We start from the raw sequence: 1,132,390 nt of genomic DNA on the forward strand, positions 1-1,132,390 counted from the left end.
CCCCCGCCGCTCGGGAGCGGAGCCTGCGAGACGGAGAAACTGGGGCAGAAGTGAAGATGGCGGCGGCGGTGCTGGCGGCGGCGGCGGCTTCTCGCCAGTGACGCGCGGTGCGGGCTAATCTCCCTCCCCACCTCCCTAGTCCGGACCCCGTCCGCCGCCGGGACCACACCGTCCCCGCAGCCCGCCCCTCTCCTCCCTCCCCAGTCGCCCCCTCTCCCGACGCCTGGCCGCCGCTGGCGGCGGCGCGCCCCGGGTCCCGGCTGCCGGCCTCGCACTCCTGCGCGCTGTCGCGGGGGGAGCGGGTGGCGTGTTGATCCGCCCCTGCCGGCCCCGCCGGACCGCCGGGCCGCGGACACACGCCCGGCAGGGAGGCGGCGGCGGCCCCTGCGCATTTGCTTCCCTCCATTTGGGGACTGGGAGGCGGCGGCGGCGGCAGTGGGTTTTGGGGAGGGGAAGGGTGTTCGGGGGGGGGTGGGCGAGAGCGGGAGGGGGCAGTCCTCGGGAGGAGGACGAGAAGGAAGCACCATGACGTCCATCCATTTCGTGGTTCACCCGCTGCCGGGCACCGAGGACCAGCTCAATGACAGGTAATAGGGCCGGCGGGCAGGCGGGCGGGCGGGGGGAAGGGCGCCTCCCCGCCCTCCCCTCCCCCACGGGGCCGCGCCGGGGCGGGCGCCCGTGTTTACGCGCCGGCCGGCCGGGTGGGGGGGGGTCCTCACTGCCCCCGGCTAGGCCCCTTCCGGGGCAAACTTCTGGTCCCGGGGGTCCGGGGCCGCGGGGGGAGCGCGTTGTAGACGGTGCCCGCGATGTAGACGGGGAAGCGCGCTGCAACCTCCTCCTTCCCCCTGCACCCCCCCCACTCCAGTCTCCCTCCGAGGAGCCGCGCTGAACTCGGTGGAGATGGGGGGGGGTTTCGGCTCCGGAGGGGGGGCGGGCTGTAATTACCGCCCGGCCCAGGCCCGAGGAATCCATATTAGTCAAAGTTGAATTGAGACAGACAATGCGGATGGGGGATGGTGGAGGTAAAAAGAGAGGGAAGAGGAGAAGCGGGGCGAGAGGCCCCGGGGTAGACCGGGCTCGCCCGGGCCCCCGGGAGCTGTGTCCGGTGGGGTGGTCTGGACCTGCCAAGCCTGGAGATCCCGGGGGATGGGGAGGCTGATTCCCAGCAGATCGCGTGGGGTGGGGGGAGGAAGCGCCATGATTATTGTTATTATTATTAAATTTGAGCTCCTGCAGTGAGGTTTGTCTGCCCGGGGAGGGGATGAATTCAGGCGGGGGTGGGGAAGTGGATTGGATTCCCTTTGCTCTCCTTCTTCCGAAACGGGGCTGGTGTGCTCCCTCTCCCAGCCCCTATGGTGCGAGCTTTTTTTGTTTCCTTTTTTATTCTAATGATAGTGTTTTCCTGAGTTGTAATTTGACAGCTGAAAACCGTGCGTAGAGTCAAAGGAAAACTCTTAGGTTTGCAGTTCGCAATGCTGCTTTCTTAACAAGCTGTAAATTTCTGGGATGGGTTTGCAGTGGGCGGAGGAGGAATTATGGTGTTGTGTTTTTTGTTTTTGTTTTTGTCGTCTTTAATAAGAAGGCTATTTTGGCTGTGGATTCCTCCCTTTGCCTCCTCCACCGTTCCCTGCCAGTTTAGGGTATTGAATTGCAGGGCCGCATGCTCTCAGGGAACTAAGATAAAGCAGGAAAAGTTCCTTCACTGTTGCAAAACAGGGACTCGGAGAAGGTTGAGGGAGGCCTCCATTAAAGTAAGTCTTAGAATTTAGGACTCTGATCTAATGATGGTCTGAATATTTACGGTGCCAGAAAGTGGGGCATTTTAAGCCTCCTCCTCCCCCAGTGATATAGCTGCTTTCTATTTCTTTTGAGTATGAATGGCCATCTCGACCCAAGATTAGAAGTTAGATATGATTTTTACTAAGTGACCGGGTGACATAAGTTGCATGACGCCGTTTGTCATGCGCTTCCCGGAGGGAGGAAGAGGCCTAACTTGCTGCTAAGATATTGGCCTGAGTCTCCCGAGTATCTAACCGCCTCAGGTGGGGCGAAAGCTGGCGGCTCAGGTTGTGGCACTGGGTTCAGATTTGTCCAATCTTTGCTGTAGCTATAGTGTATTTAACATGTTAGTGTTTGAACATTTTGCAATACTTTCTGAAAGTACTGAAATAAGTTTTGTCATATATTTTAACATTTTGTTATGTGATTTTTACTCTGCTTTTTATTTCATTAGAGATAGAGATCTCTGAGACTTTGAAATAAGGTTATTTTTGTAAGTTTTAGAACCAGGCTCTTCTTGAGGATAGCTCTGCTGTCACTCATAGAACTGAGTTAGTAGTACTTGTCCTGGAACGTGTCTTGTAACTTAGAAAACTGTACCAGGCAGGAGAGAGGTAGGCCACGTTTTCTGTATTAGTCCTACTTTATATATACCAAGAATTCTGACCAGCTTACTCAATTGACTCTGTCTGCCAAAACCCATTTTGCCAGTTGTCTTGGGCACTCTGATTCATTTTTGAACATTCATTTTACTTCAGCTAGTCTGGGGAATTTACAAGTAATGGATCCTTTTTTAAGCTACCTTTTTTGTCATTCCTGATGTAAAGAAGTAATCAGTTTTGGTTTTGATTCCTGTAGTGTGAGTAGACAATATGAGGACTATTTAAAGCATCTTTGAATTTTTATGAAACAGAAGTGGATTTGATTCATATTATAAAATGTGCACATCAGGGTGGCAGACATGTGAGAAGATAGAAAGCACTGAGGGTAAGATTTTGGGGACATAGAGTTGAGCGGGTAGAATGGTCTGTGGAGATCTGTGAGGACAGCATTTGAGACACCCATGCACCCTGTTCTGATGTAACTGACTCCTGGTGGAGCTGTTCTGTGTCTGCTCTTCAGAGGGAAAGATCCTCTTTGCAGACCTCCATGCAGAGTTACCAGATCAAGCTTTTGCTGCAAAAATCTGTTTACAAAACAGACTGGCTTTCTAGAGCCTTTTAACTAGAACAAGAAGCCCAGAACATTTTCATCTTCAGATCAAAAACTTTTTACCAAGATGTAGTAAGTTTTGGTAATCGGAAAGAGTGTGCCACTATAGCTTGACTTTTATATGAAATATGTGTCTACATCAGGAATGAAATGATAAATGATTTTTTGGGGGATAAAAAAGGGTTTAAATAAGTGGACTTGATTCTTGCATGAAAAGCAGTAAGATTGGCCGGGCAGTATGGTACTGCAAATAAATTGGTGAGTCAAAGAAAATGGAGGGGGCCCCAAAACATCGATATTTTCTTCTCCAAATAAGTTTTCATTTTGAAATAGCCATATCCTGTAAAAAGTCAGATATTTTGTTCAGTGTAATGATGTGATGTCTCTAATACCTCAAATATACTCAGTAGAGCAAAAGTTTATGTGATTTTTTTTTCTTTGTGTTTTCAGACTTGCTAATTCTGTTAATAGTCTTTCTGTATTGGGTTAAAATTTTTAATCATTACATTGGGAGACCAAATAATAAATGCAGTTGGTGAATGTAGGTGGGGGTGGCTAGGGCAGAGGAGAGTAGTTCAGAGCCTAGGATGTTGGTTGTGGCTTCCCAGGATGATTACAAGGTCCCTAGTGCCCAGTGGCTGGCCCTATGCAAATATTCACTGTGGTGAATTGAAACCATCCTACTCAGATACTTTAGTGACATTTTGATTTTCTTTCTAGTGAATTTCTTGAGTTAGTACTATGTTCCTGCTTGAATCATTCATTGTCTCAGAGAAACAGCAAAAGAACATAGAGAAAATGACTCTGAGGGAAGGGCTGGAAGTGCCTGCTAAGGTCTGGAAAGTGCCAAAGAAGTCACATAGACCAGTCTTTTCAGTAATGAGTTGAAAAAAAACAGGCCCAGAGCTTTGTGGCATTCATCCAGGGGTACACAGTGAGCTACTGACAGATGAGGTCTACATCCCCCCCACCCCCACCCCTGCCCCCAGTCCAGGTCTCTTTCCACTGTTGCATGTGGCCACTGTTCAGAGATATGGTCACATTTGAGGCAGCTCAGCCTTAGAGCAGCCACCTGTCTTAGGCTTAGAGTTTGGATTTCTCCTTCCCCTCACCTCCTCCTTCCACTTAGGCCTTTTGTCAGGGGGCTGACCCTCTTAACCGTTTCCTAGAACTGGCCTAGGGAGAGGCATTTTTAAAGTGATGTGGGTATGCCGTGACTTGTCCTTATCCTGAATTCTTTCTCACGATGCAGGTTGGTTACAATAGGAACCAGTTCTCATTGTTTGTCTATGTGGAATTTTCCTGTGAGCTTTGCTTTTTGGCATTGTTGTGTGTTGTGCAATCAAACAGTCTGGGTTGAGATTGTCATATCAAAAGGGTTTTTCTCTAAGGAGCTTCCCCTTCATGTACTGTGAGCTACCAGGTAAGATAATAGAGGAGTTAGAAATTTAGAATTCCTAAATCTGGGTTTGTCTCAGTCCTGCTGCTTATTAACTATGTGCTGGTTGGCCAGTCATTTAACCACTTCGAGACTTACTCCCTGGTTTCTCCTCCTGTCCCCCGTGCCCCCCCAATCTCTAAGTCAGGTGTAGTACCCATCTCAAGGTTGGTAAGGAACAACTGAGATAGTGGGTAGGAAACACAAATATTGTAATGCGGGTAATGTGGAAAATATGAAGAGGTGGTTACTTTTAACTGCTTTTAAAATCAGAAGGCAGGAAATCAAAGAGATTGCTCTAGAAAATCCTTACCATTGAGTACAGAATCCAGACTTTGCCTTAAATCAGTGGTTCTCAACTGGGTGCAGTTGTACCCCCCACCCCCACTCTGGGTATATTTGGCAGTGTTTGGAGATCCTTTTTTTGCTTGTCACAGCTGGAGCCCTGCTGCTGGCCTCTAGTGGGTAAAGGCCTGGGAAGCTGTGGAATGCCCTACAGTGCATGCTATAGCTCCCACACGGAAGGCTTATCCTGTCCAAAATTCTGCTTGTGCTGGGGTTGAGCAACTGTCCTAGCTAATCTTGGGTATAAACAGATGTAAAAATAAATGGAAATGACTTTTATGAAGAAAAAGTCCAGCAGTATAAGTTGTTAGTCTCATACTGTGACTACTTAAAATTAAAAAGTCAGTTCCTTGGCAACTCGAGCCACATCGTGAGTGCCCAGTGTAGCCCCAGGTAGTGAGCAGCACACAGGACAGTGTTGTAACTGAAGGTTCTGTTGGACGACAGTGCTGTAGAAAGTGCTTTTTTGCACGGGCCACGGCATTCTGGAAGTGGTTCTGATTTTTATGAGGAACTTTTGGGTTTTAAAGACTCTGGGATATCCTTGCCCTCTCAGTAGGCCCCTGAAAACATGCCAGGGATTGCATGGAGCTGAACAAAGGTTGTGGTGGGTAGATGTTCTAATAGTGGAAAGCTGCCTGAAATTTCAGTATGCCACACCAAGCGCACACGTGTTGGTCTGTGTGGGATAGAGCATCACCTCAGCAGACCAGAGGGCAGTCGGGCAGATTACTGAGGTGGTTTCCCAGGCACAGTGCTGCTGCAGGACTGGACTGGGAAGGTACAGGCAAGTTTAACTGAAATGATTCAGTGAAGCTGATTGAGGAAAGCAAGCTTAAAGACAGGGTATGAAATAGCCAAATGAAAAATGAACATCAGAACACACAGGGGCAGATCAAATCAAGAAATCGGGGACTACATTGTAGCTTTACGAGTAAATAGACACTTGTGAAAGAAATTACACAGTACACGGAAGTGCAACTAGGAGTAAGGGGCTGAATTTTAAGGCAGAGAAGGATTTTTCCCTAGCAATTAGGAAGTGGTCTGTAAAGGCAAGTGGCATCACCGAAGGCGGCGTCAGATTGCACTGCGGTAGGGGCGCAGGGCCGGCTCAGTTGGTGGAGTGGGCGGCAGTTGATCTCTGGGTTAGAAGTTTGAGCCTCACGTTGGGTGTAGAGAGTACTTAAAAAAATAAAATCTTTAGGAAATAAGTGCACTTCAGGAGCTCCTGTGGGGTGTATTGAAGGAAGCCGTTTTATGTTGGGGGAGAATGTACTTACGTCTTCTTTCCTTCATTTTTATCGTATCACTTCTAATTAAAACAAACTCGGCTTGTGGTCTCTTTTTCTGTCATTTTGCTACCTTGGCATTCTGAGCCAATGAAAACAGCCTCTCCTGGCTCACGGTGATGATGAATTGTTGATTTATTATTATAGTTGATTTTTAGGTTTTACTCTGAGAATTGTTTTTAAACTTTTAATTATGGAGAGTTTCAAGCGTACACAGATGTGGAGTCAGTAGGGTGCTGAACACACAGGTACAACAATCGTCGCTTAATCGCAGCAGTCATCACATTGATGGCCAGTCTGGTTTCAACACTTTCCCTATCAGATAATTTAATCAATATATCTTCAGTATGCATCTCAATGATGAAGACTTAAAAAAAACCCAACCCACCTAAAATGGTTCCTTAATATCAAATTCAGTCTGTTTAGATTTTCCTGTTGTCAGATAAATGCTTATTTTTCATCAACAGTTTTACGTGATAGAACTAATTGGGTTGTGACATGTTGCAGAATTTGACTTTTTAAAGAGTAAGACAAAATTTGTTTGGATTGTAGCCTTAGAAGGAGGAATAGCCTCACACTGGGATCTGAAGGCTTCTTGCATCTTGATGCTGTCCCTTGTTAACCTCCCGTGAGAGCGTTGTGTTAGCAGTCCCTTGTAATGAGAATAAGAAGGGATTCTTGAAACTGCAGGGTTTTCTGTAGGGCATGTTGAGGAATAGTAAGTCCTGTGAAAAGTTTGCACGATTCTTCTAATTTAGTGTACAGAAGTGAGACTATTAGTAAATTGAACTTGGCTATGAGACATTATTCTCTAATGAGATCATATTTCGTATTACTTTCTTGATAGAATCAGTGTTGTGGTCATAAATCTCTTGAAAATGAGAGATACGGTAAGTTCATTGGTAACTGTTTTGTGACATTCTCATTTTTGTCAGGATATTAAAGTTAAAATTTAATGTTATTCCATGTGTAAATAAGGCACAATTTTCTTTGTAGCAGGAGTAATGTTATTTGGTTTCTGATGGTATCATGTACCTTAATAAAATGTTTTCAACTTCTTTATTTTGTAAATCAGCTTTATTGAAGTATATTTGACAGTATAACTTACCAAAAATGTACAGTTTGAATTTTGACAAATGTATACAGCTGTGTATCCACCCCAGTCAAGAACATAGAACATTTCCATCACCCCAAAAACTTCACTGGTGCCCCTTTGCACTCTCAGTCCCTCTCTTGTCCCCGTCCCTGAAAACCACTGTTTTTTTGTCTCAGTAATTTTACCTTTAGAATTTCGTAGAAATGGAATCATGTTTCTAGTGTCTTCTACTTAGCTTATGTAGCATGTAGTAGTTTTTTTCCTTTTGTGTTAGTGATGGTATTTCATTGTCTGGATATGCCACAATTTCAGATCTGTTTTTTTGCTAATTTAAATTTGGGTTGCTTTCAGTTTCTGGATATTCCCTAGTTTTTACTTACTTGTTCTTAAAAATTGCTTGTTTTAAGAAACGTTCTTAAAAAAGATCTAGAAAATACAGAAGATCAATTTAAAAAGTTTAGTAGTGCTACCACTGTTAACATTTTGGTGGTTTTCTAGTCTATTTTTCTGTCCCTGGATCGTTTTTGTTTGTTTTTATAATAGTTGTGATAATCCTGGGTATAATTTTATATCCTTGAAATTTTTCTTGACTTTAATATATTATTACAGTATTTTTCATACGAAAGGCTACTTTTAAGATATCTACATTTTCCTAACAGCAAATTTTTGTGTTAATCAAAAAAAATTGTATCTATAAAGCAATGTTATTTTAGAATCCATTAGTATTGATGGTAGTCTAGATTGCGTAGACAGATTAGACTGCGTTCAGTGTAGGAAGCAGTGTGGACTGAATGACTGGATAGATTTTTATTTCCTTTTCTCATCAGTTCAGACTCCATTTTTTTGTGATTCAGAAGAAAAAGTGTTGTGAACCTACCATTTCAAGAAATTAGCTCTGCTCCAGCATGGATCTGCTATTTCAGAATTAGGTGACAAGGTGTTCCAGATATTTCTGTGAACTCCGATACTAGGTCTTCCTCATAGCTGATCTGAAGGTCCAGAGATGGCCTTTCTGTGAGTGGCTTCCTTACCCTCTTAGGGGGAAGTTCATATGAGATTTTCTGTGACTGTCTGCTTGCTGTGATGTGAGAAGTGGAAGGTGGCGGATGTCTTAAGCTTTAAGAAAAGGCCAGATTTGAGATTAGGGAGTTAATGTGAAGAAGAGACAGGGACACCTGGGTGGTTCAGATGGTTAAGCATCTGCCTTTGGCTCAGGTCAAGATCCCAGAGTCTGGGGATTGAGCCCCATATCCTGCTTCTCCCTCTGCCTCTCCCTCCTGCTTGTTGCACGTGTGCATACTCTCTTTCTTCTCTCTCTCTCTGACAAATGAATACAATTTTTGAAAAAAAAAAGAGCAATGTAGGGTTATTTTAATGTCTAAATGATGAAAGGGAAGGGGTATCAGGTTTTTGCAGTTCCACATCTATTTTCTTATATTGTAGGAATGACTTTGTTTCTTGTCCAGAAGTAATTTGAATTAGTCCGTTTATTGCTCTGTGTCATCATCTGCATATAGATGCTTTAAAAGAATCGCCAGTAAAATGATTTTTCTTAAATTGTGTGCATGTTTAGTTTAAACGTTCAATTCTTTCGGCATCCTTTTCTCTCTAGTGGTGTTTAGCCATGGTCTTCCTCTCCTCTCAGAAATCCCTGGAGGTTTTCCCCGAGTGTGTTTTCTTCTTGTCAGGTGTTCTGATGATTGTACGCAGGTGGAGAATAATTGAGGGAGAGTGAGTACTTTGCTTCTGTGGCCAGTGTGCTCTTTCCTTTTCTGTGGCTGCTCTTCTGGGGGCGAGGTATATGAACTACTTTTTCTTTGCCTCTTGGAGTCCCAAGGAAGGGATAAACCCAAATTACTGTCACAGGTTCCTCCTCATTCACTCTGGTTTCTGTCACTTCAGAAGGGCTGCAGAACCAGGACCGGGTGTCTTCCATCGGGCAGCTTGGCAGCCCGTGGTCTGTAGGTCAGAGATGACCCGTGGGCTGATTTTGCCGGCGGCAGCTGCTCACCTTTCTGCCACTTGGGAGAGCTGGAAGCTTCTGAAGAAGGTGCACAACACCTGGATCCAGAGACAGGAGTCATAGGTGGTTAGCAGCCACCCCATGTCATTCCGGAATGTTTCTGTTTTCACAAAATTCTTGAGGGGAAGGGCAGTTGGTCTTTTCTCTTTTCTCCTGACCATGGCCTCTTGATTCCTCGGAAGACTTTTGGAAATGGAAAAAGCTTTTTCAGCTTTCATGGAGATTTGATCATTCTTTGGTGCATTCTAGGACATTCTTGAGGGGTGATAGCATTGGTTTTTGGGCGTGGTATGTTTAAACCATTTTTTTTTTCTTTGAAATGGAGTTTCTCTGACAACACTGAAGTTTTATAAGAGTAACAGAACCTCACCAAATTGTAGTAAAAACATTTTTTGTGGCTTTTCTGAGTAAGAGTTTCATTGATTTAAAGTAGTACTCATAGTGTCTAAATGGACCACCATCATCAGGAGCACAAAAGCTTAAGGGTTACTGTATAAAAGGCCCTTGTTCACATTTCTTTGTATTACAGTTAAAATAATTACCGACAGCAGATAGAGCTGTGCTTGTTAAGGCCTCACTACCCCTGGCCTTCCTCTCCCCATTAGACTAAGGGTTCTCTTGCTGTTGCTTGAGAATAGGGTATTTTCCTGCTCCTTGAAGCTAATTTTTGTTTTTTCTACAAATGAAACTTTAAAAGTCTGAGTAAAGTTGCATAAATATGAGGTCCTCCCTAGAACTCTAAGACACCGAGAAAGGGTAGCTTTTTAACAACGCACGTCAGTACTCACAGGGTTCGGGTCCAGGTGGGGGAGTGAAGCTCATTCCGACCACTAGCCGACTTTGAAAGACTGGTGCAAGAGGTAGTCAAGTTTAGCCTGTGCAAATATTTGCCATGTGTTCCTAGCATAGAGTTGGAGAACTGTGTTAGATTAGTTTTCCTTATTCAGTAAATGTTTGTGTGCTTTTCACCCTCAAACATTATGCTAACCCAGGAGTGGGTTTCACTTGTTGCACCAACTGATTCGCTTGTTACACCAACTTTTTTGGAACTTCGGGTTGAGAGGCAGTTGGAACATTTTCTGCCTCATTCATTGGTCAAGTTTGGAGAATAGGGATGTGAAAGAGTATTGGGCCCAGGGAGCGGCATCAGGTGTGTATGCCAGGGATTTTTTTTTTTCCCCAACTGTTTACTTTGAAATAATTACAGATTCAGGTAGTTGTAAAAATAGTGCAGAGGGCGAGTGTCCCCAGAACCTGGCTCTTCTTGATTGTACCAAGTATTTTTGACATCCTTGCAAAGTGCTAGAGATTTAAAGGAGCATGTTCCCCCATATGTATTTTTGAAAATTGGTTATTTCTCTGCTAAGATAGCATAGATTAGAAGACACAATTTTAGAGAAAACTTGGTATTCTTAGACAAGTTTGAATTGTTGAGATATATTCTAGATACTGTTTAAGTTTTTAGTCATTTGGTCTTTGATGTGTTGGTGAGTGGATTATAAATTTGAGGAAGTCAGTGGTCAGGGATTTTTTTTCCCCCTGACACTAATTGGCTATGTGACCATGAGTCAGTGATAAACTGTTACTTGTAAGTGAGTGAATTGGGCCAGATCATGTAGGTTTTCTTTGCTCAGTTTCTGTGTTCTTAGGATATGCTAGGGAAACGGTTTTCGTATTGTAGAATAGTTCAGAGGGAGAAGGAACTGTGTCTACGGTTGTCTATGATTTCTTTCACTTTGAATGGAAAATGAACAAAGAAAGTGGGAGAACAAATTTATACTCTTTTACTCAGTAAAAGTAACTATTCAGTAACTATTTTGCCAACTAAAGTATATACATTGGGATACAAAGATGATGGCCTCTGCCCTCACAGGGCATTCATTTTACAGGCAAGGCAAACGTGTAATAGGGAGTTAAGTATAAGTACTAAGTGCTACTAGATAGTATAAATGACAGGGAAGATGGACCTGATGATGACACCTGGTGCATACGAAGGGCTTTGAAGACAGGGTTGTAGGGTGTGGAGACTGGTTCATCCTCTTCCCTCTGTTCTCTTGGGCCTAATGACTTTTTTCTTGTAGGGGCATGGAAGGTACTGTCTGCAATCAGGGCTTCAGAACCAGGAGGTGATTTGGATAATCAGAGTTTTAACAGTAGTCTAGAACTCTTGTGCTGTGTGAGAGCAGTTTACATATGGACAGTGGTTTTTGTTTTGTTTTGTTTGTTCCTTTGCTTTTTGTTTGCAAAAGATACTGCCCAGGGATGAGACAAGAATAGAGGACTCCGCAAGGTGTGAAAACAGGTTGCTTCGTCCTAATGCTTAGACTGCCTTATTGTTGGAGTTGGCAAGGAGGGGAGAAGGGGATACTTGAGCTTATATGGAGAGTCTGTGCTCCTTTCTGCTCACTCATGCTGCACAGGCTGGCATGAGTGACGGTGACTGACCTGCATACTACCAGGAGAGAGACCCTAAAGTGTGAGACTGTGTGTCCTCTGATTCCTTCACTGTTACTATTTTCATTTAAAATCCTAATTTGAGGGGCGCCTGGGTGGCTCAGTCGGTTACGCATCCTACTCTGGACCTGGGGATTGTGAGATCGAGCTCTGCTCTGCATCTAGCTCTGCACTGGGCGTGGAGCCTCCTTGAGATTCTCTCTTTTCCGCTGCTCCTCCCTCCCCCTTAAATAACATAAAATACTTAATCTTATATAGTACTCTGCCAGAAATATTTCAAGATTATTTATGTTTATAGACATTTATGGGGTAGAGCTGTTACAATGGATATAGAATTTCATATCAGATTTAAGACCCCAAGGTGAGATGACATAATCAGAAATATTGGGGGGGGCAGCGACTGGCAGGCTCAGTCCATAGAACATCCAACTCTTGAGCACCCAGCTTTTGATCTCGGAGTCAAGAGTTCGAGCCCCAGGTTGGGTGTAGAGAGAGATTGCTTAAATACATTTCTGAATTTAGGTGTATCTGCTTAATCCTTTTTAAGCTTTGTATTAAGTTTTTATCTGTCTTTGGGTTTGTTTTATGATACTGATGTTCATTATCAAGTATTAAAATTCCTACAGAATTTGAGTGTGTTACTGTGGATCTGTTAAGATTTTATGTACCATGGCTGGGTCCTGATTTTGAAGAGCCGTGTGAACTGAAAAGCCACTGGACTCCTTATCAGGAGGCTTGGTTCTTTTGCTAACTAGTGTAGTCTTGGCCAAGTCATTTCCCTGCAGTGAGTCTGGGTTTACTCATTTATAAGATGGGCAGATGTGTTTGATGTGTGAAAGTTCATTTCAGCTTGGAATCTGTGTGACTGTAGGGCCGTACGTATTGTTTTATGAGCTGTAGTTGATGTATGTTTCTCAGCTTTCCCCCTAAGATTTAACATTTATTTCCTGCGTTAGACCTGCTCTTCTTCCTTTTAGTACTCATTCTAATAGGTGTGTAAAAGCAGTGGACATTCTAAATTCTTCACCACCTTGTTGGGTTAAGTGGAGGGGAGCTCTTAAAAGCCATCCCAACTCTTCTGTATCTTTTTAAAATATTTTAAACTTTGAGAGATGATGTATTTAACTTGACATGAATGAATTCAGTGCAGTTATATTATCTCTTAATTATATTTTCTTTATAAACTTAATGGTGAAGTTTCCGTAGCAAAAGCTCATTTGAAGTAAGGTGTGATAAAGCAAAAGCACATTGACAGTGTGACACCTCCTGGGACTGGGAATGTTTGTTCCCTTTGATTTCCAATGAGTTGAGACCACTGTTCTTTTTGAAAGGCTATTTAGTAGGTCCCAGTAGTGTCAGGTGCTGTTCAACAGGACTTTGTTCAGTTTTCTAGGATATCTGTTATTATTCCGGATTTTAGTTTGTACTAGCTGACGTTAGTTTTTAACTTGAGTAGCCTGCATGTCTACTTGACATTGACTGCTGAGTCATTTTTGAGATGTTCAAAGTTTTACACCAAGGAGGATTTTAGGGCTTTCATATTTTACAGCTGAGGAAATTGAGGGCAAGAGGGTCCAAGAGATTAGTAAAGTGGCAAAGACTAGACTCTACACTAACTCAGTTTTTTTAAAAAAGTTTATTTATTTGAGAGAGAGAGAGAGAGCGAGCGCGTGCACACAAGCAGGAGGGAGCTGTGGAGGGATAAGCAGACTCCTGGCTGAGCAGGGAGCCTGTCACGGGGTTTGATCCCAGGACCCTGGTGTATCATGACCTGAGCCGAAGGCAGACACTTAACTGACTGAGCCAACTAGGCACTCCTGCACTAACTTGGCTTTTTTTTCTTTTCCTTTTCTTTTTGGAATGGGCATGGGAAGTTACTTGTTTTTTTGTTACATATTTATTATTATATATAAATACAATTAAATAATGATACACACACTTTGTGTACACACCTGCCATTAAAACAGCAAATTTGGAGGGGGCTTCTGCTACACATCAGTTCTAGTCTTGGGTGTGTGGTGGTGGAGCTTAGTTGGGGAAGACAGGCCAGTAAGGGGGAGGTGAAAGAAGTTTGGGATTCTTCACCAGAGGCCCATAGCCTGGTCTTGTGAGGAAGGAAAGCTTCCCAGAACGGTCAAAAGGAGGATTGGGATTCTGAGTAGAAGGTAGGCTGAGAGGACCATGCCAGAGGTGAGGTGCAGGGAAGGACGTTGAAGACGGGAAGAGATTTTTATAGGCAGAAGGAACTGCATGTGTGAAGACGCGAAGGTGGGAGGGGGCAGTACAGATGAGGAACTATTTAAGAAGCCCAGAATGCTTAGAGCAGTGAGCACATAGGGTTTCAGATCAGTTGAATAGTCTTGTAGAAAGGAATACAGTGTTAACTGTCTTCAAAAATGGGCTTGGTATTATCATGAAAAATAAAGTTGATGTGCTAGGTTATGTATTTTGGCTATAACTGATTAATTTACTAGGTTAGACTTAGCAACTGCACCAGTGCAGTAAAGGGTGTGAATTCCCTCCCAGTTTAGGACAGTTGCTTGATTTCATGGCTACAAATGGCATCCTTTACTTCCATCCAGCCTAGTTGTTGGAATTTGCTATTGTTAATGAAGATGAACCAGCATGGATGGATGGTTCAGTTCAGATGCTTCACTGCTGTTGGGAAGACACTACAGATTCTACAGAGGAGCCACTAATGTCACTGAGATGAATAATAATCTATTTGTCTAAGAGAGAAAATAGTCTACGATCTTAACCATGTTAAGGACAAAAGTTTCATAAGAAGTGCTTGAGGAAAATGCACTTGTCTCTGGGTTATGGGTAAATTACTTTTGATGTCTCAATGTGTTTTCCCATTTTATATGCTTCTGTTTGAGTATGGATGTGTTTTTTTAAATAATAGATACAATAAATCCATAACAAAGTATTTTAGTTTAGCTAGCCCTTCACATGTACTGTTCACATATATACTAACTACTATACCTCAGGTACTGGGAATGCAGAGACCACACACAATAAGCCTGTCTTCAAAGAGGGCACCTCTCAGCATTCCCATGAAACATGAAAAGCATTGAATAAAGAACATTTAATATCATTAAAATTTTTTTCCCTAGAAACCTTTTTTATGAAATATAATTCTTTGTGTAAGACTGAGGGGTGGTTCTATAAATACATTTATTATTTCAAAAATTTTATTTTGAGCTTTGATGTTGAACAAAGTCCTAAATTAGGATTAGATATTTGGGCATAATTTTTGATTTGAGCTTATGGAAATTGGTTCACAGCCTGCCCCCCAAAGGAATGGTGTGTAATGAAAGCCTGTTGGATTTCGGGCAAGAACTAATTTCCATTTTACATTCATAGTTCACCCGGAGAGAAGACAGATTGTAACAAACATTGGGGTAAAATTTAAGGGCTATTTTTTCTAGTACACTGACAGAATTTTTGTCATAACTAAAATATAAATGAACACTACAAATAAGCATTAAAAAAAATGCGGCCTCAAGTTTTTTTTGATTTACTGATTCATTCATTGTCAATCAACAAATATTTATTGAGGGCTTGTTTTGGGCCACTCTTGGGCTGCAGCAGTGAACAAAGGAGGCAAAATTCCTGCCTTTGTGGAGCTTACATTGTAGTGACATGCTTTTTGTGTGCTAGTAATTAGGAAACACTTCTTTTAAATGTGAGGTGTTTAATTTCCATGTTACATCTGTTTGAAATGTATTCTTATTAAAAATTGTATTCAGTTAGAAATGATGGGAAAGCCCAGTGAATTTAACTGTTCTTTGTAATATCCCTAAGTGGTTTATTAAACATTTTCATCACTGTGCAGGAGCATTCTTTAAAAACTTGCTTTTTCTTTACTTTGAGACTGCGAGTGCCATCTGGGAATGCTGAGAGTGGCCTGTTTGAGGACAGGCTTATTGTGCCTGGTCTTTGCATTTGTAGTACTTGAGGTATTGTAGTTAGTACACACTTTTATTAAATTAATTTGAACTTCAAAAAATAGTATTTTAATAAAAATTGATTCTTGCAACTGTACTTTGATCTTTAGAATAAGGAATGAATTAAGTGTATGGATTTTTTTTTTTATATATTACTCTGATAATATTGAAAGATACCAAAGTGTAACTTCATTGCTCCCTCCCATATTTCATGTAGGAGGTCTTCCTTAAATGGTGATCCTTGAGACTGTGTGTGTGTGTATATTTTTGGTTAGGTCAATCCCTACCCCAACATTTTGTTATAAGCATTTTCAAACACACAGAAAAAATTGAAAGAATAAACAATAAATTACCTGGTTATACATCTAGATTCAGTAATTGTTACATTTCGCCAAATTTGCATTGTGTGTGTGTGTGTGTGTGTGTGTATAAAAGATACATATAAAAACTTAGGACTATTTGGAAGTTGCACATGATGCTTTATCTTTTAAATACATGTCCTTGCATTTCCTAAAAATCTGCAGTTTCCTCTGTACAACCATCTTACCATTATCACACCTTCGAAAAGAATTCCTTGGGCACCTTGGTGGCTCAGTTGGTTAAGTGTCTGCCTTTGGCTCAGGTCATGGTCCCAGGGTCCTGGCATCAAGTCCCACATCAGGCTCCCTGCTCAGCAGGGAGTCTGCTTCTCCCTTTCCTCCTGCTTCTCCCCTCCACTGATGCTCTTGCTCGCTCGCTCTCAAATGAATAAATAAAATCTAAAAAAAGGAAAAGAAAATCCCTAATACTGTCCAATAGCTGGTGTATATTCAATTTTCCCAACTTGTCTTTAAAATAGCTGTATATAATAGTTGGGTTTTTCAAATCAGAATTCAGTCAAGGTTCATACATTGCATTTGGCTTCATATGAATTTTGTCATGGAGTTATTTTTACAAAAAATAACAAGGGTCGACCTCAGTGATTGAAATGTGGAAATCCTTCTGTTTGAAAGTGCAGTCGTCATTGTTTTTAATTTCACGAACTTTTAATTGGTCAGTTTATACAATTTGTCAGTGGTGTATGGATATTTTGGTGAATTTTCTAGTATCGCTTTTCCTGGACTTCATGAAATCTTGCATCTTTTGCAAGATTTGCAATTTCACTTTGCAATTATTTTGCACTGAATTACATTGTATTGTCAGATAACATCCCATGATCAGTAACAGCTTGACTCCAAAAGATGTGGAAATGATAGCCAGGTTGTGCAGGAATGTCTGATACCATTTTAATAAGAGATAAGTGGTTGGTGAAGGTTTTGGCCTTGTCGGTTTTTGTTTCCTTATGCAGGGTCCTGACTGGGGGGGATGAGGGAATGAGAACAATCTATCAGTGTATATTTCCTGGTGTGATTGACAGGAGAGTGGGCTTGTTAGTGTTCTGTTAGTTACTAGGGAATATAGAAGTGAGAGGTTTTGTTTACGTTACATAAAAATGGTTTTTATTTTGAGAAAAGATTTACTCTCCAGATAATTCAATGGTTAAAACAGATTTGTTAAATAAGCTTGAAGTACATGCTTAAGGGAGTTCACATGAGTAGGTAATACAAAGTTTTGTTTTGTTTTTAAACTTAGCACAGTTAAAGGAAACTGGTAAGAAAGATATAAAAGATGAAGTATAAATGAGGCTTTATTCATATACCAGTGGAACTAGTACCAAAAAAAGTGGTGAGGTTTTTTTTTTTTTTTTTTTTTTTAATCTTCATTCTGGTTTTTTATTACTGTGTAAGAAACCACTCCAAATTGAATGGTATAGAGCTACAGTCATTTATTTCTAGAGTTTGACAGCGCTCGGCTAGGGGGTTCTTACTCGAGGTTTCTTATGCAGTTGCAGTCAAATGGTAGCTGGAAGACTCAGCTGGGACCTGGAACTGGGGCGGTTCCTTGGGCATCTCCACCTTGGGTGGTCTCTCTGTGTGGTCTCTGCAGCGTGGAGGCTTCAAGCTTGCTAGACTTCTTAGGTTGGCAGCTCAAAGTTTCAAAAGCATGTGTCCCTGTCCCAAGAGAGAGAGTGCCAAGCTGGACTGCCTTTTTATGCCATGGCTTTAGAAGTCCTGCAGAGTCACTGCTGCCTCATGCCCTTCTCAAGAAGCAAGTCATAAGGCCTGTATTAAAGGGGAAGATAATGAGAGTCCACCTTTTGGTGGAGGAGTGTCAAAAGGATTTATAGATTTTTTTTTTTTTTTCCCAACCACCTTGACCATTAAAGATGATAAACAAGGCACCCGGGTGGCTCAGTCAGTTAAACATTTGCCTTAGGCTCAGGTTTTGATCTGGGGTTCCTGGGATCAAGTCCTGCATCGGGTTCCCTGCTCAGCTTGGAGTCCACTTCTGCCTCTCCCTTTGCTCCTTTGCCGCCCTCCCGCTTGTACTTGCACTCTCTCTCTCAAATAAATAAAATCATTTTAAAAGGGTGGTAAATTAATACTTACCAGAAGGAGATTTGGATACAATCAAACTTTTAGAAAAGATTGATACCATGTATTTGAAAGTAGAAACAGTGCAGACTTGAAATTTATAGCACTGGACATAAAACATTTTTTGGTAGTAGTAACTACTAATGAACATTATTTCCAGACAGAAGTACTGAACTTGACAGTTAAACAGTTTAACATCACAGAGTGCCTTCCCCCTGCCCCCTGCAGCATCTAGATCAGATCTCAAGGGAGTCAGTATAATGTGTTCTTTTGACTGTTATCACTCATATAGTCAGGTGTTTGATTGGGTGCATTATTTAGGAAATAAACATTTGTTATGTTCTGAGACTTAAAAGATTGCTACGATGGCAAGCGGTTATTAATTCTTTACTATAACTGTGCTTGGATGCAAGATGTATTTCTTCTGGACCAGAATTTTCTTTGGACAAGAGCGTTTCTGCTTCATCATCTATTTGGTAAGTCAGCTTTTAGGATGGGATATTTCCTGTTTGCAGAGACCCATGTGCCCTCAAGTGACTAGGTTTTGGTGCTGAGTCTATTTAGTGTAATACTCATTTGCATGCCTACTGTGTGCCAGGCATTGTACTGGCTTCAGCCGTGCAGTAGCATTCAAAAGAAGCCTTATAGCCAGTTCCAAAAGGAGAGTTGGAAGCATTTTTGGGGCAGGGTCATTATGATTGAAATAAAGGTGTTGCTGAACAGTATGATTAATAGGAAGATGACGTCTATTCGCAAGTAAAGTTTGTTAGAAGTAGGCCTTCGTATTACTTCATAGCTTTGCCTGAGGTGGTGTTTTGATATTATTTGTGGTCAGTCTTAAAGGGATGTTTGTCATGAGTCTTTTTTGGGGGGGGGAGTGTTTTTGCAGTTTTTGTTAAGAGTATGTGATGAAATTGCAACATCTTTTGTGTCAGTGTGAAAAAGAAGGACTCTATTTATTCTGTACATTCAGTACCTTCTGTCATTTTGTCTCTTTCTAATGACAAGAGGCCTTATTGTTGTCATTAAAAAATGAGGACGTGGGACCGGACAGTTGATAAGAGCCTTCCCAGGTCTAACATTCAGAGCTGGGAAAGCATGTGGGTAGCAGTTCTAGTTGGGAAAGGTAGTAGGTGGGGTCGGCAAAGTGTCAGCTTAAGTTGATTCATATTTTAGACTTTCTAGAAGCTGAGACAAAAAAAAAAGCAATGGCTGAAAAAAGTGTTGCTTGTTATGTTATAACAGAGAAACTTTTTCTTAATCATGCTCTGAGAAATTCCTAGAGAATCTTTTTTACATTTAGAGACATTAAAAAGTCCAGGGGACTTTTTAAAAGTCCAATCGACGCATAAGGTTTCTTTATGTGATTATATTAATTAAGCACTGCTGCGGAAAAACTGAAGTTACTATAAGTTGTTGTTTTGTTGAGGCCCTTCTTTAGGGATTGAAGACTGTAACTTTCCTGGTTAAAATTCAGATGTTTAGAGGCATCATGAGGTTTGCTTATTTATTGTTTTATTTTATTTTCAAAGATTTTATTTATTTATTTGACAGAGATCACAAGCAAGCAGAGAGGCAAGCAGAGAGAGAGAGGGGGGAGGGGAAGCAGGCTCCCTGCTGAGCAGAGAGCCCGACTTGGGGCTCCATCCCAGGACCCTGGGATCATGACCTGAGCTGAAGGCAGGGTCTTCACTCACTGAGCCACCCAGGCGCCCCTATTTTATTTTAAGATTTTAATTTATTTGAGAGAGTGAGTGAGCCAGGGAGGAGGGGCAGAGGGAGAGAAGCAGATGCCCCGCTGCACCCCAGGGCTCATGACCCGAACCGAAGGCAAGCCATCCAGGTGTCCTTGAGGTTTGCTCATTTTAAACATTTTTTGTGTTGTTATTTCTTATTATGTGCAAAGCACTATGGTTTCGGAACGTCTTGTTTCTCACCTGGCAGCATTGTAAAGGAAGCTGAGTTGCAGGGGTTTGCCCCCCCCCCCCCCCCCCCCCCGCAAGCCCCACGGGCACAGCAGGGGAGTGCTAGGTGGGTCTGCAGGCCCAGGCCCTTAGTTACTAAGTTGCGTCAACAGGCTCTGCGGCTGAGGCTTATGGGTAGTTTTATGTGAACTGAAGTTTTAAACATTCATAGATAAAAAACAAAATGTCATAGTAAAGGCCTGGGCTGTAGCCTTTAAAAGCAGTACAGTTATCAGTTATCTTGTGCCTACAGGAATATCATTTTTTTTTTTGCTTTAGAATTTTATCTGTTTGCGTAGGACAGGACGGGGTCACCATTCATTGTATGTCTTTTCTTCCTCTTGCCTGGGGTTTGTTGGAGGAGAGGGGGCTGCCAAGTGAAGGGACGTATGGTCTCCATGTTCACTGACCGTTGAAACTAGCATGGTGTTTCATTTCTGAAGCTGGGGGCCACTGCCTACTCTTCAAGCTCTTGCTGCACTAGCATGGAAGACAGCGGCCTGGGCCCTGTATGCTCGTCATTGCCCAATGACACCGAATTGTTCCTATCCATTTAGGTGGTGTTTGGGTGAGACAGCTTGTGAACAGTTGGGTCTCTGGTTTTGTATAATAATTCAGTATTTCTAATTTATGCAGTACCTACAGTGTACTAAATACACAGATGTGCAGAAAGGTAAGTCATAGGTCCTATCCTTGAGGAGTTTACTTCTAAAGTTGGGAAAATAAAATAGATCGGGGAAAAGTAGAATAGCAGTATCAGAGAGAACAGTTTAAAGCAGTAAATAACTAATTGCAAAATCGAATAGAATTGATGAGATGTTCTGGAGGCGGTCAAAAGAGGAAGTGCATACTGGGCTGTAGTATCTTAATTATACTTTCTTTTTTTAAAGATTTTATTTATTTGTCAGAGAGAGAACTCCTTGCAGGACTCTGGGATCATGACCTGAGACACCCAGGCGACTTTAATTACACTTTTTGTAGGTATTTCATGTGTAACTTGGGTAGAGGTAATTCCAAATATAATTTGGAGAAGTTGAGATAACCAGGATTTTAATAGATGCCATAGCATCACATTTTTATAGTACATATGAACTGAGAAGTCCAGTTTGCTCCATGAGGTTGTTTTATCTTGTTGGTATTCTTAATATGTCAGTTAGGAGATCTACTTTGGATGTCTCTCAGTTCTTATTTTTTTTTTTTTTTAAGATTTTATTTGTTTATTTGACAGACAGAGACCACAAGTAGGCAGAGAGGCAGGTGGAGGGATGGGAAGCAGGCTCCCCGCTTAGCAGAGAGCCCCCATGCAGGGCTCTATCTGGGGACTGAGATCATGCCCTGAGCTGAAGGCAGAGGCTTAACCCACGGAGCCACCCAGGTGCCCTCTCAGTCCTTATTTTTTAAAAGGGTATGACGGTAGATACTTGGAGTTGCTCTTTCCTGTCTTCATCCATAGTGGTATATGCTCATCAGTTACACAGTTCTCCCCAAATTCCTTTTTTAACCAGTTCTTATTTAGCAGGTTTTTTTTTTTTTCTCTTTTATTCTGTCAAAAGTGGTAATGACCATAATAGCAGGAGCAGCTAACATTTTGTACCTGGCTGTGTACTGAGCATATTGTGTGCTACAATACCCTGTTGGTTCAAATGTGTAAGTAAAATTTGCCAGGCTGGGAATAAATTTGTGGTCTAAATTATTTCTTGGATGTGTTGAGGAACTCACAAACCCTTTGTGGATATTTCAGATCAAAATGCTTGATTAAAGGTCAGGCTTTTAAGTGCTCTGTTTGTTGTGGTTAGAGTTTTTCTGGCTTGTCTGCTTTATAGACTCTGGTCAAGCCAATAACTCACTAGTAAGAGAGTTTAAAAATAAAGAAGTAGGGGTCAGGGTGTTCTAGACTTGCTAATTTCAGGGAACATTCACAAGGAACTCCTCTAATTTTTTAAAGAGACCTCAGTCACTAGGGTTTGTTTTGTCTGTTTGGCTCTGTTCCTTACTCTTGTCCTTCTCCAGGCGCTTGGGTTTGCTGATACTCAGTTATCTTGAACATGTGTGAGGCTGTCGAAAGTTGTACATACACATTTAAACACAAACAGTACCTTTACTTCTCTATCACTTTTATAGATGAGACCACAATCACTGCTGTGAGGTTGGTTGGACAAGTGAATCTTAATTTCTGTGTCCAAAAAGGGAGGAGGATGGAGGGTTTTTAAAATTTGTTTCTTACTTAGATAACTGTCCAAGATATCTCACTTAGATAACTTTGTCATCCAAAGTTTTGGTGACATTTTAAGGAATTTTGGATCTAGTTTTGATAGATTGTTTTAAAGAGGTTTTGTTTGTTTTAAATCCCGTGCATGTTCTTTCAGTGTGCCATTTTGTTACTTTATTTAGATGAAAACAAACTTAAGTTTTGTCTGTACACTGTTCTTGGCTAAGTATATGATTTCTGGTAGGGAATAATTTTTCCTTGAAGACATTGCATCGTCACATAGCGTACAGTATTTCTTTTGAGGAGTTCAGTGCCATTTTGGCTCCTGATCCTTTCTTCTTGACCTATACCCCCAAAGCTTTTAGGGTCTTCCTTTGATCTCTGTTGCTGAGAAGTTTCATGCTTGATGCAGTTCTTTTCCCCATTCACTGTATTTTGGGCCTCAAACACTTGGTAGGTCTTTTTATTCTGGAAGCTCGTATCTGAACTTGAGTTCCTGGAAATTTTATTATATATATATATATTTTTTTTTTTTTTAAAGATTTTATTTATTTACCAGAGGGAGAGAGGGGGAGAGAGCAAGCACAGGCAGACAGAATGGCAGGCAGAGGGCAGAGGGAGAAGCAGGCTCCCTGCTGAGCAAGGAGCCCGATGTGGGACTCGATCCCAGGATGCTGGGATCATGACCTGAGCCGAAGGCAGCTGCTTAACCCACTGAGCCACCCAGGCGTCCCTATTATATTATTTCTTAATACTTTTTTCTCCCATCCATTTTTGTCCATTTTGGGGAGGCCAGGGGGAGAGGGAGAACTCCTAGTATTTGACACCTCCACTGCTACTCTGATTTACTTATCTTTTCTCCCCTGTTTTCCATTGCTTTGATTTCTTTTTTCTTTCTTTCTTTTTTTTTTTTTTTTTTTTTTTTTGCTTTACATTATTTTGAAGCTTTTTTTCTTCTGTTGGGCAAGTTTCCTCAGAGAGAGATCCTGGAAAGTAAGATGGCTGTAAGCACATCTGGGATGGGGGCTGGCTTACTCCTCATTTCAGTAAATAGCTTTCACTTTTTCCAGTGTGCCCATACCTGCCCAGCTAGATATCCCCAGGCTGTTTTTCTAGGGAAGACAGTAGTTGGGACAGTCTCCTCATAGGGTGAGGATCTTAATTGCTCCTTATGCAAACTCACTACAGTCTTCTGTTTGAGTACCCCCAGACTCCACAAGTTCTTGGTGCCTCCAGTTAAAATTGTGAATAGTTAGTCTGTTTGTTTTGGCTACCCCCACCCCCACAGGCTTTATTTAGGTTTCTGAGTTTTGTGTGTGTGTGTGTTTTAAGATTTTATTTATTTGTCAGAGAGAGAGAGTGTGTGCACAAGCAGGGGGATCAGCAGGCAGAGGGAGAACCCTCTCTCTGAGCAAGGAGCCCGATGGTGGACTTGATCCCAGGACTCTGGGATCATGACCTGAGCTGAAGGCAGAGGTGTCCCCTTTCAGTTTTCTATTATCTGCTGGCTCTTTTGCCACTTCCCAGAATTTCATTGATATCTCTTGGTTGAACGCACTAGCCTTCTCTTTTCTTTGTCCTTGTAACTTTAAAATCCATTAGTTGTCTTTTAAAATTCATTTGTTGCCCTTTTAGAGGATTGCAGGAGGTAGTGGAGAGAAACCAGTTTAATTAGAAGTCCTATACAAGAAAATGATTCCTCTTTACTCTAAGTACACTAGTTCTCCATACCCCGTGTCTTAGTCTGCTATGCTTCTGAAACACAATATCCTAAACTGGGGGCCTTAACAACATTGATTTCTCATGGTTTTGGAGGCCGGAAGTGTGAGATCTGGGTCTGGTGTCATAATGGTCCAATTTTGGTCAAGGCATGCTTCTTGGCTTGTCCATGACTGTCTTTGCATTGTATCCACACATGGTCAAGCGCACCTAGCACAGAGCCAGCTCTCTCTGGTCTTCTTATAAGGGCACTAATCCCATCATGAGGATCCATCCTCATGACCCAATTACTACTCAAAGGCTCTGTCTCCAAATGCCATTACATTGGGCATTAGAGTTCTACTGTATGAATTCGGGGCGGGCGTGGGGATGGGGCACAGACAGTCCCTCCATAACAGCCAGTGCGATTTTTTTTTTTTTTTTAAGATTTTACTTATTTATTTGACAGAGAGAGAGACCACAAGTAGGCAGAGAGGCAGGTGGGGGTGGGTGTGAGAGGGTGGAAGCAGATTCAGTGTGAACAGAGAACCCAATGCAGGGCTTGATCCCAGGACCCTGAGATCAATGACCTGAGCCAAAGGCAGAGGCTTAACCCACGGAGCCACCCAGGTGCCCCAGCAGCCAGTGCGATTTTTTAAGGTGATTCTCTCTTTAGCTTGTAGGCATTTCCTGTAATCCCTGTTTATATATCTGTCGTTCTTGGCCATGGCCATTTGCTCTCAAGAGTGGCTTGAAGTATTGGCTTCCCCTAACCCATTGTTTATGTCCTGAAAATGAATATCCCAGGATGTGCAGGCTTAATTTTTCAAAATATACTGAAGCCTGACTCAAAATCTAATTTTGGGAGGTTTCTGTTGGTCTTTGCAAATGGAAAAGGGTCCTTTAAAATTTATTATAATCAGGGCTTGTTTTTCTTTTACTCCCTTTTTTGGAAATGTAATATTTTCTTTATCTGGTGAGGAGCAGGAAGAACGATTTTCTTTTACTCTGTCTTCTTATTAAGGTTCTCTTCAGAGCACTCAGGTTGTTCTGTGTTGCTTCATTTTGTAGGATTCTGTGTCCGTGACAGTGCCCACATCTGTGATGTACTTTTCATCTTTCTTATTTGTGTTTCCATCCTGTCAGCTGCCTTTAAGTAGTCTATTTTGATATTTATTCAGTTTTATTCAGAGGGAGATTTTGATTCCTGTGAGAGTAATTATTTGAACACAGGAAGGGAGTATATACTTTGCCTTTGTTATTTATTCTTGTAGTTGTATGTTAACTAGCAGACTGCTCTAAAACTAGCCACTGTTTAGATAACTTGTAAGAAAAATGAAATAATTCAGATCTTAGAATTATCTTCTTGGCTTCCTGAAGCATTTTGGAGAACTTTAATTTTTTTAAGTTGTGTAAGAGCCAAGCATTTTGTTGTTGTTGTTGTTTAATAGAGAAATCTTAATAAAGGTTTTCACTTGATGATGTCCCTTTTGTGATGAATGCCAGCATCCCTTATGGCCTCTTTTAAAATCCTGATGCTCCTGAAAACCCTGCTGCTCCTTCACGAAATCTCTCCTCCCCTTTATAAACTAATCTCTACACCCAACATGGGGCTTAAACCCACCCCCCCCAGATCAAGAGTCATGTGCTCTACTGACTAAGCCAGGCTGGAGTCCCCCTCACAAAATCTAACCCCAAATGAATTCTGTCTTCTTTTAGTATTTCATGCTCAAGGGGACTCCTCTCAGCACCTGGTCACTGTTTTATTTTTTTGTCTTTCTGTGTATATAGTCTGTTTTTACAAATAGATCATAAACTACTTAAGGTGTGTGTGGATTCAATCAGTGGGTTTTCAGTGTTCCTTTTTCCTCAGACTTCCCCAGAGATAGATGACACTGTCTTCTGTGGCTGTCGCTCATGGTTAGGGGCAGTATCCCCAGGCGTGTGGAAAACTCCCTCAGGTGGTTCAGTTTGGCTCCTGTCCCTCCCCAGGGTATTTTATAGTGCAGTTTATTTCCTGTAATACTCAACAGCAGGCCTTAGACTCTGCGTGTTCAGGAAATATTGTTGATTGAACAAGGCCCTTGGCAGATGTGGTATGATGGCAAGAATAGAGGCCTGGAGAGGTTTTGTCTGACACTCTCCTATCTCTAAATTGATAATTACAGGTAAATCAGATCTCTGTAGTCTGCTGTTTATTCAAATGGAAAAAATAAGGACATTGTCACATGACGGACCTGATAATAAATATAAAAATCTGTATGTGTTTATATTCCTGAAATCAAATTAAAGTACACATAAGTACAGTTCTTTGCTGGTGCAGTTTCTAAGAAAATTTTCAGAGTCCATAGCATTTTAACCAGTCCATGGTTAGAAAAAAAAATACGTAGATTGTTTTTACTACTTCTTAAAATTTTTTTTTTTGTTAAGATTTATTTATTTATTTGATAGAGATCACAAGTAGGCAGAGAAGCAGGCTGAGAGGAGGAAGCAGCCTCCCTGTGGAGCAGAGAGCCCGATGCGGGGCTCAATCCCAGGACCCTGGGATCATGACTTGAGCCTAAGGCAGAGGCTGCAACCCACTGAGTCACCCAGGTACCCCACTACTTCTTAAATTTTAAAGGAATCTTTTTATGAAGTATTGGTAATAGTGGCTTTCCCCCTAAATCTTAATTTGGCAAAGTGTAAAGTTGGCAACCTTACCTTTGTCTTTATAATTTGAAGAAAATATTATTTATATGTTAAATCCAGAAACCAGAAATAACATGCTTTATACGTTAAAAAGAAAATCTGTGACGCCTCTTTGGGGACAGTTTTCTGTATAGTTATTTGTTAGCTCAAACTTGTTAATGTATCTTTTCAAAGTTCCTAGCTTTACTAATATTTAATCTGCTTGGTCTATCAGTTTCTGATAGAGGTATATTAAATTTCTCATTGCAGTTGACCATTTCTCAGACGCTCAGTTTTTACTGGGGATATTTTTGAGGTTATAGTATTAGGAGCATTCAAATTTATGAATGTTAAATGTTCTTGGTGGATTATTCCATTGATTGTTATATATAGTCTGTCTCTTTATTTCTGTTAATTCTTTACTCTGATAATTTTTGACTTTTAATTGTGAGATAAACAGTTTGGATGAGTAGATTTATTTCTCCTGTCTGCCTGAATTTCAGATCTTCTGATCCTTTTTTCTGCTGCTTTTTTCCCCTTCTGTTGGTGTCCTAGTTTTCTGCATTCCCTTCCTTTTTTCCTCCCTTTTGGTTTGGAAGCCATAGATTAGATTTCTGTTCTTTTAGTGGTTACCATTAAAATTTTCAGCTGTAACATTTTCAGACAAAACAGGCAGCCCAACTCCAGCTTCCCACAAGGAACCTGGCTCTGGTACCTGGTCTCTCACTGGGGAGTAATTTTTAGCTTTTTTTCCTTCCGAGAAGATGTTGATCTTGTGTGTGGTCTCCGCTTAGTCTTCGGTTTTCTCTTGTCTACAGTTGTGTTTCATGGCTGTGTATTGAGAGGAGGGGAGGTTTTCCGGCAGTGAACTCACTACCAGCTCGGCTCCACCCATTTTCCTCCCCTCAGGTCTGCAGACCTGCACATCAGAGTCACTAGATACTTGTTATACATTGTGTTCCTTCTGTTTGTTTGAGTTTTAGCCATTTACTTTTTTCGACTTCTGATGGAAAGGAGAGAAGGAATGGGACCACCCAAACCTGTGGAAGGCCCTTTCACGGACTGTCTCCCTCAGGCTGAGTGGATTGCTTCAGAGTGAAGGGGGAGGGAGGTGGAGAGAACTTAGTCCAGGACAGAGTACCTGTAAGGTCCTAGTGTGAAATGCTCATCTTTCCTGGTCGTATTGTCATTGTAGGCCGGCTCCATTTGGTTCGGTGTGGTGGTGGTTTTGGTCTGTCCGCTCTCAAGGACTACTATAAAGATGACACTTGTTTTTGTGGGAAACGGGAAGGTCGCACTACATGTTGTAGCTGTGATGATGGCGACCGAGTTTTGCAAGCTCTCCTGTTCTAGCCCAGTGCTTGCTAGGACAGGTCTGCAACGGGACAGGGGTGACTCTGAGGAGTGCCAGGCTGGAGGAGGGTTTTGTGTTTGGATGTACCGCACTCATTACTCCACCATCTTCTTTCCCGGAGTTGACGCTCGTTATGCAGAGAGGAGGTGGCTCATTAAACCGGTCAGCCTGCCAGGACCTGGTGCTGCAAAATTGAGAATTTCGTTCTCTGGCTAGGAAGCAGTCTTCAGGCATTAAACAGAAGCGTGGGGAAAGAATTCAGCAGTTTGGGGATGAATTTACAGTTTGCGGATGATAATTAGGGCTTGGCAGGGAGGAGGCTGATGGCCATCATAATCTTCCACAGGGTTAGCCCTTTTAAAATATCATTATTCACACACTGGAAAAGCACTCTGTGTGTGTGTGAGAGAGAGAGAGAGAGAGAGAGTGAGAAGTGGTTGAGAGATGAACTGAGTGGGGACTGAGATGGGATGCAGACCTCTCTGTCAGTGATGTCAGCCTGGAAATTGGAGACTGCCTGTTGAGTCAACTTAGATTAGGTTGAGTGTTTATTGTAAGACAAAGAATGGGAAGCATTTACTGGTGGATTTATGAAGCCTGAACTTGGGAGCCAGGCCTTTGCGGTGGAGGCTGTGTTGCCAGAGAGAACTTTGTATTCATTTGTGCTCCATAGTGATAAAACAAAAGGAATCTGGTCGAGCTCTTACATTTCACCCTGCTGTTTTTGTAGTTTTGACATTTGTTTGACTCCTTTGGTTTAGCTCTCTGAATTATACCTAAAGGAAGGCTTTCTGGATTTGAGAACCAGAGTTAAGAACCCTTAGTAGATGCTGATTTCAAACCAGCCATTTGATACAGCTTTCAGACCCCCCTCTGGGTGCACTGATGAACATGTTCTTGCTAATAAGTGGGGTTGTTGGGCAGTTTGATTGTAAAGCTTACGTGATTAGTCTGGCTTCCCGAGAATAAAGATGCCCAGCAGTGTCTGCTTATATTGCAAAGGGAAAATGATACTGAAATCTGTTGCTGTCTCTTATAATAGATGATTTCGAATCATAGTTAAACATCTTTTATTTTAGGAATAAAATTTAAGGAATAAAAATGCCTATTGCCATATTATTTGGATTTAAAAATGATCTGCTGTGGGTGCCTGGGTGGCTCAGCCAGTGAAGCATCTGCCTTCAGCTTAGGTCATGATCCCAGGGTCCTGGGATGGAACTCCATGTCAGGGTTCCTGCTCCCCAGGGAGTCTGCTTCTCCCTCTCCCTCTGCTACTCTCTCCCTTCCTCCATCTCTCTCTGTCTGTCAAATAAGTAAGTAAAATCTTTTAAAAAAGCAAAAAATTGTCTGCTGTAGGTAGTTGCATTTTTTTTTAAGCAATATAATTTTAGGCAGAGTAGGATTGTTTATGCTATTGATTTATTTTTTAATGCTTGAAGCTGATTAAACAGTAAGAAAATTGGGACATAGTTTTGGGTTTGGTCAAGAGAAAAGACGGTAAAGACAGCCTGTCACTGTTGAGCTCTGTGCGTTGGGGAGGCTTTCTGTGTGCTAGGCACTCTGGAGGATTCTGGGATAGAGAGACTGTCTCTGCCTCAGGGAGCTTGGATCTTAAACCAGTGTCTTCTGATTCCCCGAGATCTTACTAGAAAAAAATGACCTTAACAGGGTTTCAAGTTCAGTTTCAGTTTGGGAAGCATAAGATTAAGCATAGTTAAATGGATTTCTTTATTATAGGACTCATAAAAGTCCAATAGAGGTATGTGAATTGTGAATTTCTGAGAGGGAGCTATCCTAAGCAACATTTCTAAAACTTGAAATAGTCGGGTTATTAATGCTTCCCTAAAGGGACTTCTAATCTAATGACTATCTTAAACAAGCCTTACGTGTATTTGTGATATTTAAGAGTGGTGATTTCCAAGGTTAGGTTAATCACCAGAATCATTTTGGTTACTTAGAAATTAAAACAAAACAAAACAAAACTGTTGGGTCGATAACACGTTTATGTGGTTCAAAATTCAAAAGTGTACATTGGCACATAGTAAAAAGTCTCCCTCCCTGCTCTGTTCCCTAGTTGCTTACTTCCTTTTCTCATAGGTGACTAATATTACGCCTTCCAGAACTAATTCATGCGTGTGCCATAACTTATTTAGCCAGAATATCACCAAGCCTTGTATTTGGAGATCTCTGATTTAGTAGTTTTAAGTGAGGACTGGGAATGTCTTTTTTAATGTTCCCTAGAGGTTTTGATGATCAGCTAGATTTATACACTGTTACTTAAGATGGTACATACTACTTTTACATGTGGCTCATTATCCAGTTCTTAAGACAGCTCTGGAACAGATACTGTGATGACCATTTTTGGCAGAGGTGGAAACATGAGAGCAAATGTTAAGTGACCTCAAGGTTGTGCTTGCCTTTTAATGGTGGAGCTGAGACTCTAAACCTAGGGCCGTTTGCTGGAATCTAGGCAGGACAGGCCTGGCACGCACTCTGCCTTCATGGTGGCCATGTTGGCGATCGGCTAAATAGCCACAACAACAAAACCAGACAAAAAAATGAATATGGGCATTTATATATGATTTTTCTATTTTGATACCACCATTACATGTTAGAATCTTTTATTGGATTCCTTGTCGGTAGATGTCCAGTGACCAGAGTTTCTCTAGTTTGCATTTTAAGGCACTTAGCCTGTTAGACTCAAGTTACCAGCTTCAGGCACCTAAACAGGAGGCTGCACACAGACTTTTATCTGTAATGTTGCTTCCTGACGGGCTCTCTTTCTCTCTTCCCCTTTGCTTCCAACTTCTTTGGGCTCCTTCAGCCCCTTTCCCTAATACCAACTCAGATTAAATCACAGAGGAGGGAAGGAGTCAAAAAGGAGACCCTCTTCTAGATGGAGGGTGCTGGGAGAGTATCCCAGGCGGTGAAAACTTCGTGGTGTTCCTCACTGTTGGGTAAAAAGGTTTCTGTAGATGAATCTTGCAGAAGGAGTTGCGCGAGTTTCTGATGGTACTGCTGGGGCATTTGAATTAGGGCAGGGCCGCCCAGGGTTTGTTTCATAGGACAACATTCCTTTGGTATATTTAAAAAAACCTAGTCTCATAATATTGGTCACATAAGAGAACACATAAAAATCTTTAAAAATAACTATGAGTTTATCATTTTGAGGCAGTGTAGGACTCAGAGCCGAGACATAAGAATGCCCATTCATTTGTTCAGCTGCCCTTCGATGGGCGCATGGTTAGGAAGGATTTACTATGTGCCAGGTTGTAGGGATTTAGAAGTTAATAAAACATGTTTCTTGCCTTAGAATTTGTCTGGTGGTGAAAGAGACAAATATTTCATCCAGTGAGTAGTTACATCATAGGAAGTGCTCTGAGGGAAGTTTGCTACAGGTCTAAAGCTGGATTGGGAGAAATGCCTAGGTCAACCTGGAGTGAACTGTGAACTCAGGTTTCCCACAGGTTGTTTCAGGGTAGCCTTGAGGGCCTAGTAGCTAGGTGTGTAGAAGGCAGTGGGGTATAGTTACTCTAGGCTAAGGGAATAGATGTGTTCAAAAAAATAAGACAGTAGTATATGAGTATAATCTAGTTATGGAAGTGTGAGACTATAGTGATGTTTGGAGTGTAGAATGCTCTGGAAGAGTAAAGAGATGAGAGAGGTAGTAGGGGCAAGAAGAGGAACCTCTCATGCTTCGTGAGCTAAAACCCCTTCCTTGCACAGGAAACAGAGGAATTCTTGTGCCTATACAGACTTCTAATACCAGGAGTTCCTGGATGTAGCTCTCATTCCCTGGATCCCATTCCCCGGATCTTCAGGTTCCTACCCTTGATTTCTAGATTTAAATTGGCCCCTGTTTAGTTTGGCAGTCAGTTAAGCCAGAACTTGGGGGATTTGAGCTGCAAAATATAGCAAGCTGTCCAAGGATGAAGAATATGAACATACATAGTTAAGTGATGTTAATGACTGTCATTTATTGAGCATTTAGGTCCTTGGTTCTTTCCAAGGCACATCACAGAATTACCTTTAATCCTCACAGCAGCACTACCAGACAAGTGGTTTTATGCTCAAGTTAGCAGACCGGAAGCCCTCCCAAGTTCTGGAAGGTTTGAGTAAGTTTGCCCAAGGTTCTAGAGCCAGTTAATGGCAGGTCTGAACTCACACCCGGGTTGGCTTGTCTGACTTCACAGCTCATTCTTTCCCAGCCCTGTGCCCCTCAAAGACTGCAGCTCTGGTTCCTAGGGTGGGCGGAATGTAAAATGGCCATTTCAAAAGCAGTAAAACTACAGTTTCATCTTTGATGTTAATTTTATCAAGATTCCTTGGTTAGGATTATATGCTTCTTATATTCCTTGTCTTGTTTCTCTGGGAAAGTCAGATTTCATTACAGGTGTTTTACTTCAGTTTACAGTTCCATCTCAGGGACTGTGTAACTTGCCAAACGGCAGTAGTTGTACTAGGACAAGTATCAGTTACCTCATAACACGTTCAGTTTGTATGGAGAGTTGAAATTGGGATTATAATGATTTGAATACATTATCTGCATCTGGCAGATACTTTAATGAATGATGTTGCAGATACTCAGAATGTAGATATGGCCTAAGGGTGAAGAAAACCAAGAATTTTCTCTTGGATTTTTGGCTGGATGCTAGAAACATTTTTTGAAGATAACTCAAAAGAAGACTTCTCTTTCTGTTAGCATACTTTGATTCTTATATGCGTGTATAGTCTTACTCTTACCAAGATAGAATTAGACAGAAGGACTCAAGAAATTGTCAAGAACAATTAATGTATAAAGGCCATATCTTGTATCTTTTTCTACCAAATTTCTTGTCCATTTGGCATGTGTATTTCCCTTTTCCTGTTTTGAATGGAGCTGAAAATAACTTGGTATTTTGGCTTTAAAGGAAAATGATTCATTTTGTTGTGTTTGGCATTTAGTTTCTCAGAGAGGTGTTTGGCTTTTCAAATGGCACAGGAATTTGAGATTTTGGTCTCCTTTTCATTTTGTTAGGAAAATGTTATTTACAATACTGTATAGGAGTTTGTAAGCAGGATATTTCCCAGGTTAGGGGAAGAAATTATTTATGAGTGGGATGCCTTTTTATTGTTGTTGTTCTGTGCTAGTTTACAGGGCATTTCTGTAAAATGAATTTTCTTATCTTTATTTTATAGAACTCTTAACAGTTTTAACTGAAAACCATTTTAGGGGAAATAATTTGAAAATTTTCCTGTTTAAAAAAATTTGTATCATTTTGTGAATTTATAGTATTTATTTAGAAACTTCTATTCTTTTTGGTGTTGAATGCATCTTGAAGATGAATGTCCTGTATCGTTTACTTAAAGTGGACACATTATGTAAACTAGCATTTGTCATCTCCATAAGCATGAAGTATGTGTATAAGCCCTACCTATAATTGTCATTCAGGAAGCTGACAGATGGATTTTCCCTCTGTAAAAGCCGTCATTTGTGTGATTTGGGGTCTTTTAATAGTAAAGTCAGATGTTTGCTGCTAGGCTTAGTTCTCTTTGGGTGGGCAAAAAGTGAGAAAAGTCATACCACTATTTTAGAAATCGTGAAGTCAATTTAAAGAAATAAAATGTGCTTATGACTTATGGCTGAGCAAAGATATATTAGGGATCACTGTGCATGCTGCAATTTGAATTATAAACCGGAGCATATTCCTCTTCACCAAACAAATACCTTTTTCAGGGGTTGGAAAGAGTAATCCTTCCCTATTACTGGCCTCAAACCCAGATTCCTACAGGTGCTAGGTACCTCTAGGTAAGGGTACCTCTAGGCACCATGGGGAAGATAAATGCAGTTGCTCGATCTCATTTTTCAAAAGAAGCTAAAAACCTGAATTCTCTGTAAAATTCTCCCAAGTTTAAATGTTGGCCAAGAATCTTTAAAAATCTTTAAAAAATTTAAAATGCCATGTGGTTCAATATCGTGTGTACATCTGTAGGCTAGCAGCGTGTGACATCTTGAGGCTCCCCTGCACCCTATTGGTAATTCACTGTAGCTTTTAAATACAAATCTTCAATAGGCTCTTCTGTATCCTTGCCCCTACTGCCTTCTTCTGTTGAAAACCACTGGTAAGAGGGGTGCCTGGGTTAATCAGTCTGTTAAACGTCAGCCTTGGGCTCAGGTCATGATCCCAGGGTCCTAGAATCCAGCCAAGTCCTGCATTGGGAAATCCCTGCTCAGCAGGGGGCTGGGTCTCTCCACCCCCCACCCCCCCCACCCCCCGCCGGCTTGCGTTCTCTCACAAGTAAGTAAATAGAAAACCACTGGTAAGTCAATTATATTCACTTAATGTCTTTCATGAGATTTTAATATTATTAGGGAGGTACCATTAAAAATATTAAATATGCTTTATGCTACTTCATGCACTTTACAGTGCCATTTTACTTTATTTTTAAGATTTATTATTATTATTATTTTAAATTTTATTCATTCACTTGACAACACAAGCAGGGGGAGTGGCAGAATGAGAGGGAGAAGCAGACTTCCTGCCGAGCAGGGAGCAGGATGCTAGGCTTGATTCCAGTTCCCAGGATCATGACCTGAGCCGAAGCCAGATCCAGACACCCCTTATTTTATTTTTTAAAAGTGTTCTATTTATTTATTTGTCAGAGAGTGTGTGCACATGAGCACAAGTGGGGGGAGCAGCAGGCAGAATGGGCAGAGGGAGAATCAGCCTCCCCGCTGAGCAAGGAGCCTGTTGGGGGACCGGATCCCTGAGCCGAAGGCAGCCGCTTAACTGATTGAGCTATCCAGGCATCCCTATGGTGCCATTTTCTATCTAAACAGAAGCATACATGGGTAAATGATTTATTCAGAGTATAAGACAGACCAGTGGGTTTTCCTGTAACACTATGGAAAGTTCTTTGATAGGGTTTCAGATTCCACATTGCAACCAGCCTTTAAGAAACTATCACTTGCTGAGTTCTGGTGTAGTATCAAAGAATATCCATAATTTTTGGGCACCTGGGTGGCTCAGTTGGTTAAGTGACTGCCTTCGGCTCAGGTCATGATCCCGGAGTCCTGGGATCGAATCCCACATCAGGCTTCCAGCTCCATGGGGAGTCTGCTTCTCCCTCTGACCTCCCCTCTCATGCTCTCTCACTCTGTCTCTCTTTCTCTCAAATAAATAAATAAATAATCTTAAAAAAAAAAAGAATATCCATAATTTAAAAACTATTTTAAAAGTGTGTAATTATTTTGTTTGATGTAGTGGCTGTGTTACTAAGATGAATGAACAATTACTTATTTTTTCTGACACTGATTTAGTATTGGCTCCTTTAATGGCACCGTGAATTTATTTTATTACTTTTATCTGCCACCCTCCCTGCCCAACTCTCATTCTCAGAGTGTAGTCTGCAGACTCTGGGTCTCCAAGACCTTCTCATGGGCTCTGAGGTCAACATTATCTTCATAATAGGGTCCCTTGGGTGACTCAGTCAGGTTAGCATCTGCCTTCAGCTCTGGCCATGATCCCAGGGTCCTGGGATGGAGCTCCACTTTGGCTCCCTGCTCATTGGGGAGTCTGTCTCTCCCTCTGCCCCTCCCCCTGCTCCTGCATTCTCTGTCTCACTCTTTCTGGTAAATAAATAAAATCTTTTTTTTTTTTTTTAAAAACCATCTTCATAATAATACTGCGACTTTGCCTTTTTCACTGTTTTGAAATTTGTGTTATTGTTCAAAAGCAGTGGCAGGAAAATACTGGCTTCTTAGTACAAATCAAAGTAGTGGCACCAGACTGTATTGAAAATTACTGTATTCTTCACTTTTTTGCACTTGCAGGAAAAGCCAGTTTTTACTCAGGGGTGTCTTTGATGAAATGGTAAAAATTGCTAATTTTATTTATTTTAAGATTTTATTTATTTATTTGACAGATAGAGATCACAAGTATGCAGAGAGGCAGGCAGAGAGAGAGGGGGAAGCAGGCTCCCTGCTGAGCAGAGAGCCCGATGCAGGACCCTGAGATCATGACCCTGAGATCATGACCCGAGCTGAAGGCAGAGTCTTTGACCCACTGAGCCACGTAGGCGCCCTCAAATTGCTAATTTTATTAAATCTTAACCTTTGAGTATCTGTCACTTTTATATGCAGTGTGACAAAATGAACATTGGTCATGTGGAAGAAAAACACTTCTGCAGTTGTTTCTGATGCAAGCTTAACTAGCTGCTTTCTTCAGGAACACTTACCTTACTTAAAATAAGCCTTGGGTATTTGACAGACATTTTTTCCAAAATGACCATAGTGAGCCTGTCATTTCAAGGAAAACAACTGAAGCTATTTGTTGCCAGTGATAAAATTAAGCTTTCAAGCAAAAATTAGAATTTCGGAAAGTTTGCATCCATCATTGTGAGGTTAACAAACATGATTTTGAAGATCTGCGTAAGTCAGCACACCATTATTTTCCTTATGACCAGCATATGCGGTTAGAGACTTGCACATGGGCAAAAGATTTGGTAGGTTTCAGAAGGTTTTACATTGCTCCCAGCCTTTAAAGAACGATCACTTGTCCAGTTTTGGTGTAATATCAAAGAATATTTACAGTGATGTGTAAGGGGTAGTAAAATGTCACTTGTTTTTCCAACAGCTGATTTATATAAGACCAGATCTTCTTCCCATACTTCAGCCCAAACAATGTACTGTGACATACAGAATGCAGAAGCAGATCTGAGAATGTAGCTCTCTGATACTAAGACCAATAATAAAGAGGTCTGCAAAAATGTAAAACAGTCCCCCATCACAAATTGTTTTGGGAAAATAGTTACTTTTCATAAGGTAATTTTTGTCTGTGTAATGAGTTTATTATTGTAATAAATATTTAAAATTTTCTTGGTACTTAATATTATAAATATCAGTGTTTGTGACCCCCATAAACAAAAGTATTCTTGGGGGTCCTCAATTTTTTTTTAAGATTTTATTTATTAGAGAGAGAGTACAGTTGGGGGGAAAGAGGGAGAGAAAGAGAGAGAAACATAGTCCCCATGAGCAGGGAGCCCTATGTCAGGACCTCAGGATCATGACCTGAGCGGAAGGCAGATACTTAAGTGACTGAGCCACCCAGGTACCACTGGAGTCCTCAATTTTGAAGAGTGTAAAGTGGTTCTAAGATAAAATTTAAAATTTTGAAGTACATTATGAGGGGTTGACAAGAAAGGCTGTTGGGAAGACTTTAAGGAATATTTGGGGAGGTGAAAAATATGCATCCAGAGATTCTATTTACTTTTAGAGAAAACCATTTTATAGGAGATACAAAGAAATAAACTTAATAGTCTCTGTTCTTGAAGACTAAAATCTTTTGTTTCTGATTAATTTTTAGTCTGTCTTTGGCCTTTACCATAATCTTATTCCTTGGTTACTTAGTGTTAAACTTTGAAGTTTTCTGTGGTCAGCAGAGACATGAGAAAAATTAAGGACAAAATAGTTTTTATTATAGCTAATTTTTTTTTGGTTTATATTTAATCTAAGATTATGGTCTCCTTACATTTTTGCTGTGAAAATGAGGTATAGTGATACTTTAAAATCTATCTATCTATCTATTTATTTATTTATATAATGTGTGTGTTGTCTAAATAGCTACCTTGCTTCTCTCATTATTTATCCAACCCCACTCCCATTTACTGTTCTGGAAATCCTGAAGCTGGTGAACCCATGGTCAGATAGAGGCAGTACAAAATGGATTTCAAAGAATGGATCTGAAAGTTGAATGTTTTGAAGTCAAATTTCAGACCCACTGTATGTGGGGTCTTCCATAATCACAAAGATGAAGAGAATTAGCAAGTTGGTGCTTCTTGCTTGCCAAGACAGCCCTAATCTTTCAGGTTCTTCCCAGCCATCCTCAGTCCTATGGATCAAGGGAGCTCTTAATATTTAAGTCATAATGTGGAGTTGGATGGGTAGCAAGAAAGGTTTAGCCCCTTCATAGTAAAGCAGATCCCCAGTGTAGCACTGGCACTCAGTTGGCCCCTTTTGTTTTATACCCAAGACATCCTGAAGAGGATTCCCTGTCAGCATACCTTTACTGGTTTGCTGTTGGCTTGCTGCAGGACGCTGTGGAAAGGGATTTTTGGTTTGATGATCTCTGGACTGGATTGAGTAAGGCAGCCCCAGATTTTCATTTATCTGGTACTGCTGGGAATGTGCCTGCTAGCTGCTGGCACAAGTAAGTGACCGTTTCAAAATACCCTCTGTAGCTCTGTCCAAGGCAGAGCCTCTTCTCCCAGTGCCAGCGGCTGGCAGGTGGGACCACCACGTGATAGCTCGAGTTTATTAATGTCAAGGATAATGTTGAACAGCTGACATGCGAAGAGATAGTTCAGAGGCGGCAGCATATATATGTATATATATATATATATATATATATATATATATATATACACACACACACACACACACACACATACGGTACGGCATGACATTTGTGTAAAAGAACAATGTGAAAGTTAAGGACTGAGTGCCTGTGCTTAGGAAAGTGTGGGGTGACAGAGCAGAAAAGACTGTAAAAGCTTGCCTTCTCTATCTTTGCCATCTATCGAGCAACAGAGTTGCTCAAAAAAAAAAAAAAAAATAATTTCATTGCTTTTTGAATTTTAGGCTCTAAGATTTAAAGTTTTTTTTGGGGGGGGGAATGTCCTACAAGAAAATAATCTGGGCACAGATTTTTAATGTATAATTTAGTGTTGTAGGTAATCTTTTACTGTTGGCTGTTGTTTCCTTATATGGATTATTAAACCCTTTACACCAAAATAAAATGATACTCATACGTACAAGTTTTATTCCATGGATGGGTGGGTAGAGGTTGGAGTGAGGTCACTTTAAAGCCAGGTTGCTGATATGATTATTGGGTAAGTGTTCAGTTACTAAATGTTTTATGTTAACTGGTCTGCTTACAAGAGCTAATATGGGTAATTGTCTTAAAAGAAGCCTGTATATTCATTCTTTTCTTGCCTATTGTAAACTTTAGTCTGAGTTGGAAGACTTGGAGAGTTGATTTTATTGAGGTAAGATCAGGAACCTTGTCTTCCTCTGAAATGGATTGTACGCAAGTAGTATTGTACATTTTTCACTGTTGGAACTGTATCTAAAGAAGTGGGAGAGTGGGGAAAGACTTGGTTTTCTCCTGTCTTTACTGTCTCTGAAGCCAGTTCAGGCGGAAACAAATGAGTGCAAAGTAGACACAAAGGTCCTCTAGGAGGGAGAAACTGTCAATTTCTGTAGGAAGAAAAGTAGGGCTATCAGGACAAATTCATGAAGGAGGTAACATTTGAGCTGGGCCTGAAATAAGTAGGAAAGAGCCTGGAAGAAATGTACTGCTGGCAGATTTTGTCACTTTTTCACTGTTAATGGTGATTGCTACTAAACATGAAACATGAGTAGGTGTACCTGGTCTTAAACTTCCAGATATATGAAGACCATCATCTTGTAGAAGGTGGGGTGTCAGGAATATCTTTCTGCCCTGGAGAATTGAAGCCTTTTCAGGATCTAAATATACCTACGTGTTTTTCGTTTTAGAAATACAGCTAGCAGTCTGTCAGGTTGCTTTCAGTTCAAGGATATGTGTGTCTGAATATGCAGGTGTGGGATGTGACAGGGGAGATAAAGAATTCTAAAACTGATGGACCTGCACTGATGCTATTCCCAATCGAGGATCGGTGAGAAGATGAATTATCTTTGAAATTATAATGTTAAATTTGGGGAAAAGGAGCCTGAACTTCTAAGGGATTTTTAGGGCAGCAGTGAAATACATTAGATTCTAGCAGATTATACTTGGACTTCTTGTCTCTTTAATTTTTTTAAAAAAAGATTTATTTATTTATTTGACACAGAGAAAGAGAGAGAGAGAGAGCGTGAACGAGCACAACCAGGCAGAGGGAGAGGGAGAAGTAGGCTCCCCGCTGAGCAAGGAGCCCAATGTGGGGCTTGATCCCAGGACCCCAGGATCATGACCTGAGCCGAAGGCGGTCACCCAACCCACTGAAGTCACCCAGGCTCCCCTCTTGTCTCTCTTTATTTTATTTATTTATCTATTTATTCCCCCCCCCCCCAGATTTGAATTATTTATCTGACAGAGAGAGATCACAAGTAGGTAGAGAGGCAGGCAGAGAGAGTGGGGGAAGCAGGCTGCTTGCTAAGCAGAAAGCCCGATGCGGAGCTCGATCACAGGACTCCAGGATCATGACCTGAGCGGAAGGCAAAGGCTTAACCCACTGAGCCACCCAGGCGCCCTCTTATCTCTTTTTAAAACATCAGTTTGCTGTTACCCTACCTTGGTGCTTTAAGGGGGGGGGGGGATCCAGCCTCTGGATCTATAAAATGCCTATAAATTTAAAGGAATGAAATGGGTTATTGAATTGGAACATAGACTAAATCTTTGGTGTAGGAGTACTAAGGATTGTCAGAAGCTTACTGCTAACCTACCAACTGGGTGTTAGAGCCTTATCACAAAGGCTTCCTGACCTATCCCTGAGTTTGGTTAAATGCTGAGTTGTGAGATTTTTTGTAATGTTATGCTGTACTCTTAAAATTGTTTCCCGTCACAACCATATGTAAAGATTTATTCTGAAATGGAGCTTGGTGAGTTCTAGGGTGGTTTGCCTTTTATTTTAAAAACAAGGGAAACTTTTGTTCACGTTGCTACTAGAGGAAATACAGTTCATGACTTTAAGCGTTGTACGCTTTCCGGGAAAGATCCTTTAAAGTAGATGAGTGCCTAATAATTATGTAGAGACATTCAGTAACTTAGTAATTGAATGTGATCTTTGGTCTGCAGTGATTCTATGGTTTTCTTGTCTCCTGAGGACTCTAATGTTAAAGGGGGAACTAAATACTCTTTATTTTATAGTTTCTTGTTTGTAGATTTTTTGTTGATACCATCTGAGATTTATGCTTAGGGGGCCAATTTAGTCCTGCTGTTTTGAGGTTTGCAAGCATGATATATTTTTGTGCAAATTTTGGTAATTGAATTTAAGAAATTTTAAAAATTTGGTATTCGGGGAAACATCCTAAAGAGTACATGTAAAATCGGTTTCTTTCTTTTTTTTTTTTTTTTAAAGATTTTATTTATTTATTTGACAGAGAGAGATTACAAGCAGGCAAGAGAGGCAGGTAGAGAGAGAGAGGAGGAAGCAGGCTCCCTGCTGAGCAGAGAGCCCGATGTGGGACTCGATCCCAGGACCCTGAGATCACGACCCGAGCTGAAGGCAGCGGCTTAACCCACTGAGCCACCCAGGCGCCCCTAAAATCGGTTTCTATATGAAAGTTTCAGATGGGTTAGGTGAAACAATATGACAGTAAGTGCTAGTCCCATATAAACATTATTTATTTATCCCCACTGATCTGTTTGCTTTTCAGACATTCAAAAGAATTCTAGGGCTGAAAAGAATCACAGGTGATTTTTAGTCTTCCCCTACGTAGAGAACCTGAGATTTAATGGGCTCAAATGAGCTCAGTTAGTAGATGATCTGGGAGTAAGATTTCTTGTTACCCAGTGGACATTGTTTCTAGTACAGATGGGTATACATTTAAGATGCTGTTAGGAGTCCACCATGGTTTTTGAGATTAGAAAATGGAATTGATGGCAGTGACCATCATTTCCCTAGTGGCCTGAGATTTGCTGGTGAGTTCTCGACTTCATACTCGTAGCATTTTGATGTTTTGAGAGCTTCTTTTAGCGTTACAAGTATGGTGTACATGGAATAGTATTTGAAGCCATGAAAGCAACATTTGATTTTTAATCAGTGTTATTGCCCAGTTTTGAAAAGGCTTTGACAAATTTTATCTGCCCCCAGCTCCTTCCTCTCCCTCCAGCTGTAGACTTTGTGAAAGCTCTCAAGACCTTGTTGGGCGAAGAGGAAGGAATGGGAATGAACGGGTTTAGTTGCCTGCAGGAAAAAATGTACCTTCTCGGAGTACTACTGTGGTTTTGGGGACGTAAACATTTCTTAGGCTTTTCCCTCCAGCTCTGCTCTTGCCTCTGCTCCAGGATTCTGAAGGTCATTGTTTGGAGCCTCCCAGTTTATTTTATCCCCATTTTCTAGTTGGCCTTCCCAGAGCTCATGAATCCCACAAAGTGCATTACTCTTACAGTATTTCATCTTCTCTTGGAATCCAGAAATGTGCCTTGTAAATGGGCAAACTGGGATTTGGGAAAAGACTTGACTTTACAGGACAAGGAAAACACATCATTGTTAATGAAAGTAAATGCAACACTAGGCAGCAAAAATGAAAATTATTTTGTTGGGGGCCAGTTCACACATGGTCAGGTGCTGTTCTTTGGGAGTGATAATAAAGTCACCAGTGAGGGGGAGAGAAATTAAGTATGGCATCATCTGAAAGTTATTTTTGCTTAGGAGTAAGTTTCAGAATTGGCAAGTAACTGTATATATGTTAGTGTTTGAAAGGTGCTCCTCAGCATTAAACAGGGGATAGAATTTATAGGATAAAATAAACTTGAGACAGTTGGGTCCTATTAGAATCTCCTACTGAAATAATTAGGTTATTTGCCCATATATATAATAAATGATTTATGGCAGCTTTGAATCCTAAACTCGCTTTAAGCTGTGACTTATTTTGGGGGTGTGTATACCCCTTTGATCTGTTAGTACAAGTGAATGAAATTTGATTTTGTCCATTTTTGTCATTTTTCAGAAAGCAAAATTCATGGAATATCCTATTTAAAAAATTTTTTTTAAAGATTTTATTACAGAGAGCACATGTGCACACACACAAACAGGAAGCGCTGCAGGCAGAGGGAAAGGGAGAAGCAGACTCCCTGCTGAGCGGAGGGAGGCTTCTCTGGGGCTCTGTCGCAGGATCCCGGAGACCTGAGCTGAAGGTAGACGCTTAACTGACTGAGGCACCCAGGCACCCGATGGAATTTCCTATTGATTTAATGTCTTAATTTTTTTCTATTGCTTTCTAAAATTCTGTTTTTAAGAGAATTATTTATGAAAAAATTTTGAAAGACCAAGCACTTGTTTTGGTAGCTTGATAGACTGAAACTCTTATAATCTCTGCATTTGATTACATCTTTACATTTAAAATGAGTTCCTTAAATTGATCAAAATGTCTGGTTTAAATGAGCATTACAGTATTTTGTATTAATTCAAGATGGTTTTCTTGAGATAAGCAGCACAGTCATAATAGATAATATGGGTTAATATCTCTTAGTTATGCAGCCCTTTGAGATTTTTTGAAGCATAATTTTCTTCTAGAAATGGGAGAAGTGTTATCCTTGTTCTGTAGATACAGACACAAGAGGTCTTAATTTGTATAGTTTTGTGTCAGAAGGCCCTTCAGGAATTTGAGACTGTGTCTTAAGTCAATTAGGCTTCCAGGCTTTTTCTTCCCCATATTAAATTCTTAATAGATTTATGCTACCCCAGTATCTTCATTTTATGATTTACATATACATTTAAGGATCTCTTTTGGCATATATAGCACAGTGTTTAAAAAGTGGCTTCCATTAGTGTTGGTTCAAGTACCAGCTTTGTTGCCACTTTGTGTATTATAACTACTAGGAGCCTCAGTTTCCTCATCTGTAAAATGGGATTAATATTATCAGAGTTGCTAATGGGGTGGTGAGGGAGGGGAATTATAGGGTTGACTCAGGAATATTTTTTGGGACAAAAATCAAAGATAATATAAAAAATATTCTTACCACAGCAGATTTTTTGTATACTACCATTAGAAATCACCAAATAATGATATAAGTATACCTGTCAGAACTATTTTGCTTTGCCTGGTGGTGGTTATTAAGGAAGTCACATATTGCATGGAGCACTGGATGTGGTGCATAAACAATGAATCTTGGAACACTGGGGGAAAAAAAGCTATTTTGTTTAAAAGGAATTTGTACATACAGCTTATTCATATTTCATTTTGTTTTTAAAGGTTACGGGAAGTTTCAGAAAAACTGAATAAATACAATTTAAACAGGTAAGAATTTTAAGATATTTAAAATTTTCTGAAAACAGCATTTTTTTCTTTTGTAGGAAAAATAACTCAGGCAGAAGTTACCAGGAGTATTTAAATCTATCAACTTTTTATAAGTTGGGTTCATTTGAATAATAGGTTCTATTCATACTGGTTTTTAAAAAATCTGGCATGCCAAGGACCTAAAATAACTATCAGGATATCATAGTTATTATTTTTCAATTATTGCTTATTATAATATGTAAATATTAATTTTTAAAAACAGGTTTTGCCAGCTATTTTATTTCCCCTCGGTTAATCAGATAAAAACAAACATACCAACCCTAGAATGTATTTGCCGTTTAAAAAAATAACTTTGTTTGACTTTTTTTATTCCATAGCCACCCCCCTTTGACTGTATTGGAACAGGCTGCCATCAAACAGTGTGTGGTAGGACCAAATCATGCTGCCTTTCTTCTTGAGGTAAATTCTTTATGTAAGGTATAGAAATGAAAAGGAACTTAAATTAAAATACAGTTGTGCATTATCATGTATCTTCCTTTTTAACCAGGCAAATAGAAGTTTCTTGCCAGAGTTGTTTCCTTATTTTGTACATTCTGTGGCTCAGAGAAAGCTTAAGTGATTTACTACAGCTTGAAACCACCATATTAGTGGAGAAGTTCCTGACACCCAGTCACTTCCTTACTCTGAATTCTGTTAGAGATACTTCAACTTATTTTTCCTGGTGTCCTGATAATAAAACAACTTCCCCAGGTCAGGTGTGAGGTGCCTTCTCAAAAGGAACTTATTTGTCGTCTTCTGAATTGATAGTGATGGAGACGTAATCTGTTTATTGAATAAATTCATATTTTAATACACATTCTTACTTTGGTGATTTCTTCTATTTTCTTGGCTTTTAGGATGGTAGAGTTTGCAGGATCGGTTTCTCAGTACAACCAGACAGATTGGAATTGGGCAAACCTGATAATAACGATGGGTAAGACCTTAATGCCCTTTCTATTTTGTAAGTATTTAGCTCTTCCAAGGTATTATATTAAACCTGTGTTTTGATTATGATGGCCTTCAAAATTAAAGAAAAGCTTTGTAGAAGATGAGGCACTTAAAATAGTGAAATAGTTATCTTGTAGTTTTAATTTTTCTGCAAGCAGTGATTTATAGCATTAGTATTGAAAATAGCAGAGAAGTCAGTCACTTTACAGGAGTTGGTTATCAGAGAATGATTTATGTATGTGGTAGGTCTCAAGTCAGATCTGTTCTTTGACTGAAATGATTTTTTAGATCTTTTTTCCCCCCTCAAGATTTTATTTTTAAGTAATCTTTATACCCAGTGTGGGGCTTGAACTCACACCCTGAGACTGAGTCTCGGGCTCTACCAACTGAGCCAGCACAGCCCCCTTCCCCGCCCTTTTTAAAGTAATATCTATACCTAGCATGTGTCTGGAACTCACTACCTCCCCAGACTGAGTCACGTGCTCTTCCGACTGAACCAGCCGGGCACCTCATGTTTTTTCCTTTTTAGTATTTCCAGTTCAGGTAATGCAGTTTGAAATTGACCAAGGGTCTTCAAAATTGTGGTCTTTATAAATGATACATACAAAAACCATTGCTAGATAATGTATGATGAATTCCAGTTGCGTGCCTCTAAGGAAAGCATGATTACTTGAAAAAATGTAAAGAATTACTCATTTGCAGTTAAACCGTGCAGTCACTTTGAACCAGGAGCGAGGGCTGGATTGCTAGGAGGCTATAAGTTGTTAGGCTTGCTCTTTGACGGGAAGGACACATTCCTGAGCGGTCGGGAAAGAGTGAGGCTGGTGTTTCACTACTATCACTCCCAGAGCAGTGAGGCTGGGAGTCCCAGGCTTGTGCCTAGTGAGTTTGGGACTGTTCTGTGACTCTTGTTCCTCCTGTTTTCTCCCCAGGTCAAAGTTGAACAGCAACTCGGGGGCGGGGAGGACATCGAGGCCTGGGAGGACAAGTGACTCCCCATGGTTTCTCTCAGGTTCTGAGACTCTGGGCAGGCTGGCAGGCAACACCCTGGGGTAAGTTGTGGCCAGGTGATGGCCTCTACTAGTCTGGGCCGGCGCTCTGTGAGTGCTGTCATTCCGAGACAGTGCCTCCTACGGTACCAAGTGGTGCCATGAGGAAAGCCCTGAATGCTGGGCAGGTGCTCTTGTTGCTCATGACACAGCAGCACCCAGACTCTTGACCTAACATTTCTAAGTTCCAAATCTGGTATTTCTTTCTGAATTAATTTAGTGAGGTTTGAAAATCATGTAACTAAACCTGACAGCCTTTAATTAAGTTTTTTTTTATTTTTAAAGATTTATTTCTAGACAAGGTGGGGGGCAGAGAAAGGGGGAGAAAGGCAGATTCCCTCCCCTGAGATGGGGGATTTGGGGCCCGATCCTAGGACTCTGAGATTATGATCTGAGCCAAAACCACGAGTCCGACGCTGAACCAACTGAAACATCCAGTGCCCCAAATTCTTTTTATTTTTTTTATCAAGATACAGTTGACATATAACATTCTATTAGTTTCAGATGTACAGTGTAATCATTTGATATTTATGCTTTGTGAAATAATCACCACAGTAAGTCTAGTTAACATCTATCCTCATACATTGTTTGTTTGTTTGTTTGTTAAGATTTTTATTTATTTGACAGAGCACAAGTAGGCAGAGCGGTAGGCAGAAGGAGAGGGAGAAGCAGGCTCTCTGCTGAGCAGGGAGCCTGATTCAGGACTCGATTCCAGGACCCTGAGGTCATGACCCAAGCTGAAGGCAGCTGCTTAACCGACTGAGCCGCCCAGGCACCCCTTCCTCACTGTACATACTTAAAATATAATTTTTGTTTCTTGTGATGAGGATTTTTAAGATCTACTCTAGTGAAATATAGTATTAACTATAGTCACCATGTTGTACATTATTATATCCTCATGACTGACTGACTTTATAACTGGAAGTTTATACTTTTTAAAAAAATTATTTATGACACGTGTACTTCTAAAACTAGATAATCAACTCTTTTCATTTTATCTGAAGTTGAGAAGCTGTTAAAGAAATCATATACAAATTCTAAGCCAGATGATTTTACTCATTTATACCTTGATTCTTGAATACCTAGATTTTCTGACACTACCTGATGAATGATTAGATAATGCCAAATAAGTCAAGTCAGCAGATGTGTTCAAAGGCTGCTCAGAGAAATGTAACTAGAAGCAGTTTAAATTGTATTTGAGACAATTGGTTTTTCTTTCCCATCAGCATTAGATAATTGATAATTGGTCATTTATTTTAACTGATCTTTTATTGGTTTTTCTTTCCCATCAGCATTAGATAATTGATAATTGGTCATTTATTTTAACTGATCTTTTTTTTTTAAGATCTTATTTATTTGACACAGAGAGAGAGGTCATAAGTAGGCAGAGAGAGAGAGGAAGGGAAGCAGGCTCCCTGCCAAGCAGAGAGCCCGATGCGGGGCTTGATCCCAGGACTCTGAGATCAGGACCTGAGCCAAAAGCAGAGGCTTAAACCACTGAGCCACCCAGGCGCCCCTTTAACTGATCATTCTTAGAAATGCATAGCAGACAAAATTTATGGGACCTGTAGTATTTTTCTCTTTGGCCTTTTCACTGTCAGCAGGTATTTTTGCTAAAGATTTCTAGTTGCTCCTGGTTCTTCCCTTTCATAGTTACATAGATTTATCCTGGAAGATATTTCAAAAATCTTGTGGCTCTTTTTGTTAAACTCATCTCAGACCAGGTTAAGGATAAGAATACCAGATTTACTTGGAAGAGAGTCAGTTATACTCAGTAGTAGGTTTAAAATGGGGATATTAGTATCTAAAGTCTCTTTATTCTGTTTGTTGTCACTGGATATAATAGCTGATGGGGTAAGCTGCTTTTCATTCATTTGAGCTACCATGTTTCCTTTGGCGTCTCATCTGAGCTAATAATTAGCACTGAATTTGGAGTGTAAAAGCCAGGCAGGTCACTAATTGTAAATAGTTGAAGCTGTCTAGGTGGGTAAGGTCGTAGGTAGTAGAGCTGTGACAAAGTAAGTGGCAGCTCTTTAAACGAGACAGCTCATGAACTGATTATTACCAGAGGAAAATACAGAGCTATTGCTGCTAAATGCAGACTTCTGTGCCTCACCTCCACCCCCCCCCCCTTTTTTTTAAATAAGCTCTATGCCCAGTGTGGGTGCTTCAACTGACGACCCTGAAATCGAGGGTCACATGCTCTACTGACTGAACCAGCCATGTGGCCCTCAATCCACCCCTTCTTTTGGTCCCTCAAAAGCTGTAATTCTGGATCTTTAAGTGAATATCCTGACTTAAATGTTGGAACTAATTAATATTTTCACGGAAATAAGTATATACACTGGGCCACGCACCAGTCATATATATAGTGTGTGTGCATGTCTGTGTGTATATGTTCTTTTAAAGAAACCTTTTATTTTAAAACAGTTTCAGATTGACAGAAAAATTACGAAGATAGTACTGAGAGTTTTCATATATTCTGCACCCAGTTTCTACCGCTATTAATATCTAACATTGGTATGGTAAATTTTTTATAGTTAATGTATATTGATACATTATTATAATCCAAAGGCTAATAGTTATTGCTGTTTCCTTAGTTTTCTCCTGTTGTCTTTCTCCTGTCCCAGGATCCCATCCAGGATATCACATTACATTTAGTCATCTCTTCAGGCTTCTCCTGATTGTGATAGTTTCTCAGATTTGCCCTTACTCTTGATGATAATGATGATGATGGTGGTGGTGGGGTTCTGTGTGTGTGTGTGTTTGTGTGTTTTAAACCAACCATCTGGGTTTATGGACAAGACTTGGTCCATGGGCTTTTAAGTTTGCAAGCTGGGGACTAATTCCTATTGTGTGATTTCCTCAGTTGATTTTGAATCATTCTGTTACTTTGAGTACTGTGTAATAGGATCAGAATTGTAGGATTAATTCGATGAGCAGAGTTCAGGTAATAGAAACTGGTTTTCCCAGTACTTTTGAGTTTAATATTAAAAATTACATAGTTCACTAAGATTATAGATGGAATTATAGATGAATTATATACTGTATTTTTTGACCACTGCTAAATTTCTGTTAGTGTATGCTTGGTTCACTATCTTATTCTCTCTGATAGTGAGTTGATTAGGGGAAGGAATGTTGAGGAGCTATGAAGTAGGAAGACTGGTAGGTTGTTTGGATTGTGATAGAAGAAACACTCTGCACAGTGGGTATAAGTGGGAAAATGTGGTATACTTCTTGGTAACAGTCAAGTTAATGGGCAAATCAGAGATACTTTGACATAAGTCTTTCAGCTGACCTCTGTTGAGGGTTTGTATAGCAGAGAGTGCAAATTGGCAGCCATTGGTGTTTTGATGAAAGAATCCAGCAGCAAATTTGGGTATTTTAGGTTGGCTGATATGCTCCGCTCTTCCCTGTTATCTTAACGTCACTTGCTTCTGAGCCTCTCATGGAGATTTGAGTTTATGATACCTGTAAGCTGTTATTATATCTGATCAGGTTTCTAGCATTATTTTCTTGGGGGAGAAATGGTATGCATTCCTTGGTGGAAATAAGCCACAAACTAGGACATTTTGGAGTGAAATTAATAGTTAGGCTCAGATAGTATGTTTAAACAGGCAGTATCTCAAGCAAACCAGGGCATATTGTCACCCTAAATATATATTGTTAAGACTTTTAGAATATGGTTCTCTGTGTTTTCAAGTTAAAATAATATATTATTTCATATAATATATATATATATATATATATATAATAATATATTTAGCTTTGAATGTTAAAAATTTTCTAAAGTTGATCAAGAGACTTTGATACCTTAATAGGAAACCATGAAGTAGAACTGCTGCTTTCATATTTGATTTGAATAACCTATTTATGTTTCATTGATCCTTTATTATTTCTATTGCATAATTACAATTCATATAACTTGAAAATATGTTCTTTCTAGAATATTGCTTTCTTTTGATAACACATGGCTTAATTTTTTAAATCATATAACAAAATTTACGTCTTAGCCATTTTAAAGTGTACAGTTCAGTAATACTAAGTATATTCATGTTGGTGTGGAACAGATCTCCAGAATTTTTCATTTCGCAAAACTGAAAGTTCATACTCATTTTAGCCCATTGATCTCCTCTCCTTAGCCTCTGGTCACTGACTTTCTACTTTCTGTGTCTGTGAATTTGACTGCTAGGATACCTCATATAACTTGAATCATACGGGTTTTGTCTGTTTGTGACTGGCTTCTTTCATTAGCATAATAGGTTCGTGCATGTTGTAGGCTGTGACAGGATTTTTTTCTTAAGGCTGAATAATATTCCAGTGTATGTATCTGCCACATTGTCTTTATCCATTCATCCTTTGATGGACATTTGATTGCTTCTACCTCTTGGCTGCTGTGAATAATGTTGCTGTGAATGTGGGTATGTGTATTCACATCCTTTACCCAGTTTTTAACGAGTTATTTTTTGTGTTAAATGTAGGAGCTCTTTATATGTTCTGGATATTAGCCCATTATCAGATATATGATTTGCAGATATTTTCTCCCATTTTGTAGGTTGCCATTTCACTCTTCATGTCCTTTGAGGCACAAAGTTTATAGGTTTGGTATAGTTCATTTTATCTGTTTTTGCTTTTAGTGCTTGTCCTTTTGGTGTCGTATCTTAAGATTCCTGCCAGATCTAACATGAAGCTCTTCCCCTATGTTTTCTTCTAGGAATTTTGTTGCATGTGATATATGATATATGTGATATAACATAAGGGGCCAGTTTTATTTTTTTGCATAGAGATAACTAATTTTCCCAACATCATTTGTTGAAGACACTGCCCTTTCCCCATTGAGTGGTTTTGGCACCCTTGTCAAAGATCATTTGACGGTGCACACAAGATTTTATTTCTGGGCTCTCTATTCTGTTCCATTTGTTTATTTGTCTTTCTGCCAGTAGTTCTGTAATAATGTTTCAAAATCACAAAGTATGAGTTCTCTAGAATTTTGTTTCTCTTCTTTTTCAAAATTGTTAGCTCCTGAAGTCTCTCCAGACTTCACATGAAATTTAGAATGAATTTTTCTATTTTTGTAAAAAAAATAACCATTGGGATTTTGATAGTGATTGGAATAAATCTGTTGCTTTGAGCAATAAGGACATCTTAACAATATTAAGTCTTCCAGTTCATGAACATGAGGTTTGTTTCTTTTTATTTGTGCCTTCTTTACATTTTCTTAGCCATGTTTGAAAGCTTTCAGTATACAAGTTTCACCTCCCTGGTTAGGTTTATCCTTAAGGTTTTTTTTTTCCCCTTTTCTTTCTGATGCTATTGTAAATGGAATTGTTTTCTTAATTTCCTTTTTGTTAATGGAATATACTTGTAATGCTCCTTTGTTTATCTTTTGGTCTGTGAATGGTCATTACCATTACATTTATGAAATCTGGTACACAGCTGAGATGAAATAATGGATCATACTCTAGCCCTGAGAATGCAAAATACTGTCTTTCTCTGGAATTATCTTGGGTGGTTCTCAGACTGTAGTTACAGATACACAGAAGCAATAGAGTACATCAGCGAGGGTAGAAAGCCATCAATAAATAAGGGTGACACACGCCAGGTTTTCTGGAGATTTTTTTTCCATTTTACTGTGGAAACTTTTAAAAAAGTTTTGTTTTTTTTGTTGTTTCTTTGTTTTTGTTTAGACAGAAATTGGGCTTTCCAGTTAAGTGATAAGAGATTGAGTAGTTGTATATTAATTTGAGAATTGTTACGGTGTATATAGTCAAACGTTTTTAAGGGAAAAAGAGACTTGGAAAATCAAATTTAAACTTATTCTGTTTGCAGTGGGAGGTTGAAGGTCTCAGTCTTAGGTGAGTACAGTGAAGAGTAGTTAATAAAGTAGCTTTTTCTAGATCGAATGATCTCTTAAGTATTAGATTGATTTTAAAGAGACATCAACTCTCTCTCTCTGCCTGCCTCTCTGCCTACTTGTGATTTCTCTCTGTCAAATAAATAAATAAAAATCTTTAAAAAAAAATAAATAAATAAAGAGACATCAACTATACTCAATTTTTTTTTTTTTTTTTTTTGGTAAAAGAGACTGGCACTCTCATAATTTCTAAGGCTAATGTGGTTTGGGGGAATGTTTTCTTTAAGATCCGATTGAATGCAGAAAAGCAGTTGTTTATGGTTCTCTAGCTTAGTTGATTTGAAGATCCTTAATGCTTATGTTGGGGGCAGAAAGTGAAGATGGAAAAGGATGCCCTTTCTAAGTTTTCTCATATGTAAGAAAAAATTGCTAATTATTTTAAATAGTAGGTTCTTTTTGGTCAAGGTAGTTAATAGTGCTAAATATTAATGGATAGATACCTTTGCAAATGATTGTTACATTCCATGCAAAGCAGTTTGAGTCCTAAACTCTGAATTACACTTTTTGTGTAACACATTGTTGATAGTTAACGTCTGATGAGTGTTTCATGAAGAGGCAGGGTATGTCCTATAACCCATTCTAGGAGTGACTAGGAATACTTGGTATGTGGAGCTTCAAAACATGATTTCGAAAGATGCAAAAGTGTGATATATACCTTCCTAAAGAGTGGATTTACATGTAAGCATTTAAAAAATTGAATCAGTTTTATTATAAGGCTCAGTTATATTACCTTGTTTTATTAAAGTACTGTAAAATGTATGTCAGACAAATAGCTTGTCTTCACTTACAGAAATGAATGTGAGACACAAGGTGATCTTTTCTGAGTGATTGTTTAAAATGCTGATTCGCTAAATTTTTTATTATTTAGAAGTCGATGGAGTTCTGGAGTAGGTGGAAGTGGAGGAGGATCCTCTGGTAGGTCGTCAGCTGGAGCTCGAGATTCCCGCCGACAGACCCGGGTCATTCGGACTGGACGGGATCGAGGATCTGGGCTTCTGGGCAGTCAGCCCCAGCCGGTTATTCCTGCGTCCGTCATTCCAGAGGAGCTGATTTCACAGGTAGAGGTCTTGAAGAACACTTCACATAACGCAACAAAATAGGAGGAGATTTAACCGAATATCTTGGGCTGTCGTCCTGGCTCACAGCCATGGGTTGTGAAATACTGCTTTTCCGTTATTGTACCTAGAAAGCTGATTTTGATAAAAGTGTAAGCAAAAGAGAATTAGCATAGCAGTCTTTTTTATTTTTTATTTCAGGCCCAAGTTGTCTTACAAGGCAAATCCAGAAGTGTCATTATTCGGGAACTTCAACGAACAAATCTTGATGTAAACCTTGCTGTAAATAATTTACTTAGCCGGGATGATGAAGATGGAGATGATGGGGATGATACAGCCAGTGAATCTTATTTGCCTGGAGGTTGGTGGATCACCATTGTAGTTTTCTCTTCTCTGAAGGAAGAGACTTTTTTGACTAGGGAATGGAATTTTAAAGTACAGTGGATTTTCTGATGGTTTTTCCCAAAGTGGTAGATATTTCTCATTGGAGTGTTTAATTTGATAATAAAATACTTTTAAGGGAAAATGAGAAATGTTTTTGCTCAGTAGACTTGTGTTTGGTTCCAGTAGAGACGTGGATGTATGTGTCTGTCTTTATCACTGGCTGACAGATGACTCTGAAATGTTGTTTTTTGATGTCCTTATTACTGAATATGTAAAAACTCTATTTAGATTTTAACTGCATTCATTATCTTTGTGCTGTTACAAATATATTAAATAGTTTTTTTTTCTTATGATTACTTAGTAGTTAGCCCAAGTGGCAATGCAATCATGCATTTCATGCTCTTTAAAATCTTTGTCTATAACGTTAACTTTATTTCCTAGGTAGTTATTACCTTTTTTCCTCAGGGTATATTAATAGTTTGCATCTCATTTTTATCTTATTTAATTTTCAGAGACCTTTCAGTGGTCTACAGATAATTTCCGTATCTGCTTTATTTATATTTGTTTCTGTTTATAGAGGATCTTATGTCTCTTCTTGATGCTGACATTCATTCTGCCCACCCAAGTGTCATTATTGATGCCGATGCCATGTTTTCTGAGGACATTAGCTATTTTGGTTACCCTTCTTTTCGTCGTTCATCACTTTCCAGGCTAGGCTCATCTCGAGGTAATTTTGCATTATTTCTTTGTGATCATTGGCTGGCTGTACAGAGAGATAGTGATAGAATTCACTGTGTTTGAACCTCTAATATTATAGTAATTATATAATAATAAATTACTACTTATTAGTGTTTTGAGTGCTTTGGTATTATTTTTGTTATTTAGTTATTTTTGATTTTGAAGAGCCACAAATAGTATTTTACTTTAGAGATGATCTTAACAACATTGTGGAATACTTATCAAGGGTTATGACTTACCTACCTATATTTTTAATTAGGCATATGGATTCTGAACTAAAAGCAGAATTCTACTTTACAGTGACATGCAGCATTCAGAAAACAAGTCTCTTTAGTTTATTTGATTAAAATACAGTGATTATTCTGTTCATTTTAAATCTTGGTTAGCTGGAAGAGTGAAATATGAAAAAATTTAAAAGAATGGGATTGGTCAGTAATAAATATGTGAAAATGATTATCTTATTAAAACAATATTTTCAAAAATTTGAAATCCTTCAAAGGTATAGTACGTAGTAGAGGTTAGAAGATTTTGAAATCATACAAATCTAAGACTTTCTGTTTGTCTGTTGGTATAGATTTAGCTTGTATTTAACCTTATTAAGTCAGAATTTTTACTTGCCAGAATATAAAACTGCTTGATTGAAATAACATACAAGAAGTGGTTATATATTACTTACTGATCATTAGTAAACTGGAAAAGATGCCATGTTATATTAAGACCTTGCTGCAAATATCTAGTACTTAAAAGCAAAGTTTAAAAAATAACAAATCTCTGATGATCTTTTAATATATTGAACTTATAATGTAATAGCTTTAAATATTTTTAAATAAACCCACACTTGATTACCTTAAATATATCAAGTATTGCATTTTCAAATATTCAATACTGAGCTCAAATAACTCCTTTAAATTTCTTCTCCCTTTTGCTTTTCTGTAGGTCATTCTGTGTAGGCATTATTTTTTATCCGAACCATATGAAATTGCTGGTACTTGACCATATTTGAACTGTACGGATGGCAATTTCATATGGTTCAATTTAATAATACTGTTTCTAGTCCTTATCCAAGTCCTGGAAAATATAATTTGATTACCTACTTAAATAATGTATGAGCAAACAAAAAGAACAAAACCAAAACAAACCGAAAACAAAGCTGGTTTCAGAGAGTTTGTAGGCTAATTGCAGGGGAAGCAATCTTTGTAAGGAAATCTTAATGTAAAGATTATTAAAAGAAAAAAAGAAGCTTGTCTGGTTCTCAGAAATGTGTAAATGAGACTGGTCATGAAGATCTGCTTCTAAAATTAAACAAGGACTTGAATTATAAAAATTTTTATAGTTAACGTTAATGGATTTGTATTTTAGCCTTTTCACATTTTTCCCCTGTATGTGTAGGGTTTTGTTTCTATTTTTGTTTTTTGTTTTCTGATAACTGAAGACACTCTTAACAAATACTCTTTTTTGGCTTACATATGTAACTAACATGTTGAAATTCTAATTTATGCATATTTTCTAATAAAGTTATGGTAAGCATTTTTAATGGAAGCCAAAAATTTTGAACTCCATTTTAAAAATCCAGTTTAAAATAAAGTAATTCTGCTCTAAAAACATGTAGTTGGAATTCAGAAAAGTCTGCTTCTACATATAGTGCTTAAAAATATTAGTTTATAATCTTCATAGCTTCACTTGAAAGAGTTAATGTTTTGAATGTTGCATGTCAGGCTTACTAGATATATACATTTACATTAAATTTTTGTGAGTAGATAAACTGCTGTTAGTTGCATCCTGAAGGGTCTTTACTAGAGAGTGGCTTACTTTTATCCCACTGGTGTGACCCAATTGCATACCAGTTCTCCTTCTTCCCTTAGAGAGAGACTCTGAGCTGTTGCGTGAACGTGAATCCGTTTTACGTTTACGTGAACGAAGGTGGCTTGATGGAGCCTCATTTGATAATGAAAGGGGCTCCACCAGTAAAGAAGGAGAGCCCAACCTGGATAAGAAGAACACACCGGTTCAAAGTCCAGTATCTCTAGGAGAAGATTTGCAGTGGTGGCCTGACAAGGTATTTGGAAAAATTCCCACCCTTTCCATTTAAATGGATTCCTGGCAAGCCCCACCCCCTCAAAAAGGTTTCTGTTTTACTTCAGATTTTTGTATTACCATTATTTAAACACACACAAACGTAAAATGGTATTTTTGTTTTGTTTTAAAATAGACATGTAACATCTTTATTTGGCATTGTATGAGTCATAGTGAGATATGCTTGGTGGTGCTATTATTTAGGTTTTTTGTTTTATTTTTTGTTTTTCCTGCTTGATGAAGTAAATCCGAGAAATTGGACTTGGAGTTCCAGATAACATATCAGCATTCTGTTTCAGGACTTGTTTTCTGGTGATAATTTTGCCAATAATTGATGGCCCTTTGTAGAAATTTGTTTTGTAAAGTCAGTGAACCCCAGTTACTATGGGGCAAGTTCATGGTCATTGATAAAAGGATGTATGTCAGGGCAAGATTAGGGATCTGTATTTCTTTGATTAGTTAGCTGTCCTGTTTCATGGCAATGAATTCCAACAGACCCTTTGCTCTAAATGCCGTGGGAGACAAAGCTGTCTGAACAGGAATGGACTAGGGGACTAGTTCTGGTCTGCATCCTGAGGAGAAATACGATGATTGGCTTCTAGAAAGCATCCAGGATTTGTTAAGTTGATTTGAATCTTTAAAAATTCATTACTGCCGTGTCTGAAGCAGACAGTATCTATATCCTGTTAATGCCATGGAGGTTTCATGTCGGAGGTGCTTGGTAATGGCTCCTGTAGGAAGCCATGTTTTCTGTCTCTCTTTTCATGCGCCTTTTTCTTATTTCCAGAGCCAGTGGGTAGGAAATTTTCTTAAGTAGAAGTAAAGTAAAAGAACGTAAGAACTTTAAGGTTAATTTCTAGCAGATACAGAGATTCTGATAGGGATTTCTTTTCTTTCTTTGAAGTTGAATTTGAATTCGGAGTATTAAAGGAAAATATTGTTTAGCTTTCTGAATTTGTTTATCTTTTATAGTAATTGTGAATCTTGATGTAGTTCATTTATTTTCCTCTGTATTCAGCTCATGTGGAAAGCTTGAATGCAAGAAGGAACATGAATTTTAATCAGTCTCTTTGTAAGCAAAAGGTTATTCTGTTTTCTTTGGCAGCTGACAAACTTTCCCTGAATTGGCATTCTCTTATTTCCATAAAACTAGACATGTCCTAAGTTCAGCTTTCATTCCATATAGTAGAAGGTGATTTAAACCTAGGCCTCTCCCCTCGCGTCCCTCCCCAACCCCCTGCCTCCCCCCCCCTCTTTTTTCCGTACATTGTTTTATGTTTCCTATTTCTCTTGTCTGGATCATATTAGGTTGGCTCTCCTCTGTGTTGGCAGGAAGTAATAGAGGACTCAAGAATTTTGTTTTAATAATGCCATCACATATATATTAGTCTGGGCTTCTTTATCATGTATTATTTTTGATGAATGAAAGTATTTTGAACAGTGCAAGTTTAATAAGCTGCTTTCCTGGCCAGTGTATGCTCTCATAGATTTAGCCAGTCTTTGTTGGTCTTTACCGATGGGCATGTTTTTAAAAAGTACAGCTTATTTTCAGAGACAGTTAATAAGTACATCATGAAACACACTAGTGTGTTATTTCCTTCATGTTTAGCTATTGAATGAAGGAGGAATAGGAGTGTGTCAAACAAAGTATATCCTACCTATAGCGTTTTTTCTATAAAATACCTTATTTAAAATATTGTCACTGAAACAGAGGATCATGGGGGGTGAGAGGGAAAAATAAAGCAAGATGAAACCAGAGACGGAGACACATCATAAGAGACTCTTCATCGTAGGAAACAGGTGAGGGTTGCTGGAGGGGAGAGGGGCGGGACAATGGAGTAACTGGTGATGGACATTAAAGAGGGCATGTGATGTTATGAGCACTGGGTATTTTATAAGATTGATGAATCACCGAACTCTACCTCTGAAACTAATAATGTGTTACATGTTCATTAATTGAATTTAAATAAGAAAAAATGTCACTGGAAAAGATCCACTTTTTATTAGCTTATGATTGGAATTTAGACATCAAAAATAACAGTTTAGGGAAAGAAAATAGCTTAACTTTTAAGTTAAGCTATTATATATCAAACTTTTAAGTTTATTATATATCAAACTTTCAAGCATTGTCACAGTTATCAGCAAGTACCAATCAGTGATATGAGGGCTATTGCTACCCTCAGAGAATGCAGAGAGCTATTAAAGGGAAAAAGACCTGGCCTACAGTTGACTTTCAGACAACATGTGGAACTATCTTGAAGGGGCATAAGATCAATACTACATGCAGAAATAGGTAATATGTGGGACCGTATTGGTCTGCCTGAATTGGAGGTGGTGATCCCTTAGAAGTACAAGGGTTTTGGGGGACAGCTTGATAGGTGATCTAGGGTCAGGTGGAGAGTGCAGGGAGATAAAGCGTTGTCAGCACACACTACTTAAAAGTAGTGTCTTTCTCTTTTTTCTTTTTTGAGGGGAGAGAGGGGTGAAAGAATGCCTCCCAATTAATTTCAGAAATGACCTAATCCAGTATTTTTAAATTGTAAGTTTGGGTAGTAAGCATAGTATTTTCACTCTGTGTTTTATAAGGGTTCATGAGAAATTCCATTGGTAAATTTTATGTGGATTAGTACTGACTTTCCTAATACCTCTGTAGAGAAACAGCACCTTCTTCCAAAATCCTCACCATTTTGTAGGCTAATAAATTAGTTCCTTTAATAGTGGAGTGAGTGCTCTCTTTTCATTTTTTTAAAACCTTTTACAGTATAATCTTGAACTGAAAATATTTTAGGTAACCTTAGATTTAAATATTTCCACAAGTTATTCTTTGAGCTAAATGTCAAAGCTAGTATATGTAAGAACATACTTGGGAATGCTTATGACTGGTGGTGGGACTGTAAATTGGTGCAGACACTATGGAAAACAGTAGGGGGGTCCTCAAAAAATTAAAAATAGTACTACCGTATTATCCAGCAGTTCCACTTCTGGATGTTTATACAAAGAAAATGAAAACACCCTAAAAGATACACGTACCTTTGTGTTCATTGCAACATTATGTAGAATAGCCAAGATATATGGAAATAACCTTAAGTAGCCATCATTGGGTTGTGGGTCAAGAAGTATATACATATATATACTCACACATATACTTGAATATTATTTCTCCATAAAAAAGAAGGAAGTCTTGCCGTTTATGACAACATAGATGGTACCTCCAGGGCATTACGCTATGTGAAATAATTCAGAGAAAGACATACTGTATGGTCACTCTTATATCTAGAAACATCAAATCAAAACAAAACACCAGCCTCATAGATACAGAGAACAGATCCGTGGAGACTGGAAGCAGGGTATCGAAAAGTAAAATGATCCCAGGGTCCTGGGATCGAGCCCTGCATCGGGCTTTTCGCTCAACGGGAAGCCTGCTTCCCCCCTCTCTGCCTGCCTCTCTGCCCACTTGCGATCTCGGTCTGTCAAATAAAGAAATAAAATCTTTTAAAAAAAATTGTTTTTTTAAACAAAAATAGGCATAAAAGTTTTTTCCCATACTCATTTTTCAGCATCTTAAAAAATATGATGTTGAAAGCTCCATGAAGACAGAGGTGAGGGTCATTCAATCAGTGTTAATTTAATAACCTTGATTCAATGCGTATTTCCTGTTAGGCGTTTTGCTTAGGTGTTAGGGTAAGAGTTTTGTAGAAAGCAGAACAATGATGTTAATGCTCTGGAGTAAGTACAATTGTAGAATTAGGTACAAGAGGCTCTGGGGAACCACTGGAGGCCAGAGCAGTTGCTAAGAGTGTGTACTCTAGATCCAGACTCCTGGAGTGTTCATATCCAGGCCTTGCCAATTACTAGCTGTGTAGCCCTGGTCAAGCCCTTTAACCTCCCTGGGCCTTTGTTTCTCATCTGTAAGATTGGGATAGTAATGGTTTTTACATTGTGAGATTGTTAGAAGAGGTAAGTGACTCAGTATATGTAAAGTGTAAAGAGGAAGGAGAAGCAGGGTCCTATTCTACAGACTGAACAGGTAGTTTCTGTAGGTCATAGAAAGGTAGGAGCCCAGTGGGTATTCCAAGTGGGACCATGTGGCAGTTGTATATTGTGTGCCAGATTCTCTGCTGGTACAGAGTTGGGCAGAAGCTGAAAGAGATACAGACCGTGTCCTTGGTCTCACTGGACTATAAAATGCAAGAGATGAAAACATTTCATTACGGTAGTAATATAGCATACTAGGAAATTAATGGGTAGTCTAGTCCATAATCTACCTAAGGGAGAAATGGAGGGAAGGCCTTTAAGTCCAAGATCTAGGTCACAGTTGAAGTAGCTAAGTTTATACTAGTTTTTGAGTCATTTTACTCAAGAATGTCAACATTCTTAATTAGGCTTCCCTGTCTCTTCATCCATCATTCCTCCCTCCCTTCCCAACACTCTGCTGTCCCCCATTTCTCTCCCTCTTGCTGTTTGCTTTTCATACTTTGTATTTCTGGAAGTAGCTGTGATAATTCAGTTACGTTGGTAAGAAGATGCAGTCTTGCCACTAGGTGGTTATCTCACATGGCTTCATGTCACTTTTCAGCCGTTTTGAAATGTACTTTTCTCAGACTAGAAATTTAGTTTTATGTTGCTGAATGTCTACGTGCAAAATGTAACTATATATATATTTATGCCAGCCTACTTCCAACAAGAATCTGAGGTGACTTATAAGGGAAAAAAAGATGCGCTCCAATCACGAAAGACTTAACCAAGAGAATCCCCAGATTAGAGTGAAGAGACGTGGGAGGGAGAGGAAGGAGTAAAGTTACACAGAAATCCGTGCTGAGTAAATCTGCTGAAGCTGAACATAAAAATAAAAACTTCGCTTTGTGCCCCATTAACAGACAGACGCTTTCAGTTGAAAGCACGCACAGATCCTTTATTTTCAGCAAATTGTGAGAGAAGCGTGTAGTGAGAGTCCTGTGGTGGGAGACGAAGGAAACACTGGGTGGGGCAGGCCGGTGCTCTTAATTTGCAGCCCCGTTCCTGACCGTTGTGGACTCGTTTTCATATGGTCTGAGTGAAGGATGGCAATTAGATTCGCACCGGTCTTCTGAGCTGTAGAGTTGCGTGTGAGTCTCTGTTTCTGTGAGTGGTGGTATGAGCAGATAGCCTCAGGACGCTTGGCTCCTTGCTTTAGCTGCTAGAGCAGCCGGTGGATCAGACTTGTTGATTGTACTGCTTTACCTGCCTGGTGCCAGAAGGGCAGGTTGAGAGGGGAGAGGTCTTTGTTGTTGTTGTTGTTTTATTGACACTTGGAAGCATCCAGGTAGTAGTACCTATTAAGAATTAGCTAATGTGTCACAGATGCAATTTAATAATGAAATAAGAGCAGAAGCAGAAAGGGTCATAAAGAGGGAATTAGAAGGCAGGCATAAGGAGACTAGGGAAGGAAAAATGAAGTGTGAGGAAATACAGTTGACCAGATTCCATGGAGTGACCTTTAGTTGTAATTCCATCCACTTCAAGCATAATACATGGTACGTTCCTGTTGGTGCTGGTACTTACTGGGAAAACTAGTGTTGGCTGGTAGTAGGCAAGTTAAAAGAAAAAGAAGAAGGTAAAATCCAGGTTTTCTGGGAGAGGCTTAGGAATAGAAAGACCAACTTTTTCAAAATTGATGTCACAAAATGTAGATGTGGTCAGCGGTGTTCATGTTGCTGGACTATGTGCTTTGCAAGTTTTGACCTGTAGGTAATTCCTGTCTTATATTTGACAGTTTCTGTCTCCTTTTGGGGAGGGATTTCTAGTTTGACTGATTACCTCAGTTCAGTTACTTAGTGTCCTTTAGACAATTGGAAATTTATTGAGTACTTCAACCACTAGTGACTTGATTTTTGTTTTTTAAAAAAAGAGGGCTACAAACTACTAATCTTTAAGGAAACATGCATATCTACTTTTTCCTGTTGGGTAGAAGCAGGCCCCAACTTGCTCAGAGGCAGCCATTATTACTTCATTAAAATAATAAAAACAATGTTTTCTATGGCATTATGAAATGAGTGAGCTAAAATACTGTTCTTTTGTGTTGTGCTTGATTTTTTAAAAATTTCTTTACATAATGAATCTAAATAAGGGCAGATTATTCCATCATCCTCCTATGGTTGGACACAAAAATTTCCCACATTGTCTATAATGGATTTTCAGGGTCTTTGGAGTTCAGTTAGCTCATTCAGGACTTAACCTGGGGAACGCTGGCCTATCTTGGGAGGATATAGATAAGTCACTTCTGAGGGCCCTTGTGCACCATACTCTTGCTGTAAGGATGATTTGTTTAGGATTCTACTGCTCTGGCAAGGCCTTTTAACTTGGAGCAGTTGGAGTTAAAATTCATTTGTTCATTCAGTTATCCGGGTCCTCCTGCTGTGTGCCATGCACCAAGCTGACCTTTGGGAGTGCAGGGGTGACTACAATGCAGACCCTCTCACAGGGGATTCAGTGGGGGAAGACAGACATTCGCATGCAGTATCCCGTGTTCACGGTGTGTGATCAGTGGTAGACTGATGGCATGCGCACAGTGCTTGGGGTTCATGGTGGCGAATGACTAATACCACCTGAGGGATTTGGCAGAGACTTCACAGAGGAGATGATATCTGAGCAGCATTTTTAAGGTTAAGTAGCCACTGACCAAGATGAAGAGGCATTCCAAACATATCAGGCATGGGGCCCGAGTCATGAAAGGGCATGGTGTATTTGTGGAACAATGAGAAATTCAGACTTGCTGCATGTAGTAGGGAGTAGGAGAAGAGCAAGATGGAGCAGGACTGCGAGTGCCCCAGGCAACCCGCCACAGGGTTAAGATGTTCCGGAGTCACTAGGAAGCAGACAGAGAGTTCTTAGAGAAGTGACATGATGAAAATTGTGGGTTTCTGTTTATTTATTTATTTTTTACGAGGTGAGCACTGTTGGCACTGTGGGAGAAGGATAGGAATAGGACACAAATCAGGAGTCTCTTTGGAGACTGGTAGAACTGTGGAAAGGAATTGTGAGCATTTCAAGCAAAGCAGTGGCAGCAGGAACCAAGGAAGGGAAGAATCTGAGGAATCCGAGGCAAAGACAGCTCTGGTTCTCTCGTCACTGTGTTGTTGAGAGAGAAGAGGAGGAGGTGACATAGTGCCCAAGTTTTCATGTCTCTCTCCTGTTACAGGGTGGGTGATGGATGTCATTCATGGAGAGGGCCTGCAAGGGGTGTGCAGCTTTGAAGGATCTGATACATTCATTTTATAGACGTTCGGGTGCTTTCAGACATCCAGGTAGATAACTCCTGCGGGATTAGTGTGGTGATGAGAGATTTGGCGCCCCAGTGGCTGCTGTCCATTAGGCTGAGAGCGGAGCATAATTTGTATAAAGGGGCAAGAATAGAATCTCGGGCAGGGAGTGCATGATGGTAGGAGGGAGATGGAGACAGTAGCCATGAAAATGGGAAGAAGACCACTAAGGAGTAGTGTGACCTGTGAATAAGGGACAGGAGAGGTTCCAGAACAGATGAACAGGGTCAAATGGTTGGAAGAGCTTAAAGAGAAGATGGGTCAATTAAACTCGTGAGGCTCATACGGTAGGGTTCTAGCTCTGAGTGAAAGCTGGTAAAGTGAAGCATATGCCAAGCAATTCACTTTACCATGAGTAGGACTGGAAGAAAGATTAGTTTGAATGGTTATTGGGGTTATGGGAGAGACTTACAGCCCATGTGTGCAGGTTACCTTTAGATACGAAAGAAGGATGCTGCTTTTCTGAGATGAAGGTGGGGAGGAGAGGAGAATGGTGTTTTTTGTTAAACAACTCAAGAAGAACAGGCATATTCAGCAAGCTTGTGCTTTTCTGGGTGAGTAGGAGGTAAAGTTGGGGGCTGTGGAACCACAGTTGAATTTGAGCACTTACTCGTGCTGCGCTCTGTGCTTTTGTACCTTATGGATGTTAGCGGTCTTTGGTTTTTTATCCTCTCCCCCTTAGAGGTAAAGAAAGAGGGTTCAGGGAAATTATAAAACCTACCCAAAGTCACATGTTTGATAAGTGTTGGATCCCGGTTAGGGGCTCACAGGATCAGATTCTGTTATCCTTTAAGCAAAGAAGGCTAAGGAAGTGAGGCAGAGATGTTAGGATTTGATTCAGCAAGCGGCCTTGGAGAGAGTTGATGACGCTTTTCAGACCCCTGTGGCGAAGGGAGGAGAGGAATTGCTAACTTGTAGAACTTCATATTTGATCTCCCATCCGTCTGTGGAATGACTTGAAAATAGGGCTGATGTTGTTAAAATAGAAGATTAAAATGCATGTTCTTTCAGTACACCGCTGGGGCATAATCTGTAGTTACATTATAAATTGTGGCTGACTTCATAGGCTTCAGCTGAGCACTTCGCCCATCTGACCAGATAAGATTGGAATTTGACAGAAAAGCAGAATGACAACATTGGTTCAGCATACTTCAGAGCCAGAATTCCGAAGAGAAGCGGTGTATAGACCAGTAGCAAAAGTATAACCAAAAGTCTCTTACCTGGCAAGTTTCGTTCTGTGATTTCTGGGTAGCGTCACGACTCGGATTGTATTAACATATTAATGTGAAAAAATTATTATTGATACTCATTTACATTTATTGTCTTAGATTTTTAGAATTTATTTGCACTGAACTCCTGGAGTGAAGCTGGTCCGAGTGTTGGGGGTTATTAAGCTGAACTCCTGGCATGTGCTTTACCTTAAAACATTAAATGAACTTCTGCCTTTAAATATATATATATACATATATATATATATATGAAAAAAAAAACCCAAAACAAACAAAAAAACAACATGTAGACCTTTGTTTCAACAGCTTGGAAGAGCCTAGAGGGAAGCAGTCTTCTGTCTTGACGTTTGACTCTCCCAGCTGCAGCTTCTTAAGCTTCTTACTGTTGTTTCTTCATTTGGCAATTTATTGAGTGTGCCTACTCTGTGCACTGTTCTCTGAAGCGGGGCTATGGGGGTAGACCAGACAAAGCTTATATTCAAGTGAATAAACTATCAATGAGTAATACAGTATGTCAAGTTGGGAAAGGTCGTCACCTGAAAAGAAAGTAGAGTAAGGAGACGGAATACGAGAGTGGTGGTTTTGTAGGTGGTGTGGTCAGAGGTTTCATTTGAGCAGGCTTGATGAAGGAAAGGGGTTGAGTCACCTAAGAAACAAGGCAAGAGAATACCAGGGACTTGGCAGGTCCTGCAGGCATGGTCCAGGAGCCGAAAAGAGGCGCATGTGCCGGGAGTACAGGGAGTGAGTTCAGGAAGCAACCAGGGCCAGGGTCTTGCAGGCTGTGCTGAAGACTTACTTGGCATAGGTGTGATTTACACGCTCACAGAATGAATCCAGGTTTGATGAAGTGATTAAAGCCATTTTAGGTTTGGCGATTATTACATCTATCCTCTTGTACAATTTTTCACTTTATAGGATGGAACAAAATTTATCTGTATCGGGGCTCTATATTCTGAGCTTTTGGCTGTCAGCGGTAAAGGAGAACTTTATCAGTGGAAGTGGAGTGAATCTGAGCCTTACAGAAATGCACAGGTATGTTATCATATTAAAGCTGCATTGAATGGCGCTACATATTGACACACAAAATGGTAATTGTGTTTCTTATACTTTTAAAGAATCCTTCACTACATCATCCACGAGCAACATTTTTGGGGCTAACCAATGAAAAAATAGTCCTGCTGTCTGCAAATAGCATAAGAGCGACTGTAGCTACAGAAAATAACAAGGTACAGAACATTGGGCATTGCTTGAGAAACATTTCACGCTTAAATTCTTAGTTTTCTTCCTCTCCCTGCCCCTTCTCCATCTTTTCATTTTCTTTCTAACTAGATCCACAAAACACAAAGCATCTCAAACCTAAGAGAGTAATCTAATATATAATCTTTTGTTGCTGGTTTGTCCCTATATTATATTATCCCTTTTGGGGGAAGCTTTGTCCTTTAAGGGAAAGAAACAATATTCAAGATAGGGCTGACAAAAGAGGAGCTACTGAAAAGCCGAAGAGATGGACTGGGAAAGTATGGGGTATTATACCTCGGGTTATCAGTTTGGCTTTCGAGTTACTAAATTCTTTTGAAAATTGTTGAGGCAGATGTTTAGTTTTGATTAATTTCTTAGAGATGGCTTCAAACATTCAATAACTGCTACTTTGATTTATGTGTATGAAGAAAATATTTTAGGCTCTAGTCTTAATTAAGAATCTTTTCTGAATTCCTTATTTTTCTGGCATTTAACAGAGAATTTTAGAATTCCAGTCCATAGAGTATGTCTGTCTTTTCCTAGTTTTGACCACATCCTTTTCAACAGATTATTTGTATTATATTTATTTAAGCCCTTATTATTTTACTCTTTAGGTTGCTACATGGGTGGATGAAACTTTAAGTTCTGTGGCTTCTAAATTAGAGCACACTGCACAGACTTACTCAGAACTTCAAGGTGAACGGATTGTGTCTTTACATTGCTGTGCCCTTTACACCTGCGCCCAGCTAGAAAACAATTTATATTGGTGGTGAGTATCACAGGGAGAGGGAATTCCTTATCAGTGAATGCTTTTAGGTGCATAGATAGGTGCTTTGAGTAGTGGAAGGTTGGTCAAAAGATAATGAATGCTTCATGGGGAGGGAAATTTCACTATGGAGCAAAGTAATATTAAAAAAACCCTTAAAATGTTTTACAAGTAACGCATACTTTAGTGACTATCATTATGGAATTTTATGAAAGTATAAAGTAAAAACTGAACATCACCTACTGTCCTACAACCTAAAGATAACTACTGTTAGAATTCAGGAGTATTTAATCTTATTTTCCTATACGTAAATATGTACTTTGCTTTACATAATTGGAAGCATAGTCTTTAGGGTATTTTTTTCATGCTTTTTTTCCATTCAATAGTATTGCTTAAAATACAGTTTTATTTTTTTATTTTTATTTTTATTCTTTTTTTTAAGATTTTATTTATTTATTTGACAGAGAGAGATCACAGCAGGCAGAGAGGCAGGCAGAGAGAGGGGAAGGGAAGGAAGCAGGCCCCTGCTGAGCAGAGAGCCCGATGCGGGACTCGATCCCAGGACCCTGAGATCATGACCTGAGCCGAAGGCAGCGGCTTAACCCACTGAGCCACCCAGGCACCCTAAAATACAGTTTTAAAGGTTATTGAAGTATCTCATTGGATGAATATTCTATGCCTTCCTTAATTATTCTTTTCTGTTAGGGATTTTAAATGTGTTTTCTGTTGTGTTTTAAGGAGTTAGTAGTAAATTTGCATTGGTAGAAATATTATATAGGGGAATCTACTAATGAGATATAGTTGTTTGGAAGAAAATTTTGGGTGATGAGTTTTCTGTAAATTTTAATCCCTGAAGGCTTAATAAAAAGGAACCATTTAGGGACGCCTGGGTGGCTCAGTTGGTTGGACGACTGCCTTCGGCTCAGGTCATGATCCTGGAGTCCCGGGATCGAGTCCCGCATCGGACTCCCAGCTCCATGGGGAGTCTGCTTCTCTCTCTGACCTTCTCCTCGTTCATGCTCTCTCTCACTGTCTCTCTCTCAAGTAAATAAATAAAATCTTTAAAAAAAAAAAAAAAAAAAAGGAACCATTTATGTGTTAAACCTGTGATCAAGTTATTAAGAATAAGTTGTACATGCTAATACTATTCTGAAACAAAAATACTGTAATATATGTAATTTCAAATTTATTTAATAGGCTTCTTTGCTGCTTGTTTGACCAGTTTATACTTTTTCTTTTCAGGGGTGTAGTCCCTTTTAGTCAAAGGAAAAAAATGTTAGAGAAAGCTAGAGCAAAAAATAAAAAGCCCAAATCTAGTGCTGGTATTTCTTCAATGCCAAACATTACTGTTGGTACCCAGGTAAGTGATTAGAATGAAATGTGTCTTAAGGGACAATGTTTCTCTTCAAAATCACTTTCGTCCCCTGTAAGCAGTTTTACAAATGAATGTCATTCAAAGTACCAGATTCCAGTAGCATGTATGTGCTCTTTATTCAGTAGCTGATTAACAGAGATTTCTGCCCCAGTGTCAGTAGGTTTCCCTATGAGGCAGGGTTCCCAGATTTGCCTAATTTTAAGAACCACTTGGCTCTCCTTACCTGAAACGTTCCTTCAGTTTGTTGGAGGGTATGGCCTGAACATCAGCAGGCGATAAACCGCGGGGCAGTTTGAACGATACTGCTCTCAGGGATGTTGTCAGCGTAAGGCAGGAGGCTTCGTCAGATCTCTGTTTCGGCCAGTTTCTGTTGTTTGAGTCTGAGATGGTCTTATGTGCCTGTCTCATAGATAGGTAATTTTTTCAGTACCTCTGTGGAGCAGAGTGTGTTCCGAGGACTTCTGCTGGCTTCGCCATTCTTTCAGGGAATCTGCAGAGTCCTGTCTCCTCTGTTTACGTATCTGTGTGAAGCTGAGTTGTCTTCATACACTTGAGTCTTAAGTGCTGTATCATAACAGATGGGATGCAGAAGCAGACATGGGAATGTCTTTCTGTTAAATCAGATATTAAGAGATTTGCAGAAATGTAAATAATGCCACTTTCCCTGCTATTCTTTTTGAGAATGTAGTTAGTTATAGTTCATAAAATTGTTTCTATTAACTTGGGGTTTATTATTGTTAAATATTTAAAAGTTTCTCAGTTTTAATAATACATTAAGTACCAACTAGATAGGATCCAAATAAAAGATTTTTGAGTCCTCAGTAATATTTAATAGGGAGAAAGGGTTTTGATACCAAAAGAGTTTGAGAACTGTTGTTATACTTCTCATTCATTAGATTCTCTAGTAATTTTATCTTCAGGATAAAACTTGATACATATATTCATTATAGCAAATGCTGAAATAAATATTTTAAGGGCTTTTAAATCCCTGTCACTTAGACAGTTTTTTTATTTCTTTTACTTACACAGGGTGGTGCTAATTTTGTCATCTTGCACTTCCCTTCACTTGTTTTTTTCTCATCACAAGGTGGTATTACTTACAATTCCTATGTCTTAAAAAATCGTCACCATTTTTAGCTGTACTTTTCAGCAAAGCCCAGCTTAAATGTACCCATTTTTGTTTGTGTCTCTTTTGTTGTTGAGGGGCGTCATATTTGCAGCTGTCTTGTTCTGACTCCTTTCTTGGCCTCCCAGCTAGGAAGTTTTCAGTGATTATCCACTATTTTGAAATTTTTGTTCAACCTTCATTATTTCTTTCAGTTGCTTTGGACAGATCTTTCTCTTTAAGAAGCTCCCCTTTTCCTGTTTAGTCCATGTTCTGATTTTTGATGTTCTCCAGTTCCTTGTTCACCAGACTCACATAATAGCAGGATATCCTAGCATTTGCCTTATTAGCTTGTAAGATGACGTTACTATAGACAAGGAGAGTAGAAAAAATAATTTAAAGATGTACTGAAAAAAAGTTTTAAAATAGCATCGCACTAAATTGCTGAGAGGTAGTGGTGTATTAAGTATTTTGGTGGTAGAGCTAAGATTTTGTTTTAAAGCTTTAGAAAACTAGAGATTAAAGACAGTCACAGCCACAGAACAGGGAGGGCACTGATCATTTAGAGTGTCCATAATTGAGAGGTATGCATGTAGCAGCGGTTCCTTGGGATATCTTGTTTATGTGGGACCCTGAATACAAACCTTCTTGTCTTGAAGGTGCATTTATTTTTTATAGGAGGACATTAATAAACAACCTACCTTCTAATATAAAGTCTTAATCACATTTCTCTTTCAAATATAGGCTTTTTTAGAAAAAGATTTTATTTGACAGAGTGAGCATGAGCACACGCAGAGGGAGCAGCAGAGGGAGAGGTAGACTCCCCATTGAGCAGGGAGCACGATGTGGGGTTCGGTTCCAGGACCCTGGGATTCATAACCTGAGCCGAAGGCATAGGCTTAACTGACTGAGCTACCCAGGCGCCCCCCAAATACAGACTTTGTTATTAAAGATTTTTATTTATTTGAGAGAGTGAGCGACAGAGAGAGCACGTGAACGTGAGTGGGGAGGAGGGGCAGAGGGAGAGGGAGAAGCAGACCCCCGCTGAGGAGCGGGAGCCCAATATGGGGCTCGATCCCAGTACCCTGGGATCATGACCTGAGCCAAGGCAGACACTTACCCAGTTGAACCACGCAGCTCCCCTGTTTCACCTTCTTCTGTGTCACGGTTAATTAAAAACCACCAAACACATGATCTTCACATATGCCAGTGTCAAGTACAACATAATCATTAGTTACTGGATGACTGGACAGAATGTCAGTAAGACTGAGCTGTTAGAGAAATGAGAGATTTCCTGGAATGATGTGTATCTTTAATTTGGAACTATTGTTGGTGCGTGTGATGGGGCCACCCTGCAGGTATTGGTTTTGGAGTGTGACCTGAGGGTGCTCCTCGGAGGTGAGAAGTTTTAGGTTATTCAGTCCTGAACTCAGTTAACTTCTAACACTGATGTTAACAATTTTTTTTTTTTTTAATGTAAGAAAAAAACCTATAATATCCAGTGAAACTTCTGGTTTGTAGAAAACTATAGTCTTCTGGGGGAAAGAAATACCCATAGAGATGAAATTAAGAGAGCCTGAATACTGTAGAGCATCACAAATTAGGAAAGTAATTTCAAATTATAAGAAGACAACAAAAAGTGTAATTGTTTTGTTCACATTTTTTTTTTTTTTAATGCCAGCCTTTAAAAAAAGTTTCTTCTCTGTTTCTCTTCTATTTCCTTATAGCAGAATGGTCAGGATAGTTGGTGCATGAAATTAATTTGTTGTATAAGGTGTTATTTTCTTAGCAAATGTGCTGGAATTATTATTGCTCCTTAATTTGGGGAACAAGTTATCCACACACACACACACACCCCCCCCCGGATTTCATTTTTTTGTGAGAGAGAGAGCACAAGCAGGGGAAGCGGCAGGCAGAGGGTGAAGCAGGCTCCCTGCTGAGCAAGGAGTGGGATGTGGGAATCCCTGAGCAGAAGGCAGACGCCTAACCAACTGAGCCACCCAGTTGTCCCTGGGAACAAATTCTTGATAGAGACCTTTTTTGTTTTGGGGTTTTTGTGTTTTTTGCTTTGTTTTGTTTTGTTTTGTTTTGATAGAGATCTTTAAGACAATGCTTTATCAGCATTATTGTTGGTGTTGACTGTTTTTGGAAAACCTAGGAAATAATACTTTTATATATTGTATTTTTATACATTTGAAGCAATTCTTCTAGTTTTAAAATTATGTCATTTTGATGGTGATTCTTTTGTATGCTAGGTATGCTTAAGAAATAATCCTCTTTATCATGCTGGAGCAGTTGCTTTTTCAATTAGTGCTGGCATTCCTAAAGTCGGTGTCTTGATGGAGTCGGTGTGGAATATGAATGATAGCTGCAGATTCCAACTTCGCTCTCCCGAGAGCTTGAAAAGCATGGACAAAGCTAGCAAAACTACTGAAGCTAAGTAAGTACTCTAACTAATCATGGTTTTATACCAGTTTCTAGTTTGTTCTATATGTGAGGGAGCTAGTCAAGGCTGACTTATAGGTGCACAGTGACAGAAGAGGGCTCGCGTGGTGTGTCTCATGAGGATGCCTAAGAGTTTTGAAAGGAGTCGGTCAAATTTACTGTTTGCAGCTTGGTTAATATTTGTATATTTTAGTTCTTGATGTTCAGCTGGAGTGACCATGTAGAGATCTCTTTTGGTGTCTTTGTTTTTTCATTAGAGTGTGTCCTTTGCCATGGGGTTGTGGCAGTAATAATGTGTTCAGCCTTACCCGTATCAAGCCAACTTTGCCCTTCTCTCTCCCTGTATAATCATCTTAATTTTTACCTAATGTCTCATCTGTGTCTTAATCCTTCCTTGGAAGGGTTTTACAAGTTAATTTGCTGGGGAGGGAAATTCTATAAAGGATTTGTAAATTTTTGGGTTGGAGGGATATGCGAACAGAAATACCACATAATTGTGTGGAACCCACACACAGAATCTTATTGTTGGGGAGCTAGATACATAGATCTTAGTTAACTCTTGTACTTTTAGGAGCATCTACTTGTCTCTAAAAATATTGGTATATAGTGTAATTTGGTTGTTTGTTATATGAACTTAAAAAATGTTAATGAAGTCTATAACCTTTATTCTTAATCTTATAAAAATATGTGCCTTACAGAAACATGGATGACTAATGTTATCATATTTCAGAAATAACATTTTAAATATTTGTATGTATATCCTTTTTAAAAAATGTATACAGGTGTTGAAAAGAGATAATGGGGATTGACTATACATAGAGATTTTTAAAGTACTGAAATTTTTTCATTTGCTCAAGTAAACGTAAACTTGCTGTCTTTATCGCTACTATTTTAATGTTAAAAATGAAAATTGAAGTTTAGAAAACACAGGGATTACTGTTAAATAAGTTAAAATAAACCAAAGCTGTTATAACTTATGCCAAATTAAGGCTTCCTGCTTTGTTGTAGTGTGCTCTAAATCTCTCTCCCTCCACTTTCTCCCTTTGTTTTGTTTTACAAAAGAGATTTATAGACTTCCTCTCTAATTACAGTGATTTTTATCCTAAAAATAAAAGTAGCAAAACACATTTTCATTATTTATGAAACTTCGTAAAGAATGGTTGAAATATTTTTGACATGCCACAAATGAGTTTAAATTAGAATATGCTATAGAGATTATGTAATTTATGAAGTTTTTCATGTCTTCCTTGAAATTTTCCATCTTTATTAATAAATTTTAGTAAAAGAGCTTAGTGAAATTAAATGTTAAGAACATAGTCATTTTCATGTGAACACTCTTTGCTAAGTCGTTGATGCATTCACTTTAAAGGCATGCTAGTGATTAGTCAGTATCGGCCTGATTCCACTGTCACAAGATTTGCAAAGCAGCCGTGAACGAGTGTTCGCATGTGCTTGTACGGAGTGCTTTGCCAAGATGCTGGTGAAAATAATACTGGTTTTCTGTGGACTTTTTCTAAACTCAGGTGACATTCCTGGTGGAGGTGATAAGAGATGAGGGGGTTAAGATGATGGCCCTGATTATAAAATATACCAGAATGATCTATATATAACAAATTTCTTAGTATAGGTGACTATTTTTCTGACTAAAAAATTGACTTCTGCCTTTTAATGACTGAAAGTATTTATGTTTTTACTATCTGTAGAGTATCATGTAGTTGTTGACTGTAGTTGTCCTCTTAGGTAGAGTTAATGGAATAACTCAGTGCAGAGGGATAGTTTATAGTTTATTAATTCTGTGGTTTCTCATTTCGGTTGTAACAGATGATGGTTCATCACCAAATGGTTCAAGAATAAATTTTTGTAAGCCATTGTGAGTAGAGTTCCGTCTTTGAACTCTAAGGAATTAATGATCTAGTTGGCATTTTATTTATTTTCCTTCACTATTTTCTCAGTTAAATTGCTATGTCCAAGTCAGGGTTAAGTGAAGTGTGAAACATGTTTGCTCAAGAGGCTTAGGCTAAATTGAGTGTAGTTTTTGTTGTTATTCCTAGATAAGGCGTATCTGAATCATTGTTCCATGTTGTTGATAGCTTTATATGGTGTATTTTTCTTTCCTTTTGAAACATTACTAAGAATTTGAAGTATGCACTGTGTACCTTTTTCAGTATCTTGAGTCCTAGAAATAGACCACTTTGTACAATATTTAATATTCCATTCCCTTACAAGAATAAGCTTGAGTCTTAAAAATCATCTGACAAGTCCCTAATACTTTATTTCCCTAATGAGGAGATCTTATTTCTAATCTCAGGCCTGAAAGTAAGCAGGAACCAGTGAAAACGGAAATGGGTCCCCCGCCATCTCCGGCATCCACGTGCAGTGATGCGTCCTCCATTGCCAGCAGTGCATCAATGCCATATAGTAAGTTTTATGTGTGGCGTGTACTTGCTGGTCCAAATCAGGTCCCAGGCAGACAGCTGTGTTCACTCAGTCTGTGATTTGAGGCAACTCTATAAATACCATTTTTCATACTTTATCATATCAATTGTATTTTTGCCAGTTTGATTGTGTGTGTGTGTGTGTGTGTGCGCGCGCGCGTGCACACAGCTTCGTTAAAATGAGGAAAAAATGGCGTTTACACTGTTAATTTCTGTTGTTTTTGAGAGTTATGTTGTTTTTTAATTTGTAAAATGCTTTACCGTAAGAGTAGGAAGTAATGCCACTAATTAGAATATCTGCCCACCTTTGCTGAGACTGTTTTTGTTGTAAATTGGTTATGGCTGGGTCACCATTCTTGCTCAGACTTTGTAGAATTTATGAACCTAGACTCACTATTGCACCTTGGATTTAAAGAGTATTTTGAAAGGTCCTCAAAATAAATTTATTTTGTAATGTATTTACTTTGTACCTGACAAAACTGAACGTTAGACTTCAGTAGTTAGTTACGTAATAGTTTTAAGAATAGCCTAACAGGTCTATTTTTTAAACCTTGGTCAGATAACTCTAATTTTAAGGGTTCAAAGTAGGTTTTTTAATTTCTTCTTCGTGATGTTTGCAGTAGTGTTAATATCATTAGACATTGACAGATGATATGAAGTCATTTGAATTGAAAGTTGGTCATAAAACATAAAGCAGTATTTCACAGAATTGTTACTTAGATAGCTCAGTTATGTGTCCCTTTACGGATGATCTTTTGTCATATATTTAGATGAAATCTATAAAGTCTCTTTTACATTTTCTTTTTGGTACTTACCATTTTGTTGTTGTCTAAGAACGACGACGGTCCACCCCTGCCCCGAAAGAGGAGGAAAAGGTGAACGAAGAGCAGTGGTCTCTTAGGGAAGTCGTTTTTGTGGAAGATGTTAAGAATGTTCCTGTTGGCAAGGTTTGTTCAAAATACGTAAGAATTATTTACCGCCAGAATTAGAACAGTATTGGTTATCCAAGAACTTACGGTTGGTGAGTGTTCATCCCTGTCCTCAAAGCTGCTTCATTTATCACTTTCAGTGAGCCCTTAGCCTGTTGCGGGTATCTTCTCTGTCCCTGAAGATGAATAGATGACTCTAAGTCCTCTTCTTCAACATTTATGGTGATATGTTGCTCTCTTTAAAAAAAAAGTGTTAATTTGGAATAAATTCATATTTGCCGAAAGTTGCAAGAGATTATATGTATGTATTTTAAGATTGTTACTACTTTTTGATACACTCCATTCTTTGGAAATGTTAGTTCTGAAGGAGAGATCATCTTCTATAACATTTAAAAACTCCCTTAACATTTAAAACTCTTTATTGTTTTCAAGTCACCTTCTAGTTTCTTTCCCCTTCTTTCTGGAGAGGGTCTTGCTTTCTAAGAAAACAAGTGGGTAGAGTCCATCAGCTGGAATGCCACTGATTTCACGTTTCCTTCCACACGTACTGGAAAACGAAATGGATCTGTAGCTGCAGAATACCTGCAGAGTAAAGGTTTTCCTGATCGCTCATGTGTTTCTGAAGTTGGTGGTCTTCCATTTGTACTCAAGGGGAAGAGGAGGTATGCCATCCCCTATAGTTTACAGAGGCTGTTTTCACACCATCTTCCATGTGACTGTCAAAGCAGAACTGTCGTTTGTGGGCAGGTGTTTCCTCTGAGAAGATTACACGGGCTCAAAATCGCAAACCGAGTAGCTGAGATAGGACTCAAATATTCTGGTTGCAAGTCCTGTGCTTGTCTTTCTGTACCCAGCTCACTCTCTATCTGTGTTGCCCAGAAGGGTAGCCACTAAGTATATATGTGTCTAGTAAAGTTTATTAAACTTAAATAACATAAAACCTCAGCTCTTTAGTCCCATTAGCTCCATTTTCGGTGTTCAGGAGCCACTTCTGGCTAATACCTACCATCTCAGGCAGTGCAGATATAGCACATTATGATCTTCACGGAAGTGCTTTCACACAGCAGGGCTCTTAACTAGTAAAGAGGGAGGATGGGAGAATCTCAAGGGTTATACTTCATTTTTGTAGCTGATGGCTAAACATCTCCTGGCTGTAAGTGCTGGCTGTGTGGGTCAGTTGCTCTCTGGTAAGCCTCGAATACAGATGTCAACAACAAAGCTTTGGTGAGTCTGTTGAGGTTCATTTTCTTTTCCAGGTTCAGGTTAGTTTTATAACTTGTTCATCAGTAAAGAAATAGAAGAAATTAAATGCCTTTGATGTTAAGTAAGTTCAGTGGATCTCATTTGCATATTGATTTCATAGAAGTTGGTTAATACTCAGTATATTGGGCTGTGCTTCCAGGTGCTAAAAGTGGATGGTGCCTATGTGGCCGTAAAGTTCCCAGGAACGTCCAGTAATACAAACTGTCAGAGCAGCTCTGGCTCGGATGCTGACCCTTCCTCTCTCCTTCAGGACTGTAGGCTACTGAGAATTGATGAACTGCAGGTAGGTGTAGAAGGATCCTTCAGCGGGTGGGTGTGGGGCCTGATGGCTTGATTGCACTCCAGAGTTTGAGCGCAAGTTTCCTTTTGTGTCATGTAGGTTGTCAAAACTGGCGGAACACCGAAAGTTCCTGACTGTTTCCAAAGGACTCCTAAAAAGCTTTGTATACCTGAAAAAACGGAAATATTAGCAGTGAATGTGGATTCCAAAGGTAAAGCTTTTTGTAACTTTTTCAGTTGGCATATGTTATATTCTTTTAATACTTGTGTAGTAAATGGGTGGAGGATAAAGTGATGTGAGGTGTTATGGCAGTTTTTGTCCCTTGTGTGTAATGTTATATAGCGAAATGAATCTACATTTCAAACGTGACCACAGATGTTAAGATTTGATGGGCACTTTATTAGAAATTACTAAAGATGTATAACATTGTTTTTTACATTTATGTTTTCTAAAGGTGTGCATGCTGTTTTGAAGACTGGAAATTGGGTACGGTACTGTATCTTTGATCTTGCTACAGGAAAAGCAGAACAAGAGAATAATTTCCCTACAAGCAGCATTGCTTTCCTTGGTCAGAATGAGAGGAATGTAGCCATTTTCACTGCTGGACAGGTAATAGAGGCTTATTTTTGCTTTTGAAATTTGGTAGGACAACATTGACATTTTTGTAGAGCCTAGGGGTAGGCTATAATTTGCTTGTTACTAAACTGTTGAAGAATTTAGAATATCAGGCACGATTAATACTGGGTTTCTTATTTGGCCACTATAAACTGAACTTATTTGAAAATAAATATACCTGTTGTAAAAATCAAAGATGCATTTTTGATTGGGAACCAAATTTTATTATTTCCCCTCTTTTGTAGGAGTCTCCTATTATTCTTCGAGATGGAAATGGTACTATCTACCCAATGGCCAAAGATTGCATGGGAGGAATAAGGGATCCTGATTGGCTTGATCTTCCACCTATTAGTAGTCTTGGAATGGGTGTACATTCTTTAATAAATCTTCCTGCCAACTCAACAATCAAAAAGAAAGCTGCTATTATCATCATGGCTGTAGAGGTAACTTGACTACTGAAACTATGTGGAGTTTTAATTCACAAGATGATGCTAGAATCTAGGGAAAACAATCCTGAACAGATGATTTGTTAACCCTCTCTATAGGTGGTGATGAGAGATGAGTAGACCAATGATGACAGTGTAAGTGCTTAAGGCATGCACAGTGTTGCAGGAGCACAAAGGTGAGGGATATAAATCAGACTGTGACTGGAGAGAAGGCTTCTCTGAGGAGTTGATGCCTGAACACAGCTTTGAATAGTCAGATAGGAGTTTCCTAGACAACAGCTGAGGGTGGGAAGTGTTACCCATAGCACCAAGAACAGCCTTTAATGAATCTCAGTACATTGGGAGACTGTGTAAGTTCTATTGATAAAACCAGAAGGTAGGGCTCCTATGGGTCAGTGAGTAACAAGTGCAAAGTCTGGAGAAAGGCACTGGGGTGCCTTGTGTGCCAACCTAAGGGGCGTATGAGCTTTCCCCTGAAAGCTAGGAGGAGAAGGATTTTAAACTGGCTTTTTAAAAGAAGTGTAGGGAAAAAAATAATAAAAGAAGTGTAGAGACCAGATAAAAAGGTGCATGAAGTTATCCAGGTTAGAACAAAGTAAGCTTGAGCCCTTGGATATGAGGAAGAGTGGATGGATTCAAGAGATCTTAAGGAAGTAGAAACTCTGAAGCTTGGTGCTGGTCATCAGTAAATGATAGGAAGGAGATCAAAGCTTCTGATTTCAGTGTGGTTGGTTGGGGAGAGGGAAAAATAGGAGGAGGAGCAAATGGGATGAGGGAAGAGGCTGAGTTTAGTTTTGAACATGTTATAGATGAGGTGTTTGTTAGATGAAGAGACAGGACTTACTGGAGCAATCTGAACAGAGTTTGACCTGATTTACATATATTTTCAAAGGATCACCATTGCGCTGCTGAGAATACCAGGAGGCAGTTTAGAAGTAGGGAGGCCCGTGAGGGGGCTGTTCAGATGGTCCAGGTGAGAGGGAATGGTGTCTTGGCCCAAGAGGTAGAGGTATGAGGGAGAAGGGATTTGATTCCATGTATACTAGATACGGTTGATGGTAGAGCCAACAGGATTTACGTATGGCTCAATACAGGTGTCGAACAGAGGAAGCAAGAGGGCCAAAGGAAGGAGGAATGAAGTTGGCATTTATAGAGGTAGAGACTAGGGATTGAGCAGGTTCAGGAGGGAGAGGTGGACAGCAGGAGTTTGGTTTTAGACATGCAGAGTTTAAGGTGCCTATCAGATATCCAAGGGGAGCCAATAAAAGTTAGATCTGTTAAGCCTGAGGATCCAGAGCAGGATGGACTTAGGAGCTGACAGTACATCTATGATAGTAGAGGAATTACACTGAATGAGATTATCAAGGTCATGGAGAAGAAAGGAGGCCTAGGGACTGAGCCATGAGAATAGTATCAGCATTTAAATGTCCAGGGAGATAAAGAAAAACCTGCGTATGAGACTGAGAAGGAGCAGTGTCCAGAAGGGTTGGAGGGAAACTAGAATGAGTGTTGTCTTAGAAGCCAGGTGACAAGTATGTGTCAAGTAGGACGCAGTGATCAACCATGTACAGTGATGCTGTTGGCCGGGCAAGGCAAGTGCTGAACGTGCCTGGGGATTTGGCTCCCATCTGGGTCATTCTTGACAGCGGGGATGAAAGCCTGATTAAAGGGTGGGCCAAGGAGAAAATAGACAACCGTGAGGAGATTTCCTATAAAGAATGGAAATAGAACTTGGTATGGGGGCTTACTGACCCTCCATTAGGTTGGAGGGGAAAGCAAACTACTTAGAATTGCATCTAGAATAGTCTGAATCCAGGTACGCCTGAGAGCTGCCAGTAAGCTTGTTGTCTGGAGACACAGTGCTCATTCTGGTTTAGTTTTGTTTGTAACATGTTAGACTAGAGGTTCCAAACTGATAGGGCTGTGGTTAAGGAGGTGGCTATGGCCTGAACTTGGCCCCTAGAAGTAACCTCCGTCTCATTTTAAAATTCTTGGTCGGTTGCCAGCATTTAAAAACCACAGGAATTTTCTTTAAAGTCCACAGATTTTCAGTTGTTCTTAAAAAAATAGGAAGATCTGGGAACACTGGGCCATCATAAAGCCATTAGCTGCCCCCTTTAGAGGCTGTATGTGGTGTCTCCAGTTCATTGCAGTTCCCCATACTTAATTGCTCTGAATGTTGCCATTTATTTATGATCCAGTTTGTGTTATCTCTTTACCCCTGGCCTCCTCTGTTCATTTGTATTATTCCTTCAGATGCTTCTGTAGTTACTTGATTCTGTGACCCCTGCACTCTTGTCAGCATCTCAGGGGTAAAGATGAAATGTGTCGTCATCCCCTGAATAGCGATAAAGTGCGCCATAATTTATCTTGTACCTCAGTGAGTTGGGCTTGGTGCACAGTAGACTTGTGAGAAATGTTGCACTGAATTCACTCTGCCTTTTGCTACAAGAATAAGTGATGAATACAGCATAGAGTGATGCAGACTAAACTCTTTTGCATGTAACACAGTAAGTGTGGTATTGGTGAGTTTCAGAGTGAGAGCCCATGTGGAGCAAGTTGGAGATGAGAGTTCCTGTAGCTGCTTCCAACCCGATGACTTGCTGATTGCTTGGAAACCTTTTACGTTGCAGAGTATCCTGACTTCAGTTACTTTAAATAGTAGTGTGCCTTTTAGTATTCGGAGAGCCTTTGACATATTCTCTCAACATATTAATTGTTTCATATATGTCACTGGACTTTGGAAAGTTTAATCTTACGTACGTGTTCTACCTCATACCCTTGAACTGGAGCTTACAGTGTATGGGATCACCTCACCCCAGGGTCTTAGTGCCACAATCAAAATGGCCTGTCTCACCTGTGGCAGGTACTGAAAATAGTTTAACTATTTTTTGTTCTTCCTCCCCTTCCTATTTTTGTTTTACCTTTCCTCCTCTCCATCAGATTGGGGTTTGGAGGAGAGGTGGTAAGTGGTTCAAACATAGCTTTCTTCTTCCCTTTGTATTCCACACACTCTTTTCCCAGTTCTTAATTCTAGTTAAAAAAGAAACATTTACTTGTTTTCCAAAACTGATGCTTTATAGTTAGTCCGTTAAAATCTCTTAATTACAGTTTTACATTCTGAAAGAAGTACATTTGAACTCCTTGATTTATTCATGCCATGTCTTAGTGTGTTCAGATTGCTATCAGACTGGCTTACAACCAACTGAAATTTCTTACAGTTCTGGAGGCTGGAAGTCCAAAGGTCAAGGTGTGGGCAGATTTGGTGCCTGATGGGGGCAACCTTTTGTTTCATAGACAGCCATGTATTCTCATATGGTGGGAGGGGAGAACTCTCATCTCTTCCGGTTCCTTTTAAGGGCCTAATCCCACCCACAAAGGCCCCACCTTTGTGACTTAGTTACTTCTCAAAGGTCCCACCTCCAAATACCATTGCATTGGAGATTAGCTTTCAGCATATGAATTTTGGGGGCCAGAGATACTCAGTCAATAGCATGCTGTTTCTTAGGTAGGTAGTGGAATGTTCCGTAAATTAACGAATATTACCAGGTATTTGGCAATGCAGTGCATTAGTTGTCACCTCTGAGAGACTGCATCTGTCGTGATTTTAGGGAAGTTGAAGGTTTTGGTTTTCTTCTGTACCACATGTGATGTAACTCATGAGCATAAGAGGGTATGAGTAAGCCTATATAAAATACAGAGAATGTATACCCTTTGTTTAATTGATTAACAGTACTAGTAGGATTCTAATTTGGTAGTTCCATAAGAACTAATATAAACCGGGAGTTGGCAGTCTTAACGGCAGATCAGATCCAGTCACTGTCATTTGTGTGTGTGTTGTATATGGTGGCTTTCCTGCCACAGCCAGAGTTGAGTTAGTTGCAAAAGCTGAAAATACTTAGTGGTCCTTTACAGATAGTTTATACCCTTTTCTGTTCTGGCAGTCGTATACTGTGCTTAAAGGGGGCCCTTAGTTTTACGTCCTTTGGTAGGCTACCTTGTGTCTACTTACTTTCAGAGCCAATTATGTTATTGTGTGAAATTATAAAATGAGGAATTTTTGACTTGTGTAATGTGCTATTCAAATTCATTGGAGTTTTTTCCCTGATTTATCTGAGCACAGAAACAAACCTTAATGCAGCACATTCTGCGTTGTGACTATGAGGCCTGTCGACAATACCTCATGAATCTTGAGCAAGCGGTTGTTTTAGAGCAGAATCTACAGATGCTGCAGACGTTCATCGGCCACAGATGTGATGGAAACAGAAATATTTTGCATGCGTGTGTATCAGTTTGTTTTCCAACCAGCAATAAGGAAACTAAAGAAGAAGAGGGTGAGAATAAGAACTATAACAAGGTCTTTAAAAGGAGTTTTAGGCGGTTTTGAAAATGAAATAGCTATTAAAGGGAAGGAAAGGAAATGACTGTGAAGAATGTGTGTACTTTTTCTTTGTTTTGTGAAACCTAGGAGTTTTGCCATTCTTAAACAGTAAAGATGTCTGTCCTCTTAGGATGATCATGTAACATAAGCAGATAACTTCTTATCAGTATGCTTTGTTGTCTTGAGTTCCGTTATCTGATTATGTACAAACTTTATGTGTAATACTTAAAAAGATTTACTCATTTTATAATAGCAGATGACTTTTATTACCATGAGAATAATTTAGCTAGTTAAAGCAAATTATACTGAAGCAACTTTTATCCCAGTTTTCAGAATGTACAAGGAAAAACAACCTAGTGAGTTATGAGATTTTTCTGGGAAAATAAACTTTTTTGCCCTCAGGGTTTTAATTGGTTAAACAAAAGGGAAATCTGCAAAACTAGAAGTGCGGTTGTGTGTTTTTCCTGATTCTAAATTCCACTGGTGCTACTCTGGTAGCTACATTTTTTAAAAAATATTTTATTTATTTATTTGACAGACAGAGAGCACAAGTAGGCAGAGAGAAGGGGGGAGGTAGGCTTCCTGCTGAGCAGAGAGCCCGATGCGGGGCTTGATCCCAGGACCCTGAGACCACAACCTGAGCCGAAGGCAGAGGCTTTAATCCACTGAGCCACCCAGGCGCCCCTGGTAGATACATTTTTGAGTAGTAGTTTTGCAAGTTTTGTTTCTTTCTTTTCTTCTCGTTTTTTTTGTTTTTGTTTTTGTTTTTGTTTTTTCTTGTTTTTTTGTAGGTTTCTAACCTTTATTTCCATATCATTAATGGAGTATGAGTAGTATATAAGCCTTGGCTGAGGTACTGAATTGTGGGTCTTTTTTGTACTTTGTAGTGAAAGCTGGATTTCAGTCTACTTATGAGTAATCTTATTTTTTAACCTTTGGGGGTTGAAAAGTAAGGCAGAATAAGGAAATAAGTCACATATTAAAGGTCATAGTTAAATCTGTCATAAGTGTCTGTTGCTCCAAGGAGGAAAAAATTAAGCTACTCATTATCTCTAGCATGTGATTTAAAGTACTAAAATACATAGCAGTTAGCATTTAATGGCCAGTACATACTTAATCTTAGTTATTTTTGAAGTTTAAATTGATCCTGATTTCTTCTCTTATGTTTCAGAAGCAGAGCGCTCTGAAAGAAATACATTTGCAGAAAGGCTTTCTGCTGTTGAGGCCATTGCAAATGCAATATCAGTTGTTTCAAGTAATGGCCCAGGTAATCGGGCTGGATCATCAAGTAGTCGAAGGTAATGTGATTTTTACCAGGAAAGTTTATTTGGCGGAAACAGAATCCAAGTACAGAAAAATGTATCTCATACCTATCGTATGCATGAATTGGTGGGTCCTTTTGCTTTGTTTTTGTTCCTTTCAGTATCACCCCAGGAAAAAGATCTGGTAATATCTAATTAGATTTTAAGTGTAGAAGAGTAGGATCTAGGATGCTTCAAAAATTTGAGATAATTTAGACAAGTAGTTCAACCTTGATTCTTCAATGTGTTTTAAGTTTATCATTCTTGTTTCCTAGGAAGTTCCTTTTTTTAGTTGGAGAACAAATAATAATAATTGAAAGAATGGCAATCTTTTATTTTCTGATTATTATTTAGGTCAATTTCTCAGATGTATTAATGATCTGGGAAGAAATGAAAGGCTGATGTGTATTGTGAATGTTGCTATTTTAAGATTTCAGGTCTCTGGGTTGTGGGATGGACAGACCTTAATAACATGTAGAAAATTACTAGGTGTTTGAATAGACGAAGAGTATAAAGAATTCAGGATATAGTTGTTTTCGTTTTTTGGTTTTTTTTTTTTGTTGTTGTTGTTTTGTTTTTTGTTTGTTTTTTTCCTGAAGGAGAAAGCATGTTTATATTAGACACGAGAGCCAGAGTTCTTGGACACTTGACAGATCATTGACGGAAGCACTGCTCACTGTGCTCATGTGATAGGTTGTAAAGTCTGCTTAAAATGAAGACTCTTTTTGCCTATTTTCTGTTCCATATCCAACTTTCCCTTTAAAAATGATTCTTCTAAAATTGATAGCTTCCCAGGTTCAAAAATGTCCTGAAGTGAGATTTGTCACAAACTATTTATGGGTGACCAAATTATAATTTAAAACAGTACAAAGACCTTATGTAGACTATACAAAATGGAAATTATCACCAGCTTATCTGTTTAGGACTACACTAGGCAGACGAAGTGTTTGGTCTAAAATGGAAAGCAACTTAAATTCTTCATGAAGAAATTAGTTTCTGAATTATTTCAGGTATTTCGTTTCCTCAGGGAAAATACAGGTGCAGATCAAGTTGGACTCTGATATGGTTGGTCCAATGCCAGTGCTGCCATCCTTTTTTCATGTAAGGATTATTTTGAAGGCAAAGACTAAAAGGAGCTTCAAGAGTGGGTGATGTGTTGCTCACAGAAATAATTTGCAGAGTAAGCTCCTTTGAGGCATTTGCCGAAGATTTCACTGCAGTGCTCTTAACCAGTTCAAACTCAGGGCTGCCGGTTGAACAGATGAAAGCACAGGAGTCTTATTATCCACGCCGGGCAGTAGGAAGTCCACAGACTCTGCTTCATTGAAGTGAAACCCTCCTCTAGTCTACAATGGATTTTCTAGGCGATGCCCCTTGATGAGTTTGCAGGCTGGGATTCATGAGCTGTAAGCTCAAAGCTGATGCAATTTCAATATTGAATGGAGTACTGTTAAATGTCTTCAGATGATGATTTGACTCAGAAGTTTTGTTATGTGACTCATAGTTCCTGAGTACAAAGGGCAGATTTAGTGGAAAGCTTGATTGATGCATCTGATTGCAGGTGTATGTACTCTAGAGATTATTAATCTGGAAGACACATGACCTTCGCTTTTTTGTCACAGTGGTATGTTTGAACATGACTGGATTCTAAGGCTTCTGTAGCATGGATATAACGTGCTTACAAAGAGGAACTTACATCATCCTTGAATTCTTCCATATTGTCAGAAAATACGATGACTCCAGGCAAGCCTATACGAAGAAATGTCAAAACTCTGAATCTTAGCAGCCAAGGTGGTATCTCCTCAGTATTGTCCTCAGCCACTGAGGATACAGGTGAATCTTCATGAATTGTGTACAGCATCTTGAAGAATAATTTTCTTTTTTTTGTTTTTTGTTTTTTGTTTTTAAAGAATCTATATGAGGAGCTGGGCGTTGTACTTAAAAATGTTCCCAAGACCTAATGAAGAAAAGTGGTTAAGGACAATTTTTTAAAATCACAAAGGAATGACCCCCTCATTTAATATTGAATTGACTACATCACAACAACAGAGTTGGGAGTTTGCAAGTTCAAGATGAGACTATGGTCTCAATTTATCTTCATTTTAACTTAGTCTACTCTCAGCTAGAGGTTGGAGAATAGCCCACATATGTTTTCTTTGGCCTGTGCACTGTTACAGTTTTTTGTTTTTTGTTTTTTTTTTTTCTTTAAAATTTGAATGCCTTTAGATAAGCATGTATGCCTCTAGTTTGCCATCACTCCCTACTTCTTAGACCTGACTGCCCTTTCCTTAATCGATACTGTCTTCCTGGCCCAGTAGGCATTGAGTTTGTGACCCTGATGTAAGCATTCTTCTTAATAGGCCCCAAACATGCATTTATTTTCAGGTTATTTGCAGTGCCTCCCACTTAATTGCTGATTCTTTCTCTCTCTCTCTCTCTCTCTCTCTCTCTTTCTCTGTTTTGAGTAAGATACACTAGGATACCAAGTGTCTGTGTTGAGCTTAATTAAGATTATTTAGGAACATCACAGTGTGAACAGTCACCCTGGTGTGTGCTGTTACCTGGTAAGGAGCCCGTCTTTCTCTCTGGGTGAGGTCTTTGGACAGAGAAGTGACCTCGACTGAAAGAATCCCTGTGCCCTGCTCCCCTCCATATTCTAAAAACTCTTAAACTCAGACTTGTAAATTGGGAGAGGGAAGACATCAAAGATACCATAAAATTTAACTGTAGGTACTTTTTGATAATGAATACTATAGTAACTAATATATTATTTGAGACTGTAAAATTTACTTTGCAGAATCTTCCAAAGAATGCTTCTGTTCCCAAGGGTATCATCATATATATATATATATATATATATATATATATATATGTGCTTTTTAAAATAGACGTGTTCCTGAAAGTAGCCTCTAAAAGAAATTTTTGTAAAAACTTAAAAAAAAAATTCCTCATAAAATGGAAAGTGTATCCATATGGAAAACCACATTTATCCTTGGATTACACAACAATTATAATTAGAAGATTCAAACATTAATAAAAATCTTTCTAAACTACTTATTTGTAGACATATAATGCTCACCTGGTAAGGTCTTTCACATCAGAGAAATATCATGTCTTTGGGATTAAATCTGAATGGGAGAATGAAGTCCCTTATGTGTTACCTGGCCCTTACAGTTGAATTTTTAGTCTTTATTCATTTGGAGACTCTAAAATTGTGACTGATGGAAGGGAATTTGCCTTATGTGCTCTTTCTTAATTGCTGTTAGTTTGTAACGTTAATTTTGTGGGCTTTGTAAGCTTTTATTCAGAGGTATAGATTTTTATACAGGTAGTTACCAGTTCCCCTAATAAGATCTGTGTTTGTGATTATTTCCTTTTCTTTTTAGTGATGTGCACACCTTTGCAGTGTTTTTTTTCCCTTGTATAGCAGGAGGAAAAAAAAAAATCATGCCCAGACATTAATCTAACAGCACATTTTACAAGCTCCAGTTTCATTAATTTCTTTGGGATGCAAGTTGTACTGTTAAAAAAAGACTTTTTTTTTTGTATAAAAAATAAATCTAAATTGGTCTTTGTTTTAAGACTACTCACTGTGTGGACATTAGTTTAATTGCTTTTGAGATCACAGCAAAGGGATTTATTTAAGTGAGCTAACAGTATCGGTTTTGTGCTAATCAGTATGTCTGCTGATGTCTATTATTAAACTTAATTCTTACTGATGATAAACAGGGGACAGAAAAATTTTTTGTCTTAATGTTCAGCTGTTTATTTATCTTAATTGTATGAAAGATTATTTTCTAATCTTCACTGCAAGTTTTGTTCCCTGTGCTTAAGTTTGTGTGGGAGCTTAATATAGTGGTTTTAGTGCTGAACTGGGTGCCCCCAGTTTCATTTCTATCCCTCACTGACTTACTCTGTGATTCCAGAATTGGCATTTGTACTTCACTTCCCTTGCCTGGAGTATTTGCTTATAGAACAAACTTTGATCTCAGATGAGAAGTTCTGTGCACCTTTTCATTACATTTAGCCATGGTAGTGAGCTCCAATTTTGTCCATGTTCTTCTAGTTTGAGATTACGGGAAATGATGAGACGTTCGCTGAGAGCGGCTGGTTTGGGTAGACATGAAGCTGGAGCTTCATCCAGTGACCACCAGGATCCAGTTTCGCCCCCCATAGCTCCCCCTAGTTGGGTTCCTGACCCTCCTGCGATGGATCCTGGTAAGATCTGTTATTTTATTTAGTACTTGACAAAAAACCAAGGTCCTGAAAGAAAGGAAATTGAACATTTTAGTGGGTTATTTTGAAATCTGAAGTATTTAGAAATAGCATAACGAGTAAACCGTAACTAAATTAGTTGTTGAGATTCGGTCGGGGGGGGGGGTTATAACTTAAAAAATAAAATTCTAGAAGCTCTTTCATTGAAATATATATTTCCATACTGGCAAGAAACTAATTAGTCATCTGTCACAATAAGTCAATAATTGGCCTAGTGGATTCCTTCTCTTATAGTTTGGAAAACAAGTTTCTACTTAAATCTCTGTTGGATTTGACCTTTGGCTTGCAGAGAAAAGCCTTAAGGCCAGTTAAGAGAACATGTTAGGAATATGTTGCCTATAATGATGTACATCCTGCTGTTCTGTTTACTGAAAGATGGTGACATTGATTTTATCCTGGCCCCTGCTGTGGGATCTCTTACCACAGCAGCGAGTGGCACCGGTCAAGGACCAAGCACCTCCACCATTCCAGGTGAGAATCTGTACTATTTTATCTGCCTAGGCATTTGGGTTTCTGCAGATCTGCCCTTAGCCTCAGGGAGACTTCTTTGGCTTGAAAAATATCTAATTCGCTGAATTACATCTCCCATATGTCAATGAAATTGTGTGTGTGAACATAACATTTCATCAGTCGGGAGTTGTAAATGTGTTAATGTGTTTAAATCCTCTATACTGAAGTTACTAATTTATTACTTATAGTAGAATATTTTTCTGGTGGCTTATTTAATAGATACTTGGTATGTTATTCCAGAATATCCTTTTACTCTGTCTTGTTTACTCTTGTTTTGTTACCAAATAAATCTCCTTAATTACAGGTCCTTCCACAGAGCCATCTGTAGTAGAATCCAAGGATCGAAAGGCCAATGCTCATTTTATATTAAAATTGTTATGCGACAGTGTTGTACTGCAGCCGTATTTACGAGAACTCCTCTCTGCCAAGTAAGAAGTTTAATATACTTTTGCTATTAAGATTTAGCTTAGCTCCTTTTACTATTTAAGTTGATCTGGCGATGTATGGACAACAGTTACCTACTGTGAATTTAAAATAATTAATCAAAACCTAGCATTGTATTCCCTCTGTGATTAACCAAGCGCTCTTCAATGAAAGGCCTTTCTTAGTATAATTCAGTATACACTAATTGAACACAAACAACGTTTATGGAGCTTGATGTGGAGGTATATACGTGTGTGTGTGTGTGTGTGTGTGTGTGTGAAAAAGATCACAGTATAGTTATTCTCCATGTGAATTCATAAATTCTATCACTGGCAGCTTAAGAACTTTAAAAATGACAGATTCTTCCCCAAACTTGCACTAGAAGTATGACTGTGTAGGTCTGGGATGGGGCCTGGAATCTGTATTCTAAAACTCTGTGGATGATTCTGATGGTTTCTTTGGATATTTTTTTGGCTTACAAAATCCTAAATGAGATTATGCTGAGTTTTTGGTAAGTATTGTGTGGCAAATGCTCATTCACTATTGGTAGATTATAGCTCCGCTTTTAGCCTGATTGTTTATATTCCTTCACAAACTCAGTAATAGGCATTTTTATAAAAGTTAGCTCTTATCTGTGCCAAACTATACTTGTATTAACTCTTCTAACAATAGCAGTGTGGAGTAGGTAATATTATTTACATTTTATATTTGAAGTAATGGTCTTAGAGGCTAATTAACCTGCCCAGGGTCATGAAACTAGTGAGTCGCACAACTGGAATTCAACTGTGGTCTGTTTCTTGATTCTAGAATTGAGACTCCCAGCCATCATCCTTATGCTACCTCCTCATATTTAAGAACAAGGAGGTGTTTTGAGTTATCATTGAGGGCAAGAGTTTTGTTTAAGGCTTATTGGCCTTAGGCCATAATTACCGAACATGTGAACTTCTGATTACTTTAATGAAGGCTGCCCCACTAGTAAAATAAGTCACTGAATTGGAAATAAGCTATTACTCCAGAAGCAGCTTACTAATTTATTAGTGGTTGGAAGCATAGGTAAGAATGGTATATAAACAAATACAGTTTTTTCTATTTTTATTTTCTCATTTACCAGTTTTAATTTCTATTTATGGTATTTTTAAAGGTACTATTTTGTATCATTTCCTCCATCATTTGGTGTTACCTAAAAATTTATAGTGTGTTCTTATTCCCTTTCTCTTAATTTTTTTTTTCTTTAAATATTTTCATAGATGTCTGGATGGCTCAGTTGGTTAAGCGTCTGCCTTTGGGTCAGGTCATCATCACAGGGTCCTGGGATCGAGCCCCACATGGCGCTCCCTGCTCAATGGGGAGTCTGCTTCTTTCTCTCCCTCTGCCCCCCACCCTTCATGTGTTCGCTCTCTGATGAATAAATAAAGTCTTTAAAAAAAATTTAAATTTTTTTTATTAGAGTGAGCATGAGTGTGTACGAGTTGTGTGGGGGGGCACAGAGGTAGAAGAGGGACAGGGAGGCTCTCCCCACTGAGCACAGAGCCCTACACGGCACTTGATTCCAGGTCTCTGAGATCATGATCTGAGCTAAAGTCAGATGCTTAAAGTGAGTCACCCAGGCACACCCCCCCCCCCCCCCCGCTTTCTCCTCTTAGCCCATTTTGCATTTCCACAGTGCATTTCTAGTTCACCAGTCCTTTATTTTAGTGTCAGTAGCAGTTGCTCTCCCCCAACCCCTTATCTGAGAAAATACATAACTTACCTGGAAAACAGTCAAAATGCCATTCTGTTAATAAGCTTGTATTATTGATGACAGCTTTGAAACAGATTAGAGGAAAGGCAAGGTTCTTTTGCCTTTTAGGTGATAAGCCTAGGAATTCTCAAATTGGTCCTTTGTTTCCTTTTTTATATTTTAAATATAAGACAGTTAATTCATTACTTCCAATTTAACGTTCCCCCTTCCCCTACCCACTGACCTCCCTCCAGTCCCAGGTGTGGGTGGTTGGGTTTTGCTTTTATAATACAAGCTAAAGAAAGTGAATGTTGGTAAAATTATCCTGGTTAATAAAGGTGCAGAGGATTTTATTCTTAACCTGAGTAGAGGTGGTATGAAGCTTGGGAAATAGGTAGGGAGAAGAGTGAACAAAAACACAGAAAAGGAGAGGTATGAATATTTTAGGGACCAGTGATGCACCTGATCAATAGAGGAGGATGAGAAGAGGAGAGCAGTAGCCAGTGGATCTGCAAAACTGAGTTAAAGCCACCACTTTGTTCTCTAGTCCTTGGGCTTGAACCCTCCGAATAATGGCTTTGGCTAGACTAATACTATCAGTGTGGGTTTATAAGAATAATAATGTGATGGTTGGGTAAAAAAGGATTAAATAGGCAAGAGTAGAGACTGGAGTTGATCAAGGGTTTGGTTTTTATGCCTGCCTGTCGTCTTTAGTGTGTGTGTTACAATAAACTGAACTGGAAAACAGAAAAGGAGGATTAAATGCAAGAGCAAAAAAGTTGATTTAGAAGGGAAGACTTCAGGAAGAATCCAGATTTTTTTATCTTAATTTCTAGTAGCAGTGCTACTGTTGGCTGACTAAGTCAGGTAGAGAGCAGGTTTGGGTAGACAGGTGATTTTAGTTGTTAGACATGTTGAATGTGAGGTATCATTGGGAAATCCTAAGTAGAGTTACCAAGTAAGCAAGTGCGGATGGTGGTACTATGTTATTGTTACAGAAGGAGTTCTTGCTTTGGTGGATCAGAGAGGAATGCACAGGTGGTTGAGGACTAAGTTTTGGGAAATGTAAAGGATCCAGGAGGGAATAGAAATTCAGGGAAGAATACTGAAGGTACATTTTTAAGAGAAAATAGATAATAATAAGTAACCTTTATTGAATACATTTTATTTGCTAGGCATTGTGTTAAAAGGTTTTTAAGTAATAATTGAGTATTACTTAGTACAACTAAGTAATAGTTGTATGAGATAGAGGCAGTTACTACCCCCACATCTAGAGAATACTAGTTTGACTCTAGAGCCCTTGGTGATTCTATTCTTTAGTGTCACTAAGGCCATGGAAGGAGAGCATGCTTGAGAGAGACAAGGATTCTTAGAGAGGAGGCTTGCTTTCTTAAATGGGATAGTAGAAAGTAGAAAATACCACCAGTGATTTTCTTTCACTCTTAGGACATTATTATTTAATACAGCAGAACTACTTTTTTGTTTCATCATGGACACCCATTTCTTTTATAATCAAGGAGGAAAATAATGGTTAATTTTTTAAAGGCTTTATTTATTTGAGAGAGAGTGATTGAGAGAGAGCTCATAGGCAGTGGGGAGGGCAGAGGGAGAGTCATACTCCCTACTGAGCAGGGAGCCCAATCCCAGGACTCTGGGATCATGACCTGAGCTGAAGGCAGACGCTTAATCAATTGAGCCACCCAGGCGCCCCTGATTACTAATATTTTTATGTATAATTTTTCTCATTTTAGGGATGCAAGAGGCATGACCCCGTTTATGTCAGCTGTAAGTGGCCGAGCTTATCCTGCTGCAATTACCATTTTAGAAACAGCCCAGAAAATTGCAAAAGGTAATTTATTTCAGGTCCTTTTTTAAAAGGGTGGCTTAGTTTTTAATTTGAATAGATTCTCCTCTACATACATAACATTCAGAGCTAATTTCTGTGTCTTGAAATGATATAATTGTGTAAAAACTATCAGTTTATTTCTTTCACTCGTGTGCATTTGTGTGTGTGTAAAATTCATGTTTGCACCTTTTCCAGTTATTTTGTCTTCTAACTTTCCACCAAAAAAGCTGGTGTAATTTTTAAAATTAAAAAAATTTTGCATAGTGGGTAATGCAGTGACTAATATTTTGAAAATAAAGATGGATTGCTGATAGAACCTGTCAGTGGTTAATTGGTGGTAGTGATACAATTTTATAGAAATAATAGGCCAGGTGTCTTATTGGTCTTCCTTCTGACTTGGAATTCCTGCTTCATAGAATGCAGTAAGGAATATTGTCATTTCCTGCCATCCAGCCTTTAAAAGACAAACATAGTTTAAAATACTGGCTATAAAACTTATGTGATTTTCTGTAATTTGTTAAATGGAGCTAGAACTTTATTTAATCGTAACTGCATAACGCAGAGCTGTCATTACATGGTTATAATTACACTTTGCTTTTACTTTGTACCAGAATTGACTGAATTTCTTGCACACTGACTTGTATATTAATATTTGAAATTAGTATGTAGTTGTTTTTGATTTATAGTATGTAAATGTTAGAGCTTTGGCATTTGAGTAAAGTAGTAGATGGCTATAATTAAGGCCTTTGGTGATACCTGAACTACTGTGTTCTTAATCTTTTTAGTTGAAGTATCCTCAAGTGAAAAAGAGGAAGATGTATTTATGGGAATGGTTTGCCCATCAGGTACCAACCCTGATGACTCACCCTTATATGTGTTATGTTGTAACGATACTTGCAGTTTCACGTGGACGGGAGCAGAGCACATTAACCAGGTAAGCTGTTTTTTATTTCCCTTTATAAATGCTGTCTTCAGGTCCCTTTTTCCTTTTTTCCCTTTCACCGTCACGACATTATAGTTCTTAGCTCTGGAATTCTAACTCTAGTATTTCCTTTTATTCTAAGTTACAAAATTCTCTAAAGGAAATTAATTTTTATTTAATTCCTAAATAAGTGAAGCAGAGGAGTTGATCGTTACGTTAATTATAAGATACCTTGAAAATTAAGAAATCTTCACTCTAAGTTGATCCACAGTTCTTGATACAGATTTTATAACAGTAATGCCTTTTGGGGGGTATGATAAGAGTTAGTTTTGCCCTACCGGTAATCTTTGACTTCCACTTGTATAATACTATAAAATGTGTTTTCGCTGTACCCATTTATTACTCTTTGTTTGCAGAGCACATTAGTTTTGTTCTGCTTTTGTTGTCATTGATTTGTTCCAGAAAATACCAGAATTAATTACAATGGTGAAATGTACATATATTTTCCTTTAAAAAAATAAATGCTTCAAATTTTAGGATATTTTTGAGTGTCGAACCTGTGGCTTGCTGGAGTCACTCTGTTGTTGTACAGAATGTGCAAGGGTTTGTCATAAAGGTCATGATTGCAAGTGAGTACAATTCTTGTCTTCTTCCATATTAGAAATTGCTTAGATTCATATTGCTGTAATCTTCAACAAGATAATGTTCTGCTAATTAAGGGAGCGTGAGGTTTGTCACATTGTTCTCCTTAAACTACTTTATGTATTAAAATACGGTTGCTGATTCAGAATGTACTTTGAAATATTTTTCGTTTGCTTTTGCTTTTTTGACTTTGCCAGCCAAATTCTCAGGCCCCTGTAGTAGGGTCTGCTAGCAGGAGATCACTGCTGGTATTAAGTGAATCATGGTGTATGTTTATTTACTCCTTAAAGTGAATTAATAACCTTTCATCCAGCAGTAGAGTTACCACGGCTAGTTTGTTAATTTTCCCTGACTTAAGAAGCAATAAAATACTCGAGTATGAGCGTTTGCAGTGCCTCAGCATCTCAGCAGGGACTTCAGCTGTAACTGTGCTACAGATGTGTAGATGTTAATGGTTAACAGAGAATTGGTTTGTAAAAAACCATCTTTTTTGCTTTAAAATATGTAGGACAAGTAGAAAATGTTTATAGATGTTGCATTGGTACTTATTTATGATTTTTATTAAAAGAGCTTTGGTTCCTATGTTTGTTTTTCTTATTTTAAACATCTAAAAGTGATACTGTATTTATCATTGATTGCTTACTAAGTACTTTGACACACTAGATGCTCGGATGGTGGTGGATAAGAGAATCCTTGTCCTAACAGGGTTTACAGCCCTTTGAGAGGACACAAGCAAGAAACATCTGCCCCTAAGGGTTTTAGGGTTTATTAGATGCCCATCGAAGGACCACCTACACTGGATGGGGGCTATGGGGAATGAAGACATTCCAGAGGAGGTGACTATACCCAAGTCATTACAAGGTCCCTCTTCTCATGAGAGTAACTTTATAGACTTCATGCCTCTAAGTACTCTTCCTAATTTAAGTATGCTTTAAGAATTACACTTTGCATTTAAAAACTAAGGGTTCTCTCTGGTGTCAGTAAGTTATACCTCCCTAATTTCAGCAGAGATCTTTGTATCTTTCTTTTTAAATTTCAGTTTTTTTACTTGTATATGAATTCTTTCTAGACTCAAAAGGACATCACCAACAGCCTATTGTGATTGTTGGGAAAAATGCAAATGTAAAACTCTAATTGCTGGACAGAAGTCTGCTCGTCTTGATCTACTTTACCGCCTGCTCACTGCTACTAATCTGGTCACTCTGCCAAACAGCAGGCAAGTGGGATTTTTTTAAGGACGTAAATTGAAATATGCACATCGCATCTAAGTAGCCCTCCCCCTCTCCCTGCTCATGACAATGTTCTGTTTTGCAGGGGAGAGCACCTCCTGCTGTTTTTAGTGCAGACAGTTGCAAGGCAAACAGTAGAGCACTGTCAGTACAGACCTCCTCGCATCAGGGAGGATCGTAACCGAAAAACGGCCAATCCTGAAGGTGGGTGAGTCTGACAGTTACGACACCTGTGAAAAGCATTCTATTTATTTCTTACTCCCTATTTCTTTTTCTTTTTAGATTCAGATATGCCCGATCATGATTTAGAGCCCCCAAGGTTTGCCCAGCTTGCGTTGGAACGTGTTCTACAGGACTGGAATGCTTTAAAATCTATGATTATGTTTGGGTCACAGGAGAATAAAGACCCGTATGTATTCATTAAAAACGTTTTAAATTTATGTATTTCCCATGTTAATATAGGTGACCACAGTGCATTATCTTATCTTCCCCCTCAAGTCTCAGTGCCAGCAGTAGAATAGGCCATCTTTTGCCAGAAGAGCAAGTTTACCTCAATCAGCAAAGTGGCACCATTCGGCTGGACTGTTTCACTCATTGCCTTATAGTCAAGTGTACAGCAGATATTTTGGTAAGTTCTTTGGATGTTTATATACAGGTATATGAAAACAATGTTTTCTGACTTAGCTTCCCATGATTTTATTTGAGCCAAACTCCTAAGTACTGATGAGCTTAAATTAGTACACTAAGGGGAATGGAATTTGGGGGTTGATTTAAATGTCTCCATTAACAACAGAAGATCCTTTCATTCTAAGCAAAAATTCTAAAATGTGTTAATAAGGCAACAGTGTAAAAATGTATGGAACAATGTTCAAAATTAATAGTAACAGTGCAAATTTTTGTTAAGTACTCCTTTTTGCTATGAAACTAGAAAAGAATAAAACTATAAAACCTAGTGTTGATGAATTTATGGTAAAAAGAAAACTTAAGGCACTGCTGGGGGTGGCATTGCATTTGGTATTCTTTTAGAAAACAACATGGCAATAAAATCACGAGCCATAAAAAATCAGTGTCCCCAGAACTTATGGTATAAGAAAGAAAAAAATCATGTCACAGAATAATAAAAGATGAAATACTTGGTGGATTATTGAATCAAATTATAGCCCAGCCACTTGTTGAAATGTAATGTAGCAATTTAGAAATAAAGTTTATTTTAAGTAACATTAAAAAAAAACCCAAATAATGTGAAATTGGATGTTCTCTGTAATTAATATGTATATGATAGACCATGCATAGAAATGAGAAAGTAAGAATAATGACTGAGTGGGAAGGATGGGATTATGAGCTTATTAATATAAAGTATTTGAATATGTTTTGTTTTTTCAATATGTACCCTATAGTGAGTGAAATATGTTCTTTTTTTGATTTGATTTTTCTTCTAAATATTGATACACAAAGAACTATAAGACTAAAAAGGGAAAACAGACATTTGAGACCCACTATAGGTCAAAGACATGGTAAGCATGTGGCATAAATTAAACACTGACATTAGAAATGTTTTGGTTAAATTTACTTTGAGGTTCTTATTATGAGATGTTAATCTTCAGAAAGTGTTAGAACTTTTTACTTTATAAATCTTTTGTCTCAACATTAATAGAGTGATAACAATTTTTTAAAGCTTTTAGATACTCTACTAGGTACACTAGTGAAAGAACTCCAAAACAAATACACTCCGGGACGTAGGGAAGAAGCTATTGCTGTGACGATGAGGTTTTTGCGTTCAGTGGCAAGAGTTTTTGTCATTCTTAGTGTGGAAATGGCTTCGTCCAAAAAGAAAAAGTAAGACCTCCTTCTTGATTTTGGCTTTTGTTTGCTTCTGCACACATTTTTTGTGATAATGACAACATTGTGTATATGAAAAGAATCATAAAAGATTCCTGGATTTTTCTTTTTGCTCTAGCAACTTTATCCCACAGCCAATTGGAAAATGCAAGCGTGTGTTCCAAGCACTACTACCTTACGCTGTAGAAGAATTGTGCAATGTAGCAGAGTCGCTGATCGTTCCTGTCAGAATGGGAATCGCTCGCCCTACTGCACCTTTTACTCTGGCTAGTACTAGCATAGATGCCATGCAGGGCAGTGAAGAATTGTTTTCAGTGGAACCCCTGCCACCACGACCATCATCTGATCAGTCTAGCAGGTAAATTCCTACTTGATAACAGATTCTCATTAATTCTTTCTCTGGAAATACAGTGGGTTACTAAACCACTGCGTAAGAACTCAGGTGGTGTCCATGATCATTTATGTAACAAGTGATAGAGATTTTATTTTGTTTGGAACCTGTGAGGAGACTTCAAAAATTATACATTGTGTCTGCACATTTAAAGTAATAGACACATAGTTGTGGGTTTTATTTTTGTTTTGGAAAAGTTCTATTTTCATTATGCCAGTAAAGTACTCTGGTAAGAAAGTTCAGACTTCCGTAGGCATCATTACTTCCTGTGTTTTCTTCCTTTAAGTAAAGCCTCCTGTAAGGTCAGCTTGAGGAATGAAAGACTTAAAACTTTATGTGTCCAAAGGATTGGGCTAGGGGGCAGCTTGTTATGTGTAATATAAATAACCGGAATGCTGGAATTTAAAAATAGTCTCTGCAACAACCGTATTATCTAAGATAGGCTAAAACAATTCAGTAACTAAATGGTTCTAGTTACAAGATTAATTCTTAAATCTCATTCATCTTTTCTGTTTGTAACTAGACAATAAGCTTGTTGAGTCAGAATGTTTAGAAAGTAAAATGTTCTGGTGTTTTTTAGCACAGTGCTTCTCAAAATTAAATATGCATGTACATCACTTGGGGTCTTATTGAAATGCAGAGGCTGATTTTGAAGGTCTGGGTGGGCCCTGAGATTCTGATTCCTTGTAAACTCTGAGGTTGTGCCAGTGGTCCTGATTCAGGGGCCACACTTGAGTTGCAGGGCTCTAGTGAGCTAGAGCCCTGCAAATTAAGAAATACAAATTATAAAGAAATAAAATTAAATACAAATTAAGAAATGCAAATTAAGAAATATTTTTGGATTTCTCAAGTCTCATTTTGTCACTGTGTGTATGTATAATGATGTTTAATAAAGATCTTTGGGACCTAAAGACTCTTCTTTTCTGGAAAAATCACTGTGTTGAATAAGGAAGGCCTGCATTAGTATTTGACACAGTTCCCAAAACTTCATCTCTGGGTTGATGAATTGTGTATCTGCTCTCTCACTGTTCTCCCCTTATTCCATCTGCCAGTATGTGTCCTAACTTTCCCCTTAGTGTTAGGTCTCCTAGGATACCTTGGAATCTAAATCCAGGTTTGTCTGTCAAAGCTTTCCCACAGTAGCCTTGTCACTGGTAAGACTTCCAGGATTTGCTGAAAATGGTTACAGATCAAACTATGTATTTTCAGACTCACTAAAATACTTCATTATCCAGTGATTCTGTTAGCAAAATCTGCTTGGGCGCCATCTGATGCTTTTGATCCTGATACCCTGTGAGGAGCCCTCTAGTTACTTAAGTGGAATTACTTGGTGAATTCTTTGTACCCTCTCCTTGGTTTTGTTCCAGAACATAAATTTTTTTTTTAATCTGTTGAACAGACTTTGGAGTGATCTCATCTTTAAACAGTGCCAATGAGCCTGTTCTTACTAAGTTATCAAGACTTTGTGTCCCCTTGCCAACTGCTTCTTAGGCTCTTTATTTAAAGTACTGTGCACTCTTCAGTTCTCTCCTTCACTCTATTACCCTTGATTGATTCTTGAGTAAATCTCTCAAGTCTTCCCAGAAGGAGATCTCATTTGATAATCAAGAGAGATAATAGTGTAATGTTTTCAACAGCTGTTGATAGAATGTGGAAATCCTTCATTATAATACAGTATAATCACTCCTTCTCGTAAGGGCGTGTTTTGATCTCTGTTCCAAGCATGTCTTAAATAAGAAGTACACACTTACTAGTCTCTCTGATTTCCCTTGTGTTGGATGGTAGATGGTATATATCACTCCACTGAGCACAAAGGTCTGAGTTTAGTATTTTTGCTTTTTCTGTTGCTTCCCTTCACCTCTTTAAAACTCTTAAAATGTCCTTATTAGCCTGTTCCTCTATCTCCATGCCTCATACAAAAACTGTTAGCTGAAATTTTATTATGAACTAGGAACTTTTAAGCATGGTAAATGCATTACCTGTCTTAATGTTCCAAATAACTCACAACCACTGTCATTCTGATTTTAAAAATGAGAACTCGGAGGTTCAGAGAGGTTAGGTAACTTGTCCAACGTTGAATAACTATTAAAGTTTAAAGATATTTAGAGATAATTCTAGACAGATTTTTTTCCTTTTTCGTATATTCTAGAATATTACATGGCAGAGTAGGGGGAAATAACTGCTTTTTGGTGCTCGTTCTTTCTCTTTTTTTAGATTTTACTTATTTATTTGAGAGAGAGAAAGAATGAGCGAGAGCACAAGCAGGGGGAGGGCCAGAGGGAGAAGCAGACTGCCCACTGAGCAGGGAGCCTCCCTCTGGGCTACATCCCAGGACCCTGGGATCATGACCTAAGCTAAAGGCAAATGCTTAACCGACTGAGCCGCTTAGGCACCCCTGTTTGGTGCTCATTGAGAGTGTTGAGGCATTCATTGGATGACTCCTCACTGAAGCCCACCCCACCTCACAGCAAAGATTGTAGCCCTAAACTCTCACGAGTGCAGGTTTGTAATCCGAAGTTCTCTGAAGAGACACTTCTACCCATCCAGGCATGGCTGATGGTCTCTTGAAATCGGTTGCCCTTTCCTGGTTTATGTTTGGCTTTATTTATGTGAGGGGGACAGAAGAGGGAGTTTCTATGATAGAACTTCCCATTTTGCTTATATCCTAGACTGTCTCCTGTGAAACCTATGGCTCTTTGAAACCCTTCTAGCCTGAGACAGGAGCACATGCCTTTGGTGTAAATGGTGGCACCACTGCTCTCAAGCTTAATGACATAGGATTGTTTCCCCTTATCACCAGGATAGTTGTGCTTTGTTTTTTTAATATTTTATCTAGCATATTTAGGTAATCTACACCAAGAGGGATTTCTCTGCAGTTTGGCAAATTCCTGGAACTAGAAGTTCCCACAACTTAGAAGTATTTTTACAGCTCCTATTAGACTGGGTTTCAGGACTGTAGTTGTGCCATGAAGTCTCTAGTGGGAAACAAGATGAATCACAGTATGAAGAAAACTGAAGCTCTGAATGGGGAGTTATTAATATATTTTGGGACTTAGTACACATATACATAGTGCATAACTCCTTCGAGGGGATGATAGACCTTGTGGATATTCCAGGATATTTTCTTTTTAACACTAGGGACGCCTGGGAGCCTTGGTCATTAAATGTCTGCCTTCGGCTCAGGTCATGGTTAGGGTCCTGGGATTGAGCCCCACATCCGGTTTTCTGCTCCGCAGGAAGCCTGCTTCTCCCTCTCCCATTCCCCCTGCTTGTGTTCCCTCTCTCACTGTCACTCTGTCAAATAAGTAAATAAAATCTTTAAAAAAAGAAAAAGAAATACTAATTACTTGTGGCTTCACAGATGTTGACTCTTATTTTTTAATATTGGAAATGTTGAAATCTTGGGTTGGAAATACCCTTTCCATCTTTCCAGACTTTCTTTTAGCCTTCTCATATGCTTTGTAACTCACTATCTCTGAAGAACCAGTTACTTAAATTTCTAGTATGAAACACCATATTTGAGGCTGCTTGTGTGTTTGAAGGCAGAGTGTGTCAGTTGACTCTTCATGTGTCACTGGTTTCTCATTTCTAAGAGCAGCTGAGGTGAGGAAAGAACACTATTCAGGTAAACTCCTTTAAAGGTCCTTTAACCTCTCTTAGACTGTGTTTCTTAATTTGTAAATAAAGGATAATAGTAGGTCACATAGCCATCTTCTGATCTCTGACCTGCATTTTATGCTGCATTTTCTCATTCTCCCCTTCCCTTTATAATGGAGGCATCTGTCCTTTCTTGGCTGTTTCCAAGGCCTAGTTTTAGGGAAGTGGAACTATTTGGCCATCCACATTTTATGATTCTCTTTTCAAATTCATACTTTTGAACTGGTATTCTTCCTCTACACACAAGTCTGTGGTTAATATACAAACTAGGCAAGGTCAAGTCTCTTAAAAAGAGTGGATCACTTGTAGGAAGCACACTTCTTACCATACTTCGTCAATGGGGGAATGCTGCAGTTGGAACCTTGGAAAGTTGAGGACTGCTGGCGTTGAAAGCAGTAGAGAAGGAAAAAAATTTCCTGTAAAGCGTCTCAATGGGAAGGACTCCTAAAAGGATGTGCATTAACACATTTGAAATGACTTACCAAAAAGTAAAAACAGTTCTGAGATTTCTAAGTTAAATCTCACTGGTAAAATTTAATTTCTTTGGGCTTCATCTTTTCTGATATGCTATAGATTAATTATTGTTGGTTTCCAAGAATGTTTAAGTCAGATTTAAAACAGCATCCTGGCAAGTGGGTCACACTGAGTGTCACTGAGAAACATAAAAAGTGTGCTGTGTGGCAGAGGGGTGGCAGCAGCACCCTCATTAAGCTCCCATTTCTCCGCAGCTCCAGTCAGTCTCAGTCTTCCTATATCATCCGGAACCCCCAGCAGAGGCGCATCAGCCAGTCACAGCCCGTTCGGGGCAGAGACGAAGAACAGGATGACATTGTTTCCGCGGATGTGGAAGAGGTGGTTGTAATTGTCTTCATTGTGGTAGATGAGAGGCTTTTCTATGGGAGGGAAGAAGTAATTCTTAATAGTAGCTTACTACCATTTTATGTATTTGCTTCCAGGTTTTAGACTTTTGTTACATGTTCTCATCTATGGTTATAATTTTAAAAAGACTTTAATAATCCTTGATTTAGTGGATAATACAGAATTGAAACATAAGCTTATTTTTACTTAGAAAAGATATCCTCAGTGTTTAAGAAAAAAGGTTTTAGGTGCAGTGCATATGAAGGTATAGAGGATATGCATCTTCATTAGGTAAATTTTATAACTGTGGAAGTTTAAAAAACTTAGTCTGTACATAATTGTTATACTTCCAGTTTTAAGGTTCTGCATATGGATAATGATTACAAACCTTAGGATATATTGATAATGATTTTGATAGCAAGTTATCACTAGCCAATGATTTTTCAAACTCCTTAGTGTTAAAATTCTCTGTAGTTAGGGATCTTTGTATTATAGTTATTAATTGTTGTGGAGGAATACTGGTAGAGATGTGGGTTTATTATGTGCTTTGATTGTCTACAAATAAGATTCTGGATTTAGGTTGAGGTGGTGGAGGGTGTGGCTGGAGAAGAGGATCATCATGATGAACAGGAAGAACATGGGGAAGAAAATGCTGAGGCAGAGGGACAACACGATGAGCATGATGAAGACGGTATGCAGGTTATTTGAGAAATTATTCAGTATGAATAAATCAGGTACCTTTAAGGATATTAATATAGAGAAAAGCCCCATTTGACGTATAATGACTGTAAAGTTCAGCATGTTTTCAACCTAGCATCTGTTTGAAAATTTTAGGAAGCAGCTGTATACACATACACGTAAAAATTTATGCATATATGCCTATGTATATATTTATAAATATAAAATAATTTTATCTTCTTCCTCCTTTACCTTTTGGTTTTGACTTAAAAGTTTTGACTTTTTCTTAAAAGCCTTTCTAGAAGTTAAAATAATCATAACTACATTAGGCAACATTTGCCAATTAGAAAAAAGAAAAAAAATGACCCATAAACCCACCCAGATGCTAATAGTTTGTATTTTTACTTTCGGTCCTCCCCTGTGCTGCCCCATTCCCATGCATGTCTTCATAGATATTACATGTGTAATTTTTGTGCCTTTCTTTTTTCATTAACAATAATCGTTTTGGCATTTTTTGCTACTAGTCATTATAACTGTTCTTACTAGTAGCCATCAGATAGACTTTTTGGGGATCTGCTTTATTGAGGTATAATTGACATACAACAAATTGCACATATTTAAAATTTATAATTTTACATGTTTTGACATGTATATATTGTGAAATTCTAGATAGATCTTTTTTAGCTTTCTTTCCCTTTTGGAATCCCTGTATGTAAAACAGATGAAAATAGAGCAGTGGACCTAGCCCAGGGCTCTGCCCCTGATGGAGGTTCTCTTGCCCAACCCTTTTTTACCTTAGGCAATGCAGAACAGATTTTGAATTGGAGTGTAATAGTCTACTGAGTACCATCATTTGCCTAGTCATTTTTCTCCTACTAAGTGGGCAGTTATGCTTGTTGTCGTAGTAATTCCTCCTCTCTGCCCTTCCACCCTTCTGTTACCTATGATATTCTGGTTTATTGGACCTTGTCTTGTTCCACAACGAGTTTGTACTTTTCCCCCCCTTCTTATTTAAATATATTTTCTAGGGAGTGACATGGAGCTGGACTTGCTAGCAGCAGCTGAAACAGAAAGTGACAGTGAAAGTAACCATAGCAACCAAGATAATGCTAGTGGGCGTAGAAGTGTTGTTACTGCAGCAACTGCGGGCTCAGAAGCAGGTACGTTCCCTTATTTATATCCAGCTTTCTTGCTTATACTAAGGCTATGTGTATACTCAGCATGAATTGGTTAAACTATACTCCTTATGATTTGCACAAGAGTGGGTCTTTTTTGTGACTTAATCCTTTTTCCCTGTGGATATTAGTGAGGAAGATATTTTAATAACTTTTTTTTTCTTTTCTCATTTTTAAGAATTGATTAGTTTTAAGGTTCATTTAGAACAGTTGTTTTGTAATTAAACTATCTTAATGAGTTTTGTAGACTATTAAGACTATAGCCTGGTGTTCTGTTTAATATATGTTTATTTTCCTGAATAAGGGAGTACACTGTAGTTTTAAATATCAACAAACTGACAACGGTTTCGGTTTTAAAAATAAAAAATTTAGGTGCGAGCAGTGTTCCTGCCTTCTTTTCTGAAGATGATTCACAATCAAATGACTCAAGTGATTCTGATAGCAGCAGTAGTCAGAGTGACGACATAGAACAGGAGACCTTTATGCTTGATGAGCCATTAGAGAGAACCACAAATAGCTCCCACGCCAATGGTGCTGCTCAAGCTCCCCGGTCCATGCAGTGGGCTGTCCGTAACACCCAACATCAGCGGGCAGCCAGCACAGCCCCTTCCAGCACATCCACACCAGCAGGCAAGTTGGAAGACTTCGTATTCTTGAAAGACTTAAATAGGTTTTTAAAATTACGTATGTTTATCTAGCCCAGTTAAGTAGTTTCATAATAGTTCTTCATTGTTTTGCTGGGTTCAAGTACAAAAAGTATTTACATATGCTTATATCAAGATTTCTCAGTGTCCATACCATTGCTACTTTGGGCTGAATAATCCTTTATTTGTGATTGCGCATTGTAGTATGTTTAGCAGTATCGTTGACCTCTATGCACCAGATGCCAGTAGCAACACCACCCCCTACGCCCCCTTGTGACAACCAAAAATGCCTGTAGATGTCAAATGTCCCCTGTTTGGGGACAGCAGGGAATAGCAGAATTGTCTCTGGTTGAGAACATTATAGTAATTCTTGTCCCCCTCATCATCGCCCTCCCTAATTTAGTGTGGTTTAAGAAAAAGTTTTTTGTTCAGTTGCCACATTTGCCAGTGCAGTTGATCTTTTAGCTTATTTAAATGTATACAGTGCTAGAAAAACACAATTAGCATCTGACAGCTTGTTGTGGTTGTCCTTTTTTTCTTTATAGCAAGTTCAGCGGGTTTGATTTATATTGATCCTTCAAATTTACGCCGGAGTGGTACCATCAGCACGAGTGCTGCAGCTGCGGCAGCTGCTTTGGAAGCTAGCAATGCCAGCAGCTACTTAACATCTGCAAGCAGTTTAGCCAGGGCTTACAGCATTGTTATAAGACAAATCTCGGACTTGATGGGCCTTATTCCTAAGTATAATCACCTAGTGTACTCTCAGATTCCAGCAGCTGTGAAATTGACTTACCAAGATGCAGTAAACTTACAGGTATGAAAACATTGAAAAGTTACTCATTCAAATAAATATTTTGGCTGATCATTTATGAGAATTCCAGTATAATGGGAATTAATGTTACAAATATTCAAGTGTTTACATAATACTAGTGTATCAAATTTAACTTTATTTGGATAGTTTTAACTATTTTAGTTTGGTCTTCATAGAACTATGTAGAAGAAAAGCTTATTCCCACTTGGAACTGGATGGTCAGTATTATGGATTCTACTGAAGCTCAATTACGTTATGGTTCTGCATTAGCATCTGCTGGTGATCCGGGGCATCCAAATCATCCTCTTCACGCTTCTCAGAATTCAGCTCGAAGAGAGAGGATGACTGCACGAGAAGAGGCTAGTTTACGAACCCTGGAAGGCAGACGGTATGAAATGCTTCATATATGCTTGTATGTTTAGACAGAACCCTTACGTGTGTCCTAGAAAGCTAGAGCTTTTAGATTGCTGTTACATAAGACTTCTGTCTGTTTTGTTTGAAGGAGGGAGATACCTTGTGTTAGTTGTTTTTAAATTGTTGTGTAGTTGAAGCAAAATAAGTTAGGTCTAATCCAAGCTAATTTTAAAAAATTCATTGGGATTGTAGAAATCTGATGCTGAATACTTCTCATTTTGAAGTAGTTGATCTACATCCTTGTATCCTTTGACCATGGTGGAATATGAATGTACGTTGTACTTGGGAAGAGGAGAGAGTATGCAGTTACCAAAGATGCTCTTTGATTCCTTCAAATGTTTTTTTCTACATCTGCCAGTTTGTTGAAGTGTATTTAAGTATATTTGTGTATTTGGTATTTTTTTAAGGTTTTACTTATTTATTTTAGATAGGGTGAGCACATGCAAGAGAGTTGAGTGGGGGCAGAGGGAGAGAATCTTGAAGCAGACCCCTTCTGAGCAGAGTCTGGTACAGGGCTTGATCTCATGACCTTGAGATCATGACCTGAGCCAAAATCAGGAGTCAGACGTTTAACCAGTTGAGCCACCCAGGTGCTCCTGTATTTGTTTTCTGTTTAGTTATAAAATGAACTTTTTCAGGGCTAGGAATTAGCCCAAAATTGAATACTAGAGTCATGAGGCAGTGCCATATAGTGAAAGTACCCCATACCCAAAGTCACCATCCTAGGATTTGGTTCTATTTTTGGCTTAGGCAAAACAACCTTGCTATTTATATTTAGGGAGGAAGACAAGGGGCTTAGGAGACTGCTTAGGAACCTTAACAAGATATGGTTGGAGTCTACAGTTGAAAAGTAACAGTTATTTAGGACAAGTGAAGGCCAGGAAGGTAGAGAGAGAGAGAAGCACTGAAATCATAACAGAATTACAGCCTTGCTGAAGGGTGGAGCAGGAGGAGGCAAAATTTACATGTAGACTTTGATTCTGAATAAACTAATAGGAAATTTAAGAGAAAAATCTAGAGGAGTATAGAATGGACATACTTGATTTACTGAGAACTGGGAGAGGATTTGGTGGAAACATCTAGAGTACAAAACTGAATGCTTGGCAGAGAGATCTGGACTACTTGGGAGGCCTGGCCTCTGCTTTCTTGTCCTGGGAAGGCTGCTCCACAAAAAGATACAAACATTGTCTTTGTTAGGCAAGTTCCTCCCTGAAGAATAGAGTTCTGATAATAGATCTTGATTGGGAACAGGGGTCTCCCTTTATTTTACTGTAGCTCTCATTCTAATAGAATACCCTTATTGAGAAAGAATTCACATACTGCACAGTTCACCCATTTAAGTGTACAGTTCCATACTTGTGAGTATAGTCAGAGCTATGCAGCCATCATCACAATTAACTTTGGGATATTTTTTATCATCTCCACGAGAATACTGGTAGTCACCTTCAATTTTCCTCTACCTTCCCACCCGAAGCAACCACCGATCTACACTCTTCCTCTGTAGCATTGCCTATTCGGGACATTTCATATAGGGAATCATACAGTATGGTATTCTGTGCCTGGTTTCTTTTACCTAGCATGATGGTTTTAAGGTTCGTCCAGGTTTAGCATTATCAGTCAATACATTACTTCCTAGTAATATTTCATTGTATGGATGTGCCACATTTTTTTTTATCCATAAGTTGGGTTTTTCAACCCTTTTGGCTCTTGTGAATAAAGCAGCTGTGAATATTTGTTTACAGGTTTTTGTATAGACATGTTTTCAGTTACCTTGAGTAAATACCTAACGGTGGAATTGTTAGATCATACGGTAATTCTGTCAACCATTTGAGGAGCTGCCAGAGTTTCCTAGAGTGGTTGCGCTATTTTACATTCCCAATAGCAGTGTATGAGGTTTCTAATTTCTCTGTCTCGTGGCTAACTCTTGTTACTAACTTTTTTCTTGTAGCCATCCTAGTGGTTATGAAGTGGTAGGTCATTGTGGTTTCGATTTGCGTTTCCATAATGGCTAAATAAATGATGAGCATTGTTTCACGGTCTTATTGGTCATTCGTATATCTTTTTTGGGGAGACATCTGTTTAGATTCTTTGCCCATTTTTTAATTGGCTTGTCTTTTTTTTTACTGAGTTGTATGAGTTGCTTATATTTTCTGAATATAAGTTCCTTATCAGATTCATGACTTTCAGAAATTTTGTCCCATCCTATGTGTGTTTTCATTTTTTTGATGGTGTCCTTTGAACATAAGTTTTTAATTTTGATAAAATCTCAACGCTGTGTGTGTTTTCTTGTTGCTTGTGTCTTAGTGTCATGTTAGGCAGTAGTTCTCAGCATGTAATTCCCCAGAATAGCAACATCAACATCACCTAGGAGCTTGTTAGAAATAACAAAATTTGGGGGCCCTGCTCCAAATCTACTAAATTTTCTGGAGATGGGGCCACAGTCTGTCTCAACAAGTCCTCCAGGAGATTTTGATAAGATCCTGAAGTTCAAGAACCATTGTCTTTCGGGAAGAAACTCCTTTTCCTTCCAAAGGACATGAGAAATCCTTTCCTGAATAAAAGCGCAGGATAGTGCGACATCTGAGTGGCTCAGTCAGTTAAGTGTTTGACTCTTAATTTTAGCTCAGGTCTTGATCTCGGGGTCCTGAGAGTCCTATGTTGGGCTCTGAGCTTAGCAGGGAGTCTGCTTGGCTTCTTTCTCTCCCTCTGCTCACCACCCCCTAGCGTCCCCCCTCTAAAATAAATAAATCTTAAAAAAACAAAACAACAACAAAAAAAGAGGACCACGTATGGTTAATGAGTTTTGATTTATGGATACCCTTAGTTCCTAATTTTAAATATTTATGATGGTGGTAAGTTTCACATTTGTTTCTTTTTAAAAAAGATTTTAATTTCTTTATCCTCCTACAGACGTGCCACATTGCTTAGCGCCCGTCAAGGAATGATGTCTGCCCGAGGGGACTTCCTAAATTACGCTCTGTCTTTAATGCGGTCTCATAATGATGAGCATTCTGATGTTCTTCCAGTTTTGGATGTTTGCTCACTGAAGCATGTGGCATATGTTTTTCAAGCCCTTATATATTGGATTAAAGCAATGAATCAGCAAACAACATTGGATACGCCTCAACTGGAACGCAAAAGGTACCCATACTTGCCATGAGGTTGGTTTAGGAAATACTTAATTGCTAAAAATGGTCTCTATCAGTTTTGTTCGATTTTTGGAGTGAGGAGAACAGTGTTGCAAAAGAGAAATAGTACAGGAACATTTCATGTGGGAAAGAGGGCTGAGTATCCATAGCTGCTACTCATTTGAAACAGGAAACCTGAGAATCCACTTAAGCTTTATGTTTGATGTAGTTTGTCATGTTTTCTATTAGAGTTTGTGTAAGTACTCACTATTTCTGACTGTGATTATCCTTTTTCTTTTGAACCTACTTTGTAATTGCTGTACCTTTGGCTGGTCAGTCTACCATTCCCAGAGTCTGAAACTTGATCACAATGTTTGAAATTGACTAGATACTTAACTGACTTCTTCAGTGTTTTTTGCTTATAGTTCCCATCACCTTTGCTCCATACTTCATGTAAAAACTTGTCTTTTTAAAGGACGCGAGAACTCTTGGAACTGGGTATTGATAATGAAGATTCAGAACATGAAAATGATGATGACACCAATCAAAGTTAGTGTACAGAAAATCTGCTAATCTACTTCAAGAAATGGCTGCCTCAGTATTTCCCCTTCAAGCTTTTTAACTTCATTATTTTCTGTCTGGGTGGGAATTTCTCTTTTCTTCTCTATGTCCCATTTCTTGCATTTTCTGTCCATTATCCCTTATATATCCTTGAGTTCTTTGCTTCATAAGTAAGGATGAATTAAAGAAATGTTATGAACTTTTTAACAGTCAATATTTTTTCTATTTTATCTTTGTATCCTTTGTGTTTTAGTCTTATGTTTACCTTTATTTTTAAGTGTGTAAGTACAACATTTTTTAAAAATCTTAAGAGAACCTTTATTAATGCTGATGCAAAATAGGTTTAGTCAAGACAATGAGAAATACCCATTATAACTCTCGAACATTAAAACTCGTAATTATGAGTTAATTCAATAAAAAAATATTCCAAACTGAAGAAATTTTGGGATCTTCTGCAGTCTCTTTGTAGTTTTTAGCTATTATTTCAAGCGGAATTTAAAAATTTTTTGAAGTGGGGTCAAATAGCCTGTCTTCTTCCCTATTTCTTTTTAACAGTTAGAACTCTTATTCAGCCCAGGGAAAGACAGCTGATCTAATTGCTGCTGTTTGAAAACCCAGCCATAGCTCAGTATTTTCATAGCATACTGTACACTGTCCAGTTTTACTCCATTAAGGGGAGAAGGTGGTGTTCTGCTGACTTACTGTTGAGATGAATGAGGCATCCAGGCATTTTTGTCTTGTAGAGAAAGAATTTTTGTAAGCACATGCTCAAATCTCTGCTCCAGACCATCTCTTCCTTTTAGAGTCATTAGTGAGCCATGTCCTGAATAGGCTTAGGAAGCTAGCTCTATTCAGGTTTGACTCCCTCGAGAGAGAAAGATTTGGGAAATGTTTGTCCAGTACAGAAATGGAACACTATTTGTTACTGTTAATACTTTAAGGTTTTTTTTTGTCATGTTAAAGTACACATAATAGAATTTACCATTGTAATCACTTTAAATTGGTAGTATTTTAAATTTTCACCTAAAAATATTATCAGAATTTGGACAGTATTTTTGGGTTTTGGGTGACATTAAAATTTCATGAAGAGGTTACAGGAATTTTGGTTTGAACAGATTGAGATTCTTTTACCCTTCCCTGGTAATTAATACTTTCTAAAAAACAAACACTTTATCTCTTTACGTTTAGGTGCTACTTTGAATGATAAGGATGATGACTCTCTTCCTGCAGAAACTGGTCAAAACCACCCATTTTTCCGACGCTCAGACTCCATGACGTTCCTTGGATGTATACCCCCAAATCCATTTGAAGTGCCTCTGGCTGAAGCCATCCCCTTGGCTGATCAGCCACATCTGTTGCAGGTGATTTAGATAAACTAGTCTTACAAGGTTTCTTTTTAAGTGACTCTATTTTTTTTAAGTGTTCAGTGTAACTAGAATATTTCTGTTAAAATTCCAGCCAAACGCTAGAAAGGAGGATCTTTTTGGCCGTCCAAGTCAGGGTCTTTATTCTTCATCTGCCAGTAGTGGGAAATGCTTAATGGAGGTTACAGTGGATAGAAACTGCCTTGAGGTAAGATAGTAAAAATCTTCACAATACAATATTTGTGATTGAGAACTTGTCCCAGTATCTCGAGTTTTGGAAATGCATTATTCCAGAATATTGTATTGCCTCAAATAATGGAAATATCAGAAATTCCTGCCTTATGACATAATTCCATATTATTTCATAACTCCGTCAGTGTTAACATCCTGCTTTGAGAACTAACTTGTTTTAGGTCAGTGACTTCATCTGTGAAATGGCAGTTTCATTATGTGTTTTGCCTATTTCACAGAGTTGAATGCTGTAATGCTGCTGGAAATTAAATCTTCATATGTGTAATGCATATGTATATATATCGTATATATGAATATCTGTCGTATTGGCTTCAAAGTTTTCTTTTTGGCTGTAGAATATGAATAAAGTAGAATTATTCAACAGGTCATTATTAATATCTACTAGGTGCGGTCTCAATCTTTATAACCATGTTGGATAGAAAGCATTTTTATCCTGATTTTATGGGTAAAAAATTGAGGCTTGCAGAGATGACATTTCTTGTCATTTCTTGTGGGAATGTCTGTTGTTATACAACTAGTTAGATCTAGTTTATAGATAAAAGCCTTATTTGAGAGCCTGAAATTATACAGTCTGTACTATTTCTCAAATAAAAACATAACAAACATTTTTAGGAGCAGAATTTTCTTTATTATCTGAGTGACAAAAGAATGCAATCCTGCAAATACTGAAAATACATGGGGCATTAAAGTAACCACTGGTATTATAAAGAATCCTTTAAAAGTTCTCAGGCTGCTGTGGTAAATGCACAGTGGTGCAGTTTCATTGGTGGTCAGCGAGGGGAATCAGAGAAAAGAAACAGGCTTCATCTTTGTTATTGAAGCACTAGAAAGGAATTACTTAACTTCCATGTAATTTCTGTGGAGTTTTAGTAATTTGAAAAGGAAATCTAGTCAGTGGTTTTTTTTTTTAATGCCTAACTTTTATATGTAAAAATTCATAGGTTCTCCCAACTAAAATGTCTTATGCTGCCAATTTGAAAAATGTAATGAACATGCAAAATCGACAAAAAAAGGAAGGGGAAGAACAGAATGTGGTGCCAGAAGAAGCTGAAAGTTCAAAACCAGGGCCATCTGCTCATGATCTTGCAGCACAATTGAAAAGCAGTTTACTAGCAGAAATAGGACTGACTGAAAGTGAAGGCCCACCTCTTACATCTTTCAGGTATTTGCTAAGTGGAGATAGTTTTTCTGTTACATTACTTTATGGGTATTATAATTCTTGGAAGAATTTTTATTTAGGGATTTTATAATTTTATATCATTTGTATGTAAATAATAGAATTAAATGTTCTCTTATTTCTGTGTGTTCCTGATTTATAATCAGATATTTAAATATTTGCGCTGTCTGGATTTGGGGGGTGACTGTATAGTCATTGATTGATTCGAATTTTCTCTTCACATTACTGAGGAAATTCTAAGGCTCTGTTTTTTTTTTAATGTTCAGTACTGAGTTAAGTATGTCCATGTCAAATTGCCAGTTAACAGTTGTGTTACCAGCAGCTCAACAAAGGAAAACCCTGTGAATGACTATAGAGTTTTGTAGATTCGTGACTCTCACACTTGCTTGGGCTCCTATGCCAGGTTCACAGTTGGTTCTTATTTTGTAAGAAAGAGGTGGGTTCTTTGATTTCCCAATAAAAATTGCTAGTGTACACTGTGGCTCGGTATGACTAATCTCAAATAATTTGTTGAGTACAAATGGTTTACAGAATATCAAACAATTATTTTTGCTTAGGAAACGATATACTATTTTATATACACAGTCCAACAACCATAAAAGGCAAGGAAGAAATGTGGACTAGGGGTGGGGGGCAAGCTTTTTGGAGACAATATGGCCTGAGCTGAGATGGCCAGACCATGTAGAAGCAAACCACTGAAGGAGAGAAGAATTGGAGGTAAGGAGATAAAGTAGAAAGCTGTTACTCTAGCTCAGGCTAGTGGTAAAGGGGCTGAAAAAGAATATTGCCTTTGGGTATGGATAGGAAATTTTGGAAAGAGAAGCTTATGAAGGACTTAATCACTCTGGAGGAACAGGGGAAAGACACATTAAAATTTGTTTCAAGTTTGTGCCATAGGGAAATAGGTGGTACTACTGAAAAAAAGCATGAGGCAGTGTCATTGAAGTGAAGAGGCCATATTCTGTTTTCCTGTGTTGAGTTGGACATGTATGTCATTGACATGGATATATTTAACACAGTGGAAATTTTGGTCTGTTGTGAAAATCTGAACTGGAGAGGGATCTGGGAGACACCCAAATGGAGAAGCATGATGGACTTTAGGGAGAAGAGGTAAAGTTGAAGATGAAGGTAGGCAGCTGGGAGATGTATCCTTATATAAAGGACAGAAGGAATAATGGAATAAAAACGAGAAGTTCTGTGAGGAATGAGAGTTACAGAAAAATTGTGTTAGAGAGGATGTGGTTTGAAAAGATCAAGAAAATTACTGTCATTGACCAAAAATCAAGGAATCTTTATAGTTGGCTTAATTACTTCCCACTCTCCCCTTAAACCTCTTGCAGGCCACAGTGTAGCTTCATGGGAATGGTTATTTCCCACGATATGCTTTTAGGACGTTGGCGCCTTTCTTTGGAACTATTTGGCAGGGTTTTCATGGAAGATGTTGGAGCAGAACCTGGATCGGTATGTATTTTGAGCACTTTTAATTCTGTTCTGCTTCATAAGAACTTATGTCAGAGAATAATTTTGTCATGCCTTTCTTTTTTTTTTTTAAAGATCCTAACTGAATTGGGTGGTTTTGAGGTAAAAGAATCAAAATTCCGTAGAGAAATGGAAAAACTGAGGAACCAACAGTCAAGAGATTTATCACTAGAGGTAAAGGTATTTAGATTTTCTTATACTATACATATAGTGTGCCATTTATTTGAAGTTTCAAAACAAAAAATCTTGTTTAGGGATACGTTTATTATAATGAAAAATTTAATAAATGGTAATCACCATATTTAGAGTAGTGGTTATCTCTGGCAGTTGGTTTCCTAACGTCATCTCTTGATCAATGAGTATTTTTAGTTTTTGTTTTTGTTTTTTAAACATTTTTGATGTCCTTTATTCCATTAAGGTTATTATATTCCATTGATGCTCAGATTGTTTCTTTGGCTAGTGGGAGTCCTGAGTCCTCTTTGGCTCCTTGGTCCTTTTGACAGGACTCCAACACTCTCTGATAACTTCTTTGCTTTTTGGTATGTCTCATCTTGTGTATTTCCTGTCACAGATCTTAAATCAACCATTTCTTCAAGAACCCTTGGTTTCTTCTAGTAGGAATATTTTGAGATTATAATCTGGACTTGAGGGTTGCTCATTGCCTACTAAGTCGGTCATGGTTTCTAGGTCTTTTCAATGGATAGAGCTAGGAAATTTTCCTTTAAGAAAAAGAGAAGTGATACACTAAGTACATACTTGATATTTCCAATTCAAATTTAAGATTTAGGATCACCTAATTGTTTTATTTCCACCTCTTAGTCTTTACCTCCCTTCTTCCAAACCATACATCCAACTTTCCAACACTAAGAAAGTTACTCATTTGCTTTTAATCATAGCATATACACAGCAGTCTTAGAATCACAACATCAACATTACCACCCCAAAATGATTATTGAAAATAGCTTAAGATTTATGTGCATTATTTGGCCTTCCAATTAGAGATATAGTCACATTGCTTCAAGTCACTTGAAACAATTTTAATGTGGTTTTGCTACTAATCTGCATACAATCAGGGCCTTTTGTTTAATTTTGCTTTTAACTTTTAGGGATTGCTTTCTCGCCTTTTCTTGGTTTGGTTTTGTCATTAATGTAAAACATCTACAATAATGCAAGGCCAACCCTATAGAAGAAGTTATATTTAGGGAAATCTGGTTTCTTGTCATTAATGTAAAATATCTACAGTAGTGCAAGGACAACTCTACAGAAGAAGTTACATTTAGGGAAATCTGGTTTCTATTTCTGTCTCTTACCATGCGCCTACCTTTCCCCTTCAGGTTTTCTTTTTTCTTTTCTTTTTTTCTTCTTCTTTTTTTTTAATTGTCTTCCTTTTTAAAAAAACTGTAATCATGCATGTGTGTGTATGTATTCATTACCCATCTCTCTCCCCTATTCCTGACCCCGAGTGTGCTCTACATTTTACTCCATCTTGCTTTTCCCAGTTAACAGTATATCCCAGAGGTAAAGCCATTGCTGTGTAGAGCAGTGTTCGCCTTCCTTTTACAGCTGCTTTGTCTTAGTAATGCATTTTATGGTTGTATCACAGGTTTTTTGGTGGTGGTGTTGTGGGGTTTTGTTCTTGTTTTTTTTTGGTTAAAGATTTTATTTATTTGAGAGAGACCGAGATTGCGACAGAGGGCACAGGGTGGGGAGGAGAGGGAGAAGCAGGCTCCCTGCTAAGCAGGATACCCAATGTGGTGCTTACTCCTAGGACCCTGGGATCATGACCTGAGCGGAATGCAAACACTTAACCAAGTGAGCCACCCAGGCACCCCACCAATCTCCTACTGATAGACATTTGGGTTTATTTCTAATCTTTTGCAGTTATGAATAGTGGTGTGTGTTTTTCTTTTTGGCTAGTATGTGTGTCTTTGAGATAGATTCTTAGACATAGAAAGGCATATGTATATATAATTTTGGCAAATACTTCTGCATGGTGGTTCTGTACTTTTGCACTTGCAACATTAATATGCGATACCTCTATAGTTGTGCCAGCAGTTTGTCAAATGTTTAGATTTTTGCCAATCTGTTAGGTAAGAAATGGCGTTCCGTGTAGTTTGAATTTGCATTTCTTATATTATGAGCAAAGTTAAAGATTGTTTCATATATTTATTACTTTTCTATGAACTGTTATATCTTGCCCATTTTCTTCTGTTGTTTTTTTCCTCAACTTTTTAAGGTTCTTTAGAAGCACATTATCTTACAGTGCTATATGAAGATACAGCTTTGTAACAGAAGACACTCACCATTTTCCCAGCTTGTCATTTTTCTTTTACTTGTCGTTTTCTGTCACGAAAGAAATATATCTGTGTTTTCTAGTATATGCTGAGTTTTTTTGTGTTTGATTTTAAAACACACTTTTTATTTACTTGGAATTATCTTGGTATATTCCAAAACTGAACAAATGGCTGTTTTCCAACAGACTTACTAAGAAAATGTTAGATTGAGTTACATTCCATTATCCAGATTTAATGCAAGACATTTTTAAATGCTTTAGAATGTTTTTTATTTGGGGCTGGGGGTGGCTCAGTCTATTAAGCGTCCAAATCGTGATTTTGGCACAGGTCATGATCTCAGGTTCATGAGATTTGAGCCCTGTGCGATACTGAGCCCAGTGCAGAGCCTGCTTAAGATGGTCTGTCTCCATCTGAACCCGCCCACGCCCCCATGTTCACTTTCCTTCTCTCTCTCTCTCTCTCTCAAAAAAAAAAAAGTTTTAAATTTGGAATATAAGCTCCCAAGAACCCAGATTATTTTGTAGTTAAACTCTCAACAAGAAACTAAAATTACAGTTTCATATTTTATACAAAAATTTCAAGGCAGTTTCTAATACTGACTTTACTACTTTTTTGGTGCATTTTAATAGGTTGATCGGGATCGAGATCTTCTCATTCAGCAGACCATGAGGCAGCTAAACAATCACTTTGGTCGAAGATGTGCTACCACACCAATGGCTGTACACAGAGTAAAAGTCACATTTAAGGATGAGCCAGGAGAGGGCAGTGGTGTAGCACGAAGTTTTTATACAGCCATTGCACAAGCATTTTTGTCAAATGAAAAACTACCAAATTTAGATTGTATCCAAAATGCTAACAAAGGCACTCATACAAGTAAGTGTATCTACAGATAACAAGCATCATAAAAATTATTTCAATGGATGAAATTGGTAAAGGGGATTGAGAGGAGAAAACAGATTCTTCTTTCATTAAAACAACTATAATTATAGTTGTATATTTATAATGGGAGAACTTTTAGTGTCAATATGCATTTTTATACAATTTTTTTCTAGATTAATGATTTACTCTTGTTTAAACTACTCTAATGAACAGTTCATCACTGCTCTTTTACTGCCCCACTTATTTTCATAAATGTGACTGCAGTAGTGAGTTTCTCATCTCAGTTGTTACATGTTTGGAGAGTGGGAAGTTGTAAGCTCTACAGTAATAGAAAAAAATCAGTGAGCACATTACAGATTTCCACCACCCTGTATTTAATTAGCATAGATTGTTAAGAAAATACTGTTCTCTAGAGCAGTGCTATTCAGAGTACAATTTGCAGAGTTGCTACCAGTCCCCAATGAAATAAGGAGCTCGTAAGCAAATGTAGATTGGTTGACTGTATTACTAATTTTACTGTATAATTTAGCAAGACTTTGGTTTTTTTTTGGTAATAAGATTTTCTTTTTAACATCCTGGCTCAAGTTGTACCTCCTTGAGGACCAGTACTTAGGGATTAGGATTATTAGCTAATTTTCAAATTAAAATAAAAAAATCTGTGAAAATTACAAATGCCTTTAAGTAGGTTGTAATTGGGGATTCATGTAAAGTGAGGGCAGGAATTGTCATCGTGTAGGTGGATAATTCAGGCGGAGGGAATTACTAAGGAAATCCTTTATTTTACCTAGGCTTTAGTGATACTGTATTGAGGTTCTGTAAACTGCCATCATAGAGGCTGAATGAGCTCCAAGAAAGATTGAGGATAAAACAAAAAGAAAAAAAAAGAAAGAAAGAAAGATTGAGGATGAAAAGATGTGTGGAGTACTCCAGCCTTTCATCATTAGTTTTACCATTTGACTTTCTTATAATAAAAAGAAATTGGCAGATGTGAATGAGGGAACCTGGGAAGTTGTAACATTTCAGAATAAACTTTTCTGCATTCTCTTTAGGAAACCAGACTTTGGTTTCCGTTGGCTTATTATGCTCAACGTTTTGAAAATAGTAATAGCTAATGTTTTAGGTGTCTATAAATGCTTAATGCCCAAAACTAAGAATAAAGAAAAGAGATAGGACTCTAAATCACCTAAGAAGTCTCATCATTACTTATGGTGAAACTGACAGCCCCAGTTGCTACATATTATTTCACAATTGTGACATAATTCATGACTGAGTGAATACTTACTATGCCGGGTACATTCTATACAGTTAACCCCCAACCTTCAAACCAGAGAATCAGAGAAAGGCACTAACAAAAATGCTAAGTGAGATAACCTTCACCTGTTAAGTTCTTATATTTGTCTTATGTCCTCCCATTGACTTTCAAAGTTAAAGTAGTTGCATTTACATGTATCTAAATAAAGTGTGTTTCACATTTTCTTCCAGGTTTAATGCAGAGATTAAGGAACAGAGGAGAGAGGGATCGGGAAAGGGAGAGAGAAAGGGAAATGAGAAGGAGTAGTGGCTTGCGAGCAGGTTCTCGGAGAGATCGAGATAGGTGAGATCATTTTGTAATACCACCTACTACCATTTTGAATGAAATTGGAGCTGGCCTGTAATAGGAGGGTCTCAATTATGTACTATTTTTTAGAAAAAGTTTTAACATTTGGGTAAATAAACTGTACTATTATTAAAATATTTTGCTTTTAAAACCCTGAAAATCATTCTTTCCCCAGTTTGTCTTAAAATTTTATTTGTGGAAATTGTGTTATATTTAAACCTCTTAATTTTTCTCCTGTTAGGGTGGGTGGCATTTTACTTTGGACTAAAATTTCTAGGAAGTGTGGGTGAATTTTTGATTTCTGGTATTTTATGGGCTTGCTCCCTTAGAATCTTAGGATCAAATTGAACTATGCATTGCAAAGTTACAGATTTTGAAGTAACAGTATCTAGAAAATCTTTATTTTCCAACCATCATCCATTAGGCATTCCACCACCTTAATCCCAGAGGGAACTACCTATATGTTCTGGTTTTTCATCTTTGTTACCAGTGGTGCTGATGTTTTTTGCAGACAAGGGAAATAAGATATAATAGCTTTGTTGTTCTTACAGAGACTTCAGAAGGCAGCTTTCCATTGATACTAGGCCCTTCCGACCAGCCTCTGAAGGGAATCCTAGTGATGATCCTGATCCTCTGCCGGCACATCGTCAGGCGCTTGGAGAGAGACTTTATCCTCGTGTACAAGCAATGCAGCCAGTATGTATGGTGCACTCGGCTTCCTCATAACTGACTCTGCCGTTTTTGTTTTTTTAATTAAAGTTAGCATTGTAAAAATGTTAGCTACTTTCAAGTCATGTGGTTGAGGACTATAGTTAAAAGAAAGCTTAAGAGGGAAAGCAGCAAAATTTGCTGGAGGGTAGCTTGAAGATTTGTGTTTTCTACCTGTGCTAAGTTGGCATTCTACCTAATAAGTCCCTTGTGTGCATAAGTAATTACCTGTGCATTTAATTTGTACTTTTATTTGTACAAATTGTTATTTTGAAACAGACTTTTTAATCTGTTAAATTGTAGCTAGGACATACTGCAAATAATCTACATTATTGCTGTTAAGTATTGCCAGATTTTTATATTGAATGTTCTGTCAAAGGTTTTTTTCCTATATTATGAAACAAACTAGTTGTGTTTGTTTTCCTTTATACATGACTTACATGTATGTTACAGCAAGAGAAAACAGAAAACCAGCTATAGTTCTTTCAGTAAATCCTTAGCCTTAATTATAGTCTTCTTTCTTCTCCCTCTTTCACTTCTTCCCTCCCATTCTTTTCTTCTACCCTACATGAAAGAAAGGTTTCTGGCTCTCTGAGGGGGATAAATGGAAACCGAGTATTTGTATGTTTATTCATAGACAGCAGAAATCTTAAAAGGCTTGTCATACAAATTTTAAACTAGCTTTAACAAGACTTTGAAAGTTCTCTATAATTAAGCTTCCAGTTTAATAAAATACCTTAACTAGTTCAGAAGTTTTTTTCGTTTCCCAAGTGTCTTACATTTTCTTCTTTTGGGGGTGGGGGTGGCTAAAAGATTGTTGATTTAGACAAGAGGTTTCAGAGAGTAAGGGCAACTAACTTTGTTTGTTGTTTACAGGCATTTGCAAGTAAAATCACTGGCATGCTGTTGGAATTATCCCCAGCTCAGCTGCTTCTCCTTCTAGCAAGTGAAGATTCTCTGAGGGCAAGAGTAGATGAAGCCATGGAACTCATTATAGCACATGGACGGTAATGTATATAATTGGGAAGGCATTTCAGTTTAAATATCAACTACTTTATTTTTAGGATGTAGGTGCTACCATATCTTAAAATGTATACTATAAAGTACACAACTTCAAATGGTTTTATAAGAGATGGGCTTAAAATCCGTGAGTGAGACAATTGAGTTTTGCATGTATTAGAAAGTTAGAATTTGGGACGCCTGGGTGGCTCAGTTGGTTAAGCAGCTGCCTTCGGCTCAGGTCATGATCCCAGCGTCCTGGGATCGAGTCCCACATCGGGCTCCTTGCTCCGCAGGGAGCCTGCTTCTCCCTCTGACTCTGCCTTCCACTTTGTCTGCCTGTGCTCGCTCTTGCTCGCTCTCTCTCTGACAAATAAATAAAATCTTTAAAAAAAAAAAAAAAGAAAAGAAAAAAAAGAAAGTTAGAATTTTAGCATTCTGACTTAGGTTCTAAAAATCTTTTATATACCTGATATTTAGAAATAACTTGTAAAAAGTACATCCCAAATTCTCTACCAGAATACCCCTAACGGCAGAGGCCAGAGATCTCAAGGAACTGGGGTGTAATCCCTGAGTTCTTGCCATAAGCGTGAAGTTTCTTTTAGAGCTCCTGACTTATCTTAAAAATTCACGCAAATTTTTGCTTTCTGTTGTGTAGTATATTTGTTTTAATATAAAACTTAAAAATATCTAATAGTTAAATTACTCTTTTTCCAAGGTGACAAAGTAAAGGTGACATCAGGAAGATAGGCCAAACTTATCTGTGCCTTCTATCCTGAGACTACTCTTATATGCAGTTTGAGGCTTTTTAGATGCAAATTTCTGTCTTCCCAGTCATGATCTTGCACAGGAACTTAGATTGGATATAGTCGTAGAAATGGATAAATGGGTAGGCTAAGCACTGAAATGTAACAGCCACTTACCTATTTCACAGCCTTTGAACATCCAAGTCAAAAGACTATTGCTAGAGGTTTATTTCTTTATTGGTAATTACTGTTTTTCTTCTCTGGGCTTTTATGTACTATTTCTTCATTCCTTTTCCCTGTCTCTGGATGTAATCAGCACCGATAGAGCTCAACCCACTATAGAAAAGGTTACAAGGAATGTCCATTTGGGAAAAAACCTTTATATGTGAGGATTGCCAATTTAGTACTTTCTGTTGAATGCAAATAATGTGTAATTTTGATTCCTTTCAGCTGGCTATGTAAAGTGTACTGTGAATTTGTATTGTAGAATAATTAAACACACTAAAAAATTTGATTCCTGTTGCAATTGCTTTTTGAACATTTTCTGTTCTTTTATAATGCTACCTGTGAGCTTAAGCTTCAGTACCCCTATGAAGCTGCATTATTTTGTTGTAAATCAGATAGCCCTTAGCTCATTATCTTGAATCACACATATAGTACCTAATTTTTTTTGTTACATAGTATTGACTTCTCTGTTCCTATAATTGCACTGACTAGTATGTGTCTTGGATATTTTTTAAAGCCTTTAATAAATGTATTTATAAATCTTTATAAATTCAAATGCATGTTTCTCTACACTAAATTCTAGAAGCCTCAATTATCTGGGGTGTAAAAGGTTTTTGATTTGTTTTTAGGGAAAATGGAGCTGATAGTATCCTGGATCTTGGATTATTAGACTCCTCAGAAAAGGTACAGGTAAGAGATGTTCTGTACATGAGCTAATAAACAGCACTTGGAACTCCCAATTTAGCACAGCCTGAATTAAGCTTTAATTTTAGAGATGTCATGAATTTCTTAGTGCTTAACTCAAGGAAGAAGTGAGTGCAAAGATGCAGAGAAAATGAGACCTGTGGAGAGGCAGTAAGGAAGGCTTTTTTAGTTCCCCAAACACTTCAGTGCCAGTCATGGTAGAGCAGACCCAATACAATCTTACCTCTTTTACTGATTACAACTAAAAACTGAACAAAATGTGAAAGGAACTGCCTGAGTATTCTGAAAAGTAGATAGTAGCACACAGACGATAGAAGGCGGTCAAATTGATTAACAGGTAGCATGGCATTGTTTTAGGGTAGAGAGGAAAGCTGATCTCTTTAACTCCAGTCTTAGCTGGAAAATAGAGAAGGCTTTGAGAACTGAGCTGTAGTATTGTCCAGGTCCCACACTATCTATGGTGCAAATGCAGGGCAGACCCAAAAAATAAAAGGCTTTGAAAATCTGTTTTTGGAACCATTGTGCACAGATGGTGACACTTCCAATCTGAATCTAACCATAGTGATTGCCTGCTAAACCCCAAAACATCAACATTCTCCCTATCATTTTAATAAGACCCAGAGTTCACACTTAATATTCAAAAGGCCAGGATACACTCCAAAATTACTCAATATACAAAGAACCAGACAAGACCCACTAGTTCTCCTGGGAAAAGAACCAGTAGATGCTAACTTTAAGATGACCTACTTGTTGGAATTATCAAAGACTTTATCTCATATTCTAGGAGATGGGGGTATCTTTATCTGATAGAATAGGAGATAAAGTTAAGCACTAGTGAACTGAATGAAAGAGGTTCATAGCAGAGAAATAGAAACTGTAAAAGAGAACCAAGGGAAAAGCTTAGAATTAGAAGTACAACGTCTAGGGATGCCTGGGTGGCTAAGCTTTTGGCTTTAGGTCATGGTCCCAGAGCCCTGGGATCAACTCCTGCACTGGGCTCCCTGCTCAGCAAGGAGCCTGCTTCCCCTGCTGCATGCTCTCTCTCTCCCTCAAATAAATAAATAAAATCTTTAAGAAAAATGTTACAAAAGTACAACTTTTCTAAAAGAAAAAAATTCAGTAGATAGGTCAGTAGCTCAATGAAGAGGATAGGAAAGTGTCAGTTTGAAGACAGAAATTATCTAAAGAACAGAGAGAAGATTTTGAACAAAGGAACTTCAGGAATCTGTGGGACCATAATGAAAAATCAGACATCCGTGTCATTGAAAGCACTTGGAAGACTAGTACAGGAGAATATTTGAAGAAATAGCAGCCGAGAACTTCCCACATTTGGTACCAAGATTTATAGATTCAAGGTGGTCAATGAACCCTAAATAGAAAAACTATGTCTATATGTATTATAATTGAGCTGCTGTAAAACTAAGCAAAGAACAGTGCTTTACATATAGAGAAACTGTGATTTGAAAGACAGTGGATTTCTCATCAGAAAGGTATGAGCCAGAAGACAGTGGTTCATCATTCTTATATCCAGCAAAAGTATCTTTAAGGAATTAGGGTGAAAGAAGCTACCAGTTTCATTAGTGACTTTAAATGGACAGAGAATTTAAAGATTTAATAGGTATGAGCTTTATATAAGTATCACAGTTCTGAAAAGATGAATTAAAAAATTTACATTTAAATATAAACATTGCTTTACCTACCTGACTTCCCTTTGAGTGATTTTAGACAACTGGTTCATATGTTTTGTTTTTAAAATCAGTCTTGGGGTGTGCCTGGGTGACTCAGTTGGTAAAGTGTCCAACTCTTGATTTTGGCTCAGGTCATGGTCTCAGGTTCTGAGATTGAGCCCTGCATCAGGCTTCACACACAGTGCAAACTCTGCTTGTCCCTCTCTCTCCCTACCCCCCTTGTATGCATGTGTGCTCTCTCTCAAATAAATAAAAGCTTAAAAAAAAAACAAAAAAAAAAAAACTTGGGACTTAACCTGATACTTTATTATTAGGAAAACCGAAAGCGTCATGGCTCTAGTCGAAGTGTTGTAGATATGGATTTAGACGATACAGACGATGGTGACGATAATGCCCCTTTGTTTTACCAACCTGGAAAAAGAGGATTTTATACTCCAAGGCCTGGCAAAAACACAGAAGCAAGGTTGAATTGTTTCAGAAACATTGGCAGGTAAAATAACGCTAATCTTAAATTTTTTAACAATTTCAGTTTGAGATTTTCTAAAACAATCGTTTTTAAAATGTGTATATGTTCTTCATACTGATTAGAAATGAGGCTGTAGAATTCTCAAAATACTGTGTGTATATTATGTATGTATGTGTGGGGTTATATGTGTTTTAGAATTACTTTCAAATTTAAATATATTTCCCTGTTTTTATTTTTAGGATTCTTGGACTATGTCTGTTACAGAATGAACTATGTCCTATTACATTGAATAGACATGTAATTAAAGTGTTGCTTGGTAGGAAAGTAAGTGATTTTAATGAACCTAACTGCTTTTACAATTGCAAAATTTTCCTTTTATAGCCATTATAAAGCATTTTCAAACATTTAATGACATGGGAAAAAATAATCTCAATACATGCAGGAATGGGTGACACTGGTGGGTTTGGGGGTGTCTGACAGACCTGGATCTTGATGCAGACAAATCCCCTCACACCTATGGCATATTTTCCCATTTGCAAAATGGTAAAACTGTAGTGCCTGGTAAGTGCTTAATAGATTTTAACTATTACTATTTGTTCAAACAGGTGGTAGAAGTAGAAGTAGTATTTTATTGAAAAGAGTGTTGTTGGCTTCAAAAATATATGTAAGATGTGCAGGAGGGAGAGGGGACAAAAGAATGTGAGAAAATACAGCACAGCATGCTTAATATTTCTCTCTGAGTGGTAGAATTAGCATAATTTCTTTATTGCTTTGAAGTCTGCCTACACATTCTTTTTATATGGGGAGGGGGAGACCACATCCTTTAAAATTTATGTGTAATACTAATTATGCAACTTCTGATTTAAAACACAACTGCCAGTGTTCCTAAAGGTATTAAAAAGAAATTACTTGACACAAAACAATGAAATATTGTAGTCTTTTCCAGCAATTTATATCATGCGAATGATATGAATTAACATTGTTCAAACCCACAGATGAATAGTTTTCTATTCATATCATATAAATGTGTGTGTACATTTGTATGCATGTACACATGTAATGATGTAAACTCTGATTCTGTTGAATTCTTAAAGTATTCCAGCAAAAATGTTCTTGTGCAAAGAAGAACTGGATTTAAAGCTCAGCCACAGCTGAGAAATGTTGATGCATTGAGCCTTTTTAACACGGTTTGGGGAGAAGATGGAATCAAATAGACTCAAGTTTAACCCAATGATATGACCTTCAATAAGTTACTGAATTCCCTTGAGCATCAGATTCGTCATCTAGAATAATCTATATTTTTTTATTATAATCAAGACTAAATAGGATGTATATACTAAGGACCCACTGCTCAGCATAATCACTGTTTAATAATAAGTGCAGGTTTTTGCAAATTGTTTTGGAACTTAATTCCTCCACTATTGGCTTTAAATTTTTTTCAAAATATATCTTACTGTATTTTGAAAGTTAATTATCAGAGTCAAAGATTAACATTTTACCTCTTCAAATCAATTATATTTAGTGGAATATTCTTTATATCTTCAAATTAAATAAAATTCAGTAAAGATATTTCATAATTGTTTTATATGATTACTTTCTTAGGTCAATTGGCATGATTTTGCTTTTTTTGATCCTGTGATGTATGAGAGTTTACGGCAACTTATCCTCGCTTCTCAGAGTTCAGATGCTGATGCTGTTTTCTCTGCAATGGATTTGGCATTTGCAATTGACTTGTGTAAAGAAGAGGGTGGAGGACAGGTAAAGCAAATATATAATTTTCTGATTCTGGCAAGATAATTTGGTTAGTTTGTTTTGCTTCTATAGAAACAATTTAGATGGGGACAGAACAAGAGACACACAAAAACATACAGAGAAAAACCACAGTACATATCTGGACAGGTACCCAGAGATGGAGAGTTAATGAGACAGACCGAAAGGTAGAAGACTTTTTTGTACCTTTTTTTTTTTCATCTCTTAGATACTTGTCAGATACAGAATTATCTTACTTTTTTAAACTTTTTATTTTTTTTTATTTTTTTTTTTAAGTTTTAGAGACAGTAGAGGGTAGGCAGAGGGAGAGAGAAACTCTTAAATAGACTCTGCGCACTAAGTGCAGAGCCAGACACAGGGCTCGATCTGACTACCCTGAGATCACTTAAATAGCAATGTTAAATTTTTTTACAGGTTGAACTTATTCCTAATGGTGTAAATATACCAGTGACTCCCCAGAATGTGTATGAGTATGTGCGGAAATATGCAGAACATAGAATGTTGGTAGTTGCAGAACAGCCGTTACACGTGAGTACTTTCTAGAAAGTGTTGTTTGATCTGATGAGGCTCTTTGTGTCTTCATGTGTGGTAAACTAGTTCAGAGTATATTCAGCTTGCCTACCAAAGGTTAAAACTTTTAAACCAAATTAATTTATGCACAATGTAAATTATACCTGGCTCCAGGCCAAGCACTCTTTTTTCAGTAAAACTATTTGGAAAAACCATGTAATCATCTGAAAGTCAATTTGGTGAGTAAAGTTCAGAAAGGATTCTTGTGGAACTGAAATGACTACTGCTTTAGGGTCCTTTGACCACCCATGTCTAGGTGACCAACTAGAAGGATTCCAAGGCAATTATAGTCATGGCTTATTATAGCAAAAGGACTCAGCAAAGGAAAAAGTACATGAGACCAAGTCTGGAGGAATGTAGGTGTGCAGCCTTCTGAAGTTCTTTCAGGCTGTGGGGCTGTCACAGAGAACATACTTCTTTCCTTCAGCAGTGAATTATAGAAACACATGTACAGTGTTTGTGCTTAGAGAAGCCTGCTTAAGAGTTGCAACCTAGGTTTTTCGTCATTGTCTTCTTCTTCTTTTTTTTTTTTCTGGAGGCCAATCCTGTAAGCATTTTCTCCCTATGCATCCAGCCATGAATACTGAAATTCAGACTCTTAGAGGAAATTCATCATAAATCACACTGTTCGCACAAGTAGTCTAGGCAAGCTAATGCAGCAGGTTCACTGCTCCAGGCATTCAGAATAGCTGTATCAGTAAAGCCAAGTTTCCAGATGCCAGCCAAGGATCCCAGTGAGGGTTTCTAAAGGGCAGCATCAGGCCTGCTGTGTTTGTCAAAAAGATTTTGTTTGTTAAAAAGATAGAGCATGCAGAGGGCGAAGCAGGCTCCCCACTGAGCAAGAAGCCCATTGGCTCAACTCCAACCCAGGACCCTAGGATCATGACCTAAGCCAAAGGCAAATACTCAACCAACTGAGCCTCCCAGGTGTCCCTTGTCAAGTGTTCTAATTTCCTATGCTGCAAATAATCGTGCAGGTTCTGAAGTCATACTGTCAGGATTCAAGTCATGGCTATAACACTCTTTAATGTTATATGACATTAGCAAACTACTTAAGTGCTTTGTGCCTTGGAAAATAAAATTAAATGCATTAATAATGTAAGGTGCTTAGAACAGTTCTTGGCACATTGTAATTGCTCAGTAAGGTTCTGGATTTCAGATTTGTGTTTATCATTATGATACCTTTCATAGGATGTGACAGGATAGCATGTCTGACACATTGAAGATATTTTTACTTAAAGACTAGCTTTATATTAACATAATTAAATTATGGTCAGTTAAATCCTGTAAAACAATACTATTTCACTTTCGAACCTGTAGCCTGTTCATGGCTGCCTTTTTTCCCCCCTCTGCCTCTTTTGAATCTATTAAATTCAAAATACAGAATTTAATTTTTCTTTCTGGCTTAAAATGAGATCTAGTATTCTTAGTCTAAAATTAGATATTGGGCTTTAACAGTAATGCTACATGGAAAATACAGTACCGAGACTAATAAAAAGGTAATTTTTAAAATATTCTATAGGCAATGAGGAAAGGTCTACTGGATGTGCTTCCAAAAAATTCATTAGAGGATTTAACAGCAGAAGATTTTAGGCTTTTGGTAAATGGCTGTGGTGAAGTTAATGTGCAGATGTTGATCAGTTTCACCTCTTTCAATGATGAATCAGGTATGAAATTTTTGAATGTTTTAAGGAATAAAATAGATGTATTTATGGGGCTTAGAAATGCTATGTTACTCAGATGTTTAAAAGTTTTTTGCCTACATTTTTAAGATACACTTGGACTAGCCTTAGCATTAGGTTATTCTTAATTCTTCTACTTTTTCTAGGTTTTAAAGAATATATGGTTTAGTATAAATACAAGTAAAAATTCTTTGTGGTGAGCAACTACATAAAAGAAGTTTTATGTAGTAAGAAAAAATAATCCATGTGACAATTCTATTGGCGTTTCCCAATTAATTTCTCTTAGACTTTCTAATTAAAGAATTTGTATGGTGTTTGCTTTGTAGAACCGGCCCCAAAGCTCACTTACAAAGATGTAACAACACACAAACACACGGAGAATCTAGAGAGAATAACAACAGGTAGTGATAATCCTCCTAGAATAACATTTATCTTCAGGGCCTGATTTGTTGCATCTCTGTTTTAAAAGTCCTAAGAATAGAATTTTAGCTGTGACTATACAGTAAAACACTGGAAGCTCCAAGAAAGTCCTTACGAGAGGATTCCAGGTATAGGTCATAATTACTGTGTACATGAAGGTACCAGTTTTTCCCCTTTTACATTTTGCAGAATTATTTGGATAAATTCTCTTTTTTTTTCTTTGTGCTCGGCAACGTATAGATTCATTGTATAATAGTTTTTGTGCTACCTTTTTTTTTTTTTTTTTGAAGATTTTATTTATTTATTTATTTGACAGAGATCACAAGTAGGCAGAGAGAGAGAGAGAGAGAGGAGGAAGCAGGCTCCCTGCTGAGCAGAGAGACCGATGTGGGGCTCGATCCCAGGACCCTAGGATCATGACCTGAGCCAAAGGCAGAGGCTGTAACCCAATGAGCCACCCAGACGCCCCTGTGCTACTTTTTAATACAGTTTTCAGTACTTGTGAGATAAGAATTTGTCTCATTTACAAACCAAAAACCTAAGAGGGGAAAATAAATATCTAAAGCCCCTCCAAATTTAATCCTCAGATAAGCAGCATCAGCATCATCTAGAAGATTTTTTTTTTTTTTTTAAAGATTTTATTTATTTATTTGACAGAGAGAAATCACAAGTAGATGGAGAGGCAGGCAGAGAGAGAGAGGGAAGCAGGCTCCCTGCTGAGCAGAGAGCCCGATGCGGGCCTCGATCCCAGGACCCTGAGATCATGACCTGAGCCGAAGGCAGCGGCTTAACCCACTGAGCCACCCAGGCGCCCCATCTAGAAGATTTTTAGGAATGCAGAATCTCCATTCCTTTCCTTTCTCCCCGTAGACCTAGTAGATGAGAATCTGCATTTTAGAAAGATCTCCCAAGTGATTTGTAAACTCATTAAAATTTTGAAGTCCTGATTTTAGTTCATGAGAAGAATCATGAATTACAGATGGGATGAAAGCTATATGATAATCATTTTTGAGGCTGGTAGTCCATTTTTCTTGGTCATCTTAAGTCAGGATTGACTAATGAATTGGTTTTACATTATGCAAATGGTCCTAATTCTCTCTATTAGGAATTAGACCTCTGATCCTAGATAACATTTCAATTTTAAGCTATTTTTATAAGAGGCAGTATTTTAAAATAACAATGGATACAGTATACTGGATTTATACTCTTCATTCTTAGGAGAAAATGCTGAGAAGCTCTTGCAATTCAAGCGTTGGTTCTGGTCAATAGTAGAGAAGATGAGCATGACTGAACGACAAGATCTTGTAAGTCAAAAATTTCACGAAGTTTGTAGAAGAAATGAAATTCTATAATGCTGTGTATGGTAGCCTTTTAAGTTTGCAAACAGTGGTTGATCATTTTAATTTTGGCTAAGGAAATCAGAAATATAAGGCAGTTTTAGTTTTCCTACTCTAGAACTGAAAATCTAAAGTATTAATAAAGCCTGTAAACAGAGTAAAATGCATTTAGCTATTGCTATACTGTTTTTAGTCCCGGAAGATAATACCAGTTAATAATTGTTGAGACAGGTTTCATTTTCCCTATAGTGTTTATATATGCTGGCTACACCTTTCATATACCTTAATCCTTTTGACCAGTGGCAAGTCTTCGCAAAATTTTTGAATAATATCTTGATTGCTTTGTGTGTACTTGGAATAACATAGCTTGTGGTATGTGGGTATTACATCTATGATTTCAATCTTATCTACTAATAAGAATCATAAACTAGATAATATAAACTTTAGTCACTGTGAAAAGTTTACCAGGTCAATGGAATCTATATCCACCCTTGAGTATAAAACCAAATCAACCTGTCCATTAGTCTTGAAAGGCATTCTTAACCTGGAAAATCCTAGATATCCTTTCTACTCCTATTCCTTAATGGTTCCCTGAAAAATTTTTCCTGTCAAAGCAGCCTTAGTTCTCAGTAACTAAAACCAGACTACTTGTGGAATATATAAAAATGATCCAATTTCTAGAAATATCCTCCAGTTTTATTTGAGAGGGAAAATAGTTCTGTGGGAAAACATGAAACTTGGGGAGTTTCCCCTTTACTTTTAACTGAGTTACTAACTTATTTTTGGGGGGGGGGTGGTTCTGCATTTAGGACTCTCTAATTTTTACATGGTCCCAGGAGCCTTCCAGTATTTCTGTTCTGTAGGGAGACAGTTCTATTGCTAATCCTGTCAGTTGGTTCTATTCTTGGTTTTAGCTACTGTGGTAATAATTTCCACTGAGGTCGTTCCATAGGTAGATTCCATATACTTGGTTCCGTGCAGCTTTCCCTGTCTTTTGGATCCTGAAGTCTCTGCCAGTGTTAATATTGTATCTATCCTTTTTTGTTTCATTGTTAGGGTTCTACCACCTGTGGTCAGTTTTTGATTCAGGTACCTTGTTTCTTTAAGAAAGGGGCCATATCGGTTCTGTAAGATGTACCAAAAACAAATGATTGGCTATAAATTCGAAGGTTTTAATGGACTATTTTTTAATCCCCTAGTTGTAATGTTCTGTTTTAAAACCAGTAAATTCTCAGTTCTATCAATCAAGTTAAATTTCACTGCAGTTTCTGCCTTCTACTGGAAGATAAATTTGCTATTCAGTTTTTGAAATGAAAGAAAGAAGATCTCCCTTTGGAAAGGGCCTCAGAATTTCCTATGGACAGCTTTAATTTGTGAAAGTCACTTCTCTATTTGTAGGGCTTAAGTAGTATATCAGGGGGTCTTTTCCCTCTCCTCTTTTGGGAAGAGTGCTTCACAGTTGTTGGTTTTATCCTGATGTGTCCGAGGATAAGAACGGAAGGACATAAGAGACTATTCAGAGCATACTGAAAATTATAAAGTATTTGGGGCTTTTGGGTAAGACTACATAAGTTTATTCCCCTCCTAGTTACAGTTTACTAGTAAAAGTTCTGAAAAGTCTTCTACTATATTTCTCTTCTTCCAACTTTTGGGATATCCAGCAGTGGTAGTTATATCTACTCTGGCTAATCATACTCCTCTTTGGAGAAACTCTTTGTTTGTTCTTTATGTGTAAAATGAGTGGATTAGACCAGCTTTATCTTTAGAGCATCTTTTATAAAATTCTTTGAAGAGACACTTAGCAGGGATTCTTTTTCTGCCTCCTCCTATGGAAGTTAGAGATTTCACGTAAAACAATTTTTCAGGAAAGCAGAATACAGTCGACCCTTGAATGATGTGAGGGTTAAGGGCACCAGCTTACTATGTAGTTGAAAATCTGAGTATGACTTTTGACTCCCCCAAAAACTTGACTAATAGCCTGCTATTGATCAGAAGCCTACCAGTAACAAGAGTCCATTACACATATTTTATATATGTATTATTTCTAACTGTATTCTTAAAGTACACTAAAAAAACTTAAGAAAACCATAAGGAAAATATATTTATAGTCCTATATGTGGTGATTTGTTAAAAAAATTTTGCATGTGGGGTACCTGTATGCAACTCCTGATCTTGGGATTGTGACTTTGATCCCCACATTGGGTGTAGAGATTACTTTAAAAAAAAAAAATCCACATGTGAGTGGACTCATGTAGTTGAAACCCATGTTGTTCAAGGGTCAACTGTACTTCATTTAGGTTTTCTAGTCACTTTGGGATATTGGCTATATTTGTATTTTCAGTTGTGCATTTTGGAATGCATTAGATTTAAAAAGCCTTACCTTTAAGAAATAGGAACTGGGCAATGTAAGAATGTAATGTGTGTATGTATGTATAGATCAGTGAGGAATGATAAAAAGTACAGAAGTTAACATTTATCTTATTTACACAATGTCATACAAAATAGATGTGTAATAAAACTCATTGTTAATAGGCTTATTGCATGGATTTTATGTACAGTAGCTACTCCCCAACACTTTAATAAAATTATTCCTGAATCATAATATAGCACTGAAAATATGCTGGTAGATAAAATGCAAAACAACTTTTTTGATAATCTGTGTGAATTATATTTTTTTAAATTTTTAAAAAGATTTTTATTTATTAGAGAAATCACAAGTAGGCAGAGAGGCAGGCAGAGAGAGGGGGGGGGGAAGCAGGCTCCCCGCTGAGCAGAGAGTCAGATGTGGGGCTTGATCCCAGGACCCTGAAACCATGACCTGAGCCAAAAGCAGAGGCTTAACCCACTGAGCCACCCAGGTGGCCCAATAATCTGTGTGAATTTTAAAATTTTTTTGGAGATCTTGTGCCCTGTTTCCCCTAAAAGATACTTTAAAAGCCACTGGAAAGGCCCAAGATAAATTGAGGCCCTTGAAACAGTCAGTTTTCTATATACCTGATACTTTTTACTTTTCTGACCCTGAACCTTTTCAGTATAAGAAATAAATTTAAAACCCAGTACAAAATAATATCCCTCTTTAGGTTTTAACATAAGAATGGGGCTCTCTGTATATATTGCCAGAATTAATGTTAATCTGTTAAAAGCCAAAATTGTAATTATTATATTCCTGTTTAGGTTTACTTTTGGACCTCTAGCCCATCATTACCAGCCAGTGAAGAAGGATTCCAGCCTATGCCCTCAATCACAATAAGACCACCAGATGACCAACATCTTCCTACTGCAAACACTTGTATTTCTCGACTTTACGTCCCACTCTATTCCTCTAAACAGATTCTCAAACAGAAGTTGCTACTCGCCATTAAGACCAAGAATTTTGGTTTTGTGTAGAGTATAAAAAGTGTGTATTGCTGTGTAATATTACTAGCTAATTTTGTAGATTTTTTTCCATTTGTCTATAAAAGTTTATGGAAGTTAATGCTGTCACACCCCCCTGGTGGTACCTTAAAGAGATTAAATGCAAACATTCCTTGCTGAGTTTGTAGCTTAAAAGGCCTGAGGAGCACTAGCAACATTTGACTGATGGTTTGCTAGTCGACAACTTCTGGGTCTAACCCCAGCCAAAGATGACAGCAGAACAACATAATTTACACTGTGATTTATCTTTTTGCTGAGGGGAAAAATGTAAAATGTTCTGAAAATTCACTGCTGCCTTTGTGGAAAGTGTTTCAGCAAAGGTTCTTGTATAGAGGGAATAGGGAATTTCAAAAATAAAAAATTAAGTATGTTCTGTGTTTTCATTTTAACTTTTTTTATGGTGTTTAATTTGTGGTTGGCTGCAATTGTGTATCATGTATATGGAACTTGTAAAAAGTTCTGGACATTCAGATCTTAGAGATGAAATCACTTTTACCTATGAAAACCACTTATTGCGGTTTATTTTAGCTGCATTGAGCTCTAGGATATTAAATGATATCACTAATTTTTGCATGTAATTTGTTCATTTGAGTAAGGGCACTTTTTTGTACATATGATGGGGCCAATGCACAGTACTTTATCACAATCAGTTTTTTTTTCTTTGTATCCCTATTTCAATGAGCAGTCAGTCAGGAGGTTACTGCACTTCAGTTCTAATTAGACATTTGTACTAAGGTATTTCAGTTATGTAAACTCAGCCTGGGCACTTTCTGATAACTGTAAAATGTTTTATAAGATCATGATTATTGAAGATACATTTTGGAAAATTTTAAATGTTCGTGAGCAGCTTAACTACTTTTGTATCTAGCCTTTTTTAAGTATCTTGTTACATTTACTTTTTTAAATAAAGAAATTACAGAAGAAATGTCAAGTAATACTGAAGAAACAATAGTTTTTATTTATGTAGTTGTACATTTTTAAACTAAGGGTAATACACCAACATGGTTATATGCATAAGAATTTTTGATTTAAAGAACTGAAAAGTTTATATACACATGGACTATAAGAAAGAGAAGAAAATCAGTCCACATTTTACAGTTAGCAGAGAATCCTGAATGGCACTGGCCAGGCCACCTTTTCTTTTTACAAATGAGGGACATGAAGTGTGACCCTTACTTGGCATAGGAAGTTAATTCACTTATACTTAGTAACTAAGTGACAGGTTCTTTTTTGATGACCCATTAATTATGTAGCCTAGGACCAATATCTAAATTTTGTGGTTTTAGTAGCTTTATTCAATGGCATAAGGAACACGGTTTTCTCACTAAGTCTTCAAAAAGTGACAGACTAGTCACTTTACATATTGAAAATGAGAAAAATTCTCTGAAATCTCTACCTTTCAATTCCTTTAAGAGGACTCCTGGCCTTTGGGATGTTTTCATATTCAAAGGCGCTATGCTTTTATTATATAACTTCCTGCAGAAGACTGAACCATGTGATATTCTCAGCCCTGCTGACACAATAAATATTAAAAACTAAAATGATAGTAGTGAAACTCATTGTATTACTTAAAAGTTACACAACATGCTGTATTAGATTTGTGTAAATTAACCAAAGGTTATTTTACAAAGTAAGACATTGGTTTTTAGGTCTAAATGCTATTTCTGAATAAATGAAATAGTAATTAGATTAAGAGCTAATTATCATCAATGTGTCTGAAAGAAAATTTATATATCACCTTAACTTCTGTATGCACATGATGGGATTGATAAAATATTAAATGAAAACAAACTAGATATGATTAGGACATTTGAAACCCTAATTGTGAACTTATTTTTAATAGTTATTGAAAGAATGAAAATATTTAAAATAATGCACAATGTCTTAAGTCTTCCTAAATCAAGATTTTGGTTAAAATGCTTTTAGGACTATTAAAAGCAGAGTGAGTTTTTTTTTTTGTTTTTTGTTTTTTTTTTTTTTTTTTTTTTTTAAAGTAAAGCATAAAATGGTTCTAAATGGAAAATAAAGTCATGTAAAATAAAGTTCTCTTTTGGTCTTGTTTAGTAATTAAATCTAATAGAATTGAAAACAAATTTAGGAAGAGAAGACCAAGAATGAACTTTACCAAGGGGCTTTCAAAGTTTTACTACTTTTACCCTTTCCCCCCACCTAAACCTTCTGAGTATCTTGACTATATAGTATAATAGCTTACTGAGACAGACTTGAGGTTTTTAATAGTATGATATCACCATTTAATATTTGCCCCTGAACATTTCTCTTCTAAAGATGATTGTTTCTGCCTGTTTAAAGGTAGCCAGTGATTTCCAGGTCTGAACCCAAAACAGATCTTTCCCTGAGGTAGTAGTTCTCATTGCTACTCTATGCTTAAGATTCCCTGGTAGAGCTTTTTAGTACAGATTTCCTAATCTTTGCCCATTCTTCCAATCACATTCTGATTCAGTGTCTTCAGTGGAGTACAGAAATCTTTATTCTTAAAACAGCATCGTAGGTGATTCTGAAACAATACCCAAAGAACGTTCTTTTTCACTAATGGAAATCCCTTTGTTGTCCTTAGAGCCAAGATTTCCTACTCATAGCTTATGGAAAAATATTCCTGTCAGTCATTTCATCCGGGATTAGGTTCTTCTCCTAATAAAGGACTTGCTAGAAGTATCTTTAATATACTGAATGAAAATATTTTCAGTGTTTAATCTAAGCAGGTAGGCATGGACAGGGATTAATTCTTCTAAACATCATTTGGTTAATGGAGAGATGTATTTAAAATGTGTTGTTTATTCAACTCAAGATACTCTATAAGCAAATTATCTTGTTACCTCTCTTCAAATTAAAAAAATTACTGCATTGCCATGACTCTGCAACATGAAGTTTCTATTTTATTCAGTACTTACTGTGTGCCAGGCACTTTGTCAAGTGCTTTACATATAGTATCTCCTTTTATCCTATGAGATGGGGGGCTTGCCATCCTTAGGAAACTAGACACAGTTTAAACAACTTGCCCTAGTTCACACAGTTAATAAGTGCTTAAGTGAGATAGGATACTAGGTATTCTGGAGCTTGCATCCCTAAACACTGGGCTATACTATTTTGTGGAAGGTATGATTATTAAGCAAAGCAAGTGAGTTGGTCAGTAAGGGTTCTGATACCCAATGTGTGTGTGTGTGCGTATGTGTACAGGATTTCATCCATACCACCAGGCATTGGGCTATTTTGTGGAAGGTATGCTTAGGAGTGAGTTGATATTAACGGTTCTGATACCCAGTGTGTGTGTAAGGGATTTCCTCCATTCCATCAAGCATTGCACCAGTACTAACACAATTTAACTCATTCTGACACTACCTGGAATAGCATCCGATTCTACAGGTCAAGGGCTCAGTACCACAAGACTGCCCTTCACTTCAGATGTGGATTGCAAGCACAGGTTGTTAACTAGTACTTCTAACTGACCAGCTGTAAACCTCTCCTTGGGTTTGAATGATTTGCTAGAGTGGCTCACCAAATTCAGAGGAACATTTTGCTTACTAGATCACTGGTTTATTATAAAAGGAAATAACTCAGGAACAATCAGATCGAAGATAAGCATAGGATAAAACATTAAAGAGTGTGGAGCTCCCGTGCCCTCTAAGCATGCAACTTTTCCTGCATTTCTATATGTTCACTAATCTGGAAGCTCTCTGAATCCTGTCCTTTCTGTTTTTACAGAGCCTTCATTACAAAGATTAAATCATTAGCTGTTGATTGATTCAACCTCCCACCACCCTTCCCCTTTCTGGAAGCATGTGTGTGCACATGCATGGTGCATGTGGACCTGAAAGTTTAAACCCTGTAATTACATGGGGTTCCCCCCGGCAACCAGCTTCCATGTTTAGGTATGGTCCAGAAGTTACCTCATCAATATAACAAAAGATAACTTTACCACTCTCATCACTTAAATTCCAAGGGTTTTAGGAATTGCCAGAAAGAAGAACAAAGACCAAATACATATTTCTTACTATAAATCACAATACCACAGTTTGACTCCTGGGTCTTCAAACATGGATACTTTTATAGCAAATCAATCAAAAAGTTCAGAAGATAACCAGCATATTACTAGAGTCCCAGTCATTAGTAACTCCAGTCCATCATCCTATCATATGAAAAATGTATCCCAGGGCAAGACCATTCAGGTTTGCACGCTTCCATTGTATCTTGTCAGGTTCCAAAAGTAGAAGTGGTGTCAAATATATGCCTTCACCATTTCATGCAGCTGGCGTCATCAAGCTAAGATGCAATATGATCTCTTATTCTGAGCTGCTTTCTAGATGTGAATGTAATACTAGATTTCCCTCATTATATAACTCATTTATTCATTCTTTTACTCATACCTACTGTTTTTCCTTCTCTCCATTTATAACCAAACCTTTCCACCTTTGGAAGGGACATTAGGTTTGGCCACTGTGCTTCTCTAGATTGCAGGCATCAGTACTAGTCTAGCAAGTCCCTCCCCCTCAAGTCCACTTCTGTTCAGACAAGGTAAGGTTACACAGGTGTAAAACTGATGGACTGTTTTTATAATTTTTACAGTTTCTTGCTTAAGAATCACCCCTGCTTCCAGCCCTTGTAGTTGTGATAGCCCGATCTATGACCAATGCATCAAAGTAGGAGGAAAAAACAAAAATGGAAGTGATATGGGGAAGAAAGAATACTCACACCTTTCCCTGGCCTCTCTCCTTCAGACTCAATAAAAAATAACAGAAATCTACCTAGTAGGGAACTTACTTACCCCCACTCATGCTTAAAGAAGAATTTTTAAAAATCATGGAAACAAAATGAAAACACAACTGTTCAAAATCTTTGGTACACAGCAAAGTGGGACCCACCTTTTATTACTTTGGGAAAGGACCTAAAGTAAAATCATGAATGAAAGAGGAGAGATCACAACCAACACCAAAGAAATACAATTATAAGAACATATTATTAGCAACTATACACCAGCAAATTTGACTATCTGAAAGAAATGGATGCGTTTCTGGAGACATATAAACTACCAAAACCGAACCAGGAAGAAATAGAAAACCCGAACAGACCCATAACCAGTAAGGAGATTGAAAAAGTCATCAAAAATCTCCCAACCACCAAGACCCCCAGGCCAGAAGGCTTCCAAGGGAAATACCAAGTCTTTCTCACTACCTAGATGACAATAAACCTTCAGGCACTTGAACCCTAGATACACATCTCATCTGGATATCTGGTCCTGTACAAAAGCTGGAGACCTCCAAATCAAGTTGACTAGGAAGAGAAGTAGCTGAGAGGGAGGTAGACCGCTTCCTCCTATGACACCAGATGAAGACTTCATACTTTTTTTTTTTATCAAGAGTTGGATGCTTAAGCAACTGAGCTACCCAGACACTCCAAGACTTCATACTTCAACTAAACATATGTTCCTTCCTTTACTCTGGTACTGACCTGAAAAGATAACACCATCATCTATATCTCCCAGGCCATTGCTAAGGGGAGTAACCTCTGGAATTCAGAACTTTTTTTTTTTTTTTAAGATTTATTTATTTGTCAGAGAGAGCAAGTGCTCACACAGGCAGCAGAAGTGGCAGACAGAGGGAGAAGTAGGCTCCCTGCTGAGCAAGGAGCCTGATGCAGAACTCACCCCAGGATCACAACCTGAGCTGAAGGCAGATGCTTTACCCACTGAGCAACACAGGCATCCCTAGAACAACTTTTTATTTCAAGTTAGGAGAAAACCTAACTGATCCCTGGTTTGAATGGGCAAATGTAACAATCCTTGTGAATGAATCCATTAACAGTGCCACCTTAGTGGAAGTGGCTTGCCCAACAAGATTTATCTTTGTAGTGGTTATTGTTCTCCTTGGGTCTATGAATGTCTTGATGGCTGTTGCATAACAAGGCAATGCCTCTTAAGTTATTCAATTATGCCCTGAACTGTTACACCTCATTTGTCAACTCCCCTGAATTTACAACTTCAAATTAGAAAGGAACTACCAGGTTAGCTGGGAAGATGGCAGAATAGGAATATAAGCTTACCTCTTCCCACAGATAGAACTAGGTAACACCCATATCAGCAAAGTAACCCAGGAAACAATGCAAAAATTGGCAGAACAAACTCCACAACTAAAAGGCAGGGAAGAGGCCATATTGAAGAAGATAGGAAGAGTGAAGATGCAGTCTGGGAACAAACTGGATCATGGCTATCTACAGGAGGGAGGGGGCTGGTGGCACAGAGAAGGGCAGAAAACAGACTTCAACACTGGGGAGCCCACAGAGGGGAAGGATGACTCTCTGTAATATTTACCTTTGAAAGTGAGTTTCATGCTTTTTCAAAAATGAGTGGGACTTAAAGCCTGGAGTTTTAAAAATCAGCAGGCTCAGCTCTGGGAGAGCCTGGAAGGCATTAGGAAGCTAATTCCTTCCCTTACAAATAGCCCATGCAGATACAAAGTAGATCCAGCAGTGTGAAAAATACCAGGGGCAGATGGGAGGGAGAATGATTTGCTCATCTCAGAGTATGGCCAGAGAGAGATCATGGAGAACCCCTCCAGGAAGAAAAAAGTTGGCAAGTTGGCAGGTGCCATTTCCCTTCCCTATCACCCAGCATAAACATCCAGGCAGAAGCCAGTGCAGTGCCAACACTGGTTACCTAACTTGCTTGTACCAAGCCCTATCTTCCTGTGCTTCCTTGGAATCACCCTTCCCAGTCACATTTGCCTGAGTCCCAGCACTATGGACTCCTCTTCAGAAGACCAGTGCAAACCCTGCCAGCACCACATCTGCAACCTGACAAATTTGAGGGACCTTACTTCCAGCAATGGTGGGGACAGGTCTCATTTTGCAAGCAGACCACCACACACCTTGCTGCATTCAATAGGCAAAGAAAACCTCTGTAGATAACTAAAGAAAAAAAGATGCCAAGACTCTACAGCAGAGTGCCTACAACACATTAAGAGACACCCACTAAAGTGCCAGGCCCTGGGGAACAAGGGCTGGTGCACTGAAGGGCACTACAGGACCTCTTCATTATAAAGCTATTATTGTTAAGAGCAAGAGAAGAAGCTGACTTTCCTAACACACAGAAAGAGATGCAGAAAGCCAGGCAAAATGAGACAAAGAAACATCTCTCAAATGAAAGAATAGGATCAAATCACAGTAAGAGACCAAAGTGAAATAGATATAATATCCCAGATAGAGAATTTAAAGTAATAATCATAAAGATACTCACTGGACTGTACAAAAGAGTGGAGGAAATCAATGCAACCCTTAACTTGATCCGAGATCAAGAATACAATAAATGAAATTAAAAATACACTTGATAGAATGAAATGCAGGACAGAAGAAGCAAAGAAACAAACTAATGACATGGAAAATAGAGTAATGGAAAGTAAAGAAACAGAACAAAGGAGAGGAAAGAAAATTATGCAAATTGAGAATAGTCTTAGGGAATTCAGAGACTCCATCAAGCAAAGTAACATCTGCATTGCAGGGATCTCAACAGAGGAAGACAGGAATAAAGGGGCAGAAAATTTTATTTGAAAAAATAATAGCCAAAACCTTCCCTAATCTGGGGAAGGAAAGAGATCCAGATCCAGGAGGCAAAGAAATCCCCCCAAAGGTGCTCCAAACCAAGACAAAGAGTAACTAAAATAGCAAAAAGTAGCAACAAAAAGTTTTCAAAGCACCAAGAAACAGACGACAGTTACCTACCAGGGAAACCCCACTTGACCATCAGTGTATTTTTCAGCAAAAACTATACGCCAGAAGGGGTGGCATGATATACTGAGAGTGTTGAAAGGGAAAAACCTGCAGCCAAGAAAAATTTCTTTCAGAATAGAGAAATGAGTTTCTCAGACAAAAACTAAAGGAGTTCATGACCACTAAACCAGCCCTGCAAGAAATATCAAAGGGGACTCTGAGTAGAATGGAAAGACCATAAATGAAAATATGAAATGCAGAAAACATAAAAGCAGTAAAAGTGAATATTTCTGTGAAAAAAATCAGTAAAGGAACTCAGAAAATAAAAGGATGTAAAATATGATAACATATACCCAAAACATGGGAGGGTAAAGAGTAAAGATTGGATTCAAACTTAAGTGACCACTAAGTTAATATGGACTGCTATATGCAGCAGTGTTATATACAAACCTAATGGTAACCACAAATCAAAAACCAGTAATAGTCACACAAAGAATAAAGTGAAGGGGATCCAAGTGTATCACTAACGAAAGCCAACAAACCAATAAAAGTGAGCAAGAAAGGATCAGGGAAAAAAATCTATAGAAATAACCACAAAACAAGTAATAAAATAGCAATAAATACAGATCAATCAATAAATACTTTGAATGTTCCAACCAAAAGACAGGGTGACAACATGGATTAAAAAAAAAAAAAAAAGAAAGAAAGAAAAGAAAAGACCCATCTATATGCTGCTTGCAAGAGACTCATGAGACTCATTTTATTTTTAGAAAGAGAGATGGGGGAGTCAGAGGGGGAGAGGGAGAGAAAGAATCTGAGGCAAGCTTTATACCCAGAGTGGAGCCCGATGCAGGGCTTGATCTCACAATACTGAGATTATGAGCTGAGCTGAAATAAAGAGTTGAATGCTTAACCAACTCCGCAAACCAGGCACTTGTTTTAGACTGAAAGACACCCATGGAAAATGAGGGAATGAAGAAACATTTATCATGCAAATAGGTGCCAAAAGAAAGTCAAGGTAGCAATACTTATTTTAGACAAAACAAACTTTAAAACAAAGACTGTAACAAGAGAAAAAGAAGGACATTATATAATAATAAAGGGGACAGAGAAAGAAGATGGTGGCTGCAAGGAGGACCCTAGGTTCTCCTCACCCCATGAATACAGCTAGATAACTATCAAATCATCCTAAATACCCCAGAAATCAATCTGAAAGCTGGCAGAACAAACTCCACAACTAAAGGTAGAGAAGGGACCACATCAAAGAAGGTAGAAGTGTGGAGATGTGGTCTGGGAAAGAAAAAGACTGTGGCTGCTGCAGTGGGGAGAGAACCACAGTCAGAAAAGGGAGAGAGACAGACTCACACACAGGGAAGCACATGGGGGAAAATGAGCCCTCATAGCAACCGGTTTGGAAAATGAGAGGGCCTGAATTTTGTGGGTTCCTGCAACCAGCAAGGCTTAAAGCCTAGAGTTTTAAAGGTCAGCATGCTTTAAAAGTCTGGAAGAGCTTGGAGGACACTGGGGCTGCTCTTGGAGAAAAGGCAGGGAAAAGAGCCTGTAGACTTACAGCATGGAAATGGCAATCTGAAGAGCGCCTGGGGCAAAAAGCAGGGAGGTTATCTGCGGATTTCAGAGCATTTCCCAAAGAAGCAGCATTCATGGAGCGACCCCTCTTAGAACAAAGGAACTGGCAGATTCCACTTCCCTCCCCCACCCCCCAGCATAAACACAGAGCCACCTGTGGAAACAGCACAGTATGGACACTTGTCAACTAACCTGCTTGCACCAAGCCCCTCTCCCCATCCCCAGGCTGTAGTGGAGCAGCCCTTCTTAGTCATGTTTGCCTCAGTCCCAGCTTGGCACGCCTCCTACCGAGAAGACCAACCCAAACCCCTACCAATACTGGGTCTCTCAATTTGGGAGTTTCCTAAGGCCTTGGTTCTGGCAGCAGTTACAGGTCTCATTTCACAAGCAGACCAGAGCACATCTAGTTAAAATGTACCACATTCAGGCCAGACACCCAAATGTCCACAACAGGCAAACAGAGCCTCTGCAGGTGAGTGGCCTGAAGGATAAAGCAGCTAAGACACAACAACAGAGCACATGTAGCACATACTGGCGACACTCCAGGAAGTACCAGGCCCTGGAAAACGGGACACTACACTGCAGGGCACTATAGGACCTCTTCTTCATAAAGCTATTATCCTCAAGAAATGGAGACGTAACTCTCCTAACACAGAGTCTCAGACAAAATGAGAAGACAGAGTAATTTGTCCCAAACGAAAGAACAAGACAAGGCCACAGCCAGAGATCTAAGTGAAACAGATATAAGTAACATGCCTATTGGAGAATTTATTTATTTTTTTTTACTAATTTTTTTAAAGACTTACTCATTTGAGAGAGAGAGAAAAAACACAGAAGTGTGTAAGGATGCATGTGAGGAAGAGGCAGCGGAAGAGGGACTCCCCACTGACATGGGGCTCAGTCTCATGACACCAAGATTATGACCTGAGCCGAAACCAAGAGTTGGATGCTCAACTGACTGAGCCACCTACGTGCTCCTTCTAATGGAGAATTCAAGTCAATGATCATAAGACTAGTCAATGACTTGAGAAAAGAGTGAAAGACATTAGTGAGACCATTACATGGAAATAAGGAATAACATAGCAGAGATAAAGGGCTCAATAAACAAAATGAGAAATATGCTTGATGAAATGAACAGCAGGCTGGAAGAAGAAGAGAAATGAATTAATGACCTAGAAGAAAGGGTAATGGAAAATATTAAAGCTGAACAAAGGACAGAAAAAGAATTATGCACAAGAATAAACTCAGGGAGCCCAGCGACTTCATCAAACATAAGAACATTTGTATTATAGGAGTCCCAGAAGAGAGAGAAAAGGATGCAGAGAATTTATTTGAAGAAATAATAGGTGAAATCTTCTCTAATCTGGGAAAGGAAACAGATATCCAGATACAGGAGGCACTGAGAACCCCCAACAAAAGCAGATCCACACCAAGACATATTGTAATTAATTTTAATGATAAAATATAGTGATAAAGAAAAAATATTAGAAGCATCAAGACAGACACTTAACTATAAAGAACAAATTGAGGGTTCCTGGAGGGAAGGTGGGCAGAGAGGATGGCCTAAATGAGGGATGGGTATTAAGGAGGACACTTGTTATGAGGAGCACAGGGTGTTAATTAGTGATGAATCTCTAAATTCAACCCATGAAACTAATATTACACTATATGTTAACTAACTAGAATTTAAATAAAAATTGAAACAAACAGACAAAAAGCAGTAAGACAAAAGAAGACAGTTACATACAAAGGAAATATCACAAGGCTAACAGATTTTTCAGCAGAAACTTTCCAAGCCAGAAAGAAGTGGCATAATATATAAATGCTGAAAGGGAAAAATGTGCAGCCAAAAATACTCTATCTAGCAAGGCTTTCATTCAGACTAGAATAAGAGGTAAAGAGTTTTTCAGACAAACAAAAACTAAAGGAGTTCATGTTGCAAGAAACATTAAAGGGGACTGTTTGAGTGGAATAGATAGACCAAAAAAGAAAAAAAATTATAGTATAAAGGTAGGAAAAACAAAAGCAGTAAAAATAAATATTTCTATAAAAAAAGTCAAGGAACTCATAAAATAAAAGGATATGAAATATGACACCATATACCTAAAATATGTGGAAGAGAAGGGTAAAGAACAGGTTTAAACTTAAATACCCTCTATGTAATATAGACTGCTGCATGCAGATGTTATACACAAACCTAATGGTAACCACAAATCAAAAACCACTAATAAATATGCAAGGAATAAATAGAAAGAAATCCAAATATATCACTAAAGAAAACCAACAAACCATGAAAGAGTGAAAGACAATAAAAGACCAGACGAAGTCTTCAGAAACAACAAAACAAGCAATAAAATAACAGTAAATACATATCTGTCAATAATTTGAATGCAATATACTAATTATTCCACTCAAAAGACATAGGATGATAGAATGGATTTTAAAAAAAAAAAAGACCCATCTATATGTTGCTTATAAGAGACTCATTTTAGACTGAAAGATACCTGCAGATTGAAAGTGAAGGGATGAAGAAACATTATAGAAATGGATGTCAAAAGAAAGCCAAAGTAGCTATACTTATATCCAACAAAATAGACTAAAACAAAGACTAAATTGGATGGTAGGGTGGCTGAGTAGGTTAAGTGTCTGACTCTTGATTTCAACTCAGGTCATGATCTCAGGGTTGTGGGATTGAGCCCTGTGTGCTGGGCATAGAGCCTGCTTAAGCTCTCTTCCTCTCCTGTTCTCTCTAAAAACAAAACAAAACAAAACAAAACAAGACACACACACAAAAATAAAACAAAACCCAACGATTGTAACAAGAGACAAAGGACACTATATAATAAAGGGGACAATCCAACAAGAAGATATAACAATTGTAAATATTTATACACCCCACATGGGAGCACCCAAATACATAAAAACAGTGAATAAGAAACATAAAGGAACTAACTGATAATAATACAATTGAGGTAGGGGACTTCAGAGCTCACTTACATCAATGGACAAATCATCTAAGCAGAAGATCAACTAGGAAATAATGGTTTTGAGTTAGACACTGGACCAGATGGATTTAACAGATATTTTCAGAACATTTCATCCTACAACAGCAGAATATACATTCTTTACAAGTGCACATGAAATACTGCCCAGAACAGATTACATACCAAGCCACAAATGAAGCCTCAAAATATTCAAGAAGATCAAAGTCATATTATGCATCTTTTCTGACCATAGCACTATGAAACTCGAAGTCAGCCATAAGAAAAAAAATCTGGGGGCGCCTGGGTGGCTCAGTGGGTTAAGCCGCTGCCTTCGGCTCAGGTCATGATCTCAGGGTCCTGGGATCGAGTCCCGCATCGGGCTCTCTGCTCAGCAGGGAGCCTGCTTCTCTCTCTCTCTCTGCCTGCCTCTCCATCTACTTGTGATTTCTCTCTGTCAAATAAATAAATAAAATCTTAAAAAAAAAAAAAAATCTGGGAAGACCATAAATACATGGAGGTTAAACAACATGCTACTAAACAATGAATGGGTCAACTGAAAAATAAAAGAAAAAAAATACATGGGAATGAATGAAAATGAAAACAATGGTTCAAAACCTTTGGGACATGGTGAAAGTGGTTCTAAAAGGGAAGTTTATAGCAACACAGGCTTACCTCAAGAAGCAAAAAAATTTCAAACAACCTAACTATACACCTAAAGGAGCTACAAAAAGAACAAACAAAATGCAAACCAAGAAAAAGGAAGGAACTACTAAAGATTAGAGAAAAAAAAAAAAAAAAAAAAATAGAACTCTGATCAATGAAACCAAGAGCTGGTTCTTTGAAAAGGCCAATAAAATTGATAAACCTATAGCAAGACTCATTAAGAAAAAAAAGGACCCAAATAAAATTACTAATGAAAGAAGAGAAGTAACAATCAACACCACAGAAATACAAGTATAAGAGAATATTATGAAAACCTATATGCCAACAAACTGGACAACTGAGAAGAAATGGATAAATTCCTAGAAACATACTACCTACGAAAACTAAAGCAGGAAGAAATAGAAAATTTGAATAGGCCGATCACCAATCACTGAAACTGGATCAGTAAACAAAAAACTCCCCCAAACCAAAAGTCCAGGATCAGAAGGCTTCACAGGCAAATTCTACCAAACATTTAAAAAAGAACACTGGAGCGCCTGGGTGGCTCAGTGGGTTAAAGCCTCTGCCTTCAGCTGAGGTCATGATCCCAGAGTCCTGGGATGGAATCCCGCATTGGGCTCTCTGTTCCTCCGGGAGCCTGCTTTCTCCTCTCTCTCTGCCTGCCTCTCTGCCTACTTATGATCTCTGACTGTCAAATAAATAAATAAAATCTTAAAAAAATAAAAATAAAAAAGAACACTCGTGTGCATATGGCCCTTCTCTTCCCTACCTCTGTATGTTTGGGGTAAATACCCAGCAGTGTGATTACTGAGTCCTAGGGTAGCTCTATTTTTAATTTTTTGAAGAACTTCCACACTGTTTTTCCCAAGTGGCTGCACCAATCTGCATTCCTACCAACAGTGTAAGAGGGTTCCCCTTTCTCCACATTCTCTCCAACATTTGTTTTTTATTGCCTGATGTAGATTACTAGAACATGAATGCATAAAAATAAAGACACTTGCTATACTTTTCAAGAAAAAAAATTTTTTTAAAGGCTTTATATCCATTCTTCTCAAACTACTCGAAAAAATATGAGAGGAAGGAAAACTTCCAAATTAATTGTACGAGGCCAGTATCACCCTGATATAAAAACCTGATAAAGATACCACAAAAAAGGAGAACTACAGGTTCATAAGTGAATGCAAAACTCCTTAACAAAATATTAGCAAACCAAATTCAACAAAATAATTTAAAAATTGAGGGCAGGGGCCCCTGGGTGGCTCAGTTGGTCAAGCGTCTACTTTTGGCATGGGTCATGATGCCGGGTCCTGGGATCAAGCCCCAGAGTTGGGTTCCTTGCACAGCAGGGACCCTGCTTCTCCCTCTCTCCACTCCCCCAGCCCCGCTCACTCGCGCATGCTCTCTCTCAAGTAAATAAATAAAATCTTTATAAAAAGAAAAAAATAAAGCTTTAAAAAAAATTGGGGTGCCTCAGTGGCTCAGTTGGTTAACTGTCTGCCTTTGGCTCAGGTCATGATCCCATTATCCCAGGATTGAGACCTCCATTGGGATCCCCGCTCACTGGGGAATCTGTTTGTCCCTCCTGATGTTCTTGCAAGAGGGTGAAATTAGAAAAGCAATCCCCGGGGCACCTGGGTGGCTCAGTGGGTTAAGCCTCTGCCTTCAGCTCAGGTCAAGATCTCAGGGTCCAGGGATCGAGCCCCGCATCGGGCTCTCTGCTCAGCAGGGAACCTGCTTCCTCCTCTCTCTCTCTGCCTGCCTCTCTGCCTACTGGTGATATCTCTGTCAAATAGATAAATAAAAAATCTTAAAAAAAAAAAAAAAAGAAAGAAAGAAAGAAAGCAATCCCCCCACCAAAAAAGAAAACAATCCCATTTACAACTGCACACACACAAAAAATCTAGTAATAAACTTAACCAAAGGGGTGAAACACCTGTACTCTAAAAACTATAAAGCATGGATGAAAGAAATTCCAAAGAAAAGGTTAGACATTCCATGCTCATGGAGTGTAAGAACAAATATTGTTTAAACATCTACTGCTCAAAGCAATCTACACATTTAATGCAATCCCTAACAAAATACCAAAGCATTTTTCACAGAACTAAAACAATCCCAAAATTTGTACGAAACCACAAAACACCCTGAATAACTAAAGCAATCTTGAAAAAGAAAACAAAACTAGAGGTATCACAATTCCAGAATTCAAGTTACTTTACAAACCAGTAGTTATTCAAGCAGTATATTACTGGCATAAAAATAGAAACATAGATCCATAGAACAGAACAGACATTAACTCACAATTATATGGTTAATCTTTGACAAAGCAGGAAAGAACATCCAAAAGGAAAAAGTCGGTCTCTTCAACAAACAGTGCTGGGAAAACTGAATAGCCACGGGCAAAAGACTGAAGCTGGACCACTTTCACCATACACAAAAATAAACTCAAAACGGATTAAAGAGCTAAATGTGAGACCTGAAACCATAAATATCCTTGAAGAAAGCACAGGCAGCAATCTCTGACATTGGCCATAGCAACTTTTTTCTAGATATGCTCCTAAGGCAAGGGAAATAAAAGCAAAAGTAACTCCTTGGACCACATCAAACTAAAAAGCTTCTGCACAGCAAAGGAAACCAATCAACCTAAAAGGCAACCTGTGGAATGGGAGGAGATATTTCCAAGTGACATATCTGATAAAGGGTTAGTATCCAAAATATATAAAGAACTCATACAATGAGGAACCTGGGTGGCTCAGCTGGTTAAGCGGCTGCCTTTGGCTCAGGTCATAGATCCCAGGGTTGTGGGATGGAGTCCATGTCAGGGTCTCTGCTCAGTGAGGAGCCTGCTTCTCCCTCTCCTTCTGCCTGCTACCCTGCCCTGCTTGTGCTCGCTCATAAATAAATCAAACCTTTAAAAAAAAAAAAAAAAAGAAATACAACTCAATATCCAAAAAACAACTTAAAAATGGGCAGAAGATATGAAGAGACATTTTTCCAAAGAAGACAGATGGCTAATAGACACATGAAAAGATGCTCAACATCACTTATTATCAAAGAAATGCAAAAAAACCCCACAAAAACAAAACCATAATGAGATACTATCTTATACCCATTAAAGTGGCTAAAATAAAAAACATAGAAAGAACAAGTGTTGGCAAAGATGTGGAGAAAGGGGGATACCTCTTACACAGTTGGTAAGAATGCAAATTGGTTCAGCCATTAGGGAAAACAGCATGGATATTGCTCAGAAAGTTTAAAGTAGAACTACCCTATGATCCAGTAAACACACTACTGGGTATTTATCCCTCCAAATATGAAAACACTATTTCAAAGGGAGACATGCACCCCTCTGTTTATTGCAGCATTATTTACAATAGCCAAACTATGGAAGCAGCCCAGATGTCCAACAATAAATGAATGGATAAAGATGTGAGATACACACACACACACACATACACACACACACACACACCATGGAATATTATTTAGCCATAAAAGGAGGAAATCTTGCCTTTTCCAACAACGTGGATATAGCTAGAGAGTATAATGTGGAGTGAAATAAGTCAGAGAAAAACAAATATCATATGATGTTACCCATATGTGGAATTTAGGAAACAAAACAAACGAGCAAAGGAAAAAGAGATAAATCAAGAAACAAACTCTTAACTATAGAAAACAAACTGATGGTTAGTTACTAGAGGGAGGTGGGAGGATGGTGGGAGGATGAGGATTCAACAGTACACTTACGAAGATAAAACAAAACCAGATGATAAAAATATAAAAACAAAAAACAAAAGAAGAAAAGAAAGGAATTACCAGGGGCTTTCGTGATTCAGAATTCACTTTCTTTAGCAAGGCCCTACTTCCATGGTTAGGAGTAAATGAGCCTATGAATAGAAATCTCTCTTTAACTCTTTAAGGTATTATGGAATCCATTGACAAGACAGGAGCTACCCAACAAAAGTCTTTGGACTCTCTGGCCAAAAAAGTTTTCTTGGAGATAGGATAGTCTTAATATCTTTTAGTTGAACAAAGTGTCTGTTCTGTAGCCAACATCACTTGCTGCACCTGCATTAACACTTCTGGGGAAGGTGAAACTCAGTTACAGAAGATCACTGAGCAAAGCACTAGGCTGACTCCTTCATCAAGGTCTTTCTTTTTTTGATTGGTTTGGGTCTTGGGTACTATGTTCTAAAATGCACTCCAAACACTGGTAATTAGCCTCCTGCTTATTATAATTAAAATAACTCCCTTGTGCATTATAAGCTCTCAGAAGCGTTAAATGCATGTTTACAGGTGCTAACCAAGAAAACAATCTCCCTAATACTGGGAGATAAGAAAAGGGATGAAGAGAATGACCAGTTTAAAAGCTGTGAATTTAAAGCCATGACCTATGCATCTCACAGAGATTAAGCAAAAATGCCATGACCTACGGACACCACACAAAGAATGAAGAAAAGCTGCAAGCAATAGCTAAGAGCAATAGCTGTAAGCAATGGCTAATAATTTAATGCCTTAAATTATTAAGTTATTAAATTATTAGCCTTAAATTTTGATCACATCTCTCAGTTAAACTGAGTTTTCTCAAAAGGGGAAAACTGTTAAAAAGAAACAAGAAGCCCAAAAAGGAGTCACTTGTACTAAGCCCACTTTGCATAGCCAAGGCTTAAATGTCTAACTTAAATGCAGTTTCAACTTTCTCCAGGAATGTAATCTTAACTACCAGTCTGGAATTTTTTGGTCAGCAACAATGAGGTAATCGGCCACATCCTTTTCCTGCTTATAAAAGCCTTTCACCTGGTACAGAATTTCAGAGCTCCTTTCTATTTGCTAGAAATGGAATTCATGAGGTACTGAATAACACCAATTAGATCTTCGCATTTACTCAGTTGGACTTCTGTTATTCCAATGTGAGTCTGGTTACACTTTCATGAAAAAAGAGTGATTCATATATTTTTTGTAAAAGATTTTTTAAAGATTTTATTTATGTATGTATTTATTTGAGAGAGATGGAGCGAGTGAGAGAGTGCGCAAGCAGGGGGTAGGAGTAGAGAGCGAGGGAGAAGCAGGGACCCTGCTCAGCAGGGATTCCAGGGCAAGGCTTGATCCCATGACATAAGCCCAAGGCAGATGCTCAATCGACTGAGTCACCCAGGTGCCCCTGCTAAAGATTTCTAAAAAATATATTTGTCATTCAGTAACTTTTCTTAAGGATAATCAGGATTCTGGAGATTGAGAATTTTCTAAAATCAACGTTGGCACCAACTTTAAAGTCTAAGTGTCTTTTAAAAAACAAATAGCTTTCATTAGTAAAACAACTGAATTTCCTGAATAGATTTTCAGAATTTATCTTTGATTTCTAGTTGAACTAGAGTGAGTCTTTGAATCAGTAGTTTGTATTTTTACATAGCAACTTTGATGCATGTAAAAATACTTCAGAAAAACATACTAGGGCATATATTTCTATCTAAAACCGTTTCTTCAAGAGGAGGATGAAATGTGGCTATTTATGAAGATTAAATGCATGGTCATTCTATTGCAAACTTAGGGCATGGTTCTGTTTAGGTTTTGAGTATTTGGGGTTAGGTCTTTGATTTGATAAACAAAGTGCCTCAAGGTCTCAGATAGCCAATTACACTTAAATATTTTGTTTGTGTAATGAAATCACAGGTACTGTTATGACCTATGGAAATGGAAAGCTTTTGTGATGATCACTTTTTTGTGTGTGTGTGATGATCACTTTTGTGGCATTCCTTTAAGTAACAAACACCTAATTTTGTGTTATGTTTCCTTAAGAATTCTGCCCACATAAAAACAGGATAAACTACTCAATTACCAAGAAATAGATTGGGGTGGGAGAGTGAAAATAAAGCAGAAATAACAGTGACTCAAAAAACAGGCATCCAAGTCCAACTACAATAATGAAAGCAGAGGTTTTGATTCTTAGAGTGATCAAGTTCCTGCTTCATGACAGATTAGAGGTGGCAAATTAAAATCAAGGAAGAGATCAAACATTCAAAAACACAGCAGAACATAATCTTTTAATGTAGAAAACATTTGGTACTGTTGGTGAAGGTCATTGAGAAGAACATCAGTTGACCTGTGAATGGGATCTGACAATGTGAGGCTCTTCATGCCCTCCCCTGTTGGAATGTGGGTTCCACTTGCCTTTCCCACTTCCAGAAGATGTTCTCAGGACAGAGCCTTGAGATAGTGCTATGATATTGAGAACATATGCAGGTATATGTGACTGAACCTAGTTAAAGAAAGCCTCTATATAAAAACTTTTAAGATTTGGTGGGTAGTTGCAGGAATCCATTCTTCTCACTGGGCAGCAGCCCAAGATAAGCTTTGTATGTAAGATCCCTTTGCTGACTAAAATTGCCACCTACCAACATGAAGTGGCTTGCCTTTTTCTTTAGTCTCTCTTTCTCTCCTCTGTACAGAGTTCGATTTCAGATTTCACCTAGGAAGCTCCTAAGGTGGTTGCCAACCAACAGGAAATGCCAAATCTACAAGTCTGAATACTGCAAACATCAATGTGTCTGCTTCACAAGGATGACATGCTGGCAGCCCTACCAATTAAAAAATAGTACCAGGGCTAACTAATAATTACTTCAACTCAGAATAATTATTCATTTTACTAAAAACTACTATATATATGTTGGAAGAAGGCACACAAGCACATATTTTAAAAGGCATATCCAAAGTTAATAAGGTTTGGGATATTTAAAAATTCTGTAAGCTGATATATAGGCCCTCAAGCAAAGTACTCACATGTATTGAGTGAAAGAAAGAATTTATTCCTTACAGGTGCCTAATAGATAAGGAATTACTATATCTTGTGGTCCTTGGCTTGGATAACTAATGTAAGTTTTCTTGATTATATGAACTTTTTGGAAGCACCCTAAAGATCATAAAACACATTTATTTTCCAGATTTTTAAACAAAATTTTAATAAAACTATCTTGGAACATTAAGTAAGGGCATAAAAAACTTGCCAGTGTTATTTTTTAGGTAGAGCAGCTGAAAATTGAAGTGATTTGGAGAAGTCAAAGAGGAGAACCAAGATTTTCATGCCCCTCTTTTTTTGAGAGGGGGAGGGGGTCATTCTGCACTTTCCCCCTACCACTACGCCATAGACCTCTGGAAGCCCATAAGAGTAACAAAAGACTGGCAGTTTCTGCCCCACAGCTAGGACTCAAAGTTTCAAAGTCGTAGGCACAATTCCCATCACCCTGGGTCCAAGCACTACCTGAAACTAGTTCACTTGCTTATTTTTTAACTTCTTCAGTGACCCTTAAGAGTAAACAATATCAGAAACTCTATTCTTGTTCACTTATTTTAAGCCCAGTACTTAGAATGACATCTGGCTGAAAAATAATTTGTAAGTTACCTAGTTCCCCAGCCAGAAACATGCTTAATTTCTTCTTCTTTACCTCCACATTCAAATCATTAAACCCTATAGTTATTAAATCCTTATTTCTTGACTTTGCCTACTTCTCTCCAGTCTACAATCCTTATCTAATTTGCCTACATTACTTCAACTAACTGGTTTCTCTGTTGTTTTGCTCCCTTCAATAAGCAGAGATTCGGCAATCTTTCTAAAATGCTTACCATGTCACTCACATGTTTAAAATATATGGACTTCCCATTGCCCTTAGTGTAAAGTCCAGATTCCTTAATACAACATACCAGTCTCTTTATGATTGGAATCCTATTTCACAACCTTATCTTTATTTGCTCCCTTATTATATTGAAAGATTTGCAGTTCCCTGATGGGTTATGTCCTCTGTCACCATGGCTAAATTGCCTTCTTAGGTCATTACTACACTGTTCATTTTTATCACCCAGTATGTTCACATACTGCTTGATGTTACTGCCTTTTCTTCATGGCTCTTCATCTTGGAATGGTTAATTCCTATTCATACTTCAGAATGTGATTTAGCCACCTCCCCAAGTACCTCTCCCTGACCTGCCCTCCACTTGCCCTCCTGAGAAAGCTGGTTTAGACGCTCCTTCACACTCTCCCAGAACAATGTATTTGCTTGATTTTCCCCTCTAGCCTTTAAGTTCCTTAAGAGTAAGAATTGTGGCTCATTTACCTTTGCCTCTCCAGAACCCAGTATGTTTATATTTATTAAATCAATAAATTTCAGTGACCAATTTCACTCCAATTTAGGAACATAATGCTGTAATCTCACTGTTCATTTTTATCACCCAGAGCTCTGCACCTCTGAAATATTAAGTTTACGCTACATCAAAAACTAGTGATGTACTATATGGTGGCTAACATAATAAAAAAATAAGTTTATTGTATCATCCTTTGATCAAAAACTACTATCGTTCCAGTGCTCTCACACTTCTGAGTAAGAGAAAGTGGCTTTGTTTCCTTTATTCTGCATTCAGCCTAAACATGTCAACAACTTACTTTCAAGTAGTTAAGGGGAGGGAAAGTTTTTTATACTGCACTTAAAACTAAAAACGACAAAACACACACACAACAAAACATTTGCCAATTCTCTTGAGACACATGCTTTATTTATGACGACTGTACAGTACGGCTAAGTATGGCTTTGAGGTTGGCAGAGGCAGAGCTAGATCAGATTTATGGGCTGAGCCTGTCATTTCTGGGTCACATTACTAGATACCTCCAGTTATATTTGTCACAGGCACCACGGTCTCAACATATCCAAAACTAATACGAAATTTTTCCAATTAAACCTGCATGGGTCAAAGGCTTGCTAACTGCCTAGTCTATTGCTCAGAAACTTGTAGTTATTCTAGAATCATCCCTCTACCATACACTCCATATCCAGCTGCTGATCAAATCATCTTGAGTTATCTACTTAACTCACATGTACATCTCCTTGCATTCCCCACTGCCACAGTATTACTTCAGATTTGCATTATCCTGAACCTGGCCTATTCCAATTAGCTCTAAATTGACACCCCTGCATCCAAATTTGCCTTTTCCCCCACAGTGAAGGATTTCTGCATGATAAACAAATGGCTCATTAAATATAGAAACATCTACTCTAGTGATTTCCAAGCTGGGGTTTAGGATCTGCCAATTTTGTGCAAGGGTTTTATTTCAATTTTTAATAAATATCTCAGATTATCTGGATGACCATTTATGATTGCATTGATGTCAAGCAATATTCCTTTTAATGACTAAAGCTAAGTAGGCAAATTTAATGTATAAATGATGCATTTGAGGGGCACCTGGATGGTACAGTTGGTTGGGCAATAGATTTGGTTTCTGCTCAGTTGTGGTCTTGGGGTCATGGGATTGAGCCCTGCGTCGTGCTCCATGCTCAGTACAGAGTCTGCTTGAGACTCTCTCTGCCCCTCCCTTCCGTTTGCTCTCAAAAATAAATAAATCTTAAAAAAATAAATGATGTATTTGTTCCTGATGAAAGGCAAGTGATCTATAGAGCTGCTGTTGTGGGAAAATGGAGTTCTATCCCATGACTGGAATGTAAAAGACCATACTTCATTAATGATTACTACAAAATTCACACTGATGCAATATAGTTTCTGCAAAACATCATCCAATGCTTAATGTCATAGATTTGAGTTCTACCATTCCTACAGTTTTGTTTGGATTTATTTTTACTTTTTAGTTGTATAAAGCTCTAAAAATAGGTAGTTTATAACTGGTATGTAAGTATTTACAAACATAAGACAACATATGTAGCTTAAGTCATTACTAAATGGCTGTGAGAACTTTTTTCTTTTAAAGAGTTTGAGATAAAATTGGGAGAAATGAGGATATACTCACTGAAGAATACACACTAATAGTTGAAATTACATATTTTCTGCACCATGGCTAAATTGCCTTCTTAGGTCATTACTACACAAATCTTTGTGAGTGGAATGGAGGCTGTTCCAGTTACTATGGTTGCAAAACAAATCATCCCCAAATTTAGCAGCACAAAAAACCCTTTATTACACTAATCAATTCTGTGGGGTAGGAATTTAGACACAAAACCGTCATGACATCTTGTTTCTGCTCCAAGAATTTTGGGTTTCAAGCAGAAGACTTGATGACTAGGGGCAGTAATCCTCTGATAATTCCTTCGTTTACACATTGAGAAGTTTATGCTACCTATTGGTTGGGTGCCTCAGTTCCTTCCCATATAGACATCTTCATGTCATCTCTCTTTGTGGGCTAGTTTTTGGCTACCTTAGAATATTATCCAAGTTCCAAGAGCAAGTGAGAGAGAAAACTAGGCAAACACTGTCTGGATCATATACTTTATGAGCTACACTTAAAAGTCATGTATTTGTTAAAAGTCACTCAACTCCAATGGAACAGAATGAAAAGCCCAGAAATAAACTTATGCATATACAGTCAACTAATATTTGGCAAGAGATCCAAGAATACTGAATGGAAACAATTGTCTCTTGAATAAATCCTGCTGGGAAGACTGGATATTCACATGTAAAAAAAAAACTAAACTAGACTTATATCTTACACCCCTCACAAAACTTACCTTGAAACAGATTAAAGATATAATATAAGACCTGAAACCATAAAACTCCTATAAGAAAATATAGGAAAAGAGATGTTTGACACAGGTCTTGGCAATGATTTTTTTTTATAGGACACCTAAGTACAAGCAACGAAATAAAAAACAAGAGGGACTATATAAAACAAAAAGGCTCTATACAGCAAAAGCGACAATCAACAAAATGAAAAGACAACCTACAGAATGGGGAAAAATATATGCAAACTGAAAATCTGATACAAGGTTAATATCCCAAAGATAGAACTCATACACTCAATAAGAAAGCAAATAATTCAATTTAAGATTGGTCAAAGGACCTGAATAGACATTTTTCCAAAGAAGATATAGCAATGGCCAATAGGTACATGAAAAGATGCTCAACATCACTCATTATCAGGGAAATGCAAATCAAAACCACAATAAGACATTATGTCACACCATTTAAAACAGCTAGCATCAAAAAGACAAGAAATAACACTGGAAAAGATGTAGGGGAAAAAAGGGAATTCTTGTGCCTTCTTGGTGCAACTATAAAGTTGGTACAGTCATGATAAAAAACACTATCGTGGTTCCTCAAAAAGTTAAAAATAGAACTACCTTATCATCCAGCAATTGCACTTCTGGGGATATATGTGAAGGAAATGAAAACACTATGTCAAAGAGATATCTCCATCTCCATGTTCTTAGAAGCATTATTTACAATAGCCAGGAAAGGCTTGGAAATGTGTTCATTACCAGATGAATGGATAAAGTGTGATATATATATATATATATATATATATATATATATATATATTACATATATAATAGAATATTATTCATTCTTAAAAAGGAGGAAATCTTGACAATTATGACAGCATGAATGGACTCTGAGGCCATTATGCTAGGTGAAAGAAGTCAGACAGTTACCAGAGGTGAAGGGTAGGAGAAGGAGGAATTGGATAAAGGTGGTCAAAGGTACAAACTTTTAATTATAAGATAAATAAATTCTAGAGGTGTAACAAACAACAGGGTGACCAGAGTTAATACTGCCATATGATGTATGAAAGAGTATAAATCCTAAGATAGGATTTAAAAGTTCTCATACGAAGGAAAAATACTTTTTTTTGTATCAATAGATGATGTTAACTTGAAGTAATAATTTCACAACTTATGTAAGCCAAATTATTATGTTATGTATCTTAAATTTATACAGTGCTATGTGTCTATTATATTTTAATAAAACCAGGGGAAAAAAGAGTCACTAAGGACAGCTAAAATTCAAAGGGAAGTGTCTTAGTCTGTTGTGGTTGCTATGAAAAAATATTACAGATTGGGTGGTTTATAAACAATAAACAATAAATATTTATTTCTCACTGTTCTACAGGCTAGTAATCAGAGCAGGGTGCCAGTGTGATGGACTGTGTACCTACTCACCATACCCTCACATAGCTGAAAGGCCCAGAGTGTTCTCTAGAGCTTCTTTTATAAGGACTAATATGCCAAATTCTCCAACCAAAAGACAGAGAATTGCTGAATGGATTAAGAAATAAACCCAAATAAGATCCATTTATATAATGCATACAAAAACAAGTCAGATGTAAAGACATACACAGACTGAAAGTGAAAAGATGGAAAAAGATATTCTAAGCAAAAGGAAACAAAAAGAAAGTTGTGTAGATATACTTTTTTGAAAAAAAAATTTATTTTTTTAGGTTTTATTTGTCAGAGAGAGAGCACAAGCGGGGTGGGGAGGGGCAGTAGGCAGAGGGAAAAGCAGGTTCCTCACTGACCATGGAGCCTGATGTGGGACTCGGTCAACCTGAGCTGAAAGGCAGATGCTTAACCGACTGAGCCACCCAGGTGTCCCTAGATATACTTTTAATAAACAAAACAGACTCTATTAAAGACTAATAAAAGATAAAGAAGGGCATTACATAATGAAAGCAGGGGTTAATCCAACAGGAGGATATAATATTTGTAAATATTTATGCACCAAATATAGCAGCACCTAAATATATAAACCAAATATTAACATATCTAAAGGAAGACACAGCAATATAGTAATATTAGGGGACTTTAATACCCTGTTTATATCAATGGATAAATCATCCAGACAGAAAAATCAAGAAGGAAACACTGGCCTTAAATGATGTTAGACCAGATGGATTTCACAGATATATACAGAAGAGAACATCCCAAAGCAACAGAATACATGTTCTTCTCAAGTATACATGGAACATTCCCCAGGACAGATCAGATGTTGGGCCACAAAACACATCTTAAATTTAAAAAGACCAAAGTCCTATCAAGCATCTTTTCTGATGACAGTGGTATAAAACTAGAAATCAATTTTAAGTAGAAAATGGAAAAATTCATAAATATGTGGAGGTTAAACAAATCTCACTGAATAATCAGTGGATCAAAGAAAAAATAAAAAGAAATAAAAATACCTTGATTATACAGTTGTTGAAGGAAACCATCAACAAAATGGAAAAGCAATCTACTGAATGGGGAAAAGCTCTGCAAATGATATATCCAATAAAGTGTTAATTCAAAATATACTCCTGCATCTAACGCCAAAACAAAACATGTTTTTAAAATGGGCTAAGTACCTAAATAGACATTTTCCCAAAGAAGACATACAGATGGTCAAATGAAAAGATGCTTGACATCGCTAATCATCAGGGAGGTGCAAATCAAAACCACAATGAGCTAACACTTCACACCTGTCTGAATGACTAGTGTCAAAAGACAATAACAAGTGTTGGTAAGGGTGTGGAGAAAAGGGGAAAAAGGAACCCTTGTGCACTGTTGGTGGAATATAAGTTGGTATAGCCATTATGCAAAACAATATGGAAGTTATGGAAATTCCTCAAAAAATTAAAAATAAAAGTACCATACAATACAGCATATAACATAATGCTATATAAATGTTGAATATATAAATGTGGAATATAAAAGTTGAATCACTATGTTGTACACCTGAAATTAATATTATATGGCAACTATATTTCAATTAAAAATGATTTAATTTAAAAATATTTTAAGACAAATGAAAATACAACATGAAAATTTATGGGATGTATCAAATGCAATTTTTAAAAAAAGATTTCATTTATTTGAGAGAGAGAAAGAGTATCAAGGAGAGGGAGGGAGACAAGCAGACTGAGCACAGTCAATCTCACAACCTGATCCAAAAAATCAAGAGCCAAAATCAAGAGTAGGACACTTAACTGACTGAGTCACCCAGGTACCCTAGCAAAAGCACTTCTAAGAGGTAAGTTCATAGTGATAAATATGTACATCAAGAAATGAATTATCTTAAATAAACCACCTAAGTTTATACCCCAAGGATCTAGAAAAAGAACAAAGTTGGCAAAAGGAAGGAAATAAGAAAAAATTAGAGCAGAAATAAATGAAACAGAGACTAAAAAGACAATAGAGAAGATCAACAAAATTAAGAATTGGGTCTCTGAAAAGTTAAACAAAGTTGACTTTAGCTAGACTTCCCAAGCAAAAAAAAAGAGGACTCAAAATCAGAAATGAAAAAGGGTGTTACAACTGGTATCACGGAAATACAAAAGATCATAAATGACTATTACTACTGAGAAAATAATTGCAATCATATCCTTTTTAATGGTTTAATATCCAAAATATACAAACCCCTAACTATGTGTGTGTGTGTGTGTGTATATATATATATATATATACACGTTATATATACGTGTGTATACACAAATACACACACACACACACACACACACACATTAAAAAAAAAAAACAAAAAAAACCAAAGAGCTGAGGAGCAAGATGGCAAAGTAGGAAACATAAATTTCATCTGGTCCCAGGAATTCTGCTACATAGTCATTCTGAACATCCACAAACTCAACAGGAGATCAAAAAAAAAAGAATAGCAGCAATACTAGGAACAGAAAAGCGACCACCTTCCACCTTCTGGAAGGCAGGAAGTGCAGAGATATGAATCCGAGCACTTGGAAAGACAAACTGCAGGGAGAGGGAGCCTCTTGTCAGCTGGCTCCTGGTGAGATAGAGCTGCAGAGAACAAAAATCAGTACTTTTAGAAGTCTGCTTTGCTGAGGGATCTCACTCCAGTGGCTAATCGGGGTATGGAACCCTCGCTGAGACAGTGTGGTCTCATGCTCACAGAGTGACTGGGGGTGCCTGAGTCTGGCAGAGCTCTCAAGTATCAGTGCGGGGAACTCAGCTGCAAAGACAGAACCGAGGAGTGGGCTGTCAGCTCAGGGTTGCCATAAACTGTGATCTCTGGCACAGAAGGACCATTACTCTTCAAGCAGGGACCCAACAAGTAGCAGATCTGAGGAGGAACCCCCAACTTCATCCCCTGGAAGGAGGAACATGGGAGCACACCACAGGTATCAGCTGGATTTGAAAACTCCGAACAGGATCGTGGCCAGGCATAGAAATGCTCTGTAACAGGGTGAGCACAGAGGGCAGCCAGAGACCAGGAAGACAGGAGTGATTGACTGCTTGTCTCTGAGGGCTCACTGAGAAATGGGGCCCTGAGCACTCTGCTCCTCTGGGTCCAGAGACTGGGAAGTAGCTATTTTCATTCTCATCCTCCAAAGCTGTACAGAAAGCTTTCAGGGAACAAAAGCTAGCTACCAAGAGCAAACTCAAACAGATTACATAGCCAGGCACCTGGCAAGGGCAGTACAATTCTGCCTCAGGAAAAGACATTTGAGAATCACCTCAACAGACCTCTCTGCCAGAAGATCAGCAAGAACATCCAGCCAATACCAAGGTTACAATCAATGAGAATTGCAAAACTCCAGTGTTAGGGGAATACAACAGATAGAATTCATGGCTTTTTTTCCCACCATGATTCTTTAGATTTTCAAAGTTAATTTTCAAAATTATTTTTTCTTTTTAAAATTTTTCTTCTTTCCTTTTTCAACATCTTATCAATTCTTTTTAAAAAATCTTTTAAAATTTTCATCTTTTTAAAAAAATTTATTTCTTACTTATTTTCAGCATAACAGTATTCATTATTTTTGCACCACACCCAGTGCTCCATGCAATCCGTGACCTCTATAATACCCACCCACTTGGTACCCTGACCTCCCACCCCCCACCCTTTCAAAACCCTCAGATTGTTTTTCAGAGTCCATAGTCTCTCATGGTTTACCTCCCCTTCCAATTTCCCCAAACTCCCTTCTCCTCTCTATCTCCCCATGTCCTCCATGCTATTTGTTATGCTCCACAAATAAGTGAAACCATATGATAATTGACTCTTATCTTTATAGTCCTATTCCATCCCTTCATTGTACTTACCCTTATTTTCATGTAAGTTTTTCTTTCCTTAAAATTTTGGGAGGCAGTTTCTTCTAACACACCAAATACACCCAAAAATCTAGTGTGTGGTTCTGTTCTGTTCACCAGCCTGATCATATTTCTTCCCCTCCCACCCCATTTTCTTTTCCCCCTGGTTTCGGGTCTCTTCTTATTTGTTTAGTGTATATTTTTCTGGAGTCCTTGTTACCCTTTTGGCATTTTGTTCTCTCATTCATCTATTCTTCTCCAGACAAAATGAAAAAATGTAAAAACTCACTTTAAAACAAAACAAAACAAAATAGGAGGCAGTACTAACTGCCAGGGACCTAATCAATACAGACATTAGTAAGATGTTGGAACTAGAGTTCAGAATTAGGATTATAAAGATATACTAGAGAATCGTTTTTTGGAGACATAAAAGAATGAAAATCTAACCAAGTCGAAATCAAAAAGGCTATTAATGAGGTGCAATTAAAAAATGGAGGCTCTAACTGCTAGGAGAAATGAGGCGGAAGAGAGAATTAATGATATATAGGACAGAAAATGGAGAATAAAGAAATTGAAAAAAAGAAATTAAAAACTACTGGATCATGAGGGGAGAATTTGAGAGATAAGTGATACCTTAATATGAATCAATATTAGAATAACTGGGATCCCTGAACAAGAGAGGGACAGAAGGTATACTGGAGCAAATTATTGTGCAGAACTTCCCTACTTTGGGGAAGGAAATAGCCGTCAACACCCTGTCATCTAACCATAAAACATACAAGTCTCAGAGACAAAGAGAAAATCCTGAAAGCAGCTTGGGACAAGAGGTCTGTAACCTACAATGGTAGAAACATTAGACTGTCAGCAGACCTATCCAGATATTTCCAGCTAGGCTTTCACTGAAAACAGAAGGAGAGATAAAAAGCTTCCAAGACAAACAAAAAAATTTTCTAACACCAAACCAGCCCTACAGGAAATATTGAAAGGGGTCCTCTAAACAAAGGGAGAGCCCAAAAGTAACATAGACCAGAAAGGAACAGAGCCAATATACAGTAACAGTCACCTTACAGGCATACAATGGCACCAAATTCATATCTTTCAATAACAACCCTGAATGTAAAAGGGCTAACAAGACCCATCAATATGCTGTCTGCAAGAGATGATTTTAGACCCAAATACACCTCCATATTTAAAGTGAGAGAGGAGAAAATAATTTACCATGCTAATGGTCATCAAAAGAAAGCTGGGGTGGCAATCCTTATATCAGACAAATAGGATTTAAGCCAAGACTATAATAAGAGATGAGGAAGGACACTATATCATACTAAAAGAGTCTACCCAACAAAAAGATTTAACAATTTTAAATATCTATGCCCCTAACATAGGAACAGCCAATTATATAAGCCAATTAATAACAAAAATCAAAGAAACACACTGACAATAATACAATAAGAGTAGGGGACTTTAACATCCCCCTCACTGAAATGGACAGATCATCTAAGCAAAAGATCAACAAGGAAATAAAGGCTTTAAATGACACACTGGACCAGATGGACATCACAAACATATTCAGAACATTCCATCCCAAAGCAAGTGAATACACATTCTTCTCTAGTGCACATGGAACATTCTCCAGAATAGATAACTGGGTCACAAATCAGGTCTTAACTGGTTACAAAAGATTAGAATTATTTCCTGAATATTTTTGGACCACAATATTTTGAAATTCAATCCCAAGAGGAAAGTCGGAAAGAACTCAAATACATGGAGGCTAAGGAGCATCCTACTAAAGAATGAATGGGTCGACCAGGAAATTAAAGAAAATTTTTAAAAATTCACGGAAACAAACGAAAATGAAAACACAACTTTTCAAAATCTTTGGTACACAGCAAAGGTGGTCCTGAAAGGAAATTATGTAGCAATACAAGCCTTTCTCAAGAAATAAGAAAGGTCTCAAATACACAACCTATTCCTATACCTAAAGGAGCTGGAGAAAGAACAGCAAAGAAAGCCTACACCCAGCAGAAAAAGAGAAATAATAAGTATCAGAGCAGAAATCAATGAAATAGAAACCAAAAGATCAGTAGAACAGATCAACGAAACTAAGAGCTGACTCTTGGAAATAATTGATAAGATTTTGATAAATATAACTAGATGTTTATCAAAGAAAGGAAAAGGACCCAAATTAATAAAATCATGAATGAAAGCAAAGAGATCACAACCAACATCAGTGAAATACAAATAATTATAAGAACACATTATGAGCAACTATTTGCCAGCAAATTAGACAATCTGGAAAAAATGGATGCATTCCTAGAGAAGGTATAAACTACCAAAACTGAACCAGGAAGAAACAGAAAATCTGAACAGACCCATAACCATAACTATAACCAATTTGATGATTGAAGCAGTCATCAAAAATCTCCCAACCACCAAGAGCCCAGGGCCAGAAGGCTTCCCATGGGAATTCTACCAAACATTTAAAGAAGAATTAATACCTATTCTCCTGAAACTGTTCCAAAAAATAGAAATGGAAGGAAAACTTTAACTCATTTTATGAGGCATTACCTTGATCCTCAAACCAGACAACGACCCCATCAAAAAGACTTACAGACCAATATCCCTGATGAACATAAATGCAAAAGTTCTCACCAAAATACTAGCCAATAGGATCCAACAGCACATTAAAAGGATTATTCACCACAACCAAGTGGGATTTGTTCTTGGGCCAAGTTTGGTTCAACATCCACAAATCAATCAATGTGATACAATACATTAATTAAAGAATAAGAGCCATATGATACTCTCAATAGGCACTGAAAAAACATTTGATAAAGTACAGCATCCTTTCTTGATCAAAACTCTTCACAATGTAAGGATAGAGGATACATACCTCAATATCATAAAAGCCATCTATAAAAAACCCACAGTGAATATCGTTCTCAATGGGGGAAAACTGAGAGCTTTTCCCCTGAAGTCAGGAACAGGGCAGGGCTGTCCACTGTAACCACTGCTATTCAACACAGTACTAGAAGTCCTAGCCTCAGCAATCAGACAACAAAAAGAAATAAGACATCTGAATTGGCAAAGAAGAAGTCCAACTCTCACTCTGCAGATGATATGATACTTTACAGGGAAAACCCAAAAGACTCCACTCCAAAACTGCTAGAACTCATAAAGGAATTCAGTAAAGTGTCAAGATATAAAATCAATGCACAGAAATCAGCTGCATTTCTATATACCAACAAGACAGAAGAAAGAAATTAAGGAGTCGATCGCATTTACAATTGCACCCAAAACCATAATATACCTAGGAATAAACCTAACCAAAGAGGCAAAGAACCTCTACTCAGAAAACTACAGAAGACTCAGGAAAGAAACTGAGGAAGACACAAAGAACGGAAAAACATTCCACGCTCATGGATTGGAAGAACAAATATTGTGAAAATGTCTATGCTACCTAGAGCACTCTACACATTTAATGCAATCCCTATCAAAATACTGTCAACTTTTTTCAAAGAGATGGAACAAATAATCCTTAAATTTATATGGAACCAGAAAAGACCCCAAATAGCCAGAGGAATGTTAAAAGAGAAAAACCAAAGCTGGTGGCATTCACAATTCTGTACTTCAAGCTCTATTTCAAAGCTGGAATCATCAAGACAGTATACTACTGGCATAAAAACAGACACATTGGTCAATGGAACAAAATAGAGAGCCCAGAAATGGACCCTCAACTCTATGGTCAACTCATCTTCGACAAAGCTGGAAAGAATGTCCAGTGGAAAAAAGACAGTCTCTTCAACAAATGGTATTGGGAAAACTGGACAGCCATATGCAGAAGAATGAAACTAAACCACTTGCTTACAGCACACACGAAAATAGACTCAAAATGGATGAAAGACTTCAACGTGAGACAGGAATCCAGCAAAATCCTTGAGGAGAACACAGGCAGCAACCTCTTCGACCTCAGCCACAGCAACTTCTTCCTAGGAACACTGCCAAAGGCAAAGGAAGCAAGGGCAAAAATGAACTATTGGGACTTCATCAAGATCAAAAGCTTTTGCACAGCAAAGGAAACAGTTCACAAAACCAACAGACAACTGACAGGATGGGAGAAGATATTCACAAATGACATATCAGATAAAGGGCTAGTATGCAAAATCCAGAAAGAACTTATCAAACCCAACACCAAAGAACAAATAATCCAATCAAGAAATGGGCAGAAGACATGAACAGAGATTTCTGCAAAGAAGACATCCAGATGGCCAAAAGACACATGAGAAAGTGCTCAACATCACTCGGCATCAGGGAAATATAAATCAAAACCACAGTGAGATACCACCTCAAACCAGTCAGAATAGCTAAAATTAACAAGTCAGGAAAAGACACATGTTGGCCACAGTGCAAAGAAAGGGGAACCCTCCTACACTGTTGGTGGGAATGCAAGCTGGTGTAGCCACTCTGGACAACAGTGCAGAGATTCCTCAAAAAAGTTGAAAATAGAGCTATCCTATGACCCAGCAATTGCACTACTGGGTATTTACCCCAAAGACACAAATGTAGGGATCCAAAGGGGACATGTATCTGAATGTTTATAATAGCAATGTCCACAACAGCCAAACTGTGGAAAGAACCTAGATGTCCAACAACAGATGAATGGATAAAGATGTGGTGTGTGTGTGTGTGTGTGTGTGTGTAATATTATATAGCCATCAATCCCCCCCAAATCTTGCCATTTGCAATTACGTGAATGGAACTAGAGCGTATTATGCTAAGCAAAATAAGTCAGAGAAAGACAATTATAGTATTATCTCACTAATACAAGGAATTTGAGAAACAAGAGAGGATCATAGAGGAAGGGAAGGCAAAATGGAAGAAGGTGAAACGAGAGGGAGACAAACCATTAGAGACTCTTAATCTCAGGAAACAAACTGAGGGTTGCTGGAGTGGAGGGGAGTGGGAGGGATGGGGTGGCTAAGTGGGATGGGGTGGCTGGGTGATGGACAGTGGAGAGGGTATGTGCTGTGGTGAGTGCTGTGAATTGTGTAAAACCAATGAATCACAGACCTGTACCCCTGAAACAAATAATACATTATATGTTAATAAAAAAGAAAAACAAAAGAGCAACAAACAAACAAGAAAACCCCATAACAATCTAAGGGCACTAATTCCATTCATGAAGGTTCAACCCTCTTGATCTAATTAATCATCTCCTAAAAGGCCCTACCTCCTAAAACCATTACCTTGGGCATTAGGTTTTCAACATACAGATTTTGGAAGACACAAAGATATAGACCACAGTAGAAGAGGAATTAGACTCCACCTTTTATTTTTATTTTATTTATTTACTTGAGACAGAGAGAGCACAAGCAAGTGTGAACAGGGAGGGGGGTAGGGAGGGGGGTAGGGAGAGGGAGAGAGAGGGAGAAGCAAGCTCAGCACTGAGCAGGGATCCAGGGGAGGGGCTCGTACCCAGGACTCAGATCTTGACCAAAGCCAAAGGCAGATGCTTAACAGGCTCAGCCACCCAGATGTGCCATGACTACACCTTTTGATGGGGAGGGGGTATCAAGTTTCTGGAACAGCATGTGGGATCAAAAATGTTGAGGGTATTCTTGGAAAATATGCTACAGAGGCTATATGAAGATGTACAATCCTCTTACTCCCAGAGATCTTTCAGTTATACATTTTATATCTGCCCTATTAACTTCAAACATCTTGGATGGAAACTAAAACATACTATGCACCTGGCACTGTTAAAAGCACTGTACTGTTCTCTCTGCCTGCCTCTCTGCCTACTTGTGATCTCTGTCTGTCAAATGAATATATAAAATCTTTAGGGGAAAAAAAAAAAGCACTGTACTGTGTTTTTGCTATATTAAGATTATTCAATTCTACTGTAAAAATTGAAAGTGTGGGAGCAACTGATTATAAGACCTAAGGAGATTCATAAGATATGTTAAGTATAAATAGTAAATAAGTTATTACCCTATGAGGCATGTTAAAGACAAAATAAGTGGAACATAATTATGTTGAACACTGATAAAAATAATGGGATAAATGAAGGTCACAAACAGAAATGGCTGGAAAGGAATAAGTAGATCTTAAATATTCACAAGGTAAAGCTCATGTCATTTCCAGACTAACAACTATGTTATATCTAAATCAATCACCAATTGGTGACATTCATTTTGGCCCCACATCTTCTCTTCCCAGGAAATACAAATACAACTCATAGCTGTTCAGGTTAATTTATGTCAAGTTACAGCTGTGAGCAGGTCTACTTGATCCTGCATCTCCAAAATAGCCAGTGTGTGTTGGCTTCATGTTTTGTTTATTGAGACCTCTTGTTAATCCTTAGCTTTTTTTTTTCCCTTAAGATTTTATCTGAGAGAGAGAGCACAAGTTGGGGGGCTGTGTGGCAAGGGAGAAGTAGACTCCCGCTGAGTTGAAGAGCCCTGTAAGGGACTCCATCCCACGACCCTGAGATCATGACCAGAGCCAGAGTCATATGCTTAACTGACTGAGACACTCATGTGCCCCTTAATTCTGCTGTTTAATAACTATACTGCCAGTCTGGAAAGCTGATGCAGCAAGGACAGTATATATGAACACTGAGTAACACTGAGATTTGGATAGTAGGGTCCTTCCTTCCTTCCCAACTCTTTCCCCTTGATGTAGGTTTTAAATTAACCTAGTAAACTGTATTTATTGAAGCAAATGAACTTGATCTGAACCTTTCTGTTCCATGACCTGTAAGATGGCCTGATTAGTAGCACAAGTGCACTTGGAAGCTACCATTGTAATTTCCCACCCCAATAAGTGCTTTGCAAGTAATATATTACTAAATCTACATAACAATCTTTTTAGGAAGGCGTTATTATCCTTATCCTACAGGCGAGGAAACTGAATCTTGCAGAAGCTAAGTAACTTGTCCAAGGTAGCACAGCTAATAAATGAGGGAGCTAGAATTCATGCCCACGATGACAGGCTCCAGGATCCATGCTAAGTTCATTCATTTTTGTTTCTTCAATAGCAAACACAATGCCTGACATACAGCAGACATATTGTTTGATGACTTTAAAAGATTTTATTTATTTATTTGTTTGACAGAGAGAAATCACAAGTAGATGGAGAGGCAGGCAGAGAGAGAGAGAGGGCGAAGCAGGCTCCCCGCTGAGCAGAGAGCCCGATGCGGGACTTGATCCCAGGACCCTGAGATCATGACCTGAGCCGAAGGCAGCAGCTCAACCCACTGAACCACCCAGGCGCCCTGTTTGATGACTTTAAATGGTATAATCCTTGCTCTTAGTCTATTGGCCATGTGGCCAATAAATTATTGGATTTCTTTAAGACTCGGTTTCTTCACAGAATTTAGCTATTATTTAAAGTCAAAATAGGTAAAACATTTTCTTCAGCACTTGACCCCTGGTAATTGCCTTAAGAAAGGTAACTCTCAACCCCCACTCCAGAGCAGGTTTTAGAAAGAGCTGATGTGCATTCTCAAAGCTTCATTTTCCATCCTATTCTACCACACTTCACAGGGTTATCCACAGAACAGGTGCCTGTTGTTCAAGGCATGACAAGGTTCTCCCAATATTTCAGCTTCAAGCTACTGAGTCTCGTTCACCTCATTTTTATTTGCTAAACTTTTTTTTTTTTTTTCTGTCGCAGTTATCTTTAGATCAATCCCCCTTGAGATATGGGTAGCAGGCATTCAATCACATTATTGCGACTCTGGGCACCGAGTGCTGCCACGACAAGGGGGGGTGGGGAGGGGGGAGGGGGCGGGATCTCTCTTGCTTCCTAGTGAATTACCCGTTAGTGATCTTTCCTTGGGCGCCGTGTCTGCACCCGTGAGAGGAGGGGCACTGCTGTACCCACCTCACACGAGTGTCCTGAAGATGAAATCCCTCGCTCACAGAGGCGCTCAGCAGCTACTTCCAAAAACTTAGTATGTTTGTACATTTCCACAGAGCTTCCACAACACTGTCCTGAATTTAGTCCTTTCTTTACACCCCCCTCAGTCTGGGAGCCCCACCTACCCATTCCCACACCCACTTTCCCCTCAACCACTTCTTTTCGGCTGCTGAAATACAAAACGAGGCGGCCTTTTCTCCTCATTAATTTTTAACAGTGCCGTTTTCTTTTTTCACCAATATGTGGCTTTTCCCACCACCGCTTCACACGCAGAGAAAGCCCTCTCTTCATCTCCTCCAGCGTCTCCTCCCCGCCCCCCCACCCGGGGCAGTCTTTCAGGACACGCCGAGTTAGCGCGACATACCGTGTTCCTGAGGCACGGCGAGAGCTGGCCGGAGAGCCTCGACCCGAAGAGGTGGCCAGGCGTGGCCGGGCACCTCACGTACCAGTAAGTACAGCCGGGAGCCCGCCAAGCGGGCGGGGCCAAAAGCCACCGGCCGAATGTTTCACACAGCGAGCGGGGAAGCGAAGCCCGGAGGTTCCGGCCGAGTTCTTCTAGAGGCCGGCGGGAGGCGCGGTCCGGGTCCGGTAGCGGAGTGGGCGGGGCCTCTTGAAGTGGGCGGGACCCTGGGACCTGGGAGGCGGAGCCAGCAGGCGCAGGGAGTCCCTCACTGGGCAGGAGGGAGGCGGGGTCCGCCCGAAGGTTGGTGCGGGGTTGGCCGAGGCCGAGAGATGTCCTCAAGCCGCAGGCGGGAGGCGGGTCCGGCAGGGGTAGGCGGGGCCCTGAGGCGGGGGAGGCGGGGCCGGCCGTCTCAGGGGTTATTGCTCAAGAGGCTGGCGAGAAAGCGGGGACCGCGGGAGTAGGAGGGGTCTGTGCAGCTGGAGGCGGGGCGTACTCAGTGGACCCTCGGGCCACCTGGGTCCCGTCGTAGTTGGAGGTGGCTCGAGGCTCTCAGTTCCTTCGGCCCTCGTAGCTCTGGCGGAGTCTGCGCGATGGGTGACCCGGAAAGGCCGGAAGCGGCCAGGCCCGAGCTGGATAAGGTAAATGCTGCTGTTCCCTGTCCCGCCCCTTAGTCATGCCTGGCCCTTAGGTTGCAGGCTGCAGCCGGGACCTGTGAGGTGCAGGACTGCTGTAGAAAATTTTACACGTTGTGGTGGGCAACCCAGTGCAGGCCCAGGCGCGAGCCTTCGCAGCAGCCTGGTTTCGTGGTTGTGAGTGCTGGGGAGGCCGTCCGTAGGTAGGGGTGACGAGGGAGCCGGGTTTCTGCTCCGTTGCTCTGCTCCGGGGCCAGCTAAGGGCGACGCTCTGAGGTTTCAGGCCCGGCCGGGGAGCAGCGCCCCTCCCCCTCCCCCAAATAGTCCGACCCATACTCTCCTCTCATCTTTGCACGTCCGGAGCCCTCTGGCTGGGGAAACCCAGGCAAGGAATGAGGGCAGGTGGATTTACTGAAGAAATGCATCCCTTCTCGAAGATGGTTAAAAGGAGTTGGAGACCGTGTGTGGAAATTGACACAGGTGGATGAGGTGGTGATGATCGGTAGACGGCGACGGGAAGTCCTCACAACAATGAAAAATATCAGGTTAGGAGCCCAGATTTGCTCAGATTGAGCCACTTAACTAGCTGTGACTCTCTGGGGTTTCACTGTCTTCATTTATACAGTGTAAGTGATACTTCCCTCACAGAGGAGTAAGTCAAAGACTTCATGCAAAGTGCCACGGAAGTTGTGGGTGCCTCCTAAAACCCAAATTAACATGTTTATCTTCTGCTTCTATAATGGAAGTTCATAATAACAGTAAATCAATTTATTAAACTGTTGTAGGGTAGTTCAGATTGTTCTGTAATTTTCATACCCTGTTATTTCACAAATACTTCTAAACCATTTGTGTACAAGAGAAATACTTTTTGTATTTATCTTGAACCTGTTGGCTGTGTGTGATTTTTTTTTTTTTAATAGTGTCAGCTTACAGAGACTGAGTCCTATATTTCTTTAGAAAGTTGAAGGATCCAGACTTGGGGTTTTATAATATTTTATTTTGATTTTGTAAACATTTAGTAACTAATTAACAAGCTGTAAATATCCCTCAAACTTTTTCTTCCCCTTTTGAAACAAATACACTGAGTACCAGTTTCCTCACTGGAAAAGGACAATTCGGATTTTTCTTTTTGTGCTACAACCATTCAGACTTAAGACCTGGAAGTTAACTTTTATTTATTATCACCTTCTCAATGACATAGGTCCACAAAGACAGAGGCAGAATTTTAGCTGTAGAATGAATTCTAGTGAGCATCTGGTCCAAAATTTTTTAACTTGAGTTGCAAGGATGCTTCAAGCACTTTGTTTCTGTGCAGCCACCTGCATTAGAATCACCTGGAGGGGCGCCTGGGTGGCTCATGGGTTAAGCCTCTGCCTTCGGCTCCAGTCATGATCCCAGGGTTCTGGGACAGAGTCCTGCATCGGGCTCTCTGCTTGGAGGGGAGCCTGCTTTCTCCTCCTCCTCCTCTCTCTTTCTCTGCCTGCTTGTGATCTCTCTCTCTCTGTCAAATAAATAAATAAATACAATCTAAAAAAAAAAAAAAAAGAATCACCTGGAGTTGTAAAAAATGTAAATTACTGGGCCTCCATTCCAGACATGGTAAATCAAAATCTCTTGGGAGGGTCTGGGACTGCAGTTTTAACAAGGACTTCAGGTGATTCTCATTTGCATATTTTAAGGAACACTGTCTTAAAGCGTACATAGATGGGCTTGAAAGGTTTTTATGAATCTCCTGAAGTTTATAGATTTTGTGTGTGCATGTGAATCTCCTGAGAAAGGGGTCCTTAGCTTTCATCAGTTTCTCGAAGTTACTATCATTAATCTAATCAATAGCCCTTATTTTCAAGGTGAGAAAGTTTAGGCCAGAAAAGAGAAAATGACATGCCCAGGACCACATGATTTAATAGCAGAGCTGGGTTTAAAACCAAGTTCTTGCTTGTGGGCCAGTATTCTGTTTAGTCAGATTTGGTGAGAATAGAAAAATGAAAATGAAAGTGACAACCTGGGCGGATACAAATAGAGTAGGAACGTAGCCGCATCCACAAAGTCTTCACCTGAGAAGAGAGGCCAAGGCAAACAAATGAAAGTGGTGGAATTGGGGCTGGATTGAGAGGGAGGAGCCTCGTAGCATGCCAGCCTGGACCAGGGAATGGTGAGTGCTAGCTGGGGAATCTGCCCAGGGGTATCCTCTTGGGTGACCAGAAATTAAGGCAGGCAGGAACTAGAGACACCATTCTGAAAGACACAGTGGAATGTTGCCAAGGAATGCTTGTGTGTTCGGGACTTTATTTCAGGGTCTTATCACTTTACACCTGTGCAGCTACAACATCTTGTCCCTCTACCTCCAGTCTTACCCACTATTTAATCCTTTTTACCATTCCTAAACTAATTCTTCACTAAACCAGGGCCTTTATGTCACTCCTCCCAAATAAAAACTCTTGAGATGGTCTCAGTTCCCACCAAAAAGACCCAATTCTGTAAACTGGCCAGGCCTTGTTGAAGCAGCTTTTTCATGCTAACCACATCTTAATTCAGGCTGTCCTGACATTTTCCCAAAGAAGACATCCAGATGGCCAACAGACACCTGAAAAGATGCTCAACATCACTCATCATCAGGGAAATGCAAATCAAAACTACAATGACATATCACCTCACACCTGTCAGAATGGCTAAAATTAACACAGGAAACAACAGATGTTGGAGAGGATGTGGAGAAAGGGGAACCCTCTTACACTGTTGGTGAGATGAAAACTGGTGTAGTCACTCTGGAAGACAGTATGGGGGTTCCTCAAAAAGTTAAAAATAGAGCTACCATATAACCCAGCAATTACACTACTTGTTATTTGCCCAAAGGATACAAACATACTGATTCAAAGGGACACATACCCCATGATGTTTATAGCAGCATTACCAGTCACAGCCAAATTATGGAAAGATCCTAAATGTCCACCAACTAGTGAATGGATAAATATACACACATATATAGTAGAATATTACTCAGCCATCCAAAAGGATGAAATCTTGCCTTTACAATGACATGGATGGAGCTAGAGTATATTATACTAAGTAAGATAAGTCAGAGAAAGGCAGATACCATATGATTTTACTCATACGGAATTTAAGAAATAAAACATGAACATAGGACAAGGGGGAAGCAAGAGGCAAAGGCAAACCTTAAGAGACTCTTAACTATAGAGAATAAATTAAGGGTTGATGAAGGGGAGATGGGGAGGGGGTGGGCTAAATGGATAATGTATTAAGGAGGGTACTTGCTCTGATGAGCACTGGGTGCTGTAGGTAAGTGATGAATCACTAAATTCACCAAAGCAATATTACACTATATATTAACTAACTAGTATTTAAATAAAAGCTTGAAAAAAAATAATTCAGGCTGCCATTTGTACCGCTGAGATCAATACCATGGTTGCTACCAAAATCTAGGGCTTTTTTTCTTTTTCCAGTTCATCCTGGATTGATATCCCATGAATCTTCCTGATGCTACCCCTATTCCTATTAATTCAGATTCAGAAACTCTCCATGACTATCCACAGGAATGATGTTCAAACTGCCCTACAGTGAATGCCAGTACTTGGGGGTTGGGGGCAAATGGCAAGAGTTGGAGTATGAACCTCTCAATCTTCCAGATGTTTAAAAATCTTTGGTGCACATAATTACTTCCTAACCTCTTCCCCTGATTGATATCCAGAGTGTGGATCCTTTACAGAGTTCTCTGTTTCATCTGTTGACAGAGATGGCTTTAGCCAAATCAGATCACTTCTGCCTTTGCTTTTGACTATCCTACATTCATTTCAGCCACTTTTTTTTTTTTTTATGATTTTGTTTATTTGACAGAGTGAGCAAGCAAGAGAGCACAAGCAGGAGGAGTGGCAGGCAGAGGGAGAGGGAGAAGCAGGCTCCCCGTTGAACAGGGAGCCTGACACAGGGCTCAATCCCAGGACCCTAGGATCATGGCCTCAGCCAAAGGCAGATGCTTAACCAGCTGAGCCACCCAGATGCCCCCAGTTCAGCCACTTTTAATCCCAGCTGGCTCCTTTTCTTCCATCTGTCCTTCCAGTGTCAGCATTTTCTTGGCTGTATCCTCATCTGTGCTGCCTCTCTAAATTATCTCCCTGGATAATCCTTTTGGTGACTACCAATGGGACAGATCACCACCACTCCTCTGCCACAGTATTATATTTATAACTGCCTACTGGATATCTTCAAACTGAACAAATTACATTTTTTATTAACCAAGTTGACTTTTTAAAGACTTTTGTGTTTGTCACTATTGTTGTGGCTTGGGTGGGTGGAGTTCATTCAAATTAAACTTTTGTTAAACATCTAATGGGAGAAGCAAGGGATTTGTCTGATTTATTCAATTATTCTCCAGATACTGAGCACTTTCTTTGTGTCTCTTATTTCTTGATATGATCATCCAGTTGCTGGACACCTCAAGGGCATCTTCAACTCTTCCTTATCCTGGTCTCCAAAATCCAAGTTTTTAGCAAGAATGTTTAATTCTACTTCTGAATATCTCTTAAAGCAGCCTTCTTTTGTGTTTCTACTGCTGGTACCCTAGTTCAGGCAAGATTTGGGTAGGGTCATGATTTTTTAATTGTTCCCTCCCCCTGCAGTTTCTCTTCTAATCCGACCATATTTCTGGATAAGTGAGTTTTAAAAATATTTATTTATTGGGCGCCTGGGTGGCTCAGTGGGTTGAGCCGCTGCCTTCGGCTCAGGTCATGATCTCAGGGTCCTGGGATCGAGTCCCGCATCGGGCTCTCTGCTCGGCAGGGGGGCCTGCTTCCCTTCCTCTCTCTCTCTCTGATCTCTTCCCTTCCTCTCTCCTACTGTGATCTCTCTCTGTCAAATAAATAAATAAAATCTTTAAAAAAATATATTTATTTATTTATCAGGAGGGAGGCAGAGGGAGAGAATCTTCAAGCAGACTTGCCACTAAATGCAAAGCCCCATGTGGGACTTTGCTCCCAACACCCATGAGATCCTTGACCTGAGCTGAAACCCAGAGTCTGATGCTCAACCAATCAGTTAAGTATCTGCCATCGGCTCAGGCCATGATCATGATATGGGATCAAGCCCCATATTGGGCTCCCTGCTACCAGGGAGCCTGCTTCTCCCTCCCCCTGCTCATGCTCTCTCTCTCTCAAATAAATAAATAAATTCTTTTAAAAATTCTGTAGAATTAAGTGTAAGCAAGACAAGTATAATAAGATTGGGAGAGAATCCTATGAGAGAGAAGGACTCTGCACTCAGACTGTTTGAAAACTAGAAATTAGAATGTGTAAGTGATACATTGTGTCATGTTTATGTCAGAAAGACTTGAAACTTGAGAGTCCAATCAAATAAATAAAAATTTTTTAAAAGTCACATGCCATCATGCCTTTTTTCACATTGTTTTCTCCTCTAAAATATGAGTTCTTACCCCAGGTCCGTACAGGATAGTCTAGAGATCCTAGAGCTTTGAGATGTATGACCCTCCTTACATTGTATTAAAATGTATGTTGATTTTTTTTGAGCATCATGAAAATAAACAATGTATCATCTTTAGCTCAATTCAGAAGTTTATGTTGGTTAAGAAACTCTTTCATGATACTCTCCTAATCCAACAACTTCTTTTAACAACGCGCATGTTATCAGAATGGAACAGGAAGAATATAGGTACAAAAGTGACTTTCATTCTAATGGAAAGGTGCTAGTCTTTTGTTTTCATAGATTCTGACATTGATCATTTGTTTCATCAGCATTAAAAACTCCCTCAGTACCAGGGTGCTTGGTACCAAAGAGTTACTGCTTATGATGGTTCACATAGCAAATACAGCGAAGGTAGGGCATTCCAGCTCTGTATCCATACCTGTATCCCAGGGACAAAATATATAAAGGCAACACAAACAAAAAACTTGACAGCTTCCATTTTAAAAATTTGCTTGAGTATTTGGAGAATGAATATCAACTAAATGCCAGGTGCTATGCTGGGTTCTAGGGATTCTACCTGAGTAAAGTTGGACTTTACTCTCAAGAAGCATAGTCTAGAGGGGACTATAGACGAATAACAAGGAATTAAATTGTAGTGAGCTCTGTGCTATATCAGGGACCTAATCCAGGCTTTTGGAATGATAGGGAAAATGGAGATATGGAGCACTCAGAAAAGGCTTGATTTGAGTGGTTATCAGGTTATCTCATTGATGTATTGTGGTCTTATGTTAAATTCAAAAGGTATCCAGTAATCCAATCACAAGATAAAGAGAAATTAGCATCCCATTCACTTACTTAGCTAACATTTATTGATGTTATGCTTGACACAGTATTTTGGGAGCACTGTAATAAATAAGAAGTGGTTTCTACTCTTCTTTGTGCTCTCCAGAGCTCAAGTGCTTTATCTGGGAAGGCCCTTACCTTCAAATAAATAGTTACAAAATAAGACAGTCTCTTCTATAATGACAGCATGTGTGCAGTGTGCAAGCCCCACTGTATTTGTGTGGCCTCTGGCTTTGACTTTGTGCATCTTGTCTTAGCACACTTGCTTCAGAGAGGGTGGCTGATGGAAGCAATGGTGAAGATGAAGGAACATGATTGACCTGGCCCTGGAGAGAGAGAGACAGTTTGAGTTAGGAGTCCAGAATTTGAGTTAGGAATCTAGAGTCCAGATAAATGTATCCCAATAATCTTGATTTATACATTTTAAGCCTAATTCTATATACTTGGTATATATTCATTCGCATGGAAAGTACAACTCTTTTGATGCTTTTCCTAACTATTAAAATATATATTGGCACTGTTCCTTGTTGGCATACCATCATTTCCAAGTCGTATGTGTACAGGTATGTGCTTCTCACTTGATTCCACGAAGCTTTGAGCCAGCCCACACGGAGATCATCTGTAGTAAAGCTAACAAATAAATAGTAATAAAAATTGGTATATGGGAAGGTTCAGATGAACGAAGGTTGATAAATTGTTGGTTAGTAGTTTTCAGGTGAGTATGATGATAGTTCAGATTCGGAAAGAAAACATTAAAATAACGAAGTATGGGGGGAGAAAGAAGAAAGTAGGGGCGCCTGTGTGGCTCAGTCAAGTAAGTGTCTACCTTTGGCTCAGGTCATGATCCCAGGGTGTTGGGGTCAAGCACCCTGCTCAGGGGGGACTCTGCTTTTCCCTGTCCCTCTGACCGTACACTGCTTGTGCTCTCACATGCACTCTTTCTCTCTTAAATGAATAAATAAAAAAAATATTTAAAAATAAAATAAGAAAGTAGTTTATAATAGTATCCTGTCATGCCAGCATCCTATCTCTGAGAAAGGCACTGAAGGGATGTTTTGTACACAGACTAAGAAATTCGTACACCATGACATTTATGGATGTACTTTTGTGCTTATCCTTAAAGTAGCAATAATGACACTTGTTCCATGCTTATTATGAGCCAGGCTCTGTTTAAAGCACTTTTAATTATCAAGATTAACCTAAATGAGGTAAGTGTTATTTTTACTGATAAGGAAAAACCAAGTCTCAGAGAAGTTAAGCGACTTTCTGTGGTCGCACAACTAACCAAACACTGTTAACCAGGAATGGGTAACAGTAAAGGATTCAACCCAGGTGGACGGGCTCCTCAGTCTGTGCTGTGTCTCTGGATTCCCCCAGGGTGTGTTTAGATATGAATAGAGAGGGAATTTCTGCACAGAATGGGTGTTTTTAATTTGTTTTCCAAAGAGATTATCTTCAGATACCAACGAAAATGAAGTGAAGTCAGACGAAGAGCCGCTTCTACGTAAGAGTTCTCGCCGATTCGTCATCTTTCCAATCCAATACCCTGACATTTGGAAAATGTATAAACAGGCACAGGCATCCTTCTGGACAGCAGAAGAGGTAAGTGGCCTCACCTTTGCCAGCAGGCGTGTTCTGTAATGCAGTGTCACATCTTCTGTTGTGGGACATTGGAAAATGTTAACTTATATTGTTAGATACATTGAAGAAGATCAGTTGTATAACATAATGCTTGAAATTACTGAAACTCAAGACAGTGTTTGCCAATGTTTTCCGTTTAGACTGCAGTCTATAAACGTGTTTCCTGATATAAAAATGGCCTCTCAGTCTTCCGGGTTTTTACTTCCAATATATTTTAGAACATTTTCTATTTTTAAATAGACTTTTAATTTGCTGTGGCCAAATAAGACTAGTCTTAACCTGTGGCTGGCAGAATGAGTAAAATTGTGTTATGGCTGAAAAATGAGAGTGAACGCCACAGAGACCCTAAGGGATGCTTCCATTGAGAGACTTAGCTGATTGTGCAGAAAGAACTGTGGTGGAGAATTTGCCTGCTCGGACAGTGAGCTCCCGAGCTGCCCGCCAGAGCGCCAGCTGTCCGCCCTCAGTCTGGCCCTGCCTTCAGTCACATCAAACCTGGCACTGCTGTCCCAGCAGCTTGGAAAGTTCTAGAATGCTGTATGTTAGGGTGGCATTTTCCACCAAGAAAATGAGTTGAACACAGTAAATTCGAAAATACTTGCTGGTTTGGCAAGGACAGTTGGTCATGTAAGTGGCTGCCCTGTAGTCTAAGTGAACCCACAAACAGTCTTTGTCTTCCTCTTTGAATATGATGGATGATACCTACATTGCATACTTCCTCTGTGTGTGTGTTTATTTGTCTATGTAAACAGATAAATGGATATATCTATGTAGATAGATATATTCAGACCTATTTTTCAGAAGATTATTTTTGTACACGTAAACACGCAGTGTTAAGAAAGCAGGCTCTCGGGTGCCTCGGTGGTTCAGTGGGTTGAGCCTCTGCCTTTGGCTCAGGACCAGATTGCCTAGGTATATATTCTTTTTTTTTTTTCTTTTAAGATTTTTATTTGTTTATTGACAGAGAGGGAGGTCACAATAGGCAGAGTGACAGGCAGAGAGAGAGAAGGCTCTCTCAGCAGAGAGCCTGAAGCGGCTCGATCCCAGGATCATGCCCTGAGCTGAAGGCAGAGGCTTAACCCACTGAGCCACCCAGGTGCCCCAGGTACATATTCTGACTCTGCCACCTACTAGCTGTGGAACTGGGAAAATTGCTTAACCTCTCTGTGTATCCTCATTGGAAAACTGGGCTAATGGTACCTCGTTCATTGGGTTATTATGAGGGTTAATGAGTGGAGTCTCATGAATGAGATCAGTGAGATGTCTAGAATGCCACATGGCACTTAGAAAGCACTAAATAAATGTAAGCTATTTTACACAGAATGAGGGAGAGTGACATTAGAAATCAGAAGCCACCAATTGTTGAAGCTTTGATGACACTAATTTTACCCATTTATCCACCTGTGTTATATTGTTAAAACTCTTTGTTATACTGTAGTTAACATACAGAGCAAAAAAACACAAACAAAATAAAAACCCAGTATTTTCAAATTGGGTCATACTGCTTGGCACACCTGACTGTTCCTAACTGTGGTTTTCTAGGATGTGTTTTTTAGATTTGGTTAAGAGAACAAATGGAGCACGCAGGTGGCTTTTTCATTCATCATGTTAAAAAGCTACTGTGATACTTGGGTTTCTTAAAATTCATTTGAAAATTACTTGAATCTTTTAGCAAATGTAACACATGTTGTATTATGACTAAGAAATACTAATTAAAAAATTAAAATACACAGGTTGGTACATATTTTGTTTATTTAAATATACATTTTAAAAGGAAGTCAAACACATATAGTGCCACATATTTTTCCTCTAAACAAATTATGTCAACTTTAGACTTCATTGTTTTATCTGTGGTTTAGCTTTATTCCTAAATATGGCTGATCATCAGAAAACTTGATTCAGAAGAAAAAAATCTAGGGTTTTGGATTTTTTATTTTAAAGCTACCAGGCAATTCTAATAACCAGCAATTTGGAATCAATATTTAGAAAGTGAAATTGAGAATTTGTCCAAAGGAGATAAAACTGGGAAGGACGGTTTACGTTTTAAGAATGGGAGATGACCAGTGTAGTATAAATGAAATATTTTGAAGTTGAATGTTCAAAGAGATAAGTTTAATATTTAAGAGTGAGCATATTACAATATAAAATTTAATATCAGGAGTAAAACACATAAAAACTAGGAGGGTGTCCTTCAGTTAATCCTGAGTTGAACTCTTAAGAGATTAGGATCTGATATTTAGCTTGCATGTTTTAAAAGATACATACAAGTATACCCCCCCAAACCCATTGTATCTCCAACACTTATTTTTTCTAAAGATTTATTTATTTATTTATTTGAAAGAGGGAGAGCGGGAGGTCAGTGGGGGACAGAAGGAGAGGGATAATCTCAAGCAGACTCCCCACTGAGCATGGAGGCCAGTGTGGGGCTCGATCTCACCACCCTGAGATCATGACCTGAGCTGAAATCAAGAGTCAGATGCTTAGCCAATTGAGCCACCCATGGTTCCTCTCCAATACTTATTATAGTGTCTGGAATGTAGTAGGTACTCAGTAAACATTTAAAGAATAAAGTGACAGGAAAAAGAATTTCAAAAAAGAACACAAATAATGAAACAATCCTTTTTGGAGTGGTTAAAGAAATTAGGGCTTTGTTAGAATAAATAAAAGGACAAAGGACAGCTATATATTTTAAATGTTTGTGAAGTTATTGTGAAAAATACTTCAGAGATCTTCTTAAGACAAAATAATATCTATAAGATACATTTAAATACCATCCATCCCAGAGCCCTGAGATCTTGACCACAGCTGAAGTCAGATGCCCAACTGACTGAGCCATCCAGAGGCCCCCCCCATTTTCAAAAATATTTCTATTCCCAGAGGAAGCCATGTCAGTAAATTGCTTTAAAACCTGGGTTGTTACATGCCTGATATTATTTTCTGGGTATAAAACTAGATTAGCTGGCAGTAAAGTAGTAGCTACTATTGCTGAATAGGTAGCTAATCCAACACAACACTGAGTGTTACATATCATGTTAAAGCAATGGCTGCTGAAAGTTATTAATTTATTCTGCCTCAGTTAGCCAGAGTAGAGTCCTTCAAAATGCTTTTCTTTTATTGTGTTCCTTTGTAATAGTCTTAGTCAATTTGGGTGGCTATGATACTATAGACTGGATGGCTTACAAACAGGAGAATTTTATTTCTCACAGTTCTAGAGGCTGGGAATTCCAAGATAAGTCTCTGGCAGATTTGGTGTCTGGTGAGGTCCCGGTTCCTGGTTCAGTGATAGCTGTTAACTTTCTGTGTTTTCGTATGGCAGAAAGATTGAGGAAGTTCTCTGAGGACTCTTTTATAAGGGTACTAATCCCATTCACGAGGGCTCCACCTGTATGATCCAATCACCTGCCAAAGATTCCATCCACCTCCAAGTGCCATCACACTGGGCATTAGTTTCAAATACTTGAATTTGGTTGAGGGGGTGGGGGATGTGAACATTCAGTCTATATCCTTATCCTTAAAGTAGAATATTAACATCTTTTCCTCTTTCACATTTTACTGCTAATGACTTGTCCCTCCCTAACTTTGAGATGGAAGTTAGTTATCCAAACACTTTGAGAAGAATTAAACACTGAAGTAAACATTTTGAAAATCTTATTTCAGGTTGACTTATCAAAAGATCTCCCTCACTGGAACAAGCTTAAATCAGAGGAGAAGTATTTTATCTCTCACATATTGGCCTTTTTTGCAGCCAGTGATGGAATTGTGAATGAAAATTTGGTAAGATTTTTGTTGTATTTCTGTTCCCATTCAGCAGCTAAATGATGATAATGGCAGTAAGACAATTAGACTAAGGCTGAAAAATGACTTCTAGGAAATGAACTAGATATAGCTTAACTTTCTGATGAAGTGTCAGAGAAAAGAATGCATTTCTCCCATTTGACCAGCAAAATATCATGAAATCAAGCATCTCGTGCCCATCAAAACTACTTACAAAGCATAGACATGAGTTCCATTTTACCCTTCGATAGTAATCTTAATGGAGAGCCTGTACCTTAATAACCTTTCTGGAGCTCTATCTTGAAGCATTGCATTCTGGCTCCCCATTTTTAACATGTATTATGGTTGGCCAGGAGGCCTGCTTTCCTGTTAAAGAGAATTAGAAAGATACAAACTTTGACCATGAATTAGAAGGGGCTTCAATCTGTTGGTCTTCTGTTGAGGAAAATAAAGACTTAGGGTCAATTTTTGATAGCTGTTCTTTGAAATTTACTTGGCTTTGTAGGAAGTATCTCCACCTATTAAGTCAATTCATATAATTGCTTAAGGGTACATTGTGCAACTAATTTATTGGGGAGGATTGATGGATAATACTGCTTAAAATAATCCATAAATTCTGTCTAACCTGTTTGTGGCATGACAGGTAATTTTTAAGTGATAATGCCCAGGTTCTGATTTGCAGTGTTTATGAGAGGTCACAGAATTGGATATGTTTCCCTTATTTTTGTAGGTGGAGCGCTTTAGTCAGGAGGTACAGGTTCCAGAGGCTCGCTGTTTCTATGGCTTTCAGATTCTCATCGAGAATGTTCACTCAGAGATGTACAGTTTGCTAATAGACACTTACATCAGAGATCCCAAGAAAAGGTATTACATTTTATTTTTATTTTATTTGCAAAGGTTTATGCTGTTGCTTATGTTAAGAGCAGAATTTACTCCAAAAGCAAATGTTAGGGAAAGATTATTCAGATGTTTTCTATTGCTTAATAATGTGTTGGGTTAAAAAGAACTTGTATAGAACCAGTTTGTCTTTGGGTATTATATCTTTAAAAGCTGCTTAATAATGCATGCCCTTTAGAAATTGAGTATTGACTTTAGTCAGTTTTATATCAAACCAGAGCCAAACCACTAATTTGAATTTTTAGTTTTATTTCTATACTTTGTAGACATGCAAAAATACAGAAAAACGGCAGATCTGGTTGCACTCTTTATAGACGATTAAACTAATGAAATTTTTTTCTGATTAAGAAAGACAGATGAATAACTTTTCCATTCTTTTGTTTTTACAGAGAATTTTTATTTAATGCAATTGAAACAATGCCATATGTTAAGAAAAAAGCAGACTGGGCCTTACGATGGATAGAAGATAGAAAATCTACTTTTGGTAAGTAGTTTTAGTTTAAAAATGATCACATTTGCCTCAGTTGACATAACACTTTTTATGTGGTGTGATTATCAGGTATAATTGAAGTCCCAGAATGGAAAAAGAGTACAAATGTCTCCATGTACACCTTTAGTAAAATCATTACTCCTAATGATTAGAAACCAGTAGTAAAATAATCTAAAGCTGTTACCTGTTTTGTTTAGTAAGTTGAAAGTTGAAAGGTTAAGATGTCAGTACATAATTATAGGTAAATAAAAGTCACATGGAATCTGACAAGAATATTATAACAATCACAGTTTGTCTCTGATTTCATGAATGTTTAAGGGAATAAAAGCAAGCCAAAGTCACATTTTTTTTCAGGGAACAAATATGTAGTTTCTGAAAAACTATCACATAATAGTTGCTCAATAAGTATTTACTTAATTTAATTAAAATATTCAGATCCTTCATTTGAATTGCTCTGAGTACCTGTCTCATACTTATCTATTTCATAATTAGTGGTCTTTATTTTCTGGTTTTATTCATTATGGGGGAAGCAAGTCTCAAAATTTTTGGTCTCAGGACTTCTTTGTACCTTTAAAAATAAGGACTCTTAAAAAATAGGACTCTCCTATTGGTGTGGATTATTGATATCTCCATGTTAGATATGAAACAGAGCAACTTAAATAATTATTAATACATTTAAAAGCAATAGAAAAAAACCATTATATTTTATTATAAATAGCATGTATTTATGAAAAAAACACTACTTCCTCTCTCCCCTGGATTTTGCAAACCTTTTAAATGTCTGGCTTATTAGAAGACAACTGGATTGTATCTGCTTCCACATTTAATTTGTTACAGAATATTGTTGTAGTTTCCTTTATGGTTATGAAGAAAATCCAGTATTACTCAGATAAGTAATTAGAAAAGGGAAGATTATTTTAGTAGGCTTCTCAGATTATTGTGGATATGTCATGTAGCCTCTGGAAATAACCACTGTACACTCATGCAAGAAAGATAGTAAAAAAAATAGTGACTTAGCATTTTTAATGAAAATGGTTTTGACCCCATAGTCCTTCTCAGTCTGTGGATTTCCAGGGACCCCCAGGACCACACGTTGAGAACCAGTAATGTAGAGTAAGGTATGGAAAAAGCCTGTTATATATCAGGGAAGAAACAAATATATTTGCATTACCTTCAGTTCACTTCAAGAATAAGAAAAGTGATGGTTCTTAGTATGTGTAAAAATTATGTGAGAGTTTGCAGAAAACCCTTCAGAATCCTGGTCCTCACCAGAGAGTGATTTAGGAGGCCCAGGTAGGACTGAGGAATCTGCATTTTATACGCAGCTGATTTTCTTGTAAGTGGTTTAAGAAACACTGGCTTTAAAGAAAGAAGGAGAGAAATATTAATGTGTTCAGTATGCGTTGAAAATAGTATGGATTGGTACCAATGGAAAATGATGAACAGTCTTGCAGTTTGCATGTATTTCATAACTTCCCAGAGAGAAAGAAGAGGAGGGTAGCAGTCACCATGTGGCAACAGCAGGGCTCCAGGTAAATTCTCCATATTGCTCGCTCTCAAGGCAGACCATGCTGCAGATGCAGAAAAAGCAGTGGACAAAATTTGGTATCCATTTATGATTAAAAACTCCCAAAAAAGCAAGTATAGAGGAAATATACCTTAACATGATAAGGCCACATATGACAAACTCAGAGCTAACATTATACTCCATTGTGAAAAGCTGAAAGCCTTTCCTTAAGATCAGGAGCAAGACAAGATGCCCACTCTCACCACTATCCTTCAACACGGTATTAGAAGTCCTAGCTGGAGCAATAGAGGCAAGGGGGAAAAAAGACATCTAAATTGGAGAGGAAGAAGTAAAACTCACTGTTTGCAGATGACATGACACACATATATATATGTGTATATATATAGAAAACCCTAAAGACTCCATGAAAAAAACTATTCATTGAAGTTACAGGATGCAAAATTAGTATGCAGAAATCTATTGTGTTTCTATATGATAATAACTATCAGAAAGAGAACTTAAACCCATTTACAATTGCACCAACAAGAATAAAATACCTAGGAATACATTTAACCAAGGAAATGGAAACCTGTGTATTAACTCTAAGACGTTAATGAAAGAAATTGAAGACACAAATAAATAGAAAGATATTCCATGCTCAAAGATTGAAAGAATCAATATTGCTAAAATATCCATAATACTCAAAACAATCTAGATTAAATGTAATCTCTATCAAAATCCCAATAGCATTTTTTCAAAGAAATAGAAAAAATAATTCTAAAATTTATATGAAATCACAAAAAAATCCCAAATAGGCAATCTTGAGAAAAAACAAAACATCATCAAATCCCTGATTTCAAACTATCTTACAAAGCTACAGTAATCAAACCAGTATTGTATTGGTGTAAAAAACAGACACATAAATCAATGGAACAGAATAGCCCAGAAATAAAATCCATGCATATATGGTCAATTAATTTATGACAAAGGAGCCAAGAATGTACAGTGGGGAAAAGACAGTCCCTTTGATAAATAGTATTGAGAAAAGTGGACAACTAAAAGCCAAAGAATGAAACTAAATTACAACTTACACCATACATGAAAATTAACTCAAAACAGATTAAAGATTTGAATGTATGACCCAAAACCCTTAAGCTTCCAGAAGAAAACATAAGTGGTAAACTCTTTGATACAGGTCTTGGTGATGATATTTTGAATTCAATACCAACAGCAAAACAATAGAAGCAAAAATAAACAAGTGGGACTATATCAAACTAAAACCTTCTGCAAAGCAAAGGAAACTATCAACAAAATGAAAAAGCAATCTACTGGTATCTGATTAGGGGCTAATATCTAAAATATATAAAGAACATATATTATCCAATAGCAAAAAAAAAAAAATTAAAATGAGAAGATCTGACTGGATATTTTCCCAAAAAATATATACAGACAGCCAACAGACACATGAAAAGATGCTGAACATCATTAAACCACAGGGGTCTATAAATCAAAACCACCTGTTAGAATGCCTGTTATTAAAAGATAACAAGCGTCCATGAGAATGTGGACAAAAGGGAACCCTTGTGTACTGTTATGGGAACATACTTTAGTAGAGTCACTGGCGAAACCAGTATGGAAGTTCTTCAAAAAATTAAAAATAGAACTACCATATGATCCAGCAGTTTCTCTTCTGAGTATTTATCTGAAGAATTAAAACATGAACTCAGAAAGATATATGCACTCCCATGTTCACTGCAGCATTATTTATAATAGCCAAGATATGGAAACAACCTAAGTGCCCATCAATGGATGAATAAAGAAAATGTGAGGGGTGTGTGTGTGTGTGTGTGTGTGTGTGTGTGTGTGTGTGTGTAATAATGGCATATTAGCCATAAAAACACAATGAAATGTCACCATTTGCAACAACATGGATGGACGTGAGGGCATTATGCTAAGTGAAATAAAGCAGACAAAGAAAGACAAATACTGTCTGATCTCTCTTATATAAGAACAAAACTAAAAACTAAAATCTAAGCTCATGGATACAATAGATTGTGGTTGTAAGAGGTGAGGGGTAGGGGTCAGAAGAAATTAGTGAAAGGGGTCAGAAAGTTAAAAGAGAGTCTGTATGGCTTACTTGGACAAATATTAGTAATCAGCAAAACAAATAGGCTAATGTGTAAACCTTCAGAAAAAAAAAGAATAAACATTTCCCATTACAGTTGACTCTTGAACAACACGGGTTGACCTATGTGGGCCCACTTATATGCAGATTTTTTTGATAAATATAGTATAGTACTATAAATGTATTTTCTTTTTCTTATAAATTTCTTATATTTCTTGTTTTGTTTTATTGTGAGAATACAGTATATAATACATATAATACAAAAAATATGTGTTTACTTATCTGTAAGGCTTCCAGTCAACATTATATTATTAGTAGCTAGGTTTGGAAGAGTCAAAAATTGTAAATGGATTTTTAACTGCACAGGAGCTTAGCATCCCTAACCTCCATGTTGTTCAAGGATCAACTGTACATAAAAAAAACCAACAACAACAAAACCCAGGGGCACCTGGGTGGCTCAGTGGGTTAAGCCTCTGCCTTCAGCTCAGGTCATGATCTCAGGGTCCTGGATCGAGCCCCGCATCGGGCTCTCTGCTCGGCGGGGAGCCTGCTTCCTCCTCTCTCTGTCTCTGCCTGCCTCTGTGCCTACTTATGATCTCTGTCAAATAAATAAATAAATCTTAAAAAAAAAACAGCAACTAGAATTTCACATATTTTGTAGAAGATCCTAAGAACAAATAATTGAGAGTATCATTTTAAAGAATGGGTTTTGGGAGTGCCTGGGTGGCTCAGTCAGTTAAGCATCAGACTTGGTTTTGACTCAGGTCATGATCTCAGGATCATGAAATTGAGCTCCACGTCAGGCTCCACACTCAGCGGGGAGTCTCCTGGAGATTCTCTCCCTCTCCCTCTGCCCCCCCACCTCATGTTCTCTCTCTCACTCTCTAAAATAAATAAATACATCTTTAAAAAAATTAAAGAATAAGCTTTGTACTAACTCAAAGAATATAATAAAAAAACAATTTCCTGAAATGAATTTATACATGTATAAATTTATACATCAAAAGAATCCTTCATTATATAGGACCTACATAATAAAGAACTATACAGGGCGCCTGGGTGGCTCAGTGGGTTAAGCCGCTGCCTTCGGCTCAGGTCATGATCTCAGGGTCCTGGGATCAAGTCCCGCATGGGGCTCTCTGCTCAGCAGGGAGCCTGCTTCCTCCTCTCTCTCTCTCTCTCTGCCTGCCTCTCCAACTACTTGTGATTTCTCTCTGTCAAATAAATAAATAAAATCTTTAAAAAAAAAAAAAAGAACTATACACTCTGAGTGAAATTATTGAAGGCAAAGGTAGAGGAAATATGGAAGAAATAAAGTTATCTCCTAAAGAAAAAAAAGAAAAACTATACCCTACTTTCCTACAGCTAAAACAGATGATGAGGCCTTCACTTTCATTATAGCTTTCAGAAGAAATATTTTGGAAGTCTCTTTTTATTTTTTATTTTTTTTATTTATGACAGAGACACAGTGAGAGAGGGAACACAAGCCAGGGGAGAGGAAAGGGAGAAGCAGGCTTCCTGCCGAGCAGGGAGCCTGATGTGGGACTCAATCCCAGGACCCCGGGATCATGACCTGAGCTGAAGGCAGACACCTAGTGACAGCCACCCAGGTGCCTGGAAGTCTCTTTTTAATTTACATCTACTCTTGAAATTTGTTAAGTTTACCTCTCTTAATCCTTTACCAAAAAAAAAAAATAGCCTTCTATAACAATTTCTGTCATGACTTTCATTCTTTAGCATTCACATGTAAAGTATAGAATAGTTAAAATAAAAATTTCCTCTTACTCACAATGTGTGTATTATAATCTAGTTCTTTTACATTTAAATGTGCACATGACATTACCTTAGTGACAATGAAGAATGCATCAATTGTAACTATCCATTATCTTACTAATAGCAAGATGAAAATATAGTAATCTATATGTTAAAATAAGAACAATTCTTCATCCGAACAAATATAGCTAGCCTAAAGAGCCATTTTTGTTGCCAAGACCATAGTAATTATTACTATATTTTATATTTAGTGTAGTATACTAAAGATTCTTCTCTTACTAATTCCTTCTACACTGTATATATTCAGTAAGTACTTATTTAATTTATATTTCTTCTGTTTTTTTTTCAAGGTGACTTTTAAAATTGTAAAAATAAAATGCTATGGAACTTTTTCTGATGTTTACTAATAGACAAATATTTCATATAACTGATATGATTTGATTTATTTAAGATAATCAGGGGAAAGACTGAAGATAAATCAGAGCACTATTTAGAGACTGCCAGAAATATTTAAGAAATATTTAAATTTAAGTCATCTTTCTTTTTGAAATTTAAATATTATAATTACCTTTGTTCTGGAAGTTATATTTTTCATAGAATAAATAATGTCTTTTACCATCTAATGCTTAGATATTTTTCATTTATTCAGTTCAGAACACATTTATTAAGCACATGCTCTGTGTTTGGTCCTGTGACAGTACTGGGATACAAGCTATGATGTTATTGATGAAACAGACCTGTAGTTGGTTCAAGCCCTCAGATGCATTTATCCCATAGTCTTATAGACCAAACTTTTCTCCCTAGACAGACATGTATAAAAATAATGTCTCTTGAGCATATGCAGTGTGGTGGGATTTGTTTGGGTTAGACATCTGATCAACCCCTAGAGACAGTGGATGTGGTTCCATTATAGACCTTTTAGGAGATGGTCTTCTGCAAAGTCCTTGCCTAACAGTGAGTAACCTTTGAAATTAGGTCTTATATATTTAGCAGAAGATAGTATTTTTGCTTATGTGATTGGATATTTTATCCAACAGATATACTTATTCTCTTTAGCTGGATTCATATTTTTTTTCATTGAAGATACGTGGCAATGTTTTTTGAAATGAAATGTTTGCTGCTGATCTGTAAGATATCTTAGGATTTAAAAATGATGACAGTACAGACAAAAGGTTGATATCCAGGATCTATAATGAACTCCTCAAACTCAACACACATGCAACAGGCAAACATATCAAAAAATGGGCAGAAGATATGAACAGACAGTTCTCCAATCAAGACATACAAATGGCTATCAGACACATGAAAAAGTGTTCATCATCACTAGCCCTCAGGGAGATTCAAATTAAAACCACATTGAGATATCACCTTGCACCAGTTAGAATGGCCAAAATTAACAAAACAGGAAACAACATGTGTTGGAGAGGATGTGGAGAAAGGGAAACCCTCTTACGTTGTTGGTGGGAATGCAAGTTGGTGCAGCCTCTTTGGAGAATAGTGTGGAGATTCCTCAAGAAATTAAAAACAGAACTTCCCTATGACCCTGCCATTGCACTCCTGGGTATTTACCCCAAAGATACAGATGTTGTGAAAAGAAGGGACATCTGTACCCCAATGTTTATAGCAGCAATGGCCACGGTCGCCAAACTATGGAAAGAACCAAGATGCCCTTCAAGGACAAATGGATAAGGAAGATGTGGTCCATATACACTATGGAATATTATGCCTCCATCAGAAAGGATGAATACCCAACTTTTGTAGCAACATGGACGGGACTGGAAGAGATCATGCTGAGTTTAATAAGTCAAGCTGAGAGAGTCAATTATCATATGGTTTCACTTATTTGTGGAGCATAACAAATATCATGGAGGACAAGGGGTGTTAGAGAGGAGAAGGGAGTTGGGGTAAATTGGAAGGGGAGGTGAATCATGAGAGACTATGGACTCTGAAAAACAATCTGAGGGGTTTGAAGTGGCGGGGGTGGGGAGGTTGGGGTACCAGGTGGTGGGTATTATAGAGGGCACGGATTGCATGGAGCACTGGGTGTGGTGAAAAAATAATGAATACTATTTTTCTGAAAATAAATAAATTAATTTAATAAAAAATAAAAATAAAAATGAAAACTCAGCAACCTCCCGTTCCTCAAACATAAAGAGGGAGACCTTTGTCATAAAATTTTAACTTCTACTCTCTATTCCAATACATGCAAACACTTAATATGCAGATACTACACTCATAGGCATGTGTGGTACACAGCTAAATGACTTCTTTTTTTTTTTTTTTTTTTTGAGTAGGAAAGATCTTCTTTGTCCCGAGACCAAGACCTCTAGAGTCCAATGTCTGACATAAGATTTTTTTTAAATGATTTTATTTATTTATTTGGCAGACAGAGATCACAAGTAGGCAAAGAGGCAGGCAGAGAGAGGAGGAAGCAGGCTCTCTGCTCAGCAGAGAGCCCAATGCAGGGCTCAATCCCAGAATCCTGAGATCATGACGCAAGCTAAAGGCAGAGGCTTTAACCCACTGAGCCACCCAGGCGTCCCTGACATAAGATTTAAAGTAGACATAACTACATACCTTTCTTCTGTAGTAGGTAGAAGTGGCATATTTCCTCCTCTGAAGACCCTTGGCTGTGGCACTAATTTGTTCATTTTGATTTTTGGCAAAATAGTTGTGATATAAATACATATGTAAAAATATGTGTATTTTATAGATGTGAGCTTGAAAATGTTTACAGGATGTGATATTTCAGAAAATAAAACTATTTTATGTCTCCCAGGGGAAAGAGTGGTAGCTTTTGCTGCTGTAGAAGGGATTTTCTTCTCAGGATCTTTTGCTGCTATATTTTGGCTAAAGAAAAGAGGTCTCATGCCTGGACTTACGTTTTCCAATGAACTCATCAGCAGAGATGAAGTAAGGAATGAAATATTCTTCTAGTTAATATTTGTATTTGTATTTGGTGTTCATTTATTTTTCTTTCCCCTGGAAAATGATGATATCCTGGTAATTAAAAGAAAACACAAAGTAATTTCTTCCTCGGTTTTTAAGAATTGTTATTTTTCTCCTGCCTCTTACTGTTTGTCAGTCTCCCCACTCATCCTTAAATACATCAAATCCTGGTTTTCCGACCTTGGCCTCTCTCCTTCACTGTACGTGATCTCCTCCTGGCTAATCTTATCTATTTCCATGGGATCAGGAACCATTTAGATGCTCCTAAACAATCCAAACTTGAGCGCATTCTTTCCTGAGCTTCAAACTCAGGTGGTCAAGTGCATTTTAGTTTCTCCTGGAAGGCTCCACTGATAACTCAAACCTAATATTTCAGAAATCAAACTCATCATCTTTCTCCCCAGATTCATTCTTCTGTTTTCCCTGTCTCATTCCGTGGTGCTACCTTCTATCCAGTCATCCAAATTTGAAATCTGGAAGTCATTTTGGATTGCTTTTTCCTTTTCTCAGCCACATCCAGCCAGTAACTACATCTTATCTCCCTTTGCCTGCGATACCCTTTCCATCTTCCTGCCATTTTTTCCCCATTTGTTGATTACCTTCTTACAAGTTGCAACTCAAAACTTCCCTGACTCTGTTAGATAGAACTGACTACTTTTCCTCTATGTATCCCTTTGAAAGGGGAATCTGTCCCTGTCTTAGAGTCAGTAACATGTACTATACTTCCTGCCTCTCTCCTCTGCTGGACTCAAGGCTCCCTGTGTGCAGGCACCTTGTCTTACTTTTTATTCCTCTTCTCAGGGTTTAGCCCATCACAGCCATCAGCTCACAGGTGTTGGCTACACTAATCCTGGCCCCTCAGCTTATTTCTAAGTGACCTTGTCAAGTTATCAACTTCTCTGAGCCCCAGTTGCTTCAGCTATAAATCTTGACAGGGTTTTGTTAAAATAAAAGGAGCCGGTATGTGTGAAAATGTAAGTTAAGTGCCATAAAATGCTTTCTTTAATTTTTGTTGTTTCATGTCTTTCAGTTTCTAATAATTTCTTATCATGAATGTCATATGTGGTAATTATAGAGAATTAAGAGAATAAAATCACTCAATTTTGACAGAGATAACCACTATTAGTATTTCATTGTATTTCTTTTCAGACAATTTTCTGTAGTTAAACCTATGTAGAGACATATGACTTTTATTTTTATTTATTTGACAGAGAGAGATCACAAGTAGGCAGAGAGGAAGGAAGCCACTGAGCCACCCAGGCACCCCTATGTAGAGACATATGAACAGCATTTTATAATTTGAAATATTCTGCTTTTTTCATATTTTTATGAGCTGAGTTTTTTTTAGCAGAACATTGTGAGCATTTTTTAATTAAATCAAGCATTTTTTGGAAAGAGTAGTTTTTAAAAAAGAGTAGTTTGGTTAGATATATAATATTCTAATGAAACAGTGTTTCACTTATTTGACTATTCTATACTTGGAAATTTAGGTTATTTCCAGTTTTTTGCTTATTTCTTTTCCTATAATGTAAAATGAATATGTTTTGTGGATAAACATTATCCCAATTTCATATTGTTTTCCTAAGCTAGATTGCCTAGAAATACAATTACTGCGTTATAATGTATAATCATTTTGAAGGTTATCCATACTAATTTCCAGATTTCTTCCCAGAAGTTTTATAGAAAACCCCACCTAGCAACATAATTTACATGTCTTTTCTTACCATAATCTCACCGAAATTTGGATTTGTGTTTTAAATAGTTGACAGAGTTGAGGGCTAATGGTTCCTCATTATTGGTTTTATTTGCATTTATTTGATTACTACTTAGAGTGAACTTTTTTTTTCCATAATGACATTAGTCATTTTTTTTGGTCTGCATTTACCTGTATTTATTTATTTGACAGAGAGAGAGAGAGAGAGCACAAGTAGGCAGAGCAGCAGGCAGAGGCAGCCGCTTAACCGACTAAGCCACCCAGGCGCCCTGCATTTACCTATTCTTGCCTCTGTTTCTGTTGGTGTATATTCCCAGTGCATAGTGACTGCTAGGGCTCTCTCAATAGTGTTGTTTATTGAATTTGTTATATTTATTGTATGAATATAATATAAAATATTATTTTTGTCATATTTTTGCAAATATTTTCCCAGTTTTTCCTTTGCTTTTTAATTTTGTTTTTTTCTTGTAACATACAAAAAACCTGAAATTGATGTGATCCACTTCCAGAGAGTAGTTAAGGAATCACATATATTTTCTCTTGACTTTATAACATCTTACTCTGTAATACAGTTGGGCTCTGTTTAGTACTAAGTACAGAATTTGGTATAAATGTAGTATAGGATAAGTTAGAATTTAATTTAATTTTATTTCATACACTCAGGCAGTTTTTCTAGTTCTCTTTGTTAAGTAAGTCATCCTTCTCCATTGACTTGTGATGTCTCCTTTATTGTATATTAAGAATTTTAAGTGTACTAAAATCTGTTTGGGGGCTATTTTTCTCTTTTCATCAACCTGTCAAATTTCATGCCAAAAAACCTTTTTTTTTTTTGAGGGGGAGGGGCAGAGGGAGAGGGAGAAGGAGAAAGAGAATCTCAAGCAGGTTCCATGCCCTGCGCAGAGCCTGACTTGGGCCTTAATCTCACAACCCTGAGATCATGACTTGAGTCGAAATCAGGAGTGGGACGCTTAACCAACTGAGCCACATAGGTGCTCCTAAACACTTTTAATTATTATCTTTTTTTAATGTTTTGATAACTAATAAGATAAATTTAATAACTTTCCTATTAAAACTGTTATTGTAAGATTCTGCCCATTTAATCTTCCAGATTAATTTTTAATTGAAATACATTTGACATATAATATGCAAATTAAAGATCTATGACATGTTAATTTTGTACATTTATATATTGTGATATGATTGCCATTGTAGTGATAATTGGCCCCTCTATTACATTGCTTAATTACCCTTTTTTTTTAGTTCAAATAAATAAGTTCTAGTCTCAGATTCTTTTAACTAAAAACAATTCTGTTGAGATTTTGATTGGAATTGCTCTAAACCTCAAAATTAATTTTATTCACTTCCTGATTTAACATATGAGTACCTACCTTTGATTTACTCATCTCTGTAATAGGTAGCTAGCTGTCAGTTCTAATCAACACTTTCTTTAACAGCCTTCACAGTTTATTTGAAATTCAGCCTTTGGTAATTTGAAGTATCCTTTTGAGTCCAGTTGGGGAAAATTCTTTGCCTAACAAATCTTCTAAGATTAACTGTTCAAAGCATTTTTTTTTTCCTGATGGTTTCTTCAGGGAATGATAAATAGGAAAATAATCCTTGGAATAACAACCTTTGATTAGAATCTTATCTTTCATTTGCCTTTGGTTTTTGTTGATTTATTTAGAAAAACACAAGCATACTCTGATTTGTAATCTTTTAAGGTGTACATTCCTTCATCCTCCTAGCCCCTTGGTGGCTTACAAAATTGTTTCTTTTTCTTTGTAGTTTAGAAATGTTCACTGACTCTGCCTTGCTTAATTTTATAATCTTTAGCTTAATTTTGTTTGGTACTGCATCATCTTTCTCTGTCTCTGGCCTCTTTCTTTTTTTGTTTTGACTTTTTGCAATTACTTCTGTTGTTTTCAGCTTTATACCATCTGTTCTGTGTTTTGGAATCCTGATTATTGTACATTGGATCTCCCTGATCTGTTCTCTATTTATTTAAAGCTCTATCCCATTTCTTGCATTTGCATAACCATTCTGTTCTCAAGGTATTTCACAAGTTTATTTTCTTCTATGGTTATCTGCAGAGTCATTTCTGCTTTGTACAGCTTCAAATGGCATTATTTTATTTTTTTAAAAGATATTATTTATTTATTTGACAGACAGAGATCACAAGTAGGCAGAGAGGCAGGCAGAGAGAGAGGAGGAAGCAGGCTCCCTGCTGAGCGGAGAGCTGGATGCTCGATCCCAGGACTCTGGGATCATGACCCGAGCCGAAAGCAGAGGCTTTAACCCACTGAGCCACCCAGGCGCCCCTCAAATGGCATTTTTTTTTTTTTTAAGATTTTTTTATTTATTTACTTGAGAGAGAGACAGTGAGAGAGAGCATGAACGAGGAGAAGGTCAGAGAGAGAAGCAGACTCCCCATGGAGCTGGGAGTCCGATGCGGGACTCGATCCCGGGACTCCAGGATCATGACCTGAGCCGAAGGCAGTCGTCCAACCAACTGAGCCACCCAGGCGTCCCTCAAATGGCATTCTTAATTCTTCTTATTTTCATTGCACTGAATTTGTTTTTTTCTTGAGCCATTCTTATTGAATATAAATGTTGTCTTTTTGACACCTCTTTAAGTTTCACCTTTACTTTAAACACTTACTGTTTTCAATCATTTCTTAATTTTTTTAAGACATTAGAAATGAATGAATTTTCATTTCAGCTGTTGCTTTGTTTTCCTTTCCAAGATGATTTTGGTTACAGATTTGTTGTTGTTAATTAATTCATCTTTCATATTGATGAATTAAGATTTGCTGGCACTGAAAAATTTTCATGATAGGTTATTGTAATTGGCATTTTAATGATATTTGAAGGAAAGTAATTCCTGGTACTATGAATCCTTCTTCTAGCTTCCAGAAATTCTGTGTTGCATTCCCAGAACCTAATTTATATGATGCCTGACACATGACAGTGAAAATAGGTGATTAAACATTCTTTAACAATGGTATTTTTCTTCTATTTTAGGGTCTTCATTGTGACTTTGCTTGCCTGATGTTTCAGTACTTAGTAAATAAGCCTTCAGAAGAAAGGGTCAGGGAGATCATTGTTAATGCTGTTGAAATTGAACAGGTAAACAAGGAAGCTTGTATGATTAGCACATCTTTTCCTCTGATGTTTGTACCATTATTATATTGAATTGACTCAGGAAATTGCCACTTGTAGGTCAAAGCAAATATCAGTAATTTTCAACCTGACAGTACCAACAGATGATACATTGCAATTATCATGTCAGCTTATAATTTGGTTTGTAAGTAAATGTTATATGTTAAGCTTTTATGTATACTAAAATCTGTTTTGGAACTGTTTTTTTCTATCTCATTGATCTATCACGTTTTATGTCATAGCAAACTATTTGAATTATTTTAGCTTTATTTATTTTTTTTTCAGCTACTAAAGGGTAATGACGGTTTCTTGTTTGTTTTGTATTTTCAAAACTGAGCATGGTATCTAGCTTGAAGTTTTCACTAAATTATGTTTATAGAATTAGTAAATCAATGAATTAGTGAATAGTAAAACTTAATAAATAGAATGTAAAAATCTCTAACTACAAAGACGTAGATGTTCCACTTAGGACTTTTTTTTGTATATATCATTTGAAAGAATTAGTTTAAAAGTAAAGTAAATTTTAAAAATATTTTATTATGTTCGGTTAGCCACCATACAATAATGCATTGTTAGTTTTTGATGTAGTGTTCAACAATTCCTTAGTTGTGTACAGCACTCAGTGCTCATTACAACATATGTCCTCCTTAATACCCATCACCCAGTTAGCTCATCCCCCGACCCCCCTCCTTTCTATAACCCTCAGTTTGTTTCCTAAAGTCCAGAGTCTTTCATGGTTTGTCTCCCTCTCGGATTTCTTCTCAGTTCCCTCCCTTCCCCTGTGGTCCTCCATGTTATTCCTTATGTTCCACATGAATGAAACCATATGATAATTGTCTTTTGTTGCTTGACTTATTTAGTAAAATAAAATTTTTAAACTTTTTAAAAAAATACTGCATAGTTCAATAGCTGTGGTTTTCACATTTGGAAGGAGAAAATGCATGAAATGCATTTTGGTATTTTTAATCATTTTGAGAATTAAATTCAAATGGTTAATTTTTTTTAATTTTTAAAAAGATTTTATTTATTAATTTTTGAGAGAAAGTAAGAAAGAGCACACAAGTGGGGAAGTGGGACAGTGGGAGCAGCAATGAGGAGGGAGCCTGATGCGGGACTCGATTTGGGACTCGATCCCACGATCCTGGGATCATGACCTGAGATGAAGGCAGATGCTTGACTGATTAAGCCACCCAGGCACCCTAATGTGCTTATTTTTCCCCTATTAACATATAACCACTGTCTTTCAATATAGTTGGAGTTCAATTTATCTCCCAACCCCCATATCTGTTTTTATTTTATTCTCATTTTCTTTGCTAAGTGTGTTTCTATCTTTCCCAATTCCCTTCCATAACTATGTGTCCAACAGTGATCATCTTTGGTGAATCTTTTTCCAGATATTTCAGGGCAAAATATCTCATTTTTTCAATGGAGAAAGCCTATGAATTAAGGTTCTATAATGCTACTCTGTAAAATACCAGTAATTTGATAGTTTCAATTTACTTAGGCTATTTAAGAATATGAAATACTGTGAATAGTAATACCCCAAACATTTTTAAACAAATGAATGTTGCCATGTTGAAAGAATTTACCCTAGTATACTTTCCTCAGGGACTTAGATGATTAAAAAAAAAAAATGAAAACCCTATTTTTATTTGGAAAATATTTATTGTTCTATCTCTGTATTTTATTCTGTTTTTGTTAAAATCTTAGGAGTTTTTAACAGAAGCCCTACCAGTTGGCCTCATTGGAATGAATTGTGTTTTGATGAAACAGTATATTGAGTTTGTAGCTGACAGATTACTTGTGGAACTTGGATTCTCAAAGGTAAGGTATTTAAAAATATATTACTACAAGCTAAAATGTTATACCAAGTAAGGCCACTAAAATACTATATTTTATTAAAAGCACTTGTAACATACCTGTCTACTTTTAAAATGTGTGTGACAAACCCTGTTTTGCATAAACAAATTGGTCTTGCAAAATCCTTTGGAACTTGGAATTCATAACAGAAGTAGGAGGCTGATAAATCTTATTAACTGAGCTCAATAAATTACTTATAATAATTGTAGGATTTAATGGGATTATCTTTAAGTAAATAGGATTTATTATGTGTATATATGTTTACCCTCATAAATCCCCATGGGTCAATATTGTAATTTTTATGTTAATATTTTTTAAAAGATTTATTTATTTATTTTAGGGAGTGGGAGAGAGAGCTCAACTGCAGGAAAGGGCAAAGGAAGAGGGAGAGAGAGAGAATCCCCCAGCAGACTCCCCATTGAGCCGTTGAGCGTGAAGGCCACATGGGGCTCAGTCCCAGGACCCTGAGAGCATGACCTAAGCTGAAGTCAAGAGTCTGCTTCTTTTTCTTTTTTTAAAGATTGTATTTATTTATTTGACAGATAGAGATCAGAAGTAGGCAGAGAGAGAGGGAGAAGCAGGCTTCCTGCTGAGCAGAGAGCCTGATGCGGGGCTCGATCCCAGGACCCTCGGATCTTGACCTGAGCCGAAGGCAGAGGCTTAACCCACTGAGCCACCCAGGCGCTCCAAGAATCTGCTTCTTAATTGACTAAGCCTTCCAGGAGTCCCACATTTGTATTTCATTTAAAGCCTATTTACCTTTTATTTGTTTAGTGAGATTAGTTCATCAGAAATTAGTACTTTTATTTTTTTATTTTTAAAAAGATTTATTTATTTGAGAGAGAGAGAGAGAGAGCTAGTGAGCGAGCTTGGTGGGGAGGGGCAGGGGGGAGGGAAAGAATCTTAAGCAGACTCTAAGCCGAGCGCAGAGACCCACACAGGCTCCATCTCATGACCCTGAGATCACAACCTGAGCTGAAACTCAGAGTCAGATACCTAACCAACTGAGCCACCCAGACGCCCCTGAATTTTAAATATGAGTAGTTATTAGGAAGACATTAACTGACATAATTTGACCCCTTGAACTCAGTTGTCTTAAAACTTATTTTTCATTTTGTTTATCAGAAATAATATACCTGAATATCATAAAGAGGTATGCTTCTCATATAACAGATGGAGTCTGCGCTAATCTACCTGGGTTCCAATCCTGGTTCTGCCACTTTCTATCTATAGGACCTCAAGCAAGTTGCTTAACCTCTTATCCCCATTTCTTCATCCATGAAAGGGAGATGATAATAATAATACTTACCACAAAAGATTGTTGATGAGTTGGTATGCGTAAAGCATTTCAAATAGTATCAGACATACAGTAAATGTACACTGGGTCGTCATGTCGTCTTCACCGTAATTGGAACATTCATAGATCTTGACTATGTACTATATATATGATGGTAATTAGAAATTAGAGGTTTTAACTTCTTAGCATGGAACCGTGAGTTTACATTGTATTTAATGAGAAGCGTTATGAAATCCATGATGCTGGAGTAATCATTACCTTTTTCAGTAATGCATTTATATGCTGGTAACCACAGAAATACCATCATGAAAGAGCCCAATAAGGCAAAGGTTTTTGTAAGATGAACTATAGTTTATTATTTTAGTTATAAAATTCTGTGTTGACTGACAATGAATGGAGAAGTCAAGATTATAATTGCATTAATATGATCTCTTAAATTTATAAATGATATATTTTTTTAAATTGTGTTTGTTCCTAAGTAATACCAATATTTTTGTTACAGGAAAATTAATTTCCTCACTTGAGCCTTAAAGAGAACTCAGTGTGCTTTAACTGACCACCATATCCTCACACTTTTACATCCATGTTCTCCTGCTTTTTAGAAAACTGTGGACTCCTGGGTCTAATTTTCCCTTTGGGACCTGGCTCACTGTAGATCTATAAAACATCCCGCCTACAGAAGAAAACCTAAACGTAGTATGAAAAATCATTTTTCTACAGGCCTTCAACAAAACTCAATAAATTCCAAAAGGCAGAAATTATATAGACCTTTTAGATTTTAATGCAGTAAAAATAGAAATTAACAATGAAAGATTGACAAAAAATTTTGTCTGCTTAGAAATTAAGAAGCTGTCCTTTAAAATGAAAATATAAAGTAATAGAAAATGTGAACTAAATGATGATAGGGTTACTATATATCAAAATTTATAGAATGTACCCAAATAGATCCTCAAAGGAAAAGTGATAGCCTTGAATGTGTAGATTAAGAAGACAAGACAGTTTAAAATACATGAACCACACTTTGAATTCAAGAAACTTAGAAAAAGAACTGTTCCTCTAATGACAGTTTTTAGCAAAATAAGAGATTACTTAAATTAGCAAATGTTTGTCATTTATACAGATTTCTAAGTAGCCATATTAATGTTTTCAACTTCTCTTTTGGTTTGGGATTAGTCAACAAATGTTTGAGTGCTTCAGTGGGTCAAAACAAGCCACTTAATTTATTTTTTGGTATTATTGAAATGTAGTTGACATACAGTGTGATACTAGTTTCAGATGTACAATTGACTGATGGTTCCATACATTACCCAGTGCTCCCCACGAGAAGTGTGTTACCACTTGTCACCATACAGTGTTATTATCATAGCATTGACTATATTCCCTATGTTGTACTTTTCATCTCCAGGACTGACTTATTTTATAACTGAAAATTTGTACCTTTAATTCCCTTCACATATTTCACCCATCCTCCCCCCTTCCCCTCTCTGGCAGTCACCAGTTTGTTCTCTGTATTTATGAGTCTGTTTCTGATTTTTTGTTTGTTTATATGTTTTGTTTTTCTTAGATTCCACATAGGAATGAAATCATATGGTATTTCTCTTTCTCTGACTTATTCCACTTATGGTAATTCCCTCTAGGTCCATCCATGTTGTCACAGATGGCAGGGTCTCATTCTTTTTTTTTTTTTTTTTTTAAGATTTTATTTATTTGAGAGAGAGCATGAGGAAGAGATCAGGAATGGGGGTGGGGAGGGCTGAGGGAGAGGGAGGAGCCGATTCTGCACTGAGCAGGGAGCCCCAAGGGCGGGACTCGATCCCCGGACCTGGGAATCATAACCTGAGCTGAAGGCAGACACTTAACCAACTGAGCCACCCAGGAGCCCAGATCTCATTCATTTTTATGCTGAGTAATATTTGTGTGTGTGTGTGTGTGTGTGTGTGTGTGTACATACATAGTATATCTTCCTTATCCATTCTTCTGTTGATAGACCCTTGGGATATATTCACACATCTACTACTGTTGTAAATAATGCTGCAGTAAACGTAGAGATGCATATATCTTTCCAGATTTCTGTTTTTGTTTCCTTTGGGTAAATACTCTGTAGTGGAATTACTGGATCATATGGTATTTCTCTTTTTAAGTTTTCGAGGAACCTCCATATGGTTTTCACCAGTGGCTGCAACAGTTTACATTCTCCAGCTACAATGCCTGAGAGTTTCCCTTTTCTCCACATCCACACCAATGCTTGCTATTTCTTGTCTTTTTTTAAGAAATGTTTTTATTTAGTTATTAGAGAGAGCATGAGCAGGGGTTGGGGGTGCCCTGAGGAGGGACAAAGGGAGAAGGAGAAGCAGATTCCCAACTGAGCAGGGAACCTGATGTGAGACTCCATCCCAGGACCCTGGAATTATGACCTGAGCCAAAGGCAGGTGCTTAACCAACTGAGCCACGCAGGTCCCCTATTTCTGGCCTTTTTGGTACTAAATATTGTGACAGGTGTGAGGTGATATCTCATTGTGGTTTTGTTTTTGCATTTCCTTGATGACTAGTGAGTGATGTTGACCATTTTTTCAAGTGTTGGTTGAACATCTGATATCTTCTTTGGAAAAGTGTCTCGCTTCTCTGCCCATTTATCCCCCCTCTGGCCATTTTTAAAATCAGATGATTTGTTGTTTGGATGTTGTATACATTCTTTAGATGTTTTGGATATTAACCCTTTATTGGATACATCAAATATATAAAATATTTACAAATGTTTTCTCCCATTCTGTAGGTTGCGTTTTTGTTTTATTGATGGTCTCCTTTGCTGTAGTCTTAATAGTTTATTTTTGCTTGTGTTTCTCTTGCATAGGAGATATATTCATATTTATGTTGCTAAAGCTAAATTCCAAGACATTACTGCCTTTTTTTTTTTAAGGAGTTTTATGGTTTCAGGTCTCACATTTAGATCTTTCATCCATTTTGAGTTCATTTTTGTGTTTGGTGAAGGAAAGTAGTTCAGTTTCATTCTTTTGGCATGCAGCTGTCCAGTTTTCCCAGCACTATTTATTGAAAAGACTACCTTTTCCTCATTATATATTCTTACCTCCTTTGTCGCAGATTAATTGGGCATATGAACATGGTTTATTTCTTTATTTCTTGACTCTTTCCTGTATTATTGATCAAATTATCTCTTTTTTGTGCCAGTACCCTATTGTTTTGATTACCAAAGCTTTCTAGTATATCTTGAAATCTGAGATTGTGATACTTCCAGCTTTGCTTTTCTTTCTCAAGATTGCTTTAGCTATTTAGCCTTTTTTGGTTCCATACAATTTGTAGGATGATTCAAGTTATGTGAAAAATACATGCACTTAATTAACTTAATTTTAGTTACTTTGCCCATGCCATGGATGATTTATTTTTTTAAATAAATTTTCAAAAGATTTTATTTATTTATTTGGCAGAGAGACAGCGAGAGAGGGAACACAAGCAGGAGGAGTGGGAGAGGGAGAAGCAGGCTTCCTGCTGATGTGGGGCTCAATCCCAGGACCCTGGGATCATGACTGGAGCCAAAGGCAGACACTAAATGACTGAGCCACCCAGGCACCCTGCCATAGATGATTTAAATCAGGTTTTTTGGAAGGCTCCAGTTTTAAAATGCAGTAAATCTGTAACTATTGGTTCAGTGCTTTTTTCACTATATCCTGCTAGTTCAAATTTTCACTCCCTCTTAGCACATTATTTCTGACAGGCAATGTCATTGAATTCTGTAACTCAACTACACACAACATTTGATCTTTTGTTGAAAAAAATATATATATGTATGTATATATATGTATATGTAATATTTTATTAAGATATCAAGCTTTTTATTAAGCTTCATTAAAAGTCACAGAGCATGCAATTTCCTTTTTAACAAACGTATAGTTCAGTGGTGTATATTCAGAGGTGTACAACTGTCACAACAATCTGTTTCAGAGTATTTTTAGCACCCCACAAAGAAACTGTACTCATTAGCCATCAGCCAAATAATACTCTAAACCAAATTTTATTTATCCATTTATCAGTTGATGGACATTTCAGTAGTTTGGGCCATTAAGAATAATGCAAATAGGGGGCACAATTAGGTCAGTGGGCTAATGGGCTAATGGCTCAGGTCATGATCCCAGAGTCCTGGGGTCGAGCCCCACATTGGGCTCTCTGCTCAGCAGGGAGCCTGCTTCCCCCCCTCTCTCTGCCTGCCTCTCTGCCTACTTGTGATCGCTGTGTGATGAATAAATAAATAAATAAATAAATAAATTTTTTTAAAAAGAATAATGCAAATAGGAACATTCACTTATAAGTGTTTGTGTGGACAGTGTTTTCATTTCTCTGGGATATGTAACTACAAGTGAAATTGCTACATCCTGTGGTAGCTGTTTTTAATTATTAAGAGGAAGTGACAAACTGTTTTTCAAAGCAACTGCACCATTTTACATCCGGTAGGGGCTTGTTTCTGCGCATCTTCGCCAACACGTCTGATGCATCTTTTTTGTTATAGCCGTCCTAGTGGGTGTGAAGTAGCGTTTCATTGCAGTCTTGATTCGCATTCTCACTAATGAGTAATGATTTTGAGCATCTTTCCAGGTGTTTCTTGGCTTTTGTATACCTTCTTTAGAGAAATATCTGTTTGTTGATTCAGACCCTTTACCCATTTTTAATTGGGTTATTTGAAAATATTCTTATCTGTGGTGTCCATAATCCCTGCTGGAATTCTCCTAAATTTAAAAATCCTATTTTATTGCCCCTCATGGATCACTGAAATGTTTCATGGTTTTTCATCAAGCTGTGTCGCCAAGTCTGCTTCTTGAATTCAGAAGTAGTGGAAAAGCTTCTTGTTAACATATATTCCACTTTTGGGGGTGCGTGGGTGGCTCAGTGGGTTAAAGCCTCTGCCTTTGGCTCAGGTCATGCATGATCCCAAAATCCTGGGATCGAGCCACATCGGGCTCTCTGCTCAGCAGGGAGTCTGCTTCCCTTCTTCTCTCTCTGCCTGCCTCTCTGCCTACTTGTGATCTCTGTCAAATAAATAAATAAAACCTTTAAAAAAAAACCCATAAATTTCCACTTATAGTTTGGAGACATCTATGGATAGTATTTATTCTCTTTTCTCATCACGGTCCCTTAACATCAATGGGTTAATTATCTGTTAAGAACTGAGAAACATGGTAAGGTTCACAGTACATTTTTGGTAATTCAGTATTTTGTAGTATCATGTCTGTGTGACCCCCTAATGGTTTTAACTGTGAAAAGGTCTATAATGTCAATCGTGTATTGGATCTTTCAAGCTGCAAAAACATTTTAGTTTGATTGGTATTAAATCTTTCATTTCTGCAGTAATATATGTCTTCTTCCTACTTCTTAAAATACCAGAGATGCTAATGTAGTTTCTTAAAGTTAGTAGGTGATCTCAATTGTGTTACAACTAATCAGCCTTGATTAACTCTAGGACCTTCTGGAATCATGGATCCTACAGGTGACTAGGCAGGTGTTAGGAGACTTGAGCTTGTTAGTTATCTGTTCTTCTTGTGGATGTGATTTGGCTTCTTCAGAATGTCTAATAACATGTCTTCTCTTTTTAGGTTTTTCAGGCAGAAAATCCCTTTGATTTTATGGAAAACATTTCTTTGGAAGGGAAAACAAATTTCTTTGAGAAACGAGTGGCAGAGTATCAACGTTTTGCAGTCATGGCAGAAACCACAGATAACGTCTTCACCTTGGATGCAGATTTTTAAAACACTTCCCATATATAAACCTATCACTGGCAGACAGCAGTCTGTTTTTCTTTGTTTAAAGAAAACCCCACCAAACTTAAAGTACCTCCTTTAGGGAATAGAAGTTTGCTCAAGAGGAAGTCTAAAACCAAACTTCAAATCAAGTTGGATTTATATAAATACACTCTAATTTTCTTGTTGAACAACCAGCTTGTGACTTAAATGCTTTTGTTGTATCACTAAAATAGAAGATGGTACTATGTGGGGGTTAAGAGCATGAGGTGAGGGGTCAGATATGAGTTTGACATTCTGCCCTTACTACTTGTGTGATTCTTGGCAAGTCAATTAATCTCTCTAAATCTCAGTGTATGTATCTTTAAAGTGAATGTAATAGTAGGTCCTAAATTTATCACATGGAAATGAGGATTAAGCCACAAAATAAATGCTTAGTCAATATTACCACCACCACTATTACTATTATGACTTACTAATAGTGTTAATTATGGTGTTGTTGTGATAAAATGCTCCCCTGTCTTCCAAGTAATTGTGATTCTGGGTCTTAAGATCTAGATTAAATCTTTGTTTGAAATAATGTTTGAAGGAGAATACAAGGATTTCATTTAAGAGATTATAATTCTCATTAACTTGAGAATAACTTCTTTGGATTCCTTAGCATGTGGTAAAGGAAATTTAGTTCTTAGTTGTTTTGGGCAGGATACTTAGGAAGTGGAATTCAGGAGGTTATCCTGGCAGTCGACCTTGTAAGTAAAGTGATTCTCCTCCTTTGGAAGTCAAAATGATCACTATTGCCATAGTCCTGAAATGTTTAAAGCCCAGGTGAATTAGCTAGAATAGCATTTCCCAAAGAGTATTCTAAGAGCTGTTAGCCCCTCTAGATATTTTGAGGGGAAAGAAAAGGGATTCTGTGGTCAGATGAATCTGGGGAATGTTTGTCTTCCCTTCCTCTTTAGAACATATAGTCAGTACATCAAGGATAGAGAAATTCTAAGTATGTAAGCTTACTCCCCCCCCAGCCGACTTTCTTAATACAAATACAAATAGGAAATGTTCACCTGTTAACATCTCATCCAACTGGTGTTCCTCAGAACATAGCTTGGAAAAAGTTGGCCTTGAACTATTTTACACTTAGGGGAAGGAGTTGGGGACTGAGTTCAGGAGACCTGGTGGGGATTACTGACCCATTTGTATTTGTGCTAAGCTGAGTAATGCACCTGAGACTGACCTCAGCTGTGCTTCTTTAATACTCTTTAAACTCTTATGCTGTTACAAGGTAGAGTCCAGATAATGGAACTATGCCTCCTGCACAGCAGCAGATGGCAAGGGAGACAAAGGTCTCTGCAGACGCTGAGCAAGGAGAGGCCGGGAACCCCTCATTATCATTAGGAAGAATCAAGAAGTAGCCTGGGCCCCCAAAACAGTGTGGTTCTCCACTTACAGCAACTTTTTATAAAATTCTGCAACCTGGAATTTAGAGATTTTTCACTTTGCCTAAATGTTTGCTTCATTTATTCGGCAGTGATCTAACTGACTTTGTGAAACTCGGAGTTCTCGAGCAGGTGCAAGAGGAGCAGGTCATAACTTCATTAGGGAGAGGTCAGAAACTTGATATATTTCCGCCTATGACAATGCCATGTATTTGTTCAGTTTTTCAGTTTGTTCTGTGTTGCAGAGTTGGCCAGCTGTTTTTATGTCTTCTCAGGGGATCCCACAACAGCCTTGGGAGCTTGAAGAGCAGCTAGTATTGACATTTTACTAATGGGAGAGAGTGAGACTCAGAGAAGTTAAATGTCTTGGCCACGATCTGCTCGTATCGCTGTCCCTACAGTAGAATTCTTTTTTCTTAGAGATTATCATCTTTTTTGTGTTTAGTCCCTTACATCCATCTTCATGTGATTTTGTCTGTTTCCTCATTCAAGTATCATGTACTTTATTACGGTGTTATATAAATTATTTAACTATATTCAGATAGTGTGTTCAAAGATGTGCCTACTACTATACTGAACACTGAACGTTTAAAACTAACAATATCTGCAGTGATATCAGAATGAAAGAAAAATGTTTTCAGTGCATATTCCCTTTGTTTGGAATCCAGATCTTTCTCATAGGTTATGGCAGGTGCCTTAATATGAAGCTTATTTATAGTAGCAATAAACCTAATTCTATCGAGATGAAGAAGTTTTATTACTGAAATACTGGATTTTTAATACACTGGTTGATTATATTCGGTGTTCTAGATCCTTTTCCAGGCCTCTAGGTTACATATTTATTTATTATGTTTAGTACTTTGGCTCTTAGCTCTTAAGGAATGAAGCAATTGTGGAATCTCTTTTTAATATTATCTTGCAAGTAAAGAAAAAAAAATTAGAGTATGTTTACAACTTCCTTTTTTAATAGCACATATATTCAGATCATGGTTACAGTAGTCAAGTTCATTATTTAGGAATATAAAAACTTGTAGTTCATGACAGATTGCAGTTATTAAACATATTTCATTGTAGTATGCAGAATCATAACTTGGAAAAACTTTGGAAGACAGACCCAGTACTTTCAGATAAGCCTGTTCTGTTGTTCAGTTATGTACAGTAATAAACAATTGTTTTTACATACAAGCTTACTTGAGTCCTGTCTTCATTGTCTCATTTTGGAACATCAGATTTTTCTGCTGCTTTTTGCCATTTTGTTTTTTATTCATAAAAAAGTGATTACAGTTGACCGTTAAACAACATGGGAGTTAGGGGCACCAATCCCCACCCCCCACAGTTGAAAATCTACATGTAGCCTTTGATTCCCCCAAAACTTAACTACTAATAGCCTCCTGTTGAGCAGAAGCCTTACCAATAACACAGTCAATTAACATGTATTTTGTGTGTAGTATATATGATATACTGCATTTTACAATAAAGTAAGTTAGAATAAAATGTTATTAAGGAAGTTGTAAGGAAGAGAAAATACACTTACAGTACTGTCCCCTATTGAAAAAAATCTGCATGTAAGTGGACACATGCAGGTCAAACCCATGTTGTTCAAGGGTCAACTGTATTGAGAAATCATACCAGTTTGTGTATTTTAAAAATACTTTATTTGATATTCAGAATTTTGCATTTTACCTTTAAATATGCTAACATCGGTGTCATGGAATTCCCAAATTGCATTTGTACAGATTAAGCTAAGGGCTAAATGTCACTAACTGATTTTCAGTGATAAATCTGCTCTTGGGCTGCGTGAAAGCCAGCTTAGACCTATAATCAGGTTTATGTTTTTCCACTAAATTGAGTGAATTGGCAGCCAACTCAGGAACTCCTGCTCGGCGGACTCTCTATGAGTGGCACAGAAGGGAAATCTGTGTATTTTTGTTTTTCCCACCCTTTAAATACTCTCCTTTTTAGACAATTACAAGTTTGCAGGAAAACTCGATATTCCTAGGGCCTTAGGAAGAAAGGATTTAAGCCTTCAAATTTGGGGCTTAATTCTGTTAAGGAAAATATGGGTGAAAATGGAAAGATAGAGAATGGATGGTTTTTTGCTTGTTTGTTTTTCATACAGAGAAAAATATAACAATTCAGGCTTCCTAAGTTCACAAGATCGTTAACTTGTGCATTTGACTTTTATAAATATGTCTTGATTTTTCCAAATGTAGGGTAGTTTAGCAAAATTACTCGGTATCTACTGTGTATGTAGAGAGCCTTATTAGGTGTGGTGTACCTGAGTCTTTTTGCTTAAATATATTGTGGTCCATCAAGCCAATCCTGCCTACTTAGGATTCAGGGGTTTTTTTCCCAAAGAAATAAGTTATTTATTTATTTTTTTGATTAGTGTGTTGAAATGAACTATATCATAGCTGCATCATTTTGTGTGTGTTCTTTTTGAGTAAGATTATTCCTGAATTGCAACCAAAAGGACCCTGGGTAAAACAAAAATTGACTCCTGGATATAAACAGTGATTAGAAAGAACCAGAGTGTTCAGGCATGTATCAAAGAGCTGGGAGCCCTGAGTTTGCTCCTTGGGCGGATCCTGAGAGCCAGATGAGGTCTTCAGTGAAACTCAAGTGCTATTTAGAGGGCGGGGTGAAGAGTAGGAGAGGGAAGTATGGCTGAAATGTGAGCCTTAGAAGAGCAGCGCGTTGTTGCACACGAATGGGGTATGCCTGGCCTGCATGGTCATCCAGCAATTAGAAAAACAGCTGTCCTTGCTCTGTGACCTTTCTCACAACCACATCTGTTCCGTTCATCTCTCCAGGTTAGCGTGTTACCACATCCTAGAAAACGAGCATTCTCCAGTTTGCCTGAGTAAGGGTCAAGGGGTATGTTCTTGATATCCTTTTGTCATTAATGAGAGTGTCCAAATTCTGCAAGGAAAATTGAATTCCCAGTAAAATAATAAGCATTTGTACATACTTCAGTGCTTATAAGGTAACCTTCAAACTTGTTCTTCTAACCACTTCTTTGGTCTACTAGTTTTATGAGAAATTGCTCTGTCCCCATAATATTGGTAAAGGGCCAAAAAGCTCAGACAAGCCATGTTACTTGTCCAAGGCCATGCAACTGGTAAAAGAGGCAGGGATTATTACTTTAAATCTCATCATCTTTTCACTGACTGCACCCAAATTTCTGCTGCTACTGCTGGTGATATTCAAGATTGTTCATGGGATATCATCCCCTAGACCTCGATTCTCTCCCTGATACACTCCATCAGCAGGTGTCGATTTAGAGCTTCATGTGTCATGCCCTAGAGCTTGCTGGGAATTGTGTTAAGCAGCACTTCATGGAGTGGGGAGAGAGCTAACCTGCTGCGGCCTGGCTGGAGTGGTGATAATGTCTGAAGACATCAGAGGTGCAATTTTGGAAACCTTAAATCCTATCTATACTGTCTAAAACGTTAAGAGCTGTCCAGATCAGAGCTTCCCAAGCAGTCCTTCTCAGAAGTCAGATTGTAAAGTGGTAACAAATAAAGATACACTTGCTGCAATTTATTTAAATTTCAGATGCTAGAGCAGCACTCGCCTCTAATTCCCAACACCCCAGATCTCAGAGGACTCGCACCATCCTTCATGCGGCTCTCTAAAAGCAAGTCGAACCCACCGAAGGCAGTATCCAGATACAATCAGCCTTTACATTTCTGAGAAAATGTATTCCAAACACATCTCCTGTGGGTGCTACAATTGTCCTTATCTCCAGGGACTCAGCTTCATTGATGGGCCACAGAGTTTGACACAGAGGATCTTTCCCTTCCCAGATTTTTTCCTCTGCACCTGCCTTTTTTACTGGCTCGTCCCTGCTCATCCTCTGGAAACGTCGTTTCTCCATGTGCTCATAGCTCTCCATAACTGGTGCACGATGTATTAACATTTAATTGAACCCCTTTCAGGTGAGAACAGCACTCTTTACATGTGTCTTCCATATGGCACACAGGAGTTTCTCAGTATTTCCTGAATGAATGAATGAATGAATGGCAGTCATAGCTAGTTGAATCATGAACCCTGGTGTCCTGTAATCAGCATAAGCTGTTAGCTAGAAACCATCATTTACAGAGCACACGTGCCCCCTATGCTTCACATAGACCATGTCATTTAATGCTCTGAATCCTGTTGGAAAGGCATTTTTTCTTCCTTCCCTCCACCAATATTTAATGAGTGTATCCTAAGTGCCAGACACTGCTGGAGGTGCTGGAGATCAAACCATGAAAATACAGACAGGACGTCTGCCTCAGGGAGCACAGCGGGGTGCAATCATAAGCAAAGAAAATGTTATTTCCTCTATTTTCAAGGTGACTTTCAGAGAGGGCTTACTCCTGACCAACTCCTTGCTTAAAGTGGTACAGATAAAGCCAGAATTCCGTCCCAGTTCTGCTGAATGCCAAAGTTCATGCTTTCCCTAGAATCTCCTGATCAAGACATCACTGCAGCTCTGATGGGCACAGAGTCCCAGGTCCCAGGGGTTAGTGGGCCCCAAACCACTTCAAAGGACTGTGTGGCCTGAGCTGAGAGTCAGCAGCCACAGGTGCTTCTCAGGCTCTAGGAGCGAGAAGCCCGTGGAGGCGAAGGTCAGACTCCGCTCACATCCCTCTGGCAGCTGGCAGGCAGCCCTGTTGCAATCAGCGTGGGATTTGGTGGGCCGGGCTGATGGGAAGTTAGCAAAGCTAATTCCATCTCATTTTCTACAAGGGAGGAATAGCTTCAGGATCTTGCCAGCTGCTACCAATGTAGAGCTCAGTTTCCAGCCCTCACGTGTCCTGCCTGGGTCAGGAGAAAGCCAAAGAAGGCTGTTAGGGGCCCCCCAGCCTTCCCCGAGGTCAGAGGAAGAAGAAGTGACTGCGTGGGAGGTGGGGTGGGGGACACGGTGCCAAGTTCCCTTTCTTGCTAGACAACTGCGACCTGGCAGCTCCACTGGCCTCCTGTTCTTGACTTCCTGCAGGTGGTGGTGGTTTTGCCAGAGGTCTCATTTCCTGACTTCCTCATGATGGAGCCCTTGAACCACTGGTCTCTCTCCCGGCTCAGAGGCTGCTCCTTCACTGTGGGAGTTAAGGAGGTGGAATTTAAAGAAGAATCGTTCTGTTTAAGGGTGAGCTGGGGCTGCTGGACTTGGGGGGGGGGGGGGTACTCTGGACACACAGAAGAAATTCCTGCTCAGCACAAACTCCCTTGGGGAATTTCACCTCTGGCTGACCGTTCAGAAATGAAAGTCTAGGTGACACTCCCATAGGGAAGCCCTGCATTTTGGAACCAACAGAAAGAGGGAAAGCTTCTTTCCATAGACAGATGCTGAGCACTCATGAAGCCACTGACAAAAACGACACATTTTTATGAAGCATCTGGAGCCCTGAACTTGTCACAGACTCGCCTGTGATTTTGTTATTTGCTTATCCATCAGTTTGGGGTAGGGGTGGCAGAGAGGGGAGGGTCAGAAATGGCAGAAAGATAATACTTACCCTCTGGCCCATTCTGGAAAGATCTAGGGGTGGAGGGGAAAGTACTAGCTCTCGTCTGTTGTACCAGAATGGATCATGCCAGTTCCTTTGGCCCTGGATCCCTGAAGCTCCCGTCCGCCTCAGTCTGAGGAGGGAGATGGAGATATCTATGCTCAGGGCAGAATATTTTCACAATTTAGATGTGGGGAGCAGGTTTCTTGAGAGCTAGGGGTCATTAAATGATACTCCATCCTGTGAATACTAAATCTATCTTGACTCAGTTGATTGACTTACACCCCACAGGAAGTACCTCAAAATGTTAGATTTTGCTATGCTGAGGTGTGGAAGAGCACAGGCTTTAGGGCCAAACGATTTGGGTTCAAACCCTGACTCTACCATTTACTGGCTGGATGACTTCCACAAGTTAAATATGCAACTAGGAAGAACAGCCATGTAGACTTCTTCTGCTGTCGTACAAATATGCGGGACACTTAAAATAGCACCCAGCACATAGTAAGCACTCCATAATTAAAGCTATTATCTCAAAGCTTCTGTTTGGCATTAAAATTCCAGTGGTAGGCCTGGAACATTTCCATTAGCTTAGATGAACTTAAAGTCAATAGTTTCTCGAAGGCTGAGTTACTTACTGGCTCCTTGCTGTGCTTCCTTGAAAAATTTCATCTCTGTACAGGTTTCAGTTCTCTCGCACAGACTGGTCGTTCGAATTTTTAGCATAAATTTATAAGTGGTCTTAGTATCTAGCATGTTACTTGGCGAGGAAATAGACTTTTTGTGTTTCCTTAACAAATAAGATAGTTTTGCCCTTCCTGCAACATTAGCAATAAGGGAAATTCGGCTCACCTTAATTATCTGTATAGGTTTAACATCCTTTGTTGTTCTCATTAGCCTTTTAAGGCTAACAAACACATCAAAAGCCCCGAATGAGTGATTCCTATTTGGTTCTGCAAGTAGCAAAGTCAAGTAGTTTTAGAGCCACAATGTATCACTGCTCTAAGGAGAATCTTCAGTCCCAGTGGATCTGGTCCTGTTGTTCCCCCAACTAGATTGAGAGCTTCAGGGTAGAGAGTTGACGCTTTTCTGCCTTAAAAGTCCCTCCCTGCATCAGGTGGGAGTCAGACTGGTTATCATTGGCTCTAGGGAGCTCAGTTTGAGCCTTAAGGCCTACCACTGGGACTTAGGCATGGCTGGGTCATGACTTGCTCATAGGGTGAAGCTTCTTAGCATGGGGACTTCTGGGAGAGAATTGGCTCTGGGGTCAGGAGGGGACAGATCTGATGGTTTTGACCCAAGTGATGGGTTGGGCAGAGATTCTGAATGTAGCACAGAAACCACTACACAAACCTTATCAAGTAGAACAAGGGGGAAAGCAGACCTTGAAAGAGTGGTTTCACACAACCTTGCTCATGTTGGGATATGAACCACACAAAGAAGAACACAAAGGGAGAGGTCTGTGCTCCTTTCCAGGCCAATTTGTAATTGACTTTGGTGCCAATGCCAGTGGAGAGCAGTGTGAAGTAGGGTTGCTTGGTTGTTCCAGCTTCTTGCTCTTAAAAACATAGGTGGTGAATGGGACACCTGGGTGGCTCAGTTGGTTAAACCACTGCCTTCAGCTCAGGTTATGATCCCCGGGTCCTGGGATCGGGTCCCACATTGGGCTTCTTGATCAGCAGGGAGCCTGCTTCTCTCTCTTTGCCTCTGTCTGCTTGTGCTCTCTCTCTCTTTCTCTGACAAATAAACAAATAAATATTTTTTTAAAATAGGTGGTGAACATCCATATATGTATGTGTATATATATAAATTTATATATATATACAAGTATATATACAACTTTATACATATCCAAGATTTTCTCTAAGATAAATTGGGTCAGAGGAATGTAGAATTCTGAACTTGCCTCACTTTTTTTTTAAAGATTTGTTTATTTGAAAGAGAACACAGTGGGGGAGGGGCAGAGGGAGAGAATCTTCAAGCAGATACCCTGCTGAGTGTCCAGCCTGCTGGACACGAGCCTCAATCTCACTACCCATGAGACCATGATGATCATGACCAGAGCCAAAACCAAGAGTCATATATTCAACCCACCAAGCCACCCAGGTGCCTGTTTCACTTTTCTTTTTTCTTTTAACTGTGTATGGAAGTAAAATACGCATATACATTCAGGTCTGTCTTTTTCTCTTTTAAATAATACAGACGTCTACATACTTTTTTTTTTTTTTTTTTTTTTTTTTTTTAACTAAAATGGTGGATACATTCTAAAACTTTTTCTTTGGACTTAGGTGAAACTTTTTTGTTTTTATTTCTGGCCATAGTTCTATTTCTTCCTATGGCAGATACTCTTAGCTGTCTACTCCAAAGCCATACCCAACCCTTGCCCACTTCCAACAACAGAAGCTGGGAAAGCTACATACTTGCTTTCCCAGATGCCCTTATAGCTAGAAGTGGCTAAGTGGCCCAGTCTGACTAATGAAACATAGAGTAAAGCCTGTTAGGTCTTACAGAGAAATATTTTTTCCTCTCTGCTTCAAAAGTGAGGCTTGTGAAATGAAAATCTCTGCCAGGAATACTCCTTTTGTGCCCTGCCTTCAAACTGTTGTGTGAGGGTGTAACCTTTGCTACAGTGGCAGCCACTTTGTGATCATGAGGCAACATACATGAGCAAGAACAAAAAAGCTAAGATGCTGATGATAGTAAAGGCAAAAAGCAAAAGATACCTGGGTTTTGATGATATGGTCACATAGATCAGCTGTGGTAACTCCTACCTCCCATTTTCTGTTCTGTGAGACAATAAGTACCAAGATTCCCTAAGCCATTCTTACCCATGGCTTCTATTACTTATAACAAATGCATCTTATCAGAAACAACCTTCCCTCTTTAAAACAGTTCAGAATAAGAGCATTATCTCTTCCCTCTCATCCTGTATTCCTTGCCCATAGGAATGGTGATTACATCCTGTACAAAATGTATAAGAATGTAAGACAGCTGGATCCATTTCTCAGCAATTCCGGCATCCTTCACAAACGTTTCTGGCCACCCAGCCCCAGTACAGCCTGGCTCTTCCATGTTTTGGCTGAGGACACAGGGCACCTGTGAGCAGTCAGCCGTCTTCCCTGTGGCCTCTCCCTGCGGCCACACCCCTCCACCTCCATGGCAGTGAGGTCGGAGAAGACTGTGTCTGAGGCACTCCAGAGGTCTGTTCTGGGGTGCCCTGCCTGCTCCTCATCTTAGGACTGTACCCTCTTCCCGAGGAGGGGTTACTGCGAGTGGGATCTCTGCATTAGTGCATTTTAACCAAGACCAAGTTAGAAAGGCTTAATGTTCAAACAAGAACTTTTTCCCTGAAAATAGTACATGAGGTGTTCGTGCCTGGAATACAAAGGGCTCAGTGATTCCTTCAGACTTAGAGACAGCTGGGATCGGTTTCCCTTCTGCAGATAGGTTAGGACTGAGCAAAGTGTTTGATTGCATTACTCTTGAGTGGTTGGTTTCCTATTGTGATTTAGCTAATATTCAAATCTCCTACAATGGGAATAAATGACAGGGCCTATTTCCACCCTGTAGCCCACACTTTCACAAATAGTGCATGGCGGGTGTGGAAGTGTGTGCTCATGCTGAGAGGCTGCGGGGGAAGGGGCAGGTGGTAAGGAAGGCCCCTTGGTTCAGGGTTCGATAACTGAGCAGAGAGTGGGAGGAGGGGCAGAAACTCCAGTGGACAGACTGCAGGTACAGAGACCACGACTCCAGAGACCACGTCTCTCTGTGTGGCACACTGAAAACAGTGCTGGGTTGGGAGTCCCAGAGAACTGTAAAGCAAAAAGATGAAATACTTGAGTCAGATAGGAAAATGGGGTGGGAAAAGTCTCAACTCTACCATTTCTTAGCCATGTGACCTTGGGTGAATGGCTTACACCCCACCGAACCTCAGTTTTTCTATCTGCGAAATGGGAATGCATATTGTTCCAAGGTTTGAAGGAGTTGCAGAGTAGGGATTGCATTTCGCTGCAGAGAATTAAGAGGAACCCAGATCTGAGCTGAGGGTGGAAAGAGGAGCGCTCTGGGAGAGAGGGAGGGGGGCCAGGTCCCAGGTATGGCTGAGCTGGGCCTGACTTTTAACAGGGCTTTCCCTGTTAAATGATTTAAAGTGATCACTGACTCTCCTGGGGTCAGGCCAGGCCCTCCTTAAAGCTGTGTTATTCTCGGAATGCTATGTGATCATCTAGTGTAGGCTTGTTCTCTAGAGAAGGGGGCTAAAGCCCAGAAGAGTCAAGAACCTTATCTAAGGTCCCACAGCTATTGCAAGGTAGAACAGTCACTGCAACCAGACCTAGGTCTTCACTTTTAACTTTCAATGCAGCTTGGTAACTTGGCTTTTAAAACTTCCTGCCTCAGGCCAGCCATGGGCAAAATTAGATAAAAATGAAAAATTAAAAACAGACAGGCTGTTTTCGCTCTTTGTGCTCTTTTACTCCTCCTCACCCTCCAGACTTTCAGCTATGAACTTGGCCAAAGCTAACCTCACCTTCAACAGAAAGCTTTCCCGCAAGCTTAGGGATGAGACAAGGAGATCCACTGTCACCACTGCTATTCGGCGTAGTAGTGGAAATTCTAGCCAGCATAATTAGGCAAGAAGAAGAAATAAAAAGGCATCCAAACTGGAAGGGAAGAGGTAAAGCTGTCTCTTTTGCAGATGATAATTTTATATAAAGATATGAATTTTAGAACTTGTTCAGAGTAAAGTGTCAATGACTGATAACTTCTTTGGGTAATATTTTCCTCTCCAAGGTATTTGCTTTCAAACCACCATGGTAAATTCTGCATATGAAATTTATGCCATCAATCACCTGTTACAAACTTTTAAAAAATATATATTCTTAACTTTTCCATGGCCGCTGAGATCCCAGTATCCACGGATGAACTTGCCCCACCTGCATGGGCGCAGATTGCCTCTTATCAGGCCTCTTCCTTCTTCCCAGCCCAGCTTCCTCCCATCCTCCCCTTTTCACATGTTAGAGGGAAGGATGGGCTCCCTCAGTGGTTCTTCAAGTGGTGCCAACACCAGCAGTAGCAGCACCTGGGAGCTTGTGAGAATGCAAGTTCTCGGGCCCTGCCCTGGGTTTACTGAGTCAGAAGCCCTGGGTTGGGGCCCATAGATTAGAGAGTTTTCATCACCCCCTGGGTGATTCTGACACAAATACATGTTTGAGGACAACCAGACTATGGAATGGAGTGAAACTGGTAATTTATTGCTCTCAGAGGATGTTGGGGTATTAGCCAAGTAACAGCAGGAAAGTTAAAGGCAATACACTCAGACATGTTGCACACAGAACATGCCAGCTGCTGGCTAAGCGTGGGAATTCAGTGAGGCCTGCCTGCTGGGCTATCGCTCTGGCTCCTGCCTAGCCCTGAGTGCTCCCTAGGCTCTGCCTGGCCCTCTCATCAGCCTGCCTTCCTCTTCCTCCTCCCGCCTCTTCATGCACTCGGGCTCCTGCCCAAGCCAAAGCAGATCCCAAGCCTCTTCATGCGGTAACAAAGTTTTCTAGATAGCCCTGACCCACACCACTCCAGATTTGGTCCTGGGGTTCTGTGATCTTAGAGGCTCGGCTTCTTGAACATTTAGTTCTCTCTCACAAGCTCTTGGGAACAATTGCACTGAAGTCTCTATCACGGGGGATGGTTCCTCGTATCTTCCCTGTTACTGGGCAGCTCAACATATGTTCTCTACTCCAGCCCTCCGAGCAAAACCACGGCACCTCACTATCTGCCTCATTCATTTGTTCAAGGATCCTTTCACTACTGCTCTCTTTCTAATCCACGTGTGATTACGTGGGGGATGGCAGATGCCCTTGGGTGAAAAGTTCCTGTATTAAAAGGCCAACTCTTCCCTGGGCAGCCAGATGGCACTTTTGTCACCTTTGAGCCTCGAAGCAGCACGACTGCCGTCAAAGGTTATTCCTGCTGCCAAGGGCAACTTGTGTACGGAGAGGCATGTGGACAGTGAATCCTGGCAGTCGCCGTGTGCTCATTTGTTTCCAACCTTCAGTCTCATGGTGGAAGTGACAGTGTCCCCAACTCTAGGCTCTGTGTGCAAGCCTGATGGCCTGCTACTATAAGGCAGTGTTTGTCGAAGCTTGCGGCTTAGTGCACTATCTCCAGAAGGAGCTGAGGGCCCTTGCTGGCAGATGCTTAAGCCCCAGATCTACTCAGTCTGATTTTCTGCATGCTTAAAGAGACTCTGGAGGTATGTCTTGTGTACTCCAAGGCGGACTTGTTTCCAGGCCACAATTTGCCCCAGAAGAAGCCCAGATCCATGTAACATGAGTCCTGCTACATCCAGGCTTGACTGTTACTGCAAATGCCTCCATCTTGTAAACGGCTCTTTCTTGGTTCAGTGTTGGCAGATCAAGGCTGAATCAGCTGTGGGCACAACTAAAGCCCATCATAATCAGTCTCCCAAATTCCCAGCCCTTGCCCTCACCTGTCTCAGTGAAATACACCAGCCCTTGGTGGGTTGAGAGGCTGACAAGGGCCTCATGCAGCTCTCACGCCAGTCTGTCAGGCTCCGCCCCCACAGGCATCCACCACACCTTCACTCTACCCCCTCCTCCCACCCCCATCCTCCATTCACCAAGACCCTTTCAGCGGTGCCCTGTGAGAGGAGTACTGGCTGCGCCTGGCGTCTTCTCACAAACTCCCTTCGGAAAACGGTTCCTCTAGGGTTTGGGTAGGCCTGTGCAAACATGCACACGCACACGTATACACACACACACGCCCCTTAGGTCCACCAGCTTGTGCAAATCAATACCACAAACAGCCCATGAGTTCTTCAAGAAGCCAGACTTCGGATTCCAGTCTGGACTGAACTACGGCACAGTTAAATACATGCTGGGACCCCAAGTTTATTAGAACCCTTCAGGGCAGGCAGATGAAGACTTGGACTTTAAGTTTTCTAGTCCATTGTCCAGTGGCATGGACAGATCTCCTTCCTTCCTCTACATCCTCCTTATAATCAAGAACAGTGGGTAATTTTGCTTTGCAAGCTCAGTGTCATCCCAGACAGTTGGCCACAGGGTTTGGAGCATGAAGGGTATCGTTGGAGCCCTCAGTACACTGAAATTTGGACCTCCCAGAGAAGAGGCACTTCTTGGAGATAGTTATTTGGCTAGCAGGAGAGTCTGAGTAGGCCTTCTCAAAATGTGAAATAAAATTGTAAAAAAATGTAATTCTAAGAAATCCACTTTCATCTCAAGCCAAATACCTTGGGGTTTGTGTCTGTCACTCACAGGGTGTTTTTTTAACTTGATGTGTTAATACTTGGTTTGTTAGCCCCGGGGCAATTGCCAGCTTGATTGAAAGAACCATAGCATCACAGTCAGGACCAGAAGGTGGCCTGCCTCTCGAGGAGCTGATGTCTGAGGGAGTCCCAGGCTGACCTTCAGCTTGGCTGCCCAGCAGCGCCTGCAGGGATCTGAACAGTGTTTGTTACCCAGAGAACTCTGCTGTTGCCCGTCCTATTAAATCTAAAAGGAGAACTATGGTTTTCCCTGACAGCTTGGTCTTACTGCTTTTGTTACTAGTAGAAGGGGAAGGGCTGCAACTGTGACTTAATTTTAAAAGACCAGAATACAATGGCGATCAGATACAAAAATGCATGCAAGACCAATCCCCCAGATGCAGAATGTACACATGACATTGTGCAGAACTATTCCATAATGCTTGGGCCTTTCGGCCACACTGAGGCTCTGAATAGGGGTTGGAGTGGAACAAAAAGAGAATGTGGGTGGATTTCTTTGGAGAGAAATGTTGTTCTGTTGTGAGTCCCACCGTTCTCCAGGGAGGAATGAGGACTACTTCCATCTTGCCGAGTAAGGGAGCTTCTGTAGGATCCCTTGGAGAGCTTGATGAATGTTCTCCTGCAGTTGAGAAACATGGCAGGTCGGGGGCGGGGGGTGGCAGGCGATCTGTACTCAGAGCTGAGAGACCTCTGGAGCTGTGGTAGCAAAATTGAGGTGGTTGTGCTGGGCAGGACTTGCAGGAACTCCCACAGATAGGAGAGAAAGAGCTGGCCTGGATCTGTCTGAATCCTAACCAAGAGCAAAGGAAGGACACTCTTCACTGTGGAAGTATGTGTGGGCTGACCTCCAGGAGAGTCAAATCTAAAAGTGATTGAAAGCTGCCAAAGAGAAGAAAGCTGGCATTGTCCACATCATAATATTGCAACTGGAGTGGCCCTTTGAGTACTCCTCCCCAAATCTTAAGAAGAGCCCACAAAAAGAGAGAGCCAGCTTTAAACCTCTGCCAAACTAGGAGGTACAAATCGCCCTGAAGGAGGTACCAGTTTGGGGAAGAAATTTTCTGTCCCTTTCCATACTTCTTTCCCCCTGTTCTGACATAGGCAAGCTGGAGCAAGAAGAGAGGTAGAGAGGAAGACAGAAGTGCCTCCACCAAACAGCTTCTTTGTGAAAATCAGGGGAAAGTCTATGGTTATGTGTGATGACACTCTTCCCTTCCCCAGAGTTGCTCAGTGCCCAGCATGAACAACTATGATGGTCGTGAGACAAAACCAAACACACTGCTTTTTTCCACTGCAAGAAAATAGATTTGAACTGGATGAGGGGAGTGTATTTGGTGTATTTAACGGTAAATCAAGTTAGAAGTTTTTTTTAATTAGTACATAATGTATTATTTGTTTCAGGGGTATAGGTCTGTGAATCATCAGTCTTAACACAATTCACAACACTCACCATCGCACATACCCTCCCCAATGTCCAACACCCAGCCACACCTAACACTCCTACCAATCCCTCAGTTTGTTTCCTGAGATTAAGAGTCTCTTATGGCTTGTCTCCTCACCCTGGTCCCATCTTGATTCATGTTTCCTTTCCTTCCCCCCATGAAGCCCTGCCCTGCCTCTCAAATTCCTCATATCAGAGAGATCATAACATAATTGACTTTCTCTGATTGATTTATTTCACTTAGCATAATAATCTCTAGTTCCATCCATGTCATTGCAAATGGCAAGATTTCATTTTTGATGGCTGCATAGTATTCCATTGTATATAAATACCACATCTTCTTTATCTATTCATTGTTGATGGACATCTAGGTTCTTTCCATAGTTTGGCTATTGTGAACATTGCTGCTATAAACATTATGGTGCATGTGCCCCTTTGAATCACTACATTTGTATCTTTAGGGTAAATACCCAGTAGTGCAATTGCTGGGTCATAGGGTAGCTCTATTTTCAACTCTTCGAGGAATCTCCATGCTGTTTTCCAGAGAGGCTGCACAAGCTTGCCTTCCAACCAACAGTGTAGGAGGGTTCCCCTTTCTCCACATTCTTGCCAACATCTGTCATTTCCTGACTTGTTAATTTTAGCCATTCTGACTGGTGTGAGGTGATATCTCACTATAGTTTTGATTTGTATTTCTTTATTTTATTTTATTTTTTTTATTTTCAGCATAACAGTATTCATTATTTTTTTTACCACACGCAGTGCTCCATGCAATCTGTGCCCTCTATAATACCCACCACCTGGTACCCCAACCTCCCACCCCCCGCCACTTCAAACCCCTCCAATTGTTTTTCAGAGTCCATAGTCTCTCGTGATTCACCTCCCCTTCCAATTTCCCCCAACCCCCTTCTCCTCTCTAACTCCCCATGTCCTCCATGCCATTTGTTATACTCTACAATTAAGTGAAACCATATGATAATTGACTCTCTCTGTTTGACTGATTTCACTCAGCATAATCTCTTCCAGTCCTGTCCATGTTGCTACAAAAGTTGGGTATTCATCCTTTCTGATGGAGGCCTAATACTCCATAGTGTATATGGACCACATCTTCCTTATCCATTTGTCCGTTGAAGAGCATCTTGATTTGTATTTCTGAGTGATGTGTATGCCAAGTAATGCTGACCATTTTCTTATGTGTCTGTTGGCCATTTGGATGTCTTCTCTTTCATGTCTTCTGCCCATTTCTTGATTGGATTATTTGTTCCTTGGGTGTTGGGTTTAATAAGTTCTTTATAGATTTTGGATACTAGCCCTTTATCTGATATGCCATTTGCAAATATCTTCTCCTATTCTGTCAGTTGTCTGTTGGTTTTGTGGACTATTTCCTTTGCTGTGCAAAAGCTTTTGATCTTGAAGAAGTCCCAATAGTTCATTTTTGTCCTTGCTTCCCTTGTCTTTGGCAATGTTTCTAGGAAGAAGTTGCTGTGGCTGAGGTCAAAGAGGTTTCTGCCTGTGTTATCAAGGATTTTGATGGATTCCTGTCTCACATTGAGGTCCTTCATCCATTTTTGAGTCTATTGTTGTATGTGGTATAAGGAAATGGTCCAATTTCATTCTTCTGCATGTGGCTGTCCAATTTTCCCAACACTATTTGTTGAAGAGATGGTCTTTTTCCCATTGGACATTCTTTCCAGCTTTGTCAAAGATGAGTTAACCATAGAGTTGAGGGTCCATTTCTGGGTTCTCTATTCTGTTCCATTGACTTATGCCTCTGTTTTTGTGCCAGTACTGTACTTTCTTGATGATTACAGCTTTGATATAGAGCTTGAAGTCTGGAATTGTGAATGCCACCAGCTTTGGTTTTCTCTTTCAACATTCCTCTGGCTATTCTGGATCTTTTCTGGTCCCATATGGATTTTAGGATTATTTGTTCCATTTCTTTGAAAAAAGTTGATGGTACTTTGATAGGGATTGCATTAAATGTATAGATTGCTCTAGGGAGCATAGACATTTTCACAGTATTTGTTCTTCCAATCCATGAGCATGGAATGTTTTTCCATTTCTTTGTTTCTTCCTAAATATCTTTCATGAGTACTTTATAGTTTTCTGAGTACAGATTCTTTGCTGCTTTGGTTAGTTTTATTCCTAGGTATCTTATGGTTTTGGGTGCAATTGTAAATGTGATCGACTCCTTATTTTCTCTTTCTTCTGTCTTGTTGTTGGTGTATAGAAATGCAACTGATTTCTGTGCATTGATTTCATATCCTGACACTTTACTGAATTCCTGTATGAGTTCTAGCAGTTTTGGAGTGGAGTCTTTTGGGTTTCCCACATAGAGTATCATATCATCTGCGAACAGTGAGAGTTTGACTTTTTCTTTGCAGATTCAGATCATTCATTTATTTTTGTTGTCTGCTGAGATTAGGACTTCTAGTACTCTGTTGAATAGCAGTGGTGATAGTGGACAGCCCTGCCATGTTCCTGACTTCAAGGGAAAAGCTCTCAGTTTTTCCGCATTGAGAACGATATTCACTGTGGGTTTTTCATAGATGGCTTTTATGGTATTGAGGTATGTACCTTCTATCCCTACACTGAGAAGTGTTTTGACCAAGAAAGGATGCTGTAGGGACACCCAGGTGGCTCAGTGGGTTAAAGCCTCTGCCTTCGGCTCAGATCATGATCCCAGGGTCCTGGGATCGAGCCCTGCATCGGGCTCTCTGCTCAGCCAGGAGCCTGCCTCCTTTCCTCTCTCTCTGCCTACCTCTCTGTCTACTTGTAATCTCTGTCTGTCAAAAAAATTTTTAAAAAAATTTAAAAAAAGGAAAGGATGCTGTAGTTTGTCAGATGCTTTTTCAATATCTATTGAGATGGATTTTGTTCTTTATTTAATCAATGTATTGTATCACATTGATTTCTTTGAAGATGTTGAACCAACCTAGCAGCCCAGGAATAAACCCCACTTGGTCGTGGTGAACAATCCTTTTAATGTACTGTTGTATCCTATTGTCTATTATTTTTTTTTAAAGATTTTATTTGTTTATTTGACAGAGAGAGATCACAAGTAGGCAGAGAGGCAGGCAGAGAGAGAGAGAGAGAGAGAGAGAGAGGAGGAAGCAGGCTCCCCACTGAGCAGAGAGCCTGATGCGGGACTCGATCCCAGGACCCTGAGATCATGACCTGAGCCGAAGGCAGAGGCTTAACCCACTGAGCCACCCAAGTGCCCCCCTATTGTCTATTATTTTGATGAAAATTTTTGCACCCATGTTTATTAGGGTTATTGGTCTGTAAGTCCAAGTCTGTAAGTCTCCTTTTTGATGGGGTCATTGTCTGGTTTTGGGATCAAGGTAATGCTGACCTTATAAAACAAGTTTGGAAGTTTTCCTTCCATTTCTATTTTTTTGAACAGTTTCAGGAGAATAGGTATTAATCTTGTTTAAATGTTTGATAGAATTTCCCTAGGAAGATTCTGGCCCTAGGCTCTTGGTGGTTGGGAGATTTTTGATGACTGCTTCAATCTCCCTAAAGGTTATAGGTCTGTTAAGGTTTTCTCTTTCTTCCTGGTTCAGTTTTGGCAGTTTATATGTCTCCAGGAATGCATCCATTTCTTCCAGATTGTCAAATTTGCTGGCATATAGTTGCTCATAATATGTTCTTATAATTGTCTTTCTTTGGTGTTGGTTGTATTATCTCCTCTTTCCTTCATGATTTTATTAATTTGCATCCTTTCTCTTTTCTTTTTGGTAAGTCTGGCTAGGGGTTTATCAATCTTATTAATTCTTTTTAAAAAAACCAGCTCCTAGTTTCATTGATCTGTTCTACTTTTCTTTGGTTTCTATTTCATTGATGTCTGTTCTGATCTTTATTATTTCTCTTCTCCTGCTGGGTTTAGGTTTTCTTTGCTGTTCTTTCTCCAGTTCCTTTAGGTGTAGGGTTAGGTTGTGTATTTGAGACCTTTCTTGATTCTCGAGAAAGGTTTGTATTGCTATTACTTTCCTCTCAGGACGACTTGGCCGTTTCCCAAAGATTTTGAACAGTTGTGTTTGCATTTTCATTTGTTTCCATAAAATATATATATATTAGAACAGAGCCACACACTTGATTTTGGGTATATTTTGGTCTGCTAGAAGAAACTGACTCCCCAAATTTTAAGGAAATAAAAACTTATACATATATAAAAATAAGGGTAAACAAGATGAAGCGATGTAAGATGACTGCAAAAATAAAAATTTAAAAGATCTAAAAAGGAATTGATAAATTGGTTGACAAAAGAAAAAAGGTATTGATAAAAGAGTTTGAAAAGGTTAAAATAGGAAAGTGGAGAAATTTTAAAAATAGAATAAGAAAAAAAAAACTTTCAAAGACTAAAAGATCATGGGGGAAAAGCCATGAATTCTATGTGTTGCTTTCCCCTAGCTCTGGAGTTCTGCAGTTCTCATTGATCAGTGAACTTGGTCTTGCCTGGATGTTCTTGCTGATTTCCTGGGGGAAGGGCCTGTTGCAGTGATTCTCAAATGTCTTTGCCTGAGGCGGAATTACACTGCCCTTGCCAGAGGCCAGGTTAAGTAATCTGCTCGGTTTTGTTCTCAGTAGCTTTTATTCCCTGAACACTTTCCATAGAGCTCTGGAGGACGGGAGTGAAAATGGTGGCCTCCCAATCTCTGGAACCATACGAGTTGGAGCTCAGGGCCCCACTCTTCAGTACACCCTCAGAGAAAAGCAGTGAATCCCTCCCATCTCCCTGGTCTTTGGCTGTACTCTGTGCTCTCCCAGCCCATGACCAAGCATTTCTATTTCTGGCACATGGCCCCATTTGGAGTCTCCAAACTCAGCAGATTCCTGCAGTGTGCTCCTGTGCTGCTCCTCCCGGAGGAGGAAAGAGGGGGTCTTTCCAGATTTGCCGCTTGTGGAGTCCCTGCCCAAAAAGTAGTGGCCCAACTGTGCCTTGGATCACAGTTTAAGGTAATCCCAAGCTGAGATGCCCCTCTTTAGGTCCATCTCTGCAGCCAGCTTCCCTGCTTTGATACCTGGGAGCTCTGCCACACTCAGGCACCTTCGTCTTTCTGTAACCCCAAGGGTCCTGAGACCACACTTTCCCCACGAGGGCTGGACCCCTGGCTTAACCTCTGGAGTGAGTCCCTCAGTGGGGCAAACTTCTCAAAGTTCTGATTTTGTGCTCCACTGCTCTGCCATTTGCTGGGAGCCAGCCCCTCCCCCCGCAGTCCCTCTTTCCTTATATTGCCTCAGATTCACTTCTCCACATGTCCTACCTTCCAGAAAGTTGTCGCTTTTCTGTTCCTGAAATTGCTACTATTCTTCTCTTTGCTCTCCTGTTGAGTTTGTAGGTGTTCAGAATAGTTTGATAAATTTCTAACTGAATTCTTGAGACCCATGAAATTTAGGTCCCCCTACTCCTCTACCATCTTGCTCCTACTCCTAGAAGTTTTGATTAATATCTTGGACTGGATACAAATTACTTGATTGATCTGTATTTGCAATTAATGGACCCTAGGAAGTCTATAACCCAAGAAGGAATAGAAAAAGCCATGGTACTTACCCAAATTTTCATCCAGGGCAGGGTAGAAGTATGCTCACTGAATGAATTTTAAAAGGTCATTGGAAGACAAAAAATAAAGTTACATTTTGTTTACAGCTTGATTTAACACATGAAAGAGGAAGGACAAAAAGATCCAGAAATGTTAAGTTTCATTGATTAAACTGACTGGATTTACCTTACAGGTCTCAACAATTCTCTGTACTGGAAAAAAAAGCAAACAAGTTTAATTTTATGTACTGGGACATTTTTAAGTTGAAGAGTTATAAGTAATCACAGAGGGTTCCAGAGAAGTCAAGGAAGGAAGATGAACTTGAACCCCTGGTAAAAGCCCCATTGATGTTGCTGGGAAAGTGAAGTTGAGGTTCTCTAGGGAATGAAATTGTGATGCTGCCATCTTCAGTGTGGGAACTGGTGGGCTGATACTTGTGTTGTATAGGACTTTGGGGAAAAGTCTAAAGGGAGAACTTGACTGCATACTTCCTTTGCTGCTGGCAAACAGACACAAATCACTGGGTCCACAGATACCTAGTTAAGGAGAGTCCTGACATAAGACATCAGGATCAAGGTACTCAGGGGCACTGGGTGGCTCAGCTATTTAAGCCTCAGACTCTTGATTTTGGCTCAGGTCATGATCTCAGGGTTCTGAGATTGAGCCCTGAGTCGGGCTCTGCACTAATGTAGAGTCTGCTTAAGAGTCACTCTCTTAAAAAAAAAAAAAAAAATAGATTCTCTCTCCCTCTCTGTCTGCTCCTCCCCGACTCACCTGCTCTCTGTCTCTCTCTAAAAAGAGATGAAGGTGCTCAGCTAGGTATGTCCAGGGCTCACTACTGAGGACATATCTGAAGACATTTCTTGATTCTCCAGTTTTTGGAAACAACAAAAGGAATGAGCTGAGAACAAAAACATAACTATATGAATGTTACATAGTCTGCTTTAAAAAAAAAAAAAAAGAGCATTACCATACATGTCAATATACATTGCAGGTTTTTTACACAAATTCCAATTCTTCCTCAAGAGTTTGGCAAACTCTTCTAGCCATGAGTAGCTGTTCCCAAATCTGATTTTAGTCCACTTTTTCTGAACTCTGTACTTCTGGTTCCAGCCTGTGTTCATTGCTAGAATTTCATATTGATCTTTATTTACCTCTCAGACTCCTGAATATCATCAGTACCTGTCAAGGCATCGTGCATCATGAGTGTCTACCACCAGGCCACACTGCATTCTTTTTTTAAAATTTAAATTCAATTTAATTAAAATGTACTGTCTTATTAGTTTCAGAAGTAGAATTTAGTTAGTAATCAGTTGCATACAATACCCACCCAGGGCTCATTACCTCACGTGCCCTCCTTAATGCCCATCACCCAGTTACCCCATCCCTACACCCACCTCCCCTCCAGCAACCCTCAGTTTGTTTCTTATAGTTTCTTATAGTTCTTATAGTTAAGAGTCTCTTATGGGTTGTCTCCCTCTCTATTTTCATCTTATTTTATTTTTCCTTCTTTTACCCTATCATTATCTGTTTTGTTTCTTAAATGCCACATATGAATGAAATCATGATAATTTTCTTTGTCTTATTTTGCTTAGTATGATACCCTCTAATTCCATCCATGTCATTGCAAATGGCAAGATTTTATTCTTTTGGATGGCTGAATAGTATTCCATTGTATATATACCACATCTTCTTTATCCATTCATCTGTCAATGGACATCTGTGCTCTTTCCATATTTTGGCTATTATGGACACTGCTGCTGCAAACATGCGGTGCATGTGCCCCCTTTGAATTGCAATGTTTGTATCCTTTGGATAAATACCTAGTAAGGCAATTGCTGGGTCATAGGGTAGCCCTATTTTTAAGTTTTTGAAAAAGATTTTATTTATTTATTTGAAAGAGAGAGAGAGAACACAGAGGGAGAGGCAGAATCCCCACTGAGCAGAGAGGCTGATTAAGGGCTCAATCCCAGGACCCTGAGATCACAACCTGAGCCAAAGGCAGACATTTAACACCCTGAGCCACCCACGTGACTTTTTTAAAAAATTTCTTTTCAGTGTAATAGAATTCATTATTTATGTACCACACCCAGTGCTCCATGCGATACATGCCCTCCATAATACCCACCACCTGGCTCCCCCGACCTCCCACCCCCCACTCCTTCAAAACCCTCAGATTGTTTTTCATAGTCCATAGTCTGTCATGGTTCACCTCCTCTTCCAATTTCCCTCAACTCCCTTCTCCTCTCCATCTCCCCCATGTCCTCCATGTTATTTGTTATGCTCCCCAAATAAGTGAAACCATATGATAATTGACTCTCTCTGCTTGACTTATTTCACTCAGCATAATCTCTTCCAGTCCCGTCCATGTTGCTACAAAAGTTGGGTATTCATCCTTTCTGATGGAGGCATAATACTCCATAGTGTATATGGACCACATCTTCCTTATCCATTTGTCCTTGAAGGGCATCTTGGTTCTTTCCACAGTTTGGCGACCGTGGCCATTGCTGCTATAAACATTGGGGTAAAGATGGCCCTTCTTTTCACTACATCTGTATCTTTGGGGTAAATACCCAGTAGTGCAATTGCAGGGTCATAGGGAAGCTCTATTTTTAATTTCTTAAGGAATCTCCACACTATTCTCCAAAATGGCTGCACCAACTTGCATTCCCACCAACAGTGTAAGAAGGTTCCCCTTTCTCCACATCCTCTCCAACACACGTTGTTTCCTGTCTTGCTAATTTTGGCCATTCTAACTGGTATAAGGTAGTATCTCACTGTGGTTTTAATTTGAATTTCCCTGATGGCTAGTGATGAGAACATTTTTTCATGTGTCTGATAGCCATTTGTATGTCTTCATTGGAGAAGTGTCTGTTCATGTCCTCTGCCCATTTTTTGACATGATTATCTGTTTTGTGTGTGTTGAGTTTAAGAAGTTCTTTGTAGATTCTGAATATCAACCTTTTATCTGTACTGTCATTTGTGAATATCTTCTCCCATTCAGTGGGTTGCCTGTTTTGTTGACTGTTTCCTTTGCTATGTAGAAGCTTTTGATCTTGATGAAGTCCCAAAAGTTCATTTTCTCTTTTGTTTCCTTTGCCTTTGGAGGCATATCTTGAAAGAAGTTGCTGTGGTTGATATTGAAGAGGTTACTACCTATGTTCTCCTCTAGGATTCTGATGGATTCCTGTCTCACGTTGAGGTCTTTTATCCATTTCGAGTTTATCTTTGTGTATGGTGTAAGAGAATGGTTGAGTTTCATTCTTCTACTTATAGCTGTCCAATTTTCCCAGTACCATTTATTGAAGAGACTGTCTTTTTTCCACTGTACATTTTTTCCTGCTTTGTTGAAGATTATTTGACCATAGAGTTGAGGGTCCATATCTGGGCTCTCTACTCTGTTCCACTGGTCTATGTGTCTGTTTTTATGCCAGTACCATGTTGTCTTGGTGATCACAGCTTTGTAGTAAAGCTTGAAATCAAGTAACATGATGCCCCCAGTTTTGTTTTTCTTTTTCAACATTTCCTTAGCAATTCGGGGTCTCTTCTGATCACCCAGATGACTTTTTGAGGAACCTCCATACTGTTTCCCAGAGTGGGTACACCAGCTTATATTCCTACCAACAATGTGAGAAGGTTCCCCTTTCTCTGTATCCTCACCTCACCCACATCCATTCTTTCCTGACTTGTTAATTTTAGCCATTCTGACAGATGTGAGGTGTGAGGTATCTCATTGTAGTTTTGATTTGTATTTTCCTGATGAGAGAGGTTGAAAAAATGAGCATTATTTCACACTGCATTCTTATGCAACCATTTGGCTTTTTCTTTTCTTGGTGTCTGGGTTTTTCCATGTTGAGCTTTCTTTTGCTCACATTTTCTTCCACATTTTGGCCTCTGAAGACTTTTTCTTAGGTACCAGTACATGAAAGCTAAATCTTCAGACTTCAGAACTCCAAAGGAGTGTTTCCCAACTTTTTACCTATTATTGACACACTGAAAAAATGACATTTTTGTTACACTCTGTGACAAATTGGCAAGACTTGGAGCCCCAGTGGAGGCTTCAGGGTATGAGGGTGATGAGCTCAGAGCTTCAGCCACTGGATGATTGAAGGGTCATTGTCTTGGGGTATACTTGTAGGGATGCTCTGCTCTAGTAGACCTGCCTTATTCACTTGACTATAAGGTTAACATCTGCACTGGTTTCCTAGTTCCTTCTGGTCCTGCTTACATTTCTGACCACAGTGGACTATGATGGGTCACTCAGCTCAACCTGGCCTTACACTAGTTATACCTTGTTTTCTGAGTGGGGTTCTCATACCCACTCTGTAGGTATCACCTGGGAGCTTATTAGACATGAAGAATCTCAGATCTACTGACCTCTGACTAAAAAAATCTGTGTTCTTATTCCCATCCATCTGGTCATATTCCTACAGTTTATTCTGGGTACTTTTCCTCATCAGTCTGTTGGCATGTTGGTCTTCTCTGAAAACAGATAACACAAGTTCTCTCTTTGAGAAAGAAGAAGCAGAATCAGAAATGCAAATCTTCCTTTAAGAAGGAAATCAGTTTCAATAGGGAAACTCTGAAGAAAACATTTGAAATTTTTATTCCAACACTGCCTGTAAATTTTTTTCTTTTCTATTTGCTGATAAGAAGTCAGAGGATTCAGTATATTTTTGGCCTTCAGGAACTAAATATTTATTCATTGATTATGGATTAGTTATAGAATGAATAATTAAGGGAGACAGGGTCTCAGACTTTACTGCTCTAGGTGGTGAAATTCTTTGCAATCCACTGTAAAGTGGCATGGTATATGCTTAATGTCAAATTATTTTATTACAAGAACCTGTCATTACCCATCTACTATGTAAATTTACCATGTGTTTGTGCCCCTCAAGGACCATGAAGTATGTTTTAGGAAATTATGAGGTGTCACAAAACATGACTAGAGTAATAATGGTTCATAATATATATATATATATATAATATATATATTAGTCAGGTCAGATATAACTGAACTTAAAATAAACCCTCAAGAGTTTAAATTCTTTTGGTGCCAAAAGTGAAGTTTCTTGTTCTAACACTCTTAAAACTATGTTTTAATTTCTGGTATGTAAAACACTAGTTCTCTGTTTCCCTTTGTATCGTGGTTAAAATAAAACCAAAACACAAGACGAAGCTCTGTTTATTCTTTGCTCTCTCAAGACACTGATCCTATCATCTTTGGCAAGAGAAAATACATTTGGGACAGAGCATTGTTAAGAAGACTGTCCCTCCTGACACCTAACAGAACCTTAACTTATTATATTTTACTGTTTCTCTTTATAAACTTTCTCCTCTGTTCACAACCAGTGATTTAGACCCAAATTCTGCTATGACTGATAAAAATTATGTTTATGGCTAACAAAATACCTTATATAATTTTTAAACATTCTATAAATAATCCCATCCTCCCCAGAATTATGTTTATGGCTAAAGAAATACTTTATATCACTTTAAAAAATTCTACGTATCCCCACTCCTTGTGTTGGGTTCACTTGTACTCTTCTGTTGAGGGAGTTCTATAGCTAAACCAGGAAAATTTTGACCTCTCCTTCTCCTTCTGATTTGGTAATTCCATTGTCCCCCTGCATTTCACACAGTATGCTTTAGCCATATTGACCATGCATTTCATAAATGGTGGCCATTTAAGTTGTTTCACATTTTTCTATGTCATAAATAATTCTGTGCCGAATTTCTTATTACATGCAATAGCTAACATTTAATACCAGTCTCACTGTTGGAAATAGACTCTAAGATGGCATTCCTAATCCCCAACTCATGGTATTCATGCTTTGGGTTATTTTCCCCACCTTGTGAATGAACAAGACCTGACTTACTTTTAATTGGTAGAATATGACAAAAGTGATAGGATGTGATTATCTTACATTATATAAGGCTCAATTTCTCCAGAAGACTCATTCTAGGGATTTTCTCCCTTGCTAGATTTGAAAAAGTGTTCATGTTAGAAGGCCCATGTAGCAAGGAGTTGAGAGCAACTGTTAGGAGATGAGGATGGCTTTCATCCAAGAGCCAATTACATCTGCCATCAAGCCTTCAGATGAAAATACAGCTCCAGCAGACACTTTGACTGCAGCCTTGCAGAGGGCCCAGCAAGCCATATGCAGACTTGCACCCCACAAAAACTGTGAGATAAGAAATATATATTGTTATAAACCACAGATTTTGTGGTAAATTGTTTTGCAGCAAGAGAAAATGAATATACTCTGTAATAAATATTTTACAGTTATTATCTCAATTGACTTTCATGACCTAAGAGGTTGACAGTACTATTCTTCTAATGTTTATAGATGAGGAGAACGAGGTTCAGGAAACCCAAGAGACTTATCCAGTCACACAGCATGTAATGGTAAGGACTAGAAGGCAGGCTTCCAACTCTAGAGCGCATAGTCTAAGATTCTTACATTCTTGTTTTTGGAGATGAGGTACCAACTTTTCAAGGAGTTTGTATCAGTTCATAGCTTTACCAACAGTGGAATATGGTACCTATTTCTCAATCTTCTTTCCAGTATTGGTTATTTGTTTTAAAAATGATAAATTCACAAGTAAGTAAATCACAGTTTCTAAAATTTGTGCTTTTTTTTCACTGTGTTCTAGGATTTTTGTTTTCTAGTTCTATTCTCTTTTTCTTGAGCCATTTACAGATAGCAGTCTTTGGGTATTATGGGAAGGGAGATGAGCCCATAAGGAAAGCATCTCCAACTTTTGCCTTCCTCAGGTAAGAAAATAAAAAATGTTTTTGCACAGAAAATAAATTTCAGATTAAATTAAACTCTTGGTGAAATGGCCAGAGAACTGGCATAGAATGGCATTTTAAAGCCTAACATGCCTGCCCATTTATTGTCTATATTTTAATCATACAGCCCATGGCTATCAAAGCATCCAAAAACAATTCATTCTTAGGAAGGGAAATATTCAGATTTGTGTGAGTTCTAGTTAGCCGCTTAATAATGTATATCTTCCTTCTGCTTGGGCAGATGAGCTCTGGAGCTCTATAATTAATTTTCTTTATTGTGCCTTCCCAAAAAATGCCATCCCACAAATTGTGCTTCACCCAGTAACAGTCTGAATATGGGAAGAAAATAGCTTGGTAGCAATTAGGTTTAGAAGGCAGCATTTTTGGATAGATTTAATTTTCTCTTTTCTCTTGAAATAACCCTACAAAGTTATGAAGTTTGCAAATTTACCCAAGGAGGAAGTACAAAATGAGTGATTTCTGTAGTAATTTCCCATGACATTATTATTAGAGAGCAGATGTTTTCTCTTTCTGAATGAAGACAAAGAAATCATTTCAGTTCATGAAATCACAAACTTCAGATACGTCTCAATGAGAATGGAAATCGTTCAATTATGAAGGCACTCATTTTTGTGGTGCTGTGGCTGATGCTAAATTTAATGGGAAAAACAATTAGGATGTAATAATCAGATTTTTAAAACCATTAAAAACAAAGCATTAAATCACTAATCAGTTTATTAATGAGATAGATTGTAATGTTTTTGAAATAAGAAATCTAGAACATGTAATTACACTATGAACATAGTTGTGGGAACAAACATTACCTCCTCAGCCTGTGGGATGTTTTATGATTGAGGTACAAGTCTACCTCCCTAATTATATAGATTGGCTTATCATGATGAAGATGATAAAGCTAATGATTATGATGACTAATGATAGCTACACCTGAGTAAGGATTTGTCATGTGCCAGGAGTGTTACATGTATTTCATTTAATCTTCATCACAACCATATAAATAATTCAGATTATTATCCCCATATTACAGATGAAGAATCCAAGGTTCAGAGAGGTTAAGTTGCTCTAGGTCACATGGCTGGTGTGAGGCAAAGATAGGATTCTGATTCAGGTATGCTTGATCCCAAAGACCACTAACTTCGCTAAACCGGGTTATGCAACTCCACAAAGTTGGGTTAGTTTTGGAGTAACTCAAAGGGCTGATTCTCATGTCTTGATCCCAGAGACACAGCCAAGAGAGGATCACAAACGAAGATCTTTTTTATTTTCTTCTTCCTTATCAGGATCACCTTTCAGGCATTTCTCTGATATCTGAAGATACAGAGATGTCTATGACCCTGCCAAAATGCTTATGGCTTGAATATACCCTGTTTTTAATCCCAAGCATATTTGGATTATTAGATGACTTTACAAGACTCAAATGGTCATCTTATTTGGAAAGGTGATAAGCCTGGCTGTTTACTCCAGAACTCCACACCTCTTAGCAGTAAGTATAGTCACTTTATCCACTGCAGACACACACCATGGGAACTGTCCATGGTGATTCCTTGCAGAACTCCCAGGTCATATTAGGACTTTCTAGTATTACACATGGTGCTGGATTTCTAGTGAGGCCTTTCACTCTCTCCTTCTTATTTCCTTCTTTCCCTCCTTCTCTTTTCTTCCCTTCCTTCATGTATTTACAAATTAGATATATGCCTGTCTAATTTGTCTTCTTACATTATGGATTTTGAGATTCTAATTTTCTGATGATAGAAATAGCAAAATGTTTAAACAATAAAGTTTACAACAATAAAATAATTATCTTTTATGAGAATGATCTCATAGGATGTCAATAATACTCAAAATACATGGCATCTTTATATTAAATGTTTTATGTTATTCATCTTTATTTTTTTAACATCTTAATTTAATTTTATTTTTTTCAGTGTTCCAAGATTCATTGTTTATGCATTGTATGGAGCACACCCAGTGTGCTTCCATAATACCCACCACCAGGCTCACCCATCCCCCCACCTTCCTCCCCTCCAAAACCCTCAGTTTGTTTCTCAGAGTCCACAGTCTCTCATGCTTCATCTCTCCCTCTGATTTACCCCAATTTACTTTTCCCTTCCTTCTCCTAATGTCCTCCATGTTATTCCTTACGCTCCATAAGTAAGTGAAACCATATGATTATTGACTCTCTCTGCTTGACTTATTTCACAGCATAATCTCCTCCAGTCCTATCCATGTGGGTACAAAAGTTGGGCATTCATCCTTTCTGAAGACATACAAATGGCTAACAGACACATGAAAAAATATTCATCATCATTAGCCATCAGGGAAAATCAAATCAAAACTACATTGAGATACCACCTTACACCAGTTAGAATGGCCAAAATTAACAGGACAGGAAACAACAAGTGTTGGAGAAGATGTGGAGAAAGGGGAGCCCTCTTACACTGTTAGTGGGAATGAAAGTTGGTGCTGCCACTTTGGAAAACAGTGTGGAGATTCCTTGAAAAATTAAAAATAGAGCTACCCTATGACCCTGCAATTGCACTACTGGGTATTTACCCCCCAAATACAGATATTATTAAACTTTAAATCCCAGGAATATAGAAATGCAAAGACCACTATAGTTATGGGTCCACTTTGATTGGATTTCCATGCATTTGGACCAGTCTTTTTTTTTTTTTTTAAGATTTTATTTATTTATTTGACAGACAGAAAGAGGGAGCACAAGTAGGCAGAGAGGCAGGCAGAGAGAGAGGGGGAAAACAGGATCCCTGCTGAGCAGAGAGCCTGATGCAGGGCTTGATCCCAGGACCCTGGAATCATGATCTGAGCCGAAGGCAGAGGCTTTAACCCACTTAGCCACCCAGGCGTCCCTGGACCACTCTTTAAGGAGAAAAAAAAAACCCCACCTCACTGTGGTAGACTGTATTACTGTTTACCTGTAATTTTGGTGCTTCTCTCTGTGGTGTATCTGTCTATGGGAAGATTACCCATCACTGCCCTGTTGTACTCAGAAGTGGCTGCCTGACTTGTTTTGGCCAATCTAATAGAGGCCACTTCTGAGTAGAAGCTGTAAGTCAGTATGTGTGGCCCACAATTCCACAAGAAGACTTCTCCATTACCTTGAGTCCCAAAGTGAAATTAACTAGATCAGAGCAGAAGCTGACCCTAACTTGATAGGTAGAATAAGGAAGAGACAAATCTTTGTCATTGCAAGCCACTGAGGTGTTTAGAGACACTTACTGCCACAGTATAACCTAGTCTATCATGACTAGTACTTTTATCAGCTCTCATTTGCCACTGCAAAACCCTCAAGGGAATAAGCAGTCACAAAATAACTTTCTAGTAGTAATAAACAGTAGGCTGAATTTAATACAATAAAACCCATGTGGGTTACAAAATTTTCAACCTTCTTTTCTCTCTGTTGGCTTGACACAAGACTTCTTTTCCACGATGGGATATTCCTGATAGCGCCTCACCCTAGTTTCTGGGATGCCTTTATTAGTTTGCCTAGGCTGCCATTACAAAATACTATAGATGGAGTGGCTTGAATGACATTCATCAGTGTCTAACATGCCAAAAAAAACCATGGGTGACTATGAGAATGCCAGCCACTATGCACGATATTTCTCTTTAAAAACAAAACAAAAAACAAAAAAAAACCCACAAAGTTTCCTAATTTCAAAAGAGAAGTCTAATTGCACCTAGTAACTAACCTAAAATTAAAGTAATTCCTTGTTTTCTTTTCCATTGTGTTTTCTTTGTTAGAGTGAATAGAAGTTTTAGATCTTGTATTGGGGTTCCCTTGGAAACAGATTCTGAGACAGAGAGTTATATGCAGAAGGCAAGGGATGTGCTCTTGGGACATACACTTATAAGGACACAAAGAAGGCAGTGTTGGGGGACACCTGGGTGGCTCAGTGGGTTCATCCTCTGCCTTCGGCTCGGGTCATGATCCCGGGGTCCTGGGATCGAGCCCCGCATCGGGCTCTCTGCTTAGCAGGGAGCCTGCTTCCCTCTCTCTCTGCCTGTCTCTCTGCCTACTTGTGATCTCTCTCTGTCAAATAAATAAATTAAATTAAATTAAAAAAAAAAAAAGGCAGTGTTGGTCAGAGTGAGAAACTAACCAGGAACATGGTTGAGACTGAGGCTTTAGCTCCTTCTAAAGGAATCTGGTCTTCATAATCCTGAGTCAACCAGTCATAGCTGGGGGCTGCCCTCTGGAAAGGGTCATAGTTCTGGGCAAGATGTAGTCTTGTGGCTGAGGACAACATTCTGTGAGGGGCACAGCTGTAAGTTGTCAGCAACTGATATTAGCAGCTGGGAGGAATATGTGCATATCCCAAGGGGAGATCTGGGTGGAGTACCACAGAATCCATTGCAGTCCACCCTTGTGCCATTCATACTGACTTCTTACTTATAGTAACTTTGCCCCACTTCAAAGCAACTTTCACAAGATTCTGGTTGGTCTTGTGTTCTAAAGAGTGAGGATAAGTGGGGTTATTCCTACATCATCCCTTTGTCTCTTGAACCCATGTAATCTACACAATAGTCATTTCATTTGCAATGGCATCCAACCCCTTCAGTTTATCATCTCTGAATTGGCACCTCACTTATGTCTGTAAGAGACTGTTCTGTTGCTGTCAGGATGATGGCTTCTAGTAGTGTACAATCTAATAGGACCAGTGGATGCCATCATCTTGCTCCCATTACACCACTTCTTTCCTGGAGAGTGAGTCTCTCAGTCTAAGACAATGTTATATCATTCCACACAGGTAAATCGAACACTTTGCAAATCTTTGATTGGTGGTTTGGGGCCCAGGCCCTGCAGGAAGGAAAGGCAACCTTATGTTCAAAATATGTATTGATCTCAGACATACATTGCTGCCTCTTGAAGGGTGAAAATAGTTGATCTCTGCAAGAGATGGTATAATGCCAGGGGCTTAGCTCTGTTGCTGGGATGTTAGACATTTAGCAGTGGCAGTAGCTGGAAACACTTGGATGAATGGAAGTCATGCTGTTGGGCATAACCTTCATCCCTACCACCAGGTCTATCATCCATGAGCCCATGATGTCAGCGGTAGAATAGGTGATACTAATATCACCTATATTATCTCAGACGGGCTGATGCCAACTGGTCAGTCAATTCTGTCTACTTGGGGTTTACTACCTCTGCCATTGTGGATGATCTCTGTCAGGTGTTAGCATTTGACACAACGAAATTTTTTGCCAACTATCATAAGTCCAAATGTCTCTTTCTCAGATCTTTTTGACCCTGGTATTCCAATTTTCTTTTTCCAGTTCCCTGACCAACCAGCCAAGCTATTGCCACTCCCTCTGAGTCTGTATATAATCTTACATCAGTTCATTTCTCTTTTCCACACACAGTGAATGACTAGATATAACATTTGGAATGTTGACAATGGAGGACTTCCCTACCTTTCAGAGTCATTACTAACTAATGTCATGAATTAACAACAGCTGCTAGGTTTGTCATAAAAAAAAAATCACAAAAGTGGGTGGCTTGAATAACAGAATTTATAGTTTTGGAGGATAGACGTCTCAGACCAGGGTGCCAGTATGATTAGGTTCTGGTGAAATCCCTCTTTCTGGATTGCTGACAGCCACCTCCTTGCTGTGTCCTCACATGGTAGAGAGAGAGAGAGAAGAAGGAAGCTCTCTGAGGTCTCTTCTAAGGGCATTAATCCCATCATGGGGTCCTGACTCATTACCTTCCAAAGGCCTCATTCTAAAATACCATCAAGTTGGAAGAGCTTCAACATACGAATTTTGGTGGGACACAATGCCATCTAAACACAAGGCAACCCACCCATGAACAACGATCAACTTATTTTCCTCCTCTTTCAGCTGATAATAAGCCTCCCTTCTGCCCTGATACAGCTATAAATATGAATTAAAGTAGAGGGATTTGGGGCCTTCTGCATCTGTTGCTTACTTGTACCTTCTGGCCCTGGTTGTGTTTGATCCTGGATATACCACTTCTATCATACGAAGGATTGCTCACCTTTGAAGGATTGCTCACCTTCGACAGAACCTATCCCACCCCGGGCAGCTGCATGGTCACTCATGATCCATACTCCATTTCTCCTAAGGCCTGGTAGCATGCAAGGAGCTGCTTCTGAATTATACGTAGTACATATATTATCCATAATGACTACTAATGACTTTTTAAATGTAATCTAATGATTAAAAAATTGACTTCCTATTACCTTCATGGTAAAATCTTTACTCATTCTTCGCAGAGAATCCAAGGCCCCCAAGGACCTGGTTCCTGCCAACTTTCTGCCCTCATCACTCTTGCCCTATGCAGACATATACTCTATGTTCCAGCCCTGCAATTTCTACATAATCCACACGTGTATCAGTCAGGGTCCTGGCAGGAGTCAGATGATACACACAAAAGAGGTAACTGAAGAGTTTACTAGGCTATTTACAAAGGTGCGGACAGGGTTAAGGGAAACAAGAATGCAAGGTCATTATCACCTCTAGATCTAAAGAGGCAAGTGAGGAAACTGCCCCTAGGATCTAGAGTAAGGGGGGTCAGCCTAGGGTGCTGGAGCTGTGGTCTCCCTGTTCCTCAGAGAGGGAGCCGGGGGACACACATCTGAACTTTGTTCCTCATTTCCTTCCATTCTCCACCCAGTGTATCTCATTGGCTGAATCCAGTTAGAAGCCAGAAGGCAAGGGAGCTCCAGAGATGCATTCCACAGAGGCCAGTTCTGAGGCACAGAGCAAACTGGACAGGTATGGACAGTGCCTCTGGAGGGGCAAACAGGGTATGGAGCATATACACTATGCTTCCTGCTTGGGTATGTGTTTTTCCCTCTGCCCCAAATGCTTATCTAACCCTAATCCCCGTTCCTTGCTGCCTTGCTAATGTGCAAAACTCAGCCCTTAACCACCAACACTCATGCCTAGGCTTTCAATTCAGATGGCAGCCCATGCATAGTCCAGTTATAGCAGAAAGCACATGACACTGTAATTGTTTATTTACCTGTCTCCCTGACTAACATGGTAAGAGCTGGGCCTTTTGTTATTATAATTTTTAAAAGAAGATTTTATTTATTTATTTGACAGAAAGAGAATGAGCACACGCAGGGGGAGCAGCAGGCAGAGAAAGAGGGAGAATCAGGCTCCCCACTGAGCAAGGAGCCTGATGTGGAACTCAATCCCAGGACCCTGGGATCATGACCTGAGCCAGAGGCAGACACTTAACCGACTGAGTCACCCAGGCACTCCAAAGAGCTGGGCCTTTTGTATCTTTCTATCCTTAGAGCCTAGCACTGTGCCTGGCACGCAGTGAGTGCTCAGTATATAACTGTTGGTGAGCATCTTTATTTTCCTGAAAGTGAAAGCTTCTTTTTGTAAACTTTGAAAGGTTAGTTACTTAACAGGAACAATATTCCCTTGATTTCCATGTCATAGCAAAGTTTAAAAAGCCCTTTCTTATTTAACGAACAAAGCCACTTACCCAGCATCCCATCACTAGTGATGGCTGAGAAGTAGGTAGGACCCAGGTCATCTGTCTCCTTATCTGTTGCTCATTGCTCTTGTCAGTAGATGTTCCCAAATGAAAATGAGTGCATTAGATGGCTCTGTGGAGACTGCTTATACAATTTTTAACAGCTGGCAGTCTTAGAGGGAACATTTGAAATGAATGAGGTTTTAAATGCCTACTCAAAGAAAATGAACCATTTTTAATAATCTCTTACTTTCAAAAAAAAATAATCTCTTGCTTTCAGAACTTTCTTGGGTCAGTAAGAGTTGAAGTCCGAGAAAGGAGATATCTGGTTACATAGACCAGGTGTTCTTCTTTTCTTTTCTAAAATGAAAACATTTGTTCATTGACTGGATTGTCATAAGCTGCTTGATGTCAAGGAACAAGTCTCCTTAACATATGTCTTTGTCAGTCTTGCACAGATGTGTCAAAGGAATGGCACATTATACAAAACCCCCAGGTGGGGTTGATCCAGCAACATTCAGAGTGATTCATGAGATGCTGGCTCTGATTAGCTGCAGATTAAGAGAACAGTGGCTACCACTGGTTTGATGTCCAGCACCCATCCCCAGCTTTGTGGCCTGGATGTGATGGACTTTAAACCCCAGGTCTAGAGGTGGGCTCTGACTGGCTAAGCAACATATCACATTCTCTTGGCCACAGTAATCTGTTCAGGAATGAGCCAATGATGTGCAGAGATACGGTTACCAGGAATCCTGGGAGACTCTTAATTCTCTTCTTGCTGGACATGAAGGAGAGAGGATGTAGTGGCTGGTACTGCTGCAGTCGTCCATGACCACATGGGGTCAGATGTTGGAACTAAGGCTAAGGACTGCACGCGAAGTAACCGCTTGAGCTAAAGCCGACCCGGAACTAAGGCTAAGGAAATGGAGAAATCCTGTCCTGGTGATACCATTTGAGTCCTGGATCAAGCCGTACCTGAAGCCACACAAAAGTGAGCCACTACATTCCCTAGTCTTAAACCAGTTTGAATTGTGCTTACTGGGGGTGAGTGGCACATCAAGGGGAGCAGCATTTGTGGGCGAGGAAGAAAAAAGTGTTTCTTGTGGCTTTTCATGTTAAGCCAGGGAAATGACTAGGTCATGGATCAAGTCATATAGCAGAATAACCTAGGGAGGTTTTCAAACCTGTCTTCTCCTTCTATACCAGGACCATTCTAGAATCACTGGTGTGTGTGTGTGTGTGTGTGTGTGTGTGTGTGTGTGTGTAAGGTTTAAAAGTTCTGCCTCAAGTGATTCTGATACAAACCAGTCCAGTCACAGGAACCCTGTTCCCCCAACAACATGATGCCTTGTTAATCCTATGGGACCAGTTGAGGCCCAGCAAAGAATCCTCCACACTAATTTTATTCAGAGGATTGGACAGTGTTCTCTCAGGCCTTTAGTGGTGCTAAGGCTTTCTGCATCCCTGTTCTCTGGGAGAGCTGCCCCATGGTCTCTTACTTCCTCTTTACCCTCCATCTCACATCTTCAGACTTTATTAAGGTTGATCTTTTAGGTCCTATGAACTCATCTAGTTGAAGAACTAAGGAATTAAAGATATGAATTCATAATACAATTTCTACCAACAAAAGCTGATTATAAGGATTTGGAAACACAAAAGAGTAGATATTTTAAGAGGTGATGTGGGACATAGATACTAGGAAGTAGGACCTCTGAACCTTAGAAGTTTGGCCCATTCGCACCCTCTCCCATAGTGGGGCTACACCACATGTTTCTCCTTTTCTTTCTCTTTACTGAATACCACTTAGTTAAGATGTATTGTAGTTTCTCGTGATGCAAAACTAGTTAATTCTGCCAGCACTTAGCTGACCCACTAGAATCAAAACATTGTTTAAAGGGGCAGAGGAAAGGCTATGCTATTGTACCACATTTTTTTATACCACAAAAGAGAAAATGATATGCATCAAAAACCAAAATTGTGAAGCACGGAACCTTCAACTGAAAATGTACAATTGAGTATTTAGACAGACTCTTTGTAAAGAATGACTTCCAGGCTGCTTCCCCCAGTAGATGTGATAGTAGCTGCCTGAAGAAAGTAAAGGGGAGGGCATTAGGAGAGAGGAAGGGAAGGTGTTTCCAGAGAATCATTTCTGTTTCTCTGGAGAGATAAGTTTCTGAAGCTCCAGAACATTCCATTTTGTTATTGGGGAAAGACTCCAGAATGGTCTTTGAGGTGACCTAAATCAGGCTGCTATATATCCTATGCTATCAGTGTCCAATATATGCAACTATTTTTCTTGTAGCCAGGATTCATCAGCCTTTGATTAAAGCATAGGATTGGGAATGGCTGGTGATACATCAGAACAATTTTTGCTTTTTATCTCTGGGTCCTTGGCTTCTGCTGGTCTAGAGATCTAAGTTCCAAAGGGAGAAATACTTCTAAACAGATACAACAATTGTTCCTTGACCTGGAAGTTGAGACTCTCACTTGGTCATTTTGGGATATTCATGCCTCTATCCTCAGACAAAGAAAGTTAACTATACTGGCTGGAGTAACTGATACTGATTACCAAGGAGAAACTGAGCACCACTATACAATGGAGGTAGGGAGGATTATGCCTGGAATATAGGTGATCCCTCAAAGATGCCTCTTTGTGTGACTCTGTGATTAAAGTCAAAGGAATTACAACAACCGAATTTGGGCTAGACTGCTCATGCTCCATGCTTTAGGAATGAAGTCTTGGGTCACCCCACCAGGTAAAGGAGCATGGCCAGCCGAGGTGCTTGCTGAGGGCAAAGAGGATGTGGAATGGGAAGCAGAAGAATGTAGTTATAAATACTATGACCAGGTGCCCAGTTACAGAAATGAGGTCTAATCGTTATGAGTATTTATTCCTCATTTTTATATAAATATATATTAAGGAAATACTTGCTTCCTTCCCATTCTTATTCCCTTATCATCTAACATAGTATGTATCTGTAATTGTTAATTTTAAGATTTTTATGTATTTATTTGTCAGAGAGATAGCAAGAGAGCCCAAGCAGGGGGAGGGCAGGCAGAGAGAGAAAGAAGCAGGCTCCCTGTTGTGCAGAGAGCCCCATGCAGGCCTCCATCCCAGGACCCTGAGATCATGACCCAAGCCAAAAGCAAACACCCAACTGACTGAGCTACCTGGGTGCCCCAGTAATTGTTAATTTTATATGATGGTATTTAAGTTACAAGATAACAAAGGAGAAAAGTAAACAACACCTAAGAACTTTGCATCTCCTTCTGAGGAAAGAGTTAGTGAGATCTCGGTTGTATACAGGATAGTTATATCATGTTAAGCAAGAATACGACTTTGTTTTTGCCTTTATTTAGAGGTCGAGTGTGATTTAAGGGAATGTGGACGGATGCCACATTGACAAGGGGTAGACTGTGATCGTCTTTAGACATGTCATCTTGACGAGCCCAAACTCTTCAGTTATTCAATCAAATACTAATCTGAGTGTTGCTGTATAAGTGTTTTAAGATATGATTAAAACCCATGATCAGTTGGCTTGAAGTAAGGGAGATTTTCCTAGATAATGTGGGTGGATCTGATTCTAAGAGCAGAGCAGACGTTTCCCTGAAGAAGTAGTTCTGTCTGTGTCCAGCTTCGGCCTGTGTCCTTGGTTTCCATTCTGTCCTTCCTGATGGTCTGTCCTATGGATTTTGGACTTGTCTAGTTGGCCCCCACAATTATGTAAACCAGTTCCTTGCAATAAGTCTATAAAAATATTATCTCCTACTGGTTCTGCTTTCCTGGTTGAACCCTGACTAAGTGAACCTGGCTAAAATGATATTTACAAAGTATAAATGATGATTTCTCAGGAATGGGATCGATTTTAGGTGACATGCTTTTATTTTACTCTCTTTTTTGTTCTTCTCCATAATGTGCAAATGTTTTAAAAGAGTATTTTAAAAACAGAACAGTAGTTTAAAAATTAACAATTTAACAAAAATGTCTAAAGCCTAATTCCATTTGCAAAACGTCTCACAGAATTCTAGTTTTTGTAAAACAGAGTTTCAAAAAACCCCTTTGGTCTTTTTTCACAGAATTGAACCAAAAAAAACTCGTCTACACTGTAATTTATTGTGTTCTTTTTGGTTTTTGAGTGTTTATTGAGCCTGGGGACTATATCCTACTCTTACTTTGTTCTACTTGCTATGCCTAGCTCAGGGCTGTGAACATGGTAAGTCCTTGTCAGCACTTCTTAATAAACATGCCCTGCACACAAATGTGTCTGTTCTAGTTTCCTTAACTTTTTTGGGGTAATTCTTCACAGTATCCACTTCATTCTTTCAAACTGGAATATCAAGTACTTCAATTTTAAAGCATACTGACATTAAGTTGTTGTGTACACATTTTCTTTATTTTATTAAAAATACATAGATGGTACTTATTTTTAGGGTATTGAAATAGCATGCATTTATCACTTCATACTTTGCTCTTTTACTAATGATATTTCAAGCCCACATCACCTCGAGTCAACACAATCCATAAACTTGTCTTTTTAATGATTATAGAGCAGCCTGTCATGTAAATATACCACAGTTTGCACATTCAAATCTCTATTTTTGGACATTTGGATTGTTTCCAGTTTCTTTTTATTATAAATAATGTGGCCATGAAGGCTTGTTTAGACCAATGGCTTTTTTTTTTTTTTAAGATTTTATTTATTTATTTGACAGAGAGAGATCACAAGTAGGCAGAGAGACAAGTGGGGGTGGGGGGAAGGAAGCAGGCTCCCTGCCAAGCAGAGAGCTCGATGAGGGACTCGATCCCAGGACTTGGAGATCTTGACCTGAGCTGAAGGCAGAGGCTTAACCCACCGAGCCACCCAGGCGCCCCACAGACCAATGGCTTTTTAAAAATTATCTCCTTCAGGCCATTTCCTTAGGTCAATATTTCTAAAAAAAAAAAAAAAAAAAAAAAAAAAAACCTATTTGGAAAAAAGGAACATTTTGTTACCTATTGTCAGACTGCTTTCTAGAAAGCTTGAAACAATTCTATAGCTTTGTCAACGATATGTTTCCCTGGAGCCGCATTTCCACTGGATTGTTAACATTATATTTTATCTTTACTAGTTTACTAGGTATACACTCGCATCAAAGTTGCTATAATAGCCTTAATATTCTTAGAAGTTCTATTGCTGGGGATCTACAAATCATGCCCTTAAGATATTTAGAAATATTTTTGTCTGGCCTAAGGGTCTCTTAGACACCAACTTAAAACATTCTGTCTTTGCAAAAGATCTTGCACCTTTGATCTGAATCTCACACTGAAGCCATGTTTTATTGATAACACCCTAGATTTGAGCTTTGCCTCAAGGCCACTTCCTACTTTGGAGAATATTTGCTAACTTGAAGATTTCCCTGTACCCTTTGTATTTCCTCCAAATTCTACTCAAATAGTTCTTTATCTAGCTCATTCCTTTCTTCTTGTGTTTTATCATAGCCTAGCAAGCTAAGAGAAGCCAAATGGCACTTTCAGCATTTTGCCTGGCAATCTTCTTAGCCAGATCTATAGGTTTGTGAGGCACCATTTCCATTTGTGATGTTAACACAGGTGATGGTTTCAGTAAAATTTCTCCTGGTATATAAATTGTATTCCCTTTGTTCTGGTATCCAATAGCGATCTCCTCACTAGCTCTGCCAGCCTTCATCAATAGCCTTCTTGAGGATCTCTAGGCTTCCTGCCACCATTTGCTCCCCAAATCGGTCCTCTATGTTTTATGTTTTTCTTACTGCAGCATCACACGTGTAGGTGCTGATTTTTGTTTCGGTTATTTGTCACTGAATCACCCCCAAACTTAGTGGCTTAAGGCAACCACTATTGGATTATTTTCCACAATTTTTTTGGTCCATTATCTTAGCAGGGAGGTTGTTTTGTTCTGTGTGATGTTGTGTGGGGCTGCAGAGGGTACACTGGACTGGAATGTTCATTCAAACGACTGGCAGTTGAGGCTGGTGGGCAGAGGGTGCCTGGACCGGAGCTGCCATAGAAAGGACTTGAATTCTCCTCCATGTGGCTTGTTTGTACATCATTATTGCTGAGTTCCAAGAGGAAGGAAAGAAAAGCTTGTAGTTTTCTTAAAGCCTGGGCCAAGAGATCCCAAAATGTTTTTCTATTGGATTCTATTGATCAGAGAAGTTCTAGAGGATGCTTAGATTCAAAAGAAGGAGAAATAAGCTCCACTTCTCCATGGAAGAAAAGTGCAGGCATACAGGGAGGGAGGAAAGTGATGGTATGATCTTTGGAGTTGATGGATTATGCAGGGTGACTTGGTCATTTCCAACTTTTCTCAGGAGTCCTGTGGAAGTAGAAGAAACCTACTACTCATCCATCCATTCACTCATTCATTCATTCATTATCAGCTTTTGGCTGACCAGCTACTGTGTTCTAGTCATTGTGGATACAATGGTTTGTTCTAGTCATTGTGGATACAATGGTTAGAAAGACAGACAAGGTCTCTGCTCTCATGGAGCTTACAACTGAGTTGGGGAAAAATTTTAAAAAAACTTAAAATACATATATATTTAAACAAGAAAATTAATAGTTATTGTGGGTTGAATTGTGTGGCCCCTCCCCCAGCCTGTTTATGTATCTTTCCCAATAAACATGAAATTCCTCCAGAGACCATTCACCTTCAGTCTTACAGAAGGTTCTAACTCATTGACCCCACCACTATCAAACACATTATGACTTCCCTTGTCTCCTTATCCAGTTCAGGCACCATGGCCCATCATTTTAAATACTCCATCCTTAGCTCTTTCTCTATTACATTCTTCTGGAATATTCCAAACCTAATTAAATCCTTGCCTGAACCCATGCTTGTGACTTACTTTGATCAACGAAAGTGATTGGAATTGATGTATGCTATTTCTGAATGGAAGCTTTAAACAATGGATGATTTGGAGCTTGCCTGTTCTCTGTTTCTCCCTTTTTTCCTTCCTTAGGGCCTGACAACACTCTAAATAGGGGCTTTTCAATAAGCCTGGGTTCCTGAGTAAGGAAGACTCAACAGAACTCCCTGCTGACTCATGATGAGTGAGAAAAAAACCTTTTATGTCACTGAGAGTGCGTTTGTTTCTGTAGCACAATCTACTCTCTACCTACTAGTGCAGGTGAGTACAAGTTTTCCAGAAGAAGACAGTAGAAGTATCTCATGCAGAAAGAGCATTGTGTAAAAAGGCACAGAGAAGTCTGGGGACTTCTGGGAATATAACCTACATTGAGCGGAGTGAAACTGCAAGAATGAACTTGGAAGAATGAGTTAGGTCTCATTTGTGAAAGGCATCTAAAGAAATGACATAGAGTTTAACCCTTGTCATCGAAGTAATTTGGAACCGGTGGAGATTTTCTTTTTTTTCCTTTTCCTTTTTAAAAGATTTTATGTATGTATGTATGTATTTACTTATTTATGTGTGAAAGACAGAGAGTGGGGCTGGGGGAGCAAAGCAGAGGGAGAGGGATAAACAGACCCTGCATTGGTCATGGAGCCCAAAGCAGGGCTCAGTCACATAACCATAAGAGCATGACTTAAGCTGAAATTTAGGCTCCCTGGAATCAGTGGAGATTTTCAAATAAGAGATTGTTTTTGCCCAATTGTCTTTTAGGAAGATTATTTAGAATTTAGTATGGGAAAAGAATTGATGAAAGGGAGATAGTGAAGACTTCCAATATGGAGAAATTTGGGGGAGGGACGGACGTTTTTACAGTATAGAAAAGAGAAGATGAGGACATGAACCTAGTGACATGAATGTTTCATCTTTATAACACTGCCTTTTTAGTAAAGAAAATATGAGATTGTAGTTAAAACCTTGTTTCTTGGAATTAGCCAGAATTTAGTTTGCTTTTGGAATTAGCCAGAATTTAGTTTTAAACCCACTTTTACCTGGCTTTGTTACATGGGGAAGAGTTCCTCCACCTCTTGGACTCAAATTCCTCTTTGAGAATTAAAGTAATAATGATGTCTCCTTTTTGAATTGTTATGAGACTTACATTGAATAATGTGTGTAAAACACTTACCATGAGGTTAGCACAGAGTAAACATTCCATAGATATTAGGTACAGTGGTCACAATGGTAATGACATGATAGTAAATGGTGTGTGAGACATAGATTCAAGTTAATTCTTCTCAATCTGATTAAATGGTGCAGTGGAAATAGATTGGGATTTGGAAACAGAAAGGTTTTAGGCCCAATACTACCATTCACTGGCAGTCATTTTGGAAAAGGCAACCAACTTTTTTTTTTTAACTAATTTTCCAAAAAAAGACTAATTTTTTTTATAAAGATTTTATTTATTTATTTATTTGACAGACAGAGATCACAAGTAGGCAGAGAAGCAGGCAGAGAGAGAGGAGCAAGTAGGCTCCCTGCTGAGCAGAGAGACCAATGTGGGGCTCCATCCCAGGACCCTGGGATCATGACCCCAGTCAAAGGCAGAGGCTTTAACCCATTGAGCCTCCCAGGTGTCCCAAACTAGGTGATTAGTTTTTAAGAGCAGGTTTAGGTTCACAGTAAAATTGACAGGGAGGTACAGAGAGTTCCTGTATATTCCTTCTTCCACCACATGCATAGTCTCCCACGTTATCAACATCACCCACCAGAGTGTACATTTGTTACATTTGATGGACCTTCATGGACCTATCATAATCACCCCAAATCTGTAGTTCCTATTAGAGTTCTATCTTGCAGTTGTAAATTTTATGGGTTTTGGATAAATGTATAATGACAAGTATCATTATAGTATCATACAGAGTATTTTTACTGCCCTAAAACGCCTCTGTGCTGCACCTACTGATCCCTCCCTCCCTGCTAACAGTAACAGTAGTATTGTTACTGTTTCCATAGTTTTACCTTTTCCAGAATGTATTATAGTTGGACTGTATCATATGCATACGACATGCAGCCTTTCCAGATTGGCCTCTCTCACTTAATACTGTGTATTTAAGGTTCTCCATATCTTTTCATGGCTTGACAGCTCGTTACTTTTCACTGTTGGATAATATTCAACAGTCTGGATATACCACAGTTTATTTATCCTTTCACCAACTGAAGGACATCTTGGTCACTTCTAAGTTTTGACAATTATGAAGAAAACTGCTATACACATCTGTGTGCTGGTTTTGGAGCGGACATGTTTTCAGATCCTTTGGGTAAATACCAAGAATGTGATTTCTTTCTTTTTTTTTTTAAGAATGTGATTTCTTAATCATATGATAGGAGTATGTTTAGTTTTCTACAAAACCACTGTTTTCTAGAGTTATTGTACAGTTTTGCCATTCTCATCAACAGTGAATGAGAGTTCCTGTCTCTCCACATTCTCAATAGCCATTCAATGTCATTGTTCTGGGTGTTGGCCATTCTGATAGGTGTGTAGTGGTATCACATTGTTGCTTTAATTTACATTTCCCTGATGACCTATGACATGGAGCATCTTTTCATATGCTATTTGCCATCTGTATATCTTCTTTGGTGAGCCATCAAAGTCTTTGACTCATTTTTTTACTTGACAAGACAATCAAATTTTATGACCTCCAGCTTCCTCATCTACAAAATAGGGACCTTGAGGCCAGCACTGTCTCCATCACAGGGCTATTGAGAGGTTTAACATGGGAAAAGATATATGGAAACCTCTTGTAAGTGATGAGGTTCTAATACATAGAAAGTATTAATTATCTGGTTGTCCCTTTAACTGCTGTTCAGCATGATTTTTTTAAAAGAAAGATTATTTATTTATTAGAGAGAGATTACAAGCTGGGGGAGGGGCAGAGGGAGAGAGAGAAGGAGAGAATCCCAAGCAGACTCTCTGCTGAGCAAGGAGCCCAACCCTGACATCATGATCTGAGCCAAAGCCGGGAGAGTCAGAAGCCCAACCCACTGAACCACCCACGTGCTCCCTATTCAACATGATTCTATTCTTTGTTGTGATTTAAGTGTTTTAAGCACTGAGATTATCAAATTGGAAAATTAAAATCCAAAAGATAAACTTCATAACCACAGAAAGTAGCACTCAGTAAGTTCTGAATTCCTTAGGCTTTGTGACTCCTCTGAGGAGTTAGCGCATCTCCCTTCACAAGGACTTCAGTGATGCGGTCTTGTTTCCATGGAGATGGGAAGGGGTGGGGTGGGGTATGGTTGCCTCCGAGAATAGACAGGGAACAAAATGAGTAGAAGTTCTGTTCCCTACCCCAGGCATAGCCTTAAAAGGAGATTCTTGGGGGGTGATGTCTGTTCCCTAGATGCCCATAAAAGCAGTGGTAGTTGAGAGAAATGCTGTGCCAAATCCACATTTGAGTATTTGAGAATTTACTGTTACACCAGTAATTGCACACCAGGGTGGCTGTGGGAGACTCACCTGGAAGAGTTTATAAATAATTTCATTTATTTAAAAATGTTTATTATATCTCTAATATGTACTAGTACTAAGAGGTTCTCTAAACATGGGGATATAGCAGTGAACCAAAAAACTTGGCTCCCATGGAGCTCACACGTAAGACAGATACATGAACATATAATCTATCAGATAGTCACAAGTGCTGTGAAAAAAAAATAAAGAAGAGTGAGGGTCATTGATATGTGATAAATAGACACATAAGTATACGATATATCAGACGGGCACAAGTGCTATAAAAAAACAAGGTGGGGTGAGGGTCACAGAGTTGGTGGGAATGGGGACATGTTATTTTAGAGAGGTGGTCACAGAAGACCTCTCTGATAAGGTGACCTATGAGGAGAGGTCTGAAGGAAGTGAGAGAAGAAGATACGTGTGTGTCTGGGGGGATATCTGAGTAAAGAGCCATTAAGCAGAAGGAAGAGTATGTGCAAAGGTCCTGAGATAAGTGATACTTGTTTTATTATGTTCTTCTTCCAGAAACAGCAATTGAGGCCAGCAGTGACTGACAGTGAGTGAGTCTGGGTAGTGAGTCAGGGTACAGGGAGACTCAGGAAGTGAGAGGAGGGAGCTGGAGTCTGGGCAGAGATTAGGTGAGACCTTTAGTCTATCAGAAGGATTTAGAACCTTACACTGAGTAAGACAGGAAGGCATTGAAAGTTTTGAGTAGATGACTGACAAGATCTAACGTTGGATTTTCAAAGATTCCTCTGATAGTCCTGAAGAGGAGCATAGACTATAGGAGAGGGGACAGGATGGAGCAGGAGCCCAGTATGTACATGTGCCACATTCTGGGCAGGAGATGATGGTCTGGACTAGGAGGTTAGCGGTGGAGATGGTATCAGTATCTATATTTTTACTGCCTCTCCTGTCCACTCCACTTCCAAATTCTGTAGATTTAGTATAGGAAGTAGGACTCAGTATTTTTTTTACAAAGAAAACCATTCTCTAGGTGAATCTGAGGCATGGCCAGCTTTCAAAACCAGCAGCTGCACGTGATCAACCACCTCCTTCCTCCCTGTGAGGTCTGGCCCTTGGATCTCCCTGCCCCCCCCTGTTCTTACCCCCTTCCCTGGCTCAGGCCTCTTCTGCAGAGCTCTGCTACCCTCACTGTCTGTCCTCCCAGGTTATCTTCTGCTCCTGTCAACCCACCAGATCCCAGGGAATTGCCCACTCACACTCTGGAGGTTAAACCCACGTGTGCTGTTGCCTGATGTGTCTTCCTTCCCTCCCCTGTCCTTTGTCTTGTGCCCTCATCAGAGTCTTCCTCGGGATTCTGCTCTGCCCCCTACATAAACTCCAGTCTGCTGGCCCCTGACAGCCGGGTCCCCGTCAATCCCACCACCCACGGACCGTCCCCTGTGCCTCCTCGGTCATCCTCAGGGAGCCCAAATGCCGTGTTGGCCTTGCTTCTGAAACATCATGGAAGCTTCCATCATCAGCGGGGCTGACGTGTTTCCTTTCTGCCTTACCAAATGCCATGCACCCTGTAGAGGCACTGCGCAAATTCTTACTAAAAACATATTTTTAGAAGGTTTGAGTGATTAACACAGGCCCGTGATCCAAAATGCAAAGGATTGGAAAAGGACACATATTTAAAAATTACTTTTCTGGGCGCCTGGGTGGCTCAGTTGGTTGGACGACTGCCTTCGGCTCAGGTCATGATCCTGGAGTTCCAGGATCGAGTCCCACATCGGGCTCCCAGCTCCATGGGGAGTCTGCTTCTCCCTCTGACCTTCTCCTCGCTCATGTTCTCTCTCACTGTCTCTCTCTCAAATAAATAAATAAAATATTTTAAAAAAAAATTACTTTTCTGATACCATGGCTGTCAGCCAATCAGTTCTCCACACCAGAGTCCTGACTCTCCCAGCTCGCTGTGCATCCTTCCACGAAGATTCCGTCACATTTAGTCACATAGGTGTGTTTTTATTTTGTATTTATAAATAGCTCTTGTGAACAGATATACATACACCCACACATAAGAATATTTGTGTTTGTCTGTGCGTTTGTTCTACTAATAGTATCATGTTACTCATATTGTTTTGCCCTTGCTTTTTTCATGTAAAATACTCATCATTGTCCAGTTCACACAGGACTGTCTCCTCCTCCTCCTCCTTCCCCGTCTCTTTTTCCTTCCTCTCGTCTCCTCCCCCTCCTCCTCGTCTTCCTCTTTCCTTTCCCCCCCATTTTCCTCCTCTTCCACTTCTTTATCTCTGTCTCCTTCTTCTCCTTCCTTTTTTTTAAAAAATTAACATACAATGTGTTATTTGTCCCAGGGGTACAGGTCTGTGAATCATCAGACTGACATAATTCACAGCGCTCACCACAGCACATACCCTCCCCCGTGTCCATCACCCAGACACCCCATCCCTCCCACCCCTCTCTTCTCCTTCTCCGTCTCCTTCTCCTCCCCTTCTCATCGTCTTCTTCTTCTTTTTCTTCTCTGTCTCTGAACTTAGAATTGCACTATTAAATTATTTCATTTTGGAGTCATATTTTTTTTTTATTGTGGCAAAATAGAAATAACCTAAAATGTACCACTTTAACAATTCCTAAATACACATTGCGGTGGCATTAAGTACATTCACACTGTTGTACAACCAACACCATCATCTATCTTCAGACTTTTTCATTTTCTCAAACTGAAATCCCACATCCATTAAGCACCAGCTCCCCATTCTCTCCTCCCCCTGGACCCCAGCTACCACTGTTATAGTTATAGTTTTTGTCTCTAAGAATTTAATGACTCTAGATCTCTCATCCAGGTGGAATTGTGCAGTATTTGTCCTTTCATGGATGGCTTCTTTGACTTAGAATAATGTCTTCAAGTTTCGTCAGTGTTGCAGTGTGTATCCGTATTCCCTTCCTCTTCTGGGCTGAATAATATTCCATTTTATGTATAGACCCTATTTTGTGTATCCATTCATCTGACCACAAACACTTGGGTTGCTTCCACTTTTTGGCCACTCAAAATAACGCCACCATTACCATGAGTGTGCAAGTATCAGTTTGTGTCCCTGCTTCAGTTCTTCTATATATATACCCAGAAATGGAATTGCTGGATAGTATGGCAATTCTATGTTTAATTTTTGAGGAACTGCAGTACTGTTTTCCATCATGTCTTATTCTTTTAAATGATCGCTTTGTATTCTACCATAGGACCTAGCATAAGTAATGTGATCAGCCCTACGTTGATGGATACTAAGAAGTTTCCAGGCTCTTGCTATACAAATATTACAGTAAAATTCCTTGACAATGTTTGTTTGTGGACATAGGTATGTCTGTGAGGTAAATTCTTTTTTTTTTTTTAAAGATTTTATTTATTTTATTTAACAGACAGAGATTACAAGTAGGCAGAGAGGCAGGCAGAGAAAGAGAGGGGGAAGCAGGCTCCCTGCTGAGCAAAGAGCCCAATGCAGGGCTCGATCCCAGGACCCTGGGATCATGACCTGAGCCGAAGGCAGAGGCTTTAACCCACTGAACCACCCAGGCACCCCTGTGAGGTAAATTCTTAACACAATCGTTAGGTCAGAGAATATGTGAGCTTTTTAAAATTAGATTTTGTTTTTTAGAGCAGTAGGTTTGGGACAAAATTTGAGTGGAAGGTACAGAGATTTTTCATTTAGTGCCTGTCTCCATACCTGCACACCTCCCTCATTTATGTACACCCTCCCCCAGAGTGATACATTTGTTACAAGGGATTGTACATTGACACATCATTAAAACTCCAAACCATACTTTATCTTAGGGTCCTGTCTTGGTATACCTTTCGTGGGGTTTGGTTAGCTATATGATGACATGTATCTACAGTTACAGTAGCATACAGAGTATTTTCATTGCCCTAAAAATCTTCTGTGCCCTCCCTAATCCTCCTACTCTATCTGACCCCACCCCGCCTAGCCCTTGACAGCACTGATCTGATACTGTTTCCATTGTTTTGCTTTTTTCAGATGTCTAATAGTTGGAATCATATAATATGTAGCCATTTCTGATTGGCTTCTTTCATTTAATAGTGTGCATTTAAGGTTCCTCCGTATTTTTATGGATTGATAGCTCATGTCTTTTCAGTGCTGTTAAGATTCTATTGTTTGGATGTAACTGTTCATCCATTCACCTTCTGAAGGACATCTTGGTTGCTTCCAAGTTTTGGCAATTGTGAATGAAACTGCTGTAAACACTTGCATGCAGGTTTCTTCAAGGATATAAGTTTTCAGCTCCTTTGGTTAGATACCAAGGAGTATGATTGCTAGGCTATGTGAAAAAAAATAGGTTTGGTTTTAAAAGAAACCACCCAACTGTCTTACAAAGTGGCGTTACCATTTTTTTACATTCCCATCAACAATATGTGAGTTTCTTTTCTCTAGAAAAGAAGAAAGATCAAGCTTCCTAAAGTGGAAATGGTTTGCATCAATATTATTCCTTGTGTTGTATGTTTAAGGTTTACTCATTAAGTAAGTTGCTGTAGTTGAGATCATATTTTGTGGTGTTTGGTAATTCACTGAGAGATCACTGAGGACCCTCCACCCTGGCTGGTCAGAACTTTTGTCTTCCTACCTTGTGTGAGCTCTGGGGAATTTTATATTTACAGCTCTGATCATGTTTGGCCTCACTTTGTGAAATTTCACTCTACGTATGCCTAATCCAGCACTCATGAAAGTCTCAAGCAGACAAGTGTGCAAAATTCTGTCTTCTTACATGGTCCCCTCCAATCCAGATGCCTGGTCCCCAGCTTCTAGCTGCCTTGGTCTCCCTAAACTCTAATGTCTATATTTTTATTTCCATGAGGTCACCAGTCTCTATTTGATTCCTCCTATCTATACCTGTGGCCACAGAATTGCCTTCAGGCAAAAAGCTGGGGAAATTCCAGTGCGCAGTTATCTGTTTTTTTCCTCTCACAGGTTACTGTCCTGTGTTACCTGTTGTCCCATGTCAGAACACAGTTATTTCATGTATTTTCTTCATTTTTACCACAAAGGAAGGTTAAGGCCAGCCCTTGTTACTCTATCATGACTGGAAACAGAAGCTTTTCACCTTGGCTCTTTAAACTATAACTCTTTTTATTTATTTTCTATTGGTTGCTCTAGGGATTACATCATACATCTTTAACTGATCACAATCCTCTTGGGTTTTTATTGAATTACTTCAAGAAAGACGTAGAAATTTTTCAGTAGTACAGTTGCATTTCCCACCACGTTTTTTGCTATTTTTACCATATGTATTACCTCTCTATACACTTTTTGAGATATAGTTCACATACCATAAAATTCACCCTTGTATAGGAAAAACTAAATGGGAAAAAAATTAGAGAGGGAGCCAAACCATGAGAGACTCTTGATTCCAAAAATCAAACCAAGGGTTGTGGTAAGGGAGGGGGTGGGGAGGAATGGAGTAACTGGGGGATGGGCATTAAGGAGGGTACGAGATGTGATTGATGAGCACGGGGTGTTATAGGCAACTAATGAGTCATTGGACACTACACCAAAAACTAATGTTGTACCATATGTTGGCTAACTGAATTTAAATTTAAAAAAATTCACTCTTTTAAAATATACAATTCAGTGTTTTCTTTTATTATATTAAAAAAATTATGCAACCATCACCATGATTTAATTCCAGAGCATTTTCATCAGTCCAAAAAGAAACCCCATACCCATTAGGGATCACTCTCCATTCCCTGTTCCCCCAGCCCAGCCCCCCAGCTACTCACCTACTTTTTGTCTCTATGGATTTGCCTATTCTGGACATTTCTTATAAATGAAATAACATAATACCTGTATATATTATAAGCGTAACAGCATAATGCTATTCTATTTGTCTTAAAGAGTTGAATGAATTTCAGACAAATTAAGAGAAGAGAAAGAAAAACATACAGTTTTTATATTCATCCACATACTACCATTTTTGATGCTTTTCATTCTTTCCTGTCCATCTGAGTTACCATATGGTGTCATTTCCTTTTATTCTGAAGAGCTTCCTTTAGCATTTCTTGTAATTCTTCCTTCCCTGTTTAAGATCTTGTGCCAAAACAGGGGCCAAGGAAGCTTCTGCTGCGTGCCAATTCATTACTTGGTAAATTGAGTTTTTAAAGGAATGTGCCCCTTTAAGCTAAGTTATCGAACTCATTGGCATAAAATTATTGATATTATTTTCTTCATATACTTTTAATGTTGTGGCTCTTCTAGTGCTGTCCCCTCTTTCAATCCTGATATTGGTAATTTGGATTTTCTCTTTATTAGGATTTGCTAAGGGTTTATCAGTTGTGATCTCTTCAAGGAATCAGTTTTTGGTTTTATTAATTTTCCATATTTCTTTTTCTTTTTTTCTAAATTTCTGTTGTGTCTTTATGTTTGTCCTTCTATTTATTTTAGGTTTAATTTGTTCATCCTTTTCTATCTTCGTTAAATGTCAATTATGTCATGGATTTTAATCTTTTCTTATTCTCTCACATAAACATTTAAGGTTATAACTTTCCTTTAATTATGTCTTTCAATACAGCTCACAAATTCTCATATGTTGCATTTTCACTATCATTCTGTTTAAAAATATTTTTTGATTTTCTTTGTGATATCCTCCCCAGAGCCTATTTACAAATGTGTTGTTTACTTTCTAAATATTTGGGGCTTTTCCAGTTGTCAGCCCCTTCGGGGTCAGTCTTTCTCTCTCTCTCTCTTTTTTTTAAATTAAGAATTTATGTATTTATTTTAGAGAGAGGGCATGCATTTGGGAGTGGCAGGAGAGGGACAAGCAGACACCCTGCTCAGCGGGGAGCCATGGATTCCAGGACCGTGGATCTGAGCCTAAAGGAGACACTTAATCCAAATTTAGCCTTCCAGGCGCCCCCTAGTGTCAGTCTCTTCAGGGCCTTCCAATCTTGCCTGAGTGCAATCTGATTGTGGAGGGCTGAATTCTAAGATAGCCCTCAATAGTCTACCACCTCCTGGTATTTAAGCCCTTATGCAATCCTCTCCCCTTGAGTGTGGGCTGCACCTGGGGACTTGCTTCTAGCCAGTAGATTATAACAAAGGTTTGGCACATCAGTTCTGTGATTAGGTTACAGCATACGTGATTTGTGTCTTGCTCCAGATTTGCTGACTTTGATAAATAAGCTGCCGTATTGAAGAGGCCTGTGTGGCAAGGAACTGAGGATAACCTCAAGCCAATAGCCAACAAGGAATGAGGCCCTCGGCCCAACAGAGAGACTGAATCTTGCCAACTGCCAGGTAAGTGAATTTGGAAATGGATCCTGCCTCATTACTCTGGATGATTGTAGTCTTGTGAAAATCCTGAGGGATTTTCCATAAATGGATTCCTGGGCCACAGAAACTGCAAGATGATGCAAGTATTGTGTCTTAAGCTGCTTAAGTTTTGGCGTTTGGCAAAATACACAACTAATATATCAATGCTTGGCCAAGCAGGGGCAGTGAATTCTTATGCATGATTCTGGTGCCCCTCCCGGTCTACCTCTTCTTAGGTACCCTGCCCTGACCATTCCAACAGCCTTACCAGCCCAGAACTCTGATCTCTGTGTCTATTTGGGTATTTTAAGAGAAAGGATTGAGTTATAAACATCTTCATATCCTCCACAGATCTTAATTTAATATCAAATTTGATTATCGATTGGCATGATTTCCAACTTGAACTGCCCTGATACAGCTTGATCAGGGACATGGCTTTTTTTCTTTTTTTTTTTTAAGTGTTAATTTCAATTCCCGGTAGTTAACATAGAGTGTTTTATTAGTTTCAGGTGTACAATATAGTGCTTCAGCCCTTCCATATATACCCAGCACTTATCACAGCAAGGACACTCCTTAATTGCCGGGGGCACATATTATTGGGAAGTCGGGAGACCTTGTGCAGGGATCCCCAGTCTGAAACCCCAGGCCTTTACGAACAATATACCTTACACTCTTACACACAGATCTCATCGGTACTGAGTCACTCCTTCCACTTCTAGCCCTGGACAGTGTTCCTTCCTGCAAGTGCAGCAAGCAAGGCCTAGTGGTCTCCAGTGGTTTGGATGACACAGGACAGTGTAGGGAAATTAGTTCTCCATGGCATCGACCTTAACTAATAGGAAATGCGAGACGGGAGTAGACTGGGCAGATAAATTCCATTTTCTTTCTTTCTTCTATAGACTTTAATGATGTATTGTCCCTCTTTGTAGCCCTTCTAGAAAAGTCCCACAGCCCCAGCAAGTGAACGTGCTCAATGACCCACAACCTCTCTCTGTGACTCATTAAAGGACCAGTCAGCATAGTGACAAATCACACAGCACCGCTTTATATCTTTCGGTGTCTCACTTCCACTTTTCTTCACCCTCACTTCCTGCTAGGCTCACACATCTTAAAGAAAGCATCCCTACATTAACCCTTGCCTTAGGCTCATCTTTCTGGAGAACTTGGGCTAAGAGAGAGATGGCATTGTGGTTAATCTTTCTTTGTGTGTCTATCTCAGTGAAGGATTTCTGAAGAGTATACTTTAGCAGAACAACCAGAACCACGGCTCACCCTTGATAATTCACGAAGCCAATTTCACATGTCACTTTGTGTCGCATTCTGTTGTGTGTTACACCCCCTTTCCATTTCTCAAACTCTATGCTGATGGCAGTAAATGATAACCTAGACTGATTTGAGGAAAGAATCAAGTTGAAGGCAATTTGACTGAATACATTGTTGAGGTTTCCTTCTCCTCCTCGTATGGACTGGCTAGATGGAGATAAAATACTTTTTAAAAATGTATAATTTTCAAGTTTACTCAGTGAAATTCTATTATGGTCCAGGAAAAGCTTTTGCCTGCATCCCATCTCACTGTCCTTCTGTGGCTGCTTGAATTTCGTGTCTTCTCTCTTCCATCTAGTGAAAATCAGGGGATTTGTTGAAAGGACAACCTGCAGACAAAGAAAGGTGGGGACCCCTTCCTTCTCTAGTCAGTTTTGAGTTTCAGCAGCATACCAGGTAAAAGTGAGAACTCAGAAATGCTGGAGTCTTTATTCCCCCTGAAATACATGGGGATCCTAAAAGTAAACTAATTACACATACATGCCTGTTTCTCTCCTTCCACAGGACCCCCTGTAGTCAGATGAAAATGGTTCTTCCAAAGCCTCTAACTTTACGTAAATTATGTGTAATTTATTTTCCCTTTCGCCTCAAAGCTTGATAAGTATAGCCAGGCCAAAAAGGCTGTTAATAAAGCACACTGTAGACATTACACAAAAGTCAGTCTGTTCTAATGTTTTCCATTATATCAGAGCTGTAAATTACAGACTCCTTCATTAGCATACAGAGGGTTGAAGAGAGGGTGTCTGAGAGAGTAGAAGGTACCTCATTCCTTCTCAGGTCTTGCTTCCCTCTTCATCCTGCCTCCCTTATGGTTCAATGGAGCTTACCAGTCAGTGGGTGCCCTTCATGGTCCTAGCAATCAGATGACCACGAGATGGTTGTTAAAAGTATGCAGGAGACATGATGGGATGTCAAAGAGAGGCCCCTCATTTAGTTTGGGAGTGGGATAAGGTTGAGGAAGAATTAAGAGGACACCCTTCTAGAATTTGACACCACTGAGCTAATTCTTGAAGACATAGTAGGAGCTAGCTGCATAAATAAAGGGGATGGCATATAATTGCTCTTTGAGATATTGAGTTCCTACTTTGTCTCAGAGGCTCTTTCTCTGGAGAGTAATAGGGGTGTATATGTAACAGGAATAAAATGTAAGATGATGTGTACTATCTCAGGTAAAGAAACTGTTATTCACTTATCTTGTGTTATAATCCCCCCAATAATTTTCTTTTCAACTAGCCTCCTTTCAACCTACAGAAGTGTTCAAGTCATCCCTATCCAGAGAGAGAAACTTTATATCCATTAGGATTCTTTCCAGTAGAAGCTGAGGTTGAGACAAAAATCAATTATAACCAGCCTAACTAGAAAGGGAATTTTTGGAGATGGTTGAAGATCTAGGGTTGTCTAACCAAGGGGAAGCTGGATTCAGTGGCTCAGATAATGTCACCAGAACCTGGTTTCTGTCCATCTCACTGCAGTGCTGGTTTCATACTCTAGAGAGCATGAAAGCACTGCTAGGCTCTCTTCTCAGTGGGGGTGGCAGGGGGCAAGGGGTGGGCAAGATGACTGTAGAACTCAGAACAGCTTCTCAGTTCTAATCTTACCTCCAAACAGAGTAGCTGCTTTCCTGGCAGTTTAAGAGAAAACTCCAGAATTGTGTCTATAGGCCCAGATTTTGAAGGATTTGGGTCATTGCCCCATCCATGCCAGTCCTTGGGTTATTGTCCAAAAATGATGACAAAGAGAATGCGAGTGATACGTGCTGTGTTGATCGAAGCCTAGGCCACATGACCACTCATGGGTTACCTGAAGGCTACAAGATGAAAGTAGAGAACGTGCAGTTTCCCTATTGCAGTTCAAGCTTAGCAGCAGCAGAAGGGCTGAGTGGCCAAAACATTCCATGTGGGTTATAGTGCCGGTGTTGCTAGATTATCAAGCTAGCGCCCTGTCTTCCTAATGGTGTGACTTTTAAAGATTTTTGTTTTTATTTATTTGAGAGAGAGAGAGCATGAGCAGGGAAGAGGCAGGGGAAGAAGAAACAGACTCTCTGCTGAGCAGGGAGACTGCTGTGGGGCTTGACCCTAGTACTCCTGGAACATGACCTGAGCTGAAGGCAGATGCTTAACCTACTGAGCCACTCGGGCACCCCATCTAGTTGTGTGACTTCTAGAAAGTTTCTTAATCTTTCTAATCCTCACTCTGTCCATCTATAAAATGGGGACAATATTACCGCACTGGACTGCTATAAGGATGCAATAAAATAAACTACACACAGAATTTACCAAACCTCTTAGCCCCCAGGGAACTCTTGGCAAAGGTTAGTCCCTTTGCTTTTCCAACCTCTATCATCTTCACTTTGATGCTAACACCCTCCAAAGTGTAGCTGATATGATACCCACTTCCCATTAATTTCTCACCTTTTGTTTAGTTCTTAATCAAATCAAATCAATACAGTCAAACAAATCCTACTCAATCCAATACAATCAAAGACAATCCAACTTCTGCCTTACGCACTTCACTAGAAGGCCTCTGGACAAATGAGATTTTCATGGGCTTCTTCTTATTTAATGTCTCTGGAACGTTAGAAGTGCGCTTGACTCCCTCCTTTTCTTTCAAACCTCTCTCTTTCTTTAGCTTGGAGGAGAGAGTAGCCAAAAGGATAAACTGTGTCAGTTATTAAACTATGGTCTCTCAATTTTAACCCACTCTCTCTATACTCTATGGCTGGAGATTTCAACACTCCTCTTGTAATTAACAGAATAGGCAAGTAGGCAGAAATTCATCAAAGAGATAGAGGTCTCAAATGACAGTATCGACTTGATGAAATTGACATTTCTAGAACACTCCACCCAACAACAGCAAATACACAAAAATTTAATGACTGACGCAGTTTATCCCTTAATTACTCAGCATTCATAATGACCTTTCAACACATTTTAAACTTCCGTAGAATAACAATGACTTCTTTAGGCTGTCACCTAGCAAAGGGCAACTAATTTTTGTACAACTAAAAACATTTCTCATCTTCTCCTCAGAACGAAGAAATAAAAAATTTCAGAAGTTATTGAATAAATCTTTATGAGACAATCATGGTAGATATCTCTAGGCTACATTAATTACTTCTGAAATACAGTTGCAGCGCCGACTGAGTATTTTTTACCTAAAGGTGAATCATAAAGTTAATTAACACTGTCAATCTTTGTATATAATAATAAGGGAAAGGAGAGGAGTAGAGAGAATTATAAAAAATACACACATGCACACACCCTAATAATTAACTAATAACTAGCATATATACTATCATAGTAGGTATTATATTATTACCTGTATTAGTATGTATACACACCCACATATACACACAAATATATACATATACGTCACACAAAAAATACACATAACAAGAGAGGAAGGAAGTATGCTTAACTGTTAGAGTCCTCATATCTATAAATGGCCACAAGAAGCTATTGGTCTTCCTTCTCCCTCTACCGTTCCATGTTTTCTTTGTCCTTAGCCAGCATCTCAGTTGATTGGAGTTTTCTACTTGAAAGTATGACTCAAACTTTCATTCCCAATGGGTCTGCATCCTCAGTAGCCCTGGTTTTTGTTTTTTGGTTTTTTGTTTTGTTTTGTTTTTTTTTTGTAAATTTTCATTATCTTTTACTCTTGGATATGTGAGTATTAAGAAGCACCTCAGAGAACTCCTTGGGTTCCAGATATAATCCTCTTCATTCTCATTGGGTAGCAATCTAGTCACCTTTTTAGTGGGGATTAGTCCCACCAGCTAGAAGGGTAATCCTATTCTTTGTCTATTAGTTCAGAAGTACAAGGAACCCAGAATGGCTAAGTTACATTTCAGCTTCTGGTTCACTGGGAAATTTCGTTATTGTCTCATGATGGAAACATTTCTCTCTTAACCTCCAAACCAGTGGAGTTCAAAGTTGCAGGGGAAGCAAAAATTCTGAAGGGAATTGTTACGTGTAATAGTGAGAGAACTACTCTTCGCTTCTACCTCTTGCTTCCTGGAACCATATACTCTGCTTATTGAGGAAACATTGCTTTATCTTTGCTGTTAACTTAAAGCATAACTGCATCTTGCCTTATCCATTCAGTGTTATCTCCCAACTGGTACCTTTGTTGGAGGACAAGGGTAATAGAAGGAAATAGACAAGGAAATAGAACCAGTGTTCTATTAGGCCAGCTGCTTCTTGGTGACGTTGGATTTCATGGGCATGAACCCACTACTGCCTTAATAGTGTACTAGAACCAGAAACAAAGGTATTTTAGTATGAATGGCAGCACCAGCAGTAGAGATTGTATAGATGGATGGAACAAGAGATTCCTAGAAATATCAGGATCTTTAATCCCCAATTTTGTATCTCTGTGTCAGATCTCTGTGGCTGTGTCAGATCACAAAGACATGAAAAATATTGATCAACTCCCATTGTCACCAAATTCCAAATTACTTTATTTAAAATTTCTTGAAACAGGGCAGCTGGGTGGCTCAGTTGGTTAAGTGTCTGCCTTTGGCTCAGGTCATGAGCTTAGGTCCTGGGATTGAGCCCTGCATGGCATCCATCAGGCTCCCTGCTCAGCGGGGAGTCTGCTTCTCCCTCTCCCTTTGCCCCCACCCCCCACTCATGCACTCTCTCCCTCTCTCTCTCAAATTTTTCTTGAAATAAATGGGCTCCTAGATGGACGAGACTTATCATCAGACCATCTTAATTACCCTGGAATTTGCTATAGCAGGAATTCAACCTCTAAAACCATGTACAGATTAATCAATAGTGGTATTTCTGAATCACTCTGGATGTAAAAGTTCTTAATATCAGTCAAGGGAAAAATGAAATGTTTCTTGGTCGCCTTATGGTGGATGGTGGATGAGGGTTTGGATAGGGCTGCTTTTTTAAAGGGAAATAAAAGATGAGGTCTGTGAAGACATTGGTATTTGAATCACAGGGTAAGAAGGGAGCCCTGGTTCTCTTTTTGATTTGAAAGAAATTATTAGAAATACCCAAACCAGTTAGAGGCAGAATGTAACATAAAGTTGAATTTAATAATTATCTTTTTGAATGCAATTCAGAGCATTTTAATTCACTCCTAAAATTTAATATGCTGCCCCAGTACCCAGCAGGCAACTTTTCTACCTGCAAATTTAGATATAATTTTCTGTTTCTATTTCTTTAAATGTGTTCATGATACAGTCTTGGCCTTCAACATAATCATACACATATTTTGCAAATATATCTATGTATGGCTCATAGGATCTATAGGTAAGGAATTCAGGATCCAATATTTCAAACTATCCATGCAAAAATATTGGTTTCAGTCTTCTTCTTCTTTTTTTTAAAGTATTTTATTTATTTGACAGAAAGAGAAAGGGAGAGAGTGCACAATCAGAGGGAGTGGGAAAAGGAGAAGCAGGCTTTCCACTGAGCAAGGGGCCCAACACAGGGCTTGTCTCCAAGGCCCTGGGATCGACTTGAGCCAAAGGCAGACAGACTGACTGAGCCACCCAGGCACCTGGTTTATAGTATTCTAACTTAGAACTCAGGAAGAGGGTTCTAGAAGCAAGGCCTTGTGCTTTGAAATGAGAAAGAGTTGGTTTCGTATTACATCTGTAATAAATTACCATAAACTTATTTCTTAAAAAAATGCAAATTTATTATCTTATAGTTCTGGAGTTCTGAAGTCTGAAATGGGTCTCGCTGGGTGTTAGTATACTGTTTTCCTTTCTGGAGACTCTAGAAGAAAATGTTGGCTTTTTTAGCTTCTAGATGCTGACCACATTTCTTTTTTTTTTTTTTAATCTTTTTTTTTAAATTTATTTTTTATTTATTTTCAGCATAACAGTATTCATTATTTTTGCACCACACCCAGTGCTCCATGCAATCCGTGCCCTCTATAATACCCACCACCTGGTACCCCTTCAAAACCCTCACATTGTTTTTCAGAGTCCATAGTCTGTCATGGTTCACCTCCCCTTCCAATTTCCCCCAACTCCCTTCTCCTCTCTAACTCCCCTTGTCCTCCATGCTATTTGTTATGCTCCACAAATAAGTGAAACCATATGATAATTGACTCTCTCTGCTTGACTTATTTCACTCAGCATAATCTCTTCCAGTCCCGTCCATGTTGCTACCTCAATGTGAGACAGGAATCCATCAGAATCCTAGAGGAGAACATAGGCAGTAATCTCTTCGATATCAGCCACAGCAACTTCTTTCAAGATATGTCTCCAAAGGCAAAGGAAACAAAAGCGAAAATGAACTTTTGGGACTTCATCAAAATCAAAAGCTTCTGCACAGCTGACCACATTTCTTGACTCTGGGATCCCTTTCTCCATCTTCAAAGCCAGCAATGCTGCATCTCTTTCTACTTTTTGTAGTTCATATCGCTACCCCCCAACCCACCTCTTCTTCTGCCTTCCTCTTCTACTTCTAAGGACCCTTGGGATTGCATTGGTCTATCTGGATAACCTAGTATAATCTCTCTACATAAGGCCAATGGGTCAGCAATCTTAGTTCCGCCTGAAATCTTAGTTCCCCTTTGCTATGTAGGGTAAAATACTCAGATCATGGGAGTTAGGACATGGATATCTTTGAGGGGCCATTATTGTGTGCCATGACCTTGTTCTGGATTCTAACCCTGTGTCTTCAGAACTATGTAGCATTGGGCAAGTTACTAATTTTGCAAAAGGCCTCATTTGGTAGTGGGGTAATGGTGGGTATTTGGTGAAGATTAAATGAGCTGATATGTGCCATGTGCTTAAGAGTCCCTAGCACATAGCAATAGTGAATGTTAGCCAGTTTTGTTTTAGAACTTAGGTATGTTTGCTCATTGTGGGTCTGGATTAGAGATCCTTCTTTTGAACTCTCACAGAAGCCTGTCCTTTCCTGACCGTAGCGTACCCAATCTTGCAATGTCACCATCTGTTTATGTGTCTTTTCCCTCTATTAAACAGAGTTTCCTGATGATAGGGAAGCTAACTTATATATCTCTGTAACCCCCTCACGCTTGGCACAAAAGAGGCTTCCCAAAAAATGACTGGGTTAAAGTATGTTCCCATTAAATGTAAAAAATGAATCTTTTCCTAACCATAAGAAAAGTGAATGAATAAAGTTTTCTCAATTGCACAATTTTCTCCTATAACATTTTCTTCAAACTTTGGGGACTTCTCACTCTTTATCTGCTATGAAACCCTTTCAGATTAAGCCAAATTATTATGATTAAATGTACTAATTGATGGAAATGATGTATTTTGGAAAATCATGATTAATGAGGACATTTAGAAAATAACTGATAGTCAGCTAACACCATCAAAAGCTGTGAGTCTGCTTTTCCACAGATGTACTTTGGAGATCAAGAGAAGTACTGTGTGAACAGCGGAAGATAATCCATTTGAACAAAAACTCTTTTCTCCTCAAGCCCCCACGGTGATATTGTGATTTTTGGTGGAATTTGTCAGCATATCCTCAGCTAGTGGGCATGAGCTATAATTAAATGAAGACTACATTATTAAATATACATGTAGGAGGGAAAAAACATGATCTACATGTGAGGTGTGAGGATATGATCATCCCTGATTGGAGAGGAAGACAGAGACCTTTACAAGAAATAAGCTAATTTTATAGAGCTTGTGCATTGAAGAGTGAAAAAAAAGAAATCAGAGGAGAAATTTTTAACCAACTTTTTTTTTTTTTTTTCTTAAAGATTTTATTTATCAGAGAGAGAGAGAGGGAGAGAGAGCGAGCACAGGCAGACAGAATGGCAGGCAGAGGCAGAGGAAGAAGCATGCTCCCTGTTGAGCAAGGAGCCCAATGTGGGACTCGATCCCAGGATGCCGGGATCATGACCTGAGCCGAAGGCAGCTGCTTAACCAACTGAGCCACCCAGGCGTCCCAGAGGAGAAATTTTTAAATCTTACTTAAGGTGGTAGGCTCAAATTGTCTCAAAGGGAGCCCACACATTCTGAGACTCCATAACCAAGAGGAAAGCTCTGTGGGCAAAATACAGAAAAGACTGGCATTTAGGTCGCTATGAGGAATATAGCTTTGATCTAAGGCACAGTGGCTTCAGTAAAAACTCAGTAGGCAGACATCCCTCCTTCTTCAAGGATCTAGAAAACCAAGAGTGAGTCAAGTGAGTGCACAGAGCATTCACATTACATATCCACACAGGCTTATGTGTGTCTTTCCCACTAGACTTAGAGGTTGGCGAGAGCACATACTGAGCTTGAATTTCTGTAAGCAGGGGCTTAAAATTGTGCCTAGCATATAGAAAACATGGAGTAAGTATTTGTCATTAAATAAAGGAGCTTGTGTCATGGAAATTAAAACCCAGAAGGGAATAAATTTATCTTCTAGACTATATGTCTTCAAATGTATCTGAACAGCAGAATCACCTTAGGAGTGGGTATGGTGGGTGCTTTTAAAGAATACAGAATCTAAAATACATAGGGAATACACTATTTACTCCCTCTGAGGGAGACAACTCAAAGTACCCTCCTCATCCAGCTAAATACTTTCCCCTTAAGATTGGGAACAAGGCAAAGATGTCTTCTCCTGCCACTTCCATTCAACATAGAACTGGATGTTCTAGCAAGTGCAGTAAGACAAGAAAAATAAACAAAAGGCATTTTGATTGAAAAAGAAGTTATAAAACTTTCTGTTCACCAGTGCCATGACTGTCTTCATAGAAAATCCCAAGGAATCCACAAAAATTTCCTAGCACTAGTGAGTTAGTTTATCAAGATCACAGTTTATAAGGTTAATATACAAAAATCATATTTTTATGTATAAGCCATCCATAATTGGGAATTGACGCTTACATTTTCAATAACACATAGTTAAAAAAAATACGGAGTTATAAGACTAACAAAAATGTACAGGATCTTTATGTTCAAAACTACAAAACACTGATAAAAGAAATCAAAGAGGATTTAAATGGAGATATTCATCATATACATGGATTATAAAACTGAACACTGTTACAACGCTAATCCTCCCCAGATTGGTCCATAGATTCGGTGCCATTACAAAATATCAGTAGAAATTTAGTAGATATTGACAAGATGATTCTGAAGTGTATTTGGGAAGGAAAAGGAGCTAGAACAGTCAAGATAATGTTGGAAAAGAAGAAAAAAGTTGGAAGACTTGCCCTGCTTGATTCAAGACTCATTAGAAACCTACAGTGATCAAGACAGTGCGGTATTGGCAAAAGGACAGATACATAGATCATTGTAACAGAACAGTGAGTCTAGAAATACATCCATACATATAGGGTCAGTTGATATTTGACAAAGCTGCAAGATGATTAAATGGAGAAAATAGTCTTTTCAGTAAATGCTGTTGTAGTAATTGGATATCCATGAACAAAAAGAACCTTAGCTCATACCTTATACCTCATGCAAAACTGAACTCATAGTAGATCATAGACCTAAATATAAAATGTAAAACAATAAAACTTTTAGGAGATGACCTATGTGACATGGGATTAGGTAGAGTTAAATATGGTACCATGAGGATAATACATAGAGGAAAAATTGATAAATTCAAATTCATCAAAATCAAAACTTCTGCTTTGTGAAGGATCACAGTAAGAAAATGAAAAGACATGCCTCATATAGGGAGAAAAATACTTGCAAATCACATATCTGATAAGAGGTTTGTATCCAATTTATATAAAGGACACTTAAAACTCAACAGTAAGCAAGAAAATGAACCAATTAAGAAATAAGAAAAATTTTTTGGGTGCCTGGGTGGCTCAGTCAGTTAAGCAACTGCCTTCAGCTCAGGTCATGATCTCAGAGTGCTGGGATCGAGTCCTGCATTAGGCTCCCTTCTCCATTGGGAGTCTGCTTCTCCCTCTGACCTTCTCCCCTCTCATGCTCCTTCTCAAATAAATAAAATGTTTAAAAAGAATGAAATAAGAAAATTTTTAAAATAGATTTCAGTGGAATTAAATAGATGATATATAAGCACATAAAAATGCTCAACATCATTAGTTATTAAGGAAATACAAATTAAAGCTGTTATAGGCCATTTAAAATGACTTGAAGCAAAACAAAGCAACAAAAACCTAGCAATGTCAAATGGAATGGATGCAAAACAACTGGAATGATCATATATTGCTGTTAGGAGTGCAATTTCAAAAGCAGTTTGGCAGTTTCTTTTAATTTTTTTTATTGAGGTGTAATTGACATGTAACACTATACAGTTTCAGGTGCACCATATAATATGGGCAGTTTCTTAAATAGGTAAACATACACTTACCACAGGATCCAGCAATCCCAGTCGTCTGTATTTACCTAAGTGAAATGATAATTTGCATTCGCACAAAAACCCACAGGCCAATATTACTGTAGCTCTATTTGTGATTGTCCCAAACTGGAAATAACTTAAACTTCCTTCAACTGGTGAATGAATAAACAACCTGTGGCACATTCAAACAAGAAAAGGAATAAACCACAGACATACTCAACAACACAGATGAATCTCACTTGCCTTATGCTAACTGAAGGAAACCAGACTTGAAAGGCTACAGACCATATGATTTCACTGATATGACATTCTTAAAGAGACAGACTGTAGAGGCAAAGAATGCATCATTGATGGCCAGAGGTTAGGGTTGGGGGGGGGAGTTTGACTACAAGGGGTAACAACACTTTTGGAGTGATAGTACCATGTATTTACCAACATTTGCAGAGCTAGTCCTTTAAAATTTTATTGTATATGACTCTTTGAAAGGCACATGATTAGCCATTAGGAAAATGCAAATAAAAACTGCAGTGAGATACACCTTCACAGCCACTAGGATAGTATGACTTAACAAGTGGCAAATAACAAGTGTCGTCAAGGACAGGGATAAACTGAAGCCCTCACACATGACTGGTGAGACTATAAAATGGTGCTGCTATTTTGGGAAACAGAGTGGCAGTTCCTTAAAATGTTGAACATAGAGTTACCATGTGACCCAGGAATTCTAGAACTAGATATATACTCCAGAGAAATAAAAACGTATGTCTAGGGGCACCTGGGTGGCTCAGTGGGTTAAAGCCTCTGCCTTTGGCTCAGGTCATGATCCCAGGGTCCTGGGATCGAGCCCCACGTTGGGCTCTCTGCTCAGCGGGGAGCCTGCTTCCTCCTCTCTCTCTGCCTGCCTCTCTGCCTACTTGTGGTTTCTGTCAAATAAATAAATAAAATCTTTAAAACAAAACAAAACGTATGTCTACATAAAAACCTATACATGAATATTCACAGCAACATTCTTTCTAACCAGTGTCCATCACCCAGCCTCCCTATCCCTCCTCCCACCCCCCAGCAACCCTCAGTGTGTTTCCTGAGATTAAGAGTCTCTTTTGGTTTGTCTCCCTCCCAGTCCCATCTTGTTTCACTTTTTCCCTCCCTTCCCCCCATGACCTCCCACCCTGCCTCTCAAATTCCTCATATCAGAGAGATCATATCATAATTGTCTTTCTCTTATTGACTTATAATACCCTCTAGTTCCATCCACATCATTGTAAATGGCAAGATTTCAGGTTTTTTTGATGGCTGCATAGTATTCCATTGTAGATACATACCACATCTTCTTTATCCATTCATCTGTTGATGGACATCTAGGTTCTTTCCATAGTTTGGCTATTATGGGCATTGCTGCTATAAACATTCAGGGGCACATGTCCCTTCAGATCACTACATTTGTATTTTTAGGGTAAATACTCGGTAGTGCAAATGCTGGGTCGCAGGGTAGCTCTATTTTCAACTTTTTGGGCACCTCCATACTTTTTTCCAGAGTGGCTGCACCAGCTTACATTCTTACCAACAGTGTAGGAGGGTTCACCCCAAAATAAAGGGGATTTTTAAATCACTATCTCAGAGACACTATTGTCTCCAAGCACTTCTGCCTTCCCACCGCTATCTTCAACTGACCCTGGTTCTTCCTGCAGCCTGCAAGCTGGGAGCTCAGAACAGCTGACACACTGATGTCCTGGGGGTCCCTCATGACCTACAAACTCTTCTTTCTTGGCATATAGAGCATTTAAGATTTTAAAACTTAGTAACCAACATTTTTAAAATGAGAAGGTTCACATTAAATGTGGATTTCTGGCTTCTCCGGAATAAACAAAATGAAACAAATCTAACTCAAGGACCACACCAGATCTGCATTCTCCACGTGGAAAATGAGACTGCCCTCTTTAGGGCAAGATGCCTTCCCTCCTTCGCTCGCTCCCTCCCGCATGCTTGGTCTAATTTACTTCTTTGTCCCTCCTTTTTTAATGCCTTAGGGACATCTAAGTTTTGCAAGCCGGCTCAGAGCTCTCCCTGCATCAAAACTTCCTTATTTTGCATCTCATTCCCTCAGGCCCTGTTTGATGATTGGCTAATCCTGGGGTTGGTAACCTTGGATGCACCACAGAGCCTCCAGGGGCCAAAGTAAAAAATCCCTAAGTAAGGGTGTGCCCCTGACCAGTTAAATCAGAATCTCCTGGTGGGGGTGGGGAGTGGGGCACAGGCCTAACAGGAAGAAACGGAGCAAAAATCCAACTTCCTAGGTGATTCCAATTTGTATCTAGGGAGGCGAGTCACTGGGCTAATCTGCTAATTTAAGAAAAGGTTTTAGTATGCAATAATGGTTTAACAGCCTCTCAGATGACTTTTGTTTTTCAAGCATTGCCTGACTGGGTAAATGATGTGGAGATTAAAGGCAAAACAAAAGAGTGTTTTTGGTCAGGTGAAACTTTTACTTGATTCTCCAGTCAGTGTGGGTGGGGGGTTGGACACTCAAGTTAACTCTCATTTCTATAACTAGTCATATTAGAAGATTTTGTTATTGTAAGAAGCATGGATAAGTCACGATGCCTTTAAGGTTTTACATGGGGCTTTTCTTCTATTTTTAAACAGCAAGATTTTTAATCAATGGATTTTGGTTGCTATCGAGCCCTGTGGGTTCTGGCAATGTCCCTGGGGTTGACAAGTACAAGAAGTTAACAGTGGCTTTTTAAGAGGTCATAAGTGGCCAAAACAGCAAGACAGGAACATGTGTTGGCAGCCATCCATAAAGATGGGTGGCACGAATTGACAAGACATTTGCTTCTCATCACCGGCAGTTGAGATGGAAGCTCTGGAGACGTTCTCCAATGGGAATGTCCTCCTCCCGAGTTTTTTGTTCCAGGCTGTTCACAGAAGGCTCCAGGTGGAGCCCCCTCCCACCTCGTGGGCCTGTCCTTGCAAGGTTCCTTTGAACGCCCTGCTTCAGAGACCCCAGGCCCGTCCTAATCAAAGCCTAGAAGAAGGTGCTGTAGGTCGAATCTCACCTCCTGCGACCCGAACAGGCAAACAAATGGCACCCCTGGGAAAGTACGAGTGCAGCCTGGCTAGAACCCTGGGCCACCGCTAGGACTAAGCGGGCACCACGGGGATAAGGCCGGCGGCCGCACCCGAACAGGCAAACAGGCGGGGCGTTCACCGCACCTGCAAACCGCGCGCCTCTGCCGGCCCCCGAGCCCCCCCTGCATTCCCGCAGTCCAGCCCACCCGGGAGGCAAGCTGCAGGCGGGGTCGCAGTGGGGAGGGGGGTCGGCGGCCGCGAGGACCAAGACACCGCGCGAGGCAGGGGAGGGGGGCGCGGCGGGCGGCGGTACTGTCCAGGGGGAGGCGGGCGGAGGGAAGGCGCTGCCGCCGCTGCTGCTGCCGCCTCTCCGGCGGCGACACAGACGCCGGGAGCGGCCGAGGCGGTGAGTCGCAGCGCCTTCCCTCCGATTCTCCGGATCCAGGGTATATAGGAGTTGCAGCCAGGGCGGGTGTGCGGGGGCCGGCGGCGCCGAGAGCGGCTGCTGGAGAGGGGACCCGCGCGCTCGGGGCCGGGCGGGCGCAGGGGTGGGCGCGAGGAGCCGCGCGGTCCTGGGGACCCGGTCCCCGCAGCCATTCCCGGGGCAGCTCACCCGGTCAGTTCCCTGTCCTGCCCTCAGTGCCGCGTAGGGAAAAGAAAACAAAGCCAAAGACCCCGAGGATGGGTGGCAGGAAGGGAGAGAGCAACTTTGCACACCGACGCGCTGAGGCGCGGGGCGGGCAGGATGGGGGCGCGCTGGGTCGGAAGGGGGCGTTCGTGCGCCTGGTGGCCCGGGGACCTCTGGAGCAACCCTTCGGGGCGGGGGCTGGGGTCGAGGGCACTGCAGGTTCCAGGGCCTGCAGAGTCGGCCCCCCCGCCGAGAGGCTGCAGGAGGTGTGTGTGGGGAGTGGGGCCCAGGGGAGGGGGCTTTCGGAGCCACCGAAGGAGGTGGTTGAACCCAGAGGAGGAAGTAGCATGCATTTGGGTCTCAGAACCTGAAAGATTTGCGTCTCTTGCCGTCAGGGACTCGGGAAGGGGTGTGCTGGGGAGATGTGTCTGAGTGTTTTTCAGTGCATACCGATTTATTTTTAGCTCCCAGAGAAGCAGGATGTGCAAAGTGGGTTGTATCGGCCCGGGAGGGGCAGGAGGTCTCCCTGTCCGCAGGAAATACACAAGTTTCTTGCTGCAGATGCTTGCTTTAACTTTCAAGCCCAAAGAAAGCCGGCCATTTGGCTCTCGGAAGATCTCCCTCCCGCTGTGGCCACTTTCTTCCTGCGGGTCTGTCTGAAGCTGCAGGCCAGGCCGGTCAAGTGTGCTTCTGCCATTAAACACGGGCCCCAAATGATGGTTCTGTTCGCAGGGTGTGAAACACAGAAGGGGGGGCTGCCAAGGTCTCGCTTGCTGAGAAGGAAACCACACAATCTTGCTCAAAGTTTTCCTAGCTTTGTCTGATTTAAAAATAACAGACTTAAGCAGCTGTATTATCAAGGGCAGGATTCTAGGTCCAGGTTTCTCAGACCCAATTGGCAATGCTTGTGAGGTTTTTTGCTCTGTCTGGGAGATGCCAGTGTTTTTGGGTCAAATGCAGGGTGCAGGGATTGCAGAGGAGAAGGAGGTAGTGTGATGGTGGGAGTGTGGGTGTATGGGAGGGGGACCACTGGGAGTGGTCTGGGGAGGGGCTTCCTTCAGAGGAGGAGGCTCAAGAACCTGAAACCCAAATGTTCATTCAGGTGCCTAAGCCAGACCCTTGGAAATTACCTCTGGAGTTTCTCCCATTTCAACCAGTCAGCACCAGTCCTGAGGACCGACCCTCTGCCTCTCTCTGAGTGTGCTAGGTGAGGGGGCTGTGAGGAGCATGGGCTGAGCAGCCAAACTGTTCTGGCTGGGACCCAAGTAGCCCCGTGACCTTGGGCTCCATACTTAACTTCTCTTCCTGATCTGTGGCATGAGGTTGATAATCCGTACCAAATGTATCTCAGGTTTGTTGTGAAGATAACATGAATCAATACACAGAAAGCACTTCCCACAGTGCCTTGTCATTAGTAAGGGCTGCAGAAATGTGAGCTGTTATCACTGTTGTTGTGGTTGATTAACCCTTCTCACAGCGGCTACTGTCACTGGTGTAGTTCATGTTGGTATCACTTGCCTGAGTTGCTCCAGTTGCCTTAACTGGGCTTGCTCTGAATCGGGATGCTCTTGCTCCAGCCCATTCTCCAAAGTGCCAGTAGATTGCTCGTTTGGAAAACAAAAATCTACACCGGTGACGCTGCTTCATTTCCTTCAGAGGTTTTCCGTGGCTTTCAGGGTAGAGTTGGGACTCCAGGGAATTTCATGACCTCACCCTTGTTTCCTCCCCAGCCTCATCTCCAGAGCCTCTCCTTGTCAGCTCCTCCCACCCTTCCTCGGCTGGGTGACTCCTGTGAATTTTTCCCTATTCATCAGCAGCGACAGTGCCTACCGATAGACCTCTTGGCAGCCCCCCCACCCCCGCGCCCCCAGATAACTGAGCTGCTCTTGCTTCCTGTGACCATAGTACCCCGTGCATACCCCTCCCAGCGCCCTGCATTGTCATCTGTGTACGTCTTCCTCACCTGCAAGTGCCTTGAGAGATGGATTGTGTCAGTAAATGTTTGTCGAATTAATAAACGAACGGCAAGCAAAGTTCAGTCCTTTTCACTAAAACCAGAAACAAAAGTGCAGAATAATAGAAAGACCAAGCCAGTCTTTAGTATAATGCTGTACAATAAAAAAAACTCTGCGAGATACTAAGGAACCAGAAGTTGGTCAAAAGCAATGTGGCATACTATCTTGGAACCATTTCAGACCCTTTAAACTGTAAAGGGTCAGACTAATAATGGGGAAATGTAGTGATTTGAACTCTTCCCTTCTTTCCCTGATAGAAAGGTGGGGCATCTCTTGGGCTGGGAGGGGTGTTTTTTTTTTAAGATTTTATTCATTTATTTGATAGACAGAGATCACAAGTAGGCAGAGAGGCAGGCAGAGAGAGAAACAGAGAGGAAGGGAAGCAGGCTCCCCGCCAAGCAGAGAGCCCGATGCGGGGCTTGATCCCAGGACCCTGGGATCATGACCTGAGCTGAAGGCAGAGGCTTTAACCCACTGAGCCACCCAGGTGCCCTGGGAATCCAGCTCTTTGAAGAGGTTGTGCAGTGACTTTGGTTCTGAAGGCAGAGGTGAATGTTACCACACACAGGGGCTTTGTAGATGGTCCTTGGATTGTGGCTTCCCCTGGAGCGCAGATTTCAGCTTGTTCTGGAATTTGTATTAAGAGGACAGGAACTATGTTGCCATCAAAGCTCCTCTGTTACATATCAGTCAATTCAGTATGTTCTAGATGCATTTCTGTCTGAGGCAGTGTTTCCAAGCATTCCATTATTGGGTTCTCAGGAGCTGTGCTGAGGGAGCTAAGATGGTGCCCCGTTCTCAGGGACCATCTCAGAGTCTGATTTCAAGGCTCCAGAACAGGGAGTTCCGTATAGCAGAGGAAACAAAAATGCTTTTTACATTTTGTAAGGGTTGTAAACAAAACAAATCAAAATATGAAGAAGACTATGTAATGGAGACCATGACTAAGATACTTACTACCCAGTTCTTTATAGGAAAATGTCACCAACTACTATTCTGGAGCTGAGACCATTGGTTTCTTTTCTTTCTTTCTTTCTTTTTTTTCTTCAAGTTTTTACTTATTTATTTGACAGAGAGATACAGCAAGAGAGGGAACACAAGCAGGGAGAGTGGGAGAGGGAAGCAGGCATCCTGCTGAGCAGGGAGCCCGATGTGGGGCTTGATTCTGGGACCCTGGGATCATGACCTGAGCCAAAGGCAGGCACTTAATAACTGAGCCACCCAGGCACCCCCACTGGTTTCATTTTTCATGTCATCTTTGATTGAGTGGTAGTGGCCACCTGGAGAGCTGGGTGGAATAGGAATCCAAAGCTGGATCCAGGCTCAGCATTAAAGAGCTCTGTGATCAATTAGTGATGTCTGTCAGGGCCTATAATTTTTATTCTTACTATCCTTCTATCTTTATCACCATGAGAGTATCATGAAAGGATAATGAAGGCAGAAATCAGGGAGAAAACGCATGAGTTAAAAGTCAACCTAAGAAGAAGCCAGGAAATTTTTACCACTACCATACCATACTGGTTAATTTTTACTACCATTAACATTAGTAGCTTCCATTTATCCAGTGTGTACTGTGTATGTACATAAGGATCCCATTTAAACTTTGTAGTAATTTTTTCAGGAGATACTTATTATACTGTTATACTATTATTCTGTTGCAAGTGTAAGATAATTTCAAGTAAAAAAAAAAAAAAGAACATTATTTTGGCTTTTATAACTCCTCAGTCCAGGGGAAGATACTTCAGGTATGGTTTGATCTAGACGTTAAGCATCATTACCACGGACTGACTTCTCTCTCCATATTTCTTGGTTTCCTTCTTGAAGTTGACACCATTTTTAGGTTCCATTTCATCATGGGCTTAAATCCAGCCTGAAAGGGAGAGACTCTATCCCAGCATTTCTTGCAGTGCTATGGCTTTATTTGCTTTGATTGGGTCCAGCGCCTCTTCCCGTGGCTGCAGTGCCACACATCAGCTGAGCTTGGGCTTGATCAGGTTTTAGCCCTGAGCCATAGGTGAAGGGGCAGGGAGCAGGGTAGTTCTCCAGGAGAACACTGTTGGAGAACACTGTTACACTGTCACCAGGAGACGGGCCAATAGATGATGGATTGCAAAGCAACAGATGTCCGCCATAGTACTGCTAACATTCACCCTTCATAGAGGAGGGAAACAGGTTTAGTAACACTCCATAACGTGCCCAAGGACACATGGCTAGATAAGAGCGGAGTTTTAATTTGAAACCCACAATTTATATGCTTAGTAGAATTATTTGTGAACAGAACAATTTTTTTTTTTTTTAAAGTAGGCTCCATGGGGCGCCTGGGTGGCTCAGTGTGTTAAGCCGCTGCCTTCGGCTCAGGTCATGATCTCAGGGTCCTGGGATCGAGTCCGGCATCGGGCTCTCTGCTCAGCAGGGAGCCTGCTTCCCTTCCTCTCTCTCTGCCTGCCTCTCTGCCTACTTGTGATCTCTCTCTGTCAAATAAATAAATGAAATCTTAAAAAAAAAAAAAAAAAAGTAGGCTCCATGCACAACGCAGGGCTTGAACTCTTGACCCAGAGATTAAGAGTTTCTGCCAACTGAGCCAGCCAGGTGCCCTGTGAACAGAACAATTTAAAGTGAGCTTAGTAAAAAAGTCCTAATCTCTTATATCTGAAAATATAGCTAACTAACTTCAAGAAATGCTAAGTATTGGCAGGCTGGAAGAGATGAGGAAAAGGAAGACACAGACTTCGTTGGCTGGATTTTTACTTACATTTTCAACCAAGATTTTTTAGCAGTTTCCACATGTTCAGCATGTGTTAAGTTCTAGTGGTGTAAGATGAATAAGATCTAGTTCCCTACCTTTAAGAAATTTATATTCCATGAGAAAGTGCAAGACATAATTAGAGGACAGGTTGACTGGAATGAGTGCGATGTCGGGGTAGGTACAGGAGCAGAGCCCCCTTGATGGGGACAGTGACCTCCCTGTTTGTTTCCCAACGCATCCCCATCACAGTGCTTTGTGTGATAGGCAAGCAATAACTGCTTCCTGAATATGCTATTTTTTCTTATTGCAGTTAAATACAAATAACACAACATTTACCACGTGAACCATCTTTAAGCGTCAAGTTCTGTGGCATTAAGGACATTCACATTGTTGTGCCCCCCTCACCACCATCCATCTCCAGAACTTTTGCATCTTTCCAAACTAAAACTCTATACCCAGTATACAAAAACTCTCCCTCACCCCCCCACCCCCATCCCCCAGCAACCACCATTCATTCCTCTTTCTGTCTGTAGGACTTTGACTACTCTAGGTACCTTGTGTTGAGTGGAATCATACAATATTTGTCATTCTGTGACTGGTTTATGACACTTAGTGTATTGTCTCCCCGACTCACTCATGTTGTGGTATATGTCCAAATGACCTTCCCTTTTGAAGCTGAATAATATGATATTGTGTGTCTACACCACGTTTTGTTTATCCATTCATTCATCAGTGAGCACTCCAGTTGCCTCCCCCTTTTGGCTACCATGAAGAATGCTGCTGTGAACATCGACGTACACATATCTGTTCAAGTCCCTGCTTTCAGTCCTTTTGGGGATATGCCCAGAAGTGGAATTTTGCTGGATCATATGGTAATTTTGTTTAATTTTTGGAGAAACTGCCGTACTGTTTCCTACAGCAGCCACCATTTCACATGCCCATCAACAATGCACACAGGCTCCAATTCCTCTCTATCCTTGCTAACACTAGTTATTTTAAGTTTTTTTTTTTGTTTGTTTGTTTGTTTGTTTGTTTTTTTTTTTAAAGATTTTATTTATTTATTTGTTTGACAGAGAGAAATCACAAGTAGATGGAGAGGCAGGCAGAGAGAGAGAGAGGGCGAAGCAGGCTCCCTGCTGAGCAGAGAGCCCGATGCGGGACTTGATCCCAGGACCCTGAGATCATGACCTGAGCCGAAGGCAGCAGCTTAACCCACTGAACCACCCAGGCGCCCTGTTTGTTTGTTTTTTTTTTAATATAATAGCCATCCTAGTGGGTGTGAAATGTTTAATGTAGTCTCAAAAGTAGATTGGGATCAAATTAGGAAGGACAGTAGTAGAATCTGAATTTCATCCAGAGGAACTTTTGAGTGTTTGTTGCCCTGTGGCGCTGGCATGATCACTCCCTCACAACAGAGAGAGTGAAGCGAGGAAAGACAATGGAAGGGTTAGGGGGTTATTTTAAATATTCAGATGAAAGAGAACCTAATGGTTTTCTCCATGTGTGTACAACCGAGGATATTATATTTATTGCCACACTAAATGGTATTGGCCTTGGGGAGGAAAGGTGAATGTGGCGCCGAGCTATCTCCTGACCAAGGATGGGCACAGACAAGTGGACTGCTGTTGCTAATAGTGACAACTATGATTACAGATGCCCTGATGCTCTTTCTGTGAACATGGCATGTTCTGACATTAACTGAATCAATTCTGAGAAATCTTTTAGAGGGTTTCTGCCGGGGTCCCACTAGCAGGCCAATGACACACTCCTAGGGTCTAACTGAAGAAAGTTTAGTGAGGGGACTATTTACTACAAAGATGTGGGCAGCCTTAAGGGAAATCGCCAAGAGTGGCCAGCAATGCCTTTTGGTCTTCACTGCACCAGCCCTGAGAGGGTGAGGTGAAAGAGAAGTTTCTGGAATGGCTGTTTAGTAGAGGAACGCAGCTTCTGCCAAACAGTGGCCTGGCACAGAGGCATGCAGGTAAGTGAGTCCCCAACCGCTCTTTTTTCCCCCTCTCTGATTTCTCCTGGTGCCTCCCAATTGTCCAGAGGGCAAGAAAACTTGTTGATATAAGGGCTCGATTGTAGGTAGAAGTCAGCCTCCCAGGGCTGAGGGAGGACGCTGGATATGGGGAGGAAAGCAGAGAGACTTCAGCAGGAGGGAGCGCTCTGATGATCCTTATTTCACAGGTGAGGGAACTGAGGCATCAGGAGGTTGAATGACCTGCCTGAGGTCACCAATAAGTTGTGGGGCTGGGATTCAAACCCAGTCAGAAACATTTCCAGTGTACATCCAGTCAGATCTGGAATGTTGTTAGATTTTCCCCAAAGCTATGTGTTTTGATTCTTTGGAAATAATCTGATCTGTACAAACTTGGCTTGGTTGTCAAAAAGTACAGTAAGTGACTGCTCAGAATTTCCCCTTTCCCCCCAACAAAGGCCAACATGTATTTCATATGTACATTTCATAACTGAATGATTATATTTAGATCAAAAAAATGTTTTCTATATAATTGGTGGGGGTGATAACGATGTCCTTGAAACACATGTGAGAAAGAAGTTTGTTTTGTTTTGCTTTTAGTGGAAAGCTCCAAAGGACTAGACGATGTAACTTGGCTGCTTAAACATTAATGAGACTTTGGGCGACGTTAGAAGAGTGTCCAGAGCAAGGGAGATGGTATTTCTTTCTGTGCTATTTTGGCAGGAGGGAATGAATGCAGAAAGCAGTGTCTCATGTGTGGGGAGCCCACCTCCCCCAAGGCATGACTGAAAGGCTCTCTAGCCAGAAAAAACTCTGTGGGAACCCAGCTATTGTGGTCTACAAACACACGAAGCATTGCATCAGAGAAAAGACCTATTCTGGGGTCAGAAGTCATCCCCTGTTGCATTGGAGGGCCTCATATTTTCCATGCCTGGAGGCTGTGAAGCTGAGGCCAGGGGTGAACCATGTGGCTGAGGGTTTAGGTTAGTTTCCTGTGGCCTCTGTAACAACTTATCACAAACTGGGTGGCTTAAAATAACAGAAATGTGTGTTCTCACCGTTCTGGAGGCCAGAAGTCCAGAATCAAGGTATTAGCACGGCCAAACCTCCAGAGGCTTCGTGGGGTTGAATTTTTGCTTGCCTGGTCCAGTGGCTGGGGGCTGGGGGCATTTCTGGGCTCAAGGCTGATTCGCACCCATCTCTGCCTTGGTGATCACGTGGCCTCCCCTCTTGGGGTGTCTCTTAAAAGGACAGTTAGCATTTGCTTTAGGGTTCACCTGGGTTATCTGGAGTTATTTTACTTCAAGATCCTTAATGACCTTGGCAAAGATCGTTTTGCCAAATAAGATCACATTCACCTGTTCCCAGGGTTAGGCGGTGGATGTCTTTTGGGGGGGCCACCATTCACCCCAGTACAGGGCTCATGACAGTACACTGGAACCCTTAATCTTCTGGTTCTGTCATAATGCCCCTTGATTTGATGTACTTCCTGGATTCCAGGTTCCTTGACACAGTCGGCGTTTGGTAAATCCTTCTGATTTGATCTATTGAAGTTTTATTCTAACTTTAAACAACAAAACACTTAAAATCTACCATCCCTTATTTCTGACACGGAGAGGTGAGTGAAAGAGGCTAAAAAAACCCCAGTTTGATCCCTGCCTCGGATGGAAATTTTCTGTGCTTTGCTTTGCCCTGTGGCCTTGGAGGAAACGAAAAGAGATGGGCCCTGTTCTGGCTTCTCACCTGGGTATACAATCTAACTATGGTAATTACTCTGAGGAAGGCTAGGGAGGTTGGGGTCTCTTGGGAATGGGAAACAGCAGTAGTGTAGCTTCAGTTTCTAGGCTTTTGAAAAGCATTAGCTTAGAAATACGGTTTATAAGTGTTGCTGGCCCATTGACGAGGCTTCTATGCATGTGTTTTCCAATTTTAGTATATGTGCTGCCGAAGCGAGCACTATGCATGTGTTTTCAATACCTTGTTCCAGACTGGGGCCAAGTACGCGGGGCCCAGGCAAGGTCAGAGGTAGTTTTCGCAATTACCTGGCTAATTTGAAGACCATATCCCATCCAATGGGGGACATCAGAGAGGCCACCCAGGACATAAATTATTCAGCTTGGTTGTCTGCGTTGATCTCGTTAACTGGATAAGAGCCCAAATCCATTCCCTCTGTGCTGTGGAAAGGCTGTCATAATTAAGTTCCGTTTCTCTCCAGAGGGCAGCTGAGTTTGGTTTCTCAGCCACTTTGCTGTTTGACTTCAAAAGAGAAAGAGGAAAGAAAAAAAAAAGGTAAAGTGTCCCCTCACTATTATGCTATATATTCTGCTGTATCACTGTGACTCTGGTTAATATTAACTTTGGGTCTGTTTGCTTTGAATAAGATACTTGGAATCTTGTGATACTTACCAGAATTTAGTCTCACCAGCTAAAGAAATGGCTTGCCTTGCCCAAGACCAGCTACTTAATTTGTGAGGCCCAGTACAAAATGAAAAAACTGTGGGCCCTTGTTTAAAAATTATCAAGGATTTCGGGGTGCCTGAGTGGCTTAGTTTGGCGTCTGTATTCGGCTGGGGTCATGATCCCAGGGTCCTGGAATGGAGTCACACTCCTTGCTCTGTGGGGAGTCTGCTTCTCCCTCTCCCTCTGCCCCTCCCCCTGCTTGTGCTTGCTCACTTGCTTTCTTTCAAATAAATAAATAACGTCTTAAAATTTTTTTTCCAAAATTTCAAAATGGTGTCAGCAGAGCATTAGACCAAGTGTGGGGCCCTTCTAAGCACGGGGCCAAGTTTAACTACAAAGGACACTTGGCTGTGAACTGGCTCTGGCCTCACACCTAGGCTGAGGATGACATCTTCTTGCTAAGGTAGCACTTTCCAGGTTACTCTGCCTCAGTTGGGAGCACACACTTATGCGGGGGGCAAGGACACAGCGAGCAGGCTGGGCACCTCTTGTTGGCTCCTCTTCCCTCCCTCATCCACCTGCTCTGTGTCCCGGAGAAGCATCAGGGGCCATCTTGTCTTTGATTTCTGATATAATATGGCCAGCGGTGGGGGGGTCCAGCCCACCACTGGGGGAGTAGGGGGGAGTGGGGGAGGCTGTTTGTTTCCCCTGTTCCCTCTGCTGGGTTGCATGCTACAGGTTGGCTTCCTCTGTGCGCTGAAGGCTACAGCTCCTGCCAGGTGCCTTCTCCACCAGGCCACCTTCTTCGGAATTCCTTTTTCTTCCACCCACCCCCGACCCCACACACGGAGGCCTGAGGATGGTAACGGCTTCCTGCTGCTTGACTAAACCCTTCCTTACTCTTTTCTCTGTAGCCTCTCCAATAGGAGGACTCCTCAGTAGGATGAAACACCACCACCCCCCATCCCCGTTTCCAACCCGGGCCCTGGCTGATTGAGCCACCCTCTGCCAGGGTTGGAGCACACCTTGCGCTGCTACCGAGGAGAAAGAGAAGCTGAGAGCTCTCCTAACCATGGCTTCAGGCCCGGGTCAGCCTGCACCAATTGGAAGTGGTGTGCTTTGGAGTCAGGCATTTGAATTCTCTGGTAACACGTGGATGATTCTAGAGAATGAGCATAAGGACAGTTCCCTTCTAGGGTTGTTTTGAGTCTGGAGTGAGATCACACGTGTGTCATGCCTAGCACAGTCCCTGGTATACAGTAAGTGCTCAGGAAGCATGGTGGCTTTTAGCACAATTTCTATGGAGTATCTCACTCAGGGGGATCCACAGTCTACTTTGTCTGGGATCTGAACTGCTCCACTTAACGGCCTGGGCTCTGGGAATGATGATCAATTTTTCACTGCTTCATTATTGTTTGGGGTCTTAATTCTGTCTTTGCCATCAGATTGCAGCATTCTGGAAGTCAGGGATTCTAGCTTGTAGAATTTTTTTGAACTAATCTAAGTTCTCAACCTAGTTGCTAGCGTGTTGTTAATTGGTCAAGAAATACATCTTGGTTAAATGTAAGGGAACCCTGTAACTTATTGTGCACACTGAGAAACTTTTGAAAGTGAAAGAGGAGGGTCACCTGGGTGGCTTAGTTAAGCCTGTGCCTTCTGCTCAGGTCATGATCTCAGGGTCCTGGGATTGAGCCCCACATTAGACTTTCTGTTCAGTGGGGAACCTGCTTCTCCCTCTCTCTGCCTGCTTCTCTGTCTACTTGTGATCTCTCTCTCTCTGTCAAATAAATAAATAAAATCTTAAAAAAGAAAACAAAGTGATTAATGTAAATATCTTGAAAGTGAAAGAGGAGTATTGCTTTTTAATAATTACAGCAACACAAGAGGCACAAACATGGACTGTTTTAGGCAAACAGAAACATAGAGTCACTCCAGTTAAGTGGAGCTTAAGATAGTCCCTGCCCACCCCCCCCCCCCCCGAGATAGTTTTCCAAATGTTATTTTAAAATTTGTCAGCCTACCCTCTTTCATATTAGTCTGCCTTGGGCTTATTCAAAACATGACATTTTAAAAATGTAGGAAAAGTACATTTAGCATTCCTAGTAGTTTTTTGGCCCCAAATTTGAGGCAATGGTTTAGGGCTTCTTGTAGAAAGACCTACCTTTATATCTTATTAGCCTACTTTATACTGGAGACTTACTTATGCAACTTTCTTCTGTACTTGCCTTTTTTCTCTTTCCATACATAGTCTAGTTATTGTCCTTCTTGCAATAGTGATAATAGTGATCACTTATGTTCAAAGATGGCAGAAATAGGTTTATATACATATATTTTCCCGAACATCTCCATCTTTGTATTTCTGGTTGCCTAGGTGACATTTCCAAGAGAATGCATGCTAATCTGCTATTATTACAGCAGAGATAAGATGGAAACTATTTTTAGGCCCTTTTATACCTTTCCTTTTCTCCACCAGACCATTTAATTGGTTTATTTCTTCTCTTTCCATTACTGGAAGGCCCTGTATAACTTCCTCTGGTGCTAATCTGGGGGCTGTAACTTTCTGAGAAGTGATGGAGTAATTCAGTCATTCTTCATTCGAAATTACGAAATCGGTACTGATCGTCTGTTTGCTCGGGTAGTTGATATCAGTTGTTTTGCTTACAAATTGTCTAAGCGGGGCTTGGGCAGGAGAGATGTTTGGTGTAAATTAAAAAGAATGTGGGTGCACTGTCTAGTTCTGCAGAAGCAGGAGCATGTCCACTCTGGAGCTGGACTAGCCTGGCTACCTTCAGTCTTCATGTGGTCAATTTCAAGTGCGCGACCTCCCGGAACTTGCACCTTTAAGGAACGACTGGCGCAACCCTGGTCGTGCGTGGTGAGGTTGTTGTCAGGGTTGAGAAGGTAAAGTGGGCTAACACAGGCAAGTGCGAGGTGCAACATCTCCTGTACAGAAATAATGCTGCCGGCGTGGGTGTTCTTTTATAACAAAGGTCAAGTGCACCACCATTCAGAAGAAATAATGTCACACAAGCTACTGCAAATACTTGAATTTACTAAGGAGGTAAAGTTGCGAGATCATTTTTTTTTTTTCACTAAAGTTTTTTTTTTCTAACGTCTTTTACTAACATTTTCTTTTATCAGCATTAATATTTGGAATTTTTCTTTCAGTATTTAAGATTTTTATTTTTTAAGTCATCTCTATACCCCATGGAGGGCTTGAACTCACAACCCTGAGATGAAGATCAAGAGTTGTATGCTCTACAAACTTATCCAGGTTCTGATTGTTTCACAAGTTTTATATAAAGATACATGTGATGCGTATCTCTGAAGCACCGTGTACTAAGAGTGTTTATCTGACCATTTAATGCATCCCAAGGGGAAATATTTAGCCTGACTCAGTATTGGGGATAGGGCCTGAAATAGTGCAGTAGGGATCTGAGATTATTGATTTGGATTGTATGGCAAATGTGAGAGGAGAGATGGACTTTAATCCATTATTATTTAAAATTGTTTAGTATTGGGGTATGGTCCTGGCTGGGGTTCCTTTGGTTCTCACACTTTTGCACTGTTATTCTATTTAGATGAATAGATTTATCCATTATCACTGAGATTTAGCCTTTGATAAATACAATCAATTGCTGCATCATTGTCTTGGATTTGTTTTGCTGCCTTTGAGGATAGAGAAAGGAGGAGGAAGCATATAGATGGACAGACGGATGAACACATACACACATTTCTTTAGACATGTGATCTAAAATTTCTAATAGAATATTTGCAAGAAGAGCTCTTTGATGGGGTTTTGTGCTCTGACTTGTTGGAAGGGGTGGATTGCGATGTGGGAAGCCTGTGATGTTGAGTTCCCACCACTTTACCCCTTTGGAAGACATGACAGCCACTTCCAAGCCAGGCCGAAGGACAAACAGTGAAATTAGAAGTCAGTTCTGGCCTTGGAGGTTTCTTGAGAGAGCAATGGGGAGACATTTTTTTTTTTTTTTTGCTTTAGATTTTTTAAAAGCAGTCATTTAAAGAATATGTTCCACAGACCTTGGCCACTGTTCCCTCCATACCTTCAACCCTACCATTACTATAGAAAATTAGAAGAAAAAAATGTTACCATAATCCAAATAGTCAAAGGCAAATACTGTTAATATTTGGAATATTTCCTTTCATGATTTTTATGAAGAAATATTTTTCTTAGTAATGTTAGTCATTTTTAATATAAATTTAAAATTAGTTTTTCATTTAACCGTATACCCTGAGCTGTGATATTGTGATATAATAGGAAATATATATTAAGTCTCTGTCCCCAGTTCCTGGCACAGAGCTCCTTGAAAACCCTTGGAATTTCTGAGTGATAAGAGTAGGAAGAGTGTCCTTTATCATATAATTAAACCCCTTTCAACCACATCTGCATTTATGCTAAAGGGGTGACTCTAGGAAGAGAGGGGCATGTTGCCAAAGGAACCAACCATGTGATTAGAGGGTTGAAGCTTTCAGGTCTGTCCTCTACCCTCAGGAAGGGAAAAGGGGCTGGAGATGAAATTCAATCACCAGTGGCCAATGATTTAATCAATTGTGTCTACATAATTGTAGAGCCTCCATAAAATACCATATGATTTCACTCATACGTGGAATTTAAGAAACAAAGCAAAGGAGAAAAGGAACAAAAAAGAGAGCGAGGCCAAGAAACAGGCTCTTTAAAAAAAAAAAAATTATCTATTTGGCTGACAGAGATCACAAGTAGGCAAAGAGGCAGGCAGAGAGAGAGAGAGAGGAAGGGAAGCAGGTTCCCTGCTGAGCAGAGAGCCCAATGCAGGGCTCGATGGGGCTTGATGGGGCTCGAGGCTTTAACCCACTGAGCCACCCAGGCGCCCCAAGAAACAGACTCTTCACTATGGAGAACAAAGTGATGGTTACCAGAGGGGAGGTGGGTAGGAGGGTGGGTAAAATATGGGGTGGGGATTAAGGAGGGCATGTGTAATAAGCAACAGGTGTCGTAGGAAAGTGTTGAATCCCTATATTGTACACCTGAAACTAATACTACACTGTATGTTAACTATCTGGAATCAAAATAAAAACTTAGAAAAAAGCCTAAACAGTGGGTTTCAGAGAGCTTCCGGTGGCTGAGCACATCAAAGCGCAGGTCAGGTGGCTTGCCCAGAGAAGCCATGGAAGCTCCACACTCCTACCCCCATACCTTGTCCTAGGCATCTTTTCCATCTGGCTGTTCCTGAACCATATCCTTTCATAATAAACCAATAATAAGAAGCAAGCAAACTGTTTTCCTGAGTTCTGTGAGCTGTTCTGGCGAGTTATTGAATCCGAGGAGGGTGTCGTGGGAACCCCTGGTTTTTAGCCAAATCGGTCAGAAGTACAAGTATCTGAGATTTGTGACTGGCATTTGAATTGGGGGGCAGTCTTATGGGACTGAGCCCTCAGTCCGTGGGGGCTACGCTGACTCTGGGTTGTTAGCATCAGAATTGAATCTGGAGAGTTGGGGAATTGGGTGGTATGAAGAAAAAAAAAACCTCCCGTGATTGCATCAGAAGTAAAATATTGAGAGTAAAAGAAATGGAAGTTTTTAATTCTGTGAGGATTTTATATTTCGTTATATATTCTTTGTAGATAATGCTTAATTGGGCATGCAATATTTCATCAAATGGATATGCCTCAGTTCACTTAGCCATTCCATGATGGGTCATTTGGTCAGAATTTTAAATAATTTCTTCTGCTATTATTTTTGTACAAAACCTTTTTCTCTATATGAGATTATAGCCTATATGTATTTCTAATGGATTTACTAGGTTGGATGTTTGAACTTTTATTAAAAATTCTCAACTCACTTTGCCATTTGCTTTCTAAATGGAAATTTGGAAATTAATTTGGAAATTTAAGGAGTTCATGCTATATGACTGTGTTGGTTTCATCTGTCTCTTACCTTGAATATCATCACTTCGAAATTCTTTTTCTAATTTGGTCCCCAAAATACTTTATTTGCCTTTCTACTTCTTTGAAAACTAGTGGGGCTGAACAGTTCTTTTTCAGATTGTATACTAGCTGCCTTTCTTCTTTTCCTGATTTTCTAGTCTCTGTTCTTTGCCTTTAGATGTTTTTTTGCATCAGACATAATTTTTTTTTCCAAATTATAATTCAGGACAAAGATGCATTAAGGGCTTTCCTGGCCAGTCTTTACTCCTATGCCTCCCTGGTGGCCAGTGTTAAAGGCCTAAGGTGTGTTTCCCCACCTTTCTCGTTGTTTGAGCGTCCAGTCTTTTTAAAGATGAAAGGGGGCTCACTTTTTATTATCAAAACAAGCATATTATACACATTTTTCTGTAAGCTTGCTTTGGTTTTCACTTAAAATATACCTCATGGGTATAAGGTCTTTAATAATATGTAATAAAATATATTTGGCACATTTGCTAGTTATTTCCTTAGTGAATTGCTTGTACAATTGATACAGTTTTCAGTGGTTAAGTGGGCAAATATTTCACTCTGATTTCTTCCAGTGATAGGACAGCTTGCTCCATTCTTTCATCGGGCTTCATTAGTAATCAGCTCTGCTTTCTACTGGTTTTGAAGAATTCTTCACCTTAAAAACCCCATATTATTATTTAACACAAATTATAATTAATTTTGGTGTAGAGCAGGGAGGAAATGAGGAGGGAAACTGATTATTTTTCTCTTTTAACTTGCTAACCAGTTGTCTCAGCACACTTTGCTAAATGGTGTTTCTTTTTTTTTTTTTTAAGATTTATTTGAGGGAGAGCTTGTGAGTGGGGGAAGGGACCGGGGGAGGGAGAGAGAGAATCTCAAGCAGACTCCCTGCTGAGGAGGAAGCCTGATGTGGGGCTCCATCCCACGACCCTGAGATCATGACCTGACCTGAAATCAAGAGTGGGATGCCTAACCAACCGAGCCACCAAGGTGCCTCCTGGTGTTCTTTTTTTTTTTTTTTAAACCTTAACATAAAACAAGTGACTTTTCTTATTTGTGCTTTTTTTTTCCAACTATAAACGCATGGCGTTGTAATCAGAAGGGTCTTTTCCAAGGGAAGGACAATTTTGCATTTGCCTGGAATGAGTTGGTTACACTGAGAATAACTTGGTTGAGTCAGGCTCAGATTTTGCCTTGTAACATGGATATCCCCTTGCAGCTTGCCCCTGTGGTCTGGGAAGCCTGGAGTGTGTCTGTTCATCTGTCTCTGCCTCATTGCCACGAGGTGGTGGGGCCACAGACGTAATCTCATTGTAGAGGTGAAGAATCGAGCAAATCTCAGTGAGTCACTCAGGGTTACTCCTGCTTTTTCTTCTGACCGTTCGTTATTTTCTCTCACGCTATCTATTGTTCTGTTGTTCTTCTGATTCCCTTTTATACTGTTAAATGTATCTTTGAAACTTCAAGTGTGATCATCACATAGGGGCTCTCTGGAGGTCACAAGGATAGTCTTGCCTAGAAATAGGCACTCTTCTGGGAATGTTATTATTATTATTATTATTAATTTAGTAAACATTTGTTGTGTGTCTGCTGTGTTCAAGGCATTCTGCCGGATGTAGGAAGTAGAAGGTGAATAAAACCCTTTTTACTCTCCTCGTGGATGTACGCTTACTACTATAGCATTGTTTTCTTTTCTTCTGTTAAGTTGACTCCTTCACTTAAGGATGTCACTATTTTGTCTTGTGCTCACTCTAATGTCTTGGAACCTCATGACGGGATGATGTTTTCTATGCAGCGAGTCTAGGGAGTGTGTTGGATGCCGGGCCCTTATTCAAAGCGCTGCTGCGAGGTGCTTAGAACACCTGAGGACTGGCCTGATGCATATTTTACAAGCTAAGACGAGCCAGAGACCGGCAGTATCAGTGTCTCCCATTTCTGAATGCACTTTTCAGCCCTGGCGTCTCTTCCTTTGGGCATTTAGGTTACTTATTTGGCTAACTGGGATCTAAAAATAAACCTAGAAACTTTGAGAGGTTCCCCCCCCCCCCTTGGCTGATTGATGTATGTTTTTGTGTCTTCCAAACTGCGCTGTGTAACTATTTACTTTTGCATTATGTATAGCACTTAGCAACCGACAGTGGAAATGAAAGCTAAGAGCACAGGCAGTCCCCAGCTGGCTGGGGGAACGGGCCAGCCCAAGCCTCAGAGAATTCTCCTTCCCTCCCCCCAGTTCCTGTGCGCTGCGGCCCTGGCGTCCACCCTGCTGGCCTCAAGTTCTTGCTTTTTGCCTTCTCTGCTGGTGGCCAAGTGGGGACCAGGAGGTGGAACGAGAAAGACCCCTCCTCTTTCTGCCAGTACCTGTCTTGGTGCCCTTCACTGGTCAGTGTGGGTGGGGTGAGAGGAAGGGGGGCAGGCCTTGGCCCCCACTGATGTCTTGGCACTGGTGACAGTCCTGTAAGGTCAGAAGCTCTGAAACACTATGTCTTATTTGGAACTCAGAATGCATTTTCGTAAAGGAAGATCACGAGTTGTGTCTGGCCTGTGCAGGACCCGCAGGACAAAACTATGCGATTCCTTAGGAATTCTGGGGCTAGGATGGCTCTTTTAGGGTGACATAGTGCTTAGAACATTGTTGTTAGGGGAGAAGACATTCTGGATTCTAAGCATTCCAGGTTGGAACTTGATCAGAAATGTGGCCTGATCAGCTTGTAATTCAAGGGCTGACTGTAAAGTCAAAAAGTGGCTTATTCCCACGTGGGAATGGCATCTTGCGTAAAAATTCTGGAGTGTGCATGACATATTTAGTTCTTCTCTCCCCTGGCGCTCTTGGGTAGCTGTAAGAATACGGTGGTTCTCTGGTTTTTAGAAAAGCAGTTGTACTAAAAGACACATATCCTGATTCTACCAAAAGAAGGGAGGGAGAAAGACCTAGGAAATATAGGCTTAATTCTTTGATGATTGCCTTTTAGCAAAGAATGCAAAACCAAACACACCAGAGTCGTCGTGAAAGGCTCTTGTTTTTTCCTTAAGAAATCAGGGATGCCTGAGTGGCTCAGTTGGTTAAGCAGCTGCCTTTGGCTCAGGTCATGATCCTGGGATCGAGTCCCACATTGGGCTCCTTGCTCAGCAGGGAGCCTGCTTCTCCCTCTGCCTCTGCCTGCCATTCTGTCTGCCTGTGCTCGCTCTCTCCCCCCTCTCTGATAAATTTAAAAAAAAAAATCTTAAAAAAAAAAGAAATCAAACTTCTGTTCCTTTCTCAGGACTCCTGGGTCTGCCTCTTGTTCTTCATACATGTTTTGGGGAACAGATTTGAAGAATATTTGTGTGGATTTTTTTTTTCCCCGTGTGGAAACTGATTTTTTTTTTTTAAATCAAAAGGATCTTTAAAAGGTGATTTATATCATCTTTCTTAAACAACTGTTTTGTTTTAAGGCTTTGAAAGCATGCATCAACCATTCAGAATGATCGAACAGTATTTTTTTGGAAAGGGATGGAGTCAGAACAGTCATCTGTGTAGCTTTTACAGAAGGGGACAGGACAGTTAAGAGTAAAAGCCTCAGCTTCAAGGTGATTTTTTTTCCAACCTCAGAAGGGGAGGGGCTGCTCAAAACAGGAAGTAATCACAGTATAGTGGTTTGAGTCATGAGAGAAGGCTTCTGGATTTGCCTTAGCTGTTTTTTTCAGGCCCAATGTCTCCTGTTTTTCACAGCACCTGCCTCTTCTGCAGGGCACATACATGGCGCCCCCACCACCCGCCTCACAAGAATAATTATCTGTCGAAAGAGCTAGAGCTGGAGATTGCAGTTGAAGAGGAGGCTAAGCTTTGGGCAGTTGCAGACAGAAAGGAGAAGTCTCAGGGGTTGGCCTGTCAGCCTGGGGTGTACAGAAGTAACTACTACTCAGGGGTCAGTGTGGGACCCAGGAGGATCAGGGCATAATACAAAACGAGGATGAGGGCATCATACCCTCTTTCAAGTGTTACCGGATTCAGCACTATAGTGTGCTCCCCATGGCTACGGTTTTCCCCTATTAAAGAAAATTTTACAATGTAGTTTTATCTGGACATTGACAGTTCTTTATATATTGTGGAGAAATGTGTTCATATTTAAGGTAATCATTTAGTCAGTTGTTGCTTTCGTGGGGCCCTCTCGATGGTCAAGGACAGGGACATCACTCCAACTAACTCAACCATGAGAGGCTCGTTGTGACAATCACCACAACTATAATTGTGCTATTCTGAATGTATTGTCACGGGGACTCTTCTCCCCTATCCCGGCAGAGAGTGTGTTATTATCCCTATTCTACTGAGGAGGAACAGATGTAGACAATGTGGCCTCAGGCATGTGGGTGGGCAGCAGGAATCAAGGCTCTCACCCAGGTTGTCACTTGGGAGCCATACTCTCTAATGCCTGTACTGCTCTGCCCCTGCAAAGGATTCTGTGCCTGTCAAACAAAGCAGAGCTTGGTCTCATGGTGGCCAAAACATAGATCTGGAAAACTAGGAAGGGAGTCAGTGTCATTCTCAGAGGTCATGGGGTCTCTGCTCAGTTGCCTTCTCTCTTTTTCTCTCCTCCCTTCTTTGGCTGCTTCATTCTACATATGGCCCCTGAAGGGTCAACCCATAAGGCCACTGACTGAGACCTCAGTATTTCCTAGCTTGAACTTATAAGTGAGCGTTTCCTATTGGTGCAGCTCACGGAGCGAGGCCCAACGACCATTGGAACCTGGCCAGAAAAGGAATTAGCTGTTTTTGGGTTGGTTGTTCACCCCAGGTCCGTTGGTGGACTGTCTCATGCACAGATTTCTTTCGCACCATTTCCCTGAGCGGGGGATTATGGGTAAGGCAGCACATGCTGGAATGCAAAGTTGTTCATAGCGGGGATTTAGCATCTGTGGCACAAGCTCATTTTATACTTTAATATTGAAAGCCAACTACTCTAACATTTCTGCTACCTTTATAAAGTCTCAGCTTAAATGACTCTATCTGTTTTGGCTCTCAGGTTGCAAAAGATAGAACCTAATTTAAAGGGACTTAGAAAACAAATTAATCAGTTCTTGTAACTGTAAAGGCAAAGGCATGGCTGATCCAGGTCTCAAGTAATATCCTCAGATATCTATCTCTTGCCATCTCCTTGCCCAGCATTTTTCTGCGTTGGTTCATCATCAAGCAGGCCCTTGGTTCATGACATCAGAAGCTCCAGGCTTACTGGACAAGACACTCACTCAGCAAGCAGCTTCTTTTGCCCTATAGTTTCAACAAAATTCTCGAGTCTCATTGTCCTGAATTGGTTATATGCCGGTCTTTCAACCAAACATGGCAGCCAGGCTGATTGGTCAATCCTGGGTCATGCTGACCCCTGGAGGAGGATTAAACTACCTTCTTGTTAAAGCACATAGCCTGGGAATGGGGGAGTGTATGGTCTCCAGGGACAATTGAGATATTAGTACTCAGAAGAAATAGGAATGGAGGCTGCCCAAGAAAAGATAACCCATGTCCACCTTGGAATATGTTCGGGTTTGTTATAAATAATGGGAAACCTGTAGTCAAGGTTTTGGGACTCAGGGTAAGCAGTCTGGGTCACTGACCTTATCTGATTTGTATGTGATAAATCCCCAAATCCTAGGAAATCCAAAGTGCTTAGAAAGGCCTAGATTTTCTGTTTGCTAGGTCATTAATCCTTAAAGATGATGCTATTAAGCCAAAGGAAGTTGTTGTTAAGATGTGCATCTTTTTGGGAAAGCTAATTATAGGATGGCTTTGTCTTCAGTTTTTATCAAGTATGGGGTAAGATCTGAAAGGCTTTTGTTAGGTGCCCTCTGTTTAAAGTCTAAGTTATCCTGGCCTTGAAATGACTTTGGTGAATTACATAAAAGTTTTATGTAAACCGTTCTCAGAGCCACATTTAAGACCCAGTATATCTAGGTAATGATTAAATTGCCTTGTTTATATATCAGTGATCCTAACACCCACTGGGAAATAATTGCTTTCTTTTTAACTCTCATAAATCAAAACCTCAAGGGAGGGGAGGTCAAAATAGCAAGTTCCCATGCTCACAGATGTAGGATGAATCTGTGAAACCTCAGGTCTTGAGCATTAGTTTAGGGGTACAGGTGTGTGTGTGTGTGTGTGTGTGTGTGTGTGTGTGTGTGTGTGTAGATGTAACGCTGATAAACTTGCCCTGTCTTTGCTTACTGTATATACTTCAGTGGTCCCAGCTGTCCTTTGCAACAAACAATCAGCTTCTTTTGCTGATCAGAGCTTTGCAGACAGTTGCCTAATTTCTTTTGCTTATTTAAAATTTTATCGTTATAGGATTTAGAAAGCCCACGCCTATGCCAACAGGGGTTTCTTTTCTCTTGACTTTCATTTAATTATGCAACTATTATGTGGTTTTATGCTGGTTTGAGGTTCTTTGGCTAGTTTGCACAGAAAGAGAGTTTTTTGTTGTTGTTGTTGTTGTTTTTTTTTTTTTTTTTTTTTTTTTTTTAATTTTTTATTTTTTATAACATATATTTTTTATAAACATATATTTTTATCCCCAGGTCTGTGAATCACCAGGTTTACACACTTCACAGCACTCACCAAATCACATACCCTCCCCAATGTCCATAATCCCACCCCCTTCTCCCCAACCCCCTCCCCCCGGCAACCCTCAGTTTGTTTTGTGAGATTAAGAGTCACTTATGGTTTGTCTCCCTCCCAATCCCATCTTGTTTCATTTATTCTTCTACCCACTTAAGCCTCCATGTTGCATCACCACTTCCTCATATCAGGGAGATCATATGATAGTTGTCTTTCTCTGCTTGACTTATTTCGCTAAGCATGATACGCTCTAGTTCCATCCACGTTGTTGCAAATGGCAAGATTTCATTTCTTTTGATGGCTGCATAGTATTCCATTGTGTATATATACCACATCTTCTTGATCCATTCATCTGTTGATGGACATCTAGGTTCTTTCCATAGTTTGGCTATTGTGGACATTGCTGCTATAAACATTCGGGTGCATGTGTCCCTTTGGATCACTACATTTGTATCTTTAGGGTAAATACCCAATAGTGCAATTGCTGGGTCATAGGGCAGTTCTATTTTCAACATTTTGAGGAACCTCCATGCTGTTTTCCAGAGTGGCTGCACCAGCTTGCATTCCCACCAACAGTGTAGGAGGGTTCCCCTTTCTCCGCATCCTCGCCAGCATCTGTCATTTCCTGACTTGTTGATTTTAGCCATTCTGACTGGTGTGAGGTGATATCTCATTGTGGTTTTGATTTGTATTTCCCTGATGCCGAGTGATATGGAGCACTTTTTCATGTGTCTGTTGGCCATCTGGATGTCTTCTTTGCAGAAATTTCTGTTCATGTCCTCTGCCCATTTCTTGATTGTATTATTTGTTCTTTGGGTGTTGAGTTTGCTAAGTTCTTTATAGATTCTGGACACTAGTCCTTTATCTGATATGTCGTTTGCAAATATCTTCTCCCATTCTGTCAGTTGTCTTTTGATTTTGTTAACTGTTTCCTTTGCTGTGCAAAAGCTTTTGATCTTGATGAAATCCCAGTAGTTCATTTTTTCCCTTGCTTCCCTTGCCTTTTGCGTTGTTCCTAGGAAGATGTTGCTGCGGCAGAGGTCGAAGAGGTTGCTGCCCGTGTTCTCCTCAAGGATTTTGATGGATTCCTTTCGTACATTGAGGTCCTTCATCCATTTTGAGTCTATTTTTGTGTGTGGTGTAAGGAAATGGTCCAATTTCATTTTTCTGCATGTGGCTGTCCAATTTTTCCAGCACCATTTATTGAAAAGGCTGTCTTTTTTCCATTGGACATTCTTTCCTGCTTTGTCGAAGATTAGTTGACCATAGAGTTGAGGGTCTATTTCTGGGCTCTCTATTCTGTTCCATTGATCTATGTGTCTGTTTTTGTGCCAGTACCATGCTGTCTTGATGATGACAGCTTTGTAATAGAGCTTGAAGTCCGGAATTGTGATGCCACCAACGTTGGCTTTCTTTTTCAATATCCCTTTGGCTATTCGAGGTCTTTTCTGGTTCCATATAAATTTTAGCATTATTTGTTCCATTTCTTTGAAAAAGATGGATGGTACTTTGATAGGAATTGCATTAAATGTGTAGATTGCTTTAGGTAGCATAGACATTTTCACAATATTTATTCTTCCAATCCAGGAGCATGGAACATTTTTCCATTTCTTTGTGTCTTCCTCAATTTCTTTCATGAGTACTTTATAGTTTTCTGAGTATAGATTCTGTGTCTCTTTGGTTAGGTTTATTCCTAGGTATCTTATGGTTTTGGATGCAATTGTAAATGGGATTGACTCCTTAATATCTCTTTCTTCTGTCTTGCTGTTGGTGTAGAGAAATGCAACTGATTTCTGTGCATTGATTTTATATCCTGACACTTTACTGAATTCCTGTATAAGTTCTAGCAGTTTTGGAGTGGAGTCTTTTGGGTTTTCCACATATAGTATCATATCATCTGCGAAGAGTGATAATTTGACTTCTTCTTTGCCGATTTGGATGCCTTTAATTTCCTTTTGTTGTCTGATTGCTGAGGCTAGGACCTCTAGTACTATGTTGAATAGCAGTGGTGATAATGGACATCCCTGCCGTGTTCCTGACCTTAGCGGAAAAGCTTTCAGTTTTTCTCCATTGAGAATGATATTTGCGGTGGGTTTTTCATAGATGGCTTTGATGATATTGAGGTATGTGCCCTCTATCCCTACACTTTGAAGAGTTTTGATCAGGAAGGGATGTTGTACTTTGTCAAATGCTTTTTCAGCATCTATTGAGAGTATCATATGGTTCTTGTTCTTACTTTTATTGATGTGTTGTATCACATTGACTGATTTGCGGATGTTGAACCAACCTTGCAGCCCTGGAATAAATCCCACTTGGTCGTGGTGAATAATCTTTTTAATGTACTGTTGAATCCTATTGGCTAGTATTTTGTTGAGTATTTTCGCATCTGTGTTCATCAAGGATATTGGTCTATAGCTCTCTTTTTTGGTGGGATCCTTGTCTGGTTTTGGGATCAAGGTGATGCTGGCCTCATAAAATGAGTTTGGAAGTTTTCCTTCCATTTCTATTTTTTGGAACAGTTTTAGGAGAATAGGAATTAGTTCTTCTTTAAATGTTTGGTAGAATTCCCCCGGGAAGCCGTCTGGCCCTGGGCTTTTGTTTGTTTGGAGATTTTTAATGACTGTTTCAATCTCCTTACTGGTTATGGGTCTGTTCAGGCTTTCTATTTCTTCCTGGTTCAGTTGTGGTAGTTTATATGTTTCTAGGAATGCATCCATTTCTTCCAGATTGTCAAATTTATTGGCGTAGAGTTGCTCATGGTATGTTCTTATAATAGTTTGTATTTCTTTGATGTTAGTTGTGATCTCTCCTCTTTCATTCATGATTTTATTTATTTGGGTCCTTTCTCTTTTCTTTTTGATAAGTCGGGCCAGGGGTTTATCAATTTTATTAATTCTTTCAAAGAACCAGCTCCTAGTTTCGTTGATTTGTTCTATTGTTTTTTTGGTTTCTATTTCATTGATTTCTGCTCTGATCTTTATGATTTCTCTTCTCCTGCTGGGCTTAGGGTTTCTTTCTTGTTCTTTCTCCAGCTCCTTTAGGTGTAGGGTTAGGTTGTGTACCTGAGACCTTTCTTGTTTCTTGAGAAAGGCTTGTACCGCTATATATTTTCCTCTCAGGACTGCCTTTGTTGTGTCCCACAGATTTTGAACCGTTGTATTTTCATTATCATTTGTTTCCATGATTTTTTTCAATTCTTCTTTAATTTCCCGGTTGACCCATTCATTCTTTAGAAGGATACTGTTTAGTCTCCATGTATTTGGGTTCTTTCCAAACTTCCTTTTGTGGTTGAGTTCTAGCTTTAGAGCATTGTGGTCTGAAAATATGCAGGGAATGATCCCAATCTTTTGATACCTGTTGAGTCCTGATTTAGGACCGAGGATGTGATCTATTCTGGAGAATGTTCCATGTGCACTAGAGAAGAATGTGTATTCTGTTGCTTTGGGATGAAATATTCTGAATATATCTGTGATGTCCATCTGGTCCAGTGTGTCATTTAAGGCCTTTATTTCCTTGCTGATCTTTTGCTTGGATGACCTGTCCATTTCAGTGAGGGGAGTGTTAAAGTCCCCTACTATTATTGTATTATTGTTGATGTGTTTCTTTGATTTTGTTATTAATTGGTTTATATAGTTGGCTGCTCCCACATTGGGGGCATAGATATTTAAAATTGTTAAATCTTCTTGTTGGACAGACCCTTTGAGTATGATATAGTGTCCTTCCTCATCTCTTATTATAGTCTTTGGCTTAAAATCTAATTGATCTGATATAAGGATTGCCACTCCTGCTTTCTTCTGATGTCCATTAGCATGGTAAATTCTTTTCCACCCCCTCACTTTAAATCTGGAGGTGTCTTCGGGCTTAAAATGTGTTTCTTGGAGGCAACATATAGATGGGTTTTGTTTTTTTATCCATTCTGATACCCTGTGTCTTTTGACAGGGGCATTTAGCCCATTCACATTCAGGGTAACTATTGAGAGATATGAATTTAGTGCCATTGTATTGCCTGTAAGGTGACTGTTACTGTATATGGTCTCTGTTCCTTTCTGATCTACCACTTGTAGGCTCTCTCTTTGCTTAGAGGACCCCTTTCAATATTTCCTGTAGAGCTGGTTTGGTATTTGCAAATTCTTTCAGTTGTTGTTTGTCCTGGAAGCTTTTAATCTCTCCTTCTATTTTCAATGATAGCCTAGCTGGATATAGTATTCTTGGCTGCATGTTTTTCTCGTTTAGTGCTCTGAAAATATCATGCCAGCTCTTTCTGGCCTGCCAGGTCTCTGTGGATAAGTCAGCTGCCAATCTAATATTTTTACCATTGTATGTTACAGACTTCTTTTCCCGGGCTGCTTTCAGGATTTTCTCTTTGTCATTGAGACTTGTAAATTTTACTATTAGGTGATGGGGTGTGGGCCTATTCTTATTGATTTTGAGGGGCATTCTCTGAACCTCCTGAATTTTGATGTTCGTTCCCTTTGCCATATTGGGGAAATTCTCCCCAATAATTCTCTCCAGTATACCTTCTGCTCCCCTCTCACTTTCTTCTTCTTCTGGAATCCCAATTATTCTAATGTTGTTTCGTCTTATGGTGTCACTTATCTCTCGAATTCTCCCCTCATGGTCCAGTAGCTGTTTGTCCCTCTTTTGCTCAGCTTCTTTATTCTCTGTCATTTGGTCTTCTATATCACTAATTCTTTCTTCTGCCTCATTTATCCTAGCAGTGAGAGCCTCCATTTTTGATTGCACCTCATTAATAGCTTTTTTGATTTCAACTTGGTTAGATTTTAGTTCTTTTATTTCTCCAGAAAGGGCTTTTATATCTCTCGAGAGGGTTTCTCTAATATCTTCCATGCCTTTTTCGAGCCCGGCTAGAACCTTGAGAATTGTCATTCTGAACTCTAGATCTGACATATTACTGATGTCTGTATTGATTAGGTCCCTAGCCTTCGGTACTGCCTCTTGTTCTTTTTTTTGTGGTGAATTTTTACGTCTTGTCATTTTGTCCAGATAAGAGTAAATGAAGGGGCAAGTAAAATACTAAAAGGGTGGCAACAACCCCAGGAAAATATGCTTTAGCCAAATTAGAAGAGATCCAAAATCGTGAGTGGGGAGAAAGGGGATAAAAAGAGGTTCAAAAAGGAAGAAAGAAAAAAGAAAAAAGAAAAAAAAAAAAAAGAAAAGAAAAGAATTTTTTTAAAAAAGAAAACACCTAAGAAAAATGTAAAAAAATATATATATATATTAGATAAACTAGTAAAAAATCGTTAAAAAAGAAAAAGGTAACAGTTAAAAAAAAATTTTACCCGAAGGCGAGAAAAAAAAAAATGAAAAAGAAAAAATTAAATTAACTGCAAGACTAAAAAAAATCACAGGAAAAAAGCCATGAGTTCCGTGCTTGGCTTTCTCCTCCTCTGGAATTCTGCTGCTCTCCTTGGTATTGAAACCGCACTCCTTGGTAGGTGAACTTGGTCTCGGCTAGATTTCTTGTTGATCTTCTGGGGGAGGGGCCTGTTGTAGTGATTCTCAAGTGTCTTTGCCCCAGGCGGAATTACACCGCCCTTACCCTGGGCCGGGGTGAGTAATCCGCTCGGGTTTGCTTTCAGGAGCTTTTGTTCCCTGAGCGCTTTCCGTAGAGTTCCAGAGGACGGGAATACAAATGGCGGCCTCCTGGTCTCCGGCCGGGAGGAGCCGAGAGCCCAGGGCCCCACTCCTCAGTGCGCCCTCAGAGAACAGCGCCCAGTTACTCCCGTCTGCCTGACCTCCGGCCGCGCTCCGAGCTCACCGAGCCTGCGACCGGTTCAAGGTAACACGGAGCTGCAAGCTTACTGTCGGCTCTGTCTCTGTAGCCGGCTTTCCCGTTCCAATACCCGCAAGCTCTGCGACACTCAGACACCCCCGATCCTTCTGCGACCCTGCGGGACCTGAGGCCACGCTGACCCCGCGTGGGCTTCGCCCCGGTTTAGCCTCTGGAGCGATGTCCCTCAGCGGAACAGACTTTTAAAAGTCCTGATTTTGTGCGCGGTTGCTCCGCCGCTTGCCGGGAGCCGGCCCCTCCCCCCGGGGTCTATCTTCCCGTCGCTTTGGATTCACTTCTCCGCCGGTCCTACCTTTCAGAAAGTGGTTGTTTTTCTGTTTCCAGAATTGCTGTTTTTCTTCTCTTCAATCTGCTGATGGATTTTCAGGTGTTTGCAATCTTTAGATAAGCTATCTAGCTGATCTCCGGCTAGCTGAAGCAGTCTCAGCTTGCTACTTCTCCGCCATCTTGACTCCTCCCCCTTGTTGTTGTTGTTTTAAGGGTATTAAGGAGCTTAAAGAATTTCTGGGAGGATCAGAATTAGACTTGGAGGCCATGCAGCCAGGAACACTACCCAAGTTATACCACTCGTGGTTCTTGTGGACACCCTGGGGGGCTACCAAAGAATATAGATCTCTCTGCTCATACCATAGAGTGAGTTCTTTCTGGATATCCCATCACTGTCACGTCTGCAAACCAAGTGTCTCTCTGCCATACTTCACCAATCCCTACCCGTGTGAATTCCACATGGTACCTCTCTCTTTCTTTATTTTTTAAAGACTTTTTAAAAATTTTTAAAAAATTTTAAAATATTTTTATTTATTTATCTGAGGGAGAGAGCAAGTGTGTGAGCATGGGGGAAGAGTGGAGAAACAGGCTGATTTCCCACTGAGTGGGGAGGCTGATGCAGGGCCAATCCCAGGACCCCAAGATCTTTACCTGAGATGAAGGCAGATGCTAAATTTACTGAGCCACCCAGGTGCCCCAGGACCTCCTTCTTTAACCTCACTCTTCTGATATTTACATGGATGCTGCTGATTGGTAGAGCCCAGGTCACATGCCTGCCCCGTAGGTGCAAGGTAGGCTGGGTGGGCAAATGCCTGGCCTCCATCTTGGGGAGGCGAGAACTCATAAGGTGGGCAGTTTCTCAAATGTGGAAGAGTCTTCTAAAAAATGCTGTTTGGTCACAAAATATGAGAAATCACTATACATCCTCAAGAAAAGGGTCTTGTCTTGCTTCTGGGTACTTTGTTGTTCAAAAACAATGGTGGCCATTCTGAGCAGTAGGACTGTTTCCCACTGAGTGTAATTTGAATGACCCCAGGAAGGACCCCCTGGCATGATACCGTATTAGAGATTCATTACTTTTAATTAAGCAGAAATCTAGTTACCTCCCAGGCCACCCACCTCTTTACTGCCCTTGGTTTCCTTAATAGTATCAGCTAAATAAGTCTCATCCCTTCCCTGTACAAAGGGTGGTCCAAAAAGCAAAGATGTGGCATCTGATGCTCAGAGAGGGTAACCCATCTGCCTAAAGTCACACAGCCTATCGGTGAATACAACCCAAGGTTGTCTCCAGAGTCTACTCCCTTAAACAGTCTGCAATATTGCCTTTGGAAACTTGAGGGTTTTCCTCATCAGTAGTGTGTGGTGGATCTCTCTCTGCGGAACCCTAGCATTGTCCTGCCCCTTCAAAGATGAATTGTGCAATATAAGTGGGGAGTGTGGCATTTACCTTATGTCTTTCCCATAGCTAAGCCTCTGATAAAACCAGGAAATGAGTATTATTATTTGCAAATGGAAACTTTAAAGATATTTACTGGAAACTTCTAATTATATGGTTTTCTTTATAGTATAATTCACACTTAGATGGTGCCAGAGACTGAGTTGTGTGCCCCACCCTTCCCGAATTCATATATTGAACCTTAACCCCCAGAGAGACTGTATTTAAAGATTGTTTTTTTAGGGAGATAATTAAGGTTAAATGAGGCCATAAATAAGGGTGGAGCTCTAATCTGATTGTATCATTATGAGAAGAGGAAGAGACACCAGGGATCTGTCTCTTCACATGCACAGAGAAAAGGTCATGTGAGGACACGGTGAAAAGGTGGCCCTCTGTAAGCCAGGAAGAGCACCTTGCCAGGAAAAAAAAAATGAATGGCACCTTGATCTTGGACTTCCAGCTTCTAGAACTGTGTGAAAATAAATATCTTTAAGTCACCCAGCCCGTGGTATTCCGTTATGGCAGCCTGAGCAGACAGATGTAAACAGATTTGCCTTAAATCCTGAGCAGGGAGGTAGAGATGGTAGTTACATAGAGGAACCGTGAGGTGGAGGGAGGGTGAGGCCACATCTCATCAGGGGAGCATTATAGGCTTTGCTGGGGCAGAACCACGTGAAAAGGGTACTAAACACTTGTTAAATTTAATTGACTATTACTGCCCAGCGATCAGTTGATTCAAATTATACTTTTACACTGAAGACATTCTTTGCTTCATCTATAGAATAGGAATAACAGGAGAGACACAAGAAAAACCAAAAGTCATTATTTTGAAGAACAGTGGATACATTTTAAGGGCTATCAGTGAGGTTCCAGATAGTCATTTTTAAAATAATGACTCTAAATACTAAATGTTAGTTTATTCTAAAATGTTTCATTATTTTGAAATGATCACCCCTGTCTCCCAAGTTTGTGAGATAGAAAATTAAAATACTGATTTTTTTTTTTTTAAAGATGTTATTTATTTGTCAGAGAGAGCACAAGCAGGAGAAGCGGTAGGCAGAGGGAGAAGCAGATTCCGGCTGAGTTCCCAATTTGGGACTCGATCTGAGCCAAAGGCAGACTCTTAACCCACTGAGCCACCTAGGCGTCCCAACACTGATTTTGTTTTTAAAATTCAGGTTCCCACAGCCCCATTTGCAAGAGTTAGGGGGGGTTCATACTACTAAGCTGTCCTTTGTGTGATTTGCATAGATGCTGCTCACATTTTTATTCTACCGACTCTTCAGTGGAACATGCATTTCTTATCTGAGACTAACGTGGGAATCTGTTAAACCAGCCAACACACGACCAACCTGTTCTTACATGTGCAAGAATTCTAAAGGCTGTCATTTTAGATAAACAAAAGCAGAGCTAAACGCACACAAAGCACCCCATTTCCACTTGTTTGTAGCTTCCTAGCATAAGCTTACGGTTGTGATATACTTGCACGCTCTGTATTCAATGGCGAGGCCGGCGGCACAGGCTGGGAATAATTTCTCTGCCCAGGCTGATGCTGTTCAGGACTCAACTTGCTGCCCTCTTATCGTGGGGCCTTCGTGCCTGAAGACAACGCTGTCAACTCACCATCTACATCGAGAGCTGTATGCTCTTGCTCACGTGTCTTATTTGACCTGTAGTGTTTTTGGAACTTGAAACACTGGTGGCCAACTTCAAAAAGAAAATAGAGGAGGTCTCAAAAATGTAGATTTCAGACTTCTTGAAAAATCATAACATCTGCCTCTAATACAAGGTCCAATTCCTACACGGCAGCCCTCGGAGACCTCAGCCACGCCTGGTCTTTTTAGAGAGGACACGCAGGCCCACTCTTGTTTTCCAGTCTCCACCCTTCCTGCTGTCACAGACCCCACGCTGCTTTACTCCCCCCCTCCGCTGCAGGCTTGTCTTCCCCTGTAAGCATTTGCTCTTTTGGGGGTTGGTGGTGGTGAAATATATATGGCATACAATGTGTCATTTAACCATTTCTGAGTATACAGTTTGGTGGTATTTGTTTCTAAAGATTTCATTTATTTATTTGAGAGAGAGAGAGAATGAGAGAGAGAGAGAGAGAGAGAGCGAGCATGAGAGGGGGGAGGGTCAGAAGGAGAAGCGGACTCCCCACTGAGCAGGGAGCCTAATGTGGGACCCCAACCTGGGACTCCAGGACCATGACGCCACACATCCCTACAATTCAGTGGTATTAATATTCACGTACTGTGCAACCATCATCACCATCCACCTCCAAAACTTTTTTCATCTTTTCCAACTGAAATTCCGTACTCACAGAATAACTTCTTATTCCCTCCTCCCCACCCCCCGCAGCCCCTGGAAGTCACCATTCTGTTTTCTGTCTCTGAATGTAGCTACTTTAGGTCCCTAACATAGATGGAATCATACAGTATTTGCTCTTTGTGCCTGGTACATTTCACTTAGCATTAATCTCTTCGAGGTTTCTGCATATCATATATGTGTTAGAATTTTTTTTTTTCCTTTTTAAGGCTGATTACTAGTCCATTGTGGTATATAGCATGTTCTGTTTATCTGTTCATCTGTCAATGGATACAGTTTACTCACCTTCCGACTATTGGGAAAAGTGTTGCTATTAAAAGGTGGGCACAAATATCTGTTTGAGTCCTTAAGCATTTGCAGTTTGGGGCAATTTTCTTGACAATAGGAGTGATGCTTCTGTTTTCAGCTTTGCTTTCTTTTGCTGGTCTCCCAAAGGCAGAGCCCTCCAGGTCCAGGCTTCGGCTTAACAAATTCACTTCTTTGGGAAGCACTGAAAAAACCTTCAAGACATTGCATAAAAATGACTTCGATTCTTTAAAATTGTAAAAACTGGCTATTGTGGGATTTTCAGAATTAATATCATATTAATAAAAATATCTGGAAGTACCATTTTGTATTTTGGTCAGTCTTGAATTTAGTTATGAAAAGCTCCTGTTGGAGGAAGAAATTTGCAATGTATTTGGTTTTCTTATCTGAAGGAAGCTTGTTCATCTTGCTTTGGTGTGCTATGTATACTAATGAGAACTTTTTCTGGTAGGTGTTGATAAATGGGAAATATAAAAGTAATTTTGATTTTATTTCTGAATTTTCAGGTTGCATTAAGCTGAGAAAAGTGTAGGTTTGTTTTTTGTTGTTTTTTTTTTTTTTTATTGAGTACTAAATGGAAAGGTCAAATAAATTTTTGCTCTTCCTTTTGACAGAGCACTATTTCTGATTTTTTATTAATGATAACATCAGCCCAAATATCACTCGCTAACATAGCCATTTATTATGTGAACAAAATCTTGATGTTAGACTTGGAATTTTGATTATTTAAATAGAAGCTGGGCTAGAATTTGGGTAGCTGTTTGTTTATCATTTTGGACTAATGCAGTTGTGGACCTAACTTTAGGAAATCAAGAGGGCAACTAACATTGCATAGAGAAAAGTAAACTCCTTAAGAAACAAATTGTTTCTAAGTACTTCCAGAAAAAAATTTAGAATTTACAAATAGTGAAGATGCAAATCTCAAATCTTTCTTAATCTCTTCCTTAAAGCTGGTCCTCTCCTCATAGCAGTTTTCCTACTACATAAGATTTTAGAGCTTCCAGTTTGGGTGTTTTCTTGAAAGCTTTATGACTGCATTTCTTTGAGAGTGTTTTATAAACTAGACTTTGAAATTAATACAGCAAAGCTTTATGTGAGTTACTGCTATAATTACTTTTTATTATTTTCCGAGTACCTCCAGTTTTAAGAGAACATGCTAGTCTTCATTTGCGTGGGTGCATCTGTCACTGCAAATGGGCTTAAGCATTAAATCATATTTCAATGACCAGTTCTGTATCTTAATATAGACTTACTGTCTTTTGATGAGGACTTAACCTTTTTTTTTAACTTATTTTAAGATTTTATTTACTTATTTGAGAGAGAGAGAGAGAGAGCATGAGCAAGGAAAGGGGCAGAGGGGAGAAGCAGGCTTCCTGTGGAGGAGGGAGCCCAAGGTGGGGCTCCATTCCAGGACTCTGGGATCACGATGTGAGCCAAAGGAAGACACTTAACTGACAGCACCCAGGTGCCCCCTTTTAAAACTTATTTTAAAACTAGTTAATATGTTTAAGGGTTAAGGCATCTAGGGGAAAATTAAGTGTTTGGGATGAATTCCTCACTGGAAGGGCAGGGTCTGGTGTCAGAAGAAGAAAAAAGATGCCCAGGATACCAGGTATACTGAAAATCCTCTACAGGAAAGGACCAGTTTTATTCATCTTTACTTCTTTTACAGAGTGACTCAATTAATGATCACTGAGTAAATGAACATATAAAAGGGGTGATTGAAGAGAGCATAATTAAGGAATTATTTATAGGATGTCATGGAGCTTAAGGGAAGCCATTGAGGGATGGCAAAGTGCCTCAGAGCCAACAGCTACTGGGAGCTCTGAGAATCCTCAGGCCCTAAAGGGCTAAGGGAAGGAATTGTCCTGGAAGCAGAGAAAGCAGTAGCTGAGGAGAGGGAGGCCGGGTGGGAGGCCTCGGACAGAGACATATTATACTGTCTCTGTCAGTTGGGGAGGAGAAATACCCTGATCTCCCTCTCATCTTGAACTCCAGTCTCCTGCTGTGCTTCCCACTGCCTGAATCCATCTGGAAGCCAGGGGACAAGAGAGCCCTAGCTGTTTAGTACATGCAGGTCAGTCTCCAATGATGCGGAAGGACACATAGAGGTCATCCCAGTCTTCTTTCTCACTCTTGGTCTTCTTCTGTCCTAGTTCTGAGGCATCAGGATGTATCCGTGCTCCTCCTGTGACTCGTAGCCCAAACGCAGACCACACTTCTGGTACCCTCTCTGCCGCACGCCTTTGCCCAGGTGCTACTCAGGCTGTGTGGAAAGCGCCATTCACATCCCGCGTCCTCTGAAACTGTGCTGTGTGGCCTGCTTTGTGGTTCTGCCTTTGTGGTACATTCTGAATCTCGTGTTGGCTGGTTGGGGGGCCTGGAGTGGGGTGAGAGTGGGAGAGTCCAAGAAGAATGAGAGAAAGAGTGACGATTTATTATGCCATCATTTCAGATTTGACCATAATGGCTTATGTACGTGGCAGAGGGACAGACTGTGTTTTGTCCCGTGATCAGACAGGTGCTGTCAGGGCAGACAGCAGGAGGACCAAGGTTTCCCCCGTTAAAGTGGTGGGAGAAGTTGATGAGAATCCAGAATAAGGAGGTACTTTGGAAAGAAGTTATTGATTCTTGCCACAGAGGGGGTACTAACAAATAAGCTCTCTCCAGCCTCATGCAGGCATCCTGAACTCCTGGCCTTGGCCTTCGTAACTCACCCAACCTCGGCTGAAAGAGCATCTGTGTCTGTTGACCTCATCAGGAGTAATAGATGTGGAATAAACATGTTTGGTGACAAGCCACAAACGCAATAGCAAGAGATAATAAAATCGCCTCCTGCCTGAGCACCCTTGGGTTTGGAGCTTGGTGTGGGGTCCCCTTGGTTGTGATTATGAACCCTGGGCAGTAGGCACAGACTATCAAGTGTGCTATGAATGGTAGATGTGGTGAATGGGCCATTGTTTGCCTTTCTTCATTTTTGTCTCCTGTCCTACTTCCTTTGCGGTCCCGAATGCTTCATTGTCCCTTTTGTAGTGTCTTAGACATTACTCATCAGGCTGTGACTTAGCTGAATTGAGTCTATGAAGCTTAGGTCAGTTCTCTGGGAACCGCCAGCCTTCTCAAATCCCTATACATCCATGCTTCTGGCTGTGCCCATGTTTTCAGGGCTGTGGTCCTATTCCTCAGAAGTCACCAGAGAAGTAACCCATTGTACCTTGTGTGTCTTTTCCCAGCTCATCCTGGAGAAGAGGGAGTACCCTTGCCTCAGGCATGTAACTAATCCGTTTCTATAGAAATAACAAATAGTTACCAAGCACCTGCTCTGTGCCATCCACTCTTTTAGGCTCAGGAATATGGAGACGCAAAAGGCAAGTGAGGGTTCTGCTCTCAAGAAAATAGAATTAAAGTAGAATTAAAGAGAACTGAAAGTAGAGTCCTAATTAAAGTAGAATTATATCTACTCATAGAGACTAGAATGATAGTGGGATCCTATGTTGTTGAATGGTCAGGGAAAACCTCTGTGAGGAAAGAGGATTCAAATTGAATTGTGAATAACAAAAAGAAACACGTCAGGAGAATGGCAGGGAAGAGCATTCCAGATGGAGGCACAGGCAGTGCAGAAGTCTAGAGATGGGAATGAGTTTGATGAGTGTCACTGGGTTTCACCTAGAAGACAAAAGAAGAATGCTTATGGCAAGGCTGCCCAGGCACACAGGGGCTTGTAGGCCCGGGTAGTGGGTTTGGATTTGTTCTAAGGGCAATGGGAAGCCACCCACGAGCTTTAGGTGGGAAAGTGGCATGTTCTTTTTTACATGTGAGCAATGGTTGCTTTTGATAAGAATGGACCGTAGGGAGTAGAAGCTGAAGTGAGGAGGCTCCCTAGGTTTTGTTGTAACCCCAAATATGACGGTGGCTTGAGAAGGGCAGGAGTAGTCATGGAGCCGGGGGAAGGGATTAAAGCCCTAATCCAATAGTGGGGTTCTTGTCAGAAGAGTTTCAGACACGGACTCACACAGATGGAGGACGATGTGAAAACATAGAGAGAAGAGAGCTGGCCATCTACCAGTCAAGGGGAGAGGTCTTAAAAGAAAAACTCTGCTGACACCTCAATCTTGGACTTCAAGCCTCTAGAATTGTGTGAAAATCATTATGTGTGGTTTAAGCCCCTCCGACTATAATGCTTGGTTATGGCAGACTCCGCAAACTCATACATGTAGACCCAAGAGGGGACGTGAAGTCACCATTTGGATGTATGGACCCGGAGAAGCATGAATGCTGGAGAGACTTGGGGGTTGTCAGTCTAGGGGTGGTGTTAAATCTTGCGGTGGATGGGATAGGCTGTGAGCATAGATGGAAAAAGAGGGCCCAGGCTGAGCCCTAGAATAGTGAGGGCTGAGTGAAGGGAGAGTGGGAGGGATCAGTGAGAAGTGAGAGGTTACCAGTGTGAGTACACTTGAAAAGTGACCTTTGATTTTTAACCTGTTTGCCTCATTTTGGATTCATACCTTGGACCTATTTGACTCCTAAGGTGGTTGCCGTGCAGTGCTTGATCACGTGACCATTTCTCATTTATTAGAGGTAGGGTGACAAACTGTCCCGCTTTGCCCAGGACTGTGGGTTTTCTGGGATGTGGGCCCTTCAGTGCTAAACCCAGGATGCTTCTAGGCACAATGGGATGAGTTGGTCACCCTAATAAAAGGAAAGTTTTGGCAAGGTTTATTTGTTTCACCTCTTTGGCTTCACTGAAAGGTGACTGGTCTAAGAGAATGTTGTAACTGCTAAAATTATCATCTTTGAAATATTTATTTTTTTCCTAGAAACTATCTAGAAATGGGTACTTCCACCACGAAACAAGCCTAAGAGTGAAAAACAAGTTTGAGATACCATTCAGTTTCATTATCCCCTACTTAGTTTCACTTTTTAAAAATTAAAATACAAGGTATTGTTTACTTAAGGGGTACATGTCTGTGAGTCATCAGTCTTACACAATTTACAGCTCTCACCATAGCACGCACCCTCCCTAATATCCATCTCCCAGCCACCCCATCCCCTCCACCCCCTCCAGTCCAGCAACCCTCAGTTTGTTTCCTGAGATTAAGAGTCTCTTATGGTTTATCTCCCTCTCTGGTTTTGTCTTGTCTCATTTTACCCTCCCTTCCTGTAGGATCCTCTGTCTTGATCCTCAAAACTTAGTTTCATTTTAACAAGAGTATTTTCTTGGCTTGAGTTTGTATCATTGGTGATTTCACATATTTCAGGGTATACATTTTGAGTAATTACCTCCCCAGTGATTTTTAAGCATTTGCTTCAGTCGACTGAACCCTTTAATGAACCCAGAAACAGCATTTTTGGCATTAGATGAAATATAAAATTGGAGCCAGCCACGATTCATTGGGTTTTAGCTAGTCTGAACTTAACACATGTTCAAAATCTAAACACAGGACTAAGTTGGCTTACCTTTCGTGGCCCTAATATAGGTGAGCAGAAAAAATGAGATCCTTCAAGTATTCAGGTCCAATAAGGAAGGCTTCTGAATCCATCCTGAATACTTGTTTTTTGTTCACATCTCCATGGCCTATCTTGGTTTTTAAGTCCAAGCCACCTACCACACTGGTTCTGCCCCCTCCTTCTACCTGTCCCTTTCCACCTCTCTCATCCTCAGGGCCTTCCTGGACTGGGCAGAAGGGAATACTAGACACATTCCCAGCTCCATCTGACCAGTGTCTCACTCCCACATCACATGACACAGACATAACTTTATACTCAACCAAACATATGGTCCTGCTGAGGCCAAAACAGCTCAAAGTCAGGTCAGCTTCTATATTATTTTCCTAGGGCTGCTATAACAAATCACCATGAGCTGCATGTCTTAAAACAACAGAATTTTATTCTCTTAATAGTTCTGGAGGTTGGAAGTCTGATACCAGGCTGTTGGCAAGGCCATGCTCCCTCTGAAGGCTCTGGGGAGAATCCTTCCTTCCCTCTTTGAGCTTCTGGTGGTTGCCCACAATCCTTTGCATTCTTGGCTTTTGGACACATCAGTCTAATCTTGGTCTCTGGCTTCATATGATGTTCCTCTCTTAGTTTCTGTGTCCAGATTTTCCTCTGCTAAGGATACCAGTCATTGAATTAAGGCCCTCCCTAGTCCATTATGACCTGACCATAATTTGATTTTACCCACATAGACCTCATATCCAAATAATGTCACATTCACAGGTATTAGGAGTTAGCACTTTATATCTTCATATCTTATGGAGGACACAATTCAATCCACAAGAACTTTGTGCTGATTAATCCTGTGAAGAAGAGCATTTGCTCATTAACAGGGCTTGTTGAAGTCAACCACACACTCAAGATAATAATTGCTGGCTTTCATGCTTCAATTCTGATACCAACTCCAGTGTCCCCCCTACCCCCAACCACACTAAGAAGCAATTAACTCAATTCTGACATTATCTAACTGGAGATAGTGACTGATCCCACAGGCTAAGAGCTTAGTCCTCAAGTCTGTCCTCCCCATTCAGATGTTCAGGTTGTCATTTGTGCATTTGACCAGCTATAAATCAGAGGTTCTAACAACCCCTTCCTTGGGTTCAATTAATTGCTAGAGTGGCTGATAGAACTCAGAGAAACATTTTACTTACTAGATCCCCAGTTTATTATAAAAGGAGATAACTCAGAAACAACCAGATGGAAGAGATCCATAGGGCAAGGTATGTGGCAAGGGACTCAGAGCTTCCATGCTTTCCCAAGATGTCACTCTCCCCACATCTCCATGTGTTCATGAACCCAGAAGGTCTCTGAACCCCACCCTTTGTTTTTTATGGAGGCTTCCTTATATAGGCATGAATAATTAAGTCACTGGCCACCGAACTCAATCTTCAGCCTCCTCCATTCCCCAGAGGTCTGGAGTGGGACTGAGTTCTACCCTTTTAATCACAGAGTTGGTTCCTTTGGTGGTGATCAGCCTTCATCCCAAGATGATCTAGGGGCTTTCCAAAAGCCACCTCATTAACATAACAAAAGACATCCCTATGCTCTCCATACTTAGAAAATTCCAAGGCTTTTAAGAGCTCCTTCCCAGGAAGTGGGACAATGATCAAACATTCACTTCCTATTATAAATTAAAATATCACAAAGCAGGATAGGGTAGTGAAAATGGTTGGTACGGGACCATGGAGTACCGAAGTACCCGGAGTCCCCCCCTTATCTGTTTCGCTGGAGGCAGTTTCGCTTCCGGCTTCCGGAGGTTTCAGTTTCCCTGGGGACAACTGCGCAGACTTGAGCGCGCCTCCTTCTGACCAATCGTCAGCCAGTCAGTAGTAACGTAACGCTACGTCACAGCGCCTGCGCCTGCGTCACTCGTCTTTCATGTCACTTCATCTTGTCGGCATTTTATCGTCTCACACCACCCCCAAGAAGGAGGGTGAGTACATAATGAGACACTGTGAGAGAGACCGCATTCACCCGACTTTTATTATAGCGTTTTGGTATTATTATTCTATTATTGTTGTTCATCTCTTACTGTGCCTACTTTGTAAACCGAACTGTGTCATAGGTATGTACGTAGAGGAGAAAACACCATGTATAGGGCTTGGTCCCCTCCTCAGTTTCAGGTATCGCTGGGGGTCTTGGAACGTATCCCCTGTGCACAGAGGGAGCTATTATGTTTAAATCCCAACTCCAGTACTCATTTGAGAAGCTTTGGGCAAGTCACTTACCTTTTCTGATTCAGTTTCCTTGTTTATAAAGACTACATGTCTACCATGCATAGTACCTTTAGTGAGGTTCACATGACGCAGTTTACACAACGCATCTGGCTGAGTGTTCGGTCCTTGCTATCAGTCACTTCATTTCCCTTTTATTTGTTTTTTGATTTTTTTTTTTTTGATTTTTTTTTTTTTTTTTTTTTTTGAGAGGGAGAGAGCGCGCACTAGTACGTGGGCTTGGAAGAGGGAGGGAGAGAATCATAAGCAGACTCTGTGCTCCGTGCAGAGCCTGATGTGGAGCTGGATCTCAGGACCCTGAGATCATGACCTAAGCTGAAACCAGAAGTCAGATGCTTAACCAACTGAGCCACCCAGGCACCCCCAAAGATTTTATTTTTGAGTAATTTCTACACCCCCTATGGGGCCCGATCTCATGATGCTCAAGATCAAGAGTTGCAGACTCTGCTGACTGAGCCAGCCAGGCACCCGCTCTCACTTCCCTTTTAAAATTGAGCGGACATCATATAAATTAATATGCAGGTTTCTTTGTACTCGTCATAGAATTTAAACATTATAACTCTATGGCTAATGTTGAGATTATTAACCAATCTGAGCATTACTCAAGTTTTGTATTTTAAGAGTGACTCTTTTCGGGTATAATTGATAATTTTGGAAGTGCAGTAGGAAATGCCTTTTCCATCTCAAAGTGGGTGGTATGAGGTCCAACACAGGAAACTTTATAGATGATCAAATTACTTGGTTCAATTCAAAACAATTGCCTTAGGAATTTGCTTGGAGTTGATTACCCTATGATTTCTTGTGAGAACCTCTGATTTCTTGCCTTCATCCCAAGATGATCTAGGGGCTTTCCAAAAGTCACCTCATTAACATAACAAAAGACATCCCTATGCTCTCAATACTTAGAAAATTCCAAGGCTTTTAAGAGCTCCTTCCCAGGAAGTGGGACAATGATCAAACATTCATTTCCTATTATAAATTAAAATATCACAAAGCAGGATAGGGTAGTGAAAGCCTCTAGGCCATCTATTTTATCCCCAGGAATCTGTGAGGTTTTTAGGGGTATGATTTGTGTCTTTTTATTAATTATCATATTAGTTAGAATTATGTTTGGTTGCTGGGAACAGAGCTGATTTTCAGGGGCTTAAGAAATAAAGATTTATTATTTTTTTTCTAACAATAAATATCGGGAAGTAGACCAGGGAAGGTGTGGCTGCGTCTTATTCCTTGGGATTCAGTACTCTTCGAGTTTTCTGCACATTTCTGTTCTTGAGATAGACTTATATGGGAGAAAATATTTGCAAATCATATATCTGGTAAATGATTAATACCCACATATATAAGGAACTGACACAACTCAATAGCAAAATAATAAATACAATAATTTAAAGGGGTGCTTGAGTGGCTCAGTCAGTTAAGCATCCAGCTCTTGATTTCAGCTTAGGTCATGATGTCAAGGTCATGTCTCTTGTTGGGCTCTGTGCTGGGAGTGGAGTCTGCTTAAGATTTTCTTTCTCTTTGCCTCTCCCCAGCCCATGCTCGCATGTGCTTGCTCTCTCTAAAAATAATCATAAAAATGGGCAAAGGACCTGAATAGATCATTATCCAAAGAAGATATACAAATGGCCAACAAGTACATGAGAAGATACTCAACATCACTCACCAGAAAACTGCAAATCAAAAACACAATGTGATATCACCTCACACCTGTTAGAATGGTTATTCTCAAAAAGGCAGAAGATGACAAGTACTAATGAGGATGCAGAGAAAAAAGTACCCTTGTGCACTGCTGGTGGGAATGTAAATTGATTCAGCCATTATGGAAAATAGGATTATTAAAATATTAAAAATATAACTACCATGTGGTCCAGCAATTCTGCTTCTTGGTAAATATCTAAAGGAGACGAAATCAGGACCTCAAATAGATATCTGTATCCCCAAGTTCATTGCCACATTATTTATAATAACCAAGACTGAAAATGACTATATATATACACACACACACACACACACACTATATACATATATATTTATACTATATGTGTGTGTGTATATATAATACATATTCTATATATAGCCATAAAAAAGAAAGAAATCTTGCCATTTGCAATGACATGGGTAAACCTTAAGGGAATTATGGTAAATGAAATAAGTCAGACACAAAAAGACAAATACTATATGATCTCACTTGTATGGAATCTAAATGCAAACTGAACTCAAAAGTATAAATTGGTGGTTGCCAAGGGTGCAAGAAATGGGTAAAGGTAGTCAAAGAGTAAAAACTTCTAGTTATAAGATGAGTAAGTTTTGGAGATCTAATCTGTGCATGGTTACTATAGTTGATGATACCGTATTGTATATTTGGAAGTTGCTGAGAGAGTAAATCTTAAAATTCTCACCATGCACATATTAAATCATAATTCTGTGAAGCGTTGGATATATTAACTAACCTTATTGTGATAATCATATATATATATATATAATTATCATGTTTTATACCTCAATCTTATACAGTCTTATATGTCAGTTACTTCTCAATAAAGTTAGAAGAAAAAAATGAGATAGCCTTATAGTTCAAGATGGCTGCTGGAACTGGAGCCATCACATCCATGCTCCAGATAGAAAGATGGAGCAAACATGCATAGAGCCATAACTTCCAGCTGAATCAACACTCAAAGCCCTACCCTCCATTTTATTTTTGTTTGTTTTGGTTTTTTAAATCTAACTAATTGTATTGGTCTGTAAGAGAGGCTGGGGAGATACAAGTAGTTTTAGTAGGACACTTTGTCACCCAATAATACAGATAGGAGGGAATGAATACCTTGGCATTTAATAATCTCTGGCTGAACTCTCTCAACTTATTAGATCATACCCTTTATGATAAAAATGCATTTCCTTTTACCCAACCACAATTATCAATCATACTGAAGAGTCACTCATGAAGAACTAAAGAGTGGTTTTTCTCTAGAGCACACAGGGTAATTCTTTAACTCATGAGAACTTAGTGAACTCATTAATTTATACAAGTAAGTAAGTTGTTGTTATACAAGTAAGTATGTAAGTTGTTTGTGTCTCTTAAATGTCTGGCAAGGTACAAGGCTCTGAGGACAGAGCTATGAGTGAGACAGGCATAGTCCCCGCTCTCCTACTTACAGTCGAGCAGAGGAGCATGAATCAAAGTGACACATAAAGACATGAGGAATTCTATGTGATGACAAAAATGACAAGTCTTAGGTCAAATAAAAGGAACTCTCTGGGTATAGAGTTAGGGTAAGCTCTTGACTCTACAGATGAGTTGAAATTTGATGGATGGGTTGGAAATAACTAGTTAAAGGAGCTGTGTGGTAAATAGCATTCCAGGAATTCCAGGCATTCCAGAAAGAAAGAATAGTACAGATGAAGGCCAATGATGGGAGGAGCATAGAAAAAGGCCAGTTAATGTGACTGGAGTAAGAGAAGCAAGAGGAAGCTCATGAGGACAGGAGATTAGAGAGGTGGGCAGGGACTAGCCTTCCTGGGCTGTGTTAGGCCTGTTAAAAGGATTTCAGTTGCCCTCCCAACAGCAATGGGAAGTCACTGAATTTTAAGGTGGGGTCGAGTTAGGGGTATGTAAAATGAACATTATTAGTTTTTTGAAAAGATTACTGTGATAGAGGATAGACTGGACTGGATTGCACAGTGGCAGGCAGATTAGACAGGAGTCTGCGTAAGTGATGAATGGTGGCTTTGGTGCAGGATGCTGGTAGTTGTGGGCATGGAAAGAAGTAGGTGGATTCAGGAGGACAAATGTAGTTCTAGGAGCCATCTGACTTTTGAGGTCTGATGATGTTCCAGGTGTGTCTTTTTGAGATACAGAATTTCATCTTTAATATGAAAGAGATAGTGGTTATATTAGATTTATTGATAGTGTTGTTAGATTTATTGATAGATTAAGTTGATTGCTCAATTTCAAAATAGCCCAGGCTTCACCAGGCTTGGGTTAGGATGAGATTTGGTCCTGGTTTGGTCTAAGTGCAATCTTTTTTATTTCATATGTTTTTCTAACCCTCAGCTCTGGGATTTTGACAAAATGTACACCAAAAACCTGTACACTCCGGTACAGTCACGAGAGATGCTTAGGTGATGTACCTTGCTGCTGGGAGAGTTGTTAACTTTCTTCATTTACCAGAATTTGAGAATTAAAGGATTGAGAGGTTTCAGGTTAAACATGGTGACCAAATGCAATGTTTATTATGTAATGCTTACTGTCCCCCATCCTTAATACCACTAAAACATCAGAGAAAGGATTACACAGCATTAACTCATGAGGATAAAAAAAATAGGGAAGGAAATGACTGATTTTGAGATCTAGAAAGTAGATGGATTAATGGTAACCGATTTGGATTTTAGCTTTTTCCTGCTATGGCCAATAATAAGCAAGCTACTTCTTGTGACAAACTCAGACATTGGTGGTGGCACTAGATATACCTCTGGAGGTTGGGCTAATGGGAATGTTATTTTAAAAAGGATTCCCGGGGCACTTGGGTGGCTCAGTGGGTTGGGCCTCTGCCTTAGGCTCAGGTCATGATCTCAGGGTCCTGGGATTGAGCCCCGCATCAGGCTCTCTGCTCGGTGGGGAGCCTGCTTTCCTTCTCTCTCTGCCTGCCTCTGCCTACTTATGATCTCTCTTTATCAAATAAATAAATAAAATATTTTTTAAAAAATAAAAAGGATTCCCTCCTTCCGGTTGTGATGCTAGACAAGAATGCTTCCTCTACTCTGCATGGATAGGTTTTTGCCTAGAGAGGATGAACTTGGGAGCTCCCAGACTGTAGGGAAAGTCAACAGATACTTGGCAATACTTGGAGACGTTTTTTGTTGTTGCAACTTTGTGGGAATTTGTTACTGGCATCTGGTAGATGCCAGAGATTCTGCTAAATATTCTACAGTACACAGCACTGCCCCCACAACAAAGAATTATCTGCCCCCAAATGTCAATAGAGCTGCAGTTGAGAAACTCTGAGTTAAGTGAAAATCTGGGGTGATACTCCCTCCCTCCTTACCTACTGTAGACATGTGCATGCACAGGAACTACAGGAGATGGAAGAATATCTTGACTGGGAAGTTTACTAGCAAAGATAAACATACAGACATCTGTAATTGTCCCAGCGATGTGACAGGTTCCTGCCAGTCACTCATTAATAAGTTCTACTCACTCTCCCAGAATTTTCATTTCTCTTTTTTTAAATAAGTTTTTTTTTTTTTAAAGATTTTATTTATTTATTTGACAGACAGAGATCACAAGTAGGCAGAGGCAGGCAGAGAGAGAGAGAGAGAGGAGGAAGCAGGCTCTCCGAGGAGCAGACAGCCAGATGCGGGGCTCAATCCCAGGACCCTGGGATCATGATCTGAGCCGAAGGCAGAGGCTTTAACCCACTGAGCCACCCAGGCGCCCCTCATTTCTCTTTTTGAAAGTGTCTTACATATGGCCAGAGAGCAAAGCCTCACTGGATAGTTGAGGTGAGTCTCTTCATGAAAAAAGGAGATAAAAATGAAAAGGAAAAAAGAGGAATCTAGAAGAAAAATAAAGAATGAAAACAACAGAAGAAAACATTAAAAGTAACTTATTATAGTATCTCTAGAGAAAGGTAAGAGATGCTTTTACCCTTCTTAAACTAGACCACTCTGTTATTAACAAGAAAGGGATATTGATAAAACAAGAGAAGTTATTAGAAATTAGAACTATGAGAGCAGAAGTAAAAATGAAAGGTTGGATAGTAAGGTTGAGGAACTGAGAAGGTACAGCAGAAGGACCAAGAGATGGGGAAACAGAAGAGAAAAGTAGAGCAACGGAGAAAAGTCCAGGAGGTCAACATCCAGCTGATAACAATTCTAAAAGAACATGAAGGAAATCAGAAAAGAAAAAAAGAAAACAACAACAACAACAACAACAAGAAAATTCCCGTAAGGATAGGAGTTTCCAAGATTAAAGGGCCTGCTGGGTGCCCAGTACAAGATATGAATATCATCATGAAAAGTTATACCAGGAATGAAGAAAAATCTTAGGAACCATCAGAGGCAAGAAGAAATCAGTTACCAGAGGGGAACTAGACTTTTCAACAGAAACCCTGGCAGCTAGAATTGACCAGAGCATTGCCCTCCACATTTTGAAGGAAAGTTATTTCCACTTAGAATTCTGTAATTTAGCAGAACTTCAGGCAAATGTAGAGGTAGAATAAAAGCCTTTCCAAAGTTATGTGACTGAAGGTATTTAACTCCTATGTATCTTGACTTAGGAATATGCTGTAAGATGTGCACTATCAAAAAAGGAATATAAATCAAGATGGAGGAACCTGGGATCCCGTGGGACTTGGGGTCAGGTTAAGACCCACACAGCAGAAAGAGAAGGGAATACTTGATTTAAAGTAGGCATCAGGCCTGTGGAGCTTGGACAGATTGTAACAGGAGGATGGAGCCCTCCATGAGGGATGCCTTTGAGGAAAGCAAATGAATACTACTTAGTGTAATAAATGCAATGAGAGGAATTTTAGAGAACTGTGGGAGTTTTCAGGATACAGTTGTGAAAGTTATAAAGAACATTAAAGCAATGAAAAATGAGACAAAGAAAAGAGGATGAGCAAGAAAGGAAATCTATTCTGATTGTGCACTTAGAGAGCCTCATTCTATGCCAGGCACTCTTTAAGAGTTTGCACGTAATTATTCATTTAACCCTCATGGCAATCTGTGAAGTGGGTGTGGATACAGTTTTCATTTTACAGTTATGGAAAATGATGTACAAGGCCACATAGCTGGTAGCTGCTGGAGGCAGGATTTCAATCAAGACAGTCTGGGTTCATAGTAAATTCAATGTAAATTTTATATTGCTTTAATCAAAATAGTGATGTTACTCTTTTGAGGTGGCAGTGGGGTGGGGAAACGGGAGGAGTAATGTAACTGCTAGATTCTAATCTTTGACAGATGTAGTAGATAACATCCACATGGAAAGAGAAAACAAGAAATAGCAATAAAACCTCTAATACGGAAACATGGAGGTTATAATGGTAGGAGATCACTAAAAAGAGTTGGGGTAGTTGTTATCTGTGGGGAATGGGATGGGGAGGTGGGACGGGGTTGGGTAACCAGGATGCTTATTTTTCTTCTAACCCTACAGTGCCATTTGACTTTTGAAAACAATATACTTGTATTATTTGATTTTTTAAAAAGTTAAGATAAAAGGAATAAAGGTATCTTTTAGCTTTATGTGGGATCACTCAGTTGGCATCTAAACTGCTGCACAGGAAAGGGTCCCTGTCCCCGTCCACAGGGACACTAACTACACCTTTGATTTTCATGGTTGCAGCCGTCATACTGTGACTGCTTATGGGAAGGCTTTTAAGGGGCTCCAGAATGGTGCCCATAAATCCAAACCGTGCTGAGCTGGTTTGAAATACTATTCATGGATTTTTTCAATTGAAGGAAAGTATCTTCTTGGCTTGGGTCTGTAGATTTAATTAGACCATTTCAGAATCAAAGTTATGCCATTGCCATTTTAGGGTTGAGTCAGACTTCATGAACTCCCCAGCAGGGGAGACACTCAGGTTGTATTTTTATTTTATTTTATTTTATTTTTAAGAGTCTTGCCTCCTGAAGCTGGTTTTTCAATCCTTATGCACCAGAAGAAAAAGAATCATTGTTCATAAACACAAGGAGTGAAATACATTGGTTTTTCTTTTGCGCTTTGGAAGGAGGGGAAGGAGAGGTGCCCGTCACAGTAGTAATTCTTGTTTTTGTTCTGAGTCCTTTATTGCATTATTCACCCATGGACTGCAGAGTGATTTGAATCAGAGCTGTGGTAGAAGGGCCTCAGCCAGCGATGGAGAGGCAGGCCAAAAGCTCCCATGAATTTGCAGCCCCAATACAAATGCACCCTGTTGAGAGGGAGCTCTCGGTTTCTTTTGCCAGAAAGTCTTCTGAACAGAACAGGCTTCTATTGAACCGTGTGTTATCTTGAAAACGCTCTCTTCTCATTTTTTTTTTTTTTTTTTTTTAAATCTGGAGATTTCTTTAGTGATGCCTCCCATCAGAAAGAAGAACAATGATTCTAGCAATGACTGAGGAAATAGTAATTTCTAATACTCAGTAACACATAGGGATGTTTTTCCTTGTGGGGCATTTGTGGAGATTGCATATTTGAGAGCATTTGGAAAGGATGTTGTGGGAAGGGGGATCCTCTACATCCATTTTAGTTAGTGAAGGATTTGGGCAGAAACAGGAATTTAAAGAGGCCTTCTAATTTTGATCAGTTTCTGTCCGGGACAGAGAGCACGTGTATCAATCATATCTCCAAAGAGAGGTTTACTCCCCAAATTACTGCTTTCTCAAGGGCTGTTACTTGAAAATAATCAGCATAAGGAGACAGTGCCCTAGGACAAATGCTGATGCCTCTTTATTCCTTTTTGCCCTTTTAGAAGTGAAACACAGTTAGCTAACTTAGCAGTGGCAGCATCAGTAAGTATCTTCAGCAAGGGAGTGCAGAGTGGTGGGTTATGAAGCCAGATTTGGGAAGGCAGTTTAGATACAGTGCTCATCCTGTTCCTTTCTTTATGTGATTGCTGGAGGGCCAAGCAGTAGGTTAGGATCACCTGCGTAAGACCACCGGCCACTCCTAGCTCACATTCCCACCAACAGACCAAATTCTTGTTTTTCTGGGACTGGTCTGGCAACTGCTGGCTTCCACTAGGCTTCGTGTTGGTGAAAGCACCAGCCATGCCCAGCTGAGCGTTTCTCCAGGGCCTTGTAAAGGGGCTTGCAGCTGAGCTCTTTCATTTTTTAAAATATGTTTATTAAATGATTTCTGTCTTAGCTGGGGCTACTCTAACAAAGTGCCACAGAGTGGGTTACTTAAACAACAGATAACTCTTTTTTCCAGTTCTGGAGGTTGGGAAGTCCAAGATCAAGATGACCTCAGTTTTGCTATCTGGTGGACGGGAGCCACTCTCTGGCTTGCAGGTGGCCATGAGCTGTGTGTTCACAAGGCCTTTTCTGTGTGTGTGTGTGCACGCATGCGCTGCACGCGTGCACACACCTGTGGTGCATGAATAGGGAGAGAGAGACTCTCTTACTCTCTTAGGAGGGTACTAATTCCATTATAAGGGCTCCACCCTCTGGACCGAATCTAAGCCTATTCCCCTTTCAAATGCCCCACCTCTAATTACATCACATTGTGGTGAGGGCTTCAACATAGGAATTTGGGGACAACATAAACATTCAGCTTTAGACAATGGTCTATCTTTGTTTTTCTTATGATGAAAAGGCAATCATCTTTAAATACCAGTATGATGTCTAGCTTAAGGTATGTGGGCAGTACTTCAACTGGCTGCCTGAGCCAGTGGGAGAGTTTGTAGAAAAGGAGTGTAGGCACACCTGGATGGCTCAGATGGTTAAGTATCTGCCTTTAGCTGAGGTCATGATGTCAGGGTTCTGTGATTGAGCCCTGTGTTGGTCAGCCCTTCGGCTCAGCAGGGAGTCTGCTTCTCCCTCTCCCTCTGCCTCTCCCCCTGCTCATACGCTCTCTCTCTGTATCTCTCTGTCTCAAATGAACAAATAAAGTCTTAAAAAAAAAAAAAAGAATGCTAATTTGGAAGAGGAGAAAGAGTGTATATGTGTAGGAAACCAATGGGCTTTTACCTTCTCATTATCTGAATGCTTTTCAACATTCAATCAGTTAGTGGTGCAAATGGACTAACCTGTTTTTAAGCCCAGGGACTGTCTGTGCCAAGGTCCAGCCTTGTTTTTGTCAGTATGACACCAGTACTATTAAAGACTAGTTTTCTGTAGAAGAGGGGCTTTGTTGAGGTGGTAAATACCAGAGGACTCATTAGAGACTGAACCTTAAAAGTGTGCCAGTGCATTTGAATTCTAAGCAGACCCACCTGTAGTCTGGCCATATTGTATTCATGTGACTTACTGACATTATGGTAAATGGTTCATTTTCTAACATTATTGAAAGCATGAATATTTTGTTCTACTTTTATTTTTTTTTTCCAATAAGAGACAAACCAAGAGAAGGGGTCATAAAAGACTCCCTTTATTGCTTCTATTCTTAAGGGAGTGGTTCTCAAACCTGGGAGCTTACATAAAATACAGATACCAGGACAGAGTCAAAACATAAGGATGGGGCCCACAAATCTGAATATTTAACAAATGCCACAGATAATTATGCTGCATGTGGTCTAAGCATCATACTTTGGAGAGAAAACACCAAACCAAACCACAAAAAGAATTTGTTCTTCAGACTCTCTCTAGCACCAAAACTTGTCCCATATATCAAACTCTTAGGCCTTAGTATACTCTTAGAAGCTTGGCCTTATTGCGTAATGAGTGGGCTGGAGACCTAGACTAGCTGGAGTCCTTCAGAGCCCTCTGGTAGGAAATTAATTGGAGAACCATTGGTTGGGTACAACACAAGCCAGTCCTGATGTCTCCTTGTAATTTGCAGTTTCTGTGGGGGCCCCAAGCCCTTCATGCCCATTATATGGAGTTGTCACAGAATTTTAGTGTCCCCCAGAGGCTCCCCAGAGTACATGCTTTTATTTGAGAATCTTCCTTCCAAGTAAAATGAAACTCCTAAGCTTTCTCTTTGATTCGTGGGAACAACTATGAAAATTCCCCTCTGCACCCAACCTCTAACAAGAATACTTTAATCCAGTGGGGTTCAGGTCCCCTGAAGTTTCGTGACCAACTCTGACAGGAACAGAACAATAATATACTCAGGAACCAACCCTTAAAATCCTGAGTGAAATACTCGGCTTGCCTCCTCCCTCCATTTGTGCTACACGAAAGAATACCATGGTGTGACATGGTACATTGTTTTTGGATAATTCTGCAGGCTAGTCTCGAAATGAATGCTTATAGGAAGCTGTCAAGATGAACCTAGTATTAGGCAATAAAGGTCGGCCGGGGGTGGTTTAAATAAAGGTATTCGCTTGGGATTGTTCAGAATAATGGGGCTCTTAGGTGAGAAGTGAAAATAGCAAACACGGTTGGCTGCTGACAACACACAGGGCCGTTACCCTTTTGTGTGAAGTCATTGGAAGAGAGATGAATTATGTTTTCTGGGCGGATTTTTTTTTTTTTTTTAGCGAAGGTGGGTGGTAGCAGGGATCTATTTTTATTTAAAAGGCTTGAGAAGTGCTGTGGAGTGGCTGTGCGAGTGAGATCTTTGCCCTTGTTTGACAAGGCCTGAGCACTTGGTGGCGGAGGAACGGTGGGCGTGCCTCCTCGCTGCGCCACTTCGCGGGAGGTGCGTTATAATGTTTGAGCAAGTTTGCCATTATCCTGTGTCTTAATTTCTCACTTCCCTAAATATGATTTAACGCCTTGTGGCATGACGGGATTTCCTTAAATGTTGGCAGATTGCTTTCATATGTTCAGATGTGCGAAGGGAAAGTCATCCAACTTATTAATGATGCTTTGCAGTTAATGATCATATGAAGCTGTCAAGTGATTAGCTGTAGGAGGTGTGCGAGGAAAGGACTGTTAAAACAGCAGCAGTTGTTGCTATAGATAGGGCTTTTGGCTGTTACGCTCAGAACCTTTGAAAGAAAGGCACAGTTCTAACTTAAAAGCGCTATTTCATGAAAATCGCGTTCTGGTTGACAGAGTTGTTTCTATCCCCCACCCCCCTTGTGGAGAGTGAAGGCTGTCACACTGTGATTGTCTTCAAAAGAGTGTGTTTTGTGTAGTAGGTATAGAGATCATCTCTCGTGAGAGCGAGAGTTGATCCTTCCTGTCTTGAAATTCTGACTTTGCCAGGGATTCGCTGGCCTTCATGAGAAAGATGCCTACACCTCCGGGTCACAGTGTCTCTCCCTGTAAAATGGAGACACCCCACAGTTGTGCAGAGGATCCTCTCTGTCCTTGTCACTTCCCCAGGGTGACTGACCTGTGTTAGGGCTCGAAAAGGAATAAGTAACGCGGGGGGGGTGTGGGGGGGAGGACCCTGCAGGCTCTGCTCTAAGCTGGTATCAGTGCCACGTGTGCGTGCTCGAAACAGATGCTCCCTGAAGCTAGCTCCAGTACAAGAGGAAAGGATACAACAGATGGGTTCACAAACAGGCCTTGGAATGCAACCAGCCTACCTACCTGGGAGCTGCTGAAGGGAGACAACTAGAAACCCAAGCCCAAGCCAAGGCCGATGCCCATAGTCTCTAGCCCCAAGGAGCTGCCTGGCTTCCTTCAACTTTGAGTCTTTTCCTCTTGGCCTCCTCAGCGAGACCCCCAGGCTTGAGTATGGATGAGCCATGAGGTCTGGAAGTCACGGCTGACCATCTACAGGTTCTGACACTCACCTGCCTTCCTTTAACAAGGATTAATGAGTGCCTACCGGTGCTCCAGGGCCTGCTACAAGTCTTGCCCCCATCAGGAAGTTCAGTCATCTGATAAACTGGCAAACAAGTGAACGAACAATGCACTTTCAGATCTAGATGAATGAATAAAAATAAAATAAGATGATGGGCTAGAGAGTGATAGAGATGGGGTGTTGCGGCACTTAAAGAAACGAGTGACGGTAGTATTTGAATGGACCTGAGGGAGGAGCGGAGCTGGCAATGTGGAGATCTGGGAGACTCGAGTCCAGGCAAAGGAAGCAGCGTTGCATGAAGACTCAGAGTCAGGAATGAAAGCAGTGGGTAAAAGCAAGAGTGAGAAGCCCTAGTGACGGGAGCATATGCACGAGGATCAAGTGGTGGGAGATGAGGAGTGGGTCAGCTCATGAAGGGACCTGTACTTTAGTCAGAAGAGTTCAGAGTTTTTCTAAGTGAAATGGAAAGCCATTGGAAGAGTCTTAAGTTGGAGCACCATGATCTGGTCCACATTTTTAAAGATCACTCTGGTGGCTGTGTGCAAAACACAATGCAGGAGGGGGTAGGGTGGAAGCAAGGAGACCAGGTAGGAGGTTGCTTGTGGCACTGACCCTCAGGAAACAAGATGATGTCTTGGGCCAGGCTGGTGGTGGTGGAGTTGGTGAGAGCTGGCCATTTGGGGACATTACAGGATTTGCAGGTGAGCTGGCTGTGGGATGTTGAGGAAGAGATAAATCAAGTGTTTTTCTGGAGAAACCAACTGCCTAGAATTGACATTTGCTGTCATGGGAAGACTGGGAAAGGAACAAGACTGAGGAGAGAAATTAAATTTATGTTCCGAACGTGTTCAGTTGTGAGATCCCTGCTAGGCATCCAAATAGAGATGTCAAGCAGCTACTTGGTTGTTTAAATCTGGAGGATGGCAGAGGTGGGGACTGGTCATTAGAATTTGGGAGCTAATTCTGACCAGGGCTGCAGCTGAGATCACCTAGAAAGATTGTGCTTGCCAGGCAGAGGAGGCCCAGGACTAATCCCTGTGATACTCTGACATCTAGAGGTGGGGAAGAGGAGGGAAGCCAGCCCAGAAGACTGAGGAGGAGGTCGAATTCCAGAGACAGTGAATTCCATTGACATCTAGCCCCCCAACATGTAGGTCCCCTTCAAGTTTGCTCAGTACTCCTGTCCCATGCAGTAGTAGCTGAAGAGAATGGCTGGTGAACCCTGCTGAGGTCCACTGAGTTTTGTGGGCAAGATCAGATTTCTTTTTTTTTTTTAAAATATTTTATTTATTTATTTGACAGACAGAGATCATAGATAGGCAGAGAGACAGACATAGAGAGAAGGGGGAAGCAGGCTCCCCGCTGAGCAGAGAGCCCGACATGGGGCTTGATCCCAGGACCCTGAGATCATGACCCGAGTGAAGGCAGAGGCTTAACCCACTGAGCCACCCAGGGATCCCCGAGATCAGATTTCTTGAGAAGGGGAAAGGACAGGTCAGGGATTCTAAAACCTGGCCTAAAATGTAATTGAAGTTTTGTTGACCAACTCTTAAGCATATTACTTCTCACTTTCTTTCTCTTAGCTTTCTTCTGATTTATTTTTGTAGGCTTATTACTAGGTCTGTCTTACCTTTTACCTTCCAAAGGCTCTCAGAGGCCCTTAGTACCACCAGTACCTAGATTTCTTCCCGTCTTTCTGTCTTCTTTCCTTTCTTGGCCCAGCCTTGAAAAATTTCCTTTCCACATCCACATTCATGGAGACAATCCGGCATTCATAACCTGGAACTGTTTTGTGGCTATAGAAGAGCCATCGGATGGGGCCACCACCGTAGCAGACTCTTCTCCCGGTAGCGGCGAAATTACCCTCTCAATCTCATGCACACCGTCAGAATAAATCTTTCACCCAGAGAGTGCTAAGGCATCCTAGAACAGTTGCCCTGGAGGAACAGTTGCCCTGGGTGAACAGTTGGAGAGACAGGGAAGCATTACTCAAGTTCAGGAATGCTGTGAGCGGATGTTGATTAAAAGACCTGACATGCTTGCTCAGGGAAGGAGGTTGTTGGCGGAAACTGGTTTAGCATTGCTTCACTCTGTTCCCCGAATTCTCCCTCCTGGCCAGCTGGATGGATGTGGTCTGCAGGTGGGCCACAGGCACAGCCAGATGGAGGGCGTAGGTGATTGCACATATCCATCATCACCTTTAGAAAAACAGCTTGAAGTGTGCGTCCTTGAAAAATGAAGGCATGCCATTCGTTGTATAGACTTGCAGTCACCTGTTCCCCAGCATTAGTGGGACATGCTCAGAGATACAATCAAAGGACACTTACTCAACACAAAGCCTCTTAGATGAAGCAGGTATTATTTCATGTCTGTTCCCTTGATTCTCCTCTCTTGGGAAAGGATGCGTTCTCCCTAGCAAGTCATCTCGAGCTTCTATTTCTCTCATAGCTGTGGACCTTTCTCACTTGGATTATTGAGTTTAATGCCCTTGAAATGTGGCAAATACTACACGGCCGCTGAAATCTTACTTCGTTTCTCTGCTCCAACCCCTAGGTCTTATTTGCAGGGAGGCATTCTGTTGGACCCAGCAAAGCAATGACCTGGAAGGCAGGTAGTTCAGCACCTTCCTGGGAAAAATGAGACTGATTTTCCTCATCTGCAAACCTATCTGTTCACTCAGCTTCACTTGATAATTCACTAGTGTTCTCTTAGCAGACTATTTTACAATATTAAAAGATATTTGTAAAGATTTTATAATTTATAAAAGATTAAAAAGATATTTCAAAAGTTGAGAAGGAGGGAAAACCTCTCAAATTTTCCCTAATAAACACAACCATTTTATTTCTTGACTTCTTTTTGGTCTTTCTACTGTTCATATGCATTTTTAGAATTTTAATTATGGCATACACAAAGTGTGCATATTCTTCTATACTTTTTAATAACTTAATTGCTTGGTTTTTCTGAATGCTATTCCATATTTAGAATGACCACAATTTATTTGCTTTTCTTTGAGGGCATTTACTTTGTTTCCAGTTTTCCACTATTTTGTCACTGCAGGACTCTCGTCCTTTCTTTTGTGTTATTTCCTTAGGATGAAGTCTCAGGTCGTAATATGGGTAGGGTTATCGCGTAAAACACAGGATTCCCAGCCACGGTGGAATTTCAGGTAAACCAAGAATAGTTTTTTTAGTGTAAGTATGTCCCGTGTGACATTTGGTACATACTTATACTAAAAAGTGTCCATTTTTATTTGAAATTAAAATTTAACTGAGTATTCACAATTTTTTTTTTTATTTACTAAATCTGGCAACCCTAATTGTGAGTCAAAACAGGAACATTTTCTTGAATCTTGATACACATTGCCAAATTTCTGTTAAATTTATCATTAAGATTTTATTATTGGTTTAAATAAGGAGGGAAAACTTTCAGAGGAGAGAAATAAAGAAGAAAATGGGAACCCTTAGATGTTCTATAAGTAATTATCTAGGTTATTACATTTTTAGTTTTTAGGAGACTTACATAATCATATAGGATTATATAACCATATAATGTTATAAAAATGTTCACAGACAAATAAGGACAAACTTTTTAGACCATACATACTTCTGGTAACATCTACCCAGGTGTACCTGGTTTCTTGATGGGGCAGTTGCTCTCAGTTGCCTACTTGCTATGTGTCCCCCTTTTTTTCTTACTAACAGAATCTGATTTTGTTCTGAGCAGCAATGGGCTCAGTTAAAAACTCAATTTCTCAGGCTACCTAACGGCTAAAGGTGGTCATGGAACTCAGTTCTGACCAAAAGTCTATGGTGCTGTATCTTCCCCCTCTTCTGTTGCCTGGAATGGAACTTTGGTGTATAGGGATACAGCAGCCATCCTGTGGCCTGGGAAAAAAAAAGACATGGATATGGAATGGTGAAGGAGTAAAATAAGATACACAGCTTGTATGCCCATAGTTGATTAAGTAACCTTGTTCTAGTTTATTGTGTGTATTTTTTATAAGCTTCTTCACGTCCTTTGTAGAAATAGGCCTAAATCTGTATACACATAAATAATAAATATTATGTGGAAGTTAGTATGCCCACAGGAAGAGGTTGAGGAACTCTTAAGGAACTGCCATGATCACTGCTGATAAAGTTCAATCAGGTTTGAAGGCCACGTCTAATTCCTAAGACTCAAGAGACCAATGAGAAAGGATACAATTCACCAGTCTAGTTTTGGGCACAAGGATTTAGATCTCAAAGGAAGTATATGTTACAAACAGGAAATTAGGTCTGACTCTTAGGGCTTCAGAATTCGTTGTCACACCAAGGTCAGGAACTGCAGAGGTAATAAAGGCAGGGAGAAATTTACAGATTAGAACAGGAACTTGTCCCAATAAGCGGGTCAAAATGAAAGAAGCAACCCATGGACACCACGCTGTACTTCTGGTGCTGTTTTCTCCCCCTGAATCCGTTGAATAGTTTACCCTCTGCCTTGGTACTTCTCTAGTGGGACAGAGTCCTGAAAAATGAGGAAGGATCTCAATGAGAACTAACTGTCTGTTGTAGTTGGAACATCTTTCCCAGAGATGAGCTTCAAACCTTGTTTCAAACCTTGTTTCTCTTCTACTACCCACATACTTCCAGTGCTGGGCACTTTAGGACACATTCATATCCTCTGGCCTTGCACCTTTATGAAATGACTCTGGGTGAGTCAGCACAACGGGTGGTAGGAACATTCCTGAAAACCCGTTATCTACCCTGGGACATCAAACAATAACTCAACTACACATGGAATGATCAAAAGACTCATTAACACGTCCTGTGAAGCTTCAAACTGAATGTATCGCAACTTAACTTCCTTTTATCTGGATCCCAGGAATGTCCAGGGCATCTCCAGTGCCACCTGCTGTGAGACAATGTGGGATGGAGAAGAAATGGTGGTGGAAAGAGACAGTTTTTAACCTGTTGCTGCTGAAATAGCTTTCTAAAGCAAAACAAAAGCAAAGACAAATTACTGTGTAGGCACATTATTAGGACTCCTCCTAGAGTTCTAGAGAGGCCTGTGTGCTCTTAGAAAGCTGGACCTATCTCTGTGCATTCCTTTAAAGAGATGTGCGCATGGCTCACACGTACATTTTGGTTGCCTTGAGTGCTGCCTGACAACCTGAGAGCAATGTATTTTTTTAAAATAAATAGTGTTTAGTTTGTTTTAAAATTGTAGGCCATCCTTGCTGTTGTTACAAAAAAGAAAACAAAAAGCGCAGAAATACAGATGTACTATAATCCTGCCATGGGGGGATTTGGGTGTATTTTCTTTTGGGTATTCTTTTTATTGATACCTTTATATTCCTCCTCATCAAAAAGGGGACAATTTCAAAATGTTATTTAGAAGATTAGATTTATGGTGAGCTTTCTCCTGCATCATTAAATATCATTATAAAAGGGTGATTAAAAAAATAACTGTATAATATTCTTAAATTCTTCATTAGGCATGTAAGTTATTATTGAACATTTAGGTTACTTTATATAAATAAGATATGGTAAGTGTCTTTCTACATATTATCTTTATGTGCCTTTTTTATTATGCACATAATACATTTCTAGGGCAAATTCCTAGAAGTGAAATGACTGAGTCACAAGATATGAAAAATTTAGAGAATTTTATATATGCAGATATGTTGCTCTCTAGAAAGTCTGTATGAATTTATACTTTTGAAAGAAATGTGTGAGAATGTTTTCCTAAAGCCTTGCAAGATATTACTATTATTTAAAAAAAAAAATCACTGGAATGGTAACCCATGGTTTTAATGCTTATTTCTCTGTTGTGATGCTGGACATTTCTTATATGCATTTTGGCTTTGTGTATTTTCTGCAAATTGTCAGTTCATGTCTTTAGGCAAGGTTTTTTTTCTAATCGGACATTTTTAAATTAAGGCAATACATTTCCCCAAATGCATAGTCTTTATTCTTGTTTTCATTGTTATGTGTTTCCCTGTCTGCTCTTTCTCTGACTTTTCTTCTTCTTCCTAAATGGAGGAGTGGCCCAAAGAGTTGCCCTCGACTCCCAATTTTTTCCTTATCTAAGACTGAGTCATATGACTCAGTCATATGACTGTTCAGCAACTAACTATCTTTCTTTCTTTCCTTCATTCATTCTTTTCTAGATTGTATTTATTTATTTGCCAGAGAGAGAAAACACAAGCAGGGGGAGAGGCAGAGGGAGGGAGAGAAGCAGACTCCTTGCTGAGCAAGGAGCCCAATGTGGAACTCGATCCCAGGACCCCGGGATCATGACTTGAGCCAAAGACAGACACTTAATTGACTGAGCCACCTAGGTGTCCCTGAAAATGCAGTTTTTAGAAGGTCAAAAAATGGTAAAGTACCAGCCGTTTTATATGGCTAAACCTGATACATTTCTCTTGATAATCTGATTCAAACTTCTTTCCTCTCCTGCCTACTGTTCTGTCTGTCCATTTGTTCATCCTCCCAACCAATATTTATTAGCCAAGTGCAGCACGTCACCACCTTGAGGAGGACTCTCCAGCCCTCGTTAGCTCTGACCTCGCTTCTGAGCTCTGGTGTCCGTTTTTTGAGTTGGCAAGTCAGCCCCACTCTGGCTCTGTAATATTACTCACATCTCTTCTGTTCCTGTTAAATCCACCTCAGTTCAGATTTTCATGACTTAATGTGTGTCGTTCTCTGCTTGGTCTATCGTAACAAAATACTATAAACTGAGTGGCTTAGAGACCACAAACATTTATTTCTCATAAATGCGAGGCTGGGAGTCCGAGAGCGTGGTGCCAGCAGATTCAGGGTGTGCGGAGAGCGCGCTTCCTCAGATGGCCTCCTCGCTGTGTCCTCGCATGGTGGAAGGGGCAGAGGGCCCCTCTAGGGACCCTTTTCTAAGAGCACTGATCGCATTTGCTGGGGCTCACATTCATGACCTAAGCATCTCCTAAAGGCCCCGCCTCCCCGTCTCACTACATGGCAGGCTAGGATTTCAACAAATGAACTTGGGGGAAAATATAAACTCTCGGACCATAGCAGTGTGTAATTTTTTCTCTCCTGCAATATTCTTTACCTTCTCTTGCCTTCACACTACATTTATTTAGATTCAAATCTTTTCCTTCTCTCAAGGGTCATTTTAACTGTAATACTTTTACCGATCCCTGCCTTCTCCCCATCCTTCACTACTGGCTAGAAATTTCACCATTCCAATAGCCTCTTAGAGGCACATCCTTTCTGGAACTTTCTCCTCCTACCATCTGGTTATTTCTGTACTCTCTTTTATATTGAGATATCATTTACATATAGTAAATGTAAAAAATTTAATTGTACAACTTGATGCTTTTTTACATATGCCTATTCCTTTGCAACAACTGCTCAGATCAAGACACAAAATTTCCAGCACTGCAGAAAGTCCACTCATGCTTCTTCCCAGTTAATAATTGTTGTCATCTACCAAAGGTAATTAATGACTGTCCTGATTTCTACCACCATAGATTAGTTTTTATGTTTTTGAATTTCAAATTAATGGTATTATACAATGTGTATTCTTTTCGCATCTGGCTACTTTCCCTCAACATCATGTTTTTGAGTTTCATCCATGCTATGTATCTATCAACAGTTTGCTCTTTTTGGGGTGCCTGGGTGACTCCATCTTTAAGTGTCTGCCTTTGGCTCAGGTCATGATCCCAGGATCCTGGGATCGAGCCCTGCTTTGAGAGCCACCCGCTTTCCCTCTCCCACTCCCCCTGCTTATGTTCCTACTCTCGTTGTCTCTCTCTGTCAAATAAATAAAGCCTTTTAAAAAAATAGTTTGTTCTTCTTCTTCTTCTTTTTTTTTTAAATTGCTGTGTAGAAATCCCTTGTATGAATATATAACAGTTTGTTTATACATTCTCCTGCTGGTGGAGACTTGGTTTGTTTCCAGTTTTTCACAATTATAAGAAGATGCTATAAACATTCTTGAGAAAATCTTTCTTTTTCTTGCACATGTACCTAAGAATGGATTGCTAGGTTATAGGGTAGGCATATGTTTAACATTAATGGAAACCATCAAACAGTTTCCAAAGGAGTTGTGCCATTTTCCATTCTCCATTTTCACCAGAAATGCATGAGAGTTGATTGACATTCTTGCTATCATTTGATGGTATACATCTTTTTAGTCTATTGTATGTGTAGTGGTATCTCACTGTGATTTTAATGAGGTGTGTGGTTTTAATTCCATGATGAATAATGATGTTGAACACATTTTCATATACTTATTGTCTATTTGGATATTTTCTCTTTTAAAGCACCTGTTCAAGGTTTTTGACTATTGTCTTAATTACTATAGTTTTATGGTAAATCTAAAGTCTGAGATTTTAAACCTACCACCTTTATTTTTCTTTTTCAAAATTTTCCTGGCTTTGAATTCCCATATAAATTTCAGAATGGGTTCATCAATTTCTACCCCCCCCCAAAAAAAAAACCTGCTGGGATTTTACCTGGGACTTTGTTGAATGTAAATTTTTTTCAGGTAAATTTGGGAGAATTGGTGTCTTAACAATCCATGCCTATGGTATATCTCTCCATTTACTTAGGTTTTCTTTCATTGTCTCAGCATGTTTTCAGCATAGAATTCTTGCATGTATCTTGTTAAATTTAGTCCTATGTATCTGATTTTTTTATGTTGATATAAATGGCATTATTTTTAAAATATCTTTTTCTGATTGATTTATAGTATATAGAAACACAACTGGTTTTTATATATTAATTTTGTATCTTGTTTCCTACCCTTAAGTCACATATTATGTTAATAGTTGTTTATAGATAAGTTCCTTTGGATTTTCTTGATACATAATATCATCTGCTAATGAAGTTTTACTCCTTCCTTTGTAATATTTATGCCTTTTGTTTATTTTATTTTCTTAACTTATTGCACAATTTCTGTAACTTCTTTCCCCCTTGACTAAACTGTAAGGCAAGATTTGAGACAAAGCCCTACCATGGTGCTTTAAACATAGGAGATATTAAGAAAACTTTATCGTATGGTTTCACTTACTTGTGGAGCGTAAGGAATAACACAGAGGACATTGGGAGAAGGAGAGGAGAAGTGAGTTGGGGGAAATTGGAGGGGGAGACAAACCATGAGAGACTGTGGACTCTGAGAAACAAACTAAGGGTTTTGGAGGGGAGGGGAGTCGGGGGTTGGGCGAGCCTGGTGGTGGGCATTAAGGAGGGCATGTATTGCATGAAGCTCTGGGTGTGGTGCATAAACAATGAATCTTGGAACACTGAAAAAAAAATAAAATTATAATATTAAAAAAACAACTTTGTTTGACGGTGTAAATTATGATGGGGAAAATAATGAACTTAAGTTGTAATTTACTCTTCTATATGGTCAGTGAACTACCACCAGGAAAAAGTGTGCTAATTAAAACTCATTTTTGTGAGTTGGTATATCTTTGATTTGCCAGTATTGTTTCAGGTAACTTGAAGACTCCTGGGTCATTCTACCTGGTTTGTGGTTTTCAATTCCTGGATATTTCTCTGGTATTGTGTTAGCATTCATTATGTCCTTTTAGGAGACTCTTGCCAAGCATTTTGAAACTTCCAAAATAGCAGTGACTACTTCTCCCCAGGATAGCATGGAGCAGATGGATTCCTGGACCTCACTGCCTTCAGTCCCAATTCCCCAAGCTTCTGTTGGTGTAGAAAAAAGAATCTGCATTTTCAATATTACTGGAGTGAAGCCTGGGAAATTTTCAGTTTTGAGCCTTTAAATTCCAACGAGCAATGTTATTTTTAGGTTTCTAGTATGCACTTGGGGTTTGTGAGTGAAATTGTATTAAGGAGTGAGGATGAGGGCTCACGTAAGGGGGCGGTGGTCTTTTCCCAGTAAGCAGTCGTTCTTGCCTGTTCTGAAGATTCATGGGACTGGAGAAGTGGCAGCCTGTGAGCTGCAGACGCCCAAGGCAGGAGCAAAAGCTCTCACTGGACTTTGATACCCATTTTTGCATTTTGGGTGCAGTAGTCATCTTTCTTTCCTAGATTCCATTGTCCATGTGGCTGGACAAGGATGTTTCTTGCATTGCATGAGGAGTTTGTGTCTCAGGAGGTAATTATATTGTTTCTTTGTTTCTTTGCAAGATGCAGATATGCTGTTAGCTGTATAAACAGTAGGTTGCTAAAGTATTTAAGGCAGTCTTGACTCTCGGCCACAGGGACTGCTCTCCGTTCCCCTTTGGTTGACAAATTAAACCCATCATTAAAGAACTAGCGTATGAATGAGCTAATTATGTTTTTGCTGTTTCATAGGATCACTTTGAAAAATGAAAGTAACAGAGAAATAATAGAAGAGAGAAAAATCAAAGAATGCATACATTTGTAAATTTGGGTTAAATAATAGAAATGCAGGGTGATTACTTTTTTCCCTAAACACTTGAAAGTTATATATTTGGGTCTCTTAAAAATTTACATATTGACATTAAAGCAGTGTTCTAAGTATTCCTATGATTATTATTAATAGAACACTTCCCTTTGCCCCCAGCAATGGGCACTTTGCTTGATCACCTAAATTCCTACTTCCCAGAAATAATTACTGTTTGTAATCACTGGGTACAAAATAATTACCATTAATTTCCATATTTTGTTTTCATGCTATAACTAGTGTTTGGAAATCTGCTTTTGTCACTTAACAATCTGTAATATGGCTGTATTTCCATGTTGAGAAATACAGAACTACATAATTTTAACAGTTACCCAGGACACACTGTGTGTGTGTGTGCATGTATGCACACAGGTATTAAGTAATTTAACTGACAAGTTCTTTGTTGATAGGTATTTTTGTTTTAGTTTTTTTTTTTTTTTTTACTATTATAAGCAACATTGCAATGAGCATCTTTGTATATAAATCTTGAGGATTTATCTGATTAATTTCTTAGGATGGATTTCTGGGAGTGGTATTTTGGGGCTCAAGCTGTGTATATTTTATCTTTCGACTTATTCTGCCAGACTCCCCTGCTGAAAATATGAATTCATTTATATTCTCAGCAACATCAAATCGAGAATGTTTACTTGTACCATTACTAACACTATCTATGGTAAATCTTGACTTGCTTATATTTGTGACTCCTTATATATTTGTCTCTTCATGGGGATTGTAAGCTAAATTAGCCAGGAGCTCTTGAGAAGACCCAAGAGCACACAAGGGCCTGCAGAGATGGGTACTCCAACTGCCAGGTGGGTGTGGCCCAGCTGCCAACACATCTGAGGGGGTCTGGGGATGGCTGGTGTTGGAAGGGTAGAGAAAAGCTGGGGACCTAAGCCAGCTAGTGCCTGTCGTTGGTATGGCACTGGCAGAAAGTTGACACCAGAATGAAGTCCCTTCTCCCTCCTCTTACCTTCCACTCTCTCTCTAGAGCCTTGTGTTGGCACAGCCTTAGAGGATGCCAGCTGACAAGGGAGTAAATGACATAAATGTTGCGGTCCCAGCCTCAGATCACAGAGCAGGAGAGAGAACTCTGGGTTGGAGCTAAGAGACAAGGGGTAAAGAGCCAGTTGTATCTCTTTGCTTGGGCTGCCCTAACAAAGTACCATGAACGGGGTGACTTCAAACAACAGAAATTAATATCTCACAGCTCTGGAGCCCAGAAATCAGAGGTTAAGGTGCTACCCCCCCCCTTTTTTTTAAAGAATTTGTTTATTTGACAGAGATCAGAAGTAGGTAGAGAGGCAAGCAGAGAGAGGGAGGAGGAAGCAGGCTCCCCATTGAGCAGAGAGCCCGATGCAGGGCTCGATCTTAGGACCCTGAGATCATGACCTGTGCCAAAGGCAGAGGCTTAACCCTCTGAGCCACCCAGGTGCTCCGAGGTGCTATCCTTTTTAGAAGAACACCAGTCACATGGGTCAGGAACCCACCCTATTCTAGCATGACCTCATCCTACTTGAATTACAGCTGCAATGATTCTATTTAATAAGATCGCTTTATGAGATGCTGGGTGTTAGGACTTCAACATAGGAAGTTTGGGGGGTGCACAATTCAACCATAACACCAGTACATAGACTTCTTTAGAACAGGGCCCTTTGAAAGCCCTGAAATGCTATATTAACTCCTTTGTATTCTTCAAGTTCTGGGTACAAAGAATGTGCCTAATAATTATTAAATAAATGCATAAATGGTAAATTAAATGATATACATTCATCTTCAGGCTTTTAAGTCTAAAGTCATGTACATTTTAAATTGAAATTATGAAGAAAATCCATCAGATTTTTAAATGTCAGATGTTCTTGTTTTATGAACAGTTAAATGTCATATGCATCCAGAGTATCCTGATGATTACAAAATTTAATCCTAAATTTAACATAAGAGTATAGTAAGTGTGAGTTATTTCATCTCTGTCTGTAATGTCAAACCTTCCTTTGGCTAGAAAATCACTCATCCTATAAGAAAAAGGGTTTTCCAACTCAGGCAGACTGAGGTCATCTCAAGTGGGCGGAGGCTACTTGGTCAACATCTTAAGACCACAATATTGCTGTTTTTTGGTTAGGATTTGAGTCTGGGACATAGGATGTATCTTTATCTTTTTATAGGATTTCTTCTGGGGACCCAGGCAAATGTGATTTAGCATGCTCTTGGCACCTTCTAGCTTCCACAGCATTCAGAAGGCTTTGTTGGTGGGCATTTACAACAAAAATGGAGTTGTCAGTGGCTGAACTGCTAATATATATATATATATATATATATATATATATATATATATATATATATTTTTTTTTTTTTTTTTTTACAGCTGTGAATCCCAGGGTAGGTTTCCTCAGAATGCTGATTTCATGAATTGGACTTTTCTTTTCCCCAGCCTCAAAGAATGATATTTTCCACATATTAAAGAAAGAGGTTGATTTAATGAATGGAGTTAGGTTAGGTGACTACTATTGCTTCTTCTGCCAGCAAGCACTTGCAGATGTCAAAATGAATGAACAAGGAGTCCCAACATTTTAAAGCATTAATATGCAAAAGCCGACGATCTTGCTTCGTGCAACAGCTCATTTTTGTGGGCTTGGTGCTTCCTGCTGTAATTTCATATCGTATGAATGCATATTATGCTAGTAATTTGTTCCTAACATGTGGGTTAGAATTCCATTAAGTTCTGCAAAATGCGGGGAACATTGTGGCCTTTGAGCAAGTTAGATAAACTGTGGTTCTAGCAATTAGATCAGTAGGGTTCTTACCCTCAGGAAACTTACCAAGGAGTAGGAAGTTAGGTGTTTGTTTAAAATGTCTGTGCACAAAGTCAAACCTACAATGGAGGAAACTAGTGGTCAGTGTGGTCAGTGTCCTGGTTCCTGTGGTTTGATGTGAAACCATGAAACTCACCTCTGACTATTGACCTTTCTCCTTCATCTCTTTCCTTTTGTGGCACTTCTGAACTCAGAATGGGAGGGAGGCATTCTGGGGGAGAGATGAAGTCCTTAGCCTTGAAACCCGTTCTGTGATGGAGATAAACAAATATTCGTACTCAGTGAGATGTGTACTGGAGCAGAATTGGACAAGCTCTGGCGGACACCAACAGGCTCTGGAGGGCCAGGTCTCCTGATCTTTTTGTTTTCTTGGGTCCTGGCAAGGGGCAGGAAACCCAGTCAATGTTGTTTGCTCAAGGGGGCAGCATAGTTAGTCCAGGGAGTGTTCAGAGAAGGAAGTTATATTTGAACAAGGTATTGAAGGACAAGGAGGAGAAGGTGATGGTGTAAGAAAGGAATCCCTTTTACCCATATTTTTTATCCCTAAGTCCCCTTCCTTAGATACCACTAAAATTTGAGTTATGGCTGTGGATGTGATGTGGCCCTTTACTCTGGAGGGTGTTTCTTGGGTCAACTTCTTTCTCCCAGATCTCAGCACAGGGCTGACTCAACCAGTTGTCAGGAGCCATGGGCAGGGAGTCTAGGAAACTGGACTCCAGTACTAGCTCCATCACTAACTTCGAGATCTTGAACAAGTCACTTAACCTTTATGAATAATAACTTAATGACTTGGGTAATGTATTAAAATGTCTTCTTGACTGACACTGGGCAACACCATATAGTTATCAAGCATAATTGTGAGTTAGGAGATTTATCTTACCTTAACACTGACTTTGTTTACATGGATTACATGTAAACCACCTTTCGGGAGATGGACATCAAAATGAGGGAGCAGACTCATGATCTGCGTTTATGTGCAGGGTGGTGAGTGATTCTGGATTAATTTGTAAGGATTCAGGGAGGATCTGTTTTAGTTTATTATTGATGGAGTGCCGAGGGTGGACTAATGCCATCACAAGGGCCAGGCTGAGCCAAGAGTGGAGGTTCAGAGCTGAGAGAATCCTACAGAGTGAGTGAAAATGAGGTTATCCGTTCTTCAACTGCCTATTACATTTCCAGTATGTGTCAACAGGGATCAAGACAGACATGGTTATTTCTTCCCTTTTGAAATCTTCTATCAAGGAAAACAGACAATGAACAAATAATTACATAATGAATGGATTATATTTATTATAATAAGTGGGAGGGAGGAAAAGAACAGTGTGCAATGGAAGCATAGTGTAGAGACCTCTCACCTGATGTGTGTTGAGAGGGCAGGGAGCTGAGACAGATGAAAGAGTTGGCCAATGGGAAAACAGTCACAGGAGAGAAATGAATACAGCAGGAGCCTCATATGTGATGCTTGAGATGACAAGAAAATGGGTACCTTCCAGAAACCTGAAAAAGATTGGGACAGAGCATGATGAAGCTAGAAGAGTGTAGGGCAGTATAGGCTTGGGAAATGATTTTGGATTTTGTCCCTGGAGCACGGGCCACCTAGGGTGTGGTCAGGGTTAAGCAATTTTGGCCTCTATTGGGTAAGTGGAGATGAAGAGAAGTGGGCAGATGTTAGGGGAATTTCAAAAGAAGAATTGTTTAAATTGGGGATTGATTTTATGTAAGTGGAAATGAAAGAGGGAAAATATCAAGGTTGACTTCAGGTTTCTGGGTGGATAAAGAGGCTACTGATGAGAAACATCTGAAGGAGGTACAGGCTGGGTGGGGGAAGAAAATGGCCTCAGTTTTAGATGTTACATGTACATGTGAGGCTTTCAAGTGGACATGTTGATCTGGAGATCTGGATTTGGTCTCGGGATGGGGGTCTTGTTGGATTGTGGATTTAGGTGTATTTAAAAAGTGAAAGATTGCTATTGTAACCACCTGAGTGAATGAGAGTAGGAATATAAAAGGGAAGGAGAAAAGGGCTCTCTCTGTTGGGAGTCGAAATGAAATAAAGGTGGGAAGGATTACGAAAGGTGATTATTTCAAACCTGAGCCCTAGAGCAAGCACTTCTGTTCTTATGAGTCAGACACAGTCTTAATTTGAAGGCTGCTGTGCTCTGACTCTGGGGCTCTTTTGATTTGACTTTAATTTCCCTTCCCTTCTTTTGTGAGTGGTCTGTGGAGATGACCCATGACATTGGGCCTTCTGGAAAGGTTGGCTTATTTTTCTGTGGATTTTCTGAGTGGATGTAGGGTCTTGGCATTAAGTATTCTTAGCTGACACTGGACTTTCAAACTCCCTCAAAACTGCATTTCTTAGCTGACTTTTTATATCAAAGATTTTTTGTTTGGTTATTTTTTTTCCCATAAAAACTGTCCTCAATATGTCCTTCCCTTTATATATTTTATTTTTATTTTACCTAACAGCAGCAACAAGTTATATTGTCTGTGTCAACTTTTCTTAATGTTGGCTTCTAAGGACCACTATTTGATTTTTGTTTGCACATTAAATAAAAAATAGCGCATTTCATTTGGCAGTTAGAGCTTTTACTTAACAATTAAAAAATAACATGGATTATTTTTATGTAATATTAGAAAGTTACTGCCAATCTAGCCAAATTTTATCATCTTATCAGTTCTATATATCAACTCAGTTTATTCTAAAAACAATGAACTATATATATATTTACTATCATATGAATCTAACTTTGTAGGGGTGACATTTTTGTTAGCTTTGTCTGATGTATCTCAAGCTTATAGGAAAGTGCTTGGCACATAGGAGGTGTTCAATACATATTTATTAGGTAATTGAGTAGTGTGTGTCAGGAATACAGATAAAGGTGTTTAAAAAAATCAAAACATCAATATACTTATTCCACCGTTCTCCTAAGTTGGTGAACATCTTTATGACCATAACTTTCAATTCTTTATCAGGCAAATTATTTCTCTCCATTTTGTAAAGGTTTTTTTCCCAAGATTTTATATTTTTTTTCATTTGGAGCATGCTCCTCTGTTTACTCTTTTTGCTTGACTCTCTCTGTTTGTTTCTATGTATCAGATGAAACAGCTCCCTTTCCCAGTCTTGAAGGAGTGGTCTCATGAGGCAGTGAACTTTATTTTTCAACTCTGTTCTAGCTCTTGGTTATTTCTTGAATCTTTGTGATTGTCTAAGCAGTCTATTTTATTTTTAATAGCTCCCATTTGTTGAGGATGTGCCAAAACCTGACCATATCCCAGAGGGAGGACCTTGGTCAGTACTTAGATTCAGGCCTATTGGAAGTCAGATCCTCAGACAATGGCTTTTAAAGTATGCAAATATGTACAGTCCTGTAGGCCACCTGACCAGGTGATTTGGAAGTGTCCCCTAGGCTGCAGTCATAAAAATTAGGGCTCCAAATGCGTATATAAGCACCTTTATTTATTTATTTATTTTTTAAAGGTTTTATTTATTTATTTGACAGAGACAGAGAGAAGGCACAAGCAGGCAGAGGGAAAAAGAGATGCAGTTTCCCCCCCAAGCAAGGAGCCTGATGTGGGACTCAATCCCAGGACGCTGGGATCATGACCTGAGCTGAGGGTAGCTGCTTAACCAACCGAGCCACCCAGGTGGCTCTATAAGCACTTTTCTGAGAGACACCTGTGAGCTATAGGAAGACAGAGGGAGAGCATAAAGATGGCATCTGCCAGTGTGCATTCCGTGAGAGCTCCTCAGTAGCCTTTGGATGTGTGCTGATCCTGAAGGTGCCCCTCAGGCTGAAGCTCCAAGACAAGCAACTAGGCTTCTGTCACAGACCAGGAGTGTGTTTCAGGCTGCTCTCTGTGTGGTGCCCTGGGGGTGGTGGCGGCCTGCCAAGCACTCATTCCCATCGTTATAGTCCCATGGGACCCAGGGACACAAGTCATCCCCCCAACCCTCCACAGCTAGACTCCACAGCGAGGCAATCAAAGGGTGTCCCCTTGGCTGCAGCTGCAAAAACTGGGACACCAGATGTGTCCAAAAGCTCCACTCTAGAAGATCCTGGTGCTGCAGAGTGTGTCAGAGGGAGAGCATGAAGATGGCACCTTCCAAGGAAAAAGAAAAAAAATAAAAAAGAGGTGGCACCTGCTCCTTGGAAGGTTAAGATGACAATACATATTTATTAGATAATTAATTTTCTGCCAACAAAAACAGAAAGTCTGGAGTTAAAAAAAAAAAAAATAGAAAAAAGCCCCCACTGGCTTTAGCAAGGGAGAAGGAGAGCTCACCAGCACCTCCATCCGGTGGGGTATCCTAATAGTTCTTGTCCCCTCAGGCACCGGCTTTCAGATTAGCAAATGAATCTCTCTGACATGAAGTCTGCTTGTTTTCCAGATGGCTGCTCCTGCCCTGAGCCCTGGGGTGAGTGAGGCCACACAAGCCTTTTAAGAAGATGTGTTGGTTATAGCCTTTTGGTCTTGTGGATGGGCACTCCATTGGTTTTCAAAGCCAGATATTTGGGGGATTGTCTCTTTCAGGTTCAGGTCTTAAACACTGGAGTGCCCCATGTTGGGGTGCAAACTTGATTTCCTAGGGAATAGGTCCGGGTTTTGAGTTCCCTCCTGAATGTGGGTTGCTTTCCGTGGGTGGAGTTTATGGTGGTACCAAGTCTCAGCCTATCCTCCCTACCTCCATGTGGCTCTTTTCTTATTCGCTGATGGGAAGCAGCTGCTCAGCTAGTTATCAGGTCTTTTCCTGGAGGAAACTGTTCCATGTGTGTCTGAGGATTCGGTGTGTCTGTGGAAGGAGGTGAGATCAGGATCTTTCTTCATCGCCATCTTGCACAGGCTTACTCCAGTCAGCAGATAATCCCTTCTGTGGCATTGGATGAGTGGTGATTAGCTGAATTCCATTAATTTTATACTTTTTTTGGCTAAGAGTGTTTTGTTTTTGCTATTTGGCCTCTGTGACTGTGGGGTTGCTAATCTCTGTTAGTTTATTCAACTAATGTAGCTGGTAGAAATTTCAGCCCCAAAATGTAGACAAGTAAGAAATATTACATGATTATTTAAAAAAATTAATTTAAATTCGACTTGGAGCTCTCATCTTCCGGACTACTGAAAATATAATCTCAGCTGTTCTAAAGGCCCTTTTCCTTATCAGGGTTGTACCAGAATGGAGAAGGCTTATGGTTAAGGTACTTGGAATACAAATAAATGGCCTCTAACTGCAAATAGAGGGATCTGGGCATAGAGTTCAGATTTCTTGCCACAGCAACCCCCCCCACCCCCCGCACACACACACTTTGCACATCCTTAGGACATTGTCACGAGGGGATGGTAAGTTCCCTCCCTCTTATTGTGTCTCCCAACCCCACCCGACTTATACTGGCCATGGTGGACAACTGTTGAAACACACCCATGAGCCTCTGTTTAACGTAATAAATGTATTGTATTTCCTCATGCACTGTTGAATGCAGATAGTCTGGCTGGACAGCTCCCCTCTAGGCATTGTGGGCCCTGGGCTGTTTCCATCTTACAAATTCACTGTCTTTCAGGGACTCAAAGTCCTTTGCTTTGCACCATGTGGAAGGAGGAAAAGAATATGGGGATGGAGCCCTTGGCCAGACGGGGACACACAACACTTCCTCTCACTTTCCATTGATGAGAACCGTCGCTATGGCCTCACCTAGGTGCATGGGGGAACTGGGAAATGTGTCCTTGGCTAAGCAGATACTTCCCAGCATCAGTTCTATTATTCCACAGTTCTTTTGTGGAAAAGGAATATGAATCTTCAGTGGCAGGTCGGCTATCACTGCCCAATTCCATCTCTTTTGCCAATGTCAGTTAATTTTTACCCATATCCCTTTGTTGTCTTTAAGGACACTTAGCTAATATCTTCAATGAACTCAGGTTTTAGGGAAAAAAGATCAGAAAGGAAAATATCTTGCTAGAAACTTCACTTTGAACTGTGAAAAGCAAGATTTTTCCAAGAGAGTTTGGCTTGACTACTTTCATGGACCAAGGGAGAGAGACCTACAAAGAGCAGAAACATAAGTTAATTTAGTAATTAATTATCTTATCGTGCAAATATTTCTTGGACAGCTACTATGGAAAAAAAACTAGATTATTTCAGAAATACTAAGTAGACTAAAGGAAATTCAGCAACAAGATGACGGAATTGAGAGTAACTGGGCTGGCATAGGGAGGTGATTTTAGATCGGGTAGCTAAGGAAGGCCCCTCTGGGGACTCGAAGATAACTGTTAGGCTGAGATCCAAGACAAAAGCAGCTTTAGCCTTTTGAAGAGTGGTGGGAAGAACATTGCAGACAGAGAAAACAGCAAGCGCTAAGGCCCTGAGGCAAAATACAGCTTGGCTTGTGTGAGAGGATAGGAGAGAGGCCAGAGTGGCTTGAACACGAAGAGAGAAATGGTATAGGATGTGAACTGAGGCTGGAGATGAAGGTAAAGACCATGTTACCCAGCAATTGTAGGCCATGAAAGGAGTGGACTTTTTTCGGGCAGTGGGTTTAAGCTGGAGCATGAGATCTCCCTGGTCACTCTTGGATCTGGCACCTGTCACTTGGTGTCCCGCCTCTTAATGAACCTGATCTACTTCTCCAGTGCGCATTTACATGTACAAAGTAGCATTTCTCTCTCCTTTAAACATTTTGGGCATTGGATCATGGTAGATCACAAAATTAGTCCTCAGGTGGGTTTGTGTGAAACACCAGAAAATAAAGCCAGTTATATAGAACAAGGCTGGCAAAACTGGAGGACTGGAAATGTAAATGTAATTCTCCAGAACAGAGCAGATGTGATGTATATGATGGGAAGGACTCTGGCATCATGAAGCCAGATGGAAACAAATATTATCAGATGAGGAAAGATAGAAGGGCAGGAGCAACAGGACCCAGTATAACATGAAAGGGGAAGTCTTTTGCTAGATTGTGATATTCTGTATTTCTGTTCCCTTTTTCATTGGGCCCCTGGTTCCTATTGTAGGATCGTGAGAGGGGGTAACACAACATGTGGAATGAGGTCCTGAGCTACAAATTCCTCTGATTAGGAAGAGAGGGTACAAATGATACAACTTAGGCTGCGGAAAAGGTGTATGATTAACTTTTTTAAAATTTGGTTTATATTATTTCGCAATTCAAAATACCAGTGTCCTATGGTATCAGGAGGCGGTTGTGATGACTTGAAAAGATAGTGGTACTTACTCGATTCTCTTCCTGGAAAGTCCTTGTTAAAAGGAAATTATATCAAGGTCATATAAGGACAGTTGTGTGTGTGTGTGTGTGTGTGTGTGTGTGTGTTTGGGACAAGAGTGATTCTGTCTCACTTGAAAGCACACAGTTAAAGGATGAGAAAAAAGTCATAGCCGAGTTAAATGTTTGGATGTGTTCCCCGCCCCCCCCCCCCCCCGCCCCAACGATCTGTGATCTAAATTTGGTGTACTGACTGACTGCCGATTTAGATTCAGTTTTTATTTTAAAATGGCTTCGCATAAAAAAAGACGAACGAAAAAATATAGGGAAGACATTGGTTCCCAGATGGGAGGAGGATGGAGGGATGGGCGCAACAGGTGAAGGGGATTAAGAGTACGTGTATGTATGGTGATGAGCACTGAGTCCCGTAGAGAACTGTCAGATCACTATACACCTGAAGCTACTGTAACACTTTCTGTTAATTATACTAGAGTTTAAAAAAAAGTTAATAAATAAACACATACATACGTACCTACCTGTGGAGTCTGATGTTACCTCTGGGCAGTTAGTATCAGAACTGAATTGAGCTCTAGGATACCCAGTTGGGATCAGAGAATCAAAGAATCTGAAAATTGGAGAATTAGTCATTGATTCCCTACTACATTTTGGAATGGCAATAAAAAGGAACGCAGCACTGATGCATGCCACGGAATGAGGGAAGCTTGACAACATGCCGCGTGAAAGAAGCCAGTCACAAGAGACCGCGTATTGCGTGATTCCATTTATAAGAAATATCCAGAGTAGGCAAACACAGAAAGACAGACTTGGGATAGACTAGAAAGTAGACTGGGGGTTGTCTAAGGCTTGGGAAAAGGAGGAGTTGGTAATTTGGAGGGACTGCTAATAGGTAGCGTTTCTTTTTGGCGTGGTGAAAATGTTCTCAAATTAGGTTGTGGTAATAGCAGCAAAACTGTGAGTATATTAAAAAAAAACAAAATCCACTGACTTGTACATTCTGGGTGAAATGTGTGGTATGTGAATTACATCTCAGTAAAACAAACAAAAAGAATGTTACGCAAATGCAATCAAGGCATTTAACTTTTTGGTATTAGCTTTTTTCACTCAATCTCTCTGGAGATTGATCCAAATGATTGTGTGTATTGGTACTGCATTCCATTTCTTTTTACTGCTGAGTATTCCATTGTACGGATGTGTCATGATTTAAGTTATTTTAAAATCAATACTGAGAATGAGCATCTTTCAAGATACTTATTGATCAATTGCTATTCTTTCTCCTCTGTATTCTTTTCATACCCTTGGCCCTTTTCCTACTTTCCCTTTTTTAAATTGGTCTTTTGTCATCTATGCTATGAATTCTTTTTCCCCCAATTTACTTTTGCTTATGAGGATTTTTGAAATAAAGTTTTGGACTTTAAATAAATAAATAAATAAAATAAAATGGCTTCACATATTTTCCTGTCCCTTAGTTTTTCCGGGGTCTAGTGTGGTAGAAATAAGCCCAAATAGAAATGAGAGTTTGGGGCACCTGGGTGATTCAGTTGGTTAAGCGACTGCCTTCAGCTCAGTTCATGATCCTGGAGTGCTGGGATGAAGTCCCACACGTCTCTGCTCTCTGTGCTCGGCAGGGAGTCTGCTTTTCCCGCTGACCTTTCTCATGTTTGCTCTCTCTTTCATTCTCTCTCTATCTCAAATAAATAAAATCTTTAAAAAACAAAAAAGTAAAAAAGAAATGGCAGTTTGCATGTATGCGAGGGAGAACTCAGGGAGTGGACCCATTTCTCCCCAGGCATTAGGATTGCACAAACAGTTTGGAGGGCTCTCTACCCAAGGCAGGATTTGTTGGGTCCAGCGAGTATCATTTTTTCCATTTTAATTTCTAGAATCTGAAAGATTTCTCTTAGTCTCCTGGAATCTTCCTTTAAAATGCAAATATTTCAGACCCAGGCCATTGTCACTCAGTACCTACATTATCAGTTACTGTTTCTGCTGGAATTAGTAGAAATGAGCTTAGGAGTCAGTGTCCTGTGACAGATGGAGAGGGGTAGAGCTTGGAGGAGCTCAGCGGGCATGGAAATTCAGTGTTGACAGAAGCTACAGAAGGATGACATCAAGAACAATCCTCAGGCCAAATGCCTCCTTCATAATTTGGGGCTGTGCACAGAAAGACCCTCTGAAATATGCAACGGTTGAAGACTTTTCTTCAATATTTTGATTTAGCATCATTTTGTGCATCTCGCACAGGTGACTTGTGACTGTGACATAAAACTCAAGTCACTTTCTCAGAGAATAAATAAGAATTAGGTAGAACGCTCCTTTTCAGACATACCCCACAGTGAGGCGTTAATGCTCACTGCTGACTTTTCCTCTCCTCCCTAACTGTAAGTCTTGAAAGGAAATGTTTTCCACAAATTATATTCTTTAAAAGCTACATCACAGTTGTAATTAAATAGCTATTGATGTAATTAATGATTGCCCCTCTGGCTATGCCCAGAACCCCACAAGGGTAGAGCTGTGTCTTGTTTGTGCTGTGTCCTCCAGGTCCAGAGCCATGCCATTCAGAGTAGCTCAGTAAAGATCTAGAACTACTGAACAAAGCTCTAATTAATGGCAAAGTGGTATTAGAGAGACAAACCTTCTCTCATTTAAGGCAAAAAGCTAAACTGATCTTCATAGCAAATGAATAAGGTCCTAGGAAACCACCACCCAATCCATAGCATCCATTTTAGGAGGACTGAGGAGGGAGTTGGCCTTTGTAAGGTTTTATAGGTGAGATAAACACGACACCAGGCGAAGTGGGTACAAGGCAAGATTTATTAAAGGCACTCTCCTGTGAAGTTTCAGGGCTCAGGAGAAGAGGAGCCAGGAAAGTTGCGCCGCCTGGAGGAGGTGGGCACCCTTGGGTATTTGGTGATCCGAGGGTCTAGGGTGGGAGGGTCCTGATACTTCTGTTTCCTGCATAGGTATCAGGTTACCTGGGCACACATCCTTTTGGTGGGAGAGTCAAGGGTTAAGGAAAAGGTAGGGAGGAGGCTGGAAGATGGCAGCCCCCGGGGGTCATTTCTCTTGTTCCTCCTGCATTTCCGGCCGGCCAACCCAATAGCCTTCATAAGGCAAGAATTACTTCTAGTTCTATGTCCTCTTGATAATTCCAGATTACATGACCTGCCATGTTTCTTTTTGGACTTCTCTGTGCTGCCCGCATGTTGATCGTTTCAGTATTTATTGGCCTGACCATTCAGGGAAAGGAGTGCAAAGAAAAATGACTCTTTCTACTTCTTATTAGCAACTGCGTGTTGGGTACAGGAAAGTAAGGGAAACTAATAGCTGAAAGAATCCTGGTGGGTTTTCTAGAGACTTGTTTAACGTCCTATGAATAATTGAGAGCCATATATAGTCATGAAATTATTTAAAATTGTCAAGAAAAAACCCCGTGGCACTATCTACTTGGAAATGCATTTGGGTGGAAAGGTCCTGGATTGTTTCTTTGCTTTTCTTTTTTGTTTTTTGAGGGAGGGTGGTGGTGATGTTTTTAATATTAGAGTCCAGTAGGTAACTTCTGTAGCCCTGGGGGAGTTTGAGATTGGGGATGAGCAAGAGTCAGGGTGCAGGTAATTTGGGCAGAAGCTGAGTTCCAAAAGGCTCAGTGCCCCTTGCCTGCCCTTGGTGTTTCCCATTTAATCACTTGAGAGCCCTCAGCACTGTGTTTATGCATTTGAACATGGAGGAATAGCCTCCCACAGGTCTGAACCGAACATTCCCTGGCCCTTGGCCAGTAGCTGGGCAGGGGCTTGTGTGGTCCCTGGAGCTGTCCACAGCCCCGCCCTTCCCTCATTTCCCAGGGGGTAACAGGTAGCCTGCAGACGGGCTTCCTCAGGAGGCAGTGCCTGTGTTTGGGGCAGTGGAAATACATGGCGGATATGAAACAATGCCTCACTGATTCATATCAGAACAAAGTAATGTGACTCTGCAGATTAGCAGATTGAAATCTGCAGCGACCTCTCAGCATTTCTATTTTGGGACTGGAGAGCATCTTTCCAACTGTTCTTTTTTTTTTTTTTTTTCCACTCCCCATTCAGGCCCCAAAACCCCTTCTGCTTGTTAGCTTTCTCATTGTTTCCAGGGCTGTGGAGTCCACTGCCTGCAGGTTCTTGATTGTGAGGCTGAGAAGAATTGTTTTATCTGATGTTTTATCAGAGGCTGGGTTCAGCTGAAGAAATGTCACACTGAAGCAGGTCTTCTATAAATGCTGGTTGAATGGGTGGGCACATGAGCTGATGAGGACACGGGGACAGAAGAACACAGCCCCAAACAATAAAGCGTGAACTTCTGTGAAAGGAATCATTCTGTCTACTGGCCACTGTGCAAGGGCACGTCGCACTGCCACTGGTTAACTTGGCACACTGGTTCAAACATTCATGACAGAAAGAGTGTGTTCCTGTTTGGCAGATAATCTTGTACATATCATAGTGTCAATAAGCAACGAACTTGGCTTAGTTGTCATAGACAGTGGCTAGCTGGCTAAAGCATATACATGTATGTATGTATTTTTCCCTTCTCTGTATCTCTGCTGGCTTGAGCAGCTGTGCAGGCGTTTGGCTATTTACTAGGATGGGCCAACTCAGGGAGATGAAACTCATAAGTTGTTGAATTCCATTTCACAAGCAATGAAGTACAGGTTCTTTCTGGTATTTCATGCAAGGGATAAAATAAAATACTTAGAAATTGTTTTCAATCTTGATATTTTGTTTCTAGAGAACACTTAAATTAAAAGAACTCTTTTCCTTTTATTTTGCTCTTGAGGGCCAACTCCGCTAACTTTGCCAAGTTGAAATATCTTAGGATTAATCTCTTAAATGTGTCTGTTTACTTGTACTGGATGCTGTTGATTTAGCCTTTCCTTTAATTGGTTAGTTGCAGTATTTCTTTTTTAAAGATTTTATTTATTTATTTGTTACACAGAGAGAGCATGTGCGCATGTGCACTGGAGCAGGGGGAGGAGCAGAGGAGGAGGGAGAAGCTGGCTCCCCGTTGAGCAGGAAGCCTGATGAGGGACTTGATCCCAGGACCATGAGATCATGACCTGAGTCGAAGGCATATGGTTAACGACTGAGCCACCCAGGCACCCCCCACACCCCATCCCCCCCTTTTAAAAAAAGATTTATTCATTTATTTGAGAGAGAGGGAGGGAAAGCGCATGCACAGGGGGAAGGACAGAGAGAAGAGAGAATCTCAAACAGGCTCCACACTCAGTAGAGAGCCTGATATGGGTTTCAATCTTACAAGATCATGACCTAAGCTGAAATGAAGAGTCTAACACTTAACTGACTGAGCCACCCAGGTGACTCTTGGTTAGTTGCAGTATTTTTTTTTTAAGATTTTATTTATTTATTTGTCAGAGAGACAGCGAGCGAGAGCGAGCATAGGCAGACAGAGTGGAAGGCAGAGTCAGAGGGAGAAGCAGGCTCCCTGCGGAGCAAGGAGCCCGATGTGGGACTCGATCCCAGGACGCTGGGATCATGACCTGAGCTGAAGGCAGCTGCTTAACCAACTGAGCCACCCAGGCGTCCCGGTTAGTTGCAGTATTAATGACAGTAAGTAATATTGAAGTTTCTGTTTCAATTCCCATCAAACCATAATTTATGAAAAGCCTTTCCTTCTCAAAATCATCATACTTTTGAAGTGCAGTATGTGTCTCTTTTTCCTTTTGTCTGTTTTTAGATATAAAATTAAAAATGATAAATCTTCTCATGCCATCCAAAAAATAAGTTTTTCCAAGAGTACCTTCAGCTTGGCCTAATGTGTGTTACATTTCTTTAAGTGTCTCTCAGTGGACTTGGTTAATAACTATAATTTATGAATATAAGACTGGGTAAGCATCTGAGGTATTCAGGATACAATATATTTATAATACATATGTAATTGATTGTCTTTCACTGTTTCTTGAGTCCCTTTGTAGCAGGTATTGGAAGGAATAGGAATGAATCATGTCCATCTTGAGCCATTTAGTTGACACCTGCTGTAGCAAGTGGTGTGGGGGATAAAGGCACGATCTCCCCCTCTTCAGGCATTGAAGTGGACTTGACCTGGCAGATTCTTGTCATAATAGTGCAGTATAATAGTCAAGAGCAGAGACTCTGGGGCCAGATAGCCTGTTTTTGAATCCTTACTCTCCTACTTTCTACCTGGGTGAACTTGGGCAAGTTACCTCACATCTCTAGACTATTTCTTAATTTGTAAAATTGGGATGATGATAGTGACTACCTCCTAGGGCTGTTATAAGATTGAATGCTAATACACATAGATTCTGAGAACAGAGCCTGGCACAGAGTAGGTCTATGTCAATGTTTGCTATGATGATTATGAGGAGGAGGAGGAGATAAAGGAAGAGGAAGGGAAGGGGTGTGGGGAGCGAGGAGGATAGTGGCAGTGGTGATCCAGAAGTGCCTGTGTATATTCTGGGATTGATTAATTGGTTCAGTCATCCTGTAAAATGAACAAGTTCACTGAGCAGGTACTTCATGCAGACACTATGCTTGGCCTTGAGGTTTTGAAAGTCAGTGAGATTTAGTCCTGATCCCAAAGGGCCTCTCTGTCTGTGAAATGGTGTTTGTTTTTAACCTGCATCAACTGTAGAAGTAGAAAGGGCTCCAGAGTGTGTCAGGAAGGGAGGAGCAATGTTCATACAAAGAACAAAAGAATATAAAGTGATTCCACAGGTATTAGGTGTGTTTGAAGACTTGAATCTAGTTGTGCCATGGAGGTGTGGCAAGACATCCACTGGTTCTTTTCCAGCTCTCCTTGCCCCAGTCCATCATTTGAGGGGTTTGCAAGTGGGTTAGAGGAGCATAAATCTGTTTCACACAAGTGTGCAGTGGCCCTTGCCCTGAACCCTGACAGTGTGGGTGAGTGACCTTTGTCAGTGCTGTCTTCTGTCGGTGGAGTTCCTAGAGCTCTGGGGCTTGAAGATGGAAGAAGAAGAGTTAATCCCAGGGCTGCAGCAGCTGAATATACAGCATAAACAGCATTTGGAGATGAGATCACTTCTGTTTTGGGAACCTAAAGGCAAACACAGTTGCATTTGTTCGTGTAATCATTGCCTTGTTTGAGATTGTTTATGTTTAGAAATTCATGTCAGAATATTTATCAGTTGGGGTACAGAAACCAACTCTGGTTACTTTAGCCAAAAAGGAATCCACCGGAAGGCTATCCTGCAACTTCTGAAATTGAAGGAAAAGCATGAATGGTGTATAAGTTGGCCTCGGAGAGGAAGCTGAGCAGCTTTGGGGCTCTGAATATTGGGCAAGTAAGGGATAGACTTTTCAGGACTTACATCAGGATGAATCAGCTACAGTTGTTTCCATCCGGACATTCTTTCCCTGGAGATTCAGATTCCTGGAAGAACAAGTTGGCTGGATCGTTTTGCCTATCCCCTTACCGGAAGGCCCACCCAGACTGCAAGCAGGGGCTGCGGCTAGTTCCGGTGGATGCTGGGAAGGCAGACAGTGACAGCTGTCTACCCGTAATGATGAAATGACAGTGTATTTCTCAGGCCTCCTTTTTCCTAATCCTTCTGGCTATTTAGTCTTAGATAATCTACCAAGAATACTTAGGAGATTTTAGAGCATGGCTTAGGGTTGTGGTGGACATGTTGGTTAACTTTGAATGAGCAGTAGAGAGGCAAGAGATGAAGCTGTGGATCCCTGAATACAGTGTGTGCTCAGAGTGGCTTTATGACACACTGTGGAGAGAAAGCTGTAGATTGGAGATGGTGGGCTTTCTCTGCCTGAGGTCTGTGTTTCTCTCTGGTTTTCCCATGAGTGGTGAAAAATTCTGAAGTTCCATTTAAATAATAGTCTGAAAAATATGGCTGTTTATCTACTCATTCTGGATCGTGTGGTGATACTTAATACCACAAGCATTAATCCTTCTCTTATTTTTGGTGCACTGGGTTTTCTGAAGCATTGGCTCCAAATAGAAATTCATTAATTGTCATGGTCTCAGGAGAAAAAAAATAGAAGCTGGCTTAATACAAAAATAATGTGTTTGCACCAAGTACAGACCAAATGATATCACCGGGTGCTGTTTTTAGAAGAAAGAAAAGCATTTGGGAAATGGGGTCTTCCTATGGCTTGTAGCAAGGTAGACGTGATGAATGCAATGGAAACTGGACCCTAGGAGCTAGCACCATAGTCCAATTGAAAGCAGCAATTTAGTTTCAATGAAACAATGTAATCCTTTACATGCATTAATGGTATTTTGAATTTTGTTGGCTTTGCAGTTTTGTCTGGGCTTAGTTTGCCCATTTGCTTTAATAGTGGCATAAGACTTATCAGTACAGGATATATTTAAGTCATTTTATATTTCTACATATTTGAGTGAATTATAATAAAAATGACTGGCCAACTCTAGAGGTCACTGAGGAATTTTGTTTTATTTTAAATAAAAGGAAAGGAGGGGCGCCTGGGTGGCTCAGTGGGTTAACGCCTCTGCCTTCGGCTCAGGTAATGATTGTAGGGTTCTGGGATTGAGCCCCGCATTGGGCTCTCTGCTCAGCGGGGAGCCTGCTTCCTCCTCCCTCTCTCTGCCTGCCTCTCTGCCTACTTGTGATCTCTGTCAAATAAATAAATAAAATCTTAAAATAAAATAAAAGGAAAGAACCTTATTCAAGTTTTGGAAATGCTGGTCTGTGGGAGACACTTGCTGCCTCTCCCCAGTACATCCATGGAAGGAGTACTCTTTCTTATCCCCGAGATGCTGGGTGTGGCCATGTGACCTGCTTTGGCTGGTGGGATATTAGCAGACACAAAAACAGAAGCTTGAAAGGAACATGTGATTTGGCTTGGTGTCTTGTACTCCTTTCCTCTCTCTCTGGAAGATCATGGCTCAGCTGCTGTTAGTCCCAAAGAGGATGACAGACATGTACAGCTGACTAGAACCCAGCTGAATCCAACCTCGATTAGCTAAACTCTAACCAGCTGACAGATATGTGAGCAAGAAAGAAATGCTTAGTATTGTATGATCTGTGATTGTTTACCACAGCATTATTGTGGCAATAGCTGATTGTTAAGCTCTCCCATATTGACTAGTTAACCACACTGGAGTGAGTAAGCTTGGATTTTATTGAGCACTTTTATTTTATTGATGCCAGTTGTTGTTGGTGCTAGGGCTGTAGCATCAAAAATACATACCAAGTCTTAGTGAGTATGCATTCTAGCGGATGATCAATAATTTTGTTTGACTACTTATGTATCTGATGAATGCTTTGTTTTTTCCCTTTTCCAAATAAGCAAACTAACTTTCTCTGACATGTTTGGAAAGTGACAATTATCTAGATAGATGTGATCTTGTCTGCATATGGATTTTATATTGAACAAAACAGTCAGGAAATAACTTGACTACTGATGATGCCACCATTATCATCAAAACTGTCTCCATTAAGGCATTTATGGCTCTTGACTCATGTCTAGAAATGTCTAGAAAAGAATATAAAAATAGATGAAAAAAAATAAGAACATCATCACTTTGTCTACCAATTTCACTCTTGCTTGATTTTGCTTTATACAAAGTTTTGACTGGGCTCCTTAACTAAAAATAACCTCTCCGTGTACGTGAAATTTCACCGGGGTAAATGGCTGCGTGTGCACTTATATTTATGCATGTCTGAAAATTCTGCCGACTGTGGAGGTCGGTGGCGGCTGGTCTGGAATGAAAACACCATCCTGGGAAGGGAATTTGAATGTAATGTTGAATACGTTTAAAAATATTATTCAAATGACTGAAAAGTTCAGTTTTATGAATTCAGGACTATTGGGAATCAGCAGCAATAATTCACATTTCTTACTTCACTCATGGAGAGTGGGGCTGAAAGGCAGCCCTCGGAGTATTCAGTATTCAGTCCTCGGAGACCTGAAAGTCATAAGGCCCGTTTCAGGTTTAACTCCCAGGAAGTAAGGCTCGCTTGCCCAGATCAGTGCTAGATAGATGATAACACGTAGCAGCCAATTTGAGAAATAATTTCTTGCACTTTGGAATGTAGTGAAATTTGAACTCTTTTGCTTTGATGCCCAGGTCCCTTATGTCTAAGGCCTCATGTCAGTGGTCTAGGGCTGGAGGGGTAGCCCTACTGACACAGTCGTGAAGTACTTGGATGTCCATCAGAGCCATAAAAGATCTTTATCCACCCACCGTGGGGAGCCATTGGTAAGGAGAAGTCTCAGAGAGAGTTTGGCTTACCCTCTGCCTGTTCTGCAGGTAACTGTGCTCTGGCTAGGCTCAACCCTCCATGATCTTTGGGATGATGTTTCTTGTTCTTTCTCAGAACCTCTGCTTTATCTCGCTGTTTTTGTTTGTTTCTTTGCTTGGGGCAGGGGGAAAGCAGGGAGGAATGAATTATAAGTGTGTGGGGTGCCTTTTTGCGGGGAGGAGTTGGACCCTCTTGAGTCTGAAAGAGCCCAGGCCGACTAAGCAGTGAGAAAGGAGGAGATAGATTACTCTTGCCTTGTTTCCAGATGTAAATAATACCGCTAGACCGTGCAGAATCGGGGAATTTTTAGCTCTATTTTAGAAACAGTTCACCCATTTAGAAATGTTTTATTTCTATGTAAATGGTTCACCCATTTAGAAACGTTTGATTTCTATGTAAAGCAGTTAATATTTTCCTTCTGATTGAGTTAAGCCTAAAGCATTCAGGACACGGTTGCCCAATTATAATGTGATCTCATCAGATCCGCTCTCTAGGCTGTTAGATTCCCTGGCTTCTCTGGTAACTCACGGCTTCCCAGGACCTGAATGCCATGGCTGATCTGTTCTAATGATCAGCCTCTGGGAGAGGTGATGCAGTGTCAGAGGGAAAGGATTAGTGCTGGGGAAACTGAAGCTGAAAAGAGTTCATTTCCAAAAGACAGATCTCCTTGTGCTTGGGAAGGGGAGGAAAGAAATCATTTTACCCGGGGCTTAGGCAAAGGGATGCTGGCCAGTGCCTGGATGCAGAAGTGAGGTCTCCTTTGACTGTACAGAGAAGCCAGGGTGGTCTGAACCAGAGGCCTGGGGTAAGCCTTGTCCTAGATCAGTGGTTCTCAAAGTTCTCAAGTGGTCCTCAAAGTTCTGGCTGGCATCTTCCAAATCACCGGCAATTTGTTAGACACGCAAGTTCATAGCCCTGTTCCAGACCTGCTGAATCATATACCCTGAGGGTCTGGGGGTAGGGCCCAGACAACATGTTGTAACAAGTCCTCCAGGAGATCCTACATTGTCGAACCACACCCTAAAGGTGAAGGAAAGGGCACTAGGAACCACAAATCTATTACCTACGACTAGAGGTGGAGAGTGCAAGGCTTATCACAGAAAAGAGAATTTTTCCCTCCTACTCAATAGTTAAATTTAGCAGGATGGTAATTTGTAAGAGTTCATTAAATGCTCATTCGTTTTTCCCCCTAAATGTGAACGCTATTGTAACAGTGATTCATGGCAGATTATAAATTTAGAAAAGTGGATGTTCAGATCATATTTTGATATTTTACTAATGTTTTTACATTGTGATAGCCTGATTTCTTTCATATTTGCCCTGACTTCTTTTAGAAGCCTGTGACCTCAATTTTTTTTAAACATTCATTCATACACCATGGAGTTTCTATTATGTGCAAGATAGACTCAGTGCTTAGATGAGAACATCTGGTCTCTGCCCCCAAGGAAAGGTTGTATAGGCAGATGACGGTGTTTTGTTTATAACAGTAATCACAGTGGGCCTCCCTGGGGGAATATAAAGAGATTTGGGAACCAAGAGGGTGGGGTAGCCTACAGAACCTGATAGAATAGTGGCCTTTGGGAAGTCCTCTTAGAGAAGGTGATATCTGAACAGAGACCTAAAGGAATAAAATATTGACCAGATAGTCAAGGCAGGGGAGAATGTTCTAAGTAGCAAGAATACATACAGGACTGTATTTGCTGTAATAAATTCCCACAAACTTGGTAGCTTAAATAATATAAACTTATTTATCATTCTATAGATGGAAAGTCTGCCATGGGTCTTAATGGGCTAAAATCCAGGTGTTGGCAGGGTGTATTTCTCTGTGGAAGCTCTAGGGGACATTTCTGTGCCTTTTCCAGCTAAAACAAGCTTCATTCCTTGGCTCCTGATCTCCTTCCTCTGTCCTTAGAGCCAGTAACAGCTGATAGTGTCCTCATGCTGACATCTGTTTGGTTGCCTAGACTCATGTGATGAGGTTGCGCCTACTGGACAATCTGGGGTAATCCATCTATCTCAAGGTCGTTAACCTTATTACATCTGCGAAGTTCTTTGCTGTGTGAGGCAACATAGCCCCATGTTCTTAGGATTGATTAGAACCTCGTCCGGGGTCATTATTCTGCCACAGGGAAAGCATGGATGCCTGACAGTGTGAAGAATGTCTTAGAATGAATTAGAAAGCTCTGTGTAGCTGTGTTATTGGCAGGAGTGAGAGAGGAAATGCCGTGGAAGTATGGAAACGTGTATGGCAAAATGGAACAGAGCTGCTCTTAGCAGAAGCCCAAGTTCTAAGAATTTTAGTGGCTGACTTAATTCAGTTGACTATTTGAGACAGGTAATCCCTTTCTTTGTTGAGGAAACATGGATGTTGGCCACAGGCACAGGTGTAGGTAGGTTGAGAAATTGCGTTTCTTCTTTTTCTGGTTTTTCGTGCTGTATCTGTCTCACTCACTGATCCAGAAATTTAATGGGTAAGCCACCATGACTCTCAGGAGTTTTGGTAAAGTTATAAGGATTTGGTCGTCAGTAAAAACTAGCATTGCATTGCTGTAGTTGAAAGAAAAGAAAAGAAAAGAAAAGAAAAGAAAAGAAAGGCTATATCTGCAGTGTCTGAAGGTTGCAGTGTCCCTTAGCAGTGAATAACAGTAAATTTTGCTCACTTCCCTTTCCAACCACATCATTTGACCCTTGTCCTCATTCTTTTAGCTGCTTTCACCCAAAGTTAAAGATGGCATATCATAAAAGGAGACCTTGCTGGCCGTTTGAAGTCCCTAACATTGAGGTCCCTAAGCTGGAAATCATCTTTCTTAGTGTGATCTAGAATGCATTTTTGAACAGTCATCAGCCAATATTTATTGAATATTTATCATGAGCAATAATGGACTTTAAATTGCCCATAAACTATATATCTTCTGATCCAATCTCCATCAAATGCTTTATTATATTAAAAGTTCAGACTGTAAGAACTTGGTGAATACCAAGTACTTCGTGCAGCAAAACTACCCTGAATGTAAGTAGGTTATCACTGTTAAAAATGATTTTCCCTTAATACTTCACCACTGGGATGGGATAAGAGAGAAGAAAGTCAGAGAGTATAAGTTAGATGCCTCTGAGAACTAAATGTGGAAGGAGAAGAGTCAAAAGAAGTAATTTTATCCTAAACTGAGAAGAACAGTAGATCAGTGTAAGATTTGACTTGAATTTAAATCCTATCTCATCAAGACAGACAGAAATATAAAATGAAAGAGTTATTTTTAAGTAGTGGCTGGAGTTTGGGCGTTTTAGCAAGACATGTTTCTAATAGGAAAACCATAAAACATAATCAAATTTACTTATACAGAGATAACTTCTATTAAATATCTAGCTGTGTATTCTTGCAAACCTTCTTCAGTATACTTACAGATGTTGAGGTCATAAGTGAAGGATTCTATAAATAATATTCTTTTCTCCTGCTTGAGTTCAGAACTAATTAAGAAACATAGGAACCAGACAGATGAAAAATATTACATATAAATTATATATATATTATAAAATCATATATATATATAACATATATTGGGTATTACATTATATAATTATGTGTATAATGGTCTTGTGTTTTGTTTCATCTTTAAAAAATGGTCTTTTGAGTGGTTTGGACTAAGTATGTATTTATGTGTATGTATGTGTGTATGTATCTACAAAACCACTCAGTCTCATGTCTAAAGCCACATTATTTAATGTAGCTTTTATCAGGCATTAAATGTGAGGCTGGGTGGGCTTGTGGATTCCTTTTCCTGAATCAGCTATAGGCAGTGCTAGAATGAATGTGTGTACCTCAAAGGCGGAGACAAGAGGCCTGGAAAAGGTACAGTCTGTGGGCTTGCAGGTCTGTGGAGAGGAGAGAGGCAGAGCACACGGGGCCATTGCTGCCCAGCCACCAACCAGATAATTCTTTCAGCAAGAATAAGCCATATCCTGCTGTCCCAGGGCAGCCCCTGTCTTGCCTCAGACCATTCATATAGCTGGACTTAGCACTTGGCATTCCCTCCACAGAATCCACTTAGATTATTTCTTGATGAAGTTCAAGGGTGGGATGGGGAAGTTTATCACATACCCTGTGGGTTTTTTCCACTTAAACAAAAAAAATCCCCATTAGACATTTCACCTAAGTCTCTGATTTTAGTTTATCAGTGCCTGGATCTCTTCCCATTCCTTCTGCCACCCCATCCTGCCCTTCTAGATCTTTCTCTCTCTTTGTTTCCTTTTTCCCATGCAAAGTGAATCTTCTTAATCCAACCTTCTGTAATCTTGGAATCTGTAAAATTAAATACTTCAGCCTACTCAGCAGATGAGGGACCCTTTAGGGGTCAAGACTCATATATATATATATATATATATATATATATATATATACACACATATATGTATATATATTTATATTCATATATATGAATATAGAATATTTGTTAGTCCGTATACTTTTAAATATATATATGAATGACTGTGAGATATTCAGCTTCAAAGGAAAAAATAAAAACAAAACTTCTAAAGCTTATTCTTCTCTTTTCATTTTGCTGTGATTTGGATAAAATTAGCAAAGTAGTTACAAAACTCTGTAAACTGCAGAGTTGCCTGGCACCATCCGGTTTCATCTTTAAAAAAACAGATTCTGGAGTGAGTGACAGACACTCATAGGATTTTAGACTGGCTCATATATCACCCAGGCTGTGTCTCATGTCTCAAACAATCTTCTATTCGTTTCTTATTTTAGGTGTAATCAGGAGGCATGGCTTCCATGTAATAAGTTTTGGAAGAAGAAATTGATATACCAGGGCTGACACATTGCATTAGGCGAACTTCGCAAGCCTTTCCCACCTGTCGGTGTTGTGAACCTTGTTTCTTCCCTTTTGAGGCTGGGGAGATTCCTGGGACCTCTGAGACACTGAAGGAATCAGAGCTCTTCTGTGCTCTTCTTTCTTTTGTTTTACTGATAGCAGATTACTGTTCGCTCATTTCAGTATGTACTTCACTTCATTTGTTACTTCTGGAGGGCTGACTCCATGTTAGACACTGTGCAAGGCATCAGGGGTCCAACATGAACACATCCTTTCAATTCTCATGGGCCATTGCAAGTACATCCTTGTGATCTGTCCAGCCCCTCTCCAGCCTTCTTCCAGACTACCCCTGCCTGCAATGTACCCAGAGTGACTTAAACCACAAGTATGATCTTGCTATCCTGTAGTCCCACCCTGTGGCACTGCTCCCCTTGCTTGTAGGGGCAGGTTAAGCTCTTGAACGTGGTCTGCAGGGTGGCAATGCGTAGTTGGCTCCATCTACTTCTTCCAGCCTCCTTTCCCTCCGGGCGTCTCACCCTAGGCTTCTGTGCTCCTGCCCACTGGCCTCCTTTAGGTTGGCCAAACCTGCTTTCCTCCCTCCTCCCCCTGGGGAACTTGGACTATGTGTTTGAGCTGCTGGAGGGTCCCACCTTCCTTTTCTCTGGATAACCACTGTGGTTACCCCACTTCAGCCTCATTTCTAGCAGCCACATCAAAGTTCTCTTTGCCCTTTCTGACTAGGTCAAATGCTTCCCGGAGCCCCTGGGTAGCACTTTGCAGTTACAATTTTATATTTATTTGATGGATGCTTGTCTGCTCCACTAGACTTGAGGTTGTCCCAGGCTGGAGTCTTATCTGTTTAGGTTGGTCATTATATTCCCAGTGCCCAGCAATAAACATTTGTCAAATGGATGCATGAACATCCATTCATATGAATGGATGTGTGAACATAGGATCTCACCTTCCAGGAATTTGTAGTTTCATGTGAGAGAGATGGAATCTTTTTTTTTAATTTTTAACTTTTTTTGTTAACATATAATGTATTATTAGCCCCAGGGGTACAGGTCTGTGAATCGCCAGGTTTACACATTTCACAGCACTCACCATAGCATATACCTTCCCAAATGTCCATAACCCAACCACTCTCACCCAACGCCCCCCCCCCCCACCCCCCGGCAACCCTCAGTTTGTTTTGTGAGATTAAGAGTCTAGGAAGATGGAGTCTTAAACAGAAAACTAAAATACAGTGTAATAAGGACAGGGTGTGAGGGAGGAAATACAGAGCTCTATGGGAGTCATCTGGGAGCATTGTGGCAGGGCTCCAATCCCAGACTCAGGGATGGTAAAGAGGAAATGGAAGCAGTATACATTACTGTGGTTTGAAAACACTGGCTCTGGACTCAGGAACAACTGTGTTCCAATCCTGATTTTTATCCCTTCCTAGTTGTATAGCCCATGAGAAGTTCACTTAACTTGCAGCAGGCTCAGTTCCTTCCCTGATGAGCCTCTCCAAAGGGCTGCTCATGATATGATATGGCTTCCTCCAGAATGAGTGACCCAAGAGGAGAGAGCCCCAGATGGAAGCTGTAGTCCTTTATAATCTCATCTCAGAAGGGATATTCCATCACTTAGTGGTCACAGAGACAAATGGTGACCAACCATATCTAATGTAGGACAGAATGACACGAAGATGTAAATGCTAGGAGATGGGAGCTGTCTTGGATGCCAGTTACCCAGGTGGTCAGATCTCAAGGGCATCTGGGGTTGGGCTTTGATTTCACATCCTGAGGTTGCTCTGAAATGTGAGTGGTCAGATATACGCTCACTGGGGACTATTTTCAAGACAGGGTACATTTAAACTCCAGATAGTGTTCATTTGGAGTTTGTACCTAGCTGTACCAGATCAGCAGGGCATAGTGAACATTGTCATAAAGATGTAAAGCCCTCTTTTAGGAAACTAGGGCAAGGTGGAGAAACTGGAGGGCCAAGGTGGGATCGTCATTTCGGTCCAGTGGTATCAAGGGCAGGAGGGTACCTTCATGGGTCTTTGGTGGTCACACAGCATGCTGCTGAAACCCTAGCTCTGCAAACCGTCTCCATGCCGATAACTGCTATGTTCTTTCCTTTACCAGAGGTGACTTTTATCTTCTGCCTGTGGGGGAATGTAGCTCTGAGTCTCATTTCTGCCAACAGCATGGCAGCTTCTGGCCACCTCAAAAGCTTGTTGCAAGGAGTCAATGCAGTTATTTGTAGAAAGAACTTGGCACCCTACAAAGCATGTGCAAAGGCACAGAGGCAAGAGGGAGCAGGGAGGAATAGAGGAGTTAAAGATTTCCTGCTGGTCTCTACCACAGGATTCCCACAGATGAAGCTAAAGGAGTAAGCAGGGCAGATTACCAAGGGAACTGCAGGTCATGTCCTGAGATTTCACTTGATCCTAAGGGTCGTAGGGGGTCTTTGAAGGACAGTTGTCAGGGCTCTTAGTGAATGACTACAGCCACACTCTCTTTTCTTCTCAATAAATTCAAAGTTTGTGCCTCAAAACTAAACACTTGAACTGATGGCTCTGTAGCCCTTGGTATTGTTTCTAAGTGTGAATAGCCAGTGATACAAATCCTGTCTTCACCTAATGTTTAAGAAATAATGTTGCTTCATGAGAGTCACATTGATCTTGTTAACCAAGGTTTGCTTAGCTCTTTGCCAACAAAGAGCTGTTTGCCAAGGACCAGGCAACAGTAGTCTTTAAGCCTCATCAGTCAGGTGGGACAAGGGAACAGGTCTTTGGTACGATAGAGATGGAGGGCAGAGGAACCTAGCTTCTTTGTGGTTTCCTTCAGCCTTGGAGTCTGAGGTCAAGGTGGAGAACTCTGGCCCATGAAACGGTCTGCCTTCCTCACCATGACCAACTAGCCCTGCATAGACTCTGGGATTGTTTGTTCGATTGTTCACTCGCTTATCCACACTACTGCACTTATTGGTGGTGAAATATAGGTATGCAAGCTGTGATGAATTTTATCTCTTTGGATTGGTACGAAATCCTCCTGGGGATGTGTGTGTGTGTGTGTGTGTGTGTGTGTGTGTGTGTGTGTATTATTCCCATTTCGCAGATCTCAAAGCAGTCAAAGAAGGTGACTCCTCAAGGTTATGTAGCTCTTAAGGGAGCAGCCTTAGAGTTCTGATTCAGGATTATTTCACCTAAAGCTTGTGCTCTTAAAACAAACAAACAAACACAAACACAAGCACAAGCCTTACAGTTCTCCCTAGAGAAGTTGAACAAATTCTTTGTGGAAATTTTAGAAAATGATGTTACTTTTCCTTTTGGGTAATTTCTACAAAGTGGAATTGCTTATTTAAAAAGTGTGCAAAATGTTAAGGCTTTAAAAATGGGAAACTGATCTCCTGGAAAAATGCCAAATTAATTTCCAAAAATGTATATTCTTCATATTAATCTGGTCCCAAAAGATAACTAAGGCTAAACTGAAACTCACCTCCAAGTGTTTGTTCTGTGCCTGTCATGTGCTCCCTGTGCTGATTTTGAAGGGCTCTGTTTTGATTTACAACAATAGGGGGTGGGGGAAAAATGAGGTTCTAATAATAGTTTGGTGTTCACCAAGATCTACTAGGGAATAAAAAGAAAGCAATAAGAAAGCTGGAGGAGAAATTAGATTTTCGTTTACTTTTGTTCTGTCAGCCATTCATTGTGAACTTACACATAATGGTGTGCTGTGTGTTTCAGAGAAAGATGGTGTAGTTCACACTCCGGCTGACTGACTGATGATTGACCACTTCCCACTCTACATTAATTTGGTGATAAAAGAATCAACCAGCTGTGGCTGAGCAGAATGGGATGATTCTATCAAAAGGGCTCACTTGGTTTTACCATAGCGGTGGGGGTACAGATGCCAGGGAGAAGGCAGGTGTTTTTTTTAAACAAGTCACTTAAAATGAAAACCATGAAATGTGTATTTTTATATCCTTAATGATAGCTAATGTTTATCAAGCATTTACGATAGGCAGACCCTGCTCTAGGGGCTTTCTTTTCTTTCTGTCATTAATGTAGTTTCTTCCCTCTGGGGTGTGGGTGGCTGGTAATCCGTGGGTGCCATGGAGTCCAGATATGGTAGGGCATGGTTCCATTGGCTTTTATAGCTTATAAAGCTTATAATAGCTTATAAAGTTTATATAGCTTATAAGCTATAAAAGCCAATGGAACCATGTGACTTAGGTCTGTCTTTCTTGAATGATTTGAGATAGTTTTGAAACTTTCACACTAAGTGCAATCATTCTTAGGAAACTTGGGAGTTATTTTTTGTCAATTCAGCAGTGATTCCCAGTTGAGTCTGGTTCTGTTGTGCCATTTGGTTTCTCTTCTGGGGTTGGGTCACAGGATGAATGCATTTTTCTCTTCACTAGACAGCAGTTGATTGCATCCCATGGTGGTTTTACAGATGACACACACCAGCAGTGTGGGAGAGCTCCCTTTGTCCGCATCTCAGTGGTCCATGAGCTTTACATTTTTTGCCCAATCAGGGTTCTTTAGAGAAACAGAACCAATAGGATATGTATATATGTATTTGCATATGTATGTGTGTATAAATAAAAATAAGAAAAAATATAAGTATATATATAGAGAGAAAGATTTATCTTCAGTTATTGGCTTATGTGATTGTAGAGGCTGACAAGTTTGAAATTTGCTTGGCAGGTTGGCCTGCTGGAGACCCAGAGAAGGGTTGATATTGCAACAAGAGTCCAGATGTAGTCTGGAGGCAGTAAAAGTAATCTATAAACACCTAGAGGGATGAGAAACCATTCACATCTTAAGAGATTACTGATTCAAAGTCAAAGGGAAATGACGCTTAAGTGATTTGACCTATGTCAGTGTTGCCAGGTGGATGACAATGCTGACTTTGGGGCCAGACCGGCTGGGTTTAGATCATGGCTCCACTGCTCACTACTTTTGTGCCTCACTTTCCGCCACTGTAAAATGGGGATAACAGTGATCAGCCCCTAGAGTTGCTGTGAGAATTGAATGAATTAATCCAGTGCTTACTCCAGTGCTTGCTGTACAGTTAAGTGGTCAAGCAGTGTTACTCATTAGCACATCTCTTCATATTTAACTTTGAAAATGCTACTTTAAATAGACAGCTAAGAATGGAGATAATATTTTAAAATATCCCAACTTTAAGTATTTAAAATATTTAATGCTAGAATTTTTTAAAGATTTATTTATTTTAAAGAGAGAGAGGGAGTGAATGCAAGTGGGGGGAGGGGCAGAGGGAGAGAATCTTTGAACAGACTCCCCACTGAGCACAGAGCCTGATGCAGGGCTTGATCCCAGGACCCTGAGATCATGACCTGAGCTGCAGTCAAGAGTCAGCTGCTTTAACTGACAGAGCCATCCCGGTGCCCCCATATTTAATATTGGTATTTAAATATTTAACATTTTAAACTTTCCCAATTTTTGAGAGGGTGTATTTAATTAGATTTTAAATGAATCGAGATTTCTTCTTTAGGTTTGAATTTCATAGCACATATAAAATGAGATTATAACATATATAGGATCTTTTCAAATGTAGGTGCTAAATATTTCCAGAGCATAGGGTTCTTTGTATTTGTAAATTGGAATCTTGTCTCCTAGGATTCCACAGGTAATACAATAGAAGCATCTGGTTCTGGTTTGTGCTATGACTGTCTAACGATTTGAGATTTCTTCTAAGGCAAACCTGTGGACTAAGTCTGACTCAGTGTTTATTTTTGTATGGCTTTTAAGGTTAAGAATGGTTTTTACATTTTTAAATGACTGGGGAAAAAAGCAGAAGAAAAGTACTATTTTATAACATATGAAAATTATATAAAATTCAAATTTCAGTGTCCATAAATGAAGTTTTGTTGGAACATGGCCACATTGACTCCTTTGTGTGCCCTTGTTGATGGCTGCTTTCATGTTACAGCTGCAGAGCTGAGTAGTTGTGAAAGAGACTATGGCCTGCAAAGCCTAAACCATTTACTACTATCTGGCCCTTTACAGGAGATGGTTGCCAACACCTGTTCAGTTCTAAATGTGGTAGAACAAAGAGGTGAGCTTCAGCTTTGTCCATTTTGGAAACTGTTAGCAGGTGAGGTCAGAGGCAGGAGCATTTCAGTAAAAAAGAGTTCCTGGATTATGTGTGGCTTTAACTCCCTCAAGTCCTCCTAAACTTGTGAGGGAATGCATGTGGAAGCTCTCAGAAGCACTGTGTGAGAGAAAGCAAAATGCCTTCACAGTTGATATCAAAAGGTTGTCATGGCAGGTGGGCCTCTCTACTTAAGGTAGTCAAGAAGGAGCCTATGAATAGAGGTCTGTAGTCTGTAATTTTTTAGGCCAAATGTGTTAGATAAAAAGGACATAACCCAGTGGGAGTGTTTTTCCATTTTCTTTTCCGATATTCTTAGGCTGTAATCTTCTCAACTGCTTCATCAGGATTTATCTGCTGTAATTACTGAGATCTGTGGTACATGTTATCAGCCTGTCAGAAGAACCAAGAAATCCTTTCCTTTAAAATTTAAGAAAAAATTATCTTAAGCTGCCAACCATAAAATGCTTAAAAAATAGTTCTTTGTATAACTACATAAAGCTCTTCTGAGAGATTCTTCCTGTTTACCTTGCTGCTGATAAAAGTCCAAAGAACACTAAATTCAGTTTCATTCTAGATAGGAAAATTCTGATGGATATAATTCTCTGCAACAAGTTTAGAAATGTTCATTCTTCTGCCCATTTGAAGACCTGCTTTACTTAAATTTTTACTGAAATTCCTTTTTTAAAATAGCTCCTCATTATTGTTCAGAATGAACACCCTAGAGAAATGATATCTTCCAGGAGTCTCATGTTTAAAAAATATTGAACTAATGGAACAATGTGCTAACCTGATACACTGTGGTTTGGAGTCTGCTTGGCACATCGTGGTTTTCAGCTTCTGTGATTGGATGGCTTGGTCATTGGGCCAGGACTCTTCAAGACCTCATTGAGGTGGTTCCATTATTTCTTCCAATTGTCTTATCCCTATTGACCTTTGGAGTACAGTGCTGTTGAGTAAAATTGTTAACCCTGACGCCAACATAGCACCCAGCAGCATTTAGAAAGTCTACTGCAGCTGAGTTATAATACCTAACTGACAAAAGGAAGAAAAAAATTATGGAATAGAGAGGAAGTTTTCTGTGTTTAAAATGATGAAAAAAGTGAGTGTAAGTTCTTAAAATTCAACAATAAGAAAATAAACAATTAAAAATGGGCACAATATCTAACAGTCACTTCACCAAAGGAGATAGACAGATGGCAAATAAGTATATGAAGGTACAACATCATATGTCACAGGAATTGCAGATTAACACAACAATGAGATACCATTATACACCCAAAATTCAAAACACTGACACCACCAAATGCTGGTAAAGATATGGAGCAACGGGAATTCTCCTTCATTGCTTGCATGAATGCAAAATAGATACCTTTTGGAAGGTACCTTGGCACTTTCATAGAAAACTAAACATACTCTTGCCATATGATCCAGCAGTCACATTCCTTGATATTTACCCAAACAATTTGAAAACATATGTTCACACAGAAACCTGCAGATGAATGTTTATAGCAGCTTTATGTATAATTGTCCAAACTTGAAAGCAACCAAGCTGTCCTTCAATAGCTCAATAAACAAACTGTGGTATACCCATTCGATGGAATATTATTGAGTGATTAAAAGAAATGAGCTATGAAGACAGAAAAACATCAGAGGAGCCTTCAACACATATTGCTAAAGGAAAAAAGCCAATCTGAAAAGGCTAGCCGTTCTGTGATTCCAACTATTTGATGTTCTGGAAAAGGCCAGAGTATAGAGACAGTAAAAAGATCAGTGCTTGCCAAGGGTTTGGGGAGAGGGAGATTGAATATTTGAAGTCAGGCAGTGAAACTATTCTGTATACCAGAATGGTGGATACATTATACATTATACATTTGTCATTATACAGTTGTCAAAACCCATAGAATGTAGAATACAAAGAGTTAATCTAGTGTTAACCATATATTTTAGTTAAAAGTAATTTATCAATATTGGTACTTCAGTTGTAGCAAATGTATGCCACTGATGTAAGATGTTAATAGTAGCAGAAACTGTATGGGGTAGGGGAGGGAGAATATATGGGAACTTTGTATCTAAAACAGCTCTAAAAATGAAGTCTGCTAATTAAAACAAATAAATGGGATAATAGCAACATTTAGGTTCTTAATCTATTTTCCTTCTTGTTAACATTCATTAGTTTTTGAAATTCTCAACCCCATTTATAAGAGAACAGCAATTCACCCACTCTTTCATAATTAATTAGAATGTATATTTCCATAGCTGCTCACATTGTACTGAAAAATATCTTGAGTGGAATTAATAAGAATGGGATAGAAGAATGAATGGAGAAGACTGGTGAATCCCAGTTTACTTAGAACAAAGGAAGACTGTTGAGGCTTTGTAAGTGTTCTGAGGGAGGGGTGATTTCTTAGCAATGATTTGAAATGTTTCTGAATTTCTCTTTCTTCAAGTTTCCAATTTAGAGCATGATTGTGGTGTAACCAAAGAGAAATGAAGATAAGGAACGTTTAGCCAGCTGACTAGTCAGCCAATCTTTGTTGAATCCTACTGTGTGCTAGGCCTGGGGATGTGTGTATTCAATATAGATATGGTCCTTCCCTTTGGGGGATCATATCTATTTGCTTTGGTCATGAGATGTGAGGTAGACAATCTGGGTTTTGATTCTAGCTTTGACACCTGTGAGATCTTGGGTGTAAGATTTAGTGCAGTGTTTTCTGTCTGCAGAATGCAGGTAAAGATCATCCCTCCGATGGATGGATCCATGGGATTAAATTAAAGCATGTAAAGCAGCTCACACATTGTATGCATACAAACTAGACACCTGTTTCCTTTTCTCTCTCTGTGGAATTGGAGGTACATTAAGGATGTCAAAGGCTTTGTACCCCTTTATCCTCCTTAACCTAACATTCCTTCCACCACCAGCTCAAGGGAATGTAGGGAGGACCAAGCTGAGTACGAGGCAGCTGTGTACCAAAGGTAAGAGGCAACTCAGTCCTTTTAACTGTCTGACCTGATAAAGACAGTTGCCTCTCTTTAGAAAAATCCCCTTAAAAAGTAAATGTTCCAGGGATGCCTGGGTGGCTCAGTTGGTTAAGCAGCTGCCTTTGGCTCAGGTCATGATCCCGGTGTCCTGGGATCGAGTCCCATGTCGGGCTCCTTGCTCAGCAGGGAGCCTGCTTCTCCCTCTGCCTCTGCCTGCCATTCTGTCTGCCTGTGCTCACTCTCTCCCCACTCTCTCTCTGATAAATAAATAAAATCTTTAAAAAAAAAAAAAGTAAATGTTCCAAAGAAGAACGTGCATGTTTGATTATTTCTCTTCTCCAAATAGGGAGAAGAAAGTACATAAGGAGGCAAAACCCATAAACAAATTTAAAACATTTAACGAAATGTCAGTCTCTGTCTCTGTCTCTCCATCACACTCACACACACACACACACACACACACACACACACGCAGCTCAACTGCAAGTAAATGACAACAGAGAGTTCTTCAGTTACAAAGATTTCCCATGCATGAGAGAGCATACTTGTAGAGCCGAGTGCCGAGTTTTCCTGTGCTGGAAGTGGAGGGGGCCGCTAACTCCCCTCCACCCCCCGCCAGTCCACTGTCTGAGTGGTCAGCAGTAACAATGCACAGCATAGGCCATTCAGAGGGGACTGAGCAGGGAAGCCACATCTGTGTTCGTGCTGGATGGGCATAAGGACACTTCCATGCGATCAAACGATGAGCTGCTGGGCTATAGGACTTCCCAGAAAATTGCCTTTACTGACTGAAGTTTTCCTGCAATATTGTCTGCTTTTATAGAGGAGATTGGGAGAATGAGAGAATTGAGAGAATGGGAATTGCTTGAGTGTCCTGTATCCCTAATAAACACTACACATCAATATGATTTCTTGTCAAGAAAAAAATCAGGGAACAACAGATTTTGTGTACAACCTAATGTCCCACATTTTTATTAATTATTGTTGTATTATTAATTATTTGCTTTATCTGGAAAGCTTTAGGTAATCCTCTCTCTCAGAAATTGGGTGCTTAAAAACCTTTTTACATTAATTTTTTCCCAAATGATCTCTGCTTTTTATAATCCTTAAATATCTCAAGCACAGTTTAATCTATAAGCCCCCCCCCCCCCCAAATTCTCTCAGAAGTAGGCAAGAGTAAATCTCAAGTAAATGTAAAAATAGTGTTATATCCTCAAGTGGACAGAGATTCTCCAAACCATAAACACAGTTTGAATTTCAACTTACTTCTTGATCTCAAACCTTTTATTTATTTATTTATGTTTTATTTTTCTGGTGTTCCAAAATTCATTGTTTATGCACCACACCCAGTGCTCCATGCAGTACGTGCCCTTCTTAATACTCACCACCAGATTTACCTAATCCCCCATCTCTCTCCCTTCCAAAACCCTCTGTTTGTTTCTCAGTGTCCACAGTCTCTCATTCTTCATATCCCCCTCTGATTTCTCCCAATTCACTTTTCCTTTCCTTCTCCTAATGTCCTCCATGTTATTCTTCATGCTCTACAAGTCAATAGGATAATTGACTCTCTGCTTGACTTATTTCACTCAGCATAATCTCCTCCAGGTGTTGATATAAAAGTTGAGTATTCATCCTTTCTGATGGAGGCATAATATTCCTTTGCATATATGGACCATATCTTCTTTATCCATTCGTCTGTTGAAGGGCATCTTGGCTCTTTTCACAGTTCAGCGACTGTGGCCATTGCTGCTATGAACACTGGGGTACAGATGGCCCTTCTTTTCATTATATCAGTATCTTTAGGGTAAATATCCAGTAGTGCAATTGTAGGGTCGTAGGGTAGCTCTATTTTTAATTTCTTAAGGAATCGCCACACTGTTTTCCAAAGTGGCTGCACCAACTTGCTTTCCTGTAACAGCGTAAGAGGATTCGCCTTTCTCCACATCCTCTCCAGCACTTGTTGTTTACTGTCTTGTTAATTTTGGCCATTCTGACTGGTGTAAGGTGGTATATCAATGTGGTTTTGATTTGAATCTCCCTGATGGCTAGTGATGATGAACATTTTTTCATGTGTCTGTTAGCCATTTGTATGTCTTCCTAGGAGAAGTATCTGTTCATATCTTTTGCCCATTTTTTTTTTTTTTACCTGATTATCTGTTTTTTTGAGTGTTGACTTTGAAGAGGTTTTTTTTTCCCCCCCCAGTGTTCCAAGATTCATTGTTTATGCACCACACCCAGTGCTCCATGTAATACATGCCCTCCTTAATACCCACCACCAGGCTTAACCAACCCCCCACCCTCTCCCCTCCAATACCCTCAGTTTTTCAGACCTTTTATTTAAATCAGAGACATTTGTTTTAAAACTAAAAGAGTCCTCAGTCATAGACTTTTTCTTTCTTTCGAGGCCAGTCTTGGGTACTAAGTAGAGGGGAGTTTTTTAAAGGATAGAGCAAAAGTCATTAATTCTGAAGTCTCATGTACAGCTCTTTTTTCTATTAATTGAAATGAAATTCATATACACACATGGCCATTGGATATTGTAAAAAGTTCAGCTCTGGGGCCAGACCAGGTTGGAACCTCAGCTCCATGGATTACCAGCTATATGATCTCATTTTCTTCCACCAAACCACAAAAAATAATGATGGTATCCACCAGGTAGAACTGTTGTGAGAAGCAAACTATATAATGTATGTAAAAACGGCTTAGGGGGCGCCTGGGTGGCTCAGTGGGTTAAGCCTCTGCCTTTGGCTCAGGTCATGATCTCAGGGTCCTGGGATCGAAACCTGCATCCGGCCCTCTGTTCAGCAGGGAGCCAGCTTCCCCCTCTCTCTCTCTGCCTGCCTCTGCCTACTTGTGATCTCTCTCTGTCAAATAAATAAAATCTTAAAAAAAAAATTAAAAAGGCTTAGGCTACTGCCTGGTCCTGATAAATTCTCAGTAAATGGCTTCTTTTATTATTATTTTCTTCATCATCAGGATCATTGTATATCCCATGATAAGTACTCTAGATATGCACTGAAATATTAGCTACTAGCCACATGCAACTGTTTAAATTTATAGTAATTAAAATAAAACAAAACTAAAAATTTAGTTCTTCAGTTGCATTAGCCACATTTGAAGGGCTGAATGCCATGTATGGCTCGTACATGTATCGGACAGTGCAGGATATAGAGCCCATCGTCAAAGAAGGTTGTATTGGACAGTGCTGCTTAAGAGTCATTTCAAGTATCAGCTAATTAATTAATGCCATCAGATATGACCTCTGTAACATTTAAAAAATACTCATTGTGAGATGAAGTAGCACAAAGCTGTAATAATAAAATAATAATGATGACGACGATGATGATGATGATAATATGGCTAGAGGTTCAGTATTTACCTACCTGGAAAACTTGCCGGCAGGGGAATGCATTACTTTTACTCTTCTCATTTGTGAACATTGCTAAAGAACATGTAAGGGAGATACTTAGCGAGTATGTGATTCTCACAGAGAAACTTAAACAGATAGAGGAAGGTCAGCGAGAGGGAAGAGCACTATCATTGTGGTAACAGACTAAGTTTACATTTTTTTAAGGAGAATCCATTTGAGTTCTGGGAGGACTGTTCCCAATTGGTAAAGTGGAGTTTGTAGGTACTTGGTACAACATCAGGGAAAATCCACCCAACACCAAATTATTTTAATGTAATTGGAGGACAGGGTCTAAAGTAAGATAATGAATGGTCTGTGATAGCAAAATTAATATCAGCATTGCTTATTTATGAGGGATCCAATGTATTTTTTTCCTCACATATGCAAAGACATTTTTAGGCATCGACTATGTAATTTGAGACTTATATAAGCATTTGATGTTTTGCACAGAGCTTACCACATTTTAGGCTCAGTCAACATTAGTGAACTCAACTAAGTATCTTTCGTGAGTTCCTAGAAATGGTTGGCAGGATTGGTGCAATGCACTGTTGTTTAAACTGTACCTAGTTCATGAGAATAGTACCAGTTTAGGGGGCCATGACCAGCATTTGATAAATGGAAGGAAATGGAATGGAAAATACCAGAGCATACTGGTATATTAAGAAAAGATATCATATTGTAAAAGTATTTGCTTCAAATACATATGTATGGGCATACTGAGTCTCCATGATTTTTTTTTTTTTTTTCTACATGGGTTGTGGTCAAAAGTGTTTAAAAGCCAGGGGTATAGAGGAGGTTTAAGTATCAACTGGATAGCTGAACCTTATTAATAATGATAATGATGACAAGAATAGCTAAATTTGAATGTTTATCATCAGCCAGTGCTTTTAGTTCTTTACACAAATCACATTTTATTTGTAAAACATTATATATATATGTATATATATATATATAATAATACTATAATATAATGTATGTAGCAATGCTATATATAATAACCGTATATAGTAAGTTATATAACAAAGGATAAAATGTGAGAATTTTCTGATTTCATTCTCACCTTGGTGAGAGTGGCAAGGTAGGCACATAATACCCCCAGTCTACATTTCACTGAGGTCATAGCACCTTCCTAGGCCACGAGAAGTTCTGCCAGCTTTCCCCCTCAGTCTACAGAAGCAACTTCCCAAATGTTCCTCTCTCTCTGGACCCATGTCTATGCATCCCCAGCTTCCCTAGCAAGGATGAACTATTTTATTTCCCCCACTGGTTTATTCACCATTGAAAGTTGTAAATAATAACTTCATAGCCTCTCCAGCATCTTCTTAAATTCTTCTGTCTCTTCTAGTATTTTATCAGGCCAAATTATCCAATTTAAGAGACTTAAATTCTTTAAAAAAATAATTATTTTTAAATAACTCATGTAGCAATTTTCCCATGCCATTTTTTTCACATGTTCTGCTTGAAATGAAGGCCATAACTGGCTGCAAGTAAGTGAAAATATGTGGAAATGTCAAGTGTTGGTGCTCAGGGAGTCTGGGAACATTTTAGTTTCCGTCCTTTGAGGCAAAATAGCCTCTTTGGACAAATGCTCAAATTGTTTTTCTTCCCAGTAGAGATGTAAGCAGAGTCCTAGAGCTGAGGCGTAGCTTCCAGATGTCTTCTTTCTGGCCTCGCTTTTTCCTTCAGGTGGGAACAGGAAAAGCAACAAAAATGAGTGGTTTCGAAATCTTCTTTCAATCCCTACTTCTAACTCCAGCCTGATTTAGTACAACATATGTAGCCTTTTCCTTTTTCTTCTTCTTTTTTCCATTTTCTGTGATATAATGGTGGTAACAGCTGCTTGCTAACCTTCTCACATTTTGTCTTTCATGCTCTCAGCCCCAATTTCATGTTAGTTCCTCATGGTCTCAACTCTCCTGACTTTTCCATTTCCAAGCCCCCTACTTCTCAGCCTTCAATTATTTTTATAGCACTTTGCTCACACCCAGATTTTCAACCTGACAGCCTATTTGTGTTTTAATGGGCAGTGCCAGTCCTTGTGTCTGGTAGAAGGACACTATGGCTGTCACTCTATGGGAACAATTATAGAAATCAGCAGGAAGGAAGAACACCGAAAAACCCCAGCTAAACAAAACCCACAGCTCTAAACCCTTTCTTGTTAAAGAAGAGTTTCTAAAGCTTAAATTTCAGTAAAATATTATCCTCAAATGGAAATGGGTAAAGAACTCACATGAGCCATATACTAATTGGGGAATCCAGTTAAATGACTATAGTTATCTAAGTAAAGTTAAAATAAGAATAAGCAAGTGTGACTGATGTGTGACTTCCTTGTGTGTTCTTATTTTGCTCTCGACACACTGATGACAGCAAATCTAAGATATATATCAGGAGATATTTTTGTTGGAGTGGCGTTTTGTTTGTGGCGGGTATTTTCCTAGGGCACGTGGAGAAGGAATGTGGTTGCCTGCTTCACTTGGGTTCACTTCTTCTGCCCATCCCTGTGACCAAGTCCAAGTCCTCCCTGTTGGGACAGAAAAATAAAGGGAGCCACCAAGTTTTTACTTGATATCACTGCTGTTAGGTAGCTTTATATTGCGATCCTGGCAGGGGTTTAAGGCTAACTGTTTTTTTCTCCTGGCTGTTTCTGTAGATTTTTTTTTAGAACCTCTCCGCTCCCTCACCCCCCAGCAGCACCCTGTTTGCCTAATCCCTGGGACCCTTTCATCTGTAGCTGCCTTGATGCAGACGGTGTACTCTCTACTCTGGCCCTTCATGTGCTCCTTCTTCATCCCCAAAACCCTGGAGTCACCCCCAGCTTTCATCAAGTATCCAGGAGATCCTATAAGACAAGACCTAATTTGACCTCATACCAGCACTCCCGTGAGTGGCCCCATCTCCTTCCTGTCATGGAAACACAAAGGCATTCTCTGTGTGGATGAGCTGAGGCCACCCAGATTCCAACACAGCTGCCTCTCCTTGAACTCACGTTGGCAGCTCCGGTCTACCTTCACCCCTCCCTCCCCCACCAGCATTTTCAGTTCCCTGTGACTTCTCTAATGTGGGAATCACATGTCAATTTCTCTGAGTGGCCCCATTGAATTTCCCTTTATGAAGCTTGAAGTGACAATAGACACCCCACCCCTTCCCACAGGTCAATGTACTGCTTTCTCCAGATACAACCTGCTTCCAAGTCCTTTCCTCAGTTGCTTTTCTCTCATCTCTGACTTTGATATTCTTGTTGTAGCTGAGGGCTCTGTGTCTTCTAAGTAGTCCTGGGACACTAACTTTGAAAATCTGTCCTGGGTTTCTCATCTCTAAACTGAGAAGAAATTTTCTGTTTTGTCATTTTGTTATATGTACAACGAACAGATGCTACTCTCTGAGGACTGTGTGTACTAGCAGGCCTAGACCAAGCTTTGCTAGAGCAGAGTGTGCTCTCTAGGGATGTTAGTAGGCAATTCCTCCCAGGGAAAAGACTGTTTTACAGACCCACCAATAGGGAATGCCTTGATTAGTGGAGCTTGCTACTAAGTGGTTTGAAACCTACCCTACCGTAGGAGGTGGTCAGATTTTTTAATTAGAAAGAGGAAATGTTTTTCTTTTATCAAGATCTCAGTGGTAATTGGGTACCAGCAGCTGAGGCATTTCCTCTTGATTGTGGCCTTTTGGGTTTAGATGGGTTTGTTATTCCAGCCTTCCACTGGACGTCTAGGCTGGGCCAAGTGGAGAATTTAGAGCTCGCAAATCATCCTGGGTGGCAATTTTCAGAAAGTTCAAGTTGCTTTGACTTTCTCTTTGAGCTCCACATGTCTTCGCCTGGAGGTCTGCATTCCCTGTATCAAACTGGCCTTTGCAAGGACCTCCTACTCTTTATCTAAGTCAGGGGTTAGACAAAGTAGTGGCTCCAGGCTGTACATGGTCCACTTGCAAGATTTTTGTTGGGCTGTTTTGTTAAAAACACTGTTTTGCAGTGTTTTAAAAGGCAAGGCATCGAGGCTTGCTCATTTTAACTGAGGTTACACTGTTCCTGTGTGCTCATTGCACACATCTTGCAGACATTTGAACTTTCTTGCCTCTTTTTTGGATCTCTTAGGGTATCTTCCAGTTTAAATTAAGGTATATTTTCTGAAACAAACCAATATGCCTTTGTGCAACTGGGAGCAAAGGCAAAGTACTTTTAGCTGTAGTTTTCCATTGGCTTAATCAATGATTGCTTTGTGGTGCGGGAGGAGGATGATGGGGAGGTACCAAAAGGATAGAAAGGGGACATTGGGCATGCCTCTCTGTGTGGCATGAGGGCTACACAGGTGAGGGCTGAACACAAAAGAGGGGAGATTTATTACACACACACACACACACACACACAGAGACAGAGGGAGAATTAGATACTTACTCAGATGCCAATACTACTTTAAAACTTAAGTTGATAAACTAGTAAAACAGATGAGGCCTAAGTAGGTTTTTGGTTGGTGGTTCTTTAATGGGACAAAGGCCACGCTGGGAAAACATACCTTTAATACTCTTGGGTACTCGTTGAACTAGAAAGTGTCCTACAAGTCTGTCTCTGTGGTATGAAGGTGGGTACGTCTTGAGCAGACCCACTGACAAGGCCACTATTGTCTTTGTCACCCATGGATATGGTAGCCCTCCTGTGCCCACTCCAGCTGGCCAGAAGAATTTAGGGAAGGTGTTTTCAATGGTTGCACTATTACCGTAGCCACTTGGAAGGAACACCTGTTGGAGCTGATGAACATGGCATCAAACCACAGGCAGCTCACCTGGGCTCCGGGATGTGTGTGGCACGGGCCATGTGAGTCGTTGTAGTGGTGGGAACCCACATGTGTCTGTGTCTCATCTCAAATCCAGAATTCTGTTGAAACCAGGGTTCTCTTTATAAGGCTACCTAAGGAAGCCATTACACTCCTGCTTGCCCCTGGATCTGTGGTCCTTTTTAGGGTGGACAGAAAGGCTCCTTCCTTTTTGCTTATGCTTTCCCCATTCTACTCAGGACATCAACTAGAGGGAGAGTGGAGGCCCATTCTTTCCCTGCTTTGGGTTACCTTTCTCCAGGAGAACACACAAGCTCACTGTTGCAGAACCTCTTAAAACCTGAGGCTGCGTTTCCTGCGGCGTCTCTTACTGGAACGTGAACAAAGCTAACTTCGCTCTCCTAGTGTGTTTGTGTGTTTAGATACTGCCATTGAAAGCAGTCACACTAGACACTTAGCCTGTGCTTACCAGGAGCTAGACTTTATATAAAATCATTTAATCCTCACAAGCCCCTAGGAGGTGGGGATGATCACATTCGTGTTTTACAGGTAAGGAAACTGAGGCACAGAGAGGTTGCGGAACTGGTGTGAGCCCATGCAGTGAGTAAGTGGCAGAAGGGAGAGTCAAATCCAGGCAGCCTGTGGCCCCTGCATCTTTGTTCCTAATCACTATCGCCTGAACTTGCTCAGATTAGTGATATAAAACTCAGATGAGATTGATCTGAAAGTTAAATAATCTCCAAACGGTTATACAAATATCAGTTATTACTCTTGTTGACAGTGAATGTCATAGACGTGAATTTCTTCAGAAGAGCAGAAATCTGAGAAAGAATATGAGTGGCACGTATGTTCTGACAAGGTCACAGGGGGTCATGTATGAGTTTTCTATTGCTGTATGGCAGATTATCTCAATTTAGGAGACCGGGCTTCAAACAGCACAGATTAATTATCTCACAATTCCTGGGGTTCGGGAGTTGAGTCCAGACTAGCTGGGGTCCTCTGCCCAGGGTCACGTTAAGGTGGCCACAGGGGCTGTGATCTCGGAGGCACAGGGTCATCTTCCCAGCTCACTGGTTGTTGGCAGGATTCATTTCCTTGAAGCTGGAGGACTGAAGTCTCTGTTTTCTTGCTAGCAATTGGCTGAGATCACACTCAGCTCCCAGACGCCACCTTTAGTTCCTTGCCAAGTGGTTCCCATTGGTAGTTTGCCACACATGTGTTTGCTTTCTTCAGGCCAGCTGGAGGGCATTCTTCTGACTCCTTGTCTCTCGGTTGGCCAGGACAGAGTGGCTCTCCCATCGCCACTTGCTGTGTAATGTAACCTCATTGAGGAAGTGGCCATTCATTATATCTACAGGTTCTACCCACACTCAAGGAGAGGGAATTATACAAGATGTGTACTCCTGGAGGTGGGGATCTTGGGGGCCATCTAGAATTCTGCCCATTATAGTCATTGTGGCTTTGGGGCCTATGAGAGGGTGTCAGCAACATTGCTAAAGTGAATTGTAAAAAAAATTGAGGAATGGGTTATTAATGAATATGGATACGCCACAAATACAAATAGTATTTATTTACTATTCTGGTTAGTGCTGCAGAATTGGGAGTCTGCGTACTTGGGGGTTTTCAGGGGTTTTACTGCCATGAGAACAAACAAGGCCACCGAATGCCCAGTGGTGAAAATTGCCCAGGTAGTTCTCAGACTTGATCTTGGTGAAAGTCGATGCAGCTGCTTTTGCAGGCTCATGGGTTCGCCTTCTTTCTTTCTTTCCTTCCTTTGTTTGTTTGTTTGTTTCTTTCTTTCTTCCTTCCTTCCTTCCTTCCTTTTTTTTTTTTAAGACTTTATTTATAACAGAGAGACAGGGAGAGAGGGAACACAAGCACAGGGGAGCTGGAGAGGGGAGCTGGAGAGGGAGAGGCAGGCTCCCCACCTAGCAGGAAGCCTATATGGGGCTCAGTCCCAGGACCCTCGGATCATGGCCTGAGCCGAAGGCAGACACCCAACTGACTGAGCCACCCCCCGCCCCTTATTTCTTACAGACTCTGCAAGCCCCACACATAGTATCAGGCAGTAAACACCCCTTATCCAGGGCAGGGACTATTCTTTGAGAGAATGGAATTACCGCCTCCGTGCCACGGACCCACAGGCCATTGTTTCCTTCCCTTACAGTGTGGGCAGTGTGTGTGTCTGTGGGAAGGTGCTGGTTTAATTTCTGTCACATCTCACTCACGCTTTTCCTGGGGAATTTAAATCTGAAAAGTGAGTCAGTCAGGAATTAGCACGGAGGAGCTCTGGGGTCAGCGTAGTACAGTAAGGCAAAGGCCGTCAGGAAATCCCGGTGAGTCACGGGGTAGGAGGCTCTAAAGTAAACAATGCTGTCCTCACCAGCCTGGGAATTTTGTTTGTGAAGTTAAATATCTGCACAGATATTTAAACACAGATCACTTAGGGAGTAAAAGTGGGGAATAAAGAGACTTTATTTGGGCATAGGTTGGGTGCTTTGATACTTTAGGTATTGAAATAATAAAAATCTTTTACTAATATAAGAGGTTATTTACAAAGTGCTCTCAGTTGAGGTCAGGATACCTTATTCTTTAGTTTTTATGAAAATTTAACAACAACAACAACAAAAACAACAGCATCTCATGGTCAAGTAGGAGGTAAACAGGTGTGAAACACTTCATGTTATTCATGTCAGTAGTCATGTTAAAAATCACGTCCTCTTGGGGCGCCTGGGTGGCTCAGTGGGTTAAGCCGCTGCCTTTGGCTCAGGTCATGATCTCAGGGTCCTGGGATTGAGCCCCGAATTGGGTTCTCTGCTCAGCGGGGAGCCTGCTCCCCCCCACCCTGCCTGCCCCTCTGCCTACTTGTGATATCTCTCTCTCTGTCTCTCTGTCAAATAAATTAATAAATAAAAAAATTTTTTTAAATCTTAAAAAAAAATCGCGTCCTCTTGAAAATCTGGGCTGAAGGCAGGAATAAGTATCAGGAATACTTAAGCGATGGTACTGAGAGCATGCTTATAATTTAATTATAAATATGTTCATTGTAATACATAAAATTGAAAAAAAATAGAAGAAAGTAAAAAAATGCTCCTAATTCCAACAACGGCTGTGGACATTTTGGTGTGGATATGGATGGTTTTGCATACACACATACATGTACGTATACACAACAATTTGGTCACATTTAAAAAATTACTACAAGTATACTTTGAGATTTTTAACAAGATTTTAAATATTCTTCTGTAATATAATGGTATGATGGTTAAGAGTATAGAGTCTGGGATCAGACTGGACTGCCTGAGTTTGAAAACTGGCTCAACATTATCGAATCTTGGCAAGGTACTTAAACTTCTTCTTCTTCTTCTTCTTCTTCTTTTTTTTTTTTTTTGTAGATTTTATTTATTTATTTGACAGACAGAGATCACAAGTAGTTAGAGAGGGGGGGTGGGCGCGGGCAGGGAGCAGGCTCCCTGCTGAGCAGGAAGCCGGATGCTGGGCTGGATCCTAGGACCCTGGGATTATGACCTGAGCTGATGGCAGAGGCTTAACCCACTGAGCCACCCAGATGCCCCAGTACTTAAACTTCTGTGCCTTAATTTTGTCTCTGTAAAATGGGGACAATACTAGTACTTATATCATAGAATTATAGTAAAGATGAAAGGAGTTAATGCATTTACATGTTGCTTGGAATAGAGCCTGCCACATAGTAAATACTGCATAATAATTGTTTTTTTTGATGGTTGCACAGAATTTGATTTTCTGGGTAAGCCATAGTTTTTTGAATCTATCATCCATGGCTTGATATTTGGTGTTTTCAATTTTTTATTATTATAAATAATGAAACTCTTGTACTCATTTTTAATGTGTTTATTCTATGTTAATTTTTAATTGATTTATTGTTTTACTGAAGTATTATTGATGTACAATATTACATATTTCAGGTGTATAACGTAGTGATTCAGTATTTTTATGTATTGCGAAGTGATCGCCACGATAAGTCTCATTACCATCTGTCATCATACATAGTCATTACAACATTATTGACCATATTCCCTATGTTGTGCTCTATAGCTCATTTAAAAGAAAGCATTTCTTTAGGCTGTATTCCAAGAAACAACATTTTTGGACCAAAATATATAAATCTTCTACAGATTGCTGTTATTTATTAGCAAATTATTCTTTAAAATGTTGTACCAATGACATCCACCTGCACCACTGTGAGTGTTTCTGCCTTGTTGAAACAAAAGTAGTGTCTCCTATTCTTTTTATTTTTTAATTTTTAATTTCTTTTCAGCATAACAGTATTCATTGTTTTTGCACCACACCCAGTGCTCCATGAAATCCATGCCCTCTAAAATACCCAGCACCTGGTTCCCCCAACCTCCCACCCCCCGCCCCGTGTCTCCTGTTCTTTTGATTGGCACTTCCTTGATTACAAGCAAGCTATTTTCCCCATCTTTTTATTTGTAATTTACATTTATTCTTTATAAATCGTTTTTTCCTGGATTTTACTTATTTTTACACTTCTCTTTTAGAGTAACATTAAGGGGCACCTGGGTGGCTCAGTGGGTTAAAGCCTCTGCCTTCAGCTCAGGTCATGATCTCAGGGTCCTGGAATCGGGCTCTCTGCTCAGCGGGAGCCTATTTTCCTCTCTCTCTCTGCCTGCCTCTCTGCCTACTTGTGATCTTTCTCTCTCTCTCTGCCAAATAAATAAATAAAATCTTTAAAAATAATAAATAAAGTAACATTAGGTGCTTCTTTTTTTTTTTTTTTAAGATTTTTTATTTATTTATTTGACAGACAGAGATCACAAGTAGGCAGAGAGGCAGGCAGAGAGAGAGGAAGGGAAGCAGGCTCCCTGCTGAGCAGAGAGCCCAATGCAGGGCTTGATCCCAGGACCCTGGGTTCGTGACCTGAGCCAAAGGCAGAGGCTTTAACCCACTGAGCCACCCAGGCGCCCCACATCAGGTGCTTCTTATCAAAGCCCTATTGAGTGCATTTAACAACGATGAAGGTGAAGAGGGTGAGGACAGGTTGTCCAAGGTGGATAGCACATGCCACAGGGGCAGTGGCATCATGTAGTCAGGTTCTCATGCGAGGCTGGTCCAGCCTCTGATCTTCCACCAGGGATGTTTCATCACAGTGTCTGTGTTCTTCAAATTCTTCATTATTGTTGTTTTTGGGTTATGCTTCTATAGCAACAGTATAAATGTGTGGTATAAATAAATAATGTATTGTGCGAATTATTCAGGGAAGGATTGCCATGAATGTTTCAAGCAACACTGCAAAAAGCAGATCTTGCCTCTGAAACTTCAGACATCATTTTGAAAATTGATGGGTTTTTGTCAGGGAAATTTCATTAGCGACAGTTTTCATCCTTGCATCGTGGTAGATATTATGACTACCTGGGAGAGAATCTTTTGGTTTATTAAATTGCTAAGTAGCCACCTAATGGGAAACTGTCAGTAATCTTGTGAACATGTGGTGGAATATTTATTTTTAAAGGTCTGGGTGTGCAACAGACCTCAGGAACAAGCCGGATTCTCTGTTTAATTAGTTTCTTTGAATTCTGCTGCTTTCCCTCTGGCTAGAGGCTACGCTGTTGCTGGGTGTTGGATATTAACAGCAGTTGATACTCTCCTCCTGCCTTTATGCAAATCTTGCTGTCTCATGGCAGGCTAAAACATACCAGCTAAAAAGATGTTTGTAAAACAGCACAAAAACATATCAGCTTTGGAAGATGGAGGGAACATGCTCTGTTCTGGATCAAAGAGCAGAAGTTCAACATTTTAGGTTAATGTCAAGAACTTTTTTTTAAAAAAATCACAAAAAGTGCTCACCCATAGGGTGGCTCAGCATTTAAAACTGTCACTGGGATTCTTCCAGCAGAGATCTGTTGATCAAAAAATAGATGTTAGTGCATTTCAAGGAAAAAAGGCAGGATCCATACATGGGGGTGAATCTCAACTCTGAGATTTTACAATTATGTCAGTTTTTTAAAAAGAATTAAAAATCATGTGACTACTTATCTAAAGCAGTCAAATTCGTAGAAAGAGGAAGTATACGGTGGTGGTTCCCATAGGTTGTGGGGAGCAGGAAAAGGGATTTGTTATTTAGTGGGTATAGAATTTCAGATTTGCAAGATGAAAACTTTCTGAAGATCGGTTTCCCGATGTGAATATACTTCACATTACTGAACTGTGCACTTAAAAATGCTTACGATGGTAAATTTCATGTTGTGTGTTTTTTACCACCACCACAACAAAATCAAAATGACCATGTACCTACTATGAGTTTTTTGCCTTAGGGCAGGCACCGTAAGGAACACAGAAATACAAAATAGTCCCTGTGTATGGTTGGCTTATAGTTCACTTCTGCTGTTAGAACCAAAATGGCTGGGCAGGAGCCCAGGCCCCCATGTGTGCCAGCCATGGTGTCATCGTTGCTACCGCCATTGCTTCTCCCTTCTTCTTGTTTTCCATTCTCCTGCTAGTGTCCCAACTGAAAGAACCCAACAGGAAGTCAGTTGGTGAGTTAGTCTAAGAAATGTGGTGTGCCGTCAGGGGAGGAGGGTGTGGAGAAGAGAGAATGTGGAGTTGAGCAAGAGTAGGAACTGTGAGGCACAGGCCACCCCTCCATCTCTTCTGAGCCATACACAGCCTTCTGCCCACACCTTAGAAAACAACAACAGCAGGATTATAATGCTTCTGTGGATGGTACTATCCCTTTCATAACTGAAAGCATACCCACTCTTTCCCTGATGAGGGAGATACTACTAAGTTCTATGGTCGGTGTATCCATACTGGGGTGGTGTTAGTTTTGTTCATAGATGAACCCAAATCCTACTTACTTTATAACCTGGAAAACTAAATTGTACAGTGAACTATCAAATAACTTTCCTTACATGACATAGGGAAAAGGAAAAAGGGGAAGATGATTTCTATATACAAATATGAATATGAAGAACAAGAAAGAAAACACATGTAGTTGCTACAGTTCTCACTTCTGTAACTGATCCTAAGCCATAATTGTATATATGTATATATCTATATCTATATCTATCTGCATACAGATATAGGATCTACATATATTAGTCTATATCTATAGCTATATATTCTCCTTCTTTCCTTATCCATTTCCATGTTTCTTTCTCCTTAACTAGCCCTTTGCTTTGTAAAAATTCTTTTTCTGATGGGTTGACACAAATCTTTATTCCTGCAGCATCTGTCCTTAGACATCCCTCTTTTATTGGTCTGATAAAATCTTCTATTAACTTTACTACTAGACATAGAGGTAATAAATGGAACCCCAGAGAATCCTCTGGATTACAGACATGCCTGTGTTGTTCAGCATCCAGGCTATTTCATCTTGATAATTGAGACCAATCACCCCAGTTCATATAGTAAAACCTTTCTTTGTCCATTGGTTCTATTGCACAAGGAGTCTAAAACAACTGGGGGCAGTCTCAAATTTGAGTGCAGTGGAACCATTCTTGTGCCTACAATGGAAACATTTCCCCTTGAGAACTAATAATTCTAAACTAGCAGACCCCCAAATCTCAGGGCCAAGGAACAAAATTGTTGTGATTAGGTTATTAGGTGTAATAGTAGGAGCGGATTCTCCAACTTTAACCTTTGGTTCCCAGACTTATGTATTCTAGTTAGGGAAGAACTAATGTCCTCTGTGGGCTGTTGACCCACAGTGTATATTGCATCGTGTAAGGTAGTGCCGTAAGGTTTCAAGGTGTTATCTCCCAGTGAGTGATACAATTAAGCCTTCACTAGGTGCTGCCACCATTCTTTCAGGCCAGCTGCTCCTAAACAGTGGAGTATGTAGCAAGACCATAGAATTATGTGTTCATAGTCAGTTGCTGTACTTCCTTCATTGAGAAATTGTCTTGGCCAGAAGAAATGTGAGGGCGACTATGAGGGAAAACAAGGCGTTGTCTGAATATGTGGTACTTGCAGAAGGCAAATCCATATGCAGAATGTGTTTGTGTTTATTCCAGTGAAGACAGATCTTTGGCCTCTCCATGACGGAAGGGAACCAGTGTAAATCCACCCCCATCAGATGGCTAGCTCATCTATCAGGGCTCATTGTTGGCTTCTGCTCTTGGAGGGTTGAGTACTCAGTAATGTTGGGAGCCAGATTGGCCTTGGTGAGCCTATGCCTACATAACCTGCTTGGTTGCTGCCATGGACACTCGAAAGAGAAGTGCTTGGATAGAGCACTGGGGTAGCTGAGAAAAGAAGGCAGACTTGACATCCTCAGAATGTGTTCCCTTGTCTACCTGCCTGCTCTGTAGGAGAGAATGCACATGAGATATGAATGCTTCATATCCTTTGCCCATTCCAAAGGGTCATCCATATACCCATTCCTCAGTCCTCTTTCTGGTCAGTGTTTTAATTCTCTTCTTTCTAATCCTCTGACCATCTGGCCAAATCATTAAGCACTATGTATGAGTTAGTATAGACTTATATTTCTGGCCATCTTTCAGTCTAGAAAAAGTGGATATCCAGAAACACTGTAGGAGTTCTACCAATTGCGGGGAGTTTCTTGCTCCAGTATTTTTTGGCCACCCCCCTGCATACTTCTACAAAGTGCTGATCTATAATGGAGAATCATGTGTAAAACATGCCCGAGTCTTTTTTTCCACCACCAGTTGGTTACAGGGCATTCCTTATGAGGTCATATGTGTGGGTTGAGAGAAAGCAATGTAGCAGCATTCGGTGGGACTGTCAAATCAGAGTCGTCTAAGCATGCAACTTATTTGTACCTTTAGGACATGCTACAGACCCTTCTTACATATCCCTTCCACTTGGTGCCAGTGTGTCTACATTTACCTGATTTTATAGCTTGGTGGGTCAAAGGACACAGGTTATCGTAGGCAGTTCAGGTCATGTGGTCAACAGTCTCCAAGGCTAGGAGTCCTACCTCCACAAGAGCCTAGGAACTGGTTTTCAAGGGTAAATAGCAGAAGCTGTTTCTCAGAGAGAGAAAATTAGCAGAAAAGGCTAATTTTGTTCAAAAATGCTAGTATTCTAAATTGTGATTCTTATATGGGGCTTGCCTCTGGATTATTACACCATCCCTTCTTGTACATGGAAGATGGGCTACAACAATTTTGGGAATCACAGGGAGGTTCCTTGGGAGGGGAGGCCAAAGAGTTATATGTATCAGTGAATTTTTTTTTTTTTCAATTTTTTCTAGTTGAACTATATTCCTTTTTAGTTTATTATTTTTCTACTACTGATTGTAGAAATGCACTGACAGTATGTTAGCCCCAATAGGAATCATTATTGCCTTATTTACCTATCATACCTCCCCCAAATTTGGAAAATATAGGGTGGTTCTTTAGAGGCTTTCTCATGCTTCCAGTGAGTTTACTGGAAATTTCTTATTTTTAAATTTAATCAACTTCATTCTAAAAACAAAGCACAGAAATACACTACCCCCTTCCAAATCAAATATATAACTTAATAATTGTCCATAAGGCAAAAATATTTGTAATGACCATGCCGGTCAGAAAACAGAAATTTGCCACCTACTCCAGAGTTCCCTTCCATGTGCCCATTCTCAATCACAGACCCTCCACTTTCCTTCATAAGTGATCAGACTTTTACAGTAATCACCCAAACGTGTATCCCTAGATAATACTTTTTAAATATATTCACACATTTAAAAAATGGATGCACCTTTCTTCCTATACAGATTTCTGCTCCATCTTTTTCTTTTCTGTATAGTTTAGGTGTGGATGAATCCTGCCCTCTGGCCTATAGAGTTTTTCAGAGTCTGGATTTTGCTGATTGCATAGTCCTGGTACATTTCACTGTGTTCCTCTGTCTTCTCTACTTCCTGCAATGTGGTAGCTGATTTTCAGGTTTGATCAGATGCACAGAAAATTTTGGGGGCAATATTAGAGGAGTGTTCTTCCATCAGGAAGCATGTAATACTTGTCTCGCTAACAATCGTTAATGCTCAGTGCTCAGATTTACTCACTTATTGGGATCAGTAAAATGGTGATATTCTAGTTTAGACTTTTCCCCCCCCATTTATCAGAGGGAATACTTTGTAAAGAATTGTTTTCCTTCCTCTATTTTTTGGTCACCCAGTGGTATAGTTCATATAGGAGAGACAAGAAAAACATTTGATTCTATTTTATTTATCAGATTTCAGAATGATGAAGTCATCTCCTTTCATCCTCCACAGGTGTATATGCATGTGTGACTTGTGAATGTAGGCACATATGATGGGCTGCGTTTAGTTGCAGTTCTCTTCTGGAAAGCTCAAAGCCTAGTGGCAGCCTTTTAAAGTTGGCCCCTCTTTACTCCCTGGATGTTCCTATAAAAATAAAATTCCATGGATTGAAAATTCGAGAATTACTTTCTAGATCAGCCTTTTTATCATTCATTTATGGCCTATACTGACCAGGGAATAGTTTTTGAATGGGGCACACGCTCTAGAGAAACAGAATATGTGCTTTTCTATTTACAAATATTCTAGGCTTTGTATTTAGGGACCAGAGCACTGGCTTCCTGTTGGGCCATTCTCTCTGGAAATGAGATTGCTTTGCCAGTGTTGTTCACCTTTTCCAGAAAGATTTGATATTAATAGTTTTCTCTGGAGTGACGTATTCTTCTTTGAGGCATGTTCTCTTGTCTAGTCCAATATCTGGGATAAAATTGAAAACAATTGAAACATAGTCTTTTAATTATTCCCCTGTGAAATTCTCTATGTAATCCAATAAATGTCTATAAATTAACCTTTCACTCTCCAAAGAATCTTCACTTGAATAATAAATTAAGTAGTCACTCTTAGAATAAGTACCTGGAGGATTAGGGCTTCATTCATACCCATGTTGAATCTCCCATCATTTATGAGGAGGGGCTGTAGAAGGGCAAAGAAGTTCACAGAAATGAGGGTGCCTGGGTAGCTCAGTTGGTTAAGTGACTGCCTTTGGCTCAGGTTATAATCCTGGAGTCCCAGGACTGAGTCCCCCCTCAGGCTCCCTGCTCAGCAGGGAGTCTGCTTCTCCCTCTGACCCTCCCCCCTCTCATGTTCTCTCATTCTCTCTCACACATAAATTAAAAAAAAAAAAAAGGAATTTCACAGAAATGAGACTGCCTTGTGCTGGGTCCATTGTGCTGAAGCCCTCAGGAAATGCTGAAGAGATTTGTTTGATCCCTCCCAGGCCTGTCCTCCTACTGGCACTGCCCAGATGCTATTACTCTTCCATCAGAAGGCTGGGTTCTCTGAGGGGTTAATGAACAATTCCTTTCTGTATGAAGAGCTGTGGGCATTGTTCCCTCTTAGGTCAATGCATTTAGAGCTTCAAAAGAGAATATTCAGTGCACACGTACAAGGGACTTTATTTCCTTACTTATTACTTATTTATTTTTCATTCTTTTTTATTTTTAAAATTAACCTACAGAAGAGTTGACAGAACAGTACATAGTCACAATTTTTCATTTCGCTCTGTGTGCTTTCTCTCTCTTGCTGGTTCCATAGATACACACACTAGATTAGGTTTGTGTTTAAGCAAGATTGATCTATAAATGTCCACATTTTTTTCCTGACCCCCTTGAATATAGGTTAAGAACATCATGATACTCCACTCTTAGACACTTTCACATGCTTCTCCTGAGAATAGGGACGTTATTCTACGTAACTGCAGTGTCACGATTATACCCAAGACAATTAACAATAATTCCAAAATTACCTAATATACAGCCCATATTGAAATGTTTTTAAGCAGGATTTGGATCCAGGATTTGATCCATTGTGTCTCTTCTACCTCTTTTCGTCTTGCAGTCTCTCTGCCTCTGTGCACGTGTGTACGTATGTGTGTGTAAGCAACAGTTAACATACTGTTAACATGCAATATTTGAAATTCTACTCCTTCTCTTCCTCAGAGAATTTTGATTTTCCCTACTCAGTTTCTTCTTTCTCTCCAGTTCTCTAAAGACATTTGCATCTTTGCCAAGACTGCTCCTTGCTTTTTATAATTGAGTGATGAAGAATCTGAGATGAGTTAATGGGCTGGGGTCAAGGAGAGGTGGGAGGAAAGGTAGGTGGTTTGGAAGTTGGCCCTAAGCCTTTAGAAAGGCCAGGGATCCTCCTTATAGCCCACCCAACCCAGTAGCTTGAAGCTATGGACGCTTGGAGAGGAATGGGAGGAACTTTTGCAAAGTAAGTGAAGCTGGCAGTACTGTGAATTGTTGAAACAACATTTTTATGTGCTAGGCACTGTGGTAGCCCCTGGGAATAAATTTTGGACTTGATCATCTCTACTTCACAGTGGTAAGAACTGTGATAATAAACATAACCATCAGCTATGATTAAGTGCAATAAGGGAAAAAAATAGTAGCCTACAAAGTATGTAGCAGAAGAACAAGATTTTCTTTTAGGAGGTCAGGGAAGGCCTCTCAGAGAGAGTCACATTGAACTTGAAACCCAACGAATGAGTTCAAGTTAGGCAAGTGTAGAGTAGTTAGAAAAGGATATACCGCATGTGCAAATGGCTGCCCGGAGGAGGGAAGCAGAGCCTCCAGAGGGCTGGTGCAACTGGGGCTGAGCAGTGCAGAAGGAGGGTAGTGTCAAGTGAAGGGAGAGGCAGGGGACAGACTGCCTTGGCCCAGGGAGGAGTTTCCATCTTGAAAAAACCGGAGTTGTTAGATGGACCCTTTTGGAAGTGGGATGGGGAGGGGTTGGTTGGTTAAAGAACACAGAGACCTGGATATCACTCAGTGGAAAACTGTAAACAGTGTGACAAGGCTGAAACATGGGGTATGAGGAGGGACACCATGTTGAAATTTAAATTCTTCCTATTAGGTAACCCATTAAAGAGTGAGTATGATTAGGGGAATGACATATTGAATATGTATTTGGATGGATGAATCAGTTGAAGTCATTGAAGGCTAAAAGACCTTGAAACTGTCCAGTAGGTGGGGATTAAGGCTTGACCTAGGCAGTGGCAATAAGGATAGAGAATAGGGGACCAAGATGCTCATCAGGCACAATCTATAGAATTTGGTTATTGATGAGAGGAGGAGTGTTAAATAATGTTCAGGTTCCTGGCTTGTGTGGTAAGTGGAAAGGGATAGCAAGAGGGGAACAGTTTGGGGCAATAGAGGATGAGTTATATTTATCCCTGATAAGTGCTAGTGCTTATGGGAGATCAGCCTATTGTTACCCAAGTAACTGATTAGTTAGTGTCTTCTGACACTGATGAAATTCTCCCTGAATATTTCTGATGTATTAACATGGTATTTATTGAGAGAGTTGGAAGCATGCAAACTACTTATAAAGGAGAACTTGCAGTTTACAACCGACAGATTGCTTAATTCCAAATAGCTCATGACAGACTTATTTTTTTGTATTTGAGAGATATTTGACTTTGTCACCGTTTTGAAAAATATGTTATTTTTGGTATGTTTCGATGGTGGGTTTTCAAAAACAGTTAAATATTACCACTAAGCTTGCTGCGTTTTGTTTTCTTCCCATTCAGCTTCCCATTAAATATACAAGTATAACATCTGGCACTCTTCTTTTTAAGGACTCTGGAAAAAGAGCTGCAAGGATTAGACTTAGCACTTGACAAATCATCCAACTGTAATATTTTCATCTAGAATTCAGCCTGAAGCTGACTGAAATGGCCATGTCAGGACCAGCGCTGTGTAATGTCACAGAGGAGCCACTTAGGAGAATTCCTAATATGGTCGGGGCATTCTTGAGACGCATGGAATGGCCCATTCGTGTGGTATCCAGGATGGGAACTCAGCTATAACATGTCGAGTGACAGGATCCATAGAACATTTCTTTTCTGTTATTTGTCAGACTACAGCCCCACTGGCTGTGATAATGGCAGTTCTTTCTTCTTTCTTGGCTTCATTTTTCTATAGCAAATCCTTGGACTCTGAACTGGAAAGTTCCTTTCCTGCTTGAAAGTCATATATTCTTAAAGTTGGAAGGGACCTCAATAACTATCTTAATCTGAACCGTGGCATTTTTGCACATGAGAAAAATGAGACACAGAGAGGTTAAAGAATTTGGCCGTAGCCATCCAGATAATTGTTGAACTCTCCAGCCCTCCTAGACTCCCCCTTCCAAATGGGCAGAATGGCAGCCTCCCTCTTCTTTTCAGTTTTTTTGCCAGAAGTTAGTGTTTTTTCACATTATGAAGCCACTTGGAAATAACCTATCTCCTTAGAAAGGAGAAACGACGTTTTACTCAGCAACTTATTTTTGTTTTTTTCCCCGAATGGGTTTTCATTCGAACCCAGTGTGACTCCCTTCTCTTCTGAGAGAGCTTTCACAGCACTGCGGGACATCTCTCTAATGGCCGGTGCTGCCCCGCTGGATGTCTGCGGAACAGTTACAGCAAAAACCCCATGGGCTTTGAGCACAGTATTGCCTCCAAGTTCAGGAAAGGAGAGTTGCTAGAAACTGGTTGGCCCCTTTGCGTGAGCCCTTGGAACAGATGATACTAGGAACTTCTCCAGAAGCAACTGTTTATCAAAATGAAATTTTTGAAAAGATCCTTGATTCTTGAAATTAAAAATCTCACACAAGTGTCTTAGGACTGAGCACCCTTGAGACTCCTGAGGCCTATAGGCTTTGCTGCCACTGGAGGGCGGGCATGGGGTAGGCGAGGTGGTCCCTGGAGCAGGGCCCAGACAGGGAACACCTGGGAGACTTGAAAATGAGTTCGAGGGAGAAGAGGGAAACTTGCTGTTTACTGTCTCAGCTTGTGGGGAAAGAATTTGGGAGCCTTGCACTTGTGAAACGTAATGTGCGCTCAGTCCTTTCTCTCTACACGTTCCCCCAACAAAATAATCATCTGGGTGTGGGGTTGGGCAGGGCGCATGTGGGAGCAGGTACTAAGCCTTGCTCTGACTTTGTTGTCTCTGTTCTGAGACTAAGTGCTGGGTTTCAAAAGCCAAAACCTTTTTCTCTGCTCCTGCCTGAGCATCTCTTCTGTGAGGTGGTGGACACCATAGGATCCTCCTTCTGGAAAAGGGGAGGTTCTCAGGGGATAAGACAAGGAGGGGGAAACATCAATTACTAGCTCAAAGCAGAATCCTGCCACCTTTGTAAGAGCTCAGTTAAAGGCAAAGAGGGACTGCTTAAGTGCGATGTTCTCAACCTGAGCTGTCTCCAAGAGCAACAAATGAGTGCTGTTAGCTGAGCTAAGCACACAGAATGATGAGAAAATGCATCCTCGTGGATTATCCTCAAATCCTTGGAGTAAACAGAGTTTTTTTTCTTGCTGCAGCAGAGCTTAAATCTGTATCCAGAGTCATAGAATATTGGAATTTTATGGGAACTCAGAGATGTTGTGTGCTGGGTCTTCCCTGTCTTCCCAGATCTAGTCTTCCCCCTCTTCCACATTGTTCCGAGCCCTGGGACCATAATTTCCAAGGATAACAATCGATGGGTTTATCTGGCCTGTGGCTTCTTCCTGGATTTGGCCACTGGAAGGTACCCGCTTCACCATTCCTTGGCAGTTTCCTTAACCCTGTCCATGCCTTGTAAATAATCCCCTTCATTAAAACTCCTATTTAAGTTGTAATCTCTTTCTTTCTGGGACCCTGAATATAACTGTTTTACAGATGAGGAAACTGATGCACAGAGAGGCCTACTGGCTTTTCCGGTGGTATCTCTTTTCTGCTCCTTTTCTCTGCAATGGTTGAGCATTCATAAATTGAGACTCCAGGACCCTGGAATGCTGGACTGCAGATGAAGGAATTGTAGTCTGCTCTACTCTAATGTGATGGCACATTTCTAGGAATTTTCCTCTTACTTAAAAATGATGTTCTTAAAAATGGTATTTTTATGTGGTGTATTCAGACAATGGAATAGTATTCAGCCTTAAAAAAGAAGGAAATCCTGTCATTTGCAACAGCATGGATGAACCAGCCAGTCCTTCATGATTCCACTTGTAAGAAGTGTCTAAAATATTCACACTCATAGAGCAGAAGGTAGAGTGATGTCTGCCAGGGGCTCAGGGAGGGGGGAAAAGGAAAGTTGCTATTCAATGAATGTAAGTTTCAGTTACAAGTTCTAGAGATCTGCTGTACCACATTGTGCCTATAGTTAACAACACTGTATTATACAGCTAAAAGTCCAAGTGGGTAGATGTCTCTCTTGTATTTTTTAATCATACACAGAATAAGAAGCAAAAAAAAAAAAAAGAAGAAGAAGAAGAAGAAGAAGAGGTATTTTAATATGTTAAAAAGTCATTAGAGAGAAGACATACCTTGGGGAGGACTCTGTTCGTAAGGGTGTGGCTGGACTAGTGGAAAGTCAGGAAATGCCTTCTTGCTCCAGGGGCCTGGCTGGAGGAGGGGGGTTAAATTTATCCCTCCCCCTTTAGGCCAGTGCCATGAGCACTCATCTCTTTACTTCAGTGTGTGACCACTCAAAATTTCTGGTCATACTTTTGATTGTGTGTGTGTGTGTGTGTGTGTGTGTGCATGTGCATAAAAGAGAGAGAGAGAGAGAGAGAGAGAGAGAGAGAGAAAGAATTTACATTCTTCCTTTTAAGAACTTTCCTGAGTTCTCTGAAGAGTCTTTTTTAACTTCTCATATTTCATTGATTCTCAAGTTTTATCTTTCTCACATTTTGGTACCCTGATACCAGAATGTGCCTACAACCAGAAGCATCTTTTGTTGCAGCCAGTCGGGTGGTGGTTGTGCTGTAGCTGCATTGCCTGGGCATGTGTGAACTTGGCAGTTCCAGTAGCGTGACAACAACTGAAATCCTATTGCTTCAGTCAGCAATCCATTTGATGACCATCTTAGAAAGGAATGTAAGTCCCAGGTGTTGACTGCAATCTTCTGCCATCTATTACTAAGATTTTCTTGCCAGTGCTTGTGGATAAGTATCAGAAGCTTAGAAAAAAATCCCTAATACAATCCTAGGATGTGCTGCATTACTAAAGCTCTTAGTGGCAGAGAGGACAATATTATGTGGGAAAATGCACTCCCTGGATATTGTGTCAAATATGAGTCAAAGAATGGCTTCTGAATGTGAATACCCAAACCAAAGTAAACTTGCATCCCTAACCAATTTATTCCACTCACTTTTTCATGTTTTCCTCTTTTAAGGATATGTTAAACCCAGGCTTTGCATAAGTCCAGTAGGGCTCTTTCAGTAAGTATGAAACAAAAGTCCTAAATTGTAGTGAATCACAGTTTAATGTGCAGCTGATTTTCTTCCTTCCTTGTTGTTATATAAAACAGCATTTTCTCTTACCATCAGAGAATCTTAACAATTAATGATATGTGGTAGGAAAGTAGGAAGTCTGTTAAATGAGCAGCATGAATCAAAAGATGAGTTAGAAAGCTAAGGAGTGAGGAATGGGTTTGGAAATTCTTTTACTGTATAAATATTTATTAAGTTTTACTGTGAGACCAGGGCTGGGTGAGGCATAAGGATATAGCTGTGAACAAAGCAATCATGATCCCTGGGCTCCCAGGGAAGACAAGGTCTACTGAATTATGAGTTGCATGCATGATGTTACAGAGAAGTGCTAGCTTCTTTGGAAGTATAAAGAGAGGAACTTAAGATGGTCGAAGGGGGCAGGGGAGCAGATGGCTGACTGAGGAAGTGACACTTGAGTGGAGAATGGAAGGACAAGTAGGAAATAGTCAAGTGGAGGTGAGTGGGAGGGGGCGATAATCTTGGCAGAGGGAGAGAACATTGTGTATGAAAGCAGCAAAGTGGCAAGGAAGGAGAAGCTGAAGGAGGTATAGGGTAACTGGAGCACGGACAGTGTTCTGGAGATGAGAAACAAAGCTAGAGACGTAGGTGGGCCTTAGATGATGAAAGGCTCTATAGGACATGACAAAAAGGTTGCCCAAGTATAAGAGGAAGTTATGGAAGGGGTTTCAGGAGGAGTGTAGTCTGTGTCCTCAAACTTTGGAATTGCCATTCTGGCTGCCAAATGGAAGGCTGTAGGACAAGAGCATGGTAGTAGCCATCCTCACTTGATTCCAGGGAAGGAAATTGGGGTGGGCAGAAGTAATCAAATGATGTGGGGGAATCCTGGAGTAAGCAATAGTTCCCATCACTGATTGCATTCCTCAGATATTATATCCTTAATTCCTGATAATCTAACACAATAACTTTCTTTGTTTTTGACAGAGTGACTTCTTCTGACTTGAGCCTACAGCGTGCTTTGAGAAATCTGCCACCAGGTAAATATAGAACAAGAGCTTTCAGATTTATAAGCCACACTTCTCTCCCAAGACTCCCTAAGACCTAAATTCAACATCTTATTTAATCCTTGGAATAGCCCTATGAGTCAGGTGTTGCCTTATTTCCATCTTGTACATGAGGAAGTAGAGGCACAGAGAGGTCTGGCAATTTTATCAACATGCACAAAGGTGCTTAGGGCAGCATAAATTACAGTAGCTGAATGAAACAAAAAGGAGAGAATCTAAACATCCAACAGTAGTTAAATTGTATCAAATCAATGAGGGTATATCATTTTTGATGGTAGTACTTTACCAATATTCTTTATCAGATTAAGAAATTTCTTTCCTACTCCTGGTTTGTTAAAAGTAAATTAGGTCACCTGTACATTGAATTTTATTGAATGTTTTTCTAATCTACTGAAGTGATCAAGTGATTTTTATCCTTTGATAAAAATTTTGTTCATGGTAATTTAGCCCCCCTCCTCCATTAATTGATTTTCTAATGTTAAGCTATCTTGCATTGCTAATGATACATACCCTTTACAGAAAGGTACTCAGTGAGATGTAGTTTGCTAAACTATGTCCTGAGATTGGCTAAAATTTTCCTGTCTAGTATTTTCACTATCAGGAATGGTTTTCAAAATACTAGAATTCCTGGCTACTTGGATGTGTGATGAAATTTGACACCAAAACAGTTTGGGTGTGGTGTTTTCCTTGAGGGAAGAATTTTCACCTACTGTTTTGATTTCTGACTTATTTAGATTTTCTATTTCTTCTTGAGTCAGTTTTGTTAAGTTATGGTTTTGGCTACATACACACATTTCTGTTGGCTTTGTTTGCAGGAGGGGAATTTCTGGGTCTTGGAGTAGGTATATGTTCAGCGTTAGCAGACTCTATCAAAGAATTTTTCAAAATGGTTGCATTGATTTAAAACTTTACATGCCAGTCAGGAATATGTGATGGTTCTGGTTTTCCATATTTTCCCAATACAAGGTTTTTTCTGTTTTTGTTAGTTTGGTTGCTTTTTATTTAAGCTCTACTGGTGAGTGTGTAGTATCATATTGTAGTTTTAATTTGTATTTCCCTATAGACCAGTAAAGTGAAGTACATTTTCATATGTTAATTGACTGTCCATATATCCTGTTTTATTTCAAATCTTAAAAAAAATTGAGGTGATTACTCTGTTTTTTTTTTTTAATTGAGTTGTCTTATTGAATTATCTTTTTTTTTAATTGTAGACATTTTTAATAATATGTACTCTGGATTTGAGCTTTTGCTAGGATTATATGTGTTGTAAATATCTCCTCTTTTTCCTGGGGTTTATCTTTCACTCTCTTTTTAATGAACAGAAATTCCTTTAAAATGGTACAAAGTATTTGTTTTTTTGTTTTCCTTTGTGGTTGGCACTATTGTGTCCTATTTAAGAAATCTTGGCCTTATTCGAAGATCAGAAAGATATTTTCTATTTCCTTCTGAAAGCTATTTCATTCTACTTTTATATTATGATCTGTAATATATCTGAAATTGATTCCATTGTGTATCATGTGAAGTAGAGGGTCAAGATTAATTTTTTCCATGTGGATACACACTTGACCAAGTACCATCCTTTGGCTGAAGTACTATTTATCTATTTATTTATTTTGGTTAGGCTTCCTGAGGAATAATTAATACATGGTAAAATTCACTCTGTTGAAGTTTATGGTTTGATAAGTTTCAACAAATGTATAGTCATGTAACCACCACCACAGCCACCACCACGGTCTTCTACACCTGGAAGAGTGTTGTTCATAGAAGATCTACTTTCCCTACTTGCTACCCTGACAATTACTGATCTGATTTCTGTCCCAGAATTTTTCTTTTTTCATAATATGTAAATGAAGTCATAGAGTATATAGACTTCCATTTCAGACTTCTTTTACTTTGCATAGGATTTTGAGATTCATACCTGTTTTTACCTGTATTGGTAGTTCATTCTTTTTTATTGCTGAGTGGAATTCCACTGTGTGGATGTACCACAATGTGTTTATCCATTCACCAATTGATGAACACTTGGGTTATTTATAGTTTTTGGCTATCTGAATAAAGCTACTGTGATCATTAGTTAATGGGTCTTTGTATAGATTTATGTTTTCACTTTTCTTGGTTAAGTTACTAGCAGTCAGATTATTGGGTCATAAGGTAAGTATGGCAATTGTATGTTTAATATTATTTGAGAACAATCCCTCTGGCTGTTTCTTTCTTTCTTTTTTTTTTTTTTTTTTTAAGATTTTATTTATTTATTTGGCAGAGAGAGAGATCACAAGTAGGCAGAGAGAGAGGCAGAGAGAAAGGGAAGCAGGCTCCCTGCCTAGCAGAGAGCCCGATGAGGGGCTCGATCCCAGGACCCTGGGATCATGACCTGAGCCGAAGGCAGAGGCTTTAACCCACTGAGCCACCCAGGTGCCTCCCCTCTGGCTGTTTCAAAGTGACTGTGTCATTTTGCATTCCAGTCAGCAATATATTAATGTGTTACTTGCTCCACAGCCTCCCAATACTTGGTATTAATCAGTCTTTGTAATTTTAGGAATTTGAGTTGGTATACAGTGGTACCTCATTGTAGCTTTCATTCTCATTTCCCTTATATGTTAAGTACCTTTTCATTTGTTTCTTTACCATCTGTATATCTTCTTTGGTGAAATGTCTGTTCAAATCATTCACCCATTTTTAAACTTATATTACCTATCTTTCTGTTACAGATCTTTAATTGAATATATTGGGGATACCAGCTCTTTATCAAATATGTGCTTGCAAATACCTTTTCCCAATCTCTGGCTTTTTTTTTTTTTTTCCATATTCTTAAAAGTGTCATTAAAAGGGCAGAATTTTTAATTTTCATTTAATTTCACAAGTTCAACTTATCAATTTTTTTCTTTTATGAGTATCAGTTTTGTATCCTAAGAAATCCTTCCTAAAACCAGGACTACAAATATGTACTTTTTTTTGGTAGAAATTATATAGTTTTAAATGTTGTATTTAGTTATATATTTTGAGGTAATTTTTGTATCTGGCGTGAGGTAAAAGTCACAGTTCACTTTTTTATATGGACGTCTAGGTTTTCCAGCACTATGTGTTTAAAAAGGCTATAGTTTGTCCTCTTTAATTACCTTGGCACTCTTTCTTTCTCTCCTCCAGTGCTCTAATTAAGTGCATATCAGACTATATGATAATGCTCTATAGCTCTCGGATACTTAAAAAAAATTCTCATTTCTCTTTAGATAATTTCTATTGATCAATCTGAAAGTTTACTGATTCTTTAAATGTGTCCTATCAAATGAAATTTTTACTTCTGATAGGCATTTTTTATTTCTAGAATTTCTCTTTGTTTCCTATAGTTTCCATGTCTCTCCTGATTTTTTCTATCTTTTCTTGCATTTATTCTTCTTTTCCATGAGTACCTTTTACATATTAATCATAGCTATATTAAACTCTCAGTCTGAGTGTTCCAAAATCTGAATCATCTCTGTCTAGTTGCTCTGTCTTGGCGGTGGATTGATTTTCCTCAGTTTTAAAAATATGTCATAATTTTGGTTGAATGTTGGACATTGCTTTTAGAAAAGCAGTAAATAATATTGCTATCCAGAAATGGCACACTTCTTCTTTTGTCAGGTGATCGATGTGAGGGGTCATGTTAATCTTGTTAGCAGATGACAAGATCAGTAAGTAGTTAATAGGGAAGTTAGTAGGGTGGGACTGGGCTCCCGGCTGCTGGAGTTACCCTCAGCCCACCAGACGCCAGCATTCTTCAGTGGTAGCCTGTAGTTACCTTGTGCTTAGTGTGGCCGGTGTGCCAGAGGGTCTTTCTCACTGTCACGCTCTATCCTCAGCTTTCAGCAGACTGGCCACACCTGCTCCACTGAAGGGATCTCTTTCCATGTTGGTGCTCATCTAGAAGTAGACCATTCTTGCCCTGTGCTCAGCGTAATGCAGCGACTGTGGTGGTGGAGTTGTCCGTTTTTCTGGTCCAGCCTCAGTCTTGGGCAGGCCTTGTGTGTCTACACCTCGGGACCTGGTCTTTGTCCCTGTTCCTTCTCCTCTTCCTGGCGGTCTATCTCTGCCTTGTGTCTGCGGGTATCTTGGGGAGAGAGACTTTCCTCCCCCTCCCTGGTGGGGGGTATAGGTAGCGGACCTCTTCTTCATGTCATTACTGGACTCTGGGTCTGAGAGTTTGTTGTCTTTCCATCAGGGCAGATAGCTTTTGCTTCTGCCCTTCTCAAGAATCAGTGGATCTTTGCTTGAGTCTAGGGAGTGGGATGGTTTTCTGCTCTTCTCCCAGTGGAGAAGAGCTTAATGTGGAATAGAATTGTGGGAAGTGGATGGATTTCTGGCCTGTGTCCTTCTAAAAGATCACTCTTCAGTCCCTAACAGTCCTTCTCAGGAGTAGCACTAGAAACCTATGGGGAAAGAAGCTGAAGAGAGGCTCTCGGGGATTCTATACTGTCATGCTAGTACACACTAGTCCCGTAGGATTCATCAATATGGTGGCTGTTTTCTTCTTCCCTGCTTTTATGGTGGTCACTCCTTCCTATGATACTCTGTCAAAGGTCACAGTCTGGGTGTCCCATCTGCCTTGGAGATCCATGCTGTTCTCTAAATTAGTTCACCTGGTTGTCTTGTGACCTTAGCTCTCTGACCGGCTCAGGGCAAGTCATGCTTCTGTTGATAGACAGCTTTTTCTGTGGCTTTGTGTATCTTCAGTGGATGCAGAACGATGTTGTAGCTTTTTAAGAGTCTCTGGTCTTAAAGGGAGATTTGGGTTGTAAATCAAAATGCCAGTCCAAAATGGATGAAAGTCGAATCAAAAGAAGGCAATAAAACCACAATCTAAAACTTAATGGGAAAACTGAGAGGCTTTAAATTTTCTTCTTCTCTTGGGTTGGCATTCTTCTTTTTTCTTTCTCAGGAAGTAACTGCCTATGGGGGCAGGAACTGCACAATAGAATAGCTTGATTGTGGCCTCTCCCTGCCCTCGTTGCCTTCATGAGAAGGAGAGGAGAAAGGGAGGCCCGGGAAAAGAAAACAAGAAAGAGATTGCAAGCAGGCACTGCGGAGGTTTGTGGTGTCTCAGAAAAGGGGTGTGAAGCACAGTGTCCTGAAGAAGACCAGATGGCCACGGCACTTAGGAGTGCAATGTCGTGATTCCAGATGCGTCTTGATTCCCCAGCATGCCAGGCACAGTCATGTCGACTTACGGCTTGGATATGTTTAACCCTCTGTATCCTTGCTACTCCAGGGGTGGTCTGGGGACCAGCGGCAGCAGCAGCAGCCCCTGAGAACAGGTTAGAAATGTGGAGTGCACATCCCATTCAGACCCGATGAATCAGAACCTACATTTTAACAAGATTCGGAGGGCTTCTTATGCCCTTGGATCTTTGAGAAGTGGTGTTTTACAAAATCGCTGTTTCTTTTCCCTTTTAGCCAACTGTGCTTTTAATAATGAGATTAAAATCCTTCGAAGTCAAAATATTGTGAAGGTAATCCTACCTTAAGAATAAACTGGGACATAGTGCATAAAAAAAGGCATTTAAATGAATTTTCTAATTAAGTTACTGAATTTAATTGAACAATGATCATTGATATGCGTGCTTAAAATCTTATTTTCAAAAGCTTTCTTGAGCTTTGGTTCCTAGCCCTCAAAAACCTTGACTTTTTCTTGTAGCAAGGATTTTTCTGTTGCTTCTTCTTATAAAGGTATTTCTTAGACCTATGAAGCTGGCTTCATAGGGGCACTTTGGCCTTCCTCTCTTCAGTTTAAGAAAGAAGTTCCTGAGGGATCCGAAGGGGCACGTGCACCTGAATGTTTATAGCAGCAATGTCTATAATAGCCAAACTATGGAAAGAACCTAGATGTCCATCAACAGATGAATGGATAAAGAAGATGTGGTATATATACACAATGGAATACTATGCAGCCATCAAAAGAAATGAAATCTTGCCATTTGCGACGATGTGGATGGAACTAGAGGGTATCATGCTTAGTGAAATAAGTCAATCGGAGAAAGACAACTATCATATGATCTCCCTGATATGAGGAAGTGGAGATGCAACATGGGGGGTTAAGGGGGTAGGAGAAGAATAAATGAAACAAGATGGGATTGGGAGGGAGACAAACCGTAAGTGACTCATAGTCTCACAAAACAAACTGAGGGTTGCTGGGGGGAGGGGGATTGGGAGAGGGGGGTGGGGTTATGGACATTGGGGAGGGTATGTGCTGGGGTGAGTGCTGTGAAGTGTGTAAGCCTGGCGATTCATAGACGTGTACCCCGGGGATAAAATTATATTATATGTTTATAAAAAATAAAAATAAAAAATAAATTAAAAAAAAAAAGAAAGGAAGTAGTTCCTGCGTGAAGCCTCTATTGATGCTTCAAAACCTGGCCTGAAGGGTTCCAGCAAGGACCTATCCCTCTGTGAAGTTCCTTGCCAAGAGCCCTCAGCTTTCAAATCTTCCCAACTTTGAGTACGTTGTGATGAAATGATGGGAATATGCTGCCAGAATTCTGATTTTCTTTATTTTTCCTCAACTTTCTATAAAAGTTAATTTTATACTTATCCCAATTCTTAAGTTGTCCTCTTTCCTTTGATACCATAAAAAAGCCAGCCACGATCGCTAGAATATAGTGCCTGCTTTCGTTCTCCCTTTCCTTGTCTTTCCATGTCTCTGACATGAAGTCAGAGAGTTCTGGTGATATTGTTACATTGCTTTAACATATTTTTTTCAATGTGGGACCATCATGTGTGTGTTCTCAGCATGTCAACAGAGAAAGGCACAAGGCCAACCCAGGCAAAGAGTAGTCTCAGTTGCCCGAGGCCACTAAATTCTGCTTTAATGTCAATGGTCACCCTTAGCTGCAAGGGAGTCTGGGAAATGGATCTTTGGAGTTGGGCACATTGCTGCTGGGTTTGCAATGGGTGGGGAACTGAATGCAGACTCCAGACAGGGAGTTAAATGTCGGCTTTATTCCCAGGGATACTGGATTGGAGAAGGAGCTTAAATTATGGTCACGGCCAGCTGTTATCAGGCCTCCTATTACTTTTGCTGCTGAAATAGTCATTCATGGGAAAGAAAAATAAATACTGCTAAGGCCAGAAGTAGAAGGGAGGGTGCCCAGACCTCCAGGTCCTTTCCCTCAGTCTCGGCCCCTTGAGAAGTCACTTCCTGGAGGAGGGGTGAAGGGATAAATCAAAGGGAAGCTGTCATCTTCCAGTAGTTTTAAGAAGACAAAGGGTTTGGTCTTTTGTGCCCTGGGGAGGAGAGCATGGTGTTCCTCCTGATAATTGTTATATACATATGTGTGTGTTACACACAAACACACACACTCTCTCTCTCAGTATAATTCTGTAGAATGATGCTGTTGTGTTATATTTGTTTCTTATATACATTTCTCAACTCCTGCTGTTAATGACCTTGTAGTATAGTTAATCATTGGCTATGGGAGCTGAGAAAAGGGAGAGTTTGCACGTGCTGAAGTTGTGAATTCCTCACAAAGGAGGTGCAGACAAACTGTGTATACGTTGTAAAGACTGGGTAGCATTGTCCCAGGTAGAGAAGGGCGAGTCGTGGCGAATGCAGCATGGGCTGTAGCCAGCAGACTTCCAAGCTCCTTTGGAAGCCCCCATAGGATTCTTCCTAGGGTCCCCTCCACCGCCACATAGCAGCCCACCAACCAACCAACAAGCTGCTACTATTCCCCTCACCGACTGGTATGCAGCAGCCTTATCATCTTTGACTCCTGCTGTCAGGCCGATTTGGAAACCCACAACAAGCCCAGCTCCCTACACAAGGCTCAGCTCAGGCTTGTGAGCTGACAGCTAATTGTCGCTGCTGATTACTTTTGCTGACAGTGCTTTGTGGCTATTTTGGTTTTTCTCGAGCATTCCTTAATTAGAGGAAATGACATCGCGTGCTGTCCACTAAGTCTCTTGTTGGATATTATTATATTTGTTAAGAGAATCAGGCAATAATTTGTTAAGAGAATCAGAATACCCTGCAAGCTGGGTATGAGGGTCGTGGCCTGCGGTGCAGTTGGCTTGGCAAAGCAGTGACCCCCTACCCAACTGAATCAGCTTTGCCACTGGTGTTAGGGGAGAACATTTTACATTTACATTTACATTGGGCTCAAGTACGCAAGGCTCTTTGGGGCCTCATGTTCCTGTAGCAATGTCACACGGAAGCTTAATGCCTACAGTGGCTCTTGCCCTGGATGGCATCCTGGTTCTCTTCTCCCTGCAATAAGCTAGTTCAGGGTTCCTTTGATATTTACCTTTCTGGTTGACCTGGAAAGATGCTTCCATTTTTTTCCCTGGAGAAATACAGATGTGACCAAGGATGGCTCCTATTTGGTGAAGTTTTAGAGGTGGTTTCCATGTAGTATGAGAACGGTAGTAAGTGAGATCTTACTACATTGCTTTAATTAGCAAGAAGAATGCACTTATGTTAGAAACTATTCTGAATTCATAAAATAAGTTTGAAGAGCTTTATAACTTTTCGCAGACTGAAATCCACAGAATAACTTTTACCAGCTGTTTTTTAAGTATGACTACCTTCTAAAGCTACCTTACTGAATGCTTTATTTTGGAATAGCTGTGTTTTTTTTCACATAAACCATGTGTGAAAGTTTAAAAAAAAATCAGTTTGTCTGTCTAATGAGTATGGACTGTATTTTTTTTTCCCTAAGTTTTTGGTTTTGGTATTAACCGCTTTACAATAAGGATTATTAAGTCTGGTAGGGTGCCCTCAGGTTTCCCAAAACAGCATGAGACATACCTCCTTCCCTCAAAGAACTTACCTTCTAATTGGGAAACTAACATTCTCCAGTAGTCCTTTCTGCATGGCTTCCTCAAACAATGAATGTGATTATGTGGTTTTTCTCTAGGAATGTTGAGTGTTGGAGCAGAGAACACAGAATACAGGATGAATCCAGGGTTAAAAAGAGAAGAGGACAAACATACTGAGGGTTCTGTGGAGAGATCATAAGCATCAGATTATTCCCAGAAGGAAAGGAGCCCAAGGGGTGTGTGTAGGTGGAGAGGGGTGGGAAGGATCATGAAGGTGGAGGAAGTAATTAATGGACATGGTGGGTGGATGGAAGGACTCCATGAGGTCATCAAAGACATGGAGAGTATTAAGGGGTGGGAGAGGTAGAGCAAAATGCTACCTATTTCCTGCAAGTCTGTCTTATCTCTTCAACCAAAGGGTAAAACGGAGCCAGGCCTGGTATTTCTTTTATGTCTCTTTTAGCTCTTGGTTCATTCTGATGCTCTAGCATGTGCTTCCTAGATATTTCCTGAAGAAATTCAGCTCACTCATGGGTTTTGTGAAGATCATTTGGGGTCAGTGATCAAATTTCTTTCACACATGTGGAAATGATTGAAGTGCTCATTGGTTTATGTCTCTGGTGAGCCCCAAAGTGATTCCTGGTCTAATCTGAGGGTGTGAGCACTCACACGTGTGCTACAGTGAGGAAGTCTCTGTCATCTGATATTTGTTCATTCCTGTTGGGGGAAGGGAAAGCATCACCGAGACAGTCTAGGTAGACTTCAGAGTCCCACGTGCCGGATGTGATTTCTCCTCACCGGTAGAGCCAAAAATGCTGTTTCTTTATAGAAGCCAATAGTTTTCATTTTCCTTTTCATGATTTTTCCGGCTAAGTGAATTTGAAGTCCCACAGGAACAACCTCAGCTTCTTTCTGATCTTCTTACTGTCCCCCCTGCTCAATATTTAACTACTTCTTCAGTTTCTATTTAGCCGAAGTCATCCGCATGAAAGACTTCCAAAACTGAAATCACAGCAAAAGCTAGAGAATAAAATTCCAATTTGGAATAAAAGCTAAAACTTTACAAGATAGTCCTATATACTCTTGTATATTTTATAATGAACTTGCTGCTGCCTGGGCGCCATGCCCACTGTGAGTTCTTTGCAATGGTGTCTTCCAGTCACTAGGTACCTGCATGCTGGTCCAGCACTGGGATGCAGCGGAGGCTCGCGGCCATATGTGCACCTGCTGTGGTGTGTCAGATGTCCAGTTCAAACACACCAGCAGTGTCTGTAATGCAGATTTTCCTAGGTAGCATTGTAAGGTTCCTTAACCTGTACCTCAGACGCTGCAGACTTGATCAGAATCATGCGGTTACCATGGTATCCAGAGAGCCCTTAGAAGCTCATTGACTTCTCCAGGCAGAGAAAAAGATGGTAAACTGCTCCAGCGGAACACTTCCTACCTTAGAAGCTGAGAATAGACACTATATTTATCAGCAACAGCAAATCTGATTTTCAAAATTTCTCTCAAGCATAATCTTTGATATCTGCTGAAAACTGCTCACAGGTTATATGTGCTCGCACTGACTTTAGCAGATTTTCTTTTGTCGCTGATCTGGAAGCTTCTTTTTGAGTAAAATAGAAATGTGAATGGCTCTGGCTGAGAAACCCCTTTCAATTTTAGAGAAGCGTCGAAGTAACTGAGCCCTCCTGTTTGTTCAGGGAGAGTGAAGCAAAAATGGGTCTACCATGAATAGAATGGCAGGCCTGCTTTCTCCACAGAAGACTTCTCTCCTCTGATACAGTTCTTTGATGTTAATCTAATTCTCACTAATCACTAACTCCAAAGAAACAGAGTTTAGATCTTTGAAAGGATTGCTTTTTATGAAATCTTATTGTCTGAAATATCTGGTTAATGGAAAGGCCACAGGACCACTATCTTTTTGCCTTAGAGTTAGTGGACAGGGACTGTTTAAGTCATTAGTTTGCATTGCTTGACATTTTTTGTAACACTTTGCAATATTCAGAACCCATATACATCTGTTGTTATTTCAGCTATGTAACAGCCCTATAAAGGCAAAGAGAGATTTTTTAAAAAAATTTTTTATTTTTTATAAACATATATTATTTGCCCCAGGGGTACAGGTCTGTGAATCGCCAGGTTTACACACTTCAGAACAGAGAGATTTTTTTTAAATTCCCATCTTTTTTCTTTTCTTTCTTTTTTTTTTTTTTGAATGAGGTGATTGAAAGTGACAAAGAGTATGTCTCCTTTAAAATCAGTTCTTCCTGTTCCCAAGTCAGATTCCATTTGCCCTGTCATAGTGGGCGAAGCATGAGGATGGGAAGGGAGAACCCATGGCTTGTTTAGAACTTAACTGTTTAATCATTTGTCCCCCTGATCTGACTTCAAGCTACCTGAAGGTGGAAATTATTTTATTCATTGTTAAATTTCCAGGGCCTGGAATAGTGCCTGGCTCGATTAACATTTTTGCAAATGAACAAATAATAATAACATAATTAACATTTTCACCTCTACCTGTCCCCTTCTTACAAACTCCAATGGCGTAGAAAATGTTGAATATAAGAATTACAGGTATCTAAAATAAATAGTGATGTGGATGAGTGGGGAAGTCCATGAATGTAATGGGTGAAGAATATTGAACTGAGCTGTAGAAAAACACAGAAGATGCTGTAGTTATAGGCCCTGCCTTGAAGAGCTTGAAATCAGCTTGGAGAAGCCCACCATGGAAAAGATGAAGAAGACCACTCACTGTCTGTTTGGGAGGCTCTGCCCTCTTGGAAACTCGGTTGAGAGAAATAGAAAGGACACACATTGCAAAAAAACCTTGATCTCAGAGGGAGGAGGAAGTGGAAGAACTCTACTGTCACTTTCTTTGTTTGGTTCTATAATTACCTGTACCTTTTCAAGTGTTTTTATGCCAGAAACTAAATGCAGAGATTGGTCGAGGGATGAATCATTCTAATTAACTAGGATAGAAGGTGAACTTTGACAAAGCTTCAATTGGCTCTTTTCTTTAAATAGCCAAGTAATTATGCTGTAATTTAGCATCAGCAAACAATTCTTTCCATCCTATCTCAACCAGAACTAATAGCTTCCAAGTTCTTTAGGGGTGGTTCTTTCCAAGTTTCAGTCCTCAAACCACCTGCTAAAGTACCTGCTACTGAAATTGTGATTCAGAGGTCTGGTGCAGGGTCTGGGAATCTGCTTTATTTTTTTTTCCCTTTTCAATAAACATGTTCTTTTGGAATAATTTTATATTCATAGAAAAGTTGCCAAGATAGTATAGAAATTTCTTTTATTTCCTTCATCTAGCTTCCCCTAATGTTAACTTCTTAAGTAACCAGAATATATTTGTCATAATTAAGAAATTAATACCAGCAATAATACTAAGGTACAGACTTTATTCCAATTTTACCAGCTTTTACACTAACATCCTTTTCCTCTTCAGTCTAGGACATTCCATCCCATGTTCCATTTTGTCATCCTACCTCCTTTGTTTCCTTGGATCTGTGATGGTTTCCCAACTTCTCCTCAGATCTTCATTTTTAATCCTGGGGCTCAGAAGCATGTGGTGGGGATGGGTAGGGGAGAGTAGGGAATGTACCTCCCCCCCCTCCCCCTGCCTGAGGAAACCTTGTGCTTTTCCTTCCAAGTCATGCTCCTGTTGGTCAGGGACCCAGCAGGAAACAGAAGGCACACACTGCAGGACTCTGAAGAGAATTGGGCAAAAGTACTATTTACAGAGGTATAGACAGAGTGAAAGGAGCACATAAGGGATATTAAGACAATCAGGAATGCTTAGTAATGAGAAGCTTCTACTGTCTTTGGGATGGGGCCAAGAAGAGCAGGGCCTGCTCAGGTGGAGCAGTGGTCAGGGTATGCAGTGGAGAGCCGGCTACTGCCAGAACGGTGGGACTCCAATGTACAGAGGACATGGAGCAGGGACATCCGGGTCTTTCTCACCTCTGCCCTGGTCTCTTGCTTGTATCTCCCATTGACAGAACTCCACAAGGAACCAGAAGGCAGGGAATGGGCAACATTGTTCTTGGGCACAGAGGAGGGATGATGGGTGGAGAATGGGTCTGGAGAATGGATTTAGAGAGAGGTGTAAAGCAAAATGTGTAAAGCAAAATGTGTAATGCTGATATTAATTTCTTAATTAGAGATGGCCTGATTAGTTCACTGTGCCTGAGTTAAAATATCTGCTCTGCTTATTTATTTTTTTTTAAGATTTTATTTATTTATTTGTCAGAGAGAGAAGGAGAGAGAGCGAGTACAGGCGGACAGAATGGCAGGCAGAGGCAGAGGGAGAAGCAGGCTCCCTGCCGAGCAAGGAGCCTGATGTGGGACTTGATCCCAGGACGCTGGGATCATGACCTGAGCCGAAGGCAGCTGCTTAACCAACTGAGCCACCCAGGCGTCCCAAAATATCTGCTCTGCTTATTAATCCATAGTTCTTATGTCATTAGGAACCCATAGCTTAATTAAAAAAAAAAAAAAAGAGGATCCAATAAAAACATTACATTTGGTCTTGGAAACTGTATAGTTTTTCGGCTTATTGCAAATTCAACAAATACCCCTTTGCTGGGTTAATGAGATAAAGAGAATGGCAGTCTCCAGCTAAATACAGGAATATCCAGACTGAAGAAAAAGAAGTGCCATCTGAGATATAGTCTTAGAACAGATAATAGATTTTGAGTGTCATACACCACCTTGTACGATTTGGATAAAACAGTGCTTTAAATTTTTTTTCTATTTTGTTAATTGACCCTAGTGTTTGAAAGACATTGAAAGGTGAATTCTGGGCACCCAAGAAAAAAATTCAGACAATGTTCTTTTTCTAATTGCAAAAGAACAGGAATGGAATAAAAGCTCATCTTTTTCAAGCATCCATGTAACTTATGGAGAATCTCTAGTCTTCCGAACTGGCTTTCCTGGGATTTGTCCAGTGGGAATATTTTGATAGTGAAGATGAAAATGTTGTATTTTCCCCCTCATTTCAAAAAAGGAGAAGTTAGAAAGGAGGACTGTTAGGTATATGTTGCTGGTTTTGACATTAAGCTTGACATTTGCCCCAGTAGACAGCTGGGTAGAGGTTTGTTCTGCTCATGCATGTTTTTCACAGGTACTAGTCTTCTTTTGTGTTTGCTCACCATCCTCAGCCAGGATACAAACACTTCTGTATTTATTTTGCACAGTGGCTGCACTGGGATCTTGGCAGGAAACAGAATTTACCTCCGAGGGTTTGAATGAAGAGAGTTTAATGACGGGGCTGTTGCAAACCTGTGGGCTATGTTATAGGAAAAACAAGGGGTGGTTCAGCTCCCAGGAACTAACAGCAAAGGGGATGCCATTGCCCAGGCTGAAGGGATAAGAGGAACAGATGTAGAGTCCAGTGAGGGCTGTAATTATGGAGGAAGGGCCACTCAACAGAAGCCAAAGCTGCACAGGGAGAGAACTCTTGCTAGACACTGCAGTAAAACGGAGAGAAAATAGGGAAAAATAGCACCACACTGCTTTCTCCCACCTTTCCATATTTGACTGGTGCCCCCCGCACCAGTCAAACCCAACAGGAAGCTAGAAGCCCAGGGAGTCTAGGTGATCACAACCCTCCTGTCCTCCGGCTTGGGGCAGGAGAGGTGGTGTATGGTTGGGGGTATTGAAGGGGGGGGTATGGGGAATAACTATCAAAATGGTCCATTGCCATTGAGCCCCAAAATGATTACTTGTAACATTAGGTTTGGAGAAAATGAAAAGTGGATGCATCAAATTAATGAGCAAATTAATTTTCTGTAAAGCCACTCTTAACACTTTACAAGCTTACTACTCCCCTTGCTTGTTCTGAAGTTTTAGCACATAACAGCTCTGTTATGTTTTCTTAGCCTCACTATGTGGTGAGAAACACGTTGTGGTAAGAAACATGTTGACCCTTTAACATAATGGGAACCTCATTTTGACCTCCAGGGGTCCTGATGGAGGGTGACCAGCATAACTCGTGTTATTGGTTGTCCCAACTGCCATTTTAGAAATGGTCATTATAACAGGGACTGTAGTTCCCTCTTATCCGTGATTTTGCTTTCCATGATTTCAGTGTCCTTCTGTCAACTGTGGTCCACAGGCTGACGATGTTTGGTCCTTCTGAATATCATCAGGTAGTGCATCACAGTGCCTGTGTCGTTCATGTCACTTCATCTCATCACACAGACATTCTGTCATCTCACAATCATCACAAGAAGGATGAGTCCAGTAACACAGTTTGGGAGACCACATTAACATAGCTTATACTGCAGTATATTATTATAATTGTTCTATTTTACTGTTAGTTATTGTTAACCTCTTATTGTGCCTAGTTTATAAATTGAACTTGATCATAGGAATGTATGTGCAGGAAAAAACGTGGTATATGTAGGGTTTGTATTACCTGCAGTTTCAGGCATCCACTGCGGGCCTTGGAACATGATCCCAAAAGATAATGGGAGACTACTATATGCTTTTATTGTTTCAGTGGCTTGTTTCTTTTGAGGCTAACTGAAATTACCAAATAATCTTTTCCAGTTGTTCATTGATTATTTGTGCATGAATTATTTAATGAGAACAGACCCAGATAACCAAGTGGTAGAAAGGCTCATTTTGGGGGGAAAAGCATTCATTCTAGCCCATATATACCTTCAGTCAGAACATGAGTTGAAAATCAAACAAAAGCAAAGTAGCAAAACCATCTCTTTTTTTTAGATTTTCAATTGTTTAATCCAGTAGCAAACCATCTTAAAAGCTTCTGGCAGCTTGAACTAAACCTGGACCCAAGATCATTTAAGGATTTTTTTTTTTTTCTGGGAGGCTCAGAGAGCTGAAAATAGACTGGTTGCAGCAATTTCAGAAAAAGGACCTGAAAATGTTTTCTTTAGCTGAAGGTTTTTAGTGAGTGACAAGTCAGCAGTGCCCAGAAAATTGCGTTATTTGGAAAATAAATTCATATTTGATTTTCCTTTTCCTTGTGGGTTATTTCTCTTTAATGCTTCATATCAAATCTTTAAATGTGATGCAGTGACAGCCTATAAGTCTCCTCTAGTCACTGTAAATTTTTTTTCTATTATAACCCCACCTTTTCTTTCCAAATCTGTGGTGGATTCTTGGCAGGGCTACCTTTATCTAAAAGGCTCCAGAAAAAAATAAAATCACGCTTTTTGAGAATAGTATTTACTTATATATCTTGGTTAGTTAGTTGCTAGTATCAGTCTCAACTGTCTTTCCTGTTTCCTTAGTTTCAAAAAATGTCTGGCCTGGTTTTGTCTTCTGCCACCGTGGCTGATCTGTTTAAATTATGAAGATGTTAAAGAAAAAGGTTTAAAAAAATCATCATAAGCTATTCATTCTAGAAGTCGATTGGCTCTAAGTTCAAGGGCTTTCATAGCTTAAATGAGTTTAATTGCCATTTTGAGCAAAACGAAAGAAAAAAAAAATCTGTCGATCATGTCTTACAAAGGGAATGTCATTGCTTAGAGTAGTTTGAATCAATGAGCTGCTGATAGTTACTCTAAGTGGGTACAAAGAGGTATTTGCCCTTATTGATCTGACCTGTGCAGGGTGGTAGAGCAGGTAGGAAGTGGTAAGTGCAAGGCCATGCTATTTATTTGAAGAACCTGAATCTGTAGTAACAGGCATTAGCACAGATATCAAGGTCACTTCCAACCTCGCAGCTATTTCTGTCTCTGTCAGGATCATTTTCCAATGATCCCATGGTGGTAAACATTGATGCATCTTTCTTTAACTCTGGTACCTTCCACGCTCCCTCAAAATCAGCTAGTCACCATGGTACTAAGCTTTGCAAAAGAGATTCATTTCCTTTCCACTGTTATCTCAATGGGCAAGGATCTTCCTAATGGCCTGGTTATTGCGATAACCTCCGGCAAGGCTGCCAGCTCATAGTATTAACTTGCTCCTGGAAAGGAAGCTTCCTAGACCATCATGTTTATCAGGTCTGCCTCTGCATAGAAGCTCTCAGCCACTTATCACCTGCAGAGTAAAATGCCTGTCAGTAACCAATGAATAAATTTCCGTGAGCAACTGCTGTGAGCAAGGCCCTGTGCCCAGTACTGTAGGAATACAGACCATGTCCACTTGCCTGTTCACCTTGTGTCCTTGATTAATTTATCATTTTCTACCGAGCAGGGATGATATTTGATGTGCGTAAGAGCACAGCGCAAGACTGGCTTCTAACCAGTATTCCTGATTACATATTTTCAGCAATTCCTCATTAAGATCTATAGCTTGGAAAATTATATACATCATCCCTGCGAGGCTGCTTGATGTGGCTCCTAATATTTTTGAAATGCTCTCTTTAGAACTATCTTCTGAACCCTTAACTTATAAAAGTAAGAGTCTCATTACTGCCTTCTTTTGTTCAAGACACAATTGATGGAATGCCTGCTCTGTACCCGGTGCCGTGCCAAGTCCTTGGCATGCTAAGGTTTGTTGGAGTCCACCAAACAAAGACTACCAGGGACACACCGTAGTCAAATGGACTTCGGTTTATTTATTAGCTTGAGGCTGCAAGGGAGAACATATACCATGGAGGGTTTGGGGGCATTTCAACAGGATGGAGATAGATTTTAAGGAAGAATTATCTACAGAGTTTGTAAAACTGGCATTAGTCACAGAATGGTCTTGGCTAGACATTAGAATTTATGAAGTACGAAGTTGCTGAAACAGTCAGTGATCTTTAGGACATCGGACTTTGTGGGGAATTACTCTTAGACCGGTTTGTCCGTGGTCTTCTTTAGAACAACCGTGGGTCTGAATGGGCTTGTGTTAAAGAGTCTGAACTTAGTTTGTCTTGCGTGTCATGGTTTGGTACAATTTTTCTATTTTCGTGAGTCATAGTACAATTTTGCAAGTTGTGGTTTCTGTTTCAGTTTTCAAACCCCCTCACATCATATGGCCAGCTGAACTGGTTTTCCCCTTTTTCAGAAGAATAATGACAAAGTTCTTGTTCTCAAAGAGTTCTCAGTCTAGACTTCTATAATGTAATTTGATATATTCCAGAACAGAGATATAAATAAAGCATAACGGAGTTAAAAAGAAATAACTTTAAGAAAAAACTACTATTTTGTTGAAATCCTATATATATACCAATATATATATATATATATATATATATATATATATATATATATACCTATATATATATATGCTTATGATATACAAGGCAAGTTACATACATTATTTTGTTTAATCCTCAGCAGCCATATGAAATTGGTGCTACTTTTCTTATCCTCATTTAAAGGCAAGAAATTGAGATGTGAAGAAGTTAAATAACGAACTCAAATTGGGCACCTAGCTAAGAGATGCTAGATCTAAGACTTTATTAAACATTTGCTAGATACTGTTCTAGGTGCTTTACATGATCTTCAAAATTACCTTTGAAGGAGCTCCTGCTTTTTATCACTTCACTAATAAGAAAGCTGGGCATTGGAAAGTGAAGTAATTCATCTAAGTCACAGCTTGGGACCATGCCACAGAGGTGGGGTTCAGACCTGGGCAGCTTACTCCCTGGGCCTGCGCATTACTGCCTTGTCTGCTGCTTTTCTTGAGTCCTTGTCTTTGGCTTCTCACCTCTGTGTTCTTCTTTTAAGATTTTATTTAAATTTAAGTTTGTTAACATAAGTTTCAGAGGTAGTATTTAGTGATTCATCAGTTGCATGTAACACTCAGTGCTTATTACATCACGTGCCCTCCTTAATCCGCATCACCCAGTTATCCCTTCCCCCCACCGACCTCCCCTCCAGCAACCCTGTTTGTTCTCTATAGTAAATAGCCTCTTGTGGTTTGCCTCCCTCTGTTTTTCTCTTATTTTATTTTTCCTTCCTTTCCCCTAAGTTCATTAGTTTTGTTTCTTAAATTTCACATATGACTGAAGTCATATTGTATTTGGTCTTTTTCTAGCTGACTTATTTTACTTAGCATAGTATATTCTAGTTTTATCCATGTTGTTGCAAATGGAAAGATTTCATTCTTTTTGATGGCTGAATGATACTCTGTCGTATGTAATAACTACATCTTCTTTATCTGTTCATCTGTTGATGGACATTTAGGCTCTTTTCATGTTTTGGCTATTGGACATTGCTGATAAAAACATTGTGGTGCAGGTGTCCCTTTCAATCACTATTTTTGTATCCTTTGGATAAATACCTAGTAGTACAATTGCTGGGTCATAGGGTAGTTCTATTTTTGACTTTATAAGGAGCCTCCATACTGTTTTCCAGAGTGGCTGCACCAGTTTGCATTCCAGTCAACAGTATAAGAGGGTTCCCCTTTCTCTGCATCTCACCAACATCCATTGTTTCCTGAGTTGTTAATTTCCCTGATGATGAGTGATGTTGAGCATTTTCTCATGTGTCTGTTAGCCATGTCTTCTGCCCATTTTTTGACTGGGTTTTTGTTTTGGGGAAAGTTTGATAAGTTCTTTATAGAACTTTTTGAATACTAGCCCTTTATCTGATATGTCATTTACAAATATCTTCTCCTATTCCATAGGTTGCCTTTTAGGTTTGCTGATTGTTTTCTTTACTGTGCAGAAGCTTTTTATCTTGATGAAGTCTCAGTGGTTCATTTTTGCCTTTGTTTCCCTCGCCCCTGGAGTTGTGTCTAATAAGACACAATTAGTTGTGTCTAATAAGAAGTTGCTGCAGTCAGGGTCAAAGAGGCTGTGTTCTCTAGGATTTTGATGGATTCCTGTCTCACCTTCAGACCTGTAATCTATTTTAAAGTTATTTTTGTATATGGTGTAAAAAAGCAGTCCAGTTTCATTCTTTTGCAAGTTAACTGTCTAGTTTCCCCAACACCATTTGTTGAAGAGACAGCAGTTTTCACAGAGTTGGAACAAGCAATTCTGAGGATTGTATGGAACTAGAAAAGACCCCAAATAGCCAAAGTAATATTGAAAAAGAAAACCAAAGCTGGAGGCATCACAATTCTTGACTTCAACCTATAGTCATCAAGACAGTATGGTACTGGCACAAAAACAGATACGTTGATCAATGGAACAGAATAGAGAACGCAGAAATGGACCCTCAACTATATGGCCAATTAATCTGAGGCAAAGCAGGAAAGAATATTCAATCACCTCTGTGTTCTTAACTGCTGGTAGAAGGGTTGACATGGCTGGGATGGGGTGGTTAAGTTGGATATTTTTGGCTGGACTAGGGAGTAAAGGCTGTGCCATTCCATTTAAGAAGAGTAAACTGCACAGAACTCTGGGAGCAGGAAAGGTTCTACTTGTTCAGGGAATGAGGAACCTTGAGTGCATAGGATGGGGGAGTGGTTGAAGCAGATAGAGCTAAGCATATGTACGGGGACTAGGTTGGGACTTTGCAGTCATTCCTTTGGCCTATGTTTGGCCAAAAAGATGTTCCTCTTCTCAATATTGAACTTGGGTCTGAATGACCATTCTGGTCATAATACATCTGCAAAGAGATTTGTCGTTACCAAAGATACTCGTGCTAGTGGCAGTTCCAAAGGTGAAGTTCCAGAAATGTATTAAGTAAAAGAAACTAGAGGAAACAATTGCTGCCTAGCGATACCTTGAGATGATTGCTTTGAAGAGCATAATATTCATTTGAATGTCTGTGTCCTTGAAAGTTAACAAAAAAAATATGTCATCACTTTCAATCAATCCAGAGTCCTTAATAGTAGCTTTTATTCATGGAGTTCTGGGAGTTGACTTGCGTTTAATCTTTTTATCAATCTCATAAGGTAGATACATTGTTCATGTCCCCACTGTATAGATGAGGAAACTGAGGCTCAGAGGACTCATGGGACAAATCACACCATGGGAGGTGGTAGAGCCAAGATTCCAACCTGGTTTGTCTGGTTCCAGAGCCGGTTCTACCATATAGCCTCCAGAAGTCTGTGTCCTTTTAGTTTGTGAAAGTGCAAGCAGTCAAACGCCTAGAGAGTTGGTATACAAGAGAGCAAAGAACAGTGAAGGGACATGAGGAGGGTACTTAGAATAGCTTCAGTTTCCCCTTCCCCATTCTGTATCAGAATTGCCCCTTTTTGCATGCATAACTGATATTTGTTAGTTTAAAATAGTATCTTCACTCAGTGTTACTCCCTGGACACCAAGGGATGGTCAAAAGAGCTGAGGCTGAAATTCTGGCCTTCCATGGACAATGGAGATTCCTTAGGCTTTCTGGGACATGAATTCATCAGCCAATTAGTAGATGCATTTGTATTGACCTTTCTTTCTTTCTTTCTTTTTTTTTTTTTTTTTTTAAAGATTTTATTTATTTATTTGACAGAGAGAGATCACAAGTAGGCAGAGAGGCAGGCAGAGAGAGAGAGAGAGAGAGAGAGGAGGAAGCAGGCTCCCTGCTGAGCAGAGAGCCCGATGCGGGACTCGATCCCAGGACCCTGAGATCATGACCTGAGCTGAAAGCAGTGGCTTAACCCACTGAGCCACCCAGGCGCCCCTCTTTTTTTTTTTTTTTAAAGATTTTATTTATTTGACACAGAGAGAGAAACCACAAGTAGGCAGAGAGGCAGGCAGAGAGAGAGAGAGTGGAGGAAGCAGGCTCCCTGCAGAGCAGAGAGCCCGACATGGGGCTCGATCCCAGGATCCTGGGATCATGACCTGAGCCGAAGGCAGAGGCTTTAACCCACTGAGCCACCCAGGCACCCCTGTATTGACCTTTCTTTTTCTTTTCTTTTCTTTTTTTTTTTTTTAAGATTTTATTTATTTATTTGACAGAGAGAGATCACAAGTAGGCAGAGAGGCAGGCAGAGAGAGGGGAAGGGAAACAGGCCCCCTGCTGAGCAGAGAGCCCGATGCGGGACTCGATCCCAGGACCCTGAGATCATGACCTGAGCCGAAGGCAGCAGCTTAATCCACTGAACCACCCAGGCGCCCTGTATTGACCTTTCTTAATAGAAAGTGATTTTTAGAGGTTTGCTTATTTAGCTAATGACAAGTGCCCTCATTAGGAGCATGGGCACAGGAAGATCGTTGCTGACTTTGGACAAGTGATGATCTTTTTTTTTTTTTTTAATTAACATATATTATTTGTTTCATGGGTACAGATCTGTGATTCATCAGTCTTACACAATTTACAATGCTCACCATAGCACATACCCTCCCCAATGTCTGTCCCCCAGCCACCCCATCCCTCCCACCCCTGTCCACTCCAGCAACCCTCAGTTTGTTTGCTGAGATTTAGAGTCTTTTATGGTTTGTCTCCCTGTCTGGTTTCATCTTGTTTCATTTTTCCCTCCCTTCCCCTATGATCCTCTGTCTTGTTTCTCAAATTCCTCATATTAGTGAGATCATATGGTAATTGTCTTTTTCTGATTGACTTATTTCTCTTAGCATAATACCTTCTAGTTCCATCCATATAACTGCAAATGGCAAGATTTCATTTTTGATCACTGCATAGTATTCCATTGTACATATATACCAATCTTCTTTATCCGTTCATCTGTTGATGGACACCAAGGCTCTTTCCATAATTTAGCTATTGTGGACATTGCTGATATAAACATTGGGGTGCATGAGGCCCTTTGAATCACTACATTTGTATTTTTTGGAGTAAATACCCAGTAGTGCAATTGCTGGGCCATAGGGTAGCTCTATTTTCAACTTTTTGAGGAACTGCCACACCAGCTTGAGGTGGCCACACCAGCTTGCATTCCCACGTAGGAGGGTTCCCCTTCTCTGCATCTTCGCCAACATCTGTCATTTCCTGACTTGTTAATTTTAGCCATTCTGACTGGTGTGAGGTGGTATCACACTGTGGTTTGATTTGTATTTCCCTGATGCCAAGTGAATGTTGAACAATTTTTCGTGTGTCTGTTGGCCATTTGGATGTCTTCTTTACAGAAAAGTCTGTTCATGTCTTCTGCCCATTTCTTAATTGGATTATTTGTTCTTTGGATGTTGAGTTTGATAAGTTCTTTATAGATTTTGGATACTAGCCCTTTATCTGATATGCCACTTGCAAATATCTTCTCCCATTCTGTCAGTTGTCTGTTGGTTTTTGTGGACTGTTTCCTTTGCTATGCAAAAGCTTTGGATCTTGATGAAGTCCCAGTAGTTCATTTTGCCCTTGCTTCCCTTGCCTTTGGCGATGTCTCTGGAAGGAGTTGCTGTGGCTGAAGTCAAAGAGGTTGCTGCCTGTGTTCTCCTCAAGGATTTTGATGGACTCCTGTCTCACATTGAGGTCTTTCATCCATTTTGAGTCTATTTTTGTGTGTGGTGTAAGGAAATGGTTTAGTTTCATTTTTCTGCAAGTGGCTGTCCAATTTTCCCCACACCATTTGTTGAATAGAGTGTCTTTTTTCCATTGGACATTCTTTCCTGCTTTGTCGAAGATGAGTTGACCATAGAGTTGAGGGTCCATTTCTGGGCTCTCTGTTCTGTTCCATTGATCTATGTATCTGTTTTTGTGCCAGTACCATACTGTCTTGATGATTCCAGCTTTGAAATAGAGAGCTTGAAGTCTGGAATTGTGACACCACCAGCTTTGGTTTTCTAAGTAATGATGTTTGTTAATTTTGGCTGTGGTACTCCAGTTCTTCACAGCATCAGGGAAAAAGTGGTAACAGTAGCTCATTATCCTGAACTGCACATTCTGGAAATGAAAGGAGTGATTTGTTACCATTTTCTCTATAGAGTATGCTTGTGGATTAATTGTATTAATTAGTTGACTTAACCCAAGTCCCTTTGGCCTAATGTTTATCCCTACTAGTGGCAATGGTAGGTAACATGGCCAGTGAGGACCTGAGCTGGAGTTATGCCATCAGAGTTTGAATCCTGATGCTTGACTTAGTGTGTTAAGTTACTTAAACTTTCTGTACTTCAGTTTCTTCATTTCTAAAATGGAGCTAATAAGAGTACTCACCTCATAGGGTTATTTTGCAGATCAAGCAAGAAAATCCTTGAAAATTGCTCAGCATGACTCAGTTCATAATAAGGACTTAGTAAATGATAAGAAAAGCAAATATTGAGTGAGCACTTATTCTGTATTAAGCTGGGGCATGTTTGTGCACTGCACAACTCCCACGGAAACTTTCCACATAGACAGCCTTGGGAAAGTTACCCTTAGAATCACACAGCGTAATGGCACTGTGCCAGGGCCCACATGGAACACTTTATATGTTTTATAACCTTTAATTCTCATCACAGCCAGTTATTAATCCTGTTTACAGTATAGACACAGATGAGAATTACCTTGTCCAAATTTAGCCAGCTGATTAAGTGGCAAGGCTGGGATGTTGGCCATTCATACTATTATGACATGGAGCAACATGGTTGACAGCCACAAAATGGAAGGTTGAGCTCCTTGGTAGCCTGGTGTTCTTCATCAATCCATAATGCATTGGTTGTCCATATGTCTTTCAGTATTTTTTGGCATTAATGGAAATTCATTAATTCACTTGACCTTGGGAAAAGGTTATACAACATTCCTTATCATAATTCAATTCTATGTGATTAGAATTGAGGGAGGGAAGGAGGAAGTGGGGGAGAAAGAGAAAGAACAAGCCCATTGAACATTTGCATAATACCAACAATCTATCTATCCTTCCATCAGGATGGGTCATAGCCCATGCTCTTTGATCAGATGGCTCACTTCTCACATGACTTCCATGGGGTGAGCGTCTTGCCACATGCAGTTTTAATAATGTATTTTTCATGCAACATGGCTTCAAAATGAAGCCCAGTAGTTCAGCTGGTACTCAACCAAAAGAAACAGGTTTATTTACTCCAGTGCTAGAACAAAACCTAGCTGTGCTGGAAGTTTTGACAAATAGTATGGCAAGGTCCCAGGGAGACACTGCTGTTTTAAGAGAGCCCATTTACCCTAGATGGTGAGCAATGAGAGGTCAGACACATAGCACATGTTTTAATGTACTGACAGTGCCTTCTGAATTGGTTTGGGTTCTCTGTGGTTCCCTCTTTGTCCACAGACAACCTATAAAAAAGCATCTCCAGATTTATTCCATTCTCCATTGTTTTCTCTTCACTATGGCACCCCCTCTCTACCTGACTCCTTTGCTATTGATGGGTTGCTGAGCTCTTCTTTCCCTGTCTCTCTGGCCCTGTCTTTTTCTTGGTTCGCATCCAAACCTTTGCCCTTCTTGGCCCTCCCTGAACTTCCTTGGCTCTTACAAGCCTGAGGAGAGAACTCAGGCACACAAGTTAGTACTGTTTATGGTAAATAGATAACTTTGCAAGCTTCTACGTGTTTAAAAATTTTTTTTTCTTCCTGAAATTTTATTGGAGAGGCCAAAGTAAGAATATTTCAAGGTTAGGGGTTTTGTATTAGTAGGATTGCAATTCAGATAGATCAGTGTTGAATCCCTTTCTTCTTGAATTCTCATCCTGTGTGAAGCTCTGAGGGTCTTGGTCTCATGGGAACAAGTAGCATTAGTGGTTTTTCCGTGAGAGATTTGGGGACACCTGATAATTTATAGCAGTTGTGACAAGGCTGTGTCAATGTGTGGTTTCTCTGACTTATCACACTGAGGTTACTTAGGACAGTCAGCATCGGAGAAGATGAATCTTTTCCATAAAAAAACATGTTGTCTATACAGTGTCAGCAAAAGAATATGATCCGGCGTGCTCTCTCCCACCTTTAAAAAAATAACAAAATATATTCTCTATTTCCTAAAACCAAAATAAACTACTTCCTACTACTGTCATTCACAGAGCCAGATGGGGAGGAAAGAATATTTTCATCCAGGACAGAGAAAAGCAAAATGGCAAAGAATAGAAGTTGGTTTGAGGGCCTGGCCTACTTTGGGCAGCTGGAGAATGTTAGTTCATCTGGGAAATTGGTTCCACAAATTACTTTTATGGTGTCTATTACTGACACCCTAATGCCAGGACAGTCTAAGAGAATATGACTTAGAAACACAAATACAGGGGTGCCTGGGTGGCTCAGTGGGTTAAGCCTCTGTCTTCAGCTCAGGTCATGATCTCAGGGTCTTGGGATCGAGCCCCACATCCGGCTCTCTGCTCGGCGGGGAGCCTGCTTCCTCCTCTCTCTCTGCCTGCCTCTCTGCCTACTTGTGATCTCCATCTGTCAAATAAATAAATAAAAATCTTAAAAAAAAAAAAAAAAAGAAAGAAATACAAATACAATCTGAATTGGGCCTGATTCCTCATTTTTCCTACATGAATTTATTAGAATTTGAACTAAGGGAGCATGTTATCTCCTCTGCCTTAGCTTCTTCAAACCTGGGTTAGCTGTGCTTCCTTGGTCTCCCTATACTTTCACCCTTCACATTTTCTGCAAATTACTTGTTTCATCATCTTTTGCAAATTGGGACTGTGACATACCCCACAATGGTATGTGGAACATAGTTGGTGCTCACTTGTGGAATGAATGAGTGGATGAATGAGTGGTGTTAAGATATTTCCACCTATTTTGCAAGTTCCTTAAATAAAAAACTAGTTGTAATTCTACAGACTGTGGGGAAGGGATCACACAGGCTCTCAAAAAAAGCATTGTTCCTGGTTCTCTATTTGCAGGTTCAGGTATGCTGGGACAGTTATTTCAAGAAATGTGTTGTGAAAGGCTTTATTAACCCTCTGAATCCAGTTGTCAGAGAATGTGAAATTTAAAAAGCTTTAAAACCAAAAGAATAAGTACAAAAGCTTGCTTTCTCTCTTCTTCCCTGTCTCCCTTCCCTCCCCACTCCCTCCATCGCTCTTATTTCTTTCTCTCTCTTGCTTCTTTCTCTTTATTTCTACCCTTCCTTCCTTCCTTCTTTCCTTCCTTCCTTCCTTCCTCTCTTTCTTGTTCTTCTTGTACTAAAATTAAGGAGAGCTGGAAGGGCGAGGCTCAGGTCTCTTTAAGTTGGGTAGGCAGTTGGCGATCGTAGTCCAGTTGAATGAGGGTTACTCTTATAAAGTCATTTAGTCTCAGGAAACTAACAGGCTTATGAAAGCTTGGAGAAGCTGGGATGGCCAGAGAGCATCAGCAAACAGGGCTATCCCCTGTAATTCTAAGAGCAGTGTTATTTTCTGTGTCCTTTAACCTGGATGTAGATAGCTCCAGGATTAGCATTACTGTTCTAAGTTTTTATAATTTAATGTTATGTCATAACATTTTTTTCTAAGCTTCAGTATTATCTTTCTGAACAAGTCATACCTTTCTATTAAATCAACATGCTCTATTATGGTTAATTTGCTGGTTGTTTCCATTTTCTACTCTTATAAATAATGTTGCCATGAGCATCTTGTATACCAAACTTTTTTCCTTTAGGATGAATTAGCCTTGCATGAAAAGGAGACAGATATTTTTATGGCTCTGGATACCTATTGCCAAAATATTTTTTTAAGGGCTGTAGTGAATACACATAGGGAATATTTTAGTTCCTTTTGAAAGCTGTGTGCTCTACTCATGACATTTACCACATTGTGTTAATCTGCTCTTGTTTTCAGCCTGAAACCAACTATGTGCTCCAAACTGTTATCTCTGTAGACCTTGTTATACATATAAAATCTAGGTTCTCATGAGGTCCAGTCTCAGTACAACATCACATTCACAGAACAACATCCAACAACCAAAAGCAATTACAGAAAATTAATTCCTATCTTTGTTGTATTTCTTGAAAAACTTTGGTGTTTCTTAAAACTACAGTGTCTTGGAGCACCTGGGTGACTCTATTAAGTGTCTGACTCTTGATTTCAGCTTAGGTCATTGAGATCAAGCCCCATGTCTGGCTTCATGCTTAGCGTGGAGCCTGCTTTAGAGTCTCCCTCTCCCTCTGCCCCTGCCCCACTAAAATAAATAAATAAATAATTTTTTTTTAAAAGATTTTATTTATTTATCAGAGAGGAGGGGGGGGAGAGCGAGCACAGGCAGACAGAATGGCAGGCAGAGGCAGAGGGAGAAGCAGGCTCCCTGCCGAGCAAGGAGCCCGATGTGGGACTCGATCTCAGGACGGTGGGGTCATGACCTGAGCCGAAGGCCGCTGCTCAACCACCTGAGCCACCCAGGCGTCCCAATAAATAAATCTTTACAAAAAAAACAACAACCGTGAAAACGTACATGTCTTTTTCAATTCTATGACACAGTGCAGTTGCTAGAAGCCTTTCCTTCTCTCTTCACATTGCTACCATATTTCTAAAGTCTTCTCTGTTCCCTTTCTGTTGACACCTATCATCTAGATCAAGAATTCACCCATATCTGCAAAAGCCCACACACCCTGCACATAACCCTTTCTGTTACTGAGAACCTCCCCCGAGTAATACAGTCTAAATGTTTTCTGATAGATTTCCTCAAACCCAGACTCAGACTTCACACAGCAATAGAACACTCTAGAGCTGACCCGACAAGCAAGAAAGATACCTTTCTCAGAAGCAGGAAGGGAAAGGGGAAGACTATACGTACTCACATATCAATAATCTTGTCCCTGTCGCAGATAATAGGAACAGCTAATATTTGTGAATGTTTACTAGAGGCCAGGCACTGTTCTAAGTCCCTGGCATGTATTGTCACTGAATCCCTACAACAGCCTGTGAATTAGCAAATATTATAAACTCTGTGTTTAGATGAAGAGACTGAACTAGAAAGTATTTTAAGTAAATTTTTCAATGTCACACAGTCAGTAACCAAGCTGGGATTTGAATTACATAGTTTGGCTGTAGAGTATGGGTCCTTAGCTACTATATTGTACTCATTCTATTTTAACATATATATGATCTAGAGATCTATGTCTGGATCTGTGATCTGTAACTTTTCCTTCCTTTTCTCAAAATCCTGAGCAAGAACTTGAAAACAAAGTGGAATGCTCATTTCTTATGAGTTGCTTTTTTAAATTAAAAATCACTTGGGGATTTTCTGCTACTGTCTCTGTCAGCCCACCTGTCTGATCTTATTGATCTAGACCGTGAAGTTGCTTTTATTACTTCTTGTTATGAGAAAGGTCTATTTTGACAAGGTCAGTGGAAAGATGTAATTCATCTTAGAATTGGGAATATAAAATGTGGTAAATAAGGATTTGCTAGTATACTGATAGGGAGCAATTGTTGAGCCTCTTAGGGAATAGGGTTCATAGTTTAAGTTGCTTTTATCAATTTCTCAGATCAATGCACACATCTAGTCTATGTTCTTGTTTTTTAAGGCATGGGCTTGCTTTCTTCCTTCCTCTTTCTCTCTCTCCCTTCCTTCCTTTCTCTCTCTCTCTCTTCTCTTTCTTTCCTTCCTTCCTTCTAACATATAATGTATTATTTGCTTCAGGTCTGTGAATCATCAGTCTTACACATTTCACAGCACTCACCGTAGCACATACCCTCCCCAACGTCCATAACCCAGACACCCTATCCCTTCTGCCCCACCCCCCAGCAACCCTCAGTTTGTTTGCTGAGATTAAGAGTCTCTTATGGTTTGTTTCCCCACCCATCCCATCTTGTTTCATTTTTTCCCTCCCTACCCCCCACGCTGCCTTTCAAATTTCTCATATCAGAGATATCATATGATAATTGTCTTTCTCTGATTGACTTATTTCGCTTAGCTTAATACCATCTAGTTCCATCCATGTCATTGTAAGCGGAGAGATTTCATTTTTGATGGCTGCATAGTATTCCATTATATATATGCATATACCACATCTTCTTTATCCATTCATCTCTTGATGGACATCTAGGTTCTTTCCAGAGTTTGGCTTTGCGGACATTGCTACTATAAACATTGGGGTGTGTGTGCCCCTTTGAATCACTACATTTGGATCGTTGGGGTAAATACCCAGTAGGGTGATTGCTGGGTCCTAGCATAGCTCTATTTTCAACTTTCTGAGGAACCGCCATACTGTTTTCCAGAGTGGCTGCACCAGCTTGCATTCCCATGTAGGAGAGTTCCCCTTTCTCTGCATCCTCACCAACATCTGTCATTTCCTGACTTGTTAATTTTAGCCCTTCTGACTGGTGTGAGGTGGTATCACACTGTGGTTTTGATTTGTATTTCCCTGATGCCAAGTGAATGTTGAACAATTTTTCGTGTGTCTGTTGGCCATTTGGATGTCTTCTTTACAGAAAAGTCTGTTCATGTCTTCTGCCCATTTCTTAATTGGATTATTTGTTCTTTGGATGTTGAGTTTGATAAGTTCTTTATAGATTTTGGATACTAGCCCTTTATCTGATATGCCACTTGCAAATATCTTCTCCCATTCTGTCAGTTGTCTGTTGGTTTTTGTGGACTGTTTCCTTTGCTATGCAAAAGCTTTGGATCTTGATGAAGTCCCAGTAGTTCATTTTGCCCTTGCTTCCCTTGCCTTTGGCGATGTCTCTGGAAGGAGTTGCTGTGGCTGAAGTCAAAGAGGTTGCTGCCTGTGTTCTCCTCAAGGATTTTGATGGACTCCTGTCTCACATTGAGGTCTTTCATCCATTTTGAGTCTATTTTTGTGTGTGGTGTAAGGAAATGGTTTAGTTTCATTTTTCTGCAAGTGGCTGTCCAATTTTCCCCACACCATTTGTTGAATAGAGTGTCTTTTTTCCATTGGACATTCTTTCCTGCTTTGTCGAAGATGAGTTGACCATAGAGTTGAGGGTCCATTTCTGGGCTCTCTGTTCTGTTCCATTGATCTATGTGTCTGTTTTTGTGCCAGTACCATACTGTCTTGATGATTCCAGCTTTGTAATAGAGCTTAAAGTCTGGAATTGTGGTGCCACCGACTTTGGTTTTCTTTTTCAATATTCCTCTGGCTATTCAGGGTCTTTTCTGGTTCCATATAAATTTTAGGATTATTTGTTCCATTTCTTTGAAAAAATTGATGGTATTTTGATAGGGATTGCTGTATTTTTCTTTTAGATATGCCAGTTACATGGTATAATTCATTGCTTTTAGCCTAGAGACAGTGTGTGATGCAGTGCTCAGAAAAGACCCCTTCTGTTTTGGGAAAAATTGCTTGCAAGTCAGGTACCTGAACACATGTTTCTCAGTCAGAGGGGATAAAATAGATTTTTGCTTTGTTGTGCTTAAGAAGAAAATGTCTAGCAATTAAGGTCACCCTACATAGTAAAAAGTGACTTTAAAGCCATCATTCAGATGTTTGCTTGAAACACTAGTTTACACTTCAAAGAGGAGTACTCATTGAGAAAAGGCAACCGTCCTCCTGGTTTTGGTTTTGGAAAGAATACTGGAAAAGCAGTCCACAGACCTGAGGTTAAGTTCACGCTGATAACCAGCTGCTTTGGGGCTTATTACTTAATCTCCCCAAGTCTTACTTGGAGACTGTAAAATGAGGTTTCATCTGTAAAATGAGGTTGACATTAATTTCCACAATTTCTTCATACATCATAAATTCAAGATAACATTTCTATGCTAGATAATCTTAAAGATTCTGCCCATATGATGCTGGTAGGATTCAGGGACTTCCTGGGCATGTCTAGCAACAACTGGGCCACCACCTCGCTGTTGAGGGCATCCCCATTTCCCCCAGATATTTACTGACTGATCCTAACTGGCTGGCTCAGACTCAAAATTGCACAACTAAAGATTCATTCTTTAAGAGTAGGCAGTGGTTATAATAAAAATATTCCTAGAAGGAGTTTTGTAAGCTATTTGCCACATTATCTAGTTCTTTTACCTAATCTAATAAGCAGCAATTTAGCAAAGAAGGTATTCAAGACTCCAAATGAGGCTCAGAGTATGTTTGGAGTAGAGGGGAGGAATTCAAAGATGCTGAAGACATGGTCCTGCCCCTGAAGGACCTATAAACAGTAGAAGGGAATGGGCAGATCTGCTCATGTGTCAGAGCAGTGTGGACTCTGAGTGCTATAAGAATTCAAAGAGGGAGAGGGATTGGGGTGCCTGGGCACCTGGGGGGCTCAGTAGGTTAAGTCTCTGCCTTCAGGTCATGATCCCAGGGTTTTGGGACTAAGCCCCGCATCAGGCTCTCTGCTCAGTGGGGAGCCTGCTCCGCCCGCCCCCACTCGCCCCGCTCTGCCTACCTCTCTGACTACTTGTGATCTCTCTCACTCTGTCAAATAAATAATTTTTTTAAAAATCTTAAAAAAATAAAGGAGGAGGGAGAGGGATTGTGGTCACCAGCCGTGTTTAGGGGATTTTTTTCTTTTTTAAAAAATTGATATGAGGCTTGAACATGCCTTTGAAAGATGGTTGACTGAAAAGATGTAGATAAAGGGCTATGAAATGAAGCTTAGAGGAGGGAATAGCCAAGGCACACTGGGAAAGAATTTAATACTTAAGGTGAAACCATAGTACCACAAAAGATGGACAAAGACAATTAGATTTAATACAGTAAATAAAAAGAGGTGATCATTTGTTATTGAAGGAGAGGAAGACATGCTGATGGACCAATGTCAGGAACTTCCTGTGGCAGGGGTATGCAGAATAGTTTTCAGGAAAACAGCCCCTCAATCAGAGCTTCAACCCTTACCTCTTGCATGTTATCGAATGAGTGTTTTTGGAATTTGATCTGATGTCCTTCCAGGAAGAAGGGTTGACTATAAATAATCTTGCCAGTGAAAATAAGCAGCTTGGGAAGAAAAAGGAACTGTTTGAAGGATCTTAAAGTGAAAGGACAGGGATTGGCATGCCCACTCGTGTCTGCTTCTCCAGCCCTAGCAACATTAATGTTGAACGCCTCTCCTCTTCTAATTTTTCTAGCCCTTGAAAGTGAGTAAAGTGTCAAACTGTAAAAGGTCACAGGTGCTTTTTTTCCCCATTATATTTAGGTTCTCATGGTTTTAAGAAATATGACAGTTATAGAATCTGCCTCATCCCTCATTTCTCTGTCCTCTCACTAGATGAGAACATATTTAACAAGTTTTATATTGGAATTACCAGTAAAACTTTGAGTCTAAGCATCTGTTCTGGTTATCTATTGCTGCATAAAAAATCTCCCCCAAACTTGGGGACATATCACAGCAATCATTTATATATACCTCATGAATCTCCTGTTTGAGCTGGGCTGAGAAGACCCGTCTCTGCTCCATGCAGCATCCGCTGGGGAGTGGAGGGGTGGTGGGAGAAGGATTCACTTAGAAGATGCACTCATGGGGCGCCTGGGTGGCTCAGTGGGTTAAGCCGCTGCCTTCGGCTCAGGTCATGATCTCAGGGTCCTGGGATCGAGTCCCACATCGGGCTCTCTGCTCAGCAGGGAGCCTGCTTCCTCCTCTCTCTCTGCCTACCTCTCTGCCTACTTGTGATCTCTCTCTGTCAAATAAATAAATAAAATCTTAAAAAAAAAAAAAAAAAAAGAAGATGCACTCATATAGCTAGCAAGTGGGTTCTGGCTATGGTGTTTGGTTGGAAGGGTGGATAGCCAGAAGTTTGGAGTGGAGAGTCCTGGTTCCTCTTCACGTGGGTCTCTCCATGGCTGCCTGGCTTCCATGCATCATGATGGCTTCATGATGATAAGTATACTCTTTAATCCCCATCACCTGTTTCACCTATCCCCCAACCCACCTCTCCTCTGGGAACTCTCTGTTCCTTCTCTGTAGTTAACAGTCTTTTTTTTGGGTTGCCTCTCCTTTCTCCACCCCTACTTTTTTCATTTGTTTGGTTTCTTAAATTCCACCAATGAGTGAAATCATATGGTATTTGTTTTTCTCTGATTGACTTATTTAACTTACCAGTATACTCTCTAGCTCCATCCATGTTGTTGCAAATGTTAAGATTTCATTCTTTTTTATGGCTAGGTGTGTGTGTGTGTGTGTGTGTGTGTGTGTGTGTGTGTGTGTGTATTTATCCATTCATCTCTCAATGGACACCTGGCCTGCTTTGTAATTTGTCTATTGTAAATAATGCTGCAATAAACATAGAGATGCATATATCCTTTCAAATTAGTGTTTTCATGTTCAGTGATGGGGCTACTGGATCATAGGGGGTTCTATCTCTAATTTTTTAAAGTACCTCTGTACTGTTTTCCACAGTGGAAATGTTTTCCACTAGTTTGCATTCCCACCAACAGTACATGAGAGTTCCTTTTTTTCCCCACAGTCTTGCCAACACTTCTTTCTTGTGTTGTGATTTTAGCTATTCTGACAGGTGTGAGGTGGTATCTCATTGTAGTTTTGATTTGTATTTCCCTGATGATGAGTGATATCGAGCAGTTTTCTCCTTTGGGGAAATATCTGTTCATGATTTCTGCCCATTTTTAATTGGATTATTTGGTTTTGGGGTGTTGAATTGTATACATTTTATATATATTTTGAATACCTACCCTTTATTAGATATGTCATTTGTAAATATCTTCTCCCATTCTCTAAGTTGCATTTTAATTTTGTTGATTGCTTTCTTCACTGTGCAGAAGCTTTTTATTTTGATGTAGTCCCAATAGTTTATTTTTACTTTTGTTTCCCTTGCCTCAGGAGGCATATCTAGAAAAATGTTGTTATAGTCAATGTCAGAGACTTTACTACCTGTGTTCTCTTCTAAGATTTTTATGGTTTCAAGTCTCACATGCAGGTCCTTAATGCATTTTTGGCTTATTTTTGTGTGTGGTATAAGAAAATGGTCTAATTTCATTCTTTAGCATGTAGCTGTCCAGTTTTCCCAACACCATTTGTTGAAAAGACTGTCTTTTTCCCATTGCATATTCTTGCCTCCTTCATTGAAAATTAATTGACCATATAATTGTGGGGGTATTTTTGGGCTTTCTTTCCTTTTCTGTTGATCTGTGTGTCTATTTTTGTGTCAGTACTATACTGTTTTGATTTCTGCAGCTTTGTTGCGTAACTTGAAATCTGGAATGGTCATATCGCCAGCTTTATTTTTCTTTTTCAAGATTGCTTTGGTTGTTCAGGATCTTTTTTGGTTCCATACAAATTTTAGGATTGTCTATTCTAGTTCTGTGAGAAATGCTGTTGGTATTTTGATAGGGATTGCATTAAATGTATAGCTTGCTTTGGGTAGTATGGACATTTTTACAGTATTTGTTCTAATCCGTGACTGGTGTCCATTTGAGGTCTTTCAGTCCCAAAGAATGTGGGACACCTGAGTTCTCAGCAGAGATGAGAAACCGCATCACAGAGATGTGATCTGAGCTGTTGGTGGGAACCCCCTCAGTGGACTAGTCTTGGAGAGTCACAGAGTCAGTCGTAAAATGCCATTTTCTGTGATTTGAAAGTCAAGTGCTTGTTTATCAGCACTCTTTAACCTTGCTCTTAAAGGAAAGTTAATCAAGAGAATCTTACTCTGCTCTGTTTTCTTTAGATCGGTTCTGCATGGCTGAAGTTATACTTGATAGCTTTTGGCTTGTCTTTAGTTTCAAATATGGGGGAGAGCAGATGTTGTTTAGAGAGTCCTTCAAGCCCTTTCCACTGATGGAAAGAACATGCTTTAGTACTTGTCCATCTCCCAGGTTTCTGAGAGTTGTTTTTGAGTCATTTAGTAATAGCTGAACAATTTCCATATTAAATTCCAAACTCCTTTCCCTTAAGAGCTTCAACATTTAGTCAGCTGTCCTGTAGAGCAGGTTTTTATTCTTAAAGGCTTTGACCATTTCTTCTCTAAATAATGCTATTGGCTGTCAAAATGATATATGCTGTATGCTGATATTTATTAAGACTGTGTCACGAAACCATATGCTGGCAGAGAGCTCCATCTCTATCATTAGTCTTAGGAGCAGAAACTTGGTTTAATGGATGCAGAGCTTAAAATTGTGGTATATGATGTTTTAATTGTGCAGAGGTTTTTTTGGCATTACAATCTTTAGAAATGTTAAATAACTAGAAACAGAGAACTGTCCAAAGAATAAGAAATGAGTCATTTTTTTTTTTTTTTTTTATCATCAAATTGTGTTTATTTCTTGTTGGGTTTGTGAAACCAACCACATTAGTAAAATTTTATCTAAAAATCATGTACTACTGGTAAAGTACTATGCACAGGTCTTCTTTATCCAAGAAATGAGTCATTTTTATAAACAATGTATAACCACTTGATTTCTTTCCTCTCACCTGTTCCTTTGGTGCTCATGGTTTGTAGAAACCTCAGAAGGCAGTGTTGGCTTGAAAGTGATGTTACAGAGTCCAGGCAGGAAATAGATGGCACACTCAAGTAGGGTAGTTGTGACAGTTTAAGGAAAAACCTATTTATAAAAGTGTAGGCGTGCTTAGGGGAAACCAGCAAAGAACTAAGAAAGCACCCTGGGGAGCCATTATTACCCTTTGGCTAGAAGGAGCATAGGAAGGGAACCAGGCTTAGATGTGGGAGAGGCCACTGGCAGGGGCTATGCTTTTGGCAGAGGAACACATCCAGCCATCAGGAAGAAGGCTGTAGGAGTAAACCCTTCAACTTCTCTTTTCTTTCCTACTCATCATCTGCCAGGGCCTTCTGTTAGTAGACCCCAGGCAAAACTCAAAAGAGAAGGCAAGGAGCCCATTGCTACATTCCATAAAATTCAACCTTCTAGGGTACAGGGCAGAGTGGAGAAGAATAGATAGCAGATTTGAAGGGGCCAGTGGAAAATATCCACAACAGATAAACCCAACCCCATGGTTTTGGTTTGTTAGTTATTCTTTCCCAAAGACAAACTTATTGGGTAGGCCTAGTTGCATGATGAATTTAACATAAGCTTCTCTTGAATAGGATATGGGTGAAAATTCAGATTGCTTACAATCTACCCTCTCCTCAATGCCCATCCCCCTGCCCCTCCAGGCCCTGCACTTCCCCCCAAATTCATTAGCTGGGGGACAGAGGGAGTTCGAGTCTTCCTATTTCTGGCTTTCTTCAGGCCTTGGTATGAAGGTGGAGTTCTGAGGGTAGACAGCGGAGGTAGTTGGAACTAACTTTTCCTAAAGAAAAGGAGACACTGGTTCCATACTGGGAAATAAACCTTTGGCAGATCCTCCGAGAAGGCCAGGAATGGGGATGAGGAAGAAACTTGCCCATCAATTAGAATGCAGCATGCCTCGCTTCCTGGTGCAGGGAGACAGGACCCCAGAGTCAGGTGAACCTCTGTGGTCAGTGTGCTCAAAGAGGAGAACAAGCTCTAAGAGGTGTCCAGCCTCTATCTCAGAAGTGTATTTGTCTGGTGAAATATGGATATTTTGGGGGTTTAGAACTCTTTACACCATGGTTTGTTTCTTCTTTAAAAATGGAAGTGTCGTTATGCTGCTTGCCCAGTAGGGTCAGGCAAGATAGAAGGAAGAGTGTATGTCTACTGAGCCCATTACAGTTTCCAACATATGCTAGTTAGAAAATACACCACATGGAAATGGTATGTGGAATTTTTTATGTATAAAGAAATTATAGGGATTTTCAAGACTATAACCTTTTATAAGAAACCTGACTATACACACAGTGGTTTACAACACATGAAGTGGGTCTGTGGTGTTTCCCATTCAATTTGCCTTAATCCCATAGGAGCAAAAGGACTTGGTATATGGTGAGTTCATGGTGACTGTGCAAAAGCAGTATCTTAAAGCAGTTTTAGCTTTTTAGGCTTTGAAATGAAGCTGGTTCCTTATCCAAAAAAATAAGGTGGTGGACTATCCTCCAATAGTGGGAGTATACATTGAAGGATGTGTTTGGAAAAAGAAAGGTTCACATAAATGGGTTAGAGTCCTTGGAGGACCCACATTCACCAAATACAACCATGTGAGGACACAAAAGGGCTAAAAATGTCATTATGGTCATTCAATTTGAAAGTCACCTTAATTTGTTATTGGCCTTGAATTTAAATATTCACAAAGGCAGCCTCTGTGTGGGAGAATAAATCAGTAGTGTTAATTGCACTTGTTTAATTCAACCATGAGAAAAATTAATCCTTTCATAAGTGGCTGGTTTTCTGGATGACATTTTCTGCTGCTGAAACATTCCTTTTATTTTGTGATGGAAAAAAAGGTTAGAAATGTTTTTAATTAAAAGCGTCAATCTTTTTTTCCCTTCTCTAAAAATATGCTGTGGAAGAATACTATTTTAGTTGGAAGAAAAATTTAGCTCAATAAAACTAAAATATAACTGAGTCTAATCAGGAAATAAAATAATCAGGATCAGACGTCTGAAAGGGCCCACAGGGTTTTTTGAATGGATGCACACAAGAAATGTATACTGAGTTCCACAGTTTTACAGAGCAGGCCCTGAGGAGTCTTGGGCATTTACTATGTGCAAGGCGCAGGGCCGGTTCTAGAAATATAAGGTGAGGTTATTGCCTTCAAGTGACTATCGTCTGACTACAGAGGTTACTGATATGCAAGAAATAAGTAACTGTGATGGAAACAATGTTCACAAGGTTGCTCCTCCTTATCTCCCAGGCAAGTGGTGTGAGGTGACCAGTACTTTATTCAGAAAAGGGAGAGATGATTACTTGGAAATGGAACTTAGGGTGGGTAGAGTTTGATAGGCTTGGAAGGACCTTGGACATGATAAGAGAAAATCATGAAATAATAAAGCTTAAAATGGACAGGGCTGCTCGTGGTCACGTGATCTGGACTGTTCTTGAATACCTCCCTTGAGTCACATCCACTGTGGGAAACCTGTTCTATTTTTGCTCCGTATTAGTCACCAGAAAGTTCTTTTGTTTGGTCTTCAGGTGAAATGTATGTCCGTTCTTCAGTCCAACTCTTTAGTTTCCATTTGAGTTCTTACAGGGAAACTTAAATCCCTCTTCAGATTCGAGCCCTTGAAGTATTTGAAGGGGACTGTGTTGTGTCCCCTCAGTCTTCTTGTTCCCAGGGCTTTCAGCTGTTCCTCATTTTTCGTTACTTCCTGAAGTTGCCATCCTGGTCACTTTTCTCTTGTATCTCAACACCCTGCCTTTGCCAATCCATCTCTCTCCTGCAGAGCCCGGAGCTGGTCTCTCCACTGTTGAAAACCTTCAGTGGCTCTCCTGTTCCCACAGAATGCCCCCAGACTTCTCATTACCTGGCACTGTGACATAATTGGGGAGCAAAAAAAATCAAGCGCGATGTCCCTGGTTCTGTAAAATGCCATCCAAGCCAGAAGACGCAGGGTAACTGTGATGCAGCTTCTCATGTGTCCCCACTGGCACTTCCCTGGGAGCGGATTTGGCTAATGCAGGGCAAGGTTCTTGTGGCGGAGGGAGGGAGAGGGAGCTGGGGATTTGGGATTGTGGTATTTTTCCTTTGGTGAGGGAGCAAGGCTACTGCCTGAGTGTTCTAGGTTCTGCCCTTTTGTTTTCCCGGCCTCTGTGTGGGGCTCCCAGGAACCCTCAGACTGACACTCCTACTGCTCTGGCCTCAGCACAGTGCTGTGTCTTGCTCCTCATAGCTGCCAAGTTTTTGATGAAAGCTGTGCCTCTACCACCCCTGTGCTCAGTGTGAGCTCCTGTGGGCCCTCAGGCTCTGATGTAATGCAAAGGCTTTGTTGGCTGAGTTTCTGATTTTCACCACCCCTTGAAGCTAGCAGGGTCTTCCGTGACATTTAGACTGGCTGGGAAAATAGGTTAGTTCCTGGAAAGAGAGCTGGCCAGGGCCCGCAGAGTCTATCCTCAACGCTGAGATAGACTGAGTTCCATTCACTCCTTCCTGTTTGCTCATCTTGCTCTGTCTCACATTGATTTGAGCTGCTGCCGTCCAATTCAGTACGCTTATTGCAGCATTCTGGAAGGAGGAGTCTGTCTCTACATTCAGGGAAGAAGTGTAGATTGTAGCTTTTGGCTTTACTAAGGAAACTCAGAGTGACTTCCCGGTTTTAAGTTTGTTATTTTAAAGTCAGTAGCGTGGTTTCTTGCAGAGCTCTTCTCCCATTCCGATATTGCTCACGTTTAGTTGTTGATTTGCTGTAGGCTCTGGAAGAGCTATTTTAATTCTCTGCACAGACTCATCACTTCCTGGTATTTCTCATGTCGATTTGCGGATGTGTTGTAAGCTGCAGAGGAGTAGAAACACTGTCTTTATCCTTCCGTCCATCCCTGGCATCCGTACATGGTAGACTTGCAGGAAGTATCTGTGCACTGAATGTCGCTTACATTGTTCTTGGTGTCAGATGCCTTCTTCTCCGTACTTGGGAGTGCGGGTGGCCTTCCGAATATTGTTTGGTTTTAGCCAAAAGAGAAAAATTTTGAGAACAAGTGCTATCTGAAAGATACTTCCCTGGTTACTTCCCAGTCCCTTAGGGTTGCTCCCAGTGTCCCTCCACCAGTGGTCATTGTGTACCCCGGCTCCTGGGACCTTCTGCCTGCTTCCTTATACTTCCCTGAGGTTTTGCCCATTTCTGTGTGATCTGAACAGATTGATCTGAATGCCATATTTACTACCTGGAAAGAGAGCTGGCCAAGGCAAATATTTTGTTCCTAGTCTTGTTCATTACTCCTTTCTCTCCCTGTACAATATAAAAATGCGTTCTTATTTCTTAAGGGGCCACAGACTTTACATCCAAGAGTTGAGCTTCCGAGAGTTACACGTTTCTCTATGCTTCTTTATGAAATATACTTTTTCATTTTGAAAGCTTACTTGCCTGCCTGCCTTCTTCTGAATGTACCTCCTCCCTCCTTCTTCCCGTCTTCTCTCTCTCCTTTTCTTCAGCAGGCATTTGCTGAACACATTCTGTGTACAAAGTCCCGTGAGCTAAGGTTCTGGGAATACCATGGTAAGTATGATAAACAGGATACCTGCCCTCTCCAAACTTACAGTCAAGAATGTTTAGCAGAGACTACCGTAAAAACAACGCCCTACCCCGTGAACACCAGCCCACAGTACATGCTTCAGTTAGAGGGTTAAGTTCTGGTTTAACAAATATCATTACAATGTGGAGATAGGTGAGTGTAATTAAACAGACATGGACTGACATCCCAGGTCTTCCACTTATTAGGTGACCTTGGACAAGCAACTTAACCTGTAACGCTTTAGCTTCCTCATTGGTGAACACGGAAAACACTAATATTCACCTTAAGGAATTCATGAGAAGATGAAATACAATTGATATAAAGCACTTAGGGCAGGACCCAAGTCTTAATAACTGTTGCAAATGAGAATGAGGATGGTGATAATGGCTGGGAGCCTGGAGGAACCATTTGGAAATGGTTATGATAATAGGATCTAAATTCACAAAAGAGAAAAAGAGGTAAACGTAGTTACATATGAGTACAGTGACCGTATTTTCTGAGCTCCAACAATTAGCCGGTGCAGTCTGACACGCATGCGTATGCATTTCTCTGGGGAGGGGGCCAAGGATTTGCCTGGGCCTCTGGTCGCTGTGTACATGGGCCCCACGTCTTCTTGACAAAAAAGCTACTGAGGGAACACAAGGGGCTTGCTGAGAACAAGCTCCAGAGCAGGGAGAGAAGGAAGAAAGAAGATAAAGCTCCTGGGCTTTCTCATTTCCTGCTCTATTTACCATGACTTGCCTCTAGCTTTTTTAGCCTTATTTTTAAATAATTGAACACCATCTTAAGTACCATGACCTTCTGTAAATTGCATGAAAATCAGTAATATGTCGTATGGCCCAGGGCTGACTAGATTGCAGTGTGGGTATCATAGTGTGAGAGGACCGCCATGTGTCATCTAGGAAATGGGAAGGCCTGTACCTGTGTGCACTGGAGCTGGCCGGGGCAGGGCAGGGGGCGGGGGATGGGTGGGGGCGCAGACAGCCTGACAGGAGAAGACTCAGACACGCTTAGGGCAGGGAAGATTGACCTGGAAGGACAGTGGCGTTGCCTGTGAGTGTTCACATGCATATGGCCTTCAGTTTGGTGTCTGTCTGAAATAGGTGTAGAGCAGGTCAGTGTCCAAAGGGCCATGTTGAGATCCCCTCATTGACGCCAAGCTTGTTGTTTAAAAAATTCAGCTCATTTGCCAACTGGTTCTTTTTTTTTTTTTTTTTTTTTTTTTTTAGTGCCTTTTAAGTAATTTGAGCACTTAGAATGACTCTTGGAGAAACTTAATGACAATTCCAACAAAACGTACTAAAGGAAAGTAAAAAGTCTCCCCATTCTCTTAGAATACTTTGACTTTTTCAGCAGAGGTATCTAAACATAGTAGAGTGTGAATATGGAATAGAAATAGTTTAGGACAAAAATAGAAAATAGACTTGTTCTCTGGGTGCGAAAACACGTGTAACAATCACAATATTTGTCCTTTTTTTTCACCATAACCTTTGCTGAATAATGTTTCATGCTGGACAGTTGTTTCTCCTTCTCTCCCTCTTTGAATTCCCTGCCCCATCCTTTTCAAAGAACTTGCATTCCTTATGTCTTTCTTCTTTAAACTTAAATTTCCATTAAAAGAAGCTTTGGAAAAGACCACTGTGAGACGAAGTATGTCCGAAGTATGTCCTCCGAAACGAGCTGTTTCTTTTGCAAGTGTAGGCTAGCCTCCCTGCAGCCTCCTTCCCATCTTACCCCTTTTGCCTGATGTCCTCTTAGCAATGATCCTATACAGCATTTATCACAGTATTTATCAGAATAGTAATCTAAGAATAAATTCTGTAATTTGTTTTTTAATATCTCCCTCTTTTGCCAGACTGTCATCTCCATGAGGGCAGGAGAGGAGACCGTTCTGTTTGCCTTCATGGACACCGGGCCTGACCCAGTGCCTGGCACATTGTAGAGCTCAGTTTACATTGTTGACTGATAGCTAACATTTATTGAATGACAGGCATCCTGCTAATGAAAGAATCACTCTCCTTACAAAACACTTGCAAACGATTGGATAAAGTCTAAAAAGAACCCACGCATGATGTTTGTTTTGTCTTGGCATACGTCAAATGCTACAATTAAGTTGGATATGAACCTTTGAGTTTCTGAAAGTGTGAACTGATTTCAGATAGACTATTTTATCTTCTCATCCCTACATGAGAAAGAGAAGGGGTTGGTAGTTCTACTAAGTGGAGACTAGCACAGGGAGACTAAGTCATTGGTAGAGGTAGGTCTCCATGCCAGGGTCTCTCGTGACAGCGGTCAAGGGTCCCAGCTGGTACACTGCTTGTGTCCCAGTCAGGTCCTAGCAGGAAGTGGAAGACGCCCTTGAACTGGTAAGTTGAGGAGAATTTAATCAGATGATGGCTTTCTAATGTGAGGGTAGTGTTTATAGGAGCCGTTGATAGAGCAGTGTGGCCCAGGGCTAGCTATAGCTGGGAGCTGTACTCCTGCTAGTCCTGAAGGGGAGAGGATGGAGGGTTACCAGACCCCCCAGGGAGGGCAGGTGACAGAAGATAGCCCCCTGACAGGGGGCTGTGCCCTTTGGTAACTGAGCACAGTCCACTCAGTGCACTTTGGTAGGGAGAAGTCTGGAAACCTCACTCTTCTGCCACCTCTAACCTCCTGTCAGTGCCTTCTATTGGTACAACCCAACCAGAAGTCAGGGGATAAGGGAACCCATTGTTTTAGTCCAAAAGGTCAGTTGTGCAGGGCCTGCAACATGGTGGAGCAAGGCGGAGGGTGTATGTGGGGTACAAAGAGAAGATGTAAGGTAAAAGATAATAGAAAATACAGCTTGAGCCTCCTTCCTTAAACTTGCCAGAGGACACAGATAGCCTGGAAAGTGTGAAAAACATAATGGAATGAAGATATTCATGGGAGGGCTTTGGAGGGTCAACCTGGACACTTTTCCAATGATGAGAAGTGTTGTATTCAATGTCATGGAGCTCCTCAGTGGTGGCTGCTAACCTGAAATCCTAGAGGTCTCACTTATTGGTCATTTGTTCAGCAAATATTTGCGAGTACCTCATTGTGTTGAACATGAGAGCTTGGAAGGGAGGTTTTTTTTGGTGCCCTCATTTTCCAGTAGTGCAAGGCTATATATCTGGACACTGTCCTTTAATGCAGATCTCGAGCTGAGGGTCCCAGACCAGCAATACCAGCAGTACTTAGGGGCTGATTAGAAATGCAAACCCATGACCACACTCTGACTTTTGAATCAGCATATTCAGGGTTAGGGTTCAGAAACCTGTTTTGTCAGCTATCTAGGTGATTCCCATGCAGGCCTGAGTTTGAAAAACTTCAGCAGATATTATAAACGTCTGGAACATGAAGATATAAGCTTAAGGCTGTGAATAACACACACACACACACACACACACACACACACACCCCTACATCACTGCTGCTCACACAATTTTTTTTATTAACATATAATATATTATTTGTTTCAGGGGCACAAGTCTGTGAATCATAGGTCTTACACAATTCACAGCACTCACCATAGCACATGCCCTCCCCAATGTCCATCACCCAGCCAGCAACCCCCTCCCCTCTAGCAACCCTCAGTTTGTTTCCTGAGATTAAGACTCTCTTATGGTTTGTCTCCCTCTCTGGTTTTGTCTTGTTTCATTTTTCCCTCCCTTCTCCTGTGCTCCTCTGTCTTGTTTCTCAAATTCCTCATATCAGTGAGATCATATGATAATTGTCTTTCTCTGATTGACTTGTTTCGGTTGCTGCTCACACACTGTTATCTTAATCTTGGCATATTTTCAAATAGTCCTATAAAATAAGGAAATTGGATTAAAGAAATGGTTTTTCAGTATTTATCTGAGTCTCTCAGAGCTTTGGGAGGGTGGTCTCTGGGCCAATCCACTCAACTAATTTGGTAAATTTATTTTTATAATATTACATTTGAAAGCTTGAGAAGCATTTAAAAAACCTGGCTTGAGATGATGCAAGATTTCCTCTTGTTCAAATGTCTTATGGTGCTGTGTGTATGTGTGTCAATTCCATTGATTCAGTGTGTATGGGATCTATATTTGTAGCTTACATAGATGCATATTTTGTTTATTTCAAAATATTAGCATTAACTTATGGCTAGAGGTGCTATTTTTCCACTTCCTGTCCTTTGTGGTACAGCCAAAGGGGCGTGCCCATGAACCTTTCTGTCCTGAATGCATGTGTGATTTTTCAGAATGGCAGTCACTCCTTGGCAGCACATCCTTAATTGCTTTATCTCCTGCTGCTGTTTTGAACACAAAGCATTTGCAGAAAGTGTCATTGTACATCTCCTTGCGTTATCTCACATGCCTGAGCTGTCCGTATATGCATTAAGCTATTAAATATTTTAAAATGGAGAGGCTGTGGTTCAGCAGGCAGGCTCAGAGTTTCTAATCCTGTTTCTGAATGTGATTTACAAATCCAATTTACAATCCCATCGTTTTTGTGTTTGCATTTTCTTATGTATTGAAAACCGTAATTGTATATTGCCTCCAATATCACATGTAGTGGCTATAGAATTTCAACATGGTAGAGAATTGGGGGCAGTAATCTTATTGCTGGGGGTGGGGAGTGAGATCGGATTTACTTGTCTTGAAAGTTAATTTGTAAAGGAAGCACACGTTGTTTTTCTTAGTTTATCAAAATCTGTAAAATTTTCCAAATTTTCCAAAGAAAAATCTTCCAAAGGTGCTTTTATTTATAGGATGCAGAAAATTGATAAAATGGTGATGAATTATATCAAAGAACACTCTTTTAAAAAATATTTGAATTGGCTATGGGGGAGAAATTATTGGGGCAGGAAGGACCAAAGTTCTTGCCCTCACCACTTCTTGACCTGCTTCTGAGTGAACCTGACATATTTTGAAGATAATAAGCCAATGGAAGAATTGAGCAAGTGCAAGAACAGGAGGATTATCAAGCTAGTAGATTTCCTTAAGGCTCTGTTTTTTTTTTTTTTTTTTTTTTTAAGGTATTTATTTATTTATTTGACAGACACAGATCACAAGCAGGCAGAGAGGCAGGAAGAGAAAGAGAAGCCGGCTCCCCACTGAGCAGAGGACCCAATGTGGGGCTCGACCCCAGGACCCTGGGATCATGACCTGAGCTGAAGGCAGAGGCTTTAACCCACTGAGCCACACAGGTGCCCCTTCCTTAAGGCTCTTTAGAGAAGAAGCAGTCTTTGGTTCATCACTGTGTCCCTAGCTCCTTGTACCCAGTGCAGTGCCTGTGTTTTAGTAGTGATTAAACAAATACTTGAAGTGCAGATAAATGTGCAACTCAGATGTCACCTGGGGTCACTTGTTCTTTTGGATATACATAAAATGGACTTGAATTCCATCCCAGGTATTCTAAAATCCTGGAGGCTTGTGGTCTCATGGCCCACTCTTGCTCTGATTTCTGGTTGCTCCTGAGCTCATGTAGTTCATCTATTCTCCTCTGTCTGCTCTGTATGGACCCACATGTAGTTTCTTATCCCTTTTCCTTAGTTTCCCCAAACAATTCTCAAACCTGGCATTTCTGGGCAGTAGAATTCTCTTAAGTGTTCAGAGATACCAGTTGGGGGCTATTAACACATATTTATTAATTTATTTTATTTTAAGATTTATTTATTTATTTGACACAGAGAGAGAGAGAGTGAGAGAGACAGAAACAGAGAGCAAGCAGGGGAAATGACAGGCAGGGGAGAAGCAGGCTCCCTGCTGAGCAAGGAGCCTGATGCAGGGCTCCATCCCAGGACCCTGGGATCATGACCTGAGCCAAAGGCTAAGCCACCCAGGCACCCCGCACATAGATATTTTAGGATAAAATATTAGTTTTGTTCTTAGAAATTCTCCTGGGGGAAAATACTTCCCATCCCTTAAGTACAACATGATGACTTCCTTCCAAGGAGGACAGTATGGAAATGTAGGTGAAGAATAACTTTATAGTGGAGAAACCTGACAAACACAACTTCAGCCAGGTGGTCACCATCGACAGTCATAAAACATTGATAGTATGTGGTACATTTTCATCTCTTTGATCATCCTCCCTGAATCCCATAACCCCAGTCTAATCATGACAAAACATCAGACAAATCACAGTAGAGGGCCATCTTATAATATATCTGACCAGTATTCCTCAAAACTGTCAAGGTCATGTAAAACAAGGAAAGTCTAAGAAACTGTCATAGCCAAGAGGAGCTTAAGGAGACATAACAACTCAATGTAAAGTGTTAGCTGGAGCAGAAAAGGGCCATGAAGTAAAAACCTAAGGAAGTCTTAATAAACTATGGGCTTGAGTTAATAATAATGGAGTAATACTGGGTTAATTCAGTGTAACAAATGAACCATACTAATATATTAATAACAGGGGTGGGGTACAGTATATATATAAATCTTTAATTTTTATGCATCTAAAATTATACTATTTTTTAAAAAGATTTTATTTATTTATTTGACAGAGATCACAAGTAGGCAGAGAGGCAGGCGGGGCGGCGGGGGGGCAGGCTCCCCGCTGAGCAGAGAGCCCGACGTGGGGCTCGATACCAAGACCCTGAGATCATGAACTGAGCCAAAGGCAGAGGCTTTAACCCACTGAGCCACCCAGACACCCCTATGCATCTAAAATTATTCTAAAAAATAAAGTCTAATATTAATAATAATTTTAAAAGTCCCTAGTCACATATCTGGAACAGAAAGCTCTCTCTGCCGATTTTCTTTCTTATAGTCCTGGTTAAGGTGCTGGCCCCGGCCTCCTGCCCCACCACATCACTGCCCCTCTCTTCCTCAAACCTCTCCTGTTCTGGGGCACCTCTAAATTTTGTCTCCCTCCTCTATCATCACTAATTTCTTTCATGGAGCGCTTTGGGAGTTCTTTGTTCTGCCATAGCTCACCCAGTTGCTATTGAAGTTATAATTGTTTCTTCCCTCTGCCAGTGACCAAGCAAACTGACTGAGAGGCTAGCACTGATTCTGATTATTAGCACTAACACCGATCACTACACAGTGCTTGGGGGTTCTGGGGTCACAATATTTCCCGGTGTGGTCTAGCTCAGGGCTGCTGACTTGTACTGGGAAGTCCATGTTCATTATGGAGAAAAGGGTTTGTTCTTCTTTCAAGACTTTTTTCTCTGTATTAATTACATGTGCTTTCCTCCAAAACTCAACACTGAAATATTTCTAAACTGAGTAGGTTGGGGAAAAATACTGGGGATGTTTGAAAAATGTGCTTAGCGCTGAATGCTCTGGAAAGAAAATGAATTCAGTGAGTAGCAGATTTCACATTAGCTTTCAAATTTCATTGTTCCTGCAGAAGTTCTTTTCAGGTTGCAAAGTAGGTTCAGATCCATGTTATTCTCAATTCCATGTCAAGGAAAAGAAGAGAAAAAAAGGGAACAGATATTTAACCCCACATTACTGGAGCAGTACATTGGTAATCTCATTTAATTCCTATGACATTTTGAAGTCGATTAGTTTTGTCCCAGGTGTAGATGAGGAAGCTGAGGTGAATGAACTTCGTGTGATGGTTGGTACAGCCCATGAGTGGGCTCCAGTCTAGAACCCAGGACTGCCTGACTCCAATCCTGGCCTCTTCTCACTGTGCTGTCTCCTGACACAGCCCTCCATCAGCCTTGCCATCTCTGTCCCTGGAAATGCTTGATCCTGTTCAGGTCCCTGGCTTGTGTTTTCATTGTTGCCAGTGCTCTACAGAAATTAAAGTTTTACTTTGCACGTGGGTTTTTGTCCTCAGCAGCATTTTCCTCTTCCTCTTCCTCACATGAATCAGTGGATTCCAGTAGGATTCCAGTAGGAATCCACTGATTCATGGAATCAAATAACCTTGGGAAGGTTATTTGGATCTGAGTCTCTTCCCTAAGGATCCTCTCTCCCAAGTACGGAAAATGGAATGGCTGTCTTCTGGCCCAACTACATAGTTTCTCATACCATTTCTAGCTTTCTCATACATGGTACCTAGAAGATGAAGAGGAAGGGGAGCATAATGGGAGTTAGGTTGGCAGCCAGGTGGAGAAGAATAGAGGGAAGAGGCCAGATCAGTTGTCTGGGGTCTTAATCTTTCATTCAGCCATCCAAGTATCCAACTTGATGGAGACAAGCCTTTGATTGGTGCCCACTGTAGGTCTAGTATCACCGTGGGCCATCACATAACCTTTGTATTCTCAGGAAAGGGGTGATGGTGCAAAGACAGGGGAAGTTAAAAGACCATGATAGACACCAAAGCCTTATGCTTTGTATCTTTAGAACCCTTCGGGGCAATGACCTCAGCAGGGGGAGAAATTTAACACGATAACAGGCACAGTTGATCCCACATGGAGGATTTATGAATGTCTTCTGAATTAAAAAGCAAAAAGCATGTCCATCAACAGATGAATGGATAAAGAACATGTGGCATATATATAAATAAATGGAATACTATGCAGCCATCAAAAGAAATGAAGTCTTGCCATTTGCAACGACGTGAATGGAACTAGAGGGTATGATGCTTAGCGAAATAAGTCAATCAGAGAAAGACAACTATCATATGATCTCCCTGACATGAGGAAGTGGAGATGCACCATGGGGGGGTTGGGGGGTAGGAAAAGAATAAATGAAACAAGATGGGATTGGGAGGGAGACAAACCATCAGAGACTCTTAATGTCACAAAACAAACTGAGGGTTGCTGGGGGTCGGGGGATTACGGAAGAGGGGGGTGGGGTTATGGACACTAGGGAGGGTATGTGATATGGTGAGTGCTGTGAAGTGTGTAAACCTGACGATTCACAGACCTGTACCCCTGGGGCTAAAAATACATTATATGTTTATTAAAAAAAATTTTTTTAAAAATTTTAAAAGCAAAAAATAAAAGCATAAGCCTAATACAACAATGGCAGAAGTAGAATTCTGTAATATGCCTTCTTATGAAGAACTGGGTTTATGTTACACCACATGTCAAGTTTTAGCCCTGAAACTTAACCACTATATGGAGTAACGTGGTGCTAAAATATGGTTATCTTGTAAAACTATTTGGGGGCAGATAGAGCTTTACTGGTTGGGGCCACACCAACTCTGCAAAATTCTCAGTCTCTTTCAATGGTAGAAATCTCTCCTCCAGGAGGGGGCAGGCAGTAGGGGTGATGGGAAGTTTGCATGGAAAAAATTCATTATTACAGTACTATTACAGTGCAATACAGTAATGCAGTGAAAGAATCCATGTGACTAAAAAAAGGTTGGAAAGAAAAGTAGAAGTAAACAGAAGCAGTTTAAATAAATGAACCAAACTCCATAATTTCCTTGTTAAGAATAAGTAATAAGGGGTGCCTGGGTGGCTTAGTGGGTTAACGCCTCTGCCTTCGGTTAAGGTCATGATCCCAGGGTCCTGGAATCGAGCCCCGCATCGGGCTCTCTGCTCCATGGAGAGCCTGCTTCCTCCTCTCTCTGCCTGCCTCCCTGCCTACTTGTGATCTCTCTCTCTCTCTCTGTCAAATAAATAAATAAAATCTTAAAAAAAGAATAAGTAATAAAAGACATACAGAAGGCTGTTATCACCTGCATTCTCAGTATCTGCCGAGTACAGGCAGAAATAAATAGGGACTTGTGCTTGGAGACAGTTTGTGTTAGCTAAATTACCTATGGAGATCAACTGATTGGAAAAATAAAGCTAATATGAAATAAGTTAGAGGCAAGGTGCTTAACGTTTATAATTGTATTTGTTTATTTACTTATTATTGACATACTATCATTATTCTGATAGCATATCAGGAGCTGTATTTTAGTGGCTAAGTCAAATAATTGATGCATTATTATCTATAAACACACATGTAATTAGATTTATTTCTGCTTTGTACATTTCCCAGATCTGAAATAAAACTAAGAGCTTAAACCTATTTATCCTACAGAAGGTTGAAAGTGATAAAGTATTAGGTTGAATCATATGAAATTGCTGTTTTTGTAAGTTAAAAGATGCCAGATAGCAGCATTTCATCTGATTTAATCTAATTTATGAAAGGGGTTGGTAAATTCTAGATGGGTTAGAAAATGTAACGAAATATTATCCATTAACTGGTGGTAGTTATCGAGGGTGAAGCTTCACATCGGAAGAAATTAAAAAGTCCTTTGATTTATCTTAAAACAAGGGGTGTTTGTTTGTTTGCTTTTGCCAGGTGGAAGTGGTCCTGGGCTGTCGTGGGTAGTGGGCCCAGCCAGGAGTCAGGATACCTGGGTTCTACTTAGGACTACGTTCAAAGAGATGATAATTAGTGTAATTAATACCTTCCACCAACCTATAGCTCTCAGTCAAATGCAAGAAGTGTTGAAGGGCTTTGGGAAGCGAGTTTATGGTAGCTATCATCGTGTCATCACCACAGCTAAGTGTGGGGGAATTTGACTGAGGCTGCTCAGAACCAGGAGGACGCAATCTCCAGTAGGAGAAACCGCGCAGGTTTCACTGTCCACGCTGAGCCCTGTATCCGCCAGCTAACACAGATGGGGGCTTTCTCCCCTTCATGTGAGAATAGGCCTGCTGAGCTTGATTTAGATAAAAATGAAGACATCATTTGGATGGCACCATATTATTTTTTTTTAATTAAAAATATCTCTAGCTGTGTGCTGAGAACAGCAAGGAACAAATGGTTCTGCATGTCACCAGATCTAAGGGAGACAGGTGGTGTTCAGCTTTGCCCTGGGTGCTTTCCTCACATGCAGAGAACACCGACTTGCCAGATTCCAAGGTGGTTTAAATGACTGAGCCAATGGAAGCTCCCACCTGCTTTTTTTTTCCTCTTGTGAACCTAGGAGAATCCCACCCCAGAGTATCCTACACTGTATTCCAGAACAGCCTGGGGTCTGCAGGGATGCTTACACTGCATTTTGCTAGCAGGTGTTTTTCACTTGAGGCCATGGAGCTTTAAGCAAGCTGCTTCAGGAACAGGCTCATCGGTTCTGTTGAAATTTTGGGGTTTTGCTGAGATTTTATTTGGAGGCAGAACATCACTGATGGGGTTTGAAGAGCACAATATAGAAAGCACATGCATGCCATTTGGACTAGCATTTTGTGTTTTAGTTTTGTTTTTCTTTGTTGTACATGAGGAGAGTGTGGAGAGGTTGGGGGTGGGAGTTGGGAAGGAAACTCTGAGCACTTTCTTTGTGCCAGATTATTGTGCATGTGTACTATCATGTGTCCCACACACATGCGTCAATTACATCACACGCTCTTCATGGCACCCTGAGAGCCAGGTGGCATTATGACTCATATGACAGATGAAAAGATTGAGCTTCAACAGCGAAGCACTCCAGGCAGTTCGATGGTCTCCATTACTGACTTCCAAGAGTTGACCTTTGTTTACCATAACTTAGTCCTAGATGGCTAAAACTACAGCAGGGGAAAAAAAAATCTATTAGCCACAAAAATTATGTATTGATCTCCTTGTTGGATCCAGAAAGGTTGTTGTGAGATACAGGGGGCCTGGTGAAGTGGAACTTAAGTCTATGTATTTTTTTCCTTTTAAGCAGGTCAAACTGCCATTTGAGGTTATTAACTATTTCTCCTTCCAGCTTTTGTGATTTCCTTGTCTGGGAGCAAACTGACTTTATTCTGGGAAGTCCCACATCATGGGTGGGGGGCTTTAGTAGATAATAAAGCAAATACAGACCCACTACTCCTTGAATATAACAGGAGAGTTTGGGGCTTGGAGAAAACTGGCTTGGAGCTCTGTGGATGGATAGATGTAGTTTTAAGTTCTCCAAAACTCATTATTATGCAGAACAGAAAGTTTCCTGGGCAGAGTGCTGGACAGATTTGCATAAGGCCTCTTAAGGGGCAACCTTCCATATTGTATTTCCCTTTGAGGATCTAACCCTTTCTCTTGGCTAGTGATGTGGATTCCATACTAAGTTGGAGATACTAGAAAGGAGGTTCTGATGTTAAAACCCCTCTGAATAACCTGCCTTGGCAGAGGGGTCTGACCGGAAAATATCTGTGTGTGTGCCTGTGTGCATTTGTGTGTGTAAATTGTAAGCGATGTACCCACAAGCAGCTCTAATGCTGGGACCCCAGTTCTGTTTTGGAGTGGAGTATCCAAGAGAGTGAGGGTGGGAGCGGATCCTCACCCCCAGTTGTCTTACCCGGCTGTGGAGTGGGCCTTGCTGGCACTGATAAATCTGGTTCTGGACCACCCACCAGTTGGCAGGCCCGGACTGGAGTGAGTGGGCTTTTAGCATCACTGTGGGCTGTCCACAGTAGCGATGAATGGGGCACTTCAAAGAGCCGATCCAAATTTTGACCTCCTCCTTGGCAAAGAGATAGTAATCACATCTGACTGCTTGGTTTGAAGAGTGGTTCTTAGGATTGTCACCCCACACAGGCAGGGGTTCTTCAAGAAGATGGACCTCTCCAAAAGAGGAAGCTGGCCTGTATTTGTATTGTTTTCACCTCAGAAGGTACGGAGGAAGCACTGTGGTGTTTCCAAATAAATGTCTTTGAATTTCTTAACCCTGTTTGCTCTCCCCTTGGAGAAATGGGAATTCAGCACAGTTCTCCAGTAGTCTCTATTGTGGTATATAACACTGTGCGTGGATCCATGGCAAAGCTTAAAAATTTTAAGTTCATACCATAAGTAAGCACTTCGTGATCACCAACAGATAAATAAGAAGTAGAAATAATTAGGATTTAGTTTACCAAGCTCTAGCTCTCTTTATCAAGTGTTCCAGCTGCTTCTTATCATAGAAATGTTATTGTATACTACTGAACACATATGTTCTATAAAATTAGGATCATGTAGTATATATTATTTTGTTTCCTAATTTGCTTTCCCATGTCACAGTATTTAGGGTTTTTAAATATTTTTCAAAAGTGTGACTTTAAGTGGGTGTGTTGCATTCTCTTGTACAAATGTGCCATAATTTATTTAACCAAATTTTAGAAACACTGGCTAACTTCATTTCACCATTAAAAATAATGCTATGATGAACATCCTTACTTGGGAATTTCTGTGACCATCTCTGATTATTCTTTAAGGTAGGCTCCCAAATCTGAAATGTCTGGATCAGAAAGCAATTTTAAGCCTCTTCATACTTATGTCAGTCAGTTCTAAATGAGAATGGTTTAGCACATTGTTTTGTTTTGTTTTAAAGATTTTATTCATTTATATGAGAGACAGGGAAAGAGAGAGAGCAGGAATGGGGGTGGGCATGGGAGAGAGAGAAGTAGACTCCCTGCTAAGCAGGGAGTCCCCTGAAGGGCTCACCCCAGTTCCCCAAGATCACGATCTGAGCCAAAGGGAGACACTTAACCGACTGAGCTATGCAGGCACCCCGGTTTAGCATTCTTGTCAGCATGTTTACTAACCTTTAAAAAATGGTTTACTAAGTTGATTTGTAAAATATGAGGAAAAACTTCCCCCTTTTAATTTTGATTGCTACTGTCAAACTATTTTACTATACTGATAATTTATATTTTGTGAATTGTCTAATCTTACTCTTCATTTCTTCCATCAGAGAATTTATTTTTCATTATTTCATTATTTGCAAGAGTTCTTTATATCCCAGAGATATTGTCTCGTTGTCACAATCATTTCAAATATTTTCTCAATTTTACACTGTTTATTGACATACAGAAGCTTTAATTTTCACATAGTCAGATCTATCCTTTATGATGTTTTTCATTTTATTAAATAATAAGTATTAATGATGTGAGAATAAAGCACACTATTACTATTCTTTACAGATCAGGCAACTGAAAATCTTTTTAGAAAACAAATGTTTTTACTTTTGACCTACTGTTGTTCTTTTATTATGCTGTAGAGGAAATGAATTTTACTAATATACTCTTTAGGAAACCTTTGGAAGCATTCTTGTTCATGTCAAAATATTTTCTGTTTTTATGAAATTTTAAAAATAGGTTCCCATTCTTTTTCTTGTAGGACTCTCCTTTTCTTCTTTCAAAGTTAGCCGAGTCCTTGACTGTCCTTATGAATAATTTGGATTTTTATTAATGTCAAGAGATTTAGACAAGTGTTTTGATGTTTTCATATGGTATTTGTGACAGAGATTGGCTGCTCACCAAGCTTCTGTCTTCTTTCTCCTGATCACACAGCTATCTATATTTCTCAGGTATGTGTTTTTAGTCAGGTATGGTGTATCCCTGGGTTATGGTCAGTGGAATGGCAGCAGGAGTGATGTCAACTAGACGTGACCCATAGCGACACCTTTTACTAGAGTCTCCATGTCCTTTTTGTTTTCATGGTAGTTTTGGAAGCCAGATGTTGAAGTTGGTGGAGTCATGAGAGGGAAAGATCCTGAATGATGAATCATAACCAATCAGAATCCTTTTATCTTTGTGAGGGAGAAATAAACTATTAGATTAAACCACTGAAATTTGGTTGCAGCAGCTGGTGTCACCTGAACTAATATTAAATTCTTGGTGGTCAAGTTGGAGAAAATTTATATTTGTATTAGGTGGAAACACTCTGTACAAAAAATATAGACTAATGCAAGCCGATACCAATGTGAGGGGACATGTCTAGAGGTATGCTTTCAGGTCTGGCCTTTCTGTAGATAAGAAGTGGTAAGATGTCTGGAAACTGGAGAATAAAGTACTTAGAAGAGAGCCATGATCAAAATTTTCATATATCTCAAGGCCTTTTTGGGTGTGCTTTGAGAGAGGAGAATTCTGACTAGTGACTAGAAATTACAAAAATATATATTTTAGTTCAACACAAAGAATTTAAAGTAATGGAAATGTACTGCTTCAGAAGGACATGAATTCCCATTCACTCTATGAGATTGGTAATTACCTGTCATGGATGCCTTTGGTGGAAAGTAGAATTATAAGACAATTCAGATCCTTTCCATACCTAAGTTTCAATGAGACTATCAACTACTATATCATATTGTTATTATAATCAACTCCTTAGTTGATCTAATATATTTCCAAATAGCTTCTCTTTTCCTAGGATTATAGGGCTGGTAGAAACCATTACAAGTTGTGTTTATGATGGCTTTATTTGTTTTCATAGTGATGCGGCTTATTGTTCCATCAAGGAACTTTCTTCTAGGCCCACCATTAGGTTTCCTTTCAGTTGCAGGCATAAAGCTTAAATATTTATTGGTTAATATAATGGAAAGTCCATAAGACTGAGAAATTCAGCAAAGTTTGATTCAGAAATTTGAAGATGTTATCAACTCCCAGTTGCTGTCCATCTCTTCATCTGCTCTATCCTAGGATAGGATAGTTCAATCCTATGGCAGTTTTGTCCTTTAATGTTAGATGATAACAACTGGAGTGACACGCTTCCTCAATCATGACCTGAAGAATTGACAGGTTGCAGGAAACACAAGTGGGGAATATGGTGCATGTTAAGGAGATCTAGAAAATGAAATGGGATAAACGCAGTATGAGGAACGAGAAGTATTTTTTAAAAAACAGGAAAATAAGATTAGATATATGCCAAATAATTACGGGAAGCTTCTTAGGTTCTGGAGCAGAGGCATGGCATAATGAAAAGTTTATATTTAGGATGTCTAACCTGATGTTATTTCATTTTGAATAGGGTTGAGTGAGTAGTGGCCATGACTTAATAAATTTCCTTTTTGAGGGTCTTTCAGTGATGTGTTGGAATCGTTCATTGTAGTTCACAACAGCTTGTAAAAGCCAATTTTTAAATTTTCTAAAATTTTGCCTAACAGTTGTTAAATCATTGGTAGCTTGAAATTGATTATGGAGTATTTACACCATGCAAATTGGCAAGCAGTACAAATCAGCACATTTCCCTTCAGTTTACTAGCACACCATTGATATTGCTTAGTATATCTGGTTTTCTTAACCTACTCCAGGATTATGAGAAATCCTACCAAAGAAAAAGGAAAAATAAATTCAAAGACCAAAATAATATCACAAAAAGATTTCATGAGGTTAACAGTCAGTTATCGCTCCATGATAAACAAGCCTAATAATCTCTTCTCCTTCTTCCCAAATGAATAGGGATTGGTTGCGAATAAGTTTATTTCATTTGAAGTAAATACTTCAAAGGCATTATTCTAACCTATTCCTTCTCAGACTTTAGTGTGCATGCCAATTATCTGGACATCCTATAAATATGAGTTCTAATTCAGGAGATCTGGAGAAGTGCTTGAGATTCCACATTCCTAGCAAGCCTGAAGGTAATGCCACTGCTGCTGGTCTGGGGACTTTGAGTAGCAAGGCTTCAATCCATAATTTTTAAAATGTGTTTCAGGAGAAAAGGGTGAGGGGGAGACTATTATTATATAACAGAAATGTTACATCAGAGGAGTCCTTTCTCCAGGTGACATTTTGCAGTAAGAACAGGGAACTACTCTTTTTATGTCTGGTTCTGGAAGGAAACTGCCTTTGATTAAGTTGATTAAATGGAAGGAGATTTTCCAGGTATAAACCAGGGAAGCAGACTGTTGGAAGCACTAAAAATGATTTGATTGAAGCTAGTTAGTTACCAAACGACCAGCAGCCAAATTGGCTTGATTGGTGCAAACAAATCAAGGAACGAGAGCAAGCTGATTGGAAAGAGATGCTTATCCTTTTTCTTTTGTGTTTATCCTATGTTGTAGGTAGATCATATGTTCTTTGGACGACCCAGGTAAAAAGACAAATGCAGGCTCCCAACTTGGGTTTGGCAGACTCTGCCACCACACAGCTTTGTCTATCAGATGCATTGCTTTGTTTTTAACCTTGTTGCCCTGGATCTGTTTTCAAAAGTGGATGATTGCTAAGCTGGTGAATTCAGGGTCATGGAGGAGACTTTCATGAGCTTTTGTGTGGGTAGAATAGACTTCTGCACTTTTCCTGGGAGTACCAAAATGCATGATCCCACAGTTTGGTTCTCTACTTTAACAGTGTTTCTAGGAGGCTTTCTCTTTGGAGATAAACTGATGTCTCCAGGGTTGTAGATTTCTATCCAGGGTTCAGAAATTTCATGAAGACTCTCTGGGTGAAACATCAATCTTTACTGATCTTTTTAAAGTTTCCTGATTCTGTTTTGATAAATATTTTCCTATGGTTCAGGCCAAATGACTGTTACACTAAAACCAGCCTCTGTTTTGTGTCTGGCAATTATGGAAGGGAGAAAGGGTGGAGGGGCTGTGGAAAATGCAAGAACTCTGCAAAGTTGCCTGGAAACCCCTTGTAAACTTGAGCTAAAGTATAGTTAGCAAATGGAAACTGGAATATCCAGGCAATACTAAAATGAACCTTTCTGAGATGCTGCTAAGGCAACAGTAGTTCAGTTTTTACCAGCAAAGAATTAACTTGCCATTGGGCAACCCTGGAAACTTTGACCATGAACCAGGCAACACCATTGAATTTTAATCCTGGAAGAGACCTCAGAGATGCGCTCACCTACTCTGCAGCATTTATAGATGGTAAACTAAGGCTTAGGGAATTTATAACTCGCTCAAAGTTACCCTGCTAGCTGGAGGAAGAGCCAATACTAGGACTTGGTATCCAGTTCTTTTTTTATTATACCAGAGATTGTTGATTTACTATGTACCAGGTTCTATGCTAAATATTTTACATTTATTATCTCACTTAGTTCTCATGAAATTATATGAAACAACTACCATTTATTCATTCATTTATGCTGTTCAAACTTATATACATACCTGCTATGGGCCAGCCACTGTCCTAGGTGCTGGGGATACAATTAAAGTTACTGCACTCATATTCTTGTATCCTATTGAGAGCAACAGACAATAATTAAGTAAACCAACAAGTATGATAATTTAAGATGGTGACGAGGACTGTGGTAAAAATAAAACAGTCTGGTATAATAAACGGTGTCCGGGGTAGAGGAAGATGACTTTGAATTGAGGAGGTGACATTTGCACTGACATCTGAGTGTCACTGAGTATTTCAGGCAGAGGAAACAGTAAGTGCAAGGCCCTGAGTGGGGAAGGAGCTTAATATATTCAAAGGGTAGGAATCATGTCAAAGTGATCAGATTATATGGTAAGGGGTAAAAGTGAAATATAGTAGGAAGTATGAAGGATCCTGAAGGACAAGGTAAAGAACTTAGAAAAGTCAGAAACCTTGGAGTAGTTGGTAGTGGGGAGTGATTAAAAAGCAGAGAAGTGAAATGATCCAAGTTATGCTTATCTTTGGTCCTTTTCTAGCACTTTTTCATTTTACAAATGAGAAGCAGAAGTACACAGAGTTGCTGTGACTTGCCCAAGGTCAATCAGCTGTTCAGTGGCAAGGATGGCATGCCTTCTGAATTGAACACATGCAGGTCCCATGCTATGCTGTTTTCCATCTCCCTCCCCACAATACTCACAGTATTCCTACGTGTAAAAACAGTTATGCTAGTACATTCAATGAATTTTCTTTTTCTTTCTTTCTTTTTTTTTTTTTTCTTTAAGTGATTGAGCTAATTCCGCCCCCACCCCCACCAAAAAATGGGTCAGGGACAGCATGCTTTACTGCATTCTGCTCTTAAAGTAGTGAAGAAACATGTTTTCCTTATATAAATTCTGATGTTTAAAAGTCTTCCAGCAGTTATTTCAATAAGTTTTGTTCTTCTGGTGTTGCCGTTTCCTTTTGGACACTGACCAGGCTAAGGCAGCAGATGGTATGGTGGGCACTGGTGCATCTCCATGGAAAGATACAGAATGTGGAAATTAATAATGTGGCATTTCTTTGGTGTTGCTTCTTGGTGAGACTTGTGAATGAAGGCAGGCTAAGCCCTTGTCCTCTGTTCTTCCTGAACAGTCCAGTCCAAAAACCATTAGATAGGGCTGAGCAAGGTGTGTATTTATTTAGTGTGCATGGTGGGGATGAGCATCATGGGATTAGAGGAGGGATGCTGAAGGGGCTCAGGCAGGATGTTAGAGCTCAGGTTGGATGAGAAGGCTGTCTGCACAGTATGGGGTATTGAAGCTGGAGAGGGGTGAAAAGCATCTCTATTCTGGGGCGGGGAAGGCAATGGCAGCAGGGAACAATAGTTGTGAGCACACCCAGTGGCCACATATTGGTTTCTAGAAACCATTTTCCACTGAAAGAAACTTTGGAGAGCTGGCTGATTCCGGAACTCCGGCAGGGAAAGTACAAGATGAACCTGGAACATCATATTATGCCAAAAAGTCAGAGGGTGCTTGAAAAATGATAGAATATGTCAAAAGAACAGACACTCGCTTGAAGGGTCTCCTACTCACTGGGATACTTTGAGCATTAAAAAAAAAAAAAATGTGCAGATTATAACCCAGTGAATAAAACAAGAATCTTTGAGTCCACATTAATGCAAACATATCCATACATACATAACTTGAAAGCTTATTGAGGAATGGGATGTTGACAGTCTCAAAGGATCTTTTTATGGAAAACTTATAAGTTACAAAGGAAAAACTAGTAGTTTACATTGATAGCAGCTAGGTTCCCTCAGTGAGCATCACCAGTAATAGGACATGTCAAAATTACGTGCCACCTGATCAGTGTAGTGAGAAGAATACAGCATCATTTCTGCAATATTCCTGCCAGAGATCAGAACCCAAATCCAGTCATGAAACTACATCAGAAAACCTCAAATTGGGGACCTTCTTTGAAATAACTGATCTGTAATCTTCTAAAAATGCCAAGGTCATGAAAAATGATGCAGCAGGGGCACCTGGGTGGCTCAGTTGTTAGGTGTCTGCCTTCAGCTCAGGTCCGGCTGGGACCAAGCCCTGCATCAGACTCCCTGCTCAGCGGGAAGCCTGGTTCTCCCTCTCCCATTCCCCTGCTTGTGTTCCCTTTCTTGCTGTCTCTCTCTCTGTGTCAAATAAATAAATAAAATCTTTTAAAAAAATGCAGTTATATGTAGAAGAATGAAACTCAACCATTCTCTTACACTGTACACAAAGATAAACCCAAAATGGATAAAAGACCTCAACATGAGACAGGAATCCATCAGAATCCTAGAGGAGAACATAGGCAGTAATCTCTTCGATATCAGCCACAGCAACTTCTTTCAAGATATGCCTCCAAAGGCAAAGGAAACAAAAGCGAAAATAAACTTTTGGGACTTCATCAAAATCAAAAGCTTCTGCACAGCAAAGGAAACAGTCAAGAAAACAAAGAGGCAACCCACGGAATGGGAGAAGATATTTTCAAATGACAGTACAGACAAAAGGTTGATAATCCAAGATCTATAATGAACTCCTCAAACTCAACACACACAAAACAGACAATCATATCAAAAAATGGGCAGAAGATATGAACAAACACTTCTCCAGTGAAGACATACAAATGGCTATCAGACACATGAAAAAATGTTCTCATCACTAGCCATCAGAGAGATTCAAATTAAAACCACATTGAGATATCACCTTACACCAGTTAGAATGGCCAAAATTAACAAGACAGGAAACAACATGTGTTGGAGGGGATGTGGAGAAAGGGGAACCCTCTTCCACTGTTGGTGGGAATGCAAGTTGGTACAGCCTCTTTGGAGAACAGTGTGGAGATTCCTCAAGAAATTAAAAATAGAACTTCCCTATGACCCTGCCATTGCACTCCTGGGTATTTACCCCAAAGATACAGATGTTGTGAAAAGAAGGGCCATCTGTACCCCAGTGTTTGTAGCAGCAATAGACATGGTCGCCAAACTGTGGAAAGAACCAAGATGCCCTTCAACGGACGAATGGATAAGGAAGATGTGGTCCATATACACTATGGAGTATTATGCCTCCATCAGAAAGGACAAATACCCAGCTTTTATAGCAACATGGACGGGACTGGAAGAGATTATGCTGAGTGAAATAAGTCAAGCAGAGTGAGTCAATTATCATATGGTTTCACTTATTTGTGGAGCATAACAAATAGCATGGAGGACATGGGGAGTTAGAGAGGAGAAGGGAGTGGGGGAAATTGGAAGGGGAGGTGAACCATGAGAGACTCTGGACTCTGAAAAACATTCTGAGGGGTTTGAAGTGGCGGGGGGGTGGGAGGTTGGGGTCCCAGGTGGTGGGTATTATAGAGGGCACGGATTGCATGGAGCACTGGGTGTGGTGAAAAGATAATGAATACTGTTATGCTGAAAATAAAAAATAAATAAATAAATAAATAAAAATAGAACTTCAAAAAAAAATGCAGCAGCAATTGCAGCTTCAAGGAAAGTAATAGCAATGCAATTAAATGCAACTTGAGCTTTTCTAACTGGATCCTTTTGCTAGAAACAGCATTATTGGGACTAATGGGTAAACGGAGGTGGAGTTTGAGGATGAGATGGTAACACTTCCTTGTTAATTTCCAGCTCTTGATGGTTGTGTTTTGGTTACAACATAAATGCACTAAAGCTTAGTATTCATGGATGTGACAGGGCAGAATACTAGCAACTTATTGTCAAATGTTCTAATGTACTGGTTTTTTCAACTTTTCTATATTTTGGCATTGTTTCCAAATGAAAAGTTTTTAAGTAAAAGCAGGCTAGAAGATAAAGGGACTGATATCCCTCATACACCATACTGCTGTATTTAAAAAGAAGCTTTGTTTGAGGGGTGCCTGGGTGGCTCAGTCATTAAGCTCTGCCTTCGGCTCAAGTCATGATCCTGGGACCTGGGATCGAGCCCCGCATCGGGCACCCTGCTCAGTGGGGAGCCTGCTGCTCCCTCTTCCATTCCTACTGCTTGTGTTCCCTCTCTCTGTCAAATAAATAAATAAAATATTTTTTTAAAAAAAGAAGCTTTGTTTGAAATGTGCTAGTTCTGAAACCAGATTGTCTGGGTTCTAATTCTAGTTCTGAGTGTCTTTGGGTGAATTATGTATCCTCTTGGTATCCATTTCTCTCATCTATTTGAGCACATGGGGTATAATAACCCATTTAAAGGTTTGAGAGGAGATTTCATCAGGCAGAGACCCTGGACAGGTCCTGGCATATGGTAAACAGCTGATAAAATATGTAACTTACTGCTGGTCCTTTAACAACCCAACTCCCTGAACGAGTTCCAAGAAGGACTCCTTGTACTGGACTGCTTCTTATGTTCAGCAGTGGTGTAACTAAGCTCCACCTTATATGGCCAATTATGCTGTGAAAGTAAATTCCTACAAACTTCAGATTTTGGTGACAGAGTTATAACCTTCCTAAGAGCTGTTGGGGAGGCCATTTTTCCATCTTTGGCTGAGTAAACATAATTGTGAGATTTGGCCAGATGAAAACATGGTGATGGCTAGCACCCACAGCCAAGATTATCTAAGACCAAAAACTTGTTTTTGGGGGGTTTGGAATCTAGAATCGCTCATTGTGATTTCACCCTTAGAACTAGAAAGGACTTCAGAATTCAATAGGCTCAATCCTCCCATTTTATGCGGGGACTGAAGCACAGAGAGGTAAAAGATGTCTGGGTAGGATTGTAGCACTGGAGTTCAGAGACATTCTGAGATAGAGGTGAAGAAGCCTGGGCAATGCTGAGGTCTGGTGACAGAAGGAGAAGAGTGTTTCTAGTGGAGAAATGCACATCTTTCAGGTGGTAGTGAAGGGGTTGACCAGGTTCCAAGTAGGGTCTTGGCTGTGGGTGTGCCTGCTACATTCTGGCCTGAGGGTCCACTCCAACAGCCTGCTAAAGCTCTCGGCTCTGAAAAGCTCCCAGTTTTTCTCAAGAGATCTGTGTAAAACGGATTTTGCACACCATAAACAAAGTGCTGCCTGAACTTTTCACGGCCATCCTTGTGTTCCAGCAGGTTTTTGCATGGCCAGGCAAGGTGTCAGGCCCTTTCTTAGTCTTGAGCTCCTGACCAATTTTTCTGCTTCAGTGGTTAAGTCCAATTTAAGTGCTCTGATTACTTAATGTCCACCCCATAGTTCAAGAGACTCCAACTATTTTTGGTTAGAAAACAAATATTCTCCAGGCTACCGGCAAGTTTGCCAAGACACATCCTGATTCATTATACAACCACCAAGATACAAAGCCCTAAAAATAGGGAACTAACTTTAATATTTCATTTGGCATCAGGATGCTAAGTTCATATTAACTGCAGGCAGTACTTTAGACTAGTTTCATCTGACTTCCTGGGTATTATGCTCTTTGGCCGTGGAGGGCAACTTCTTGTTTATCTTCATCTCTGCTTGGCTTCAGATTAAGGCTCTGTGCATTAAAGAAAGAAGAGAAACTTTTCTTTTCACCACCCATCTGTTTAATAATTATTTTCCCATTTCTTTTTTTAACTCACTTGTTATGCTAACGTTACTGTGTCTAAATAGAATGTCTATATTTGATTGCATTGTTCACTTTAAAAACTTTTTCCTTGTTTGTTTAATTAGAATTTAGAGTATGCCAGAACTAGAGCCCTTTCAATAATGAAGAATCAAAATTACTTTCATAAATCCCAGTGGGTTAATGATAGTATCTGTGTTTATCTCTGAGATCCATTAAGGAAGAAGCCTTTCCTGTTTTCATTTATTTCTTTGGGTAGGGGGAAGCATAAAATTTTTATTTAAAAATTTTGTTCAGATTTAAAATTTCCCCAGTTATTTCTGTATTTTATTAAGCTGCACAATGAACTTTGGGTAAAATGTGTTTTAAGAATGAAAGCGAAGTGCAATTGTGACATGATTATACCCTTCTGGTTGGGCATGATGCTGTGGGTTAGGTAAAAGGATATTCAGCCTTTTAAAGCATGTTCTTTTTTCAGTCATTTTCCTTGCTCAGTTCTGTGAGATTAGGTATGAGACTAGGATTATACTGATGGTCCATATTATTCCTTGACTATCATCCAAGTAAGCTAGCCCAGTCTCCTTTATTGACTTTTGCGTGACCTTGGATATGGGTCTAAGCTCTACCATGCAGATAAAGAACTGACTTGTTGAAGTCACAGATAGGCTTTTACATAGATAAGACTCCTGTCTTCACTTTGCCACTTACAAGAGCAAGGTCTTCCTGGAAAAATCATTTATGAAAACATTAATTATTACTCTAGCACCATGCCTGGCTCATAGTGAGTATGTAGACTGATGATGACGGTGATTCTCATTTCTTTGTTCCCTATAGCACAAGTTCGAGCATACCAGTCTATTTATGCTGCTGGGAGTGGCAGGCAGGGTTCATTTCAAGCGTTAACTGGATCACTTTGTAGGGTCTTCCCAGAGCACTGTGGGTGAGGGAAGAATTCTGACCCCAGCTCTCCCCTTTCTTCCTCTTGTCCTCTCACAGCCAAATCCCTATTGATTTTTACTGCAGAACAACTAGCCATCCCTTTGATTGAAGGAGGGTGATGATTATTCCTTCCCAAGTGAGGATGGATGTTTTTCTTTGATGAGAGGGAGAAGGAGCACAAGGGGAGGATGTGGGAGGGGGGTGAGTTGAATAGGAAAATAAAAGCAGAGGTCAGACAAGCCAGGAAAGTCAGGGCAAATGAGGAGGCCCTTAGGACTGGGAATATCTCTCGTTTCCATGTGGCATAACCCACCTGGCCAGGTGAGAGGGGGGTCACTCATCTAGGAATTTTCAAGGTAGAAAATGTTCTGATCTGAACAAAGTGCTGTTGTATTCCATTGATTTTAATTAGGCATAATTTATGAGCACCTGAGATGTCCAGGTCATCATCCTAGTTGTTGCAAATATGGATGAATAAGAGACAGTCCTTGTGCGATGTCCTTAGGTGCTGGGGCTCCTTCTGCCATAGGCCCCACCATGCCCTGTAATTCACTTCAAACAAACAAAGCTTCCTCACATTACTGATGCCTAGTCAGTGTCTGCCATCCTGGCCAGCTTCAGCCCTGTGAAGGGGGTCAAGGTCTGTGTCTCTTTCTCACCATGTATCTACAGAGTCTACTGGGAGTTGTCATGCAACTCGGACACTAATTAATACCTGAAGTTAGGTCAGATCTCACAGGGCAAGGGCTCACGCCTCCATTAGACTACCCTCATTTCAGACACTAGGCACAGACTCTAGGATTCCCAGGCCACCTGCACATTTGACTAACTGGGTAAAACTGTGGGGCTTCCCCTACCTCTCCAGTTTCAGTAATTTGCTAGAATGATGTAGGACTCAGGAAAATGCTATCATTGTGATCAGAGTTTTATTATAAAAGCTACAAATGAGAACGAGTCAAAGGAAAGAATACACAGGGTAAGGTCTGGATGGTTCCCCAAACAAGGTACATCACCCTCCGGGCACGATAATGCATACTACCAACCAGGAAATTCAATTGAGCTTCAGTGTGCCGAGTTTTTATTGGAGTTCCAATATATAGGCATGATTGATTAAGTTATTGGCTAGGTGATTGAACTCTACCTCCAACCTCCCTCCCCTCCCTGGATGTCAGACTGCTATCGGGAGCTGAGCCCGAGGACAAGGAAACCAGAGGCTCACATGGTTGGTTTTTCTAGTATAGCCATCCTCCATCCAGAAACTATCCTGGGGGCTACTGTTAGTCACCTTGTTAGCATAAAAACTCAGGTATGGTCCAAGGAACCGTCAAGAGCAACAAGGACATTCCTGTCACTTGGGAAATTCCAAGGGTTGAGAGGATCCCTTTTAGGAATTGGCCTTTGTCAATTCTTTATTATACAGTAGGAGTGTTAAAAAAAAACACACACACACACACACACAACAACACTGTTTGTTCAAAAAAAAGGTGAGTCTATTAACACCCATAAAACGAGGCCTGGTAGGAATGGTGCCATGCCTAAGGTGCACAGAAAGGGTGGCATCTGCATGACCTTGGATGACTGAGGGTTTTGACAGGCAGGAAGCAGAGAGGGGACAGGAAGGGGCGGGGTGAGGAGGGAGGATAGGAAGGCCCTGGGGGTGGAGGGCAAAGGCTCAGTGTGTGTGTTTCCAGGGCATGAGGGTTAGAGGCACCATCAGCAGCATCTCGAAATGTGTGTCTGCTCTGGGCAGGCCCGTATTTTATGTCCTCTTAAAAATGGTATGTGGGTATTTTTTCAATATGTATTTAGTGAGGGAAGCCATAAGTCAGTTTCCTATTAATAACTCTTTACTCCTTCCTTAATGTTTTCATCCGCATGTCAGTGGATCCTTTCCCCCTTCTCTGGCCTTCTCCAAAACAAAATTCCACCTCTACCATCTGTAGCGGTGTATGAGCAACACAGGCTGGATGGAAAATGCAGAACAGCCTGGAGTCTGGCATTGGCCCTGACTCCATCCTTCACTAGCTCTTTGACCTTGCACAAGCCACGAAACCACTGGGGATAACAGCAGTGTCTCCCTCCTAGGCTTGTGTGAACTAAACAAGCTTGTATAGAAAAGTCACTTAGCACACTGCCTGCCACGTTACCTATACCAGGGATCCTTCTTAGCTACCGTTTCAAAAAGCACAAGGAGAAAAAGTCTGAATTATTTCATTTGAAAGCATCTGGTTGTTCTCCCAAGACTTGCTTCTCCACTATGCAGCTGCTGGGTTACCTTTCCCTTTTTCGCCCTTCCCTGCTCAGACTGTCCCTCCCTGGATCTCTCTGTCCTTTACTCCAACTAACAGACTCCCAGCCTCTATCAAATCCTGTTTTGTTAAATGCCAGCAGCTTCAGACTGAGAATGCAGATTTTGCTTGCATTTGTTTGAGAGTAAGACCTTTCATTGTGTACCCTTTATGCACTGGACATCTGGCTAGCCTACTGTTAATGTGACTCTGAACATGAGGGAGAAGCAGAGAGTAGGATGAGATAGGTAACCCAGGGCCAGTGGAATCAGATTATGCCTTGAGTAGCCAGGGCTTAAATCCATTGGCAGTAAGGAGCCATTGAAGGTGTTTGAACAGAAGAGCAGGTACAAGGGAACCATTTAAGAAAAGTTCTCCAGGTATGATTATTCCAAGGTCCTCTGCATCCAAGCAGAAGTAAGCCAGTTGCAATGCTGTAAGGCAGAGATGGCTATGCCCTCGGAAATTCACATCAACAACCTGCATTAGTCTCCTTCTGGCTCAACAGAAACAGCATGCATTTATCGAACGCCTTTCATGAGCAAGAGTCTGGGCCCCACTGGGCTCCACAAAAGTGGTTTTTATTGAGGGACCTCCTGAGGTCTCTGATCCTTCATTTCAAAATCGCAAGATTTCCTTGGCTCTTGAGAAGGGCAAGTGATAGCTGCACTGACCTCTGTTCTACAAATTAGTGCGAGGAAGATTTTTGCTGTATACTCAGTGTCTCCCCAGATTGCAGACAAGACAGACACACAGCAGCTGAATTAAGGCAAGGTCCTAAGAGCCATCAACTGATCCTTTGTATATGTCATGAAAACTTCAGTGGTGCTGTGGCAACCTCATGCTTCCTATGATGTTCTTTAGGTTGGGAAAAGAGCCAGCAGTCAGATATTCCCAGTTTGAGGAGCCTGTCACCATCAGTAGTGGCTGTTCTTCATGTAGTGACAGATTAAGTGGGTGACAGAGGGATAACCACCGACCCATATCTACTTCACTGTGAAAGAGATGCTGTGGTTCTTCCAAATGCAAATGCAGATTGTCCTGACAGCTCCCTTCCACTGAAGCGCGGGATCTGTGTCCTTGGCCAGCTGCAGAGGGGCTCCTGGAAGAAATCCAGGCCCATTAAAGAGATCCGGGATGTGAAGCCACCCAAACGCCTCGAAACCTGTGGGGATGAAGGAGAGAAGGAAAACAGAAGGGAACTTGGGAAAGAGAAGGTGTGATTTCTCGAAAGAAAAGGATGGCTGTTGCCTCCCTCTGGTCGCCTCTGTTACACATGCGTGCTCAGCTGCCAGGCAGCAAGTAAGTCCCCATGGAGACAGGTTCTCTCATCTTGACAAAGTGGACATCTCTTGGCTCTCATAGCACCCTGGGAAAAAAGTAGCCCTAGGAAACCTCTCAGGGTCACCCACGTGTACATCTTTCTCATCATCACGCCATGCATGTCAGATGCTTCTCCCTGTTCCCTGGGTTCCTTTTGCCTCTCCTCTGCTGGGTATGGAGCTGATGAAGAGTCCCCAGCCAGAGCTGGGTAACAGGTGTGCTCTACAGCTCTGATGGGTGGGGCAAGTGGGCTCAGGGAGGGGACCCTTTTCTCTGGGAATGAGGTGTGTCTGGTAGGTGTTGCCTGTGTGACCCCGCCCCCCCTGCCTGTGGCCAGGGAAACCAGCAGGTAAAAAGGAAGTGTGGTTCTGCCCGCCTAGGAGGATGAAATCACAGGGAAAGGGAGATGCTGGCATCAGAGAGAGTTGCCTGAGCTGGGAGAAGAGAAGCAGTTTGTAAGCCGGTCTAGTGTGATAAGCGTGGAGCATAAGAGATGAATATATGAACATGTGAGCTTTTAGTAGTTTCATTTTACAGATCTGGAGGCCCGTGTAGCTTGCATTTGCATTCTTGTGTGGACAAAACCGGGGGGCCACAGCTGCCACAGGGGTGGGGGACCGTGAGGGGCAGCTGTCTGGGGCTTGCTCCTGCATCTGCACAGCAGCCATTTCCTGTTTACCTCCTGCCTGGCATCTTCGGGGATGCTAAGAAGCACCTGGATCTAACACTGCCCTCTGAAGAACTTGCTCCTTTTTGCTGTAATGACCGAAAAAAGAAAAAAAGAAGAAAAATATTGTTGGTAGTTGAAATAGACCTAATGGTCTTTAAACAATACATAAACTCAATTTCTTTCTCTTCTTTCTTGTTTTGTCAAGCGTGGATGTGATGCCTTGACTTTGGGAGAAGCAGGGACTCAGCTTGGAGGAGATAGACCTCTTGGGTCCTACAGCAGATGCCTGAAGGACAGTGTAAAGCTGAACAAACAGATCCCAGAAGTTCCCAGGCCTTACTATAACTAGAGAATTAGGACAAGTATCCATTGTGGAAACCTAACATTGGAAAAGACCAAGAGAATTGAAGTCAGGGGGTTAAGTGGCTTCAGTTTGTTTGTTTATTTGTTCAAGAAACATTTGCTGAGTACCAGGCACCAGGAGAAATGGTAAAATGTGATAGGAATAATGTGCTTGAGGAATCACTATTCCAGCATGTGCAGTCATGCCCAGTGGAAGACACAGGGGCCTTTTCAAACCTAGTGCTTCCAAATCAAGCTGGGAAACACCGTCAAAGCCCCAATGGAGGGAGGTAGGAGTAGGGTCTGCACTCAGTCTTGTGCCCTGAATCCAGCTGCCATACATCCACAGAGCATGGCCTCGCCTCTACATCCTTGCATCTGGGCCCCCTCCCCACTCCTTATGTGCTTTGGCCTGAGGTTGCTGAGAATGCTCTGGTCCTGTTTGTCAGCATCCTGCCTGGAAACCTCTTTGCTCAAGGCTTTGAGTTCATATGGTATATTTTCTATCTTCCAAATCACCATACGTTACAATTATACCAAATGTTTCGATTACAAAACATGGGGCTCCATTTTTTCATCCTTTATAGTATTTTCCTCATCGTTTCTTGGCCTCTCAAAATATATATATTGCCATATATAAATATATTAATATATTTATCCATTTGACCACCTGTGACCTCTTCCAAAGCCAAACACTACATCCTTTACTTTCGTTAGGGCAGCGTTCCGCTTGAACAGTCCTATTGCATCGCAGTCAACTATGCTGGGCTCCAGAGAACCACAAAATATCAATGGCCTATCACAGCAACAAGCACCTGCTTTCAGATCACGTGACTATAGCTCAGCTGGGCTTGGTTAGGCGTAGATCCACACTGTGGGCTTAGATCAGGTCCGTTGTGTGTGTGTCTCATTCTTCTTGGACCAGCAGTTCCCAGGGGCAGAGCCTTCCCACAGCCATGTCAGAGGTGCAGCAGGGACATGGGCCAGCATACAATGTCTTTTAAGGCTTAGACTCAGAACCTGCTGCGTTGGCCAACACAACATCAGGGAGGCAGAGATGCATACTCCGTTTCTAGTGATTTTACCTACAAAATCACACACCAAAGGGGGCGATGAGGAATTGAGAAGCAAGTGAAATCTATAATATACAGTTATCCTGCTGTACAGGGAGGTTATCTGGGGAATCCAATGGTCTCTGAAGGAGACTTTCAGTTAATCCTCTTTCTTTTAGCCCCAGGATCAACTCCTTCCAGAAATACCTGGTCCTGCCAATTCCTGGGCCGCTTGGGGGGTTACGTAAATCTGGTTGCTTCTTGTCTTTCCCACTACTGCCTTAGGATTCATATTTTCAGGTTTGTTGAGTCAGTTACCACTCACCCATCTGCTTTCCAGCTTCCAAAATTTCATTGCTTTTGTTTCTTTTCATATTTTCTTTGTTCTTGTGAGTTTAGGCCTATAATAAAATCCTTTTACTGTCATTTTTGTGGGGCTTGGGGAGAGCGTAAGGCTAAATCCATGTTTTCAATCCATCATCATTCCCACCTGGCTCTTCCTTGACACCTTAATGATCAGTCTCCTTTCCCTCTTCAACTACTCTGGCTTTAATTATGTGCTGCTCAGAGCCCCTTGTTGCCCGGAGACGACCGAGTGGAGGAACTCTGAGGAAGTGCCTGATGGGGTGGTGACTCACCTCGCAGTCTGGCTGGTGGTTGGAACACGATGTGAGCTGCAGAATAACCCTTTCTGACTCAGTGTTGTGTCCATAAACACAGATGCATTTGAAGAAGCCATCTACCTCTTCAGAGTTCTGAATCTACATCGCTATTTTTTTAAAATCTGAACCTAAGTCCTAGGACTCATTCAGTTGAACACACACATGTGCACACGTGTGTAATAACAAGGTGGATTTTCTGATACTAAGTTGAAATGCCAAAGAGTACAAAATGCAACACCTGCTCTGTTTTGATTGCCTTCATTCTTTTTTTTCCTATCATTTCATTGAAATAATGGAGGTGAAGGAGGGATACTCTGTTAATTCATAGTTTGACCAGTTCTTTCATGCTTTCTAAATGTGGATTGACTATTGGATCTTACCCTCCGATGGGAAGACTGAGGACAAGAGTGCTGTAGTAATAATAATAATATTTATGTACTAGATTTATGTACAAGCTTCTCTACAGTGCTAGGTACCAGAAAGAGTGGTTGCAGGTGAAAACCATCTGGAAACTGATTGGAAACATGGTGGAGTGCTATTGGGACAGGACCTCCATACGTATATCCAAGCACAGGAGGAAGGGAGACTGGCTTGTAACAGTGAACCTTGAGCCAGAAAACTGGTGTTCAAACCCTGATTCTACTTCTTACATTCTGTATTCCCTTGGGTAATTTTTTGTTCTCCTGGATGAGGAAACAAGCCGCCTTGCTCACAGGGTTGCTGGGAAAATGAAAGACAATGAAAGTTCTTTGTGAAATAAAAAGTTCTGTCCCAGTACAAGTTTTATTTGAGGGAAGTTATGGACGTAAGTAGTTAATACAAGATTGGTAGTAAGAAATCCGTTCTTTATATCTTCCATTGCTTGGAACACCTCACTGCTGGCGAGCTGAATGAACTCAGCAAATTATTCACAATCTGCAAGTTTTCACTATAAGGAATGGTTAATGATACTTAACACCTGATGGGCACTTGGTAAGAGCCATTCCCTCTTCTACGCACTTTCTAAATATTAAGTCATGTAATCCTCAGAACAGCTCTATGAAGTGGGCTCTATAGATGTTATTGCCACCATTCTAAACTGAGGGAAACTGAGGCCCAAAGAAGTTAAGTAAGTTGTTAAAGGTCGTGTCATTTATGAGTGGAGCCAGGACCTTCGGACAGGCAGCCTGGCTCAGAGGTCTGCCGGATAACTGCCCTACGAACTCAGGTGCAGGGTGGCCTTCATGTGTACCTCCCATTCTCTTTAGACAGGCCTTTCTGGGCTCTTCTTCCTTTGATAATCCACTAAATGATCTTCAGTGTTCTTCTTCAGATTCTATTCTTATTTCACTACTTTCTTGTTAAACAATTGCAATGCAGGCTTTAATTACTATCTGTTGTTATGATAATCTTAAGATAAAGGCCAACACCTTGAACAGGGCTTCCAAGTGGTCATTACAGCTTCAACCTATCTCCCATCTCTTTTTTTTACATCCCTTCCTACAGCCATAGGGATCTTCAGTAAATATCCCTATGCACCCCTGTCTTACCCCAGTACCTTTGCACATGAAGCTGTTTCTTTTGCCTGGAACAGTCCCAATCCCTCACCTACTAGAGCTGTTCCGCTGTAAGTCCTTTAGGTACTTAACTTAAAATGACAACTTTCTTTGGAAAGCTTTCCTTGACTTTTCTAATCTTTATTAAGTGTCTCACAAGTATCCTGTGTAACACTTACTATAATTTTTTTGCAACTGCTTTCTAATTATCTGTCTTTCTGGCCACACTAGAAATCCCTTAAAGGCAAGGACATGTAGGTCGAGCTCATTACTGTATACCCTGAGACTAGCATAAGGTCTTGCACCTAATAGGAACTCAGTAATTATTAATTGAATATTACATGAATATTGTATAAAAACATTAAAGGTTTCAAATTGCCCATTCCCAAAATAAGACCCCCGAAAATTCAATGTTTTTTTTTTTTTTTGTACTAATGGATTATCACATAAGAAGGCAAACTGAAGACATATCTTTACTGCTGGTTATCCAAGACATTGGGGAACAAAAGAAAGTAAGAAGAGAACTTTCTTCCTTTTTCCCTCAGAAGTTTTGACGCCTCCCCCGCAGGGTGCCAGGGTGGTTCAGTCAATAAAGCTCCAACTCTTGGTTTTGGCTCAGATCATGATCTCAGGGTCCTGGGATTGAGCCCTACATCAGGCTTTCCGCTCAGCAGGGAATCTGCTCGAGATTCTCTCTCTCTCCCTCCCTCCTTCTGCCCCCCCACCTCATGGTCTCTCTTTTTCAAATAAATAAATACATCTTTAAAAAGAGAAAGTTTGCCACCCCATTAACTCAGATCACTCATACCCCATAATGAGATCACTCATTCACTCAGATCATTCATACCCCAAGCAATGCGGCTTTGAGACAGTAGTGGAAAGGTAGATATGGTGACTGACATCCCTATTGGCCTCATTTCATACTTCTTCAAACACTGAAATTCTTGCCTCTCTAGAGGCACGTTCTCTGGAGACAGGAAATTTTGGAAGCAGGGACTGAAGATGGTGTCTGCACTGACCTGGTCACCATAGTACTTGTCCTCCACATAACCTACTTATCAAAACTCAGCCTTATCTGTTCTCAGGAGCAAAAGGAAGTAAGTGTTGGAGGGGACATGGCTTTGCCCTATGAACCCAGGCATTTTTACCCAAAACATGCTTATGTCATTGTCTTCTTCATATTCATTTTTTATTAGTCTTTTCATCCGTAAGTTGAAGCAACTCCAGTCATTAAATAGAGTCAGTCTTCTAAACGAGACTGCTTATTATTCTCTTAGCTTCCAATGAGTCACTTGTCAAGGTTTGTAATTATAAGCTTGCTTACATGATTATTTGTTTACTCTCTGCTCCATGACTACTTCAAACCCTGCCTTCCCTACTTGCCTGACCACTGTAAGATCCGTAAGGGCAAAAACTGTGCCTTTTTTGTTTGCCACTTGGTCCCCAGAGCCTTGCATGATGCCTGGCATATAGTAGAAGCTCAATAAACGCTTATGTAAAAATATCACTGGTTAAACAACTGTCCTAATGAGGAAAGGCTTGTAGGTGATGCCCTACTGCCCTGTAGATTCCTGAGGCTCTCCAGAGTCTACACAGCTGACCTCAGGTGAAAGGGCTTATTTCACAGAGGAGCAGGGAAGAGTAAAGAGCCTCATAGCAGACTTCATTCCACTCATTCTTGTCTTACTGCTCTCTATTTTGTGTTCTTCCACAAATCAGCCCCCATGGAAGGAAAAGGCTCCCAGGCTGGGATTTGAAAGTAATTTAATGAAGGGGATTGTCTGTAAATGTGTGGGCAGGAGCAGAGGAGCCAAAGCAGGTGCTGAAACAGCCAGGGACTAACCGTGAGACTTACTCTTGAGCCTAAAGCTAAAAGCCAGAGCTGGCCAGCACTGCAGGTGTGGAAAGGGCCACTCACAGGGGCATACTTGTAGAAGGACAGTGTCACTGCCAGAAGCACGATGCAAGGCAGGGAGGGAAAAAGGAAGAAATGCCCCAAACTCTTTTCCTCCCAACCTTTAATCTCTTGCTATGTCTCCAACTGGCATAGCTCAGCAGGAAGCCAGAGAGCAAGGCGTCTCAGGTGGTGCACTCTGTAGAGATCAGCTTCCTGGGGCATAGAAGGGTGCTAGGTGGATCTGGATATGAGCAGGAGGAAAGCCAGCATGTGCCATTGTTGTCTGTAAGTGACTCTTTCTTTAAATAATGAGAGGCTGCTTGTGGCCAACTTCATTCTCCTCCCCACCACCCAGATCAATCACGGTGCCTGCTGTTGCCTGACATTAGTTTACTCCTCAGTCTTTCTGCTTTTTTTCCACTCTATGGTCTACTATTTTTTATATGTCTTGCCTAAACTTTTCCAGAAAAAATCTGATGGTGTCACTCTCTTGTTATGGACAGATTACTATGGCTTACGCACTTGTCTCTGGTTCAGTTAGCTAGCCAGTTCAAAAGCAGGCTGGCCTGTGAGTGAAAAATGTCTCAAAAAATGTTGTGGGTGGTAGACTTGTCAGAAGAAATGGTCTAACTAAAGCCACCTTGCATGTCCAATTTGTCACCCCCACTTCTACCCCAAGGTGACCATCCTCCCTAATGAAGCATAATAATATCAATGTCCAGTTGTTGAGAGAGACAGACAGGCTAATGCTCACCGTTAGAGTCCCCTAACACAGGTCAAGTTGCCTCTGTCAGTTGAACTCACCAGATGTGCCTAGCGTGGCTGTTTCTTTTTCTGTGATGCGTCTTCAGCGTCCGCCTCTGACAGCTGTCATGTCCCAGATGTTATGTTCAGGGTCTGGTTCATGAGCTGATGTTGTTCTGCTTCTAATCAGAATACCCATATTCATTTGTCTTCATAAAAAGTAAATGACTCTGTCAGTGAGGTTCCTGATAAAAGGAACAGGGCATGACAGTTTTTATTCATAATCAGCTCTGCGAAACCTCCTGCAAATAGGAAATGAGTGTTTTCTGGCATTTTGGATTATGTTGAAAGTTGAATTTACAAAAAATGATAGCAGCTGTTGGGAAAGTTTCAGGATGGCCACCTTGATTGGTGGCAGGGATGCTCTATTTGTGCGGTGCCCATTTCTCCTTGGTGTGGCTTCTCCTCTAAGTCACCCCCTTCAGGAACAAGTTGGTGGAGGCAACCCCAGAGCAGTTACTGAGCCATTCCAGACCACTTCTCTATGTCAGAACTCGCTACAATGGATGACTCTCCACACATACTTTTCCCTCCTGAGAACACGTATTCCTTTTTCTCTCAATCTTGTAAAATTCTCATCCTTCAGCATCAACTCAGATGCCTCTTTCCAGGCTTGGGAGGGCAGTTTCTGCAGTCAGACCACTTAAACTTTCTATCTAGTCCAGCCATCCATCAGTTGGACCTTAATTTCTTTATCTGTAACCATGGGAGAGTAATTGGGTGAGGCTGCGTGTATTAGTGGTTGAGCGTGTCGGCAGCAGAGCCAGACTGTCTGGTTTCAAATGGTGGCTTCACCACCTCCTATTTGTATGACCTTGAGAAAATTAATGAGCCCTTCAGTGCCTCAGTTTCTCCACCTGGAAAATGGAGGTCATAAGATCTGTACAGATCTGCTGTGAGGATTAAATGAGTTTATTGAAGAAGAAGCCTATAGAATAGTGCCTCACACATGGTAATGTTTCATGAGTGCTCTGCTTTATTAGTTTCTATCTCACTGGATTGTAGGGATTAAGTTAGGTAAAACATATAAAGCACTGGAATCATGCCTGACCCAAAGTCAGTTCTCAATAAATGTTGGTGGTAGTTGTTAACGTTGCAATTTTTCTTATTATTCTCCAACTTGCCAGAGAGAGGTTATCTGTCTCTTGTGTTCCTACAGTATATAAATAATACCTTTAGGACTATTTCTACACTGTCCTTGTTTGGATTTTGTCTTTCATGTTGGACTATGTGGTCCTTATAGGCAAGCATCAGTAAGAAATAAATGTTTGAAATTGCTTAATATGAAAAATGGCTATACCTTGGTAAGGTTTTTGTTGCTAGCTGGTCAGCATTGACACTGGTCGTTTGTCAGTGGAATTCTTGAATTAGCAAGAGGCCAACAGCAATTGGGTTTTTGGTTTCGGTGCATCTCCCTCTCCTCATTAGCTCATGTGGTTTAGCAAGTACATAGGCTGAACACAAATACTGGTGCTAAGAGTGGGTCTTTTCCTATTCTTCAGGTAAGGGATATGCAGTGTTTGAAATGAATGGTGTTAAGTGAGAGCTGGGGCCTCTCCTTTTCACTCCCCTTATGTGAAACATTCGCTTGCTTTCAAATGTAGTTGTCATACCCTTGATACAACATGGAATTCTACCACCACAAAGCTTGTTCTAGAAAGACAGCCATATCCCAAAGATGACTCATTCAGGTGATGGCTAACTACATTCCCTCCCCAGGCTAATGACTTGAGATGCTTGGGGATAAAAGAAAAAGAACATAAGTAACAATTTATCACTTCCTGTTTGGGGCCTTCCTGCGGTAAAAAGAAATATATCTTTGTCTGACTTGAAATGGTTTGACCTGTGCTTGTGATAAATTAATGACTATAAAAGAATTGACATCAAACAATGATTTGCTTGAGAAATTGCTGTACTTAGGCTGAAATGATGCTTTCAGTCAACACTCCGTGTCAAGCAATCATCCCTACTTGCTGGTAAACATCTTTGCAGGTGCACACACATGACAAGGGCACCACGAAATGCCCAGTGTGAGCCCTTGTTTGTTGGAAGGATGCACAGATGCTATTTTTGCAGTCTGGTTCATAAGTTTATATTATACTTCAGAATAATCTTAAACATTAGTTCATATAGATAGTAAATGAATGAGTGGTATATTTCTGATCGAAGAGAAGCATAGACTACTTTCAAGGCTTAAAATGTATTATAGCCAAACTATAGAAAGGAATTTATCCAGTAGAATTTCTCCCTTCTATGTGTTATTTCAGACCGGATTAAAATCTTAAATGTGTTGGCTTTGTTTGTTGGTAAAAAGTTGGTACTTCTCTTAAAAACACATTTGTAAGCAGCCTTAATTTTATCATAAAATATGTATAACTTTGGTGGTAGGTTCTATTCTGTAGCCTCTGGGGGCATCCAAATGTGTTCTCTGTGGCGACTGTGGATTTAGCTGTTCTGTGTGATGTGCCTTTAACTTCCAGACAATTTGACCTTGTATGTTTTCCATTCAGCAGCTGACCAATTAGCTTCTGTACAGTTTATCCGTATGTTGTGATGCTTTTTAATATCTTACATCCAAACCTTCAGCTTGTCTCATTCTGGGTTGGGATTGTCTGTTGGCCTAAGAGCTGTGGTCATTGAACTGTGTTTGTCCTGTGAGTTTCCCCAAACCAGCTGTGCATACGGCTGTTTGTCCAGGCTCTGGGGACCAGTAGACTCTGTTATACTAAAGGTTAAGCAGATGCCAGGGCTCTATCTAGATTCTACTATTTGGTGCTAATTTTTGGTATATTTGTGTATGGTTTATATTTTTAATTTCCTATATATTATGATATTTTGAAGCCTTCAAAACCTTTCTGGCTGGGGAGACACTGCCCCTCCCCAGGCTAACCAGTTCTTAGCCATAGCAAAGACTCAGGGGCAAACAAAAATATCAATTTTTCTTTGATAAGAAAAATAACCAATCTAGAGCCATGCCTCCTCCATCAGCTCATTTACACCAAGCCAACATTTCCACTGCTTACTCACACCAGGGCCCTTACTCACGCCAGCCAATGAACGACCACCACTGTAGCCCCAAACCCATTGGAATTATTCAAACTAGCCAATCCTAAACTGTTTCTCCTGCCCTGCCTCGCGTTTCCCATGGAAGCCCCAGTAAAGACTGTGGCCTAGGCTTTCCCCTCACTCTTGTTTTTTGCCTCCTGACTATCCTGAGGCTTCCCCCATGTGGCCTGTATGGTGTGGTGTACTTCCTGTCCTCAGGACCTGTGAGTATAATAAACTTTTGTCTTCCTGAACCTCTTCTGTGTCTCCCCTTATGACTGACCATCCCACAAAATCACACAAAACAATTTGCATTTTCATCAGTCGTGTCAACATTTGAGGGAGTCGTGTTGGAGTCAGTCAAAATAGACTATGCTTTTGCTTTTCCTTGTGTACTCCATGTGACTGATGGGGGATCACTGATTGTTACATATATCTTCACACAAGGGGGGTGCCACTAAATGTCCTTGTTTCATTTCAGTGCTTATCTTGTCTCAGTGTCAGGAGCTTCTCCTTCCTATCTAATCCAAGGCAACTGGTTTCCCTTTGTCTCTGCCTTAATAAATCATTTTCTAGAATTATTTGAGATTCATTTCAACATGCCAGACTCCAGAACATTCATCCAGGTAGTCTTCCTCTCAAAATTACAAATGCAACAAAATCTGCTAGGCTCAAGATGTCGATACGTGTTCAAAGAGCACACCTTGAACCTTGAAAAGAATATAAGTGATAAAAGATGGCACTAACTGCATGCTGACTACCATTCTCCTAGAAGCTCCACTTCTGCAATGAATTGGCTCCCAGAGAATCAGGTCTTTTGTTTTTTAACCATATGATGAGGAAAGCACTCATGGGCTTTTGGTAAGACTGCCCTAGAATCACACTGGCCACTGTCACTTACTACCTGTCTGATCTTAAGGCCACCATTTCACATCTCTGATTCTCAGTTTCAGCTTCAGTAAAATGGGGACAATGGTAGCTACCTCATGGTGTTGTCATGAGGATCAAATGACATCATCAAATAGAAAGTACGTCCCAAATGGTAGCCATTCCACAATGTTGGTTTCTCTCTGCCCCATTTGTTAATGCAATGTGACTGTAATGCTATATAATGATAAGTACACTCAATTTAATTTTTAACAAACTACACATTAAATCAGAATTTGTAGCTGTTTAGACCAGGTTGAGCAGTTTATTTTTCTTACTGAGAAGAAGGGGTTTGCTCAGCAAATTTTTCTGTCAACTGGAATGGCGCTAAGGAGAAAAGTTAAGCTACTTACAGCTTTTAAAAATTCCTACTTGCAATAAAGAGAAAGAATTAATTAAAAACAACCATTATCTAAGTCACTGAAAGGGTTGGAGAGACAACCTATTTAGTAATGCTTGCCACTGATTTGTACGCAATTAGTTTCTGTGCGACTTACAAAGGCGTGCCTCATTAAAACTAGTCTGTATTTCAGACATCTCATCAATTAAGATGTGTTTCCTTTTCAGTTAATCTGAATCCGTGAGTTTCTCTGACATTGCAAAAATGGAAAGTTGAGTTCAGGTAAAGAGCTGTCCATCCTTCACCAAAACTGTGGGAAAGACCTTTATTCAATTATGGAAATTTACATTACATTTACATTACACTACACTTAGGCTAATTATTGCTACACTCCTATTTCTTAGCCCTTCATTAATTCATAGAACATTTATTGACAGCCAGTCAATGAGCTAGCACTCAGTTACAGAAGAATTTTTCTTCTGGCATCAGGGAAAGAGATAAAACTTGCCTTCTTTAACAGTGAAAATGTGCTTTCTCCCTCTATCTGCAAATCTTGATCAGATCCAAATACTGATAGATACCAGGCTTAACAAGATGTTTAATAAATCATCTCATGCACACTGTACTCCATCCTTTGAATGAATAAGGGCATGTCAAGAGTCAATCATTTGACATCCAGAAGTGAATACAGGGATGACCCAGACATTAGGTGAGGCCAGAGAGACATGGGTGATCAACTGACCTCAACTTCAGGCTTAAAGGTACACTATAGGTGGTTATCATTATTAAGATATTTTTAGGATGCAATTATATATTGCATGTTTCTATTGCTACTTGTGTATTTTTACCATTATTTCTCTGCTTGTTCAGGGTTATTAAGAAGTGATTAGAAATGACAGCACTGAGTTGGATCATGCTGTTTGCCTGCCACCCTGATGTTATAATTTTGATCTTTTCTTAACAATATTCTCTAAATATGTATAACTTGAAAAAGCTCCCAAAACCTTTTGTCAAGGTCATCAGTGACCTCTTGATGATCACTTCTCAGTACTCATACTGTGGACTTTGCAACAGCTTTGACACCACTAAGCATTCCTTTTTTCTTGTTCTTTATTTTTCTCTATCTTTTGAATTATTTGAATTCGGTTGCAAACTTTAAACTCTTTAGTTTTATACTAGATCCCTCAAAATCTTATCCAGCCACTTGGTTTCATGAAAGGACATTTTAATGTAATTCTTGAGCAAAATCTTTTATTTTTGTGTTTATTGCTATTAAGTAAATGTAATCCTTTCCTACTATGTCAGTGCTCGGTGAATGTTTGCCAAATTTGGAATGACCATGGAAACTGGGTTTTTAAATAGTCCTTTATCTCCTACTTTATCATTATAGCATAGTTGTCTGAAATTCTTCATCTATTTCTATTTTTTTAACCTTGTAATTTTTATAAAATTTTGTGTAATTATTATTGATTTAGCTTCTTTGATGTGGAATCCACTCCTTTGGCCTAAGCGTCTTTAACTCTTTCCCCAGCCCCCTATTTCTTTCATTCATCTGCTTCCAGATCTATTTTATTCTTCTTGGGATCTTCAATTTGAGACTTCTTTTACAAGTTTTTTTTTTTTTAAATATATAGTCTCTTTACTTCTAAAATGTTTTTCTTTTTTCTTCTTTCTAGCCAGCTCGCCCCTCTGTTCTTGTACTTGCATGCACTTTAGCTTTGTCTTAAGTTTGAGGAGAAAGATCCAAGTTGATTCTTATCTTCTTGTGTATTTAAATCTTATCTCTTCATTTCAGTGGCAGCTTGTAAAGCCTATTTTTGTCTCCAAAGTTTAAAGACCTGACAAGGAGGCATGGTTCTCATTCTCTTGTCAACCAAGATGTTTAAAAATGTTGTCTCAACATGGAGCTTCCATTTCTTTCCTTTGCCCTTTGCAATCCAGTTTTACTCTCCTTGTCTAATGTCTTCTCTGAGAAAACTCACTTCTTGTTTTCTCTTGACCCTTTTAGTACTCATCTCCCTAAACTCCCTCCTTCCCAAAGCTCTCTAGCCTCTTGGGGTCCATGACACCATTTTTCTCTTGATTTCCCTCCGGATCCTTTTGGTCTTTTTTGGGCTTATTTGTGGGCTTCTTTTCAACACTTATTCCTCTCCAGGGTTCTGGCCTTGCTTCTCTGTTCTTGTCACTATGCATAATCTTCCTGGGGAAACTCATCCACTTATATTGATTTAACTACTACCCCCCCACCAGGACTTTGTGCTATTTCCTCTACCATGAATGCTCCCCTGCTTTCTCTCTCTCCTACTCATCCTACAAATGACTTATTACTTCCTCCAGGAAAGTTTTCCTCAGTCTATCCTTTGGATTAACTGTCCCCTGCACTGTGCCCCCACAGTACACTTGTTGACACCATTATCATACTATGTATTACATTATGATGAAATTATCTGTAATCTCCTTACAGTCAGGAACTATGACCATTTTTGTTTTTTGTTTGTTTGTTTTGTATTTTTTAAGATTTTATTTATTTATTTGATAGAGAATGAGAGAGAGAATGATAGGGGAGAAGGTCAGAAGGAGAAGCAGACTCCTCATGGAGCTGGGAGCCTGATGCGGGACTCGATCCCGGGATTCCAGGATCATGACCTGAGCCAAAGGCAGTTGCTTAACCAACTGAGCCACCCAGGCGCCCCTATGACCATTTTTGTATTCCTCTACCCAGTACAGGACTGAAGAGCTTTCTTTGAGTCTTGCTTCTCTCTGATTGAGATATAATCCTCTTCATGACCTAGCTGAGATAAATTTTTAAATTTTTAAATTTTTAAAAATTATATTCTAGATCACATTTTCTCTTAACCTTCTATGGTATCTCTGGAAAGCCTATTATTTGGAAAGTTAATTCCTTTGTTCCACTTCCTAGTTCAGTCAAGGTCATTCTCATGTATTTACATGGTCAAGCTATGGTTTGATTTTAACCATCACCTATATGCTAATGACTCTTAACTCCTTTTCAGTAGTCCTTACTACTGTCCTAAATTGTTTCTGCACATCCTACCCCTTGCATGCAAGCATTTCCTATCCTCATGGTACAGTTTCTGGTCCTTGAGTGCCCCAACACCCAGGGCAAGTTGTTCAGGGTTGATGAGGAAGGAACTACTTCTAAATCCCTCATTTCGGTGTAGTGTGTAGGTTGGGAGGGAAGCAAAGGTGGGTGCTGGTGAGGTCAGTATAGAAAAGAAGTGTCAGGGTAAGAAGGTGGTTGCATCAGTTTCATGTGGCTGCTATAACAAAATGCTACAAGCTTAGACTAAAACAACATGAAGTTTTTCTCTTACAGTTTTGGAAGTTAGAAGTCTGAAATCAGTTTCAGTGGACTAAAGTCAATGGCTGGTTTCTTCTGGAGGCTCTGAGGGGAGAATCTATTTCCTTTCCATTTTCAGCTTCTAGACATTTCCAGCATTCCTTGGCTTCTGGCTGCATCATTCCAATCTCTGCTTCCACTGCCTTCTGCCTTAACTCTGACACTCCTCCCTCTATTCTTTCTTTTTTTTTTTTTTTAAGATTTTATTTATTTATTTGAGAGAGAGACCATGAGAGAAAGCAAGCAGACTCTCCGTGGAGCTGGGGGCCTGATACGGGACTCAATCCCGGGACTCCAGGATTACGACCTAGCCAAAGGCAATTGTTTAACCAACTGAGCCACCCAGGCACCCAGCCTGCCTCCTTTCTATAAGGATCCTTGTGACTATATTGGGCCCATCTGGATAATCCAGGATAATCTCCCCATCTAAAGGTCCTTATTTTAACCATATTGGCATTGTCACATTTGCCATATAAGGTAGATTACATGTTCTGAAGATTAGGGCATGGATGTATTTGAAGGGCCATTATTCACCTTACCACAAGTGGTCCTGAGTCAGGGTAGAGACTGAGAGGGCTGTGAGTGAGACAGATATGGGGTCACACCCCATTAGTACAGCTGTCATGTCCCCAAACCTCTGTTCCTCACAGTAAAATATGAACAACAGTTTCTCCTTTTTGAGATTGTTATATGAAGTAAAAGAGGTAATGTATGCAAAATGCTTTGCAAGATGACTGGGACATGCCTATACCCATAAATGAAGGTAGTTGTGCTAATAGGAAAATGGAAGAGACAGGAAGAGAGGGGGAGAAAGAAGGAAAGAAAGAAGAGTAAAGAAAAGAACGAAAAAAAAAAAAATGGAAGGAAGGAAGGAAAAAAGAAAGGAGGAAAAAGGGAAGGAAGGGAGGAAAGGAGGAAGGGGGGAAGAAAGAAAGGGAGAGAGTTAGGGAGAAAAGAAAGGTTATTGATTGTCACCCAAGTCATCTGCTATAAGAAAAGTCATGCATGTGCATATTTCTTGCTGAATAATGTCTGTGACTATTTCATAGCTCAGGATATAAAGTCATGCACACATTTTACTAGAGCCCTGACTCCAGATTTCTTTTGCTTTCTACTGCAATTCCTTGGATTTTCTCTGGTAGAGTGTCTGACTTCAGATACACACTCAACACTTTGGGGTTGCTTTAGGGCTGCCAACATGACCTGGTCAACCTTGAGACGATAGGCCTGATCTTCATCCATTGGAGGAGTTTTGGTTCTGCGTCCAGACCAAAGATAAAGGAACTGTTATAGGTCATCAACCAGGTTCTTGTGAGTGCAAATCCCCACCAGGCAGCAGTTTTCACCTTGGGATGGATTTGCTCGTTCACTGGTCCTTGGAATACAGACCATAAGTACTTAATCTGCCATAGGCCAGCTGACCTTGCGGTTCACAAAGAAATTTGATGGAACAGTCAGGCTGGCCTCAGGCTCAGCAGTGCCAGAAACGGTGGCGTTGGGGCACAGTCTTCTCCTCCTCATTATGTGACACTGATAAGGAGTTTCTAGTTCATAAGACAACATCACTGGTGAAATCTCCCCAAAAGGAGTTGTGCAAGCCTTGCAAGAGAAAGAAATAGAGGCTGCTGGAGCAGCAATGCCACCACTTCCCTGGAGTTGAAGAAGTCAAAGTGATGGCCAAGGCAGTTGATACCCTGGCCACAGAGGGCCTTGTTCCCTCCTACCCCCACACACTGGTACCAGTGAGGATGGTTTGGATGCCACTCTTTTGATCTCTATGCCGGGGATATAGAGTAGAGCCAAGACTTCATTAAGCTCCAGTGGGATGAGTGATGCAAATGCACCTTGCAGTGCAGTTTCCACTGTGTTCCATGAGGGAGGCAGCACATTTTCATGACTCTGGATCTGAAGACCTGACCTCTCCTGACTTACCAAAAGCATGTACCCTTTTCTGCTTCCTATTTGAAGTGATGTGGGAGGAAGAGGATCCTCCGATCGTGGGGGTACAGCAGACTTGGCCAGATGCACCGTGAGCTCAGAAGCTCAGAATCCTACCATTTGGCCCATGGGGCCAAACGTTCTTGTAAGATTTTTTTTTTTAAAGACTTTATTTATTTATTTGAGAGAGAGAGAGACAGTGAGAGAGAGCAGGAGCAAGGAGAAGGTCAGAGGGAGAAGCAGACTCCCTGTGGAGCTGGGAGCCCGATGCAGGACTCGATCCCGGGACTCCAGGATCATGACCTGAGCCGAAGGCAGTTGACCAACCGACTGAGCCACCCAGGCGTCCCTTTTGTAAGATTTTTAAAGAGAAGGAGCTTTAGACTATAATTGGTGAAGAGCACTGTCTCTCCACTGTGACTGCATTTCCCCTCATATATGAAAACAGTGGCGTAGCGAGGGGGCATCTTTGGGATCAGTCTAAGAGGAAGCTGAATTGGGGATACATTTTGTCAAGTTTAATTAGAGGTATTTATATGATTATAGTCCCTTCCATATATACATGTATCTGGTGGTTAATTAATACAAATATGCAATTATGCTAAGCTATCTTTCAGACTTTGGAGCCACCTGTTCCAGGCACCTGTTTTAGCAGTTCTCACTAGGAAACTCTCCTTAATTCTTTTCATGAATTAGGAAAAAAGAGTCATACCACAATTCGGAATGTCAGAGTCCTGAATTACAAGCATGGAAGTCAGTGCCACTTACCCTTAACTCTACCCTCTCCCTAAGGATACCCATCTCTACCTATCCCCTAACCTGAACTCCCCTAACCCGACCATGACACCAGTGGCATTTCTAGTTACTTATTGCACACTCGAAATTGTGTTTCCCAGGAGGACAGTGGGGAACTGTTAAGACTGTGGTCTGTAGAGTCAAATGCTGGCTCAGCCACTTGGTATAGAGTGGGAGCTTGGCTCGGTTTTCAAATGGGAAGAGGTACTCATGGAGATGGTTGTAGAGGTTGAATTGGCTAAAAAAAAAAAAAAAGAGCTGTACCTGCCCATGGTGAGCGCTCAATAAAATTTCTTCACTCTGAGTCTTTCCAAACCACATTCATCTTTTAATCAGCTGTGGTCACAGAGCGCTTTGAATGTAATCATCAGAAATAAACTGAGACTACCAGAGCCAGAGGGGGGAAAAAAAGTTAATTGGAAGGATATTAATAGCTTAAGGAGCTGAGGGAAGAGCTGACCAAACAGGTTTTGGGGATGACAGGAACCAGGGCAATTGGGGTCTCAGAAGCTGGAACACGGAAGCCATCCTTCTGAGATGCTTCTGGCATGGCTGCCTTTACTCCTTGTTCTTGTCCAGGCTTCAGGGTTTGGGAGGGAGAACCAGCTGGCCTAGCTTGGTTTGCTTCCTCCCCCTTGGTCAGAAGAGTAGATGTTTGGGAGCAGCTGCCCTATTAAAGCCACAGGGAGCTGGGAGACTGTTCCAGGAGGTCAGGACACTGGGCAGACAAAATTGCCCATGCTCCGTGGACCTATTGCTGGGGGTCCCTGAGGACCTGCCCAGCAAACTTCTCTCGACTGACTTTCAACTTCTTCTTTGCCAAAATGTAATCCCCTTTTGTAATCACCCAATATCACTGCCTCCCGACTTTCCAGATAATCGTACCTTCTTTTGAATGACTTCTATAATGATTATTTACTTATATATTTTAAGTCTTGTTCTGGGGGCTGGTTGACCTCAGTCAACCAAAGAAATCTCTTGCCTTCAAGGAAGGAGGCAGAAAACCAAAATAACAAATAAACGTATGACATGAAGTGATAACTGTGCTCATGAGGAGGCAGTAATGAGAAAAACCATCAGAAAGGGAAGGAGCAAGGTGTGTGTGCAGGTGTTGTTCAGACCAGCAATTCAAATTTATGTGAGTCTGTCATTCAACTGTTCACATTTTGATTATTTTATTTGTTTTCTTGTCTATCCTGCATGACTAGCTGGGTTCTCCCCTCTAGGAGTGAGTATCTTAAAGGTGAAGCCGTAGCATTCATTTCTAGCCCTTAGCCCCTGCCTCATGGTGGATACTCTCTAAATGTTTGTTGAAAGAATGGATAAACCCATAGTATGGCTATCAGATGATTGTATTTTTCTGCTTGTGACCCAGCCTACAATTCTCCCACATGCGACATTGCAGATAGTAATTCCATCTGGGCTCTGCCCTTATAGGTTCTCTATAAATGTTGCTGACTGACCAGTTGGCTAGAAAAAAAACATTTGTATAACCTCCATTTATCCTGTCTCTCGCCCCTGGAATGAATTTGGCTTCTTTTTGTTATTGTTTTGTTTTTATTTTTTTTAATCATAACATGCTTTCTGAATTTAAGACCAGCTTTAAGAAAGAAATGGGAATACTATCCATTCCTCCCAACTTGAGTCACAGAGTCATGGCATCAGAATGAATCATGGCCTCTGAAAGCAGCTCCGGACAGCACCTTGCATAAGTGAAGTTGTGCCATGAGGAACAAGGGCACAAACAATGATCCTTTCATGGAAACTAGAATCCTATTAAGCCTGTTCCCTCCATGCTTGATTTCCATATTTACTGAAGTGGAGAGAACTAGATTAATCCTCATTTAAGCACTCAGTCTAAAAGTAGAAAACAAGAGAATAGAATGTTTTAAAATATTTTTATTAAGCATTTTGTAAAACAGAGCAATATCGATTGCCTGTTGTTTTGAGGTGGCCTCCAGCCTTGCAGAATTCATGGCTTTTCACTCTAGATCATGAATGAACTGCCGTGGACACGACTCTCTGGTCGCGATGGTAGCTGTGTTTTATAAATGATCAACTGTGCTGTGAATATATTTAGCATGTGCTAAATGCCCCTGAGAGGATGAGTATCATCTGTTTCTAATTTAATTGTGTTTTGGAGCATGGCACATTTTTTTTCTAGATGAATAAATATTAAGCCTTTTCCACTTCCTGAGGAAAATGAGGGTTGGATTCTGATATTCAAATTATTAGACTTATTAAATCATATTAAAATGAAAATGTAAAGAGCTATTTGATTCTATTTACAAGTTCATGTCACAATATACTGTTCAGTGAAAATGCTATGTTTTGGCATCTGAAAAACTAGATACCGACACTGAGACCAGAAACCATTTTATTCATCATTAACTTGAGTGGATGTTAGGGCTGACGGATAAGATAGTTAGAAATACTGGTGTTGATAACTGAACAGTATCCTCATACAACACTTAAAACATTTCAAAGCAGTTTTTATCTGAATGTTCTCTGACATTCATATCATAAGCCTTGAAATTTGTATATGCAACCCAAAATACATAAAGTAACTATTTCATGCACTGACACAATTAAAAGAAGATTCACTTCAAGCTTCTGAAAAACCAAATTTGGCTACATCTGTATTTATTTGCTCATCAACCATAAACTTCCTGATGGAGCTCTTCTAGGAAAAGTAAGGGCCAACTTGAAATGGATGTCAGAAAGGGATTTTAGAGCTAATACATGTGCTTTTCTGTATAAAGAGGCCTAGTAATAGTAAGCGACTGCTATGATGGCCGAGCCGGGACGAGACCCCGGAATTCCTGTCCTTTGCACCTTATCTCCTTGTTTTCCTGAAGCGATCATTTAAATTAGCAAGATACGTATGTAATCTACAGAATTTCCCTTATGCATATCTCAACGAAAGCTGCTATTATATAAAAATAGATTCTATACCCTGTTCATTATTTACAGCTGCATTCCTATCTACCTTCACACCCGACCTCCAGCATTGTTTTAGCAATCTCTGAGAAAAAATAGGTAAGACAGACTGTGTTTCAATGTACTCCTATGCGCAGATCAATGAAAGCTGTCTGGGGGCCTAGAGAGCAAGCAGAGCTTTTGATACCTTTCATGTGATGTTCTCTTCTCCTGGTCTCAGCCCAACTGACTAAGATGGTTCCAACAAGCTTGGTCTTTAATGGCCTGTCCACTCTGATAGTAACGACAGCTGTTGGCGTCCTATGCCAGGTCAGCTCTAGTAACTGCTCATTTATCTACCTTGCCATTGTAACCAAGTGTCCTTTGTTGTTGTTGTTTCAGTAAAATCGGAAAGTCTGAAATGGAGTCAACTATATTTCAAAATGTAAAACACTGCGAATTCATGTTGACTAGATTCCACATCCTAACAATGAAAACCTATAAAATACCCCTTTTCAGGTTGTAATCTGTTTGTATGTCAACAAAGTAACTATGAGATAAAGGAAAATATATAGAAGCCATTTCACAGATTTTTTTTTTCCAGTTAAAAAAAACATGCTCGGAGGGGTGCCTGGGTGGCTCAATGGGTTAAGTCTCTGCCTTTGGCTTGGGTCATGATCTCAAGGTCCTGGGATCGAGCCCCACATCAGGTTCTCTGCTCAGTGGGGAGCCTGCTTCCACATCCCCCTCACCCTGCCTGCCTCTCTGCCTACTTGTGATCTCTGTCTGTCAAATAAATAAATAAAATCTTAAAAAAAAAATCATGCTTGGAAAGGTTACATGTTATTAAACCAAAGTCTCTTCTAAATATCTGTATTATTAAAATGTGTAGGTAATTATAAGTAAGAAAAACATTAAGAACCTATCTTGGATCAGAATTCTTATATTGCTGGCACTAAGAATAACATTATAACTATTATTTGTGGAACATCCAGAGGTTTAATAACCTGCCTGAGGTCCTTACACTGAAATATTTTGCCTCTAGTCTATGTTTGAAGGGACAAATCTATTAACCCTTTGGTAAAACTCCTAGTTCTGGTTTAAGTATATTCAATACTTTGTTAAATGCTTGCAGGAATATGAGTCCTTGGTATATTAACAGATGCATTTTGCAATGATTGGTATATCATCAAATACACTGAAATCGATAGAATATTTTTTTTTCTAACATGTCAGTTGGAACACCTTTTCCTTGAATTATTACAATATTTTAAATTAAAAAAGGATGCTATTTAGAAATCCAAACAATTGCCCAATTCCTGATAAAAGTGATACTTTGATATTTAAGAATTAATTGATGTGAGTTTCCCAAGAGGGCTTTGACCCTGTTGATAGTTTTGAAACTATATCTGATGGACTAATTAGATTGTTTACACTGGTACCCCCAGAGATACCCAAATGCACTTTTTTTTAATCAGAGAGAGGTTGTAAATGCCAGAAACAAAATCTGAGAGACCACCCCTCTCCCATGGCCATTGGCAAAGGGATTCAATGCATCACACCCCCTCCTTGAAGTCTTCCCAATCAAACCCACTCAGCCAAACTCAGTTGGCTTCTCACAGACTAAACCCTTTGATTATTCCTTTTCCCTGACCTATGAATCTAATCACTACATTATTCCCATTTATTGACCTATTGTGATTTCTTATTGTAGCATTAAGGCACTGGGTTTGCTAATTCTTTTGGAATACCCCTAACCCTTGGTACATCTCGAAGGTGGCTCTTTTGATCCTTGCTCTTGACCTGAAAAACGAAGGTCCATATTCTTGACTATCCCTTCCCTTGAATCCATGTCCTCTTCCAAGGAATTTATAAATATCAGCAAGAGGTCAGTGCAAGATTCCCCACTGTGTCAGCCTCCACCTTCTTTTTCTAGGTGAGTCCTTTCTGCCAAACCCAGCTCCATCTCTCCTGTCCTCCCGTTCCCAAAACGTGTTATTGGCAACTAAAGCCAGGTCACGAGATGCTTCACAGAGCTCTGCCACTAAATGTACAGGGAAAAATAATATTGTAATCCTTGCAGATACTTCAATTCAGCATGGTTATTTTGCCTGTTTCCTTTCAGATTATCTCGGCTTGGTCTCTGGGAACCACCCATTAGTGACCGTCATAAAGTAAGTATACATTTAAAATTTTTCTTTCAGTCAGCTGTAAATGGAAATCTCTGTTTTGTTCAATGATTTTCACAAAAGACCGTTTCAAATATTTTATCAGTGAACGGTGGCATCATGACTGGGTGTTTCATATATAGGAAAAGATAATAAACCTTTTCTTTAACCTTTTCTTTCTGGAAGAGATACCGGAAAGGTATGAAGTAAAGCAGGCACTGCCTCTCACCCTGGGATATTACCTGTAGCTGAAGAAAGTGTATTTGCAGCCCCTGAGTGGAGTGGTTTCATTTCATCATCTTCATCCTTCGCAGCTGCCAGAGTCCTCTCAGGGGAGGAGACATTACAACAGCCTCTTCCTTCATTTTAAATTGGGCTGTAGCCCAAGAAAGTATCTCAAATGGCATTAAGCCAATTAACATCTAGCCCAGAATTTAGCACCTAATGGGCATATAATAGGTATTGGTTGGAAATGAATGTAGGTAGACTCATTAATCCATTAATCTGCCTCTCCGTGAGGTCCTTGCCACTGTAAGGCAATGTGGTGTGCTGGTTATTCCCCCAAATCTGGAACAAGGTGCTTGGGTTCATTTCCTGGTTCTGCCACTTACTAGCTGTATGACTTTGGCCTCATGTTTAAACCTCTCAGTATCCCAGTTTTTTCATTTATAAAATGGGGCTACTAATACTACCTATCTTGATCAGAGGTTTTTACAAGGATTAAATGTGTTAATATTAGCAAAAGGCTTCAAATAATGCCTGACACATAGTAATCTTTGTAAAAATGTTGAATAAATTAAAATACATGATGCATATAGGAACATTCCAAGGTCCCATGTCTAGAGACAAAAATTGGTTTGGCCTGGAAGCAATGACACCTCAGTAGCAATAAACACACCTACTGCCCAAATCTTGCTTTTAATACTATTTTCCAGTAAAAGGAACCCAAGCTCCTTGGAGAAATAGCTGATCTAGGACTAAGGCAAGAAATACACAGAATGAGCCTGGAGAATCTTGTAGTACCAGAAAGTAAGGTAATGCTAAAAGAAAAATGAAAAACAAAACAAAGCAAAAAACACCTCACAAAAGTGTGACACAAAGTATGTCACAAGGACATAGGAGTTAACAAAAGTACTCCCAACCACCAAAGCCACACACTTGGAACAACAAAATAAAGTAGTGGTAAAACCCAAAGAATAAAATCAATATATATTCAGATATTAATAATTAGATCAATATATGAAGAGAATAGGGGCACCTGGGTGGCTCAGTCGGTTAAGCGGCTGCTTTTGGCTTAGGTCATAATCCCAGCATCCTGGGATCGAGTACCACATCAGACTCCTTGCTCCGCGGAATGCCTGCTTCTCCCTCTGCCTCTGCCTGCCATTCTGCCTGCCTGTACTCTCTCTGCCTCTCTGACAAATAAATAAATAAAATCTTAAGAAAAAAAATATATATGAAGAGAACAGATAAATCTTCCACGTGGAATAATTCCAAATACTCCATGTAGATACTCTGCTTTCCAGGAGGTAAAGGATGACTCCCCATGGGGGTTGCACACCCCGATTTTCCTCCAAGGAGTACAGTAGGAAAGGGGTTGGGGTGGGGGCTGGGGAAGAGCCACATACCACAGAGGAACTTGACAAACACTATCTCAAGCCAGGTCATCTGGATTAACTTCCCCAGTGATAGGTCATCTTGATAGTCCATGTCCTTCACAAGGTGTCCTCTGGTCCTCTTCCCCAAAACACCTCACCCCACTCTCCTTGTGAGAAAAACAAAAGACAAATTTTAGTACAGGTACATCCTACAAAATACCTGACTACTATTCCTCAAAACTACCAAGGTCATTAAAAATACTGGCAGTCACAACCAAGAGAAGCCTAAGACAAGACCACTAACTGTAAATGTGGCATTGTGGATGGGATCCTTGAACAGACAAAGGACATTAGGTAAAAACCAAGGAAATCTGAATATTATAAAAACCAAGGAAATCTGAAAACTATAGAGTTTAGTTAATAGTATATCAGTGTTAGTTCATTAATTGTGAAAAATGTCCTATAGTAATATAAGATGTTAATGATAAAATCTGAGTAAGGGATATACAAGAACTCTTCATATACTGATAATTCTGCAAATCTAAAACTGTTTGAAATAAAACATTTATTTAAAAAAATAAGGAAGCGTGCACATTAAAAAAAAAAAAAAACTGGTTTGGAGGTGTACTCTCCATTTTCTAAGTACCAAAATAATACCATGTTGAAAAATGCTAAATTTAACTAATTTATATTTTGAGAATCCTACACAGAGAATTACATTCCACATTAACGTTTTGAATTGGATAAAGGTAGACATATCCCTAAAGCATTCTGCTGTATTTCTGCTATCTCCAAGTGGAGGAAGAAGATAACAATTGGCAACACAAACCTTTTTTTTTTTTTTATCCCCAAGAATAACAGTTTTTGGAGCTCCAAGTGTATTATGATTTGTGCATTAGTTATATATTGAACACATAATTATTATCCCACAGTTTCTTTGGATCAGGAATCTAGATGGGTCCTCTGTTCCAGGTCTCATAAGGGTATAATCAAGAGGTTGACTATGCTATGGTCATTTTGGGAGCTTTTTTCTTCCAAGTCCATGTGCTTGTTGGTGGAATTCAGTTAAGGTTGGAGGACTGAGGTCCCCTGTCTTCTTGCTGTCACCTGGGTGCTCTCATCTCCTAGGTGTTGCTCGCAGTTCCTGGCCATGGGGCTGCCTGCCTCTCTCAGGGTAGCTGACTTCAGAGGCCGCAGGAGAATCTCTTACTCTAGTCTTTTAAGGTGGAGACTTGCATGATGTAATCTTATCAAGGGAGTGACTCTCCCGTAGGCTTTGCCGTAGTCTATTGGCTAGAAGCAGGTCACAGGCTCTGTCTTCTCCTTAGAAGAGAGGATCACACTAGGGCCTGGCTCGTTGGGGATCGCCTTAGAGCATATGCACTACCACAGGAGAGCTTTGAAACAGATCCAGGCAGCTGGGCATAGATGAGCCAACTAAAGAAGAGAACAAACTGCAAAGGCTGGCTTCTTATTTTCAAGCAAACTACATCTTGAAGGAAATAAATAAGTTTCATCCCCACCCCAAACCCCTCCCCTGCCCATAATTATGTTTTAAATATATTCCGCAAAATTTAAAAATATTACTCAAAGTTATCAAATGAGAGTTCCAGTTATTCAAGCTGAAGGAGCCAGAAAAATATATTTGGAGACCATTCATAAATACATCACATTTTCCTAACTCGTGTTTTCTTTTTTATTAGCAGTGAAGAAATCTGGACAAAATTTCAACAATATTTTTGCATTTTAAGAACTCTCATGAAAGCTTAAATAATATGATCTCATTTTCAACATTTCATGACTTAATTTTTCTCTTTTTTGAGACTGTAGTTTTTTAATACTTATGTTTTAAAATTTGGTCTACTAATAATGATTAATAGGTTGATATTGTTTAGGTACTAATTTTTACATGATGCTTAAAATTTGTGCATTTTAAATATATTTAATATTTAAATATATTAAATATTCATTTTCCCTGACTTCGTTTTTCTGGATTCTGAATCCTTTTCTCATAAAATGTTACATACAGAAATACTGGTATTGTCATTTTGCTCCAGTGCTGTAATCACCACCCAGATTTTCAGGATCTGAGAAAAAAAAAAAAAAATTGCCCCTTGTCACACCAAATGCTCCAGAAAGCCTAGCTTTTTGGCATTGGAGCAATAGTTGCCAAGTTGCTGCTTACATCTGGAAATAAAGCACATGTATCGTTTGTTAGATCCCGTTTCTAACTGCGGGTTTGTATCATGTGATGGCTGGGTCTGTGCATCTCCACAGAGATCAATACAAACCTATTAGTGGACTGAGCCAGAGACCTTTGCTGCTTGTGTCTCCAATATGCAGCTGCCTTGAAAACAGGCAACTTGTGGAAAGGAGGCTTATTAGCAACCAAGCTGAAATGAAAAGGAAGTATATATATTGCAATAATTCAATTAAGAAATTCAAAGGAGGAAGGATGTCTTGTGGGTCCTCCTCTCTCGCATCCTTTACCTCTTTTTCACGTCTTTCTACCTCTATTGTTTTCTTTTCACTGCTTGGCTCACAAGCAAGCCTTAGGCTGTAGCTCTTGGTTTCTCTTGGGCCAGGTATACAAAGGGTTGTTATTCAGCAGGGTGAGAACATAATCACCTATAGCTATCAGTAAAAATCATTCATTTAGCATAGAAAGGTCAAAGCTTACTTGCTTTCTTCCTTCCTTTCTTCCTTCGGGTTGTTTTCTTTGTGAGAATTAAATAAAGGGATCTTTTTTTAAAAAAAATACCAGATAAGTTAGAGTAAATAGAAGTAACCTTTCCTGCTCGTGAAGGAAGTATTCAGGGAAAGCCCAGAAGAAGAGCATTTAGCGTTTGCTGGAAGGTCACAGGATAAAGCTGTTCTTTATCAGAGCTGAATTCAGTGGAAGGTCTTGGGATTTGCCAAGGTTGTTGGCCCATGATAGTCATCGGCTCTCTTTCCCTCAGTTTCAGAAAGACTGAGACTTGCCTTTGCCATCTGTTTTAGTATATAAATCCTATACTTTCACCTATTACTGAAATTCTGGATTTATTTATTATGATTGGAACAACCATTAGAGCTTTTCATTTAAAAAGCTGGACTTAACTTGCAGTAATATATTTTCTAAATAGTATCTCTGTACATTAGAACTGTTTTCAGATTTTGTTTGTAGATCATCCTAACATCATTGTGCCTCATGGTGATCAAATCCGGGGTGGACTTCCTGGTTTAGAGGGGTGAGGTAGCAATTGGTTGTGGCCGACTTGGTCTTTTGGCATAAGCTAGGCTCTCGCCGAGTCATTCAGTCTCTATTTGGTACTGCTCTGGGAGCCCCGTGTACCCCCAATGAAGCTGAAACTGCCTTCTTCCACACTGAGATCTTCTTTTCCCCGGTTTCCTGTTACACGCATATGTCTGTGCTTGGTCATTCCTGTCTTGTCTTACACACCCATTGTTTGCTATTGACAGTTACCTTCCACAGAGAGACTGTAAGCTCTTTGAGGGCAAGGATTCCACTGCCTTGTCTTTTATGCCTTCACAAGGCGCGGGTTCCTGAGCGATTGATGCCCACCGGCCACCATGCCCCATGCCTGCAACTCTTACACCTGATCAAATGGTGTTTCCTCAAACCAAAGGAATTATACACCTTCCATTTGCCTCCCTCCTTGCTGGGGGCCCAGTCCAACAAAATGCCCACTCCTGTCTTCAGAACCGTCCATTGTCCCCTCAGGACCACTGTACCCACTGGGAGCTGCCAGTCTCCTTTCTGGGCATCACTCCTGTGACTCATGCTCTGAGGCCCTGACCCTCACTGAGATCTCAGCTGAGTATGACTCCTCTTACAGCAACCATGTTCTAATAAAGCAACCCTGGAGACCAGAAAGACTTCAGGCCAAAAGTAACGCACCTCCAATGGTAAAAGTCCAGGCACTCTGCTGGGCAATGGTGGAGATATTTTTAACCCATCCTTGTCCAGCTTCCCTTAAATCACATCACACAAGCAGATGCCTACTCTGCCTGCTCATAGTCCCACCCTGCCTAGGGACTGTTAAAAAAAATGGAAATGCTAACCTCTGTCCTTACGGTGTGAATAACCAAGCAGGGGAGTTGGACTACACATGCCTGCCAAGGCGGACTAGTGTACTGTTTAAGAATCTGTTTAATCACACAGTCCTGCCTTCTAATCTCAGTTTTTCAACTGATCAGTTTTATGCACTTGTGCAAGTCCCCAAATTTTTCTGAGATTCATTTCTGTCCTCTGTAACACCAGGATAGCAAAGCCCATCCTGAGAGATGCCTGGCTGGCTCAGCCAGTAGAGCGTGTGACCCTTGATCTCAGGGCTGTAAGTTCGAGCCCCACGTTGGGTATAGAGATTACTTAAAAATAAGTCTTAAACAAACAAAAGCGAAGCCCACCCTGAGGTTTTTATGAAAGTTCAACAAGCTACTATATGGGCCATTCTTGGCATAAAATAAGTATGTGTGACATGGGTGCCATCAAAAATAGTAACTAGAGCTAGAGAAGATTTTAAATCCAACAAGGCAGTTTGGAAGTCTGAGGTTGAGAACAGGTTTGTAAAGCAAGGCATTGATGGAGGTGGAGGAAGATGAAAGAGAACTTTGTAGAAAGGACTTCCTTTTCTCACAGGAAAACATGAGTCTGTTCAATATCTATCTGTGCTTGCTTAGCCATAGCTACTCAATCCTCTGATCACTTGGCCTACAGAGGCATATTTGGCTTGGAAGAAGACTGCTGGGGAGTGGAAAAAATATCAGAGGAGGATTAAGGGAGCTTCACCCCTTCTCTGAATTATTTATTTTTGAGTCTGTCTCCTCCATTGGACTGTGTGGTCCTTAAAGCCAGGACCCAACTCATTCTGTTACCCTAGGCTGCTGTTGAGAGTATGTGTTCAGCACTTAATTACTGGTAGAATGGTTGAAAGGACAGAAGATGCTGGTGTTTGGCTGCATTATGTCTTCCAACAATACAAGTGATTATATAAAAGACTTACTATGATTTAATATAAATATGTGAACGTATTTTCCTTGCATGCAAGAACATGACTCAGTCAAATGAAAGATGGAAATATTGTGGTGTGTGGTTCTCCAAAGCAACTTCGTTTGTGGGGTCAGAGAAGAAGAAAGATGTGACTTGGGAAAATGGCACCAGCCTTGAAAATGCTGGTTGTGCTGCATGGAAGGAAAAACCAAAACCAAAAAACAACCCCCAAGCTTGTGAAGCTGGAAAAGGAGTCTGTGCCATCCAGCCTGGTGCCAAAAGGGACAAGTTGGCAGATGGGAATGGATCCTTGCAAATTCCTCCAGCCGCCTGGCTTGTGATTTAACACTTCTCTGAGCTTTTGTTGTTCCATGATATTTGAGAGTGAATTTATTCCCATCTTATTATCCTTGTCAATTGCAGTGATTTTTTTTTAATAAGTTGAATGTTTTCTTTCCATTCTTGTTTATACCTTGCCATCCTGCTGTTTACAAAATTGGTCTCTCACTCTCTGCCTGGGGTGTTTTCTGTTTCTCTGTAGTTAAAATTGTCAGAGGATGGTTTGAGCTGTTCTGTTTTGAAGAGTGGGGAAGCCATGTTGCCCTCTGGAATCCCAGCATGGTATAGCCTCTCCCCAATGAAAGAAGCACGTAGCTCTTATGAACTTGTGACTCACTGTGAAACTTTGCACTTTCAAGTATTTTAAACACTTGAGAGTGCCCGTTGTGCATCTTGTTATAGAGATATAATATCAGGTGTGACTTCTTATGTGGGCTGATGCCTCCTTGGAAGTTGCCTGGAGTAACATGAAATGTGATTTCTTTCTAAAATGGAGTCCCTGCCATTTTGTCCCCAGCTGTGGGTTGGAAATGATGTCCTAATGTCTCATGCCCCTCTCCTCTGCTCCTGTATCCTGTCCTCCCTTTGGTCTGATTTTTCTCGCCCATCTGAATGGTCTCCACAGTGTCTTGTGTGATGCTCCTTTTGATCACAAAATCATGGTGGCATGTATAGTAACTGAAAGTTGAAAATTATTCCTTTGCTTTCTTGTAGCATGGAATCTGGAAAGGTTGGGGCATTTGAACAGAAGTTTGAGCTTTGAGCGGTGCCTTGATGGCTCAGTGGGTTAAGCCTCTGCCTTCAGCTCAGGTCATGGTCTCAGGGTCCTGGGATAGAGCCCCACATCTGGCTCTCTGCTCAGCAGGGAGCCTGCTTCCCCCTGCCTCTGCCTACCTGTCTGTCTACTTGTGATCTCTGTCTGTCAAATAAATAAATAAAATCTTAAAAAAAAAAAAAAAAAGAAGTTGCTTTGATTATAATTACAATGGCTCCTAGGCCCAAGAGGAATGACATTTGGCAGAGGAGAAGCCAGCAAAGGTTGATGTTTCCCTTCTGAGCCTCTTCATGGTGCCATCCTTCCAGAGGCTCCTAATGTCCCCTATACTCCTTTAAACCCCTGAGCCCATAGGTAACCTTCTCTGTTTCTGATGCCCCTGTTTTTTTCAGACCCAGACCCTCCTCATCAGGATAGATAGTATTCCGTACTTTAGCTTTCTTCCCACATGTGCTAATTTCTTCCTATTTCCCAGATACTGTTCCTTAGGTTACTCACTGAGATCTGAACATGGATAATATTGGGTCAAAGATACCGATGTTGGATATGTTCCTCTGGATTGCAAAGGATATAATGAAAACTCACCAGACCTCAGAGGATCTGGGGTTTTAATTCTAGTTTTGCCACTTATTAGCTGATGACCTTGTGTTATGTCACTTAATGTTTCTGAATATGTTCTCACTCATATAATGTATTTGATGGCTAGCACATCTAAAATATGAGATTTTCAGGGCACCCGGGTAGCTCAATCAGTTCAGTGTCTTGACTCTTGATTTTGGCTCAGGTAATGATCTCGGGCTCATGAGATCAAGCCCCACATCTGCTTGAGAGTCTCTGTTTCCCTCTGTCCTTCCAGCCCCCCTCCCTCTGACTCATGCTCTCGCTAAATAAATAAATAAATAAGTAAATAAGTATCCTTAAAATATAAGATTTTCACCTACGGTTATAATAAAGCTCATATGAGATGAAGCATTTGAAAGCTCTTTAAAAATGAGAGTGGTTCTGTACAAATATAAGGTAGGAAGGCATGAAAGTACCTTAACCATGTCCAGAATGTCAGCTTCTTGACAGATAATGTGAGGTAGCAGAAAGCTTCATCCTAGCTTTAGCATTTTCTATAATCTCATTTTATCTGAGCCTCTGTTTCAAAAGAAATAATGAGTCAAAAAGAATATAATCAAACCTCATGAGATTGTTGTGAAGATTACATGAAATGATGCATATAAAGTTCATTAGCACAGTACCACTTGGCACTTGGTATGTGTTAGTTCCCTGTCATCTTAATATGTCTCTTAAGAAGTGACTCTGGAGGGGCGCCTCAGTAGCTCAGTCGTTAAGCAACTGCCTTCATCTCAGGTCATGATCCCAGGGTCCTGGGATCGAGCCCTACCTCAGGCTCCCTGCTTAGCAAGAAGCCTGCTTCTTCCTCTCCTCCTCCCCCTGCTTGTGTTCCCTCTTTCTCTGTCAAATAAATAAATAAAATATTTAAAAAAAAAATAGTGATTCCAGTCTGGTACCAGATTTTCCACATGTTTCAAATCCACTTGTGTATGTGGCAGATCCAATGACTAAAATGGTATCAAAGCAGCCAAGAGGAATGACCTAGTTGAAAGGTAACATTAAAGAGATATACATCATTCTCTGAAATGGGCATGGACTTTGATAATGCAAAAGGCTACATGGGCTTGATTCTAAGGGATAGGGAGGGAGGTGACTATGGCAGTCACTTTAGTACAAAATTGAAGAGGGCATTGTAAAATTCCATAATCTAGATAAATAAGTTTGAATATATTATGTTTTAAATCAAAATTAATGCAAAAAAATTCATGATGAACAAAATATCAACATTTTAAATAAAGATAGGATCAGAAACATTGCTATGCAGAGCCACGTTAGAGGCCGAGACTAAAGAAAAAATCAGTAATAGTGATCATGTCTTTACTTAAATAAGTAATGATGCTTTGTTCATTGTGGATGTTTTTGGTTTTTAAAATATTGCATTAAAGTATTATGTATTTTGATTACTGAGGTTTTTTGGTGCCTCTTTAAGATTTGTGCCCAAAGAGACTATGCTATTCACCCCATTTGCCTCATCCTGTCCCCACCCTGGGGTGATGTCCACTGGGCTGAGAAGAAAGTCCCACTTTGTATTTCCCCCACCCACTTTGGGGTCTTGAGTTTGGTTTCAGTATAATTGTGTGTGGGGGAAAAAAGGCTGTATCAGGTAAAATCCCAGGCTTCTTTCCAATTAAGAGATTACCACAGTGAAATACAGTTTGGAAAGAAAACATGAAGTAAATGGTTTATCAGAAGCGTGACTGATGTTGGGAGAGGGGGTTATCATCAAAGAATGACCCACAGGCCAACTGCCTGTTTTTGTAGGTAAAGTTTTATTGGCACACAGACCTGCTCATTTATTTTTGTGTCGTCAGTGGCTACTTTGGGGCCACAATGCCAGAGCTGAGTAATTGCAACAGAGACCATATGGTTTGCAAACCTGAAAGTATTTAGGATCTAGCCTGATGTGGATCTCTGATTTAGATTTTTAAAGCAATCAGATGTTGTTGGATCAGTATATGGGGTTGGCAACAGTTTAGAATATAGTCATTTGGAAATTTATGTAACAGAGAATTCAAGAACATTTACAGAGAATATTATAATCTTTCATTTGTAGAACCGGGGGAAATGGGGAAGGTATCAGAGATCAAAAAGTAAATCAAGAGAGACAGCAAAGAGTGGGTGAGATCTGTGTCTGTCTGTGCCCTTGTGGGTCCTCTGTGAGAGTCTAGTTGTGACTTGACATCAAAAGGCATGAGATATTTATGAGAGTTTGATATTTCCCGTAACTGGTAGAAGGAAAAAATGTGTTTGCTGAAAAATGCATTCATTAGTATTATCACATAAATGGTTTGTGGATTTAATTACTTCATTTTTGTTAATATGGATAACTGACTTCACATATTCAACAAGCATTTAGTGAGCATCTCTATATGCAGGAAATTTAAGAGTCCCCCTCAAAGTAGTCTACTTCTAAATTGGAGTGTGAGCAGGGACAGGAAAGCCCCAGACATGGTGTTCTGATGTGCCTTAAGATTGGGGTGCATATAGGAGACAACAGGGAGATAAAGAAGAGAAAGATCAACTTATGGAAGACTCTGAATGCTGGCTAGGGAGTTTGAACTTTAACCAGGAGCCAGTAGAAACTTCCTTGATCGAGGAAATGGCATACCCATACCTGTGATTTAGTTAGGATATTAATTGAGTGTGGAGAGATGAAGGGTGGATGAAAATAGAAGTAAGGGGACTAATCAGAAGGCAATTTCAGTAGCCTAGTATGCTTGGTAGTCCCCAGAGATGACATGGACATCTAGTTAGTTGTATCCATGGGAATGGGAAGAAAGACAGTGAAAGTAGTAAAATTAACCAATATTCAGGCACTTGATTAAGAAGGGGTTCTGGATTTGGAGTTGAGGTGACTGAGAGGGTAGAGAGGTATTAGTAGAAATAGAGAAGCCAGGCAGAGAAGTAGGTTTTAGGGTCAAAAATACTAAGTTTGGTTTTACATAAAATGAATTTATATATTATAAAATATCCAGGAGAAAACAGAGGAGTGCATGAGAGAGAGAGAGAGAGAGAGAGAGAGAGGAAACTGCTGGAGATAGAAGTTTAGAAATTATCTGATGAAAGAAAATCTTTGAAGCCTGGGCATCAAAAACATCTTAAGGGAGGAATTTAGAGAAAGGAGATGAGTGTTGAAGAAACAACTATGGTGGAGTTGCCAGATAAAATATAGGATGCTCAGTTAAGATTGAATTTCAGTTCAACAAAGAATCATGTGTTAGTATAAGAATATTCCACACAATATTTGGCATACCAATACTAAAAAACATATATATATGTTGTTGGTTTAAAATTCAAATTTGATAGAATGTTCTGTATTTTATTTGCTAAATCTGGCAACCTTTGACTATGGGAATGGCCTATAATTATGGGATGGTCAGAAGAGGAGGAGATAGTAGAAGAGCCTAGGAGTAGACAGATAGATCCCAGGAAAACTAGGATATTGTACTATCACAAAATCAAAGGGTAGAGTGGGTTTCCAAAGAGCTGAACAAAAAGGTGAAGGCCATTGCATTTGGCAACATGAAACTCATTAGGAACCTTTGAGAAAGCAGATGGAGGTCTGGTTACAAGGGTTAAGGAGTAAAGTAAGGGAGATGGAAATAATCCATGTAGATGACTCTTTTAGAAATTGTGATGGAGAACAGAAGGGAGATATGAGATGGTAAAGAAAAACAAAATAGAAGACAGGTTTTCAGGATTAGAAAGGCCAGGGCTGTTTTCCAGCCTCTGAGGAGCCCAGGCTAGTGGCATTCTGAAGATGTAGGAGGGTTGATGGGGTTAGGAAATGGAGTAAGCTGTGGAGGGGAGAATCAGGACAGAAACGGAGGGATTAACCTTTGTATGGAGGATGCTCCCTCCTCATCCAAGTCATGAAAGAAGGAGGGGGAGATAAAGATGTGGAAATTTTGAGAGTAGGGAAGAGGAAGGAAGGCTTTTATTTCTTTCTGCTGTCTGATTGTGCAATTGAGATTACATGTTGTGGAGGAAGGATTAGGGGAACACGAGGGAAGACTCGGGCTCAAGATACTCCCTGTTTGCTAATTGCATGGGACAGATATGATGCAGAGCCCAAAAGTGCATATAATTCATCCAAGTGGGAACCATTTATTTCCCTCATGTTATATAAAAGTCATTTGGGGGAAACATGTGGAATTCCTAGTCTGTGAGATCCTGTATCCACCATGTGTCATGTCACACCCAGCATACCAGGGACTCAGAGACATACAAGTGACACAGTACTGATCCTGACCCCGCTCTACTCTAGGGAGCTGAGGTCAAAAGATGGCCAGACTATTTTACAGCTGGGAGAGCATGAAGTTGAGGAGCAAAGCAGCCTATAACCTCTTAGCTGCTTTTCCTCTCTGCTGTCAAGAACAGACATGCCATTTGCGGCACAAGGAGGGAGCCATTTGCAGAACTGTGGAAGCCTGAGAAAGCTGAGAAAGTTATTTCAGGGAGGGGGTGGGGTGGTGCTGCCAGCCCGGGGAAACTCTTAGTGCCTCCACCTCCAGAGAACATGAACATTTCCAGCCCCTTTTCCACAGCCCTCTTTCTCTCCCTCCTCCTCGTCCCCAGTACAAAGGCACAAATGAAATTCCTAAAAGTAGACTACTTCTGCCTAGTTATTTTTAGTATTTGCTGTTAGTATTTATCAAGCTTTTCAGTGTTAATTTGTCCTCCCACCCATTTCTCTTCCTGCCTCCACGTGCTGGGCTTGGGATGGAAGTAGCATGTACGGGAAGCAGCTGGTGATCTCACAGAAACATCCCCTAGAGAGAGGAGGCTATGGACCTTGAAAATCAATTTCCCCCACCCCCACCTTGAAGAGAAGAAATAAAGATCTGTATTCTACAAGCACTGGTAAAGTGAACCCATTAAAATGTGTAGGTGGTGTTTAGCCAGGCAAGAGCCCCAGTCAAGGAGCTGAGTCAGGGGATCAACACATGCACAAAATGTCATACTATACACACGAAGTGTTGGTAGACAGGTAAAAGTTAAAACAGGTAAAAAGTGTTGGTAAGGTAACAGGTAAACGGTAAAAAGTGTTGGTAAACCAGGTAAACAAGAAGGATGCTAGAGGAAGATGATGCCAGAGAAGAGAAAAATGTAAAAATCCATGCAAAGAGTAAAGGATCTGAGGAGAAGGTTAAAATAAGGAGGGGTAGAGTTAGGACTGCAAAGGCCAGAGGAAGAAAGCTCTATATCACCATAGTACTGTAGTATGTTACAGCTTAATACTAAAGCATTGCTTGTTCCTGCCTCAACTGCCTGCCCTGTCTCTGGCTGTCACTTATGCCCAGAACAACCACATTGCTCTGGAGAGGAACCCTCAGGACATGTTCTCAAGAGCAAGACCTTATCAATCTGCATGGACATTGAACTCCTTGTCTGTACATCAATGTATTCATTTCGTAAGAAGGAGAAAAGAGTTGTTTCTTTTTGCAACTTCAAAAAAAAAAATGTTTTGGCTTGATTTTTGTGTTCTTTAAAATTTTACTGTCTTTTTCAGCTTCCTAGAAATTGAAAAATGTAATAAATGAAGTGAAAAATATTTAGTGGGTGGGCTCAACAATGGAATGGAAGAAACAGAGGAAAGAATCAGTGAACTTACAGATAAAATAATAGAAATTACCCAATCTGAACAACAGAGAAAATAGACTGAAAATGGAGGAAGGGGGAAAGAAAAAAAAAAACAAACAAACAGGGCCTTCAGGACCTAAGGGAATATAAAAATTGTACAGCATATGTATCATCAACATCCTGGAAGGAGAGAAAAAGGAGGACAAGGCTAAAAAAATGTATTTGAAGAAACAATTGCTGAAAGTTTTCAAGTTTGGCAAAAGAAAGAGACCTATAGTGTCAAAAAGTGGATTATAACCCCAAACAGGATTACCCTCAAAAATCCACACTAAGATATATTTCAGTCAAACTTCTGAAAAATAAACTCAAAGAAAAGATTTTAAAGCAGCAAGAGAGAAATGAGACCTTATTTATAAGGCAAAAAAATTAGAATGACAGTGAATTTCCCATCAAAAAGCATGGAGGCCAGAAGTAAGTGGCAGAAAATTTTCAAATGTTGAAAGAAAAGAACTGTCAGCCCGAACAGTGAAAATATCCTTCAGAAATGAAGGGGAAATCAAGACATTTTCAGCTGAAGGACTACCTAGAAATGTGTCACCAACAAGCTCATCTTTAAAAAATGGCTAAAAGAATTTCTCTAAACAAAAAAGAAGTGATGGAAGAGGGAACATCAGTATGGAAGAAAGAATAAAACAAAGAGTAAAAATAGGGATAAATACAATAAACTTTACTTCTCTTAAGTTTTCTAAATTAGATGATTGAAGCAAAAACATAACACTGATGTGACTATCAATGTACATAAAGGAAATATTTAAGAAAGTTATTTTATAAATGAGGAAGAGTGGAAGGATATAAAGGGAGGTAAGGATTCTAAGTGAAGTGAGAGAATACTGAAAACAATGGACTCTGGCAAGTTATGCATATTTAAGGGAATATCAAGAGCAACCATTAAAAAGCTATACCAAGAGATATACTCAAAAAACTAAAGATAAATAAAAATTGAATTCTAAAAAGCATTCACATATCCACAAAAGGACTGAAAAATGAACATAAGGAAAGAGAAAATAAAGAATATAGTAAACAGAAAATAATATGGTAGAATATAATCCAAGCATGTCAGTAATTACATTAAGTGTAAATGACCTAAGTATACAAATTATAATACAGAGGTTGACATGATAGATTTTAAAAAGATCCAAGGAAGGGGACCTGGCTGACTTAACTGGTAGAGCATGTGACTCTTATGAGTTCAAGCCCCACATTGGGTGTAGAACTTACTTTAAAAAAGTGACCCAACAATATGCTATCTACAAGAAACTACTGTCAAATACAATATAGGAGGGTGAAAGTAAAATGATAGAAAAAGATATATCATGCAAACATTAATCAGAAGAAAGCAGGAGCAGCTATATTAAGATCAGGTAAGGACTGCTGAACAAACAAAATGATCAAGGACAGAGGGACACTACATAATGATAGAAGGATCAATCCACCAAAAAGACATAGCAAACGTAATACTTTGCATGCAAATCCTAAATATGTACCAAACAGTAGGGCAAATTATGTGAAACAAAAACTGATAAGTCTGAAGAAATTGACAAGTCCATAATTAGAGTTGGAAATCTCAACACACTTCTTTTAACAATTCATAGAACAACTGACAGAAAACCAGCAAGTACAGAGAACAGCAACACTATCAATCAGCCAGATCTAATTTACATTTATAGAATCTACCCAGCAACAGCAGAAAAGACATTCTTTTCAAGCACCACAAAATATATGCCAGGATAGGCCATAAGCCATAAAACAAACCTCAACTTAAAAGAATCAAAATCATACAGAGTGTATTCTCTGACTACAGTGGAATCAAACTAGAAATCAAAAATGGAAAAAGGACAGGAAAATCTCAATAGTTGGAACTGAAACAAACTTCTAAAACCATCTGTGGGTCAAAGAGGAATTAAAAGGGAATTTTTTTAAAGTACATTGGAGTAAATGAAAACGAACATACAACAGATCAAAATTTGTGAGATTCAGCTAAAGCAGTTCTGAGAGGAAATTTTGTAACACTAAATATGATGGAGAAAAGAGGAAATATCCCAAGTTAATAATCAAAATTCTCATCCTGACTAAAACTAGTTTAAACAAAAACTAGTTTAAAAAAAAACTTGCAAAAAAGAACAAATGGACTTAAATCGAGCATAAGGAAGTAATGATAAAGAGCAGAACTCAATAAAATTGAAAAAAAAATAGAGAGAATAGATTAAACCCAAAACTGATTCTTTGAAAAGATCAACAAAATTGAGAACGCTCTTACACACTGAGAGAAGACACAAATTACCAGTATCTGGAATAAAAAAGACTTACCATCACAACAGACCTGCAGACATCAAAAATAATAATAAAGGAATATGTCAAACAACTCTACACATATAAATTTCGTGACTTATTTGAAGCAGATCAGTTTCCCAAAAGCACAACTACCACAACTCACACAATTAAAGACAGATAATTTGAATAGCCTTATAACTAAGAAAATTTAATTAGTAATTAGAAACTTTCAAAACAGAAAATTCCAGACCCTGTTGGTTTCACTGGAAAATTCTACCAAATATTTAAAGAAGAATAACATCAACCCTTTAAATCTCTTCCAGAAAATAGAAGAACACTTACTAATTCATTTTATGAGTCTACTCTGATACCAACACTAGAAAAAGACAGTACAACATAAGAAAACTAGAGACTAATGGCTCTCATGAAGATATATGCAAAACTCCCTAATAAAATATTAGCAAATACTACTCAGCAATATATACAAATAATTATATATCCTGACCATGTGGAATTTATTCTGGGGATGCAAGGCTCATTCAGCATTTGAAAATCAGGGTGCCTGGGTGGGTTGGTCAGTTAAGTGTCTGCCTTCAGCCCTGGTCATGATCCCAGGGTCCTGGGATCAAGACAAGACCCATGTCAGGCTCACTGCTCTGAGGAGAGCCTACTTCTCCCTCTCCCTCTCCCTCTGCCTGCCACTGTCCCTGCTTGTGCTCTTTCTCTCTCTGTCTCTGTCAAGTAAATAAATAATATTTAAAAAGTATTTGAAAATCAACAGTATACTCCACTGTGTAAACAGTCTAAAGAAAAAAAATCACAATTGTGCTAATCGAAGCAGAAAAATTATTCAACAAAATTCAGTAATTCATGATTTTAAAAAAAGCCTCAGAAAAATAGGAATAGAGGGGAGCTTCTTAATATTGATTTAAGAATATCAAACACTTGTAGCTAACAGCATACTTAGTAGTGAAAGACTGAATCCTTTCCCCGTAATATCAGGAGCAAGACAAGGATATCCTTTCTCATTATTCCTATTCAACATACCACTGGAAGTTCTATACAGTATAATAAAATAAGAAGAGAAAATAAAGACATATAGATCTGAAAGCAAGAAATAAAATTGCTTCTATTTGCAGATGGCATGAAAAACATCCAGTAGAATCTACAAAAAAACCCAAAAAACTAGAACTAAAAAGTGAGTTCAGCTAAGTTGCAGGATATAAAATAGACATAGAAAATCAATTGTAGGGGTGCCTGGGCTCAGTGGGTTAAAGCCTCTGCCTTTGGCTCAGGTCATGATCCCAGGGTCCTGGGATTGAGCCCTACATCGGGCTTTCTGCTCAGCAGGGAGCCTGCTTCCTCCTCTCTCTCTCTCTGCCTCCTTCTCTGCCTACTTGTGATGTCTGTCAAATAAATAAATAAATAAATAAATCTTAAAAGAAAAGAAAATCAATTGTATTTCTGTATACTAGCAATGTATGCATGGGTATTGAATACTAGCAATGTATGCATGGGTATTGAAATTAAATATACAATATCATTTATAATAGCTCGAAAACATACAAAATACTTAAGTGTAAATCTAACAGAACATGTATAGGATTTGTATGCTGAAAACTACAAAATGCTGGTGAAAGAAATTAAATAACATCCAAATAAATGGAGAACCATACTATATTCATAGATTGGAAGATTCAACATAGTAGAGATGTCAATTTTACTCAAATTGATACTTAGGTTTAATGAAATTCTTTTAAAAATTTAGAAAATTTTTTTGTAGATACAGATAAGATTACTGTGAAAATTTATATGAAAAGGAAACAAAGAGATGGCCAGCAGACATATGAAAAGATGCTGAACATCACTCATCAGGGAACTGCAGATCAAAACTATGGTGAACTCTCACCTCACACCTGTCAACATTACTAAAATCAAAAACACAGGAAACAAGTGTGAGCAAGGATGTGAAGGAAAAGGAACTTCTTAAGCTCTGTTGGTGGGAGTGCAAAGTGGTACAGCCACTGTGGAAAACAGCATGGAGATTCCTCAAAAAGTTAAAAATAGAACTACCCTATAATCCAGTAATCGCACTACTGTATATGTAGTCAAAGAACACAAAAACATTAATTTGAAAGAATATACCAAGAAATGGGAAAAGGCAAGCTACAGTCTGAGAAAAAATGCTTACAAAACATGTACCCAATAAAGGACTTATACCTATACTATATCTAGAACTCCAAACTTAACAGATAAAAAAGTTCTACTAGAGAATATTCAAAAGATAGACGCATTTCACTGAAGAGGATGTGCAGTTGGCAGATACACACAAGGTATTTAGCATTACTAACTACTAGGGAAATGCAAAGGAAGACTGTAATGAGATACCACTACCCATCTATTAGAACAGCCTGAAATAAGTAGCAATAATACCAAATATTGGCCAAGATGTGGCCAAACTGAATCTCTCTGAGCTAGAAACTCATTCCCTAGAGAAAAATACATGCAGACAAACTTTTGTATAGAATTTCAGGGAAACTTTTGACCCCTTAAAGTCAGGCCCCAGGTTGTGAAGTGCTCTATTCTAAACATATCACTGCCAGCAGGCATCAAAGAGAAGGAAAGAAGAGAGAAAGTCTTCAGGGAGTCTAGGATCCCTCCTTCTATTCCTGTAGAGGAGCTTTGATATGGGTCATAGACAAATGATTAGATCAAGGAATAAAAGATGGGAACCCTCCATGGAAGGTGCAAAGAAAACTGAATCTTTCATACATTGCTGGTGGTTAAACTGGTACAACCACTCTGGAAAATAGCTGGGAAGTTTCTTAAAAACTAAACAAACTCAACCATCTGACCCAGCAATCACTATCCTGGGCATATATCCCAGAGAAGTAACTTATATCCACACAAAAACCTGTAGACAGTTTTCCCTAACAGCTTTGTTTACAATAAGCCAAAACCCTAAAACAACCAAAATGCCCTGCAGTAGGTGAGTGGTTAAACAAACCATGGTACATCCAAACCATGAGATACTGTTCAGCCAGATGCAGACAACCACGTGAGTACAAGCAATGTCTTGGATCTCAAGGTCATTATGCTCAGTTAAAAAAAAAAAAAAGTTCACATATTATATGACCTCTAAATATCAAAAGGTCACATATCAAAAGGACATTATCAAAAAATCACATATATTATATGACTCCATCTATTAACATTCTAGAAATAACAAAATTATAAAGCTGGCGAACAGACTAGTGATTTCCAGAGATAAGAGGTGGGAGCAGAGGGGATGGGTGTACCTGTAAAATGGTAGTAGGAGGGAATTCTGTGTGCTGATAAATAGTTTTGCATTATTTATTTATGTATTTATTTATTTATTTATTTGAACGTATAATGTATTTTTATCCCCAGGGGTACAGGTCTGTGAATCACCAGGTTTACGCACTTCACAGCACTCACCATAGCACATACCTTCCCCAATGTCCATAACCCCACGCCCCTCTCCCAACCCCCCTCCCCCCAGCAACCCTCAGTTTTTTTTGTGAGATTAAGAGTCACTAATGGTTTGTCTCCCTCCTGATCCCATCTTGTTTCATTTATTCTTTTCCTACCCCCCAAACCCCCCACGTTGCATCTCCACTTCCTCATATCAGGGAGATCATATGATAATTGTCTTTCTCCGATTGACTTATTTTGCTAAGCATAATACCCTCTAGTTCCATCCACGTCATTGCAAATGGCAAGATTTCATTTCTTTTGATGGCTGCATAGTATTCCATTGTATATATACACCACATCTTCTTTATCCATTCATGTGTTGATGGACATCTAGGTTCTTTCCATAGTTTGGCTATTGTAGACATTGCTGCAGTAAACATTCGGGTGATAAGTAGTTTTGCATCTTGACTGCAGTGCTGGTTACACAAATCTTCAAATGTGACAAAATGATATGTAACTGTAAAATATGTATCACATATGGGCTTACCTAAACAAAAATATTGTCTGCATTTGCTATTCTTGGGTCTTATTTATAAAACAAGAAAAAGGAAGGAAGGGGGAAGGAGGGAAGGGAGGGAGAGAAGGTCTCTATCTGTATGTAGTTACCTCATACTTGCTTTTTGTCATTCATTATGCTGTTAAGGTTCTCCCAAGTTGTTGCCTGTAGCTCAGATTTATTGATTTTCCTTGTTGTCTAGTATTTCATTGTTTGTATATAACTCAGTTTATTTAATAGCTTAACAGTTGATGGACATTTGTGTTAAATATAGCATTTTGTTATGATAAAGAAAATTGTTATAAAGATTTTGTACGTGACTTCCAGGGTCAACATATAAGAATTTCTGTAGAGAATATAGGTAAGAGTGGGTTTATTCAGTTGGAAGGCATATAAACATTCAGCTTCATGAGTTAAGGTTAAATTGTTTGCAAGTCTTCTATCAACTTCTACTCTCACCATCAGTTTAATTTTCATTTTCCTGATTACAAATGAGTTTGCTCATATTTTTACATGTATATTTACCATTCTTGTTTTTCTCTTCTGTGACAACGTGTCAGATGTGTTGCTCATTTTTTTATTGTGTTGTCTTTTTCTTTCTGATTTGTAACATATCTTTATATAATCTGAATACTGGTCTTTTGTTGACTTGTTGCATACTTGTTTCAGATGTTGGCATGCCTTCTGCTTTCTTTGTTGTACATTTTTATAAACAAAGATCTTAATATTATAATGGGGCAATTTTATCAGTCTTTCATTCTGTGATTAGTGCTTTTGTGCCTTAAGAACTGTTTTCCCATTTGGAGATCCAAAACATGTTCTTTATGTTTTTTTCTACAAGTTTTAACATTTTGCAATCCCTCGGGTATTGATCTCTGGGTATGCCTCCTCCTTGACTTTTGGCTCAGTGAATTATTTCATCCTTTGTGAGAGCTCTGTTGTCTTTTAATTCCATCTTCCCACCCTTGACTGGTACTGGGCTTGCTCTATCTCTTCAAATTGTGATTTTTTTTTCCTTTTGGTATGCCTTGTAATTTTTTTCCTGATAGCCAGACATGATGTACCAGGTGATAGGAACTGCTATAAATAGATCTTTAGTATCCTGGTGGTGAGATTTTCAGGGACGGGAGGTGCTCTGCACATCCTATGATTAGGTCTCAGTCTTTTAGAGAGCCCGTGTCTCTGGACTGTGACCTTCACAATGATCTAGTTTTTTTCTCCTCCTTTTCTCAGGATGGCTAGCGTGGGCTGCAGCTGAGTATTTCCCTCCTCCCACAGTGGAAGGCTAGAGGAGACTGGATCCAGTATTTCCCTTCCCCACATCAGTTAGGTCTTCATAACACTCCAGCAGGTTAGGCTCCAGTTAACTAGTTTACTCTGAGGGTAGGTTTTCTTAAGAACAGAGTGCCCTGGGGCCCCTGGGTGGCTCAGTTGGTTAAGCAACTGCCTTTGGCTCAGGTCATGATCCTGGAGTCCTAGGATTGAGCCCCACAATCGGGCTTCCTACTCAGCTGGGAGTCTGCTTCTCCCTCTGACCCTCTCCCATCTCATTCTCTCTCTCTCTCTCAAATAAATAAATAAAATCTTAAAAAAAAAAAAAAAAAAAGAACAGAGTACTCTGGCATATTTCAAAATGGCTCCTTTCCCTCTTTGCATTCTGGAAGCTGGAAGAGGTTTTCCTCTGACACTGACTGTGGGAATCTGGTAGATGTCCTGGAAGTATATCTCACAGTGTTGTGAGGACCCCCCTTTTTTATTGATGGGTTCCCCTGGCACTTTAGTTGCCCCACAGAGATTCCAGCAAATCAGAAATGACAAGTCAGGTCTTCTACCCCAGCCCTGCTTCCTATGGCAGTTTCTGCGGGTAAGTCCCTGCCCAGGGAAGCCAAGACTCCCTGTATTCCCCTGCTCCTCTTTCCAATCTTGGGGGCAGAGGTTTTTCCTGTGTCCTTCCCTCTCTTACAGACCCAAGAAGAGTTATTGAATTCTACTTGTTAGGGCAGAATGGTGATTTCCAAGCCCCTCACATCTGGAACCAGACACCAAAACTCCTCTTTTGTCTTTTAATACCCGTGTGACTGAGAAGGTCCATTAAGAAACGTCCAACATGGCAAGATTTCAGAAGACGGCCAGTTCTTCCCTAGGCAGTTTCGAAAGAAATTTTGGTCAAATGATGGACTTCTTTATGGTAGCCAATGCATGTATCTTAGCAGTTCTCCAAATGCTTGAGTGTCACATATTAAAAAGCTAAAGAAACCAAAAAAACAAAAACAATGAAACTGTTCTCACCATTTGAACTGCGGTTCAGATCATTTAAAGAAGCCATTTGTTGAGAAAGAAAGCATAAATTTAAAATGCCTGTTTGCATGGTATGCAGAGGACAGATTCTGTTTTTGGAGATGCCCTGCAGTTCATTAGCAATGTCGCTGGACAAGGAGTCAAGAGCCCAGGAATTAAGCCTTGATCTGTCATTACATGTTCACGCAACCTCCTTGTAGCCAAAGTGTGTTCAGCTGCATATAACAAGAATCCTTCTACAGTAGCTTAGCCAAATAGAGGGGTTTCTTTTCTTTTCCTGACTTTTCTTTTCTTTGTTTTCTTTCCTTTCCTTTTCTCTTTTCTTTTTTCTCTCTTCTCTTCTCTTGTCTTTCTTCTCTTCTATTATCTTTTCTCCTCTCTTCTCCCTTCCCCTCCCCAACCCCTTCCTCTCCTTTTTTTTTTTTTCCCCCTCTCATGTAACAGCCCAGAAGCAGGCAAACCAGGGCCAGTGTACTGGCACTTTTTTTCAGTTTAATCTTCACAGCATGTGGCTTTTGTCTTCATGCTTGTCACTTCATGACTGCAAATATGTCTTTATCTCTGGCATTGAATCAATGTTTCAGGCATGAAGAAGAGGAAGGGCAAAGATCAAAAAGTGAGTGGAGAGCTCTTTTAAGGATCTTTTCTGGGAGCCCCACATAGTTACTGAGGCTTACATGGCCAGGGCCCAAACTGTGCTACCTGCCCATCCTTAGCTGTAGTTTTTACAGGGCAAATTGCTGCTCTGAACAAAACCAAAGTTCTGTAAGGAAAAACAGTTGACAGGGCATTGGATAGGTAACCAGCAGTGTCTGCCCCACCCTCTAAGCTTCCAATGGGAATGCCTGCCCACACACACACACACACACACACACACACACACACACACCCCGCCACCCCCCTTCCCCCTGCAGGGTTGTTTGGATGTCAGAATGGAAGATCAAATGCAAGAACACTTCATAGACTATAAACTGTATTTCATAAACACAGTGGAAAAATTCTGTTTTTAAAAAGATTTATTTAATTAATTTCTTTATTTGAGAGTGAGAGATAGAACACAAGTAGGAAGGAGGGGCAGAGGGAGAGGGAGAAGCAAACTCTCTGCTGAGCAGGGAGTCCAATGTGGGGCTCGATCCCAGGACCCTGGGATCATGACAGGAGCTGAAGTCAGAGCCTTAACCAGCTGAGCCACCCAGGAACCCCCAGTGGAAATATTCTGACCTATTTTCTTAGAGAGCAAATCCGATGTTAACAGAAAGTCCTGCTGAATGTAAAGATTTGGGTAATCACTATCTCTTGAACCTCAGCTCATTCTCTTGTTGACATCTTTAAATAGTGCAAGAACTTGTGTTTTCATAAATAAGCATCCTCAAATACCTATCTTCAGACTATTGTCAGAAGTTGTGGTGGACATTGGTTGATTTCTTCCACAATAATCTCTTCCCCTTCCTCTCAGTATCCTGAATGACCTTTCATGTGATTTTTCTTTGGACTGATCCTCCCCTCACCTCCAGGGATAAGGCTTGATTAGTTCAAAGTGATTCAGCAAAGTATAGTGACTGATTCAGTGATGGGAAATCTGAGAGACCTCAGAACCTGGGACTGCCAAAGTGCTGATGCTGTCTTCTTGGGGGACACATATATAGTCTTAAACTGCTACAGGGAGGGTTTTTTGTTGTTGTTGTTGTTGTTGTTTTTTTAAGATTTTATTTATTTGACAGACAGAGATCACAAGTAGGCAGAGAGGCAGACAGAAAGAGAGGAGGAAGCATGCTCCCTCCTGAGCAGAGAGCCTGATGTGGGGCTTGATCCTAGGACCCTGAGATCATGACCTGAGCTGAAGGCAAAGGCTTTAACCCACTGAGCCACCCAGGTGCCCTACAGGGAGTATTTTTTTTGCACCAAAGGGCGGCAGCCTGAAGTGGAAATGGATCTGCAGAGAATGCCTGTGCCAAGGGAATTTCAGAGAATCAAATGATGTAGTGAACCTCTGTTTTCCCAAAACCAGCCCTATGTCTGGATATTTTTTCCCCAGCTCAATGAACCAAAACATTTCCTTGTTTTGTTATTTATTTGAATAAGTGAATTTAAAGATCCCTGCATGATAGTTTCCATATATGTTCCAGGAAAAAAATGTATGTTATTTAAAATAATATATTACATAAAAATTCTAGATAGAACATTGGCAGTAACCTCTTTGACATCAGTCACAGCAACTTCTTTCAAGACATGTCTCCAAAGGCAAAGGAGACAAAAGTAAAAATGAACTTTTGGGACTTCATCAAGATCAAAAGCTTCTGTACAGCGAAGGAAACAGTCAGCAAAACAAAGAGGCAGCCCACGGAATGGGAGAAGATATTCACAAGTGACACTACAGACAAAGAACTGATATCCAAGATCTCAAACTCAACACCCCAAAAACAGATAATCATGTCAAAAAATAGGCAGAAGACATGAACAGACACTTCTCCAAAGATGACATACAAATGGCTAACAGACACATGAAAAATGCTCACTAGCCATGAGGGAAATTCAAATAAAAACCCACTGAGATACCACTTTACACCAGTTAGAATGGACAAAATCAAAAGGACAGGAAACAAGTGTTGGAGGGGATGTGGAGAAAGGGGAAGCCTCTTACACTGTTGGTGGGAATGCAATGTGTGGAGTGTGGAGATTCCCCCCAAAGTTAAAAATATAGCTACTCTGTGACCCTACAATTGCACTTCTGGGTATTTACCCCAAAGATACAGATGTAGTGAAAAGAAGGCCTGCAGGTACTCCAATGTTCATAGCAACAACAATGGCCACAATTGCCAAACTGTGGAAAGAGCCGAGATGCCCTTCAACAGACAAATGGATAAAGAAGATATGGTCCATATATACAATGGAATATTACACAGCCATCAGAAAGAATAAATACCCAAATTTTTTATCAATATGGATGGGACTGGAAGACATGCTGAGTGAAATAATCAAACAGAGAAAGTCAATTATCATATGGTTTCATTTACTTGTGGAGCATAAGGAATAACAAAGAGGACATTAGGAGAAGGAAAGGAAAAGTGAAATGGGGTGAATTGGAGGGGGAGATGAAAGATGAGAGATGGTGGAGTCTGAGAAACAAACTGAGGGTTTTGGAAGGGAGGGAGGTGGGGGGATGGGTGAGCCTGGAGGTGGGCATTAAGGAGGGCACGGCGCATACTGCATGGAGCACTGGGTGTGGTGCATAAACATTGAATCTTGGAACATGAAAAAAAATAAAATTAATATATTAAAAAAGTAAAATAATACATTACTTATATATCTATATAGTTTAAAATAATATATTAATATAGTATATATTTATGTGTATATATGTAATATATGCAAACCTGTCTGTATATTACATATATAATATGTATTCATACATATACATATTGGTATATACATGAGTTTATTCTGAGATTTATAGTCCTTCCCAGATTAAGGTCATAAGGTCTGAATGTTACTAAGAGAGCCTGTCGCTCTCTGTAATAAATGGCCTGCGTAGCATCTATCTAGAAGATTTTAAACTGTGAAAGGTTAGGACCTGAGTCTCATACTTTTGGGGACTGTACTTATCACCCCTGTAATAGAAGATTTGTCCCTGGGTAATTTGAGCCAAAAACCAATTAGGCTAAGATATGTCAGTGTTCTTGTAGGTGTGTTTCCTGTTTCCTGTTTGCAAAGGCAACTGCAGAAGAAACAAAAGTACTGGCCTTACATAATGCTTACTGAACTGTCAAATGTTCAAGTAAAATATTTATTAATTATGAGTGATCTCAGTTGCAGGGCCCTTGAGCTGCTGGTGATAAAATCTGTCGTGATCCTGTGGAAGGCTCTGTGACCCAAGACGCTGCCCGACTGTACATTGTGAGTTCCCTTTTTGAACCTCTTGAATGTGTGGGTTTTAAATTGTGATTATTATTAAGTTATGATTCAGAATGCAAAAATGTTGCATCTCTGCTAGGTTGTTGCATGTTTATATGTTTGCTGTCTGGTAAATAACAAATGCTAGCTTATTAATCTGCCATTAAACCTTGGCCACAAGGTATCTATTTCCACTTTAATTCTTGATGAATTTGTATGTTACTGACAAGAAAACTATGACACGTTCTCATTTTTTTAAAAAATCTGTTCTCTTCTGTGGTGACTCTGATTAAATGGTAACCTTATTTAAGTGTAAGAAATTTGCTTTAAAAATAAAAAACTAACAGGAGACATGATCACGAAAGTAAAAACCTGACTTTCTTACTTGGGGGAAAAAAAGCAATATATATGTACCCTTCCTTACTTTCTAAATCTACTCTTTCGGTGTGGAAAATTGAAGCCGATATTGTGCAGCAAGTAGATGGGATTTTTTTTTTTTTTTTTAACTCAGAAGCAATTCTTTTGAAATTCTATTGTGGTATAATTAGGGCAGCAGCACCCGCAGTAGTGGATTTCCTGTTAAGATAGGAACATCATTACTTTCCTAATTTGTTGATGTAGGTGGGTCTCAAAAGCCATCTCATTGAATATTTAGGAAATTGGCTTTTCAGGAAGAGAAATCTACTGGTATATGAAGTTCTTGGAAATTTTTCAAGATATGCTAATGGTCCCAGATGAGAGCCAGATAAGATTTATAAGCAAGGTAATAATATGGCTTAGACCCTGGTAATACTTTTTTATGGCTGTTTGTAAACAAGGCATCAATATTAATCTAACATTTACTTGCCCAGGTAGTTTGAAATGAAGAACAAATGGCAAAAATAAAGTAAATGTGGGTGAGAACAGAACCTTATTTTGTATTTTTGTGATGTGGCAGGGAAAGGAAGTAAGTTGATGTAAAATGAAATTTAAGTGGACTCATCTCTTTTTCATCCCACTTTGTTTATCCCCATTAAGTCTCTTTGGTATTAGATGAACAACATGACTTATCTGTATGTAACAAGAAAGTGAAAGTGAAAAAATCTATATTCCAAATCTGATAGGACAGTCCTTTCAATGAGATACATAAGACAGTAATGAAATATTTGAAGTCATGCTAAACAAACTCTAACTTTTTTTCCTTCATATCATTGAGAACTGAGCCTAAACCCCAATATATTTCTCCTGGAGACCAAGACAGAATTGTGCTTTTACGTTGGTAGTGATCAGACAGGTCTAGAGGCTCTTTCTTCTTGTGATAATCTGGTTGAAATACTTATAATCATCACAACTGTAAACATGATAGTAGCCATTGCATGAGTTCCTTGGATCTTTCTGACATCAAACTAAATAAGGAAAATGTGTGTTCTTGCCCAAACGTTAGGAAAGCATGAGTTAAGATTTAATATAAGAACCATTCCCATTGACCTGGAGGTGCAAAGAATCAACATGTCTGCTATTGGCTTCTGGTGTCCCTGCCCCTCTTCAAGCATACAGGTCTCTCTTCTGTGATCTTGGGGACAGGTCCCTACTGTAGATTCTCTGTGTGAGTGAGCCCCAGCTACACTCAACTTCATCTCTGGTTTCTGTAGAGCAAAGAGAGGCTAGGCTGTAGGAGTTCATGCCGCACATTCAAGGCATCTTCCAGAATCAAAAAAGAACAATTTGAATGAGAAATTGATAGGAAAAGTCTTGAGGCAGTGAAGGAGCAACAACTGTTGTCGTGAGAGCAGAGTGGGTACAGCAGGGATGAGGAGACTAAACCTCCTAACTGAGGCTTTCCACCTGGATGGCTGAAGTTGGCAAATACTGTCCCATTTTCTGTGCTTTCTGTAATCTTGTTCAAGAATTTCAGATACTCTTACCTAGTGACAGAGATCTTGATAGCAATAGATAGGAAAGCTATATGCAAAGAAACTATTTTAAGGTGAAGTTTATGACTAAAGCCCAGGTTTACAATGATTTCTGATTTCCTGTCACCTGGGTTTCTCTCTTTAGCTCCTTTAGGCTAGAGTCATTCCGTCTAGATCCTCAAGAAATCCTTACTTCCCCAAGGCTTCCCATGTAACTACCTTCTCAGTTACATGACTTTGCATGGAATTCTATTTTTTATAGTTTTCTGCACTAAAGACCCTTTTCCTTCTCCTCTTAAAAAATATGATTTTGATCCTTTTAGCCTGGGAACTTGCCACTCTTTATTTTCAATGTCCTATAAATTCTCCTCTATCAAAACAAACAAACAAAAACAAAACAAAACAAAACAAAACCCCCACCTTTTGTGTCAAGAGAATGTCTTTCATTCAAGAACAGTCATGAGGAGAGATTATCTCAGAAGCTGAGAACACAAGATGCCAAATATCTAGGGGATAATTAAAGTATGCTTCCAGATGTTTTCAGAGACCAATACTGATCATCCAAATAATTGATTCCCTGACAACCATTTTCCACACAGTCCTGTTCTTAATGTAAAAGTAGCCAATAAATTCAGTGGAAAAAAATAATAAACCAAGGTGCTTTTTTATTAGTATGTAGGAGGAAAAAAAGAATAGGAAGAGAGCAATTGATTTCTAGCAATTTTGCGACATGTAGACTTAGTTTCATATAGACTTAAGAGCAGATTGTTTAGTGACAGTAGATAAATGATTGCAATTAACCAAAAAGTGTTGATAAAGCACCTACCAATTTAGCTCTAGTGGAGAATGATACAGTCCAAACTGGACTTTTGTATTCTATAACATAATGTTCCTAGAAACATAATTCATTCATTCATCCAATAAATACGTATTGAATACTTGCTCTATGACAGGCACTGTGTTAAATCATGGTGATATTAACGGGGGGACAAAACAGGCAGGGTTTCTGCCTACAGTTGAGTGTTGTGGGATGCGACGGACATGGTCATCAAATAACTGTGCACATTTTACCAATGTGATCACTACTATGATGGGAAAAAACCAAATATGGGAAACTGAGACCATAAAATACAGGTACTACATTTAGTAAGTAGTCATCAGGGAAGACTTCCCTGAAGAAATTGGAAGAGGTTGGGTTGGAGGAGAGTGTTCTGGGAGAACCTGGGGTAGCAGAGAACATAGCACTTACTGGGAACTGCACCCAGGCCAGTGTTGCTGGAGAGCAAGAGGGACATGATGTGAGGGAAAGCTAGAAAAGTGGCAGGGGTAGATCATGAAAGACTTAGTAGAACATGAATGAACATGAATAGTTTCTAACAGAATGAGTCCTATTGTCTTCTATCACTAGTGTGAAAATAAAAGAAGCTTATGACTTTATAACGACCGTGCTCTTTGGGAGATGATATTCATTCATCCTTTCTTTTATTCACTCATTCAGCCAATGCACACAAGACAAAATTCCTGTTCACATGTATCCTAAATTCTAATGGAACAAGCAGATAATATGCCAATAAGGAGATGTATAGTCTTAATGTAGTGTTTGTTCATGAGCGGTGTGGGTAGTCTTTAGGTGAAATTTAAAAAATAATTTCAAATATTTATTGTATTGTATCTAAGTGTAGTGATTCCTTTGTTTAGTTAAGTAAATTGATATGTTCTAGCAGCACGAAGACCATGCTTAGACAGATGTTCTTCATGGCACTTAATTCAGTTAAAGATTTTGGAGATTTAATTTCAGTTAAAGAGAGGGAAGCTGTGAGGTTTGTATACTTGTTTCTGAGGATTTAGTGATACCACAGCCCACGTTGCACCTTACCTCCTCGTCTTTGAGTGGTGGGCAGGAGACAAGGGGAGCAATAAAAAGACTTAAATGAAAACAATGGAAGCTAACATTGATGGAGAAGGATCCAAGAAGGAGAGTATGTCAGCGTCTATTTGTTTTAACACAGAGCTTGGTATGTTTTATTATACACTTAATATACTTTGTAGATTCTGCACATTTACCATCTCCAAAAAAACATACACATCTTAAAATCAATGTTTACATTTAAGGAAAGGTATATCATTGTCACATTCCCAAAAGCTGTTATTTAATTGATGATGCATCTTAAAATAATAAGTGACTTACAACTCAGAAAAACAGACATAGCTGGAAACTTGTTTGAGTCTTTTCTGAAGATCTGCTTGAAGATTTCCTGATTGGCAGTGTTTCCATATCTGCATATAAGGTATCACCATTGATGGAATTAAACCAGGGCACGTGTGAGGTCACCTTCAGGTCTTGCTTGCAGAAATCAGAGGAGAGTTCATTAGAGCCAAGAGAGGCATAATAATAATCTGTTTCAGTCTCCAGAAACGTCTTTTATTTCCCATATTCAGATTGCATGAATCAACGTGATTATTTCCAGGTATGCCAAGAAGAATAATGGAAATGTTAGTGGGGTCCTTGGGTCCTTTAGTACAGGGTTTCTCAACTGCAGCTCTGTTGACATTTTGGACTAGATCATTCTGTCACAAGGGGCTGTCCTATGCAGTGGAGAATGTTTGGGAGCACTCTGGTGCCGGTAGAATCCCACCATCATGGCAGTCGTCTCTTGTATTGCTAATGCCTTAGTACATGTAATCAGCGACTCCCAGCACTGTCTTCTCGCTTTGTGTTATGGTTGTACTACAAACATGTCCAATCCTAAATGCATAGCTTTCAGTTTTACAGGATGGTATCTTTATAATTCTATAGTTCTTACATTACAATTAAAAATAATATTTGAAACCAATCTTAGAAGGGTAATTAATTACATTTTTACTCAGTCAAACATGTGAAATCCCAACATGGCAATACAGTTTCTTGGGGGGGGGCGAGGGTGCCTATACTTTGATGCTTGTTTTATTTGTTACAATGTTATAAAATTTTATCCTCAAAGTTTAAAACTTACTTAGTGGCTCACCTATTTTTTTTTTAAAGATACATTTATGGGAATCTTAAAAAGACGCCAACTCAATCAGTTGCCAGAATTAATAGCCTTTTGGGGACACAGAGAAACTTAAATGAGGCACATTTAATGAATGCAATTGTAGTTTTATGGGAAGCTTAGAACAACAGAGAGAAAAAAGTGCCACTCTTTTGTCCTTTGGTGATGGTACTTGACATTTAAGTATAAGTTATTACAATAATATAGTGGTTTAATGTTCCCTTAGTATCTGTGGTTTAATCAAAGTTTCTGAAAATGGGAAGAGTGTGCGTTCTCTCTGTCACTGTTAAGCAAAGGAATGGCATTTGAAAATCACTTCAATCACGCATGATTAGGTCTTCTGAAGTGGTGTTTTACTATGCTGTGGTGCTGGGAAGACTTAATATTGCATACATTTACTTCGACATGTGACTAATATATGGCACCATTAGGGAAACTAGTTTTTAAAATTATATTTTACTGTTATTATTTACCTCAATGCCTCCTGCCTCAAAATATTGCATATACTTCAAATGACTCCAGTATTATTTTATAAAATAGAGCTTTCTTTTATTTTCCTATCATGTTGAGTCATAATTAAAAACTACCGTTGTCTCAAAAATAAATTTCTTTTTTTTTTTTTTAATTTTTTATTTTTTATAAACATATATTTTTTATATACATATATTTTTATCCCCAGGTCTGTGAATCACCAGGTTTACACACTTCACAGCACTCACCAAATCACATACCCTCCCCAATGTCCATAATCCCACCCCCTTCTCCCCAACCCCCTCCCCCCGGCAACCCTCAGTTTGTTTTGTGAGATTAAGAGTCACTTATGGTTTGTCTCCCTCCCAATCCCATCTTGTTTCATTTATTCTTCTACCCACTTAAGCCTCCATGTTGCATCACCACTTCCTCATATCAGGGAGATCATATGATAGTTGTCTTTCTCTGCTTGACTTATTTCGCTAAGCATGATACGCTCTAGTTCCATCCACGTTGTTGCAAATGGCAAGATTTCATTTCTTTTGATGGCTGCATAGTATTCCATTGTGTATATATACCACATCTTCTTGATCCATTCATCTGTTGATGGACATCTAGGTTCTTTCCATAGTTTGGCTATTGTGGACATTGCTGCTATAAACATTCGGGTGCATGTGTCCCTTTGGATCACTACATTTGTATCTTTAGGGTAAATACCCAATAGTGCAATTGCTGGGTCATAGGGCAGTTCTATTTTCAACATTTTGAGGAACCTCCATGCTGTTTTCCAGAGTGGCTGCACCAGCTTGCATTCCCACCAACAGTGTAGGAGGGTTCCCCTTTCTCCGCATCCTCGCCAGCATCTGTCATTTCCTGACTTGTTGATTTTAGCCATTCTGACTGGTGTGAGGTGATATCTCATTGTGGTTTTGATTTGTATTTCCCTGATGCCGAGTGATATGGAGCACTTTTTCATGTGTCTGTTCGCCATCTGGATGTCTTCTTTGCAGAAATGTCTGTTCATGTCTTCTGCCCATTTCTTGATTGGATTATTTGTTCTTTGGGTGTTGAGTTTGCTAAGTTCTTTATAGATTCTGGACACTAGTCCTTTATCTGATATGTCGTTTGCAAATATCTTCTCCCATTCTGTCAGTTGTCTTTTGATTTTGTTAACTGTTTCCTTTGCTGTGCAAAAGCTTTTGATCTTGATGAAATCCCAGTAGTTCATTTTTTCCCTTGCTTCCCTTGCCTTTTGCGTTGTTCCTAGGAAGATGTTGCTGCGGCAGAGGTCGAAGAGGTTGCTGCCCGTGTTCTCCTCAAGGATTTTGATGGATTCCTTTCGTACATTGAGGTCCTTCATCCATTTTGAGTCTATTTTTGTGTGTGGTGTAAGGAAATGGTCCAATTTCATTTTTCTGCATGTGGCTGTCCAATTTTCCCAGCACCATTTATTGAAAAGGCTGTCTTTTTTCCATTGGACATTCTTTCCTGCTTTGTCGAAGATTAGTTGACCATAGAGTTGAGGGTCTATTTCTGGGCTCTCTATTCTGTTCCATTGATCTATGTGTCTGTTTTTGTGCCAGTACCATGCTGTCTTGATGATGACAGCTTTGTAATAGAGCTTGAAGTCCGGAATTGTGATGCCACCAACGTTGGCTTTCTTTTTCAATATCCCTTTGGCTATTCGAGGTCTTTTCTGGTTCCATATAAATTTTAGAATTATTTGTTCCATTTCTTTGAAAAAGATGGATGGTACTTTGATAGGAATTGCATTAAATGTGTAGATTGCTTTAGGTAGCATAGACATTTTCACAATATTTATTCTTCCAATCCAGGAGCATGGAACATTTTTCCATTTCTTTGTGTCTTCCTCAATTTCTTTCATGAGTACTTTATAGTTTTCTGAGTATAGATTCTGTGTCTCTTTGGTTAGGTTTATTCCTAGGTATCTTATGGTTTTGGATGCAATTGTAAATGGGATTGACTCCTTAATATCTCTTTCTTCTGTCTTGCTGTTGGTGTAGAGAAATGCAACTGATTTCTGTGCATTGATTTTATATCCTGACACTTTACTGAATTCCTGTATAAGTTCTAGCAGTTTTGGAGTGGAGTCTTTTGGGTTTTCCACATATAGTATCATATCATCTGCGAAGAGTGATAATTTGACTTCTTCTTTGCCGATTTGGATGCCTTTAATTTCCTTTTGTTGTCTGATTGCTGAGGCTAGGACCTCTAGTACGATGTTGAATAGCAGTGGTGATAATGGACATCCCTGCCGTGTTCCTGACCTTAGCGGAAAAGCTTTCAGTTTTTCTCCATTGAGAATGATATTTGCGGTGGGTTTTTCATAGATGGCTTTGATGATATTGAGGTATGTGCCCTCTATCCCTACACTTTGAAGAGTTTTGATCAGGAAGGGATGTTGTACTTTGTCAAATGCTTTTTCAGCATCTATTGAGAGTATCATATGGTTCTTGTTCTTACTTTTATTGATGTGTTGTATCACATTGACTGATTTGCGGATGTTGAACCAACCTTGCAGCCCTGGAATAAATCCCACTTGGTCGTGGTGAATAATCTTTTTAATGTACTGTTGAATCCGATTGGCTAGTATTTTGTTGAGTATTTTCGCATCTGTGTTCATCAAGGATATCGGTCTATAGCTCTCTTTTTTGGTGGGATCCTTGTCTGGTTTTGGGATCAAGGTGATGCTGGCCTCATAAAATGAGTTTGGAAGTTTTCCTTCCATTTCTATTTTTTGGAACAGTTTCAGGAGAATAGGAATTAGTTCTTCTTTAAATGTTTGGTAGAATTCCCCCGGGAAGCCGTCTGGCCCTGGGCTTTTGTTTGTTTGGAGATTTTTAATGACTGTTTCAATCTCCTTACTGGTTATGGGTCTGTTCAGGCTTTCTATTTCTTCATGGTTCAGTTGTGGTAGTTTATATGTTTCTAGGAATGCATCCATTTCTTCCAGATTGTCAAATTTATTGCCGTAGAGTTGCTCATAGTATGTTCTTATAATAGTTTGTATTTCCTTGGTGTTAGTTGTGATCTCTCCTCTTTCATTCATGATTTTATTTATTTGGGTCCTTTCTCTTTTCTTTTTGATAAGTCGGGCCAGGGGTTTATCAATTTTATTAATTCTTTCAAAGAACCAGCTCCTAGTTTCGTTGATTTGTTCTATTGTTTTTTTGGTTTCTATTTCATTGATTTCTGCTCTGATCTTTATGATTTCTCTTCTCCTGCTGGGCTTAGGGTTACTTTCTTGTTCTTTCTCCAGCTCCTTTAGGTGTAGGGTTAGGTTGTGTACCTGAGACCTTTCTTGTTTCTTGAGAAAGGCTTGTACCGCTATATATTTTCCTCTCAGGACTGCCTTTGTTGTGTCCCACAGATTTTGAACCATTGTATTTTCATTATCATTTGTTTCCATGATTTTTTTCAATTCTTCTTTAATTTCCCGGTTGACCCATTCATTCTTTAGAAGGATACTGTTTAGTCTCCATGTATTTGGGTTCTTTCCAAACTTCCTTTTGTGGTTGAGTTCTAGCTTTAGAGCATTGTGGTCTGAAAATATGCAGGGAATGATCCCAATCTTTTGATACCGGTTGAGTCCTGATTTAGGACCGAGGATGTGATCTATTCTGGAGAATGTTCCATGTGCACTAGAGAAGAATGTGTATTCTGTTGCTTTGGGATGAAATATTCTGAATATATCTGTGATGTCCATCTGGTCCAGTGTGTCATTTAAGGCCTTTATTTCCTTGCTGATCTTTTGCTTGGATGACCTGTCCATTTCAGTGAGGGGAGTGTTAAAGTCCCCTACTATTATTGTATTGTTGTTGATGTGTTTCTTTGATTTTGTTATTAATTGGTTTATATAGTTGGCTGCTCCCACGTTGGGGGCATAGATATTTAAAATTGTTAAATCTTCTTGTTGGACAGACCCTTTGAGTATGATATAGTGTCCTTCCTCATCTCTTATTACAGTCTTTGGCTTAAAATCTAATTGATCTGATATAAGGATTGCCACTCCTGCTTTCTTCTGATGTCCATTAGCATGGTAAATTCTTTTCCACCCCCTCACTTTAAATCTGGAGGTGTCTTCGGGCTTAAAATGTGTTTCTTGGAGGCAACATATAGATGGGTTTTGTTTTTTTATCCATTCTGATACCCTGTGTCTTTTGACAGGGGCATTTAGCCCATTCACATTCAGGGTAACTATTGAGAGATATGAATTTAGTGCCATTGTATTGCCTGTAAGGTGACTGTTACTGTATATGGTCTCTGTTCCTTTCTGATCTACCACTTGTAGGCTCTCTCTTTGCTTAGAGGACCCCTTTCAATATTTCCTGTAGAGCTGGTTTGGTATTTGCAAATTCTTTCAGTTGTTGTTTGTCCTGGAAGCTTTTAATCTCTCCTTCTATTTTCAATGATAGCCTAGCTGGATATAGTATTCTTGGCTGCATGTTTTTCTCGTTTAGTGCTCTGAAAATATCATGCCAGCTCTTTCTGGCCTGCCAGGTCTCTGTGGATAAGTCAGCTGCCAATCTAATATTTTTACCATTGTATGTTACAGACTTCTTTTCCCGGGCTGCTTTCAGGATTTTCTCTTTGTCATTGAGACTTGTAAATTTTACTATTAGGTGACGGGGTGTGGGCCTATTCTTATTGATTTTGAGGGGCATTCTCTGAACCTCCTGAATTTTGATGCTCGTTCCCTTTGCCATATTGGGGAAATTCTCCCCAATAATTCTCTCCAGTATACCTTCTGCTCCCCTCTCACTTTCTTCTTCTTCTGGAATCCCAATTATTCTAATGTTGTTTCGTCTTATGGTGTCACTTATTTCTCGAATTCTCCCCTCGTGGTCCAGTAGCTGTTTGTCCCTCTTTTGCTCAGCTTCTTTATTCTCTGTCATTTGGTCTTCTATATCACTAATTCTTTCTTCTGCCTCATTTATCCTAGCAGTGAGAGCCTCCATTTTTGATTGCACCTCATTAATAGCTTTTTTGATTTCAACTTGGTTAGATTTTAGTTCTTTTATTTCTCCAGAAAGGGCTTTTATATCTCTCGAGAGGGTTTCTCTAATATCTTCCATGCCTTTTTCGAGCCCGGCTAGAACCTTGAGAATTGTCATTCTGAACTCTAGATCTGACATATTACCGATGTCTGTATTGATTAGGTCCCTAGCCTTCGGTACTGCCTCTTGTTCTTTTTTTTGTGGTGAATTTTTACGTCTTGTCATTTTGTCCAGATAAGAGTAAATGAAGGGGCAAGTAAAATACTAAAAGGGTGGCAACAACCCCAGGAAAATATGCTTTAGCCAAATTAGAAGAGATCCAAAATCGTGAGTGGGGAGAAAGGGGATAAAAAGAGGTTCAAAAAGGAAGAAAGAAAAAAGAAAAAAAAAAAAAAAGAAAAGAAAAGAATTTTTTTTAAAAAAGAAAACACCTAAGAAAAATGTAAAAAAATATATACATATATTAGATAAACTAGTAAAAAATCGTTAAAAAAGAAAAAGGTAACAGTTAAAAAAAAAAATTTTTACCCGAAGGCGAGAAAAAAAAAAAAAATGAAAAAGAAAAAATTAAATTAACTGCAAGACTAAAAAAAATCACAGGAAAAAAGCCATGAGTTCCGTGCTTGGCTTTCTCCTCCTCTGGAATTCTGCTGCTCTCCTTGGTATTGAAACCGCACTCCTTGGTAGGTGAACTTGGTCTCGGCTGGATTTCTTGTTGATCTTCTGGGGGAGGGGCCTGTTGTAGTGATTCTCAAGTGTCTTTGCCCCAGGCGGAATTACACCGCCCTTACCCGGGGCCGGGGTGAGTAATCCGCTCGGGTTTGCTTTCAGGAGCTTTTGTTCCCTGAGCGCTTTCCGTAGAGTTCCAGAGGACGGGAATACAAATGGCGGCCTCCTGGTCTCCGGCCGGGAGGAGCCGAGAGCCCAGGGCCCCACTCCTCAGTGCGCCCTCAGAGAACAGCGCCCAGTTACTCCCGTCTGCCTGACCTCCGGCCGCGCTCCGAGCTCACCGAGCCTGCGACCGGTTCAAGGTAACACGGAGCTGCGAGCTTACTGTCGGCTCTGTCTCTGTAGCCGGCTTTCCCGTTCCAATACCCGCAAGCTCTGCGACACTCAGACACCCCCGATCCTTCTGTGACCCTGCGGGACCTGAGGCCACGCTGACCCCGCGTGGGCTTCGCCCCGGTTTAGTCTCTGGAGCGATGTCCCTCAGCGGAACAGACTTTTAAAAGTCCTGATTTTGTGCGCGGTTGCTCCGCCGCTTGCCGGGAGCCGGCCCCTCCCCCCGGGGTCTATCTTCCCGTCGCTTTGGATTCACTTCTCCGCCGGTCCTACCTTTCAGAAAGTGGTTGTTTTTCTGTTTCCAGAATTGCTGTTCTTCTTCTCTTCGATCTGCCGATGGATTTTCAGGTGTTTGCAATCTTTAGATAAGCTATCTAGCTGATCTCCGGCTAGCTGAAGCAGTCTCAGCTTGCTACTTCTCCGCCATCTTGACTCCTCCCTCAAAAATAAATTTCTAATTCTTTTTCCTGATGCTCAAAGCTTTCTACTAACTGACTACAGCCTACCTTTTCAGATTCATCTTCTTAACTCCGTTTGCTTCTGTCTCCATATGGCTATCTGACAGCCATGAACCAGGCGGCCTGAGCTGCATAACGAGCATCTCCTTGCCCTTTTCTGCCTTCTTAGCTCTTCTTGTGTTGTGATCTCTAACCTCTGAAATTCAAATTCATGCTTAAGAATCATTTCTTTCATGTAGCTTTGCAGATGTTCTCAGTTGGAATTAAACTCTCTCCCTTTCTCCACCCCACCCTGTCTCTGTCTCTGTCTCTCTCTCTCTCCCTTTCTTCTTTTCTCCTTCCTTCCATTCCATCCCTCTTTCTCTCTTCCCTATAATGCTTAGAAAGCATTAGTCTAGTGCTTTTCAAACTATCCTTGGAGAGGGCTAGATTTCTTTTTTTTTTTTTTAATTTCCAATCCATCACATGCCAATACATATCTTCTTATCTACAACGAGTACTTACACCTCTCTGTGGGAAACTGATTATGTCAGTTCTGCATGTACCCCATCTGTACTCTATCCAGTGAGATGAGTTCACTCAATCACACGTTTGGGTATTGCAGTGATGTCCAACTACTGGAAAAATGTCTGAACAATTATGTGCAATATCTATACTAACCCTGTTGCAGTCTGATAAGAATAGTTCGTGAGGTCGCTGTGCTCCACAGCACTTTAAACAGCACTGCCCCAGATATAAGCTCCATGAGGACAGGGCCTGCATCTGCTTTTTCCATTATTATAATTCTAGCCCTGGACATTGCCTGTCACCTAGTAAGCATACTTATTACATGTAGAAGTATCATGTTATAGGTAACAGCACCTGTCTGCAAAGTAGCTTGGATCAGATCTTGATCAATTTTTAGCACCTACAGGATTATCATGCCTTACTTATATCAGAAAATAGGAATGAAGGAGAATACCAGACTGATTTATTTAAAAAATAAATTCTGCTCTTTAGTGTAAATGCTACTGAAATAAAATGCACCCTCTTCTTCTGGTATGGCCTTTGTAAGTGAAGAGCACTTGATCAGTAATTTAAGTTTCTTTCACTGGGTAGTTGCAAAAACTCATTGCACTCATATTCATTTAAGTAAAATAAAAGGAGTTTAAAAGAAGTCTAAAACACTTAGCCTGTTAAATAGCAATACTGAAAAATTGAGAAAAATGTATTCCTAGAAGGAAAAATCCCACAAAAACAAAACTATATTTAAAGACTTTCTTCATGACGCTCAAGGGGACACATTGAAAGTCTTCACTAGTCTAAAATTGTGTTTCTGAAAATGAGAATCACATGGAGTTAATTTAACATCTACCACTGTAATTTCTATTAGGAAAAACACCTGGGAGATTAAATTTTTCAAAATTTAAAAGGTAAGATATTCAGAATAAATTATTTGATGATGCTATTTGAACATAGATTTCTAACTTTCAGTAGCTCAAGAATATCTTTCTGAAGTGGTAAAAAGTCACTGCAATTGGACACTTTTCATTGAGTATTTCATTATTTTCAAGTTAACAGCCAAGAAAAACAAGAACATTTACTATATGTGTTTCCCACCCTTATTAGCCACGTATTTTTCCATGGAACATTTGTTATTTCTGGCAAACATATGGCATATGACCAGAACCATAATTAGTAACAGTTTGATGTTATAGGAATTCAAATTTTGGCAATTTCTAGCTTCTCTAGATTGGTGACTTCCCCTGAAATATAAAAGCAGCAAATACAGATCCTAAGGTTGCACAATGGAGTCAGTTTTTTCCTCCTTTACAAATAGGTATTTGCCTGTTTCAAGGAGGTATTTGAAGATTCTTGCAAACGTTTATATAGCTCTGCTCCAGAGCCAAAGGGGCCAGAAGAAGACACTGTTTTAAACATATACCATATTATTTTTGCATATATTTGCATATATCAACTTATTTTATCATTGCAAATAGAGGCAGGAAGACATGAATTTGCCCAAGGCACTCAATGGGAACTTGTGTAGTTGAGATTTACCTTAGAAAGTCTGGCTCAAGATTCTGCCTCTTTCAGATCGTAGTGTCTCTTGTGCAGCATTGCTTATCTAAGGAGATGAAAAGTTCCAGAATTGCATAGGTAGAATCCTGCCGAAGAGGTTACTTTCTTGCAGACTATTTCTAATACTTACTTAGTAACTGGGAATTCTGGGTAACTGGAGGAAAAGGGCAAGAAGCCATTAGTTGACAGCTCATTGTGAGCAATTTTCTAGCATCTATAAACCAACAGGTAGTTGTTATCAACACAAGATCTGGGACTGGTCTGCAGAGTTGGTCACCTTCACATAGAATCCCACAGAACAGCACTATCTTTGAATCAGAAGGATGGATAATTTGTACAATCATTGTACTACAAACCTTTGAGGGTATGGTATTTAAAATTCACAGTTTCAAGCACTCATTATATATATATATATATATATATATATATATATATATATATCTCATAAGCAAGAAGTAGCATTTTGGGGAAAGAATGTGTGCTTATTTATTAATTCATGTCTTTTTCTTTAAGACTTAAAGTACCACGGGAGATGAGTTAGCAGAGAACCCTTAGACTTTCCAAAGGGACATATACCACTGAGTTCTAATATGCATCCCAGCTAGGGGACAAAGGACAACCATTTTTGCTTTGTGTTAGGAGCCATGGTTGCTGAGGCTGATTATTCACAGATGCAAGGTAAAGCATCTCATCAATCTCAAAATGTAGTTTGTCATCCTTTGTTACTAATGGAGTTATTAAGGACTGAAAATGCAACATTGCTTAGCAACATGCATCATAGTTATTTACTCTTTTGAGCAGCAGTGGCAGCAGCTAGTCTGTCTTATAAAGGCCTTAGGGGCTATTTTCACTTTCCTTTCATCTTATCTTACTCATATTCATTGCCATGGTAGTAATCAAAGTGCTCAGACTGTGGCTTGATGGGGTGGGTTGGGGTATAATCCCATAAGTACAGAAATCAGCCCTGAAAGCTAGTGTTAGTTCAGTCTAGAGCCAAAAGGAAATTAGGCTATGGGTAAGAAAAAGTAGTGAAAGATTCCTACAACTCTAGTGTTCTATATAAGTCTTCTAATTTTCCCTACTGGCAAGTATGTGATGGTGGTGATGTCATCCCTGTGAGATGTGGGAAATTGCTGTGATGCTGTTCAGACTTCTTATTTTGTTGGCTCTGGCCTTTCAGGCAATAATGACAGTCCATATTAACCAAAAACCATACAGGATAATCCTTATTTCCTCCTAAGAAAAAGGTAACCCCCCAGAAAACCCAAAGAGATCATCTTTATTTCCTCCTGATGAAAAGGTAACTCTTTCACTAATAGCAGTTCTAGCACTCCCCTGCCATTTACACTTCACAAGTGTGTTGAGAATGAGTTGGTGTCTGGGAAATCTGTTATCTGGATAAACTTCTACCAAAGCCATTCTTTCTTCTCCAAATTGGAATAGTAACTGTACATCTGAGAATTCTGGCATTCTTCTACAGTCTTCCCTTTCTTGGCCGCCACAGTCATCCTAGCTTGGACTCTTAAATCCTGATGTTCTAACTTGGCCTCTGTTCTGCTGATGAACAAGAAATCCTGTGGTTGGGGCCATCTTGCAGGGAAGATTGTCTCTGAAGAGGCTTGAACAATTGTGGGAGGAAAGAGGGGCCAACCTTCTCTCATGAAAACAATGGGCAAAGAATCAGTTCACTGCTAAAAAAACAGAAGCAGCCATTCATCCTGAGGGGGAGATGTTCCACTTGGGACTGTCACCCAGTGATTGATGTTGTTCAGTCCCAAAATGTATGGAGGGGCTTTGGGGATTTGAATTAGTGAGCAGATTGTTGGATTCTTTGCCCCTCGTGGGGAAGGGTCCTGGAATGTGTGTCTCTTCTTCCTGTTGTTTCAGTTTTCAATGCTTTCCACATCCTTGGCTTTACTTTTGCTTTGTTGTGTCCTAGAGTCACTAATTAATTATGGACCCAGTTCCTTCTGTGCACTTGCTAATTGGATGTTTTGGAAAATTGCTTCATGCTGGCTTAAATAATAAGGAGACAATTAGAAGGTTGAGAGGTACTGGGAAAGATAAAGAGGCCATGGCCATAGGAAATCCAGCAGATATCACCCAAGATATGTTACCCCAGTAACCAGGGGAGACAGAGCATTGGGACAGAGCAGTTCAGAAAAAAAAAGGAAGAAAGAAAGAAATCCTCACAATGATGTGCTGAAAGGGACAGGGTCAGCAAGAGGGTCCATTGTTGAGAAGAACATTTTCATGGAAGGAATTTTGTTTGAAGGTTGCGTTGGGTGGCAGCTCTGGCCAGCTGGTGCCGCCCATTGGAGAGGGAGGGTTCCCTAAAAATAGGAGGAAGGGTCAGGACTTGGAAATCTGACACACTGACATCTGTGTCTGGACTCTGCCATTACTAACTGTGAGATTCAGAGCAAATGATTTTACCTTTCTGAGCATCCAGCTCTTCATCTGTGAAATGAAAAATGATCGTACTTGTCTCATAGAATTGTGGTGGGGACTAAGTGGGATCAAGTTGGTGAGTGTCTAGACCACTTCCTGGCACATAGCAAACTCTCAATTCTGTCTAGCCACTATTGTTATACAGTTGTGTTTTCAATTAATGATGTAATTATAACAAAGACATTAACATAGGTAAGGCCTGACACAGCTCAGGAAGGGTTGGTGTTAAAATACATTGTAGGAACATTAGGCATGGTTTGGGGAAGGAATCATATACAATGAGAGGAAAGTTGAGTTGGCTAAAATGATAACTCTAAATGTCAGTTCGTTCAGAATTGAATGATATGTGGATTCTGGTTTTTACTGTGTAATATGACCCAGTATGCCTGAAGCTGCTGAATTATTTAGGAAATGTTTAGAAATTTCTTCAGACTCAGATGTAACAGTTATTGCTTTTGCATCATAATAAAAGTATTCCTTATGGAAAAAAAAAATACATTGTAGGAGAATCAATATTCTCATTCCTTCCTTTCTACTCTTTTTCTGGCCAGTTTGTTTTCTCCCCTTCTCCCTCAGCCCTCTCTCCTTCTTAGGGAGAAGAGAATAATTTAAAAATTGAGTAAGAACAGTGCAGCTGTTCAGCCAAGGGCTTTGGTTTGGGGAAGGAAGCTACCAGAGCACAGCTGGCTAAGTAACCCATGGGAATCATTCCCAAAGTACAGTCTATCATTCTGTGCCACTACTTATATGTCATTTAGACATAGGTAATTTGCCATTCAGAATCTAGATTTTTCTCCCTCATTAGAATGTAAGCCTCCAAGGTAGCAAGGATTTTTGTCTCTTTTGTTCACTGTTAATTCTCTATGTCTAAAACTAGTCTATGCATGGTATGTGCTCGGTGAATATTAGTTGTAGGGACAGTAGGAGGGAGGGAGAAAGAGAGAAATGAAGGATAGAAGGAAGGGAGGAAGGAAAGACAGATGAATGAACCTTACCTAGTAGATCTTAAGGCCAAAAAGAAAAAAGGGGGGGGCAGTATTTGAAAGAAGACTCTCCTGGATACTGTAATAGGTTGACAGACAGAGGAGGCCTGTAGGTGTTCAAGTGGCAAACATTTAGTGAGCACCTTTACCTGGCACTGAACTAGCTGATAGTGATGTAACAAAAAAATAAGATACTATCTTTGCTAGCAAGGACAGAGGTCTAGGAAGCATCCAGATGGTCTTAAATGTGACATAACTGAGATAGCCTTTGGAGTAAAGTGGATAATCTGTGTGTTATCAGAATATAAAGGGTAGGAAATAGTATTGCATGGAGCATTGGGTGTTATACACAAACAATGAATCATGGAATGCTCCATCAAAAACTAATGATGTACTGTATGGGGACTAACATAACAAACAAACAATAAAAGCTAGTATTCCAATGGGGGGATATTGTCAAATATATAGGTGCTGTATTAGTTTCCTAGGGCTGCCATAGAAAATATCACAAACTGGTGACTTAAAACAATAGAAAGTTACTCTCTTATAGTTCTGGAGGCTAGAAGTCTGCCATCAAAGTGTTGGTAGGACCATGCTCCCTCCAGAGGCTTTACGGAAGAATACTTCCTTGTTTCTTTCATCTCTCATAGCCTCCGGTGTTCCTTGGTTTGTGACACTATAACTCCAATCCCCACTTCTGTCTTCACATAGCTGTCTTTCTTTTGTGTCTCTACCTTCTCCTTTTCTTCTAAGGGCTCTAGTCATATTAGATTAAGGATATTCCAGTATGACCTCATCTTAACTAATTACGTCTGCAACAACCCCATTTTCAAATTAGATCATTCTGAGGTACTGTGGCTTCAGATTTCAACATATCTTTTGTGGGGACACAATTCAACCCATAACAGTTGCTAATCTAGGACTGTAGAGACAAGGTGGAGCCTTTAAGTTGACACTGGTTGTCAGTATTAGGCCAGTTATATTCAGAGTACTTCTGGGGATTTCAGTATAATCTTATATTTATACTGAAATATGTAAATCTATATATTTTTATATATTTATAGTACATTTACACAAATACATACACATATATGTATGTATGCCTGTATATATATTCATAAACACAGATGTACATATTTATATATAGAAACAAGTAACATAGAAGTTAATATTTATATGTGTGTATATGTGGGTTCTAAAATGAATGCACCCAGCTTCCACATCTTGGTTTCTAAATACCTTTCTCCAATTAAAGAAACCAGGGATCATTGGAAAAATGGCTGATTGTAGAGCTAAGGCAGAGAACATGCAAGATAAATGTGGAGCACCTTATGATGCTAGAAAGTTTGAAAGTGCTAAAAAAAACCTTTTTCTTTTTTTCTTTTTTTTTTTTAAAGGATAGAGCATGTCAAAAGGATAAAGGAGTCAACCTCAAAGTTCTCTATAAACAAAGCTGGAACAATGTGACCAAAAAACAAGTAATAATAATATTAGATTATAACTGAAAGAATAAAATAAATATTCATGAGTCCATAGTGATATAAATAAATGATTAAATAAATACATGGAATAGAAAGAGCATATTTTTTTAAACATGAATTCTAAACTATAAATGTAGAAGAAATGTGGGCGATAGAAAATCATCATTAGGACATCACAACAATAATTGCTGTGGGCAAGATCCACTGGTGAATCCTAAGATCAGTCGGCAGACATTTAAGGAGAAAGAGAATATTTGCATAGCCTTAATGTATTTCTCTCAAGTATTTACTAATGACTGTGGTAGTTTTGATGTACATCACAGATTCTTTGATAATTCTTCATCCAGAAGGTGGAGCTTAATTTTCTGTGCATGTAGTCTGGACTTAATGACATGCTTCTAACAAACAGAACACGGAAAGGAAGAGAGAAAATTTTCATTGGGTAAGCCTTATAGACACCACCTTAAGCAAGTGATCAAGGTTAATGTCACTGCTGATTATCATACCGATATCATGTATCCATTGCTATGATGCAAATGAGAAGGGCACTTCTTTCCCCAGAACCTTGATCCCAGTCTAATCATGAGATGAACTGAAATTGAAGGAAAGTTTGTACAATACTTGGACTTTTGTAAAGTGTCAAAGTCATGAAGAGCAAGACCAGAAGCTGTCCCAAACCTGGAGGAGTCTCAGGAGAGCTCATGACAAATACAGTATGGTATCCTAAGCTGTATGCTAGAAGAACAGCAACAAAACAATGAAAAAACAAAACAAAACAAAAAAACCCTGAAGAAATCCAAATAAAGCCTGTAGTTTACTTAATAGTGTTGTACCAATATGAATTTTAGTTTTGATAACTACACCATAGCTGTGTAAAATGTTAGTAATAGTTGGGTAAGGGATATGAGAACAATCTATACATACTACCTTTGCAACTTTTCCGCAAACTAAAATTATTCCAAGATAAAACATTTTATTTTTTTCTTTTTTTTTTCCATAAGAAAACATTTTAAAAGAGGACTCTGTGAAGAGGACTCTATCGATAGCAATATTTTCAGACTGTCCTAGTGATGGTTCTTTTCTTATGTCACTTCCTCTGGCTCTTTTGCCTGGAGAAGATACAATTATTCGCTCTACCTTTTGGCTGAATCCTGCAAAAGATTTCATACTGGCCAAGTCTTGGTAGAGTCTCCTCTGCCCCCTTGTACTGTCCCTCTGGTTTTACCTCCTGCTACTCTCTTAAGTCTAGCTAGATAGAAACAGAAATAGGTAAGACTTGGGTGTCAGAAAGACTCATCTGGCAACAAGAATGTAGTATAGAAAGATTTAGAATGAGCAAACTTTGGGCTTTGAGTTCTAGTTCTGCTACTCTTCACTGGGATGATAACTAGCCAAATCATGTGACCTCTCTGGGCTTTTTAGCTTCTCCACTGAAAGGATTTTATCAGAGTGCTTCTAACTGTAAGTCAATGGTAATACTATCCTTGGTTATAGCAGGATATGAATTTGATTTATCCGTTCAGAAATATTTCTTTTATATTTTGGTCTCTGGTGTGAAATTGTGAATCCCAGCCTTGGTAACAGCTGCATTCCCACCCTCTGCCCTGAGCTCAGGGCTTTGCAAGAAAGGACAAAGTATGGCCAGAAGCTGACATCATACCCAGTTCTTCTTGGTTTCAAATCATTTCCATTAAACAGAGTTTCCCAAGCTTTAGTCATCTGTGTCCCATCTTCGTGATTTTTACTATATCCACATTCCATCTATACTATTTCTTACCTAATATCTTTCTTTAAAACACTCCCTTTTTATATTTGAACTTAGATTTGCTCTAAGCAGTAATAACTGTGAAGTTACAGATTTGAAATGCCAGTTGTATTTTGCATGATGCACATTACGAACAGACAACCAAAATTTACCATAACCTTGCACTATCTAAAGTTGCCTGAGTAACACTAGTGATACACTCTCCACACTTTGGGAAACACCTCTGTGAAGGTGAGGGGCAGAGCCCTGGAGACTTCATTGTCATCAACGTCCCTCCCCCAGTGATCTTAGAGCTTGGGAAGACAGAAAAAGTCATTCCTCTCAATGAAAATATTGGGGAACCCATTCTAACACATTGAGGATTGTTCACTTTATTTTGGTTTGGAATGAAGTATAGAAGTGACTAAGGCTTCCCTTCGTGGAAGAGACCCAAAGGAGCGGGAAGGAGGAAACAAAGATATTTGCTGGCTTAAAAAATGGGACCGAATAGCAGAGGAAAAGTGTGGAAGAGAAAGTAATGAACTCGAATAAGATAAAGGAGCAGGAAAACAAAGGGGGGTGGTGGTGGAGAATACTGGAGGGAAATGGAGGTGCTCACAGAAGCAGAGCATTACATGAAAGGTGGGGGAGACTTTTTAGAGAGCCTCCCTTTTTTTGGCTCCCAGGATCTCATTCATGGTGTGAGCCCTGATTCGGTACACTTGAGGGCAGCTTGAAGGGCCAAGAAATGGTATTCCTCAGTAAACTTGCTGCTAATGGTATAAAATGCTCTGAACATGTGAGCTCCTCCTTGATGCATGGTTTTGGCATGAAAAATGGATTTAATACGATCAGACAGAGAAAAGTCTAGATTTTCTTTAGCATCCTTTCACACTTAATAAAGAGAGGGAAGGATCTTCATGATAATACAGATCTGATGCAAACCCACACAGGTGCAAGGGTCAATCATATTTGAAGAGTAAATTTTTTTTTTTTAATCTGAATTCCAGAGGATTAAAATATCTCTGTTTGGGAACAAGTCCTCTGGCACACAGCTGAAGTGAGTGCCTACAGATGGTCACAGCCCTGTTGTATGTGTGTTGGAGGGGTGCATGGTGTTGGGGTCCAACATGCAGTACGTTGGACTCCCATAAAAGCTGCTGAGTCCTGATAGCATAGAATTTTGTTTGCAGGGGGAGAGGGGTACATTAAGAACCAAGTCAGATCCACAAAGGCCAATCAGGAAAAATTTCTGTGTTGCTTTGTATTTTTCCAAATTTTTCTATTTAAAAATAGTGCTCTCTAAAAGGGAGTGCTGAAATGGTTTCTATCCTTTCCAAAAGAGAACGGGAACGAGGAGCCTCTGAGGAGACTGGGTATGGTCCATTCATTCAAGAGAATAGAGTCAGCCCCGAGACAAGAAGCTCTTTGTCAAGCTGAGCCAAGAATGCTATTGATTACCCTTTCCTGAGACGAAATTAGGAAAAACCCAAGAATTAACTACACTCAAAGTACACGAAATGCAGCCTCATATACTGTTCTTCTCAAACCTCAACTAGGAGATTTATAGTAAGGTTTTGGTTTCCTTCCAGACTTGAGAGAACACTCATCTGAAATTGCATTTTCTGGTCAATTTCTGCCAGATGTTCTTTAGATAACTTGTGAAAACTTTTTTCTTTCTTCATTTTTTTTCCTCTTGGTCAGAGCACTGCACCTTGAAGTTCCCTTTCTACTCTTTACCTATTTATTTTCTCTTCTACATTTTATACTTAGCTCTCTTTAGAGGCAGACACATGGACAAAGCCTTATTTCTCCAGGCATTTCCCCTCCAAAAGGAGGGAGGAAGAGAAAGAGAGAGGACACATGAAAGCACTTTTGCACATGCCTTGACTTTCAGAATTTTCTAGAAATTGTCAAGGCTTTGACCAAGTCAAAGCTTTGTATAGCTCAATCATTCTTTGATTCTTGTTTATTTCTTATGAACTTTATGTGAACAAAGTGACTTATAGCAAATATATGTACAACCAAATAAAAATTGAAAAGAATCTCCTGAGCTAAAGCAGAAACTGTGGGAAAATGAAAATGTTTTCTAACTAGGTATTTTTTTCTACCCATCCTCCCAAACCCTCATTTCCAGCACTGCTTTCTAGGAGGGAAAACAATCATTGTTCTGTAGACCTAAGCCCCTGAAGTAATCACATTTATCATGGGGAAAATGTTCCTTAAGGATATGAATTTGAGGAGTCTGAATTAAAAAGATCAGGACATCCAATACAGCTCTCCTTTCTCCTGGTGAATTAGCATTCTGCCCTTGTTGATTACCTGGTGTATTTTCTGTTTTTTATTTCCTTAATTTTTAAACTGTAGAATAACCTATTATGATGTCTGTTTCCTGGGAACAGTAAGTAAAGTAAGTAAATATTTGAGGAATATGATACAGGAAAATTTGGTTTGAAGCTTGTCAAAAAGATGCATGAAAGTCCCAATGAAACATTTTTCTTCTTTGTATCTGGTTTATCACGATTTGATGAAATTATTCCTTGGAGCCCATCCTGAATAATTTTGTAACTTCTACATAAGTGGATGGATTACTTGAATACTGTTGTGCTAACAATACCTGGCATTTTGGCCACTGCACAGACATAACATACAAAACTTAAAATATATGTGTAGGCTCTGGTTTAAGTCTTTCATGGAAACAGTATCTTTTGAGCCCGTATCACTACAAGCTACTATTTGATGCTGCCTGAGGTGAGAGCACAGGTGGAAGCCTGACAGCCCCTCACTGCTCTTCCCTTCCCATCTCTGGCCCCTCCTGAGAGGCCTCTTGTACATGCAAGCCTGTTGTATGAGTCTCCGGGAACTTCTGTAACCAGTTGCCATAAGTTTAGGGGCTTCAAGTAACGCCAGTTCATTATCTTGTCATTCCAAATGTTGGAAGTTTAAACTCAAGGTCTTAGCAGGGCTGCATCCTTCTGGAGGCCCTAAGGGGACACTCTATTCCCTTGCCTTTTTTAGCTTCTTGAAGCTGCCTACATTCCTCGGCTCATGGCCCCCTTTGTCTCATCATTCCAAGCTCTTCTTCATCACATGTTCTACCACTGACTCTGATTCTTCTGCCTCCCTCTTATAAGGACTCGTGTGATTACACTGGGCCCATCAAGTTATCCCAGGATAATCTTTTCATCCTAAAATCCTTAACCTCTTCATGTCTATAAAGTCCCTTTTGCCGTGTAAGATAACAAATTCACAGGTTCCAGGGATGAGGCCACAGATTTCTTTCAAGGGGCTGACCATCCACGTGAACTTTCCAGTCCTGCATTTTTAAGCTCCATCTTCTTACCCACCCACTGACACACACGAAGAGCTGCCCTGCCTGCTCTTAAGGACCACAGCAGCACTGCTGGTCTGCCCTTGGGAGGGCCAACGCAGGGAAGGGCTCACACAGGTCCTAGAAGTAGCTCAGACCCATCAGACAGGACATCCTGGGATCCTTGGCTAGAAGGTAGTCTAGAATTGAGGAAGGTCAGTGCAAAGTTGATGTGGGCACATGCCCTTGGCTCTTGGACTCCTTGACTCATGAGGAGGAGTACAGCCAAAATAAGACCTCTAAAGCTAGAGGATCAGAGCAGGACCAGTCTTGCCTCTGAAGCCAGATGGGTGACATAAGTGAATGTCGGGAGGTAGACTGTAAAACAAAGACCACCTGCCCCTTCTAAAGGAAGCAGCACTAATACAATCTTGGAGGAAGAGGCCCCGTGTTGCTGCATCTTTTGGTTCTTTGTTTTTTTGTTTTTTTTTAAGATTTATTTATTTACTTATTTGACAGAGAGAGAGAGAGCACAAGTAGGCAGAGAGGCAGGCAGAGAGAGAGGAAGGGAAGCAGGCTCCCCTTGAGCAGAGAGCCCGATGCGGGACTCGATCCCAGGACCCTGAGATCATGACCTGAGCCGAAGGCAGCGGCTTAACCCACTGAGCCACCCAGGCGCCCCAACATCTTTTGGTTCTTTTGGGCAAAGCTAGAACTCTGTTTTTGCTTTATTTTAAACACCATATAAGGGAAAAAGCTGCACAGGGCCATTCAGCTCTCCAGTTTGCAATTGCCCTCTAGTTTAAAGGAATAAGCACAGGCTCCCTAGAAATTGACAACGCTGTATTGTGTGAGTGAACAATGAATATAGATGCTAATTTCAGAGAGGATGCATTAATTAAATTACTCAAAGCTGGAAAATCCATCTCTAATTGTGCCACACTGTACAATAGACTCATCAGAAATTTAGCAGGAAGATTAAATGACAATTTTGAGATAAATATTAATGAAACGCCAACAATATGGCAATGCCTTCAATTTGTTATAAACATTTTCCCATTGTGAATTTCGCAGAGAAAAAGTCTACGAATGAAAACTCCAAAGTTAAAGTCCAACAGAATTAAGGTCCAAAATAAAAAGCTCTTGTCCTTGAGAGTTAAAAGTCCAAGGAAATCAAGATTCTAACCATTAAGGTTTAAAATTACTTCTGTAAGTTTGAAATGACTTCAGTACTTCTGTAAGTTTGAAATGACTTCAGAAATCTCTGAGAAATTACTTCACAGTCATTTAATCATTCAACAAATAATTATTGAGCTTTTCTAATGTGCCAGGCAGTGTGTTAGTTACTGAAGATAGAGCAGTGAGGAAACACAAAAAAACCCATTCCCTTATGGAGTTTGTATTTAAGATACTAAAACACGCAAAAGTGCATGAACAGGCATTTAAACAGATGGGTCTGGAGTTTAGGGGAGAGGGGCCAAGCTGGAGATATAAAAATAGTGATTATCAGTATATAGATTTTATTTAAAGCCATAAACCTGGATGAGAAAATCTGAATTTCTCTTTTGCCAGAATTTAGTAAGTCTATCATCTACCATACTGGAGATCAGAACCTGTGAATTCAAACTTAATGGGAGAAATACACACCATTATGGGGGGCGGGGTAAGAGATCCCCACAGGGATGAGCCCTGAATCCCTAACCATATAGTGAGAGCATACAGGAGTGCATACTTCCTGTAGGCAGTTAATACCCCAAAGAGAAAGAAAAAAAAAAGTAAGGAAGGTCTGAGGCTACTCATGCCTGCTTCTTATCTTCAAAGCTCTGATTCGAGAAAACACTGCTTCTCCCCTGGTATTGTGAATCAGGGAGGAGAGAGGCTAGGAATATTCCTCGAGAAGTCCTCACGTAAACACAAAGTTGGAGGAAGAGTGATTTGACCTTGATACCAAGTGCCAACAAACACAACAGGAAAGGAAATTCAAACTGTTGTATTTGATGGACTCTCTGGTTTAAGTCTGATTGACAACAATGGCAAAATTTTCACTGGGGAAGATGACATTAGGAACAAGTAAGCTTTTGTTCTACAGAATCCCTCTTACTCTGGAAAATCAAGCACTGGGTGTGGAGTATCAATGCACATAATCCTTATATGGCCATGTGTATGGGTGTGTCAACGACCAAGGAGAAACCAGAAGCCCCTGTCACTTTGACTCCTTGAGTCCACATGCTGTTGGGAAAGATTGAGTTACATCACTTTAACCAATCTTCATAATCAACCTATGAACAATTCCATTTGGAGCCCTTCATTCCAGAGTCATAAAGATTACAAGCACTCTTTGTCCTTCGAGGAATTTAGAACAATCCTATCAGGTCATATACAATATGGATGTTTTTGTCAAATCTTTATAAAGAAGCTATTTATTGTTACCTTCAAATACCTAGCTCCCCTCTTTCTCCTGGTTGCTCCTGTTTCCTCCGCCAGCATCTGAGAGTGCACTCTTCCAATCAGGGTGTTCATAATTAATACCTTTGACCCTAGTCAGCATTGGCATCCCAGCACTTAATATGCATGGTAGTTCTTATTGGTCATAGTTCTGTTTTCTTCTTTGTTGTTGACATCTGTATATAAAGAGTAGATGCATTTTCACTCACTGTGTTAGCCTCTTGGAAAGAGACTGAAGCTTAGAATTGACTTCACAAGCGACTTGAATTGAAAAGTTCTATATTTCCTAAGCCACCATAAGGCAGTAAGTAGACTTGCTTTATGTGTCTTATAAGGTTGATTGAGATTAATTGGGATTACGTAAATGAAAATGCTTTCAAAATTATATAATACTGCTGATTTAAGGGGGTGTTCTGATTGCTGATTAACGTAGTTCAGTTCTCTGTCCTCCTGCATGTTAGAGTTACCTCTGTCTCCTTAAAATGTTATTGTGTTTTTTAAAGCACTTAATGGCTACCCGGCATGATATTAATATATGTGGACAGATAAGGAATTTAAAATTCCATTTTCATGGAGAAAAAGGAACCTGCCCTCCTAAGGTATCATCCTTTAATTTCCAATACCCTATTTATTTTAAGAATATCCACCACAGAATGCAATGCTAGCCTAAATCCTTCTGGCTGGTGGGAAGAAGCAGATGATAGAGGAAGCCTGTCTCCCCCCCCCCCCCCCCCCCGCCAAGTGAGAAACATAGTTTTGAGTCATTTCAAAAGAAAGGGGAGGAGATCCAATCTTTCTAAAAATTCAAAGCAAGTCTTTGGCAGAGGCCAAGCTGACAAATGGAAGGAAACTTCATCTCTACAGTTACAGAACCAATATCCAGATTGAGTGAATCAATCTGGTTGGTCAAAGGAAAAACCTCAGAGTTGAGGAAAAAAAAAAAAAGTCACGAATGAGACAGAGATGCTGCATTCTTCCAAGTTACACCTCACATCCTTAATGAAAGACAATGAGAAGGTTATTGGAGTGAGGGGTTGGGGAGCTTGGCACAAGTTTGGAGAAGCCAAGCATGAGCTGGTAGAACAGCAGGCTCCAGGGTCAGCCTTCTTGGATTTGAACCCCACACCACTGCTGAGCAGCTGTGAGGGCTTACAGACTTGACCTTCCTTCCTGAACATTCACTTTCTCTCTATAAGGTGAGCATAACAGGAGCTCCTGTCATATCCGGTTGTGAAGATTTAATGAAATTATATGAACAATTTTCAGCAGAGCACTTAAGAAATTGCAAATGCTTAAACATCTACCATTATTAATGCTTTTTTAAAATTTATTTATTTATCTATTTTTTAAGTATGAACTATCAGAGAAAGCCAAAAAAGTTTTCTTTTAGTCATGTGGCATTAATCCCAGGGAGCCAGGACCAAGACATGTGACCGATCTTTGGCTCTTCCAAAACACTAAAAGGGTTTTCTATTTGTCCCTGTCAGGGGAAAGTAATGTTAAAATAAACACTAAGTCACAGTAGTTGAAGTTATGAGAAATGTGCAAGGCTGTACTTGGATGTTTCTCATTTTAAAAAAAATTTATGCAAATTGTGTTCCTTCTGTATTATGCTATTAGAAGTTAATCACGAGTTAGTATTTGCTTATCATTTGAGTAGATAACTTTTAGGAAAAGCATAGTAAAGTGAAGCACATGCTGAACATTTTCTAACTTTTGTCCAAGACTTAGAAAGAGCAAGCCTAAGAGTGCCTAGGCTGTATAGTTGGTTGAGTATCTGGCTCTTGGTTTCAGGCTCAGGTCTGATCTCTGGGTCATGGGATCAAGCCAAGTTGGGCTTGGGATTCTCTCTCCCTCTGCCCGACCTGCTCATACTCTCCCTCTCAAATAAATAAATAAATCTTAAAAAAAATAAAAAAGAAGGCTTCTGGGTGGCTCAGTGGGTTAAAGCCTCTGCCTTTGGCTCAGGTCATGGTCCCAGGGTTCTGGGATCAAGCCCCGCATCGGGCTCTCTGCTCAGCAGGGAGCTTGCTTCCTTCTTTCTCTCTGCCTACTTGTGATCTCTGTCCATCAAATAAATGTATAAAGTCTTTTTTTAAAAATGTTAAAAAATTAAAAAGAAATATCAAGCCTAAGAATGACTTCATGGATCATAATTAAGAAAACATTATTCACTTGGAACCAGCTACCAAGTTATAGGCTTTGTGCCTATGGCTTCAAAAGGATAACTAGGTTAGGGAAAATCCACTAAGTCCCAGAAAGTGTGATAATTGCTTGGTACTGCATTAATTACTATATAGATATACTTTGACTTACATAAAAACTCTTTCTGAACAACTGTGCCTAACACGAATTTTTATAATTCGTTTCACATTTAACATACATTATAATATCTGTGCAACATTGTCTTTGTTTCTGAAGGAGTTTAATTCACAGTAATTCCTAATTCTTTGTCAGATGTGGTAGTTAAAAGCCTATAAATGAATTCTTAGTGACATTAGGAGACATAACAGTCTTGTTTGATATTCAAGGGCAACCTGGTGATGAACCCTTTTGCAAACTTAAGGAATTTTTTTTGGTAATGACAGTTATATAATTATGAGATATTAAGTGATTATAAGTTCTCCAAGAGCAAGAATTATATCTTCTACCCATCATAGCATCTTACAGTGGAAAAATATAGCAGAAGCTCTTCTGGGAGGAAGATGTGTATAGTGATAAATGCTTACATTAAGAAGCAGGAAAGTTCTCAAATAAGCACTCTAACTTTACACCTCAAGGAACTAGAAAAAGAACTGAGCCCAAAGTCAATAGAAGGAAAAGAAATAAAAAGATTGGGCAGGAAATTAATGAAATCAAGATTAAAAAGACAATAGAAAAGATCAATGAAACATTCTTTTTAAAAAGATTTTATTTATTTATTCACGAGGTGGGTGGAGAGAGAGAGAGAGAGAGTGCTTGCAAGAGTGGGGAGGGGCAGAGGGAGAGGGAGAAGCAGGCTCCCCACTGAGCAGGGAGCCATACCCTCATTCCCAGGACCCTGGGATCATGACCCCAGTGGAAGGCAGATGCTTAACCAACTGAGCCACCCAGGTACCCCACTAAGAGCTGTTTTTTAAAAAGATAATCAAAATTGACAAAACTCTAGACCAAGAAAAAAAGAGAATAATTAAATATGAAATATATATAATTAAAAATAAATAAACCTGAGCATCCATTTCTTGAGTATGTCAGTTCCTCTAAGTACTGTTGACTGTATCTGTCAAGACAGACTATATTATGCTGTTATTAAAAAGAAAGTCCCAAATCTCAGTGGCTCAACACAGCTGAAGTTTCTTTCCTACCAATGTGAAATTTCTTGTGGGTTCAAGTGACTCTTCATGTGTTGGCTCGGTATTCCAGGCTGCTACTCATCTTATGGAAACTTCTTATCAGCATATGCTTCCAAGGAAAGATAAAGCTGGAGGAGCTCACATTAGCAATCAAATAATCTGGCTTAGAAATGACATATATCACTTCTCACAATCCATTGTCTAGACCTAATCATGTGGTCCTACTTAACAGCATTTGGTATTGCCCTCTTCTGTGTCTAAAGGAGAAAAAAGCCAGATATAGGGAATAATAGAAGTTTTATTATATTATCAAGCCAAACAGTTAGGATCATTCTGAATTTCTCTTTGACTTTTTACATATAATCAGCCACTTAGCCAAGTGTCGTTGTTCCTCATTGCTTCTAAATATGTCTCCTTCAGTCATCTCTCTGTTTCATCCCCATCACCACCACCTTCATTTTGACCCTTTCTATATTTCACCTAGATTACAAAAATAATTTCTTAATAGGTGCACCTGCCTGTCATTTGGTTCTCTTCCCATCCATCCTCTAACTGCCTCCAGAGCGATGGAGAATGTTTGAGTGGCTCCCATCTCCTTCATTATAAATTCTCTTCCCTCAGTGTGACCTTTCATGAGCTGACTCACTCAGACTTACCTGTCCAGCTTCATTTCTCATCGCTTTCCCACACACTTCAGCCAGATTTAGTAGCCAGAAGATCTTGCACGAAGCCATGTACATTCCCTTTCCATTACTTTGCACCTGCCATTCTCTCTATTAGGGATGCCCGTCCCCTCTGACTTAGCCTATCACTCACCCTCCATGCTCAACTGGAACACTGTTTTCAGGTGTCTTCTCCAGCTTCTTCCCCTCACCCCCAGCAAGCTCCTCGGAGGCTTGGACCCATGCTTCCAAGGCACTCCGGGCTTACCTCTAGCCCAGCCCCTCTCACTGCTTGTCTGTGTGGGGCGTGCTGACCTCTCAGTTGTACCATCTCAGTGGCCTACATTATGGATCTCAGGATCCCCATATTAAGAGTGCTTGGTACACGTAGGTACGCATATAGGTTTGCTGTGACAAGGTGAATGGATGAATCTTGTAAATTCCTAAAAGAGTGATTCAGGTGCCCCGCTTAATCTAGTATCTTGTGAAATTTTTTTTAAAAAGCCATAGGAAGCTGTATCAAAACACACTGTTAACACTCCAGGATAACAGCTGTGCCAGCTAACCCAGCGTTTAAGGCCCATGTATTCTTTCAGGGCAGACTGGGAAAACTATGTTTATTCAGGAGTAAAATACAGTTTTGAATTTAAATAAACTATTGATTGATCGCGGGTCTTGTGCTAGATTGAATGAAACATCAAGAATAAGAAAAGGCTTACTGGAGAGAGGGGGAACTCAGAAATAAGAAATAGAATAGGACGCTGGGGGCTGGGAGGGGAGGTGGAGTGGCAGGGAAGGGGGGAGAAAAGGGAAATGGGCAGTAGAAAAGTGAGGGCTGGGTCGTCCTGCCCAAAGGCTTCAGGACTGCAAATACTTCTGGTGTCTTCGATTGCAAGAAACCAAACTGTTTGGTTAGAAGTGGGTGTCTCCCTTCTTGTCCTCATGAGACGCGGTTGCTCTGTTGAAAGGAGAGGCTCCTTGTCCTCAGGCAGCAACACCCATCTCAGGGCCAGCAGCTGGTGTCCACGCCAAGTCAGACCTCAGAGGGACCCCCAAGCAGCAGCGGCCACCCTAGTTCCAAGCACTCAGAGAGACCTCTGCACTTTTTTCTAAGCTACAAGCAGGAACTAAAGATAACTTTTTTTTTTTTTTAATGTACTTTATATTTCTCATCTTGTGGGGCTCAAGCTGGATCTTAGGTCAAAGCAGATGTTAGGCTTCTGACTTACTACAGTCCTCGAGGCAGCAGTTTTTCCTAAAAGTCCCTTTTTGCTTCTTGCGTCTCATGTAGTGACCTGGAGGTCAACCAGTCCTCTCCCATGACTTCCGATGTGTAAGGGCTTGTGTTTCCATTGGGTTTGGTTTTCTTAACTTCACACTGGGTTGGTGGAAAGGAGGTTAAATGGGATGTTGGGGTCCCCTGGGAAGCTTTAACAGATGGACGGTCCTTGTCTCTTGAGAAGAGAGGAAGCGAATGAGTTTCCATCTCACAGTCAGCTGTTCCTTTTCTGCCTGTTAGCCAAGAACGAGCACCAGCTCCCCAGCCACTGGGCCTGACTTTACACTGCCTCCCACCCAAAGCCGACAGAGTAACTGAGCGCAGTCCAGAGACTGTGTGCAGGAGAGACCGTTTGCTTTCTCTTTCAGAACTGCCCAAGTCTTGGGGAAGGTTATTAAGACCAGTAAGAAATACATTCTTAAATCAACTCCCCTCTCATTTCCATAGAACACTACTAGGTTTTAGCACTGGGATATTCTGCTGCCACCAAAAATGTCGTACTGACCGTCCCTTGTTTATTCCCACCTGTTTTATCAAATCTTTTATTCCAAAATGTCTTTCCATTCTGGTGAGCTTAAGCCTGAGTGAGAAAAAAAAATTTTTTTTTAAAGATTTTATTTATTTATTTGACAGACAGAGATCACAAGTAGGGAGAGAGGCAGGCAGAGAGAGAGGAGGAAGCAGGCTCCCTGCTGAGCAGAGAGCCTGATGCGGGGCTTGATCCCAGGACCCTGGGATCATGACCTGAGCCGAAGGCAGAGGCTTTAACCCACTGAGCCACCCAGGTGCCCCCTGAGTGAGAACTTTGAATGTATCTGCCATCCGGGAGGTTCCAGAGCTGGCCTGGGCAGGCTTTCCTGGGATATGTTTTTTAGATCTTTTCAAATAAACACTTATTTAACCCTTTACTAAATGCCTGATACTATTAAAAGCACTTTATGAATGTTAATTCATTTAATGCTCATTAAACCCTATTAGTAAGGACTGATATTAGTTTCATTTTACAGAGGAGAAAATGAGGCAAAGAGAGGTTGCAGGAGAGCTAGTGAGTGAGGAAGCCAGGATCTGGACATGGGAAATCTGGCTCTAAGCTTTATGTCTTAGCTGCTGTGCTCTGCGGCCTCTCATGTTGCTTGCTTGTTTCCCTACTCAGTGTTAGAGATCGGAGGATGAAGACTGGCTCACAAACATGTTTTACATGGCCCATTCACAATCCAAAATTTTAAAAATTTTACCTAGAAATCTGGACTTTTTTTTTTTTTTTTTTTTTTTACTTCTTCTGAAAATGGGGACACCAGGCATGGTATGTTTGGTGGCTTATTTTTCCAACTCAGCAACAACAGCTGAGCTGGACCAGGCGCACACATGCCAAATGGCCACAGCCTCCAAGCTCTTACCAGTTTGTGAGCTTAGGACCTCTATTCTGGCTGTTCTGTGTCTGGACACTGCTCCAGTCCATCAGGCGCCAGCTCCAAAATGTGGTCTTCAATCTTGTAGACTCCTAATTTCCACCCTTCATCCTATAACCATAGTTCCATTAAGTTCTGTGTAATGGTAGATCTGTCCCAAAGAGAAGACTGGACGGAAGGGAGTCACTCCCTCTCGCTTGGGGTCTCAAACTCCTGTTGTTCTGGAGCCCATTCTAGCCAAGGGGCTGATGTCATGGGTTGGTTCCCCACAGTCAGCCGGACACAAGACATGCCACACTGGCATCCAGTAGTGAAAAGCAAGGTTTCAAGACCAATACAAGTCCCAGCTCTGGAGGACCAAGGGCAACACAGAGGCCACAGGTTCAGAGTAGAGCACAGGAGTTAGGAGAGTAAGAAAGTAAAAAGAACATAGTATGAAGTAGCAGTAGAGGAGGAACTCAAGTCAGGAAGCTAGGAGTCCTTTGAAAAGGTGATTTCAGGTCCTCTGAGCTTACACTGCCTTATTCATGGAGAAACCAATACTCTAGCCCCACCGCACTGCTGTAGGCAGTCCATGAATCAGTGCGCTCTCAGTGTTGAGTATGGCACCCCGGGTAATTCATGGAGGTCCTGAGTGACCCCTGAGAAGACTAGTGGGTGTTTGCAGTTTGCTGATACAGGGAGGGAGTGCTTGGGCTGTGGGGGGGTCCAGTGCATTCTCAGGGGCAAATCCATGATGGAGATCGATTATTCATAACCTAAACAAGGTTTGCCACCTTGTGTTTTATTTCCATTTTTAGTTGCTTGTTTATATTTAGTTTTATTTTCAAAAGTAAATGGGTCTGGGGCTCCTGGGTGGCTCAGTTAAGTGTCTGCCGCCGGCTCTGGTCATGATCTCAGGGTCCTAGGATCGAGCCCCATATTGGGCTCCCTGCTCAGTGGGAAGTTTGCTTCTCCCTCTCCCATTCCCCCTGCTTGTGTTCCCTCTCTAGCTGTCTCTCAGTCAAATAATAAATAAAATCTTAAAAATAAAATAAAATAAAATAAATGGGCTAGAAGAGAAAACTATGATAGACTAATGGGTGACAACAATAAATACTTTTTAAAAAAAAAATCACAGCTATTATTTATATATTTTTTTAAAGTTTAGTTAGAATGCCATACAGTTCCCTCGCTTTTTACACCTTGGAGTATGACATGGACAGTGATTTATAAGATTCATGTGACCTCAAATCACCTAAGATTTCACATTTTGTTATTTTTTTTCTCCCTCACTCCCTTCTTGCTTTATCTCAATTCATAGGTCTTATCTAGCTCAGCACTTCCCAAAATGTAAAACCAAGGTACACTAATCCCACCAGATTCTCCAGGAATTAAAGGGCTTTACAAATAACTTTGGGAAGTGCTTCATGTTTTATCTCCCTTTCTGAGACTTGCTACACATGTTAACATGTATACAAGGCTCTGAATTGCTTTAAAGTTAAAAAAACAACAACAACAAAAAAAAAAACTTTTAATCTGGTATTTCTCAAATGCAGTTTTCCGTGGAGCTTTTCCTTTCTCACGTAAACCCTGTTAACACCCTGCAGGGTGCGCTTGGAGAACTGTTGAGCTAGGTCTACTCATTAAATGGCTTTCTAACCCTGGCCCTAGACTGGTTATTGTCGCTGCTGCTTTCATTGAAGGTGTCACACTCTACTTTTCGATTTATCTAACTCCCAAAGACCTCACTTGAAGAAAATCGGAATAACAAATCTTCTACTCTCTACGTCACACATCTTTGAAGATAGAAGGCTACATGATGAGAAAACAAACACAACATACGTAGAAATTATTTCAACTCTTTCACCATTTTATCTTCTATCTTCTAATGGCTCAAGATGTGGTTTTGTTTCGTTTTGTTAAAACACATTCAAGGGTTCTCCAATAACCTATGGGAGGTTATTGCTCCCATATTGCTTTTCTTTCCCAAGTGGCCTTCCATTTAAAACAGTAGCCTGATACAGGGTTTTCTTTAGTACAGGTATGTAGCATTTTTTTTTTCCCTCACAGCCTCTGTGTACTTTTGTGCTTCTCTCTCATTGACTTACAGAAAATATGATCTCCCAGGAATCAGTTTGTTCTGTGTTAGGTTCATTTACACAGCAGGTCAGCTGGTGTGTACCGGCTGTATGTGGGGAGCTGTCACCCTATATCTTGGAAATGCTTTGACTCGGGGTTCATTTGGGTTACACCCCATAGGAGAAGAACGTCTGGGTATTAGCCCAGAGGACCTAAGACTTCAGAAACAGTGAGTCTTCCTCTGCAGGGCAGGTGGCTGACGCCAGGGCCTGTGGCTCTCCTTTGGCTTTTTGAAGCCTGAGGCCTCTTTAGTGACATGTACTGCAAAGGGCAGTATGGATCCCTCTGAGTGACACCGGTCAGAGCTGGACTGTGTACATGCTCAGTCTGAAGACCTTTCCAGATGTGACAGGGTATGGCTGAATTAATACCATCTGAAAAAATATTAATACTTTGAATTAATACCATCTGAAAAAAAATTTTTTTTTAACTTTTATTAGTTTGGGGTGCCTGGATGGCTCAGTCAGTTAAGTGTCTGCCTTCTACCCAAGTCATGATCCCGGGGTCCTGGGGTCAAGCCTCGCATCATCAGGCTTCTTCCCACTGCTTCTCCCTCTCCCTCTTCCCTCTCCCATGTTTATACTCCCTCTCTCTCCCCCCCAAATAAATAAATGAAATCTCTTTTTAAAAACTGTATCAGTTTTACTGAATGTAGAAGAATGTCCTGAATTATGTGGGCCGTTGGGGAGCCACAGGAAAGGGTCCCTGTCTTTCATGTGAATGGACTACATTGCCTTGCTCGAAGCTTGTCCTTTTGTTCTTGCTCTCCTTTCAAATTCCATGCCAGTCAGAGCAGCAGAGATAAAAGTTGGCATGAGCTTGTCTCTGCTCACTTATAATTCTGTCCAGGGCAGGTTTATGAAATGAATGGTTCTTTCCATCATAGTGGCTGTGTTGGCTAATTTTAGAAAGATTAGAATGCAGGAGACTTCCGTCCTTATGCTAATGAAGCCAAGCAACTTGCTAGCACCATTAAACTATAGTTAATGAATTTCACCTTGGCATGTTTTCTGGCTTCCTGTCTGGAAAATGAGCAGGAAAATGAAGACCTTTTATAGAGTGACATTATGAATAATTGACAAAAAAATTATTACAGGGCACTTTACAAATTAATAACTTTATATTCAGGCCAAGAATCAACATCTAATTTTTTATCTCATGAAAAAAAACAGAGTGGTCACAGATTCTCAGCACACTTTGAAGGAGATATTAAATTCTACTCATTTGCCTTACAATTTTTAGAAGCAATATTGTAGAACATCATTTTCCAGGTGGATTTAATCTTCTTTTCTTTGTTAATGTCAGACACATGTAAAAATTCAAAGTCAGTATCATAGATCGTATTCTTTAAGTACAGAAAGTAGAGAAGGGATTCAGTGAAAGAAACTTCTTAACTCCCAAGAACAAAGAAAAACTGAATGCTAAAAATTTTAGGAGCGTTTCGGTGTGACTCCTCGTGCAAACCCGCAGAATCTGGGAACCTTGACTTCTTCTTTTCTAAACATAATTTCCCCAGACTTAGAATCAAATGCTTTTAGGTCTGGAGAGCATTTTGAACATGGGTCTTCTGAGAGGTCTAACAGCTTGCTTGTGTCAGTATCAGAGTTAATAGCTCAGCAGACTTAGGACATGTTCAGGATGTCTCAAATTCCCAAACAATACTTTTTCTCAAATTTTCTCCTGCTCCTTCACCTCTGAATTACATCATGGTATCTAGCCTACTCAGTTTTCCCCTTGTACCTTTATTTTCTCCCCCATAAGTTGGTCCCTGTAGCTCACTGGTCTTCTGTGGAGGTCCCAGGATATAACAGGAGAAAGGAGGTTGCTAACTGCTCCTTTGGGTTCTCTAACTTATTTAGCTAGAATAGATCCATTTTTGGCTGGCTTTCTTATGGTTTTCTTAAAATAAGGGCTCCTTGGACTTAAAATGTTTGCAAACTAGTGCTCTCCCCCATCAAAATCATAGGCTCATTGCGCTCAGCGTTACTGCCTGACTTCCAAAGTCTCTTTATATAACTTTGGATCATTTCTCTTCTTTCTTGAGACATTGCCTTTCTTAGACTTTGGTAATGTATGTTCCTTTTTCATTTCTCTTCTGTACCATAGATAATTCTTTATTTATATCCCAATTACAGACCTGAACATTTCCCAACATCCTCTGTAGGGATGTAGGATCACTGTTTTTCATGAGCTGAAATGGATCTCTTATCTCAAGATTTCTAAATTCAACCTTATACCTCATTCTCCCCAATACTCCCTGATCTAAATCTTTCTAAAACAGTTTCTCAGAATGCCTGGAAGGTTTTCTGGCTGTTGTTAACCTTCAGGCCTCTTGTGTCTCACATTTATCCAGTAGCAGTGTCTACTTCCTGTCTCTACAGCTGTACCATAAGCTCTAGGAGGGTAAGAAACATGTCTTATATTTTGTGTCTTCACATCTAGCACTGGTCTTTAAAATGGTAGGTATATTATTTAAGAATTTCATTGGCTACAAATAACACAGATCCCCAAACAATGGCTTATATAAATCAGGGGTTTTCCTTTTTTTTTTTTTTTTTTTTAACATAATCAGAGGTCTAGAGGTAGGCAGTTCAAAGCTGGCATGATAGTTTATGATGTCATCAGGGACCCAGGACCTTTGTCCACTCAAGCATTTTTGGCACTTGCTTGTCACCCAAGCCCCTCCTATTGTCATGTCCACATTCCAGGCAAGAAGGAGGAAGATGGGCAATTTGTGATGGACAGACTGGTTGGTGGTAATACCAACAAAGCAACAGTAAGCCAACCCCTCCTTTTTTTTTTTTTTTTTTTTTTTTTTTTTTTTGCCAATCCCCTTTAAAAGGCTTTCCTAGAAGTGCCACCTGTTACTTCCACTTACATTTCATTGACAAAACTGTGTCACGTGGACATCCGTAGCTGAAAGGAGCCTGAAAAATGCAGTGTTCTTGAAGCTAGTTATGTTATTGCTCTTAATAAAATTGACATTCTGTTGGGGGAAAAAATTGTGGACATTTGGTAGACAACCTGAAGTCTTTACCAAGATAAGTATGCAAAAGTACTGCCTTTGGATAAAATGGAAAGCCCCCTGCAGATGGACTGTGTTGAGTATCCAAAGGAATAATTTTCCAAATGTGGCCCCCAGGCCTAGGCTTTTCCTATCCTGACATCACCAGAGTAGGCTGGAAAGTGTTGGCAACTGTTGGACACTAGCGGATCTTTATAAAACAATTCAAGTTCATCCAAATAGAGTCAGAACAATCCAGGATCATGTTGTTGCTAGGTGCAGGAGGAAGTTGAAGGAAGACCTATATGAAAGTAGAACCGGGTCAACCAACTTTTAGCGTGACAACAAATGTCCAAGGCTTCTTTCCTTCAAATGCCACCTTCCTTACTACTCATTTGAAGGACTTCTATCCTGTTCAATAGCAAAACAAAGATTATTCTAGGATTTTGTAATTAAAGATTATTTGAAATGTATCATTCTTAAACTTCAGTGGCTTGTGGGAAGGAGGTTTTAGCTATTCTGTAATATTGATCCATTTTTCCTCCGAATAACTATTAATTACTATTAAGTAAAAACTGCTCCTAGAGTACTTGGAGCTCTAAGCTAGGTCTTCTGGCCCAGGCCTCCCAAAGTGTGTTCGCCGCAGATCCAATCCAAGAACTCTTTTTTACTGGTCTGCAACAAGATAAAGAACTTGAACTAGAATGTAAATCAAATGTGTTATTAAGTTCATTGTTTATTTCATTTAGTTGACATTGTTTTCATATTAAGATTTTCTCAAAAGAGGAATTAGAGCAGGGAAGAAACAAATAGTTTGCCAACTGGCTCCATTGAGAAAGCGCTATTCTAATGCCTCGAGTCCAGCAAGATAGCCACCTGGGCCTTCCTTCCTGGAAATTCTTTACGTGTCACCTTAGGCATCCTTCTGTTGTTCATTTCTTTAACACACACTTATCTGGGGCCCACCATGTAGCAAGCACCATGCTGGGTGCTGGTGACACAGTGGGCAACGAGACACTCTGTAAGGATATCCTTTGTCATCAAATGGTAGCATCCCATGGCAAAGTATGTGTGGGAGGACTTTATAAACCTAACTGTATTTCAGAATTAGTAGTGTTTTCTTTCCTCCATTAAGTGGAATAAAAGGTGCAGTGAGAACCAGCACCCCACACAATATTGCCAGAATTAGAACTCACTACTCCCAGCATCTTTGCCATTGTCTGAGTTTACTTCATTCTTTTCTCTCTCAGTGGTGGATCTCATGTGAAAGAGCATTGCTCTTTTTATTTTTTTTTTTGAAGACTTTATTTATTTATTTGATAAAGAGATGGAGAGAGCACAAGTAGGCAGAGCAGCAGGGAGAGGGAGAGGAAGAGGGAGAAGCAGGTGCCCTGCTGAGCAGAGAGCCTGATGGGGGGCTCTATCCCAGGACCCTGGGATCATGACCTGAGCCGAAGGCAGCCGCTTAACCGACCAAGCTACCCAGGTGCTCTAGAACATTGCTCTTGAGCTTAAGAAGAAGCAAAAGAAGTTAAGAGTTGCACTTGGACTAGGAAGGACGTGATATTGCTAATTGAGCTCAGTGTCAACCTCCCTCACGAGTGTCTGAACAAAAAACCAGTCTGAGCATCTACGATCAGAACCTAAGGGAAGGAGTAACGGAAGTCCAGGTGATGGAAATTGCTAGTAACTAGGCCTCTGGGGGAATGCCAGGGAGAACATGCACTCCCATCACATGCTTGCCGTCTCTTAGCCTAGGATTTAGGAAGCAGCAGGAAAAGGTCAGGATGCTTAAGAACAGAGACCATCTGTCGGAGAGGGTTGGAAGAAGGATAGGAGAGAACAGTGCCAGGCCTCACAACTTTAAAAAGACATGCAAACAACTATGGCACATGTTAACAGTTGTTAAACCATAAGAGTATGTACGTGGGTGTTTTATATTTTCTCTGTACTTTTCTTTATGTTTTAATACTTCATAACATTGAAGAAATTTAAATAAGATCCTAGAACAGAATGTTGCCTTGAGATGATCAATGTAACACAGAAGAGAAGGTATAGTAAATAAAATATTCATGGCCCTAAAATTATGAAAGACGGAGATAGTTTACTGGGATGTGTGTGTGTGTGTGTGCGCACGCACGCGTGCGTATACACGTGTGTGTGCTCAGAAAATTTACCATGCATCCACACCCCTGTAGAATGTTTAAGACCCAGATTACTGACTACCTACTCCTGATGGAGTAGGTCTGGCGTGAGGCTTGAGGATTTGCATTCCTAATCAGTTTTCACAACAAAGAAATCCTAATGATCCCTTGTGGAGTATGAGCTCTTTTCACAATGATCAGTATTGGTTTAATTCATTTATTCAGCAGCTCTTTAGTAAGTATCTATTATCTGCCGAGTCCCATGTTCCATACATGGGAATAGATATGCAGTTCCTTGTACACTTATGACTTCTTATCAAGCACCAGTCATTAGGGGCACCTGTGTGGCTTAGTGGGTTAAGCCTCTGCCTTTGGTTCAGGTCATGATCCCAGGGTCCTGGTATGGAGCCCCACATCAGGCTCTCTGCTCAGCGGGGAGCCTGCTTTCCCCTCTCTCTGCCTGCCTCTCTGCCTACTTGTGATCTCTCTCAGTCAAATAAGTAAATAAAATCTTAAAAAAAAAAAAGAAGCAGTGATTAAATACATTTTATATGTTTATGCCAAAGGATGGGAAATCATGGAAATGCTTAAGTAAACTGTTCTGTGTTATAATAGCTATTAGGCTAGGGGAACACCCGAGGGAGAGCTGTGTATGAAAACTTAGCTTCTTTGTATATAGTAATTAATAATGTTTGTAGATAATTTCCCTTTTTTCTTGTCTTCCCTCCAGCCCTCTTCTATTCTTTCCTTTCTCCTTACCTTCCCTGGATAAACATGGTTGATTGATTAATCCAATAGCCATCTCGATCCCACTGCTTCTTGCTGCCTGTTACCAAACTTTCTAGAAAGCCAGATATTTGCTCTGCCAGATTCCCTGGCAGCCAAGGCTGGCCACATGACCCAGTTATGGCCAATGAGACATAAGGGAGGCTCCTCGGACAGATTTTGTGTCTATATAAAAGGAATAAGAATAAGAGGAAGATCGTTGTTACGGGCTATTTTCCTGTCTTCCTGCCTTGAGGGCAGACACGATGTCTGGGGTAGTAATAGCTATCTTGGGACCATGAGACAACAAGTGATAGCATACAAATCCAAAGGTAGCAGACTTGAAGAGTGAAAGAGCCTGCCCTTTCTTGACACTTTTTTTTCACCAACTGGACCAATATTAGCGGACTACCATGTTTAGACTTAATATCAGTGAGAAAAGCAGTCTCATTTGAATACACTTCTAATTTCTATCACCCGCAGAGGAAATAATTCCCAACAGATACATGCCCTTTTCTTTTTTTGTCTTCTTGTCATCTGCCTCCCCTTCTCATTTTTCTTCTTCCCTTGTTTTGGGCTGAATTGCATCCCTGTCCCCAAATTCATATGTTGAAGCTCTAACCTCTAGTATGTGACTGTATATGGAGACAAAGTCTTTTCAGAGGTAATGGAATTCAAATGAAATAATTAGAATGGGTCCTAATCCAAGATGGATGTCCTTAAGAGGAAATTTGGACACAGAGATGGAGAGGAAAGACTGTGTGAAGACAAACAGAGGAGATGGACATCTGTAAGCCAAGGAAAGAGGCCTCAGAGCAAACCACCTGACTGACACCTATGTCTTGGATTTCTAGCCTCCAGAGCTGGAGACAAATTTCTGTTGTTTAAGATACTTAGTCTGTGCTACTTTGTTATGGAGGCCCTAGCAAACTAATATACACTTCTCTCCCCTTTTTTCACCCTCTATTATTTCTATTATTTATTTTCCTTTATTTGTCATATGCCCAAAGGGGTGTCCACATGTATGTATATGTGTGTGCATGTGTGTGTGTGTGTGTGTGTGTGTAGTCTTCCCTCAAAAGAAACCCAAGAGTGAAGAATCCTCTCACCGGGTTCCCTCAGCAGACTTCTGCACCTGTCTCCTTGGTCAGAGTTGTGTCACATGTCCTTGTGTAAACCAAGAGCTGAGAAGGGATTGGGACCACCATAATTGAATGAGACCAGTAAAGATTTGCCTTCTTTGGCTAGGAATAGAAGCCACTTCCCTGACAAGCTGGTAGATGGTCAGAGAATGATGGGGACGAGATCATAAACAGGGTTCTGGAAGAAGAATGGTTATCATCCAGGATGGTTTCTCCATCCTACTCCTAACTCAAGGGGCATTTGGTAACATCTGGAGACATATTTGGTTGTTACACCTATGGGGAGAGACTTGCTATTGGCATTGAATGGGTAGAGGCTGGGGATGTTACTAAATGCAGTGCCCTCAACAGAATTATCTAGCCAAAATGCCAACAGTGCTGTGATTGAGGAATCCTGTGGTAGAAGAAACGAGGAGGGGTGGCTGTGGGAAGGCAAGAAGCAGTATCTGCTGTGGATGGAACGATGTGTGCAGCACCTTCCTGTGGGTCTAGCTGGCTGCAGGCCACAGCCCCCCTCAGGGCTGGCCGCTGATCTGATTACACTGATCAGAAACAACCCTTTGTCCACAACTGTGTGTCAGAGATGTGAGTGAACTGGAAGGATTTGTGCAGACTAAAATTAGAAAAGAGAAAACAAATGATGATTTGGAAATAAATTTGAATATGCCTTTTTAGAACCTGAGACTGCAGTCAGACACACGCATAGAACTAAAAATATAAAAATATGGTAGCCTATCAGCCTAGTCACTAGATTTCACTGCTCTGATTATTCCAATACCTTCGTCACTGGGTAACATTAATGCCATTTTATATTTAAAAGACATTAATGACCTCGTTAAAACAATATATTAAAGTATATTGTTGTTATATATTTAAATTACCTTCATAATTTTGAAGACTAGCTCTTTAAGTGCTATAATCAATGATTAGGTTTTTTATATCCACTCATCTGACATTTTACCATAAGCAATAAATGGCATAATAAAATATATTTATGGTTTAAATAATACCTCAACAACTTTTTTGATTTCGTCGCAAACACAATTTAAATAGATTTATAGATGTGAATGATAGGCACATTCGCTACAAGGGTAGCTAGATTTTTTTTTTTAAATCAATACTGTTACCTGCAATTTCCTTTGCAAATATATAATTTGTCCTGTTTGCTTTATAGCCACTGTTTGCAAGATCCCATTTTTTTTTCCTCAAATAAAAATGAAAAAAAAAAAAAAAGACATAGAAGATATAGGCCAAGTTGGTTTACAATGTCATGGTATCTGATTTTGTTTAAGGTGACCATGTGCCTATTTTTAGGTATATTATAATCTGTTAGCTTTGGATATAGCAAAAAGTCCATAGTTAGCTTAAATTGCCAGGCATTTTCTGTTGATAGGCTACACTTTACAGGATCTGCTAAGCATCACTTTTGCTTAAACATTCCTAATCAGTTGGCCTTGGACTTCATTTTTTTAAAGCATCGCCACTAATACAGTCACTTGTTTGTGCTTCTCTGCATTCTTTTTTTTTTTTTTTTTTCCTGCATTTGCTTCTTCTCTTTTAGCCATGGTCTAGAAGCCAGACCAAGATTTCCTTCAGTCTTTGGTTTATTATAGACCTACAGTCTTCACGGGGATATTCATTCAGTTTGAAGATGCTCTTAAGCTGTGTTTTTCTATCTAGGTGCCTATAGATGACAGATAATGATGTTTTACACATTTAAGAGCACTTCATTTCCTTATGACACAGCCATATTTCTAATGGCTCCAGGCTCTTTACTATTAATAGCTGCGGAAGATGCTCAGTACATCTAATTTAGTACTGCCTGGGGTGACACAATTGGTTCTCAGTTATTCTACTGCCAATATATACAGCTTGTGCCATGGGGAGTCTGGAGCTAATTGACAAGATCCCTGCCCTCCAAGATGGAATCCAAGACAAGCTTCTCAGGCAGTTTTACTCTCGGTGACCTCAGCATCCCTCATTACTCCAGCTACCTTTGGTTTGGTGCCATGACTGAAATAAGAGGGAGGGCAAGCCCCCTCCTGGGTTTGACTTTATTCTAGATACATTTGACTTGACTCTGCCCATCCTTGAGGAATATGGAAGCCCCCCAAGATGGCTCCTGGATTTCTGCATATTTAGGGGTAGTGCTGTAGAAGAAGGCTAGGGAACTTTTCTGGAATGCGTGTTTGCAGGACAAGCATGTTTTATTTTAATTGTGTTTTTTTCTGATGGATATTTGCTGGGGGGGTGAGTATAAAGGCCCCTGAGTCACCCTTTGAGTGACCCTTTGGCAGGGTAGCTGGTCATTCTCCTCATGGAAATGTCCTTTTGGTGCTGCCACGGAAGGTCAGTTATCTTGGTAAGTGGTTTTTTTCGATTATAATATTATTATCATCGTCATTATAATATCTCTCAGGCCTTACATCCCATTGTCCTACCCACCCCAGCCTACCTCATAGCCAGGCTGCAACTGCACAAGGTTTATGATCATTCCATGAACAGGACACAGAGCCTTCCCTTTTCTTCTGTTCCTTAGTTTTCGGTGTTCCCAAAGTCTAGATTCTCTCCCCTCCCCAACCACCCAGGACCTCTACCAAAACCTGCTTCCTTTTATTTTTTCCCATTTTACTGACATAGAATTGACATACATAACTATATACATATAAAGCATGCAGCATGATGGTTTTGACTTACATATATTGTGAAATGATTACCGCAGTAGGTTTAGTTAACGTCCATCTTCTCATGTAGTTACGATAAAAACAAAAAGGGAAAAACGAACAGAAAATTTCTCCTTGTGATGAGAACTCTTAGGATTTACTCTCTTAACAACTTACCCATGTAGCCGATAGTGGTGTTCGCTGTCGTCACCATGCTGTACCTCACATTCTTAGTAATCCCAGTACTTATTTGTCTTATAACTGGAAGGCTGTACCTTTTGACCACATTCATTCCTCAAAGTCCCCCTCCTCCCACTCCTTGCCTCTGAGTTTGGATTTTTTTTGCTGGCTGCTTGTTTTTTTGTTTTTCTTCTTTAGATTCTATATGTAAGTGAGATCATATAGTATTTGTCTTTCTCCATCTGACTTATTTCACTTAGCATAGTGCCCTCAAGATCTGTCCATATTGCCACAAATGGCAGAATGTCCTCATTTTTTATGGCTGAATAATTCTCCATTATATATAATTTCTTTGGATATAGTCCCAGAGAATGAAATTGCTGTATCATATGATAATGCTACTTTTAATTTTTTGAGGATCCTCCGTAGGCTTCCATAGTGGCTGCATGGGTTTATAATCCCACCGACAGTGGGCAAGGGTTCCCTTTTCTCCACATCCTTGCCAGCATTTTTTATCTCCTTTTTGATGATGGATTCCAACACTCATGAAGTGATCTCTCATTGTGTAAATACTGCTTCTTCTCTTCTTCTGCTTCCTTTCCAACCCCTCCCCCCAAATTAATTACACCCTCCCTCCTGTATGCTGACAGCTCTTCCTCCACCCCACTGGTCAGCGCAGGCCTGGCGTGGAATTCCAGCTGTCCAACAAACAGCTTTCCTCAGCATTGGACTCTGAGGTCTTTGAAAGCAGGAACGTTATCTTAGTCACTTTGACATCACCAGCACCGAGATGTTTCTGACTTCTGGCTGGTGTTCAGTAAAGGCTTGTTGAATTGAGCTCTCATTGTTACTGTGGTACTCTCTTTACCAGCATTGATGCAGGAGGTATTACCCAATAGCCTGGTGAACAGGCAGCTAAAACACAACCCTATAAATGCTGAACCATTTTCTGGATAAAAGAAAACTTAAGTATATCCCTGCCTTAGTAAAAGGGCCTGGCCTATGCATCACTTCTTGATTTAGGAATCTTGTGAGCATTAGTTATTACACTCAACTGTCATATTATCAATGTCCCATAGCCTATAAAAGTGCTGTGGAGTAGTGCTTTTTAAAAAAAAAAAATTATGTATTGACAAAACAACATGGTGATCCATCCAATGACCCTCCAATGAAGCGCCAAATGTTAGTCTGATAGATTTTTATTTCAATGAATGAATGCAGTTGACTTGGCTTACAAAACATCTGAGTACACTGATCTTTCCCTAGATCGTTTAGTGTGAACTTCTCCAAAATTCACCCTGTTTCTGAAATTTGGGGGAAGGAAACTTAGATAGTAATAACCTCAGAAAGCTATGTGACCTTGAAATATATTCCCTTTTTTCACCTCTGTTAGAGACTCAGATTGTTATCACAACAAAAATGGATATATACCATATTAATAATGGCTCACCAAATGACTTTGTATGCCTTTTATCCATCCAGTCATTCAACAGTTACCATGGGCTAGGCATTGTGCTAGGACCTTGGGACCTAAGACTGAACAAGATACACATGATTCCTGCCTCGAGCTGTTCATGTGTAGAGAGAAGAGTCAAAGCAGCAAGCAGAATTGCAACGGAAGATATGTTTCAGTTTTGAGACCTTTACCAGCTCATAAAACATTAGAACTTGACATTCCAGCGAACTTTCCATCACTGGTTTGTGAGACTGTGTAATAACCCAGACAGGGGCTCGTTGTATGCTCTGGGGGCAGGGATCTGGGGATTTCGGTGTGGGTCCACAGTGATCTCTCTAGACTTGGTTATTTTTGGTATTTTTTGCAGGTACGGTTGGAGGGCTGACTAAGGGTAGCAAGATTTATATTTGTAGTCTCAGTGCTTTGTCTGTGGAGGAGAATGGTGATGCCTATCAGTAATGAGAAGGGGTGGACACCAGTGGGAGCTCCAATGGCAATGGTTGTGCCCAAGTAAAAAAAGTAGGAAGTGATTTTTGCTGTTGAAAGTTGGAATAAAGGTTCCTAGAAGCACATTTTGATTATACAATAAGATATGATTGACTTGCATAGATATCCAAGTGTTAGTAAGTAATAGAATTAAATAGTTTGATTTATACCTACGGGTCTTTGTCACATGTATCTTACACTAATGTTTAGTTATTTATTTGGTATCTATTATATGCAGAGGACCATGCTAGATACTGAGGGGGCTCTGTTTTGTTCTCAGTGGGCTTACAGCTCAGGAATGGCATCAACCAAGGACACAGGGCATGCAGGTTCAAGGTCACAGGAAGAATAGCGACCATGAATGGAAGCAAGATTCCATTCATGGGAATGGAAAACAAGATTATTGTTGTATTGGGGTGTTGTAAAAAGCTCATCGTAGTGGAGCAGTTGGTAGTGGAGAGTCCCCCCACATCTTAGTATTAGAGGAAGGATCCATTAACCCTATCAAAGCAACATGGTTGAGGATAGCAGGTGCTGGGCTTGAGAACAGCTATCAGAGGTCACACCAAAAATCAAATTTATTAGAGACTTTTGAGATAAGGGTTATCTACATTTCATATATAAAATTCAATTTAACCAACAATTATTTGAAATCTACCCAGATTCTTCTCTTCAGGCCATGAGGGATTTTATTGTATATTCTTCTACATGAATGAGACTAACTTTTAAATTTAAACACTTCCTGACAGACACATAATAGAGAATCAAGCAATTGGGCCAACCTAATTTTGCCTTCTTACTGGTAATTTAAAATTTAGGGGTGAAAAATTGTCTTCTTGTGGGATGAATAGAGGCTTTTACTAAGATTGTTCTAGTCATGAGGACTAGTCATGGAATGTTAGAATTGGAAATGTATAGTGATACCTGCTTGGAGGTTTTCAAATGTTGTTTAGCCGTAGAATGCTTTATTTAAACAAAATATTACACTGAAGCATGGTGTGTAGACAGACAAAAGTGTAGCTGAATATGGGGACTACTTTCTATAGGCTTGCTCCATTTGAGCTCCAAGGGGTTCCCCAGGACACAGTTTGCAAACCACTACTCCAGGCCAGTTTCCACATTTTGCCAATGAGGGCACCTAGGCCCAGGAGAAGACGTGAATCTCCCCACAAATACTGCTTGTCAGAAGCAGAAATAAGTTTTAGGTTCAGATACTTTGACTTATTTCACTGAGCTTTCCTCTGAAAACCTAGCACCATTTGTATATCCTTTCATTTGCATTCCTAAATGCCTGTGTCCTCTGAAACTGGGCCACTGTCTGATTAGTGATAGTAACTGTGGAAAAGAATGATTGCTGTGTCCTGGCCGGAGAGAGGACATAGGTTTAAACCACCGTGCCTTTCTTATCTCATTATTGTATTTGACTGTGTTCATCTTCACTCTTCAAATAGAAAAAGAGAATCTTCTTAGAGCCGTATCCCAGCCTCCTCCTCTCAGTGTGAAATGCAGTTCTACATTGGATAAATAATGTTTATATTATTTCTGTGGATTTATTATTTTCAGGTGGATTTCCATATCTTTGTTTGAGACTTTCTATGTGATTCTGGCTAGAGCAGGCTTGCTCTCACCTTGCTTTTATGAACACCAAGGAGTCCTATGTAGACTCCCAGCTGCTGCCACCCTTTGGGTACCAAGGCCTTATGTGATTCTGCCTTACCTGTTTAGTCCATTCCATTCCATCATTTGTCATCTTTGTTACTAAGTGTATTTAGCTAAGGAGACTCTGGGGGGCAGACTGGTAGCTGCCCACTAGCTCTTCATGCTCCCCAATTGCGTAGCATAGATTTGTTTCTGGGAAGTGGCTACTTGGTCAGAGGTCACACCTCTCCCATGCTGCACCCCCACAGTTCCCACCCACCCGCACACATGCGCACATCCACATGCACACACACAAACAGAGTGAGGCCACATAGCTAAGTTCTAGTTCATGAGATGTCAGTAGAAGTTATGTGTGCCCCCTTTAGGTCTGGCCATCAAAGCTTCCCATGCAGTGTTTCCTGGTCTCTTTCCTGATCTGTTGGCTGAATGCATAGAATTCAAGGACCTACACTGAGGTTTCTTAAGCTCAGCACTATTAGAATTTGGGGCTGAATAATTCTTGGGTAAGGAAACCTGTCCTGAGCCTTGTAAAATGTTTAGCAGCATGCCTGGCCTCTATTCTCTCAAAGCCTGTAGCACCTGCCTCTCCTTGTAACAATCAAAAATGTCTCCATACACTGCCAAATGTCCCCCAGTTAGGGGAAAGAGGGTGGACAAAATGACCCCCAATTGAGAACCACTGCATGGAGTATTGCAGAGACACAGGAGAGAGGAAACATGGGTCCCTGCATTACCATGAAATAGAAAGCTAACCAGAAATTATTGCATTGGATTATTAAGCTATGTAAGTTTTTGAGATCCATATGACAAAGCCTCTGGTAGCCCCTGACCAAACCCAGTGCTTTGATCTGCTTTGTGAATTGAACTTCTGTGTAAGATTTCCTTTAAAGAAAGGGTTTTTCCTCAAGAAAAATAAAAATGAACAAAATCTTTGGAAAAGATTCAGCCTCTTCCCTTTAGAGATGAGAACCAGGTACAAAGAAGCAAGATGACTTGTCCAAGATCTCACAGCTGGGGAGAAGTGAGGTGACTTGTCCAGGATCTCACAGCTGCTGAAAAGTGAGTTGACTTTTCCAGGATCTCACGGCTGGTGAGAAGTGAGTTGACTTGTCCAGGATCTCAAAGCTGAAGAGAAACAGAGCCAAAGGCTCAGGCCTCCAGTTGCTTTGATCAGTGACTTAACGTGCAGTCACCTACCTCTAGTCCTTTCTAATCAACAACAGATGGAAGTGATAAAGCCAGCCACATTGAAAAGAAGAATTGTCTCAAAACCCTTGGCCAAGGGGCACCTAGGTGACTCAGTGGGTTAAAGCCTCTGCCTTCAGCTCAGGTCATGATCCTGGGGTTTTGGGATCGAGCCCTGCATCGGGCTCTTTGCTCTGTGGGGAGTCTGCTTCCTTCTCTCTCTGCCTGCCTCTCTGCCTACTTGTGATCTCTGTCTGTCAAATAAATAAACAAAATCTTAAAAAAAAAAAAAACAAAAACAAAACCTTGGCCAAAACCTGGGCCAGTATCAACCCAGTCCTTCAGGTAGGATGAGCAGATAGAGTGCCATCAGTTAGTTTCTGCCATCACGTGTCACTCCCTGTTCACTGTGTTCTATGGTCTGAGTCACTACTTGGGGGTATTCAAAGACCTTGTTCAAATGCAAGCTATTCCTAGAAGGGATAATGTCATTACATACGCTACCCATCCGTGTAGATCCCTTGATGGCATTAGTCAGCTAGTCCAGAAGGATGGGGAAGGCCTTAAGACGGGGTTAGGGCAGATCAGTCCCTAATGCACGGCCAGCATGGAGTTGCAGCTGGCATGAGGAGAGGACTGAGAAAACCAGGAAACCAAGCGCCTGGAGGCTGGCCTCTCCACACCTGCTATGTGCACTGAGTCAGAGAAAAGCCCCATTGCTAGTAGAAAAAATGTTTGTAGCAGAAGTTGAAGCCTGACTCTCATTGGCTCGGGCTCTGGGCATGCTGAGCCTACAGGCCTTTCCCGGGCAGCTGGGTGCTACTCCTCCCAGCAGGGGGGCCCTGGCATGTCCTCACACATGAGACAGGTGAACACTGGAGACAGCCGTGCAGGACTTGTGCTAACTAATGCACCCTGCACACTGCTTTCACACCCTCTTTCTTCGGTTCCATGCTCCCTCTATTCCCCTCAGCCAGTTCTGAACGTGTGGGGCCTGGCACCATTCCGGGATTTTCAAGTTCTGCCCAGAAGACACCAGTGATGCAGTCGTTTTCTCCCTCTCTCGTGTCAGTTATGGAGGGAAGAATGACTTGCTTTCCCCGGCGTTGTTACGAAACAGTGGTCATCTGTCCCAGGTGGTTAACATCCTATAAATTCTCACCAGTAGCAGAAGCCAGTCTCTCCCCTGTTAGAGAAAGCTGAGTGCCGGCTTTACCACTACCAAATTCATTCAGATCAGTTGCTTTTCTCTTCTGCTAACTAGTCCTTTCAGCCCAAACTCTGCAGACATTTGAGGTCCTACATGCTTTGTTAAACTGAAAACTCTTAGTAGTCCTGGCCAGAGCAGGACTGGCCTTGAACTGGGTAACAGTTAAGAGACTTCAGTCTTTAGATATCTAGTTTTTCTGTTTTCTGTATTATGTTGCAACATTTGTTGCTTTACTATTTGCATCATTTTGAATAGGAAAACCTCCCAGTGGCACTGGGAGAGTCTTTAGAAGTCATCGAACTCAAAGTGTGTCTGTGGACTGAGAACAGCAGTACCATCCCCCGAGACCCTGCTGGACCTCCCACCCTGAACCTATGGTGTTGGAATCTGCGGTTCAGTGCGATCCCCACATGGTTTGTTTATACATGAAAATCCGAGGCACACTTGTCTAGTCTGACTTCTTCATCTGACATATGAAGAAGCTGAGGCCCAGGTAGTTTCTCAGAGTGCAAGCTAGGGCACGGGAAAAATCTTAAAAGCAAGCTTCCACGAAACTTGTGGTCTCCCCTGGTATGAGGTCACAGGGTGGTGGAAAAGGGCCCTTTTCTAAAAACAACGGTGAAAGACTTACCCTGGGGGACAGATAGGAGCTGGCGTTGCAGACCTGGCTGGTAAAAGATGAGTCACCATGTACTCAGACCCCTGGCAGGGACCAGTTTCTCAGGGCGGGCAGGAGCACAGTTGTCTCTACTCTTAAAGGAATCCGGAGGTCAGACCCCATGATATTTATGTTGGAGTTTTCCCTGTTTATATGAGGAAACGTCCTCATTAATCTCCAACAAGTCTGTTGCTGAGTAGGCCCTGGAGACAGGTGTTCCTTTAAAACAATAAACATAACCTATGTCTCATATTTCACATTTGATGCAATCACTACCTGAGGCAGCCTGGTTCTTTGGGGGCTGTGTTAGATTTTATTTTCACTGTAAATAGAGCCATAAATTCAATAGAATTGGTCACCCATGTATAGATTCTAACATTTTACATTCATTATAAAAAAGAAATTGTTTCTGATTGTCAAACCTTCCTATGGGCTGGGAAACAAGGAAAACAATTATTATAGAAATCAAGATAAAGGGGCGCCTGGGTGGCTCAGTGGGTTAAAGCCTCTGCCTTCAGCTCAGGTCATGATCCCAGGGTTCTGGGATCGAGCCCCACATCGGGCTCTCTGCTCAGTGGGGAGCCTGCTTCCTCCTCTCTCTCTCTCTGCCTATTTGTGATCTCTGTCTGTCAAATAAATAAATAAATAAATAAATAATCTTATTTAAAAAAAAAAGAAATCAAGATAAAGAGAATAAAATGTCATGTACTTTTGATGAGAGAGGAAGAAGTTAAGATGTTTTGTCACATGTATGGATCTAAACTCCCTGCCTTAGGCACAAGGGTCAGGCTATTAGAGATCCCATAGGAGGTCCCTCTGGGTTTATGGGCCTAGAGAGTGGCAGAAAGGGAGAAGGGGAGAGGGGGAATGTTTCTTTCCCCTAGAGGGGGTAGAAAAAGGAAGATTTGCATTCCTTTGCTCTTGAGGGCGGGGTGCATAAAAATGATACAGAACCTGCCTTCAAAGGCAGACTAGGCTGAGAAGTCTGGGGCACAGGAACGGCTCAACATAAGTTCTTTCCTCATTCCTCTCTCTCTTCGGTGTGGGAAGTCAGGCTGATGACAGTCCTGGCAAAACCCAGAGGCAGATTTGGTTTGTTCGAGAGGACTCCATCGGTACTGGTGAACATAAAGGAGAATGTTTCCATTGTTGCTAATTAAATAAAGAGACACTCTGTGAATCCTGGCTGCTTTGTGAGAACAGTAGCAGCAGAGGCAGAATCTTCATACCTCTGGAATCATGAGAAACTTGGACTTTTTAACAAGGACTGGGGTTCCTGTGGGTTCCAGTTAAAATGATGGGAACAGAGCCCACTGTAATCCCCAACTGGCCATCTGGATCCAGAATATTCTAGATGAGGTCAGAAGGAGCACATGGCAACTCCCTCTTAGTTCCCTGTGCTGAGGGCTCAGTGGGGTTTGACTCCTGGGGCAAAAGGGAAGATGCCTGGGGGGTCTGTGCCCTCAGGAGATGATTCTCAGGGTTCATGGAATAGGCTACACTGAGCCCACCAAGCAAACAAGCTTTAAGGGGCAAAGAAGTCTGTCTAATGCATCACAGTTTTTCTTTAAAGAAAACGTATACGTATAGGTATAAAAATGGGGAGGAGAACAGAAGAGCAGTGATCTACTTAGAGTTTCAAATATCCTTTGGTAAATTTCCTCCATTGAGTTATTACAATTCTGATTCTCTAGGGAAGTGGAGATTAATTCGAGAATGGGTACATAGAAGTTAATGGACTTAGGTTAAGAAAATTCAAATGACACAGGTAGATCTTCCTGACAGTAACATTCATTTCTTTCACTGGCATGGCTTTTTAGTTCACAGCCCATTCTCTTGGCAGTCTAATGAGTAATTTCCCTCTAAGGCTAGCACTCTTTAGACCAGTGGCCTCTAAAATGGGCAGCCCATTACACTATCAAGAGTACACAAGATAATCCATTGCTTGGGAAAAAAAAAAATATATATATATATATATTCAGATTTTTTTTTCTAAAAAATAAAAAAAAAGGAGAAATGAAAAAAGAAAAAAATTAAGCTTTACCAACATTTTAACTATGGACTGAGCGTGACACTTTCTATTGGTTTGTACACCGGGCAGCCTGTGTCGCATTTTCCCAGGTTCGGTCTCCTGAGGACTGAGGGGCTTCCCACATCTCAGAGGGTCAGAGCGACTCCCTGGCTAGCTTGTTCACTTTCAGCCCAGGGCCTCATGTTGCCCTTTATTTAGCTCTGGTGAGGTGAACTTATAGATTTCATTTTCTTCCTTCCTCTGACACAGTGGATATGCAACTTAAAATGTTTCTTGCAAAGAAATGATCAGTGGGGATAATACTCATGAGGCAAGCACACGCCACGCCCAGAAAACAGAAGAGCCGATGCTTTCGTTACTCCTGGTATATGCTTGTTGTCAGCCCTTATATGATGCTGAAAACAACAATATCATCTAAGCTAACAAGTTGCCAAAACATTTTTGCAAAGTGAATTACCTTCACTATTCTTTTTTTTTTTTTTTTTTTTTTATTTTTTATAAACATATATTTTTTATATACATATATTTTTATCCCCAGGTCTGTGAATCACCAGGTTTACACACTTCACAGCACTCACCAAATCACATACCCTCCCCAATGTCCATAATCCCACCCCCTTCTCCCCAACCCCCTCCCCCCGGCAACCCTCAGTTTGTTTTGTGAGATTAAGAGTCACTTATGGTTTGTCTCCCTCCCAATCCCATCTTGTTTCATTTATTCTTCTACCCACTTAAGCCTCCATGTTGCATCACCACTTCCTCATATCAGGGAGATCATATGCTAGTTGTCTTTCTCTGCTTGACTTATTTCGCTAAGCATGATACGCTCTAGTTCCATCCATGTTGTTGCAAATGGCAAGATTTCATTTCTTTTGATGGCTGCATAGTATTCCATTGTGTATATATACCACATCTTCTTGATCCATTCATCTGTTGATGGACATCTAGGTTCTTTCCATAGTTTGGCTATTGTGGACATTGCTGCTATAAACATTCGGGTGCATGTGTCCCTTTGGATCACTACATTTGTATCTTTAGGGTAAATACCCAATAGTGCAATTGCTGGGTCATAGGGCAGTTCTATTTTCAACATTTTGAGGAACCTCCATGCTGTTTTCCAGAGTGGCTGCACCAGCTTGCATTCCCACCAACAGTGTAGGAGGGTTCCCCTTTCTCCGCATCCTCGCCAGCATCTGTCATTTCCTGACTTGTTGATTTTAGCCATTCTGACTGGTGTGAGGTGATACCTTCACTATTCTTGATGATGAATGTCACTCAAGTATCCATTGTATCTTGTAATAAAAGTTCAAGGACATTAGGAAGCCATCGTGATTAACAATTCACTTAAAACTGAACATGTAAACAAGCTTCCACAGTTTACCATCCCCTACCCACCAATGGTGGGTAAAGATTTTTTTAAAGAAATCTCTACACCCACCGTGGTGCTCAAACTTAGATCCCCAAGAGCAAGAGTCCCATACTCTACCACGGAACCAGCCAGGTGCTCCCTAAAAGTACTTTAAATGTTTGCCACATTTACTGACAAATGTTTAAGTCTCTTTTGAGATTTTTTAAAATTTATTAGTTAAAAAAAAAAAAGCTACATATGACTGGGTAAATACTTGCTCTTCCTAGTGCTGTTAAAATGTTGAAATAATACAAAAAAAATATGTAGTGACAAAATACCTTTTTTGTCAGCTAATACTACTGGAATAGAAGTAGAAAATATTGCAGAATGGCTGAAGAAGCAAGGATTGAACAGAGGATATATGGTGGGATGTTTGCTGTGTCCATATATGCTTTAAAAGCACATATGTTGTCGATATGTTTCAGCCTAGTAGAGTATCTGCTACTTTCAATTGCTGTTTCAATCCAGAATTATGAGAATTTTAATTCAGAGCTTAAAGAACTACTTTACACTGTGCGTGTGCATGCGTGTGCATGTGTGTGCATGCGTGTATACCGTGTATGGGAAAATGTACTGGGAAGGGTACATCTTCAACAATTCAATTGCTTCTTTAATTAAAAAGTATTTTCTGAAAAGCCTAGGTGAATATGACCACCAAGACAAAGACAGGGCCAGATGAAAGTCATTCCCTGACTCATACACAGCAAAGTTTTATAACAAAGTAGTTAGTACCAAAAATATACAAAATGTTAACTTTATAAAAACCAGACCTTTAAAATATAGTAGAGTCTTTATAACACTGTGAAATGAAATGGATGATGACCGTGACAATCTCGTGTAATACAGAGAGGTTCTCTGTAAATTCCTTGAGGTTATCTTCTGTCAAAATATTAAAGGAATTGTTCGAGTTGGGATGACTTGCTCATTTTTCTTTTATTAAAATATGAGACCTAATACATAGGCTGACCTTTTCTGCAGTGATAATTATACTATCTGGAAAATGAGCTTTGAGAAAAAGAAAATTAACACTTAAAAATGTCATGAAGAATAAAAGTGGGAGAGAGACATAATCATTGTCTGATTGACTCATGAAGGGTGTGACCAGGTAAAGGGGGATGTTTGCCTTCCCAAAGCCCATTGCCTCTGACTAGGTCATGTGTCTTTGTCTTTCACTCCCATAATGCCCTGTGTACACATCCACACACTCATCCACCCGTATTTCCATCTATCAATCCTCTCATCCATCCGTCCATCCATTCATCACCCTTTGATCCAACAAATACATGTTCATCACTTACTAGATGTCACCATGCTAGGTGGAGGGCATACAGGATAGACAGTGAACAGAGCGGTCAATAATCCCAGCTCTCATGAAACTTACATAGTATGCAGGGGAAATACATCATTTTTAAAAATGAATAAGTCATTTAGTAAGTTAGATAATGATAAATGTTATAAGGGAAAAACAAGGGAGAGAAGGAAATCAGATATGCCAGGGAGTACATTGTAATTTTTAATTCAGTAATCAGAGAAAGCATCACTGAGATGCTTGAATGAACCTCTACAGGAGGGGAGAGGTCGAGTCCTGCAGGTGTCTGGGGATAGAGTTCATGCTGCAGGGAGAACAGTAAGGACAAAAGCCCTGAGGAAGGATTGTGCTTTGCTCTGGGTTTAGGAGGAGAGGAAGCAGCTGAGGTCAGACAGGTGAAGCAGTGGGGGGTGGGGCTGGCAGTGGCGGACTGCGCAGAATCTTGTGGGCCTTGCAAAGCTTATGACTTTTTAGTCCAAGTGAGATGGAAAGTTCCTGGCAGGTTCTGTGCAGAGGACATGACTTGGTCAGACTTCTGTTTCAACAAGACTGCTTTGGCTGTTGCAGAGAATAGACCAAATGGGCTGCTGTAACCAGGGCCATAGACTGACCAGATGGCTTATAAACCACAGGAATTTCTTTCTCATAGTTCTGGAGGCTGACGGTCCAACAGGGTGCCACCATGGCTGGGATCTGGTGAGAGCTCTTGTCCAGGCTTTTGGACTGCTGACTTATCCAGACATGGTAGAGACCAGAGACCTGGAGTGAGGCGTCTCGTGAGTCTGAGAAGAGCACTGACGCCATCACAAGGGCTCCACTCTCACAACCTTGTAACATCCTCATTACCGCCCAGACACCTGGCTTCCTAATGCCATCACCTTTCAAAGTACCAGTTTGGGCAGGGTGGTAGACTATTCAGTCCATAACGGGGGTGGGGAGCGAGTGCAGAAACAAAGGCCAGTAGGAGACTTTGCAGAGATCCAGGTGAGAAATGGTCTGAGGTGGCTTGGGCCAGAGTGGAGGCAGTGGGAGGTGGTTGAATTCGCTCCATCACTAGATTATATGGAAATGACCAACTTACTCTTTCATCTCCACTGGAACTGTGCTTTCCCAGTACCTATCACAGTGCCTCACTTAGAAAAATCATAAAATCTCCTTTGGGGAAATAAGCCATGCCCATTTGGGGGATTCTACAGAACTAATTCTCAAGTTGTGAATGCAAGGGTTTGAAGTAGAAAATGTAAGTTGTTTAAGAATTAAAGGAAGGGCACATGGACGGCTCAGTCCATGGACTGAGTCCATGGACGCTTCTGATTTCAGTTCAGGTCATGATCCCAGGGTCTTGGAATGGAGACCCGCGTTGGGCTTTCTGCTCAGGTGGGGAGTCTGCTTCTCCCTCTCCCCTTGCCCCCACCCCACACTCCTGCTCTCGCTCTCTCCCTCTCAAATAAATAAATAAAATCTTTGGGGAAGAAAGAAGAGAATTAAAGGGAAAATGTAGTGGCTGGTAGTGTGTTATTATGAGAAAGAGGATGATTGGGGGTGTATATTCTTGGTCACAGAGGTTGATTTTCAAGGAATCCTTCCTTTCCCAATACAGCTCTGGGTGTTTGAGTCAGACAGAAAGCCATTTTGGTCCGATGTAATACTTGGAGCCACTGTTCCACACAATTCCAGGATATACCTTTCCCGTCGAATGCAGCATGGATCCTCGAAGTGGCCCATGTGGCGATGATTTAAGGATAGCTATCTGTTGATGTCTTTTGGAAGTCTCTCGCCAATGCACATGATCACAGAGACAAAGCAGAAGCCACAGTCTCAAATGCTGTTGGCTTAGTGACTTGTTCGAGAATTAAAACAGATTGAGTAGTGCCTTCTCAGAACATCAGGTCCTCATCCCTGAAACCTGTAGGTCTCACCGTATGTGGAAAAAGGTGCCTGCAGATGTGATTATGTTAAGGGTTTGGAGGTGGGCTATTATTCTGGATTATCTGGATGGGTTCTAACTTCAATCATGAGTGTCCCTCTAAGCAAAAGGCAGAGGAGGATCTAACAGAGACAGAAGGGAAGGCAAGGTGACCCAGAGGCAGAGACTTTAGTGAGAGGGCCATAAGCCAAAGAAGCTGATGGCCACCAGAAACTGTTAAGAGGCAAGAACAGAATCTCCTCTAGAGCTTTTGGATAGAGAGTTTGGCCCTGCCAGCACCTTACGTTTGGCCCAGCCATGCATATTTCAGTCCTGTAGCCTTCAGAACTCTAAGAAAATGCATTTCTGTTGTTTTAAGCCACCACATTTTGGTAATGTTGTTACAGCAGCCACAGGAAACTAATACATTGATAAAGCAGTGAACTAAGCTTAATCTACTTCTTGTATAGCTATTTGTGCTTCCAAAGAGCAGTTAGATTGTCTTGAAATTTATCCGTGAATATTTCCATAATGACTCTACATACAGAAGTGCTTTTAAAGCCAAGGCATGGTGATTTATGGGGTATCCTGATGTCCGCTCAACTGTTAAACAGAGACCCTCCTAAATGAGGTTATGAAAAGTTTGCTTGCCAATTAGCATTTTTATGAATAATAAGTAGTAGTTGAAAGGAAATTATACTACCGAGCCATCTTGCTTTATGCTTTTTCTTATTTTATGGTTAAAATTCAATCTATCCAAAGCTTCCAAAGCATCTACATGCTTACCCATCTCTCTCTCTCAATCTCTCTGTCTCCCTCTTGCTCTCTATCTTTCTTCCTCTCTCTCCTTTGCCCTTCTTCCCTCCCTCTCTCCCTGTTTTTTTTTTTTTTTTTTTTTGTAAAAGAATTGAGCAAGCTCCTATCTGGTATAGAATGCTGTACTGGGCATTAGCAGATGATTTTACACTGCATGTGATGAAAAAAGTCTAATTAAATATTTCAATCTCAGTTATATTTGAGTGTCCCTCATCCAAATACCTTGTAACACTCCAACCCAGGAATCATGGAAAGACCCAGGAAGTTTTTTGCAGAGAAAAATCCTGGGGATGGTGAAGTAGTCTTGGCTGAAATGCTCATTACTGAATTCCTATATTCTCCTGAAGTGTTTTGTCGTTGTTGTTGTTGTTTGCTGCCATGCCCCTTTGTACACATGGAACTGATTACCAGAGATGAATACCTTGTTTCCCAGGACAACTTCATAGTCCTCTCTGTGGGCCCATTTATTTTGAATACTTGGGGGAAGCGGTCATTTATTTTATTTTCATTCCCCATTTATTTTGAATGCTGCGGAGGGTGCTGGTCCTCACTACTTACAGAACCCCATGAACCTTGGTAATATTTTATTAATGTAACTAGATGCTTTTCTCTGCCATCCAAAGCCCTAACCTCTCTCCCTCCCCATGAGAACCTTCCATGAGCTTTAATTTCTGGAAACAAAAATCATAAGGGAAATAGTCTTTAGTTAACATCTTTTGACCTTGATGTCTAAATTCTCTTTAGTTAAGAAGTCTATGACCTGTTGCTAACTCCAGGCAGCCTCCTGTTTAATTTTTTTTTATTAATTTTTTTTATTTTTTATAAACATATATTTTTATCCCCAGGGGTACAGGTCTGTGAATTGCCAGGTTTACACACTTCACAGCACTCACCATCCTGTTTAATTTTTAAGTAAAGTTTTATTAGAACACAGCTACGCCCATTATTTATTGTCTAGGGCTGCTTTTTTGCTGTTAACAGCCATGTTAAGTATTTGAACAAAGATAGACAGGCCTGCAAAGCCTAAAAGATTTACTATCTGGCTCTTTACAGAAAGATTGTGGATCCCTGCTCTCAGTCAAGGGAACTCAGACCCTGCTGACTGTTTTTTAACAGAGGTAGGAAAGTACAGCAAGGTCAGAACTGAAATGAACGACTTGGCATATTATCCTGCTATAGGATAACCCACCACTTAGTTCCAGAAGTTCCAGGGAGTCTGAATTAGCTTGGAGACCAAAGTATGATTTAGGTCTAGTTCAAAATGACCCTTAGCTTCTTTCTTGAACTATCCCAGGTATGGTGGAAAAACCCATCCTGAGGATTGTCTTATTCTTCTCTTAGCTACATTCTAAGGTGGCCCAGATCCAACAAGATTACTCAAGAACCCTCCAGTTGGGGCTGTCCCTTCCTGTCTTCATAGGTGCTGTAACACTTCCTTAGCCCTCAAGCTGTTCCCTGTGTCAGTGCAGTGAATGGACAAGCCCTCCAGACAGTGACGCCCCACATCCTGTCCTGCGCACACTGGAAACGGAGGAGAACCCTTACTGTGTGTGCTGGGTTAATTGGATGACCCATCCTTCTGCTCAGAGGTGACAGCAGATGCGGGAAGCAGTCCGAAGCTGGCCTTCTGGGAAGTGCTTGCTGTTGGAAGACAGTGGTGACCTCCAAGCCCAGAGGAATCACTATAGGGTAGGACAAGACTAGCAAGTTCTGCAAGCTGCATCTGTGGGTGTAGTCCCACTGGGACACTTCACAAAGAAAGGAAAGGAGGAAAAACAATGTCCATATAATTGCCTCTTGGGAAAGATTCTTGGTCACATTTCAGAAGCAAAGTTCATTGTGTAGTGATGCCAGTAGTTAAGAACATCCAGATTTCTTCTCAGTATCATGTGCTTTACAATTAGCTTGTGTGGAATGATGATGGCCTCTGACCAGTCTGACTTCCAGAGTGTTGGCACACTCAAAAGAGCTTGCATTTTCCGATCAAACAGACCCAGGTTCAAATACTGGGTTCATCCCATTCTACTCCTACTCTTGCATCAATTTGATTATCTCCAGTTTTGTCACCTGTAAGAGGGGATAATACTTTCAACTCAGCATTCATGTCAGGATTTAGTAAAAAAGTTAATATGAAAGACTTCCATACTGCTGGGCAAATGGGAGAAGGGGAGACACACAGTTCTTTGCCCTCTTCAGCTGGTCTTATTGATGAAGGAGAGCTGTAAATTTAATGAATTCACAGTCTGAAGAGGTGGCAGGAACAGTGGTTCAACCACCACCAACAACAACAAAAAGTAAGGATATCTATAAAGCAGGAGGATAAAAAGAGAGTTACAGCGGGTTATTAAGGTAAAACAGGATCTTCATATATTCGTACCCCAGTGCTATGGTTTTATTTGTAATTTGGAAGCTGTTGTCATGCTGGGAGAATAATGACAATGTTTCCTTCATGGACACAGACTTGGACACCATCAGACCATGGTACAAAAGGCCAGTGGGAACTGAGAGGGCTCAGTAGATAGGGAAGTTGGCACTTATCAGTAAGAAATACTGCCAGTAATAATAACATACTCCAGCTTCTATATGGAGGCTGGGAACAGGCCAAGATCACAGTTAGAACAGAGCATAGGTTCCATGCTCTACTTACAGAAGGTATTTTTTTTCCCCTTCCCTTATTTTTGAGATCAGAACAAAGAAACAATTGACTGGATATAGAAGTTACATGACAATTAAATGACATTTTGTTCAAGATAATTGTAGGATTTGCACTGTTTCCTTTTGACAGCTGATCAAAAGGAAATAAAAATTTGAAAGGCAATCTGCCCCCATGTAGATCAATAAGTAAGCTGCTACATTTAATTTTCTTCCTAGGATTTTGGAAGGCAGACGGAGGGATCTTTCCAGAATTTTCTCTCAGTTGACTCCATTGGCATTGCCCTATATAATTACTCCCACAGTGCTGCCCGTGGGTAGTTGTCATCTTCCACCACACTCAGAAGTTCATGGCTTCTCTCTAGGGCTTTCCTGGATTCTGATATTAACCCCCAGTTAAGAACAACACATTCTGAGTACAGTCTTGAATTTTCTAGTATTTTGAGGACTTATCAGATGTGTAAGTACCCATTGGCTCCTTCTTCTTTCTAGAAATGATTTTTCTCTATGCTGTTGACCTTCAGAAGCCTGGAGACTGATGATCTTTAGGTTTGTATTTGCTCAACGTCCTGCCAGGATGGGCCACAAAAGAGCACCTTGAAATTACAAGGTGGACCAAAACTCAGGATGTTGGTTAGACTGATATTTGCCAATGGCAAGGCCTTACATATGGAAACCTAGACTTGAAGAAAGAGCATTGAGGGTAAACGGAAGTTCCAGGAGCTAGTTTTTCAGCCAGTTTCAAGCTCTCTCTTTTTCTTCTCTTTTGATTACGTAGAAAATCTCATGGCCTTGCTAACAGCAGGAAAAATTTTTTTTGCATTTTACATGCTTACTATATTTAATTTTCTAAAATAGTAACTACTTGCCAAAAAATATCCTGTCATTCTACGAGGAGGTGCCATTTGTTGTCAGAAAACTTTTGAACTCTACAGAAATGTAAAATATCAAAGGACATTTTTATATCCCCACAAGGCTCATAAAAATAATTAGACCATACTTCATGGGCTTTGTTTGGGTTGAATATGATCCTAGTCTTCAGAAAGGGATTTCTCGTTCACTTTTTGACTAATTACATCAGTTCAGTTTTAATTAGAAAAATTAAAACTATGTTAGGTGTGTCACACAAAGGAGATTTAAAGGAGGGGACTGATTTTAAAAGTAAGGCCTGAAGGAACAAAAAGGGGGAGGCGGTTCACTCGGACACGAGAATGTAAGTCTGCTACTACCAGAAGACTCAAGTGGAGGTGCCCCAGGGCCCAGGTACATACTCATTGCAGCCCCTTGGAGTCTGCATCTACTTCCAAACCTCCTGATGCTGCTGAAACAGCCAGTACCCCCTGGACCCAGGCTCCGTCAGAACACACCCACCCGGCTGGACCATAGCCGGAAGCAGAAGGGAACAATGGCTTCTCTCCTCCAGACACACGCCCTTCCCCCACTCTTGTGTCTCCCACTGCCCTGATCCAACTGGAAGTCAGTTGGCAGGATTCTGGAGAGTGGGGCTTGTAGGGTCCACGCCCTGCAGAACAGACCTGAGCACAGAAGGGAAGGAATAGAAATAAGGGCAAATAGGTGAGTGACTAGCTCATCTCTCTCCTTTGCACAGAAGTGAAATGTGTTTTGGATGAACCTGACAGAGAACAACCCAGTGTATCACTCCCCGCGGCCCCACTTCATGAATAAGGAGATGCTCACATGGTTTTTCATCCTGCAAAATATTTCACATTTTCAATAGCTTTCATTTATCTGATATTTAAGGATGGGATCTGACCGCAAAAAAATCAAGCAATATATTCTGTAGTTTATCTTTTATAACTTGTTTCTTTGGAAGGTTTTAGAGGGAGGCAACTGACATTGACCTGTGCTTTGATAGAGATGCCAGGTGATACAGAGATATTTCTCATTTAGGACTTACAACAGCCTTGTGAGACAAGAATTACTTTTATCCTCCCAGAAAGCAATGTCTCAGAAAAAGCTTCACAGCTCTTCATTTCCAGAGTTGGGGCAAGAACTCTGCCTAACCAGTTTCCAGCCAGTATGTGGTGCCCTATCTCCTGGAAAACATTAAGAGTTTTTTGCTCACAACCCTGGAAATACCTGGATGTGGAGAGAATAGGATTAATAAAAAGGTTGCCAACGTATATTTCCCACTGTAAAGTTACTATGAGATCAAAGAAACCGTATACACTCTGATGGGTGGAGATGCCCATCCTGAGCTTCTAGAGCTCTTTGCTTGAATCTCCTTATGGCACAGGGTTCTGAATGCCTTTTGTAGTGTTTCTTTGCTTGGACAAAACCCATGAGGAAGGCAGGGACTTAGGTGTGAGATTAACATTGAGCTGATACCATCATCATCGTCGTCATCATCTTACCAGGGTAAACTGGGAGTAGGGGAGAGAAAGATCTGTTTTGGAATGTGCAAAGCTCTGTCTAGTGAGGGACTGAAATCCGAGCCTCAGTGAATCAAGAAGCAGAGGTCCTAAATATAATAGACAAGGACATACAAATGACAGACACTTATGTGAAAACATGTTCAACCTGTCCGGTAGTTCAGGAGATAAAAATCCAAGTGATGGCAAGTTATTATTTGGTATTTATTAAGCTAGAAACAATAAATAAATATATATGATTTTATGTATATGTTATATTTGACATATATATACACATATGTATGTATATGTGTATATATATACATATATATCTGGTACAGAGCTTATGAGGCTGTGGAGAAGTGGTATATTTGCTTCTTGCTAGTGGCAATTAAAACAATCAGTTCACTTAAAAGTCTGAAGAGTGGGGCACCTGGGTGGTGCAGTTGGTTAAGTGACTGACTCTTGGTTTTGGCTCCAGTCATGATCTTAGGATTGTAAGACGGAGCCCTGCACTGGGCTCAGTGCTCAGCGTGGAGTCTGCTTGAGATTCTCTCTCCCTCTCCCTCTGCCCCTCCCACTCATGCTCTCTCACTCTCTCTCTCTCCCTAAAACAAATTTTAAAAAAATCTTTTTTAAAAAGTCTGAAGAGAAGTAGTATCAACAGGCACAACAATTTTCATAACCATCACTTAGTAATCGCTCTCATTAGAATCATTCTTAAGGATACAAGTCAAAGAAAAAAGTCAGTGTATGATGTTTGTCTAATGCTATTTATGATAAGGAAAGTCTAGAAGTAACTGAATTCTGCAACAAGCAGGGAATGGTTAACTATACTGTGCGTATCTGTTCGTTGGCATTTGCGGAACAACTGGAAGGGATAAATATGGAGACTTTGAAGGCTTGTAAAAGGTATTCATTAACCCACATTGAATGGGAAAAAATGGAAAACCTTTGGCTTCTAAAACATTTGGCTTCTGGATTTGAGTGCCAGCTCTGGCATAAATTGTCTAACTCTACAAATTAGGTCAGGCATCTCAAGCAAATGATGACCGAGTCTGCTAAGACTGAGTTTTCTCTAGCCCATAATAATGATTCTTACCTCATGCAGCCATTGTGAAGATCAAACAGATAATTTACCCAAAGCCCTTAGCACAGTGCCAAGTGTAAAACAAACCCCCCAAATTCTATGTTTATTTTTTCATTTGTCAAATTAAAGGTTAGAAGAGAACATGGTGGGGGGGAAATGGGGAAAAGGTCTTGAGCAGCATAATGGAATGGGGGGGAATATTTTATTTTTGAGCCTTTCTCTGTGTCACGTTTTATCCTTTTTATACTTGAGCACTTTAAAAACTATATTTAAGCCCAGGGCAAAGCCCTCCTCTCAGGGCCCCTCCTTTTCCCAGCAGCTGGAAAGCCAGATTTCCCAACCTTCCCACAGCACTCAGAATGCAAACATTAAGCTGGAGAGTCCACCGCACAGATTTAAAATGGACGAATTGTATCTTTATACTGTCTGCAGCTGTTTTCGGAGAGACTGCTGTTCTTAGATGCCTGATTATTCCACACCTGTGAGGGGATAATATTGCTCCCTGAGAACCGAATCACGTTTGAAATTTCTGGTGTCAGACGGTTTTTAAAAAAAATGGATGGCTTCGCATTTCCGCAGAATGCGGCATTCATGGGAGGGGTCTTCCACCTGACCTGCTGGGGACAATGCCTCTTTCAGGAGGCCCGCCAGCCGCAGTGAATGGGACACTCTGAAGCTCCTCTCTTTAGGGTTATTATTCTGAAATCCTCATTGTTGGCCATGCCCTCTTGGCAGCTGGACGGTAAATGCATCTTTCTATCAATTCAGTCTCTACTTTGGGGGGGCGGTGGGGGTAGCAGATTGGCTAAAGAAGCAAAAGCCAGCATAGCCACACTTTATTCCTGTGCACCTGCATTATTTATGCTGTCAGAAACTCAAGGCAAGAGGCTGAAACCATAGTTATTATTAGGTTGGGAACCACTAGGTCGGGCAAAGAGACTCTTTTAATGGGTGGCATGGAAACAAAATGACAATCAGGAAAGAACAAATTCTAAGGCATGAACTCCTAAAATGATCTACCAATTAACTGTGAAGAAAATGCATCTTGATCGAGCATTTTATCTGCTCCCCAGGCTTCCCGAGCTTGTCTGCTCACCACATCAACTAAGGGGAAAATGCTGGTTCCATTAGGTTTGCGGGGAACCTTCGCAGAGGGAAGAACAGGGGGTTTCTGCGCTGGCACAGGAAGCCTTATCAGAAACGGGCAGTTCGGGTTTGACCAAGGAACAGGAGCCGTCAGGAATGCGGGGATGAGGCAGGGGCATCTTACATGGCTCCTGGGGTGCAGTGATTAAAATACCGTCTTCCAATTTTGAAATGGATAGGAATTTTCTGGAGACCCGGTCATGAAGAAATGAGGAGATGTGTGGATGTTTTTTAGAGATACTTTTCTGAGTAGACTCACTAGGTGATCTTCCAGTCTCCAGTTTTAGGCAGTAAAATTGGGCAAGCAGCCGACTTTTCTGTGGCTCAATCTGGACAAATCTGATAATGAAAGACATTCTGAAGATGTCTGAGGTCTGGGGAGGATGGATTTGCTGAGGTTCGTCATGTGATACTGTACATCATGCAAGGTGTGTCCTGAGCCCACCTAGGGCCATTTACATAAAAGTGGTCTTTGTGCCAATAAAAGACACATTTGTTCCATAATCAGCATGTGCTGCTTTAGAATCAGAAAAAAATAAAATCTAAAAAAAAAAAAGGAAATTTTAAATGACCATTACTTTAAAAATGTTAATTGATCTTTATCTTAGAGCTCAGATGACTTAGGCTGCTCTCCTCACCTGTCAGCTGTGTGTCCTTGAGCAAGGGCTCAGTTACCTTGCTACATTGGCTTATGAAGCCACCACATGCAGCTCCACAGTTGCTCACTCCCGGTGTGGCACTCAGTCCTCTCAGCATTCTGCCGTCCTGGCCCCTTTACAACCCCTCTAATGTGCCAGGCTACCTCCCAGCCCCGAGCGTTCAAACTCACTGTTTTCTCAAGTCTTATAACTCCTCAGCTTGTCTCCCTCCCCTCTCTTCTTCACTCAAGGATCATGGTCTCGGGGAGCTTCTCTCTGAAATCCCAGGGAGAGTTAGGTCCTCCCGGGCTAGCACCAGGGAGCTCTCCTGTCGTGCAAACTGAAATGTTCTTCATGGCTGTCAATTCCATGAGGCCAAGGTCGGTGTCTTTCTTATTCACTGCTGCATTTCCCCCGACCTAGCACAGTGCCTGGCACACAGAAAGCACTCACTGAAGATTTTTAAAGATTTGTTTTTAAATTTTTATTTATTTATTTGACAGACAGAGATCACAAGTAGGCATAGAGGCAGGCAGAGAGAGAGAGAGGAGGAGGAAGCAGGCTCCCTGCTAAGCAGAGAACCCAATGCGGGGCTTGATCCCAGGACGTGGGATCATGACCTGAGCCGAAGGCAGAGGCTTTAACCCACTGAGCCACCCAGGTGCCCCTGAAGATTTTTAAATGAATGAATGAATCGAGCTCTATGATCTCCAGGGTCTTTTCCAGTTTTGAGAAATGAATGGCACTAATTCAGTGAAGGACAAAGACGTGCTGATTGTGTTTGTATTAGAGCTCATTTGCTTTCAAAGGATGGAACACCCACTCTAGCTGACTCTGCAAAAAATGAAGTTACTGATACGTTGCTGAGATGGCTCCTGGAACCCATGGAGGAACTGTAGGAACTGGAGAGGCCCTAGGGGAGCTCAGAGGCTGTAACCAGGTTCTCCTGCTTTGTGCCTCTGACTCCAGACCCCTCCTCTCCTTCTTTTGGAAGGTCCCACTGTTACTCATTTCCAAGTGGATCGCATGTCAGAATTTTTCCTTTCATCTTGACTCCTGATTCTGCTTCCTGGGTGAGGGTTACCCTCACCGCCCCCCACCCCAACCATTGCTTCTCCCATCCCTGTTTCAGCAATCTCTACTGGCAATGGAGAATTTCATGGTTAAAATCCTTTACAAAAAGTTGTTTGGAGAAAAGCTGAGCATGAAGTCTTGTTGCTCCATAAATGTTTCTGAACGCCTTCCAGCCCTGGGGGCACAAAGCACATCTAGGCACTGTGGGTTCTTGCTTCTTCTTGACGAGGTTGCTGATACCACGGCTGAGCTCTGGGGATACTGGCAACTTAACATTATGGGAAACTTACTGATTAAACATCTCATTTTACAGGTAAAAAAAAAAAGTCAAGGCCCTAAAAGCTTTGGTGAGGAGCATGACTCACAGACTGTTTTGGTGGTGGTGATGAGGGGCTGGGATTTGGGGATCTCCTGAATCTCCACCCAGTGTCCTTTTAGTGGTCACTGTGCCTCTTGAGAGAGAACCTATATTTTGGTTGGTTGGTTCATACCAATATGACAATGCTGTGGCTTCCCACAGGTAAGAGTACAGGAAACTAAAACAGCCTCAAGGTGGGTTCAATAGGACAGCCGTCCAGAGTAGCTTTGGCCATGAACCATCTCATCCCAGCCAGTCAGAGAATGTACCCTTTCCTGTAGTTCTGGGTCAGATCCTAACTGAAGATGATAGCAAGACAGCAGTGTGGTCCCTTGGTTTCTTTTCTTGCTTGCCATTCAGCATGTTCTCTGACCTGAGCCACATTCAGGCCAGCTCTTGAAAATATTGTTATTGCAACACGAATCATTTTGTAGATATAATTTCTAGAATCAGAGGACTTGATGGAATGACCAAAAGTCAAGTAGGGCAACCCTTTGCCTTCTGGGAAGATTGCTGTCAAGACACTACAGCAGGTTTTCTAGTAGTGGGTTTGCTTTCAGTTGGGAGGAGCCTTTCCCTCCCCTGAGGCCTCATGGCACTTTGCTTTGCTTCTCCTGGGATATGTGCTTTCTTCCTTTTTCTGTCCTACTAGCTCCTTGAGTCTACACTCATCTTCATCTCCTCTGTAAAGTCTTGCTTAGAAGGTGTGCGCAGGACAGTTTCTCACCTGTATTGCTGCTATAAAAAATTATCCCAATTTATTGTCTAACAGTTCTGGAGGTCAGCAATCTGAAATGAGTCTCACTGGGGTACACTCAAGGTATAGACAGAGCTGTGATCCCTTGTGTAGGTTCTAGAACAGGATGAGCAGGGTCCACTTCTGTTTTAGTGAGTCTGGATGCTGTAACAAAAATATCTAAAACTGGATGGCTTATAGAGCACAGAAATATATTTCTCCCAGTTCTGGATGCTGGAAGTCGAAGATAAGGGTGCCAGAATGGTCATGAGAGTCTTCTAAGGTTGCACACTTCTTGCTGTATCTTTAGGTGGTGGGAGGGGCAATGGGGCTCTTTGGACCCTTTCTATAAGGGCTTCATCCTCATGACCCAGTCACCTCACAAAGGCCCGCCTCCTAATACCATCACATTGGGGGTTAGGTTCTTGACAAATGGATTTTAGGGGGACATGAACATTCAGATGACAGCAATTTCCTTTTCTTTCCCAGCTTCTAGAGGCTGCCTGCATACTTGGCCCATGGCTCCTCTCTCTGTCTTCAGAGCCAGCAACATTGGGCCAAGACCTTTACAAGCTGCCATCTTTCTGCCTGTCTTCCATTTTTAAGAACCCTCGTGGTTACATTGGGCTCATCAGATAATCCAAAATAGTCTTTCTATTTTAAGGTTAGCTGATTGGCAACCTTAGTTCTCCTTTGATATGTAAAATAACATATTCATATTCTCCTGGGATTAGAAGAGAGAGGTCTCAGAGGGTGGGGGAAAGGGAGAGTATTAATCTATTATGTTACCCAAACACAATAAGTGAAATAAGCAGTCTGATAATTAAGACAATAGTCAAGAAGATGGATACCTCCTTTAGTAAAATGACTTTCTAAAAACTTATAATCAATCATTTTTTTTCTGTAATTGAATTAGATTTTATATGCACCAGAGGAAGTAGTTATGCTCTAAATGTTCTAATTAATTATTGTGCTATATTAAAATTTAGATACGTTTGATTTTATTAAGGCAAGATTCACATATTTTATAGTGTTAGAACATTTGCTCTATAGTTACATTTTTAAAAACCTATAAATTTGCAGTTCTTGGAATATGTGGTATGTGCTTTTTTTGGGATGGTGTTTTTAGAAGCAAAGCTAATATTGACAAACTAATAAACTAGTGTCCTATTTTCCCTCTTTTATGAGGAATAAATAATTTAATAGGCTAAAGAGGATTCTTTGCTGTGGTTTTAACTGTCATTAAATGCTACTAAATAGATGTATAGGCTATGGAAATAGAGATTCATAGTTCTGATATTAAGAACTATCATAATTTACTCTTTAAGGAATTCAATGAAAACAGAAAGTCACACTCTAAGTAAATTTGTTTTTTTAAAAAGCACTACTTAAGGTAAACTGGACCTTAATAAGCACCTCTGTTAATTATTATTTAATTAATTGTGAATATTAGCTTTGTCTCTTGAACTATAGCAGATGCACTACTAATTTGAAAATCATTCTTTATAACCACCTTGCAAGGTAGTCATTCGTGTTTACATTTCACAGATAAAAAAAAATCAAGGCTCAGAGAGGGTAAGTAAATTGTCCAAAGTCAACGAGATAAAAAGTCATATTGGGGAAGCCTACATTTAAGTGAGTGTACCCGATCCCAAAGGGAAGCCTACATTTAAGTGAGTGTACCCGATCCCAAAGCTCATACTCTTTCCATTCTAACATGGCAAAAATCTTTGATGCCAACAATTTGCACAAAAACTCAACAAAACGTATGACTTCAGGCTGAAGATGAATTTCAGGACTGCTTCCCTCTTGTTGATAGGAACTGCATTTTCAACAGGCGCCACAAGGAAACCATCTAGATTCTTCACTCCTTTTGGGTTTATTTCCTTATCCCTTGGAAGTAGGAAATAGTAGAATCCTTGATGATTTGTGAAAGTCAGGCTTATAAATGTGCAGCAGTATCAGTCTGACAGCAAAGAAAGAGTTATGGTTCTAAAGCAATCTTTCTAAAAAAGCAAAACCAAAGATCTTATTACAATATTTGCTTTAAATGTATTAGATGTTGCTGATGGAAAAGTGACATTTTGCAGCTTTTCTTTTGTATGGGAAATTAAATATAAAGATGATTTGTGGACAGTTTTTCCATAAAATGAAATCGTTAGCTTGCTATGAGAAATTCTCTCTCTTTGAAAAAAGAATTTATTTCTCTCATTCAATCTATGAAAAGGCCGGCAGGGTGAAAGAAGAGGCCATTTTTATTCTTTGAATGATTTTGTTGTCTCTTTTCTCTTTTCTCCTATTTCTTTCTCTTCAAGCCATGTGATTCCTCATTGTCCAGAAAGACTTGAAGGAGTCTTTCATGAATACTATAACTAAAGAGTAGTAGTTTCATTGTTTGGAGAAATGAAGAGCTGTTATCTAGGACTTCTCCTGCAATGCTTTTGGCTATATTACAATTTGTTTTCTTCTCTAAGGATTCCTGGGAGTTTCATGAAATTCCACAAGTTTATTTAACATGTAGCACTTCTCTTGCACAAAATCCCCAACTTTAAAAAAAAATTTTTTTTTAATAAACACTACACCCAGCATGGGGCTCAAACTCATGATCCCAAGGTCGAGTCACATGCTCCATCGACTGAGCCAGCCAGGTGCTTAAATGAGGTGTCCCTTTCCCAGGATACCTGGGTCACTCTGATGGTTAAGCATCTGTCTTCAGCTTAGGTCATGATCCCAGGGTCCTAGCATGGAGTCCTGCATTGGGCTCCTTGCTCAGAGGGGAGACTGTTTCTCCCTCTGCCTGTTACACCCCCTGCTTGTGCTCTCTCTCTGTCTGACAAATAAATAAATAAAATCTTCCCAAAAAATGTTTTTAGGGACTTTCCCTTTCTCACTCTTTCTCCCCTCAACCGCCACAAGCCTGGAGGAAAGTAATGTAGAACTAGAAAGGCAGCTTTTCTCCATGAAGGCTTCAGGACCCAGGCTTCTTCCAGCTCACTTCACCATCCATCTCTAGGGTATATAGCCCACCTCTCCATGGTCTACAGTGGTGGCCGTCACCTCCATGCTCCCAAGCAGTAGGATGGTAAACGGAATGAAAAAGAAAAGTCTAAGGGTTCAGACAAATTTGTTTGTTCATTTTTTTTTTTCAAGGAAGTTCCTAGAAGCATCATGTGACATATTTATTTACATCCAATCCACCTGTCCTTAAGCCACAGAGCTACAAGGGAGGCTGGAGAAGTCTTTATTCTGAGCAGCGGTTTCCCAGCTAAGGATTCTATTTCTGTGAAGGAGAAAATGGATATTGGGGGACAGCTTGCAGCTGTAGACATAATAGCTGCTCCTTTAGATCTCTGAAGGGCCATAATGTGAACCAAAGGATTCTATTTACTCTTTGTAACATCAAGGAGCAATGTAGAAGTGACAAGAAAGGGACATTTGGGTCATTATAAGGGAGAACTTTCTAACAGCTGGAACATTTCTACAATGGATGACTTGACATATTGTAGTGGAGAGCTCATTCTGTCTGGAGGGTATTCAAGTAGCAGGTTGGAAGAAAGATAGGACTGGCTGACCACTAAGATATCTTCTAGTCCAAGAACCTGTGAAATCTATTATTTCTTAACATCTGTAGGACCCATAATGATGTCCTTCTTAAAAATCACTTATATCTTAAAATCACTAATATCTTAAAATAAAGATATTAGTGATGTTTTTTTCTTGCTCATACTTCTAAGTGCTTATAAATTCTATTAATTTGTTTAAAGAATCAGCTCTGGCTTTCTCATTTTCTCTATTGCACATTGTTTTCAACTGAATTAATTTCTGCTGTCTCTATAATTTCCTTCCTTTTACTTTCTTTGCTTTACTTTGCCCTTTTTCTCCCCAACTACTTGAGGTAGAGACTTAAGGTATGGATATTCAGCCTTTTAAAAAATTAAATGCTTCAAAAAAAATAAAATCTTAAAATAAAAAAAAGGGGGACACCTGGGTGGCTCAGTCTGTTAAGGGGCTGCCTTCGGCTCAGGTGATGATCCCGGGGTCCTGGGATCGAGTCCCACATTGGGCTCCTTGCTCAGTGGGGAGCCTGCTTCTCTCTCTGCCTCCTCTGCCTTTGCCACTCTGCCTGCTTGTGCTCGCTCTCTCTCTCTCTCTCTGACAAATAAATAAATAAAATCTTTTAAAAAAATTAAATGCTTGTATTGGTTCAGGGTCAAATGAAATAGAATCCTGAAAGTAAACCTTAGTGCACAATACAAGGGTGCTATTCATACCACTGTTTTCAGTGACTTCCCAGTCACCCTGGGAAGACTAGTTTTAGTACAGCTCTCCTTGTCTCTGGCCCGGATCTCTGCTGTGCTGTCTGCCACATATGGTATCACACCCAACTGTTGGGCTTCACTAATTTTTTGCTGATTGGGCTAGTATTTCTTATGATGCTCTGGGGCATAAATTGCTCCATAACCATCCAGTTACATTCACCAAAGGGTTTTTAAAGTCAGTCTTTGAGGTTTGTTCTGACTCCAAGAGGGCTCTTTTTAGCTGCCTCTTAGCTGGTTCTTTCTGGTAAACTACTGGTCTGCAGGTTAACTTTTGCCCTTTTCTCAGCCTCCTATGAATTTTTACCACCCAGATCTCCATTGTTTTCAAGAGCACCCTTAAACTTGAACTTCCCCACACTCTATTTCAAATAAAGTCATTTCCTTTGGGAAGATCGTCAGAGTATTCTTAAGGACTGCCTCTGAAAAAAACTCTGAATAACTACTCTCGGCACTGGACAATGGTGGTAGCTTCTGGGCTTCTCAGATAGCCTCTGACTTAGACTCTCTGTCCTAAAAGTGAACTAGGTTGAGACCAATAAGGCCCCGGCATTTTTTAAAAAATTTTTTATTTTCTATAAACTATATAATATATTTGTATCCCCCAGGGTACAGGTATATGAATCGCCAGGTTTACACACTTCACAGCACTCACCATAGCACATACCTCCCCAATGTCCATAACCCCATCTCCCTTCCCCCAGCAGCCCTCGGTTTGTTTTGTGAGATTAAGAGTCACTTATGGTTTGTCTTCCTCCCAATCCCATCTTGTTTCATTTTTATTTTTTTACCTACTGTACCTGGAGTAGAACCTATACTCTCCGTGAGTGGGGCTGAGGTAGAGGAAGGGAGCCGCCAACCTCTTAGCTGTACTCATCAGGAATTAACACCAGAACAGGAGAAATGCTGATGGCCTGCCTTTTCCAGTGAGGTTCTATATCCTTTGATTGAGGTAGAAGGAGCTCTATCTTATTGGTCACAACTTCCCAGAATTTAGCTTCCATCAAATTGAGCTGAGGAATTAGGGAGGAAGTGGGTCATGACTCAAGTGCCACAGACTCTCAACGTTCTTATCAAGTTTAGTACATTTTCTTGAATAAACATTTCTTTGTTGGCTATATGTCGTAAATAAGATTTTCAGAGACTTCATGATATTTTAAAGTATTTTTCACTGATTATACTTGTTTCACTGGGGAGCAGGTCCATGGAGTTCCTCGAAGTGCCATTCTAAAAGTGTGTGTGTGTGTGTGTGTGTTGTTTTAACATATCTACACATTTCCAAGTGCAAGTTTTGATGCATGGTATTTTGTTGCTCAGTTCAAAATATTTCTAAATTGCAATGTAACCTTTTTAATGCGTGGGTTACTTAGAAATGTATTGCTTGGTTTCCATTTAGAGGTTTTCTATTTGTCTTTCTAATATTGATTATTAGCTTTTCTCCACTGTGTACAAAGAGTATATACTCTGTGATTTTGATCATTTACAATGTGTTGAGATATTCCTAGGGTAGAGCAGGTAGTCAATATTGTTAAATAGATTTGAGAAAAAAGATGTGTATTTTGTAATTGAGATTATCCTTCATATGTTAATTAAGCCAGGTTGGTTAATTTGTCATTGAAATATTCTATATTTCTACCTTTCTTTCCTATTTGTTTTATGAGTTATTGAGAAAGATATGATAAATCAGTACTATGATTATGGTTTTTTCTACTTATATCTTAATGTTATTTTATTAAGTGCATATGCATATTTAGAAAAGTGAATTATGAAGTTTTCCTCTATATCTCTAGTAGTATTTCTTGCTTGTATGACTATCAACTAATATTTCTTGATAGTAATATAGCTACACCAGCTTTTGCTTGGTAGTTTGTATATCACTTCCCATTTCTTATATTCAGAAAAGTTTGAATTTGGTTATTAACACAATCTGATGTTTGGGATCTTTTAACCAAAATATTTCATCAGTTTGAGTATTTTGGTAATGATTTATGTTTGAGATTAAATCTTAGATGTTACTATTTATCTTATTATTTTCTTTCCTCCTTTCCTGCTTCTTTTGGGCATCGAGTAATTTTAAAAGTGATTTTCCTAATCTATTAGTTTATTAGCTATGCATTCTTCTTTTATTCTTTTAGTGGATACAAGGATTGCACTGTGAATCCTTACCTTATTAGAAACTTATTAATTAGTATTTTTATTAGAATACAAGAATCTTAGAACATCTTTATTCTGTCTATCCTCTCTTACCTTCTGTGCTAACTTAGCCCTATATTTTGAATCTACATATATTTTAAGCCCCATAAGACATCACTTTAGAAAATCAGTAATAATTTAGATTTATCTATATAACAGTTGCCCTTTCTATATCTCTGTGTTTCCATCTGCGATTATTTCTTTCTCCCTTTTCTCTTTAGAAATTTATTGTAATTCTTTTGAACAAATTCCCTCAGTTTTTGACTGAAAATGTCTCATGTTATCATCATTTAAAAAATGTAATTAAACTTTCATTTTGCATTAAGTGTAGATTCACATGCCCCTGAAAGCACCAATACAGAGAGAATCCAAATATCTTTTATCACTTTCCCTTAAAGGTAACATTTTGCAAAACTATAGTGCAATATTACAACCAGGACACTGACGTTGATACAGAAGTTGTCAAGGTGTAGAATTTTCATCACCACAAGGATCCTTCATGTTGTATTTTTACAATGTAAGCACTTCTCTTCCAGGAATAGTCAGTTTAATCTCTGGAAACCACCAATCTGTTTTTCATTTCTATAACTTTGTCATACTAATAATGTTATATAAATGAATCATATAGTATGTGACCTTTTGAATTAGTTTTTTCACTCAGGAATATTCTCTGGATATTGACGCAGGTTTTTATGTGTATCAGTATTCTGTTCCATTTTAGTATTGAGTAGTATCTCAAGGGGTAGATATACTAAAATTGTTTATCCATTTACCTGTTGAAGGCATCTGGGAACACCTGGGTGGCTCAGGTTGTTAAGCAGTAACTCTTGATTTTGGCTCAGGTCATGAGCTCAGGGTCTTGGGATCCAACCCCACACTTGGCCCTGTTGTCAGCACAGAGTCTGCGTGAAGATTTCTCTCTCCCTCTGCCCCTCCCCTGACTTGTGTGAGTGCACACACACAGACACGTGATCTCTCTCTCAGATAAGTAAATAAATCTTAAACAAAAAAAAAGCATCTGAATTATTTCCAATTATTGACCATCACAAAGTTATAAACTTTTGTGTACAAGCTTTTAACTTAAGTCTTCATTTTTCTGAAATGCCAGGAGTACAACTACTGAGTCATATGGTAGTTGCCTGTGTAATATTTTTAAAAACTGCTAAACCATTTACCATAGTGACTGTGTCATTTTACAACCCCACCAGCAATGTATGAGTGATTCAGTTTCTTTGCATCCTTGCCAGCATTCAGTATCCTCAATACTTTTTATTTTAGTCATTTTGATAGTTGTGTAGTGATATCTCATTATGGTTTTTTTTTTTTAACTTGCGTTTCCCTAATGGTTAATGATGTTAGAAAATCTTTTCATGTGCTTATTTGTCATCTGTATATAGTCTTGGGGGAAATGTCGCTTCCTGTCTTTTGCTGATTCTCTAATTGGATTGTTTGTCTTACTGTTGAGTTTTACTATTAAAAAGTCTTCTGTTTTGCCTATAAAGTTAATATGACTTTCTGGTCTCACTGCTTTTAAGAAATTTTGTCTTTGTCTTTAGCTTCCAGCAGGTTGGTCATGATGTATTTATGTGTGATTTTCTTTGTAGTTATCCTGTTTGGGTTATATAGGACTTCTTAAATCTGTTGTTTTATAAATTCTGGAAATGTCTCAGCCAATTCTCTTCAAACATTGTTTCTGTCCTACCTCTTTTCTCTTCTTTCCTCTTCCAAATGCACATGTTAGCCTTTTCATCATGTCCCACATGTCTTTTACATTGTTTTCTGTGTTTCCCATTCTTTTCTTCTTATACTTCAGTCTAGATAGTGTCTGATGACCTTTCATTTCACTATTTTTCTCTTTTGATATATCTTCCCTATTCTTGAACCAATCTATTAAGTTTTTAATTTCAGTTATTGTACTTTTCAGATCTTTATTAGAATATGTTCCTTTTTCATAGATTTAATTTTTTTACAGGTGGAATTATCCTTCTGGCCATTTATTTCCTTGAACATATTAAAATTACAGCTATTTTTAATTCCCTGTCGGATAACTACAAAAGGAGAATCACCATTGGATCTGTCTCTACTGTCTATTTTTTCCTCTTGGATTTTGGTCAGTTAGACCTATCTCTTGGCATGATTAATGATTTTGGACTGAATTGGAAGTAGCGTGTGAAAAATGATAGAGGTTCTATCTGCTGTCATCTTTCTTTAGAGAGGGTTAATTTTTTTTTTTTTTTCTAGAAGATAGTTAGAATAGCGACAAATTACCTCGATCCAACTAGGCATTTTAAAATTTCTAGGATGGGTCCTGGTGTTTGTGAGGGTGCCTCTATCTCCTGTTTTACACTACATCCATGGCACAGCCTTTGAGTTAGGAGGCTTGAAAACTCAGGGTGTTGACCAGCTCCAACTCCTTGGAGAATCCTGAACTCTAATTTTTGTCTCCCCAGCACTATAAGACTGCTAAGCTCTCCCTTCATGTTTTAATGCTCTTTGCTGCAGTTTTATGTTTTACTTCTTGTTCTTTTGCTTAACATCAGTTAGGAATTAGCAAATACTTCAATGGGAAAACAGTTCACGAAGTTAGTATCACTTCTCTCTGATACCTTTTTTTTTTTTTTTAATCAGGTTCTTAATCCCCAAAGTCCTCTGTGCTTTTAAATATCTGTACTCCCAATTTTTATCTCTCTAGTCTTCAAGAGTGCTAGAAGCCCCGCACCACTTAAGAATTATCAAATAATTTGAGGAGAAAAGCAGCAGATAACGTGGAGAATGTTGGGCTTCTATCAGTAGATTTTTTTCCTTTTATCTGAGATCTTGGAACTTAAGGATTTTTCTGCCTTTGCTGCTCTTTGATGCCTTCCAACCACTTTTTTTTTTTAAACTCCAGCTTTTATTGTTATCTCAGTGAGAATATTGGATGGAACACATGAAACTCCATCATAATGGGCAACAGAAGTTACCCAAGCGAGTTCAATCCAAAGAGTTACTTCAGTGAAAACTATAATAATTTGGGCACAGTTTTATTCAGGATATTTTCACTTTGCACTTTGTCCATTTTCCTTGATTCAAATCTTCCTGATTAGATTTTTTTTGCCATATTTACTCATTAGGCCAAAACTAGATTGAGATCATTAGAGTTCTCAGATATAGAAAAGATAAATTAGCCTTCTCTCCCTCATAAGAAATTGAAAATAAAAACAATCCTCATGTATAAAATAAACATAAGAAACAATTCAGTTCTTTCTAAAAATACATCAAATGTAAATAATTTCCCAGAATTTATGAAGCCAGGCTTTCCAGGTATAGATCCTGGTTCTGTCATGTACTAGGTAGGCAAGGTACTTGTCATCTCTATGCTTAGGGTTCATCAGCTGTGAAATGTGAAAAAGAGAATAACACCTGCCTCTTAGGGTTATTGTAGTGAATGATTTAATATCTCTGCAGCACTTAAAACAATGCTTCACATGTATTAAGTGCTCAATTAATGTCACTTACTATAAAAGATTATCCAACATCAACAGTAATAGCCATAAAATACATCAGCATATAATTAATGAACACTCATGAGAAGTATTCATGATTTAGCAGAGATAAGTTTGATTTACTTGGGAAATTTATTTGAACCCTCTCATTGCTAGAAAATTTTGTGATAACTCCATGGTTTTATTTTTATTTTTCCTTCCTTTGCCTTTTTGGGGAGCTGAGGGGAGCTCTTTCTTCTCTGTTGCGGGGGAGAAAAAGGAACCATTTCTTTCTGTTGCTCAGCAGTGATTTCCCAATAGTTGAGACACTCAACATTTACTGAGCACTCTTTGTGAGTTGTAGAAATGAATAAGAGTGTGTCTTTTGCCAATAAGTCTTTGTAGACTTATCAGAGTCAGAAGGACAAACCCGAAATGACATACACATTAAGCCATCTACCCTATGGTAGGGAGTCAGAATTTTAGAATACATTAACTTTATAATCCTCACAACAATCTTAGGATGTAGGCACTGGTGATCAGAGGATGGAAGTAACTTGCCCAGATGAGATTTGAACCCAGTGTCTCCAAAAAATAGCTCCATGGCCTTCCCACTAATGTTAAGATGGGGAGACAGGAACATTTTACCTAGAAACATCAAATAAAAGGCCATTTATAGTTTTCTGCTCAGTGACCCATACTACCTGTTATTTTAGGTGTGTGAACCTGAGTCAGACTCCTTCTTTGGTATTTACCAATTATTTCCGGGAAAGTGGTCAAACTAATAATAGGCAGCCTTGACGTTCATACAGCAAGCGAAAACTACGGTGCAGAACTATTTTTGAATGGGTATTTTTAAATTCACTGAATCATTTTCACCTAAAAAAATGAGTTGTCATTTAAAAAGTAAAGGGACATATATTCCCTCAATGTGACGGGCTGTGAATGGAGAAACCCTTTTCTGTATTTCCTATAATATTTTCAGCTACATCTGGATTAATTAGCCAAATTGGTAGAAACTTTTGGCTCCAAAGAGATCATCATCGCGATTTCAACGCTGCAGGTGACTGGTAGCTTCTTTAGCTGTAAGAAGAATTTCTAATCCTAGGTAGTTTGCAAAGTGAAAATGAGTGATAACAGGTGGGAAGCATGCTACAGAAAGAGGATTTAAGCGCATCTACCTTTCATTTGGAAGTTTAGTCCACTGAGTATTCTAACTTATAATGAGTTTAAGCCCAAATCAATATATAGTAAGGTATACCTAGTCTTAAAAATAATCAAAAATTCAAAACGAAAAGGTGTTAGATTTTTGCTAAATTTCAAACTAGCTTTCAAATAGAAAGCCCTTGAATTTTCGGCATTTTCAGAACCAGGAACTTCTTGTTTCAGAGGACATCACCTATCGGCAGAGCTGGGTACTGCAGCTTTCCTCAAGCCCGAGCTGCAGAAAGAGGAAGAGTTAGGCAGCCAGGGATCTGGAGTCCGAGAGATGCTAAAGCAGGCAGCTCATGGGAGTTGGGGCCCTGGAAGTCAGGAAGGACCTGCTTTCCCTCCTCTCTGCCCATCCACGCATTACTACGATATGCATTTCTGAACAGAAACCCAGACATAGCTGGAACAAACTGCAAAATGATGAATTGTGGCTGTTGCAGAAATCTGACCCGGGTGAGACATCCCGATCCATCTAGATGGACATTGGGTTCAATGAGCCCCCTGTTGTTGTGCCGACAGGTAAATTCCCACCTGTCCTGTCTCTGAAATCACTGTAGCATGGGCAGCTTGATTTGACTTTTGCACTGCTACAGCTAATAGCATCAGGAGGATAGCCCTTCAGATACAAATCTGTCTTTTCTCCCAGTTGGGGCTGGTACAGAAGTGGAAGAAGAGGAAGCCGGAATGGGAGGATTTTATAGCCGCAGTTTGGACATTGGTCTTATTGTTCAACAAGAAGCAATTTCTGACAATGAAGAAATTTCCTTCTTTTCAAGTGGCTCAGGTGGTTTAGCTTCCTTTTATATTTTGGAGCACCCTTGTGCTCGCTTCGGCAGTACATATATTTTGGAGCGCCCTGGAGCAACTTTTTTTTTTTTTTTTAATTTTTAAGAGCCAGAATAGAGATCCTGATGACACTACCATGGAAAGGTCCTTTGTTCGGTCTTGAGAGCAGGCTCTTTCCCCTTGCCTTTGAGCCCTTGTGCCCTCTGAATGAGTATACATGTTCTCCGTGTATTTTCCAGAATACCTTCATTTCATTTTGTTTAATTGACTTCCTGTTAATAGAGAGGGAGGAGGCCCTGGGAAATAAGCACGTGGGCTGAGTTAGAAAGAAGCGGGGATGGTGCTAAAGGAAGTGAAGCTGAAGTTAGAAATGCGCAGGACCGTGCAGGACCATGCAGGACCGTGCCTTTATTTGCTGCTCTAGGCTGTCACTGTGCTCGGCGTCTGTGGGACAGTCCCCCATTTACTCCGCCCCGAGCCCCAAACGGCTGTGCCTGGGAGCATTAGGAGGAGAGGATTTGGCCCCTGTATGGTGACCTCCACACGAGAGTCTAAACACGTTCTAAATGTACTCACGAGGTCGTTTTAAAGTGGTGCCGTTTTACTACTCATCATTCTTGCATAGACATTTTATAGTGAGGGACTCTGGCATTCATACCTCCCCCCTGCCCCCCGCCCCATCCCACTCGGTGTCGGGGTCATTAGATTCTCTCAGCCGACTCTGGGCCATTACCCCCCGTGTTTCTTTTATTTCTTTCCATCGCTAGCGTGGTCTCAGGACCTCGACGTGGCTTCTTGCGGGGTCAAGACATCTTTTCTTCCAAATCCCCTTGAGTTTCTGTTTTTATCCCTTTGCTTACAAATAGCTTTAATTAGCTCAGAAAACTACCGCGCCCCCCCCCCACCCCCAGGATTTTTCAGTTTCTCTCCTTCTGCTCCAGAGAGAGACATGCATGCTTCGTTCTGGTGATAAGGAGACCAGTAGCAACTTCAGAGCGACAGATGCATTTTCCTGCAAGGAACTGTAACGAACAGACACCAAAGTCTTAAAGAGGAAAGTTGTAGGCAACGTTTGAGTGGCAGCCTCGGAGGTTGAGGGTGTTGGGGAGCTGTCCCTGATGATTGTGGGGTGCGTGTGTAGAACCACACACACACACAGACACAGACACACACACACACACACACACCCTACAGTGACAGATGACCTATTGAAATAATTTCAGAGCTGTTCTGTGGTTGCTACGACAACCAATGCTCTCTTGGCTTTCATCTGGCCATGTGACAGGGACTTTGACGTCAGCTGGAGGCAGAGTCTGTGGCTGAGTCCACACAGTCAAAGGCCTGGGAGAATCTGGTGGATGCTGGCCGCTCCTGCCGCTGTTTGCTCTACTCCTGCTGCTGCTCCTACCGCCGCACCCCTGCTTCCCCTGGGGCCGCAGAGCATGGACTGTTAAATCTTGCACTTCTTTGGTGTGAGGTAATTAGCCTGCTTTATACACAGTAGTTATATGTTTTATAGATGACTGTGGTTTTCCCCCCTCTCTTTTACCTCCTACAAGTTTATCGTCATGAGCAATGATTGTTGTACCAGGGGGAAAAATGTGAAGCAGCTTCTAGTTGCTAATTTTGTGCGGAGTCTCTGGAATTTGGTTAAATTTGGATTAATGTTCTCCGAAGTAAGTTAAAATATAATCGCCTTTCTTGCTCAACACTTGCTAACATGACATTATTCAGAGATACGGATTTTACAGCTGGAGCCAAACATTCCCCGTTGAATTCCAGGAATCCTCCCTTCAGCATTGTTTTGGGTTTAAAGACTCCAGTATAGTCTTGCAATGTTACTAACTGCTTTTTTTTTTTTTCTTTTTACAATTGTTACCCCTTCTGAATCAGCCTAGAATAGTTTGGAATTTGGTTTCTATCTTGTTTGCAGCATGCATAATTAGCAACAATAGGCACAGCGGGAAAGAATATTATACTTTGAAACAAAAGTTGGGATTTTTTTCTTGTAAATAGGGTAGTCTGAAAATACCAGGGAAACTGTCAACAGCTTCCTGTTTAGAGGAAAAATAATCTGGAATATGCCAGGGAAGTTGGGGTGAAACCTCTTATGTGTGTATGCCTGTCACTGGTTTTGGTTGTTAGAGCAAAGTGCCCGTTTTCAGGATCTTCCTCTGAAAATTCAGCTGTGAAGAGAATGGCATTGGGTAGTTTTCACTAAGGAGTCATGCAAGCTGTTCTTGTATTTAGGAACTGAAATCTTGCCCACAGAAGGAAACAATAGTAGATGTTACTTTAATTCAAATCCAGATATAAATAGTCACTAAAATTTGCTCCAGATCTTGAATGAATAATTTGGTAATGGTGATTAATAAGACTTTTTATCTCCTTATTCCTAGCACAGTATACAATGCAAACTGTTTTATTTGCACTGTTGTAGTTCCTTTTCTTCCCAAGTTTCGTAAATTTGGATTTTTCTATCATTGGATAGATTGGGTAGTTTTGTAGCTAATAATTCAAAGGAAACCTCTGGCATTTAAGCTCATTGAAGCCTACATTTATAATCAGGTTTCTAAATCTTACAAATCCAACAGGAGAAATAGGAAAATTTTAGAGCAGCACACTTAATATACTTACTATTTTGATGGCTAGAAAATAATGGTTTCACTGTGTATATGAATATGTATTTTGTGATATGTGACTTATATCTCAAGGTAATGAAATTATATATTGTTCTTATTTTTATGTTCTTTTTTAGTTTTAGAATTCTAATTGCATTTATATTTCTCTTGAAGATAAGAATTTTGAGCAGTATTAGGTTCAGTGATAAGTGAATAATTGTGGATGCAACAATAATTTTTCAATTGCTTTCAATGACTGAATATTCATTGAACTGACTGACATTTGGTAAATCTGTTTTTGGCCAGAGATCCCACAGAGGATTTTCCAAAAAGTCTAATGTGCTTACAATTAAGGTACATCTACTGAGGCATCATCTCATCATTTAATTGATCTCATAATTATAGTAACTCAGAGACCACATTCTTAACACTCCTAGAAATATGTTAATCGGTTTGCAACATTTCAAATGAGCATGGATAGGACCGTTAGCATTGCATTTAAAAGCTCTATCTTTGATTGACTACTTTGATGTTTGCTTCTTTTATGAAAAATAAGTAATAAAAATAAAAATAAAAAATAAGTAATGTAGCTTAGATAGCAAAGATACAGCAAAGATTTTCTATATATTTCCCTCTATGATATTTTAAATTAAAGTTATGAAATGATTATATTCAATGCCTTTATAAAATACACTGGATTTCAGCAGTGTGAAATATAAGAGAACAAGTCTGTGTCAATGACAAAATGTCAATGATAAAGTTTATCACTAGAAGAGAGCACCCTATGCTATGATCTCAGAGATGCTCTAGAATCCACAGGTTTTTCTTGTGGCAAAATAAAAAGAAAATGACTGTCATCAGAGTCATTTACTTAAAGCAGTCAGACTGTGCTGATTTCAAGGTCAAGTTTGTTTTAGCTTCAATAGATAGCAGCGAGGAATGATTTGCTTGAAACCTGGTTGTTGCTTTGTGTATAAGTTCAGGGATTTTTAACCTTTTTCATGTCATGGGCTTCTTTGGCAACGTGGGAAAGACTATAGACTTCTCAGAATGATGCTTTTAAATGCGTATGTTAAAGTATGCAAGATTACAGAGGAAACCACTTTTATTGAAATACATTAACCAGATTTTTTTTGCAATTGTGATATGTGTTTTGTTAATAATTTATTCTTAAATAATACAAACTAGCAGCAGGTATAACTACCATCATTTTGAAGTAGTGACGAGTGTAGAAGGTATTTCGGAATATCTGTACCAACTGTAATGTGATGTGAGAACATCCGTGATTTCTCTTGGTGACAAAATCACAGGTACTGTGTTTGTAGCCTACATTTTAATGAAAAGAAATACTAAATTTCAGTTTGAGACTGGCAAAACTGAAAGTGTCATATTTTTCCCATCCAAGTTCCTGGATTCCCTAGAATTCTGTCCACCCCTGAATTAAATGATAGGTAAGCAAATGATGCCGAAAGTTCGTAGAACTGCATTGGACAAAACGCCACCATTTCCACGTCCAGTTCCACATCTGATTTTATTCTCTGAATATGTGAATTTCACAGTATTCTCAAATTTCTGTGTGAAAAGGAATGGTATATCCAGACAGCTACCAAACTATAACTTTCGTTCATTTTCCTCCTTGAAATCCATAAACATTCTTATGTTACATGGACTGGGAAACTCTTACCTCATTAGAAAAGAGTGAAGAGGAAGGACTTATAGTGTTAACATAAGTTATGCAAGTTAAAACCATGGACCACAGAAGTACGACTAAAGCTAGCAACAAAATGGCTTTTATCCACTCGGAGAAAATAAGCCAGGAGTACTCAGATGAAGAATGCAGGATGTTATGTGAGATCATTCGAGAACTTACATAACTTCCCAGTGTAATGTAAAGCACATACTTGTGTGAATCCGTAAGTTTTTAATACTAACTTCGTTACTCAGGATAGAGCCTATTAATTTATCTACCAGAGGTCCCCAGGATGGGCCACATTCAAAATGAAATGGAGAATGGAGACACTTCCTAAGTAATTTGAACTCAGGATTCTATTTGACTTATTGGTTATTTGAGAACAATACAGGAGGTAACTCCTGTAACTTTGAATTTGCAGAAGATATTGCCTACAATTCTTCTCCAACCTACTAGGTAGCTTTGCAGTTGGTTGGTTGGCTGACATCATGTATCATTACCTTTCCAACCCTGCCTCTAGATTGTCCAAAGCTGCTCTATTACATCAGCATCCCCCGTCTCAGCGTAAGAGAATTGGAGCCGTGACATTTTGTACAAGCTGTTGTCTAAACTCAATCCAAATCCCTAACATTTGAAATGGAAGCTTAGCAATTTTCCTTCATTTTTTCTTGGGGAATTATGAGAGAGGATTTTTCTCAAACATTTTTTAGTCATTGGACAAGAAGAGAACACCTGGTTTGGGGGTTTTGAGTCTCAGAGGCAACTTGATAAAGAAACTTGGAAAAAGTCTAAAAATCTCTGACTCCCAGCTGTACTGTTTGCCTCTTCGATGGCAGGTGTTTGAAATTTTAACTTCAGAAAGGAATGTGCCATTACTCCTCATGAAATCAACTGTTATTTAAATCGTGCCCCATGATGGAAATCTGACTAGAAATAGCATCCCAAAATATAGTTTTTTTTTATTGTCTCCAGAAGTGATGCCATAAAAGTTAGTGCTCATTAAAACTTCTATATAAAAATTATATGATAAATATTTAAATTCGCTGGAGCCATGTTCTTCAAACTAAAGACAGTCTGTTCTTTCTATCTCTGCAGTGAACCTTAGTTTTTTGGGACATATTTCTATAAATGCCTTTAATTAGAGACACAGCATCTCTTTAAAATTTAGTTTACACTAATGTCAAACGTAGTATACTCAGCTGACATTAAAGTTCTATATTTGATTTGCAGGAAAGAACTCTCTTAATCTGAATGATACTCAGCTGTTGTTTGTCCTAATGGAAGGATCATTCATATTTTCTGAATTCTATCCCAACGACTGTAGGAAAAGCTAAGGCTGCATATTGCTTTTGTGCGAGGATGAATCTTTTAAAGAATGATTTCAGATTTTTTTTTTTTTTTACTTTTATGAACTTTAACCCTATCCATTAGGGGCAAATGTTGAGAAGCGTTCTATTCTTTGACTCTGCTCAGCTGACTCCCACAGACTTTCATGTGATTCATACAACGAAAACCACAACCAATTTTGTGATGACCATATTTACAACATCCTTGGGGATAAAAATAGCATCCATCAAAATTTATCCCATCCTATGTCTTCCCAGGCATCAGATGCCACAGGAACCAAGCGTTTATTAACTGGCTGCCGCATCTCCATATTACAGGAAGCATTTGGGGCCCTTCCCTCACATAGTTTTGAGCGATATATGCCACTGGCATAGAAAACTCAGCTTATTTTATGAATCTTCCATATATTCAACAAGCTTTGCTCACCTACTGTGTGCCAGGCATTAGCCCAGACACCAGGGATACTACGGTGAACAAGACAGGCAAGGTCTCTACCATCATGGAACTTAAAGTCCACTTTTAGGGATCCTATGTCTCTCAACAGCCACAGTTTCTTCCTCATGGTCATGCTGGCCAGTGTAGACAAAATGAGAATTACTTTTAAAAACAGAAACAAACAAACTTCAAAACAAAAGAGACAAGCAAACAACTGGGAGCCATTAGATTTTACACCCAAGTTAAACCTTCTAAGGGGTGTTCTTCAGCTGGTGAACAGTTGGCCTGATTTGTAAGCAATCTGTTCTTATCAGTGTGAGGCATTCCAGATCAGTATGCCTAGCCCTATTCTCAGTGGGCCAAAGGCTGTCTTCTAAATCAGCAAAAGAATGAGACTGGTAGGAACTGACCTAAAGAATGATTTTCTTTTAGGCAAATATGCTGTCTTACCCGAATAACAAGAGCTATTTTATTTTAAGAAAGGAATCCTTAAATTAGTAGTGCCCAAGTGCAGTTGGCCCTTCAATAACATGGGGATTAGGGGTGCCAAGCCTCCATATGGAACTTTTGACTCTCCCGAAACTTAACTTACAATATCCTACCATTAACCATAAGCCTTACCAATACCATATACAGTCAATTAACAGATATTTTGTATGTTATATTATTATACACTGTATTTTTACCATAAAGCAAGCTAGAGAAAAGAAAATGTTATTAAGTAAATCATAAGGAAGAGAAAATAGTTACAGTACTATACTGTATTTATCAGGAAAAAATCCATGTGTAATTGGACCCGTGCATGGTTCAAACCCCGCGTTGTTCAAGGGTCAACTGTGTATCTATCTTATCTTTCTTGTACTAATCCAGTCAAGATAGGTTTACTACATAACCCCAAATCCCAATGGCATAGTACTCCCAATGGCATAATACCATTCATTGTTCACTCACCCGCAAATCAGATTTAGGAGAAAGATTTTTTTTTTAAGGTTTATCTATTTATTGAGAGAAGAAAGGAAGAGAGAGAACATGAGCAGGAGGAGGGGCAGAGGGGAGAATCTCACACGGACTCCCCACTGAGTGTGGAGCCAGGCATGGAGCTCCATCTCATGACTCTGAGATCATGACCTGAACTGAAATCAAGAGTTGGGTACTTAACTAACTGAACCATCCAGGCACCCCTAGGAGAAAGGTTCTACTCCACACAGTTGTCCAGGAATTCAGACTTCTAGCTAGTTAAACTAATCTGGGGAAAGTCCTACATCTACAACTTGCAGATGTTACTTAGGGCAAGTTACCTAAGTCACGGTTTTCTTTCCTGGATAATATCAGTGCCTACCTTACTGGTTGTTAAGCCAGCTTACTTGGCATAGTAATTGACGGGTATTAGGTGTTCAATAATGTCAACTGTTATCATTAACTTTCTTCCTCTGATAGTGCGGCTACCACCACCATTTCCCCAAAACTATGAAGTACCACTGCCCAAAATTGTGTGGGTATCTTCCTGGTGTTAAAATAGTAGCGAACATTTAGGGAGCTAGATAGACTTTTAAGCTCTTTTCAAAATAACTATTTTTTCTTCTCAGTGTCCAGTTTTACAAATGAGGAAGCTGAGGTACAGAGAGCTTAAGTAAATAGCCCAGTGTTACACAAGGATATATAACAGAACTCTAGGTATATGACCCTAGAGTCCTGGCTCTTTACTCACATATAATTATATCAGCTCCCAAATGCTCTTCTAGAATCTTGCCACTCACCATAAAGAGCAGGAGTCTGTTGCCCTCCCCTTGAACCTACATAGGCTTGTGATTGGTCCAACTGATAGAGCACAGTGGAAACAATACTAGATGACTTCCAAGGTTGGATCATAAAAAGATACAATTCCTTTGTCTCTGGGCTATTCTTTTTCTTTCACACGTGACATTTACTCTTGGAAATCAGCTGCCATGTTGTGAGGAAGTCCAGACCATATGGAGGGGCCATATGTAGGTGTTTCAGCCAACACCCAGCACCAACCACCAGAGATAGGAGTGGGAAGCTTTCAGAGGATTCCAGGCCCTAATTCTTAAGTCCTCCTCTCCCTTCTGATGCCAAGTGGGCCAGAGATGAGCTATCGCTGCTGAGCCTTGCCCTAAATTGCAGATTCATGAACAAAATAAACATTGTTGTTGTTTTAAGTCCATCAGTTTGGGCATTATTTCTTAAGCAGCCAGAGTAGCTGGGACATACGGGGTAATTAGGTATGACTAAAACACCTGTGTAAGGGACTAAACTTCAGGTACATATTATTTAAATAGGTTTTTATGATTTGGGAAAAGTACCTAACCTAATTAAAATAATTTCTAGAGGAAAATATATTTCAGTTACCAAATTACAAATGGGCATCTTGTTTGTAAATTCAGAACAGTGTCCTACCTATTAATGTTGTTGCCGGTTCTGGAAGATTTGGGCTACTCTGAGACTTGACTATTTGCCTTAGTAAAATTTCCCTCATTGTTTCTGCCACCTAGGATCCTCTCCACTGGAGAGGCTGTGTGGACAGTAGTACCTGTGTTCTTTTTCCCTGGTCACTGCTTAGCCCTCCTTATCTGCTTTTGTCTCCCTTGCTCACACCTACTCTAATCTGCTGCCCAGTTTTCTGTTGTCAGGCCCTACTGTCTTCTTGACACACTCCTTTGGTTCATTTCCAATCCTTCTAAGCCTGTTTTTCTGCTCTAATGGTTTACAGTAAAGCTAGGGAATTCCTCTTGGCCAGGTACGATGAAGCTCATTCAGCAAAGTCTTCTTACAAAGCTGCCAAAATGGCAACTGTCCCACTGGCCTGTGGCTCCAGACATCTAGCACTTGGAATATTCAGAAGTATAACCCTTATATCCTCACTCAAAGAGACCCTACTGTCTCTTCTGCTGCAGAGATATCAATACCTCTGATTGTCTTCTCACTAAAATGCCACCCTCTCCTGATGGTCTTCCCACCATGCCTTTAGAAGGTTAATTGTTTTTTTCACTCATTCATTTGTTCATTCACTCTTTATTAATTCTGTATAGTGGGCCCTGTTGTCACGTACCTATGGAAAGATCTCTTTTGTGTCCAAGGACTGGTAAGTTTCCTCCAGTTGTCTCTCATTTGCTTACCATTGACACCAGGCCGATGTGGTCCAATGACCCAAATGTTTCAATAATCAATACATGTCACACTTCATTCAAGGAGTCCCAGCTAAGCAGGATACTACACGCATAATACAGGACCAGCCAGTCTTTGAAAAGGTTATAGTCCAATGGGGAGGCTAGACAACATACAACATACAACAAATTGTAGAGCTGTATCCAACCACTCATAATGCTTAGTGTAGCATGCAACACATTGTATCTACTCATTAAACCTCTGGTAATGATGAAGAATTAACCCTAGAATGATATGTGATATTGAAAGGCATCTTCCTTCAAGGAGGAATTAAGCTTTGAACTGGGTCTTAAAAAATGGAGAATATTTGGCATGACTGCAAAAGTGAGAGGGTCATCCATGAGTACCAAACATCGTGAGTACATCCTGGTAACAGAAATTGACACCCATCTGGGATTGAGAAAATGGTTGGAAAAAAGGAAAAAAAAAAAACCAACAACCATACAATACCTGAGGTGGGTCTGTGGTGATCTAGAATTGACCAATTTAAGGTAAGCTGGATTTGATCAGATAGACAGCAGGAAGCTAGTGAGTTTGGGAACAGGTAAGTGATGTATGTGTCAAATGGTGTTACAATATTTTAACAACCCTGTTTACTTTTGCTTTATAAAATTTATTTTAAAGCCCCACTATGTGTTAAGTATTTCCTTTTTCTCTGTTTTCTCATAGGAAAGTTCTAACTTTTTAAAGTAAAAGAAATATGAATTATGTTCTGCCTTCAATGCTGTGTGAATGGTCCTTTTACCATTAGCTGGGTGATACCTAGAGGGAGAGCTATGTAATGTCATAGCTTTAAAACTATAATCTGTTTTTAGCAAAGTCATAGTCACATAAAACCCAAGCCAGATGAAAGATTGAAGCCTTCCTAAGATTTTCCATAGAATTATACTGTAGTGATAATTGATATTCATAATGAAACCTGTGGGACATTGCACCATTGTTCTGATGTTTTTAATTGAGTCATCAATGAAAGACTAAAATATATTCAGTAAAGTTTAGTTGGAAGCATGTTTCCTTATATCTAGTCTTTGAAAACTGACCATCAGATTATGTGTTTGGCAACTATCAGAATTTTTTTTGTTTTTTCTTTTGCTTTTTTTTTTTTTTTTTTTTTAAGTAGGTTTGTCATGCCCAACATGGGGCTTGAACTCACTGAGATCAAGAATCCCATGCTCTACTGTCTAAGCCAGCCAGGCACCCCACTATCAGAATGTTTTTAATCAAAATATCCCATTCTCAAGAAAAATATTATAAATTATACATACAGAGCTGTGCACTATATATATATATATATATATAGACACATATATTTATATGTATATATTTATATAAATATTACATATATTTATACACACACTGTAAAAGAATAACAAAAACATCATTTGTTAATCCTTCCAGAGAAATGTGACGGAGTCATACTGCTGATAACTTTGCCATGGCCCCCAGCAGGTTGGTACTGTCCCCAAGGTCCAGTGGCTGTCAGGAATTGAATCCGTGATATAGTTGTGAAGTGTCCAACCACATAAGGATTTTAACGCAACTGAGGACAGAGAGTAAAGGCTGTGCTTTATGCTTCTAGAGCATGACTCACCCCTGCTGTTGGCAGTTGTGCCTCTTTGGAAATCAGTTCTGTTTCCTGAGCCCATTGCACACCTAGTTGCTTCTTGCTCCCTCCTGGCTATTTGGCCGTGAACGGCCATGGCACCCTTAGTGATCCCTGAACTGAGGGCAGTTAACTCAAACCCCTCACTCTCTCGGGAACTTTCTTTATAGAGAAACGGAGCTGAAGTTTAACTGCAAGTTATGGTTTTCATGAGATTATTTGCTGGTTTCTCCAGAAGATGTTTTCACAGAATAGAAGCTATTTAAGAAAAGGCAGCCCCTGGTCCAAATTTCATTTTGTAAAAATAACTACTATTAAAATCTGCTATAGTCACCTCCAAAAATGTTGGCTAACGTCCAACTTTAAAAGCCCAGTCCATTGCTCTTCTGAAAAGAACTGACTTCTTGCTCTGGCCTTCCAAACAGCCTGGACTGAGGTGCCTTACTGCTCTGACGGGGCATCCTTGCCAGGAGGATTACTTCATTAAAGTTCCAAAGGGTTAAGGGCACAAAACTTTGTTATGCTACAGGTTGACAAAAAGGTACTGATTTTGAGATACTGTGTAAAAAAAGAAAAAAAAAAAAGGAAAGTTCTCACTGAAATCACATTAAATCACATCTGAACTTAAAAAACAGGGACTTTTTTTTTTATTGTGATAAAATATACAAAACATAAAATTAACCTAAAATGTTAACAGTTTTAAGAGTACAATTTGGTGGCATTAAGCGCCATTCGTGTTGTGCAACCCATAACACCATACCTCTCCAGAACTCTTTCATCTTCCCAAATTGAAATTCTGTAGCCATTGTAGACTAACTCCCCATTCTCCCTTCATCTCAGGCCCTGCTAATCACCATTTTACTTTCTTTAAGTAGGTGCATTTTAAGAAAGTTTAAAATGAACCTATAATTTCTCCTGTATATACACTCTTCAGTTAGTAAAATCCCTATTAAAAGTTCCCAAGTAACTGGAAGTTTCTTAGGTTTACAAGTGGGCAGGGTTTATGCAGAATTCCATGATGCAGAGATTTCAGACACAGTGCAGATGATGGGTTGAAACGTGTTTTTCCAAACCACCTACTTAAATCTTATTTAGTGTAATTTTTGCATAGTTATTCAGCTTGCCACTTTGCTTGATAAAAGAAAGGCATTGAACCTGAGACTTTCTGGTCCCAGTGATATACTTAAATAGTCTTATACTTACCTTCTATTAATGTTTATTTTACATAACTTAAGTATTGAGCAATATATGTTTGTGATAAAACACTTGGACAACATAGAAGGACATAAAGAAGAAAATAAACCTCACTCTTAATATTCTACTGCCTAAAATAAGCACAGTTAATATTTTCAAATTAAAAAGCATTATAATTCATTTTACTTTAACAGAAGAAAAAGAACTCCAAAATGAACCTGAGGATTTGAACTTCAGGTATTGATTTCTTTAAAGCAGGAATTATTGGATTTCAATGAAATTGAATTGCCAGTTAAAAATTTTAAGCCAGTTGGGGCCCCTGGGTGGCTCAGTGGGTTAAAGCCTCTGCCTTCAGCTCAGGTCATGATCCCAGAATCCTGGGATCCAGCCCTGCACTGGGCTCTCTGCTTAGCTGGAGGCCTGTTTCCTCCTCTCTCTCTGCCTGCTTCTCTGCCTACTTGTGATCTCTCTGTGTCAAATAAATAAATAAAGTCTTTAAAAAAATTTTAAACCAATCAAATACAAAGAGATTGGGGAATCAACATCTCTTAAAAGCTAATTGTTTCTTAATAGGTATAGGTTTATATTTTCAGTTACTGAAGCTTAGTTAACCATCTCATGAAGATCAAAAAAGACCATAAGTAATCAAACAAAGATACATTTGGGGAAATAAAAGGTTTTTAACCAGCATTCGAAACTTAATTCCACCCTTAGGAATATTATCCTAAAAAAAAAAAAAAAGAAAAAGAAAAACCTAGAAAAAAGCATAATCTGTAAGAAACAAAACCCATGAAGTTACAACCTTCTTTTAAAAAACTCATAAATCATACAATAGGGAAGCAGTTATTTTACCCAGTGAACTAGAACTCACAGAGATTTTAGAGGGATTCACTATATTTATTAACCTTGACCATAGAGGCTTACCTTCACGTGCTTCAGACACCAGTGTTTTTTAGAGTCCGTTGTTTAAATGCAAACTGTATTTTAGTTTGCTTCATATTGAGACCATGAGTCTCTTTTATTAATATTTATCTTGTAGCATTTCTCGTTTTCTTTCTCTTCTCTGGTTGACTTTGAGGAACTAAGTTCATACATGGCCTGTCATCGTTTACTTCTTGATTCTTAAGTATCCAGTCGATCGTGATAACCTTTTGTTTGTTGAAGATTTCTTCACAGCCCTGTTTCCTAATTCTGCCTAAATAGGCTGTTCCGCTAGGTTATCTTTCCATCAGAACTGGATTATTTCCATTGTTTCCAGGTCTGCCTATTTCTTGGGTTCATTTTCAGTTTTCCTAGAGTATATTTTTGAGTTGTTTCATCAAAACAGCAGAAGGGCTAATTCCTTATAGATTTCATTTTGCCCTTATAATTGAAATATAGCTTCAAAATAACTTTCCACCACAATTTTATGGGCTTTGTTCCAATGTGTTCTAGCAAACCGAAAAGCAGATGCAAAGTCTACTGCCTTTCTCTTTACAGGTAGCTTTTTTACTCCCTCCCTGAGCTTTTAGAATTTTCTCTTTGTATCTGGAGATCATAAAATTTCCTGGGAAATGTCTAAGTATGTCATTTTTTCATTAGTCCCCTTCAAGCTGTCTTAATCTGAAGATTCAAGGGTTATTCAGCTCAGGAAAATATCCTGTTATTTCTTTGAAATATTCATCTTCTCTATCATCTGTGTTTTCTCCTCCAATAGCTTTTATTTGGAAGAATATTATATCATTTAGCCCTAGAAGATACTACATCTCTTGGATCTTGGATCTCTTTCCTCTATATTCTTAAATTTTCTCTAATATTTTCTTTTTCCTTTTTCTTTTTTAGGATTTTATATATTTATTTATTTGAGAAAGAGAGCAGACAAGTCAGGGGGAGAGGCAGAGGAAGAGGAGGAAGCAGACTCCCAGCTGAGTAGGGAGCCCAACATGGGGCTTGATCCTGGGACCCTGAGATCATGACTTGAGCCGAAGGCAGATGCTTAACCCACTGAGCCGCCGAGACGTCCCTTTCTCTTTTTTCTTTTATGTGGATTCCAGAGTTTCCTCAAATTTGTCTTCCAGATTTCAGATTTATTTTTGTCATTTCATGTCAGTAATTCAACTTTCTACTCAGGGTCTTTTTAAAATCTTTAGTTTTAGGAAAAAAAAATTTTTTTAAATGGCTCCTTTTTCAAAGGATACATAAAAAGGGTATCCTTTTTATGGATACAATATTCTCCTAAATTTCCCTGAAAACAGTAATAACACTTTAAAAAAAAAGTTATCTTCTGTGTCCTGTTTCAACTCTAATTCCTTTGGCATCAGTTGTTCTGTTTTTCTTCTGGATCCTTCTCTTTTATGCTCTTGGTTTTTCTTAAATAACTGTTGCCTTTTGAGTGGACCAGTCATATTTATGAATATGAATATGAATATTATTCTTATTTGAGAATAAGAAGCAGGTAGGCAAGCTTTTGACTGTCCAAAGTGCCCAAGTTAGCAAGACTATATTTTGAGCAGTGAACTGCATAGGTGTACTGCCCTTTTGTGCAGAGTTTGGGAGTTTTGGATGTCTGCTCCTTCTCTCTGTGGCCCTAGACCTGCATTCTCCGGAGGGGTTCTATTGGGAAGAATAGCTCTCACCTCTACATCATCTCTCTCTGAAATCTAATCTCTGGTAGTTTTTGTTGGCTCAATCCAACCATGTCTCTTCACTATTTTCCAGAAATTTTTAAGAATTTCTGTCTACAGATGGTAACCTTTTCTGATTTCCATCCCTGTTACAGATTATTCTTTCTCATACATATTTTCTGCCATTTCCGTGGAACTTTGGGAGATAGAATATATGAACTTGCATGCTTAGGCTGTCATCCTAAAGTGAAGTTGTTTTAACATGCAGAATGTTTATCCCCGTGTGTTAGCGCTTGAGACCAGGGCACATGTCTTTTGTTCTGCGAGGCCATTTCTCTTTCTTTCATGGCCTCAGACAGCACTTCTAATCCTGGTTAGATATATGATCAAAATAGATCATTTATAGAGAGCAAAGTGAAAGAAGATGGGTCACATGAGCTGATTCCATCATAGATCATAATATCTTCCTCCAACAGGTGCCTCCTCATCCTTTAGGACTCCACTCAAGCCCTGCCTTTCCTAAGAGGCCTTCGAAACATCCCCAGTATTCTTGCATAATAAAAACTGCTATTATAACCCTAACCACATAGTTGTATAATTTTCTATTGTCTCTTCCATTAAACTTCATGCTCCCCGAGGATAAATGAGGTGCTGTGTTTCATGTCTGTATCCTCAATGTACCCCATAGGGGCTGACATGCATTAAGTGCCCAGTATAGGTCAAAGAACAAAATAACTCAATGAATGAACAAGGGAATGAACAAGCTTGATGTTGACCTTGGAAACAGGTGTGTTGTATTTCTGTGCTGAAAACAAGACCACTGACCTCCTGATTGTCAGGAGAAGCTTTGGAAAGGGTGTTTCAGGCAGGAGGAGCATCATGGAAAAAAACCCAAGGTGAACTGGGGCATGGCCTTTTGGGGGTACTGGTGGTGGTTCTCATAGTTGCTATAGATAATTGATTCATCCAAATACAATCTCTAATCTCTGATGTATCCTTTTGTGCTCAGTGGCAGTCTTATTACGAGTTTCTTTGATCTTTGCCAGTTCAGTGAATGCAGGTCTAATTAGAACGATAGTATTTTGGCAAAAATGCTGGTTCCCCAATTCCTTAGGTGTTGATAAAGGATCCTTCCTGGTTCTTTATAATCACAAGTTAAAACCTACACCAGTCTTCTTTGCCAGTTTACGTGAAAAGATCCACTTACACTTGTTTTCAATAGCATTACCTGTGTTGAGGCCTCACTTTGCAGGAGGTGAAAACACAGACGCTTAGAATGGGGCTTCCAAGCCCTACTGGGTTCCAGTAGCCCACTGGAAACCGGTACAGCAGGAGCCCCTCCGTTGCAGGGCTCTGCCTCTCACACAATTACCTGGCAGAACTTCCTTGCTCCAGCGCCTCTGACTTCACTCACCACTTGGAAGTCCTCTCCAGAAGTCTGAGGACCTCGCCTCCCATTTCTGGTAACTTAATAAAAAACTACTGATTTTCAGGGCAAGTAGGCTCTCGATTTCTGGTTACTAATACAAGTCTTTTCACTTCAAGATGTGTTATTCTATCCACATAGCAGGTGTTCCATAAATAGTTGTCAAACAGGTGGAAGAATGAATGAAATCCAAGAGGGATTAGGTTTACCTTTTCTGAAATTAGACTCAAGGAGCACATTTGCCTGCAGTTACCCCAGGTAGGTGCTGGCATCTGCTTCAGATTGCAGGCCATTTACTGCTTCCGTCTCAGTCATTTCTGTTCCGCCCCATCACCCATCTCTTGTCTTCGGGGCCAAATCACTCTCAGATTTAGATGCTCAATAAACACATCTCCCGAGGGTCCTTCTATTTGTTCCTAACACAAGACAGTCTGGGAAATATGTCGCTCCCAGTGGGCTTGCTCCTCACCTGCTAAGGCAGAGACCCTGACTCAAAGGGCTCGTCATCACACCCTCAACTTCTCAGCATCACAGTGGGCTTGTTTTTAAGAGTGAAGCTGTGTGGTGTTCGGTGTGGGACCGTGTAAGGCAGGACATCCCCAGGTATATGACCCAGGAGCTACCTTAACAAGCATCATTGAAATGCCAGGTCGTGCTAATAGGAAAGCCAGATCCAGAAATGCTAACGTTATAAAGCGACTGGCATAAAGGGTCTCGTGTTTGGCAGCCTTGGCAGTAGTCAGGCCTGGAGACGTAAGGAGAGAAACAGTTGCACGAAAAGGACACAGGAAGAGAGTTCAAGTCCTCTCATTATTCGAAGTCCTGATGGAATCTGAGCTGCTGGGTCAGTGGGTGGGGGCACCCAGCTCTTGACTGGGATCTTCCCACGAGCCTGGGGGGAGAGGCACAAGGTGTAAACACAAGCCCCAGCACGGGGTCCGAATTGCAGTGAGGACTTCGCAGCTCAAGTGAGGACTTTGGAATTGGAATCCAGAAGCCTGGGGCTTGGGATCTACCTTTTCACAAGATTTTCAAGGTGATTCTTAACTCTCAGCAGCTAACCCTTGACAACCACCAGTACCTCTTAGGCTTCTCCATCTACAAGGATCTCTTGCTGTAGACAGACCACCCAGCACCAGGAATTTCATTCAGTCGAGCATGTGGCTGCTCAGCACGTAGCAGGAGGAAGCAAGCTCTGTGCCCTTGGATTTATTTGTTTTATTTATGTATTTATTTTTATTCTTATTTCATTTGAGTATAGTTGACATATGATGTTACATTAGTTTCAGGTTTATATCTCAGTGATGCATTATTCTGTGTTCACAGTGTAGCTACTACCATCTGTCACCAACCATCACTATTACGATACCACTGAATATTCCTTATGCCATGGCTCTTATTCCCGTGACTTACTCATTCAATCTGGAAGCCTGTGTCTCCCACTCTCCTTCACCATTTTATCCAACCCCCACCTCCCCTCTGGCAACCATCAGGTTGTTCTCTGTATTTATAGATCTGATTCTGCCTTTTGTTTTATTCATCTGATTTTTTTTTATGACACTTTTAAGTGAAATCTTATGGTATTGGTCTCTCTCAGTCCGACCTGTGTCACTTAGCACAATACCCTCTAGATCCATCCATGTTGTTGCAAATGGCTGTGCCCTTGGATTTAACAAGTGATTCTAGAATACTGGCACCGCTTTAGGCCTTGCAAGCAACCCTGGCCTTTAGGGATCGGTAATTTATAAAGTCACAATCCGCACTCTCAACCCGGCATGGCCACTTAGCATCACTCGCATCACTGAAAACTCTTGTTATGGATATATGCCACTGGTCACAAAAGATCGGACGCAAATAGAAGGTTATCGTCCCAGATCACTACCACAACTAGAAAACAACTCCAAATTCCTTATTTGTGAGGAACAACCTAAGAATGGGACTAACTCACAAAGCTTACAACAGAGCCTACAGATCTCTTAAGTAGGGCTAATTTGAATTTCAGATAAACATAGAATTTTTTTTCATTATGAGTATATCCCATGAAGTATTTAGGACATACTTATGTTCTAACATGAATTAGTATTTATCTGAAATTCCAATTTAAATGGGCTTCCCATATTTTATCTGGCAGTCCTACCCCTCTGCTTTTTTAGGGACACTTCCCAAAAGATCAAGGCTGTTAGATTTGAATATCTGGTCCTAAGAAGTTGACAAGAGAGTGGAGGTCAGGGAACATGCCCTATTGTCTTCCTTAGAAAGGAATGCCTTAGAAAGGAAAGCATGCCTTCCTTAGAAAGCCTTCTTTAGTGCATAGGATTCGGGGTATAATAAATACACGAGGAGTTGGTATCAGATGGTTCTTATTCAAAGGAGGCTGACCTTGGTGCTGACCTCTTAGGAGCTGTAAACGGAGGCTGATATGCCACAGGTGGGCCTCCTCACATCCGTGTCGGTGAGAGCCTCTACCCTGCCTCACTGCCCATGCTCCCATCGCTTGTGACATGAGATGGTGGTTGGCAGGGCCTGAAAACTGTATCTTGCAACCTAAATATATCTCTTTCTCTTCGAGCTCTTTCTAGCTTCATGGGATTAAACCTCACTTCAAATATCACGAGCTCCTGCAAAGGTTTTATAAGCTAAATCCTAATTCCCCACTGGTTAACGTGATCTTTTCAGCGTTCCATCTCTGTTTTGGAATGATTTTTTTTCACCCCAGGAGTAATAAGTTAACTAACGATCCACAAGGGGAGTTTCTATTTCAAGAAGACTTTGTAAAGTGGAAGAATGCTTTGGGTATTTTCTTTCATTGTAGGGCCCCACGCTCTTTGAGTCAGGGCACACCTGTTTTCGGGAAACAGTTTGTCAGCAAGACAGCATCGGTTTTCTGGGAGCGTGCCAAAGAACCTGTGTCCTTTCCTTTTGATTTATTTCCTTAAATTGCTCTCCAGAAGACAGATATTAATGGGAGGAAAGAGCAGCAGCCATCTACGGGTGATTAGTGAGTTTGTGCCGTCTGCTTCATTGCAATCAAGTCCGGTTCTCGTGTGCAGCTACTGGGGCTTTCTTGGTAATATTTAAGAGGAAAATCACATTTTAACTCTGCCTAAATAGTACCTGGTGACCACCTGAAATAATCATTTTTCATTACTCACCTTTGAGGTAAGTCAGTATTAATCCCTTATTATTTCATGAGAAAACCAAATCCCAAAGGAGCGGATTCTGACCCAATAGTATGTGGTGATCAGAGTCAGGCCTATGACTCTTAAACCCTCTTCCCCCCCTCCGATAAGCAGATTGTCATCTTTCACCAGCGCTGTGCAATGTACAAAGACCCAAATTTAGAAAACGTATTTCCACTTAACAACATAGCCCTACATGTGGGGCAGGAGTATTCAACTCTCATGTCATATAAGAATTACCTAAACTGCCAGTGCTAGGGTCACACTCCTAGAGATTCTTGGTCCTTTGGTCTGGGGTGTGGCCAAGGCATAGGTTTCTTGCTTTTTTTGTTTGTTTGTTTAAAAAAAAAAAAAAAAAAAAAAGCTTCCAGGAAGCTCAGGTGCAGGGAGATTGAGAATGTTAGTCCATGCAAAGCAAACAGGGATTCATGGGATGCTGAAGTTGAAACCTGACCCAGTGATGGTAAGTGTCCATTAGAGACCCTGCATATGCAGTCTCTGGAGACATAGACACTTAGCTTGGTTTAAAACCATTTAGTTACCAGAAAGGGAACATGAGCACAGAGTAGTTTCCTAGTTAACTCTAGTAGAAATACATTGCTCTGACAGAGGGACAGGGAGAAGAGAACAGACCCAGGGGATGGTGTGCTGACCAGACTGCTGAAGGAGGGGTGATGTTGGGAACCCAGGCTGCCTCAGGATCATGACTTCAGAAGAGTGCCATGTTCCTGGGCAGTGGTTCCAGAAGGTGAATAGGTAGACCTTGTTTGGGGACCCTGGGGGGTGGATCAAGGGAAGCTTATTGATTCCAAGCAGTGTGCACTCTGAGGTCAGACTGCCTGGATTCAAACAATTCTGACTCTATCACTTAAGTTCTGTGAACTCGGGCAAGTTACTATCTCTCAAATGATCAGTTTCCTGATTTGGAAAATAGGTAGAAGTTGCAACTTCCTCATCATTTGTTGGGACATTGAAATGAGATAATATATTATACCTCAGTGCCCCACCCCTCAATCTTTCTAAGGTAACTAGATCACTGTGAAATTTTCTTGATTAAAATGGGTTGGACCATTACCTTTGCCTTCAAGGTAACTCATTCTCACAAGGCAGCACAAGGTTAGACTTAAGGTAGTGAGCCGTATGTTGATTCAGAAGCAAGAGACTTCATGCATAAAACCTTACAAGAGGACCCCTCGGCCACAGAGTTGCAGGGTAAAGCTGCGGAGTCCAGGGTGAGGCCATGTCCTTGGACCAAAGAATGAGAACAGCTACCGGGAAGCCAAAGGGGTTATGACAAGACTCGAGTCAAAGAGGATGGACAGCTACCAAAGTCAGAGTTTATAGAGCCAAGCCCCTCAAAAATCCCTGATCCAGAAACCAGGGAAGGTGCCTGAGGCTGAAGGAGGTGGTTGTAGGAAAATACTTCCAAAGCCCCTGTTGGGAACCAGCAAGGCTTCTTTGATCTCTGCCTCTTTTGAAAGTTGCTTAAAGCCAAGGAGGTTCTGGAATTGAGTGTGTTAGCAGGCCTTTCTGACAAGCGTGTGTGCTGAGAGAAGATTGGGGCTTCTAAAGCAGAGCACTCTGACTCTGCTTGAAGACCGTGGACCTCTCAGCATTTCCCACAGTGGGACCCACAGAAGGCAGGTTCTGTGGGATGTTCCATGGCAAACATATTTGCTAGGTGAAAGAAATTTAGCATGCTTCTTAATTCAAAAACTTTTCAGTCCTTTTAATTTGCTTGTAAATGTCTAAGGGGAATATATGGTAAGGTGTGTTTCCCAAACTAATTGGGCCATGGAACCCTTTCTTCTTGGAACCTAACTCCTATGGTTCTTCTGGCATCTTAACTCCTGAGGCTTTTGCCTTACCACCCTTTCCTCCTTCTCAGGGGTGTGTAGAACCCGCTATGGTCTCGTTCCAGGTCCCTACCATTCACAGAAGGAGTAAGATGAGGCTATTGACTAGAGGCTGGCAGGCCTGTGCCTGTCTTGATCTTCTCTCTGGCACATAGTTGGGACTCAAATAGTGCTTATTTGTAGAATAATTATTCATTAAATGGATGAATGAAATAATCTAGTTACTACTTATAACTCCAATTACTGCCATAGAAAGTACCTTCGGTATTCAGGGTTAACTATTCAACTGACCCACTCTTGATGGAGGAGGTGTTTTCTGAGATTATTTTGTTAAAAGGACCAAGAATCAAGAGATGTGAGTTATGGTCTCAACTTGGTGCCACTCTTTTCTACGTACCCAAAAGACTTCTTAATAATCTTGGCATCCCACTCCAAAACAGTAATGGAAGTAGTCTGCAACAATTAAACTCCACAAATGTAAAATATAATCTAAATGATTCCCTGATGAATTAGACCCATCTGTTAATGTCCTCTTGGGCCCTTTCATATCTAGTCTGAACCTTTTTGAAAATCTAGGCATGCGCAGTAAAGACTACCCCCAAGCATGTTTTAGAACCATAGGCTTCAAAAGCTAATAATATACTATATGTTGGCTAATTTAATTTAAATTAAAAAAAAAGAAAGTTGCATTCAACACAGAAAAATTAAATAAATAACCATAGGCTTTGCATGTTTAAATGGAGAAGAGAGATGGAACAAGATGGACTATTTTCTTTGACTATTTTATAGGGAATAGTGTTTATTTTCAGCAGGTTCCCAAATAACGTAAAGTTTTTCTTCTGTACTTTGGGCTACTGCATCCCAGGAATGATACATTTTTGTGTGTTTTCTCCCATTCTAACCCACCTTGACTTGCTCATATAGAGGTAGTATGATGCTAAAGTAATTGCTGCTAAAACTGTGCAAAGGGTCACATCAGACACACAGCCTAACCGTGGCACTGCTGTGCAAGGAGACGGGGGCTCCTTATTGCTTGTGGGTTCACACATCTGCACTCATTGGATGGCAGTCACTTTTTATTTTTTAGTTTTTGGAGAGGGTGCGCAGAAGCAAGGCAACCAACTTGATAGGGAGGAATTGGGACTATTATCAGGTCCACAGGCTGAGATGACTAGGAAAGAAAGCTCATTCATTTGAACTCTTGTGCATTGTAAGTTATGCTTGACTTGGGGGAGTTAAATTTAAAGCTTATTAATGTACATGATAATGTATAAAAATACAGTGAATATATTATTTTAACCCTGAATTATAACAGAGTCTAAAGATTTTTATCTATTTTTTTTAAAAGATTTTATTTATTTATTTATTTGATAGACAAAGATTACAAGTAGTCAGAGAGGCAGGCAGGGAGAGAGGAGGAAGCAGGCTCCCCACTGAGCAGAGAGCCTGATGCGGGCCTCCATCCCAGGACCCTAGGATCATGACCTGAGCCAAAGGCAGAGGCTTTAACCCACGGAGCCATCCAGGTACCCCATGTTTTTTAAACATTTATATTAATAGTCTTCAACCTGTGTAAGGATTAAACAAGTCACTATTTTGAAAATAAAGTTATTTGAAATCATGACTTTCGGGAAATCTAGGCTGTGTCTGTCTCTGCACTGGGCTCTGGGAGCGCAAAAGAGACTTGGAAGTTCATGCTGTTTGCCAAGTGGGTCAAGAGGCCCTATTGTCCCAGAGGACAGCTGGCACACAGAGGCAAGCCACTCGCTCTAATTTTATTTTTTCCTGGTAAAGAAATAGCAACTATTTGCCATCCTACTTCTTTGCAAGAAAGCAATAAGGTGTTTATGTAGTGATTCTGGCATTTTTAAACCATTTGTTCAGTGTAAATTGTTACTATCAGAAGGAGGCATTTGACAAGGAGACTGTAGGTGATGGGGAAAATCCAGAAAAAGAAAGTAATCACAATAATTTAAACTGACCAGTATAATGCAAGCTTTAGATGAGATTTCTTTAAGAGACTTTAGTCTAGGGTGCCAGGCACGTAGCTGTTTGGAGCTCTTGACTGGAGAAATGAATAATACAAGAGAACCAACTAATGTTGCTTTAGCTATTTCAAAGCAATCTTGTATCTACACAGAAACATCAATTATAGTGGGGTCCGCCTGGAGAGCACAGGGTTACACAGCAGGTTTTCCAAAACCCAAAGCCTACTCTCTGAAATGTATGTCCACAAAGGATGCATTTCTGAAATCTGATGTTTCCTGTCTTATTCAAATATCAATGATGATGGTTAGGAACCTTCCAGAGCTACCGGACTCTTTTTCATGTTCAATGACCAGGACAACAAAAGCCTCATCAATCCGCTAATGATCTTCACTCTGCTCTTTGAATTCTGCTCTGGGGCTGCTGGTTCTTCCATCAGTGTTTGTCTCTCCTCTGTTCAGTCCGGCTGGCCTGCATTACCCTGAGTCCCTTGAACGTAAATGGCTCGGCCCTGGTTAATTGGGTTATTTGATTTCTTTCCTCCCTGGTGGCTAATTTTGTTTGAGATTTCACAGTGCTTCTAAATTTGTATTTGTAAACAAACAGGGACACTCTTTTCTTCAAGTCATTTATTTAAATCAAAATTAGAAGACCTTTTAACCTTCATACAATCAACCTGATGAAAGTTGCTATTGTAGGTGGATATTGAAAATGTGCACAAGTGTCTCAGCAAAAAAAAGGGGGGGGATTGCATTTTGTTTTATGCCTGTTTTAGATTTGGAAGGCTGTGGATGCCTGCCTGTTTTAGATTTGTAAGGCTGTGGATCAGTGAGTGAGCGTATCTCAGTTAGAGGCTAGCATGCCTAGGCCTTCTACTACTAGATTTTGGAAATATGTAGAGTTTATAGTCAGTGTCCAGTTAAAAGCTCACAGGTAATATATTATAATTCATTTCCTTTGTGAAGAGGGAGAACCAGATGAATTAGGACATGATGGACGGGCTCTTTGAAGCACCAGAAAACATTAACCTATGGATTCAAATAAATTTGGTATAGGACTTCTAGTTTAATGTTGGACAGTATTGTTATAAGATACTTGGGATATGGACATTGTATTAGTTCCTGTGACTGCTGTAACAAATCCCCACAAATGTAGTGGCCCGAACGCACATTTATTATCTTACAGTCCTGGAGATCAGAAGCCTAAAATGGGTCAACAGAACAGAGTTGCCTTCTGGAGACAGTAGAGGAGGGTCTTTCTTTGCCTTTTCTAGCTTCTAGAGGTTGCCCATGTCACCCTGACCTCTGCTTCTTCTGTCTTGACTTCTCTCCAACTCTGATACTCCTGCCTCCAGCTTATGAGCATCCTTGAGACCACACTGGGCTGATTATCTCTGGTAATCCGAGATAACTTTCCCGTCTCACCATTCTTGACTCTATCGTAGGTGCAAAACCTCTTTGCCATGTAAGGCAACAAATTTCCAGGTTTCAGAGATTAGGATGCGGACATCTCTGGGGCCCATTATTCTGCCAGACGCACACAAAGTAATGCACCCTTTCTAATCGGTTTTCTCGTTGGTCTTCCCCCAAAGCTCAAGGAGCTCATTGCAGCTCTGGTCTGCAGGGGTGGACCATGACTTTGAACCAATCATGCAGCAGAGAGACCTCCTAGGAGAAGAAAGCCTGCTGTGGAGTCTGCTCTGTGGACACTTCCAGTGGGTACCAAATTGGTGTTTTCTCCCTTTCCACCACAGTCTTGCAAGTGTAACATGTAACTCATTACATAGCATCAAAAGCTGTAGGGGTGGCATTCACAAGCATTGGGGCTCTAGGGGGCGCCTGCGACTCTCCATCTAAGGTGCAAAGTACTTAGCAAGTGCCTAGGGAATTGTTGTTGCCTGTGAGTGGCGGTCATGGTGGCCTGCCGTGGCGCGGAGCTGCCGGGCACACCAGAGGTCAGGAGTGGACACGAGCAGGGCGGAGAGCTCTTGGGAGGCCAAAGCCATGCATGTTAACACACGAGGCAGGACACTGCACTGTCACTGAACGTGCAGCACAAACCCAGTGACGAGTGAGGAGACGTGGCACAAATCACGGCCTTCTCAACATCACAGAAGAGGAAGATCCCAGAGGGTCCAGATCAGCTCAGTCCATGGGCAATTCCTTTAGCCATGCTGGGAGGCTGATCGCGGCTGACACCTGAGCCCCTGGCAGATTTACAGCTGTACAAATCATTATTTGCTTGCCAAATTACTTCTGCGGAACAGAAAATACCATCTGATTCCAGAATGTGCCTTCAGTTTTAGTCTCAGTAATCCACTTTATTGTCATCCTAAATCCTGATTTTAAAAATCCTGCTCCAGATGTTGTCAGATACAAGAACGTGGACCAAGTGCATTCCACCTCCCGAAAGCACTAATATTTATTGAATATTTACTCTGTGCCAGACGCTGCAAGTGGTAGCTGCCTAAAATAGATTTCATTATTTATTCCTTGCATTAATGCTATTATAATTCTGATTGATTTTTTTTAAGATTTTATTTATTTGACAGAGATCACAAGAAGGCAGAGAGGCAGGCAGAGAAAGAGGGGGAAGCAGGATCCCCGCTGAGCAGAGAGCCCGATGCGGGACTCTATCCCAGGATCCTGGGATCATGACCTGAGCTGAAAGCAGAGGCTTTAACCCACTGAGCCACCCAGATGCCCAATTCTGATTGATTTTACAGACGACAAAGCTGACTTCTTAAGTCTGAGGAACTTTCCAAACTTAATGAAACTTGTAAATGGTGGAGCCACATGTCCACTCCAAATTTTTCTGTCCCCAAGCCCCAGATCTAGGCACTTAAAGGGAGAAAAACCAAGTGATAATAAAATGACAGCAGGAACGACAGCTACTTCTAAAATGGAAAAATATCCATAAGAGGAAAAAATGAGTTGCAAGGTTATATGTAGGTTATGATTAGATTTTAAATAGGAATGTGTAAATGCATATACATATATATTCATATATGTTATGCTTTATATGTTATATATTCATATATGTATTTTACATATACATATATACTTTGCATACCTGTATATTTTTAGGTATATACATATTTATATTTATGGTGAGCTTTTTTGAAAACTGATGGAAGTTATAGTCCTTATCCTTAAAAATGCATCTGCATACATGCCCACAAACTTTCTCACACAAGTCGAAGAAGTTAATGTCACGGATCTCTAACATACATGTATTACAGAGAATAATCTGGAGGGATATACATAAACTATTAATCATGCTCTGTGAAGGATGGGATTGTTAGAAATTTTTCACATTATCCTTTATGCTTTTCTGTGTTGGCTGAATTTGTTTCCAGCGAGGAGCGTGCATCATATCTGTAACCAAGAAAAAAAATTTAAGATTATGAATGAAGTTCAGTTATTCCAACCTAAAATGGAATTTATTGCTTATTTTTCTGCCGATGACCAGGCTTCTAATGTTTGTGGCATAACACAGAGATGATGGGGAGACCTCGGAAAAGCTGTGGAGAACGCCTCTGTGATGTGTAGGGAATGCACTACCTATGGGCTATTCTATGAAAAACAGAACAAAACAAAATAAACCCACTCTCCATCGAAGTTAGTAACTGCAAATAAGTAGGTGTGCGTGGGAAAGCATAAAGGGCGTTTCTGAAAGCATTATCAGAGTTATCCACTGGGAATGAGAAGGGTGCCTAAGGCTTTGGGGGAGCTCTGTAAGTGAGAATCGGCAATGCCACACTGCCGATGAGAGGAGCTGTGCAAATTAGCCTCGAGTTTGGAAATGACCTCTTAATCCTCATTTCAAGCCAGTCTAGCACTAATTGAAATGGCTGTTTCCAGGGCATCCTGTCTTAACCGAGGGAGTTTCCTTAAGCTCTTCACCTGCTCACTCTTGATGTCCCTGGAATCGAGGTATCAGGATCGTCGTCTTACCAGGAGCACTGGGCTCTCTCCTCATTCTTACCCCTCCCCCACATATACACCCCATTTCTCTTCAGGGAATTTTCATACAGCTCTATACTCAAATCTTATGCTGAGCATGAACAAAGAATCCAGGAGCTACTTACTTTTCACTAAGGAAAAAAAAAAACAAAAACGCATCGTGCGGGTTTTAGAAGGAATCTGTCACATCGCAGCCTGATTTAATCTTCGTATATTGGATTTTTGTACGTGTTGGGGTTTGACAGTAGCCAGGGACCCCAAGAGTTCTCACTGTCAAGGCTAGTCCTGAACCTCTTCCCACAGCCCCCCATCTCCCCCAGCCTCCCTTCCCACAGCGTCCTCTTCTGTTTCATGTGGCACCTGCAGGAGCAGCAACTATATCTGAAGCCCCCTGGGTCCATACCAGCGTGCTAGGCAAGAAAGGACAGGACTGCTCTCCACTGCCCCGCCTGCTCTGAAAACAGAATTTGCAGCTTACTGTCAGTTCCTCTCCTTGGATGGGAGGTAAGGGCCATTTTCACGGAGTGCTGTGTATAGAAGTCCACATAAGGATGTTGTGTTGTCCACTGCCTTCCTACAGGTTGGGACTGGAGAAGGATCTAACTCTCTTTGCACACTGCTTACAGCCAGGAGCTTCCCACCTCCCCTGGAAATCAGGACAGTCACCATTTGCCCCGGAGGACTTACAGGCCTGAGCTCCCCGAGAGAGGCAGGCTTCATGAGTAGCAGGCTGTTACCAGAGGCAATAAATAGACTGTCATGGTGAAGAATCCCTATTTTTGAGTTCGAACAACCTGGAATTGAATCCTGGCCTGGCCACTGACTAAATGTGGTTTTATAAAGTTTCTCACTTTCTCTTAACGTCTGTTTCCTTGCATGAAGGACAGAGGTATTAATGTCTGCATTGCAAAACCATGGAGAGGACTCAGTAGGTTGAACAAAACTCTTCTAAAGAGGGCTCATACTCACTATCTCCAACTCCCCTTCCCATATTTACTCCTAAACCCACACCACCAGGCGTTGGCCCCATGTCTCCAATGCTGTGTCTCTTGTCAAGGTAACTGATGGCCACTGAATTGCTAAATGCAGTGGCATTTACTAATGGCAATGACCAATCAGCCGCATTTGGTAGAAGAGAACACTCCTTCCTCCTTGATGTGATTCTCTTCTTGGCTTCAGGATAACACGCTTCCTTGGTTTCCTCCTATCTTCGTGGCCACTCCTTCTCAATCCCTGTGGCTGAGGTCCCTGATATTTAGACATTGCAGACACCCAGGACTTAGGAACTGTTCCTTTTTTCTATCAGTATTTATTCCTTCAGTCATCTCACCCAGTTTTCTGGCTTTAAAGACGATCTCTGCCAGTGATTCCCAAATATATAATACCAGCCCTAAACTCAGTTCCAAACTCCAGACTCACATCCAGCTGCCTACTGTGCTTTCCCCTTGGTATTTAGCACCGCACATTAATCAGGTTCTCCAGAGAAATGGAACCAATAGGATGGATGAATGTAGCAACGGGATGGACAGATGATGTTTCTCTATTATAAGGATTATGGATACAGGCAAATCCCAAGGTCTATAGGGTGAGTTGGCAAGCTATGGAGGAGAATGATGGTTTAGTTCCAGTTTGAGGCCAAAGGCTGAGAACCAGGAGAGCCAATGGTTTAGTTCTGATCTGAAAACCAGCAGGCTCAAGACCCAGGAAGAGCTAATGTTTCAGTTTGGGTGTAAATGCAGGAGAAATCCCATGTCCCAGTTCAAAGGCTGTCAAGCAGGAGGAATTCTCTCTTATTTGGGGAAGAGTCAGTCTTTCTGTTCTGTTCAGGCCTTCAGCTGATTGGGTGAGGCCCACCCATAGCTACTGATTCGAATGTTAATTTCATCCAAAAGCACCCTCACAAAAACTCCCAGGATAGTATTACACCAAATACCTGGGCACCTTGGGACTACTCCATCTGGACCAGATTACTCTACCTACACCTTTCCTTGTACTGCTTGAAAACTACATCCTTCCCATTAGTCTTGAGTCGAAACCTGAGTCACCCTTGATTCCTCACGTCTCTCACATCCCACATACAGCCTTGTCTGAAGATCCTGTTCACCTGCAGAACAGATCCAGAATTCAACCACAGCTTGCCACTTGCACTGCTACTACCCTAATCTGGGCCATTGCCATTGCTCATGGTGTACTCTTGTTAACACCATGCTTGAAATTGCTGTCACCTATCTTCTTGCTCTCCTTGGCTCTCATTTTATCTGTAAGTACTTCTCACCTTTTACAGACCATATAATTTCCTTACTCACGCTGGTTGTGGTTTTATCTTTCGGCCTCGGGTACATGGCCTAGAACAGTGCCTGATATACATACAATAAATGTTGGTTGCATGCTTTGCCATTGTAGAGATGAGTAGACTAGGCTCAAAGGAAGTAAGAATTTGCCAAGGCGACACAGTTCATAGGGAGTAAAGTGATTCTAAAACAGTACTTAACAAAGTCACAGGCAAGAAGTACCAATCGATGTTAGGTACCTTCCTCCAGCACTGTTATTGGGCATCTGTTTTCCATTTTCTATTAAAAGTAGACCTTATGCAGATAGCAGGGTCTGTAGACCAATACTAATCAATGTGACTATGCTTAACCTGTTCTCTTAATCTTTCTATACCTTTTGGTCATCTGATAAAATTCTCTTGTGAAATAGCCTCACCTTTCTTACATTAACAGGTTAATGTTATGTTCCCCAGATCTTCTTTTCTTGTTGTGCTCTTAAAAAGTCAAGCTAGACATCATTCTAGAGTAGTTCTTACAAAGTAATCTTTTTATTTTCTTATAGTACATATAATGGTATTAAAGTATTTCACAAGAGCAAAATGGGATTTTTATGAACTATAGCTGTATCATCATGCACAAATATGAGGTGAGCACTTATTCTATGTGGGCTCCTTGTTCCCACATAGAAATTCTTCATCTATTAGGGAAAATATATATATGTTAGTTGGGATAGTGATTCAGTTGCTTTAACAGAGATCAAATAACAGTGGCTTAAAGAAGACAGAGGAGTTTCTTTCTTTCTATGTTTCCAACTGATAAATTATCAAGGCATAATTGCCAATTGCCAGTTAGTGGCATGCAAGTGGACGAGGTTTTTCCTTTACGGCTTTGTCAAGGGAGCGGAGATGGTCTCCCAGGGTCATATGGTGCCCAACCCCTCCCATGTCATTGCCCTACCGTACTGTATTCTCATGATGCTAGAATGTAGCTCCCACTCCCACATACACATGCTAGACCCTGGGGAGGGGGCAGTGGGTAGGAAAAGTAAACAAGTGGCTTCCTTGTAACGATTGCACATCTCATGTCTACTCGCATCCCATATCCACTGGCCAGAACTTAGTTTCATGACCAGACTGAAGATAAGCCAAGAAACACTGTCTGTAGCCACGTGCCCAGCTTGGGCAATTCTATTACTAAGACCAAGGAGAGAGTAATGTTGGGAAACAACTGAGAGTCCCTACCTGGCTATGTCTGTAAATATTTTTGCCACCTGCAACTAAATCAGGTCTTGAAGGGCAGAGCCGCACCTTCCTTTCTCAGCAGCTCGCATCCTGGGGATGTTCAATAAATATTTGTTGATTGGGTGGTTTGGTTAATACACTTTCATCCAAGAGATTTTATGGAGAGTTCTTATTCTAATGCCCAAAACAAGCATCAGTCAATCCCAGGGTAAATACTAAAGGAAAATAAATGTCAAAGGGCAGCTCTGTCAGAGCTAGGTTCTCTGCACACCCCCACACCCCTTCCTGCTGGAGAGGCCGCCTGTGGTAAAACAGGCTCAAGGTGCAAAATGAGTTCGTGTTCCCACTGATTGTCTGCCTCATGAATGCACCCAGACACTGAGCTACTTACTGCTGCAGCAGATTTGCTGACCTCATTTGGGGAACTAGAAGCCAGAGGTAAGTGTGGTTTCGGGGCACGCTTGCATTCCCTTCTCAATGCATCATGTTTTATGGGAACCAGGATCCCAGGCTTCCCCTGACCCAGGTGGCCATCAGGCTGGTGGAATTGTTTTCTCCAGTCTACAAGGAAATGAAAATGGGTCCTGCTGGAGGAAGTAAATAGAGCAGCAGTAAAGCGTCCCTCCCCGTGGATCTGAACATCTGTTCAAACTTTTCCCAGCTCCCATGAGGAAGGGACGGAGCCCAAGCCTTCGAGCCGTAAAGGAAAAACCTCATCAGTTAACTGGCAGTTGGCGATCATTTGAACTGAACTGACCCTGAGTTTATCTCTATGATGCTTCTGAAGGAAGGCCAGCCGGGATAAGTAAATATGGCAAAGAAGAGTATCAGGGATGATCTTTACCATCTTCATGGGAGCAGACCTCTGCACGGCTTAACCTCACGAACCATCGCATTTCAATGCCTGCTGCTTCTGCCTGGTGAGAGTCAGAGTCAGTAGCAGAGGGCATGACCACACCTCATATTGGAACTCATGGTTAAAATGAAGTTGAGTTGCTTTACGGACTTGAAAGAAACAGCCTGAGCTCTATGGCTTGGGAATTTCACTCATGCACACCTGCCTTTCTTCATTTATCCGAATTAGCAAGGAATTTGCTGCCTCTGGTGAAGGCAGTCCAGGGCTCTCCCAGAACCTCAGCTACCCCTAATCCACGTGTCGGTTTGCATTTGCTTTAGGATGAACAGGCTCCCTTCCCCCTCGTGTTGTCATTTGTCCTTCCCAGAATATTTAGTGGTATGGCCGTTGGCCAGTCCTTTTCTTCTCCTGGTGTGGAAGGCTCCAAGTGGCTGGCTCTCAGCTGGGCCCCCAGCTGGCTCTCGTTTCCAGCTGCTTAGGGCCCCCTGGCCTGGAGGTAAAGCTGTGGTGATAAGCACTGTAAAAATAAAGTCTGTTGCTAGCCAGGCCAGCCAAGCAGCGTGGGAGGAGTGGAAAATCCAGGCTGTGTGTTCCTAGCATGACAAACAGTCAGTATCTGAGGTGTTCCACGGGGGGAAAGGGGATGACATGTTCTCTAACCAGGCCTAATCTCGTATTATCAGTGCGCAGCTCTTAGAAAGTCATGTCCGAACCAAGCTGATGGGACTGGAGCCATAACCTTGGGCCAGCTTGTTTACTGCCCACCCTCTGGACTTAGCTCTTGGGGTCTGGTATGGCCAGTGACAGAACGCAGGAGTGAACGCCCTTTATTGAATGGCTAAGGGAGAGTAAGTTCGGAGCAGTGTTTCATCAGGGACCAGGCCAGCCTCCCCTCTGATGTGAGCTGTTGATGATACATTTTTTTTTTTTTAAAGATTTTATTTATTTATTTGACAGAGAGAAATTACAAGTACACTGAGAGGCAGGCAGAGAGAGAGAGAGAAGGAAGCAGGCTCCCTGCTGAGCAGAGAGCCCGATGCGGGACTCGATCCCAGGACCCTGAGATCATGACCTGAGCCGAAGGCAGCGGCTTAACCCATTGAGCCACCCAGGCGCCCCTGATGATACATTTTTATCCAACATTCTGAGCATCAGGTACTGCTACCCATGTTAGGCTCTGGGGGTAGCTGTATATTTTCACATTTTTTTTTTTTCACACAGGGGAAGGAAATTATTAATAGAGATTGCTGTCCTTGGAAATTCAGTCTGGCAACCTGAAACTTTGGTGACTTTTTCTGTTCTTCTTTGGGGATGTGTGTGTCTAGCGTGTTCTTTAGAACCCTTTGTTGTACAACTGAAGTAAAGTAAGAGTGGAAAAGAAAACACTGCTCTCTCAGCCCTGGGAGTATGCAGGTCCCTGCGATATTCTCAAGACCAGCCTGGAATTCAGATGAGTGCTCCTTCCAGGGGGGAAAAATAAGGTCTTGTTTTCTTCACTTTACTGCTTACAATTTCCCCTATGTACTAGGGGATTAAAGGCAAGTCAGTCTCTCTCCCCTCTCTCTCTCTCCTCCCTTCTTTCTCCTTCCTTCCCCCCAATCCCCTCTCCCTCTCAGTTTCCTCCTCTTCAAAGACACTGACAACCTCTCTGGCATGTTGCCGAGGCTTAGAAGACAGAATCTTTATAAAAATTTCTTCTAGCGATTGGCATGGAAGCACTGTATAAATCAGCAAGACACTTTGTTGTACAACTTTCTCATTATCAACATTCACTACTGTTTCATTTTATGAATGCTTCTTTTGTCTTCCAAAAAGCGTTTCAGATTAAGCAATGCTGTTTTGGAAAATGTGGGGTTTCTGCTTGTATGCCTGGCTGGTCGAATTGCAGATAGCTGCCGTGAATATTACAATGCCAGGTTCCTCTGGATGAATTCAAAATAATAATTTACAGAGTAGGTTGGAGATGGAAGTAGAGATTCATTTGCTTATCCAACTGAGTCACTGGATTTGCTCTTTCTGGTAAAAGAGCTCTGAGATCTACATGTGGCTAAACTATCTGATCCAACAGGGATCGAAGTTCTTCCTGTTACTGGAGACGTAGACTCAAATTCAGTTACCTGATAGAAAGGGGTTTGCACAACCTATGTGGAGCGTTAGGCTGAGTTTTGGAGGTATACAGATACAGAACTACCAGCCTTGCTATTGAGGCGTTCATAATCCCCCCCCAGGGAACTTTCCTCCAGCAATAGCAACTCTCCTATAATGTGGTGAGCACTAGCTAGAGACAAATGGCTGTGGGGTGGGGTGGAGTGGGAGATGGTATACTTGGTGGGTAAGAATAGCTGGTCTTTGATGGCAGGTGGATGGGGTTAAATCCTGGATTTGACATTATCAAGTGGATGCACAAGTTAGGGAATGAATTAATGCCCAATCTCATTGTTATTATTGGATAATAATAGACTAGAAAAGAAGAAATACTGGAATGATATATAATGTGCTCAAGACAGCATTTGACAGCCAGAACATGCTCAGTGAGTGATCATTTGTAGCTAGAGACTAAGCATTGATTGGGGCTTTATTTGGTAGAAGCTGGGGCCGTATGAGGAAGGGCGCGAGGGCAAGAACTCGTGGCCATTTCAGAAGAGCCTACCCGCTCTGTGACTGCAGCAGGAATGAGTGAAGAGAGGGTCAAAAGCTTTAGAAAAGACAGGTGGGGACCAGATTTTGAGGAAATTTGTCATGTAGGCCGAGAAGTTAAACTTGACATTGAAGACAATAGGGTGTTGTTGGTGCTTGCAAGCAACAAAGTGGCATAGAGAGATGTGAGTTTTTTTTTAAAAAATGGCCTCTCTGGTAGCTGTGTGAGGAACAGCCTTGAGGGAAGACTAGTTAGGAAACGAATACACTAGTGCAAACAAGAAATCATGTTCACATTCACTCTGTCAGTATCTGTTGAAGGCTGATTGTATCTGGGCATTTTTCTAGAAAGAAATGAAGGCAGTGTGGCCAAGGGATGGAGAAAGGGGAAACAATCAAATGAACTCTTCTGGGATTGATAGCAGATGTCTGTGGTGAATAGAATGGGTAAAAACCAGGGACTCTCTGAAAGTGAAAAATAATGTCATGCGAAGATGAGGTTTTTTGAACTGTTGGAATTCAAGATAACTTATCAGGCTAAGGAAAGGAAGAAAAACAGCCAACTTTCCTTCTCACCTTTCTTTTCCCCCTTTTTCCTTAGATTCTTTGGGAAGAGGAATCATAGGAGTTAGTGATGGCCAGCCCCTCTGAAGAGTTGGTCCAGCAGCCTTCTGAGCTTGGGCTGCATTCTTTACTGACTTCCAAGAGACAGTGAATGTTGAGGGAATAGTGAGAAATTAGTAGACAGCATTGGATAATATTCTCACGGTTCACCATGGCTAAGTGTTCAGCTAATTTTTTTAAAAAAAGAGAGACTAGCACTGTACTTCGGAAAGTTGTTTTCCTGTCAAAGTGGAAATGTTATGTGCAATGATATTAAATAATGGAAAATCTGAGGTTATTTGATGAGAGGTTGAGGACAAGATCTGAAGGCCATCATAGACAAACAGTAGGAGTGAGTGCTGATGTGTAAATATTGACATGGAGCCCAGGAGCAAGCAAGGAAAGAAAAAAGGATTACAGCATGAGATCATTTTGCTTATTGGAAAGATGTTGTTGGCAAAGGAATAATAAAATCTTTAAGAGAAGACAGAGACATAGGCAAGTGGGAAGGGGACACTATTGCCTTTGACTGCATGAATCCTTCCAGAAGTTATCATGGGTACTGTGGTGTAATTTATTGTTAGGGTGAATAAGAGTCAATAACATACACAGTGCATAGCAGAGCAGAGATTCTAGTAGATAAATTCAATAACCACGAAACAAAACACACTCTGTATAATGTATGTTTGAGCCAGATTCTTACCAGAACAATCTCATCTAGCCAGATTCTCTTGTCAGATGCATTTACAACTGGGGGAACTATTCTACAACATGGGGAGTGAAATGACATCTCTCTTATTTTTTAGTTAAATTTTCAGAATTCCCATTATCCTACAAGCAGGAAAGCTACTATGTCTCTCTTGATCTGATCCTTCAATTGTTTAGCAATCTCCGGGGCTTATTCGGTTCAGAAGTGGCCCTGACTTCTACATTCCTACCCTAAATTGCTAAGGTCTCACTGGTCTTCCCATAGTTGCTTCTCACTGTCACACAGTGGTGATGTAGGACACTGACCCTAGTAGTCTGACAGTCACTGCTCATTCATTGCTTCAGGGACTCCTCGCTGATTCTGTAGACAAGTCAGGCAAGAGGATGTCCCAACCAAGAGAGTTCCCCTATACAGCCACTTCGTAGGCTGTCAGTGAGCTGCACGTGTGCTGAGTCAAGGCCTCTTAAAGCATCTGCCACCTCATGGAATCTCTTTGCCAAGGCTTTTAATACAGTGAACCAGATTTTTTATTAAATTTTTAGAATAAAGGGTCTTGAAACACTCCTCTCCATAGATAGCAAGGCTCTAGCTCTACATTTATTAAATGAGGCCACTGGGATCTCGTTTTTGCCATTTGTCTTAATAAAAAAGAGGGAGAACAAAAATTTAATCTCTGGTATATCTCCTCTGACAAGATACCTCAATATGCATAGTGTATTTAAGAATTATTTTGCTTCTTGGGGTGCCTGAGTGGCATGGTTTGTTGGGTATCAGAAGCTTGATTTTGGCTCAGATTGTGATCTCAGGGTCCTGGGATTGGGCCTGGTATTGGACTCTGCACTCAGCACGGAGTCTGTTTCAGATTCTCTCTCCCTCTCTCTCCCCCTCTGCCTCTCCCACTAATGCTCTCTCTCTAAAATAAATAAATAAATAAATAAATAAATAAATATTTTTTAAAAAGAATTCTTTTACTTCTTATTCTCACCTCATTAGTCATAATTAATTCCAGAACTCAAAAGAGTTTAAGCTGAGCTCACAATGGCATTAACTTTTTGGGAATCTCTTATTGCTACCATGATGCATTTTTGCTGGTTTAGATGACATATTTAAAAAATAAGATTTTATGGGATGCCTGGTGGCTCAGTTGGTTGGACAACTGCCTTCGGCTCAGGTCATGATCCTGGAGTCCCAGGATCGAGTCCCGCATAGGACTCCCAGCTCCATGGGGAGTCTGCTTCCCTCTCTGACCTTCTCCTCGTTCATGCTCTCTCTCTCAAGTAAATAAATAAAATCTTAAAAAAAAATAAGAGATTTTAAAAATATATATTATTTATATATACTAGTTGACCATATGACCCCACATTCCCAGAGTATTTACATATTCACATACAATATAGAGGCTAAAAGGTAGAAAATTAGCCACTAAAGGTTTGCTTTTTCCTATCTTACTGTTTAGAAAGGGGTGTCAATCTTTAGATGCAAAGATTTCAGCCACAAACAGCTGCTGGACAGTAACAGGATTCTTAGAATGCATTTCCCTGACTTTTCAAACCCATTACCCCATTTCTGCTGGCAAGCCTTAGAATGTGAGATGCAGGCTGGAAAGAGGCTGCTGGAAGGGAAACGCGTGATACAAAGGAGAAGAGATTTTGAGAGATAGGAGAATATGGGATAAGTGAGGGACAGAAGAGGTGGGGAGGTATGGTAGCCTCTGTGCATGAGAGAGTGTTGACTATGAACCTTGATGACTGTTGGATCAATCTTTATTAGAAAACAGCTATGCTGGGCGTGGTTGACAGAGCATAGCTGAACAGACCAAACTGAGTTATCGTTTACTGTGATTAAGGTGACCATACAGTTTATTGTCCAAACAGGATTACTTTTCTGAGTATTGATATTACTCTATTAATAATAAAGCTGGGGCAACAGGTGTAAACCAAGACGATTGTGGGCGAACCAAGAGTTATGGTCATACTAACCATGATAGATCTGTATATTGAAGATACTGTATTTTAAAATCAAGCTGTTGGCTAGGGAAAAAAGAATACATTATTCTAATTGCCATGAGAGCTAAGAAAAGCTGCGCCACCCAAAGGAATTGATTAATCTGGTTTCAGAGAAAAGACTCATACACAAAGAAATTTCCAGGAACCATTTAAAGCGGTCTCTAAGTGCCAAATAAATGATAGGCATGGGTTGTCAATTATACCTCAGTGAAGCTGGGGAAGAAATGATAGTCACAAAATGTGGTAGGAACGACAATGACTTTGGGGTTGGAAGCCTTGTGTCAGGTCATGGACCTGTCTTTAGCTGGGTGCCTTTGTGCAAGGTGTTAATCTCTTTGAGCATGTTTATTTCGTTCAGTTAATTGGTTCATTTGTTCAGTAAACATAGGGATTTGCTCTGTGCTATTATATTATGGTGGTAAAGGATATAACCTTTACAGAGAGACATACCTGGGTTCGAGTCACTAACGTTGAGACCTTGATTTTATAATTTAACCCCTCTGAATTTCAGTTTCCTCATCTGTTAAATGGTGATGATAATACCCCACTCAGAGAGCTGTTGTCAGCTCTGTAAAAGAGGAGATAAAATGAGGAAGTAAATGAGATTTTGTATATAAAACATTTAACAGTTTTTGACACATAGAAAAAGCTCAAGAAGTGATAGCAGTCTTTTTTGGACTATCACATGCTATCTAACATGCTGCACAGAGGAAAGACATGGCTATTACCAGTGGCTGAGGCATTGTCTAGATTCTTCCCTTTCCCTATTGTTAGGAATATTTGCTCTCACCTGCAAATACGTGATGACTCCCTTATGTCTGAAATAATCCATACATATGTTCTCTCATAAAACAAGAAGTCCAGAGGTGGAGCATTTCCAAGGTTGGGTAATTCCATGGTTGAATGACGTCATCAAGAGTCCATATACCCACTCTGCCATTCTCCAATGTTGGTTGACTCAGCTCAGGATGACATTGGTTGCGGTAGTTTCAGCCATTATATCCTCACCACTCTCCACACTAGAGTCAGAAGAATACTCTTTCTTCCTTGTATTTGTTCTTAAGATCTAAGAAGCCCTTCTGGGAATCCCACCCTCACTTTTGCAGACTAATCTACAAGTCTCATTGGCCAAAACTGGATTTCATGTTCCTTCCTAAGCCAATCAATGATAAATAAAGTTACTGTAATTGGCTTATGCTAGATAAGATCCACCCTCCTGGGTCTAGGAATCCTCTCATCTTCCTCCCACCTCCCCCATTCCCCAAAAGAGGCACTGGAGAAGATGCAAAACACCTGAACAAAATCATATTTCTGTTAACAGAGAGGTTCAAAGAAATGGTTGCTGGGTAACCATGTAGGATGTCTTCAACACTGTCTCATCATTTCTAGTCAGTCACTCTATCTCCTAATTCCACCTCCAAAATAGCTTCCCCCCCCAAAGATTTTATTTACTTATGCAACAGAGAGATCACAAGGAGGCTGGCAGAGAGAAGGAGGGGAAGCAGGTTCCCTGCTGAGCAGAGAGCACAATGCAGGGCTCCATCCCAGGACCCTGAAATCAGAACCTGAGCCGAAGGCAGAGCCTTAAACCCACTGAGGCGCCCCACCAAAATAGCTTTTAAATCTACCCTGACCTTTGCCCTGGTCCCCAGCATCTCTTGTCTAGACTGCTGACTCCTATCTTTGTCCCAACGATCTGATCTTCCCTTTGGCCACCTGTCAGCTCTTTATACAGTACAAGTCTGAGTAGACCATTTCCTAACTTAAAGACTCTCAAGACTCAATTCAGATGTAACCACCTCTTTGAAGACACCACAGATGTTTTATTTAGGGCTCTTATAGATAGCCCCAGTGAGGCTGGTCTTGCGTTTGAGCCCTGCATATTTTCTGTGCTTCCTGCCATCTTCTCCGTCCAATACAGTAGCGTTGACTACATGTGGCTATTACACATCTGAAGTGTGGCAGGCCCAAAGGGAGATGGTTGTCAGTACAAAATACATATTGAGTTTTAAAGATTTAGAACAACGACCCAAAAAAAGACAGATGTAAAATACTTCATTAATAAATTTTAAGTCAATTACATGTTGCAATGATATTTTGAATACATTTGGCTAAATGATATATATTAGTAAAATCCATTTACCTGTTTCTTCTTAATTTTTAATGTGATGACTGGGATATTTTAAATTACCTGTAAGGTACACACATGCAGCTTTCATTGTGTGTGGGTACACTAGACAGCTAGCTCTTGCAGAATAGGGGCTCCATCTTATTTCTCTATTACTCATCACATAGCTTTCCTTCCCCATTTCAGGGTCCATCAGAATTGGAATCTGGTCAAAATACCTTACTTGCTTAAAATAAAGTATAAGACAAACTCCATTTCCAGATGAAAGAATGCAGGATGATTTCATGTTACATGATTACTGTTTCTGGATTTCTTTTTTTTTTTTTTTTTTTTTTTTTAAAGATTTTATTTATTTATTTGACAGAGAGAAATCACAAGTAGATGGAGAGGCAGGCAGAGCGAGAGAGAGAAGCAGGCTCCCTGCTGAGCAGAGAGCCCGATGCGGGACTCGATCCCAGGACCCTGAGATCATGACCTGAGCCGAAGGCAGTGGCTTAACCCACTGAGCCACCCAGGCGCCCCTGTTTCTGGATTTCTGACATGTGGGTTTCTTTTTTCTGTTTTCATTAGTCTGAAGCTTTTTAAATTTGCCAGGTATTTTCTGTTGTGGTTACTTCCAGGCACTAAATTGTTAGGAATTAATCCAAATTGAAGAAGAAGAAACTAGAATTTAAAGACTTTGATTAGGTTTGCTTGTCTCTGTTAGTTTTCATTCTGTCTTACTAGACATTCCTCAACAAATTATATTTTATGCTTTGGCGGTAGAAGTGTCTCCATGACTACAAGGTCCAGAATATTTTAGTTATTTTTACAATTGTTATTAGGAATAGAGATGCAGATGTAAATTATGCTCTTTCTCTTTAACTCCACTGAATTATAGCTGGCAGTTGCTTTATGTCATGGCTAAAAGAAATATATATATACACATATACATATGTATATATATATAACCAGTTATGATATTCTTAGCCAGGATTATTAAGGAGACCAAAAAAATTAACATATTCTAGAAACATTTTAGGGGGAAATCTGTTTATAATGGCACAAAGAATCAGAAACTCTTTATATTTCATAAGCAGAAATGAGGGAGTTAAGTTTTGTAGTTACAGTAGTCAAAAAATGCCACTGTTTGATGGAAATCATCCTTTTTTTTCCTTTTCAGAAACATCTAGAGAATTTACAGTTTTATTTAAAAATAAATAATACCTATGATCCTAAATCATGTGCTGGAGACTACAACGGGCTTATTGGGTGACAACTCGGTCAAAGGTCCAAGCAGGCTCCTGCCTGCCCCTCTCTGCCTCGAGGGCCTGCTGTCCCCTTGAATGAACAGAAACAATCATGGAGTCGTTATTTTGTCAATGGGACTGCTTTAATAAGTGCTCTTTGCCAGGTCCTGTGAAAAGCATTGTTTCCTTTAGCTTTGATCTTGTCTTGGCCACTCAGAAAAGCTCTGCCCTCAGGGACATGTGGATGATGGGAAGTCAGGGCAGAATTCTGGGGCCCTTCTTTTCCATGGAGTTGGTATCCCAGGACCTCGGGATAGTTCTTTCTTTCTTTTTTTTTTTTTTTTAATTTTTTATTTTTTTTATAAACACGTATTTTTATCCCCAGGGGTACAGGTCTGTGAATCGCCAGGTTTACACACTTCACAGCACTCACCAAAGCACATACCCTCCCCAATGTCCATAACCCCACCCCCCTTCTCCCAACCCCCCTCCCCCCAGCAACCCTCAGTTTGTTTTGTAAGATTAAGAGTCACTTATGGTTTGTCTCCCTCCCAATCCCATCTTGTTTCATTGATTCGTCTCCTACCCACTTAAGCCCCCATGTTGCATCACCACTTCCTCATATCAGGGAGATCATATGATAGTTGTCTTTCTCTGCTTGACTTATTTCGCTAAGCATGATACGTTCTAGTTCCATCCATGTTGTCGCAAATGGCAAGATTTCATTTCTTTTGATGGCTGCATAGTATTCCATTGTGTATATATACCACATCTTCTTGATCCATTCATCTGTTGATGGACATCTAGGTTCTTTCCATAGTTTGGCTATTGTGGACATTGCTGCTATAAACATTCGGGTGCACATGCCCCTTTGGATCACTACGTTTGTATCTTTAGGGTAAATACCCAGTAGTGCAATTGCTGGGTCATAGGGCAGTTCTATTTTCAACATTTTGAGGAACCTCCATGCTGTTTTCCAGAGTGGCTGCACCAGCTTGCATTCCCACCAACAGTGTAGGAGGGTTCCCCTTTCTCCGCATCCTCGCCAGCATCTGTCATTTCCTGACTTGTTGATTTTAGCCATTCTGACTGGTGTGAGGTGATATCTCATTGTGGTTTTGATTTGTATTTCCCTGATGCCGAGTGATATGGAGCACTTTTTCATGTGTCTGTTGGCCATCTGGATGTCTTCTTTGCAGAAATGTCTGTTCATGTCCTCTGCTCATTTCTTGATTGGATTATTTGTTCTTTGGGTATTGAGTTTGCTAAGTTCTTTATAGATTTTGGACACTAGTCCTTTATCTGATATGTCGTTATCAAATATCTTCTCCCATTCTGTCAGTTGTCTTTTGATTTTGTTAACTGTTTCCTTTGCTGTGCAAAAGCTTTCTTCTTCTTTTCTTTCTTTCTATTTTAATTTCTTTTTCTATTTCTTGTGCTAAAATAGACATAACATCAAATTTCTCATTTTAACCATCTTTAGGTGCCCAATTCAGTGGCATTAAGTAGATCCACAGTGTTTTGCAACCATCACCACAGCCCATTTCCAGAACTTTTTCATCAAGCAGAAAGTCTGTATACACAGTAAGCACTAACTCCTTGTTCACTCCATTTCTCCTAGCCCTGCTAACCTCTATTCTACTTTCTTTCTCTCTGAATTTGACTATTCATGCAATATTTGTCCTTTTATGGCTGGCTTATTTCACTTAGCATAATATTTCAAGGTCTATCCATGGTGTAGCATGAAAAGAACTTCATTCTTTATTAAGACTGAATAATAGTGTGGTGTGTATCTTCTACCTTTTGTTTATTCATTGATCTGTTGATGGGCTTTGCTTTCTTGCCACCTTGGCTTTTAACAGAGCATACAAGCGTAATGACACTCAGGCTGTTTCTGCATTTGAATTCATTTTTGATAAGGGAGGGAGGGAGGAAGGAAGGAAAGAAAGAGAAAGAAAGAAAAAGAGAAAGGAAAGAAAGGACGGAAGGAAGGAAGAGAGGGAGGGAGTGGGGAGGGAGAAAAGGGAAGAAAGAAAGGAAGGAAGGAAGGAAGGAAGGAAGGAAAGGAAGAAAAGAAAGAAAGAAAGAGGAAGAGAGGAAGGGAGAAAGGAAGAAGCCCAGCTGCCTTCCCTGCTAAGAGAGCCCGGAGAGCCCGCTGCATGGAAGGGTGACATCTTCACCGTTCAGATTTCCCAGGGCCAAATGCAAACACCTCTCCAAAGAGGCAGGCCTGCCTCATTGCCTGGCAAGAGATGAGACGCGAGGCTGCTCACTTCCCACCATCCACGTCTAGGCAGGAAGGGCTGAGGTTCCGACAGGAAGTTGCCGCCAAGCACTATCTGGTTGCTAACACAGGAAAGAGAATTTTTACAGAGGGAGTGCAAGCGTCCCTGTCTCTAGAATGGGAACATCTTGGAGGAGGATTGCATATGGCCTTTGCTGGGAGAGTGAAGCTTCTCTCTGGTGTGTGTTGGCTACCATTTCATTCCATGAGGTAGTGTTAGTTGATGTTGTACTGAGACCTGGAAATACCCAAATCCTGTTCTGCCCATCCCCTCCCCTTCCCTCTGGGAACTATAAACATACAGACCTCGGGAAATCAAAGTGCCCCTTATCATTAGCCAGACTGCTGGGACAGGCCACTCCACGGTTCAGGTCAGAGTGGATGTTTTAAGCTGGAGGCCCATGCCACAGGTCAGCTCTAGCACTAAGGCTTGGTTCTTCTGGGAAGCATTTCTGCCCGTGAAGACCATCCATTCTGCCGAGCCATTCATAAGGCTTAATTTAGAAACAATTGAAGTGATTATAACAAGAAAATGGTTTTAAAAGAAGGCACATGATCTTATTTCTGGATAATGTAATTATATTAAGGGCTTCTTTCTAATCAACAGTCAAAAACCAAAAACCTGGTTAAAAGTGAATGTCAGAGGACAAAGGAGCAGCTCTGAAGGGTTGGGTGGGTTTTTTTTAAGATTTATTTTTTTACTTAAGTAATCGCTACCCCCTGTGTGGGGCTCAAACTCATCACCCAGAGATCAAGAGTCACAAGCTCCACCAACTGAGCCAGCCAGGCGCCCCAAAAGTTTTACTGAGGAGACTGTAAAACACGCAGAGCAAACCCACAGAGCTGGCAAGACACTATTGCACCATTACACAGACACCTGGCGTACGAACACACACACACACACACACACACACACACACACACGTGCACACACTCCAGGGTGAAAAGAGCAAAGGACACCACACCCATGTTGCACAATGATTATACTGTGGCACCAAGAAGTCTCACACACCCCCTCCAGAGGTGTCAGGAGCCCTCGGACCTCCTAGAGCCTTTGTCACCCTCACCCACCTACCCCAGGGTGCTGCACAGGTGACTTTATCTTCTGTGTGTGCCAAGACCTCTAAAAGGCCAGGAAACACTGGCTGTGTGTGTCCCATCGCAGTAGGAACACACGGTAAATAAAAATTCTCAGAGGTAGTTTCTGGACCAAGCCTGACTTGAACAATGAAGATCTATGGTAAATAAACTAATGAGACAGGGTCCCTGCTCAGCCTGAAACTCTCATTATAGATTTCTTTAAACCTTGTCAGGGAGAATCTTTAAAAAAAACAAAAACAAAAACAAAAAGTCTTTTGAAAATCTGCAAACACTATCTGTCTTGCTAGAGATAGAGATCCCTGTATTACTTTGGGGCTAATTCTTCGACTACGAAAAACACCCAAGTGGACCCTGAATTATGCAAATGTAAAGCCACTATTCTTTTTGGAAAGGGAGTTGTTTAAAATGCTGCAGTTTCAAGAAGCTAAATTTTTTTTCTCTCCTGTTTTGTTTTGTTTTGTTTTGTTTTTGCTTTGGGAAGAGGTGGGGGGTGTGGGAGATTCTGGTGAGACAGAGACAGGGTACCTATCTAGGTTTATCCAAAAAGACCATCCTCCCAACTGCCAAGCTGTGTTGCCCCAATTAGTGACACCCATTAGGATGTCAGAAAGAAAGCTGGATGGATGCAGAGGGATTGGGCTGGAGTTCTTGAGCAGGATCTTGAGGACCTTGAATGCCAGGCACAGTGGGAGCTGTAGAGGGAGAAAGAGGAGATGGAAATGGGATGATGGCGCAGGGACTGAGCCTTGATCGGTCTTCCGTCCTTCCACCAACAAATTGTTTTCTCCTTGGAAGTCACACGGGGGGACTTGCTCCAAGTCATCTTTATATCTCAGGGTTTTTCCACCTTCTCTTAGGAGTGAGGTGAGGATTCGTGCTCCAGGACTCTAAGCTGCCTCCGTGATTTCCTGTCCAACACAGTAGCGTGGAGGGCTCCTCTCCCCCTTACTGTTGCTGTACCAAATATTGGGTGGGGTATTGTCATTCATCCCTTCTTCAGTACCTACCCAAGCAGAGAGGAACGGGTTTCGCACAAAATTGGCCCTGAGATGCTGTATTCAGAGCTCTCATGCAAGCTTCATCCTCAGGCTGTTCCTATAATTCAGATCCGATAGCATGTCCTTGTAAATCTGTGAAGGGATTAGTTTATTGTCATCATATTTCTTCTGGTGTTTGTGACAAAAGAAAACAGGCAGAATTTGTAGTGTCCTCCACATCTCTGTGTTTTTTGAGGGAGTCTGAGGATTGAGGGGCCTGGAAGGTTCCAGAGCAGAGCATCACTTTCTCTATGTACTCACCTGGCGCACTGCCTTGTTCCCTTGGGACTGAGAAGCCACCTGAACCATTTTTAATGAGTAGGCTTCTAGGCAAAATCCCAACATTCTAACGAGCCCTGAACCCAATGTCGCAGTGGAAAGGACTCCTACCCGCAGTGCTTCCTGGTTAACACCTCGTTGGCTTGCCTAGATGATGCTCCTGGAGTGTAGGGACCACGTCTGTGACGGGAAACAGTGGGCTCTGGGGACGACCAGTGATGTCTACCCAGCCATGCCATGCCATTGGACTCCGTCTGTGCTTCGAATCCACTGTCACTTCTTGCACCGCCCTGGGTACACAGCATGTGCTTAGGAAATTCTTGGGAAATCATTCAAAGGGAAATGGCATCTCCTGGAATGAAGACATTGCCTTAAGCCTTTGTACACTATCCCACCGAGCTCTCAGTTTCATGCCAGGAGTGGTGTTTGTTCTCACTTTCAATCCCATTATTTGATCTATTGCAGACAGATTTAAATGTTTACAGGTACACCTTGTAATGCATTTGGAAAGACCTGTGATCTAAAGGAAAGAAATGATTTAAACTCCATGCAAACCACGGGTCAAATGCTGATTTTTAAATTTATTTTTGGCTTTTAGGTAAAAATGAATCCAATTCAGCTTTGAGCACTGAAGTGGGTCAACTCTAGTGCTCTCACTGTGCTTCTGTGTTCTTTATTATTACTTTCTGTCCGATTTTTTTTTTTTTTTTAGATTTTATTTATTCATTTGACAGAGATCACAAGTAGGCAGAGAGGCAGGCAGAGAGAGAGGAGGAAGCAGGCTCCCCGTCGAACAGAGAGCCCAATGCAGAGCTCGATCCCAGAACCCTGGAACCATGACCTGAGCCGAAGGCAGAGGCCCCAACCCACTGATCCACCCAGGCACCGCTCTATGTCTGATTTTTTGCATAATTTTCTTATAATGGAAAATGCTGGTCTTAAAGAAAGAAGTGATTGACTCAGAAGATTGTAATAATACTCAGTTATCATTTTGTACTTTGTTGCATATCATAATTCATTAACGAAGGGAGAGAGAGTCTTGGCAAACTTATCTTCACCATTATTCAAACAGAATAGTTACATAGAATGCAACACTTCCTTACTGCTTTTTTCTTCAATGAAGCTATTTAGATACATTTCAGATTTTCATTACTTTTTTTTTACGACAGTCATTTTTGCTCCAACCCTATCCATAAAGTCCAAGTTTTCCTACTGGGGTAAACATATTTGAATCTTTGGATCTGCCAGCAAGGAGAAGGATTTAGGTTGTCAGTTCCAGTCCCTTGTAAGATGATTATAATGGTGCTTCTGAAAGACACAGATACAATACGGAAATACACTATATGTGTGACAGCAGGAAGGTCTGCTCTCCTTAACTCAAGCCTGTGGCTCCATGCCGGGGTGTATTTGCTGACACTGTAACTAACAACTAAGTTACGTGTACTAATAAGCCCTTTGGAACTGTGAGATTAAGTAGAAAAGGCCAGAAGTCAACTCATTAAGGAAAAGGCAGGATGTAATTTTCTTTACAGTTTCTTCTAATGACGTTGGGACATTCTGTGGTTCGGCGACATGGATGCCTGGGGTGGGTCCCTCTGTGTGTGCCCCGGTGATACAGAATGCAGGATACCTCCTCGGCTTGTCCTTGCCACATTAGCAGGGGGTAGAGACCACCTGATATTACTCCAGCGGACCCTAACCCAGGTAGTGATATGCGAGGAAATCACTACCGTCTTGGCTAGTGTTTGCTGTAACATAAGGACAAGAAAAGATAAGACAGCTCAATAGAAATGAACCATTCTGGCTGGAATTGAGAAGGAGCAGAAGTGTGAGGGGGTTCCTGCGGGGAAGGGGATAGGTGGGTGTAACAGGCTGATAAGTGAATAAGCCCACCCAGGCACACACGGCCTTTAAAGGAGGAGATTGCCTGAGTAGACACAGAAACCGTATGCAGGGTTGTGCACCGTCTCTTTCACAGATAGTAGGGAATCCTTTGTTTAGATTTTTTGTATTTTATTCATTTTGTAGATATATTTTCACCTTCTCTCTTTTCAGATTAAGCTTCCTTTTCCATTTTTTTTCTTAACAAGAAGTGGAAATCGTAACCAGCGTGTGACTAGCTAGACAGGAAGTCTCTTTCTCAAGCACACAAACATACACACATCTTCAAACACTTGACAACATGCCCCCTGAGGCCCTGCTCTGTTTTTCACTGTGAGGCACTGCTCCATGGATAAAGTACGACGATCTGTGCTCTATTCCCCCTTTGACATCAGTAGCCATGTAACCTTGGGAATACCTTTAAATCTTCGCCTTCGGTTTAATGAGGGGACGATTCACCTTGCCCTTTCTTTTCTCATACTATTCCAAGGATCTACTGAGGTAAGATATGTGAGAATTAAGGTGATGGTGTGTTCCAAGTGTTAAGGCAATCAGCAAAGTAGAACAGAAGGTATTAAAATTTGTACTAGGAGGTAACGGAAGGCACCGCCGAGAGAAGGACATGGGAGTAGATCTAGTGAGGAAGGAGTCATGAGGATCCGGTGGGGGGTGAGGGGAAGATCGGAACCATGAGGAGATGAGGGGAGGCAGTCCAGCTATGGGATGTAGGGTGGTGGCATTTAAGCCATGGGGATATGGGAAACATCTGAACCATGAAGATGCAGAAAACAGGGACATCTGAGAACAGCATGGACAAGACCCTAATGAGGGAACATGGCTTGTGTATTGGAGGAAAGAGACCAGAGAAGCTGAAGTGGAGGGAAGGAGTTTGAAGATAGGATATATGGTTAGAGAGACAATAACATGATGACGGTGATGATGGAGGAAGAGGAGGAGAAGGAGGAGGAAGAGTTGAAGAAATATTAGGAAGTGCCGACTGTGCTACTTTGTGTCACTCAGTCCTGACAAAAGCCCCAATTTACAACTAAGGGGAATGACACATGAAGAAGCTGAAGTCCCTAAGGGCCATACAACTAGTACGTCCTGTCGCTGGGATTGGATCTGAGGGCCCTCTGATTCCAATCCCCATGTACTTAACCATTGTGATTTGTTGCCCCTCCCGTGAAAGGAGCTCAGCCCAAAGAGTGTCTGTTGTATTCGGGGGGACTTTGTCTTTTCCTTTGCTGGCTTACAGTGACAATACTACCAACCAGGAAATCCCAGGAGCACTCGGCTTCCTGGGCAAAACAAAATGTGAGGAGAAAGCCAAACCGAATACCATTCCTGATGAACTTTGGCCCTAGACAAAGAAGGTGTCAGCTCCCCAGATATTTTTAGAAGAAAAATCACTGAGGAGAAATCCATGCACAGTAACTTTGGTTACTACCAACTGAACAGTCACCAGGAATGCTTGCCAGCCACCTCGCCATTCACCTTAGCACCAAAATGTGTGAATATCCACACTGTCCTCGCTTCATGGAGTTCTTAAAAGTGACACAAGCAATGGTCAATGGGAAATCATCTCAGAGAAGGAAGCCATCTTTTCTTGGGCATCCTCACACACCTATGTCTTCCTCAGAGCTTTCTAGACAAATACCAGTGAAACTCCATGAGTAGCTTAAGGCTCACTCAGAAGAGCAAAGGCAGCTGAGTGGCGGAAGCAATAACCTCCATCCAAATGCCAAGTAAGTCAGCAGGTAGAGAAGGAGCAAGTCACAGTTATATTATTGACTGTTAGGAAACCCCTCAATGTTTACAAAGGGTTTTGTGTTTATTCTCTTATGAGCTTTGTTCATTGGCCATTGTAAGAATTGGAATGGCAATAAAAGCACATGCCCAAATCAGGGGCGAGTGAGGAGTTAGGTGATTCCTGTGAGTTTGGGTGTGACCTTGAAGGACACAGAATACCAGGCTATGGGGTTTAGCCTTTAATCTATCATCAGTAGGGAACATGGAAGCTTTTTGAGGAACACATGACATGATCAAGTGGAGACTTAAAGATGGAGAGCAGTTACTATTTCTGAGCTCAGGTAGGAGAGACTAAAGGCCTGGATTAAGAAATTAGGCAATAATTAGAAATGAACTTGAGATACAAGGATTTCTCTGTGGCTCTTTTTACACACACACCCCCCACCCCGATGATGAATCGAGGTTTGGGGTGGGTTGTTTTTTCATGTGTGTATTTTTTGTTTACTTCTGATCTTCTCATGAAAAGTTGGCTTAAGAAAATAATGAAAAAACTGAGAATCATTTCTTTCCCCAGGTGAGGAAAATTTGATTCAGGTGATCACTGATATCCTGTGTTTGTTAGTGATATCTAATATGTATCCACTTTGTTCTGAAAATACCAGTCTTGTCCAGCCAGACCCTGGATTAGAGTCGTCCTTATAGCACTAGTACCTTTCCGGAGCTGGATGGCTAAAGCTCTGGGGTTTCTTGGAGCCTGCTCTGATTCTACCCAAACCCCACTTAGCCCTCCCGAGCCTCAGGACAGAAGACCAGAGAAAGAAATAGTGCCCTTCTCTCCATCTGCTGCTTCTCTAATGGGACCTCTTGCTTAATATCAGGTTAGAATAATAACTTCCATGCAGGGAAAATAGTCAGCCATGGGGGTCTGGCAGGAGTCCTCTCTGCATACAAATCTACAAATGCCTGTCACACTTGGCAAGTGATCCCAGGGAAGGGAGTCAGGTTGGAAGCTTACTGGCGTTCTCTTATTTTCTTCCCTTGTGTGACAGTTGACTCTTTTTTTCTAATTCTCCATTAAAGCAAGGGGGAGAATGTGCCCCAAACTGGAAGGCTCATCTTTGTAAACAACCCACTGAACCCTTACTTCATTTAGACTAATAGTGGATGGGTCCTGAGCATCTGTTGGATGCAAGACACGATGTTGAGCTTTTCCCGGCTGCCTGGGACTCCTTTTTCTCATTTAATCCTTCAGAGAGCGCTAGGAGAAAGGTGTCATTGTGCTTACTTTCTGGAGAAGAGTGAGACAAAGAGAGAGGTCAAATGACTTCCCCAAGTTCATATAACCTGGTATGATAATAAAGCTTTCTGTTTCATTCTTCTGCGGGCAAATCCAACTCTGATTCCCCACACCGCGCTGGAGCGCACAAAAGGAGCTAGAGCTAAAGAGATGTCATTTCATCGTTTTCTTGGTAGTCTTCTCACCCGGACGTTTGTTGGACGGACACTCATACTTGAGCCATGTTGGCTGGGGTAGGAAGTGCTCGACTGGTACATTCCAGCAGAAGCAGCCCTTCAAACCCCACAGGTGATGGAGCAGGGGTGAGGAGGGCTGGGAAATGGCAGGGGTGCTTCTGATCCTGCCCGTCTGTGGTCACAGGCTGTACACCTTTGTCCTGACAGTCAGCTTCTCTGAACCTCTTGTCCTTCCAGTAAAACCAAGGTATGATAGCCCTCTCACCAACTCTATACCAACATTATGAAAACAAAATATTCATGAAAACTGCTTTGAGCTACAACCCAAATCCCAGATTCCCTTCCTTTTCCTATCTTATACAGGATACTATTTTTTTAAATAGGAATATTTATGCGAAGCCAGGAAACAGTAGATGTTAAACACATGTTGCTGAATTAAAAAAAAAAAAAAGAAGAAGAATGATGAACTATTCTTAGACTCTATGGAGGGGCTTGTAGCAATTAATTAAATGCATCTGTGGCCCCTAGGGGATGTCTAAAAACAGGGAGTAGAGCTCCTCTGGTACTTCCGGCTGCTGGTGAGCTGGTGAGGCCTGGATCCCCATAGCTGACCTGTTTGTCCTCCTCAGCCCATGATGGCTTACTGTTCTCCTTCATTGTTTGATCAAAACCCAAGGTAGTAATACCTATCTTTTAAATGAGCAAATACTTAGCATCTTTAGTTAAGTAGCCATTTCTGGCGATCAGAATTCCACAGAAGTCAGCCATGGTAGGGTCTTAGCCTATGACAGCCCTGGAGGAGTGTTGAGGACCCCCCCCCAAGAAATCCCCACTCTTTCCACCATGGCAGCCAGCACTGACTTGGCCCCCAGCCTGAGGCAGCGCAGCCAGGCAGGTCTGATGGCAAGGGAACATCTGCAATCCCTCAACCTCAGGCACACTAGCGGTTTCCATCTCAGACAGCTTTGTGGTTTCCGCAGGCCTGGAAGGTGACCATTGAGTACGGCCCTGGCCACTTAGTGACTAGGGCACATGAAGCATATGGTGTTGGTTCATCTCTAATTGCTGGCCATCCAGGAGGGAGTGGGGAGTGGTGGGGAGTCAGCCATGAGCTGCATGAGAAGCAGCAGAGAGAGGAGTGGGTGTGAATAAAGGTCAGGCAGCCCATCGTAAAGCAGAACACTTATGGTGCCATTTGGACAAAAGATCTCTTTAGGCCAAACCTAGAGAAGGGGCATTTCATGCTCCTAGTCATGCACTCTTAAGAGAGCAGGCTGAGTGTGCCCTCCTCAGTGCTAGACATAGTAAAGGCTACACTCTTACATGTGTGCCTGTAACACAGGCAGTCCAAGGGACTGGGATGGAATTCCCAATCCAATTCCAATGCTTCTTCGAGTCTAATCCTAGTTGATGTGTAAACTTTTGCAAAATGTACAGTGAGGATGTAAGGGCTCCAGAAGAAAATGTTGGAGGATTTTGAAGGGGCCGTCTGAGATCATGGTACTTACTGAAGACCTCAAGAGCCTCTTTGTCATATACATTATCCAGGGAATCCCGGAAGCAGGACTAAGGGAAATGCCAAGAGAATAAAAGAAAAGCAGAATCAACCTAGAGGTCCTTCAAGAGGGATTAGTTAAACGAATACCATGCAATGGAACACCAAAGGACTGTAAGTAAGCCTCACTTTGGCAACACCCCTGTTAGTTACCCAATTCAATTCGATGCTTGGAGAGGTCAGTGCTCAGTACTGTCCATTGAATCAATCAATGAAAATTCAGCAATCTAAAAAGATGAGATACCTCCATGTATATAATATGGAAGAATATCCACAGCATACTTTCCAGTGAAAATAAAGGTTGAAGAATAGTATCATGTGATCCCATTTGTGGTTGGAGGGTACAGATTTCATTTATGTGCATTTAAATGCCTAAGAAGATATATACACATGAAACTGACAAGAGCTATCTTCTGTAGAGTAATGTTGGATCACGGGGGGGAATGTCCACGTTCTAATTTCTGTATCTATATCTCTATCTAATTTCTGTATCTTTCTCTTACCAACTATAGTTTTTACAATAATGATGTATCACTTTGGTAAAGAGCAAAACCAAAAATGATATTTCCATTTGGGGGAGGGAATTGTTGTCTGACAATGTTCTTTTCAGATTCTATCAGAAATATGTTTTATTGGGGCACCTGGGTGGCTCAGTGGGTTAAAGCCTCTGCCTTCGGCTCAGGTCATGATCCCAGGTTCTTGGGATCGAGCTCCGCATCGGGCTCTCTGCTCAGCGGGGAGCCTGCTTCCCCCACTCTCTATCTCTGCTTGCCTCTCTGCTTGCCTACTTGTGATCTCTCTCTCTGTCAAATAAATACATAAAATCTTTAAAAATGTACATATTTTATTGGCAGTGATAATGGAAAGCAGACTTGGGATAGAGCCCAAGACCAGTCCCTCTGCAGTCTGAAATGCAGAGCCCATAGAACTAGAGCCCAGGTAGTTCAGAGACTGTAAGGCCTGCTCACCCAGAGAGAACCAGCTATGTCTCCTGGGCTTTGCCACACAGCCTGGGGAAGGCAGCAAGGAGAACAAGGCTGTTAGTAATGAGTCCCCTTCTCGCTGCATTTGCTATGGGTTCAGTGCTCATCTCAGACCCTGTCACCTCTGCTTGCAAGGTGAGCAAGCAAGCACCAGGCGTGTGACCAGCAATCAGTCACAGGTGTGCATCTGCCTGCCCACCCCCACGGGTGCGGTGGCCTGGGGGCAGCACTGGAAGGGAACCATTCTCCAGGCCATGTCAACAAGGCCACCTTTGTGAGGCACAGGACTTGTAGGAAGTAAGTCTCAGCTACCCTTGCCAGAGGCCAGAGAAGAGAATATTCTTTGGGCAACAGGAAAGGAAGTTAGTGAAATTGTTATATGACTTACGTTCCCCCTCTTTAATATTTTAATGCTTCCTTATATGCACTGCTGTTTTATTTCCTAATTTGTGCACTATATATAAACTCGTCAGTTTATTTATAAGTTCTCCTTCTAAACTCCCACTAAGAGACAAGTTCCATTGAAAAAAAATTTCTGGAGCAGAGTGCGCTTCAGATTTTTCTGTAGTCCCCTCCCCCCCTTTTTTGTTCAGTGACAATCAGGAACAACTGATCTGGAAATGAATTTGCTGGATCTTAGCCACCTACAAAACTCAGATGGCCACAACATCTGATGTCATCGCAGATGGACACATGTTCCCATGCATCTATAATTCTTACCATGTCCTTCCTTACATTTTAGGAAACTTTTCCTGGTTACATTTCCATAATGTAGACATTCCGTCGGTCAGAAATTCAAAACAACTCACAGAGGACAAGGTCACATGTCCACATAGGCACACATTTTAATCAACCTGGTCTTTTTCTGGAATCACTGTGGGGTCTGTGTTCCCTGTTCCCGCTCGACCTGACTTCAGCCGCTAGCATCTTGCAAATTCCGTTTTAGGGGCCCTGGATGCAGTTTGCATTGAGACTTCTTTCAAGTCAACAAGGATTTCCAGAGTAAGTTGGGCTTTTCTCTGGAAAATCTCACTCTGGGCTTTCAAGAATTAATTCACGGCGTTTGTGGAACCTGACGAGGAATCCCAGAGGCAAGATATAAAGAAGGGAGCGCCTGGATTCCAAAAGAGCGTCCACCACTCACCATTTCCTTTCCCTGGGGAACTCACCATATTCCTTTTTCTCTTTGTTTTAAAAGGGAAGTTGACTTTATGTTTTAGATTCCTGGTCATGGTTGTTTGCTGGTGGTTTGGTGCCTTCTCATCTATATTTTTCCTTTCTCATCTGTGGTCAGTATTAACCCTAGGTTTACGTTTTGGACCCTGGGAGACTGGGTGTGACCTAAAGTAAGTTGGGAAATTTCACACACTGCCCATCCCAGAGTAAACTACTGAGTAACAAAATACCTATTCTCACAGAGTTGGGGTGCATTTCACTTCATGAAATGCAGCACAGATTCAGCTAAAAATAATATGTATAAATATATATCATTACATAAATAGTTATACATTTATAAGATATAGGATATATATTTTATATATATATTTAGTAAACATATTTTATATATCATAATTATATTTAAAATTTATATATATAGGTGTATAAACTAAAGTGTTGAGATATATTTAATACTTAAAAGTCTTATTCAAGGCCCTAAAGCAAAGTCCTTAGAGGTAAAAGATGGGCTATGTGGGAGGCCAGGGGACCTGGGCACAGAGACTGAGAGATGAGTTAGAGGTGGCCCAGGGCAGCTCACACGGAGCCTTGGGGGCCCAATAGAGAAGTCTGGATTTTATTTTCTTAGAGCTTTAGGCAGAGGAATGACATTATCTATTGTGTGTTTCTAAAAGGTCACTCTGGGGGGCCATGGGGAGAGACTGGGGCTTGGTGGTGACAGGGAGAGAGGGGATTGGGATATCCCATTGGATAGAGGGAATCCAGAATCCCGGACAGAGATGATGGCAGTTTGGACGAGGGTGGTGACAATGGAAATGCTGAGAAGTCAATGGATTTGAAACAGATTTGGCGACAAAAGTGAAAGGAATGACAGAAGATTCCTCGGGCTTTGGAGTGGGCAACTGGGTGGCAGATGGCATCCACCACAGATGCGGGGCAGGTGGCGGGGACACTTGGAGAGGGAACCAAGAGCCACATTTCCTTCTGTTCTGCACTGAATGCTTTCCAGGTGCTCCCTGAGCTGGGTACGGAGGACATAGCCGAGAAGCAGGCAGAGTCAGCTTTCTGGTTTCCTGTTGCCTCGCTGGTCTCCTTCTCGTTGTGCCTTACCAAATCCTTCTCCTTCCTCCAAGTCTACATGTCAGAACAAATATGGGCTCACTTGTCCCCTTTTCTTGTTTACCCACCGCCACTGACTTGGGACTCCCATCCAGTCTTTGGCTACGAATTCCGCTGTATGCTGATGATTCCCGAATTGATTCTCTCTCTGACCTTTTCCTGTAACCCCAGACTTTGCCATCTAGCTTCCCACCTGACATCTCCACCTGGATATATGCTGGGCATCCCAGAAGGAATACCTGCCTAGACGCACGGACAGGCATGCCTCTGCCTCTCAGCCCAGAGCCCTCCTTCTGCATTTTTCCCATTTCAGGGTCAACTTCATCCTTACAGTTGCTTAGGCCAGAACCTTGGGAGTGCTGGACCATTCTCTTTGTTCACCTACCATCAACCAATCCTATGGCCTCTCCCTTGAAGCTGTATCAGAATCCGAGCACTTATCACCTTCTCTGCTTGCTGCCACCCTGGTCCTGGCCGCCGTTGGCTCTTGTCTAGGTCCTTGCTGTGGCTTCTCAACTGTCTCCCTGCCTCTGCGCTACCTTCTTTTAGTTGACTCTCAAAGCAACAGCCAGGGAGTGCCTGTTAAAATAGAAACCAAACTCCTGCCATAGCTCCGTCTTACTCGGAGTGGAAGCCACCACCCTTAGCATCTCCTGTGGGTCCCACGTCACCTGGCCCTTGTTACCGTTCTGGCCTCATTCTTTTTCCTTCCCTCCCTCTGCTCCAGCTGCATCCTTGACACACTAAGCCTGCTCCCTGTCTAGGCCCTTCTCATTTTCTGTTTTTCCCAGCCTGAAATAGCCTCTGCAGCCATCTCCGTGGCTTCCTCCTTCAACTCCTCTCTTCCTTTCCAAAGGTCACTTTCTTAATGGGGTCAGCCCTAGCTTCTTTTTAAAAAAATTTTTTTAAGATTTCATTTATTTATTTGACAGAAAGAGAGAGAGAGAGACCGTGAGAGAGGGAACACAAGTAGGGGGAATGGGAGAGGGAGAAGCAGGCTTCCTGCTGAGCAGGGAGCCTGATGTGGGGCTCGATCCCAGAACCTGGGATCATGACCTGAGCCGAAGGCAGACACTAACGACTCAGCCATGCGGGCGCCCCCTTCCCTGACTTCTTAGTTAACATTTCCACACCCACCGAGCCACTCCTGGCATTCCCCAACCCCCTTCCTTCTTTACTTTTCTCCTTGGAGCAACTCCCTCCAACATTCCCCTTATTGATCTTATTTATCATATGTCTCTTGCCACTAGACAATCAGCTCCATGAGAACTAGGGTTTGGTCTGTTCCCTGATGTGACAGCCATACCTCTCTCCTAGGAGACACCTGGCACCTATTTGTGAAACGAATACATGCTAATAGGAGGTCGTCTCCTCTCTCTTAACTACTTCTTTCTGACTTCCTATGGAACTGTTGTCTTAACTCCTGTCTGTGCTTTGTCCATGGAGTTAGTAGGACACAGTGGTAAAACCAGTGGACAGCCAAGTGCAAACGGAACTTACCCTTTGGCTGCCTCATTCCCAAGCTGTGTGACTTTGGATAAGTAGCTTGGCCTGAGATTTCATTTCTGTGCTTCTAAAATGGAGGAAGCTGCCCCGGCTGTCACTCAGAGTTGCCATGAAGTCTCAACAGAATAATGGATAAAGGACCATCAAAGACAAGATGTGGTTTTCATTTACCACGGCGTCTGGCCCAGGCTCAGCACCAGAGCTTTATGGATAGGACGGTCTCATTTAATTCTCAAATCAGTGAAATACAAACTCGCGCCCCTGAACTCATTTTACATATAAGAAAACTGAGGTGCACCAAAAAGTTCAGTGAATTACTTAACTGCCCAAGAGCTAGTCTGCAATTCAGCCAGGCTTTGAACCCAAGCATTTTTATTCCACAATCTTTTTCCCCCACTACGTTCTACTAGCACAAAGTTAATGTCTTAATAACCAAATGGAATAATGAAAAGGATTTGACCCAACGTGCAACTTTTGTCTCCAGACGATTTTGTTCTGGACTGCTAATGAACGTAGCAGTCCCCTGATGGTATTTTTATCCCCTTTTCAACTCAAACAGGCAGAAATTCCCGTCATCCAAAAGAAAAAGGTATTGCCAGGCATTCCTCTATCTTTCCCCTCCTCCCCCAGGGAAAGAAGCACTATCCTATGTCCCCTGAGATTTCTGTTGTACAGTCTAACCAAGTCCAGATGGTTGTCTCAAGTTCAGACATCATACTTGGTCAAGTATTTGTAGTTATCTATGGAAACAAATTCTGGACTCAGTTGCAAACGCGGCTTCCCAAATCACTTATGCCATGCTCTTCTGCCTTGTTTGTGTTATGGCCTTTCTGTGCTAATGAATTTGTAAATGTGGTTTAATTACTGTTTACTGAAAAATAGCTACACACAGATCAGTCTCAGTGGGAGACTTAGCCAAAATGTTGAGGCAATTTCTTTCGAGTACAAAAACAGCTAATAAGTGAGAAGCACTTTTTAAACATTGAGAAAGGAACTTAAGCTTAATTCTGAAGAAACGGTGTTGTATAGACCCAGAAAAAAGAAGTCATTCTTTAAGAGAGTATATTTAAATGGCAGAATGGTATTTTTTTTTTCCTAAGGCTGGGCACACGGTGATTTGCACGGAAGCAAAGTACAGGGATGGTGATTTGATTGAACACCACACCGAAGAACTGTACTTTAAAGAGCCCCCAAAAAGGAAAACCCGAAATTACTTATAAATTTCACAAAAATGTCCCGGAGCTCTGTAAAGCCATGTATTATGTATTACCTCGTGTTTCTGAATTCCTGCCTCAGGCAAATTGCCAACTTAGCAACTAAATGACAGTTTTCAAATTCTAATACAAACCAGCCTCTCTAACTTCACTTTTCTCCCTCCAGAAAAAAAAAGGGGGGGGGGGGGGACACACAAGGGAAAGGAAAGTTATTGGAAGGTTCAATTTATAAATTGTGCTTCATCTGGAGCTGGAGTTTAGACTTGCTCTTGCATAAAACAGTGTTTGCTTGATTCCACACAAAGAGGGCTCTTCGTGCCCCTGCCACTGTTGGTCCTGCTTAATAGGACGGGGTGCTCTGCTCTCCCTGCCCTTTCCGAGGCTCCCGGGTAGGAGCAGGGGTGGAGCCTGCTCTGCCTCCAGGGCGAAACTCAGAAAACAAAATCAGTCACCTTGCCATTTACTAAGATTGCTTGGCATTTCTTGAACTCTGGATATAAGCAAGAAATTGGAGCGGTGTGAGATGCAAACACTGCCCTCTACGAATTTATTTTTATTGGGGGCAGAAGACAGGGCTGCAGGCAATTCAATAGAAGAGATTCCCGAACTGGCGGGGCGGAGCGGGGGCGGGGCACAGGTAAAGGGAGGTCAAAGATACAAACTTCTAGTTATAAAATAAATAAATCCTATGGCACGTCCAGGGCCTCATCACTGTAGGGGAAAGACTTCTTTTCTGGGAAGATTATTACAGATTTCCATGTTGTGATGATTCAGCTGTCCATCGGTCATTGCTTTTTTCATTGACTCGCCAAATGTTATTTGTAGGAGCCGGAGAGGGAAAAGTAGTCCCAGTAGAGACTGTGTCTCAAGGGGCTGACCCTGCAGAGAGACCGAGACAGACATTAAATAAACACCACAAGAGAAAACCTCAAAGAAAATTGGGAATCACAATTAAAATGGGACTGTGTGGTCTTTCAAATAGCCTATAATTTCCCAAGCTTTATTTTCAGGATTTTTTCCAATATCGGAAAAATGAAAAGTGTAAGTGTAGAGCCCCCTTGTATGAGAAGGGGCTTTTCTTGACGGTGTTTAAATCATAAGACTTTGGAAATAGGAACAAAGCTCAGATACCACCTCCTCCAGGAAGGCTTTCCTGATAGCACCTATGCTGCCTTTTGGCTTGGGTGCCCTATCTGTGTATTCACATCATGCCACATCCATTACCCTGGTAACACGGAGTTGCATATCTGTTGTACTGTCTGTCCCCTAACTGCCACCACCATTTCTGAACTTACAGCTGGGGGCCTCCGAAGACGGAGGGGCCACATCTCACTCTTCTTTGAATCCACGGCACGCAACACACTCCCGGTGCCTGGTGTTCACTTACTTAATGGTGATGGCTCTGTGAATAGGATGATGATAATTCTAGGGTTTTTTTTTTTTTTTTTCCATCTAACAAAAGTTGCCTTTGTTCCCCACATTATGTTAAGTTTAAAAATAGGTAACAAAAGTATATATATTCTTGTTTTTTTGAAGTGTAAATATACTAAGACATGTTAATAGCATTTTACATAAGCATGCCTTTAAAAAATCTGGAAGGACACACACCAAAATGACCGCAAGGTTATGTATAAGTGTGAAGATTTGAAGTGTTGCTAACTTTTTTCTTTATGCATTGCTGTGCTGTCTTACTTTGTTTTGATGAGTGTGTACCACTGTTATAATACAATATAAAGTTGATTGTATTTAAAAAGGAAAGTTTGGCCTCTTTGTAAGCACGCATGTAAACCATTTATAAAGCCTCATCTTTACCATCTGAACCCAACACTGACAGTGAATTGACCTTGTGAATTTAAAGAACCCATCTAGCTTGGTAGCGTTTAATGGTATTAAATGGGTTTGTATTGTCCTTACTCATACCTGTTTCTTAATATTCAGAAGGTCCCCAAGCAGCACTTTCCTTGGACGTATTTTCTAGCAATAAATCATAAATGACCTCTTCTGTCTCTCTCTCTCTCTTCCAGTTCTCCTCCTCACATTCTCCCTGCTCATACTGGGATTGCGAGTTACAGCCTCAGTCGTCTTCATGTCGGGCTAGACCTCTTGCAAATAGATGAGGCAGAACTAAGTAGCGCATTTCTCTGGCCCTGGCTCTGACTCTCCCCATCCCTCCTGTTCTCCCTCTTTCTTTCATGATGAATCCCTGTTTCCTCCTGGTTCAGTACAGAGAAGGCATCCGTTTTCTGGTCCGTGGTATTTCCACTTGACATCTTCGGACTGCCTGTCTTTCTGTCATTCTGTTTGGCTGAATTGGACAACCAGACCATGTTATGGACTCAAAGAGTCCATTTCTTTTCCCCAGAGGAACAGGTACAAATTCTAAAGTGTGCCTCCAAAGAACAGGTCTAAAAATGAGGTGTCTTCTTCTGTCTCTGCAGCTGAATCCTCGCTGCCAGGATGGGGAAACAGAACAGCAAACTGCGCCCGGAGGTCATGCAGGATTTGCTGGAAAGCACAGACTTCACAGAGCACGAGATCCAGGAGTGGTATAAAGGCTTCTTGAGAGACTGCCCCAGTGGACACTTGTCAATGGAAGAGTTTAAGAAAATTTATGGGAACTTTTTCCCTTACGGGGATGCTTCCAAATTTGCAGAGCACGTCTTCCGCACCTTTGATGCCAATGGCGATGGGACGATAGACTTTAGAGAATTCATCATAGCCTTGAGCGTGACATCGAGGGGGAAGCTGGAGCAGAAGCTGAAATGGGCCTTCAGCATGTATGACCTGGATGGGAATGGCTACATCAGCAAGGCGGAAATGCTAGAGATCGTGCAGGTACGTAGCCCTCACCTCTTACAAAGCCAAGGGCATGAGTCCCAGGTAAGAACTGGCAGGGGCTCTATCCAGCATGGGGCAGGGTGCAGCCTTGATTCGGCCTGCGCAGTTTTTGAAAATGCTGAACCCATAGTTGCAAACAGAAGAGTACACATAAACATGCAGAGTTTTTGGCATCTCTTGGAAACGCAGATCTGGCAACACTGGGTCCCCATTCTTGCTTGGCCTTAGTCACCTGATTGCTTTGTGGTGACTTCCCCCACCACCACCACAGATGAACATACATTCCTCAGCAAATTCTGCTCACTATGGCCCCTCCATGCACCCGGGACCTGCCCAGACCTGGAGACTTTGGGGTTATATCCCCTGGGGCGGTGTCTAATGATCAGTCTCTGATCTGGGGTTCAAACCCTGCCCCTTTCAGTCACTACCTCTATGACTCTGACCAACTTAATTCACCTAAGTGAGCGTCAGTGTCCCCATCTGTGAAAGGGAACTGCCACCCATGTTTTGGGGTTAGTTTAAGATTAGGTGTGACTGTCCCTGTTCAACGCTTAGCCCAGTGCCAGGCATACAGAAAAGCAGAAAAGCTCATCATCCCCACCATCATTAATTGACAACTCTCTTAGACCCTTGAATAAAGGCAGGGACAGGGCTGGGTTCTGTCTCGTCAGAAATGCAAACATTGTAGAATCAAGTAAGCACTCCATTTTATTGCCCCAGATCACTCACCGAGAGTAAATACCCTGAACAGGCCAGGAGAAGGGGCCCTGGTGTTGGCCACATTTTCCTTGTCAGACCCCAAGGGAAGGTAGGGAAGAGACATAAGGAGCCGTAAGTGGTCGTGCCACCACCAGCTTGATCGGCAGTGAGTGGGACTCAGGGAGGAACTTAGGGGGACTAAGACACAGCTCAGGGGATGATCAGGACAGCTTCAGCTGCAGGCAATAAAAAGGAGTAGGTGGGTGGGCTGGCCATCACTCACCATCTTGGCAGGAGAACGGGCACAAGAGGGAAGCATCTGGAAGCAGACAGCAGTCCAAGAGAGTGGGCATTTGGCTTCCTGGAGGGCTCATCTCAGAAGTCAGCACTCCTTCCAGAGTGTTGAGGTTCTGAGATAGATCTACAGCCCCTGGGAGGACAGGTGGGGCTGCTGGAAGGGAGGGAGGGGGTGGGACACAGGACAGGAAGAGCAGTCCTCTGCTGGTGAGATTGGGGGTGGAGTCAGGGGAGCATTTGCTTTCAAGGAAAGAACCAGGGAGAGCCTGTTGCAGAAGCCTAATGTCAGAGCCGAAAGAGACCCACATGACTGCCTTGTCATCGAGCCCTTGTAGCTGAGGCCTGGGGTCTGCTCCTGGGGCCTCACCCCAAAGGGCAGCGAGAGGGACAGGAGCACACGGAGCTGGGGGCGGAGCAGGAGTCCAGTTCCCAGATCTGCCAGCTAGTTCTTTTTCTTTTTTTTTTTTTAAAGATTTTATTTATTTATTTGACAGAGAGAGATCACAGGTAGGTAGAGAGGCTGGCAGAGAGAGAGAGAGAGAGGGAAGCAGGCTCCCTGCTGAGCAGAGAGTCTGATGTGGGACTCGATCCCAGGACCCTGAGATCATGACCTGAGCCGAAGGCAGCCCCTTAACCCACTGAGCCACCCAGGCGCCCCTGCCAGCTAGTTCTTTATGTGGCTCTTCCTTCCCCTGGAGCCGGGACTATCTGAATGCGGTATGTTAAATTAATCTGTCAGAGCCAAGATCTTAAACAAGAATAAAGGATTTCAGGGGTGCCGGCGTGGCTCAGTGGGTTAAGAGATCTGCCTTCAGTTCTGGTCATGATCCCAGGGTCCTAGAATGGAGCCCCTTGTCAGGCTCCCTGCTCTGTGGGGACCCTGCTTCTCCCTCTCCCTCTGCTCCCCCTGCTTGGGCGCTCGCTCTCACTCTCTCTCTCTCTGCACCAAATAAATAAAATCTTAAAAAAAAAAAAAAAAAAAGAGTAAAGAATTTCTTACCTCCCCCAAGGATAAATGTATAAAATAATATAATGTCAGTGGTAAAAATATGGGCAGTGCAGAAAAATACAAAAGCAAAAGAGAATTCTCCATATTCCCACTCCACATACAAAGAGAATCACTGCTATTAATTTTCTAGTATTAGAAAATAATATTTTCTGGTCTTATTTCCATCATTTAAATGATTTCATAAAGTATATGAAATTTTGTTTCTTGCCATTTTTCACTCAACATAATAATACAAGTATTGCTCATGTCATAAAAACTTTAATAAAATGATATTTTAATAGCTGCATAATAGTCATACAGTACAACTTACTTTCTCTTCCTCTGTTGTTGGATATATAGCTTGTTTCCAGGTTTTATTAATATATACACTAATTTCTAAGTATAAAATAACAGATCATTCTTGTGCGTGCTGCTTTTTCTATATTTAGCATTATCCCCTTAGGATGGGTTCCCAAAAGTATAGTTACTGGGCCAAAGGGAAGGAGCACTGATTTCTGATGCTAGATGCTCTCTGCCAAGCTATTTTCCCAAACACGCTGCCTGAGTGAATGAAGGAGTTGCCGTGGCATTGCACTTTTCCGGTTTTTCTTCATCTTTGCTAATTAAACAAACATTTAAATTTCAAAGGTGATTCGTTTTAATTAGCTTTATTTTGTCTCTCCTTTTGGGGGTGGGGGAGTGCTGCACTCTGCCCCCGTGTCCTCTGCCCCGCTGCAGAGAAAGGGGGTGACTATGTTCTCCTTTTGAAGAGAATGACTTCCTGATTGGGATCTAAGGGAAAAAAGAATTCGTTAGCCACTGTGTTCTCTCCTGTCGAACATTTTTGCGCAGTTCTCCTGGCTGCCCCTGGCCAGGCAGGGGTTTGGTGGACGGTACTGATGAAGATGTTGACCCTCAGTCAGGGAGAACCCTCCAGAATCTTTGGGCTTCTGAACATCAGACCATTCAAGCATGGGCTCACACGTACAGTTCCCAGCACCAACTAGGTAGCTGGCCCCGGGAATATAGAGTGTGGGCAGCAACACAGACACCCTCCCCAGGCTGTGGAATTTGGTTTGCAAGGGTGGGTGGGGACTTGGCAGAGGACACCCAGAAAGTTCTAGTAAGCACTCGCTGAGCCCCTGCCCTGTGTTCAGCATGGAATGTAGAAAGGGACCATAGAAACGAAGGGTCATTCAGCTTCACAAGACATTTTCTTCCCTACACCCCCGAACCATAAGTAGCTCAATCCGCTCACAGGCCCAGGGGAAGTTTCCAGGTCATCACAGGAAGGACTCGGAGTCCTTAATAAATGCTTATGTACTCAGGGTTTTTGAGGAGCCTGCAAATGGAAACCTCAAGTCTCCTTGATTGTTTCCTGCAGCCCTGTCTCCGATGATTAATATTCATGACCATGGGGACTCCGCCCTCCAATGATTAATATTCATAACCGTGGGGAGGAAACATTGCAGCACCCCGAGGCGCTTTCCAAATTGCCAAAGAAATTCAATTAAATTTAGAGCCATTTTCCTACGAAGGACTAGGTTATTCTGTTCTGCTCCTTTGCAAACGGACAGTTCCGGATTCTGCCTTATTCTTGCGCTGAGCCCTGGGTTGCGGTGACAGGGTGAACTGGAATGTGGAGGACACTATCAGACTTTCCGTTCTTTTCGTTTCCTCTTTTCTCTCCCCACCTAGAAAGCGAAGGCCAGCACTCCGGACGTTGGGCCTGTCCCAGGAAGCCGTGTACCAGTGTGCGGGTTCTTGGGGGGTGGGGTGCGGAGGGGCTGCTGGTTGCAGCTGGTTCCCGCCCTCCAGCAAGGACCTCTGCAGATCTGCGCCTACTTCAGACCAGTCACTGTCCCTTGGGTTTCTGCTTTGTGTTAGGTACATCTGTGTTAGGGGGTGATGAGACGGGGGCAAGATGTGGGCCCCAGAATCATTCACAAAGGACGCTTCCATTTGTTAAAGTGAGTAAAACCGGCAACTCGATGGCAGGCACCGAAGTGTGAATTCTTGGGTGAATTTCTGTTCTTCCAAGACTCATAAATTCAAGCAGTTTAATAAAAGGCGAATTCATGGTGTTCACTGACAGACCCTAAAGACTGGTCAAGGTGTGGATTGGGGTCCAAATGAGTTTATAATTAGGCTCGACAAGAATGAAGTGTGGGATTCTGTAAATTTTCCAGTTTTTCTTCCCTGAGGTTGCTTTTCGGAGTTTAGCATTGGCAACCACAGAATATTTTTTATGGGGCGAGCTTTAGTCTGTTGTAGACTCCAATACTGACATAACACCCAGGGAGTTTCCTTTTGTTGCTCTAACAGATTACCGTAAACATAGTTGCTTAAAACAACGCAAAGTTATGATTTTAACAGTTCTCCAGGTCAGAGATCTGAACTCAGTTTTACTGGACGAAAAATCAAGGTGTCCATAGGTTGCATTCCTTCTGGAGGTTTTAGGGTAAAATGTGTTTCCTTGCCATTCCTGGTTTCTGGAAGCATTCCTTGGCTTGTGGCCCCCTTCCTGCATGTCCAGAGTCAGCAAGTTTAAATGGATTGAGTCCTTCTCACACCAGCATTTCTCCGGGCATCTCCCTTTGCTTCTCTCTACCACTCAGAAGGACCCTTGCCATTACATTGGGAGACGCCTGTCAGGAGAACCTTGTGATCGCAAGTCTTTAACTTAATTCCCATCACGCTTTTAGCATGTAAGGTGACATATTCACAGGTTCTGGGGGTAACAACCTGCATATCTTTGGGGGGATTGTTATTCAGTCTACCACATATGCCAAAATGCAGTTATGTTCCTTTTTTTAAAAAATCATTTTGTGCTCTATCAACATCTGGATGAACAAACAAAACCATATGCAGATTTATTTTTAGAGCCTTAAATGAACATTTTCACGTTCACGTGTTTGTTTTTTTTCAAGTGACAAATTTAGGAACACGGCTTAGGCCCAGTATTTTATTACTGCATCAAAACTGCCTCTCAGGAGTCAGAAGCCAGACAGATAACAGCTCTGACCTTTTCCTCCTGTTACAGCAGGTCCTCTCCTCCAGATGGGGGTCCCAAGATCTGGGAGAAGCCTTCTGCCTCATGTAGCCACCTGTCAGCCCAGCTGGAGACAGGCCTGCACCGAACACCCGTCCCAGCACAGGGTCTAAGGAAGGGGCCGAGGGAGTGGGGAAGGGACGTTGCTGATTTGCCCTTGAGTGCTTGGCCACTCCCTGGGTTGTGAGGGAGCTCGGTAAATGTTGGCTACCATTATTCTATTGCAATTCCCAGAGCTAGGACAGGATGTTTTCCTGCTAAATAAAGGGAGATGGTTTCCCAAAGGACGAGGTAATAGAATCTTCAATTAAGTTTAAGTTAAGGGGCGCCTGGGTGGCTCAGTCATTAGGTGTCTGTCTGCCTTTGGCTTGGGTCATGGTGCCAGAGCCCGGGACCCCGTGTCGGGCTCCCTGCTCAGCGGGAAGCCGGCTTCTCCCTCTCTCACTCGCCTTGCTTGTGTTCCCTCTCTCACGGTCTCATTCTTTGTCAAATAAATAAATAAGTAAGTCTTTTTTAAAAAAACTTTTAAGTTGAATTCGCCTAGTCATAAAATGTATATTAACAAAGAGGAAGGAGGTAACCCCACGAAACCCTCAACTGATGGAACTCACAGATATTCTGGAATAGATGACTTTAGGAGTTCCTGACCTTCTTCATCTCTTACCTTTCCCACCAAACACCAGCCCATCTGGGAATAACTAAACCTTCCGGGCTACTCCGATGCTCACAGGACTCTGACGAAAGAATGACCAGCTTTCCAGAAGAGAATGTGGTTGGCACCAGGAATGCCCCAAAGCTGGACTGGTTCTCAAGTTCAAGTTAGAGACTTTCTGAGAGGATATACCCAGGCTGGCATCATGTTACCCAGAACAGTCCTCAGGAAACTTACTTTGAAAACTAGGTTGGAAATTTTGTAATTAGCATATTTATTACTTGGATGTTAATGATTGCTTCGAAAATACTGGTGTTCAGATCATTACTGTCTTGGAATCAGACTCTCCCTCCTCGTTGTGACATGGGCTAATTGGCATTTTAAATGAAGGCTGGGCGGGTGTCAGGACACCTTTAATCTACCTTTTCATGGATTTTGGAATGAGTGCAACCTGAGGGAAGGAGATTAGGCGCATCTTGGCAGCTCATCACGGAAGATTTCATTTCTGTTTCTTTTTAGCAGTATTAGAAATTTTTTTCTCATTCCCTCATGTGATGAAAGGCTCACATACCTACAGAGCAGCTGGATGAAGAGGAAGGAGGGGACGGTGGGGGCCAGGCAAATGTCTGCCCTCCAGGAGCACCAAACAAAGGCACGGGTTAGTCCCAGCTGGTGGCAAGATCACCAGCCCACTTGTGAGTGTCTGTGCCGCTGAGGACCAAAGTGAGGACCAGAGAAACTTCTTTACCTTCTTTCAGAGCCACTTCCTGAGTGGCACTTGCATTTTCTCTCCAGATCATCTTTCTAAATTGACGCCATAGATACTCTATAAAATTTAATATGTTCCTTGGAAGCTTTAAAGACTGGGTTCTTTTGATTCCGGGGGTGGGGGTGGGGAGTGGGTGATGGGACAAGAGCTTCTAATCCGTTTTGATATGGCCCCTGGGAATTCAGCTCCACACCCTTGCCTAATTCCCATTTTTGAACATGGACCACAGATGTGACCCCAGAATGCAACTTAAGATTTCTCTCCTGGAGGCAGCTGTAAAGTCATTGCTTAGACCACTGACTTTCTGGAAGAGCTAATCTTCGTGCGCGCCACTGTGTTTGGTTTACCCTCTTATTAGGGGATTAATCTTATGACAAGGGTTTAACTCTTAGCATGGAGTGTGCTATCTGGTGATGTGAGTGAGGTGCCCCTCTCCAGCAGGTCCCTCCCTGTGGCATTCGTGGCCTTCCCATAGCCTTCATGGCCTCCTCGTCTTTCTTCTGCTGCCCGAACACGGACACTTCCAAGCAGAGTTCCAACTACAGCCCGTGTTTCCTGCAGAAGTCTCCTCTCCTCAGTGCTCACCAAGGGCTAGCCCCGTGCCAAGGGCTTTCCACGCTGTGTCCGACTCCTAGGTCTGCCGTCCCAAATTATCATCGACTGGGCAGCTTGGCACACAGCAGAAATGTATTGTCTCAGTTCTGGAGGCCAAATGTCCAAAATCAAGGTGTGGACAAGGTCGGTTCCTTCTGGAGACTCCTGGGGGTCGGCAGGGGAGGTCATCTGTTACATGCCTCTCTCCTAGCGTCAGTGGTGACACAACCCTCAGTGTGCCTGGCTCACAGCCGCGTCACTCCAGCCTCTGCCTCCATCAACTGTGACCCTCTCCCTGTGAGTCTGAGTCCAGATTTCTTTCTTCTTACATGAACTCCAGTCACTGGATTGGTTGGGGCCTGTCCTAATCCAGCCTGATCTTATTTTAACCTTATTACAGCTGCGAAAACCCTTTTTCCAAAGAAGGTCACCTCAGTTCTTTCACCTCCGCTAGCTTCTGGATGAACACGACGTTTGGCAGGACAGTGTTTCACCTGCGGCACGTGCCTCCTCTCACTGAATCTTTACAACAACCTTGGTAACCCCACGTTAAGGAGGAAACAGCTGATGACTTCCAGATCTCCAGCTCCATTAGGTCCAACTTTTTTTTTTAAGACTTTATTTTTAAGTAATCTCTACACCCCACGGGGGGCTGGAACTCACAACCCAGAGATCAAGGCTGCACACCCCACCGACCGAGCCAGCCATGCGCCCCTGTTATGTCCTACTCTTTGTGACATCTTCACTGAGCTGTTGCTCTGCTATTTCACAAAGTCAGCATTCCACAAACAAACTCATCCCTACCTACCCCCTCACCCCCAACACGTGAAGGCCTATAATATAACAGCTCTGGAACATCTGTTAGGACAGTAATAAAAGGGCCCTTTGGAGGGGGCTCTCTGAAGCTGCTTTGGGTAAGATTGAAAAAGAACATTAACTGTCCTTATCGAAAAATGATGAGTACCGCCACAGACTTGACAGAAGACCATGGCAGGAGGAATGACCGATTTCAGAAAATATGAAGGAGGCTGATTGAATGGGTCTGCTGACTGCCAGATGTGAGGATAGATGACAGAGAGGCACCAAAGATGTCTGACTTGACCACAGGGTGGACAAGTTTTGGGAGGGCAATGATGAGTTTGCTCTTTTTCTGGCAAAGTCTCCCATGAAACCTAATGGAAGAATGGAGCTGCTTTGGTTGAAAGGGGGCAGGGCCTGTGTCATCTCCTCCCCTCCCAGGAAAAGTACCTACAGCTCCTTGGGGAGAACGTTAGGAAAGTTCCTGACTGCATGTACTCTTCTAAGCACTAAACAAGAAACTACTTACACCATTCCAGAAACACGGACATCGATCCTATTTCAAAAGTGTTTCCGAGAAAGATCCTCATGGCCTCTCTCCACCCTCACTTCCTGGTGGGCAATATCCTTCTATGCGGGGTGTTCTTCTTTATCTAGAATCTAAATGCAACCTTGTACTGCCTAACCTCTTGTGCCTTTGGTTGGTTGTCATGGGACCCTCCATCTTCTGGTGAAAACAGGTGGTCTGGTTTCCTTCAGAGAGAAGGTTGTGCTTTAACTCTTGGAACTGTGCCTGCCCTGCAATCATTCTACAACTTTTATCAGTGCAGACGTGACTCCTTTTCCAGCATCCCAAGAGGTGGTTCATTCAGAGGGAAAAAGAAAGAAAAACATAGGCTATGAGGAAGCTAGAGAGAGCCCCGGTCACAGGGCCGGCGCCATCCCAAGCCTACGTAGGGGCAGAGCCAGAGCTGGGCTCTTGGGTGTCCTCTAGCTCTGTGTTTACCCAGATTCAAGTTTAATTAAAAACAGGATGTCCCTGCCAGGGCTCTCATTGACATTGCTAAAAATAAGTAGGGAAGTCGCCTGGCCTCTTCATGGTTTAATCCCATTAAATTTGGGGAAGGGGGGGGGGACTGGGGCTAATAAAAGACATGATTTGTTTCAGATGGCTGCCTGGCCTTGTGTCTTCTCTCTCCCCGTGCTGGGGAGCCTTAGATTCTGAAGTTCTAGTGCATTCGGCTCTGGGTTGTTGATGCCATGGGAAGAGGACAAAGGGACAATTTGCCGAATGTGGTTTTTTCCAGGCTGCCATCTACTTACTCATCTTGGGACCATTGGGATTTGTCACCTCAGCTCTTCACTCACTGCTCTGGTGCCACACACATCATAGACCTGGTTTTGTGAATAATTCACTAATCTCTGTCTGTTGATGCGCATTAAACAGAAAAAATCTAATCTAGAGTTACAAAAGAGACGTCTGGAATGCGAGCCCTCACTTCCTCCTAAGCCCTGCGATACACTTAAACATTGTGCCTTTGCCCCATTCCAGAAGTCCTGTTTGCAAATATACTCATGTAAAGGCATCCTGACTTTCTTTGATTTTTATATTAACCCATCTTTATTTCTCTGTCCCAACCCCACTTCTTTGGCCTGAGCGCTAAAGGCTAAATCTCTTGAAGACCTTGGGTTGAATGCAGGGGCCTTATTTTCTCACACAAAGTCATCTGTTTGCATGGTCTTTCATTCATTTGTTCAACCAGGAGAATTAATCTCTGGGTTAGTCCACAGTTGACTTGCCATCAGAATTCCAAGAAGGAGGATTTCATGAGACCCAACTTTTAGAGGCTTAGAGTTCCTCACCACCACGGGAGCCAGAGGTGGCGTAGATGAAGGCTTCCCCAAGAGTTATGAAGACACACTGGAATCACTGTACCCATCTAAATGGGGGTCATACAAAATGGGGTGCTTTTGGTCACCAATACAGTGTCGCCCAAGCACTCTGGCAGAGGATTGGGGAGATACAGACTAAGAAACACTGTGTTGGTCATTTTGACAATTGACTGTCTGCCACCTAGCACACAGTAGACACTCAATAAATAACTGATGAGTAAAACTGATGAATGACAATTTTTTGATTCTCTGAATACCACTGCTTGTAAGTAAGAGGGAGGTTTGGAGAGTATATGCAAATAGGTAAATCCAAATTCATATCACTTCTATCTTTTTGTGGCTTATTGGAGAATGACAGATCCCTTCCCGTGCTCCCTGGGGGGGCCCCATGGGTCCGTCCTGACCTGCTGTGGGTCCACATCTTGTAGCAGGCTCCCTCGTGCTCATGCTCTCCACCTTTTTACCATTCCTCCTACTTGGGGGTCCACGCAGGTCTTTCCCTCTGTCGTTTTCCTCTGGGATCTCTCCACTTCCTTCATCTCCTTGCTGGCCTCACTCCTCATGGAAGCCTGCCCTAATCCTCCTGGCAAAGAAGGGTCCCCTGTTACATTTGCCTTGACAGTGACCCCATGAGGGCCAGGCTGGGACAGATAGGCCTGGCATGTAATAGCTGGTCAATAAATAGGTGGGGAGTGACCAAGGGAAGGGGTGAATGCATGAGCTATGGGACAGGGGGAAACTGAGATCAGGGATTTTCTTCACCTGGGGTCTTCGGGGGGGGCCCTCAAATCCACAAGCCCCTGGAGCTGTCTGCCACAGTGTGTGCCTGGTTTCTAAGGGGAGTACCCATAGCTTTTGACAGACCAAACAATTGTGGGGGCCAAGGGCAGGCTGCCCCATGATGGGCACTTCGGCAGGAAGATTATTTTGAGTTAAAAAGCAGTTGAAACCCAGCAGATTCAGGAACAGCTCTTGAAACCCAGGAGATTCAGGAACACCTCTCCCACAACTGCCTAAAAAGATTTAGGTAGAGAATCCAGGAAGAGAACCACCACCCACAAGAACGACATTACTGTATGAATGAGATACAATAGGCAGGGAGGAACGTCGAAAGGCCTTTTTGATCCAAGTCCCCATGTCCCTTTGTTTCCAAGTCTCCCAGGACACATTCGTTTACCAAACTACATTTGACAACAGGCCTCCAGGGCCTTTACTGAGTAGTGTGGGGGGGTCCGTGGCATTGGGGGAGACCGTTTCAGTACTACTTACAAAACTCAGTAGAACCCTGTTTTTGCTCATCAGAGTTCAGATGTACCCGATTTATCTCAAGCCTCGAGTTGCATAATCATTTAGTGCAGAGCTTGGGTGGCACACGGCTTCATCTTGGGGATGCCTGGGAACATGCTGGGAAGCAGTGTGAGGCTACTGCTGCATTTAGGGGCCAGGCGGGTTGGGGTGGGGGAGAGCATCGGGATGGATTGGTAATGTCTACCTGGGAGAAGGCGTGGGCAGACAATTGCAGACCATCAGGCACTTATTATCCTTGTAAGACTTGTGTAGAGATGCCGGCCTATCTTTCTGGCCTGAGGAATGTCTCCCTCAGCCTTGCTGCTAGAAGTGGGGTTCTCAGGAGCAACAGCAGCTCCACACAGAAGCTTATTAGAAATGCAGGATCCCAGGCCCCATGACCACCCCCCACCCCCAGCCCTGCTCAATCAGATTTTGCATTTTCACAAGATCTCCAGAGGATTTGTATGCACGTGAGGGTCTGAGACACAGGGGGCGACACAGCCTTCCTGCTGGCTTCTCACGGCTGGAGCCAGCCCCACTGGCCAGGCCACCCTTGCTGGTCACCACACTCTGGTTTTCTACAGCACATCAACAGGAACAGGACTGGCTCCCTGGGCTCATCGGGGCCATTCCCTTCGCCCCTCTCTCTGGGAGGTTTAATGATAAAGCTCTTATCTTACTATCTTACTATGCTTACTTCTTGTCTTACTATCACATCATTTCTGTCCCTAGGCGATCTATAAGATGGTTTCCTCTGTAATGAAAATGCCTGAAGATGAGTCAACCCCAGAGAAAAGGACAGAAAAGATCTTCCGCCAGATGGACACCAACAGAGATGGTAGGAGGCTGTGGGGGCTTGGCTTCTCTCAGAGTGGGGACTGTGGGCGGGGCTGGGGCCACTCAGGCAGGCAGATGCCACTAAGGGACAAGATAGCCGCAAGGACCTGGCTCACAGGTCTTTGTGAAAGGGCTCATCTCACATGCTCCCTGGAGGTGCAAGACAGAGAGGGACCAAGGTGGGGACAGGCCGAGACCACAGCAGGCTGGAGCCGGGCAGGTCAGCTCAGTGGAAAGCAGAGAGGGACTGGGTATGACTCCTCTCAGACCCTGGCGGCTTTCACCCCAGCCTGCCCAGGGCTTGCGCTTGGGCTCTTCTGCGCATGCCCCGAGATGTTGGGTTTCCCGGAGCCACGTGGTCTTCCCCAGCCAGTGTCGGCCAGGGGAGGAGGGGATTGAAGTGGCCAGCACTTTCTGCCCGGAGGGTGCCCCCTACAGTTCAAAACCAAGGAGGAGATTCCAAACAATCTGAAGTGAAAAGGGAGGCTGAACTCAAGAATAGTGGACCTTAGATGTTGGGATGCAGATGGAATATAGGAGGCCCAATCAATTTGAATTTTTGATGAAGAACAAATGTTCTTTAGAGAAGTATTCCCGATGCAATATTTGCGACACACTTAAATGAACCCCCCAAATTATTTATTTGAAGTTCAGTGTTAACTGGGGTCAAGGGAGCAAGTCCCCTCTGGAAGCTCCTATCTAGAGCTGCCCCAGCAGCTTCCCCTGAGAATGGGACCTTCTGGAAGCACCAGGAAAGGGGAAGAAGCTTTGCCTGCCCCAACTATATGACAGAGGGACCTTCCAGAAGGTAGACCCATACATATCCCAGCTTACTCAGCAAGGAAGGGGACCCACAGATAAAAGTGGGACCCCAAGTCTGTGTCCTCCAGCCTGCTCGGATTGACCTGAGGGCTCCCCTCAGCCTCGTTACTTTCTTACTTTGGATGGAGGGGCAGCCTCCTCACATGTTGTCCAAAAGAAGGAGCCCTCCCCCCAGATTCTGTGTGGGCTCCTCTGCTCCCATGGAGGGAGAGGGACTCTTGCTGCAAAGCTAAGGCTACCGCAAAGAGGCCAGAAGGCTCTGGGGAAACCCCATGACGGAAGTGGTGCCTTAGGAGTGCAGCCTGCTCTCTTAAAAAGGCAAAGTTCAGCTATCTGTTGCACAAACACCGAGTGAGAACCGCCTGCCCTCTCCTGGGAACCTGTCCTATGTGGCCATCTGACCCCTGTGAGCAGGGCCTCCCAGAAGCAGCACGCTGTCCTGGGGGCCGCTGTCCTAGGTGCTGGCTGGGCCGAGGCGCTCACGGTGGTGGGGTGGGAGAGCAGGAGGGAAGGGAAAAGGTGAGCGGTTGCTGCCACCTAGATGTGGTGGGACCCTACATCCGTGTAGCTGCCACCAGCCCCCGGCTCACCTGTCCTCTTGCTTTCTAGGAAAACTGTCCCTGGAGGAGTTCATCCGTGGGGCCAAGAGCGACCCGTCCATAGTGCGCCTTCTGCAGTGCGACCCCAGCAGCGCCGGCCAGTTCTGAGCTCCGCACCCCACGGATTGTAGAGCTGCTGCTTGTGTTTGTTCCCTTTCCACCTTTCTTTTTAACAAAACTTTTTTTTTTCTTTTTTGCCAAACAATATTGATGGTGATGCTGTCCCCCGTGCGGTCAGACGCACCTTCCTCCGTGCCGCCTTCAACTTCCTCTGTTGTGGGAATGCCCAGAGCCCCAACGTGCTTGTGGAGAGCATGGACGTGCCATCGTGCACGGACTGTGTGCAGTTCGTCGTTCTATGATGTCTCATCATTCCTATTGTTATTTTTCTTCTGATTCCAATGTTTCTGTTCTCAGACCGAAGACTTGGGGAGGCCAGAGGGGGCCAGGCAATCCAGTCCCGGGATTCTATGGCCAGCTCCCAAGAGCTTGTTTGAAAAACAAAACTCCCCACCTGGGTCTGGAGCCACTCGTGCCCTCCGGGTGGTGGCTTCCAGGTTCCCTAGGACAGGGGACCCCCTGGGGCTGGGCTCTGAAAGGGGCCTGGAGGCCTCCACTCCACCCTCTTCCCCAGCAGGCTGTAGTGTCTAAGCTGTGAACATTTCAAGGTAAATTCATAGAGAAGAGGAAAAAAGATGGCTCAGCTGTTTCTTCACATGGTTTACACTAGTTGAGCTAAGATGAGTTTCTTTGAAAATTAAACACAAATGGTAACTTACCTAACAAAACCAGACCCATCTTGTTGCCTATTGTGATTTAAAAAAAAAAAAAAAAAGACTGCTGTATATAAAATATTGGGTATTGCAGACCAAATTAAGTGTTTTGCCTTGTTTAAATGAAATGCATGTTTAGTGAGCACTAATACAATCTTATTACAGAAGACTGTTTTTAGTAGCTTAATGTGAAGTAAGCCAACTATAATGAATGTCTGTGTCTTGTTTTAAAGTCATATCTGTCTTTGCACAAATGCACCAATCAACAGGTATATTTTATATATTCCAGAGAAGTTCAAAGTCACCATGACTAGGGCCCAACCTTAATTTTGAGTGCATTTCCAGAGTGGTAGTGTCTACAGGATAGAAGTAGGGCACAGTTAAGTAGGACATGTCCATTGGGCATCAGAAGGTTCGTCTTTACAAGAGATGTGAAGTCACCGTTAGCCCACTCAGCCCAGCAGCTCAATGGGAGTAGACTGGAAGTCTGGTGTTTTTCTGAGTAGATCAATATGCTGTCGAACCAACAACAACAACAACAAAAACACAAATTCTTGGGACTTCCCAATGGTTTAACCCACATGATGAGTAAGGAGCTGTATCTGCAGTGTTGACCTTTCCATGCCCCGGGGCCCTTCATAGGGTTCAAGGTTGAGCAGTGAGCTGACTCTTCATGAAGAAGGCATGGCCCAGAGTATCTGTGCTTTCCAGGGCCCATGGTGGGGAATCCAAAAGTATTTCCCATCACCATGTTCTCTGAATGCCAAATTCTGTTTCCAGAAGGGACAGTGCAAATTTGAGTCACTCTTTGGCTGGTGACCTCACATACACTAATTGGAGTACAAATTGCTGATCTCAAGTCAGTCAGTCATAGTTTCACGAGTAGTAGGCCTGGGGAAGTCCAAGCACTCAAGGACCCAGATGGGGAGGACCTGCCCAGGGAGGAGGCAGAGAGATCCCTAGTGGGTTTATCTGCAGCCAAGCTACACCCTGTAGACCACGACCCCCAGAAAGACAAACATAACTATGAGGAAGATGACGCTGAGCCCATTCCAACTCCAGACTCTTCTTTATTACTTGAGTCCCTTTTGAGTAGTAGCAAAAATCTGAATTTCCATGGTTGACCAAAATGAACCAACTTGCCAGGATGAAATTTGGAGACCTAAACATGGTAAAATTGTCTTCCTCTTCCTCTGAGTGTCCGTTCCTCACAACAGGTCTGTCCTGAGACTTGCCAAATTCCTCCATGGGCCGAGTGGTAAGATCTGGGTTTGAAAACCAGGGAATTAAACTAAGAGGTGGAGGGCACAGTGAGTGAGGAGCCCAGCAAACATGCTGGCCATGGTCAGCAGTACATCCTATTGCCTCCCACCAGTTCCCCCTTAGAAGCCTGCCTAAGCTCTACCCTCGGTCAGGACATTTTGTTGAGCCAGACTCACCCAGTTCCCTAGAACTGAGAGCTGGATTGAGGAGCAAGGAAGAGGGGTTCCAGCTGTTGAGGAGAGAAGACAGAGCCAGACCCATGGCTAATGAATGCCGACATGCCTGGGACATACACAAATAGTCTTGTCCTGGCCGGCCGCTGACCCTGTCTGTATTTTCTCGATGGTTATTTTTTTCCTTCTATTCCTTCCCAGGAAGGGCTTTGCATGTCTAATCCAATGCACTTAAATTTGGCCAAGGGACTCTGCAGCACCCAGAAGGCTGAATGACGAAAGGTTTAGGTCATTCCTCTGCTGGGCTGTTCATTGTCATTTCTGTGGTGCGGGACCTCTGGAAACGGAGTCTGTTCTGTCTGAAATCAAGCCAGTCTGTGATGTTCAAGGGACTGGAATAAAGTGGCTTATGACTTGAAGGACGACGATACAGAGTGGCTGAGTGTTCATACCCTTGCTTAGGGTGGGGGAGGGGTGCTAAGGGTGCTGTTACATCTCTTCTATTGTCCCAGGGGACCCCTTGCACAAATGGATTTAATAAGATACAGATAAACTTTGAACAATGAGAGGGTTTGGGGTGCAGACCCCCTGTGCAGTTAAAACTCCACATATAACTTTTGATTCCCCAGAATTTAACTAACTACCAACAACTTGGCATTCAAGCACATTGACTATATCGTGTGGGTGTCTGGGACACTTGGGTTTCCTGCTTAAACTGCTGCCCCAGGGGGAATCTGCCTGAGTGAGGGTCCAGGTGCCTACACACCCCTCACCCCTGCTCAGGTTTGGCTTCTGCCCTAGAAACATGGGAGCCAGGGTTTGGGAGGGGAACCCAGAGGTGGTGCTGAGCCCAAAGCCCTGTCCCAAAGCATCCTTGGGCTTCATTCCTCTCTTCTTCCTCTTCTTTCTGCGCCTGGGCTTCCTTCTCTCCACTCACATACTTGTCGGCATTCACTTTCTTCTCACCTCCCCTCCTTCCTCACTACTGCAGCTGCAAACTCTGGTCTGAACATTGGGTGCAATGGGAGGCAACTTCCTCTTCAGTGACAAATGAACATCCTCTTCTCCCGTCTCACCCTCTCGGTCTGGAGAAGCATCGAGAGAAAAGATGACATGATGCAGACTCCACAGCCTCAAAACACATTCAGATGAGGGTTGTTTGGGGGTTTTTTTGTTTGTTTTTTTTTGTTTTGTTTTGTTTTTTTTTTTGGCTGTTGTCTTCGCCTCACCTGCAGCACAGAATTCCATCATTCCAGGAAAAAGGCTCTGAAGATCAGCTACATTAGGTGACTCGTGGGCTGACCAGACCTCCTGTAGGAATTAAGTTGGCCTGTAGGGGATCTGGCCTTGCTTCAGTCTGTCCCTGTGGTCCGGCAATGGATACTCATGAGTACTGAACGTGAACAACACCCCTGTCGTTCCTGGCACCGATGGTGAGGTGGCTAGCTGCGGCCAACCTGATTGGGAGCCTGCACTCCCGCACCTTTTGGAGGCCAACCTGGCAATTTCCAGCAAATTTCCAAGACCGAGACTCCTATTTTCAGGGCATTGTCCTAATACCCAACGCAGCTGGATCCCCTCACAGCCTAGTCCAGGAATGGAGGGGGCCCACTGGTTGAGGAGGAATTCTGAGTGTTCCCCTAAGTCAAGGCAGAGAGATCACGAGAACTGTCTTTGGAAGAAATGGAGATGCTTCACACATGCCTCTCTTGGCTCAGTGCTCTGTTGACATTTGTTTTGAGGTGGCTGAAGAAACAAAGAACACTCAGACCTGTATTTTCTGAGGCAGTAGTAAATCAGCTAAATCCACCTAAAATAGAAAGGTTGTTCCATAGTGAAAAGATGTGCAGGCCAAGGGTATAACCGATAGTATATTCATGTCAAACATTCTCTACACTTAAATGCTGACGGTGACTTAGATAGGTCCTGGACCTTGCCATACCCGGTGCTAATGTGTCATGCATGATCCCAGACGTCCCTGGGCTTACAAAAAAATGGCCATTTGGAGAACATTCCATAGTGTGGAGCTAACCCCTTAGGGTAGCTCAGAGTGGAGAAGGGCCTTAAAGAGACTTATTTCATGACTTCTTTTCTCAGCACTATTCCAAGAGATAGGTGGCATTTTTAAGAGTTCTCTAGAAAGGATGGTCAAAATACTTCAAAATTCTGGACAGCTGAGCCTGCCAACCCTTATTAAATCTCACAGGTGCTACCAGTATATCATACAATGCAGACAGACAGATGGACAGACTCAGAAAACGTATCTTTCCAGTACCAGTATTTAAGCACTTTATTGTGCTCACACAGCACTCAATAGTGACCCAGCACCATACCACATGCTATAGTCTTGGTGGTGTGTGTATGTTGGGGGGGTGGGTGGGTTGAAGTTATTACCAAAGAAGTAGGAGACCAAGCTCACAGTTCAACTGGTAAGTTTTGTCCAGCACCTTGAATACAATCACAAAGTAATCTACGTCTATGTCTACAGCAGAGCAGAAATCAAGTTTTTTTTCCTGAGTGCTGCATGAGAGGTATTTGCTAGGCAGGAAACAAGCTGGCAGTTTGTCTTCAGTGCCCTTTCAACATCTCTTCTCTTTTGTTACTTCTGGCTGCTCAGAGGTTCCCCCACTGTGTTTCCTAGAATTCCGGAGTGTCCAAAATTAAACCATGCACCCCTTTAGCAGAGAACAGAAAAGTGTAAGGAAGAAGGACCTTAAGGACAAAAAGTTTAACCACCTAAGGTGGTAGACCAGAAAACCCATTGAGGGAACGTTGACTTGTAAGAGTAGACCCCAGTGAATTTCTACTGGAGACCTTTTAGAAGGGGTTGGCTGTGGGCACTAAAGGGAACTGTTCAGATCTTCCCTTTTGAGACCCCTGCTGCTAGAAGCACAGCTGGCCCATTGACAGACTCCAGCTGCAATCTTTGGGGCCACGTCGCATTTACTCCGAGGCCACACTCTCTGGGGCTGCTCCCAGGCAGTGACTGCAGGTGGTGGGGTTATTAGAATTGAGCAGTTCTTGCCCCACATGGGATTCTTCCTGCAGGTGACCTTTGCTCAAGGACTCCATGTCGGGCCTGGCTGAGGCAGTGTGAGGCTCCTCCTGCTCAAGCTTCCTCCCTCCCTTCCTTCCTTCTTTCCTTCCTTTTGGAGGGATTAGTCCACATGCTCTCCCTGTCTCCCCCCCACTCGTTTCCCCTTTATCACTCACATGAATACCCCCAATAATTTTCTTGAATGTCTAATCCCATTTGAGCTTCTGCTTCTTGGAAGACTTGAACGGACCCAGTGACCATCCCCTCCCCCATTCCCGTTGACCCTCCGATCTACAGGCTCAGACACTCAAGCAGACAGCCTTCTCAAAGTGAGATTCACACTGGTGATTTCTCCTGTCATACAAGGGTTAAGGGTAGGAGAGGTAGTGTGCCTTAGAACTGGGGTGAGGACCCTGGCTCTCCTAGGGTGAGCCCTTATCATTGTACTAATGATGCCAGGCCACTCTGCATATTCACCACTGCCTTGAAGGGCAGACTGTGTCTAACCTGCCTCTTTGTCCTCAGCCTGGGGCACAGTGCCTGGACCAGAGTAACCGAATTGAATAAGCACAGAGAGGGGAAGGCAAGAGCCAGGACTGGACCCTGTGGCCCAGACAGCTGGTCATCCTCACCTACCTGACCTGAGTTCCACACCCGGGGTGGGGGTGGGGCGCACATGGCCCCAGAGCTCGCTGAGCAGTGGTGCCTTGGCTGCCATGGGCCGAGGGGGCAGATATGGAGACCTTAGAGCAGATATGGAGACCAACAGCAGCCTCTCAAGACCTACTAAGGCCTGGTGGTCCCCTGGGCTGCCCATGCATGCTGTGAAACATGGATCACAGCAAAAAGGCTTTGTGGCTCATTGCTAATCCCATGATCCCTCCAGAAGCCTCCTCCATCGGCTCCTATCCCCACCTCCTCTTCTGTCCCGTGGTCCAGGCATAGAAAGAGCTGGGGCTGCCACCAGGGGTGCCACCGGGATTGAAGTTATCAGAGAAGACTTTCTCGAGGCAAATTTTTCACCAAGATTCACACAGTGGACAGTGTGAGATGTTGCTTGTGTGGAGCCAAGAGGCTCTCTGGAGGATGGTGGCTGAAGGGCATGGTGGCTCTGCGGGGAGCAGCAGGGCAAGAGAGGTCCCGATACGACTGGAGTTTTAGCCAGGTGCTTTCAGCCCATGCAGAAGCTACTACACATGAACTAAAGAGCCAGAATGTTTTTGTGGTAACTCAAGTAGGGGGTGAGTGAATTGGGAGTGAGTGTGGACAGAACCTACTTCCTACCCTGAGGTGTTGGCCAAAAATAACCATCCCAGTGGCCCATCACCAGCACACTGAAGGCCTCTTGATTTCTTTAGCTCTCTTCTCTTGTAACCTCGGGTGGAGCACAACGAATCCACGGGAAGAGGACACACCTGCTGTGTTGAAGCCTAGGACCCGGTGCCCAGGCAGAGCCTAGAATCTTCCCAAGGCTGTAATGAAGCTTCCTTCCAACAAGGTGAAAAGTCCCCACACCCAGCTCACAGAAAGCACCAGACACTGTAATTTACTCTGACGGTATGAATATTTATTTTTTCTTCTTAAAAATGTACAAAAAATAAAATAACTGTATTTATAGTTTATAGATTCCCCCTCTCCCATTTACAAAACTATTAAGTTACATTTGCCTTTTTTTTTTTTTTTTTTTTTTAACACGAGAGCAAACTGTCCATCTATCAATCTCCCTTGCTTGTTTTTAAGAAAGGGCCGTTCACAGAATTTGGCACAAACCCTCTGTTTCTGTTGCATTTTCCTAATTTTAAGTAAGAAGGAAAATAAATGTTTGATTCATTTCATGCTTCCTAAGTTTCTGGGCTTAGTCTTTGAGGATCCAAGTCCAAGATGACATCTGACTGCATTTTTCTGTTGGACCCAATTTCCAAACACCTGTTAAGTCTAGGCAGCTTGGGTATATATAGGACATATACTCATTTTACGTGTCCCTCATCTTATATGGATTTCTTTTTTAAAGTGTATTTATTTGAGTGTGATTAATTTGAGGGACAAAAGAAGAAGAGGCAGTTTTTCCTATCTCTCTAGAGTGCTTCTGCTCAGAAAATTGTGCTCACTGAGGCTCTGCTGACATTCACGGTGGAGGACATATCCATGCTAAGCCACAGGCACTCTGAGAATGCAGAGGGCACAAGGGAGGGGCGGGGTACAGATCAGATGGGAAGTGATGCTCTGCGCCACCCTTTGGTGGCACTGGCCTCACCTTCTTTGTTCTGGTAGGTTGGGGTCACCACAGTGATTGCTCAGGGACCCAAAACAAATGCAAAAGCATCTCTGAGGCATTCTCTGCCTAGGGCAGGACCAGCAAACACTTTCCTATAGAGACTAGAGAAAGAAGGGGAGGGTAACCTGTGTCAGATTGCCCCCAATTTTTTCTTTTCCCTGCTCTGGACTCCACATCCCAGCCCAACTGTATCTGCAGTTTCACCTGCCAATCACGTTTGAACCCGCCCTTGAGGGTTCAAGGAGCATGGGAAGTGCAGAGTACATTATGTATTTCCAACACTGAACTTCTCCATCACAGAACAGAGCTTCATCAGCACCCAGGAGGGTCCCCAGGCTGCTGGTCCAGGGCATGGCAGTCAAGAGTGGGAGACCAGGGAACAGGCTGGAGCAGAACTGAATCCAGGATGCAAACCTTTGGCACCAGGGGAAAGGGGGAGGTGTACAGAAGACGCATGGAAAGGTGCCCCCTCACCACCACTGGACACCGCCCTAGGTGCGGCCCCTGCTCCCCCTCCGAGCCTCAGGAACAACAGCTGGGCTGGAAGCAGCCCTTCCGTCGCCGCCTCAAGGGCAGGTGGGGTGGGAGGCAGGGAGGCCTTGGAAAGACCCCGACACCCCCCTCCCAAGACGTCAAAGTGCTTCACAAACAATTCGAGGCCCGTACACAGAATCCATCCTAGTGAAGGACCTTGGGGAGAGGACATGTCTGGCTACCAAAAGGCTAGTGCTTCAACCCACAAGGCTGGACACAAACCCGAGATCACCTACCTGTCCCTTCAAAGAGAACAGCAACCCAGGACGGCTCATCATCCCGCGATCGATCGTTTAAGGAAGCGTTTTATTCTCCTCTTTGTCTCCCAGGGCACGTGCGGGAGGACGAGACCTCCGCCCTCCCAGTCCTCCTTGGGAGCTTAGCGCAGAAGAGCTAGAGCGCTCTGGGGTCGCCCCCTGCCCCTCCCCCCCACCCCAATCGGGCAGCCTGGAGCAAAGGCGGCCTCGGGCCTTTGATTCAGAGCTAAGTTGACGGGCCGGCGCGGCTCGCAGAGCTGCAGTCGGGCTCCTCCGGGGGAGGCACGTGAGACGAAGGACACACTTGTACACGGTGAGGCACTCCCGCGTGGCCAAGTCCTCAGGTCCTTGGGGTCGAGCACCGCCGCGCCCCCGCACAGCGCCCCGCAGTCTCTCCGCCTAGCCCTGCGCAGCGGGAGGGGCGGGGGCCTCCCCGGGAGACCAGCGCAGCGGCCCACAGGGCGGGCGTGCCCCCCACGTCCGCAGCGTCCTTCTCCGCACCCCCGGGGTCCCCTGACGCCCCGAAGGCCGCGTCCCTACCCGGCACAGAGGCAGCCCTCTGGCGGGAAGCGGAGTCCCGGCTCCATCTGCCCCAGGCCAGCGGCAGTAAACGTGCCCGCACACCACAGGTAAAATATATTATTGCCATATTATAAACACTATGTACACGCCAGCCAGGCGTACCTTCTGGGTCACTCATTACACGGTGGCTGAATGTCTTCCTGTGCAAGGCCCATGAGCCACTCGCTGGAAACCCTGGGAGGGTTCCCCACAGCAACCTGTAGGTTCCTGCCCAGGGAGCCGCATCCACCTCCAGCCCGCCTGACTACTGCAGTGGCAGGAGCGCTTTTGGTCCAGCCACTCAGGAGAAGCAGAGGCGAAGCAGAAGGACCCAGACGTTTTCAGGCTCTTCAGGGCCAACAGACTTTCCCTTGCAAGGGTAGGGCTCTGGACGGTCTCATGTGGGGCCAGCAGTGCCCTGCAGCGTCCGGGCGGGCCTGGACCCTGGGCTCCAGGGCAAGGTGGACAATAAATAAGTGTCCCGACAGGCCCAGCATCCCTTCCTGAGGGGCTCGGGCTTCGGCTCCAGTACGAGCCAGTGGATGGGCCAAGCACATCGGTAAGGAACAGGGCCGTGCCTTGCCCGGCTCCCAGCACAGTCTGTAACAGTGGTTTTGGGGTGGGGGAGGTGGGCGTCCGGGTTCCGGGCCAAGGCCTCCATTGCTGCTGGGGAGGAAGGCACCAAAGGCCGATGCCAAGGGGAGGCCGAGAGCAGGGCTCAGATTTCCATGAGTGTGATCTTGAAGCCTTCCACCATGCTCTCCATGTTGAGAATGAAGGTGTCCTCGTTCGAGTAGTGCTCAATGATGTTGTCGTCCATGTTCACCAAGATGCTACCAGGGAGTGGGGTGAGGGGTAAGGAACAAAGACGCCATCAGCAGCGCAGCATGCAAGGGCACACGCCAAGCTCGGTGGGGGATCCCTGAGCCATTCTTTGGCAAGGTGCGGGGAGATACGGCAGGAAAAGAAGACACTTACATATTTTCTTTCCCCAGAAACCAGTTTGAGGAAAACAAAGCCTCGATTTGTCAGAACCAACCTCGCAACTCCTTATTAAATGGGTCTTCAGAGATCGTTCCCCCTTGCTTTATGGAACAGTAAACTGTGGCCCAGAGAGGTGAGCCTGAAATCTCAGGAAGCTCTTCACAGAGCCAGGTCCCACACAGATCCTAATTGTTTTCACTAAACCATACTGCCTCTTGAAAATGCACTTTAAAAAAGTTCTCCAAAAAATAATAATAATAAAATAAAATAAAAATAAATAAATAATTTAAAAGTACTCCATAGATGGAGGAAGAGGAAAATCAAGAAGCGTGGCTACCCTTTGCTGAGCACCTAATTTATTTTGGGGCTTCTGAGACCTTGTCGTTAATCTTCCAAGCAGCCCTGAAGGTGTGACCATGGCCGCTTGGCAAATGAGAAAACCGTGTGCAGGAAAGTGAAATCAGCTCCCCGGATTCCTCCCGCTGATTCGTGGCTGAGCTGGATTGGAAACTGCTCTGCCTCTCCCGGAAGCTCACGCTTCGCCAAGAGACCTACTCTTGGGTCAACTATCCCAATTGCGTTGGTTTTAAGAGAATCAACAACTTCCAGGGTCTGTCCCTGACTTGGAAATCAGATCTGTTTGTCTTTGTAGAACAGACTCATCTGACAGCTCTGTGTCATCTGGCAAGTTTTTTAGCCTTTGAGAGCCTCAGTTTATTTTTCTGCAAAAATTAGAAAAACAACCCCGCTCTGCAGAGTTGCTGTAAGGAGTCATGTATTTACTGCAGGGCCGACACGGTTCTCGATGGAAGTGAAACGTTATCCCCACGGGAAGGCACGTCTGCACTGAGGGAGCCAGACCTTGAGACGGCCCCAAAAACTCCCCATCAAAGGAACACCCTCAGACCATGGGGAAAACCGTCACACGCATTTAAGTGAGCTTGCCAACCAGGGCTCCAGCGGAAAAGGTTTCCAGTTCAACTCCCAGTCTACCAAGGGACCGTCACTCAGAAAGCCTGAGCATCTCAGATAATTCATTTCCTTTATGACAGAGGCTCCAAGAAGTGTTTAAAGACCACTTTCTGCATTTTGTAGGAAAGCAGCTCCAGAAGCTGACTCAGTGGAAATCGTCTCCTGGAACGAAATCCGGCTCCTACAGCCTTGACTCTTATAGAGCCCCCTGCACAGGAAGCCATGGGAGGCCAGAGGTGGCAGCGTGGGGAGGACTAACAGCGCCTGCAGGGGCCCAGCAACTACTGAACACCCAGTAAAGGAGGTGCTGTTCTTAACCCTGAGTGAGAACAAGCAGGTCCAATGATCATTTAGATCATTTTGCTAGTAATTACCTCAGAAGACTTCTCTGTACCCTGAATGCTTCCTGTTCTTACTGTGTCCTCCTGGAACCAATCTCAAGAACAGTGTGTGATTCTTTATAAACTCCGCTGCAGAGGGGCAACTTGGCCTTCTCCCCGGTGTCCTCACCACTCCGGACCCTTCTATGCCACTGGCTCACCCTGTCCTTGCAATGGCACGTCCCAGCTGGCATCAGGACAATTGCAGTCTCCTTCCCGCCCTCTCTTACTGAGATCTCCCAAATGCCTTCAGGGCACAAGCTGCTTAACCGTGGTCAGGAAGATAAGGTAGGCGCCATCTTTTTTTTTTCTTTCTTTCTTTTTTCAAGGCGCTATGTAGACCGATCTGATTTGAAAGTCAGTGTAAGTTGTTTCTTTCTTACCCTTTTTTGCTTTTCTTGTAAAGCTTTGTGATCTTCTCCACAGGCAGCCCGTACTTCTCAGATATCTGTAACACCAGTAACAGAAAGGCAAGTGAGCATGGAAGGGGAAGCCGAGAAGAGGCAGGAGGGAAAGGACAGTTTCGCTCTCTTGGAGATTCTCCGGGGTATCAGTGTCCTTCACTCGGGAGTCAGGCTCCCAGTATGCCCGGGGTGTGAGGCTCTCCCCTGGACAGACCTTAAATCATTCAACAAAAGATTCAGCCACGTGACAGTGTAATCTATGATGACGGTGTCATTTCAGATCAGCAGTAAAAGATGGACTCTGAGATGCCAGATTAATTATTGAAAAAAATTCCAGAAAAAAAATTTTTCTTTTTTAGTGAGTTCTATGCCCAGTGTGGGGCTCGAACTCATGACCCCAAGATCAAGAATCACCCACTCTACAGACTGAGCTAACCAGGTACCCCATCTACTTCTTACATCAAAATAATTTTCAGATCAAAGATTTACATGTGCCTGCGGAAACCATAAAAGTTCTTTGTATTGGTATCATCTTCAAGGAAGGAAGATCCTTCCCACAAAGATACGAAACCTGAAGAAAAAAAGGTCAAAAGGATGATAAAACAACACAAAATTACAAATACCAACAGAGCAAAAACCACCATAGAAAGCTGAAGATAAATAATACCCTATAAAACCTTTTTTGCCACACAAATGACAAGCATGGAAATAATTTCCTTGAGTTAGAAAGAATTCCTGCAAATCCAGTAAAAGAACAACAATTCAAAGGGAAAAGAGCACAGCATGAAGGAGTAATTCACACAGAAAAACACAATAGGACAATAAACACATGAAAAAAACATACTGCCTCACTCCTAATTCTAAAGTTTCAAATTAAGGGGCACCTGGGTGGCTCAGTGGGTTAAAGCCTCTGCCTTCAGCTCAGGTCATGATCTCAGGGTCCTGGGATCGAGGCCTGTGTCAGGCTCTCTGCTCAGCGGGGAGCCTGCTTCCCCCCCCCCCCCCCGCCGCCTGCCTCTCTGCCTACTTGTGATCTCTCTCTGCCAAATAAATAAAATCTTTTTTAAAAATTTCAAATTAGGGCACCTGGGTGGCTCAGTGGGTTGAGCCGCTGCCTTCAGCTCAGGTCATGATCTCGGGGTCCTGGGATCGAGCCCCGCATCGGGCTCTCTGCTCAGCAGGGAGCCTGCTTCCCTCTCTCTCTCTGCCTGCCTCTCTGTCTACTTGTGATTTCTCTCTGTCAAATATATAAATAAAATCTTTAAAAAATAAATAAATAAATAAATAAATAAAAATTTCTAATTAAAACAACAATAGGACCTTACTTTTGTGTTATCAGACTAACAAAAACTAAAAGAACGATAATATAGCCAGAGTACGAAAAACATCGGCTCCCATATTCCATAAATGGGAGAGTAAGAAGCTCCACTTCTTTGGAGGGAAATCTGGAAGAAGCTACTAAAATTCAAAAAGCATATATCCTTTGACCCACATATTCCATATCTAGTAATCTGGTCTACAGAAATATACTCCCTCAGATGTATGTAAAGCTTTTCAAAGCATCAATGCTCATAATAGAAAAAACCGTATATAACAACCATTCATTAGCACGTTTGTTATCTTCACCGTTGAAAGCCAACAGTCATTTAAAAAAGTGTGGCAAGACTATATGGGGAAAAAGTCCTGAACACACTGAGGGGGGGAAAAGCTAACAAACGGCCCAACAGTACATAGAGCGTGATTCCATTTGTGTTTTTTAAGAATGTAAGGAAACAGAGACTATGGGAAGGACCTGCTGAGCTGTTCACAGTAGCTCATGAAAAAAGGGACAGACACTCGGAGATCCTTTCACTTTCTTCTTTCTCTCATTCCGTGGTGTTTTTTTTTTTTTTTTTTTTCCCTCTTGCAATGATTGTGATTCACTTTTATAAATATAAAGTAATCCTAGTTTGGACATCTCAAAATGTCAATTACATGCCTCCATCATACTTTGGGAGTATGGTTATTCGTCCTGCCTATAGATCATGATAGCTAATGTACGAAAAAGGAGCACATCTATTCCTATCTCGCAAACATTTTTTATTATGACAGCAATGTTAGCAATATAATTGGTTTCCTTTGTAATCCTATGTTTTTTATGGTGTACCCTGAAAAACATTCAGAAAAGCATCCACAGACTTCATCACACAACCAAAGACACGGATGGCGCTAAAAAGGAAGATTCCCCAATGAACTTCCATACCTAAGAACTCGCTGTCTGCCTGGAGTCCTGGGGTCCATGTTATTTGCACCTAATTGTTCTGACTTGCTTGGGCTGTAAGAGTTGGGTTTGTTTGTTTGTTTTTTTTTTTAACTTTGGTTGGTGTCATTCAAAACTTCTTTTTAAATAGGGTGGGAGGTTGGGTGAGCCTGGTGGTGGTGATTAAGGAGGGCACGTATTGCATGGAGCACTGAGTGTGGTGCAGTGCATAAACAATGAATTCTGGAACACTGAAAAGAAATTTAAAAAATAAATAAAAATTTTTAAAAAATAAAATGGGAATATTTTCCTACCCCACATCGCTAGACTCCTATCCATAGGCTCCCCTCTTCTGAAAGAAAAGTGATTCTGATTCTTTGTCTTTTCAGAGGTTTGATTCCCAGTGTCCCAAACCATGACAACTACTTGGGCTCACACATCAATTGATAAGCGCCCACCCGGAAGTGGGCAACTGGTGTAAAACTCGCACATGTCCGGTCTGGACCAGGGTCTGCTGGGAGTGGTGGCGGCGGCAGCAGCAGCAGCTCGCATGTCCTGAGTGCTTACTTGCCTGATGGTTTCTTGTTGCGTCTCTTATCTCCTTCAGTTGTGGTGAGCTGTGACCTGGAAAGTTTATTCTTCTTGAAATAACTTTTCACATGTGGACATCGCTCTCATTGGACTGAACTGCTCGAGGGCTTAACTGGGCTCCACTGCTCTGTGCAGCTATCAGACCTTGGGAGACCCCACTCCTGGGCCTGTCTGCACCTCTGTAGGATGATGATACCTGCCTAACACTCTGCATCCATGAACTTGCCCCCTCCTCCCATCATTACAGGGGAATAAGTCCTTTTATGAGCCATCTCTCAGGTGAGGCAGCCGGAGCTTACAGTCACGAGGTACCGTCCCTGCTGTAATGGGTAGCAACAGATTGGAAAGGTAATGATCTGGCAGTCTGGTTTCAGACTCTGAACGCTTAGAGAAAATGGGCATGTGTGAGACTGAAGGGCAAAGTTGTGCCCTCCGTGCAACTGTTAGAGGCTGAGGCAGCTTGGGAACAGGCCACAGTGACATGGCGTCCTCTGCCTCCATGCCAGGCGAGGAAGTATGCTTTGCCAAATTCAGAACCCTGGAAAGAAGTGAGACCGTGCAGGATACCATGTGGAAGAAAGCGGCCATCTGTCGATGGCTTCCAGAAGGATTCCTTCGGGCTGGGACCTGGATGACAGCCCCCATTAACCCTCCCTTCTATGCACAGGAAATACATGCCGCATTATAGTTTTCTCAAATGGGGGGATTAGCAGGACTGCTTGCTTTTTAATTTCTGCTTTTCAATTTATCTGAAGCAATCCATTTTCATAATTTTTAAAACCCATTACTGATTTTTTTAAAGACCTGAAAGACTTCCTTTACATCCAAGAGGATCCTTGGTCTTGGGCGTATCTCATTAATGTGTTATTGGTTGTCTGATGATCTGTAACTTTTAGACTTTTATTTGGTGAAGCATTCTCTCTGCCCGGACACTTCAGGTAAGTAACAGGCAGAACTTAGAGACTCACTGGTTTTTACCAGCATAGGACTCAGCGTGCTTGTCTAGAGACATCCGTTGGGACAGCCTGCTCTCAAAGGCAATGACTTTTACTTGGAGTTATAAACAGTTCAGCGCAGCCTCTAAGACACACATTTAAGAAGGAGGGGACTGCTGCTCGCAAACACTTCTGCAGCAGCTGTATTTGACCCGTCAAAGAGAATCAGGGAGTAATGCCCTTTACTCCATGCACGATCAATTCAGGTGAACGGAAGCGGTGCTACCAGGTCCATGAGCAAAATTTTCCCTTGTGTGCGTCAACTAGCTGCATCAACAGAGAACTTCTCTACCCTTTTCTCTAGCCCCTTTGGCTTGGAGGAATCTGTCTGCCTCCCTACCCCGTAGTGCTTATAGTCATCTCCCTTGTATGTACGTACGTATCTGTGTACGTATGTACCTACCTACCTACCATCCATGTACAGAGGACTTCTATGTGCTACTTTTAAATGCCACATAGATGAACTCAGTTAATCTTCACAACATCCTTAGATGACATTTTATCATTCATTATCCTAATAATAATATCCCACGTTATTATTATCCTCATTTAAGAAATGCAACTGGGGTACAGAGAGGTTGAGTAACTGGACCAAAGTCACATCACGCCAAGTGTCAGAGCCAGGATTTGAACCTGTGTGCTACTTCTTGCCTGATGGTTTCTTGTTGCCTCTCTTCTCTCCTTCAGTTGTGGTGAGCTGTGACCTGGAAAGTTTATTCTTCTGGAAATAACTTTTCATATGTGGACATCGCTCTCATTGGACTGCTCAACTGCTCAAGGGCTTAAGTGGGTCCACTGCTCTGTGCAGCTATCAGACCTCGGGAGACCCTGCTCCTGGGCCTGTCTCCACCTGTGTAGGATGATGACGATGACACCTGCATTGCCAAGTTCACAGGGGTATTGTAAGGATCAAAGGAAGCAATGCACATGAAACTGTGCCATCCACAGAACTCAGCACGGTGGCCTGTATATAGTAGGTACTTGGCTCAGTCAAATATTTACACTCCAGGATCTGGGAATACATAGAAGACACAAAGTCCCTGTGCTCATGAGCTCTACACTCCACTGGGAAGGAGAAAAAAAAACCTAATGTCTAGCAAATGTTAACTATTTCAAGTGGTGATCACTGCTGTGAAATGAGGCAGAGCACGGGGGCGGGGAGGGGCGCAATGACAGAGAGTCCATTTCTGTAGGTGGTATGGCAAGGCGCATGGGAGCAGAGGCCTGAAGGACATGAGAGAGCCTTGTCCACATGGATGAAAAACACTCTTGCCAGAAGGAGCAACAGGTGCAAAGGCCCTGAGGTATGAGTAAACCTTGCGTGGGCTCAGGGACTAGAAGGAGGCTACAGCAGCTGAAGATTCACATGAAGGATTACTAGGTAAAATCACATAGAAAAGCCAAAAAAAAAAAAAAACCTCTGAAAACTCATGTCACCTCTACTACCACCAGCATCATCAGCAAATCCTTGTCTGTAATCAAGTTTAAAACCTATTTATAGGGGTGAGGCAGCTGGCTAAGTGTCCGACTCTTGGTTTCGGCTCCGGTTGTGATCTCAGGGTTATAAGATCGAGCCCTGCCTGGGACTCCATGCTCAGCCCTGTCTCCTTAACATTCTCTTTCCTCGCTCTGCCCCTCTCGCTTGTGCGCGCTCACCCTCCCTCTAAATAATAAATACAAATAATAATAATAAAACCCAATTTTAAGAATAAAGAAGCCAAAGTGAATTATCAAAGTTACGTAAGTGGCCTGGATGACATGACACCAAACATGCAGACGAAAAGAGAAAACAGTCTATTTTATCCAAATGATTCCAAGTATAGGAACATGCATTAACATCTGCTGACAGAGAACTATTTTTCTTTTTCTATCCAGTGTGTACCTCTGTATGGATAAAGATTTTGTGGCATGTGAAATGAAGGTACGGGAGGTTCAGGACAGTAGAAGAATGTTCCGTAGCAAAATGACCCAATACGGCAGAGATTAAACAATAACCCCGTTCCTCTTTTTTGTGGTCGAGAGCTCTTTCTAAGACAGTGAGAGGGCCAGCGGAGTACAAATGAACCAGTTCTCCAAAGCAGTCATGGTCCACATTCTGCGAGGGAGGAAGCCATCGATTCTCAGAGTGCTGAGTGCAAGACACCAGAGTTGTGACCGGAGCTCAATGACGTTTGCCAGCATCTTCTTTCCTGTGCATGTCACTGTGTTAGAGCTCCTGGGGGGAGGGGGGGATGTGTGACCCTTTAATTAAGGCAAACACAGTCACATCATCTCAAGGGAGACGGCAGCGTCTGCTGAGCATGAAATCCGCCCACTTTCTAGATAACAGAACCACTCCATCCTCTTGAGTGACCTGACGTACGGACGCTAGGAAATCTGGAGGCGCACCATCGCCATCTCCAAAGTGCTCAGGCAGCCGGCCGGACTTACAGCTCCGCACCCATCTGGAGGAAGGGGGCCAGAGCGTTCTAGTCTGTTTCTGTGATCCATCAACACTGCACCAAAGGTTGCCGATAATTTTTTTTTTTTTAAAGAAAAAAATGCTAAGCTTTCTGGTGGGGGTAGGGGGGAGTCATCCCCCAGAACAGGTTTCTTCTACATCTAAATAACGCTTGGCTGAGGATGGGGGATTTGAGTTTAACAGCGGAAATACAAGAAGGTTCTCCGACAGAAAGCAACCCAAGTCCCCCTGCTGTAGGGGCAGTGGCACCACCGTCCCTGCCGATGCCGTCACCTGCTCAGAGAAAGCTCCCCAGTGCTTGTGCTAACGCATTCGCGTTCTTGACGTCTCCATATCACAGATGAGGAAGGTGAGGCAGAGCCAACCCTTCAAAACTAGTTCCCGAGGGGAATAAGACAATGTGAGTATGGATATGAAGCAGGTGTTCCTATTTCAAAAACTGCAAGACACACACCTACGTCACACAAGACACACTTGGACATTTGGAGTCACGAGGTCTGCTTTCCCTGGAAGACTGCGAGCGCCTTCCTCAACAGAGAAGGGATGTGGGCCTCCCAGACCCAGGCCAATTCCCCAAATCCACAGATGTGGGTCTTGCGGCTGGAGGAGCCTGCAGGGCCACTCGCCTGCTCAAAACCACTTTTGCAAGACTCCTGGCCCCAAACGAGGATAATGGAAGAGATTATTCCCATTTGGAGGGAATATGCACATAGAACCTTAAAGCAGAATCTGACCCTAATATCAGTTCCTAGCCAACATACACACCAGGCAGTGGCTCCCGAACTTCAGTGTGATTTCAGGTCGACCAGGGAGTTTGCTACCAAAGCTAATTCCTGCGCCCACCACAGACAGCCTGATTCTGAAGGTCAGGTGTAGGGTTCTAGGACAGCATCACGGAAAAGTACCCTAGGAGAAGCCAATAGACCCCCCCACTTAGAGAAGCAACATCCTAAGCCCATAGTACCTGCTGGGTCCACAATGAGTGGGGGACCGTGCTTTTACAGAAAGCCACTTTCAACCGCGGACAGGGTTCAAAGTGATGGCTTGACGTCTAGTACAATGTCTCTTGATTAAACAGATTTTCTTAAAAGTTAGGATTTTTTTTTGTATGCAGTTTTAAGTTGTTAAAAAAATATACCCCCCCACACACGTAGAATAATGTTATTTTAAAATTAAGAGCTGCTTTAAAATTAAAAGCATAGAGAACAGAGTCACATTGCTTTCTCGTCTGGAAGTTTTGCTTAATGCGGGGTTTTGGACAGTGGGGCATACAGGTCATTCCATGGGAGCCCGCTTGTCTCTAGGCTTGAGAAGGGGAGGTCCCTGCACAACCTCCAGAGTTTCGGACGCAGTCCCCTGCGCCATTTCCATAGCCCCACGCCGCGAGTAAAACACCAGGTTAGTGGAAAGTGACAGAACAGAATGATGAGCCGAAAGAAGTTTCCTTCTCTTAGACCGTACCTATAGAGCAGCTGATTATTTGCGAAATCCAAAATCTGAGGAGAAGGAGGGACTGTTCACGCAATCTTTGCTAGCTCTGATTCCTACTCAGAACAATGGTTTGGTAACAAAAGCTAACCTTCACCGGGTTCTTAGGAACCACACAGAGTTTTCTACGTGTGGTGTCTCATTTCATCCTCCCCAGCAGTCGTGTGAGGTGGGTGCGATGATGATTTCCATTTGAGGGATGAAGAAGAAGTTAAGAAACTCACCAGGGCTAGTAAGAGCCCGTCGGGATCTACACGAGGGTCTCTGAGCCCGAAGCCTGTGTGCCAGCCCACGAGGCTATGCTGTCTCTCCACGTGCGTGTTGCTAAGTATCAGGACGGTAAAATGCCACCCACTCGTGAGGTGCTGGTCCTCAGAGACTGCATGCCTTGGGGACAGTCGCTTCTCAGCCCAACCGGGCCCCAGTGAACCCTGGCATACAATGATAGGGTCCTGCCTTCTTCCTTCACGGTGCGCTCAAGGCTTCACTTAAATGGAACCCGCGGTCCTTGGCGGCCACCCCAAACTGCAGGGGCTGCTGTGTCCTTCCTTTGAAGCTCGTGAGCAGACCAAGTCACCTGAGAATCGGGAAGGAGCGTCTCGGGCCCTGCTTGCCCAGATGACCCGCTCAAGAAGCAAGGAGACAGCTTGTGTTGGTCCATCAAGTAAAACCTTTTCTTTCCGGGTTTAATAAAGGGGAGATGAAGTCCGAATTGCCCCAAGGCATCTGAGCTCTCCCGGGCCTACAAGCTCAAAGGATACCATGTGCACTGGTCTCCCCCACACTCACAGGCAAGCAAAGCAAGGAAGGTCTCACTAGTTCCCCGAAGAGAGATCAAAAGCTCGACTCTGCTGTGGTTGGGGGGGGGGGGGGGGGGAGGGGGCGGGTGCAGGCAGTGGTTACTCAGAGGCTAAAAACAAGGGTTCAAAGAAAAAGTTGTACATGTTCAGAACAGCATTATTCACAACACCCAGCGGGTGGAAAAACCCCAAATGTCTATCACCCAACAAATTTGTAAAAACAATACGTGGTATATCCATGCAATGGAATATTATTCAGCGATAAAACGGAATGAAGTACTGATTGTACTAGACCATGCTTGAAACGTTATACTCAGTGAGAGGTGCCAACCCCAAAAGACCCCATATTGTATGATTCCACTTCTAGGTCCCACTCTATGCATTTCAACATTTTACCCCACAACCCAAGACGCTGTTCCATTGTGGCACTCTTGCAGATCCACAAGTGTCCTGGACTGTCCCTTGGCAGTCCTGTTGTCTCCATCACCATAGAATACCCAGATCTACAACACTGTTGTAGAGGGGGGGATAAAGTGGGAGGAGAAATAGTCGAAGCAGAGTCAAATTTGGATGGATAACATGTGGATAAAATAGAAAATAACTTTCCCTGAGCCCAGGTTCCCCGACGCAAGACTAAACTGGGGGCTCTAGAGCCCTAGAGGGTAGAACTTGAGAATCTTACTTAAATCACCATATCCCAGCAACAGCTGTATGGATGTGTGTGTTTCTTAACCAAAAGAGGTCACATTTTTATTCTGGATTACACCATCACAGCTAGCAAGCTACTTCCTAATTGTTTTTGTTCTGCGCATATTTGGAAGCTAAACGTATCTAATTTGGTTTCACGCAAAGAGACAAATGGAAACTCACAGATGAACCTCCCTCTACAGCATCTAACTCTGATCAGCCTTAAGCTGACAGGGAATTGGCAGTTTTTCCAAGTTTCCTTCTCTTTAATTGCGAATAAGCCAGGATGGTGTGGAGATCAGTGTTTCCATAAGCCTGTTTTTCTTTTCCTTTTGTAAAGCTCATTCCAGAGCCCTCTCGAAGGTTGCATGTTAACGAACGGACTCCAGCTCAGGAGAACACAGGCAGGTTTCCAGGAGCCTGAAAGGCTCAGCAGCTTACCGCTTCCATTAGGCCCTTCACCGTAGGCGATTTCAACATCAAAGCGTCGAACACATCGTCCGTCTCCTTCCGCACGTACAACAGCACTGGAAGAGAAGCAGAGGGGAGGCGTGACCGAGGAGCCCACATGGCCGACCTGCTGCCAGGCCACTTCCTGTCACACACGTCAGAGGTGGACAGTATCTGCGAGGTCATGGAGCCCAGATGACCCAGACGACCCCTCCAAGGGTGGCTACTGCCCCTCCACAGCTGACCCACAGCCGAGAGCTTAAGGGTCCTTCGAGGGAGTGAACGGATAAGTGGGTCACACTGAGCAGACTGTGATGCTTTCCCACACTGTTCACAGTGGAATTGCTCAAGGCAGGCCCACTATCTCCTTAGGACATCTCTTTCTGCAACCTCTGTCTTCTACCTATTCATTTGATTGTTCAACAAATATTGCCAAACACCCATCAGGCTGCGTGCCGGTAGCTGAGGTTGCAGCAGTAAATTAAGACATGGTCTAACCTTAAGGAATTCGTTGTTCCTTAGAGAGGCAGGCATTCCTCGAATAGACAGACAGCCGGAAGGGGCTGGACGAGTTCAGAAGGAAAAAGACGTGAGAGAGTGGCTACAGGGGCCTGAGCTTTTCACGGACGTGGGGAGAGAAGACAGGGAAGCCAACTCCAGGCAGACAGAGCAACCGTGCACAGGCCCGGGAGGGAGCCTATCGGGGAGGGAGGGAGAAGCCCAGCATCGGGAGTACAACTGGCCTGACCTTGACTCCCGTTCAGCCGGTTATGGGGCCCTGCTTCCTTAAACCTCTCTAAGCGCTGGTCTTCCCCAGACCACAGGGGAATGTCATCATCTACCTCACAGGCTTGTGCAGCGGTTAAAAGAACAGCATCCACGCGGGGCACTCAGCACCGTGCCCAGCACACAGCAAGCCCGCTCCTCCATCGAGGACGCCATTATGAGGCACCTGGCGTGGCTCTCGTGCCCTCTGCGAAGGGGAATGTGGCTCTGTGCTCATTTCTCTGTAACACAACCGTCTCTAACGTTAACAATCTCAAGTTGATGATGCATAGACTAGGAGAGATGGTAGCGGCCCCAGATACCACGAGAGAGGAGAAGACACTCTCAGTGGACACCCTTCCTTACAGCAACTGCACGAGCCTTAGCTCCCAGAAAGAAACTGCCATTCACATGAGACCCTCCAGCCCCCTGAGCGGACTGCACTTTCTCCCTCCTCCAATGATGTAGCTTCTGGTTCTAACTGCAGAGGGAAAGAAAAGCACCAAGGCTGCAGCCCCCTTTACAGGAAGAGTGTGCAGCCAAGGAACCCTGCTGAGCCTCTGACCACAGTCAGGCACCCATGGAGCCATGGTTACCACCAAGCCAAAAGAATGAAGTCAGAGATAGAAACCGAAACCAGCTCTACCCCAAACTCCTGCCCCTTCGCGCACTCTTCCCCAGGCCCCTGGGACCTCAGTAGTGCTGCCTGCTTCATGAAGGCCAAGTCTACATGGGTGCACGGGGGCTCTGCCTACATTTTCTCTCTGCAGGCAACAGATGTTCAATTTGTGTATGACACAAAAGAGGAAAAAAAAAAAACCCTGAAGTATTGCAAAGTTTCTTCTCTTTACCAAGTATAAAAATAAACTAATAAACAGGTTGAACGTGTCTCCAAAGATTTCAAAATTTAGAGGAATATTTCTAGTCTCCATTTCAGCTCAAACGATCCAGTGGCCTACTCGCATTGTAAGAGGTCTCAAGGTCAGTGGCAAAACGAGGAACAATTAGACCAGAGGATCTCAGGTACAACTAGATGAGGACAGTTAGATTGAGAAGAGGCGTGGCTGTCACAGTGAACATTCTATAGGTTTTCCCCACAAGCCCCAATGGAAAAATGTCACTTCCAGCAGGCTGACCCTAAGGGAACCCCAAACATGTTCTATTAAAATGAGTACTGCTTCCATTGGATTTCCAGATTTTTTTTTTTAAACTCTTTGTCTTTGAAATGGTATGGCTGACACCCTTGCTACAGGTGTCGGGGAAGGGGCTGGAGGCCCTCTCACAGCCTGTGGCAGAGAGGCCTGGCAGGGTGGTATTCCCTCGCCCCCGCTGGGCTCACAGAGCACCTCCCCAGCTTGCCCTGGGCAGCAGGTGTGGTAACCATGGGGCTGTGGCGGGGTGCGCACAAGCATCCATCTGCTCACAGTGGCCACGGCAGCGATGGCGGCCAGCATGTATCCCATCCGTCTGCTCACAGTGGCCACGGCAGCGATGGCGGCCAGCATGTATCCCATCCGTCCGCTCACAGTGGCCACGGCAGCGACGGCGGCCAGCATGTACCCCAGACATTAGGGCAAAGGCAGACAGCCGCAGGGGCAGGCTCCCAGGAACTCCCAGGGAGCCACCCAGGGAAGGGGCTACAAAGGCAGAACAACAAAGGGCGGCTTTGGTGATAATTTTGGTCATTTTCTCTCCTGGAGAACTTCTAAGAAATAAACAATGGGAACCATCAGTGACCCTGATTGCTCTTGTTCTGTCAAAGACCAGCTCTGACTGGGAGCTCCAGGCAAGGGGCTCAGTAACTGTCCTTTTCCAAAGGAAAGCCACACCCAGGAGACCGCGTGCTCAGCCCCTGGTAGTTTGCAGCGCCCTCGTGTGTCTCTGTGATTTAGATGTTTCAAAGGCAGTAGACTTGTTTTTTGTCACAGCCCAATAGAATTCCCAGTGGCAATTTTTATACTGACTTCACAATCTCAAAATAACCTGAAAAACACAACCTTTGGGCTAGCCAGCACGCACTAAATATGGATGCAAGCTACAATTACTTTTGCTTGTGTGATTCCTGATTTCCATATAATTCTTCCTTCGTTCTAAAGTATGTGATAGAAAAAGCATGCGAGAACGAAGCCCGAAATGCACCTGAATATTTGATGGGAAGCCTGTGAAGTCAATTTTCAAAAGGTTTAAATGTTGCTAATGTAATTAACACCACTCAGGTATTTATGCTCTTTCCATTTTGAAACACTAATTGCTTATTCACAATGAACGGACGTAACGAGATCCAGATCTAATAATAAAAGTCACAGCTGTAATAGTGAACAGAGTGCTTTTTGTGTGGAAGGCACTCGGGGGATGTGTTCAACATACACTGAACTCCATCAGTCCTCACAGCAACTCCAAAGGTACATACTCTCGTCATCCTGGTTTTTACAACAAGGACTCGAAGGAGCGGAGGGCCTCCCCAAGGTCGTACCACTCTGGAGAGCTGAGGAAGGCGACAGAGGGGATCCTCTTGACCATTATACAAATCCCGTTACAACAAGCAGAAAAGAAATATAATTTCTCAGTTAAAAAAACAAAAAACAAAAAACCAAGTCTGTGTGGATGGAGACCATATTTAACAGGATAGCCTGACTCACTGGGAAGTCCAGCATGGGACGTCTAAGATCTCTGGAAGTTCTTGGCGTTGGCCACAGCAGGCCAGGACAGGAGGGGAAATGGCCATTCCCCACATGCTCTCCGTCCTCCAAGGAAGGACAGTGAGTCACGTACAGTATCAAAAGGCAGAGCAAAACACTGAGCCACTCTGACTTCCTCTCTTACTCTCTTGATGAAGTGGAGTAAGACCCTTGCCTGAGAGAAAGTGAAGAAGTTGCGATGTCAGGAAACAGGCTCCTTTATCTGTTTGCATCTCTGGAACGATTCTCAGCTGCTACTGCCTCAGAGACAGTACTGTCTCATGTGCAGCGAAAGCTTCTTCCTAACCTTGGACCTCACTGCTGGCTCATCAGTACCTTCGGCAGCTTTCTCCCAAGGCAAAGGAAAGAACCAGTGCCCAGAAAGAATAAATGTTTGCTTAAGGTGCTTCAAAGGACAGGGCCAGAAGTGCAAGAGCCGACTGTGGCGTTCCTGCGTCAGTAACCATTCCCAGGCCAGCCGTGAACCACGGAGTCTGGGCTGGGCTGCACGGGCTTCTGTGTGAAGCGCCCCCACGGGTTGTGATGGGAGGCTCGGCAACCCTGTAGAGCCAGAGGGGAGATACCTCGCTTAATCCCTTCTTCTTTCAGCTGCTTAGAAGGTGCGGGTCCAAATTCCTCTTCCATGGGCCTGAACATCCGTTTAACAAGGACACTGCTGCTAGAAAAGATGAGCAGAAATTGGTTAGTAAGGCATGCAGGGAGTCACAAGAAAGGTTCATGTACATGTCTGGCTCTTTTTCCTTTGTTTGTAGCATCCCTAGTTCTCTACAGCTGGGTCCACTCAGCAACCTCCTTCCTCTCCCCTGCAGGCCCCAAGCCATCCCTGTCAGGGGCAGAACACACGGGCCAGTATCTTTACGGCATGGACCAAGGACATACTGCCCATTACTGCATATGGATCCACAAAGATGAGACCCCTGGGTTTTACATGTCCTGTCCTGCACCTAACCCCCTTCCTACTCCAAAGATCAGGGCCAGGATGGGGATAGCAGGGGTGAACGTGGTCTGTGTGATCTCCAAATTATGAACTCCTCCCACTGAGCGAGAGCCTGAGTGTCCCACACTCTCTTGCCAGCCCATGAAGAGCACAGTGGGGGTGGCTGGCAATGAGATGAGCTTCCCAGGCTGGTTCTCAGTTCTGAGGCTGCCCTGACTTCCTGCTGTCCTATGGCTCCCTCTGGTTGGAGCAAACGAGACTGCAGTGGTGGGCGTTCCCACAGACACTCAGACCTCGGCCACCCAGCCCCTCCCTCCTCCTTGGGAGGGGGGGGGGTGTCTCAGTATCCCCCGGACCCCCATATGGTGCTGAGTCACCACATGTCTCCGCAGGAGCCAGTGCTGGTGGCTTTGCATTTCCTCCGGAAGTTCCTGTCCATTCTGAGTACTCTAGGGAAGTACCCTCCTCCAAGGAAGGGGAGGAGTCCTGGGGAGGAACGGAAATCGGAAGCACAGACTATCACTGAAGAGAAGTCACTGTTGCTAGGTGTTGTGGCCTGCCCTGTATGTATCTCCCCAAATTCGTATGTTGAAACGCACTCTCCAGTAAGATGTCATTCAAGGGTGAGGCCTTTGAAAGGTAATTAGGACAGGAAGGTGCAGCCGCCATGATGGGATTAACAGCCCAAGAAGAAAGGACTGCCTTGTGAGGCAGAGTGAGAAGACAGCCATCTGCAAGCCAGAAGAGGGTTCTCATGAGACACCGACCATAAGGGCACCTGATCTCACACTTCCAGCCTCCAGAACTCTGAGAAATACATTTCTGTTACATAAGCACCCCCGTCTGTGGTGTTTTACTAGAGCAGCCAAAAACTGGCTTAGATACGGAGAAAATGCTAACGGAGTCTTGCCATTCTTCAAGCCCTCAAGGGAGTTGCCAGGTTTTGGAAATTTTTTTCTCTCTTTGGAGCTTCTTGGAACTAGGCACAGGAAGCAGTGCCAGACAGGCAGTTCAACAGAATTATTAAGACATGAACTCTGGGTCCAGACGACTTTGGTTTAAACCCCTGCTTTACAGTTTACCAGCTATGGGAACACGGACAAGTTCTTCAACTACCATGAGCCTCGTATCCCTTGTCTTTTAAAGGAGACTGTTAAAAGAATTAAATAAATTTGACACCATTGCTGGATATATGGTAAGTGCTACCGAAGTGTTAGAGAGGACGATGACAGTGTCAATAAAGGTGGAGAGATCAGAGAAAGCAAGATATGGAGAAGAAGAAGTATGGCAGAGAGCTTGAAAGATGCCAAAGTTTCCCTGGACCCTCAGAGAGCAAAGAATGCACTTTGGTGCAACTAAAGGACCCATGTTGGAAAAGCTTCCTGCATGGGAAGCTGAGACACTTCCAAGAGAGTACAAAACCCCGCTACAAAGACAATTCCCCACTGGCATCATTGTCATTAAGAAGCTATTTGTCAATTCTCAAGTCAAGCTAGTGGTGGGGTCCAGTGGTACAAAGAGCACAAGGTGCAAAACTATGGATGGTCCAGAAGTATTTCTATTAAATCTATTAAATTATTAAATATTAAATATATCATAATAAACATAATATAAATATAAATATATAGTATATATTTTTTTATTTTATTATTTTATAAATTATAAATTTTATTATTCCAAATACATAATATATAAATTTATATAATATATAAATATAAATTTATATAAATATAACATATATTTTATATAATATAAATATAACAATAAATATTAAATATTATTAAATTATTAAACCAACAATGCTTTAATTTATCATCTCATATGCCTAGTGCTCTGAAGAGGTCTCTCAGGTTTTTAAAAAGACTTCACATTTTATAAAGTCCTTGAAATCTTCTTGGTCACTGAGGTCTCAGGAACACCATGTGAGCCAGCCAGGGCAACGGTTAATCTTATCCCTATTTTAGTGAAAACCAACGTCAGGCTCAGTGTGTGCAAGGGTAGGGTGATGTGGCTGACAAGTAAGATAGGCTATTTAGAGAATGCAGCTTTGAGGGACAACCTCATAATAAAGGTGCTCAGGAAAATTGAGATGATGATGTGAGGGTATGAGAAATGCTATTAAGAATCAGCATTCTCAGAGTGCCTGGGTGGCTCAGTGGGTTAAAGCCTCTGCCCTCGGCTCAGGTCATGGTCCCAGGGTCCTGGGATCGAGCCCTGTATCGGGCTCTCTGCTCAGCAGGGAGCCTGCTTCCTCCTCTCTCTGTGCCTGCCTCTCTGCCTACTTGTGATCTCTCTCTGTCAAATAAATAAATAAGATCTTAAAAAAAAAAAAAAAAAAGAATCAGCATTCTCTTTTATTCCCAACTAAGTCAAACTGTGAAAACAACTAGAGAAAAAACTCAAACTCAAGTCCCCGTTCACAGTGGCAATAGGTTGTTAGGGCACTGTTCCCCTGTGTTTTCACCTCACTACCTTATCATAAAAGCAGGTCATGTTATTCCATTGTGTCTTGGAAATGGGATGACCATGACCTTGGGAGCAGAAGATTAAAAATCAATTCACACAACTGTCAGCAACCAGTAGGTTAATAGCAGGTAAATAGCCTGAAATATCACCAGACATGCTCTCATGCTGTGTGAGGGTTCCTAAACTGGTGATTTTTCTTTTCTCACCAAGCAACATTTATTTATATTCTTCCAGTCCTGCTGGCTTTTGATAGCACCCCATTCTGAGTCATTACAAACTCTGCCATTAAAATAACATCTTGGATAAACCACACTTCTCTTGGGATTTCAAAAATGCTTTTTCACAATTTCCGATCTATAAAACTAGCAGGAGTCAATAAGTTTGTGTGGTCTGGATTCAAATGTTTCATTTATTTTCAAAGCAAAGCAAGAAAAGAGAAGCAGGTATGACAGACCCATTTGATAGATGAAAAGAACACAAATTTTTCAGGTCTCCCCCTGTCCTGTCCCATTACACTGCCCTGTACCACTGATGGACTGGAGAACCAGGAGAAGGCACTTTCTCTGACGTCAATCTCTATCTCACTGGCACATGTGTGGCTAATATTGGGGTGACTCCGGGTTTAGCAGCCTATGAAGCCATTGCCTTGTGGGGTCAGTCTCAGGGAAAGAGAGTCCCTGAGATAGAAACAAAGAACTGCTAAGGTGTTTGGATCTGAAGCCTGGGTCTCTGGCCATACCCACCAGGCTGAGCTGCTCTAGCCATTCGTGCCAAGTGCGGAGGCACCGAAGTAAGGTGCAAAAATAAGTTGCAGGCACCATGGAGACACAGTTTGTCTATTTCACATCTACATGTGCCAATTACCATGTATGCCCCCAAATAAAGCGAGCTTCCTCCCCTGTTAGCCTCAGAAAAGAGGAGACTTTCTCGTGTTCAGGTCCTTACAAGGTCCCTCACAGTATGGAGTAGGATCTCAATTAATTTCAGTAACAAATTACTCTTTGGGTAATCATCCCAAAATGACTTTAATCAACACTAATCTGGGGTACTGATAGAGCTCATCTAGCAGAATGAGCAAAACAAACAAAAGCCACACCTAGATTTAGTAACGATTACTACAGTTAAGAGCTCAAAAATGCCAAGTAATAAATGACGAGGTTAGTAGGCCCCAGAAGGGTCATCTGAAGAGGAAATACAGGTATTTCTGGTCCTGATGACATGCAGCTGATGGCAAGCCAATGTTCTAGCCAAGAACAATGTGAAAACTGTTAAAATTAAACAGCCAACAGAAGATCTCTTGAAAGTAGTGGAGACTGCTGATGGGGCAGTCAGGGCTGGAGAAGCTGAGGTCTCAGGGAAGGGAATGCAGAGCGGTGAGCTGGTCATCAGTGAGCCACTGTCCCCTCAAGAGCATCTGCCAGTTCTTGACGGGGAACAGAAGGTGAGAACCCCAGCTGAAGCACATATGCAGGGATTAAAATGTGTGCACAGCTTCTGGTAATCTTACAGCGTTAGAGAAATAGAAATTGGTGTTTGGGGCTGCAAAGGCATCTAGGACTAATGGAAAAACCTCCAGAGAGTAAGCAAGCACAAAGAAGCAAACCAGACAATGCAGTTTTCCTTTTGAGATATCTGCCAAGCCCCTAAACTGCAGAGGACAAGAACCTATGAAATTAAACAGAAAGTCCTTGAAAATCATAGAGGAGGTTTTAGTAGTCTCCCTGTGCGAAAGAGACAAAAATCAGATTTCAGATCCCACCAAGGAAGAGGGCCCAGAGAAAGTCCATCAAAGCCACTCTAGGGGTTAGGATAAAGTAGTTTGAGGCTAATACAAATTGCAACCTAGCTTAGGGTCAGTTCTGTCCCAAATGGAGTAGTGATCTGCATTCATTCAGACTGCACACCAGAGGACAGGGAAAACCTTCATAAGAGAAAAACATGGTCACCTAGATCTTCCATAATTTTTATATACATCGTTCACCATTCAACTAATGCTTAGTAAATATACTAATAACGAGGACCAAGAGAAAACCAGGCGATAGAAACAGGCCCACAGAAAACACACTTAGTGAGTTACCAGATGTGAACTTAAAAATAATTGTCACTGTGTTCATGAATACAAGTGTCAAGACATATAGAACTGGAATCTATTAAAATAAATAAACCAATTAAGTGTAAACCCTAGAACTAAAAAGTATGATAACTAAAATTAAGAACTCATTAGGTCAATAGAAAATATCCAGGCTAGGGCGCCTGGGTGGCTCAGTGGGTTAGGCCTCTGTCTTCGGCTCAGGTCATGATCTCAGGGTCCTGGGATCGAGCCCTGCATCGGGCTCTCTGCTCAGCAGGGAACCTGCTTGCTCCTCTCTCTCTGCCTGCCTCTCTGCCTACATGTAATGTCTGTCTGTCAAATAAATAAACAAAATCTTTAAAAAAAAAAAAAAAGAAAGAAAATATCCAGGCTGACAAAAAGTGAGCAAAGAAGATGTACGTTTCAGAAAAGCACATAAAAAACACAGGGCACAATACAACATTCTAATATACATTTCAAATCTCAAAGGAGTACAGAGAGAGAACACTTAAGAAGCACTGTTTGAAGAGATAATAGCTGCTAGTGTTCCCAAACTGATGAAAGACATCAACCCAGAGATTCAGTAAGTGCTGTAAGATACCAAGCAGGAAAAAAATAAAGGAAACCTACAGGTAGGAACATCTTTTTTTTTTAATCAGAGAGAGAGAGAGAGAGAGAGCGAGCACAGGCAGACAGAATGGCAGGCAGAGGCAGAGGGAGAAGCAGGCTCCCTGCTGAGCAAGGAGCCCGATGTGGGACTCGATCCCAGCACGCTGGGATCATGACCTGAGCCGAAGGCAGCTGCTTAACCCACGGAGCCGAGCCACCCAGGCGTCCCCAGGTAGGAACATCTTAATAAAAATTCTGAAAAACTAAAAGAAAGAAAAACATTTTAAAGCAGTCTTCTCAAATGGTAAGAAAGGGAAGGAGAGAGGGAAGGAAGGAAAAAAGGAGGAAGGAGGAAGGACGGGCAGCCACATTCGAAGCAGTGACAAGAAGACAGATACACGATTTCTCAACAGTAACGATGGAAACAAAAACTGAAAGAAAGTAATGGACAACCTGGAATTTGGTATCTAGCAAGAATATCCTACAAAACTGACCATTAAATAAAAGCATTTATAATAGACAAACACGATGAGAGATTTCTTTGCCAAAAGTTCCACAACAACAATAGCAACAAAAATGTCAAACGGAGTTCTTCAGGCAGCAGGAAAAAAAATCCCAAGGAAAAACAGAGAAGTTGAGAAAGAAATTAAGAGAGTGGAAAGAGTTAATATGGGTTAAATTTATAAAAGGAGTCTTTAGTTCAAATCTTCCAGTTTGCAAAAGAGTAAACTAGTATACAAGCAAGGACAACTGGTATGAATGTAAGAAACTGATGAAAATAATTTACATATTTTTTAAAACCTCCTTTGCTTATCTGATGCAGATTTGAGAATTACTGGGTGGATTTTTAAATGCAATGCTTAACAGTAAAAAATAAAAATGTATCAGTCAAAAAGGGGGCTTCTTAACAACTGCATATGGATCTATTATCATGAAATAAAAATTTTAATTAAAAACAACTGAAAGTGGGAGGCAAATTTGTGGCAGATACCTGTGTAGTTATTTCTATGTTATAAGAATCAGCATCTGTGACTTGGGATAAAATTTCCGAGGACAGTCTTGAAGATAAGGATTTAAAAAGAGCTGTATCTCTACTTTGACCGTAGTGGGAAATAATTCCCCTGATAAATAGTGTGAGATGACACAAAACATTTAATTTTAGTGATGAGAAAGACCCTATGTCAAAGATGAATTGTAAAGAACTCGGGAAAAAAAGTGTTTCATAAAATGTAACAGACATTTCTGAACTACGTTACTCTTTAAATGTAGGTTAATTAAATGAATAAAAGCAAGGATCAGTAAATCATTGATTCTTTCGGCAATATCCATAATGGTTTAACGATTCAAACTGGCCCTAAAGCTTTAATTTATGTTTTCAGCTCTTCCTTGGGAAACTTGGGGGAGTTGTCTTTTATTTTCAACCACCTTGTGAGCCCAGTATACCTTGCTACTATTTCATAGTTTGCTTAGCATCCCTGAGAACCTTATCAAAGCAAAGCACTTGGAACTCTGTGAAAGCGTTCCTTTCAAAGAAGTAGTTGGAATGCTAGAAGATTTTTATTTTGTGCTAATGAACACAGGGCGATGACTTTTTAGATTTAATATTATGTTGATTAAATGCACTCACTGGTTATTGGTTAATAATCTCTAACTTCTCCCAAAGGTACTGAACTTTAGCCAAAGTGTTTGCTTCCATGGTAGATGAGCACCAGAACTGGCTCTTCTCAGCAACACTGTAACCAAGCTCATAGTTTGGTCTGGCAATATCTACAGGACTCTCCCTCCTGCAAGAGGAATGGCAGGGCCCTCTAATGGCATCCTTCAGCATGATGAGTGATGTCATCCTGGGCAGCTGTCTCCCTGAGCTGGTATGGGACCAATCCACAGGGTTGTGGTTGTCCTGTCAAACCTTTTCCTTCTCCTGAACTGTCAGCTTTTGAGGAGATAATACAGTGCAGCCCCAAGGTGGTGTGCCTTTGAGAAAAAGCAAGGGGTTAAGAGAAATTTTTGGAGAGGACTGTGGTCTGAGGATTCCAATCAGCACCATGGTGATGGCAGATTCTTGGAGGGAAACCACTGTCCTCCAGACACACTTGCCAAGGGTCCCTGTGCCCCAAATGCAGTGTGAAATCTACAGAGGTGCTGGACTTGAAGGGACTCCACTGTAAGCTGGAATGGGGGGAAGCCCTCTGTGGGGACAACTGTGGACAAGAGATTAAGGCAAGAAGGGTTTTCCAGGAACTAGAGGTCAGATGGGCATGGGGACCAGGTCCCCTGAAGTAATGGATTAGAACAGCATTTACCACCATCTGTGACATTTGCATAGCAATTTACATATGGCTTCAAAGGGTTTAAAGCCCTTCCTCTTCCCCATAAAAAAACCCAAGGATTCACGGATCCCTGGTTAAGAGCCCATATTCCACAGAAAATTCTTCCTGTCTGGCTTGTTCTTTCCATTCTTCTTCCTCCCCCTCTCTTCCATTTCTCAGTTAAGTATCATTTATTGGGGGCTTGAAAAGGAACCTTAGCCACAATAATAACAGCCATGATTTTTTTTTCCCCTTGAAAGTCTCTCCCACATTCTAGGACATTCGACAGACTACTAGCTAGGTATTAGCATTTGCTATTTTTAGATGAGACTGCACAAAGTCATTATACTAAGTTACAGAGCTTGTAACAGTCTGATTCAGATCACAGCTGGCTGCCTCCAGGGCAGAGGACCTCACACACACTGCTGGGCATCAGGATCACCCGGGGACTCTGGAAAGGTCTCCCTACCTAAGCTGTGCCCCATGCCAATGAAATTGAAATCCCCGGGGGTGCTACCCCTATGTGAGTTATTTTTCAACTCCCACTGATTCCAAACTGCAGCAAGAGGCCTGCTGCTGAGAAGCACTGTCCAGAGCCTCTGCATCTAACTCGGATCCCTGGCCTAGGAAACAAACCTGCGTGGGCTCTACTGAAGCCCAAACTCAGCACCAGACGTCTCCCTCCCCATACTCACTTTATCATCAAGAGAGGCAGGAACAAACAGGTGTTCCCATTTTTGTCCTGTTTGGGCACATGCCTAATGATGGCTCCCCCTCCCATCTCATCTTTGTTTCCTCTACTTTCCCGCTTTAATCACACCCAGCTTTGCTGGCACTGGAGGCTCCGGGCTGTGCTTGTGAACAAGCCTGTGTCTTCGTACCACAGGGGCCTCCAAGCAGCCGGGCGAGGGAGCAGCGGGCCTCACTGTGCTACCTCCTCTGGCTGTGGTTGAGAGAATGCGGCTTCCCAGCTCTTAACAAGATGCTGTCATACTAATGGCTCTTGCTTGGCAGGGAGCACTGAACTCTGCAAGTGCCAGGCTCTGCGAGTGCCAGGGCAGGTGGCACTCCTCGGGGCTCAGAGCACTGGCCCCCTCTGCCAGGTACCCTCACCTGGGCTTGTCACAGTCTGGGTCCTGCACTCCAGAGGGTGAGCCAAGGGTGTGCCTTGGTCAAGACCAGAAAGCGATCACAACGGGGGGCGGGGCCTCTCTCTGGGCCTCCCTTTCAGCCACGGATCAAGAATTAAGACAGCGAGGTGACAGGGCCTGATGACAAGAGCGGGCCACGGGGAGCACCACTAGACCCGGTTCCGATCCTGCCTCTATCACTGCCAGCTGCGTGACTCAGACCACGCTTCTCGGTCCCAAGCTCTGCTGCTCATTATAAAGTGGAGACCATGACAGCATCTTCCCCATGGGAATTTTGGGAGACTTCAACCCAACGATGCATACAAAGCACTTAGGACAGTGCCTAGCCAAGATAGCTAGTGAATGTTAACTATTACTTCAACATATAACAATGGCCATGTACCAACCCTGTACTAGCACTGGGGCTCCAAGGCCACCTACCGTGCTCAACCGAACTCTAACTAGACATATGAGAGACAGAGGCTCAGGTCTCAGGCCTCATGATTATGCAACAGCAGAGGGTAATTCCTACAGAGAGGCCAAGCCAGACGAGTTAGAAATAGGTCATTGGCCACCTAAACATTGCCAGCTTGCTAGGAAGGGCCATGTGGGCTGTGCCAGGGGAGGTGTGCACATGAGGCAGCACTCAGGTCTCAGGCACTTCTCCCAGACGACGCTAACTTCTCTGGTAGAAGGGAAGAGTACGAAAGAGTAAGTAGAGTAGAGCGCTAGATGAGACCTCGAAAGTCACCTCATCCAAAAGCCTCATTTCACAGCTGAGGAAACCGAAGGCCAAAGGTCAAGGATCCAGGCCAAAGCCTCACGTTGGTAAGCCATGGCCCCGGAGGAGTAGAACCCGGGCTTCCTAAGCTCAGAGTCACTATCTTTCCATGACGCCACTGGTCCCTGGTAAAGTAGGTACCAGATGAGAATGGATAGTGCTAATCTTTCTGCTCCTTCCAGCCACTGGGGATCTATTACCTGTGTGCCAAGATAAAAAGAACAATCTAATTAGGTATTTAGAAAATTCAGAACTCTGAATTTAGAGGTCAGGTGCTGGGCAAGGTTCTGCACCTAACCAGCTGGGGAATTCTTCGCGTCCTTTGAGCTTCTCTACCTCACCAGAGGGTGGCACACTTTTTCCTATGTAAAGGGCCAGATTAGTGAATATTTAGGCTTTCCAGCCTAAACAGGTCTGTGTTGCAACTAGTCAGCTCCGATGTTGCAGTAGGAAGGCAGCCGCAGACAAGACATAATGGAATTAACATGGCTATGTTCCAATGAAACTTTAGGGACACTTGAATCTCATTTAATTTTCACTTGTCACACCATATTATTCTTCTTTTGGATTTTTTTTTTTTTTTTTTTTTGGACCATTTAAACATGTTTGCAGATGGGGTGCTTAGATGGCTCAGGTGGTGAAGCATTCAACTCTTGATCTCAGTTCAGGTCTTGATCTCAGTGTCATGAGTTCAAGCCCTGCCCCGGGCACTATGCTAGGCATGAAGCCTACTTAAAAAAGAAAAAGAAAAAAACAACGTTTACGGACTGTTCAAAAACAGGTGATGGGCTGACTTGGCCCTCAGGCTGTAGTTTACCAAACTCTGCTCTAGGAAATGAACTCAGCGATATCTGCTCCACTTATTTCACCGAGAAATGTTTTATAAATAATTATACTAACTGCTTAAGCACAGGGAAGCCCTGGTTTGACTACAGTCTGAATAAAATGATCTGAAGACTTCAGTTACACAGACAGAATGCAAACCAAGATTTTAGTGGTATATATGTAATATAACAGGATATTGAAAAATGAATACAGTTCTAGGTTGCTTTAAGAGGAAAAAGGGTCCAGGTCACAAGAAGAAATTATCCCAGTATAATCTCCAACTTATATGGTTGAGAACAGATATTTATTTCTGAGAGCCAGTTCTAGGGAAACTATCAAAAATTTGGTGGTATCTCCTGGAGTGGGGAGATTGAGATATAAAACTATATTTGAATGAAGAGAAATGGATGGGGCTTCTCTAGAGCAGAACTCAAGTCAGTGGGTGAAGGCAGACATCAGTTCAACAAAAGAACTTTCTGAGAGCTGCCACTGTCCAATGGTGTCAGAGCTGTCTTACATTCAGTGAGAGTGTCCAAGTAGAAGCTGCCGGACTCCCTATCAAAAATGTGGGGTACTGCGTTACACTGCTTAGAAGAGAGGGTCAGCTAAATGACCTCGAAGATTCCCTTTTGTTTCTAAAATTCCAGGAGTATATAAAATGAGCAAATGCACAGAAAGCACTATGTAGAAACTCGATGTGCAAGACACTTGGGAGTCTTAGTGACCCATGTAAACCCTTCCTTACGGACAATCCCAAGGACGGTGACTAGGCTCTCAGCCTCCCTAGCTTCATTCACACTAGCCTCGCCACTAGCCCTGGGCCACCTCCCACAGTGAGGGCTTGAAGAGATTCACGTGGGTGACCTGAGCACTACTGCCTAGGCAGGGCAGGCTGTCTCCCTGGCTCTCACCCCACGCTCACCCTGATCTTGTGTTGGGGCCAGAGATGACAGTAGTTGGATTACTGGTGAAAAGGCAAAATCTAAGCGATAGGTCACTTGGAAAAATAGCTAGTTATTCAGAGGCAGATCATAGAAAGAAGAGAGATAAAGAAAGGTCGGAAGGAGAACAGCATTTCCCTAGCCTTCCTCTGAGACAGCCCCAGGGTCAAGCCTTTCTCATTTTTCAGCTCTAAGCCCATGGTTATCCTGTGCTCCAAGAGCCATTTCTACTGCCACGAACTGACTCTGGACGCAAGGCGAAAGAACTGAGTGTCTTACCCTTCTCGTTCATCATCCGTGTTGTAATACACCTGTGGGAAAAAACAACAGGCTTACTGTAGGTCAGACGCAAGAAATGGAAATATATCACGGGATCCAGACTTTCCTAGGCTCTCACTCTGTTTTAAAGAAGACGATAGGCAAATCTGTGTCATGACGCTGTGTGTGTGTGTGTGTGTGTGTGCGCACACGCGCACGCATGTCCAAAGAAATACAACTTTAACCCCACATTCTCCCTAGGGTTATTTCTTAGATTTTAAGGAAGTCAAATTGGAAATCTGATTATTTCTAGCTCACGTCATTCTGATCAGATTACTTACAGTTTTAAGCCAGCCCTTGCTTTTGATATTAAAGGTCTACTTTAGCAGGATCTACAAATCATTGTTTAGAAAGGCTCTGGAGCAAGGCCTGTGAGTAGCCAATCCCATCGGGTCCAGAGGTGATCTGATGACAGATACTGTGCTCTAGAGAAGGGACAGGAGCAAGAGTCCCAGGGCAGTGCAGCAGTAACCTCAGGCCTCTCTGTTGGTTCCCCGAAAGGGCCTGGGCCTTTCTGGCATCCCATAAACAAAGACATTTAAAGTCGACTGTCCTCAGGCTGGGGAAAGGCCAAGTAGCTCTAGGAGGTGCTCCAGGCCAGACTTCTGAGAACAGATTCCTTTCAGTGGTCAGCCCTGTGGCAGGCAAAATCAGATTTAGAGAAATTATGAAGCATCCTTATTATTTTATGAAACTACAGAACTCCAGAGGGGACCTGGTATGCATGTAGGTCCACGTGACCCAATGATTTATGAATATGACCTTTCTTGAGCTTCATCTACGTGTTTCGGGATCATCTTTGTTCTGGTGAAGGGCGAGACCCAAGTTAGCATCAGACATTTACATTTTAACTTCAGTAGTCTCTGCCGGTGCAGGTGCACTTCTCAAAGGCTCCTGGCAGTGCCTGGGATGCTGTCACTCCCCGACTTCACGGCATAACAGAGCCAGCCACCCGGGACTCCTTGGGCATGAGCCACTCTAGTCATTAGTAAGATTTCCACAGGGAACTTACCCTCTTAAAACTTTTTATGTCTATTGTGGTATTGTGTACTGTGTTCCTTTTTAACAGAAAGCAGCAAAGGTAAGCTGTTTTCTTCTGCCATACCCCAGGCTTCAACATGGCACTGGAGTTTCTGCCTCGGTGATGTTCTAGAAATGGGACTGTCTATTTAGGTGCATATGGAATGGCCCACATAAGTCAGGGAGCCTGGCCCACAGCACTGGCCACAAAACTGGATTTTTTGGGAAAAACATCCTGACGTTGGCCTGCTTTTTGCTAGTTTCTTTAAATGCAGTGTAACGCATCTGCCCTCTCTGTGTGACAGGGTCATGGAGGGCTCTCTGCAAAGTTGACTGGTGACCCTGAAATGAAGCAGCCTTCACTTAAGTGTTTTCCTGCCCTCCTGAATGGCCTCTACCACACTGTCCCTATCCCTGCCCTTGCACTGTCACTTCTCTCATACAGTGGCCACTGTATCTTCCTTGTTGGCTCTAGGGCTTAGTGATATGAATTTAATTTTTAGAGAGTGTTTCTCAAACTTTAGAGTGCATAAAAAATATGGAACCCTCTTCAGAGATTTTGATTCAAAACACTAGGAATGGAACTTGGGAACCTGAATTCTTATCAAGCACGCCTGTGGTTTTGGGGAAGGTGGTTTACAAACTACAACAGGGAAGACTGCTCTTGAGGGTATGAGGGAAGAGCCAAGTCCTCCTTGGGTTCAGGTGCCTTGAGGAAGTCCAATCAGAAGGATGATGCCTCTGTATCTCACAATTTCTCCCAAGCTCCTGTTTTTAAAGGCATTCCAGGGAAAAGCCCCAGGGACCATCTGGGACCTGACCAGCCACAGCTGGATCTTGTTTTGCATGTCAAAATGAGACACCTCCCCACACCCACTTCTGCATCACGGCACTGTCGTCTTCCCTCCTGCCTCTGAACCTGTCTCCCTACTTTCTAGCTCTGCCTCTGGACCCATCTCCCCGCTTTCTAGCTCTTAGAAGAAAAGGCAGATTTTAAGTCCCAACCAGCCACACTGTAGGTGCTCCTGTCCTTGGGCCAACCAAGTAAGTCAATCAACCATGGACTATTCTCGCATTGTTCCAGAGCACAGCTGACTGTGCTCCTTCCTTGCCCAGAGCTTCAGCAGGCTCCCTCACTGACCCCCTTCACTCTGGCTCCACAGCCACAGGAGAAGCCTGAGGGCTCTGCCAGGGTGACCCCAGACTGCAGAACTGAACTTTGCCCATGACCTAGGGGTGCTGAGTGAGCTGCTCTGCAAATGCTAAAACCAAATAAACTGTAAAATAAAATTAAAAAAAAAAAAAAAAGAAAAGAAACAAACAAACAAACAAAAAAACAGAAAAACCTAATAAACTATTCAGGCTACATTTTCCTTCTGATTTGGCCACAGACTAGGAACACAGTTCGGACATGGAGAGGCCAAGTGAGGCCAGAAGACTCACAGATTTGGTCAATTTTCCTCTGAAGATTTATTTACAGCTTTGTATTTTTCAGGGAAACGTTGCCAAGAGAACAGGTCAGGCTGTCAGCTTTGACACAGAGCCGAAGCCAGAATCATGACGGTAAACATTAAGAACAATTTGAATTACCCCTTCTTCTGGAAAGTGCGGATACCCAGCTTCATAAAATCCTATGGGGCTAAGATGGTAAATGAACAAATCACCAAACTCTTGGGAATTAAAAAAATAAATTAAAATGAGGTGCTGGCCCTCATAGCTTGATAAATCTTAACATTCCTCTTTCTCCCTTGTGACCTTGTTCCTATCAAACAAGTAAGACAGGATGAGATTGTTAAATTAGTTTTTAGTGGAATGCACTCTAAGAAAACACTAGTTGGATTTTGTAACCATGTTCTGTCATGAACAGCAACAAAGAACCCTCGCTTGCTGTAACTGCTTTGTTTCATACCAATAATGCAACAACAAGGGGAAGGACAATATATTCTTCAGAAAGAGCAAGTTGAGCCAATAATGATGTCCTCTCCTGACTAAGGTCAATTCCACTGAGTGTCTGAACATTCAGAATGCGAGAAAAACTTGAGTATGTCAATATGCCTCATTTCTCAAAACAAACTTTTCCTTGGAGGATTTTGAGTTTAAAAGAAAGCTAACCCACACAAGATTCACTAAAACCCAACTTATTTATTGAAGGACAAATCAGGCTAATGCTAGGCAAGTACATTTTTTTAACGACTCTAATTTATCACATAAAATAAATAATACTAAAAATATTAAAAATAGAAAAAATCATCCATCACTTAACATCAAATGTTACAATTTTTGTTACATTCAAGTTCAGATATATATCTAGAATCACAGTATAGACACAAAAGGGTATGCTAATTTTTTCTTGCACTAAATGTTATTGTAACTAGTTCCTATATTGCTACATAATTTACATAATTATAATTTTAGTGGACACCTAATATTTCATCAACTTGAGCTACCTTACTGAGTTGATTACTGGGTGTTTATGTTATTTTAATTTTAGCTCTTTGCTTGTAGATATAACCAGAAGACAAGAATTACTTTTAAAAAGGCTTGTCTACAATCTAGTTTTTCTTTTGGTGTGGAGTGATTTATGTATTCAATGGGAACTGTTAATTTACTAGGGGGAAAATTGTTGATACGGTTTTATATAATCAAAAAATTTTCCTCTTGGGCAACTTTCTGAAGCTTTGGGTGCAGTTCAATTTTCCACCATTAGATGGAGCTCTGTTGCACCAGGCTAATTCCACAGGCCCAAAGGACAGCCCGAAACTTCGCAAAACTTCTCTAAGTTTATCAGCCTCCTTACTTTCTTCCGCTTTCACTGCTTTGTCAACACTTCACCACTATCGCTCACTCTCTTCTTCCCCTTACTAAGTGAGTTTCTTCTGCTGAGACATTCCTTTCTATACAAATCCACTTTCTTAGGGAATGACTGGCTTTTCAGGCTACACATGGAGTGCAAAGGTTATTTTCAAGGTCAACACTGCCTGACGTGTTTCAGTCTTAAGGTTCCACTGGCCCGGGGAGGGAGGGCAGGTGTATGTTAGCAGGTAGAGCCTACCTGTCCCGTCCTCTGCAGGTTTGCGAAGTGAACATCGGGTATGAACAGCACCGGCTGTGAGTGCAGGTCGGGCATGGTTTTGAAGTAGGTGATGTCGCTCTTCTTCTGTAAAGGCAGCGCTGCCAGCTTCCCATCAGAGGCTGGACGAGAGAGGGTTGTGTGTGACTTGGAGCTCTCAGCTGTAAGCCCTGGTCCGAGTTCCCTCTTGTTCCCTCTGAAGCTTTCCAAAAGCCACAGATGTGAACACATTTTACAATCGCCCCATCTCCCACTGCCAAACCAACAGAAAGCGCGTGAGCTCTGGGCGAGCACTCTGGTGATAGAGCCTCTCATGCCTAGATTCCTCATCTAGAGGAGGAAGATGTTGGGCTCCGTGATATTACAAAGTCCCTCCCAGCACAAACAATCCGTGATCGTGGGATACCATTTGCTTTTCAGAGACACAAGTCACCCAGTCTTCGTGGCTAGGGAAAAGCTGGCCATCCCTCCCACACCCATCATTTCACCCACCACCCACTTCTTCCCACCTGTCCCCCTGAGGAGACATGGCCTGGGCAGAGCCCACCCCTCCTCAGCAACACTCACAGTTGTTGCACTGGGTTTGGGAGGCCTGGCCTTTCCCCTTCTTCCTGTTCTGCTTCCTCTCTTCGTCTCGGATTTTCCTTTCTGCTCCCTAACAGGGAAAAGCAAACAATGCCAGCTATGTTATCAGAGCATGCAAAAACAGCACCCATAGACAAGTCTGTAGGATAAGAAACAAAGCAGGGGTAAAGGGAGAGCAGGCGGCCCCATTTCTGTGCCCCCAGGGAGGTCAGGCCAAGGTTCTGAAGGCTGAGACAGATCCTTAGTCTGTACTACATTTCGACCTCCGAGGGATCCCACTTCTTCCCTATTTCCCTCTGTTTTGAAATCCTGCCTATATACACAACTTCAGTTTTTAATTCACACAGAAAGACCAGGCCCAGGTTCCTTAGGTGAGGTGAGGTCGATTAAGTAACCTTAGGGATTATAATAAAATGTCACTAAGATAAAGCATTGGCCTGTTAACATCATTCCTAGGCACAGAGAGAGCATTAAAGTTGAATGTTTATTCCCTATAAAATTTTCCCTTTGCTCATTGTCATGGAACTTTTACAAACACCATTATAGTATGAGGGAGGGCCTAAGGAAATACACAATATGTATGATTGCTTCGGACATACAAGTAGGATTTCGGTTTTTGTTTTAACGTGTTCATAAGTGCTTGGAGATGGACTTGTTCAGCCAGGTAGAAAGAAGTTTGGTCTCTTCACCTCTTTTTTGCTCCTCGGTTTCTAGTACTGACCTCTTCACTGGCTTCTCCTGCCAGAGCCCACTCTCTACTTAACCAATCGACCATCACTTTACATCTTTCCTTCTTGGCCTTCAAGGATTCCCTGACTCTTACTATTGTCACTCTAATGTGTCAAATTTGCCAACTCATTTTCCTCTTCTCACCCTCAATACCTATGTCCCAAAGGTTTTCTTTTCCTTTCTTTCTCTCCATTCTTGCTGGAGAAGAGTTCACCCGCACCCATATTTCCATGATGCCCTAGACAGGTGACATCCAGATAGACACCCCAGACTAGACTCCTCCTCTAGATTTCAGATACGCATTGACAGTTCCTGCCCTTTGTGACAGTACATGTAAGGAAGGGAGAAGCACATACTGGCTGGCAACCGCTAACTAAAAGTTGCCCCTAACTCATCCCACAAGACAAAAAGTTAGATTTGAAAATGTAAAAATTAAACCTGTTAGGCAAAAAACAAAAACAAAAACAGAAAAAAACAAACAAACAACAACAAAAAACATTAATAGGCAGACAACAAAATGGTGAAAATATCTGCAAAAAAATATCATATAAAGTACTAAATGCTTGGGGCATCTGGGTAGCTCAGTTGTTAAGCATCTGCCTTCGGCTTGGATCATGATCCCAGGGTCCTGAGATCGAGCCCCACATCGAGCTCCCTGCTCTACAGGAAGCCTGCTTCTCCCTCTCCTCCTCTCCCTGTGCTTATGTTCCCCTCTCTTGCTATCTCTCAATCTCTCTCTGTCAAATAAATAAATAAAATCTTTTTTTAAAACGTACTAAATCCTTAATATAAGTAATGATTCAACTTTAAAAAGACAACTAATGCACCAATTTAAAAAATGGACAAGAGTCATGAAATAGGCACTTCACAGAAAAAGATATACAAAGCTTTGAATTAAAACACTGAGACAAATGTTTTATTAAATTGGCTTAAAAAAAAAAAAGCCAATTCCAAATTCTGGCCGAAGTAAATGCACAGCACAAGAGATTTGGAGATTTGTGGGCAATGAAGGCATCATAAGGAGATAACACTAGAGGTAATTCTTGAAAAATGGGTAATTATAGCTAACATTTACACAGCACTTATTCTGTGCCAGGTGAGTTCTAAGAGCTTTACCTAGATAAGATCTGGACAGATAGAGTAGTTTAACCAGATATCTTAAATATATTTTTATGTCAAAAATCTTCTTACTACCAAAAGGGAGTAATTATTTTATAGGGCTTCACTTTTAAGTTTTGAATTGTCATGGATAATTATAAACCATGGAAATCCAGAGCACAAGGGAGATAAAATACAGAAATATATTCTTTGGAAGTTTTTTCATGATATATTAAGGTTTTGCAGAGTTTTTGTATCTAGATAACATATAATATTTTGGGAAAATAAAGTGTTAAATGTATAGACATTGCCTTGTTGAAATTGGTGTGAGATATAAGCAAAAGTCTCCTATAACTCATTTTTTTGTTGGGTCCATAAGACGTCTTTCTATGTACTAGGAGTTCTGCACAATATACTATTTAATATAAATAAAAACATACAACTTTTTCTATCTATATAAATTATAACTCACGGAAGATAGACCCCAAGATTGGTCAAGCAGTTTTATTTCTAAATTCTTGTTTTATTTTGTACTATTACTTTGAAGAAAAAGCCTGCAATTAATTTGTTTCAAGACTTACATATGTTCAGTGTCAACTTTTAGGCAATAAAGTTACCTGCTTATTATTTTACAGGCATTCTTGGATATGCCAAACCAAATGGATTAACATAAAACCTACAGTAGCTTCCCACACTGCCTACTCTTGGTGCCATGTCTATATAAAATACCATCTGTCCAGAATGCTCAGGTATCAGTATGACAAAACAAGTTTGGATAGTATCCAAACATCTTTAGGAGAACCACAATCCTATTTCTAAAATAAAGCTTTGACTTCGTAATGACCCAGGGAAGCTGAGATATATTTAATTAAGATGGAGAAAGTTTCCTTGAACATGACCTTCCATGAATTCCTTTACTTCCTTTGATTATCTGTGACCTAAACCTTCTAAAAGATCTTTCCACTCTTATCAAAGTACAAAAAAGTCTAGTTCTTCCAGAACAGTGTAATTTGCTACAAAGACCAGATTTATCATTTGAAAATAATTTCCTCTAACTAAATGCTCACTTTGGAGTGTTAGATTGAAAAAATACACCTCAAGATTTCCTGATTATATTGTGATCATTTTTGCCACCTCTTGAGAGATAATGGCTATCTTTGTTTTATTGGATACTTAAATAATTTCTCTTAAGTTTATTTTAAAAATGTGTCTATAACCAGTTGAAAGTTGGCCAAGGTACCAAGATGGTTTGCAGGAGTACCTTTAGCTTTTCATAATCTTCAATAGTCGTCACCTCCAAGATCTTTTCAAACAGAAATTAATAAAGGGAAAAAAACTATTATAAAAAAAGAACATTGCTTTATTTCTCAAGTTTTGTACAATACGTACTTACTATTTATAGTACTATAATTCTTGTTTTTCAGGAAAGATAATGGGAGTAATTAAATACAGCTATAAAGACACAGTCATAGGTATTAATATAGGTAGATATACAGACAGATCCCAATTTTTTTTTTTAAGGCAAAAACTTGTATTTCCATAGAGGTATCATAATATCAAAAAAAAAAATTAGAGAAGGTCTTTGATTCTCACAGGTGTGTTCATTATAAATCAAGCTGGAGAACTATAAATAGTGCAGAATTCCATCTGTTTAAGATTCCTGACTGTGACTGGAAAATGTATGATTTTAAAATGGAACAGCTCTTAGTTTTTTCACATTAGAGGAGAATTCAAAATAATTTGCGTTGACACACCCATCTGAAAAGTGGAAAAATTAAACTTTTTCTCTTTTTAATCTCCCAGGAGGAAGTTTTTCCTGGGTTTTGAAATTAGAGCTACAAATACGGCAAATCACAACACAAGATTTGGTATCCAGCTTATTAGAAGAATGTATTAACCTTAACTGCTAGTTAAGGTTAAGGTTAATACACCCTGCCTGAGATTTCTTCCTTATCCTTAATACCAGGATAAGTAAACTAAAACCAACCATTGGCACACTTGACATCACTAGTTTCTTAGAGTGTTAGTGCACAGGTGAACAACAAAGTTAACACTCTCAATTCATCTTGCGTTTTCCTTTTTTTTTTTTTTTTTGAGTTTTAGTATTTGTCATATCAACATTGTTGAAAAAAAATATTATAGGAGCATCCTTTAAAGCTTCTCTTTCCCACGATCAATCCCAGCTGCAATGTAAGGGTAAATGGACCGCACCCAGTCTCTATCACATCCTTCCCTCCCTTCCTCCTTCCCCCTAATCCCAGTCCTCACTTCCAAGAAAGAGATTCCTGGAGGTGGGATTCTACAATCTCCCTTAAAGTATTTGGAATAAAGTGAGGGAATTCAAATCATTTAAACGCTGTCCCATTTGTACTTAAGAAATCCCACATTGTACATCATTTGAAAATGCTTTTTTAAAGTTTAATATGCTGAATTGAAGATATTAACTGATTTTTGTATGTTTCCTTTTGTTTTTAAAGGACACCTTGGCTCTTGGTTGAGGTTTTGAATCATCAGTTGTCATTTTGGCTTCCATGTGTACAGCTGTTCATCCATTCAAGGAGTATGGGTTTGGAATCAGACCCATATTTGCATCCAGCTCCCCTACTTTTTTTGCTGTATGACTCTGGCAACTCACCTACTGTTTACTCATTTACACAACAACTGTGTCTACTGGCTTAACAGGCCCGCCTACTGGGGAGGCTACGCTGAGAATGCTGTTGAAAAGTCTGATGATAAAAGTCTGATGATAAAAAGTGGCTTTTTATTCTATTCTATTCTAGTCTAGTCTATTTTACTTAGATGGCCAAAGAATGTCTTTATAGTTTCATAGGTTAACAACTAGATAGTGATTATCCTGGGTTAATTTTCCCGAGTATGCAGTAGGCTGCTTAAATATACACATATTTATTTATGCATATAGTTTATACTGTTTTCCTGATTTATCATTTTAAGCATTTGTTTTGCTCCACTGTTTGTTTTCTCTCTCTCAAAGATTCCTAATAATGGATCTTCTTTACCTCTGTCTTCTATCTGTTATTTTCTTTTGTCTCTCATTTTTTATTCCTTTTGATTTTAAAAATTTTTCTCCTTTCAACTTGTATTCCTCTGAAGGCATTCCCTGGTTGGTATATTCATTCATTCTTGTTTTGCATCTAATGTAGTCTTTACTTCTGAAATATTTTAATCTTTTATTTCTGAATTCTCTCTTGAATTCTATCACAGCTATTTTCAAAACAGCTCATGAATTTTTCTATGTGATTTATATTGCTCTTCATGGTTTCTGTGATGTTCTTAATTTCATTTAGCTCATTCTGGAACACTCAGCTGTAGGTATCATCTGTTTCATGGGCAGGTACCCACTGTCCTCGAGGAAGTCAAGCAGATCTTAATCTCTTTTTTTCATGAGACACTGTATGGGATTCAACTGTTTTTCTTTTCTGATAGTTATTTTTAAGGGAAATGAGTGGAACAAGAGTTCTGCCGACTTCACGGCTCTCATGCTCTCTCTTCCAATGTGTTCACAAAGTGACCAAAAAAAAAAAAAAATAGTCTGTATTTCCTGAGATCTGTCTACTCTGTATCCTTTCTCCTTGTCCTTTTTATTTGGAACTTCTTTCCTTCGCCCCTTGTTTTGGAGGAGTGGAGGGAGTTCGATTCAAGTTGGATTCTACTCCCAGGAGCTTTTCCTCAGAGCAGAGTTTTGCCATAGAAAACTTTAATTTATAACTTTAAAGAAGAGAACTTTAATTTCTAACTTTCTGGAGGTCTTAGAGCCCCAAACACTTCCATGTTCCATCCCTTTGCCTCTACCAGCAATAGCAAACTGGAGTCTACAAATCCGTACTCTCCCACCCCGGCTTCACATGCTGTCCTCAGCTGGCACACTTCATTCTCTCGTGGGTACCATGGGGCAATCTTGTAGGCTTCCTGTTCTCTGGTTATCAAGTAGCACCACTGCTTTCCACCTCATGATGCTGATATCGCACAGGCCTCAAAACTCGTTGCTGTTTACTCCCATTCATATTTGGGATTTGTAAAAACCTCATGTCACATAAGCACAGGATTTTAAGATTTGCTATTCTAATTGCTCTATCTTCTTGTGTTGGGATTCAGAGAGATTAAAAAGCTGTATCTCCTCCTGAGTGCATGTTTACTAAAGAACTTATTTTATAGGTGCCATTTCTATTCCAAAAAGCTCTGGATGAGACCCCATAAAATAATAAAACCCATAAAATATTAAAGGTTATAATGATATGCTCTGGGACAGGTCTATACCCAGTAAAAACTATTAATCTGTTATTTCATTTATCTAAGTGAGTAGCACAGTGCAATATCAATCAGCCATTAAATCAGTAGTAAAATGATTGATTAAAAAAAAAAAAAAAAAGTACAGTCGACTGATGACTCCCTAGATATCTAATAGGAATTGAAGACGAAAGGTTACAACTCCCAGTGTGTTCGACAAGGTGATTAATTTGACACCACTATAAAGAGAAGGTGACAAGGAGGAAATGTCATTAAAAGTAACATCTAGTAACAAAGATACCTTTATGATCTTTACTCACTTTGTCGCAGAAGACCTTGATCTGGCAGTAAGCTCTATGAATGGGTTTATTGCTACGGTTATTATAACTGTATGTATCAATCTGAATCATCAAAGGAAGTCCTTTCACCCCTTTCTGGGAGGAGAAATCTGTACTCAGGCAATTCACAGTGATGAAAATCTGAGGGTGGGAAAAGAAATGAAAAAGTTCACATGTCACCATAAAAAAAGATCTAGTAGAAAATGCGTAAGTCTTAGACTTGGAGTCAAAATACTACACAATCATCTAAGGACAACTGAAAAATATCTGGATACTCGGAAACAACAGGTTGAGCCCATTAGACATGATATAATACATAATTTATCATTTAAATATATAAAAATTGTTTTCGCATTAAATCTTAATAGAAATAGACAATCCTCTCCTTCAAGTGTATCAGCAAAATCTTATTTATTCTTCAAACATGCATAAATCGGATATGTAATTACACTCTCTCTGCAACATATTAAAGCCGTCACTTCTAATTTTATCGCTTTCTCAAATCTCTGAGCTGTGGGGTTAAAACAAAAACCAGAAACAGAACTCGATAGCACTTTCCCTTGCACGCTACTTCACTGAAACAGGGATTTGTTCATATATCTGTTTTTCCTCCGTCACTAGTAACTTTGAGATTTGAGACCATTTCCTATGCTTCTGTCTTAGTAGCATCTACTATAGTGTGTGGCGGAGGGCACACATTCAATAAATATGTGATGAATCAAACAGTGAGTTTATCTGTACAAAACCCCCTAGAGATCGGAAGTCAAAGGCCTTAGGCTTTATTTTTTTACTTCTATTTTTTCAAGTTTATTTAATGTTTTTAGTAATCTCTACCCCCAATGTGGGCTTGAACTCATGACCCTGAGATCAAGAATCGCGTGCTTCTCCAAAGGAGCCAGCCAGGCGCCCCCAGAAAGCCCTAAGCTTTAGTTCCAGCTCTAACCTTAACTAGCTAAGGGGTCTCAGACAAGTCACTTATTGGCTTTGGTTTTCAATTTTCCCTTTAGATCATTTTAAAAATCCTTTCCTGAAGGGTATAATGTAAATACTAAAATACTTCTAGGTTACTGAAAAAGCAAAAGAAGAGCCAGGGAGGGTAAGACATAAAATAGGATGGAGGAAATGTTGTAAACTCACTGGTATCCTCATCTTAAAACAAGGGACATCAAGAGATATAACAGAAATAACATGGACAAAAAAAAAATGGTAGCTTCAATAAATTATTAAAGATTACAACACTGACCAAGAGAAGAACTAAAAATAATAATTTGTCATTAAATGTTGGGAGAAATAGAAGAGCATAAATGACTAACTTTATCCTCACTTTACACAGTGGGTTTATCATTTACAGTTGATTAACCATGGAATAAAGGAATGGGTTCAGCACCCATATTTACCTATATTTATGTGGTAAGTACATCAATAAATATACAGTGGAAAAACGACAGTCTCTTCAATAAATGGTGCTGGGAAAATTGGACAGCTACATGTAGAGGAATGAAATTCGAGCATTCTCTTACATCGTACACAAAGATAAATTCGAAATGGATAAAAGACTTCAATGTGAGGCAGGAATCTATCAAAATCCTAGAGGAGAACACAGGCAGTAGTGTCTTTGACATAGGCCATAGCAACTTCTTTCAAGATATGTCTCCAAAGGCAAAGGAAACAAAAGCAAAAATGAACTTTTGGGACTTCATCAAGATCAAAAGCTTCTAAACAACAAAGGAAACAGTCAACAAAACAGAGGCAGTCCACGGAATGGGAGAAGATATTCGCAAATGACACTACAGACAAAGGGCTGATATCCAAGATTTATAAAGAACTCCTCAAACTCAACACACACAAATCAGATAATCACGTCAAAAAATGGGCAGAAGACATGAACAGACACTTCTCCAAAGACATACAAATGCCTAACAGAGGCACGAAAAAATATTCATCATCATTAGCCTCAGGGAGATTCAAATCAAAACCACATTGAGATTCCACCTTACACCAGTTAGAATGGCCAAAATTAACAAGACAGTAAACAACAAGTGTTGGAGAGGATGTGGAGAAAGGGGAACCCTCTTACACCGTTGGTGGGAATGCAAGTTGGTGCAGCCACTTCAGAAAACAGTGTGGAGATTCCTTAAGAAATTAAAAATAGGCTACCATACGACCCTGCAATTGCAATACTGGGTATTTACCCCAAAGATACAGATGTAGTGAAAAGAAAGGCCATATGTACCCCAATGTTCATAGCAGCAATGGCCACAGTCGCCAAACTGTGGAAAGAGCCAGGATGACCTTCAATGATGAATGCATAAAGAAAGGATGAATACCCAACTTTTGTATCAACATGGATGGGACTGGAGGAGATTATGCTAAGTGAAATAAGCCAAGCAGAGAGTCAATTATCATTTGGTTTCACTTACTTATAAAGCATAAGCAATTACACGGAGGACACTGTGAGATAGAGAGAAGTGAGTTGGGGGAAATCGGAGGGGGAGACAAACAATGAGAGACTATGGACTCTGAGAAACAAACTGAGGGTTTGGGAGGAGAGGGAGGGTGGAGGGCTGGGTGAGCCTGGTGGTGGGTATTATGGAGGGCACGTATTGCAGGGTGCACTGGGTGTGGTGCCTAAACAATGAATGCTGGAACACTGAAAAGAAATAAAATAAAATAAAATGGAAAAAAAAGAATTAAAAAAAAAAAAAAAAAGAAGTGGTCTCTTGGAACACCCAAGCATTTTTTTTTTCATTTTTACGACATTTATTATTTTTGTTTAACATTTAACTTTAAAGCACACATTCTTAAATTGTACAGTTATGTATTCTAAAAACCGTTTCATCGATGCATTATATGACCTGGGTTTTATTTGGTCCCACTGAAATTTTCATTCACTTTCAAACCCTTGATCTTGTGTGTCACAGCAATATCAAAAAGAACAGCCCTGGAAAAGCAAAGACCCACTGGCATGAACTACATTTTAAAATCCTTTCAAATCTTTGATTTTACTACCAGGACTGATCTAACTGATGTAACTCATTTCAAGCTCTACTGCCTGTAGGCTTTTGGTAATTTATACAAGCAGATGTCTCATTTTTAGTGCTATAACTTATATAAAGATCATTTTTAATTTTGTTTTTGAACTCTTACTTGATAATGAGGGAACCTCAGTATAAAACACCACATCAATAATAAGGCTAAGATGAAAGGTCTTAGTGACACGCTAGTTAACACAGACTCTCTTTTCCAGCCATCATCTAAAAACAAGTGCCTGGAGATGATCTAACACTGGATAAATTCATTTCATTCATTCAGTGTTTCTATTCATTTGCTTATTCATTCATCCTATAAACATCAATACAAGCCCATCGGGGGTCAAACACATTACACACAGGGGACAGAAAAAAGCCAGACCCCTGCCTCACATAGTGGGCAGTCCAAGAGGAAGACAGATGAGTAACCCAGTTATAAGCACCACAGGGTGGTCAAGGCTCTCCACAGAGAGCTGTGTACAGAAGCAGTGAGGACACAGAACACAGCTGGAAGGCACGTATGAACCTGGAAGGCCTGTATGTGTGAAACAAAACGCTCGCAGACACTGGGATGAGACAGTGGACTCCACGAACGCTTGTGAATTATTTAGGAATGATAGGAAAAAACCAATGACTAAAAATGCAGACGTCAAGTTACTCAGGGTAGCTGAGTGATGGAGAGCACTAAGAACGAGTATGTCATGCCTGTTTCTCCTCCGGAACTTTCAGGGTAAAAGCAGACAGAGAATGCTCTCTGCTGCCTAGCTACAGAGAACTTTCATGCACAAGACAAGTATTTTTAAACACCTAATGTGTTCCTGAGATTGTGCTCAGTATCAGCTCGGATGCACTAGTTACGGTCCTGTAATCACAGACATCAAATCTACATGGGGAGAGAGAGGCAATATGACGGTGTTCTAAAGATTACAGTAACTTCATCAAATGCTGATCTATCTCACGGTCAAACAAACAAATAAAAGCAACTTTCCTGGGAACACTTGACTTCTTTTACTGTTACTGTTATTACTGACAATGGGGTTATCTTGGCCAGAATGTATGAAATGCAACTTTGTGTCAGCAAATCAGTGATTACTTCGGGGAGCTATGCAGTTGTCCATATCTTTGACCCTGTATTTCATAGAGAAATCTTCCTGTAGTGACTGTAATCCATGCAGACTGTTTTTTTTCCCCACTCCCTCAAAGCACCTGCCTAGCACCACAGAACCTGGAGGAGAACAGTGCAGACATATCTCCTAAGGTATCAGGATTCAGAGTCAGGTCAGTGAATTATCCATGCATCATGCACAGTGGACCACACTCAGACAGGCAGGATGCAATATTAACTGGGGCCTTTGTCAGCTCCAATCACAACTAAGAGAGCTGGGCTGATGGAATGCATATACTTACAAGGGCCACTTGAGTAGGACAGATCTACTGGTAACGAACTACGAGAAATGGGGCTAACTCTTGCAGGAGCTGGAACAGTCAGCCACCCAGTAGCAAGGATCTTTAGAGGTCAAATGAGCTACAACACGCTAGATCCTACCTGGACACACTTAAATCAGGGTCTTTTAATAGAGGAAGATTCTTAGTAAAAGGTCCAGTGGGCTCTCTGACTGATGGCATCCTGATTCTACAAAATGTAAGCAACATAAGAATCCTCCCTCGCTGCTACATTAGGTTGGCAGTTTCCAGAATTATCCTAACTGGCAGGGATTTTATAAAACGGTTGGCACTGCTCTCCTCTGGCCTGGCTGCCTGAACCAAGAGCGAAGCAGAGTTTCAGTGCCCGATGGTATCAATCAGAGTCTCGCTGTGCTGCACTCAAAACCTAAATGGTTGAACTTTAACTGCAGTTGGGGGGTAGAGGGGTCGGGAAGCTATGGAAGGGCATTAACTAAGCCTTGGCTTGAGAACTGATAAGCATTTATTTGTTTCATCTTGTAAACCCAACCATGTCCTAGTTCCATGCGCAGCAGGCAAATGTGAAAGCCAATTTCTTGGAAGTTTATCTACAAAGCACTGTTTGCAAATGTGTGTTATAGAAACTTAGGAAAAAGGTATGCTTTCCCCCACCAAATGCTCACCCAAATGTCAAGCACAGAAAATTTTTAACTCCAGCAGGAGCCCTGATTATGTAGAGAGCATATAAATGCCATGAACAATTGGGTCTGTCACCCAATAATTATGAATGTTACATATGTTCATATCATGTTTTCAAACTCTGTTATTAATTTTCCTATAATTATGACAGTACATAATTTATTCCTTAGAAAAATACTCATTAAATCAGGTGTATCTAGGCAGATAATAAATAGTATTTAAATTTTGTCATTGGTTCAGAAATTGATTCAGATAGTTTCTAAGTACACCAAGACCTTTCCAGAAACAGAGGCAGTCTCATGACAACTGATATTTCTTAATAAAATCTTTTTTTACATATGAACTGTAATTTCCATTTTGTAGTTCTTACATAAGACAAGTGACTTTGTCCAGGTTATAATAACTCTCAGTTGTGTACTATGCATGTAGTAAGATTTATTAAAATAAATACAGATCAGTGGGCTTTAACTTGATTATTAACTCCTAAGATTTTTCCCCAGAGCTTGCCTTTAACATAAACAGGTCTATCTTTGATATACAAAACGATTTGGGATTTTAAAAAATCACAATGTCCCTGACTTGATGGAAAACATTTATTTTTTTCCTCTTTAAACAACTGTATTTTGCATTTTCAAGTACCTTCTGATTAAAGACAAAGAAAGCTACATTTTTCCTTATTTTGAGACTCTAAAGAGCTCTTTTCCGAGAAACTGCACATGCATTAACCTCCAAATTACAGCGACATAAGCCTACACCCAGAAATCAGCATTTTCAGCCTAAAACACAAACAATATATAAATATATAAGTGTGCTCTTGCCAATTTCCCCACTCTGTTTTCCTCTTGGTTCTTAAAATTATTAAAGACCATATGGATGGCTTTCTTAAATACCAGCATTTTTATTCCATTTTATATGACGGTATTTTGGTGCAGATGCGATGTCAAATTGAGACAGAAAGACAGCCTAAAAGTAGACAATATGAACATGTGAAATCTCAGCCTTGGGAATTCATTCATAGCCTTCGTGCATTAATTATCAAATATTTATCAAGTATCTTCTGTTTGTGCCTGGCATTACACTACATGGTGGGACACAAGAATGATGAGACAGACTCCCTACCCTCAAAGAGCTTGCCGTTCTGCTGAGGAACTAAGAAGCTCTTAGATTTACTGACACCTCCATTTATAGAGCACTTTTAGGCAATGATTTAAAACCTGACGATATATTCCTTTATTTTCTCCTACAGATACTCTGGATATAGCTGTATATACATATATACACATTGGGTTTACTCACATCGTCTATCATAGTCTTCCGTATTTTGTTAGCCCTCAACATTTTCCATTTCGAGAACATGGCGAGCCTGTTCCCAGGCGAGAGTCTTGGCTATTTGTTGGGCCCGCTATCTCCAACACTGTCCCCACAGATTGCCGCACACATTGCCAGCTCCTTCTTCTCATTCAGATGCCTAGTCCAATGCCAACGTTTCAGAAATATTGGCTTTGACCCCCCCATCTAGAGTTGTCTTCCTCCTCCTCTTCCCACCTCAGCCCATGACCAGAAGCAAACTCTGTCACACTGCTCTTCTCCATTTTCTTCAAAGTACTTCACAGTGTTTGGATATATCTTATTGTTTATCTGTTTGGTGCTTAATTACCTGTCCGCTCTATGAGGCTGTGAGCTCCTAAGAGGACGTCCTTATCTGCCTCAAGGTCACTCTATTCCCAGTGCCAGTCCCATGATAGATACTCAACAAATAGTTGTCCAATGAATGAAGAGAGAATTAACTTCCTAAAGACACAGTTCCCTCTTTATCCATGCTCTCACCTTCATAAGGCAAATCTTCTAGGAGCCAGAACTGCCTTGAGTAGCTGAAGTCGTCAAAACAGCACAGCAGGGTTGGCTGCTCTGACCAGATTTATCCTCAAAATTTGTTTGTATATCAACACATGTAAATTGAGCACCAACTGTATATTCAGTGTGAATATATCTATGCATGTCCATGTGTATGTGCCGTGGAGGATACTATTTACAGAAGCTCCGGGAGGCAGAAGTGATGTACAGTATGGCCCTATCCTCAAGGGAGAGGAGGGACATAATGGTTTTCGCTACTGTGGAATGTGTATCATTAGATACTAAACTGACAATCCCGGACCATACATGCTGTGAGATTTGATGAAAAACTGAGAAAGCAGCAAGTCAGCCCGAGAAGTTTTGATGCAGGGGTCTTGAGCTAGAAGAGATGTGGATGCTGACTCTGAAAAGAGTGAAAAGACCAGCCTAATGGGAGAGGAGGATCTGTGTTGAAGAGGTTAAGAAGGAGCCCAAAGGAAGGGGTTGGTGAGGGAAGTGGCCAACCAAGATATTCATCATTGTAATCAAGTAATGAACACCTGAGGAGGCCAAGGGGGCATTATCAGGATAGAACTCTGGCTACAGTATCCAACATCCAAGTTAGAAAGAGGACAAGAAGAGCGACGCTGAGCAAAGGCCCACCAGGTTCAGAAGTGAAGAGGATTCACACCCCTCTGAGAGGCCAGCCTGACAGAGAGAAAGGTAGGAAGCCAGATTGCTGAGGGAGACGGGACTTGAAGACAGAGAGAAGGCATCTCAGCTGGGAAGTCTGATAGAGGAAGGAGGGAGGACCAGGAACAGGGTACCAGAAAGCAGGGGCAAACCCAGGTGTTCTTTCAAGATGGAGGAGGTGTTCACATGGGAGGAGAGCGGGAACGGAAGAGGCTGCCGAAGGGGAGTGTGGGACTTAGAGCCCTGGAGCAAGGATCAAGTAGGAGGACTCAAAAGTGAAGTTCTGTACGAAAAAAGACAGAACTTTCTCTGAAACTGGAAGCCAAGTGAGAGGAAAGCACAGCAAAAACAAACAAAAAACCTAGAAACTCAAAATTAGGTAGTTGGTGCAGATTCCAGCAGTGGGCCCTTGGACTAATTATTTGACCTTTCAGACTAATTTTTTTTTTTTTTTAAGATTTTATTTATTTATTTGACAGACAGAGATCACAAGTAGGCAGAGAGGCAGGCAGAGGCGGGGCAGGGGGAGGTGGGGTGGAGCAGGCTCCCTGCTGAGCAGAGAGCTCGATGTGGGGCTCAATCCCAGGACCCTGGAATCATGACCTGAGCCAAAGGCAGAGGTTTTAACCCACTGAGCCACCCAGGCACCCCTCGGACTCATTTTTAAACAGGTACAACAACCATCACCTTGGTAGTGCGACACTTAAAATGTTTTAAGATGATGTTTTAAGAGATGATGTTTTAAAATGTAAAGTGCTACGAAAATCTAAGGGAGCTCATGGTCATTACCATGGCGTCCACCTTCACCGGTATCTGCTCTTCCAACTGCTCCCACCCTCCGACCCTGGCCCTTCCTCACCCCCAAGGCACAGCCACAAGGCCCCACCCATTTTGTCTCCCCAACTGCTCCTGCAAGGCTGCTTCTTTGTGGGTCCCCAGATCCGCAGTGTAAGACCCCCTTCCTCTCTGGGTTCTCTCCCAAGGCACTCTGTGATACTATTGCCAAATGAGGCAAAGGCAGGTTAGTTATGACTCGCATTAATTTGAGCAAAAAGATATTTAATTGAGGTGAACTGATTTGAAAATCTATCTCTGCACCACACTTTTAGAGGGCTGAGTCATAGGCTCTGACAGGGAGGGGGAAAGCGAGAAATCTCTCCGGCAGAACCTTTACTGCTCTTCAGATCACAGGACTCTGCCATTCTGCTCTGTCACCTGGACATAGCTTGTGAAACAGCACCTCAGGAAAAGGACAAGTTTGGACCTTGCCCAACAGTGGGTTGGGCTGTTTCATAAATACTGGGCTCCGGCTCACAAGAAGAATGGAAGCATAGACTGAGTCACTCACTCAACTTGCTGATCATTTGTTGCTATTTTGATCCTTTCTGGTTCATGTTTAATACTCAAAACTTGTAATGAGTTTGTAATACTATAGCACAGAAGAATTAAACTGTAAAAACGCCCCTCCACCCTGCATAGCTCCCTCCACAATCAACAACCAAGGATTCTTTTTTTATTTTTTTAAAGATTTTATTTATTTATTTGACAGAGAGAGAGAGATCACAAGTAGGCAGAGAGGCAGGCAGAGAGAGGGGGTGGGAAACGGGTTCCCCACGGAGCAGAGAGCCCGATTTGGAACTCGATCCCAGGACCCTGAGATCGTGACCTGAGCCAAAGGCAGAGGTTTAACCCAATGAGCCACCCAGGTGCCCCCAACAAGCAAGGATCTTGAGGATCCTTCACAATTTCTTGTGTATCCTTCTAGAAACATGCTATGTAATACCTATCATTATTCTTTTTTATACAAATGGTACCACAGTAAACATGCAGTTCTGCATCTCACTTTACTAAATACATTTTGAAGAGAGTTTTTTTCTTTTTTAAAAGAGCCATGAGGGGCATGTCTCATGGCTTCTGAGTGGCTCAGTCAGTTAAGCGGCTGCCTTTAGCTCAGGTCATGATCCAGGGTCCTGGGATCGAGCCCCAAGTCGGGCTCCCTGCTCGGGAAAGAGTGCCTCCTACACTGCCTACTTGTGTGCTCTCTCTCCCTGTCAAATAAATAAATAAAATATTCAAAAAAATTTTAAAAATTAAAAAAAAAAAAAAAGAGCCAGGGAATATGGAATAATGATTTCTCTAACACTGAGCTGTTCCAGTCTGTTTATCTTATGACACAACACATGTCTTTCAACATGCATTTCATACACAGGTGCATATATATAAATTATTGGCAGTATACAGGCCATGTCACTGACCTGTGACTTTTGTTCCTCACTATTTTAACTAAAACTGCTTGCTTCAAGGTCAGCCTTCTCTATAGCAAATTTATAAGGAGGGGTTCTCAAATTTGTTAGAATATGGATTATATTTTATATATGGTCTTGTTAAAATATGGGTTATAGGGCCCTATCACCACAGTTTCCTGTTTAGTAGGTCTGAGGTAAAGAAAGAAAGAGCCAAGTATTTGCATTTCTAACTCCTTCCCCAGATGACGCATGAGAACCAGGCTCTCAGAAACCACTGCCTACAGCACTGACTTCACTGGCACTTCTTCCTTCTCTCTCCACCTCCCCACCCCTTCCTTCCTCCGCACTCTTTCTACTGACCATGCCTTCCTTGCCTGGTCCCTCTTCCATAGCCGCTCAATGGGATGAGTCTAAAGTCCCATCCTTGATCCTCTCTTGCCAACAGCCCAATTCTCTGTATGTCAATCTCCTCCTTTCTCTTAACTTTCATTCTCCCTTCTTTACAAACAACTCTGACCTTCTCTCCTGTGCTCCACAATCCCCTGCCCTTCCAGGGCTTCCCACTCTGCATCTCCCGGCCTCCTGTTTGGCCACCTGGCCTGCTCTTCTTTCCAACTTCTCCATGCTTGAATTACAGCTGACCTTAAGACACAGCTCATAAGCCAAATTCTCCCCCATGTTTACCTTGATCCTACGGAAAGGAGATCTCTAAGTGCTGGAGTATTTAGAAGTGAAGAGTGAGTGTGTGTGTGTGTGTGTGTGTGTGTGCATGTGCACGTGTGCATGTGTGTGTAAAAGAAAAGATAAAGGAAATCTGGCAGATTATTGACAATGAGTCAATCTCAGTGAAGGGTGTATGGCATCAAGTGTATTATTTTTTCAACTTTTCATTTTTGACTTTTTAAAGTAAGAAGTTGGGAACATCTTAAAATAAAAAACAGAGTTTCTTCCCTTTCCAGAACTTTCCTGGCACATTAACTCTATTTTCAGTAGAGTCTTTGTCACTCCTCCCCTCATGTTACATTACTTACAGCTGTGTCTTACATTTACAGCTGTGTCTTACATTTGAGGCTGTGTCTTACTTCTCAACCTGGCCAATATGTTCTCTGAGAGCAGACACTGTGCCTGGCTTAGCGGTCCACGAATGTCCGTTGCCTGGACTAGCACACGACATGCAGCAGGCAAGCTGCTTCGAAGGAATGACGGCCCCTTTGTCAGAGATAATGCAGAATATACTACTGCGAGGTCCTCCCATACAAAAAGGCAGTATTGAAAGAGCACATGCTTTAGACAGTCAAGATGAGAGTTCTGCCTCTGCCTTGCATTTGCTGTGCAACTGTAGTTAAGCTAGCTAACCTCTCTGGGCTTCAAATTCTTCATTATTTAAATGAAAAATGATATCCACTTAAAATACGAATACTGCATGATGCATACAAAGCAGCTGGCAGAATAACCACTGAACATTAACTACAGTGCACATGTGTGCGCGCACACACACACACACACACACACACAAAGTCAGCCTATGAAGTCCAAATCTGAAACTTACTTCCTTGAGCACATACAACAGTTCATGCATGGAAGTTACAGAGCCCTAACCAGAATTCAGTCCAGAAACCAAGACTACGCCACATCCTAACAAAAGATCAGGCTCTTTCGATCTTCGGTGAGATCCCTTCCCCAGATTATTCCTTCTATATGGGAATTAACTCCAGCTTTATAGCTTCTCCTGCCATCCATTACCTTATAAAACTGGAACAAAGGCATGGCTTTGTTTAAGTTCAATACCAAAGACTCCAGCAAATGTTTACCTTTCCCTTCTAAAACTTCCTTCACCCACACCACGCCCCAGCAAACACATAAAAAGGCCATTTGCCCTGCTTCGCAGTGTGTATCTTGACCTTGCAAGATACCTCCCAGGAGCCTCCCCCAAACCTTGCTTTACTTTCGAGACCACGAAAGATGCCTTATAATATTCTCTAATCTTCCATTAGACGACTTGCTTAAAATTGGGTCCTACTTAGACAAAAAACTGGGATGTAACTTTTTCTTAATCAGTCTATCTATCAAACTGATTTCATCCCAGACTGTCTTATAAGCAGAAAGAGAGCTCCCAGACTGCTGGTAGGGGGTTAGGGACACGAACTAGGTCACGAACCGATAGGACATCAGGAGTATGGTCTTCTCTGCCCACTCCTTTGGTTTCTTTTTTCATCCTGAAAATCAGTATTTACATATCTTGTCTTCTCATTGGTGTCCAGCACTGGAATTTGGCAGAAAGAGAACAAAGTCCCCCTGGACTCAGAAACATCCCCCTGGAAAGCAAGATTTGTCAAGACTATTAAGACTGTAATTTTCTAAATGTCGTGAGGTGGTCCAATAAAAACGGATTAAATATTTTACACTAAATGAAAGTATTAGAAGGGAGACAGAAGGAAGGAGGGAGAGATACAATAGAATTGGGACCATTTAATGGAGTCCTACGATCTGGTGAATTTCAAGCCAATCTTTCAATTAGCATAACCTTATTTTCCACAAAAAGAGACTGAACAATTTGCAATGTACAAGATGGTTAGAACACTTACAATTTCTCCAACTTGCTACTTTCACATAGGCTGTGATCAAAGCACTGGTGTTTCTACCAGGCTATCTTTCAAGCTACTAAAATTGAGATGATGAATACAGAAAGGCTGTTGTCCCCACCCATTAGCAGCCAATGGAACAAAGAACTAGGCTTCACTTGCTGACCACTAGTTGTAGCCTGAGAAGACAGAAAAGAAAGGGTTGACCCATCCGGAGAGAAAAGGAAGAACTCTGGGCTTCATATGGACAAGGTCACCCTACACGACAGCCCTATTTATGTTTCACAATATGAAGGAATGTGTGACACAGGCCACATCAAATGTCCTTAAGTCCAGGGCAGCTGCAGGGCCATGCTGGGACTTTAAAGGGACTTCATTTTCTTCTTTAAGGATGGATTTACAAATACAGGAGGTAGCTTTTTACTCCCAACCTCCACTTGGATTTTCTGGCTCACTCAGCTGACTCATCTCACAGCACATCCATATTTCCATCACTCAGACTGGCTCTCAGTTCTCATGTGATATCCCTTTGGGAAGAGCAAAATCAGACACAAAAGCAATAAATAAAAGGCATGAAAATTAAGAGAACTAGGATCCAGAACAAATAACAACATGCATCCCCTTACCTTGAATTTCCTCGCAATTTCAAAAGTTACACGGAAATCCCTTCCGTAATTCCAGTTCATTTAAAGCATCCAAAGGGACCCAAAGTTAGAGGAATATATCTCTAAAATGAATATTGCTTACATGTAAATATTTGCTACGAGTTTATAGAAATGTGGGCTTTCACTTACTGGGTTTCTTACATTGCAGACATAAAGCTAATAGCCAATGTGTCCCTTCTGCAACCTTTATTTTCTCTAATAATAATTACCATTCTTGCTTTGAATTTTTTTATGTTGTGCTTCCTGCATGGTATTGCGAAAAAAAGAAAAGAATAATCTTCATGGTTCACGATCGGGTCATAACACATAACAAAAGATAAAGCGTAAAAGAAAAGCGTACAAAAATAATGTAAATGAGTATGAAACTGAAATTCAGGACACCGGAGAAAGGAGCTACAGAATAGTGAGGAACATGGAGTAGTACCTTACAAAGCATGAACTGATCTTTAATTAATACAAAGTGAGGTAGTAATTATGCAAATGAGATCACTAATGTTAGGTTAATACACACCCACCCACACACAGTTGAACAGTCCTCAGTGCCATAGTCATTCTAATCAATAATACGTACGGTATCAATAATGTACACCAGGGCAACCAAGGACAGGGAAAAACCTGTGTGCTAGAAGTACTGGACCAGTGAGACCATCTTCACTGGTCGGCAGTAAAGAAAAGAAACAGAGAGTGACAAAAGCAGGGTGACTTGATTGAGCTACTTTGCTCAGGGAGACGGGGCTAATCCTTTGTTTTCTTTTTTTATGGACCTGTACTCCATAAGTTTCTTTGAGAAGGAAAATCATAGTATGCTTTGGTCTAAAAAAAAAAAAAAAAAAAAATGCAGATTTCTCTCTCTTGGGATGATTAAGAGCCTGGACTGTGAACTCTGAGGGACATATATTTTTTTTTAAAAGTCCACCTTGTCCACATGCCTAATCTTGCAATGCCTGCTATGTAGAAAGTCAGTATTTAGTGGAATCAGAACTTGAGGTAACAGGAAAATGATCCCTGATGTCTCATAGCCTCTCTGCTCCCCACCTCACCCAGACCAAGTCTCAACCCTGCCCTCCAACCAACTTTGTTAACATGGATAAAAACATATGCCTTATCTGTGTCCTTACCTTTTCTAAAACTGCAACAAACTCCTGTCTAAGAGTTCCTCCCTGAACCCGTAAAGGCAGGGAGGACATTCACTGCTGATACAGCAGAGCAGAAGGCTAGACTAGCCAATCACCCAAAAGCAGCTCAGCGTAGAGAGGGGAGGGAGGCATGGGGCAGGCGGGCGTCGCTCTGGAGGGTAATCACTGCTTTTGCAAAGAGAGATGACAGGCAGCAAAGAGGAACCCAGGAGAGACAGAATTTTGTATTATTACATTATTATAGATTCTTTTAAAAATCAGAAACGGGAGATAGGGTAGTAGTGGGTGCATCTGACTGCTTGATTATTTAGCATTGCCGGCCATCCCAAGGGAGGAAGAACATTTTTATTGGATCATGATCATTCCAAAGGCTTGGATGCAGAGGGATTAAAAGAGGCTTCATGGGAAGAAGCTTCCTTCACCTTAGTTTACAAACCCTAAGAAGGGTAAAGAGAGAAATGGGGGAGGAGGGAGCTGCTACGGTGTTCCAGAGAAAAGACACAAAAAGGAAACTTGTTCCTCAAAGCACTAAGTAGCATCTTAATGCTCAAGTAATTGTCTGTGGTCACATGAGAGAGGCCTTTGTGGCACATCGAGTTTGGTTTAATCTTGAAATCACGGTGAAAAGAGAAAATGGCACAGGACAAAAATAAGGGGCCCGGTTTCAAGAGTCTCCTTAGAAACCTGGGAGAAAGGGAAGTCTGTAATTAGGGTTTGTACACTCCTGCTCTGGGGGTGATGTCATCACCCAGAGAAGGGCAGTGTTCCGTGCCAGGAATCTGAGCTCACCACTCTTCCATAATTCAATAGGGTCTTGCATGGGAATTCCTCATCCTGGGGATTAGTGAGCAACAAATCTACTTTGTAGATACCAATGTTTGGCTAAGGGGAAAAAAAATGAATTGAAATGACCTTGTAAACGGGAGTCCCGTGAAAGAATGTATGCAGCACTGTGATCTTCTCATTAGAATCACATGGACTGAACCTTAATACTCTGTCAGCCCTTCCTCATTCCCCTTTCTGCTATCTGCCCTCGAGGAAACCGAAGCTCAGGAAGAGAAAGTTCCAAAGCCACTCTTCCAGGGCCACGACAGGTCCCCGACTGCCTGAACTGCATTTCAGGGCAGTTCTGTATCACCCTGTCCTCCCTTCCCCATCCATTCCCAGTCTGTGACAGTGCGGACACGGAGACCCTCACCCAACCAGGTATCAACTGAGTCGTTCCTCAGGACCCAGGGACACCAGTTCAGGTTACATGAGCTTCCAGACTGCACAGACCCGGAGGGGAAAACAAGGTCCGGTTGAAGACTATCTCTGCTGCTTGTGTCACTGCGCAGAGGGACACTGTGGCACAACCAGCAAAACCGGTTCTGAGTATAAGAACACTGATCATTCTGCCAGAACCAGGCTGCGATGGAGACTGAGAACCTGGACTTAATTCTCGGACTTCATTTTAACTAACAGTATTAACACCTTCCCTAGCCCAACTTTTGCCCATAGATAAATTAAACAATTAGAATTTCACAACCTTTCCTTTCTTCTATTCATGCTAAAGGAGAGTAGAAATAAAATGTAAGGTGGCAACAAAGGAAAGAAGTAGGAACCATGCCTTAGAAAAAGCCATAAACCTTTATCATCAGGTCTTAATTATACATGTGTGTTAAGACTACCAAATACCAGACTGTTTTATTTAAATGAATGTTCCAAAACTTAAATCTCCAAATAAAAGCTATCCTTTAACATAGCTACTACCATAGGAAAACATATGGTTTTCTCAGATGCTGCTGTGACTCAAAGTACATTTCTAGTGTTTCTTCTGACACTGCTGTCATTAAAGCCGGTCTTGTGTGAGAGAAATCTCATTTTTATCCATGGAGTGGTGTTATCCAACTTGTTGATATGTATTTATACTTGTACCCAAGTGATTTCTGATGTTTTCCTTTTAAACATCTTCAAAGATCAAGATTTACCACCATCAGGGAGCCTGGGTGGCTCAGTTGGTTAAGTGACTGCCTTCGGCTCAGGTCATGATCCTGGAATCCCAGGATTGAGTCCCGCATCCAGCTCCCTGCTCAACAGGGAGTCTGCTTCTCCTGCTGACCTTTCTCCATTCATGCTCTCTCTCTCTCATTCTCTCTCTCTCTCTCTCAAAAAAAATAAATAAAATCTTAAAAGAAAGAGCAGAAGAAAAAAATATTTACCTCCACCGCGGGCATTCAACAGGCCACAGCAACTCTCTCAACAGTGCCAACTCTGGCCTGCTGCCAAAAGCCTGGCCTGAGGAACCAGAGAATGCTGGAGGGGCTCCTGGCCTACTCCTCTCTGACATACCGTATCACCCTCCATTGGGTCACTACTTTCCCCAACTCTGACAACCAGTGAAGATGTAAACTGCACATTCAGTTTTCAAGGGGGTGTGGTTGAGGCATTAAAAACTCAGATGTCCTTGAGGCCCAGGTAAGGAAAGCTCCAGAATGGGAAAAACTAAAAAAAAAGTATTAAAAAGAACAGCTACTACCTCACAAGAGCCACTCGGTAGCCTTGCAAACACTTGGGCTCATGGATGCCAGCATCTTTCATTATCCATAAGAATCTGAAAGTCTAGATAAAAAACCCTAATCCCCTGATTATTGGGCAAAAAATTTTAAAATTGAAATATAAACATAAATACATGATACACACACATGCACGCACACACGCATTCTTTGGGCCACGTGAAAGCTGTGTTCTCTGGCCATGTAAACCAAAATAACATGGGACACTGAATGGAGCCCCAGCCTCAAAGCCCACAGAAGATTTCTCTGTGGATGTTACAAATAGGAACTTGAAGAGAAATATAACAGCTCCTGAGAAGTCCATGTTATGAAAATCACAACTCTTCTGTGGGAGGGAAGCTTTTACCTCTTGCTTTGTTGAAACTGTTTCCTCAACAACCACACAACTTTGGTTTTTGCAATCTGCTTATTTTATTATTTTTTTAAAAGATTTATTTATTTATTTATTTAACAGAGAGAGAGATGACAAGCAAGCAGAGAGGCAGGCAGAGAGAGAGAGAGGAGGAAGCAGGCTCCCGGCTGAGCAGAGAGCCGGATGTGGGCCTCGATCCCAAGACCCTGAGATCATGATCTGAGCCGAAGGCGCCCACTGAGCCACCCAGGAGCCCCGCAATCTGCTTATTTTAAAAACAATAATATTTTATGTTATTTTTTTAAAAAAATTATTCACTCATTTTGAGAGAGAGAGAGAGAGAGAGAGTGTGTGCGTGTGTGTGTGTGCGCGCGCGCGCACGCACACATGCGTGCTAGCAGGGGGAGGGGCAGATGAAAAGAATCTCAAGAAGACGCCCCAACCAAGCATAAAGCCTGCCATGGGGCTCAATCTCACAACCCTGAGATCATGACCTGAGCAGAAATCAAGAGTCGGTCACTTACCCAACTGGGCCACCGTGGTACCTCAGAATCAATAATATTTTAAAGAAATACCTTAGGGTCTACAGGTTGAACAAAAAAAAATTCTTGCCTCCTTAATGAAGTGAATTTGACTTTTAAATGTTTTGTTTTTCTTTTTAAAAAAGTCCTTCCAGTAGTCTGGGGGAAATTATTATTTTTTTATTACTTATTGATAAACCCAGACTGCATACAACTGCAACAACCAAGTAAAGGTCGCTAAAAATATATATTAAGCAAACAAATTTTGCCCCAATAAGCAATATAAAGTATTCCCCACTGCCGTTTGTCAAAGTCTATATGGGCTTAAACTTGTCAGCCTGGAACAACACATGGGCACAACTACACATAAGGAAAGAAGACAAGTGAGCTTCTATCTGTGGGAAATGAGCACTATTGCCTAAACTGGGGGTTTTGTTTGTTTGTTTTAAGATTTTACTTATTTATTTGACAGACAGAGATCATAAAGTAGGCAGACAGGCAGTCAGAGAGAGAAGGAGGAAGCAGGATCCCCGCTGAGCAGAGAGCCTGATGCGGGTCTCGATCCCAGGACCTGGGATCATGACCCAAGCCGAAGGCAGAGGCTTAACCCACTGAGCCACCCAGGCGCCCCATTGTCTGAACTGGTTTAAAAGAAAGGTCTGTTCAACCCCAGCGTGACTACCTTGCGGGTTCACCACACTATGGGCTTCCATCATTTCAGCTGTCCCTTCTGGCGAGGCATTTTCTGTGAAAGGCCTCCATGGACACATTCGCTCCCAGGCACTCATTGTCACAGACAACCTGATGATCCAAACTGGGGCTCTGACGGCAGCTCTCCTTTATGGCCTGCTTTACAGTGACAAGACACTTCCAACGACAGGAGCCCACCTGAGCCCTGTGCTCCCCGCAGTGCGGTGGGCCTGTGTCTGGCCCCTCACGCGGCTGGAGGGTTACTGGATGCCCTGTCCTTCCTCCCCACGCACCAGATCTTCACCCATCGTAACCTCAGCACAATGTATGGTGCAGCCAAGACAACTGATCAGTGTTGTACTTGTATGTGGGAGGGAACTGAAGCCCAGGGAGGTCAGATGGTTAACTAAGGACTCCAGCCCCCGCCCCACGGTGCCATGGCCCAGACAGCCTTTCGTTATCTAGCCCAGTCATCTAGCCTCTGACAGAGTGGGGGCATGAAAAGGGAGCACAAGGTTTGCCCAAGGAACCGTAAATGGAGGCGGAGTGCAGAGACCAACTTCCCCTACAGTTCTGTGTGGGATCTGACCTCCTAACCATTTCAAGGCCTGCTTCCTTCCTTGCACGCACTGAGCCACTGGAACATTCTCTAGGCTGTTCTGGCACTCTATTGCCACTTACCCATTTGGGTCACCTTTCTTGGGCCTAAAGCCAATTTTGCTCACATTGTTTCATACCTGAGTGAAATGAGACACTGCGCAATTCTTCTTCTTCCATAACTCGTGCCCACAAACTCCCATCCACTTTCCTTTCTCACCTAGCCTTACCCCTGCTGGCAGACAATGAAGCATTGAAGGGAACTGTTTATATTGACCTTTTCATTAGTTTGAAGACAGAGTCTGCTAACACCCTCCTTCATGGTACATAACTGAGGCAGAAAATAAGCTTAGGTTTCTGGAACCTTCTCTTAAGTGAAAAACAAAGATCAAAGGTCAGAAGCTCAAGAACACAGAGGACGGAGTATACGGAGAAAGTCAGTAGCTTTCATAAAATCAGAGAGAGACGTGTCTGGAAAGCAAATCCGAGTATCAGCAAGTCTTACTTTTTTTACCCAAATCAGTGTGGTAGTGGACATCTGTCCTCAGCGTACAACTAGCCAGAGATTTTACCACCACCCTTTCTAACCATACTGGCACCAGAGAAAAATGGGAAAAGCTAAAGCAGTCAGCATGGAAGACTTGGTTCAAGGTCATGGTGGTAGCTATACTGCAGGGAGTGCAGATCAGAGGCCTTTCTGTACCTCTCCGTCAACCACGGTATGCCTGGAGGGACTCATGGGGCCAGAGGCCTGCCCAATCACTTACTTATGGAGACCACAGTTCCGAACACTTTTCCTGCCTCTGGAGAAGGCAGCAGTCAGGGCTGTTTGGGGGAACCTGCAGTGTAGTTGAAAAAGTTCTTCTGGCCCAGCCTTGCCACCCCACATGCTAAAATGAAGCATGGGGAGCTCGAGGATTTGGGAGGGACATGCAGCTTGGCCCGTCTTGTAGGAGGCCATAGCGAAACACACACACTCCCGTTTCTCCCTTACTCCCGAAAGGCAATTTAACTGCACAAAACTGAATGGGCGTAACTTCAAGAGAAAGCTAAGAGGCTCAGTTCCTTTTCTGCTGGCTTGAGTTAACAGGTCTTCCCCTCCTTACAGAGACTTTTGTGAAAGAAACATCTGCAGGGAACGGTGGCCTTATGCAAAAGGCACGAGAAATGAATCAATACTGTCTTCCCACTCACCTTCGCCTCTTCGTTCACGTCCCAGGTGAAGGAAACCGCATTATACGCAATCTCCTCGATGTTTCCAATCGTATTAAAGCTCTCCTTGTAATCAGCTGTAACATGAAAAAAGGAAAAGGCTTTAAGAAAGTAAGGGTGACTCGGTGACATGGACTGAACTGTCATTTGCCAATGGGGAGACTCTGCCGACTCTCGCAGCGACTCTTGGCAACAGTTCAGGATTTGTGCTTGCTGACATTCTTTTACTAATAGTTACCCTGTACGAATGTCCCTCTATTAGGAAGGAAATCTAGCTGAAGCAATGTTCCTAAGAAGATCTATTGGTTTCATTTTTTTTACGAGGTTTATGAAATTATTAATTTTTTCCCCTCCTGAATCTTATGCCACCTACCCAACTCCCTCACCTGTTCACTTTCCCAGGGCTTAATTTTGCAGCCAGTGCCAGAGTATTCCACAGGGATTGCTCTGCAGAACAGAATAAGCTGTTTATCAGTCGGGCAGTGTCAGCAGGACTACCGGGAAGAAATTCCAAGACTCCGGGAGAGCGCAGGCAAACCGTTATTACTTCCTCTGAGACTTAGGCAGATAAGAGCTGAGTTCATCACACTCAGCTCACTATCACCAAGTGTCCACTCAAAGGCCTCCCTTCTTTTGTGTCTTTGTTTATATAATACTTATGTATTCATTTGTATCCCCACTCCCTTCTCCCACAAACACAACAGCTGTCGATGTGTTTGTTATATATTCTTAGGAAATGTTGGGTTGATTTGCCTGTGTGCATAGCTTTTATTTTCAGCAACTGTGTTGTGAAATGGCTAGAGTGGCAGATTTAGCCATGATTTGGGATATATTTATCCTTATAAGGTACCTGTTGTTTGTCAGTAATTCAAATTTAATTTTTATTTTTTATTTATATTTTTATATATAATTTATTTTTTATTTTTATTTATATTTTGTCTGGGAACTCTAGCTATGAACTTCTTCAGATCTAATCACATTGCTGGTGCTTGCTTAGTTCTAACACCAGCTGCAAAGAATTCCATGGTAACCACTGGCCACTAGTTCCTTACCCCCTCTCTGTAGATACGGACCCTTCGGTGGTCTCCAGCTTTCTGGTACAGACTACACTGCCTTACTTTTTATGGTCTCCACTGTCACTGCCTTACCTGGCATTAAGGTCTGGATATGATATTTCAGAGTTTTAATCCTCACTACATCTGGAGCATCTAGCTTATGCTTACCATCTGGATTTCCCCCCGACTTTTGGCCCACCTTGATTCTGTACTGCATGAACATCAGCCATGTCCTGCCTGCCTGGCATCATGGTACACAGACCATCTGCTTTCCTTTGAGGTCCAGTTCATTCACAATGTGGTCCCCTAATCAGAAACGTTCTTTCTCTCAAAGCTCCCATCGTTATTCTTCTAAAATGCAACTCAGATGATGTGCTTTTTGTAATTTTTTTTATGAGACGAAAACTTACACCATGACCTCTCACGTTCTTCATAATCAGGCCTGGACACGTCTCTGTGCCCTTCACACTCCAGCCCCACAGTGGGGGCCAGAGGAAGACTCAATTCTAATGATCCTTGGAGGTCTTTTTGTTTCTAAAATCTTTCTGAATGCTTTTCTTGCTGAGCTAGGACAGGAGCCAGATATTCTGACTGACTTCCAGGATGTATACAGTGGTCATTGTCTACAAAATCTGACATAGTTCTGGCCCAATGGTCATTTCTTCGAGCTGTGTCCTTCTAGGCTGCTGTGTCACTCCAGGGCAGGTGGCTTCTTGAGGCTTGAAGAAGTTATGTTAATGCTGGGCCATTCTGAAGTCTGCCTTCCTCAAGTTCACTGATCTGATCATTTTAATCCATTTCCTCCTTGTTTATTATAAAATCTAAGTTCATGGGATCCTTTATCAAGATTTTAACTACTTTCTTTTAGTAATACACCTCACTGTGCTTGTATGAATTAGGTTGAGAGAAGCAGTACTCCTATCTGCTTTTTCTATCCATGATATAAATAATAATAAAACAAAGTCCATAATAATAACAGATCCATATTAACCCATAATAAAATAAAGTCAGGTTGATTTGGATTTCTTATTCTCAGGACCTGGAGTGATGGCTAATCCCAGAAAAACCCACTTAATGTGCTCTCCAGAATGGCCCTCCAGAGCCATTCCCAGGAATGAGTTGTACCAATGAGATTCTATCAGAATTCTATTTGTCCTTTTTCTCACCAATTTTTTTTGGCCAATACAATGAGTACAAAGTGATATCCTATTGATGTAATATTTGCATTTCCTCTTTCACTTGTTAGTTCAAGCATCTCTTCACATCCAAGATAGCTAACCAGGTGTCTGAAACTGCCTGTTCATGGCTTCTGTCCACGTTTCTACTGGTTCACCCAGGGAAACTTTAAAGCAAAATTATGTATCTTTACACTTTAAATAAAGCATACACATTATAATACAAAAGCTTGTGGGTTCGCCATAGTTAGACAATCTACTTATCCACAAACAAGCACTAAAAACACACCCATGAATAGACTTCATGTCTTTCTTACCTCAGTCTCTATCTCCCTATCTCCAAAATATGTACTTTTACACAATGTTGGAAAAATAATTTTTAATGTTTTTTATAAAAATTACTTTTAATTTTCTTTCTTCCCCCTTAATACTTCTTTAGCATCTTTCCAAGTCAATAAAGAAACTTATGGACAATACTTATACTTGCCAAATACAATTATATTGAGTTTTAAAAAGTGCCATAACTTTATTTTGTTCTTGTTGGTAACTTAAATGATGTTTAATATTTTGCTACCTTAAAGAGTACTTCATTTAATTATCTTTATGGCTAAATATTCACACATACTTCATTATTTCATTAAGATATATTCTCAGAAGTGAAATTAATAGGTCAAAAGGCAAATGTATGTTTAAGGCTTTTAATTCATTTTGTCAAATTGCTCCTGGAAAGGTTGAAACAATCCATATTCACAGTAATAGTGCATGAGTTCCTGTTTCCCCAAACCGTTTTCTTTCCAAAATGATATGCAACACGTGGTACCTCATTATTTTAATTTTCAATTCCCTAATTGCAAAAGAGGTAGAACAGACTTTCCTTTACTCTCTGGCTCTTTGTGTTTTTTATATTCTTTCTCTGTTTTTAAAATTTATTCATTTATCATAACAGCTTCTTGTTCGAGCCTCTGCTCATTTTTCTCTTATGGTATTTAAATTTTCTTATTGATTTTAAAGTAAATATCTAAAGCTAAGAGATAAAATAGAAAGCAAAGGAAAACACTCTCACACCTTACAAATTTAGAATAGGCTTTATGGCTTTATTTAGGATAATTTAAATGCAAATCTGTGCTTTCAGCAGGCCAGCCAATCTCTTAAAATTCTGAAGGGAGAAGTGGACTGCAGAATTTAAAGGAAGTGAGTTCCCTGATTCTTCATACCTCTTTGTTTTAAAAGACAGTCTGGTAGTTTTCAATAAGCAGTTCAACAGCTTTTAAATAAGTTCTTTTTTTTTTTTTTTTTAAGATTTTTTATTCATCTATTTGACAGACAGAGATCACAAGCAGGCAGAGAGAGAGGAGGAAGCAGGCTCCCAGCCGAGCAGAGAGCCCGATGCGGGGCTCGATCCCAGGACCCTGAGATCATGACCTGAGCCTAAGGCAGAGGCTTTAACCCACTGAGTAACCCAGGTGCCCCTAAATAAGTTTTTAATATGCATCTTTAAAACAGCTTTAGGTCAATTGTAAATTTAAAAAACAAATGTCAGAGGCGCCTGGGTGGCTCAGTGAGTTAAGCCTCTGCCTTCGGCTCAGGTCATGGTCTGAGGGTCCTGGAATCGAGCCCCCCCTTCCCCGCCCCCCATGGGGCTTTCTGCTCTGCAGGGAGCCTGCTTCCCCCTCTCTCTCTGCCTGCCTCTCTGCCTACCTGTGATCTCTCTCTGTCAATTAAATAAATGAATAATCTTTAAAAAAAGAAAAACAAAAGCAAATGTCATTCATATTTAGAAATAAAGATAAACCAAAGCGGTTTGGTCACATACTTTGACCAAATATTTTATTTTGTATTTTTGTTGTTGTTTTGTTTTTTAAATTTATTTGACAGACAGAGATCACAAGTAGGCAGAAAGGCAGGCAGAGAGAGAGGAAGGAAAGCAGGCTCCCTGCTGAGCAGGGAGCCAGATGCAGGGCTCCATCCCAGGACCCCGGGATCATGACCTGAGCTGAAAGCAGAAGCTTTAACCCACTGAGCCACCCAGGCGCCCCTGACCAAATATTTTAAAAACAAATGCATTACAAATACAATTACAAATACAAACACAATGCTTTCCAGGTCCCCTCATCTGGCACAGGGCCTCTGTCAGTTTCTATCATATTCATTTCATCAGCAAATGTATTGAACAAATATGTACTGTGTGTCTGCTATGTGCCAGGCAGTGTCCCTACACTGGGAAAACAGCAGGAAACAAGACCATGTCTCTGATCATGTGGCTTTTATAGTCCACTAGGAGAGAGAAAATAAATAAGTAGACAAATAAATAAATGAACAAGACAAGTAAGTTTAATAAGCTTTTTTATGCCAGTAACAAAAAAAAAAACAAAAAGACTGGAAAGGCTTGTTGATTTCCTTTATACCATGTGCCAATATTTTATTTATTTGTTTACTTGTTTACCACCAGTATTTCCCATTAGCTATTTGCTCTTAAATACTGCTGGTTTTTTTCAGTGCTTAATATCATACAGATAAAATGCTCTCCATACATTCGCTAAATAAATGGGTAAGTGAATGAATGAATGGATCCATGAGCATTCTAAACCAAAAATATAACTAAGAGACTGATGACACACCTTTTCCTTTTCTTTTTTTAAAGATTTTATTTATTTGAGAGTGAGAAAGAGCGAGCGAGCGAGAGAGAGGGAGAGAGAACAAGCAGTGGGGTGGGGGTGGGGGATGGGGCAAGGACATGGGGCTCCATCCCAGGACCTGAGGATCATGACCTGAGCAGAAGGCAGATGCTTAACTGACTGAGCCATCCAGGTGCCCCACACCTTTTTCCTTAACCTTAGGCAAAACAAGAAATATCTGTTCATCTTTAGTCTCTAAGCCATTCCTACAAATGGTAAATAGCTCTGCTATCATTTATAACTATGAAAGTTTTTGAAAACTAAACAGCTTCTGCACGCTGATGTTACTTTGTCCACACACTTTATTGCCCAATGAATAAAATGCTAATAGATATATCTCCCATTTCTGAAAAGTGTGTTAATGCTTGCTTAAAGGCTTATGACTCATGGTATAGAAACAGAAATCCAGGAGCCTGCTGTTAAGACTTCCTTAACTTATTTCCTCAGGAAAGTTTTCCAAACCCGAATTTTGAAAATGCTGATAGCCACTCAACTAGTAAAATGAACTGTGATGTGCTGCTGTAATAAGCTTCATTTCCTAGGGTTGCCATAACAAACTACTACAAATCTAGTAATCTAAAACAAGAGGAATTTATTCTCTCAGAGTTCTGGAGTCCACACATTCCAAATCAAGGTGTTGACAGTGTTGGTTCCTTCCTGAGGCTCTGCAAGTTGATAGACTCCGTGCCTCTCTCCTAGCTTCTGGCGGCTGCTGGTGATCTGTAGTGTCCCTTAACCTACCACCCATTCCTCTAATCTCTGCCTCTGTCTTCACATGGTGTTCCCTTCTGTGTCTCTGTGTCTGTTCCCCTCTTTTCTCTTAGGGATTCATCATTGGGTTTAGGGTTCACCCGAATCCAGGATGGTATCATCTTGAGAACCTTAATGTAATCACATTTCTAAAAACCTTTTTCCCAAATCAGGTCCTATTTACAGGTTCTGGGAATTAGAACATAGATCATTTCTGAAGGTCACCATTCAACCTCCTGCACTTGGGATTCCCTTGTATGACTACAAGTCAGGTGACTTGAGTGTCTGGCTTTATTCTTGCATGAGAGCCACCACAGCTGAAAAGTAATCACCCCAGTCAATAATAAATAAATAAATCATAAAACACTTAATTATGAACATATTACTTTTTAAATGGATTTTTCCCCCCAAAAGATGACAAGGCAACATAAAAACTACATGTTTTGTACCCTGGTTTGTAAATATCCAAAGAATACTAACATCTTAGTGAGAATGAGGCTATAAATAGGAAAATGACTTAGATGTTTCCAAAATTCAGCATCAGGGAGCAATATTATAATTGGCTAAAACAGATGTCAAAAAAAATGTATGCCAATTTAATCTGAGTTTTAAAGGTAGTTCTTCAGGGCACTTGGGTGCCTCAGTGGGTTAAAGTCTCTGTCTTTGGTTCAGGTCATGATCCCAGGGTCCTGGGATCGAGCCCCGCATCGGGCTCTCTGCTCAGCAGGGAACCTGCTTCCTCCTCTCTCTCTGCCTGCCTCTCTTTCTACTCTTGATCTCTGTTAAATAAATAAATAAAATCTTTTTCAAAAAGATAGTTTTTATTATTCTTAATAATTTATACACAGAAGTATACAACCCGAAGTATACAAAACAACCCGAAGCATCAAAAAAGAATGAAACCATGAAAGAAATAGGAGTCTATCTAATGAAATAAGAACAAAGTTTATCTCACTGTTGAAGTCATGTGGTTGGTGACAATCAAACTTTTCTGGGTCCTCTCTAAGGCTGTGTGTGTCCTTGGAATGTCAAAGCGACGTGTATGGGAATGCAAAGCCATACACGTTCTCTAGGGCCTGTTCAGAGACTCCCCAAAGGTGCAGAATGAGTATTTCTGGATTCCCAAAGCATACAGGCTTGTGTGTGTACAAGCATTCAGTGCTTCTCAAATGCTGGGGTGCATCAGAATCACCTGGAGGGCTCTGGTAAAATGTAGGAGTCTGGGCTCACTCTCTGAGATGATGATTCAGTGGGTGTGGGATGTGGCAAAGAATGTGCCATTCTAACACAATTCTAACAAGCTCCCAGATGGGCCCGATGCTGCTGGTCTGGGGTCTACACTTTGGGTAGCACTGTTCCACAGCAGACAGGAATGACTGAATCCTCCAGGTGTACCTGATTCAGTCCACATACAGTCTTAAAGTCTGAGACATCTGTCATTGAGGTCCATTACCAGTTATCGGTGAAATCCATGTGACAGACTGTTCTTTTTCTTCAAAGATTTCTCCTCCGGTGGACACAAACCACACAGTTAGCTACACGGTAAGCCCAGAGTACCACTTGCTCCAAGATGTCTGCTTGCACTCATGCAAGCAGAATCCCATCCTGAAACATCCACTGCTTTGTATATGGATATTATCATCTCGTGATATTAAAATGCAAACGCTCTTGGGATAATAAGTGTCATAAACCAAGAGCTTACTGAAGGCCAAGCCTGTGTCAAGTCTTTTACCAACATGACCTCATCTCTGTGAGGTAGGTGTTAGCATGCTCGTCCTACAGGGCAGTTCAGTGGCTTGTACAAAATCACGTGGCTGGTACCTGACCAGCCTGTGATTTGCAGCCAGGTCTGTCTGCTGCTAAAGGTCATACTATTCATCACTGCCTGTATTTATCTTGTAGATTAAAGAATAAATTGTCCCCAGATATGAACACCTGGTAGGGAAAAATCACAGCATATCCTGCATGGCAACTAGCTGAGAGGGGAGAACCTACGAGAAGTTCCATGAGTGCACATCCTGGGACCATCACAAATTCTTGGACAGAGCAGGGCAGGGTTGGGTGCTGCCGTGGAGAGGAAGCAAAGAAAGCATCTCCATACCCTGAAGGCACCGTGAAGATTGAAAGTTCAAAAAGTTGGCCCTTTTGAGAAAACAGGAGGTGTGAGCAACACTGCGGTGTCCTAGGGAAGGGCCGCTGAGCATGGGCGAATGAGCAGTGCTTTCCACACGCTTCTGGCAAGTTACGCACTGCAGAGAAATTATGGGATTCAACTCTATTTTAATTGTTATAGAAACCGTGATGGTGCATCCTTTTGCTGTCTTATTCTTTTACTTTTGGTATATAATCGGTGGTCTGTTCATGGGTTTTTCGACTCAGGCTTGGAGGTTGAGTCTCTTCTGTGTGTGTGAGTATGGTTCTGGAATGCTGTCAAAGGAACTCTTAATTCCTTCACCGTAATTAAGCTTCACGTGCTTGGTAAATTATAACTATCCCTTTTAATTATTTGTTGTGTATATTGTTGGAGATTAAAAGGAATGGGATAATTAATATAAAAATTGTTGTTCTTCCGAAACGTTTGGATTCTGTCTGGACTGGTGAAATAATGAGCCTGGAATGCTGAAAATGGCTCAGGGCGCAATTGCCAATTCAGTGTGCTACATTGCAACCTTAGAAGATGTTCTGTTTGTTTGTTTTTAAAAAGCCAAAGATCTGAGGTAGTTTATATGTAGGGTTGGGACATACAGGGGATCAATTTATAGGGCGGTGCCCAAAGCATATGAAGAAAAGACACTGGGGGTAGAAACCTACCAACCAGAATTTAATTTCTGTCCTTCTCTCAACAAGCCCTGTGGCCTTGAGTGAGTTATGGAAGCTCTCTGAACCTGTATTTCCTCATCTACAAAAGAGAGACAATATCTGGAGCCCCTGGGTGGTACCGACGGTTAAGCGTCCAACTCTTGGTTTCAGCTCAGGTCCTTGGATTCAGCTCGGGACCCATCTCAGGTCACAGGTTCGAGCCCCTAGTTGGGCTCCAAGCTTAACCAGGAGTCTCCTGGGGCTTCTCTCTCCCTTTACCCCTGCCCCACCCTGTATGTACACTCTAGCTCTCCCTCAAAAATAAGTAAATCTTAAAAAGAAGAAGGAGAAGGAGGAGGGAGAGAGGGATAATATCTAAGAACAAACTCTGCTACTCCTTTAGTGGGTGAGGGGAACGATACAGGTCCCTACTCCCCCAACCCAGCTGTCCTCAAACATCTGCTTCCCTATGTCTGCAAAGACCAAACAGAATCAGCTCAAATTCAGGAAACACTTGAGGGTCATTCTAGAAGCATTCGCTCTGACTTAAAATAGGTAGAATAAATAAACCCTAGTCCAAGTACGTTTTGAGGTTTTTTTTGGTTTTCGAAATCAAAGCAGCAGCTTCTTAAAGCCTGGATGACTCATAGGAACTCTAATGAGTCCATTCTATTCTTTATCATGCTTTTCCCTAGTCAGAGGTAACCCGGGTTTCCTTGAGTATGTTGACACTTGAGCCGATTTTTAGATGCTCTGAATGTATTTCCACCATTTGGTCCTGGTCCCTGAGCAAATAATAGGGTCAGCCACCAGTTTCTGAGAGCCAAGTGTGTGCTAAACGTACATACTTCACAAACATGACCTCACACAATGCTGACCAGTAGCTTTTTAAATTCTCCTTACTCTATAGAATAGGGAACAGGCTAACATGTTAGGCACCTCCCTGATAATCACTTACTTTTTAAGCGGCCAAGCTGGGATTGGAACCCAAGAAGTTCTGGCTACAGACAAAGCCAGAGCCCTTTGATATCTATGACATACAACCTTTCAAACAAGCACCTTTCCACATACCATCTAGAAAAATAATGGCTGAAATTATGAAGCCATCATTTGTGACTCATAGAATGTAAGCAGTATTGAGTGACTTCGATATTAGAACTGGAGTTAAAATACTACTCCTGTTTACTTCTCATGGTTGACTGTATTACCTTCACAAACATCATTAAAGAAGGAATCTTCCTTGGAATTCTCCCTTTGAGTGAAACCTAATACTTTATGTGTGTCTGAGTCACCCCTTTGCTTCTAGCAAAGAAATTTATAAACCAATGTTCTAGCTTTCAATTGTAATTTGAATTTCAATTCATTTTCAATAAACTTATGTGAGGAAAGCATTTTATACTATAGCCTATTACTGTGTTCCATGTATGCTAGTATTTTTTACTCTCTCTGAATTTTTTTTTTTTTTTTAACAAATGCTGGTCTTGATCTATAAACTTGATTTCAAACTGAGACTAGGTCCTATCCTATGCATATACACCACAAATACATATGCTTATATAGTACCTATATGGCTTCTGGCTCTGAATTTAAATAAGCTCGGATGGGCTTAAAATTAAGCTCTTCCCATTAGTCTATGTTTTCAGTGAGATTTAACTTCTTCAGTCTATTTTTAACTCAAACTATTCTATCACTTGAAAAATAGTGACTGGTACTTTCTGACAGTTTGCTAAATGAATGAAGGCATCGATAGATGCATTGGTAAGTAATTTATTTTTGTATACTACATGAATTACTCATATTCAATTTTAGTTGTTCATTCTTCATCTTCTCACTTGGTATACTAATAGTCTTAGGGGAAGGTGTGGGGACAAGAAGAGGCACACAGGATTCCAAGTTCCTGCCCACAGTGGCCAACCCACCGTAATCATCTCAGATCTGGGGCCCCTTCCCTCCAGAACAAAGTCCCCAACATGTTCCCACCTCAGATGGTATTTCCAGACACTATAACTTCCCAGTTAAACCAGCTCTCACAACAGAAAACTGAACTCTTTCTCAGATGATGGCACTGTATCGTAAGAAACTTGAGAATTGCCATTCTATGAGAACACATTCCAGTCTCTCTCAAAGACCCATGCTAGTACTAGCAGCTATCAATGGTAGAAATAAGTTTCAAAAACATACAACTCTACTTTTGAGTCACAGACTAAAGAAAATTCAAATAAAAGAAATGACTTTTTGGTAACTGGTGGTACAGGACACAGACACATTACAAGAACTGTAAATCCTCACACAGATTATCTTCTGCTAAATCTGAACCACAAACCCAATCCCTCCAGCTGCTCAAGTTCCACTAAGATTAGCCTCCATTTAAAAAAAAAATTTTAATTCCGGTGTTGTTAACATACAGTGTTATATTACTTTCAAATGTACAATACAGTGATTGAACAATTCCATGCATTACGCAGTGCTCCCCAAGATAAGTGCACTCTTAATCCCTTCACCAGTTCACCCAGCCCCACCCACCTCTCCTATGGGAACCATCTGTTCACTTCCGTTAAGAGTCTATTTTTTGGTTTCTCAGTTTTTTCTTCCTTGTTTTGTTCCCTAAATTCCACTTGTGAGAGAAATCATATACTATTTGTCTATCTCTGTCTGACTTATTTTGCTTAACATTATGCTCTCTAGAGCCATGTTGCTGCAAATGGGAAGATTTCATTCCTATTTATGGCTAAATAATATTCATACACATGCACACACATACACACCAACAAACACCACATCTTCTTTGTTCGTACATCTATCAGTGGACACCTGGGCTGCTTCCATATTTGGCTACTGTAAATAAAGACAGGGGTGCATGTGTCCTTTTGAATTAGTGTTCTCACATTCTTTGGGTAAATACCCACTAGCGTGATTCCTGGATCATAGGCAATTCTATTCTTAATTTTTTGAGGAACGTGCATACTGTTTTCCACAGTGGCTGCGCTAATTTGCATTCCCACCAGCACTGCATGTGTGTTCCTTTTTCTCCATATCCTCGCCAACACTTCTTGTTTCTTGCAGATCAGCCTCCCTTTTCAACCCCTCTCGCTGACCGTGGCTGCCCATCAGACACAGGAGGGTGCGTCTGTTATGTGTGTGATGGGCGTGCGGCAGGGTGGTGGGGGGGAGCACTGCACGAGTTGTTCTGGTTCGTTACATGAACGATTTCTGCAAGAACTGCTACTTGAATTACTTGGGCTGCTACTCCTGTTTACTTCTTTTCCACCAATTACTAGAAGACTTAGATAGCATTTTGAAATTGAAATTCCAATTCTCTTACACAGAGTTCTTCAAGAAGATAAAGCTGCCCTTCGAAGGAGGGAAGCTGTTGCTTCTGTTCGCTGTTTTCCGCTGTAGTGCGGACTTCAGCATCCGGAGACAGCGCTCAGGGTTTAAGGGCATCAGCATCCCCTAAGCAAAGTTGCATAACTGCTCTAAGCAGGTTTCCCATCTGCAAAATGGAGAGAAAACCAGCACCTACCTCACAGGATCCCTGCCCAATGATGAGACACTCACTTCTTCAGCACCCCCTCATTTCGATACTTGTCTTTCTGAGAGCAGAGAAACTAGTGGCAGCTCCGCATTCCTGGAGCCTGTTCAGAGACTCTTCTACAGATTAGCTTCACCTTATTTTGGTTTCTCCAACCTCAAAGAGCTTAATTTAATTTTGGAAAAACTTTCTCTTGGCAAGTTTTAGGTTGTGTAAACAAAGAAGGAAAACTTTAGATTTGCCCAATATCGCACTTGGGGGTATTGCAAAGACGTAAATTTGTTTCTGCTGAAGTGTGCAGCCAGAGAGAGGCTTCTAGTAAATGCTAACAGCTGACAATACCAGCTCTGTAATTTTTGATATAGAGATGAGCCTCATGAAACTATCAGAGTGTATCTCCAGGTACTTTTTTTTTTTTTTTGCAATTGTTAAGCCAATCAGATAATGCCAAAAACATGAGACTTTCAGGTTACCTGCAGTCTTATTAAAAGCATCTCTGAAGAAAATAATAATGAGGCCACAAACGAAAGACATGAAATCAAATAAAAGCACAGATTACATGTTTGACAAGAAAGCATGGTCTTCCATAGCTCAAGATACCGAAAATGGTAAGGGAAAGACAGTACAGTGTCTAGTAAATGTAGGGGGGGGGATGTAAAACAGAAAATAAAGCATTCTATGGTATTAAGTAGAGGGTCTACTACAATTCTCAGAGAGGTCTCTAAGTATCGGTCCCCTGCTTTAACATTTCTTCTGGTTAACCACTCATGGCTTTAAAATTGTCAGCAGTACAGTAAGGAAACCCTTACAGGGAAAGATTTAGTAAACAATAATGTCCTGGAACCAGGTAAACATAGTTCCTAGGAGCAGTGAGAAAAATGATTCAGGGCCACATTCATTACACTTTTTAATTTCCAAATCTAGCTACTTTTTCTTGAAAGTTTGCTTTGAAACAATTTCCTATTTGTTTGCTTCCAGGAAACAGTAATAATTTCTAGTTAAGTTAAAAATGGGGCATCTCCCCTGCTTTATTATGTATGTATTCTATTTTTATGTTAACAATTAGTTATTAAACTAGTTTCATCAAAATGGCTGTGGTATAATAAAATAATGTTTAAAATCTAAGAAATTAAGGTACCAAATGCACATCTAGCCTCCTGACATCAGAAAAATACTACCAAAAATTATTCTTTCAGCATGCAAGAGGAGAAAATGCCACCCCAGTTATATTTCTCACGTAACGAGACCCGCGCCTGCTTACCATAACTGTTACTACCTAAACACAAAACCATACATGGGGCAGTGTGTTCATGAACTAGTCAACACCAGTGAGCATCTATGCTATGTCAGGCTCTGTACCAGATGCTGGGTATATAGAAAGGTTAAAAAATTCTCTCTCCACCCAAGAAGTTCAGCACCTAGTGAGATGGACAGAATGTACACGGATGAACCAAGTGAAACACAGCAAAGTGCTATTGACGAGAGAGAAACCAAAACCCATAGTGGGAGCCGCTGACTCTCCCTGAAAGCTGAGGAAGATCCCATCCAAGTGGGGACTGAGGAGCCAGGTCTTCAGGGGTAAAATGTCTGCCAGGTCAAGGAGGGAGGGAGGGACATTCTAAACAAGGAGGACTGTAGAAAGGAACAAAGAAGAGGTTGCAAGTAACCAGGAAAACTAGTGAGGGGTAAAAATGGGCCTATAGACTTGGGGTACTTGGGGGGCTCAGTCAGTTAAGCTTCTGCCTGTGGCTCAGGTCATAGGTCTTGGGATTGAGTCCCAGGTCGAGCTCTTTGCTCAGTGGGGAGCCTGCTTCTCCCTCTCCCTCTGCCTGCTGCTCCCCCTCCTTGGGTGATCTCTCTCTCTCTCTCAAATAAATAAATTAATTAAATCTTTTAAAAAATTTTTAATAAAAGCCAGGCTGAGCTGGATGGAGAGACATTAGTGGTACGGATATGGGCTAGTGGACATCTTTTTTAAGAAACGTAGAGTGGAAGACAGAGGAAGACCCAGCTCATAATTCAAAGGGAGGCTCCAAGAATCAAGGCCTGGACATGGGCAGTTTGTGAACTCTAGCTCTGTTCTGGACCCTTTACTTGTGGGAAGGTGGGGATTCCCCTGGGTCATACTAAGCTCACAGCTGAGCAGGAAGTGCTTCTCCCCAGAGCTGTCATCCCCAACAGAATGAGCGTCTAGGACTCACAGTAAGACACGCTCTGCAATAAATGAAAACCCACAGTGGCTCCGTGATCACTGAAAATCAATATGTTCTGTCTGAACTAAGAATAAACTTTGAAGAATACTTGCATTTTATAATGTTTTAAAACATATAATCTTAATTAGCCTCCTACACATTTATCACATAACTGTTTTTCTAATCAAAGTTGAAGATGAAAAGGAATGTTCTGCCACTCTGGCTACATACAACACATTGCTCAGAGCAGAAGGTACCACACGCGTCTAGAGCTGGGGAGGAGAGGACCCCTGCTGGGTGGTGCTGGCCCCCCCTCCCCACCTCCTCCCTGCTCTGGAGGAAGCAGGATCAAGGTTGCCCTTCCAACTCACCTCTGACTCACAGCCCTGACCACAGCAGCCCTGTGATTACATTCTTAATGTTAGGGGCTCTCAAGAGGTTTTGTTTTATTCTGAGTCAAATTTACTTTTCTTATCTATTCAGAAGTGTGAAAATCATCCAGGATCAAAATTCGAAATTCCACATAACAGAGTTATCTTTAAAGAAGGAAAGACCCACATCTTCCTGACTACAGGAAGAGAGCAGATCTGTTTGATTCTGGAGAGAACCCTACACAGAAGAAAACTAAATGGTCAGTGGGACACCCCAGCCAGAAGAAAGGTGAGTTGTAGGGCACTCTCGTGTCCTAGGCCTCAACCTCACGTTGCGTCTCTCACGCAGACGACCTGGCACCTGACCTCCCCCCACCCTCGCAGAGTCAGCAGCTGCCTCTCACCCACTACCCGAATCTCCACCTTGCCACGTTTCTGCACATTGCTGGGTGGCCCAGCCCAGGTTTGGCGGTAAGACCTGCAAGAAAGCACCCTTGTAGGGCACATCCGAAGCCAGCCTCCTCTAGAAAACTCAAAAAAAGAGAGAAAGAGAAACAGCGTTACTTAATTTTAATCACAATTCCTATTTGAAAGACTCCCAGGCCTGGACAGAACAGCTAAGCAGAGTAATTCACAGCAAAATTCTGTGCTGGAGAATCTTCAAAAGGCTTATCTTTGACCCCCAAAGAAAACTATTGAGAACCAGACTTCAAAAAATATTTCCTTCTCGCTGGAATTCAAGTTTCCAAGAAAAGCTTAACCTTAACGTAAAACTGGTAATTTAAAAATTGGCTCTAAAGAAAGATTCGTATGAGGGCACAGATGAAAATCCGATAATCACATGCTAATAATTGGAGATGAACTATAATTGCCTGCTAATTACCATGGAAAACTACAGCATTAATAGTAACAACAGAACTGACACATCCCAATACAGGGAAAGATTACTGCGAGTCGAAACTGAAGACAGAGACGGAATGAAGAACAAATAGTTGGTTTCACAATTAGCTACAAATTTATATCAATAACAGCTCATGGATGTGACTATAAAGTAAGGAGGCTTATCGGATAGGCCTGTGGGATCAGCATCATCACATTACAATCCACACCACCCACTGGCAAGATGCAAAACCCACGGTTCTTGTTCTGGAACATCTGCACTGTAAGGTAGTAAAGTGAGTGGTAGTAAAGTAAGCCTTAATTCTGTTCGGAAGATAGAAACTGTATGTGACCGTGCTTCAATGGATCTATCATAGCTTCTGGCTCTCCTTCTGTAAAGTTAATTTTAGTTGTTGAACTTCCTAACTTTCCTTCCCTCCTTGAAAGGAAACAAATGAGAAAACAAAAGGAAAAAAAAAAAAAAAAGGAAAAATGGGCCTTCCCCCAGAGAGTGGTTTTGCAATTATCCACTGTTGGAGGAAGCTTGATATGTAGTCCAGTTCATTTTATCATTTGTGGTTCATTTGGAATATTTTGTTAAATGGCTCACACTGCACAGAACCAGATAACCTCAATGTGCAGACGAGTCGTGAGTCAGTCCCACCTACTCTGCGGACAGACAGTGCCTGCCCCTGGCTGAACACGGCCCCTGGCCAGCATGCCCTTCCTGGTCACGTCCCTCCTCTGGACACCCCTGCCTAGGAGTAGGACCCCCATTTAGTCAGCAGGGCTGACACTTCTCTTCTGTAATCCTTTACTTCTTTGTCTCCAAAGCCAGTCATCACGAAGGATCTAGCAGATCCAGAATTTGTCTCTTATTACTGGGATAACTTTGCATCCCCCCGACCATCCCCGCCTTTACAATGCGCTCCTCTGGGTGCACTCCGTCACTCCCCGGGCTCCTACTGGTCTTCCCACTGCCTGACTCTCCCTCCCTTCACCCTGTCCTCGCTGGCCTGGAATCACCCCTCTGCCATACAGATATCGTCCCTCCACAGTGCGGCCAAAACCCTCCCTGGCTATCCAAAGCTCTGAGTTCAAGTCCTGCACCTCATTAGAAAGAAATGTCATTTCATTACAATATCCTCTCTGCTTGTTATTTCCACACAGTCTCCTCCAACTGTACTTATCAGCAATCTGGAAAGACGGATGTACGGATGGACTATACCCACTTGGATGAATGACTACACATAGGTACAATTTTTATTATCGCACTCTTGGGTATTCTTGGCTTTCTAAAATCCACTCGGTCCAACAATAGAAAAACATGGAATAACTACAACTAGGTATACATGCTACAGCTCAATATAAAAAAGTACAGACACACACACATTTGACTATCTCCCCAACAATACTGTACAAGTAGGCTTTATGAAGCCCAAATAGTGTTAAAGCAGCCAAGGGAGAAAAAGCCTGAGCTTAATCACCCTCAATATCTGGGATGAGGCTGTGGTGTTGCTCCTCTGGGAAGACCCTAAGATAGCATTTCCCAAACATTCCCCCTGTGGGGCAGGTTTGCCACTGGGATACAGGCAGCATGAGTCAATGGACCTCTAACGCCTATAGGCTTCCAGGGCCTGGAAGGCCCCACATGCCCTGCTAGGCTTGATTAGCCTCATAGGAGACCCGGAGTGTCAGCCGGCACCACGTGGAAAACAGCTTTACCCAGGACTCCTTTCAGAACCTGAGACCAGCAAATCCTATCTATGCTTCACATCTCTGTCACCCTAAGATACACCACCCCCCTTTTTTAAAGATTTGTTTATTTATTTTAGAGAGGAAGAAAGACAGCACAAGCGGGAGGGGCAGAGGAAGAGGGAGTGAGAATTTTGAGCAGACTCCACACTCAGCATGGAGCCCACCATGGGGTTCGATCTCACGACCCAGAAATCACAACCTGAGCAGAAACCAAGAGTTGGACACTTAATCGACTGAGCCATCCAGGCACCCCTCCGATTCCCCTTTAAAAAGCAAGCCTTTCCACAGCTACTAAACCCTTCTTCCTTATCCCCTCCACTCAGGACTTCTTCCTTCACCTCACTGTCCATATTAGCTCAATCAAGGAACGTCTGACAGTTTCCACCCTATCCCATCCGTGCTAACAATTTCATCCGACTTGATAAAATGTATCGGCCAATCTCATTTTGTTCTTCTGCCCTGGTTCCTGTACGAGCATGTGCTGTTTCCTTGGCTTGCAGCACCCATCCCCACCTTGTTGACCTCACGTGCTCTTGTCGTCCTTTCGGAAGGGTTCCAGAAACATCTCCTCAGGGAAGCGCCCCTCCAAGACACCACTCACTGTGTAACATCTTGGCCACTCGTCTTGCCTCCAGTTTCGAGCAGTTTGAGGACAAGGGTCCTGTCCTAATTACCTCTGAATCACTAGTTCTAATAAAAGGTCTGGCCTGTTTGCTGAATGAATATGGAGTAACTATGACTTTCTGCAAGGTACCATGGGACCAGCACTAACTCAACGTCCTTAAAAAGGGACGTCCACAATCAGAGACGAGTAACAACAGAAACAACCTAAGTGGCTAAGTGGCTCCTTCCATACAGGAGGTCTGAGGTCTAATTGGCACAGGAATGCTCCTTGGGCTGTAGAATGTAAACTCATTTATGACCTGGAATAATTGTTGTTATTCAACAAGCTCACAAGAAAGAACTTGTGAGGCTTGGAGAACTCCACTCATGCTTTGAAAAGCAGCAGGAGCCACTAGGGCCAAGGTCTATTTGTTTTACTTTTATCAAGTAAGAACTAACTGCGAATGTTTCCTTCCCCCGTCCCCCAAACGAAACAGTTTATGGCCCAATGTACAAGAACCACATATCTGAACCAGTTCAGATATGTGAACTGGCTTTCAGAAATGTCAGAAGTGGCAGCAGCCAAGAGTCCCACCCCCCCAGACTGCAAAACGTTCTCAACATCTGGAGAGGAAGGCACTGCGGGGAGACACAGGACATCCACGCACGGTTAGGTCCCGCACGTCTACAGTCACTCTACAAGTCATCAGGGCCTAGTGGGGCCAGGAACTACCTAGGGGTTGTCACAGAAAGACGATGTACGGTGGCACGAGGACAGAGAATAATAAAAAACGAGGAGTGCAAACTCAGGCACCCTTGGGGTTCCATCCCAATGACACCACGTACCCGGTACACGACCTTGGGTAAAATTGTTTATTGTTCACCACCTCGGTTTTTGAACAACAAAAGGAGTTTTGAAGACAGACAACGTTTATATGTGATCTCTAGAAAGAGCCTGGTACACAGAACACAAGGAACACATGGGTATCATTAAGAGAGTTCACTCCTTCCAGAGGCCTGCCTTCCGTCAGTGTAGTAAGAGTTTTATCCACACATTGGTTCATTCATTCACTCATTCATTTAGGAAATATTGACAGCTCACTATGTCTCAGGCCCTGTGCTAAACCAGACAAGGGTCTGCCCTCGTGGGCTTTACCTTCTGATTGGAGGGTGGGCACACTGAGAAACAGAAACATCCATACGTAAGTACCATGTAGGGTAGTGATGCATGGTCTGCTGTGAAAATAAAGGTAAAGCGGCTGGAGAGTGATGAGGGTGTGCCGTTGAGGTAAGGTGACAGGGAAGGTCTCTTTGATAAGGTGGCAACAAGCACAAACCTGCAAAACGTGAGGAACCAACCAGGTAATGTGTGAGTATGTGTCCCAGAAGAGCTAGGCCTGGTGTGATGCAGAAGCAGCCTCGCTGGCAACGTCAATCAAGATACAGGGAACCTGGGAGCCAAGGCTCCGTGTGCTCTGAGAGCAGCCTCCTTACCTGCACCCCAGGCCCTCGGGCTCCCACTCTCCTTTGCATAGACCCACGGAAAGGACGCCATCAGGGACACTGAGGGGCCTCTCCCCATCTGGCAACCAGCAGGACTGGCTGGTCAGAGCTACTCAGAGGGTCAGAAGTATGTGGGAGATGAGGAGCAGCCTGAAAGAACAACCAACATTCTAATCCGAGTGAGATAAATGTATGTCAGGAAAGATGTAGAATGTTCGCCGGCCGTCATTATGGGGTTCAAGAGACCAAAGAGCAATCCTTAAGCATGAGTACTGAGGGGATGTGGAACAAGGAAAGATACAGAGAGAGGTGAAAGCTCCACTGGGCTTTGCTTGGAGCAGAGGTAAACAGACAGAGAGCTGGAGGAGGGCGGGTTATACCGGGAATCCTGAAAAATGAGAAGAATACACACACCTCTACACACAAAAGTGTGTTGTGTGTAACTTTAGAAGCTGGAGTTTCCCCTAAGTCCCACCCACAGACTCTGAAGACCACAGGTTATAAATCTCTCCTCTAGTGAAAGGAGCCCTATCTCAGTCTTTAACTCCAGCTTCAAGGTCACTCACTAGCTAGAGGGTCCAGTTGAACTTCGGGACCACAGTGACTGGTGGAGATTTGGAAACTGCAACCATGAGCCCTGACTGTAATCTCCAGCTTTGTGGAAGTTAAGAAAGGTAATACATTTTAAAACACTGGACTCTTCCTTTTTTTCTTTAGGCTACTAGAAAGTTCTCAACCCACACCGACAACTACGGGCACATGCACCCTTCAACCTCCCTCCACTGTCAGCAGGCATTGCTAACCCCTGGTGGAAGCAAGGCATAGCCCTTAGCAATGTTCTCAGCACCACACTCCAGAGCTACCCACTGATGGTGTGAGTCACACACAGATGTACACACCATCCCAGGTGTCTGCTCCCTCTTTATGCTGGAGTTGGTATTAACTGCCACTGGCAGAAGAGCACAAGGCTTACTTTTTTTGTAAGTCCAATAGAGGAATGAATTATATAAGATTTTTGTATATTTCTTCATCCTCTGTCAGGTTGAGGTTGTAGCCAGAAAATCAATTTGCCCTTTGAAGCTAAAGGACTGATTTAATACTCCTCGGGTTCGGGTTCAGAGCAGGTGGCCCAAGGAGCCACAAAGCTTCTTAGTAAAAGTCCTAAGTCTTAAAGATAAATCATGTGTGTGCATGTGTGTGCAAATGCATGTGTAAAGGGTTATAGAGGAAAGTCCGAAGGCAGGCAAGAGGCAAAATAGAAGAGAGATAAGATCCAAAGCCCTGGGTGAGCTGAGAAATCATTCTGGTCTAAGAAAAGTAAACCTTAGAACAATATCAAAGCTGAACCAACAGGTAAGCTAGTAAAATGCTTTTATTAGTTACCTTATTTGGACCTAGTCCATATGTCTATTTAATTGCTCCTCTCATTTTCTTGGGTAATAATTATAAGGCTAACTTTTCAAATAAAGTAAAATTGTTCCTCTGAGTTCTATGTAGATGGCTACAAACAGGTCAAGGCAAGTATCCCCACTCCCTTGTCCTAGTCAATCGATCTTGTAGTTTCTGTATATGAGCTGGGTGAAGACGACTGTCTTATCCTAGCTCTTGCACTAATTATCTGAGGATAAATCACCTGGAAAAGTGGGTCAGTGGGCCTCACGGGGTCTCAGTTTGCTGGTTTATTAGATAAACATGTTTGACTAGCTAATAGGAAGGGGGGGCACATGCTCATGGGCAGGCACTGAGGCAAGGAGGGGTGTGGCCATCTTGCAGGATAAACCAACAATTAGTTTCAATGTATTTTATTGTGAGTCTCTAACCCTCGCGTAATCACTAACCTCTCTGCCATTGGTCAAGGATGAGATGGAAGGGCTGAGAAAATCCATCACTGCAGTGTGTAAGAAGTCCAAGAAATGGCTCAGTAATGCCCTTTAATGGCTCAGTAGTACTTTCTGATACCCGAGACCGGAGGGAAACCTTTCCTTTTACCCTCCCTGGGACTGCAGCTGCTTTGCAAAACGAGGTAAGAAAGCCCACAGATGCGAAATTACTTATTTCGTATAAAAACAGCATATAAAGTGTTAAAATTACTTAGAAACACACATATTACTGTCAGCATTTTTAAGCAATCTCTAGAAACTTTTTAAGATTCCATCCCTGACTTCCCTTGTCTTACTCTCTATCCCAGAGGGTGAGTCCTGCAAACCACATTTGCTAGGATCATGTACCCAGTGGCTTCAGGGAACATTCGGCCCTTGGGAAGCACTGGTGGGAGAGCGGGAGACAGGGAGAACACAGGGGATTCCTTCTCCTCCTCCCTCTTGGCATTCTTTGAGAGGTGGGTCTGGCAGGGACTCCTATGTTGTTCTTTCTCCTCTTGCAAAGCTGCTCTGTCTGTGGTCCCAGCTCCTGCTGAGGCAGCCCCCACTATGGTTCGAGCTCTTGCTGGGGGCGCTCCCCCAACACCCTCAACCTCTTCTTTGACCCTCCAGGCCTGCAGCTAATAGCAGCACAGTCTTGCTGTTGCTCATCTCCAGACAGCATCACGGTGCCTTCAGCCCTCCCAATCTTTGCAACAAATTCCCGCCATGGGACCACTTGGCATGGACTCTGTCTTCATGGCCAAACCTGGAGTCCCACCCAGGGGACTCCTGGGTTCTAGAGAACAAACGTCGTGTTTAAGAATTCACCGAGAAAATGTACTTGCTGATCCGTTCCTCCTCTACTGCTGGAAAAGATCTCTCAAAGGTTTCATTTGCCAGACCACCTAGCACTATCAGCAGCAGGCATGTGTTGGCACTAAAGGGACACTATACGGAGAATTAAGAAAACCAGCACCCACTTTGCAGTCATGTGACCTTCACAAGTACCTTAGAGCCAAATGATCCTGAGGTTACTCATGTCACAGGGGGACAGGAGTGCATCTGGTCTAGGGCATGGAAACATGTTTTAGAAACAGACATAGTCCTTGCAAATCCAAATGTTTCACTATTACTGTACAAGTCACAGCCGGCTGCCATAGAACAGTGCTTTGCACTCAGCTCGGTCTGATTTTGCTATCTCCACCTGATTTGTACTAAATGTACTAACAAAAGAAAAGTGTCCAGACTAGTGCCTGGAATATCTTCCCAAGAGCTCTGTGGGTCCCAGCTATGAGCTGTGTGCTGGGCTCTCCTTGGCAGCATGACAACATGTCAGTTTACCTAAGACCACACAGGGAGGTCAAGGTCAACTTACCAATGTCAAGGACCCTCTGCTTCGCCGTATGCTGCCGGGAGTGCCAGTACTTCCAGTATTTCAGCTGTTCGTCTCGGTTTTTGTCTTCACTGAAGACCACCATTACCACGCTCTGCAGAAGGGAGAACCATGCATCTTACTTTCTGTTGGGTGCCTCTGTGGCTTCACAGCCTTTACTTGCAGCAGTTCTATCAGAGCTGTTTCTACAACGTTGCTTATCTTGCTTGACAAAAGCCCAGACAAGTTCAGCTGCACGGTCTTTGTTTAAAAACAGGTCTACTTTAAAAATGCATGGGGAATGAGAACAGTCCACAGAAAAAAGAATCCTGCATCATTTTTTTTAAGTAGGCTCCACACCCAGCATGGACCCTAACACAGGGCTTGAACCTGAGATCAAGAGCCAGAGACTTAACCGACTGAGCCACCCAGGCGCCCCTACATCATTTTTACCATGAGTCATAACAACCAAATTAACCAATTAACAGCACATTTACTGTTTTGTTAGGTGAGTGGGAATACCAAAAACATCTTTTTTTTGGTACTGAAAACAAACACATTTTTGAAATTTTGTATTCTTAAATGAAGGATTTGGCACCATGTGTAAAGAAGCAAGCATCTGTTTCTAGCCTAATTAAGTGCCTCAGGCTGAAATGCTGGAGTAATGAGAGAAGTACTACAAACTGAGTTCATACTGAGGAACACAGATCTCAGATACAGATATTGCACAGACCAAAAGAGACAAGATCAACTATTTTATTTATTTCCACACAGTTTGGATATACTCGCTTGAAAAACTAATTCTATCTTGTAGAAATAAGAAACCAAAGCCCATTCTGGTTCTAAATCATAAAAACCCTCATTAAACTACATACACATTAACTGACTGTCACTTATAAGATAAGAGAAGTTACGAACACAAATGAACTCCCCCAAATCCTTTTAACTGCAATATCAGGAATACTGGCTCTCTCCTTCTTATTCCAAAACCAAAATATTTCTTAGATATTTTCCTACTATTCCAGAGTATTTCATTGATTCCCATTCCTTACTAACTTCTCCTTCGTGGCATTTTGCACACTTAGAGTCATTTACTTAATTTTTTTTTTTTTAGGTTTTATTTATTTATTTGAGAGAGAGAGAGATCACAAGTAGGCAGAGAGCCAGGCAAAGAGAGAGAGGTGGGGGGAAGCAGGCTCCCCGCTGAGCAGAGAGCCCCATGCTGGGCTTAATCCCAGGACCTAGAGATCATGACCTGAGCCAAAGGCAGAGGCTCAACCCCCTGAGTCTCCCAGGCGCCCTCTCCATTTACTTAATTATTTACAATTACTCAGTCAACAGCCCCACTGCCTGACAAATAATAGATGTCATATACATGCTTGCAGTTGGACTGTCCATTCAAAATCTGGCTTCTTCCCAAAGTATGTGTGAGAGCATTTGTTACACAAGAAAGCAGATGTCTGTTAGGAAAACTAGTTTAGAAATATGTATCCATATTATTCGAACTCACAAGCAGCAGGAACCTCAAAGGTACATGGAGAAGTAACAAGAGGGGGAACTGCTTCTGGGCTGGTGGAACTATGAGCTCCAAGCTCTCCATTCTTCCCTCTCCTGCTTCCCCAAACTTTGCCACTTACAGTTGCCCCCTTACCCGTGGTTTCAGTGACCCACATTTGGTCAACCATAATCTAGAAGCAGCTGAGTGCCTTCTGATCTATCATACAAAGGTCAGTAGTAGCCTAACATTAGGGTGTCACAACACCTGTGTCATCATGTTACGTCAATACATAGGTATTTTATCATCTCACATCATCACCAGAAGAAGGGTGAGTACAGTACAATACAGTACAATAAGATACTTAGAAACCGAGAATCCCACAGTCACATAACTTTTATGACAGTGTATTGTAATTGTTCTATTTTTATTACTGTTGTTGCTAATCTCTTACTGTGCTATTGTATATGTTCAACTTTATTAATGAGAGGAAACAGCATATATACAGCTTGGTACCATCCACGGTTTCAGGCATCCTCTGGGGGGGGGGGGGCAGTCCTAGAATGTACCTCCTGCACATAAGGGCGGAGGATGAACTACTGTATATGTAAAAGTTCACTGCGTGGCCTCCTGGTGTTTATTTCCTTCTATTCCAAATAAAAATAACGGGTTTTGTTTTTTTTTTCTCTAGCAAATGATTATATCAGCCTAAGTAATGGCATATTCTTGGTCTGCAAATTTCTGTCTTCAGTGATAAAAAGAAAGGCAGTTTGAAAATGCTGTATTACTAAGCATACATGTTTCGACTCAGAATAAAACGCTGTTCTCCAAAATTAATGCGGGTTAAGTTCCAAGTGTATCCCTCTTTCCTCCAGATTGCTTGCTCTCCCAGAGCTGAGGAGTAAGAACAATCCCAAAAGCCAGAAGCATTATAGCCTGGGATTCATCTCTGGATATATATGCTATACTTCACACCCCTACACCCTCACATGTGGATGCCTGGTAAGAAAATTCTGGATAAACTTAGTTTTTTTTTTTTAAAAACAGTCTTGTAAATTACAAAGGAAGTGTATATCTCATCTACACCCTCTTAACATTACCATCATCAGCACGCTGAAAAGACAGTGAATGGTTTACATTCTAAGGCCACGACAGTACAGGGATTCTTCAAGAATTCTGATTCAGGTGCCTGGGTGGCTCAGTGGGTTAAAGCCTCTGCCTTTGGCTCGGGTTGTGATCTCAGGGTTCTGGGATCGAGCCCTACACATTGGGCTCTCTGCCCAGTGGGGAGCCTGCTTCCTCCTTCCTCCTCTTTCTGCCTCTCTGCATACTTGTGATCTCTCTGTTAAATAAATAAATAAAATCTTTAAAAAAAAAAAAAGAATTCTGCTTCACTGAAATCATGTAGATAATTTATTATGGAAATATTCGTCCCATCTATTTCATTTTGGCTACAATGAGCCCTCTCGTCTCTTTAAGGACTTCAATCTAACACTCATGGTGCCTCTGGCTTTTAGCCCTCCATGTCTCTCAACACAGTGTACCTTAGTGAGTAAGAGAATAAATCCAAGAATCTGACTGGCTGGGATATATCCTGGTTCCCTCACATTTTAGCTATGTAATCTTGACCAGTTACTAGCCTCTAAAAGGCCAAGTTTCCTCATCTATAGTATTATAAAAACAGTGCCTATTTCATAGGGTTGTGTTAGTTTCAAATGAATTGCTAGATACGTGGCATTGACATAGTGCCCGGCACATAGAAGATATACCCAATAAACATTAGTTGTTATTTTGTGGCTTTTGTTGTTTTTATTATGGCATCTCTCTGCGTTGTTACTGTTGTTGTTACCATTATGATTGTTATTGTTATTATATCCTTCCACCATTAAGATGATGATGAGAAGGAGGTGGGGGAGGAGGAGGAGGAGGAAGGCACCCCTCCACTACAGCCTTGACCACAGGGTAGGAACACATACTTTTCCCCGGCAGGCACACAACACACCAAGCACCTTTCCACCTGCAACAGGCTCAGCCTTGCAAGGGACATGAGCTCCACATCTTCTTCTCACTCTCAACAGCCCCGCCTCCTACAGCTCTGACCTGGGACTAGGACAGCCTGGAGGGAGGAAGAATTGCTGGGCTGAGGAATGAGTAGCAATCCTTGCTGGTCTTTCTCACTGAAACACAGCCAGAAACCCCAGCTGTCTCAGAGATCACCACTGAAGCTGTTTTACCTAAAGCCAGTAACAGACAAGCTGGCCAGCAGGTGCCCAAATGCTCTTCTTTCTCTTCTACTTCATTTGTTCCCTTCGCAGGGATGGGGGTAAACTCGCTATGCTCTAGGCACAGCACCGCATTCGTCTCAACGTGCTGAAGGGCTTAGGAGGCAGTAGCTACAGACAAAATACGGTAGGGTTGGCACTACGTATACAGCATGTAGAATAAATCATTTTACAATAGGGCAAGAAGGCCCTTCAACCTCTTTTCAGAGAGCTCTGCTAGGATTTTCCTTTTCAGTAGAGAAGGATTACCAGTTTCCTCCCTTCTTGGCAGCAGCAAGAATGCCAAAAGCTGGTCGGCTTCCAGCATAGTTCCATTTCCCACAAACAGAACTAGTACTCATGAAGGTGAAAATTCCACCGAGCCAGTCCTGGTTGGGATCATATCATGCCTCACTTGACTCCTGAGTAAGCAAGCACTGGGCTGCAGAAAAGCTTTTTAAACCAAGCTGCAAAGGACCCAGGGACACAGGATAAATCACACCTTCCATACAGAAGACAGCAGCAGCTCTTTCCCTGCCCACAGATAAGCTCTGACTTAACAGCTCCTTGCTTGAAAAATTAAGATTAATTGACTAAAAGCAAGAACAACAACTAAGTAGCACAAAGGCAATGAAGGAAGTTGGGAAAATTCCTTGGATACGGTCAGAAAGCATGTCCCAACCGTGTCCCCTCCCTGACATTTACTGGTTACTGATTAAAATGATAAACTTAAGCCAGTAAGTTCTCCTGCTCCAACTCTCTGATATTTGTTCTAGAATTATTTATTTTGGAGTTTTTTCCACACCCTTCCACCAGACTGCAAGGTAGCAGTTCCCTTCATGGGATCCCTCTGCTCTTTATTTGAGACATGAGGCCCATACCCGGACTTTGCTGATAGGGTGCCGGAAGCATTTGTTGTCTCCAGTCTCGCTGAGCGTTATGGCGTAGAACTGTCCCTTGTTGAGGTAGGTCATGGGGCCCTCCCCCTGCTTCTGACGCAGCGACTTGGTGGCTTCCAGGGTGTACTGAAATGTGCCACTGTGAACAGAAAGCAAACAGTGGTCAGATTCACTCGCTCAGACATTTCTGCCTTCCTAATCAATTTCACATTTACAGCATTTTGTAGGAATATGAACCACTATTTACTCTACTTCAGAGACAAAACATAGCATATGGCAAAAGAGATGCAACCGGAACCAAAGGTCACTGGTAATACAATGTATACAACATCTCTAATAGTGGCTCATAAACTAGATGGTTTAGAAGGGGAGAAAGTCCATGAGGTGCCTGTCCAATTATGCAAGGCTGTGCCAGGAGAACCTGTTAGGTCTTAGATGGCAATCAGTAATGCCTGCGGCTTAAGAATTGATAGGATTTGCCACTTTCATCCTAGCAGCAAGCCAAATGTGTGAAAGCTTTCGTGCAATTCGTACCTACACTTAACCCTCTTTTTGTATCACCAAGATGCTGCAAACAGCGATATCCCACTTCAAAAGATTTCAAAATGTCTAAATCTCAGATATTCATCACTGAGAATCTAGTTCCATAACACAGACTGTTGGTTTTGCTGTTTTCTGTTTTTAAGACAGCAAAAGGACTCATGAAAGGGTCGCTACTGCTCCAAATCAGGAGTCTGCAAACAAGGTTTGTTCCACTGGCCAAATCCAGCTCGCTGTGTATTATTGTAAACACCTCCCTGTGCTCTATTATCGGAACACAGCTATGCTCGTTCATTTAGGGCTTGTCTTCAGTTACTTCCACACTACAACAGCAGGGTTCAGTAGTTGTGATCTATAATGTGCCAAATCTAAAATATTCACTACATAACCCATTGCAGAAAAAGTTTGCAAATCCCTGCTCTACACAATTTCCTTAATATTCTGAAAATGTTATTTCATTTACAAAATAAAAACACTGATTTTCCCCAGCCATGAGGAATATATCAATTATTTAAAATAAAAGGTATGAACCACAATCCTTCTAAAAACGAAAGAAACAAAAAGTTTAATATGTTCTTTCAGAAATATTTATTTCTCCTATAGTGCAGGACGGCTCCTAGTGATAATCCAATAACCAATGCTTCATGAAACTTTTTAATCATCAGAAGCTCTTCACTGGGCCTATTTTATTAGCTCTTTGTTTTCATCGTCTTTGAAAGGCTAGGTATAAAACTGCCTCCAAATTCACCTCTTAAAATGGTCTGCTTATAAGATTATGGAAGACTCTTATCATGTTTAATTCTTTATAGCTTTCATGAGGAGAAAGAAATTGTAAAGCACAATAATATTCCTCTTTTCATGATAAAAACCTTATTGTAAGCTGAGAAACTAAGCAAATTCCAGAATATGTATCTTAGAACAGGTTGGGAAATAAGTCATTCAAGACAGAACCAATGTCACTGTCATTTTGCCTGAAAAAAGCAATTTCAGAACAGCCACTGAATCATAAAATTTGAGACCTGGACAGGATATTAGGAATCACCTACATCAGCAGCCTGCAACTTAACTAGGGCACAGGCTGCATTAAAAAAAAAAAGAATAAACAAACAAACAAACAAACAAACATGAAAAGCTGTGAACCCTCTCTCCAGATAAAAGCACATATGAACAGATGTGGTTTTGAACATAATTTTGGGGGGTTCATCCTCCCCAAGCCTATCCATAACAGAGGAAATAAAACCACCTTCCTCATGTCACAGGTGAAGAGAGGCTGAGAAACTTGCTCACTCCAGTGGACAATGACAGCAGCAGGAAGAGAAGGCAGGTCAAGTGACTGGTAGGTCAAAGCTCTTTTCACCAGCCTGACAGCTGATTACAGGGTGATTGGGGTTTATAGCATGCAAATTATATATGCATTTCCACATTTGAAGAGGTGATTTGGAATTCTATGTTCCCCACCTCACCACACACTGAAATTCTGACTTGGGTGATCTGGGGAGATGACTGGGCAGCCTGAGGCCGGAGCAAGACCCTGAAGGATTAGGAGGACTTCAGGTAGAAACAGAGAGAACAGAAGAGGGCCACACACATAAAAGCAAAGAAGCAATAAATACAGTGGGACCCATGGTTGAAAGCAAAAAGGAACTAGCAGGTAAAGGCCCTGACTACCGTCTTGAGGAATTTGTGTTAATCCTGTCTGAAATGGTGACATCACTGATAAGCTTTGTTGTTTTTTTTTTTTTTTAAAGATTTTATTTATTTATTTATTTGACAGAGAGAAATCACAAGTAGTCGGAGAGGCAGGCAGAGAGAGAGAGAGAGAGGGAAGCAGGCTCCCTGCTGAGCAGAGAGCCCGATGCGGGACTCGATCCCAGGACCCTGAGATCATGACCTGAGCCAAAGGCAGCGGCTTAACCCACTGAGCCACCCAGGCGCCCCACTGATAAGCTTTGTAAAACGGGAGAGATCAATTCATTTCTTGCCATTCTCTCCTGTCTATGAGCGCGCTCATGACCAAGGTCTTTGATCATCTAGCCCCTCTGCCTAAAATGTCCTTAATCTTTCCCTGGAAAACTCCTGCTCGAGATCCTTCAACAGCTGGTTCAAATGCCCCTCCCTGCAAGCTGTGTTCCCCCCACCACCGCCACCACACACACACAGAGACCTTTAAGTCCTCTCAGCTTTCTGTTTATGTACCTCTGTAGCAGCACTAAGCAAACTGTATTACAACTGTCCATCACTACATCTATCCCCTCCAAAAGTCTATGGGCCTCTTGTAAGGAGAGGTTCTATCTTATTCCCATACCTCTCTCATTGGTTGTACATGGAAGGCAACAGAGTATGACAGCGGGTATCTAAGTATGTACAGTGGAACAGAAGGGAAAGGAAGGTGTTGGTGGGAAGATCAAGTGACATCACAACAGTTCAGAACATGAACAAGAGAAAGTTGCAAGGGACAGGACAGGTAAAACAGAATGTTCAACACCTGGCCAAGTGTGACGAAAGCACAGCAGAAAGTCAGGCAAATCTTGACATCTCTCAAGTGGGTAGCTGGCATTACGACACCATTAGCCACAACAGAAAATAAAAGCAGAACAGATGTGAAAGAAGTGGGGAAGGAAGAAAAGAAAAGAAAAAGAAAGGCAAAGAGTTTTCATTTTTTCACATGCTGTGTTGGAGGTCCATGTGTCTGAGATTCAGAGAGCGATCCAAGGATTCCAAGGAGAGCGATCTAACCAATAGAAGGACAGAAAAAAGGTGTGGGCCTCAGACTACAGGTCAAGACTGGAAACAGTAATTTAGAAGTCACTGTATAGAGAAAAGATTTTTCTTTCAAAGGTTCAAAAGTGTAACTTGGGGGTACATTTCAAGTGTTATCAGTTCATGAGTTTCTAGAGACACCTCCGGGTAGCCTACCTTGATGTCTGGTCATACATGTACTCCTCGGCCCCAACTGAAGCACTCCGGAATTTCTGCAAAATTTAAAAGTTATCAAATTAAAACAAATAGGTAAGTCATCAATGCAAAAACAGGAAGGAAAGTGACAAATGTGCCCAAACTGTTTTATCCTCACTTCAGAAAGGAAGATAATATATTTTTTAGTATTGTGTTTTCTACAACAAAAATAGTAACCATCTGTGCATAGAACTTGCATATCCCAGGTGCACACTGAGAATTACACTCAACAAAAGAGGCATTTGTGCTTTGCATATTATTCACATGTCCATATTCACATGTCCTGCAGGTGTTCCAAAAGTGTCTGCAGGTACTGGAACCTGTTTCTTCAAACACATAAAACATCTCTTCCATTTTCTACTATCTCCAACGCTCATTCCCAAAAATCACAAATTCTGAGTTAATGGAACACTGATTACAGAGAGTCGACACAGCATACACAACACAGGGTGGTATTCAGAGTGGTTAGGGGCATAGTTTCTAGTGCAGAACCGTCCAGTGTCAAGTTATGACTCTTTTACCTGCTACCTGTATAAACTGAGACAAGGGCCATATTTACCCCATCTGTAAAATGCAGAAAGTTCTATTGGTCAGGGCTGATCAATGAAAAGGTATTTACACTTAGTACAGTATAAGAATTAGGAAATTTTGGAGTAGGAGGGTAGCATGATGAGAAGGGCATTTAAGGAAAAGATAGAGGAGATGCACTTCCAAGGTTTTCTTTGAAGGAACATGCAGTAAACCCGTAACAACACACAGTGCACCAGTACTAGTAAACATGGCCCTCAGTGAATCTATTGTCCAGGCCACAGAATTCTGAAGCCTAAGGGTAGGCTTGCCCACTATGACATAGTGAATTTATAAATTCAATGGTTCTAATCCCCCAGGCGGTATGAGAAGGTATAATATACCACAACTGCTCAGATTCAAAGAGACTTGAAAGGAAGAGAAAATCTAAAATCTTACTCTAATAAACATGACTGCATTTGGACAAGAACCTGAAAAACTAAAAATAGCAGACATGCTACCAATGTGGATATTGCTTTTTCAAGCTTAAAATTTTTCTTTAAAGATTTTATTTATTTATTTATGTGAGAGAGAGGGAGAGAGAGAGAGAGAGAGAGAGAGAGAGAGAACGCATGAGAGGGGAAAAGGTCAGAGGAGAAGCAGACGCCCCACAGAGCTGGGAGCCCAATGCGGGACTCCGGGATCATGACCTGAGCCAAAGGCAGTGGCTTAACCAACTGAGCCACCCAGGTGCCCTTCAAGCTCAAAATTTTATCCTGAATTCTTTTATACTGTCTTTATAATTTAAAAAAATAAAGTTATTCCACCTGGAAAATATCACAATCCTTCATGAGACCTGACCACATTAAGAGGTTATCTGGCTCTCTGTGATTTAGTACTGAGAGTTACAGTCAAAGTGTTTGGGTCATTCCAGTTACAGTGACCAACTTCTTGGAAACCTTTTAATATAATTTGTAGGATGCCAAAACCCAGGCAGACAGCCAACACCACTATACCTGACTGTGATATGATATAATGCATCCATACCTTTCTTCTTTTGGACTGAGAAAAATGATAGTAAAGAAGGTATGATAACATATATTTTAATGACTACCCTGAAAGGACTTGAGATATCAGGCAGTATTAGAATGTTATATTTAAATTTTAAATTAGAGTTCTAGTGTTTTTCTTGGGTGGGAGGAAGGGACATCTGCTAAGAATCTACTGTAAAAAGACAAATGATTCTTCAACTGTCAGAAAAATCCAGGATTTTCTGATTCCATGACTTTGATCAGCCACCAATTTTTTTAGGTCTTATCATTCATTTATTTATTCATCCATTCTTCCAATAAAAACTGAGCATATATTTTGTATCAGGCAGCGTGCTAGGTGCTATGGGTACCAAAGTGAACCAAAAGAGGTCTCTGCTCTCATCAAGCTTCTGGCCTAGGAGAAGAAACACATTACTTAAAAAGTCATTCATTCAGAAAGTTACAGACTCTGTGCAAGCACTCTGGAGAAGAGCAACAGAGCCCTAGGAGAGCACAGCACAACTGAGAAAGTAAAAACCAGGCCCACTGACTACCACTATTTTCAGGAGCACACAGACAAGGTGAACAGGAGTGTTTCCAACGGAAGCCCAGAAGACAGGAACACAGCCACAAAACTGAGTAACATGTCTTCCTTCTGAGTGGCTGCTGCTTTCCTGACAAAGGCATCCTCAGTCCTGCTTTGCTCATTTCACTTCCTGAATAATGGCTACCCAGCTTCCGGGCTGCCTCAATGTCTTCTCATATCCAGTCCAGAGCTGGCTGTCATTTCTGGAATCCCTCCTAACACTTACCCAGTATAAGCCCGAACACTGTGAAGAGCTCCTTCCACCTCTGTCTTACTGAGTCGTCCCTAAGGGTCTCCTGCTAAAGCAGGCTAAATAAATGTAATCCTGATTACAGATGTGTTCATGGTAGTCTTTGGCTGGGAGACTTTAGACACAAAGAAAACTGACTCTACTAGGAACTGAAGGGAGGACAGGGAGGGCTTCCCTGAAAAAGTCACACAGGAGGAAGGCTGTGCAAGCTGGCAAAGAATATTCTACAACAGTGTTGTCCAATAGAATTTTGCATAAAAATGGAAGTGTTCTGCATATTCATTGTCCAGTATGATAGCCCCTAGTCATACTAAGCACTTACCGTGGTAGTTAGTGGGACTAAGAAACTAAATTCTTGATTTTATTGAATTCTAATCGCCACATGTAGTTAGCAACTATGGCATTATACAGCACAGTTCTAGAATATGGAGCAGCATGCACAAAGGTCCTGAGGCAGGAGGAAGTATATCAGGTTCACAGAACTGAATGGAGCCCACAGCAGACAGCAAAAGGGGGAAAGAGGTACAAGATGAGGTGGGAAAGGAAAATGGGAAGCAGCATACACAATGCTTTGTATACTGGTTAAGGACTTAGATCTTAATCCCAAAAGCAATGGGATTTAAGTGGGGGGAGGGGGTGACATAATCAGATAAGCATGTCAAAAACACCATCCCCGGTACAGTGTACAAAAGCAGGCATTGTTATAGGCCAGAGATAATGACAGATTGGGCCAACTTGGTAGAAGCAGATTAGAGACAAATGGATGGATCTGAGAGATATTTAGAAAGTAAATCTGAAAAAAAAGAAAGAAAGTAAATCTGACAGAATTGATATTGGAGGATGAGGGGAGAGCAAACTATCAAGAAAATATCCTGGTTTCTTAAACCAGGATGGTGATGGTACCCACTAAGGTGGAGAACACAAGGAAAGATTGTAAATCAGATCTGGAATGGGTGGAGAGTCATACACAGTTGGATATAAAGGTTTTGAGCAAAGAGGACGTAACTAGGCTGGAGAAAAAATTTGAAAGTCGTTGGGCACCTGGGTGGCTCAGATGGTTAAGCATCCGTTTTTGGTTCGGGTCATGATCTTGGGGTCCTGAGACTGAGTTCTGCATCAGGCTCCCTGCTCAGCAAGAAGTCTGCTTCTCCCTCGACCTCTCCCCTGCTCGTGTTATCTCTCTCTCTCTCTCAAAAATAAATAAAATCTTTAAAAATAAATAAATTCAAAAAAATTTGAAAGTCTTTAGAATACACATGATAACTGAAGTGTGGATATGAAGCCAAGAGCATCATTAAGAAGAAAGAGTGATCAAGTTATCAAATGGTGGTGCAAGGTACCAGCCTTAACATACGGGGCTTCCACAGCCATTTTATTCCTGAGGGGGGAAGAGGACTACTATGACTCTGACCAATGGGTCATCCGATCTCATCAAATGTCACTGCACAGAGAGAAATCTCAATCACCTCAAGTATAAAATGTATATGCTAAGGATTTCCCAAGATTTTGCTTGATGCAAAAACAAACTGACGTAATAAAATGATAGAAGTCCGATGGCACCATATGCACTATAAGCATAGTAAAATCAAGGGCATTAATCACAAGGGAAGCTATGTTCCAATTTAGTACTTGAGTCAACATTTTTAAGATTTTATTCTTTAATTTTTTTTTCATGTGAGTACAGTTGACACACAATGTTACATTGATTTCAGCTCTATAACATAGTGAGTCAACTTCTCTGTTTTGTTATCTCACCACAAGTGTAGCTACCATCCGTCACCACACAACGCTTCTACAGGGACATTGACTATATTCCTCATGCTGTGCCTTCTATCCCCATTCCATAACTGGAAGCCTGTACCGCCCATTCCCCTTCACCCACTTTGCCTATTTCCCCACTCTTCTTTCGTCTGTCAACCAAGAGTTTGTTCTCTGTATTTACAGGTCTCATTCTGCTTTTTGTTTATTCATTTGTTCAGTTTTTTAGATTCCACATATGAGTGAAATCATATGGCATTTGTCTTTCTCTGACTTATTTCACTTAGTAGAATACTCCCTAGGTCCATCTATACTGTTGCAAATGACAAGATCGCATCCTTTTTTACGATTGTGTATTATTCCAGTGTGTGTATATGTGTGTGATATGCCATATCTTTCTTATTAAGGTTTTACTATTTAAATGTGTGGGAGTAAATGAACTCCCAGTTAAAAATTAATCATGCCGAACAGGACTTAAGTTCAAGATAACTTCCAGTATCAGTCTATAGATGAATATGAAATCAACAGACTAACCATCATATGTCTATTGAGTATGACAAATAATCATTCTTTGCTTTCATTTGAAGATTCTCTGCAAACTATGTTAATTTGCCAAGGAACATGCAGGGCGTTGAATTACGAAATACATGGTAGAAATATCTGGTGCTTGCCCATATAAAGTTCTGCTCATGCCTGACTACATGGCAGGACTAAACTTCTCAGCCCTCTTGCAGCTAGTTAAGACCATGTGACTAGTTCTAGCCAATGACATATGAGCAAGAGTGATACATGTCACTTTTAGGTCAAAGTATTTACAAGTTAGTCTGCAATCATCTGACTGTACTTCTCCACGGGTGTGACCCAGAAGCCACATATAGAAATGGTAATTTCATAAAAATGGAGGGAACCTGGATTTCTGAGTCATTAATAAGAAAAAACATTTGCAGACATGTATCAAGATTATTATTAACAAGAAATAAACTTTTAGTGTATTAAATCACTGAGATCCTGGTGCTCTTTTATTCATACAGCTAGATAGCCTAATGTTAACTGACACAAAATTATAGTACAGATAAGAAAATTCTTGCTTCTATTTTTATTCTTATTATAACTATAAATATAATTTTTCTATAAAATCTCTTCCTTCCGTGCCTTAAGATTTACATGTTTCCTAATAACATCCTAGGTATTAATACCTGCCTAATGTGTAATTATCAGTAATACTCCTTTGCTTATTAGCTGTGTGACCTTTGGCAAGTTTCTTAACCTCTCTGAACCCCTCTCTACCTTTTCATCAGTAAAATGGAAACAATAACACCTTTTTGGAATTATAGTAAGGATTAGAAATAAAATGCAGAAGTTACAGTGGCTGGCACACAGTACTACAAAATAAGTGACAACTATCATTATTTCTCTTCACAAATATAGACATATAGTAAGCTTCCAAAGGACAAAAGTCAATGCAGCCTTCCTTTTGTCCGCTACTCCCACATCTAGCACAGCACCTAACACCAGCAAAAGTAAATATTTACCAAACGTTATAATAAAGGAGCTGTACAATAAAATGTGAATCAAATTAGCTAAAATCAATCCATTAAAGAACTTCTTAATGTTACCACTTTTTTTTTTTTTTTAAGCTTTTATGTATTTATTTGAGACGGAGAAAGTGATCACAAGCAGGCGGGGAGGTGGGCAGAGGGAGGGGGAAGTAGGCTCCCTGCTGAGCAGAGAGCCACGTGCAGGGCTCAATCCCAGGACCCTGAGATCATGATCTGAGCCGAAAGCAGAGGCTTAACCCACTGAGCCACCCAGGCACCCCAATGTTACCAGTGTCTTAAAAAAAAAAAAAAAAATTCCAGCTCAGGGGCACGTGGGTGGCTCAGTCAGTTATACATCTGCCTTCTGCTCAGGTCATGATCCCAGAGCTCTGGGATCAAGCCCTCCTTCGGGCTCCCTTCTGTGGGGAGCCTGCTTCTCCCTCTCCCTCTGCCTGCTGCTCCCCCTGCTTGTGCTGTCCCTTTTTCTCTCTCTGTCAAATAAATAAGTAAAATCTTAAAAACAAAACAAAACAAACAAGAAGCCTGAGTTGAGCCAAATTGCTCCCTTCTCTGATACCCACATACATACACATATAGAAGAAGCAGTCTCTGATAAGAAATGAAATTTGCTGGGGCACCAGGGTGGCCCAGTCATTTGGATGTCCAGCTTTTGATTTTGGCTCTCTGGTCATGGGATCGAGCCCTGCATCTCTGCACTCAACAGGGGATCTGCTTTTCTCCCTCTGCTCCTCCCCTCATTTGTGCTCTCTTTCTCTCTCAAATAATTTTTTTTTAAAAAAGGGTAATTTGCTAATTCAACAAGAATCCTAGGCATTTTAATAGTTTGCCTTAAAAAAGGGCTAGATTTTAGACAAAATTTTTTAATGAAATTTACTTGCTGAAATTACTCTGAGCTCACCTAATCTTATAACCAGTTAATAATGGCCACGATTGAAGATCGTTCCATTTAATTTATGTCCGATTTGAATACAATATGCAACATAAACACTGATTTCCAAGGCTAGGAGGACAGCTAAGCCAAATTTAGTGAGAACAGTATCCACAGAGTTTCTGGTAAGTTACTTTCTCATCTACTTCCAAATAAAACCCAAAATACAATCGTTTCCTTTCATAAGCCTCCTTATCTACAACACAAACACAACTGATAACACATTCCCCAAACAGCATGATGGTTCTGCTGACATTGGGCCCACATCCATGGGCTCTTCTGTGACTAATGAACTATTTCCACACCTGGTAAGAAAACATCAGTGGCTGACTTTTAGTGAAAAAGCATGCATCTGACATTCCCAAGGGGAGTAAGGTGCTTTTCCTACAGAAGCACTCGAACAATTAACTATTAACTATTTCCAGCAATATGGCCCAGGAAGCTAAGTTTAAGACAACATTTTTATGACAAGGACATTGAAAGTCTGATTATAAAGTTACCAGAACTCAAGAAATGAGGCACCCTCTTAAGGGCTAAGAATTTATCTGGTCTCCCTCTGCCTTTCCCCAATTTCAGAGAAGACAGCAGGAACTCAGGAATGGCTAGAGTCAGGAGAGGAAGGGCTGCCAGAGCAGCTTGTCTACCTAACTCTCCACCAACACTGCAGAGAGACAGTCCCTTTGCTCTTCTTCTGCCCATGTGAAAGATGAAGAAGCATCTAATGACACTGATAAAGGGCACTCAGTTTAAAAAAAAAAAAAAAGAACGTTTGGGTGAATCACTCACTGTGTTTAGGAACAGAGCTACTGAGGATTAGAAGACCCTGCATGGTCTTCTTGAGAGTGTAGAGATAATGGGGAAGGATATTGGTCCTGGAGCCTGAGAACTTGTGATGAGTCTCATCTCTGCCACTTACTGCAGAATGACCATGGGTACTGGCAGGCTCTCTCTGCCTCAGTTTCCTCATTTGGAAAATAGAAATGACAGAAATAGTACATACCTCATAGGGGTTTTGTGAGGATGAAATGAGTACATTTCACTCAGGATGATGTCCAGCCTACAGTAAGTCGGGTCACTAAATGTTTATGATTTTTAAATATTATTATTTGGGATGCAATCTCAAGCTCTGGTGGCTGCATTTTGTCCAGTGGCAACTAAGAGGGCAGGAGGCTGCAAGTGTTTGGCAAGCTGCCACCACACTAACTCCTCTTTAGGAAATTAGAATCCACAAGTTTTGCCTTTTGCCATTGTCTTTTCTTGTCCTGGGTGGACAGAACAATGGGAAGCCAATGACCATCATCGCAAATACAGAGGCACTGCTCCTAACTGACGAAGAAGCTGACCTGATCCAATTAAAAAATGCATTAAATATTCTGTGTCAAAAATTGGAGAATTAATCCATGATTACACCAGTTCTACAAAGATCCCAAGGCAACTAAATGGAGACAAGACTGTCCTTTGAACAAGTGGGGTTGATGCAACTGGATATAGATATGACCAAAAAAATAAAATAAAATAAAATACGGACCTCTACCTTTCCCTTACACCATTACAAAAGTTAGCTCAAGCTGGATCAGAAATCTATATGGAGGAGGTAAAACTATTAAAAGCCTAGGGGAAAAAAAAAACAAGAGAAAATCTTTGTGACATTGGGTTGGACCAAGACTTCTTCTTTTTTTTTTTTTTAATTAATTTTTTAAAGTTAACATATAATGTATTATTTGCCCCAGGGGTACAGGTCTGTGAATCGTCAGGCTTACACACCTCACAGCACTCACCATAGCACATACCCTCCCCAATGTCCATAATCCCACCACCCTCTCCATAACCCCCTCCCCCTGGCAACCCTCAGTTTGTTTCATGAGATTAAGAGTCTCTCATCATTTGTCTCCCTCCTGATCCCATCTTGTTGAACCAAGACTTTACATCAAAATCATCAACTATAAAAGAAAAAACTGATTAAGCTTACTTCATCAAGATTAAATACGGATTCTCTTTGAAAGACATAGTTAAAAAAACAAAAAAGCTACCAGACGGTAAAACATGTAACGACTTCACGTTATTTTTAAGAAGCCCTTAACAACTTAATTAAAAAAGACAGATAACCCAATTTAAAAATTGGGCAAAATATTTCAAGAGACATTTCACAAAAGTTTTAAGAATGGCCAATTATGAAACATGAAATGATGTTCAACATCACTATGCATGGAAGAAAAGCAAATTCAAACCACAAGAAGACACCATCACGTATGCACTAAAATAGCTCCTGTTAAAGAGACTGACAGCCCCAAGTTTGGGAAAGGATGAGAAAACCAGAAACCCTCACATCCTGCTAGTGGGAAGGAAAATGGCACAGTAACCCTGAAACACTGTACTGCTGTATCATATACAGTTAGACACACACTGACCACATGACTCAGCAATTCCAGTCCTCGGTATTTAACCAGGAAACAAAAGCACATGTCCACATGAAAGCATACATGTGAAAGTTCTCAAGAGCATTATTCAAAAGAGCCCAAACAAGAAGCAGCCAAATCTGTCCATTAACTGGTAAACAAATCAACAAATTGTGATATATGCTTACCATGGCATACTAAATTATTTAGCAAGTCAATAATACAATCTTTTCATACAAGTAACAAAACAGAATCTCAAAAAGTGAAAGTAAAAGTGAAACTACAGACAGAGGGCAAATCAGTGCTTGCCCAGAGCAAGAGAGGAGGTTCCAAATGCAAGGAGCTCAAGAAAACTTTCAGAGGGGGTTGGGGCACCTGGGTGGCTCAGTGAGTTAAGTCTCTGCCTTCTGCTCAAGTCATGATCTCAGGGTCCTGGGATCAAGCCCCACATCGGGCTCTATGCTCAGCAAGGTGCCTGCTTCCCCCTCTCTATCTGCCTGCCTCTCTGCCTACTTGTGATCTCTCTCTCTGTCAAATAAATAAAATCTTAAAAAAAATAAAATTTCACCCGGATGGATTGTTTAAAAAAAAAAGAAAAAAAAAGAAAACTTTCAGGGTGAAGGAAATTTCTATTGATTCTGACATTGTATACAATTACCGAAATATTCAAACTTCACTTAAAACTTGTGAATTTATAACAAATGAGCAAGGGGTTCCTGGGTGCTCAGTTGTTCAAGTGTCCAACCCTAGGTTTCAGCTGAGGTCATGATCTCAGGGTCGTGTGATCAAGCGAGCATGGAATCTACTTGAGATTCTCACCCTCTGTCCTTCTCTGCTCTCTTTAAAGTAAATAAATAAATCTTTTAAAAATTTTTTTAAATTAAAAAAATAAATAAACAAGCAATCCAAGAACCTTGTTTGTGTAAGTCCTACAGGTACATGAAAAGAATACCAGATCTCTACCTGTAAAGTATAAAATGTACATACATATAACAATTGGTTATTAATAGTACAAATTCTCATTGCTTCTTTGGCCTTTTGGCTAAAATCAAGTGTATTAATAGTAAACATTCTTTCTTGAGAATCCACTGTAGATCTTAAAGAGTTACATTGTTTCAAAAATTACACAGGCAACATCTTTAGCTACCATTTGAAGTTACAAACTAGAAGAGTTCAGAGCGAAAACATTACAAAGTAGCAAGTTTCCACACAAACAGCTCTTTATTTCTCATAAATATTTAAGACTAAAACTAAAAGAAATGTCATTTAAGGATCAAAAATTTTTTTATTTTCTTTTCTTTTTGGAGAGAGAAAGACAGAGCACACAAGTGGGGTCAGGGTATGGGCAGAAGGAGGAGAGAATCTCACACAGGATCCACGCCCAGCGTGGATTAATCTCAAAACCCTGAGACAATGAGGGGCCAAAATAAAGAGTCGGATATTTAACTCACTAAGACACCAAGGCACCCAAGGGTCAAGAAGAATAGAAATAGTCCTCCACACACCCAAACCAAAGATTTATTAAAACCTTTTTATAAAGATACAGTTACATTTTTTTTTAAACCCAATGCTCCCAGTTTAATTAATTTTTTTTTTTTTTAGGTTTTATTTATTTATTTGACAGACAGAGATCACAAGTAGGCAGAGATGCAGGCGGGGGGTGGGGGAGAGGGGAAGGAAACAGGTTTCCCGCTGAGCAGAGACCCTGATGCAGGGCTTGATCCCAGGACCCTGGGATCATGACCTGAGCCAAAGGCAGAGGCTCAACCCACTGAACCACCCAGCTGCCCCCCAGTTTAGTTAATTCATCCCACTTAACAAGCAAACAGAATCAAAACGAGCTGGGGTTTCTGGGTTTAGGTCCTGGCTGCAGATGACTGAGCTAGGACTCACCTCTGTGGTTCCATCCTTGAAGCTCTCGCTGTAAGTGCTGTCCGGGGTGCTGCGCTGGTCATCCTTGAGGTAGGCGCTGTGGCTGGCCATGGAGGGCACACCATACTGAGTCTGTTCAAAGATAACCACACGTTGCTCCTCGCCGTCTCCCCGGGGATAGTGCACGGGTGGGGCCATGAAAACTGGTGTAAAATCTTCAGCTTTCACCACTGTGATTCCTGATACGGGAATGATGGCTGGGCTCTCGGAGATGTTCGTGCTGTACGGTTCCCGCTTCGAATTCTCCAGGTGGTCTTGATTTAGGGAAAGATTCACTGGGACAGTCTTTAGGACCTGCACTCGGTTTTCTCCTCCACTCAAATTACTCTGGGCTTCATTGGTGCCAAGACAGTTTCTGCATATTGAAACCCATCCCCCCCCACAAAATAACAGAATTAGAAAAGTCACCAACCTGCAACTCCTAATAAAATAACTGATGCAAGCAATCATCAGTGGGCACTAAAGCCATCAGGGGAAAAGTTGATGGTGAACTTTACAAGGGAAGTAGGACATGTGTTTCCCAGTACCATGCAATCAGCCCACCTGTGAAGTGCAACTGGTGGGGGGGTGGGGGGGAGAAGACCCTAAATTTAGCAAGCCTTCATATCTAACTCCCAGCTCTCAGGAAATACAGAAGACTGGAAGAGATGACTTAAACAACATCAAAAGGAAACAATCATACAAACAGAATGTAGCACATCTTACTGACCTGGTTTCTTCAATAAGTTAGAGGCATGAAAAAAAGAAAGGAGGGTGGGAAGCTTGTTCTAGATTAAAAGATTTGAAAGACATAACAATCAAATAGGATGAGTAGATCTTGTCTGGATCCTGGTCTGAAAAACCAAAGAGGCATTTATAAGACAATAGGATCTTTGAGGCAATTGAATATGGACAGGGAATTAGGTAATATTAAGGAAGCATTGTTCATTTAGTTAGGTGTGATAATGATTTTGAGATTCGGTGATAAAACTTCCTTTTTATTTACAGATACAAAGGAGATGAGTTACAGATGAAATGATAGGATATCAGGAACTTATTTTAAAGATGACTACAATAAGGAAAAAAGAAGGCAAAGAGAGAAAAGGTAGAGATTAAGGAGGTATAACAAAAAGTTAACACTGCTGAACCTACAGAACTGGACAGGTATTTGGGGGTTCATTATACTGTTCTCTTTACTCCTGGATGTGTCTGAAAACTTCTTCTTTTTTTTTTTTTTTTTAAGATTTTATTTATTTATTTGACAGAGAGATTGCAAGTAGGCAGAGAGAGAGGGAGAAGCAGGCTCCCTGCTGAGCAGAGAGCCCAATGTGGGGCTCGATCCCAGGACCTCGATATCATGACCTGAGCCGAAGGCAGAGGCTTAACCCACTGAGCCACCTAGGCGCCCTGTGTCTGAAAACTTTCCAAGGAAACAGCTTTTTGAAAAAGGTGGGAGTGAGACAATAATTTGAAGGGGGTCAATGGGAAGAATATTTTACACTGTTCTGTGGGTTAAACTCCTTCCAAGAAAAAAAGGCAATGAGAATTTATCATTAATATATTTTCACTAAACTGAAAAACAACATGAGCTCACCAATATCCTTAGCACTGAATTACTTTTGGGGCTTGAGGGAGTGGTGTAACTGGGCTTATGTAAAACAAGAATTCTCAGATCTCAGACCTCCTGGCTGGTACAAAGAGAAAGGACAGGGTTTGGAAAATTAATTCTCACCGGACTGGGAGACAATACTTTCCATTTCTACTATAGGATTCTGGGAGAGAGAAGAAGCAAAGAGAAATTAGTCAATGGAAGAGTATGGTTAATAGCACCATGATTTTACTAGCAGAGTCCCTGTGGACAGTTAAATTTGGGGTCACCTCTCACTTATATATGGATTATTCTGAATGATATGGACAAAAAGAAATACATATTTTATGTGGAGCCCTGCCCCCAATGTCTGTTGTTTTGGGTTTTGTTGTCCCCCCCCACCCTCCACCCCCACCTTTTACACTAGCATGATCTTTCTGGGGCTAACTAGCATCTCTCACAGAGACAGAAATATTTGACTAAAATTGGTTCTTCCCAAACTTAAGCTCTCCTAGCTCCTCTGAGCTTGCCTAAGTCTCAAGCAGGACTATGTATGTATTTCTAGCTTTGATTTCTCAGACAAAACCTCAAAGTGAATGAAGCTTGAGGAAAGAATGGTTTCACATGAATAAAGCCAACAGAAAAATACCTAAACTTCTTGGGAGTCTATCACAAATCTGTAGAAATCATTCTAGAAAGTAATCCTTTAAAGAATAAAACCACAAACCTACAATCATTCTGCTTTAAATAATAACCTGCTTTCATGGTCCTAGCAGTAGAGTGACTCTGTATATGAGACACAGCGAAAATTTGGAAATTATGTTTAATCTGAGTCCAGTTAGCTAGATGATGCCAAACCCAGACCACCCATTTATGTCAGCATTTCCTAAGTTCCATTGTTTAGAACACTGCATGGAATGTTAATAGGTGTTCCTCAAAGAAAGGAGTCTGTGATAAAATCAGTATTTTTTTTTAAATTGCCATAACAAAACGAGCCTGTGTGAGCCACAAACATCATGAACACAGTCAAGGCCCCCAGGCATTCCTTCACCTGTTTAATTTATAACCCAGAATTTCCCAAACTCATTTTACCCCAAACTCTCTTGTGGAGGATTAACTATTAATACTTGTGGATAATGTCCTGTTGGATGTAAGAGGGGCTGGTCTATATTGATTAGCTCCCAAAGCAAGTGTCCAGTTTCCACTCCTCTGGACTTTGCACAAGCACAGACTTACTGCCATTGCCAAAATACTCAAAGTTAACCAACTCCTATACAGTTGGAATCCATTTCAGGCCAAATCTTTTAATTCATGCAAAACACATAAACTCTAAACAAGAAACTCAAGTCAAAATATTTGGGGCATTTTTGTGAACAAACCTAAGTGAACTACAGAGTTGTGTAAACCTAGTCCACTCATCTGTACCATGTGAAGAAGGAATATGAGATATAGCACCCTTCTGGAATGTGTGCACCCACCTCTGTGGAAGAGCAGCAGTTTTAGCGCTAAAAAACCTCAGAGAGACATCCAAAAAATGGATAATTAGAACAAGGTAAGAATTATTGGGAGCTACTGACTCATCTGCAATATTATTTTAGATTGAACCAAATATTGCAACATGAGAAAGAAATGCAACACTAAGAACGGTGCATTAAATATAATTTTTTTTTTTTTTAATCTCCATCACGCCATTGAGATTTTCAGTTATTTTTCCAAGCACCAACTTCTTTATACAGTCAGTTGTGATGATAGCTTGCTGGCACAAGACACCATCATTCATGAATACACAGCAGATCAAATGAGAGCCTTGCAAATTACACTCAACCAGAAGTCTACTCAGTCAAAATTAGTCTATACGTGGTGGTTGTGTCTACACCTCACTGCCAGTGTTTTTGAAGGTGTGCCACTGTAATCACAACAATAACCCTTAAAATATAATGGGGGGCTCTTTCATGTTGTCCTAAAAGAAACTTCAACAAAAAAATAATGGTCTCTTTTGTCCATTATGACACAGACAGAGCACATATCTTAAATATGTTTCCCCCTGACCCTTCTATGATTACTAATATATGAGTTAGCAGACAGCACATGCTCAGCTTAATAAATGGTGGCTAAATGGAGGGCAAGTCACAGGACCTGAAGAGTGTCAGGCTCTTTCTCCCTGTCATCTCTGCTACCAACTAGGGCCTAGGGCCCCAAGACAGTGTGGAGCATTAGAAGATCCCTTTGCAACTGCAAATCAGAAGCAGACAGCCTGTATTTTTGCTGAGGGTGTATTTTGGAGGTGATGCACAGCCCAGGACTGGTGGTTGAGGGGTGGCTCCCACTGCTGGTCATCTAACAAGATCATGTCATAAGCAGTTCCTCTCAAGGCCAGGTAAGATGCTGATGTTCGTGATAGCAGGGGATTTTGTTTCTCTTGGCTTCATATTTCCATATGAAAAAAATCACTAATGGGAAAATACTATGGCTTCTCCTCATTCCTCTGCAGGAAAGAGAGAGATTTGATTGATGGGTTTGGGAGAAATAGCTCAGTAAAGTGGGTCAGTCCCTTCTGGTTCCCTTTTTAGGTCTGGATCATCCTGGCCATAGAGAGAAGACTCCAGTCACTGCTGCCATTTCACAGTGGCCTGTCCTTTCAGGGAGGCCTGGAGTCCTGCCTACGACTGGGTGAGTAGACATATCTAAATCAGGATGGACATGTCACAAACTGCAGATTCAAAAATCTCATTCTCTATGGGCTTGATCAGAAAGAAAACGGATTTTTTTTTCCTTTTTAATTTCTATCTGTCTGGGTCTTGTTTTTCAATTGGTTCTTAATTCAGGATTGCAGGAAAGGGGTGTCACATAAAGATCTCCTAACATCTCTCTTGCCCCTGCTCCCTCATGGCGTCCGCTGCTACTCATGTTTCTCTACCAGTGGCCTCTTGGGGTGAGAGACCAGTGGCCTCCTGGGGTGAGAGACCGTCCAGCCTCCTTCCTCTCCTCATCAAAAGCAATCTCTCCATGGACACTCCCTCAAGGGCTTGATTACAATTATCCAGCCATGGGACTGATCAGAAAAGCTCACCCCTAAATAGGCTATCTTGCCAGCATTTCACCTCTAAGCAAGGATTTTCAGCCATCTTGAAAGATGGTCATCGAGAGCCCGCTAAAGACCCTTTGGATGCATAAGCAAATTATGCAATTTGCTCTCCCTGCTGCAAGACCCAGTTTTGGTCCAGACTCTATAAAAGACAGATAGAAGAAGCTAAACTTCTTGATCCCATCTCCTCTCAAGAACAAAAATTACAGTTTAGCACGGCTGTTTTCAAAAACACAGAAAAGGAAGTTATTTGGGGGAGCCGGTATACTCCTTTACATAACGCCATACCTTTTATCCTGCTCTTCCTGGCCGTCACTTGCTTTGCTTACAGACAGCAGCCTCTTGTCTCGAGGAACCTAGAAATATCACCAACCATCAGTCAGACTTACACAGATGCAGCTGTGACTAAGCAGAAGCCCAGCAGAAGCAAAGCGCCTGAAATGGAACATTCTCTGGGAAAAGGGGGCAGATTTACTGTAGGCAGCTGATGGTTAAAGATGAGCAGCATGAGTGGCGATGACAGTGGATCAGACACAAAGGGGTGATGATAAACGGAAGGCCATGATGATCATGGTTCTGCTGTGTACCTGCTGACATGGGCAGCTCTGCCTGGACCTGACTAGCCCAAAGCCCACCCCACCTTGGGAGTGAATGAGGGGAAACAAGCACCGTGAGTGGAGATTGAAACTGGATCCTGGAACAGACAGAAATCATCTTGGATTTACAACAAGCATCCTCTCAAAGAACAGGGACAGACCCTCCACTCTAATGAGGAACTTCCAGTGCTGACCCAGAGGGGAGCCACCTGGGTATGGGCCCGCAGTGTGCAACAGGAGAACAGCAGCCAGGACTAGCCTTTAACCACCACCCCTCTGTAGCTTATAGCCTTGCTTCCACAATTTTTCTTCAAAGGCACTTTCCTTATTGTCTTTGAGACCACAATGCCAACACATTACTTGAAAGATGGGTGAGAAAGTGCTACTAGAGAGAAGAGGGGCGCCTACCAGCTTCATTTCTGACCACCATCCAATCGTCTTACAGCAGCACGGATCATTTCGCTTATCTCGGCCATAGTTTCAAACACATGAATAGTAGGTTTAGATTTATTTGTGTGGTTGGTTGGTTGGTTGGTTGGATGTTTTGTTTGTTATTTCTGTGTTTTTTTGCTACATCTCTCAATCTTCATGCTAGTCAAACTCCTTTGCAACCTTCATTATGTTGACATAAAAGAGCCTTAATGAGAAGCATCCCTCTTCTAGATTCTTCTAGAAATTCTTATGGTTTCCACTCACCCGGATATATATATGCAAGCCCAGTCAGCTGGATGAGGGAGGCAGCAAAGCAGCGTAGCTACCAGTCAACACCTAAACCTGAATGTCTGGGTTAGAATCTCAGCTCTACCACTAAATAAACTCTGCCTCATTTTTCCCATCTGTAAACCAAGCTTAATGGCAGTCCTATGGCTAACAGTGTTTTTACTAAAATTAAGTGAGTTAATTTTTTTCAAAGCACCTGAGTATCTGGTACTTTGTAAGTATTGGTTAAATAAAAATAAATCAATTGTAAGTCTTTTGTTCAAATGTCAATGTTGAGGGTCTACAATGTGCCAGGCATTGCTAAGTGCTAGATGGAAATGAGCCCAATGAAACATAGCTCCTACCATCAACTGAAGATGACAGAGAAACATAAACATTCACAGCATCATTATTCACAAGAGGCAAAAGCTAGAAACAACCCAAATGGCTGTCTACAGATAATGAATATGCCAAGTGTGGTATATACATACAACAGACTATTCGGCCTTAAAAATGAAGTTCTGGAAAAAAAAAAAAATTGAAGTTCTGATACATGCTCTAATATGAGTCTTGAAGACATTTAGGCTAACTCCCATGTGACTCAAATCCACCCACTTCCCTCCGGATGTTTGCCTCCGTTTCAGCCTCAGACATCTCCTGCCTGGGCTACTGCATCAGCGCCCCAACTGGTCTCCCTTCTCCTCCACTTAGTCCCAGCAAATCCATTCTGGATCCATTAAGAAGATCCAGAGTGACTTTAAAAATGCAAGTCTAATCCCATTATGCTCATACTTGAAATTCTTTAGTGCTTTCCATTTCTTGAAAACACAGTTCCAAAAAGCTCCCACCTCAACTTATGTGAGATCACTGCAGTGCATATAGTCACACTGTATCTCAAACATCCAATACTCCTCCTCTCAGCAGAGCCACCGAAGTTTTCTCTGCCTTTGGATATCCATTCCACCTCTGTAACTATCACCATTGCTGGATGGTCATAGCTAATTAGTGAATATTTGTTGGATGGATGGATGGACGGACAGACGGATGGATATACAGACGGACAGACAGATATTTAGATGGCTTTATAAATGGACAAGCAAGCAAACCAACAAACTGGTTTCCAGCACTCCAAAGAACAAATGGGAACAAATTAGCCAAATAAGCATATTTTCATAGAACTAGAATCAAATAATGATGAGCCACCAGTTCCCTCAGGGAAAAATGGAGTAAGATAAAGGGAGTCAAACCACTTTTAAAATGCATTAAATAATGGAATCTGTCCTGTTTTCCTGTCATGCCTGAAATTCATCAAAAGCTCACACTTGACTTTGGCGCTGCTATTGATAAGTAGCTTGAACTAGAAAGAAAACTGAGCTTACACCTGACTCCCTAAATTTTGAGAATTCCCATTTAATATGCTTTGAATGGAGTTTTTTTTTTAAAGGCAATTTCTGGGGCGCCTGAGTGGCTCAGTGGGTTAAAGCCTCTGCCTTCGGCTCAGGACATGATCCCAGGGTCCTGGGATTGAGCCCCACATCAGGCTCTCTGCTCAGCGGGGAGCCTGCTTCCTCCTCTCTCTCTGCCTGCCTCTCTGTCTTCTTGTGATCTCTGAGTGTCAAATAAATAAATAAAATATTTAAAAAAATAAATAAAAATAAAAAGGCAATTTCTAATGGTGGACAGGTTATGAACTGAATTGTATTCCTGCAAAAGTATCCCTACAAATCCCTGTTCATGTGTTAAAGGCCTAACCCTCAATGTGACTGTACATGGAGATAGGGCCTTTCAGGAGGTAATTATGATTAAATGAGGTCACAGCAGTGGGGCCCTAATCTAACAGGACTGAAATACAGAGAAATATACAGAGAAATACACAAAGAAATATACACCCACATATGTAGACACAGCCAGAACGCAGCAGGAGGAAGGAAGAGAGGCCTCACTGGAAAACCCTGCCAGGACCAGGATCTTGGGCCTCCCGCCTCCAGAACTGTCAGAAAATAAATTTCTGCTGTTTAAACCCCCCAGTCTATGGTATTCTGTTATGACAGCCCCACACACTAACACAGACGGCATAATGGAATGGAATTAGGAAATGTACAGGATTGTACTGTGACCTTGAGGAAATCTCACTTAGTGGCCTGAACTATAAAATATGAAACCTGATGGGCTTCACTGCAGTGATGCTCTGGTGATAGTTTTAAAATGTACATGAAAAGACTTTGAAATGTATGAAGTATTATACCAAGATATGTCTTTGCAGTTCTCAAGGACAGAGATCACCACTTCTTGAGTGCCTGCTGTGCGTCACACATCCTCTCTCTGATAAAGCCCCCTACTGTCCCGGGGGGTGATGTGGTCTAGCCACAGGAGTGTGGAAGAATGGTGTACTTAGCACTTCCAAAGAGGTATAAAAAAAATCTACAGAATTTAAGTGATAAGACAGCAGTAATTGTTACAATAATTTAACTTCCCCAAGCATACTCAAAAAATACAATCTCTTGTTTCATTAGTATTTTACTTCATACAGAAGGAAGGTCTATTCTCAAAGTAGATTTAACTTTGTTTTAACTTGATACCATCATAGGTATGTCGTGATGGTCAGAGATCTGACTAAGGCCTGAAAATGATCATTTTTTGCACACAGTTTTGGGAAACAAGACTAATTCTTTAATGTTGAAAATGTTTCAAGCAAAAATATAATAAATTTGTGTGAAATAAAAGAAGCCATGTAACTCTACTCATCCATGCAGTCTCAGGAAACATTTTATTTAAATATTTTATATCCTAAAGTAATAATTTAATCCTGAAAAATATTAATTCAACAGAAAGAGTTATAGACTTGGCAACAAACTGAGTTTTCTATAAATGCCCTATTCTGCATCTCAACACATTTACAGACAGAAATGTTTCAACTATCCTTGAAATATCAAAAACATCCAAGAGGAGAGGTAACTAGGTACCATATTTACTAACAATTATCCTCAGAATGTATGGGGAAATAAAATACCTTGCTTTCATAAATTACTAAGTATTTTGTCCTGCAGTATACTTCTCTTTTCATTAACACAAAAGAATTGCCATCTAATACAGATATCTGAAATGATGTCCATTTCACAGTGATGGAATAAAATCTGTTTTTTAAAATTAGAATATATGTCTTCAAAATATATCTTGATATGTTTCCTCAATGTTTTACAAAACTATTAACTAATCTATTAGTTTATTATAGTTAGAAAAGTCACAGAAGGAAGTTGTCATGTCCCAAGTGATTACATCAGGGTCAGTAAGGGATCTTTGGACAGTATGAGAACTCTGGTTTAGGAGCGAGACAGGAAACAAGACTTGCAAACGTGAAGACTGCAGGAAGGACAGAGCAAGCAGGAAACAGGGAGGAAAACAGGAAGAAGAGACTAAAGCTTACTAAAAGGAGAACTGTTCCTCTTGGGTGATCTCATAATGGAGGAAGAGGGGGAGGTGGGGACTCAGTTCTTACGCTCAACTAAAGCGTTCACTGTGCCCAAGAGGAAAATAAACACAGCCATTCTCACCTTTGTGCCAATTCCCAGCATAAGCCAGTGGTGTTTAGAATCAAAGCTGGCAATAAAGCTCCTCATTCAGTAAATACGTGTTGATTTTTTTACACTTCACCAGTGCTACAGGAGCAGGTCATACCTTTCTAAGAGACAGACCAGTGTTTCCCGTTAGGTTTCCTGAAACACTCCTATTTTGAAGGTATTGTGTGGCAGGTATTTTTGTAAGGTAAGTGAACTATACTCATTTTGTTGTAAAGGTTTTTCAAAATAAACATTTAGTACCCATCAAAACAAATGGAAACAGGGTCATAACAAAATTAGGTTTTGGAGTTGCTGCAGAAGTCGACCACAAAACACTCACTGGAATATTCCTGATAAAACTAAAAAAAAAAAAAAAAAAAAAAAAAAATCAATAAATCTAGAAACCCCGAATGTTCTTATAAAAGAAGAAATCTAAAAGCAACCTAAATGCCCCTAATTGAGAGAGGACTAAATTAAGGTATAGTCATGCAATGTAATTAAAAAAAAAATAATAATCTCTACGCCCAAATTGGGACTCAAACTCTCCACCCTGAAACCAAAGAGTCACTTGCTCTACCGACTGAGCCAGCCAGGTGCCCCCGTAATATTTTTATTCACCAATAATCATAAAGTGAAAAATGGCAGCAAGGATGTATTTGTAATACGGTGTGAGGCGGGAGATAATACGCGTGCACGTCAACAGAGGACACAGAAATAAAGGTCCTAAAATGAAAACTTCGTCCTGGCAGATGGTGAAGCTGAGCTCCAGGGCTGGGAACGCAGGGAGGCAGCGAGACCAGCGCGGAAATACTCTGCTCTCTCCCCTCTTCCCACCCGCGAGGAGGGGCGTCTCTGGGGGCGGGCACAGGAGGGAGGCGGGGCTGCCGGATCTACCTTGTAGTAGTCGTAGAGCAGGCCCAGGGCGGCAGCACTGTCCTCGTCCCCATTAATGCTCATCATCGCCTTGGTGGCAGCCGTCAGGGGATTCTCCAAGTACGACTTCCAGGCTTCATCTTCACTGGTGTAGGCCCTTCGCGTATTGAACGGAGGTTCACTGGGCATGGGCACTAAGGCCACCAGTCGTTTATTACTTTGAAAGCAAGAGAAATGTGAGGTTCATTATCAGGGAAATGTTCCTTTTTCCGCCAAAAATACACACATTGCATGGTTCATCTGTACTCCCCTGGAATGAGAAAGGGCATGCTGCCACACTGTATTTATAAAGCCACTATGTCTCTAGAAGTAAAAATGGTCTTTACGACATTGTTTAAGTACTATAAGTTGATCCCCTTCACAGTTGATTTTTTTTTCATATTGTCATTCTAGGAGCCAAATCATTTTTATCTGACTGTCCTTTATTAATATTACCTGCAGGAAGCAGGTTTCATTTAACTCTGAGTTGTAATTATAAGTAAATATGTGCAATACATTAAATGTAATCAATACTAAAAACTTTTATCAAATTTAATCCACATTTGAAATTACTTGCAAATTACAGACCAATCCAAGTCTCTTAATTTAAAAATGGCAGTAGAAGCTACTTTGTAAATAAGCCATATTGCTGATACACTGCCCAATAAGGATATTTAGCAACACCTAGACTCTGTCTGTGAATCCCATGTTGCCACAGGATCGTACTGTACTTAAATGACACAGAAGCTCCAGGTTATAAAATCCTCACGGAGAATGAGCAGAGCATCTGGAGAATTTTCAGTAGAGAAAGAAAGTGGCCGGAGTCATTTGTTAATCCTAACCAAGCCAAACTTGGGGAAAGGAGCAACTGACAAGGCAATTTCTTGCAGAGGATGGGACAGTGACTCAAATACCCAACACCTATGACAGTCCTCAGCAGTTCTCTGGGCTGGGGCCCCTGTTGTAAAGGAGCCTGGAGAGGCTTTGGAACTTGTCTCCTGGCCTTCTACTGTTTGTCCATTGAAACAGAACCAAAATGTAACGATGACGTATTGTATTTCAATAACAGCTCTAACTCATGATAACAACATGGGCAAGTGACAGGACAGGAGAAGGTTAACACCTGAACTAATGAATGGAAATTTAGCCACCACGGGTCCTCCACGTGACTCAGCTCTAAAAAAGGTACCTTTTTGCTGACTATGGTCCCTTCCAATGGGAGACGGTCTCAGCTCATTCTGTGATAGAGAATTGGGGTGCACTGTCTACGAAGGCTGCACTGGGGGCTCCTTCTGTGCTGGCATGGTGCCGTGCACTCGTATAAGGTCAGAAAAGGACACTTTTGTTGTTGGTAAGATCAGGGAATGAGGGTGGGAATTTCACATTTAGTGGAGTGGAATTCTGAGCTAGTCACCAGGCCCCTGATTTCAACTCTGCCGATGGTTTGGGGAAACAATTTGGGAGGAAAGAAACGATACTAACCCAATTGCAAATGAAGTGGATTTGAAGGGTTAATGATGTTTCTGGAAGTATAGGGGGAAAACCCTAGTGGAAGGGTTTACCAACCATGAGGCAGGGTGGTGCCATGGGCAAGCAGCGGGTACTTGAAGTGAGTCCTTGCTTACTATTTACAGACATGCAAACTGAGTTTCAGCTTTTTCACACCTGACATAAGGACAGCAATGCCCACCCTGTTTAGCTCACAGTGTGATTGTGAGAAACAAATACCATAATGGAGAAAACAGAGCTCTGCAAACCACACCATGCTATGCAAACAGTAAGTACCATGATCACTGCATGGTTCTTTGTTCTTGCGAAGTTTGTGGGTGCACTGATTTTGGGTAAAGTCAATTATAATTGAAAGGTGTTAAAGACAACCATTTCAGAGGGAAACTGAAGTTGTTCACTTAGCAATATTCCATAAGTATTCACTGCAAATTCGATAGATGCCAGGTATTATGCTTGTCATTGAGGACACGGTGGCACACAAGACAGACCCTGTCCCACTGTCCATACAGCTTGCAGCCCGGTGGAGAGAAGACACCACCATTACAAGAGCAACAGGTGTGAGAAAGGGAAATGGACAGTGTCATGAGGGTATAGGACAGAGGGAACAACCTATCCAGAGGATCAAAGAGGAGCCGAAGTTTCAACAAATATCTGAAGGTAGGAATGTGTTGTCGGTCCATGTTGAAATGGGCAGATGTGGGAAATATTTTGTAAAGGGAAGAACATTTTGGTAATTCAGAATAATGGAATTTTCTCCCAAAAGGAATTTCCATAGCTGACTCCAAAAGGAGCATATTTGTATTCATTTTAGAGTCAGCTATGGAAATTCATATATTCTAATCTAACAGTAAAACAGCATTTTCTTGTAAAAATTACTTATTTATACCTGATAGGGCTGGACTTGGGGACAGAAATGTGGGTGACATCCTGAGAGCCTATCAGTGGAAGAAATGAGGCCTCTGGGGAGAACCAAAAGAGGTGGTCAGCCCAGGTGTGGGAAGGCCACCACCACTCCATCCCTGTTGTTTAGCTGAGCACCCTGGGTGATTCCACCACTTAGAGGGGGTAGGCAGCAAATTCTGAAACCTTATCTGTGCCCTGAGGGTCCACCCATCACGCACACTTCCTACAGGAAGGAAGGAAGGAAGGGCTTCAAGTTATTTGCAGTGACCTCATGATCAAAAAAAAAAATGTGGATCATATTCTCTTTAATGACTGAGAGAAGCACATATCGCCGGGTGAAGGAAGGTGTTAATTACAACACTGGTTAATTTCCAAAAGTTTAGAAGGAAGTGCCAATCTGAAGGAGAAGCGCCAACTCATGGTTTACACTAAGTGGTATCCTGATTCACTGGAGAGATTTCAAGTCTTCCTTCTTTAAAGACCCTACTCCCCACCCCCACCCTTCACTGAGTCTTCTGGATTGCTGATTTCATTGGTTCCTAGCACACATGTTCAGTCATAAATTTAGATTCATCAGCCTTTCCCCTATGATGAAATTGTTGATGAATCCTTACATGATTAGTGGAAAGAAATATTCTGGGAAAGCACAACTTTACTAGTTGTTTCTTTGCACATTTTTGGTGACCAAAGGAGCCTTTTATGCTCTTTCCTTTAACTGCATAATGACTTTGATTTTCTTCTCTTCTCTTTTCTTTTTTTCTTTTTTTGTTGTTGTTGTTTGTTTGTTTGTTTTCTTTTTTTTTGTTTTGTTTTTGTTTTTGGTGTAGGTTTTTTGTTGTTTTTAAGTTTTTTTGCTTCATAGATTATAATCTCTCTAGTACAGAGCTGAATAAAGCTTGGTTTAATAAAAATAGAATAAACTTGGTTTAATAAAAACAGAATAAACTCTGGAATGGTAGCTCTGCTTCAGCTCTGGTCAACCTTTTAAATATTCTTTTTGTAGCTTTAGGTATGGCGTGTTCTGGGTAGCCTTAAACACAGAGCTGTAAACAGCAGCTATAAACTTGACCCCTGGTCCTTCTTTGGAGAAAAGTTTAGATTAACACCTGAGAGCATTCACAGCAAGGGTAAAGGCCATGTTAGGCCACACATATAACTTCTTTTTTTTTTTTTTAAAGATTTTATTTATTTACTTGGCAGAGAGAGATCACAAGTGCACAGAGGCAGGCAGAGAGAGAGGGAGAAGCAGGCTCCCCGCTGAGCAGAGATCCTGATGCGGGGCTCGATCCCAGGTCCCTGAGATCATGACCTGAGCTGAAGGCAGAGGCTTAACCCACTGAGCCACCCAGGCACCCTCCCACGCAAATAATTTCTCGTTCTCATTTATTTTTTTCTTTAATCCACTACTTCACTTCCGTGGATGTTGGGAGAACAGTTGAGAGATGACTCATCAGCGGAAGCAGGGAAAGAGGTGGGGTAGTCATGCGACTGAGAGTCAGGAACAGCTCCAGATCACTTCGCCAGAGGCAACCTACCATCCCCCATAAGCATTAACAAGAGTCTGAGGCAGGAATGCTTTGCTAGGGAGAAGTGTAGAAACAGCAGTGTTCAATGTCTTTACCTTCTAAAAATATGTGTAGTAATAATCAATAAATCCAGACATAAATCTATTGCATCAGGGACCACAAAACAAAAATGAGGTCATGACACAGTCACACAAATTACCACTTTCAATCCATTTCTCATCATCCATTTCTTTTGTAACTCCTACGAGGTTGCTGGGTTTTGTACTTCGTTTTGTTTTATTTTGTTTTTGTTTGGCGGGGGGCGGGGTGTCAATCCAGGGGAAGGGTGGTTTTAGAGTTGAATAAATCTCAGTTTTAATTTCAGTTTTGTCAATTACGGAATTTAGATGAGTTACTTTCCTTCTCTGAGCTTCCATTTCTTCATCTGTAATATGTTACCAACCTTTCAGAGCTGTTCTGAAGGAACAACTCACATATTTAGAGATGAAGTGCCTGGCACATTACAGATAAATAGTTCAATTAATAATAGTTAAAAGTATTATTTCTCTTTAGAAATGATTCTATTATTTTTCTGCTCAAAATCCAATAGACTGTTTTCAGTTTTTAATCTTGAATTTTCTTGGATATTTCTTACTTCTCTAGAATCTTGCCTTGTCTGGCTTCCGAGACTGTATGAAGATGGTTCTCCTCTGCAGCTTTCTAGCTTTTAATTCCACTTCAACTTTTAATTCCACTTCAACTCTCCTCTTATTCCTCTAACTCTGACAGTCCTGGGGCCTTTGCTCTTTTATCTCCATTATTGATTCTTCTGACTTTCATTGATCCTCTACCCTGGTAACTGACAGATGTATGTTACCAGAGAACCAGTTTTGCACTTTCTGCGGAGATGCTCTGTTGTGAACTTCAACTCAACATACCCAAACTGAGCTCATCATCATTTCTCAGTTGGGTGCCTGCCCCTCACCATCATCTGTCCCTGGTCATCGAGAATCAAACCTTATGTACTGGTTTACAATACAGACTCTGGAGCCATTTAGCCGAGGCATAAATCCTGGAGGCACTACTTACTAGCTGTGTAACCGTGGATAAGTTAGTTCATCTTGCTGTACATCAGTTTCCTCACCTGTAAAGTTGGGATAGACCCCCAACTGAATTAGAATAATAGGATCGACTCCCTAGTATTTTTGTCAGAGTTAAATACAGATACAGTGTGAAAGCTGCATGCATGTTACCCATTGTTACTGCTCTTTGTCCCTTCTACAGAATCCGTTACCGTATCCAGCCTCACAGTTCTCGTCTTCTCTCTTCGCGCCTCTAGCTAGTCTCCCTGTCCTTGAACGTTCCCCTCTTGGATCCACACTGCGGCCCTGCAGAATCATCTTCCTGGAATCCCTAAGTATGAGTCAGAGTTTCAAGTACAATACAGGGAATGGGCAGAGCTACATTTTTCATAAAATCAATTTATAGCATATTTGTAAAGTTGGTTGTGAGCTACAAAGTGCTGCACCAATAAAAGTTGCCTTCATTTTAGGAAGCATAACTATAAATTTAACAAGCACTGATCATATCTAAACTATCTTTCTAGGGGCGCCTGGGTGGCTCAGTCATTAAGCCTCCGCCTTTGGCTCGGATTGTGATCCCAGGGTCCTGGGATCGAGCCCAATGTCAGGTTCCCTGCTCCATGGGAAGCCTGCTTCTCCCTCTTCTACTCCCCCTGCTTGTGTTCCTGCTCTTGCTCTCTCTCGCTGTGTCAAATAAACAAATAAAATCTTAAAAAAAAAAAAAAAAAAAACACTATCTTTCTCTCACCTCCTAATTCTCACCTTCGAATTAAACAAATTAGGATTCATTCTTCTACTCCTGTGAACCACATCACTAGGAAACCAAGCAGATTTACATGCAGACCATAGGGAAAACAGGGGGAAGGCTAAAATCCATTCAGTAAAGTTCCAATACTCATGGGTCGCTCTCCTACCTGTTGTCCATCATTCTCAACACTGATCAGAGTTGGGGGCAAAAAAAGACTATTCCACCCACGACAAACCACTTCCCTCTTTCTCAGAAGTGCAGCTTCTTTAGAGTTCTCAGGATTTCATTTTCTATCCTCTACTTCAATCTCCCATCCTTGTTTCTTTCTTGTTCTCTCTCTCTCTCTCACACAGACACACACAGCCTTTGAGATAATACAAATTCTATTCTCCACACAGAATATTTTATCTTCTACTCTGAGTGTTCAGCACTTGGGGTTTAGTCTTCATCTACTCCAATATTTTGTAGCTGATCTATTGTAGCTGGTTACTGGCATATAATCACTTCTGCTTCCCAGGGGATAGAAGGGGAATAGAAGCAATATTCTTAAAAGTCAAGTTTCAAGAAGTGACAATTAGTCTTTCTTTTTGAATCTTGGCATTTTCTCCATTAACAAAATAATACTTGCAAATGGAAACTAAAGAACCAATCATCCTAGCCAGGGTTAATGTCATGATTTAAATGCCAACAGTGTTAGTCATTTCACTGCTGTCTACCTTCAGTAATAACCCTCCTTTTGGTGCTTGCTAGAGGAAATCACAAGACATAGCAGACAGTTTCCATGTTAGAACAAGAGCTGAAATTTATTAGGACGTATCTACATTGAGCACTTGTTCTTAATGACTCTAACCTTAGCCCTTGATCCAATCCATATAGAATTTGAGGAAAATGAAATGAATCCACAAACCTAGGGTGATAACTGATCATCTTCATGTTCATGATGGTTATGTTTTAAAAAAGAAAAGATTGAATTAACTCAGTGAACATAGAGTATGATGCCCTCCACCACATAAAATGCATAGCTTTTAAAAATAATAAACTGTAAAACAAAACCTACATTTGTTGAAATTAAGATGGCTTCGTTTTAGATATTCTCATTACAAAATATGCTGATTTACTGGTTGACACATAATACCTCTCCCTCCCTCCTCCTCCTCCCCCCCCCCCACCTCTCTCCCTCTCTCACTGGTGCCCCAGCTTTGCTAGTGCCTTTAGTCCACCTATTAAGTAATCCAGAACCGAGATGGAGAGGATTAGGAAAATAATTAAGAAGCAGAAGAGGCACAGCACAGAGCACCAGAAACAACTGTAGGGAGGAAGAGATCTCAGTGGGAAGGGGAAGGAAAAGGACAAGAAAGAATTACAAAATGAAAGGAACTGGCAGAGAACTCAATCTACGATACAACTAAAACTGGCTAATCTGTGTGTGTGTAAATCAAAATTCAAAATGTTAACAGTACTCTTCCTCCCAGCGGCCTGGGGTGACCTCTGAAAATGGTTCGCTATTCGCTTGACCCGGAAAACCCTACGAAATCATGCAAGTCAAGAGGTTCAAATCTCTGTGTTCACTGTAAGGACACACGTGAAACTGCCCAGGCCATCAAGGGTATGCATATCTGAAAAGCCACCAAGTATTTGAAAGACGTCACTTGGCAGAAGCAGTGTGTGCCATTCCGTCGCTACAATGGTGGAGTTGGTAGGTGTGCCCAGGCCAAACAGTGGGGCTGGACACAAGGTCGGTGGCCCAAGAAGAGTGCTGAATTTTTACTGCACATGCTTAAAAACGCAGAGAGTAATGCTGAACTTAAGGGTTTAGATGTCCATTCTCTGGTCATTGAGCACATTCAGGTGAACAAAGTCCCCAAGATGCGGCGTAGGACTTACAGGGCTCATGGTCGCATTAACCCATACATGAGCTCTCCCTGCCACATTGAGATGATCCTTAGTGAAAAAGAGCAGATTGTTCCTAAACCAGAAGAGGAGGTTGCACAGAAGAAAAAGATATCCCAGAAGAAACTAAAGAAACAAAAACTTATGGCCTGGGAGTAAATTTGCACAGAATAAATGCAAATAAAAATTTAAAAAAAAATGTTAACAGTAATCGAAGCTGAGTTTTTATTTGCCTCTTTCTACTTTCACACTTTTCAATAGTGTTCCATGATAAGTCACACATACTTAGAAAGCACCTCCCATATGCCAGATACGAGTTTTCTAAGCCCCCAACATGGGTTAACCATTTTTTCCTTACAAAAGCCTTAAAGTCAGGCATAGTAATGATGCCATTTGCACAAATGAACACACTGAGCAGGAGGTGCTAAGTCATCTGCTCAGGGTCATACAGCAGTCAGCTTACACCAGACCTGCATCCCAGAGTGTGAGCTCTTAAGCATCCTTCCTTTCTGCCAATTCTTGACTATGCTCTAATTTCACAATCAGAAAAAAAAAGTCACAGGGCGCCTGGGTGGCGCCCTGGGTGGCAGAAGTCATTAAACTTCCGCCTTCAGCTCAGGTCATGGTCCCAGGGTCCGGGATGGAGCCCTTGAGTTGGGCTCTTTGCTCAGCAGGAAGCCTGCTTCTCTCTCTCCCATTCCTCCTGCTTCTGTTCCCTCTCTCGCTGTGTCTCTCTCATAAATAAATAAAATCTTTAAAAAACAGAAAAAGAAAAAGTCACTTGAAAAGAGGGAGCTGGAAAACAAACTGGATATAAGAGTCCAATATGACAATGGATTTCGTACATGGAAGTAAATGAGAGGATGTTTGAACTCAGAGTATTAGAAACTGTGCAAAGGGGAAGTTTATAAGGTCCTTGAAAAAAAAGACAATATATGTTTAAATTATTTGTAGAATTCCAAGGTACTAAAACATTCTGCGGGCTGTGTATCATATCAACCAACACAAATAAATTAGTGGGGAGGGAAGAAGGGCAGCAATTCCTCCTTATTCATCTTCAGCTTGACATAGCTAGAGGCCGTCTGTTTTTTAATGTCCTGTGAGAAACGTTAAATAATCGAGATGACGGAAATATAAATTAGATAATTACATTAGACACACTATATTGAGACAGCAACCCCAAATACTGTTTTTAAAGGAAAAATCATTTTTAAACCAAATTAATTTTATAAGTTAAAAAGAGAATCAATTCTTTGGAAGAACTTACCATGCTCAAATCTCTAGCAGAAAAAACAAAATACAAAAGCCTCTTTAAAGGCTGCAGGACAGATTTCTATCTCAAATCATTCCATGCGTGTACTTCTATCTCAAAGATCTCCCTGAAGTGAGAGAAGTAATCACATATATAGCCAACATGGAAACAGAAATTTTAGTGCAGTTCTAGAAGATAGAAAGCAAAAGAGATTGGAATAGAGGAGAAGCCCATATCAAGAAGGCTGTACCCAAAATCTGGTGCAAAAGGGGTTAATATGAAGTGAGAACTGGTTTTCCCACTGTACCCAGAAAACTGTAATACAGAGTCTTCGGCATCCATGACCAAGGCAGTCCCTACACAGTGTACCCAGAGGAACTAGATGCAGCGTTCACTTTTTTTTGAGAGAGAGCACGTGCTCAAGCATGGACATGCAAAACAGGCAGGAGAGGGGGTAGAAAAGGAAAGGGAGAGAGAGAACTTTAAGGAGGCTCCATGCCCACTGTGGAAGCCAACAAAGGGCTCCAACTCACAGTCCTGAGGTCATGACCTGAGCTGCAATCAAGAGTTGGATTCTTAACCGACTGAGCTGCCCAAGTACCCCAGCATTTCCTTCTTAAATATAGGAGTCAGGCTTTGAGGGACCCTAGGACCAGAGAGAAAGAAATAACTTGGTTAAATGCCTAGAGTAACTTCAAACTACCAACTGCGAACAAAGAAAAAAAGAAATTCAGCTTAAAAAAAAAAAAAATCCTCTAATGTGTTCAATCCCCATCCTACTCCCTTGGACTTCACTTGTGCATGTCCGAAGGAATCTTCCAGGTGCCCTCAGCACCTGTGGCCACTCCTGCCACTAAAGAAAACAGCCCAGCCCGGGAAGAGTGCACTCCACTCAGCTAACAAACCTTACCAGCTATGACAGATGAGGAGTCAAACTCTTCACTTATTTTGTTTTAAGATTTTATTTATTTATTTGACAGAGAGAGATCACAAGTAGGCAGAGAGGCAGGCAGAGAGAGAGAGGGAAGCAGGCTCCCCGCTGAGCAGAGAGCCCGATGTGGGGCTCGATCCCAGGACCCTGAGATCATGACCTGAGCCGAAGGCAGAGGCTTTAACCCACTGAGCCACCCAGGCACCCCCAAACTCTTCATTTTTAATAGAACTAAAAATGACCAGATATTTAAGGAAACCTGACATGGGTAAAAGAGAACCTTAAAATGAATAAAACAGCTTATTGATGAGGAAAATAATTAATGCTGGATACAAAAAATAATGTTTTAAAAAAAAGGTTATTTAACATCTACAAAGCAAACGTGGGTTACTATGAAAATAAAATAACCACAAAACAAGATACATAATTTCAGAAATCAAAAAAAAATTGTATAAGATTAAATTCAAAAGAGCAAAAAAATTAATAACCTGAGAGATCAAAGCGAGGAATTTTGCCCATTTTTAAAGAAAAAAAGGAAGCTATGAGACATAGTTAAAAGGCATACGGAAGGTATAATGTTCAATTAACAAGAGTGACAGAAGAAAGCAATGAAGATGATGAAAAGGAAAAATAAATAATCAGAGAAATAATAGAAGAAAATGTTCTCCAGCTGAAGAAAAACTTGAGTCTTAAGAATGAAAGGCTCCAAAGTGCTGGAAAGGATGATAAAAAGACATACATCTATCCTATATCCTCCAAAACCTCTTTATTAAAGATTAAATGGAAAATGCTACAAGTGGAAAAAGAACTAAGTAACTTTCAAAAAAAACAACAGTCAACCGGTCAACTTTTTGTCTGCATTACTATATTCTGTAAGACTAGAGAAGAGACAGGAATCTGAACGTGGAACTATGAACACAGCAAAAGACCAATTCTGTGTGACGTCGGCAAAATAAAGACATGTTTGGTCATGAGAGGATCCAAAACCTATTCTACTCAGACATCCCTTTTGAAGAAACTTACTTCTCCTCAATTTAAATTTTAAAAAGGCATTCATGGGCAGAAAAGAAAAGTGACAGAGCAATGAGAAAATTTAAAAATAATAATAATAATAATAAAATGTTAAATTCATTGTAAATAATTTCAGATCACAGAAATGAAATTTATGCCACTAAGAAAGGATTGTTAAGAATAATACCAAATGATGTATGGAAGTGATGAATCATATCATACACTTGAAACTAATTATTACACTGTATGTTAACCAACTGGAATTTAAATTAAAACTTTTTTTTTTTTTTTAAAGATTTTATTTATTTATTTGACAGAGAGAAATCACAAGTAGGCAGAGAGGCAGGCAGAGAGAGAGAGAGAGAGGAGGAAGCAGGCTCCCTGCTGAGCAGAGAGCCCGATGCGGGACTCGATCCCAGGACCCTGAGATCATGACCTGAGCCGAAGGCAGCGGCTTAATCCACTGAGCCACCCAGGCGCCCTTAAAACTTTTTTTTTTAAGTTTATCTGAGAAAAAACATTTTTGTGATGAGAAAACTCTCATTTTAATTCATCACTTTGGATTATTAGAGGTAGTATTCATTTTGCTCACCAAGAAAAAAATAAGTTAAACCAAATTCAAATATAATATCTGAGCCTAAGAGAGTGGCTATTTTAAAAGTATACTGAAAATCATACTTTAGGCAAGCCTGGGTGTCTCAGTTGGTTAAGCAGAGGCCTTCGGCTCAGGTCATGATCTCAGGGTCCTGGTATCGAAGCCCACACTGGGCTCCCTGCTTCTCCCTCTCCCTCTGCCTCCCCATGCTTGTGTACACTCTCTCTTTCTTTCAAATAAATAAAATCTTCAAATAAAAAGACAAAGAAAATTTTGCTTTGTATGGAAGAAGAGTAATGGATAATGAATGATGAATTCTTGATATTGATAGAAAATATAACTTTAAATATGTTTATTAAAAACTTCCGTAATTGCAATTACCAGGATAAACACAGGATGTAGAAATTTTAGAACAGCAGTTTGCATAATAGGGTCTGCAGACCCCTGGGGTCTCTTAGATAATTCAGGGGTCCAAGAGATCAAAATCATTTTCATAATAATACAACATTACTTGTCTTATTCACTCTGTTGACATTTGCACTGATGGTACAAAGCTAATTGTGGGTGAAAGTTTTTACTCCTGGCATCAATCAAGGCAGTGACATAAAGCTGTCCTTGAGTCACTGTGTTCTCACCAACAACACATATAATAAAAACAAACTGAGCAAATAAACAAACAAAAAGTACTACTTGGGAATGTCCTTGACGAAGCAGTATAAAATACTAATTTTATTAATTTCAAACTCTGGATACACATCTTCCTAATATTCTGTGTCAAAGTGGGCAGTACCGACAAGGCACTTCTGCCTACTGAAGAACAATGACTGCCTCGAGGAAAAACATTTGTGCAATTGTTTGAGTAGAAGCTGAACTAGCTACTTTTTTTCCAACCACTTAATTTTCACATTAAAGGCAGACTAACAGACTAGGCTTTCAGACTTGTGTGTTTGGCTGACATTTTCTCAAAAAGAAACCAGGTGTGACTCTGTCACTTCAAGGAAAACAACCGGCAGTATTTGTTGCCAATGGCAAAATTTGAGCTTCAAACCAAAATTATAATTTTTGAAAACCTGCCTCCACCCTTATTGATCTCTTTCTAATAGTTAAGGATTTCCAAAGAGATCAATGGCGATATTAATAGATGTGACTTTTTCTGTTAATGTATCATCAAACATGTTAACATTTGCAAGTTCTGAATAACTAAGTCAACCACTATTTCCAAATGCCAATGCATGACACGATGAAATCATACACAGGTAAAATATCTATTCAAAGTGCAAGGCAGATCCAGGAATTTTAATGTAACAGAGAGTACAGAAAGTTCACTGCATGATTTTGGTTTCCACACTGCAACGAACCTTTAAGAAACGATCAGTTGTCTAATTTTGAGGCCATATCAAAGAATATCTACAATTATCTGAAAAGGCTATAAAAATGTTTTTTCTTTTTCCAACTATCAGTGTGAAGTAGGACTTCCTTCATACACTTCAACCGAAACAACATTTTGCAACAAACTGAATGAAGCAGATGAGAATACAGCCTTCATCTATTAAGCCAAGAATTAAAGAGAACTACACAGTGTAAAACAGGACCACTCTTCTCACTAAATTCTTTTGTTTCAGAAAATTTAATTTTTCACTTTATGTTAGTATGTAGTAGGTTTATAATTATTATTTTAATTAAGGTATAAATATATTTTTTAAATTGCTCATCTTTAATTTCTAATATGGCAAATCTTAGTATCTATTTATCTATCTAAAATCCACACTAACACAAGCTTTTCAGGGACTTCAATAATTTAAGAGTGTAAAGGGATTCTGAGAATTAAATGTTTAAGAACCACTACTCTAGAAAATCACTAGAGAAAAATAACAGAAAAAGAAATATCCTTCAACGAAAGAAAAGAATAAAAATGATGATATAATACAGGAAAAATAAGAGCTTACATATCAGCAAATTGCAACAGTGAAAATGAATTAACTCTGCCTTTAATAGATAGATACTTTTAAACTGAATATTAATACTACGAAAGAAACCATATTTTTTTTAAGCTTTCATGATACGTAAGAAAATTGACACTGTATCAGGCCATTAAACAAGATCACCTATTTAAAAGGATTCTTACAATACAAACTAAATTCTCTGTCCACACATAATTAAATTGTAAATTAACAAAAAAAGGTGGATTTTAAACACTCCGTAAACAGAAATTTGAAAACACTCTTCCAAATAGTCACAGGTCACAAAATAGTTCTTAAGAGAAATTCTTAAAAATCAAAATTAAATTATAAAATACACCTTACACATTGTGGGATATACATAAATTAGCACCTAAAGATAAAAAGCATTTTATATCTTTGAACGCTTTTATCAGAAATTAATAAAAGCTAAAAGCCAAAGAGTTAAGTATACACAATATTAGAAAAAAAGTAATAGGGCACATGTGTGGCTCAGTCAGCTAAACGGCTGCCTTCAGCTATGTCATGATCTCAAGGTTCAGGGATCGAGTCCCACATCAGGCTCTCTGCTCATCAGGGAGTCTGCTTCTCCCTCTGCCTCTGTCCTTCCCCTTCCGCTGTTCACATTCTCTCTCTCCCAAAAAAATAAAATAAAATCTTAAAAAAAAAAAAATAGAACTACTCCAAAGAAAGAAAAAAGGATTTACTACAGATAAAACAAATTAATGAAGATATGATAATAGACAATTTTAATCAAAAGTCAGTTCTTTGGGGCGCCAGGTGGCTCAGTCCGTTAAGTGTCTGCCTTCAGCTCAGGTCATAATTCCACGGTCCTGGGATCGAGCCCCGCTTCGGGCTCCCTGCTTGGTGGACAGCCTGCTTCTGCCTCTCCCTCTGCCTGCTGCTCTGCCTACAGGTGCTCTCTCTCTATCAAATAAATAAATAAAATCCTTTTTTAAAAAAAGTTCTTTGAAATGACAAAGAAAACTAAAAACTGGCAAGAATAATCAAATGTTAGGGAGGAAAAGAAGACATAATTTCAGATGCAGTTCATGTAAGAATTTCTGAATTCTTTAATGCTAATACGTTTGAAAACTTAGAGAAAATAGAAACAGTTCTAGAAAAATATAGTAAAAACTGATTGAATTATTTGGAAAGAGAACAACAGTAACTTTACAGTGGAGAAATCTGTCAGCTACTACTTAAGCAAATGATGAAGGATGACATCACCAGTGATGTCACGATGTGAGGAGGACACTCCATGTCAGTGGTAGTCTTCCCTAAAATCCGTAACTCCAGGCTAATCCTGGGGAAAACCTCAGACACATGCAAATGGAGGGACATTCTGCTGAGTACTTGACTATTGATGACTATTGTATCAACAGTGCTTAGGGGCACCAGGGTGGCTCAGTCTGTTAAGCGTCTGTCTTTGGCTCAGGTCATGATCCCAGAGTTCTGGTATGGAATCCTGCATCGGCACCCCTGCCCCTGCCTCTTGCTCGTGTGGGAGTATGCTCTCTCTCTCAAATAAATAAAATCTTTAAAAAAAAAAAAAAAAAGTGTTTCACAAATAAGCATGTGAGTCAATAAGTAAATAAATAAGGTTAAGAATTAGAAAAATAAAAACAACACTTTCAGATGAAACTGTGAGTGATGTCTCTATTTAGTAGATTTTATCTAATATTGTTTATGCAACTGAATATAAATGGAAGAAAAGACCATCTAGCTGATAGAGCAGTACTGGACTGACAGAATTAGCTTGAGGGAACTAGTAAGTTGGGCCTTTTCCTCTTTGTGGCATCCAGATTTCTTGATTTCCTCTTCTCCGCTTCACACATAAAAGCGGGTCACAGAAACGTTTATCTGACTCGTCACTCCAAAGCATGAGCCTGCTACTGTGCACCTTTCCCTCCTCACCCAAACGGAAAAGCTCCCTGATTCCTTTCAGAATAGATTTCCGCCCTGTGAACTATCCCAGTTTCTAACCAAAAGGTCTACTTAGAAGAGAAATGACATTTTTAAAAGCATCTCATATTTTAAGCAATTTGTTCTAAAACCACTCAGAACTAGATATAATCTACGCATCTATGTATTTGTAAGGACTGCCGATGGCCTGAGGTAAAACTTGTTTCCACATTTATGAAGAGAGTCGCAGCATGTAAGTGCTGAAAGAGATCGTCATCATTACCCACTCCAAACTTCTCGTTTTACAAATGGGGAAACTGAGGTCCAGAAAGATCCTAGCCCTTCCCTAGGACTGCACAGGTGTCTCTACTAACATCAAAATGATTAGAGGACAAGTTACAGGAAAATATATACACTACTGGTTAATTTGTAGTGCTTTCTGGACAGATAAACACTCTTCTATTTGAGGAGAAAGTGAAAATTATATCCGTCTTGGGCAAAAAAGTTCCCTCCTCCACCCACACCCCTGACCTTAATTTCTCCCTCAATTCACTGAACAGACCTTTATTGAGCTCCTTTTGTGTAACAGGCGCTGACCCAGGAACAGGGGACACAGCACCAACCAAGTAAGAAAATATCAGCTATTTCTTCCTTCCTTCTGTCTTTCCTGACTTCTAACCAGTAATCTTGTCACCAGAGCTTCCACTAGAAGCCAACAAAAATCTAATCCTGGTACTCACAGTTGAGGTCCTTTTTCCGCAATTAGGCTCCAGTCCTTAGATACAGGAGAACAGGTATAAGATGCAACAGAAAATTGGACTGCGGAAGGTATGTGTTTCCTACACAGAGGTGCTTCTATTTACAAACCCTGCAAGGAAGACCACATTGACTGACAGGCTTAGCTGAGTGCCAACTACGGGCTGGTACTGCTCTGACTACTGGGACCCGGTGATGAACCCCAGACGCAGTCTTCGCCCTGGGGAAGCTTTTGCAGATGAACACATCACTGCAGGTGTGACAAAGTTGAATGATGCAAAAGCAGAGGGTGCCGTGAGAGAATCTGTCATGTGGGTCCTGTGGTGGCCACAAACACTTCACAGTCCTCCAACCAGAGAAAGCACAAGGACCAAGGAGCCCACCGCCAGCTCCGAAATCTACCATGACATTCGTGTGGGGGCCATGCTTTCTCATGGGCTGCTCCTAGCCAATCCTTGCACAGGGCAGGACTTCCAGAACAGGCCCGGTCCTGGAAGGCAAGGGATTCCTCTTATGGCGGACTTTGGTGAGAAGACTTCCTGGCCGTGCCCGAACTTCCTTAGAATGCAGGGGAGTCTTGTAGGCTTCCACTCCACATTCCTTCCCTCTCTCCTTTGCTGGGGGCCGCATTTGCTTGGGGGCATCTGACAGCCCTCCCCATCGCTGCCAGCTCCCTCCCCGTGTGTTCTCACAGGTGGTTGCCCTAAAGAAATCCTTGCATGTTTAATCCCATCTCAGAAAGTGCAGACTAACACAGACCTTTGTTTAGATTGAGATGGACTGTTTAGGATTGGGTTACTGGGGAACTGAGATTCTGGGGTGCCTGGGCGGCTCAGTCAGTTAAGTGTCCGACTGATCTTGGCTCAGGGCATGATCTCAGTGTCCTGGGATCCAGCCATTGGTTGTTGGACTTGCTGCTCAGTGGGGAGTCTGCTTCTCCCTCTCTCTCTGCACACCCCCCTCATGATCATACTCGCAATCTTACACTCTCTCTCTCAAATAAATAAATAAAATCTTAACCCCAAAAAAAAAAAAAAAAAGGATTCACTCTGTCCCTCTTTCTCTCCCTCCTCATCCCAACCTTCCTCTCTCTTTCTCTGGGGGGGGGGGGGGGGGGAGGGAGACATCAGTCAGATGGAAGAAAAGGAAAAGGGAAGGAGGGCATTGCAGGAACAGCATGTGCAAGGTCCCTGAGGCAGATGAACCTTCTCCCAGCCGAGGAACTAAATCGAGGGCAGTGTGTAACTGGACTGCAACATCTCAACAAGAAGAAAGCAGGGTCTGGTGAAGCCTCAGAGATGGACAAAGGCCAGATTATGTAAGAATTTGTCATTTAATTCAAGAATGTTAAACTTTTTTCTAAGTGCATGGCGTAGATAGATAGGGTCTTGAGCAATGGAACAACCTGATCAAATGCATGCTTTACAAAGATCACTGGGGCCGCAGTAAACGGATCAAAAAGAAGTGTTAGGAAATCAAGAAGGAGGTCACTGAAATGGTTCAGTAAAGAGATAAATTAAGGATTATTTCGGACCTAATGGGAAAAAAATCATTTCTTAGGGTCTCCCTTAATATTTCATGGCCTTTTGTTGATCTCCAGGCATGCGATAGTTTATGCCTTATTTTTAATTTAGGTGCCAAGTCTTTACTTCCACCATCTTTGTGCACATAGGTATCACATCCGACTCAAACTGTAATCTCACATAAGACGTGATTTAGTTCATACGCTTCAAAATTAACAGAAATACCCAATAGTAAAAGCGTTAGACTACACCTCTATCCTTAATAGATACGGAAATAGATTACAGACCCATAAACGTTCCACACGGAAGTAATGAGAAAACCCATACAAAGTCCATGCTAAACACAATGATTACACAGGATGTTCCTCCTTTAAAACAAAATAGGGAAAAAAGTAGGCCTTACTATGTGATAAACGTCACCTAAAATTTAAATGCTGGAATAAAAACCAGTGAAACTTTGGTTTGCCTTATTAGAATTTAGATGGGCTTCTGAGAACACTATCAGAAAAATAAGAGCCAATTAATTTTTGTCCATCTTCTGGAAAATTATCAGAGGCACTCAGGTATCCCTCTGTGCTTGAAGTTTTAAAGGATGCTCTAATCTTAGAGTTGTACACATTATGTGAATGAATATGAATATGCACATATATATACACAAGGATCTTTACAAAAACACAGTGGTTTCAGGGGTGTGGTGTGTGTGATGTGGGTGAGGGGGAAGCGTATCGGAAGAAGCAGCAAGAAAAGGAAAGCAAGAAAAGCACAAAAAACACTACCTGTAAGGCAATCACACTGTGCATTTATGCAAATTATGTGTGTATAAAATTATATACATGTAAAAACAATTTAAAAGAAGGAAGGAAAAAGAAAAGAAGAAAAGAAGAGCAAGGAAGAGAAATGAAGAAGAGCTGGGAAGAGGGATGGAGAGAAGAAGGAAGGAAGGGGACGGAAAGAATTGCTCTGGCAATAAAAATGTCCGGGCAAGCAGATGAGGTGTTTTATTCGTCTGTGTGTCTGTGTAGGGAGACCTTTACTTGGCCATTACAACAAGTTCCAGACAATTTTTAAGTGCCGTTTAGTATTCAATCACACATACAAAAATATGTGTATGAATATGTCAGAGAATATGTAAATGAATATTTAATCTGCTCTTGGATTTGGGAATAATTTGTTAAGAAACGATGAAGAAGCTATGAAGAAAAAAATAGGTAACTCTGACCACTTACACATTAAAAACGTGTAGGGATTTCAGTTTAAACACATAGAAGTGGGGCTGCGATGTGTGTATCTCAGAAATTCCCCAGTGAAGGAGCACAATACCATGTCATACAGTCCAACAGATGGTGCTAAAGAGAAGAAACAGAAGGTTCTGGGACCAGTGTGCCTGACCCAGAGCAATACAGGAGACAGAAGTTAGAGCAACAAATTTATGGAGCAATCTCACTAATATCTCCCTAACATGGAGAGGAGCCCAAGGACAGGTGAATAATAACTTGGGAAAATCTTTTGAGATAAGTCATTACCTCCACCATCAGTCTTTAGCAGAGATGAAAAGACACTGGTCTTTCTAGTCTGGGAGAGAAGAGGAAAAGAAACACAGAATGATTTCAGCCATGTAACTGTGGTTGGCTAAGAGTGAATCATTCTGTACTGAAGAGACACTGATAGAAGGATAAGTTGTTTCAGAGATGAGCAGGGAGGCACTAGGAGAAATACCTAAGATAAAGATCAGGAGTCTGCAAACTGGTTATGTTCTTGTGACCAAACACATGAGGAGCGATCGGAACTTGGTGGGGCTCCACCAAGCGAAGAGGGGGCTGTGCGGGCACTACTCCTGCGTGCCCCAGCAAAGTATGCTTTTCTAATGGGAAAAGTCACATGGAAGTTTAATGAGTAATAGTAGGATCATACCAGAGAACTCAAAGAGGGCATGCTATATTACAGACAAAGAAATCACAGGGCCAAACCCACATTATGAACAAGGAGGATCATCTTGAGCCTGGAAGCTCTAAAACATCTAGGACTCTGCAGACAATCGGCCTCTGCCGGCCACGTGACAGGGTCAGTGTGAATAAGCAAAGTGTTGGTGAATCCGAGTTGCCCTAGCTCTTCTACTGTATATCACCGCTGCATGCAAACATTTAGTTCTATTCTCTGACTTCAGTCATACGGTGCAGATGCTAGCCGAACTCATGCTAAGCCAGCCAGGAGAGGTGGGGTTGCAGGACACATAAAGCTTTCTAGGAACCGTAGCTGCTTAATTACAACACTTGTGAAGCTTGTAACAGACTACCGCAAATGTACCTCAAACTCTGAAGAAAAGACAAATGTCAATGTGGTCATTTTGATCTTATCTGACCCTCTATGAAAAACTCTTCTTTCTCGTCTTGTAGCTAAGGAAAGTGAGCATTTTACATAATTATACAGATTCCCCCACAACTGTTGGAATACCACGCAATGAAAGTGTCCTGCAGAATTCAATCAAGCACAGTGCACAACCTGACTTCTTCGACAGGAAGAGGTCACTGGAGTGCCAGTCAGCACAGTCTTTTGTCCTGCTGGCTTTTATGACCTGCTGAGATTATTGTGGCAGCTGTCTGGACCCTTTCTCTGCCGACTTTGTTGTCCTGAGGCTCTGGCCTAGCCAGAGGGATTAGATGGAGTGAAAGAAGGAACTAATGCTCAATATTCCCAGTAGTGAAGACGAACTTAACAGAACTGAAAACTAAAGGGTAGATAAATAAAATAAATTCAGTAAGACTCTCTGAAGGAGGGAAAACTGGGGAAGGAGCAGAGATCATTAAAAGCTCTAGATGAAGTTCATGACAATTTTCCACTGTGAATTACTAACGATGGTGCCAACATTTCTGGTATCCTTTTCTTTTAACCCAAGTGACTGACCGGAGTGAGAACGGAAATGAGAGATGCAAACAACTAGGTTGACTTTCTCCGGCAAAAGTAGAGGCCCCAGTACTCCATGGCCAAGGAAGGGGCTGATCTAAAACCCAAAGGCACCCCCCACACACAGGAAAAGGAGGCCTTCCTACAGAGGAAGAGTCAACATCACACAGAGCATTTTACCAATTCATTCATAGGCTACCCAAGGTCAAGCTGAGCTTTCCCACCCTGCTACATCTTCGAGGGTGCTGGCTTTAAAAGGGCATGTGGGGCACCTGGGTGGCTCGGTCGGTTGGGCTTCTGCCTTTGGCTTGGAGTCCTGGGATTGAGCCCCAAGGTCAGGCTCCTGTTCAGTGGGACTCCTGTTTCTTTCTCTCCCTCCACCCCTCCCCTTGCTCATTCTCTCTCTCAATCTCTCTAAATATAAATAAAATATTAAAAATAAACAAATAAAAGGGCATGCAGACAGGGCTCAGATGGTGGGAAGACACTAAGGAAACCATTCATTTTAACTACAGTATAACAAAAGAAGGTCTGAATAGAACATATCAAGCATGAACAAAATAAATGGCATAGAAATAGGGCAAAAAATACTACAGGATATCAAACAAATAATGAGAGAACATAGTATGCATAAGAAAACGGAACTAACCTCTCCCACCCGAAAAAGAATAGAATTCCCATAAGTTGCTTTCCACTCTAAAATATAAGAACATGAATTCAATAAGACAAAAGTACAAGTTGATGGCAAACAGAATTAAGTAGAAAGGGAAACTGCAGAGCTAAGAAAAGAGAAGACCAAAACAACAGCATTAGTAGTACAAAAAGAGAACTGAAAATGTATTAATGACCAAGGAAAGGCTTGAATGCCTTTCACAGTGAATGCAGAAGAGAGACAGGAATTAGAGTCACTACTAGATTATAGATAATCAGGGACAAAGAGGAACAAATGTGGAGATAATAAATATTCCAGAAGTAGAACACCAAACGAAGAAAAAGGAAACCCAAAAAGAGACTTTTGGTTTAATATGGCAGGTTGAACACATTATCCAAAACCCCATTATAATGGTAGTTAAAAAGATCAAAGAATTGGGAGAAAAGGCCTACCAGATAATCAATTAATTAGGGAGAGATGTAAACTAGAAGAGTGGCAACTGCCCCAGCATAGTAGAGTATATGAAGCTTAAAGACATGCAGAAGGATATATAAGAAGCAAGTCATATAGTACCAAATAGGAAAGCTTGAGGAATTGGAAGCATTAGGGATCTTGGAATGTAGGCCTGTGGGGAGTGACTGAAAACAAGAAGATTGGATAAAAATACATGAAACAGTAAGGCGCCCCATCCCTAAATCTCTTTTCCAACCCCCAGTGGCCAGGCATCTACCTCTCTGACATCTCAGCATGGATGGAAGGTGATATTGAACCCAAAAGGTCCTGGGTTTGGGGGCACCAAGCACCAGAGAGAGATAGGGCCCTTGAATGAAAATAGAGGGCCTATGTGACAAGACAACGTAATAAACCATAAGATTCGCCTCACCCCACTCCCGTCCCCTTACTAAGAAGGAGAGGGTCCGGGACACCTGGATGGCTCTGTGGGTTAAGCCTCTGCCTTCGGCCCAGGTCAGGATCTCAGGGTCCTGGGATCGAACCCCACATCGGGCTCTCTGCTCAGCAGAGACCCTGCTTCACACCCCCAACACTTCTGCCTGCCTCTCTGCCTTCTTGTGATCTCTCTCTGTCAAATAAATAAATAAAATAGTTAATTTAAAAAAAAGAAGAAGAAGAAGAAGAAGAAGGAGAGGGTCCTTCTCTGGAAACAGTCACTGGTCCCGGAGTAAAGACCTAGAAATACTGACTTCTGGGGGTAACCCAAAGAAAAGGCACTGCTTGGTTATCCCCCAGTGAAATGAGCTAGTCAAGGAGCTGGTCCATTGTCCCCCTCCCTTCCACTTCCAACATACACCTTCCAGCCAGCTATTAAGCGAGTATGTTGCACTCAGCCATCAAATACGGAGCCACTGAACAGCTCAATGGAGAGGCAAGAATCATGAAGGTCAACACAAAAACAAGCTACAACAAAAACACAAACAAGAAGTTTCAGGTAACAGAGAGGCTGCAAAAAAAAAACACAAAAAACAAAAAACAAATAAACAAACAAAAAAAAACAGAGGAAAATAAATGTAATATCAGAGTGATAAAAAGAGATTATAGCATTCATGTGTTAAAAAGAGGAGACAAAAAAAAAAAAAAAGGAAAGCAAGCTAGAACTGTTGTAAACTTAAAAAAGTATGACTAAAATGTCAAAAATGCTATGGAAAGTTTGGATGATGAAGGTGAAGGCAAATCCAGAAAGCAGAGTAAAAAGACAAATAGACAATAGGAGAGGAAACGTGAGCAAAATGGAGAAATCAGTCCAAGAGGCCCAGTATGAAAATAGTATGATCTGGTAATGAGAAAAGAGAACTTAACAGAAAGTGATTATCACAGAAATAACATTAGAAAATGCTCCAGAACAGAAGGACCTGAATGTCCAGATCAAAAAGTCCACGGAATACCTAGTACCAAAGCGGGAGGAGGGTGGGGGGCTCACTAAGGCATTTATCATGAAACTTTAGAAAACCAAGGATATGAAGATGATTTTAAAAGCTTCCAGAGAGGGGGAAAAAAAAGTCACACGCAAAGGGTCAGCCTCTTTGGAATCTAGCAACCATGGAAGCGGTGCCTTGGAAATTCTGAGAATAAAGAATTCCGCATCTAACCAAACTGTCCATCCAGGACAGTGGCAGAGAAACGACATTTTAAGACAGGCGAGGCCTGGCAAACGTACCTCCAGTCCTGCACCCCTTCTCCAGCAGCCACGGGACGCAGCGCGGGGGCCAAGCTCCGAGAAGAACTCTCCCAGGTGCCGTGTGTTGCACGTCACTTGTGCGCAGGCGTGGCCACCACCACAGCCCCGGGTCACAGGAGGTCACAGGACCCGCTGGGCGGCAGCAGCGTCATGTGCGTCATGTGCGCAGGCCTGCAGGCGCCCCCGCCCCGTGACCACTCCTCCTATGCCTGGCCCGCCACCACCGTGGCCACCACCGTGGCCACCACCGTGGCCACTGGCCTCTGCCTGCCTGGACAGGCCTCAGAAGGGCCCACAGCGGGCTGCCACGGCGCCGCCGAGGACTGTGGTAGAGGCGGCCTGAACTTTCTCCGCAGTACTCACCCCCTAGGCACACTCTCCGACCCAGAACAGGGGCTGGCGACCAGGCCTGGCTGGGCCCCCACCCTCCCTAAGTGGCTACGGTGACCGGAGTCCTCCTCTGTGGCAGCGGCAGCCCCCTCGGTGGCCTGGACTGCTCCCTGCGGCTTTGGGTCCCACTGAGGGGTTCTGGCCTTCAAGGCCCCCTGACCATGGTCTCCTCAGTTTTGAAGGTCCCAGTGGGAAGTAGAGCCTTGAGGGTCAAGAGGGCCTGGGAGAATCTGAGGGGGAACCTGCCTCAGGGAACCCCAAAGGAGGCACCCCCAAATCTCAGGCACCCCTAAACCTTAGCCTCAGCCCAGGTATCAGCACCTGTGCCTTACCTCCCAGAGCAGCCCAGGACAGTCCCGGCTTAGACAGCAGGGCTCCCAAGAGTGGCCTGACCCTGCTGAGGAGCCCAAGGCCAGGCTGCCCAGCCTCTGCCAGAGCATCGGTTCTGAGTGGCCTAGTGCCCTCTGGTTGCCAACCCAGGATTCAGTAAACCTGGCCTCTGGCCCTTTCTGCTGCACTTGGCTTCCACATGGGAACCTTGACTTCTGGCTGCAGCCAGAACACCAGAACTCAGTAGTCCAGATCTTTGACCTTGACCTTGTCTCTCCTTAGTCCTGAGCCTTCATTCCCCCAAACTGAAGCAGCCCAGTCAGGCCTGAGGAACCAAACCCATGGTTGGTCCCTCTTGGAGCCCTGGGCAGGACTGACCTGGCCCCTGGCCTGCTCTGCCTGCAGGGGCAGCCCCTTGACCTGCACCTGGGGCTGAAATATGGAAGAATTTCTTCTTTCTTTCTTTCTTTCTTTCTTTCTTTCTTTCTTTCTTTCTTTTTCTTTCCTTCAGAGACAACAGAATTAATAACACTATTTTCTTTATTTTGGCTGGAAAAAAAAAATCTCTTTGGTCAGAAGTCAATAGATGGTATGACAATGTTTATTACTGAGACATACAGAGGTGAATACAAAGGGAAAGTTCGGTATGGTTGCTTCTGGAGACCACAATCCAAGGAGGAGAGTGGGTCTTGGGACACCCCTATTTTTCACAAACATTTTTAGTATTATTAGGTATTTTAAACTAAATGCATTTTTTTAAATAAAAATTTAAAATACGTGCAGCCCACGACTGCCAGTTTTCACCCACAAAACTACCAAGTTTCGGGACGCCTGGGTGGCTCAGTTGGTTAAGCAGCTGCCTTAGGCTCAGGTCATGATCCCAGCGTCCTGGGATCGAGTCCCATATCGGGCTCCTTGCTCCGCAGGGAGCCTGCTTCTCCGTCTGACTCTGCCTTCCACTCTGTCTGCCTGTGCTCGCTCTCGCTCACTCTCTCTGACAAATAAATAAAATCTTAAAAAAAAAAAAAAAAAACTACCAAGTTTCTGGTGAGATAAAGTAGGTGAGTGCGCATGGGAATCTCCTGAGAAAGGGATCAGGACCCCAAGCCTGTTCCCTTTCGAAGGAAGGAAGAATGAAGACTAAAGCAGAAAGAGACCACAGGGCTTCGAATCCCAGCTCTGCTGCCTATCACACTGAGCTAATCACTTAACGTTTCTGTGCCCCATTTTCTCATCAACTCTCAGAGGTCTGATTGGAGAAATAATTGAGTTAATACATGTAGCACATTTAGACTACTCCCTGTGGCACAGTAAAGCACTCTATCTACCTTAGCTATGAACATTAACATTTTAAGGTTTGAAATTATTAAGCCATCCCTGATTGACGGAAGTGATCGCATTGCCAGTCAGCTGGCAAGAGAAACCAGCCATTTCTTCTTTCTAGGAAGTTGTTTTGTTGTTGTTGTTGTTGTTGTTTTTTTAATATATATTGTTTTAAGTAATCTCTGTGCCCAACATGGGACTTGAACTTACAACCCCAAGATCAAGAGTCACATGCTCTTGAGTCAGCCAAGTTGCCCCACCAGGAGTTTCTCGTGGGTGCCTCATCAGAAGGATTCGTGAACTTAGTGAAAAGACGGGACACTGGGAGAGAGAGAGGGGAGAAAGGAAGTCTGAGTGGAGGGGGAAGGCAGCAGGGTGCTGACGTGTTTAATTACAGGATTAAAACAAATTTTTTATTTGTGAACAAAGCTTAAGGAATAGGAAGAGTGGTTTACAACACCCCAAGAGCGCATGTGCGTGCGCGTGCTTGTGTGTGCGTGCGTGTGTGTGTGTGTGTGTGTGTGTGCAGAGAAAGACAGAAAAAGAGAGGAAGAAAAGAGGAAAGGAATAGGATGAGAAGGATTGGGGGTGGGGGTGGGAAGAGCAGGGAGTGAGGAAGAGGAAAAGAACAGGAGTGAGAAAAAGAAGCCTTGGGATGGGGGACAGGAAAACAGAGACTCTCTCAAATGTAAATCATCCCGTCCCTGCACCCAACATTCTTCTGTTGAAACACCTCTAGTGAGGGGCACCTGGGTGGCTCAGCGGGTTAAAGCCTCTGCCTTCGGCTCAGGTCATGATCCCAGGGTCCTGGGATGGAGCCCTACATTGGGCTCTCTGCTCAGCAGGGAGCCTGCTTCCCTCTCTCTCTGCCTGTCTCTCTGCCTGCTTATGATCTCTGTCTGTCAATTAAATAAATATAATCTTTAAAAAAAAAAAAAAAACCACCTCTAGTGAGAAGTCTCTACCTTACAAAATGATTCATTCCACTGCTGGGAAGTTTTACTCTCTGATAGTCAGTCAAGTACACCCTGCAGACCTCCCGCAGTCTAGAGAAACTGACAAGGGCCCAGCTGCCAACTTCCCCTGAAGCCAGGTGTCCCACAGACTGTCCCCTGTCAGTGATGAACCCCAGCCTAGGTGCTATAGAACGGCTCAGATGGCACAAGCTAGAGGATTCCTAAGGCTTTGAGGAAACTTCCGCAGCCTGCTGAGCAGGCAAGAGGCTTCTACCCCGCCAAATTCAGGGTCAGACTTGCCTCTGGGCCTGGCTCTCCCTACCTTACCCAGTTGCCTACTCTACCCCTCTTCAGATCTGGGATAAGACATTCCCTTCATAAAGTCCTTGCTTATTTAATCTCATCTTAGTGATGGCTTCTTGGAGGATCTGAATTAACTTCCACATAAACTGAGCCAAATCTTATGTATGTTCTACCTGAAATGAGACTAAACCTCATTTTCAGCTGTTGGTCCCGTTCTATCTACATGAACCACTGCCTAAGTCTTGTTGCCTGTGGCCCCATTTTATTTCTAGTCGAATTATCCATAAAGGCAATGATGAGCTATCCTCTGTGTGTGTATGATATGGATGTGAATGTGTACGTAAGGGCGGGGGCTGGAGGGAAGCTAATGGTAGGTGAGGTAAAATCTAATTAACAAAAAAAGTGTAAGAAATGTGAAGACATCCCACTGAAAAAGAAGAGCTCAGAAACTGATGATTTCCTGGAAAATATAAATGTTAAAATTTGGCTTCAAGCAGACAGCCTGAACAGACAACAAGAAACTAAAAGCTTAGTCAAGGACCTTCACCAGGCACAGGCAACCTTCAAGGAATAGATCATTCCAACATTGTTTGAATTACAGCAGAGCATAGTAAGACATGAAACGCTTCCCAACTCATTCTAATCAACTAGCATAACATGGATATCAAAACACGAAAGACTGCATGAACCTAGACACACATACACACACACACACACACACACACAGAGGAAACAAGCGAACAGAATCAGTTACAATGACGATGTAAGGACAGCTGACATTTACTGAGTGTTTACCACGTACTCTGGACTTAGAGACTTCATCCCAATGCTGGGAGGCAAGATCTCTTACTATTATTCCTGTTTTAAGGAGGAGAAACTGAGGCAGAGTGTGACTAAGTTACTTACCCAAGGTCACAAAGGTCATAATTCTAGTCAGCAGTGGGACTGGGGTGAATATATCTATGAAATCCTCCAAAATAATATTCATGAACTGAACCTATCACTGTATTTTTACACTGTGACCACACAAGACTTATCCCAAGGATGTAAGACTGCTCCAAAAACAATTAGGAAATGTATTAATGGCTATCTCTATAGTAAGAGAATAACAATATGGAAAGTATTTTTGAGAGCCAAGAAACCTACAGTACCATTATTCTTAAAAGTAAGACATTAAAACCACTTCCAGAATGTCCTCTGCTACTTATTTTTCAACATCATACTTGACATCCTGAGCAATGCAATAAGAGAAAGATTTAAGAAATCTGAAATACTGAAAAGGAGGGGAATAAATCATTTTTTATAGATAACATAATTACTTAATAGATAATCTGAGACTTAGAGGGGAAAGGGAGATGAATGGACAGACAGATAATAGAACAGAAGTGTTCAGATGTATAGGCAAGTACAAGATCCCATAAAACCAAGAGCTTTTCAAAGACTACATCATATTCAATGCTGAAACCCTGCAGACATTAGACAAGGATGTCCACTCTCACACCTATTAGTATTAGCTAACATTGTTCTATAGTGATAGATTGATACACTTAGACATGAGAGTGGAATAAAAGGTATACAAATTGGGAGAGATCAATAAACATAATTTGCACACACTATGACCTCATGACTGATATCCAAGAGAATCGCAATAAAATAAGGCAGCTGGATACAAACTAACATTTAAAAATCAGTATCTAAAAAATAAATAAATAAATAAATAAAATAAAAATCAGTATCTTTCCTATATCAAAATAGCCAGTTAAAACATGAAGGAAGAAAAGACTCCACTTACAACAGTACCAAAAAGTTAACATACTTTTGAGAAAACTTAATTTTTTTTCAGTAAACTTAATAACAGAGGTGCAAATCTTTGATGAGAAACATCAAAGATTTAAATAAATGAAGCAAGACATACTCTGCTCTTCAATAGGAAAATACGATATTAACAATAAAAGTAAAGTTAATAAAGGATACAAAATTAATTAAAAAATAACTCATAAAATGAATAAAATATCAATTCTATACCAAAGTTGTCCCTAAATTTTAATACATTCCCTTTTTTCTTTCCATTTCCAAATCAGGATTTCTTGAGAACTACAGAAGCTGACTCTAAAGTTTATATTGAAAATGAAAAGAAAAAAAGGGGGGGAGGGAATAACCAGGAAGATATTTTAAAAGAAGAATAATGAGATGGCCCAGCACTTCAGATATGAGAATATTTTATAGAGATAAATAAATAAATAGGTACATAATCGCTTTTGAAGCATAAATGTTTTGGTCAGCGGAACAGAATGAAGAGTGAAGAAACAGTCCCAAAACATACAAATATTTAATATATGGTAAAAGCTGGATTTTAAATGAAGGGGGGGAAAGTTTGTGTTACTCAGTAAGTGGTATTGACACAGTAGGGTGGCCATCCAGAAAAGCAATCAAGTAAGAACCCTACTTCATTTCTTCACCAAGTAAATTCCACATGGATCAAAGCTTTCAGTGGAAATGTGAAATTGTAAGTCACAGAATGGCAGAATAAAATTTGGAAAAAACTAGTGTTGGGGGAGGGGAGGGATTGTTTGTGTGGAACTTAAAAAAGCGAAAGCCTTCCTAAGTAAGGTGTAAAACCTAGAAGCCATTTAAGAAAACAGATGAGAGGGATGCCTGGGTTGTTCCGTTGGTTAAGCATCTGGCTTCAGCTCAGGTCATGATCCCAGGGTTCTGGGATTGAACCCAATGTCCTCTGGCTCCCTGCTCAGTGGGGAGCTTGCTTCTCCCCTTGCCTGCCACTTCCCCTGCTTGTGCTCTCTCTCTGTCAAATAAATAAATACAATCTTAAGAAAAAGAAAAGAAAACACATGAATTCAACTACCTAAAAATTAAAAATCTCTGCAAAGCCAAAAACGCAACATAGTCAAAAGACATATGACAAAGTGGTAGACAACAGGCTAATCTCTGGAAACATACATAGCTCTTACAATTCGTAGGAAAAGACCAAGAGTACCATGTGATCTAGTAATCTAACTTCTGGGTATATTATCAAAAAGAACTGACATCAGGATCTCAATGAGATTATCTTTACTTCACCGTTCATCATGTGGCTATTCACAATAGCCAAGATACACAAACAACCAAGTGTCCATTGACAGAGGAATGAATAAAGAAAAATGTGGTGTATACATACAAGGGAATATTATTTCACCTTAAAAAACGGAAATTCTACCATTTTCAACAACATGGATAAACCTGGAGGATATTCCACTAGGTCAAATAAGCCAGAAAGAAAAATACCCCATGACTTCACTTATATGAAGGTTCTAAAGTGACCAAATTCACAGAAGAGAATACAAAAAAAAAAGAAGAAGAATTAGAGAATGCAATATTGGTACCAGCAGCTGGGGAGAGGGGAAAATGGGGAGTTGCTACACGATGGGTTTAAAGTTTCAGTTATACTAAATGAATAAATTCTAGAGATCTGCTATACAACATAGTCCCCATAGTTAACAATATGGTATTATGCACTTCAACACTTGTTGAGAAGGTAAATCTGATGTTGTGTTCTTATCATACACACACACACAGGCACACAAAAGCCTAGAGGAGGTGTTACATATGTCTATTATCTTGATTATGGTGAGAGTATCACAGGTGTTTGCATATGTCCAAACTCACTGAATTGTACATTAAGATATGTACAAATGTTACATAAAATATATGCAGTTCTTTGTGTATCAATTATACCCCAACAAAGCTTTTATTTTTTTTAAGAGGCCAACCACAACATAGAATAATAGGCAAAGAGCATTAATAGTCCACCAGGGGAAAAAAAAATACAAGTAGCTTTTAAATATATGAGGCGTGCATGGGTGGCTCATTCACTTAAGCGTATGATTTCAGCTCAGGTCATGATGTCAGGGTCCTGGGATCAAGCCCCATGTTGGGCTCTCTGCTCAGTGGGAGCGTGCTTCTCCCTCTCCTTCTGCCCCTCCCCTCCTTGTGCTCTCTCCCAAATAAATAAAATCTTTAAAAATAAATAGAATTAAAGACATGTAAAGTAAGAGAATAGATAAAATTTTTCATGTTAGCAAAAATTGTGAAGACTGATAAGATCCATTGCTTGAGGGTAGACAGAATTGGGTATATTCAAACATTATAAATTAGAATATAAATAAAAGAAGTATTTTGGGGGCAACAAAGTAAGATTTCAGTATGCATAGCCTTTGCCCCACCTCTATGAACTCATCCCTTAGCCACACACATATTCATACTGTAGAATACTGTGCAACTATTTAAAAAAAAAGTGTTCTATATTGACATGAAATAATCGAAAACTCATGTAACAACATGTATAAAATCATTTATATAGAAAAAAATGAAAAATTTTAAAACTCTCAAATACATAACATTCATATGTGATATAATACCTAGAAACACATCTAGGATTTTATGCAACAAACTGTAAAAATTCTGCTGAAAATGCTAGGAAAGAATTACAGAAAGGGTATTTGTCTTTTTTTCTGTCTAAATGTATAATTATTGAGTAATGAAATTCTTAAAAATATCCACACATTTTAATCGAGCAAATTCCACTTACAGAAATTAATTCTAGGAAGTGATCTAAAAATCTTGAAAGGGGGTGCCTGGGTGGCTCAGTGGGTTAAGCCTCTGCTCAGGTCATGATCTCAAGGTCCTGGGATGGAGCCCCGCATCAGGCTCTCTGCTCAGCCTGCTTCCCCTTCTCTCTCTGCCTGCCTCTCTGTCTACTTGTGATTTCTCTCTCTCTGTCAAATAAATAAAATCTTTTTTAAAAATCTTGAAAGTTTTTTTTTATAAAAGCATGATTTTATAACAGTGAGAACTATGGGAACGACCTACATGTAACCTAAATCTAAGTCAATGATAGCAGACCCACAGGTAATGCTCTGTAGCCACTAAAATATTTAGAAAAAAAAAATCATAAAATCGTGGACAAATACTTCTATGGTTAGATTGGAAAAAAAGAGAAAAACATGAGATATGACCCGTTCCCCTTCCTTGACATAGTGCTTTATGGTTTTTAAGATAGAAGGCCATTATTTGTATCTTGCAAATGGTAGACTTCTTAATGAAACAATTCTTAAATTCACAGCTTCAAGAAAATTTGAGGGGCGCCTGGGGGGCTCTGTCCGTTAAGCGTCTGCCTTCGACTCAGGTCATGATCCTAGTGAATTGGAGTTGAGCCCCCCATCGGGCTCCCTGCTCTTTGACCAGCCTGCTTTTTCCTCTCCCACTCCCCCTGCTTGTGTTCCCTCTCTCGCTCTCACTGTCAAATAAATAAATAAAATCTTTTAAAAAATTTAAATTACAGAGCCCTAGAAATTTATCTTGGAAAAGTGATTCCATTCTAAATATCCCCACTATTTAGATAGACCGAAGTGTTTCTTAAACCTCTAATCGGAGACACACACCCCCGCCCCCCAAAATGTGAATGGATGAAAGCCTGACCAAACTGGAGAAATGAAAAACAGCGACAGGTCTTTTCAAATCAAAATAAAGCAGAAAATTTGAAGACCTGCACTATTTTGTCTTATTTTGGACCTTCCTGCCTCCAATTTTCCCAGAACTAATTACTCCCAAATGGAAGGTAAATGTGCATTTCTTTCTAAATTACTTTTTTTCCTAATTACATTGTTTACGAATCTCAGACCTTCCGCTAGTAGTCTGTTTCATCTTTGTGGGCTTGGCACCTGGCATGGTGCCCAGCTCTGTGCCTGGCCTGCAGGCCCTTGATAAATCACAAGTGGAATAGATGTGTGTGGTGACCGCTTATTTGTTGTTTGAATACAGTCAGCCTGTACTCTCAGTCATCATCAGTCAGCTTGGAGATACAGGCTCCTTGTCCTTCGATGCAGTTCCCTGAACTTTTGTGGTCTTCAATTAGGGAGACTGAGTGCAGACCTGGGTCATTGCTTTCATTGGCAAAGAATGGGAGCAGTGAATTAGGGACAGTTCTCAGACCCGATGACATGTATTAAGAGGAGAGACCATGGCTGGACCTTTTGTTAACAGACTTTTTTACGGCACTAACCTCTCTACAAATTCCAACAAGAGGGGCACCTGGGTGGCTCAGTTGGTTAAGCAGCTGCCTTCAGCTCAGGTCATGATCCTAGGGTCCTGGGATGGAGTCCCACATTGGGATCCTCGCTCGGCAGGGAGCCTGCTTCTCGCTATGCTACTCTGCCTGCTATTCCCCCTGCTTGTGTGTGCGCGCTCTCTCTCTCTCTCTCTCTCTCTCTCATTCTGTTAAATAAATAAAATCTTAAAAAAAAAAAAATCCCAACAAGAACTTGTAAGAAATCAAAATACCATATATACTGGGCGCCTGGGTGGCTCAGTGGGTTAAGCCGCTGCCTTCTGCTCAGGTCATGATTCCAGGATCCTGGGATCGAGTCCCACATCGGGCTCTCTGCTCAGCAGGGAGCCTGCTTCCCCCCCCCCTCTGCCTGCCTCTCTGCCTGCTTGTGATCTCTTTCTCTGTCAAATAAGTAAATAAATTCTTAAAAAAAAAAAAAATACCGTATATACTAAAAACAAAACATAAAGCTCTCCTGAGATAGAAAACACAATTTGAGTAAGTGGAAAGAAATACAGTCCCAAATAACTTACCATTTTTACCCTATCAAATTGGCAAGGACTATAAAGAGGATAATATGCATTGTTGGGAAAGGAACAAGGAATCTTTCCCTCAGATACACTGTTGGTGGGAGTGTTAATGAGGAGGAAATATCTGGATGGCAATTTGGAAATATGAACCAAATGTCTTTAAAAAGAGCCTGCCTCTGATCAGGAATGTCTATTCACTGGAACACTTTCCAAGGACATAACTAAAAAGTACATGAAGATTTAGCTCTAAGGATAATCATCCAAATATTGACTTTAATAGTAGAAAACCGAGGGAAAAATCTAAATGTATGACAGCAGGGAACCGGCTAATTTGGACTTTTCTATTCCATGTAGAACTATAAGACCATTAAAAATATCATCATAGAGGGGCGCCTGGGTGGCTCAATGGGTTAAGCCGCTGCCTTCGGCTCAGGTCATGATCTCAGAGTCCTGGGATCGAGTCCCGCATCGGGCTCTCTACTGAGCAGAGAGCCTGCTTCCCTCTCTCTCTCTCTGCCTGCCTCTCCATCTACTTGTGATTTCTCTCTGTCAAATAAATAAATAAATAATCTTTAAAAAAAAAAAAAAATCATCATAGAAAGTTATCCATGATCAATATTAACTGAAACGATAAGTTACTAAACAGTATATAAATTACTATCTCATCTCTGGACACGTTTGTATGTACATACATAGAAAAGACAGTAGAAATACAGATGTCAAAGTGTCCGTTGTCTTAACACCTCTCTATGTAGTAGTTTGAAAAAGTAATTGTATATCTTAATGTTTTTACAATTAAGTATGAATTAGTTACCTTATCAAGGGTCTTTTTTTTCCCTCAAGGGTCTTTTAAATAACCTTAAAAGTAAGGCTAAAATAAAGGAAAAAATTTTAATGAGCCAAATCCCTAAAGTTTGATCTCAGATTTGCAAGTCATGATTGGAGAGCCACGCAAGCACTCACACAGACACAAGAGCTACACTATTTGATATCAAAAAATGTAAAGCCCTGAACATTTTTTAAATCATTAAGCTAAATGACAGGAAGTTGGGGAAACTTTAGCCAGAATTTTGACAAAAGGGTTAATAATAAAAAATCAGCATCATCGTTTTTTTTCTTTTTTCTTTTTTTAAATAAGTGAAAAATAAGAAAAGGGCACTGCTGACCTATATGGTGCATTTGTGCAGATGTTGGAAGGTGCCCTTTTTCCTGGGCAGGGGCCAGAGGGAAGCACATCTGGATCTCAGCCCCAAGGTCCCCTCGCCCAGAACACAACACAACCATATGTAGTAGCTAAAGCCAAGAGCCGGATCTTCAATAAAAAGAAGTATAAATGACCAATAAACATCTGAGAAAATGTTTTTAACTTCATTAATTATGAAACTGAAAATCACAACAAATATACACTTTCATTTTGTCTTTTGAACAGACCAAAAAAATTATAATTCTCTTTTACTGATGACAGGTTGTGCAAAAGACACTCTCCAACACTGTTGGGAGAAAAAAATTTTCAGTCTTGCTAGAAGTCATTTTCAAATTATGAATCAAGAACCTAAAAATATTTATGTCTTTTCATTCTTATACTTCCTGAAACCCATTCTAAAGTAATAAACAGAGACACAAACATTTATGTATGAGCATAATTTGTAATAATGAAAAAGCAAAACAACCTACATAAAAATAGAAGATGGTTGATTTCATCTTTAAGTGTTCTTTAGAATACTTAAGAGACAAGTAAAATGCTAATAATATAGCATTAAACGGAAAACCCAGAGTGGCATGAATGATGTAAAAAAGAAGGATCATAATTTGTATACTCTTTTATGACCACATTCTTATGCAGGCACCTCTTAGAAACCGTAAGAAAATATACAGTGTTAAGATCCTGGAATTATGAGTGAGTTTTCTTCTATCTACCTCTCTCTAGTTTCCGGTTTTTCCTCATGACCATATATTATGTTCACAATCAGAAAAAAAGTCTCCCCAAGAGACGGTGTTTTAAAAAAACACACATGCAAACGAAAAAGTGCCTCATAAAATAGTTACAATGAAAGTCAGCCTGGGAGAGGGCCTTGGAAGCACTTGAGTGGGTCATTCAGAAATAGTGCAAAACAATGATTTATAAAATAGTTCATCGCATGTTCAGTAAAATAAAAGTCCCAGAATCATAACATTTTCAATTTCCTCCACATTCCAGGAATATTGGGTACACAACAACAACAACAAAATCTGGTCAGTCCTGAAAGCTCTGAATAGAGTGTTCGATTTTGTTCACCTGGCAAAGCATGGGTATGCTGCAGTAAAAAATCTTGCAACTTATAATTAAACATACCCCGGTATCTACATACCGGTATTTCATTGTTTAAGAAGATCGGGAAGACAAAACAAAAAAAGCATATGGGTCTTTTAAATGAGGAAAGGGAAAAAACAAGCCCTATTCCAGTTCATTTCAATTTCAGGGTATTAGAAGCAACCAAATGAATTGTGTCCCAAAATGTGTGGGCAAATTCAAAAATCAAATTTGTGGTTTTGTGTGTCTGAACAGAATACAAGCCAGGTGTTTTGGGGTGTTTACTAAAATTGAAGATAAATACAGGATAAAAAACAAGCCCTTCGTTCATGTCTCCCACAAGTCCTGTAAGAATACATGCTTTAACTTAGACTTTGAACATTTAAAGAAAATAATGATTTTAGCAAATGTAGGACCGTATTTGAGATCTGATGAATTTCTGCACAGTAAGAAGAAACGTATGGGGGAGGGGAAAACAGGCATGAAAGAGAAAGAAAGGGGCAACTGCAAATTTCACTTTGGAATCCAAAACCAAGTATACCTATGGTGAGTTTCTGCTTCACAAACTCTTGTGTTGATTCCCACAGCCAAATATTGTTTTGATTTGCTCCTATTTGCAAAGTTCATTTACATATTTTAAGCCTGCCTCCCCTCTATGCCCCCCCCCCCCACCCCCAGGTAACTTCAGTGATTCGGTAAGGCCATTTTCTCTCTCCAGTTCCTATCGTGTACTTCTTGTTCCCCTGCTATGGAAGCTCCTTGGATAATGTTGATAAGCAAATCATTTCGTATTTTCTACAGACTCCATTAAAGAGCCTGCAGGAAATCCAGTGATGCAATCTCCTAGAGCTTAACTAACAGAGTCCAGCATGCATCTGGCATGATCTATGCACCAGCTTGCAGAAGCAGGTTAGATGAGTCACACACTCGGCCCTCCAGGGAAAATGCAAGTCTATGTTCTGGAAAAAATAAACTGTTGTTAAAAAAAAAAAAAGAAAAGAAACTAAAACTTGCCTCCAACTACTTTTTATTCTTAAAGGAAGTTGTATTCTGGGCTCTCCCTATTACTCTTAAAGATCAAATACAACTGGACTCACCAGCGAGTGTCTCCCAAGAACACTCGGGTTGAGTGAGTGAAGGCTGCCTTTCTACAGAGAATGTTCTTCAAGGGAAACTACGCAGGCGCATACAGCCTACTAAGTAGGAGGAGTTTCTCTCCTTCTTAGTCCTTCCCCTGCTTCAAATTCTATGACGGTTGGAGACTCCTACACCATTTGTGCATTTTTTTTAAAGTATATCTTATATTTATTTTTTAAAGGATTTAATTTATTTATTTGACAGACAGAGATCACAAGTAGGCAGGCAGGCAGAGAGAGAGGAGGAAGCAGGCTCCCCATTGAACAGAGAGCCAGATGTGGGGCTTGATCCCAGGACCCTGGGATTATGACCTGAGCGGAAGGCAGAGGCTTTAACCCACTGAGCCACCCAGGCGCCCCCATTTGTGCATTTCTGAAGAATAGTTGGAATCGGGTAATCGGACAAATGCAAAAATACAGGGATGTTGAGACATAAACCCGAGCAATCTATAGGTGAGCGAAGCACAGTGCAAAAGATACACGGGGTAACCATCAGTGAGGGGCAGGGAGGCACACACACACCCCCCACCTCTCTTCCCCTCCCCACCCCCACCCCCCCATCAGGAGAGAGGCAGGGATGTCTGTGGGGGGATCAGAGCAATTCTACCTGGAACAATCAAGCAGGCAGACTTTTCAACTTTATTTAGAGTACGTATGTGTTATTTTTAAAGGTTTCCATGGCAGAATGACTATTTTAAAGTATAACCTTTAAATTTTTCTCTTTTATTACGAAAGCAGTACAAGCTCACTAAAGCAAGCTAGAAAAACATGGAGAGGCACAAATCAGAGACAGAAGTAGCTACAATTTCTCTACACGAAGCAAACCCCTGTTAACCTACTGTGGGGTGGTGGTGGTGGTTGTTGTTATTATTATTTGGGTTTTATTTATTAAAATTCTAGTAAAATACACCCTGAACATTTTCTCCTGCCGTTCAATATTTTTCCATAATATGATTTAGCCCACCATCTCATTGAGCAAAATTTACTAAACCAATCCTTTGTAGCTGGGCACTTCAGGGTTTTTCTGATGTTTCACTTTCAGAAATAATGCTAATTGATCTTTGATTATTTCGTTTAAACAAATCCCTACAACTGGAATTCAGGTGAGATGTCAACAAGCAGGCCAATTAGAGTCGATTTTGCCAAAGTGCCTTCCAGAAAGTTTGTAATAATTTATAATCCTCCTAGAAATGTATTTTCCCCAAACCCAACTTTTTATAGCTTTTGTGAAATATCTACTCATGTTCTTTGACCATATTTCTATTGAGGCATCTGTCTTTTATTAAAATGCTTTCAAAAATATTTAAGATATACATATTTTTCAAAGTAGACACGAAAATTCCTAAGCAGCTAAAATACTGTGGTCTGCAGAGCAAGTATAAGTATACGTAAAGTGTCATGTAACCTATAAAGTCTTCCAATGTGAAAATCTTCCAAGGGCTACAATGCATTATACATTTTGTCCTGGTACCAGTACTGGCCTCGGAGAAAATTGACTTCAGAGACCTTAAATACTATATATATAAAATAGTAAGGTAACAGAGAAGGAGATTATATTCCACACTTATATGAATGGTCATTAAGCGCCTAACGTGAGATAATCTATTACCTTATAATTGACGTGAAACCATAGATACTATTCTTACTCTTCTCTGAACACTTACTAAACTCCCAGCTTGGTAATATCGTCTGGAAATAGATGTCCCTGAATTAATGTTTTATTAAGAGGAAATGGAGTAATGAAGGGGAGAGGGGGAAGAAGAAAAAGGAAGAAGAAAGGAGAAGGTGGGGTGGAGGGGGGACGGAGCAAGAGGGAGGGGGAGGGGAGAAGTTACCCATTCGCTTAAGTTTCTCAGCTTTGTAATTTTACTCCATGTTCTATCCATTCCGCTATGGCTTCACTCTCACTCCTCAAGCCCGCCCAGAGGAAACCACTTCCTAGGCTCTCTCTGGAAGGAGTTCTCAGTGTACCTGCAGCCCTTTTTTATCTGATTTTCTTGTACCCTGTATCTACCAGCCCAGTAAAGCTGTGCAGGGGTCCCCTAGGTAAACCAGACTTTCCTTCCTAGCTGCCCTTCTGAATTTCATGAGGCCCTCCAAATTCCTCCCACCTGCTATATATAAGTCTGTTTCTTGGTCATCTTAGTCAGACCACCTTTTATTTTGGTAAAGGGGTGAGAGTGGCATGGGGTGGCAGGGGGTGGGGGGGGGCGGGGGGGTCCCACTGTGCTTCCTATCTTGCTAATATCCATCACTGTTTCTATGAGCTGCCACCCGTCCAGATCCCTCTGGAGGGAGAATATGAGACTCACAGAACGTTGCAGCAGTGGTTATCCTCAGAAATCATTTATTTCAACTTCATTTTACAGATGAAAAATAAAAAAGAATTCTCTGATCTTATGTTAATTATCTTATTGGCAATTCAGGAAAGAGGCAAAAGCTACCTTTGTTCCTTGCTTATTTGAAAAGTTAGATCCAGAAAGTACAGAAAGTAGTTATTTTATGGGGCTCATTGAACTGAGAACTAAAAACAATGATTTGGGGTGAGTGTGGGAAGGAAAGTCCATTCCAAATCACACTATCAGAATCTTAAACAGGTGTTCATATATTCATATATTTTAAGAAGTAAACAAGCAATGCGTCCCCCATTCCCAATCTCCCTTCCTAAACAAAAGACAACATATTTTTTTAATTAACCAAAATATCAGATTTTCAACTCAAAAACCTCAACATGCAACACAGAAGAAAGAATGCATGGCCCTTTTCTCCTTAAACCAAACTTTTAGCTCCAAATCCAGTGCTTGGTTACTCACATGCCCTGTGTGATCTCTACAGCTCATCCTGGCACTAAGATTCTAGGCTTCAAGTTAAAGTCAGTATCAATTCCCCAGAAGGGCAAATAACCACATCATCCCACACTACATTTCAGGCGGGCAGCGACTCTCCGACTAAGAAAAATGCTGGCAGCTCAACAGTGGCTAAAGCACAGTTTCTTCCTGCTCTTTCTCTTCCTCTCTTTTCTCCATTCTTTACCCTCAACGCCTTTCCTGAAACTCCAATCTAAATTTAGAGACCTTAAAAAACAAGACTGTGACCCGGGGGATGAGCCACACTTGAACATCCAGCGTTCAGACGCCAAAGTAAAAGAAGCAGCAAGCAACTCTTGCTTTCTTTTTCTGCTCTGGAGGGTGTCTGCATTCACACTTGTAAAGGAAGCATTTCCTTGGAAGTGAATGTGAAGTCAGATCACTTTAAAAGTGCTCCCCACAAAGTTCACTGCCACGTTCATTACAAAGTAAAATAAGGCTCTACATCCCCAGCAGGCAGCCATTGATTTCCACTCAATGCCTATTCAAATGCATGAACAATCTCCATAACCCAACTTATTGTTGAAATGTACACTGAAATCCCCTGAAAGGTATCAGCTATTCTACTATTCTCCCAAGAACCCTAAAAAGGTGTACTTGTATGGTATATAGCAATTCAGAATGTGCAATTCAGAATGTGTTACTGTAATCCTGCTAGTCACCAAAATGCAACAAGTTAAACACTTTTAAACACTCTTCCCACTAAAAATGAGTGGGGCTGGGTGGGGGTTGGGAGGTAGATCCTCAGATACTTTCTTGTTTCTATCCCATTTAATCGATTACAGTCCAAGTCCTTTTTACCGTTTACCATTAAAAGACTTACAGAATAAAATGTAATTTCCTAGTAATGAATAGATGGACGGACGGATGGATGGATTTGAACAGAGGAGCTGGGACTTCTCTAAAGGATGGAAGTACACAGGACAGGTGGAAAGAAAGGTGAATCTGAACTTTGGGGGCCTTCCCAGGACCTGTGAAGCTGTCTGAGGGACTCCCAGGTACAAATTGTTGTTACTAAGCAACCAGTAGTCTTCCTGGGCCAAAGCAAAAATTCCTATTCAACCTGTTGCTGCTCGCTAAGGAATTTTTCCTGGACAAGTTTGCCAAACCAATCACTACTCGATGCAGCTTAGACTTAAAGTTGTTACAATCCAGCAAGCGGCAATCCCTGAATACCTTTAGAGAAGGCCCACACCCTGATAAGAGGCCAGGTAGCAAGAGTGAGGACTCTAAGCAACTTAGGATAAGGCTTTTCATATATTAAGAATGAAATATATGTTTACTCCAAAGTAAACATTTTCTAAGGTTAAACTCAGTGGACTTCAATTAGATAAAACAACATCATCTCTGCCACCTTAACTCTTAGCTCAGGTAGCAAGGTTGGGGTACTGATGCTCAGAGTAAATGCTAAGAGAACTCAGCAAAGTTTACAGACTAAAATAATAACACCAAAAATCAGATTCACATTTATCTCATAAAAGCTGTGCATGTGTCAATTCCCACCAAGTAATATGAGAGGAAAAAAAAAAAAAAATCAAGAAAGCAGCATTACGAGATAGACCAAGGAAGAAAGGTTGGGAAGCAGGGAGGGAGAAAATGTTTGGCTCCAACTAGGAAGGAAGAGGGAAAATATTCTTTATCCCAGTTGTTCACTGCTTAACCAGAAATGTGTGGCCAGTTATATCAAAGTCACAAAGAGAACTGAAGCACTTGCTTGAATTACCTAAGCCTTTAAAAAAAAAAAAATTTAAAAACCTAACAACAAAATAATAATCTTGATTAAGTTATCTATAGATTTTAAACACATAGTTCTTGGGTTATTGAGTATTGTTGTTTGAATGTGCCTATGTATGTTTGACTAACCTAACCACTTGTTTAAATTCTCCTTTTGACTTTGCAGAGTCTAACAGAAATTGCTAGATATAGTTCCTCATTAGCTGCTCCAAAACTTCTTCTTAAGCCTCCTAAATCAGATGGCAGTGGGCCCATTTGGGTGGCCTGATCCTGGCAAATAGTTTAAAACAGGACCTAATTACAGGACAACAGGAGGTCTAGTACCACCTTATCAGGATAATACTTAAAGCTACCATCAGTCCCAGAAATGAAACTGCAGCCATCACCCCATTAAATCATTTCACCAGGGACCAACATCAGATCGGAACTTGTGCTACAAAATAGATACTAAATTCAATGAAATGATTGTCCCTGGAAAAATGAACACTAGGTTTATGTTCTAATGTGAAACTGCAGAAGGTCAATGCTGACCTTTTAACTCTAACCTAGCTCCCTATGAGTGGGCTCCAGCCTAAAATCTGAACTTGACCCTTAGCTGCGGGCCTAGCACGGGACCAGATGGGTGACATCATTCCAATTTCAGGTCTTTAGCGGCTCTGGAAAAATATGACCTGTCAAAAGGACCCCATTTTCCCAGAAGGGGCAGTTCAGCAAAATAATGAAAGCAAACAAAACTGACAAGAGGCCATAGCATTCTAAAGCCAAGTTAAAATTATTATATCAGAAGCTGCTCAAACAGGATAGCACAAAGAATATAAAATAAAGCTTCCAGGTTTCATTTCACTGACATGCTGGATAAACACCTACGAAGTGAGCATATAAATTGAATGTATTATGTAAAGTCACATTGAGGGCACCTGGGTGGCTCAGTTGGTTAAGCAACTGCCTTCGTCTCAGGTCATGATCCTGCAGTCCAGGGATCGAGTCCTACATCGGGCTCCCAGCTCCAAGGGGAGTCTGCTTCTCCCTCTGACCTTCTCCCCTCTCATGCTCTCTCTCACTGTCTCTGTCTCAAATAAATAAATAAATAAATAAAATCTTTAAAAAGAAAATGTCACATCAAACACTCACTTAAAGCATGATCTAACTAACTAACTCTATCATAAAAGGTACATTAAAATGTAGCTGGCACAATTTTTTAAATTCAGGTGCTCTATCTCCTCTGGCTTCACAGCTCTGGGGCGAGACCCAGGAATCTGTAGTTTTACCAAATGCCTCAGGTGGTATTTTTGTAATCAAATGAGTTTGAAAAGCAATGATTTAAACGATTTCTTATAGAGATTTCTATTATTAAGCACAATACACTTACACACAATAGTGTATTTATTAGGCACATATGAACATTATTAGGCACATATATACATATGGCACATATATAACTCATTTTTTTAAATGTATTTATTTGACAGAGATCGCAAGTAGGCAGAGAGGCAGGCAGAGAGAGAGAGAGAGAGAGAGAGAGAGAGGAAGCAGGCTCCCTGCTGAGCAGAGAGCCTGATTCGGGACTCGATCCCAGGACCCTGAGATCATGACCTGAGCCGAAGGCAGCGGCTTAACCCACTGAGCCACCCAGGTGCCCCTTCTTTTTTTTAAGTCAATCCAAATTTTCATCTTGTTGTCTAGCATCTTCTTATTTTTCAGGTAGGTTTTAACTTCACCTGTATATAACTTTACTTCATTGACAATACCAAGCTAACCAAAGCATACTGTGGTGTCTTACTTCCACAGTTGATAAGGCTGTTCTCTGAAAGATACAAGTTTGCAGAAACTGAATGAGGGCAAGAGGAAGGAGGCAGAAAAGGCAAGCTTCATTTTGCAGGAGGCTACCATCAAAGGGCTGAGACAGCTGCTAGAGTGGGAGGTTCGATGAAGGCAGGGTGACGGAGCAAACGCCATCTGTACTTGATCCCGCCTCTTCAGTTCTAATTCCCAGCAGTCTTCTAGGATGTGTGTACTTATTCATCTCTAAATTAAGGAGTGTGCAGAATTTAATCCGTTGTAGGGAAGAGAACACAAGACCTTAACCATTAAACTGGTGATACTTCAGGAAAGAGAGAAGACTGATGCCATTAGCTTATTATTTACTTACCTCTCCATTTAGAAGTATGATTTTGTCTGTTTTTGAATATAAAAATACCTGGACTATTAAGGAGACTATAGATTTCGTTAGTTTACTTAATTATGTCCCTTATTTACAGGCTTGTTTCTGAATATTCTTAGCACTTGCCCACCCCAGGGTCTTTGCACCTGCTCTTCCAGCTGCCTGTACTCTTGTCCCATGGATCTTTAGTGCTTGATCTCTCTCTTCCTTCAGGTCTCTGCTCAAAGTTCAGCTCATTAGAGAGGCCATCCCTCCACCTTATATAAGATAGCTCCCATTATTCTTAATCTCTTTAGCCTGCTTTGCTTTCCTTCCAATCACTTATCACCCTCTAAGGTGTGACCTATTCCTTCTTGATTGATTTACTATCTGTTTCTCCCACTACTAGAATGTAAGCATTGTGAAGGCAAGGACTCCGTTCTATTCGCTAGTGATTTTTTTAAAAAAACAAATTGTTGTTTTAAGCCACTATGTTGTTTTGTTTTGTTTTTAAGATTTTTTTTTTTTTATTTGAGAGAGAAGGAGTGAGAGAGAGAGCATGAGCAGAGTGAGGGAGAAGCAAACTCCCCACTTAGTGGGGAGCACAACAAAGGACTGGATCTCAGGACTCTGGGATCATGATCTGGGCCAAAGGCAGAGGCTTAACCAACTGAGCCACTCAGGACACCGCTTGCTACTGAATTTCAGTGCCAGGATCAATGCCTGATATATAGTAACACTCAAGATTTATTGGCTGAATAAATGGATAGATATTTTTAGTGATTTGAGGAAGATATGATTACTTAATATTTGTGATATTAAAATATATTTTCTACAGCCCAATGGAAACAAATATGCATATATAAAACTAAAGAGTAGAAAGTCTAATTTAAATGTTTTATTCCGTTACTTGAAAGTTTATACCATGCAAAATAGCTATAACTTTGAGCATTTTGTTTCCTTTCTAGAATAATGGCCAGACTCCTTAAAACACGTAAGATTTACTAAAAGAAACTGTCCTAGACAAAAGAAGGGTGAGTAGGGAGGAGAATTGAGATATCATGATCTGATGAATACATCAGTATATTTACTTATGTCTGTTCATGTCTCAGCTTCCATGAGAGGGTGAGCCCCTTAAGGACATGCCTCACATCATACACCTTTTTACTCTCTCATAATGCCTATCTGAATGTGTTGCAAATAGTCTGTAACCAGAAAACATTTGTGTAATGAACAATATCTGTGGGTATCATATAAAATTATATTCATATATGTAACATTATGTTCTCCCCAAATATATTTTATATATTTTGCCAAAAAAAGTTTCTAAATCTCTCGTTGCCTTGCTTGCATACACAAGCTTGCTGACCAATATCATAAATCTTCAATAAAATTTAAGGGGGAACAGACAATCTTCAAATATGTACAAAGACAAGCTGTCCTAAAAATACTTTGCTTTAAGTAGTGATAGCATCGGGCGCCTGGGTGGCTCAGTGGGTTAAGCTGCTGCCTTCGGCTCAGGTCATGATCTCAGGGTCCTGGGATCAAGGCCCGCATCGGGCTCTCTGCTCAGCGGGGAGCCTGCTTCCCTCTCTCTCTCTCTACCTGCCTCTCCTTCTACTTGTGATTTCTCTCTGTCAAATAAATAAATAAAATCTTTAAAAAAAAAAAAAAAAAAAAAAAAGTAGTGATAGCATCAACATTACAGAACATAAAAAGCAGAACGTTTCAATCTGAAAAGTCCACAACCACAAAAAAGATGATGCTACTTCAGTCCAGACTTGCTACCTGGAATGATCTTCTTATGCTATCCGAAAGATTAGCTAACTTTGAGGGGTTTCTGGAAAAATATCCTGTGTGTATTCTTTTAGGTTGCTTCTCGAAAACAGGACTTCTAGGTGGATTTACCATGAAGCTGATAAAGCAAGCTCAAGCTTCAGGACTCTTTCCGCACTCCCACAGGAAGCCCCAATAACTTGGTCTCCTGATCTTTTTCGAAAAGCCCACACTCCCACCCCACCTAACACACACAATTGCGTAAGCTTCAGGCGGGTGAAACCCGGACCCACCCTCCCGCCCTCCATTGGAATATTAACACTAGGAAAACAAAGCTAGAATTCCCCAAGAAAATCCAAATATCATTTATTAATTTCAAGCATATCTCAATAGTCCAGGCAGAGACAGGCAAGTCCCACAGTCTTTTGTAGGTATTGGTCTTATTGGCATTACTTTTCCCAGAATACAAAATTAACTTTTGGAAAGCAAGACTAGATAAAAGCTACTCTCATTAAACAGAAGTATATGTAATCCCAAATAGTTATTGCCCATAAAAACTAAGTAACGCATCGTAGTGAAACCAGATTGTTAACGCAGAACTTATTTTCAATACTAAATAAACTGTCTGTTGGTGCTAGGTTTAACAAGTTAAAATAAAGATCGACCCGTTTTAATTCGGAATTCATCTGAATCACGCTGGACTACAAAACTAACCAGTGCAAGGGAATGTAAATCGTGCGATTTAATCAAGGAATTGCAAGAAGTCTTATCCGACATTCACTAGGTTTGCAACCATTTTTGACACACGAAGAGCAAAACAATCAAAAAATTTTAAAAATCCTGCTGTCATCTCCGGCTTTTAGCTACTGAAGTTTTCAAGCTCGAGTACTGATTTATCCGAGGCTACGGAGAAGTGGGGGGAGGGGCGGGCATTCGCCTACAATCCCACACCTTTCTATTCCTACTCCTACCCTCTTCCAGCGTTCTTAACACCAGTTCTTCCCCTCCGGTTCACACCAAGCAATGAGCTTTCCGTTAGTGGGTAAAACTTGAATCTGGTAGTGGTCTTTGGGGTTTGCTGTTGTTGTCAGAAACGCCTACTCCACCAGCGGCTGTGCTTGGAGGACGGTCCACCCCTCCACCCCTGGGCAGGGCCTCAGGGCATTCCCGTTGCCCGCTCACAGTACGTCAATTCTGGGCCACTCCGGAGAGGCACCAGCGGCCTTGCCCCGGCGGAGACACCCTCGAAATGGCCTCCCTGGGGTGGCCACAACCCCAGAGTAAAGTTACCAAGAAAAGCAAAAAGGTGGCCCATACGCGCTCTCAAGAGGACTCAGCAGCCAGCTCCCGGCCCGGAGCGCGCCCGAGAGGGGGGAAGGGAGTGTCGCCACTCAATCCCGAGAAAGGCCGCGGGACCCACCTCCGGCTCCCTCCCGCGCCCGCCCTTGGCCCCACCTCCCCCTGCTAGCACAAAGCCGTCCCCGAGGCGGGGGCCAGGCCTGCGGGAGGCCACCGGGACGCCACGGGACCTGGGCCCGGGTGACCCGCGCGGCTCGAACCGGGCGGGCCCAGGGTTCCCGTCCCGGACGTTAAGGACGTGGTTGCCCGCGCTGCCTTCGAGGCGCGGGAAGCCGGACGCGGCCGCCCGGGCGCTCCGCCTCGGCATCCCGGTCACCCGAGAAGGCCCGGCGCGACCCACGCTGCCCCGCCAGCCAAACCCGAGGTGGCGGCCGCCGGCGGGGAGCGCCCGGGCCGACCCGGCAGCGCAGGGCCGAGGGCTCGCGGGGGCGTGCACGCGTCGTCGCGACGTGGGAGAATCGCTAAGGGCCAGGGGCCTCTCCGCGCCCCACCGAGGTGCAAACTCGGGGCCTCCAATCAATTCCCCTCACTTCCGTAGGGCTAGGGCCCTGTGCTCCCGCACCTGAGGAAGGCGACCAAACAATGAGGGGGGGGGCATGGCGGGGAGTAGGGGGCGGGGGTGCGACCCCCCGCGACCCGGGCCGCCCGGCGCCTCGCCTCCCGACGGGGACGCACACGCGGGCGCGCACACACGCACTCTCCTGCCCCAGGACGGGAAGATGGCCGTTTCTGCTCCAGAATAAAGGCTCTTTGTTGCGCTCACACAAAAGCAGCCAAGACCCGCTCTTCTCGCAGGCCCTCTGCACAAATCGAAGGAACTCAGATGAATTTCCAAATGGCCTCAGAAGCCTGCAGCGGTGGGAGCGACTCAAGAGAGGGAGAATAACAGGCCTCCCGCCCTCGTCTCCCGAAACCCCTGTCAATATGCAAGTATTCGCCCTGGGAGGCGGGAGCTGAGATCACTCGCAAGGGAGGAAGGAAAGAGGAAAACCTACTTTTACTATCAAGGCCCAAAGGGGGTATTAAACATTCACATTCTTGTAGGGTTTCTCCCCTTACCCAGGGTAGAAACATGATCTGGAAAAGTCGGGATACACCAAAAAGAAAAAGAAAAAAGAAAAAAAAAAAAAAAGAAAGAAAAAAAATACCAACAACAGCAACTTAAAAAACAAAAACAAAAACATAACAAACCAGTTGCCATCAGCCCAAAGTGGTAGTAGAAGCAGCCGGCGCGTGTGATCCACTTACTTGTCCGACTCTTGTGACATGTTTGATCCAATGAACTCGCTCCCCTTTTCCTGGAGCCTCAGCCTCTGGTGAAACTGGACTTTCAAGTCTGTGCAGGTGAAGGTGTGTGAGAGCGCCCGAGATGGCAGAACAAGAGCTACAGGTAATTCTGCTTTTCCGTCCCCCCTCACCACTCTCGCTCGCTCGCCCGCTCGCGCCCTCACCTAGCCGGAAAGGTGGGATAAGGGGGGGCCCCCTCACATGGGGCCCGAGCTCGGAGGCGGCCGGGCGGCGCGGAGTCCTCCTGGATCGTGGCAATGGGCAGCCACAGAGCAGAAAGTGGCGGACTTGGGCGGCCACAGGTAACTTTCTCGCAAGGAGCTGAATTCTTTCACTAAAGGATACAAGCCCGAGGGACGAGCTGCGCGGTGATTGGCTGCGAAGCTCCCTCAGGTGAGCTGCCATTGGCAGAGGCGCGCTCAGGTAAGGCCCTTCTCCAAGTGCAGGTAACTCACTCCGCAGTTTACCTGAGTGGAGCGGCGGCACGCTTGCAGCTGTGCAGCAGCCGGTGGGAGCTGAGGCTCAGGGCTAGGAGCAGACTTCACGCCACGCTTTCGTTCTTCCCGGAGGCCGGCCGGGTGTGTGTGTGGGGAGGGTAGGGGCTTGGAAAAAAGCAACACTTGCAACCACTAGGGATTGTGGGTCAAACGGAAGGCCTAAGGAGAGCTGAACTAAGGTACCCCAAGCCAACCGAAATCAAATGCGCAGCCTGACCACAAGGCTTTGAATACCCACTTTAAGAGGACGTTTGACATTGTCAGAAGAGTGAGGGACTGAAGTTTACTTTGTGCTCCATGGGGGGCGGGGGGAGGAGGACACAAAGATTGCCGAGTCTGTTGTGTAATTGCATTTTTAACATTCTTATCCAGAGCAAACACTTTTCGTGTCCCGATGTGTTAAAGATATCAGGTAGATTACAGGTTTTCACATAGAGGAGCATCCTTTCATGAGCTAGGCAGATGGAGAGTGGGATGGTTTTGATGGCGTGAGAAGATCTGGGGGGAAGAGACAGTAAGATGGCCTAGGCCTGTCTCTTCTATCTCAACTCAAGACTGGGATTCCAGAGCTGCAAACAACCACTGAATCCCTTCTATAAACCTGTTGTCATTTGACGTCTCCAGGCAGACATCAACATTTACATTGTAATTCAATAGAAGCAGCGACTACAAAGGTGCTTTATCCTTCCAGCTTAATATGGTTGCTATGGAAACAATTCAGGATGAAACTGACTTATTGAAGTCAGTTTGTGGTTCTGTGTCTCCTGGTTGGGAACAACACAAATTATCAAAGGTTTCACTTATAACCTCTTGTTCCTAAAGGATATTGGTGAAAGGTCTGACAAAGAGTCTAGTCCACACATGTGAACCATAGAAATAAGGAGGGCATGGAAGGTATATCATATTTTATTTCAAGTTAATACTACATTGCCAGAGATGATACCCAACTTCTATTTTAATCTTTATGGATCAGCTGTTTTCCTGAAAACTGCATTATGAGACAAGGTTTGGTTGTTTCATGTTTCATGCTCAGCAAATGAATTTAAAAATTTTATGCTTAACTTTTAAAGCATAAGCACACACTTTTTCGAGATAATATAATATTTTAAGACAAAACAATACCCACCTTTTCTCTACCTTCTTAATCTCCTTTCTAGAGGCATCCACATCCCACTTTTAGCCATTTCTGCTGCCATTAGCCTGCCCATCTCCTCCACCTTCTCCTCCTCTTGTTCTCCTTCTCCCTTCTCCTTCTTCCTATAGAGATTTTATTTTTAAGTAATCTCAACACCCAACATGGGGCTTGAACTCACAACCCGGAGATCAAGAGTTGCATACTCTTCAGACTGTGCCAGCCAGGGGCCCTGACCTTCCTGTTTCCAAATAATTTATACTGCTATCTTTTGATTTATCCAGTTAGATATGGTGCTTCGACCATCTGTTGCCTCCTTTAGATAAGGATTTAGCTCTTTCAGACTGCATACAGTTTTCTCTTCCACCATTTTTCCAACAAAAACTTTCCCAGTTTAGGGGTAGTACGTAGCTGGTGACTGCAAGTACCAGTGACAACAGAGCCAACTAGTGTACTGTGGTTGTTTTCTCTCTTATAAAACCTTTAATCTGTTTAGTTAGCTTGTTATGCACCCATCCTTCTATTTTTTCTACCACATATGTATCAAATGACAATCAAATGTATTTTCCAAATGATCAAACAATTCCATTCTCCCACTCTCCACCTTCCCCCCCAAACATCCTTCTAGAAGTCCAGTCCTCCTATTCCAAAGGAGATGAATTTCTCTCAGGACGTGCTGTTCAGTTGTCATTCCTGGGACATTCCTTCATCTGCAGAGCAAGAACCCCATTGCTTTGCCCTGTGCCTTCTTTCTTGGTTTATTGCTTCGTTGTTTTTTTGTTTTTTGTTTTCATGGCACATATTCCAGTAACAATCCAAGAAAGGGTACAGAAGGCAAAACTTGAAATGGCTTTATTTGACCCTTACTTTTGATGGAAAGTTTGACCAAGGATAGGATTCTAAGTTGAAATTTTTCGTTCCAAAGTTGATAAAAATTGCTCTTTTATAGTCTAATAGCCAGTGTTTCTATTGAGAATTCCAGTGCCATCCTGATTCCCATTTCTTTATAACCTGGAATTTTTCTTTCTAGGAACTTGAAGAACAGTCCCTTTATTTCTAATATTCTGAATGTCATAATTATGCTCCTTAGCTCTCTACTATTCTAAAATCTCACCATGTTGAAGGCTTCCATCAAAGGTCTGCAAACCTGTAACACTCCATTCATACTTAAGAATGAGGTCATAAAACCTCACCAGAAACTTCATGTATGAAGATGGGAAGGAGTGGGCTTGCTGTATGGTGATCAGGTAGAAGCTCTTCTTTCCATAGGTTCTTCTTTTCTTTTGGGCTCTTCATTTTCCAAGGAGAAATATCTGCAATCTTTTGCCTTAGGGGACATTCTGGCACCTGATATTCTGGAAGCAGTTCAGAGAAAAGGGTTCAAGTGAGTTATTACTTACTATGCAATTTTTCATGTTCTTTTCTTTCCTGTAGGTGCCTTACCTGCCTTTCTTTGTGCCTGGCATACAAGTCTCTCTGCTGTTTCTCCAGCTGGAGGTAATCACCTGGCTTCAAGAAATGGGACTGGTGACCTGAACATCTAACAACTCCAAATGCCCACATTCACTCAGGCCCCTATCTTTTGCCTCTTCTTGACTTCTGGGATCTTGGGGCCTTTCATCAACATCTCCCTCTGATGATCTCTGGACCTAGGGTACTCTGAAGCTTGATAGCATATTTAGCTCTTTTTGTAGTGACCTCTAGGATGACAGTAGAGTGTAGTTTTTGCTGTTGTGTTAAACCAGTTTCTACTGTTCCATCCACCCCTTCTTGCAGACTTGGGTTGAAATACACATTTTGCAGGTGATCCCTCCTTCATGCCCTTTGTTCTTGTTTATTTATCTTTTGTGTTCCTTTACTGTCCTTTTTAGGAAACAATGAAGATAAACTAGTGTGACTCAATCTGTCATCTTTAATTTGCAGCCATTTAAAAAATTATCCAGGGATGTCTATGTGGCTCAGTTGGTTAAACATCCACCTTCAGCTAAGGTCATCCCAGGGCCCTGGGATGAAGTCCCTCATCAGGCTCTTAGCCTGCTTCTCCCTCTGTCTGCCACTCCTCCTTCTTGTGCACATGTGCTTTCTCTCTCTTTCTGTCTGACAAATAAATAAAATCTTAAAAGATATATATTTTGTAAAAAAATTTTATCTGAAAGCTTTTATCAAATTTGTCACTCCCAAAATTTTTGGTGCAAACAAAATCAGCATTTATAGCCAAACCTTTCTTTTTATTGGTCATTGTGATGGTCAGGATTCCTTTCTTCTTCTCCAGTATTATTCCATTCTCAAGCTAGTGATTGCTTATATAATTGTTGACCACTGTTTACAATTGGAGCAATTATGACATCAAAAAAAAAAATGAGCCTGGAATTTGCCACAGTATTCATTGAGGACTTTAAAGTTGCCCCACCATTTAGAGTTTGATGGTTACTTTAGGTGGCAACAACAAAGTAAATTTTCACAAAAAAAGCTAGTCATAGAAGAGTTTTGTTTATAAACTAAATTATTTCACTTATAAGATTAAAGTTATAGTTAAATTCACAGACAAGAAAAAGAGTTATTTTTATTATCATTTTAGTAGTAATCTTCAGCATCTATTATGATGGTTAATTACACTTCCCTAAAGTAAAAAAGTTCAGTATTTGATACTAAATTGTTGCCTTATTATGGTAAATCTTGTATTTTTTATTTTTAAAGATCTTATTTATTTGAAAGAGAGATGGAAACAGCACAAGCAAGGGGAGGGAAAAGAAGAGGGGCAGGGGGAGGGGCAAGGGAAGAGACAGGGAGAAAGGAAGAGGGACAAGGAGACTCTCTGCTCAGGGAGGAGCCCATTGCAGCTGGATCCCAGAATCCTGAGACCGTGACCTAAGCCAAAGTCAGACGCCTAACCGACTGAGCTACCAGGCACCCCTGTGGTGAATGGTGAATCTTTTATAGTGAGACTTTGGGAGAAGGGGGCCACTTCTGCAGCATCTGGGCACAAATCTCAAGTTTTAAAGGGTTACGGTTCTAATGACACAAGTCTAGCTGCTGCTTGTTTGCCCACTACAGCTTGACTGTCTTTGAATCTACTGCAGAGCCATATTGTTTTACACTATAAAAACACTAACTTGTTTGATTGGCTCTTATCCCCAAGAAGAAACCTTGGGCAGGATGAAATGTACCTGAATTTCTGAATTTGAAATCAACATAGACATTTATAACTTAACAAGCTGAGCATCAAAGAGCCATTTCCTTGCAGTTTGGGGCCACTTCTGTTTTCTATAGTTGCACGGATAGGTGTATTTGCCTGGATCTTTACCAATTCCATGAAGGCTCTTGAACTAGTAGTGTGGAATTCAGCTGGCAGTTAGCTGAGGTTTGCATATTTCCTTCGGGATACCATATGTTTTTGTTTCTTGGACTGGCCATCAATAAGTCTTTAGTTAAAAAAAAAAAAAGTGGTCCTGTTAAAACAGAGTGTATTGAACTCTTGTGTTTATCTCTACTTCTTCCCACAGTCCCACTGATAGAAGAATAAGAGAGGAGATGAGAATGTTAAAGATGAGAAAGAAATCTGGGGAGTGGAAAGTGACTAAAGGAGGAGAGACTTAGCTGAGCTAAGAGAGATGAAACAAGCATCCGAGCATCCGTAGACTCTATGGATCAAGTCTGGTCCGCCTGCAGAACCTCATGAAGGTAGAGTGATCAAGTTTCCTGTTATCATTGAAGATGGAAGTAGGTGGTAGGGCTGAAAGCAGAGAGACTGATTCAAAATCCGGATACAAAGCTGGCAGGCCCCTAGGTCCCCAGCCCCAGCAGCATAATCAAGCTCCTATCTGTATTGGCTTACTAGGGCTGCCATAACAAAGTACCGCAGACTATTGTGGCTTGAACAACAGAAATTTATTTCCTCATAGTTTTGGAGGATAGAAGTCCAAGATTCAGGGCTTTGGCAGGGTTGGTTTCATCCTAAAGTGTCTCTCCTTGGCTTGTGAGTGGCCATCTTGAGGCTCTGTCTTCAAACAGTCTTTTTACTGTGAATGCGTATCTATGTCCTAATCTCCTTTTCTTTTCTTTTTTTTTTTTTTTTAAGATTTTAAAGTAATCTGTACACCCAGTGTGCGGCTGGAACTCAGAACCCCAAGATCAAGAGTCTCATGCTCCACCAACTGAGCCAGCCAGGCATCCCCTAATCTCCTTTTCTTATAAGGGCATTAGTCATATTGGAATAGGACCCAGCCATAGGACTTCATTTTGACTTAATTTCCTCGTTAAAAGTCCTGTTTCCCAATACAGTCACATTCTGAGGCACTGGGGGTTACAACTTCAACATATGAATTTAGGGGAGACACAACTCAGTCCAAAACCCCATCCCTCCTCCATGCTGGCAGGAGACAGAAGTGTCAGGTGGAACTTGGCAGACTTTTGGCTAGGGGACATCATCTATCAAGAGTGAGGCATTAGGGACTCCTGGGTGACTCAGTCACTTAAGCATCTGCCTTCTGCTCAGGTCATGATCCCAGGGTCCTGGGATGGAGTCCCATCTAGGGGCTCCCTGCTCAGTGGGGAGCCTGCTTCTTCCTCTGCATGCCACTCCCCCTGCTTGTGCTAGCTTTCTGACAAATAAATAAAATCAAAAACGAAGAGTGAGGCATTGGACCTAATAGCAAGGAGATTAAGTGAAAGGCCGTAAACTCATCAGGGAGACACCATCTCCTAGCTCTCTCCATCCAGCTTGGTGAACCCAGAGCCTAACTTATAACACCACCACCCATGCCTCCCCAATCAGTCAGCAAGTTCCATCCTCACACAGGGAACTCCTAATAAGCTTTTTATGGCACACTCTTAAATACATATTTGAGGCCAGGGATCACCATACATTTGAGAGAAGCCTCCAAAGTGAAGTATAAAGACCAGAGCAAATATGAGAGTGATTTTGAGGTAAATAACACAGGGATAGGATAAAGATTATCTAATTAGTATATCAGAAATTATTACAGTCATGAAACAAGAACAGCATACTATTTAAAAACAATAAAATAATCACCAGAGATCCAAAATGAGTTTGTGGGCATTGAAATATAAAAGCTGAAACAGAACCTTTTATTGATAGAATCTAAGCAACCTCCTAGAAAATAGGGTAAAAAGACAGCAAAATAGGCAATAAGAGAGAAGAGATAAGAAAATTGCAGGATCAGTCAGGAAGGCCTAATATGTGATGAACAGGTGTTTCAGAAAGAAAGAATGGAAAGAATGTTGGGCAGAAAGCTTTTAGAGGAAAGACAAAACACTGGTTTTGAGAACTCAAGCATTATGTCTTCTGACTGATCTGACCACGTAGTACTCAGTACAGTGGATTCTAAATGACGTAAGTTTAAGCAATTATGATTAAATTTCTGGGCTGACCTTTCCAGAGAGTAAAAATAAAATGAAAAGAGCAGAGAAACTTCTCAGACACAAAGACTCAAGGATCAAAATATATTAACTCTCTCAACAACATTGCTAGCTTGAAGATACTGAAAGCCATACCCTTGAATAACTCTATGCCTAGACAAGTTCTTGATGATGTATAAAGGTAGAATAAAATTCAGTTCCAGGAATGCAGAGTTTCAAAGTGCCTCTCGTGCACTCTTTCTCAGAAAGATTTTGGACAATGTGCTCCACTAGACATTAGGAGAACAAGGCAAAACCAAGAAAGAGGTGATCTTTAAGACTCAGAAAACAGGAGGAGCAGTTCGAGGGAGGTCAAAATGGTGGCCTTGTTACAGGCTCAGAGAGCAGTGAAACTCTTTCAACAGAGGTCTCTGAGTGGTGGTAGGGGTGGAATCCAAAGATTATATTTAACATTGTGGAAAGTTATATTGAGAAATTCTTTGAGGGTGTGGAAAGTCATAACAATAGGTACAGAGAAAACTAAGTACATAGATAGCATTCAGTAGCTCCAGGAGAAAAGAAATCATACAAGAGTGGAAATACTATCATACTAATCCTTGTACCTACTTGGTCTGATAGCAGATGATGTTCGTTTAATCATAATAATGGAATTACTGAATGATGATTTACTAAAACTGATGATAAAATGCAATCAGGAAGGTGGAAGGAGGAAGATAGTGGTGTGTGGGAGAGGAGGAAGTGGAGGTTATGACGGAGGGTGATACCATCATTTACTATAACTGAAAGTCAACAGTTGTTGCTTAAATCTCCTAAATCAAAGACTAGCGACATAAATAAGGAGTCAGGAATGCTTCGAGCTGTTAGTTACATCAAGGTTGATTAACCGTGGTTTAGAAAAATAAAATTTTGTTTTCTTCACTCTATTTTTTTTATTTGTTTATAAAGTAAAAATTCAGTTTATTCATCTGTTTATGACACAGTACACAAGAGGCAAAGTGTTTCACATCATAGATTTCACTTCCAACTCCTTGGAATGTTCATCTCTTTGGCCAAAAGGAGAGACTAGACATGAGAGGCAGGCAGTGCTTAGGCAACTGCAATAAGGATGGGAAGCGGGTGATACTAACGCCATCCCTGTGGGGATGAGCACAAGGGGACTTTTAGTCATAAGCTATTTTCTAGAATTGTTAGCTGGAAACAAAGGAGCACCATTCCTGGATGCTTAACCGTCGTGGGCCTCAGTCATTCCCACCACACAGGTACAGCAGCGCTTTCTGGTAGTCGCCCTTCGTGTCTTGCTGGATGTAGTAATACAGAGACTTGCCATACTTTCTCTTGAATTCAGACCTAATTTTCAACAGGTCCACTTCACTGCGAGAGACCATGATTCTAATCAGAACTTTATCACGAGTCCCCTTGCCCTTCATGGAGTCGTACAGCTGGTCAGCAAAATACAAGGGCTTATTCTGAATGCACTGGACCAGGTTTAGGAAAGCATTTTCCAGGTCTCCTTTGACCTCCTTCTTGAGGCTCTCCAACATGTCATAAGGGCTGTAGCTCTTGTACCTATCAAATACTTTCTGGAGATGACACACACTCTGCTCAGTCATGATGCTGATCCTCTTGGGTACATCAGTTCCTTTCCTCTTCACTCCGGCATCGTAGAGATCCCAGGCATCTTGGTCAATCAGTTCATAATCAATGACAGAGCCATCCTCTGCTCTTCTACCCTTTGCAAGGGCAACCATCAGCTTGCGGAAGTCACCAGATGTATCAGAAACGATGTCCTTCTCCAGATCAGTCTTGTACATTTCCTTGTAGACTCTGTTAATTTCCTGAAGCTCTTGGTTGGTCCTTGAGCAGATGATCTCAATGAGGGAGTCCTCATCAGTCCTCAGTCCCTTCATGGAGGCTTTCAGCTCAGAAGTATCATATTGAGCAGATGTTTTTAATAGGTCCAAAATCACTGTCTCTAGGTGGCCAGACAAGGCTGATTTCAGCGCTGATGCAAGTTCCTTTTTGGTCCTTCTCTGGTAGGCGAAGGCAATATCCTGTCTCTGTTCATTGCTGCGGTTGGTCAAAATGTTGACAATGATGACCTCATCCACACCTTTGGTCTTGATGGCCATTTCAATGTTCAGAGCATCATGCTCAGCATCAAAATTGGTGTATGCTTTGACCGACCCATATGTACTTGGGGGCATGGAGTGATCCCCCTCCAAGCTGAGCTTGCAGATAACTTCATGAACAGTAAACATTTTGAAGGAAGCTGGGCCCAGCGCTGAGTGCAGCAAGCGTCCCCAGTTGTAGAGCCCGTTTTCTTCACTTTAAAACAAAAGATCTGAAAGTTAGCAGCTGCTTCTGGTGCTCAGTTTCAGCATCTCTGAGATTATCTTGTCCTTTTTCTTGTGGACACAGATGATCCCTTCAGCTTCAGCCATTATGTCTATGGGTAAGGCAGTAAGAAGGGGAAAGAGTTGGTGTGAGCCTCAGCGATGCCATGTATCAGGAAAACAATCCCAGCACTGACGTTAGAAGCCTCCAGGATGCCTTCCTGCCCTTGGCCAAAACTGGGTCACACAGTCACCTTTCTCTGCTAGGGAGGCTGGAAAAATTCGTATCTAGCTTTCCCAAACTCTAAGGCGGGGCATGCAAGAAAGAAAAAAAAGAGAAATGTATTCTGGGTCAGCCAATCAGGATATTATTTAGAAATATGGAAGTAAATGCTAGAATTTAGAAAAGAAAGCTCATAAAAATAGGTTGTCTCTTAAGAGTGGGATTGAAGGGGCACCTGGGTGGCTCAGTAGGGTAAGCGTCTGCCTTCGGCTCAGGTCATGATCTCAGGGGCCTGGGGTCAAGCCCCGCATCTGGCTCTCTGCTTAGCAGGGAGCCTGCTTCCCCTTCTCTCTCTGCCTACCTCTCTGCCTACTTGTGATCTCTCTCTGTCAAATAAATAAATAAAATATTTTTTAAAAAAGAGTGGGGGGGGCACCTAGGTGGCTCAGTGGGTTAAAGCCTCCGCCTTCAGCTCAGGTCATTATCTCGGGGTCCTGGGATCGAGCCCCGCATCGGGCTCTCTGCTCAACAGGGAGTCTGCTTCTCCCTCTCTCTCTGCTTGCTCTCTGTCTACTTGTGATCTCTGTCAAATAAAATCTTAAAAAAAAAAAAAAAGAGTGGGATTGGACAGTGGGGTGGAGTGAGGCATGGACTGCTATTTTTCAATAGCATTAATCAGTGTTATAGTCTATATTATTACTTAATTATTTGACTTTTAAAACTATAGATATCGTTTTATACACATATGTATCTTATACACACATGTCTCCATGTTTATACAATTTTAATCAAAATAAATTTTGAAAACAAAAATGCAAACTGCAAACCATGTTCCCTCTTGCCCAGGGTCTTTGAATTTACTACTCTATCTCCCTAAACTTTGGCTGTCTTTTCTCCCTCATCTAACTAGGTCCTAACTGCCCCTCAGATCAGTGCTTCATCATCTCATCCTCAAGGAAGTCTCTCTGGCTCTCTCAGATTAGGGATGGTTATATTGGGAAGATACATTTCTCCATGATTTATCCATGTAGCAACATGCTCCTCTTGTAGAAAACACTCATCACATTTACTTGAGTGGTGTTTGATTATTGGCCAACCCCTTCCACTAGACTCCAAGCTCCAGGACAGAGATTATGCCTATTATAGGCTCATCATTGTTTCCCCAGATCTCAACACCTTACCTAGCCTTCAGGAAATATGTGATAAATGAGTAAATGACAAATACTCTGAATTAGGTACACCCTTCCTATCCTACAATTATTCCATGGTCGTTCTGGGGACTTCAATTGAGAGAAACATCAAATTGAGTACTTTCGTTAGGATTGTTGAATAAATAAGTTAATTCCAGGATTATATACGGACTACCTTCTCTATTCTAGGTGCTAAACTGGATTCCTCATTTAGCTTCAGTGATACCCTATGAGATAGCTAATGCTAATAGTTAAGAATGCTTTCGACTGCAAGTCAAAGAGAAGCCAGGTAGCAGGGGCTATTTACCCAAGACTGGTTAATTCATCTTACATGACAAGAAGTTAGGATGAAAGAGGGGAAGCAATTGCTGGCATCAAATTGGCAACTCCACTCTTTAGAGGTCTGGGTCACTGTCTTTGGGTTTGTCTACCTCTTAAGTAAAAGTATCATATCTTACACTACCAAACTTAAAAACAGGAAGAAGATAGGGCACTGTCTTCAGGCATGAAAGCCTTTCCCAGAAACTGCCATCAAACTTCCTCTTATATCTCACTGGCCAGTACTGGGTTACATGATCAGTATAACTCAGGAACTGTATTCACCTTGCACGATATCAAGGAATCTCCACTCAACATTTGAACAAATAAGGGTTATCTTAGCAAGAAAGAAATGGGAGATTGGTCTTTGGTTAAAATGTAAAAAAATCTGAACAGATACCACAGTACTGATAGCTTCATAATACCGATGGTAAATTTGATGTTCATTTTAGGGGCACTTGGGTGGCTCAATCCATTAACCACCTGTCTTCCATTAAGGTAGTGATTCCAGGGTCCTGGGATGGAGTCCCCCATCGGGCTTCCTGATTGGTGGGAAGCCTGCTTTTCCCTCCCTCTCCCTCTGCCTGCTGCTCTACCTGCTTGTGCTCTCTCTCTCTGTCTATCAAATAAATAAATAAAATCTTTTTTTTAATTGACCTTCATTTTGAATAATGTGAATAGCAGATCTGAGATTCAAACCTAGATCTGCCTTTTTCCAAAGCCTGTGCCATGCCACTTCCTAGCCTTGAATATGAAGAAGTTCTTCCTGTATCAAAATGTGGTGGATTTAGTCAGGAATGACTTCATAGAAGAAAAATACTTTAGGCAAGGTTTTGAAGGAAGTAACACAGGTTGAAATAACACAAGGAGAAAATGAGAGGGTAGTTGTCAGGTATCATAGTAACACTGCTCTCTTCACTTTCACTTTCATATAGAAATGCTTTTTCCACTGATCGTCAGAGCATCTCTCCCTATTTGGGGAATGATTATGGCTTTAATGGTCTAAATGAACTATAAATAAACTGAAAAGAGGTGACATTTACCCAAGGGAAAATGCCAAAATGAGAACCCAGAGACCATGGCTGGGGCTATAGCAGAACAGAATGTTCTCTCTGAGATTTTTAATGAGGCATGCTCACTGTTGCTGCTTCAATATACTCTTGAAAATGTCTGAACCTGGAAAAATATATTCAAATAATCTAATATCATGAGACTGTCCCTTCCCTGTTTGAAAACCTCCAGCAATTCCTCAGTACACATGGGGCAGTCTAATCTAATCTTACCTATGAATCGAGACCTACCCCAATCTGACTTCAATTGCCTGAATCCAGCCCCACTGGTCTTCTGCTAAGGAAACTCGGGTTGACTATGGTCTGATGTGAGATCTGCAGAGTTACAGGCTGGAGGAAACTGTCCTCGTCCAAGGCTTGGGACTCCAAAATCACGAGTATGAGCAAAGTCACAGACCAAGAATGAAAATCCGAAGGTGAGGCAAAAATGCCAGAAGGGTATTTGGAGGAAACTTAAGTAAGTGGGCCAAAAGGTGATATTAAACTATCTAGGATATCAAGCCAAGGCATATGCATGGGTAAAAGCCAGTTGGGAGCATTGAGAGTCAAACAGTAAAAAATTTAGGGCAAGCATCTGTAGCATTTGCTTGATGGGATGATTTACCTTTATTATCTTCCCTGATCTTGATATAGCTCCCTCCATCCCCTGCATCATATGATCTCAGTTCTTCCTGGGTGGCTCTGGCAGAAAGTCCTGACCTTTTCCCGGGTACTGAGGAGGTAGTAGGTTGGTCTCTGTGGCACATTCTGCTCCATGCTCTTCTCAGTATCCTAGGTTTTGGAGAAAACCAGAGCATAGTATAGTTTTCACTGTACTTCTTCCATCTCCACTTGCAAGGGTTAACGCAGAGGTGTGCATGAAGAGAGGACGAGGAGATGACTAAGTCTAGATGGTCCAGCCCAGCAACAAGGGGATGGTCATGGGCTCTTGCACTGGAGGAAGAAGCCATGTAAAGGAAGGCTTCTGAGGCCATGACTGGTCCTCATGTAGTAGTTTCCATGTTAGAAGAGGGCAGATTGGCCAGGAAGAGAGCCCTATAGTGTTGTCCAATTCTGATGTTCTCCCTAATCCTTAGGGCCAATTGCCATATATCATCGGGAAATTTCTTGAAAATCTCAAAGTGGCCTATAGCTCCTGTAGGATATTAGATGTTAGAGGTGCCCCAGGGCCTTGCTTCATGTAGCCACAGATTAATAATATTGGAATAACCTGAGGGATTATGAGGAATACAGAGTCTCTGTCCTCCTGAACTGAATCTACATCCTAATGAGATTCATATGCACATTAATATTTATGAGCACTTGTCTAGAGCATGGAGATACAACTATGAATGGAAGCTGTATCTTCTGGGGGTTCAGGCCAAAGAAGTACAGTGACCCTTGAACAACACCAAATTGGGGGGGTGCTGACCCCCCCTGCAGTCAAAAATTCATGTATAACTTTTGTCTCCCTACAAAACTTAACTACTTTTAGTCTATTGTTGACCAGAAGCCCAATAACATAAACACATTTTGTATGTTACCTTTATTTTGTACTATATTCTTACGATAAATGAAGCTAGATAAAAGAAAATGTCATTAAGAAAATCATAAGGAGAGGGGCACCTGGGTGGCTCAGTGGGTTAAAGCCTCTGCCTTTGGCTCAGGTCATTATCCCAGGGTCCTGGGATCGAGCCCCATCAGGCTCTCTGCTCAGCAGGGAGCCTGCTTCCCTTCCTCTCTCTGCCTGCCTCTCTGCCTACTTGTGATCTCTGTCTAATAAATAAATAAACAATCTTGAAAAAAAAAAAAAGAAAATCATTAAGGAGAGTTAATACACTTATAGTACTATACTGTATTTATCCCAAAAAATCTGCATAAGATGGACATGTACAGTTCAAACCTGTGTTCTCAGGGAGCAACTGGATAATGGTTTGCTGTAAGCAAATTGTAACCAGTGGGCCAGGTCTGTTATTAAGACAAGGATTCCTCATCAGAACTCACTTGGGATCATCAATGGATGAAACTAATATGACGAATGGTTCATGGGAAACTTTAGAATGAGCTCTTAGGTGGTCGCCACCTAAACTCATTGATCAACCTTAGCATCACTAAAAGTTAAACAACCAAACCCTCCCTGCAGGTCTTCTAAAGTGCAGTACCACAGTCTACTGCATCCCTTTTGAGGTGTCATTGCCTTAAAATGAAGCCAAATTTATTAAGCCTTAGGAAATAAGGAAGATAGGAAAACAAATTTAAGGACAGCCCAAGAAGCCAAATAGACAAATTCTAGAATATTGGGGAGCCAATAGGAAACAGACTTACTACAACAAATCAATGACATGATAAAATATTGTGGGATGGGGAGGGGAGGAATCTGCATTAAAATAGACTTAAAGGACAGATGACTAAATGTAATTTGCGGACCTGGTTTGCATCTTGATTTAGACAACTAACAGTTCAGAAATGTATGGTTAAATAGGTAGAGACGCAATGACATGATATCTGAAATTTTAAAATAATTCAACAAGGGGCGCCCGGGTGGCTCAGTGGGTTAAGCCTCTGCCTTCAGCTCAGGTCATGGTCTCAGGGTCCTGGGATCCAGTCCCCATCCTCACCCCGCCCCCCCACCCTGCTTTGGGTTCTCTGCTCAGCAGAGAGCCTGCTTCCCCCTCTCTCTCTGCCTGCCTCTCTGCTTACTTGTGATCTCTCTCTTTGTCATATAAATAAATAAAATCTAAAATAATAATAATAATAATTCAACAAAAGGGGGGAAAGAATAGATAAGGCAAATGTGGCAAAATCTTTTATAATTATCCAGTTTAAGAGAATTCATTGTACTGTTTCTCTGCTTGTTGTGTGAATTTAATGTCTTTATAAGTAAAACTTTTGTTAAAAAAGCAAAAAAAAAAAATCCAGAACTTAATTTCCATATTTGTCTGACTGAAATGCTGCAGGGAAGGGAGCAGATGGGTGGAGGTGGGTATGGTGGGCTTTAAACAAGGCTTTCAAGAACCAGAATTTGTGGAACCAGCTGAGGTTTCCATGCTTCCTTGGCCCCTGAGTTGGTGAGAGCTACGGAAATCTATGTGTGTGTGTTATGTGTGTGCACATGCATTGGGTGGGCACTCAATTTGAAAGTATGATTTTAAGGAAAATGATACAATTCTTTACTGGGAATCAGTGAGTATAGATCTAAGGGTGAGGTACCTAAGGACCAGCTTTGCAGCCGTTGGGAATTCCTTTCCCAAAGTATCAGATGATGCCCAAACCAAGGAAGAAAAGGGAGCAGAAAGAAACTGGGAGAGAAAACAGGTTCCCCAAAGCCAGGCAAGTCCTCAGAAACAAAGAAGCCTCACGAATTTCCAGGGGCAAGTTCATGGTCAGGCCCTGCAGTCAGAGATGAAGAGAATGAACACGCAAGACTTGGGGAAAATAAGGTGAACCATGGAGAATCATTTATTGCTAATCCCAGCTCTGTGGACCAAGAGAGAAAGGACATCAGCTTAACTTTTCTCAACCTTACCTTCTAACAGTCCTCTTCATCGACTCTGCTCCAGGCAGACTGCTGTGTACATTGTCTCAAGTACTCAGGGAATTTTCCATGGGTATTTAAAGCAGTTTAATTTGAGTACCTCAAGACTGTCACTGTAGGGGCATCTGGATGGCTTAGTCAGTAGAACTTGCAAATCTTGATCTCAGGGTTGTGAGTTCAAGCCCCACGCTGGGCATAGAAGCATAAAGAGCACTTAAACATAAATAAATGAATTAATTTTTAAAAAGACTGTCAGTATAGGAACAGAAAGAAAAGAAGAAAGAAGAAAGGTGATTGCTCTTGATTCTAAGGATTTTAAAGAAATAGACTTCTTAGGCTTCCACCAGAATCATAAGTAGTCCAGAAGGAGGGATCCCCAGAAATGATCCTGGCATCTTAGGTTTAGTCTTGCTTTTTTTCTCATCCTTTCAGTTGCTGCCACACATTTTCTGTAGCAATGATGTGCTCAAAGTCAGAGCTGCCTGTAATTTTATGGAGCTTCAGGCATTAATTATTAGACAATTCTCTGCTTTAAAAATGCCTTTGACATTTCAACAGAAGCAACTCATAAAAAGTACAATTTCAGGAGTTCTGTTTGTATTTTTGAATACGTAGGCATTTTTAAATGAAACAATGGTATATTCGTTATCTATTGCTGTGTAACAAACTGTCAAAATATAGCAGCCCCCCAAAAAACCATATTATCTGGCGATTCACAGGCCTGTACCCCTGGGGATAAAAATACATTATACGTTTATTAAAAAATTAGAACATTAATTAAAAATTAATTAATTAATTAATTTTAAAAAACCCACATTATCTCACCCTGTTTCTGAAAGTTTGGAATCCATGAGCAGGTCTGCTGGGTGGTTCTGACTGCAGGTTTTTCATGTGGTTGTGGTCAAGCCATTTGCTAAGTCTGCAGTCATCCAAAAGCTAGAGGATCCCTTTCCCAAATTCTTTCACATGGCTGTGCCATGGTCTGTTGGATGGAGGGCTCAGTTACTTGCCATGTGAATCTCTCCACAAGGATGTCTGAATATCATCAGTGAATGACATCTGGTTTCTCTTGAACAAGAGATAGAGAGAGAGAAGGAGACGGAAACATCGGCATCTTTTATAACCTCATTTCGGAAATGGCATGCCATTCCTTCTGCTGCATTCCGTTGGTCCACAAACCCATCTTGATGTAGTGTGGGAGAGAACGAAACCAGGATATGAATGTGAGGAGGCCGAGGTCGTTGGGGCATCTGAGATGCTGCCTTCCACATATGGGTAATTTTTAAAGCTTAGGGAAAAACAAACAAACTGGAAAAACGAGTGGACAGAAGACTTCTTCATTTATGACAAAGCTCTATGCAGTATAGTAGGAACAGGATGGTCTTTTCAATAAATGAAACTGGGCCAATAGGATTTCTAAATTAAGGAAGGAACTTGACCTCTTCACACAAAACAAGTTAATTCCAGGTGGATCGTACTTTTAAATGTTAAAAGTAAAACAGTAAGCCTTCTAGAGGATCACACAGAAAAACACCTTCATGACCTTGGAGTAGACCAAAAGGAAAAAAAAAAAAAAAGAGAGAGAGAGAGAGAAAGGAAAGAGGGAAAGAAAAAAAGAAAGATTTGTGTAAATCCATAAGACAAAGACAATCCAATGGGAAATGAGCCAATAAACTTGAATAAGCAACAAAATTAAAAAATAGATTTAAAAACTTATTTTTAATGATTTATTAAAACAAAGGCTTGTAAAATTTTATACATGTATGAGCACACTGCATAATAAGTAGGTGTGCATAGGTCTTCTCAGAAAATCGAACAGGTTTTTTTTTTTTAAGATTTAATTAATTAATTAATTAATTAATTTTTTAAAAAAATATTTTATTTATTTATTTGACAGAGAGAGATCACAAGTAGGCAGAGAGGCAGGCAGAGAGAGGGGAAGGGAAGCAGGCCCCCTGCTGAGCAGAGAGCCTGATGTGGGACTCGATCCCAGGACCCTGAGATCATGACCTGAGCCGAAGGCAGCGGCTTAACCCACTGAGCCACCCAGGCACCCCTAATTTATTTATTTAAAAAGAGAAGGAGAGAGAGAGAGAGAGAGAGAGAGAGCGAGCACAAGTAGGGGGAGGGGGAGAAGCTCAATCCCAGGACCAGGAGATCATGACCTGAGCCAAAGACAGATGCTGTACCCACTGAGCCACCCAGGCGCCTCTCAAATCAATTTTACAGGGAGCTTAGAGCATTCTACATGTCTCTTCTAAAAAGTAGCTTTTACTCTGGATTATGTAATGATTAGATTTTTCTCCACAATAATTGAAATCCTTTTTTTTTCCCCAGGCTGATATATTTTACTCCAAACACTTTCCCTTTCTAAGTCCACTCTTTTTTGTTTCAGCTTGTTTCAACTGTTAGCTGTGTCCCCCAGTTGGTAGGAATTCACCAAATATCCACCAGTCAGTCTACAGAATCTGAACTGAGACTAAATTTCTCTAGTTTAAAAAATAGAAACAGGGAGAATGGGCAGATTGGGAGGGAAAGAAAAGCTAAGAGAGGGAAAGTCTGAGAGTGGAATTTGCCAGCCTGGAATTTGGGAGATAGCATTGGTGAGTCACCCAGGGCCTCTGTTGCCCTGGGGGCAAAATGCAAAATGCGTCCTTAGCCAGGTTCAGCCCACCATCCCTACCCACTTGTTCCCTGCTCTAGGCATCTCAGGCCTGTGAAAGGAAGACACCCTGTCCCAATGAGGGGCCCCAAACCTGACCCCACAAATTTCATGGTATAGATCGCCTTCTGTGTCCAACCACCTTAGGAACTTCTGTTTTTTTTGTTTTTGTTTTTTGTTGTTGTTGTTGTTAAAGATTTTATTTATTTATTTGACAGACAGAGAACACAAGTAGACAGAGGCAGGCAGATAGAGAGGAAGGGAAGCAGGCCCCCTGCTGAGCAGAGAGCCTGATGTGGGACTCGATCCCAGCACCCTGAGATCATGACCCAAGCTGAAGGCAGCGGCTTAACCCACTGAGCCACCCAGGTGCCCAGGAACTTCTGTTTTTATGTTTGCTTTTTTTTTTTTTTCCAAGATTTTATTTATTTATTTGATAAGCAGTGTGCATAAAGGGAGAGAGAGAGAGAGAGCACGAGCAGAGGGAAGGGAAGGGGCAGAGGGAGAAGCAGACTTCTCATGCAGCGGAGAACCCAACTTGGGGCTTGATCCAAGACAACTGGGATCAGAACCTAAGCCCAAGGCAAACGCTTAACTGACTGAGCCATCCAGGCGCTCCCCATGTTGCAAGCTCCTTGTTGCCTCTGATAATAGACAAACCAGCAGCCCTGGGGGAATTAGGCAGGATTCTGACAAGAAATGTATATTGTTGTGCTTTTTATCTACCTAGAATGACTACCTAAAGAACACAAATTAGTAATTGTCATAAAAACCCATAACTAGAACTAGGATAAATGAGACCATACAGGGTGAAAATATTGCCAAACCGAAAAAGAGGATACACATTTCAAGAGCTTGTTGCAACGTGTGAAGAAAGCCAAAGAAGTCGCTGCAGAATGCAATTACGAATTTGACGTCAGGAGGTGTAAACCCTTCACAGATGGGAGTTTATGAAAGTATTGATTGAATGCTGCAAAATGTATCTGACCTAGCCAGCAACTGAGAAAAACTGGAACTCAGCATGTGCAAAACAAGACTGGAAAAATGAGAGGAATGTTTTGTTGGGGTTGCCCCCAGAAAATTGCACTTTTTTTTCCCCCACCTAGGTTCTAAACAAGGAGAGAACCAAAATAAAGATTAAAGATGGAGGCTAGGGACACCTGGGTGGCTCAGTCGTTAAGCATCTGCCTTCAGCTCAGGTCCTGATCCCAGGGTTGAGGGTTCAAGTCCCACACTGGGCTCCTTGCTCAGCAGGAAGCCCGCTTCTCCCTCTCTCACTTCTCCTGCTTGTGTTCCCTTTCTTGCTGTCTCTCTCTCTCTGTCAAATAAATAATAAATAAAATATTTTAATTAATTAATTAATATGAAGGCCAGGGACACCCAGGTGGCTCAATTGGTTAAGTGTCTGCCTTTGGCTTGGGTCATGATCCCAGGACCCTATGATAGAGCCCCACATTCTGCTCCTTACTCTACAGGGAGCCTGCTTCTCTCTATCCCTCTGCCTGCTGCTCTCCCTGCTGTGTTCTCTCTGTCAAGTAAATAAATAAAATCTTAAAAAAAATAAAATCATCAGTAGTGTGTTCAGATATGTGTACAGGTATGAACAGTACCCTCTTAAGTAGCTCTATTAATGATGTCATTGAAAATTTAGATGGGATCAAGAAATTCTTGGTCATGGCAACTATCACAGGAAAGGATTTGGTTTTACATGTGCATATCAGCCTACATTGGTAAAATCCATTGTCTGACCTCTGATGGTGTCCTTGTAGAAGGGCAGTGTGAATGGCAGACTTGCTTCAAATCTTAATCTGCAGTGGGACTATGTTCTATGTTTGTGGCACATAGAAATGGCGGCTATTGAACTCTAGTAAAACACGACAACGAAAGCATGATATATCAATATCAGAATATCTAATTTTATAAGTATCTTGGGAGTAGTTACTCTAAATATTAAAACAGGAACCTACATTTGCACATAGTTGTTTTACATTATGAAACAGAATTCAACTAATCTCAGAGGATTCAGTCGAGTGGCACAACGAGAAATACAACGGGTACGGTAACATTCAAGGATGTAAGGAAATTTGAATGTTCTGTGGTTCTAATGAGAGAGGAATGAATTGCTACCACCTACTACGTACCTACTACATACATACATACAGGCAGCCTTGTAGAGTCTCTTCTCACCCCTAGAGAATGTCATTCTACAGGTTGGGGTCCCATAGCCCTTGGAATTCATGCTTGTATTAGTTAGGACGCTGAGTTGCAAGTATTTGAACTGGTTATGCCAGTGGGAATACAATATTAGGATCCAGGGGTCTCTCAGAATCCAAAGACAGATGTGCAGGTAGGTCTCAGAAAGGAGCTGTGGCCCACAGCTTGTGGTCACAGAGCCCAGAGCACCCTCTCAATGCGTCTCATCTTGGTTTCTCTCTGACGGTCCCACCATTCTTCTTTCTTGGCAAACTATCTTTCTTTGCTACTTATCCATTCAATGACAGAAGATGGCTTCCACTCCACTCAAGTTTTGTTGGTTGACCCACATGAAAGAAACCTGCTAACTCACTCTCCTAACCTTTCTCTCAGCCCTTCTCTCTGTTTCTCTCCTTCCCTCCCACCCCTCTTGCCTCTTCCCCATTCTAAGTGTCTAGGAGAAAAATATGATTGGTCTAGATTAGATCAGGTGTTCCCCCTATGGCAGGCAGGATCATGCAGGAGAAATAGCTGCCACTCCCTACACCAACCCCCCCATACCACCACTGATTTAGAAGGACTAGGCTCATAACCCAATAGGTGTCTTTAAAAACACGGTGTGGTGAGTTTATGGGATTCTTCTAGCAAAACACACACACACACACACACACACACACACACACACACACACACATCTTTGTAGCAAAATATTGAATCTTACTCCCTTTTCTACTTTCTGTGCCTAGCTCGGTGGCCTAGGTGTTAAAGGAATACATGTAGTAAACCAGATGTGTATTCGTTATACGATTGACTGTAAAAATGTGCAGACCTTGCTTCCAGGGCAAAACACACCCATATGAGTACATATAGTATACACACATACATGCACACATGCTTGCGCATGCACGCACACACACACACACATAGTGAATGAGTTATATCCCTCAAGATTCAATCAGAAGAAATTAGTTCTGGATACTTCAGCTGGAAACTGATTTCAGTGGAAACATAGGGATAACTAAGAGCATTAAGGAGAAATTTGAATATTCAAGCAAAGGAGGGACAGGAACGGGGCTACCCTCAGGTTCTGAGTCAGCAGGCATGAATTGATGGTCTCCTCAAGATGTTGGAGCACCATTTTCTGCCCCTTAGCTCAAGATTCAGATCCCAGAGAGAAGACATATAATTGGCATAGTTCTGGCCAAAAGGCCTCCTGCCTGCTCACCCCAGCCCCATGACTGATGGACCCACCAAACGGCTCTACGGGGACTAGGGTAAAGGCCCCCACAGCAATACTGGGAAGAGGAATACAGTCCCAATAGACAAAGCCAACTGAGGTCACTTCAAGAGCCTTTTGGACCATCAGGGCCTCTTGTGAGGTGCAAATGGAAAAATAGCTGGCTGTTGTCCAGGCCCTTCATTTTGTTTGACAAAACGTCTCTGGGAGGCCTCTTCTTGCCTTGGTACCTAGCAGGGACTCCATCCAGGAATGTCAGCTGACTGTGCTTCCTGTCACCCAATATTCTTACACTTGATCTTAGCCAAAAGGCCGAGAAGCGATCACCCAATATTCTTAAATAGAGTAGATTTGGATAGGAGTCTGGACCAATACAGCTTTGGTTGAGTTTGACTCATCCCTAAACATTTTGGAGCACCTTCTAAATCATGAAAACCAAAAAGAAAAGCAATGAGGGGAAGATGGGATTCCTTTCCCTGGGGCAGCTGGGGGGAAACTTGAGCTGGTATTCAGTTAAAGCTTTAGTTAACTTAAATTGTTATTCAGGGTGTTGGATTTTGTCAAATTCTTTTTCTGCATCTATTGATACGATCATATGATTTCTCTTCTTTAGCCTGTTGGTATGATGGGTTGATTGTTAATTGCCTTTTGAATGTTTAATTAACCTTGCATACCTAGAATAAATCCCACATGGTTGTGGTATATGAAAATAAATAAATACATAAATAAATAAACTGTTATTCAACTGAAGGATGGGGAGTAAATCCTCAAAAGTGTATGGAACTAGAAGATGCCCTTGAGAGCCTCTCCAGTCTTCTGGATTTGGAGTTTTCCAGCCAGGTGATTTTATCTCAAAGGTTGGGAAGCTGAAGTCCACACAGTATTAATTTCCAGATCCTGGAGTATTGGACCAAAGTGACTGGCCCACGGTATACAGTGATGCTTGTGGTTGGCGCAGCCACGGTGTGCCCGGCTTGTCCACGGCTGTTCTAGAACATGGAATACAGTGCCTGAGAAGAGCTCCATCTCAATTTGAAATCAGACCCCATCCAGGCAACTTGAGTGCAGAATCCCTTTTATTTAAAAAAATCTTGCCTCAGGGTGCCTGGGTGACTCAGTCAGTAAAGCGTCTGACTCTTGATTTTGGCTCAGATCATGATCTTGGGGTTCTGACATTGAGTCCCATGCTGGGCATGGAGCTTGCTTAAGATTCTCTCCCCCTCTACACCCCCACCCTGTTACTCTCTCTTTAAAAAAAAAAAAAAAAAAAAAAAATCATTCCTCCGTGGAGTCTTTCCAAAACATTCGATCTAGTTTGCATAGAGACTCTCTTTGTTTTCTCACTCATATTTCCCTAATGTTCAAGTAAATTACTTCCATTACAAGGGGTAGAAACAGGTCTGGTGACAGAAACAACAGAGCTCTGGCATCCTTGCCCCTCAACTGAGGGGGTCAGAGTATTTTGGAAAGGAGCCCCCCCGCTGCGATGGGCTTCCTGCCTGTTACACAGAAATACTGATAAGAGTTGATTCCAGTTGTTACCTTTATGGGTAATTTTTCTTAGGTACTATTTTATAGTTTCTAAAATTTTTGTGGGCTTATATTCTTATAATCAATAGGTTTTTAAAGGTTTATTTACATATTATTCACCCTTCATATATTTTTGATGTTTGTTAGAAATATAATAGAGATAATTTTCAAGGATCTTGTGGATAGAAGAGACTTAAAAAACAGGAAAAATCCATTTAAAAAAAAAAGATTTTATTTATTTATTTGGCAGAGAGAGAGATCATAAGTAGGCAGAGAGGGGTGGGGGGAGAGGGAAGCAGGCTCCCTGCTGAGCAGAGAGCCGGATGCAGGGCTTGATCCCAGGACCCTGAGATCATCTCCTGAACTGAAGGCAGAGGCTTAACCCACTGAGCCACCCAGGCGCCCTGAAAAAAATCTGTTTTTTGATAATGGTAAATAGAAGAAAGATTTTATAGATTTGTGGAGTACCATTAGGGTTTGCCCTACATTAAGCAAGTCTCTATATAAATGGCAATTGAAGTGAGAACTAACCATTATATAAAACCCCTTGAATGGACCAATTAAGATAGTAGGGGTTTTAAAAAAATATTTTATGTATTTATTTGACAGAGAGATAGAGAGAGAGCACAAATAAGCAGAGTGGCAGGCAGAGGGAGAGAGAGAAAAAGGCTCTCTGCTGAGCAGGGAACCCTATGCAGGGCTCGATCCCAGGACCCTGGGATTGTGATCTGAGCCGAAGGCAGATGCTTAACCAACTGAGCCACCCAGACACCCCAAGATGGTAGTTTTAAAAGTTACCTACATTCCATATATATATGCACACACATACACACACACGTATATATAATAAATATATAATATGTATATTTATATAAACATATATATTGTAAATATATAAACATATATTATATAAACGTATATATTATATAAACATATATATTATAGATATTTAAAGATTTATTTATTTATTTTACCGAGAGAGAGAGAGGTCGAGGTCTTAAGTGGGGAAGGGTCCGAGGGAGGGGGGGGAATCTCCAGCACACTGCTCGCTGTGTGCAGAGCTCCACATAGGGCTCTATCCCATGATCCTAAGATCATGACCTGAGCCCAAACCAAGAGCCTGACACTTAGCCGACTGAGCCACCCAGACGTCCCTATAGGATCCCTTATTTTTTTAATCCTAATTTTTTTCTACAAAAGTAAAATAATTCATTTCAATGATCACTGTGGAAAGAAAATACAATAATCACTCATAACCTTAACCACCTAACTGTTGGCTTTTTTGTTACACGTTATTTTCCACTCTAGAACTTCAAACCCTTGAAGAAGCCTTGCCCTATTTTTAGCCTCAGAAGAGCATTCAGAACAGGCCAGGGAGATGTTCTTGTTCTCATAAGTGAGGCGTGGCGTCCATTCCTGACTGCTCTCGGCCAGAGGTTTCTCCAGAGACAAGCTGACTGTGTCAGGTGAGGGACATCTGTACCCTGGGGACCAGTAGCACATTCCCCAGAGATAAATCAATTCTCACTCACTAGACTAAGATCACGAGGGGCCACAAGGAAAGACTAAAGTCACTTATTTTGATGATTTTTATTTCCTTGTGTGTGTGTGTGTGTGTGTGTGCGTCCTTTGTTTCATGTCCTCTTTCAGAAATTTTATATGGATTACTTTAAGTTCTTGTATTCAGATGATTTGATGTAATCATGTGAAATATTTAACCTACCATGTGGGATCCCTTTTGTAATGACCTGAATATCCAGGTAGCTAAAATTTAACATGGATTTTTAAATTGTTTGCATTTCTGTGGCAATACAAAGCAATTGGAAATAGGCCAAATATCCCCTCACCCAACTCTTTAATTATAGAAAGCTCTGGATTCTTTTGCTCTATAACATTTTCTGAAACTATTCTCATACCACAGGACAATTATGTTTATTGGGATAACTTTCTGGTACTTTAGTGTTTTAGTACAGAGAAATTGAAGGGTAGAATCCAAACAAAACCTTGTTTACTTTTTCCACACTTCAGGAACCAGAGTAAATTCAGTCCAAAGAACCCTAGGGGAAAAGGGGGAAAAAGGAAAAGAATAAAAGGCTATTCATTGTGCACAATTGAAATTAGCAAAGAAGCCTTTATTTACACTGGGCATTATCATCCTAATTAAAAAGGGTAAAGCAATACATCCATAATAGATAATTGTCCTCGAGAGCACTATTAATGAGATTTGATCATTAAGTGCTTGTGATAATCAAATGCATTTAGATGTTAAAAGAGTCAAATTCTGGGGCGCCTGAGTGGCTTAGTCATTAAGCATCTGCCTTTGGCTCAGGTCATGATCCTAGGATCCTGGGATCAGCCTCACATTGGGCTCCCTGCTCCCACTCCCTCTCCCACTCCCCTGCTTGTGTTCCCCTCTCTTGCTGTCTCTCTGTCAAATAAATAAAATCTTAAAAAAAAAAAAAAAAAGAGTCAAATTCTTTGAGCTGCCCAGTTTTTGCAGAAGGAACATTACTGTGGGGCAGAGTACATTTTTCTGGGCATCTCCCTTGACAATACCTTGCCTGGATTCAACGCGATACTATTTTTTCTGGAGGGCTTGTCTCCTGGTTAGATTGGCTTCAGGGAGCAAGGCCGGCAGCCTTCCCCTGCTCTGGGTTAAGACTGGCTGGTCTGTCAGTCTGTCCAGGTGGGCATCGGGCCAGCCAACCTGCCTCTGTTTGCTGTTTCACCTGCCATTCCCTTGTTCCCATCTGTTGGCTCCTAGTGTGGGACACTGCTGTTAGGCTCTGGTTTTCTACCTCAGTGAGCCTTCAACAGTTTGTTTTGATGCCTTGCCTTTAGAACCAGGAGTAGAATTGTCTACCCGGGAAGTCAAGGAAAATAGCGTCATTCAAGCATCAGCAGGGAGGTTGTTGCTACTATGACTGCTTTAAGTCAAGGCAGGCCTTCTCCCTTCCATGCTGTTAGACCATACGCAATGGCTGCCTCTTTGCCACTTTCGATCCAAAAACTGTCAGTTTTACGTGCTCAGCTTGATAGTGGAACTCCTGAGGTGAATGATGGCCAAGGAGGAGAGAACTGACATTTACTAAAGTAACGCGGTGTGCTAGACGTAACTCACTAATGCCTGAAATCACCTCCCGGAATTCAAGCTACATAAGGGCAAGGAGCTTGCTCGCCTTATTCACCACCACACAATATATTGCCCAAGAGATACTCACTAGGCAGTGGCATAAGACAGACTATGATATCAGTAACATGTGAATGTGAGCCCTCGTGTATATGAAAAGAGAGATCAGCCAGCTGCCTGCATATGAAGCAGCTGGACAAACATTAGGATGGAGAGATGGAGACTCACGGAGAGGAACTAATGTGCCCAAAGGTAGGAATGCTCAACAGCAATGAAGGCAAGTTGGAGCGTACTTGGTTAAATCCCACACCCACATTATTTCCATTGTGCTTATACAGTTGTATCTCACATTAAGTTCCCATCTTGGTAGCTCTTTCTGTTCTGATCCCCACAGTCCCCCGACCTCCAGCCCCAGTTCTTAATCATGTTACCAGGGAGCCAGAGGAAAGGCGAAGCAAGAGGACTTGCCTCGGTTGCATTCCCCCTTGTGTCCTACTCTGCTTCCCTATCAGCCCCTGAGAGCCTGCTGATGTCTGAGAGCTGGCAGACCAGACTGAGTCATCGTAGCAGAGGAGCTCTTCTGCACCCCTGCCCTGCCTCGCATTTCCGGGGGAAGGCAGGATGAAGAGGAGAAGGAGGAGGAGGACACTGAGGATGAGGAGGAGAAACTTAACAAGGCCCCTTCTGCGTGCCACTTGCCGCTCAAAGCTCCTGGCTTGCGTTATTTCGTGCACCGCTCACAAAATCCCACGATCACCGTCATGTTACAAACTGAAGTCCCTTACACAAAGCCATACCGTACATTTTAACTTGTCTCTATCTTATTCCAGAGCCCAAGCTTCTAACCTTTATGACCTAAGCTGGAACAGAAATGTCCCCATATTATCCAGAAGGAGCATGAGGAGAGCTAGAGAAATACAAGATTGGGTTATCAGAAGACAGGCTATCATTTATCCTTTCTTCTGGTTACAAAAGTTCTTCAAGGTTGCACTTGCTCCGAAATTCCCACCCTCGTGGTAAGGTAAGGCCATCTGGGATCTCAGTCAGGGGCAACTGCTTTGTCATTAGGAATATGGAGAGTGTGGGGAAAGATGCTGTCCTTGCTAAAACCACCCTTTAGGACAGGAAGCTAGAGAATTGGAGTAGGCTAACAATGGACAGAAAGAAGAAAATAGCCCTTAACCTAGTATAGAGAGCAAGAGTGAGGGTCCCAGAGCCCTGCACACTTGGGCTTGAAACCTGGCTCCACCAATGGCTTACTGTGTGACCTTGGAAAACGTATCTCCCCTCTCTGAACCTTATTTTCTTTATCTCTATAAAAGAGAACTGGTAATGCTGACCTCACTGGGTAGTCAACAGGATTTAAAATGAGAGAGTTTTAAGGCACCTGGCATACTTGAAAATTTAATAGTGATTCTCTTCTTCCTTCCAGGGATTAGAGAAAGCAAATTCACTTTGGTTAAATGCATATAAAAAGGTTTCCGTCAGCTTATCAACAATAAGGATCTTTGTCGGTGAATATGCAAATCAGAAATAAAGAGGGTTTAGAAACCTTGGCCAGCAGTATCCCTATCTCCCTTATGATCAGCCTCATCAAGAAGGCTTTTCCTCCTCAGAAAAAAAGCAGAGGCTCCTGTTTGAGACACTCTGTCTCTGGTCGGGGTGAACCCCCTCCTTCCCTGACTCCAGCCCATGCTGGGCACCAAAGGATCTTGGAGTGGAAAGCTCTCCCTCCCGGTGCTCCTTTTGTCATTAGCATATGGGCCAAAACTTAAAAGGAAAGATGAGGGGGTGGGGGGAGGGGGGTGGTGAATGATAGTGTTGCAGTTCAGTCCTCCACATGCTATGAAATGTGCAAAAGAGAGAACAAATAAAAATTCACAGGTTTTGGAATTTGAAGCAAGGCTCACTAGTGTGCTACTGTGACCATTTTATTTTATTTTAAGATTTTATTTATTTATTTGGCAGAGAGACACAGCGAGAGGGAACACAAGCAGAGGGAGTGGGGAATGGGAGAAGCGGGCCTCCCGCTGAGCAGACAGCCCGATGCGGGTGTGTGTGGGGGGTTCAATCCCAGGACCCCAGGCCAAAAGCAGCCGTTTAACAACTGAGCCACCCAGGCGCCCCTACTATGACCATTTTAATGACGTCGTCTGTCTTCAGTATCTGCTCACAGGTAAGTTGATCATAGGTAGAACTCGCTGAGACATTCAATGCTCTTAGCACACAATTTGTAATTCATTGACGAACATGAGAAGCAATTTCAGCTGTTTTTCCATTTTTAATTGTTTTCTTCGGACCCTGCAGCTTTGGTCACCATTCATCAGAGAGCTTTCATGAACTCACGTCTTCAGGTTAATTCTGCCTTAGAAAGGGAGTTGGGTTTCAACGTGCTTTAGGGATGGGGGTAAGCCTGTGCCTCCTCTTGCTGTACGATGCTGTGGGAAGCCGGGAAAGGCCTGCTTTGCATGGCCCTGTGGCGCACTCTCTGCTTTCCCTCTCTTGTAACCCAAGGCCAGCATCTCAAATGGATCATTTAACCCCACTCCCCACTTTCCTTCACATCTGTTTGGTTTCAGGCTTAAAAAAATAAAAAAGGATTCATTCAAATTGACTTATTCAAACTGACAAAATGCAGTTTTATATAACTAACCTTAAAAAACGCCATAGGGATGGTCTTCATCATTGTGCAGGATAAAAAAGGAGAAGCAAAGTGATTCAAATGACTGTTTATGTAGTTCAGGACGGTGAGTGGGGCAGGCTGCAGAGATGGTATTCTGTTCCCTTCCCATTTCTTTCCTCTGGTCCTGTGCATTAGCTCTTGCCTTATGGGCAAGCAGGCTAATTTTTTTCTGTTGGGAGAGACAGCTTGTCCTTCCTTTGGCCCACACTTTCCTTTTTGTTTTGTTTTCCTTTAATAACTGAGTAACTTTAGATTTTAGCCTGATTTTAGCTTTGAGTCCTGATAGTTAGTCTGGGACCCTCAGGCCTTTGCACGCCAAGAGGGGGAAAGGCCAAAGCTAAGATATGTGTGGCTATCAGGTAGGTCTGCTGATGCCTTTCTGGATTAGACAGACATAAGCCAGTTTACTTCCAAAAGCTTGTGTTTGCCCAAGCACGTACCTTCTTTACCTTAATGTCATGTTTATGTGGAATACAGTGGTTGGATGCTATGTGAGTGGGTCTTAATTCACAGAAAGAACTCAAGACACCAACAGCCATCCTGACTTTGCTTTTTTTAAGATGCCCCAACTCTGTTTTACCCTCTCCAGATAAGCTCTTAACTCAGTAGAGTGTTGGTGTGGCCAAGCAGCAAGAATATAGCACAAAAGTGCGTGGTTTTCAACCCTCACTATGTGTGGCATTCCCCTGGGTGATCAAAAAAATATATATACAGTTGTCCCAGCTATGCCCTGGAGATTCTGATTTAATGGGCCCAGGCATAAGTGCTTTTATAAACTCTTCAGGTGAGCTCTTTGGTGGTCTGCTGAAGCCAGAGCTATATGATTGTGCCTTATGTAATTAACTCTTCTATCATTAATACTAGCAAATGCTCTAGACTTCAGTCTTTTCAACTGTAAGACAGAGGTATTGTTTAGATGATTCCAAATAGTACTTGGTATAGCCAAATCAAAGCCGACTCCCTCAAAAGGCTGGTTATGTGGCATGGTTTCCCAAAAAAAAAAAAAAAAAAGACTTAATGGAGCCCAGCCTCTTGTGACCTTGGGCAGATTTCTTAATTACTCTGCCTCAGTTTTCTTATCTATGAAATGGAGTCAATACTAGTACCTGTATCAGAATTTTGGAGATTAAGTGAGTTAATCGACAAAAAGTACTCTGAACATGATTTGGCGATAGCAAGTACTCAGTAAATATTTGTTGTTAATATGACCGCAAAACTCCTTCCTTTGACTCAGGTTTGTGTGACTGCAGCTAAAACCCTCTCCCTGCCTTCAGGTTCTACTCTCTCATTAGCTGAATGAAATCCCTATCAAGGAGAAGAGTGAGTTCGGCTGGTATTTTGAAGGCATGTCTGTCGCTGGGACACTGCAAGAAAATCTCACTTAAAAGGGGCAAAGTCTAGATGTTTGAAAGTGGCTATGCCTCTGCATGGGATAATAGAGGCTGCCATAAAATGCTTGCTCAGTGGGGAGACCAACTTAGGGACTCCCATCAGAGCAGCATCCAAGATTTTGATTTTCTTCTTGGAAGTAATTCTAGACTCATCTTTCTTCAGAAAAGAATCAAGCATTCTCTCTGAAATCACACAGAACAGGGTCGTCACAGCTTTTGCACCCCTTCCCCACCCTAGGGCAGTGTTTCTGAGATATTATGAGAGATGCAGGGAATGTTCTGGGGATTCTGTTGCTCCCCAGATAGGCCGTAGTCTCTATAAAGTGCACATCGTGGTTTCTCAACTGTTGAACTTTTTCCTGTCCAGGATTATAACCCCAAAAGAGTCACTATGACCCTGAAAGAATAGTTGTTTATTCAAGCATGATTGAAATTCTCTCTTTCCACATCTATTATAGCCTTGGGTTGTTCTTAAACAACCAGAGAAAATAGGTCCAATGCTTGGAAGAGTCATTCCTTCTTCAAATGAATCAAATTAGGACACCTATTGACTTCTGCAAAGACAAAGTAGGAGACAATGATTTGACTTACTCAAGGGTATTTCTCAGCTTATGTCATGACCAAGTTCCCTTCACTGGTTTTCCTATTGCATTTCAAATATGAGTTGACCTATAAGCATCCGATACTGTGTGAGAAATTAGATAAGGGGTTAGAGTGTCAGAAGCCCCAGGTGGGAATCAAGATATTCGGTTTCCAGTCTTGCCTGTGACTTGGCTGGACCACCAGCTCTTAAAAGTTCAGCCTCTTGGGCCATCGTAAAAGATGAGTAGGGGTCTGAAGGCCCTGTTTATAGTAAAAAGTCTGTTTAAATCTCTGTTTATTGGTGAGTTTTAGTCAATCTAGCTAAGTATTTGTCTCTTTTGTTCTTTTCAATGAACCGACTTTTGGTTTTCATTGATTTTCTTCTTCTGGTTTTTTGATTCTCTATTTTATTAAATTTTCACTTAATTTAATTTAGAGAAGCCTGTGTCTTTATTGGTGGAACAGGCTACTTGAGAGAGATGAAGTGTGAGGAGTGGATGGTCTTGTTGCCTGTCCTATTTCTGGTGATGGAGAACTTGTCCAGGTAGTGGCCAATCATCTTGGGCTTGATTTCCACCTAGTTGAAAGTATTGCCATTATAGACATCCATCATGTGGCCCCGCATGTCTGGCAGGATGGGTCATGTCCTGCAAGCGTGTCTTAACCACCTCTGGCTTCTCCATGTCAGGGGCCTCCTTCTTGGCCTTGGGCACACTCTTCAGCAGCGAGTACTGCTTCCTCCGCAAACCCAAGCTGAGCCTCGCTGCTGCCGGGCATGGTAGGGCTGCCTCAACTGCTTGTAGGCCATGTCCAGCGGCTGGTCGAGGTCCACCCCAGCAGATGAGCTCACGGAAGATGCACTGCTTCTTCTGCTCCACTTCTGCCCTCTTGTCAGCTCATCCTAAATTTCCACTTTAATCTTTATCCTCTCCTTCCTTCTGCTCATTTTTAGGTTTACTTTGTTCTTTTTCCAGTATCTCAATGTGGAAGATGGGCTTATTGGTTTAAGATCCTTCTCCTTTCTTAATATAAGCATTCACTGCTCTGAATTTCCTTATAAGCACTGCTTTAGCTGAATTCTATACATTTTGATATGTTGTGTGTTCATTTTATTCACCTCAAGGTATCTTCTTCTTTTTTGTTTGTTTGTTTTATTTATATAAGTAATCTCCACACCCAAGGTGGGTTCAAACTCATGACCCAAAAATCAAGAGTTGCAGCCTCCTCTGATTGAGCCAGAGAGGCGACCCACCTCAAAGTATTTTCTGATTTCCCTTTTGATCTCTTCTTTGGTCCATTGGTTGTATAGGACTGTATTGTTTAATTTCCACATTATTTGTGAGTTTCCCAATTTTTGTCCTGCTATTGCTTTCTAATTTCATTACATTGTGATCAGAAAACATACTTTGTAATATTTCTACCCTTTTCAATTTATTGAGGTTTGTTTTGTGGCTACTGTAAGAAAATACCATAGACAATAGCTTAAACAATAGGAATTTATTTTCCCACAGTTCTAGAAGCTAAGAGGTCCAAGATCAAGAGGCTGGCCCATTTAGCTTCGGTGAGAGCCAAAGGCAGAGTGCTGCCTTCTCACAAGGTAAAGTCAGAGAGGGGAAGGAGGAGAGATAGTGAGCTCTCTGGTGTTTCCTCTTATAAGGACACCAATCCTATCAATCACTTGAAGTCTGCAGTCACCTTTTGAAGAATACTTCAACTGTGTGGAGCATACAGTAGTTCAGCTTCTAAGGGTTGTTTATATCTATGAGGCTGTGTAATCACAGCATCCTTGTAAAGTAGATGAATAATGATATTGATATTATATTTAAAAATGGACAAGTAGGGCCCTGGAGCGCTTAGGAAAGCCAGGACCACAGTGAACGAGTCCCTAGGCAGGAACAGCATTCACTTCTTTGGAGTGTACCCAGTGTTACTTTTCTATCAGACTAAACTGCCTTCCTTACAGACCAGGTAGGAGGTAGCAGATGTCTACATTGTGCGTGTGCATGCCTGTGTGACAGAGAGGGACAGAGACAGAGAGAAAGTGCATGGCCAATTGCAATGTTAAATTTCTGTTTATCCTGGAGCTATAGTCAGGTTTAATCATTCTTGGAATTCTAGTACATGAGCAGGGTGTAGTTTTGGACTCATTATTTACACAACATCCTCTACTCTGTCTTGCCTCAGGGAGAAAGGGGCTTTCTCCAGAGCCAGTCGAGACCTCCCCACCTTATCTTTCCTAGCTGAAAGCCCACAAGCATGCTTGCTGCTTTCTCAGGACTGTCTCATGAATGTGAACCAGGGTGTCTGATGACCATTAATAAGGCAGATAAACTGCACACTACCATTAATAAGGCAGATAAACTGCACACAGCTTCTCTCTTGTGTGCTTCCTACCTTCCCTCATTCTCACTTGGCTGGTGACATAGTAGACATTCAATCAATATTTATTGATTTGCTTTTGTCACAAGGCTAGGCTAAGTTGTAGGCTAGTTAATGAACTGGTGACTTCAGGGAGAGGTGGGGCTGACAGATCCCACACCCCCCCAGACTCCTGGAGTCTCTCTCTGAGAAGAACAGGAAATGAAGACTGAGAAGGGGAATAAGAAGCAGCACAGAGACAGTGGGGTACCCGGACCCCAGTCCTGCTGCCGAGGCTCAGCATGTCTTCTGGGAGCCACAGCCTCCATGTCCCCGCCTGTTATGTGTGGGTGCTCAATCTCATGGCCTCTGGGGTTTACTACTACTACTGCTGCTGCTACTACTACTACTACTTCTTTTTTAAGATTTTATTTATTTATTTGAGAGAGAGAGAGCACAAGTAGGTGGAGGAGGAGAGGGAGAGGGAGACGCAGACTCCCTGCTGAGCAGGAGGCCCAATGTGGGACTCGATCCCAAGACCCTGAGATCATGACCCGAGCCAAAGGCAGACACTTAACTGACTGAGCCGCCCAGGTGCCCCTCTAGGGTTTACTTCTGCTTTAACCTTTTCTCTGTGAAATAGTTCCTTCCTTTGGTTACTTGCTTTTATACTCACACTCTGATTCAACAGACATTTATAGAGTACCTACCACGTGCCCGGCACTAAGTAAATCAGAGGGTGAGAGGCAGGGATGGGCACACAAAGATAACAAATGAACCAGTGCAGCCCTTGAACCTATCTTGCTGGCCATCGGGGGAGAATGGGAGACATCTACATGGAAAACAAATACCGGACAGGATTTGATGGCTAGCTCTTGGGGTAACTTCTACACCCCTGCCTGTCCAGGTGACCCTGGCCTCAGGAATCTGGAGAACTGAGGCAAAGCCAAGGGTTAGCTGGGAGGTGGTGGGAGGGCTCAGTTGGATTCTCCTGAGTATTGAATTATATTTGAGGAGTAACAGATCATCTCTCACTTGGCCACTGATAATAAAAATAATGGACATGATGGCTGTGTGTCTAGGTATTTTGGGTAGAGTGCAGAACCCACATGGAGGCATTTGTGCCATAGGTTGTGTCCACCAAAGAGGCTACCAGAGTTCTCTGACACTAGTTGCTCTAAAGAGCAGTTGCTTCTCAGAGAGCAACAGAACTCAAGTTGGCCCAGAAAGAGGCCCGTGGGTCTTCTAGGACTATGCTCTGGCAATAATCTCAGTGGACCTGACCTGCAGCTGAGTGCGCGGCGTCATCTCAACTCAGCTCAGCTCAGCTGCACACCTGGCGATTGCAGAGCCTGAGAGCCAAACCTTGCTTGCATGCCCAGGAGCAGTCTGCAGTGTCCGCTTTGGGGTTACTCAGTGATAGGACTCCAGTAATACATTCGCGTTACCTGTCTTCCCAGGGGGCCAAAGAGGGAGAAGGCCCACCTGGCTCTGGGCACACAACCCCAAAGAGAGGCAGTGTGGGTAATTAAAATTCCACAATGGCAGTAAAAATGACAACACAAGTGAATCGATTGCTTACTGTGTGCCAGACACCGTGTTAAGCACATTATATACGTTTTCTTATTTGGTTTTTAATCCGAAGAGTTACATCCTATCGTTGTCCCCATTGCTAGGGACGGGGACAACAAGGCTTGGAAAATTGAAGCAAACAGCACAATAATTAAAATCCAGACAGGGTAACTCCTGGTGACTCAATCTTAGCCATGATCCAGTATAACACTTTGGATGTGTCCCTTTTACCATCCGTGAAAATTAAGCACCAGAACACACACCCTGGAACAGCTTTCTTCTCCTGTGGCTTGAGGTTAGATCTGGGTTTTTTGTGTTTCTGAAGCATTTTTGTCGGGTGTGTGTTTTTAATATTGTAAGCTGCCTCAAATCTGTGATGGAAGTGAGCACATCTTAAAGCACAATTAAATAAAAAGGCAGAAGAACACACACCGAGATCACGAAAATCAGTTCCAATCTCTGTCTGGTTATAACCGCTTTGGGGTGGGGGCTGGGAGCGTTGTGTTCACCGCTGCCAGACAGAAGGTTGTTTGAACTTGGCTGGCTCTGAGAGCCAGCAGAGTGAACTTGAAGAGAAAGATAAACATACAACAACTGTTCAAAGCTTCAGGTGTTATGATTGCTAATTGAGAAAGGCCCTAAATAATACCTACTGGTGTGTAGGAATTTCACTCCCGGGGATTAGTGGCTCAGGTAACACTGGGATTCGGTTCCTTCAGATTCCCCCTTGAAGAACACTAAAGTGGAGTCCTTGCCACTCTGGAGTGAGTAGGCCTCAGAGGTACCCAGGGCAGCTAAACAGCACCTTGATTTCTGGACTCTTTCAGTTGTGTTCTTCATACACACAGTCTCTCTTTCTCTCTCTCTTACACACACAGACTTGCCACACACAACTCACAGTCACACACATGTGCCTTCAGACACTTACACGCAGGGACAAATGCAGGAACCAGTCTTAGGCACACGGACTCTCCAACAAATCCATGTGCGGAACACTCACCAGCTCCCAGAACACTCCTCTATTCGCAAGCGCTTTCTCACATACACACACATTCCTACACACACACACACACACACACACACACACACATACACACACACACTCTGTCTCTCTCTCTCTCACCTGCACAAGATACTTCTGGCAAGGCTGCTGCAGCTGTACAAACCTGCCCAAGCTCCTTTCCGGGCCCAGCCCAGTCAGCACTTTCACAGGCCCAGGCTCACTTTAGCCACCCTGTTGTCTTCCTCAGAGCCTGGTCACACTGTCCTTGACTCTGTGTCACCTATGTGTGAGGGACTGGAGGCTGCTGAAGTGGGCAAGCGTGTGGCGAGTGAGTGGCAGTTGGGGTGAAAGCTGGGAGCCCTTCAGCTGACCTCCTCACGGTGCCCACCCAGCATCGCAGCCCCATTCCGGCTTCTTCCGCTTCCAGACGCAGCTTGGTGTGGTGGACTGGGCTTCGGGAAATGTACGGCCTGGGTCAAGTCTCAGTTCTGAGGCCTTGGGCAAGCTCTATAAACTGAGTCTCGATCTCCTTAGGTGTAAAATGGAGTTAGTATGTCGCCGAGTTGTGCAGAATATCAAATCCCCTGCTAGGTGTGAACATGCTGTCCCAATGGGAGCTGTGAACAGTGACTGTTCCGGCGGAGAAGTTGTAAAATGTCTCTCCTACTCACTCCTGACTCACACTGGCAAACTTTCCTGCCAAATGAGTCAGCTTTATGTCAACTTTACTTCAAAAACTCAAAAAAAACCTAAAAGAGACGCCAGTACACTGCACAGATGACCATCACAAGAAAGCATCTTTGTGCTGTTTCTAATAAGTGAAAGCATGAGGAGAAAACACTTTAAAAGCCTTCGTTTTTATGTATAAAAATCTCAAGAGTAAGTTTACATTTCAAGTGACACCAGCCTCCAACTTGCGAAGGTACTTGCGAAGGCCGAGAAGCAACGCCCTCTGTCCTGCTCTGCTCTGCTCATGTCTTCCCGGAAGTACTTAATGGTGCTAACTAAGTACTCATTTTGATAAGAAAAATGTGAAATACCACAGTTCCACGGGAGGGAAAGGAGGCGAAAACCGCAGAGAGAGGGAAGCTGCAGACGCTGAATATAAAATATCTCTTTGCCAATTTTTCCGAGCAGGGTGCGGGAGCGTGGAACACGATACCATTCCTTCGGCCCCAGCTATGTCTTAGGCTCTACTCTGCATCTCCCGTCCTTTGTCTTTCTTCTGCCTTGTGGCGCTGACCACAACTGCAGTGATGTCAATGTGGTTACAAATTTAATGCCGATCTTTCTCACTAGAGCACCAGCTCCCGGAGGGGATGGGCCGGCCTGTGCTGGTCCCTGTTCCAGAAATGAGGTCTAGTGTGCTGTCTGGCCCACGGCAAAGCTTAGTAAACGCTCACTGAATGAACGGATGAGCCATACTCCTTGCAGCTAAGTAGCGAGTCAGGCATAATTGTCTCCATTTTACAGATAAGGAAATGAATGCTTCAAGAATTTAAATGGCTTTCCTAGGAGATACTCCTTTGTGTGCTGGGAACCCAACCAAATTCTGTTGATTCCAAACACATTTGCTCTCTTGGTTATAAATGGAACTATTTAAATAAGCACCTTCTCTGAATTGCCTTGGTTTGTGTAAACCCTGAAGAGTATTTGATAATAAATATTTTCCTGGGTTTAACTCCTTTACCGGGACCTTCATCTTCCTGATGGGTTCTGGTCTTACCTTTAGCTCCTCTCCTATCTTACACTGTGCTGCCTTTGTTGCCAGCCCCTTTCTTTCTACTCTGAGCAGAGGGCCCATCCCAAGACAGCCCTTTAATTCTCCAGGAGTCCTTCTTAGTTCTGGTCTCTTCCTCTGCCCCAGGAACCTCAGCCAGGAAGCAGCTCATCTCACTACAGCTCTCCCATGTGATCAACAGCCACCCTGACTCCCTGGCTAGAGCCAACAAGAACCTCGTTGTTGCCAAATCCAATAAATACTCCAGTGTTCTCACCTTTCTTGGACTTGCATCTGTATTTGCTACTAGTGCCCGTTCCTTCCGCAAACAACTTGTATTCCCCTCTCTTACCCCTCTTCTTGGCCAATGGTGATGTTCCAAGGTTCTCATTTCATTCTGTGTAATCTCCCTGGACTACCTCATCTACATCCCCCCCCCCCCCTTGTGGCTCTGATATCATCTTTATCCAGAGATTCTCAATGTTAGTGATCAGAAGGAGACCACTCATCACCCTGAGTGCTGACTTGTCAGGTCAGGGGAGGGGGCTGCCTTCAGATGACTCAGTACAGGGTGTTCTCAGTTCTCAGACCACAGACACAGAAACCTGTGCCACATCCTACTACTTCCCAATACCATGACTTTCTAAGCTCTAGATGGTGTAGTTGGCTTAATATCTCCTTGGTTTTGGCTGTCACAGGAAGGTGTTGCCCAGATGCCCCTTCAGAGAAGTACTTTCTGCCCCAGCTGCAGGGAGTGCTGTCCACATCCAGCCTTCAGCTATGCCCCCTTCCAGGATTATCTCGGTTGAAAAGACCCTTCTTGTCCTGCCACCACATCCCATCACGAATCAGTGTGGTATATAAAGCTCCACCATCTTGGCCCAACTTGGAACAGTTCTAAAATGCTATCCTAGTTCTAAAGCTCCCTGAGAGGTGAGCTGATGGGCCAGTTTTCTAATGCTGTGTTACAAACTATCCCAAAGTGTAATGGCTTTAGATAATGGCAACATGGAACCTTCAAGGAAATCAAACTTCTTACTTGTTGACTCAGGGTTCCTAAAATGCATATGGCAAGAGGGGAAGCCAGGCAGAAGCCATATTGCCTTTTTTAACCTAGCCTCAGAAGTCATGCAGCATTACTCTGGTCAAGAAATTTTAAAAAGTACCCCCAAGTTCAAGAATGTAGACTGGAGACCCCACCTTTTAATGGAGGAGCATCAAGCTCACTGTAAGAAGAATATTTGGGATGGTCCACAAGTTGGTGTGGCCATCTTTGGAAAATATAGTCTGCCACAGCCAAGGCTGTCCTTAGGCTTGCCTTACAGCTCAGTCTCTCCCTCTGCCCTCTCCTGTTTCTTCCCGCTCCTTTCTGTGTCGTGCTCAACAGCATACCCTAAGAAATACCCTACTCATCAAATTTCATCAGAGCCTATTTCCCAGGAACTCAGTCTACAAGACTAGCCTCCCAAACTAACATATTCAACCAAAATCACCATCTTTCCCTGCCTTGTTCCACCCTATCTTCTCCTCTTTTCTGTGTCTCAACTCAGTGAATGGCCTCACCTCTGTCTAGCACCAACCCCTCTCCCTTGCGCAGTCTCCATGTCCTCTCTGTCTCTGGGATATTGTTCACATGTGTCCATTTCTCTTCTTTCCCAGGCCTTGTCCAAGCCACGTCTTCTCTCACCCTGATCTGCTTAATAGTCCCATAACTAGCCCTCTGTGCCTACTCTTGCCTCCCCACAACCTCAAGTGTACTTGTTGCCAGAATGATCTAACTCTCATATTTGATTATTTTATTCTCCAGTACCCATGTGATAATGCCCACATTTCTTTACTTGACCCACAACTCCTTTTGTAGCCAGACCTTGCTTCCCTTTGAGTACTTGTTTCTTACACCTACCCATCAGACTCACTCTCTTTCTTTCAGCTCCTCTGTTATGCTACGAGCACAGTAAAATCTCTCTACCTTTTCACGGATGTTCCTCTTGGTGGACAGTACTGTCCTCCTCACTCATGACCATGACCTGCGTATTTATCATTTCAGTTTTTTTTTTCTTTTAGATTTTATTTATTTATTTGACAGAGAGAGACACAGCGAGAGAGGGAACATAAGCAAGGGGAGTGGGAGAGGAAGAAGCAGACTCCCCACTGAGCAGGGAACCTAATGTGGGGCTCGATCCCAGGACCCTGGGATCATGACCTGAGCTGAAGGCAGACACTTAACAACTGAGCCACCCAGGCACCCCTGTCCTTCAGGTTTTGATCCAAATTTTAATTCCCCCAGCAAGCCCTCCATGACCCCTAGGCTGGGTGAGGGACCCTGACCTGAGCTCCTGAGATGCCCCTCCCACCATTGCATAGCCATACTTTGTGGAAATCCCACTGTGACCACCTTCCCTGGAGGCCATGTCATCTTGTTCAGCAATGTAGCCAGGCACTTAGCCCAGTGCGTAGCACATGGGCCGCTATGTATAACAGAGCAGGTTGTGCACTGGTCAACTCCAAGGTACTCCATTTGTATAAACTACATGGAGGGCACATCCCCTAGAATTATGCGGTATACCCACCCTAAGCACACACAGTGGCCCAGCCAAAAGTTTTAATTGTATAATCAAATAAATATGTGAGTTATGCTATCTTTGATGCTCTCTTTTAACCATGAGATTAATGTTTGGCAAAAGAAAAATTATCTGATTTCAGTAGTCTCTTTTCCAGTGCCAAAGAATGCAACATTTGCAACTAGAAAGGTAAAGGCAAGAGTCTAAAGCAATGGTTCTCAATCCTGGCTACGACTTAGAATTTGTTGGGGAGCTCTGGGAAAATGCAGATGCCTGGGCCCTCACCACAGGCCCATCACAGGAGCTCTGGACAGGGGTGGGGGAGTGGGAGGGCTGGGGGTGGGCCAGCATGGGATTTTTTTACTTCTCCCCAGGTGTCTCTCCTGGGCAGCCAAAGTTGAGAGCCTCTGGCCTAAAGAGCATTCAAGCACGTCCAAGGAGCTTAAGAAACCCACCCAGCAATCATTAACCTTACTCTCAAACACCTCACTCAGGAGGCACAGGGCTGAGCACCCACGGCTAAGACCTTTCTGGGTTAAATGTACTTCTCTGGGTACTAGATCTCAGTGGCAGAGCTGGGGTTGTCATACTCTTCAGTTCATAGTACATTGTCTTCATTGTACATCGTCTATGCAAGACCCTCTATCGTTTTATTTATTCCATTTTACTCCATTCTCCCTCCAAGTTCCTTACCTTCATCATGGGCAACCATCCTAATAGGCTTGAATGTGGGTACAATATATCCTCGTGTTCAGATGCCTTCTTACAAAAATGTGTTTTGCTGCTCTTTATGCCTGTACTTTTTTTTAAGTAAATGCATCCTGCCTCATTCCGGTAGTTAATTTTTCACTCCATTCATGTTTCACTCCACCCAATCTGTTGCTCCTGTCTGCCACGCAGTATTGCAGTCTGTGTTTCCACCACATTCTCCTGTCCACACCCGCAGCGCTATTCACCCACATTGCTTCCAAGTCCCAGACACTACGGCGCTGCGAGAGCCATCCATGGGTGTGTTCCCTTGTGTACCCACGTGAGAGTTTATCTGGGGTAAGGACTCTCTCTGGTTTATTACCTGTATATTTTAGATTGCATTACTTATGTGTTTTTGTATAATGATACTTTAATACCAATATACCAAAAAGAAAAATCCAAGTCATTTATGTAACATATTAACGATAATAATGGGGTCCAAACATGATGTGTGAGTGGCTATAAGAAAACAATACAGCACATTCCTAATGCTGCAAGAAGAGGTGGGAATCTTGGCATCTTGGTGTTACTTCATCCCAATACTCTATCCGGCTGGGGATCAGTCCAGGAGGTGGTCTCCGGCAGGGACCACTGGATCCCTTTAAATGAAACCTCAGTGAAAGGTAAGCCTTTCTTGGATTGTTCCAAAATGTCCCTGCGTAAGACGCCCTACTCCTGTGGATGTTAGCTGAATCTCTTGCAGGTTCAGAAGGGGCAAAAGCCATATCCAGAAATCAGGCTGTATGCATCAAACCTAACCTCTGTTGACATAACTAGGCAGAATCAGACATTCTATTTAGGAAAGAAAAACGTTGCCAAAACTCTGCTTATTATAATGAGCGTTATAAACTGAATGGAATGTTTAGAGAAGACCCTTCAACATTTCATCAGCAAATATCCCGAGTCATAGTAATTCCCTGAAAATCCTCTGTGTAATTTCTGTGTTACGGATTGTATATATATATATATATATCGCTGAGATTTCCAAACCAAATATCTGTGTTTTAAAGCAGTTGTTACGTTCACAGAAGTATTAGGTTAATGCTGAGACTTCCGATAGCTTTTCCGCTTGACTGGAAGCCTTACTGAGCATTTGCTCTCTAGCTAATAAGAGAGTGGGGGTTAATATCACAGGCCGCTTCCTACTTCTGTCACTTAGGGCAAGGTGATTCACCTCTCTGTGTCTCAGTTTCCTCACCTGAACAGCAGGGTGGCGTTAGTACATGCCTTCGGTGGTGGTGGCAGGATTAAGAGGATAACACCGGTAAGGAACTTTGCAGATATAAGGCCCTGGAGATACTCAGCAAGAAGCTTTGTGATGATTTATTTGGGCCTCCTGGTCAGAGCTGGGGCAGTTCAAGTCTAAGAAGTCTCTTGAGGTCCATTTATTTAAGGGGACTATCCTTCTCTGGCTAATCCCATAGCACGTGCTCTTCTGCTCTCTGACTCCCTGTGTCCCCCGGCACTAAACCACACAAACTCCCTTCACTCATCCGATACTGTAGACAGCCTGGACTTCCATATGCATTTGTTTTATGTATGCAATCTGATTAAAATTGGAGGGAAGCGAGAGAGAGTCTAACCAAGAAGCAGACTCTTAACTATAGAGGGACACGCTGATGGTGACGTGGGGGGGGGGGGGGGATGGGGGAAGTAGGTGATGGGAATTGAGGAGTGCACTGGTGATGGGCACTGGGTGATGTACAGAGGGCTGAATCACTATATCATACCCCTGAAATTAATATTACATTGTATGTTAACTAACTGGAATTTAAATAAAAACTTAAAAGAAAAAGTAAAAGTAAATTTTAAAAAACCGTAATAAAATTGGAGGGAAGTAATGATGTCATCTCAGAAAGCCCTTGGCAAGTTCAAGGACACACAACAGACTGATAGAATGCTGCTGTATAAATCTGCAACGTCCTTTTGATTTTGGCTTGCATAAGAATTGTACTTTTTTTAATATAGTGTATAAATGTGTTCATGGAACCTGAGCAGGGTAGCTTTTCCTTCTCTCTTCCCTGGAGGAGTTAGGCTAGTGTTTTTCTGTAGGCAGCTTTAGCTGGTATGGTTTCCTTTTCTCCCGAGCTCCCAAGCATTGATTTGCTTTGGATGCAGATAGATCTTCAGTCCTATTACTTTTTCTTTGGAAGGACTTCCTGTTGAAGTCATTGAGCAGCACAAATCCTGTCTGGTGTGTGTGAGTCCTTGTGCATGCGTGTGTTTGTTTGAACATACACACACTTCTCTTTTAGCCTCGCGTTTCAGCCTCTCAGTGCTCACATACCGTTGCAGGCCATTATCATTCATTATTATGAAACATTATTACCTTTTACAGGTAGGAAGTTGGATGCATTTCAATTGCTTCACTCAGCCACTAATTGATTCACGTACTTTTCTGACATTCAAGTTTAAACGTATTTCTTCCATAAACAGGAGCAATACTTTCCATGTGGGGAGATGGCCTGCACATTCTTTTATGATGCTCACTCTTAACACACAAGCCGCTTTCTGCAGACCATCGTTGTGCCTTCTGTGAAGAATGTCCTCTCCCCATGACCCCCTATTTCCCCTTCTGATGTGCCTTTCGCTTTAGCTGACTCTGTGGGTGCTACCAATGACTTGGTGGATTGCTGTTCTGTGTTCCTCCACCCAAGGAATTTTTATAAGCCCTGATGCCACCTCTCCCTTTTTAACTTCAATATTAATTTTTATCTTATTCAGTTATTTTGTACCTTACCTTGCTCAGAAAGGACTTATGATGGCTTGTTTAAGCAAAAACGTTCTCCTATCATTTGTTTAGCAAATCTTGTACCCTTCTCTGAGTTTTGAATCGATGGTCTAATTCTCAGCATCTTGAACCCCACCCAGCCTCTGGAGCAGAAACCAGAGGTCAGGCTGGCAAGGGCTCTGGGGCAAAGCGCAGGCAGGACACGAAGCGGCCAAAGCGACTGGATGTGACTTCTCTCTTCACACTTAGACAGTCTTAATTGTCTGCTCCCTTTCGTATTTATTTCTAACCAAGGCCTGTGTCTGAAGAGTGTTGAATTTTATTCTCCGTAAGGGCAGGAGGCCAGATCAGCTAATGTCCTCATGTCCTTCTTGGCACTAACTCAAGACGTTTCGTCCTGAAGCCCTCTTAGGAATACCTGGGTAAGACATTAGAAGACATCTGGTTCACTCAATTTTGCTGTGTCCTTTCCACGCTGGTTAAAATAGTTCAAATTCAAGCTCCCCCGGCTCTGTCTCTGCCACCAGGCCCAGGATGGTCTTGTTTCTTCTGCGTCCCACTCTGAACTTGGGAGCTCTGGGGGTCTCTGGAAGGGTAGGACCCTGGCATTCTTGTGTCCCCCACACCGCCCAGAGCCCTTTGGGGTGTCATTCTCCCTCAGGCTCCGCTTCCGAGGCTCAGGGTGGCCTCCTTTCCGGCCCCTCCAGCCACTCCCCGAATCTCAGCCTTCGGAGCCCAGATTTCCAGACCTCGTTCTCTCATAAAACTTTCTAACTGCCAGAGTCTCAACTAAAAGCAAAAACATGCCTCTGTACCCAGAATTCTTTTCTAAGCATTTCAAAAAAAAGTTCTTCAGAATGTGGTGGTAAAAGTGTCTTTTAAACACTTAGGGGAGTGAAAATGGCCAATCTAAGGGCTCAAAAAGCAACTACTCCCCCACACCCCCCCACCCCCACCCCCGCCCGGGGCCACACACCTTCCTTTGAAAGGTCACGTGTTCACTTGATTTTTTTTTGAATTTGAGGCTCGGGAGAATCTTCTGATCTCTTTCATTGTTGCCTCAGAGCCTCATTAACTAATTATTTGACCTCTGACTTGTCTAATTACAGAGTGAATTGACTATTCTTGGGGCAGCTTCTTGTAGAAGTTAAAAGCGTAGGCCTCAACCCCATAGATCTGGATTAACACAGACTCTGCCTCTGTCTCAGCTGGCTGACTGTGGGCGAGTTATTTCATGTCTTGAAACTCAGTTTCTTCATCCGTCAAGTGGGCATGGTCACACCTGTGTTCTGAGATGGTTCTCCAGATTCGGTGAGAGAATAGATACAGAACGGCCCACCAGACAGTCTGGGGTAGTGACCAGGATGGAAACCATGTCTGTCTTCATGCTGCCGAGAGCCTGGGAGGGGTCTACAAACTGGTTTTGGTGGAGAGTGGACATTCCTGAAAGAGAGAGGCATTAAGCAGAGACCTGTGAGATGGGTAGGGGTTAGGCAGGGAGGGTGTCCTCGGCAGAGGGAAGAGCAGGGGCAGCATGTCCTGCACCAAAGTTGGGGAGTGGCCAGGAGGGAGGCTGGAGAGAAGAATCCGGGCTCCACCATCAAAGCCACATAAAGCATTCTCAGAAGATCAATTAGGATGCTGTTACATTAATTCAAATGCAAAACCTCAGGGTCCTAAGCAGGAGTCTACAGCAATGAGGATGTAGAGGAGTGGGTAGATTTGAGAGGGATTTAGGAGGTAGAATTGAGAGGATTTGGTGATTCACTGGATGTCCTGGGTTCAGTCATCCCCAATCCAGCACCTGTTTTTTGAGCACGCCCTCTGTTCCAGGGAGGACCTTGACTGATTTACTTACTTATCAACCCAAAGGCCGAATGTCCAGCAAACCTCCTCATCTGTCCCCAGAGGCCAGGCTGGCTTTGGCCTGGGGCAGGGCTCTGACCCTGCCCAGCCGAGTGTGCTTGGGGTAGCCGTGGGCTGTTCTGATTTTAGAAAAGGCAGGGCTTTAAAGCGAGCTGTCAACAGCTGATTACCCGGCTGGAAGATTGCTCAGCCTGTAGAGTCCTCTCTCTGAAAGCCTGCTTTGTGATCGGGGTGGTGACCTAATGAAAGGGTCAGAGGACAGTCACCCAATATCGCTACCGCCATGTGGTCGTTTAGAGGAGCGGTAGCCCACGGAGGAGGAACCCTCTCTCTCGGAGTGCCTTTTCACATTCACGCTTTGCATCCTTGGCTCCTAAAACCTCTTTAAAACCCCCGATCCCTTACCAACAGATGGCAAGTAGAGGCATGGAAAAGCACGAGGGGCAGCTGGGAAAGGGGCCTGGAACTGAAGGCAGGGCATGGACAGAGAACTGCCCTGGTGTGGGCACCCATGGGTGGCTCAGTCGGTTGAGCGTCTGCCTTCAGGTCAGGTCATGATCCCAGGGTCCTTACTCAGCAGGGAGGCTGCTGCTCCCTCTGCCTGCCACTCCTCCCTCTGTCTATCTCTCTCTCTCTCTCTCTCTGACAAATAAATACATAAAAATCTTAGGGGGAAAAAATAAAAAAGAACAGCTCTGGTGTGTGAGGAACCCCCTCCTCCCCTTCCCAGCATTGGAGAACGACAAGTAAAGAACTCTGAGTTATTTTGAAGTTACTTTTTGGTCATTAGACCTACCATTCTGAAACTGGGCCATGTGGGTCACTGTTTTAATAAGTTTTAATAAGACCACCAGAAGAGCTGATATTAAATGTGTGTTACGTGCGAGGCCGCATACCCAGCAGGAAGCGCTGCTGTCCCATTTCTTCTGCACCATGAAGCCAGGCCCTAAGTAGGACCGCTGTTCCCGGTGTGCCGAGAAGGAAGCTGGTTCCGCGGCCAATGCACACGGTGCAGTGAAACCGGGAAGAAGAGCACGAGAATGAGGACATTTGGCGTCTGGTAGAAGCTGATGGCTCAACAGCTCGTTTTGTGTGCAAAGTTTTGTGTCTGGTAATGAGAAAATCATGCTAATCAGGCCTGTTGTGTCAATACCGTATAATGTTTATTTTAAAGCAACCGCAGAGGGGTGCACACATTCCCGAAGGTCTTCACAAGGAGGCAAAGTGTCCGTCCGCCCAGTTTGACCTCTGAGGGCCCTTTCCCTCCGTTGTGTGTGTGCGTGTGTCTGGGCACGGGGTGGGCCAGGGGGTCAAGGCGCCCTTGGCGAGGAATAGCCCTCAGGAGTGAAGGCACTCCAGGGATCAAGCCAGGTAGGCTTCTGGCTGGAGTCCCCCTTCTTGAGCGCATGCACTCTGCCCTCCCTGAAGGGAGCGGCCGGTATGACTCCACACCATCCCAGAGCCTCAAGGAAGTTTTCTCTCTTGGGAGCCAGCCCTGCAGGTTTGGCCCTGGCAGACAAGTCTGAGCTGGATGAATGAGCAGAAAGTGCCAGATTCCGCTCTGCATGCAGAGATCCTGAGCTTTTTGTAGAATAACCTGTCCAGCCCAACCTACCAGCCCCCACTCCCCACCACTGCCTCAGCCCCAGCAAACGGCCCGATAGCACCGCCCATCTCAGAATTGAGCTCGTGTTCTTTGACTGGATTTTTGAAATTCCTTAATTGGAGCAGTCTAGAGAGGGAGCCTCTTCTGATGTCCGTTTCCGGCAGTGATTCTGCTAGCCCCCAATATTCACCAGCCCTCACAGTCCCTTAATCGTGAAGCCTAACTGATTGAGGGACATTTGGTAGCTCATACCCCTATCTGGGCCTCAGATTCTTTATCTGCAAAAGGAAGCGTTTGGATTCAGTGAGCCCCTAGTTTTGGTTCTGAATTCCTTATCAGTAGGATAAAAAAGGCAATGTCTACTATCAAAGCTATCCAAAGAATCACCTCTCCCACCTAAAAGACACTGAACTCACTAGATGCCAAGAAGGCTGCCTTGTATTCTATCCAGATGTCCCAGGAGGGGAAGCCCACATCTGAGCGAAGTCTCCAGACCTGGTAACCTCATCAGAATGGACCCAAGCTACACCGGGGTCCCTCTAGCAGCACCCACGCCTCCCACCCAGCCCCAGAGAGCAAGGATGAGGAAGCACCAGCATTCCTATGACAGGATCCCCCTACTCTGAGCGGTGCTGGAAGAGGCCTGAGAACCTGTGTAGCCTCCTTCCACTCTTTACCAGAGAGAGGAAGCTGAGCCCAAAGAGTTCCCACGACTTACTCAAGGTCTCACCGGTCATAGGTTTGAGGCTGAGCCCATAGGCCACATTCTCTGCTGCTGGCCCAGTGCCAGAAAGAAGAGGAAGGGAGTTTTCATCCGGAAAGCACTTCCATTTTTATCTACCTTAGGGAATTCACTCTCCATTTGGCCAGGGTGGACAGCCTGTGATTTCCATGAATGATTTAGGGCTAGCAGATTTCATCCCCAGAGCTTTGCTACTCGGGTCTCTGCCTTTCCGGTCAGCATAAATCACCACGGGGTGCTCATCCAGACACCCCAAACGGTGCACGATCAGCTTTGCCATCCCTGGTGAGAGGGGAGGATGGAACCTCCGTGCCCGTGCAAAAGTCGTCATTGGGATTTAAGTCAGCCCTGGTGAAAATAATCCAGGGAATTGGGGAACTATAGAAAGGTCAAAGGTTTGCAGGTTTAGGGTTTCGTGGGAACATATGCATGTTTGGACCAGACCCAAGTGTCTGGTTGACCTGTTTGACAGGTAACAATTAGAGAGCGGGAGCTTGCCGGGCTGGAATGTGGCCGCAGAGGCTGGCAGGAGGATCCGGTTTACCTGCTCGGCAGGTGGGGCCTGCCCGGTTGGACAGGCATGTGCACGCACAGCATTCCAGAGAATCGGTTTTCTTTTAAAGACACAGCGGTGACTGCAGGGCACAAAAGGGTTGGGCTGAGCCCTGGCTGGAAGCAAGCCGTTAGCTATTTGCAAGGTAAAGAGGCAAAATAAATAGTTCCCTGCAGACAGCTCCAGGAAGAAACTGTAAAGACATTCGGGACCTTTTTTTTTTTTTTTTTTTTTTTTTTTAAATGTCTAAAGTGAATATGCGCTTCTTGTCTCATAGACCTGAGAAACCCTGAACTAGTACAAAATGCCAAAGATAATAGAAGAGAAAGTCATTCCCTCCTCCCCTGACTACCCCCCCCCCCTCCTTTTTTCTTTTTAAAGAGGCTGTAATGGTATTAAGAGCAAAACATAGGCTCCTTGAAGGATGGTGTCTGGCTTGGGACAGTCTAGTAACGTTTGCTACTTTCATTAACATAGCTGTGGAAGAAACCCAGGAGAGTAAAGTTCTGGGTTTTTTCCCCTCAAAAAAACTGGACATAATCTGTATATCTTGAAAGTTACGTATACTATTTTGATAAAACATACTTAAAGAAAGTAAGTTTGTGGTTAAAATAATAGGAGATTGGGATAATATTATATATAAAATATATACAGTGTAATGGGGGGGCCTACCCAGACATAGACCCACATGCATCACATGACTCCCTTTTGATTCCCAGAGGTTTGTGGTATATCACTTTAACTTCCCTGTATCATATCTATCATGGGTGAGAAAGGGGAGAATCCAGCCAAAGAAGATTGAGACCTGAAAGTTGACTGCAGTGTTACAGGGAACATGGCTAAAACAAATTCAAAACTCCGAAAATTCCCAAGCAATTAATTTATTTTTATTCTTTTAAAAGATTTTATTTAGGGGCGCCTGGGTGGCTCAGTGGGTTAAAGCCTCTGCCTTCGGCTCAGGTCATGATCCCAGGGTCCTGGGATCGAGCCCCGTATCGGGCTCTCTGCTCAGCTGGGAGTCTGCTTCCTCCTCTCTCTCTGCCTGCCTCTCTGCCTGCTTGTGATCTCTGTCTGTCAAATAAGTAAATAAAATCTTTAAAAAAAAAAAAAAAGAAAGAAAGAAAAAAAAAAGATTTTATTTATTTATTTGACAGAGAGAGGGGGAGAGAGAGCACAAGCAGGGGGGAGAGGGAGAATCAGGCTCCCCACTAAGCAGGGAGCCTGATGCAGGACTCTAACCCAGGACCCTGGGATCACAACCTGAGCTGAAGACAGACACTTCATCAACTGAACCACCTAGGTGTCCCCAAGTAATTAATTTTTTTAAAGATTTTATTTATTCGAGAGAAAGAGAGAGTGAGTGGGAGGCAGAGGGAGAGAGAATCGGAAGCAGACTGCACTGACACAGAGCCCACGTGGGGCTTGAATCCTTGACCTCGAGATATGACCTGAGTTGAAATCAAGAGTTGGTTGCCTAACAGACTGAGCCACCGAGGTGCCCCTCCAAGTAATTAATTTTTTAAAATTTGCCAAGTGAGGAAAGCCTGGGTGGCTCCTGGGCTCAGATCATGATCTCAGGGTCCTGCTCAGCAGGGAATCGGCTTCTCCCTCTCCCTCTGCCCCTCCTCCTGTTCATGCACTCACTCTCTCTTTTTCCCTCTCTCCCTCAAATAAATTAATAAAATCTTTAAAAAAAAAAATTTACCAGGTTAGATTTCTTTAAAAATCAACAAGAAATGTCCCTTCTTTCACATTGTCTCTTTCATGGCAGAAATTATTTAAGTCACCTCCACATAAATGTTGGGGACTTCCCCTTCCTCTGTGTGCTCCCCAAACTCCCCACCACTGGTTGCACACCACTCTTGTCCTGGTAGTGAGACGGGAGCGCAAGGAAGGATTGGCTGCTGGTGATTACACCGAAAGAGCTTTGCCCTGTTCAAAGAGTTAATTATAGTGAAGCAAAGGATCTTAAAACTCAATTGGCAGAGACAAACAAACAAACAAAACCTTAGCCAGTCTCATTGTTGATTATTGCTGGTGGTAAAATAGCTGCTACTCTGGCTATTTAACTCTTTAGGTATCTGTGTGATGTGAAGATTCTTGTGTGCGGACCACTGACCAGGACTGCCCAAAAGTCGGTGGTGACAGCAATGGAAAGTCAGAACAGTGACAACTGCTGGTCCATGTGCTCTTATTTTGTGACATGTGCTGCTCTAAATGGTCCCCATTTCCTCATTGAATCTCCGCCACGATTCTGAGACAGGTTTTACTACGATGTCCATTTTACAGACAAGATTGAGACCCAGGGGCGTTCCAGAATTTGTCTAAGATCACGCTGTTGCTAGGTGCAGAGTGAAGATCCGAACTCAGGCAGTTCATCCATTCATTCCGTTTTGAACTCCTGTTCTGAAACAGGCACCGTGCCGGGGATCTGCAAGACCGTGGTGAAGTCTTAGAGTTGGTCCTTCGTGGATGTATTAGAAGTCACAGAATCTAGTTACTGTTTCTGACTACAACACCCATTCTCTTGACTGTCCTCTACATGGACCCTTACGGGTGTACACAATTTAAAGGCTGCAGTTGTGTCTGTCTCCACCGATCACCATATCAGAAACCACTAATGCCCGCTACCCTCCCTGGTGCCCCACCCGCCCCACCGCCCCGCCCCCGCTGCCGTTCCTAGCCAGGCTGAGACACCCTCAGTGGCAGCGTGATCATGCGGCAAGGGACTATGGCCACTTTCTAGGGCATATGCTACGTGTCTACTCCAGGCCTGCTTTGTTTTATCTGCCCAATGTGGCAGCATTAAATCCAAGTTTGAAAGCCCCTTCAATCACTAAGTATTTTATCAATAGCATGTCAGTTTTTACTTCACGATAATTAGAACCTGACAGAATGACTGCTTCCGGTGAGTCCTGAAAACAAAACAAAACAAAACAAAAAGCAAAATTAGCCTGCAGTTTATCCAAAGGAAAGAACCATGTAAAGTAGTTTCCTTACCTTACCCTGCAGCACTGCGCCTTTTCCCACAAGGTCACTTTTATTTCCCCGCTGGTATTTTCTTCTGATAGTGTCTATAAACTCTGAACTCTGCTCTAGACCAGTCTGTCTTTCGTGTGCCTTTGAGCAAACTCTGAAGGACAGACGTGGTTTCTCTGGCAATGACCCCTCTCAGTGGCCATGGAAAGGCTGAATGGCCACTTGAGGTAGAGTAATAATAATAAATGGTAATAATAGTAAGTATGTGGAAGGCCTACTATGGGCTAGGCACACTATGCCAAATGCTCTACATACATCATCTCCTTGAATAATTACAGTGGCCATGGGTTTGTATTAGGATTACAGGTACCAGGGAAGAAAGCCTGCTTACAAAGCATACATAACTCATGGGAAGTCATATAGCTAACAAAAGGTAAGGCTAATATCCAGAACTAGGCCCAGTAGGCACTAGTGGGTGTTCTGCATCAACCAGAATGGAGAAGCAAATGACCATTTGGTCTTCAAGCTTTTGTGATTCTGAGATGCTCCTTCTCTACTCTGCTTTGAACAACACATACCAGCAGTGTTAACCTTGAGTTCCTCTGGAACTCATGCTTTAAGTGGGAGAAGAAAAAATCTGCAGCAGGTTTTAAGGAGACCCAAAAGTGAGAAAGCTCCTCAAATTATGTCATGTGAGGAAGAGTTTATGGAACCAGAAATATTTATGGCCAGGTTTGAGGAGACCAGGACTGGGGTGTTGGGGCAGAGCAGGGAGGAGGGCATGCTAATGGCCTTCAAATAACTGAAGGGCTGCCAGATGCAAGGAAGAATAGGCTGGTGTTGAGTGGCTCCAAGTTGGAAACCCAGGACCAATGAGAAGTTGGAGGGAAACAGGTGTTGACCCTATATAAAGGCAAGTTTGTTATTCCGTAGACTAGAAAGTGGTAGAAAGAGTGGTTGAATGCCGGTTCCATTGCTGTGGTAAGCATTTGTTGTTTTGCTTTCCCGAGTCCATTCTTCTTTATTCTAAAAGCGATGGTCTTATTTCTTTTGCGGAAATGACATTTCCCTGACAGCAGTCTTGGGACAATCAATCAGTTTTTAATATTCACCCTTGGCCCAGCGTTGAGCATGAGACTCACGTTGGCCCAGCCAGATTCTTTTCCCCAGGACTCTATCTATGAGGGTGGGAAATAGCCAGAGCCTGTTCTTTGCTGAGCAGTGCCCTGACCAATGAGAATACCAGAATACTAGATACATTTTATATAACAAGCCTCTCCTTCAAGTTATATTTTCCCACTATTTGCTTCCGGTCTTTAAAGAAAATAATCATATAATGAGCACTGTGCCTTATATACAACTGATGAATCGCTAAACTCTGCCTCTTAAGCTAATAATACCCTATATGTTAATTAATTATTTTTAAAGAAAGAAAAGAGTTAAGTTGAGCCCCTCTTCCACTCCCCAAAATAAAGAGAATCATCGAGGCTTGTATCTCCAACCTAAATTCCTTGTGACATGGTTTGCCTGAAGAATAGAATAGTTACCATTCCTGTTCCTTATTCTTCAGCATTCTCTCAATTACGTGTGCTACTCAGGTCTTCCTAATAACCTTTATTTTTGCTTAAGTTAGTAGGAGTTTTCTTAATAGGAGCAAGAAGTTCTAACTGACACAACCATTGACCAGTTGTGTGGCTGTGATTGGGGGAGACGATTTGACCTCTCTGAACCCTGGTGCCCTCATTTGAAAATGATCCCAGTGGTTTTTAGAATATAACAAGAGTTAGCATCTCTAAAGGGAAAGGCATATAGTGAGTACTCAATAAATGCTGGTTCTTTATTCTTTCTCCTTTAAAACATCAATTTTCTGTTGGCAGAAAAAATAAGATGTGTATAGAGTAACATCACCACAGTGACTAGCACAGAGCAGGTGCTCAGTAAATAGTACAGTAAATGGTAGCTATGGAAGTGATTTACTTATAACTTTTTGTCACTGGAGGTATTCAAGTCTGGACTGGAAAATGATTGACCAGAGATTTACATAGGTGATTGAACCATGAGACGAGTGATTGGGCATGATAACATCATTTCATTCTTTGAAATTTTATTTTTTAATTAATTAGTTAATTAATTTGAGAGGGAGAAAGAGAGCAAGCATGAGTAGAAGGCAGAGGCAGAGGGAGAGGGAGAAGCAGACTCCCTGTTGAGCAGATACTCTGATGTTAGGGGCTTGATACCAGGACCCCAGGATCATGACCTGAGCTGAAGGCAGCCACTTAACTGACTGAGCCACTCAGGCACACCGCATCATTTCTTTCTTACACTGAGGGTCTGTGATTCTACACTAGAGAGACTGAGCATTGGATGTGCAGGAGATGTGCTCTTCTAAAGCAAAATGGCAGAGGCAAGTGTCTTGGGATGAGGATGGAACATGGTTGGGTATATCTCATTGGCCGATGTCCAAGCCAACATTGAGGAGAGGTCACTAACCAACCTGCTCTTGGAGAGAGCTCTGATGGTCACCCATTAGCGTCCTATAGACTAACTCATTCAGTGCTTCCACCAGTTTTGTCTTGTTTTCTTTTTTTAAGACTTATTTATTTGAAAGGGGGGAGTGGCAGAGGGAGAGATAGAGAATCTCAAGCAGATTCCCCACTAAGCATGGAGCCCAACATAGGGCTTGATCTCACAATCCTGAGATTATGACCTGAGCTGAAATCAAGAGTCTGATGCTTAACCAACTCGGCCATGGATAAAAGTCCCAGATGCCCCACCACCAATTTTGTCTTAATCAGGAAAACAGACTCAGTTATGTTGTTCCAGAAATAATGGAGTTTATTGAAAGAACACATAGGCATGGAAATCCTGAAGGAGCCAAGGAACCCAGCCTCAGGAAAGGCAGGAATCAAGGTAGCTCTGTGAGACGTTCTTTTTGCATTTCCAACTCTCCTTGTCACAACAAAGTCTCTCTCTGTATATTGTCTCCTTTAACTTCTTCCTTGACAGCTGACTACTTCTGGTTATTTGCCTACATATAGCCCCAAATAACCATTTGGTCCTCACATCTGCGTGGTCATCCACGCATCAACTTCCATCTGAGTGTCTTTACCTAAATCCCGAGAGAAGGATTTGACTGACAGTTGAGTCAGGTGATGTCACAGGTTAGCCATGGACCATCCTGGAGGCCAATGTTCTCACCAGGTACAATCAGCTGAGTCTGGAGAGATAGACTACACATGAGCCTCACACAGCAGGAGATGTGGACCACTCAGGAAGCATTAGCAATATCCACTAAGAGGTACCTTACCTCTGATGATACCAAAGTATAAGATGCATTCTTGTATATTAAACGTCTCCTTTAAGGTATATTTTTCTACCATTTTCATCCAGTTTTTATTTTTTATTTTTTCAAAGATTTTATTTATTTATTTGAGAGAGAATGAGTGAGAGAGAGCATGAGAGAGGAGAAGGTCAGAGGGAGAAGCAGACTCCACATGGAGCTGGGAGCCCGATGAGGGACTCGATCCTGGAAGTTCGGGATCATGACCTGAAAATTTCCAACCAAATTTCTTATGATGTGGTTTTCCCTTGCAGAAGATCTCCTCTGAGAATATGGACATTTCCCTTCAGTGGTGAATATAAGAATGGCGACTGGGGCTTCAGATGTGTTGCATAAAATTCGAACAGGGAACTAATGTGGAAGTATTTCAACCAAAAGGCTTTGGTTTCCAGTTGGAGGGCAGGTAGGAAGGAGGACTTCAGGCCATGGAAGTGGGGAGAAGATGACAGTAATAAGGGAATTGAGTGAGAGAGCTGGGGAGGAGTGAGAGGCAAGCCAGCCAAGACCACAAACCAGACAAGAACTGCTGCTTTCCCTGTGTGTCCCAGAACACCGACAGTGAAACCGGGAAAAGAGTACAGAGTCAGGTAGAATGAGAGGGCGGGACAGGGTGAGGGCTCAGCCCCCCTGACCGTGTGGAGTACCAGCGATGTACCAGACATGTAAGCTGTCTCCAGCCTCGGAGCTGTGTTCATCTCGTGAGGCTCTAATCATCGGCTTGTATACACTTTAAACACTTGTAAGGTCTTAGCTGTGATGGTCTCACAGCCTCGGATGGAAAGGAGTTTCAGAGGTAAGAAAGAGGATCCAGATAAATGTCGTAAACCATACTTAACACAAAGGAGAGTACGACATTCTGAAAGGGTCCTTGGACATAATGTTCCCTGAGAAGTTTTGAAAGCCAGCCCAGGGATTGCCCTACAATGTTGTAGAGCAACATTTGTTGTAGTTCTGCATGCCGTGCAGATGCTTGTGAGATCCGACCACAGGGCTGGACCCACATCTTGCCAATTGTTTAGGGATCCTTTTTTGACATTGTGTCTCTAAGAAAACATTACCACAAGTCTCTGTAGGAATGGGAGGTTTGATGGATTACCCATGTGCTCCTGGGGACTGGGCTTAAGAAGAAGATTCTGGGTCTAGAATTTGGGGCCCACCCACTTCAAATTTGAGGCTTAATGCTTCATCTTCCTCTTGGCGGGGGGGTGGGGGGTGGATGATAAAGCCTCTGCTCATTGATTCCAAATGTTCCAGACACAACTCTTCAAGGTGGGAATTCTGTGAACAACAAAACAGCCCCAGAAAAACTCTGCAGAAAGCTTTACCTTAACTCATTACTCAGCTTTGTGATTTTCGAGGACTTAACAGGACATTTTGAATAAAGAAAGGGATTACTTAAAGGCTTAGGATCTCTGGGACCAGCTTTAATTGGGCAATGAGAAACCTAAGTTGCCCTTTGAGGCTATTACTCTCCCTATAAAAACAAAGTGTATTTTTTCACAGTAAACATGTCAGAACGGCAGCCGTGTAGACAAGTGTAGACTGGTTGCTGTCCGATCTGCCAATTTTCAGATAAAAGACCGGGATCTGATAAGTGACAGATCACCATGAGAACGTTTGCAGCAGGATCTTTCTGGTTCATCATTTCAGTGGCAAACATGTAAGTGTATCAATAAAAGTTCAATAAAGCTGCTGTTCTCACAATATATTTACAAAGTTCATCTGAGAGAGGAAACGTTCTGTCCAATGGCCACGTTCAACGCACTGTAATCCCACAACCTGTGAACAGAAACGAGCAGTCCTGGTGCTTACTTGGGAGGACAGGGCAAGATCAAATCCCCGAACTAGAAGTAAAATATTTTTGTTGTATTTACGGTCAGATACCATCTCTTCTCCACCCACCAGTTAGTATGTTTATGAAAGGGAGGGAATTAGGGGCGCCTGGGTGGCTCAGTTGGTTGAGCATCTGCCTTCTGCTCAGGTCATGATCCCGGGGTCCTGGGATTGAGCCCCACATCGGGATCCCTGATCAGTGAAAAGCCTGCTTCTCCCTCTCCCTCTGCCTGCCACTCTTCCTACTCGTGCTCTCTCTATCTCTCTGTCAAATAAATAATTTTTTTTAAAAAGGAGGAAATTATTCTTGTTTATCATTTCCCACATTTCAACAAATTGCACACCATCTCACAACTTTTGTCTTATCATCCTTTTTGTAATGTTATCTGTGGATGTTTTTCTTTTATTTTCTTTCTTTCTTTCTTTCTTTCTTTCTTTCTTTCTTTCTTTCTTTTTTTAAAGATTTTATTTATTTATCTGTCAGAGAGAGAAAGAAAGAGTATAAGCAGGGGAGGGGCAGGCAGAGGGAGAAGCAGACTCCCCACTGAGCAGGGAGCCCAAGGTGGGACTCCATCCCAGGACCCTGAGATCATGACCTGAGCTGCAGACAGATGCTTAACTGACTGAGCTACCCAGATGTCCCCGGATTTTTTTCTTTAAACCAATTCACTTAAAAAAAAATCTGAATGAGTATATTTTTAATAAAATTGTTGGGGCACCTGGATGGCTCATTTGTTAAGCATCTGCCTTCAGACCAGGTCATGATTACAGGGTCCTGGGATTGAGCCCCACGTCAGGCTCCCTGCTCGGCAGGAAGCCTGCTTCTCCCTCTCCCACTCCCTCTACTTGTGTTCCCTCTCTTGCTGTGTCTCTCCCTGTCAAATAAATAAATAAAATACTTAAAAAATAAAATTGTTAATCTCTTTGAAGTCAGTTTTATGTGTGGCCTCATAGCTTTTGTGAGCGAATTATTTTTTTGTAGTATCAATTGAAACAAATTTATAGCTATCACAAGAAAAAAGTGTTGGCCCATTTTAAAAGGTAGGTAAAAACATCTCATGTAACCACAAGTGGCATGCAGACCACATGTTAGAAAATACTGCCTGCTCTAAGGAGGTTGCTGGGTGTGAGGGAATCCCGTCGTCTGCCTCATTCTTCCCTGGAAGAGGCCAGTTGTTTCCAATACTCTCATTAACTGGCCAATCAATCTTGGGTAAGTTACTTACCCCCTACAACTTCATTTCCTCCTCTAAGGAAGTTGGACTAAACAGGCTATGAGTTCCTTTCTGTCTCTATTCTGATTTTTCCGTGATTCTGTTTCGGGGCCCAGCACCGCGGTAGGAGACGCTGTTGAGAGCAGGTGGCTATGAACACAAGTCGGTTTCCTGGCAGCTCTCCAGTACATGCTTAATCTTACTGGGAATTTTGCAGAACTTTGCTTTTCTTTTCATTAGCAATGGTTAGGGAATACTTCTCCCAGCCAGTGGATGGGAGGAAAAAACCTCCTTTCTCTAGCTTGGATGATTTGCGTTGGGTTAGGGAGAAGGCAAGTGGGAAAAGGAATTTGGAAGGTGACTTTGAAGGGTTTCTGATTTAGCCCCTATTATCACCCCCCTGACGTGTCTAACACTCCCACTTCTCTGGAATGATCTTGGGGAAAAGGATAGCCTAATTTGATTACGCCACACCTAAGAGCACAGTGATGATAAATAATAAGAACAATAATGCATAATTAGTGCGTTATCAGTCAGTCTAAAAAAGTAACAGCAAGTCAGCTGAACTCACTATGCTCCTTTCCTCCGTTGAAAACGAATTCGAAAATGACGATGTGTGAAACTTCTGGGAGCTCTATAGTTCTTTGAATGTAGGATTTCGGCTTTTATTTTTTATTTATTTCTTTTAAAGATTTCATTTATTGATTTGAGAGAGAGAGTGTGAGTGGGGGAGGAAGGGAAAGGAGAGGGACAAGCAGACTCTGCTCTGAGCGGGGAGTCAGACCTGGGGCTCCTTCGTAGCACCCAGAGACCAAGACCAAGCCAAAACCAAGAGTCAGCCACTTAACCAGCCACTGAACTGAGCCACCCAGGCACCCCCAGCCGTTTGTTTTTTTTTTTAAGCAAAAAATTGTTAAATTTTAAACTTAACAGAATCCCTTTTAAAAATATCTGTTATCAGAAGACAAGAATGAATTACCTTTTAGGATAACCATCTGGAAAACTTTGACAGGTGTCATTTCCTTAAGTTTTCGGAACTATGATGTGGTCTGTGGTACAACTGAATCTAAACGTCGCAAGTCCATGTTCTTTATTATTTCATTCACTTATTCTGTTCTTCTTCCTTTAGACATGCACTGCACTCCTCTTAGCGTCACTTGGCGGAACATGGAGACTGGCAGTATAATTCTGGAGGCAAAATAACTTGAGATTGTATTTCATTTCCACCACACATTAGCTCTCTGACCTTGGGTAAGTAAGTTAAGGGAATCTCCTTGGTTCCCTTATCTATAAAACTGGGAATGACAAACTATTGATCATAATTATAGGATTACAGAAGGTCAAAAGCAAAAGCAGGTGGAAACTCAAGTGTGTGGGATACAGTAAGCACTCAGTAAATGGCAGCTGTTACCATTCTCTACATCACCATGGTTATGGACTGAATTATATCTTCCCCCCCTACCCCTGTAATTCGTTATTGAAGTCTCAAACCGCAGTACCTCAAAATACGACTGCTTTTGGAGATAGGACCTTTAAAGAAGTTATTATAGTAAAATGTCACATAGGTGGGTCTTAATCCAATATGACTAGTGTCCTTATAAGAAAGGATTAGGACAGGTGCAGTTGGTGACATGTCCATCTCTTGATTTCAGAGTTGTGAGATCAAGCCCCATGCCAGGTCCTGCACTCAGTGTAGCATTTGACTGAGATTCTCTGCCCCTCCCCCTACCCTGGACCCTGTGTATGCTCTCTCTTTCACTCTCTCTCTCCCTAAAATAAACAAATAAATCTTAAAAAAAAAAAAAAAAAAAGGAAGAAGAGATTAGGACAGATTAGGACAGATGTACACTAGGTAAGACCATGTTGAAGGCACAGGGAAAAGATGGTTATCTATAAGCCAAGGGGAAGGAGCACGAAATTAACCACGCCCGTACCTTGAGCTTGGACTTCTAGTCCCCAGAACTCTGAGAAAATAAATTTCTATTGTGTAAGCCACCCTGTCTGTGGTATTTCTTACAGCAGCCCTAGCCGACTAACGTGATCATCGCCATCACCACTGTCCCCCTGCGCTGGGAATAAAAAATGATTATGCCATTAACTCCTTCTCAATGAATTCACAATCTAATAGAGGGAGACGAGCACAGAAGCAAACATACTTCATAATGCATACTGATAGGGAGAAAAATCCAGGACTGTACCCATTAAAGAGTGCAGACAAGTGCTTCTCAGTATGGAGGGGGAGGGGGTAATAATTAAGGAGAAGAAGCAATGGAGAAAAAGGAAAGGGTTATAACGGGCTGTAGGCTTGAAAAGATCAAGGAAGGCGCCTTAGTAAATGAGGGGCCACAGCACACGCAGCGGAATTCTTGTGGAACAAGGACCTTCTTCAGGATTTGATATTTGGGGATCATTTGTTCTCAAACGTGGGATCCCACTTGTTTGTAGTGGATATAAAGTAGGTCCTGACCAAAACAAAGTGAGACATCATTCATCAGCTGGCTAAGCTGGTACCTGAACGTTCAGTTCTGTGGTCCAGATGAGTTAAGGATTAGTCCAAAAAGGGGCGCCTGGGTAGCTCAGTCATCAGACATCTGCCTTCAGCTCGGGTTGTGACCCCAGGGTCCTGGGATCGAGCCCCACGCTCAGCAGGAAGTCTGCTGCTTCTTCTCCCACTCTCCCTGCTTGTGTTCCCTCTCTTGCTGTGTCTCTCCGTCAAATAAACAAATAAAGGGCTCCTGGGTGGCTCAGTGGGTTAGAGCCTCTGCCTTTAGCTCAGCTCATGATCCCAGGGTCCTGGGATCGAGCCCCGCATTGGGCTCTCTGCTTGGCAGGGAGCGTGCTTCCTCCAATAAAATCTTTAAAAACAAACAAACAAACAAACCACAACAACAACAAAAACAAATAAAATCTTTTAAAAAAAGAAAAAAGGATAGCCCCCCAAAATATATTTCATTTTGGCCCACCAGAAGCACTCGGCATGCCAAACGTTTTTTGTTTTGAAGCTAAGGTAACAAGACACCGCAGCTTTAGCTCAGAATGGTTAAGAGGACAGTGAGAAGGGGCCGTGGTGAGAGGAGGTGGTTCAAATGTAATCCATTTGTTCTGGGGTCTACATACCAGGAGATTCAGAATCTATAAAAATATGATTACAAATGACTTCACAGAAAGCCCCCATCCTAGGTTCAAATAAATTCTACCATTAAATGAATCAGAATAAGCAAGGTGGGGGAGGTAATATTATTCTTTACCTGTTCCATGGATTGTTGAGGATGAATGAGCTAATGTCTGTAAAGCTCTCCGGCAATGCAGAAGAAAAGAACCAGAGAACTATTATCCCCTTCCCCACCCCCTGCAAAGCTAAAGGACCAAATACAAACCAGTCTGTCTCCCTCTTTATCTTTTTTAAAATAACAAAAAGTGATTAAGGGACATTTTGTTAAAAGACGCACACACAAAATTTCCCATTCTATTGCTCCAAAGTTTCTTCATCTTTATTCTGATTCATCCTTTGGTTGTAATCACACACATATTTTAGCTTTCTTATATTGCATTAGCTTTCTTATATTTACTTAACTTATCATTATTTGTTCATGTTGCTACACAACCTTTAAAGTATTATGTGGATGTGTAACTTATATACCATAAAATCCATACATTTTAGTGTATATTTCTAGGACTTTTAATACATTTAAAAGTTAAATAATTCTTAATAAATTTATACCCTTGTGCAACCATCGCTAAAATCCAGTTTTAGATCAATCCCACTACTCTCCAAATTCCCTTGTGCCTGTTTGCAGCTCCTGCTTTCATCCTCTGCCCTGGTAAACCACTGATCTTCTGTGTTAGAGATCTGTATTTCCTAGAAATTTTATATAAATTTGTGTCTGGGTTATTTTCCTTAGTAAATGTTTTGGAGCTCCATCCACATTGTGGTAGGTGTCAGTAGTCTGCTCCTGAATAATATCCTATTGTACGGATATTTCATTTATCCACTCAACCAGTTGATGGACCTTTGGACTGGTCCCAATTTGGGGCTGCTATGAACACAGCTGCTGCGAACCTATGTCTTTGTGTGGACACAACGTTTTCATTTTTCTTGGCCAGATAAGTAGGAGTGGAATCGCTGAGTCATATGGTAGCTCTGTTTAGCTTTTTAAAGAAGCAACCAAACTGTTGCAAAGTAGCTGCACCATTTTACATTCCCACTAGCCGTGTATGAAAGTTCCAATTTCTCCACATCTTCACCAACACTTAGTATTCTCTCTCTCTCTCTCCCCTTTATGTTTTTTTAAAGTAGGCTCCATGCCCACTGTGGGGCTTGAACTCACAACCCTGAGACCAAAGGTCACGTGCTGTACCCACTGAGCCAGCAACAGGCTCCTATTGTCTCTCTTTTTGATTGTAGCTTTGAAGGAAGTGGTATTTCATTGGTTTCAATTTGCATTTCCTTAGTAGCTAATGATGTGGAACTTTTCTTCATGTATATTAGCCTTTTATATGTCTTCTTTGGTGAAATGACTTCAAATCTTCTGCCTGTTTATAAAGAAGGTTGTTTGTCTTCTTGTTCCTGAGTTATAAGTGATTTTTAAAAAATATATTCTGGAGGGGCACCTGGGTGGCTCAGTGGGTTAAAGCCTTTGCCTTCAGCTCAGGTCATGATCTTAGGGTTCTGGAATCGAGACCCGCATCGGGCTCTCTGCTCAGCAGGGAGCCTGCTTCCCTTCCTCCCTCTCTGCCTGCCTTTCTGGCTACTTGTGATCTCTGTCTGTCAAATAAATAAATAAATATATATATATATATATATATATATATATATATATATATATATATATATTCTGGAATTATGTCCTTTGTTAGATATGTGATTTGCAAGTATTTTCTCCCCATCTGGCTTTTCTTTTCATTTTCTTAGCGGTATTTTTTTGAAAAGAAACATTTTTTCATTCTGATGGAGTCTAACATCAAGGTTGTTTTTTTTTTTTCCCTTTTACAGATTATGTTTTTGGTATCATACTTCAGAACTCTTTGCCTAATCCAGGGTCACAAAGATTTTCTCCTCTGTTGTAACCCAAAGTTTTGCAGTTTCAGTTCTTATATTTAGGCCTGTGATCAATTTTGATTTAATTTTTGTGTCTGGTATAATGTGAGGCATAAGTGTTTTGGTGTTTGCATGTACCTATCCAGTTGTCCCACCACCATTTGTTGGTGGCAAGACTATCTCTGTTGAATTGCCTCTACATTTTTGTCAAAAATCAGTCGACCATAAATATAATAGTGTATTTTCGGGCAATATTGATTCATTCATGTCCTGATGCCAATACCATGCTGTCTTGATTTCTGTAGCCTTGGAGTAAGTCTTGAAATAAGGTTGTGTAAATTCTCCAACTTCGTTCTTTTTCAAAATTCTTTTGGCTATTCTTTTTTTATTATTAACTATTTTTATTAACATATAATATATTATTTGCCCCAGGGATACAGGTCTGCGAATTGTCAGGCTTACACACTTCACAGCACTCACCATAGCACATACCCTCCCCAATGTCCATAACCCAATCTTTTGGCTATTCTTCGTGAAACTTTTTAATGGTTACAGAATGGTTCATAAAATGGATGTTTCATAATAGGTACTTCATCATTTAACTATTAACAATAGTTAATAACTATTGTTATTAACTTTGCAGAGAATACCTTTATGTTTGTACCTCATTTCCTCTTGATTGTATAGTTGTGGGGTTTTTTATTTTTTAAAGATTTTATTTATCTATCTATCTATCTATCTATCTATCTATTATTTGAGAGAGCACATGTACTCACATGCCCAAGGAATGGTGGAGGATCAGAAAAAGAGCGAGAGAGAATCTCAAGCAGACTCTGCTCTGAGCATGAAGCCTAACTCAGGGCTTGATCTCATGACCCTGCGATCCACCTGAGCCAAAACCGAGAGCAGATTGATTGACGAGCCCCTGGGCACCCCTTGTTGTACAGTTTCTTAAGGAAAAGTTTTGGGAGGGGAAATTGCGGGATCAAGGGCTACGAATACGTGTTATCTCCCCCCCCCCCCCCCGTTTGGTATAAAAGTGACAGCCTTGACAGGTCGGGCAGTGGATTTTCACACGGAAGCGCTAACAGTTTTCAAGCACTTGTGAGGCACAGGCATTGCACTAAATGCTCTATACCTATCATTTCACTGAATCTTCACAACTATTCGTTAAGTAGATGCGATTATCCCCACTTGGCAGGAGGGGAGATAAGTTTCGACCCAGTTTGAGCAGCAGTTCGATGGGAGAGCCAGGACTGCTGCTCAGAAAGTCTCCCTGACTGAAGTCCTGACGTATTCTGTTCACTCTCTTCAGTCGTTTCCCGTCATTCTCTGGGAGGATTGCTTGCAGGGGAGCCCTTCCCTCCTGTTTCCCTGCTCTTCCCCAGCTATGCTCATCTTCCCCGAGAGGCCTTATCACATCTTCATCATAGGTCATAAGAGCTGCCTTGTGACCTGAGGTGGCCCATTTTGTAACCAGGGCAAAGCTATGAGGGGCTTCAGAAGACTGCCAAGAAATTCAAGTTCAATCACTAAAGGAGAAAATGATTCTGATTCATGTCTCTTAGGCTTCTTTGGTTTCTCATAAGTACCACCGAATGAAGGGACAGCTTCCTAATACTGTTTTATGCTGTATTTTGAATGTGAAGTTTTATCGACGGTCTTCCCAAAAGGCTCAGTGCCGGGCATTTGCACTTGCCATAGACATTCTTAATCACCATCCTTTTCCACCCTCCTGTCCTAACCAAGAGCTCTGAAGCCTTTTAAACTGAGGACACAGCATCTCCCGCTCTCTTGGCCCGCAGTGTGGGCTGAGAGGAAGACCTAGGGGCCAGTGACAGAGCGCACAACAGTACAGCTGTCCTGCAGAACAAAGGGAGTGTCTGGGCTGTGGCCGAGATCCTAGCACCACCGCTCTTCTCGCTCAGAGGCCGGGCCTTGAACAAAGCCACTGGGGCCCTGCCCGGGAGCCTGCCACTCCGAGTAATGGACACTCCGCTCTGCTGAGCACGGGTGGCGCACCCCAGGGGAATCTGGGTGTCTGCTTTGTCCAGGCGGGAATTGGGGCTGCCTGGCCCCGTCTTGGGCCAATCTCAGTCAAAAGCTGGCATTGATGAGGGTGGCGGGTCCTGTTTCATTCCAAGGCTGTGCCCTGGAACAGCACGAGGCTGAAAGTCGCTCTTCCTTCCCTGGGGAGATGCTGAGAATGCACAAAGCTAAAGCCTCATGCCCCCCTTTCCAACCACCTGCAAGCAAAACTAACCCTACACTCCGGGCTATTGTTCAAATGTTTCCTCTGCCCAGCATGACCTTTCCACCTCCCTACTGGCCATTCTTCCAAGGGCTGCCCAAATCCCATTTACACCACTGATTCTACACGAATGCCAACTGCATGCTAGGCCTGTGGCCCAATCTGGGAAATTGTCCTATGTCTCCCTGGGATGAATCATCTCTCCCTTCCCAGTACTCTCTTACTTTAGCCCTTTGTCTCCATCTCTGGTTTTCATATGGCCGGGCTGTCATTCTACTCTGCCCTCGGAGCCCGACCTCTAGAGCTTCTCCTTCCCTCTGGATTCTGAGCTTCCGTCTTCTAGTCTTTGGCTCAGCAAGCTGATTCTGACCTCCTAGTTCTTAGTGAACCACAAGATTCTTTTGTTGTTGTTTTTCTCATCATGTCCCCTATAACCAGTGCTTCTTGGCATACACTTTGGGAAGCACTGCTCCACTTGGAAGCCCAGCCAGAGATCCGACTCGGATTTTGATTGCTCCCTTGACCCATGGCTTGATTTGGGCCTTATTACCCCAGGGCAAACCTAAGCTATGACCCTCCATCACACCTTTGCAGCAAGAACTGCCTTCCTTCCTTAAGTATATAAGTATATAGCTCTTGCTATAGATAAAATTACCTGATAGCGGAGGAGTGGTACTTGTAACGGTTACTTGGGGCTGGTATGGGGAATAGAATCCTCTGACTTTCTGGGAAACATGCTACTTTCAGAGGGTATTGAGAGGGACGATTGAGGTTCAGCTGGTGCCCTAAAACACTGGAGGGAAAACATTGGGACTGCAATGTCATCACTTAACTGGCTCTTTGTCCAGTGGTACCTGCGGATGATGAGAAATCTTGATCCCCTAATACTTTCTTATTAGTTTTAGTTGGTCTGTGTGCAGCTTCTGGGAGTCCTACATGTGTGCTTAGCCCCGTCTGCGATGGGCCATACAAAGAAACAGCAGAGATGGCCTGCCCAGAAGAAATACACTGTTCTGGGACTTTTGGCTCAACTTGTGCAATGCTCCCTGAACTTCCCACTCTACACTCATTCGCAGGAAGCTGGTTCCCTGCAGTCAGGCTCTTTGAACTTGATTTTGTACCCTGGGCCCAGCTGACTGGACCACAGGTGTCCACTTACCCACAGAGAACCAGTCGGAGTCTACTCGGTGAAAGTCAGGGAGGGGTGGGAAGAAGGAAAGGAGCGAGACAGACAGTGGAGGCTGGGGGGAAATGAAAGCTTCTGCCTTTAACCCTAAAATTTCAGAGCAACCAGGAGGCCAAGAGAGACAGGAAGAAAGTCACCTGTGCCCTGGGCAATGGCAGTGTCCAGGCAGCAATGCCCACTCTCCAAGGCAGAAGCTCTGGTCCACAGTGGAGGCTCCAGAGCTCCTGTGGGAGCTGAGAGCTGGAACATGGTAGGAAGGCAGTTGCTAAGGGAGGGTTGTTTTTTTTTTTTTTTCTCCTGGGTGCTGTATTTGCATAGTATACCCATTGTTTTCAGCTGGGTTGTTTGTTTTGGGATAGCTTGAGTAAGAGGAGCTTAATTCTCCCAACTCCCTCTTGGCACTGCTCACGGTTGTATCAATGAGCGATTGCCACATACTGTTGTGTAACAAACCACCCCAAACCTCATGGCTTCCAACTGCAGGCCTTTCTTCTCACGCTCCCAAGTCTGCGTGGCTCAGTGGTGACGGCACTGAGCTCCAGCTCCTGCTGGACTGGGCTTCTCCTGTGGATTGGGTTTAACTGTCTGTGTGTTCTCTCTGAGGTCCAAGCCAAAGGAGCAGCGGCTGTAAGGGCAGGCTCTTTCCATGGCCTGACTGAGGAGCAGAAGGGCAATCCCAGCCGTCTGGAATCCAACTATTAGTAGCCCACTGACCGAACCAAGTCACAGTTGATCCTGAAGTCAAGGGAGAGGGAACCGTACTCTTACCATGGAGGTGGAAGGGAAGACAGGAATATTCTTTTTTTTTTTTTTTTTTTTTTAAACATTTGTTTATTTACTTTAGAGGGGAAGAGGGAGAGGGAAAGAGAGTCTTAAGCAGACTTAAGACTTAAGCAGACTTAAGCAGACTCCTTGCTGAGTGCAGAGCCTGATATGGGGCTCGATCTCACGACCCTGAAATCATGATCAGAGCTGAAAACAAGAATCTGATGCTCCACCCACGCGCCACCCAGGCGCCCCAAGGTATGAATATTCTTAAACAATTAGCCATCTACTACCCTCCTGTTCATGAACATTCCTCCAACCCGCATACTTGCCTGAGAGCAGCATGAGAGGTAGAAGGTCTCTTCTAGACAGTCGCCTGTTAGTGCCCAGGTTGTGCGAGCTGATTCTTGCTGGGGGACTTATCCCCCACCGAATGGCCTCCCCAAGATGGCAGTTTGAACAGAAGACCCCTGAAGGTCTGACACCACTGTCCCCACAAAGCAATGATGCCAACTGGTAGTTTTATAGTTCGGATTTGTTTACAGTCTGTGCCCTCTCGTCCAGATGATAAGCTTTTACAAAGGCAAGAGCCTGTGTCTGTTTTACTCACCTCTAGTGGCCCCGGCATCCATCACAAACAGTCACTCAAAAAAAATTTGTTGAAGAGTTGAGTGAATAAGCCCTCACCCATAGGTTTTACTGTATTGGAGCCCAGGTCTTCAGTATTTCCCCAAAGGCTGGCTGCATCTCTCATTTTAACTTCTCTAAAAACCTCCTCCCTCCCCTGCTCTTTTGCCTAGTGAGCCAAGGTGGCTGGCTTGCATGCTGAGTGGTGACCCAGCTTCTCCATCGCTGCCTGGGGTCCCCCCCAGCTCCTGCGGTGACCTCTGTGAGGAGGTTATCTGCCTGGACAGGTCACCTCTGCTCTGATCCAGTGCCCTCTGTGGATCTCCTGGCCCAATGACAATCAAGGTGTCCTAATAGGCTGAGCATTGCTTTCTTGGCTCAGAGCTGTCAGGATGTAAACACGCTGGGTTCCGTTGATTTTCTTCTCTCTGTCCATCTCCTCTTTCCTCTAGTGCAGTAGGATAATCTGATGGTGGAGGATTTGGGGAAAGGATTCCTTCCTGGTGATCGTTAACATCAAGCCCTAATAAGCCCAAGGCACAGCTCTGTCTAGATTCAGGGCTTGACCAACAGGACCCGAGGCAAATAGCAAATGTGAAATCAGAGTATAGGCTGGGATTTTCCAAGCGCTTTAGAGAGATGTATTTGGGCTCCAACCTAATCTCTACCACTTTACTGAGCATGCGACGAGGACAAGTTTGGAAGGTTCTCAGTTCCCTCATTTGTAAGGGCTAAATGATGCTGCCCCGAAGTGCATGTGGCAAGATTCAGGGAGAAAGCCTATTCCAGGTGCCCAGCACAGTGCTCGTCCAACACTGAGTGCTCCAAACAACCTGTCCTTCCTCATTCCCACCCCAAATGCTTATGAACTTGTTTATTTTTTGCCTCTAAGTTTTGCAGGAAAGGCAGGTTAGAATAAATATTGCATCAACCTTGAAGAAACCAGGTTAACCTATAGAGAGTCTGAATTTGGGAGGACAGAACAATCCCAATTTTTTTTTTTTCCTAACCTGCTCAAACTATGTGTCTGATAAAACCTATGGTGTATAAACTTAATTATTTAGAATATTTTATCACCTTTGGGAAGACTTCTGTGTATATTCAAGCTCTGAAATTCATAATAAGCAAAACTAGGAAACACTGAAGTTGCTACAGGATGTTGGGTGTATCATAGATATATCAATGAAGATTTTGAGTATCTGAAACAAGGATAGTAGAGTACACCCCAAAGTCCCAACATATCACCAATGATACCATATTACCATGTTGTATTTCCAGATGAAATGGGGAGCAGGTGTTTCCCACACTGATGTGTTCTGGAATGTTCTATAAAGTTTAGCTTGCCGGCTTACGGTCACTTCAGAGGATATCACTCGGTAGTGCTCCCTCCCTCTCCCCTACCTGGCAGGGTCCTAGGACTTGATCTCAAGTTCAGCTCCAGCCCTGACCCCTCCCAGGAACTTCCAGCCTATGATGAGCCTGTCTGCTGTGCCTCCCCACTTGGATGTCCCCTAAACCCTTAACATCCAACACCTCTGAAGTTACCATCTCCCCTAGTCCTGCCTGTCTTCCTACTGTTCTTCTCCGTTTTTAGCTGTGGGCTTCATCATAGACCCAGCCACACAGGCCAGGAACCATGAGTCACCCACTCTGTCCCTCCTTTCATGCATTCAACCAATCTCCAAGATTGTCCATGGTCAGCAAGCAAGCGTGGTCATCAGCTGGGCCAGGCAGGACTTCAGACGCCAGGAACCCAGAGACGAACAAGGTAGGCCCTTCAGCTCTTAGAGCTGTACCTCCCACACATTTCTTGCCTTTGCTCCTGTCCATCCTGCCCTTACCACCTCTCCTTTGGCTGAGACCTCCTGACCCGCTGTCATTCCAGAATGCAGATCTGTGTCACTCCCTTGCTAAACTCCTCCCGATTCCCCTGAACCCCAGTTCCCAAACATCTGGGTTCTATAGGGCACTTGAGGAGAAACTAAGGTGAAGCAAAATAAGATAAATAGTAAAATAGAATAATAGTGGAGAGCCAGGTAGAGCTTCCAACTCATTCTTTCCTTAAGTAAGTCATTTGAAACAATAACTATTTAATGATTGCTGCTTTTTTGTGAAAGAAAGGTTGTTATAGCCAAACGGTAAAAAAAATAGACATAATGTAAGGGGGAAAAAAAAGTTCTTTAAATGACGCAGCTGTCCATAATTTTTTCGTTTCGGCAAAGCCTGTGGGAACTCCATCATGAAAGACCATTTAGGAACCAGGGCCTGTGAATGAATAACCAACTTCCCCAGGATGCTCAGCCTTGGGCGCTGGTCTCCTCCCACCTGTCCCCAACCCTGGCCCAGACTCAGCCATGCAGAGCACCTGCCTCCTCCGCCCGCAGACTGAGCTGATCCTTGGCCAAAGCCTTTGTTCCTGCTTCTCCATTTTGCCCAGAATGCTCCTGCCCCCTGTCTTTGCGGGGGCTGCACTTACTTTTCGCAGCCCAGCTGAGGAAGACCCCGTGGTGGAAGTTCCCCTCACCCCCAGGTGTAGAGGCTGGAGTCGTTACACTTCCAAGGTGCGTCTGACTTCGTGGCTGAGTCTGCCCTCCCGCCTGTAGCCCCATCGCAGCCACTGCCAAGCCACATGTGCTCCATGTCGTCTGGCGAGTCAAGCTCCCTCCTCACGGTTTCTGAGCGGACTTGGGGGCTGCAGGGTAGGTTTGTGCCCAGGTTCCTGCTGCCTCTTGGGTCCTCACAGGGGCGCTGCCCTCTGCTTCCCTCCAGTAACACCGACATATCAAGCTTTTACTGAAAGTTTGTGGGTTGGGGACGTGGGGGATTAGATTGCTGCCGAGCGTAATATCAGCAGCAGCTTAAAAGCAAAAGTGTCCTAAAATTCTCCCAACCATTCCCTGTCCTCAGAGAGCCCTCTTAGATATCTGGCCTGTCAAGGCGTGAGTCTCACCCCAAAGCCCATTTAAACAGCTCGCCTTCCTTTCATTCACCAGCCCTAACTCCTGTCAATTCCCTGTGCACAACAGCTTGGGGCTGCATCCTCTCCCCTAAGATCTGGGTCTACTTTTGAGTATCCAGAACTCACAAATGAGTGAAAAGGTGCTGTCTCCCCGCACCTGGGTGGCTCAGTCATTAAGCATCTGCCTTCAGCTCAAGTCATAATCCCAGAGTCCGGGGATAAAGCCCTGACTCAGGCTCCCTGCTCAGCGGGAAGTCGGCTTCTCCCTCTCTTTCTTCCCTTCCCTCCCCAGGCTCATGTTCTCTTTCTCTCTCTCTCTTTCTCTCTCTCCCTCTCTCTCAAACAAATACATAAATCATCTTTGGAAAAAAAGTGCTATCTCCCACAGATCGGTCCCCATTAGCAACATACATCAACAGTAAGAGTTCTGAAATCAGTTTGCAAATACATAGGCAGAGGGGGGTAACTCCTTCAGACACCAGCCTCCATCAATGGGAAGGGAGCCATCTAGAAAGCAGTGGGATTTAGTCGGTGGGGCTTGGTTTGTTTGTCTGAGTTAGTGATTATTTTCTTAGAGATTTGTCGACACAACTACTCTGGTGGGCTGGAGCTTCTGGGGACAGGGGCTTACTTATCTTCCAGGAAGAAGCACTCAGTACATGTTTGCGGAACGAATTAAAGAGCTCAGGAGCAGAACCAGCTCAGCTTAACCAACAGTGAGCACGCAGGGAATATGTGTTGAATAAAACACTAACTCAAAGGGATACATGCAGCCCTATATTTATAACAGCATTGTTTACAGGAGCCAGATTATGGAAGCAGCTCAGGTGTCCATCAATGGATAAAGATGGATGGACAAAGATGATGTAGTACGTATGGGAATGAAATGGAATATTATCCAGCCATAAAAAAGAATGGAATATTGCAATTGCAGTGACGTGGATAGAGCTAGAGAGTATTGTGCTAAGTGAAATAGGTCAGTCCGAGAAAGACAGATACCATATAGTTTCATTCATATGTGCACATTAAGACACAAAACAAATGAGCAAAGGGTGAAAGAAAAAGGAGACAGAGAGACAGACTAAGGAACAGACTCTTAACTATAGAGAACAAATGAATGGTTTCCAGAGGGGAAGTGGGGGAATGGGGGGAAATAGGAGGGGGAGATTAAAGAGCACACTATTGTGACGAGCACAGAGTATGTATAGAGTTACTGAATCACTATGTTGTACACCTGAAACTAACATAACATTGTAAGTTAACAATACTGGAATTAAAATGAAAATTTAATTAAAAAAAAAGGAAATACTAAAAAGTAAAGTAAAATAAAATAAGGCAATACTTATTGAATAATAGACTGAATCCATACATTGATGAATATACGTTCTGAGCTGCTATACCTTACTCCACTTTCTTCTTAGCAAGCTCATATCTGTCTGCTTTGGACTCAGGCTATTAACCTGACCCTAACTCCTCATGGCACAACTTGGTCTGACTTTGGGCTGTATAGAGTTTAGGAGTTAAGGACACAGGTGCTGCAATCAGATAGATGAAGTTTCAAATATGTGTCACATAGGAGTCCTGCATGACCTTGAGCAGGGCACAGGGCTTAAGTGTGAGTTTCTTCCTCTTAAAATTCAGGATAATAGTTGTACTGACCTCAGAAGGTTTGGGGAAGGATCAATTGGGATAATCCACATAACATACTTGGAATAAGGCCTTAATGCCTAGCACAGAGCAAACACCCAACACATGATGGGTGTTGTTGTTAATTACTGCCATTGTCTCCTCTTTGCTATTATTTTCTCAGGGGTCTGGGCTCAGTGAGAAGACGCCAAGACCTCTCCCCAGGACATTTTTGCCTCCCTTTGGAGATTATCGTTAACCCCTCTTTGCAAGGTACCGCTGCAGTGAGTGGAGACGTTCTGATTATTCTTAAGTGGGTGGTCTTCAAACCTAGTTGGGGGAGGAGGTGGTTTGTGTAACGACACAACTTTTTTTCTCTTTTAACAAAATTTTACAAGAGATGCCAACATGCAATGAGATCAAAGTGGAGTTTTTATGGATGCAGCTGCTAAAGCCACTTGCCTCAGTTGGCCTCCTAATTCCTTCAATCATTAGTATGTGAGATTGACCAAATTATCCAACCGAACCTCAATTTCTGCATCTGCAAGTAAGTATACTAATGGTTCACACCTGGCAAGGCAGTTGCATGAGACAATGAAAAAAACAAATGGCACATACTGTGCACTCAGAAGTTAACAATTTTTACAAGGGTGTCTGATGGTGGAGGAGAAGGTGAACCATCTTCCAGTTATGGTCCAGGCATCTCTTGGAACCACATTTTTAAAAAGTCTAGAACTTACTGGTTGCACTGTTCTGATCTTAGATCTTCCTATGTTAGTGCTACCACCACCATTTAGGAACATTCCAGAATGCCTCTCCTGTGACCAAGCACTTGGTTTTCTCCACAAATCCCAGTATGACAGAAATTTGCTTTGAAAAATATCATCTCGTGTTCCTGTTGTGTCCTTTATCCTTGGCTTTAAAAGCTATATTTATGGATGGGAAGGGAATTGTATCTAAACCATGCAGACTCATGTCATACTCAGTTTAATTGAATTTGTTCTGAGAAGATGCCTTTGTCTTTTATCTGTCAGTCAAGAAAAATGAAAGCAATTTGTATGGTTTAGTGTGTGTTTTCAAATCTTTTCAAAGTCACCAATAACGTGAATCAATTTGAATTCAGTTGGATTGATCTAGGGATGCCTCGGTGGCTCAGTTGGTTAAGCATCTGCCTTTGGCTTGGATTGTGATCCCAGGGACCTGGAATCAAGTCCCGCATCAGGATCATAGCTCAGCCTGCTGCTCCCCCTGCTTGTGCTCTTTCTCTGACAAATAAATAAAATAAAATAAAATAAAATAAACTGAATTGATCTAGAAGAGATCTAAAAAGATTGTCACTTTTACAAATGTGTCACTTTTACAGACATGATTCTTTCCAGTTATATAAAGACTATGGATGATTAGGATGTTATTTGTAAATCCAAAAGGAGTTAGATTAAATAATGAGATATACTTGAAATCGAAATGACATAAAAACCACACCAGGATTTCCTCTATTAAAGAAAGAAGGTAATTTTTAAAAATCAGGACAAAAAATAAACACAAGCACTATTAACTAGATTTTCAATCTAAATAGCCAAAGTAATAAGATACAGTTTTAATTGGTTCAACAAATCCTTGACTGGCTGGAATCTTCAGGAGCAGCATGCTTTGGTTAACTGCATTTTTTCAAACTTGCAGGAAATTTTTCTAGAACATAGTTTTACCCCTCCCTTTCTCTTTCCTTCCTCTCTCTTTCCTATTTTCTTTCATTTCCTTCTTAAAAGGCATAAGGGAAATAATTTGTCTGGCTTTCTGGGCAATCATTCTGAACATGAAGTTTTACTGTTCAGTTTTGAGGTATGGAAACTAGCCTGATTAATTTTTTGAACAATTAGTGAGTAAGTCTACAGTTATTTGACAGATCCCATCATTCTCTATGACATGCTCTTGATTTCCTTTCTTTATAACAATGCAGTGCTAACTGAAAATCAGCAATTCATGTTCTGTGTATGCATTTACTATCTATCTACCTGGCCCTCTCATATGGAAGCTGCATGGGGCAGGGACTCTGTCTAGTTCTTGACTGAGTTTCCAGCACCTAGTCTGGCCCAAGATGGCTACTTCATGAGAGTTTATTGGAACACAAATACCTTGGTTTCTGATTCTTTGCCTATGACCAAAAGGTCAAATGTAAACTTTTCTCCTGGGTTCTACCTCAATGACCTTGCCAAAATACCATCACAAGAAGTCCCTGCTTTTCATTACATAGTGTTCTAGAAGACCGCCTCATAAAATTGATTACTACAAAGCAAATTGAGCTTCTTTTGAAGTAAAGGTATTTAATTATAGAACCTCTTGCAAGAATATATATATGCCCAAATTATAGCCCAAAGACAAACAATTTTTTAACCACTACAAACAGTCACAATATTAAAATTATCTCCTAGATCCCTGGTCTCAAATTGTGCTCCTCAGACCATTGTGGGTTCAGCCACAGCATGCTGGGGACTTCCTCAGGGAGTGGGAGGGGAGAGCAATGAATGGGCCTCTACTCTCCCTCATCCTTCAACCCTTTTGTTTCACTTAAAGAAGGGATTCCACGGTTAAGGAAAGTTTGAAAACCAGGGTTGTAGATCTAGATTACTTTAAATCTAGATTATCATACTTCTACTTCATACATCATACTAGATTATCATACTTCACTGTACCTTACAGTGTCCCACTGAATTTCTATTCACTTAAGCCATTCAAAAATACTTCCTAGGTGCCTCCTGTCCATGGCCCTGGAAATACAGCTGCAAATCAAGTAGACAAAATCTCTGTTTTCACCAAGCTAGCATTCTTGTGGGTAAGACTACCAAAACCAAAACAAACACAAATACCAAAATATATGTTAGGTAATAAGTGCTAAGGAGAACAAGAAATCATGGTCAGGGGGGTGGTGAAGGAAGGTGATGAAGGAAGGCTTTACTGATTAGGTAACATTGCAATAGAGTCACAAGGGAGGTGAGAAAGGAGCTGGGCTGGTTTCTGAGGAAAGATTGTCTTACCCAAGGGAAGAACATGGGGAAAGGTTTTGAGGCAGAAGTATACTTAGTGTTTCCAAAAAATGGGAAGGAGGCTGGTGAGGCCATGAAGAAGGAGATAAGTCAGCAAAATTGGTTGGGCTGGTAATGACCCTATGGCACTTTGACTTCTACTCTGAGTGACATGAAAGGCATTGGAGCATTTGTGGCAAAGGAGTGGTGAGATCCTTCGGACATCTGTGTTGAGAATAGGTTGTAGAAGGACAATAATGATGTCAGAAAACCAGTTAGGATGCTTCTACAAACATCCAAAAGAGGAATGATGGGGGCTTAGTCAAGGTGGTAACAATGGAAAGAAGACATCAGATTCAGTATATATTTTGGAGGTAGAACCAAAAGGATATTGCTGATTAAAAGCACAATGTGAGAGAAGGAAGGAGTCAAGGATGACCCCAGGGTTTTACCTTGAACAACTGGAAAGACCTGGTTGTTATTTTACTGAGATGCTCAGCTTTCATTTAGAATGTTCTTGAAAGATACCTTGGTGTCTTCTGAGAACTCTAGGTGTTGAGAAGAGGGTCAGTCGACCCCCAGCAGAATCACAGCAAGCCTCAGAGGCCAGGATGTCTATGAATTCACATGGTTGAATGGGAAAAAGAGAAAGTGAGAAAGTGGCCTCCCTGAGAGAATTTTCCCCCAGAAAAGTTGAAGAAACTAGCTAGAACTCTACCCGACCCCACCTCTTCCCCCTACCCACCCCACCCAGGAATCTCTGGAGGCTTAGGTGGGCAGAACTCAAGATTCCCTGAGCTGGGCTTGGGATATTTTGGAGCAGAGAACCCTCCTGTACATCTATTCCTTCTGGTCATCTCTCTTTCTACTTTTCCTGTGGTTGTCCTGTCTTGAGCTCTTTCTCTTGAATCTGTTCTCATGAAAATGCCTGCTTTCTGCAGGGGCAGAAATGTGGCTTAGCCATATTTTTCTCCCCAGCACCTGGAATCTTGCATTTATTTGGCCATCCACCCATCTGAAGATTGGGGAAACAAGATGAAAATGGGTAAAGATTCAGAAAGTCCCACCTTAATGATTTGGTACCCTGGAATGTCTCTACATGTGTCTAACTTGTTACCCTTCCCTGGGCCGGTTTGCTACATAGAAGATATCAGCAGCAGTCAGCATGCAATAATTAAGTAGGCTAGGAAAGCCTGGTTCCCATCTTCATGGTCCATATTTAATTCAAATCAACACTTAGGATCTTTTAAATTCTCCATTAGGAACCTGTTCCTCTGTTTCAAACACTACCACATGTTTGGATTCTCTGTTTTTATTGTGAAAGTGATCCCACTGGTCCAGCTTTTAGGCAGGCAGAATGGAGTTGAGCTAAAGCTCTGAATCTTGTGAAGAGTGGATACGGGAAGGTGAAGAAAGGAATGCTAAAGACAAGCATGTTCTGTCCATTTTCCCCTCTTCTTATCACCTTAACAAAAACCAAAATGATTTCTTTATGTTTGTAGTTGGATTCTCCCATAGATTGATTTTATACTTGTGGGATTGGATGCTCTAAAGCCTTTTATAGGGTTCAGATTTCTTTCCTTCCTTTTTCTTTCTCTCTTTCTTTTTTTCTTTCTCTCTTTCTTTTTTTCTTTCTTTCTCTTCCTCTCTTTCCTTCCTTCCTTCCTTTCTTCCTTCCTCCCTCCCTCCCTTCTTTCTCTTTCTTTTCCTTCCTTCCTTCCTTCTTTCTTTCTTTCCTCTTTCTTTCTTTCATTCTTTCTTCCTCCATGTTCAGCATGGAACCCAACACAGGGCTTGAACTCATGACTATGAGATCAAAACCTGAGTTACTCATGCTCCCTGGGTTCACCTTTTCAATGTGCACAGACAATTGCCTGTTGCTTGGCTGAAATAGAATTCCTGACTCCCTCCATCATTATCTACACTTGCCTCTAAGAGAGAGAGAGAGAGAAAAGCCTATTTACTTACCCCTTCCAGACTAGTTATCATGGTGCCCACGGGTCAGGGGGAGGTGGGTGATGGCAAGAGGATCTGGAAGGCCAAAGAGCTCAGAAACTATGTTCAGTGGAGAGACAGGGGTGATACTGTTAAGATGAACATGAAGGAAAAAGAGCAAATGAAAGGAACTGACAGGGCTGAGGAAGCCACTAACATAAGGAGGAAATACCTGTGGACATTGACAAGGATAGATCTGACAGGGGAGAGGCAAGGTGATAAATGAATGCAAACCTGTTCCGTCCTTCTTCAAAAGAAATAAGCTGAATGTTAGCAGTTCCAGAGGAAACAAGAGTCACAACTTCATGGCCAGTGCATTTGGATTTTGACCTCTTTTTACAGATGGTTCTGTGGTACCATAACACTGCTATCAACAAAATCTTACTTATTATTATTATCATGTTTAGACCTGAAAAGATGATATACATTTGTGATCAGAAATGAGAGTCTGGCAGCTGAGAATTGGTTTTAAGCATGTTGGGAAGTGACTGACCTGACCTCAATTCTAAGTCCCAGAAGGTGGTGGAGAAGGTAAGGGCATATGAGCAGGGACTCAGGAAATCAGTAACAAAGTGAGAAGTGGGAAATGATAGGTACTTTCCAAAGAATTTGAGCAACTCCTCTAAATTGCCAATGCTTTCCCTAGTCAGGGAAAATATGCTTGGCTACTGTGTGTTCAGTAACATCTGGATCCATAAGACATCTACATACATGAATATTCATTATATCTGGCACTTTCTTCTTTGACTGTCAGTCCTTGTCTTTTGAGCCATTTTGAAAAGTTATCTTTCTAAGGCATAGGGTATGCACTTCTTGCCAGGACATTATATCATAGACACAAAACACGAGGCTGGGACAAGCTTCTTTGCAGCAAGACTTAGAGGATAGAATGGGAACACTGGTAAACCAGAGCTCAGCCCAAACCAGGGATGTGGACAGCAAAAAAGATAACCATTCTAGGACATCAAGTAATGTCTGTAGATTGATGAAGTTCAAGGAACCATGTTAGTCAGGAAATAACCCTCTACTTCTTTCCACATTGAGGATTCTGAAGGAGCTCTGTAGGTAAGATTCTCTTTCCAGACATTGGCACCAAATGACCACCTGGAGCCTTTGGCTCTGACGAATGAGGATGGACTTCATAGAGCAGAGAGGTCTCTTTTGACCTCAGTTAAAATCAGGCTAATGGCCTCCATGGCTCCCTGGATCTGATCACTCTTATGGTGAAAAGGGTCAGAAACAATTAATCCAAAGGAGGAGTACTTCTTCTGAAGGCTCAGAAGAGAGCTGGTATGAGCAACCCACTACCATCTTAGAGCTGGTGGGTAATGGCAGTCCTAGACCCATCTTCTCTGACAGCCTCATGGGAACTTCACGGGTAAGAAAGAATGCAGAGGAAAGATGACTCAGAGTCAAGCCAAGACCACAAAGATGCCGGGGCTCCTAACCTCTTTGCTCTTCAGCCCATAAGCTTTACTCTCGTCATTGGGACTTGACAATATTGTTGACCTGACCCATATCAGTTCTTCCTACCCCAGGGATCACACAGCGAGGGACCTCCAAAGTGCCACAGCTGATCTGAGCATCAACCCTAAATCTCACACAGTCAGGTGTGCAAATAAATATTTGTCACCTCCTGAACCCTTCATGCCCTTGGAATGCCAGACATTTGCTCCCTGTTTTATAAAGATTTTTAATACAGAATCTTCACTGCAACCTGTGTAGGATTATCTATCATGTTACAGATGGAGAAACGAAGACTCAAAAGGATGAAGGACTTTGCCCAAGGTCAGGTTGGTGTGGGATGTTACCTCCAAAGCCCATGTTTTTCCTTCCCCACTGCATTTCTCCTGGATGGAGAGTGTGTGAGCAGAGCTGGGCAGGACCTTCTAAGAAGCATGGTCTGTCTGAGACAAAAATAACTTCACCCTTTCTTTGTCATCCAAGAGTATCCTCATGAATGTCCTCCATTGAAATGCATTATAATGCAGTCATACTCCATGAAACATGTGGTTCAGTTTGCCTGTACGCCAAATGTCCCTGGCCAACGGGGCACTTATCAGTACTTTTGCTTCTAGCACTGCCTGCTATGGACGGTACTTCTCAGCAGCTTCCAGTCCTTTCAGTATCTTTGTGCACATCTGCTGTGAGCGGGCCTGAGGACGCCTCCGCCTTTCCCATCAATTCATGAGAGCTTTCTGCTGCCCGAAGACCTTTTTCTCTGATTTCAGTATTCACAGCAATAGCCTGAAATGGCTGGAGTCACCCAATACCCAGTTTCAGCATCCCAGAGGGACTAATCAAACCGGACTTATAGACTGAACTGGGTATTACTGAGACTTTTAATTTTAGAGACTTCCCCTATACTCTTCACACAGCTGCTTCTAATGTGAGCATCTTACATAGCCATGGTGCCTTGGCCAGAGCAAAGAGATCCACGCGACCTGTACGCATACTTGCAATGGGCAGAGCACGGGAGCCCTACGTAGGTAACAGATATTTCCTAATTTGCTACGTGATCTCATTTGTACATAATAGTCCAGAAAGCCACTTTCCTCTTGATGCCTCAGCTTGGGAAGTTCTTTGTGACAAAGTGTTCTATGTCCCCTGGCCCCACTGGAAATTTATAGCCATTGCAAATTCAAACTTTTGGTCCTTTTCTTCTTTATTATAGAAATGAATTCTATAGAATTCTGTAAGTCTGTCATTCTATCTAATTCTATATTACAGAATTAAGAGAAAGAATGAGATGCGCTTAAAGCAGAATAGCAGCTAAGTGCATAATTTCATCATTCCTGGTTTGATTTTGTTTATCACGTCCGCTCAGGTGCCCGTGGACTCATACTATTTACTTAACCAAGTATGGAAGAATAAATATTGCCACACTCATTTCACTTGACCCAGCGGATAAAATCCATCCTGCGGTTTCTCTCTCCCTTAGCTTTCAGACAACCCGAGTACAGCCACTGGAGAATGTGGTGATTTCTAAAGAAAACTGGTAGACTGGGATTGCTGTCTTATCAGTTCTCTATTTAGCACCTGTGTAACAACCAGATAATACAAACACAGCAAAGAAGAAGGCTAAAGAGAGAACAGAGGGAGGGAGGAGAAGAAAGAAAAAGGTTTTTTGTGTGTTTTGTTTTGTGTTTTTAAGTTGTTGAGGCAGAGAAGAAACCAGGAATGAAGATGTACAGGAATGAACTTGGAAGACATCCAGGTGGCGGAAAAGGAGGTAAGAGGAAAACCAGGAGACTTTGTTTTCCTAGGTCAGGTCCCCTGGAAAGAAATCCTGAGATGGAGATTCAGGAGATTTCAGGAACGACATGTTCAAGGAAATGAGGGAAGCGGGATTGGGCAGAGGGAGAAATTAAGATGTGATGCTGCAGTAGCTTTAGTCTGTCCAGCACAACTGAGACTTCTGGAGCTGGGAGGGACCTGTAGAGTTGTCCCAAATTGAGGCAAGAGGCCTGAACCGGGCACCTTCATATCAGCTCACATCAACCAGTCCCTGGCTATGGGCTCTCCCTGGGAAGGGGCTTAAGTTTGGGCAAGGTAGTTTGTTCATCTGAGAGCAATTCCCAGAGACGGGCTGAGCCTCGAGCTGTCCACTGGAAGAATGAGTTGCTTGGCTGTGTTGGGGGAGTCTGAGAGACACACCAGAGCATCTGCTACATGTGGTAACTTCAAGTCCAAGAGGAGAGACTATTTTGAGAAAGGAGTGCTGTATGGAATAGTTCTGAAAGGCTGGCATAGAGGAGAGTAGAAATATGCCAAGATGGAGGTTTTGGTGACTTTCACCACAGTAATTTTAGTGGTACTGGAAGGATGAAGTCCAGAGGAAGGGCCTGAGAAGAAAATGGAAGATGAGGAGCTGGATACAGCAATCGAGATAACTCTTCTGAGAATCTTATCAGCTAATAGGAGCAGAGGGATTGAGTATTAAATGGAGAAAGACATGGAGCCAAGGGAAGTTTGGTTTTTTGTTTTTTGGGGTTTTTTTTTGTTGTTGTTTTTAAGATTTTGTTTATTAATTTGACAGAGAGAGAGATCACAGGTAGGCAGAGAGAGAGAGGAGGAAGCAGGATCCCTGCCAAGCAGAGAGCCCGATGTGGGGCTCGATCCCAGGACCCCGGGATCATGACCCGAGCCGAAGGCAGAGGTTTTAACCCGCTGAGCCACCCAGGCGCCTTGGGAAGTTTGTTATTTAAATCAAAAGATACTAGCATGTGTTTTCTGACCCCCAAAATGACATGATTGATGCAGAAACAGAGACCTAAGAGAGGGCTGGGCTGGTTGCAGGAGTCATGACTTTGAGAAGGAACAGGATGCAGGACACAGCTGGAAGGATGGCCTGGGATAGGGGCTGGGACCCAGTGTTCATCGTAGAAACACTGTAGACCTCTAGTGGGTACCAAGTGGCTCTACCTCCTAGCTTGTATTTGACAGAAGAGAGGAGAGATAGATCAGGCCTAACTGGAGCATAAGATTCCCTCTCTGGAATTTGGAGTAGAGATTAAAGGACAGAAGTCAGTCTAGGAATGTCTCTTGAATGGTGATTTGAACCAAGGAACTAAGGAGTGGCCATTTCCATCCACCATGTGTTCAAGGAAGTACACAGAACATGAAGCAAGAACCTGTAGACATGAGAAATGGGAAAGATTCCTGTTGACTTTGCAAATCCAGGGTCCAGAACAGTCTTATTATCTACAATATGGAGCACTGCCTGACTGATGTGATAGCCTCACTCCAGATACCCAAGAAGGCATGCTTGACCTGAGTCAGCCTTCAGCAGAGTCACCACGTGACTCAGGGCCCTTTCCTGGACCTATACTGGAGCCATACTGGACAACTGGGTATGAGAAAATGTGAAGTCATAAGGAGCAAATAAGATAAATATGGTTGTGGTTTCAATGAACTGTATCTAACCATTCAAATTGATTATTATGACGACCACATAGAAGCATAAAGCAAAATAGAACACTGATTTTAATGCACATGATCATAGCATAGTAAAAAATGTATTTGGGAAAAATACATCAAAATGAGAATAGTTGTGTGTTAGGTTAATGCGATCATGGGTATTTTCCCCCTTCTTTTTCTATTTTATTTCTAAAACATGGCTATTTTATGCAGACAATTGTTTTTTTAAAGATTTTGTTTACTCATTTGACAGACAGAGATCGCAAGTAGGCAGAGAGGCAGGCAGAGAGAGGGGAGGGGAAGCATGCTCCCCACTGAGCAGAGAGCGGGTGCGGGGCTCAATCCCAGGACCCTGGGATCATGACCCAAGCCGAAGGCAGAGGCTTTAACCCACTGAGCCACCCAGGCGCCCCTATGCAGTTAATTTAAAACAACTCTTCTTCCTACAGCTCACATCTGAGCAGTTTGGGTAGTAGTTTCTGTGAGGCCCTCAAATCATCACAGATCATATGTATAAAAGGAACTGGGGCCCGGGAAGGCCATCAGAGGATGTGGTTGTGAGCATCAAAGGGGACACCCACCTGCTGGCTGGGACATGAATTACAGCCTCTCAATAACACCCAGGAGAACAGGATGACCTCTGAGCAGGATCAGCTCTTGCAGCCTGTTCCCATTGCAGAAATACTGCTGTGAAATAATGGGAGAAGAGGCTGGGCCATGTCGTCCCAGGGAGCACAGGTGACAGTCTCCTGCCCTCCCTCCCACTCCTGCTACCCATCTCCTCCCTTACTCAAGAGCTCTCCTAAAAGCTCCAGGGTTTTATTACGAGCCACTGAGAACTGACCCTGAACTTCATCTTTGCTAAATGCCTTCAAATTATCTTAATGAGGATTCTCCTCCACGTTCTGGGACATCAGCTCAGGGCTGTCCTAGGACTCTTCTTTCTAGGTAGGTACAATAGGTCACTAAGTGGCTTGCTCAGAGACACCCCCTGGGAGATGACCTAAAACAAGAACTTTGTGTTCCTGGGGCTTGGGAGTGTTTCTGAGCTCCCTGAGCCTGTCCTGTGTTTCAGGAGAGCGAGCACTGGAAAGAACAAGCAGTGGAAGGAGAGGAGGACTTGTGACCCAGGTGGTGCCCTGAGTGCATGGCCACATTTCTGTGCACCTGTCACTCCCTGAGCTTCCTATTGCTACAAATCCATCAGGCTATGCCGATTCCTCCAGTTGAATCTTCCAGCTTGCACAGAGGCCAAGGAAGGATGGAACTGCTCTGGGTTTAAGTTCATCAAAGTAGTGAGACATCCACCCCAGAAGCCAAAATATAAATTAACTATTCGTCTTACGTTTGTGGGTAGTAATTAGCTCAGGCGGAGAGAGCACGTTAGCAATAAGTTCTTCCCATAGAGCCAATGACTGTGAGAATAATATGAGTGGGGACCCCCACCCAGAGGACCAGAGAGTTATCAAAGAAATGCAAATTACTTATTTCATATGAAATATGACTATTCAGTGAATGGCCGCTAATTAGCACATGCCCGATGCTAGGGGGGTCTTATTGGCTCCCACCTTCCCTTCGGTCTCTGCTTCAACAACATTTCCTCCCAGAAGCCACCAGGACTCTAAGTTCCCTTGCTAGACACTCCGACTGTATTTGTGGCATTCATGAGTGTGATTTATTTTTTTTAATTAATGTTCTGTTTTCATGAAAACAGGGGTGGGAGGGTCTCCTTAGGATCACCACTGGGTCCCCCGCCTGGCTCTTGTGGGCTCTCTATAAATAGTGAGTTGATATCCTTCGTAGCACTCACCACGTGGAAGGGCTGTAAAAGTACTGGGCATTCTTTCTCAGCTGTCCTGTTCATCGCTAAGCTTTCCGTCCCCAGCACCCCGGCACCTTCTTTATCTCGCTCTCCGCCAGCACTGGCGCCATGTCTGCACACGGTGGCGTCCAACACTGGTGGCAGGAACACATGACAAATGAATGAGCAAATATGAATCACGGTCCCCAGATCTAGAAGTGGGTAGGAAAAGGAAGACAGCACTGAGAGGTGAGAGGTCAAAGATGTCCCAGAATGCAGCCAGGTGAGCAGAAAGTTAAAAAAAAAAAAAAAAAAATCTAGGACTTCTGATTGAATGGATGTAAGGTGCCCAGACTCTCCTTTCCAGGTGTTGACTGGGTGGTACGTGTGGCTGAGGGAACAGACAAGGCAGGCTACCACATTCAAGATGGTAAACCAAGGCCAAGGGCCTCTTGGCCCTAGAGAAAAAAACTAAGCCAATCATTTCTTAACTCTGCAAAGTAAGCCTGGATCCCTTCCTTTTGTGGAATAAAGCCTTGAGCTCTCCAAAGGTCTGGGGAGTAGAGAGGTAATGGTTTAGCACCTGTAAAATCAGGTTCTACGTATAAGAATGTATCCCAGTCTCCTGACTGGGGGCTTCAGGTCATTTTGCTGAATCCTTGAATCACCGCGGCCTGACTAGGTATGAGATCAGCCTTATGTCTGGTACATGGAGATCTGAGCTTGCATCATCTGGGGCTGGTGCTGCTCTAACCCCTAATCCCTCTTCTTCCCAGTGGTGTGCAGACAGCCTCAGGGAAGGGTTCAGAAAGGTGAGTGAGCCTGCAGTTCACAATGGTGTGACCACAGAAAGATGTGGGCTGTCGGCAAAGCTACCTGAGGTGTTTGTTATCTCTCTTGGCGATACTGTCTCTCCCTGGCTCACTCGCTGGGACTGGCTGCTAAGGCAGGGACCCCCCTCCTGGGAGTTAAGAAACTATAGGCTTTGTGTGATGAATCGGGAAGTGTAAGCCAGGTTCCAGATGGGAATTGCTGGAACAGTCTTCTCTTTCTGGGCCACCTCCTTCTCCCTCCACTGTCATTCAAAACTTGTTTTATTAGGCTGTTATTTCATGAAATTCCCTCTTTTCCCAACTTCAGCTTCCTGTTTTCCTGGTCACCCAAAAGGGAAGGGAGAACATTGAATTTTTAAAACAGCTGCCCTCTTGCCCCTCCAACACACACACACACACACACACACACACACACACACACACACACACAGATCTCCAAAGCACTTTATCCATTTTTAGCAGAAGAAAAGAGAAAGGAAAATGTGGCATTTTCGATGACCTATCTTATTGCCTGGTCAATCTATCTGGCTGGAGAATGATAGATTTTATAATAGGGCCTCCTCGTTCAGGCTGGCTGTGCTGTGATTGGCTCAGTCTTGTTGTAACAACAAGGCTTTTGTCACTAATTCTTTGTAGGTCTCCCTGGAGGGTAGAGGTGGCATGTCCCATACAGCTCATCTAAGGTAGTTTTTAATTTAGTTGTGCTAATATTACCAGTCTTTGAGGGGACAAGTCAAAACTTTTCCTTCTTCATGTGTCTATGTGTGGATATTCAGTCCAAAACACCCAAGAGAAATTTCTAGATACATTTACTTAATTAATTATTTTTTAAATCAAAGTGTCACAAATGTTGATTTAAGCTGTTGTCTAATTTGACCCAAACTATAACAGCAATGATAAAAAGCATATGCTTCACAAATTCTTTAGAGTTTTATTACAAGAGAGTACTTTATACATTTATTAAAATAAAGTGTTCAAAGTTACATTTTCACTTAAATACTAGGATATAAAATTTCCAGGAAAGAGTAAAGAGTGGCACCCTAAGTTGTAACTTTTTTTTCTTTCAAGATTTATTTATTTATTTGAGAGAGAGGGGGGCGGAGCACAGGCAGGAGGGACAGAGGAAGGGGGAGAGGGAATCTCAAGCAGAATCCACACTGAGAGCCCGACTCAGGGCTTGGTCTCAAGACTCTGAGGTCACGATCTGAGCCAAACCAAAAGTTGGACATTTAACCAACTAGCCACCCAGGCGCCTATAACTTGTAATTTTTTAAAGTAATCTCCTCTGCTAATAAGTGAAACCCAGGGGGGCACCTGGGTGGCTCAGTGGGTTAAGCCTCTGCCTTTGGCTCAGGTCATGATCTCAGAGTCCTGGGATTGAGCCCTGCATTGGGCTCTCTGCTTAGCAGGGAGCCTGCTTCCTCCTCTCTCTCTCTTTGCCTGCCTCTCTGCCTAGTTGTGATCTCTCTCTCTCTCTCTCTCTCTCTCTCTCTGTGTCAAATAAACAAATAAAATAGTAAAAAAAAAAAAAAAAAAGTGGAACCCAGGAGGTCTATCTACATGCTGTAGGCAGGGCGCAGTGGTAGGGATGACCCAGACTGTGAGCCAACAGACTCCCGTGATGGTCCCAAACTATCATTCACCTGCATGCTGTGTAAGTGTGGGTCAGTCCCTTTGCCTTTCGGGGACACTCTTTCCTTCTGTGGGACACAGGGTGACTGGATATGATAACTTCTAATTCTAAAATGCCATGGTACTTGGAAGAAGGAGGAAATTTAGAAGCATTTAGTTTAGGCCCACTGCTTGATTTTGTAAAGGGCAAGCTAGGAATGGCTTTGATATTTTGATGTGGTTGGTAAAATACCATCTCAGGAAAGGTGAAAATTACATGAAATTTACATTTCAGTGACCATAAATAAAATTTTATTAGAGCACAGGCATTCCCACTTGCTTGTGTATTGTCTATGGTGGCTTTTACACTACTGGGGTAGAGCTGAGTTGTTGCCATGGAGACCGTATCCTAAAATACTATAGTCTTTTACATTTAAAAGGTTGCTGGCCCTAATTTAGTCCAGCTGCTTGATGGACGAGGAAATTAAAGGTTGGGCAAGTTTTGGTTCAAAAAGAAAAAACATAGTTCTAGAAAGATACATTTGGCCATTTGGAAGCATCCAGAGGGACAAACACAATGAACAGTAAACAAAAGTTGAAGGAAGCAAAAGAAACTTCTTCCTCAAATGGCAATGGATAACGTGTAACACAAGAGATAGATAGGACAAAGAAATTGGGAAGCCCTTGGAGCACCTTGTCTTTACTTGTATGGAAGGACCAGAATCACTGTTCTGTTTTTTTTTTTTTAAATCTGGAATCAGATTACGATGGATTCCAGTAGGGGATTTGGGAAGTGGGCGGATCACACCAGAACCGGCTCAAGATTTTTCATTGCTGATAAGATTCTTGGAAACTTACCTCCAAACTCGCTGAAGGAAATGAAGGTGAACATTAGAACCGCTTTAGTGGAGCTTTTCAAAAGTGTTGGAGGTCTGGACATGGTGACTGGGGGAAGGAAGCCTGGAACAGATTAGAACTTGTGGTCAAATAGAAATTCAGCGCTGGAAAATCCTAAAGCCCTTTATGACACAGAGGCTCTCCGTAGAAGAGCCAGCATAGTTCTGAGAGCCTGGCCTTTACTAATGACAGGACTCATGGCCTGGCAGGATGGAGTGTGGAGTTGGCCATGGATCGATTTTAGGAAGGTTTATACAAAGTTTCGTGGGGAAGTAAAGCTCATCATCTTATACTCCACACAAGACAATTTCCTTTGCCTGGGAAGTTACTGGTGATGTGCTGTAAATATTTATTTATTTATTTAGCCCAAGCACGAATCAGGGAGTGAAGCAACTGCCCCAAGATCCAAACTTCTGGTGATCAGTTGGGTACCAAACATCTCCCTTGTGGGAAGAGCCCTAAACAGGTAAAATATGAAATTGAACTTGCAGAACAGACGGGATGCACCCTGGAAATTCTGATTCCTGTCAACACGCAGCACATGTTGCTGGATCCGTGAATTGGAAGGGTTCTCTCTAAATATAACCCCGTGGCTAACGGCATGAGTGTACCAGTCAGACTGCCCAGGGTTGCATCTGAAATCTACTGCTTGGATTCCCAGGTAATCCCAGGTAAATTACTGAAACTCTGAAGCCTCATTGTCTTCTGTAACAATAACAACAATTTTATTTTATTATTTTTTTTAAAGATTATTTATTTATTTATTTGACAGAGAGAGATCACAAGTAGATAGAGAGGCAGGCAGGGAGAGAGAGAGAGGGAAGCAGGCTCCCTGCTGAGCAGAGAGCCTGATGTGGGACTCGATCCCAGGACCCTGAGATCATGACCTGAGCCGAAGGCAGCGGCTTAACCCACTGAGCCACCCAGGCACCCCAATAACAACAATTTTAAAAGAATGGTAATAATAGTACCTACACTGTAGGCTTCCATGAATATTTAAATGAGATTATTGACAGAACGTGTGTGGGTGATCTGAGAATTAGTGAGTTCTCACCGAATGCCCCCTGCTCGATGCTGACTGCATCGTCCAGCCTCTTTGAGGATACGGGCTTACTAAAAATATGGATATAGGAGCCAGTAATTCTGGGTTAGAGTTCCAGCTTCACCACTGAGTAGCCTTGTAACTTCAAGGAAATTACTTTAACTCTTAGAGGTTTAGGTTTCTTATCTGTAAAACAGTGATAATAATACTTACCCTAGTAATAAAATATACTCAAAGTGCGTGGGAGAGTTTCCAGCACTTAGCTATTTGGGTGAAGATCATGATTATGGTCATTATAATTAGTTATAATATACAAGAATATTCTGAAGGCAGGCTGAAACACAGCAAGCCTGATGATATAAGGAGTGTATGCGGCAGGCACAGTATGAAGACTTTTCACATAAATGATTTGATCAAACAGCGGTGAGATGGGTTTGAGTTGTCCTGAAATTCCTCCGATTGGCTAAGAGACAGGATGCAGGTGCAAGGAAGATTCTGGAGAGGACCCACTGGGCATTCCCCACTGGCTGGGGACCTCCTCCAACCCCAGAGTTCTCAGTGCTGATCCCAGAGGAGATATGCCTTCTGGCTCCTTTGATTCTCTCCTTTGGAATCACTGGGATCTGGCTTCTTGCTTTCCCACCTTCCTTCTGCCAATTTCTGTTATTCGGGTTTCCTGTCGGGCTGCCCAACATTTGGAACACGTGATTACAGTACCACCTTGTATTCCAGGTAAAACGTAGGCTCCTGTCTCTTCTTCCTTATCAGCAAGAAGATGGAAATGATGGCCTCTGGAAAGGAAAGGGGCCTTTACTATCTGGCCCAGTCTCTTCTTATTTTGCAGAGCTGGGCTCCATTTCCTACCATTAACAGATTTGTTTACTTATCTGATATTCCCCGGATTGAATTCCCAGGCACCCACGGTGATGGGGCCTGACGAACCTGCTTTCCCTACTACTTGCTACCCACATCCTTTCACTTCTGCTAACTCCCTCACAATGAACAGAAAGGAGCCTATCTCCTGAGATCAGGAGTTACAAGAACATGTGTTATGGAGATCAGTGGTGCATCATTTAGCATAAATTGTGATAAGGCCAAGGTGTTGCTTCTACTCAATTTCTTAAGAACTGAGGGGCCTCTTTTCCCAAATAAGCCAGATTGGAAGATTTGGCTTTCCTACCGGCCCATATGGGGCTGGGGGAGGGGCACCACTGAGGAATAAATAATACATGTAACTCAATCCCTGCATTTGTAGAGTCCTTCCTATAAAGACCAGGGGATGACTTCATCCAACTTTTTCATTTTACTGATGAGGAAGGCAGGAGCTATGGTGACAGCTGGATTCTAACCAAGCCAAGACAGGAGCCCTGTCCTCCTGACTCTCAGGCTACCTCTTGCCTCTTCAGAGCCCATGTTGCATCATGGCTGGAGTAGATTCTCCTTGGTGACTTTTCTGATTGTTCTATGCAGCCAGGACTCATTCGGGATGAGCCCAACTTCTTACTCTTTGGTTTTGAATGATTAGTCTTCTCTGTGCAGACTGTCCACTGCAGACTTAAAGATTTCCCCCTGTGGCTTACAGTCAAGACAGATGTTTATTTGGAGTGAAGGGTCAGGCTGCCTGATTTCAACTGGCAGGAGGTTTGGAGGGTGAAGTTACTGCATGTTCTCTCAGCTGGGGTTGTGCTGGGAATCCAAGTCCCAGTAGGAAGGCTGACTGTGCTAGTTCAGAAACCAAGCAGGCCTTAGAGTCTGAGGCCCACTTACTGCCTTCCTCTCCAGCAGCCAGCATCCTGCAAAACTAGACCAAGGAGTGCTGATGCCTTTTAGCCATGGTAGGTTGAGTCCAAGGGTGATATCAGGATTGTGTCCCAGGAAACACTGGTATTGGACTGCAGTGGTATCTACAGAGCAAATGGCCAAGGACAGGAACCCTGAGGGGGATGTTGGGAATCAAGGTACAAAAGGCTGTCAGAATGTTTGTGTGGGCAAGACTACCCCTTCTTGGCCAAGGCAATGTGGGCAACTCACTTTGAGTTCCTTGAGGGAGATGTTATTCTCTTCATCAGAAAGGCAAGGAAAGTGAAACTTGTAGAATTTCTTAGCCAAAGTTACAAAACTAGTGTCAAGAGTCAACACCAGAATCTGAATCTTCTGACTCTAAAGTCTATTAGTCTAAAGTCTAAAGTCCAGGTCAGAAAAGGCCATTGACATTCACCAGTAAACTCTGATTGCCAGGTATGGTGTGGCATTTTGTAATCTTACAGTCCAAGAGCATCCAATTCAACAACTCTAAATACATTTGTTTCCTTTGCCACATGCCCTGTAAGAGGGCTCTCGAGGACTTCACTAGACACAGTGAAAGAAGATGGGCATGGGTGACATGCTGTCTATACTCAATCTCTAATACTCTCCCAACCATCTCTTCAACCAGAATTGCTCCATGTCTATGGGTTGGAATCACGGGTTTGAAAAGGATTTCCACAGGGGCCTCTGGATAGCTCAGTCAGTTAAGCATCCAACTCTTAATTTCAGTTCAAGTCATGATCTCAGGGTCCTGGGATAGAGTCCCCTCTGGACTCTGTGCTCAGCGGAGAGTCTCTTTATCCCTCTCCTTCTGTGCCTCTCCTTCCCACCTCCCCTCCAAAATAAAAAATAAGTCTTTTTTTTTAAAAAAAGAAAAGGTTTCCACAACCTCTGTTCATCTAGGTGCTGCTGCCTCTAGTCCAACAGTTTGTGTTAAAAGAAACTCACAACCTAGGTGGGCTCCAGGATCCTCTAGAGCTGAGCAGATGAAGATATCTGGGTGGCGCCCACGAAATTGTCTTCTTGGATGAAAAGCTTGGCAACACCACCAAAAGTGTGATGATGGGAAGCTAGAAGTCAGCAGCTGCCTTAGAATTTCCTCACATTCATTCATTTACTTGAGAATGTTTAAATGAGAACCAATATACATCTGGTCCCTCAGTCTGACTTTCACAAAGGACCCAGTAGATACAGTTATGACCCAAACAGGACAATCACTCTGATGTCATCCTCTAAAGACCTAAGCAGGGTACCCTCAAATCACAGCTAATCATCTGTCAGGCAAGAACTCATCTAAACTTTTTAATAGTGATGCTATTCATGGTTTTGGCTGTCGTCTCCTCTTGACATAACTCATTTAGTAAGTTGCTAGCACTGGGCACTTCCTTTTTTCCCCTGTCCTATATTTACCTCTCACACCTTCCAGGGGGAACCCCTAGGTGCTGTATGTTGGTGAACAAGCTCAACCTGATTTGGCAGAAGCACCAGTTGAACAAATAATTCTTGAACTGACAGTCCCGACAAAAGACATCATTGCGGATGCACACTGGGTCAGGTTTTCAGTCCCCTGAAAGACCTTCCCCTCAGTGGTGCTCTAAAAGCTAGGGCATGTAAAACATTCTTTCTATTCCTTAGGCAGCTGAACAGCTGGAGAATTCTGAGCAGCTGAGTTGGGCTGTTGGTTGTTTCTCTTTCACCTGAGTTCCTTCACATAGACTCACTTTTATCGCCCTAGCCAACCCTATGTACATTTAGAGAAATGCAAACAATTCTGTTATCTTTCGGTATTCTGAGGCCCAAACTTCTCTGTCTGACCATGTCTGCACAAGTTATCAGTAATTCCAGAATCTCTTTGATGCCTTCTAATATTATCTACTATAGATGCGACCGAGTTAACAGGCATCAGGAGGGAACAAGGGCATAGCTCTGGAGAGAGGAGCCCAGATAACTATGAGTATAACTCTTTGAGCTCCGAAGAGCTTTACAATGTGTAACCATTTGCAACCCAAGTTTCTCCATGTAGGTCACACAGGCCCCACGGACTGTGACATATATCTCTCTGTGGTGGCACCATCAGCCAGAATGGGACTGTGGCGGTCATGAAGAGAGGAGCAGGGTTGTCTGACGGCTCCAACCGCAGCCTCTGTGGGGCTACCATCACACATGTGTCATGAGTGGCCATGTTTCCCATGGGCTGTGCCCAGCCGGCGACCGAGCATGACCGAGTTCCTGGGTGTGGCCGGACCCAGGGCTCCTCAACCCTGGCTCCAGAACTCCCCTCAGCCTGGCTGACGCCTTCTGTGGACTGTCCTGCAATTCAAGACTCTTGCTATTTAACTTCCCCTTCATGGGGGTCGGACATGCAGCAGTCTGAAGGCTCTCCCTGCCTTCGCCGGCCCCATCTTTTTCCCTTCACAGGTATTGTCCTCAGTCGGTCCCTTAACATCTCACCTGGTCCGGTGCCTGCTTCTCCGGGGACCTGCACAAACACAGGACCCTCCACCCTGCTCTCTTTTAATGTTGGTTTCGCCCACTCCTGGTGGTTTCCTGCATGGTTTCACATGGGTTCACTGATAAGGGCTACATGACACCAGCTGTCATCCCTCCTGCTCCAGCCCTGGCTTCCTGGGGAGATGGCGGCACCATAGACTCTGATGGTCCCAAAGTCTCCTACTATGGTGCCACATCGTCTTCTATTTGTGGGGTCCCTGACACCCACTTCTGCCAATGCTGTGGGACTCACAAAATATCAGAGCCCTGTGCTGACATGAGGCCATGCCCGCTACAGACAGAAGTATCCAGGCCAGTCTGCTCAGAAGAATCCCTCACCCTCATTACAGGGGTCCCTGTGCAGAGCTGCCTGGTGCTCCCATCGTCACATTTCACTTTTTGTGAGAAGAATTCAATTCATTTTTTACCCACAGTCTCCCTTCCTTTGAACTTGGACTCAACCCTCAGCTGAAGGACTAGCTCTGTGACACACTATCTATAAAATTGTACTTCCGGTCTAACACTGGGAGAGCCTGCCTTTCTTATCTCTTCAGATGGATGCTTTCTTACAAGACTTCATTCAAAGAGTCTTCTTGTGGGTTCTCCAAAATGTCTAGATTCCAGAGTGATTATAGCAAAGACCCAAACTGGGCCTACCATATTCTGGTTTTGGGGATTTTGTGGATTCATTTGTTGGTATGTTTGCTGTGTGAGTGTGTGTGAGAGTGTGTGTGTGTGTGTGCGTGTGTGTCTGTTTATGGGGGATGTGTAACAGAATTTGTGTAATCCTTGCTTCTTTTTCTCCTGCTTTGTGAGAGGTCCTTGCCTCCATCATTTTGATGGAAAAGTATCTATTTCTCGCCACTTCTGTTTCCTTCTCGGCTGGCTGCCTTCACTCCTGATGCTCTCTTATCATTGCCAATAATTCTACTTGATGACTTCTGGTCACTGCATACGTCAGAGCTTTGTTGGATACATTTAGGGTTAGGGTTGTACTCATGCGGGAAGAGTTATAAGTGAGTACAGTAAAGCAGGGTTTGCAATACTTTGTTTGCAAATGGTGACTAGATTAGGGAGAAGGGAAACTGGAGGGATCTAAGGCTTACCTAGGGAAGAATGCTAGAAGCTACACTAAGTAGCCTTGGCAGATTTCCAGAAAAAATAACGGACATGCATGATGAAATTTCCCGACTGATGAATCTACTCACACCAAAAATAGTCACATGTTGTGGCAGATACTGATGACTTTCCTGGGACTTCATCACTATCCCTGTGTACCCTTCACCTAGTTTTGTTGAGTTTTTATTCTAACAGCTTGTCGCTATGACTTTGCTTTGGAATGTTTCCCTCATGTTACTGGAAGACTTTGCTGCATATTCGGAGACAGAAGTTCCTGGGATTTTCCACCTTCCCAGGCAACCTTTAACTCATGATGAACATGGTCCAGAGGTACAACAGCTCAGCTCCCTTCCCTCAAATGGAGACAATTGTGAGGCATAATTTTTATTAGGCTTGATCTTCCTTGATGACGTCAAAGCACCGTCTCTCCAAAAAAAGCTGACCTGCACACACACCCTTGCTTGGCTCCTTCTGCTTTTTCCCCACCTTACTGGCTTCCTCTGAGAGTGGTCACCACTCCTTAGATAAATGACTTGCACAGAGTCTTCTTCTCAGAGCTGCTTCGGGAGAACTCAACTGCACTGGATTGAATATTGTCCTGGAAAAATTCATGTCTACCTGGGATTTGGCAGGGTGACCTTATTTGCCAATGGAACCAATTAGAATGTGGGTCACTCTGGATGAGAGGGGGCCCTAAATCCAATATGACTGCTGCCTCCCTATGAAGCGGAAAATTTGAACACAGAGACATAGGCATGGAGAAAATAGAGCCAGAGAATGGAGTGAAGCATCTATAAGCCAAGGAACGCTATGGCTTGCTAATGGCCACCAGAAGCTGGGAGATGGTCATGGAACAGATTCTTCCTCAGAGCCTCCAGAAGGAATTGAGGCTGTTGGCACTTTGATTTTGGATTTTAGTCCCTGGAACTGTGAAGAAGTACATTTCACAAACAGAAATGTTTGTGACATCTTCTTATAGCAGCCCTAAGAAGCTAATATACCCCAACCTAAGAGGCAATTATAAGCTATAGGAAGCAAATGAGCTATAATCTATCTTACATCTTATATTTTACATGAGATCACTCAGCTTTCACCAATATTTATTTTCAAAACTTCATTCAATGAAATAGCTCTCTCATATCAATAGTTGACATTATACTTAACGAGAGAAGCCTACAAGCAATCCAATTAAAAATCAGAAAGAATACAATGATGTTGGGGAGCCTGGGTGGCTCAGCCACTGCACATCTGACTTTGGCTCAGGTCATGATCCCAGGGATTGGGTCCTGGGATTCAGCCCCACATCGGGCTGCCTGCTCTGCGGGAAGCCTGCACTCCCCTTCTCCATCCTCCCCCCTCTCCACTCCCCCGTTTGTGTGTCTGCTTTTGCTATTTCTGTCAAATAAATGAATAAAGTCTTAAAAATAAAAAGAATACAATGATGTCCATTATCATCATCACTATTTAACATTGTTCTGGATAGTGGCTATTTTAGCTAAAGCAATAAGACAAAAAAGAAAGAAAAAGAAATCAGGCATACATACTGAGAAAGATGAGATAAATTAATCATTACCAGCAGACAGTGACTCCTTGAAAAACCCCAGGTAATGTATCTACAGAAATATATTAAGAAAGCTCAGGAATAGAAGACAACTTACTTATAGACTTTGATAAATTTTGAAAGACCAGTCTAGATAGATTTTATGCCATGCTTCTGCATTAAGAATTAAATATTAAAAATTGTGAATTATCACATTAATATATAAATTTACTAAAATTCTCATTAAAGTTTCAATGAGATTTTGGGGGGGAATGTAATTTAAAAATTCTAAGATTCACTCAAAAGAACAAAGAAATGAGAAAAGCAAAAAAAAATTGTAAAAGAGAAAAAAGAGAACTCTCGGCAGATATTAAGATGTATTATAAAATTAGAGCAATTGACTGTACTCAGTAAATGACATGGTTCTGGTACAAAAATATACAAAAGGGTAGAACAGAATAGAAAGTCCAGAAATAGACCCAAATATTTATATGACCATTTATATAATCATTTACAGTATGATAATGGTGATAGCTCAGATCATAAAAATACTACTCGATGAATTATACTGGGAAAGAAAAGATAACTCACCCTAAAACTAAATGCATTCCAACTGAATTAATGTTTTCAAAAGAACTTCAGTTTTCCAGCAATGGCAAACTAAGCAATTGAGATGAATCATACTGCTGAAAAAAAACTTAAAAAAACTGAACAGAGTTTAAATAAAATACAGTTGCTTGACGGCATCTGAGATCTAAAAAGCCCATGAAGAATGGCGTGACCAATGTCTAAAGGAAGAAGGAAACTGAGGGGCATAAACCCAGCATGTGGAGATGCCTTACTCCTAAAAGTGTTAGCTAGGGGTGCCTGGGTGGCTCAGTAGGTTAAAGCCTCTGCCTTCTGTTCAGGTCATATCTCGGGATCCTGGGATCGAGCCCCATATGGGGCTCTCTGCTCAGCGGGGAGCTTGCTTCCCACCCTGCCCCCCACCCCCCGCCTGCGTGTGATCTCTGTCTGTAAATAAATAAATAAATAAATCTTAAAAAAAAAAAAAAAAAAAGTGTTAGCTAATTCCAAAGCAGGTGCCTGAGAGGTTGTCTACAACGTCCCTTTTGAGAGCCCTGCAGAGTGAAGGGGGCAAAAATTAGAGTACAAGGATAATTGAAACAGGAAGCTTCTAGTAAATTCCTGTGCATTCGTTTGGCATCCTGCAAGGTCCATCTGATCTGGACAGAGTGTGGAAATAGATGAGCCTTCACATTGGTAAATTTCCAATCATCTCCAACTCAAGAATTAGATTAGCTTGATCCTGGATTGTTAGGACCATACGCTTACTATAATTCCATAGACCTGAAATTATTCTATAGTTTTGCATATACAATATCTGAAACTCAATAAAAGTAAAAGACCAAATGATGTTATCAAAAACATGAAAATCGTTCTAAGATTCTTGCATTATCTTAGAAAGGAGTAAAAATATCAAGCAATACTAAAAGACAAATGACCACAGAGGCAAAATATTTGCAAGTCACATAACAAGGGGTTAATATCATTCCTATGTAATACATTAAGAAAAAACCCAAACTCTACAGTAGAAAAAAATAACTGTAAGAAATGCATTGGTATTTGACAAAAGAAGCAGCATAAATGGTCCCTCAACATATTAAAATATCTAATCTCACTAATAATCAGAGAAATAGAGAAATGCCCAATGTCACTAATAGTAAACTAATTTTCAAATATGAGTTTTTATTTTGTGTTTATCATACTTATAAAGATAACAAAAACACTCATAATGATTAGTGGTGATAAATGTCCAGCGGTTAAGGGGGGAGAAGAGAAATAAGTACAATATTATTCTGGAGGACAATATAACAGTATGTATCAAAAAATTTAAATGCATACTGCTTAATTTAGGAAATCCATTTTTTGGAATTTGGCTATAAAAAAATCTGGAATATTTGCAAAGATTCATTTTTAAGTTTGTTTAAATAGCACTATTTATAATAGTAAAAAAATTACAAACATCCCAAATTAGAAAATTGGCTATAATAATTTAGTACCCACACTTAATGGAGTAACACAATACAGCACTTAAAAAGATAACAAGGGGGGGTGCGCCTGGGTGGCTCAGTGGGTTAAAGCCTCTGCCTTTGACTCTGGTCATGATCTCTCATGGTCCTGGGATGGAGCCCTGCATGGGGCTCTCTGCTCAGCAGGGAGCCTGCTTCCCCCTCTCTTTCTCTGCCTGTCTCTCTGCCTACTTGTGATCTCTCTCTGTCAAATCAATCAATCAATCAATCTTTAAAAAGATAACAAAGGAATATTTAGCAAAATGAAGTTATGCAGGACACGTTGATAAGAAAATAGAACATGCTGCAAAAACATAAGCTCACTTTTGTTATGTGTACATGGGATAGACAACAATTTGTTTTTGTTGTTTGTAGCAGTAGTTTTTATTTTATTCACTTATACATATCTGTATTTTTAAAAATAAAGCCAACTATTGCTTTTAATCAGAATAATGGTACTTAAAATCTTTTGCTTTCAAAATGTTGCCTTCCCTTTCCTATTTCAAATGAAATGCAAGGTGAGCACTCATACGGATCATTTCTTACTGACCTTCTTCTCCAGAGTTAATTTGCTCATGTGTTGAACTTATTTTCACATCAGTACTTGACATAGGGATTGAAGGAAAGTACTGCACTTGTTTTTGCTAAGTTTGGAGCACCAGCTTTATTTATCCTATTTTTTTTTTCCTTATCAAGATGAGTGGTTTTCTATAGAAAACTGAATCCAAGGCACCACATTCCTCATACATGAGATAATCTATTCACTTAGGCAGTAAATATTTATGAAGCACACCTCAGTGCCTGTACTGTGCCCAAGGCTGAGAATAAAGGACAGACGACTCCAATGACCTCTGCCCTTGTGCCCATGGCCGCCAGTACTCTCACCGGGACCTTGGTAATCCATCACTCAGGCCACAGGGTGACCACTTCTCAAATGATGTTCCCTCCTCCGAAATTCCAGAGCTCTGTAGTGCACACTTAATGGACCAAAAATAAGTCTATTAGCCTGAGCTTGCAAGTAGCCCTTCAAAAATGAAAATGTAGCTTTCTTACTGAAAAATAAGTATCATTTTTTTCCCCAAATATTTCTGGAGTTAAATTTAAAAAATTTTAAGTTGTTTTATTTTTTATTTATTTTTTTTTTTTTTAAGATTTTATTTATTTATTTGACAGAGAGAAATCACAAGTAGATGGAGAGGCAGGCAGAGAGAGAGAGAAGCAGGCTCCCTGCTGAGCAGAGAGCCCGACATGGGACTCGATCCCAGGACCCTGAGATCATGACCTGAGCCGAAGGCAGCGGCTTAACCCACTGAGCCACCCAGGCGCCCTTAAGTTGTTTTAAAACAGATAATCTTTAGGGGCACCTGGGTGGCTCAGTGAGTTAAAGCCTCTGCCTTCAGCTCAGGTCATGATCCCAGAGTCCTGGGATCGAGCCCCGCATTGGGCTCCCTGCTTCGTGGAAAGCCTGCTTCCTCCTCTCTCTCTCTGCCTGCCTCTCCTCCTACTTGTGATATCTCTCTCTGTCAAATAAATAAATAAAATCTTTAAAAAAAAACAAACAAACAGATAATCTTTAGGAGTCCCTGGGGGGCTCAATCAGTTAAGTGTCTGCCTTTGGCTCAGGTCATGATCTCAGAGTCCTGGGATGGAGCCCCCCCCCCACAACCCCCCCAACCCCCGCATGGAGCCCCCTGCTCAGCGGGGAGTCTGCTTCTTCCTCCACCAGCCACTCTCCTCTGTTTATGTGCTCTTAAATCAATAAATAAAATCTTAAAAAAAAAACAGTTATCCTTTAAGAAATAATTTTAAAAAATAATAAAGCTGTGGACCGGCTCTTACCCTAAAAGATGTGGGGAGGACAAAAGCAACACAAAAGACAACACCACTACAAAGACGGCATTTTTGAAACAAACAAACCCCAAACCACAAGTATTGTGCTCCACCTCTGACAGACAGTGCAAATTTGAATTCATTTCCAAACAATGACTCAGCATCATGACATATAATACAGGCTTAGGAATGAATGAGGTGAGTCACACGTAAGTCCAACACAGCGTGATAATTACGAATATTTGTACACCCGGTTTTCTATCACTCGGTTTCCTTCTCAGAGAGCCCAGATGCACAACGGTCCCAGAGCCGATGCCTGTGGCGCCCCAGGTTCGGGTGCAGCTGGCTCAGCAGGTCTTGGTGGGGGACACCCAGGATTTGACCCTGCCACAGGTGTGCCGGTGTCCTGGCCGGCCCGCTTTGGAACCAGATCAGAGGGGGCTTGTTTTGTTCTCCGTTGCTGTGTCATAAAACAATGCACAACTTAGTGGCTTGGAACAAATATAGTATTTATTGTGTCTTCATGGGTCTGAGGGTTGAACAGGCTCAGGTGGGCATCTCCTGCTTCACCTGTTGCCGCTGACATCACATGGCTGCCCGCAGTGGGAACTTGGCTTGGACTGGTGCCAAAGAGAGCATCTCATCCATCAGGGTCTCTCTCCATATGCATTGCTCTCGCTGGGGCAACCTTACAGTGGGGCAGACGACTGCCAGAATGGAAGCCTCCATGGGGAAGCACTAATGGGTCCTCTGCTTGCTTCCTATTTGCTCACAAAGCAAGTTGCCTGGCCCACCCCTGGGTCAAGGTAGGAGGGGCTGCACAGGAGGCAACGATTTGGAGGACCACTAGTCCAACAGCCCACCACAGGGACCAAGCCCCACTCACGCATGGGTGGGCTGAGGGTGGGAAAGGAGAATGCAGTGGACAGTGTGGGGGGCACCGGCCATGAGCACAGGCCACAGTAGGAAAGAGGCCACCACTTAAAACAATGGTTTAACTGGAGGTGGGGGTGGGGACAAGGAGATGACGCTGAGGAGACCAACAAACAGACTGTGGCTGCTTAAACAGAGACCATCTATAGCATGGTTAAGAGAGCAGAATTAAAAACAACAACAGGGCACCTGGGTGGCTCAGTGGGTTAAGCCGCTACCTTCGGCTCAGGTCATGATCTCAGGGTCCTGGGATCGAGTCCCACATTGGGCTCTCTGCTCAGCAGGGAACCTGCTTCCTTCTCTCTCTCTCTGCCTGCCTCTCTGCCTACTTGTGATCTCTGTCTGTCAAATAAATAAATAAAATCTTCAAAAAAAAAATCAAAACAACAACAGCAGCAACAAAACAGTTGAGGTGAGGCAGAAGCTAGGCAATGGATAGGGGGAAAAATGATTTCTTTTTCAGAAAGAAGAGAACTGGGAAGAAAATGCTTATAAATCCACGTACCATTACTTTTTTCAAGTGAAGGAACTTGGATTTTCCAAGTAGCCCCTATGATGCTCTTTCTTATTTCAAAGAAAGGATGATCTGTGGTGGTTGGGTGACTCCTTGGAGCCTCAGGTGGACCCTACTGTCCCTCTCTGCCATTTTCCCTGCATCTCCAGCCCTCCCTTCTCTGGACTCTGGTCTCAAATGTTCATTCGGGTGCTCCAACTTCAAAGACATATTTATAATGTAGCTTAGGCCAATTCTGCCTTCATATGGAAGATGTTTTAAACGCTTGTTGAAGTTGACTATGAACATGTTGAGGTCATTTTGCATAGCAAAGCACCTGCTTGTCCTATCAGAGTCTAGGTTTTCTTTGGTGCCAACACTCTTAGCTGTTCCTAAGGCTGTACCAGTTTCCCAGAGCAAAATGAAGACTATTGAATTTGCAGTTGCCGAGGGTTCCTGGCCAAAGGTGGTATCATCAGGGGAAAGGATGCTGTGAAGCACCTTTTGAAGAATTAAGTATATGTGTTGATTTTATTTGAAATTTTCATTTGAAACCTTTTCTTTCCTTTAAACTTTCTTTCTGTGGGGCTCCTGGGTGGCACAGTCCACCGAGCGTTCGACTCTTGGTTTTGGCTCAGGCTGTGATCTCAGAGTGGTGAGATCCAGGCCCACGTCAAGCTCCGTGCTCTGTGCTTAGTGCGGAGTCCGCTTCGATTCTCTTTCCCTCTCCCTCTGCCCCTCCCCCACCCACTCATCTGATCTCTTTCTCTCAAAAATAAATAAATTAATTAAAAAAAATTTCCAAGAGAGAGATCATCCCAGGAAATGGTCCAAGATCCTGGCACTAGGAGCCTCATTTCCTTTGTGGAATCTTCATGTTTGCTTTTTTTTTTTTTTTTTTAAAAGTAAACTCTTAGCCCAGCATGGGACTCAAACTCATGACCCCAAGATCAAGAGTCACATGCTCCACGGGCTGAGCCAGTCAGGGTCCCCAGAAGCCTTCGGGTTTGTACCAGGAAAATATCTAGGATTTCTTGATGCTCCTTGCAATTTTGCTATTTCAGGCAAAATTTTGCTATTCCTCACAGTAAAGTGAGTACAGTAAAGTGATTTCTTTTTTTTACAGTAAAATGATTCCTTACAGTAAAGTGATTTCTCAGTGGAAACGATACCTCTCTAACTTACTCTTCCTGAAAGAGATAATAACAAGGAAGGAGAAAGGTCATCTTTAAAGAGCTTCTTGTTATTCATTTAAAGCAGAGAAGTATTTTCGGAGCTCTAGTGGCCTGCTGAGTCGGGAGCCACAAACCTGGCCTTCAAGGCATCTCTGTTCTATTAGGGAAATCAGATTTGTATGCAGCTACTGCAGTAGTTTGCTAACAGGAAAAAAAAGTGACAAAAAGAGCCCTAATTTCCAGCTCAGTCTGGAAGAGGCATTCTGGATAGCTTTACAGAAGAGACAGAGCAGATCCAGACGAGGGAGGGGCATTCCAGAGTCAGGATCAGCAGGGGCCAAGCAGCGGGAATAGGCCAATGGGTTGCCCCTTTGCAGGATGGCGAGAAAAGCAGCCTGGCATGGTTTCCCCAGGGCCACAGGGAGGAGTGGTGGAAGAAGGTGTTAGAGAGCCTGATGGGAGCATGTATGAGCAGCCAGAAGAGTCACACTTCGAAATCTGAAGGTCATCCTACAAACAATAGGGAGTCATTGTTTGGACCAAACACAGGTCATGACTAGATCTGTGTTTAAGAAATATCACTGAGAGACAGGGTCCCCATCCTCGACCTGAACCTGAAGGGATATAATTCCATGGGGTTCCACACTTTAGGGGTGTTGTGGGCCATCATTTGGGAGAGAAGCTGTGGAAATCCCAGGAGAGAAGGGGGGGGCACAAGATAGGCACCCCCAGGTGGCAAAAATCCCAGAGCATGGCCAGTCTGCTTCGGCAGTGCCTAGGGGTTTGCTGTGACAGCAGTATATCCCCCTGCTGTAGACTGGATATATGCCCCGTCACCCACACTCACATGTTGAAATCCTAACTCCGAGGTGATGGGATTCAGAGGCGGTGTTTTGAGTGGTGAATGGGACAAGTGCCTTTAAGAAAGAGACCCCTGAGAGATCCCTGGTCCCTTCCAGCATGTGAGGACGAAGAGAGAAGATGGTCATCTATGAACTAGAAGCCAGGCTCTTACCAGACACTGCATTTGCCCTGGTGCCTTGATCTTGGACTTCTTAGCCTCCAGAACTATGAGAAAGAAATATTTGTTGTTTGTAATCTACCCAGTCTACGGCATTTTGTTATAACTGCCTGAATGTGCTAAGACACTGTGTGACTACGTTTCTCTCAGACTCGCTGCAAACTGGGCTACCATTCTGAGTACATACCCACTGGTATCATTGCACGTGACCATGGTCAAAGTTGGGAAGAACACAGGAATGACTCAAACTGAGACCAAATGTTCTCCAACGCCTCCTGACCGTGTTGCTCATCTTCAAGTCATTGCTGAGAGCCAGCCCCTCCTCAAGGCCCCTGCCTTCTTGCCTGCTGTCATAGGAAGTCCACCTGTGACAAGGATTTGGAGGCAAGTAGGTCGTTCAGGAAGTAATTCTAGGAAGCACCAGTAGGGATGTGGGGAAGTGAGGCAAGGAAGAGAAGGATGTCTATAGCGTGCATTAAAGAGCACGTTCCTGCTGTGGGAGTGGGGGGTCAATCACAGTGGCACCTCCAGGTGAAACTGTAGGGCAGGGGCGAGGTAATTCAGATATTCACCCACCAAGTCCCATCTGTCATTCTCTGCAAGGGGCTTCTACGGTGTCAAACCTCCAGCAGGGCCATCCATGGACTAAGCATGGTCCAGGGACAAGAGTCTCAAATTTTTACAATGGGAAAACCATCAACATGCAGATTTTTAAAACATTGCCGGGTGGCAGACATAAAGCTTGGCACTGCGACAGAGGAAAGCAGCGGGACTCTTACCTGCCATCATTGATTCTTCTCTGATACCCCCAGGTCGTCACTCTGGCTTCCTCACTCTGGCTCCTACTATGGGAGGGTCTGGTTCAGTTTGGTTGGTTGCCATTAATCCATTTCTTCTCCTTCAACTTCCCCAATTTCCTTTTGGATATAATCTGGTGGGGGTCATTCTCATCTCTCTTTTCTCTTCCAGCTATGGAGAGGGCATATGAGCCAGGGTAGACCAGTCAGACACTTCCTCTCCTCTGTGGAAATCGATTGTTGGGCTTTATGGCAGAGATTGAAAATGGATGCTTTGTCCAGGGGCACCTGCTCCATGAGTCCCTGCAGAGTGGCTGGGTATTGCCTATTTTCAACCCTGTTCTCTGTGACTTTGAAGGTTCCCCATACTCTTTCTAGAACTCCCTTTTTGCTTAATCATGACAGTGTCAAGTTCCATTTGATGCAAACAAAGAACCCTGATGCAACTCCTATTGCAATTTCAATCATTTACAAAGTATTTATTGAGCAACTACTATATGCTAGGCATCCACTAGTCATGAGAGATATCATGTAAAAAAAAAAAAAAAACAGTCTGCCTTTATGAGACTCTCAGCAAAATACAGGGGAAATACTAAATAAATTGTCCCCCAATGGGTCATAAAGGGATAGGTGCAACAAAAGCAGATTTTATGATATTAAGCAAATGGATCTCCAAGACTTTAATTTAGACTGGGTCTGAGTGGATAGCACAAAGGATGTCACCTGTAAGCAGAGATCTGAAGATTGAGTCAAGAACATTACAGGCAGAAGGGACAGCTTCTGTAAAGGAAGACCTGAGCCAGGAAATAGGGTTTCCCACCTTGGCCTGACCTTGACCTTTGCTCATTAATCTGGTTGGACTTGATCAGACCCTTTCCAACTTCTTTCTGCTCTACTATCACCTAAGGCACTGGTTCTGTCCACAGGAACTCAGCTTTCTTTCCCCAGGAGCTCCCTGCCCTTTATCTAAAGTTCAAGGCAACAGGTCGAATCAATCACCTACATTGAATCTTAGCAATGTGGGAGGTGTGGTTGAGGCTGACAGGCAACACCCAGATCCCCTTCATGACTGAAGAACTCACTCCCTCTCTTGATGTGAGTCTTACTTCAAAGCAGACCATTCGGGAGAGCCTCCCCCTGTTCAGAACTCTAAGACTTCTCTGAGACTGCGTTGTCACCCAACTTCTCCCTCTGCCCAATCCCACTTCTTCCCCTTCCCTTCTCCAGACTCCAGTCCAAGAGTATTCCTTACGACCCTCCTGCTCTCTAATCATCATCTCAGGGCCTTCTTCCCAGGGAACCACCTTAAAACAGATGGAAGGACCCAGAATTAAGGACGAGAAGACTGTTCAAGCCTGTCACAGCCAGACTGTGTTATCTTGGACCCACCTTAGTACCGACACTGGGGTTAGTACCAGGTGCCATGCCTGGTCCACAGAAGGCTCTCGAAGAGTACTTGTTGACACAGACAATGGATGGAGCTTTTTCTGTAAATGTTTTTCAAACACCCACAGCTGTTAGTTATGATTATTTTGAGTTGGAAAGGGGGAGAACAAAATACAACTTTAATGAAAAATTGAAAGATGGGATAAAAGTTAGAGACCTTGGAGCAGGGACTGCAGGCAAGAGGATGTCATGGTTGTCCAGGGGAGACACAATGAAGACAAGAAGGAGACCAACCACTCATAAAAATGAGGGCTTGGAACAGAGACACAGAAAACAAAGGGTGTGACCAAGAGCATAGGAAATGAGCCCTCAGACATGAGCAATTCTTCAGAGATGTCAAGCAGGTGAAGCAATGAGGTAAAGTGTCAGATTTAAGAGCACTGCTCTCCTTCACTCTTCTAGAAATGTTTAACTGGTCCTCAGTAGTCGACTTGGGAAGTGGGGACTGTGGACAGGAACACATCTGTCTCCTTCACCACCGCGGACTCCTGAGGAAGTCTGAGGAAGCCGTTGTGCCCACTGGGCCTCGGACAACTATTGATTATTGTTGAATAATTCTTAGGTGTTTGAAAATAAAGTGGGTAGTTTATTGTCACTATTGAAATAGGCTGTTGGAAATATCTGTGTGCCCCAAGCTGGGATATACACACATGGACACACACACACACAAGTACCCGGCCCTCCTCTGCCTGGCTAGCCAGTTGCTGAGCATAAGCAAAGCTACTTCCTGGTATATGGGAAGCTGTCTGTCCTACGCACCAGACCTGGGAAGGAATGCCTGAGCTTCTCCCTATACTTACTTAGGGCCTCTATACCTCTTTCAAACATCGGTAATTCCTTAAAGAGTATATAAAGGAACTACTAGTAAGACAGCATGCTTCTGAATTTAGTCAGGAGAGAGTAAACACATGTTATGGAATATAGATGGGAAATTGAATGGCGCAGTTTGAAGGGTCTACTAATAGTCAAAATAAAAGTTCCCTTTTGAAGTGAGAATACATCAAGGCAAGTTCTTCACACCTTTAATCATTTGGACCTTTTGCCTGAGTAGAGAGAATGAATCCACATACCCAGCGGAACGAGCGATCAGAGCATATTCTCCCCTTCCCATTTCGGCCTGATTGAGGTGGCCTGTCCTCTCTCTAGATATGACTGTGATATTCAGTGCATCGTCGCACAAGGATTTGTCTCTCTCTCCAGTGGAAGGAGTGGAAGGAGAAATTTTTAAAATCTCTGATTCTCTAACATGTTGCAGGGTATTTGGTGCATGAGAGACATTAGAAGTATATCCCAGGAAAGTTGTGGGGGGCAGAATGGAAGCGGGTCCAGTAAGGCTCATGGGCATGATTCAGACTTGTTGGAACACTTATCTCCTGCAGGCCTCCATATAGCTTTCTGAAGATTGTGAGTACCAGAGAATATTGAGAAATACCTAAAATTGGGAATCCACTGATTTGGATTTGCGTCCTGGCTCTCCCATTTAATGCATGTACATCATTAGAGGAGTAACTTAACGTCCAAGCCTCAGTATCCCCTTCTATAAATTGGGGATTATTGTTTCTGCCTTAAGGAATTCTTGAGTGATTAAGTGAATAATATACGTGAATCCATTCAGCCAACTACTGAGTGCTATGTAATTGTTGCTTGTAATTATTATCACTCTGGAGTCAGAGCCAATTTCAACTGAATATATTTTTTTTAAAGATTGTGTTTATTTATTTTATGGAGAGAGAGATCCCAAATAGGAAGAGCAGCAGGCAGAGAGAGGAGAAGCAGGTTTCCTGCTGAGCAGAGAGCACTATGCAGGACTCCATCCCAGGACCCTGAGATCATGACCTGAGCCGAAGGCAGAGGCTTAACCCACTAAGCCACCCAGGCAGCCCTAAATCCGCTTCTCTCTCTCTCTCTTTTTTTTTTTAAAGTTTATTTATTTATTTATTTATTTAGTAATCGTTATACCCAATGTGGACTTGAACTCGCAATCCTGAGATCAAGAGTCCCATGTTCCTCCGGCTGAGCCAGTTAGGTGTCCCCCTCAACTGAATATTTTGAAGAAGGGGAAAAGGTCTGACCTGCCATTCATTTTTTCCTTCCTAGTTTTGAGATTTTGCTATTGTATTTGTATTGGATGACTCTCTCTCTTTCTCTTTTTTTTTTTAAAACTATCTGGAGACAAAATGATTCCAAAGTTTGACTAGTAGTCTCTAGTCAAATCAGAATCACTTGAAAATTTTATAAAATGCAGATCCCCATGTCCCACTCCTAAAGGATACCATTCAATTATTATAGAGTGGGGACGGGCACTCTGTATATTGAAACCTCCCCAGGTGAGTCTGATGAGCTGCCAGACAAGGAAACCTTGATAGGCTTCTTTTTCCATTTAAAACTGTCTGAAAACTTTCAAGGTCAAACCTGGAGTTTACAAATATGCCCCTTTTTACTGGTTGATTGTGTGGAAAATACTGAGGGGTCATGGCATTAGACTTTGTTATTTGCAACTAGTAACATTATGGTAGAAATGTTAGCATGAGCAGGACATTCCTGTAAGAAATTAACAGACAAGCATTTGGACCTAAAATCAAAGCATTGGGGTAGAGTGGGAGATATGGAGCTTAATAAGGCTTTTAGAAAAAGCATTTCAGTTGCTTTCATAGAATTTCCTCCAGTTTCAAGAGGAAGGATATACAACATACCTCCTTCTCTCAGAGGGATGTTTGAATCTGACAATTAATGTGAGAATGAATGATGTTTGACTTCCTGGAAGGGCTCATATGCATTACCATTTGCTGGTTCAAGCAAGTGTTTCTCCCCAGGGTTACCATCCATCACAAATCTTGGGGAAAAGACAGTCTGTTGAAATTCTCATACTCGTCGGGGAGAAATATAAATTGGTACAACCACTTTGAAAAACTGTTCAGTAGTGTTTAGTAGAGCTGAACATTTTCATATTCTATGTCACTCTTACACACATACTCAAGAGAAATATAAACATATGTTTACCAAAAGCTGTAATATTTTTATATTTTATATAGTACTAGAATATTTATAGTCTCATAGGTCATAATAGCTTGAAACTGTGAACTACCCAAATGACCACATATGGTAGAACAGATAAATGAATCGTAATATGTTCACACAACAGAGAAAATGAATTACCTGCAATCATATACAAAGTTAGATGAATTATGTACACATAAGTTTGAATGAAAGAAGCTAGACTTTGATTGAAAGATAGCATTTACCCCAAGAATGTATTTCCAAAGTGGAGTTGATGGTACTCACCAAGGGAAAACTCCTGTTCATTTACAGAAGGACCCCCTTTCTTTTTAAAGATGCCAGGAAGAACCCGCACACTGTAACCCCCTATCACTCTTCCCAACTGGCCATGTTGGTTGTCTTTAGGGAAATCTGACAAAACAATACCTAAAAAAAGATATGTCCCTAAAGTGTATCTTTTTTTGTTGTTGTTAAGATCTTTATTTTTAAGGGGTGTCTGGGTGGCTGAGGGGGTTAAGCCTCTGCCTTCAGCTCAGGTCATGATCTCAGGGTCCTGGGATGGAGCCCTGCATCAGGCTTTCTGCTCAGCGGGAAGCCTCCGCACCCCCCACCCCGCCCCGCCTCTCTGCCTTGTGATCTCTTGCTCTCTCTGTCAAGTAAATTTAAAAAAAAAGAAAGAAAGAAAGAAAAAAAGAAAAGAAAAAACTGCTGCAGGGGAAAAATGGTGCATTTTAAAGAATTTGAAAAAATTTGTGCTGTATTGCTGTGTATATGTTTTTAAGATTTGACTCCATTTTAAGTCAATTGGTATGAAACAGTACAAAGCAGGAATCAATATATTCAATAAAAATCACCTCATGTCACCTCCCCAAGTAATTATTATTATCATTAAATGACTCTCATTCCAATTAGTCTTCAGGCATAGATAGAAATTATTTGGTAAACATGGGTGCGAGCTTAAAAAACAAATTACAAAGGAAAACTGCTTGGGAAATCTCCATTTATCTCTGTGGCAAAGGAGAGAGGAACTTGCGCTTTCGGACACTGCAAAATAGCCTTTTTCTGGTCGTTCCTTTGATGAGATGAGTGCTCTGATAACAAAATAGTTGGAATTCTAAGGCAAATCATGCCTTTCTGGGCTGAAGCATTGGCCTCCTCCGGCGGAGGGTAGGATGGAAGGAGAGGCACGGCCCCCAGGTCCCTGCGGGGACAATCTGAAGGGGAGTCAGAACCGGGATGCGCACCGTCACAGGGCAAAGAAGGAAAGAGAAGGTATGATTCAGAGCTGTTGCTAAAGCTGTAAACTGTGGGCAGGTAGGGCGGACGGTGGGGGAGGGGGGAGGTGCACGGAGGGGGAGGGCCCTTCAGAGGTGAACAAACAGACCCTGGGGAGAGCAAGATGACTGGGATAACGAAGACTTGGAAGTTCTGAAAAGTGATCCTGAATCTGACCAAAGGAAAGAAATAGGACAGAACGGTGCATCATTGGTTTAACTACTCTTAATGAATATAATTCTGCTTTATTCTGTACCTTTCAGGAAGAGATGTCTTGGAATTGCTGATGAAATGTGCTAATTCTTAAACTCTAGCGGCATGCAAGTGAGCTGAGCACAAAAGTAAAATTCCTCTTTGTTGCATGGCTCCTTCTCCAAGGGTTTAACAAAATTTTCACAAGATAAGGATTAGTTTAACTGGGGCGCGGGGGTGGACAATAAGGGGCAAAGCTGGCCTTTTGAGTACTCTGAGATGCTGCCCTTCTGACCCGCGTGACTGAGTCATCACTCACTAGTCTAAGTGACTCAAGGAGACTCAGAATGAGAAGTAGAAAAGATAGCCCTCCTCTGCCCTGAAGCTTTCTCAAATGTTAGTGTGTCTAGATTACAGCCAAGAGGGCAGAAAGCCTTTACAACTTGGCACATCTCTCCTTGGACCTCGCTTCCATATCAAAATCTCAACTGACATCTGCCTTTGATACCCAAACCCCAGGCCACTCCTAGCCCCCTGTTATTGAACTATATGTGTTTTTCCCTGGCCCTTGAATTTCACATGCATTAGTCTGTTTAGTGCTCTTAGCTCTTAAAGTTGGCATCATTATTATCCCCATTCTACAGATGACGAAATGGAGGCCGAGAGAAGGGAAGCTACTCACCTACGGCAGCTGCACTCGCAGGTACGTACTCTGAGCAAAGGGCCTGGTGCCAAAAACCTAACCATGAAAACGGGAGGTAATTAACAGAAGGATAGAGACCACATTTCCTTAGAGCCAAGCCAGTGGCCTTGCTATAAGCTCTCCGATGATGTCAAGTGGCTTTGGAGTCACAAAATCCCACAGCACACCGCCCTCTTCCAGTTTATTATACTGGGTATTGGCGTCCTGTCTTGTACCACAGCCTGTACCAAGCTTCCATGCTGGAAGTAAGAGGTATACGCACGTGAGTGGGTGTGTGAGCATGTATGTACCTGTGTGTGTGAATGTGTGTGCAAATACTGTGCATGTGAGTGGGTGTCTGTGGGTGGGCAGGTGTGACTACTTAAGTGGAGGGGTTTGACTGCATGAGTGTGTTTGTGAGTGTGTGTGTGATATGTGTGCGTGTGACTGTGTGCAGGTGGAAGTGCGAATGAGTGTGCAAGTGAATTGTGGGTGGATGTGTGTGGAAATGTATCTAGATGAATTTGTGCATGTGGCGGGGGGGCATGCATCTACCTATGCATATGTGTGTGCATTCACGCAAATGTGTGTGAATGTGCATTCACGCAAGTGTGCGTGTTGTGTGTCTGCATGTATACGTGTGCATGTGCCCTTGTGTGTGTGCACATGTTGTGTGTGTGAATGTGTGAATACATATGTTTCTTCCAGTTTCTCTGGAACTTGTCCAAGGATAGCCCTGGCCACAGAAAAGAAAGGACATCAGCCACTGGGGGACACTGCCAAGTGGACTCTGACCGCCCAGACCACGGCAGACCCACTGGGGCCATGGCTGGCCTCAGCCCCAGGATGGCTCCATGTGCACATTGCCTGCCACCGGGGGTCCTGTGGGTTTGCCTTTCTTCCTAGATGAGCAGTCGGGGGCTAGCGAGGGAGTAGCAGAGGCTTTGGAGTCCGACGGGTCTGGGATCAAATTCTTGCTGAGCCTCTGGACCCTGAGTGACTGTGGACAAGTGACTTCACCATTCTGTCCTCAGCTTCGCCATCTGGTAAAAGAGAGCAGTAATACCCAGCACAGAGTTTATGGGGAGGAGCATAGGAGCCAAAGCACCTAAAAACAACAACAAAATTAGGCATATAGCACTTTGCACAAAATACATGCTTAATACATGATATTAAATGGACATTGCAGAGGTTACGTATTGTAATGAGCCCTGGGTATTCTAGAAGACTGATGAATCACAGACCTGTACTCCTTGAAATAAATAATACATTTTATGTTAATTAACTGAATTTAAATTTAAAAATAATAAGTGATATTATTGTTCCAACAGACAAGCAGAAAAACATTCCTGTTTCTTTCTTCCAAGCGGCCACCTTGGGCCAAGTCGCGAACTCTTCCAGTGGAGCCAGGCTCTATGGGAGGTTTGCAGAAGCTTTTTGGCCCATCTTAACCATATGTTAGGGCATTTTGGAAGCCATTTACAAGTGAGGGTCAGAAAGAGTTAATATATCAGAACAAGGGTAACACTTCTCTCAGTGGGGAGGAGGAAGGGCCATTGCCCCTTCACTTTCCAAGAGGAAAATAGAAAAGTCCCTATTTTGCAACAACCCCAATTCTACAGCTGCAAATTCATGTGAGAGTGAATGATGCCTCTTTAAAAAAAATGAAACACTATACCTGTCAGTGTGAGCTGACTGCCCAACTTTTTAAGGACCAGAAAATGAAATAAAGAAAAGAACTCTCAACAGGGAGGCCACCGTGTCACTGAGGAGAACGGATCAGAACAATGACTGAGTGGCTGGCTGAGGCCACCTGCCTTAGAGGCGGGAGTTGAGTCAATAAAGGCACTAAACAAACAGTCGGGTTTTAGTGCTCTAAATCAGTTTGTACAGTGGTTAAAGCTTGTGGGCCGAGGAGCCCCGAAGGCCTGCACACAGCCTCTGTTAAATCTGAGCCCATCTCCTCAGCCAGGGCGCTGCTGACTCAGCGCCCTTCCCGGCAACATGGGGGGCCCCATTAGGGTCAGAAGCTGACAGGGTAGAGCAGGGGACAGAGACGTCTCAGGGACCAGGGACGGGCGTTAGTGCCTGTGTCCCTGGGCATGCTGGCTCCCCGAACTGTGGGACAAAGTGTTGGCTGCTTATTCCTTGCAGAGAGGGGCGTTGGGTCCCATCACCTGAGTAAAGCCGACCCTCAGGTGAAGAGAACGACATGGAAGAAAACAAGCATAAAACACTGTCGGTTACAGTCTTGGAAAATAGCTTTTAAGTTTCTTGCTCCAAGGTGGGGAAAGGACCTGAGGGAGGGGGTAGACTTTAGCGACAGAGAGTCCTTTAGAATCGGGCAGATTAGAATTAAGAAACTTTGAGAAGGGGCACCTGGGTGGCTCAGTGGGCTAAAGCCTCTGCCTTTGCCTTGGGTCATGATTCGGGGTCCAGGAATTGAGCCCCACATCCGTCTCTCTGCTCGGCAGGGAGCCTGCTTCCTCCTCTCTCTCTGCCTGCCTCTCTACCTCCTTATGATCTCTGTCTGTCAAATAAATAAATAAAATCTTAAAAAAGAAAAAAAAAAGAAACTTTGAGAACCTGTGTTATGGTCTCACAGGTGATAAATGAGACGATGCTGTGTCAATGAACACCCGTATTTATGACATTCACAAGAGGTAGCTTTGTCACCATGAAAACCTGGAAATATTTCCAAAGGGGAGGGGGGAGCGAGACAGCTCCCACAATAAGCCCTAACTTCCCAACATCTCACAGTGAAGGAGAGGAGAGCAGTCGGGTTCTGGAGGACGCAGAGCTTCCATGCAGGCGCAAGGCACTATTTCCTACAGACGGTTCTCATCTTTAGAGCCCTGTGCTTTCCCAGGACGCCCCTGTCTCTCAGAACATGGAGGACGGTTTTCCGGGGCTGAGACACGATTGGATCGTGAGAAGTAAAAGGGTATCAACACCCCTCTACCCAACCTTCTCCGGGCCTGTCTCCTCTAACTCTCCCTAGGTTGCAAAATTTCTTCTTCCTCTCTTCCATCAAAATGCTCATCCCATCCGTAGAGTGGTTCTCAACTGGAGAGGATTTTGCCCCCAAAGAGACTTTCGTCAATGTCTGGACAGAGTTTTAGAGATTCCAACTGGGGGTTGTAGTGTTGCTGGCGCATCCTGTGAGGAGAGGCTGGAGATGTGGCTTGACATCCCAACAGGCACAGGAGAGCTCCCCCCCCCCGCATCAGAGAATCATTCCACCCAAACGTCAACAGTCCCGAGGCTAAAAAACCCCTGCTTCTGTGTCCTGACACCACGGCTTCTTAGTTTTGCAAACAATAATCTTATTATCGAAAAGCTTCTATTCGTACTAACTCACCATCTGGTTTACACCACCAGAGTCCCAAGGCCACCTCCTTCCTAGTGGATGGGGCTGGCATAAAATTCAATTACCATGAACTTGCTTCATGATAAAACCGTGTGTAACTGGCCATGGCCCTTTTGAACTCCGAGCCTTTCGGAGGACATTTCCCTTCCTTTGATGCTTCCCAACCATAACATCTACCCATTTCTATTTCTTCTTCTACAACTCCATGATGGTCTTTTCTAGGTCCAGCCAGGAAGTGGAGGAATCTTCTAGGCTAATTAAGATGAACTTACTCAACATGATTCAGACGGAGCTGCCTTTTCCTGGTCTGTTAACAATATTTTTACTAACATCAAAATGCCTTATGAGAAGAGCAAATTAACATTACCATGAGACATTTAGAGTTGACATTTTTAGACTCCAGCTTTCCTCAACAAGGTATTTAGCATTTAATAAGTTCTGGGATTAGGAGCTTTCTTCTCCAGAGAGCAAAATTAACCATAGTCCACAAAGATGGCAGTTGCCTAAATGTTGAATAAACCTGGAATGTTTTCCCCAAATAACCAGAACACATTTAATTAAATGCTACCTATTTCTCACATTTCCTACAGCTGTTAGCCCAGACTCTTCTTCATACATATTCACACAGAAATAAAAAAGAATCTCCAGACATTTCTGAAGTGGGAAACTTTAAGTAACTTTTTATTTTTTTAGTATTCACAATTTTCAACGTGAATAAAATTGATGTGACCAGAAATGTCAGTTTGGGATTTTAAAAAATGACAGTTTAATGCGTCTGGAACCTGGATACTAGTCTTGAAATAAGAAAAAGAAATTATTTCATTTTCGCAGAGACAAAAATACACTCGTGGGTATTACTTTGTCTATGTCGTTTTGTTAAGTGGATTCAATCCATCATCCTCTCTGTTTGGTTCAGACGTGGTCAGCTGGAATGGAAGCAGGGCACGAAGATTTCAAATCAGTGGGTTAGAACGAGTGTATATCGAACAGACCATCCAATATACACCCGGCCCTGGATTTTTCAACATTTACCTCCAAACCAGATATTCCTTCCACACAAAGTCACCACAGGTGACAGCACTTTATCATTCGTGATGGTTTCCATTTGTACATTCTGCTAGGATATATAAACACACGCAAAGTCCAGTGGAAAATTAAGGACACACCTTCACAACATGATAAGGACATAAAAAAAAAAAATGCCAGGCAAACCTTTTTTTCCTAGATCACTTCTGATTCAGGTTTTCTTCTTCAAGTAAAATTGAGTTCTCTAATTTCCAATTTTTTCCATTCAAAACTAGTCATTAATGTCAAACGTCAGGGATCACACGGTTTTCATTTAAAAAAGCGGGGAGTGCGGTGGTGCGGTGGTGTGGGGGGATCATTATTTCTACTCTGAGAAACCTGCCGACATCTTTTTGGTTCTCAAAAGAGGCCAGACCTGCATCTAGAACAATCCTTCTCCCAAACGGCTGGCTGGAAAACGAAGGGCTATTTTAACCCACCTCGTTCACCCTGCCACCCTGAGCCTCATAAGATCAGCCAAGCTGCGGGTCTGTGCTCTTCTGAACCGTCCTGCCAGATGGGTCCTTGTGTTGGGTTTTGGCCTGCAGGGTGACCAACTAACTCATGACTGAAGGCCCGTCACCCCTCCGCTCCTGAGCGGCCCTGGTCTCAGCTCTCAGGATGTCAGCTACTGGTGTGCTGCTGGTGAACATTTTCACAACAAGCTCTCCACACAGAAAAGCTTTGTATTTGCTAATAAACCTACCAGGGCTGATTACAAGCTTTCCAACAGTGCTGTCGCTCAACACTGAACTAGGAAGAGCAGGTTATCAACAGTTCTAACAAGCTGGCATGAGCTGGCTCTAGCTCACCTCAGCCTTGAGCCCTGGGGACCGGCTCCCTGAAGGTGTGCCAAAATTTCACACCTTCCTTTCCTGGTGAGCAGGGATGGGGGGGGGGGGATGGGAGGGGCCAGGCTAAGCAGGAAATTCCTTCAGACAAATGACAGCTCTTGTGGTGGTGGTGGTGGTGGGGAGCTTATTTGACAACCTTATTGACTCTTCTGTCCTACTCCTTCTCCAGAGAAAGAAAGCCACCAGCATCATGGAAAATGCAGCCCACACACGCCGTTAGTGCGTAATTACGTCCACTGTGTTGCCCCTGCTGGAAGTCATTACCCAGATCAGGGTTTGCAAGTTAAATGTGGTGGAAGTCACATTCGAATTCAGATGCCATAGCACCTTGCTTGTCCATTTTGACCTAAATTAATAGGCAAGAAAAATTAAATTGTCCCAGAAAAGAAAACAAAAATGTTTAGAGCTCTACCAAATGCCAAACAAAGCAGGGGAGAGGTGCTGATTAGCTAGAAATGAAGAACTTTATCTTTGAACTTTATCTTAAATCTACAAGTAGAGTGTGATCGAGATTTAGGACACCTTAGACATCACGCGTTCATTTTTCCCACATAATTTTAGTCAGATGATAAATAGACCGATTTTCACCAGCAAGAGATGCCTTTATGTTGCCTTGCCTGGCAAATTTCCTCTAAATGTTTTCGAAGAGATCAAATTGTGAAATATATCCTTGTTGTGCTTTAACAGAAGTCAAGGACTGGGTGGGAAAATTACTTTAAACTAGTTTGCTTAATTTCTAAACGCTCTTGATTGTTGCTCCAATCAGAAGATTCAGCTTGGAAGCCCTAAACAATCCAGTGTGTTTACGTATTAAGAAGTATGTTTAAACAGTTTTTTTAGAGTTTCTTTAGAACTAGCTTGTGAACCCCATGACAAAATCAGTCATAGGAATGATTTCACATGTGAATCAAGGTGGTATTGTCTAGCAGTCATCAAACAGGCTCATCACCAGATTACTTTTGGCTGCTTCCAAAAATAAAATCCATTTTCCATAAGAAAGACCAGCCTCACTTGGGGCTCCTGGATGGCTCAATCATTTTTGGTTGGGGTCATGATCTCAGGGTCGTGAAACTAAGCCCCGTATCAGGCTCTGTGGGCCTGGAGCTTGCTTAAGATTCTCTCTCTCTCTACCTCTCTCTCTGCCCTTCCACTCTCACTGCAATCATGCGCTTGCTCTCTCCCTTAAAGAAACATAGAAACAAAGAAAAGACCAGCCTCATTGGAGTTACAGAAAAGAGAGTCTCAGGATTTGGAAGCACGTTTACCTTTTTTCCCCCCCTTCTCTTCTTTTTTTTCTTGTAAAAAATATCACATATACAGGTGACTATAAAGCAAATATGAACTGCTTAAGTATAACAACAAAGCAAACACCTATATACTTACTATCTAAGTTAATACACAGCAACTAACCCAGGACTGCTTACATGATCACGGGACCCAGTGCAAAATGAAACTGAACAGCCTCTTACTTAAGAAGTAGGAACTGAGGGCGCCTGGGTGGCTCAGTGGGATAGGCCGCTGCCTTCGGCTCAGGTCATGATCTCAGGGTCTTGGGATCGAGTCCCGCATTGGGCTCTCTGCTCAGTGGGGAGCCTGCTTCCTCCTCTCTCTCTGCCTGCCTCTCTGCCTACTTGTGATCTCTGTCAAATAAATAAATAAAATCTTAAAAAAAAAAAAAAAAAAAAGACGTAGGAACTGAGGCACCTGGGTGGCTCAGTCAGTTAAGCGTCTGCCTTCGACTCTGGTTGTGATCCCAGGGTTCTGGGATCCAGCCCCATGTCTGGCTCCCTGCTCAGTGGGGAGTCTGCTTCTCCCTCTCCCTCTGCTGCTCCCCCTGTTTGTGCTCTCTCACTCTTTGTCAAATAAATAAATAAAATCTTAAAAAAAAAAAAAGGAAGCAGGAATAAAGTGTATTAAATATACAAAAATATAAAGCTTTTTCTTTCTTCCATATTTCTCCTCTGCCCATGTGCACATCCCATGATCCCATCGGACTTCACTTATAAATCACACATTCAGAGATCACGGCATCGAGAGTTCCAAGACACCACAGCAGAGCATTAAACCAAGTAGGCCGGCTCTATTCATTCAGCTGTGTATTTTAATTAGAGAAGCGGGTGGTTTTATTTTATCCAGCATTTCTATGTGTTTGCAGGAGGTGGGACATGCATGCATATTAGCTCAATCCATTATACTGTCAGAGCCAGACTTCTGGTTCAATGCTCCGAAATAAAGCAGTTTGCCACACAAGGCTAACCGCGTTTTTGTAATAAACAAAAGTGAATCAACCAGTCATTAAGGCTTGTTAGAATCTTGTGCTCCAGGTCCCAGGAGGATCCACTAAACAAAATCAAAACGAGATTCCTTGAGGTTTTTTTAGAATTTGGAGAATGGCCATTAACACAATCCGATTTGGAACTGCACACCTCTCTGTGCTTTTCAATTCCTTGTTTATTAATTTGCAAAGGTGAACAGTCCAAGCCAGTACCATGGATTTTGTAAAGACTAATAAGCCAGAGATTATTGAAACCCTATGTAAGAGGTTCTGAATTAATGGGCTTTCTGTCTCCCCTTTGGATTTTGTAAGATGTTACCTTGAGCTCATTAAGGTCCAAGCAGGGGTCTTTCCTTTCTTCTGAGGTTCTTCTCTCCAAAGATCGAGACACCATATACATAGGCCGTGACCAAGTGCACTCGAGAGGTGATGTAAATATCCCTCTTCATGAAGTAGTCTGTCTCTCAGGGAGAGGATACGATGTGTTCTCCCCTAGCTGTGTTGTCTTGATTGGCTCCATTTAGAAGGTACAGCCGTAAAAATATATGGGTGTGGACTTTGCCCTTGGGAGGAGGAGAGTGGTAATTGGTGACATTTACCAAACTTTTACTGTGCCAGGCATTTTACAAGCATTATAGCATTTAATATTTGCCCAAACCCCTGAGATAGATATGATGTCTGTCTCCATTTTACAGGAGGAACTGAGGCACTGAGAAGATGAACAAATGGCCCAGTTAGTAAGGGAAAGGGACTGGAGACAAATGTCCACCCTACTGGGTCTTTATCTGCCTTGACTCCAAAGACTTGAAGGACCTGGTTTAAACTTCCATCTTTAGTTTTAGTGTTTCCTGAATTCTTTCCCCTAACCCTCTGGCTGGGTTCACTCCTTCTGTTATGGCGGCCATCACATCACTCGGTGGTTGTTCATTGAGGTAACTTCCTCTCCTGATAGATCTGAGCTCCTTGAAAACAGATACAGAATCATATTCCTCTTTGTCTCCTGAATACTGGGAACAGGACCAGGCAGCCATTAAGGGAGATATGTCCCAGTCAGGGCCATTTTCATTGTAAGTGACAGAAACTCAACTTAAGTGCGTTTAAGCAAAAGAGGTAATTTAGAGTTTACGTAACGAGGAAAGCAATAGCTAAAGAAGACTGTCTTTCCACTCTCATTTTCGCTTCTGTATACTTAAAAGCTCGTCTCTTCTTCCTCTAAAGGCAGATGGACTCCTTCCACACAGAAGAACCAGGGCTGCTGTATGCATTCTCTCATATCTTCCCAACTTGTCCACGGAGGTAGCAGAGCCCCTCCCATCATCACCACCAAAGACGTTCAATCCTAAAAAGTCTCTTTGGCGTAGTGAAGGTGTCTCCTTAGTATAGCTTGGGTCCCATCCCTAGTCCTAATGTGAGTCGAGCGGCACATTATGACTGGGAGCCATGGACAGAACTGCACAGTTGAAGTAGGGGGGAAGACCAATTTCCCCAAAAGAGGTGAGGAGAGAAATATGAATTTACTAGAAGCTAAAATGAGCGTTAGGCAAACACGTAGGTCTCCAGTTCAGCTGAAATGGCATTGGAACCATGCAAGACCCCAGAACTTAACCCCACATTCTTTTCTGTATTCAGAAACATCTTGGTCTCACCTGACTCTTACTCTCAAGAACCCACTGGGAAATAACTAGGCGTGATGTCATGCATTCTTGGGGGACCATTTTATAGGTTTCCCTCAGGAGCAGGCTAGGCCCTCATTAATCCCGTTGCTGAGATTTTTCTTGAATAAATCATTCTTTCAAATCTGCCACTTGAACTTTTATCCTTGTAGTGCTTAATAAATTGATGTGCAATTGAGTAACCCATGGCAAACAAGGAAAAAAACTGCCTCAACATTTATGATTGAACAGGTAAGTAAAGTTGGCTTAATTCCTGATAATTATGTCTGGGTCCAGGGTGCCAAGACAAAAAAAATGCATCTAGGGTACAAAGAACAAACCCTTTTTTCTGGGAGGGGAACATTCATATCCTGGTAATCCCCAGTGAATGGAGCTACTCCATTTGGAGCAGTGAAAGCAGATTCCTTTAGCTCTCTGCATCCTTCTTCCCACTGTCCACTGAGCACCAGGGGAATACAATAAAAGAGAGACATAGTTCTCAACTTGTAATAAAAAACAAAATCCTGCAATTACTTGGAGGGACATGACCCCAAACATATACAGGTGAAACGACAGGAGAGTATTTGTAAAGCAAAGATGTCTTTGGGTGGAAAATATTTCTCCTTAGAATATAGAAGGAGTGTTGTCCTGAGGGTCAGGAGACATACTCTGGCCCTAGCGGGGGTCTTTGGCAAGTTCTGGACTTACTTGCGCTTTTGTTTTCTTTTCTACAAAGTAGATAATGTAAACATATTGAAAAACAAATATTATGATTCAGTAAATGTGGCCAACAATGTATTCTTGCACTTGGCCTTGTATATCTTTATGAGGTACCATTTTAAAACCAGGACATCCACTAAAACCTACTATTAAAATCAGCTGACTTTAGGCCTGTTGAAATAAGGCTTTAAAACAGTAATATTAAGAACATACTACTAAGAATGGACTTTTAGTAATATAGTTTTCAGTAGTTTGGTATTGTACAGATAATTCGGTGATTATTAAGGTATTATTTTTTTCCTTTTCTCTCATTCTTTAAAAATACCCTTTTTTCTGTGTATTTTATATAATATGATGGTAGAGTTTTATATGTGTATAGTTTTAAAATAATGTACAAATACTAAGGCATGGGCACAAATGTTTATTTCAGTATCACTGGTAAGAGACATGAATCAAAAAGTTCTGTACCCACTGTTCCCATCCAAATTGATGCAAGCCCCTGGCAGGCCTTTCCCAGTAAGCCTCCAGGGGTGTCTATAGAGTCACTTTGGGTTGCTCTCCTAAGACCTCTCCAAGGTCCTTGAAATATGCTTTCATCATGAGGCTTCACAAAGAATATGATTTTTTAATAAAGTCTTCACAAAGACAGAGCAATAGCAGCAAATGTCCTTTCCATACTGCCAAACCCCAGTTCGCACCTTGGAAAACTGCATGCTTTGGCACTTATGACATCCAGTTTTCAAGGTGCTTCTAAGTCACCCAAGCAATTAAACAGTCATTTAAAATTGTCACATGATTCTTCACCTCGGGAAGTGCAACCCTTCCTCGGTGCTCCCTGTGGAGATCCTGCGTTCATCCTGAAATACAGGCAGCCAGACTGTCTTGCGCTACTTAAGCAGAGAGAAAGGCTACTTCCAAGTATATCCTCATCTGCAAAGCTGTGTCGTGATACCTTCTCTATGTCAAGTGCCCCGCACAATACTTGGCATATGGTAAGCCCTCCATAAATAGTGATGATTGTTCTCACAGAGTGATCCAGGAATCCAAAGGGTAGCAAAAAAAGATTTGGGATTTTAAAATATAAAAAGAATCTAGCTGAGGAAGTCAAGAGATCAGTCCAGAAATAGAAGAGGGGGAAAAAAAGACTTTGTGATGAGCTTGGGTCAGGGCCAGCAACCATATTTTACACAAGGAGTGTAGGAATCTTGAACAGATATACGAATACACCATTCCCCGAGTTGCATGCTATCTGATTAGGAAATGACCTAAATATATGTGGGAAAAAACCACCAAATTGTAAAATAATTTAATAGCATTTACCAGCAGAAGAAACAGCCCCAAGCCCGTGTGATTAATTGCTAGATAAATCCTCAAAAACAGAAGATGGGGAGCTCCTGGGCACTGATGGGTCTCCAGAGATGGGTCCCCTTCTTGGTAGTTGGTCTACTGTGGCCATTGCAAAATAGAGCCATGTCTCATGTGACCCTCAGTCCAAATGCACACTGGCCCCGTATCAGAATAAGACCTTTTGCTGTTCTATTCGGCTCCATAAATATTGAGTACTTACTCTATGCTAAGACCTGGGGTGGGTACCAGGAATTCAAGGATGAATAAGACTGAGTCCTGTCCTCAAGAAGTTCATGGTTTAGTCAAGAAAACAAACAAAAATCATCCCTTCATTACAACACAGTAGGTGGAGTGGAAAATCAGCCTTCACAAGGTTACACATATCCAAAATATTCTCCTTCCCTTTGATCTCATTTGATCACTGATTAGCCATTGAGAGGTGACTAAAGGAACCATTCTCATGGTTATTAAGATCTTCATGTTTTGTGTTTGTTTTTGTTCACTTATTTATTTATTAGAGAGAGAGACACACACATACACATAGCAAGAGAGTGAAAACACAGCAAAGTGGGAGTGGGAGAGGGAAAAGCAGGCTTCCCACAGAGCAGGGAACCTGACACGGGGCTCGGTCACAGGACTCTGGGATCATGACCTGAACTGAAGGCAGATGCTTCAAGACTGAGCCACGGAGGCGCCCCAAGATCTTTATGTTTTTACATAAAGTGTACTTTCCTAATTTCAAAGTGCCCTCACATTATTCACTTCAGTTAATTATTTATGTGGTGTCTACTACATGAAGGACTTCATACTGCAGACTGGGTGTATATGGGGAAATGTAACTTGGTTCCAGAAATTTTAAAACATAAAATAAGTTTGGAAAAACAGACTATTTGAATAAACACACATAAGGTACAAATGTCAAATGGTAAGTGAGCTATAGTTAATAAGTGAAAAATGTATTATCAGAAATGACATAACAGGGTGCGAAACTGCTTGGCAAGGAGACCGGGAAGCTGAAATATGGTCTCAGGCACTACCCTTTCCTCATATCTACCTGTACAGAGACTGGCAGAGACACACTCGGTAAACGAAGTAAGACAACAAATACTTTACTACCGAGTACAGGCTTTGACCTCAAGCTCCAGCGCCTTGTTCCTGTGAGGTGACTGGTTTCATGGAGAATTCCTTAAACAATTTAGTTTCTTGGTGCAGCCTAGAATAAAGAAGAGGGTCTGATCTTGACTCAACCACAGGTCTTTCCACAGACCAAAGGGAAGCACCATATGAAAATCAGGAACAAAATGGCAACACTGTTGCTTAATAGAGTTCTAGAAGCATACTCCAATGTAGTTAGAAAAAGAAACAAGACAAAGAAATATTGGAAAGTAAAGCAACCACGATTTAGGGTTATATTTTTAGAAAGGTCAAGATGCTCATTCCAAAATTTGGGAACTAAAGAGAGTATCAAAAAGTAGTGATTTCATTAAAGTATACAAATTAATAGTTTGAATATAAATAAACAATAACCAGCTGGGAAATATAATAGAGAGAATATCTTGTTTTAACATGGCAAGTAAGAAAGATAAAACATTAAGAAATAAATTTTAGAAGAAATGTGGAAAACATGTACACAGAAAAATTTTAAATAACTGAGCTATAATAAGATATTTCTCTTATTCTTAGAACAGAAAACAATAATGCAAAATTAAACCTCTCTTAATTAGTCCATAAAAGGTGTCATTTCAATACAATAGTGTCTTGGAAGAGAAGGAGTATTATAAAATGATACTGTAATTCAAAAGAATGACTACAAACAAAGCCTTGGGAGTGGAGGGTGGAGAGAGTTAGTGGCCCCAGCAGATATTAAAGCCTAGGAGTCAATTAAGTCCCATTTTTTTTTTTCTTTTCTGGAGAGGAAATGGACAAGTAATTCAATGGAATGGAAGAGAATTCACAAAGAAAGTCAAATACGTATACTTAGTATCTTATGGAAGCAGCATTCCAAACCAGTTGGACAAGTTAGATTATTCAATAAATTATGAGAAAACTATTTGAAAAAAATACAAAACTCAATCCCTGCCTTACTCACTTACCAAAATAAATCCCCAATAGAGTAGAGATTTCAACATTTAAAAAATATATAAAAGTAAAATATATATAAGATCTCAGAGTGGTGTAGCAAAACAGAAGACCAAGAGCCATAGGGCAAGCATTGATAAATTATACAACAAAATAGTCAAACTATGTACATTAAACATAATCAAATGACAAATGACAAGTGGGGAGGAAACTATATACTCTGTATTTCTTGTATGTATAAGCTTCTTTAATTTACAAAGAGTTTTAAAATTTTCTTATAAAATCCACAACAATCTTGTAGAAAAATATACTAAACATAAACATAAACTAAAAATAAGATGTAATAAATAAGGTAGATGCAACTGGCTCATATAATTTTTTAAGTGTAAAACCAAACAATAAGAGGAAAATGCTATCCCCATCCCATTGGCAAAAACCAACACATCTGGCCATGTTCATGGTTGATGAGAATCTGATTGTCCAAAAAAATTGATCAAAATTTCAAATGCATGTGTCTTTTGATCTGGCAATACTATTGCCAAGAAACTTAACCCAAAATATATTTGTGAAACTTCAGCAAAGTATATTTTTAGTTATTCTTGCATCGTTGACGATAGCAAAATCTGTCTGTGACCTAAGATGTTTCTGGACCGGAGACTGCTTACATAAATTACGACGCATTTATATGATGAGATGCTGTGTGGTCATTTTTAAAAAATGACACAGATCCAAGCAAGATCTGTGTAAATATAGTGAGAATAACCCAAATAAAATTCTGGTTTAAAAAGTGAGGTGTAGGCCTGTGAGCATCCTTGTGATCCTTTTTATATTAAAAAACTACTATGATCCCCATTTTACAGATGAAGAAATGGAGGCACCAGAAATTTCTCAGTTGACACCAAATCACACAGGTACCACGTGGTGGAGATAGTGTTTAAAACCAGCATGTTAGGGTTAGACTAGTTAGTGGTGGTAAGGATGGTGTGATCATACAATAAAATTCTACACAGCAATGAAAATGAACAAACCACAACTAATATGCCACAATCGACTTGTCTTCCAAACATGACATTCAGCAAAAGAAGCCGGAGCACCACGCTGCGTTATCCATTTACATAAAGACCAAAACCAGGCAAAACAAATCCATGGTTCAATGTGGAAAGTGGTTTACTTTTGGAGAGGAAGGCATAGGCAGAAGCTGGGAGAAAAGCATAAAGAGGGCTTGGGGTCCCACCATAGTTTCATTTCTTGATGTGGGTGGTCGTTAAAGAACGCTCACTTTGTGAGAATTTTGTGTTGTATACTTAAAACGTGTGCATTTTCCCATATATGTGTACATTTTACGTTAGAGAGTTTTAAAAATAAAAAGGTCACTCACCCATTCATTGATTTCTTCATTAATTCATTGAGGAAGCCTTTGCTAATGGTTGGCTACAATACAATGTAACTGTTAGTGGATTGCAGTGTAAATTTCTTATGGAAGAAACAAAGGTTCCTGTTTCTCTTTTGACCCCACAAGGCTGTACAGAATGCTAAATAGAAGGCAAGTGTTCTGGAACCACGACATATGGCTTAGTCTCTCTCCCTTCGTTACTGGCTGGTTAGGGTAGTCAAACAGCTTTGCCTCTCTGGACCTGGGATCATCTCTGAAGTAGATGATCTGGAGTAAATTATCTTTTCTTCAGCTTTGAAATTTGAATTAATTCAATCAGTTTTAATGGAACATGTTTTGTCTGTGCTCTCTATTGTGCTCAGTATCAGGGGCCACAAGCAATCAAACCAAAGCCTGGCCAGGCCCTTCAGAAGCTCCCAGCCTGCCCCATCGTAAGGGGCCCTGATGATACAGAGACAGGGCTTTGGGGAAACATTTGCCCAGATGCTAAGAGAGCACATGTGAGGAGCAGCTAACCGAGACTCCCAAAGGCAGGTGGCCCAAAGCTGCCAAGACACCTGATCCTACGTAGGCTCCGTGACACGTATCCCTGCTGTGTGGGATAGAGTGTTAGTTGGGCTGAGCCATCATGCTTTCTCCGAGGCCTGGAAGTAGGAGAAGGCTTCTACCAGACAGAGAAGCAGAGGAAAGACAATCCAAGATAAGGACCTGAGCAAAAAAAAAAAAAAAGAAAAAAAAAAAGGAGTATTTATAATGCTTCTTTTTCAGGTTATGCGAAATCTAATCATTGGTGCCACTGAACGGTGGGGGGCAGTGTATGGAAGGGAGTAGGAGTCACAGTGTGGGAGAGCCAGGGCAAGAAAGGCCTTGATTGCCATGATACAAAACCACAAGTCAATATTTACCCATCAGGAAACAGCTCCATCTCCTCCCCCTTCTCCTCTGGTTACAACTTCCGGGAGTTACCTGCCGGCACAGCAAGGCAGGTGCAAGCAGGCTCCAAGTGGACGGTGTGAGAGTGCCTGGCTGCCAGTGGCCAGATAACCTTGCTGGGAAAAGCAGCAATTCTAAGGTCTCTTCCCCACCCCAGGGAGACACAGGCCCCCTGGGAATGCGCAAAATTAACAATGCAGATGTGAAGTTAGCAGCCCCGGGGAAAACCCAACCAGCAAAACTGGGGACCCGGGCAGAAGTCCCTATTAGAGACCTTGGTTTGGTGGAGTTAGAAAGAGCTGAAGGGTTGCTTTGCTTTTGCTTGGGCTCAGCAGATGCATCCATCTGCACCTAGGTCAATTTCCACATCTAGATGTAAAGTTGGGCAGGTCTTCAAATGACTGAATGTTGTTAAGACTGAAACCTGCAGTCTATGTGGCACCCACCAGTGGTATCAACGAATAGGCTTCAAGACGTGTATCAGAGAACCAAGATCGGCAGTTACTTTAAGGTGGGGAAGACTCTTATTAGTGGAGCTGGGAAGAAATCTCAGAGAAACCCCTAGACAAGCCTGGGTGCTTCCAAGCTCTGTGCAGGAAGGCTTGCCCTGCTCTGCCTCTGCCCCCGCCCAGCAGAGGGGCGGTTGGTTTTTACTGGAGAGGAAGCACGGCTGGCCTGGAAGGGGGCGGGGCCGAGAGACACCCTACAATGTCAGGGACCGTCCTGTCAGATGAGGAGTCGTCCCACCTCCCACGAGACTTCTGAATGTTTCCTTTAACATTAACAAATCACAACCTGAAGTGGCACGGAAACATTTAAATTATAAGGCAAGTGATGAGAAGGGAAATGTAGATCATTGCTCAAATACTGAAAATCCCTAGGAAAAGAGATGCCAGCATCCAGAAGTCTAATTTGGATATATCCTTTTCTGAATACCTGTGGGGATTAACGGTGGTGGTCTTTACCTTGAAGCATTGATGCGTGTGTGCTGGTCTTTCTTGGTAAGTAGAGGCAGTTTAACACACACAGCTTGGGGAGGCTCTAGTTGCATGCTCTGGGGGTGACGGAAACATCCAAGGAAGAACACTGGGGTACAGCCAGTTTCAGAGATTGAAGATAAGAGTGTTAAGGGGTGCTGGGGCTCTCCTAGCAGAACTCACAGGGTCTGCTTTGGGGAAACCATGTGGCATGAGGGTGGGGACCGCAGGGTCTCCCATGGGCCCATCTTGAGATGCTCAAGATCTTTCTAATTGTTGTTAGCGTGCATGACCACGGCCTGGATTGGTGGAAGACCCTGGGACTAAGAAGAAAGAAGGAAGTGGGGAGGAGCAAGGTGAGTAGGTCCCTCAAATGGATTTGTATAAGAGCCCAGGCAAACCCGAACTAGAGACTCCAGAGCCTTCCTCTGCTGCTCTCCCTCCATCTTTAGTGGTCATCAAGGCATGAAGTGTGTACTGGGTTGAATGGGTGGCCCCCAAAAGATAGGGTACCTGCAAGTGTGACCTTGTCTGGAAAAAGGGCTTTGCAGATGTCATGAAGTTAAGGATCTGGAGATGAAATCATCATGGATTACCCTGATGGGCCCTCTATCCCGTGACTTATGTCCTTAAAAGAGACAGAAGAAGAGACAACACAGAAAGGCAGAAGGTAGAGCGATGCAGCCACAAGCTAAGGCATGTCTGGAGCCTCCAGAAGCTGGAAGAGGCCGGGGAAGATTCTCTTCTAGAACCTTCAGAGGAAGCATGACCCTGCCAACACCTTGATTTTAGACTTCTGGCCTCAAAAACTGTGAAGGGATAAATTTCTGTTGACCCAAGCCACCCAGTTTATGGTACTTGGTAACCACGGCCACAGGAAATGATGGAGTCTGTCTGGGAACCAGGCACACCTGGGGGGGTCTACGTTGTAACCCAGTGCAGGAACCCTGAGCTATCGTCAATACCACCAGGGGCTCAAATACTTTCCCTGGGGAAACAAAGAGAGCTGGTATGGGGGATGAGAATCTCACATTCAGAAGGGGACAGGGTTGAGCCTGTCAAGGACTCCCGGGATGGAAGACTCATCCTGAGGTCAGTGCGGTCCACGAGGCAGGGCTCAATCTGGCACCACTGGCTTTGCTGATGCTCTGCTGGAAGCTGAATGGGAGGGTCGCCATAAGGTCAATAATGTCAGGCCTAGTGGAACCCCTGCTGAGGGGAATGGGATGCGTCCAGGCACAAGATGGAAGCAGCACTGAGAGCGGCCAAGGGTGCAGGACGCAGGGGGGCCATATGGCTTGGGATCCTCAACTACAGAGGTGGGCCGGGCCCCCAGCCATGCTTTGCAAAAAGCACAGAGAACAGTGTCCTGTGGGCGACAGCCAGAACCCTGGGCGCCATTGTGGGGCCTCTGTCTGGGAATGGGGCAATCCAAGACATGGCTGTAGTCCTAGGGATCCCAACAGTGGTAGAGGTCATGACCACACATTACACTTTGGTTTACCTGGAATAAAAAATGATAGCTGGGGTTGATGTATGCCCAGCCAGGGCTAAGCACTGCGTGCTCCCCAAAACCCTCTAATCCCCATTCCAAAGATGAGGAAGCCAAGGCTTAACAAGCTTGAGCAGCCTACTGGTGCTCCTTGAACCTGTCTTGGCTGGGATCTGAGCCCAGCTCTGTCTGCCTCCCGGGTCCAAGGGCTCACGCTGCCTCTCGCTGCGTGAGGAGTTCATTTGCCAGTCGCTGAAACCATACTTTGCAGCAACCCATTTTTTCTCTTTCCCCGCTTGGGTAGAAATCTCTTAATCTCTGTCTTATTACACACTACTCGCCTTATGAAACGGAGCATTGCAGCTAGAACTCTGGCTCAGATAGAAGGCTCGGGGGGCCTTTATAAGGAGGCTGAGCCCTGTGACAGTGACAGTCCTCCACCCCCGGAGACTGTCTGTCCTAGCCCAGTATTCCTGGGCCTTTAGTCTCATTTTTGTTCTTTTCGTCTTTCTATTCTCAGGCCTACTACCCTGATTTCTGAACTTGAATGTATATTCGCACCTGCCCCCCAAAACTGTTCCCTCTTCCAATTCTGCTACGCATCAGATAAGGAAATAGCCTGATTAGAATTAAATTGGAACTAAGAGTAAGCAGCTCTTAGTAAGGAGCTCAGGGTCTCTCTTGGGCATAAATGACATGAATTTGTCCTAGGTTCCCACTCTGCAACCATCTTCTTGGTGTAACTGCTTCCCCCCACCCCACCTTGCTTGACTTTTAGAATGGGGTCTTAACTGAAATTTTTGAATTGGGGGGATCTCTAAAAAAATGAGATGTTACTATAATCTCCATCGCCGCTCGAAGAACCTACCTTTCCATTAGGTGACTCTGAACCCTGTGACTGTCACCTGCTTGCAGGAGTCAAGGGGTCACCATCAGGGTCCAGTGGCTTTCCTGCAAGAGTTCAAGAATGTGGGTCCCATCCTTCACTGAGGTCCAAGGGAGAGCAGCCTGCCGTCCTAGCACCGCTGCAAAGAAGCTGCCTGAAATATTTGTGCTGCCTCGTTCATGGAAGAAATAGAATTCAAGAGATCAAAACAGAGCCCACTATTTTATTGTAAATAAAGTTACTGATGTGAAAACAAAGTCACTGCAATCCCAGAGTAACAATGAATGTTCCTTGTGACACAATATTGCCACCTGCTGACCAAAGCGGAACAGTGCAATTGTGCACGTAAAGTGTCCGTGTGCTGTGTCTCAGCGGCCACCTTTCCCCTTAAATGCTGGTGACAGCCATCTGCGTCCCAGACCCAAATCGCGATGGCATTTCTCAACATCACCCTGGCAAGCATCGACTTCAGATCACATTTCCTTTCTCGACTTCTTCAGAAATATCCTTCCATTTAAATGAGAAACTGCAAGTTTAAGTTATTTCTTTTTTAAATTTACTTTAGCCTTTACAGTTAAGAAATAAGAATGGTAGGAAGAAAACAATAATGGATTCTCTATGTGATGGTAAAGGGTACCAGAGGAAGCACAGGATGTGCTGAAGGGAGAACCTGGTCTCACAGTTCTCTTCGCCCATGTGTGTAAACCTAAGCCTCAGTTTCTTCATCTGTACCTTCCACAGTGTACAGTCCTGTAGGATAAACAGTGCATAACATGGTTCTTGGCACAAGTACTTTAGTGTATGTTGATCGAGCCTTCTTTTATTCAAGAAACAAGCATTCTGCTAACTGCTCCCATCCACCATATTTCCTCTAGAATTAGAAGCAATGATTTAAACATTTTTTTTTTACTTAAATTCAATTTAATTAACATAGTGTATTGTCAGTTTCAGAGGTAGAGTTCAGCGATTCATCAGTCTTATAAAATACCCAGTGCTCATCACATCACGTGCCCTCCGTCATGCCCGTCACCCAGTGACCCTTTCCCACTACCCACCTCCCCTCCAGCAACCCTCCGTCTGTTCCCTGTAGTTCAGCGTCTCTTATGGTTTGCCTCCTTCTCTGTTTTTATCTTATTTTATTTTTCTTTCCCTTCCCCTATGTCCACCTGTTTTGTTTCTTAAATTCCACATATGAGTGAAATCATATGGTATTTGTCTTTCTCTGACTGACTGGTTTCACTTAGCATAATCCCTTCTAGTTCCATCCATGTTGTTGCAAATGGCAAGATTTCACTTTTTGGATGGCTGAATAATATTCATATATATATATATATATATATATATATATATATATATATATAAATCTTCTGTATCCATTAATCTGCTGATGGACATCTGGGCTCTTTCCATAGTTTGTCTTTTGTTGGACATTCATGCTATGAACACTGGTGCATATGCCCCCTTCAAATCACTATGTTTGTATCTTCTGGGTAAATACCTAGTAGTGCAATTGCTGGGTCATAAGGAAGAGAAATATGATTCTAAAGCATAAATCCCATATGAGACTCTAAAAGTAAAAGGAGAATTCAGATGGTAGAATACATTTTTGGCCTTTTTTTTTTAACTTCATGATTCTTGGTCCATGACTTTTACTGAACAGCTTATAAAAAAAAAAAGAAATTTAATGAAGTAAGACCACGCTCATAAAACATACATCTGATTTTTAAAGTGAACCCCAGACTTTGATCTGAGGAAACAGACAGCTAAAGAGGTCTGAGTGTATGATCTCCATGAGCTATGAGAAAAAGCAAGCCTCAAATTAGGGACGAGTGTGTGGGTCTTCAAAAGAAAAATGTTCCATTCAGAGAGCAGAGATAACTTCCTACTTGTGTTTATCTGTTATCCTGACAGGGAGTACCTCCTTCTAAAACTATTAAAATTATTTATTTTAATTAATTAATTAATTAATTTCTATTTTAAAAATTATTTAAATTCAACATAGCTAACATATACTGTATTGTTAATTTCAGGGGTGGAATTTAGTGATTCGTCAGTTGCACATGACACCCCAGTGCTCATTCTATCAAGTGCCTCCTTAATACCCATTGCCCATTACCCCTCCCCCACCACCTATCTCCTACAATTATTTATTTTAACTTAATAGATTAATATAGTCCCTATTAATAGTGTACCAGTTAAGAAGGCAGATTCTGGAGTCAGACTGCTAGACTCAAATACCAGTCTTGAGCAAGCTGCTTGAATTCCCTCCACCTTCCTTGTAAGGTTATTACTAAGGTTAAATGAATCCGTGCACGTACTCCATTCAGCTGGAACAGCACCGGGCACAGAGTGAGTGCTCAGAAATGTTGTTTATATATTTTCTAACAGGGAGATGCTTCTCTGAGATTATTTGGATGAAACAAATTCCCAAATGAGAATGGGCTAATACATGTAAAGCATTTACCCTAATGCCTTGCCTATACAAAGTGCTCAATATATGCCAGCTACTGTCATGTTACTAGGAGTATTATAATAAGTGACCAACTGAAATAAAGAATCACTTTCTGGACTTGTGCTAGATGCACAAAGTGCTGGAGGGGAGAAATGAAAATACACTATTGGAAGGTCTGCGTCCTATATATGAAGCAAGATATTATCACTGGAAGGTAGACTGATAAATTAAAATATACATTCTGACTCCTAATAAAAGATAAATAAATAAATAAAACCACTAGTAAAACAAAGAATTATGATTCATAAGCCAGGAGAGGACATCTATGGAATCATTAAAAATATTTAAGTTATCCAAAAGAAGGCAGTAAAAGAGAAAAAAGAGAAGAATGGTAAATCGAGACAACAAACAGTGACTCGGTAGATTTACGCAAACGGTATCAGTAATCATGTTACCTGTAAGGGGACAAAGTAAGAGCGGAGACTGTCAGGTTGCATTAGAAGGGAAGACCGGCTGTTTAGTGCTTTTCATAAATACACTTGAAATATAAGGACACAAATGGGTTAAAAGTAAAAGGACGGAGAAAGCTAGATAATATGAACCTTAATCAAAAGAAAGTTGGAGTAGCTATATTAATATTAGACAGAGTATGTTTCAGAGCAAAGAAGATTACCAGGAATTTTAAAAAGGCAATTTCTTAATGACAAAGGGGTCACCTTATCAAGAGAACATAAAAATCTGAAATGTTTATGCATCTAATAACAGAGATTTAAAATAAACAAAGCAAAACCTGATTGAACTATCAGGAGTAATAAGTCCACAATTATGGTCAATCCCCCCTCAATAACTGACAAGACAAGTAGTCAGCCAACCAGAGGTAATACAGAAAGTTGAACAACACACAACCTACTTACCCTGAAACAGAACCCCGGCAACATAGGACACATTCTTTTCAAGGGCACGTAGAACACTTAAAAGACGAGACCATATTCTGGGCAACAAAATAAGACTCAATAAATATTAAAGGAATTCAGGTGACACAAATTATGTTTCCTGACAGTGGTGAAATTAAATTAGAAATCAGTAATAAAAAGATCTCTGAAATCCCAGGGATGTGGAAATGAAATACTACGCTTTGACTAACTCACCAGTCAAGGAAGAATCAAAAGGCAAAATAGAACTTAATGAAAATGAAAACACGAAATCTGTGGAATTCTGCTAATGAAATACTTAAAAGGAATCTCATAGCACCCAATCCTTCTATTTTGAAAGAAGAAACGTTTCAAAGGACTTTCAGCTTTCATTTTAAGAAACCAGAAAAAGAAAAGCAAGTGAAATCCAAAGAAAATAGGGGCGCCTGGGTGGCTCAGTGGGTTAAAGCCGCTGCCTTCGGCTCAGGTCATGATCTCAGGGTCCTGGGATGGAGCCCCACATCGGGCTCTCTGCTCGGCAGGGAGCCTGCTTCCCCCACTCTCTCTCTCTGCCTGCCTCTCTACCTACTTGTGATCTCTGTCTGTCAAATAAATAAATAAAATCTTTAAAAAAATTTTTTTAAAATTTAAAAAAAGAAAAAAGGAGAAAATAATAATAAAGGTGAGAATAAAAATCAATGAAAGAAAAAAACACAGAAAAAAATACAGAAAAGTTGATGAAACCAAAAACTTTGAGAAGATCAATAAAATTGATAAACCTCTAGCGGAAGTGATCAGAAAGAAAAGAGAAAAAGCACAAATTACCAATATCAGGAATGAGAGAGGCACCATTGCTACAGATCCTGCAGCGATTTACAAAATAATAATAAAATAAATGAACAACTTCATGTCAATAAAGTTGACAATTTACGTGCAATGGATAAACACAAACTGACAGGGCTCACTCAGGAAGACATAGAGAACCTGAATGGCCCAAAATCTCCTAAAGAAATTAAATTCGTAGTTAAAAACCTTCCCACAAAGAAACTTCCTGTCCCACATGCTTCATTAGTCAATTCCATCAAACATTTAAGTAAGAAATAATACCAAATCAACACCACATCTTCCAGGAAATCCAAGACTTCCCAATTCATTTTATGAAACCAATATTACTCTGACTCCAAAATCAGACAAAGACTTTATAAGAAAACTACAGTCCAAAGTCTTGATTTTTAAAAGATTTTATTTATTTATTTGACACAGAGGGACAGACAGACAGAGACAAAGAGCACGTACAAGGAGGGGGAATGGCAGGCAGAAGGAGAAGCAGGTTCCCCATTGAGCAGGGAGCCAGATATGGAACTCAATCCTAGGACCCTAGGATCATGACCTGAGCCCCAGGCAGATGGTTAACCAATTGAGCCTCCCAGATGCCCCTATAGACCAAAATCTATAATAAATGTAGCTATAAAAATTCAAAATAAAATTTCGTCAGTTCAGATCTAACAATACATAAATCATGACCAAATGGGGTTTATCCCATATGAGCAAGATGGGTTTAATATTCAAACATCAATTAATGTAATTCACTTTATTAAGAACTTAACAAAGAAAAGCCACAGAATCATCTCAATTAGATTCCCCCCAAAAATCATTTAACAAAAATACAATATTCATTTCTGAAGTCTGGGTCACATGTTATGGTTGAAAGTTTCTCCTGTCTCTGCTCTTGAGAGCTACCTGCCCCCCCCCACCCCTTCTACCACCATTGTCACTCTTTCCTGATGGCCTCTTAGAGTCCCAGCCCCCTCTCACTATCTGCCTCAGGTGCCCAACAAGGCTAAGAAAACTTTGTTACTGTGAAGAAGGAAAGAAGAAAGATTGGGGAACCCCCTAGCCATCTGCCAGCCACATCATGTTCTCTTTAATGTGTTGGTGTCTGCTAGGGAAGAAGTTCCATTTCTTAGTCAATTCTGCATCCCCAGAATGGAGTCCTGGTGCCTGGAACTTAGTAGGTGCTCAGTAAATGCTTACCTAATGAAATGAGTCACAGAGCACAAACTTTCCAGTGTAAACTCAATAAGGATGAAATAAAATGTGTTTTATACAAAGGATGCACTGAGGATACCTATTACCTGCATTCTAACCTCAAAGTCCAAATGACTTCTCATTTCTTCAGAGATGGAAATCTTTACGGTAAAGCAAGAGACAAGAGGTGGAAAACAAAAAGAGTGATAGGCCCAGAGATGAGCTTAATTTCACCTTCCTGCATTCTGATTTCACCCTCCTCATTAACTCAAGAAGATGACCATAAACCGCTAAAGCCTTGATAGGAAGCTTGTCTTTCCTTTGTCACCAGAGTAATAGACATGATAGTCTGCCTGTCCTAGGAAAGGGCAATACCGGTCAGGAGGGATGGAGATGAGGTTTATTTTGGACTTACCGTGTTCAGGAACACACTATCAAAGGAAACACTGCTGGTAGAACAACAAAGCAGGGTTTGGGAAAAAACTTCCTCTAGACTCCGCCCAGCTCCCCCTCTCGGGTTCTGCCCTTGTGCTCGCCTTTGCTCCTCACAGAGCTCACAGTCTAGTGAGATGAGCAAATAATTACAATTCAGTTATGGACTTCATCCTGGAGTGTGGCCAAGATATCCAGGGCACAGCAGAGGTGGCAGGTGGAGTGCGTGGGGGGTCCATGGAGCTGGTCAAGCTTCAGAAGAGACTGGAAGGTGAGTGAGAATTAGTCAGCCACAGGATGAAGTAGGGGGGATGGTTCTAGATTTAAAAAGAGGGGTACAGCAGGAGGCAGGAGAGCGCATGGCAAATATGCCCAAGGAACTCCTGAGGGTTGGGTAAGGCCCCTGAGGAAAATGCCATGTGGGGCGCGCGCTGGGCTCCCCATGTCAAGGAGTTTGGATCTCATCTGTTAGTGATAGAGACATTGACATGTTTTAAGAAAGAGGAACATGATTAGATTCTGTCATGGAACCACTCTGGCAGTTCTATGGGGATAGGATAGGGAAGGCTAGGGACAGGACAAGAAGACTAAGGTCATCATCAAAGAGAGATAAATGAAGGACTAGCCAGGGCAGTGGCAGGGAGGAATGGGATCAGGAGGACAGACCTGGTTGCTGAGGGGGAATCTGACAGGTTTTGGACAACAATGAGCTCTAACAGAGCAACAGTAGTTTTCAAATTTTTGACAGGAGCCATCTGAAGCTCAATGGTGCCATTATACTTTAGAGGAGCAGGGTTGGGTTGCACAGAGACAACTGTAGTGAGAGTCTGATTTTGTCACATTCAGTTTAAAATATCTGAGGGATGTCCAGATGCAGTGGTCCAGTGGGCAGCTGGCTCTGCTGTCTAGCTTGGGGAGAGGTCCAGGCTGGTGAGACACATCTGGAGTCTGGCATGTGTCCAAGGTTCCCAGGAAGTGGGATAGGGAAAGGTAGGAAACCAAGTGTGTTGGTCACCCAGGACTGCCATTACAAAATACTGCAATCTGGGTGGCTTGTACAACAGGGATGTATTCTTACAGATTTGGAGGCTAGAAGTCCAAGGTCTTACCTGGGTTAGTTCCTTCTGGGGGCTACAAGGAAGAATCCATGTCTCTCTCCCAGCTTCTGGTGGTTTGCTGGAGATCTTTGGTCATCCTGGGCTTGTAGATGCTTTGCCCTAATCTCTGCCTTCACATTCACATGGTATTCTGCACGTGTGTATGTCTTTGTGCTCCAATTTCCCCTTTATATAAGGATGCAAGTCATATTGGATTACGGCCCACCCTACTCCATCATAACTTCATCTTAATTACTTTATCTGTAATTACCATATTTCCAAGTAAGGTCACATTCTTTGTTACTGGAGGTCAGGACTTCAACATATGAACTGGGCCATAGCAGGGAGGCAAATTCAACCTGTAACACCAAGCAAGGGTGAGATCTTGGGCAGAAGGCTCTGCAAGGCTCCAGCATCACCCCCCAGGGAAATCATGGGAGTAAGGAAGGCCACAGAGTTGTCTGAACATGAGCTGGGTGTTCATGGTACTCCACAGGTACTGTGGAGCTTATGGCCTTGAGACTGTGGAGAAGGGGAGGGGAACTCCTGAGCACTTGCCGTGCTGTGTCTTTGTGTAGTCAAACACATCAAAATAACATTTGTTAGGGGACCCAAGAGAATCCACAAGCATAACATTGTCTAGTACAGTAGTCATCTGGAGCAAAGGTCATCATTTTGCCAAAGGAATGGTTGAAAGACTAAGACTCATATTCTAGAAACAGGAAGAACAAGAGGGACAAAGAGAAAGGAGGTGGGCTGAAGGAGACAAGACTTCAAGTGATGAAAACAAGGGTTCTATTCTTACAGTGATTTTGGATCCCAATCCAAAAATCAGAACAGCTATCTAAGTAGATATGTTTGGGGACAAAGGGACATTTTAGAAATCAGGACTGAAAAATCTGAAAATATCTATGGTTGTCCTATCTGGAATTCACAAGTACTGGGAACCTGAGGATGGAGCCCAAGAAGCAAAATGAAGACCACAAAGGCTCCTGTTCCAATCTGCTGATGTCATTTCATCATGACCAACAACGTAAGAACACACATCTTCTGAGATTAGGATTCCAGCTACTGGAAGTTTGAATAATAAGCAGCACTGGGTATTCTGGTGGTGACTGAGATTTGAGTCATATTCAGAATATCAATAAAAGAAAATAAAAAAGGCCTGATTTGGAAAATGTCATCTGAGAAATCGATATGATGTGTGAACACACTTATCATATCTTCAGGTGTGACCAACACATTTCTAACCAGACTATGTGTGTAACAAAACATTTCCTCTGTCCTTTTTAAGAAAACTCTTCAAAGATAAAACCATCCAGGAGATCAATGTGGCAAGAATAAACATTATTTCTACATACTTAAAAAAAAAAGATATGTGCTTTTCAGAATGATTTGCTAAAAAAATAATTATCCAAGGGGCACTACCCTTTCCCTAACCATTAGTCTCAGACTGGGAAGGGTCCCAGGGAACACCAGGTAGCTGCAGCCTCAGGAAGGGGTGTTGGCTGTTGAATTGGCAGAAATAATGGATGTCCACGTGCAAGGATCTGTGAGTGCTGGCTCATTGTAACCAAGTGGAAACCTCCCCTTAGGAGACAGATTGAAAGGGCACATGGGTGTAGCAGAGCAGCTGAATGGACATCTCTAATAGTACAACAGTTTCTAAGGGGCTACCTTCATGGCTCTTATACCTAATAAAAAATACCAAAAACTCCTGAAATGTTGCTGGCAGTTACTATTTAAAGATTTAATTGTTAAGTTGCTAAAGAAGTTGCAGAAACAGATGGACCATACTACTTAGGAGATGAAATCTTAAGAGTTCCTGGGGGTTATGGGGCTCCATTTCCAACCCTCCCTCACTCCATCTGGACTTTGATGTGGGCTGTGGCAAAAATACCACCACTTTCCTGCAGAATTCTAGAGTTTAAAATATGGCCATTTCATGCAGCTACGCTGATGGTATGTCTCAGTTAGTGTCTTAGATATCGTATTTCTCTAAGGACCTTGCCTTGCAAATCCATTCACAAGCACTTGACATCTTTTGAGCATCTGTGTATGCCAAACCCTTATACGTGTAATTTAATTTATTCTTCATAATAATCCTGAATTGGTGATCAGAGAAGTGTCTTCAAGAAACTATGGGTCTAGTTTGGCAGGTAGAGCATAAAAGAGAAAAAATCAGTGATAAAACAACAGAGTACAACAAATCAAAGTACTCATTTGTTCATTCCATAAATAATACATTGCGTTATGTGTCTGCTCTGTGCCATGCACTGTCCTGGGTCCTGGGCAAATAATGGCGAAGAGCTTGTGTTCTACTGCAGGAGAGAGCTGATAAAGAGATAAACTTAGAAAGTACGTGGGGACAAGTTAGATGGTAAAAATTGCTCTGGAGAACACAAGGCTACCTAGAGTATGATGCTAAATGAAGGACAGTGATCCCAGGGAAACTAGAAATGAGTAATATGAGTCCTCTAATTGTTCTAGTGTAATGCCTTGAGAAAGTTTCCAGGCCACAGTGGGGGAATCCCAGGTAGGGTCCAATGGATTCCATAAATGAGACAATGCCAATACCAAACCACAAACGTTACAAGGTATAGATAAATATATCATGAACATAGATGCAAAAATTCCTAACAAATCAAATCTAGCAATCTACAAAAGAAAGAGAACACATCATAACTAAGGAGAGTTTGTTCCAAGAAGGAAAATTCAGTTTAACAATAAAAAAATCAATGCAATTCACCACATTGACTGACTAAAAATGAAAATCCACAGGCTCCTATCAATAGATGAGTCAAATCATTTGGCAAAATTCAACACCAATTCATGATTAAAAAAAAAAAAATCCTAGAAGTAGAAGAAAATTTCCTCAATCTAATAATAAGTATCTATGAAAAAAAACAAAAAAATTATACTTAATGGTGAAAAATTATATGCCAAAGATTGGAAACAAATCTAGGATTTTTTTTTTTTTATTACTGCTATTCAGCCTTGTATTGGTGGTGTTAGTCAGTGCAGTAAGGCAAAACAAAGAAAAGACATAATTTTTGATGCAGAAAATCTGAAGGAATCTAGAAAAAAAGTTACTAGTTGAAAAGTGAATTTAGCAAGATCACAGCATAACAACAATCTAGAAAAACTATTTGTATTACTAAATACAATCATAAACTGAAATTATAAAAATGCCATATATAATAACATTAAAATATTAAATTCTTTGTTGTAAATTTCATAAAACATGCACAAGTCATATACACTGAAAATCATGAAACCTTACCGATAGGAATTAGGGAAGAGCAGATATACTATGTTCATGGGTCAGAAGATTCGATATTGTTAAGATGGCAAGTCTTCTCAAATTAATATATCAATTTATATATCAATAAGTTTTATTGCAACACAATTGCAATAAAAATTCTAGCAGGGTTTTTGTAGAAATTGACAAGCTAGTTCTAGAACATACATGGGAATGCAAAGCAATTTTTAAAAAGAAGAGCATTTGAGTTATACCACCTTATTTCAAGATGTGTTATAATCTACAACTATGAAGAGATAGTGGCATTGATGCAGATAGGTAACTAGATCCTAGATCAGACTAGAGAGTTCAGAAATAGTCTTACACATGTATGGCCATTTCGTTTTTGGCAAAGAAACCAAGGCATTTCCATGGGGAAAGAATAATCTTTTCCACAAAGGGGGCTAAAATTTTTGGTTATCCAAATGTTAAAACAAACAACAACAACAATAACAAAAATTTGACCTTTTCACACTTTATATATAAAAATCAACCCTAAATAAATCAAAAGACCTAAGGGTAAGAAAAGCTGTAAAACTTTTAGAAGAGAATACCAGAAAAATTTTAGTGATTTGAGTTAGCGCAAGATTTCTTACCTGGGACACAGGAACCATGAACTGCAGAAGAGAACATTAATAAACTGGACTTCATCAAAATTAACAACTTTGGTTCTTGGAAACGCATTGTTTAAAAAATGAAGAGACAAGCCACAGAATGGGAGAACATATTTGCAAATCACAAATTTTAAATTTTAAAATTCACAATTTAAAAAATTTAAAAGACACATAATATCAAAAGGTGGTGAAGATTTGATGCAGTTGGCACTCGTACATTCCTGGTGAGAATGTAAAATGATATCACCATTTTGGAAAACAGATTGACCGTTTTTTAAAAAATTAAATATTTTTTGTATTTATTTGACACACAGAGAGAGATCACAAATAGGCAGAGCGGCAGGCAGAGAGAGAGGGGGAAGCAGGCTCCCTGCTGAGCAGAGAGCCCCATGTGGGGCTCAATCTCAGCACCCTTTGATCATGACCTGAGCTGAAGGCAGAGGCTTAACCCACTGAGCCACCCAGGTGTCCCCAGATTAACCCTTTTTTATGAAGTTCAGCCTATACCAGTCCTATGCCTAGCAGTTTTACTCCCAGGTGTTTACCCAAGAGAAATGAAAACCTATGTCTGTCTTAAGACTTATATACCCATGGTCATAACAGTTTTATTCATAAAGGCCAAACACTGGAAGTACAGGTCCATCAACTGGTGAAAAGAGACAAAGATATTGCAGAATTTTCATAAAAAGGAAAACTACTTACCAATAAAAAGGAATGAACAATTTTATTTTATTTTATTTTACTTGATTTTTGTTTTAGGCTACTCCAGTGGGGCAGTGGGATTGGGAAAAGCAACCAAGAAACCTGTAACTAGCCATGACAGTTAATTATAAACACCACTGTACTCTGACCACCTAGGAAGGAACTATGGATAATGGCAACATGGATAAACTTCAAAAGAGTTACGCAAAGTGGGGGGAAAAATAGTAGACATAGAGATTATAATACTGCATGGTTCCACATGTAAGAAATGCTAGAAACGGCAAAATCATGATAATAAAAAACATCACTAGTTTCCAGGGGCTGGGGTGGGAGGAGGGGATTGACGCTAAGGGGCAGGGGGAAACTTTTTAAAATTAATTAATTAATTATTTTTAAATGTAATCTCTACCCCCAACGTGGGGCTCGAACTCATGACCCTGAGATCAAGAGTCACACGTTCTTCTGACTGAGCTAGCCAGACGCCCCAAAAGAAACTTTTTAAGGTGATTATGTTCAATATCTTCATTGTGGTGGTGGTTACACCATTATACATATAGAATAGAACTCATCAAACTGAACACTTAAAATTGGTATGTTTTCATTGTATGTAAATTATATGTAAATAAAACTGACCTTGTCTCAAAAGGAAGCCTGCATTATTCCCAGTCCACAGATAAAGAAACTGAGGCTTATAGAAGGTAAGGAAAATGCCCAAGTCACAGAACTAGCAGCAAGTGGATCCAGGATTCAAACTCAGGTGTCCAGGTGAGCCTGTAACTCATCTTTTTTGTTCTGTACCTTGCTTCCTTACTTGCTATGCATTCTATAAGGAACTATTAAAGGGTCATAGTAAAAGAACCTAAATAAAGAGAAATTTAAAAAATAAAATTAAAAAAATTTTTTAAAATTTTTAAAATTTTTTTAAAAATTTAAATAAAACACACTTAAAAAAAGATTTTATTTATTTATTTGACAGATCACAAGTAGAGAGGCAGGCAGAGAGAGAGGAGGAAGCAGGCTCCCTGCTGAGCAGAGAGCCCGATGGAGGGCTCGATCCCAGGACGCTGGGATCATGACCTGAGCCGAAGGCAGAGGCTTTAACCCACTGAGCCACCCAGGCGCCCCAATAAAATAAAATTTTAAAAAAGAACCTAAAAACTAGCAGAATAAGACCTGTGCCAGGAAGGTCCTTTTCCCAAGAACGTAGGGTCGTTTATCCCATCTGGTGCTTACTCCGGAGCCCTCCCCCTCACCTGGCTCGGCTTGGAGGCTCTGGATCCCCGCAGGGACTTTCGGGCATCTTCGAGGTCCTTATCCTGGAATCCCGCGGACACTGTCCGGCCCACACTTACCCTCCGCCTTCTTCTCAGATCCAGATCTCTGCTGCCCCGTCCCCAGCCTCGAATTCACCCCGTCTCCTATCTTCGGCATTGACCGGCTCCACGCGACTGTGTGTGCTTATTCCGCCTGTTCTTTCCCTCCTCGCGGGTCTTGCACCTCTGGGCCCAGGAGTTCTTAACTCTCCGGCTAAGGATCTTGGAATGCTGCCTACGGAGGCTGAGGGTCCCCCGCTCCCACCGGAAATCCCCGAGACGGCATCTTCCACATGCCTGGAGCTCCGAAGTGGATTGGAATCGTCTCCGCTCATTTTTGTTCAGGTGAGCCAATCTGTATTGGGTGCCCCGAGCCTGTAAAGGTGCGATTACCTCCCAGGGCCACGGATGCAGGGGTTGGAATATGACAGCAGGCGGTGCACACTCCCTGGTGGGTGGAGGGATGAGGCTGCGTAGCGTGCGAGCGAGGCCGTCTTCCCAGGGGAGGGGACCCCTGTGCGGGGTCCGAGTGATGGAGGGGAGAGGTGAAAGTCCTGGGAACATCCCCGCAGAGGCACTGAAGCGTGCCCAAGCACATTTCTAGCAGAGGCTGGTACTGTTGAGGACGGAGGCGAAGAAGGTGGGTAGGAGCTGGGGGCCAGGAGGTACCTGGAGCCAAGCCAGAGGGGGCTCCTGATGCGAGAATCAGAGCACCAGGCCACAGGTGGGAGTTAGGCAGTTACCAAAATGGGCTGACTGTGAGCCAAGGACAGGATGCAAACTGAAGAGAGCATTTACGGGCTTTGACTCGGTGTTAGGCACTTGTGATCACTTGACATGTTTAGGTCACTTAGTCCTCACAATCCTATCAGGTAGTAAGTATGTACCATTACTATGCCCATTTTACAGATGAGGAAACGGAGGCCTAGAGAGAGTAAGTAATATGCCCACAAATATGTTTTAATGAACCCAGGAAGTCTGACTCAAGACCCCAACTCTAACCACTTTGCCACTGTTGTCCCAGAAGTATGGGAAGGATTTCAATTTTGTTTTTGTTTTGTTTTTAAGATTTCATTCATTCATTCATTCATTTTAAGAGAGCTAGACAGAGAGAGAATGTGAGTGGTGAGTGCAGCAGAGGGAAAGGGACAGACTCTGCACTGAGCACAGAGGCCCATGCAAGGCACAATCCCATGACCCTGAGATCATGACCTGAGCTGAAATCAAAAAGTCAAACACTCAACAGAGTCACCCAGGAGCCCCCGGATTTCATTTTTTTAAATGCTTCCAAATAGCACTAGGCCTCAAAGAGGCAGCAATTACAGTGTAGGTAAAGATCTAAAGTAACAGAGATACATTGGTCTCAAAATACCGAGGAAGGGTATTACCCCCAGAAAGATAACCAGAGGTTTATAGACCTCTTAGCTTCTAGAATAGAGGGTTATTATCTCTTTAAGATTGTAATTTACAAACATAATAAAGTAGAAATTGATCAATTACACTTCATGGCAATGCTGCTCAGGTTATACCTTCTGAGCTGGGTTTCAAACATGTTTGGTGGGATGCAGCATCTTCCCATGACTGCAGAGGACCCCCCTCCCATGGCTATACCCAGATGCCCAAGACACAGAGGGGACCCCCTCCAAGACCCAACACCCAGGCTCAGAACATATGTGAATCACACCATTCCTTTTGACCTTTGGCATCTTGAAGGTCATATTTAACAGCCTGTTGCTCATGAACCAAGTCCAAATTCCTTAGCTTGGCCTTCAAGGACACTCACAACTACCTTTCCCTCTTCACCTTTCCCCACTCTGCCCCACACATCTCTTCTCCAGCCCACATGACCCACTATCCTTTAGACCTGACTTGTGCATTCCTAGGGCTGGGTCTACGTTCCCACCATCACCTTGGCCTGGTTGCACCTGCTTCACCTCCCTCTGGCCTGTCCCATCAAACAAAATCCAACCCATCTTTCCACTGCCGGTCAAGGACAACCTGGTCCTGACCCTGAGAAGTGACCTTTCCTGGGGTGGTTAGGGCTTATTTGCATCATTCTTCACTCCCTGAGAGGACAGAACTGGGTCATGCATAGGCTTGTATGGCCCCCAGGGACCAAGACTGGCCCTGATGAAGACTAGGGACTCATCAAATATTTGAATGATGGCAGAATTTACTTATTTTTTCAGTGCCTCCAATTTTTGAGACTCAGATTCTAGAAATCTCAAATGAATATCTATCATATATTGAAAAGACTCACAGAAAAGGTATTTCACTGCTTCACTCCATGGCTTGGTCTAGAATATAAACACTCACCATTGGGAAGTTTCCCCTGATATTTAATTTAGCTTCTCCAGCCACATGGTAAACTGATTTTTTTGGTTATCATTGTTATCACCTCTGTGCTGAACAGCTGTTGCCCATGGTTGGCATAACAACTTTTGGCAGACCTTAGAATCTTGTTACAGTGGGATTTGCGATCACACAGGGTAGCGTGATGTCCATGAACCAAACCTCATAAAGTAGAAGCCCTCACCGTATGACTAGCTTTTAGTCCGATTTTCATCTAATCAAGGCTTGCTCTTTATTTGAAGATTCTTTTAAATCAACTTTCTCCTTCTTGGTTAAATAATTTCAGTTCTCCCAGGAATTATTTCCGGCCTTATCCAGTGTTTTCGAGTTGAAATAGAGAACGATATTCTTGTAAAGGTCTAGGAGGAGCTTCTAGGTAGATTAAGTCCTGTGTGTATCTGGGCATTGTGTGTGCATGGGGTGTGGGATGTGTGTGTGTGTGTATGTGTGCACGTCTGAGAGAGATTGAGAGATGATGGCCCTTTCATTCTGAAGATCAGGTTACAATATAAAAATAATAAACTAGCCTGAAGTTTACTGAACATACGGTAAGCATTTGGAAACCCGCTTAAGAACTTGGAATAGATCTGCTAACAGCTGGGCCCCCTGTCATTTTAGCTCCAGGAAATTGATCAAAGACCATCAATTAGCCCTTTATGTGGTCACCTCAGTCTGGCCTCAGAACAGCAGATGTTGAAAGGGGTGAGAGAGCAGTGTCTCCTGCAGAGCGGGGACTTGACATTTTTCACTTCTGAGAGTTATTTGAAGATTCTTGGGTTTGACTTTCCTGGCACAGACCCAGAGATTCTTCACTGAACCAATCCTAAAAGAGTGGTGACTTTTGGTTTTGAATTGGTGCATTAGGTAAAATCTTAATCATTACACACACACACACACACACACACACACACACACACACACACTCATCCACGATGGTGTCTCACTTACGGGTGAAGGTACTGAGGATGAAGCTTGCCTTCTCTCTGCTCTTCCAAGAAGAGCCGCTTTCAGGCAACCAACCCTCCAGGATGGGAGAAAAACAAGCCCTGTTTTATTTTTTCCAGCAGATGGCGCTGTGTACCGCGCGCTGCTGGGCCATCTCGCTGTGATCGCTGAGGGACTCTACCACCTCCCAACAAGAAAGTTGTCCCTCCAAAGCCTGGGGTTGGGGCCAGGCTCCACTCTGATCCGCTCTCCTCCGCAATCTTACAGACATTATTCATCCACCACAAGCCGTGAATGGATCATAAAATATATAAAAACTGCTTCCTACAAATGCATTCATTCAGCAAGATTTAGCGAGTGACACCTGTCTGCCCGGAGTGGTTTGTAGAGCGGGGGTACAGTGGTGAGCAAAATAGATGATTAAATGATGTCCATTCCCGTACAGAACTTTCCAATTAGGCAGTAAGACGATAAAAACATACACACAACTCTATCTTGTCCTCTCCGTCATCCGTAGGTACTCAGAAGAGAAAATAAGCAGGCTCCTTCTGTGGGCTGCTCTAGAAAGCCTTTCTGGGGGGTGACAGATGAGCACAGGCCTGAATGATTTTAAAAAGGGCACCTTGGAATCACCCGCAGTTTTTACAAGGCCAGAGCCCGGGCCTACCCCTGAGGCCTGCTGACTTGATTGGTGAGGGGCAGGGTCTCGGGCCTGGGTCTTTTCATCTCCCACGTGATCAGCCAGGGTTGAGAACAAGGAACTCTATATATCTCAGCAGGAAACCATACCCCTTGGCAGAGAATTTTCCTGTAGCTGAATGAAAACCTTCCGTGATATTCAGAACCCCACCAAGATGCCCCCGACTCTTTTTGCTGCCGCCTGACTTGACATCTTGGCTGGGGGCACCCTGGAGGCCCTGGGTCGGCACTGTCCCAGGTGGCTACCCAAAGTCCAGTCACAGTAGGCAGTGGAGCTCACTCACTCCTCAAGCCAGAAAACACTCCCACAGTCCTCTGGGCAGATGAACCATCTTACTTCTCAGTAAAGTAGGGGAGACCTTGTAACTTCCTTCTCCTACTCCCATGTGAATTTGCTTGAGTGCCCTATATGGGAGCAGAGGACTGTCCCACTGTCTATGCGTCTTAAGATAGGGAGCGCCCTTTCTGCTCTCCAGGTGACCACCCTAAGCTGCTTCCCTCACACTTGCATGTCTCTGATCTTGTACCTGAACTCCCTGCCTCTCCCTCTTCTGTTCTGGAAGTCATCAAGAATCTTGAGGTAAAGACAGAGAACAAACTAGTGGTTGCCAGAGGGAAAGGGGGTGGGGGGAGGGCACACCAGAAGAGGAGTGGGAGACACAGGCTTCCGGTCTGGACTGAATAAGTTGGAATAAAAGGCACAGCATAGGGAATAAGAGTCAATGCTATTGTAACAGCATTGTGTGGTGACAGATGGTAGCCACCCTTGTGGTGGCACAGGAGACTTACAAGCTTGTGGGATCGCTGTGTTGTACCCCTGAAACTAATGTAACATTGGGTGTCAACTATTCTCAAAAAAAGAAACAGAGAAGAAAAGAGGATCTTTAAGGGAAAGGGCCTCTTCGAACTAGATTCGGAAATTGTTGAGTGGGCCCAGGTGTGATCTTGGCGCCTGACGGATTCCAGCCCTCAGCTGCTGACCCTGATTCTGTCTTGTTTGGGACACATGGGTCCTATCTCCACATGGATCCCTGACTGTGAGCTGCCCTGGTGAGCATCTCCTTGTTTCTCTTTCAGACAGGCTGGAGATTGTCTTTCCCTCCTCTGAAATGCTGGCGAGGGGAGCGTGGCCATATCCACCTTCCTGAGACTTGTGCTCCAAGGCAGATCTTTGCTCTCAGACATGGAAATGCTCAAGGAGGCCATTGGGGGGTGAGAGGGGACCCAGGCTGAGGACAGGCATACTCAGAAAAAAGAACCCTGGGTAATGAGATCTCCACAGTATTTGTTCTGGGACCCGAGGCCACAGTTCTTTCTCTTTCTCTTTATTTTTAATGATAGAAATTCAAAACCAACATGGAAGTAAAAAGAATAGTAAGGTGAAACCCCATGGAGCCCACCATCCGGCTTTTTAACAGGTGACCATCCTTATGTCATCTGGCATCATAACTCTAGAAGACAGGGACAGAGAAGTCATAGTAGGTTTCAGACAACATGTCATTGGACTCATAAATAGGTCAGAGGCACATCTTTAACTGATAGTATTTTTAACACTCCCACCATGCTTTTATCCCCTAACCTACCACAGTAATTCATCTCCGCGTTGTCTTGAAGGTCAGTTCTCTTCAACGGGAATCAAACTCTGACTTGATATGGGCGGGTATCATAGTCATTTTCCAAGTACCCAACCATTTCCAAGTTCCCCAACCATTCTTGTTGGGTGAGGAGTGGGAATTTAGGTAGGAACATTTCCCCTTAACAGTGACCTGAGAGGTTTAGTGAAAGGCACCTGGGACTTGGCTCAAACTTGAATCCTGTCTGGTACTTCACGACTTAGGGTGGGGTCTGGATGAAGCTTCTCTTTCCTCTCTGCGGTGAAGACAAGATCACTTGTTATGAGCCTTAAAATTCACAGAGAGTGGTCTGTTAAGTACTTGTCAAAAGCAAATAAGCATTATTACATAAATCCCCAACAGTATCTCCCTGCAAAAAAAAAAAAAAAGGTATTAGTTAAGCTCTATTCTCTGGTGTGAAAAAGTCAACTGAACCACTCATAATCCTTAAGAAATGCCTTCAATGTTTAATGGCCTAGTTCTTAAAATAGACACCCTCCGCCACCCAGTGAAATCACTCTTTTGAGTTTAGAAGTTTTCACAAAAACAAAATTCACTGTCTTCCCTCCCTCAGTCATTAAGAGATAGTCTTTAGCTCTTGGATAGTTCTAATTCTTTTCCCTAGAAGCTGTTCCCTTAGAAAGGAAGGGAGAATAAAAATCGCAGAGTGTGTTAGGGATTTAGTTGAAAGCTGGGTGCTAAATTGTACCTTATCTCGGGGCAGAAAGAGATTTTTCTAGACTTTGTTATTTGTGAGGTTGATCCCTTTGTTGTTATAATCCCCATGAGAAGTTGTTGTAGTTGCTTGGTTATGCTCTGGAGAAAGGTATTAGTCTCCTGTAATAAATTACTGCCAGTTCGGTGGCTTAAAACAACACAAATTTATCATCTTGTGGTTCTAGAGATCAGAAATCTAAAATGAGTTTTATGGCATTAAAATCAAGACATTGGCATGGCTGGCTCTTTCTGGAACCTCCAGCAAAAATTTTGCTCTGTGACTCTTCCAGCTTCTAGAGGCTGCCCACGCTCCTTGGCTCATGTCCCCTTCCTCATATCACTCAGACCACTGGCTTCTCTCATCACATCTCCTGACACCTGCTCTAAGCTCCTGCCTCCCTACGATTAGGACCCTTGTGATTACGTTGGGTATCTCCAGATAATCGGCATATCTCTTCATCTCAAAAATCTTTCATTTAAACAATCTGGAAAGTCTCTTTTGTCATATATGGTAACATTTACAGGTTCAGGGGATTAGGATTTGGCCATCCTTTAAGGGAAGGAAAGAGCTGTTGGAAATCCAGGTGTCACAAATCACCTCAGAACGGTATCCTGTTTTAGTCTTCCTGGGGGTGGCCCGCTGATAGTCACATACACTGTACTCTGCAAAATCCAACCTGGTCGTTTGTTGAAGGATAGAAATTTGGGGGCCCTGAAACAGATACGATATGTTTTCTCCTCTGTGAATCAAAATTCCCCAAAACTGTGAGCATCCGTTCATAATCAACTATTCATGTATTATCATCAAATAGTATCAATTTTGGACTTCTGTTGTTAATGTGGGGTTGTACAAACATGAGGTAAGCTTGTCATCCCTCTTGACTCTGGGCAGGCTCTGGGACTGCTTTGACCACATCCAGGCCTTATGAGTCAGACAACGCTCACTTCCTGTCTCCCCGAACACTGGTTCTAAGGGCCTAATCTTCCTCATAAAAAGTCCAGCTCCCTTGCTGGGGAGATCACACGGAGAGGTCTGGAGGGTACTGGGGGAAGAAGAAAGGCATCGCTGAGTACAGCCCTCCAGCTGTCCCTACGGGGCACCAGTTGTGTGAACAGGCTGTCTTGAACCCTAAGGACCAGCCCGCTCCCGCTGAATAGCATTGAATGACACAGTCTACACTGCAGGCAGCCGGATAATCATCCTATCGGGTCCTCTCTGAATTCCCGACCCACAAAACTGTGAGATGTGAGAAAGCGGTTGTAGCTTTAAACCTCTGTAGTTTCGGGGTAGCTTGTTGTGCAACAATTAGGTAAGCAGGCAGAATTTGGTGACCAGCACATGCACAGTGGTCACTCTCTAGAGGGTCTAAGGGTAGAAATGTAGGGGCCATCCATCCACAAATCCCAATCTGTAGCATCATCAGAGAGTCTTGGTTTGGACCTTCCCTGTCCACACAGCGAGAATTGGATGGTTGGTCTCTGCAGTGGGGATCGTAAGAATAAGGGGTCATGGAGGTGTTTGGGGGGTGACAAATGGGATAAGAGTTTTGTAGTCTGAGAAAGCCTGTCCCGATGTCATAGTTAATAGTGGTAGTTACAGTGACAGTGCTATGGGAGATTTTCAACAGAAAAAGAGTCATTCTCTGCTCGCCTCACATTGTCTCCAAGGGTGGGTGTTGATAACAGGCGTAGAGCAATTTGATTTTGCATCATAACTCATTTTCAGTGCAGAAGAGGAAGAAAAGGACAAGGGAAAAGAAAACAAATTATTTTATTTCCTCCCAGAGAGTTTGGGATCCAGGGTGTTATTCACTAGCGCGTTACGTAATTGGAAATTATGTAATTGGTAGACACATGTCTTCTTTCTCTTCCTGTCCCAGGCTGACCCTGCCCTCTCTTGCCTTCTCTGATCCACGTGCAACTGTACGTGCCCCCTTCCACTACAATAGAGTGAAAGGGTATTCTGTAGGCTGAGCCCGCGACTGTTTATTTAAAATCAGTTGGCCCTTCAGAAAGTTTGATCCAGCCTCATACAAAGAATGATTAAAGAGCTGGTGTGGAGACGGTCTGCCTCTCTAGGGAAGGCAGTTCACGCAATCAAGGCATGAACTTGAGCCCAGAAAACAGCTAGCACATGCAGTGTGCAGCCTCTGTTGAGCTGCCTTTGAACACATTCGGAGTTTAGTCTGTCCAGACGGAGGTCTGCAAAAGATTAGAAGCTGGAATTCAAGGCCTGTCAGGAACGCACCCGCACAGCCTCTGGGGCCAGAGGCTTTTGGTCACAAGATAGGGGAGCCTCTTCTCTGGCAACTGAGACAGAAGATGCAAATCCGTCTATTTCTCTCTTGGAGAGTAAGACTTCTGGACCGAATGTCCATTTTGAATTTTAAAAACTGGCTTAGAATTCTCCATATGTTCTTAGACATAAGCAACGCTTTGCCCGTTGTTGACTAGCCTATCCTGATGGGAAAATAAACAAAACATGTGGCTTTGAAAACCATGGACATCAGACTGTCATTGCTCTTCCTCAGGAGGGTGAGGTGGCCCACCCCGGCTGAAAGAAGTTGGGAAAGATCTGTGTAGCTTTTCTGTGCTTGAGGTCTTCACCTTTTCACAGTGGTAGCTGCTCTACATACGGGAACCCAGCTCTTCTGAGGTCAGGGCGCCATGTTGCAAAGGCAGGACAATGAATTTGAAAGAAACCAGCTGCCTCCTAGCCAGATACTGAAGTCAGAGACCCCAGGGCATCCTAGGGCCTGGAGAGAAGGGAAAATTGCCAATACTGTGTTCCCTGGTGGTGAAGCTATATTTGTTCAGGCTGAGAAAGGGATGAGAGTGGGCCTTTCTCCCAAGAAGGTGCAATTTCCCAATGATACATCTCTGCCCCGGCCCAGCCACGGAGCACAGAAAGCAGCAATGACATGCCCCCAGAGGTAGGCACAAGTCTTACTGAACCAGCAGGCGAGGGCAGGAGGCAGTGGGGAGGAGACTCACCCAGGAGGTACAACAGAAGTGGGGGACACAGGACAGCACAGAGGTCAGAAGGAAGGCATTTGGAACAGGCGCACTTGGCTTTGCCATGTGCATATATGCCTTTGCCAAGTCCTCTGACCTCTCTAAATTAGTTTTCTCACTGGGAAAATGGGGGTGTTGCCTACTTCATGAGTTTGTTTTTATTTTTTATTTTTTATAAACATATATTTTTATCCCCAGCGGTACAGGTCTGTGAATCGCCAGGTTTACACACTTCACAGCACTCACCAAAGCACATACTCTCCCCAACGTCCATAATACTTCATGAGTTTTTTGAGGATCCCCCATGAGAATGCCTGTTGCAGGTCATGTTCCCAGCACAGAAAGAGGGTAGTGTTGGGGTAGGGAGGGGCGCTGCTCCTGCAACATGAGAAACCAGTGAGGCTGAAGTCATCACTATGTGTCATTTCCAGCTTGGGGGCAAGGAAGGGGTTCTGTGCAAGGCTTGGGGCCTTAATCAGGATTGCTCTGGGATCCAAGGCGTGGGTGGTGAGAGTGGTCCTGAGTCTCTGCAGCATCCCTCCCCTCTTCAGCTGGGCAACAAGGCAGACAGGGCTTGGGACTCCAGGCCACAGCTGAGCAGACACCTGCTCCGGGCTGAGCAAACCCTCGGTTCTTATCAACCCACCAAATCTGACTTCTAGGTTATGCTACTTTCCCAATCTTCCTGTCCCCATCTGGCAAGATTTCACTCAGTAAGACCCATCACATCTTAAGATAGTTGGACTTTCAATGAATATTTAGAAAGGGATTAAGTGGCAGGGTCTTTAATTCCCATTTCTTTTTTGCAGCTGTTACACCAAAATAAACCTTGCTTTTTTACTCTGAGCCAAAAATGTCTTTTGATAGACAGATGATGTACAAATGGTGACCTTTTTGGATTTGCAGAATTCTTTGAATACATTATTTATTAGCTCACAGGTGCTGCATATAGTTGTAAGACGGATGTCAAGAAGGCCAAAGAAGAAAATGCTAAAGGAAATCCTGTTCGTGAGTGCCGTGATAGAAATTTCGCAATATTTCTAAATATGGTGTGAACACTATATTCCAGCATCTGACCACAAGGGCTCTGGATGTTAGAATAAACAAGTAAACAACTGAGCTTCACTTTTACTGTTTTTATGAAGTTTAGCTTAGTCAGGGACAAAAAAAAAAAAAAAAGGCAAATAATAATAGTATCTTTGCAATAAGGCCTTTTGCAAATGTTTTGCATCTGTTTGTTCATGAGATGATCACGACAATCTTGGAACAGAGCAGGAGTTAAGTAGAGGAGGCCAACATTGACGCCGGTGGAAGCAGTCACAGAAATGCCCACCCAGGGCTCTGGCAGATGTCACAAGCTGACAGTGACAGTGGAAGGCTGGAGCCCAGGTCTCCTGTCACCTTTCTCTTCCTGATGAAAGTTTTAAAAATAAGTATTTTTTTTTCTTTTATGATAAAAGTAATACACATTCGTGGAAAAAATTAGGAAATAGAGGAAATTATAGAACCCAAATCACTCCTTAATTCTACCACTGAAACACAATTATCATTAACATCTTTGATCCAGGAAATAAAGGACTTCACTAAGCTCATATGGTGTTGTATCCCTGCTCTTAGCAATCTTACATTAATTGAACTGTCACACAGATCCTTGCTTGCCATTTGGAGAGACAGGTGGCTGCCCACACAGTTATGAGCGGAGAGGCACCAAAAGAGAGCCATGCATGCCTACTCCTTTCTTCTGGGGCCATTATTAAGTCACTTCTTGGGCTAAGTAATCATGTCTCCAAAAGGCAGATCCCTATGGGTTGCAGTTAGGTCTTACGGGATGAGGAATCCATTAGTGCCCATTAATGGAGATGAGTTTCTCAGATTAACAGGCTCAGAACGAGACTCAGATAGGGATACAAGATGGGTGACTGTTAAAACTAGTTGTTAAGAGTCTTTTCAAAGCTATAACTGGGTGGGCGGTCTCTCCGGTAGATGTGGGAAGGATGGCCAAGGCTCCTTCTGCTGCTGCTGTCATCATCAATTGAGGGCGCAGGCCGTGTTTTCCAAAGATGGAGATATCTGCCTCATCCCATATGTCCTTCTCACAATGTGACTGACACCCACCCAAGGGGAAGGAGGGTCGGCTTTCCTTCCCCTTGAGTCTTGACATGAGCCTATGACTGCATTGACTCCTGGAGAATGCTGGGAGTGATGCTACATGACTTATGAGGTTAGAGGGTAGAGCTTCCCAGTGGTACTTGTATTTCTCTCTCTTCTTCCCTTCCTCATCATCTTCTCAACATTTGCCTTTAGAATCCAGCCACCATGCAGTGAGGAAGCCCAGACTGGTTCAAGCAGGGAGACCACATGGAGAGAAACTGAGGCCCTCTGCCAACAGCCAGCATCCATCTCCAGACAAGTGAGTGAATGAGCCTTCATAGGATCCCTGCCCTCAGCCTTCAGCTGAGGCCCAGGCACTGTGGAGCGAATACAAGCCATTCCCATTCTGTCTTGACTGAATTCCTGACCCACAGAACCCAGAAGATGGCTGTTGTATACCACCGAGTCAAGGGGGTAATTGTTACCTAACCACAGGGCTGGAGCACATGAACCAAAGACATCTAAATGAGGAAAAACATCCATCTACAAAAATCAGATGTTCGCTTTGTAAAAACATATCAGTAGCCCCTGACTCTCACGGTATAAACCCTATAATCGAAGAGCCAAGGCAAATACCCTGCCCAAGTTTACCTTTCTTAGACTTGACTCATTCTCTGCTTCACCCCCTCCCCGGATGGGAGTGCTCTAGCCACAGTTCTCTGGGGACCATATAGTTACTATAGAATCTACCCTTTACCTCTCTTTTTCCAGTGTCTCATCAGTGGGCAGAAGGAAATCTTGTAGGACAAAGTCACATAGTCTTGTATGAGGGTTAGCACATACAGTCTTTAGCCCAAGAGTGTGTGGTGGCTGTCATGTCTCCTATTTTTAACTCAGTAAAAAGTAGTGCATGTTCAAGATTTTTAAAAATCCCAATCATGCAGAGAGTGAGAAGTAAACATTTTCTAATTCACTCTTGCCATGCCAGCAGTGAGCAGAGTTAACACCGGGTAGGACGGTGTCGGAACAAATCCTGACACTGTGCCCCCTAACTTTAAAGCTCAGCTCTGCTAGGGATCGAGCTATATGGCCATGGCCCCAGCTGCCCCATGCATACAATGGGGATTACTGATCTCCTAAATTGAGAGGGGTTGTGAGAGTTACATGAGTTCATACACGTAGCGCACTTAGAACAGTGTTTGACACACAGAGTCTTACTCAGGATTCGCTATTACTACCATTACTGCTGCTGCTAGTATTATCAACATTCTTGATAGTGTTTATGGTGGCCTTAATGGGTTCAGGAAATGGGAGATGTTGGGAGGGACCTAGAACTAGGGAGAAGAACTCCGAGACCAGAGGGTGGCCTATGTGGGCACAGTGGCCACTGTGGAATGTCCTGAACACCCTCAATCGCCTCCACACCGTAGCCCCTTCAAGGATGGCTAAGCCATGGACACCTCTGTCAGGCAATTATGGTAGAGTAAGAGGCTAAAAGGTTGCTAGAATGGAAGCCCAAATCGGTCCAATCCTGACAGTTTGGGAATCCTGACAGGTTGTGAGAAGAAAGTGTATTCATTTGACCCTTTTGAGCAAGCACTCCCTGCAGCTTTCTTTTCTGGAACTCTGTCAAGTCCCTAAATAAACACCCAGTTCTTCAGGCTCCTCGTCACATGGTCGTTGCACAGGTAGGCACTTGGTAAAACGTCACTCAATGGATGTGCCTCAGGCCTGTTCCCAAGCACCTGGCAGGAGAGAGAGTCTTCAATTGGTCTTCTTGATGCAAGAAGCCTCAAGAGCCAGTCAGCCTGCGCCCACTGACAGAAAGTAAGCTGATCTGAGTGGAGCATGGTTTGTGACCCAGAAATTTTCTTTATCTATCCATTTGGATGCTTTTGGTAGCAAACAACAGAAACACCTGATTGAGAGTAGCTTCAGTAAGAAGAAAAATTGATTATCTCACCTACCCTGAAGCAGAGGGAGGGAGGCTCATTGTTGTTAGCTCTGGGACTGGCAATGGATCAAGACTCAGGAGATTTTTCCACAAAGAACAACTTTTCTAGAGTGCATTCCCCCCGACCCCCCGATTTGATCTTAGATTTCATTGGCCAGAACTAGGTCACATGATCATGCCCAAGCCAGTCGTTGGCAAGAGGATTGGAATTACCCTGATTATCTTAAATTAGTCTGCCTTCATCTGAAGACCAGTTCAAATGGGCAGGTGTGGAAAAACAGGGAAGAAAGGTATGCTGCAGTTAAGTAATGGGCAGCTTCCCCTTATTCCAGAAAGTTCTCTTCAGTGGCACATGTAAGTTATAATAACACTCAATATTATCAAGTGATGAGGACAGAGAAAGCAAAAACAAGGATACATAAGATGAAGACTGAAATACTATCTAACAATACATACCATGACATCTTCAAGGCTTGCTCAGGGGAGGCCATGAATGCGGGTTTCCTAGTCAAGGCCAGAAGTGGCAAATGGTGGCTCATGGGCCAATAGTGGCCCATTGATGTTTGGGCCTCTTCAGTACTGTTTGTTTATTTTTTGGCTGGTTGGTTGCCAACCTTAAAAAATTGAGACATTTCACACTGGCTTCCCTTAAAAAAAAAAAAAAAAGTCAGAAGATACAGCAGTACTGGGCTTGTCCTCTGGGCCTTCAAGTGTGTGAGCCCAGAGTTAGTTTATGAGGTCTGTAGGATAGAAGCCAGCCAGTTCCTCAGAAGAACATGCGTGTCCCAAAACTAAGTCTGGACTTCAGAGAGTTGGTGGAATGAACTTCCTGACCTCACCTTACTGCCTGGCTCTCACAGGACGGTTTTTTTCAAGACTTTCTACAAAAACCAGGAGGCAGAGATGGAGGGAGCAGGGACGCAGGCAGACTGAGAGGTATGAATGCCCCCCACCACTTGGGGATAATTTTCCAAGAGAAATTTTCTGAAGGAGCTTCCCATTTGAAGAGGGCTGGATTTAGGGCAGAAGAAGAATCTGTGTCAACAGTTGGGAGATTAAAGGGAAGAGGAACAGGTTTGGAATGAAGACTGGATTTGGAGAATGATGTTTACTGTGGAACAAGTTGACAATCTGTCTGTGTTTTGAAGCTCTGAGGTTTCCTGACATAGTTAAAGAGGTCTTCAATTTGAAGCAATGTTTTCTGTGATCCAGCCTGTCATGGCCGCCATATGTCTTCTGGCCCAGAAAGGTCCACTGACTCCAGGGAGTGGAGTTAGAAATCTAGGCAAGAATTTTGCAGTCACTTCACTGTCAACGTGAAACTCTCTCTCCAGAAATAGGTAAAGAGGTCCCCAAGCAGATGTGCGCACAGATGGGGCTTATCTGATTTCCTGTCCATCTCCGCCCACACACAGCACGCTCTCTGGGAAGGTTAGATAATGAACTTCAGTGACTCAGGAAGCCAAGAATGTGAATGATGGGACACGCAGCCCGGATCTGGCCCATATATGGTCATTGTTGCACTGACCTCGGCAAGGCTGGAAATAGGAGGCCATCTTGCTTTTTAAAAAAGGGGAGTGTTGCAACACATTCATGTTTGTGAAATAATATCAGTTAAGTTTGTTGGAGAGAGAGACAGGGAGATAGAGACAGACAAAGAGAAAAGTTAGACCCAACCAGCAAACTTGCTTTTGACTCCCTGCAGCACGTACACCAGCACATGTGGCATTCGCGGCACCCCAGCTCTAGCTGCACTACCTGGTCTCCTCCAGAATGGCAAAGGCCTACAGTGGAACAAGCGCAGGAAACCAATTTCCAAAGATGTTAGCTAAAGCAATTGGAAATCCATTATCACATTACATGCTTCATTGAGTTCTTTCACTGAAGAGAAATAAGCCCAGGAGCTACCCCCATAGAGTGACAAGCAGGGACAGCTGCTGTCCACCTGGACCTTGAAGGGAGGGAGGCCAGGACCCAAACTCCTGCTGGGATCAAGCGGTTCAAGGACAGGAAAGAGCAGAGGCACTCAGAGAAGAGCTGAGGCAGGCACGACAGCCAGAGAGCTGGGGCCCTAGAGGGAGACAGCTTGGCTCGGCAACGTGGCTTTGCTCTGTGTGATCTTGTACCCATTTAGCCACACTTTGCCTCAGTTTCTTTATCTGTGAAATGGGTATGATAATCGCCCCTGAGAGGAATAACAAAGGATTGCTATGAAGACAAAATGAGATAATATAGGTAAATCTGGGCCCAGTCCTGGATCTAAAGTTCTCAGATAATGTTGGTTTATTCCCAGCTGAGACTCCTCACAAAAATATGACTGAAATGACCATGTAAGGTTCAAAATTTTACATTCAGCAAAAGCAAGAAGTCAAATGAGGGCATTTGACATATCTTTTTTTTTTTTTTTTTAAGATTTTATTTATTTATTTGATAGAGATCACAAGTAGGCAGAGAGGCAGGCAGAGAGAGAGGGAGAAACAGACTCCCTGCTGAGCAGAGAGCCTGATATGGGGCTCCATCCCAGAACTCTGGGATCATGACCTGAGCCGAAGGCAGAGGCTTTAACCCACTAGCCATCCAGGCGCCCCACGACATATCTTAAAGTATAGGACACTACACAAATATCGGAGCTTGTTAACATGCTTTTAAAGAGGCCTAATATTTTTCAGCAGAAGGGAAAAAAATCAACTCAGAAGTATTCACTGCATTCCTACCATGTGCTTATCACTTCAGGGGAAAAAAGGTAGAATAATAATTGCAGAACTAGTACCTTTTGCATACCAAGTGCTGCCTACAATTATCTTTATTGCATGCAATCCTTCAAGTTAGATATTATCCCTACTTTAAAAACGAGGAACTTGAGACCCAGAGAGGTTAAGCAACTTGGCTAAGGTCACACAGTCTGGGGCTGGAATTTGGGTCTGTCTGATGACAGTGGTGAAGCACTAAGTGCCAGGCAATGTGCTGACCTCCCCCTCCTTTGCTTCATCTACTGTCCACACCCCTACTGTGGGGGCAGGTACTAGATACAATTAGTATGCCCATTTTACAGATGGGGCAAGATTAAGTAAGGAAGTCTCACAGTCCCATATAGGAAGAGTCAGGTGTCCACTCCAGATCCTGGTGACCCAAAGCCCAAGCACTCATCTGTCACCCTACCAATATCCTTTGTCTCACCAACAGCAAAAGACACCACTGGTCACCACACCAAGCTGCATAACTACAAGGGCCCTCAGTTTGTGTGAACAGCCTGGCTTTGAGAAGAGATTTTGGGTTTTTTCTCTGCACTACAAATGGTTAGTAGCAAACATTCTCCTCTAGGAAGATGTGTTCAATGTTCCCACAAAGGAGAGTCCTTTCAACCTCTCATGGCGACCTAATAAACTCAAAGTTGTGGGAAACATCGTCTTGAAGAACATGTGGCTAAAAACACAAGATGGACTAAAGGGGCTTGGATGTAGCTGGAAAAACTTTACCAAGAGGACACTTGAGTGATTTTCTTTGAACTATCTGCAAGACCTACGAGCACTCTGAGTGGTATAGGTCTCATCATTAGCACAGGAAAGTCTATGATCTGTGAATCCTGCTAGTGGGATTCTTTCATGGATGGCATCGGTGAATCCTGATCCTTCAACTACACAACTTCCTTCCAGAGACCCAGGCAATAGGGACTTGTCAGAAGCCCAAGTTTTCACCCCACTCCTTCCCCAGCCCTCCTCCTTATCAACCGCCAACTTTGTTTTTTAACAGTTCAGAACACTTTTTAATCCTATGAAGAGAAAGCTATGATTGTCCCTTAGCACGTACCATCTGATATGAGAGTCACAAACCATATGTGACTATTTAAGTATAAATTAATTAAAACTGCATAAAATGTAAAATTCAGCCTTTCATCACCCAGCCTACATTTCACATGCTTCCCAGCCACCCATGGCTAGTGACTGTCGATATGGACAGCACAGATCTAGGGCATTCCCATCATTGCAGAAAGTTCTATGGAATAGGGCCAGGGCTCCTCGTATGACAGCTGTTTCAGTTGGGATTTTCCCAGAAGCAGACTGGGGGCAAGGACTCAACCATGAGTAGTTTATTCGAGAAGCACAGGGAGCGCCATCAAGGAAGCGACCCAGAAAAGGGCAAGCAGTTAATCACCTGCTTAAATGTGTAGAGAAACTGAGAGATGGCATAAAATAACACATCTCCAAATTATCCCATCCAAAGCGAGGGCGCTGGGGTATTTGTACACCCCTCCTGCGAACGGCTTCTAAGGCTCTGAGTTTTCCCTGCAGGGGAGCAGAGATTTCAGAGGTTATGTGATGGTGGGAGGAGAAACCCCTGGGTTCAGAGGCAGAGACTGGCCTTAGAAGTTGACGAGGGCCCCTGCATTCTAAGAGAGAGTGCGGGCTGCACAGGACTGACCGCTGTGCAGACGGTTAAGAGTCACATCCTTCCCAGAATTTCATCTAGAACATTATATCTGTGACACTTTCCTAATGTTTGCACTACAAGTTTCACATCCTGGCTAATTCCTCGGTCCCTGGAAAACTGGGACAGTTGGTGTCTTAGTCCATTCAGGCTGCTCTAACAAAATAGCACAGACTGGATGGCTTATTAACAACAGCAATTTCTCAGGGATTTGGATGCTGAGAGCCCAAGATGAGGGCGCCAGCGTGGTCAGGTGAGCGCCCACCTCCTGGTCACTTTCTTCTCATTGTAGCCTCCCATGGCACAAAGGGGCTAGGGAGCTCTCTTGTGGGGTCCCTTCAATAAGAACACTAGTTCCGTTCAAGGGGGAAGGGGGTTCTATTCTTCTGGTCTAAGCATCTCCTAAAGGCCCCACCTCTGAACACCATCACATTGCAGACTGGGGTTTCTACATGTGAATTTGGGGCTAACACAAACATTCAGACCCTAGGACCTGGTCACCCCAGATTTAGCAGACTTGGTTGAATGCTGGCTGGCGTTAAGGAAGAGGAAGGGATCAAGAATGAATGACCCATTTCAGACCTGGATAACGGCAGGGATTGCCAGCCTCTGCAAAAAGGAACATAAGAGAATCTGGTTTTGAAGAGAAGCTGGTGCCATCAGTTTGGGGCAGATGGCATTGGAGGTGTCTTTGGGACGTATGTGTAGTGTAGAGGACACTAAAAGTGGAGAAGGTCACCCTACAGAAGCAGTAGCTTGATCTCCTATGATCAGGAATCTCTCCTGATAAGCAAATTTTTCTTCTTTTATCAAAACCACGCATTTCTCTAGAACAGTAGTGTAAACATTTGTGATCATGGCCCCAGATGGTTATGAAGGCTACTCCAGCACTCAGAAAGCAGTATGCCAGGAATGTCTAGGATTTCTCATCAACACAGCAATTTTGTCACCTAGTATGGGACAGGGATCTGAGCCCAGGGAAGGTTTGAAGGCAACTCTTAGTCAAGTTGCAAATACAAGTCTCCCTGCATGGGGGAGCTGGTCCAGGTGGTGGAGAGGTTGTACCCACGGCCGGAAGGTGGGATGCAAGCTGACACCTGGGAGGTGGGAGGAAGGCTCTAGAAGCAGGGAGGACTTGAAGAAAAAGGATGACAAGTGTTTGGTACCAGGCCTGACAGGCACTTCACAGGCCTGAACACTCCAGTCTCCTTTTAGTGATGTGCCCACGATAGATTCTGGTAGCTCTGATGAACTCCCTGTTTACTCTGATGCATTTGCTCCCTAGTAATTGCTGTTTTATAACGACTCTGACACTCTTTGTTCGGCTTTCTGGGCACACTTACACCAGCCAGGGGGAGGCTTGCACTCATCATTGTTCACACAGTGGCTCACTTTCTCCTTGACACTCTATTCTAAACACTTTCCACTTATTAAGTCGCTTGATCCTCCCAGTAACCCGGCAGATGAGGACTTTCATTACTATCTTCGTTTTTATAAAAAGAGGAGATTGAAGCACAGAGAGATTAGGCAACTTGCCAGAGTCACTTAGCTGGTAAGTGGCAGAGCTGGTATGTGACAGACATGATGGCCATGAAGAGGGAACTGGAGAGGGGTAGCCGGTACCCTACGGCCCTCTCCTTTCCAGCCTGCAGATCCTGGAAAGCAGCCTCTGCCCCAGCACGCTTCTACTTTCCCTGCCGCTAGCTGATGCCCACGTTCCCCTGCCTTTCCCACCTCTTTCCAAGAAATTCCTGGGCTCCTCCTTCATCCCACATTTTAAATGAATGATTGAACCTTTACTCCATTCCTTCGGCAGGCATTGTTCCTCTTTAGGCAGCTAGGTACTGTGCGACATCCCATGCCGACATCAGGGAGTCTGGGACCTGAGATTGACAGGCAGCATTGTCTTTTTCTGTGGACTTCTGGTTGGTTCACATCGTTGGGTCTCCCTGGCTTCCCACATCTAAACCTTTAGGTATTAACTTGGTTGGTGAGTTTCACTGTGGACAAAGGGATAGCAGAACTACAGGGCCTAGGGTTTCGGGACTGCTTCCAGCTGTGTGGTTCACCTGTTCTTGATCACCATTAGCAAAACATATCTGTCCTATGTCCCCTTTTCCCAGAGCTCTGCCTTCTAGATGACAGCAAGTGAACCTGACACTTACCACCCCTGCCCCCTGTGATTCCAAATGTGAGCCCCTCCACCAGGCCACCCCCAGTTGGAATCACTGCTTTCAAAGGGCTCCTCCTGCTGATAGAAGTGTGTTTTTTGCTTTCAGAGTGTTGGGCGGAAAAAAGATTGTGAATCATTCCCGGTTCCAGATGATCTTTAAGATCTATGACAGTGCTTACACTCTATGAGACTATGGTTTTGAGAAAATGCTAGTGTGAACAGCGAAGTCGCCTCCCTGTGATTTATGCTACAGAAGAAAAGAAAATTAGCCTTAAAAACAATGGAGGCAGTGGGGAGTGGAGGTGGGGCACATCAGGAGACACAGAAACGTTCCGCATAATAGAGGCAGCCAGAGAACTGCCCTGGGTTGCCTGGGGGAGGGATGCAAGGTTCTTTTCTCCAACCCCAACCCAGTAGACAGGTCTTAAGATTTACAGGATAACTCAAAGCTCCTCTCCCCCAGGAACTCTGCTCAGACAGATGTCTTCAAGGGGGCTATCCACTTACTTCATTCCCTCACACCACTGGCCCAGTCTGTCCCTTCTGTTCTACGGTGCTATGGGTTAAGTCAACAGAAGCATTTACTGAGTGTCCACTGAGCCTAGAATTGGGGCCAGATGGGGAGCAGGAGAGGAGGGAGCAAAAACTCAAATAAGGCCTTTCTCTTGGGAGGTCTCAGTTCTTCCCTGACACAGCCAACTCTTAAGGTGAGGAGAGCTTGGGGAAAGCCCTCTGTTCATTTATTCATTTGCAAGATTTTTCAGGAGCAGAGGTGAGGAGTACACCCCAAGTCTGACAGTTTCCTGTGCGGGGGGTGTTGCCCCTCTACCCCTTTCTCCAGACCATGCCTGCTTCCCCCAAGCCTGACAATCCATTCCAGCCCACTATTCAGATATGACCCACTTCTAGGGCATGTGGACCGTTGTGCTCAGACCTGAATCCTTCCCACACCCCTGGAAACTCGGAATCTGGGCTACCATCCCCATGAAAAGATAAATACGCCAGTTTCATGCTTCTGCCTAAACTACATTTCTGCAGAATTTCTAACACAACAGGCTTTTTTTTTTTTTTTTTTTTTTTTATTACTATAGTAACCCCTGCGTGTGAACAGCAGACTCCAGAGAGCAGAGGATCAAAATGCAGAGAAACCCAGGCTTCAGAATGGTACCTGGAAAGAGGAGCAGGCAGTTTGGTCTGGCCAGCCAGGGGGGAAACGTGGGGTCTCTGTCTGGCCTGACCCAGGCGGTCAGGGTGGGAGTGAGCTGTGATTTCCTTTGCAGCTGTTTGTCCCTAAGTTATAATATCTGGAGGCCTAAGAACACTGATTGCTGTAGTTTTCATTTGGTTGATATAGGACTTTTCATCTTTCTTTCTTTCTTTCTTTCCTTCCTTCCTTCCTTCCTTCCTTCCTTCCTTCCTTCCTTCCTTCCTTCCTTTTCAGGAGATCTAGGGGAAGATACTTTTGTTTTCAGATGGTGTCATTCTGTGGCAGACTTGAAAAGAGACGGGATCCCAACAAGTCTGAATACGATATGGGGACGGAATCACAGAGCCGGAAGGGACTAGCTGCTCTGCCCCAAAGCTGAAAGCACCCTGTCCCCCTTCACCAGGGTGGACGGTCCTTTGGTCTTTGTCCCTTCCAGGTCACAGGGCCATGGGTACAAAGAGCCTCCATTCAGGCGTCCAAAACAACAAGAGCAACAACCCAGCAGAAATCCCCGTCTCCGAGTTGAGCAGGGTGGGCTCTTCCAAAATCCGCCTGCGCATCAAACGCTCTGCATCTCTGGAAACAGCCCGAGTGAAGGGAAATGGATAAAGACCACAGTATATGTGACACCATGCAGGTGAAATGCTTACCACGGTGCCAAGACTGTGAGCTAACAGTTTAAAATACGCGGTGGAGGCGGTGTTCGCAGGGTACCTGCCTCCGAGAAGCAGCCGGCTGCCTCCTCTGGCTCACAGTCTGTGAAATAGGTTCCGATTCCTAAGACGAGAATCATCCTTGAACTTTTGGGAAATGCTGCTTCTGTGTGTGTGTGTGTGTGTGTGTGTGTGTGTGTGTGTTCCACATACATGTACACAAAGTCCTCAGAACAAATCTCTAAGTGACAAAGACGGTGACACTTCCTGCGTGTTAGGCATTCTTCTAGACATCAGGGTGAGAAAAACACGAAGCACTTAAGTCTCACCTCGGGGCCTTCACTCATCCCCTCCCAGGGTCCCCTTCCCACACTCTCCTCTTGTTTTGCTAACTCCTGTTCTTCCATTGTCCTCTCATGCTAAAGGCTTCTCCGGCATCCCAGTTCTTGGTTAGGAGCTTAGCCTAAAAGATGGGACATTTCCTGCCTGCAATTTGACTAAGCTGCCACGGGGCCCGGAGGTCCCTCGGCTAGCACCCAGTAGATGGTGTAGAGCAGGTAAGCATCAGCTGTAAAAGCAACGAATACCTCCGTTGTCCCTCAGCAAACGCTTCCTGGGGGCAGGGTCTCTACCATGGGCCAGCTGCTTTAATGGCACGGAGACATTCTCCCCTAGGTGGGTATGCATGTGTCCAATTTACAGACAAGGAAACTGAGGCTCTGAGTGGCAGGGGGGATTCCTTCCCAGATGGGGATGTGATACACATCATGGTGACTATAGTTACCTATACTATATTATGTATTTGGAAGTTGCTAAGGAGAACTTTAAAGTTCTCATCATAAGGGAAAAAAACGTCTGAGGCTTTGTCAGGTGATGGATGTTAACTAGAATTCTTCCGGGGATGGTTTTGCATGTACCTAGCATCAGGCCCTTACTCTGTGTATCTGAAACTAATACAATGTTACATGTCAGTTGTACCTCAAGCAAAAAGAGAGATTGGTACTCGCTTATATTTAAATTGTATTAATGTAACAGTGAATGAAAACAGGTTTTATCATTTAAAAACAACTGTCTTAAGGCAAACAACTATCGAATGGCAAAGCAGGTGCTTGAAACCAGGACTTGGACCGGTGTCCACAGTCTTCGCCACTGGCTAAGTTGCTTCTTTTCTGTGTTCCCAGGCTTTCTGTGGTGCTTTCTCAGCCCACGTGTGTAGACAAAGATTCTAAAACAAAGCAATAGGGCCATTTTGTGCCAATAGCTTCCTGCCTCCTTTGTGAGCCTGGGTCAGAATCCTGGCAAGCAACAAATCAAGAACGGAAGTCCGAGGAAGCAATACCCAGGCGTCACTGGGCTGTGCAAAGGTCTGGCAATTGGCCCAGGGAAGGTGTGTGCTTTGCTTGGCCAGGTCAGTGTTTCTACGCATGATCCACTGACTTCTGGACAAAATGTATACAAGTCCTAAAACCTGGAAGCTCCGCCTTGGGTTTAACCCACACACAGTCTCTTCTTTCTGATTTTTTTTTTAAGATATAAGTGTTTTTATTTATTTTTTTATTAAGTTTTTTATTTTAATTCCAGTATAGTTTAATGTCTAGTTTTATATTAGTTTCAGTGTACAATGTAGTGATTCATCAATTCTATGTGTTGTTCAGTGCTCACTGTGTCTCCCCGCCCACCGCACCTCTGGAAACCGTAACCATTTGTTCTCTAGAGTTAAGAACCTTTTTCTTGGTTTGTCTCTCTCTCTCTCTCTTTTTTTTCCCCTTTGCTCATTTGTTTTGTTTCTTAAGTTCCATTTATGAGTAAAATCTTATGGTATTTGTCTTTCTCTGACTGATTTCCTTAGCCTTATACTCTCCCACTCCATCCCTGTCATTGCAAATGGCAAGATTTCATTCTTTCTTATGGCTGAATAATTTTCCATTGTGTATAGACACCACATCTGCTTTATTCATTCATCAGTTGACGGACACTTGGGCTGCTTCCATGATTTGGCTATTGTAAATAATGGTGCTATAAAGACAGAGGAGCATATGTCCTTTTGAATTAGTGTTTTTGTCTTTTGGGGGTAAATACTCAGTAGTGTGGTTGCTGGATCCTAGGGTAGTTCTGTTTTTAACTTTCTGAGGAACCTGCATACTGTTTTCCAGAGTGGCTGCACCAGTTTGCATTCCCACCAACAGCACATGAGAGTTCCTTTTTCTCCACATCCTCATTGTACTTGTTTCTTCTATTTTTTTTTTTTTTTAATTTTAGCCATTCTGACAGGTGTGAGGTGATACCTCATTCTAGTTTTGATTCCCATTTCCCTGATAATGAGTGATATAGAGTATCTTTTCATGTGTCTGTTGGCCATCTGGATGTTTTCTTCAGAGAAACATCTATTCATGTCTTCTGCCCTTTTGTTACTTGGATTATTTGTGTTTTTTGGGTGTTGTATTTGATAGGTTCTTTATACATTTTGGATATTAAAGCCTTTATCAGATATGCCATTTGTAAACTTCTTCCATTCCACAGGTTGCCTTTTAGCTCTGTTGATTGTTTCCTGTGTTGTGTAAAAGCTTTTTATTTTGATGAAGTCCCAACAGTTCATTTTTGCTTTTATTTTCTTTGCCTCAGGAGACATATCTAGAAAGATGTTACTATGGCTGATGTCAGAGAAATTACTGCCTATGCTCTCTTCTAGGATTTTTTAGTTTCAGGTCTCAGATTTAGGTCTTCAATCCATTTTGAATTAATTTTTGTGTATGGTGTAAAGAAAGTGGTCCAATTGTATTCTTTCGCATGTTGCTGCCCAGTTTTCCCAATACCATTTGTTGAAGAAACTCTTTCCCTTTATACATTCTTTCTTCCTTTGTTAAAGATTAATTGACCATATAATTGTAGGTTTATTTCTGGGTTTTCAATTCTGTTCCATTGATCTATGTGTCTATTTTTGTGCCTTTTTTTTTTTTTTTTACTAAAAATACAATGTATTACTCTTTGTAAAGAACAAATGAACATTTATCATAGAGTATCAAATTAGATTTAATCTAATGTATTAACAAAAGCATCATCTACTATAGCAAACAAGGATTTCCAACTTACCATATAACTAGATATGGAGTCAGTTAAATGCTTGGTTTAGTAAAGGGCAAACATGAGACACTGCCACCTGATCCCATAAATTCATGCTGTTTCACATTTATGGGAAAACCCAGTATAGGGATCTCCCCTGCCCTTCCCATTAGAAACACACTGAGGAGTGACAAGTCCAGGGAAGAAGAGAAGAAGCTGTAAAGCTAGTTAGAGCTGAAGTCAAAATTCTACTTTCATTGTCCCAGGGGAAGTGGAAGGGATGTGGGTCATGTTTGCTATGTCTACATGGAAGACAGTTTGATTACAGAACAGCCCAGGGTCAGATCTCCTTTGTAGGGCATGGCAATAATGTTGAAGTCCTAATTCTGTCTTGGGGTTTGTAAGTGTCTCTGGTCATGTACCCTGTTTAGGTTTGAAAGAGATGTTAATGCTCTCTCCCAGACCCCCCACAGGTGCGACAGTGACTCCTGCCTTAAGGTGATTAAAAGGATGTTTCTCCTTTCCTTGGGTAGACCGGCTCAGTGTCAGGAGTAAAGGGAGGGAGGTATTGTCAACTCCAATGCATTGAGTTCACGGTTATCCCACAATGAATCCTTAATGGATTCATTAGGCTTTTTCGAACCTCAGTGAGATCTCCAGCAATAGGCATACACCTTTGAGCCCCCTATGAGACATTGGTCACACGTCTCTTGGGTTTGACTTAAAAGGTTGGAAGCTTCTCTGTTGTTCTAGAAGATAAATGCAATTCCTTTTAAGTTATCAACTCACATTTAGATCCTATTGCTGAACTTGTCTCCATACTCTCACCTGTTGTGGGTGTCCGTACAGAGGAACGCATTGTACTGCTACCTGGGATGCTTCATCTCAACAAGTTATCATCCTGATAACTTCTTCCGATACTCAGTCTGTGAAATGCAATCATAAAGTTCCTGGGCAGTAAACTTGACACTTTCATTTACCTCACACTTGACGGGGAAGTTCTAGAGGTCTCAACATCTTGATAGTTACAGGTAGAGTAAATCAGAAGGATTTTGAAGCTGACTTAGAAGCTGATTTGGAAGCTGACTGAGAAGTCTTCTTTCTGATTGTTGAGGTTTAAAATTCTTCTTCTTTTATTCAAAGTTGTGTTTCTGAGGAAAGAAGATTCGAAAATGTCAGATACCATCAGTCACAAAGAGAGACGCCAAAGGGACCCATTTGAGGCAGCAGATGTGTAGAACTTTGGAAGGCGGTACAGTTTTCTATTTAACTGCGATGGAGACATGTCATTCTGAGTGGCACCCGTATTGTTTCTCACCCCCATCCCACCATGCGCACACTGCTGACGTGGTAGCCAGAGGTAACATGACGTCATGGTGAAGAGTAGGCCTCTGAAAAGACTTGCTCCCTGCTTGCTACACATATGAGCCTCAGTGAGTCCATTTGAGTCTCAAATTCCTCCTGTGTAATATGGGGGCACTCATGCTCCCCTCAAACAGATGTTGAGGGAATTAAATAACATCATGGATATAAAACACTTAATAGCAATACCTAGAACACAATGAGTATTATAGTTTGGTAAACAAACCTGGTAAACTTTCTATTAGCCAAGGAGGGATGTTCAGTTCTATTCTAGTTCCTTGGATTCACTTCAAATTCCCTTTGCCAAGAAGCTTCCTATGCCAGAATAGGACTTACATTTTTCTAGATGTAGGAGGTACATAGAGATTAGGTCCCACCCGAGTGCAGAGAGCAGGAGGAAAGGAGAGGAAGGAGGATAATGCATAGAGTGGTCAGAATTCCACGTGGCCCCCAAGAGTCCCACCCCTTGGTAGACGTCCCCTGTCTAGCCCCCTCCTTTTATGGGAGCAGGACTTGGGAACGTGATGGGACCGTGAGGTCTATGATTCCTTTGTGTTACATACAACCGCATCTTAGCCGGACTGGCAGGAAAGATTTGTCTCGCTGGCCCCAAAGACGGAATCAAATCGCCTTGTTGAGAACTGCTAATGGGGGCACGAGACAAGGAGGTGGGGAGGCCTCCAGGAGCTGAGAGCCTGCCCGGCTGACGCTTGGCAAGAAAGCAGAAATCTCAGTCCTGCAACCCCCAGAATTGAATTCTGCCAACTCACTGAGTGAGTTCAGGAGGGGCCCCTGGGCTCTGGCTGGGATCTGGAAGCTGATGTCTTGACCTGAGCCTAGTGAGGCGATGAGCAGAAAGCCTGTGTACACCCAGGTTTCCGATCCCACAGAGACGTGAGGTAATAAATGGGTGTGGTTGTGAGCCTCGGCATTTGTGGTAATTTGTTGTGTGGCACAGAAACCTCCACAGAAAGAAAGGGCACTTGAGGAGAATTTCTTCTTGCCCCTTCTGTTTCTCCCAGAGACAGTACTCAGAGAAGTCCCTGCCTCGGTCTCTAGTCCGGCTCCATGCTGCCGCCAGACGGATTTTTCCAAGGTAAAAATCAGATCACATCACTCTCCTATACATCCTTCAGTGGGTTCCCCACTGTCACAGAAGCTCTCCAGGTCTGCAAGGCTCTGGCTCCATTCTTGAGGAGCCCTTTGGGCACTGAGAGAACATCCAACTAGCAGAGGGTGCAGCAAGCAAAGACATTTTGTGACTTCACACTGGCGAGGTCTAGAAGCAGGCCTTCAGCATGCAAGCAACCGCTCCCCCTCATCAGGACTCCTCTTTCCACCTTCCCACGTCACCCTCCTCACTCAGCATGTGGATTAACCACCTCAAAGGAGCATCGGCTTGTTGTTATCCATGACTGCAACCGTTTCCCAAGAACAACAAGAGTGGCGGAAGCAGCCAGGACAGTTTCCTGTTTCAGGAGAGCAGAGCCATCAGGGGCAAACCCTCAGCCCCTAGAAGCTCACGTGTGCCATTCGTCAACTGTCCCATGGTCCATCCCTGCTGCAAAGGAGAGGGAGAAAACGTGGGTTGGCTTTTCCAACCATGGTGAGAGGTCCCCAGGAGGAGGGGGCAGGAGGGACCGTCCCTGGTAGCCACCTCCTGTCCTGCACGGCCTTCATTTCCAGAACACCATTCCCCTCCTTGGGTTCTGAGTCCGGAACATTATCCCCCACTGCGGGCAGCCTAGCCAAGCCCGGATCACCCCCCACCCCACGCCCAGTGCTGCTCCTGCCACCTTCCACAGGCTGGGAAACTCCTCCAGGCTGTCCTACAGGTCTTCCCGCAGCCCTTGCTCCCCAGACAACAGGCACCCCCTTGCATGAGGGGCCTCCTCACACTGTGAACTCTTGGAGGACAGATGTTGTGTCTCTTTCTGATTGTCCCTGATTTCAGTCCCAAACCCCGAGCAGAGGCCATACTGCCTTGCTTTTTTCCACGCCCCATATCCTATCTGTAGCAAATCCTATCTGTTCCATCTTCAGAATACTTCCAGACTTGCGATGCTCCTCCCTGCCAGGCCAGCCCCTGCCTGCTCCCCGACACCAGCCTCTCACCCCTACTGCAGGGCCCTCAATGGCTCTTCCTGCTTCTGCCTCTCCCATCCCCCACCAGGATCCGATCAGTGGTTAGCACAGCAGATTATGTCACTCCTCTGCCTTAAGACCATCAAATGGCCCCCCATTTCATTCAGAGTTGAAGTGAAAGTTCTCCTCAGTCCTGTAAGGCCTTTATGATCTGCCTCTACCCCTTATTTCCTGATCTCATCTCCCACTACTCTTCTCCTCACCAATGGAGTCCAGGCCACATTACTGACTCCTCACCAGTTTTTACAAACACTCTGTGCCTCAGGGCCTTTGCATGGCTGTTCCTCTGCCTATAAGGCCCTACCCCAGACATCTACATGGCATGCTCCCTTATCTACCACACGTCTTTTTTTGATGTCATCATTATAATGAGCCCTTCCCCAATCACCCAGTTTTAATTGGGATGCCCTCCTAACACTCCCCATCTCTCTTCTAGTCTTTCCTTTAGGCACTCATCTAACAGAGTTTATAATTGACTTGTGAAATTTGTTCATTTGTCTTCCCCACCCTCCCTATAAATTATAAGTCCCAGGAAGGCAGCTTTGTTTTCTGTTGTGCGACTGGTCCCTAGAACACATAAAAGTCGCCCAACAAATATTGAAAATTGATCAGATGGAATGGATGAGTGAAAGTTTGCATCCTCAGTACAACGCCTGGCCCCTAGTAAACAATCAGTAAATGCGTGGAACTCATGAACAATTTAACTGACTGAACTCGGAAGGGCACGTTGGAGAGAACAAATGTGCTGTGCAAAGCCTCTGCTAAGAAGCTGGCATTAGGACAGTGTGTCAGGAACCCAGCATCACTGCGCTGGGAGCAGGAGTATGGGGACAGGAAGAGAAGAAGGGCAGGGACATTCAAGCCATTCATTCCATCCAGGATTAAGTGCAATTAACCCCCCAAAAGGCAGCTCCTTTCTGTTTTCTCTTTTATCCTTCAAGTTCAAGTTCTATTAGCAAAAGCTGCTGCCCACGGCATGAATCTTGATTTAGCTGCTAGGAGGAGGTTGGTTTTGTGCAGATGGAGGAAACACACAAGAATAGGAAGCCCCACTGACTTTGGTGGGTGGGCAGAGGAACAAAGGTCCAATTGTGCTGGTGTGTAGCCTGGCCAAAGATAAAGTGTGGGGGAGAAAGAAAGGGAAAAGAAAGGCCCTGGTGCAGAGTCCAAAATCTGGTCACTTTTGTAATGCAAGCTGTGTTTGTGACCCATTTTATTTTTGTATTTTTTTAAAGATTTTATTTATTTATTTGAGAGAGAGAATGAAAGTGAGAGAGAGAGAATGAAAAAAGGAGAGGGTCAGAGGGAGAAGCAGACTCCCTGCTGAGCAGACAGCCTGAAGCAGGACTCCATCCCAGGACTCCAGGATCATGACCTGAGCCGAAGGCAGTCGCTTAACCGACTGAGCCACCCAGGCGCCCTGGGACCCATTTTAAAACTGCTCTTGGTTGCGTGTGTCGTAGAGTCAAATCTGGGCAAATCTGGCACTGTTTTTGGAAATCTGATTCAACCTGGATCCGTTTTGTACCAGGTTTCTGTCTGGTGTGTGTTTTCTCCAGTGAGTGGTTTCATCACCTCAGACCTGGACTCCAGAAGATACTGTGTGTCTCACTTGCTCAAAGTCGGAAACACTAAACACCAGTTCGATGCAGGGAGGACACAGCTGTCCTTGTAAACAGTGGCCGTGTGCTGTTTGTGAGTTTCTGAATGTTCATGTCAGTAAGTTTCACACAGAGCATTTCCAAAGGGGGAAGGAACTTAAGCCTCTGGACACACACGTGGACACAAGGGACCCTAGATGCAGTGGGTAATTTACAATCTTTAAGATGAAACAAGAAAAAATGTGTATTTAAGGTGCAAATTACTCTAGAGCTTTAGCTTCTGTACGTATGGTTCTGAATCTTCATTTTTGTTGCGCTTTTTGACATTATCTGTGGAGAGAATGCAAATCCTCTTTTGAAAAAGCTATCATGTGACTTTACGTATTTCCATTCCTTTTAAATCCATAAAACAGTTACTAAATCTGAAGAATGTTTGCTTGTGAAATACTCTCGATTAAGACACATGGGGAGCTTAATTTTGTTGATGTTGTAAAATAGGAGCTTAAAGGTGCTCAGTGTTCTATTTAAGAATAAATTGTCCCCAGAGCAGCATAAAATGAAAGAATTCAAAAACAGAAGACTGTTTTCGTATTTGTCTCATTATAATTTTAGAAGCGATATAAAATGTAATAAAATTATGTAGCAATTAGGTTTTTATTAATTTTAAAATCTATAAAAGATAATTTGGCTGCTGTGTTTCCATGTTTCTGGAGCTTAACTCTGTCAAATTAATACTAAAATGTCACTATTTCTATGCGTCATAAAATAAAATTCCCAGCACATTGCTGTCACCAGCTTTTCTTGTTAGAGGAGAGTTCTGGCAAAGAATTGAATTTATAATCTCATTCTTAGAAATTCTAGACATTTGCCTGACCTACATGTTTATTAAATCCTTCTGAAACTTCCTTGAAAGGAAACCAGAAAAAGAAAAAAACCTTTGAAAAGGATGATAAAATTTCCTTTAAAAGCCTTTAATGGAAAATGGATCATGACATCAATCAAAAATCACTTTTTTTCACATTTGAATGGTTGACTTTATTAATTTCCTAATCTGAATTTTTAAAAAGGGCAGAGTAAATGATCAGAATTCTACAGTTCCTCTTAAATATTAATTCAGCCGGGTTTCTTAGGAGAACCCTGGTAAGTGATCAATTTCTGTTAAACTTCCTTTCAATGTTCCCAAAAAGATTAATAGCAGTAGTTTTTAAAATCACTTTTATCTTCTTGAAAGAAAAAAAAATAATTTGAATTTAGAACAATAATTAGGCATGGCTGTATACTTCATAGCATCATCTGAGACCCCAGGACTCAGGACACTGAGCACCGAGTCCAGCCGAGTCTCCAAGCTACTGGCTTTCTGGGATAATCTTGAGCCAAATCATTTTATTTTTTTCCACTGTCGGCAATGGGTTAAATGTGTAGCTGAATGAGATTTAAATCTGATGAACTTTCTTTTTCATAAAACCAACTTCAGAAGTTAGCAAAGAACCATTGGTGAGACCATGTAGCCTGTATTTTTTTAAAGATTTAATTAATTAATTAATTAATTAGAAAGAAAGAAAGTAGAGAGCATGGGCGGGACGGGGGGTGGAAGCAGCAGTCGTTGAGATTCAGAAAGGAGAGGAAGAGGGAGAGAATACCAAGCAGATTCCATGCTGAGTGCAGAGCCCAACCTGGGTCTCAATCTTACAACCCCAAGATCATAACCGGAGCCAAAACCGAGAGTCAGACATTCAACCGACTGAGCCACCCAGGCACCCCCTATCCTGTTTTTTAGTTTGGAAAATGTTGTCACTGTGACTATGAACAGTTTTTGTTTTATTTTGTTTGTTAGAGGATTTTTTAAAAATTTTTTATTTCTTTTCAGCGTAACAGTATTCATTGTTTTTGCACCACACCCAGTGCTCCATGCAATCCGTGCCTTGTTTGAAGATTTTATTTCTTTAAGTAATCTCTACACCCAACGTGCGGCTTGAACTTATAACCCTGAGATCAAGAGTCACATGCCTTCCTGACAAAAGCAGTCAGGTGCTTTTTACTGAGAACTATAATACTAGAGATGATGGGACTGATTTGATTTCCTCCTATTTCTCTGAAAGAACACCCAGTAAAAGGGGTATGCAAAATCTCTTTAAAACCGGATGGCAAATTTGCTTCCTGCAGGACCACATTCTCAGATCTTGGGATTAAGAGATGGGAAAGGAGGACCCCAGGCCTCGGGACACTGAGCACCAGGTCTAGCCGAGACACTGAGCTACCAAGTGGGTTGCTCAGAGTCCCCAGTTGCTCCCTTGCAACATGGGCCTGATAATACCGTACCTTCCTCCTCCTTGGATTTTTTTGAGGATCGCATGGGATGAAACTACTCTAGAAATCACCAAGGGCTATCTGTCGTTGAGCCAAGCTAGGAGCCAGGTGCCCTGGGCCTGTGGGTTGGAGGAGTCTGTGTAAAAGCTCAGCTGAGACACCTGTGCAACTGGGCCAGGAGACCACAGCCAGAACAGAGCCAGGTCCCGGGTTTAGAAGGGGGGGGCAGGGCGGGGGGGACACTTCCTCTATGGCAGAAGAGAGCAGGGAAGCAGAGTAGGGATGAGTCACCAAAGGACCCTGCACTTGAGGGCCTGCTACGTCTGCTAGATCCAAGCATCCTGGGTGAGTACATGTCCCATGACCAGAAGTTTGACCTTCGGCTGTCTTGGGGGAGATGGTTTGTGGGACCACCCAAAAGGAAAACACCCAGGGCTATGAACTGAAAAGTGTAAAGATGCACGGTCTTCTTCTTCTTTTGTAAATTCACATGACTCAGTGAAATGTTAACTAATAACGTTCATCCTCTCTTTCTATCAGCTCTCCCTCAGCTCTGCCCCCTGCCTTTAAGGACGCACTTCTCTTCCTCCTGGGGAGAAAGAGAGCAGCTCTTTCTGCTGATTGCAAATGTTCTTCCTTATAACCCTGAGTTCTAGTTACACAAAGGAAAGGGAATCTTGGGGTCGGACCCAGATTCGCTGTGTCACCTGTACATACATGTGTGCGATTAAAACCTCGCGTTGAACCCACTGGAGACCATTTGGACATGTAGTATGTAGCAGTCATCTGAGCACAGTGTAACCTTGGATACCAAGAAACCCAACTTTCTCAGTCTTGTTGCTAAGGCAACGGGACAGAGATGGGTGTGGGGGAGCCCAGCGCATCTATCTATGAGCTGCGCTGCCAGCTGGGGGAAATGGGAAGGAGGAGTTGGGGGGTCTTGGGGGGCCCACCTCTCCAAGGCCTTCGCTGAAAAGGCTGAAGAGATAGTGCAATATCCCTTGTCACTGGGAGCAGGAGACCCTCTAAGCGAGACCTTATTTTACACACCTAGAGGGGTGCGCAGCAGACGGGGTAGGCTGGAGTTGGCTAGAGGTGGGGTAAGGAGAGGGGTTCTGGGTAAGGAGAGGGAGTAGGGGAAGACCGTAGCTCCCCGCCACATGAAGGCTGGATCCTGATGCTGCTGCTTATTGATCCTGTGCCAGCAGTCTGATATCACCGGCTCAGAACCAAACACGAGGGAATCTAGAACATAATTCTAGCCACAAAATTCACACGTGTGAATTATGCATGGTAGCCTGATTAAGCCTATAATGAACCACCAGGGAGTTGTTGAAAAGTAAAGCTGAAGGCTCTAGAACATTCTAAAGATCAGGTCAAAGGAGAGAAAGGTACTAAAAGAAGAAAGAGTCTGCTTCTACCCCCTCATTAGTTTGATCAAAGACCCAGTGTTGACTCTGCTTCCATCGGATTTGATCTGTGGAGCCCCATGCCCTCTTTAAGCACAGGAAGACAACGGTCCTTGTTCTCCTTCAGGGTGTGGAAGGAGAAGAGGGGTCCCTAATGCCATCTAGATTGTAGTGGAGTATCGCTCTCCTGTGCCCTCAGTCCAGGCAGGGCCTCCAGGGCCAGGCCTTCATGACCCTGAACCACCAGTATCCACTCCCTATTCACATATCATTTATAACTTTTGTTATTTTATTATAATGATTTTTAACTTTTTTAGAAAGAATTTAGTTATTTATTTGACAGAGAGTGATCACAAGTAGGCAGAGAGGCAGGCAGAGATAGAGAGGAGGAAGCAGGCTCCCCGCCGAGCAGAGAGCCCGATGCAGGGCTTGATCCCAGGACCCTGAGATCATGACCTGAGCCGAAGGCAGAGGCTTAACCCACTGAGCCACCCAGGTGCTCCTGATTTATAACCTTTTTAAAATATAGAGAAACTGACCAAGACACAGAGGCAGTGGGACATTAATCACTAGGTGGACACTTCATAGAATTTTGGTTGGAGGGTAAAGTCAGACAAGGAGCACAGAGGAATGTTCATATTAGCTCAGTGACTAGACCCAATCAGAGCCAATGCAGTTCAGTGGGGACCACTGTAGGGATTTCTGGAAAAGAGACCACTCTCCGTGGTGAATTTGGGGGCTGTTGCGGCCATCTTGCCCTGCTGTGGAGCTCGAGGATGAAGCCAACACACGGAGACATGGAGCCGAAAGATGAGGCTGAGACCTGGGTCCTCCTGACCCTGTGTGAGGCCCTGTCAGGCCCCTCACACTATGCCTTGACTTCCTTGACTCCAGACTCCCCTTCGGCTCTTCAGTTAGGGGAGTCAACACGTTTGTTTGCTGCCACAGGCAAGTGAAATAGCCCAAAACCTAAGGCTTATATCCTGTCTGAGGTGGGGATGAGGCCAAGGTGGCAAGAAAGTCCATGGCTGAGAACACAGGCCTCTCAAGTGGGGATAACAGGACATAGAGGAGGCAGGAGAGGAGTAGAAGTTACTCGGACATAGAGGTCATGAAGTCTAAAGGAGACATAAGAGAAGCGCTCCTACTTTTCTTCTTTTTTGTTTTCCATGTGGTTAAAAACTTGTGATTTTTATAAAAAGATTTATCTATCTATCTATCTATTTATTTATGTATTTGAGGTAGAGCACGCACACATCAGGGGGAGGGGTGGAGAGAGAGGGAGAGAGAAACTCAAGCAGACTTGGCGCTAAGCGTGGAGCCCAGGATGGGGCTCAATCTCGTGACCCTGAGATCACCACCTGCGCTGAAACCAAGAATCGGCTGTTCAACCAACTGCACCACCCAGGCACCCCCCACCATGTATGATTTTATATACTATTGTAGAAATACATAGTTGGATCTTTTATTGAATAATATATGGCCCGGGCTTAGTTTCTTCACACAGTTCTAGCATATTTTCAAAAACCTGAAGGGAGGAATGTACCCCGCCCACCCCCACACATCCCATACCAAGCCCCTCTGCCCCCTACCCCATGCCATGTTCCTCTGCCCACCCCCCCCACACTGTTTATGTAGCATGTGCTCTCTCTCTTCTTTTTTCTCTCTCTCTTCTTATTTTTCCCTTCCTTGACAACCATCCAGGGCAAAAGAGCTCTTTACATAGGTGTTGCTTTGTCCCCAAAATTTGCCGCCCCAATTTGATTGGCTGGCTCGGGGCTAACCATTACCCTCCCTTTCCTCTTAAATTCCTGTTGTCTGGCAACAGACAGACAGATTCTCTGGCTTCAGTTGTGTCGTTCTCAGCCTCCCTTCTCCTTTTAGAACAATCAGTAAGTGTGGTTTCATCTTCCTTGGGTTCGTATCTGTTTTCCAACGTGGATTTGGAAGGACTTGAGTCCTGTAAGATTATTTCTCACAAACAGAGCTTGAAATCCAATTTGGAAAATACTGCACCCCATAACCCACCTTGGAGATTTGGTGTACGATTTCATCTGGAGGCTTCGAGAGTCCTACAGTTTACATTTTGCTTGGCCCGCCCTTTCTCATATTCTGCCAGCAAGGAATTTTCTTTCATGTCGTGTTGCTAACATTCTTCAGAACAGGCCTTCCATAGAGCACGGCCTGAGAATGTCTGGTTTAAAACAGAGTATGATCAGTGAGTTATACACAATCCTTTATTAAACCTACTATTGTCATAAGAATGTAACTTCAAATCATTTGAAGCAGATTAGGAAAGTTTTTTCCCCTTCTGCTTTGATGAAAGCAGATGCTTTTTCTGTGTAAATGGCTGTGAATCCATCATTTTCATTATTTTTCTTAAATCCTGCATCTCCAACTGTTCCCCATCCAGTAGCCATGCCGGAGGCCAAGTGAGATGAGGACTAAGATAGGCCTGGTTTTGCTCTAAGGGAAAATGCATGCTATAAGCGGGAGCAAAGGTAAGAGCTGAAAATATGCAAGCGATGCCATGGTGCTTCAGTCTGAAATGATGGCATTGGGAGTGTTAGGAGAGGCAGTGCTGATGCCTTTCGTGATTGCTGTCCTCTCTGCAAAAGTCAGAGGAATCTGGAACCAAGCAAAGGGAGAGGCAGAGCTGTTTGAGGGTTCAAGACAGGGGTCACACAGGACCTCTTTTCGCTTCTTGTTCCCAGGGTGAAGCCACATATACAATTATATTTTGGACATCACACATGCCAAGTCCAGGGTGAAGAGTTTAATATACAGTATCTCATTTAATCCCCACACAGGCCCTGAGAATGCAATTTATTGCCATTTTGCAGATGCGGAAACTGAGATTTTTTAAGCTGACCTCAGGCCAGAAATGTAATGGACTGGCAGAGGCCCTGTATCTCTTTTCCAGGAAGCTACAAAGTCACATGTCACTTTGGTCATGCTCAACCAGCTTACCCCACTTTGTCCCAAAGGGATGACATGGGAGTGCAGCAGGTGTGGCCGAAACCCCGGGCCCTCAGCCTGAGGAGGTTAATTCCTGTGGACAGCCAGAGGCTGGGACTTGGGCACCTGAGCACCAGTCTGGAAGGAGACCGAAAGCCAGCTAGTTGTCTCCAAAGTCTTATGAGCAGGTTGCAAATTCTCCAGACAGGTGCTAGAAGGGGAGAAATGTAATTGGTGTATTCGATTCACATTTTCATCTTTTTAGTAGCATAAAAATGGATTACTTTTATAATTAAGTGAGGCATTTTGACTTGAAAAAAAATAAAGGGGAAGTAGATGGGGGGAGAAACTAGTCTTTGCTGGTAATTGTGTAGTAATTAACTGCTATTAAGAAAAAGTAGAATACGTTAATAATTAATAATAATAATAATAATAATTTTTTAAAAAAGAAAAAGTAGGAAACTTAACACCTTTTAAGTTTTTTTCTTTTTATGAACCAGGGAATTTTGATGAGGATGAGACAGAAAATGTTCTGACCACCTGCAGCAGAGTCTTTGGAGAGGGAGGGAGGCTCACAATGAGTTGGGGTGTGCCTGGAAGTGGGAAAGAAAGGGGGGGAAGTATCTTGGGGGAGCATATCTTGTAGGTCTCGTATTCTTCATCTTCACCCACTGTCAGAGAGCTGGGGCTGAGTCATCCTAGCAAAGACACACATTTGCCTTACATATCCATCTATTGAACTTGCCTATTATCTAACTTTGCCTGATAGTATTGTTAACTGTGTATGTGTCTGACATCACCACTATTTCATACTGCCATATGCCACTTACATAAGCAATGGTAAGAGTGAGATTCCTAAATCAGACTGACCTGGGTTCCAGCACTGGCTTTGCATTTGACCTTGGACAAACTGCTTCAATTCTAGGAGTCTATTTCCTACCCTATAAAATGGGGATGATAATAGTCCCTTGTAGCATACGTTCAGTAATATTGTATTAACTTTGTAAGGTGACAGATGGTAACTAGGCTTATTGTGGTGATCAGCTGCAATGTTTACAAAGTTGAATCACTGTGTTATACACAGGAAACTAACAGACTTTTGTATGTCAGTTACACTTCCATAAAAAAATAGTCTCTTAAAGAGTTGTTAAGAAATTTAAAGAGCATGATGCCTATAAAGTTTTCGGTACAGTGCCTGGCACAGAGGAAGCTCCCAAAACATGACAGTTCCACTTCTTAAGAGAAAAGCTCTTTAAATAATTTTTTTAAAAAAGATTTTATTTATTTATTTGACAGAGAGGGAGAGAGAGATCACAAGTAGGCAGAGAGTCAGGCAGAGAGAGAGAGAAGCAGGCTCCCCGCTGAGCAAAGAGCCCGATGCAGGGCTCAATCCCAGGACACTGAGATCATGACCTGAGCCGAAGGCAGCGGCTCAATCCACTGAGCCACCCAGGTGCCCCAAGAGAAAAGCTCTTTGATGATGAACACAAATTTAATAACTATTTGTAAAGTGTTTTTATTCATATTATTCTGATCCTAATAAAGGACCTTACAATTAGGAAGTAGATTGTTGGGGAGAAATTGGCATTCTTTCACAATTACGGTGGAAAAGCAATTGGTTAATCTTTCTGGAAGGCAATATGGTAACAGGGATCAAAGGCATATCCTCTGACCCTTTAAGACATGTACACAAACATATATACATGAAAAGGTTCATCGTAGGGATGCCTGGCTAGCTCAGTCTGTGGACCATGTGACTCTTGATCTTTGGGTTGTGAGTTTGAGCCCTATATTGGGTGTAGAGATTGCTTAGTATAAAATTTTTTAAAAAGGGGCTCATCGTAATCTTAGTAATAATAGCGAAATTTTAGAAACAATCCAAATGTCTAGGTATTAGGCAGGTTAATAAATTCTGGCACACTCATATAACATGTCTGAGGAAACTTTTAGTTGCAAGTTATTTATCATTGCTCAGGCTAGCTAATGTCAAAAAAGGGATTTATTGGGTTAAAGAGAGGCAGGCCTAGCTCAGACACCACTGCTTCATAAACATTCTCTGACCCTCCAGGCAGGATGGATCTCTCCTCTCTGTGCTGCCAGAGTATAGATTTTTTTTATATCCTTCTATCCCTAATTCCTAAAACAGTGCCTAATCCAAGCTAGGAGGTTAGCAAATGAATCAATCACTGGTTTTATGTGAAGGGTCCCAGGAAATCCGTGTGTCCTGATGGAAAGAGACTTGAAGGCAGAGAGTCTCAGTACAGCACCTATCTCCTTTGCTTGTACGCTGTGTTACCTTGGTCAGGTCACTCAAACGACTTGAGCCTCAGGTTCCTCATGTAAAATCATAGTAGCCACTCGAACAAGTAACTGCAGAGGAGTGAAAAAGCCATCTATCTTTAAAAAAATTTTTTGAATATGTATTTTTCTAATGATCAAAGCAAGGGAACGAAATACAATCTTTTGATGCCTCCTAATGTACCTTGAAGATTTTAGCCTACTTTTGTTATCTGTATTCCCCCTTGACTCACTTGCAGCCCTATATAAATTTAAGCTGGGATTTTAGGTATTTCCTGAAGTGACATTCTTTCATTCACTCATTCATTCAATACTTAAAATACATATCAGGCACTTTACAAGTTCTGAGACTCCCGAATGATAGAGAAAGAGATATTTGGAGAAATAATAGCAAGGCGATGTGGAAGGGGCTGTCAAAGAGGTGTGATTCAGAAGCCTGCTATGAGGGCACCTTGGTGGCTTGGTTGTTAAGCATCTGCCTTGGGCTCAGGTCATGATCCCAGGATCCTGGGATCCAGCCCCTTGTTGGGCTCCCTGCTTGGCGGGAAGCCTGCTTCTCCCTTCCCACTCCTCCTGCTTGTATTCCCTTTCTCACTGTGTCTCTCTGTCAAATAAATAAATGAAGACAAAAAAAAAAAAAAAAAAAAAAAAAAAAAAGCCTGCTATGGAGGGGCCCCTGGCTGGTTCAGTTGGAAGAGCATGGGACTTTTGATCTCGGGGTCATAAGTTCAAGCCCCTGGTTGGGTACAGAAATTACTTAAAAAGAAGTAAGAAGCCAGGGGACCTGGGTGGCTCAGTCAGATAAGCATCTGCCTTCAGCTCTGGTCATGATCCCCAGGGTCCTGGGATCGAGCCCCACATCAGGCTCCCAGCTTCTCCCTCTCTTGCTCCCCCTGCTCGCGTTCTCTCTCTCTGTCAAATAAATAAATAAAATCTCAAAAAAAAAAAAAAAAAAAAGAAAAGAAAAGAAAGGAAACACACAGGGAGGAGCTATAGCTCTAGGGCAGATGGAGGAAAACAAGTCCTACCCCTAAACCCCTGCCCTGTGAAGCGTGAAGTTCGCTGGAAGTTCGCTGCGGATGTGGGATTTTTCTTAAAGTGAACAAGACCTCTCAGGGATGCTGGTCTTCCAGTTATGACATGCAGTGGGCCACAGCAGAAGAGCGGTCCCTTAAATGGGATGAACAGACTTCTGGTTTCTCCCATGAGTTAGGAGGGATAGGATGGATCTCTTGCACTGGGGGAGCCCCCAGGTCTCTGAGATACTATAGAGGATGACCTGATGAGGGAAGGTGTGGGCCTCCTGCTAATGGAAGGAAGAGAGGCCTCTGGTGTTGGACCTTGGGACCACTCTAGGGGTGATAGATCATTGTACCCGAACTGGTAGAGCAAGAGACCTTGGTTACATTAGAAAACCTTGCTCCGTGGGTGGGAGCTGTCGTCCCCACTTGCAAAAATTCCATCTCAGGTTCTACTTGCAAGCAGAACAAAGGCAGAGTTAGCTGGTGGATGTATCTGGGGTCCCCGCTCCAGTTCCCTTCCTTCTCGGCTGATTGTCTGTTGTCTTCTAGCATCTTCATCTTCTGAGATCCCAGGTTTCTGAAGGTCTAGGTTTATCTGTCTTAGTGGTCATCACGTGGGCATTCTAGCTCTCCTCACCTTGCCAGGTAAGGTAGGGAAGAACCCAGGCTTCCAACATGGGACACCTGGCTCTGGGTGCCCCATCCCAATTGGCCCCAGTGCTCATCCTTTTTCTTGTTCCCCATTGTCCTAGATGTACATCTAGTTCTTCATTTAAGCTGCAAACACCCTGCCCTCTGCCATGTGTTCAGAGCAATGAGAACCTCCGAGTGTTCCCCTGGTGCTGGGGATAAAGGTTGGAGGAGGAGCATTTTGAGCTGAATCCCCTTTCTGCCCACTTGTCCTTATGACCTTTCCCTGTAAACAAGAGCCCTCTGCCACCTACCTTAATCCCAGAGCTTCAAACCATGAACCACGTACTGGGCAAACGGAATCCACAGAGACGGGTTTCCGGCACCTGAGGCCATTCCTGCTCTCCTTCCGTCTCAGGACTCTCCATCATCTCCTGCCGGGTGCTCTGAGGACAGAGCCTGTGCGGGAACAGAACTGGAGAACATGGCTCAGGAGCATTTGTTGGGTACTCAGGAAGTACTTCCCCAAGATGCTAATGAGGGCAACTTGGCTCTCAGAAGCTTGTTAGCAAAAGCCTTTAAGATGTCTGCATCTCTTTCAACACTGACAATCCATAGATTGAAAGGAAACACAAACAAAAAGTTAGGAAAGCGTCCATTCTCTGTAATTCCAGATTTGCAGACTGTCTTAGTGACTGACAGCCCTGAAGCAGGAGGGAGAGGGTCCCAGTTCCATCCCCCACTCCCACCCCTTCTCCCCAGAGTTTCTGCCTTTTCCCAACGGCCTGCCCCTGGTGTGGAACCTCCCTTCTGGGCAGCTTTCCCCTTTGCCACTCCCCATTTTGCGAGACTTCAGTTCACAGTCGAAATGGGGAGATGGCCAAGTTGGAAAAGCAACTGCAGGCTGTTGCTGCCACCCTCAGCGGGGGTGTCTTTATGTCACCCACAAAGCGCTGCAGTGTCCCCGACCGGCCGCGTCCCCAGCTGGCCTTTGGGTGCGCGTGTCCAGGTGCCATCTGCCCTGCACCAAAGGACTGTCAGTGGAAGGTAGATGGGGCTGTAATTACAGCTAACCATTTGCTATTCAAAGGCTATCTTGTTTGCAGCTTCTATCTATTGGAAGAAAATGAAGGAAGATGACAGTGGGGTCAGAGCTGTGATTTGGAAAAATGGTTCTGGAAGCTCTGCGGAAAGCGGATTTGAAGAGCGTGTAAGCTCGCACAACTGGAGGCTGCTCCAGGAAACGGAGGGAGATGGTGGCCAGGAGCTATGTCTTCCTGTGTTCACACCCTTCTGTCATGGGACCCCTCCTGCAAAGAGATTTGTGTCCTTCACACCCTTGAACTGGACCGAGCTTTGTGGTAGGGTTTTGTCAGTAGAATGCAGCAGATGTGAACTAATGGGACTTTAAAACCTAGGCCTTAAGAGGCCAAGCAGCTTCAGGTTCTCCCCCTGGGTGCCCTGAGAGCCCCGTGTTGCACAGAAGTCGGGCAAGCCTACTGGGTGATGAGAGACAAGCTGGGGAACAGAGGCACCCCACTCAGAGAGCCATTCTAGCAATTCTGGAGCGAGTCCAGACGAGACCAGCCCTAGAACCACCTGTTGGACTGAGAAATGAGTGCTGTTTTAAGGCACTACGTTGTGGGGAGAAGCAGCACAGATAGCCAAAGTAGTCCGCACTCTGAACTTAGTGTTAGCGGGATTCATTCACTGAACAAATATTTTTGAGCACCCATTATGTGGCAGGCTCTACTCTCCATGGAGTCTGTATTCTATCTAGTGGGGGATAGGCTGGAGATGGGTAGGTCTGAGGAATGTTCAGGGGCTCATGACTGACTGAAAACAGAGAGATGGCTCCTCAGGCTTCCGATGTGGGCAGTGAGGACCACCATTGGGCCATCCAGGGGGAGCAAAGCAGACTGGGAGTTGTCCAGTTTGGGACATGTGGGCACCTCTGGAATGACAAGATGGCAGATGTAAGGAGACCTCTGAAGCTCAGGAGGGCTGTGGAGATAAGTACTTTGGAGTTGTCTTGTCCTGTGCAATTCGGCCAATATTTACTGAGTGACAATCACATGTCAATCATTCTGAGGCACCAGGAAATACTATGACAAACAAGACGTGGTTTCATGAAGGAGATGAAATCACTCACTGTGGCAGGCGGTTCACTAGAGCAAACACAGGACTCTGTCCGACGCAGACATGGAGACCAGAGAAATTGAAGGTGGACTGTGGTTGCAACCAGGACACCAAAGAGCCTTGGGACTGGACAGGGGAAGAAAAGTGGATGGGCCAGGGACAAAATCCTGGGAAATAGTAACATTCACATTTGTGCTTAATGTGAGGGAGAAGGCACACATGAAAATGTAGCGGATGCTGGGAGTGAGGGAGGAACAGGAGGAAGAGGGACGCTGTGAGGAGGAGAGAAAACAGATTGCTTTTTGTCCCCGACCAAGAATTTTAGGGGCAAAATGTTTGTGAGGAAGTAGTAACAGGCTAACCATGTTCAAGTTGTTCTGGAGTTAATGGTCTAAACTGTTTCCGTTAGGGTCTGGCTTGACCTAGCTGTGTTGTGCACTGCTGGAAGCTAAGCTTTAGGGGCATGCTCTGTGAGGGGGAGACACTGATGGCTGCTCTGGCCAAAGCTGTTTCCATGAGTGCCCAGGAAGGGCGACCATTCTGCAAGTCCCCAAGGGGCTCTGTGTCCTGCTGCTACGATAAGACCAAGGGCTTTGTTTGCTCATGTGCCACCTTGGATTCCCTTGAAAGTAGATGATTTATATTAACTTTGCTCTTATTCTTTGCTCCTTAATATCAGGGAGTCATCTCCCCTGGGGCTCCTTGCTTCATAAGGCGATCCCCAGCTACAACCTATCATTCCCCACAGGTGGCTGCTTACCTGGCTCGATGGAAGCAGGACACAGAGATAACCCCACAGCCAGCTCTTACTGTCTGCTCTGAAGAGGAAACGTTAGCCCAAAGAATTCTATTAGGAGTTGAAGTGTGCCCCCCAAAAGATACGTTGCAGTTCTAGCCCTGAATACCTCAGAATTTGACCTTATTTGGACATAGGGTCTTGATAGAAGTAACCAAGCTAAACTGAGGTCATTCAGGCGGGCCTTAATCCACTATGGCTGATGTCCTTACAGAATTAGGGGAGATAGGGCACCTGGGTGGCTCAGTGGGTTAAAGCCTCGGCCTTCGGCTCAGGTCATGATCCCAGGGTCTGGGATGGAGCCCTGCATTGGGCTCTCTGCTCAGCAGGGAGCCTGCTTCCTCCTCTCTCTCTGCCTACCTATCTGCCTACTTGTCTGTGAAATAAATAAATAAAATCTTTAAAAAAAATTTAAAAAAGAAAACCAAAAAAACAAAATTAGGGGAGATTTGGACACAAAGATATGCACATGGGGAGAACACCATGTGTAAAGATTAGAATACGCTGCTGCCAGTCAAGGAACTGCCAGAGACTAGGGTAGGAAAGAGATCTAGTACTGAGTCCTTGCTAGTGCCTTCAGATGGACCGCGGCCCTGCAGAAGGGTTGATCTTGGACGTCTAGCTCCAGAACCATGACATGGTACATTTCTAAGTCAGTTGTCCTACTTTGTTGCGGCGGCCTTCACAAACGAATACAAATTCCAAATGTGAACATCGCGGAATTATCGGATTGGATCTTTGAGACGTACCAAAATAGAATTTTATTCAATGGGGTTCAACAGGATCAGGAATGACGATGAATTCAGAAGAGCACCGAGTAAATATTTTATTATATGTGTTTGCTGAATAAACAACATGAAAGAGAAAGCACTACTTGAAGAGAACACGTTATTTTCGAACTGTCATTTGGCTTAGATGCACTATTTACATATAACGGAGGTACCAGCAAAATGTGGCTTCTTATTTACCTACTCAGGTGACCCACCAGGGAACATTCCCATTTCCTATGCTGTGTCTTGTTGGCTAGTTGGTAGTTCCGATGTCTCTCTCTCTCTCTTTTTATAAGATTATTTATTTATTTATTTGACAGAGAGAGAGAGAGAGAGACAGTGAGAGAAGGAACCCAAGCAGGGGGAGCAGGAGAGAGAGAGGCAGGCTTTCCACTGAGCAGGGAGCCCGATGCGGAACTCAGTCCCAGGACCCTGGGATCATGACCTGAGCCAAAGGCAGATGCTTAAACTGAGCCACCCAGGCACCCCAGTTCAGATGTCTCTTTAACTTAGATTGCTGAAACGACTAATATGTACGTGTATGTATGATATGTAACTATATGTTAATAGGATTTAAATAAAAATAAAAATTAAAAAAGAGTGTCAAGGTAAGAAAGTAAAAAATAAAAACAACCATCTTAGGTTGACCAGTTGTCTCCGTCTCCTCAGCTAGTTGGAACAGGTGCGATTCCAAAGTTAGCTCTCTGGGGTAATTTCTGCCTGCCTGTCCTCCCTACCTTGAGCCCCGGAAGGCTGAGCCACAGTGGCCTGTAGAAACAGGTTCACTTCAAGCTGGGTTCAGCTGAAAGGAGGTACTGGCAGGAACTGAGGGAGGGAGGAAGGGGGAGAGAGAAGGAGCAGCATCGGTTCCTGGGGTATGGTACGACCTCTCTTCAGATCATGTGGGCTGGCAGAGTTCCTTCAGGAAGACCTCATCTCCGATGCGGGTGGGGGAGGCAGTTCCCTGCAGTCCTTCCTGGGTTCTGGGAACTACTCCCTCCCCTAGCCCTAACCCCTATAGAGTTCTTACCATCACTATCCCCACAGTCCTGCCAAATCCCTTGTCTTTAACCCTTACATGCTGCCCATACCTTAGTAAAATACCTGTAGACCCTTTATGAGACCCTCCTGGAATTCTGTGGTTTGAACGTGCCATCTGGTTCCTGCCAGGGCCCCGTGAATATGATGGTAAAGTGTACCAATGTCTCTCATGCGTCTGATGCTGTATACGAACTTCATGTGCATTTGCTCATTGAACCTTACTAACAACCTCGGGATGCTGGCTTCTTTGCACAGATCAGACTCACCTTCACATCATGTCTTACTCAAGTGCTTGCGGGGCGCCTGGATGACTCAGTCATTAAACATCTGCCTTGGGCTCAGGTCATGATCCTAGCATCCTGGGATCAAACCCCATATCTGGCTCCCGGCTCAGCAGGGAGCCTGCTTCTCCCTCTCCAGCTCCCCTGTGCTTGTGTTTCCTTTCTCGCTATCTCTCTCCATCATAAATAAAAATCTTTAAAAAAAAAAAAAAAGTGGTTGCAAAAGAAAAGTGTTTGCATTTCCTGGGCAGCCACGAAGGTACCAGTACCTCGGGAATGCACAGGGGAACAGGAAAGTCATGCTGGATTAGATATTTGCTGTGAAGGTGGGAGGAAGAGCTATGCAGGGATGGGTGACCAAAACATAGCTTTGGGAAAAATAAGAGGTTGACTCCAAACAAATAATGAGGCCTGGGTTGGGAGTGGGGAGAGAACTGGGTGTCTGGGGAGGTAGTTTCCATGAGGTATGAGAATCCTTTGCAGCCAGGAATTAGCTAAAGGCAGAGGGTGCCCTCTATCCCCCCTGCCGTCTGCCTTTTACACAGTAATAATTCTTTATAAATATTGATGCCCTAGATGGCTTCATTAATATTTATTTGCCCCTGTCATCATTCTTCACCCAGGGCTTAAGGAGTGAGCCATCGACTAGTGCTGTCGGGAGTTTCACAGGCAAGATTCCCTGGTGAGAAGGAATTGGGTGGGCTCCCCTCCACAAAGTATACCCCCAAATTCTTCAAGCATCCATATTTGTTGGGGTGATTCTAACAACATTTTTATATTTTTCATTTTGCTTGCCCCCTCTTTACATTTTCAAGCTAAGAAATCTCCCTAACTGGACCCTGATGGCTTTTAAGGGACTGACTGGCAAAGCCAGCATCCCCAAGGGTTCCCCTGGCTGCTGAGGCAGAAACCAGTCATGTTCAGGCTCCACAGCAGAAAAAAAATTTAAAAGGCAAATTCACGCACGATTTTCAGTCCATTGGTCTGTGGGCAAGCAGAACAACAAAGGCCACACACGCCTTAGCACCCTCTCCCTTCCTGTCCAGGTCCCTGCGCCAGGGCGTACATCCTGAAATTGAAGCTGTGCTCTCTTTGAAACAGTGGCTAAAACAGGCTTTCACAGTCAGTGATCCTACTGGGCTAGCGCCCCAAATCCTGTTTGCCTAAAAACAAAGAGGCCCTGGTTAATTAGCAAATACACTTTGCTGCTCCCCGTTCTTGCTACTGAAATGAGTATTAGTAACCCATGACTTTACTGACAGTTCTGCGTCTAGATTGCCGGTTCTCTCTCATATAAACTTTCAGAAGTCACAGAGAAATGTCAATAACAACTGTAGGGGAGAAATAGATCAGAGAGTTACAGATCTGAGCTTACAGAGCTGGGCAGAGCTGAAATTCCCGTTTTTACAGGAGACAAAAGGTCTGAAGTCATTGGCCCAAAACCACAAAGCTGTGTTTCACGGCAAAGAGAACACTAAGGACTCTTGATTTTAGGTGCAGTGCTCTTTTCACAAGATTCATTATACAAATAGTGAGATGCTTGGGCAGTCCATTGAAGACCACCCAAACTCCCAAGTTCTGCTCTTTCTTTCTCAGTTCATTCATAATCTAACTCTGACCATCCACTTAATCTACACCCCACTCTCTCTGTCAAAGAGTTCTGCCACAAAATCACATAATTTTTAGGAGTGTATTTGATGATTTAACGAAATATAAAAATTGCAATAATGTGGAATATACAAATAATGTAAGATGAACCACACCTTTGTGACCCAGATATTTTATTCTTGCTATTAATGTTTAGATAGAAAGCATGATTCATGGGAGCTCAGACTATATCAGCCTTCTTCATGTTTTCCTTGGTGTCAAACAGAGTGCATAGAATATAGTCAGCACTCAGTAAGTATTGTTGAGTACGGGACTGTTATGAAATATTGGCACATAAATTAGAAATGTATAGATCATATCATACAAAAGATATTAGGATATCCTTAAGATGACATCATGATTGTCAGGTTTGGGTTTTTTTTTTTTTTCATCTTCAAATGTCTTTATATTTCATTGGTGACCTAGGGATGTTATTTGTTTCTGACATTAACTATCGTTTGTATACAATATTGCACATTCCATAAGTTTAAGAACTATTTCTGTATTTCACCTTTGTATCTCCATAAGTGAGCCCAAAACTTGGCACAGAGTAAGCAATCCCTAAATATTGGTTCTTGTGTTTCTTTTTTACAACCCAGTAAGAATATCTGCTGATTTGCCATTCTGGGACTGTCAGCAAGATTTGCAGATCTTACCTTGGAGCACTGGCTGATTTTAAGACTTCGTAGCTAGATTTAACTCTTGGATGGCAAGGAAGCACAACAAGCTGCCTAACTTTGGGCAAGGTGGGCTCTTGGCCTTTATAAATACAATAAAGTTCCAATAAGAGTACCAGAGAGTTTGGCCATGGGACTGAAGAAATAAGAGCTCCGTTAGCACTCACACAATCAATAAACCTCCTTCTCACTAATAGGAAAAAAAAAATAACTGGCAGCTCTCTCACCAACTCCACTTTCTCATCTAAGGGGAAATGTTTCCTAAAGGATTTGTTCTTTTGAGAGCTTGCAGATGGCAATGACTTAAAAGCCTCTCTAATGCTAGTAACACACTACATGATCCTAACCAAATTCCAAATGGCTTCAGTTGACTAGACTTGGAAAGTCAGATGCTTATAAAAGTACATGCCAAATGCCTGTCAATTACATTCTGAAATAGTAGGCAAAGAAAGATGTGGATGAAAAAGGCATACCAGATAAGGGGATGACATGGAGGAAAGCATGGTGATAGGAAAGAACAAAGATTGGCTGACATGACATAGACCAGTATAAATAAAATAGTTGCTGAACAAGAGAGAAGATGAGGTATGTGGGTTGGGTTTATGAATTCCTATTCAAAAGCCTTGAATTCCAGGACACCTGGATGGATTAGTCGGTTAAGCATCTGCCTTCGGCTTGGGTCTTGATCCCAGAGTCTTGGGATTGAGTTCCACAGCTGGCTCCTTGCTCAGCAGGGAGCCTGTTTCTCCCTCTGCTTCTGCTTGCCACTCTGCCTGCTTGTGTTCTCTCTCAAATAAATAAATGAATCCCTTGAACTCCATGTGAATTATTCACTTATTGCTGCATAACAAACCATCATGTAATTCAGTGGCTTAATATATGTTTAATGTTACTGCCCACTATAATAATACCGTGGGGGAGTTCTTTTGGTCTTGGCTGGACTCATTCATACTTCTGCAGCCATCTGTGGTGTGGGTAGACAGCCCTGCTGATCTTGGCTGGTTCCTCTCACATGTTTGATGATTGGCTGGCTATAGGTCTGTACAGGAGAGAGTTAACATTGTGGACTGACACTGCTCTTTAGAAGGACCTGTTTGCAAAGATGATGCTTGGCTGGTATCTGGCTGGTACTTGGGTTTGGAATGTTCTCTTTGTTACTAACTGTACTGGTTTTCAACTGCTGATGTAACACGTTGTCACAAATTTAGTAGCTTAAAACAACACAAATTTATTATGTTACATTTCTGGAGGTAAGAAATCCTTGCCTTTTCAAGCTTCTAAAGGTCATCTGCGTTCCTTGGTTCATGACCCCTTCCTCCATCTTCAAAACCAGCAGCATAGCAAGTTTAAATTTCTCTCTCTCTGACCTCTGCTTTTGTCATCACCTTTCTTTGGCTCAGATCCTTGGTAATTCAGGAAAGTCTTCCCATCTCAAGATCCTTCACTTACATCCCCAATGTCACTTTTGCCGTGTAAGGCACCATATTAACAGGTTCTGGGCATTAGGTCATAGGCTTCTTTGGGTGTTTCAGGTTCACTAACTGATGATGGAGAACAAAATGAGTTAACATGCAGGAAATCTAGAGATAAAGCAGTTAGAAGGCTATAGGCAATTCTTGGGGCACCTGGGTGACTCAGGTGGTTAAGCGTATGACTCTTGGTTTTTGGCTCAAGTCATGATCTCGTGGGTCATGAGATTAAGCCCCACATCAGACTTCCTGCTCAGTAGGGAGTCTGCTTGAAGATTCTCTCTCACTCCCCCACCCACCACTTGCTCTCTCTCTCTCTCTCTCTCTCAAATTAAAAAAAAAAATCTTTAAAAAGGAAAAGAAAACTATAAGGATGCATTCAGTGATTGGAGTACCAGCCAGAAAACCAAGTTATCTATTTGAAACTGGTAAACAAACAACAAAACCTATGTTACTCAGGACCAGTTTGGGTAGAATGTTTGGTATTTATATACCACACTCAGGGTGGTCTATGTGCTGAGGCTACAAATGGAATAAAATAGACATGTTTCTATCACCATGGAGCTTACCTTCCAATTGGGTGTTTCTAAGAAAGGAGCTTTTAAGCTGATCTCTAGATAATAGAAAGAGATAGTCCCACAAAACATAAGGGGTTCCAAGGAGGGAAAATGGCATGTACAAAGCTCTGGGTTTGGGAACAATGTGATCCTCTATAAGTGTAATAAAATTTCCAGGAGACTGAAGTATATATAGATAATGAGGGAAAGGATATACCTAAGATGGCAGGGAAGGTAAACAGAGGTCTGTCCACGCAACAAGGGTCTCCTAGCCACAAGGAGACTAGATTTCATTATAAGCATAACTAGAATTCTTCAGAAGGTTTTGTTTTCAAAATGATAACTCTAGTGTTGAGGGACAAGGGTGGCAGTGGGAAAATTAGTTAGTGCCTTGTTACTCGGTGTGATCCATAGACCAGCAGCATCAGGTGGACACATGAGCTTGTTGGAGTTGCAGAATATTGGTCCCTCCCCAAATCTAGAATTAGAATTAGAATCTGGAATTGCAGAGGGGCGCCTGGGTGGCTTAGTGGGTTGAGCCTCTGCCTTCGGCTTGGGTCATGATCCCACGGTCCTGGGATCAAGCCCTGCATCAGACTCTGCTCAGCGGGGAGCCTGCTTCCTCCTCTCTCTCTCTCTGCCTGCCTCTCTGCCTACTTGTGATCTCTCTCTCTCTCTCTCTCTGTCAAATAAATAAACAAATAAAATCTTAAAAAAAAAAAGAATCTGGAATTGCAGAATATTGGTCCCTTCCCAAATCTAGAATTAGATCCCAAATTGATTCATTTGCACATTAACCTTTTAGAAGTACTAAGTTGGGAAACCATGGTGACTTGACCTAACATAGTGGTTGAGGAGATAGAAAAGTAGAGGGGTTGTCTTAAAGACAGTCATAGACATGCAGAACTTGAGTTGGGATTAAAAGCTGGCATCAGGAGGACAATGTTCAAAACACACGATACTAGTTAGGGGGCATACATGCTAGTCTGGTGTCAGGGATGTTTTCAGGCAGAAGTCCAGTACCCTGGAGAGCTCCCATAAACAAATGGGTTTTTTGGAAATGAAAGTCTCAAGATAAAAAGAGAGATACTTTTTAGACTCAAAACCTTGAAGTCATCCTTGACTGTATTCTCTCTTGATGAAGCTCTGATGATCACTGGATTAAGTCCTATGATTCCTGGAAATCATCTTCAATACCCAAAGAGCTTTCTGTTACACATGCTAGAATGGCCATGGTGTCTATTCTGACTTGCACACTCCAGTGAAATTATAATCCTGAAGGAGGCCAAAAGGCTGAGATGAGGTGGAGGTAAGAGGAAGACATCTTTCTTTCTTTTTAAGATTTATTTACTTATTTATTTGACAGACAGAGATTACAAATAGGTGGAGAGGCAGGCAGAGAGAGAGAGAGAGAGAAAAGGAAGCAAGCTCCCTGCTGAGCAGACAGCCCAATGTGGGGGCTCCACCCCAGGACCCTGGGATCATGACCTGAGCCGAAGGCAGAGGCTTTAATCCACTGAGTCACCCAGGTGTCCCTTTCTTGATACCATTTTCCCTCAAGGATCCCGTCTTTTCTGGAGCAAGAGCTAGAGTTTGATCTAGGTTCAAGGGTTCAACCCCAGAATAGAAACTGTCAGGGCATTAAATATAGAGATAACTCTGAAAATGGAAAAGGGTGTGATTTTGAGGAGATTATGAAGAAAATACCAGCAGAAGTTGGTGAAAGACAGGTAAAAGACAAGTGTGGAGTACCAGCACACCTAACTGATGCCAGGATCCTCCTATTGTTCTCATCTGTCCTGCCTAGAAGTATGTGTAGCAAATACAGAAAATTCCATTAAAATCCCACTGATCCTGTGAGATACCAACCACATCATTCCCAGTAATATGATTAAACTGGAAGACAAGTATAAGTAAGGATATGAAACAATTTATACCTCATTGGTGGGAATGTAAAATGGTACCTTATGGGGAAATGGTCTGACAATTTTTTAAGGAGTTAGGTGTATACCTTCTGTGTGACCCAGCAGTTGGACTCCTAGATAAAACATACTTCCACAAAAGACTTTTTAGGCATTTTTTAAAAAGAAGATTCTATTATTTTTATTTATTTGACAGACAGAGATGACAAGTAGGCAGAGAGAGGAGGATGCAGGCTCCCCGCTGAGCAGAGAGCCTGACTTGGGGCTTGATCCCAGGACCCTGGGATAATGACCTGAGCCAAAGGCAAAGGATTTAACCCACTGAGCCACCCAGGTGCCTCAAAGATTTTATTTATTCGAGAGAGAGAGAATGAGAGAGAGGGGGGGAGGGCATGAGAGGGGAGAGGTCAGAGGGAGAAGCAGACTCCCCACTTAGCAGGGAGCTTGATGTGGGACTCGATCCTGGGACTCCAGGATCATGAACTGAGCTAAAGGTAGTTGCTTAACCAGCTGAGCCACCCAGGTGCCCTAGGCATCTTTATAGCAGCTTTATTCATAATAGTAAAAAGCTAGAAACAACCTAAATGTTTCTCAACTAGAGGAGAGATAAAGTATGGTGTATTTGTATAACGGGGTATTACTCAGCAATAAAAAATAATGAAAGGCTGATACACAAAATAACAAGACTAAATATCAAAAACATTATTGATAAACAAAATGTATATTAATATAATGAAACATTAGTCAGCAATTTCTAAAAATGAATTATAGATACAGGCAACATAGATAAATCTCAAAAACAAGAATCCAGACACAGCAAAGTAGACCAAAAACAAACAAACAAGAACAATATATGGTATGATCCCATTTATATGAATTTCTACTGGTTGGGCAAGGATTGAAAAGAAGGGACAGATTACTTTCTAGGGTGACAGAAATATCTTACAACTTTATGGGGAGGTTGGTTACTTAGGTATATACATTTGAAAGAATTCATCCAATTGTACTTTTAAGAGCTCTGAGTATTACTGAATATAAATTTGACCTCAATAAAAATAAGTTTTTAATTAACAATAAAAAAATTCCATTGGCTTTTGCTTCATTCCAAGGGTGAATGTACCTATATATGCTGGCTTGTTTCATTCTAGGAAAATTTGTGAGGGATACGCAACAATCTTTCTGGTCTGGGAATAATGTGGCAGTTTGTCCAAGTTGATGCAAAGCTGAAGGCAGCTGGGCTTTAGCAAAAGCTTTCTCACAAGCTTTGAATAATGCCTGTAACCTGTGACCACAATCCCCACTGGAGCCTGGCTGTCAATAGAAATCTCACTTAGAGTGGGCGCCCAGCTCCTTCTAAGCCACAAGAGTCTGATGAATTGCTCAGCTGTTCTTTCAGGTTGTTCCAGTTTCAACAGCAACTAGGGAGGAAGAAAACTCAGGTTTTCAGTGTTGCAAAAATTCAGTCTAGTATAAAGGGTCCTAAAAGAAGATCCAAAGAACAAGACAAGAGTAATGAGGCCACATGTTCCCAGATCTGCTCTTTTTTACCCCCATTACCGATTTAGTCCCAATTCTAGTTGATTCCCACCCAAAGTGGATTAATTCAACTAACATATTATATTTGCTATGAACCAGGTGTTGTGCCATGTACCTGGAATGCAGGTAAAAGATCTCAATCCTTTAGAAACTCAGGCCGGTGGAATTACCTGCTGTCATCTCCATCATCTAATCTGATCCTTGCAACCTCTCGGAAAGGCAAGTAAAGCAGAAATAATTATAGTCCCTATTTCCCAAATGAGGAGATTGAGACTCAAGAGAAATGAAATGATTTGCCCAAGGCTACACAGCAAGTAGTAAACTTGAGGTTTGAATTCAGGTGTTCTTACGTAGGGTTCCATGTTCTTTCTGAGGCATGATAAAGATGTGTATAAAACAGATATGTGTCCTTTCTCTACTGTAAATTCACTGAAATCTTGAGTCTGAAGAATATTGGGACCCATGAGCACAGAACTGATGGGGAGAAAAAGAATTGGGACCAGGCAGTGCTTAGTCTTCTAAGAGGCATCCAAGATATGAGGGAACAGATTTGGCCTAGACCTGTGCTCCATATCCACAGTGACGTGATCTGATGGATGGATCTGATACGGGATAGTGAATGTTCAACCAGGTAAGTAGCTGGTAGTCAGGTTAATCAATTCCACCACTGTCCATCAGTGTCATTCATTAGTCTCTGATCTATGGGTGAGAGTCGCAAGACTCTGTGGAGTCTTCACATCTCTGTCCAAGCTCTTGGTCAAAAGGAGCACATTTGGACTCTGCTCCTTTTAGCAAAAAATAATCAATTACTAATACAGGTGGCTCACAAATCTATGGAAAATTTGAACATCCAGGCCTCAGAAAGGACAGGAACTAGAGAGAGTCTGAGGAATCAGGTACCAAGGACAAAGGGAAAACCTTTTCCCAGTGCTAACTTCAAAGGTTTTTTATCCTTTCTTCTTTTCAACCAAGATTCAGTATCCAAGGGGAGACAGAACCTGCTTGGCTTAATTTGGGCCACCTGCCTTCACTTTGGCAGGCGATGGAAAGAGTACCTTGAATAACAGTCCCCAGAAAAATCACATGCACTTTTGGTTCCTCAAAAGAAAATCAGAATGGCATTAATGCTGTTTCCAGAGAAGCAATGCTGAGAAGGTAAAAAACTTGGGATGCCCACCTTAGGATTCATAGAAACTGAAAGACTAGGAAGGAAAACCAACAAGATGACCGGGTCAAAGAATCTAACAGCAAAAAAGAGTAAGAGCTCCCTGTAACCCAGAACTCTCCACCATGCACAAACTCTAGGTAAATAGTAAACATCTTTTTAGACCCCGGTGAGTCCTAAGCTGAGGCTCATGAGATCTTTATTGCTGTACTCAGAACAGGCTGAGGAATTGGAAGAATTTGAGACTGCAGATAGAATAACAACATTAGGCATGACATCTTGGAGAAGCTTAAAAAAAGCAGCAGCTAGCCAGAAGGAAGTCAGTGTGGTGTTAAGCTCACTGTATCTTGTGAATTGTAAACAATAAGAATCAAATTACTTGTATTTAAATGATTATGCTACTTATAATACAGAAAAATGCAATAAAATGCATCAAATATTATAGGAAACAAAAACCACTGAAGATATTTTAGCATTCATCAGAGAAAAGTAGTCCATTGGGGTTTGAAAATTGTAACATGGTGTACCATTCAGAATATTTAGGTTATGAGCAATAGTAAACCTTTAATTACTCTGGCTTAAACAGGGAAGAAAGTTAGTATCACTTAAAACAAGTGATACACAGAGCTAGGGCAAATTCTAGTAACAATAAAATTACTAACTCAATGATACCGTTATGGCTTAGACCAGCAGTTCTCAAAACTATTGGTCTCAGGACACTGTTTATGTGGGTTATATCTATCAATATTGGTTACAGTAAAAATTAAAACTGAAAAATAGTCGATGTTGCTCTGTTTAGACCGTATGGAAAAATTAGTCTTATACAGATATGTAGTTAGAAAAGAAAGAAATATTTTAATGGCTTTGCCAGATAATTGTAGATATACTTGATATGCACCCAAACTCAAAATTAATTTCCTGAAGATCAGTTATAATGTGGATCTGAAATCACATCAGTGAACTTCTTATATTCTGTTATATCCACTCATCTATCTGGCACCTTGAATGGATCTTTAACCCATGCATAATTTTGCAAAGTCAAACATTGGTCATCTGAAAAATACTAGTCCACTGAGTTATGCAGATCTTCCAAATATTTATACATTTCATTCTATGATATCAAAATAATCTAATTAATATCACCCCTGATCTTATCAGAAAAATCTTTAAATAGCTATCAGTCAATATTGGGAAGATGTCAAGCTCACACTGACACAAATTTTCTAAAAAATTTCTAAAAATTTTTCTAAAATTCTAATATGCTCAAAAGCTTGACTTTCATCATTGGTAACAAGTATTGTCCATTGTTTTCTCTGAAGTGGCTCACTTTGTCCAAGTTTGAGATTATGTCTACTAAATACTCAAGTTTAAGTCACCATAGTTTGTCAACCACTCTTCCAAGCAAAAAAGGAGCTAAATTCGTTCACAACCCGAACAATCACGCATGTGCTTTCCCTCAAGACAACCATCGTACTTTAATATGTAGAGAAGGGATTTATGAATACTTGCCATTTTTAAAAATACAGATATCAAAAAGATGTGTATTCAAGAGTCAAAATTTAAAGAATTAAAATTTTTTTTTACTTCATCAAAGACATTAAGAGAAGCTAGTTGTTTTTTTCCTGCAAGTACGTGGTGCAATGCAAGAGTACAATGATACAACTATAGTGTGTATAATATAGGACTAATGACATTACCCACCAGTGCTTTGGCATCATTGGCGCAATTGTCAGCTGCAGAGTAAAGGGCAAAAAACACCTTAATATTATTATGAAGATATTTTTGACACCATAAAACCCCTGAAAAGACCTTTAGGACTACACAATGAAAACAGCAGGCGTGGGCTTGATCTGGAGCACAGAGTGGGATCACTTTACCCTGAATCATGTGGGACAGAAGTAGGTACAAAACTAGGATTCTGTTAGGAAGAAAGAAGGCATGATGGATACTGGTAGACAATCAACAGTGCCCACAATGCATGGGCACAATATATGGAAATCATAGCACTGTTAATATGGTTAGCTGCTGTGGAATTAAAACCTTCCTAAGTGTTGTCAAGGTAACTGGTTATATACATGCAAAGTGTGAAGTCGGACCCCTACCTCAGACCATATACAAAAATTAACTCAAAATAGATCAAAGTCTCACATGTAAGAACATAAAACTCTTAGAGAAACAAAAAGGTAGCTTTTCATGACCTTGGGTTTGGCAACATTTTCTTAGATAGGACACCAAAAACCACAAGCAACAGAATTAAAAATTAGATGACTTGAATTTCATCTGAAATTAAAATGTATAAATCAAAGGACATTAAGTAAGTGAAGTGAAAAGTAAGTGAACTCACTTCATGAAGTAAGTGAAAAGACAATCCATAGAATGGGAGAAATACGTGCTAATCATACCTCTGATAAGGGTCTAGTATCCGGAATATATAAAGAAATTTTACAGTTCAACAACAAAAAGACAAACAATCCAATGAAACAAATAGGCAAAAGGTTTTAATAGATATGCAAATAGCCAACAGGCACATGGAAGGATAAGTCCACATCACTGATCATTGGGAAAATACAAACCCAAACCACAGTGGGATATTACTTCACCCCCACTAAGGTGGCTATAATAAATAAAAAAAATAACAGGTGTTAGTGAGGATACTGTGAAACTGGAACTCTCATAAGTGGCTGATGGGAATGTAAAATGGTTCAGCTGCTATGGAAAGCAGTTTGGTAGTTCTTCCAAAAGTTAAACATAGAATTACTATATGAGCCAGAAATTCTTCTCCTAAGTATGTACCCCAAAGAATTGAAATCTGGTGTTCAAGCAAAAACTTACACACGAACATTCATAGCATCTCTATTCACAACAGCCAGAAGTTTGAAACAACTCAAATGTCCACCAGTAGATGGGCAGATAAACAATATGTGTGATGTGCCTGCAGTGGAATATTACTCAGCTGTACAAAAGAAGGAAGCACCGATATATGCCATGACACAGACTAACCCTGAAAACATCATGCTAAGTGAGAAAAGCCAAACACAAAAGGACACGGTTCTTATGACTCCATCTACATGAAAATTCAGAAGAGACCAATCCAAAGGGCCAGAAAGCAGTTAGTGGTTGCCAGGAGTTGGAGAAGGGGAAATGGGGAGTGACTGCTCCACGGGTAACAAGGTTTCTTTGTGGGATAGTAACAATCTTCTGGAACTTGAATATGGTGATGGTTGGCCCACATTGTGAATGGATTAAAAGTTATGAAATTGTACACTTTTTAAAAAAATGGTTACGATGGTGAATTTATGGGATGTGATTTTTTTTTTTAACTGCAACTTAAACAAAACAAAACAAAAAACCTTCCTAAGGTTGCACGATAGCAAGTAAGTCCCAGAGAGGGTACAGCAAGGAAATTAGGACAGTGCTGGAAGTTCAAGTCCTGCAACTAGGGCAGCGAGTCACCATCACTTAATCCACTAGCTTCAAACCACAGGAAGCAGGCAGTGCCCTGACAGAGAGACAAAGCTTCTACTGGACACAGCTGATAAGGCAGTAAAGCTGATGTAGCTGTCTCAGCCGCAATACACAAGTGCACTGTTGGAAAAACAAGCAATTAGGGGCGTCTGGGTGGCTCAAGTTGGTTAAGTGTTTGCTTTTGGCTCAGGTCACTATCTCCTGGTCCTTGGATCAAACCCTGCATCAGGCTTCCTGCTCCCTCTGTTCTTTGTCTCTCTCTCTCTCATAAATGAATACGTTCTTTTTAAAAAAGAAAGAAAAAAGCCAAGCAAGTATACCATCCTGGAAAAAGAGACAGAGCCAATCAAAGTATACCTGTCACAGTGAAAACAGACCTTGAAAATATTCTCATTTTATAGACTTTAAAAAATGTTTTAGAAATGTCAGGAAAGTTATGATGTGCTTAGGAGAATACAGCTGGTTGGTGGAAGAACCTGGTCTAAGAGAAGCAACATGGTCTGACTCTTTCCACCACAGGGTCTTCCTAGTCAAGGCGATGCCATAAGCCTCTTCCAGAATAGTTATAGCCCGAGTGCTTGTTATGCCAGTAACAACTATATTCCCTCTTCACCTCCCCTCAAATATATGTGCAAAGAGGAACCTGCTACCTATCCTTTTAAAATAGCTCCTATCTTTGTGCTCTCAATCCTGGCTTATGTCACACCCAAGTTAGAGAGCCATCTTATCTGAGACTGCCCCCTAACTTCACCCAGAAACCAGTCACCAAACCTGCCAGTTCTCACTTTGGAACAGGGACTGAATCTGGACACTCCTCTGTTCTCATCAGGATCCCTGATCTTTGGCTTGGACTGTTTCATACACCTCCTAACTGCCCAAGTTTACTGATGGTTGCATCCCACACTGACTCAAGAGGGGCAGGTGCCATAGGTGGGGACTTAGGGAGTTCTAAATCCTATGACACTTGCCGTAGATGGGATTGAACAGGGGTACAGTTGCGTTCTCACCCTGGGACCTGGTTCCAGATTAACTGCGGCCATGAAATTAAGCTGTAAATTAAAAGACTTTCACCTCAACAATGGCAATGGAGACAAGGTCTTGATCACTGATTCTTTCAGATGCACAGAGAGATCTTGATTTCTTGGCACGAACACTGGATTCTCAGGTTTCCTTAGCAATCTGCCATCCTGCCCTCAGGCGACCAATGGGAAGCTCCAATTTCCTTCTAGCGCTACAAATTCTCATTCTATGAATATCTGTGGTTTTAGAAAGCCTACCCAAGGGGAGTGGTGCAAAAGTGAAACTATTAAACTTGACTAGTAAACTAGGATTTTTAAAATAGAAGCAGGGACACCGATGGCTGACTAGAAGGTGATCTGATAGAATTCTGGGAAACGGCAGGCTGCGTTTCTCCCATGGACAGAAAATGCTATCAGGAGTGTACAGCCAATGGCGATTCTAAATCAACACAAGTTTAAGTTCTGCTCCAGCCCACTCTGTTAACTAAGGCAGAGTCATGAGTACATATTATTTAAAGCTTTCTTTCTTTCTTTTTTTTTTAAATGGCTACAAACTATCAATTTCAGGAATTCTGTGGTCTTATTTCAGAGAAAATGTCATTATCCAGAACATTATCTGCCAGTCATGATGATCTGTGACTGTATTGTACCATGAGGAGCACCAGCTTTAAGTCCAGACATTCAGATGTTCAGACTTGACGGCAGAGGTTCCTGTTTGATGTGGTCTCACAACATCTGGGAGGACAGAGAGAGAAGTAGGAAAACTGTCAAACGAGGTCTGAACTTCCCGGTTCAGGACCTGCAGTGTCACAGGCTGTCCTTCTTACAGGAACAAAGTGCACAGTAGATTGCCACCAACATTCTTTTTTTTTTTTTTTTAAGATTTTATTTATTTATTTGACAGAGAGAAATCACAAGTAGATGGATAGGCAGGCAGAGAGAGAGAGAGAGGGAAGCAGGCTCCCTGCCGAGCAGAGAGCCCGATGCGGGACTCGATCCCAGGACCCTGAGATCATGACCTGAGCCAAAGGCAGCGGCTTAACCCACTGAGCCACCCAGGCGCCCCCGCCACCAACATTCTTGAGAAAGAGAGACTAAGGGTAGCTACCCCCTTTTCTGTAAAATATGTGTGGTTTTGGACCAAGGGAATTTGTATAACACCCACCAATCCCTTGCTTAGGGTCCCTTTGGTTTACTGTTCCTGTTAGTTTCTCTTCTGATACAAATAACTCCATGAAGAGTCTGGGAGAAACGTGTCCAAGTATACCATGAAGAAGCCAAAAAGACAGTCGGGGATCTCAGCAGGAGCCCTGGGGGAGTGACAGACCAGGTCAGGACATCTTCTTCTGCTGCTGCAGGCCAAGCCTTGCCTGCAGAAGCCTGGCTGCCCACAGCATTCTCCAGGCCCTTCCGGGGCCCCCAAAAAGCAAGTCACCAAGTTCTGGGCAGAAGAGTCATCCAAGAGCTAACAAAGTGCCACCTTGGTCGCCAGTGAAAGTGCAGTGAGGGAGCCTAGCTCAGGGTTATTGCCCAAAGGGGGTCTGCTAACCCTAGTCCAAGGTCAGCCTCCCCCCAGGGGAAGGTGGAATCTGCAATGCAAACCCACTTGCAGGTGGCAGCCCCTGGCTGGTCCAGAGGGAAAATGAAGGACAAGAACAAATGCTTCCAGCGGAATACTACTCAGCCATCAAAAAACCCCACCAAAAACGAAATCTTGCCATATGCAATGATGTGGAGGGAACCAGAATATATTATGCTAAGTGAAATAAGTCAGTTAGAGAAAGGCAAATACTATACGGTTTTATTCATTTGTGGAATTTAAGGAATAGAACTGGCGAACATAGGGGAAGGGAAGGAAAAATAAGATAAAAACAGAGAGGGAGACAAACCATAAAAGACTCTTACCTATAGGGAACAAACTGAGGGTTTCTGGAGGGGAGCGGTCTGGGAGGAATGGGGTAACTGGGTGATGGGCATTAAGAAGGGCATATGATGTGATGAGCCCTGGGTGTTATATGGAACTGATGAATCACTAAATTCTACCCCTGAAACTAATAATACCACATAAATGTTAACTAACTTGAATTTAAGTAAAATTGAAAAAAAAAAAAAAAAAAAAAAGGAAGAAGAAGGAGGAGGGAGAAGGAGAAGGAGTAAGTTGCTCCTTCCTGAGCAGCTGTGGGGAATCACTCTGCCCAATCAACAAACTGGACCCATGACTGTCAGCCACCACCCAAGACTGTACCCACCTGAGACCATAGAGGAAGCGGTGTGGCAAGAGGCTGGCTGGGTGGAGGGAAATCCTGCATAGCCCTTCAAAAACAAATGAGTGTTCATGGTGGCTAGGAAACCTTATTAAACCTACCAGTTCAGAAAACAGAAATATCTCAAATTTCGGTCCCCTGTCTGCCAAGCTTTGGGTTCTAAAGGGTGTTCAATTTTAAGATCTGTTTTGCCAAGGCCTTGAACCTGAAAGTCTGGCAGGCAGGGTGGTGGTTAGGGACAACTGTCCCTTCCCCTGCCGCCAGGGTCTGTGGGAGACTTGAGCCACCCACATTCTATTAAACACCTCTCAGATGTTCCAGGGACAATGGTCATCCGCCCAGAGCCCGGGGCTCTGTTCCCCTTCCAGCTTCCTCCAAGAGAAGACCTGGCCTTGAATCTCCCCCAGTTGGCTGGAGGCTCTTCCCCCTCCATCTGGTTCCTGCCAGCTCTTTTCCTGCCCAGACTTCACCTCCCCCCACACTGCCTGGATGCTTCTAGGATACCCACAAGACCCTGAGAACTATTGTCGCTGCTCTTCCCTTGTTCCTTCCCTCCCTTCCTCCCCTCTCCTCAGATCAAATAGTGGCTTGAGTGTTGCTGGCGCTCAACCCATAGAGGCAAAGAGAACTGGCAGGAAATGGGCAACCCTTTCTCAGACGGCATTTGCCCAGTATGGCTCAATAAGATTAGCTAACGTAAGAACCTGGCAGTCCCCTGGTGCTGAGTCCTTCTCTCTCCATACTTCTCAGCATCTTCTCATTTTTACTCTTTCCCTCTTCTTTCTCTGGCTCACCTCTTTCCTTGGTTTTGCCTTACTGGTTATTTTCCTTCTTCTTCCTCTTTCTATCTCTGGGTATTACTATGGGGATTTCCTCTCTCAACCCCCCGCCCCAATCCACCCTTTCACTCCTTCCAATTTCTTAGCCTCTCCTACACATAACTGTAGTCTGGTTGCCTGGATTTCTACAACTGCCTTCTAAAAATCCCTTAGTGGATGAAGACTCCTCCTCTAATTCTTTTTCCACTCTAGACAGAGTGACCGCTTTATGTCACTCTCTGATTCAAGACGCTGCACTGCCTTCCCAGTGCCCACAGAACGGAGTCCAAATTCCAATATGGCGGACAGTACCCTTTTGCCACGTGCCTTTCTCCCAAACACTCACATGCTTATTGATCTAGAAAACAAATCAATTTAGTTATTGAGCACCTACCATGAGCAGATATTGTACCACGAGTTGAAGATAAAATAAATACAAAATAAATACAACATAAACACAAAAACATTGACAAGTGAAATCATGCCTGGGATTTGCTTCAAATAATCCAAGGAGTCAGTGGGGTGGGGGGTTGGGGAAGGGATAGAGAAAACACGATTGACCATGAATTGATACTTACTGAAGCTGGGTGATGGATATGGGACATTATTATGTTAGTCTCTCTACCTCGGTGTAGGTTTGAACATTTTCTGTTAAAAACGTAATGCGTAAAGAGAACTGGCAAGTACCTCGGCTTCCCTTTTCTCACGTCGTCTCTTCATGGGCTGTATGCTCGGGATCCCCAAAGCACCTTATTTTTTTATTACATTATTATTACATTATTACAATTTACAGTTTGTTGCCGTTGTTCGCTTAGTTGTCTGCCTTTTCCAGTAGGCTACAGGTTCTGTGGGCACAGGGCATGTTTTTTGGCTATCTCCCTATTTCAACCCCAGAGCCCAGCACACACCTGATGCTCAGTAAATATTCACAGGACGAATGAGTAAAATGAACTCCGTAGGCTCTCGGGGAGTCGCTGGCATAAAGCCGGCCTCACTGGGGGGGTCTGGTGGGGAATGGGTGAGGACGAGGAGGAGCTATCTTGGCACTGCCCAGGCCTGGGCTCCATGGTCAGTCATTTGTACTCTGGGCTAGAAGCTTGGAGGCAGAATCTACCTAAAATAGTGTCCTAGAAATGTTCTGTCCAGAAAAATTTTGAAGTTCATTTTGTAAAGTCTGGATTAATGACCTGGTCATATCTTTTCTGACTTTTCAAGAAATTACAAAGTGAGTCAAGAATGACATTTAGTGAAAGTTTCTTCTCAATAAGACACCACCTGTCTCCTGCCATACTTGAACATGGGGCAGATAAGTACAAATTGTATGAGAGGACATGATTTCTATTTAAGAGAAGGGTCAAGTGCCGGACATTTCCACTGGTTGGCATGTAGACCTGGTCATAAATCTGCCTCTCAGAGCAAGGCCTTTCCAGAACATTCTACATGAAGCAGTCACCCCCAGCCAGTCTTGCTGTCTCCTGTTCAGTTTTATAAATAGCATCACTATCTATGATCACACATGGTGTGCTTATGGGTGGTCTGTCTTAAGAGTTTGAGCAACCAGTAACAAGGGCTCTGTCTGGTGTTAACCAATGCTGGGCACACAGGTAGGTATTCAGTGAATGAATGAATGAATGACAGAAACTGGTATTTATCACTGAGAAAGGCTCCTCTGCAAAAACAGAAGCCAACTTTTTGAGAAAGAGATTAAGAGGAGGAGGTGGAGGATGGAAGGAGAGGGAGAGAGAAATCCTGACCTGAGCCGAACTCAAGAGTCAGAGATGCTCAAACTGAGTACCCAGGGGTCCAGAGAAGCAAACTTCTTAATACAGTTTTTTTTTGTCTCTGCATTCATGCAGGACTATAAAAGTGTTTTTTCAGTAAAGTATACAAAGGTGATAAGACACTTTAACAACATGAATGAAATGAGCAAAAGAAAGACTTCTCATATCCCATGATCTCCTTCTGCAACCCAAAGAAGTTCTTGGTAACAAAGGTGACTTCAGATATAAAATGTTGGCAGTGCAATCCCCTCTTATTTTTACAGTGAGTCCTTACGGAAGTACCGTCCAACCAAGGAACAGTCTGTAGTATTTACAAAAATGGAAGCGTCTTCACAAGACTTTGGGAATTCTTCCATGATGCCATTTTTAATGGCTACATGTTATTTTGCTGTATGGGATTTCTTTATTCTTGGGCATTTAAATGAATCACATTTTTTGTTATTTTAAGCACTGTTGTTAGTAAAATGTTTGTATGAATAGTCATAACCTTGTGATAAATAATTACTTCTGTGGAAGAAATTCCCTATAGGCAAATTGTTAAATTGAAGGATATAAATATTCTCAAAGCTTTTGTTGGCTTTCCTTATTTCCAAGTTCATGATCTCTGAAACTGAGTGGATCCTTAACTCCACCCCGACAGTAGAGTCCTGTCCTATCTCCCTGCCTGTGGGTGGCAGCCTGGCCCTCATATCCAGGCCTCCCAGCTGTCCACAAAATGTCACAGGTTTACCTGTCTACCCCATTCTCTGTCATGGCACCCTTTCCAGATTCCCTGCCCCACTGCTCCATCTTCTGGGATGGGCCTCTTCTCTGAACCATATTAGACATTGCCAGACCCCTTGCATGAGGGTCACCTCGTCCTAGGGGGTGCTGCCTTCCCCTACTGTCCTCTCTCTGATGTGTAAACACACACAGTAGTCCCTAGCTGTGACAACTGCTACTGTGTCTTGGCTCCAGTGGCCCATTTCTGGCCATCTCTACAAGATACATATTGCTGCTTCTTCTGTCACATACTCTCAAATGGAGCTCTAATTGATAACTTTGTTCCTTGAATAAAACGTGATCTTTTCCCTGCTGATCAAGTATGTGGCATGGATTCTGGATGCCTTGTGGAAAAACTGCAGGACGATGCCTAACAACCCATTAAGGACCAATGATTCTAATTATCCTAATCATAAAAGAATGATATTTAACCTATTTAAAAAATTTTTTTATCATGGAAAAATACACATAACGTGACTTTACCATTTTAACCATTTTTAAGTGGACGATTTGGTGGCATGTGAGTCCGTTCATAATGTTAAGTAACTACCGCCACCATCTATTTCCAAAACTCTTGTGTCACCGCAAACAGAAACTCTGTAACCATTAAGCAATAACTTCGCATTCCCCTCTCTCCCAGTCCTGGCACCTTCTGCCTGACTTTCTGTCTCTATGAATTGCTCTATTCTTGATACCTTGTAGAGGCAGAATCAAACACTGTTTGTTTGTTTGTTTGTGTCTGGTTCATTTCACTTGGCCTTCATGTTTTCAAGGCTCATCCAGGTATCAGAATTTCATTCCTTGGCTCTGGCTGAACTATATTTTGTCACGTATGTATAGCACGGTTTGTTTACCCAGTCATCTGCTGATGGACACTTGGGGTATCTCCACCGTTTGGCTATTGTGACTAATGCTGGTATTATTATATGATTAACAATGCTAATTACCCTGGTCGTAAAACAATGGTATTTAACCTAGTCTTGTATTCTACCTCTGTTCCAAACATTCCCAATTTCACAGTAAAATAGTGCTTTAAGAAAATGAACTATAAGGACGCCTGGGTGGCTCAGTTGGTTGGGCAGCTGCCTTTGGCTCAGGTCATGATCCCAGCCTCCTGGGATTGAGTCCCACATCGGGCTCCTTGCTTGGCAGGGAGCCTGCTTCTCCCTCTGCCTCTGCCTGCCATTCTGTCTGCCTGTGCTCGCTCTCTCTCCCTCTCTCTCTGACAAATAAATAAAATCTTAAAAAAAAAAAAAAGAAAACAAACTATAAACAGACACTGAGCTCTTATTAATGAGTGCATTTTGAGGGAAGTGGACTGATGCCCACAATTTAATTTAAAATTTATTAAAAATAAGTGAGTATGGAGGGATAGGTATATGCATGATACAACACAAAGCAAGTAAGAAATGTTAATGGTAGAATCTCTGTGGGGATATATAATAATGTACTGTAAAATTCTTTCAACTTTCCTGTATGCTTGAAAACTTTCGTATTTTAAAAACTCTGAAAGAAACTGGAGACCTTAACCGAGACACTTGCTTAAAGTGATGACCATTCCATTTCTGCAGAGAAATGGACCTAAGGAAAAAATAGTTTAACAATAAACATTTTTAAATTGCCCTAAAGAGAACTAGGTATCCCTGAAATTTCTATTAATCTAGAATTGTTTTAAAAATGTTTATTAACAGTGTCTGTCAATAGTCTGGAAAAACTCAAATGAGATCAATCATAAAACATCATCATCAGCTGACCTGTTCAACTCAGGACATCACTACTGCAGTTTTAAGCAAAATCCACCAGGTGGCAGAGGAAAAGAATCACAGAAAACGTGCATATTCCTAATTTAAACAAGTATCTTATTGTATCTGTTATTAGAAAAGATCTGCAGACCTTTAACATGAACTGAATGTATGATTTAAATCTGAATGCCAACCTTGGCCTGAGGACATTTGTCTATACTATAAAAAAATGGTGCTTATTTTAATTTGATGGGCTTGTTTGCACAATTTCTGTCTAGTAGGAGCCCGACTATGTAGTTATCCCCTCTCGCGGCTCACACCATGTACCAAGTGCACCACCACTCCCACTGGGGTCCCAGCGGTCCCAGCTTCCCCACTCCCACCAGAGCCCAGAAGCCATGGAGCTTCTCCGTGTGTCACCACTGTTAGCAGATTTTTAAAATTCAATTTATTGAAGCTAAAAAACAAAAACCCCCACAAAACAATTCACCCATTTCTCCCACTTCCCAACTCTCTCCCATGCCCTGCTTTGAGCAACCACCAATCTGTTCTCTGTATCTACGAACTTGGATTTTTTTCCCCCCAGATTCCACCTATACAAAAGATCACAAGGTATTCGTCTTTCTCTGTCGACCTTATTTCACTTAGCATAATACCCTCAAGATTCATCCATGTTGTCACAAACAGCAAGATCTTGTTCTTTATTATGGCTGGGTAATACTCCATTGTGTATATATACCACATCTTTATCCATTCATCCATCCATTGATGGACAATTTAGGTTGTTTCCATATCTTGGCTTTTGTAAGTAATGCTGCAAAATGAACATGGGGATGCACATATCTTTTTGAATCAGTGCTTTTGTTTCCTTCTGATAAACACCCAGAAGTGGAATTGCTGGATCATACGGTAGTTCTATTTTTTTAATTTTTTGAGGGATCGCCACACTGTTTTCCATAGTGTATGGTTTCAGAGCTTACATTCAAGTCTTTAATCCATTTTGAGTTAATTTTTATACATGGTATAAGATGGTGGTCAGTTTTCATTTTTTTTTTTTTTTTTTTTTTATTTATCAGAGAGAGAGAGGGGGAGAGAGCGAACACAGGCAGACAGAATGGCAGGCAGAGGCAGAGGGAGAAGCAGGCTCCCCGCTGAGCAAGGAGCCCGATGTGGGACTCGATCCCAGGATGCTGGGATCATGACCTGAGCCGAAGGCAGCTGCTTAACCCACTGAGCCACCCAGGCGTCCCAGTTTTCATTCTTTTGCACATGGCTGTCCAGTGTTCACAATACCATTGATTGAAAAGCCTAACCCCACTGCACGTTCTTGACTCCTTTATCATAAATTAGAATTGACTGTAAATACTTGGATTTAGTTCTAGGCTCTCTACTCCCTTCCGCTGATCTATATGTCTATTTTTCTACCATACTGCACTGTTTTAATTACCATAGCTTTGTAATGTATGTGTATGATGCCTCCAGCTTTGTTCATTTTCCTCAAGATCGCTTTGGCTATCCAAGGGTCTTTGATGTCTCTCTACAAACTTTAGGACGGTTCTATTTCTAAATTCCACACCATGATTAACAGATCTTTAAATACTACTTTTTTTTACTTTAAGGAAATGCTTTACCTGCTGTAACAACAAATTCAAAGTAGTGGAAGTAAACGGTGTAAAGGGAAAAAGAAAAACATATTCCCTACAATGTAATTACGAGGAGGTTAATAAGTAAGTAGAAGAGACATTTTGAGTTATCAACATGTTTTATATATACAGTCAACCTCATGACTATTTCATTTGAGCAGGCCTTGATTTGTCTTCTGTAATTTTTCAGAGGGATTCCGAATTAGTCCTCACACTGAATTCAAACAGTCCCTCTACATTTCTCTTCTCTGACATGTACGTCGGGATGGCAATGAAGTGGGAACGCTTTAAGAAATTTTTAACAGTTGTCTGGCTTGTTTTTCATTTGGAAGGAGAAAGAAGATGAATAAGAAAATACAAATCAAATTTGTGGAGTCGGCATTCCTCTTAGCAAATAGATTGATCTTATTTTTAGAGGACAGAAAATGACTGTCCATTAGCATTTCTGGAGGTGCCTCCTGCTACCAGAGCACTCCAGAGATTTTCAGCCTGACGGAGTCAGCGACATGGCATGGCAAGTGTTCAGTGACAAGACGCAGAGTCTCAACTGTTCTCAGAAACTAACTGCTCGGATAACACCCAAACCCTGCTTTAACGTGAAAATCCTATGGCCCATTTTGTTTGGTTGAAAAATACATTGCTTGGCAATTTTTTTTTTTTAAGCTGACAAACATCATCCTATGGGAACAGAAGGTGAGAACACAGTTTCAGAGCTGCTTGTTAGTCTCGGTTGGACTTGTCTAGCGAGTCGACTTAGCCCTTTCCTAACCAGGCAGCAACCAGATGTATTGGTAGTACTTCAAGACCACACCCTGCTTTAAATGCTTATTCAGCCGCATTTCCAGTATTCGGGGAATTGCTACTTTCATTCCCATTTCAATACACAGTTATGACCCAAATTTTTAACTCTGCCACTTTGGATCACAATTCAGGCTAAGCATTTATATAATGGAAAACAACAACACTATGCCGGCCAAAAAATACAACAATTTAATTACAATAATAACACAACAGTAAAAGAGAGTGGGTCTGACCATCAGGATCACCATGTTATAGCAGATTTTACAGAATAGTGCCTTTTACTGAATGGTAAGAAAAACGGATTAGAATATATATAGAGAGAATATATATGTTTCCTCAAAAACTTTTGGCTCAAAAACAGTAAAAATTCTCTTTCTATTTCTCTCAGTTTCTTCCTCTTTCTTTCCCCCATATTGAATTTCCTCCAAACTGAAAAAATTCTTGAAAACAACAAAAAAAAAGCCAACTTTAAACTTGGTTAAAATTAGGTTGTAGCCAATAGAACTGTTTTTAACATTGTATACTGTCTTTCCTCTTCAGTTAATTGGATTATTTTATAAGCCAGTTAACTATGTGCAGCGAACTTAAACTATCGAGCAAAAAAATACTGGTTTCCATTAAGTGTCACAGAGGTATTATTATCCCTGGGGAAAAAGTGGAGAAACTGAGATACAATCAGGTAGCCTGAGCGGCCCAGCTGATGGAAAAAAAGTCACATTGCTTGAACTGAGTGGCATCTCAGACTTTAAGGCTAGTTGACTAGACTTTAAGGCTCAAGGGACAAGGCTTTGGATCCAATCCCCTGCTGGGCCAGATAATAATACACTATCCTGGTCCCAGATTGGAGTGAGCTAAATGTCTGACTGCGGAAACCGCAGGTCAAAATGTAGATCGGGCACGAGAAGGATCTGTGTGTATCTACCCATCCCCACTGATAGAAAGAGAGATGAAAACAAGCCATGCTGAGACCAATCAGGGATGAAATTAAATATTAAGGTTGACACAGACACACACACAGACACACGTCTTAGAAATGTTAACAATGCGAAGTTTGCGGAAGTCTCCTGATGACTATGTTGGATTAACCCACACATCATACTGCATTGGTCCCAAATGACACATCATTTGTTTATTACAGACATCCTTCTCTTATTTGTACTTTACATACTGGGTCACTAAAGATAGCTCTCTTTAAGGTTAACCAATTCATGTTCTTTGTTGATTTTCTGGAATTATAAGAAAGAAAAAAAGTGAAAATGTCAGCTAAATAAAACTAACACTTGGGCATTTGGGTACTTCAAATCTGCTTCAGAAAGAAGTAGAATATGGGGCACCTGGGGGGCTCAGTCAGTGAAGTGTCTACCTTTGGCTCAGGTCATGATCCCTGAGTCCTGGGATCAAGCCCCGCATTGGGCTCCCTGCTCCGTGAGGAGACCGATTCTCCCTCTGCCTGCTTCTCCCCCTGCTTGCGTGTGCTCTCCCTCTGTGTCAAATAAATAAAATAAAATACACTTTAAAAAGGAAAATAAGAAGGATATGTTAAATTTCTCAAACATCATAGGTAGCAAAGTTATAATCATATTTTAAGAATCCAAATTGTTATCATAAAAGACTTCTCCAAATCCCTTGTTTTTCAGAGTAAGAAACAAGAGCCAGAGATGTTAAGAGATTTCCCCTGTGCAATCCCAAAAAGCAGCAGGGCATGGTCATGACAACAGGAAGAAACTTGCTGCCCACGTGAGCCACCCTAAGTCTGGTCCAGGGTATCCACCGTTCACGCTCTGGAACTTGTTTCCGAGGCAGCGTGGTGTGGGGGAAAGAAGCCAGGGTTTAGAATGAGATTTCAGTTTGTAATCCTGTCTCATTTACTTACTAGCTTTCTTCCTTCTAGCTGTGTGTCCATGAGAAAACTGAGCTCTTGGAGTCAGTTTCTTCACCAAACAATTGGGGATAATCAGAGCTTTTGTGAAGGCTTGATGTGAGGATTAGATACCTAAATCATAGCTATCGTTATTGAGAGGAGGCTCGAGGCAATAATGAATTCCATCTGATACGGGAGGAACACACTAGGGACATGGCTTCAGTCGGGCATTGTCCGGTGACTAATCGTTCCAAAATAACGAGGAAAGCCACAGAATCTGTCATTCTCCACCTCTATCCCCTATGCCTGTCACTCTATACTTTAAAATAAAACATTCATTTTGAGAATGTGGCCCAGTCTAGGGGTTGGATGTGTGATCAAGATATACTGCAAAAGCTGCGCAGCCCACGTGGGGACCGAGTTAGAAGTCTGGGTTATCATTTGTAAGGTGTCCTGAGCAAGGGAACCAATCCCAGCGACGGGGAACATGGAGGACAGGGAGTTCTCTCAGTTTCCACGGTCAACAAAAACTGCCTGGAGGTTGCTGTCTCATTGGGACCCACGGGATTTTAATTTATGGAAGTAATAGAATGATGATACGGGGAGCTCCATGCCATTGGAAAAAGAATTTACAACCTACATTGCCACCACACCACGTAGGGTCACGTGGGGGTGGGACCCCAGGTTGTGGTCAAGAGGCAGAAGCAGGGGGTGCTTGGGTGGCTCAGTCATTGCGCTTCTGCCTTTGGCTCGGGTCATGATGCCAGGGTCCCGGGATCGAGCCCCACATTGGGCTCCCTGCTTGGCAGAGAGCCTGCTTCTCCTACTCCCCCTGCTTATGTTCCCTCTCTCACTGTGTCTATCTCTGTCACATAAATAAATAAAATCTTAAAAAAAAAAAAAAAAGAGGCGAATCAGGAACACGGGGAAAGTCTAGGTCAGCGTCTTACTGGGGATTGTGAGGGAATGGCAAGGCTGGGCAGGGCGAAGCTTTTAGGATTAGCCTGTATGAGTAATTCAGGCAGGTTTGGGGCTAGAGAAGTGATTTCTGATTGCCTGGTACCTGGTCCTGGGATGACTTAGGTCCCGGGAGATACTGGCGTGCTGTCTGAGAGTCAGAAAAGGAGACTGCTGTGGAGACTGAGGGACACATGTGAGACTCTATTTACATGCAGAAGATATAGTTCTGGGCAAGCTGTTATTATCTGCAGGAATTAGCTGGCCTTCTCCTGCGGCTGGAAGGCTCCCAAATATTAAAACATCCTAAGATACGAGAAATAAAAACTACGATGAACCCAGCAACAGAAGTTTCAAACTAGTATTTCTTCTTTTGTGCTATTTTCCACTCATTCCTCAAACATTTAGTGTTTTCCTACAGCATACAGAAGTTACATTTTCATTTTCTATGTAAATAGTAAGCACCCTTGGTTTCAAATTTGCCAACTGGAACGAGTTTGGGGTGATTTTTATTCTGCCTTTCATAAATAGAGTTCTTTTAAAAGATCATGAAGTTCATGTTAATTCATCAAGTCACAGAAGTTCAAGGACTAGAAGGGGTCTAGAAAGTCACTCAGACCAACTCATTTTCTATCTAGGAAATCACTCATTAAAAATTCTTCTGAGTCTTAATGGCTTAACTACTATTAAAATCAAGCACAGAATATAATTAAACATGTAATTAAAAGCATGAATAACCAGGGGCACCTGGGTGGCTCAGTGGGTTAAAGCCTCAGCCTTCAGCTCAGGTCATGATCCCAGGGTCCTGGGATTGAGCCCTGCATCGGGTTCTCTGCTCAGCAGGGGGCCTGCTTCTCTTCCTTTCTATCTGCCTGCCTCTGCCTACTTGTGATCTGTCTGTCAAATAAATAAATAAAATCTTTAAAAAAAAAAAAAAGCATGAATAACCAAACTCAGCCAAAAAGGGGTTACATTTCAGAGTGCAACTCAATGCTTTTTTCTTGTCTTCTCTCCTCCAAAGTAATGGTTCAAAGTGGAGACATTGGAAAAATGTCTGTATTGATCAGCAGAGGTCATGGAAAACTATGGGAGTCATTTTCAGGACGGATTTCTCTGTATGTAACTACCTGCCAGCACTGTGCAGTCAGTAGACTTCTGGCAAAACCAGACCCATCAACTAGACCAGGAGAGCTTTATGGTTAAAATCAAGGCAAAGGCCATCACCCAATAGACACCTGTATGAATCCTTGTCTGGGCAAGAATGAAACACTCCACTTTGTTTTGGTGTTTCCACCTGCTTAAGAGGAATAATGTAACGGCACCAAGGATAGACACATTAAATTTGGATACACTCTTCTCCCTAGCTCATTCAGCTGCCTGAGAGTCTGAAGATAAAGGATGGCATGCAGAGAACTAGAAAAATGGAGTGCTGGAACCGGAGGCGCGTCCTTACCTGGAATGAAAAGTAGAGACTCATCCAGGGAGATGCCGAGGGCGCTAATAATACCTTCTTAGAATGCCTGGAGCTATTCATCCATCTTTCAGAAGCACTGAGCACTGTGAAAACATACATACTGCCTGGAAACAAACATGGTTAGAAAATTATCAGAAATACAAACCATTTTGTTCATTGAGTCTGTTTTGTCACAGTAATGCAGGCACACAGTAAAGACATACTACTAGTCTTACAAGACTAGTTATGAAAAACACCACTTTTTTGCCTGCCAAATTCTCTTTTCAGCCACAGCTCTATATGGTACCTTCAGTCAGTTCTTTTGGGATTTATCTCTTTACCTCTAAGTAACATACTATATGATTTCTTGAAAGTTTTTCCCAGTCTAGGCATTATCTAGGGAGTTCCCACTGTGGCAAATGAGAACTTCGCTCTCTTTTCTCAGTGCTCTTCCCACCCGCTTTGGCCCCATCATGCATAGACTGCTCATTCCCCCCTCCTCCCAGTTAAGTTATATCTGTAGTTATAACTGTGGTTAGATCTACATTTATGTCATTATCGCTATGTAAATGCTATTACACCGTGCTCTGTGATACTTAGGAGGACTCCTAACCTAGTATGGAGGGATCATTCAGGCATACAGTCATTCAACAAGTGTATATGGGATGCCCATACGATGCCAAGCGCTGTGCTCAATGCTGGCTACACAAAAAGAGCTATCGCACCCACCGCTGTGTTGTAGGATAGTCAGCCTGGTCTCTGGAGCCAGACTGCCAGGGGTCAAATCTTTTCCATTTACTGGTCAAGTAATCATGGGTAACTTACTTAACCATTGTGTACTCAGTTGCCTAAGATTCATTGAGAGGATTAAGTGAATGAAAATGTGTACAGTACATGTAACAGTACCTGGTAGACAGTAGGCATTATATAAGTGTTAATATATCATTGTTTTAGAGGTCAAATGGGGGGTGCCTGGGTGGCTCACTCGGTTGAGTGGCTGCGTTCGGCTCAGGTCATGATCCTAGGGTTCTGGGATTGAGTCCCACATCAGGCTCCCAGCGCGGTGGAGAGCCTGCTTCTCCCTCTCCCTCTGCTTACTGCTCTGTCTGTTATCTCTATGTCAAATAAATAAATAAAATCTTAAAAAAAAAAAAAAGAGGAAGTCAAATGGGAAGGGTGCCCATGTGGCTCAGTCGGTTAAGCATCTACCTTTAGCACAGGTCATTATCTTAAGGTTCTGGGATCAGACCCCATGTTGGGGCTCCCTGCTAAGGGGGAGTCTGCTTCTCTCTCTTCCTCTGTACACAATCTCTCTCTTTCAAATAAATAAATAAAAGAAAAAAGCCGGGGATGTTCCTGGGTGGTTTGGTCAAGCATCTGTCTTTGTTTCAGGTCATGATCCCAGGGTCCCGGCTCTCTGCTCAGCAGGGAGGCTGCCTCTCCCTTTCCCTCTCTCTGCCGCTCTGCCTACTTGTGCACTTTCTCTCTCTTGGTCAGATAAATAAATAAAGTCTTTAAAAAAATCGAATGGAAAGGAGAAATGTACACATATATGTATACATTCCACAGACATATATATACACATCTACATATAATTGTGTACGTATGTACATGTGTTTATGTATATGTGAGTATGATCTCTATATTTACAATAAACTACATAGCATGATAAGTGTCAAGAATGAAAAGCACAGGGTGCTAAAGGACATTAAATCAGAGGAATCCTTATTTACTTGTTTGTTTATTTATTAACACTAAATATATTCAGTTTATTGCATGTCAGTTATATGTCAATACAGCTGTTTTTCAAAAGTACCTGGAGGTTTTTCTTCATTCATTAGTCTACCCTTAAAGGAACCAGTATCCTTGATGCCAGCCATTTAAATACTGTTCTACACCCCACCCCCATTATAGCTTTCCCATTTTTTGCTATTAAACATTTTTACTTTTATGAACATAGTAGATGAGGTATAAATTTTCCCCTTAGAATTGCCTTTTGCATTTGTGTTTTTTTCTTTTAGTATAGTTGACACACAATGTGACATCAGTTTCAGATGTACAAATAGTGGATTAGACAAGTTTATACATTATGCTACATTCAAGTGTATACATTATGCTATATTCACCACACGTGTAGCTACCATCTGTCACCGTATCTTACTATTACAATATTATTGACTATATTCCCTATGGTGTGCTTTTTATTCCCATAACTTATTCATTCCATAACTGGAAGCCTGTATCTCCCTCTCCCCTTCACCCATTTTGCATATCTCCCCATTCCTCCTCTCCTCTGGAAACCATCAGTTGATTATGTATTTGCAGGTCTGATTTTGCTTTTTGTTTGTTTATTCAATTGTTTTTGTTTTAGATTCCATATATGAGTGAAATAATGTGGTATTTGTCTTTCTCAACCTGATGTATTTCACTTAGCATAATATCCTCTAGATCTATATTGTCTCTAAAGCCATGATCTCATCTGTTTTCACGGCTATGTAATACTTCTGTGTGTGTGTTTGTGTGTGTGCTATATCTTCCTTATCCATTTGTCTATCAAAGGTCACTTCCATATCTTAGCTATTGTAAATAGTGCTGTAACAAACATAGGGGTATATATATCTTTTTAAATTAGTGCTTTTGTTTCCTTTGGGTAAATACCCAGGAGAGGGAACACACAACACCCAACATTGGCTCATATGGTATTTCCATTTTTAAGTTTTTGAGGAACCTCCATACTGTTTTCCACAGTGGCTGCACCACCTTATCCCACCAACAGCATATGAGTGTTCCTTTTTCTCTACACAGAGGACCCCTCATTTTTTTTTTTTAAAGATCCTTCATTTTTAAGTAATCTCTACACCCACCACGGAGCTTGAACTTACAATCTCGAGATCAAGAGTCGCATGCTCTACTGACTGAAGCAGCTAGGCACTCCCAGAGGAATCTTCTTGTAGATGGGAGCGCAAGGCAGGAAGGCTTCTCTGAGAATGCGATATTGCAGCCGGAATTCAAAGAGGGAATAGAAAGCAGCCAGACTGGAAGGTGGGGCATGGCCATCCAAGAGAGGGAAGCGCATATAGCAAGGCCCCATGGTAGGGAAGAGCTTGTCAGCTTGAGGAACTGAAAGACCACTGAGCTGGAGCATAGCAAGAGAAAAGAATTTCAGGAGCCTAGAGAAGCCTTTGTGTGTCATGATAAGAAGACTGGATCTTATTCTGTGTGCCATAAATGGCCTGTGAAGAGTTTTAAGCACAAAAGTATCCCGAGCAGATCTGCATTTTTAAAAGATCGTTATGATTGCCTAGAAGTAATTGTACTAAAGGGGAGCTGGAGAGGTTCTCCATTTCCCAGCAAGTTAATTGCTCCAGACAAACCATATGAAAGATGGTGACTTGGACTAGAATAGTGGTGGTGTAGATGGTGAAAAGTGGACAGAGTCAATGAATATTCTGGAATTGAGTCAACATGTTTTGGCAATAGATCAGAAGTGGGGGATAAAGGATTGAGAAGGGTCAGGCAAACAACAAGGTTTTGAAATGGTTATCCCAGTGGGTGGCACTGTCTTTACTGAGGTGGGATAAAGTGAATGAGAAGGAGGTTTGGGCAAGGCAGTGGAGAGAATATTGGACATTCCAGTATTCGTTATTCAAAATCACTTTTAAGAAATATAACAGCTTTATTAAGATATAATCCACATAAGATACAAATCACTCATTTAAAGGGCACAATTCGGTGGTATTCCGTATATTTTGAGTTATATAATCATCACCACAGTAATTTTATTTTATTTTAAAATTTTATTTATTTATTTGACAGAGATCACAAGTAGGCAGAGAGGCAGGCAGAGAAGGGGGTAGGGGGAAGCAGGCTCCCTGATGGGCAGAGAGCCTGATGCAGGGCTTGATCCCAGAACCCTGAGATCATGACCTGAGCCGAAGGCAGAGTGTTAACCCACTGAGCCACCCACATGCCCCGCAATCAATTTTAAAACATTTTCATCATTCTGAAAGAAAGTCCATGCCCATTACCAGGCACTTCCCATTTCCCTCCAATTCTCCCAGCCCTAGGCAATGACTGATCTTTTTTATTTTTATAGATTTGCCAATTTGGGACATTGCATATAAATCAAATCATCATCATACAGTATGTGGTCTTTTGTGCATAGTTTCTTTCACAGAGCATAACATTTTCAAGATTTGTCCGTGTTGTAGCATGTCTTCATGCTTTGTTTCTTTTTATGTCTGAATGATATTCTATTTTGTGGATATACCACTTTTACTTATCATCTCATCACTTGATGAAAATTTGGGTTGTGGGATGCCTGGGTGGCTCAGCTGGTTAAGCATCTGCCATCGGTTCAGGTCATGATTCCAGAGCCCTAGGATCAAGTCCAGCATCCTGCTCCTTGCTCGGAGGGAGCCTCCTTCTCACTCTGCCAGCCGCTCCCCTGCTTGTGCTCTCTCTCTCTCTCTCTCTCTGACAAATAAACAAATAAAATCTTTTTTTAAAAAGTGAAGAAAAAAGAAAATCTGGGTTGTTTCTACTTTTTAGCTACTACGAATAGCAAAAATGCTGTTTTGAGCATTCATGTACAATTTTTATGTGGATGTATGTTTTCATTTCTCCTGAATATAGACGTAGGAAAGGAATTCTTGGGTCATAGGGTAACTTTTAGAGTTAACTTTTAGGTTTAACTTTTAGGTTAAGTTAGTTAACTTTTAGGTTTAACTTTTTGAGGAACGCCAGAATGTTTCCCAAAGAGACTACACCATTTCACATTGCCACCAGCAAGTACGAGGGTTCCATTTTCTCCACATCCATTCCAACACTTAATACCTGTCTTTTTAATTTTAGCTATCTTTGTACGTGTGAAGTACTATCTCAGTATTTTGATTTGCATTTCCCTGAGGGCTAAAAATGGTGAGCATCTTTCCTTGAATGCATTGGTCATTTGTATGTCTTCTTTGAAGAAATATCTAATCATATTTGTTGCCCATTTTTAAAAATGGGTTCTTCTTCTTTTTTTTTTTTTTTTCATCTTCAGGGATGGTGGGCAGGACAGAGGGAGAGGAAGAAAGAATCCTAAGCAGGCTCAATACCCAGTGCAGAGCCCAGCCCAAAGCTGAGCTGGATCCCATAGCCCTGAGATCATGACCTGGGTTGAAATGAAGAGTTGGACATTAATAAACTGAGCCACCCAGGCAACCCTGGGTCACTTCTTTTGTCATGAATGCTTTTGATGTCATATCTAAGAAGCCTTCACCTAACCCCAGGTCATGCAAATTTATTCCCATATTTTCTTCTAAGGATCTTAGACTTTTAGCATCTACATTTAGGTCTGTGATTAATTTTTATTAATTTTTGTATATGGCATGAGGTAGGGATCCAATTTCATTCTTTTGCATGTGGATATTCATTGTTGCAGCTCCATTTGTTGCAAAGACTACTCCTTCCCTGTTGAATTTTCTTGGCATCTGTGTTGAAGTTAATATGAGTATTTATTTCTGGGTTCTCAATTCTATCCCATTGATCTACATGTTTGTTCTTATGCCAGTACCACAGTCTTAATTACTAAAGCTTTATAGCAAGTTTTGAAATTGGGAAGTGTAAGTCCTCCAAGTTTGTTCCTCTTTTTAACATTGTTTTGGATATTCTGATATAAGGAAAAAACAGACTCCTCCTCCCTGTGTCTCCTCTACTCCCAAAACTTCACTACCACACTACTTCCCTTCTGACACCAAGTATGTAGGTTGTCCAACATCAAATAATTTTGCAACACCAGCTAGGCCTCCTACAATTTATTGCCCACCTGGGGATAGCATCAGGTCCCACAGGTTAAGAGCTCAGCCCTCTAAGACTGCCCCCCTATCTCTCTTCAGATGTCAATAGTAAGTTCAGGTCATTTCCTGCGCATCTGATTAGCCTGCTATAAATCAGGGGTTCCCGTGATCATCTCCTTAGATTTGATTAATTCACTGGAACAGCTCGCAAAACTCAGAGAAACATTTACTTATGTTTAAACTGTTATTGTGGTGGCGCCTGGGTGGCTCAGCGGGTTAAGCCGCTGCCTTCGGCTCAGGTCATGATCTCAGAGTCCTGGGATTGAGCCCCGCGTCGGGCTCTCTGCTCAGCAGGGAGCCTGCTTCCTCCTCTCTCTCTGCCTGCCTCTCTGCCTGCTTGTGATCTCTCTCTGTCAAATAAATAAATAAAATCTTTAAAAGAAAAAAAAAAAATAAACTGTTATTGTAAAAGATACTATAAAGGATGCAGATGTGCAGCCTGATGAGGAGGAACACAGGGCAAAGTTCAGAAGAGTCCCAAGTGCAGGAGCTTCTATCTCCATGCAACTGGGGTATGCCACCTTCCCAGCACGAGGAAGCTCTTCCAGGTTTGCTCAACAGTTTTATAGAGCTTAATCTCCAGGCCCTCCTCTTTGCGTCCCCAGAGTTTTGCAGTTAGGGCTGGAAGTTTTCATTCTCTAATCATCTGGTCTATCTTGGGAGGAGTCCTATCCTGACACCATCTGGGGCCCCACCCTAAGTCACCTCATTAGCATAAATTTAGGTCTGCTCAAAAGGAACTTCTTATGAATGACAAAGGACACTCCTCTCTTCAGGAAATTCCAAGAATGGGGTCAAAGACGAAATATATTTCTTATTTTACCACATCTGAGTTCCTTGGAATTTCCAGCTGGTTTTCAGAATAAGGTTGTTGATTTATGTAAAAATAACAGCTGAGATTTTGATAGGGGAAGCACTGAATCTACCGATAAAACTGGGAAATATTGCCAGTTTTACAATATTAAATATTTTGATCTATGAACATGGAATGCCTTTCCATTTATTTGGGTTTTCTTTAAGTTCTTTCAACAAGGTTTTGTAGCATTTAGGGGTGCACGGGTGGCTCAGTGTGTTAAAGCCTCTGCCTTCCGCTCAGTTCTTGACCCCAGGGTCCTGGGATGGAGCCCCACATCGGGCTCTCTGCTCGACGGGGAGCCTGCTTCCTCCTCTCTCTCTGCCTGCCTCTCTACCTACTAGATCTCTGTCTGTCAAATAAATAAATAAAATCTTTAAAACAAAAACAAAAACAATGTTTTGTAGCATTCAGATATAAGTTTTGCACTTCCTTTTGTAAATTTATTCCTAAGTAGTTTGTTCTTTTTGATGCTATTCTAATAAATTGCAATATTTTTAAAACTGATTTTAACATCTCTGAAATTGAGGTGTATTATACAGTCAAGGGTATCTTAGTATTATGCCATAGTTCAAGTGGCAGTATTTTTTTTTTTTAATCTTGGTGGAGATGTGACTTACAATCAACAGCTTCTTTGATTCAGTACTATATTGTGTTAAATGTGAAATGTCTATAAAACATTAAAGTGGAAATGGAAAATGGGCATTTGGATATATCAGTTTAGAAATCAGAAGAGAGGATTGAACTAGTAGATAGATACAGGGTTCATTATTGAAAGCCATAAGGGTGAATGAGATCCCTCCGGGGAAACAGTGTAGAGAAAACAAGGTATTCCAGGTTGCAGCCCTGAAAAATTGCAACAAGAAGTTGATTATAGGAATAAGAGCTAGAAAAGGAAAAAATTTTGTTTTAGGTTTATTGTTGTCATTATTGCTGTTATTATGTATCATTTAATGGAAAGACCTATGGGGCCAGTACCCTGCCTCTTTTACACTTTAATGAACCTCTAAGCTAAGCACTTTACCATATTTAGATTTTAACCTACATGCCACAGATAAATTGGGGAAAGTGATTCAGAATAATCTGTTCATTTGAAAAATAATTTATTGATTGGCCATCAGCTCTTTCAGCCCTGAAAATCAAACAGGAATACAAATAAATAAGTCTTTCAGGTCTTCAGAGAAGCATTTTAATCTGATGCTGATTTTGGTTTGAAAACAGGCACATGCTTATTGGATATTAACCTAGAGTAACTGTCTAAAGGTAGAAGAGAACCAGTCAGTAGAAATACTGCAGCATTCACAATTAAAACTAGCAATGTGTATAAAAATCCTTCTAAGGCATTCCTATCCCATTTGCTGTCACATTTCTAGAGAATAAGTAGGACACCAGCTGGTAGTAATGCTAATTCATCCGCCTTTCATTTACTGTTTGTCACTTCTCAGATGCTGAATCTTATCCATTCCTTTTTCCCCTTCATACTTCAAATGCCCTAACCAACATAAAGTTATAGTCATACCATATCCTCTAGGCAGTGGTTTTCAAACAGGGGAGATTTTGACCCCAAAAGGACATTTGGAAAGGTATAGAGATATTTTTTATTTGTCACAACTGGAGATAGAGAGCTACTAACATCAAAAGTGTACAGGACAGGGATATTGTCAAACATTCTACAATCCCTAGGACAGGCCCCCATAAAAACAAATGATCTAGCCCAGAGCATCAGTAGTGCCAAGGTTGAGAAACTCTACCAATGGAGGCAAGTTTTGATATATATGAACTTTCTCGAGACAAGGTCCTTAGCTTTTCCCAAATTCTCAAAGGTGGTATAATGCAGAATTTTAAGAAACACTGACATAAATGGGAATTTCATATAGGCTGCAGTAACAAGCGGCATAGTAATACCACTTCACAGCAAAAATCACGTCTCTAGTTATGACTTATCTCAGCCCACTAAATCTCTCTGTCCCTTTCCAATGCCCATGCTGATTCATGGCTAGAGAGAGATCTTCGGATTTCCTGTGTCTAGACTCTCTGAGTACCTCATACTCTTATTAGCAGATTAATATAGCTATTATGGTTATGGTGACTCTTGATTTAAGCTAGAACTTTATGGTATGTCAAAAGTTTTGATTTCTTTAGATACCTCCAGTTCATCTGGTCAATATCCATTTAATCAGTGCCGACTATGTTTAGCACACCGCTAGGCTCTGGGCATAGAGTGATGAAAATGAGCTTGCAACTCAATACTGGAAAGGTATCAATAAAATTTAAACATATAACTTAAAACTGCAGTATGGGAGAGGCGTGAAAGGTAAAGGTGAGAGAGGCTGAAATGAGGATAAGGAAGGACTTAAAAACCAGATCATTGTATGCCACCCAAATGAGAAAAGCTGCTAACTCCTTTCCGGTTGTTCTAAACAATTCTGTAATCTCTATATCCCAGTCCTGCTCACTTGGGATACATATTTTAAACCAGCTTCTCCTGGGCACTGACATGCAAGTGGGAGAGTGGATGCTATCAGCAAGGTGAGAACGTCAGATGTAAAAGCTTCCCTTTCCTTGTTACTAATAAAATCAAATTATAAACCAGTGTTGGGGGCGGGGGAGAGAAGGGCCGCAGTGAAATAGAATAAAGCCAAAGTCTGAAATGCCATTTGCAGGTATCAGCAGATTACAGACTCAGTTGTTCCTAATCACATACTGGAAGTTAGCGGTCATGGCCTGTAAATCATAGAGACACCCCCCCCCCCCAATTCAATTTAACCATTTCCAAATATTAGCAACTCTGTATGATGTTAGGATTCAGCTAAAGCGGTCGCGGTACCCTAGCCAGCAACACTAAGACAAGCTGGAATCCTGAACTCACTAAAACCCCCCGATTGGTAAAAATAACCGGAGTTTCCGTGGGAACGACGCTGGGGGTTGGCCGGTGAGAGAACAAAGGCTGCGCGGCCCTATTAGGGTCCGCTGGGCCCGCTGGCCGCACTGGGGGCTGGGGTGGCGGCGGTGGTGCCTCCGGGTGGCTGGCTCCCCGGTACCCCACGCCGCGGCGGCGCTGGCGCACCTCTCCGGGCCGGTGCCCGGGCTGCTGCATAGGAGGGCGTCGGCGAGGCGGGAGGAGATAAAGGACGCGGGGACCGAGGCCGGGCCGCCGCCCTAGTGAGTGAGCTGGCAAGCGGCTTGTGAAACACGCCGCAGGCCGTCACCCAGCAGGACCGGGATCACGCGGCTCCCGGGGCCGGCCGAAGCCGCCGAGATAGAGCACGCGGGAGGGGAGGGGCGCCGGGGACAGAGGGCGACATCCCCTGCAGTTTCCCTCTCGTAGGGGCCGCCGTCGCCGTCAGGCCCCGCCCCCTGACGCTTATGTAATAGGGGCGCGCTGCCATTGGCCCGCGCGACCGGAAAGGGCGCAGGCGTGCGAGCAGGGGAGGGGCGCGGGAGGCGGCCGCAGCAGGAAGGCGCGTGGGCGGCGAGAGCAGGCGGGCGCTGGGGCGACTGGGAGAGTTGCGCGGCGTGCGCGGGCACGAGCGTAGTGGCCTCCCCCGAGGCTGAGGCGGCGGCGGGCGCGCGCGGCGGCGGCGGCGGCGGGTGCGAGGCGCGGGCTGTTGTGCTCTCCTCTTTCGCCTCCTTGGCGGGTGGAGGAGGCCGAAGCGGTGCTGGGCGCTCTCCCCGTTCCTCTCCCTGCGGCCACCTCCCCCGGCCCTCTCGCGCTGCGCGGTCTCTCCGACGCAAGACTGTCCCGGCCCGGGTGAGCGGCTGTGGGGGCGGCGCTGACGCCGCAGGACGTCCGGGAGCCGGGGTGGGGGCCTGGCGGCGGGGTCGCGGCGGGTCGCGAGGGGCCGCCGGCCTCCCCGCCTCCCAGGCGGCGGCCGGGCCCGTCTTGTCCCGGCGCGGGCCGCGGGCTGGAGGGAGAGCTCGGGCGCCTGCCAGGCCCTGCAGGTGGCCGGGTTGCAGGCCGCCGGCGGCCGTGGCGCGGAGCGGTAACCTTACCCCTTGGCGACAGCAGCTGGTCGGTTTCTCGAGGCCGGGGCTCCCCGCGGCCGAAGAGGCCGGGTTTGGGGCAGCCAGAGCCTCCGGGAGGCGCGTCTCGGGCCGGGGTCGGTGAGGAGTGGCGGGTAGGTGGGGGCTACGTGGCCGGACCGAGGAAGGGGCTCCCCGACGCGGGAGAGGCGGGCTGGGAAGGGAAGGTGGGCCGGGCTGCCGCTGGGGTTGGTCAAGTGTTGGGCGAAATAGATCTTACTCCCGGTGCTTTCCTCTTCCCTCCCCGAAAGGATGTAGTTAAAAGCTAGGGTCAGGATGTGGATCACTGCCTGGGCCTCCTCGTTTCAGATAGTTACGGAGAATGATCCTACTTCCTGAATCCCAAATCTTTTTTTACTCCGTTGTTTTTGGTTTTGAGAGGATCTTTGGAGGCAATACTTACTTGTTGCCTCCTGTAAGAGCTCTTCATTTTAGAACTCTATTCTTCTCCTTCCCTCTTTGCAGCTCTCTAAGCCACACGAAGAGTTACATTTAAAAAAACCTGCGTTTAAGGTGTTTGTAAATGACTTGTTGGCCCTCAGTTGTGTATAATCAAGAAGTGCTTAAGAGTTTGTAGAAAATTCGATTGGCCTGCGAGTAATCCCAGAGTTGAGCTGTCCAAAAGCAGGTGGCTTGTTCGTTTGCATTTCTGCTTTCAGAAAGGAAATCAATGCAGTGAGTTGTTAGAAGTTAGGGGCCTACCCCACGCGTTTAGACTGTTGATTCGATTTCCTTTACAGGGTTTTCGGTTTTAGAAATAAGAATAAGCTACCAGTCTTCACTTATTAAAGCTTTTATGGTTTTATTTGTTACTGTTAGATGGCAATGGAAAATGGGTTAAATCTATTGTGTAATGTTATATTTTAGGAGAAGCCCTAAATGGAAAAGTTAAAAATAATGTTGTGTATCTCATTACATTGTACAGATCACTGTAAGAAAATGGTATCAAAATAGTTAATATCTTGTAATTATCAAAGAAACTTCTGGAATTGGCATAAAATAGTTGAGGTTACCCACAAAATCATGTTAGCATGTGTAGCAGACATTGTGTAGAAGAGTTCAGATGCATGAGAGGACTGAAGTATTCTGACAGAAGGTACTAATAAAAAGATGTTATGAAATATTGGGATATGTAAAGATTGAATACCTATTATCATCCAAATGATACTTAAGTATTCAAATCTGTTTCTGTGGGACTAGGTTCCGCATGCTTGCCATACCATTTGTACTTAAATATACATTTAAAAAGAATCATAACATTTGACTTGGGATTAATAAAGATTTGGCTTTATGAAAACTAAAATGGTAATTTAATTTTCAAGGAGTAACACATCTGGTAATATTTACTATTATTTGGGAATAAACTAGGCTAGCATACTAAAAATTTTTATAGTTTGTTGGACTATTCAACTGACTTCTTAAAAAGGCATTGATCCTCTTGTATGTTTTATTTAACTTTCAATTTTGTGTTAAATACTAGTGGAGAATTTGCCCAGGCAGTGTATTTATTTTGTCAGTTTCCCTTTTTCTTTTTGGGAGAGGCCTGTGTGTTTGTATGAAATGCTTTGACTTTATATCCATTAACTAATTAGGGTTTTAGTCAGAAAAAAAAGCCAGCCCTGTTTTCTTGTAAAGGTGATCTAGTGCCAGTTTATGTTCATATCCCACAATGATTTAAAAGCTTAAAACTTAACTGCAGTGCTAGTCAAAGGTATATATAGGAATTGTACGTAGGACCCAATTTCAATATATTTAAAAAGCCTTTGGTGCCCATAGACTCCTTATGAGCAGTTTTAGTTCATGTTGTCTAATAGAAGACTTTATTTATATTTTTATTTTATTTTAATTCCAGTATAGTTAACATACAGTGTTGTATTAGTTTCAGGTATTCAATATAGTGATTCCACAGTTCTATACATGCTCAGTGCTCATCATGATAAGTCTTCTGTTTAATCCCCATCACCTATTTCACCCATCCCTCCACCCTTCTCCCCTCTGGGAATCATCAGTTCTCTATAGTTAAGAGTCTGTTGATTGATTTGAGAAGTCTTTAATTTTAATGAAGAAGTAGAAGTAACATTTTTCAGTAACAATTTTTAACCCATTTCGCTTCATTTAAGACTATTTGTAAAAAGTAAAAGTATCTCTACCTTTTTTACAAGGTTCATTCCCTCAACTGGAAACTGATTTAATTTTGTTTAATAATTTCCCCAGCAACGCTGCAAAGACCAATTTTTTAGGAGGATTTAGGATAGCACAGTAGTTTTTATGGAACCTGAAGTATTTAAGAGAACAGTTCCCATTGCTCTTAGGATTTCCTTCAGAAGCTTTAGATGACAGCCTTTATTTCTCTTAAAGTTGTAAAAGTCTTAATTCACAACAGTGAAAACCAGAAAGGGAAGGTACTTTGAAAAGTGATCAGGCAAATGCTTGGGTAAAGGCACTAAGCTTCTCTGGTAAATTTTTGAAGATTATGTATAGCAGGGTGCACAAATCTCAGATGTACAGCTCGATGAATTATCACAAGTGAGCACATTGTATAAGCATTACCCAGATCAAGATAGAGAACATATCACCACCCCATAGATCCCCCCTCCTGCCCTTTTCTCCCCAGTCAGTATCTCCTAGATTAGCTTTGCCTGTTTTAAATTTTATACAACCTATATTCTTTGTATCTGGTTTCTTTCTCTTAACATTGGATACAACCATGTTGTTACTTGTAACAGTAGTTCCTTTTTGAATGCAGTGTAGTATTCCATTGTATAAATACACCATAAGTTACATATCCATTTTACTAGGAACTGGCATTTGGGTTGTTTCCAGTTTTGGAAACCGGTGCTGTGAACTTTCTTGTACTGTTTGGATGTCTATGTACATTCGTATTTCTGTTAGATATATACTGAGAGTAAAATTGTTGGGTTATAGAGTAGATAACTACCAGTTTGCCACAGTGGTTGTATTAATTTATTCTCTACTAGCATTGTATGCAAGAATTTGAAAAGCCACACATTTTCATAGATCCCTCTATAAAATTTAAGTCTTCAACTCTGAGAGTGTTACCATACTTAGGTTACTCTGTGTTAATCACTCTAATGCCTCAAGTTCTGTTTTTAGATATGGCTCGTGGACAGCAGAAGATTCAGTCTCAGCAGAAAAATGCCAAAAAGCAAGCTGGACAAAAGAAGAAACAAGGACATGACCAAAAGGCTGCTGCCAAAGCTGCCTTAATATATACGTGCACTGTTTGTAGGGTAAGGGGAAGTAAAAGACTGTTTTCCTGTGGACAATTCTTTCCTTAGATATTGGTTTTATATAGGTTACAATTTTGCAACTATGGCAAAATAAATAGTAGATTGAAGAATTGGCTATTTTAGAGGTCTATATTCAGTTGTCTATTAAACAGATTTTTTTTTTTTTTTTTTTTCTGAATGGCTCCTATGGCCAGGCATAGTTCTCCAGGTATCTGGGAAAGGGAGTGAACAAAGCAAAGTCCCTTTCCTCATTTAGAATAAAGATGTCTTCAGGGCGGATACTGCACTTTGAACTTTGTAAGGAAATCAGATCTACATTTTTTTTCCTTTTTTTTTTTCTCTTTTTTAAAAGATTTTATTGACAGCAATCACAAGTAGGCAGAGAGGCAGGCTGAGAAAGAGGGGGACACAGGCTCCCTGCCGAGCAGAGAGCCTGATGCAGGGCTCGATCCCAGGACCCTGAGATCATGACCTGAGCCGAAGGCAGAGGCTTAACCCACTGAGCACCCAGGCGCCCCCAGATCTATATTTCTTAGTTTACAGCTACGCAGGATACAAGTGAAATATCTCTGGTTATGAGTTGACTTTTTTCTTCCCTAAATTCGTAGTGGGATGTCTGTAAAACTATATGGAGTATATTGACATTGAGAGCTTTTACTAGAATTAATGCCTGTTATTACATTTGAAGAATAGTCATAACTACCGTCAAGTGCTTATCAGGTATTTTACAGGTATGAGCCCATTAATCCACTTAACCACCCTATGAGATAAAGGACTTTTTATTCTCATTTTACAGAAGAAGAAACTGAGTCATGGGCATTAAATAACTTGTGCACAGTGATCTAGCTAGTACAAAGAAGAGCTGGGATCTGAACCCAGGCAGTCTCGTTCCAGAGCCCACCCTCCAGACCACTATACCACACTGCCTTTCAAAGAAGTTTTTCTTGGGGTGCCTGGGTGGCTCAGTCGGTTAAATGTCTGCCTTCTGCTCAGGTCATGATCTCCAGGTCCTTGGATTGAGCCCCGTGTCAGGCTCCCTGTTTAGCAGGGAGTCTGCTTCTCCTTCTGCGCCCCATACCCGACTTGTGCTTGCTCGCTCGCTCACTCATTCAATAAATAAAATCTTGAAAAAGTAAAAAGTTTTTCTTTAATTCAAAGTCAGAGTCTCTTTCTTGCTTTTTTTTGCTTAAGCTTAGCACCCTTAAAGTTAGTGACTGGAAGTCCCAAAAGAAAAAATACATAGGTTGATCAAATACTATGCTTACAGACACCATATGTATAATGTATTTTTTCCCAAAGCCTTATACCTGGGTACGGTTGTGGGAAGGGCTCTCAGTAAAACATGATTCCAAGAGTAAAGTTCATCGTCTGAAGGCATTACTGATGAAGTAGAAGTTCCTGACTACATAAAAATTCTCATTAAGAGAGGAAATCTATTACGTTAAATGCCTTGTTCATACTAAGCTTTGATATACTCAAAATAATGAATCCGAGCAACTTTAGATTCTGTTTGGAAAGAGGCAGGGTAAATGTAAATTTCATTAAATTACTGATGAATAAATACTTTGACGTAAAAGTACTAGCCGTTCACCTATTTAAAAACTCAAAACAGCAAAAACTTTTTTTTTTCATGTTTTGTTTAATCAAATGGGCTAAAGTAAATAATTGAAGGTCCTTGCCTAGGGAAGTTGGTATAGGTAGCATTTGAGAACTGAAGTACTAGTACTAGGTTAAAACAGGTCTTGTGCAAATTACACTCTAGGTTTTAGTTTCCTTATCCTGTGAAATGAGAGAGGATAGTAGGAACTAATTTAAGATTACTGTAGGAAGGTTCTGAGAATTGAGGTAACCTGTTTAGCATAACATTTTAAGTAAAGTTACCTGTTTGCTGTTAATCAGACAAGCAGAATACTTCATTCTGTGTGACCCACCCTTTCTTCATATGTGAAATACTGTGATACATTAGGAATCTCTTTGTTACAAGGTCCTTTTTCATATGCCAGCCACTGGTTGCAGGAACTTAAAAAGTGTTTTGAGATAATTGTCTATCATAAGCAGGTTCAGGATTTGAAAAGTTAACACATTTTTTATTTCATGAAATTCAAGTTCTTTTTTTTCCTCCGTATTTTTAATTAGACACAAATGCCAGACCCTAAGACCTTCAAGCAGCACTTTGAAAGCAAGCATCCTAAGACTCCACTTCCTCCAGAATTGGCTGATGTTCAGGCATAAAGTTGTTTACAGGTAATTGACCTTTTGTGTTTTCCTTCGTTAATGTCAAGGTTGTAACAGAGCAAAATTATCTTCTCTGACTGTGAAATTAATGTGTACTTTCCAGCTGAGATTTTATTCCTTCCCCTTTTAAGTTAATGTTTATTTTTACAATTGTTAAAAGCCCATTTTCCAAACCAGTTTGATCTTCCCACTGCTTTTGAAACACCCAAGTTTAAACTGTAGCCCAAAATGGGGAGATGATGCGATGCTGGCCAACTGTGGTGCAAGAATGGAAGAGACTTACCAGCTTAAAGAAAATAACTATTACAAAGGCATTTGAGGGTCTTGCTCCCTAGAAATGATGCAGAACAATGTTCCTGAGTGCTTTGGGGCAGGTATTTTACTTCTGGTGTCTAACAGAGCTTAGTGCATTAGGACACCTGGCAAATAGAAGCATATAGTGTGTAAACTTGAGAGTTGCTTGAAAATAATCTGTGTGTTTGGTTTTGTGTTCTTTGTTTTCTCTAAGGTTGTGATGGTGTGAGATAATTATTTCTTTTCATAGTAAATTCATCAAAGATTTGTTTATAAAATCATTGATAGATGTGTCAGACTAACTTGATACCTTTGCATGTGGTGCATTTTTCTTAGACATTTGAAATGCATATAAGTTGTATTTGTGCAACTCACTACATTCACTACATATTTCATTTATGTTTTATAGGTGAATTCATGACACCTTTGACTCTTCTACTGTCTCAGATCTTAGGTAACAAACCTGCAGCTGCTTTTCTAACAAACTGTTGATCAGCAAAAATAAAGGGGCTACAGAAACACTCATTTTTATGCTGTTCCCTTTTGGGCTTCATGCAAAGACAATTCTGTGTAAATGTACAGTTGACTCTGATTTGGAAATCTGAAAATCAGTCCATCCTTGTTATAAAAAATTTTTTTACAATTGTAATTATATTGATGTTCATATTGTGTAAAATAACTCATTTAATAAAGTAGTACTTTGATTTTACAACATCACAGGATAAATGGTTCTAGAAATTCTGTTCTAACTTTCCACATTATTTGCCTTATGAAAATCTAATGGATTTGTCAGCTAGAATTGCAGGCACAGTTCTTATCTCCCTCTCTCAGCTCAGTGGCAGGTTCATTAGCTAAACTAGAACAGACCCATTCACACAGTTTTATTGGCAGCTGTTGATCTAGGTGAAGAATGACTTACCTGCTGCCTTAGTATATACCATCATGTGTCATTTATTCCTCTGTTTTCCTGTGTTTGAGGTTGGAATATTTCAACTTGCCACATGACCACAGCTGCCATCCAGGAATACCCTGTAGATGACTGATAAATTGCTAATGCGTTGGATTTTCAGTGAGCCCTTCTGAAAGATGAGGCTCTGAAGTATATGCCGTGATGAAATCAGTAGGGCTGTTATTGAATACAAAATATGATGGATCGTATGTGAACTGGTAAAGCTCTGTCTTCTATAAATTATACCAGATTCTTTCAAAATTCTTCAAGTTCATTAATTGGAAATTAAAACTCAATTTTTGAAGGATTTTTTGGAAGTTATTAATGTTTTAGCCAGTTTTTTAAACGGTTTTTCATTAACAGGAAGATTGGAATGACTTGCTGCTGGGTTAATTCCCAGAACCACCTCCCTCCTTTCCTTTGTAAGTGAATAGTTGATTTTAGGAGTTTACTTTGTGCTGGTGCCTAAAATCAAAGACTGTACAGTATGACTTCTGTCTGAACTAGAAAAGGATTAAAATGTAGGCCAATCTCCACATTCTTTTTGGCTTTGAGGATGGGGAAATGGGTTAGTAAAGATAGGTGAGGTAAATCCTACCTAGTTAAGGAAGACTAATTTCAGGGTCCTTCTAATTTGCTTTTGTCAACTATTAACTTTACTCGTGAAACTGCTTTAACTCTGTTTAAATTCTGAAGTTCATATAATAGGAAGAACACTCAACTATTAACTGGTAATTGCTTAGAGGCACAGATCTGCCTCTGGATTACAAAATGCATTCCCTCTCTCCGCTGTAATTCATCACTGCATTTGTTTTGTAGCTGTGCATATTCTGCCCACCTTGTTTGACTTCACTGTAAGTTTCAAGTAAGATATTTACAAGGAAAAGCTTCAGTGGCGATAGTTTCTTAGCAACTTCTATTACATTCTTACTTCAAAATAGCTTTTTATTCATGTGTTTAATTTCCTAAATTTCAGATTGAATATCTGTTACCTCCTAATATGTTGCTACCAGAACATGAGAATTTGCCTGATTGCTTGTGGGTATTATTAAAGTTCTGGTTAACATTACAATTTAAAGATTTTTAAAAGCGCTTTGACCATATGTATGTTTACATTTAGTAACAAGTCATTTAAAAATCATTCACAATTTTTTTTTTGTTTTTTTGTTTGTTTGTTTTCCTTTTTGCTGACTGTAATTCAGAATAAAAGCTTTTTGTTCTGGTATCTAACCCTTTTTTATAAGCAGCTGAAGACACCATATATAACTTTATATCTCAGTCATAGGAAAATAGCTGCATTGGTCTTGCTTAAGACATTAATTCTCATACTTCATGTAAGGATTATTAGTACAATCCCTTTTTGTGATGTTTGAATTAAATTTGCTCTAAGGGAAAACTACAATTCTTAAGCATCCTCATTATTAAATTTGAAGATTCTTTAACAGATCACAGCAAAATTCATTATAAAACTGTTATGGTGTCTTCAAAGACTTTATAAAATCTGAGACACTGAGAGAGAATTGGTCCATTTGTATTCTGTATTTCCATTATTTGCCAAAAGAAATGGGGTCAAGATTACATTTGTTTCCATTCTACTTCCTATGGATCTATATCCCCATGTTTAACTGACACATTGGGGGTTCAGTTGTGTGCTGTAATGTCTTATTAAAGAAGATATTAAAGAAAACTAAACTAGTCTAATTTCTTCTACATTTTAGGAGATTTTTATATTGCCTCTTCCCATTTTTTTTTTAAATTCCTCAACTCAGAATTGTCTCTTGAGTATAGAATTCAGTTGTTTAAAGGCAGCAAGAGATTTTTCATTTCTCATTGTTTTTCCTGCAGTTGGTCTATTTTAGGTGTACAGAATAGTTAAGAATGAAAGGGAAAAGGTTGTCATTCTGAGACCTTTCTGTAGTGTAAGTTGTAGGAAGGGGGAAGTAATTGCTTGTTAATGCAAAAATAACACTAAAATGAAAAATACTTAGGTCAGTAAACTGAAGGAGATAACTCTTTGGTTTTATATTAAAGCTACTGCATAGCTAGTTAATCACATCATAATTCAAATCTGAGATAATGTAGCATGAGTACCGTAGAATTGGCCAACATTATTATTTTAGCCAGAAGACTTGTTTTTCATTTTTATTAGTAGGTGGAGTAGACAGCATATGTTTAAAAATGTAGTTAATATCAAGGCCTTTTTCTATAATACAGTGATAGTCACACTCCAAACTGTCACTGAAATACTATATTTAAACTACTGAATCTGAATTACTTTATTTGTGCTTGACTTTTCATTTTGGGGAGCTTTTGGTTTGGTTTGATTTTGGTCAGACACATAACTTTTTCAGGTATATAGAAATGAAGATCAGCACTAGGGGGTTGTGATTACTATGACTTTACAGTCTGAAATCTTTCAGGCTAGCCAAATTTTATCTGTTGTAAATGTTTAAGAAAAATCTTTAGCTCTTTCTATGATTTAATAAAACATCTATATACTTTATTGAGAAAATAGATGTTTTATTAATAAAAATTCAGCCTTTTTGGGTTACTATATTGAACTGAAAATTAAATGTCCTCTTATTTTTTTTTATGTAATCATTTGAGAGAGAGAGAGAGCGTGAGAGCCAGTGCGCGGGGTGGGGGTTAGTGGGAGGGGCAGAGGGAGGGAACTTTAAGCAGGCTCCATGCCCAGCACAGAGCTCAGAGCCAGACTCAAGTCTCACCACCCTGAGATCATGACCTGAGCCAAAATCAAGAGTCCGATGCTTAATCAGTTGAGCCACCCAGGTGCCCAAAAATGTCTTCTATTTTAAATGCTCTTTGGGTAAGTTGTTTACTGAGTTACCGTCTTTTTGGAGTTTTTTTGTTTGTTTTCTAGTTTCGTTTTTATCTTTAACAGCCATTCTGTAGCCCCAATTTTTTGTACTTGGTGTGGCTCCAAATTCAAAATCTGCACATATGGAGCCAGACTTCAGTCATTTATTTGTATCCATATGGGCATATCTACAATGTAAAGTGATTATGTTAAAATCCTACTACTTTCTAATCATTGTTTATGTATACACCATTATTGTTTCTATACATGTTATCATTAATAGCTTAGATTTTTGTAGACTTAGATAAAGTACCTCACTTTATCAGTGTCTTCTGTCTTGTAAAATTCTGAATGTGACTTGCATTTTGGATCTATATTATTAAAATTTTAATTAGTAGGAAGTAGGCCAACACAGTATTTCTTCTATAACTGTGTAACTGTTTTTCAAAATTAGGTCTTTAGTTAGGGTGACCATACATCCTGGTTTGCCAAAGACAGTCTTGGTTCAAATATTGATTTAGTATTAAATATCAGACTTAAACTAGATACTAAGGTGTTTCATTATAAATCTTAATATTGCCTCCTTTTACTCAATACATGTCAACCAGCTCATAGGTCACTTTTGTCAACCGGGGTGCTTTTTTAAAATGTACGTTTTTTTTTTTTAAAGCCCTGTGGTACCTAGAAATTCTTACTCCTAAATGGAAACATGTGATACTGGCAAGGTTTGCCTTTTAAAGGCCTTTTACTATTTTTATTTAAGGTTTTTTTTCCCCCCCCTTACTGAGACTTAAATATCTGGTCAGATGAACTAGATTCCAAAACCTTGAAATGCCTTTATTCACAGGCATTCCTATAAATTTAATACTGTTTGTACTAAGTTCAGACTTTTATTTCCTGATTATCATTTCACCCAAAGGACTTACTGGAATTGGCCAGTTGGGATTAAAGGTCCTGCCTCTTACTTAGTACAAAATACTTACACTGAGGAAGGGAGGGAGATGTGCAGCCCCGACTGAGGGTTAGACCTCCTCTGGGCTAAAAGCAGTGAACACTTAGGACAAATCTTGTGATTTTGATACAGGGTGCTTCCACATATTTGATCTGGATCTCTGCAATTTTCTTTCTTTATAAACTCTTTAATTTAGTTTTGTTTTTTAAGATTCTCTTTATTTTGAGAAAGAGCACAAGCAGGGGAAGGGGCAAAGGGAGAGAAGTAGACTTGCTACTACCCAGGGAGCCCCACGTGGGGCCCATCCCAGGAATCTGGGATCATGACCTGAGCTGAAGGCAGATGTGTAGCCTACTGAGCCACCCATGTGCCTCTAAACTCTTAATTTTTGAGTACTTCTGGATCTACAGAGAAGTTAAAAAGGTGTAGTATAAGATTCGGCTTGCCCTCCTGTTCTAATCTTATATTATTGTGGTGTGTTTATCACAACTAAGAAACGAGCTGTGGTATATTATCATTTCTATTACCATTATGGGTTTGTCTATTAATGTCCCCCCCCCCCCCCCAGTTCCAAGGCCCAGTCCAGAATGCCACACTGTATTTAGTTGTCATTTCTTCTTGGTCTTTTGTGGTCTTTGGGGGCTTCTCAGTCTTCTCCTTGTTTTTCATGACCTTGACAGTCCTGAGTATGTGAAGGTATGTTGTGTAATGTCCCCTAGCTTGGATTTGGTTTTCTTCTCAGGACTACATTAGGGTGCCAGGTTTTAGTGAAGAGCACAGGTGATACACCCTTCTCATTGAATCCTTGGGGTAAATGATCCCCACATGACATCGCAGGTGATGTTACCCTTCATCACTTGGTTAAGGTGCTGTCTGCTGTGTTTCTTCGCTGGAAAGCTATAATTTTTTCCTTTGCATATGTTGATTTTTCAAAGTTCAGCCCTTCACTTAAGGTGAGTGGGGCTTTAGCTCCACCTCCTGGAAGGGAGAGTACCTATGTATATTACTTGGAATTGGTCCATATGGAAGATTTGTTCTCCCTGGTGCTCATCCATATGAACTCTTAATTCAGTATTATTTATTTTGTTTTTCAAATTATTTCAACTTTGGCTATTGGGAGTGCTTTCAGATTGGCACTTCTATCCCTTTGCTATGCCCCCTCCTTTTTTTGAGCATCTCCTTACTTGTGTTGCAAGAAGCTCCATGTCCATCTTGTATTTTCCCTCAATCCTCAAATGAGCCATTTCTCCTGATTTCTTTTATTGGAGAATGGTATTTAAAAACCAAGATCTGGCCATTAGGTATGACGTTTGCTGCTTTTTTTAATTTCAATTTTTTTTTTTTTTTAAGAAATGTTAACCTTTTTTTCCACTATTAGCTATTAATTATTTAAGGGTTGTAGGGAAGAAGAGTATCCTTATCCCAAGTCTTTAGGGGCTGAGCTCCCTGTACATCATTAATGAAGCACTGTCTTTTTCTTTCTTTTCTTTTCTTCTTTTACATGCGAAGTTGCTTTATGAGCTGTAAAACATTATATAGAAGTAATTCATTATTATGAAAGAAACATAATAAAGTCCTTTATCTTCAGAAATTAAAACTCATTTTAGGAAATAGCACATTTATTTACACAGTTTCAGACTATATGTTGAAGTATTTGGCGTGTTTTATAAACAAAAACTTCTACAGGAACATACAGAAGGGAGATGACTTGTGGGTTAGAGAGGTTGGTCTGTGCCTGGAAGATGGGGAGTCAGCTGGGGAGGAGTAGGGGTGTATAGGAGAATCCCATTGAGGGTGGCTGAGTGAGCAAAAGCTCAATGAAGCACATAAAGTTTCTTTGAGAGAAAGTGAGTAGGCCAGCCAGAGCGTAAGGCTTGTGAAAGAGCCTTTGAGACCCTGGATGAGAATGGGGAGCAATTATTAGAATGGAACCAGATTGTGTAATGTGTGCACACTGCAATAACCAGTTCAAATTATTGCCAATATTTTCAGGACACTTTCAGGGTTTGGGGCAGGAAAATGACATGGTGGTAGGAAGATAAATAATTACTAGTGAAATAATCTCGTTGGTCTTTTTTTAAAAGAAATGCTTATTTTTTTTTTTAAAGATTTTATTTATTGGACAGAGAGATCACAAGTAGGCAGAGAGGCAGGCACAGAGAGGGGGAAGTACGCTCCCTGCTGAGCAGAGAGCCCGATATGGGGCTCCATCCCAGGACTCTGGGATCATGACCTGAGCTGAAGGCAGAGGCTTTAACCCACTGAGCCATCCAGGTGCCCCAAGAAATACTTATTTTTTAAAGGCTACACCAGTCTTCTTTTTAAGATTTTATTTCTTTGTCTGAGAGAAGGAGAGTATACTCAAACAGGGAGAGTAGCAGGCAGAGGGAGAAGCAGTCTTCCCATTGAGCAAGGGGCCAGATAGGGGACTCGGTCCCAGGACCTTAGGACCATGAACTGTGCCAAGGCAGACGCTTAACCGACTGAACCACCCAGGTGTCCCAAGATTTTATTTATTCGAGATAGACTGAGAGCAAGCAAGTGAAAGAGCACAAGTGAAGGCGAAGGGCAGGGGGAGAAGCAGCAGGCTGTCCATGGAGTAGGAAGCCCAGTGTGGGGATTGATCCCTCAATCCTAGGATCGTGACCTGAGAGAAGCCAGACATTTAACTGACTGCGCCACACAGACAGTACCCTCCGCCTTTTTTTTTTTTTTTTTAAGATTTTTCTTCATTTACTTGTTCGAGAAAGGATAGAAGCAGGGGAGCAGCAGGCAGAGGGAGAAGCAGGCTCCCCCTGAGCAAGGAGCTCAATGCAGGGCTCCATCCAAGGACCCTGGGGTCATGACCTGAGCTGAAGGCAGATGCTTAACTGACTGAGCTATCCAGGCATCTTCTTTTGGTACTTTTTTTGATGGAGATCTTTTTACTACCTTTTGTACTTTCCTTGTTTTTTAAAATTTTTTAAAAGATTTTATTTATTTGGCAGAGATCACAAGTAGAGAGGCAGGCAGAGAGAGAGAGGAGGGACGCAGACTCTGTGCCAAGCAGAGAGCCCAATGTAGGGCTCAATCCCAGGACCCTGGAATCATGACCTGAGCTGAAGGCAGAGGCTTTAACTCACTGAGCCACCCAGGCGCCCGTTTCCTTGTTTTTTTAACAGTATACCTGTCTGTAAGTTAACTTTTGATTATTCAAGGTCATAAATGCAGATTTACAAGGCAAGAATTTTGCTCTGCTATATGCAATGATATTGGCCCAAAAGGCCCAAAGAGCTATATTTTGGGATGTTTGCTTGACACTAAATGGTCCCAAACTGCAGTATGTTCTACTGGATTACAAATGTAGTAATATTTTCATTACATGTAAAAATTTGAAGAATATAGTAAAGTTGGAATTTATGTAGTCACTTTAGATACATTGTGTTTTCCATTTCACTTATCATTATAACAAGTGGGGGCTTTTCATGTTACAGACTTAGTGTAAGCCATTTTTGTGGCTGTTTAATGGTCTGTCCAGTTGGTTTGCTATATAGCTGGGGTTTTTTATGTTTTATTAAGTTTTTGTTAGGTCAGTTTAGCAAGTTACAGTAACAAAACAATCTTTCATGTTTCTAGATCTTTTTTTTTTTAATATTTTATTTTTTGAGAGAGAGAGAGAAGCAGACACCCTGCTGAGAAGAGAGCCTGACATGCCGAGGACAGATGCTTAACTGACTGAGCCACCCAGGTGCCCCTCTAGATTTTATTTCTGATCTGCATTTTGTTAAGTTCTGTTATTTAATATTTCTGTGTATAGATTTTCATAGCAAAATAGACTGTATTTAAGCCTTGTTTTGAAAAGCCAGGAATATTTCTAATAGGAACAGAGTTTCTTAACTAGGGTAAGAGGTTGTAAAACATTTAAGGCCGTGGTTGAATGACCAGTAAGAAAAATGGCAACACTGAAGTTCAGATTCAGCTCTGCTTTTTCCGAGCTGAGTGAATGTGAACAGGTTACTTCACCCTCTGAGCTGCAGTACCTTCTGTCACATTATGAAACACAGACACTAATCCCTCCCTCAAAGGATTGTTCTAATTTAAGGGGAAAATGACATAATGGTCTAAATACCTATGCAGTCCGTTGTGCTCCAGAACTTAGCTCTCTTCCTACTCTCTTCCTCTTCCTCCTCCTCTTCCTCCTACTGAACATTAGTACATAATGTGTCTACACCCTTCTTATTTTCTTCTGTTTCTGCTTGTGTGTTTTCTTACTGAAATAGCTTTCTCTTCTCTGCCTAACCCCCAGTCTCTTCCTGTGGAAATGCTACCCATTCTTCAGGGCTCAACTCAGGTGCTGATTTTCTTTTTTCTGAAAAGTTTCTAACATTCTGAAAAACAGTACAGAAAAATAATATGCTTGTTTTCAGTAAGCAGCAAGAATAAGGAATGGGTGTTAGAGAGCATCACCTCAGCAACGGCTGTTCATGTGCTATGTGTTTGGTAAAAGCCTCGCCGTAAAGATGAAACAAACCCAGTATGATAAGAGTACTGAAGGGGGACATGATTTCATTGGGTTTTCACTTGGCCTTGGTTAATTACAGCTAGAAAGGCTATAGGAATTTGCAGAAGTTGACGTTAAGTGTGAGGCACTGTCATTCTAGGAAAGTAATACAGATAAGAAGCTGTTCAAAAGGTAGAGATAGGTAATTTGTGTCTTGATTTTCATAAGGCACAAAAGAGGATATTAAGGAAAGGACAAAATTGTAAATTTGTTCTTGGTATCTAGGTAAACACACGCATAAGCTTTTAACTGTGAATTCCCTTTTCCTCAGCTTGACTGACTGTGTGTGTAGTTTGCTAGTCTTCCCCCAACCATGTTTTTTTCCCTGCAATAAGAAATCTCTGGAAGCACAGTTCAACCCCACCTCTGAAACTGTCGTGTGTTCCCACCAGATGAACAGACTCAGGGACCGGGACCGGTGAGTCCTCCGCAGTCTGGCCCCTGTGTGTGCTTGCGGCCGGCCCCTTCTGCCCTGACTGAGTCCTCACTGTTCCCGGAGTCGCACTACCCCTTTCTTGCCTCCACGCAGTTTTTCTTAACTAGGGTGCCCTCTTTTCCTCTCTTCTGTTCCTTACAGGCCCATCTGTAACGTTTTCCTGATGCTCTCCAATCTCCCCAGATCACTGTCCCCAGCTCTCAGGCACCTGGAATAGCCTTCTCTCTCTCCAGAGTCCTGTATGCTGTCCTTATGTAGTGTCTGTAGGTTCCAGGAGTTGTCTTACGTCTGTGCCTGCTTGAATGCTTACGATGGAGCCTACAGCTATTCATGATTTTTAATTGGAGCATTCCCTAAATTGCAAGATACCATTCTTGTTGCTTTTGTGGATTACTTTTAGAAACTTTTGGATTTCCTTTTTTGGATTACCAGAGTCATACCCAGTGCTTGTTACAGGCAGTGCCATACATGTAGGATACTTTACAGTTTTCAAAGTAGTTTTTCATTCTTGAAGTGCACATGAAGCATGAAGTCAAGGGACAGCTTGATAGTACATCTTAATTTCAGCAAGGCAAAGTAATAGTGAGTGGACTTAAACTGATTTTGAACTTCTGACACATTTAATAGATGTTGTCAGCCTATCAACTTTGTAAAGCTCTATACTGTTTGGTTAAAGTGTGTGTGTGTGTGTGTGTGTATTAGCAGTTTGCAGTTTCCAGGTGGCAAAAAGTATGGAGGGAAGCTAATAGACAATTAAAGTTCAGAAAGATTTTAGGCTGAAACACTAAAGTGAAACCAACAAGATTTAGTTTAAATGGAATAAATGTTAAACCAGTTAGGATTAATAAAAAGTGCATTGTACAAGTCCAAAATGTGGATAGGAATCTGTCATTGCTTTTTTTTTTTTTTTTTAAATGTGAGAGCCAATGTGTTAGTTTGTTACAGGCATATTATGAGTCCAGTGTAATTTCTCTGCTTTAAAAGGTGGGAATGCTGGGGCACCTGGGTGGCTTAGCTAAGCATCCAACTGTTGATTTCGGCTCGGGTCTTGATCTTAGATCTTGTGGTCTTGAGTTTGAAACCTGCATTGGATTCCATGCTGGGCATGGAGCCTACTTAAAAAAAAAAGGGGGGGAAGGGGGAATGCACCCTTAGTTTAGGAGAACACACATAATCACACAAAGTCTTCTTTATTCATTGATAGCCAGTTTTCGTGTAAAATTGGGGTTTGATTCTTTGTGTCTTTGATTTTGTTGTTTTTAAGCGAAGCAGTGCTTGGTTAGATTCCATTCCGTGGGGGAAGAGGTCTGGGATGGTGAGTAGACTTTAAACTGTGGTTCCAAGGGAGACACTTGGAGAGCTGATCTTTGTTTGAGAGAGCACATCCAAAAGATCATGGGGAAAAAAATAACTCCTGGATGTTTCCAGGAGCCTTCAAGTTCTTAGCAAGGCAGTTGTCTGGTCATGCCTGGGACAGTGCAGTGGGGTCTTCTAGCATGTGGAGGGAGGTAAGAGTAGATCAGTTCTAAGATTCCTTCTCATCCAGTAATCCAGATACCAAGTAATTCACCCTGCGGGATGTATTGGACAGTTCTGTACTTTGAGATTTGTTAAGAGGGAAATGAAAAAAGTAGTGGGAAAAACTCTTATATTGACTTATTTTCACATAAAAACTATATGATCTGAGAAAGATGAGGACAAATAAAGATGTCTATATGTTTTATATGGGGAGTCAGGATAGGCGTTAGGATATCTTTATCACATTTGGACTTGAGATGTACATCCAGCTATAGGGATGTTTGTGTTCAATGTTTTAATTGGCTCTTTGATGTCAAACTTAGTTTAGAAATGCTTCTTTTTGTCACCTGGAGAATGGTATTGTATACCATATTCATAGATACAGTTCAGGTCAGAACTGTTCTTGTCAGTGGATTCCACACTTAAAATTATAAAATTCTGTGAGTAAAGAAATTCTTGACTATACACTACTAATGTCTTTATAAATGATAAACATGTGTGTTCCTTATAACTCCAAGCCATCACAAAAGTAGACCTTAAATTAAAAATTAGAATGAGATGAAAAAACATTCTAATATTTTCTTTTCACAGTCCAGTAAATCGTTGCGTATTAGCACTCAGAACACACACACCCTACTTGAGGAAGCATTTTTCTTTGGCATAAGACTTAGAACCTTGGTTTCCTAGTTTTTAAACTGAAGAGATTCTAGCAATTTAGGGATGCATAGATCTATAAATCAATAAAAACAAGTGAAATGTATATAGGGTCCACACTGCATATAAAACATTAAGCAAAGCCTATAGAAAGTATAAGACACAGTCTGCCCTTGAAAAGGTCAGCTGGTAAAGATAAAGTCAGTGTGGCGACATTTTTGGTAAAGGGCACAGGGCAGCATAGTTATCCCATTTAGTTTGGAATATGACTCTGGGACTTAGGACTAAAGAGAGATTTTCCTTAATGTGCATAATGGCGATCTGTGAAACTGTTGACATGGGGATTATTTCTTTTTCTTTTTTTAAGATTTATTTATTTATTTATTTGACAGAGAGAAAGTGTGTGTGTACAAATAGGCAGATCAGCAGGCAGAGGGAGAGGGAGAAGCAGGCTGTCCGCTAAGAAGGGAGCCCGGTGTGGGGCTCCATCCCAGAACCCTGGGATCATGACCTGAGTGGAAGGCAGCTGGTTAACCAGTTGAGCCACTCAGGCACCCCAGTGGTGAATATTTCTAACGCAATATATAGCCAAAAGAAGAAAAAGTTGCATATAAAACTTTGGGAAGCCCTCACATTCAGAAGATGGGTAGAGAAGGAGCTGGGAATGGTTACTAAAAGAGCAGTTGACAGGACGGCGGAGAGTAGCAGGATAATATGGGCTCCAGGAGATCTATGAGGAGAGTGAGCAAAGGCTGGGTAGCCAGGGGTGTGAGTTACCATTCATTCACTGCCTGCCTGCTGTGCGCCAGTCTGTGGGTTAGACACATTTCTGAATTGCAGTGGTCATCATCCCAGATGCTGCTTTGAGGTCAAGGGAATGTGGTTTCAGGAAAATAGAAGGGTTGGAAACTGGGTAGGAAGGAAGGAGCAGATGTGGACCACTGACTTGAGAAGCCAACGTTGTGTCAGACGGCACATGTCCAGGCCTAAATCGGACTTCCTCCGAGAGGCCAGAGTGCTGACGGCCGGGTGAGCTTGTGTGTAGCTGGGCACAAGCGCGCAAGTGTAACATGTGCTCTGAGGTGGTCCGCTTTTTAGACACAACTGACTTAATCTATATTTAAAATGTTGGGGTAAGATAATTAGAAACAAATATGCCATATTTAAATATAGCCTCTTAACCTGTGTTTTCAGTGTTGTAGTCCTTTCAGTGTTGTAGTGTTGTAGCATTGATTAACCATTGTTGGTAGCGTGAAAATAGAGCATACCAAGTGACTCATTTATTTTCAGTTGAGTGGGAATATACTGACATTATGTTACCCCTTCTGGCCAATCATTTAAACTCTGACATTTATTTTAGTCTTTTAAATCAAATGTAATAGTGGTTATTTTCTCAAAAAAAAAAAAAAATTTTTTTTTTTCGAGAAGCCATTTCTGAGTGAGAGGTATATACAAACACCAGCTTTCGCACTGGCTGTCCTTTGACGTGGGCCGTGAGGCCACGAGTCCCCACATGTCTTGTGTGAGGAAATGGCTGAGGGGCCATTCCGAAGCTCTCGGTAACACTGCAAGGAAGATTGTTTAAAAATGTTCAAGTGCTCCTGTAACCTCTGCAGCCCTTTGGGGTATAGTGTGGGGTGGTTCTCCAAGGTGGCGTGCCAGGGGCACGGGTGTGTGGCTTCTAGCCACGGAGGGCAAGGTGTTAGCTAATGATGACTGTAGAGTGTGAGAGTTTGTAGACGGAGGGATTAGAATGGATTCAAGACAGCGCCCTCCAGAACAGCACTCAGCATCATTCCGGTGTGCGCGTTCTCCGAAGGGAGAGAAGGAGCTCGAATTACAGGCAGCGAGTAGAGAAGCCCCTCTGTGACCCTACACATGGCCTGTGTGTCCTGGATGCGAATGGGGAGCAGCGCGGTAGGATCATAGATGCAGGAGAGAAAGCATGGGCCTCGCTGCCAGGTTAAGTTCGATCTGAATTTATCCCTTCCGTGTAGAATCCCAGGGGCTTTGGGTAGTCAAATCATTGCACGTCTCTGAATCTCACTGTTCTCTCTAAAACGAGGATGACCTCCAGCTTTTAAATGGTAGACATGAAAACCCTAAAGCATGGCTCTTCTTGGCCATCTGAGAGGTAGCACTCCCTGGAAAAGGGGGTGCAAATTCATTGCCGAACCAAAATATTTTTTTTCATTTATCTTGTTCTCCATTAGTCTTGTTGGGGTAATTAGTCTTTGATTATAAAAGTACTTTGTGCTTTGTGGTAATTATTTCAAGCAATAGAGACATAAAATAAGTAAAAGCCCCTTTTCCATTCATACTATGAGACTTTTTCCTTTTGTTTTGGTTTTAATTTGTTGACTGGTGGGCTGGTTACTTTGGATTTTGGTTTCCAAAGTGAAAATGCCACTATGTTTGAGTGGTTTGTTTGCATTGTCTAAAGGGGAAAATTCCTATGACCAGCGGTCAGCCTACTGACCTTCAACAGGGCCTCTGTGGTTTAAAGCACCTTAAAAGCTCTAACTCTGAAACTCTCCAACTTAATATAAAACCAGATTTTAATTGGCTTGTGTAGTGAAAGGCTCTGATTAAAGAGCCTGCCACTTCAAGGAAATGCCACAGCCCACTGGCGTACACTCCCCCTGTGAGGGAGGCCTGTGGCTTGATGTCATGCAGCTCAACTCCAGACCCGCTTCCATGAAGAATGTTGGATTGCATGAGCAAGGAGCTGGTGGTTTCCTAGTATTTTCTTGTTCTGTTTTTAAAAGTTTTAACTACAGGCCCACAAGAGTTAAGCTACCTGTTGTGGGATTGTTGTAACTATCATCAGATCCCTGGGGAAAGACAGATGACAAGGAGAAAATTTAAGTTTCAAGGAAAATGGTTTTAAGGCACCAAGACAATAAAGTAATACTTAGGTCAAAATACAGAGGATTGCTTTTCTCATTCTAAGCTGATTGTTCATGAAAGTAATTTTATCTAAAGTAAAATAAAAAGTTGAGTGTCAAACATTTCACTTAAAAGTGTTGAAACTAGTGCCCAATTAACCTGTATGCAGAGCTGATCAGTAGCTGCCCAGCCTTTGTGGCACTGCAGGTGACCATATTGAAATACTTCTGCCCCATAGAGAATAACACATTGATGGGGTCCACTCCTCAGCCACCCTGCCCCTCTGTTTTCCATAACCCCCTCATGATCCAGCAACAAAAGGGACGACAGAACAGGGGTTCACTGGACCCCGCGACCAGCACTGTGGCCCAGGATCCAGTCTGAATAGCCCTTGCCCCACTAGCTATTGATGCTGTATTCTGAATGTTCATCACTACGTCAACGAGAGCTGCATGACACAGCAGTGATTAATCCAAAATCAACATCCGGCAATTTCTTCCTTAATACTGAACATAGGAAATGTGATGTAGGACTTAAATGGTCAAATGCAGAACTGGGAATGCCAAACCTCTGGGAAAAAATCACATGCCTGCTTAACTCCCTTCACTCTTCTGTATTATCCTACATTCCTTTTCTCTTTCTCATATACTCAAATTCTCTTTTCTCGCAGCCTGAGAGACACTGCCCCGTTCTGTCCATTCATCACTGGATCTTGATGTGGGTACCTTGGGTCATTTAACATTAGTGTCTGCAGGGTATGGTCAGTGACGAGGTCACTGTCCATGTTGATCTTACTGAGCCACTGTGTGTGAATGCTGACACTCACTTACTTTTCTTCTAAGGAAAGGCACAGTGTCATTCTGCTCTGTGATTTACTGCTCCTGCCAGATGTTTTATTGACCTTTCCTTAGTCTCCTAAAGATCTAACCAATCATTCCTTTAAGTTCTGATTGTTTTGAAGGGAGTGATTGTTTCTTGTAATTTGGGATGAAGCAGTATCGTGCGAGCATCTAGAACATGAGCTCTGAACTCATGTGTGTTTGAGTTTCAGCCCTGCCCTTGACCTGTGTGACTTCAGGGAGGTCACCTAACTGAGCCAAACCTATTCTGTCATTGGTTAAAGCAGAGATGATAATAAGAGTTCATTACCTCTTAAATGTGATGTAAGCATTAAGTGCTTAGAGTATTCAATAAGTGTTAATCACACACAATAAGCAACCTAATTTCCTGACCCAGGCCGATAAGCTGCTTGAATATTTGGTATCTGAGTTGTTGGAAAGGACCGTGTGATTTGGGGAAAGTCACTTGATTATTCTGAGTTCCAGAAAATGTGAAAACAACTGTAGGACAATGTGCTCAATTACGGAACGACTTATATGGGCTACAGTAGTGGATAAAGCAGACAGTTGGTGTTTATGGGGCTTACACCGTAACAGGACTGGAGACTGATTTCACCTTGTGAAAAGGTGCCACATAAGCAAGTTAGAAAATCAAATGTGGCTCTCCCTCTCAAGAGAATGAGATTCGTGAACCCTTCTAGTCACCAGGAGCGACAAAGATAATGTCAGTAGTCCCAAACAAGTGGCAGAACCTGGTGAAGTACCTTACTGAGGGATTTCCAGATGGCTAAGTAGGAACTTGAACCTGCCTTTTGGGAGCACGGGCCCGGGTTGTGCAGAACTGGCCGTGTCTGCCAGTGGTTGCCTTGCCTGCTTGCTCCGGTGGGAACAAATACGTTAAATGAAGTCTGGGATGTATCTTGTGATCTGGAGCCTCTGATGGTAGAGCAGAAGTTTCTCGGGCACAGAACTTCAGTCTCTCTGAGTTAAAGGTCGTGCCTGGAAGAGGTATGGGAAGGGAGCAGGTGGCTTTATACACAGTATCAAACAAGAGCTTGTTTTTCTCGACCATGCCTTGTAGTATCAATATTTCAAGGATCTAAAGGGGCCCCTGGGAAACGGATGCCCAGCCCGGACTAGGAAGATAAGGGGACAGGACTGTGAAGGATAAAGGGAGGGTGGGAATAGGCCTGGCAAGCCTCCAGAGCACCTTGCAGTGCTCACAGCTGTGAGAGGAAGGCTAAGAACAGAAGAACTGGGAAGAAGTGGCAGAATGCAGCCCAGTTCTGAGAAAGCTGCCCAGCCCATGGAGTGTCCCCAAGCGGAAGTCACCCAGCAGAGGAGCCCGGTGCAGGGCCGGGCAGGAGGAGGCTGGCCTCAGCAGGAACACTGCTGGATCCAGAGGGGCCACAACTGGGGCTGTCCACCAGGTTCCCACGGTCTCGGGGAGGGGTGCAGCACCCCTTTGTGGAGGGGACAGATCCTAAACCACATACCTTCTTGGGGAGCTGTGGCACACGGTGGTAGGTCCTTAGCAATCTGTAGGCCCACAGACCCACCTCTGGACCATCATTTGGTACTGATTTCCTAGGTCAGTCACTGGGGGTGCAGCCCTAAGCGGGGTTGGTAGAAGGGTTCTTTTACCAGGGTAGGGCACTGTGAAAGTACCATGGGGGTGTCCTTCTCCAGAGAGGGTGGCCATCAGATTCCCCTCTGGAGGCCAGATGACTTGGGCCTTGCTGAGGAAATAGCAAGTAGAGAGGCCCCGAGGCAGGCAAGAACTTAGCCTGCTGTAGGAATGGAAAGGGCCTACATGCTGGAGTGTAGAGAGCATTCGGAGTGGGGTGGCAGGGGTGAGGTTTGGAGGTGAGCAGGAGCCAGAGAAGGCAAGGCCTTGCCAGCTGTGATGATGCTTTTGGACTTTCTTTCAGATGCAGTGGGAAGAATTGGAGATGTTCTGAGCAGGGGAGGGATGCCACCCGATTTAGATTTTGTAAGGTGCACACCTTCCTGCTGTGTGGAGAATCATCTGGAAGGTAGCAAGCGTGGTAGTGGGAGACAAATTGGGAGATGAATTAGGAGACTTAACAGCAATCCTGGGGAATGGCAGTGGAGACTTGAACCTGGGTGGTGTCAGTAGAAAAGTGGACTGTTTTAAAAGTTATGTTAGAACTGACTGGGCTTTCTGATGACTTCTCTTTGGATGAAAGAAAAGGAAGAATCAAAGCTGTCAGGTTTCTGGCTTTGTCAGCCAGATAGTGATGCAGTAAACCGATCTAATAGGGAAGCAGATGAGGGACGAATGGGGAGATGAGCATGCCAGGAAGTTAAGACCTCACCTCTGGACAGGCTTGGATGCCCATCAGCCAACTGCCAATGTCAAGGACATCGTACTTGGAGCACAGGTGTCCACGTGCAGAAATGATTCTTGCGGGGAGGTTAGGCTGGAGATAACAAATGTTTGTCAACCTGAAGAAGGTATTTAAAACTGTAAGACTGGGGTGGTATCACTTAGAAAAGAGAGGAACTTCAAGGAGCCTAACATTCAGATGAAGTTGAGGAAAAGGAGTCTGGGAAGGAGAGAAGAGCCAGGAGAGGAGGGAGTCAAGCAGCTCAGAGGAGGGTGCTTTGGGGAGGGGGTGCTCACCGGTAAGGGTCTCAGAGAGGAGGGCCGGTAAGAGGACACTAGCCAAGTCTTGGCGGCATATGGGTGCACTGGTGATCTTACCAAGATCACCTTCAAGTTAGTGGTGCCAATGGAAGCCAAAAAATGGGCTAAAGAAGAAAGGTAGAAACAGGGATAGAGCGGCCATTTCAAGAGTTATTTTGTGAAGGGAACTGAGAGACGAGCCAGTCACTGGAGGAGGATGTGGAGTTCCAGGGAATCTTAAATATTTGTTTGTTTTAAAATGGAACAAGTTGGGGGCTCCTGCCTGGCTCAGCTGGTGGAGCATGTGACTCTTGTTCTTGGGGTTGTGAGTTCAAGCCCCATATTGGCTGTAGAGATGACTTAAAAATGAAATCCTTAAATAAAACAGAACAAGTTATGAAAAGAACACTGGGACTAATAGTCTGCATCCCACTTGGCTGAGATTAGATTCTCAAACAAAAAGAAGGGCAGAACCTGCCCTAGCCACGGGGTAGAGATGGCCAGGGTGGCACGGACTCCTGCTGGCTCAGGACAGTCGGGGGTGACTGGGAGCAGGTGGGTGTCCTTGGAGGGGGTCCTGAGTGGTGTCAGTCCCATGTCTCCGACCTAGCTCTGATGTGATGAAGCGAGCTCCTCTGTGGGTGCTGAGTGGGGACTTAAGCCAGGCCAGGACTGCAATAAAGATCTGTAATGGCAAGAGGGAGAAGCACTCTCCTTCCTCAGCACATGAGAGCAGCAACCAGAGGAAGGGCCAGGTCCAGCCTTTGGGCCTTGGGAACATTAAAACAGACCCTGGAACAAGGAACAAGGTCCTCTGAGACCCGGCTGTGCCATACACTGCTGATCGAGGTAGCCGGCTACCCACAGTGCAAAAGGTGGTGAGCCAAAAACCCTCTCTTGCCATTTCTTTCACAAGGGTTTCCCAAACTCGTGATCATCTCTGGCAAGCGGATGACCTGGGGAACAGCTGCCATGCCAGAACAGTGGACTTGTAGCAAGAGCCAAAGTTCACTTAAGAAGATCTGGGAAAACGTGCTTGTCAGAGATTGGATAATTTCCCCAAGAAGTCTCTGCTGCAGTTTGAGAGCAAGAAAATGAATGGCTCAGGTGAAACCATAAACCTTGATATTCATGGTATTGCTAAGAAAATAATGTGTGACACAGATGTAGAACAATTGGAGAATCCCTTAATTTTCCTGGAAAAATGGGAAATAAGGAATAATATATGGGGCTTCAAGTTAGGAGACTGTATGAGGGAAAGAGAATTTGAGATGTTAGCCTCTGGAATTTACCAGGCACTCCAGAAACAGGGCTAAGGACTGGAATATGGAAGCCCTAAGATAAGGGGTGTCAGAGGAGTGTATATATCCAAAAATTAGAAGCGATCAGAAGTGATTTTATTTCCCTGTGGGGGTTGTAAGTACTTGGAGACCACAGGCCACTAGCTTCTGTCGGCCATGGTTTCCTAATCCTGATTCCAGAAAGAGGCAAGATGTGGTTGAAACAGAAGTGTGTCTCAGTTCTCTGAGCCTTTACTAGGATGCTCTGCTAGAAGAGTGCATTTGGTAAATTTTTGACGTGTTGATAATTTCATTTCTTGAGATGATGAATGAAAAATGACAGTAGACTATTTAGATATACTTCTCTCCTAGAAGGAGAAAATGTCTCTTTACAGAGTTCGGAGTTCCATGTTGAAAGGTATTCAGGCTGACAGTGGGCGAGTGGTGGGAAAACAAGAAGAAAAAAAGCCATGCCCAGATGTTAGCAGGAAGAGCCTGGGTGAGCAGACAACTTGGCTCCTAGACGGGATGGAGTCCAGCTCTGGCCTCTGGGAGGCTTAGCTTAAATGAGGTGCACACTGCAAAAAGTTCAGGAGACCCTGGGTAGGATCTCATGACCAGAAACTAGAAGGCACCATGGTGTAAGAGAGAGCCTTCCAAAAGGCAGCTGGGTCACACGGTCACATGACTGACATGTGACCGAATGACAGAATGAAGTCACTGGGGTACTCTGGACCAGCGATGGAGCTCTCTCCCGATTGGGAGACACTGGTAAGAACTAGAATCTGTAGGAAGATGGGAGCCAGGGAAGCTGAGGCTTTCCAACTAGGGCTAGTCAGTACTTAGAAATTGTGTTTGGAGGGTAAAGGTAAAGAAAGGAGGGGCATAAACTATGGAAAGAGCCAAGATGTCTGACTGATGAACGGTTAAAGAAGATGTATGTCTACACGATGGAATACTACTCAGCCATCAAAAAGAATGACATCTTGCCATTTGCAATGACTGGGCGAGACTGGAGGGGATTATGCTAAGTGAAATAAGTCAGTCAGAGAAAGACATCATATGATCTAATTCATGAGGAATTTAAGAAACAAAACAGGATATAGGGGAAGAGAAGAAAAAGTAAAACAAGATGAAATCAGCAAGGGAGTCAAACCATAAGAGACTCTTGATCATAGGAAACAAATTCTAGGGCTGGCTGGACGGGAGGGGGTGACTGGACCCCCTCCCATGGACACGAAGAAAGCACATGATGTGATGAGCTGTGGGTATTATATAAGACTGATGAATCACTGAACTCTACCTCTGAAACTAATAATACACTCCATGTTAGTTGAATTTAAACACATTTTTTAAAAAGAAAGGGGCATGATGTAAAGACAAAAGCTGCCAAGACATTGCAGGACACCGCTATGGAGGGATTGGCAAAGAAACAACCTGGAAATGTTGGGAACCTTCCAGAAAATGTGGCCTTATCAGTATCTGTTTCTGTAGTCGGGGATCAGGCTTTTCCTTTTATTTTATTTTTTTTTAAAGATTTTATTTATTTATTTGACAGAGAAATTACAAGTAGATGGAGAGGCAGGCAGAGAGAGAGAGAGGGAAGCAGGCTCCCTGCGGAGCAGAGAGCCCGATGCGGGACTCGATCCCAGGACCCTGAGATCATGACCTGAGCCGAAGGCAGCGGCTTAACCCACTGAGCCACCCAGGCGCCCCAGGCTTTTCCTTTTAGATCTGCTGAGCTCCAAGCAATCGCTGGCCTCTCAGGGTCACATCTAACACTGAAAAGTTCTGCTCTGACTATATTAAACTGTGTTCCACGCCTGTTCCAAGACAGGGAGGGCCACTGGCTAAGGCGGTAGCAACGGCATTGCTGGGCCTGCAGGTAACGAACACAGATTCCTGGTCGTCCCCACCTGCCTTCTGTCCCCAGCTGATTCAGAATCCCTCAGGGTAGATGGAGCTCCCGGAATCTGTACTTCAAACGCGGTTCTCAGATGCTTCTATCCAAAAACAGAGCTTCTGAACCACGGAGCTACATTGTCTATCCTCACCTCTTCTTGCCCGAGGCCCCCACGAATAGGTGGCTTACAGCCTGAATATTTCTTTTTGTCCACCACAGCTGTGCCACGACTTAACTGATGGGACAGCAGACACGATTTCCTATGGAACAAAGCCTTAAAAAAAGAAAAGTCATAACTTTTCTAATGGGTAGATTTGCAGTGATTCTCAATTCAACACATTAGAAAAATACAAATGCCTAGGCCCCACCCCAGACCAATTAAGTCAGGATGTCTGGGGTAGGACCCAGGCCTTTTTTTTTTTTTTCCTGTTTTGTTTTGTCTTAATCTTTCTAAGTGGTTCTGATGTAAGGCCAGGGTGGAGAACCACCCATGTTTAAACATTAGAAAAGTATAACACTTCATCAAAGGCTCCATTCTTCGTGATACCTTTAAATCAACAAATAACTCCTTTTTATTTCCTCTCCATCAAAGATAGCTCTTGGAAAGGATGAAACCAATCTGGCTAAAAGAGGACACTCTATATAGGTAGCTGTACAAAATAGATTTGTGTCTCTTGGCCCTAAAAACTTGCTTTCAGGGCACTGCAAAGATTAGCAGATATAACTGAGCAGCCGTAAATTCTTCCAGAGAATAAGGAAGGAGAGTGCCAAAAGACAGAAATCAAGGAAATGTCAACCCAATTGTCCAAAAGGTGACTCATGGACAATACAAGCCAGTAAGATTGAATCTAAGATTGAATCTGTTTCCTGGAAAAATTATAGCATGCTTAATTAAAAAGACAATTTGTGTGACTTCAAAAAGGAATCAGTAGGAAGAGTAGACCATTGGGTAGATCAGGGGTGCTGGAGGTGGAGGTCATCTCTACCTCTGACGAGATTCATGATTTATGTGAGTTTACTGCTGCTTGAACACATCCAAAGGGACCTCTCATCTGTCTAGGACTAAGATTCTTTGAAAGTTATAGTTGTGAAACTTTTTATTATGAAAAAGAATTTATGTAAAGAATTTTATCCAAAATGATGTTATACTCTAACCAAGGAACGGAAAGAAAAAAAAAAAAAAAAATATATATATATATATATATATATATATATGTATTCCTCTTCATCAGAGATTGTGTCCTCAGAATTAGGATGAAACAACTAGGGTTAAAAGAGAACACTATATAGGTTCCTGTGGAAAATCTATTTATTATGTGTCTTGGCCACGCTTGGAATAGCCCAGCACACATTCCTCCACATTATGCCTCGAAAAGCTCCCCCTCTCCCTGTAAGGCTGTGCAATAATACGTAACAGACTTTGGCTTATTGGGCTCTTAGCCCATCTCAGCTGTTTCAGCTTCAACTCTGGTGACTTACTTGTGCTCAGTGTTTGCGCAGATAACAGAGAACTGTCTGAGCGAGAGCCGGACGGTGTTTATCGCACTGTAGATCCCCAGGGCCCAGCCTGCTGTCGTGCACTGTGCCTCCGTGTTCTCTGCACAAGCTTACCTCCTCCTAATGACCACACAGGCTCTGAGCGTACCCTGCAGACTTAGCTGAAGACTGCATTCTGGAGATATTTGCTTTCCAAAGAATCTCCCGTTAAAACAACAACAGCAGCAACAACATTTTTATCTCTACTAAGTATCCCTATTTTCCAATCACAAAAATTTTCTGGAATATTGTTGAAGAGCCCAGCTTTATTGAAGAGCTCCTGGGTCCTTCACAAAAATGCCTTTCCCTCAGATGGAGACAAAGGTAAATGGATTTTCTGAGTGCCCATCAGAGTAAGAAGGCAAAGTCGAGTCCAAAAGCCGGTTTGTGGGACTACCGGTGAGCTGGATCTAACAGAGACCTACAGTATCAAAAACGTAAACAATATCGAAGCTTATTTCTTTTACCTAATAGTTTGAAGGTCTGCTGCCTAGGATCAGTGAAGCGACTCAAGGGTGTCACGGACACAAGCACCTCTTGTCTTACTGCTTCATCATCCTCAGCAGGTGGGCCCTCGTCCGCATGGTCCTGATGGCTCCTTGCAGCCACCAACCTTAGGCCAGGGAGGAGAGGCCGGGCACAGGGGCAGACCCTCCCCAGAAGCTGCAGCCCACATTTACACACACACCAGCCACAAGGAAGGCTGGGAAATGTCTTTATTTTGGGCAACCAACAAAAATTGAGATTCTATTAAGAGAGGAAGAGAACAGACACTGGAGAACAGCAAGAAGTCTCTCCAGCATATTCCTGGAAAATATCGCATTTAAGAAGGGGGAGTGGGAGGCTCAGGGAGGGAGGAATCATCATCTCATGCAAAGAACGACATCTGGCTTCAAGGATCTAAGTCACCCTCAAAAAGGCTTGTGCTGTCCCTGGCCTTCCTTTAGAGGGCATCAGTCAGACTGGAGGGAACGCCCCTCTACCCCTCATGGGGGGGGGGGGGGCTGCCTCTCTGGGGGTCTGGGCTCTGGGGTCTGTGAGGTGGCCTTGAAGGGGAACAGAGTCACTACCCGACGCCCAATCCAAGCAGACCCAAAACCTCGTTAGGTCATCATGACTCAAGAACCACAGACAAAATTCTGGGCTGGAAGTAATGGGCAGAAACTGGAGGAAGCAGGTGCTCCCAGCCACAGAGCTAATTAGAAGGAGAAACCTGTTTTCCACGCGCCCCCGCACCAGCGCACATTCTGCGTCCGTGTCACCCCATGCCTCCTCTGGCACCCAGGCATTTTCAGTCAGTTCCTGGTTGCGTTACTTGTACCTGTCCGCGTGGCCCGCTCTTTCCTTAGCGCCCCTCCCTTTCGTCCCTCCAGCTGCGGAGAGCAGTTTTCTGGAGCGGTTGAGCAAACCCTCCTACGTCCGTTCGGTCCCCTCCCCCACTTGTCTTTTTTAAACAAAGAGAATGCTGCTTTCTATTACCAGAAGGGGAAAAAAAAAAAATGCTGGAGACAATTCTGTCCTTTAGGTCCACAGGGCAGATCTCGGGTCGCGCATTCTTCTACCTGCGTGGAACTTTAATTAGTGGAAGCAGGAGCTCTGTGCCAGGAAAGGGCAGCATATCGCTGTCTTGATCTGCAGAGCAGATTTTTTTTTTTTCCTCCCTTAATAATGCTATTTCAAGCTGAATGCCACTTGCAGTTTGGAAACCGACAGCGCGTGTTATTGGCCAACTGGTCCTTGGTCCTTTCCAGGTGTTAGCGTCCCCCGCAGGCAGTGGTCCCCGCTGGTGATGGGGGAGCCCCGTGAGCTTCACAGAGCGCCTCCTGAGCCTCGTCTCCGGTCTGCCCACAGGCTCATCCTGCCAGTGAAGAAGATGTCTTGTCACCCTCATTTCGGTGCTGCAAAAACCGAGCTAGGAACAGTTAAGTGACAGAGAACGAATTAAAACTGGGTCCGATCTGGGTTGCTAATGTAAGATGTTCAAGAACTGTCCGTGGTTAAAAGAGAATGAGTGTCTATTTTTAACAATGTTCTTTTCTCCCTGCCACAGTCCTGAGATTGCCCTCAACTTTGATTTGATAGAATTATTTTCCACAATCCTCTGTGTCAGGCTTTGAAATTCGGTTCTGCCTCTGGGTCTTGTTTTGCCTTGAGGTAAGAATGGTAAAGCAGGGATCTTCCTTATGTAATCTCTGGGTCTTATATTTTAGTTCTCTACCTGAAAATTTGTAGTCACTTTGAATCTACTGCAGTAAAGGGAGACAAGTCTCTCATTTCTGCTATTTAAGAATTAGATATTTAAGATTTAAAGAACTATATATAAATATTGCTTATCCAGAAGCCTTCTGAATATTTCATTTCTAGTGGAAATGCTGGATGCTTTTAGGCAACTTTATCCCTTACCAAATAACTTGAAAGGGAATTTTTAAAATTCTGTAAGGGTAGCCAGAACTGGTTTTTTGTTGGAAGAAGGGAGTTTGCACAGAAAGTACTTCTCAGTTTATAAGACCGCCGGAAAATGGATCTTATATTGAAAATAGCTAAGAGCACAATCATTGTTTTAAGGATTCTTCAAGATGGGAGTAAATGTTCGGTATTTTTAACACATATTGACATGTATCTGGATGAGCTCTTTTAAAGAAAAATCACAAGTTTTATAAAATCTAAGAAAGTTTAAAACTGTGTCACTTATAATGTAAAATTAAGGCAGTTGAAATTCAGTGGTTGACTCATAGCTCCCACATCCCTCTTCAGTTCTCTGTAGCTCAGATGGTTTTCTTTAAAAATTAGTGATATCAGCTAAATGGGACTATTTCCCACTCCTACCCACAGAGAAAAGTGCTTTTTGTGAACATGTCAGCTCCGTCCCATCATTACACGCCATCATGCAGTGCCACAGAAGCAGGCTGGCTGCTCGCAAGCAAGTGCCAATATTAGTACATTGTCAGGAGCTGAATCCAAATCAGACAACCCCCAAATTTCCACCCATTTACTTTATGCACATCAGCTGCCTTTTCTTTTTAAGAAATTTTGTGTCTTGATCAGAGCTTCAGAGTCTTCCAATCTGGCTTCTTTAGTGTGGACATGGGGAAACTGAGACACAAACCAGTCCAGCAACTCACCCAATGTCACACAGCTCGTAGCTGAGCCGAGAACCCAGGTCTATGTGACTCCAAAACCTTTGTTCCTTCCGCAGCGTTGCTTCACAGAGCAGAGACATCTGGTCCACGCCCTCTCCATGCCTTTTCCTACATGGCTGCCTTCCCCTGGTATCAGGCTAAGTAGGAGGCAATCTCACAGACTTCCGGAGAAGCCTCTGGGTATGGGAAGCCAGCCACCACATCCCTCCCTCAATCTCAGCTCCATTCTTTGCAGACAATGTAGGTCTCTCCAGACTAAGCAGCTCCATCACTCCTTCCTATGACGTGCGTTCCCAGTACCAGTCCAGCTGTCAGTGCCTCTTTTATTAAAATGGGACCCAAAGTGGAACTCCTGTAGCCTATTCCTCATCATTGTGCTTCCAGTGTCCATCAGTCCCACTGCTGTCCTGCTGGTCTCCCAGGACCTCCAATTCAGCCGTCTTTGGCTCTGCTTCTTCCCTCCCAACTCCCAGCATCCAAGCAATTTCTGGCACAGCTCAACCTCTTTCTACTCCCACGACTCAATATTTTTTACTTGACTGTGGACCTAGTCCCTTCACTGGTTTCCTTGCCCCAAGTCTCTCCAGAAATGCCTTCCTAATCCCCAACAGCTATACAAGTTCTGATCACTGTTGTTGTCACTCCCTGGACTAAGGAGCCACCAGCCCTAGACTGCAGTTTTGCTGTGTCTCTGCTATAGCTCTGCGGCTTTAGATACATGATTTATACCTTCGGCCCCAGTTTCTCCTCTTATGAAGTGAAGATATTGAACAAGATAGTCTCTAAAGAGATGCCTCCGGTTCTAAACTGTTGTGTCTCCCCACTCTGATCTGCTCAGCAGACTGCTTCCAAAGAAATCTTCTTAAAAAACTGTTTTTTTTTCCCCCCTGAAGAATTCTTCAGTTGTCCCTCCCTTCACATAAATCCCAATCTCCATAGTCTGGCACTAAGGACCCCCTACAGATTGGTACTGGACCCCCGCTCCCCCCAACACACCTTATTGTTCCATGCTCTTCACAAACCCACACTCAGGCTAATCTCAACCACTCACTCGGGGTCACACTTGGGCCAAGCTCCCACCTCTTTGCTCTTGCGGCACCAAAGGCCGTCTGCCTTGTGCTATAAGGGGAATATGTGCCTCGGCTTTGTAAGCTTCAAAGCAGGGCCTGCACCTTGCTCATCCTTGTCTCTCACACAACACTGAGCATTTAGGGGGCACTGAGTAGGTAGCGGTTGAGTAAATTTATTCAGCCCAAAATTGCACTAACATTTTTTGGCCATCATATCATAGCCTTGACTCATCCAGTCAAATAAAATCCTGAAGCCTTTTAAAAATATAATCTTTAATTAAGTGAGTTTTCTTTCATTCTCTCCTTTTGTCTACTTTTGAACTGATATTCAGAACTTTATTGATGGAGGTTACATTTTCATGCGTTGTTCTTATCTCTACAGATGTTTTCGGTTCTTGATTCTCTTATCTAGTTTATTGGTTTCCCATTATGTTATCCACAGGGGCCATGGGTGTACTGACCATTTCACTGAAGTTTCCAATAGTAATGCTGAACAGGAGAAAGACTGGTAGCTTGGAACGTCATTCTCTGGCTTGACAATGACCTCTCATCCAGCAGTTCTGGGATATGGTTACATAACTACATACGACAACCTGCTCTTTTATTATAATTCATTGTGTATATAGACAATTTAGAATAATCTATACATTCATTCAACTCACTTATTAAGAACCAAACAGGGGGTGCCTGGGTGGCTCATTTGGTTAAGGGCCAGCCTTCGGCTCAGGTCATGATCTCAGGGTCCTGGGACTGAGCCCCTGTCAGGCTCCCAGCTCAGGAAGGAGTCTGCTTCTCTCTCTCTCTCTCCCTCTGTCCCTCCCCACCCCACTCATTCGCTCTCTCTCTCAAATAAATAAATAAAATCTTAAAAAAAATAAAATAAAACAAAAGAACCAATAAGCTAAATCAGGTACAAGGCAGTCTGTAAGGCTTTGTGTAATATAAAACAATGATTAAGATTTGGCTCCTGCCTTCTCTGAGCTGCAAAGAGCGAGTAGGACTCATATAGACCAAAGTAGTCCAAAGTAGGATGGAGGTAGGTCAAAGGACTTAGGGAGTCAAAGGATGGAAAAAGGCACATTTCTGCCTGGCTGAAGCCTTACAGAATGAGAAGGATTATCATAAGTGGAGATGAGGATATTAAGGTACAGGCTAAGTTGCCATACCAGAGAGAGTCTACAATGTGGAGGCTTTACCACAGTGGTAGTTCATTTCTCTCTCAGCAGTCAAGGTAAACAGGTGATCCAAGCCAAGCCGCTCTGCTCTCAACAGGCTTCCCCTTGGTGTTCAAGGTGACTACTCCAGTCCTCACCATTGCCAGCCAGAAGGAAGGGAGATAGAGACCAAGACAAAGCATTCAGGTATTTTAAGTAGGTAACCAGGAAGTTGCTTACGTCGCTTACATTCATATCACATTGGCCTGTGCTGAGTCATGTGACCACACCCAGCTGAAACGGAGTCTGGGAAATGTAGTCTTTCACTGGGTAGCCCCATGCCCAGCTAAAATGATTACTTTTGAAGGAGAAAACAGATACTGGGAAGGCAATTCACAGTCTACCATGAGGAGAAAGACAAGTCTCATATTCCATGTGAGGAGAAAAACAAAAAAGGGGGTTTTTTGATTAAAAAAGAAAAAAAAGGGGGGATTTGATTGATAAATTCTCAGTTGAATAGAAATTACTCAGAACACAGATTTGGATTTAGTAGGAAAAAAAATTAAAACTTAAAAAGAAGGAACAGGCTGTCTTGAGAGTTAGAATTCTTCACCTCTGAAAATAGTCAAAAATTATACAAAGAATTTATACTGAGAGGGAAGATATACAAAATGTCAGCTTCTCAGACTGGTGGCCGGGTGATGGGAGGTGGGGTGGAGAAGAGAGGTACAGGAGGGGCACCCAGGCAGCTCAGTTGTTGAGCGTCTGCATTCAGCTCAGGTCATGATCCCAACCAAGGTCCTGGGATGGAACCTGCATGGGGCTCCCTGCTCACAGCGGGGAGTCTGCTCTTCCCTCTCCCTCTGCTGCTGCCCCTGCTTGTGCTCTGTCTTGTGAGCTCGCTCCCCTCTCTCTCTCTAATAAATAAATAAAATCTTTAAAAAAGGAAAAAAAGAAAGAGGTACAGGAGACAGACTGGAAACTGTCAGGGAATTAAACACTAGCGCTGACGTGAGGCAGTAAGGGTGGGAACAGAAAAAGTGGACTGCAAGGAACGAAGAGAGAAAAACAGCTTGGCTGACCACATGTGTGCTTCTCCGCAGGGAGCTGGGGTAAGGGAGGGCAGATCTGGGAGCCCAGGAGCGTGGCTGCCTTGGAGATTCCGAAAGGAAGACTCCAGGAAGCCCTGCCTTTGCCATGGTCATGGGCTTTGCTGCATCCGAAGCCAAGCAAACAGAAGAACCCAGTTCTCTCTGGGTAAAACAATGAGCATCACAATGGGCTCTGTTCCTGAGAAGGCATTCTGTTCATGAACACGTGTTTTCTTCTCTCTCCTTCCTGATTTATGTTTCCGTTTAAATTCAGTAAAAGCATGACTAAATTTTAAAATAATGTGGCCTGTGTTCCCCTGCCCCTTGCTCAGTCATCAAAGGTATGTAATTTGTTTGTTCTGCAAATGCAACTGTTCTCTGGATTTATATGGGCTCTGATAGGAAATGTTCTGTGTAACAATAAAAATCATTCCCTTTGGCAGATAGCACTGTTGCTTTGTGTTCTGTCCAAGAATGATATTTCACATCTGTTAAATAGTAGCATTTCCGCCCCTAACCAGAGTCCCTAGGTGGCCAGTTTGTATGCCAAATCAAGAGCGTCCAATCCTGTGGCTCCTAATGGTTGGTCAGAGCCATGTCTCATGGGTCAGAACCATAGATGAACGTACCCAAGCAGCCCCTGCAGATCCCTGGGGGAGGACAGAGGGTGACACCCTTGGAAAGGGCCTCCAGTGAGGTCCTCCCTCCCCGGTGTATCTAAAGTACTCCTGTTTGAAAGGTAGGAGCATTGATAATGTTGGCACAGTCCCAGAAGCTTCTTTGTACCGGGTATCTGCTAGGTGCCAAGCAGTGGAAATATTTGCCTGAGGACTTTCATGCATGAAATGAAGCCTGAAGACTTTCATGCATGATCTCATTTGTCCCTTGTAAGGGTCCTTTGTGGCTGGTTCTCTCTACTTCCCATTTATAGAAGAAGGATCAGAAAGGTCAAGTGACTTGAGCAAGGTCACACAGGATTCAAACCTCACTCGGTTGGACTCCAGAGCCCAAGTTCGTAATCACTATGTTGAACTGCTTGGTTGAAATCTGAAGCTGTGTAGACTGTTTCTCTGCCCCTTGGGCATTGGAAGCCAGGACAGAGCTGTCCCCCCTACAGGGGGAACGATTTCCAGGAGGAGATCGGGAAGAAAGGGAACAAGCAGAGCCTGATCCTGGGCCCTGGAGAGACCTGGAGGGCACAGAAGGGAGCTTAGCTGAGGGAATACACAAGTCAGCTACGCCGGCCTCACTCCCACGGAAGTCATGGGGGTGAGGAGCTCAGGTCACCTGAGTTCACCCTAGCTATGTGACCTTGGCCAAGGCAGTTACCCTTTCTATGCCTCAGTTTTCCTCTCTGTAACATGAGCAGAACATTCTCCATCTCATAGGATTGTCATGAGGATTCAGTAAGAATATATATCTGAAACAGAGACTGTTGACTCACCATACTCTTTTTTCCTCTTTTTCCAAGGTCATGACTCCCAATTTCTACCTAGACACACGTCCTTCCAGAATAAAGACTATACTTTCTAGCCTTCCTTGCAGCTGCACATGGCCATGTAACTATGGCCAATGAGATATAAACAGATATTATGTGTCTGCTACCTGGAAAGTCCAGCTGGTATGTACTCTTTGATCCCTTTTCCTCTTTTGTCCCTTTTTCCAATCTGCTGCCTGGAATGGTGGGTGTGATGTCTGGCATTCTGGCTGCCATGCTGGACATGAGAATGAGGCCCACGCTCTTAAAGATAGTGGAGGTGTGAGCTGGATGGAGCCAGTGTTTCTGAAGGCTTCATGAGCAAAGCCACTATACCAGTCATTGGTCACCTACTTCTGTACTTGTACGTGACAAACAACTGTCTTGGGTAAACTATCTGGGGGGAGCTTTATTAGTCATGGTTGAATCTAATCTTAACCTGTTCAACATGAAAAACACTTAAAGTGATGTCTGGCATATAGTAAGCAATTCAATAAGGGTTGGATAAGTATTATAATTATTATTAAAATATATAAAAATATATATTTATATAAATAAATCATGGGTGAGGTGAGGCTCAATTACAGTTGACCCTTGAACTACACAGGTTTGAAGTACACAGGTCCCCTTGTATATGGATTTTTTTTTCAATAAAGAAAGTACAGAACTACAAATGTATTTTCTCTTCCTTATGATTTTCCTAACAATGTTTTCTTTTCTCTAGGTTACTTTATTGTAAGAATACAGTATATAACATGTATAACATACAAAATAGGTGCTAACCAAATGTTTATGTGATAAGCAAGTCGTCTGGCCAACAATAGGCCATTCATAGTTATGTTTTTAGGGAGGCAAAAGTTACACACAGAGTTTCAACTGTGCAGGGTGATCGGCACACCTAACTCCCACATTGTTCAAGGGTCAACTGTAAAAGACAGGAGCTATGGGAAGGCAGAGGACAGAATTGTATCAGGATGCTAGGCCAGGGCTGGTTATTAAAACTGTGCACAAAATTTAGCTCTGAGTTGCCGGGCAGCTTTGGCTCTGAATAAAAGAGAAGCCTTTGCCTCCTTTTGAGCAGAAGTTTCCCATTGTGCAAGGGTTTTGTAAGGCACTCAAATCTAGCACTGCTGTGCAGGAGATTGGATGGAAAAGAAAGAAGTGTTCATTAGGAAACCATTGCAGGGATCCGGGTATTAAGCATTAAAGGATGTCAGCGGTGGAAAGGGAGTCGGGGGAAAGATATGGAAGATCATCCAAAGGAGGTAAAGAGGGCTTGACAAGGAATAGCTATGAGGATAAAGGACATGCAGATGTCAAAAATGACTGAAGCATCAATGACATTCAAGCAATTACAGTAGTCAGGTGTCTGCTATGAAAATGCTGTGTAACAAACAATGCCAGGTTCAACACATTTCAAGAGTCGGCATTTGCTTACTGCTTATGGGCGTGCAGGAGGCTTGGACTTTCTAGGGTAGCAGGAGTGAGATATGCATGGCTCCAAGCTGCCAATTGTGTTCAGGTCTGTTCCAAGTGTCTCCTCATTCTGGGAGGAGAGGCTGTCCAGGCCAATTCATCTGGTGGCAGGTGACAGAAATACAAAAGACTAAGCCAAGCCACGAAAGCATTTTTAAGATTCCTGTTTGTCTCACTTCCACTAATCCCTGTTAGCCAAAGCAAGTCATGTGGCCACGTCCAAAGACAACGGAGGCATGGACATATCCTCCAACTCTACCAAAAGGCACTGGAAGGGTCACATAATGGGAGGAACAAAGACTAGGGAACAATAACTCAATCTGCCACGGCAACTACAGTGAATGTGATACCCCATCGTGGAAATTAGAAGTAGGGTGTTGGGTTTCTTACACCCAGGCACACTTGTGCTATGACAGACCTCTGTCTGAGGCAGAGTTCTGATACTCCAGTCGGGAGATCTGGGTTCCAGATCCAACTCTGGGACATACTCAGTCTTCCTTTTATGGCTGTTTTATGCCATAGAAGTTTAAACTAGATCAGCAGGTGGTCTTTTCTTCCCTGCACCTTTCATTGTGCCCCCTTCCTCTCTCACACTGTAGAGAGGATCCTGCTGTTGTACGAGGGCTCTTGCGGTCAGCCTTGCAACAGACATTAGCAGATTGGCCATAAAAGCAACTACCCAAATTAGACCTGCTACTAGAAATAAAAGACTAGAAAGAAATCTTCCAAGATGGTACTACTATGGTGGGACTCCAGGCTATTTTAGGTCTTTCTGGATTTTCCAAACCTTCTTCAGTGAACATAAACAAATTTTACCATTTCAGGGAATTTTTTAATGATTTTTAAAACATCTTGTCGACTCTATTCCTTTCATCCTTGGCCAGTTAATATCTAAAAAAAATATATCTGAAGCATTAGTCAGCATAAGGCCCCTGCCAAGCCATGCCTTCTTTGCAGGAACACACTCTTCAACGAACACAAGGGTAGTTACTCTCCTTCTAATATTAATTTCTCAGACATGGTTTGAGCATTCTCTTCACCCCCCAAATTTCGGGGTGGTGAGCAGGGAGATTTTTAGTTTGAATACAAAAGAGTAGATTGAGGTTTTCCTCTTTTTTCCCCTTAGTTGTTGTATTGGCTTTGGACCTGTATTGGCGAAGTCAGGCAGGAAGCAAGTACAAGATATCCACCAGCTATGTACGTGGTCAGGTTTCCAAACACTCCTCTCCCCCAGTGATGCACGGACCTCTGGCAAAACCACACCTGCAAAGAATGCTCTGTAGAGGTTACCTCCACCAACTGAAGCCCCATTCTCTCAGGCACAGGGGAGCAGGTTTTGACTGAGAGGAGCATTGGAACCTTGGAAATAAACCCTACCTTGACCTTGCCCGCACACACCACTCTGTCCTCGCTCATATCTAATCTCCCCTAAAACTCTCAGAGCCACTGCCTTGTCTTCCTCCCTTCTCCTAGGTTGCCTGGCTTCCTACTCCTGCCCTGCCCTCTAGGGGTCTACCCTGTGGCTCATCAACAATCTCCACGGCAAGTCCAAGGGCCAGTGCCCAGTTTACTCAGTCCCTTGGCTATACGTGAAATCTTCTATTGTTGAGTCTTCAAACTCTTACTCTGCCTATGAAATCAAGCCTCTCCTAGTTGTCCTGAGATCTCTCTGAACATTTCTGTTCTGGTATCTCCCTCTTGCCAGACTTTGCTTGTTCTCCCGGACACTGCCCAGGGCTCACTGGTGTTCTCTCTCCTACACCCTCTCAGCGCTGATTCATTCTTAGTTCTGGCCATATTTACCCAATCTACATGCCAGTAACTCCAGTCCGAACCTTTCCTCTCTGATTCCTATCTCCTGGAGGTGCTCGTCCTCCCGTGGATGTCACATGGGCCTGAGACCCACCAGCTTGGGGGCTGAATTCCTCTCTTCAATAGGGTTCTTTGGTTGCAAGCAACAGCGACTGACCTGGACTTGCCTGTGCATGGAAGAAACTAATTGAAGGGTTACAAGACAGTTCCTAGAATCAAGAGAATCAATGGGCAATCTGGTGTCTGGTAACAAGAACAAGACCACTGCACAGATTTCAGTTCCTGGGAGCAAATCCGACCCACCCAATTTGGATCGTGGCTCTACTCCTTGGCGTCTGTGATCAGAACAAAGTGGAACGAGAGATACAAAGGTCCCAGACAAGACAATAGCCACCATGCCTCCCAAATTTCTTTTTCTTGGACTAGGAGGAAGTCTCTCTCTCTCTCTTTCTCTCTCATTCCCTCTTCCTTAACTCAGGTATCTCAACACTAATCAGTCATTAAATTCTGAGATTTTTAAAAAAGTAGCTCCCCAAACAGTTGCCTTCTCTCCATCACTTGGACCTCTGACTTCCTTTGGAGCCTTATTATTTCTTGCCTTGGTGATTACTGATGGCCTCCTAAAAAGTCTCTTTTCCCACTCTTGTCCGCCTCTAATTTGTCCTCCATGTAACACCCAGAGTGACCTATGTAAATGCAGATCTAACCATATTACTCGCTTGTTTGGGCTCTTTACCTAGAGGGTAAGCTATGGGATTTGTAGTCCACATTTCTTGAGACCAAATAGAATTCTGCCAGGACCTGGTCTCTACCTACAACCCCTAGTGCCTACTCCCTTCTCTGTAGCATCTTTTGTTTGTTCATTTGTTTTTGCTTATGGCACTCCCTTTGCCTGAGAGACCTTCTTCTCCCCTACTAACCTACCCAACCTGACCATGAGCAATTTATCTGCAAAAAAAAAAAATCAGTTGAGGCCTCTGTATCCTCCCAGCTGCCCTCCCCAAGTCTTTCCTGGCATTTCTTTTTCTTTTTTTTTTAATAAGTAATTTATTATTTTTTTAAAGATTTTTATTTATTTATTTGACAGAGAGAGATCACAAGTAGGCAGAGAGAGAGAGGGAAGCAGGCTCCCTGCTGAGCAGAGAGCCGATGCGGGACTCGATCCCAGGACCCTGAGATCATGACCCAAGCCGAAGGCAGCGGGCTTAACTCACTGAGCCACCCAGGCACCCTTTCCTGACATTTCATGTGGGATTGCAGATCCCTCCTGAGTGCTCCCGTAATGCCTTGAACATATCACTCTCACTTCACACAATGCACTGCTGGAAAAGTCTCTGTTCCTGTACCTACCTCTCCTACTATCTGTACAGTCTTAAAAAGCAGGGACAGGTAGTAGGTGCTCAATAAAAAAAAATTTTTTTTTTTTTTGGAATGGTCATTGACCCTGGTAAGTCCTGTGACGTCTCTGGGTTTCAGCTTTCTCGTGCAAAAAGTCTGCCTGTCCCATGTTGTGAGATTAAGTGGGATAATATGAATGAAATGCCTAGCACAGTGCCTGGTGCCCCGTGACGCCCCGTTAAGTGGTCAGTTAAAAGTCACTTCCCTCACCACCATTATCCTCCTGCCCCAATTTTAAGTGAAAAGGAAAAGAAGGCCTAGTGCCCTTTGCTTAACACTGTTTCCTCTACTGGAGAGGGTGATATTGGAGAAAATGAGGCAGATCTATATTATTCATTGCTAAATCTTTTGCATATGGCCAGGACTTAATTGATACTTTTAGGATAAACAACTAACCGTTATATATGCTTATCGCTTGTGATTTCAAAGAACTTAATATTTGGTTTCCTTTTCCCATTAAAAAAAAATCACAGGCTTCAAATTATTTAGCATGCATTGTTTCCTTTTGCAAACCAGCCAAGGCTTGGAAAGGATGGAGGCTGGGCTGCTGGACCGAGCACCCCTGCCAGGCTGGTCCCTGCTGGTCCCAGCTGGTCCCAGCGATTCACCCCCCCCCCGCACCACCACGCCTTACTATAGCCCTGGGAGGGAGGGAGGGAGCAGGTAGGTGATTGCAAATGCCCTGGGGAAGGGAACTCAGGCTCCTGCACCTGCTCTCCTGGTTTGGCATGTGTGCTGGCTCATTTACTTCCCCTAACGGTCCTGGGAGGGAAATACTCTTCTCCTGCCACATCAGGCAGGGTCCCAGAAGGGATGCACTGACATACTCCAGCTGTGTAACTAAGGAGAGTTTAATAAAAGGAATTTAATAGAAGGGTGCACAGGTTTAAGGAAGTCACTAGGGACTAGTGTAGTAACCCAGGGCTAGGAATGGTGGGAAAATCCTTATTACACCCTCCCACCCAAGAGATAAGAGGAGCAGTCCAGGCACAGCAACCCAGGAGGGAGGGAGCCTGGCCACACTTTCCTTCTGCCTGGGGGGCGGGGGGGTAGGGGTGCTGGTCCCCAGAGCTGAAGGCCTCCCAGGCCATGGACTGGATGAAGAGTCAGGAGCGACCAATGACCATAGCTAGGTTAGACAGCACTAGGAGAGCCCCCCACATCCCCCCATACCCTCCCACCCCCGCACACGTGCCAGTGCTCAGGCTTTTGACCTGTGCACTCTGCACCTCTGCCTGACCACCCAGTCACCTGCCTCCATCTCCCCGGCCTCATACACCCACCATTCCAGCTTCCAGTCCCACCACTGAAACCAGGGCAGACTGCTTTGCTCCCGGCTGCCTGGAAGTTTCCGTGAGGACCCTATGAGATGGCCGTGACAGCATGGAACAAATGGGGAACTCCCAGATAAGGAAGGAAGGTGGCCCAGTCTATATGAACACACATGCACACACACCCCATGCTACTCTGAACACACACCCATGCTGCTCTGTGAAGACACACACACACACACACACACACATGCTCTGTGAACCTACACATCCCCCCAAGCTTCTCTATGAACACACCACACACACACACTCACCCCATGCTGCTGTATGCACACACACACACACACTCACGCCCCCCATGCTCTGTGAACCCACATACACACCCCATGCTGCTCTGTGAATACACGCACACACACGCACACACACACACACAGACACACACACACACACCATACTGCTCTATGGTTACACACACAACCCTACCGCGCTCCGTGAACCCCCCCAGGAAACCACCTGCTCCCATATCTCCACCCATGGAGACTGTGTCCACGAACCTGCCCTAGCACAGGCCCCCATGGCAGTTAGGATCCATCTTCAGAATCAGACTGACCAGGATTGGAATCTTGACTCTACCACCAGTTCCGTGAATTTGTGCCTCATTTGTCAAATGGAAATGATCATCATGAGGAGGAGCATTAGGATTCGAGGCAACATGCGATTTGCTTTGTACCCATTACGTGTTATCTCTCACCCCAGCATGGCGAGCTGCAGCTTTGCCCTACCAGAACTTTGACCTGATTGCTTGCCCATTCCAACTCTCAGAACCCTTTAAGAACAGACACTTCTGCAGCCAAGAAAAAGGACGATGCTATCTGGCAGGGATATACAGTTTTGAAGTACTTTCCCTTGGCTTATCAAACATGACTGTTAAAAAAGTCCAGTGGGAATGGCGGCACAGATATGACCCTGACTCTTGCAAAGATGAAGAAACTGACACCAGAAGATACCAAATGACTTGTTCTGGGTCACCCACGGAGGAACCAGCTGAGCTGGGGGCAGCCCACAGAGGAGGCAGCACCAAAGGGCTGGTCTCCGCCGAGCAGGTCCGCGCTCCAGCCCCAGGGACCACCGCCCTCCCACATTACCCTACAGCGGCCTTCACACTCTGGCGTGCTGGATCACTTCACAATATGTGTTTCCCCAAATTGTAATGATGTCCTTGTTCTCAGCAAAGAATATCTGAGCCACTGCCCCAGGCTCTGTGAGCAAGCAGGGGAGCGGCGGGTGCCGGCACTGGGGCTGGCCAGAGCCCGGCGCTCTGCTGTCCAGGCTTTGGAGACACAGACTGGCTCTGGGGCTGCCCTCCAGTGTTTGCCCCCTCCCCTTCCTTGGGGCTTTCTCTGTGGTGGGGTGGGGGGGGGACAACAGGACCAGGCCCTAAGCCCCCACTTCCTGCAGGTGCACGTTTGACAGCGAGAAGCCCATCTCTGAAAGCACAGAGTGCCTTAGCATCCTCTCCTTCGGAGAGAGCTATTTTTGTCTTTCATCTTCAGAAACTGTTCCCAGATAAAGGAGACAAGTCTCAGAAGGAAAACCAATACAACCAGTGTCTCCAGCCCAGAAGAGAGCAAGTCACTCTTTCCCCAAGGACAAGGACAGCCAAGCACAGCCCCAGTGGCACTGGAGCCGGCGGCCAGCGCCCTTGGGTACCGCACCCTGTCCTGCACCCGCCGTCATTGCTCTGTGAGATTCCTCTCCACACACTTCACCTACCCGTTCGTTGCCATGGTTACTAGCAAATCACATGACAGCCTGGCTACCTAGCAGTGTGGGAGAACAGTGGGATCAGAAGCGATGGGGGAAAGCATCCCTCCCCCAGCTTGGTGGCTTCTCCTGGGCAGATCCGCGTGGTCCCAGAGGTCCGCATTTCTGACCTGCTGGGCTCTGGGCTTAAGGGCCAGCATTGTTTGAGCGCAGGACATTGCTTTCCTAATGAGTTCCTCAAGGGCTTCTCCTTCTGGTTTGGGAGCCCCTCTGCCCTTCTCCAACCCTGCCTTTCCCTGACCTCTCTCTCCTTCTCTCTCTCTCTCTCTCACACACACACACACACACACGCACGCACACACACACACACGCACGGATGCTGTGATTAAATAGCAGGGTTGAGTGGGAAGGGGTGGAGCACGCAGCCTACACCACTTGAATAAGCTCTTTTTAAATATCGGAGGATGGCATGAGTCAGGGAATTTTGAAGCCATGATACAATCAGGACACTGATGCCTCAAGGGAGTGGTGGAGGCAGGGACCATAGGCTCGCCCAGATCCTGGAGAGACCAGGCAGGGTCTGGTTTCCCAGCCGCAGCCTTGCCGGGGGCTGCAGACCCTCAGACTTGGAGTCCTGGAAGTGGGTGAGCTCTGCCCATCTCTGATGTAGTATGATAGTGCTTGCCCCTAGGCACTGCCTTCCGGGGAAGAGCAGGTCTGAGAGCTGGAGAAAGCTCTCGAAAAACAAAGCTGTCTGCCTCTCCTCCACCTCTCCTCCTCCCGCTCCTTCCCTACAGAACCAGGCCACGGGAGCAGGAATCCAAGCTCCCAGAGGTTGGTCAGGGGATGGGTGCCCCTTCGCAGCAAAGCAGGGGCGAGAAATGCATGTCTTTGTTTCCCTGACAACCACAATTGCCTACTTCTCTGATCTCGTCGATTCCATCAGATTTTTCTGGTCTGTTTTGCTTTTCCCATCGCAAAAGCAAAGTCCAGATGGTAGATGGAGACCCGGAAGAGTCAGCAGGCAGCAGAGGTCAGGACGTGGGAGGGATTCTGCCCCTGCTGTACTAGGCTGTTTCCGAGGACTCAGTTCAAGACCCCTGCCTTCACGAGCAAAGTGTATTCAGGGAGAAGAAGCAGACAGCCTCGCAAACATGACCTTATGGAGCACCACAGGGCAAGGACCAAAGAGAACAGCAGTCTCTAAAAGGAAGAGAGGCAGGGCTGCAGGCCTAAAGTGTGTGACACTCTACCAGTGGGGTACAAAATACAGAACTTCTGTTTCGAGTTATTCTATCTCTATTTTTTTATATCTATTTTGGTACATGTCTTATAATATATATAACTATATAATGTATATAAATATTTCTAATCCAAGGTTGTTGCTCATGATCAAGCCATCCTGTTCACATTCTAGGCAGCAAGGAGAAAGAAAGGAAGAATTACATGGCCCTCCCATGAGGACACTTCCTAGAAATTGCTCTGTGTACATTTGGCATTTAACTGGCGCTTAGTCATATGACTTCACCTCACTGTAAAGGATCCTGGGAAATGTAGTCAGCTCTGGGATGCCATGTGCCTATTAGGGAACGCTATACTAAGGAAGGAAGGAAGGAAGGACAGTGGGGTGCCACCAGCACATGTGTATACTTAGAAAAAAAAATAAATGTACTTGTTGGAGGCATAACCAAAATTGGGACTTTTGGAGTAGAATTTAAAGACGACTGCTATGGATTACAGTACCCTAGAAATACATAAAATTGATTGAAGGAAAGAATGAGGTTTTTTTTTCCCCTCACCACCTTGCATCCATCCATCCTTCTCCTGGTAAAATAGTAGGGAGAACTTTGTGCGTGGGCTGATCCCTCCCCCATTCCTAGCCATGCCATTGTGAGAGAGCCCTAATTAGTCTTGGCTAACCAACTTCTCCTACCCCCTTTCCTACCCCCTTGGTCATCAGGATTGGTGCAGGTTACTGAGGGTCATGTCCAGGACTTCCAGTCGACATTTGGAACGCGGAGGGTGAGCATAAAGGTATCAGCACATGAAGTCTGCAGCCGCCCAAACCATCCTGTGCCCTGGATGGGAGAATACAACCCACATCTAGAGGAGAAGGGAGCCATGCCAGGAGAGGACCAGGTCCTTGTGATACTCTGTTAGCTCCTCTATTAAGCTGCATCTCAACACAGCATGACTTGTGATGAGGAGCCATCCTGGACCAGATGGATGAAGTTGGTCTCCTTGAATGCGCAGAGCAACTAGGTAGAAAGAGCCTGGGATGGGTGACTTCCTGGAGCTGAGCCACAGTCCCTGACTGGATATCTGTGTGAAAGAGAAATCAATTTCCATTTTGTTTAAGTGACTGTTTTTTAAGAGTCATCATTTTAGCAGTCAGACTATACTCTAACTCTAATACACAAGTTAAGTGGGTGTAGGGCCAGGGTTGGAGCTCAGGACTGTAGGGCCAGGGTTGGAGCTCAGGACTGCCCAAGGTGGGAGCCCAGCTGCTAGTTATCACTTCAGCGCTCTCTGCTCTTGTGTCCCCGAGGCTAACTCTTTTCCCTCCATGCTGATCAGAGTCACAACACTTTACAATGTGTTCTCATTGTGTCTTTGCACACGGGTGCTTTGGAGCCAGAGGCTGTGGGGTTCCCACTTGCATCGCCCAGGTCTGTCTGGGCCTTGGTGCTCAATAAATGTTGATCCAATAAATAATAATGGTCTCACTAAGCTTCAGAACATATCTAGCAGGATTTTGGAGGATCAAATGAGGTAATGTTTGAGGAGAGGTTTTGAAAACTACAAGCCAATATGTATGCAGTGGTTATAGTTAGCCCTCTTGGTAGGAAATTCCCTTATTTGGGGCAGGAATGCGGCTGTTTCTGGTTCTGCCTTTTGGTGCCTTCCTCTGAGAAACAGTCCTCCAGGTAATGTCACTCTTAGAGTCAGAGGACACCTTCGAGACCACTCAGACACACCTCCTGGCACCCTCCCACCACCACTCCAGGCAGGATTTCCCTCCTCAATGTCTTTACCAAGGGGTCAATTGGTCAGGGACCCTCTTAACAACTGGGGGCCATGATTAAAATATGACTCAGCAGTGTAGGTTAGGGTACAAGTTCTATGCTGTTCTGAATTCTCCTCTCCTTGCTTCTACACACATTCTTTTCTCTCTCATAGTCCGGAGTCCTCTTTCAAGGTGAGGCTCAAAATCACCCGCTCGGCAGAGGTCTTCCAACCTTGGCAGGGGCATTTAAGTGGTCTCTTCTTTTTCTTGCTGTGTCATTTTGTACTTAAGTCTGCTATAAGACATATCTAATTATATTTTTATTTGTGCTTTTTATAAGAGCTTTGTCACCACTTTGTCACCCCTCCAAACTATTGCCACCACCCTTTATACATGAGATTTTCAAGGGCAGAGACTGTGTCCTCCTCATTTGATTCTCCAGCACCTGTTGATAACTTAATGAATGTATAGAGAGGAGGAGTGAGTAAACATGTGAGCAGGGGCTGAAAACTTGGTCTCTGGCATTAGACAAACTCATGTCCAAATCCCATTGACTAATTAAACTCATTCATTCAGACATGCCACTCATTCGTTCGTTCAAGTTCGTATTGAGTACCTTTTCCAGGCACCATGCTCGACATTGCCATTGGACATCTGGGAGGGACAGAGTCCCTGCCTTGCAAGCTTGTATCTGAATGGTAAAGACTAATGATAAATGAGCAAATCAGTAAATAAACAAGACCCTATGATGTTCTTAGAAGGAAATGAGCAAGGGGGGAAGTGTGACAGATGACCTGCAGGTGGATGTGGACTACTTCAGGAGACGTGTGGGTGGGGAAATCCTTGCTGGGAGCATGAGTGAATCCTGAACAGTAGGAATGAGCAAGCCCTTTGAAGCACAAGAGGGAAAACAAGAAGCAGCCACCAACAGAGAAAAGTTACTTCTCTCCCTCAGGCTTAGTTTCCTCATCAGTAAATGGAAATAATAACAGCACCCGCCACATGGTTTTTGAGAGGTTTAAATGCATCAGAATACTTAGCCTAATGCCAGGCAGATAGGAAACATTCAATATGCTTTAGCTCTTATTATCAATTATGGGTCACACTGCAGAAAGGAAATGAGGGTGAGGCCATGTGACCCTCTGTAATCGCCACTTCCTTTTCCAAGTTCCTAAGCCATCTGTTAAATAACCCACTTCTGAGTGTTCCTGGGCACGAATGTCAATCTATCTGGTCTGTGGTCTCTAGAATCTCTTTAAAATGTGTGTAAATAGCTTAGGTTGGTAGAGAAAAGAAACCAAGTGTGGAAATATATGTAAAAGCCCCACAAAGTGGTAGTGACTACCACTGTATTGTTTCTGGATCATTTCCCCATAGTCTTTGGACACCTCGTGTTCTGGCAGCAAGCACACCATCTGGTTTGCCAAAGACTTTCTTCAAATGAGGCCCCTAAAACTGAACATGGAACTTCAGGCAAGCTTTGGCAGAGGGTGGACTGTGCCCAAGACCTGCACGTCCAATACAACCTCACAACTGGGTCATAAATTAGCAGCAGAGGCAAAGGAGAGGCAGGTCTCCTGTTCCAGGACAACCAGATTCACCTGCAGCATCCTGGGCTCTAGCAGCTGAGAAGAGTTTTGCCCTGTGACTCCAGAACAAATGCCGTCTTTCGGGGAATTTCAAGACAGTTACAACCCTCATTTTCCCTTTCCTCCTGGACAGGTGGGAGGATCTTGCATGTGTATCAGCAGCAAAGAGAAGGATTCTAGGAATCTCAGAGGCAAAAGGTTTTCTGCAGTTCGAGTGTTTCCGAACCTGTGGTTTCTCTGATAAGGGGTGTGTGTGGGCGCGTGCGTGTGCTGTGTAGAGGAAGAGAGGAGAAAGTGCTGGCCATACTGTAAAGCCATGGACCCTTGCAGATACGGGTGTGTACACATGTTTTCAAGTCTGGCCTTAAATGGCCACAGAAGCAGAAGGATGCCAAGGACTGTGGTGGTACCAGGGCTTAATTACAGGGACCTTTGTCCAACTAACATGCCAATAATTTGCCTAGCTGAATGATTCAGCAGTAATCCTGCCAGGTTCCCAAAAAAAGCCCATATCTGGGATGACGTAATGTCTCTCCAGCCCGATACAGCCATCTCTCCACACCCACCGCCACACATTTACCATCTCCTCTTGGGAGCCACATTTCCATCTGTGGGATCTTCACTTGCCATCTGCATTGTGACAAATATGTATTTTATTATTTAAATGGTATTACAATGTACAGTGTGGCTAATCTAGCCCTTTGCATTGAAAAATTCAATAGAAAAATTAAAACAGAAGAGAATCCTAGCCTCTGGTGAGTTACAGATTGGCAAATCATGTCTGCAGAATGCCTCCAGGATGTCAGATTGGATATTTGATCTATGCATCCCATGAATATTTATACTTTGAGGCACAGTGATTGATTTAATTTATCACTGAAAATTGAGGTGACTGTCTAGACTGGCTCCGTGGTATGCGTTGCAGAGCATATGAAGAGAAAGAGACTTTGGTCCTAGCCCAGTGCACTTTGTGGGGAGCTGGCCGATACTTCTGCTTGCCCACATCAGATCCATTATCTCCCTCTTCTTCCTGACCAGATAAGTGCTCAGGGAAGGTGCTCTTATCCTCATCTAAACTAATTTTGGTTTTCCTCGCCACTCCTGGATGGACATATCATTCATTTTATTTCAGTTTATTTCAATGAGAAATGAAAGGAGCTCTGCTGGGAGTTGGTAGGGATGGGGAGTTCTGGGAAAGATCTCTTTCCTGATGAAAAGAGATCCAGAGAATAAGTAGTTGCTTTTTTTGAACTCTGGATGTTGTTATGATGCAAGGAACTCCAGCATTGCAATGAGGGGACGTAGCCAGAAGGATGATAGAAATGGCAAAAAGCTGGGTCCTTGATATTGGTAAGTTGATTATAAAGCAACCCAGAGCTACCTCCACTTTTTGACTTCTCATCATATAAGATAATGCATCCTTTGTTATTTAAGTTGGTTGAATCAAGGCCTTCTGTTACATAGAAGCTGAGAACATCATTACTATGTGAGGCAGTGACTTTCTAGCTTCTTGATCATAAACCAAAGTGAGAAATATGTTTATGTGTAATGCACTCTAAAATGTTCTATTTTTTCTATTTAATTTTTAAAAATTCAGGTCATGACCCACTGCAGGGATTTCAAAACTCACTTGTGGGTCATGATCCACATTTCTGAGAACATTGAAGTCATAGGGAACATAAGCTACTGTGATATAATGAAACCATAATGTGGTTAAGTGTCATAAGAGACATATGAAAACACGGCTGCTCACTTCGAGCTGGGGGAAACAGGGATGCTCCCATGAAAGGGCTAGACCTTGAAAAATACCTACATTTGGGGGTTTAAGGAATGATAGGACAAAAGGCAAGCTGGTGAGAAGGACAGACATGTTCCAGCACCAGCCTATAAATCTGGGAAGAGGTTGATGCATGTGACTTGGAGAACAGTGAGAAGTAAGGTCTGATTCTGTTGGATAACATGCAGCCTTGAATGGAAGCGAATGAGAGGCTGTAGGAAGGCCTTCAGCAAGAGCCCGGTCTCAGGAGGTCGAAAATGTGGGTGGCTGCAGCCTGGGTTGGGTCTGTGTCATAGCAGAAGCTATGGGAGGTGAGCTCCTGCTCTGTCCCTTCATTCTGCTTATAGTCACTAAAGGCCCATTTTCCATGCTCTGTCCGTGAGCGGCATTCAGCAGCGAATATCGAGCTGGCCTTTCTAAGAATTCAGCCTGGCAGCCCCCAGTTGAAACCGACAGTGCTGATATTGTGATTCTTCTAAATAAAGCCAACAGAGCGAGAAAGAGTGGCCGATTTTCTCTTTCAGAAAGGCCAGCAATCCCCAACTTCTCATTGTTCTTCTTGTGCCCACCTACTTGTCTTCTGATGAGTTCACATTTTGTTAGACCAAGCCCCGGAAGGTGGGCTGAGCCTTCCTACTTGGCACCTCTAATGAAAAAAAAAAAATCAGTGGAGGAGGATTTGAAACTGCTGGTTAAATGGGATGTTTGTGGTATCCGTGGATTTTAATTACCCATGCCGTTCCTTCCCTATCTCTCCCTGGAAATCAAGAGTTGACTCTCGTGATGGAAATTAATCAGAATTCCTCCATGACTTCTCTTTTATTATACCCAAATACCTAAGGGATGGGCAAACCACAGTGGAATTTTATCAGGAACCCAAATACTGGGGACTAGAACCAGATTATGATAAATCTAAAGCAGAGTCAAGTTCATTCTTATCCTACCCTTTCAAATTAATGACTGGTTTCTAAATTGTAAGTTGAAATGATCAGATTTCTGGAGCATTGTTTCTGCCTTGACAGTTGACTCTCTTCGTGATTTTGGCAAACGCCCCTACATTTCTGCCCCAACTGGCTCCACGTGGAAAGTTACAACTTATACGTACGCTTTGGGAGCACAAAGAAAGTTAACTGCTTCACTTGGAGTGGGGTACTTTTTGATGCTGAAAAGCACCAGCTTAGCTGCCTCTGACCCCAGGGCATATGAAATTAAATCATGAATTGGCACAATTATATTGATTCCGCCTCAATATCTTCTTCAAGTGGCTTATTTGGGCTTTTCTTTGTAAAACTTTCATCACGTCATGTGTTAGAATCTCAGAATGGAGTTAATATGGTGTGAATAAATGTGTGAAGGAAGGAGTAGACAGGATGGTGTTATTCCCTTCACATCCAAAGCCATCCATCTCCTCCTGGTCCGGCCTGTGCTCTTGGCTTTCCGGCCTGGGTGCTGACACCACCATCTTCGGGGATCTAGAACCTTTGTGTTATTTCTGGTGTTCCCACTCCTCATAGCCACATGTAGCTGAGCACCAGATTTTTTTTTTTTTTTTAAGATTTTTAAATTTATTTGACAGAGATCACAAGCAGGCAGAGAGGCAGGCGGGGCAGGGGGTGGTGGCAGGGGAAGCAGGATCCCTGCTGAGCAGAGAGCCCAATCAATAGCAGTTGAATGAGTCAATGAATGAATACAGATGTAATACCTCAGGGTTTCTGGTTTTAAATGAAATTTGGTTTTAAATGGAATTTTAAACGGAATTATTAATACCTAATATAACCTCTCAACTTTCTACTAAAATACCTATTCAGGATGCACAAAATAGTACAAACTCGTAATCCCACCATAAGTTAAAATGATTGGAAAATCCACTGCCTGAATTTAAAGGACTCTAAGGTAATTCTAAGTCTTTGATGGCTGACTTGAGACTGTAAGTCAGGTAATACATGCCCCATGACCTCAAAGGAAGTAGGCCCATAATGCCAAAGAAGGAAGCTAGACATTTTATCTCTCTCTAGATTTTTGTTCTGTGGCTTAGAGGGTCTGGATTGCCCCCAGATTCGGAAATCCATTCTCAAGTACTCAGATTATTTGTTGCAAGGCAGAACTCCATTCTCTTCTTCTCAAGCTTACTAACAGTGAGCTCTCACTTTCTGCATTTATTTAGAAACTGCAAGTCCTAGTTTAATAAATAGGTTCCCAAAAAACAATAGACAGGAAGTTGTGTGCATGTGTGCATGATGGCAGAGGGTGCTTAGGCCTACTTCTGATGATAGCTGTGCACCGGGGGAAGTATAGTTCCAATACGGAGGATGCCTTTGGGGATGACAGATACAGGAAGAGTTCTGGTAACAGTATATTCTGTGGAATATAGGTGTGTGTGCGTGTGTGTGTGTGTGTGTGTGTGTATGCACATTTCACCTATTCAGAACATCAACAAGCCAGATACTAGATGTAAGAGAAAATTCTGAATCAATCCTGTTGAGCTGAACTAAAGGAGTAAATGCTTTCTGGGTATTAGAGATTGCTCCAAGCTGTGCACGTTATACTCCCTTCCAGTTGAATACCTAAGAAAAGGAATCCACCACCATCCAAATGGACAGTGAAGTGTGTCAAGAGAAAGGCCCACTGTATCTTCTGGCAGCCAGTAGATCTGGGCAGATCTCCTTTCATTGCAGGATAAGTTCTAGAATACTTCAGATAAAGGACAAGCACTGTCCTCCTGAAATCTAGCAGAAGAACGTACTTCTGAAAACAACGTACCGCATGAACCAGAAGAGGATTTTAGAAGACTGTTCTGCATCTTTGTGAGGACACAACAAGATGGTCTTTTATAGCAAAAAAGGATGTGGGAAGAGCAGGTATAAATGAAAGGAGGATGAAATTAAATCAAGGACCGTTGTGGGAAAATGAACATGCAAGGATATCCAGCAAATGTGAAGAGAAGTTAGGAGTGGGTCAGAGGGCACCTAAAAGTTACTCACGCTGCCAAGGGAGAAATGAATACAAGTGGAACTGTGGCAGTAAGCAAAGACATCTCTCAAGGCGCAGGTGACCAGGTCGCCATATCCGTGATGTTTTGCCCAACAACTATTTGTTCAGTAGTATGTTGAATGCCTACTACTTAACAGGCTGTGTGCTCTAGGACAAGATAAGATGGCTGCCCAATGGACACAGCGCCTGCCTTACTCTGTGGTCCTTTCTGTACCTTTTTGCCTGATTCTCCTTTGGCACCTTTAACATGACCGCTGGCAAAGCTGCATGCAACAGGAAGGTGGCATTCTCAAGGACAGGATGTCAGCCCGTTCATCTCTGTATGCCTAGAATCTAGTATAAAAAAGGTTTCTTGAATGAATAATCAAGTCAGTGAATGAAATCTGACCAGACTGACCAACAGCAAAGGTTCTTCTCTTAAGAATTCTTTGATAGTAACAGCTCAGAAGCAACTCTCTAGAACCATCTGGTGTTGATTTCCTGACCACACCTCCTCAGGCCTCTTTGGAGTCCAAAGTCCATGGTTATTACAGATGTGAAATTACCTGGTATTTCCTTTCCACATTTTTACTTTCTTCATGGACATTTATTCCAAAACAGTTTCTAATAACTTACTTTAGTAGGCTTTTCCCTAATTTTTAAAGCAACAAGCCCCTTTGGTATATAGAAAAGCATAAAGAAAAAAAGTACTGCATCTATAAGAGGTATTTGCTGAGGTCCATCCTACCCCAGGTGAATCTCAGCTGTACCTGTCTTGAGCACTTGGAACAGTACTTGACATAGAATAGAAAATAATAAATATTTCTCAAATGGATGGTCATAAGCAAGTACTATGGTCTCTATGCCTCAGGGGTTCAGGAGGCTGAGGGAGGGCCCTGCCCTGGTCCTGAGCCCCTCAGCCACACCTCCAGGACTTATAGTCCTGGCTGCTGTAGCCCATGGGAGCTAGGACCACATCTCTGTTTTCAGTACCGCCAGAAACCTGGGTCTGTGCCCACCATGCCTCTTCTGTAGCTGGAATGGTCCTAGGCCCCTGGATCTGCAGGAACCATAAACCACCTCTGAGCTAAAGAGTCCTGGTTTTCTGGAGTCCTCCAGGCAGGGATGCTGAACCCCGCACCCTGTAGGAATGGAAACAAAACATCCATGTGTTTTGCCATAAAGAGTGGAAAGTTGATGGCCTTATCTGCCTATGGCTTGGTTTTATAAAATCTTTAATGGCTTCAATATTAATTAATATTAATATTAATATTTTATTAAATTACTAAATAATTAATAAATCACTTATATTTTATAAATATAAATTTATATCTATATTCATTCATTAATAATCAATGTTAATTAATTACTGATATGTTTATAAATGTATTTGTATTTCTATAATATAAAATTAAATTTTATAAATTATCATTATTTATATATTATAAATAAAAATAATATAATATTATAAACTATTTTATTAAAATTAATCTGAATATTAATGCTTTTAATATTTTGACAGGTTTTCCTATTTGGATGCTTGTTGTTTTAAATGCTCTGCCTCTTTAACTGTGACTTCACCTAGCTCTCCCTTTTTTTTTTTTTAAGATTGTATTTATTATTTGACAGAGAGTCACAGTGAGAGAGGGAACACAAGCAGGGGGAGTGGGAGAGGGAGAAGCAATCCTCTTGAAGGGCAGGGAGCCTGATATGGGGCTCGATCCCAGGACCCTGGGATCATGACCTGAGCCGAAGGTAGACACTTAACAACTGAGCCACCCAGGCACACCCCTCCCTCACTTTTAAGCTGCAAATGCAGAATGATTTGGAAGGAACCTAAGCTGCAAGTCGTGCCCACAGCAGGACACAAACTCCTGGGCCTTCCTATCTCTTGGGTGAATACAGCAGTCTTCCCTGCGTGCACCCCTGGGGGTAGGGCAAGGGGGACCCAGTCCCCCAGTAAGAGCTTCTATGGGGTTGATTCCCAGGGAGGAGCCAGAGGGAAGAGATGTGGCTGAGGCAGTGATAGCACTCTGAGACTCCGCGTCAGAGGCCTGCAGATATTCAGGGGAGCCCCCACGACCAAGGGACTGGTGGAAAGGTGGGTAGCTACCTCTGGGCCTCCCATTCCCAGCCACCAAAAAGACCAGCTCCCCTTTAATTGGCGCTACCCCAGGGCCTTGTATGACATTTCGTTAGCCCACAGGGTGCACAGCCAGCAGAAGCTGGGAAGCCACTGGTTATCCAGAAAGGGCCCAGGAGGAGACAGTGCCTGACAGTCGTCCCCACCCCTCTCCCCCACTTTGCCAGTCCCAGAACTCCACTTTGTCCCAACACCCTCATCAGAACCTGATCTGCTGGCACACTGATCTTGGATTTCTAGCCTCCAGAACCAGGAGAAATCAATTTCTCTTGTGGATAAGCAACCACCAGAGCAGAGATACAAAGTAGAATTCAAAAGGAAAATAACTTACAATAAAATAAGGTGTACTTCAACAGGCAAGCACTCAGCAGGACCATATTTGGAAGAAATAAGTAAGGACGTTCCAGGAGGGAGGGTGCAGACCCAGAGACTTTGTGAATCTGGGGGCCCCCAGGGCAGGGCCACACAGCTTTGCCCTGTGGAGACTCGGCTTCCGTGAGTGGTGTGGGCATTGCTCGTGCCATTTTCTACGACGGTGAACGACTTTTCCAAAAGTTCTGAACAAAACCAAGCAGGGTATTCATTCCGTTGATATACTCAGTAGTCGCTTTCCTGGAAAATACAAGGTATTTTTTAAATGCTTTGGGTTTATAGATAAAAGAGAAGTAGCTTTTAGCTCAGGTCATTCTGAACAGTGTCCTCATCTGTGAAAACATTCAGTGAGATGCTCAAAAATCATGCTGCTCGCAAAAATGGACAGACCCATGCACCGCCGGGTGTTCACTGGCGCTGGCCTTGAGATCTCCAGGTGTGACAGGGCAGAGCTCTGAGTCACCACTGAAGATGGGCTCCTCCAAAGGGCTTCACCACCCCCGCTGAGAACCGTAGATCCAAGCAAACCCTGATGTTCTCATTCCCCTTTCCTGGGATGAAGCCTGAGAGGAATCCTACAGGAGACCTTTGGCACAAGGTGTTTCTACCCAATAAAAAGAGACACCAGTGCCTTAGCAGTAGATCTCTCTGCCTGGGATCACCCTGTGAAGAGGTGCTGTCTGGGGGACTGCACCACAGGCTAGTTTGAGGACAGTCGGCCTGAGGAAGGGGCCAGTGCACAGAGGAGAACAGAGCGGAAAGGTGGAGTGACAGGGGATATCTGAGATGACATAAAGTGAGCCTGTGAATTCCAAGCTTGGAACTGCTCTGGCTCCATTCTTTGATATGCTAAGTAATTGTGAAAGCTGAGTGTTCTGTTATGACCAAAAAGCTTCTTCCTCATAAAAATATGCCTATTCTTGGGGTGACTGGGTGGCTTGATAGTTAAGCCTCTGCCTTCAGCTCAGGTCATGATCCCCAGGTCCTGCGATCAAGACCCAGGAGCCCCAGGAGCCCCAGGAGCCCAGAAGGGCTCTAGCTCAGAGAGAAGTCTGCTTCTCTCTCTGCCCTTCCCCCCTGCTCCTGCACGCACATGCGCACTCTTTCTGTCTGGCCTTCTCTCAAATAAATAAATACATATATACATCTTTAAAAAAAAAAGTATTCCTATTCTGGTTGCTTCGAGACCCCACTTCTGGGCTTTGGGCAAAGCATGTACCTCCTTTCTTGGCCTTTCCTTGAAGCATGGTAGTTCAGGAAGTTTCTGGGCTCACATTCCAGCTCTGCTTTTACAGGCTGGGACAGGCAGGTCACGTCATCATTTGAAGTCTCTCTTCCTTCTCTGTAAAATAGGGATAATCATGGTTTTTCTAACTTCGGGGACGTAGGGATGAAATTAAATGAGTTAACGGAAGAAAAGCATTTCAAACTGCCTAGCATGTCCCTCATGCTGAGTAGGTGTTAGCAATGATTAGTCTGTTTAGTTTTTGTTTTTGTTTAGTTTCGTTTCTGTTTAGTGTTTTGGGTCACTAGTGGCAGAAATTCAGTTCCAACTAAATTAAGCAAAAAAGGAAAAGTTACAGATAGCAGAGGGCACGAGATGGGTTCCAGGACCAGGAGGAGATAGATGTTGAATCGAGGCCCCAAGAGTGGGAGGTGGTTTTTCCAGAAAGCAGTTCACAGCCTGTGGCTGTCCCTGAGAATCACCCGGAGGGCGTTTAAAAGTCTGGAGGCCCAGGCTGCACCCAGACAGACTCCATACAGGTTCCTGGGGCTGGCCCCGGCCCTCGGTGGTGTCAGGCTCCTTGGGTGACTCCAGCGTGCAGCCCACGCTGAGAACCACTGCGTAGAGCTGTCTTTATCGGACTCTCATCATTTCTCCTCTCTGCCTGGTCCTATCCTACAGGAAGCTCTTCCTACCCTCCCCCCCATCAGATGTCTACGCACCCATAATAATCTCAGTAGGAAAAGTAAGTCATTAACAAAGCTTCTTTATTTCATCATCTGCATGTCAATGGATCTGTCCTGCTTGGGTCTGTCTCCTGCTCAACCTTATTCTGATCACCCACCTGCTGTGGAGGGCGGGGGGGGGGGGTGGGGGGGGTGGGGTGGGGGTGGGGGGGTGGGGGGTGGGGTGGGGGGGTGTACCAAGTCACCCCAATGACGAGGAATCTTGATTGACAATACACCGAAACCCTTGGGATGAAAGCCATCAAGTCCCTCAGAGGTCTAAGAGGACTGAACAGGGGAAAAACCTTCTATCTCATCTAATTACCTAAAACTAGTTATGCTTTATCTGGTTTGATAGAATTCATAGAATTGATAAAATTCAGCATGTTTTGCTTCAGCCATTTTCCCTAAAGGATAAGATCCGGGCTTGATGGTGTGTTTCCTTCAGGTCTCTGAGCCACTGTAAGTGACAGGTTATTGCTTAGAGGGGATGATGCCTGGCCTGTCTCTTGGCTGCCTGGTCGCTGCTTATTCACAGACTCTTGTCACGCCCACAGATACTGAGCTCATAGGTTACGCTCTTGAACTCACACCTGTAGCTACTGACTACACAAAATTCCGATTCAAACTGAAATCCAAGTTTCCGTGGCCTCCAAATTTGACCTCTCACCTCCTTTACTTGCTTGTCTTGGGGCTGAGGAGCTCTCTGTGGGAAGGCACGTGTTTTTGAACCGACAGATGATGAGAAGGACACATGGGAGCCTCTCTTGCCCTTATGCCCTTGTTCTGAGTAGCTCTCACCAAATTCCCTTTTCTAAACTGGACATCACTGAGAACAGGAAAACACATTCCCAACGTTCCTTCCAGAAGGTGGAGAATTTTTTCAATCAGTTTGGGTAAAGTGTATATGAAGAGAGAAACCACACTAAATACCTGTGCATAATTAACGTAATTACCAACAGAACCAAACAGCCCCGGCGGGGTGTGGGGGGAGGGGCTGTCTGCATCCCCAAGGGTTCCGGAGGCTGTGCTTTATCTCCGCGGCCCTACCTGTCACGTTTTCTGAATTCAGCTGTCCTTCAGGTTTCACAAGGTTCTGGGTGACACGCTGAGCTGTTCATTTCGATGGCTGTTTCCCAGCCCAAGGAAGGCATTGCTGCAAAAAGGACAGATGGACGATGGGGACGTGGCTGCAATGTGGATGCAGGGGTGCGGGGGTGGGCGGGGGGGGGCGGAGTGCCTCTGCCATAGTGTGCGCTGCCTCTGGGGGCTGTTCTTATAAAGGAAAGCTTGATTTCTTGGTTATTAAGTAGATACCTCCCTGCGTATTAAGTAGTTGCGGATTACAAAACCATTCTCTTCCTGTTTTGTTCACGCTTTGCGTAGTTTCAGATGAAGTGAAAGGGACCCCCCAAAGGGGCTTTGCTCCCCCACTAGACCGAAGAACACCTTCACCCGCGCAGCCCTGGAGGCAAGGGCCCAGGGAACAGGAAGAAGATCCGCTGCTCCCCTCCCCCCAGCCTCCAGGTCCCTCCCACCTGCCTGCCGCCGCCGCCGCCGGGGCGGCCGCCGCCGGTAGGGTCGCACTCTCCGTGCGCTTTACATTTTGAGATCCGATTCCTGCGTGAAGCCACAGCATCCTCTTTGGTGTTCTTTGAAAGTTCTGTGTTTTTCCAGCTGTTCCACAAACCTTTGTGGACCAGGGCAGCCTTGCACATAGCTTTCCAAAATTACCCAGGCCATCGACATTCTTTCCACCCCCAGTATCCGCACTGACCCCTCCGCCATTTGTTAATGCAAATCCTTCCCCTCCGAAGGGGGTTTGTCTCACTTCCGGCTTAGCACAAAGACTGTGCTCACCGCTCAGCCCACGAGTAGCCCTGGAAAGGGGTCACCGGGCACAGCTAGGATTAGTGTTCTCTATTCTTGAATTTCGTATAAATAGAATCACACAGTATGTCCTTTTTGTGTGTGGCTTCTTTTGAGCAACACGTCGTCTGTGAGATTCAGTTATGTTAAGCCCTTCTTATTCCATTGTATAAATAGGCCACAATTTGTCAGTTCCCTTCTTGATGGACATTTGGTTTATTTCCGGGTTTTGACTATGATGAATAAAGCTGCTCTGAGCATTTTTGTCCAAGGCAATCTCTGGATGTAGGTGCTCATTTCTCTGGAGTCTATACCTAGGGGTAGGATTGCTGTTCCTTCTAAGGGGGTGCTTCACTTTATTAGAAACTTTCAGCTTTCTGAAGAGGTGGTTTTGATGTGTTTATTCCTCATAACCGTAAGTGTTCATCGGTCAGCTCACCACGCTTACTGAGCTCTTACTATGTGCCAAGCACTGTTCTAGAAGCTGGGATATAGCAAAGAATAGACAGACAAGGTCTCTGTCCTCAAGACTCCTTCTGGGAGTTGGGCGGAAAGGGGGAGGGTAGAGTCAGGCAATAGGACTGAAATAAACAAGGTAACTTCAGGGGCTTGGAAAATAGGGTAAAGGATAGCGCCCTAGGGAGTAGGAGCTGCTTCTGCTGTACTATCAGGAAAAGTCTCTTTGAGGAGCTGCATCTCAGTCCACATCTGAAAGATGGGGTGGGTGTGGCCATGCAGAGCTTGAGGAATAGTGGTGGAAGCAGAGAAGGAAGAGCAAATACAACTGCCCTGAGACAGGAAAAAGCACGGTGGGTTTGAGGGAGCGGGAGCGAGAGAAGGCGCATGAGGCCCCCCATGCAGTTCATGCATTCATCCAACAAGTAAATACATATTAAGCTGCTTTTATGTTGCCGACACTGTTCTAGGCCCTGGAAATGGAGCATGTGACCAAAATAGGTGAACGACCTGCTGTCACAGAACCAGGAGGGAAGAGCAGGTAGTACAGTCTGGAGGTGGAAGCAGGGCCCAGGTTAAGTAGGACTGGATAGACCATGGAAATGAGTCTAGAGGCTTATCCTGCAGCAGTGGGAAATCGTGGGTGGGCTGTCAGCAGGGTCGTGAAAATGATCTAATTCACAGGGATGGACTAAGGGAGATTCATTAGATAGAAGGCCGTTTGATCCAGGCTGAGGTTCTGAGCCGAAACTCCATCCGTGACCGTGGAAACTGGGAAAATGACCAGAATTCAGGGTATATTTTGGAGGTTGAGCCAATAAGACTTAAAGAAAGATTGATTGTGGGGTGAGCAAAAAGAAGAATGCAATTTAGATTCTACGTTCTTAGCCTGAGCTGCTGAGTAGAGGGAGGTACCATACACTGAGACCAGGAGGGCTGGGCTTATGGGGGGGGGGGGGAGCGGCCAGCAGCGGAGAATTGGAGAGGAAAAGCAAGAGTTCCATTTTGCTAAATGTGAGATGCAAAAATTCAACTGGAAATGTTCAAGAGGCAGGAGTTCGGGGGGAAACCACGAGCCTGAAGATCTAACTTTGGCCATCGTCAGCACATAGAAGGTCCAAGTCTGAACGGGAGCACCTAGTACGAGAGTACAGGCCAAGAAGGGGACTGAGGAAAAGTCGGAATATACTGAGAATTTCAAGTTCCATTTTACCACGAGGAAACTGAGGCTCAGAAAAGCTAAGCAAATTGCCCAAGGCACAAGATATGATAAGTCTCATTTCAGACTCTGTGCGTAGCCACGCCCCTTTAATACCTGCGGTTTCTCAATTCTGCTACTTGGATGCCTTGTGACCTAAAGGGAATTATTTAACCTCTCAGTGGCCCTGTTACCTCATCTGTAAGGAAGGGACAACCGTATGCATACCACATAGGGCAGTGTGAATATCAGATCAAAGAATATAACAAAAGTGCTTATAACAACGGTTGGCACACAGTGATGTTAGCTTGCATCATTCCATGAGCCACAGGCTAAGCACAAGCAGGCCTCAGAGGCCAGAACAGGTTCAAAGTTCTGAATCTGCATGGCCAGGGGAGCTGGCTCTAGGAGCCACCGCCAGGGACATGTCAGGCTGGGTGTGAGGAGGGTAGGTCAGCCTTCTCCTTATTGTTCCCACAATAGGCCCAAGGGGCCCATGAACTTGCGTCCTCTCCCTGGTGCAAGTGAGCTGTGTCACCTGGGGAATCAGGTCAGCCACGGACACTGGGAGGGCAGGCAGAGGACACAGGGACTCCTGAGCCCCCAAAATGTACAGAAGGATATGCAGGACCCCTACTTAATGCGGTCTGTTCTGCTCTTTGATGTCTAGCCATATTTGGTGCAAAAAATCTATTTGGTCTTTGTCCTCAGTTGCTGGCATAAAGATCTTAAAACTCTTGGAATTTCCTGAGTGACAGGAATATCTTTTGGCATTCATAGTGGGCCCCTTTGGAGGGTACCTGAGTTTATGCTAATGAGGTGACTTAGCTTGGGGCTGCTAGATTTCCTCAGGAGGAGGCTGGTCACCAGTAAGGCCCAGGGATTAGATGCTTGAATTTTCAGGCTCACTCATGACCTATGGGAAAGAGAGGGAGGTGGGTGTGAGAGACGGTTAATTAAACTCCGTACGGGCTCTTGAATGACAGGACTCTTGATGAGCTTCTGGTTGGTAAACACGTCTGTGTGCCAGGAGGGTGGCGTACCCTGGTTCCATGGGGACAGAAGCTCCCGTGCTCCAGACCCTTCCAGACATCACCCTATGGACCTCTTAGCTGGCTGTTCATTTATGTCCTTTATAATTAACTGGTAAATGTACATAAATGTTTCTCTGAGTCCTTGAGCCACTGGGGCAGATTAATCAAACCCAAAGAGGGCTTTGTGGGAACCCCCAATTTATAGCTGGTGAGGAGTACAGGGGACAAACTGAACTAGCAGGTGACATCTGAAGAGGGGGCAGTCTTGTGGGAGGGAGCCTTTCACCTGTGGGAGCTGATGCTATCTCTGGGTAGTGTCAGAAACTGAGCTGAATTGTAGGCACCCACTCAGGGTCCGCCGAGAATCAGAGAATTGCTTGGTCGTGTGGGAAAACATGCATCAGAGCCATGACTCAGGATTCCTCCAGTTAGCACCTAGGCTCTAAAAAGCTGAGCCTGAAGGCAAGAGAAGAGAAAGATGGAGTGACTCTTGAATGTATTTTATGCACGTGGGACAAACACTTCCCTCATCCCGTGTCACTCGTAGATTCCATGCCCCTGTCCTCAGTGGTTGCCAAAAGGGTAGATGCCTGATTCCAGACATACCGACCAGAAAAATGTCCTGTGGCTTTACAGATATTGGGAGGATGGACTTTCTTTCCTCAGGAGATGCTGAGTGGCGATGACATAAGCATGGAGCTGTCTGCCTACAGACCTCCCTTTGCCCATCAGCCCTTAGGAGAGAACAAAACCCATAGAGAGACAACTTTTGCAGCTTTCTCTCTGGCTCGGGCGGGGGAGTCAATGCATTCCCTCTGTTTGCTTAAGCTATTTGGAATTCCTCACAATCATAAAGGACTAATTCCTGTTATGTTCCACTCATGCTGTGAAACCAAGTTTCATAGCCTTGGTTGAGACTCTCCTAAAGTAATTCAGTGTTGTCATTTACTTTCATGAATGATGAACCTAGAAGTTTGAAAGTTCTAGTCCGAGGCCTTATGGCATTAAACACACTGACTCGTGACTTAGAGTGTATGTGGTCTATTTTTAGTTTATCACCTGCCCTATAAACCTACCCTGAACTCTCGAGTCTTTGGGGGATCCCCATAAGAAAGGAGCCCTCCACTCCTGTGGGCAGAGTGTTTGGAGACAAGAGGATCCCTAACAGACAATGCTTTGGTTAAGGACCTAGGACATCTCTAGACAAGGAGACTGGGGCAAAGGAGTCAGGTGACTCCAGATTGAAATCCTACTGGATGGAAACAAAGCAGCCTTTTGGACTTGGGTTCCTACAGTTCTTGCCTCAGTTAAAAGTCCAGGTAACTTATGGGTCCCTGAAAGATTTAGCAGATTTCCAGAATCTTCTGGTTTCCAGTCTTCCTGGAGAGAGTAGATCACTGGGTGATATTTTTGCTTCATTCATATGTGTATATATGTGTGTGCTCATGTGTATCTGTGTATATATGTATGTACACACACACACACACACACACACACTCACTCACACAGGCTCCATCTTCCCCCCTTTCTCCAGAAAGGAAGATTTAAAGAAATGGCAGAAAATATCAGAATTCCTTAAAACCTCTTGAGGAATCATCTGGATTTGGCCCCCTTTCCTCCTGCGAGATTTTCATCTCGAAGTTCTAAATTCTTTTCACAGCTCCTGAGTTGGTGAAAGCCACTTGAGAACAAGTCTTACATTGTCTTGCTTTCCTTTGGGAAGCAAGGTGGGAAGAATAAGAAGTTGGAAGGAGTTGGAAGAATGAGGGAGGGGGGGTTGGCAGGCCTAGGTTTTAAAAGCTCAAGAAAATGTAGCACTTGAAATTGTAGCCAGGAGAGAGGAGACCCAGGAGGCCCAGAACTAGAAGCAAATGTGGGTTTTTGGTGTTATTCTTGTCTTCGCTAGGCCAATCACTCCTCCTCCTTGTTCTTGCTGCCTGGAGCTGAGTTTTTAAAGGGTAACTCTCTCCTTGCTGAAACAGAGCTTTTGTCTGCCTAGGGAATTCCTGAGCAAGATGAAGGGAGTTGGGAGAGAGGTCGGAGTTTCTGCCTGGCCACCTCCCTGCTGCAGTGGGAGCCAGAGTCGTAGCCAGAGCAGAGCAGGCTCAGGTGGACGGTGAGCCCTGTGGGGGAGTGGCCCTTTCTCCACCACTGTTTTGCTGGCGGCACAACCAGCCTCTTAGAAGATGCTAATGAGATTCTGGTAGGGAGCTCAAAATCATCTGTGGCAGATGGTAGAAGGTTAGGTTTTGATTTCCCTTGTTCCACTGTTGTTTTTCTCTAAAAATGTGTTAACCAATGTGCCGCTTTCTTGTGCTTGGTTTTGACAAAGCCACAAATTAATTTTTTACTCCTTTTTGTCCATCCTTCCTCTGGTCATAAATATCTTTTTAGACATGAAGGCAAATCATTGTTCAGCTTTTTCCCTCTGCCTTTCCTCTGCAGTCTGTATTGTTTTTTCTTTAATGCGGAAGAAATCATTTGAATTCTCTTTTAACCTACAAAGAAAATAGGCAGCAATGCTAGGAGTGCCCCTGGTAATGTGTAAATTTATTTTCTTATTGGCCGGGGCAAGTTTAGGTTATCATGTTTTGGTTAGTTTACCCTCCCTCTGTGGACAGATAGAAAAACCAAAAATACTATAGAAGCCAACAAAGGGAACCCTACCGTTTATTGAATACCTTCTTGGCAGTCATGGTATTCATTCGGTACATTCCAGGCATCATGTTAAGCGACAGGTGGACAATATTTTAGCCAATCCTCCCATTAATCCTATAAGTAGGCATTGTCCTTATCCCCATTTTACAGATGAGGAGACTGAGACTTGGGGAAAGAAACTTGTCCCACATGGGATGGCCAGAAAGTGGCAAAACTGGAATTCAAAGCCAGGGAGCCCCACTCAGAAACCAATGCTCTTAGATGGTACCTTCCTCTGTTTTCCTTCATGAGTGTCAGTTGCATCAGTGCTGGAGGTCTCTAGGACTCAGGGGCACTTTTTCTGATTCCAAACCCTTGTTTGGACACCAGATAGCAAAAGCCTTATTTACAGCGAGAGAGTCTGATACTAGTTATGGAGGCATTGACTTAGTCTCAAAGATGGAGCAGACCCACCATTTTGCACATGAAGAAATTGGTGGGATGTTTCAGTTACCTATTGTTATGTGAAAAACCACCCTAAAACCGAGCAGCTTAAGCCACAACACTATTTTATTGTGCCCGATTCCACGGGCCAGGACTTCAGGCAGAGCTCTGCTGTGCTGTGTCAAGACTGTTCCGTGTGGTGTCAGCCTGGTCGACCAGATGCCCGCGGGGCCTCAAGGCTGGCTGCTGGCTTCCTGCCCAGCAGGATAGCCTGGACACTACCTCATGACTCAGGCTCAGAGAACGCCAGGCTTCAGCCCAGAACCAGAACAGCATCCCTTCTGTCTCCTTCCGTTGGTCAAAGCCAGTCCCGGTGCCCACACAGATTCATGGGGGAAGGGAATTAACTCTACCTCTTGAGCAGCACCTGTACCACTCATGGTTACTTGCCAGTGGCAGATACCCAAGGCTTAGACCAATATCAGAGAAAACCTCACCCTGGCAGCTTTCCTGGAAGGGAAAAGTTTCCCTCTAGAATCTACGTTCTCTGTTGACTCTTTCAGCCAGAAGAGGTAAATTTTGAAGGCATTTTAAAGGGAATGGGGGTGATGTCCTTCATCTGTTTCCATGGGGGATGGTGTTCTGTGGGCCTGTGTGACCAGCTGAGTCCACTGCCCACATCACACTTCAGTGGTACCTCCTGTAATCTGGGCCAGGCTGCATAATCTCTTTGCCAAGAGGGAATCCCAGCTAAGGCAAGGTGACCGGGGGTGTTTGCCCTCCCAAGGCCACAGAACTGATGTGTCCAAAGATGTTGTAGAAGCTGCCAAGACGATCAGGGAGGAGAAAACCACCTCCATCAGCCCAGAATGATCAGCCCAGTGTGCCTCTCACAAAAACAGATGGCCAGCCTCACCAAGAAGAATTTAGTGAGAAAATAAAGGAATTTCTGGCCTTAACTAGCAGGACATTTGCACACATTTTATAAAGCTCATCCACTCAACTGAGTAAGGAGCAAACAAAAAATTCAAGGTCCAATGTAGAAATATGCACCCAGGAAGGAAAAATGAAGTAGATTATGACTAGATGAAGAATAATTCAAGCTTAGTGACTATTAGAGCCAGAGGGAACCCAAGAGACCCAACCCCATTTTATGCATGAAATAATGGAGGTCCAGGAGAAAACAGAAGTGAGGTGCCTGCCCCAGTTCCTGCAGCTCAGTTATTCTTGTATTGGTAATGAGCGCTTAGCAAGCACTGGTTAGGTGGCAGGCCTTTTGCTGGTGATAGAAGCTTGAGGTGGAGTGGGACACAGTTCTTGGCCTTCACAGAGCTGACTGTCTAGGAGAGGCCGTGAAAAGCAATGATCACAGAACAATGCAGGGAACACAGTGCCAGCAGTGCTCAGAGCGGACCATAGGCGCCCCACTTCTCAGCTCCGGGCTCCTTGCCTGCTTGAAGCCTATGGGCTCTGTAGAGAAGAAAGCTTGTTTTCAAAGATCCTGCCTACTGAGCTACCCATTGGAGCTACATCAGAGCCCGGTGCTTTAAAAGAAAGTGCAGTCTTTCAACATCCTGTGAGTTAAGAAGAGGACATCCTAAGTGTGCCTTGCATTCGGGCAGGTCCTAGGAAAGCATTCACGCATCTTGGGACAAGGACAATGTCACTGCACGGGGCCACACATCCCAAAGGAGGCCCGAAGCTTTCATCCAGAGCCTCTGACTTCCAACCCTTTTGCTAGGCTACCATAGGAGACATATTCGGGCTGGAGCCCACCACAAGCAAGTGTGGTGGGCCCTTTACCAAGTCATAAAGTTGGTTTTAAAAGGGTGTTTGATCTAATGGTAACTCAAGAAGTTTGGGAGGGAACGGAAAGTCGCAGGTGGCTTTACCTTCCACAGCCTTCAGCTTCCTCCCCTCCTTCCCCTTCTACAAGTGCTTCTCAAACCTTGCTGCCCCTTAGAACCATCTGGGGAGCTTCAAAAACTCCTGTGTGATTTTTTTTTCTCCCTATGTGATGGAGGAAGGGAAGCACAGACCTGGGTGTAACTTGACTCTGCAAGCCTCAGTTTACTCATCTATCCAATGAGAAAAAAAATCACAATACCCAACCACCTCAGAGGGCTTGCCGTGTGTCAGCCACTGATCAGAGGACTCTACAGACATGTCTTGCTTTTTCTCATGACAATTCTTGGAGTAAGTGATTATAACTCCATTTTACAGATGAAGAAATGGAGGCTGAGAACGTAAGTTAATGTGCCCAAGGTCACATGACTAGTAACAGGCTACAACCTTGGGCAGCCTCTGGGGAAAGCCTGCACACTTCATTCTGCTACAGCGTTTCTGAAGGGCAATGAGAAGAAGGGAAGCTCCCCATGTATAATCATCTTCTCTCCTGGGTCTGTCCCCTTCCCGGTGTCTCTGTCTCCTGGGATCCTGACACTTGGTGGCCCCTGCTCTCTAGCCTCTGTGACTCTCACCAGCTGCTCAGGTCATTCTTCCTGCTACCCCCAGTGTCTCCAGCAGTTCCCCGGGGGGAATCAGGACTCCCAGCAACCCACTACCCCCCTCAGGGCTCCCATGGGGACTGTCAATGTACTCCATTCCTCTAAACCAACCCCCTCCCTCTGCTCCCCACCCAAACTCCAGGACAGATTTGCATTTTGGCTTCAGCCCAGCAGTCCTGCTAGAACAGCAGAGAGCAAGGAAGAGT

At 41.7% G+C, this 1,132,390-nt stretch overlaps 6 protein-coding genes, 4 long non-coding RNA genes and 2 pseudogenes across 24 annotated transcripts; 7 read left to right on the forward strand and 5 right to left on the reverse strand.

Annotated features, from left to right (window-relative positions):
* The first annotated feature begins 433 nt into the window (after positions 1–433).
* On the forward strand, positions 434–133,086 carry UBR5 (ubiquitin protein ligase E3 component n-recognin 5). Of its 6 annotated transcripts, none has more exons than XM_059165883.1 (59): positions 434–587; positions 43,851–43,895; positions 44,273–44,354; positions 44,792–44,868; positions 45,815–45,934; positions 52,714–52,903; positions 53,102–53,261; positions 53,862–54,011; positions 55,867–56,078; positions 65,538–65,654; positions 65,738–65,848; positions 66,476–66,630; positions 67,870–67,987; positions 71,363–71,547; positions 73,861–73,970; positions 74,822–74,934; positions 76,319–76,462; positions 76,559–76,670; positions 76,914–77,068; positions 77,320–77,517; positions 81,644–81,854; positions 83,073–83,199; positions 87,269–87,420; positions 87,853–87,948; positions 88,292–88,415; positions 91,882–91,979; positions 92,762–92,910; positions 93,436–93,527; positions 94,610–94,756; positions 94,855–94,973; positions 95,052–95,178; positions 95,268–95,397; positions 96,445–96,605; positions 96,727–96,966; positions 101,385–101,508; positions 102,094–102,205; positions 103,221–103,352; positions 103,740–104,001; positions 104,561–104,825; positions 104,999–105,210; positions 108,147–108,377; positions 108,840–108,913; positions 110,114–110,286; positions 110,384–110,497; positions 111,483–111,703; positions 113,059–113,179; positions 113,273–113,377; positions 116,121–116,364; positions 117,853–117,964; positions 118,519–118,663; positions 119,552–119,682; positions 121,275–121,335; positions 123,353–123,528; positions 123,744–123,828; positions 125,107–125,262; positions 125,689–125,802; positions 127,367–127,511; positions 129,165–129,250; positions 132,458–133,086. In XM_059165883.1, the coding sequence occupies exons 1-59, from the start codon at positions 526–528 to the stop codon at positions 132,668–132,670; spliced, it is 8,403 nt and encodes a 2,800-aa protein (XP_059021866.1). In that variant the 5' UTR covers positions 434–525; the 3' UTR covers positions 132,671–133,086. The 6 variants fall into 6 exon arrangements, with proteins under 6 accessions (XP_059021866.1, XP_059021868.1, XP_059021867.1 ...); XM_059165885.1 differs by having other exon boundaries at positions 121,275–121,329; XM_059165884.1 differs by having other exon boundaries at positions 113,273–113,371.
* A 37,054-nt stretch (positions 133,087–170,140) lies between these two features.
* On the forward strand, positions 170,141–208,223 carry RRM2B (ribonucleotide reductase regulatory TP53 inducible subunit M2B). 2 transcript variants are annotated; one of them, XM_059165890.1, is made up of 10 exons: positions 170,141–170,405; positions 170,763–170,944; positions 178,122–178,277; positions 181,974–182,090; positions 182,821–182,954; positions 183,377–183,471; positions 191,662–191,795; positions 196,567–196,671; positions 198,415–198,528; positions 205,462–208,223. In XM_059165890.1, exons 3-10 carry the CDS (start codon positions 178,236–178,238, stop codon positions 205,612–205,614), a joined length of 894 nt encoding a protein of 297 aa, XP_059021873.1. In that variant the 5' UTR covers positions 170,141–170,405; positions 170,763–170,944; positions 178,122–178,235; the 3' UTR covers positions 205,615–208,223. The 2 variants fall into 2 exon arrangements, with proteins under 2 accessions (XP_059021873.1, XP_059021872.1); XM_059165889.1 differs by lacking the exon at positions 170,763–170,944 and having other exon boundaries at positions 170,142–170,405.
* Positions 208,224–273,731: 65,508 nt separating this feature from the next.
* Positions 273,732–671,975, forward strand: NCALD (neurocalcin delta). Of its 3 annotated transcripts, none has more exons than XM_059165892.1 (7): positions 273,732–273,808; positions 396,827–396,879; positions 487,355–487,403; positions 513,737–513,823; positions 655,651–656,047; positions 667,815–667,920; positions 669,351–671,975. In XM_059165892.1, exons 5-7 carry the CDS (start codon positions 655,670–655,672, stop codon positions 669,446–669,448), a joined length of 582 nt encoding a protein of 193 aa, XP_059021875.1. In that variant the 5' UTR covers positions 273,732–273,808; positions 396,827–396,879; positions 487,355–487,403; positions 513,737–513,823; positions 655,651–655,669; the 3' UTR covers positions 669,449–671,975. The 3 variants fall into 3 exon arrangements, with proteins under 3 accessions (XP_059021875.1, XP_059021876.1, XP_059021877.1); XM_059165893.1 differs by having other exon boundaries at positions 273,789–273,848; XM_059165894.1 differs by lacking the exons at positions 273,732–273,808; positions 396,827–396,879; positions 487,355–487,403; positions 513,737–513,823 and adding an exon at positions 596,400–596,565.
* LOC131826532 (uncharacterized) lies at positions 452,242–459,407 on the reverse strand. The gene is made up of 3 exons (XR_009351636.1): positions 459,150–459,407; positions 454,873–454,943; positions 452,242–452,605 (listed from the first exon to the last, which is right to left on the reverse strand). It is a non-coding gene; the product is annotated as an uncharacterized LOC131826532 (long non-coding RNA).
* A 4,156-nt stretch (positions 671,976–676,131) lies between the features above and the next one.
* GRHL2 (grainyhead like transcription factor 2) lies at positions 676,132–838,097 on the reverse strand. Of its 4 annotated transcripts, none has more exons than XM_059165898.1 (16): positions 837,857–838,097; positions 789,836–790,031; positions 784,378–784,445; positions 779,399–779,792; positions 768,452–768,507; positions 764,978–765,134; positions 760,344–760,455; positions 737,797–737,891; positions 717,583–717,741; positions 711,173–711,260; positions 710,588–710,727; positions 706,477–706,508; positions 694,692–694,786; positions 690,656–690,741; positions 680,933–680,997; positions 676,132–679,046 (listed from the first exon to the last, which is right to left on the reverse strand). In XM_059165898.1, exons 2-16 carry the CDS (start codon positions 790,001–790,003, stop codon positions 678,932–678,934), a joined length of 1,830 nt encoding a protein of 609 aa, XP_059021881.1. In that variant the 5' UTR covers positions 790,004–790,031; positions 837,857–838,097; the 3' UTR covers positions 676,132–678,931. The 4 variants fall into 4 exon arrangements, with proteins under 4 accessions (XP_059021881.1, XP_059021878.1, XP_059021880.1 ...); XM_059165895.1 differs by having other exon boundaries at positions 837,654–838,097; XM_059165897.1 differs by having other exon boundaries at positions 837,597–838,097.
* LOC131826534 (large ribosomal subunit protein uL22-like) lies at positions 797,076–797,683 on the forward strand (annotated as a pseudogene).
* Positions 838,098–845,882: 7,785 nt separating the features above from the next.
* LOC131826535 (annexin A2-like) lies at positions 845,883–846,979 on the reverse strand. The gene has a single exon (XM_059165900.1). The coding sequence runs from the start codon at positions 846,956–846,958 to the stop codon at positions 845,939–845,941; it is 1,020 nt and encodes a 339-aa protein (XP_059021883.1). The 5' UTR covers positions 846,959–846,979; the 3' UTR covers positions 845,883–845,938.
* A 22,243-nt stretch (positions 846,980–869,222) lies between these two features.
* On the reverse strand, positions 869,223–871,443 carry LOC131827817 (small ribosomal subunit protein uS19-like; annotated as a pseudogene).
* A 43,154-nt stretch (positions 871,444–914,597) lies between these two features.
* Positions 914,598–950,528, forward strand: LOC131826536 (uncharacterized). The gene is made up of 3 exons (XR_009351637.1): positions 914,598–918,283; positions 947,986–948,044; positions 948,732–950,528. It is a non-coding gene; the product is annotated as an uncharacterized LOC131826536 (long non-coding RNA).
* Positions 950,529–964,449: 13,921 nt separating this feature from the next.
* LOC131828025 (uncharacterized) lies at positions 964,450–967,317 on the forward strand. The gene is made up of 3 exons (XR_009352192.1): positions 964,450–964,712; positions 964,972–965,044; positions 967,096–967,317. It is a non-coding gene; the product is annotated as an uncharacterized LOC131828025 (long non-coding RNA).
* A 69,711-nt stretch (positions 967,318–1,037,028) lies between these two features.
* Positions 1,037,029–1,053,467, reverse strand: LOC131826537 (uncharacterized). Its single transcript, XR_009351638.1, has 2 exons — positions 1,053,119–1,053,467; positions 1,037,029–1,039,771 (listed from the first exon to the last, which is right to left on the reverse strand). It is a non-coding gene; the product is annotated as an uncharacterized LOC131826537 (long non-coding RNA).
* A 9,390-nt stretch (positions 1,053,468–1,062,857) lies between these two features.
* ZNF706 (zinc finger protein 706) lies at positions 1,062,858–1,070,328 on the forward strand. Of its 4 annotated transcripts, none has more exons than XM_059165903.1 (4): positions 1,062,858–1,062,973; positions 1,066,949–1,067,085; positions 1,069,222–1,069,329; positions 1,070,024–1,070,328. In XM_059165903.1, exons 2-3 carry the CDS (start codon positions 1,066,951–1,066,953, stop codon positions 1,069,315–1,069,317), a joined length of 231 nt encoding a protein of 76 aa, XP_059021886.1. In that variant the 5' UTR covers positions 1,062,858–1,062,973; positions 1,066,949–1,066,950; the 3' UTR covers positions 1,069,318–1,069,329; positions 1,070,024–1,070,328. The 4 variants fall into 4 exon arrangements, with proteins under 4 accessions (XP_059021886.1, XP_059021884.1, XP_059021885.1 ...); XM_059165901.1 differs by lacking the exon at positions 1,062,858–1,062,973 and adding an exon at positions 1,063,428–1,063,562; XM_059165902.1 differs by lacking the exon at positions 1,062,858–1,062,973 and adding an exon at positions 1,063,789–1,063,929.
* Positions 1,070,329–1,132,390: the final 62,062 nt, after the last annotated feature.

Source organism: Mustela lutreola, chromosome 3, assembly GCF_030435805.1.
Source record: "Mustela lutreola isolate mMusLut2 chromosome 3, mMusLut2.pri, whole genome shotgun sequence".
In the NCBI taxonomy this organism is placed as follows: domain Eukaryota; kingdom Metazoa; phylum Chordata; class Mammalia; order Carnivora; family Mustelidae; genus Mustela; species Mustela lutreola.

What these genes read in the sequence shown, in the direction of transcription:
- UBR5 (XM_059165883.1), top strand. Translation starts at nt 526, where the DNA reads ATGACGTCCATCCATTTCGTGGTTCACCCGCTGCCGGGCACCGAGGAC. An exon ending in AAACCTGATAATAACGATGG is followed by an intron (nt 44,869 to 45,814) that starts GTAAGACCTTAA and finishes TTTTCTCCCCAG; the next exon opens with GTCAAAGTTGAACAGCAACT. An exon ending in GAGCAGAGCACATTAACCAG is followed by an intron (nt 92,911 to 93,435) that starts GTAAGCTGTTTT and finishes TTCAAATTTTAG; the next exon opens with GATATTTTTGAGTGTCGAAC.
- GRHL2 (XM_059165895.1), bottom strand. Translation starts at nt 837,673, where the DNA reads ATGTCACAAGAGTCGGACAA. An exon ending in ACGGATGATGAACGAGAAGG is followed by an intron (nt 694,787 to 706,476) that starts GTAAGACACTCA and finishes CATCTTTTCTAG; the next exon opens with CAGCAGTGTCCTTGTTAAAC. An exon ending in TACAAGAAAAGCAAAAAAGG is followed by an intron (nt 679,047 to 680,932) that starts GTAAGAAAGAAA and finishes ACTCCCTGGTAG; the next exon opens with CATCTTGGTGAACATGGACG.
- LOC131826535 (XM_059165900.1), bottom strand. Translation starts at nt 846,958, where the DNA reads ATGTTTACTGTTCATGAAGTTATCTGCAAGCTCAGCTTGGAGGGGGAT.
- ZNF706 (XM_059165903.1), top strand. Translation starts at nt 1,066,951, where the DNA reads ATGGCTCGTGGACAGCAGAAGATTCAGTCTCAGCAGAAAAATGCCAAA. An exon ending in ATACGTGCACTGTTTGTAGG is followed by an intron (nt 1,067,086 to 1,069,221) that starts GTAAGGGGAAGT and finishes ATTTTTAATTAG; the next exon opens with ACACAAATGCCAGACCCTAA.
- RRM2B (XM_059165889.1), top strand. Translation starts at nt 170,358, where the DNA reads ATGGGTGACCCGGAAAGGCCGGAAGCGGCCAGGCCCGAGCTGGATAAG. An exon ending in CCTTCTGGACAGCAGAAGAG is followed by an intron (nt 178,278 to 181,973) that starts GTAAGTGGCCTC and finishes ATCTTATTTCAG; the next exon opens with GTTGACTTATCAAAAGATCT. An exon ending in TGGAACTTGGATTCTCAAAG is followed by an intron (nt 198,529 to 205,461) that starts GTAAGGTATTTA and finishes TTCTCTTTTTAG; the next exon opens with GTTTTTCAGGCAGAAAATCC.
- NCALD (XM_059165892.1), top strand. Translation starts at nt 655,670, where the DNA reads ATGGGGAAACAGAACAGCAAACTGCGCCCGGAGGTCATGCAGGATTTG. An exon ending in AAATGCTAGAGATCGTGCAG is followed by an intron (nt 656,048 to 667,814) that starts GTACGTAGCCCT and finishes TTCTGTCCCTAG; the next exon opens with GCGATCTATAAGATGGTTTC. An exon ending in GATGGACACCAACAGAGATG is followed by an intron (nt 667,921 to 669,350) that starts GTAGGAGGCTGT and finishes CTTGCTTTCTAG; the next exon opens with GAAAACTGTCCCTGGAGGAG.